The sequence below is a fragment of the Leuresthes tenuis genome, unplaced genomic scaffold, assembly GCF_036924035.1.
Source record: "Leuresthes tenuis unplaced genomic scaffold, fLeuTen1.0.hap1 SCAF_17, whole genome shotgun sequence".
Lineage (NCBI taxonomy): Eukaryota > Metazoa > Chordata > Actinopteri > Atheriniformes > Atherinopsidae > Leuresthes > Leuresthes tenuis.
Genome location: NW_027325371.1, coordinates 12,112,752 through 13,248,180, shown reverse-complemented (window position 1 = coordinate 13,248,180; position 1,135,429 = coordinate 12,112,752). Strand labels below are relative to the sequence as shown.

Sequence of the window (1,135,429 nt, the reverse complement as noted above, 5' to 3'; positions counted from 1 at the left end):
ATTCAAATAAGAATGAATATTGATCAATTTCTTGATGTAAATGTAGTTTGATTACACATGAAATACAGACTTATTCACCAGCTCACTACTGGGTTAAGATTTATTCAGTTCTGCTTAATGAGGTAGGTTAAATCAGCCCCGGCTGTGTGCATCATTAAGCAGACAAGACTGAATCACAGCTGCTTGGATTTTGGCATCTGACAATTTCTATATCAATGATTGTTAATGTTTTACTTTGTCTATTCACGAGACAAGAGAATGAGGATTGTTCAGCACCATGAAGCGCTATGAAACACACCGTTCCTTGAGTTTATATTTGGCAAACGCTTTTATCCAAAGCAACAAATGAGGGTATAACATTACAGCTAACATCAAAGCTAACAATAAGCTATGCAGAAGGAAACTATTAGTCAGACTCTGTCAGAAGTGACAGGGGTGACAGTGTAGAGATAGAGTGCAGGCATAGAGGGAAGTACAGAAAGAGAAAGTGCAGTAGAGGGGGTAGGGAAGTATAGGGTAAGTGCTAGGATAGGAGATGCTCTCTGAAGAGCTGGGTCTTCAAGAGTTTCTTGAAGATAGAAACTGCTCACCTTTTATATGACATGTCCGGTGTGGGAGAAATGGCAACAAATCTCTCAGCTTATGTTGCAGCAGCAGCAATATGCACTTCTGTATTTCATCTATAATTTGTGTACCAGTCTCCTTTCATAGGTGTTTATAAGTTAAAATTTGGTGTTGTTCTGCCTGATATGATAGATTACTGTGTCAGCACTCTGCCAAGTGCACTTAGATAGAAATATGGCAGCCATCTGTTTATGAGAGACTGCTCCAGCTCTCCGTGCTTCACCTGAGGAGACGATTGACCTGATGATAATAGTATCATCTATCAGTCTGTCTTTTGAAATATGTAAGGTGCATTTTTTTCCCTGTAAAAAGAAAAAAAAAGCTATAGATGGAACTTTGCGAAACAAATTTGCAAGGCCATCTTTGCAACATGTTGCTAAGAACCTTTACTTTTCCATGAATTCATTGATTTGAAAAGACTGTATTATACTTAATTATAGGTTTATAGTGTTATTTCTGGTTTATTTCATTGATACAGATTTCCACAGGTTTTCATGCTGTATTATAAAACTCCTCACACTCAACACTGCTGCAGTACTTTTGTCACCTTCTGCCTGGAACACTGTTTTAGATCCTTCTCTCTCCTGTGCAGCCCACTCTATTCTGATTGGAAAACATGGTGAAGTGGCTGGAAGCTGCTCAGTCTCCTGCCTGCAGAAGGTTACAGTAGCAGCCTAGCGGGCATTATTTAGATGTCAGAAGTAAAGGAGGAAAAAAAAGGTGTTTTAGGATGTTCACTGTCAGGATCCATGGTTTTTGTGTGTTGGTTTTCCTGCCCTTTGGATTTCTAGTCTTTTCTGTTATTTTTTTAAAATTATTTCTTAGTTCCTTGGTTTATTCTCTGTTCTGTGTTCTTTGATGATATTTTGTTTGAGCTCATACCTTGTATTGTCTTTTAGTTTCTATCCTCAGTATTTCAATTCTTGTTTCTGGTTGTTATTCCTAGTTCTCCTGTTTGTTCCTCAGCTCCACCTTCACACTTGTCTCCACTCAATCAGCCACAGATGCATTAGCCTTTGAATTTCATCAGATTCTTGCTGTTCCTGATATTCCTTTGACTTCAATAATCTCAGTTTTCCAGTTCCTTGTTGCTCTGGTTTTTAGTATTATCATGTTCTTTTATTATTTAGTCTTTTGTGGCCCAAGTGTTTGTTTTCCTGGCTCAGTCGTGCTTTCTGTGCTTTTTTTTTCTGTTTCTTTGAAAAGAAAAAAAAACATTCGCCTCAGAAATTGTGACATTAACAAGCTCTGTACTCAGGATGTGCACAATGAAAGAAGGGGGGAAAAACAAAAGGTTTATAGAAAATTCTTCAAAAAGTGCATTTACTTATTTTCCCTTGAAAATACAGTACAGCTGCTGCACCACAACTGACCTGCAAAATAGTTGAGATGTTTAGAAAATATTGAAAACCTTTGAAATCAAGGTAAACAATGAACCACAGACTGCTGTGACACAGAACCTGTGTGTTATGCTTTTCTGAGGCTTCAGGGATGCTTTGCTGTTGCTAACTTTAGCTGCCTTCAGTATTGATTGATCTTTTAGTGGGCGATAGAAGCCCGGCCGAGGATACAGAGATGTTTCCTCCCAGTCGGATGTCTGTCTTTCTGCTGCTTATCAGCATCCATCTTACAGCAAACCTACAGCTGAGGCTGGAAAGAGAGAAACCAGAGAGAGAGGCCCTGTTTGTGGAGCTGAAAGACTAACACAGTGTTCCCACAGAAGCACCCACTGTGAGCAATATCACTAATGTGGTATTACCTGTTATTAAAGGTTTTAAGTTGAGCCTTTCCAGTACACTTTGGTTATGTTGCTTTATTTACATATATTTACATAATTACATATGCGTGTCAATTTTAGTCTCTGTTGTTTTGGTTTTTTGTTGTTCAAGGTTGAATTATCTGAAAAGGCTCTTTTTGACTTTGCTATGGAAACAAAAAGACAAACCAAATTATTTTCATGCTAATTCATTTCACAGGTTAAATTATATCATTTCAGAGTCTCTTTACCTACGTTTTTCCCCTTTCATGACACCTTGCTCAAGTCATTGTTTTCAGCTTTTAAGTTGCACCCATCAAAAGTTTGTGGTGAAGTGCAATCCATTGGTTTCAATGTATTGTTGAAAGTATCAGTAACAATGACGGATCCATATATGAGCATCTCACTCTGCACCCCTTCCCACACGCACACAGTAGCTTTAGCTGGAATTTCTCCTGTTAAGTATCACACATTTCTCAGTAAACCAACCGTAAATGAGCTTTACTGTTATTAAACTAAATGGATTGCATGAGGGATTTAAGCTACATGCATCAGGGGTAAGCTGCTATACTTTCTTATTTGTGGTAATTTACTGGTATCACATAACCAGTGTTTATACTGTAGTTGCATCTCTCAGCTCAGTGCTTTGGTTTTACTGTTCACAACATTGCTCATATAAAATAGATAATTGCCCCTCATCAGCGTCGGAGATGGACACAGTCAGCAACAATCTGGTGAGCATAGTGGAGCATTTAGCTGCTGCAGGAGGAATACATTTGTAAATTGCACCGCGTCTGCTGGTAGTCTAAAAGGCAAATGTCATCTGGCACATTCACCAAAACTTGGTGCTAGGGTAGGTCTTATCTATTTCAGCTGGTTTAACTCTAAATTCAGATGTTTCGTCTCGTTCTGCAGTTCTTCATCTGATGTCGCTAACTCATTTAAGACGATCTCATTCAGACAGCCAGACTTTCAAATTTGTCCCTGTGAGTTGTAAAAGCTGTACAAACACTGGGATGCATCTGCTGTCACTTAGGTAGGCATTAGTGTTTGAATGCATGCTGCTGAACACACACATGCAGTCTGCTGTCATATTGAGCTATGGCATCTGTCATGGTTCTTACAGAGAGCACCTGTGATGGCTGGTGTGTTTGCTGCAAGGTTTTTGTTTTGGACATCACATCCTGACTGCTTACAGCAGAGCAGAACTGAAGCAAGACAGACATTTTTCTAATGAATTTCAGTGTTAAGATAGCATTGAAGAGAAATTTGACAGAATTTGGAGAGAAATGTGTTAAAATGCCAGATAGCAACCAAATATCTGATCAAAACATCATACAGCGGTTATTAGTTACCATTTTTGCAGAGGCTATTGAAGTATATCACAAAAGAGCAGCACTTCCACGTACCCCTGACTGGCAGATCAATAGGCTTTTTCAGCATCGTGAAAAATAAACTAAAAATTAGTAATGAAATCAACCGACTCTGCCAAGCTGTTTGTGTCTGTGCCAGAAAATAACCCTCTGAAAAACAGGAAAATTAATCACAAATATTTCATGAAATTAGATTTATGTAAGAGGATCAGAGAAAGTACATATGATACCAAACATAAGTCAAGTTTTGTTTTCAATTCAGTGCTGTATGTTTTTCAGAGTCTGAGCCATTCGTGGATGCGATACAGCCTGTACATGAGCGCTGAAAAAAGTAAACATCTGAAAGGCCACTGATTAGCCTTTTCTGATGTTTCAGTCTCACAAGAAAAGGTGTGATATAGGTTCGTCCACATGTCCAAAGCGTATTAGCTTTACAGTTTCTGTGAGATAGCAACGCGTTGCTAATACATTGATTTGTGTAGAGGAGCCATCATGTACCATGACAACAGTTAATGAATTTTAAAGAGTGTATTACGTAAACAGGTATGTTTAGTATCAAACCTACAGTGTGCAACATGGATACGTGTTCGTGTAGCAAGATGTCACAGGTGAGAGACATCATGCAGCAACACGTTGGAGTTGAATGTCATGTAGTGAGGAAGTGAACAGATGTTGAATACAAAAGTCATTACATAACATGTGACTGCACACAAAGGGAAATGACTGCAGTGTCGATCCCAACTGCTGCTTAAGAAAAAAATCTACATTAGTGTCAAAATGTATCAATGTATGAATGACCCAGTTCTGAATTATGTCTACCCAGCAATGAGCATTCTTAATTGGTGGCAATACATCCTTCAATTCCTATATTCACATAGCCAACATTTTAAGATAAATATTGAGGATTTAAGAGTATAGAGCAGCTTATAAACAAGACTAATCAAACACTGCACATGCATGTACCTAAAACTGTGCTCAAATACCGTATTATAACATAATGCAAAGCAGGAATTGTTGTATTATCTGACTGATAATGTATGGAAAACATAGTAGGGAAGTTTGGAAAGATGTAGATCATATTTGATTGCTGATCAGTGCTGATGATGTTGAAAGCACATGATGCTTCTGTGCTTTCAAATGTAGCTTTTACATCACACCGGTTGGCTCTCAGCATAAAAACACTTTGACTTTTACACTTTTTTCTTTACCCCAAATAAATCCAACCTCCACCGATCTCATCCTGTCAGTCACCACGCCTCGGATATTACTGCTGACACATATCCTTTCAAGTGCTTTGCCCCTGTGAAAGCAGCCATTATTCATCAAACCTTGAGGTATCCTGAGGAGCTGCTCAGTCACTTAAAGCAGCTGAGTTTTTGCCCATGTGTTTGATATGTTATTCTAACGGTCGGAGATGCACTCTCATGGCCCACAGACCAACCCTGCTGGCCAGTGTTTATTTTCGCTGATCCTCCCTGTTTATTTTCATGAAGGCATTAATGTCTATTTTGATATGCCTCTTGTGTTATTTTAGATGAGTCATTTGGGAATGTGTGGGTACATGTGAGAACAGTCTGTGCCTCTGTGAGGATGGCAAGGCACATGCACGACGGAGAGGGTTGTGTGTTTGCTTGCATGGGTTGACTAAAAATCATGCATATGATTATTTCTGTATCCTGCTGTGAAGAGGGGACTTGTTTTTTTTTTTTTAAATCTGTCAAGAATGCTACCAAGAGATTATAATAGGCTGTCCTAGTCACAAGGAAGGGTTGCGTGTGCTCTTGTGTATTGAAATGAAAAAAATTGAGCTTTTGAAGATTAAATAAATCAGTTTGAATTCTTTGTTTTCTGTGACATATAACACAGCCAATAACTTTCTCTGTAGCCTAACTAGCCTCAGTGTCTTCACTCATATCAAGTAGTTATTAGATGTGGGAGCCCCAGAAGGAGGTATAACCTTGTTCTGGTCCAGTGGCCTCGAGCTGGTCTGCTGTCAGAGTCCTCTGTCAAAATACTTAAAAGCCCCAAAGACATCGAACTGAAAATTAGCTGACCTCTAAAACAACTTTCTTAGAAAACCATCAGTTTTTGTACTCTACAGTGGCACTTTAATATTAAATTTCTCCTCATGGATAAATCAAATAACTCCTAGAAATAGATAAAGAGGACCCGAAATCACAAATATGACAAAATATTCTTTGTTTATTAAAGAAAGTGATCCAATATCACAAATTTGTGCATGACAAAAGATCAATCTTTCCATTCAGTATCATGTGGTGACCCCTTGTGCAGCAATGACAGCAACTTCAGTCAGGACACTTAGACTGAACCTGATTTACCAGAACCAGAACCTGCTAAGCTGGAGGCAAAGATAAACGTATTTCTGATTGAGCACATATAAACCGACTGCCAGAGGATGTCTCTGGGTCAGATGACCTTCTTGTAGCCCTGCTTCCAGTTCCTTGGCCAGTGGGTGACTGTCTCGGAAAAAACAGGGCCAGCTAGAGCGCCTCGCGTTTGTCCTGCGTGACCCTGTGTGCTCTTTTGGGATTACAGGTTTTGGATTCCTTGCTCCTGCAGCTCTTTCTGTTTTGTGGAAATAAAAGTTTGTTTAATTTGATCCACCTTCTTTCCTGCAGTGGTCCTCATCAAACTGAACTGTGACATAAACAAACAGCACAGATGTTCTTTTTTGAGAACTTTCTCCTTGCAGTTTTTCCATCATCGTTAAGTGTTCTCCTGATAAAGTTTTTTTTAGTGGATTAAAAGTTATCCTGGATAATCTCGCAGATAATTGATACTCTTTACTCTCGATGTAAATTTTGTTGTTTCCCCCTAAGGGAATGTAACAGGTACTTCCCTAATTCCCTTATTTGTACACTATCTCTCTTCATTTGTCTGGATTGATGAACTTATTTATGCCAGATGTGCAAATTGAATAAAAGTCCTTTCTGAGTTCCTCCTAAATCTGTCCGTGAAATGAAACACTTCCACGAATGTGTTGTGAAGATCAGTCTTTAATAGATGTTCTTTATCACACCTGGTTGTTGTCTCAATGACTCAAAATCCCTAGATCTATTTTCACCTTTTAATTAAGTGCAAATTCAAGACGTTCACATATTTTTGCCACTTACACATTGGTTAAATTGGATAATTCTCAACAAATGAGAGACCAAGTGTAATGTTTTTTGTCTAATTTGTTTAACTGGATTCTAAGATTCCTAATGTTTTGGGTCACACTAATTTATTCAGAAATACAGACATTTCAACAGAACTGGTTAGTGTTAAGGATGATGAGTATTTCCCTAGTTTTGCTGTTATTTACACTACAAAATTGGGAAGTGAATTTCTGCACCAAATATCATGGGCAGTCCTCCCAAAAGCTGTTGAAATGATTAAGTAAAAAAAATAAAAAATCAGTCACCAAGTGATGCCAAAGAAAAATTCAGTTGAGCTCTCTCTCTCTCTCTCACAACTCCCTCAGTCCTCTGGAGAACCAATCCATCCAACGATTGTTAAGATAATTTAGGAACATTTTACACGTCTCTCTTCCTCATCGTCACTCTCCTTTTCCATTGTCACCACTGCTCCAACACTCTCACCCTTCCCCTAATTATTCCCTCACCCTGTCGCCTTCAGCAGTGCGCCACACACTGTTGCTGATTGTAAGAGGTGCATGCTGGGACTGCAGCAGCAGCTATCATTAACGTTTGTGTCATAAACAATAAGAACTGAACACAGAAAGAAAATATTGTTTTTCTACAGGGGGATGTGGCTGATTGATGTAGCCTTAAATTGTGGAGCTAAGTGAAAAAGATTCTCTTCATTTTTACTTCAGATCAAAGAAAAGTCAAACACAGACATCTCTGAGCTGCTGTAGGGTTTCACCGCGCATGTGTGTGTGTGTGGGCGAGTGGGTGTGTGTGCATGCGTGCATATCAGAGCTGAGCCAAGCTGATGGTCTCTGTCAGGGACGACTGGAGGACGCTGCAGTCATCGCCATGATAGATCCTGTTTGTCCTCTCCTTGTCTTTCGTGCAATTCACAAAGCTTGAGCATTTTCGTCCTTTATTTATTTTCATAACTGGTTTGAGGACAGTAGATAAATTAGAAAAAGTGCAGAGTTTATAGTGGACGCAGCTCACCTCCATCGTCTCCCCGTCCTTTGCTTTAAACCATCAGGTGCATCAGGACAGCTCCTTGGCTGATTGGCCTCTGGCGCGATGGATTGAGAGCTACCTTGCCAAATATTGATTGCCTGCAAGCCTCTGACCTCTACAAGAACAGACCTAGAGTAAAATCTGTCAAAGTCTACCATGATACAGTCTGTGGTGCTGTTCAGCCTACTCTTGGCTTTTTACAAAATATTGCCTCTGAATATAAGAAAGAGGTAAACAGCAAATGAAATTACCCTTATTGACTTGTGTAAAATAAATGATGATGTTGCTCTGACTAAATGTTTCTCACCTTCATAACATTTATTCCCCCTATTCTCTGCTCCCACGCCATTAGAGACAAGTCTTGTTCTCGTTTGGTCTGTGAATGGAATGGCAATGGCGTCATTTAATATATATGCTTTTAATTTGATTTAACGCAGAAATTGCTGTGCGTAGGGAGCGAATTTTGATCAGTCAGTGTCAGTGCGTCATTGACATGTCTGAACACTGAAACGTGTGAGGGCTCGTATCCAAAAGTTATCTGTGAAATTCGATTTGATTTTAAAGGAAACTTCTAGAGATATAAATGTAGTTTATTTCCCTGGTGGACTTCTAAATTGAATTTAGGTTGCAATGCAGCAAATATTTGTCACCAGTCAGTGTTTTGTCTGTGGTTGTTTTTCTTTTTTAAGTTTGGAAGGTGAAATGTTGAATTTCGATTTTTTTTTTTGTAATAAGTAACATCCACTTACATTGATATATACCAATTATTATGGACTGAGTGAGTACATCCTGTGAATTAATGCAGCCTCTGAGATGAACTTTTCTCACATTTGAGGCCCTCCCTTGGGTTGAAATGCAATAGAGCTGCTGCATTTTTGTTGTATGGACCCTCCAAAAATAGAAGCAGAGGGCCACTCGACCAGTTCTAAAAAGATCAGTCTGAAGTTATTGAGTTCTATCCAATAATTTGGATCTGTTATCGGGTTTCTGGTGCTGCCAGGAGATTATCGGAATAACAGTTTCCCAATCTGCCGATATACTTACAAAAAGCAGAGAAGAAGCTTAAGGCTTGTCACACCATAACAGATGTTTTCAAGATTGTGTTTTGACAAATTTGCTCTCCCCTTTTTTACCTGCCGTCTACTAAAGCCTGCCCAAACAAGACCGATAATGCCAGGCTGCTCAGACCATCAACGGAAGCCAAAAGTCTTAAAAGACCCAGAATCTTGTCTCGTTCAACAGACGCATATAGAGACATCTATATTTAGAGATCACATGTTTATCAGCTTACTTGCAAGAAGCAGCATCCAGCCTGTGAAAAGGGTTGTGAAATATCTCCTGAGGCTCTGGGAGAGGTCTGGTGGAAATTAAATAAACTTGATGATGTCACAGTGGTTTCACCATGGTGATTTAATCTTTGGCTAAAGATTGAATCTTTTCATTATTGACGCTATCGTTTCAAACTAAAGATGGAGGTTAGAAAGAAGTGGACATTTAGGAGAGAGGTCTATCTTTTATGACGGGAATTTTAGGAAAATGGGATTTGGGAGTGTAATGCCGGAGACTTAAAGCCAGGAAGGCTTGTTGGGTCCTATAACTTTTTACAGCTACAATAGTGACAACTGACACTTTTAACAGAAGGTCCATATCTAAATATCTAAATCAGTGGTCATCATGTGACCCAGGAGGGAAACTGGCTGTGGTCCATCCTGTGAGAATCACCATGAGAGGCAGCTAGGACTGCTGAAAAAGCTTTCGATTGGACCTTTTAGTTGAGGTTGTTCTGTCAAATACAAGTTTATTTTAACCTTTACAATGAATGAAAATGTAAAAAATAGTATTAACAGTCTGCAATGTGTATTACTCTGATTCAGCATCACATTCAAGTTTGAGGTGGAAATTTTTTCCATACAGTCTGGAGCAGTTTCAGTTTAATGCAACTCGAGTCAATGAATACCAGTAGATGGAACACATATTTCCCAAGGGATTTATGCTTTCAGAGTCTCTTTCGAAAACTGTCTTGTGAGCTCTGACCTCACTAATGGGAGTGTTGCTTCTGGCTGATTGAGATTTCCTTCCCCGTGTTTAACTTTGAGCAAGGGTCACAGAGGGAACACTTCCTTCTTGCTGTCTGTCCTCTATGTTCTCCTGTCTCATTTCTGCTGCTGCAGACAGCCATGAATCTGCACTTTCTCCCTTCTAATTTATTAAATTTGTGGTTCTGGGAGGGGACCAGACTAAAGCTTATTTTTTCTTTTGACTCTTTATCGAAAGAGTTTAACAGGGAATTAAATTGGAAATCACATCCTGTATACCTCACAGTTGTGGCGGCATCTATGTTTCTTGCAGAGCAGTGCCTGTGCATGTTTTACAGTGGGTTGAGACAGTTAATGAGCAGAATGGATGTAGACAGAAATTCCCACAGTTTTTCCCTGCATTGCCTCCGGTGTTGGAGTTCTAGTTGTAAGTGTGTCACACAGAACCACCACCACTTAAGATACCCAACAACCACTGACTGAGCTGCCATGAATTTGACATTGAACATGAGTGGTCTCCCTAGGATGAATCATGTTGACTCTGTTTATCCCATGACATTTCATTTTGACACCTCCATCAAGTCAGAGCTTGTAGCCTCTATTTGTCTATTGTCTCTGTTTTCCTCTCAGTCAACATACACAAAGTTATTGAAAGCACATGATGCTTGAAAACTTGCAGGTCCCCAAAGGAACCGGTTAAAATCTGATCTTATTTATCTGCATTGATAAACAAAATGACTCCTCTGCCTTGCCTCTCCTCCTCCTCACTGTACAGCCACCAGTGTCCGGGTGTCTTGCTGTAACACACAAGTGATTTGGGGATGTTATGCATACAAGTGATTGTGCTACTTTTCTTTAATCATAGGTGTGACTTCACAGCTCCCTCTTCCTAAACTGAAGATTAGATAAAAGTGACGATCCTCTCCACTTTCTCATTTCAACAAACAGTATCTGCCAACTTCTTCTACGAGAGACTGTTAACAAGGATGTTGGATCATTTGTGTCATGATTAATTGAAACACACACACTTCCTCTAAGATCTCCACAGCAGCTATTTCTAAGTCTTCTGCCTCACTGAAAGTTTTATTAGAGTTTGCCAGTGTTCAGTGTTGTCTTGTCCTTTTGAGCAAGCAGATGACATCCTTTGGAAAGTGGATTTCAGTCAGCGGCAAAGAATTACAGTGTCATAATAACTTTTTGTTCAACAGAGCAGCAGACGGAAGCCACTGACAGCACTTATCTCTCATCACTTCCTCCATGTTTATGTCTCAGTGTCTTAAAAATCCTCCATGGCTTGAGCTTGTGGAGCCTCTTAAGAACTGCAGCAACTGATCTGGCATCAGAGCTTCATCTTATCCTAAGTTGTAGATTCCAAGGTCACTTGCCGATACAGTTGGGTTTGAACAATAAGAGAACAAAAAGAGTGTGTGTGTGTGTGTGTATATATATATATATATATCTACATATGCACACACATATATATGTATATATATATACACATACATATATAGTATGAAGGGATGGAATGGTATTTTGTGTGGATATTTTGTTGTCTAGCGCCCCCTCCTGCTTGAAAATAAAAACGATGTTTGCTTGAGATTACACTGGTTTCATCGGGTATCTGCTAAGATCTGCTAAGAAATTAACAGATAATACAGAAGAACGTTCTTTTAATCAGAAAATGGCTAGCACACATTTAAAATTTCACAAAAATGCACAAAACGTATCCCTGTGAGTAGATCTAGTGCTTTTTGATCAAAGTATTTATTTTGTGATATAAAAATAGGGGAAAGCACTTACACTTGCACAGCTTACTGATGTGCAAGGTGTTTCTTCGAGTTCTTTTTTTTCCAGTCAATGCTAAAATAAGTTTTTTTATTTTAGCTTAATTTGGTAATTAAATGATTATTAATTTATTTGATTCTTGATTAACCAGCTGAGTAATGAACGACAGTGTTGGTCTCTACCCAGAAAAGTCAAAGCTACCTTGTGGAAAATTCTTGAAATGATTTAATTGAAGTGAATTATACTTTCTGAATCCCTGAAGGGAAATTATAATTTTGCACAATAAATGAATAAACAAATAAAAAACACAATCTGTGAAAAGTTTACATATCACACATTGTCCAAGTTTGATATAATTTTATACCATCACTGCAGGTTCCCAAACTAATTGTCATGTATGCATGTCTGATCAGAGACAACCTTGGCCTCATCAGGAGACGAGTCTGCAACTAGGCTTGTAGTTTCATCCACAATGACCGTGAAAGGTCTGAGTGATATAACGATAGCAAAAAGGAAACTTTGAATCTGAAACAGTCTTGTTAATGCTTCACCCAATCAACGACCTCATGTCTCTCCCTGTATATTCATTGCAGTCGCTCCTCCTCACTTCAATGGGACTTCAGGCCTCTCATGGGGAATTTATAGATCGGAACGACATAGAGACATGTACATGGCAGCATACACGGAAATTCCCAATGACCTTAGTTTGTGAGATCCTCTTATACTTCCTGATATCATTCTGTGCTTATGTGGCCTAAACCTAATCTCTGTCCAGCACCACTGTGTCTGAGATTACTGTTACATCTTCGTCATCGACTGGAAAGAGATCATTCTGACCCTAAACAATATGTGGTTGGAGCGGTGTCAAGGCCCTGCTCTCCCCCACAATCACAGCCAGCTTGAGAGCTTCTTCCTGTCACTGCTGCAGTGGGTCAGACTGGGTGACAGCTCCCTGCTGACTGTGATTCATGGGTGTGTGGAGGAGCATTTAACAGGAGTGTAACTCAAGCCCTTCTATCACACCAAGTGCTGAAACAACAAAGGAGCAGCAGTGGAAAGAGAGCACAGGGCTAGGAGTGATCTGGTTTTATCGTTCAATTTGTTGTTTGTATTGTTGTTGCTTTAGCTTGCTCAGCGTGACATGGTTCTGTATTAGCACCTGGGATTCCACCTTATAGAGGCAGAAAGAAAGTACACCTCCTGGGTCTTCAGTTGTTCTGTTGGAGGCTCATTTACAGCACATTCTCTGTGCCAACATTGTACATTAACACCAGCGAGCAGCTATTTTTTCCACCTGGCCTTTGTATTTGATATCTGATAGTTAAAAATAAATAAATAAAAAATAATAAAAAATATAACATGCTCACAAACACAATCACTGATATAACAGAGGAGGGCTTCTCCTCAACCCAGATCAGGGTAAATTGTGTGAGTATAGCGATTAAAAAGAAAAAAGTACAGTGATACAAGTCTTTGGTTATTCTGCTGCTGCTTGAGACTATTTTTCTCCTCTCTTTAATTATGTGCTGTCAGCTCAGGTTTGGCAGTCTGTCTGCTGTTAGTTAAATAAAACATGAAGCCTCACTTTCTGCTGTCTCCAAAAACATCGTCCTCCGGAACATCAGGGTGTTCTGAGGACAGTGGAGTATAAACAAGTTACCATACTCTTTTATTCAGGTTACTTCCGTCTGTGAATGGTTCGTCATCTTGTTGACATAGATCCATCTAAAAAAAAAAAGAAAAGATCTAACACCGGATTTGTAGTTTAACTCCTGAATAAGGCTTTCTTTTCTTTAGTTAACACTTCATCATAGCAGTAAATAGTCCAATGATATAAAGAATTACTGAAATTGTAGTTTTATCAGCAAACACTCAAACACTCTGCTGTGGGAGTGATTACTGTATTTTGCCCACATGTCAGTCTCTGTGTCACGCCCGAAGAGCCCTGAGTCAGGGTTTTCTCTGGTAAAATACATAGCAGAACATATGTGTGCAAGGTGCAGACATTGAGGCACCAAGGTGTTTCTGGACATGTGCGCACAAATGTTTAAGAGATATAAAATAGGTCCAAAAATCTATTGTCCTCCAGAATCTTTGTATATAGCCCTGGTGTATCTCTGCTGAATGCATAAATAAAATCCTATAAGAAGCTTCCACAGGAATTGGACATATCCTGATTGAACACATCAGGATCTTCCTAAAGACAGATGCTTTGGACTTGATGTTGCTGTCAGTGTGCTAAAGATGCGATTCAAAGTTGCTGCATGCCTGCAGGCCTCATACAGGCATTACGGGAGGAGATCTTCAGGTAAGGGTGCAGGTGAGTGGCAGACTGGTGAGAGGTGGGGCTTTGGGAGGGAACAAAAAGTGCTTAGCTGCATTTCTTCATAAGGCAGCCGGCACAGGCATGGATGTGATGAAAGGAGGAGAGCAACAATAGGGTAAGTTAACTGATACGACTATTAATTTGAGTATCAGGAAATTAGGAATTGGAGTTGGACATGATATATTCATTGTTTGCTAAATTTCCCATCAACACATTGATTCAGGAGAATGTAATGATAATAAGGCAATAAATTACTTATTTTCCCATTTCCAACCCTTCAGGATATCTATGGAGCTGTACAGTCCCAACATGAGCGAGAGTGGGGCATCTGTGGTCCAGGTCAAGCAGGTTCCCTGCCACAGCGTCCCTCTTTGTCGCCTGCAGGCCGGTGGACACCACACGCACAACCTCTCCCACCTGTCTTACAAGTCGTGGATCAATGATCCAGCCCCAGCGGTGGCCTCCAGCCTAACCCCGGCCATCCGACACAGGGTAAGTGGTGCCGTGGCGGGTACCTGCAGCAGCCCGGAGTGTACGGTGTCCAGGCTGGGAGAGGAGGTGGCAGTGGCCCACAGTGTCTCCAAGGGAAAGGTGGTGGTAACAGGAGGAGGGGGATACTTTGGCTTCAGACTGGGGAGAGAACTGGCCAGTGAGGGGCTGTCAGTGATCCTGCTGGACATGAACAAGCCTTCATGTGATATTCCTGATGGAGCAACCTTCTATCAGGTATGGCACAATGGAGAGGCAATGTCCTCACACATTTTCTGCATTTATGGCTATAAACATTTACCTAAATGCATATTTTTCCCATAACTTTGCTCCAACTAAAAACACCTTTTTTCCCTCTTTCTTTTCCCTCTTTCTTTATCGGACACTCAAGGAGTTCTGACACTGAGAAGAGAAGTTATTGTTCCTTTTTCTGGATGTTGCTCAATAAAACAAGTGGAATTGTCACAAATGTTCAGCCTGTAACTATAACAAACAGCCATCATAAGTAACGATTCAACACCTGCATCGTGGTTTGATTTATGAGCTGCCAGTGGAAGCATACTTTTGTCATGCTTTTGGAGCTTTCTGTCTCTGGAACAGGATTTCACAAAAGTGGCAAAGTTTCATAGGCTCAATATTCTAAGACTACTTCATATCAGTTGATAGTCCAGGTTCTCACTCATTTAACTATCTCAGTTTTAATATCTGCTGCCTTGCTGTTCAAACCTGTGCAGATAGTTCATGTTTCCCTCCTAACTCTCGTGGCTCTGTGCAGCCGTGACGTGTTACCTATAGTGTTACCGTGCGTCAGTGTATGTCTGGTCAGTGTGCAGGCTGGAAACAGACACAGGTGAGTGATCTGTCTCAGAGCACCAGCTGCTGGCTGGGTCAGAAAGGGTGGAGAAACGAGTCAGGTTTCACCTGCGCACCTCTTGGTACACTTACCTTAATTATAACTGTCCTTTCATGGGTAGAATTTTTATTCCTACATACAGACTGGCAAAGTGTTAATGCTGTGTTAGGAAAACCCTTTTTACTATATGTCTCTGTCATGTCCTGAAGGTTGGCTTTCCCTCTTTCTTACAGAGCGACATTCGGGACTATTCTTCCCTTTATAAAGTATGTGAAGGGGTTGACTGCATATTCCACACAGCAGCTTATGGCATGTCCGGACCAGAACAGGTGATGTCCCTTCATGTCTTCCTCTGCTTCTTCTCAATTTGCTTCTATTTAATCAATTAGATAAGATTGTAGTCACATTTCAGTCATTCAGCTTCGTGGACTGTTTCCAGAGACACCAGACTGACAGGCTTCAGAACAGTTGATAATTTATCTTTGTAACCATCAAGACCACCAACCCGAAGGACTGAGTGTTTGTCCCGACAGCTTTTAATACAAATTGTAGGGAAAAAAATAAAAGTATATATAAAAAACAACTTCATGCTTCCTCCTTTGGTCTTGGTTATGGTTACTACTGATTGATTTTATATGTAGTGGCAGTTAAACTAATGTAGCCCCAAAGATGAATAATTTTTCCACATATCAGTTACATGCTCCCGTAAACAGACAATTGATGGAGTTCCACTTTGATCTTTGATTTAGAATATTTCAATTTTGCTTACCAAGTCTAATAAATCAGCAGGTACGAGGATACTCTTGTAAACCAAGCAAAGCAAACGCACCTACTTATCTTTTGTAGACGTGATCCATGTAGTCATCCAGCTGGACAGGATTTTCTTCAGCTGCTATCACAATAAGGTTCATGTCAACTTTATGTGCAGAGGGGAAAGGGCCGTATTATGTTTTATAACCTGCCCAATCTCACGGAAAAAGGTGAAATAGTCGAGTTATAGAAAACTATTTATGGGAGCTGACGTTTTATTCATGCCACGCAGCCCTCTTCCAAGCCTCCAATCTCCAAATGTGGACTTTTTTTTACCTGTCGAATTTTAAGCAAGTCAGTACGTGACTTTTTTTCATGGAATACTGAGATACTGCGTTACCCTATGGGGTTATTGTCGTGTGCTGTAGCAACAAAAAACAGCAAAATTTGTGACTATGGACACATATCAATAGAAAAAAACACTTTTTTTGCTACAACAGATTAAATATGTGCTCAGGCAAGAAGTGACATTTTCCTCTCTTTGTTTCTGACCTCCAGCTGAGGAAGGAGCAGGTGGAATCTGTTAATGTTGGAGGGACCAATAATGTCATAAATGGTAAGAATGGGTCAGATGCTGCACACTTCAAATACACTGATATGAAACAAATTCATTTGTGGATGAATATATGTTGAAATTTTATAATGTTGTGAGAGCACTTTTTTTAATTGATTAGAGTGGTCACAAGTAGTAATTCTTGCAACTGATGGTAATTTGATACTGGAACAAATCTGGTTATATATTTTAGTGGATTAACTACACAGAGTTGCGTGATCTGCTTTCTTTCAGTGTGTAAGGAGAGGAGCATCCCCAGGCTGGTGCACACCAGTACCATCAATGTGGTGTTTGCAGGGAAACCAATCGAGGACGGTGATGAGGCTTCAGTGCCACATCTGCCCAGTGATTTGGTGAGTGGCAGTCAAATAAAAATCATTATTGTGCATTTACTGATAATGAAGAGTATGTCAGATGAATTCCTCCTTTACAGCACATCGACCACTACTCCAGAACTAAAGCGATTGCAGAGCAGCTGGTCCTCTCGGCCAACGGATCTTCCCTGAAAGGTGTGAAACGATCAGCGAATGCATTGAGGCCTGGTCGCAGAATTACACAAAGAGGTTCCATCCAGAGAGAAGATTGCAATTCAGCTTTTGTTCTTTTTCCTGCATAAAACTGTATGTGTTGGAAAGAGGCAGTGGTTGCCATGGAGACTTAGTGTGCAATCCAATAGGTGGTGCAACAGTGACAGCAGTTTAAATTTAGAGCTGCACACAAAGGTACCATCATAGAGCAGCAGTCCCTTACATACCTTCATACTGACAACATGTTCTGATAAGGTTTATGTTCCACTGTGTGTAGTTTGGTAACAGTTGTGAAGCCTCCTGGTCTGTGCTTTAGTGGAACCCAACACGCTACCAGTGACCATCAGCACGTGCATTCAATTAAGCTTAAAGCTTGGGGGTATCTCATTATATACTGCAGGTTAAAGTGTGTGTATCTGCTACAGGAGGAGCTTTTTTCCACTGCCTTGCCCTTAAAGACACCTCACCAGCAGTGGAAAGTGTACCTGTAAGGCTATTAATAGCTGCATTAACCCTGTTCTCTTACACTTTAATGAGAATCAGTGAATCAGAGAATTTAGATTAGTTTTAGGACAAACATCCTTCTTGAAAGGATTTACACATTTTTGTCGCTGTGCAAGTATGTTTGAAGAAGCATCAGTGATATCCATCAAATACATGTGGTTATATGATGACAGCTCATATTTCTGTTTGACTTTAATTGCCGGGGCTCTTGTTGGCTACTTTGACATACTTGTGGTGTTGGTACTTTCAAAAAAGTAAAAAATCTCAGTACTTCCACTGCTAGGGGAGAAAGAGTATGAAAAATTTCTCAAACAAGCTGATACTGACCGCTGCCAAAATGTGCTCGTTATTTGGCTTCTATCCCCCCCCAAATACATTTATTAATTTCTGTATCAATTTATAAAGGTGGAGGTGTGCTGCGGACCTGCGTCCTGCGGCCCTGTGGTATCTATGGACCAGAGGAGAGGAGACATCTTCACAGAGTGATGGTGAGCAAACAAAACAAGGGACATCCTTTGGCAAGTATTAATCATTTTTTACAGGTGGCACTGGAAAAAAAATGTGCATCTTGCAGTGTCTGATGCCTCCCTGGTAGAATGCACTCCTGTCTGAAGAGCTTGGATTATTGATGAAGCTTTCCAGGCATCCAGTTACAGATGACTTCTCTTCCAGTTTTACCTCAACGAGGCCGTAGTCAATGCAGTCTGGTGAAGGGGTGAATGAGTTTGGCCAAGACAAACCACTTTTGATAATCTGTATGTTGCTTTTGACTCTACCCACTTGTCTGTGCTTAACTGCAGAATAATAGAGGATGCTCATCTTCTTGTCACTTTAAAATGTGGGCATATCCTTGGTTTTGGAATAAGAGACTATGAATATGAATATTATTTTTCACCCCAATGTATTATGAAACACTTACAAAGTGAAAAAGTTCTTCAACTAGCAAAGTATCCTGGAACTGTTTCTTTGCCATGCAGAAAATGTAAAAAAATAACTATAATATGGACTTTTGATCATTTAGGGTTTAGTTATTTATTCATGATCAACTAACATAGATTCAATTCTTTAAGATTTAACATATGAGTTTTGGGCTGGTTTCCTCAGCTACTCCTGACATAATATGAATACAAATAAATCTATATAGATGGACCCCCAAAGTTCATTTAGTGAGCGATTTTTTATTTTTATTTCATTACATTTTTAGGGGAGTGGGGTGAAAGTTAGATATTTACGGTAGTTCTTCACGAATCTCCCATATGCCTACCATAACCAACACTAAGGTGCACACACAAAAAAAATCACAGGTAAAGTAACAAAAGCAAAATGGATCCCAAGTCGCAGCCCAGTCTCACAAGAAACAGTGCACAGTGACCAGTTTTCTGGTAATTTCACAAAAAGGCACAGAAATGTTAAGATGTAAACATTCATTATTTGTGTTGTATAGGGAAGTGTTCTGGTGACATGATCCCAACCTGTAACCATGTGTTTATTGATATCTAACTCTAACTATGTATTTTCTATGTCTAACCCTAACTAACCCTGACTGACAGTGAAGTTGGGTAAAACTCGGTGGACAATCTTGGATAGGATTGGACTGAAGCTTCTCTTGTTCTCTTGTGTGACAGTCCATGGTATAACATCACCATCCAACCACTCCTAACTCATTTTAAGAGTTTTGATGTAATTCTTGTGCATTTTAACGATTGTGAAAGTTTTTACGTAAAAACATAAGCATCTTGCGATCTTGGAAGGCAGACGTAGATATGAAATGGTTTTGGAGCACAGAAAGTGTGGAAATTTTACAATTTTTGAGCCTTTTCTTTTGCAAAACTGATCAATTTTGCACTCTGGACTCTTAGTCTAGTGCTAGTTTGTGTTGATAGGGTTCATAAAAACATTCAGCTGCAAAACTTACTAAGAACGGTTTACTTATCATCCCTTCATGTCTGTGTTCAGATGAATGTTGAGCGCCGCCTGTTCAGCTTCAGGTTTGGGGACACCGGGGCCAGGATGAACTGGGTACATGTCGATAACCTGGTGATGGCCCACAGGCTGGCATCTGAGGCTCTCACACCGAAGAGGAGCTGTGTCGCGGTGAGTCACATTACACTGACCTAAAGGCCCTCAGATTAGAGATGATTAATCTAAACTCATAAATATTTCAGTCTCCACTGTAGTTTGAATTAAGGTTCCACCAAGTGTTTGCTCTTTTGCAGAGTGGACAGTCCTATTTTATTAATGACGGAGTTTCAGTCAATCTCTTTGAGTGGCTGACACCTTTGGTGAGTTCAAACCTGGAAATCTTCTTTGGCTGTAAAGTTAAAGACTCACGTGTCACGTTTCCCTGATGATTGTTCAAAAATTAGACCACAACATGATCTTTTAGTGTCTTGAATGTTTGTACTCTATTCTTGCTACAAAATTGAACGTCTGTTGACAATGAGAAAGACTTAGAACAACTGCAACTCTATAGTTTGATTGAGAAAAGTTTAGCAAACAAGATTGACTTCCTTCAACTGATGTGCTGTCTCTCCTTGCAGTTTGAAAAGCTGGGCTACAGCAGACCGTTGATAAATCTGCCGGTTTCACTAGTCTATACAGCCGGTAGCTTAACCTTCTTTCTTCCTTTTTAAAAAAAATGTAGATATATTTTATGCCATACTTGATTTAAAACTGTGTGTTTGTCCTGTTTCAAGCCATCCTGGTGGAATATTTACACGTGATTCTAAGACCAGTGATAAAAGTGCCCCTCCTTTTCACTAGAAGTGAGGTAATCATCCTTCTTTTTCTCTTTAAACATCACTTTTCACATGTTCACTGAGTGTTAGTTTCTAGTTGATTGCATTTCATAGATGATTGCAACAAACTATGCTACACATTTATGCCTTGACTTGACGTTCAGTTATGTGTCCTCTCCAACAGTGATGTTAAATTCTGAATTCCGAATAAAGGAAAATGCATTTACAGCTTTCAATTCGGCTGATAATGAGGGCGAAAAGGCATTAAGTCTCACGTTAAGTCTCTTCCTATTACTTTTCTCTCTGTGAAAGCCTTCTGAAATGTCTGACACGTATTATCTAAATTATTGTTTGTAGTTTCTTGTATATATACTTCTCCTATGCTTGCATCTATTCAGTGCATACGTTACTTTTTTCTTTCAATGTTTTTTGCAAAACACTTTGAAACATTATAAAGAAAGGTGAATATGATCATCATTACGCAGTGATCTCGAGAAAACACATTTTCAAGAGGATTAATGTTACCTTTAGATAAAAGCACTGAAATTCATAACTGCAGGCACAGCTTCCATATCAAAGAACTCAGTTTGACAGGTGTCATGGAGATGTTAGTCTATACTGTGGAGCACAGTGCATGAATGTCTCATGCCCAATCAGAAGTATGTGTCCTGGAGAGTAGGTTGCTGACTGCATTTCAGCGTCTGCATGTCTTCTTTCTTTAGATCTCTCCCTTCCCTCTTCTGACGCTCTGATTTTTTTGTGCATGAAACATGAAAAACCAAAGTAAGGCCTGAATTATTAAAGCAAACGTTGTCGGATAAGCAAATGCCAAAGCTTTTACCTCTGTCCTCCAGTTCCTGTCACGACTGCATAAGATTTGCTTAAATTTAAAAAATGTAGAAAATAAATAAATAAAAACAGTGGGAGGAATTTGGCTTTATTGCTGCCTCAGGAGGCTTCTAGTCTGAAGAGGCGTCTGAAGGAGTCTCCGTGGCAGCCTGGTTGGTCCTCATGAATGTGTGATGAAGGAGAAACCAAAGCTGAGCGTCATGGGCCTTCACCTGGAGCTCATTCTGTCAGACAGCTGCTGGCCGCGTGATCGATGATTGCCCCGTGAATAAAACATAAACTGCTGTGGGTCAGTACAGGAAGTTCGAGATGAAGTTTACAGGAAGTGACATAGTGGCAGCTGCTATGGCGAACCACTCATCTTGCATATGATCCTGGCAACCTTCAGGCTGGAGTAAGACAATTTAAGATTAAGATTTTTATTATCATTTGGATACACGAAATACATGAAATTACTCCTCTGCATTTGTCCATCCAGGTTAGCACCTGTTGAACACGCACATTCACATGCACAGGGTCACACACTCATGGAGACAGATGCCTTATACACTGGAGCAGCCATTCACAGCGCCCCGGGAGCATGGGGGTACGGTGCCTTGATCAAGAGCACCTCAGCCGTGGCAAGGAGGTGGACCGCCACCCCTCCAGCTGTCAGTTCACCAATCTGTGAGCAGTGAGAGTGGGAATTGAACCACTTCAGGTTACATTCAGGTTAACTTGGCATGAGTCAAACAAAAGAGCTCTTTTGTGAAAGGTGTGTGAGAACTGAAGCAGTTTGGCATCATGGGAGAAGAATACCAGATGTAGGAGTTCCCCTGATCTGTTCCCCTGATCTAGCCCATGTCTAACTCTTCTCTCAATGCATGAATTTCATATGCAGGCACCTTATCTCCGGCTGTAAAAAGATGCTGCTAACTGGAGACATCCATCAGTCGCAGATTATCAAAGTGTAAAACCAACATAAAAACCAAACCGAGGTTAATTTGAACCATTAGCTGGACATGTTGATTTGGGTGTCTGTAGCTGCTGAAGAAACATCTTGAAATTATTTCTGTTTCAATAGAAGCTTGTAAATATCTCATCTTCTGCTGCAGGTCAGGAACATCACAGTGAGCCACACCTTCAAAATCGACAAAGCATGTCGAGAGCTGGGTTACAGCCCTAAGTCCTACAGCCTGACAGACTGTGTGGATCAGTACCTGAAGAGCCGACAGCTTCGCCCCAGCTCAACTCTTTTCAACCTGTCCTCGACCTCCCTGCTGCCCCAAAACCTCATCCTCCTGCTGCTGATAGGTTTCAGTATGGTGCTGCTAATGTGGTCCTGCTTACTCTGTCAGAACTAAACAATTTTACTGTAATAATTTGACTTAGGATTTGTTGTTTCAACCCAAACACTTAATCTCTTTGGCAGGGTTTTTCTTAGATGTGGCAAATCTGTCGAAACTCACCAGACACAATAAAGTATGTTTTAGACACAAGTTTTAAGAATTTCTAGTTATATTGTCTCATTTTCCAAAGACAGCAATTCCCCTTGATGTATATACAATGACTGGGATTACATACAGTTGTTATTATTTACAATTAATCTTCTGCCTTGTGAAATTATGTGTGCCTCATTTCAAACTAATGGAACAGCTGAAAAGTATTAAACCACAGTTATGTTATGTTTGATGTTACTGTTAGGCTATTTATTTAATATATATATATATATACAACTTTGTATAACTACTCTTTGCATTGTCGGGTATTCTATTTGAAGTATGCTTCCAGTTTGTATAATAGAGGTCTGTTGTGATTTACACATCTTCAGATTTTAATTACTATTGAGGTAGTAATTTTGTACACTTTTAGAAATAAAAGCATTAACAATAAATGCAATGTCCAATTTGGTATCTGCCACAAACACATTTGCTATCTCAATGTGCACTGAAATGATTTCATTCCGAAAAATATAGTAGGTTTGAGTTTAAAAATCCTGATCTACAAATAAAAATCTCATGTTTGCCACAAGAGGGGGCTCTTGCACTGCCACGGATTTTGCTCGGTAGGAGTTTTGAAAAACAGATCTATGGGTGTATAGTGCATTGTCGAACCAGACAAGATAAGACTGGTTCATTTTATAAAGTAATCATCCTTCTCTGGACTTAACTGTGATTTGACATATAATTCCACTTGAGAAAATTAGAAAGAAATGGCAGCGGTGGGATTCGAACCCACGCCATCGAAATGACTGGAGCCTAAATCCAGCGCCTTAGACCACTCGGCCACGCTACCATGTTGCACATAAATGAAAATGTTGATTTATAAACCTTATACAAAGTAGAGTTACGCTTAAGGTAGAATTCCATTCAGGTAATCACGTTATCCAACTGTTATGAAATATGACGTTAAGGACTCGCAGAGGGAAAGGTTAGGTTACTGTTAGGTAACAATAGAATAATTTTTATTGAACTCAAGGTCAAGTCTTCTATTAAGCAGGTGGTAACCTTAACCCTCTCGTACAATGAGGCAAGCAAAGATGCACTCATCTAATTTCTGATATCATGCCTTAATCTAATTCAGCAGGGGATGCTTTAAATCACTTTCCTCGGAGTAGATTAATTGTACAGATGCAGTTGCTGGTTTAAACTGGCAGAGCTCCAGGAGCTGTCAGAGGGAGGAATGTGTGGAAGATTTTCCCCCAAGTTGGAGTGGACATATGAAATTGAATTTCTAGCTGATGTGCAACAAATCCAAATAGAGATACTGTTGTTTTGTACAACTGCCAATCTGTCAGAAGCAAAAGTACTTCAAGATACGAAATGTGTCTGTGAATATATGGAAAATGTCTATCATGCAAAGAGCAATAACATTACGTGCTGAAATGCAGTAATTAATGTCAAAAACCTTTAATAAGTTCAGGGAAATCTCTTCCATCGTTTTCTAGCTGTGACAGACTTCACTGATATGTTACTAACGTGACGCTTACTCTGAGCTTCAGTTCTTCCTGAGCTACTTCGTCCACATTGGTTAAACACAGACGTCTACTAATTGCTCGCCTGATGCCTTGTCTGTTGGACTTTCATGCGCATGCTCTGGTTTTGCTTAGACCTGTCTGTCTGAGAGGGCATGGTATGCAATCCCCTTGTTTGGAGGTTAAGAGGATTTGGTGCTACTTGAGAGCTGGGTGGGGAAATCTCTGTTATGTAAAACTTCAGAGTGAAAAGAAACAAAAGCCCCATTAATTGTCTGCTAAACCTAAATAAAGTGGGGGTGGAGGTCTTAATAAAAGGGGACATGTCGTAGTAACTGATGTGGGCTCTGAGTTGGTCTGAACTCTACACAACATTGGATCATCCTGCATTTATTTTATGCACTCTGTACTGACATTTCAAACAAACACGCATGCCAGATTTGGCGGTTACACATAAAAGACAAAAAAAGAAATGAAAAATCAATGCTTTTATTAATTAGTTGTGAGAAAGAAAGAAAAACAGTTTCTAGTCTTCATGGAGGACATCTAATATTAACTGTAACGTCTATTTGTTAATTTAGCATCTTTTTCATGAGCACCACATAACATGGAAGGTGTAAATAATATTTTAACTAAATAACTATTTTTACTGAACCTTTCCCCCCCCCCTACATATGATATAGTTCTCACAATATCTTTACAACTGTACTATGTCTTTGTACAAAAATTTTTATAATTTTTTTTCTTCAACTTGTCATTTTCAACAGAAGAACACCAGTGTACTTAAAGTTTCACCTCCAGTCAGTTGATTCATTTTAACAAAAAAAAAACAACCCATAATGAAAATAAAGATAAATCCTGTGTTAATAAATAAACTGTAAAAAAAATCATAGCTCTTTTGCATCCTACATCAGTAGATGCAATCGTCAGATATGTAAAAACTGTTTTTTCCAGTGTCCACTTACATTTCTGTGGTGATGTGCCAGCGACCCTCAACTTCTGATCAAACTGCTGTCAACTTACAAAAACCAACTCCCGCTAGCCGCTAAGCTAATTATCATAAATTCCTGTTTATAGTGCTACCGTTTTTCTTCCTATTCCAACATTCCCACCCGTCATGTGTAACAGCACACGTTTCTACTCCATGTTCCTTACTCCTCTGATCACCAAACAGTAACATGCTCACGCATATGAACACTGTGAGTGGGTATAATACTTGTGGATTTGGAACTCAAGCAACAGGTTAAAATGTACTTCTTATTTATAAGATCTATTTAAATACCTTTTTTTTTTGTCCTTTGATAGTTTTCTGGTATTACTTATTGTATCAAATATCATACAACCTTAACATATAACAACATTTATGACAGACTTTCATGAGGACGGAGTAAAATGAACAGTGCAAACTAACAAAAGTATAGGCAGCGGATCTAAGGTACAATGAATATGTAGCATCAGCACCATTTGGACATTGTTGGAGCAAAGAAACCTCAGTGCTTCCCCTGTGCAAACCTTTCACAGACAGAAATGAGAACGAGTCCTGAGATAACACGATACATTCAGTTTGTAGACAGATCACTGTCCCTGGCTGCCTGGATGCCTGTTCTCACTGAGGTCCTCTTTGGTCTTTTGAATGCGGGTGAAGATCTCCTTGAAGAGTGTCTTGTACTCAGGCTGCCGACCGTCTTCAAGAACGATGGTCAGATCAGATAATGCAGCAGAGCTGGACAGACGGCGGCGTGCCCGCATGCTCGCAGAGGGACCGCTGGCTGTCTGGACGGCTTTATGGCTGAGCCCGTCTGTTGCCTGCTGGCATCGCTGCAGCAGCTCGTCATATTTCACCTGGAAAACACCTCAATATGAGTGAAAAGTCTTCTACAGACATCTTAGGAAAAGTCGTCATAATACACTACCAGATATGCATTGAATACACCACCTGCAGTGCGCTGTACTGTGCATCCACCTCATTGAGCAGTGAGATGCCCCTCTGTTTCACAGCCTCCGCCCGCCTGATACACAGCTGTTCGTGACCACGCCGAATTTCATCGGTGTTTGCTCTTAAAACGCTGTCGCTGTGACGCCTCTGTCGGCTGGGTCTGCTCTGCTCCTCAGCCTTTTCCGTCTTGTCCTCCGTCTCACTCTGCTCTGGACTGGGCCTCTCCTCTGAAGCAAAGAACACCGTTTCCGGCAACAGAAGCTGGTCAGGTCTTCTGACACTGGTGAGAGTGGAGGGGAATGGAGACGTGTGTATTCACACACGGTATAGGTTGGATATCAAATATTGGATCAACCAAGCATCAATAAGGAAAACTGAAGCAAAATAATATGACAGTTGGATTTCGCTCCACTCAAAAGTCGGCTCTAACCTGTTGGCGCAGTCAGCGCGCCAAAGAAGCCGCAGCTGCTCCACTTCCTCTTCCAGCTCCTTCTGCCTGGCCCGGCAGCCCACCAGTACGGCCAGCCGCTGCTCCAAACTTCTGTTCTCCTTGAATGTCAACTCGATCTCCTGCTCCGCAGCCTCCCTGCGGCTCCGCTCTGCAGCCATCTGCCTCTGAAGAGTCTGGATGGAGCACTGAAGAACTCGATTCTCCTCCTCTGGGTCTTGGTGCCGATCTCTGTCACAGAAGGAGCTCCGAGGCGACCAGACTCCATCACCGTGAGCTGAAGACCTGAGCCATAAACAATTATGTTACTCCACTTAACGGGTTAACGATTCCTCTTTAAGTTTGTCTACTTGGTAGTTTTTGGGTACTTCGACTTCTTTGTAATTTGTCAAGGTGAATAAAAACATATGTATTTATTTGATATTTAAATACCTGCTAAAAGATTCAATATAACTCTGCTGTGGACCATGCTCTTGGTAGAAAAGATGGAAAAAGCAACAATTCACCATAGAGTATCAGCACCTTATCAGTGCGATCATAATCCAACATGCTTATCACACCTCATTTTATTCCTGGGACTATTACATAAGCAGGGAATAGGTGACTGTTGGTAAGGTCAGACAAAAATCATAAAATGATATACATCATAGGCTCTTCATAAAGCTTCACATGCATATGGAAGCACTGGTGAAATGTAGGGTAACACGTTACCATAGAATTTTACACAAACAGGTGGCGTGCTATGCAGTAAGCTTAAGCAACAGTTGAGTGTCAGTACACTGCTGACAATAGGGGAAGGATTAACTTCCTTGTCCTGTGGATTATTTCTAAAGTAGGCGCTCTCCTGTGGCTCTCTGTAACCTGCAGATGTCAATTCAGCATCCAAGGGCTGAGACGGGAGAGTGCTGATGGTTAAGAGGAGATCAGAAAACAGGCCGGCGCTCTAACTTGCAGCTGTTCTGTGTCACCGAAGCTGGACGTGTAATCAGCAGATGTGTTACACAAAACTTACTGGGTCTCTTTATTTAGTGGCCACTTCCATCCAAATATTTCTCCATGTAAACATAGCTACTCATAAACAGAAATGTCCCACAGGATGTCTTCTCTGACGACATTTCACGCCTCGCGTCGTTACGCTCCATACGACAGCGGCGCAGTACAGCAGGGTGCGAGTATCGAGTGTTACCTGTCCTGTTGCAGGTCATACAGCTCTTTGAGGCAGGACACACTCTGCGCTCCCAGGCTGCGACGCTGCTCTGCCAGATCTCTCTGGTTTCGCTCCGCCTGGGCAGCCTTCAGCTCCTCCACCTGCGTCTGCAGGTCCTCCATGTAAGTCTGAAGTCCCTCTACAGTCTCTGTTAGACTGAGAGGAGAAGACGAAAACAACAGGAGACACTTTGTGTTGAGGATTACCTTTGAACACAGATATGGCTGAACAAAACCTGACATTGCAGATATTTTGTATACTAACCTTTGGATCTTATGTTGGGCCAGGCGGTTGTCCTTTACTAGTCTCTGGTTGCCTTGTTCCAGATCTCTGGCGACCATATCCAGCTGCTCGTACACTTTGGCGTGCTGGTCGTTCATCTGACGCAGCAGGTCCACCTGCTTGGTCAGGTACTGGAGGAGAAGAGCACATTTTTTTAGTCATTTTGATACAGATTAAAGAGAACAAGTCTCAGATGAGCATAGACAAATAATTCAATTAGTTCATAGATTTGAGTTCTTGGCTCAGATTCAAGACAAAAAGAGCTAAGAGTTTTATCAATATAGAATATAACATTTAGACCATTTCATTTTTATATAAAGACTTTGCTTATCGAGCATTAAAGATCTAAATATTCAGGGGTGAAACCAAACCACACATTAGCTCATCGAAATAGGTTATCAGGATGATAACATGAGCCTATAACTTGAGTTTGCATCATGCATGAAAGCATATTGAGTGTCACCAAAGGCTCATCTCATTTGTCCAATTTCAGCCTCTCGTCTCCTGCTCATAGAAAGAGAGGATATATGTCTGCAGTCGCCTGCTGTGTTAAGCAGCTCCAGATCAAGTCTCCATTTAATTAAAGCTTATCACCGTCACCTCAATCCCAGCATTCAACTTTGTGAAACATTCCACATTTTCTCTGTTAGACGCGACCATTTCTCCAGAACTTATTTAAATCAAACAGAGGCACATCCCTGTATCACACCATCACACACACACCGGGTCCAGCGACTGCGTTAGGATGAGTGTCCAAGAGACGTACTGGGATTACCATATCCACCTAAATAAATCCTCCAGCCACAGCCTCCTCACTGCTGTAAACAAATTAAGAGTCTTATCTTTGCTGACCTGCTGAGCGACATGTCCTCCTGCACGAACTGATCAGTACGGTCTCCATATTCAAAAATGTCTCTATTGATAAGCTTTTACCTGAAAACTCACAAATAATTCCAAAAAACGTCCTCTGCTGTATTGAGGTACTCTGCTTGGAAACTTACTTTTGATTTCAGAACTATACAGCGCGAATCTAACTTTTTAGACTGATCCGATTCCTTTCTAACAACATAACAAACAAAGTCTTTGAAAGGTGGTGCAAGCAAGTAATCTGGTGAAAGTTTTCCCCCATAATCAGGCAGGCTAAAATTCTGCCAAGAGAACGGACTGCGCCAGAGACTCATAAGGTCAGACTGGTCAGGATTAGCTTTTACTCCATCCTATTTTCAGCTTTTAGTGAACCTTTTTCAATGAATCTCTTCTAATCCTGGACTCATTCACTTAAACACATCGGTGCAGCAACGACACGCAACGACAGACCGGAGTGTGGGTGCACTGCGAAGACACATGGGCGCAGACACATGCTTAGAGCTGCTGGGGTCTCAGAGCTGTGGTTAGTTTCTTCCAAACATTATCACCTCGATTTCCTGCAGCTGCTCCTGGTTAGTAGAGTACATCTGCTGCAGGGCCTGCTCCAAGTCATGGTTCCTGTCAAGGAGGGTTTTTCCCAGCTCCGCTGCCAGATGGAGATCTACACAAAGCAGAGCAAAACATGTAAGCACAAGATATGAGACTACTGCAAACCCTGGCAACCAATGGGAATGGTCTCATATTGGTAGTGCGCACACACACACACACACACACAAACACATAATTCACTGTATAAAGCCATTAGTATATGGCCCCGGTGGATCACAGAGGAATCTGAGGCATGCCATGTGACCCTTTCCTTCACTAAATTATCTTTATGTCTGGATCTTGTCCAGCAACAGTGCTCACCAGCACTAAAGAGTGAAGCTGATCTTATGTGGGTCTACAAAATAAAGTGAATCAGAACGTAATCAAACCAAAAATTAGCCTTTATTTGAAACTCAAACATGGCAGGATACCCTGGAGTCTTTTAAAATAGGTGGAGGAGACTGTGCTGCACAAATTGTGAAACATATCTCTCATCCTGTTCTAAATCCACCTCTCTATAAACGCTATGCACTCTTGTTTTTATCCAGAGGAATGCTGCAGGAGATCGTAACCCCCCATATAGTTGTATATAAATCAATCTAATTCCAACAGGGACCGTTACAGCTATGCTGATAATTGTAGCCTTCATCAAGTGACCTTCTATTTATCTTTCTTGACCAATTTACTGGGAAAATAATAACTGTAATCGATAACTTTAAAACATCTGTACACTTGGATTGTTATATCTGCCCCCCCAAAAATGTGAAACATATTCAAATCAGTTTTAAACTACCCTAAAAAGCCAGTCAGCAAACGTTTGGCATTCTTGTTTGAAAAGGGTCAAGACAATTTATTAATTAGCTACATAATTTGGTTTATTGATTAGTAAGCCATACAAATTATTAGTTTAAATGTCAATTTCAGACACTTTATATTTGTCCTGTACTGTAATGCTGCTGGCAAATGTATTAGAACACGTCATTTCACTTTAATTCTAAAAATGCAAAACAGCTTGAAACCATACTGTTTTAGCGTTGACTTCATTCACGGGTTTTATGTCCTTATGCCTCCCACTGATTTTTTCACAGGCATGTTTCCTTCCACTTTTTAAAAACTTGCTCCACCGATCTAGGTGCCCATCTCTTGCCTTCACATCCCGCACGGCTGGCTTGACAAACAATTCAAATGAACAACACACTGTATAGACAACAATAACCACAAGACCTGTGACAGCCTCAGGAAATCCTGACCAAAGTGCCCTTTCCAAGATATTCCAGCCTTCACCGCATGATCGGTGTGATTCAGCGTCACAAGAGTGAACTACATGCACATTCATTTCAGGTCACCCGTGCGGATATTTGTTGCGCCTTCTGTTGCTTTTTCTACCTTGTTTGACTTAAACAAGTGGACGGAGTGATAACGTATTATCCAGTTTAGGGTGCGCCCGCACAGCAGCGCAGCTCTTACCGTGTTCAAGGTCCTGCGGGTTGTACCAAGACTCTCCATTCTTCTCAAACTCCTCTTCCAAAATGATATCAGTTAACATTTTTTCAGACAGCTGGGCGCGCCAAATCTCCACCTGACAGAAAACGCAGGCGTGAGTTACTGTGGCAGCTCGGACACGTTCGCTATCCGCCGCCGGCTGTAGACGAGCGTAAACTGCATCCTCCAAGTGTGTGAGAGCGGCTTTAACTCTGTTGTCTACGGCAACGTGGCAAATCCTTAATACACTCTGACATCCGGTAGGAGGCAGAAGAACTTTAAAGAAAAATAAGAATTTCACTTGTTAACAATTTTACCTGTAAATAACATTTTTACTTGTATCTCCCTACACGGCTCGGTAAAGTCTACAATAACAAATAACAGTTCAATATTTCAAATACAAAACTCGCTGTCACCACTTCCTGCTTTCTTTGACTGGCAGTTATATTGGCCAATGACGGATAAGAAAGTGGAAGGAATGAATTTTCTCAGCCAATCAAATGTTTGTTTGTTGTCTTTACGGATCCACCCCGAATCAGAAGCACAGAAATCGAGTTAGACAGGATTTCAGCGTGATTGGGGATTGTTTTCTTACTGCAGTATGGTCAGGGTAAACATGAAGTAAGTCCTTTTTTTTCAATAGGGACTACTTTGTTGACATGTAGCCATGTCATTAAAATGTGGCAGCGAGGAACCAAAACCGCCTCACCTTTGAACGCCTCTTTCCTCTGTGAGATCGACCAAAATTTCACTAACTTTTCACTTTGCTGAAAATTGTTGTTGTGCTAAGCACCAACAACGTGAAATAAGTATTGCAAGTGGTGACAACTCGTCCCACCAGCTGCCCATATCAACAGGTAACTTCGCACGAGCTGCCATGGTTGCTGATGAGAAACCTGTGGCAAGTGTGCGCCCCGGAAGAATGAATATGATCCGCTACCTGATGATTTTTGGGGTCAATCCTGCCGCACTGGCTTATGCAATGACCACTCTGGGATCAGGCATGATTAACAACATTTTCAGCTTTTATTATGTTAAACTCTTCCTGAATAAGTACAAAATATCTGAAGGGGCATTCCACCAATCACAAGTGAGTACTTTTGGCAAACCAATCTGGTTCTTCTGTAACTGTGTTGTACATTATGTCTATTTTCATAACTGAGTATACTATTTACTGTTTTTGATGACTTATTACCAAAAAGAGCAGTTGATTAACTCTCTGTTTATCAGGCAGCCATTGCAGCTTTTAAAAAAAAACATATTTTAAAGAAATGCCTCACTCCTCACAGGTTGTTTACATGGTGTGGAATGCAGTCAATGACCCTCTCTTTGGATACCTGCAAGATAACTCCAGGGTGCCCTGCTGCTCTCAGCGACGTCTCTCCATCCTCTACGGTGCTCCCCTCTACTCGCTGGCTTTTCTTCTGGCCTGGTTCCCGTGGCGCTCCTATGAACCCGGCGACTGGTTGAGCGGCTTACATTTGACAGTAGCGCTGTGCGCTTTCGATGGCATGCTGACTTTTGTGCTGCTGGCACAATGTGCCTTGTTTGCAGAAATTTCCAGCCATCATCAGAACCGATTAAGACTTATAAAGTACAACCAGGTAAGGGCACCACCTTTTCTCAACACTCTCAGCATGTCAAGTCAGTCAGTCATTCTCATATCCTCTTTTCTCAAATTCTTAGGTGGCTTCTCTTATTGGCTCCTCCAGTGTCCTCTTCTGTGGAGTGCTGTCCAGAAATATGGAAGACTTTACAGCTTTTCAGGCATTCGCAGTGCTGATTGCTGTTCTGAGCTGTGGCTGCATGCTTTATACAGGCTTCCATAGCGAGAGCCGCTTTGATAATAAAGTATCTCAATCAGATCCTCTGGGGTCTGTTGAGCAGCCTCCCTATCAAACAGCATGTTCCTTCTCCATGTTGAAGAAGTTGACATGGCAGATCCTGATCAACAGGGACTTTCAGCTGTTTGTGCTCATGAACTTCTTCCAGGTGTTCATGTTGGCTTTCTTGAATAATTTCACCATGATATTCACAGAGCACCTGATACCTCCAGATGTGCTTCCATCACTGGCCAAGAGCGTAATGTATGGAGCAGGATTCATCTGTCCTCAGGTATTGTTCCACTGTGGCTTGGGTCTTATTCATAAAAGAAAAAAAAAGATGTAATAATGATGTAAGAGATGTAATGATGTCCTCTTGCTACCTTACTGATAGACCATACTGATATATCAGTATAGTTTAGTCCCTCCAGATTACATCATTCACATTAATGTTGGTTAAAGAACAGTCATTATTTCTGTCAGTATATGAACACCAGTTTCCATTTATCGTGTTTCTTCACATAAAAAATACACAAAACCCTTTTTACATCATATGGTGAAATAACTAATTTTCTCCATCCCAGCTGTTAGTCCTGAGCAGTCAAAGTCTGCTGCATGGTATTGGCTACTATAGGATCATCCTTTACACTTTCTACCTGGAGGTTGGAATGGCAGCTCTCATGCTCATACTCGGTCCTCAGCATTACTATATCCTGGCATTTTTCCTCACTGTTAACATGTAAGAAATTTTGGACGGGGTTTTTCATTGTCCTGTACAGTATATCCGTGGTATCCGAGTATAATACGTAATCTCTCTCCTCTGTCTCTTATGCAGGGTTATAATACAAGCAGCTTTCAGTCTTTTTGGCTTGCCTCTTGCTGACATAATTGACACAGATCTGCAGAAGTACAAGCGCAGGTAAAGCAAAAATAAACATAAACGTATTGAACAAACTTAAAATTTGATAGTGTGGCTATGGAAAAAAGAGCACATTTTCACCAAAGGAATTACAAATTATTCTGAATATATTATCCACATTTTAGGGAAATCTATTGTTATATGTTATTTAAACACAACTTTTGACAGTAAATGTCGTGGTGCTGACTTGGGTAATAGAGAATGGCAAAAAAAAAAAAAAGATTCATGGCAGTCTTCTCATAATTTATATATTTGCCTCTGGCTAATTGTTGAGCTGCAAGAATCCTATATTAGACAAGAATGGGACAACATTCCTCTCCCAAAGGTCCGGCATCTGGTCTCCTCACTGTAAGACTGTTGTTAAAAGAAGATGGGATGGTACACAGTGGTAAACATGGCCCTCTCCCAACCTTTTTTTATCATGAAATAGCAAACATTTGATATGTTTTCTACCATCTATTGTGGGTGTTGGTTTATGCAATCTGCGAATCATTGCATTCTTTTTTTAACTGAGATTTTGCTTGGTTTCCTAATGTTTTTAGATCTGGGGTCATAGTTGGTATCACGTTTTTGTACCCAGTGGCAAATGCATAGAATGTCTTTTTTAATTAAAATTGTTTTGTTTTCATGCAAATGACTATTATTTGACTGCCAATGTGTTATCTTCCTCAGTTCCCCTCTGTCCTCCATGGTGTTTGGAACAAATGCTCTTTTTACTAAGCCGGCTCAATCTCTGGCACCAATGATGGTACTTACTATCCTGAACCAGTATGGATATGAGCAGTTGAAGGATGCGGGACAGGATTTAGATCCGAGGTAAGGACCGTTTCCTGTATCGTGGTTGAGACCACGCCAATGGATTGAATTTTGCAGCTGTTTTTGAGTATAAAGCCCTTCTAATACTGTCTCACTGTGTGTGTGTCTTTTAGTGTTAATCTTTATAGATATGACATCCATTAATATTCATTTAATTCAGTTAATGCAATCAATCAATAATATCTATCTGTAATAATTTACCAAATCAGGTCAGTAAGTTTTCAGTTGTTTCAATTGAAGCTACAATAGTACAGAATACATTTCTGTCTGACTTAAATGTAGATAATCCGTCAGGTAACACAAATTCTAAGCAACCGTGTTATCTTACCACGGTGATGTAATTTTTGTGATCGATAAAGTTTTTAAAGCTTGATGTAATTTTGATGCGTCTGACAACCAGTTTCTGTCTGGAAGGTAATGAGATTATCTAAAAATTTAGATTGTACTTAAATAAAGGTGAGGTTCAGTTGATGGTTTGAAACGCTCAAAGCTGCCATCATGGAAGAGGATGTTTTTAAAAGCATGTTTGGATGAACACATAACTTATAAATTCCCCCAACTTCCTCTGCAGCGCAGGTAAATCATCCAGGAATGCCATTACTTTGAAAGGAGGAACAGTTTCCTTTGCACAGTCAAGTTTATCTTCAAGTGACTAAATGTTAATGATTAAGAGGTGATCAACCGTTGCCTTTCATTGCAGAGGTCACTTTTGATGTAATAAATTCAGAGCTATGATAATATTTGCTTTAGAGGAAGGTATTTGATAGGCCTGCACATTAGAGTTACACGGAGTACGGAGACATTATGTCGCTTTTACAGTCAGTGGTGCAGTTGTAAATGAAAGTAAAAATTCAACCGCTCTGTCTCTTCTTTTAGTTCTTTGGAAAGCCTCCACAGTGTCATGTTCTACCTGGTGTGTCTGGTGCCGATGGGTGTCGGTGCTCTGAAAGTCCTGGCTTGGAGGCCGTTTTCCATCCGCAGCAGTCATACAGTTGACACAAAGTACATTGACAGCTAAATCAATATTTTGGGGATGCAAAAGAAGCGGGTTTGTTTGTTTTTTTTGTATTTTTTTTTTGTATTTTGTTGGGATTTTGAGGAACGAACTTTTGAATGTTGAATATTTGATGCAGTCTATGAATATATAGTGAATGAATATATGGGTGGGGAACTGTAAATAATTTTGGTGGGATAGTTGATTGGTGACATCAAAGAGGTAAAGGTCTAAGAAATCTGCAGTTTGGAGAAGATGAGGGATGGCTCAAAGTTTTTGCTGTAAAGATAAGTAAATAAGTGACGGTCTCTGCTCTCTTAGTGGCTTTAATCTCTCTCAGAGAAAGAATTCCCCCAGAAAAAAAAAAGATCTGGGTTTTTTTCACAATGACCGTGACTTGAAAGTTTTAATCCTTTGAGTTCTAACTCGTCTCTTAGTCTTATTTTTTTATTTTTTTAAGCATTGTCTTGCTTAATGTCTGTCTGTCTTCTTTTTCTCGAATGTGGTAAAAGTCTGACACTCCACTTTCTGACTTCCTCAGAGAGCTCTCAGGACTGCAGTGTGCTCTTAAAAGAAAGTGTGTACACTTGTTTAAGCACTGGAGGTAAATCTGAATTATTAGGCAGCTTCTGATATGAGTCTATAGAATATTTTTCAACCTTTGAACCAAAGGGGCTCAAATGTGATTTACTGTCAACTTTATATATTTACACCCAAAGACTTTCACATTCCTGGGTTGAATTTATGGTTAGAGCATAAAGTACTCAAAAGATAAAGAATATTGTAGCAGTTTTTTGTCAGTTATCATGCAGTCATATATATCTGTATGGTGGAGGATGGAGGAAGCACATTTAGCTTTGGCTCAGCAGCCCACGTCACTAGTTGTTGTCAGCCCAAAATGCCAGCGCTATCATGTAAAAGATGTTTTTCACTTGACAAATTCAGGAATCGCACATATTCTCTGGCATTGACAAGTATTGAGCTTGTTTTAGTGAATGTAATGGTTTATATATATTAACATAGGCTGAGAAGCACCTGCCGTTTATTTCAGTGCGTGTCTGCGAGCCCTTTCACAGACTTGAACTGTACTTCATCAGCAATTATACACAATATCTGAGTGAAATAAGATCAAAGTGTTTTCAGGGAAAACGTGGCTTACAACATTGTTTTTTTATGGTTTACAGTAGAAGGTGAAGAAAGAGGGGGAAAAGACCCAAAAGGGAAAAAAGAGTCATGCAGACTTTAAATCAGGAATGTTGGGATGAAGCTTTTAGGATGGGGGGAGTATTCTTATCCACCTCAGCCTTGTATGTGTTTGCATATTCTAATGTAAACACAATGAATCTGCATTGGTGATGTGGCTGTTTGCGATGGAAAAATGGACATAACTAAACAAACGGAGGGATGATGAAGATGGTGCACACATTGATCGGTGTTTGGTTGCCTTCATGTGAATTTATAACAGGCTCACTGTGATTTCTTCAAAGGAAGAGGCAGTCTGACTGCTGTCTTTCCTCATTTTATATTATGAGCTGTAAAGATACACAGCGTCAAGTGCCTAATTTGTATTGACATAATTTGTAATGATCAGATTTCTGTGTAAGTTTTTGATTAAAAACCTTTTTTTTTAGGTTTAAAGAATATGTTCTTTCTTCGGTGCCACCAAGTTGTAGTTCAATAAGGTCAACTGGTGTCGTGTATTGTCTGTTTTTCAGCAGTAGACTCACACTTGCTCTTTGTTTTTTTTATTTTTTAAAACCGTTCAACAACACGCAACAAATTTTCCACATGCCACGTCATGCTCTCATGCAGAAATTCCTCAAGTTAAAATCACAGGGATAAAACATGAGTGGAAACGTTTAAAAGACTGGAAGGTCTGATGGAGACAGCACAAAGACACAGTCGTATCTAACAATGCAATGACTGAAGGTTTGTAAGGAAAAGGAACACTGACTCAGCACCACTGTTGTGGTGTATATGTCTCATAAGAAAAGCTGAGCATCCACCGTTGAAATGTTTCACAGAACAGCATCATCGTTCAGGTTTCATAGCTTTCAAATGTCCTCTCATTCCGGATGATGCAAATGTGTTATTTATCATTCTGAAATGACTCTTAGACATTCTGGTAGATGTCATCAGTGGAGATGTTGCACTGGCCACTTGCTGCCTGTAATGACATTATAGCTTATTTGAAAGATGGTGGTTAGGAGATTAACAGCAGTTGTTAACGCAATCTTTCTGTTGAGTAAATCCAAACCCTGATGTGCTGTAACAACATTTACCTCAACTTGTGAACTGTTTCCTCTTCTTACTTTCTTGCTTTTGCTCAAGTTCCCTCTGCTGTGCAGTTCTTGCAGCACGTTGCGAAATTGTGTTTTTTTCTTAAAGCTCAACTGTTTCGGGGCGGGAAAGGCAGAGATTTGTGTTATAACAGATATTCAGAGTGCTCCTTTTAATTGAATGAATGAATAAAAAGCAAGTGTTTCAGTTGTGATGTTTTAAGAATCTTTTCCGGACAGAAATTTACAGAGGCTGTGGTTCCTGTTCCTTTTTTTTGCTTCTGTGGGTGTTTCCCTATTTAGAAAACACTCGGCACATCAAAAATAAATGAACATGAAAAAATAAGACTACCTTGTCAGATTTAGACGTCTTTGCGCTGACACTCATGTTGTAGCCGTTCTGGAACAGACAGAAACAGGTTTATCTCACATCTTTCGGTCGTAATTCTACAAGCTCTGATAGATCTGGACAAAATGTTATATTCAGTATAAATATGTCTACAGGATTTACCTTCTTTAAAATGATAAGCGTCACTATTGCCAAGCTGTAGATGGCCAAGAGGGTGAACGATGACCACAGAAGAATGTGCTGCACCATTATTTGAACTTTTTCTAAAACATCAAATAAAAAGTGTTCATCTTAATCAAAGCATCCAAAAACTTATAGAAGGTATTTTCTCACACGCCTCACACTCTGTCCTCCTTACCTCTCACTACCAATGTTGTACCCAGTGCTACATACTCCTGGCAGCAGTTTGATGACTCTGCAGCACAGTGGTAGATCCCGCTGTCGTTGATATTAAGTGACTCGATACGTAAAGATCCTCCATGCAGGCTGTACCTGCCGGCTATGCTGACACGAAGAATGTTTTTATCTTTGAGAGCAAACCATTGGTAATGCCACTTATCTTTACAGTGGGAACTGATGTTGCAAGGGAGAAGAGCTGATTGTCCTGTTTCATGCCAAATCACCTTGTCTGGTTGCGATAAGCACCACTGTTCTTCGTCTTTGTTCTCTGGGACAAACAGGCAAAGTATGTATAGACTCTCGGAAAAATTGTACAAAGTAGAGACAAATAATGGGTATAAGATTTAAGTCTTTCAAGCCAACTGCAGAACTGTGTTGGAGCGATTCATATTGTTAATGTAGAGCAATGAAACCCCTGAAAACAAGAAATCAGTGAAAATATTTAATCCCCAAAGGAAAGATAGATGTCACAGATGTCTTACCTGTCCCAGGCAGGTGGATGAGCAGTAGAAAAAGCCAAAACAACTGCTTCATTTCTGTAGTTTGACAGCTTGTGAGTGATTCCCTGACTGAAGCGATCCGAGCAGCTGACAACATGGGAAGTGAGTATACTTCACTTCCTCAACAATTATGTCTGACTTGTTTTTTTTTCTGTATTGAGCATCTGAATGATAACAAGATGAGCACATGAAATTGACGAACGTGTTGTATTCTACACTTCCTCACATTCAACAGGAAGGATTCTAACATTTCTTTTCTTTGAAACAGAGAGCACAAGAAGCCACGTAAGCCTGTTGTTACATAATATGCACAACATCTCAGACGCTGTAAGAACAAGTAGAAAATCGTCTCATGCACAGGTGATGGTGAAACCTTGGAAAAGTAGAAATGGTGACAGCACTGACACCTCCGCATATCTATAACATGATCTGTTAAATGGGAAATAAGCATAGGAACACTCCACAAGTGTGATTACAGGGCAAAGCATACCAGATTTACTTTAGAAAAATATACATGAAGGAAATACTGTTAAAAGCAGCTCTATTCAGTGAAGGGTGTTTTTGTGTGTGTGTCACAGCCACAAGAAACTGTAAAGCTCTGGGCTTGCTGTGTCCTCTTCTTGGTGTGTTGGGACGTCTAGCGTGAAATCCTGTTGTAATTTTAGTACATCTGCGAACACCCAAACTGCAGCAAGCACACCTTTGTAAGTTCGTATGGTTTTTCTTTAGGATCGATTAATGATCTAGTTCCTATTTGTGTTATAAAGTGTTGTAAAGCTAAAGAGATAAGACATAAGCAGGAGTCTTAGTTAACACCCGAAAGATGGTTATGTTTAGATTCGTGGTAGTTTTATTTTTGTAATAGTCCTTTAGATGCTTGTAGTAAAACCACTTTCTGTAGTCAAAGCAAGCTGACCTGATGCAAATAGTCTGTTTCTTCACTTTCACTTTCATTTTTTTAATTTTTTTTTTTACTTGTGCTTGAAATGGAGTATTTTCAATTTTCGTGGAAGCATTCTTAATCCACCTCAACGCACAACAATTTAATGAAATGCTGTCCCAGCATGGTCCCACACTTTCCCTCCTCAGGTCAATTCAATTCTTCGCAGGCGGGTCTTTTTGTGCCGTCAGTCAGATTTCTGTCCAATCAGAGTCCACATTTCTGTTTTGTCACGCCCCCTTCCACGTCGACCTAGACCCTCGCCATATTTTCAACCCTGTGGATACCGTAGACCTGTGTACCCCAAAGTTGCCAGGAGAGATTCACAAGACAGCGGAAAGTGTGCACCGCCAGCTTCAAAGTAATAAGTGACATCTGCGTCAGCTTTCTGGCTCTGTCTTTTTATTAAATCTGCTGCCATGAACATCTTTAGACTGACGGGAGACCTCTCTCATCTGGCTGCTATCATCATCCTGCTGCTCAAAATATGGAAAAGCAGGTCGTGTGCAGGTAAGCTCTCGCTTTAGGTTTTTATCAGTTATGCAACAGTACTTTTCCCTCTTTGTGTCCTTGATTACGTCCGCCTTTCGTTAACGGTTAAACTGATCTTCCCTTTCGTAAATCTTAATGCTAACTAGCTTCAAGTGCTAACGTTTCCTACTCATTCATTTGAGATAGTGGCTAAAAGTAGTTACTGAGCTCACTGCCGCCAGCAATTTGCTACTGTTGTCTGGAGTTCCTCTACTTTGCTTTGTAATTCTGCTACTGCTATGTTTAAGAAAAAAATGAAGTCAGATATAAGAGTTAAACATGTCAAAACATAGCCTAGCATCTGCTATCTTTGTCGGGGTTGCAAGCCTGAGTTAATTAGCTGTACATTATGGACTGAAGGAATGTGGTCAGCTACAACTTAGTAGACCAATGATCAAATAAAAAGTCCTATCAGAAATATTTCCCATCACTGTCCACAGTTTAGCTTAGCGGTTTTGCCAGCTCTACACATCACACATCCATCCATCCTCCCCTGTTAACTTAACTCGATTTTTTTGGTCTGGCTTCTGACGTGGCGTTCTAGAAGAAGCTACGGAAGTAGCTAAAGATTGACTTTAATTTCATCCTTGATTTGTGAAGCTCTTAAGACCTCTGTTATGTGTTTATTGTAAACTCCACACATTAAAAACAACCGTAATATCTGGCTGATTCTCTTGGGTCGCTACAAGATGGCACAGTTTTGATTCCTCTCGGTGTTATAAAGTGTTGTAACTGCTCCAAAAGCTAAAGAGTAAAGGCATGAACAGGAGTTTAAGTTAACATCTGAAAGTTGGTTATGTTTAGGTTCACGATAGGTTTATTTTGCTTTAAGGTTTGAGGAGCAGTTTATTGGTATAGCCTAATGAAAAGTCATGCATTTGTGTATCGAGGGTAGGACTGAATTATATTTAATACTGGAACTTATAACATCCTTTTGACCTTAAACACTTGATTCAGATAACTCTGTGTTATTAAGGGGAAATGAGTCCTCCTGAAGGATTGGTAGGAGAGTCTCTCTTTTTCTAACAGAGAAAACAGCATTAATAACAGAATGATGACACTACAGAAATATGGTGCAAATCAATGTGACACTTACGGCTCAAAAAGGCATGAACCAACTTCAAAGTGCAACCTCAAAATACACACTACAGTTATGTAGCTGTTTTACTGTGGATGTAAGTGAGATCGTCTTTAAGGGTCTGCACAAGGTCCCGTGGGAGGCTCTGTTCAGATGTCCTTATACCCAGCAGCTACTTGTGACTTGATCAACAGATCAACAGAAACAGCGTGTGCTGAACTATTGGAGAACGCTGGACCGCCCATGGGAATCGTTGTGTTGATTTAAACCCAGAAGCTTTTACACTGTTCTCACCAATATGGTTCCAGTTCTGGTTCAGAGCACTCCAAAAATGACTTTGTTTACAACCTGAAAACGTTTGCTCCCAGCTGGAACCAAAGAAAAAAAAAAAGCAGGTTCTCAAGTGCAAAATATGATAATATTAGTAGGATTGTTATATTCTGCATCTTGGCAAGAGAAGATGTGCAAAGCCTTTCTGCGATTATAGTCACTCAATTTGGGAGGCTTTTACACCAATTATATTTACAAGGTATTTAGCTTCAGTATAAGTTACCGGAGAGCTTCTGTAATTAGCTCAGAACACACTCTGAGGAATTGTGTACAGACTTATTTGATGATGTCGTAAGCTCATGTGGACAAATTCATCCTCTTATTTTTGATGGGTCACTTTACGACAATTGGGTTCAGTGTAAAATGTCCATAGAATAAGTCCAAAAGTTGAGAAAATGTTGTCATTGGTCTCTAAAAATGATGCTGGTTTCCAGATAGGCTCATCTGCTGTCCACTAGAGGTCGCTGTCCTATTAGGAAAAGCCTGGAACATGGATTGTGCATTGCTGCTGATGGTGTTTGCACGCCTCAACATTGACTTTTTATTTCCTGATGTTTTTGTTAAAGGGATCTCTGGAAAGAGCCAAATTCTGTTTGCTATCGTGTTCACCACACGCTACTTGGATCTGCTCACCTCTTTCATCTCGCTGTATAACACGTGCATGAAGGTAAGACACTAGTCACATCTCGGCCCTGACCAGTAACCCTGCGCACAGGCCCCGTGTTTCACTTTGTTCCTTCAGTGATGAGCTGCTCTGTGTTGTTTACCAGATGATCTACATCGGCTGCGCATATGCAACCGTCTACCTGATCTACATGAAGTTCAGAGCCACCTACGATGGCAACCATGACAGTTTTAGAGTGGAGTTCTTGGTGGTTCCCGTCGGGGGTCTTTCTGTTCTCATCAACCACGACTTCTCTCCCCTCGAGGTGAGTTCAGCCTTCGATGTCCTGTTTCATTAATAATTAAATTGTCACTGTGAGAATACATGTTCCTCTGCATGTTTAAATGGAACCTCTCTCTCTCATTAGATCCTTTGGACATTCTCCATCTACCTGGAGTCGGTGGCAATCCTGCCTCAGCTCTTTATGATCAGCAAGACCGGCGAGGCCGAAACGATCACCACCCACTACCTGTTCTGCCTGGGCCTGTATCGGGCCCTTTATCTCTTCAACTGGATCTGGCGTTTCTACTTTGAGGGCTTCTTTGACATGATCGCCATAGTGGCCGGTGTGGTCCAGACTGTCCTCTACTGTGACTTCTTCTACCTTTATGTCACCAAAGGTGGGTTTCCTACTCTCTACTGGTATCATCCACTCTGTCATTTGACTATTGACAAATAATGCTGCGAGTGTGAACCAAATTAGATGAGTAGGCAAAGCAAGAAAATAGGTACATTGAATAAGTTGGGACATTTTTTTTATTCATGTAAACTATGATCTTAAATGACCACTTTGATGTTTCCTCTGGTGCTGCACTCGCATGCCCACTTCTTGAACATTTTAAATGCCTTGCACGTCATTCATTGATATAATCGCTTCTGTTGTCCACACCACTCTGAAACAAATTAATCCGAGAATTGCGCTGATGCAAAAGATGGCTAATCAGCTGTCTTCGTCCCCGAATAGCTTTTCTGCAAAGTTCAACCTTAGATGTTCTGAGGTTTTAGCAACTCAACTTCCTGAATGAAGTAACTATTCTCCAAAGTTATGGTCATTTAAGACAAAAACTCCCTCCTCATGCTGCCATCCCTCCACAGACTCGGTGGATACGCTGTCCCTGGAGGACATAAAGGAAATATTGTGCTGAGAAACAGTAAATTTTAAGTTTTACTTCACAGTTCTTTTAGCCGCATTTAAAATAATTTGCCTGTGGACAGTCAAGGAATTTTCTCATTCACGACATGCTGTTTAATCGCATCATAATTCTTCTAAAGGTTGCAGTTATTCACATCATGCACACTAAGAATATTGCCTTTTGAAGCAGCCCATGGGTTTCGAAAGGGAAGTTGGAAGTTTGGTTTTTACATTATAGTGAGCTACTTTTGTACAGTAATTTTATTCAACATGAAATTTAGTTACTTGGAGCTAGTCTCCAGCGCACTTTAAGAACCCAGAGACATCTTTTCTTAAGTTAAACGAGTAAATTATGATGAACATGTTTCTTATTAACACCTTTGACAAAGGAAAATGATGGCACTTGATTCAAGTAAGTGCAAAATGGCTCAAATGAAATGCATCTCTGTGAGCAGCATAGTGATGGTTCCTCCTCTCGCCCCTGCAGTGTTGAAAGGCAAGAAGCTGAGCCTGCCGGCATAACACCAAACAGGAGGAGAAGGCGACTCCCAGCAGACTCAGGGGGGTGCGGAGATGACATCGTGGAATCTCAAGAGTTATAGCAATGGATGCCTGAGACAGAGAACCATATATCGAGGGGGGAAAAAAACACTAGTCTTCTTGATGATTGCTGATGGAACTGGTAAATGCCAACAAACACCAGAGCTGAACACAGATCATCCCAGATCAGCTTGAGGATTTCTCTGTTCAGCATCTTGCCTTAAGCGTCTTTTCATTGCTGTTCAAAATAGAGAGAAAATGTTTTTTTGTTTTTTTTTTTTCTACATGTGAGGTGTATACGCTTATTCTTCCTTTTAGTTTTTCTTTTTATTATAATTTTTTATAATGTCACGCATAGGGATGACTGAGGAGTACCTTGTTTGACTTGGTAAGAAAATGCACAAAATGTACAGTCTTATTAAAAAGTGAGATAACGAGTAATGTATCCGAGTGCCTGATGAGGATTATGTCCACTCTCACAGTATTTTTTTCCTTTTTCTCTTTATTTCTTTTGGAGTATTTGTCGAGGTAATTGTATGCAGAAACCATAAGACGTGTACTCTGTCAGAAACCTTTAAAGAGGCCAACAGCACGTCAACACGTAGTTTTTGTACAAATGTTGCTTTCTGAAAAACAAAACTAAACATTTTAACACGTGATACTTGTTTTAAAAAAAAAAAAAGAGAAACAAACTTTTTTTTTTTTTTTTTTAAGAGGAACTCAAGGTAATCTTAAGCTTCAGAAGTAACTCTTAAATGGAATTTCGTATATGTCAGCAGTCATGTTGTTGCATTCGTATTTTCTAATGGTGCTTGTCTCATTTGGAATCCAACTTGAGATGTGTGGACCGGCCTTTTCTTTTCTTCTGCTCATTGTATTTTAAAAAAAAAAATACTTTAAAGTAATCTTAAATGAATGCTTTGTAACATCTTGGACGTCGATGGAGCTCACACCCCAGTAACAAACTCATGAACACCTTCCACTCGTTGAACTGATTATATACACCGTCTGAAACCGGGTTAAGAATAAAGAAGTTATGATACAATGGCTAATTGTTACAGTTCAACTAGCAGTGAGCAAGTGAGCATTTGACTGAATAATTGATTAGCTGTGACGGTGTTCAATGGGTGCATTGCTCTAAATTTTCAAAGGCCCCTTGTTAACTTTTTCAAAGTAGTCATTCCTAAAAAAAAAAAAACTTGAAAAAATTTTAACTTTTTTTCTTTTCTTTTTTCCTTGCATGATATCACCTCCATTAAAGATTTTATGAGAATCACCTTTTAGTGGTGTCGTTTCACTTTCTTAAACATTTATTACACAGCAGGTCAACTTACTGCAGCAGAGTCGACAGCATCACTGGAGCCATGGACTGATAGTTTCACCCGCAGGGTCCTTCTTTAGTTCTTGGTTTTTGATTTAAAAGTAGGAAAGCGCTAACAAGTTCGACGATACGAAAAGCCTTGACAGTCAAGCTGATGAATGTTCTCTTTGATGACAACATCTTCACAAGTCGACAGAAAGGGAAAACCCTTTAGGGAAAGTTTGAGTTGGCCTACAATCAAAGAAACTTGCTTGAAGGGTAATACAGAGGATTTTCATCAAGAGCCTTTCATCAAGGGTTTGTGACACACAAAACCAAGATGAACTTGTAGCAGAAATATTAGAACAGAATGGACTAAAAGTAAGGTCTTATTCCCCGGGAAATGTTTGAGTGCCAGTGAAACTGAATTACTGCTGTTAACAGATTTGACTGTGAGCAGAAGCTGCAGGATGAATTCCTAAATGAGATACTACCTGCTCACGGTCAACTAAATGCAGCATAGCTGACTGGACTGTGCTTTAAAGCACACACGGATACTGACCCAAAGCATTCTGCGAAAGCAGCCCAAAGAGCTTAAGGCAAAGAGATGGAATGTTCTTATGATCTTATTATCAGCCACCTGACCTCAACACAAGTCGGCGTACATTTCGCATACTGAAGGAAGAAAGAGCCCCAAACTAGCCGCAGCTGAAGTCTGCTACAGAAAAAGCCTGAAGTAGACCTAGACTTTAAAGGACTGGCATCAAAGTCCGCTTGTCTTTCACTTATAGTGATGACATTTTAGAAGCTGTGTAAATATCATTTTAAAAGAAACTTCTTAATTGGTAAATAATAACTACAATAAATGTTGAAAGCCCTTGATTTCAAATGGAAAAAAATCAGAATTCCAAACCCATCTTCATCCCATGTGAAATTGTGGCATTTCTCAGAAGCAACAATACAAAAGCTGCGTTGTGAGTTTTTAACTTTTCATACGCGTCACCAACTCACCACTGAGAGGAAGGAGCCCATGAAAACACTGGAAAGGTCAGAAATGATCCACGGAAAAACAGCCAGTTACACAGGAAGCAACATGCTGAACAAACCGCAGTCTCCTCACACACGGGTACAAACAGTTACATGCCAAAGTCTCAAAGTCAAATTTGTTCTCTCAGTACACGATTATTTCTCATAAGAAGGCGAGAGTCAGGAAGATGTCATTTCTGGTGAGAATTTATTTAAAGATTCAGTTATAACAAATGTTCACCTCAGTTATTGCAACAGGGGACATTGCAGCCAGTGTAAATATAAAACAGCTGCAACATAAAAACATTTCACTTGGACATACATGAACCACAAAGGATAAAAGCACGGCTTATCTAAATAAATTAACACAGATCACAAATATTAATGCATCCTGCAGCACAATATTAGACTGGTGGTTTTAATGATTTGGCTGTCCGTGTTGATTCTCCTCTACTTGGGTCATTCCTATGATTTAATGACATTCAGGTCCCCGGGACATCATATAGTGTTATTTAAAAAAAAAGAAAATTAATTCTAAAAGCTTTTCTCACATGCTCAACCTCCTTCTTAAGATTGAACATAGTGACGTGTACCCAGGTTTACTTTATTTAAAGCGGTTTCTGTGGTTACGGTGCAAAATATTTTCTCGTTGCTGTAGTTTTCCTTTCTAAATACAATTAGATTTGAATGTTTTCAGTCTTTAGAATATTTTGCGTACTTGAGTTCCTTTCCCACTGAAGACCCCTTCAGCCACATGACTCAGGAAGTGGCACAGACAAATAAAAAAAAAATCACTCTTTAATCTGTCTTTCAGTGCTTTAATGATTCACTGACAAAGTAAACTTTAACATACCCACTCTGATAGGCTGATTTATAGTGAAAACCAATCACAGAAAACGTCCTCAGTAGCCACTGTGCACACAGCTGATCACATGAATTGTAATCGCCCACTCTTGCCCCGTTACTGTTCGGCACAGTAACAGTGGGTGAATGAATAAATATAAGATTGGATAAAAGTGTATGCATGTCTTACTTGGGTGCGGCGAAGTCTGCCAGACAAAAGCAGCAATGCCACATGGGCACGCTTAAACAAGAGGGTGATCTGTCAGTTTAAGAGAAGGAGGTGTGAGAAAAAGAGAAAGTGTCCACCCTCAGTGAAAGAGAGAAGCGAGCAAGGAGAAAGAAATGAAACGAAGGAAGAGGGATGACTCAAGGTCAGAGGAAAGTCCAGAGCTGAACGTTTGGATTCGCTGGAGTCTAGATTTGAATAATTTTAGATACTTTTGCCCCGACAATGTTTGTAGAGAAATAAAATTAGTCTGCCCTTAAACTAGAAATAGTGACAGTAATAAAGCAATGGTATACCAAAAGATATGGCCTTATAAAAGCAAGTTAAAAAAAAAAGGTCATTAGTATGTTATATCCTGTTCCCTGTGTACTTTTAACATTAACTCAGTATAATTAACAAACATATCTTTGTTGTTACTTGATGTAAAATCATTGGCCAACTGAAAGCACATAAAGAAGATGCAAGAGTGAATAAGGCAGGTGAAAGTAGGTCAATACTTTGATAAATTCAAGATAATTCACAAGTATTGAACACAACATTCGGATATCAAACCTAACATTAGGCTCATATTGATTACATTTAGGACCTGGACATAAGAGGGTTTTTATGCCTAACAAATCGGTTACCACAGCAGATCACATTAAGACCAGATCCCCATCACAGCTTCAATGGTGCTGATTCACAACTTCAGTAGGTGAGAGGATGATGCGATCTGCTACATCTCTTTTTGTCCTGAAGCTTCACTCTCACTCAAATTCTCACGGTTAACACCATTCTGCAGGGAGGGACAGGATCAGACCATGAGTATGTGTGCTGTAGCTGTGGAGGTTTATGGTTGCCATAAGAGCGGCATGTATAATTAAAGCTGTAGACTACCTTTGGGAGTGGGTCTTTGTGCTTGAGTAAGCTTGGGATGGTGATGAACAAAGCATTGACGATGACCGAAACCAGGACAGAGAAGATGGCGATGCCAGAGAGCACGGACAGCAGAGTCAACCCTCCGACAAACAACAGGAACACTAAACAAAGAGACACAACAGGCCTGTGATAGCAAATAATAATAAAAGAAACATCCCAATGCAGTGGTAGAGTTTGACTTTGGAATACCAACCTGCAAAGAAAAGAAAACCTGTTGCTGACATAGCAACGGTCACAAATGTGAAAATGAGGAAAAGTCCGACGGGCAGCGCAGCCATTGCACCAAACAGCAGCAGTGCGAGAGCTGAGAATGGGTGGCTGCTGAGGTACTGCCTGATCCTTGTACTCACCACCTGAGCGACCTGTTGAACAGAGAATGACATCATGCAGCTGTGTGGAAAGGCATTTTCTGAAGGAAAAGCAACCATGCACACTAGTATTGTCTGACAGATGCAGATGGAAAGTTTTGGGATACCATGGGGTCGTTTTGAAGGCGGTCCAACAGGGTCGTCCATCTTTTCCAAAGCTGCTGAGTCAACCTTCTGCTGCGCTGCATCTTCACACGCCTGAGAGCCAGTCAGTCAACCTGAGAGGTGAAATCCCACCACTGAAGTACCTGTTAAAAGTTACGAATGCTTGAGTTTGCGAGAGTCCATCACAAATGGCATCTCACATATGTGGTCAGCTAATGTTAAGAATTTAAGGATGCTTGATGGCTTTACTGTCCATTTCAGGACACATGACATGAGAAGCGCTCTCCTTAACTTAAGCACACAAACTACCTGCTCCTGCAACCATGCACACATTGTGGCTGCACCTGATTGGACATGCACATTGTTTGTGTCACAATCTTGCAGGGAGCCTCCAATTTGAAGTACCTTCAACTTCATGCTCACAATGAGAGGCTATTGTGGCATTTTCAGACACAGCTTTGGCTTGTCTAAAAACAAAATGATTTAGATCAAATTAATATTGTGCTCAAATTCCACCACGCAGACATGCTTTTGCATTGAGATGGACAGAAAGCCATGGGTGGGAGGTTAACTTAATAAAATAAGCACATGAGGCATTATTGAAACACATATTGAACCAAAATTTTAAGAAAAGAAAAAAAAAACATGGAAATAAATGTGGAGTTAAGTATTGAAGCGGGCAGCCAGTTTTGAGAAGTATTTAGTTTAAACATGATGGAAAGAATCAAATTCAGCATGAATGTAAGCAATAGTATATTCAGTATTTTTCTCTTATACACGTTGGCTTGTTAATAAACTCAGAAACTGTAAATACTGTGAAGCGATTTTACAACCTGATAAAAAGGGCAAATTTAAGGCAAATTCTGGACGAGAAATTAGTAAGAAAAAAAGAAGGGAGTAGTTTTGCATTCAGATTTTGGAGGTTTCCGCAGAAAATTAATGGACTACGTGACTCCCAAGTATGAACAGAGCTACGTGGGGAAAAGTGACGCAGGCGAGAGCCCTCAAATATTAATCTGGCGTTTACGGCACGTTGATGTCCAACTTCATCACAGTTTGAATAAAAAGTTTCGCGCAGAGGTTCAAACTGTCTGAGATCCTGAACAGCTGTTCGGGTGAGACGTAAAACACCACAGAGGACCTAAACACGTCCCGGGAGCCGTGGAAGTTCTGCTGGCAATACATACCTGACAAGTGTAGCAAATCTCGACTGATTCCCACCAAACAGCAGCTCACAGCACAAGTAATCAAGTCCTCTAGTCACCTAAAACATTTATATTCCATACTGACGATCACACCCTTTCTGAAGAGAACACACCTCTTTGTCCTCTCTTCCTCCCCCATCTTCCTCCTCATGCTTGTTGACTCTGAGAGGTTTGTGGACATTATTGCTGCCATCTACTGTTTAACAAACAAGTTGCAGCACAAACCCGAAGGTGAACGAGGAATTCAGCAGGTTTACTTCCAAATAAAACTACATAGTAAGAAGGAAGAAGGTCAATAAATACACAGGATGCTTCGTTTTCTTTATAAAAAAGATGATCAATACGGATTTCTAGAAGATAAAACAAAATAAACCTTCAACCTGCCTCACGACCCATTCACTAACAGGCAAAAACAAACGGATGTCTATGTGTCCTGGGGCCTTGGTCCCTAACCGCCATGTTCAAGTAAAGGGCCAGAATCTTATTTTGAAAGAATAGCTACTTTTCTGTGTAAAGCACTGAATTCCGATGACTAATGCACCCATTTATAATCAGCAGGCAAGATAATTGTATCTCTTTTTCTGTTCTACATAAAAAAAAAAAGAATTCAGTCAGTTACAATGAATCCAGACGTTTGCAGCATGAATGCTAAAAGGGAGCACTCATTCGACTATTCATAAAGTCTTTACAGTGGTCCCTGACATCTTCTTTCTCTTGTCTCTTAAGGCCGAATGAAACTTTTTTTTGATGCAGGAACAGATTTCCGGAAGTTATGAGAGCAGCTTGGAATACAACCCCAGTTTCCAAAAGCTTGGGCCACTCTGTAAGGTATTATTGAAAACATAGTGCAATGATTTGGAGATATCATAAACCAATATTCTATACATAACAGAGCATTGAAAAGCATCAAATGTTGAGAGACAGACTTGTTATTATTTTATGAAAAATAAGAGCTCATTATGCATTTGATGGCAGCAACATGTGAAAAAATATAGAACAGAGCCATGTTTGCTACTGGGTATCTTCTCCTCTTTTGACAACAGTCAGTGAAAGTCTGGCAGAGGAATATTGTCCCATTCTTCCTCAGATATAGGATTAGTTCAGAGGACGCGGTGCCAAAGATTTTCAAAATTCTGATTCGACTGACCGTAGAGCAGTTTTCTGCTTTGACTCAATCCATTTTAGAATGAGCTTCTTTCACAGAGACGTGTCTAGATTTCTAAATAATTTGATGACGTTAGGTGCTGTAGATGGTGTAATGTTCAAAATGTAACAATTCAATGTTGAGTAACATTATTACGAAATTGCTGGATCATTTCTAGATGCAGTTTTTTTGCAGACTGCCAAACCTCTACTCACCTTTACCTCTGAGAGACTCTGCTTCTCTTAGGTCCTTTTTTAATTCCCAGTCATTTACCAGTTAACGCAATGAGCTGCAACATGTTCCTCCAGCTGTTTCTTTTTGCATGTCTTACTTTTCCAGCCTTTTTGCTGCCACCGCCCAAACTTTTAAAAAAATGTTTTGCTGCCAAATGTCTTACGTTCAACATTTGATCTGTTTTCTGTTTTATTGTACATAAAATCTTGGTTTTATGACGTTTTGCAAATGATTGCATTCTTTTTGTATTTACATTTTACACAGCGCCCCAACTTGGTTGGATTTGCGGTTGCTTCAGTCATTTGAAAGACAGACAGTGAACTCATCTGCAGTAAAGTGTTTGCTCTTATATTTTTCTGTAATGTTTTTATTTAATTAAAAAAAACTCATATTCTTATGTTGTATTTTATTGTTTAAACTATTCATTTGTTATATTTTAATGCTATATGTTTGATTTTACTTTATTGCACACACTACCACTATACAACAGATACTATTATTGCTATGACAATAACAGCTACTACAACTGCTAATAATATGATCATTTTTATAGTTATTATTGGCATTTTGGAAACTCCACCACTAAATATTGATGGACCGAGGTCTCATGAGTTTTATTTACACTCTGTCAACTTTCTGCTGTTCTACATGAGCATGGAACACGCACTTAAACCAAGTTAAAGCTGGCAGGGGCACAAAAGCGTTCAGAGCAATCTGCTTTGCTGCCATCTGTTGGGGCAGCAGCATTACAGCCAATGACTCAAACAAACTAAAAGAAGGCTTTCACTGTGCGGATGCCTGCTCTGGAGCTGATTGTGCAACGAAGAATGCTGCAACAATTTCTGAACAATACTGCCCAACCTCTACATAACACAGTGATGAGACATCACAGGAAATTCCAGCCAGCAACAATAGCAACGGTTGGTTATGATGAATAATTCTGAATTACGTACTAATGACTGCATAGAGGATGTGCTGTCTTCAATCCAATAAATAAAGTCTGGAGTCAAAGTCAAAGTCAATCGCTTACAACATGAATAAAGTAATGTAAGTTGCACTCTCATGCATACCCACTTTAATATTCAGTATAGGCTCTGTCTCTTTGAATGTGCAGTATTGATTTATAAAAAAAATCCATTCATTTAAAATCCATTATTATCATTACTTCATTTTAATATGATAAATGCAATAAATGGAAAAAACAGTCCATGATATATGACCTGAATCGTGCATATTTCTGTAAACATAGATACGATGCTGACGTACCATCCGCTTTTTAAAACGATTGCGAGATCATCAGATATTCAGAGCTGGTCGTCAGAGCACGCGGGACTTCGTGCATTAAAACAATGTTTAAGCAATACACGCATTAGATTCAAAATTCAAGCATGATTTGCTTGCATCTTATTGTAGTTCTAGTTTGCACCCTGTGACATGATCGCCTGTTATGTCATTGAAAGCGACCTGCTCTGTGCGTGTCCATGTGGACACATATCACCTGAGACAGGTTTTAGGATTTTTGATTATGTTGTCAGTTTTTTTTTTTTGGACATCCACTTTACACCCGTTACTTATAACATAAGATGTCTTTGTTTTTGCTCACTTTTAGTATCACAGCAACAGTGGGCGGGGTATTCCGAACGTGGCCTAATGCAAACATGACCTTACAACTACAGCCAGCACAGAGCAAACTCACGTTTGTATGACTAATGTTGGAGAATATTCGTTGAGTTGAGAGAAGACTTGCATTCTTTTGGCCATAGACAACCTTCAGAAATGGCAGCTTCAAAAAATACAGAGAGAAGAGAGAAACCACTGTATACTGTACAGAAAAGTGTTCTGACTGGAAATTCAAGTGGCTACCACACTGAGGATTTCCTCAGTCTGAAAAGTGACCAAGTGGACAAAACTGGACATAGAAGAGATTGTGGCCATGAAAATTATGCTAAAATACCTTTTCAGCAGAGAACTTGACCCTGACAAGAACAACTTAGTGAAGTTTAGGAAGCGCTTCAAATATAAAGGACACTTCTGTCCGATTTTTGAAAAGCTGAATTTAAGCATTTTTTACCTAATCCAAAGCAAGAATTTCATGGTACGCCCTGTTTCTGATATCAGTGATTGCTCAGCAGATGCTGGTGGCTTTGGATGCACTGAAACGCATCAGCATGGTTCATGGTGACATAAAGCCAGACAAGATGATACTCGTGAACCATGAGTCTCAGTCCTACAAGATAAAGCTGATTGATTTTGGATTGGCTACAAAGACATCCAAACTGTGGTGGGGAGGCACCATTCAGGCTATTGGTTACAGGGCTCCTGAGAGCATCCTGGGGCTTCCAATAGATGAAGGTATATATATATGGTCTCTTGGATGTACTTTGGCCTATATGTATCTTGGCTAAAATCTCTATCCCACACACTGTGAGTATGAAGCCATAAGAATTATTGTACAGATGCAATGTCAACCAGCAAAGGATCTTCTGAAATCAGGAATCAATGTAAAGCACTTTTTTACTCAGGCCCAAGACTCCTCTGACCGTATATTTAGACTGAATACACCAGCTGAATACACAAACGCAACAGGTTTCAGTACAGAGGAGCGTAAGGACATCTATAACAGTCTACACTTAATGATCAGCCAAAGATGAACCCAGAGCCTTTGGATCCCTCTAAATGTAAAGATACACAAGCATTTATAAGCCTGCTCAAGCAGATGCTGACTGTGGATCAGGGTAAACAGATCACTCCCAGAAAAGCTCTTGGACACAATTTCCTCACTATGAAACTCCCAGCCTCTTCCTTCAAAGAAGGAATATCTAAACTCAGAACAAACAACTTTGAAAAGTTGTCAACGGGGGAAGACAGAGATAAAGTCTGCTGGAAAATGCTCCAAAGAGGGTGGAATGGAAGAACCATTATAAAAGTGAGGCTCCTTTATCCTATTGATGAAAAATCTGAAGACAGAGCTGAGATTGCAACAACCGTCAGTGAAGATGAACCATCGGCAGACATCACAACTGCCAGGACCCATGAGAAACTCACTGCGGCAGAGAATGAATCCACTTCATGCAAAGAAGTGAAAACCTCTGATCCTGTTGAAGTAAAAATCCGCAAGAAACCTTTCAAAAGGATTCAGAACTTCTTCTCCAGGATATTCAACTCCATCACAAGCTGCAGAGGAAAGAAGTGAAAGAGGACACTTTCACCCGCAACTTCCACCGCACAGACAAGAGTTCCACTTTACTCCCACCGTCAACAACAAAATGAGACCTAAAAAACAGCAACGATCAAGTTGTAAGCATGATTCCAAAAAGCACAGTATGGTTCTACGCAGCTCTGCTGGTTCTAACTTCTCTTTCTGAACATCTAAAGAAAATAAGGATGTAAAAAAATAAAATGAAATCTGAATACTTTCTTCCATGCGTAGATATTGTGCTTATTTAGACCATCCGGTTTGATCTTTAGCAGCGTGTCTTATTGTAACAGCTTGACAAACTATTGCTTATAAATTCTTCTGAAGTTGTTACAGCTGTCCTGTACAGTGTATGTTTCCCTCTGACGTGCACTTTCAGACATTTCTGTAGTTTCTACAGACGCTGGCTGGCTATTTAACCCAGTGTCATCAGAACTTTAGATGATCTCTATGCATTTTTAAGATCTGTGTTTAGTAAATGCCCATTTGCTGATCAAATTATATATTTTTTCTCATTTTCTAGGAGTGTTATGGTGTTACACGAAACCACAAATCTGCTCGGATTCAGGAATCAATCTCACTGCTGCCTTAGTGAAAACGATTTTCCCAACCTGCAGAACAAGATGTTATTAGTACAGTAAAGCGATATTTTAGAATGCTGTCTGATTTCTAACTACATGAATCACTGTCTTTGTCTGAATGCAACTGTCTTCAAAATTTGACAGCTGTATTGACCATGTAGGTTCTTTGCTCATACTCTTAATTACAACTCACAACGGTGTCGTCCTGTAAAGCACCATCCCTACAACTAGCATGTGGGAAGAGCAACTCAGATGAGTGTTTCCATATCAGAGCAGAGGTCATTCACAAGTGTTTCCTTTAAGAAGCCACAAACTCCTCACAAGGAGGTAGGAGGAGGGTCGGATGGTGATGCACAGTGCTTTCAGTCATGTGTTCACGGCACAAGTTCAACACTATCATATGACAAGCTGACGAGCTATTTCTACTTCTGAGTAACATTCAGTTAACAACACAACATTTTACTAAAACCATTTGTCACGTCTTTATTGGTTTTAGGCGATAACCATTTAGGATTAGAGAATGGTCATAGTTAGGGCTAAAATACAACCGGCGTTTGGCTTGAATAGACGTAAACACAAAATACTGTGATGAAACTTTGCCACCTCCTGGTTGGGCTTTGAAAAACATCTTCACTTGTTTAGGGTTAAAAAATCCAAACTATTTGGTTTGCCTTAGAAGGCAGTAATGGTTAAAGCTAAATCACAATCTTTTTACAACATGCTTTTGGTTTTACTGTTTAGTTTTGGTTCACCACCGTTCATCGTGATATTGAAAAAGTTGATTAAATTTAATTTTGAGGTAATAATGGGAGAAAGAAATTAAACAACTTTTGTTAACTTGTAATTTAAGAGTAAGAACGGAAGAATGGTGGAGTACTCCAGCCTGCGCCCTCAGAAAACAGATCGATTACAGGGTAACGAGCGGGAAAGCTGTTGTTACAACAGCACTATTAGTTCATCCATCCTTTTTCATTATAGTGATGACAGTATAGCATATCAGCTTAACGGCTTAATGATCAGGCTGGTGCTTTTCCACAACAAATCATAACAAAAGTCATCTCAGTTAGGACCAATTAACATTTATGAATCACTTTAGCATGACACAAGTCTAAACTAGTCACCTGGTGCTCACAGCTGACTGACTCATCTCTGTTCTTTTAAGGAACACATTTTTAGCAGTTTCTCCAGAAATCACATAGTCAAGTTTAGCATCTGCTTTTCAAAGAAATCCAACAGCATGATGAAATAAATTTACAATAACATTGTTCAAACTGGCCTGCACCACAGCTTCGTTTTACCATTAAAAGATGCAGTGCCAGAGTTGGGCCATTAAGCCAAAAGGATGAAACAAACAAACAAAAAACAATGTTTTCATTGGTCAGTGTTCTTGGTTAATGTGAATATCATGATGTAAGAAGATGAACAGTGTTACACACTGAGCCCATCAGTGGTTTTAACCTTGTGGCTGATCAGTGTCTGTTATATCTAAAACTGGTGTAGTGGTAGAATTTGGACCTTGATCAGGTTAGTATTCTTCTCTTTGGTGGCCATACTGCAGACTACATCAAATTTATTGCTATTTCCCAGTTTAACATCGCTGTAATTGTGATTACTGTGGCATAGTGTTTAACTTAGTATTAGTGTGATTATAACAAATAGCAGTTATATTGGCAGTAATTGCATTAATAAAGATGTGGAGATGCTTCTTAAAAGGAAGACATTGTGCAACAATACACAAAGCATTTTGATATTAGTTGACAGGGGTTTTTCCTCTCTGTGGTTTAGTAGGAGCATTTCCTGTCCGCTGTGTCTTGTATCCTCAGCAGTTCCACCACTTCTTCAACCACATATATGCTTGTCCTGCTCTGATATATTGCTCATAATCATTAAAAGACCACTGTCACTAACTATGATGGATTTCATGGCCAGCCCTCTCTACATCTGCCTAATTATGCCATAAAACATCAATTTGTCTTTATAGGGCTGGAGACAAATTATGACTTGATTTGTTTGTGCAGTTCAGAAAGTTCTTTCTTTCTTTGGGTTATCTTGTTTGACTGAGGGAGAAGATTAATGAAAATAGGTTCATTTCAGGAGGTTTGCTTTGAGTTAGAAATTTCCAGTGTGCACATATGCAAAATACAACATGCATGTGACATTCTGTTTGATATGAACCATGCTGGGTAATGGATGAACAGGCACAGTCAGGTATTGATCTGTGAACTGTTGCTATGGCAGGTTTTTCACGGGGGAAATCACAACAGTTCTCCAGAGATCCGGCAGGGGGGCTCCTGCATCACTTCACAACCGTCAGGCTGAAATGGGTTTCAAAAATAATGACCACAATTTCTAGCTTTCTGCTCTGAAGCAGCTGTTCGATGGCGACAGCAGCATTTCTCTCTGAAGACAGGCATGGATCAGAAGAAAGACTGAGATTCACCACAGCAACTCATTACTACTTTAATCAAAAATATTAATTTGTGATATTACCTCTACCGTCCACAAAATAAATATAGTCCTTTGAGTTTTGAATAGTGGTAAATATATATAGGCATATAACTGCAGGGTGTAAGTGAGTGAAATGGCAGTGTGATTGGTTTTGAATTACACCTAAGAGAGACATCTTGGAAACCAGTGATGACAACTTATTTGGACCCTTTATAGCTGCTGGCCATACTAATTAATCACACTATTTTGTATTGAGTTCTGGGAAAGGATTTGGTGAGAGAGAAAACAAGCAAGGGCGCATCCACCCCTCCAGACTGCTAAGTACTATGAACTCAGTGAACCAAGACGGCAGGAGATATAGAAAAGAGAGTTGTGCAAGTGCGTATGGAATTTTCAATAATTGGTCTTTACATTTCCTTTTATTTCCTGTCTCTTGCTGTTCCAGGCTTTTATTCCTTTAGCTTTTCCACATCACATGACTCACCTCATTAGTGAAAACTCCCACTCACACACTGGAAACCAAAGCAGCTGGGGTACTCCAGTCCTTAACCATTCCTAGTGATGAATTAGATTACTAATTAAGAAACAAACTAGCATTCTGTTTGGGTAGATTGCTCCATCAAAACAAAACACTGACCAGTTGCGACTCCCTGTCAGTTTTGGCACAAGTCTAGAACAACTTGTAGCCAGTTGAAGCAGACAAGTTTCTCCTTTCACTCAAATTACTACCTTTACTACCTAAAATTTATCTAACACTGTCCTGGAAAATTCTTCAATCAACAGATCCTTTGTTGACAGATATAGGTTCATCCATTGACTTATTATCTGAGGATGGTTTCCACCTTCAAAGGCGACCAGCAGCCATCCTAAACAAACTCAGGTGACTCCTTTCGATGCGGAGGAGCAGCTGCTGTAGTTCAAGCTCCCACTGGATGCCCGAGCTCCTTTCTAAGGCTAAATCCAGATTCAAATAATTCAATTCGGTAATATCTGCTGTCTACCGAATCCGTGTTCAGCAAGTCAAATAACTGCAACCATTAATTTCAACAATTTCACTGAAGCGAACACCTTCCCACATTCAGCACAATGCTTTCTAATATAATATGACATCATATGAAAAATACAGATATTACTTTCAAAATCACAAATTGGAGTATGTCACAGAAATACATTGGTGGGAAGCAGCAAACATTGTTTCTATAGGATAGATGAAAAACTGTACATCACTTATAGAGACATATTTGACATTCTGAGAGCAAATTGACTGCATGGAATGTCTACAAGCAAGTGTCAGGCTGCTCAACAGATTGCAGCCAAAAAGTGATGGATAGGCTGTCAGCATATTCCAATTTGCATGCAGTGATTGTAAAATCTAATCACTCTTACAGGGGGCGAGATAAAGAGCTGGAAATCTCCTGTGGTGCCCTGTTAACTGGTGCATGTCCACATCTTGTGTGGTTTCCACAAATGTAGCACGTGTGATAGTCCTGACATCTGACACTCTGCAGCCAAAGTCTTTGTGCTTTATAAGAAAATGAGAGCGACCTGGTGCCTTTTTCCTCCTTTAAGCTTGTCATACTTGATATGCACTGCTTTCAATCATGTTATCTTGTCTATACCAACCTCTCCCTCTTACCAGTCCTGACTTTGTTCACTTGTCTTTGAAGTTGCAGGGGGAGCACGGCTAACAGCTGGCCACAAGAGAACAAAATGTCTTTTGGAGTCTGCCCTGTGTCACATAGGACAGCATTCATCGTCAGTGGTTGTCATTTTGCCAGATGACGGGGGCAGTTTGCGGTTCCTGTACTCCAACTGTGGAGAGTGAAGCTCAAAGGGAGCTCCCTGGAGGGAGGTAAAGGGCGCTGCAGAGGATGGAGCCAGAGTCTCTTGTCAACCCCTCAAAGCTGACCAACATTAACAGCTGCATCACCTCACTGAGTGCATGCAAGACGACATAATGTGGTGCAGTTTAAAACAATAAATGGGCAATTGTGTTTTTAAGGAAACTCTTTTTCTTGATAACAGTTAAATCAAAGAACGGACTGAACTCAGTTTAAGTGAGGAGAGAAAAAAAAACTAGCTTGAAAAAAACACAAGCACCTCTAAAGCTCACCAAGTAACACTCTGAATTAGATTTTTGTTATCTGTGCACAATCCCTTTACTTTCTATGTTTAATGTATGAGCAATTATCCAACACTCGATCTCTGGGGGTGTATTCAGAGAAATATTCATTTCATCCAGACTGAAAACTGCTCTGAGTTGAGTTTGCAGTTAATCCTTACAGTATGGAAATCAACCTGGAGTAATGACAGCGAGCTTGTCAGAAAATGGGATTTCAGTCCCAGTGGAAATTATGCCCTGACATACAACTGGTATCAATCTTTTCATGAACTTCCTTCCAATTGAATGACCTCCTGTACTTAGGTTTAGTGGCTTGTTTGCTTCTATCAAGATATTATGTATCTCTATTAATAAAGTCCAACATCAGGCTTGTAGTTTCTCATCTACTTCATCATGGATAGTAATTGGATTCACAGTATTTAATCAGTGTGTTTCCCCACGTTCAGTTATAATGAGTCAACACTGACGCTGCAGTCTGTGTCAAAGCAAACTTTCATCACTTGCTATTGAAACACAAAGCAGTGTGGAAATATTCAAAAGTTGGTTCATCGGGTTTATACTGTGAAAAAGGATGAAAAATGAAGCTGATCAGCAAAAAGTTGCTGCTTGTTTTTTCCACGCTTCATTGCTTATACAGTTTCTCTCCTATTTTCTTTTTTGATGAATGGCTTTTGCAGCCATGTGTTCTTGCATTTTGATTTGCTGTTTGAATGATGATTAAATACGGAGTTGGCTGAAAGTCGCTGCAGGGTAAGGGACCATTCTTGAGAAAGGAGGTGATGAAATAATACAGAGGGCTTGGAGAGGTCATTGTTAACGAAAGGTGATGATACAGTAATATGCCCTCATTTATTATTTGCACCTTTGTGCTAGTCTGACCTGAGCCTTTGGTCTATAGAAATAAGAAGAGCAAGGAGAGGGGACAGCAGGGAAAACTGAATGAATGGGAGGCAACACGGGGCAGCAAGAAGAGCTCCCGTCTCCCATTAAACCTGTAAGCATTCTTTGGCCCTTCCCATCACTTCACAATGTGTCCCTCGGGATGGCAGGGATGCTCCTCTGGCCATGAATCAAAGCATTAACGTCAGCTTCTTGACTCGCTCATTAAACCTTACTTGATTGTTGTGAACCAATAAATGAAGGGATTAGTGCAGAACTGTGTCTTTTTGCAGAAAAAGGTTCATATCTTGCCATATTTCATATAGTTTTATGGGGTCATTGCAGCTTCACATGACAGACACAGCAGTGTTTTGTCAGTGTCTAAACACTTCTGTATCATGCAAACAGATTTCTCAGGTGCACAAAATTTCACCCACACAACTGCAAACAGCAAAATGCACCCCTGCCCTCCATGTCAACTTCACCGCTAATCTTTTGTTTTTGTAGCTGTTTGGACATTCTGTGTCTTTGATGCTGTATCCTACCTGAATTAAACACCTCTTCAACATCAAGGTGGTATCGTTGGCTGGATAAAAGGAGAGGTGACAATATGGCTGGTAATTCATTAAACAGGCAGGTATTCATGGTGAAAAGAGGGACATCTGGAGAGAAGAATCAGGTGTGATGAAAAGGGTGATTAGCATGGATTCATCATTTCTACCAGAAAACAAACCCCCACAAATGTTGAAAATCTTCTCTGTGATTAAGAGGCAGGTCAGCTGTTTTGTTTTTGATCTTTGATTTAATTGTAGTCATACAGTACTGTGCAAAATTCTTTTTTCATTTTTATATTTTGCTTTCTTGTTATCTTTAAAGTTGCCCTGAGCAATAGTTATCCAGGCTTTCTGAAGGTCTTTGGGCATTGGTTGATTTTTGTTCTCATTTTCAGTCCAGTCCTTGTACCTGATTTTTTTTTGTTTGTCAAGTCACATAAACATCAATGAACGAATAATTCAGAAATAAAAAAAAAATTGACTGAACTCAAGGGATGAACCAGTGTTATTTCTGCACATAACAGACAACTTCACAAAGAGAAAGAAAGAAAATACACACATCATGCATGCAAACTAGTCATACATTCCCATTATTCTAGTTGCATCTCTGAAAAATGTCAAAGATAACAAGTTATGCCTCACATAAAATAATATTTTGCACCAATGTGATTCCAAATTAGCTATTAGCCATCAGAAATGGTCTCCGTGGAAGGGTGACTATTCCTGAGGACAAGTTAAAGAAATTACAAGAAAAGCTTGTCTGTGAGGGTTCAGACTGCTAGAAGGCTGCAAGTCAGACCAAATATTGACTTTCAAGGTTGTAATAAGGAGATATAAAGAGAATAATGACTTTACCAAAAAAATATAATAAAAGAACTGCCAGCTGATCTTTTGAAGTTTTAAAGATGATGTGGTGCAGTCCAGCGAAACACTCAGTTTACCTTTTAGTGAGAGCATGACAGCCTGACAAAGCTTGATGGGGTTTTAGGACACATTCCTGTTTCAATCATAAAATTTTAATGAATACATTAAGAAGATGGGGGAATTATAGCTTTAGGAGAATAAAACTTCCTAAAAGTGCACCTGGTGGATTTTATGAATATTACTGGCTTTAAGTTACTAGCTCTAACTTAATGGTTATGACTGAATACTTGATTTGTCTGCAGCATACACAAGCGTTATGGCAGATTCCCGCTACTAATCCCATAATATTCTTTGAATCAGTGCCAGGTGACAAAGAAATACAGCAGTGTGACAGTAAACACCAAAAAGACTTTAAAGTGGGAAAACATTTGTGCAAACACAACAGGATGCGTATGTTGCTGTTGAACTGAGTGAAATAATACTATATCAATTACAAAATGAGGTTTTGAAAAATAATGCAATTTTGAGATGTTTGACATGGTCATTCATTTGATTCATTCTGTACCCAACAAAACAGCTCGTTTCCCTCCATCACTTTATCCCTGAACACCATATAAACCTCTGATTAAAAAGGCCTCATCATGCCAGAGTGTCATTTTTGTCACTCTCAAGGTGTAATTTCCCACCTGCTGCAGTGAGAGGCTCAAGTGAGACACTGCTGTGATTGCAGTTTTGCACATTACTGATGTCGTTGATCTGTGCAGGACCATCTGTAAGTCAAATGCAATTTTTCTGCACTTTTTCAGTGCGAATAACTTAAATCTCATTTGCTGAATTACAAGGCAGAAGGCTGCTGCAGCCTCCTCTGTATTTGCACTTGATTTCCTTTCGTTGTTTTTTTTTTTTTTAACAAAAAGTACAGCAGTTATTACTCAGTAAGGAAGATGAGCTGAGTATTTCAGTTGAAGAGCCTGGAGCAGTCGCAGGCACAGAACAAATATTGTGCACTACAGGCAAAATGTAACACAATCTGGTACAATGCAATAAATACAGACTTTCAGAGGAAAATATCAAAGACACCCACCACTGTTAGAACCTCAAGGTCCTTAACGTAACAGCTGAGCAGTAATAGTTTTATCAGGGTCAATGTATACAATTATTTCTGTTATGAAATACATCACTTTGTAAATACATTTAATTTCCTATAAGCATAACAAAAAAAAGCTTCTCAAGATGCTGTCTCAAGGTTAATTGGACATACTTGTGCAATTAATAGAATCTGCCAAGCTCTTCTCAAAGGGCACTAAAAAAAAGTGTTTTATTTGCTATAAAAACTGCAAGAGCAAATGACTTTGCTGGGTATATAAGTCATAAGGAATAGGACTTTATTTGAATCTATAAATTATGTCTGAAATCTACACCATTAGAAGTCACCTTCTGCTGAGACTCTGGGTTGCTCATTGTTCATTGTAAAAGCTCCATTATGTGCACGTCTTTGTGTAATGTGGGAGGGTTACAACGCTTCTTTCTCTGCCAATTCAACTCTAGTAGCACCATGCTCTCCATATTATTCATTATCCAATTTTCAATTTTCATTTCTTTTGCCAAGACCATGTGAGGTCTGTATTACAAAGGGTAGACCATTACGAAATGAATGGTTTCTAGTGAGGTATGTGAACCTAGAGTTAGAGTTTTGGAGTCAGGAAAGTGGTAACTTCTGCTGAAAACACCAAGAGTTTTGGATGTAATTGTTAAAAAATGCCACATCTTCACTGATTTATTTTCTAACGATGTCCCAGACAGCGAAATAAGACAGAAGCAACATTTAAATGTCATCAGGCAGTGTTTAATCTCATGTCTGACACTGCAACCGAAAGGAAAGCTCTCAGAATGTGCGATTTTGAATAAAAGTCAGATAGTCAAATAACTGACAGAAAATCAATCATTACAGTCAATAAAGCCATCAGTGTAAGCTATCACATTTCAGTGCTGATAGAAGGTTGAATTTTCCGTTGTCAAATTTAACTACAACCCTTTGACCAGAAGTCAGCATTGATTTAACAACTCATGATGACTCGCACATGTTATGTATGAAACCTGTTGTGCTGTACATTTAACAAGGTATGCAGTTAGAAAGAAAATATACACATCATGCATGAAAACTAGTCATACATTTTAAGTGGGGCTAGATTACTTAAATTGCACTCTATTATTCTTTTTTTAATATAAAACAAGCCATCTAAATAGGTTCTTCCACAGCAAACTCTCGTCATTGTAAAAAAGGCAGAGTGTTACTAATAATATTAACAATGGCTGTGTTCAAGTGTCCCAGTGAGCAATGACAGTGTGACAGCCAGCATTCACAGTAACCAGGATTCTAAAGCTTAAGCGGATAAATGTAAGTCAGCCTTAATCAATCATTTAAAGCTTGACAGCAGAGGCTTACATGTTTAGAGAATTTCTACAATAGGCCGTCTTTAACAGTAGGCTTTTCTTATTATTAAGAAAAATAGACAAGCAAAATTGAGTAAAACAAGGTGAGAGCATATGACTGTTCATTCATTTATCTCAATTTGTAGTGTCTTACGTGGAACATGTTATCTGTATGAGTGGGTTTCTCAGCTAAAAGGCCTATAATGGAACAGAAGTAGCGACAAAAAATACTCTTGTGTAAAAATCTACACTCTTGTTCCTGCACTGGAAGATTTATAGTCCCCTGTTTTAGATATTGACAACATATTAAAGAGCTTTGACATACATTTAAAAATATCCTTTTGCAGCAGCCCGAGGTGTGAATGCATGAATAAATGAAGAAATCTTTGCACGTGTATATACGAACATGTGTGCTCCCCTGCTCACATTCAGCTGCAACCCCATCACTGCCACGTCAGACAGGCACCATCCATCTTTATTACTGCGGCAACACAGTGCCAAGACTTGGCGGTAAATACACACATGTTGAAGACACACTTTTATTTCTCCCTGTCCTTCCATCTTCCTCACTTGGTGCTTTTATTTCTTTATTCTTTTCTCTCCCTGGGACCCTCCTCCTCACAGGAAAGCATAAGCTTTTCATGGTTCGGGCCTGACAGGACATTTATCAGATGAACCCATTTTTATATTACTGTGATATGAAAAGTACGGTGACCTCAGCTCACATAATCTAGAGTGATTTGAGTTTATTGAAAAGGGCCAGTGGCAGGTTGCTTTGCTAAAGCCGACACTCTGATCCTCTTGTTCAGCTGGAGGTATCTTGAGCATTATGTATTGAGATAACAGCAAGTCTTTTTTTGCAGAAGATATGTCTTTTTTTTTCTTTTTGTTACACTGAGAGAGGTGTTAATTGGGTTGTTGTCAGCTCTGCGTATTGACAATTGGTAGACTGTGAATATGAGTACGTGAGAGATTTGGCTGGCTGTGCCTGTGGATGTTGTAACCAGGGGGAGTTTGAAAGATGAAACACTTGTGTTGCTTTGAGTTCAATCAGAGGTGATTATAACAGAATAAAATCTCTTGTGTGTGTTTGTTCTCCTGAACATTATGCTCTCTCTCTTTCTCACTTATCATGACGGGGACAGAATGGCGTCTGAGTCAGCGATGCCGTCAAAATACTTAAATTTACCACAGACACACACATAGAGTTGTGTTTTCAGCACTTCAGAGGACATCACGTTGACTTTTATTCATTTCCTGGGGACTTACATCACCATAACCTCAAAAGACACTGACTTACATTAAGATGACTTGTTTTTTGCTTCCAAAAGGGAGATAAATTTCTACAGTAAAGCTGAGTAAACAGATTAATTTCCACTCAGCATGACTAATGCCCCCACACACGTAAACTCTCATGGCTGAATTCTTCACGTTTTTTCTGAACTTTCTTTTTTCTGAGCTGTAATGTGGACTGCTACATCCGAGCTGGTACTGTACTGAGGAACGTCAACGTTCTGTGTGTAATCAAACTGTACAGTACAGTGAATCCCCTTTATGATGACACATTGTTATCAATGTAACATCGACCAACCATCATTATGAGTGCCCTAAGGTCAGGCCACCTGGTCACATCATTTTATTGCTGAATCAACAGCTGGACCTAAATCACTGAATAAACATAGAGGAGATTCTTTCCTAAATTGTTTAGATTCTTATTTCTGGAAGAAGGAAGAGACTATTTTCTATATGTAAATTCCTTTGGAGAACCAAGTTATATAAAAAGAAATAAATCGATCGCCAAGCTGTATAATTCTTATCTGGCTTGAGGAAAGACGGCCTGGAATGTCTAACCGGAAAGTGAAGTTTTTGCATTCTTCCATCCATCCATCCATCCATCCATCCATCCATCCATCCATCCATCCATCCATCCATCCATCCATCCATCCATCCATCCATCCATCCATCCATCCATCCATCCATCCATCCATCCATCCATCCATCTTCTTCTTCTTCTGCTTGGGGTCACCTAGGCAACAAGTCAAGGATGAAAATCCTCCAAAGGAAGGTGACAAGGAGGTATTATTTTCAGATGCCCGAACCTTTCAAATTGACTTAGTCTTTTCAGATATATCTAATTGATTTTAATTTAATATTGCTACTTACAAAGCTGTATGTTACTTTTTTATTTTTGGCTTTAAGTGTGCATAGTAATATCTTTAGTTTTGATTGCAGAATTAAATGATTGAATGTGATGTCCAGGGTTAAGATGGATTTTTTTTCTGTAGACAAATTCCTCAGCTGTTAGACAAATTGCTTTTTATTTCTTTAATCAAAAATATTAGCCAACATTTTTCTTTATACTTTCACACAGCACAGTAATACATATCCTTTATACATTTAATAAATTCATTAGGAGGAAAAAGCAGAATTTTGCAAGCCTTTAATCACTCATGAACAATCAAAAAACACAGTTTTGAAACACTGCCATGAAGAGAGATAAAAGACTGCTCAAAAAAGTCATTTTGTAGAAAACTCACAATCAGATAAAAGACCAACAAAAATGCAAGAAGCTTGATTTTTACATTCATGAATATATCATTACAATACTTTGCTGCATGTAGTTATACTCATGATGATTGGTTATAAACACATATTTGATTATACATTACAGATCCTATGGCACAAACACTGTTTAAAGCTCCCCTCTAAGACAAACTTTATTTGCACCCACTCACTTGTTCACAAACACACTTTTGCACACACACACATGCACACACCAATACACACACACACTTTACAGATGAACTAATAGAGAGAGATAGAGCAAAGCACAACATGTGAGAGAGAAAATACAATTTTCTCTGATTGATTTATGTTTGGTTATCTTTTTAATATCAGGCTGAAAAAATACAGATCCTAGGCTTTTTCTTCATAACAGGGCATATTTCTTGGCAACGACTCCCGTCACTTGCTAACTCCTGTTCTCTCCTGAGGACCTCACGTGGGAGAAGACGAGACACCTGCATGTGACGCTTTGGTTTCCCAGCATATCTGCCTCTATTCCCGCTGGCAGCAGCAATGAGGCGCTGGTTTCCACAGAAATGTCACATTAACATGGGCAAAACAGTGGTTTGGGTTAACATTTAAAATGAATGTCATGGCAACATCAATCTGGTATCAGTTCTTCAGGCTGAAGCAGAAACAATTTTTTGCAGTTGTGCTCTCCTAATGGTCACAATTTGGTCATTAAGCAATATTGATTAGAGTTAAAGCACATATTTTAGCACTGTTACATTCAGTGAAATATAACATCCAGCTGAGCGTGACTTTAATGGAATAGGGAGGTAAGGAACTCACTGAGTGATTATTGGTTATCGACCCTTTGGCCATTTATCTCCATCAAATAATGCACAACATCCCCAGGCTTCCCCTCAAGAACTTCAATTGCATATGTTCATTTACTGATGACAAAACATCAGCGATAGCCTCAGTATGCATGTAGCATGAAAGACTCCAAGGTACTCAGTTAATGAGCACAGAGGACACTTGAGAAATTAATTTTGCGCAAGTGCTTCTGACATAAGTGATAGGGTAGAATGAAGGAGGTGAGGAACAGATGGCAGCCGCCACTCCCTCATTCACTTTGTGATTCTGGAGAAAATCGATTTATGTGTTGCAAAGAAACAGGATTTGAGAGTGAACCAGTCAGTTATGGCCTCTGAGCTGCAAAAGGTGGGAGGTTGAATTATTAGGTTTACTCTGGTTCAACTGATCTTTGTTGGCAAAGAATTTAGACAGCCTGCCCTCGTATGAGCTAATAGTTGGAACTTTTGGAAATATAGCACTTGGGAAATCTTGTTTCATGTCAGCCTGAGAGGAAATGAAAGAATTATCACTTTTTACTGGAAGAATTTGCATTTTTGTACTGCTGCCAATAAAATGGATTTATAAGAAGTTTTTTTTGTGGTATTTCAGCACGAAATGGGAGAAAAGTTTTATCCATACCTTCACCAACGTGGACGTGGTTTATTGTGTTACTGCATGAGCTCATAACTACGAAAAAAATCCCACATTTTTGCATTTTCACAACACTTTTTCATCTTGAGATTTTTTAAGGTAGTTTTTGACTGTCTTTTCAGAACAGCATGCTTATCAGTGATATGCATATTGTGTGAGACCTTATTATATTACTTATCCCTTCTTTCTAAAGAAAAATATTGTACCACTTTCATTCATGTAGAGAAATAGCTTGCCCTTATGACAATTCAATAAATGTAATAAGCTAAAACTATATGCATATAAAGTGTATTATGGTCCTATTATAAATCATGCATATGGAAGGTATTGATGTGCATGATTTTAAATCTATGGCTTCCAAGTGCTCACATCTCAGCTTATGTTGATAACAGAGATGGCATAATGAAAAATGCAAAAAAAAAAAAAGTAAAGTCTCTGATTTCCCAGCGTCTTTAACACTGCAGTAAATAGTGGTGAGAAATAATAATCTAATGAAATTATACGCTGGCATCATGACAGTGATACTAATTGAAAGCCAATTACAGCAGCAGCTTTGTTGGGGTAGACACATGACTTTGCTCATCATAGTGAACACATGGATTGCTTCACTCAATCGAGGAAATATCCTGTCAAAAGTCCTCCACTGGAGAACTGGAGGTGATAATGGCGAAGTGAGGCCTTGCAAGATAATCGACACTTTTGGTTCGATTCCACATTGTATCCTGGCTCTTCTTTTTAGCATGTTAAAGGCTGTTGTTATATTCATGTTGAGTCTCTATTTGGCAAAAACTACTTGGTTAGCTTTAGTCATCAAGATATTGTAGTCATCTTCATGCAAATGGCAGTGCTTTCACTACCTGCTAGAGCGACAATCACCCGGAAACCAGTTCAGTTGAGTAGGAGCTTCTTCCTTTCTGTGACACTGCTGTATCATTTCAACACATTACATGCCTCGACAACATATATAAGTGTAGAGAAGTGGTTCCTGTGTGAGTTGTGATAATGAAGTTATGATAATGTGTTTCCTGTTTTTCTTGTGTACCGTACCCAACAGATTTGCCGCTTAATTTCAATTCAGCTCTGACTGATGTGCTCATTTCACAGATGGAGACTGCTGTTTAAAAGCTGTTATCAGATTATTTTAGCATTGCACTACCAGACAACAAACATGAAACACTGTTCAAATAAATAAATAAGAACTTGTTCAGCATTATTTATAGTTCAATGATTTTGACCATGAGTGATTGTATGGTTTTTCGTTGATTTAAATCTCAACTACCACAGTAAACCTTTTGTGTTATACATACCATAAGACTGCATTTAGACAAATGAAACTTGCTGATGAAAGCTCTGACACTGCTTTTTAAAATTTGCTTTCAATAAAAAAACAATCAGCTGAGCGATGCTTCTTGCTAAAGTCTCCATATCTTAACTCTGAAGCTGATAAGTGAAATGTGTTGACACGCTTTCAGCTGCAATACACGTTTTCCTCAACATAGGCTACGATTTCAGAGGAACAACAAAAAGGCAGCACCCTTTGAAGTGTCTCAGATATTTGGGTGTCTGATAAGATTTTGAAAATCTCTATTCTCAGTGTATCCGTATGTACATGACAAACAGAGCTTTTGGGTGGCCCAGCCATCTTTGCACATTCCTACTGTTGCTCTTTGTAACGTGTTGGTAACCATAGCAAAAATGGCGCTTGTATATAATTTGACTCATTTTTTTTCTTCAGTTTTCCTGGGCTTTCATCTCCTTGCACTGTAATGTCACAACAACTCTACATCCTCGTCTGTCCACACAGACAAAACGTATTTGTCTTTGTGTTTAGCCCTTGCACAAAAACTACTGTTTAAGTTGTGAAGGTTTTGCAAAAGGGGAATCAGCTCATGAGGCATCCTTTTTTTATAGTTTAGACATGTAGTTACCAGAGTTGATAATGTCAGCATTTGTGGGAATTTCTTTAAGCAAAGGGAAAAATATCCATTTAAGAAAATATCCTAAGCAGAGTAGTCAAGGCCTTTCTCTGCCATGAGAGTCACAACTGACATTCATCAGATTACAAAAAAAAGCCTCTGGCCGGGTATAAACTGTAATCTGCCCTCTGGCATTGCTCAATTCTAACCAGATAAATGGACCCATGGTGTCTGCAGTATGAATGTGCATTGATCTCAATGTGTTCTGTCTGAGGGGCGATACATTGCAATGTATGTGTGTCTGTGTTTGTTGGCCTGTGTCCTCATTTATGGTTAGTTACCACTGACACAGAGTTGATGTATGTGACTGTGTTTTAGTATAAAATGTTACTGAAGTGCCACAGGCCACCAGCAGAATGAGCAGAGCTGAAATGAGTTTCTGTGGCCCTGAAAATGAATTCACTGCTGCATAATGGGATCGAAAACTTCAGATGGGGAAAATGAAGCATAGGGTTAGAGAACACTTTATTCTGTCCTCTCTATCTCTCTCTGTTTCTCTGTCTCATACAACGCTAAAGGGTTAAAGACACGTTCAGTTACATTCACTATATTCATCCAGATAATGGCTAACAATAAGTCATCAAAGACCATTAATAGTTAATAGAGGACTATCTACTTGTAGCAGAAATTTCCTCTTTCTAATTATGGAAATGTGATTATTAGAGTAATGACACCTCGAGCTATACCAAGACTCCAGGTCTTATTTTTTGTCTTGTATTTTTTGCAAAGCTACAATAACAGTCAAGTCTACCATGAATAAATATTTCAGCAACAACAAGCAGAGAACCTACTCAACAATCTGTGAAATTACTTGGTCTTCCACAGTCAGTGCCGACATGTAGGAGACCTACGGTACTAAAATGAACTCAGCGCACACATAAGGTAAGTCAAGAAAGATTTTTCATTTCACAAAAGCCCCCTTCAACATGCCGTTGAGACTCCTCTGCTTATTAAAATGAAAATGACAGAGATGTTTTACATTTCTTGAGAGGCAGTCATGACTGTGGTCAGTGGACTCACTGTCAGCGCCGCTGCCTGAGTGAATCACCCCTTGAGGTGAGATGTGCAGTGGCCAGACTGGATCTCGGCTTTCTCTTAGTCTCCCGACAGACAAAAACACAGCTGCTCAAAGCTCTTTACTGTTGGCAGCAGTGTGCAACGGGGAGCATCCATTGATGAACCATATTTGATGCCTCACAAAGGATTCATCTAGTTGTTTTGTTAGTTCACATGTTAAAAATGTTGGCTCATAATAACTGGTTGATGGCGGTAATGTCCCCTCATCTGTCTCTCTGTTGCACATAGCAGATGTGGTTTTTTTCTTTTTCTTCCATGGAGGAAATAATCAGTATCTACTTGATGCTGTTGGCTGCTTTGTGAATACTTTATTGCGCATGAGACACTTTGCCATTTTCTTCCACGCATCTGCTGTTTACTGTTCCTCCTTGCTAGACAACCACTTCATTATCACTCAAAGCCGGCTAAACTGTCACTTGTGCTCTTTGGGTATGTTGACATTTTTCAAACCTCAAAGAGTCCCACGTGCGCAATGCTAGTCGCCACGGAAACATAGCCTGAATATGCTTCCCAACAATTAAAGGCTGGGGCAGCTGCTGGTGGCTATTGACTCATGAAGAGATACAGATAGGCTTCCCATTTTTGTCATACTGGTACACCAACATCTTGATGCAGTGAGAGTTAGCTGGTGAGATCCAGGGACTGCTTGTAATGGAGAAATTGTGGCTCGCGTAAAATGGAGGTGGCTGCTTCCTGCAGCGGACCAGGGCTCGGAGCACGTTGGCTGCCATGCCCCGGAAGCGCTTGCTGATGAAGCAGTAGAGAAAGAAGTTGACACCGGTGTTGAGCAAAGCCAGCATATTTGCCATGTCGGTGAGCATGTGGAGCAGACGACTAGCACTTTGTGAGGCTGGTGGAGGGGAGTAGAAGTGATAGAGGATCATGAGGGTGCGCGGTGCCCACAAAACGGCAAAAATGGAGGTGATGGCCAGGAGAATAGCAGTGGTTTTGCCAGTGGAATATCCACGCAGTCGGAAGCAGCTCCGGCGTCTGCGTAGCTTCCGCACAATAACAGCGTTGAGGGAGAAGAAGACAGTGCAAGGGAGGAGGTAGACGGTTGCACAGTGTGCCCACACCAGGACATGCTGCACCACTGTTCTTCTGTTGCTCTCTCCTCCGCCTTGGTACCCACTGTCAACCCCGTGCAGACTGTGCCACAGCTCAGGCCACCAGTAATAAGGTGCTGCAGAGAGTAAGCACCCAATGTACACGGCGAATATCACCCTGCGTGTTCGGGCTGGGTAAGAGACCGTGTGGTAGCGAAGTGGGTGACATACAGCAATGTAGCGGTCAATGGTGAGAGGCACGGTGATCCAGATGGAGGTGTGGATTGAGGAGAACTCCAGAACCTGCACTGCGTTGTTAAATGACGGTGGCAGGGGGGTAGCCAAAATGAAATCCTCTAAAATGAAGTCAACAAAAACGATGAGGAGCAGAACGAGAATGTCAGCAGCTGCCAGAGCCAGGAGATAGTTATAGGACGACTTCTGACGACGCAGCACCAGCTGGGACAGGATAACCACTGTTAGGATGTTAGCTAGAAGGAGAAGTGATGGAGGAGGTGATTGACAATAGAGGGGCATGAAGGGAAACAGAGAAATTCAGCGTTAGTTGGTTAATAATCGAAACAGCCAACAATAACCTAGACAGCAACGGAAATGCTGCTTGAAAGACATGTAGTGCAAGTACTAACACAAGCTCAACACAATAAAAACATCTGAACAGAATGGATTTTTTTCAGCAAGATCCACTCTTAGGTAAAAGAGCATGCAAAGTAAACATTGTTTGAAAAACAACCCCACCCCCCCCCAAAAAAAATCAATTTTGTCATTGTTCCCTGACAGTAATCCTTTTTCTGTGTGCTGCTCTCTTCTCTTTTCCCCTTCGTCGACACCTGCTGTGTAATTCCAGCAGCACCTGCCTCTCCCTTTGGCCAAATTGTTATCTCTAATAAAGAGTAAAGTCACAACAAAAACAGGAGGGCGATGTGCTGCATCACAGTCTTGGCAATCAGTTCACAACTGTCTGCAATCCTGCTGCCTCCAATTTGGCCCCTAGAATAAAGCAAAAGGACAGCCCATTTCTTCCTGTATGCTCCTCTTTGTTAGTCTTTACCCTTTTACACTAGTATCTGCTCATTAATGTTGCCACATTTCTCTCTCCATTTAGTCATTCCAGAATTCTTTCACAGTACAGACAAATATACCAGAGGGGGACCTCGTTTTTAAAAAAACTACATAAAGAGAAACCTGAAAAAAGGTGGACATAGATACCTAAAGGCGACATAAACCCTTGGTACGTTTACTAAATCTGAGCATCTGCAAGGGAGGGTAGCCTTTTTCGATGTATTACGAGAAAAGTTAGAGTAGAAGAGAACTGCCCATTCTCTATACCAACTCATCACTATTGATTCTTGGTCAGGTGATGTTCTGGTACCCCAAAAGTGTGTCATTGGTACATACAGGGTTTCCCAAGATGGTGAAATAACAGTTCGTTATGTATTTCAGTGTGTATTTTCACACTAAGTGATAAACAGCATTCTCAAAGTCGGACTGGAAAATAAATGAATTCCACTCTTGGAGTGGGAGAAAATCTGTTTGGCTAACATCAGCAGTATTGCCCATAAATCCCAGCTGAATTTGTTGAAAGTTTGTAAAACAAATGGCCCGACATCAACGTGGATAAAAAAAAAAATCACATCACAGAGCAGATCTCCAGTAACTCCACTAATTCTGATTCTATGAACAAATGCAGTCTTCTAATAAACTGTAGTATAGACTTATTAAGTTGGTCTTTCAGTCCACCAACCACAACTCCAGTTCTCTTAGTAGGTGTGTAGCTCTTAAATACTCGTGCACAAAAATTTCAACTTGGCTAGACAATTTCTGCAAATTCTAACATCCAAATAAGATGCATTAGAATGATAAAGGCAGTGCAGGTAGCTAAAGCCCCTCTTGGACCAAACCATGTACATTGTTTATGTGAAAATAATGTAATTGTTGTGTTAGTCTAACAAAAATACACACTTTTTAAAATGCATGCAAACATACTGAAATTTAACTTTTTATTTCTCAAATTGCAACAAACACACCCCAGTAATTCAGATGGAAGTCATGATGGAAATTTTCCCATCAAGACTGGCACACATTAGTAAAAAATGAAGAAAGTTGCAGTTAAGCTGTCGCAGTTACTACTTAAGATGGTACCAGTTAAATCATTCGCCTGTTGTTTTGTCAGTGCTGCAAAAGTATAACTGTAAAAAGCCCAGTATTGATAAGCTAAAAGGAGACTTATCACCTCCTTCTGTAGTGAGTCGGACATGCTTTGATACCATGCTTCCCACGCTTTTATACTGGGACAGTATGACAGTAGTCCAATTTAATGATTAAACGATTTATAATTTAAACTGTAGCTCAACTTAACTGTGCATGTAAACCCATAGAGTGCCAAAGGCACGTCTGAAATATCCACGTAAACCTATGTTAGACTGAATGCCATCACTTTAACGACTGACGTAGTCATTAAGGTTATGTGTCTCATATTGGGAAAGGACTTAAATGTCACCTGCATGGCCAAATGGCATAGTTAGCTCATTGGATGCTAATGCACTCAGGTATAATACTACTTTGGGACAGGTTTTCTTAAATTCAAGTTCCACTGCATAAAAATGATGAAAAGCAGTTTAATGGTCTAACGTTACAACTCAGTACAATGTAGTTTTCAGTCTTTTCACATTTTCATTGATGGAGGCAGTCTTGGTAAAGCCTTTTAAGTATTGTGTTTGGTCTTTTTTCACTTCTATGAAACTTTAGCACCTTAGTTATTGCACATTATTGTGTATGGGTCATGTGATGAGGAGTGTATAACTTAAAGGGACTATGTGAGGTTTAAGTTCCCAGTAAGGTCACCTATCTTATATGGTACAGTTCAGTTTAACTCGGCCCTTTAAATGCAGCCTGCTGGCACAGCACAGAGCCTTGTCCCGTGGGTTACTTTGATGATTCGTCTGACATTGCAATGCAGCCTCAGAGACATTAAGGCTCTTAGCAGCCATTACTGTACATGCAGTGCGTGTGTGATCACATCTTTCCCTGCATTAATAGATCTAGGATTGGATTAAGTGTTGCAGCTTGGAGTCTGAGACATCACACTTCACAGCATCAGTCGTTATCAAGTGATTACAAATTGGAAAGTTGGCTTTTGATAATGACTAATGATGTGCTTGCAAGACATGTCGGATGTGCAGCAGACATTTGACTCTTAACACGTACACATATGCATATGATTAAGGATGCACCAATTCATTAACGTCTAATCAATTAATAGCCATAAAGAAGATGTTAAAGCTGTTTAAAAGATTTTAAGCAATATGTGCTGTAGTATTGTACTGTTCCAAAGATAATCACAGTTACTCTCTTTTACAGAAGACAGTAACCTCAGCACAGTTTAATTGCTTTAATTTTGAATTTAGCTCAGCTTTTTGTTCTGTCTAGTGGTCTGTTTCCTACTCTCCTCTTTTAGCAAAAATAATGAAATATACTAAAGGTTAATGCTGAACTGAAGAATATGGAAAGTAACCATTAACCTTTTGTGCATTCTAATTTTCTCCAGTGCATTGACTTCAGGTTGTTCAAGATATGTTTCTTTTGATTTATACTGCTTACGTTTCTGAAAACTGTTTCTTTGGGGAAAAAAAAGAAAGTTTGATGAGTTCCAAGAATGTTTATATTTCATCTGTTCTCTGTGGCAAGACAAATTCGTCCTATTTCTGTGTTGTATGCTTTTTCTGTATCCCTTTTTAACATTTAACTGGCCATTTTGTGTTGCCATAGAAAATGACTGAAAACACAAAAATGTTTTCTTTCTTGTTCAAGCATCTTAAACATGATTCTTGCTGCCATTCTTTAGGTTTTGGACTGTGGTTCAGAAAATAAGCCCCTAACAGGTCCTATTTTATGTTGTGTAACTGTTTTATACTTAGTCGCTCATTATACATTTTCTTTGGCCGTCACTAATCAAACAATCCTCAGTACGTGTTATTTCCTATCGAGCCACCCCACACAGCTGTCAGCGTGTCATTCCAGCCTCTCACCTGGCTAATCCAACATGAGGGGTCTTATCAGTGTCTGTTTCTGTGGGGGGTGGAGTTTGCTGCTAATGACATTGCAAATCCGATATAATGGACATCACCTGTAATCCACTTTCTCTTTTGTACCTCTGCCCATCAACCCTCTTGCTGCTGTATACCAACTGTTGAGCACAGAGGAGTGACATAAAATAGAAACAGTGAGATGTTGACTATCACTAGCTGGGTATTATTCTGTTTGAGCTGTAGCTGGGCCCTCTACAGATGAACAAAAGGGATCTATTGCAAGCTTGACGTTTCCATTTAGCTGTAGCCACCCTGTGATGGGTGGCCCATCCATTTAAATTGATTCCTGCCTTTATGCTGCCTCTGGAGCAGGATAGGTCTACTTGGCATTCGGCAGGTATGAGGTGGCACATGCAAAGCTCGTCTCTGTGCGGACGGGGAAAGCCGAGGTGGGTAAACACACAAATGAATGCAAAGTTTTACCATGTTTTTCTTTCTAGTAGGAAAAGAAAAGGAGTCTCCTACTGAGAGGGGATTGTAATAATAAAAGAGATATCCTTGTGTTTGTATGTTTGTCGACATTTGCTTGCCATTGTGAGTGTGTTTCATTGGGTGACCCTTTGTCTCGTTGTGTGGGAGTGTTTTTACGTCTCCTCTTCTCCCTGCTGCTCCTCTAATATAAGGAGAAGACAGGGCCATTGACGTTGTTTAGCGGGAAAAGAGAAGGCACAGCGTGCTCCCTGAGGTGTGTAACGAGGCTGACTCATCCCACTATTAAAGGGACATATTCAGACGGGCTGTCGACAAACGACACTGCAGTTTAACCCCTCAAAATCGGAGGGGACTGCAACTTGCTTGCGCTAGTCATCAGACTTTCACAAGGGGTACCATACATTACAAGCAGAATATTGTAAAAATACTAATTAATTATGTCAACTAAAAGGAGAATGAGTGGGACAATTGGACGTATTTGGAGAAATTTGGTAGCCGTTACAGCTTATCTGGAGCCTAAGGCTGGATGAGAGGAAATGACGGGGGTGAGGAAATGGAGGGTGAAGGAAAGCGTGGTCTGAGGAAGGTCACAGAGTGTTAAAAAGAGAGCAGGTGATAAAGAGGGAATGGATGGTAGGATTAGAAAGAAAGACAAAGCAAGACAGAGAGGTGCACAGGAGAGGCGTTGGGAAGAAAGGAAGAGAGACAAGGGACAGAGAGGGGGTGAATATCAAAGCTTGCTTCAAAGGTCACAGACACTTTGTTCCTGATGACAACCATTTCCCTTTGTCTTCTCAAAGTGTCAGACTGGACATAAAGCAAGGCAATCCCTTAATTCCACAGAGCAAAGAGAAAAAAGAAGGGAGGGCACATCCTCATCTTCACAAAAATGTGATTTATGAGCATTCATTAGTTCTGAGTGTGAGACGCAAATGCAACAAATTAGTCAAACAGTTTTTTCTTTCTGAATATAAGCTTGATGTGTGGCCAGACTGTTAACGGGGAATTGTAGAACTCAAAAGAGAGAAAAATCATTGAAAAACAGCAACAGAAAGAATGGGGGGGGGGGTATGTTTTTAAACAAGATACTGAAGTTTAAAAAGGCATTTTAGGAGAGAAAAAAATGCAGCTGAGTGCAGCAAATGATATTGACGTGACTGCAGTGCTCTACTGCCAGCTCCCCTCAACAGCAATTCATTTTACAGACGGGCCACAGAGAGTGAAGGTTTAGACATGCCTGTCCTTGTGCTCTGCATGAGCACCCCAGCTTACCCAGTTCAGTGGTTTCTAACAACAGTGCTAACAATTATAAAAATGCATTCCGATTTTTGGCCGTTATTTGAGAGTTTTTGGTTATGAGAGGACAGTAAAAGAGACAGACAGTCAAAGTGAGACGTGGATAGAAAGCAAAGAAGGAAATTAAACAATAGAGCTGAGAAGGGAGGAAGAATATGGAAAATGGCTTATTCAAACAATCCCCAGATCACAGCTCGACAGTATAATTATCCTCAAACTGGTATTATTGTGTAAAGAATACAGGAATTAAGTTTGTGTTTTCAGCATTAGTGACAGCGTTTTTCTGTCAGCTGGCTAAATAAAATCAGCTCTGTCACAGCACATCTCTGATTTATTGCCTGAACAAAACACCTCCCTCTTTTACTTTCCTCCGCGCCCTCTTGCTCATCACCACCATGACAAACTGACATTCTCTCCCCCATCCTTACTTTTCTTAAACTGGGGACTGGGGACAATGCTCACAATCTGAACCTTCTTCCATGTGATTTATTCATTTTTTCCCCTTCACTCTGTTCATGCCCTCCTTTTAGACCAGTCAACACCGCCTAATTTCAAAGTCAACCTTTAGAGTGATAGTATCTTTTAACAAGCCACCATCCCACACATGTGCCCCGTCGCCGGAACAGATTGACAGATCAATAGCTCAAACTGAAAATCGATGAAGACCCATCTCTTCATTAAGTAACAGCTTACACTTGGCCTGCACTGCACCGCAGAAGGACAGGTTGTTAATGGTGAGCATTCCTGACTCACTTTGAATAAATGGACATGGAAGGAGATGTTCTCCAATCTGCATGAATGCCCAAACTGTGACATATCTCAACGGAAACTGTAGGCCAACAGTAAAATGAAGAAAAAAACATTAAAAATTCTCGATTTTGCAGCCTTTATTGGGAAGCTGATATGTCTTGTGTTGTACCTAATTAACATTCTAATTGAGTCTGGCCTGTGTCGGTGTTTCAGTGGTCAACAGTCATCTTTGAATCTGCATTTTCATTGAGTTGAAGTGTGACAGGTCACTCAACTACACTAACACTGCAAGAATTTCAAGATAATGTCACTTTGATGTTTATCAATGAAGGTTTCTGTAACCCAAATGGAAAAACAAAGATCATACTAGTTGATAATCAGTTTCCCCTGCTTGCCAAGATGTGCCTAACCTTGTAGATAATTAATTTCCTTTTCACTGTCTGATTACAGGAACCAGAAGATCAAGGAGCAGAAGTATTTGGGAGGTACCCCAATTCATAATTTCAATCTCTGGGTCCTTCAGCTTGAAGTTTGTTTCTATCCAACAACCATCTCATCCCTTTCGCCTCAACCCCTCCCTATCTTCATTCCAACCCCACAGATTTAATGAATAATAAATTACTTCATATCATTAGGGTGTGGTAAAATGATATTAATGAAAGCAACCTCAAAGGCCTCAAGAGGCTCATTCCGTAAACAATACATTTATTCATGTTATTCATGACTGAGTTAATCAGCACTGTGCTAGTTTGGCTAAAGCTTGTCCTTTATGACAGCCAGATGACTAACTGAATACATTTTGCAATTTGTTCATTTCTGAATGCAATCAAATTTGACATAATCTGCTCCGCTCTCCTTGCTACACATTTTACTAATATCCTCCAATTTTGCTGTTTAAAAGCAGACAACTGTAAGCACATTTCAGATATGGCAGCAATTTGGCTTCTGTTTGATGTGAGCGTGTGCAGGTAAAACCTCACTTAAGGCCTTCGCTGGGGGAACAGTGTGAAAAAATGTTTGACTCCAACATGAGACTGGCTGAGTTGGCCCAGACATCCAGCACACCTTCACTTGAGTATCTACTTGTGTCGCTCACTGTTGCTCATCAGCTGATGGCTTACCACTGTACAGTGTGTCTTTTCATCAAGAGCTTTGAGGCATACATACAGCACTTTACAAAGAGCAGGCTTTACCTTTATAACCCCATCAAGGTAAAGGACAACCCCTTATTTGTGCTGTTTGCTGTGATTTTACTGTCTCAAGCAGTATGGTGTGTTGAAAAGAGACAGAAACAGTGAGAGCTAGTGAGCTATTAATTAAAAATGTGGTAATTTGTTTCAGCACAGTCGCCCTACTCAGGGCTCGGAGGTGCTACTTAGCAGGCCCTGCTGTTATTAATCTCTCTCTCCCTATTAGTGCTCTGATCTCCCTCTCTTAATGCCTCTGTTCTTCTTCTTCTGGGTGCCCTTGTCTTCCCTCTCTCCAGTCTGATCATATGCCTTTTGAGCAGTATCCAGTTCATCCCTTTCCCTCCACTTGATGCTCTAAATGCCTTCTCTCATCACCTTCTCTTATCTTATTTCCCCTCTAAAGTCTGAGCTTTGGATGTGACCCCTGTCTGCTTGAGTGAAAGAGTCGGTGTATAAGTGATCTCCCTGTTGCATTTGAATTTCTGTCTGATAATCAAAATAACAGCCCCCTATCAAATAAGACTGCTTAATATGTGTGGGTCCCGCTGGTACTATTCACACATGCTGCACCGATGAAACATTCATGATTCAGTTTGAGTGGAATGAGCTGTGTCATAATGATTGAACAAGTCACTGCTGCAAAGTATCAGCTCGCCGCACTCAACCCTGCCATGAGTTTAGACGACTAGTGTAAGATTGCCACAGACTCCCAGGTTACTCTAACTCAGTAACGGAACAAACAGCGTCAGTCTCATTTGTAAAGACGACTCAGCAATGGAATCAAAGAAACTATAGCAGGGTGAATTGTTTGCTCAAGATTTGCTTTGACAACCAGGAGAAATAATTAGGCACGATTTGATTAGGAAGAAAGATTTTTTTTTGCTTTTACAAGACAGCAAATCTCTTGAGCAACTGCAGTCTTGGCACAAATCTTTTCGCTTTGCATTGCAGATTTGTTTTAAGCCAGAATAGTTTAAGCAGTTGATAGCATCTCACTTCCAGTCTCCAGCAAGGGAATGGGATCAGATCTTAAGCAGATTTATTAATATAAAGGATTAGGACAAATGAGCTATTAAAAATCCCAGTGTGAATACACTGAAGGCATAATCTATTAATTCAATGTCAAATTTCTCAATAATCACATCTTGAAATTGCATTGCTAATTGTGTTTTTAAGGTATTTGATCAGAAAATTCCAGTCATTTGGTGATGACTTAGAGTGCAGCGGATATGTGACTGACTGTCCAGCGGCTTTTAGCATCCGAACCCCAATCTCAGATTAGGCATCAGCACATTTCCACTTTCGTTTGACCTCCAGGTGATCTGTCTGCGTCTCTCCCTGTGTCTGTCTCTCTGTTTGACACACATACCCAAAGACACACATGCCACTTTGCTTCCTTGTGTGAGACTGGGTCAGCGTTCATAGATCACGCAATGGGACTAAGGCAGTAAATGGGTCAGATAGTGACTGTGAATGGACTAAATTGCAATGGTAAGGGAGTGTTATTGAATCAGGTCATCAAAAGAAGCCACGTAACACACACCTGTCCTAAAGGTCAAGCCACAATCATTTACTTATTCCATTTCCAATGCAGTTGTACACATGCTGCTGCTTATTCTGAGGCCAAAGCTCTTCAGAAGTATTAAGAGAGAGTATTTGATTATGCGCTGCACATACAGTTGCTATCTTAATTCTACACTGGGGGTAAATGCACAACAAAGTCCAGACAGGCACAAGCAGAGACAAATATATACAAAATATACATGCATGCAGAAGTGACGGCCACAATGTCAGAATGACAAATCAACATTATGTGTGCATGACACTCAGGAGTAGCAGAGCACAACACATTTACTCAGCACTGAAAACAAGTACACAGCAAGTCAAAATGCAAACCATTAATGCAGCTTCTAATGCAAATTTGAGCAAGCTAACACAGAATGAGACGTGCATATGCACAGAAAATACACACTCATGTACACATCTCCTACCGGGAAGGCCAAGACAGAGCAGAACGCTGTAGTAGATGACAGGTAGAGGTCCGAGAGGGCATCCCTGGGCGACCTCAGAGGGATTCTGCCCCGTGCTCCAGGTGCTCACATTTGGGGAAAAAACAGGAAAGATGTGACTGTGCTCCATGGCTTCTTCCTTGTCCTCTTCCTCAGCTGAGCTCAGTGTCAAGAAGTCTGGCCACACGATCAAACCGCCTGGTAGCTGGTTTGGAAGAGAGGGTGCTCTGTCCTTGGGTGCCAATCAACATGAGAGTGTGTGCGCACACATTTGCACAAGACGGCAAGGTTGAGTGTGTGGGAAGAAGGGAAAAACAATGAGGAGGAAGGAGGACGAGACAACACACGAGGAAAAGCGAGAAATGATGTGTGTTAGTAGGTGATGGAGAGGAAGGCGGCGAGTGGAGCAGAGAGGGAGGCGGGAGGAGGTGAGTGTGAAGGTAGAAGTGGTGAGGGGAGGATGCTGCATGAGTGTGAGAGCAGGGGCGAATGGGAGAGAGTCGAGAGCGCAGCGGGGGGAAGAAAGAGGAGGAGAGAGGGAGTGAAATAAGGAGGGAGAGAGGAGGGGAGATGGAGAGAAAGTGCACTGTAGAGAGAAGAAAGAGAGGGAAAAACAGACTGAGAGTGGAGGCTGCAGTTCTTTTGAGAAAAAAGGTGTTTGAAGACAGAGATACAAAGAGATAATAAAACTAATGAGGAGACAGATTTGATGGATGAGAGAAGATAAAAGGAGGGTTAAGTCGACTGGAAAAGGACAGAGTGCATGTTGTTTTTGTCAGTGTATCTCTTTATCACCTTGTGTCTTTGTGTATTGGTTTTACTGCATATTCAGTTAGTGGACAGTTGCTTGATCATAAGGTAGTCTAGCAATCTATCCAGACATGTATGTACATGCCTCATTAAATATCATGAACATACAGTTTAAGTACATGTGACTGGACACGTGTTGTGAGAGGTGGGGGTTGGGATTGGTTGCTGAGTCTAATTTGCCGTGCAGTGTGAACTATCTAAATCTTCAACAAGAATATGCTAATGATCTGTGGGCTGACACTGTAAAACAAATTCCTAAGACACATTAAAGTATCTGGTTTATCAGTTAGTTTGAGCAAGACTGCCTGGTGGCAATCAACATTTTTTTTACTAGAAGATTCTCTGGTTTAGAGAAGAAAACGTTGTCAGGGACAACGCATTTTTTTCACTTTAATCACCTTAATAAATTTTATGTAGCTATATCTACTTAGAATATATGCACAGAGCATTGTTAAAAGGTGTTGGGACGGGCAATTCATTTGGTCTCAATTTTCAATAAAATGAATAGAGTGATAGAAAATGCACATCTTAAATCCAGCAGGTCCCAAAGTTATGCCTTAAAATTGTTTTATCAAAAAAAGGATGATAAATTTCTATAGACTTGAAAAGGAGAAAAGCAAGTAGGCTACTCGATACAGTTGACAAACTGTAGCCAACAACTGTGTGATACTGGATATATTCAATCGACAAAATAATTTTATAAAATGAGTGCTCTCCTCTGGCTCCCCTCTGTTCTTGCAGTGATATGTCTATTGTGACCTCCTACAACAACAAAGCCCGTTTGAAACTGGCCAAAGAAACTCACTAACACATGCTAACATTTGAATATTGAGAGCAAAGGGAAAGATTTTAACTGGCACCAGTCCCAAGTAAAATCACAGTGGTAGTTGCAGGCACGTATCAGTTCTGGATCTAATTGGCATTGATGGGAACACTACCAGGGTGGATATAGTAGCTTTCAATGACAGTGCTGTGCTCGGGGCTGTAAGAGAGGACTTACCTCACCTTTTCTTCACAAAAACGTATGTTTGCTAACTGTAACCTCACTCTTTGTGGGGTTAATGTCCAGTGTCTGTTAAAAAATACACAAAAATAATCCATTCCATGTTGTTGGAATTTAAAGCCTTCTTCCCTGGGTGGTTGCGGTAGTTACCATAACCTCAGATCTTTGCTCATTGTAGCCTAGTGTGTTAGGGGTCAAAAAAGGCAGTTTGTTCTGCTATCTGCAACGTGTTGAAGGCAAATCTGGTCATCCTGACAAGCAATACCCACATTTCACTGGCCTGGTTGGGTTTGATCTGCATTGGCCTCTGTATCGTTAAACCATTGGCGCAGAAACACTATTGTAGAATAGAATTTATTCTTCAGGCTACCTTTCTTCTTCTTAGGCAGGCTCGGTTATAGCATTGTGTAGACTAGTCTATGTGGCACAAGAAAAAGAAAATTTTATTGCGTTAGTCAGACCAACACTAGACTTTAACACTAGACTTTAATAATAGACGTAAACATAACATACAAAAAAAAATGGAATTTCTCAAAACCAGACAAACACCCTGATAATGCATTTAGGGGTCGAATCTCCCCTGCACGTGTATGCTCAACTTGACTGAAATGGACCTATGCAAAATACCCAAAGTTATAAAATCAGTAAAGAGCAAGTCAAATTCCCAGTAATCTGCTCCCAATCCCATATTTCTCTGTCTCTTTCTTCTCCTTCTGTTTTTATTTTTTATCTTTTTAGTCAGATGGCTAAACACTCTAGAAATTGTGACTAAAAAACAACCCATCAAGACTACATTTCAACTCACGGTCACTTAAAGCAACTCTAGACTGTCGCTCTGCTCTAATAAAATCCTGATTTTATAACAGCAGCATCATCTGATGAAATCACCATTCAACTTAAAGAGAACGTCTGTGCAGTGAGTGTGGCTATGCTTACATGTACAATGAAATCCTACAGAGAAAGTTAAATGCTGCAGAATGTGTTGGATGTTTACTCACACAATCCACAGCACTGCAGTGTCATGTATCCCATTTCCATGAATTTCAAGACAAAGGAACAACGAAAGAAGACCGCAAAGTCAAAGTCATTAATTAACAATAAAAGACTGAGATTTATTTCACATCTATAGTTTAATCAGATGCTGAGATATAATGTTTTTAATGATCATTGAAAATTCTGTCAAGACTTTCAGAAAACCTTGAGGTTATTCGATGATTTTAGAAACACTTTTTGAAAAATACACTAGGTCTGAACATATTAGGCAAACATATCAGTGTTTGCATTCAAATGATAAGGTTAATATGCCAAAGAGGATCTCATTACTACAAATGAGTAAACATAAAAAACAACAATAAAAATCATGTTTACAGCAGGACTTTAAGGTCTGCAGTGGTAAAGTACTGCAGTGGTAAAGTCCACTTTACACTCTAACAGAGTTTGATAGCACAAACAACTGCAGCTTTAAGAGTTTCAAATCAGTTTTAGCACAAACATTAAAAAAAAAAGTTTGCATTTCTAATAGTGAGCTGTGCTAATAAACAGGCAACTCTGAGTGAGAGACAACTGATTTATAACCAAATCTTAAACTCTCAGCCCCCTCTCCCCATAACTAATTCATATGCCATATAATTTATCATTGCGGATGCATAGCACTTATTACTTATCATATAATGATTTAGAGCAGCGGCTTGTTTAGGCTTGCAGGAGTTCCATGTGCAGATATTAAGCATCAGAGCAGCCCTGGAATGAGCACAGTCAATGATTCTGTCAGTTTAGAGAGCTGTCCGCTGTGTTTCGTTTCTCTCTGTGCTTCCTCAGCACAACCAGGGCCTGCTCAACCTCTCCACAGTTCTGCAGAATCATACTCCACTTCTCTCTGCTGCCTGAGCAAGATCTATGATATTATTTAAAAGGTGAAGCATGGGGATGGGATTTAGACCTGAGAGCCAAAGAGATCAAAGAGTTTTACTGAAAGAAAGAGAGAAAGAAAGAGTTTTTTTGTGGAGTAAAATGAGTCACTGTGCTTGTGGGAAGCTGCTGATCACAAAAGAGAATAAGGTTCATCTTCATACTGCTTGGAGCTCAATTTATGACATCATGAGTCTTTTCTATCCAGATGCTAGGTACTATAGGAAATGAGGAATTGATTATAGAAATGGTCATATAATGCCTGGCCTGTTTCTGCCCCTTGACTCAGATGTGGAAAGAAGTGAGTGTAGGAGAGAGAAGTGGAAAGGGGCAATCACATGATCTTAATTCTTTTTCTCCTACAGGTGAACAAATGACCTGTGGGGGACTCGGGCAGACGAGCTCTGTAAGTATGTGTTGAATAAAATATGGCCACATGACATGAATTGATCACAGAGAAAAGTGGGACAGAAGGAGGTGATTTTTCAACAGTAGCTGGTGTAGCTGTAAAGACCGCCAAAGGGGCAGTGCCAGACTGCCTTTCAGCACGCTTTCAGGTTTGAAAGCTCCCTGTTAGCTGTTGTCTTAAGACAAATACAAGAAAACAGTTAAAATTGATTCCAAAACCAAATCATAAGCCAGAGACAAAATATGTTTGTCGCTACAACAAGATGCAATGTTTCATTTGTGTTTCGAGGTAGGCTGTTATGGCAGGTTATACTGATATGATAACAATGATGTAATGATTAATTTGTGAGTTAGTGAATGAAACAAGAGTGCGATGCTTGCTGTGGAGGTTTGTTCAGGCAACTCTTGAGGTTAGACAGTTTGTGTGACATGCATGGAGAGAAACTAGCTGGACATGAGGCTGACAGGTACTGAGAGAAGTTTTAGCATTTCAAAAGCTTAAAAAATAATAACAGGATTGAAGATTGAACAAGATTGCCCTTAATGCTCTAGCTTCATCAGTGAAGGTCACTTAATTAATGTGTAATATCACTTGTTCTAATATTAATTATAACAATGATAGTTTCACTATAATTTTTCACTCAGTCTTATTACAGATTTAGATCATTGTGGTCATAGAACGGAACAGCCTGTATTCCCAGGAGAACGCAAAATTTTCTGCCATTTATAGAAGTAATTGCTTATAATGGCGGTTTTACTTGAATCAGTATGACTGGATATGAACATAGATAGGGAGAGTAACAACTAAGCGATGATTTAAAATGAGTGTTGTTTGCAGATAAGAAATTTTTGTTTTTTAAATAGCTTTGTCTGAAATATGGCTACAATTATCACAATTTCAAATAGGTGCCTTATGTATACATAAGTATATATATATACCATATTAGGCAAACTAGAAAGGCTTTCTGTCTCGTCTGATAAATCAAGTTTTCTGAAATGATCTGTGGAAGTCTGTCTTACATTTTAATTTCTTTTCAAATTCACACATTTGACTCTTGGAGGAGGAGCTGTGCTCTGTCTGCCTGCTTCTTAAATTTGGTTGGTATAAAGGAGAAATATGACCAGTGATATGCAGAAATTGATTTACAGTTGCCAGGTTACTGCAGTACATGGAGTGTGGTACCATACTGTACTCAAATGACCATAACCTGGTTTTGTCTCAGCATTCTTACTCCAGATAAAGCTACAGTGTTAGAGCTGCGGTGTTTACTGCCTGTAAAAATAACCTTTGCCTGCCATGAAGTAAGGCAAAAAAGGTCAGATTCTCATTCACATGGTGGTCATTCCTCAGAAATGAATTGAGTTTTTACATCCATCAGTGCAACACTCTTCTTACATAATTTATCATAGCCCCAATCACCCTTGCTCTCCAGAAGTGATGTTGCTATGTATGAAAACTAGGTCTGTTAGCAAATGCTCTCTTATGTTGAAAACTGAAATGAAAAATAATAACAAGTGAAGCCAGAGTTCCTCACTTGAAAAAATATTATATATTAAGAGGAAAATGTGTTGTCTTTAGAAAATACTAGTGTTTCAAAGCGCTTTTAATCCCTACAAAAGAAAGTACTGAATACAATGGCTTTGCTGCTGTAGTGGTGCTTCAGATGTTGTTTCACTGAAGGATGTCAGGAAGAGTTGCCTGTTTGCAGATTCAACCAATTACCAATTACCAGTGGCTACACGGGCAGAATGAGAGGGTCAGATGTGGGTGGAGCTGGACATCTGACAGCTGGTCACGTAAAATAATATTGGCTGAGGAAAAACTCCGCCATCTGCTGGACAACTTTGAGAACTACAAACACAAAACTATAAATGACCAGTAGAAAAAGACAATTCAGCCAATTTAAAACAAAATAAATGCATGAATATAATTCAGATATAATTCCTAAAGCATAATCTTTATACTGTACCCTATAAAATATAAACTTTATTACCAAGTGAGATTTCATACCACTATATACACGTTTAGTCAATCAACATTAATCTAATCTAGTCATCACTGTAAATATTTAAAGAACACATATTTCAAATACTACATTCTATTATGATGTAAGTTTAGAAAAAAGAAAATACTTAGAAGTACAAGTTTCTACAAACTGTGAATGAATCACATCTAACGGAAATGTGTAGCAGCTGGGATGGGATTCTGCCCCCTGCGACCCTGAATTGCATAAAGCGGGCATAGAGAATAGCAGGATGGATGGACCTTGAACTTTGTATCTTCTATATGGGATCATTCACTTACGAGAGGTTATGTGCTGCAAGACAGATCACTACCATATAGAGGAAGGAGTTGCTGCATCTGCACCTGAGCTGCCGGTTGATAGCTCATGTTATGTGCTGAGCAAAATCTATGTCAGAAGAGACACAATTTGAATCACACAACTTGAGCTTGTCATGAATAACATGGATAGTATATATATATATAAAAAAAAACTGAATGTAATTGTATGAAGTTGAGTTCAGTTCCACAGAAATGGTATTTGAATCTCAGTGAAATTTATTCAATCTATATTTCCAAATCTTGTTCTTAGCTGAAATTACATCACACCTCGAGACTGATTTTAGACTTGACAGAGTTCTTGGTTTGAACTGCTCTCTTTAGCTGACACTGAGGTTTTGAGGTGGGTATATTGACAACTTATGAAAGATCAATTAAATAAAACCCATCCTTGCGATGTAACCAAACACTTGATCAAAATATTGTAATGTAAGAATAACCAAGAGGGCATGTCATCATCTTTGGCCCTGTTTTCATTTACATGAAGAAATCTTGCTTACAGCCTATGGAGACATTTTAATAGATATCTATTAAAACTATTTGACTCAAGTGGTAAATGGTCCAAACTTATAAAAAAAATTTTTATCATTATAATCTTACCACTTATACCATATAGAAACACACAAGTTTATGTCAAAGTAAAAGTGAAATGAGAAAACCCTATGGTAAATGACACCAGTCAAAAATCAAGTCAAGATAAAAATTATCAATGAAAAATATGTATATTTTAGAGTTTCTGCCACTAAGTCACAGAAGATTGTTTAGAATTAATTTATTGAGATCCACTTCTTTAATTTATAGTGAGTTGAGTCCATGCTAAGGGAATAAATCCTGAGAACAAACACCACAACTTCTTGAGCTTTTAAAAAAAAAAAAATGAAGGTCTAATAAGAAGGAAGCAGACACAGTACAGCCTTATTGATATGAACAAAGCAAATATTGAGACCTTCACATGTAGACAAAGCAGATAAACCAACAAGAGCCTTCAACACACAGTGGTGAGTTAGAGATTTAGAATTGATTATAACCCTTAAAGCTAGGAGGAGAAATGATAGGCTGCATCTAAAGCATGTAAACATTGTAAAACAATGTAAACAACGTCACCATAATGCAACGCAGACATGAAAGTAGCAGCTACTAGTCTCATTTTGGCTTTTTAAACCTTTTTAAACCCTGTATAGGTTATACAAAGCAATTCACAATGTTTTTCTTATTCACACAAACACATACAGTGCATGCAGTGCTTTTTAATTATAATCCTACGCTTCTCCACATATATTTACATATATTACATATATTTAAATCTAGGCTAAAAACATATTTATTTCAGATGGCTTTTAATACCCAGTAGTATGGTGACTCTTTTATATTATCTTATTCAATTTTGCTGTATTTTATTGCGTTTACTGTTATTTTATTGTTTTGTACTTATTCTTTTCTTTATTTATTATCTGATGTAAAGCACTTTGGTACACCGAAATGGATTGTTGTAAAGGGTTGTATAAATAAATTGCATTTACATTTACATTTACACATATCGGGACAACATAGGATTCAGTGTCTTACCAAAGGCAACTTTGGGAGGTGGTCATACCTGAGATTGGACCATCAAGCACCTGGTTGGAGGACGACCACTCTGCTGCTGAGCCAAGCTGACTGAAGAAAAACTACAAAACCAGATCAGAACACAACAGCGCAGCTGAAAAACAACACCAATTCCTTTGGTCCATGGGTTTTTGTTGAGTTTTGGTTTGCTGTCTTTTGGTTTCTTGGGTTGATGTTTTCTTTTCATGTGTTGGAACCTTGACTTCACCATGGATTGTGACAATACAATCTGGATCTAGAATTGTTGGACATTTGGAGATCTGGAACAAAGTAAGGGCTACCTCAGACCCGTTTAAAGTTCTCAAAGCTAGGCCTTGGGTTCTGAGAGTTTCAAGAGTGGCTGATCCAGGATTACAGCACCATACTAAAAGTATGCTGTTGAAAAAAGCCAAAGCCAGTGTTCTCGCCAGAGCCAGCTGCTACCAACCTCAGTGCTGATGCAGCCTACTCCAGCGCACAGGCCAACACCAGAGGCCGGCCAGAAACTGGAGTCTATGCCATGTCTTTCAGTGTTCCTGCATGAGGCTCTGCAGGCAACAACCCCTCTCTGTCTGTCCCATTCCCTGTTCCTGTCTGGGACACTGCCAGCCCCCAGAGGATCCCTGCTTCACTAATCCAGTAAGCCCTGAGGGGCTGCCCTCCGGGGGCCTCTCCTGTCTGCCTGGCAACATGGAGCTTCCTCTAGAGCTCTTGAGCTTTCTGCTTCACTTCCCTTTTTTTGAAGGGTTAATGAAAACATTTAACAAGCTTTGTAACAAAAACACAATACTCCATATTTATCTATCTCTAAATGAATAAAAAATGGACGAAGAAAACTGTTCCATAGCATGCCAAATGTTAACTTAGGAATCTCTCTGATGAATCAAAAAAATAGTTCTGGATGAGCTGAGGTCTAGTGCTGCTGTGTAGTTTAGGGAGGGGCTTAAGTTTCCCCTTACCAGGTGATATCAAAGGTACTGTGACATCATCTGTAACCTCATTGTGACATCACAAGTTTGGACATCTTGACCATCTATCATAAAGCTATATGAAATAAGGCTTGTAGAGCCTGTAGAGCTCTGTGTTAAAACCAGTTTTGTGATTCCAAAGATAGATTAAACAATCTAAGGAACTTGCAGCTTATAAACAACAAATAACATAGTAATTCTCTACGGCTTCAGTTTCACATCAAAGTCCTCTTCGTTTTTGTGTGCTGTTGGAAAATCTTTGCAAACACACAATGGCCAAGATGCCTGATGCCTTAGAGTGGGAGACAGTGTTAAGACTTAATCCAGTGGCGCTGCATGAATTAGAAAAATACAAAATAGATGAGATCTTCCATATGTTTACACTGACAGAAGAATGGGAAGTAAGTGACAAAGCAGAAGACGATATCATTCATGTCCTAAGAGTATGTCAGGCCCTGTTAAAAATCAAAGAGCAGGAGCTTAGCCTTGCCTTAAAGTTCCTTGACGAAGCTAGTGAGGATCATGGTAGAACTGAAAAAGGACTTCTGACAAAAGTGGAGAAGCTGGAACAACAACTCAAAGTATCTGGCACCAGATCAGAAACACGCCTTCTTAGAGAGGAGATTTACCAACTCAAGGACCGCCTGGAGGAAGCAAAGCAAGAATTGACAGAGTCACAGAAAAACATGGACAAAGAAAAAATTAGACGTAAGCTGTTGGCTAAGAGTTTAAAGAAGGCTGAAGATGAGGTTACGTCACTGAAAAAATCATGTAAAGAATTCAAATTTACACATAATGAGCTCCAGGAGGATATGGATTCTATTAAGGAAGAGCTAGAACAATTCCAAGAAAAGTACACTGAGAATGAGAGGATGCTCAAGTTATCAAATGAACACCTTAACCAAAGCTTAGAAGCCCTTAAGGAAGCCGAAAATGAAAATGAACACCTGAAGAAGCGAAATGAGTTGTATGAAGAAAATCTTTTGGCGGCTACGAAAGAAATTGAGACTCTGACAGATAACTATGATCACATGAAGAGAGCTATTCTCGAGTCTGATAAAACTGTCGACCAGCTAAGGACAGAGAGAGATCAGGCAAAGACGGAAGGCACTGAGTTGACAAATATGCTTCATAAAATGACTCAAGAGGCTGACTCATTAGTGGAAGCAATCTATGTCAAAGCAAAGGAATGGAAGAGAGTGCTCTCTAAGAAGGAAGGTGAAATTTTACTGCTCCAGCAGGTGATCCACAAGCAAAAGCTTGAGCTGCTTTCAGCCGAGCAGGACAAAAAACGTGTTATTGCTACACAGCAGATCATTAAAGAGCAAGAAAATCAAATGAAGCTCCTGAGTGAGCAAGTGAAGGAATATACAGGAGAAATCGAGAAGAGTATCCGGCACATTGGAGAGATAAAGGCAACTATAAAGAAAGACAGAGTTCTTTCTTCAATCTTGAACCAGGTAGAAGAGATGAGATCTAAGCTGGAAGCTGCAGAGAATACAGCAACAGAGGCAGAGAGGGAGCAAAAATTAGCCCAAGATCATGATTTGGAAAACCCCAAGGCCCTGGTTGAGACTTCAAACAGCTTGAGAAACCATATGTCAGGTACTTGTGGCGTACAAGGAGCTGCCGCAGGGGCTGAAGAGTGGAAAAATAGAATGAGAGTGAGAGAGTGTGAGGCAGAGACCATGACCAAGAAGATCCAACAGCTCTACATGAGAATAAATTACCTTGAAGAAGAAAATGATCATTTTAGAGACAGGCTTGGTTTGGATCCACAGCAACATCCTTTACTTCAAAAAGCAAATCAAGAGACTTACCACCGTCAGTCAGAAGCCAACACTAACAAGCATGAAAGATCAAGGAAAGACAAATGAAAACATAATACGGTGGGAGGATGACAAGAAATGGCAGGCCAAGAGAGCGAAGTGTATGTATATATAGCTATCTATGTATATATAGATAGATATATATAGATACATATGGAGAGAAAGAGAGAGATACATCATTTTAATATACACTCAGTAAAAAATCTCAATAAAATCATACATTTAAATTTCAGGTACTTCTTCCCTTTATTTTGTCCTCACAACAAAGGGTTTATAGCATGCAGCACAAATGTGAAAATAGAATGTTTGATAAAAAATATGGAAAATACTATCTTTTCCCATATAAGCAGACATAGATATTATTATTATATATGATATATTATGTATAAAATGTGCAATGTTGTAATACGTTATGTAAATTGTATCTTTTAGCTGGATTCATCTCAAATAAATGATGAAATGTCCTTTTGTCTGTGCATCCTTTACTTTCTTAACTGTTCACACACACCAGCACAGCCAGTCTTTTCATTTATGTATTACTAGGTATAATCTGCTAAACTGATCAAAACACACATGTTCTATCACTGGCATGTTTTTTTCTTTGCATGTTTTCTTCGTTATGTGACAAATGTGACAGATGTGCTGTCAGGACTTGAATAAGACTCCTGTCTCCTTATCATGTCTCGTTCTCCCGGTTGCTGTAAGGCTCTCTTCTGCCTCCCATCATGCTTTTTATAAAGAGCTGAAATAAGTTCCAAACACGTCATTTCAGTTAACGAATCAAAGGGTTGCTGGAATTTGAAAGTTGATTATCTGTTTGTCTTTCTGCCGATCTGTTTTTTTCTTCACCCAACTTGTCAATCATCTAATTCCCTTTAGGGTCAAATAAAGTTTAACTGACTTTTCTAGTGTAGACTGCACCTTCTGGAGGTGATAAAGAACCACAGCAGCCTTTGATGGAGATGCTTGGGTATATCTGTGATTACATTATGGGTGGATTGTTGTCTGCACTGTACATGTGTGAGGTTATTTTATTGATGTATAACTAATTTGGGCTATTCTTAAAAACTAAACCAGGGCAGGTGGCATTTGTGATGCATTGTTAGTTACACAGAGCAGTAATACAGTACCTCCACCTGACTGCATTATATCCTGTGATGATGCATGTATGTGAGGTCAGCAGCAGGACAAGCCTCTGCAGGTCATCTCTGTGTGTGTCTGTGTTATTAATCCATTACATCATCATTACATTGTCTGGGGACCTCACAATATCAGGCTATAACCTAGCTGAACCGTTAGATGCAGACATGCTCGAACGTGCAAAACAAAGCAAGTTTAAAACCCCACAGATGTGGTTTCTGATTTGTGTGCATGTAATGTTTGCATGTTTGACATACCAAGATGTCTCTGGTTAACACGTCTGAAGACCATAGAATGAATGTATAAAATGGTTGATATACTTTTTTTAAAGACTAAAGTGGTGGGTAAAACTAAATATTAGTTTGCGCAATTTATAAGAAAAGAAAAAAGTTATAAAAAGTAGCATTGGAAACATGCAGGCAGAATAATGGAGACTGCAAACATATCTAGAGCCTCGGCAATTTCATCTCCAGTCTACTAATTCCACTAGAATCTTGTCAAGTATGAGGTGACATCAATTATGAATGCCCTCTGTGATGCCTGAGGTGTTTGTTTTGTGTGTCTGAAAAATTGGGCCCTGGATTTGAAGAGGAGTGGGTTGGCAGGGTCGAATGTGTGTGCTGAGCCTCTCTCTCTCTTTCCTGTTACCCACCAATTTAGTTCTGGCAGTCAAAGAATAATGAGAGGAGTGGGAAGAAAGGAGAGCAAGAATGATAGAGGGATACAATACTAGATGGGGATCTTGAATAAAACATAAGAGAAAGAAAGAGATGGATGAATGATTAGGTTTGCCTTCCACCGCTGTTGATTAAAAGCCAGCACATACAGTACTGAGCATACCCGCATACTCGCATGTACACAGAGGCAACAAATGCAAGTGTTTTAAATCTGACACATGTATGGATATAAACTGTAATGTGAAAGTTTTACATATATAGTTTTACAAAACTAAGCAGAATACCGAAGCAGTGTGTGAAAAACTAAAGTACACACCATGATTCAGGAGCTTGTAGAACCACCTTTAGCAGCAACAGCTTGAAGAAGACTCTCACATCATTGTGAAAGAAATGTGGCCCACTGTTCCCTATAATGTTGCTTTGGCTCACTGAGGTTTGCAGGCATTCGATCAAGCACAGTTCTTTTTGAGGTCAAACAGTTTCAGTTCTAGACTAATCGGCCCACTGCAACACCTTTTCAGCCAGGTTGTTATGCCTTTATGCTTTGGATCATTTTTCTGTTGTTTGTCCCAATTTCAGCCAACCTTTAGCTGTTGGACAGACCTCGCTTTAAACTCTAGAAAAAAAGACTGTTCAGGTCCTGTAGCTGCAAAAAACAAGCCAGGACTTATAATCCCTCTCTGATTGATGGGCAGCCTTCATTTCTTCTCCAAGATCAGCGTTGATGTCTTTTCTAAACAATGGCGTTGTATAGTATGTTATGAGTGGTTTTTTAAAAAAATGTTAGATTTTTTTTCGTGTACTTTTAAAACCTGGTAAGGACTGGATAATATCTTTTCTTTTTAAATGATGTCCTGATACCTAAAACCTTAACACGGAAGGAGGGTGTACTTTGATTTTAACAGGACTCCACATTCATCCATGTATGTATATACACGCATTGAATAACCATGGAAATGATGACAATCATAATCATTATCACATTCACTGTAGCTCTTAACGCCTGGGCAGGCCCTACGTCCCCTCATGGCACCCCTGGGTGCGCCTTCTTGGGCAGGACTCTCCAGCTCCTGTCCCTGTCCAGAACCAGGGACCAGCTGGTCTGAACAGGCGCTGGTAATACCTCGGTTATTAGACTTGGGAATTGAAGACATTTCAACAAGCTGCAGCAAAGAAAACCCCACGGCCTTTTGTGTAAATTACATTGCTCTCACAAACAATTAAAATGTGACCAGTGGTAGGGGACTTTGGCTCTGTTAAATGCAGCCTTGATGACCTAGTTTCAGCTTGTCTTATGTGCTTGTCACCAAGAATTGCTGATTAGAATTTGATATTAAATATCTACCAAACAAACTAGTTTCCTTGTGCACTTCGCCAAAAAAAAACACCTCTCAGCATCTCTACCAGCAGGCTCTCCACAGTTTCCAGCTGATCCATGAGTCCACTTTGTTTTTCTCCTCAGCTGATGAATCTGATATGTGAAGAGCTTCGATCTGATCTTTGGCTGTTTGCTGCTGTCCTTGCCTGCTGTGTTCGTTTGCAGTAAGGCTTCCACTATTGATCATAGCAGATTGAATCCAGTTTTGTTTGATGAGGTGGGTACACATTTCGCAGGGTTTGTCCTTGTAAGATATAAGTTCGTTTGATTTGTCTGCACGAATGAATTAGACTTTTAAAGTCTTTCACTTTTTATTAACAGAAAACAAGCTTGTGTATATGTGTGTGTTTGCTTCAGTGCTATCACCCACAGTGGTGTAACAGCGCCCCCTATTGGCTAACATATCTCATTACATCCAATGTAAACAGCGAAGGGCAGGCTTGGATGTAATCTGCACCCGTTATTTTGGATCGACAGTCCTGGTCCGTCCAGGAGGCTTCTTTCAGGACCAGAAGGGAGCAGGAGCAGGCGGGGCCGGTGCCTTGAGTCGGACCCCAGCGGTAAGAACCGAACCTCACTGTGGCTGTTGTTGTTACCGTTTCTCGTAACGTTACTGATACGCATTTTGGCCTGCTGAGCTGACCCGCCCTGTGAACAAATAGCTATTATTTCGTTGTTGTACACTTACAGCAGCGAAACATCCAGTAAAGAAAGAATGAGTTGTGCAGAGGATGTTCAATTTCTGTCTTTGTTTAGTAACAATATGAGCGAATGCTGCAATGCTGCTACGTGATACGTAATATTTAAAAAAAACATCCAATATCTTTGTTCATAATGAGCTTCCCTCAGATATGAAAACATGACACTGTGAAATATTTACTACAAACCGGCAGAAACAGAGCTGTTCACATTGTGCCAACAATAAGGCCCCACCAACATGGCAGCGTGAAAAACTGCGCAAGTCGGTCCCCAAACACGTCACATCTACTTCAACAGCTGTACACACACACAATCACACACACACACACAATCACACACACAAACAGAAAAAAACACACATTTACAAGGTATGATGTTTATTTTGAGCTTATATACAAAAAATGAATCATTCACCTATTTTAAATTATTTACATTAAATATTTTACCGTTGTTTCTTGATATGTAACCACAAGATTAATCCGCATTATTACACTTTTGAAATTTCTAAATGAATTGTAACTTTGCTGGCCTTTTAGTGGCATAGCACCAGGGGCGGAAAAGACTAAATCGAAGTCAGCCACCATTAACTGTACTTCTCACTAACCTGCTGCCGCTGCTGTGATCGTTTGACTAGATATTGAATTATTAAGAACTTAATCGATGGCTTTCTGCCATGTGTCAATCCATTTGTACACATGAAGGTACAATTAGTGTCTTCCATACGGGATCTTTGTAAGGTCCTAAAAACACTCATGCAGATATGTTGACTTCCCCATCCAAAAAAACAGAACATTTTATCAATCAATAGTAATGCTGCAGGAGTGGGAAAAGAGAGGTAAGGATATTAGATTTTACTGAACTTGTTCAATCTCTCTTTATAATGTCTTGGTGTCGATTGGCACTACTCAAGTACACTGAACTGAATGTACATGACATCATGTTGAAACAGACTGCTTCTCTAGCAGCATAATAGTATTGATGGATTCTCATTACAGACAGTTCTCTAAATGAACCACTTAACCTCATAAACAACCAGCATCACACAAGTGCTTTTACAAAAGAAATACAGACTGTTATTCAGTTAAGTTAAGTTTGCAACACACTTTTGTTAAATACATATTTACATTCTTCTGTGGCTCGTTGCATTTTCCATATAATGCCTGCAATCTGCTTGTTGTCTTCCCAGGAGCACACATTGATCCCTGCAGCACGGACACCTCAAACGCCTCTCTGCCACCATGCACTCCTCAACCACATGTGCCGCTCTTCTGTATCTGCTGACTGGGGCTGTGGCGGCCATTCAGACCCCCCAGACAGGTGAGAAAGCCAGCGTAGCTGGCTCTGTGAAGCTCAGCAATGTTTAAGTCTGAGTGAGGAAAAAAAGTGAAGAATCAAGTATAACTTCTATCATAAGAGGGTTTCCTTAGTGTTAGAAAGAAGAGAGCAAAGTCGATGGATATTTTAGGAGCATCAGCTTGGTGGCTTTATCAAATGCCTGCTTTAGTAAAAGTGAGATGCTGCATAATAAGTATAAGAATGTGTAATAATAGCTTTTTGAGCTTAGCTGTAAGGGTCGAAGTGCAGAAACTTAGGGTAAGAAGAACAAAAATGTTTACTGAACATTAAGTGAGTAAACATTTTCCAGTAAACCCCACAAATAAGTACATTAGCCTTGTCAATGAGGATAGCATGTGCTCCATAAATGAGAAGGCACCTTCACAATGCCGGTCTCGTCTGATCAGCTGTCCCGAAGCAAATCTATTCAGTTTACATTTAAATGACACCGACAGGCAACAGGTACTCATTCGAAAATATAATCGCTGTCATTCATACCTAATAAATAATAAATACAGATAATCAAAATGGTTGCTGATTATCTTAAAATGCCGACGTATGGCCATCATCAATCTTTTTTTAATGCAACAGAGATGAGCAAGCAAACTTCTAAACAGGCAATGCAGCGATAGCTGACACATGAACTGTTTCCTCAGTGTTTCTGGATAAGCAGCAGGCCACTTCACTGATCTCCCGTCAGAGAAGGAATGTCGGAGGGTCATCCCCCACCACACTGGAGCAGGCCTGCATGGAGAGGGTGTGCAGCTATGAGGAGGCCAGAAAGTTCTTCCAGGACTCGTACCGCACGGTGAGCTCGCTGTCAAGTCTCTCCTTGTGCCACTTTTCAGTGAGTGCCAGAAGCTGTTCGCTTACCATGTGCAATTTCTCTTCCAGGATATTTTCTGGTCAGTCTATATTGGTAAGTGCTGTTTTGAAAGGACTCTCGATCCCTACACAATCATTAGCACTGCATTAGATCTTCTCATTAACTTGTTTCCTGCTCAGATGGAGACCAGTGTGCAGAGAACCCCTGCAAGAACGGAGCCATGTGTTCAGACAGCGTGGGAGGCTATGACTGCGTCTGCAAGTCAGGTTTCACTGGAGTCCACTGTGAAAATGGTGAGGAAGCATGTGAAGATGGTTGTTGAATGTTAGTTATTAGTTTTTTACTTTGCTCCACTTGTTTTAGTTTCTCTCTTTGTTTCCATATTGCAGACCAGACTCTTTGTACCCTGGAAAAGGGCAAGGGCTGCTCGCAGTTTTGTAAACCTGGCTACACGTCGTACCAGTGTTCCTGCGCCCGCGGATGGAAGCTCAGCCAAACGATCAAGGACAAGTGTGAGCCGGCAGGTATGTTTGTCATGTTTTCTTCAGCCAAAAATCCAACTGAATTAAAAATATAATAATAACAATGACCATTTTTATTTTTCTAGTTATCTTACAGTTTTGTGGCATCGTGACTTTACCAGTTCTAATGTCATCAGTTACAAAGAAAATAATAAATACCTTTAGCTGTCCATCGGTTTGATTGGAGACTTGTTTCCATTTAGCCAAACATTGATCTCGACTAAAAAAACGACAGACAATGTAAAGTTTTGGAGACTTTTCCCACTAAAATATCTAATTTTTTCCCCTTTAACTTGAACTTGTTTAGCTCATTATTGGTGGAATTTGTTTTTCAACTCAATTGGTTGACAGTAAAGAACTGCTGTGAAATGTTGGGATGATTAGAAATGAAAAGCAGTGTTTTCTGTGATATGAGTAAGAATCATTTAACTTTTTATCTTTTTTTTTTTTTCAGGGTAGGGGGTATATTGTCAATTGTTGTAGTTTCCTTGTGATGTGGTCTAAGTTTAGATTCCCGATATTCATTTCTTGCTTAGACTGTATCATGACAAAAAGTTAAGATACACTTTTGGAATAAAAGTAATCATAAATGTCTTCCTCTGTCAGTCCCATTCCCCTGTGGTAAGTTGAACAGTATGAGTCAGTGGGACAACAGACAATCCAGCAACACTCGTAACAACTTCGAAGGACTTGCCTGCACTTTTACAGAATGTCCTTGGCAGGTAAATACACACACTCTGGCTGATGCGTGATATGGCTGCTCCTTTAGGTGTCCATGCTGTGTTTCTGCAATACTTTCATCTTGCTTTGCAGGCTCTGCTGAAGAGTCCAGAGTCTGCAGGTTACTGTAGTGGAGTCATACTGAAAGAAAACCTGGTCTTGACTTCAGCTCAGTGTGCCAGCAAATACATCTCTTTCCAGGTAGCAGTTGGTGAGTAAACAAAATACTGGATCATACCATGAAAATAGCTACAACAACAACTATGCTCTGTTATTCAGGTTTGAAATGAGTTCCATCATGACTTTCAACCATATAACCAGTACTGATGCTACTATGTGTGGTTAGAGTGAATGGTCTAAGCTTTCCCCTGGGAAAATGTATGGTTTTTACTAAAATGTTCAAAAATTGTCTATTTATTGACATTATTTTTCTGCCTGTGAAGCTAGTATTATCATGATGAGCCAGTGTATATGTTTGAATTCATGTGCAGGTTTCATCACATTCAATTATTTTAGCTTCACAAGATTTAAAATTTTTTTTAAACTTATTTTCAGATAGAATATTCCCCAAATAAACGGACAAAGTGTGTACAGTGTCTTAGATTTAGTGGCATCTAGTGGCAAAGTTGTTGATTGGAACCAACCCCTCTCCCCATCCTCCCCTTCTAAGCATGTAAGAAAAATGGTGGATGCTAAAGTCAGAAAACTGCAAAAGGCCTACACCAGTGTTGGGTTAGTTTTTGGCGGACATCAATTCTTCAAATGATTCTGATTCAGTTTCATATTGATTTTCTGCCGATATAGCTTCCAAGACCCGATTAGTATTATATGTTGTAAAATGTTAGTTGTCATAAAGCTGTCACACAATCCAGTTACAAATGACCAAAGCTTACACGAGTAAAGAATTATTTAAGTACAAAAATGCTCTATCAGGTAAACGCCATGCGAGCAAGTCATGTTGAATTAAACTTCAGTTACATTAATAGCAGCTGTGTTCAATATATTTAATATTATTCTTGTTTTTACTTTTTCATTAAGTCAGTTGTTAAGGTGCTAATTTGAAATTTCACAAAGTTTTAGTATCTGAAAATTAAACTGATTTGAACTCTTTTGTCTTTTCTTATCTGCTCCCCCTCAGGCAAGCGCAGCACCAACGATGAAGAGGGACAGCAGACACTGTATGTGAAAACAGTCAGTAACCATCCCCGTTATGTGGCAGGGCGTCCTGAAAATGACCTTGCTTTGATCGAGCTTCGCGACCGCATCGTCTTCAAGAAAAATGTAGTCCCTGCCTGTTTGCCAGAAAGAGACTTTGCCGAGAGCGTGTTGATGTCAGGAGAGTTCCCAGCTGTTGTCACTGGCTGGAAAGAACAGGTTTCTGCTTTCCAGGGCCCGCTCACCATTAACCAGCTGGAGTACAGCAATCTGGCTCAGTGTCTGAACACACACCCTAACCTGATGACCAATAAAATGGGCTGCACCACTCTCCGGACCAATGCCGACTGCACCATGAGCTCTGGCAGCCCCTTGCTCACCCTGTATAGGGGGGTGTTCTTCCTCACTGGGGTGGTGAACCAGCCAGAAGGGGCTGACTGCAGCAAAGGCTACATCTTCCAAAAAGTATCACGTCACCTCGGCTGGCTGCAGTCTCTCATGCGTTGACGTTAGATGGGGTAGTCAGGAGACACAGGCAGATACATTATTGAATACAGATTTAGATAGAACAGTAAATCTGATCAATTTTCCTCCTTGTACTTTGAACTTGTCATTAGCTTTTGTGTGTCTTTTAAGCGTATCCATAACAAGATATACATCATATACACTGGTATCCATCCAAGTTATTCTTTCACTCTGTGCACTTCTTCATTCATCCACAAGGTGGCTCTCTGTCAACGTTGTTGCATGAGTCTAACATTAAAATGCAGTAAGACATTTAAATTATTCAGCATGTGTTTGTGATGTGAACATGCCTTTAAATAACTTTTAAGTGTCGTTATTTTAGCAACAACTGTACTGGTTGAGATGCACCATATAACACTGGTAATCCTGTTCCTTGAATGTATTAAATCATAACATCACTCCTTTTGTCAGCTCTTTTACTGCTTTAGAAAGATGCAGAGAACAGAGCAGTTCTCGTGTTTCAATATGTGAACTTTTGGAAGAACAAGTAAAATGTTACAGAGGAAACGTACATACATGTGGATGAGACTTGAGAAGGGGACCATAAAGAACAAAACATGGACCTTAGTGCACAATATCACAATGGTAAATATAACTTCAAAGCAATCTAACCTAGTCTACACAACCACAAGTTTCATCTGCATTAAACCCATAAAATCATGAGAAACTGCTCCACAGAGTGAAATAATGGAATAAGAAGAAGAAATGAAACGTGAGAGTTGGAGGACAATGAGTGACATAGTCAGTAAATTCATTCTGCACTGATTTGGTTCTGTTTTAATCCTCCAGTCAGATATTAATAGATTAAATAATTTAAATATTTTTTTTACAACAATTGTAATGCAAAGTAGAAGCAGAGGCTAAGACGTTTCCATGGAATAACCCAGTGTGGCTTTGTTTAATCATGCTTTAATACTGGTGCTAAAGTTAGATATATAAGAAAGTGATGGTAATATGCACTTGCCTTTTTAATCTGCCATCCCCCAGTAGCAGATAGAGAACAGGGACAGAGGGCTTGTTTATTTGGAATATGTTAGTGTAGTCTGCCTTATATTATCCTCATTGAGCCATCATTTGACCCAAGTTTGCATACGTCACACACTGTTGCCCAATTATGGCTCTGAATTAACGGTAGTCATACTGAGCTGTGTATTGATCAATCCATGGTGCTGTCTGTGGTCCTGAAGTCATGGAAAGAATTTGTAATTGAGCACAGCTTTCTCAGTCCTGCCCCTCTGTAGGTTTTTTTTTTTTAATCTCAGACCTATATTTTTTCCTAAACGATAAACTATAAAACTTAATTCTATGATAAATTGTCAACCACATGCTCAATGGAAAAGCGTCACCAAAATAATCAAAGTGGCTCCATGTGGTCACAGAAGCTAATAGAGACACACTGCTGCCAGTAGTATTTCTATCATTTTGGTGGTTGAGCATGGTGGTTGTCCTATTGAGCCTCTGTCTCTCAGTTATTATGAAAAAAGAATTAGAGTGGCAAAACATGATATCAGAGCCATGTTTGCCATCCTATTAGAATGCTAATGTTTGCTAACTAGCATTTAAAAAGAAAATCCTTCTGACATTTACAGGTGTGTATGTCTTGTGGCTTTGAAGTAGAACAAGCTAATATTTTTTAACTAATGATAGCGTATGATCAGAAATCTTTGCCTAAAACTACGGGTGAGAAGAAAAAAGCAAAAATAAACAGAATGGGTGAAAGTAAGAGTATCATTAAGACAAACAAGAACAAAGTCTTAACGTTTATAGATCATCGTGAGTTAGGCAAGTTGTAGATTTTATATTCTACCAAATGTAAAAACACTGAAACTTTAGAGCAGATAGGTATGGTATAAAGTATTTTGGACCATTTGGATAAAGTAGAAATCTCAACAGACAAAACTCAAGTAGTAACAGGTCCCCTTTTTGCCCCATGCAGACTATAGTAGCTTGCCCCCCTGTTACATACCCCTGTGTTGTCTGGCAACATTTTCCCACGGACACTCACCCTCAGCAGTCTTCTCACAGCCTCTCTGGTGGAAAAGGCCAGGATCATATCATGCAGGCAGAGAAAAGGAGAGACAGAAGAATGGGCAAGAGAGGGAGCAAGAGACGCCACATTGCAAAAAAACCTGGCCTGCCACTTTACATCGGGAGCTTGAAAAGAACAGCTCGGAAAGCTGGGGCCCACGTTGGCTGTTGCCATGGTACTCACCAAGGAGATGGCTCCTTGCTCCCAAAAATGGCTGTGCTCCTTTACTGGGCCGTCCAGCGGAGATTAATTTGAGTGGAGCTCCTTCCTTCCTGAGTCTGGTCCTGCTCTCGAGTCCTGCCAGGTCCATTTATATGATCAAGCTTTCAGAGACAAGTGAAAACTCACACTGAGCTCGATGAATTCAAACTCACACTTCATCAGCTCAGAAGTGCTGAATTAAGATGGATATATGTAACACTGACATGCCTAACAGCCCCCACATTGGTTTAATTCAATTATTGAATTCAGCCTGAAATCTGAGGAAATGGGCAGACAAGGATGTGATGGGGATGTATGACAAACTGAGAAAGCAAAATGCTGAGATAAAATGAAGGAAGCTGGCATATATGAAGAGAAACTTTATTTGTGCTGCTGAAACAGAGATGAAGCCAGTGACTGTGTGGACAGATTGATGGACCTACCATATTAGACATTCATGAAATGGCCTCGGAGAGAAACATTAACAACTCCATTACGACTGGAGGTCAGTGAAACTCGATGTAAAAGCTTTGTTAATCAAATATTACTATTATTGAACGAGATTGCTGGAAAGGGTTGATAAACTAAAAACTTACAACAATACGTCAGTGGTACATCACCACATCTGGCCAGTGCCCTATTAAATCAATAATCCTTAACTCTCCCCAAACCACAAAATAGTTGCATGCTGTGACCTCAAATCCTTCCTATCCTGTGTGTGTATGTGTGTGTGTATGTGTGTATGTGTGTGTGTGAGAGCTTGTATGTATACATGCATGGTTATTTTGGGGGGTTGGCATCAAATAGCAGACTTTGGGAAGGATTATCTGTCTGTGTGGAGTCCACACACAGGGGTTAGCTGTTTTTTATTACCATTGGGGGAAGATTGAATAAAAAATCTGAATATGTGTGCAATGAGCACTACCATTTGTGATGGCATATCTATGATCTTGTCCCATAGGCCCCACATCTGAAACATCAATGTACCCAATCTTTTATCTTCTCAGTACTCCCCGACATGAAGCTCTCCATTCAGGCTGGATGGTAAAGCTTCTACCCTCCACCCACCCACTCTGCACAACGCCAGACAGAGCTGCTTCTACTTGATTGGGTAATTGTTCAGAAGGGTGGAGGTAACACAAGACCTCAAGAGGCTACAACTTGGGCAGAAGGAAGTGGCCGAAAGAAAAAGAATGAGGCAGGCTGTAGAATTTTATATAACTCAGCTGCTGTCAGATTTCTCCCTGACTTGTTTGACAACATTAATGCATAGCCAGGAGCATATTCGTCTTCACTGGGTCATATCTTTCCATACATTAAATATTCTGTTTTGTGCTAAATGTGTCAGAATGCCAACATGCTCACAGTGAATATTTCAACATGCCATTATTTAGCAGCCCTACTGTAATGTTTAAAAAGCTGACTATCTGAGTGCAGCATGCGAGCATATGAGAATGTATGCCCATTAACACTGGTTGAAGTTCACAAACATTGCTAATAAGCATGTTATAACATGAACATAATGATTGCAAAAATAACCATAGTTCAAAACATTTATAAAACATGCGATGAGCAGTAAAACATGAGTATCAGCGTGTTTGCAAAAAATGGGTCATGGGTCATAATCCAGTTGTTTGAGATCCTTTAGTGTGGCTTCAAGCGCTGCATGCTCTACAGACTGATATTGCTATCCTGGGAGACACGCCTCTACAATATTTACCAATCACCAAACCTCCAACACCTCTGCTGCTATAAGAAAAGATTGTCCATTCATCTTAGCCTCAATGACGTTTCTGTATCCCAGTGTCTTTTTTCTGTCCTCTGTGACATTTCTGCTCTGCTGATAATAAAAGGGCATTCTTTACTCACCTCTAACCAGTCCTCGGCCTTGTAGTTTAGACAGGCTTTAAAGACAATATGTCACTTTCAGCATATGGACCTGGTGACTGCATGATAGCAGAGTAAGGTAAATCCTGGAGCTGCCTTTATTCCACTGACCTCACCCTGACCTTTCGTGGCTTAAATCCTGTTTAGACCCATTGAGAAACCGGAGGAGCTGACAGCAGGGTCTTCAAGGCTCACTGAATGAAGACAAGTGCACAACAGTCCGTGGTGTGGTCTTTGAAGAGGTCAGATAAGACCAGGTCTGTATGTGTGTGTGTGTGCCGTAAATGTTTGTTAGTGCCTCTCTGTATTCTGGACAACATGAAAATCTGCTGTGGGTTGTTTCAAGTTAACCTGAATATGTGGCAATTAGATGAACCTTAGCAACTCTTCACTTTCTGTGGGGATACCTCTCAGGGTTTTGACCTATGAAAGCTTAAGGATTCTGAGGAGATGCAGGGTTTAAGTCAGCATGGTGGAGAGATACGGTCTGCATTTCTCTGCTTAACATGTGACCAGGTCAGCACAGTATGAACAGTGTAACTATGGGCTACCTTTGTGAATTAGTTGGCTTTTCCAAGAAGTTTGGAAGATATTTTCTTTAAAAACTAAATTAAAGAAACAGGGACTAAGATAGCATCACATTTAGCCGTAGTCCTAAAACTAGATCGATCATGTGATGTCACTTGAGTGATTTGCCAAGATGTGTATATGTCCAATTTGAGGCATTTCTTTTTAAGCATGCAAACTCAACTGAAAATTGTAAGTTGTGGGTGTTACGAGACATAAAATTGCCCGGCAGGCTGAGCTCCAGAAACATCTACAGACCAGAAGAAAAGACAGAGGAGAGGAAACGAGTGCTGGGATTATTGGTGAGTTTACGGATAACATGGAGGTGTAGCAGCCTCACAAACACACAGACCCGCGTAATGGACAAAGACAATGCATGCATTCCTAATGCCTGCACAGCTGTTAAACTGATGATTTTGTGTAACTCAAGCCTAAACCTGCAGCACTCAAATTACAGTATGTTGTTCTAAGTTCTTATTTCATACATCATAGTTGGTGCATGTAATATTTCAATCAAACTTGATGAGTGTTTTTAATATGAAAATAACTGTTAAGCTGAATCTTTTTTCCTCATTAGACAGCACGATATTACACTTCACATCCTGTGTCTCAGATTCACTGCAGTCACTTTAAAGTGGGATGCGTCTCTGGAAAAGTTAGACGCTCTTCCTGCTCATTTTGGACACCTGCATCCTGTCATAGTTAAGACATCCTGTGAGGTCACATGCTTTCCTTCTGATACTTGTCTTTGGAAACAGATGCAGCATGCAAGCCTGTATGGTGGCCACCCTGCTGTCACTATGTGTTTTGTTGTGTGGAGCCAAGCAGGGCCTTGACAAGACGAGGTAACCTCCGGACAGAGAGCAATGAAGGAAGTATCAGAGAAAGAAAAGGAAGGATGTGAACAAAGACAATAAATAATATTGGCGGTTTCAAACTTTGGAAATAAAATTTGAGATAAAAATAAAAAAGCACAACAAATATAGTTATGAGCCAAAAGGAAATAAGACCGACAGCACCTGTGATGCTGCTGTTCTACACAAGACGCTTTGAAAGCATATGCTGTACTCATTAAAGGACAATAACTCACACAGGTTGAGCCAAAGTTAGTCTAAAGCCTGTCAGTAAAGTTATATCAGTCACCGACTTATCCTCACACATGATCACACTGATCCAGAGTTACCTTGTCACCATCTATAAATACTCAGTTCTCCACTGGCTGCTTTTATCTGAACCTCGAGCAGATGTACATGTGGACATTCAACTACAGTTTGAGCTTGATTTACACAGGGAGTCAAAATCCCCTCTTACAGTTCCAGTAATAAGGTAAATAACACTGAGAAACTTGTATTCCCAGTTCAGAGTTGTAACATGGAATTTTGAAAACCAAGTGATCCGTCTGCAGGTTTAGTTGTAGTAAACCTAAAGGTGTATTAGGCAGAATTATTCCAGAATCGCTGTTTCACATGTACATGCAAATTCAGACTCCATCAGCAGATGGTTCCTATGATGTTGAGTGGAGACGTGAACATGTATGCATTACATTTATTTCTCTGATTTATTGCTTTGTTTGGTAACTGACCACAGTCGATCATACTTCCATTGTTACGTTGCACTCAATGACAGCTGGGAATTAGGAATTTCCCCTTTCTGATATGTGAAAAATTAAGAAAATAAACAAACCACAGTTTTCAGTGTCAATGACTTTTGTAAGGTTTGCAGAAAAGGCAGCTTGGCCAAAAAAAGCATGAAAGCTTTTATTTCTTTATCTTATTCGCTTGGCCAAAGTGATGTAATCTTGAGTTTCAGCATCTAATTTACAGCAAATGCATCATTACGCTGCAGTGACAAATGTTTATGACTGTTGTCCTTACTTACTGGATATGCTCTGTGGGTTGCAAAGCTGACAATGTATGAGATGTCCTGGTTGGGAATACTGTACTAAAAAGTGCTTATATTTGCTTGTAAAATTAACAGAATGGGTGCCTAAATCAGTAAATATTTCACATCGCAGATAATGCTACAGCATAAGAAAGGTCAAACTAGCCAGCTAGTCTCCCAGCCATCCTGCACTCCAATAGCCTTTTGACAAAAACTTTGATCATTATTGTAGTCTCTGTTTTATTCATCGACCACCTGTCCTTCAACATGATTGACAAAACAGAAATCTTACTATCCCATTTATGTACAAAGTACAGGAAGGCCTACAAAGTGGGTGCATGTGCTAGCAGTAGCTGCAAACCAGAGATTTCTGGATACGTCTTTTTATTTTCTTAAACAACTTTTCATTTTATAAATTGCACCTTTGGCCAAAGTTCATTTTTAGGCATTCATAAAATGGCCTTTTGAGAGCTGCACCTTTTCAAAGCTAAATAGTTTCTTTAAGTTTGATAACTGGGCCTGTTATGTTATGTTACTAATGAGTCATTTCTTGGTTAATGATAAGAGCTTGAATAAGGGGAACTGGACTTCTTTTTGGATCTTGAAGACGTTTCCCCTCTCATCCGTGTCACGTTTTGAGTTTTGTTTTGTCATGTTTTCAGGTCTTGGTTCATTCTCGTCATGTTTTTTCCCGCCACGTTAAGTTTCACTCACGGCACCTGTTTCTGTTCCGCAGCTGCACCTCATCATTAATCACCTCCCACAGTACTTAGTTTCCAGGTTCACTCATATCATTGCAAAATCCTCACCTTACCTTCCATGTCCAAGTCATGTTTTTCTCACAGGCTCGTCAGGTCAGGTTTTTTGCCTCATAGTCTTGTCTTGTTTGTTTATTCATAGTCTTGTTTATTTATTCCTAGCCTTGTTTTGTTATTTCACATTTAAGATTTTTGATAATCGGCTCAGCCGCGTCCTTTGTTCTTGCCTTGTGCTTTTTGTTAATAAATCTAAGTTTTTTGAAGTTCCGCATCTGGGTCCTCCCTCCGCACCACGAACTCTGACAATCTGAAAGGCTTCTTCAGCTATGAACTAGTTTTTGGTTTTTGTAGGTCTACCTACATCTCAAGGAAAAGGGACACTCTTTCGAGGACAGTAAAGTACACATTCTGGACAGAGAAGACAGATGGTTTGAGAGAAGAGTCAAGGAAGCCATCTATCCTAAACTGGACAAACCGCCTTTGAAGTTTTAGGTTTAGGTATCACCTTCCCAGCACCTACAATGCAGCACTGTCTCTCCTCCCTGGGCAGTTTTACAGCCATTCACACCTTGGATCCTGTGACCAAAATTGCCCTTTCAGGCAGGTAGACAATTCACAGGCGATAATGACTGAAACAACATGCATACTGGCCAGTGGGTTCAGAGACACATGTGACTTTAACAACTATCTCTGTTTATAAGCTGATACTCACCACCATCTAGTTTAGAACTGAAAAAGCATTTGGGATGAGAGGTGAAACGTCTTCAAGATCCAAGATGTCATCAGGTTTCCCTTATTCCAGCTCTTATAATTACCATGACCAGGATGACTGAGAATCTTCATCAACAAAGAACGATGCTGGAAATTTCATGACTGCACCCATGTAATGCGGGACCCTCCTCCTTTTTATTTTTCTGCCTTTTCCTATTTTCTTCTGCTAAACATCGGCAACACCCATTTTCCAAGTTCTCACTAGCCATATCCACCAAATACACACAAACTTCTCTGTTGAGTGAATGATAATGGAGATAATGGAAATATATATATATTTTAATTTTATTTATGTGGTTTTCAGGTTTCCTTTGTTGAAAACTGTAAAAAGACTAATGCACGCCTCTGCACTTGAGTAATATTTTCTTGCACAAACATAAATAAAAAGACGGATTTGGTCTTTGTGATGTGTTTCCCAGATGCTCATGACGGGAGGAGACCTTGACGGGGACTATTTCACCGCTGCTGGCTCCCCATATCAGTTTGGTGTATAACACACAACAATACGCAAAGTGGACTGTTCTGTTTTGTAGAGCAAAATGTCTGTCTAATTTACCTTCTGACTCTCTTACTCAGTAGTTACATGGTAATAAAACTCTTAATTACCCTAGTACTCTAACCCGATGAGGTATTCACATTGGAATGTTCTTTCAAATCCATTAACGATGATTAACTATGAATGCTTGTACGATGATTTCCCTCTCTGTTCACAATCTTTCATTGGCTCATATAAAAATAATGAGAGTAACAATGGTATGTACGATATACTGCAATAGCCTGTCCGCTGAAAAGTAAGGGAACCATTAATCTCTCTCAATCCTCCTGTTTTGAGCAGTGACCCCTCCTCCTCCTCCTGGTCTTCTTCCACCCCCTCTTCTCATGCTGTCACTTGCTCAGCCTGCACCTGTCAGATTAGTCTCACATCCTCAGCTGCCACTCCATATGATACGCCTCCTAACTGCCCAGAGCCTGCATGTCGATCCACTTTGCATGTATTTATGAGTCTGTGTGCATGTGAAAGGGAAAGTATGGGAGAGACAATGAAAAGAGCAATATCATGTAATATATGAATGTGTACAATTTGAGAATAGCTGTGCCTCATGTTGCACTGGATTTGGGTTGGTGCCATCAGTGTGCCAAAGCACATTACCCCCCCCCCCCCCCACACACACACACACACACACCACCACACACACACACACACACACACACACACACACATCACAGGATTACTTGCTATCCCAAACTTAGATGTGACTGTGAGTAAATATTTTGCATCAGCTACACTTCAACATTGCTGTGGTGCCTTGGTCGTGGGTGTCATGGTAGATCCTGCTAGTCAGAGACTGCAATGACAATACTTTTGGGGAAGCAGAGCACACGTAACAACATTACCCCCCAAACACTTGCTGATTTACACGATGATGAATGCAGGGTGGGGGAGGGGGTGGTGGGGGTTCCACCACTGAATGACTCCCTGGTCGATGGACTGGGGCAGCTGAGGCAACAAGCATGTCATAAGATCGCGAAATAATAAGCATCCCAGCAGTTTGTTGCTGTGTCAAAGCCAATGAGACGACCAAAGAAAATCCGGAAACGAGATATTATTTTCAAATTAAGAGCAACTTGCGACGCAATAAAAACGATGCCAAGCTTGCAGAGGAGAAGAGGTTGGGGTTTGCAAGTGAAAATAATGAATACAATTAAATTGCCTGTACCTTGAGATAACAACATTGTTGTTCATTTTTTTATGGATAAATGGCAATGCACTAATCCTATCACACAGTCCTTCTTATGGTTTCTGCAAGGACTCAAGCAGGTTCAGTTGGTCCTTCAGAAAGCATGTCTTAGGAAAACAGACGGAATCCTACATTAGTCCCATGACTCTGCAGATGACTTGCTGTGGCATTCCCCAAAATGTGGTGAGTGAAGGAGAGGAACGTTTAAGATTTACAACAAAAGTGATACTTTAATTAAATGAATTCACTATTCAGGTTGTCCATTCCGCATCAAAATATTCACAAGATGGTCTGACTAACTTGTCAAAGGAGGTTAAGTTGACCTTACGCTAAAAAAAAAAGTATTATGAAAAATTCAACCGGAAGCTTCATCATATTAACTCGAATTGAGCTGCACTGGCATTTTTAGTGACTTCGCGCAATAAACGAAAGAAATTCAGTTCCCCGCCACATAAAGAGTAACATTTAGAGATCAAATTGTGTTCCAGCCCGTGACAGTTCGCTTTATTAGAACAATAGATTTATGACTTGTGTGTGTGCGCATGTTATGGGTTTAGGATATATAAGGCGTCCACATGACAATAACAAGTCATTTATCAGAGTAAGACAGTTAAGTGAGGGAGGACAGAGTGGAGGGGATTGCTGCGACTCGGGAGAGCTGTCACTTTCTGCGTGTGTGTGTGAGGGCGCGTAGAGGGATTATCATTACGCACGTCGTGCGGAGCGCAATTCTGGTGATGCGTTCATTCGGGAGAGGTGCAGCAGGGAGCAGCGAGTGTCATCCCGGATACTAAGCGGCAGACTCAGCGCAATAACAGGAGAAAGGGACCCGGCTGTCATGGGTTATGGGGGGACCGTTTATATGCGCCACAGGATTTCGACTCGTTTTTTGTTTCGTCCTTTTTGATGAATGCTCAGTCGTTGTCGCTGACTGAAAAGTAAAAGATGCGCACCGCTGAACAAAGGATTTAGGTGAAAACGTTAAAGAATCTCCTCCATATTTCAAACGTTGCAGTCTTACACGTTTCACCACCCCCGATTTGACTTGGATCAATGCAGATTTTGCCTCTGAGGACAACAGACACAGGCTGAACCACCGGGCTCCTCTTGTTTGAAACCTGGAGCAGGAGGAATCATCTGGGCTGTTCGCATACAAGTCCATGTGGATGGAGAGAGAATACGCAAACATAGTGAGTGGAGCTCACTCCGAAATGTGACATTTTTTAAAATTCTACCTCCTATCAAACCTGTCAACTCTGCATCCGTCTTCATTCTAAATCAAACCTGTTTACATCGAAAAAGGTACGTGCTGCTCACCATGTAGCCCATAGAATACTGTGGTAAAAACGGGGGGTGGGGAAGAGTAATATCCTTGTGGAAATCTGTGCGCGTGATATTTATTTTGAAGCCCATTTGCCCGAATGTCTCATTGACGGTCATTTTGATGTATATCTGCAGATTTTCTGGGTTTGTCTCTAAAAAGGTGGAAGTTGCATCACTAATAACCCTGGGAGAGAGGCGATGTCGATGCACCAAATGCATAGGTGTTTGAGAGGGCACGCAGTATTTTATAAACGCAGATTTACGCACTCATATGGTCTTTACCCAAGGGGTATGTCACAAAACCATGCACAACCAGACTAAATACAAATCTGTGCAAGACTTAGACCTGTGTGAAATTTAGCGACTGACAGGTTTTGGAACATTTTTTTCTCACGAGGATAAAAACGTTGGTCTTCTTTGGTAGCCGCGCCTCCATTTTCATCCCACAACACTCTGGGAAATTTTAGGGGTGTCAATCACTCCTCTATTCTCTAGTTGCGAGGTTAGATGTCATTCTTTAGTTTTGGATCACGCACACTCACGAACCTCAGTAACAATAGTCTTACTGCTGTTCCCTCAAACAAACACACTCTTCTGGAACCCCCAGGGACCCTCCCATGTGGCCTGTATTGTTGGGAGAGGGGGGTGTGAAAAAAAAGGAGAAAAGAAAAAAAAAAGCTCTCTAAATGTGTGTTTGCATTTAGTTGCTCTTTAGGTCAGTTAAAACAGAGGGTGTCCCCTTTTAGAAGACATTTTTCTCCCACGCCAGCCTCATAAACAAGAGGCAGGGCCCTGGATAGATAGTCAAACTTGGCAAGAAATTGCACTTAAATGCCTGCTTGAGTCCAATTAAACAAGGAAAGTGTATAGAAATGGATGTCAGTGTATGTACTGACTTTATGCCGGTCAGTATATAGATGATAAATGAGCCTCTAGCTGTTTTCAGTGCAGGAGTGGCGTAGTCAGAAGGCTCCTGGGCCTTTTTTCGGAGTGTTGTGTTTTCCATCATTAATCAATATTCAGCTGAGTGGAGCTGTTTATTCTCAGACTGTGCATTCATGAGTTAGTTAGCTTTCTCTTGGGAAAGGATGACGCTACCCTATCTCCCCCAGGCTGGTGCCATATGTATGCTGTTTGGATTATTGTATGTGTGCGTAAGTGTGTGTATGGAGCCTTTCTTTGAATGTATTACACAGCTGAGTGTACAAATCGGAGTGTCATATACACAGGAACTTCCCTGTTACTCCTCTCATATGTGTATTTGTTCACACACCCACAACAATCTCCTAGCAGACATATACATATGGAAGCTTGTGGAGCTGTTCTTATTACGAAATTTTGCTGACTTCCACTCACTGTGGATTGCCTAACTTAAACCTTAACCAAACCTCAATTTACACATCAGCCCTAACCCTAACCAGCACCCCAGTTAGAATACACTGCCACATTAAATCATCCCCTTAAGCACTGTTGTTCCCAACAAGGTCATTAATTGTACCAGAAAAGGTACTAATGAAGTAATGGAACAAAAATATACAGAATTCAGCTTCAGGCACAAAGCCAGTTCCAATTCTTCCTAATCACATCCGTCTGTTTCTTGCTTTTCTTAACCCTCTGATAACTATCATGCTCTCTAACCAAATATGATCTCCCTGGCCCCCCTGCCATCAATCCCCCATTCATCCTACCCCAGATCTTGATCTATAGTGGAGCGCTTAATCATATCGCACGGAAACAGAACACTTAACACCGGAGGTGTGTTTGTGTGGGTGTGTGTCTCTGATTTCAGGGTACAGTTTGAGGTTTTGGATGCCATCACATCCAACCACTCATATAATATGTGTTGTTAATGTTGGAGGCAGGGGAGAGAGGGAGGAGACAGAGAGGAGTGAGGGGTAAAGTTAAACATTGGCGCAGTTAATTGCCAAGTCAATTAGCATATGGTCTTGCTGTAAGCCCAATCACATGATAATGAGCTCTAATTAGGGTGACCAGGGATGTCTGAAGAGGCTGGGGAAAAATACTTCCACTGTCAGTTTCTTCATAATGGTCCCCAGGTGTCATCGCCTTTTTAAAGTCTTGCACTCAGTAGCTTTTTTTAGATCATTGTCCTCTCAGCCCTGTTTTTGCCTCCTATTTATGAATCTATTTCTTCCTAAAATGTATCTTCCAAACTCCTCAATACTTAAGCATGCATCATACTTTGATGTCTACCGCTTCTCTTATCCTCTGTTGTCTTGTCTATCTCCTTTTATTCCCACCTTTTGTATATATCACTATGAGTTGTAAGGGAGTAAAGATGTCAGCCTATTGATTAGTGATGCAGAGAGATTTCTGTGTTACACAGATCAGATGACTGAATGCACTTTTTAGTTAATTTACATTTGCATTTCCATTTGTGATTTCTTTGCATATGTTCAGGAAATAATCTGTTTGAGAGCAAAGACAATCATGAACATGTGTCAGGAATGAGCAGCAATTGGCAACAAATAATTGTCAGAATGTTAAAGACAGCATATCGCACTCTTAGGATTAAAGTTAGCCTTGATGGGTTTTCCTGTTTTTTGTTTTTTTTTTAAATAATGAATTCTGGGTTTATATATTTCAGAATTTGCACATTGCACAAGCAGTAAAAGATCAGGACATCTCATTTCTAAGTCTTTGCAGTTGCTGAATCTAGCTGAATGCACTCCAGGGGAGGACATGTCTGGGAAGTTACGAGTTCAGGGATTACAGCAATCATGCCGCTTGTCAAAGCATCCTTGGCTGAGAAAGAAAGTTTTTCTATTTGGTAGATAAGAGTTTTCTCACATTATTTAAAACAGATCTTCTTCTCACAGTTTCATACTAAAACTGCATTTTTCTCAACCAAAAATTGTGATTTTTCAATCCTGTTAAACCCTCAAAAAATGCTGAAGATGGGCTCAACTTCAGAGAACTGTAACATACATAATACCATTCAATAAATGCAGACTCAATGAGCAATTAACAGTAAAAACTATATTAATTGAGTTTAATAAATCAGAGATTTACAGAGAATATTCTCACTGAGCCGTTCTACTTACAGCCTCTGAGGATTCTTTCAAAGACTAATTAGAGGGGAAGACAGACATCCCTCCAATTCTTCTTCTTCTCCTATGTTAATTCAGACCAAGCTGCCACAAGCCAATTATTCCCATTTCACACATTAAAGGAAGTTAGATGAGTTTGAGACAGACCTGACAGTTTGGTTTTATTTTTGACTTATATATGTAAATGATTAAATAATCCCAAATTACCTGGTCACTTCAACGGCTGAAAGAGTGCATTTCCAGCTGTATACCTGTTCTCTCACGTAAACTGTCTCACATACTTACTCACATTCTCTCCATTACTGTCAAACAATCTGAATATAACTGCTGGAGAAAAGCGAGAATGGGTGCAAGTCGTCAAAATGCAATAATCTTCCTGATCATCATTCCAGTAATTAGACAGCATCTGGCTGCGTGTTGTTGCTGATAATTTTATGAGGCTAAAATTGTTCTAGAGGGCTTGCTCCCCCATCCCTGCCAGTCCAACATGGAGCACATCTGCATGACTGCAGTGCTGCACATTTGCCCTCTCATGCTGGTATTTCTGTTGTGTGTGAGCAGCTCCGCTGTAAAGAGTGCATGCTGCACACTCTCCACAGTAAGCTTTGAGTCAGACTGTGTTGCTTCAGACATACATGCATAACAAATGCCAAAATGAATGAGTTATTAGCATGTAAACAGAGGCTGCACACATGGGTGCGTTTGTGTGTGGGAGAGCGATGAATGCATGCAGCCTTGCTATGTGCAGAATATAGGACCACAGAGTGCCAGCTGGCTGCATGGCACTGAGGAAGATGATGCCTGAGAAACAGCAGCCATGCAGCAGAACCAGCAGAGGCTGGATCTTTCCCCCCAGTTACATAAGAAATACAGCAAGAATAAAGGCATGGGGAAGGGAGGGAATGTGGAGGAAGGGTCAAAAGGAGCCAAAATGGAAGGATGAGGGGTACGTTTGGGATTAGACAGCAGGAATGAAAAGAGAGAGAAGATGTGAGGAGTGAAGGTGTTAGCAGCATGTCTTTTAAATGTAGAGGAAAGATGAGACTGGTGGCATTAAAATCCAGCAGCATAGAGGATTTGTCTGATGGTGCTAGAGTGACAGAAAGAGAAACATCTTGTAAGATAGACGGGAGCGGAGGATGAAATGGTGGCAGCAGCCTCACTGTGCTTTGCAAAGCAGAAGGCCAGTGGCTCTCTCTTCCTCTTTTTACACGTCTCAGTAATATGAGGGAGAGGAGAGGACTAAAGTATGTGGCATGTGTACTATCGGTGTGTGCCACACACAGTGCATGGGATTTTGCACATGCATATTTGGCTGATTGCATTCATCTGGCTGTGTGTGGCCCGTGGCAGCTTTCAGCTCACCAATCTGCCAAGTCACACTCAAAATGCAGCCAGTGCAACCATCTGCGCAAGAGGGAGTGACGGAGTGAGAGGATGAGTGAGACAAAAAGTCACTAGTGTGCAGGACAGAAGCTTCAGCCTCTTGTTATGAGTGTGCACTTGTCTTTACTGCATGGCTTTATTCTGTCACTGCCATCAGAATGTGACAAAGAATGGGACTAAAATAAAAGATGGAGGAGGAGCGGTCTGTTTGGCTTGCTGAGAATGAGTGAGTGAGCTTTTCAGCTGTTGTCTCTTCTGCCCTTTGTTTTATTGCTGTAATTTAGAGTTGGGGAGTAACCATGGTTATCAGGGACTCAACAGAAGAAAACAACACAGTGTCCGGATATAGCATGAGACAGCCATCTTTGATGTTTTTGTGCCACTTGTTCAGGTATGCATGTTAATGTAAGATGTTTGTGCATTAAGATGGTGACTCATCGCTCTCTATAAGCACTGACTGATGTTAATGTAGACCAGTGACAACCAGCAGCTGCGGGCTCAACAGGAATCAACAGCAAGAAAGAAGGGAGCAATGCATTTTGGTAATGAGGAGGCGTGAAGAGGAATTTTGGAGGGTGTAAATCTCTAAAGAATACATGAAAGAGCTCTGAATGATGAATATGCACAAAACACACATACATGTATTTTTCAATGTTATGCCCGCTGGGGTCTTTAAGAAAAAAAAAAAAAAGAAGAAGATATTTCACAAAGTTGTAAACAACTGTGGTCTTAGAAATATTTTTAAAACGTATTCGGTGGCCCACACTTCAAAAGCTTGCAAGTGAATAGATGGACCGGCTAAGCCAACAGAATCTGTGACACCAAGAATTAGACCTGTGGCGTTATTTGTTATTTGGAAATTTGCCATTGAGGGCAAAAATACACTTCTTGTTATTCTTTTGCACCAAGCTGTAAACATGTTTATAGCTTTTCTAAGGTTGGGCATTTTAACAAAGGGAGCCTGAGTCCCTTTTAGAACCGTCTCAAAAGTGATCACCCGTTAAAAAGTGGAATTGCAGTTTTTGACCTTTCTTAGTTACAGCCAGACAGCTAAACAGCAAGCTAGAACTATTAAACCCCTCAAAGCAGAAGGAAGTTGTGAAATATAAGTTTGAAGTTTGAATTCTCTAAAAGTTTATCAGCCTGAGTATTTTTAAATCTCGTTGCCTTGTCTATTGTTTTATTTTTTGGGATAATCAAAAATGTCACAAATATTACAATCAAAAACAAGTCTAGTCTGAGTTTATTTCCACTTCTGTCGGTATGTCTCTTGTGTTGAAATAATTCAAAATGTCAAGAGTCTCCTTTCAGTCTGCCATCTTTAACTTGATAATCAATTCAATAAGCTACATGCTGGAATGACCGTGTGACCTTGCTGGTGTTTATCTGATCCTGGTTCTCTCCACTGATGGCCTAACTGTTCAACATACTCTGACTTACTTAAGTATGGAAAGGGAATATGAAGCCAGGGATATCCAGTGTCCTTTATGTGGCATGCAAATATTGTGGTGCAGTCTATTTGCGGAGACTGTTTTATGTTTCATGTCAAAATTATAGCGAGGCTGAAGCTCCCTGAAATAAACAGTCCAAGCACAGAGAAGAAAGCAAAGTGCTTTGCGAAAGCTGATTGTTTGACACACTCATATTGGAAAGAATGTCTGAAAGCTTTGCCACCGCAACCTGGCAAGAGGATGTGTTTGTGTGTTGTGCTGTGGTGCCTTTAAATACAAGTCATCCTCCTGTTAGACACACAGCTTGACAAGGGAGACGACAGCACTGATCATCCCAGCAAAGCCCCGGTGAAATAAAGAAATGTGTATCTGTGTGTCTCTCAGCTGTGATGAATAATCCTACAAAAAGAGAAAGGTAGACTAAGACAGCAGGGATTTTTCTATGAAAGTACACACAAGTTTGTACTAGTGCTTGAGGTGCTGTGTTCTTGTGTGGAGTGTATTATGCATTATATCACACCTTGCTAGATGCCCCTAGATGCCTGATAGTGAGTCAAACTGCTTGTAGCCAGTAGTTATTTTCTCTGTATCTGTGTTTTTTCATAAAGATATGCATGATGCAGCAGTTTTCCTGTCAGCACTGCAGCGGCTGGTTCACTGAATGGAACTGGTCAAATCATACACATGAAAGTATAGAAAGCAGTGAGCTATAGCTGCTTGGACTTGTGACCTTACACTGTGAATAAAGAGAAAGCTGCTCAGAGCACCTCTGAGACTGTTGGTGCTTTTCTTGTGTGTGTGGGTTGTTTTTATTTGATATAAATGATTTTTTTAAAAATGGGCTGCTGTTGGTGAAATAAGATGTGTTTTTGGTTTGTGTGTTCAGAGAGGCTTCAATCATTCACCCTGCATGAACTACTGTTCTTTGTTTCCTCTGTAAAACACAGCAGTGGCCAATTGTCTGTTTTGTTTCACAGATGGATGATTGCTGCGGGAATGACTGACTGCTCAGCTCTGTAGCTTTCCAAACATTTATTGTCAGAATGACTCACTGTCTTTCTCACTCCCTCTTTTCTCCACTCTTCTGTTGTCTTTCTCCCTTATTGCCACTTGTTCTCTGCATTATCTCTCTATCTGTCCTCACTTTACTTCTCTCAGAGATGGCGTTCCCACCTGCCCTCCTCCTGCTGCTCACTGTTGCCCTTCGTGCCAGTGGTCAAAATCCAACTGACCTAGAGACTATCCCAAGAGGCTGCGGCTGGGGTCTTGTGCGTCCCTACACCCTTCTCTGTGACCTGGACTCTATTTGGGGAGTGGCTGTTGAATCTGTGGCTGCCGGTGGAGTGCTGGCTTCCATCTTACTTGCCCTAGTCCTGCTTTGCCGTTTACGCCACATCAGTGAGGCAGAGAAGCGCAGTGGTGTGGGGCCCATCCTCCTGCTGCTGCTTGGCGTCCTCGGCTTGTTCGGCCTCAGCTTTGCTTACCTTATAGAGCAGGATGAGACACTTTGTCTGGTGCGCAGGGCCCTGTGGGGTCTCCTTTTCGCTGTCTGCTTCTCCTGCTTACTGGTTCAGGGTGTCCGTCTGCGCAGACTGGGCCGTGAGCGTCGAAGCCCTGGTGGCTGTGCTCTGACAGGCCTTGCACTGGGTTTAAGTGCTGTACAGGGCATCATCGCTGCAGAGTGGCTTCTTCTAACGGTGCTGAGGGAGGGAAGAGCTGCCTGTCAGTACCTGCCTTTGGACTTCTCATTAGCCTGCAGCTATGTGTTAGCCCTGCTACTAGCTGCGCTGACTGCCGCCTCCCTGGCCCTCTGTGGGAAGACACATCACTGGCGCTGCAATGCTATCTGGCTGCTGGTGACCTGCCTCCTGTCCCTGCTACTGTGGGTGGCCTGGGTGGGCTTCTATCTGTACGGCAACGCCTGGCTTGGCAGGTCCCCAGACTGGAATGATCCGGCACTGGCAATAGCTTTGGTGGCTCAGGGCTGGCTGCTGCTGATCTTCCATGCCATTCCTGAATCCCACATCTGCCTGAGACCCCCACCACAACCCACTGCCCCAGACTACTTTGACACATCACAGAACTCAACACGGATGAGGGAGACAAGCTTCGATGAAGACATCCCTCTATCCCACCGACAGTTTGTGGAGAACCAGGGCTATGGATACAGCGATGAGAACACTGCAGGTACACCACCATCCAACACGTTAGAGCAGACAGGCGAAATTTATGCTGAAATCTTGTGGGAGGAATGTAGGCCAAAGTGAGTAATAGAACACCAGGAAATATCAGCATGAGAGGCTAGAAATAAGTACTGGAGGAAATTTCTGTTGTGTAGGAAGTGTTTTTTTTTCTCTTCTCATGAGAGCAAGTGAAGTGATGAGTCAAAATGAGTAATCTGGATTCATTTCTCTGTCTATTCCATGCCAGGTTTGAGGAGCGGTGGCGGTGCTGGGCAACACAACAGCAACACCGCCACTAGGCCCAGCGCTCCTTTCCGTAGCAACGTGTACCAGCCCACCGAGATGACCATGATCCTGAACGGGGGAGCGGTGAGTACATCCTCCCAGTCGCAGGTACACGCCGCTTACACGCCGCTCTCTCATTCGACCACGCCGACAAGACTGCATGCACATTTGTGCGTTCGGGGCCATGTGTCACTGCACAAGAATGAGGGAGAGGTGTGAGTGTGTGTGCATTCTGAACTTGTGTTTGCATGCTCCTGTTTGTCGTATTTTTGTGGGCACATGCACGGATGGATATGTCTCATGTGGTCACTCATCTGGCGCTGATTTGTGTGAGTGATTGTGAGGGAGCCTCCATGCCCTCTTTTATGTGTAAATAACCTGCAAATGTCATCTGTCAGCTGAGTGATGCAACGACCTGTCACACTCCTCATTATACAGGATGAATGTGTCTCCTAGCAGGCACAGGTGAAACACTTTCCAGTCATTGCGCAATGAATTTCACTTACCATACAACAGCACAACAACTCACATATTACAGAAGGCCCAAAAGCTGAAGCAAGTCCACCGACTGAACATTATTTGTAGCCACTAACACTGGCAATTGCAGCCAGTTAAAAGGTTAAAAACACTGACAAAAGATCAACGCACAAAAAATAAAATAGAAAATAGTGTGACTGTAATAATAATTAAAAATAAAGAGTTTGACATGTTCATGATCTTGAGTTCAGTATGAAAATCAATAGTACCATTCAAACTGTTGTGTAGATATAAAGCTCTTCCAGCTGTTAGCTTAGCTTAGCACAAAGTGAAAAAGGGGAAACAGAGTGTGTCATTTTCACATCTTGGTTTTTGAAGTTTGAATTTCTGTGTGAAACTAAACTTCTGGCTCAGGCTAAATACTGTATTTATTGCACAAAAATGTGTTTAGTGTTCTCATGCAATTCTTGACTAAAGTCAAGTGAGTTTGGCAGCCTCGTTTTGGCAGACAGTAGCCGAGAACCAAAAGAGAAAAGCGAACTTTGTCACATATGAGATCACAGCAGCGATAAAGCACACTGAGGCCGTGTAAGAATAATTATTTTGTAGCTAACTGGTTGTTGACAGAACATCCAAACGTGTTCTGTGAGATCATTTCACTGCTGCAGAAACACAGAGCTGTGGCTGATATAAAAAAAGAAACGACTGACCCTAAAACTAAAAAGGACAGCCATATGCATACTGCATAACCTTGTGTTTGGTAATTCATTTGTTACACTTTAAAATGAATAATTTATAAATTGTTCATGCAAACTTCACTACAGGTCAGGAAACATATTATCAAAAGACACTAAACTAAGTACACAGAGAAGGGGCAGAAGTAAAACCTTTGCAAAGGGCAAATTACAGCACCATCAGAAGTGAAAGAAGTATTCTTGTAGTGTGAATGGAACCAATGCAGCTAAGCATGTGTTAAAATGCATGTAGATATCTGATGCTCTCCAGACTGTTTATCATTTACAAACTTAATTTTTCCATCTGCAGGTTCCCTCTGCCCCTCCCACCTACACAGGGAGGCAGCTTTGGTGAGCAAGTGTTTTGGAAAGAGGAAGTGCGATAGAAAATGAAGAGAAGAGGATGGAGAGGGTGAGAAGGGAGGGGTCCAGGACTAGGGACCTATCTAGGTGGACTGGACTTGCAGCATGGGTGTCTACAGGGCCCTTTCACTCTGTGTACAGACTTTAACACTGACTGTGTGCCAATCAAGTACTGTATGAGTGTGTGTGAGATTGAAAGAAAGCAGGGTATGGAGGACAGAGCTAAAGCTTTTCAAGCACACAAATCCTCAAAGAAGAGTTTCAAACCGTGAAATGTCCAACAAGTAACAATACACGGCCGTTGACTTGGATCTGAAATTATCAACACAGTGTTCCCTTTTTGAATTTTTTTAGTATGATTTTCTTTAACACTGCAGCATGATAGGCATCCTTGAAAACTGTGAAATCTATTGCTTCTTCCTGCTCCAGCTCTCATCCTGTCAGGTAGGATGTCTTCTCTGCCGCTCCTCACAATGCCAGCGCTCAAGTGGAAACATTTAGCTCTGTCCTCCATCCATTCAATCAAACTGTGCGTGAAGACAGAGCACATGGGCAACTGTACATCTCCAGCACCGCCCTTTTAAAAACAATCCAACCACTGTGGGGGTCTATGTACAGTATACAAGAGGAAACAGCGTGTGTGTGTTCCCTGTGACTCTCCAACTCCAACAAGCCCTCCTCCTCCAGACTGTTAACCCTGGCCTTTCTCTATTTCCGGTCTGCACTGTCTGTGAAAATAACACATAACTCTCCTCACCTCGTGTCACTCTGCCACCTGCATGGACACTTTGCAAACATAAACTGTGAAGTTCCCAGCAAGCACAGACACTATAAAAGCAGCGCGGAACACCTGAACAAAGGAATTACATGCTGCTAACGAGCTTTTGTTGAATATATGATGGCGCTGAGTAAATTATGATTGGACTAGGAGGGCGTCAGTCTTCTGTGGGGAGGTGCAGTTTTGTGAATCTAGGTCAGACTGCTGTGCTTTCCCATATCTCCGGTGGCCGTTGGCGCACTGAAGCAGCCAGGAGAGACTGTCACTTTAAATCAGCAGGAAACGGAGCGAAGAAATAAAACAGTCTCCTGCTTTTAGCTCCTCTATCTAAGTTCAATGTGTCCGTATGTGAGCGTCATGATTTCATGAGTGTCGGCGGGGAAAATTCAAAGTCAAAGTTGCTTTCTGGTGCTAAAATCTGCCTCCACACAACTCCTTAGTGAGGCAAAGAACTACAGAAACAACACTTGTGTGGATACAGCAGTCAAACTGTGAGTGACAGACTATATATAGAGCTGTGGCTGCTGTGTGGAGATATTCTAGAGCCTCAGAAAGATCAGATTTACACTACAAGGTAGAAAGAGGAGGATCAAATAAAAGAGGAGAAGGGGGGTGCAGAAGAAGGAGATAGCGAGACATGGGCCGAGGGGAGTCTGAGCAACAGTGGAATCTGTGATTTCCTTCAGTCAATCTTCAATCTGTTCAAGAAAATGGCTCCCTGGCCTGTTTGTATGTGACGTGGGGGCAGCTGTGTCCTTCTCCTCTGTGGGTTGTCTTTATCTACAGAAGAGTATCTCCCTCCTTCTCCTCCTCACCTTCCTCCCATCTCTTTGTGGTCAGCCATAGCTCAAGTCCCCGTGCCAAGAAGGACTCTCGTTCAACCGGAGTCTCTGTTTTTCCTTCATTGTGGCTTCAGCTCTCTCTTTCACCTGAGAAGCTGTGTATATAGTAGTGCTGTAAAGCTTTGATTGCTTGTTTACTTTTATCCTTTTTTTAACTGTAGATTTGAACTGACCACCGCAAGTAGATTTTTTTTAACTGGTTGCTTTGTGTTCCTACTTTGCCTGTTGTTCCATATGCTTTTATTTTTCTCTTTCTGGTGTCTTTTTTTTTTCGTTTCTTTAACTAGCATTTTGGAAATGTTTTGCCAACACTAGATATGCTTTTTTTCCCCCTGTTTGTTTGGTTAACGTTCACAAAATTATGTGAGTTGTCATTTCAGGAGACTTTTGTTAGTTGTACCCTTCTATTCTTGTTGAAGAAAGGAAGGAGACAAATACACTTATTTTCAAATTATATAAATAAAAAAAAGTCAATGGCTGTGAATAACTTTGGCACTTCATGCAGTAAACATAGACTTATTCTGTGATACAATAGGGGTCTCTGTAACAGGCAGAGCAGGAAGGGCAGTCTTTAATAACTTCAATCCCACCAATAGTCAGTTGAGTGACCTCTGATCTTACATCAGGCCTCGACTAAGAAAAGACCAGGGGTCAGGCTGTGACTGCTGCTGTATGTGTGTACGTCGTACACACTGGCTATTCTTAATAGGAGAACTACTTGCAAGCCAGCTTCATGCCCAAACACAGCTTGACGTAGCAGGACAAGTTGTGTTTGGGCCATCCCTGGTCAGAAACAGATCCTGAGAAGAAGAACTGTCCCCAGGGTTTTTGGATGGTCAGCAGTAAATCTCAACACTCAGAGCTGAGAAGGGAGTTTTTTTTATTTTTTATTCTATGATGTTTTCACTCAATGTGAAGTATGGAAAAAAGGAAAAAAAAATAACAACATGATGTGACTTCGTAGATTTTGCACTTGTCAACTACCTATCTGTGCATGCTTATCACCATTTCTACATATACGACCTTTCTCAGACGTACTTTTGAATACTACTTCTATTTATGTAAAAGGTCATGTGACAGTAATCATTATTTCAGTGTATATCAGATGACACACTAAATGTCTGTGCTTTCTTAAACACAAAAGAGAGCTGGTTCTTGTGAAGCAAAATGATTCGAATCAGGGGAAATGGTCTAAAATAGTAGGATAACATCAAGCCACCATCAGTGGACCCGATAAATTCCTCTGTTAGGTTTGAAGACTAAATGGTGACAAAAAAAAGAAGAAGAAGAAGAAAAAAAAAGGAGAATCTTCCGACTGATATTGTCTCTGTGTTTAAAGTCAAGTAGACTGTGGTGAAATTTGCACAAAACTTCTATGTTAAGTTTGTTGTCCCCGGGAAGCCCATCTGAACACCCATCTTCCCCGGGCTCGACATGTCCTTGCCTGTCCTCTCCTGATTCGTCTTGCCTTCAGACTGTTCATGCAGGGCAGCTGACAGGGGTGATATTGGTTTTCACAGCTATGACTGTGCGGTGACGCAGCATGCCTGTATATAGAAACTCAAGTCCCCTGATTAGAAGAAGAGAAAATAAAATGAAAACAGTTAACTCTGTTGTTTCTGTAACTGATTCAGGAAAAAAGTTCAATAAAGGTGTCATGTTTGTAGTTAACTTTTAACTGGATCTTGTCTTTTATTTTAGACATACACAGTTAGATATCAAAATAGAAGCCAGATAATTGTTGAATTTGTTTTAGAAGATATTGACAATTAACTTTTTTTTTTCCACAGAAACAGAAAATCTTCTCTGAGTCAACTCTTTAACATTTTGCTCAACAAAAACCAACATGTTCTTGGGGTTTGAACAATGTCTGGCACACTTTTTCTATCCAACAACATGATGCGCAACTTAAAATCAGTATGTTTTCCTCTCTAAATCCAAGAGCTCTATGTGTAAAGACAGTTGTAATCTATACCTTCAACTCCTGCATAGAGTCCAGAACCAGCTGTTATGTGGCCAAGCAGTGACAGCCTGGTGCCACCTCCTCTCTGCGTCTGTGTGATCCAGTTTCAGTCGGGCACAGTGTTGTCAGACTCTGTGGAGCTGGATCAACTATCAGATGTCCCCAGAATGAAATAAGCCGTTTTATCACCTTACCCAGTGACAGCTGTCTACCAGGCATTCACATACCTGCGAAGGGAGATATGCGTAGACCCTCCTCATGTCTGGACAGGGAGGGTGAAGAAAGCCACCCGCTGCAAGGCTGCAGAGCAGCCTCTCAGGTGTGCTGGGTTTGCAGCATGGAAATATGCCAGCAGAGCACTTTACTCACTAAGTTTAATTGACTAGCAGTCAGGACAGGACAGTTATAACCTGGACAGTTTTAGCTTGGCATGAGGGACAGCAAAGAAATGCAGAGTCAGTTGAGAAGCATGCAGGCTTTTAATTTTAACAAATCAAATTTCATGAACGCTCCACGGCTTCCTTGAGACATTTGAGAAGTTTGAAATCACCAGGCACAAAAAGGAGATAGTTGAAGGTGTCAGAATCAGCAGCAGCGTTGCAAAGTTTCACCCACAAAAGCTCTGCTGCCCCGTGCGACCACGGAACAAATAAAATCCAGTACGAGAGAAATACACCAGTAGATCCACACAAAGGCACATCTATTATATTATTCTATATGCATAGGGGAGATGTTAAGCCACAAGCCAATTAAAAACTTTCAACATGGTGGACAGATTATGCTACTGGTAAATTTTCACATTACTTTGTGGTTTTTTTGGGGTTTTTTTTGTCTGAGTTGCTTTTTTAACATATGCTAAAATGTTTATTGTTAAATTGGGCAACATGTCAAACTTGAATTACAGAAAGATTTCAGCATTTGAGCATTTTAATGCTCCGTTAGAAAGTCATCAATCACCCACAAGTGACCTCAGGGATCTTTTAAACTTTTTTGTTCTTTTTTATTCTGTCGGGTAATTTCCTTTCCCGATAAACAGGATATAAAGTGCTGCTCTGAACGCCAAATCACCTCTCACTCTGGCCCTAATTCCTGGCTTGAATGGAAATCCAGTGACCTCTTTTGTAGAGTGATATGTATTGCTAAGAATAAAGGACAAGACAGATCAAGGATATATAGTTACCTTCCAGTGAGATATCAGTTAGGGGCACCGAGAGAAAATATTAAGCAGAAAGCATTATGTGAACCGAGCTGTATGGTATTCATTTGTTGGGTAAGACTCGTAAAGGGAAGTGATCCATCAAATAGGCAATGGGAGCAATAAAATGATTAGACACGGATCTTGGATCATAAATTCTTGCCTGGCCATAGCCAGCTGGTTACAGGCCTTTTCAATGACATGTTTGACTGATCGTTTTGGCCAGTTTGACATCAAGCTAACAAACTTTAATAGCCTTTAAAACAGCGGAAACACTCTGTACATACACCTAATGCAGTGCTACCAGCGTAGCTCAAGCGTTCCTCGTTGAGATGGGAATGATTTTTCAACAGGCTCAGATACAGGCAGGAAATTACTCAGTCGTGCAGAGGCTGTTTCCTCTGTGTTGCACAGGCTGGGGGGGTCAGCGATTCACCAGCCTGTGAGATCATCTGGGAGGTTGGCGTGCGGATCACACTGCCGGGCCAGGAGCTTCCTGCCGGATCTTTCATAGTGAAACCCACTGGAAATAAACAAGAACGGCATCCTTACTTTGTTGTTTATTTGTCATGTCAGTCTTAATGAATAATTTAGTTCAAAAAGACAGTTTTGAGAATGATGCCATCCTGCAGCACTGGACTGTGAAAAAAAACAAACAGAAATAAGCTCCCACACTGTGTCAGGTTTTAGACTTTTTGATTTCTACAACAGCGTTTCTCAGCAAACCATAACCAACTTTCCAAACAGTTTCTTTAACAAAAGGGAAGCTGTGCTAGTCCAAACTTTACTGATGGGAAAGCTCAGAATGCAATATTTCACATATCAAAACACAATTTCAGTGTTTCAGTATTTGAAATGTAGCATTTGCAATACTTACAATCAAATATGAGATTTAGAAGGTTCAGAATACATTCCACATTTTTATTTCCTTGTTGTACAGTTGTAGTCCCCCTTCTTCATATGTACTTTGTGGATGTTAAATACCTTTTACATCACGTCTATAAGTAGGACTTTATTTAACTGATATGCTTTATGAATTAGAAAAAAACATATTAGGATGAACAAACAAATAATGACTCTAAGAGGCTGTATCACTAAATATTACTTTATGGAAACTGATTGTTATAGATATATCTTTTGCAGCCATTTTCTTCCAGGACTGATAACAAGACAAAGTAGAACTAGAGGCTTGATAGTTTAAACAGGGCTTTAAGTGATGGTAAACATGCAACATGTCAGGCTACAGCCAAGGACAGTCATGTGGTGATTGATGAACTGATGAGACCTGCAGTTGTCCAGTACGCTGTCACCTTTTGACTTTTCGACACATCAACGTGTGTCTGCTCTTTGCTCTGCCCCCTTTATTGTTTTTCACCTCCATCTTTGACTGATTCTGATTTCAGACTATGAAATGGTACTGCACGCTCGGCTCAAATGAGATGAGTGCAGCTGTTGCTGGATCAACTTAAAGAGCTTGCATACTGAAGGGAGGGGGGGGTTTGTTCCCTAAATAATTTCTCCCTCTCTCGTCTTCTGTCCCTGTGCTAAACATGGTTCATTTATTCGTCAGCGCACACTTCATTACACCCAAAATAACAACAGGCAAAACCGGCAAAGAGACAGCAGCTTCAGCACTGTTCTTACTCCCCCTCCCTTACTGTCTCTACATCAATAATTTGTGGTTCCCTTCCATTGTTATCCATTTCAGATTCTTTTGGAGAGGTCAGAAAATGGTTTCCATTCAGGGCAACAGTCTGGGCAAGCCCTCTTGTAAACTAACACACTCTCTTACACATGCACACCCCCCCCAGGCCCCCTGCTATAATGTCAGGTCAGCAGCAGCAGCAGCAGCACAGTGGAAGAATGTTCGTCAGCCTGCTGCGGCTGCAGCGTGCGCCTTTGTTGTGTGGAATGTGTCAGCGGTGGAACATCCTGCACTTCTGATGGTGCTGTTCATTGTTTGTTAGCAAGACAAACAGAAATACTATCATGCATGATGGTGTGGGTGTGTCTTTGTGACAATTTCTTTTCACAGCCTTATCAGATAAGCTCAGTGAAACAATCATAGTTTTATCTTGGTTAAGTTATTTAGGTTAATTATCTTAAGGTGAGTTTATTTTTTTAAATGTTGAAATGGTTCAATTTGTAGAACCGCAAATTATTGAGGTATAGAATGAATTGCTTTTGGCCATGAAAATGTAAAATGGTGCCCAGTTTGTTATCATAGAGTCAGGTAGGCAATGTTGTGCCTGAATGCATTAAAATAAGCACATTCATGAGTGGTGTTCATATTTCGATATGCAGTAAGATAGTATGCACATGGAAGTATCATAATAGTTAGTAATATTCACTTGCTAAAGGTGCTGGACTTACTTGGATTTGCTCCCTAGCAGGGTACCCTCATAGTTAGTTCAGTTTCATGGATAAGTGGGACATACTGTAGGAGAAGCTAGACTAAGTAAGAGGATGCAGCAGTCCACTGGCCTTGCAGAGTGAGCCCTCGACCAGGTCGTGGGAATGCCAGGCCAGATAGGCCTAAGCACAGGGCTAGCCCCTGGAGCTACTGGCTTCTGTGGTGAGAAACTTCTGGTGGACTTGTGGCCCAGCCAAGAGTTTTCTCTGCTAGCTCCCGGGTCTGCTCGGTTGTTTCCCGCCTCTGTCTAGTCTGGCCGACACCATGAGATTCTGACCAACTTTCATAATTGCAGATGCGTGTTCCAAGGTTGATTGTAATTTGATATATGAACAGACATTTGGCCACAAGTATTGAAAAGTTTTTGGACAAAATATTCTAGAAGGAACTTGTTTGGAATCACTTTCAATACTTTAAACTTTGTCCTTGGAAATACACACAAGCACAGTCACTGTCCTTGAGCTCAGTCACATTGGACACGGGTGTGCATTCTCAGCTGCTGTGCTCCATCTTTCATCCTTCATGTGTGCACACAGTACACACAGACACATGCATCATCTTATATTTCTCTGCATTACTACTCTAAGTCCTTTTTCCTTCAGATATATCCCCAGCCCCCACCCTCTGCCATTTCCATCACACAAACACAACCTGAGCCCTGCAGACATCCTTTCTCGTTTTCATTGGAAATCTTCCCTCTCTGTCTTTATCTCTGCCAGTACCCTCATTCTCTAGGTGTGCTGCTAGAATCCTCATCTCTAAGCTTCAACATCAAAGCAACGTCGGGATGAATACCATATCTCTGCGGCAGTGCAAGTGTGTGAGGAAGTACTGTACATGACACAGTGTTATGTAAGGGTGCATTTGCATAAACATGAATGGGTTGACTCCAGTACATTTTTTTGTGTTAATGTGAATATGAACACATAAGCGGCTTTTGTCGACCACGGGAGAAAAATCAAGATCAGTTGTATTATGTTGCAAGTTAGCTTGAAGCTGTGTATTCAGTGATACTCTATAAGCGTATCTCTGTGTGAGTGCTCACCTCGGCTCTCCTGTCGTGCCCAGAACCTCTCCACAGTTTTGGCAATGTCACGGTTTTCCCTCAGCTCCCTCTGCCATCGGCGCAGCTCCTGCACATCTGGCCGTGCCCTGATCTATAACAACCACAGCACACGTGGAAAAGCAGCACATGCATTGGCTAACATCATCAATAACTTAATTAGATTGTAAGCTAATCAGTACCAATGTGCCTCTGGTGTTTAAAGTGACCCATTCAGAGCATCTGTTATATATTGTGGTCAGCAAATAGTGGTTTAACTGTGGAAATGGTGCATTAACTGTGTTTGAGGGCATCACAACCACAAGTCTGTGTTTTTCCGGTCATAACTGCTCAGTTCAAAATACTTACTCTATCCAACTTCACCCTTTCAGTAAATGTATGCATAGTAAATCTATTGCGAACTAACAACAACAAGATGAAATAACTTCACAAACATGCCATTATACAAGAGACCACCAATTATGTATTTTCTCAAGTTCATTGGTTCTATTTTTCTACAACATCATATTTTTACCAGTTAAATCTGTCTTCAGTATGTAAAACAGGGATACCTAAGTATATTAGGTATATAAATCAAGTGTATTTAGCGTCGTAAACGTACTCCAATAAAAATCTAACAAACTCAGAGGAAGTATTTTCTCCCCAGTAAATATCAGAGGGAACTTTTTACTCCTTTATCTGTGGATACCAGTCATTTTGATATAGAATCTAAAAATGCATCATGTTATGAATTATATAAAATACAATAAAATTCGAGACAGAAAATTAATACAGAATGACTGAAGTCTGCTCTCGCTCAGTCAGCCAGAATATGTAAATGCTTTAGTAATAACCCACTGCTTAACGTAAAAAAATAGGACACTAACAGCTTCTACCTCTACTTCTTTCAGTAAATCAAGGTGATACATTCACTTCAATAAACAAATGGAATTCAAGACTTTTAGTTGTGAATATATGAAATTTTACTTTTACTTCAACAAAAGATTTAGGCACTTCTTTGACAGCTGGTATGTAAATGTGCTTAGTTCTCTGCATTTTCAACAAAATATCCCTAAGTGCTAAATTGTTTATCTCCATTTTGCCATATAAACTCCATTAGTAGTTCTATCATCATTAATATCCTGTTACACAATTCACTTTTGGAACTGCACTTTTGACTTGAATGTTACATACTTGAAAGATCAAGTCCGCATGGGCATTATGTAAAGGCTTAACACAATAATTTAGCCCTCTGCTGTACTGAGCGGTGTGTAATTTTATGAGTCACTGCTAAGATGTATGCCTCAGTGAGCTTGTGCGTCTGCGTCATGTAGACGGCTAAACTACATTTTTCCAGCAGATTCATGCAGTATATTTGTGAATAAGCTGCATTTGATTCCTCTGCCTATTGATGTTGTAATTGAGATGACACATGCTTTTGTTCTGGAAGGAAAACCCCGTAGCTGTTTTTTTTTGAGACTACTAAATAGGTTTGCTGTTTAAGATGAAAAGAAAATGTCCCTGAAACGTCACATTTCCATTCCTCTCCTGCTAACTAGGTCTCCTTCGTCTTCTTCTCTTGTCCCCCATTTTCTCTTCCCCCCTTCACCTCTTCCCTCCTTCAGTTCCCAGGTGTCTTATATCAACACCTCACTTTCTCATGAGATTCTTCAACACATCAATGTTTTATACCTCTCCATCTACCTTTCTCCTCTCTACTCTGCATTCTCTCCCACATCTCCTTTCTCCTTTCTCCCCCTGCTCCATTCAACCCTAACATTCTCCCAAGTGCCTGGTTGTGTGGCAACAATAGTGTTGCTATTAGTGGGTATGAAAGTGGGGCTGTTATATAAGGCTGGCCATGGGTTGACTAATGGGCAGCACCAGTGAGCTCCAATAGTTAATTCACTGGGTGTCATGGTGCAGCAACAGTCCCAATGCTGATGGGAGCATACCATAGAAATGGAAATGAGGGGTGAGGGTCAGGAAGTGTTGGGGGTTGGAGTCTGTTGTGTTTGCTCAGCATCGCCGGTGTGCTCTATTTGTGTCCATGTGCCAGTCCTAGTCTCTGTTGATTTTTATTGGTTTCCTCCAAAAACGTTAGATCTATTATTCTGCTTCTGCTGCTGTCAGCTGCTCCTAAATGACAGAAATATTTGTCGGCCGTGTAAGAGCTGCATCATGTTGTCATACACAGCCAAAATCAGACTCAAGCATTGAAAAGCTGAGTTTAAATATTGAAGCTTTACACGGGATGCTGACAGGTTGCCTGTGACAGACAAAGAGCTGAGTGGAATGTGTGAGTGTTTTTTTAAAGCCCGTCTGTGTGCATCAGCACAGCTGATTAGCTAGGATAAGCTACTGTTTTAAACCCGTGCGTGAAGACAATCTAAGGACTTTGTGTGTGTGAGTGTGTTTATTACGCAGTCTCTAAGCATAGCATTTGATCTTGCTCAATAACATCATATGCTTGTGTGTGTTTAGCAAATCTATTCCTCCTGGTTTAATTCATTTATGCTTGCGAACACAGTATGTTGTTGTTACAATCACTCATGTCACTGCACACGTGGAGTCTGGTTTAGTGCATGTGAGTCACTCTTCCCATGCGCTGCACAATGCAAGTGCGCATGGATTAGAGTGATTAGAGAAATTGCAAAGATACTGCAGGGCCACAGGCGTCCATATGCATCACATTACATTAGACAACAATAAGCGAATATACGCACTCACTAAAAATCACGCTGCAGAATAAAACACTAAAAAGAGGGACGCCATCTCAAGTCCCTCCGACATGTTCTCACAACACCGTCATCAGCAGCAGAACAAGCCGAACCCCTACACAAACCACACACCCACAAATTGCAAAACTGTGCACACTCTTCTACACACACACACACACACACACGCACACTTTATCCCCACTGCACAAGCTGCTCTCCTTTTTGTGCAAAGCTGTATGAGAGACTGAGCTGCAGCCGCAGTTATAACAGCGACAAGTCGCAAAAAGACACAACAACAGTCTGCTCAGTCTCCCCTTCACACTCCATCCACTCACCCATCCATCTTTTTGTTGACAAATACTTCCATGGGGGCTTTACAAGCTCAGTGACCTGTGAGCTCATACGTACTTCTGTACACACAGTAAGAGTAAGTGGCTGCACTGTGACCTTATGGCACTTTATGAAAAACACTAAGGAGGTGACCATATCCTTGAAGTCTCTATATCACAGCAGAGAAAGCGGCCAGTGGATGTCCCGAGTGCTTGTGACATTTGTTTCTGCATGAGCGTCACTACATATCAGTCATCTGACTTAACACTGAACCTCAGTTCAAACCTTTCATCTATTGCTGCCCTCAGATCATTCAGCTGGAATCATAGACCTACTTCTGCGATTGGCTGTTTGTACCACTCAGTACAAACAGCGTCCCATTTCTTAACAGCAATTGAGCTCACTTGTCAAGACATCACTGGCGAGAGTTACATTTTTAAATCATAATGACCAAATGAATGAAAATAGCTACACAAAAAGCATTTATAAACTAAGAAAATCTAACAGTCTGCACTAAATGAGCAGGTTTCCCCCACAAATTGCTGTGAAAATGATTTTGTGTTAAGCTAAGCTAAGCTAGCCAGTTCTGGATAAGATTTCTGCCGCCCAAAAACTGTGTGTGCATGTCCAATAAATCTTAAATCAGTGTGTAGGAGAGAGTGGGGTAAGATAAGGCAGTGGGTAAACTGACTCAGCCTTTTGTTTTCATTCATTTTGGAAACATCCATCATTTCTGCTAGACTGTACAAAGAAGAAGCACATGGGTGGACAGCTACAACACCAATTTTCTTTAAAAACATTTTTGACACAATGCCAGCTTATCCAATTGTAGAGTTATCTATGTTGCATGTTGGCATATTGTCAATGTATCAAGCCATGCAAATCCTTTGGCTGAATATTACCCTGAAATAAGCTACACAGCTTTTCTTTCAAAATGCCAACTGTGGGGCAGAGTGAGTGGATGCTGTGGAGTACACTGTGCCAGGTTTTAGGTTTCCCCCCAGATGGTGCAACCTATCCACTGACTTCTTTTTTAAAGAAGCCATATTACGAGACTGCTTTGTTATATATGCTTTCATTATACTTATGTAACACAGCTTCGTGATATTGACAACCTAATAGTACAGTTGTTTTCTACAGAAACAGTCACTCTACTCTAACTCAGCAGACCAGACTTTAGTAATCCCAATAAGTCTTAGTGATCAGTAGAAAGTGTGTGTGTGTGTGTGTGTGAGTGTATGCATGCATACATGTGTGCATTACAGCAGCAGGCATGGATAAATGGATTAGAGTTGGACTAAGGCACACAGTGTTAAAGAGATTACGCAATATGTTTAGACCTTGCAGTTCTTTATAGTTATACATAGTTATACGTGTGTGAAGCAAGAGACAATCGCCTTGTTTGGGTCATAAATGTGATCCGGTTTGTGTGAGTGAGTGTCTTTATGCACTGTCTCCCCTACTGCTCTTCTTCAGTCCTCAGTGTTTAGATGAAAGAGCTTTACAATGGAGGAATAAAACTCCACTTTATAAAAAATGCTCTCCATTCCTGCTTCCTGGGATTTGGTCTGTCTGCCTTTCTTACCAGAACACATTTACTCAAACACGCACACACACTCATGCACTGCAGTCAGCGCTGCGTCAGGCGGATTATATAACAGCCAAGAGAGTGAGGGGATGGGGGCTCGGAGAACCGTGTAGATTGATCCCCAACTGCCTGCATATTGTAGTGCAAAAATCATATATTCGAACAAACTCAAGGAGGTAATCTCACACTGAGCCAGATTTTAATTAAATGAAGCTTATTATTGATCACTAAGATTTGAGATCCGTGACCAGCGATGTGACCAGAAAGCCTGGAGAATTATGTGAATATATCTAAACTGGGACTCAATGAATCAATATGTTTAATTATCAAATACTGTTTTTTGTAGACTCTGTTTGTTGACTCTCACCCCTGCTGCTTTTATTCCTGTTAACTGCTGTTTTTTCCAAGCTAACAGCAGTCATGACACACAACAGCTCCTGTCAAGACTTCGCTATCCCAAAATATCTCCTCCCTGTGTATTTTAAATAAGTGATGATCCTCTGTGTCTGTCAGAAGACAGTCTTTAACTTCAGACCCAGACTATGCTGCATTTCTCAGCCCCAATCTCCTTTCTTCATACCAACAGTAAATGTTGAAAACGCTGTATTTCCCTCCATCCTGCCCTATTCCTAATCTGACACTACCCTGCAACATCAGCTTGCTTCTTTCCTCCTTTTTGCCATCCATCCGAGAATGTTCCAAACATAGCTTCATCCTTTCTCATAATCCTCTGCTGTCTCCCCAGTGACTGTATGCCTCTTTCTGGCTGTGTCTCTGCCTCTAGATCCCTTGGGGTCCCCGTGCTATCAGTGGCCCTTCTGAACCCTCTCTTAGTTCTCAGTAAACAGAGCAGTGACTTACAACTGGCTCACTGCTACCACCACATGTGGGCAGAAGAGAATTGGCACTTGCACCGTCAAAGGCTAAAACGAGGTACTGTTGCCCCCTGCTGGTGCACAGGTAGCTCAAATGAGCACAGGCACTCAATGCGTCCTTTTATGCACTCACCCACAAATCCAGCTCCATGTTTGGGCAAATGTTCTGAGCACTCACATGAAATATGATTTTACACGACATAACAACAGGCATATTGTTTTTTTCCTCGATGGCTTCTGCAGCAAAACAGAAGCTGAATTTCAACACAAGCACAGGAGAAACAAGAGCTTCAGACGACTCAAACCAATCACGACCCCTGCTTGTCCTTACACTACAGAGGGTTCTGTTGGTCTGTGAGCGAGAGGGTCGAAATTTCTGCCGTTTGCCTCTGGCCGTGTCTGCGGATGACTATTTATATCGGAGCACAACAACGCCCGCACAGGAAGGAATTAAAGCCTGGCATCACTGATGACATAATCAAGCTGCTGAATGAAGCTGCAGCCCCTGTGGAAGAGGGGCTTTTCAGTGAAATGGGATTATACAACAAGATCATACTGTGGTCTAATGCACACACACGAGGGGATCTAATATATCCTTATTTGACCACACACATGGACCCACTCTGGTCTTGCAGACTGACTTTTTATTCTTTTAGGTGACATGCATGTAGTGTTAAAGTTCACCAATTTTTCTTAGGGTTAGGCTCAATAGTTTTACACAGTTTTTCACGCTTTTCAGCACAGAACCAGGGCCTACTAATTATAAACTACGACGTTTAATGTACCTTATATCCCCTCCAGAAAGCCTGGATGAGCACAGCTGCCCGTTTCTCACTCAGCAGAAGAAAGAGAGGGACGGGAGGCCTGGGGCTGGAGCAAATGGGAAAAAACAAAAATATGATGATGAGATCGAAGGGCATGCGATTACTTTTGCCTCACAAATAAAGAACAGAAGTGGGAGTGTGCATTTTTTGTGTGCTGTTGGGACTTGAGGGTTTTTAGCTGTAGACATTGCACAGCAACATGTGGACTGTCAACAGTTAAATGTAGAAATATTTGCACTTAATCTTAGTTATTTCATTTTATGACCAAAAACATATTTAATGAATAACGATCTAATGATAATGGTGTTAAAATGCCTAACCATGATAAAACTGTAGCCCAAACAACAAAAACTGTGCCAGTGTGTCCAAATATTTCTAGACCTGGCTGCACACCAACTGCTCCTGTGTGTGGATGAGTGTGTGTCAGGTTGTTGAGTCACTCACTGCACGGTGAGCCATGCTTTCACAAAGGGAATGTCATGAAAGTTCACTTGGGCCTGTCCCTGTCTGCAGGGATTATGACTGAAAGAGATGACACGTTTTTTTTCACACGCAAGCTAGATGGCATTTGAACAAAGTTGCAGTGTGAGGAGTGTTAAAGAAGCGTGTGTGGGTGCGTGGGAGGGCTCTTACTTGTAGAGCCACACAGTTAGGAAGTCACAGGGGATAAATGCTGTTATCTTTCTCTGAAACACAAAATATGAGTAAATGTTCAGCATTAAAAATCTCCCATTACTAAAAATGTAGAGAGTGATTACTGAAATATGAAAGTGTTAATGCTAAATAAAAAAAACTACATTTTCAACACCACACAGCAAATCTCTGACAGACAACCCCTTTAATAGTGAAAAACTTCTGGAAAACACTGCATGGGCCAAGAAGCACTAAGAAGCTTTTGTCAGAGAGCACAGTTCTTTGTTTCATCCACAAACTGAACTCATGGATGTTAAAGAGGAGAGGAACCATCAGGCTCCTCATCAGTGGTCAGTTCAAAATCCTGCATCTCTGATGGTTTGGGTGTGCTTTAGTGCCTATGGAACTGGCAATTTGCACATCTGGAAAGGCTCGATCAATGCTGAAAGGCATGTACAGGTTTTAGAGCAACGTATGCTCCCATCCACATTACATGTTTTAATGCATATTTCAACAAGACAATGTTAAACCATGCACTGCATCTATTACAAACAGCATGAGCTTGTAGCATCATGAAACCATAAGCTGGTCTCCTCAGAGCCCAGATGTTTGCAGACTGCTGTCAAAAGAAGGGGAGATGTGACCTTATATATATATATAAAATATGACCTTTTTTGCGTGCGTGTTGCCGTCATCAAATTAAAAATGAGCTGATATTTTTCATGAAATAGCAAAAGGTTTAATTTCTGTATCAGACATGTTTTCTTTGTTCAATTGTGAATAAAAATATAAATTTTTAAGGTTTGAAAATCATTACATTCTGTTCATTTTCTTTCAAGTTTTTTGGAACTGGGGTTGTAATAATGATGATATTTCTTAGACATGCTGTCCTCCTACTAGGAACCCTCTTGCTGTGAGGCAACGGTGCCAACTACAACACCAGCATGCACACATTGGATATGGTTTTGCATGAGTTATTTAACACAAAACAAGGCAGTGCAAAACAAATCCCTTCAGTTTAAGGTTTGCAATTTATCTGTAGTCAGTTTTAGCGGACTGTAGTTTTTCCCTTTTGATTATATGATTATCAGAAGAAAAGTAGACCTCAAAACAGCCATGTTTCTGGGCTTCTCTCAGCAAAGCCTCCAGCCCGGGCAGCAACACCGGAAACAGTCTCTTCTCCAAGAAACTTTTGACAGGACCTAACACAAACACAGGAACATGTGTACAACAGGGAACAAGAAGACTGGGAAGGCAGGGATGCTTTCATCCAGTCCATTGATCTTACGGTCATTCATGTGTGGAGATGATGCATGTTCAGCGGCTTGAGGGCTCATCTGGGGAGGAGAATGAGCATTTCCTAACACGGAGTAACCAGTGAGAGTAGGGTGGCAAAGAGTGTGGTCAAGGGGATCATCATCCACAAAAACCTTTAAAAAAAAAACATGTTTACTTCAAAGAGACTGTTAACAGGCTCTAGATTCAGACACTGTGTGTTTGCGTTGCTCACCTTGGTTGTGCTTAAACCATTTAAAGAGCGGGATGCAGAGACCTGACTGTTCAAGTTCCCATCTGTCCGAACAGCACTGGGAGGACTGGGTTGCTCGGCTTCAAAGTCTTCCGAAATAAATCATTAAGCAAGCTGAACTATACATTTAATTTTCACTGAAGCGGAAACGCACACGACTGCTTCAGTCTTACCTTCACACACTTGTTTCCAAAGTGATTTTTTCACTCCATTTGTTTTTGCCATTGCGCAGCCTGCGCGCTCTGATGGTCGCCAAGGAATCTCTCGTTGCCAAGGAAGTACACGTCCTACTTCCGGTGTAAACAGGCGTGAAGACTGGTAGGGCAGACGCAACCAACTGATCTTCTCTCTGCATCTAGAGTCAGTTTCATCTAAGTTTTTTTTTTTTGTTGTTATTTCTTTTTTTTGCTGAGTTGCATGCGTTAATGCAAGCGACACGACTGAGCGTCGTTCAAAATTACGAATTATTCCCGACACAGGCACAGCTTATCTGCCGCTCAGCCATTTGGCACACAGCGGCCGTCCAATGGTTGAGACCTGACAGAGCTCCGTAAAAGCTGTTGGGACATTTTCATTTCACTCCCAGTAAAACGCGCATCCTTTTTTTTAAAAAACTTAAGTGGCTAATTTAACTCAAATTACTACTATCGCTATTAGGAGCCTAAAACTGCTCACACACCAGTCACGCCTACTCCCTAAAGTCGCCACTGGAGGGCAGCAGATAGCCTTATATCCGGAATTTTGGACGTTCGCAGTAATTTGTTTAACTGCACTGTATTTTTCTTTCCGATATCATATTTTGGCTTCGTGTTATTTATTTTTTTTTCACTTTTAAAGTTATTTTGTAGACGTATGCCTATTTCAGTGGTTGTGGTATTATTTCCATAAATCTAAAATCAAATCAATGGACGGTTCATAGTAGTATACATATTTTTTTTTCAAAATTATAGTCTTTATTGGAATATATTCCAAAGCAGTTAGTCATCTCATGACTAAACAAAAATAGCCATTTATCTTAAAAAAAAAAAAAAAGTCCCAATATTCCAAAATGCACTGAACAGTTTTTAACAAAATATACATTGCAGTTACTCAGACCTCGCAGCCAATAATTGTCTTGTTAATAAATAAGACTTGTGAACAAAACCTTTTTACAAGTAATATTTTAGACTTACCCAGTTTGCTTGCTTATAACACACCCAATTTCCGAACAAATCATGAAGACCCGTGCCACAAATGTAACAAGTCATTGCAGTGCATCGTCTCATATCGACAACCCCCAAAGCAAAACAAAAAGAAAGCAAAACACGATGAGCAGAAACAGAAACAATAGTAATACAACAATAATAATAATAATAATGACAGATTTTTTTTTCCTTTTTCTTTTTTATAAAGCAACACTGATAAAAGTAGATATCATAAAGGACCAACTATCAACAATGAAATATACAGGTTACATTCCTTCAGGGTTTCAGAGTAGTGAGCCGATGTCATGAGGACGTTTAACTGAGCTAAAGGGAGAAAAACAGACAAAAGCACACTCTTGTCTACTAGAGAAGTTACAGTTTTCAGCCTTGAAACATTGGTTAGTGATCTGAGATCCAGGCACGGGACTCAAATGTTCAGGGAGAACACATGGATCTTTTACATATAAGCTGTGTGTGAAGAGTTTGGAGTATTGTTCACAAGTAGTCACATGCTAGCATTATTCCTCGAGTCCAGTCATAATCGGACACTAACTTCATCTAACTTGCGTAGTGAGGAGCCTCCTAATGTTGGGAGTCACAAAGAGCTCACGTCAGTGGTTTTGTAAGTGTTGCAGTGAGATTAAAGGAAACTTGCGTGAAAAGCCTCCACTTGATCAAACATTCAGAGCTTGTCCATAGGCAGCATGTTCAGTTCTTAAAGGAAAGAAAAGTTTTACTTATGGCCGTATGAAGCATGAGGTCAAGCCCAGAATGTAGTGAACCTGACATGTCTGTGGTTAGTGCCAAAACAGTTCAGCTGCAGTCACTGCAGACCTGACAGCAGCAAAGGGAGGCAAAGGTGCAGTGGTCTTGGATCCTAAAAAGTTGTGGATTCTAATGAAAAAAAAGTTTTAAAAAGAACAAAAATAAATCAGACTGAGATACAGTGTGTGAGAAAAAGGTGGAGATGAGTTTGTAGGTGTAAGCCCCATTTCAAGTGTCCACCCCCCTGTAGAAGTGAAAGTTGCCTAAAGGGGGGATGGATTTGTCCGCTCAGAGGTGCCTGGCGCCCTCACGAGCTGATTCAGTGCAATGAAAAGGGGGACCGGGACTTTTAGCTTCTTCTGTGGTTCCATTTCTCTCTGCATTCCTCAACAGTCCAGCCACAAACTTCCAGAAATCCTTTCAATAATATCCGAACGCGCGTTCATGATTCAGTCTCGGCACATTGCTCCAACAGTCCGTAACTTCTGTGTCCTCGCAGTTTTCATCCAAAAACGTCCGCACGGCAGAGTCCCCTCCATTTAAAAGAAGCTGGTGACAGCTATGTACAGATAGGGCGCAGTGTTGTTTATTAGCATGTACGATCACGGTTGGTTGACTGGGGGGCGCGGCTCTCCGTGGACTCTCAAGCGGTATAGACAGGTGTATTCTGGGTGACCCCAATTAGACAGCACCCGCACCTCGATGATTTGGAAGGCCTTGTCGTTCTTCTCCTGAAAGATAAGACGGGAAATATTCAACAAATGCTGGCAGACACTTACGTGACCTCTAGCTCTAATGGGGTTAGAAAGTGCCTCTAAAGTTACCTGAACAGGGAAGATTTGCAGTGACTCCCCATCTTCCTCATATGTGTAGCGCCCCAGCAGCTTTCCTTCTTCTTGGTATTCATCATCTAGACCCTAAACAAAACAAGCCGTTACACACCGGGGCTTGAATTTCAACAACTTTGTCATATGTTTTATGTTGGGATTTCTTACAAAGACGGTGAAGTTTTGTGGGGCACTGGTGATGTTTCCAGTCGGGGACAGGGCCTTGGGGATGTGCTCCACACAGAAGGATGTGGGCAGGATTCTCAGGGACAGCCTGATCACCAGATATCCCTGAGAGCCTTTAAATGCCCAGCAGTTACCGGGATACACATCAGGCTGTTGGAGGAGAAGTGAAGGAGATCATTTTTGGAGCAGAAGCAAAGATTTCAAGACTCACAGTACTGAATGAGAGCCACATTAGCAGTAGCTCTCCCTACTATCTTGTGATTTTAGATAAAAAATTCTTTCCTCTATGTAGCCAATGGTGAAACTCACCTGGATGACAACACGAGGCGACTGGGAGAAGTACCAGAGTGGCAGACCAAACAGACTCATGAGGGCTGTCTTGGTCTCGTACGTTTCAGAGCAGCGGGTGCTGAGGATGCTGCCACCTGAACACACAAACAGGGCAACGAAACACATCATTTATTTATATGACAACCATTTCTACACAACTCTTCCAGTTCCTCAACAGTCATCTGGCGACACCGACTATGAGATACTTCTACATTAGGATATTACTGGTTTAACTAATTATGCGATAAATCATAACCTTGGTTCACAGGAATTAATCAGAACAATACACTAACAATGGCGATGCGTGAAGATATGAACCCTAATCCCTCTAATCCCCGCAGTACCGTTTCTATCATATTATCTTAACACCACAAGACTATTTTTGGCTGCTTTTGTTGATGGCTACTATAGACAGAAGATATGGGGGGAGCCAAAGAAATCTGACTGAAACTGTAGCATAACTATCAGATGATGAGCTCGTTGACAATATAACAACCAGAAGATTCTTATACACATCTGTGCTTTAAAGCCAACATCAGATAACAGTCCACAGACAGCAGCCACACACTTGACAATGACGGGAGAACTTTTAAAGTAAATACCTTGGTGTCCTCGAGCCTGCTAATACCTTATTACCGTTATTGCGTAACGTATACGTTACGGAGTTATGGAACAGCTAACCTGCTAATCTCTTTAAACCACTATTGGGTTAACTACTGACCTGCATAAAGGCTCAGGATGGACAGGCTTCCTTCTTACCTCCAGACTCCAGGGCGTAGTCCACTTGGCCTGTTCGATCCTGGGAGTACAGCTTCAGAGCATTCTGGACAATCAACTTCACTTGCTGGGTGGCAGAAAAATTCAGTTTAGTGCTCCAAAATATGTCAAATATGTCATTTTATATCATAAAAGTGCTCAACATGGAAACCCCCCATAATTATAATATTGACAGTATGAAGTGAATTCATTACCTCTTCTGTCAGTCCCTCAGCAGCAGAAGTGTGCTGGACAGTCCCAGCTATCGTCTGAGCAATACTCTGTGCTTGGGACTCGGCTTCACCCAGTGTCTGGGCCCGGCTGAGCTCCAGTTGCAGCGATATATTTTTCAGGATGCTCAGCTCCAGTGAGGCCAGAGCCGCCTGCAGGTCAGGCGTGCTCACATAGCGCTGGGAGAGCCATTGGATCAGAGACTCAGGCACCTCACCCTGTTGCTCTTCTGACCCGCCACTGCCGAAGAACAGAGCCTGCAACTCTTTCCGCAACTGCGTGGACACCTGTACTGATATCTGAGAGGGAAAAGATGGAAATATAATGGATTAAACATGCTACAGACACTTGATGTCAAGAGAATCTTTTCTAATTTTTGAATAAGCATCACAGTGATAGCAGACAAAAAGCTTGTTACTTACAGTTTCCTGCAGCGTGCCCAACTGCTCACACTTGCCCTTGCATCCAACAACTCCCTGCAGGTCCTGGCTGATTCTACTCAGCTCTGCCTCTAGCCTCTGCACCTCTGCTATCAAAGCATAGTGGTCCTCCTGGTTCACACCCACACTGACAGAGTGACAGAAACTACACGTGAGCTGCCATAGCGCTGAAGAACAGTCCCACAGAACGCAGGTAGCTCATTAAACAAAGTTAAGATAAATCAGTTCATTTGTAGAGCTGAAGGTTCACATATTTCTCTTGGCTTCTGTACCTGACAGGAGCCGTGTCTGCTGCTGACGTGACCTCTTTCTCCCTTTCCTCCTTTTCATGCTCATGCTGCTGCTGCTTCTGTTGCACCTTCTATAACACACACAAAGAAGGCTGATTGAAAGATCTGATAGACTGAATACAGTTTGTCACACTCGTACATTTGCATGTTTTCTCAGTGGAAATGCACTGAACCTGTCATACACACCTCAGTTTTTGCTGCCAAAGCACTGAGCAGCAGTTCTAAATCAGCCAGACGTGTTGCCTGACTCTCTTGTTGCTGTTTCTGTTCTTCTGTACTCTGCAAAAAAAGGAAATTCCATTTCCTTGGTAAAATGTCCCTCTTAGTCAGCACAGTCAGGAGCCTGCGTTTGTCCACATCCACCTACCTGTGCGCTGCGTATGCTCTCTTGTTCCAGCTCTCCTCGCAGCACCCCGAGTCGCTGCTCCAGCAGGGAGGACACCCACACTCCCAGGCTCTCCCTGTCAGTCTGACTGTGGAGCTGCTCCCTCAGGGTGCTGTAGAGACCCAAAATGTCCCCGTGACGCTGGTCCTGCTTCTGGTCACCCTGCTGGACTCGCTCCCATAGCAGAGCTAGCTGGTGCTCGACACGTTCCAGACGCTCCAAGTCCACACTAGAGACTGCCACAGGGGGAAGGATCGGCTGAGGAGGGGAAAAGTGAAATTGATATGGATAAAATGTTCAAATCTAAAGCATAGCTCTGATCCCAGCCATGTTTGAACTTAAGGATAAACATTTAGTTTTTTTCTTTGAAACAACACTCAATGCGCTATCAATGCTTCAGTGCTACTAACCGTTTCCTGGGAGACTTGGACGGCTGGAGTCGGCTCCACTGGAGCCTCTGGTGCGGGGACAGAGGCTGGAACAGCCACCAAGTTAGACAAAAAGGTGAAGGGAGATGCAGGACGCCACTCAGTTAGGTTTATGGCTGGGAGGTAGGCGAGCAGGGTAGTAGTGGACGGACCCCACAGCCATAAAGCTGCACACAAATGACACACTGAGGTTAACCTAAATCAAGCGCTGGCAGTTCACTCATAAATAACTCAAAAACTTAAACAACACATTTCAGATTCATTGACAACCATAGATACAAAATAGTCTACACTGTGAGCAATGACTGAGGTAGACAAAATTACTTTCAATGTCAAGATGTAGCAGCTAAAACATGTTTTGGATTTAAAATATTTCCCTTCACGAGTCTTCATATAGAATAAACACACAACTTATTTTCTTTTCCACCACTAAAGCAGGACTATGAGCAGGTCTGAACTACAGTGAAGCCCTTAAGAGGCTGACCTGAATCTGCGACTGCATTTGCAGCAGACTCTGGGGATGTGTGCTGGTTAAAACATTGCTGCCATATCATGAGTGCTCACGACATTAGATGGGTTACATCTGTGATGGGAATTCTCACAAACTCACCGAGGAGCAGTAAAAAGGGCAAAAGGAGCAACAGGAGCCTCCAGAGTTTGGGAAGGCATCTGAAACACAGAAACACACACTGGTATGATCAAAGTACGCGTTGCTTCAAAAAGTCAAAGAACTCCATGAACCAAAAACTGTTTAACAAAATGAAAAAATAGCAAAAGATATTAAGCTATGCATTCTCAGACATGTTTGTGGCTGCCAAATGATTGCACTGTGCAGTCTCTCCCACCTCATGAAGGAAGCTATTCAACAGCCTCATTTTCCAAAATGGTGAAGAAGTAGACGTTAAAAACAATGTTATAAGAGTGATGAGGAAGAACTAGAACAAGTGAACCTGGACAGCGGAACAATGAGTTGAAACTCACTGCAAAGCTCCATCTTTACATTGTTACAGCTGATATGATTTATCGTTATTCACATATCTACTAGACCTAGACTCTTACTGTGTCAGAAAGAAGACGTTGAGGAGCGACATGAGAGACACCAGATGGTACCATCCTCTAGCAAGAAACCAAAGCAGCGCCTTGCCTGCTTTCACTGGGCCAACAGAGGAAAAACACACACACACAGAGAACGAGTGAACAATCAGACCAAGGAAGTACTGCCGAGGGGGTGCATATTTCGAAAAGCATGAGAAAAAACAGTGGCACCCACCTGGAGCCGACAGGAGCATCCAGAAGAATGAGAGCAGCCTCTGTGCTCCTGTACTAACCCCAGAGCCCAAAGCTTTTCCCACTCTGACCACACCGTAACCTGGCTGCAGGAGGCAGTAACCTGAAACGCAAAGTGAAAGAGAAGGAAAATCACATTTCTTTTCTTTTTAAGAGTTATATATTCATGTTGGTTGAGTCACAAATGTACACAGAGGTAAACATGAAAGCAAAGGTGCATTTTCAAAGTGTAATCGGCATTAAGAGTCACGGAGTGTTGGTTAACCTGCATAAGCTAGGACGCCGCACAGTGCCCCCACCAGGCGCTGTGACCTGGAGGACTGTGTGAGGAGGACGGTGTGTGTCTCAGAGTACTGCTTCCCTTTACAGTCATCACCTGTGTGTGCCAAAATGATGGAAGGCCGGCAAGCAGAGTGCAAAATAAAAAGGATGAGTGAGTGAAATTACATATATTGCAATAACAAAAAAGTTATAAAATTAATGCTGCAAATTATTAAACCAAACAAAGCTAAAATCAACAAAGTGATCATGTGTATAGGGGAACAAATACAGGTCACTAGCATGCATAGTGCAAGTTCTGTAATTACACGCCATGCAAAGCTTGATGGAAAAAAACAACCTCACCCTGTTGCATTTTGCTACTTTTCTCTTTATCAAACGGCTCATTTAAACGTGGCACTAGTTAGTCTGAAAAGTCGACTTAAAATCCAAAAAAGCTCATTACTTCAAGAGCCACACTGACTTCTACTTGCGTCATATTTGCTTTTATTCCAAATGTATCATTGAGAAGGCACTTGAGCGCGCATCACTTCCGTTACACCTCCGATGTGGATTCCATTTTCACTGTGAAAGTCCAGTGGCTGTTTTTAAAGTCTGATAGTGCTTATTATCTAATGAAGCACGGTTAGTTTTAGTGTTGAACTAGAAGCCTGAACTAGATTTGGGGTACAGCTTAAGCTAAAAGAAGCATCTGCTGGTCAACAGGCTGCTGACTAGTTCAAGCAGTTCACACAACCTCTGCCCACTGATTCTGACTCAGGTCATGCATATCATTGACTTTGTCATTCACAGCTACTCATGAGAAAGCATGTTGTGTGTGTGTGTGTGTGTGCGCTTACAAAGGGAACCATTAAGCTTAAGATGTGATGTATCTTCAGTCACCAGATCCTTCACATTCATGCTTCCACAGAAACTTGAGTGAGCTGCAACATATAAAACAGATTCATTTACATAACAAGACACGACGCATGAAAACATGGAGGTGGATGATGAGAAAAGGAAGGCATAGGATGAGTTTGAGAAAATCCACATGCTATCAGTGCGATGGCAGAGGAAATCCAAGCCTCGTGAAGAGAATGAGAATAGAGATGCATGAGAACAGTGAAGAGAACACACAATGGCACCTGCTGGACCCAAGAATAAAAAAAGATGTAGTGAAACCTCAGCGGCTGCGGAAAGAATCAGCTGGAAGCACTGTGTCAAATTATTGGTGCGACTGAAACATTTAATCTACTGAGTGCACATTTGAGGAGCTGGAAACTGCAGAGTAATCAAGAGGTGGGAGTCGAGGAGTCTTGTTTGTTCTGCTTGAACAGTCATTTAAGTACACATAACCTCCCATAACCTTATGAAAGATATCAACTGATGTTACAGTAGTTTTGGTTCTTAATCTGGTTTCTAGTATGCTTCCTCCTTCCGAAAGAGAAAAGAAAAGCAGTGAAAGTCATAGCTGGGTGGAGTCAGAGACAAATGAAAAGATTCCTCAGAGGCACTCCCATTTAAAAAAAAAAAAAAGGAAGTCTGCATCTTAATCCCAATATAAAGCTTTTTTTCTCAATTAAGAAAACAGTAAGAGCTCAAACAAGAGAGAAGATTAGTTATTGGAATAGAGGCCGCAGACGTGTCGGTGTCTGTGACCTTTAACCTTTCCCCCTGTACTAACAGTAGGTACCTTGTCCTTCATAGCAATTAGCCCTGTTGCCCATCATCTTGTGAAGAGTAGTCTGCTTAAACAACCATAGTTTGGACAGACTGGAGGACGCCACTTGTCTCATCGAATCAGAAAAGGATGCAAAGACACCTGGTGACACATTGGTCCATAAACTCACAGTTAGTTCAAATATAAACTGGTTTCATGGCTAGAGGCAAAAGGCTACGGATGATAACAGGATGAGGAAGTGCAGTCCGTGACGGAGAAAATCCACAAACAACTCTTGAGAGAGGAAAAATGTGAAGCTATCGAAAGTCAGATAACAGGAAAAATGGCTAAACAAAAACAAACAAACAAAAAAAAAAAAGGTTCAAATTTGTAGCACTAATCTCTGAGGGCTCACCCCTCAATAAGAGTCTCCCTCTGAAGTGAGTCACTATAAAATCAGAAGTTGAGAAGAGGCAATAAAAGGCTAAAAGATTAACAAAGACTGTCATTGTGTACCTTTTCCTGTTGGGCTCTTGGCCCTTGAACCCAACCAGACCACACTGCTGAAGAGAAGAGTGACTAAGGACACTATGGGGGCCAGGGCTTGTTTGCTGTAGCGCACACACGTGTTAGATACTGACATCAGGACACCTGGAAAGACACACCACTAACAATTACCTTCTTGTTAACACAACTTGGGTCAAACTCATCCTCAACCTTCCGGCTGAAAAAGTTGACCATTTGGTTGGGGAAATGTGAGAAGAAGAAGAAAAAACAAACAACAACTGTATTTCAGGCCAACTCGAGTTTCTCACCGGTTCTGTTCTTCCGACTCCTGTCTCTGGTGTATATACTGGTGAAAGGTGAAGATGAGGAAGAGAGGGCGTCGGTGGAGAATTCTGCAGCTTGAGATGATGACGACCGAGTGATATAGGAGTCCGTCGTCTGGGGGTGTAAAGAGCAGTCTTGGCAGATGTAGCCATTAGCGAGCGAGCTGTGGGACTTTGACGTGCTGGCATCGCCGTTTAGACTCGATGAGCTGTGGCTGTGCCCTGAGAGAGGACAGCATGCGCACATATTAAAGTTACTCATTTACAAACTCAAGAGGAAATGGTTAAACTTTTGAATTTTTAATGGAACAACATTAATAAATGTGTGTGCTGTTGCTTTGCTTGGAAGGAATACGCCACTGCAGCAACACAGTAAACATTTACAGTGGAGAATTTAGTTCACAACTGTATCATTTCCTTTGTGTTTCGTTTGTGTTTAATCAAATATGTTTAATTCGGCTGAACAGTATTTTACCAGAGCAATGCCTCATGTTCTTCTGCAAATCAGTAGCTTCATTTAATCTTCAAATAGATTCCACTCTTGAGTAATGATTCTTCCCAGTTATCAAAAACCAGCAGATGAGCAGGATTTGAGACTGAATTACAAATATGGCATCAACGAAAATGAATAACATAAAGAAAGTCAGAGTATGTTTAACTAGCTTTGCTATGGAGACTCAATATAGAAAAAAATCTAATAAAAATCTCTGTTTTTCAACCGACCCCAGTGTCCATCCACAGCAGTGCTGCTGGTGGTGGTGGTGGTAGTGGTGGTGGTGCGCTGTCTCAGGTGGGACTTGTCGTGAGTGGAAGTGAGCTGAGAGACATCAGACGCTGTGTTGCTTTCCTGAATTTTGCTGCTGTTGTCAGTTGGGGTGTTGACTGCTGAGAAGGACAGGGTTTTCCTTGGCGTGGCGACTTGACTCAGGGATAAAGACAGAGAGCTGGAAGTGGACTGCTGCTTTCTGCTGCGTACCGTCCTGGGACAATAAAGATACCACACGGAGCTTCAAGGTTTGCTGCACGCACACGAGTATGACAGAGATGTGTTCTGGGACATGGCTAAACATGTCTTACTACACCAGAGGAGTAGTTACAGCTACTGTACATCTATCCAACTCGAGATACATGGCGACTCTAGCTGGCTTTGTGTCCAATAATATTCAGCACATATGAGGAGGATTATCACTAGTTGTACTCTGCATGAATATCACACCCAAACAATGCAAAGATTTGATTAAAAAAAAACTCCAAAAACGGTTAGCTTTTTTAATATGAAAACATTTCCAACATCTCGATTCGATGGTGCATTAAGCAGCAAAAACACGGGAGAGACAGACAGTTCCAGATGTTTCCAGCGGCCGATTGTCAGCATGGTCTATAAAAGCCACAAAAACAGATCTAAATGCCACCCAAAACAGCATTTTATCTCAAGTACTACATGAATATCATGTTGAGTGGAAGAAGGCTGAGCTCTCCTACACACTCATCTTCATGATTCTACAGTTATTAATGGATGTATTCAGGCCAGTAGTAGTTTTCCATTAAAAATGGATAAAAAAAAATAAAAAACAAACACAAGAGGAAAGCTTTGTGCTTCTACCTCTGTTTAAACTTATTAACTGTGTTCCTCTTCTTACCTCCTGGATAAACCTGTTGACACTGATGCAGCCACTAGAAATATCTCACAAGTAGACAATTCCCAAATACCCAAGTTGTAGATTTTGTTAAGGCCTACAGGTCGACATAATCCGACAGTCATGAAGGGATAAAAACTGAAGCATCCCGAGTCTCTGACAAGCCAACTGGTTAGAGTCAAAGTATTCACAGCCGGACTTACCGCGTCTCTCTTCTGGTGCTGGCGTAGCTGCTGCTGTGGTTCTGGGAGAAGTCAGCCAGGCTCTCGCTGCTGTATTGATCGGCACCACTCTGAAGACGCAGGCTCCGTCGTGACATCCTGGGCGACTCGTACACCGGAGCAATCTGGTGCTCCTTCTCAAACTCTAATGCAGCAGTGGAGTAGCTGGAACTGAGTTAAAAGGAAAGAAGAACAGAGAGAGTGGGGAATTTAGAAACTTTAGAAAGAAAGGACAATGACACAGGGCACTTTATGACACTTCAGAGAGAATGCTTTTCTCATATCTGCTGCAATGAAAACCATTTAGAAACCAACGTGCCTTGAATTAAGCTTCAAATCAATACTAAAAGCAATATTCGAGCCGCACTGGAGCTGGTGTTTGTGCCTCTTCAGAGATGCATCTCTATCTTGGATGGACACAAACAGAGCTCTTTGATAGAGCTGTGACACAGTTGTTTCCTGCAATGGGCAGAGCTCTTGCCAGGAAATGACTCATTCAGGAGTGCCAGAGAGAAAACATGACAAAAGAACAGGCACAGCGTGTCTCTAAAGGTAAAATTATACCAAGTAAACATCCCAAAGCAGGAAAAGAAAAAAAAACTCCAATGATTGCAGTCTAAAACCAACGGTGGAAACACACCATGAGTGTTCCTTGCCATGCTTTATTGTGACTCACAGGGCCACACCCACTTGGCTGAGTAGGCACTCAGTCAAGGCCAACATTCAGACATGACTAACAGGGCGACATCTGCAAATTTCTCAAAGCTGGTATTTTGGGTACTTTTGCGTTCATGAAAAAAAACATAAAAATATCACAGGCGGCATAAAAATCGATTTCTATTGTACTGTATTAGGATTTGTTCCTAATACCAGGGAGATTGAACTGAGCCAGTCACCAGATAACAGAGAGTACACTTCCTGTTACACACTTGAAAAGGGACCTTCACTGTTTACACAGCAGCTGTTCACATTATGGCACAGGCACACAGCCCCTGTTAGTGGTCTTGTACACTATTGGCCAAGAATAACACATGGTAATTGGTCTCAGGACAAACTGTAGCAAGCTAACTGAGCAGTATGTTAATGCACTTGTGCACTGACAGTATATCCATTGTGCATGTTGCCATCTCGTCCTCCCTCTGACTCTAAAACCTGAGGATTACACTCTCCCAGTGAGAGCCAATTATGTGCTTTCATCCTGAGTCTGTCTGCTGCCTACTGAACCAACTGGCTTCTCTCTTAAACCACGACGAGAACAGTACCTCTTCCCATGGGCTGGTCTAAAAAAATGTACCCTCTACTGCTAAGCATTTAGCAAGAGGTGCTAATATAAACAAAATGCTAATCTGTTTTCAAACTCTAACATGATTCCAAAAAGGTCAAATGCTGTATGCTGTGAAAACTTCTAAATGATTAGCATCCTGAGCCAAAATAGCTGTGCCAATAGATTCACAACTGTGTAAATAAACTCATAGCAGGACACAACGGCTCTGGATTCCTTGGAAAAGTCGCCAACTTTCTGAGGCGTGAAAGCATTATTGGAGGGCTTGGCAGGGTGTGTGACAAAGGAAACAAGCATGTCTGACTATGTAGCCTGCAGCTACAGACAAACACTGATACAACCTTCTGCTCTACCTGGCAATTCATGGGAAAAAGACAGTTTTCATTTCATCAGCACATCAAGCAATCCTCCACTTGGATTTATCAAATGAAAGCTTGCATACTTTCAACTGATTAAATCTGTTACAATCTCAGTTTAAAATCTCTCTTCACTAGGACTGGGGATCCTCTCCCAGGCAGCTCCCACGGCCCGCATCGGCGCTATAAATAGAAATGGACACAGTCCTCTCAGAGACGAGATGAAGACACAGATCAAGAGACGAATGTATAATACCGAGAAAGAAGTCACTTCCATCCTGACTCGCAGCTTCCTGGAATATCTCCTTACATAACACCAAAGCTTTGGTTTTCTTCCCATAATCTGTGGGCACAGCCAAACTTTCTTATTGCATTTCACTCCTTTTCGTGTTCCAAGTACTTAATAAGACTTAATAATATGTGGCTCAAGTAACGACCATGCAGTGTGCTGCCGATTGTTGGTGGTAATCGATTTATAATGCATGTCGCGACACTATCACAATACATGATAGAGGAGATATAGCTAATTGATTCGGTCCATGGAGAACTCGTGCTACCTAAACTAACTCCCACTGAAGTAAGTCACATTACTTTCAGGTGTGCATGAATACTGGATCTTTCAGAGAGCCCTCAGATTAATTTGTCTAAATCACTGAGACAGTGGCTGCCAGTGTGGTGAAAGCACCAAAATGTCTCTTTACCAGCTCATAAAGATCACGTGCCCTCGAGAAAGCAAGAAGCCCAATTCTTCACAGCAGTGGAGTGTTCATAGTAGCTTCCATTACAGCTGGAGAAAAACATGTCTGTCACCATTTGTTTGAGATGCATCTAAAGAAACCCAGAAGGCAAATTCCATTGGCGTCAAAAGAGTAACTCATTCTACACGGCTTTAGGTGAGTTGCCCTGTGGGGACGGACCTGCCAGCACCCATATACAACCTACTTTACATGGTGTATGCAAACATTTTTCTGCCACACCGACACACTGAAATATATTCTGCTTACGCAAAGCTTTAAAACTGCTCAAAACTCAAGTAAGCCCTCCCTCAATAAGTCTTTGTCGTCGATTATAAATGGCATCCTAAAGAAAAACGAGAGTTGATAAGGCCTACAAGGAAGCTCAGGGTTGTGAGTCTGTCGCATCGGGCCTAATTAGTAACACACTGCGCTCACAAACTCTGGCTACCATTTGTGAGACAAGCACACGCATATTTTTACATTATAGGAACCATGTGGGTTGTAAATCTCAGTGTCAAAATCACAAGTGTGGTTTTAAAAGCTTCATCAAAAGCTTGCCAGAAAGCCTTTCACCTCTAAAGCAAAACTATAGACACGAGGGGGATCTTATTCCAAATGAAACTTTGTGATTGTGCAGAAACTCCCACAGTTTTTTTAGCCGTTGCAGGCTGCATGGCATCATTCAGAGAGATAATGTCCTCGCATTTTAAAAGAATTATCTGCATGCAATAAAACTTTGCAGATGTAGATAGCTTCAAAGAGTCAGTAATTGGATTTTTAATTCCATTTGTGACATACTATGGGAATTTTACAGAGTCCACAAAAATCTTCATAGGTCAAATCTGTGCCAACATCAAAGCGTTTCAGAGGTGAGATGTTGTCATTTGACTGCAGCACTCAAACACTATGGGCCAATGATGCGTGTGCGGAAATGGTCAGTTTGCTCTCTGACATTCAGCGTTTGGAAAAAACTGAATCGTTTTTCTGTGATAAAAATACATCAGAGCACAAACACCGACTTCCTTCCTGTTTCCCTGTTGTGTTACTGAGTGGTGAAAGTCTTCTCCCCTGAAGTGAGGCCTATATTTACCAGAGGCCGGGAACAGTGAATTTGGACCAAGTAGAAAGTCTTCAAATTTCTATCCAACCAACTCTGGTTGGGGAGGAGTTGGCTCTGTGATAAGGCTCCTTCCTGCCAGACTCACTCTCCCTCCCACAGACAACTCTTCTATCTGTGGCGTCCTTCGCTCACCACGCTGAAGCACCACTGTGTGCCGTTACATGTTGTTGTGGTTGCTATGGAGATCACACTAAACATCCCCCTGGCATCAGAAAGAAAGATCAGTCGTGAGGCTGGACATGAGACAGTTTAGAGTTCTCTTTTAAACTCAACAACAGCTTCGAGTCACAGATACAGATGTGTGACACAGAAACAACAAAGGCAAACTCTCCAAAATCCAGATGCTGTCATTTGAGTGGCACTTGGCCAGTAGTGCATGTCCTGAAGCCCACTCAGAGCACATGTGAAAATAACTGTGACAGCAGGGTGAACAACAGCTGCATCCCTGAACTTACAGGCATGACTCTAAAATGATCAAATGTCTGTTATGAACACTCTCCCACAATTGTGTTATATTTTTGTATTCAATTTAACAGAGATAGCAAATATTTGCCCTGACTTTTCCGCAAATGTATCTGTTTATCGCAGTTTTCTTACTGTTCACATACTTTAAGGAAGATGACCTGATCAGTCGGGCAGTTTTTTAGTTTCATGGTTCATCCATAAATCAATGAATAAAAACACTAACCAGCAGCACCAACCGCACTGACCCACTTCCACTATCATAAAATATGAAGGCTCCACATGAGTCAGTGCTCAGCACACACACCCATTTTCTGTGGTACCAGGGTGTAATAAGCCTGTTTCTCTGGAGCTGGTGTAGCTACATTTTTTTTTTTTTAAACCACAAGAATATCAAAACTAAATTTCCACTGATAGGCTGATGAGCAACAGCCTGCCATGCAGCTGCCAGTCACTATCAGCGGCACTGCTCCCATACATTTTATATTCTTATTCATTTTCTTAACACACTATTCCGATTCAATTAAAAATTGGATTTCTTTTAAAATGATTTTTCTGTGTTCAGTCCCTCCCTCTTCTGCAAATGTTCCACTGTGGGACCAGGAAAAGATTATCCACACGCTGGGAAAAAGGAAACGTCTGACGTCCAAAGCTACACTACCTGTAGATCTGTGACCTTTAATATTTTCAACAAGACAAATATTGATCAAAATACAGAATATTTATCATTCACCCTGCCTTTTATCTACCAACAAGCAGGCAGTGAGGCAGAAACAGCTTGCAGTCTCTCCAGACCGCTTAAGGTGAGAGAAGAGTAGAAATGTCCAAATTCACTCATGAAAGCCTTTTATCTGTTCATTTCCTTTGCTGCATTTAATTTGAATCAACTGAATTAACACAATGCTGGTGGTCCATGCTGCAGTGCTCTCTCTCTGTATGAAGGGAGGGGGCTTCCTCTTCCTTTCGGGCTATTCAGTGGCACAGAACTTGTCGCTGCTCTTTTGAGTTGTGACAACAGATGGACCAACCGTTTCTGTCACCTGACTCCGTCTGTCTCCACACTGCTCTGTTGTACTCAGCGTCGGCCTCACAGAAACAATCTGAACACATTCAGCTGCCGCTTTCAACAAGTAGCAAGAAATACTGCAGAGCTGTCCTTTGGAATTTAAGCTAAGAAGAGAAGCTGTAGCTTCATTAGTTTAGCAGATTCATCAGCGTCTCAGCTTCAGCAGACACAGGTGAAACCCCCCCCACACAAATCTCTCAGCTAGCTAGTCACAAAGCATAAACTATAAGTCTAATCCTGGGATCAGGGCTACGGTTGTAACAGCAAGGTTCATTAATAGCTCCTCAACTGACTGCAATCAAAGTAACACGATTAGCTTGTCCCAGCCTCTCAGTCTACCTGGCACATTCCAGTGAAGGTGTCTAACAAGCTTTTGTACAGTCATCTTACTTTACCTCAGACCACAGGCACACCGCATAGGACTTGTTCAAAACATGCCCCCGGTGTGCTGTAAAGGTGGCCTGCAACATTGAATAGTTATCAACTCCAGATTCTCGCACCGGCTATTCTAGGCCTCAACAGAAAGACAAAAGGCCAGTTCCCACAGTGCAGCAGCACCCCACCGATTCCAATGACGTCAGAGCGGCAGACTAATAAAAACTAGGATCTCACTGCTACAACTGTCCAATAATGCAAAACTAAAGTCACTTAAAAGAGACTGTCGTCCTATTTTGTTCGGTTGGATGGGAAAGGACACACAGCATTGCACATGTATACCTGATGTCTGCACTTTTCTACAAGACATGGCAGTAAACCTAATGGGGTCGTTGTCGAGGCTCGATCTTTTACGAGACACCTTCATACCTTCCCCTAAGAGAAGGGGAGGCATCTGCTCCTAAAAGGAAAGCAATCACTCTTCCTTTCCCAAAAGACAGAAAGTGAACGTCGCACAAGGTGATATTTCACTTCCCTGCCTACACACCCAAATGCTTCTCTCTGGTCCGATAATTGCCATCTTTACCAGTGACAGCCCTGAAGACAGCAACATTCCTCCACATGCACAAACCTTTCTGGTGAGGTTGTGACCACACCTAGAGCATAAATTGTGATGAGAGGTAACTCATGAAAGGAATGCATGGAGGTCAAGCGTGATTGGAGAGACTGGAGTCTGAGAAACTGAGTGCAAATTCAACACTAAATCCAAAAAAGAGAAAAGTTCCCTTCTAATCTGTGCAAGGTTTCCCAGTTCCCCACAGAGCATACAAGCACACAGCCCAACTGAATCGTGAGGCTGACTCATCAAAACCACAAGATATTTATAGAGAAAAAAAATTTTCTAAAGAAAACTCCTAAAGTTAAAAAACAACATGCACTTTCCATTTTAAATCTAAAACCAATAATCTTTAGAATCATGACTCTAAATCACATGAGAGAAAAAAAAAGGCTCAACCATAAAACAAAATACGCTGGGTTTATTATGCATAATAGCTCTGTCTATAAGCACAAAACAAGCACACAAGCAGAAATTAATGTAATGACCTCAGGCATAGTATGGTAGCACAGAAATGTTTAAATATATTACAGTGATGTCGCATTATTACATTACACCATTACACTAGCATTAGGATTGAGCTCATGCCAATTTTAAAGAAAAATTAGACAAGCGCAAGTGGAAACTACACTAAAAAAAAAAAACCTCTTAAAATCGTTTAAAATGTTGACACAGGAGCTCAAGTCAATTGTCCATGTTTTGCCCGGAGTCGCAAATGACATGCAACATGTCACTGAAATGCCATGACCTGAATGTCTGATGCTGCAGCGGCGCAGCGCAGCGCAGCGCAGCGCAGCGCTGAGGTCTCACCTGAGAGAGTAAGTATAGCCGGTGTTCTCTGGAGCACACTGTGGAGGCGTGTATGTGTGCAGCTGAGAAAAATCCATGGTCATTCTTCTTTGCTTAGACTGAAAGAATTAGGATGCAATGCAAAGGACTCCTTTAGTCACAGCTGATATGTTAGGAGGAGGATATTAAGGTTAAACTTCAACACACACACACACACACACCAACAAAAATCCATGCACTGATTTGTTCAGTCTGCCTCTTGCAGGTAAATTGTTCTGTAAATGAGCTCAAGTTCTGCCACGTTTAACTGCACTTTAATAACAGATTGAGAACCCAATAAAAAAAATTGCACAGCACTGACAAATTCCCTGCTTCTTCCCCAAGTCAGTTATTCCACTCCTAAGCAGCCCTCACTCTAACATAACACACCACCACCAAGTGCTACGCCGTATCACCCTGTTGGAGAGCCCAGGGCAGGCAGAAGCTAATGAGAGCTGCTGGACATTCCTTTTCCTCTGGAACACAACAATGTTACTGTTGGTGAGAGTTGGCCAACCTCTTCCTGCATGCTGGCCCGTGTTGACAGAGGCTACGGACCACCAGTGAAGCCGCAAAGAATGACGGGCCTCTTCTCTTCTGGTCAGAAAACGGGCCTCAGCTGACAGGAAAGGCTGGTAGAGACAGGGCAGCGGGAATAGCGATCCTCTTTCTGTTCGTATTAAGCAGACTAACCACAGGGACAGCTCGTCCCTACAGTGGCTGCTTGAGTAAGCTTGGTATTATGAAACCCAGTAAAACGGCAGAGGGGTGGGGCGGATTCTAAAGCAATAGGCGGGAAGCAGCTGGTATGAGTTGAGCTGGACTGAAACCTGCTTTCTGCAAACAGGCTGCGCAAATACTGCGTTTCACTCACAGCTGTCAACCTCCCAGTGAGCCTCATTAAACCTAATGCACTCAATTATGAAAATCTCGCAATAAACTGTTTTTATTCCAAAACTTTTAAAAGGAGGTGTTGATTAAAGTTTATGGGCATTGTAGAGGATGCAGTTGCAGGCGTAGCAGTTCAGGCTTTGGTTTCTAATATACATATATATTTTACACCCATTTAAATTAATGATAATAAGCAGTACGGACAAAAACACCTCAAACTTCTATTCAGCTGCTCAAACCAAGATGAAAAACAGAGCAAAGCGAATGGGTTTTGCTCAAACCTGCTACCAAATCTCAACACATAATCTTAATCAAATCCGAAATCAAGTCTCCAAGCCGAAAAGAAGGATAAAGGGAAACAAATACCCAAAAGCTAAGGGAACGACTTGAATTCGGCCAGGATTATCTTCGTCCACATGTCAACCGGTGCAGTGAATCATGGTGCAAGCACTGAATGTGGACCGAGTTCAAACATCAACCTCCTGCAGGGCAATGGCATGACTAAAACTATGAGCTTGTCCATGAAGAGACAGGCTGAACAATAACAGATCGCTGAAGCCGAGAAGGCTCTCCTGCAGTTTCACTCACATCACACGTCTATCTTTGCTGCCTCCTTTACGCAAACCACCTGCGACGAAACAGCTGAGTCCTCAGACTGAGTTCCAGTCGGTCGCCGTTCAAATAAAAACAAAACGTATTTGCCTTCATCACAACTCCAGACTGTCCGGCCTAATAACACGTAAGCCCCGTTACATTCTCATGTTGCCCACAGCTAAATTTAGAGCTACATGTATTTAGACAGCGCCGTCACTCACACCGACTTCAGGCTTGAGCAACGTCCCCTATCCTCCCCCTTTCTCCCCCCTATCCCCCCCTTATCCTTATAGTACACGTTCATTTGACGCATCTCAATAAAAACGCGTCCAGCCTGCGCAAAACTGAAACGTGACACATTTAATGGAGGGATATCCATTGGATTATTAAAATTCCACTGAATCAGGCCTGAGATCGCGTTCGCTGTCAAAACAGTTGTCGGTAAAGGAGAGCAGCAAGGACAAAACAACTCCAAATAAAATACAAACACACGCTCGAAGCTGAGCACCGGAGCCACTACAGGGTGTTATTCATAGCAGAGGGTCGACTTGCCCGCGTGGTTTGCGTCCATGAGTGTTATTATTCCTTTAAAATCGGAATCCAAATAAGGAACAAGGTCCACGCATTACAATCCGGCGAGATACGCCAACTTCTGCCAGCATTCCGCCGCGCGGATCCCCGGTTGCAACAATCAGAGGAGCCACAGATCCGGCGCCTTTGTTTTCCTTTTTAAATGGAAAGACAGTAAAGTTTGCGGGTAGCTACTGACTGTCACTGCGACTGCACAACAAGCAGATTTCCAAAATGGCTTCCCAGGCGTAACAAAGCCAGAAGGATCTCTCCCGAGCTGATCCTCCCACTCTCAGGCCCTCTATTGTCGGCATGGTTTAAATCTATTGGAGGACGGCAGCGCTGCATCCACTGTAGGGAAGCCGCGGACCCGCGCGCTCACAGGACTCACGCTGTGGTTAAAGTTCATGTTGGACCCCGGAGGGGGGCTCCAGTTAAACTGGGAGTCAATGAATGAGTACTAGCAAAACATCTTACTAACAAAAAATCAATAGCTAGATATTTAAAAAAATGTTGGCAGGTCAGTGCTATATTATGTAATAGTAATTATAATTTAGTCGTTGCACGTGATGTAAATTAAATAAAATATTTTATTAACTCCAAAGGATAATTTGAATCTTGATTAGAATCTTGCAGCATTTAGAAATATCTACATATTATCATTCAACGTAAGTAGACACTGTGTGGTCTCCTGATGCTGCGGAACTGGAGAAACCTCTGACTGAACACACTGCTGTTTCATCTCTGAAACTACAGCATTGGAAACATCCTTAAACACAAAGCTGCTAGTTATTCTTTAGACGTAGGTGAGAAGAAAAGTTGCTGTTCCAACATCGTTGTTGTGTTGCTAACGTTAAACCTTTTAAAACCTTCTCAACCTCTTAAAAGTTACACTATTACACACATGCAACGTGAAGCAAGTTGTTACAGTGTTATTACTCTTTTTTCACTTGTTGCAGTCACACTGTAGCACAAGATGCTTCATTTAGGGGTCAGTGTAGTGCATGATAATGCAGCTTTTATTGTAAATGACTTGGAATTCAGAGTGAGGTCTTTTAAGGACAGAAAACCAGACTTTGATGTTCTGTCTTTGCAGCTTTGAATTTCTTTGATACCACAGTCATGCTCACAAATAACACAAAACATGCCCCTGCTGAAGCACACAGGGAAAGTAAAGATAGAAAATATGAGATAAAAAAGCAGGTCTTCCTCATGCCATCAAATTATCTCTGTAAGGTCAGGGAGTGTTTAAAGAACATCTGAGCGTATCCTGGCGTGTCAGTTACAGAGATGTTGGCAAAAGATTCTATGAGTCCACAGAGATGTGAGGCGGGAATCTCTGTGGATTGGGCTTCCTTCCAAAAGCTGCTATCAGAGCCAATCAGATTGGGAGTCAGGAGGCCAGGAGTCAGAACGCCTCAGACTCTTTGTCGTGTTATTTGGGCTCTTAGTAAGCAGTGTTTGTGGGGCTCTCTGCTGCCATGCCGTGGAAGGCTGTGACTGTGGAGGAGAGCTGTTGCCACGTGAAGACCCGTGACTGCTGTGCAAGAATTATAACGTAGGTGGCAAGTGTCAAAGTAGCTTTCATGTCAATACAAGTGCAGGTTTTCCCAGAAGAACACTGCCTCAGTGTTGCACACTTTCCCTGCCAGTGCATTTAACATCACAGCCAACTGGTTTAAACAACCCAGCAGATCATATTGGCATGCCGAGAGGAAAATATCATGGAAACATGTAATGTAAATATGTGGAACATTTTAAACCCATTTGAATACATAATAACGTGGTGCTTTATGATTTCCAAAGACAGCCGATAAACCCGGTCCAATCACACTGCAAAAATCAAACAAACAATCTCCTTTACAGTCAAATCCAGATCAAAATAATCACACTGCTAAGAACCTCATTACCTCTTAATTTGGCCCGCGACAAACAAATACTTTGTTGTCCGAACAAGCAAAGAGTTCCAATTTCCACCTTTGCAAGTGGAACTGGTTGCCAAACAAAGGTGTTTCTGGTCAAGCTGGGTTAGATCATTCAAAATCACCTAAAGTCACGAGTCAGGTCCCGCGGTTCAACGACCCTCAGTAAGGCTTCACAAATTCCTCTGGAAGAGCAGGAGAGGAGGGCAGAGGAGGGCAGAGGAGGGGGCTATGCGCAAGTCACAGCTGACAAAAGTAGGAAAGCTCTAATTACAAAAAGAAACACAATAATTACAATAGTTTAGCAGACATTTTTATCCACAGCAGCTTACAGCTGATGGACACATTGGTGCAGAGTGAGATTCATGACTTTGTCAAAGGGTTCTCCAACTTATCGACTGGGGAAGCTGAGGATTGAACCAGCAACCACCGATTGACGGACAACAACTCAACCTCCTTAAGTAAAAGGGGATGAAGTGTAACTGAGCACTGAGTCTGTATCCTTCACTCAACTCGTGAGTGTGTAATTGGGCGTGAGTTCAGCGCCATCTGCTGGACACCAAAGCCATCTTTAAAACTTCTCCACAAGCGGACTTTGGACCAGATTTCAGAGTGACCTTAAATACAGCATGAGTCTCTCTGCCAAAGAGTAAACAGCAGGGCAGTTCAAATCCTGTCTCAGCTAAGATAAATCCTCCACTGGCTGCTCTTCCTCAAGCCAGTCACCGATCATGGCACAACCACGGGTCTGGGAAGCATCTCCGGAACATTAAAAACAAAATTAGACACCTGAAGATGCGGTTTTAAAACAAACGCGGAAGTGTCCTGGAGTGAATCCCAACGGTTCACGTGGACGCTCTGGCTTTCCGAAGAAATGCCACCATAAACATGGTGTGTCAAAGACAGGGTAATAAACACTTTTCATACGGCTGGAGGAAGAATAATGTTAATGCAGTGGAAAACGGCACACAGTCAGCATCATGGGAAGAAAATCATTAGTTTAGCTTGTTACTGGACTGGTTGGGGGGATTAAAAAGAAAAAAAAAGAAAACCCGCAACGAGTCTCTCTCTGTGGGTTCCTACTTAACATTCAGAGGTGTTTCTCAAAACTCACAAGAAGCCAAGCGAGATACAACGTGTTCCTACATTATACTACACCAACGAACAGACCAATAAAGACACTGTTATATGAAATAAAAACAGGCTTCTGTAAGTTAGCCTGAGCCTCTCATGACAGCTCAGGACGCCACGCATGAATTAAACCGACACAATTAGCAATGCAGAAATTAAACTACTCACATGTAGACTGTGTCTGCTGAGTACCGAGGGTAAGGACCGATAGCACAGCAAGGTTTTGTTCAGCGAACACTTGTAGCCTTCATTGCTCGGTTGAGGACACTGGTCTAACGTTCGCCTTTCCCGCACATGATCATACTTTCCGTTGCGAAATGTACGTCACACGACTAGTCCTTTTATGGTAAAAATGACCTTATATGGAATCAGCGCAGACTCGATGAAGCGGCGACTCCCTGTACTGCCCTATGCTCCTGATATAAAACAACGCCACACAGTGGCGATTTGGGGAAAACCAAAAAACGCCTTAATTCCACTCTAAATTAGAGACTTGTGAAGTTGTTCCGTTAGTTGCTTGATGAGTCCGGTGAGTGAGCTAAAACAAACTAAACAATGTAACATACTAATATCCTGGACAAATATTATTACAACTAAATAAAAATTTTCTACATTAAAAACAGGATTTAAAAAATAAATAGAAACTTATTTTCATTTAAGAGGTTTTGTTTTGTGCAACCTGATTTGATACGCACATTAAAATTAGCTCTTGACTGGTTTCATATAGAACGTTATTGATTTTTAGAGTTTATCTAAAGAAAATTGAACTTGTCCTGGGAGACATTAACTGTGCTCAAAGGATTGTTCTCCAAAATAAAAGCATTTTGCTTACAAATTGTTTTATCTGGAGAAATTTAAAATGGTCAATTAATGAAGTTTGGCATTGTTGATAGATCATTTAAAGAAAATAACATAAAATATGACTATTTTTGCACTGAAAAAATCATTCTTCTTCATTTGCACTGATTGAATAGGCTCTTTTGTCATTTTTCCCTTAACTTCAGTTAACTTATATTTTCTGCTTGAATTAAACACAGTATATGTCTACAGTTGGCTGCGTGGTTTTCAGTGATTTGTTTTAGGCTGCCAGACTGTGTTGAACCCCACAGTGATTTGAAACCCCCGTTCAAATACCAAGAACTACCCACACTATAGACAAAACCTGAAAAACTGGACTCTTTTTACGACTGAAATGTCTGTGATGCAATCCCATTGTTCCTGAAATCACATGACCGCACAATGTGAATAGGAAGATGACAGAGCCTGTGCACAGTTGACTTCTGTTTCTGTGTTCGCTCAGTGTTTGGTCTACAAACAAAAATCATGAAAATCGTAATATTTGTAATGTGTATATGCCATCTTCTTCCTGTGAAGCCTGAAGACACAGATCGCTGTAAGTAAACTGAACACTCCAATAACGTATTTTCCTTCGACACGATAGAATTTGTATTGTGTTGGTGTCTGTTGGCTTGTAGCTCTAGTCTATAGCCTGTTTTCTTTTCATCAGACTCCTACTGTGAGAGCTGTTTAACAGCAGCAAGAGGTATGTTGGAATCGTCTGTCTTATGTCCAAGTACCACAGGTTTGTCCTATGACTTTATATTTTCTTTAAGCATAGACAGCAGTTAACATTGTATGTGTTTTGCCTGTCAGAGATGGATAAAGCCATGAAGGAAGTCCCAGCTGGGAGAAGACAGACAGTTGTAGAAAAGCTCCTCAGGGGACAGTTATGTGACAAACTTCTGACTTACAACCATCGTCATGTTCCGAAGGAGAAAATGAAATCCTCTTGTAAACACTTGTTTGGTAAGACCTGAACGAAATATCAATGGATTTACAAGGGATGGTATTTGTTATAGTCTAATCAATAACTTACTCACAAATCACCCATTCAGATTCTCACCATGATCAGTTCCTTGCTGCTTTGGTGAACGAAGAGCCGAAGAATCTGGAGATAACCCTGTGTTATGAGCAGTCCCATGCATGTGTTGGGGTCAAACGCCAGGCTTTTGAGGTAAGCTTTGGATATAGTGGCTGCTGTGAGACATGGAAAACATCAATTTTAAAGTACAGTAACTAGACTAAACCCTTCTTATCATTGTACTTTTGACAGGATTCCAAAACCACTTTCACTAAAACTGACATTGATGCTTTACTTCGGGACAACAAGGAAAATGTGCGCATTGCTCAGCCTATAACTGCAGGCTCATCTGCACACAAGAAAGATGAGCTGTGAAACTGGAACAGCCTTTTGCTTGCTGCAGTGTACTGTTTACTACTGGGTATTTGTATGCCATCATAATAAAGGAAATGATAAAAGATTTAATCTACTATCCAGGGTTGAACGTTCTTATCTGAATTACATGGGTCTTTGTGAAGGAAAACTTGTGAGCTTGAAGGTTTTCTTGTCGGATTTGATCATTTGATACAAGTTTCAGGAAAGCAGAAAGATCTCAGAACCAGAAACATCCACCGAAAGCTCAACACAGAGCACAGAATGCGACACTCTGAGTTTCATTCTGCTCAACAGGGCATATGTCACCACTCAAAATGCTCCCTACGCATACACCACCAACAAGGACACTCTTTATTTAAAACCTATGAAAATAGAAGCCCGTTTATCTTTACAGCCTTCACAGAAACAGATAAATGACCTGTGCTTTTTTCTAAGTGACCCAAAGTTTGTGTGACATTTATTCCAAAAGAGCAAAGTTCCTCCACGTTCCCACATACTGAGCAAAATGAAGGCGTATAAACTGATATCTTCATTCATTTAGTCATGCATCTTTGTCAGGACATTTATATAATATCAGTCAAAAGAGCTTCTGCTTCAATTGAAAATGACTTATTAAAATACTCTGATATGTGCTGTGTCATACGTAAATGGTATATGCAAACATTTTCTGTTGGCCACATGTTTTTTTTCTATAAAAATGCTACAATGCAACAATAATAGCAAAACAGTAAAGATCAAACTATTTTGTTCCATTTAAAAATAAATCCAAAAGTATACATTATAATGCAGGACATATGGATACCAATACTGTAAGTAGATATATTGTAAATAAACACAACTAAAATCAATGGACTTTTGATGAATTTGGGACTTAGAGACACATGTCTGTGGATCTAACCAGTGTTAACTCATTCCGGAACAAATATCTTAAAGCTTACCACAAGATATTGGAGAGACGAATTGGCAACAAAGCTACAGAATTTTTCTGTGCCAAAATAACATCCTAATATACACTGGACTGCTCGCTCATCTCTTGTGGTCCCAGCATCAGCATCTTGATAAGCAGTTTGGCTTACGAGGTTCTAAAAATTCAACCAGAGCTCAACAGGAAATAAGAGAATGCTGCAGACTGTAAACTTTTCTATCAATAGTCTGAATAGTAATCATCACTGAACATATGGGACTTATAAGCTGCATCACAGTGGGGAAAAACCTAAAACACTGAGGCAAAGAAAGACAATCTGCAGCATTTGACATATATATAATATTCACATCATATATGCTGTGCTTAAAATCAGTTTCAAACGCTCCAACATGTTTGAACTTTTTCTTTAACCCAATAAAGTTACTTTGGTTTCAGTGATAATCAAATAGCTCATATGTCTAGCAAAACTTTACATATTTAAGTACATATTTACATATTACATATTTATCAAAATGAAGTCAGGCTTTGGGAAATAAATCATTATAAAAGTGCTATTCTTATCTGCACATCGATCATCGTGTTATAATGCCAAACAAAGATGAAATATGAATGTTACAACAATCCAGGCTCAATCTGGCACTTTTTATGGTAATTATTGTAGTGATATGTTGGGCTGATGAATTACCTGGTTAAACTGCCCGAGTGTAGATGATGAGGATGATGGTGAAAATGCCTAAATTAACTTGAGAAGATGATCATACAACTGTGCATAGGCCTTAAAGATGCCACAATATCATTATAGCAGCCAACAAATACACCACTGTATGTACATATCAGTGAAAAACCATGGTTATGTTTATGTTTATGCATTTCGCAGACGCTTTTATCCAAAGCGACTTGCAAATGAGGACATAAGGTGAGGCGATGAATGTGATCATTTTAATTGAGATTGAGGTTAGTGTTCAAAAAAGATTTTGTTCCATTTGTCTCATCTCCACATCCTTTCTGTTCCTGTGGCTTACTTGCAGCCTTATTCAAAAATCGTAGTGAAGGAATGAATAACAAACCGCTGACGAGGGAATCTTCCAAGCAGGGAATGTGAGCAGGTCGCGTGCATCATATTGGAACGTGGCCCGCCCGCGTGCTGCTGTTACTAGGAGGCGCTGTTGGAGCCCGGAAGAGTTGGAAATAAAGATGATGATGATGGTCAAACCGAGGCTGAGAGGAGCAACGCCAAATTCGTTGCTAAAGCCGCCACTTTATGCTTCTCTGTGACTTTAGTCTGCGCCTGACACTCATTCCGAGGAGAAAGGACAGGAGACAAGATAGTTTTTTTCTCCGTTGTGCAGGTATGTAAACGCGCGGAATATCAGCTGTCATTCTGCACGGCACATCTGGACTAAAAACATCTAGTTTCAAAAGATACCGAAAAATTTAACGATTTGAAGCTAATGTATATGTAAAAAGGAATGATAATAAGCTTTTTGTGTTGTACCGAGGTTCAAAAAAGGAAACCATTCTCACCTCTACGGTCACTCGGCTGTTTATAGGAATCAGCGTAGGGACAGCCACTACAATCAGGTAGCTGTGGGGTTACAAAAAGAACGCTTGGTTGAATTCACACCTAACCGATGGATTATAATGTGACAGCTAATGACATCAAGGGTAAAAAGGCGTTTTCAGTGTTTTCATTTCATTCATAAAACAGCTGTGCGCTCAAAAGATAACGCCCTGCTCATGACCTGCCTGCCTAGAAGGGTCGGTATTGTCAGCTGCTGACAGACATTTCAGAAATAGAAAAATGTATTGATTAGACAAGACATTCTGTCTGTATTTTTCATGAGACGCGGAAACGCAAAAGAGTCACCAGCTAAGTCTAATAGAAAGGAATGGCAGGAATGTGATGAGTGTGATAAAAACATAAGGGCAGACAGACCCTCTTTTGTTGTCGGTGATTTGTCCTGTTTTTCCACTTACAGCATGAGCCCAGCTGCTTTCCTCTGGTCCGATAAACCTAGGACGGTCAAACCTCACATGTCTGCACCGGTGTGATCTAATCCCTAATTCTCTGTTTAATTTTAGCAGCTGGGTGACGAGCCTACATGGTGTGTGTTTCCTGCCCAGAGAACGGATGTGAGGGTGTCCAGAGATGGAAGGCTACGAGGAGTTCTGTCTGCGGAGTTTGGCTTTATTGCAAGAGGAGGGGAAATTCAAGAAGAATACATGTGAGCCACTATGTTCCCTGAAGGCTGGCTCTGTCATCTGCTTCCATGGAAGAGCTGTGCTTTCACCAATGGTAAGAAAGAAACATACAAGCCTATAAGAGCCAGTGTCACAGGAGCAACACAAGATGAAGATAAGCCATCAAAAGTAGACAGAATCAATAGATAATGGAGCTAATGTTTTAAAAGGCTTTTAGCAAAAAGCACATCTAACTCTTTGAAGTTATAAAACTATAAAATATGTACGTGAAACCCACTCAAGGAGTTCTTTGTAAGTCCTGAAATTTATAACATTCCTGAAAAACAAGGGCTGCCATGACCTAATAGATCTTTTCCACTAGTGATGTTGGGCTTGTCCTTGCAGGGAAAGTGTGTGGGCAAGATTAAAATAACATTCCTCTCTGGGGAGCTATCTCCAGGGTCCTCACCTGTGGGTTTCCTGCTAAGTCAAAATGCCTGCGATGAGAAAAGTCTATTAAATCAGCAGTTGGCAGGGAAAAGAGAGAGAAGGTCGTTGATGATGAGCAGAATCAGGGCTGTTTGAAAAACCCATTTGCTCGTGACTGCTGACAAAATGAGTTTTCAGGAAGAACCACGTGATTAGAAGTCCAGTGTGAGGACGAAGATAGTGCAAAAATAAACTAGAAGAAGGTTTTCTTCTTTTAGTAAACCAAAATAAACTTAAAAACAACAACATAAAAACGTATTCTCCGGGACTCCGGGAAACAGCAGAGGAGATGCACGTTTCTACATGAATATTAAAAGTTATTTTCTCTCCAAGCTCAGCACGGAGCAGCGGGCTGAGATGTGTGGCCACAGACTGAAGGCGATCCAGCTGGAGCTCGACAGACACAATCGCCAGAGAAAAGAGCTTTTGGTCCGAGTGCAGGGCATCCTGGCTCAAGCTCAGGTCAGCAGCACTGTGTGGTCAAGGTCACCGGTCGAATGGTGGCGTGTTCCACAGGAGAAAGACAAATGAGATGTTATAGTGGATGTGCCTCATCCCCTATTTTACTCTGTTCACCAAGAGCGACAAGACATGTTTTGTCATCTTTTACAAAAAATACAAACATTGAATATATTCTCATTCATAGAAAATAGGTCTGTGTGTCAGTCCTACAATATAACACAGAAACTGATGACTGACTGTCTGTCCCGCAGTCGCTGGTATTTTATTTAACTCTTTCCCCAGTGGGCTGTGCTATTTTTATCTAATCATAGGCACTTTTTTGTTTTGATTTCTTTAAACACAACGTCCAAAACAATGAGATGGAACAGGGCGTACAATTCTGTGCACAAACTTAAAACACCCCTTGTTTCTTTATATATTGCCAGAAAAATGGGACACACTGCTCACCATGCCGAGATATGCCAAGGGTTTGAGCTCTTTAGGAATCTCTTTGTTCCTGCAAAAAAATACAATTTCATATATGTCACATTATGTTATTTTGGCTTTTTTTTTGTTGATGTAATTATGGAAATGGAAGCAATTGACAGTTGTCTGTTATGTGTAGACACCACTGGTTCATCCCTTGATTTAGGAACCTTTTTTTTATGCTTGAATGATTCAACCAATGTCCAAAGAAAAACTTTGAAAGACCTTCAGAAAGTCTTCTAAACAAATTCAACATATAAAGAAATGACAGGGAGACCCAGACTTTTCCAGAATGCTGTAGTTTTTGAAATTGTGCCCCTGCACACCATCTTGATGGCTTTAAATTGAAATAGTCAATATATTTTAATCAAAGGGATGTATCAGTTAAAGATTTATAGCTGTTTTTTACACCATCCTTCATTTTCACAAGCTCATCTTTGCTTATTATTTTGTGCAGGTACATAAAGATTCAAGTAAAGAAGATGACAACCAGTTAGTTTCTAAATCTGCGACAGTTAGTGGCTACACCCTGGTGACTGACTCACCCGGGCTTTCCAGAAACCCCGGATTTGGTCCTGAGAAAAATGAACCCGTAAATCCATGCTCTGAAACCCACATCCTCAACGGTTACAAGGCAGAGAGGGAAGTGAATGTGGAGAAGCAAGAGAAGAGCGATGAGGAGGATGAGGATGAGGACATTAGTTTGGACAGCCTTCTTAAGAGATCAAGGGAGTATGTGAAGAGAGAGCAGAGTCAGCATGGAACAAAAGTTGTCCACACTAGCAGCCAAACCCCTTCACCTGAAATTGTCAAAGAGAAGAAGAGCTGCAGCCCTGTGAGGGACACGGGTGTTGAGTTTGGATTCAGTCTGCACCACAGCCCCATTGGCCCACCTCCAAGCCATCATCCAGCTTTTAGTGACCACAGTCCTCAAAAGTCTGTCTGCCTCTCACCTGCTTGTCTTCCCAGTCCAGAGTCCAGCATTAGTCTTCGCCCTCACAGACGCAGACCGCGGCCGGTATCCACAGGGAACATTCATATTTCGTTTCCCATTGGCCCAGGAGACCTTATCCCTCGAATCCCAGGAAGGTCAGTGGAAGGTGCTAGCATGGCAGATTGGGCAGAAGCTTTGTCAGCGGGCTCAAAGTCCACCAGTCAGTGGGGCTCAGAGGGGAGGGACAATGCTATCAGGAATGACAGCCGTCGATCCAGTCACTGTGATACCAGTCCAGTGCAGGAGCATGAAAACCTTATGAGGGCTTCAGTGCCCAGCTCAGTGGCACATTGTGATCACCTGGCTACAGGATTTCGCCGGCGGTGCCACACGCTGGACAGCCAGCTGAGTTCCTACCAGTCTGCAGCTGAGCATGTAGATCGCAGCCAGGAAAGGGTCCCTCGCTTCATGGCAGGTGTTACGCGGTTGGCTCCAAGTCGGCACACCCCTGCAGCCCCGTTAAATCAGTCATACGAGGTAGAGAACCCCTCACCATCCCTGCTCAGGCCCCGTATGACTCCTGACACAGTCACATTTAGGATGGAGTCTGATGATTTTCAGGGGCAAACTAATGGCAGGAAAACGCCAACAATCCTGGGAAATACAGCTGAAACGCTGGTCAGTAAGACAGGTGAGTCTGTGTGAACTCGCTCAACACTTTAATTTGCTATTTCCTTTTTTTTTTTTTTTTTGTTGAAACTGTGTTTTTCTCATTGAGACTATTGAGACTTTCCCATTGCAACCTCTTTAGATAAATAAAACCTTGAGGTGTGAAGTATTTATCTTGAAGTATGAAGTATCTTTCTCCATCAACATTTATCTACATCAACAGAGGAGGCCCAGTGGCGAGCACAGGCTCTGGAGGACATGCAAAGGCGCCTTGAGGAGGAACATGCCCTGCAGATGTCTCAGCTCCTCGCTGAGCAGGAGAAAGAGCAACAGCACCTTCGTCTGGTCAGCACTTAGAATAACACAGTATATATGTCTGTATGTTCAGTATATGGTTGTTTTACTTCATTCCTGTTTAGTATTTAAAGGCAATGATTTTACATATACGATCTGCTTGTGTTTAGGAGCTTGAAGAGACAGAGAGAAGACTGAAGGAGGGATGTGTGCGGCCTCTGAGTGGGGATACTTGGGGTTTGAACTGTAGATCCGTGAATGGCAGCTGTCCTATCATGAGCCCCTCCTGCCCAGGACTAAGTCCTATCCACACACCATCCGAGCGTTCACCTGGACAAAGTATAGGCACCATTTCACTTACTGCTGTTCTGGAGATTGTAAAACAGTAGTTACAAGGTTGCATGGGCAGATGTAGATGGCTAGCACAGTGCATTTACTCATTAAGTAAAAGGGGCCAAAGGCAATATTAGAGCTCATTGCTCATATTCTTAACTGTCTGATCAGCCCTTCATTTGAATATATGAATAGATAAAATCATTGTAAGGATTTAATAATTGCAGTTTCCATGCAATTTGACCACAGTTATAGATGCTAAATGCTAACAAAATCATAACATAGAGGACAGTTTGAAAAGCAGCATAACTTGCAAGATAGACTGTTAGACACCTCACATTTGATCCAGTTATTTTATATTTTACACATTAGAGACAGTATTACCTATTAAGAAACTTTAGACACGATAATTAGAGAAAAACATTTTCGTTGCATGCCTAATTACAGTGATAGCATTCAGAAGCTGTCACAGTAAAACTGTATTTTCAAGAAAACCTTCACCAAAATAGCTGTAGCTGATGTAGTGTGAATATAGAACCAGTTCTACAGTAACTGCTTGTTTACGTTCAATGTGTATGCTGTTTCTTCTTTCAGCTTTTCCCAGTTCTGGACCTTCCTGTGTGACCTCTCCCTCTGTCCAGGCTCCTGTTTATCTGTGGGGCTCTGCTCGGCAAAACAAACCTCGGGCACGGCTGAGCCTGGTAGGTGTAAACTAAAAGAGACTCCTACTGAAGTCTTAATAAATCTTTTCCACAGACATATGGCTCTGGCTCAACGGCTTCCACAAATGTGGATGGATGTGTAATCTCTTTCCAAACAACAGTGCTGACATTGGCAGTTTATGTTTTGATATATGCAGTCACACCATAAATAAGTGGGTAATTTGCAATTAAAGCAGAACATTTAGACTCTAACTGTCGGCTGAGAAATTACAGTTTTAAGTTTCCCAGGAACCCCTTAGGTTATAAGACTTTATTTTTTTACCCAAAGCTATATGTCTGAATGGATTACAGTAAGTGTTAGTTGCTCGTAGCTCATGAAACGCTCTACAGATTATTATCATATGGTAAGTTAAGGACTTTTTTTTGCCTGTGTAAATAAAGTGGAATTTTAATCAAAGTGTGTGTTGTACAGCAATGATTCTCACAGCAAAACAATGAACTAATACATTATCCCAGCCATATTTCTCTGAACTACAAGCAGTCTTTTCTTGTTTGACAGCTGGATTCTCCTCAGCATGAGAAGAATCCAGCTTGCCAGGCTTCAGATATCAAGCTTGTGGCAAAGAAGCAGTTGTTTGGACCAAGCCAAACCAACTGCCAGTATAGACCCAAGCATCCCATACTGGCAGCCACTGGTCAGTTTAGGGTGTTATATTGGCAGCTTTTTTTGGTTGCTCTTTTCACAACTGATCACAGGTTGTTTCAAAGGTTGTTGATCTGACTTTGTGAATATCACTAAGTTGCGATTGAGTTTTTCCAAACACAAAAATGTCCTCCCTTAAGGTTCTATTTGGTAAATCATTTGGCATACTACATTAAAGTATTTTCACAAACAAGACTCAAAAAAGTCCACAGAAAGTAACACGTGGAGTACAGTTAGTCTACAAATCCGTGTAGACATTTGGTTCGAGCCTTTGTTCGTATAGCTGATGATTTACCTTTCATTTTTTTCCTGTTCCTGTCTTTATATTCTCATCCTCTCGTGTACTTGCTGTGTGTCATTTGCAGGTTCTGACCGCAGAGCACCAGCGAGCATTCTGTCGAATCGGCGCCCTCATTCGCGGCTTCCTCGTACGCAGACTGCTCAAAACAGAGAAAGTCAAGCAACTACGCCAAACTGTTGTGGTGAGATCGCACTCTCACATCCACGCAGGAATTGAAAATGAATTGAAATGAATTGAAAACAACAACAGGAGCAGGGGAGAAATGTTCATTTGTAAATGTACGCTGCATACACGTGTCTCTAGGATACACAGGAGTTCATCCGCTCCTTTCATACTGAAGCTGCCCAGAAGAGAAGCACCTACTCAGCACAAGATCTCTCTCTGCAGGAGAGAGTCAGAGCCCAGGTATGATGATGTAATTACAGTCTGTAGACAGCAGAGGTCTTCCTTTCCTCGTGTTGATGTATGTCTTTTATATATTTCACAGTTACGTGCAGCTCTTTATGATATCCATGATATCTTCTTTGAAACGCCTTTGGGGGATCGCTTAGCGCTGCTGCAGCAGGACAGGGAACTGCGAGCAGAGAGGAAGCTGCGAGACCTGGTACAGCCCTTTACAGTCACTTATACAAAGGGAGGCGACTTTTGTTGCTCATAAAAGGAAATTCAGGCATCTTTTAATTTTTCTTTTTGTTTCACTCTTTCTTGGTGAGGGCTAAAGTAAATTTATGATATGAGGAGCTAATACCGTAGCTTTCAAGTTTATGTATTTATATCAATATATTTATTGATATATATTAATAGGGCATGGCCATAATCAGCAGGAGGTTTATTTATATTGCATAATAACAGAGCTTTCTAAGGAAAATTGTTGTGCCTCATAATGTGCTTTTTCTTATGCTGCCCATACCAGTGCCTCTATCATAAATTTCATTGTTTCTGGCAGGAAAAAGCAAAGTGCCCCAAAGAGAGAGTGCTTTTCTCTGCTGCCACACAGAGGTCTCTGGACAGGAAAAAGAGGTAAAAGAAGAAAAGAAGAACACGACCTTGATCAGCATGTTTTTTTTTATAAGAGCCACTGATCTACTGGGTTTTTGTGTGCTTGGTTCCCCTTCAGGGTTGGTGAATCCCCAGCGCAGGTCAGAAAGATGCAGCACAAGCCAAAGAGCCCCACCACCAACAGGTTTCAGATTTTGTTATGACATTTTCTTTAATGTATCGTTCTCTTTTTTCCCCCTGTCTTTGTGTAGTTTGTTTTTGATCATCCACAGTTGTTCTTCACATGTTTTTTTTCTTCTCTTTATCAGAGTTCAAAAGCCAAATCAAGGCCAAAATTCCTCTGCTTCAGGCCAGCTGAACCGCCAGGGGTGAGTTTGTACTTCTATATATTCAATATTTGCTTTTGTTGCAAGATTAGACCGTAAATCAAATAATTCATAAAATAATCTGTTGGATTGCTCTGAACAGCTGATCATATGTGCATTTAACCCACTGCTGTGCGTTTCTGTCTGTTAATATGGCAGTTCTAACTTGTGTTGTGTTGAAAGTAATACAACCTGGTCAAACTGCCATAGCAAAATGTTACAGAAAAGCACAACGGGAGAATTCACACATGACACTGACACCTTCAGTTCCTACCAGATGAATGGAAATCAGAGCTTACAGCTATGCATATTATAACATATGAATGCATGTTTGCTTTCAGGAGCTGGTACAGAAAGACTCCAGAGGAGAAAGTAAAGCGCTCTGACAGCCTGAAGAAGCAACACTCTCTGGGTTAGTGCATGACCCAAAATCCCTGGCCTGTGAACTTGATTTTTTAGTCTTTTATTACAAATATTGCACCACTGAAACCCGGAAAAAAAAAAAAGCGCTGCTAACAACATGACTGTTTTCAGTCTACTGTCTGAAGTTCAGATGATTGTATTCACTACCACACTTTATCTCACTGAAATACTCTGTCACAGTGCTACTGTTTTGCCTGGTGCCACCTGCTGAAATAATTTTGTGATAAAACCTGATTGTTTGTCATGTGATTGTCTGTAAATATTGACTACACTGCTGTTTTTGACAAATGAAAATAAAAGTAGCTGCGCTTAAATGCAAGCCTGAAGAAGGTCAAAACTAAATGGAGATGAGGTTGCTCCGTGCCTGAGAACTACGCCTTTGCTATCTGTAATATTTTAGCATGCCTATATTTGTCAGCTGTGTTCATAACATGAAGTGCTTATGGTGGTTTAGAGTTACAAATGTCGGTTTCATGCTGACTGTTACATGATGTAGTTGTCATGAAAAGACAGTATTGAGGTGTGTAAATTAAATTAGATCTGTTTTTGCTCAAAGGCTTTGATCGCCTTTGTGTGCTTTATAGAGGTCCTGGTTCTGAGTTTACAACACTTTGAGACATTTCAGTGTGCTTTACCATTCTGTTTAAATCAATGCCTAGTATCGAAACAGAGATGTAAATACACTATATTTGTTTACACACCGCAGTGCTGTTACACAATGTGATTAGATGCAGTGATTTCAGTTTCCTTTTGAAAAGTACTAAGTAAAACTAGAGCCTCTTAATAGAATGACAGCTATATACGCATATTATCTGAGCACATGTTAACGAAATGGTATAGTCATTTGTTCACCACAATGCCAAACCCCATATTATACGTCTGCATCAGTGTGGTAACGATTTCCTCAGACATTGCTGTGATGTCTTTTAATAAAACGTTTGTTTGTTTGTTTGTTTTCCAGTACCACTTTGTCATGTTTTATATGGCCAGAATAAATTCTGAATTTATCCACATTTATTTGGACTTTTTGGTCCCTGGTGTAAGGCTGAGGAAAAGTTTTTTGCTCCTGTGGTTTTTTGTGGCTGTGGGTTTTAACACCAGTGTTGTAAAACCAGGTTCCCACATCTGGGCCTCGTGTACGCACAGCCACGCATTTGAATTGTTGACGTGCTGAAGAGGTTGAAAAAGACACCACCAGAGTCCACCTAAAATGTCAGGAAACACTGTAGGGTAGTGTTACACAGCCTAACAAGAATAGGACTGCGTATGTTGTATATACTAAGATATATGCGAGAAACAAAAATACAAAACAAGCAAAAATAAAATGTTCTAGTTCATATGTAATACGGTTTTGCAAAATGTGTATCTGCAATCATACAGACAGTCCAGTTTCAAGTGGAGATACAACCAACACAAGTAATAAATAAACTATGAATACAGGGTGCAGGAATGCAAGAGGGCTGTATTTGACCAATTTTTGCATAAACAGTGTCTGATTCTCCCATTTTGTCTTTCAACATACTCACAGGGTTATTTAACAGTAAGTTACAGTGACTGCACTGTTCATACAATATTCTTATGTGGACGGAATTCTCAAACTCTCCCTCGAAAAAAAGACTTTTCTCCACACTTTTTAGTTATATGTCACAGCTGAGGATCTCCTTTTATGGTCAGATTCCCCAGGCAGGGTGCTCGCTTGGGAGCTGGAGCGTGCACCTTATCCACTGTGCGCATTTTAAAAGCAGACGTCCTCATACTGCAAGGTATGAGTGATCGACTTGTCATTTTCAGAGCAATGTACTTTGTTTTTTTCTTGAGAGATGTCTTCAAGTTTATGGGTTTCTTTTTTATTATGCAAAGTTTACCAAGCAAAGAAAATTAATCTCACATATTGTGCACTTACGCCACTGGTTCATAGCTTTTGCTTGATAGGTTTTTACTTTTATGTAACAGAAGCGATACTCTCTGATGTGAAGACTATAATGAAAAGAGTTCAAGTGAATCTGCAAAAGCAAGACAACACAAAGCTCAGTGCTTTTCTCCTTTGAGTATGAAGTTTTCCTTATTTTGAGTTGAGTGCCAGTTCTGGTTTGCTTATGTATTTTACAAGAGACCAAAAAATGCTATATATAAAAAAGTCAATGGTAATGACAATGAAAAAATAAAGCTTAAAAGAAATGGTCTGTCAGAGAAGTAAGTGTTAATAACTTCAAGCCTGCACTGCAGTAAAGCGTATCGCTTAAGAAACCCATCTTGTCCAGGTCAGAGCTGGTTTGAGGAACTTTCAAAGAGAACCTCTCCTCCGATCTACTGCTCTGATCATGGTTACTAATAATCTGTCAGGTTTACCAGAGGGACTCAGGACGCAGATGCAGGATCGTGTGGTTCAAGATGGTTTTTATTATAAACACAAGACAAGATCACGGCACTGCAGGGCGACCTCCCGGCAGCGCAAAAGAAACAGGCTATAAAACGCCTAAGCGCTCTCCTCCTCCATGGTGGAGAAGGAGCGCGGCTGTGAAAGTTAACAAACTCTCCAAACTGCGAGGTAAACAGAAATGCTATGAAACTTAACAAAGCAAAGTCACGCTCTCAAAATGAGGCGGAATAAAACAAAGGCACACTCTTTACAAAAACAGAGGTTCTAGGAAAATGTAACTTTAACTTAACGCTCTCCTTTAATGGAGGCGACTGTGACGGGTAACAAAAAACAAATAAATAAATCACTCCTTGAAAACGGAGGAAAAACAAAGCTATGAAACTTACCGTTATATTAAATATCTAAGGCTATGGCTGTAGAATAAATTACAAAGCAAGGTGCGCTACAGGAGAGTCGCTCACTGCAGGCTCGTGGGATCTGTGGAAACCAGACAAGGTGGCTGGTAATGACGCTCACGCTGAGACAACATACTGGCACAAGACAAGGGAAACGCAGACTATTTGAACACACGAGGGACCAAGGGGAACAGGTGAAAACACTTGGAATCAGGGAAGACAATCAGACGCTTGACACGGGAGGAAAGGCAAGTTACCTGAAACGAGAGGACAAGATTAGGGCATTTTCAAAATAAAACAGGAAATGACGAGACAAGACATGGAACGGAAAATAAACCGTGACATAATCAAGACAATTATGGATGTTACATATCTTGGATCATCAGATCATAAAGCCTTATAATTGAGTGTGACAGTTGTCCTTTGTTAAGACGGTAGACAGAGTCGAGTGGTTTCAGGGTGGTGTCAGCAACACAAACATTTAGGATTTCCCCATGATACAAAGTAGACAGGAATTGAGAACAAAAGCTTTAGTGAGGCCAATATTGAAGGTCCCGAAGATGCATAATTCTCAACTATGTACTGGGTACAAGTCATCTCTGGTTCCAACATAATCTTGTTCTTAAACGATCACCTACTCCTATTAAACTATTTAATTGTTAAATTCTCTCAGAAGAAAAAGAGAGGTATTTTTGCCCATTCAGGTTTCAAGTATTTTTCTTCCCTCATGTTTGACATATGAGTTGTTTTTTTTTTAAAGAGAAGAACAAGATTGCATAAAACAAGTACAATGGAATTCATTGCAAATTTTAATTTACTAGGCTGAACTAACAATTACATTAACCAGTTATTTCAAGAAAATAAAATTGTCATTTTGAGATACTGTCCCAGCTGGTGTCCATCCAGTTCTCATCCAGTTTCCAGACAGTCTCCCTTCTTCCGGGATGGACTTACTTTTCACTTTTACCACACCCATTAAAAAAACATTCTCTGTTTCCCTGTGATGGACTGGCGACTTGTCCAGGGTGTACCTCACCCAATGACAAATGACCCTCCCATGATATGAAGTGTGACAAATGTTATGGAAGTTTTCAATCGCTTCCTTCCTAATACCTCTGATGAGCAATGAAATAAAGAAACTTACTTTTTCTGCCGGCCGGCTAAGTTTTTATTCTTCGTTGCAAGGAAAAAGATCAGTCCACACCATTCAGCGGCAATGGTATGAAAAGATACAAACAAAAGGAATACAGAGCATTTATACCTGAGGTGGGGGCTTTGTTCTTTAGATGTGTAACAACATCTTCAGAGGGGGGCAGGATGCAGTCTTGGTGATAATTAAGAAACAGGAGGTTAAAACAATTATCTTGTCTGAGTGTTAATTTAGAGGTAAATAGTTTAAAACAATTAGCGTGTCTGGGTGATACAAATGGTTAAATGTGGATTGGAGAGTCTGTCAGTCCTGAGACATAAAATTTACCATCACAAAAATCAAATCAGTAACAGTCTTTGTGAGTGTTCCTTGTGATGACTGACATTTCTCATGTAGGTATTCAGAACCACAATAAATAATACTCGGTAAAAGCATTTGTGACAGCTTCAGAGTATTTATTCTAGAAGCTTTCGAGTTTTCTGTTTTTCTGAAAAGCGTAAAACTTGGTCAAATTATTATTTTTTTGATAACGTGATGCCAGCATAATACAGCAGCGTGTGAACAATTCTAGTCGTGTCTTAATATAGTCTTTAATATGATAGAGTGTAATAACTTTTTCAATTTTAGGGATACCAAAGAAATAGCGGTTAAATGTTAGTAACATTAATCTTTGCTGTGATACTGAAGGTTTTGATAAATCTTAAAGTCTTAAAAATCTAAATTCTTTTTTTGTGCATTGATATTTGTTCTCTGATCCCCTGCACATGCAATTTGTTCGGCACGGTGTGTGTGCAAAAATCATATCCAAAGCAGGATCCAAAGCAGCTGAGTTACACATTTGCATGTATCCCAAAACTCCATACAGAAACATCTATGTGCTGCATTTCCTGTAAGATAATATAAGATCAGATAAGAATACCTCTCTGACCCTGCAGACCGTAACAAGGAAAATTATTGATGCTACACCCGTGTCATAAAATGTTTTTAGTAGTAGCACCTGCCCTTTTCTTATGAGGTGCAGTGGTGTTATCAGTCCAGTCTACTGTTCGGCTGGACACCAGGTACTTGTAAGATTTTACCACCTCAACGTGTGTTCCCTGGATGCTGGATTCCTGGAGAAATCCACCACTAGTTCTTTAGTTTACATGAATGGCTCAGCCACTGAGAAAACATGAAATACTAAAAGCTTTGTGTGGATTCATTTGTAATTTCAAAGTGGTAAAGACATTGCTCACAAACCCCTGATAAAACTGGAGCATCGTTAGAGCCTGTTTGACACGCCAGCTACCTGTAACATAACTGCTGAGAAGAACCACGCCAAATACATCAAACTTCTCTTTAGCAGTGAGGCTGTGTGACCACAGACCTCCAATCTATGTCTGAAACCGTATTATCATAACGTCGCCTATTTGTCATGTGTGAGTTTTAAAGAGGTCCCAAACGGTCGATGAAGGAAGACAAACAGGAAAATCTGTATTTGGAAAAATAACAAAAGCAAAAAAAACAAACAAATCAGTAATAAAACTTTATTTAGATTAAATATGAGATCTTTTGGGACACAGGTATATAAATCCAAGTAAGTACAAAACAAACATGGCTATAAGCTGGGAAACTAAAGGTAAAAGTAAAAAAAAACAAGCTGGAAAAACTGGCAGTGAAACCACTGGGCTGACAACTAACAAGGGGAGGAGCAGAGCTAAGGGTACAGTTAAAAGTAATAAAATAGGTCAAGTAAGCCAAGGTAAAGATTTTAAAATGAATGCAATCCATAAAAAGTGATCAAAGCTTTATAAATTAAGCTAAAAGTCCACACCAGAAGCAACGCTAGTATAACCTCATCCTGAGAGTATGGAACCAAAAATAACATGTATTGTTTTTCAATTCATGATGTGCCTAAAACTTTGAAATCAAGTTCTCAACATATCTGTAAAGACAACACAGAGTTGCAGACATTATATTGTAATTTATATTGTAAACTTAATAACACAGTAGTTCAAAGATGTATGACAAGTTTCGGAGGTGCAGCTCTACCATTAAACTGAATGCACTCTTTTTGAAGGGGGGGGGGCACACACTATCAAAGAATGTGAACCAGTGGAGACATGTTTGAATAATTAACAAAAACAAAAACATTCGCAAACCTCAGTTCACCACATGTACAGCTTAATAGACACAGAAATTTGATATGCGGAGCCCTGCTGTGCATTTCAACTCTACTTTGTATAGATAATCCTTTTAATTACTTATTATTATATTATTACTATTTTTTCCAGTAAAACACAACTAAACTTTGGGTAAATCAACAGGAAACTCCAGGCTATCTTCAAGAGCACCTCCTTTAGTGTGATTTATCTATTCTTCAAATTCACTTTATCCCCTTTTGTTAATGAATGATAAACTTTCTTTTATTGATTGTGGTTGATTATCTCCACAAACTCCACAGCCACTCCTACCTGCTCAGCAGAAACCCCACACCTCCCTGCTCCTCTCAGTCACCTGACGTCAGACACCCACTTACTGGTCTGTTCCTCTTTAAATAAACCGCTCTTTCATATTTATTTATTCTACTCTCCCTTTGTCAGAGAGTGAACTTCGCACCTTCTTACAGATCTGTGCATCTCTGGTGACTTTACACCTCCCTGCTTACCTGCTTTTATCTTCACGACCATCAATAACAGGTACTGTAAAGTGTTCTTATTTATCTAACTCTTCAAAAAGATAAATATGCCTAGAATTTTACCACCTATTTAAGAGATAACTGATCATATCGGTATCTGTAGCAATATTGGTCTATCATAACTTTAAAAATCTCAATTTCTATTTCAGTTCTTGGTCATGGATGATTTTGTTCGTAAGAAACTATCTGAATGGGGTCTAAGAAAGTTTACTAAAATATTTCAAGGTAAAAATGGATTATCTTGCTAATACAACCATTCAATTTCGAGTCTCAGACTGAGCACACCTGGAATTGTAACATTAACATCTGTATCCATAGCTACCAAACTTTGTACCTTACTGTGTGTTTTAATTTCAGATGAAGAGATTACTGAGGAAAGTTTCTGTTGCCTTGAAGATAAAGGAATTAAGGAATTGATCCCAAGACTGGGGCCAAGGACAATATTTGTGAAAGAACTTGAGAAATTAAAGGTAAAGTTCTGTGCTGAAGCTTTGCTGCTAATTCCTCTTGTGAATCAAAAGGATTACAGGACATATTCTGAAAGATTATGACTGTATCTAGAGAAGCTGAAGTCAGCATTAACGAGACATTTACTAAATGATTTGCTGTGGTTGATTCGCCACTATTCTTTTTTGTCTCTAGAGAAAAAATAAACCAAATCAGGAGAGAAAAACATCGTTCAAGAATGACCTTGAGAAGTTAAAGGTAAAAGTTCTATGCTTAAGCTTAGTTGCAAATTACTCTTGTAAATCCTGTTATGCAGACAAATGCTATGACAGGTCATATTCTATAAATTCATGATTGTAACTAAAGAAGCTGAAATCAGCATGAACTAGAATTTTCTACAGTCTTTGCTGTTGTTGATTTCAAATGTTTTCTTGTGTCAAGAGAGAAAAAAATAACCCAAATCAGGAGAGAAAAATATTGTCCAAGAATGACCTTCAGAAGTTAAAAGTAAAAGTTCTATGCTTAAGCTTAGTTGTAAATTACTTTTGTAATTCCTATTTATGCAGACAAATGCTGGACAGGTCATATTATTTAAATTCATGATTGTAACTAAAGAAGCTGAAATCAGCATGAACTAGACTTTTCTACAGTCTTTGCTGTTGTTGATTTCAAATGTTTTCTTGTGTCAAGAGAGAAAAAAAAACAAATCAGGAGAGAAAAAGATCTTCAAAGAATAAACTTTTCTTTGCTGATGATTAGCTGCTAATTCCTCTCGTGAATCCTTTATAAAGAGGATAACAGGAGATATTCTGTAACATTGTGATTGTATTCAAGGCAGCTAAAATCAGCATTAACTAGAAAATTTCTACAGTATTTGCTGTTGTTGATTTGTAACTTTTTACTTGTCTGTAGAATGAAAGAAACCCAAATCAGGAGAGAAAAACATCGTCCAAGAATGAACCTGAGAAATTAAAGGTAGAATTCAGTGGTGAAGATTTGTTGCAAATTACTCTTGTAAATCCTACTATTTAGACAAATCCTATTATAGGTTTATATTCTGTAAGATCATGACGATATTCAAAGAAGCTGAAATCTGCATGAACTAGAATTTTCTAAAGTCTTTGCTGTTGTTGATTTGCAACTGTTTTCTTGTGTCAAGGGAGAAAAACATAACCCAAATCAGGAGAAAGAAAGATCTTCAAAGAATGAACTTGTGAAATTGAGGGTAAAGTTCTTTGCTGATGATTAGCTGATAATTCCTTTTGTGAATCCTTTACAGGAGATATTCTGTAAGATTATGATGATATCCAAAGAAGCTGAAATCCACATGAACTAGAACCTTGTAAATTATTAGTTGTGGCTGATTTGCAACTGTTTTCCTTTCTATAGAAAGAAAAAAAAACTGATCAGGAGCTCAAACCCAAACATTCTCCTCAAGTAAGTTAAATAGTTTAATGCTGATTATGTATGTTTTTATATGATGAATTAATGTATATCACTGATTTTTTTTCCAGGGAGGATTATATTGATATTTAAAGAGTGAACATTTTTGTATTCTCCTGCATTTGAAGTATTGTGGTGTCTAAAAAGGTGTTCTAAATTCAGAAAATATAATATACATGTTCCAATACAGGTTTGGCAATCCACACAAGATGAAGGTGAGATATATATTATATTATTGATGATACACATCTGTATTTGGAAGGCAGCAACCTGTTGACTTGCCATAACTCTTTCAAGAGCACGTTTCATGATAGAGACCCAGGCAACAATCTTCTGTATTTATAATCATTTTTAGTCAAACTAGGAAAGCGAAAGTTGGATCTTCAGGGCGAGTCCAGGACGGGGCAACCATCAGCTAAATGGAGGCGTGACTCTAGAGAATCAGGTATTTTAATTTATTTTCTAACTCTGGTAACCAACAGCTGACTTGTGGGGATTAACTATGGAATACATTTTCTTTTGTATTGCTACTTTCTGCCTGTAACATAATTTAATAAGATCAAAATTAATGTTCGCTACAACTGTACACTGCAATGTACAGTAAGTGTAGTTCCAGTACAGATTTGAGTATATATGGATTCAGATATTCATCTTGCATCTTGTGAAATATCTTCACTGGCTCATGGTTCCTGGTTTAAAGTTCTTCACTTTTACACCAGCAGAAACGATACTGTCTGAAGTGAAAACTATCATGAGGAGAGTTCAAGTGAGACTAGACAACCAAGACCACACAAAGCTCAATGCTTTCCTGAAGTGAGTATAAAGTTTTCCTTATTTGGTGTGTGCTAGATCTGCTCATGACTATGCACCAGTTTCACAACAAGTTAGTCTTAAATTAAAATTTTGCAAAATGCCTTTAAACATCTCAAGACAACGACAAAGGAAATCGTATCAAAACTTTAAAGAAGGATCTATCAGAGGTGTACGTGTTGATCATTTCAAGCCGTGATGCAGCTCATGCCAGTAAGGTACATAGCTTCAGAAACCAGTGCTCTTCAAGTCAGAGTTGTTTTGAAGAACTTTGAAAACTAGTCTCTCCCGTGATACACCATCAAGGTTACTTATAAATGATGGAATTACTGATGGCAGACTGAAGACACAGATATGTCTTTTCATTGTGGTGGGTGCAATAATTGTCCTGTGCAAAGAATCAAATAGGAGACAGTGTCCAGATTGGTTTAAGGATAATGGTAGCAATATGAGGATAAAATATATATTCATGGTACAGAGTAGACAAGAACTATAAAAGTCATAAGTCATAAGGGACTGGATAGTGTAGTGGTCCTTAGGCAAGACCCCCTTACCCTATCTGCCTACCTGTAAGTCGCTTTGGATAAAAGCGTCTGCTAAATGCATAAACATAAACATTTACATTGTTAGTGGAGCCAAAGTTAAGATTCCTGCCAGTGCAACATCGCTGTAGCCAAAAGACAGTTTGGAGTGCATTTACAACAATGTTTGAACATTTTGTCTTTTTTACTTTTATAATAAGCTTTCAAATAAAAGGGAAGGTCTGCAGGTCATTAAAAGCATCTTATACTCTGGAGAAAGTAAGATTTGGAGAGACACCATTTTGAGCTGTTAATGATTATCAGGCTTGACCAGATCCAGGTCTTAAGACCAACCACTGTGAGTTAAAGGCTTTATAATCATCCACTAAGCTGTGAAATAGCAGGCCTCAGTCATTTTCAAGTGAAAATGAAAAGTTAAGTGACAAGTCAATGTGTAATTGCGTCTTGTTTCAAATACCTGTTGGCATTAAAGGCAATGTTAATGTAAAACAACTCAATGTAATTTATTTCAAATTATCAAGTGTAAGCATAGCTTCAGGTAAATCGGTTAACCCATATCTAAACTTTTAACAGAACTAAAATCAAGGGTTTGAGGACTGACAAGAGGGAGCTTATAGGAGTATTTGGTAGAACTGGAGCTGGAAAGAGTTCCTTGATTAACGCTGTCATTGGAGAAAAGGATCTTTTGCCCTCCGGAGAAGTCAATGCATGTACCTCAGTCATGATTAAAGTCGAGGCTAACATGGACAACCTAAACTATGAGGCGGACATTGAGTTCATTACAAAAGAGGTAAAATGTAACAGTAAATATGTTCATTATCTTTTAAAAGCTAATACCTAACTGAAGAGCAAAATTGTAGCTGCAACCATACAGTTGTTTTTACACTAGAAGTCATGTAATGAAAGTAAAAAGTAATTTTTTTTTAGGAATGGGCTGATGAGTTATGGTCCCTGCAACTCTTACCTGGAAACAATACACCCCAGGAAGAGGAAGATGATGAGGAATATAATGACATTGTTGAAAAGGTGTCAGCACTGTATGGAGAGGAACAAGGACACCCTGAAAACCCCATGGATGACAAATACTTCAACGAGATTCCGGAATTTCTCCAGTCCAAGACAAAGAAGTTAACATGTGGATCAGTAAGTTTGATGTCCATGTGTTTATTCATCCACTCTTCTCTTTCAGTTTCACTTGATCTTTACTTAGATTTAGACACTAAAACCACTTAATTTATAGGCTAGAAAAAGACTTAAGTGAACTTTTCACAATGTTAACATCCCGTTAGGATACACAATTTTGTAAGTTGTCTGGGTGAAGTGCCAACATGCATTTGTTAACCTAGAAGTCTCTACATGATTGAAACGATAATATAGGTCATAACATTGCCAGAAAGAATAACGTAACACACTTCCTTTTCTTTTTTAAACTACTTTTTATACAATATTGTATGTAGAATGTACTGATTGAATAGTCTCAGTTGATAGAACCCATGTTAAATTGACCGTTTTTTTAGCATTTATAAATGTAAACAAGTCTTGCAAATGTCTGAAATACTGTTGGCTTGAACACAGATATGAAAAACATTCTTGCATTATTATTTTTATTGCTTCTTTTTTCCCAGTTGGACATACCTTAATGTTGAAGCATCAAGAATTATTCAAAATTCACTTTTATAATTCCCTTTCATGTTAGTGGTTCTGAGCTACCTTTTTTTTCATCATATGGAAGTTATTTCTGCCAACCTCAGGCCAGTTTGAGCACGTGAATTAAATAGCCTCGATTTTCTTTTGTTCTTTCTCAGGCTAAAGAGCTGTCACAAAAACTTCTCAAATACACGAGAAGTGGCTCAAAACAAGAAGATGGTAAAGAAGTAAAGAGGTGGTATTGGCCACTGGTGAAATGTGTGACTGTCAGGGTGCCACAGAAGGATATTCTTCAGCATGTCACACTTGTAGACCTTCCTGGGAATGGGGACCGTAACAAGAGCAGAGATAAAATGTGGAAAGGGGTAATTTATTCTTGGACACTACAGGTTATTGCTTGTTTAATGTGTATTGTAGAACTGACGATGATCTATTCTAATATGTATGTATCTCTAATGTACTTTCAGATTGTTGGAAAATGCTCTACTGTGTGGATTGTGGCAGAAATCAATCGAGCAGCATCAGAAAAAGAGTCCTGGGACATCCTGAAAGATGTCAGTAGCCTCATTGGAAATGGTGGCGAGTGTCGGCACATTCACTTTATCTGCACTAAAACCGATCTTTTTAAAGCCTCAGAAGATATGTAAGTGAATCAAGGATCATCGTTTGCTGTGATGACTAAACTAATGATTGACCTTTGGCTTAAGATGTTCTAATAAAAGGAACTCTTCTCTTGTCAATATTGCATGAATTACAGACAGTTCCTTGTGGAACTCTTGATTATCCACTTTAATGAGCTCAAGGCATTGTGGCTATGTCAATCACCAAAAGGCAACAACATTAATAAAACACACTTGTCACACCGTCAGCATTGCTCAGCAATTTTAGTTTGAATGAATCACTCATTTCAGCTCAATTCCTACTGAAAGAGACATCTGTCCATCAACGGAAGACAGCGGAGCTTGAAGGATTTCCCTGTTACTGTTACCAAAATACAAGCTTGTGTTCAGAAAACTTAATTGGAAAGCTTGGACATTTAAATTAAATGAGTACCTTTTCAATATGGTAGAACCGTTTAGTAAGAGAAATTGTTGAAAAAAATGGACATTTTTAATGTAATGAATATCTTTTCGTTAATGTTTGCATTCCTTTCAGAAAACTAGATGCCAAGGCAGGAGTGAGGAAAGAATTCAACAAGCTGAACAAGATAAAAGCACGTTTTATAGACTGACAGAATATCTCACATAAGGTTTGTTTGCATTTAAAAAGACATGTTCCAACCAAAATCTTTTTTGTTCCTTTTTCAGAAACACTTTAGTGACGACTGTTTAAAAGTGTTCACAGTGAGCTCCACAGAGTTTCTGAAAGGAAACAGTCGAAACCTAAAAGGCACCGGTAGGTGAATTCCTCATATTCTGAGTTAAAATTTATAGCATGTGTTTTGTTTTAGTTTATCTTAATTCAGACAAAAATGACAAATGGGATTGTGATATTCAACTAAGGTAAATAAGGTTCTGTTTTTTACAGAAATCCCAAAGCTTCGTGGATTCTTGCAGAATCTGAATGACTGTCACTCAGTGACATTAAACTATGTGTCTGGAGCTTATGGGATTCTCTCTTTGATTCAAGGGGCCAGATATAAAGAAACGGTGAGATAAAAAAAATAGAAAATTAATTCACTGTCTTAAGCAGTGGTAAATATAATTGATTTTTTGTCTGAAAGATGACCTCTATAGAATGCTGTGCCGTAAAAGTATTGTATGTGACTTTCTACATAATGGTTACATAACATAAGCTGATTGTTAAAAACATAACCTAATAAACAGGAGAAGAAAAAAGTAACGTTTGTTTTTTTATTTATTTCAGGCTGGCAAAAAAACTGCTGTGTCTGAACACCTCGAGAGAAAGTTAACGTCTCAACTTGCTAAAGTCAAAAAAGAAATGGACAAAGCCTACACGGTTTTTGAGAGATGTCTTAGTGAAGGAGTGGAAAAATCAAAATGTTCATGTAAAAGACACTTGAACTCGGTCTTGTATCCTCCCGTATGTATTTTGATGATAAACGTCAAGCTAATTTTGACTTTCTTTGAATGTGTGTTAAAGAATGTTTTTCGTGTTTTGTCACAGAGAAAAAGCGGCAGTGGATTTCATGGGACACTGAAGTGTGTTGTCAGGAACAACGGCATCTATAAACCTAAAAAGAGACAACAAATAAACTTGAACATGAAGTTAGCATCATGCCTGACTGACAGCATTGATGAGGAATTCAGGAAGACCTTCCCGTAAGAAGTGACATTGTTGCACACTAAAAGTATTTGTTGACTCATTTTCTGACTATGACGGATGCATGGAATTAGTAAAAACTACATGGATGTGTTTCTTTTATACAAACATTGATGGGTCATGCATCCAGGTAAACTGCAGGTGGCATTGATAGGCTGGTAATTCCTTAATATACACACAATTTCATCGTTTGTCAATTCTTTATGACTTAATCATCAAATTGCTCATACATAAAACCGTATTTAATAGTTCAGAGTATTCATATAGACTTCTGAAAAATGTAAGTGGACAGTGATTCAGAACGTTTTTTCCTGTCACGAACAGTGGTGTAAGGTTGGACCCAGATGCAGTTGTTTGAAAGTAAACTTGGTTTATTCACAAAAAACAGGGAGCAAGGCAAAAAACAAAGAGCCGGATTCAAAAATACTTAAACGTTGATAAACAAAACAAGACTGTGGCTATGGAACAAGACTATGGAAAAAATGAGAAAAGACTACGGTTAACAAACAAACTGTGGCAAGTGACTATGACTATGACTGAGGATTCTGCAATGAGTGAAAGGAAACCAGGAGACTACAAACTGTGGAGGGAGTGATTAGTGAATGCCGTGCAGCTGATGACAATGAAGCAGGTGACATGAGTGAAACTAACGTGACAGGGGAGAAACATGGCAAGAACATAACCTGAAAACACGAGAAACTGAAAACAAGACTATTTAAACATAAACTGTGACATAAACAACATAAATTGTGACATAAAAAACATAAACTGTGACATTTCCCAGGATTTTCGACATTGTTTGTTGTTAACAGCTTCCATACGCCTTTTTAAGCAAATATTAAACGGTGCCAGTAAGTCATCACCATTCAGCAGCTCGACTCTGCCAAACAAGCTGAGTAAAATGCTGCATTTTGCCCCCTGGTTGTGCATGCGTTTTTCTGATGATGTTACAAAGAAAACCATTATTATGATCGTGAAATACAAATGTATTCAGCCTAATTTTTTTACTTTTAAATACATTTCAGAAATGAGGGAAAACGTGGACCATTCAATGGGGTGATCAACGAGTTTTCACTTGACACAGAGGGACTGATTAAGGAATACAAAGAAGTCAAACTTCAGCTGGTATTTCTTAAAACAGAGGTAAATGATGAGAAAAGCACCATCTTGTTCATTGGGAAATTAATTGCATTCTTTCAGTTAAAACTGAGATATTCTAAAGAGTGCTTTAACAAGAGAGCGTAATTGACTGCATTTTAAGTAGAATCTGCAGAGATGGCCATGTTTGAAAATGCTGAGCGTACTTTTCTGATCTCTCTTAGGTCGAGAAAATGAAGAATAAACTGAATCCGATCATACGCGACAGAAAGAAAGTGGTCTACAACAGCCTGACGGAGAAAATCGAGGAAATTATGCAAGTCTGCTATGAGCGTAAGAAAGAATGACATGACAAATATGTTGTCACCATCATAAAATACATTTACATTCAACGTCAAAATTATCCAAAAATCTGTCTTGTAGAAGCAGCAGGAATTAAGGGGACAGGCATGCTGAAAAAAATGAGGGAAACCATCGAGAGGCATGTATGTGAATCGGAAAACATCATGTTCGCCCAGGCTAAAGATGTTCTGCTGTCCCACCTGAATCACTTGAGGGTATGTCCCATTTTTCTGAATTTAAATGGAAATGTAGTTTAAAAAAGTAAAAAAATCTGCTCTACACATCCACCGAAAGCTAATCCTTAACTAAAATAACTGCAGACATCGTTAGAATTCAAAACTGTTTGAAAAAACAGACATAAATAGAAAAATCTAGAGTATGTATAATATTTTTCTTTTTGCTTTGTACATTCAACGATGGATGGCTTGCTTTGTAGCTTATTAACAAATGTTATTGCCAATATAATTTGAAACAGTTTCTATCATCTGTTTTGCACATATACCCCTACTTGTGGTAATTGTAACCTCATTTTTCACATTACTAATGCTTTTTTTCCAGACTAAGTAACTTCTAAGTTGCCAGTTGTTCACCAACGTATTTTGCCAAGAAAATGTAATTGAGACCTAATTGAGATTGAGATCTAATTCAGCTCTGTGATCTTTTCCCATTTTCTTGCCTTTATTAGGCATCTCTATAAATTATATCCGCACAGTCAAATATCATAACTCATCTCACCGCACATATTCACAATTTATTTTCCTTCCACACGATACAAATTTCATGCGCAATTAGACATAATGCACACACACATTTCCTGCTTTGATTTAATAGTGAGTATGCTACAATGCAGATGATGATCTGTTAATCTCAAACACAAATTTTGAGTGTTAAACACTTTGATGTTAAATTAGACGTACATCTTGAGGACTCTGGAGAAAACCTTGAAGGAATCAACTGAGCTCTCACTCAGGACAGACGACCATTCAATCCCAGGTAAAGGGAACAATAATTTCTTTAGCGAACATCCTATAAATATTGCTCACCATAATTAATTATCATATTTTCAATACGTGTTTTGTTGTTATAGATGTTTCAGATGATTTCCTGGAGGTTAAGAAACTCTATTATCAACTAAGAGGCCGTTCTGCAAAACAAACCACACAAATTGGGTAAAAGATTTGTAAAAATGTCTGGATATTTTGTCAATTGTTTTTGTCCTGACTAATAATAAATCATTTTGATTTTGTTTACTCCAGTGCTGATGTGCCCAGTAGCTGCACTGACAGATGCAGCTCAGCAAAGCAGCTGGTCAACACAAGGGCAACAATCAGACCATAAGATTCCACTGTGAGCAGTTTTCCCTCTCTCAGCAAAAAAAAGAACAAACAAACCGCAGAAGCAGTAGGTCACTGACTCAGAAAGATGGCTGAGGACATGAGCTGTCTGGATTCCATTTGAAGTTGTCATCTAAACTGTCTGAGTGTTGTTTTATGTACTTTTTCTCTTTCTGTCAAATGTGCATTTCAGTTTTTTGTCGAAAATTTCTGCCCTTTATCAATTAATTGTTTGGCTCTGGTAATCTTGGTTATTTGTTAGATTTCTGGTTCCTGTGTCACACCTGGTTTCATCTGCTGATTACCTCAGCTGTTTTCCATTTGTTAACTGCCCCTCAGTATATATTCTGCTGGATTTCAGTTCTTTTTGCCAGACCAGAATGTATCTATGTATGTTGTGAGCACAGGGCATCTGGTTTCTTGTGTTTCCATTGTATTTAGTCTGTTTCTGTTTTTAAATTTAGTTGTTATTCTGTTCAACTCGACGTGCTTAGTTATTTCAAGAAACCGTTTGTTCGTTTTATTGTTACCTTCTTCCTGGTATATCTGCATTCTGGGTCCTTAACATCCCGCTTCACCTCCACTTGGGACTTTTCCATTATTTCATTATACCTCAGTCTACTCTAATCATGTAAGGAGCACTGGAACTATTATTTCTATGCATGTGGTACATTAAAACCTGGACATAGCACATCCTGTGTGTTTGATCTTATATATACTTTATATTAAATGTTTGATAGATTAAATCAATAAAGATATTCTATCTGGAATCTAACATCACTGTCATGATCTATTTTTGTTTTGAATAGTCTGTACTGCCTTTTATGCATTTGATTTGCTGTACTTCCTCTAAGCTGTAAGTTAACGTGTAAATTTAAATTTCCTTCGTTTTAAATTGATTAAATATTACTCAACACATACTTGTGTCTATTTTGTTACTTGAAACGTTGAATCCTTGTTCCAGTAAAGATGCATGTGAGGGACATCAAGAGTTTGACAAATGTAGGTTGGACACTGATGCTTATGAGCATTTGAGGAAAAAGTTAACGACATTCTGTTGCTTCTAACTTTTGCTATGTGAGATAATTGTATATTAAAGTGGAGCCAAATGCATTGCAAAGACATGATCTTCAAGGCTCTTTACACGATAAGATATCTTTAAGTTACTTGAATGATGATTTTATCAGATAACGTTATAGTTATAAAATTGGTATTTTATTAGAGCAGAGTGGGAATTCATTTAGGGGCCACAAGTTGACATGCAGTCTCAATAGGCTGACATTAATCTCACTTTCTGACATGTTTATCCATCTGACAAAAGAAAAATATGCAAATGAGAGCAGTAGGATATACCCTGGACAGGTCCCCAATCCATCACAAAGATAGTCCTGCCTTTGGATCCTTCTCCTCCGACCGTCAATACTGACAGTAATAACTTTGTATCCTATCGCTAAATTAATACAACATTGTGACTTTATAGTGAACTGTAAGATGTTTTTCTGGTTGTCAGACAAGGTTAAACAAATTAAAGCCTCACAGAATAGTCCTGTATAATATTGGGTTGGTGTCCCTGCCACAGTTGTCTAAAGTCACAAAGAGAGAAAAAAAAAAAAAAGTTATGCTTTATCTCGAGATAATTCTGTTTTTGTTCAGTTTTTGTTTCTTGTTTTCCTCTGTGTCAGTTTACCCTCAATTTGTCTGTCAAAATGTGCGTGCAATGATTAGATCCAAAACATGGTTCAGGGTACGTTTGTGAGTGGAGTTTTGGGACACATACAAATGTGTGCCTCATCTTCACATTGATACATTTGCATGCTGCATTTCCTGTAAGAGCTGCTGAACATTAGTGTGGATTAATTTTGTAATTTCAAAGTGGTGAAGACATTACTTATAAAAACCTGACAAATTGGAGTGTCATTAGAGCTGGAGTTAGCTGTGATGACAAAAACACACACTTTGGTTGGATTCACATAATCGTGATAAGCTGACGTTTATATCACAATCTGATGAACTTGTTTAATTTTTTTGATAGCTGTATGAGACTCCTTGGAGGCAATAATCTGTCTAACAAATTTAGATCTCTTTAAAGACAAGCTAGAGCTGTCAAAATTAGTTAGTCATTTTTGTACCGTAACAACTTGATAACGCAGTAGTACAAAGATACAATTCAGAATTTATTTGACAAGTTTTGTGTGCATCTCTATCGTTAAACTGAACTCGCCCTCTTTGAAAGGTGGAGAGACCGCAAAAGAAGAAGTATCAGTGGAGACATGTATGAGTAGGAAACAGAAACCAAAAGTTCCTTTAACTTCAATTTATAACATTCACATCTTGATACAGACATAGTAAGCTGACATGTGGATGCCTGTTGTGCATTTTAATTATATTTTGCAGAAGTAATCCTCTATATAACTTGAACTTTTCTTAAGTTTTCTTTATGAAACTAAACTTTGGGAAAACCAACAGGAAACTTTGGGCATCTCCAAAGAGCAACTACTTTAGTGTGACTAGTCTATTCTATAAATTCAGTTAATCCTCTTTGATAATAAATAATATTTTCAATAATAAAATGTCCCTTAATCATCAATCAATCATTATGGTTGACTTCTCCAAATCATCTATGTTCAGCCACTCCCATCTTCTCAGTAACCCAACACCTCCCTGCCCACTCAGGCACATAACTTCCAACACCCATTTTCTGGTCTGTTCCTGTATTTTTCCCTTTGTCTGTTCCCTTCAAACCGTCTTACAGATCTGTGCCTCTTTGGTGAATTCACACCTCCCTGCTTACCTGCTTTTGTCTTCAAGATCCTCAATAACAGGTACTGTAAAATGTTCTCATGTATCTAAATTTTTAAAACAATAAATATGTCCATAATTATACCACCTATTTAAGGGATAACTGATGTTATGTGTAATTTTGTTTGTTTGTTTGTTTGTTTGAAAACCTCTATTTCCATTTCAGTTCTTGGACATGGATGATTTCGTTCGTAACACACTAACTAAATTGGGTCTAAAAGACTATATTGAGAAATTTCGAGGTAAAGAATTGATGGATTACCTTGCTAATACAACCATTCTATTATCTCTGTGAGACTGAGCACACTTTAAATTATAACAGTAACTTCTATGTCCAAAATTATTTAACTCATCCATGAAAACATATTTTTTTAACTGAATATTTTGATTGCAGATCAAAAGGTTGACGAGAAAAGTTTCTATGTCCTTGGACAAGAAGAAATTAACGAACTGTTTGAATATTTGGGACCAAGAGCAACTTTCAAGCATGCACTTGAGCAGTTAAAGGTACTGTTCGGTGTTTTAATAGAAATAACTCTTGTAAATCCCACTGTGTAAACAACTACTATTAGAGATGAACTTATGTAAAATTATGATCGTAAGTGTTTGCTGTGGTTGATTTCCAAATGTTTTCTTGTCTCTAGAAAGAAAAAAACATAAATCAGGAGAGAAAAGAATCTTCTGCTCAAGTAAGTTTGATGCCGATTAGGTATGTATTTACATGTGATCTGTTAGTTTAGATTATGTTTAATGTCAGCTAATATTGTTTCATAATAACTGCTTTTTCTCCAATTACAATCATATTGATATTTCAGACGTGTACATTCCTGTATTTACTTTAACTATAAATTAGACGTTTTGTGGTGTCTTGAGACTGTCTGACAAGTTAATTTCTTAAATAGTCATTCTAATATGGTTTATAAAGCTAATTGGATATAGGATGAAATTATGAATGTATTATTATGTGTGAATTTTACATAAGCCTGAAAGTTGGTTCAATAACCCATCTGAATAGCTGGGTACTATGTCTTCATCACCAATTGTTTGAGTCAAATATTTACGTTCACACACAGGTCTGCAAATCCACAAGTGATGAAGGTGAGATACATATTATATTATTGTGACATTCTTCTGTACTGACATACAGTAACTTACTCAAGAGCAAGTTTCATAATAGAGCCCCAGGGGAAAAAATCACATGCATTTAACATAATTTCAGTTCAACAAAGAAAGCGAAACTTGGATACTGAGGGCGGTTGCAGTACAGGGCAACCGCCAGCTAAACGTCAGTGTGACTCCACGGAAGCAGGTATTTGTATTTCTTTTCTATCTCTGGAAGCCGACAGTTAACTTATTAACCCTTGAATATAGACTGTGTTTTCTCTTGTATCACAACTTTCTGCATCAGACATGGTCCCAAAAATCAAATTTTATATGTAATTAACAGATCTAGGGTCCTTTGATAAGAAGCCAAAGTATGAACCTGATACATTATTTACGTAAAGTCAATCAAGCAAAGAAAATTAATCTCAAATATTCTGAGTTTGCTACGAATGATCATTCCTGCTTAAAAGTGCTTCACTTTTACCCCAGCAGAGGCAGTGAAAGATATCATGAAGGGAGTTCAGGTGAAACTAGACACTAAAGAAAACGAGCTCAATCGTTTCCTGAAGTGAGTATAAAGTTCTCCTTATTTGGTGTGTGTTGTCATCTACTCTTGACTGCTTATCCATTTTACAGCAAGTTTACATTACATTTTACGAACTATGGTACGGTATATACAACTATGGTATATAGCGTGGTATCATGGTAGCATTAAAATGAGTTCTACAGTATTGAGCTGAAAAATTAATATGACTAAATGGTAGTGTGGCAATTCTTTTTATTTGTGCGAAATACCTTCATGAATCATTAGTAATTTCCTGGATCGTTAATAACTAGGTTAGATAATAACTCCATGTGTAGTTGTGTCTTGTTTCTCATGGAAGTAATCATTATAGGCATTGGTAATATAAAACACCTGAATTTTTAGTGTATGCATTTGTTTCTGCTCAATCAATTAATCCATATGTCTAAACTCTAAACAGGGAAAAAATTAAAGCGTTGGAGATAGACAAGAGAGAAATGGTTGGTGTTTTTGGTAGAACTGGAGTTGGAAAGAGCTCTTTGATAAATGCTGTCATTGGACTGGAGGATCTTTTGCCCTCTGGAGAGGTCACTGCATGTACATCAGTCATGATTAAAGTTGAGACTGACATGGACAAAGAAGAGTATGAGGCAGACATTGAGTTCATTCCAGAAGAGGTAAGATGAAGCATGTTATTTCCTCCAAGATTACACAATGTCTCAATAGTGAAAATAGATGCTAAATCTACCTCCAAATCAAAGTCGCTCTAAACTGTCAGTTGTGCATATGCAGGGTTTCTGGAGCTGGTAATGAAAGTCATAGGATGAGATGTCATCACAACAAATTAATATTTGTTTGTTTTAAAATAAAAGATTCTGCATTTTGTATTATATTTTGGTTGGCTAACCTTAACCAAATACTTATCAATGTAGTACAGTACTAAAGTAAAGGAAGTAAAGATGAATTTAGAATAAAGAAAAAATAAGTTTTGTGGATTCAAGGTTGGACTCAAACACAAGTCCCATGCTTGCAATTTGAACATTGATCCCTTTTCATGGTCTTTGTTACTTGATGATAGATTAGCAAGTAAGAATGATGCTTCACATAAAATAGGTTGTTTGCTGATACCATCATAAAGTTTCACCCCTGCAAGTGTCAGAAGAGACATGTGACTCATATGAGTGTCACTCTCAAGTCTTTTATCTAAAAAGAAGGAAAATCCAGAACACTAAAACATCTTTGTCATATCACAGTTTGGTCAAAACAACATTACTTCAGTAGGGTTAGAAATCTATCATAGTTAGCGCTAAATTAATTATTTTTACAATGCGACCATCATCTTCATGGATGCCATCTCCCCGGTTGCCTCGGTAACATATAATCCCAACACGTTCTGATGAAACTTAATTACTTCTTGATTGGAATTAGGCTGCAACAATAACATCAGAGGGTTAGAAATCAAAATACTTGTGTAGGGTTAGAAGACAATAAAAAAAGTTATTTTAAAAATGGATATGAAAGAGCTACAACTTCTACAACTGCATGCTGGTTTGCTGTAGAAGAATTTCCTCTAAGTGACACTAAAGTAGTACCTCGTACATTGAAATTATGCAGAGTTCTTGACCAAGCATGAGTATGTGAAGAGTTGGCTGTAAAAATGCGTTGCCTTTGTGGATCACTTACTCATATTTCCTCTGAATATTTTTTAAATCAAAAACTCCCAATGTTTGAGTTGGTTATGACTGTTCTGTATGGTTTGAGATGAGATCCTAATGATCAGACTTGTAAAGATGATCATCCGTACTATTATCAGGCAAAAGTCTGAGAAGCACCTGTTTTTAATCCATCATCAAACTGTTCTAAATTACACACAAATTACTGGCTTCTCCACTGACAGATCCCTACTGATGATGTGTTTGGATTTTGAGCAGCTGACATTTAGCTTTATTGTGGAATGCACTTATTCACCAGAATAGTTTTAATGAATTATAAAAAGAAAATAATAATAATAATAATGACTGATTGAAGACCTGCAATGAAACTGCAAAAATATAATTATTTGTTTCACTACAAGTCATGTAATGCAGTTATGTAATAAATTATTCTCTTTTCTGTGAAAGGAGTGGAAAGACGAGTTGTGCCCCTCTCAACATATTGTGAACATTAATGCTGATGAGGAAAAGGAAGATGATATTCATGATTATGTTGCTGGAAAAGTGTCAGCAGTGTATGGAGACAAATACAGAAACAAGTTTCCTGAAAATCAGATGGACGAGAAATACTTCAGAGAAATTCCAGAATTTCTTCAATCTAAGAAGAAGACTCTGAAATACAAATCCGTAAGATTGAATAAATAAATAGAAATACTGGATGCTTCTATCATTCACTATTTTCTTTCCGTTTTCATTTCTGCTTTATTATCTCTTTCCTGAGCTGTAGCCATCATGATCTGACATCTCAGTTTTTTTTTAGCTTTGATAACTTCAAAAACAATTCTTGTTGAGGTCTCCAATACTGGCTTGAACAAATAAAAAAAAAGAAGCTGTTTATTCTGTTTCAGTGCTGAAGTTTTCCAAGTTGGTTAAAAAAAAAAAAGATATTAAGACTAAGGCTCCTGTCCACAAATTTATTGATTGGATTGATTTTAATGATAGTGTTTTTAATTTGTTTTGTTTGTTTTTCTTTAATATCATATTCTAAGGAAAGTGTTTTTTATGTAATTATGAAACCATTTTAAATGGATGTTTAATAATAAAATGTCCTTCCATTGGTTTATATGTTCCTTTTTTTATTCCAGGTCACAGAACTGTCTAAAGCACTTGTCAAGTACACAAGAAGTGACTCAAAACAAGAGCAACATAAAGATATAAAGAGGTGGTATTGGCCGCTGGTGAAATGTGTGATTGTCAGGTTGCCAAAGAAGGATCTTCTCCAACATGTCACACTTATGGACCTTCCTGGAAATGGGGACCATAACAAGAGCAGAAATGACATGTGGAAAGAGGTAGTTTATTCAGAAGCACTGAAGTTTATTAAGCTTTTTTATAAATTCTGTGTTGTCTTGAAACAAATCGTTCTACAAAGAACCAATGATTATTTATTTATATTAAAAGAGCTCTCATACACTTTCAGATTGCTGGAAAATGTTCAACTGTGTGGATTGTTACTGAAACCACTCGAGCAGCAGCAGACAAAGAAACCTGGGATATGCTGACTGATGTCTGTGACCTCATTGGAAACGGTGGCGAGTGTCAGCGCATTCACTTCATCTGCACCAAGTCTGACCTCCTAAAAAATAAGTAAGTGAAAATGCCAAAGTCACGAGTTGAATAGTTTTCTCATTTTGAATTAGTTTACTATGTAACATTTAACAAATCGTATGGTTGTCTTTTGGAAACTAGGGAAATTTATGGACATTGAAAATAAAGGTTTGGTGGCTTTTACGTTAAAAACAAAACAACAAAAGAGAAGACACAACATTTCACACAAACACGTTTAATCTTTATGGAAAAGTTAGAGACTAATTCATTTATTAATTAATGCTTGTGATTTGACAGAAGTAAAGTCTATTTAAACAGGTGAATGTAACTTCCGGTTCCTGGCCTTTATGATTCACATATTCCTAAACTAAGAACGAAAGAAAGGCGAAAAATTTGCATCTAGACCAGAATGGACCATGTCCATATAAAAATACTTCTACTTAGTTTGGTCAAATCAGGATTAGATTGTCCGACAGACAATAAAAAAGTCTTTTTGAAACACAGTTTGTATTTATAAAAACCTCACTGTGTAATCCAAATTTAAAAGATTGGTGCTATGCAAAATAAGGATTCAAACAGAAATCATTTGCAAACCTCATAAACCAACATTTTATTTACAAAAGAACATCAACAAACATGTTGAAAGTGAGACATTTTTTATGCAAACACAGTTACCTGTTTTTCTCCACAATTTGTAACCATGGATAAGGACTATAGTTATGTAGGTAAAATGTCAACTATAACCATCGTCACATTGTAAAAATAAGCTTTAGTCCTAACTATGATTATTTTTAAACCTTAGTAGAAACTTATAATGCTTCATTATAATGTGTTGTGTTTACATGCGTTTCCTTTCTTTCTACAAAGTCTGTATGTCAGAAAAGTGAACTGTATGGAAAAGTTTGTCAGGTCTCTTTGAGATGCTGGAAGATTTGCCTTGACTCTTGATATTCCTGCTTTTATATTTATAAGACAACTGAACGTCAAGGAAGAAGTGATCGAACAATTCAAAGACCAGAAAAAGATTATGGTGAGTTTTAAATAGAGACAGAATGTTTTACACTCGATTGTCTACAACTTCAAGTCTAACTTGCATCATTTAAAAAACTGTTTTCCCAGAAACAATTTAGTAATGACTGCTTAAAAGTGTTCACAGTGAGCTCTGACGACTTTCTGAGTGGAACTCTCCCAAAGCAGGACAACGGTAGGGGAAGTTTCAATGTTCTCCGGGAAAACAGATTGTAGACGTCACATTTTCTTTTAACTTAATTTACACAATAACGAATCTGTTTCAGATATTCAAATGCTTATATCTCACTTTTTTACAGAAATACCTAAGCTTCAGGATGATTTGAAAAAACTCAATGACTGTCACTCAGAGACAATAAACTATGTGTCTGGAGCACATGGGATTCTCTCTTTGATTCAAGGGGCCAACTTAGGAGAAGTGGTAAGAAAGATGTATTAAATGAATTATTGGAAAGTCGCAATGGTGACGTATCAATTTCAAAACTGGAAGAAATATTTTAGTCATGAAAGTTGAACACCAATTCCTAAAGAGTTGGGACGCTGTGTAAAATGTTAAGAAAACAGAATGCAATGATTTGCAAATCTCATACACCAGTGTTTTACTCACAAAAGAACATGGAAAACCTATCAAATGTTGAAAGTCAGAGATTTTACTATTTAATGAAAATATTATACTATCATGAATTTGATTTCAACAACAGGTCTAAAAAAGTTGGGACAGGTCCATGCTGTTATGATTCAGTATGTATTTTAACATTGTCTTGCTGAGATGTTAAAGTATTTCCATGAGCAAGATGCCATCTGCGTGGTAGAATGTGTTGCTTTAAAACCTTTCAGCATTAAAGTCAAAGTCAAATCTATTTGTATAGCACATTTCATGTACAAAACAATTCAAAGTGCTTTACATAAAATAAAAATAAAAGCATTGCAGTGGTTAGCAGAAAAAGCATCTAAGAGCTCTGCTGGGTTTCTATTCTCTGAACATATCACAGATTTATTTTGGGCCTAAATCGTTCTGGGATTTGTAAACTATCAGTAGGCTTTTAAAATCTATTCTGTGACTGACTGGAAGCCAGTGTAAAGATGTTAAAACTGGTGTGATGTGTTCAGATCTCTTAGTCCTGGTTAAAACTCTAGCAGCAGCATTCTGGATGAGCTTCAGATGTTTAATGCTCTTTTTGGGAAGTCCAGTTAAAAGACTATAACAGTAATCGAGTCTACTGGAGATGAATGCATGGATGAGTTTCTCCTGGTCTTTTTGGGAGAGAAAACCTTTCTGTTGATGTTTCTGAGTTGGTAAAAAGCTGCCTTGGTGATAGCTTTGATGTGGCTGCTGAAAGTCAGATCTGAGTCTATCAACACTCCAAGGTTACGAACTTGGTCAGTGATTGTAAGGGCCCGAGTCTCAAGGTATTTACCAATGCTAACACTCTTCTCTTTGCTACCAAACAGAATGATCTCAGTTTTGTCTTCATTTAATTGTAGAAAATTCTCTCTCATCCAGGTGTTTATTTCCTCCAGACACTGACACAGTACGTCTGCTGGGCTGCAGTCGTCTGGTGACAGAGACACATAAAGTTGTGTATCGTCTGCATAACTGTGATAATTGATGTTAAAGTTCTGCAATATCTGACCCAAAGGGAGCTTATACAAATTAAACAGAAGAGGTCAAGGAATTGACCCCTGGGGGACTCCACAAGTCATGGCCACTCGCTCAGATTCATAGCTGCCAATTGTAACAAAATAACTCGCTCCAGAAAGTCCAACCCAATTTTCCAGCCTGTGCAACAGGATTCTGTGATCTATAGTATCAAACGCAGCACTGAGATCCAACAGCACCAGGACTGAAACATAACCAGAATCAGTATTCAACCTAATGTCGTTTAACACTTTGACCAGAGCTGTTTCAGAGCTGTGATGACGTCGGAAGCCTGATTGGTAGCTATCGAGACTTCCACTTTCATTCAGAAAGTCAATGAGCTTAAATACAACGTTCTCAATAATCTTGGCTATAAAACAGAGGTTAGAGACAGGTCTGTAGCTGTTCATCACAGAGACGTCTGGAGTTCTCTTCACACCCCCATCACGTTCATCATAACCTCAGACGGCAGAGCACCCCCACCCGCCACACCCACGAACAGTTCAACCCCCCTCCCCACCACAACAGACATTTCAACCCCCCTCCCCTTCACTATCACCAAGGAGTAGGTGAGCAGAGAGCTGAGGAGGCTGCGCCCAGGGAAAGCAGCAGGCCTGGACAAAGTGTGTCCATAGATGCTCTCTCCCGTCCTCTTCACCTTGTACACATCTGACTTCCAGCACAACTCTGGGCTCTGCGACATGCAGAAATATTCAGATGACAATGTGATAGTTGGCTGTGTCAAGGATGGACGGGAGGGGGAGTACAGGAGGCAAAGGAGTGTGTTCAGTGGCAGACTGCTGTCTCAATTCTGCTCCACCAACAGACTCAAAAACTCTTTTGTCCCTCTGGCCATCAGGCTGTACAACAGCTCTCAGTGATGGTACTTCCGCTACTTCTACAGTCACTTTATATTTTTCGAATAGTTTATAGTTGTACAAAACATTTTTATTTTCTACAGTTACTTCCTAGTTTTTTATTATTTTTGTATAGATGCTAATGTATGTTGAATATATGTTATGTTACTTTTTTTGCTACTGGATGCTTAAATTTCCAAAGTCAGATGGTATTATGTCCAGAGTGCAAGTTGTTGATTTCAGATGCCGAACTGTTTCCTCTAGGATTTTTAAATTAATAATATTAAATTGTAACATAACATCAGTGTTATATCTAGGTTTTAGACACAGATTAGTTTTCTTGTTGGTCTGTGTGGCGTGAATGTTTTGTCTAATTATTTAGATTTGTTGGCTAAAAAAGTTGGCAAATTGGTTGCATTTCTCAGTGGAGAGGAGGTCTGGGTTTAACTGTTTTGGAGTTTTTCAACCATAGCAAACAGAGTTCGAGAATTGTTTGCATTCAATCAGGTCAGATAAATGCAGCTGTCTGGCCTTGCACAGCTCATTGTTATAACTACGCAGGCATTGTTTGTACAGCTCATAGTGAATCTGAAGCTTTGCTTTCCTCCACTTACGTTCAGCTTTCCTGCATTCTCTTTTCCAGTTTTTGACCGTTGTGGTGTTTCTCCGTGGTGTTTTCTATTTGCTCAAGGTGCTCTTGATTCTTAACGGTGCAACAACTTCCATTAAATTCAAAATTCTTAAGTTGAAATGATCTGGTAGTCCGTCAACCGACTGTCCGGTCATAGATGGTGACTTTCCAGATGTTGCCAGTTCCATAGGTACTTGTGCACCCCGACACCATCAGATATGCAGGCGTTTGAACTAAAAGCTGATAATAAACTGGACATTCCCTCCCCTCTTTAGAATGAATTAATCTGACCAGAACAGTTTTTTCCATTTTGTCTCAGTCCAGGCAGTGTTTGTGCATCATGTTCACATATGGGTTCTTCTTTGCGTAATAGAGCTTTAACTTGTATTTGCAGTTTTATGCATGGAATCATGGAATAAGTCTAATGTAATAAGATTAAGTAATATAAAGTAATATTTACTCTTTTAAAAAATACATAACTTACTTTTTCAGCAATTAGTTGGCCCTGTCCTAACTTTCCTGAGACGGGTTGCTGCCATCAAAGAGTCGAAGATAATGAGCATTCAAGATGAGCTAAAATTTTCCAGCTCTATTGTGAATAAAACATTGGTTTATGACATTTACAAATACTGTCATTGCAGTTGGAGATATAGTTCATTCCTGAGAGACATAAACTGATCAGCAAAAGAGAATTTAATGAAGAGATTAAAAAAAACTGCATGGTTTTATTATTGTGAATAATCAGTGGGTTTTTTCAGGCTAGTAAAAAAACAGTGTGTGAAGACATGCTGAACTTACTGAATTCAAAGCAGCAATGGAGAAAGCTTTGAACACTTTTGACAAATGCCTTCGTGAAGGAGTTAAGAATTCCAAAAGCTCATGTAAAGAAACTCTAACACACTTCTTCAAGGAGGTATGTATTTAATTTATAAACTTCAAGTCAACATGACTCTCTGTAAATATGAATCAATGTTTCTTCTTTTGTTTGGTTTAAAAAAAAAAAAAGACTATCCGCAGTTCTTTCAAGAAATTGCAGAGCATAGTCATAAAAAAGGGCATTCACAAAACCGGCAAAGGAAAGCTAATCAACCTCAACATGAAGTTAACTTCGACCCTGACTGGCAGCATTGATGAGGAATTCAAGAAGACCTTCCCGTAAGAACTTAATGAGATCATAAAACTCTTTGTTGGCTCATTTCTAACTTATACAGTTACATTGTGACGGCAATATTGCAAATATGTTGATGAATATCAAATATAACTTTTAACTTGTTTCAGAATGAAAGGAAATGGATCATTCAACATAAGCTTTTCACTTGTCAACGAGGAACTGATTGAAAATCACAAAGATCTGGAACTGCTGCTGATCTTTCTCCAGGCAGAGGTAGAAAATGAGAAAAGCAACATCCTGCCCATCGATTAATTATAAATGTTTGTGTTAGTTAAAAATTAGATAATGTTTGAAAGGTCACGTGATGCTTCAAAGCTTACAACAATGAATGAGTCATAGAAGATTGTAAGGTGGCAGACAGAAATGTTTTCATGTGCTTAAAAACATAACTGTTTAAAAACATGTGAAAGTATAAATTTGGATCTATTGAAGGAGGATCAAATGAAGAGGAAACTGAGCAAAGACATCAGGGACCGCAAGAAAACAATCTACACCAGTCTGACGAAGACAATTGAGGAAAGCATGCAAGACTGCTATAAAGGTAAGAGAAGAAGTTACAACAGACAGCCTGCCACCAAAAAGGTGCACACTTTTATTATTTATGATTGTGCATAAAAATTACATTCTGTGTTGTAGAAGCAGAAAAAATTAGTGGAGCAGATGCACTTCAAAGGATGAAGAACACTATTCTGCATCATATAACATTGTCAATCGAAGGACACCATGAATCGAAGGACACCATGAATCGAAGGACGCCATGTTTGACAAGGCAAAAGATGTTATGTTGACGCAGCTGAAAGAATTGATGGTTTGTCACATTTTTATTCACTGAAATGTGATGATATTATAGAACAAATTATGTTACACATTCTCATTTCAAATAAAAGCTTTTTCAACATTTAGGTGGAATTCTAAATTTAACCTAAACCCCCCCACAACAGGCAGATATCACATTTTAATGATTACTATTGGACAGAAACATGCAAAAACTCATCAAATTTCATTATGCCTGCATAGTGACAATAAAGATTCTTGATTCTTTAAACTGAAGGTGTAGACACCAGTCACATGACTTGGACTTTCTCTGCACAAATATGTGTTATCCTTTCTCTTCATGTTGGACTCTGTGATAAGTAATGAAGGTTTTAATGCTGAATTAGGAGGACATCCTGAAGACAGCGAAGGAAACCCTTGAGGAATCAATTAAACTCGCACTCGAGACAAAGAAAACATCGTTGATTGGTAAATGCAGCATATAGATGTAAAATAATATACATAGAACACAGTCAATTCAGTATACATATAATAACTGACATTAATTGATAAACAAGTATGCAGCAACCTTCTCTTTTTCTTTTTAGATGTTTCAGAAGAGCTGAAGCTGGTGAAGAAAATCTACAATGACCTGAAAGGCTCCTCAGCTTAAGAAATGCCAAGAAAAGTTTGTGTAAACTCTTGGGGAAAATGTCATCATAATAAGTCACATGGTGGTGGATTTTTATTTTTATGATATACTTATAACACTCTGTTTTACGCTTGTGCTTATCTGTACAGTAGCTGCTGCTCTGACAGGTGCAGTTAAGCAAAGCTGCCACTGAAAACCAGGTTTTCATGCAATGATAAGATTCCAGAGTGAGCATTTTTTCTTCACATTTTTGAGACAGAATAATACAATGATTTATGCAATGATTATAACCTTAATTATGTCTGTGGTGAAGGTTTCAAATTACCTCTGTCAGGAGAAACAACAAAGAGTCAACCACTAAACATCCCTGTAGGAACACTGATTAAAGACAGGAAGCCTCTCGATTTTTACCTGAACTGTTTATGAAAAGATTATCATCGACATAATAATTAGTTAATGGGAATTTGACAGAATATTTTCATTTTAATTTAGTCTAATCGTATAAGAAGCTCTTGAGTTCTTACTTTGTTTTTACGTTCATGAGTTGAGTTTTTTTCCTCTCTTCTCTTTCAACATCTTTATCTCTTCACTTTAATTCACCAATGGGTGTAAACAGACTCCGTAGCATTTTAATAAATGTGCGCAAATTTACTCTTGGTTCATAAATTTATCATAGTATATTTGATTTTAGGCTTTAAGCTTTTAAAAGAATGAAATGAAGAGAATTTTATGCAGAAAATAATAAACCATTTTCTTCTCTGTGTAAAAGATACATTTTTCCTCCTTTTTTTCTAATATGTATATATGATATGACATTATACCCAATAAATTTTGAGTAAAAGTGGAAATGCATTTTCAGTTTTTGGAGATCAACGGCAGTAACTTCGATCAATGGTGGAACTAAATAAAAAAGACAAAGATTTGTTTATACGCATATATACATATTTATACACTTTCTCCATCTGGAGTTCCTTTTTAAATCTTGATATATTGGTGCCTTCTTCATCATTTAGCATCTCCCAAAAGCTTGGGTCACAGAAAATAAGGGTGAAACTAGCTGACTGAACAGCACTTCAAAATCAAATCTATCATTGATAATAGCTTAATCATAAAGCAAGCAAACCTGCTCAGCTCTTTTTAAAATGAATCTTTGAAGCTTAGTGCTGACATTCATGTGGATGCTGAACCTCTGCCAGATAGCAGCCACCTCCCCCAGCAGGATAATTTACCCTTCTGCACAATAAAAATCTGCTGAAGAACACAAACAGCCTTTAAACAATCCAAACACCAGTTTAATGCGGCGCCTATGGGCAATGATATAGTTTCACTCTTACTCACCATTTGTGTCTCTGTTCCAAGAGATAAATGGCAGTTACCCACAGACACACACGCACACACACATCAAACTCATGCAAAAACTATGCAAAGTTTATCCAGAAACCAAACTGTCCCCACAGAGATCACATGTTGTTGTGTTGAAATAACCTGAACTGCTGTTTTTAGTTCTCTCTGTGATTGCAGTTTTCTTATTGTTGCTGTTCCTGCTTATTCAGCAATACTTTGAAACATATCTTGGAACAAATATTGTTCTTAACAGTGATATAATGGTAATAATCATGATTCTGTTGTATGTTGTTACCAATTCCAAAAAGAAAAATGAAAGTGAGAAATAAGTAAAAGGACAGAATTACCTTATTAACTTTCTGATAAGAAATGCTTGGAAGTGAACAGAATACTGCTTCAGATCTTTTCTTTCTACTTTTAAATGACGAATATGATGCTGTGATGATAATGTTTCTATAGTTGACAAAATCAAAATTAAGAATTAGAATTAGAATTAAAACACACAGTAAAGTTTTACACTTCTATATTTAAGATGCATTTTATATACGTATGTACCCTTTCTACAACTTAGTTTTAGGTAAAAACTTATGATTCAAGTTCTAATGAAGAAATAGCATAGTTGGACAAATGATTTGAGTCTTATAATCAGCACTTCCTCAAAGAAAGAAAGAAACTTAAATGTTTTGGGGTTCAGGGTTTATTGGATTGCACTTAATATACAGGCATCAAGATTCAGCACAGGTTAGAAAAAAAAATGGAAAAATACAATTTTAAAAAGTTGACCGTCTGTTCCCACTTAGAAGCCACTGATTCATTACTTTAACTTTGATTTCTTTCCATTTTTCATATGAACACCCAAAGAGTAAGAAATTAATATGAGAACTGTACTTAAAAGCTAAAAGTCTTTGTCACATCAAACACACGATGAGAGTTCACGTTCCACCGTTAAATTCTCACTTCCATAAAAATCAGTGGAATTGCAGTGTTCTGAACTTAATAAAACAACACTAGCCTAAAATCAAGAGATGAGAATTCAATGTTAAACTCCTTAAGATCAAAAAAGTACAACAACATGATGAAAACCATTAAATGTTTGGTTTGGTTCCAGTCAAGGAATTTCCTCCCACATTTTGTCTGCCTCTAAGAAACAAAAGCAAATCATCTGAAACACAAAAAAACTAAAGAAAAAACAATTTAACGCTATAATGAACTTAAAGTTCTTTGTTTATTATAGAAACTCTCAAAAATAATATGAACCTACAAGAACAACAAGATTAAACATTGTGGCAAAACACATCACATCAATCATTTAACAGTTGCCACAAAAATGTCAGGCCCTTTAACTTGAAGTTTCCCAGAGTTCTTATGCATGATGTGTCATGGATTCAAAAATCAATCAAGTCCCTTTATAACTATGGACACTTGAAAGCTTTACCCATTTCATGACATTTCTTCATCTGAGATTCTTCTCAATTCATCGTAGTGTTTCTGCACCATCGTAAGCTCTGCTGAAACGTCTAATGATCAAACATCAGATATTTGTGTCAATTAAATATTTTCAGGATTCTCAGTGATCTACAGAAATTATTTAACAGGTTGCGGCTTTACCTGGGATGGACTTGTAATCCATCTTCAGCGAGAGCTCAATTGATTCCTTCATGTATGTTTCCAGGGTTTTCACGATGTCATCCTAAAAGAACATCAAAAACTTTAGAACTTGTTACAGTCGGAAATCGAGTTAAAGATTAAATGAATGAGACATGCGTATCTTTCTCTTTATTAAAATGGGACAAACCGTCAGTTCTTTCAGCTGGTTCAACATAACTGTTTTAGTCTGATCAAACATTCTGCTCTTTGATTCATATACATGTCTCTCAATTGTGTCCCTCATGTTCTGCAGGGTGTCCTTTCCTTTAAACTCCGCGGCTTCTAAAAACAGAGGATTGTCATTTTCTTCATCACCAATCACACTGAATATGCTGTAAGACTGTATATCATGATAGTGACATGCTGTATGACATGACTGCCTTTCTTACTCTCATAGCATTCTTGCATGATTTCTTTGATGGTCTTTAACAGGCTGCTGTAGATTGTTTTCTTGCGGTCACGGATGAGTCTGCTAAGCTTCGTCTTCATTTTTTCTTCCTAAGAAAAATGGAAGAAATAATATAGTTCACGTTTATCAACATATTGGGCCTCATGCAAGAACCATTCGTGCGAACAGATTTGTTCTTAAGTCATGCATACAAAAACATTCACCAATTTTTTCATATTTTCAGTTTTCTTTCAGATACGAACAGAATTTACGAGTGATCCAGGCCTGTAAGGAGTTACGTAAAATAGTCCGCTGTTATTCAAATCAAGTTTGCTTGACGAATGGATTGTATATTTATTTACTTTGAAGCAATCATAAATAAATATACACATTATACTCCATATTAATGCTAATTATGCTAATTATGTTTGACTTAAATTACACACTAACTGAAGGTTAATTTGACTGTATATAACAAGGTCAATGGGTTGTGTAACCAGTGGCTGACTTGCTACTTTTGGATGCCTTGGAAGAGAGCGTGTGTTCTGAGACCGTGTAGATATGCTTGCGAAGACAGACGAATGGCTGACATCGTGATTTAGACTGGCAAGGAATGTGCTGCTGCAAATATGCAGTTTGCTAGAGCCTTTTCAATTAAATTCAGTTTTATTTTCATAGTGCCAAATTACAACAAATGTCATCTCAAGGCACTTAAATAATATAGTCCAATTCAAGCCAATTTGAATTCAATTCGTTGTAATCATAATCCAATGAAATCCAATGAATTTATTTAAAAATTATCCAATTCATTCATATAGAGCCCATTCAAAAACAATATCCTAGCTAAGGAAACCAACAGATTGCACCGAAACTTGTCTGCGGTCCAATCTCCCTTCCTGAGTGTGTCTGCGGCGACTGTGGAAAGGAACGACTCCCTTTTAACAGGAAGAAACCTCTGGCATAACCAGACTCAGGAAGGGTGGCCACCCGCCTCGACCAGCTGGGGTTTGAGAGGACAGAAAAGAGGGGAAAGAAACAGCGTAACACCATTCAAAGGATACCTGTTGGAACAGGGAAACACAAGTTAATAACCACAATAATGTCACATGTACATAATATCATTTGAGAAATTAAACAGGGGGAAAAAGAGAGCAAAGTGAGGAAAGGTGTGACAGATGAGATCCACCAGCAGTCTAAGCCTATAACAAACAAACATCTGTATTTAACCTATGAACAGGATGGTGCTTCTGGTCATTCTTTACCTCTGTCTTGAGAAATATCAGCTGCAGTTCAACATCTTTGTACTTTTGAATCAGCTCCTCTGTGCCGAGTGAAAATGTGCTGATGACCCCATTGAATGCCTCACATTTCCCTTCATTTCTGAAACAAGTTTAAACAGTAGCATACATGTAAATGTAATTTAAACCTCTAATGATAATGTTATGCTAATTATATAGATCATTAAGAGTTAGAAAATGGGCCAAAAAAAGACGTTATATGCTCATTTAAGTAATTCTTACGGGAAGGTCTTCCTGAATTCCTCATCAATGCTGTCAGTCAAGGATGAAGTTAATTTCATGTTGAGGTTTATTTCCTTCCCTTTTTTGGGTTTGTAGCTGCCATTGTTTTTGACAACACTCTTCAATGTCTTGTGAAAACCACGGCCAGTCTTTCTCTGAAGCACAACATAAAAAATAATGAAAAAAAATAAGTTTCCAACACTGTCAAAATTCACTTGGTGTTTATCATCAAAATACGTACAGGGTACAGCAAGGATTTCAGGTTTCCTTCACATGAACTTTTGGATTTTTCAACCCCTTCACTAAGACATCTGTCAAAGGTCTTGAAAGCATCATTCATCGCCTTTCTAACTGGGAAAAGATGATAGCTTATGTTTCTCTCGAGTTCTTCACACACCTGTGTTTCACTGCCAACCTAGAATTAAAAAACAAAACGGCAAAAAGAAAGAGATATAGTAATGAAGCCATACATATAATAGCTTCTTTATTTGCAAGTCAAGTTTTTCATGAATATCAACATAGTTCACTAAAACATAATTAAAAGTTTCTTGATCTTACCATTTCTCTCAACCTGGCAGCCTGAATCAGCGAGAGAATGGCATGAGCTCCAGAGACATAGTTTAATGTCTTTGAGTGACGGTCATTGAGATTTTGCAAAAACTCAACAAGCTTGGGTATTTCTGTAAAAACACACTTAGATTTACATGACATTCTCAGGTTGCTGTTTTGCAATAATTGCCTGATGTGTGTAACATTTTTACACAATATATAAAAGACTTCACCTACCAGTGTCATCCAGCTTTAGAAGTTTCTTCTTTAGGAACTCTTTGGAGCTCACTGTGAACACTTTGAAACAGTCGTTACTGAAGTGTTTCTGAGGAGAACAGAATTTTAATTACAAGTTTTGCTCACATTTACAGACAAACCTTTGTGTTAGATATTCTGTCAGTATTCACAATTCACCTTAATCCCAGTTAGCTTGTTGAATTCTTCGTTCACTTCATCCTTGGCATCCATATTTCTCTTGCATACAAGGGCCTGAAAATCAGCTTTTGAGCTATAAGAGAAGTTGCAGAGTTCTCCATAAATGACAAAAATAGACAGATTCCCTTGAAAAAGTTTTCATCATAGCTGGTATTGTTCCATTTTGTTGCTTTGCAACCTGTAACTAAAAGTGCATTTTCTAACTTTGGTCTTCAAAAATAATCACCATAAGCGGGCAGAGGTTTACCAGACGAGGTACAGTTGAACCCTTTTTTAAGGTATCTTTTAACAATAACTGGCATTCAGCTGTAAGCCTTGGTAGCTGAAAAAGCTTGCAGAAAACTGGATGATGCTGTGTAGCTGTCCTCATCAGTACCAAATTATCTAGTGCCTCAAAATGTCAAGACATCCTCGTTTAATTGTAATGTTGAGTGTTGTTTGAGTGATAGTCGCATGCAGGACATATTTAGTTATATTTGCATTGCTGCAGGTCAACGGGAGTCATTTAGCTAAAACAAATTGAATTGTAACACTGGCAACCATCAATAAGCTAGCTTTAAATGTGTTTCACGTGTTCACATTATACAGTTTCTTCGTTTTTAAAACCGTAGCCCTTTTCTATTATGAGTTCTGATTTATAGGTCCAAAAAAATTACCTGTATTTGCTCGTTTTGTAATTTCATACCTTTACAACTGAACTGGGTTTCTATGTGGGAGTGACTGGTGAAGAAGGTAGTGTTTGCTTCCAAAACGCCGTAGTTGTAATTACTGTTCTTTTAATTAAACTCCTCTCATCTCTCATATGTTCTGTTAAGGTGTGTTTATTTGCTACTGCTAGTGCTGGCTACTTCTTCCTCTTCATATTCCATTGGCTCCAGGACACACTACGGCCAGCCATGTTCCTTCTAGTAGTATAAAGTGATGTTATTGACTTCTTTTGTTACCCCTCTGATTAATTACTATTTAAGCTTGGTATGAGTGTAGGTAATCTGCCTTTTTTTTTTAGCAGACTTGTTGCAGCAATGTATGTTTTCCTTTTTCTCACGATTTAACTTAATGGTACTATATATAGGATAGAATATTCAGAGCTTTATATATTGTTTTATAACCATCATAACGAATATGAATAGATAAAAAAAAATAAAATTTTCCAGTTCATAATCCAACAAAACAGAAAAATGCCAAAGTTGATGACATATTTTGTATATATTTGTATAAATTTACCCTTGATTGACTTTCAGCCACCAAATGCATGAGCCTTTATCTTGGATTTTCAATTGTGCACTTTTAAGATCTTAATTCACTTACTGATCATCAAAATCTTCAAAAAGATCAGACTTGGTGCAGATAAAGTGAATGCGTTGACACTCGCCCCCATTTCCGAGGAGACTACCGGCACTTTTCAGAATCTCCCAGGATTCTTTGTCACCTGCTGCTCGATTGATATCAGTGACGATCCACACAGTAGAGCAGTCTCCAACAATCTGAAATGACATGATACTGTATGATTAATCATCATCATATATATATATATATATATATATATATATATATATATACATATTATGGCATGCCGTTCAGGAAATTAATCTTTGAATATATTGAATGAAACTCTGAATATATTGAATGAACCTTGAATATATTGAATGAAACTTGAATATATGGAATGAAACTCTGAATATATTGAATGAACCTTGAATATATTGAATGAAACTCTGAATATATGGAATGAAACTCTGAATATATTGAATGAACCTTGAATATATTGAATGAAACTCGGAATATATTGAATGAACCTTGAATATATGGAATGAAACTCTGAATATATTGAATGAACCTTGAATATATTGAATGAAACTCTGAATATATGGAATGAAACTCTGAATATATTGAATGAACCTTGAATATATGGAATGAAACTCTGAATATATGGAATGAAACTCTGAATATATTGAATGAACCTTGAATATATTGAATGAAACTCGGAATATATTGAATGAACCTTGAATATATTGAATGAAACTTGAATATATGGAATGAAACTCTGAATATATTGAATGAACCTTGAATATATTGAATGAAACTCTGAATATATGGAATGAAACTCTGAATATATTGAATGAACCTTGAATATATGGAATGAAACTCTGAATATATTGAATGAACCTTGAATATATGGAATGAAACTTTGAATATATTGAATGAAACTCTGAATATATTGAATGAACCTTGAATATATGGAATGAACCTTGAATATATTGAATGAACTCTGAATATATTGAATGAAACTTGACTGACGTCAGACTTCACGGAAGTGCCTGAAGCCATCTTGTCTAAGGTGTGGATACTGTGGCGAAAAGCAAATGACAATTAGTCAGTCCGCTCGGAATTTTGTAGGATGAATATTAAAGTATGAGAACATCATTAACACACTGGCGAATGCATGTACGGGCCAAAATCCTCCCGATAACCCTGCCCGTTCTTCTAACGAAGAAGTCGTGGCAGACTTACGACATCAGGCCAACCTCAGCATGCCTTCAACCTCTCAGGAGTGCCCCAAAACGGCAATGCAGGCTATATATTGTTTAGATACAATAAGAATCACCCACATTCATAGACCAATGTAGGCTGAATATTTAGTTTAGTATTGAACGTATTTGATGATCCGCGACACAGCTTTGTTCACGTTACTCACAGCAGATTGCGGACAGACAAATGCATCGTGCCCAAAGTGGACATTGTGTCACGGATCATCATATACGTTCATTTCTTAACTAAATATTCAGCCTGCATTGCCGTTTTGGGGCACTCCTGAGAGGTTGAAGGCATGCTGAGGTTGGCCTGATAAACAGCTGCCTGCCCGTTCTTCTAACGAAGAAGTCGTGGCAGACTTACGACTTCTTCGTTAGAAGAACGGGCAGGGTTATCGGGAGGATTTTGGCCCGTACATGCATTCGCCAGTGTGTTAATGATGTCCTCATACTTTAATATTCATCCTGCAAAATTCCGAGCGGACTGACTAATTGTCATTCGCTTTTCGCCACAGTATCCACACCTTAGACAAGATGGCTGCAGGCACTTCCGTGAAGTCTGACGTCAGTCAAGTTTCATTCAATATATTCAGAGTTTCATTCAATATATTCAAAGGTTCATTCCATATATTCAAGGTTCATTCAATATATTCAGAGTTTCATTCAATATATTCAGAGTTTCATTCCATATATTCAAGGTTCATTCAATATATTCAGAGTTTCATTCAATATATTCAAAGTTTCATTCCATATATTCAAAGATTAATTTCCTGAACGGCATGCCATAATATATATATATATATATATATATAAAAAAACTGAAAACATTACAGTTTCCAGATTTAATTGCCATGTACATCAATAAATTACCCGCTTCCACATCTTATCTCTGCTCTTGTCACGGTCCCCATTTCCAGGAAGATCCACAATCGTCACATGTTGGAGAAGATCATTGTTTGGCACCTTGATAGTAACACACTTTACAAGTGGCCAATACCATTTCCTTACTTCTCTACCTTCTCCTTGTTTTGTGTTATTTCTTGTGTACTTGACTAATTTTGCAGACAGCTCTTGAGCCTGAAATGAAAAGTCAAGTAATGAATGTTGTTTACACCCTGAACAAGTGAGCAAAGATTTTTCTGTTTGAACAGAGCATTTTTGTTGTGCTGTAAAAACTGATTTCGAGCAATGTTTCCCCCTCTGACAAAAAGTAGCTGAATAGAAAAATGTCTTAGGAATGGCAAAACATCTTTCCAGATATTTCTACAAAAAAATATCTTCTGCATGCTGGATGAGGACTGAATCTGTCATTGGAAATAACAGTAGACAATCAAAGCATATTCAAGTGATATTGACCATTGCATACTGCAAACTAAATTACATTTAATTCATACATTCATTACATTTAATATCTATCATACTGGGAAGAATGCTCTCAACAAAATAGTATACAAATTTATTTTAGACCTTACTGATTCACATATCAAAGACTTCTTCCTGGACTGGAGAAATTCTTGAATTTCTCTGAAGTATTTGTTTTCCATGAGGTTTTCACAGGATTTCTGTTCCCATTCCTCTCCATACAGTGCTGACAGCTTGTTACAAATGTCATGATATTCATCATCATGATCATCATCATTTTCCTTTTCCTTTTCCTCATCTGCTTTATCCCCAAGAAACTGAAACATTGGCCACACCTCATCTCTCCACTCCTAAAGGACAAACAATATAATAAAAAAACAATAGCTATGTAAAAATGAGTTTTGTTAATAGATATGAGTCACTAGCAACTATAATAGTTAATCAGCCTCAAACAGGACTTAACATGTGCAGTTTATTTTACCTCTTTTGTGATGAACTCGATCTCTGCTTCATACTTCTTGTTGTACACATTGGCCTCTACTTTTATCATGACTGAGGTACATGCACTGACACTTCCAGAGGGCAAAAGATTCTTCTCCCCAATGATAGTGTTTATCAAAGAGCTCTTTCCAGCCCCAGTTTTACCAAAGACACCAACCAGCTCTCTCTTGTCTGTCTCCAAATCCTCGATTTTTTTCCTGTTAAGAATGTAGATATGTGTTAATCATTCACCTACAAAATGCACAAACGGTGAAGTTGGGTTTCAAAATTAGGAGTACCTCTCGCCATTAACAACAGCCTCTAATGGTTGTATATGAAAGTGGGAAATTGAGAGCCCACACATAATTATTACCACAACATCACCAGGTATTACCCATGTAAGATTACATTTGAAATAATTTATAGAAATGAGCCAATATGGTCTCTTCTGATACTATACAGCTTTTGATGACCAGTAGACTTTCCTATTTTATTTATTTATATATATATATATATTTTTTAAATCAGAATAACACAGGCTATGTTATAGAAATCAGTCCATTTCATTAAATTTTGCAAGACTTATCTAATTGGGGAATACCTGGCACCTTCAACACCCTAACATGCCTTACCTGAACAACCAGTTTTTAACACTCCTGTCATATTCTGTTATAAATAGATTTAGCACTTAATACATGGAGGGCTTCTTAATGTACTGAAGCTTGAATGTTGTCCCTTGCAAGTTGCATTGGACAAAAGCATCTATTAAATGACTACATATATATGTACGTTACAATTATGTGATAAAGGATTTCACTATGTGCAAATGCTGTTTTTTCCTCTTCATTGGACAAAAGGGATCTCAGGAAGCTTACTGATTACAACAAAGCAATGATGTTTCAGACAGCCATTGTGTTTTTATTAATAAACTAAAATCAAACTCTTTATAAAACAGGAAAATAACAAAAAACAGTACTTACTTCAAGAAATCATTGAGTTTTGTGTTGTCCTGGCTTTGAAGTTTGATATTGACATTTTCCATTGCAGCTTTCACCTTAGACAGTATCATTGCTTCTGTCATCAGAAAAGTAAAGGACTACTTATCAGGAAACATGAACCATTGAGAACACGTTTTCTGTGGTCAAGGATTAAATTGAAACTTGCTACATGAATAATTGCATTTCATCCCATTGGGCTCCTTAGTGCCAGTGATTGTAAAAGAAATACCTGTAATGGATCCTGACATTGAGTCACGCGGCCATTTAGTTGGTGCTTGCCATTTACTGGACTCCCCTTGATGGTCGGATTTTCTCTTTCCTTGTTTAGTTAAAAAGGAAAAACAAGTTTCGGTCTCCCTCAGTACTGAAACATTTTCTTAAAAGACTTAGTTAATCAAAGATAAAGTATATGATTTACTGTGTATCTCATCTTTATCGCTTGAAGATGGTCCAACCTGAGGATGAACAGAACAGTGTTTTATGGAGAAACGATCCTTTATCATGCACCAACCTTCTGCTATTCAGAAACTTTCACAGGTGTAATGGATTAAAACTGTCATTCTATCAAAAATTTCTTAAGCAAAGTCCTGGCAGTATGAGAAACATAAAACACAAATGATGCCAAGCACCTTCCTTGTTCCTCAAATAGGACTTTGTCCTCGGTCACTTCACAATGAATCCATAAATATATGTTAGCTCATTAAATATTTGTAAATTTCAGTCCTTTACCTCAGTCAAATCACTTGTTTCACCCTGCAGCTGTGGATAGAGCAGATAAAATACTCAGTTAAACCATGCAAAAGTCTAAGCAGACACTGAAAATATAATCTAAAACAATACAAGTAAATCATAAGATATGTTATGTTTTAAAAAAAAAAAAATATTGAACCTACTTGAGAAGAGGAACCCTGTGTGTCCTGATTTGCATTCTGTTCTTCCTGCTGTCAAGAAAACAGTTGCAAACCAAACACACCTTTATCTTTGTAAAGATAGTATTTAAGAAGTAAATTCACCTGTTATTGTATAATGTAAAAAAGTGCAACATGATTTCACAGTGGAGAATGCTACCTTTAACACTTTGAGTTTCTTCTTGAATTTTGCACTTGGTCCCACTTTTGAGAACAGTTTATCAATGTCTTGATCATCAAGACAATAAAGACTCTCCTTATCAATGCCTTGTTCTGAAAAAAAAAAAGCTTAATTAAATCATGGTCATGGAGAAATCATTTTACAACAGATGAATTTCAGAAAGATGTGACGAAGTTCTGGACTCAGAAATTTAGGGTCAGAGCACAGAGGGGTGCGTGGGTCACCATTCAATTTCAATTGTTTTTTGATAGATGAAAAAATAAATTAATTAACAAATTGAAAAATAGATAAATGTAGACCATAAATGAATGAATTAAGTAAGTAATTTATTCACAATTATGGTGTTTTTGGTCCTCCATTAATGACTTGAAAACTATCATTACAGCCTTAATCACTTCACGGTCAGATTATTGTAACTGCTTATTCTCGGGCCAGTCGGCAGCTGGTTCAGAATCCAGCAGCCAGATTCCTAACTGGTACCAGAAAATATCACTTCTGTTCTTGCCTCTCTCTGGTTAAATGTAGAATTGATTGAAAACTTATTTTGTACATTTTTAAAGCTTTACTTGGGTTGGCAACTATATTTCTGATCTATATTTTTCTCTGCCTTTAAAGTTTACTCTAACTCCAGATTTTGTGTATCTTCTGAAAAACTGCTTTTAGCTATTTAGTAATGGCAGTGGTTCCAAAGCTGTAAAACCGCTTTTCACTGTCAAGTGAGAGTTAACAGTTTTAAAACACAACTGAATGCATACTTGTTCGCCGAGGCCTTTAACTGTTAACACTGTTATTATTTTCAATGTGATTTTTTTCCGACATTTTACAAGGAAGTCCTTTTTATTAGGTTTTAATTGGTGTTGTCTGTTTTTGTTTTTACATGTATTACTTGTGATCTCTCTTTGTTTAAATGTTTTAGCTTTTCTATTGCTATTACTGTTCTGTAATATTAAATTCTTCTTACAGGGTATGTTCTACAAATGATAAAGAGGAACATGACTCAACTTTTGGGAGCATTTGCCAACACACCACTGCAGACATGGAAACAGATGTGACTGATTTGTGCAACCTCAGAGAGGGGTCAAAACTGCTTTGTCTACAGTAAAACACATCATCTGCTACATGTTTGAGTTTCACTCTTCACAGAGCTGGTTGTGTCAGCCGAATGCATCATAATTCAATGATACCATGCAGTGATAAATATCTTAACAAACGTCTCCACACACTGTATTTGCAAACAACAAGCACATATTGTAGTACTTTACCTTTAAATGTGTCCATCCAGTCGCTTAGATCCCATTGGATTAGTTTTTCACGAACAAAATCATCCATAATCGAAAAAGAGAAACTAAAAGAAAAATAATATTGTTCGAAAATACAGATGTTTTCAGGTAACTCTAAAATGTATATATGGTACTAAAACATTTGGATCAACAAGTTAAAACAGCTCACCGGTTACTGAAGTTAATGCAGATAAAAACAGGTAAATGGTTAGAGAGAGGTGAGGTCAACAAGAATCACAGGACTGCAAAAAAAAAAGCTAGATAAGAAAGACAAATCATGGAAAGTTGTAGTATTAGAGGCACAATAAACTCTGTTACAAACAGTAAGTAAAATTACACAAGCTGATTCTCAAAGAGACTGATCAGTAAATGAGGACCAGAGGATCAGGGCAGTGTTGGGAATCGGGTGATTGAGAAAGGTGGGAGGGGCTACATATGAGGAGAGGGAGTGAATATGATGAGGAGGAGCAACTGTCATGAACGCTGAAATAAAGAAACATTGTCACAAACAAAGGCATTATGCTAATGTAAAATTAGAATAAAAGTCAAACTGATAGAGCTGCTGTTTAGATACATAATCATATTCTTGATATATATTCAATAATGATTGAAAAAGCAATCTGCCTTTAACATTATTTCAGTTGCCAACATGATTCAACACGTTGGTCTATTGGAACACGGGCATGTAGAAACAAATAAGCTGAACAAATGGTATGTAAAACAGTCAGAGAGCCAACTAACAAGGGCAGGGTGACATATACAGTGAGAAACAAGACAAAAAAACGACCATGGACACTCACATTCACCACCCCCACACCATGATACTACTATTAGAAATGGGCATAACTACATCCGAAGTGAGGAACCAAAAACATTCAAGTTATCTAAAAATCTAATGTCCCCCACAAAATAAAAAAAAGAAAACTATAAATATCATAATTTGTGACGATCACTTTTGTATTTACAGCACTTGTCACATACTCCACATTAGTACACATGCTGTGTTTACATATCTTAACATAAGTAAGCTTCCATATTATAGTGAAGTATTGCCTTTTGAGCTTTGAGCACTGTAGTTAGGTAGATTTTATGAGTTTATTTTTTGTCTTTTTCTTTGTTTGTGCTGATGTTAAATGTATGGATTTAGAAAACTAGCCAATGAGCAGTGAAAAACAATACACACATTTGAATTTTTGAAATATCAGAAACTCCTCAACACACTTAAGAATTTGTTAATTTATTATTCATTAATTTATTTAATCTGAGGTTTATCTTCAGTTTCATCATGTTACTTAAATTACTCTCTTTTTTAGCAATTGTTAATCATAAATCAAATGAAAACAGAAGAACAAAGTAATGTGAAGTGGTGTGAACCAGCAGGGAACCACATGAACATTATTGAAGCAAAATAAGCTGTCCTGTTAGAGGGTTTAGTTTCGCTTATGGATAAACTGTTCTGCACGAGTGTTTGTATTTTGGGTGTGTCAGTGGTTAATAACTGACATTCATGTCCTGGAACAGAGTCACAAATGGTAAAGAAGACAACGCAGGAACAGTTTCATTATTCAGAGGTCAATGTGACAACAAAAAAACAAAACAAAAAGAATAAAGTTGTAAACCTGAACATTCTTTTGAACACTTACATACAGTAAGAGCCAGGTGAATCAGAGGTATGATGGCACATTTTGTCCCATGCAAGAACTGAAAGAAAACAATGAAAAAATAATACATAAAATTGATTGATGCATCCCTCACACTTTGTTCCTGGGTGCTAAACCACAACATAAATGCTTTATTACTGTTTATTTTAAAACCATTTCTGGTTGTTTTCTTAGTTGTGAAAAGGTAATGGACGCTGATCACATTAAAACCTTCATTGCATTGCTAAAACATCTTTGACCTGTCAGGGCATTAACATGACACCTCTGCAGGAGTAGTGTTGAATCCGAATGTTGTCAGCAGATCCTCTTGGTTTTGGGAGTTGTGGGGTAGAGCCTTTGTGAATCAGCTTTGTTCTAGCACATCAGTTTAGGTATTTGTATGGTTTTTAAAGGCTTTAGAGGATTCAGAGGATTTACCCAAAAGGGGAAATTAAAGGAATCCACTTGCTGAATTGACAGTTTTTTAAATTGTATTAAGATCTTTTGGTTGCCTGCTCTCACGCCACTCAAAAAATGGACTGCATTTTATCTTCCTGTCTGTCAGATCACTCTGTCCATTTTGTTGTGACTATTAAAATCTGCAGTGAACACTTCATTAACACAAATGGTTATGTTATCAAGTGCTTTATACTAGATGTACAGTATATTTTATACATTTACGCTTTTTTTTAGCAAATACAAGAAGTTAAAGAAAACACTAATGGCAAACCTCCACAGCAAACTAATGTGGACACATCTCAGTGAAGAACTATCTGACTTAGAGTCCAGTTGTTTAGAAATTAACAGAATCAGGACCATAGACAGTGCATGTTGTTGATGACGCGCAGCATTGGGAGAATTAAGAAAATATAAGCCCTTTTTAGCGAATGTGGTGCAGTGGTATATTCTCATAATTAATTTAATTGTGCTCCAAGGGATAGTTAAAGCTGTTTATGTGTCTTTATAACCAAACACATGACACATACATGACACTTTTTATTCTACATTACAGTCCATTACACTCCGTAAAAATCTGATAAGAAATAAATTGAAATTCCAGTTTGAAACATAATAAAAAACTGCTAAAGAGAGTGAATACGTTCATAAGGCTCTTTATATAGGTAGTTGTATTAACCCCTCTGCAGCTTTTGGTCACCTTATGCATCTTTGTGTTTAACTTGGATATTGTATTTAAATATGAACATCTTAATTCACTTACTGATCATCAAAATCTCCAATATCATCAGACTTGGTGTAGATAAAGTGAATGCGCTGACACTCACCACCATTTCCAATAAGACTACCAGCTCTTTTCAGTATCTCCCAGGATTCTTTATTTGCTGCTGCTCGATTGATTTCAGTGACAATCCACACAGTAGAACAGTCTCCAACAATCTGAAAAGGCATTATATTGTGTGATTAATAAAGATGAATCATCAGCGCTTTCTAAAACAAAAAACCTTGAAATCATTACAGTTACCAGATTAAAGTAATATGTAAAACAGTTAATTACCTTTTTCCACATTTCATCTCTGCTCTCGTTACAGTCCCCATTTCCAGGAAGATCAACAATTGTCACATGTTGGAGAAGATCATTGTTTGGCACCTTGATAGTAACACACTTTACAAGTGGCCAATACCATTCCCTTACTTCTCTACCTTCTCCTTTTTTTGTGTTATTTCTTGTGTACTTGACTAATTTTGCAGACAGCTCTTGAGCCTGAAATGAAAAGTTAAGTAATGAAAGTTGTTTACACCCTGAGCTAGTGAGCCAAGATTTTTCTGTCTTTGGATATTAACCCTTAGAAGTCTGCGGAAATTGCACATTTTATTGATTTTCAGCAATTGAATCACGCACAGAAATAATGTTTACACCAATTTACATTGCTTTTTTTTGTGCAAAAGACATCTGTTGTGTACGGTGGGTTTTGAGATTTACCAAGCTTATTATCGGCCTACAAAGTTAGCCTGCACTGACTTCTTGGATGGATCATTAGTGAGAAGTTTCATTGTGATGGGTGAGATTATACTGCATATTTCACTTCCATTAGACTGAATTAAATGCTTTTAACAAAGTAATACATACATTCATATTAGAGCTTACCGTATCACCTGTCAAACTTTTCTTCCTGGACTGGAAGATTCTCTGAAATAGTTGTTGTCCATAAGGTTTTCAGGGGATTTCTGTTTCCATTCCTCTCCATACAGTACTGAAAACTTTTCATCAATGTCATGATTTGTATCATCATCATCATCATCATCATCATCACCCCTTTCCTTTTCCTGGTCTGCATTATCCCCACAAAACCGACACATTGACTAGCTCAGCTCAGCTTTCCACTCCTATAAGCAAAGCAAAACGAAACCAAAAAAGAAGCATCTTAGTTCTCTTAAATTATATTGTTGTGTGGTGTATGATGGATGGCCGCCTTTAAGCAGCATCTGTATAGATGGTACAGGAAGAACTCTGCTGATGCAGACAACCAGGTCCGTAACAGAATTACAGATTGATGCATCAAATCTGGAGAGATCTTCAAAGCCTAAAAGTCTGTGCAATCTCTCCCACAGAGGAATGTGTTTTTCTCCAAATGTTTATGTTTGACCGTTATTCATCTCCTGTCTGGACACACTGAACCTGATGCCCCTCTGAACCTCTGCTAAGTGTCAGAAACTACACTTGCTACGGCATTATTTTAACTAAACGCTCAGAAGTATTTAGCTACAGCTTAGGTCAATAGAAAAGATAGTAAAGCTGATAAGAAGCTTGTTTTATATATCTATTAATTCATTTGTTTGTTGCTCTGAGGTTTATCATTAGTTTAACTTATATCACTCACTTTTTTAACAGTAGTTTATTTTGAAATAAAATAAGAACAACTGAACAAAGATTGTGAAACAGGCGTGATGTGTGATGGGGCAATAGGGAGCCTCGTGCACATTTATGCAGAAAAACAACCTGTACTGTTTGAATGTTAAGTTTCACTTCTGTAGAAACTGTACTCTATTTGTCTGTGTGCTTTGGGTGTGTCAGGGGTAAATAACTGACACTCGTTCGGGAGAAAACTATCTCCTAAATTAGTGCAAAGCCAGTGCATCATGTTTGTAAAGTGTTCTATCATAATTGTGACTTTTATAATCAGTCGTTACAGGTTTTAGGGAAGAATTAGACACAAAACAAGTTTTGGAAATTGCATTATTTTATCTTATGATCAAAAGTAATTCCAGGGAAGGTATTTTCATTCAATTTTGAAAGAAATAACACTTTCCTAATAGGATTACTACACATGTGGACAAGTATTCTGATGAGATGTCTATTATTTGAATGTTACTTGAATTTTATTATAGAAGGGTTAGGAATAGGAATGAAGGAATTGACTAAATGTGTAAGTATATATAGCTTCAGATATGACATTAATTAATGCAAATTGTCTGAAAAGGGGTATGAAGAAGCAAAACTTATTTATTCATTCCCCCTCTCCCTCTAATTGCCCTGATAGTAACCTTCCTGTTTGATTTCTATGCTTTTATCCAAAATTCACAAAAAATACATATATACACATACATACACACACATATATACATACATATACATACATGTACATACATATACATACACACATACGTACCAAACTGTATTCAAACCTATATAACAACAACCCCACAGCAGGCCCTTGTGAGACAACCACACCTAACATCAGCGTTCAGAGTACAGAGAACCTCCCCAAACCCCCAATCATCTGTGCCACAACCCGACACCACAGTCCCTCTGCCAGGCACCCTCACCAATTCAAACCTCACCTTTATTATTTTGGAGTATTGGTGCAGTTTTTGAGAGCTTCACTTTTGCATAATTCTCGCTGGACTAATATATTTACATACATGGACCTGGTGTTTCCTACAAGTAAATCAATCATGTTTGAGGAAATTTATATCTTAAAAGATGATATGAAAAAATGACAGCGAAAGCATTTGGTACTACTTATGTAGAAAACACATGTGTGATGCTGATATACAACCTCTCCAAGGATTTTTGGTGGATTTGGGATTGATGTGAGGGACCAACTCATCCAAACTGGTTTCCTTTCACTACAGTTTTACAAGAGCACTTTAAAAGTACTATAGGAAACACTCCAGGGAACATATAAGCATTTGCAATTTCAGTGAAGAACAATGAGATGAAAAGTGTTTACAGTGAAATTGCTGTGAATTCATTAAACAAGGTGGTAACGAAATGATGCACAACTGTTTGCAGGATTCTGTTAAATTTAATCTAATTTCATTTTGCTTACATTGTGAAGGCATTCACACTATAGAAATTAAAATTTATATTTTACACAACTTTAACAATCAAGTGAATACACAAGAACAGTACTTACAGTTGTCTTGCACAAATCATTCCCTATTTTACATAGTGTTTTACAAAAAGACGGAAAACATCTAAAGATCACAGGCTTCATCATCACATTGAGCCTTTTGTTAAGAGGCAATAATGGGAGTCATCATTAGCTCTTTGAGTAACAGTAACTTGTAACATGATGCAGATGAAACATTTCATCATTCAGTATAACTGCATTCATTTTAGGACCCACTTTTAATAATGTACTTACAACAACTTAACACGCTCAAAACCACACACTGGTATCCACATGAAAACCCCAACCAGAAGAAAAGAATAATTGATAAAAATGTTAAAACTGTTCTTAATTTTTTTCTGAGACGACACATCTTTAAGTCAACTGCTATTGTTTCACTTATGTGGCACACAGAAAAGACTCCATCCCCTGCTGCTTCTGTAGCTTTTAAGCTGTGGAGTGACTCTAATGTCTCTCATGTGAGTTTGGCAAAGGCACAAGCCAGCCATCAACATACATACATTTACACCAGATGTCACCTAAGAAGAATGCCTTGGTGTGGTGTTTTGTCCTTTCAACTCTTACAAAGGTCCTCCTTGATGCATCGTTTGGGCTTCTATAACTGAACAGCAGGTCAGGTTTGATGTCATACACGTGGACTACAATGATTGGAACAGCTTGGCACAAACAGTTCGACATGCAACGGCACTTCTCTTTGAACAGGAACATAAACTGGATTTCTCCACAGCAGCCATTCTTGAGTTTAATAACACAGTCTGTCCTGTCTGACTCTTTACAATTTGCTGATCGGTACACAGTGTTTCCATTTGTGAAGCTGAAAAAAACTTCCACTGACTGCATAAGAACTTGTTGATTTAAGAGCTCTTCTATCGCTAGTTTTACAGGAGCTGTAATTTTCAGATGCTGGGAGTGTCCGAGCTGTGAGTAAGATTCCTCCTTGTCATTTACTTGCGATAGCTTGGTTAATAACTCCCCAAATTTTAGAGGATGGTGAAAAGTCAAAGAAATAAGGTGACTGGGTATGTGCTGCCACAAGATAAACTTCTTGAAAATTTGTTGAGGCTTGTAATCAATGTCTGTAAGCAGCCTCCTTAAATTTCCACTGTTTCTCTCAAAAGTAAAGGCTGATGTGGCCCACAGAGGCCCCCAGTTATGAACACTGTCAGCGAGGTGGATTAACTGATGACAGTTAAAAGACACGTTTTCTTCACCATAAAGTTCACTCATGCCTACTACAAAGCTCACCAAATACTGATGGGCCAGCTGCAGGTCATCTTGAGATATTGATTCTTGGAGAAGAATGTGAATTCCAAATGACAAATAGAAATAATGTGTCAGAAATGGAGGATGTAGGACACCAGGCAGGACACTAATGGCATAAAATAAGAGGAATGCTCGCCACTCTGATGCTTTCCAAGAGTCCCGACACTTCAGTGACCGTGGAGCCCTGATTATTTCTACTGGCGGCTTTAGACAGAGCAGAGATGAGTCCATTTGATCAATCTTTTGACCAACATACCAGTCTTTTGCTGTATTGTCTGGGTCCAACCATAGAGACATTAGTTGTTTGGACACACCAAGCAGGACTGAGTGCATGTACTCAGGCACAAATCCAAACACAATGTCAAAGAAGGAAAGAGAGGACAGCGAGGACCTCCCTTTTACTCCATTCTTTAGAGAACCAGTGTTTTCTGCTTCTTTACCATTTTCTTTAAACATTTCGTCCGACCTTGCAGTTTGTTTCATTTCATCATATGGGTATGACCTCACAGATCCTTCTCCTTTTGTCATCATTGTGCCAGGGTGTAAACACCAGTCACAACCACATTCTCCATTGAACCGTTTGCAATTCCGAAGAAGTGGCCTCGCCACGGCGTCAGAAGAGCAAACCAATGAGAAGACTTTTGAAGAGTGAGCCGTGCCACTGCTGTCATTCCACTGAAATGGATTCAGGGCTAAGTGACAACATTCATCTATGAAAGGTTTTAGAAATGTGTCCATATTAGGTTTTTTTTGGCCAAACCAAAGTCCTGCAACTATCACATTTTGCTCTCTCTCTGTGTAAGGAAGTTCATTAATTGTGAACTGAAGGGGCCAAATTGAGAATCTGGGGTTAAAAATCGGGACTTCATCGAAGTTCCATGACAGTGTAAGGTCATCTCCACCCAGTTTACCGTGTTTAAGCAGATTCTGATAAATCATCCCATCCATCACATCTTTAATCTCATGGCCATGTTTCACCACTTTAGGTAACAACTTTGTGCCGTAGTTCTTAAGGACGTCTTTCAGAAGGTCTTTAAGAGACACATACAAAAAGAAGCTTCCATTTTGGAGACTGCTTCTTTTATCAAATGTCTTGTTACAGTGTGAACAACAAGTTGGAGTTTCCCCTAAGTGGTTTTGACAGACCTCACAGTAAAAGACAGCAGAGACCGAATGGATTGTGCGAGAATGTTGCTGAGATTCAACAACCAGGTCTGGGATAAGAAAGTTTAGTAAAGCCATTAAACTGCACTGCACTGTTGCAGACAGGTGGTGACGCAGAATGAAGAGCATGGCAGCAAGAAGTCCTTGTCCTTGAGTTACTGTTGCACCGGGGTAAATTGGCTCCTCAGTCTTAAGAGAAAACAAATATTTCAGTATGCATAATGCAGTTTATTTAAGTTGTTTTTGTGTCAAAAGGTGTATCTGTGTAACTTTTTACCATTGCTTTAGCAACATCTGTGTCAGATCCCGAAGTAGACACCAAATACCATGGAAACGGAGATGGGTCCTGCATATTAGGAAATGCCATACTATATCACCAGATAAGTTACCAGCATATTTAAGTGACTCTCCACCTTGTGAAGGACATTTTTGGAGTTTTGCTGGCTGCTCAAAAATGCAATTTAAGTATGATGCTCAGATGAATATGAGATCTCAGAACTAACCAGTTCTAGGCCGTCCTCTTGGTCTGGATTTGTGTCCATCATTTCAACAGTGTCATCATTTCCTCTTTTCAAGTTCTAAAGTGAGGACACATAAATTTAAGACAAACTAAAAACTGAAGAAAGTGTGATATGCTGCGGTATTTCTATTAAAGTATTCGCAACACTGCGGTTAGCCAAGACATTAACACGTTCTTTACTTGTATTTTGGGGTTTTGTCTGTATATTTTCTAGAATCCAAACTGTCTGTAGTTTGTTTGAGGAGTTTTTGTTTTGCATGCAAAACTTCTGTTAACCAAAAAAAACAATAACTTTGTTTTTGTGATGACTGTCTCCAGTATCTGCTGGTACTTGATTGAATCCTTTTTTTCCCATGATGGTCCCATATCATCCTTTTCCAAGTTTTCTTGCTGCTCTACAGTGTTATAATTATCCATTATCACAAATCCCAAAAAGAGTTATACACATGTTAGAAACTCATTTTATCCTTTTTCTTGCTCAAGCAATGTCAATCTCAAAAGTCACAGATTAGGATTTCTTCTTATGGTCAAATTCTCGAGGCAGTGCGTGACAGTGGGAACTAGAACGTGTATGTTATCCACGATGAGTACTTTCACAGGGCTTTACTTACTAGGACTTTTTGCTTTAGAGATATGCTCAAGGACATTTAAGGGAAGTTGAACCTTTTCAGCTTCCCCAAAGTCTCAGCAATCTGGGATTAGTGGATCCTGCTGGTTTTCCTGGCCAGCTCCACTGTTGGGGAAATGTATGATTTGGTGTTTTAACACCAAAAGTACACAAGTTTGAACCCCAAGCAGCGAGTGAAACTGTTTCAAATGTCTTTGTTGTGTTGGCATTAGACATATGAATGGATGTTAGTACAAACATCATGGTAACACTGAGTGAAAAGGAAGCTAAGGAGGCTAACGACACTTTGTGTTAATAAAAGTATACGCAAGATAACTGAACTCATCCATTTGTTGTTTCTACATTCGATCAGATACATTGAGTTACTCAGAAAGCAATTTCACAATTGCAGGTAATGAGCATAATACCAAACAGACATCCTGCAGTAATCTTCATTGTGACAGTTCGTCGTGCTATTCACTTTGATATTCTGGTTCGGATTTTGGCTCTAAAACATACGGTTGGATGTCTTGTGTTGTCATGCTTGAAAACGTAGCGTGTTTATCCAAATCTTTCGTTTTTTATGTAGTGAAACTACAGCTTCGTCCTAAAATACTTCCAAACTCTTTGGAATTATTAAGTGTCCAAATTTGATGTAGAGGAACCCAAGATTAGAACTTAAATGAGAGGAAATTATCATCCCATGTTGTCCATTTTGATACACTATCTTTACTTGTTACCACTAAAAGTTATTTTTCAACTTGACTTGTTTCTTGAATGCATTAGTTTTTAACTCTTTCTAGCAACCCTACAAGTAATTTTCTCATGTTTTTTTAAATTAATTATTAATTTAGCCTCCATTTCGCACATTAACTGCAGTTTCTAAATCCCTCCATGAGCTGAGGAAATGATCACCCAAAGATGTTTTGTTCTATAGTGTCACAACATTCTCTTGGTTTGTGGGCATTAATTACATATTTTATTTTGAGAGCGAAAGGAGCACATTGCTGTTGATTGTTGTTGGGACAAGATTTGAGGAGTCAGAACAACTATTGTGCAGTTCAGTGTAATCACCTGACCTCTCCTAACGATGACTTTAAACAAGCCATATCACAAATTAAGGTTTAAGATATTAAAAAGTTATTTGAAAGGCCATATTAAGATCAGTTCAAGATCAGTTCATTGTCACTTTGATATTCACATTAACAGAAGAATTAGACTACATATTTGTCTTTTTTCCCATGAGATGCTCACTTGTCTTATACATCATTAGCTTTTGAGAAGAATACAACAGTTTAATTTACTTTTTATAACATGACACAGCTGCTGCTTAAAGGAGACACGCATGATCTTGCCACTTGTGATAGCACGCATGTAAATGTGAATTCTTAGGTATTTGTATTAGTGTCTTAATAACAAAGTTAAACATTACCTGTAAGTATTCTCTGAGTCTCTTTCGAAATTTGACTCTGGGTCCAATTTTAGAGATCAGGGTATTGATGCTGCCTGACTCCTCAAGACTTAGGAAGGCTTCTTTGTCAATGCCTTCCTCTGCAATGAGAAAAGCATCACTTGAAAACTCATCAATAGTTTCATCAATATAATGTTTTACAGTTGTTGAATGAATACCATCACCGAAGCAGAAATGTGATACTTTACCCTGAAGTGTCTGAATCAACTCGCTGAGTTCCCATTCTGTTAATTTATCCCGGACAAAAGTACAAGTCTTCATCTATAGTTTGGTGAATCAACAAGAGAGCAAATGGCAGCTTTTTAGATTTATTTACAATAACTCGTCTTTGGTTGTGACTACACTTTATTTTTCAGAGTAATACATAAAGTATTGAACAAACCAATAACCAATAACAAAGATTAAAGCAAACTCAACTGATAAAAATCAAAAGCTACTGAGAAACAGTAAAAGCTTTACTTAAATAGGAATAGCAACAAAAGAAATAGCAAAACCATAGAGAAATAGAATGAGGAAAAATAAGGAAAAGTTCAATTATATAAATGTATTGTCACATAGTAATTTATTATAAAACTTTTTACAGATCTATTCCGTTTTAATGGTTTTTGTGACACTCTTTTCTGAGGTAATTCAAGTTTGATTGTTTTTGACACTTAAAAAACTTGAATATTTTTGTTAACAATAGAATAAGCTTTAGTAATTCAACTGATAAATCATATTACCTGCAAGTATTCTCCGAGTCTCTTTTTGAATTTCGCTCTTGGTCCAATCTTAGAAATCAAGACGTTGAGGCTGCTCGAATCTCCAAGACTTAGAAAAGTCTCTTTGTCAACTCCTTCCTCTGAAACAACACCAAATATGACTTTTTTTTCTCTATTTTAGTCAGACACCACAGACATGGGTGAAGAATATCAGCTTTCTACATGCATGTGTTATGCTTCTTCTAACTCAGGAGCATCAAGATTGAATATTCACACATAAAGATGCAGGTTTAGTGTATAGCCCCATCTTGCTGTCAGTGTCACTAACTGCAGATTTTCCCATTTAAAGCAGAATGTTTATACTGTACCTTGAAACCTCTGAATGAACTCACTGAGCCCCCATTCAGTTAATTTGTCCTGGACGAAGTTGATTGTTTCCATGGCAGTTGACTCTTGTAAGCATTTATTTCTGATTTGGCAATCAAATAAGTATTGTTGAATGATCAAGTACTATTATCCTCTCAGTGGAGCCAATTTTACAGAAAAATATTCTCCTGATACTGTGAAAGGTTTTCAGAACCTTCCAAGTTTTACACACTGAACGTTGTTTCAGTTTCAGTTACCTAACTTTCTTGTCTGCCACAACATTTGAAATACTTCTTCTTCCTCTTCCGTTTATATGCTGCAGGGTGTGTTTGCCTTCAGGTATATTCGTTGCTCTACCAATAAACTGAACCTGGTCTGTGTGAGAGGTGGAGACGCCACCAAATAATGTGTACCAATGCAGACATGTGTGAGTAATACAAAAAAACAACAACGTTCACTAACTTCAGGTCACAACACGCACAGCTTAATACACACAGATATGTTGATACCCTGCTGTACATTTTAACCCTGTTTTGTTCAGATAACCCTTTAAAGAACTTAATTTTCTTAAAAGTAAAACCCTGCTAAACTTTGGGAAACAACAGAAAACTTAAAGTTACCCTTCTTTTTCAGTTAATACCCTGTTATTTTTCTTAAATAATAAAACGTTCCTTTTTTTATTCTTTAATTGTGTTAACTTATCTTCACATTATCTAATGTTCTGCCGTTATCCAACCACACCCACCTGACCTGCTGAACATTTGATTTCACCCTCCCACTGCCAGACTGTAAACTGTGCCATCCATTATACACCAAAGTAGGATATTTTAAACTTGAACTTTGCCATTTTTCTGCTCCTTTTATTCTTTCTTATAGATCTATATAGGAAGAGGCAAAAAGAAGAATAAGCAGCAATTATAATTGTTAATTAACTTCAAATAAGAGTTAACAAATAAACAATTTATTTGACCTCTTTTGTGATTAACTCTACTGATTATCTCTGCCTCATACTTTGAGGACTTTGGGTTGTTCGCCTATGCCTTTATCATGAATCGGGTACATTCACTGACTCTTTCTGTTATCTTTGTAACAGGAAAACTTGGAAGATTTATGTGACCAAGTTAGAAACAGAAATTTTCTGGACGAGTAAAGAAGCACTTTATACTTTCTCCCCTTGAGGGAGCAGTGGGTTGCCAATGTTGTGGCCAAGAAATATTTGGAGCATGATACATTTCATTGAGGTGTAAGTGATAACATACGATCAATGTTTATCTTTTTAAAATATTTTTCATACCTTTCAGTAAAATGTTCATTGTTCTGCTCTAGTTAATTATTATACAGGCAGCAGGACTGTGTGACATTTTTTGAGCGACACTGTACAGCTACAACTTGCACGTTATCAAAACATATATGCAGTGTGGGGCAAATAAAGTTGCCGAACAGAATAGAGGATCCTTTGAAAAGAAATGCCAATATTCGATTCCATCGAGCCACACTGTCGTTTAGCTGGTGGTAGTTCTGTACAGCACTCACCCTGAAGGTCCAACTTTCGCTTTTCGCGGTGGAATAAAATTATGACAAAAAAATGAAAATTAATATTATTCTATATATTTAATCCCTAAATGATTAACTCAATAACTCAAACTTACACAAATTCAACATTTTTGTCAAAGTTCAAGGGGGGCAGACATGTGAATATTATCATTGCTTTGCATTCAAAGTTTGTTTCAAAATCTTACATTGTTGCATTTCCTTGAATTATAACTTTTGAGTGAATGTTTCAATGATTAGAGTCGTTAGATGCTTTCTATTTTTTCTTCATAACTTAGTGTTATAAAAGTACAGCATGGGTTTGACAGTTACATAGATGAAAACTGATTGGGCTAAAGTCAACATTTCCTTAATAGAGAAGACGACAAAGACTTTAAGAGGAATCCAAAGGAATCTCTCCCAGCTTCATTTAATGATTAAATGTAGCTCCATTGCAACAAAAATTGCCAGAGTTACCAAAAGAAATTCTTCCAGATAATTCCTCTATAAGTTTCTTATCTATAGGCTTGACATGTTTCAACTGCACACCTGCAGTCTTCCTCAGAAGTGTTGTGTGATGTTGATCAGCTTATAGATAAGAAACTAATAGAAATAGAGCCAAATTAATTTGTTCAGCTCAGAAGTCCTTCCAGCAGCACAGCATGTTCAGAGTTGCTCAGTGTAAGAGGTGTAGGTTGCTGAGAAGTGGAGACACCAGAGAGGAGTACTAGTAGAGACACGCTTGTGCATATAACAGAAACCGACAAAATACATTAACATCAGTGTGCTCAGTGTAGCCCCACCTCTCTGTTCTGCACTAACCCAAGTCTCTCCTCTCCCACACGCACTCTTGGTCCTCATTCACAATCTGCCTTTACCAAAGATATCTTGTTTTCTTTCACTCTTGTTTTTACCCAGCTGTTTATGCACTCATGCTAATATGTGAACTTTTACCAGCGCCCTCCTATTTTTCCTTCCTGTTGTAGATCTGTGCCTCATTGCAGCGTTTGCCTCCTCCCTAACCACTTAGCTATTTTTATCCTTCTTACTTTTGGTAAAAGGGAAGATATTTTAACTAAAGATAAATTCTGTATAATTGTATCATACATAGATTTAAGAATGAAGCAGTCACATCTGTAATGTTTAGAAGTGATAATTGACCACAGAAATTATCTTTCAGTTTCTGTTCTTTGGCATGGATCGCTTTGTGCGTGACAAACTTACTCAATGGAATCTAGAGGAATGGACTAAAAGATTTGAAGGTATAGTATTACAATTAATTCTTGTTGGGAAAAACATTGTACAATAGGGAGTCAACCTTTGAAAGATAAGATCTACTAATAGGACAAAATTAACAACACTGTTCTGCTAAGCAACAGTGACAGTTTGTGATGATGAGTACTGCACATAGTTTTTAGAATAAGAGAAACAACTCTGTGTGAGTTAAAATGCAACCACCTCTCTGAGGCTCACTGAGAACTGTAACATGAATTTCTATGGTCACAACTTTGTTATAAGTTTTTAAGAATATTTATGCATGACAAAGATTCAATGATTTTAAAAAAAATTTTTATTTCAGATGAAAACATTGACAAGGAAAGTCTACTTTTACTTGATGATCAAGACATTACTGAGAACTTGATTCCAAAACTGGGACCAAGAGTAAAATTCAAGAGGAAACTCAAACTCTTGAAGGTAACGTGCACTACACTGGACCCAATTTACTTCACTTATCTGGATAAATACTGTTACAGGTGAAGTCTTGTAAGAAATATTACTAGTATACAATTATTATCACTGACAATAACAACTTTTTTTTTTTTTTTAATGTTTTATTTCCGACTGTTTTTCATCACCAGGAAGAACAAAACACAAATGGGGACACAGGCAACATTGCTTTTGATGATTCTTCTGCTCAAGTGAGTTAAACTTATTTCCACACTCGATAACTATGACAAAATACCTTCCACTATACAACAGATTATATTTTCAGTGTTTGCTGATACTTTTGCATGGCCTAACACTGAGATTATTTAATTTGCAGAATCAACAGCAGCATGAAGAAGTAATAGATTTAACTGAGGTAAAAATGACTATAATATTAACTGACATGAAATTAATGAACATTTACTGTTCGCAGATATGCATTTAAACAAACTAAAGTTTCCTGAGCCAAAGTCATGTGTGGCTGAGGAAGTGCCTCATTGGATCACTTCTGTTGAGTGAGGAACAAGGAGGGTTAATGTGAGCACTTGCTTCACTCATCCTCCCAGGACTTTGACAAACTTCTCCTGGAGGGAATGAGAAAATGAATACAAATGATTGTGTTTCTGAAACATTGCACCTAAAGTCTTTTTGAACCGTGATAGTTATGTGCACAGAAACTGTATGAGAGTAAAGTATTTATGTTCCTCCCCAGGTTTCACCGTCAACAAGTGATAATGGTAAGATACAAAATGTTTTACATATTATATAGTATTATTTTGGTAAAGTGTCGGTTGAAGAATATTCCAACATTATTTGAAACACAGTCAACAAACTTATTTTCGATTTTCTTTTTTTTATAAACCATAAAGGGAAAAGAAAGCTGGATCTTCAGGGGGAGTCAAGTGAATGGCAGTTGCCACCTAAAAGGCTGCGTGACTCTACATTGGGTATTTTCTTACAGATATTTGAAATCTCACTGCAAGGTTGTGGCTCAGCTGGTAGAGCGGTTGCCTTCTATCAGAAAAGCTGGGGGTTTGAGCCTCAGTGCATCTATGTGTTGTAGTGTCTTTGGTTAAGACGTTAAACCCCGCATTGATATGTTTATCTGTGTGTAATTGCAGTGAAAAAGCTCTGTGTATTGTGTATGAGTGGCTGTGTGAATGAGAAACACATGTATATACACATACAACCTAGACAAGGTGAAAAATGCAATGTAATCTTCTGTTTCTGAATAGATTTAACTGCTTTTAGGCCATAGTTTGAGGTTGATACACAAAATTCCTCTGTCCTTACATTTGTGGCTCTGGCTAAATGGTTCTTTAATTCTATGTTAACAGAAGCAATGATACTATCTGATGTGAAAACAGTAATGGGACATGTCTATGATAAACTTCTCAACCTTGAAAACACAAAGCTCAATGATTTCCTTAGGTAAGTACTATGTTTTTTGTTATTATGAGCCAATTTTACTTACATTTCTATATGAGAAGTTACAATAAGTAACAAAAATCTACTTATCTAACCTCTCAACAGGACTGAAATCACTGATCTGGCAACAGATAAAAGAGAGCTGGTTGGTGTCTTTGGTAGAACTGGAACCGGGAAGAGCTCTTTGATAAACGCTGTTATTGGGGAGAAGAATCTCTTGCCCACTGGAAGTATCAGTGCATGTACCTCAGTCATGATTAAAGTAGAGGCTAACATGCACAACATGAAGTATGAGGCAGACATTGAGTTCATTACGAAAAAGGTAAATAAACTTTGAATAGGTTTATTCTTTCTGAAAGCCAATATAATCAGCAAAGATCCTAATTCTGCTTATACCACAAGTCACATCATCAAACTGAGATGTACCGTAATCTCTTTTTGTTTTATAGGTGTGGAAAGATGAGTTGTGGGTGATGAGTCAGTTTTTTGGGGATAAAGCAGATGAAGAAAGGGAGGATGATGATCATGCTGACATTGTTGAAAAGCTATCAGCTCTTTATGGAGATGAATGGAAAGACAAATCCCCCGAAAACCTCATGGACAGCAAATACTTCAGAGAAATTCCAGAATTTCTCCAGTCCAGGAAGAAGACTCTGACATGCGAATCGGTAAATAAAATAAATGTATAACTAAGAAACAATTTTGTAGTTTACAGAAAGTATACTTTCTGTTCAAATTCAACTAACTTTCCTTCACTCTCTGTGTAACACAAGTACATCGCTGTGCACCCCTTTGTACAAATTAAATATACCTTAAATCTCTACTTTAGTAATGGAAATAATCCGTATCATGTGGGTATAATTCTATTAACAACATTACACAACATATAAGGCCTGGCATGAGTATCCACCATTATTGATTAAAAACAATTTTCTCATTCTCAGAATATAGATTAGGACATCACCTTCAATTAAAAGAACAAACATGTTTACAGATAAATCAATCTCAAAATAAAGAATTGGATTTATAGATGCAAGTATAGATTTTATTTGCAAGTGATTGATAATCATATCAATATTTAACTGTATCAATAGCAAGTAACAACGTTAACTTACATCTAAAAATTTCCTGGTGCTAGTTTGTCTAAAATAAGCCATTAAATTTAGATCTCTGGGGAATTTGGGGGAAACAAGCTGACAGATTGCAAGATACAATACAATGATAGCTTTAAATGACTAAACCAAAAAAAAGAAAAAAGGATATATAGCTGTAGTTACTCATTACTTGACAAAAATAATACTTTAACATTAAAATGTATGGAGTTTTTAAAACATCACCCGCATTCACTTGTGGTTTTCTCAACATTTAATTGTCATGATAGTCTCAGTTCTGCTCAGCATGAAGGATACATTGTTGCACAAATGTCTTGAGATTTGTTTCCTTCATTCTTCACATCACTTTTAAACTGTTCTTTGATGGAGGGATGTGTTGCTCTGAATCTCTTTTAAAAATACCCCAAATGAGTGCTGTTCGATTTGAGATAGACAACATTTTCAGGCAGGTCATATTTTTAACGTTTTCCTCCATCCAGAACCTCTTGGCAGTGTGCTTTGGATGATCATCAAGCTTGAATATTTCTATAAATATGATAAACACCAAAAGATTTTGCAATCATGCAGCCCCATATTATCACATTCCCTGTCAGATCTGGGCATTCACCACAGAGCTAATGTTAATTTAACAATTTTCTGCTGAAGATTGAGCAAATTTGATGTATTTTGTTTTTCTTGGACACATTCCTATATGCTAACATAATTTGTGCAATCAGTTGAGCACTTTTATCAAGGCCTGTATAAGAACTTGACTCACTTTTTCAACCACCTTTAATGACCTAACTTTTTCTATTGCAGGCTCAAGAGCTATCTGTAAAATTTGTCAAATACACAAGAAATAGCACAGAACAAGGAGAAAGTGGACAAGTAAAGAGATGGTACTGGCCACTGGTGAAGTGTGTGACTGTCAGGGTGCCACAGAATGATCTTCTCCAACATGTCACACTTGTGGACCTTCCTGGAAATGGGGACCGCAATAAGAGCAGAGATGAAATGTGGAAAGGGGTAATTTGCTGTCATCCACTGCCGTTTGTAGTTGTTGTTTTTTTTTTTTTTTGTATATTGTAAAATCTTTTACTTTTTTAAAGAAAAAACAAAGAATAAATAATTAATCATTAGAAAAAATGCTTTGCCCTTACAGGTTGTTGGAAACTGCTCTACTGTGTGGATTGTGGCTGAAATCAATCGAGCTGCAGCTGACAAAGAATCCTGGGAGATACTGAAAAGTGTCAGTGGCCTCATTGGAAATGGCGGCGAATGTCAGCACATTCACTTTATCTGCACCAAGTCTGATGGTATTGAAGAGCTGGATGAAGAGTAGGTGAATTAGGGTGTGAAAAGTGCATAGTTAAATACAGTATCCAAATAATACAATGATATATAAGGTGGTCATGATGTCAACAGGTAAAAATCCAAATAGATATATATGTATATTCTATCATGGCGTGGGTATTATGAGTCAAATCCAGTGTAAATTCTTAGGGAAGTATTTTTCAAGTTTTCAAAAGGCCTCCATTGTCCAGTTATGTACAGCAAACTCTATATGGAAATTCACTCCACATTGTACATACAGTAGTGCTTACAGGTTTGTGAACAATTTAGAAAGGTATCTGTTTGTGCATTTTTTTTAATAAAAGGCATAAAAGTAAAATGATAGAATCCTAATTTATTATTCAACAAAGGCAGGAATGACATTGTGTACCAGATTTTTTGTCCAGTGTTGTCCGTTATGTTTAGCAGCTCGTACAGCTGAGCAAACTGTCAAACATCACTGCATCTTTTCCTATAGCTCAGCAGATAATGTTCGTGCTCGCATATTTACGAGAAACATGAAGGCAAAGGAGGAAGTTCACAAAGAATTCCGCAAGCTACATGCGATTAAGGTGAGACTCAAATACTGACAAAATACACGGATTTCCTGCAACTCCATGTCATTTAAAATCCCATATTCCCTAGAAACACTTTGGTGATGACTGTTTCAAAGTGTTCACAGTGAGCTCCAAAGAGTTTCTGAGAGGAAAATTTCTGAATCAGGAGGAAACAGGTGGGTGAAGTGAAAACTCTGTTGAAACATAAAATGTGTTGCAGACATGTCCTTTTCTTATTTATAAAGAAAAATTGTTTATTTTCATTTGGACACATTTTCTATTTGTGTTGTATTTTTTACAGAAATATCAATACTTCAGGACTTTTTGAAAAATCTCAATGACTCTCATTCAGTGACATTCAACTTTGTGGCTGGAGCTCATGGGATTCTCTCTTTGATGAAAGGGGCCAGCTGTAAAGAAGTGGTAAAATAGTTGTCATATATGCTTATGGACAATAATAATATGCAAAAACAAATCATCTTAAACATCCTAAATCTGTGATAACGAAACTTCAATGGCAATATAAACCTAGAGATGGATGGAAGTAGCTATGTAATAATGGTGATATAATAGTCTTATAGTAGTTTTATAAATAAAATGATAATAGAAAGAAAAAGGTTTGTCAATTTGAGTATTTTTGTTTGTTTGTTTGTTTTAGGCTGTCAAAAAAACTGAAGTATGTCAAGAACTTGAAAGAAACATAAGCCTTCAGCTCGAATCTATCAAGGAAACGATGGAAGAAGTTTACAAGGCATTTGAAAGATGCCTTAGCGAAGGAGTGAACAACTCAAAAAGTTCCTGTGAAAAGAAGTTGAAGAATTTCTTATATCATGTAATATGTGCTTTTCTTTTAAATGCCAAATCAATTTTGATTTCCTATCAGTGTCTTCAGCATGGTTTTTTTTTTATCAGAAAAAGTCTGGCGCTGCTTTTCACAAGGTATTGAAGAGTATCGTCATCAACAGAGGCATCTATAAACCCAAGAAAAAAAAACCAATAAATCTCAACGTCAAGCTAGCTTCAGTCCTGACTGACAGCATTGATGAGGAATTCAAGAGGACCTTCCCGTAAGAACGTTATGAAAAAGCTTATAAAACTCTTTGCTGGCTCATTTTCTAACTCTGGAGAATATCAGTAAATATTACTTACAGTGAAAGATCATTTGCATACAGATGTATTGAGTTCTATATTCAAATGTGTTTCAGAAATGAAAGAAAATGTGATCCATTTAACGGGGTCATCAGCACATTTTCACTGGACACCGAGAGGCTGATTAAGAAATACAAAGATGTAGAACTGCAGTTGATATTTCTGAAGACAGAGGTAAAGAAGGAGAGGCTCTGTCCTTTGAATTGGTTTATTCTGTGCATTGAGTTTATTAAAACTGAAATGCTCTGCTGATATTTAGGTTTTAAATAATACAAAGGACTTTTAAGAGGCTCACAGGGATGCTGAGTTTCATGATGGTGTGGTTTTTAGCACAGCTGCCTTGCAGTAACAAAGGTTCCTGATTCAAATCTCAGCTGAGGTCTTTCTGTGTGTAATATGTCCTTTCTGTGTCTGCATGGGATTTTTTCAAGTACTTCTGCTTTCTCCCACAGTACAAAAACATGTAACACTAGAACATTTGACAGTTTCTTTGTCTATAGTTGTGGGACGTATCCACCATCATAAAAGCAAATCTTCACATTTGCCCTAAAAAATGTACAGCCATAAATGCCCTGAAATCTGCAACAATACTAAGTTTAGAAATGATGAATCATACTTTTAAAAAAGAAAAATCTCCCCAGGAGGACAAAATTAAGGCCAAACTGAAAAGATTCATCCTTGACCGCAAGAAAACAATCTACAGCAGTCTGATGAAAACAGTTGAAGGAGACATGCAAAAGTGCTATGAAAGTAAGAAAGGCAGTAACAACGCATGTATACAATCTTTGTGATTTTGCATATAATGACATTACAACCTTCTGTTTTATAGGAGCAGCAGGATTTTCTGGAAAGGATTCATTGCTAAACATGAGGCATACGATTGAGAGACATGTGCACATTTCAAAGGACACCATGTTTGACAAGGCTGGAGAAGTTATGCTGAACCTGCTGATAGATTTGATGGTTTGTTCCATTTTGTACATTTAAATGAAAATGATGAGAATAAAAAGCTGCACATTCACAATCCACGTATATGTTTTATACACAAAATAAATGTATGTGGTTATAGGTCACACTGAAAGATGCCTTAGCTTCTAAAGAGACTGAAGATTGTTTAAAATGAGAGAATGTTACAAATCATACAAAACAGTTTTCAGATACAGTGTTTCCTCATCAGTTCTTTCGGTCAGTCTTAGGAGTCACTGAACCCATATTTTAACACTAAATTTATGTGTGAGTTATTGTTTTGATTAAATGTATGTGCTGTTGTAAGTGATGGAGTTTTTAATACTAAATTAGAACACCATCCTGGGCACTCTGGAGAAAACCATGAACAAATCCATTGAGCTCTCCCTGAAGACCAATGATTACTCAATCCCAGGTAAAGTGACAGACTGGTTGAATGGTGAATCAAGACAGTTTCACATAATAGAAAAAAATGTATTCGTGCTGATTTATACCAGATTTGCATCAAGTGCAACTTTCAAAGAAATTACTTCCAAATGATGGTCTATTTTCTCGCTGCACACCTTATTCGATTGTGAGTCAAAGTGTTTATAAGAGAGATATTTTAAGAGTATCTAAACCTTGTTTTGCCCATTCAAACTGGTGAAAATTTCTTTTGAGACTATTTTCTGTAAAACTGCACTAATAATTTTCTTGTCTATGTAATAAATAGATGAACGTTTGTGAATGCTTCATGAGCTGGCATGAGACTATGCTAAAAAGGAGCAAATATAAATCTTTTATGCAGACCACTGATCTTCTCGCATACATTTGATTAACTTGATTTGATAGAAATATCCAACTAACGTTTGTTTTACAGATGTGTCAACAGAGTTTGCGATGGTTCAGAAGCTCTGTGATGAACTGAAGAGTAGCTCATATGAGGAAATGTAAATAAGGTAAAGCTTTTCAACAAATGTTCACATTTCAAAGGGTTTTAATTAATCTGATTAATTTTCACAGTTGTTGTAACTATATTAATCCTGTGTTTTCCAACAAGGGCCAAGAGGCTTAAAGTTCAAGGACCTTACATTATTGAGACAAATGTTGGATCATGATTTATGTGACACTGTTGCCAGTTTTGTATAAAAATGATAGTCTCAACCATTTTTGTCAAGTTTTTATTCATGTTCTTTACTTTAGATGTATAATATCCTTTGACTTTACTGGATGGAATGGATATCCTTGTTTATTCTTATTTTCTATCATTTTTGTTGTTGTAGAAGAAAATTAAGCTTTTGAGAAAAATGAAATGCTTCTAGTTGGATCCAAACTAAGGATGTAACGGTATCATTACATGCATCTAAACCAAAAGGCCAGTATATGTCCAGTTTTTTCCTTTTTTAAAAATATAATTTTAATTTAGTGTTGTTTTAGCGGGAAGGGAGAAAGCCTACTGCAATATCATTGATTTTATGAAATAAACATAGATGACTTTGAATATTAATCTCAATTGTTTTTCTTGTCCTCTGTCAGTGCTCATATGAGAAATACAAATTAATTTGATAGACTAGTGACTCCTTAGTTGTAATTGTCATTCTGTCTGTTTGTACTGATGGTTGTGTTGTTCCAATCTCTGCTGATTCTAAATGCTTGTGTTTTTCTTAGTGTGATTTGACATTTGTTTTGTTTTAACTCAATAAAACTTGGTCATTAATAACAAAATGTTCCTTCATTTATTGTGCTTAACTAGCTCCACATTGTCCATGTGATACACACCAGGCTTGTGATAGTCATCAAGTCCCTCAGTATAAAAAGGATTCCTTTGTTCAGAGCCACATCTGTTTTAGTTTGATATCATCTTAACAGTCGTAGCTCCACCCCTTGTCAGGCAGTATTTGTGTTTTTACTGGAGTTTAGTTTCTTGTAAGTCTTGAGTTATTGTACTTCCTGCTATAGCAGTGCTTTTTGCTAGTTTTTAAATAGTCTGTTTTGTTTACCTGTTCATCTCCTGTCTATTAGTCCTGTGTTTGGGCCCCTCATCTCTGACCATGTGCAGTGACAGTAGGGATTATGTCATGTATCACTACCTTATATGCAAGATCGTGACATCATATTGAACTATTGAATGCTATTCTGGAGGTGTGACAATAGAAACCTGACACTTTTGTCAAGTAATATTGGGTTTGAGTCTCTAAAAAAAATTACTAAAGCTAGAAAAAAAAAAATTAAACCACATGTAATATCGGCTGTCCAGATAATTCTGTTTTCGTGCACTGAAAGTTTTCTCTATCCCCCTTTACACTCAATTTGACTGGCAAAATGTGCATGCAAAAATTTGTTCCATATCAGGGTTCAGGGTATATTTCTGTGTGGAGTTTTAGGGCACATGCAAATGTGCACCTCATCTTCAAAGAGACACTTTTGCATGCATTTGTCCTCCTTAAAAAAGGAGGACAAATGCATGCCGTGTTTTAAATCAGCAGAAAGGACAGACTCTCACCAGCACACACACACCCGCTCAATTGCACAGCAGCAACAAAAACTTTGTTGACATGGTCATATGTTGTTTCACACGCTGACGCTTTTTTTACTTGGAGCTGGGTGAGAAAAATCTCAGTAAGAAGTCCGGAGTTCTTGTGTTCTAACGCGCCACCTCTCCAGAACATCTCTAGAACTTTGCAGGACTCCGGTGTGTGGGGAAAAGTGTCTCTCGCATGACTCATTGGTATTTTGAAGTTGTGGTGTATTGGGGTTGGTCGCCTTCAAACAGCCTGTGTGTAGATGATGCAGGGGGAACTCTGCTGACACAGATTTGGTCGAACACAACAACCTTTATTGTCAACCATGTCCGTATCAGAATTACAGAATGATGCTTCAGGTCTGGAGAGATGTGACAAGCCTGGATTCCCCAAAATCTCTGCCTTACGGAGGATGCGGTCTTCGTTAAGTATAATCTGCCTGTGACCTTGAAGATGTTGAATTTTCCCGTCACTAGACACAAAGCCCGGACATGGTGTGTGCGTAATTTTGAGCCTATCTTTGGACAAACTTAAAATGTCCTCATTTATACCCATGACTCCCTTACACAGCTGGCAATTACCAGACTTCTTATCATTTTCCCAAGGCAACTTTGCACAGCTGGTAAACATCAGACACTACAAAGTGTAGAATTGTGTAGCACAAAATAAAAATAAAGCATTTGGTTTTTCTGGATTTGTTGGATTTATATAAACACTGATTTTTATAGCACAGAGTGGGGTGGACTTTCATTTCATGTTTGTGTTTTTTCGGTATAACATTTAATAGCTGTGTTAGAATCTATTTATCTGCCTGATGTTGACCAAAGAATGGAATTTTAGCACCTTGTCACTTGTCAACTTAATAACACAGTAGTACAAAGGCACGACTCAGAAGACAAACTGAACTAGCTCTTTGTGAGAGGTGGAGACACCACCAAAGAATGTGTACCAGTGGAGACATGTATGAGTAACAAAAAACAATCCTAAACAACAACGTTCACTAACTTCAGTTCAAAACACGAACAGCTTAATAGAGACGGATATGTTGATACCCTGCTGTACATTTTCATACAGTTTTGTTTAGATAATCCTTTCAGGAACTTCATTTTCTTAAAAGGAAAACCCTACTAAACTTTGGGCAACCAACAGAAAACTTAAAGTTACCCTTCTTATTTGTGATTTCTTTATTCTTTAAATTAATTTAATACCATATCGTTTCTCAATAACAAAATATTCCTTAATTGTTCTTTAATTGTGTTGTCTTATCTTCACATTATCTAATGTTCTGCCGTTGTCCAGCCACACCCATCTTACCTGCTGAAAACTAACCCCAGATTCTCTTCCCTTTTTATTCATCTGTTCACCCACCTCCTTGTCTGATCCTCTTTGAACAATCAGTTCTTTTGTATATGAACTCATTGGATTCCGCTTGCCCTCTGCTAGAAAGTGATCTAAAGCAAATAGAAAAGCAGACGAAGAAGCAAGAAACGCTCAGTTGCCAGCAGAAAACCTACCAAAAAGCAGCTCCACAAACAGAAAGACAGATGTGGCAGAATAAAGGTGCCCTCCATTAAACCCAGGGATCATCGACCCCTTCACTGGTACGATGGAGAAGTGGGTTGGCCAGTGGAACGGGCTAGTTGTTTCAGTACTGCTATCTCTGTCTGTTGTAGCAGCCATACTAGTCAACTGTGGTTGTTGTTGTTTCCCGTGCCCGAGAGGACTATTCCAGAGAGTGATTGCGACCACCCTTAGCTGCACATGTATCAGCAGGTACAGGGTGATGATGATGACGAGCTACACGAGGAATGATGGAGATGACATTTAAAGTATCAAGCATTGTCTTGCATGACCCCGAGTGAATTCTCAATGATTTGTTTAATGAAAATCTCATTGAGGTGTTCAGAAATGATGTAGAAGATATGCAAGGTTATGCAAAGAATGTAAAAAAATTAAGATAAAAAATATGTGTGTATATACATAAATATAAAAATAATTTATATATAAATACTATAAATTTAGACTTTTTCCTCTTTTCTTCTAGTATAAACAGGAGGGGACTGATAGAAAAATATCATGAGGTCATACTATAAAAAAAGAAGTACTGTGTGCTAGAATGTTTTTTTCAGGTGTTGGAAGATTAAAGGACACTGTGTGCTGGGGAGACCTCCTCCTATCTTATTAGTTTAACTTTGGATGCTGTAGAAGGCCTCCTATTTGTGCTAGTTCTATCTTCTGTGAACAAATAAGTCTACATTGTACTCATCTAACAAAGATAGCGAAAGGAGGGAGCTACAGGAATGTAACATAACCTTGTGTGGATGATTTTGTAGACTTGTCTCCTTGCTGCAAGATTAAACTTTTTGTTAACTGATTCCAGCGACTCTGAGCCACACTGGCAGAATTTTCTTAACACCATCCATTATGTACTTACTATGATATTTTAAACTTGAACTTTGGTATTTTCTGCTGCTTTTATTCTTTCTTACAAATATAAGCCTCTATAGTGACATAGTGCCTTGCTTCGTTCCTTCTCCTGTTGTTTTGCTCTAAAATATCTGAATTTTTAAAAGATTAATTTGTGTTGAGGAGGTTCAGGAGCTGTGGTTAAAAGAACTGTGAAAAAAATTCCATACAATGGTTTGATGCATGACTCACACTGTGCCCCTGGGTGTTACTGTCAAGCAACCATAACATGATACTTAATTACTGTTTTGTATGAAAACAGTTCAGCAATTGGTTAACTTTTTTTTATTGTTAGGGATTTCTGTTTCCATGATGTTATGACTCTTCAAATCTGCAGTGAACACTTCATTAACAAAAATGGTTATGTTATGAAATGCTTTATATGATAGATGTACATTTTGGACATTTATTCTTTTTTTTTCCAATACAAGAAGTTAAACACAAAGCTAATACAAAGCTAACAGCAAACCTCCAGAACAAAGTGCGATCTGGAAATATTTCAGTGAAGAATTATCCGATTTAGAGTCCATCTGTCTGGAAATTAACAGAATCAGGACCGATCGAGATTACCTTCTTTCAAATGTCCAAAGTGAGCACTTTGGATGACAGATGTGATGTCACATCTGTAAGTGGGTACAGTGTACAGAATATTTTTCTCATAAATTTTTTGAATTCAGATTGTTGACACACGTCACATATTGAAAGGTGTGTGACATGTGTCTAATCATCAGGTGACACTGATGATTAGTTTGAAATTTTAAGGGTTTTTTTACAAACATGTTCATCATTGTCAAACAACAGCTGAGATAGTTAGAAGAAAGTTATTGAACGATTTTTTTGTTCTGTGACACATGGATGTTGTAATTACATTTTAGATGGCTGAGAATGGGTCAAGGAGATGTTCTTCTTGTATTAACTTTTAACCAGTAATGTTGAGTTCCTGCTTCGTGATAACTGAAATACGTTTAACAAGAAGAAACAAGAAGAAAATACCACAGAACTTGCACACAGCATCACTCTTAGAGGATACTGAAATATTAAAACTTTGACCACATCCTGATCTTGAGCTACTTTGGCTTTAGCTAAGGAGGTACATTGGTGCTCCTTCCATCACATGGTTGCTGGATTGCTCCCCAACTTCCCTGATTGACATATCAAAGTATCCTTGGGCACCATACAAAACCCCACATTTGTAAGTCGTTCAGAATAAAAGCATCTGCTAAATTAATACAAAGACAATATACACTGTTTATGATACATAATCTAATATTTGTGACTTAATTACAATTTTTTTAGTAAGAATTAGACACAAAGAAGTTTGGGAAATTGCATTGTTTTTATCTTACGATCAAATGTATAACAGGAAAACAATCTGAATTCCTTTTTAAAAGAAAGTGAAATAAATGTATAGTTTTTCACAAGATTTATTGAAAAGAAGACCATTGCAGATAGTATGTAGAATCTGTAAAGATTTGAATACAAAACAAAGAAGAAATCACGCAATTGTTCTTTATTTATCTGCATTTCCAATTAAGATGAATTTGGAGAAAAACTGTTTGATAATTATTCTTTAAAAGCCTAATATTCACGTCAAAATCAAACAGAAAGTTTGTGCTATTTGGTTAAGTATAAATTTACACAAATATTTAAACAAAGTTCCAGTGCTCTCAGCACTGTTACCTAATACCAAGCCAGACTAAACTAAAAGAAAAGATGAATGTTATGATATTAAAAAAGAAGGTTATACGATTGTGAGCTCGTGGTTTCAACCACACCACCACTGGTTTGTTTCGAGCTAAGAGCTATTATATCTTATATCTTTGAACCCACATTTTCTGTCTGCACAGCCTCAAGATTATAATTAAAGACAAAAATGTCACACATAAAAAGAGGAAAAATAAAATCATAATATCACTGTCACAAATATAAACTTGAGATAAATTGCAGAGGCAAAATCCAGAGGCTTTGTGTCTTTCATTGTCTTTCAGGGATGTTTAGTTGACATTCTGTTGTTTGTCTTTACCGAGCAAATCTGAAACACACGGAGGCACAACAGCGATAGTTAAACAGTGATAGCTATAACTGTCACATTAGTTGCTACTTACCATTTTAGCTCTACTTTGCCAGATTTGCTCCTGCTCTTGCCAGAATCTAATCTGGCAGTTTTGATAGACTGTGCATTTCAGTCCAGCTGCTGGGCAGATTAGCAATAGTCTAATCAAAAGCATTATTAACATTATTTAGGACAAAAAACTATTCACAATCAAGGGTCAATAAAAAATATCATGCAGATATTTTCCTGAAAGTGTTACCTACCCTATGTTGTTTTTTCAGCTGATCTTACTTTCAGTTCATCAATGAACTTCTGCACTCTAGCCCAATCCTCAAAGATATCTAATAAAAAAAAGATATATATGTACTTTTTGGATATTAAAAAAATATATCAGTAATACTTTAACATGATTCTTAGTGTTCTACTTAAATGGTAATACTTTGATGTGTCCCCTTTACCTGGGATTGAGTGGTCATCCATCTTTAGTGAATGCTCAATTGATTCCTTCATGGTTTCCTCCAGGATTTCCAGTATGTCTTCCTAATTCATCATCAAAATCTTTATTAGTTATCGTCGAGCCAAATATTCATTGCAAGAATAAATTGAATCCAAGATGAATTAACCATCTGTATGCATGTTCAGAAACTCATAGCTTTGTACTGTATATTTCAGTATATTTCCATGAAATGACAATTATGAGTCAGTTTTGGCTGTTTGTGGTCATTATAGTTAAAGCACATTTCAGAATTTCTCTTCAAAATAAAGACAAAAAGCTTCTATATTAAATGAGGATATATAGCATAAGTTCTTTTGCAATTTTATCGTCTTTAAATGTATAAAACATTGGACAAACCATCAAGTCATTCAGCTGTTCGAGCAAAACCGCTTTAGCCCGTTCAAACATGTTTATTGAATTTTTTAAATGACTATAAATCTCATTTCGCATCTTTTCAAGTGAGCCCTCTCCTGTAATATGTGCAGCTCCTGAAATAAAACAGAGGATTGTTGAGTAACTTTATACACAATTACAAAGTATGTAGGCATGAACTTATATTGAGACATGGTGGACATCATGACTGCCTTTCTTACTCTCATAGCTCTCTCTCATGGATTCCTCTATTGTCTCCGTCAGACTGATGTAGACATTTTTCTTGCGGTCACGAATGATTTTGTTTATGTTTTGCTTAGTCTTCTCCTCCTAAAATAAATAGAAAAAATAGGAATATTTTCATACAAATAAAAAAAATGATCAACTTTACCAGAGAAGCAGTAAGCTATGCATTTCCATTGGAAACCTCAAACTCTTCTCAGTGTGTTACTGTTACATGCCAGCTATGAAGAAGCATTACGTTTTCCAAGGGAAGTCTTATTCTTATAAGCAGCACTGTTGCTTTTCTCATCTTTTACCTCTGTCTTGAGAAATGTCAGCTGTAGTTCCACTTCTTTGTACCTCTCAGTCAGTCTCTCTGTGTCAAGAGAAAACCTGTTGATGACCCCATTGAAGGGTCCATGTTTTTTTTCATTTCTGAAACATGTTAACAAGTTTAAATATTTAGAAGTGACAGTGTTGGGATGTTTGTTTTAATAATCTTATACAACTGTATAACTTCGTGTTTGTAAGGTTTGAACATTGTCCGTAGTAAGAAAATTGGACACTACAGGGTTTATGTGCTTATTAAGTTCTTACGGGAAAGTCTTCCTAAATTCATCATCAATGCTGTCCATAAGGTATGAAGCCAACTTCATGTTGAGGTTTATTTGTTTGCCATTTTTGGGTTTGTGGATTCCACCCTTCTCGACAACACACCTCAAAGTCCAGTGAAAACCACGTCCATCTTTCTAAAAACAGGAAAAAAAATAATTTTGAACACATTCACAGGGGGTCAAAGTTGACTTGATGTTTATGATTTAAATACATACGGGACATAAGAAGGATTTCAAGTCTCTTTCACACGAACGTCTGGATTTTTCAACTCCTTCACTCAAGTCTCGGTCAAAGATCTTGTAAGCCTTCTCCATTGCTTCTTTAACTGAGGCGAGTTCATCCCTGATGTTTCTCTCAAGCTCTTTACAGACGACAGTTTTTTTGCCAGCCTAGAATTTAAATTTAAAAAAATATATATGAATAAAGAAATTAGAAAAACTTATAGTTTCTTTGTCTGGTTACATAAATCTATTGTTCATGACAGTCAGCTAAAGTAAAGTAATAACTAATCAGTAAACCAAACTTCATAGTACAAAAATCTCTAAGGGTAATAATAGACATCTTCAGTTTAAAGATGGCCCTTTTTTTCTGCACTTAAAGATAAGATGTCAGAAATCTGACATTCCCATGATTAATAAATAATAAATAAATCTGAACATGGTTTACTGACACTTATTCATTTGCTATATACATAATTATACTGATATATCTTTTCTTCTGAAAATAAACAGTTAAGGAGGTTTTAATCTTGATCTTACTGCTTCTCCCGAGTTGGCCCCTTGAATCAAAGAGAGAATCCCATAAGCTCCAGACACATAGTTTAGTGTCTTTGAGTGACAGTCATTGATTTCTTTCAAAAAGTCTTGAAGCTTGGGTATTTCTGTAAGAACAAACTTACATTTACATGACATACTTAAAGATAAATATCACAATACGATTATTGTAAAGCTATGATTGCCTGCTATCAACAAAGTGTTCATGATCATGTGGACACTTCACCTACCAGTCTCCTCTGGATTTAACCATTTCTTCTTTAGAAACTCTTTGGAGCTCAATGTGAACACTTTGAAACAATCATCACTGAAGTGTTTCTGGGGAGAACAAACTTTTAATCATAAGTTATATTTAAAGATAATCTTTGTGGTAGATTTGTTGTCAGTTTTTAAAATTCACCTTAATTGTGGTTAGCTTGCTGAATTCTTGGAGCACTCCAACCTTGGCTTTCCTGTTTTGTTTGAGTATGAGGTCCCGAACTTCATCTTTTGAGCTATAAGTAGATACAGTGGTGCTATAAGCATGATTTGAATATCCCAAAAACGTTAAAGTGGAACATAAACAGTGCCTTGAAAAGGTTTCCTTAAGGTATTTGTCTTGAGTTTCACTGGTATACATACTGGTCTGTAATCGCCAGATTTTCTGACAGCTTGAGTTACGAGTTTTGACGAGGCCATTCTAAGACATTAAATTATTTCTATTTAAAACATTACAGTTTTGCTTTAACAATATGCTTTGGGTCATCTTCAATCTGGACAATAGCAGGTGTGTTGCAGTGCTTTATTATTTCTATTTCCTCATAATTATTCAAATGGTGCTCCAACAGATTTTATCCCTGATCTGTTTGGAGAGTTCCTTGGTCTTTATTTTGTTTCTTATTGGTCCTTTCAGATCCACCAGATCGTAAATTAGAGCTTTAAAGCCCTAATTAACTATAGAATATTCTAAAGTGGTGAATTCTATATACGTCCATCACATTCTGAAAAAATCAGTCAAAATTCGAGTTTAAAAACAAATGAAACAGAGGGTGAGTACCTTCACAAAGCACTGTGTATATTTGTTTGCATTAACTCCTCTTGAGCTTTTGGGCACCATATGCATTGGCGCTTAACTTGACTATTGTATTTAAATGCACACATCTTAATTCACTTACTGATCATCAAAATCTTCAACAAGATCAGACTTGGTGCAGATAAAGTGAATGCGCTGACACTCGCCACCATTTCCAAGGAGCCCACTTGCACTTTCCAGGATCTCCCAGGATTCCTCGTCAGATGCTGCTCGATTGATATCAGTGACAATCCACACAGTAGAGCAGTCTCCAACGATCTTAAAAGGCATTATATTGTGAGATTATTTATGATCAGTCACCAATGCCTTGTAAAAAAACAAAAAAAACCATTAGTTTCCAGATGAAACTAACATGTAAAACTATTAATTACCTCTTTCCACATTTTATTTCTGCTCTTGTTACGGTCCCCATTTCCAGGAAGATCCACAATCGTCACATGTTGGAGAAGATCATTGTTTGGCACCTTGACAGTTACACACTTTACAAGTGGCCAATACCATCTCTTTGTTTCTCCACTTTCTCCTTGTTCTGTGCCATTTCTTGTGTACTTGACTAATTTTGCTGACAGCTCTTGAGCCTGCAATAAAAAAAAATCCATCTAATTAAAGCAATGAAAGGTTATTTCATTCATGCTTATTGAAAGTGTTTAACAACAAGCATAAAATAACTGAGTTGTATTACAAAATAAATGTTATTATTCAGATAAATTAAATCTGGATACTATGTGATGTGAACGTCCTCATATAAAACTGCATGATTATTTTTGTTCAAGTTAATCTAAAAAGCCTAATAAACATTGAGAGAACATTATTTAGTTGAATTAGACCAAGATAAATTTGTTTGGCTCAGATAGAGTTCAGCATCTTTGCTATGAGCCTGATCAAGTCCACAACAATGAATAATAAGCCATGATAGATTGGCAAAAAGATGAGTTTGATGATTGTGATAAGTGATGGAGAGACATTTTGGCACCATGGATACTTGTGGCTGACAAGAATGCTCATATTCTCCAGAAGTTTAGCTGACAAGCATGTTATGGCACAATATTTTTCCCTGAACACTGTCAAAATCGAGGCAAGAAGTGGAAACATAGCTCAACTAAATATTCAATCTAATTTCCAATACGCAACACTTTCAGTGTATTGAAAATGAATGCAACTCCTTCGACAAAGAGCAGATGAATAGAATTGTTTCACAAGAATGATATTGCCCAGAGATATAGTGAATACTGTTATGTTCAGCACACTTAACTACAACTCATTAAATTTCACTTCCATCCAACTCGACAGAATGCTTTCAACAAAGTAACTTATGGGTTTGTATTAGATCTTACTGATTCACTTGTCAAATTCAAGATGTCAGACTGGAGAAATTCTGGAATTTCTCTGAAATATTTGCTGTCCATGAGGTTTTCATGGGATTTCTTCAACCATTCCTTTCCATACAGTGCTGACAGCTTGTCATCAATGTCATGGTATTCATTATCATTCTGATTTGCACCGTCCCTGAGAACCTGATCCTTGGACCACAACTCATCTTTCCACTCCTAAAAACAAACAAAAAAATAATCTTAGTCTTGCTAGACGATACTCTGTCTAGTGATTCTTTAATCAGCTTCAAAAAAGAGCAAATATATTAACATTTTATCTTACCTCTTTTGTAATGAACTCAATCTCTGCTTCATACTTCGTGTTGTGCATGTTAGCTTCAACTTTAATCATAACTGAGGTACATGCAGTAACACCCCCAGTAGGCAAAAGATTCTTCTCCCCAATGATAGTATTTATCAAAGAACTCTTTCCAGTTCCAGTTCGACCGAAGACACCGACCAGTTCCCTTTTATCTTTTGCCAAATCAGTGATTTTAGTCCTGTTAAGAGTTTAGATGAAGTTTATATATGGTTTATTTATGTGATTTTTTTGTACTTTCTCATATAAAAACTATATATACATACATATGTATATATATAAATAACTTACTTAAGGAAAGCATTGAGCTTTGTATCTTCTTGGTTGAGAAGCCTCTCATTGACACAGCTGATTATTTCTTTTACCTCAAATAGTATGACTGCTTCTATTGAAAAAAAACGACAACAACAAAGCACTTAGCAGGAAACTACAAACAGAGAATAACTGGGAACAAAAACGGAATGATAACAGGCAAAGAGACTGGCTGACTGAAGACAACTGAAAACAACAATGAGACAACTAAATTTGAGATGCAGTGATCCAACAGGGAACAACGGAAAACCAGAGTGAATATACTGAGGATGAAATTATTGCATTGTTCCTTCATTTTTAACCGTGTCGAGGTTCTACAAAGCAGTTTGCATATGAGTACATTGTCATTCCTTAATTCACACAGACACTTGTACAGAGCTAGTAAGCAGAGCTTTTCCACTATAATAAATAAAGTTTTTCATATATAGACGCACTGGCAATCGTATCCCCAACCTTTGCGCTGGGAGTTGCCTACTCTACCAGCTGAACCAAGGCCTTATAGTAAGTTTGATAATTAAAATGTCTATTACCTGATACGGAGTCACGCTGCCTTTTAGCTGGTGATTTATTTGACTTGCCCTGGAGATCCAGCTTTCTTTTCCCTTGATTGGGTTATTTTAAAGAGAAAAAAAAAGTTTGTTGCTTGCGCCTCACATAATGGAATTTTGTTCAATAGAAACAAAAATGTATAACATATTTTGCATCTTACCTGTATTACTTGTGGATGGCAAAACCTTGGGGTGAACATAAATATGTCAGTCTTATACAGTATTGGATAACTTAATATGTTATCCATAAATATGCACAAAATTGCAGCTATTCAAAATGATTTTGATGTTTAAGAAACACAATAATTTGTATCGATTTTCTTTGAACAACCAGGAGAAGTTAATCAAAGTCCTGGGAGGATGATTGAAGGTACTCATTTGCAAGTGTTCTCATTCACCGTCCTTGTTCCTCACGGAATAGAAGTGATCCAATTATATTAATTCTTCGGGCAACTTTAGCTTGTTTAAATGCAAATTGTATGAACAATGACGGTATGTTCATTCATGAAATGTAAGAATTTTCATTGTCATTTTACCTCTGTTGTCTCTTCATGTTGCTGTTGAATCTGCAGATGAAATAATCTCATGAAGACATTTTATTGTATAATAGAGGGGAATATAAAATATCTTATCTATTAAGTGTGAGAATAAGTTAAATTCTCTTGGGCACAAAAATCATCTCACACACACACACATAAAAAACAAACAACAACAGCAAAACAGCAAAGAATAAAAATCACTGTTTTGATTGTCATAATTGTGATAATAGGTGTAACTGCTTGTTAAAAAAACCAGACAAACAAGTTGGGTGTTCGGAAGGTCAGGACAAAGATTCAAACCCTTAAGTTATGCCCTTGACCTCATGTAAATACCAAAATCATATAAATTGACATTAGTTGAAGCTACAATAAACCTTTGTTTTAGATTATATGAATATTTTGATCAAAGCATTCCCCTTTTCATCAAGTCAAAAGAAGAGATGACTTGAATTGAATTGAATTGAATTGAATTGAATTGAATTGAATTGAATTGAATTGAAATATCCCCCAAAAGTTAAAATGATGTATATCACTCCACTTTGGTAAAAACATAAATGACTATTTGCGCTCTAAATCCAACAAACCTTTTATTGAAAACCAATAGGTTTATTGTTCTGCCCCAATAATTCAAGTTGTTGTTTGTCTAATGTTTAAAGCATCAGTTCTATCTAAAGAAGTATGCCGTAAAGTAAGAAAACGGAAAGCATCATTTTATTAATTTCAGCATCAAACTTGTTTATAATGATTAGTAATAACATTTATAATTTTACAAGAAGCTCACTAAAGAGAGACTGGCAACAATTCACAGACATCTGAAAACTGGCCACCAAACAGAAACTTGAAATGGTTTCAGCCATGAAGATTGCAAATGTTTTTTGTGTAACCCATGCACTCATGTACACAAGAGACGTTCAGCAATTACATTGAACACATTAAAATGTGCAAGATTCTCAGTTTGATGCTAGAGTCCTGGGCTGCAGCTTTTCAACTACATCTCAGGACAAATGTTCCAGTTGTTTCAATGAATCCTCTTTCTGACTTGATCATTCTCAGACCTACCTCATGTTGTGTTCCCAGTAGAACGTTTGCTTTTTCCCAAAACAGACTTTTGAAACAATTTTCATTCTCCTCGAGCCAACTTCACACAGTAACATTTTAAACCTGGATGTGGGGGTCACCGACAAGTGGCCCAGAGAGGCAGAGGCAAATCAACATTTGATTACATAGTTAAGAAAGTACAGTCTCCTTTAACTCTGGAAACTCTGCAGAGTTTCAAGGTCACCCATGCCTCTTTGATGTTTCCAGCATTAAACAACAGATATAGATTATGTCTCAACAGATATTCCCTGCTGATAACAGATAACACAATAGAAACGGCTGTTTGTTTGTTTGAAAACCAGTTGAACAGGTTGGATCACCGCAAGCTATTTGTTTAACAGTTTAACGTCAAATTTGACACGATGTGACATGACGTGAGAGACACTTATTTCCACAAGGCAAACATTGGGATAATAGGTGTAACTGCTTGTTAAAAAAAACAGACAAACAAGTTGGGTGTTCGGAAGGTCAGGACAAAGATTCAAACCCTTAAGTTATGCCCTTGACCTCATGTAAATACCAAAATCATATAAATTGACATTAGTTGAAGCTACAATAAACCTTTGTTTTAGATTATATGAATATTTTGATCAAAGCATTCCCCTTTTCATCAAGTCAAAAGAAGAGATGACTTGACTTGAATTGAATTGAATTGAATTGAATTGAAATATCCCCCAAAAGTTAAAATGATGTATATCACTCCACTTTGGTAAAAACATAAATGACTATTTGCGCTCTAAATCCAACAAACCTTTTATTGAAAACCAATAGGTTTATTGTTCTGCCCCAATAATTCAAGTTGTTGTTTGTCTAATGTTTAAAGCATCAGTTCTATCTAAAGAAGTATGCCGTAAAGTAAGAAAACGGAAAGCATCATTTTATTAATTTCAGCATCAAACTTGTTTATAATGATTAGTAATAACATTAATAATTTTACAAGAAGCTCACTAAAGAGAGACTGGCAACAATTCACAGACATCTGAAAACTGGCCACCAAACAGAAACTTGAAATGGTTTCAGCCATGAAGATTGCAAATGTTTTTTGTGTAACCCATGCACTCATGTACACAAGAGACGTTCAGCAATTACATTGAACACATTAAAATGTGCAAGATTCTCAGTTTGATGCTAGAGTCCTGGGCTGCAGCTTTTCAACTACATCTCAGGACAAATGTTCCAGTTGTTTCAATGAATCCTCTTTCTGACTTGATCATTCTCAGACCTACCTCATGTTGTGTTCCCAGTAGAACGTTTGCTTTTTCCCAAAACAGACTTTTGAAACAATTTTCATTCTCCTCGAGCCAACTTCACACAGTAACATTTTAAACCTGGATGTGGGGGTCACCGACAAGTGGCCCAGAGAGGCAGAGGCAAATCAACATTTGATTACATAGTTAAGAAAGTACAGTCTCCTTTAATTCTGGAAACTCTGCAGAGTTTCAAGGTCACCCATGCCTCTTTGATGTTTCCAGCATTAAACAACAGATATAGATTATGTCTCAACAGATATTCCCTGCTGATAACAGATAACACAATAGAAACTGCTGTTTGTTTGTTTGAAAACCAGTTGAACAGGTTGGATCACCGCAAGCTATTTGTTTAACAGTTTAACGTCAAATTTGACACGATGTGACATGACGTGAGAGACACTTATTTCCACAAGGCAAACATTGGGATAATAGGTGTAACTGCTTGTTAAAAAAACCAGACAAACAAGTTGGGTGTTCGGAAGGTCAGGACAAAGATTCAAACCCTTAAGTTATGCCCTTGACCTCATGTAAATACCAAAATCATATAAATTGACATTAGTTGAAGCTACAATAAACCTTTGTTTTAGATTATATGAATATTTTGATCAAAGCATTCCCCTTTTCATCAAGTCAAAAGAAGAGATGACTTGAATTGAATTGAATTGAATTGAATTGAATTGAATTGAATTGAATTGAATTGAATTGAATTGAATTGAAATATCCCCCAAAAGTTAAAATGATGTATATCACTCCACTTTGGTAAAAACATAAATGACTATTTGCGCTCTAAATCCAACAAACCTTTTATTGAAAACCAATAGGTTTATTGTTCTGCCCCAATAATTCAAGTTGTTGTTTGTCTAATGTTTAAAGCATCAGTTCTATCTAAAGAAGTATGCCGTAAAGTAAGAAAACGGAAAGCATCATTTTATTAATTTCAGCATCAAACTTGTTTATAATGATTAGTAATAACATTTATAATTTTACAAGAAGCTCACTAAAGAGAGACTGGCAACAATTCACAGACATCTGAAAACTGGCCACCAAACAGAAACTTGAAATGGTTTCAGCCATGAAGATTGCAAATGTTTTTTGTGTAACCCATGCACTCATGTACACAAGAGACGTTCAGCAATTACATTGAACACATTAAAATGTGCAAGATTCTCAGTTTGATGCTAGAGTCCTGGGCTGCAGCTCTTCAACTACATCTCAGGACAAATGTTCCAGTTGTTTCAATGAATCCTCTTTCTGACTTTATCATTCTCAGACCTACCTCATGTTGTGTTCCCAGTAGAACGTTTGCTTTTTCCCAAAACAGACTTTTGAAACAATTTTCATTCTCCTCGAGCCAACTTCACACAGTAACATTTTAAACCTGGATGTGGGGGTCACCGACAAGTGGCCCAGAGAGGCAGAGGCAAATCAACATTTGATTACATAGTTAAGAAAGTACAGTCTCCTTTAACTCTGGAAACTCTGCAGAGTTTCAAGGTCACCCATGCCTCTTTGATGTTTCCAGCATTAAACAACAGATATAGATTATGTCTCAACAGATATTCCCTGCTGATAACAGATAACACAATAGAAACTGCTGTTTGTTTGTTTGAAAACCAGTTGAACAGGTTGGATCACCGCAAGCTATTTGTTTAACAGTTTAACGTCAAATTTGACACGATGTGACATGACGTGAGAGACACTTATTTCCACAAGGCAAACATTGGGATAATAGGTGTAACTGCTTGTTAAAAAAACCAGACAAACAAGTTGGGTGTTCGGAAGGTCAGGACAAAGATTCAAACCCTTAAGTTATGCCCTTGACCTCATGTAAATACCAAAATCATATAAATTGACATTAGTTGAAGCTACAATAAACCTTTGTTTTAGATTATATGAATATTTTGATCAAAGCATTCCCCTTTTCATCAAGTCAAAAGAAGAGATGACTTGAATTGAATTGAATTGAATTGAATTGAATTGAATTGAATTGAATTGAATTGAATTGAATTGAATTGAAATATCCCCCAAAAGTTAAAATGATGTATATCACTCCACTTTGGTAAAAACATAAATGACTATTTGCGCTCTAAATCCAACAAACCTTTTATTGAAAACCAATAGGTTTATTGTTCTGCCCCAATAATTCAAGTTGTTGTTTGTCTAATGTTTAAAGCACCAGTTCTATCTAAAGAAGTATGCCGTAAAGTAAGAAAACGGAAAGCATCATTTTATTAATTTCAGCATCAAACTTGTTTATAATGATTAGTAATAACATTAATAATTTTACAAGAAGCTCACTAAAGAGAGACTGGCAACAATTCACAGACATCTGAAAACTGGCCACCAAACAGAAACTTGAAATGGTTTCAGCCATGAAGATTGCAAATGTTTTTTGTGTAACCCATGCACTCATGTACACAAGAGACGTTCAGCAATTACATTGAACACATTAAAATGTGCAAGATTCTCAGTTTGATGCTAGAGTCCTGGGCTGCAGCTCTTCAACTACATCTCAGGACAAATGTTCCAGTTGTTTCAATGAATCCTCTTTCTGACTTTATCATTCTCAGACCTACCTCATGTTGTGTTCCCAGTAGAACGTTTGCTTTTTCCCAAAACAGACTTTTGAAACAATTTTCATTCTCCTCGAGCCAACTTCACACAGTAACATTTTAAACCTGGATGTGGGGGTCACCGACAAGTGGCCCAGAGAGGCAGAGGCAAATCAACATTTGATTACATAGTTAAGAAAGTACAGTCTCCTTTAACTCTGGAAACTCTGCAGAGTTTCAAGGTCACCCATGCCTCTTTGATGTTTCCAGCATTAAACAACAGATATAGATTATGTCTCAACAGATATTCCCTGCTGATAACAGATAACACAATAGAAACGGCTGTTTGTTTGTTTGAAAACCAGTTGAACAGGTTGGATCACCGCAAGCTATTTGTTTAACAGTTTAACGTCAAATTTGACACGATGTGACATGACGTGAGAGACACTTATTTCCACAAGGCAAACATTGGGATAATAGGTGTAACTGCTTGTTAAAAAAACCAGACAAACAAGTTGGGTGTTCGGAAGGTCAGGACAAAGATTCAAACCCTTAAGTTATGCCCTTGACCTCATGTAAATACCAAAATCATATAAATTGACATTAGTTGAAGCTACAATAAACCTTTGTTTTAGATTATATGAATATTTTGATCAAAGCATTCCCCTTTTCATCAAGTCAAAAGAAGAGATGACTTGAATTGAATTGAATTGAATTGAATTGAATTGAATTGAATTGAATTGAATTGAATTGAATTGAATTGAAATATCCCCCAAAAGTTAAAATGATGTATATCACTCCACTTTGGTAAAAACATAAATGACTATTTGCGCTCTAAATCCAACAAACCTTTTATTGAAAACCAATAGGTTTATTGTTCTGCCCCAATAATTCAAGTTGTTGTTTGTCTAATGTTTAAAGCATCAGTTCTATCTAAAGAAGTATGCCGTAAAGTAAGAAAAACGGAAAGCATCATTTTATTAATTTCAGCATCAAACTGGTTTATAATGATTAGTAATAACATTAATAATTTTACAAGAAGCTCACTAAAGAGAGACTGGCAACAATTCACAGACATCTGAAAACTGGCCATCAAACAGAAACTTGAAATGGTTTCAGCCATGAAGATTGCAAATGTTTTTTGTGTAACCCATGCACTCATGTACACAAGAGACGTTCAGCAATTACATTGAACACATTAAAATGTGCAAGATTCTCAGTTTGATGCTAGAGTCCTGGGCTGCAGCTTTTCAACTACATCTCAGGACAAATGTTCCAGTTGTTTCAATGAATCCTCTTTCTGACTTGATCATTCTCAGACCTACCTCATGTTGTGTTCCCAGTAGAACGTTTGCTTTTTCCCAAAACAGACTTTTGAAACAATTTTCATTCTCCTCGAGCCAACTTCACACAGTAACATTTTAAACCTGGATGTGGGGGTCACCGACAAGTGGCCCAGAGAGGCAGAGGCAAATCAACATTTGATTACATAGTTAAGAAAGTACAGTCTCCTTTAACTCTGGAAACTCTGCAGAGTTTCAAGGTCACCCATGCCTCTTTGATGTCTCCAGCATTAAACAACAGATATAGATTATGTCTCAACAGATATTCCCTGCTGATAACAGATAACACAATAGAAACTGCTGTTTGTTTGTTTGAAAACCAGTTGAACAGGTTGGATCACCGCAAGCTATTTGTTTAACAGTTTAATGTCAAATTTGACACGATGTGACATGACGTGAGAGACACTTATTTCCACAAGGCAAACATTGGGATAATAGGTGTAACTGCTTGTTAAAAAAACCAGACAAACAAGTTGGGTGTTCGGAAGGTCAGGACAAAGATTCAAACCCTTAAGTTATGCCCTTGACCTCATGTAAATACCAAAATCATATAAATTGACATTAGTTGAAGCTACAATAAACCTTTGTTTTAGATTATATGAATATTTTGATCAAAGCATTCCCCTTTTCATCAAGTCAAAAGAAGAGATGACTTGAATTGAATTGAATTGAATTGAATTGAAATATCCCCCAAAAGTTAAAATGATGTATATCACTCCACTTTGGTAAAAACATAAATGACTATTTGCGCTCTAAATCCAACAAACCTTTTATTGAAAACCAATAGGTTTATTGTTCTGCCCCAATAATTCAAGTTGTTGTTTGTCTAATGTTTAAAGCATCAGTTCTATCTAAAGAAGTATGCCGTAAAGTAAGAAAAACGGAAAGCATCATTTTATTAATTTCAGCATCAAACTTGTTTATAATGATTAGTAATAACATTTATAATTTTACAAGAAGCTCACTAAAGAGAGACTGGCAACAATTCACAGACATCTGAAAACTGGCCACCAAACAGAAACTTGAAATGGTTTCAGCCATGAAGATTGCAAATGTTTTTTGTGTAACCCATGCACTCATGTACACAAGAGACGTTCAGCAATTACATTGAACACATTAAAATGTGCAAGATTCTCAGTTTGATGCTAGAGTCCTGGGCTGCAGCTTTTCAGCTGCATCTCAGGACAAATGTTCCAGTTGTTTCAATGAATCCTCTTTCTGACTTGATCATTCTCAGACCTACCTCATGTTGTGTTCCCAGTAGAACGTTTGCTTTTTCCCAAAACAGACTTTTGAAACAATTTTCATTCTCCTCGAGCCAACTTCACACAGTAACATTTTAAACCTGGATGTGGGGGTCACCGACAAGTGGCCCAGAGAGGCAGAGGCAAATCAACATTTGATTACATAGTTAAGAAAGTACAGTCTCCTTTAACTCTGGAAACTCTGCAGAGTTTCAAGGTCACCCATGCCTCTTTGATGTTTCCAGCATTAAACAACAGATATAGATTATGTCTCAACAGATATTCCCTGCTGATAACAGATAACACAATAGAAACTGCTGTTTGTTTGTTTGAAAACCAGTTGAACAGGTTGGATCACCGCAAGCTATTTGTTTAACAGTTTAACGTCAAATTTGACACGATGTGACATGACGTGAGAGACACTTATTTCCACAAGGCAAACATTGGGATAATAGGTGTAACTGCTTGTTAAAAAAAACAGACAAACAAGTTGGGTGTTCGGAAGGTCAGGACAAAGATTCAAACCCTTAAGTTATGCCCTTGACCTCATGTAAATACCAAAATCATATAAATTGACATTAGTTGAAGCTACAATAAACCTTTGTTTTAGATTATATGAATATTTTGATCAAAGCATTCCCCTTTTCATCAAGTCAAAAGAAGAGATGACCAATAAATAAGGACATGTAATGTAGGCATTCAGTGTATCATACTTTCAAATGTTTACTATGACATTGTTCTGCATCATTCTGCAGTTTATCCTCTGCTATGTCTCCACTGTTTACAAAAAAGCTAACCTGCTCGCCAGAGAAATAAATACCCTGGATACACTGTCACAGCTTCACATACTTAATTAAACTAACCCATGCTGTTCTTTAAATGAAATGCAAAACACCCAGGTCTGATATAATCTTTAATCTTACTTGAAAAAATGGGCCATTTATGCTCCAGATGACATTGGTCGAAATGCACCTGTGTTTGGCTTCTCAGCCCAAAGATGATTTTTTTGGCAAATATTTGTAATCAATTTTACAGTCTTGTGATTTCTGGCTAATTCAACTCTGTATCTACACTCTGTAGAAAAAACAAGCAGCTGAAGTTCCCAAATCACAGTGTTTGCTGCCTCCATGTGGTACTTCATGTTGTCACGTTGGAATCATTGAGTAAATTACTGCTAAATTACTGCTCTTTACAGACCATTTGTTTTCACAGTTTGTTTACAGTATTTCTATGCAATATTCCATGTTATTTTATCTTAAATAGAGGAATTAAAAACCTGAATCTAAATTACTTGTAGACCTCCAAATGTGTGGACACGCGTTGCTCTTTGTGCTTTTCTTGCCTTAAGCACCAGGGGGCAGTACTAGTCTTCGTTTACACATATTACATTTGAGCATGGAAGATTCAAGACTGTGGATCTAATGAGAATGTCAGTATATGGGATGACTGACTCCATTCTGCTCAATTTTATTCTTTCGATTTTCATAAATCATTAAGCTTTAGAAATCCACATGTGTTGTCTAAAACAACAAAAAAAAGAAATGGAGGCAGCTGACAAGGGGAAACTTTCATTTCAGAGGAAAAAGTTAAGTATTACCAACATTTTTCCTGTCATGTGAGATTTAACAGCTTCTTTTGTTAGTCGAATAAGTCTGCTTGTAGAGCTGACTGCTTTAAAAAAATACTAACCCTGTGGGAACACTTGGTACTTTAGGTTCAAAATTAGGTCACTTTTTGGGTTTTGGAGTTTATCAAGCATCACAATTTTTTTTTGCAATGGGTCTGTAATGACCTGAGTATAAAGAAAATATATCAGCTTTTTGGAGCTTCACATAATCTCGCCTCTTTCAGTGGAAAGTCTCTGTTAATTAATACCCTATCTTGCCATGTATATTCAGTAGGAGTGAATGTAGCTTACTGTACCAGCATACTGGTAACTCAGTGTGACAGAAGCGTTCCTGCTTACCTGTCCTTAGTGTCCAGCCCAGCAGACTGAACCTTTCCATGACCCTGCTTAGTGGTGACAACTGTACCCAGTCACCATGGAACAGCACACCACCCCAGAACTGTCTGAACAACGGTTCCTTCAAGACGAGTTCCCTCAAGGCAGACAGGGAGTCGGACAAGATCTTGTACAGGATCTGACTCAGCCCAAGCCACCCAGGTGTGTCATGCTCCCCTTGGTACAAAAACTCTTATGTTTACCACCTGTTTACCTCACTTTACCTCATTTCCCCTCATTTCCCTGGCTTATATTTGTAACCATGCTGAGTCGCAGGGGGATTTTCCTGTTGTCAGCTTATTCGCAAACATTGGGAAAACCTAGAAAAACAGATTAGCGTCATCTTGACCCTGTGGATGTTAGAATAAATAAATTAAAAACTACATTCTCGTTGGAGAGTAGAATAAGGGAGAGCCTAAAAGGTAAGAGGTACAAATAAACATAAAGGTTGATGGCACCTGTGAAATGAAAAAGGCAAGCAGTACACCTGTACAACCCTGATGTTTTTGTCAGTACAATGCTGCAGTGTAGATGTGTTTGTTTGTGGCCTGAGCAGCCACTTCTGTCCAGAAAGGGTCATTTTCAGGGCAGGGTTTAAAGAAAAATTATGTAAGTTATAAGAAACCAAACCTGACTTTAATAGTGATTCTTATCTCTTTAAAAAGCATTATTACTCTAATCTCTTCTGCCCCAAAACTTAATCAGAGCTGCTATGTTTATCTTCCCCTATGAAGTATACTCCTTAAAGTTAAACAGGCAGTACTCTACTAGTTTACTGATTAATATGTGGGTGTGGATTCAAATATTGTTCACGGTGATCTTTATGTACATTCAGCATTGTTTTTTCATAAAAACACCAGCACGTGCTAAATGATTCACTCTATATCCCCACAAAGAATCAAAGTAAATGCATTCAATGATTTATCAAGTCCGTATTTTTGAAAAACAAATAAACAAAAAGATTAATTTGCCACGTACTGGCTAAAAGGAAAATTTAAAAAAAAGTCCTTCATAGAAGTCTGTGGTTTATTTGTGCTCAGTAGAAAGTATTTCAACGGTAAGTTTAAGCAATGAATCAACTTGATCAAAAGTTATGACGTTGTCATTTCGGCATCCAGGTCGTACTGCTTTCTCCTAAAGCTGCTCGTATGACTTGTCATTACTTTTTAATCTTCATTATCCTGAGGCCTAAGAGACGGACAGGAAAGCTGGTTACAGGTAGGAGTGAGATATGCTACGATATTCACTGAAGGGGTGCTGTGACATACCAGTACTGACGATTATCGTTCTAAGAAATTGAAAAACTGACATCAGGATGCTAGTACACATATGATTATGTTGTGATTTGACCTCAGCTCATAAAATTAAAACATTATTAAATGCTGTAATTTTCTAACATTTTTTTAAAGTTTCTTACCTCTTTTTCTATGTAATTCTCAAATGAATGCTCTTGGCCATAATTTTGTGTGTGGTCCTCCCATTCTTTTATTATCCCCCACATGTTCTTACTTTCAACATTTAACGTCTTTCTAGTCACTAGTATCCCCTCAGTCACTCTGTATGCATGTGTGCAGGTGTATGGAGTGTGTCTGTGTTCTTGCTGTAGGTAAACACTACCTTTGGCCAAGGCATTCCATCCTGGTAGTGATGTTGTATATGGTAAGTGGAGGAAAGACAGGTCTCTGCACAATGTGAAGCAGCTTGATTAGCATAGTGTGTATAAATCCAAAAGAGGAAAGTGAACTGGCACCATCTCAAAGGACCCAGGATCCCTTTAGCAAAAACACATTAAAATATGCCAGCATGAAAGCGAGGCATTTGTGGAATGATGCGTCCACTAACTGAGGGGATTTGTATGATTTAGGAAGCTCTAAGCAAGATTATAGGGGAACATCTACTGTTAGAGCAACATGGCTTGTCACTTGGTAACCAAACACAACCTGTCACATGCTCAGGAAGTATTTGGGAAAGAAAAAAAACTTTGTCGTCGTCTTTGAAACTGTGTTTCCATCTCTTTCAGCCCATAAAAGGCAGGGATGTTGTGTAATGGATTGCAGCGGATCCTCTGAACAGGGTGCTGTGGTGCCACTCTAAAGGGTCCCTGCAATTTCTCCACTCAGTTTCATTCACAGGTGACAGGATGAGGGAAACCCCCTCTCCTGCTGAGCAAAACACCATATCCTGCCTGTCTCCCCACTCCCTTCACTTATCCTGAGATCCAGACCTAGTAACACTGCTGTATTTTCATTGTGTTCAACAAACTGCTCCTTAACGACCAGTCTAAAGGCATCATGGGGCTCTTACTCGAGCAAACTCAATAATGGTATGTGTTTTCCCCTCATGACAACCAAATATACAGTTTACAGGGTTTTTTTTTTGTTTTGTTTTGTTTTTTTACAGTAAACTCATTTTAACAAATTTGTTGGGAAGTTTTTCACCTCACAGATTGTCCTTATTTGACTAGTATAATGTATTTTTCCACTTCAGTCACAGGTATAGCCTGCTAAAAATATGTGGTCAAATCTTGGTTGTAGTTTATCTTGCAATACTTAAAAGGAAGAGTCCCTCTATGATTTCTATATGGAATCATCTCTTCTTCACTCTACTGAATCTGGACAGGCATTAGGTGAGAGCTGCTCTAGTGACAGCCTGTGCTTCACTAAATGGAAAAGCCAGCAGTGAAAACACAGGACATGCATACATCAGTACACACACATTAACAAATGTTGATGGAGCCATGGCTGTTCCACACCTCTGCGGGAGTCTAGGAACATTAACAATGTCCCCTTTGCTCCTGAAAGCTCTTCTTCCATCCCCTCTTTCCTTCCCACATTAGTCCTTCTTCCCCTCCCTAACCAACATTTAACCATCGCTGGTCACCTCAACATCAACACTAATTTAGAAAGCTTTCTCTCTTTTATATGTGCTTCTGCATATGTCATATTTGAAACTTTATAATATTAAATCTGGCTTAAAGCTCTTTTTTGTAACTGAGAAAAGAAGAAAACTGAAAAACTTGACTCCAACTTGAGGTACAAAAATCCAGAAAAAATATTTTAGTCAGACAAAGATTTAGTCAGACAAAAGGTCAGGGAAAATATCTGGCAAAAGACAAAAACAAGGGTATTGAACACAATTCAGCAATTCTGAAGATTCGAAATGTCTTCAGAAATCATTTTCCAAACTAATTGTTTTTTCTCTAAATTCTGTTGTTAGACTTTCTCATTACACACAGATGATTGAACCCTTTTCCACTAGAGTTTTTTGCAACTTATTCATATCCGAACTAACCAAGCTGAAGCATTTTCAGTAATGTTAGCCCATCTGGATACTGAAATGAATGTGACAAGTTCAGGAACATCTCCAGAGAAGTCCATTCTCAGTAATGCATCTCTTCATTAACCAGCCTTCATCTCTCCGGGTGAGTCTTATCATGCAGGCTGGGACACCAAACCAGAGGACAAGGCTTTAGACATTCAAAGATATGTCTGCTTCAGATTTATAAATGGATCCTCTTTCATTTTTATTTAGTTAGAATCTGATTATTGGCAAAATGATAAATATCAGATTGGTCAGGCCTTGTCAACACACCCTCTGTGTCTTCTGGCTCTTTGACTTTATTTTACAATGTAGCGCTGATTATGTTTTCTGCTGTGCCACAAAAATGTGTTAACAGCTTGAGGAGGAATTATGAAGCTCTCTGACTCGTGTGGCTTTAATCCAGTTTGTGGCTGTGTCTCCTCAGTGTAAAAGCTCAAGCAGTGGGCTCGTTTGCCATCAGGCGTGGTGAGACTTCCATATTCTCCACCACTACTGCTAAGCCTGTGGGTTAGTGCCGGAACGCCACACAATTATAACCATCCAAGAATATGTTTTTAGCCTTCTCTCACACCCACTGGTTTTAGTGTTTTAATCAGCTGTCAAGTTTATACTATGAGCCCATATTGCATTTTAAAAACACCCTCCCTGCTGTTTATGGAGTGGCTTAGCACTGGATTATTTCAATAACAAGGTTCAGACATCTTGTATTTGGCAGGACATCAGCATCCATCCCACATTACATTACAAGCTGGGGATTTGTCTTGTGTATATATTCCTTTATTACTTCATACTTACATACCAGCATGAAACAGAGCCAGTTGAGGTACATTTTTGGGAGTAAACACTCATCCGGATATCTGTGATCTACAGCCACACTAAACCTGGGCTTAACCAAGCCACATTTCACCAACCCTCCTCATCATCATGCCACTTCTACTTCAAAAAAATGATCGAAAAGGCTTTGGCTTTGAAACTTTGATCTATCAAAGCGATCCATTAATAACTTTAATTTGTTGCTTAGGCCAAGCGAGTGTGACAGGGAGCATGGAAGGAGAAGCAGGTGGGGATGGGTAGAGCTTCCTCTTACCAGCGATAGCAATAGATTAAACTGACTAGGGTGTATTATTGTGAGGGGAATTTTGGATATAAAAAAGGAGGTGCTGAAGACAAAATTTTTTATTTGGGATTGAATCATTACAAAAAAAACATCACTGGAGTTAATTTCAAAAGTTGAGACCAAAGCTCATGGCTGCTTGCTCGTGCAGGCTGTATGACTGTTGCCTGATTTTATTCATGTTGATAATGGCACTGGATTCAATGGGAATCTATTTATTCCATTTAAAAGTTATTACAATTTTCAGTCAGACTGGCATTGATGTTCTTAACCATTCTTAGTTTAACTAAAAATTACTTTCACTAATATTACAGAGAATTATTCTCATTGATCACTTAATCAAGTAAAAGCATATAACTGCAAATCAGACAGATTCAACTCGAGCACTATGTAGAGTGTCCAGGGATGTTTTTTTGCTTTGAATAATTGCTAGAGAAATCAAACTAAAGTGCACTGCACTGAAATGGGTAAGAAACTTTACATTTACTGATGACGATCCAATACATTTTTCCTCTAAGGTGTGGTGCTGTATGATCCTCACCATGCAGCTCCGCTTCTCACAATGAAATCTTCGCTGCATTTCTTAAGCTCCTGACCTCCCCAATAAGCCTTCATGAATGATGATTTCATTGATCTTCTCCTTTGGTAGATGGCTGGAGGGAAAGAATGGCAATGTAGCGAGAGGAGAAATGACAGAGAAGAAGGTGACTTTCCTCATGAGCAGTCTGAATGCAGTGAGCTATTACCGGCTGCTAAAAAGGCAAATCCACCAAAGCAAAAATACACTTTTAGACCAAGAGAACAACTTTTAATATCAGTAGTGTAACTAAGCAAGTATTTCAGAAGCTTATTTATTGCCTGACCTTTTCTCCTCACTCTCTCTTGTCATTCCCTCCCTTCTGACATTAACATGGAAAACAAATTCAGAATTATTCAGAGTGGGAAAATATAAACGCAAGCATATGGAACTTTACAGCTGAATGAACACACAAAAGACAAAGTGTTGGCCTCAGCCTTCTCAGAGGAATCCTTGTTTTGTTGGTAAGACTGTGTTTGTATTAATTTGGGTTTATTTTAGACTTTCCAATGAGCCTGCTACAGTACATGTTTTAGGAAAAATTAAATTTTACTATGAACTATTGAGGGAAAGGGGTGCAAAGGCCAGGAAGACCCAGCATGAATGCTGTCCCTCTATTTCACACTAAATATTAACAGAGAAATGGAAAGACCTACACAGAAACACACAGTACATGTAGCCACTCATATATTTGCACCCGTTCATGCCATTGGTGCTATTAATCTATGTGTAATTTATGTGCACATGGTAGTAGCATCCCTCTATCCTGAAAGTTTTTTGATTGTTATATTTACAGAGTTGTTGGCCAGAAATGATCTAATAGGATCCATACAGAAACATATATGAGGAGCATTTAGGCCGAGGATAAAAACATTTTAGGTTCAGGGGCGAAGTGGAGTCCATCCCAACTGTCTGCCATCTTGCGATGGTCGCATAGTGGTGAGCATAGTTGCCTTCCAAGCAGTTGACCTGGGTTTGATTTCCAGCCTTTGCATCTGTCCCTCTTCTCTCCTCTCCGAAATCAAACCTTTAGTGTGGTAAAATTGCCACCTTTCATATAGGTGCTCGCATGAAAGGTACTACCTCCAGTAGGGGTCCTTAGGCAAGACCCTCATGATATGAGTGTAAGTTGCTTTGGATAAATGTGTCTGCCAAATGCATAAACATAAGAAATACCAGGCCAACACAGAGACATGGATGAAAAAGGTTTTGAAGAATATTCAGCAGTTAATGTTTTATGACCTACAGATGGCGCAATGTAACAAGTCATAAAACAATTATTCTGCATATCAGTACTAAATCTGTGATTCCTGAGTTTTATGTGTGTTTGTGTGCAGTGTTTATGTGCATTTTTTCAGTTATTGCATTTGTGAGAGGATGTTAGTTAAAAAAAAGACCCTATTTCTCCCACAATATAATAGCCTATCATCCTCAAACACACACATATATGTGGAAAAGCAAAAACTTGCTTAGAATGTCAGTATAAGACTTCCCCAAACTCAGAGCTGAAACAACAAATGAATAAACTACTCATATAATATCTAAAATTTTCTTTGTCCTTTTTCCTAGTAAGTTAAATGTGTTTGAGTTTTGAACTGCAGATCAGGCAAAAAGTTTGACAATACCACCTTCTTTTCACTGATGATGCAGTCATCAGTGACAGTGACTACCAAATGATTTTTGTCTAACCAGTGTAAATATATAAAAGCTATATCTGAATGTGGGAGCCCCTCTCTGACTATATGACTGTAGAGCTGCCGTGTGGAGGCCTGACTGGCTACACTGGGATCCTCCTACCAGCTCCTGCACAAACATAAGGCAACCACAAGGAAGAGCAACTGACTGATTCAGTTTCCACGCTTCCCTTTTCTGCCGGGAGTTTGGAGAAGACGGGAGGTGCGTGGGGAGCTGACTGGAAAACTAAACATGATAGTGGTAGAGGAAGTTATGGCAGACTTAAAGCATGGAGTGTTGGAGTATTGGGCTGGTACACATAGAAGTGGGTACAACTGTTAAGAAGTTGCAGCCCCTTCCAGATCTCATCATCAACATCCGCAAAACACACCAGAATACCCACAAGGACAGCATCAATATTTGTTGTACCAGTGCAGGACTCCTTTACTTGTATAGTGTGGGTGATCAGGCCCCCTGTACCTGCATGCTTATGCCTGGCTGTGTTGTCTTTACACAGATGGATTTTGGCTCACATGTAAAACACGAGGAGACAGGTGAAAATGCCACACAGAAATACTGACCTGCACCATGTCAAACTTTATGGCAATGAGATATGCCAAGAGTCTTCTCCTTTTCGCCGCATCTTTTACAACATTGAAGGTTTCCATGTACAGTTAGGGGAAGATACATTCTCAAGTTTTGTCATTCACAATTTCAGTTCTCCAAAACAGGATTCCAGCATTGGACATTTCTTTAGTCTTTTTGTTTAATTCATTGCTTATTTGGATCTTACTAACTCTTTTACTTTGCTGAAGTCCCACTTGTTAGCTGTTATGAGCTCCAGATTGCGACTGTCTTTACCTTTAAGAGAGCTAAATATTTGGCAAGAGACAACGGAGAGGAAAGGGAAACGTGCAATAAAGGTCACAAGCCGGAGTCAGCATGGGGACATCAGAATTTCAAGCTTCTTTGACTGCTGGCCAGTCACTATATCCAGAAGCAGAACTCTTGATGTCCTACAGGCCTCCCACCTTAGCCAGACAAATGAGCTCTCAACTCGTGTGTGTTTGTGGGTGGGATGCACCTGAGTCATAAAGCTTTACCCTGTAACTACCGGCCCTTAAGCTGATGGCCCATTAGATTGGCTTGCTGACCCAACTTCACCGCCCAAAGGATCAAAAATAACAGGGCTCAAAGGAGCAATTGTAGAAGAAAGAGAAAAAGGAGGAGGAGTGACACAGCAGGGAGGGCATCAAAGTACAGCATTTATTCAGTGTGCCCAACTTAACTCCTTACGGCTTAGGGGGCTACACATCTCATATATCAACAAAAGATGTAACATTTCCATGTATTAACAGTCAACCATGATGTGGTCCAGTACTTACCAAATAAACCATAAATGTGCAACAGCTTTTGTAACTCTAACATAATCATGTGCCTGATGAACAGATAACATCTGAATCAAAGGCTTTAGAAGCTGCCTTGCTCTCCAGTAGAGGGGGGTAAATGCCAAATCTAGAAGAACCCTCTGGCTTCAATCCAAAATCTCAAAGCTTATTGAAGTGTATGCAACCTTTAATTCAACCCTGCCAATACATATTCTTATGAGAAAAACTGAGAGAAGAAGCCTGCCTGCAGCAGAAAACTATGTACATGGGAAGACATTGCTGTAAGAGAAAAAGCATCAAAATGTCTTTTCCTTGGATTGTTCCCAAGAGGGAAATGCACACAAATCATGTTTCTTCTTGTAGGTTGTAACAAAAGTGCCTGAAGGTGTCTTAAGCTGTTTCCCCTCCTCTCTCTATGAAAGTTGTCATGGTTCAAAGAGGTCAGCTTTGAGAAAAAAAAAAAACTGCCTAAAACCTGAAGCTGATTGAACCGATAAATAAGACACAGCCAGAAATTTTGGAAGCTATTGCCACAATAAGCTTAAGTGACCTGTCATTTTCTCGTTGCCTGTTGATATCCTCTTCTGTGTGTCATCTTTCATGTCAGACTGTCACTTGCATCCTGTGGGGTCGTGTGTTGGGTCACGTCACTGTGGTGCCAAGTGTCTTGGTGTCTCCATTGCTGTAAAGTCACACTAACACACACGTACGTACAGGAATTTACACGTGGAATCAAACGGCCCAGAAACAAATGTAGATGGTAGCATTTAATATGTCATATATTTAGAGCATGAACAAATTTGTAAAAAGTGTACACAGGCAGCAGACTATCATGACTCTTGTCTCTCTGCCACTCAATCAATCATCTCACTTGCCATTGAATATAGAAGAGAGGGGCATTCCTTAAGAATGGAAAGGGAAGTGTGTGTATGTTTGTATGTGAGTATGAGTGTGTGCCTTAAGTCTAAGTGTGAAAAGCGATATGTTTTTACTCTAAGCAAATGAGAAAAGTTAGTTTAGCAAAGAATAACTAAGCTAAGAAAATGTCTTGTCTGTTTGTTTTCCTGAAAGAGCAGACAAGATTTTTCCCATTTCATGTTGTCTTCCTTCTTTCAGGCTCTGTGGGACAGAACTAACTTATGTAAAAAAAAAAGGGGGGGGGGGACACAGTTTAAAAGCTAATGAGAGCCCACAGAAATGTTGCCTCTAATGCATGTTTTATATTATGCTAATGTCAGGGAAAGAGTGAAGGGTAAAGCCTCTGCAGACAAGGTTCTTCATCTCCCCTTGCTGTCTATATCTTTCACCCATCCTCTCCACTCCTCCACCCTCACTCCTCAGCTCTATGATTTTTCTTTTTCTTCTGTTTCCTGAATAAGCTGACTGTAATGCTCTCTGTGAGGGCTCCAAGTGAGCTTGTCTGTTGTGCATTGTTCCTCTCTCAATATGATGAGAAAAGCTTGAAATAACAATGTCTGGGGGTGGAGTGAGACCCTCTACTCTCTGTTTCATCTTTTCTGTCTCTCTGTTCTTGTCTCTCCACATGATAGTGATGCTGTCTGCAGATCTCCTGCAGGTGTAGGCCTTCTCAACCCCTTTGAGACAAATTGCACATTCATCCCTGCTCAAGAACTCACATAAAGGCTGTAGCATGTGGAAATACTACAGAAGAAATGAGATAGGAAGCCATCTGTCAAATAAAGCAAGCAGTGTGTTTTCCATTCTTGTCGTAAAAACCTGAAAACATCTTTGTTAACCATTAGGTGACTGTTTATAGCATAAAACCTAACTTTGAAACACACACAGGAGTTCAAAGATGCTGACATATTTAACCTCTTTAACATGAGGAGAGGACAAATGTATGCACACTATGCAGCTAAAAGACAGGATTATCAGGATCTGACCTGCTGACTGTGAGTAGGTCATGTGTGAGACGCAGGCTGCAGCCCCACCAACACCAGAATGTCTGATGTCTCAGGAATCTATTCAGCGCCGCTCTGCCTGACCACGCAGCACAACACAGAACTATACGCAGCAGTTGAGCCCTCTGTAAAGATAGCAAGAACCTTTTTAGCACATGAAAGTTTAAAGAAAAAGGAGCAGATCGTGTGAAATTCTTTTTTTTCTGTTTTGTGTCAGCCATTATCTGAATGCAAATACATTTTCTAAACCGTGAAGAACCAGGAATGCGTTAGCAAAAAAAAAGAATCTCAAAATCATCTGCTCTCATCTGACAACAATTAAGCATTTTATGTGCTTCTTTATGTGCTAAGTGCATTTACAAGAGGATGTAACAGGAAATATGTTATCTTTCAGCATTCACTGTCTATATCAGAAGCCAAAAGATATTTAACCATTGCACCCGGAAGAAATGTTGTCATGTGAAATTTTCCAAATTCCCAAATTGTTTGGAAATAGGACCACAGCTTAGCATAAAAAGCAGTCTTTCAAAACGCGTTCTCTGGAACGCTTTAGCTGGAAGACACAGCAGTCTCTCTTCTGACTGAGAAACATATCTATGACCTCAAGAAATGCAAAAAGGAGGCTGAGCTAACAAACTATTGCTTATATTCCTTGTCCACATATTCTGAATATCCATAAACAGATTTAAGTTTATAGAGGTTAGATAAGGTATTGTCATGAGTAAATTTTATTTCAAACATTTATCAATATCTTTATCTACAGTGTTATATAAATATGTGAAGTGATTAAACAGTGTATGTCAAAGCTTGTGAAGGAACTGGTTGAAATTATTTATTGCAAGAAAAATAGATCTCCCAAAAACTTGGACACTGGTGTGACTTTACACTTGTATTTTGATCCCTTGATGATGATACTTAGGCCTCTCCTTATGTTCTGTCATGTTCCATATCATTTTTGTCTATATATGATAGTGTTTGTGGCAAATGTGTGAAATGAATCGCAGCCATATGTGTGATCTGATATGCAGGTTGACGGAATGACAAAGGTGATGGATTCCCTCATAGAAAGCATTAGCTCGCCTCAAAACCTCCTCTACTGACTCTCACATCGAACACACCTGAATCCGGCCAAATTACCTGGCTCGAAAAGTCTTTGTGTATCTGCTCTCTTGTCAGGAACTTGTTAGAAAGATGGCAGACTCTTTTTTTGTGGTCGTAATCTGTTGTAATCATTTATTAATCTGTTAGTGTTGGCTTGCACCTTTCTCCACACCCAGTTTCTATGATTCGGTGCCTGGCTCCTCAATCAGTGGCTTGAGTTCACAAAAACTATCAAAGAATAGGAGATTTATTTGATGTGGACTCTTGAGTCAGTGTTTATATTGTCAGGTGACCTCATACGTAAAGTTAGTTAAATCTACATACTTCATGAAGGCTCTGCAGAGGTTATACATAGCTCCCCCAACCTCACTGTCTCTCTCGTTATCCCTCTATCGTCTTACCATCAACACCGCAAAATTCCCCTTTTCTGTGTGTTTGTGTGTGTGTGCATGCTTGAATATGTATTTAACATGTGCTGTCATGTGTGCAAGCAAGCATACACTTGTGTGTGTGTGTGTGTGTGTGTGACATAATTGTGTATGTATATATCTAACTGTGTTTTTGCAGGAGCTCCGGCCGGCCGCAATCACATTTGATGGATATCTACTCTGGCTTTGGAGAGCTGTACGTTTTCCAGTGGGTGACTCATGGGGCTTCTGACGGATGCCTGTACCAATTTACTGCTACTGCCACTGCTGCTGCTCCTGTTCCCCACCCCAAATGTGTGTGTGTGTGTGTGTGTGTGCGTGTGTGTGTTGAGTCAATGAATAAGTGTCCTGTGCATTGGTTGGTTGTGGTTGTAGTTTCCAAATTCTACTTATGAACTTTCCACTTCTCTTTTGAGCAGCAGATGAAGAGAGTTAAACTAGAGCAGGCAGCCACAGTTCTTTACTAAAACATTGAACACACTTACAAAGATATGCCTTTGTCTGGTGTTCCAGGTGACTTTTCTCTTGTTGTCAGACTCAAATATAATGATCATTTAACTATTGATCTACACAAATTTAAAAGTGCTCTGAGAAGCATAAGTTACCATTTTAGACACCCCTTTGTATGAACAAAAGTGCAAGTGCAAAAGTTGCATTACTTGCAGAGTTCCTCTAACATACCAGTTTGTGGTAATATACAACAACTCCTGTCATATTATCATACAATTGTATGACTTTGCAGGTAGAAGACTCACTAAAGGAATCTTCTAACAAACGTACAAAGACCTGAGAGACTCTGAGAGGGAACCTTAAATGTACTATTTGAATTGCTTGACTCATGATGAGCTTGACAAACAGAATTCCCAGATTAAACTTACAATAATTAATTTTAAATTACAAAAAAGTACAAAAATTAATTACACATGCATGGGTTATCTTCATACATTATATGTGTGTGTGTGTGTATGATAAAAAAAACAAGGTAAAAGCATTTCTTTTGAAGTCTAACTAACAGGAATGCTGAGAGCTTGATTCCTACATAGTTGGTGAGACTGAAGAGAAATGAATGACAAAGCTCATGTCAAAGAAAACATAGCGAGGAAGATGAAGCCAGGAAGATGTTCTACCTGGAAACCGTGCAGAAATAATGGAAATGCTGCTCATCCTTAGTCCAGCACATTCATATATTCATGTCTTTCATTTTCCATGGAATAACAAGTCGAGAATGCACAAAAAAATCTCTCGGCTTTGATACATGTGTGAATGACCTGACCACCTAGCCAGGCATCCCAGTTAATTCTCTCCAGAGCAGATATGCCAAATTTAATTTAGCTGTTACTGCAGAGCAAGACATGAGGCCTTTTATCAGGGATCATCCCTGGGTGCAAGGACTTAATTCTATTCACTCTGTTTTAGTCACTCCCATCCAGATCTGGAAGCAAAGGAGTCTACCTTACCACTGTGACTCCTGTTTTCATTGCAAGCTGTGGTTACCCAAGGCACCATGTGACTACACCCAAAGTTAGCTGCCCACAGTATGTCTGAGTTAAATCATCTGTGTTTGTTATGCAAATAATAAATATTCATTGATGGTTCTTCCATGGTTCCTCAGATTCTTCCTCATTTTTTTTTTTGTGTCAGCTCTGCAATATCTATAGGGATTTTATCCCTCTGGACTTCTAGAAATAATCCTAAACTAATATTGACATGTGCTAAAGATGTTCACCTGCGGTGGAAGAGTTGGGCCAGAGGGCTGTGAAAAGGGTCATGAAGCCAAGGCCAAACCACAGGGTTGCACAGAGAAGAGAAGGTGGCCAGCGGAACAACGGTGCATCAAAGGCACCAAGCTGAACCACCAACCTCATCTCCAATCCTCTCTACCTCTCAGGCTCAAATCTATTTTCAGAAAGACTAACATAAAAGCAAGCAGCACAGCCTCCATTATCCGTTATCATTTTCTAAACAGCAGCTTTCCTGGGAAAAACTAACTTATGACATGTATACGCATATATATGCAAGGGCACTTGTGTGCATTTTTTTCAAAATGTACTGGCTTTTTCATACATCACTCTATGTTTACCCATGCAGGTTGAGCTCACGGAGAGCACTTCTCTGTCAGTTTTCCTTCTGCCAGTTGGTCCAGAGCCCCCTAGCTGCTCCACCCAGAGATTTTGCTGAGACAGGGATGGAATTGGCTAGGAATTACCACTCTGGGCGTCGGTCCCATCCTCGCATTGAGATGATAAAGGAGGACTCTGTCCCCAGCAACCCCTCCTTCAACCACGGCCACAGAGGTGAGGAGGCACCCAGGGGACATGCTGGCTGGCGTCTGAGGATACATTCACACAACTGACGGGAGCATGCTTGGCTGTTCTCAAGGTGATGGTGCCAGCGTGTCTCACCTGCTGCTGCCCACAGCTGCCCTGCTCAGCTGTTAAGTGCTCCACCACCAGGACAACATTATCAATCTCCATCGTGAAATGACTGCATGTTGGTCTCTGCAAATCTGCCAGACAGCAGGAATTGAAAAAGGATGTCAGAGATTACTGCACATGTTAGATAAGATTTAAAGAAAATGTTCATTTGAAATTTTGATTTAGATGATCTTTTTCTTTGTATGCCTCCACATTTAAAAACAGACAATATCGATAATAGGTTTTGGATTTTTGCTCTTCTTGTACACTTAACGGCTGCACAATTCATTCACCCCAATCTTCCTCTGAATAAATTCAAGCAATTGTTTTCAAAACACAAAAGTGAGATTAAACTGTAGTACCCTGCCCAGATGCGTGTCAATATGTAGAATATGGAGCTGTGACAATAGGCCATCAGCTAAATGGAGCATCAAAGCTGTCCTTGATGATCTGATGATGGTTGAGGGTCTCTGCATAAGGGTAGGGCCTCCAGCTTCAGAGAGCTGTTTGTTAGTGAAAAGTGCCATCATACAGGTTCGCTTTGCCTTTCATTTGAGTCTTTCAAGTGCTATAATGGCGTCTATATCAGCTGCCTCTCACTGATTGTTGGCCAGCAAGGACAAAGGGCTGGGTTAACCAGGTGCATTGTCCTATCTTAATAGCAAAACAGAGCTGGCTGGAGATTTTCATTGTGAAACATAACTGAAGAACAGAGGAACCACAGATAAAAGAAAAATGAAAATAAGTTTTCATTCTTTTTTTTGTCTTTCAGTCAGTCAGGGCTCATGAGTACCACAACTTGCCACCTGTTTCGTGGGAACAAAATCTCCAATACAAGCTTTCTCAAATCCAAGGGGGGATAAAGGGAGAGGAGAAATAAAGAAAAATAGAAAAGCATTCAGTTTGAGCATGCCAAGTGCATACCAAGGCTCAGTTCACAGATTCCAAAGACAAGCTGATGGAAGTGAGCCAGGCGCCCTCACACAGGAGGGGAGGAGAAATGAAAGAGAGGACAGAAGAAGATGGAGTGAGAGGAGAGGAACGTATGAGAAAAGGTTGCTAGTTTAAGGGGGCATTAAAGAGATATTCTCTTTAATCAGGAACCTGCAGGATGCTGACAGACAAGGGACAGTGAGTGATGGAGGGAGATGGTGAGAAGGGAAGCAGAGAGTGACAAAGATAAAGAGGAGAAGCTTGGGCAGAACTGCAGCTGGATTACCTCAACACTTCTCACCTCTCACCCCAATAACCCCTGCCTTCATTCCGTTTGCCCTCACACCATACCAGAAAAAAAAGTTACTGTCTGCTTACTAATGCCCGAAAATGTACTGGATGAAAGAAAGAGATGAATGCTGCAGCAAATGGAAAGAGGATGTTCCGTGAATTGTTGACCTCGACTTTTAGGTGACAGAGAGGCTCGAAGAAGGACAGCAGCCAAGCACAGCTTGCCACAATTAATAGTTTGGAGAGAATCAAGGAGACAACCATGCCACATGTGGTTTGCCATGTGCTCTACAATTTGTCTTTATCCCACACACAGTCACATCACAGCCTAGACTCTGGGATCCCAGTATCTGAACTCTTGGAGAAGGCTTAGTGAATATGTGGAGAACAGGCAACACTCTTTGTTCAGTGACAACACCATTCTTCACTCCAGAAGTAACCCACTGACAGACTACTCTCTTGTTAGAAGAGAGATGGATGAAAACACTTTGTATCTTTAAGAGAGAAGAAGGGGAAATGGACTGATATGACCAAGAGATAGCAGATAGTGGAAGAGGGGGTATTACTATCGGGAAAGGGGTAATAGTAAAGCGAAAGGACAACATCGGGGAAGATCAAGGAGAGAAGACAGGAGAACATAAAAGCTTGGCATAAATTTGGATTTGTTAAGTCGAGACGAGAGCAATATGATCTCCATCTTCTTGAGACACAGTGGCATCACAGGCCAGATTACTGTCTCCACTGTCTCTCAGCTGGACCTCTCTGACAACCAATCCCCATCCAGGAAGCCTTGTAACCCGGGCTATTAGAGGGTGGGGCAGGGTCAGGGGTTGGGAGTTACAGAGTTGACAGACAAGAGAGATTGATGCCCGTTGACAAAACTTGAGCCCTTCTCAGTCTCGGCAGCAGCCCTGCCTGCTCCCCAGGGGCAGAGTGGGAGGGGGATCAGAGATACCGATGCAATCCCCCGTCTTCTTTTTATCCAGACACACACATTGACTGCCCCCAACTAGCGCACACCTTAGTGCTATCCCACTCTCTCGTCTCGTCTTGTTTGAGCATGTACTAAACTGTAAAATGAGGTAGCGGAAGGCTTCAGTAAAAGGAGAGCTTTGGCATATATATTGTTACGCCTAGCTGTGAATTCCTGCAGTAAGTGTGTCTATCATCTATAGGAGAGCGTGGTGTTACAGGGAGATGCCAAGATTGATTGAGTCCAGTCTGTTATTGTGTCCTGTCCACTTCAGGGGACAGTGATTCAAACTTCTTCTAAAATCACATTATTTACAGTAATTATACCAAAACAGACATCTCCCAAGCTTTCTCTTCTGCGTATTCATTGTCTTTCATTGTCATCGTCTTCACTGATATATAACACACTAAAATACAGGCAAAAGTAACAGATGGTGGTGGAAATGTGCTTGTTACCTCCTGAATACCATTATTTTACAATGAATGTACAGATCGAGAGTATTTTCAAAAAACGTGGCTTTTGTTGTCCAGTACTGTAGATGCCTTACATTCATGGCTATTTTTTGTCATTTATTAAAAGTTATGAATTAATCAAATAATGTATTTAGTGCTTTTGTTATTAATGCTATAAACCATGATTTTATGTATTAGTTTTACTTTGTGTTGCTGGATCTACAGAATGCAGAATTCTCATGTAAGCACGAACTGCACAAATGTAAACCTGATGAACTTTAATGGGAACTGGAAATTTATATCATCAGTTTTCATATGGGATTTTATTTTGTACTTTCACCCATTGAACATGCAATTATTTTAGCTTGAGCTTTTATTTTGAGGTGTGTTCACGTATAATGCACAGCCTGGTTTATGTCTGAATGTTGTCTGTCTGGTCGGGTTGTCTGTCTGGTCGGGTCACCCAGAGTCTCCTCTGTAAAAATCTTTTGTTCTAATTTAATAATAAGATATAACAATAACTTTCAAACAAACATTCAGTGCTCAGATTCATGTTCTGGCATTTTTGGCAATGTCACTAGCATTGATAGATTGATCACATCTCATTTGCATTTAAGGGAGCTTGTGATAAAAACAAATCATTTTTAAGAAATAAGTACCTAATCATGTAATTTTCAGGGTAATGTGTGTTGTTTAAAATTTGACCTTATCAGAATGCTAATCAAACCTTTGCTGTGCAATGTGACTGCAGTAAATGCAATAGCTGTACATCTCTAAACATATTAGATATCAAAATTTAGATTCCGTTGTCTCTGAGTCCTAAACACTTTGAAGTAAAAAAAATCATACATGAAAGGGTGAGGCAATGTTGGGGAGGCAATGTAGAGTAATGCAGAAGTAATGCCACAGATAGAGTTACATGGGGGACCCAATCCTTAGACCACAACACACTTTTAAACACACAAAAAGATGTGAGATAAAACCAGCTGGCTCAGTGAGGGAAGAAGGGCTGCTGACAAAAGAAGACAGGCTATGCCTTATTGATCATTGTGACGCTGGATTGTTCCTGTATTTCCTCTCTTCGAAAAGAGTCAACTGGGAGGGTAGAGACCAGATCGTTTACTCTCTCCTTCGTTTTCCTCTCTTGTTACATGAAGTCATTCATGTGGAACGTGAGAGCCCTCTTAAAGCCTCTGCTGAGAGAAAGTGACACACTGGATATAAACTGTTTAAATATATGTAAAAAGTTGTAAAATTTTATCTGCTTGGTGTGTGTCTGTGCCCCCTGACATACATGTCATTGCAAAACTTGTGATATGAGTGGAGGTCAATGAAGAGACTTCAAGTCTGGCTATGCAGTCATGGCAGTATTACTGTCTTGGTCAGTATGACTGATACCACTGAATTGGGGAAAAAAAGAATACTCAAATAAGCCCAATTCTGTACCATAAAAACAACCTATTTCAAGAAATGTCTGATCTTACTCAGCATAAACAATAAAAATGATTTCAAATATTCAAATAAAAGATACAAAATGTTTCACTGACACAATTGTTGATTGTTTCTACTTACTTGGACCATCTTTGATGACACGAGAGCTGTCTGAACTAAAGTACAATTCACCTGCCAAAAAGATTTGAAATCCCTACTTCAACAGTTTGTAATAGAAGTTTTAGGTCATAAAAATGTTCAGACGCTTCCAGGACGCTGCTGAGAAGAAAAACAAGAAGAGACGTCTGTGAATGTTGGTCTGGATCGTAGGAAAAACACCACAAAGAATCTGCCTCAGTTGCTTGATTTTCTCACACAAAAGATCACAGTGGAAAGGTGTGTTGAGTAACCAAACTCATCAAGCAATTTCACATCAATATAATATACATATATCATCATATCAAAATGGGATGGTGTAACTACCTGTGCATTTTGTAAGTGACACAAAGCATACAAGTACCATCAAAATGACTGATTCTGTAGACAGAATGTATGTTTCCCTGAACATGAACATACAAAAACAGATGTCTTAGTTGAAAAAATGATAACATGCTATGATGCTTTTGTCATTTTTTGTAGAACAATAGAACAAGTGGATTACATTTTGATGCATTTTCAAGTTTGAACCAGTTGACCTTCCATCGTTGGCAGAGTTGAGCCAATCAAAAGAAAAAGGTGAGGAAAGGGTGTAAACAGAAAATCACTGAACGCTTGAAGCCAACCAGGGAGGTCATGTTCACATCCCTAGCCACTTCCACCCTGTTTCCTCCATTGATTGGGAATGTTTATCACATTAGAGAGAGGTCAAGGAGGGGGTCAAGTCAGAGCGGGGCCAGTGGGTTGCCACCCTGCAGTCTGGCTAATGATACTGTCCAGAGCCTAACCACAGACATGGAAACCTGTTGAGTAGGATTTAGTGGATTTCACAGGTATGAACAGAAAACAAGTTTGTGATTAATTGAGGCTGAGGTGAGGTGCAAGGTTAGAAGAACAGTGAAAGAAAGAAAAGAAACGAGAAGCTTTGTGAATATTTCGCAAAAACTCTCCTAACAGCTATTCATCTTTTAATATCTTCAGCCCAGCATTAACCTATTACTGTCTACTCCTCCCCTGCATTTGCAGCATCCGCCTGGTCTCATATCAGTAAGACACTCACACGAAGCTTTCATCTCCAGACAGAGTCCTGGATCAGGGCCTTTCTCTGTGATCCAGACCTTGCTTTGGCTTAGCTTAGGGCAAAAAGGCATCCTTTTCATGAGTGACAGTGCTGGGACCTCCCCTGCCTCTCCATTTGACCTCCTTGTTGCCTTAATTGTGTGTAATGCCAGTGCCATGTTCCACCCAATTCTAACCATCCCCCCACCCCTTGGGCTGCGGCAATGAGGCCCATGAGCTGCAGAGGCCAATTATTTCCTTATTGTTGACACAGACAACCAAACATTCCCCCTCCCACATAACTCCTGTCCTCCCATATACTCTGGTGTCTTTCTGTTTCCCTCTATTCCAAATCTTTTTCAGGACCACCTAGGTGTATGCAAGGCCGAATGCATACTAGAGGCCAGATTTTTTTTCATACTGTGTTGGCAGGATTCTCTCTTCTCATGCTCTGCATACCAGCAGAGAGCCATTAACAATGCTGCCTTAAGGCACGACTGTGACGGGCGGGTGTGAGGGGGTTAAAGGTCACCTGCCACAGAGGCAAAGTTCTTTGTTTACTTCTTGAGCCAGAAGGGTTTATGGGAAAAATGCAATATAATTACTTTTAAAATTGCTGATATTTTTTTTATTTGGCATATCTCTCATTAGATAGAATGCTTCTTCAACAATGTGTAATGATTACTATACACAATGCGCACAGTGACACTTGAGCTGTGGATGTAAGACCGCTAAATTTTGAGAAGCATTTTACCAAAACAAAAATTGAATTTGCAGCAGAGAAAAAATATTTTGTCAGCATTTAGGGAACAAAAGACTTATCATGTCCAATGTAACCTCTATTTTTAATAAATGAGCAGTGTCAGATCTTATTCTGTCCATTCAAATACCATCAGGACCAAGCAACTAACTTTTTGTCTTTGGGTAGGATATGGCAACATTTTTCTACTGTGTTAAAACACAGATAAACTGGGTTTAACTGTGTTAGTTACTGTGTAAAAAGTTCTGTAAATGGTGTAGATTTGAGAACAGCCCAGCAGACTGTATAAGATCACACCTTCTTTCATCTCAAGTAGGGTGAGGTAGCGAGAGCACAATGACAAGACTGAATTTGAATGTGCTAGTTATGATCTGTATCTCGTAGCATGCCGAACACACACACATAGAGGCACATTCCTGCCAGTTGTCAGAGGAGGCTTCTGCAAAAGGGCAATAAGAGCTTCAGAGTCACACTTTTATGATACTGAGGTTTTTGCCAAGTATAGAGGATTCAAAAAGACATTGTGTGCTTATGTGAGTGAGTGTGAACCCATACTGTGTAAATGCATTTTTGATGCTCTTTTTTTATTCATTTAAATCTATTCAAGAATTCATTTCCAGGTAGGCAATAGAAAGTCAAACCTTAAGGTTAAAAGCTGTGATCACATTTAGGTCTAGTCTCGCTTGATCATGCATTCTGTTTTTGTGTAAAGTTTTGTATCTGAGCTGGATACGGAGCACAGTGTATTTCAACAAAGATGCCTTTATGTGGAGCCACTTTAGTTGGATCCATAACTACTCCTGCCATCTGACTAAGATGGGGTGCAAAGTGTGTGTTTAGCATTTGTTTGCAAATCTGATTTGATTTCGCTTTTTAATCACAAACTAAAATGCTCACTCCACTTCTTTGTCTTTCCGCAAGATCCAGTACGTGACAGTTATTGTTCTACAGGGATACAAGTCCCACCAGGTGTGTGTGATGAGTGTGACAGCTTGATGATTTAGCACTGCAAGTCTGTGATTTTTAACGAGTTAGAGGAGCCTCGGCAGATGGATGGATAAGTTGGACTCATGGGAGCCATACAGGCTCCTATAGAGAGGTCCCTGGGCCGCCTGACTCCACCCAAGAGACAGTGTTGCGAACAGGGTGTCGGTCCAAGACAGTGTAGGCCGGGGACAGTCTTTGGTGTGACGAATGGGACACCTGAGCCAAACTGTAACACCGTCAGCGTGGTGGGTCCCCCTAATCACTCTGACTTTCCAACTTCCAGCGTCGGGTTTCAAATTCCAGGGTGTGTGATGGAGGGGCACTGGCCCAGTAGGGCTGAGGTGTCTGGTTTGCTTTAACAACAAACATTTACAGGCACTCCCGCACACACCACTATGTGACCGACAATGCTCGAGCACAAACCCAAAAACAGACAGATGAGGAAATGAACACATGGCATAACACATGCAAGCATGCACACACCGTGCAAGTCTCAGTCTGCATCAAGGTTTACAAGACAACGTCTCCCCCAGCAGATGGTAGGTGACTGGAATTTTCTGAAATCTAATCAGTCCTATGTCGGATGATGCCCTTTCAATAAAGTGAAATTCATGAAGATAATATTCCAGCTGTTCCTCACTATTCAAAGCTCTAGCCAGGCACCTTTAAAGTTCTCATGCAATTACAAGTTTTAGGAAGTTGTATTATCAGCTCCGCACATACACTGCATTCTAAAGATTAAATAAATCTTGGCAAAAAATGAAATGTCCAGTGAATAAACATTTCTCTAAATGTGTCATTGACAGTTAAAGTTGGTCTGCGTGGTTAAAAGTGGGTTTTGAATATGCAAAACTTGAAGCTTGGAGATACAGTGCTCTGTTTACATGGCAAACTATCAGTTTACCATGTTAATTGAACATCTAATAGCTGGCGTAGAGCAGATGGCCTGAGGTGAAACATGTCCTCCTGCCCCCTCTCTTCTGGTTTTATTTCAGGATCAGCTAAAGGAGGTGGGGTGAGAAGGGGGCAGCGGACGGTCTATGTGCCCAGGACTAAGGCCTCCCTGTTTTGGCGCATCAGACCCACACACCTCCCCACATCTTTGTCGACATCCACCACAGCCAGATTTAGGTGAGGGGAAAACTGCGCAGGGGGATATTTCAGTGCACTGTGTGTCAATAGTGACGTGTGCCAAACCAAACTCCATTTGCACTTGTTTCTCTACTTAATCGCTCATCTAAACAAGCTTGAGGGTTGGTGGGAAAGGAGGAAGAAGGGCAAGGGGGTGGGAGGTGGAAAGGTGAGGAGGCAAGAGAGAGGGAGTGGATGGAGTTTGCCAAAATAAATGCATGAATGCTGTCTTTGACTGACTGGCATCTTTGAAGTGAGCTATAATTGCAGGCCTCTTGTTCAGCAGTGGAGCCTGTGGCAAGCCAGGCAGTGGGCAAACTGAGATGTTTGGCTGCATCACAGAGGAAACATTACAGCTTAACAATAAACAATTACAAAAGGCTTTGATTCAGCTTGAAGTATCGTCACACTTAAATGCCATCAGAGCAGAACTACTGTGTTCATCTAATGATTCTCTGAAAAATATAGTTGCCTATGATCTTCTTCTGCAGAATGCATTCCCTGATATGACAGCAGCATAGTTCTAAATGGTGAGCACGACTCAGAAATGACCCCCGTCCCTTAAAAAGAAATGATGACGAGGCACCAAAACTTAAGAGCATCCTCACAAAGCTCTTTTCATAGCAAATCCAGCTCTTGGGTAACACTTGAATCTTCAGCCTTCTCAGAACAGCACTACCTATGTGTACTGAACTTTGCTGTTTTAGAACACACTAAATGTATAAGCATGTGTTTATGTGCTCATGCATGTTCATTGCTGCACATACATCAGTGGGGCAAATGTAGGCTGAGACATGCGAGTCAGTCATAGTGGGGTAAAACATTTCTGACCACTATGATGTTTTTCCACTCTGGGGGGAAGTGTGACAGGGTTACATATGCTGTGATTAATACACAGCCTTTTGATGTCTTATTTAGAAAATAAACCCACCCAACCCAGTGATTATTAAACTCAACTCCCTGAAGAATACCTTACACAATGCACCTTTCAGTTGCATTTCTTATGCCAAGGGTGTGTTGTCTGGGCTTTTTTTTTTTAAATGTTCCACTGCAGCGCTGGAGAAACGGGAAAAACCCAGCTTGGTGTTCTCTTACAAAACCCCTTGGTGTATGTAACTTTGTACTACTTTTTTAAAACTGGAAAAGTAAACGGAGGGGGCGATCAGTGAGGTGTTGCAGGGAGCAGAATTGTACTTGTCAGGGCAGGGCTCTAAATGGCTGCTAGGTGTTTCTCATCCTTTGTTTAATTTTTAATGATGAGGATCCTTGACAGTCTAGCTAGTGTGATGAGACGATGGAATGGTTGATCAGCTTGAAGCTGCCTGTTTGATGTTTTCTTGAACACCGGAACATGCCAAGCACACATTCCAGGTTTTGTAGATGGAGTGTCCCATTTTTTAACCCACAGTTTTGGCGATTTTACCTTTTCTACACACACACACACACACAAATGTATGTGTATGAACTCAATCAGAAATATATTAGGAGGTGAAAGTGACAAATCCCTCTTCCAGGATGGACAAACTTGCAATATGTTTTGTGTGCAGAATAAAACAACATAGTACTATATATTTACTGTATGAAAAATCAGTATAATTGATTTGTAGAAAAACTGTAAACACGTCAGATAAATATGATCCAGGGGTTTCCAGCAGTTTCCAGGTGCTATCAAACAGGACCTGATCTGCACAAAGGTCACCTCACCATGCCGACACCAAAAGACAGGACAGATGAGGGTAAAACTACAGCAGCAGTCACACATCCCAGAAGAGAACAAACACATAGAGGGAGAGAGACAAAATAGGAAGCCGAATCTCCTGGTGGATACAGATTCATATTCAGAACATCTGAAATATGTCTGTGCAGATTATGAGTCATGCAGGTCATGGTAATCCTGAATGCTTGAATTGAAGGCACCTGGACTTCTTCTCTTGGTTCGTCACCTTTCCTCTGAAAGGCTTCTTTGGTTTTTACTGAGTGGTGAGGAGTTGAGGCTTATATAAAGTTGTTAGGACATTCCCACCTTGACATTCTTTGAGGCGAAATGTTTGTCACCGACCCTCCTACTCAACCATTTAACTGTGAGTTGTTTACATGCCTGACCAACCTGTAGTTTTTTTTGGTCACATGATTTCAGGTGCAAATCATTGTGAAGTCACTGAAGAACCAAGATGTCAATTTGACTTCTATTCAGAAACATGGAAAAGACAAACACCTACAACAAGGGGACAGAGAGTGATCCTCGGACAGCTGATGGTGCAGTACTGAGAAGCATGGATGGAGAGAAGAAATAAATTGGCATTAATTGATTTAAACTGATGTATCAGTTGCACAAACATTCCATAACTCCCAACTTAGAATTATAATTATTTCTAATGGCCACCCACATGAATGCCCTTGTAGTCATCCTGCAGTTAATCCATGTGCTCTGTGGCATGCATTTTCAGAGAAGACAGATCTCCTCTAACATGCATACCTTGTTTTAACAGGAGGAATCCAGGCCCAGATTGGGAACTGGTGGACAAATCTGGCACCTATCCAAAAGTTACCCCCCCCCAAACCTTTTTGGTCATATACGCAGCCCTGTTCCTGGGAGTATACACACCTGTGCGTGGGTCTGAAATTTTCTCACATAGTCAGGTGTCGCACACAAAGCACAAACCTGCATTAATGTTTTAACTCAAAGGCACACATATGCAGTATCCATATAGTTTTGCTTTCATGTATGGAAGTTGACTAAGGCAGCCCAAACAGGGTCTATGTTTTAAATCTAAGCCTTATTTTATCTCTCAAGAGCTGTTTGGTTATAAGGACAAAAATCAGCACTATAATCATGAAATAGCCACCATGCTAATAGGCAATTTTCTGTGTCAAAATTAAAGTGCTGGTTTTTGCATCGGGCCCACTGCTATAAGTGCATGGCTTGGACAGAATTACCACATACAAAGAGTGTGTCTCACATGTAACTGAAGTCTCAAAAAGAGAACCATCTTGCAGGAAGTATGTTGTTGCAGCATGTCTAAACTGTGGCAATAAAAGGGTGCACCACTGTCATGATTATTGATGGAGGACGTATGCAGACTTGAAGGAGGCAGGAATTTGAAGAAGACTTCAGCAAATGAAATAACAAACAAAAATGCATTGCAAGCCAGGGAGCTAAAGTAAAAGTTCAAATGAAAATCCTAACACAGAAACAACAAGTGGGGCCAAACCGAGTGGATCAAAGAAAACTGGGCAGTATACAGTAGCATAACTCAAGTGATGCAGATGACCAATTAAATAGGACACAGGTGTAAAGCAACGAAAGCAAAACCAACTGAAATGCACAAAGAGAGGCTGCTTGAAAATTAAACAGGAAGGTAAAAAAAATGCATTTTACCAGTTCTTTGCCATCCAACAGATTACAGATTGCATGGTCTTTGGGGTTTTGTGGTGGTTTAGCTTCTATATTTTTTTTTTTTTCTTCTAATTTTGGTCTTGTCTTTGGATTTCTTTCTTGTTGTTGTCTGTTATTAAAGAAGGCTGTTCTCAATTACCCTAATCGTGCCTCAGATTGCCATGTTACCATCTATTCTCTGTTTCTCACTGACTCACCTGCACCCACTCACATAATCACACCCTTTCCAACATATATGCTCCTTGATTTACTTTGTTCTCTTTCAGATCCTCATTATGTCTTCTCTGATGGTCCATGGACATTGACATGGACGTGTCTGTTTTACAACTGCTCCACAACATATTAATTTGATTTAGGCTTTATTTTTGTTTTACTTTGGCAGCATCTTAGGTTTTATTTTCTTTTAAATGTGGGTCCTTCTCTAACCAGTCATCACAACAACCAAAGCACACATTAGTAGTGGCATTGATCAGGAAACGTCTTGAGAGGTGGAATTTTACAGCGATCACCTTGCAAAGGGTCTTGATGGAGAATTGTCCCAACTCTTTAATTGCAATGCTTTCCTGTGGTGATTAATAGTGTTTGCATCTTGGGGACACATTATTTTTCTAAAGGCTCTAGATGTTCTGATCGGATACAGCTAGAGGCCTTGCAGTTAATACAGCTCATATGCACATTCTTTGGCAGTTTGGGTGAAGTTAGGTCATGGTGAGATTGTGTAACAAAGATCAGCAAATGCCCCTTCTCACGCCCATTGCTGTCCTCAGCATAGAACCAGCCTCACCTTCTACTCCTACTTGCTGATTCAGATGGAAGGGTTGAAATTACAGCAGTGCAAGCTTCACATCTCCCTCCATTCTCCACACATGCCAGACAGGGGAGGAAAGAATAACAGGCTTTACTACCTTTGGTCTGCCTTTCTCTCACCCTCGATGTAATGCTCAGCTCTATCAACTAATTATTACAGCTCATAAAGACATGGAAGAAGGGAGGAAAATGTAAAAGGATCAAAATGAAGATTGGGGGAGAAAAGTGATACTGTGTACTAAGCTGAAGATGGGAGGGGAGAAACGAGGAACTGTAGCCAGAAAAATGTTGCAGGGCAAGAGTGGGAGACTAAGATAAAAAAATAAAAAAAACAGGTTGAGAACTTGAGAAGGATAATAGGAGGAACTGCGTGAGAAGATATGTTGATTGCTGAAGTGCAGTTGTGTACAAAGAAATGACAAATACCCATAAACGACGATGATCAGATAAGAAAAGATGGTTAGGTCTGAATGCGACATCAGCTGAAAATAGGAAGAATATTATGATTGAAGGCAGATACGGATCATATCCAAGTCAGATCAAAACACACTTGTGTTGCTGTATAGAACACACAGCATCGTGTTGGCTGTGTGTTGATTCCACACATCTAGAGCTTCTCTGGTTTCTCTCATCTACAGCTCTGAAGCAGCAGCCAACACGTGAAAATTGTGTATGTATTAAAAGTGTGTAGCTCTCCAAGTCATCGTCAGCTGGCAGACAGCGTGCAGACAGATATAAAACCTGCATATGCACAACAAAGATGTCATTCCTGGATGGCGAGCAAGTGGAGACAAGATGAGAGGACAGTGAAAAAACAAAAGAAAAGTAAAGCAAAGGACTCATGACAGCAGAAGGTTCAGAAAGTCCAGGTTTCATTTAAGATTAATGCATGCATCTATTTGTCTTGATGCAAAGAGAAAACAATGGATACATTTAGAAGAGGAATAAAAATTTAATCTATTGTATTATTTTAAATAAGAGCATGCTTAAAGTTTGTGCAAATATTTCCAATGAGCTGAGGGAGTTCATACAAAAAACATCATAATGGAAATACAACTTAAAATAACCCAAACATTTCTCCCTGATCCAAATGAGATGCAAACATTGTAAACATTTTTCACAATATTTTAAAGTTTGCTCCTCTGAATAATGGTGTCCTGATGCTGCAGGTGGAAATTCTAATCAATATGTTAACACCGTACGATGGCATCCAAAAGTATGGACTCCGCTGTTACTGTGAAATAATTAGGTAGGTTAAAAAATAATCAATCTCCAGAATCCATAAGAGAAAAATTATAATTATTTTTCAACATTTTTAAGCAAGATTAGTGTGCTACTCTTGTTTAGCACAAGTTTAAACTGGAGAAAAAAGGAAGTATGATGCTAAAGCTAATACACCCCAGAGAGTGTCTGCCAATCAGTATTGAGACATTTCACTTGTGAAGCTAACTGAAGCTAACCCTCCAGTAGTGGTGGTGCATTGCTCTACTGAGCAACCACACCTGCAAAAATATCATCCTCCTGGAAGAGTTATCCAAAGAAAACCAATTTCTTTTTCACAAAATTCGACATCAGAATTCTGCATAAAGGAAGAAGGATGGTGCACTTTAGAAGCAAGTGATGGATTTGAATAGAAGCCTTTAGCCACAACAAGGAATAATTTGTTTAGAAGAACAAAAAAGTCCCATAATTATAAAACCAATACCTTTTCTACTGTTAAACACAATGAATCCACCCTGCATTGGGTCCATTCTGCAGCCACGACAAAGGGGAAAACTCAATTATAAAGGGAGGGGTAGATTAAATAACATTCAATCTGCAATGCAAGTTTTCCCATGGCTCTCATTGTCCTCTTTTTATTATTTTTTTTTTTTGTTATTTCGAAACTATGAAATACTAAACAAAACCTTTTTTTTTAGATTATAAAGATATGTTATCTTTACTTTTATGCTTTTGACCCTTCAACTTACATCTTCTACTTGCTCCATTATTATTCATTGTAACGGAGAAATTCATCAGGAATGCCCAGAGTGTTCTGTGATGTGACTGCATTTTCTTTTCTTTTATGTTTTTAAGTTTAACTTATACATAAACTCATCATGTCAAATCAAATACAACAGCAAATGAGTAGAACATAAAGAAGTATAGAAAAAGTTCAATTCTAGGTGAATCGAAATAGATTTAGATACATTTCACTTCAGGAAGTTCTTAGACATTTTTCAAAAATATCTGCAGACACACCAGGACAAAGAGACCTTCTAACCCTCACTGTGCTGTCATGTCATATAATTACAGATTCATTTTTGCAGGATGATGCACCACCGGCATTCATCAATGACAGACTTGTGTAATGTCTACAGCAGTACTGTAGTGATGACACAGGAAAGGAGAGAGGCTGCAACCATGAACTGCGAGGTGACTCGAGGCTGTAGCGTGAGCAAAGAGATGTGTTTTTCTGATGTTATCAGGACAGCTGTAAACAATTCTTACTCGGAACAGAATGGCCAAGCCACTGGGATATGCTGAACACTGATTGTAAACTAAAACATAGCCTGATGCAAAGCAACCCTGATGTACACACGCTTGAGTTGTCTTTAACTAAAACTGGTTTTCAGTTTACTGAATTTTTCAGTCACTCTTGCCCTCTATTTGTCCACTCTCCTTTTCACTCTGATTTTCTAATTTTACTCAATTTTTCTCAATTTGTTGCGCCCTTGCAGTACGGATCTTGTCTCTGACATGGATGTTATCGCATCTATCACATTCCCTTTCTTCTCTTTTTTCAGCTTGTCTTTCTATGTCTGTTACAGCTCAATGCCACATCATCACACGCACAAACATCTTACCTCTTGTTTTTGTGGCAAAAAACATAGCAGGCACATCTTGACCCTATCTCATTCATCCACAACTGTTGGCAGAAACATAATCACACGTTGTTGTACGATCTGTAACACAGTCCGTATGTATGCATTTTAATTTTGCACCGCATTATCAAAATGCTATGGGTTCCTCTTTCAGCCTGAGCAGGTATGTGTTTGTTTTATGTCTATTTTGATTGCTCTGAAAGGTGCACTGAGACCTGTCAAAGCCTTGTCACACATTTTAGCACATTCACAGCATGCTCATGGCTGGCTGCATCCAGAATGGGAATGCAATGAAGTACTTCTGCCAAGTCTGTCCATCAAAGGTTTTAGATTTTTTGGAGGACTTCCTTTAAAAGAAACAAACAAACTCAAAATCGGTCTTCTATCTTAATCATAAAAAGATATTTCATAAGATTTGGAATAAACACATGGAGCCACCTTTTATCCATTAGCGAAGCACTTGCAAGCAGTTCATTGTGTTCTGTGGCAGATGGTTGAACCAATAACATGCCTGCACAGGTCTGCCATCTGAACTCAATCAGTGAATCAGACACAATTAATATTTCCTCTGCAGACGTTTTATTGAATAATTTATTGTCCCCTTCAACCCTGTGTCATTGTCTGTGAGAGCAGGCTCATCTGTACAGTTTTTGTGTACTTGCAATTTCTTGGTGTTGACTAACATCTTGGAGCAGATTTGGATTTATTTGCAGGTTTCTGCACAGTAATGACATTCCTCTGCATGCCTGTTTTCCTCCTGTGTCTTGCAGTCTTGTTTAGATCAACTCAGTAGATTCCTTCCCTCTCGACCACAGCTTTTCCCACTTCCTTTCTCTTCAAACTCGCGTGATGACTCACAAAAGCAAAGATGGACGGGAGAGAAAAACGAAGAGAACCTCTTGAGTGTGACATGTATTTGCCATTCAGAAATGGGAGAAGAAAAAGCTTGTTGTTGTTTCTGAAAAACAACAACTTCAAATAAATTTCATTCATGGGATTGAAACTGAACCAATATTTGGTTATGCTACATAACGATAATTCCTGACTGGGACTGCTTTCAGTAATCACAACACATGGGGATTAAATGGAGAAGATTGTAAGTCCTAACAAAAAAAAAACAGGAGGATCATGTTATGTGGCTGCTAAAGTAATAAAGACAGACAGTGTTGGAGATATCATGAGCAATAGTAGGGGGTGTGTAGGGTTGTTCTGTTTGTGGATGCTGTAGACTGTAATGTTATACTTCCACTGTGTTTTGACATTCTAAGATTAATGGAATAGATTCATACCAGCAAAAGAAGCAGACAATTATCAAGTCTCTTTTCTAAAAGTAAATAGTGTGCAAAAAGGCCTCACTTTCCAGCTTACCACAAATATCTTTGTAAATGTTTTATTTGCAATTTCTTGAACCTGTGCATTCTTCGTGTTGTGATGGAAACAAACACCTCCATGGCACAAAATGAGACACATGTTTCTTCAGTGTTTGGACTAAATAAGAGACAAACAGATGGGCAAAGGTTTGTTTCTCAGAGGAAGCAGTGTCTGAATAATTTGGAGGAGGAAACTGCGGGTGGGTGGATAGGAAAGGTTTGAAGTTTGTCTCATGGGGATGAGAAATGAGAAAAATATATAAAACAATCCACACAACATCAACTGAATGTGCTGCTATGACTGTGGCCCTGAGTGATGTGGAGAAGGTTCAGGTAAAAGCTAATGCCCTTTTTGATACAAGAAACAATACAAAGATACTGGTTAATTTAGCTGAAAATCCTGTTCATGAAGAGTGATTATGATCATCACATTAAGTGTTACAAGATAAGTCTCACTAACTTCAAAATAATGGCAAATAAAACTTTGAAATTACAGGATATTATCCTCGATTTTCTTGCTTATATGAGCAGTTTCTAGTGTGTTACCTATTCAGTTTACCCGCTAAAATCATTTAACTAAATCTCCTTTGAAAATACTCTTGATCTTGGTTAAAAAGAAGAACTGAGTGGTTGACACTGGGAAAATGTCACGTTGCTGTTTTAAACTGAGGGGCAATGTGTGCACATCTGGGAAAAACTATGCAGGTGCAAGAATTTTAAAAATACCACTACAAAAATAATGTTGTACACTGTCAGAATCAATAGTAGAAAAGAGGCCGTGGTGCCTAAGGATAATTAATGCAGTAAGCACCTATATGCTTATATCCTTATGCTCTTTGCAGATGACTTTCTCAAGACTTTCTCAAGTCAGAGTGCTGCAGTCTTTCTGTCAAGTATGATATCAATCATCCAGAGCTGATAATGTCCTGGAGACCACTACCATCTCTCAGATATGGTTGTTGTAGTCGTTGCCTGCCGACGTCTCTGTTGTGGTCATGTTTAGAAGATAAACCAGATTGTATCTTGTTTGTACAGTCTTTGGGAGAGGTGATAGTGACTTCAGAGTTGAAAAGTTCTATCATTTTGTGCTCGTGTTACAACTTACCCAGTGCTGTTACTTTCCAAGCTGGGCCACTTCTCCTCTACTCAAAAGAGACATTCATTTTAATTTTTATAAAGACATTTGTTAATTCCACAGAAATGTGTGTCCCCTCCATTTACTCTCTCTGCCACTGTGGGCTTTCCAGCAGCCTGAACTTAAAAAGCCAGAGTCCAAAGATCTATCCGCAGACTTACCTCTCAATTAACCTCTAAAATCTCCAAATAGCTTTTGTCTATCTTCCAGTGACCCTCTAACCGTTTCCTCTACTTTTGATATCCCTGCCCACCTCTTCCAAACACAGGAAACCTGCCCTGGAAAACTCAACTTCTGTGTCACTCCTCTTTGAAGTAAGAGTATCAAGTAGGAAAGTAAATATGGGATAGGGAAAGTAGCAGCAGAACAAAGTGAGATAAATTGGCGTGGCTGCATAGCTGAGTCCTGGCTGATGTCCATGTTGATAGAGGCTTAGGCTCAAGCAGGGAGGATGCTAGCATTTCAAAAAAGCTGCCCCCGATGCTATCAATGACATGCTATTGCTGTGCTATTAGACTGTAAGGGCTGTGATTGCTGCTTTGATAATGCTGCACAGGGTGTAAAGCAGCCTTCTCATATTTCTTATCCCTCTTTGAGCAATCATTTGGAAATCCCAAAAATATTGGTATGTGCCCACCAACACAGCGACTGGGTTTAACTCTCTCCATTTTCCATGTCACTGTCCAGGCATCCCCCTGTGTAAGTCTCCTTAGTAATCCTGCAAAGCTGACAGCATCATTTCTCTGACAGAGACACAGTTATCCTCTGCCTGCCAACATGGAGAGTACCAAGAAATGATCAAAAAGCACTGGCAGGATAATAATAATGTTTTATAAACTCTGATCTTATTTCACAACTGCTTCTTTGTGGGATGCAGGCTGTCAAATATGAGATTCTGTTGCATAAAGGATATCAGACTCATCACTGTCATGGCGACAGGCTGGCCCGTCCCGTCTTGTACACTTCAAAGAGGGAGGGAGGGAGGGGGTGGGGGGGTGGGGGGTGGGGGGTTCTCTCACACAAGTACTTCTCATTGTTTCTCTACACATAAACCAACACAAAGAGACAATTTAAGTGGCTCATATCAACAGTACTAATAGTCGTCACCGGGTAAACTGATAGGAATGACTTAAAACACAGCACATAGTTTGGCAGGTGTTGAGTCGAGAGGGGGAGACTTCCTAGCAAGTCTTAACGGCGTTGCTTAGAAAGATGCTGAGTGGAGATTTATCTGGTGGAATGTGGGGTGAAATCGCAGCCTGAATATTAAGCAGCCTGGCAAGAGGAAAAAAACGATACAGAGGACAGATATGTTAAGGTGGAGGGGGGCGTTAAACATTCCTATAAAGTTGCCGTGGGGACAGTCAAGGCTGTGTTCCATGACCGTGTCCACATGTTGACAGCTATACGCCTGTGGTCCTGCACTTTAACTGCAGCCTTGGATAAACCCAAAAGCCATCGTCTCTCACCGCTTGTTATATAAACTAAAAGAAACTCTGGCCTGGACAGAAGCTTAATGCTCAGCAATGAACACTTTAGCAGACAAATGACCACTATAGAATAGAAAGAAATCACAGACAGTTTTCTTTGAAAAGGGTCAATTGCTGTCAAAATGTCTCTGCTCTCAACAGGTGCTCTGTCCAGACAACCTCAGGGAGCAGACATCAGATGGTCATGTTGGTTGAGTTTGTCGACCTATGAACCTCCTTCTTAAAAAGCACACAGCTTGTCTTTCCTCAGTCCATGTCTCCGGTCTTCCTCACAGAAGAGGAGCCATTGTTGGTTTGGATTTCACAGGAAAATGCCTCAGGCTGTTTGAAAGGTTAAAGGGTCGATTGAAGCACATTGCAAAGAGATGTTTTCTTGCTTAGTTACAGTGGTAGGAAGTAGTTTGGCTGTAGTTTCACAAAATTTTTTAAAGATCTGAAGTGACTCTCCAGATATCAGTGTTAGCTAGTTAGTCTACCATCTTGGCCCACACAGCATTAGATACAAAACAACATGCCAACATGAGATTTTACCTGTTTAAATAAAGGTTAATACAATTTTAGAGCCCTCACATGTATGTACACCATATTAAAAAGCAAATAACTTTTGTGTCAATGCACACTTTCCAACTGCCAAACCATATAAACCTGAATGCTTATTCAGTTTTTGGTCATATATATGTGTATCATGTGGGAGTGATTAACACCTGATCATTGCAAATTCATCAGATAGTTTTACCTCCTTGGGCAAAAAGGGCCACAAAAGAAATTTGAATATCTTTGTAATGTTCTTCTTCATGCCGTGGTCCAGCAAGGAGTTTGTAACAGTAACAAAGGCCATGAAAATCATGTAGGACAATGCTCCATCATTTACTGTTTGTTTCACCTGCAAAGGCCTTAAAGAGGTCTGAATAATGGCGTGCACCCCTGCCACAGCTGATTTAAATCCTATAGATAAGTTGAAGACCCTTCTAAACCGTGAAATATGCAGTGAGGCAGACAATACACCTCATCAAACAGCATTTGCAAAGTTGTGTTTTGACTGAAGATAGTTACTAAAAAAGCAAAGGAAAAAAAAAAGTAACTATTTTGTTTATTATTTGTTGAACTCACAGTTTGTGACATTTAAAAACCGAGAGCTAACATGAATAAGATAAAACTCAATTTTCTTTGTTAATAATTTAAATCCGAGCTTCAGTAATCTTTCAGATTGTCTGAAGACATTGATTTTGCTCAACAATAAATGTAATTCTGTGGATGCAATTTGGCTAATAATTGTGCTCACGGCATAGATTTGCCAGCAAACATAGATTATAGCTGTTAGAGAACTTGGATCACACTTGCATGATCTCCTTCATTCATGCTTTACATTACTTTTCACGCACCAGCTGTTTGACAGCCAGCTGAATAAACATCTAAATATATAGCTGAAAGCTTTGTAATTATAACCTGACACCTAAGGTCAAAACAAACTACACTGATACACAGTAAGCCATTTCACTGCCGCAATTCTCTTAAGTCATATGTGCCAAGCTCTTCTAGTCTTCTTGCTGTCTTTAGTGCTACTCAAATTCTTTGAGAGCTCCCATAGCGATCCTCATCTGGCAAATCAGAGTAAACATCTTACGAGTCAATTACTTAAAATAAGCAACTAAAGTACTTTTTGAAATTCCAGATAATTAACTGTTTAAATCCTACAGGAAATGCAACTCTTGCCTGGTTCATGTTATGTTTTTGCTTCATCACACTATTTCCATCTTCCTCTATTTTCTGTCACTGCTTAATGTCAAAATACCAAATGTACCGTATAAAGAATACAGCACTTCTCAGTGCCTTTAGGATCATAGTGTAACAATGTAAATAAACTCCATCATCCATATAAGTTAGAGCTACTGAGTATGTTGGCACTAAATACACATAAACCTGTACATTTATTGTGGAGAGATTTCTACCATATCTTGATTCATCTGAATTTTTTCCACAGTCCACGACCAAGGTCTCTCAGCCTGTTCATAACCACCTCTCATCCCACTTATTCTGCATCACAGTGAGCCATCCAACCTTAACGACAGTATTAAATATTTCCAAGTGCTCAAAAGTGTAGCTCCCTGTTCGGCTTGAGCCCGTTGATATGTACCATTAATGGTGGTATTCTGCTCTATACCGGTGTTAATTTTATACACGTGAAGCAGTTGCTTTTAACACGATCATCCTCATGGGGTGTGGACTAAAAAGTAAGCATTCAGAAACCAAACACAAATATACAAGTCTGTTGATTCTATGTTTTTCCAAGAGCCAGCGGGTCAACTAATGCACATTTGGTGTATATGAACAGGCTACTTTTGAGCTGAGGCGACAAACTTTTGCTTGATCCATTTATATGGTGTCAGTGATATTTCAGGCGAATTCATGGTTTTGGCATTTGTTTGCATAAACCAAATTGGACTTTACAGACGTGCATTTGGTTCCAGTATTCTGCAATTTATGTACGGGTCAGTCTGTAACGTCGGCGCTGTCCTGCACTACAAGCGTGGCAAGGGTTATGGAAAAAGACAACATTCAACTGCAAGAACAAGAGCTCTGGCGGTGGCAGAAAAAAATATGATAATTAAAAATGATAATAATAATAACCCTTCAGCAGATCTACTCTTTTAATGACCCTTTAATGATGAATTATCAATATAGGGTTAACAGCAAATCTTCTACCCACATACTCATACGTCCTGTATCTACTGCCTTTGTTTTCCTAGTTCTTGCAAATAGTTCATGCTGTCACAGATTTTGGAAGGGTCATGGACCCATGCAGGCTGACATCACATAAACAGGCACCACATGGTCACTGAAACCCAAACCTGTCCCTCAGTGGAATACCAGCACCGTAATTTTGACTACCTGTTTACAAGGAAATATGTAAATCAAGCGTGATCTGTTTAACTCATTATGTAGTAGTTTCACCACTGGCACGAGGGAAATGCCAATAAAAAGGTAGTTACTGGCTTTGCTGTTATTGACACAAAAATGTTCAGGTTTTTGTTGACAGAAATGTCCATGTCATTATGGATACAAAGATTCCCTTGTTCATCTGAAGGAGTATGTAGACCTGGGTGGTAGGATGTGATTTTGATGGGGCAGAACGAATGCAAGACTTTTAATAACGTTTAACCACTTGAGGGGACACGTGTAGCTCAGGAGGTAAAGCAGCTGTCCAGCAATTGTTCGTTCACAAATGGTTCATTCCTCTTCTGTAGGATAAATCAAGATTTACTGAAGCTGTAAACATGTCAATACATCTCTCACTTCAAACTCAGCTAAAGATCAAAACATTACTGATGGACGTAAAATGCCACATTAACATTAAAAGACATTTGTGAATAACATAATAACTTTGTACCATAGTCTAAACTTTTATGCAACAATGTGCAGAGAGTTTTATTAGTTCACAGAGGTTCAACAGTGCTACAGAGAGGAGTGGGAGAGAGGAGTTTCCTTTTAGTCGGGTTGCGTGCTGTTCTGGTATCAGCACAGGGCTCAGATATTTGAGTATAAATAGCGTGAAAAGAGGAATTGTGCCAGACAGGAATGTCCTCCTCAAGGGCATCTGTTGGACGGTGCCCAGAATTCTTTGCTGGAGAGCAGCCAAAGGCAGGAGGAAAAATGGGGGACAGAAAAAAGAGAAAGAAAACTTTCCAAAGGCTTGTTTTATATCGTTTCTCCTCGTTAATTCATTTATGAGCAAGAGGGGCAAAAACAAGACCGAGAGACAGGGGAAAATAGACAGCTCTTTGTGGCAACAAGCTGACAATGAAATAATGCAACTCAAAAGGAATGACATGGAAGTTTAAATGGAAAATGGCAAGAAACAGTATAAAAGCAGATGGTGTTATGGGGTTGTCAGAGAATATAGAGAGAAAACAAGCAGAGCGAAAATCTAATTGGCTCGAGACAAACGAGACAGAATAAGAATGAGGAGATGACAGAAACACAATATGGAAAGGTTTTTTTCATACTCATGATACTTACTTTATTCTCATTTGACTGCTGTGAGATTCACAGATGATCATATCATAAACACAAGACTGCATCCAATCTCCATTTCCCTTTAATCACAGTCTTGATTCCTGTTCCCCATCTTTCCCTGGCCTCTTATCTCTCTTTTAAACTGGCTGCAGTTTTACTTTTTCTCAAAGAAAACACTGGGGCAACTGGCTGCTATTCTGAGTAACCATTGCCTGGATATCAGTCATAAAAATGCGCTTCTCAGGAATAAAATCTGAGCAAATGACCTTGTAAAATAACATGCCAGAAGAGCTTTCAACAGCTCCTTCTCCCATCTCAAAGGGAAACAGTACAATTCCCCAGCAGAGCATATAAGCGATTAAGAAGGTATGTAAGGTATTGAGGGGTGATTTTGTGCATGCTTGTCAGTGTGGAAGACCTGTGTAGTTGCACAGCTGTGTACCTCTGTGGATGTACGCAACCTTGCTGCCTTGTTTGTAGCAACAGGAGCTGCTGTCAGTCGCACAGTGGCCCTGCTATTTTACAGGGGTTAGAGGTGACAGGTCAATGAGGTGACACCGAAATTGTTGAGAAATATAGAGTGAACAACCCAGTCCCATCACAGACCTAAGACAACAAAAGTCCCTGAAAGTTTCTAGATACAAGTAGAAGTGGCTGATCTTGGATTTTAAATCTGAAGAAAGGAAACACTGAAGCTGTAAGTCATTAAGCTCCCAGGGAGCTGAGAGGCACCAAAGACATGCGGTCATCTTGCCACCACGGTGAAAAGCCGGATGAGAAGATTACCACAAAGCAGCGTCATCTGTGAACTCCAGGGTGAGAAGTTATGAATCACATTGCTGACACTGTAAAGAGACCCTATAACTCCTGGCAATGCATTATAATGAAGAACAAGGAAGTTAATTGTGAAATTTGAGATTATTTGATAATAATATATACCAGAGAGGTCACTGATTAGGCTACAGCAGTGAGGAGTCATGGTTCTGGAGGTGGTGTCGTCCCTAGTGCTTGAGATTTTACAGCAGCAGCAAATTTCAGGGCTTGTCACAGAATTGTTTCATCTGGTATCACAAAAGCAGTAAATACCACACATGGGACCAAGACACCAAACAGTCAGTCATATTGAAAAGGCACAATGGGACCTCTGTAACTCTATGGAGCACGCAGATGTTTGCTTTTGATGTCTCGGCACGCATTGCCACACTTCAGAATAAAATGAAGTCTTACGTCTTCCGCAGGCTATCTGGCATCTTTGTTTTTATTTTGGTTTAGTAATCAAGAGCTATTTTCAGAATTCATCTCATCGTCTGGCAACTTTGGAGAATATTATTAGAAATGGAAAATGGAATTCCTGGATTATTATTAAAATTTTTCAGACTCTTTGCTCAGAGTTGCCATATTTACTAGTTAATATTCATAAGTGCTAGTACCTGCAGCACAGACAGGTGTTCAACAACAACCCCAAAAGATTTTGACATCCCCTTCCTTCTTAATCCTCCAGTCATTCATCATGACAGTTATCCCTTTTTAGAATCAAATGAATTTTCATTTGACAGCAGACGAAGTAACAGCTTCACATGAAGCGGACATTTAATCATTTTAGTTTTAACTGGGCTCTAATGTATATAATTCATTAGAAAATGTGTAACACGACACACTTTCTATGGTTTTTCATGACATAATCAGAGCAGAGACCCCTTCCACCAAAGACTCTGAGGTTAACCACATATAAATTCTCCACATATCAAACCACGCAATGCCACCTTGTAGCAAGAACCGCAGCAGCTGTTCAGAGAGAACATGCCACCCATACTTAAGCCTGGCACCCATAATGCTTATGCTACACCAGAGCCTGATGAGACCATTTGTCCTCAGTGTGGGAACACAAGATGAAAGGAGGTGGAAGATAGGAGGAAAGAACAGAATGCTGCCACTGCTGCCAGTAATTCAGGGATATGATTTCACATCTTTGTTTGTTATCTCAGGGTGGAGATCAACATAAATAAAGGGCAAAGGGGATGAAAAGAGAAACGAGAGCAGTGTGGGCATGCTTGCCTATCTCTTTCCTCAGTCAACTCTACAGCAACTCAACCAATAACGGGAAGACAGCTCTCCTCTGAACCACGCTACAGCAAAGTCTACACATGGATAATTTGAACATCTAACAACACAAAAATGCTGGAGAACCACTTCCTTTCCTTATGCTTCCCCTTGTCTTGCCTGTTGTGTACCACAAACCTGGTGTGAAATCCTACAAAAACATCCCCTTGTCTTGCCTGTTGTGTACCACAAACCTGGTGTGAAATCCTACAAAAACATCCTCTGTCTCTTCAAACTTCAGGTCCAGCTCAGACTCATCAAATAACACGTATGTTTGTTCGCTTGTCCGAAACTTAGTATTGTTACATTCTGTGGTTGTAAGATGTTAGATGGTCATGTATCCATTGTTTTCTGTTAAGCAGCAATCATGTGACATACCAGGAAGTTTGATGCATTGATTTGAAAGGAACTGCAATGAGAGGAAAGCAGAAAAGTAAAATCTCTTTTGAAAACATAGTGCAGGTTAAGGTTTAAAGCAGCAATCTCTTGCATGACAGAGGTCTGTTGTCACAGAGGTCTGTTGAGTAGCACCTCCCACAATCCCATCCTACCTCTCTGCTGTGGTCAGCTAAACACTACTGAGATTTGACAAATGGATATCATTACTTAGGGACGGGTATGGAGACCTGACATTCTAAATTTGCGTATTTTGTAGCTTTTTGTGAAACTGCAATATTTTGCACAGTTGGTCATAGTAGGTAGTTCATGTTCTGCTATGAGATCGGATAGTCAGGTCTTATTTGCAAGTATTCCAACACCATATCACTGTATACCCCTTCCTGTTGTCCTCATTGCTTTCTCCATTATTTTCAACTTCTTATCCTTTCTTTGATTTTCATAAGAGGTCTAAATAATTTGTCCTGCTTTTTATTTCCTCCCCTCCACCTTTTCTTATATCCATAGCCTCTATCATCCTCATCCTGCTCTCCTCTCTTTTCACATCATTACACATTTACACAGACGCTCACTGCCAAGTATTCAAATACAGAAGCCATTGTTCTGATTTGCTCTAAGACTTATGTCTCAAGCCTTAAGTATCATCAAATTATCAAACACAAACTTTTTCCTATTGAAGTATTGGTTTCAGCTGTGAAAACATACTATCATTGTCCTCACTCACTCTCATATACACACGGGCCTTCTAGCATTCAGTGTCTCAGGATGAACTAAGAGCTGAAATGCACACTTGTGCCACTGGCATAAGAGCAACAAAGGTCTACACAGGCCCTGTTGTCCTGGGACAGTAAGGTAGTTATCTGTGCCACAGCGGGAACATAAAGCAGTCAATAGATGAATGCTATCTTTATATCTACTGCACCAGAGGTGATTTGAAACGCTGCCACTGAACGTCATGGAGCCCCACTCTGAAACACAGCCTTTGAAGCACTGACAGCATCGACAGAATCAGGCCAGCTCTTTGATAGGGGTGGTGGGGAAAGGAAAACTCGAGCCTTAAGAGGGAGAATTATTCAGTTACAGCACCATTAAAAGCACTGAACTCAAAGAATAAGGCCTGCATAAAGCATTTTGGACTTGAACTGACTTTTTTCTCACTCACTCAATAGTAAATATTTAACATACATGTTCAACATTTTGTGGTACCCTCGTTGAAATTTAAACACAATTGCCATGTACTACAAGAGCACATCCTGAATAAGGAAGTTAATAAAAAAGTCCCTAATGAAATCCTTTGTTAGATTTATTTGCCTTTAAGGTGTTTAGTTATCCACACAAACGTCGGTACATTTTACTCCAACTTGCTATTTTCCCATCACTCATCATCTAAATTCTCTTTCTCACTTCCTGCCCGCAGGACTTCAGGTAAACTAAAACATTACGTCAGTGAGGAGCATGTGTCCCGCCACTTTAGGGCGTAAAGGGCTTTCCGAGGAGAATGATAAACACTGTGGCTGGCAGTGGGAGAGAGAGTTAATTACTGCAGCCGATTCACTCGCTAACGACTGGTTCACTTCTGTGGGGTGTTTTTAATGGGATTCAGGAGTCAGGCGAGCAACAGCACAATCTGTTTTTAATGGGGCTCTGAACAGTTAGAGCTGGGAACAGAAACTAAGCCACTGATTCTACTTGTGGCACAGGGAGATCTCATTAGAGGCTTGGTAATAAAATATCCTGGAGTGATTAGATCAGGAGGAAGAGACATTATCAACAGTTTCTCACGACTCAGAACACACCATGAGTCATTTTATCTACCACAGTCACACTTAATCCCTGTCACTGTGCTATTAAACATAAACTTTCAGCTCTGGCTCTTTCATACAAACTGTGGAGAAATTATATTCATATCCCCAGTCTTTGCAGATAAAATTCAAATATGAGTTAGGAAGCCTTTTTTTCTTAGAAGTCACGTTTGCCACTTTTGCTACTTATCACACCTCCAGTCACCTTGTCAAACTAGTTACAAGTCTCTTCACTAACACTGGTAAGGCAGACCAAGTAAACCGTTAAGAGCTGATTCATAAGTGACAAAGCACAACAGACTCATTATACACAAATAGGAAACGGCTCGCTAGAAGAAATCCAGATCGTGATGAGAAAAGGTCTTAAATCCACGATACAAAGACATTTATGCTGAGTCTGGCTTTATCAATTCTGATCTCACAGAAAAGATTAATTAAGCACGACTTAACATGACATTAAGTGATGGAGGTATGGGATATGTTATATTTACATGCCAATAGCATAGAAAGCAAAAAGCTTTTAATGTTTTACTTGGTTACCAGGGTGACACTTCTTATTCACAGACTGGGTTAGCCTTATTTCTAAATATTAAGCTGATGTGGAAGTGCCTTAAACTTCTATTCAGAGGCCAGATGAATTACTGCTGCAGCTGCAAATAGAAGTCCAAATACCGTATATACTGTATGTGGAAATTATTTAACTTCTCACTTGATTTATGATCTAATTTGTGATGTGAAGTAAATATTTTCTCAATGAAATTATGGCCTCGTTAGCTAGTTTTACATTTCATTCAATAGAGAATTACATAGTTTGTGTCAGGTTTTAAGTTTTGTTTTGTCATGTTTTCAGGTTCTAGGCTCATCTCTGTCATGTTTTTTTCCCCTGTTACGTTAAGTTTCACTCAAGTCACCTGTTTCTGTTCCACAGCTGCACCTCGTCTCTAATCACCTCCCCACAGTATTTAGTTTCCAGGTTTCTATCCGTCATTGCAAAATCTTCACTTTACCTTTCATGCCACATTTTGTTGCAGTCTGGTCTGGTCTGGTCTGGTCTGGTCTGGTCTGGTCTGGTCTGGTCTGGTCTGGTCTGGTCTGGTCAAGTTTTTGCCTCACAGTTAAGTCACACTCTTGTTTAGTCTTGTTATTTATCCATAGTCTTGTTTTGCTAATTCACAGTTTAAGAATTTTTTATATCTGACTCAGCTTCGTCCTTTGTTCTTGCTTTGTGCTTTTTTTGATAATAAATCAAGTCCTTTTTTGAAGTTCCGTATCTGGGTCCTCCCTTCTCACACCACAAACGTGACAGTTTGCTAATCAAAAGAGAGGCCTTCTTTTCAATCGACAAGCCATAAAACTAGTCTGCAAACTAGTTGGTGACATCATAGAAGGTATGCTGAGGAACCATAGTCTGGTCCCCCCCAACGCTATGGTGACAACACCACTCCTTCTTAGTGAAGACTGTCAATTTATCCATTCAGAGAAGTAAAAACTCTTTATGAGTTCTGTCTTTCAGATTAAGTTGGTTTTACCAATCTTTATATTTTCATAAGCCTCACAAAGTATTTCTGTTTGACTGAACTATAAGATCGAGAAGATCTTGGTAATGCCTTTTATTCGCTTTGCTTGCTGCCCTGTCCTGCCCCCCAGAAATCAACTTTGCATCTTTATTCAATCTTGAAGTGAACAAGTGAATCTATATCCATCATGTCCTGAAATTTCAAATGTCCACCATACAAAGCTACAAATTGAATTTCCATTGGTATTTTCTGTTATTTTGGCATCTGATTTAACACATTTGCCACCATCATGTATTTCTGTGATAAAGATGCTGTGCTCTTCGGTTATGAAACAAACTTATGTCAGGTTAGACAGACTAAAGAGCCATCTGATAACACTGTACATAATCAACCTCAACTCATCGATCCACAGAAGTCAGACATAATTTTTTTTAACAAAATCAATGCTTTCATGGGGCAAAAAAAAAAAGCTTTTGAGAAGACAGGAGGTCACACTCTCGCTGAAGAATTCTCTTCACGTGAAGATTCTGTCTGGAATGTTAGGAGAGAAGGGCTCTACTCTGACTTAATTTAAATGGACACTATTTGCCATAAATGCTCCTCTGATTTTAGCACTGATGGTGAGCACAGATCATTTTTTCACTTTTCTATGGGAGTACTCTGAACTCCTTTGTGAAGTAATTTGTTCCCCTTCCCTATGACTTACCTGTGTGAGTCATAAATGTCCACTATGGCAGCAATTTGGATCAAGGGCAGGGCACATGCATGTGGAAAATTACATTATAGTCTGGCTGTCAACAAAAACTTGAAGGTCAGTGAAAGACACATACATCGCAGCAATTTAAGGCACTGTTGTTACAAATGGAAAGAAAGAGCTACAACTGTGCAGAATATCGCACATATCATTTCAGATGGGCTTTACTACCACTGGGTGTTCTCATCTGTCCTGTTTTTCTACATTCATTTTATGAGTTTGAAGTTTGAAAAGTGTTCCTGTCTTAGACCTGAAAGGAGTTGGAAACCTGCCTTATACTAATTATAGAAAAAAGGGAGGCTCAAGTCATGTGGGTAACCCTTAACTTAACTTAGCTTATCACTACAGCCCCCAGCAGCATCTTTATGGAGGCTTTGACACTCCTGAAGACCCCCCATAGCAAGTCTTGCAATCTCATACCTGCTCCAACTGACTCACTTTTCTATCACTCACTGAAATTAACTGTAATTTGTGTAGGTGTGTATGAGCATGTGTTTGCATAAATGCCATTTGATATAGCAAACTCCTAAAGCAGAAGAATAGAGAATTGCCTAAACTTATCACAACTTCTATTACTGAATACATTGATTGTGAAATTCTTCAAAGAGTTTATGTGGGTTTTTCTCCAAAGTAGACTTTGGAGGAGGTTTTTCTTCAAAACACATCATCTATACTGCTGAGTGTAAAAATAATCTTAAACTGGCCAATTGTGGAGCCATTTGTTGTCATAACAAAGTTCTTTGTGTGTGTGACCAAATTTGGTAGATTTGGTAAGAAACTGTAGGAATGGTATTGTCCACCCATGGCTGCCAAAGATATTATCAGCCTCCAAGGAGTCAGCTACCATATGAATCCCTTTAGATTTCATACACAATTCATCTCCCTCATGTTAAACCATGAGCCAATCATTTTCATCTTGAACTGTGATCAGGTAGAAATTTTGTCCAGCAGACTTTGAGTTTCAACTTGCTACGTAGTTACACTCCACTGTTTCAACTGGACTTTACGGAAACTGTTAGTGTTTTTAAGCTAAACTAAGTGCAAAATCATGTTTCATGATACTGATATGCTGCTGTTTCAGCTGCAGTGCAGCATTTAATCAAAATGACTGTGCACAAATTTTGTACAAAGCCTGTCTTCACCGATCCCAGTTAACACACATTGCAGCGGGGTACACAGCAAAGACAACTCAAAGCAGCTACTGAACAATCTGAACTGTGTGATAAATGCACATGTCTACTGTTGGTGGAGCTTAAATAAGAAAGGGGGAGTGAAAGAGGAATTCCTGGACGCTGAGCACATGCTCTGTTTTGCTCTCCTTTTCCTGCTAGCAGGTCAGAGATGTCAGTCATTTATGTTCAAGTGTATGTGCACAAGTGCCTCACGCAGTGGCCCACAATGATTTACACCTCCAACTCTGCACGACAGTGAATATGTCATTTAAAATAACAGGTGTTCATCTGCTGCTTAGCTCATGGAAAGCAAATTAAATGGAGAGGGGAAGACAGAATAGTTCATATGAGTGGAAGGAGAAACGGGTATGGCTGAACTTGAATTAAACACTTAAATGGTGTAGTCAAAATGGCATGCAGTTCACTGAGTTCCCCAACCACTGCTGGGCCTGTTTCTCATCCTGCGACAATAACTCTGCCAGGATACTTCCAGCCGTGCTGGTAGTACTTACACTGTTGCTGTTATTAGCTTGAGTGAAAGTCATCTCAGGGATATGCAGGTCAGACTAAAAACCACTGTATAGAAAGCAGTGGGGTTCTTGGGAATTCGGCTTGTATGTGTCTGTGAGCTCTTGACGCCAAAATCTGCAATGACGTCATCTTAACGAAGCAATAATAAATATGAAAAAATCTGCAGATAAGACAGAGACCAACAGAGTTACCAGACAAAGCAGCAGTTTTCTTTCATCGAAATTTGAAGGAGCAAAAGCTGGAAATACAGATGACCTGCAGCAACACAAGGATCAAATGACATTTGATGCATAGAAAGAAACCCTCATGTTAAAAAAAAAAGAAAGATAAGAAAGATAGCATAGATGAGAGGGAGTCCAGAGAAACAAAAAAGGGATTTGCTCTTTTGCAAGTCATGACAAAAAGAACAAATGGGGTGCTGTGAAGTATGAGAGTCCCAAATGTTAACACGCTATCAGGGATCCTGACACAGTTTTCCCTCCGCTGTCCCCTTCTTCACTCAGGCCCCACTGTCATGACCTTCCTTCAGAAGCCATTCCGTCAAGACAGCTTCCACTTAGACTCTTTCAGTCTCACCTAGCATCAAAGATGGTCATGTGGGGGGGGGTTCTTCAGAAGATAACATCGCAGACACACAAGCAGCTTTTAAGTGAATGTTGCAAGAAGTCCACAGCCAGTAGATGGTATTTTTGGAAGGTTTTTCAATAAAAGAGATCCTGATGCTATCGGAATGGTTCATTCACTCACGCAGTTCTTCAGCAAACTTCCTGTTTGTTCAAATTTGCTTTGAATTATTAAACAATTAGAATCTCATATTTTGTAATCAAAGTTGCATAAAGCTAAAAAATTATATCAGGATTGTGTAAAGCCAAGGCTGATGTCACAGTCCAACAAATGTCTACGAAGTAGAATAAAGAATTTGGGGAATTTGTTGTCTATAATACACAAGTTCAAAGAATTTGAAATGTTTTCTGTCCACAGGGCCCAAGAAAGAAAAGCAGTATTTGTTCAACAGGATTCCTTCTGTAGGAGTTACTGCATAGGATCTGGAGCACCTCTAAAAACCTTTGTCTGTAAACAAAGTTTAGCGCTGTCTTGTATCTCTTAAAATAGATTGAGGTGAAGTGGGAAACAGTCCTGAGTTCTGATGAAACCAAAGGTTAAACCTCATATCCACTTGATTAGACAACAATGATTGTACAAAGGTGTATTGGTGCTAATGGTATGGTTAACTAGCACAGCTGTGAGGACACCACTAATCCTAAGCAATATACGCTGCCATGCACCCTTGTTTATTTCTGCAAGATAATGATAAAAACCCCATTCTGTACATAAACCTACTGCACCAGTCTGAGCGGCAGCAAGTCCAAGGAGCTCTGAGTTGTTTTTTTCTGTTTTCTGTAGTTTTTTTGTGTGTTTTTGTCTGTTTATTGTAAAAGTGTTAAATATGTATATTTGTGAGCTCCTGGATGAGTTGAATTTCCGACATGAGGGATGATTCAAGTGTTTTATCTATCTATATGTCTATCGATTACAACTGTATGGCTTCATTGTAAGAGAGTCCAGGTGTTTAGAAAAAAGAGGGGATGCAGCACTGTTTTATACACGCCTCTGTTCCAGTTTTCCAAAAACATTTAACTAATATCAAATTTAAAGCAAGTGCATGCTTTTTATATACAATAACATTTAGAAGGTTAAAGTTTCAAAATGCTGTATTTACATTTTTTTTGTCAAATGTAAGATTTAAATTTGTAACAGAAAATTTAGATTTATTTTTTTTTACACTTACCACAGCATCAACTCTGTTTGCAAATAAGATTGTAGTCATAATTGCAGCATCACAAATGCTTACACTACAGTTTGGGTTTGTGTAGCCACAAAACATTGCTGTGCTTCTGTGATAGTTCTGAACTCAAAAGTGTGCCTTGAGTTGAAATATAGTTATTTGCCCAACTGACTAATTCAGAATATTAATATTTTTCATGTCTGTAAGATCAGAAAATTGCAACAAACCTGCAACATTACAGTTTTTGTTCTTTCGCACTATTTCCAGACAAAGAAAAGGGTTTAAAAAGACAAACAGCAAACAGGCACAATCACAAACTAGCTGTTGAAAAGAGTGTTTTTTAGAAGTCAAAGAGACATGTACTTTACTCAGGAGTTTGTCGAGACCAAAAGGATAAAAGCAAGTGAGTACTAGACTTTATTATTTCAGCTGGCTCTCTGATTTGGCTTACTCTGACATTAAAAGAGGAAAGAGCTTTAATCAAGCCTCATCTGCATTGACAAGTCAAAATATCTGCCAAGAAAAATGTCTATATCATCAGTTTAACAAAAGGTTCCACAGAGGTGCATTATTATCCTTTCTTTTCTGGCAAATATGTGTGTGTTCATCCACACTTTAGCTCCAGGTGCATCTGCCACCTGCCAGCTGCAGTGAACAGTGTGAGGTCTGTTGTGATGCTCTCATCATACCCTCATCAGACAGGTGGGAGGGCGACTGCAACTTCAGTCTTTCCCACAATCTGAGTGTAAGCTGCATGAACACACACATTCCTAGATTAATGTCGCTCATGACATTTATTCTTCTTTCTGTCAACACAACAAACTCTTTGAGTGTGTGTGTTTGCCCATTCTACTGACAAGAGTGTTCCTATAAAGATAAGGGAATGTCATATGTTGGTGTGTACAGTAGGCCTGTACACAGGTAGTCTTATCAAACTGTTGAATTCTGGGATGTGAAAAGCTAAAAGAGCCTCAGAGTTAGCACACAACACACATATTGATTAGGCTGCATCTTAAAGGTGCTTCCTTTTGCTGGCCAACCTTCCATGTGTTGAAAATAATCAAGTAAAGAACATCTTGAACATCATCATCCTGATAAAGTCAAGCATCGTTGAGAATTGGTTTAGCTCATCAGAATCCATTACTCCTCTGGTGGTGACGAGATCAGAGTAATCACTGATAATGGTTACACCACAGTTAATAATACTGCTGGCCCACAAATGTCAGCTGTCGAGCTACTCCCGACCTCACACATATAACTGCACACACTTATGTAAAAGTGCACACATGGACACAGAGTACTCATTCCTCAAAAGCAGTGACACATTCCAAGCTTTCTTCTTCTCTTTCCACAAACTAAACACTGCTCAGTCCTTCTTTCTAATTGTAGACTTTTGATTTATTTGATGTGCAAAGGGAAACTGGCTTCCCTTGCTGTGCTCCCATCGGAAAACATGCATGCTCACACTCTCGACCTCTCTCACAAACACCCATACAGTAGAAGCTCTTCTCCCTTTGTAATTACAACACACATACAACTCCCCCCCCCCTATTAGAAGCTGACTTATCGCCCTCCAGAGACCTCTACAATCTTAGTAGTTCCTTTGCCACACCCTCCTTCATTCCCTACTTCTCTAGCTTTTCCCTCCCTCCATTTAATAAGTCTTGACAGAGGCCATGCCATGTTCACTTCAGTCAGATAGCGCTTAGAGAGAAAGTAATTGTGTACTTATAGCTTTTTCTGTGAAAATTTCCAGGCATACTTTCAACCTCTCCACAGACACAGGGAGTGAGATAAGAGAGATAGATTTGATGGAGATTAAGTGAAAACTAATTCCATCACCTTACTTTATGTGAGTAAACCACATGTGCTAAATGTTTAAAGGATTACTGCAGTTTTGCTGTGTTTTGTCACCAGCTTCATCAAAAGTGGAAGAGATTTGTCTGTGAATGCTTGTCTTTTGCTGTATTCAAAACTGGTTATACTTCATAAGGTGAACACAGATATTGAAGCGTGAAAGCGAGAAGGGTCCTGTGTCAGTAGATTCCTGCTGAGGGACCTCATAGGCTACGGTCCATCTCGAGTTTATCAGCAACATCAGTCAGCCCTCACCCCGCAACCAGAGTAAAGGATCTAGTTTCAGAGAGGTTCTTTTGGGGATGGATATGGACTCATCTAATGCTGTGGCCCCCCGAAAGGTGACAGGTGATGGGACTGTGCAAAGAATGCCAACAAGAAAAACATTACAACACAGTTTAGGTAAACAGTGACAATTCACCGTGTCATTTTTATGTTGTGATGTCTCAATGAATTATGTCAGTGGCTAAAGATCAATTTCATAAATCAGCCCAAATTCTTTTGCTTTGCTGTCCCATCCATAATGCCTCACTAAGACATTTACCCACGTCCCATAAAACATCAACAAACACAATCTTTGCATCAAACTGCATAATTTTCAGTCTGATTTTCCATAAACTGAGCCCAGAAAGATTAGGTGCAGGCCTTTACATTGAAAAAAATCACAGAGGGAGAGAGGGTTAGCAGTTTTCTGTGTGCTGTGTTGTCTCTCCTGTGTTGCTAACTAACCATTTCAGTCCCCATGTGAGGTAGGATGTGGGTGTAAAAGACAAAAGTTTCTGTGGGACTGCCACTCATGGGTAAAACCAGACCAGAACTCAAAAGTGCAAGCAATCACCAGCACATCAACTGTTCCTCTTCTAAATCAATTCATGCTGCCCTAATCCTGTGTTTACATTCAACACTGGGCAGTAATGATAGTCATGAGACCATCTACCACACCATTGCCCTATACACCTTCCTCTCTCAAACCGCCCCCACCTCCTTCCACCACTAACCCAAAGCTGTTTTCACAAGAGCCAAATACCTTAAATACATAATTAGCAGGGTCATTTGTGCGAAGGGGGCCCCGGTGAGGGCATGTGTGTGTCGGTAAGAGTTTGTGGGGGGCAGAGGGAGGATAAGGAGTGAAGCCGGGGGGAGGATATGAAGACGTGAGAGAACGGTGTACAACAAAGACATGCATTCATGGCTGTGGCCCCGGACAAACTTGGCTGCCGCCATCTTCAAAGGCCACCTCTGCCTTTCCTCAAAACCCAGAGGCCACAGGTTGGGGGAGAGGGGAGAATCATAACAGGGTGACATGGAGGGAAAAAGATGAGGGGAAGAGGGGGAGGGAAAAGAGTAATATTAAAAAGATCTGTAATCTGGAGAGGAAACAGTCAATGCTAATTCTGAGGAGGTTGTTTGGTGAATTAAGCCATGGTTCATCGTGTTCTGCATCCAGTGCTTTAAAAGGATCAAATTTACCGTATGTATTTGATTTGAGAAGAAGTACAATTTATTTAGACATGGATATATGAGATGATTAAAGGTTACAATTTCATCTCACACTTTTCACCACTGGCAAAATCCCTGTAATGACCTGTGAACCCTGAACTACAACCCCCAAGCATTATGGGTAGGAAAATTGCAGTTTGTTCTTTGCAAAAGCCCCAAATTCCAGTGGTCCATGTTTCACACCGGGAGACCTTCTTTGCATTGTTCATCTGCACACACTGTCACAGACATTATCCTGCTTTCACACACACGCACACACTCACCAACATAAAGCCTATTCAGCAGCCCTCTTCACACCTTACCTGCCCCTTCGTGCCCCTCTAGCATTGTTTATAAAAGCATGTCCACTTAAGTGCTGACCTGTCTGGCCTTTCTTGCTGTGGTGCCGATTACCCACATCCTGAGTCCACTCCATTCCCTCTTTTCTTCATTTTCCCTTCTGTCTCCTTCCTTTTACACTCTCACTCCTCAGGGTATTCCCACTCCTCCTCCCTCTTTCCCCACTATGACATATTGCTTTCCTTTCCATACACACATTTCTAAATCCCCACTTCAGCCCTCCACACATCTTTATGAATAAAGCTGTGTATGTCAGATAAAAACAATAAAATCAATCAAGTCTCTGCGCTTCCTTTTATCTTCACATTATTGAGTTTATCCCCTGTTTCACTAGCGAGCCAAATTGATGTCCCTGTGATCCTTACCCTCTTTTATGTTTTGCCTTTCTTTATCTGCTCCCTACTGAGGTAATAAGTTGGGTGTATAGCTGGGAAGTGCATAGGAGAGGGACTTTCATGTCCCTTAACCCTAGGATTAGGGTGAGCTGTTTGAGGAAAAGTAATAAAGCCCCCAGAACCTAACGTCTGCTGCTAGTGGACCCTGGAATAAAGCCCATCCACTGCTCGGCCAGCAAGCCTGAAAAAGCTCACATTTCCTGAATTCACCACCACCCTCCCATTCAGCTTCCGTTTTGCCTGCAGCGGCAGCACCAGCACATGTGATATGATGTACATCTGTTTTTAGTTTTTTTGCATACAGGTAAACTTAATAGAAAGCCTGTAAATGAGAAGATTCTCAAACCTGTGTATTGCTTATTTACTTTGTCCATTAGCTTTTTTTTTTTGTTGCGAGGTTGTTAAAATGCCATTCCTTATTATTTATCCTCAAATATTATTCTAGAGACACAAGGCACAATTTATGGGACTCAACATCCAGTGAAAATGTTATACATTTATTGTTAAAACATAAATATATAAATTATGATTATTGCTGTCTTTATCCCAAATAAACTTGAAAAAATAATAAAGGCTAAGTGATAGGATAATGGCATTGTGTTATATTGTATTCAGCTGTGGTCCCTGATTTACTGAGAACCCTATCATACATTGATGAAGTGTGGATGTGAAAAATGGTGAAAACATCAGCCTTACATGTATAGCACCGATAAACTTATGCTAAGCTCCTTCAGCTCTGTGATGTCCACAAATCAACAGTCTCTGACACAGTCTTCAATTCAACTTTTCTCACTTGACTTTCACCGGTTTCACTTCACATTGCACAGTGACTCATTCTTTCTCCTTGGTCTGTAAGAACAATCCCAGTCAAACTTCCTCATTTTAACACAAAGTGGAAGAAGCCTGCTGTTTTCACACCATGCTGCCCTGCTTGCACATTCACCACCGTTAAAGGAACTGGTAAGGAAGTAGTTGTTTGTTCCACTGGGGTTAAGGGTAAGGCCATCGCTGTAATGTTTTCAGACCACCTCAGCGCTCTCATCATCATCTTTCCTGATTGTATGTGGCTGCATAAAGCGTGAGTCCCTCCACAGGGTGGAGTGATTTGTTCTCCTGTCAACAGGGGAGCAATGCCTGCCCGACTAAACAAGGAGCCCATTCATGCAGTTGTCGATTTACTTTGCTCGCTCATTCAATCTTCAAGGTGGACTTTGCTCTTTGCAGGCAGAACATACGTGCTTGTGAAGCAGACTGGGCAGGCATCTTTCTTATCAGTGCTAGAGATATGGGTGAAAAATAGCCTCTTGTAACAGAGAGGTGGTGTGTGAGCACACGCACTGTAATTTTTGTGTGTATGAAATAGCTTTGTAATAGAAAACAGAAGAGGTTTGTGACTGAAAAAATAATACAAAATCCAAACTATACACTGCTCTCAAAATATGTTTCATTACAAGTAATACCAATTTGTGACGCTCTGCCTCATATTGAGCTGAATGTTGTGTCAAGGAAATAATGGCCACTTTTGATAGATATGAGAGCTTTGCAACATCCAGAATTTTATGGAAAACACAAGGGGCAGAAGGGGAGAACACAGAAAATCAATGTGCAGGTAAATTCGCTGTTAATATTAAACTGCTGTATATGGATTGTATTCACTCTGATCAAGACGGGCCCGTCATGTTTGTCAGTACAGGTCTTGTTCACTGTGGCTCTTCTAATTGGCTAGCAAAACCTTTAGCTTCAGAAACAAAATGCTGGATCTGCCGACAGAAGTTTTGAAATAAGTTTTGGATTCTAATGATGTTTTAATTTTCTGTGCATTGAAACTGTTTTTAAGAGCGACGTTTATAGTTTTACTGAATAACAAAGAAATGAAAGTAAATATGCACATCATTTAGACATACTTGTGAACAACGGTTGCTCTGGTGTTGTGGTATGCATCAGTGCAGACACTGATATATGAGTGTCTGTTTGAAATGCCACTTGTTCCCTAAACACTTATCAAGACTGCAGCGCAAGCCACAGTATTTAACCACCAACTGTGAAGTTTCCCTGTTTGAGCTGCTCCATCCCTTCATCGTTTCTTTCCTCTTTCCTCTTTCCTTGTCACAGCTCCCATGTGAACAGGCAAAAGCATGCAGCAATTATCCTTTGTGTATTCCTATACTTGCCCACATTGTTGCATTTCTTTTCCAATGGATTAAATACAGGCATGAACCACAACAAAGAAAAACATGATTCCTGCTTGAATATAAGTATGCATAATATATTTCATAACAAAAATAAAGCATCTTCCTGTACTGACTCTCACATCACCTCCTTGCACACATATATCCAAACCATATGCAAGACTTGACATCAATCAGATATACTGCAATATAATACGAAACATGGTTGACAAGAAAAACAACAACTTAAAAAAAAATGACACTGAGAATGTGATACTGATGAATACAAAGAACCAGACCACACAGAACACTTGCATGTCTGCAAAATCATAAGAACAACTTTTTTTGTCCTTTCTTTAGTATTGAAAGGGACAAAAAGCAAACGTCCACACATATAAATAGTTTGTAAGTAGCGGTGCATCTTCCTTTTCAAATTTAACTGTACATAGCAGGTGGGCAAAGTCACAGACAACTAGGAGTCTCTGAGATGATTTACTCTTTATTCAGAGCAAACATCCCATAACTCAAAGTGTTTGATACTCCGTAGAAAGTCTAGAATTTAAGCACTCTTCAGCTGTCTATTACTTTTTTCTTTGCATTATCATTTCGGTAACTCTCTTTCTTTTTTCCTGTGTATGCAGGAGGCATTTAAGGGGGGCAGGGCACTTGACTTGTTGAGCTGGGGCGCTGAAGTCCCATGAAAGCGTGTTCCAACTGTTTAAAAGCCGTTTCTGTTGTGTGTCTTTTTAAACAAAGTCTGTCAAAATGTTCAACGCCAATCCCTTTCATCCTCTCCCATTGGCCTTTTTCTGCTTTGCTTGAGTTCCTTGGCATCTTCTTTTTTCTTCTCAATCAGCGGCACAGTTCAGTTGCCTTGGCATGTGTCATACCACAGAGACAGTCATTGTCACTGGTTATTGTTTTTTTGTTTGTTTTTTTTGTTTAAAAAAAAGCACCTTTGGCATATTACTTATTTTTACTTTATCTGTTGTCTCGTTTCTGTCTCTTGACTTAACAGAAAAGTGTATTTTCTCAAACAAAGGTTGCATGGCAGTGAGGAAGAGGACAGAGTAGGTGTCCTTTTGGCAGCATCCTGTATTAGGTCCCTCCCATGCTGAAGTCCCTTGTTCTGACTGGTCTCACCTCACATCCACTGTGGGACAGAGAGACAAATCTGATATTAGTATCACAACTTTATTAAGATATGCATTTCTTTAAAAAAAAATCTAAATAGATTTTTGGAATTAGAACCCAATTTAATCAATGAATTCATGCATTATCAAACAAACTGACACAACTCGCAGATAAGACTGATAGGGATCTGAATCATGTCTCTCCAGATTAACAAAATAAAAAACGTGACTGGACCCGACACAAATATGTCACAATTCTGCAAACGTGTTTTTTTTTTGTGCACAAGGTACAGGGTGGTACAAAGAAATTTTTTTGTATTTTAGACAGTGATGACAAGATGAAAATGAAAGAGAGAAAAAGCAAGTGAAGAGACAAGGGTGCCTTTTAGGAAGTGAAACAATACAAACAGTTTGAGCTGCTTTATTGTGTAACACACCAAAGAACAGTGTACGCAATCACACACAAGCACAAGGCTGTGACACAAAGTAGATACACAACGTGTGCATGCTCAGCAGGCCACAAATTCAACATGCAACATTGAGGCGTAGAGCCTAATACTCATTAACGCCTCGTCTTCTAATACTGATTGGCTGTGATGTGATTGGTGACGGTGATTGGCAGGCTCTCTCTATACCCTGATTGGGCCAGTGTAACACAGGAAGGTGAGAGATCGCTTCAGAGCTCAAGTCCTACCTGTTCCCTTCAAAGCCTTCCAGTGGATTTTGGGTAATGAGAGCAACTTTTCTATGTCACCAATAAGTCCTTGCTGGGCCTTAGCGTTTTAGGTTTCCTTTTTTTACCTTTAACCCTACGATGGCCTGAAAACACAGAGTCAGGGAGGGTGGATAGGAAGGAGGGTCAAAAGCAAGAAGCAGGGTTTATGATACAGAAAGGGGCACAACAGCCTTGGGACAGAAGCAGAGAGTGCAAAGATATAACTGAGTATAAATTCTTCAGATGCCTTATCAGCACACATTACAGCGCTTATCTGGTCACAGAGAGAGAAAGGCTTCAGATCAAGGCTGGTGGATTTACCTGCTGTCATGCCAAGCAGCCTTTGAACACCCTCCCTTAACACACAAGTTTGCACACACATTCTTGTCTGAGGCACAAACAAGGCACAAGCACACAAGCTTTACAGTTTTACAATAGTGGGCCACCTCACAGGTGTATACATAAACGTGGAAGCAGTCATGGTAAAAGGTCATCCAGTGCAAAGCCAAGGAGCCAGACAGAGCAAAGACCACGAGATACACATGAGAAAGACAGGAAACATGGTACATGGTGACATAGAGGCAAGGGCAGCATTCAGCCATAAACCTGTTTCAGAGTGAGGTTTCTGCAGAAAGGCGCAAGGCAAAAACAACATTTAGGTAGGTGCTCAATAAATCTGAAGAGTCATATTTACCTGTTTCTGCATCTGGGTGCTCTACTACATGATGTTGTGAGGTGCACACACACTCCAGGTGGTCTTCTAACCGCACAAAGACCTCTTTAAGCTTGGGTCTCCTCCTCACGTACTCCACTTTGGCAACCTGACAAGAGAGAAAGTGAAAGGGTTAGCTATAAGCTATAGCGCCATCATTATATGAATACGCACACTCTTTGCCCATGTGCAAAAATCAAAAGAAATAGCTCTGTGACTGATGACACTTCCCTAAACTGATTAATTGACAGCCCAGCCGTTGCTTCGCCTTCCTACATTTGAAGTGTGACAGGAGGATTCCTCAGAGGCTGATTCATTGGGTTCCTCTTGTTGTGAGCACTAAGGTCTATAAGCAACTGAATGAAGTATATGACCCTGTCTAACCATCCTAAAACAATGACAGAGGAGAAACTGGGGGTTGGGGGGAGAGAAACTTTACATACTCCAGCAGGAAAAAAAGACGATGGGAGATCCCCCAGCTCCAGGCCTAAAGCTTCCAAAGCCAAACAGATACAGACCTAAACTAATTCACCATGTTCAGACATGCTGCTTTTAAGCCATGTTTCTGTTTTAGCGCATCTGTAAGAAATAAAGTTTACTTGGTCCAGTCTGAGCATTAAAACCTCAGACAGTAAAATTTCCAAGACAACAAACACAAAGTACAGGAATTCTTATCATTCCAAGTAACACCCTCTCAGTTTAGGGCTTAGACCTCTATTTCCCATCCAACAGGCAATAACAACCACACCTCAGAGGGTTATGAATGCACCAAGCTTTTATCAACAATACACCATGTTGATTAAAGCTTATTCGAAAGCTGAATAGAATAGGTTGCATGGAGGTTATGATGATATTGTTTTGTAACTCTGGGGCGGTGGCCACATGCTTTTGCCTCCCTAATCTTAGCGCCAAGCACAGGTGATGTCCCCCTTCAACACAGAGAGGCCTGGAGCCACATGGAAACAATATCCCCAGCTTCACCTATCCTAGTTGGTACAGGAGAAAGGATATTGGCCGACAAGCTCCCAGCACTCTCTGATGTTATGAGCATCTCAGTTTTGAAGTTGGCAATGAAGGCAACGCTCACACACAAAGAGGAAAAAATGGTGGGGGTTCTCTTCCTCTACACCATTGTGGCATAACGCCAAGGCTGGCTCCTAATGGTGAGCTAGTCATGCAAACAAATGAACATACAAAACCCTGTCTGTTAAAACACAGTGTAATGTTGACATTCACACAGAGAGAGCAGCTTCGTGTCAGTGGCTTGAGGGAGATCTGGTGCAGCTGCAAGTGTGATAGGAAGAAGTAAGGATCCTGCAGTTTCATTCGCCACTACTTTGCAACAGTTTCAAACCATGGTAGAAGCAAAAGAAGAAAGGGAGTGAAAAGAGGATAAGCAAGCAGGAGAGGTATGTGGTAAGCAAACAGAGGACAATGGTGTCTGGGTTATTGGTGGTGTGTTTGCTGTTACCGAGCCCTGTAAAAAGAAGGAGAGCGGGTGAAAGGCCAGAGCAAAGGAGAAGGTAGGAAGGTGAACCATCACTCTCATTAGGGAGCACAAGGGTGTATGTGTGTGTATGTAAATAAAGGCTGTTATTTAAGGAGGGGGAGCAGGGACTAACCACGATCACGACTTGCATTGGATGACATTCATGTGTTACCTATTAACATCTAGTTTCTGGGTTACCTACTGGGGAAATTTATTAAACTAACACTGACAGGATAGATAGAGAAGTTATCAAAGGTTTGTTGTTATCTACCGAAAGTGCTCTTAGCATCACAGAATGACAGAAGTTTCCCAGAAAAACACTGCCAATATTTAATCACATTATCTGACTAAAAACCAGGAAACCAGGAAAAGAAAGAGATGAGAGATGCAGCTGCCTCTGCAGACGGCTCTGCTGCCGTTGGTTACGGGAATGTCTGTGTTGAGAAGGGGTTAAGAAGTTGCCAGCATGTAGCAAAAAGACTCTTACAGCTGATGCTGATCCTAATGACTAACACACACACACACACACATACAAACTCCTCTAACCAAACAAATAGCTATTGACAAAAGGATGAAGCCATGGGTTTCCTTGATGTGAAGCCCAGCCAAACGCTTGTCTCCTTGCCCTTCACACAGCAGGGTTAAAAACACACCCTGCAGGCTTACAACACAAGCACACAGATATTCACTCACTTACATGTGCTTATTTGTTTCATATTGGATATTTCTGTGCTACAGTTTTGTCTTGTTTCCTGTTTCTTGTTTTATGGGAGAGAGTTGATGCTACAAGGGAAAGGGTGGAGGTCCTCTCTTCCACTTTACTTCCATATATACATCTATCAATTTTTGCCACTTCTTCAACTCTACGCTGACTTCTATTCTGGCACAGGGTCTGTGACTTCCCACATAAAACATAGATCAGACCGAGACCCCCATGCTATGACAAGGGGCCCCAAACTCTCTTTGAATAAATCAAACAGCTCTGAACTCCCTGAAAAGCTAGGGCCCTGTGAAAGAGTCCCCTGAGTGGCTGTGGAATGATATCCGATCCAGAGGGTTGGGGTGATACACAGGGCTCTGGGAAGTGCACCCCCTTGGTTTGTCCCCAGTGTCACCACAGCCCTCCATGTGAGGCCAATTGTCCCAGTCGGGCTAATTGGGGGAATCCCTGAACACAAAACACTGATGAGAGCATGATGGAGGGGAAAGTTTTACTCCAATCTTCCAAGAAAAACACGCCTGGGATGTGGATGTGCACTGCAGGCAATGGCAAATTGGAACAGTGACAGAATAAAGTGAAAATAAATAAAAGTGTATGTTTGTGTTTGCACAATGGAGGGGTTGAGAGAGGCATGGTGGGGTCATAATTCATCTGTCAGGAGACCCTTAGAGTTTGTTGACCAGAAGGAAAAAAAAATTGAAACAAGAGGGTTTGTGTATCTCCATCTGTTTCTACCTGTTCTCTGAAATAAATAAAATAAAAATTGAATCAATGGAGGAGAGTGGAAGGGAGGACAGGAGGGCAGGAGAGAGGGAAAATACAGAAATAAGGTAAAATGTGATCAAAATATGCTTCTATTTTTCCTGTTGGAGCTGATGCATTCCAGCCGGTGCAGCAGTAGCCAAACTCTCGGGCTTCTAGCTTAGTCAAGACACTCCCGTGTTCTGCGACCTGCCCTGCCATGCACTAACAGTTATACTCACAAACTCCCTCACCTTTCTTCATGTAGTTAAGTAGAGTTGAGTGAATCAAAGGGAAAATAATTCACAGCTGCAAGGGACTTCAAACAGCAAGGCCCCTCATTCCCATCTGAACCCCCCCACCCTGTCCTTCAGATGATCATAAATCATTCTCACTGTATCACCATCACACTGTGTTTTATTTATGAAACACCCTGTAAGTCAGGGTCCCACACAACCGCAGGGGAACAGCTACTGCTTCCCCCAGCACCCGGATGTGACCCACTGTCACTGAGGTAACTGTCAAACTGTGTGTGTGTATTTGTGTGTAGGGGTCGGGGCCTAGGCTGGCGCTGAGAGATGTGTAGACCCCCACATTCAGTGCTGTGGCTATTTCCGCCTGGCCTCTGTCAGCCTCCACTTTGATCCAGAAGCCATCAACACTTCATTACTCTGCGGCCCGTCTTCCCCTTGCAGCAGCTTCACACAAATGGCCTCATCCTGGCTCTGCGGTCGGGAAGTTTACGTAGCATAGCATGAACAGCTCTCTCTCCCTCACAGTCTCACCCACACACGTTCTACTTGGGTTTACACAGATGTGCACTGATGACCCTCTCTGACCTCTGGAAAATACTTGCTTCAAGGCCAATTAAAGGCTCCCAACTACCAAATGCAACTAAATTAGATAAACTGAACTGAATTGTAACAGTAATATACCAAACTTATTACATTAAGGCACATTATGAGGACAGTGAAAAGAGTTGGTTCTCATGTTTTGCTGCTATTTTTACAAATGTACTTGCAACCCTCTTCATTCCTCTACTGAAAGGAAAATTTTATATGGGTTTTGATATACTTTGAGGGATTCAAATATGTTTTTAAGCTCATAGTATGTATATATTTATCCTTTTTTAATATTTATTGTTAACTACTTGACAATCTTTTTTTTCTTTTAGTGGTAAACCATCTGTACCACGGAAGCCCTAAGACTTAATGAGTGTGAGGATGAGTGACAGGTCCATTCTTTCCCTGTGTCATCATGCACTATTTACTCTGCCCCATAGGAAGAAGGGGTATTTAGATTCACACACAGACATACATATGTATGCACAAGCCCAATCTGCAAAAGAATGCATTAAGGCATATATGCCCTCAAAGATCTCAGGCTAACCATCCTCCTGTTGCACAAAGACATCAGACAAAGACTTTTTGTGCTATATTTCAGGACAAGCAATAGAGAAGTGAGAAGAATTAAGAATTATAGGGAATAAGAGGAAGTCAAAAAGCAGAAGGGTATTTTAAAATCTGTCCCTTTTCCTTCCTCAGGCTAGTTCTATTCAAACCTTTCCTATTTTATTGCCCCATCACTGCACAAGATAAGCTTGAACAGAACAGGGCTTGCACAGACCCGTTCTGCTTTTTTGGGTCCACTGCATGAAAATGTGAACAGAAAGAGAAAAACGAAGAGGAAGAATCAATAAATAATAGCATGCATTTGAATAAATGTTCTGTGGCATGAGCTGGAAACAAACCCAGTAAATGTGTTGTTTTCCTATCCTTGAGTTGCAGAAGAAAAACAAGTCAGACCCCGAGTAGACAGTTTTTTTTGGTTTACTAATAAATGAAGGGAGAAGCACAAACTGAACCCCTATTCAGAGGGAGGGGAGGGGAAGAAAAAAAACTGGCATGAGACAATGTTACGTACACACAATGTGGTGAATGTCTCCTGACCAGAGAGCCCTGATGAATGACCTTTCCAAGGATAAAACGCCTCTCAGCCTACTTCGCCAGTGACTGGAAACACATGGAAAAATACCCCCCCACCACCACCCTAAAACTCTCTCCATCATGCCTGAGGGTCCTTCTCAAGCCTGTGTGCTCATTTTGTCATCAGTGTCATGAGGGGGACACGAATAAAGTTGCATGTGCCACAGCATTCCAAGAATAGCTGAATCAAGCTTTAGTGTCTTACACGCTGCCGTCAGTGTCTCTCCATCCCTCTTCATCACTGTGATCACAGACAGAGCTCCTATTGAGGATGGCAGACACCAAGTGTCTGGCAAGATGGAGAGAAGGATGAGCTAGCATGCAGACAGACAGACACACAGGGTTGCACTGTATATCAGAGCTGGACTCTCTTACTGCACTATGAGTCAGCAATTCTAACCATAAACCCTGTGCCCTGTTTGCAGTGACTTCTGCCCTACAATGACCGGCTTATGGTGAACCCATGCTTCTTTACTCTATGACTAGAAGAGGAGGTAGTTTCTTAGTGAAAATTTCAACAACTTGAACCTGTGTGCCAAGGATCGTTTTTTTTATTCATTATTACTCATTACTCTGCAAGTATATTGAAGCTGCATCTTTAAGGTTCTGAATAAAAAGCAAGAGAAAAAAGCACTGTGCCAGTGCCCATGGCTGGGCAAGATCATAATGACTGCAGAGAAAATTAAGTGCAGTTATAGACTGGCAGAGAAATACAAACACAGACTAAGTGTTCCTGACTTTCCTGTTTATCCCCTGGTTGGTTATTACTTTTACAGGGCATGTCACATAACTCCCATACCTCCAAACAGAACCATTCACCAACTAACAGGCTGTAGTGTTAATACATCAGAAATACATTTCAGCTCCAGTCATCATGTCTCCTCTGATCCTGAACAGAGACTCATGTTTTCAAGCAAACGATGCCAAGGAGCCTCTGAGAACACTGCAAGCCTCTTCAGATTCTCTTTGTTGCCTTGTCTCCTCTGGGCACATTGCTTTGAGAAAAGACAAAAGGCCAAACAAACGGGAAGCGGAGAGGAAGCCATGCAAGCAGCCAGTGACAATCAGACATTCTCAAGATACTGGGGACTGTTTTTCCCTCTCTATCTCTCTCTGTTTCTGTCTGTCTTACATTTGGCAGGATCATCCCTCTTGGGATTGGTCCTTCAGCAGATGTCCTGACTAAAGGTGCCAACAACCATCTCCCCTGCCCCCCTTGCCCCTCTCCTTCTCTTCCTTCAGTACACTGTCCTGGCACAGTCACTTGGGACTCTTGCCAACCATAGTATAAAGTGATGGGGAACGAAGGTGGTGAAATGGAAGGAGATGGGGAGCATTGAGGGCAGCAGAGGTTAGCTGGCCAATATTTGGGAACTAGCCAGAGGCTCAGAGGAGTAGTGTTGACTGAGATGAGGAGTTGTAAAGGAAGCATGACGGGAGGCATGTGAACGCAACCTTGTGTTTTACTTATCTGGTGAGAGGGAAAGTGGTTAGTTGCATGGGCAAAATAATGTGTTTGTTCTCAGTATGATGACAATATACTGCACACTTGTAATTCATTTAAGGTTTGTGATGCTTGTATCCAGATATAAACAAGCTTTTTAACCACTTGGTTCACTTGTGAGCAATCTACTCTACTGGCATGTGTCATACCTTAACGGTGCGGTGGTGTTTGCGGGACGGGTGACAGCGCATGTTGCTGGTGTTGCAGCAGCCTGTGCAGCGCTTCACCTCCACACAGGGTGGCCATATCAGGAAGTTGGCAGACGTGGGATCCACCTGACTCCTGGGGATCTCATAGATCACGGTCCGCGTCTTACACACCGCTGGGACTGCCTCTTCAACTGGAAGAAAGACAAGACGAGTTAATGCGTTTGGTCTGCATGTCAGCATTTGGCGACACATTTTCCTACTGCAAACAAGAGCGGATGTACGGTTGTAATCTGTTTTACTCACTCACAGCTGCTTGCATTCTTTCACTGCTCATCATTTGATGACTCACTTCATGTGAGAGCTGCTCATCTTACCTCAGATCACACCTAACATCTTTTAGGACTGTTAAGAGCACATGCTATCAGAAAAGCTGATCTCATATCAGCTAAGAAGCTGAGGAGTATGTGAAGATGAAAAAAGAGTGGTCCATTACTCAAAACTCTCACTGGGGTTAACATAGCGTTACTAGGCCAGAATACCTTTATTCCACTGATGGGAGATCTAATAATGGCCTTTGACCCCACTCCTATGGCAAACAGACAAAGGCAGTAGGCGTTCATTTAAAATGTGATGCTTTGAAAGGCATCCAAAACTAAAGATTTGACAGACAGTGTGCAGTAAGATACCATTATGTCGTAAAGATGATATGTCCATCATGCACAGAATGTGGGAGCTTTTGTGGAGAGCTGCCAAAACTGTATACTATATCATAATCTTATGCTTCAGCACACATACATGAAATACGACCAGTCACTTCATTCTGCATAGCTCTGAGTGCTGTGCTGCTGGGAGAGATGTGGAGAGCAGCCTTAACACACACATCGCACACTGCATGTTATTCTCCACACCTCGATCAGATATCGTACCGCGTGGCCTTTTATGAAGAAATCTGACTGAGAGCCCAGACGAGCTGCAACTTGAACCCTGAATGCCTGGAATTTCCACGCTCAAGGATATAGCTCTCTCCTGACGCGTGTGTCTTAGAACTGCAAGCCTCAGGCCAATTAAAAGGCTTCGTGTCAGACGTCCTCATCAACCTCACACACCAGCCTCTTTTCTCATGATTCCTGATTGCCATAAATACTGGGTAGATGTCTTTATTAGGGTTCCTTTTAACCTCTAAAAGCAGTATAAAAACCATTAAATGTTAGCTTTGTTTGAAATGAGTGTAAAGTGATCTGTTTCATTTCCTGGGTACTCATACAAGTTTGAAGTGATATTTTAGAAACAGATTATCTCAAAAGGCATTTTGACACCGTTTGCGCCAAGTTGTGATGTATGTAATGTCAAATATAATCATGATGCAACATCTGAGCAGTGAAGGGTCTTACTGATGCTCCTCTTGCGTCGGCTGTGTAGCTGGGAGCTCTTCAGGTCATTGTAGTAACCATGGTGATGAGAAAAGTTCTTGTGGTTGAGGTGCTTGTGGTGCTTGCGCTCTTCAATAACATCATTTCCCGTACCTCGTCAAAACAGAAGGCCATCATATTAATAATCTCACACATAAAAAAAAGCACATGCACAAAGAGCTTATTTAACCAATAACCCAACTCAATAATAGTCTGTGCATCTTTAACAATGTTGAATGGCAGTGATAAGTGGCTTGGTAGTCCTAACTAAGAGCTACATGTGATCTGCTGCTGATGCTTTACATCTGCAACAAATGATGTGTCGGTTAGAAATCTGACTGTAATGAGACGCTAACTTCCAACTGTTTTTTCTCGTGCTCTGTCTTGGATCCTTTCATTCTCTTAGCAGCTGATGGTATCACGAACTGAGGTAAACAGTCCAGAGTACACAGGGTGCCAGCAGGAGTCACTGCTTTACACGAACCTCTTTGTAATTGCGAGGTTTTGTGGATCCACCACAGTCACTGATTTGGCTGAACTTTAACAGGAATAAAGAAGCTAGACACAGGTGAGTCAGCATGGACTTTCAAAAACAACCAGCTTTCATTGCCACACAGGGGACAAAAGTGGTCATTTGACAGGTGGTGTTCATTCCTACGCCTAATTAGCGGTTTTGTGTCTCTCATTTACTGAAAATGTTTGCTTTTTAGTCATTCAGTGGCTTGGGAAAGTACATGTTTTGCTATAGTGCAATACTCGCTCTTTAAAGCCCTCTAGCTACAGACCAATATAGCCAGTTCAGCTTTTTCATAGTCATGGTCATCTGATAAAGAGTGCTTGCTTTGGTCCCCACCCAGAATAGAAGGTGGATTTCAGAAAAGTGCCAGAACAGCAATAAAATGATAAGGCTTGTCCACAGGATACTGCCCTGAGAGTGTCTGAGGGTGTTTGTAAAGTGGGTGGGTCTACCTGTCTGCAAGTACTTCGTATCCACTCCACCTGGCTAACACAATCCTGTGCTTGTACACTCAACATAAACACGCGTTCACAATAAGACAAACTCCTCTAATTATCCTCCATAACATGCTAAAACCTAAAGCACACGAGCACAACAAAGCTGAACCACACGTCAACACATTCCACTGATCCAGCATCTTTGTGCTCCAACCAGAGTCATCTGAAGGGATTTCCTCCGCCTATACACAGTCCACCACAGGGACAGGTTGTTTATTTGCTTTTTGATGCCTTTTTTCCAGGTCTGAGAGGTTTCGGGCCAAATGTACTCCCTTCAGTGAGTGTTGAGGAAATTTCCTTTTAGAATGTTGTGTAGCCAGTGACCCAGAACCAAAGGTTCACAGAATGGAAGTGTTCCCTGTGGCTGAAACTAGGAGTTAAGAAAAGTGCTGAGCTAGCAGTCTGTCTGAAACATGCACAAACTGTACATTGACATGACAAACTGTATACACTGAAAGACACTCCTACTCTGTCTGCAGTGCTGTTAGGTGCACTCATTGCAATAGCTGGCCTCCTCCTGCCAGAGGAGGCCAAGAGAGAGGGAAGATGATACACTGGAGTCCCTTTTCAGAATTATGGAAGGACCCTTCTACTGTTTCCCCTTCACATTCAAAATGTGCAAATAATATATAGAATCATTAAGATTAGAGTCATTTGGCGGGAAGTTGAAGGGAAAAGTCAGGAATGACGTATAAATACAGGCAGAACTGGAAAGGGGGTAAGGACAAATTTGGAAACAGCGGAACCAGAGTGGATTGAAGGGTCTGTTCCTCTCGTGGTTCCAGGTTACTAAGAGGTAATAACATGCCCAAGAGCATTGAGACAAGAGAAAAAGAGGACAGGAGACAGTCTTGCCATAAATCAGGCTTTCATGATTTGCAAATTACTCCCTCCATTAGCTGAGGGGCTCAACTCCCTCTCTTTACTCCTCCTCTCTTTCTCTCTCTCTCTCCTTGAACAAATAGCCAACATATTGTTGCCTTCTCAGAGTACTCCATCATTCTTCCTCTGTCACTCTTCCTTGTTTTGTTATTTTTAACAGTTACATGGCGGAGTTGACAAAGTATCAGCTCAAGTCATATGGCTAACAAGTCCTTGCTGTGCGTGTGAAGGTAGGTGTAACACACAACTTTGCTGTTGAAACATTGTAGGTTCAGAGGCAGCCTTGCAAACTATACAGGAGATGAAAACAGTGTCGGCTCTTCAGAGACAAAACAGATTGCACAACTTGTGGCCTCTCTGAATGACGGAGGAATATAACTTCAAGATTTCTGTTACTCCCTCCTCCACCTCTGCCCCCTGCCAAGAGTCAGGTTCTCTTTTCTGTCAAAGTCCTTCAATGAAAGAGATAAGAGCAGGCAGGCAGGGGGGCACCTCAGGAGGGAGACAGGGACAGAGGAGGAATAACGAGGAGAGAAGCACCTCGGGGCCAGACAGCCATCTGCAGACTTCAATGGGGTCATCTCATCTGTCAGTCAGAGCTGATGACACTGTCCTCAAAAAAAACAACAAGTGTAAGTCTGCACTGAGCACAGCACTGTGAAATAAAACACAGTCACTGCGATTCCCCCCTGGGCCTTCAGTGATTCTGTCACAGAACTAAACAAATCTTTCTCCTTTCCTAGCTGATATGCCATACAATTTACACCATTAGCCTATATTGGTAACCTCATTGCCTCAACAGTCTGCAACAAAGACTCTGAAAATACTCCAATGGCTGGCGTCAAAGGACTTTTAATGGGCTGGCCAAGCTGACCCTCGGAAAGATTTACGTCCTCGTAATAATAATCAACCTACTACTGTTACCCTACAAAACATTACTCTGTTTGAAGAAATGAATGTTAATTCAATTATAAACACCTCTTCTCATGCGAGAGGCACTCCAGGGATCTATTCTGGGCTCAGTGTGAAGTGAGGTGATCAGTCTTGTTTGATTGTGAATCAATAAATGATAAACACAAATTATGTTGAGCTGTTAATTAGTTGGTCCTTCAGAAAGGTTGATTTGTGCTTACACCAAGAAATAATTAAGTGAAATATCAGTCTTCATAATGCTGCTTTGTTGAATATAAGCTTTGGGGTTGTTAATGAGTTGTGACCAGTTAGTTCACTTGCATCACTTGGGAGTGTTGAAGCAAATATGGCCTATTTCCAGCAGTAGATCTTTACAGGAGAGCCCTGATTTTTATATACGGCAGAAGCCTGTGCAAACAGAGGCTCGTACGAAGGCAAACAGCTTCTTCCAGTGGACCAATGTAACTTAATCTAAGACAGTCTGAGACAGGCCCCCAACACAGAGGAAGCAGCGCCTGAAGCACAAGAAACTTGCATGACCTGCAACCTGCTGTCTCTTTTACTCTATTTACAGGGCAACAACTATTGCAGTCTGCTTGCAATAAAGCCGATTCATTGCAGTTACTACTGCAGCTGGGAGAATTTGTCAGTGAAAGTCCACTTTGTCACATGAGGTCTGTAAATGCACTTGTCCTGTTTACTGCTTTATCGTGCACAGCAATGCTGCACAAGGGCTAAATCCCTGGTAGAGAACAGATATGTGGTAAGATATTTAAATAGCCTTTTAAATAGCACTTTTATTTACCTTTATCATAAAGCCATCAAGTGTTTCACAATGGCAAAAACAGGCCACATGAGAGGCCTGCATGTTAACTAACATTTTCTAGCGACTGAAGAAGGTCCGTGATGTGCTTCATCAGAGCAACATCCATGGCTTTGGTTTTCCTAAATGTGTTCCGTGTCTCGTGATTAGAGTAACAAGAGGCTGAATTTACCTACGGAGTCAATCTCCAGTAGCCGCTGGAGGTCGCTGATGCTGTGGATTTCACTGTGGGAGAGTCGGTCTATCAGCTCCTGGGGAAACTCCACTTCCTTCAGGGGGCGGGCGGGGGGGCAAAGAAAATCAAACAAGAGATGAAGGTTAGCAATGTGTCGGACTGCTGGAAAGCGTGTGTGTAGTTGTTTGTCAGTAAATAAGGTAGGTGCAAACAATCATAATGAACATCACCTCATATGCAACTGTACGCCAAAAGGTACGCAGAGTTACCATGTCACAATACTTTCTTTTTCTCATCCATAGAAAGAAGGTGGCGTGGAGACCCTTTTATAGATTTGGCAGTGCAGTTTAAGTTGTATGTGCCTTGCAACAGAGCAACACTGCGTGCCCGAAGGGTAGGGGTTGGCCTAATAGCATAATAACCCGAAGGCTATATTTTACTGCATACCACATGTATTTCTGGTTGTTACAGTACTCAAATCATTGGATAACAACACGTCAGTGTTAAATGTCTATTAAAGGACAGATTGTCACCATCTCTATGAAGCGAAGTCTATAAAAACATTCCTTAACATGGCAATCAAGACAATAAACTCTCACAAAGGGAAAAAAACACTAAAAAACGCTAAAACACTTGAGTCACATATTTAATGTAATGTCTGCTCAGATGGTGAGCAACATTTAATCTGAATTTAGACGTCTGGAAGTCAGGTTGCTGACTGTGAGCGGCACCTCGCCACACGTTGCACTTGTTGCGGTCCTCCAGCGAACACCCCAACGTTAGCAAGCCGTGCTTCTTCACGGGCACTGAGGCTATTTTTATCAATCGGAGCGGTTCCCATGAGCGCGCTCAGGCCAACCAAAAGGTTTTCTAGTTGGCTCAAGCTACAAACAGATTTGGTACAAATAAAAAAATTATAAGAGCAGCGACATGCGCCTTGCTGCAATGCTCGCACTCGAAAGCGTACTGCTGAACTCATAAAACTCTTAAAACATCATCTCAATGTAAACTACCTTTTCTCTATTCTTTCGGATTTGTTTGGATCTGATATGGGTAATTTCAAATGAAGAAGTGTCTGAAATGTGCAGAAATCATCGCCTGGCTTAATCATAGGTTTTATATAAAAATCTATATGTAATTTTCTCAAGGCATCAAGCTGATGTGTTATGTATGTGGCTCCGTGGGACCTTTGCACCCTCAGAGGAATAAAACCCACACCACTTTGACACGGGGCAAAGAAACTATAAGACCCGCAGGCCACCACTCTGGCTGTGCGTTAGGCATCTAAAAAAACTTTACCTCAGCAGTGGCCAGCAGGTACGTCGTCCACAGCAGGAAGTAGCAGAGTGCGGTTCTCATCTCCCTTTAATTTAAAATAAAGCCCAAACACGAAAAAGGTATAGTAGCGTAGGAGCCCAAGAGTCGCTCCTGGCCCCAGAGGATCTACAACCATCCCCACGGGGAGGGAAACGGGAATGCCAGAGCAGCTCAGCGGGTTCAGTCAGACCCGGTGCTGCACTTGCTTGAAAAAAAAAGAGTGACTGAGACGGCTTGAAGTTGATTCTCGTTATTCACATTGGGTTGCGTCCTCTTGAACAGGCACTGTGCTGCAGTTCGTCATAGTTCCTCAAGCACAAGTGAGACAATTCCAAGAAACAAGCCTGACGCACATTGCACTTGTCCTTCTCCTATAAAAGAAATAGTCTCAAACTTTAGCCCAACACAATAGGATGTCAAATACGAAACGCTGCTCCTTTTCTTCAAGAGAATGTTATGAGTAAGACGCACGATTTTTTAAATAGTTACTACATAAAGTTTAGAAATTAAAATAATCCAATCGAGCAGATGCCTTTAGAAAATCACAAGGAAGAAAGCTGTCCGTACTGTACTATCCAGAGCCTGTCTTGCAGTAAGTAGTCTGTGCAGGTCCTTGGCAGTGGAGGACTCTGGAGTGAATAGTGTCAGAGCGCCTCTGAGTTGCTGGATATAGAGAGCCAGCAGCTCCGTGCCAGTTGCGCCTCCCCTCGCGTTTTGGTGATCGTGCATCTATTCAGTAAGAGGAGCTGGTTGGCTAGTTGGATGACTTAAGACTCAAAGAGCACGTCCCCACCTCAACTACACCCCCCACACCCCCAGCTCCACGCGAGCGCGTGCACCTGTGTGCGTGTGTGAGTGTGTGTGTGAGTGTAAGCAAGAAGCCCATTCAACGATCCGGGCTCTAATGGATTTTGATTGTTAGTGACAATGAATGATTCAAACCTGACTAATAACAGGAAACTGAGATTTGAAGGAAAGAATGATGGCGCAGATGAAGGTGATGATGAAATACTGTTCTTCTGCCATTCCGCGCAGCTAAATAGGGGACTAATTGAAAAAAGAAACAGGGGAACGTTGTGAATTTAGTTTGTAGTAAATTCCTCAGGATGTTTATCATTTACAGGATGTAATTCAATTTGGTCAAAATAGAAAAATGTGAAATCATTATCACTGTTGTGGTGATGGACATGATCCAGGATCTCTCGTGATGTGGGGCAGTGGCACAAGCTCCATTTGTCCATTTTAGTTCAAGGCGCAAGAACATATTTCTGCATTATTCCTGAAAAGGACAATTAAAAAAAAATTTATTCATTCAAATGCAAGCAAAATGATGAAAGATACAACCAGATTTTCTATATATATGTATAGATATCATATATTTTTATAGATATTTATGATCAATGTGTGCTGGGATGAATTTTGGACACAGGAAACAACTACTTAACTGCAGGTTCACAATCAACTGGTCCTAACTTGTCCCGAGGAGGCTGGTGGTCGCCTTGTGCTGTGCTGGGAGGTCTAGAAGAAAAGCCAGAGGGCCTGTTAAAGGAGACATACCTACAGGAGCAAAGACACAGACAGACGGCATGCTCACACATTAACAGCCAGAGGTGACAATCAGCAGGGAGCCACAGGTCAGCCAACCAGGTGGTCCAAGCTACACCTTGTCCTTTCAGCTGGATCACATAGCACAACGCAAGCCTGGAGGCATTGTGGCTGGAAACATAGCTCAGAGAAAGCAGTGCAGATGGTAGAGTAATTAATGCAACTATTTTAATAGACATGTGGAGCTCATTTTTAGGATGGTACCAGTGCTGTAAAATGAATAAAATATTTTTACAATAGATTTTTCTCTGCTAGTCAGTGATTTATTAGATGTTAGTGCCATTGAAGTGTCTTTCTTAAAGACTATGGTCCTTTACTACTCATACATCCCTTTCTTGAAGGTTACAAGAGTAAGTAAAAGCATTAAAGTGTGATGCTATGGCAAAAACACTGGTTAATGACAGGCAAGTTGTTCATGACCCCTGTGTGGTAGGCACTGTATTGTTGTCATGGTTACATCACAGGTCAGCTTCCTTGTCTGGAAGGGCTCTCTTACTCAAATGCATGACTCGGGTTTCTGTTAGATGCACACTTCAGCTCATGTTGGGAAAGAGGGAGTCAGTGGAAGAGGTGGAGACAAAGCTGCCCAGACTTTCTGCTGTTCGGGTTGATGGGTAATTTGCATCATGGTGTGTGTAGTTCTTGAATTTGAGACCATTGTAATATACAAGCTGTGCTTTTTTATATATATAAAAAGTGGGATGGGGGAGGCTGAACTGACTGGATGAGAAAGAAGGATGATCACTGAACTTGTATTTTTCGGGGTAGCACAACAAAATCAAAACAGCAAGATCAGAAGTCATTCTCTCTTTCTCTCGTCTTCCCTCTTCTCTGCATGAGCTATTAGGCAAGATGTTTACTGGCAACTGAGGCCTGTGTACCTAACAACATTAACCCCGTTAAATGATTTTATAGATGCTGGTGCACAGTAAATCTGGCCATAAAGATTCAGCGAAGAGAACGCTGTGAGAGAGGTGATGACTCCCGTTTTGCCCCAGGGCCACACATAGTTCCCAGTGAGAGGAGTATAGGAAAAAGTGGAGACATTTTTTAAGAATGTGTTGGATATGAGTTGAATGGCCTCCAGAGAACTGATGAGAGCTTCTTAGTCTGGCTGAACTGTCTATTTGAATCATCTATTTCCATATTAGGAAGGGATGATCATTTGTATTTACCGTGTTATTTTATTTAGATTTTAACACAAAGAAGAGAGGCTGTACATAGAAATCTGTACAGTTTTTACTTTTTACCTGAATCATTGATACACATCTCTAATGCTTCTTGATATACTGCTTTATCATTTATCTTCATCATCAAACTGTCAATAATAAAGTTATCTTGAATCTTAGATACAGTGTATTATATAAAGATAAAAGACTGGACTGGAATCTCAAATTATTTGCATCACTGTCCCTGGTCAGGATAGGTGCATTAAGGTCCTGTGATCTCATTGCAGGTCTCTCTTCTCTTTTCTGTGGTACTGGCATGTATTGGACATGCTAAAAGCAAATGTTCTGTGTGTCATTATAACAACTGTTAGAAAAGACACTCCATCATCCATAACTCAGTCTTAACTCAATTATAGAGCAGATGAACTCTGATCGTGCAACGAAAGCAAAGAATCTCACACCTGAATGTGCTGAAGAGCCATAAAAAGATAGCAGCACTGACAATAGAAACTCAGAATCCTGATAGCTGCATATCTATTACGACCACAACTGTTATATTTCTCTTCCACTGAAAGTTATTACATATTTTCCACTGGGCATCCCCATTCTATGACACCTCATAATGTCAAAGACCGAGTCAACGACAGAGTAGATTGCCTTGCAACAGAGAAACAAACACTCATCTTAACCTGGTGTCCCCCCTCCCAACGCCATCCAGCCGTATCATGAGCCCGTATGAGTCATGGACTCAAGGAGCAGGCCCTTTGTAGACTACAGAGTGATCTCCTCCCTCCTCCTCAGGGTAGTATTAGTCTTCGCTAACTTAAGCCCTTACCAGCTCATCAGAGTCCTTGATGACAAAGCTGATGCCATTAGTGGGTTGTATCTTGATGTTTCTAGTGTGTAACTATTTCTCATGAGCTCTTAATAGACAAATTAGAAACAGTGGTGACATTTATGGTCGGGTTACTCATGTACAAATACACACTTACACGAGTAGGTAATTCAGGTGAGATTTCCCAGGAGCAAAGGTACATTACAGAGGCTGGAGGCAATATAGATTGGACTTGGAAATTATCCAGAGCAGAGTGCATATCCAGGGCAACCTCTATGCACATAAACAAGCAGTGGCACAGGGCACATACACACTCTTGCTGCTTGTTCGAATGAATGCAGTGGAGGGAGGAAAAGTACAGCAGCCATACTTACAACTTGTCCTACATGCAGCTGCTCTTTTATAGGGACGATTACTGGCAGCCATTTACAAGACTTAATCTGTCTAACATGCATAGCAACTTGAATGAAATGCTCTGTGGGGCCTCCTAGCCACCCCTCTGGACCCCTATTCCTTTAAGGCACTATATGTGTGCAGGCATTAAAGGGACACAATGCCCGACTGCTCTTTCATAAGTCACAATAACGTAGTCAAGTTCACCTCTGGGATCAAAAACGACGCCACATGCACACATAAACGCACAAAGCTGGTGGTTCAAGGTATGCAAGATAATCTTCCAGCTGCAACCCATTACACATTACAGCAGCACACTTCAGTTGTTAAGGGACTGCGGCATCCTCTCTGTGTGATCTCCAGATCTGTCAAAGTGCGGTCTGGTCTTGTCATAACTATGCCTTGACTTTTTCACTTTGCACTCCTCCATGAAAGCTATCCTTAGAGAGCTAGAAATAGGTGGTCAGTGGGAAAGTGAAATCTGGGTGTGAGTTTTGTATGTTTCCTTGAGGAATCATCTCTCAGCTCAGGTGGATCTCAGAGTAAGGCCACATTGTTGCGGTCAGAAATGCGTACCTAACGACAAAAGTATAAAGAAAACTTTCGCTACAGGTTTCAATCATGGAAATCATGTTTTAGGGCTAAATGAGATTAAAGTATGAACAGATTAGAACATAAATTCTCTAATACACTTGTATATATTTTTGGGAACTGCAACACATTTACACATCAGCAATCCCTCATGTACATTCACCAATTTCCTCAAATGGACAGACAGACAGACATGAAGCAATCCAGGCACAAGTCCCTACTTGCAGCTCCCCGTTCCCCCTGTCCCAGCACATTTTCCCCCTTAAAACACTGCCTCTTTATTCTCTATGAACGAAAAAAAAAAAAGAAAAAAAAACTTTCTCTTTCTGCACACACACGCTCACACAGAAAACAGGGGACTTCCAGCCACTAAGAAATAGCAGCATAATTGCCGGTGCTCTGTTGTCTATCAAGACCTGACCTTTTCAACATGTGTGTGCCGTGTTTGGAGCGGTGGGAAACGGCAAGGAGGAAGACAGGGGTCTCCCTAGCTTTGAGGTGGTCTTACCCAATCCCCCTCCTCTTTTTGCCCATCCAACTCCCCAAAAATTCTAGGAACTCCCGCTGTATCCGCTTGTTGGGTTAGTTCGGAGGCTACTAGAGAAGGACATGGCTAACCCACGAATTTAGAAACTTGGCAGAGGAACATCAAAGTCGGGACAGGACGATGTGGAAAGGACAGCTGGACACAGAGCTGCCCTGTCTCAATAAGATCCCAGGGGTATGAAGGAAAATTTGAGGTCTATGAGTGGAGCCCAGACATTATAGTGGCGAGCTCTCAGTCAGTGCCAATGGGAAAATAGTGGACTGGTATTGCCTTACATAAGTCTGGCCCTAAAATAAGGACATTAAAGAATGAAATATATACAGGGACATATTCATAATAAACATATTGTAATTTACAGGATTATGAGTCAGTGGTAAGAAAGGGTTTGATCTGCTGAGAAAAGTCATCCAAACAAATATATAGTAACTGATATTTAGAGTGGAAAAGTAGATATGGGGTTCATTGGAGAGCCTTATCTAAAATCTAATGGAAACCATATAATGATTCTCCAATTAACCCAATGATATGTCATCTTTCTGTCCATACATGACAGATATACTCAACTCTCAGAGGGGGCACACAACGCTGTCCTCAGAAATTTATTTGGAGACTATAAGCCCATAATTACTCCAATTCGCATGTCAGATGCAGTTTTCTCATATTCCTTCATTATCCTTGTCTTTCACCAGTCATAGACAGTCTTATTGATGGTTTAGGAGCCTTAAGATGAGAGCATGAGTAGCGGTTGTGATGATGGTGGTGATGTATTGGATTAAGGAAAGAGTTATCTGCTTGACTCGAGTGACAGAGGAAAGAAGACAACTTGAATGGAAGTAGGAGGATGTGAGGAGATAAGAAAAGGTTGCAAGGGTTTGAAGGAAAAGATTCCACTAAGAGAAAATGCATGGATTAAAGGATGATTGGAAGATTTACTTTAGTGCTGCTGGTTACTCGTATTGCTTTGGTTCTTAAGCAGCGCTGAACATGACTTGAGGCAGTCCATGAAACAGTGCAAGTACGGTACTCTGAATTGTGTGTGAAATTTTCCTCAACACATTGAAATTCCTATGGCAACTACGCTGAGCTGAGCTACGAAAGCACTTTACCTCCAGGAGAGAAGCCCTCCTTAGTTTATGGGCCATACTATGAAGCAGTTTTGCACGCATCATGGTAACGATTAACAGCGGTTAATGTAAGCCCCCCCTACCTCAGAGAGCTCCCAGGTAGCTACACTGGAAAAAGCACTGTAGCTGCTTTTAAAAATAATTACAGCAAGCTTTTGGGTCTTTTATTATTGTTAATATTGAGGGCCATAAAAGCAGTACAAGGTATAATACTAGCACTAGGATTCTTGTCAAGTGAGAAAAAGAGAGGGAAGGGAACGGGATAGTTTCCATTCCCTTTTTTCTGTTTTTTGTTGTCTTTATAAGAAAGTCTATCTGCATTGAAGATGATGGTTGCTAATGTTTGCATGCCAGCACAAGTGTATGCACACATGCATACTTTGTGGTTTACTGTAGGATCAAAGACCTTAATCAGAAAAATAACATTTTAGGGTTAACAAGACTTTGATGGAAGCCCAAGCTGTCATTACTGCATACAGACCAGAACCACAATACCTCTCCTCATCTTTCTCCTTTCCTACATCTCAAGATGAAGTGTCAAAATCCTGTGGCAGAGAGAGATCACAACAAACTGATTATCAACAGGAAGTGGCTCCATTATGGGCTTAAAGATAGGAGAGAGTGCTCTCTGGTTACAGCTCTCAGTTAAATCTACACATTCCATCAGGGTTTAGGGAGAGCTGGGTCACCCCTGAGCTGGGTCCTGCGGGGTTTGAGGGATAACTGGGCCACCTTCGCTCTCCTCTCCAGCCAGTGCCCCAGCCCTGGAGCACTGCTTAGAGCATAGCTAGGACACAGCAAAGATTGTGGGTACTGGAGAGGGGGCTGGAGGGTTACTGATGTCTAAGATGGCCTGACAATCAAAAGACACTCAACAGCTTTTGTGTTGACTTTGAAGACTTATAGTGTGTTTGTGTTGTAAGAGGTGAAGGTTTTGAGGTGAAGTAATCATATTCAATCAAGCCTGAAACATGGGAATTCCTGCAGCTGATGTTAAATCTTATCTAGACATCAATACGTTTAGATATACGGCATCCAATCCAATTTAGAATATCACATTACAAAAGCTCACAACTGATTTAGAAACATGAGATGGTTCAAGTGCAGGAATCTGGAGTAAATCAAATTTTCATCTAAAATATCTCAAGGCCAAAGATCTCTTCGAAATTTCTGAGTAGGCTACTGTGGCCACTTCCTAAACAATCCAGTGGGGACTTTTTGCTTATTGCATTCCTCCATCTTCCTAATGTGATTAGACCAGAGTTCGACTACTTTTATGATCCACACTCAAATCCCTAATGACTCCCCCGAGAGGAAGGGCTGTGGAAAAAAGAAACAATTGAGACAATTGCTGAGCTGCCTCCCCTGGGAGTGAAGTCAGAGCCGAATTGAAGAGATGCATTGTGCTGCGTTAAGATCAATGTGGGCAGGAGACTGCAGAGTCATGTGCATGATGGAATATCTCACTCACAAAAATGCTTCTGACTGGCTTTTTTTTCCTTGACCATGCAGGATGTCAGGAGAACATTTCAGTCTTTTGTTTGTTTTCTCTACACGTCGTTTTGGAGGCGACTCACACGAGGTTCCACTTGCTGGGAGCAGCTTTGAAACTGAGGCCAAAACTGAGGCGAGTCGGGGAGGCCTGGTTTCAGTGTCGTTACATGTATACATGTGAATTATTTACTTGTCGTCCAGCAGGAAATGAGGAACGATAACAAGCTTGGGAAAGAAAAGCAGAATAACAAACAGATGGTATCTCATCCCCTCCTTCATTTCTTACTTTCTCACTTGTTTCTTCTCTCTCCATTTCTTGACTATTATTGTTTCTCATGCGTCCTTCATGAGGTTTAATTGAAAGACAACAGCAGGGAGACGGCGTATGTTCAAACTGAATCATTTCAAGGCCTTTCATTTGACTCATAGCTGTTACTTATGAGTGAAAGTTGCTTTGTTAAGTTTCACACATCTGTTAAGAGAATGTGTTCACAGGTTTCAGGTGTCAGCACTCCTACATTTTTAAAAAGTTGCATCAACGCATTTTAAGTTACAGAGAGAGCACCAGGAAGTCTGACAAATTGCTCCAAGTAATGCTACAAGAATCAGTGTCAACTGAAGCTGGATTGCATGTTTATGTAAATGCCCATTTTTTTTACAAAGAATATTGTAAATATTCTTTGTAAAATTGTAAATATTAAATATCTATTGATCTGTATAGGTAACAATTTGTTATGGTAGGTGCAAAAAATGTGTCAGAAAACACAACATAAGAGAACTGAAGAGTTATGCCTGACATATTCTTTTGTTTCGTTGCATATCATGAAAACGTGTTTTCTGTTTAATTGAGTTTTTCTATCAACGTGTTTCAAAAATATTAAATTTTTTTGTTTGGGTCTGAAAGTTAAAAGTGTGTTTTGTTTGGATGTTGGTGCATTTTAAGATTTCTTCTTCCTTTCTCTTTTTCCTGTTTGCATTTTAATGAAAACTATCCACAAGAGGCTTTTCAGTCTCGTAGGACTTCAGTGCTCCTCTTAGAATCTTTTTACTGTTTTGAACAATTTCACTATCGAAACACATTAGCTCACCATGTGGTTATTTGGTCGTCAGCACATAGATGTGCTGCTTTTTTGGTGAGTCAGACCTTGTGATAATCTGCTGATCCAATTTTTGACTCTCTTTCTCCTCCTGACCTCATCTCCACAACGCCTCTCATCCCTAACCTTTCAATCCCATCAGCCTCAATGTTGCTCAGCCACCTATGACCATGCCTGGGTGGTGGCCTTTGACCTAAGAGAATTGCCATTAGAGCTGAGAATCAGAAGAACATAAGTGGCGACCAGGCAGAGGAGATGCCACTGGACTGAGAGTTTTAGCCCAAGCAGGCTAAATCCTGCTATGGAGCAGTCAGGTTGCCACACCAAATATATCTAGACAGTTGCATATCAAAGGCACAGGCCAGTGCAGGCAGTTGGGGGTCGATTTTTCCTCCAGCGTGTGGGGATCATGACGGAAAGAGAAAGCCGGGAGAATCAATGGAGGTTGGCAGGCATTTTAATTACCCTGAATCTCTCCAGTCAAGGGGGGAGAATGGTGCAAATATGGCATCTGTGGGAACACAGAGAGCAAGCAAAGAGGACAGGAAATAAAAGAAGAAGATTTAAGGCAAAAATAGAGGGAGGTGACGGTCACACACCCAGAGCCCAGCCCAACTCAGACAGATCTAAATATTCTGCACCAAATAAAATATCTTCTCATGACACCATGGGTTGCTGTGTGGAGTTATGGGATGCAACAAATACACATACAACTGAAACATACACACCAAATTCCACCCAGCCAGCTTATCTTGTACATTTTTGGCAGTTACTATATAAAATGTGGAATCTGGGGGATGCGCTTGAGAAGCCACCCTGTAAATGAGAAGGCAAAATGTTTCTATGGTGGGATGAATTCTTAAGCATTCATGTGGGTGGATCTCAGTGGAATTCACTCAGGAGTCCACGAGAAAACTTGAAGAAAGTATGTTTAGGTTCACATCAGGGAAGTTAGAGCAGGATTCTTCCACTTCCTTTTCCTGTACGCTCATTGACCCCTCCACCTTCATCCTTATCCTTCTTGTCCTTTACACCTCCTCCTTCTACTCCTCCCTAGTAGAAGTCTAGTCTAGATCCATGACTATTTGAAAAACAAAACACACCAGAGTTTGGTATGAAGGTGTTATAGCAAGTAGCTGCAGCAGCGATGCTTTCCATCTCTTACGTACCACTTCTGCTCTGAGGGCAGGAGAGTGAAGAGATGTCCAAAAAGAGCCAAATCTCTGTGTTCACTCATTACCATCAGATTTAACTAGAATGTTTTTACATATAAACTCTTTGCGTCAAATATTTCTAGATGAGACCCTGGTGTGAATGTAGCCTAAATGTATTCAAATCGTGTGTAAAACAAGCAAAGAAATGCTCATTCAAAAAGGTTTCAGTTACATCTGTTTTGTGACTTGCTTGCTTGGTCTCTCTTTTGACTGAGCAGGAAACAAAAACATAAAGGATGTAAATGATAGAAAATAGTGACCTGAATTCAAAATTAGAGTGAAAACATGTGTATGCTTGCATTCATTTTTTTTGTGACACAATTCCATGGTATCATAGCTTTATCACCCTGTCTAGTGGACACAATGCATTCACTAACCCCTTACCCTAAACCTTAAGTATCACAACTGAATGCCAAACCCTAATGTTTACCCAAAACCTAACCATAACCTAATTCTAAACCTGCACCTCAAACCACGGGGGTAATGAGTCTAGTATGTATAATTATAATTAGTATGTCTTTGAGACAGAGGAATAAGGTACAAACAAATTACAAGAACATGGTACTTGCTCTGCCAGACCTTTGAGCCTTAATACATGGTTTTCCTCAGTTGTCAGGGCGATAGATAGAGACACATATTCTGCACCTGCTATGGTTTAATCTTAAAATGCTTGCCGTTCAAGTTTACTTAAAATGTTGAGGAGAAAAAAAATCATTCTTGCTTTTGGAATAAATTTTCTCTTCAGGGATTTTACTCATGGCCTGCACACTTGTGCAGTGGTTAGTACTGTCACCAAGAAGGTTCCTGGTTTCTTGGCTGAAACCTTCCTGTGTGGAGTGAGCATATTAACCCCATGCATGCGTGGGTTTTCTCTCCTGATACTCTGGCTTCCTCCTAAGGACATGATGTTAGGTTAAATGGTTATTCTAAATTGACCGTGGGGGTGAGCGTGAGCGTGGATGGTTGTTTGTCTCAATGTTGGCCCCGTGAAGGACTGGTGACCTGTCCAGGGTGTACACAGCCTCTTGCCCAATCCCTGCTGACACAGGGTGAGAGCTAAGGTACGATGTGTGAATGATGTTTTTATGAAAAGTGCATTGTGAGATATTTTTTGCTGTAGAAATCAAAACAAAAAATACAAAAATCGAAATTTCTAGCACTTAGAAAAGCGATAACTTTTTTACACATACTGTGCGAGTTCAAGTGTGTTGGTGTATAAAGCAAATAGGTTTTATAGGTGAGACTGTGTGCATGTGTGGCAAGGGGAGTATTAAATCCAATGTCAGTGAGTTGGGGGCACATTCCTCAGTTGATTTAGCTGGCGTTAAGATGAAGAAGAATGTGTCAAAGCTGCAGAGACTTTAGTCCACTGTGGTTTAAACTGGCTGGGAGGAGCTCTGAGGCTTTCTGACAGTCCAGTTTGACGGATGACTGACATTTGGCTTAATGTGAGAAGGATGGAGAGCAGAGAACAGTGCAGGGCGAGCAGAGAGAGGCTGGTAAGGAGTGGAGGTGCCTGTAGGAAGAAATACGAAAAGTGTGATTGAAGAGGACAGTTTGCACTTTAGTGAGAGAAAAAGTAGATTAATGGACATGTAACATTTAGGGGAGGTGTTAGTATGGACTCAAAGGGCAGGAGCTGAGATAAGAGAAAGAAAGAGAACTAAGTCCCAGCCGGAGAGGAGGAGAATATGCCAGGAGCTGGGATAAACAGAGGGGAAAGAATGTGAAAAAGAGTCGCACTCATGATGGAACCAGGAGGGGCCGAACATTAGAAAATAATGACTCGAATCAAAAGGATTTTAGAAGCTTATCTTTATTTGCCCAAGATGGTTTGATAGTTGAAAGAAAAAGATACACACACACACACAGAGAATACATAAAGACTCTTTTCCTTAAGGTCCCATTTACACATCAGTCGCTGGGTCAGTTGTGCAACTTTGACATTTTGTAGATTAAAGAAAAGCAACATAAGTTAATATTTTTTACTCTCTTATTTCCAACATAGAAGTAATGTCTTAAAAACAGCTAAATAAGACTACTGCATTGACCCAATATTACAAATTTCAAAGTGGTGCAAAAGCTAGGACTACAGCATCAGACAGAGTCAGCCTAAAAGCGTCAGATAAAATGTGGATGTGTTCGCGTTGAAGATTTATTTAGTCCTGAGACAGTGTAAGCATATTAAGTATAGTTGTGTGTGTGTTTCAGACGCTGTGTGTGTGGACTGGACTGATAACACTACTGTGCCTTTGGAATACAACAGCTCACAGATCAGACTGAGCCGCCTCAGAACATAAAGAAAACCCCTACTGAAAAGAGCAACTTGTCAATTCATTTGACCAGCACGCACATACAGAGACTGTAAAATCTTAAAGGATTTCCTTGAAGATTTTGCATACTTTCCCTACTGTCAACTAATCTGATAGAATGGCTAAAACCAACTAGTATGTAATCCTACAAACAAGTATTTTCTGTGTATCAAAAGTCTGAATGAGCTCATTCCTCTGAGCCATAGTGACACATCAGTGAGCCACAGTGTCACACATAGGGACAAGTTCTTCATTTAGATAAAAATGGGCCTGATAGTCAATTAAGAAACAGCTCCGAGACTAATGGTAAGGATCACTTTCACTCCATCCATAGAGCTGGTGCCTTGATACCCCATCTATTAATATTGAGGCACTGTGTGGGACCCAAAACAAAGACAGAGTTAACTTCCATGTTTTACACCCTCCACTGCAACTTCTCTCCATTAGGGTTCATACACAGGGTGTGGAACAGCAGGCAAAGCATAACTAAACGATGAAAACACGACATAAAACAAAACGGGCCATTTCACAAAACCTAAAATCACAATTCTTTGTCCATGAAGGACAAAGATAGGAGTGGATATCAGGCTTGTTCCTGTATGTACAATTTCATACTAATTGAGATTTTAAAAAAATTGACAGATTCCAAACTTGCATATCTTTGCCTTTCTACTTTCTGCATTTTAAGCAGCCCCAGGCACCACGAGCTGGGTATTGTTTGTGTTTATTTTCCTCCAGATTCGCAGCAGCCTCTAACTTACAAGAATTATTCTCAATAGACTCAAATTTATTTCCATAATTAAGTCTGTGGAGTTGGCCTTCATAGTTCTTGGAATTAAGAAACCAGTGTTGTGTCAGAGCTTTTAGATAGCAACTGAGCCCAAAGGAACAGATGAGCTATATGGTGCTTTGGATGCAAAGACAATACATTCTTAGTAGGATCAATTCATGGTTGGGTTTGGTCTTCTCAGGAAATCTGTTAACAACCGAAAAAAACAAAATCGATGGACCAATCACGCATTTAAGCATTTCAACATACGACTACCTTTAAAAACTCCTCCAAATGGTGTCAGCAGCAAACGTATTCTTAAAGCAAACAATACAACTAAAAAAGTAATAAAATAAAATAAAAAAAAACCTTTACGGCTACAACACATTTCAGGGAACAGAGGTCTGTGTGGTGCAGGTTTGATATGCTCTAGAAATGATACCACGCACAGCCAAAAGTGGAAAAAAAGGCTAACAACAGCCAGCGAGCAAAGAAATGTGTAGTCACTTCATCATGCTGTACGTAAACATGACTTCACTTCCTCCGTGTTTCCTGAATTTATTCATACCCTTCATAAATTACTTTAAAGTGCAAACATCATTCTTTGTCAGTCTTGCTTGCATCATATAAAGTTGACACACTGGATGCATGGCTCATTCACATTTTATCATGAGTTAAATTATCTCAAGCCTTGCTCTGATTTTTACACCCCTGCGTGTTGTTTTGGACATAAAGCTACATGACAGCACATATCAAGCCAAAGTGCAGGAGGTCAAAAGAAAGAAACGCGCAAAATGGAAAAAAAAAGGTAGGAAATGAGCGTTCTGTTATCATGGATGTAAAATCCACGTTCTTCAGCCCACATCCTCACACCCCATATCCCACCCAATCATTAAAACTCTGATGCTGATGTTGCACACCCCTGCTGATGGGGGCCCCGGGGGGAGGGGCCGACATGTCACACGGTGAGGGAGATGAAGCTGTTGTATCTCTGGATGTTCCTCTTGAGGATCTCTGAGCACGGCCCAAGGACACGCTCAAAGCGGGGCCTGTCCAGCTTCACACACTTGAGGGGTCCGCGGGCGACGACAGTGGCTGCCCTGGGACGGTTCAACAGCAGGGCGATCTCGCCTGGGTGAAGAGGGAGGACGAGGGAGGGGTTGAAAGTTAGTCAATGTGCTCCAAATCTTTTCATGGGTTCAATCAAACTAGGATTTTTTTGCATTTAGATGCATCTATTAAAGTAAGAAATAAGCTGATGATGTAATCTTGTGGCTCCTCTGCAGTTTTTTAATACATTAATGAACCCTTAATTATGAAAATCTTTTACAGACTAATCAATAAAAACAGTTGATTGTATTTAAGACTTTATTAACTGTAAGCAACTCAGTAAGCAAGGTGAGTAATATTTGACCTTTCCCAGCTATGTTAAAGTTGATATTTCTACATTTTTACTTCCATAATTTGTATCATATTTTTCTCAAACGGTGGAAGAGCAAAAATGCTTAGAGGACACTAACCAAAGTAGTCAGAGGGTCCGAGGCGTCCAACCTCCACATACTCTTCATTGTCAGACCTGCGCTGCAGAACAGAGGCTATTCCCTGGACAAAGAAAAGCAAAAAGAGACAGTTGAGTGAAACCAAGGAGACACAGAGGCTAAAGAAAGAACAAGAGATGGAAAAAAAAGGATGTGTGTGTCAAAAAGGCAAGGATGGGGTGGTGGTGGGGCAGTTATTTAGGAAGGGACTAAAAATCATCAGGAGGATTAAGTTGAGGAGAAATTCCTTTGCTTTATAAGAACACAGGTGCACAGGATTTAGTCCTCTTTTCTGAGGGGCGGGCACCTGTTGCTTGGGAAGTACATGAGCAGAAGCACACTCGTCTATCCCATGAGCGACTGTGATACAAAAATCAATTAGCTCTGCTCTCTTTTCTCCTGAGTGCAATAAATACAAACATCTAAGCAAATTAGAGGCTGAACCAATTCCTCAGTGTCTCCATCACATAATTCCCCTTTTCAAAATGTTCCCATTAAATCGAAACAACTGTATTGTCCAAGAGTGTGTGCCCCTGCCCTTGAATGACCCCAGAAAGCTGCTGCACTTTTGCAGAAACACAACAGTCTGCTCTAATCCCACGTTGCGAATGGATCATTGTCATTTTTGCATTTCCAAACACACACCAAAGAAAACACACGCGGAAAAAAAAAAACCACGACAGAAACCAACAGCTGACGTCTTCTGAAGAGACTAACTGGACTCCATGATCAGCCATGCTACGCATATTACCATCCAGCGGTTGTTGTTGTGGGGATGTGTGGCTGTGTGAGTCATCTAAAAACTTTTAAGGGGGGTGAATGGAGGGAATATGCTTTCCATTCACACTGCCCAACAGATGACTACAGGTTATGCTGTCAAGTTTTGCAGCTGTTGACAAACCTCTTGAGTGTGTATGAGAATATGTTTGAATATTTACTTTTCCATGAGAACTACAAGACACGTGTAGTTGTACTTGATGTCACACAGTATGAATGGCAAATGGACATGTAGAGTGGAGTATATACTCTCAGTGCAGGCGTTGGTATTTAAAAGCTGCTGTAATTGATGACAGGTAAGAATACAGCAGGGGAACTTCCCAGCTTGTCTTGGATCATTTCATAGAGCAGATTTGACCATTCCAGCAATCTCTCACTGTTTCTAATCCTTCTCTGCTCGCTCTACTCCTTGTGCTGCCTTGGCTAATAATTCTAAATATGAATATAATGAGCTTTAATGAGAACCCCAAAGCTGCCAGGAACTCACTGCAGAAAGACAAAGGTGAGACTGTGTTTCAGTGAAAGGGATGTGTGTGACTTTGTGCGAGTGGGTGAGTTCGTGCTAGAAATGAGCTGTGGAGAGGTGGGGGGGGTATCATTCAAGTAAAGAGTACTGTGTGAGTGTCCTTTCCAAATTGTACCTGGACAAACTGTGCCGTGATGCAATTATCTCATCGACATGACACAGCAGATTGAATCTAGCTCTCAGGTATGGGGTCTCCTGACTGCTTTAAAATAGAGCGAAGTGGAGATAGAGGCTGTAGGTGACTGTAACTGTTGTTGTTTTAAGTATTTGATCAAATTAGAGCGTAATGCTTTTTTTTTTTTTTAAAGTGAAACATTAAAGATATACAGCAAAGGAAATCCTGGTCTGAGATAGTATGCAGGCACATTTCCAGCCATTAGATACATCTTACTGTCTTTTCATTTTCTGCTACAGCTTGTTTACCTTCAATTGAACTTTTTGTACACATATACACGCAAAATCTGCACAGTCTTAAAGGTCTATTGAAGTGTGTGTGTTTACTTGTGTGTATTAGTGTGTGGGTTTTAGTGTAATTGAATTTGGCAGCCGTGAAATTTGTCTGAGTAGTCCTGGCAATCAAACAGCAGCCAGTCTCAGCACCTGGACTGATCACTGAGATAAGAGACTGACTGCATCTCTGCCCTGGGTAATAATTCTGTTCTATGCTACTGTTTCACTCTTTATGAGCATGCCTTAAAGAAAAGACTGGATGACTTTCGTGGCACACTTGACTATTATAGTGGTTAGAGTAAAACAAATGTAATTAAAGCTTCAACAGCCTGAATATTCCCTCAGCGTCCTCAACTCTTTTTTCTTTGATTTGTCGCTGATTGTGTCCCTGTTTTTCTTTTCTGCTCAATTATCTTTTTAAAAAAATCTTTGTTGTTTGTTTTATTCAGCGTTAATCTTTTAAAGTAACTTCTTTAGCAAGATTTCTGCAGTTTGGTTTGGCCAAGCCCAGATTTCTATTTCAATTATTTGATGGCAAAAGGGACTGCAGCAGAAAATTGTCCAACAGGCAACCGAACTGTTTCAGGAAGAAAACCGTGTAAATGTGAGTGAGGGGAGAAAAAAACGCAGGAACATTACAGAACTGGAAAATACTGGAAGACGTAACTTATAGTAAGGTATCTAAAGGTGTTTGCGCACTTCCGAACAGTGGTCGGAAAAAGGATGAACAGGTCTGTGCAACGGTTGAACCCTGGGACAAGCTGAAGTGACTAATTGTCCTTCAAATGGTTGGAAACGCCCCAGAGCACACACTGCGCCTCCAAGTGTCAGCTAAATTAGAGAGAAAATCCCACACCAAAGCACCTGCGCCTGCTGTCAACTGCTGCTCAGAGAAAGCTGTTCCTCACATATCGGAAGTTCAAGTTATTATGTCGAGCTGCCGTAACTTCAGACAAAAGAAGGATAACATCAACACGAGCACTTTCACTCTGATGCTGAGAATCGCCCCTCGGAATAGCCTTTTCTTGGCTGACTGTCATGACATTAGAACACTTTCAAACATTATTCTCCCTACGGATCATTTAGACCCTAAAATATGGGAAAATAATGCCATTTTTAACAAATACAAAAATATGTGTTAACTGTGCAAAGAAAGAGGCTGCAGATGAGAAAAAACTATTATTAAATCATTCTTGGCTTAATGGAGTGTGCAAGCTACGTTTGTTGAATGTCAAACTGCATCTTTCCTCTCAGTTAGTAGGGACGTGATGAACTGAAGATAAAAAGCTGGTGGTGCTAAAAGTCTAGTCCAAATTTTCACATCTGCCATCGTTTTTCGTCACTTCGAGTTCTTTCTTGAGGCCATAATTCATTCACAGAGGCTGTTTCTGTAGCACTTTCTCCTAACTCAATACTTTTCTTTTTTGGACAGACTTTTCTACATCAATCAAGCACAAACTTCTTTTTTTTTTTTGCAATATTCAGACTCTTGCATTTCTGGCACTGCAGTTTGGATGACAAAAAAGACCCTGAGAGAAAAGACCTTCTGTGTTTACAACCCCGGGAATACTCTCCTTTCCATTCATGTCCAAACAAAGAGAATGAGACAGTGCAGCACCGCAACTACAGTAGTTCATTCTTGAACTGGCCTCATCTGGTGTGGTCCAGATAACCATCTCATACTGTACCACCCCAGTAGTAGTACTCTACTCCACAGATATTTCATTTATAAACATTGGAGAGCTTCTCCTGCCCATCACAGCGTGTGCAGGCCTAACAATAAAAGACAGCAGTGGAGGTCATGCAAAGAAAGCAAAACAAACAGAGAGCATAAATGAATGAGAATCCAACAGCAGAGCCACAGCAAAAGGGATACTGTGAGCCAATTAAAGCAGCCGCAGTGAATCATCTGTCTCTCAGCTGATACTTAATCACTGGCTAAGGTCCTTAAAACAAAATGCACATTCACATCCATTTATATGCATCAATACTTAAGCAAATACAACCCAGGCAGGGTGTAATGCATCAGCTGTGGGGGGGGGTGACAAGTCAAAATGTAACATGTTGCATGTATGACAACCGCTGTGGAATGACAACAAGCCCAGAGAAACAGAGACAGGGGCACAGGCAGAGATGAAGAAAGGTGATATCCGGAGTAGCCTGTTCATGGGGCCACCCAGCACCGGTGTCTGCACCTTCTCATTCAAACACCAACACACACACACACACACACTGAGCTCTCTTAGGAAACACTGCAGCATTACTCACAAAATGTGCTCCCTCACATCTGCACAGAAGCCTGAGGGTTGCTCTAAAAAGGACTCAAAAATGGTTCAACTCATTTAAGACCTGTTAATCTTTAACTTCCTTCTTGAGCCTGCATTTTTTCACTCAAATAAAAAAAGAAAAGAAAAAACGAGTTCATTTATTAACTGCATCAATTCTCAGTCTATAAAAGGAGGGCTTAAATTCCATTAGCTAAATTGAATTTCAGCAAATACTTGTTGGGTACAGGGAAATATCAGGAAACGTACGACAGACAATCCACACAGGGACCCTTTAGACTGTGTCAGTGTGATTGCTTTTGTGTGAGGTTAAAAGACAAATAGGAGATAACTCATAACGTAGTGTTTAGACTGATGAAAGGAAGAGATTAGAGTGAATACATGTGCAAAGAGGATGACAAGACAAACATCGAGCAGAAGAATACATGAAGTCACTTGAAGCGTGACATTTGGGCAAATACCTCAAATCAAACTGCTTTGACAGACAAAAAAAAACCCCAAATCTTTATTTTAACATCAGTAATATGTGACCTTAATCAAAATAGATAAAGAAGTAATAATAATAAGTGCTTCTTTAAAAATGATGCAACATTTTAACCAGTACAGGTGATGTTTTAGACAACATCTAAAGACATGTTTAAAGGCAAAATGACTTGACATTTTGGACGTATCCAAAAACATCCCCGAGTGGAAATGATGAATTAGGTGTCACAGCAGAAATATGACTCATTCATTCAGTCGGTCGTTTCAAGCTTTCAAACAACAGCTGGTTTCAAACTTACAGTATTACTCATTTAGGAGGATGTTTGCAGAATGAAGAAAAACACAAAACAGCTAACTGGGATTGTATGAACAGCAGGGTGAAACTATACAGAGTAATAAACTGCTGCCTCCCCCCCCCCACCTGTGACAGTTTGCAAACATGCAAAGAATGAGCTGGAATCTCCTTCACACTCATATTTAGCTTTTAACATCCCTGCCTGGGAAAGCCTCAGTCTGATGAAATCAAAGGCACTGCGATTTGCTTTTGCTGTGGAAGACATGTTACACAGATTTTTGTTATAAGCCTTTTCAAATCCATTCGTTATCATTTGAGTACGGGCACTGTGCTGCAGTAAGCCGCTTCTTTGACTTTTAAAAACATCAAGGATACGTACACGATCTGAATGGACTTCTTAGGGACTCAAAATAACATCAACACAAGCACTTTCACTCTGATGCTGAGAATCGCCCCTCGGAATAGCCTTTTCTTGGCTGACTGTCATGACATTAGAACACTTTCAAACATTTTTCTCCCTACGGATCATTTAGACCCTAAAATATGGGAAAATAATGCCATTTTTAACAAATACAAAAATATATGTGTGCTGCAGTAAGCCGCTTCTTTGACTTTTAAAAACATCAAGGATACGTACACGATCTGAATGGACTTCTTAGGGACTCAAAATAGATCGTTTAGAACTTGAAACTCTGAAATTCAAGACTTTGCAAACAACTGACAAGGCAACACTTCAGTTTGATCACTGTTTCAGTCCCTCACATCACCACATGTCAGAACTCACTGACCTTCTGCAAGTTCCTCCCCATCCTTTTAAAGCTTCTATGTATGACACATCGGCAGAAGGAGTGCGCACGTTGTGTAAGTATGGGTACGAGCAAAGAGGTGAGAAAGAAGTCAAAATCAACAGGAGTTGATGTGAAAGGAGGTGAGAGCAAGTCTTCCTGGTCCCGGAGCCTGTAAAGGCTTGTTTGTACAGTGTGAGAAAAAAAAAACAATGTAAACATGTCACTTTTCATTAGGGCCTCATTCCTCCCGCCTGGCAAAAAATGTGATGTCTTTATACCCCCCTTTTGTTAATCTTCCCCATCAGCAGCACGTAATTAGTGATTGTGGGGTTGTCTTTGGCTGATCCACTGAAACCGCAGAAAAAGCAAAAAAAGGGGGAAAAGAGGCAGATTAAGGCAAAGGGTGGGAGAGTCTGACATCCTGGGCATATGTACAATAATAATCAGAGAAAAAAACAAACAAAATAAAAGGTATGTGCATAAAGAGGAGTCTCAAGATGAGAGGATAGGGAGTGCTATAACTCACACTTCCAAAATCCTCCTTTCCCTCTTTACTTGTGGTCCTCCGCTCTACCCACATGTCCCTGCCCTCTTTGACTCATCCTTCTCTTTCTCTGTCTCTGTCTCTCTCCCTCTCGTCTCCCTCCCAGGAGGCTGGGTCTGCTGACCCCGTGTGAAAGTCAGCAACACACATTCCACCACAGTCCACTCCGCTCTGGGAAAGTCAGGCTGCCTGAGACATGAGGTTAAAGAAAGAACTGAACGGCTACTGGTGCAAAAGTAGGTGGTTAGAAAAAAAAGGGGATACACGTGGTGCAGGAGGATTCACGAAAGCTAAACTTTATTGAGCCTTGTTTAAGTCCTTCTCCATGAAGATGAGAGTGGATACGCTGTGATAAAGTCACAAACTAAAACCTTTTAGCTGCCTACAACAACTGAATTCTGGTCTTTCTTTTCTTTCTGGCTCCTCATCCATCCCACCATCCTGTGATTCCTAGATTATTCTGCATATTTTCCAGTTCTTTTTTTTGTTTTTCATCGCCTCTCTGGGATCTACAAAGTCTCAGTCTGATGAGTCATGCGCTGCTGATTCAAACGGTTGTGTCCAAACTGGCTTTCCAAAAGTATTTCTGCACAATTTCATTCAGACACATCAGACTTGGCCGACGCTGATAAGAGAATGCGAGGTTTATGTGAGCTGTATACAGTTCAGTCTAAAAATATTTAGACAAGCGCCGTCTATTTTGTCTATGATAATAAAGTGCAGACCTTTAGCTTAAAACAGAGGCGGCAAGCTTTTGATGCAATAAATCATTTTTCAGGAGTAAAGTTTATTTTGAAATCTATGTTTTTGTTCAAATCCTCATAATGATGTTGATGCTTCTGCCTGGTTTGTTCTGGTATAACAAGCTGTTCGCGGGGTCTTATGTCAATAAGATATATTCTTATACAGTGTTTTCCTTTCCTTTACCTCTGTCCCAGAAATGTCCTTTGTGGCCACAATGGATGGCATTCCCTAAGAATGATGATTTCTTGCTTTATTTTGCGGGACTTTACACAATCGTCACATTGGACGATCAGTGTAGGGAGTTTAAACTCATTTCATACTTACATCCTGCCAACATATCTTTATGCTCCTCCAGGGCTGTTCTTCAGCTGTTCTCACTTTTTCCTTGTTTTGTCTACAGTCTGATTTCCCAGCGAGTGGAACACAGACTAAGATCTGCACCTTTTAGACACTGAGCTGTGTGTCAGAACGGGAGATTTTTCCTTCTAACAATTGCAGTTCTGGTCTTTTGAGCAAAGTTAGAGCAAACAAACAAACTCCAATATGTCAGTGCGCACATACTTGGAGAAAGAATGTGAATTTGGAAGGAGGCATACCAATGAGAGTGAAAAGATGGGTGAAAGACGGACGAAGAAGAAGAGAGGAGGAGCGTTGTGCCGGAAAGGCACAGGTGAGGAGAGAAAATTAGGGTGAGTCAACATGGGGGTAAGGACTGATACATCACTCAACACACAGAAAATTTGTCTCTGGCTTAACTACTCCTAAGCACTCGATCAAACCACAGCTCACAGGGTACTGATGCGTACAGAATAAGCTGGACAGATGTAGTGACTGACAGACAGAGTGACGATGTGAGAAATTCAGCTGACAAGTAAGTCTGAAAATACGAGAGGAAAGGAGGAAGGGAGAGCAGATTGTGCCCCATCTTGACTTGACCTGGGTAAAAGCTGTACAAGTATGGAGTTAATCAAAAGTGTGTTAGCATGACAGGCAGGGGGGCCCTTCACGAAGCCAAACCAGGGGCCCCAGCTCCACAAAGCCTGCAGTGTTCGGGGGACATTTCTTTGCACAAGAGTCGTGGTTGAGGGCTGGAGAAGGGGAGCACCACCGGGCAGTCTGTCTGCTGGTGGCAATAAATTGGAATCAGTTCCGATGTCAGCAAAGCGCCCACCTACATTTCTGCATGATGACATGTATGTCAACCCTAACAGCCCCCTGATGACATGTACAAAGACCCAGGTCCAATATGTCAGCACTTACAGCTTACAGGAAATGTGACAGTATGGGAAAATGACCCCACATACTGCTGTGGCACGACAGACCTTACCTCTGTAATGATGAAGAAATCATCACCCGGCTCTCCCTGCACCACAATCTTCTCTCCATCTTCAAACTGAACAGGCTCCAGAGCATCAGCTACAGTCAGACGCTCCCACTTATCCAAAGATTCTGTGAATGGACAACAGATCACTGAAAACAATCTGTTCTAATAACAAGGGCCAAAGCAGCAGCAGATGCACAAACTTTTCCCAAAAGTTTCTGTTCATGATCTCAATGGTTGCTTCTGCAGTCAACTGGTGGGCTAAACTCAGCTCAGATCTTCTGACAACTCCCTCATTTCATGGAGGCCCACAGAGCTGAAACACCTTGAGCTGACTCGGGATTGTGGTGACAGAGATATCTTTTATCCCAAACACAGTCAAGTATCCTTTACTCTGGGTGAACTACAGTAGATAAGATCACCCAGTGCCTGCTAAAGAGAACATGTTCGGCTTTAATCTAAACCAGTGCATGTGGATTGAGAAAGAATGATGTTGCTTTTATAACCAGTGACTTCAAAGATCAAATTGCACATTATTTGAATGTAATATTCCACTTCCACAACCGTGTGGAACGGAGCATAAACTGAACCATAAACATATAAGAGCCTGAAGAAAATCTTCATATTTCCCCAAAGATCACAAATATTTAAACTTCCTTAAAACAAACACAGATATCACATTTGTGAATGAGTTCTGACGAAACATGTAAAAATATCTCATTTCCCATTTTTTAATTTGTCTATCTATTCTTTGTAGACTTTGTAGATCTTCAGAGAAATCCAGCCGATCTCTTTAACCAGCCGACCACAGGCACACTGAAGTCTTAAACCTAGATTCTTCTAGAAGCTCTCTGGTCATTTCACAGAAACTAAAGCACATGTCGTCACACATCTTACTGGAGCACCAAAGAGAAACGAATAACGGCATATCTCTACGTAGTAGTTTTGCTAATGAGCTCATCCTTCTTTCACACTTCAGCAGATTACTTTGGGCTAATCTAAACAGTCTATACATCTACATGTGGAATGTGTTTTATCTGCAGTGAAAACACTCATCATCCTCAGCTTTGTCTAGATGAAAAGATGATTCATTGTTTTGACTTGACTAAGACGTGAGTTAGAGGTGTAAAACTACAGCTGGATCTCTTTGTCTGGAACCATTGTCTCCTGATGTGCTCAGTAACTGAGCCTAGTGTGTCTATTTGTGTGTGTGTGCATATAAATGTGTATGTATTTAGGATTAACTAAGATAGGCCTGACGATTTGGAGGTGTCCAGTGTCCCCTCTGGTGGGGCCGCGGTGTCTGCCTGAGCCAGATGGATGTCTTCTGTCTGGCTGCAAGCTAAAGGCAGCAGGTCCCACAGAGGTGATCCTGAACGGCAAGGCAAGTAACATGATACACAAATGTCCTGACTAAAGAACCAACATTTTACGCTTCATCAAGCCTGCACCCACTTAGGTCACCTCATTGCACACATACACAGTAAACATCCAGGGAACTGGGATGTTGAAGCCTGTTTGAATGTGAGGGTGACAAACAACAACGCTTTTTTTTTTTTCTACCTTCTCTCTGCGACATCAAGGGCTTGTACCCAATTTCGTGGCTATCTCAAAAATCAAAGACAAACAAAAACACCTCCGCCCCCTACCCCTCCTCCAATTCAAAGAGGCAGAGCAGAGAGGCAAAGCGACAGAAAGAGGAATGAAGGGCGCTAAAGCACTTCAACGAGGGAGGCGGGTTTGAATACAGGCCTCAACAAGGCTGTCAAAAAGGGAGCTGCGGAAGAAAGGAGGTGAATGAAAAGAGAGTGGACCTCAGAGACGTTCTCCCAAGACCTGAATTGAGTGTATGTGTTTACTCACCCAGCTAATAACTCTGTACAGGGGGCATGGCCTCACTCTATACACCGCACACACACGATCAAGTGGAAAGGGATGAGATGTCAGTTCCAATTGCAACTCAATTTGAGAGTCTGAATGAATCTCTCTCGCCATCCCTCCAAATCCAGTGGCCTGTGTAGGATGATGTTATCCAAATTCCAGTGGGAAAGAGAGGCTTAGCTTAACACCCTATTCTTTAATTGTCCACAGAGAGGCATTGCAGAGTGTGACTGGTTTAAGCACAAACAGTATGAGCAGATTAGGAGTGTACACACCGACCTTACTCAGCTATGGGCCTTGTGTGACAACGTGTGCCCGTGTTTATGCGGCCTAATCTATAAAATACGTTGATATAACTGCCTGCACTTTGCACCCTTTGACCTACTTGAAATCAACTTATATGATGGGATACAAATGCAAACAGGCTCATTCTTTACCTGTTCATAAGTGGAGAAACAAACAGAAATACAAGTGCATACGTCTTCCGTAGATGTTCCGATTTCTGCACACTTACCAAGGATGGAGACCTTGCTGAGGAACTCTTCATACATCTTTCTCTTTCTCAGAGTGCTCCCCTATAAAACAAACACAGGAAGCACATTAACCGTTTGCCACACTCTTTTGCATGGTAACGCTGCAGTTCTATGGGCTTGTGGTTACTCCTCCGCTATGGTCATTTAAGACAATTCTGCAAAGTGTTGCAATCTAGCTTTTTATCTATCTCTGACTGCCTTGGTTTTAAGAGGTAGGTTTGATTTATTGCATAAAATGGGCAGTTTTTTTCAAATCTCCTCCCACTTCCATCTTTCCATCTTCAAAGGTTTTAAAGGTCACCAAAATGATGTTTTGTTGAACATTCTCGCTTGTTTTTCATTCCAGAGTTAGCGCCGGGCCTGAGATGCATTTTCTGTCGGCTTTTTCAAACTCAAATTTACAAACTGTTTTTCTTTGAAGAAGATTCTTTCAACTTTTTTTTTTACACTATTCTTGCCTGGGCATACGTTGCTCGGTCAGTGGTCCTTTATCATCTCTCAGAGAAGAAATATGTTTGCCATCGCTGACTTTTAAGGCTATCTGCAAATGAAATATATGGCACAGCCACATACCAAAGGTACAAAGTGAAGCTACAGTACAAGATATATTGTGATGAACTGATCATAGTTCACCGGGCCATGCTTATGGAGGTATGTATGAGATATGTGGTAATGTTGCGTGTGTGTGTCTGTGTGTGTGGCCCACCCCACCCACCAGGCAGGGGACTTTCCCCGCTCCCCTGCCTTTGCCATGAAAATCAGGTGCTTCCTGACAAGTCTAGACCCAGAGGACCCCTTCCCTTACTGCACCGAATCACTTGGAGAGAGCGGGAACATAAAGAGAGAATAAACCAGTGAGGAGAGACGATCTTGTCCGCCCTGCGTCTGCCTCTGCATATGGAAGTGATATATGGAGGCTTGGTGTGTCTTCGGTGCAAAAGTGCCCGAGTCCCGCTGCTGCCTCTAATTTCATATAATTTCACATTTTGTCTTGAAAGGGGAGAAAATCTTCCCAAGTGAGTCAACGTCAAAGTCAGAATTGTAAACAACTTGATTAAAGGAATTCTAGCCTGCACTGCCTCCCCCCCTGAGTAAATGACTCGAGTGTGTGTCTGTGTGTGCAGGCAGTGCATGCGGTCTGTTTTTAGTTCTGCCACTTATGTTTCTCTGCAGGGACACAACTTGTTCATTACGTGAACAAATACACCTTCAAACTCAGACGCACGACCTCTACACAAAACCTACAGAGCTTAAAGGCTTACCGTGCGTACATAACAATAAATTATGCAGCAGGCCTGACTTCTGTGACTGCAGCAGGTAGGGCTGGGTACGCCTGAGTAATATCAACAATGAAGGGGTTCACTGGAGTTGATGGAAAAAGCAAATGATGCATTTCAAAAATTCTGTAATCAGAAATTTCAAGCATGTATTTAGTTAATGAACATCATTTTTCCCGTTGCATTCTTCTTTATCTGTATCTGTCTTTATCTGTCCTGTCTACTTGGGAGGGCCTGAGCACATGTGCCATGTATAAAAATCTCCCTCTCCTCCTGGCCCTAATGTGTTCACTCCTCTTGTGGTTAAAGATGAACCAGCCTCTATGTCTGTTTGCTGTCTTTGAGGTGGATTCTTCAAAGACTTGAGGTGTGGAATGAAGCCAGACTAAACCAACTGTACCTTACGCCCCGGCTCTGTCACCTTCATCTCTGTCCAATATGAAACACCAACTCCCACATCCTTCACTGCTCTTCATTTCGTGGCATAATTGCTCCTTGTTTCCTTTTGTCTTGTGTTCTGTTTGTTGACACTGGTCTGTCAGTTTGTTAATGGCTTTGTCTGTAAGAGTGTGTTTAAATACCAAGATGACACAACTACGTGGGTATTGTATGACTGATGCAACACAATGAAGAGAGTGTTTATCACAAGGAATGGTATTACATTGTTTGCTCAAACAGACTCTTGGATAAGGAGAGCGGTGGGTTGGGTGGATGTGGTGGGTTTTGAAGGGGTCCTTTGGCTTTAACTGATACCATCACTGACACATTGTATTATCAGCAACTGCATCATCAACATGCTTGTCTGAAATTGCTTCAAGGCCAATTTTGATCATTCTGATAATGACAAGTACACGTGCCGTTTTTTGCCACTGCGTCTAATGCAAGGTACTTTCAGGAGGATAATTAGTATCTACATGTTTTCAAGGGCCAAAGTAAACATGAGGGAGCTTTGATTTTCTCTCGCAGTCATGATGCAGTCATCAGTGTTGGGAAATTAAGCACAGGGAGTGGAATCAGCACAGCAGATCCTAAAACCATGACTGCCCCCTGTGTTCTTCGGGCTAAATGTCACCACAAAAAGCTACTGACTGAGAGGAAAGAGAGCTAAGAGCTGCTTAAAGCTAAGTCAGTTTGGACCTGAGGCTATGCCTCTACCTGGGCTTCTTTTGATAAGATGCAGTGGTGAGAAAATCTAGTTGATGAGATGAAAATCAGTCCGCAGTAACGGGAAATCAGACACATCCCTGCCTATCTCCATCACAACTGGATGGGAAGATCGTGTTCCAAGCCAACTGTTCAATTGTGTGTGTCTTCTGCTTTTTTTTGGGGGGGTAGCATGAAGAGACTACGCCTGTAATCTGATTAGTCAATCTTGTGTTCTGCAATGACAGTCTAATTGAATTTTGAATTCCATTAAGTGATTTATTGTTTTGCCTTGCAAAGCTAGTCGTCTGTGAGAAAATATCTGGCTTTGTTCAATCAACAGCAACAGCTGAAATTCACTCAAGAACACATGACGAAACCGAATTTCGCGAAAAGCAAGCAAAAGTTGACATTATTGCTAAAAAGCTTCATGAAACGGAGTCGATCAGCGAGTGTGAAACGACTAAAATGAGCCTTAATCTTGCAATTTGGAGACAAGACAGGGGAGCAGATGTGAAAACAATGAAACTGATGGCAGTGGCGACGCACCTTGCGAGTTTCTCACTAACTAGCTGCAGACACAGGCACTCAGCAGAATTTTTACTAGGAAGCACACACACACACACATATATTTACACAAAGAGTGAATGCTCATTGTGTTGGCTAAAGACGTTGCCAGAATACCACACTTTGTAAAAAAAAAACAGCTTTACAAATCATTGACAGCAATAATTAACTACAGGTTCACATAATTGAATTCTGTTTCACCCCGTCTCCCCTCCTGCTGCTGCTGTAAGGAACGAAGGAATGAGAGCTGAGGAGAGAGAGAATCCTCTCAAAGAAAGGTTACCCGGGCAGATTGTGCCGTCAGTTTAGCTATGCACTCAAGAGGTGACATGAGTGCTAGGCAGGCCGGTGCCAACTTTACACTGAGCTGAATGGTCCAAAAACACACCTTGTTCCATCTCTGTGAGTTCTGTTTGACATAAAACAGAATTTCACTGCTGGCACTGGCAAAATGCTTTGATGCATACAGGAATTGGAAAGGTTAATTGGAGCCTGTCTGATTTTTTTTTCTTTTTTTTTTAAATAAGGAACATTTGAGGGAGTATTTAGCAGGGAAAGGCGTCTCACACAGATACACTCACACTTGTATAATAATTAGTCATTCTGACACAGCACCCAAAAATAAATGTGTACGTGTGAGTGAGTATGACAGCCAGGGCAGAACACCTAGTGTTTCCACTTTAAACATTTAGACATTCCTACAAGATAAGCTCCTGGAGTGGGAAGTGCGTGTCAAGGAATTAGAATTGACCCTTTCTCTTCTCTCCAGCTCCCATTCACTCCCCTCTGCTTTGACTTTTTCCCTTTCTTCATCTAGGAGGAGATCTAGAAAAACATTCAAACGGGAGGATATGTGCGTGCATATGTCAGAATGTGTTCGCAGTGTGTGCACTTTTTCTGTAATTTGAAGTGTTTAAGGAGTCTTAAGTGGCTGAGTGGGAGAAAATACAGCAAGTAAAGGAACATGAAAGATTATTGTAGAGAGTCTACAGCGGTACATTTGTACTGTGTAGATACATCATACTTATTTCTGTATCGTGTCATTGAGGGAGTGTTATTGGGTTATGTGTTTGAGGTTTAATGTTCCATTTAACTTTTTATGAGTTTAGTAAATTGCAGCATAGTTTCTTCTGAATAATGGAAAGTGCAAAAATTACTTTTTGCCCCAATGTTGAACTTTAGCGCATGTGATGATGATGTAAAAAGAGTAATAAGACTTGTAAGTTTGACAGATTTGACAGGTATTAAACATTTACGCTTACTTGTCGATGCTGAAATGCCCCAGCTGGAATAATATCCCATTTAAATGACACATAATGTCCCAACAATTGTGTCTGATTTTCCGAAAACAAACAGATGTTAGAGTACAGCATGCCATTCTGTCTGTGAGTCTGAATGAGGTGCACGTGACATAGCTTTTATAGCATTCAACGCAGTTGTCTCTGAACATGCAATTCAATGTACACCTTTAAAATCTAATAAGAGGAGAATTTCATATCCCAATTATCTGAATCTCTTCATGCACCTTAGAAGTAGTTGAAGTCATGCCAAACTCCCCACTCTGTCCAACATGGTTGCTGATGACTGAAAAGTGTGGGATTTAACGTGCACTTACACACATGTACAGTAATATTTGTCATTCATACCATCAGGATGCGTCGATAGCTATCTCGGTCAATTCCCCACAGTTTAAGATCAGTCTTGGCCTTGACAGTGGCAGCTCGAGGAGTCCCATAGATCAGAGCCAGCTCTCCAAAACTTCCTCCTTCTCCAATATTGGTCACCAACTCACCATTCACATACACCTGTAGAGAGGACAATAAAAATGTGATGTGACAACAAGATTTGACATTTTCCTGCCTTTTCAGTCGCTCCACTCATCCTGACACGACTTCTAAAACCTATATTTTCTCTCGAGCAACCCTCCTCAGTTTCTTCCTCTGTTTGATTCGCTCACTGCACTTGTCCCCATTTGATTTACACTAAAACCTCAAATGTGACCACCTAAAAGGCCTTCTATTGCCCCACTTCATCTACCCCCTTTTATTTACCCCTTCCCTGTGGTTTGGGAGTGATGGAGGTCAGAGAGCTGAGCTACACTTTGTGGGTCTACTCTAGCATCTGATACATACATGCTCTCACACCGTTGATCACTTACAAGCACACACATGCACAGGTCTATTCAGGCCAGCCACCATAGCTCTACAGACAATACTACCTCAGTGAGGCTCAATGAGGCTGTCTCTGGGGCCGTTACGGTTTTACCTTTCAACACACTATCCACTGTCTTGTTGACTTAATAACACTGAGAGTAAGGAGGGAGAGAAAGAGAAGGAGGGGAGTGAGGGTTTACTCCTCTGCTCGCTGCTGTGAATTAACCGGATTGTTGGAAGCCATTATTCAGATTCGGAATAGACCACAGGGGACTCATCCTTCACCATAGACTGGATTGGCTTCAAAGAGATGCAGAGTGCTGACTGTGGTAGCGTCAAGCCTAGAACAATCCCGTGAAGTCTTCACTGTCGAACATGCAGTCCCATAAGGTTTTACAAAACTTTCATTCGGCTCCTGGATCCGAAGAAGCGTTTCAAACGCATAAACGAGAGGAAGAGCAAAGCTCAAGTACCAACGTGCTGAAAAGGGTGGCAACCAAAAACTCTGATTAATGACTGTATGGAGAATGACCCGAAAACAGTCTCAAACAGCATATGATGCCTTGCAGCTTTCACTGAATACGCAAACATACGCAACCATGAGCTGCAACTTGTGTGTGGCTGTTAGTAATTAAGAAGTAACGAGTCAAAACTGCAGGCAGTGTGTTTGTGCTCGTGGTTACGCTTGTGAGTTTGTTTCTCTGGGCATGCCCACGGGCTTTTTAACTGTGTGTGTGATAGAGTCTCTGTAAATTCTTGGCTTGGCCACTCAGAATAATGATAAAATAAGCTTGTTCTTTCAAAAATAATTGCTCGTTAAGCAGAAAGTACTTTAGTGAATCTTGTGACTTTTGCCCATAAAATACCAGATATGTGTGACTGAACTAAATTCTTAATTTAATTACAAACAGCATTTCTTTGCCCCAATAAAATCATCTAGCATTTTTCGAATGAAAGCTCTCATTTCTTTTGTGGTGCACCCATATATAAATACAGCCCAATGTCTGTAAGTGAATAGATTTGTGTGCAGACATGGAGGGGTGTTTACATTAGTGGCAGCTTTCAGGCAGTTTATGGGATGCTGGCAGATTTACACCCCTGTCTAATGAGAGACATCTCCACACTCTAATAACCTCGGCACTGATCTTGAAGTAGTTTGGTGCCAGGGCTGTGGCTGGGAGGCAGCCGCTGTCTGTAGAGATGGAAGATGAGGATGGCGGGGTGAGGTGAAGGAGACACAGAAAAGCATGAGATTTGGCCGGGGTGAGTTTTTAGGATAGTCTTCCCACACATTGGGTGCAGGATGACAAGATCCTGTGGGAGCTGATTCACTGGTGGCAGCCCTGAAGAGACCACATCTGGTTTAACATATTGGAGGCACAATTATGTCAGAAAGTTTTGCTACAGCAGCGGGAGAGAGTGTCACTGCAACTGAGGATCTAATAGAGGATCGGGGCAGAGCTGTCTTTTGGAAAACTTTAAAAAAAAAAAAAAAAAAAGAGCATAAACTTAAGCCCCTTACATGTTGCAGCTGCAAGCAACAAAATCACCAAGGACAGAGTTACGGTTACACAAAGAGCTTTTCAAGGACCAATCTAGGGCAACAGTATACTCAATAAGATCAAGTACTTTCAGCTAATTGACTGATAAAAAACCACAGACTTTCCCACTGAAAAGCCTTTGTTGTGAGATTACAAACTGTCATATGCCAAATATTAGATGCAACATAAAGCTCGCTCACGAAAAGAGTAAAAAAAAACATAAAAATCTACTTTGTCTTAAGAGACCACTTAAGGTTGAATTGGTTGTTCAGTCTGATAAATATCCAAAATGATGATAAAGTTTCTAGATACCACTTCTTTCCTGTAGTGAATTTCCTATCTTTTATCTGACCTAAATATAGGCTCGAATGAAAAAACTAAATACCTTTGTGTAGAGAACAATCAGGCCTCACATCTATTTCACAGGAATCTGGAAATAGATCCCATGACTTACATAATAATATCTGACAAGACGCTATCAGAAACAATAGCAGTCAGAGCAATCAGCAATTGAGTTAGTTTGTAGTCAGTTAGTTGTTACGCAGTCTTTGTATTAAATCACTATGTCACCATTTCTGCTTCCTTCTTTCTGTTTGGATGGGTCAATGATATTGGCAGTCTCACCAACCTGCCTCTCTCCTCTTACCCGCTGTCTCTGTGCTCGCTGCGGTAAGCTGATAAGGTCACTTCCTGTTTAACTTTCCATCAGCCCCTGTTTTATCTCTCCACTTAACTCTATCGCTCTGTGTCAGGCTTGCTAAGACAAAAGATCTTCTCACTTTGGGTGCCTTCACAGAGTGATCACCTCTAAAGCGCCGTGTTCAGATTGCCATCGGCCTGGAACCCGACTTTGAAGAGAACAAAACATGGGGGCAATTCTACAACTTGCCCATTTGTGGGAGTGCAAACGGTCTCAACATGAGTGAAGCAGGCCAGGTTTTCAGTTGAGTCACAAACTGCCTTATAATTCACCATTTAAACGGGTGAATGAGAACTGATACAAAAAGAATACATACTAGAATCCCCTTTAATGGAATATTTTACTTTGGTTAACTTAATGCATGATCAGATAATGTTTGCGTGTGCCACTTACATCAACTTCACCTTGGTCAATCACATAGAAGTTGTCGCCTTCATCACCTGGAGAGGAGAGAAGAGAAGAGCCATGACAGCTTGTGACGGTGAGAGAGAGAAAGTAACAAAAACAGCCTTTCATCCAACTAGAAATCAGGCTTTTCCTGTTAAATTCACTCACTTTTGGCTAAGGTTCTCAATAAATGATTTTTGATGATCTGATACAGAGATAGAGATAGCCATAGGAGAATGAGAGGGGATTACAGGCGGCAATAACTTTTCTATTAACTATTCACGCTCCACCAAATGAACAACCCACAGTACATTCCTTTAACATTAAAAGTGCCCAAAATGCTTTGTATATATATCCGTGAGCGCTAAAGAACATTTTGCTCCTCGGCATACAAAGCAAAAGTCAATATTTAAGCATTTTGATTTCATGTCTGTTTAAACAACAGAATTTATTGTTCTTTGGCTCTTAATAAATCAAGGGCCTCTAAGCTTCTGGGCACACCCAGTGTCAGAAGTGCTACTGCCTTCTCCAGAATGCATAATGGGCCAGCCAGTAACTCTCACCGGCAGAAAGTTTCAGTAACTGCAAGGTTCATTACAGGCGCTTTTGTGGTTTAATAGAGGAAACTTTGAAACTGAAGTGCCTGAGCATGCAGAGCTACAACACCTTAGTTTGATGCAAAAGAACAGAGAAAGCCATAGTATCGTGCATGATTGCAGGCATTAGCTTTCTTTATCCTGCTCTACGCACAGTTATTACAGAAGAATATATGTGTTAACAAGACTTGGAACTGAAAATATGGTCTGCTCTGCTTACTGGAGCTCTGCAGGGCCAATGGCTGACATGTGCTGGGCTTTCAAAGTCAACCCATTACATAAGTCATGTGATCTGGTTGGTTGATGTCTCTTAAAAGTATCCAGTCTGGAGATAAGGCAGGGAAAATAGCAACTGTTCCTTCAATTATGCTATCCATTACATAGGGTTTATGGGAAATCCTTAAAAAGGACTGACAGCCACACACACGAGTGCTAAGAGTGCTAAATCGTACAATATAACATGAATGCAAGTTGATTCAGTGTAACAAGCGGGTTGTGATACAAGTATGCATGCCTGTGCATCGTGTAGGTACCAAGTTAGGGTGTGACTGTGTGTATTTCTTGTGTGTATGTTCACCTAAAGAGTTGAAAGGCTGAGAGGGCCTTGTGAGTAAAGTTCACAAGAGTTCACACGCCTAATTAATACTTAGTGGAGTGGAGGGCTCGTTAATCATACAGCTCTATTTGTCACACAAAAACGCTCCTTGTCTGTCCTGGTGAAGACCCCAGAGACACATATCCACACACACTCTCAACCTGCTGCAACCTGGTCCCCGGCTAATTTTTCTTCTCCCTCTTTCATCTCATCTATCGCTCTTTCAGTTCCCTCTCACTGTGTCTCTCTTTTCTTCTGCTCTTCCTGTCTTTTATCACTTTGTTGCCCGAGCTTTTGTTTTGCGCCTTTTGCTTGAGAGTGCAGGCAAATATTTGACCAGAACCTGCACACACACACACAAAGACGTACGCGCGCACACACACACATATACTCATGCACGCTGGTTTATGCCGTGCGGTCTTGTTTCAGCACAAGTCGTAAAACTCAGACAAGGTTCCACGGCTTTGCTCCAAAGAACAGCGTGGGTTAGATCCTCAACCTCTAACGTGTTTTGTAGCCACAGGTGCTGCAGCACCAGTGATGTCCTGTGTCCAAACTGATTTCATGTAGCAATATTTCTAAATTCTAAAGAAACAATCACATATACTGGTAAAACTGGAAGTCGGCATCAGCCGACAAAACAAACAACGGACAACAGGGTCCAATGATAACACATTTTTATGCCATTTTGCATGTTCTGATTTTGTAAATTCCCCGTGTGTTTATATCACTCCAACCGCACAGGTATAAGTCCTTGCTGTGTCAAAATAGTGTGTGAGTAGCCAGTAGCAGGGTTAGTTTCTTGAAGCTGTACAGTAGTCCAGACATTAGCCATGACATCAGCGCTGTATACACCACTCTCAATATTGTATATAACAATGGACTGTCTGGGACTGGGGCCCTGCAAAGTTAGCTAGACTTATTATCACCAAATTAGGACTGATGTAATCCTGAATGATGTTTTAAGACAAGATGGGAGAGCCCGAGAGGGTGGCTGTCCAGGCACCAACAGTTTTCTGTGTGTGTTTATGCAGCATGCTCCACAGCTGTAAACTATGTGATTTTGTGCTGGTGTTAACATAGTATTATCTTAGAGTGGGAATTTGTCTGCAAGAATGTGCGCTTTCTGGGTTTCGAATATGTGATTAAATGTGTCTGCGTTTGATAGGAGTTTGAAAGAGGGAGACCTGGAAAAATACAGGCTGGTCTCGCTGGCCTGTGTTTCTTCAAAGTACAGGGATGACTAGAGTCAAGGTTTTGATGACTGTTAAGCAGAAGAGAGCAAGCTGACAGCTGGTGCAGGATGAAGGAATGTTTGAGTGGGGCAACGAGAGGAAAAGGGAGTGGTGAGATAAAATAAACATGGCCGGCGGTGGCAGTGAAATAGATGTATTCTTTGAGATAAAGCCATTGTGGATAATCTGCAAGAGTGGCGTCCTAATTGCTTCCTTTCCATTAAAGTAGTTTAGCGGTTCAAGTCTACGCTACGACTAGGTTAATCAAAGATTGCATCAAAGATCTGGGAGGAAATTTCCCTTCACTAAAATATCATCTGCAAAATTTCCATATCAATCTTGAATGTTCTTCTTTAGAGGAAAATGAAGATGAAAGTTATTTAAATTCCATGATTAATACAACGTATGAAGATATCTGTTTGTTTTGAGCAACACTAGGAATAATGTGCTGTACAACAATTAGGTATGCAAATCCACTGTGTCAACCAGAGTAGATCAAACGTGAATTGTTCTCATAAACATAATCATACACACCTTGCTGGATAACGGTTTCCCCTGCGATGTGGGTGACCGGGAACATAGCATCAAATATGTCACTGGAGAAGAAGAAGAGGCAAAGAGGGAAGAAGAAGGAAGGAAGAAGGAAATAAGAGAGGACACGGTTATAACTCGCATACATGTCATTTTAAAACTTTATACAATTCTCTGAATTGTGTACTGCACTACTTATCTCATACAAAAACATACAGTACACACACAGGACAGCTGCATGGTGGAGGGTGTTATGAAAAAGACAGAAACCATCATCACTGTGTCAACTCTATCAGCAGGTAGTGAAGGCCAAAGAGACAGTCCTGAGAACTCTAGCTGACCCCAACACACACACACACACCTGCACTAAACACGTCTATCTGAATGTGTACACAACTGATTTCTTCATTATCATCCAAATCCAACCAAACACCCACCATCCCCAGTTAAAACCATAATGAAGAACACATGCATGCCAAGGGGAACAGTTTAGTTCATCACCGGCTCTCAAAACTGTATGATTTCACAAGTGTTGGACTAATCCTTGTGAACTTTGTTGAATGAAAGCACCAGACACATGAGAATTCTGCCACTGACAGTAAAAGCTTTTGGCCACTTTGTCTGCATCTTTACATCATACCGGTACTGTGCATGGGCTTAACAATGACTGTTTTGTTTCAGCCCATGATCAAAGCCTGCATTTCTGAGGGCATCTTCCTTTAAAGGTGCTTGGAAAAACAAACACAAAGACGGTTGCACCTAAGCACTTAATTTCTGTTGCAGCCCAGCAGGGAAAGCGCCTGTTAGACTGTTGCTAATCGGCTGTTTAAATGCATGAAGCAGGCTTCAGAAGATTAGAGTTCCACTACTGGAATGTGTTGGGACAAGAGAAGTATCCTTCCTCTCCTCCTCTCTGCCCATCTCTCACTTTCAGGGTGTATTTATCCATCTAATCAGTTGCATACCGCCCGTCTTATATAGAAATATAGAAAAAACAATAAAAGAGGGTCAGGCATATCAAAGACATACAAGAACTGCTGAGTGAATGAGGGGCAAGTCTGAGCCCGCACTCAGTTATGTTTGTACATGTGTGTGCCACTGAATGTGTGTATTTGAGCCAGTATGTCTGCATCTGAGTACATGCTGCCTATGAAAACACACAGGTTTGTACAAAATAATGTGTGGGTGTAGAATAAGCATGTGCTCCTGACACTGCACTTGACTATGCAGCGCTAAGCAATGAAGAGAAATACGACATGCGGCACAGTATAGACTGTTCATGAAAGGGTTGCTTTTCATAAAACTCCAAAAAAAAGGAAAAAAAGCTGTAGGTCAACAGATGTTGTGGGGAGATCTGAGGGTGTTCTTGAGTGGTTTGGAAGTGAACGGACCCTGCTGGTATTTGTTTATGTGACATTGAATAGAAAGCAGACTTAAGAAGGTGGATTTCAGCCAACTACACCCACAGGTAGGCCCTGTGAGTTGCAGCTGGCCACTGACTCACACATAAGTGTGCAAAAAACACACTCGCCCTTTGAAGTGCATAAGCATGAAATAAAAGATGCAAAGCCCACATACTGCATATAATGATCTGGTAAAATGCATGAAATCAGCAGATGCAGCTGTGCATGTCATGACACTAATACACACATTGTAAGTATTATAACATATCTGAGCCCGGGCATTTTGATAAATACGTCCATAATGGCACGATGATACGACACGCAAGCGAAAACACTTTGATGCAGATTAGTCAGAGCACCATCTGCAGAAGTGCCCTGAACTCTCCTCACATATGTGGCCACCTGTGCTTGGCATGGAGTCTATTTATTCAGGGAGCTTTGCAGCAGTTGGTTTCAGGTCATGCATTGCTAATAACGTGATAATTACCTTGGGCAAAACACGGAGATCAAAAGCAATGACCATTTAAATGCGTTAGCTGGGAAAATGCATAGAAAATACAGTACTTACACTTCATAATGTGTTACGTTGCGACCAAACCATAAACATAAGTACAACAATAGGAGTGATTTGCTCCTGAGCGTGATAAGTTGCATTTCGGAAGTGCTTTTTGGATCTGATGATGACACATCAAATTGCATAGCAGGATGCTCAAGAGTGGGCAACATACTCCATACAAGAGGATCAAAGACAGGCAAACCTGTGTTTAAGTAATTACACTTGACCACCTCTCTCTTTCCATGCTCCACCTCTCTTCATCCACTCAGTGAATGCATCGCTGAGCACAACAAAGATACTTATGAAGATAATTGCTTCCCCTTGTCTCTACCATCTCTCTTTCTCTTTCTTTATCCCCAACTTCCTCCATGTCTGTCCCCGATCACTTTTTCCCCTTCGTCTCCCCTTTCATTTCCCCCCTTTCCTCGCTCTAATTCTCTCACTGCCCCACCTATTTCTCCCATCTCTTGGTCTATCGCCCCCCCGAGATGAAGTGATTAATCTTGTCCTTTCCGCTACCTGTAGCCCCTCTGACCTTATGAAAAGGCAGAGCAACCCCACTAACAATGGCTGTGCTGTTCTGACAGAGACAGATAGAAAGATGCAAAGAGACCCCGCAGAGAATGGAGGGGTGGTGGGGCTCGGAAGCTCATCTCCACCCACCCTAAGCTAAGTAACAAAGCTTCTGTCATGGCTGAGATATGTGGAGACGCTTCCAAACAACACATATATTTAGGCATGCATGTTTGATGTGTGGTGGGACTACCATCAAAACTGATATTAGAAACCAGAGACGCCTCACGTGCGCTGTGTTGTGCTCATCACGAAGCAATGTATTTCACACCAAACTGATTAAGATGCTGTCAGCTCAGGCTGCAATCTGTCCAACACAGTGAGCATACATGCAGGTATGTGAGCCTTTCTATGCTCCTTCAAACATTCTCAGATGCATGCCCACAGCCGTGGAGCAACAGCTTATCATTGTTCTCAAACACTCATAAAAAAGTGGTTAGCTCGGGGGATTTCAGTCATTAATTAAATCAAATCAGGCCGGCTTGTTGTGGCTGGATTGCTTGTTGCTCTTCCCGGCTGGCAATGACAGCCTCCCTCTCTTACACGTCTCCTCTCACCCTCTTAATCTCTCTTCCAGCGCAGCTGTTTATTTGTTCAGCAGCTAACATCTTATCTTTTACATTACTACATCTACACACAGCGCTGCCATTACGCCATTAACACCAAAGGGCTCTTTAACAGCACGGCGTGCCGCCATGTCTTTGTGTTTCTTAATGAGCCGCAGAAAGCTGAGTTACACAAGACCTTAATGGGGAGCCCATCCAGAATGCTCGCTCTGTCTGAGTGGCAGAGGTTTTATAATACGCCGAACAATCAACAACTGCACCGCATATGGGAACTTCCTGGGTCTCCAAGTTGTGTCTCAGCTTCGCAGGAACATGCCACTGGCTTGGCTGGCAAAGTGTTCATGTCATTAAGTCTTGAAGGATTTGTTTTCACTGCCATAGTTTATTGCAATTCAGGGTGTTGATTCTCGTGAATAAGAAACAATAGTCTTTGTGATACCAGACTAATCAATTCCAAGATATAAATGATGGAACGATAACACCAAATGTACATTCTGTTTGCAAATAAATGTGAAATCCACGGAGCTGCAAAAGCAGACAAGGTGATCAAGTCAAGTGTGGCTGTAAAAAGTCCAATTTCTCCCTTTTTTTTCTTATTTCTGATTATTTCACACATCTTTCAGCCACTAAGATAGAGATAACAATGAGTAAGCTGTGACATGAGAATGGGGCTGACATATTCTCATGATTCCTGCGAGCTGTTCATCCCAACACTTCAGAAACCTGGGAACGTTAAACTGAATCAGTGCAACATACAACACTGTAGTCTACCTAGAATTAAAAGCTTTTGGAGGACTCTCCCCACTTTTAACCGCCTTAAGTGGCAGGTAGCTATGAATAACACATAATAATGTACTGATTTTTGTTTGGCTGCTGCTGTGATTAGTCAGCATAACACTTAAAGCACGAATTGAGTCCCAAATATGAGCATGCAAACATAAATTAGATTTCCACTGATGAGTGGGGTAAAATGGGGCTGTTTAGCACGATGATAGTAAGCTGGAAAAACAGCTTTATGAGGCTGACTAAGTGCTGCGCAGTTTAATGTCCATTGTTTAAAACTGTGCACGAGCCAAAGTTACTCACATGGAACAACTAACTCACCCCACTGAGCTTCATGTGTAGACACAATAGTTGAGCTTTTAAAGTACATGTGCAATTAAATAACATTACAAGCAAGCACAGGCACCGAGGACTCAAAGGCAGACAGACACAGCACTGATAACAGGCAACACTATGGGAGAGTGAGTGAGGGAAAAAGGGAGACGAGGGAGGCATAATTATAAAGACCTTAAGCGTTCAGGCTGGATAGTTATGACATAAAAGCTCTTAACATGTGTCCGCTTTTCAAAATAGGCCTTCAGACTCTGAGGGTTGCTGCAGTAGTTTGTGCTGTGTCTTACAGAGTCAAAACAAACCATAATCGCCAAATCCCAACTGCAGCTCATTTTCATAACATCATTTTTCAGCAACTCAGTTGCCTTTTGCCAGTGGATTTGGTGGTCAGGTTCCTAAAACTGCAGTCTGATGAACATCATCAGGCACGGTTGGCATTATTTGCTTTGCTTTTGTCTCAGAACACTGAAAACAGTTAAAAATTGAAGATATTTTTTTTACTCAGCGATACGTTAACATATGTGTAGCTTTCAGCGGGCTCAGTCAGTTTGTAATTAAATGACAGAAGTTTTACCTGAATGCGTTAAAACCACACACCTGGCTCTGGTTGGTTTATAAGGGGTGTAAACCTATATGCATCCTGTTGCCTTTAAATGTGGATGTGTGTCTCAGTATGTGTGCATCACAGGTCTAAAGTACCTGAGGGCTCGAGCGTTCACGCTGGTGATCTGTGACCTGTGAACTGCTGCTAAAACCTGGTGAGGGAATCTGTCATTTACACAAACTGCTATGATTAGACCACCTGAGAGAAAGAGAGGAGGGGTTAGTTATGTGGGGAGTTGGTGAGAAAGAGTCTGTATCATTTAGGTTTTCCCAAAACAAATCCCCTCTGTGAAGGTGTTCAAGGTAAACTAACTAAGGCCCCAGAGCTGATTGTGCAAAGAAGAGTGCGGTACAAGGTGATGAGCATGATGGACACTGCCCACTCTCTCCATGACATAGTGTTAAAACAACGAAGTGGGTTCAGTCAGAGGCTACTCCAGCTTCTCTTCACAACAATACAAGAGGCCGTTCCTGCCAACAGCAATAAGCATACATAATGACATTTTGAGATGGTTAATGAAAAAATATATATTCCAAGGTCCTAATTTCTCTTTGGGATAAACAAAATGAATTTCTTTTTTTTTTTTTTCCATTTAATTCACTCAAGCACCATTCTGTGGGACAAGCGTTTCATTAGTTCTGTTATTGCTTTGTGAGAATGTGAAATATCAAAGCTTTTACTGACTGAGTAGATAAAAAGATATCTGTAATTCTTCATATTAATCAAGTGTCAGATGCACATGTTCCTGGCTGAGCCTGTCTAATCATACCTGACCTATAAGAAAAGTACTTGGAGCATTACGCTGATGATGTCACAATAAGATTCAAAATCTCCTCAGCACAATGAACACTTAAAATGGTGCATAATTCTGAAACAACATGGTCAAACCCTACTTTTGTGAGCACATCTCACATACACTCAGCAGCCGTTGTGTTTTGTTGCAGCATGAAAATCATCGACAGCTGAGCAAGCGATGGATTTCTTTAATCATACGAGGGAGGTCAAAGCAAAGAGGAGAGCTGTCAAACCACAGCTTCTGACTTTTGACACGAGTGGACAGTAGTAACTGGGAAAAAAACCCACAACTTTAAATAAACAACAGCAGGGTGAGCTGTGGAGAAAGGACGATCTGACACAGGAGCTTTCTGGAAACATTTGAGCCTAACAAAATTAGTAGTCTTCGAATTAAATGTTCTGAATTACCACTGAGCTGGCATCAACTTTATGAAAAGCCAATTCAGACTAATCGCATCCTCACCATCTGCGATACCTACACGGGAAGATAATAGAGTTATTTAGAGTTATTTAGAAGCATTCAGCTGATGCTGACGCCTGACATCAAAAGACTTCCACCAAACCAGATTAATAAACACCAGCTTTACACACACACACACGCAGATGTGCTCGTACCCATGCTGAAGAAAACTTTTTTTACAACAGTTTCCAACAGTTTTAAACTGAAGGCTGTGATACAAAATGAAGATTTCAAATCTGATCCCCAAAACAAATTCGTCGACCCAGAAGTGGACGTATTCATGTGGGAGTCAGGGAGGTGAAAGTTAGCGCTGCATGGTGAAGGAAGAAAGGACCAGCCTGAGGACAAAGAGAGAAAAAGAGGAAGGCTGTGAGGAGAAAGGAAAGGACCAATCACACGAAAGAAAAAACGGATAAATGTGATACTTTATTAAGATCTGAATCAATTAAATAGCAAAGTATCAGACCTATCTCTGACGCATGCACATTGCTTAGTTTGAATATTCGAGGTAGAATTAGAAAGAGGCAAATCTAAATTTCAGGCTACTCTGGGGGCTTTCTGGTGATATTGGCAGAAGCGATCTGCTCCCCTTTTGATGCACTGATGTGTGCGTCTAGTCTGACAAGACCGTTTTACAGCCCGACCTGATGATCCAACACACACCACCTGCTGGTTCAGCCATGATGTCAGCCCTAAAACATCACAAACAGGCCCAACCCAGCTGCCTCTCCCTTTATTTCCTCTCCCTTTTGCTTCTTGCCCTCACACATTTTCTTCGTATTATGACGAGGCATCTGCGCTGTTGCTTAACTTTACACATAAAAAAAAACATATCTTTTGTTCTGCTTAGTTCCACTAATTCCCCTTATGCTGTCAGCCTCGATCACATTTTCAGTACTCAGGGATTTTCACACTTTCTCAAAGCCCCTCTCTCTGTTATTCTTGCCCTGGGGCAGGAAAAAGCGAGCTCTTCCTCCACTTAGAAAAAAAAGGGTCAGGTTGAATCAGGCGCTGACAGGACTAAGCCTCTGCCTCTCTCATGTGTCTACAGCGGCAGACGTGTCGCTGCAATGAGAGGAAAAGAGAAGAGGATGGGGGGGGGCATATTCCCTTTCTAACCCCTCATTCTAAGATTGTAAAAAGTAATTAAACTCAATGTACATATGCATGTAAAACAGCTATATGAATGATGTACAGGTGCCAAGCACTGTGCCCCTCTCATTCCCTCACACACACACACACACACACACACACACACACACACACACAAACTTATCCTGACAAGTTGCTCAACATCACAAGGAATGCCGCCAACCCGAGGGCATGTTTTTTCCTCTCCTCCCTCCTTTCCCACCTCACAGACAACAAGAACTAGTACAAGATAAGCATTTGAGTAGCGGATCAGGATGTAAATTGCCCTTTGTTGGGGTTTGAACCTGAGAGTTGTTTACACAACACGGCGCATTACACATGCAAGCTCAAACACATACAGATACACATCCACATACGCTGACACAGAGGGGTGAGGGAAGAGGAAAGGATGGATGAGTAGAAGACTGGGCGGAAATAACTGAAGAATGCGTCCTCTGTTGAGCAGCTAAAAACACTTTACTGTACTTCTATTGCACTTATATGCGTATATTTGTCAGTTTATATATTTGTGCATTTGTGTTTGAACCTTATCAAACGGTAATGGCGCGCTGGGTGTATGCAGGAGGAAGAACGAGCTGACGTGCAGTAGCTGACATCTGACTGACGTAAGGCTTTCCCAGCTGTGAAAAGACAGCTTCATCATCTCCACAGTGTCGACCCAAAGAGTGCTGAGCAACCAGCTAAAACCTTGCACACGCTCAAAATGTCAACATCAGAAAGTGTCCTAATGTTAGGATCTCGCTGACCAGAATTTAAGTGCAACAAGAATGCATACAGTGGAATCACTGATACAGACATGGAATAATTATCTTACTAAGTCTAGACGATATCAGTTCAATAATGATTTAAGAGAAATTAATTTGCAACAAACAATATGGATTCTCTATTTCTGTTGTGCCTTTGAGTGGGTTATGGATACTTATCAAATCAGAACTGTAAAGTAGAAAGTAAATAAAGGCCTCAAAACATTGAGTCAGTGACGCCGATGTTATTGAAGTAATTTTAAAAATGTTTCATTTTCAAAAAACTCAACTGCAGGTCGCAGGAGCAGAAACGAAGCTCCACAAATAATGAGATCGGTGGCCTCTTCAATCCTGCTGCACCAAGCCTGCATTGCTTAGAAACATAGAGTTGGCTGCATGTTTATAACAGATCCGGTACTTATATATATGTAAATTGATTGATGCAATGCAAGAGATGCCCCTCCTACTGAAAATCCACAGAATTTTTTTTATTTCTTAATTAAACACAGAGACATAAATCTGAAAATTAAATTAATTTGATAGCTTTGAATTGTGCAGCTCTTTAACTTTTTACATTGTGGGGAAGCTAACCTACTGCATTAGCCTTGATACTTTTGCAGGAAACTATGACCTGAAAAGCCCAGTCTTTTAATTATGGCCTGAAATCTGCAACACAAACTCCGTGACTTTCCCCATACTCAAGCTCATCAGGCATAGAAATAGGCTGAGCGCCTCTAATCTAAATGAAACTCAAACAGAATGACACCATCAAACCAACAAGGAGGTCATGGGAGAATAACAAGACTGTTGTCTGTGCCTGTGCACTGGAACCTATCGCAGTAGCATAGACAAAGCAGACGTGATGTATACAATAGGAGGCCATGGGGCAACCCCGGCGATTCTGTCAGGCGCTAGGCTGCTCCATCCCTGGCCAATGTGTGGTGGTCAGTGTGTGGGTTTTACTTTGGGCCTGACTGAGCTATAAAGGCAATGAAGGGTTGCAGGAACACCATGTTCTCACAGCAAGGGGAGACATTGGCTTGAAAGTTGCTGTCATGCACACACGCGCATATTCACCCTACATATTTATTCACGTAATATGAAACGTGACCCTGTCCACGATCACATCTGACGAGTTGCTCTCGGGTGGTTTACACAGGAAAGTAAATATGTATTGACACATATATGCTAAAAAAAAAAAGCACACGCATGTAGACAAACACAATAGAAACGCATTCACACACTCTTCCACACACTCACATTGATGGTATAAGCAGCTGAAAGGACAGAGATAAATCACAGCGAGCACGAAAACAACCCTGCACAGACTCTGGGGTTCATTTTGGAAGGACTACAGCAGCCTAAATGGACACCAGAAAAGACCATTGCTACATTTCTCACTGCTTCCAAAGGATTTGATTGAGAAATGGATGGACTGAAGGATGGAGAAGGATGATAGGAGGCTAAAAAGGCAGCAGGGGGACAGGTTGAAACACAGCATCACAGGGGAGAAAAGTTTCCAGTTATCTGTACACTTACAGTCACGTCGAAGTGTGTGGTTATGCTTTCATATGTGCACATGCTGACGTGCATGTCTGAGTGCGTTTATGTCCACTAGCACGCAAAGACACAACCTGGCTGATAGGATCTTCCTAAAAATGATGTTTTACGTGTTTGCCCTGCGGTTTGCATGGGTGTTAAGGTGAAGCTGCCTGAGCTGAAGCGAAGATGTGATACACCAGCGGAGGTAAGACTTCTAACTTGTTAGTTCTCTGGATGGTGGGGATGGTGGAGATTCAGTCAGGCCTGCAGCTCTCCTGTGGTGAGTGACCTCATCGCCTGGCCCCTGGCATTGTGGCAGCAGCACAAAGCCATGCAGGGGACAGAGAGAGAAGACTACACATGAATGTGGGGGAGGGACTGGTTGCGAGTGTGGATGTAGATGTGAATGAGCCTGCATGACTGTGAGAGGGAGAAAGACAGGAACAGAAAGAGGGAAAGACAGAGAAAGTATTGAATTGGAAAAAGAGGGAAAAAGAGGACCACCAGGCTCTCAGGAAAAACAGGGATGAGAACACACTGAGATACAATGAGGGAGTCGGCACAGGAAGCGCAAACGTACACTCAAACAACTTCACAGCGAACAACTAAAACTGTTCATATGTTCGTGCTACTCACTGATATTCCACAGCATGCAACAGAAACCCAATCACAGACACAGACTATTCTACCTGCGCCCTCTAAGAAACAGGTCGTCTAAAAGAAATTAGCAAAAAAAAGCCACATTTATGCTCACACAGCAAACACAAACTGCACAGATAAAAGGATACTTCCACACAAACCCCTTCAAACAAACAAAAGCACAAGCGATGCAGGTGGAAGACTCACAAATGACTGCCTAATCTTCCATTCTGAGACATGCTGCTACCCTGCACTGCATTCTGTCAGGAAAGGAAATCTGCAAAGGGTCAACCGACCCAATGAGCAAGAGTGTATTAACTTAGGCAGAGTTTTGAACCAGTCTTCTTGTTTGTTTACTGCCTCCAATATATTATAAGGACCTGATCAGAGAGAGCCAATGACACAATAAATACCCAGTTCATGTGTGTGTGGCAAAAACACCCCCTAGGGGCAGCTATATAGTAACAGCAGTCTCAGTGTCACTGAGACACTGATGAAGGTGTGTGTGCCTGCATCTTATCATTTTACTTTTTTCACAATTTCAGAAGCAAACCAGTCTGTGTTTCAGATATCAACCTTCACCTTATTGAAGGTCCCATGTCAATATTATTGAGATCAGATGTGGCGATGACAGCTGTGTTCATCTGATACGGCGAGACGGGGGACTATCTCCCCTCGAATCCTCCCTGTTGCTTTGTCTCCTCGCACAGGTCTTAAATAAACTTCCACAGGAGCACAGCGCGATACAGATCTTTCCAAGGCAGGTTAGCGTCTTTGCCTCTGTTATTGTTTGCTAGTTTTCTGTCACTAACTCATTTATTTATTGTTTCTGCACCTCTTCCAGAATGCGCACGCACACACACACACAGAGTATCAGTTCATAAAAAAATGTTCCCTGTCCATCAGCAGAGGCTAGCAGGGAAGGTGCAGAGGTCAGGGTTTAAGGGTCGGGGTCAACTAATCAGTCACTTCATCAACTCATTACTCTGCTTGTTAATTGGAGGATTAAAGCGGGCAGGATGAGGTAAGCGCCACCTCTTTAAAACCCCTTTTTCACCATTGTGTCCTTTGTTTTAAAACTCTAACTACACTCGTTCAAATGACTGTATTCACACTGCTTCTTAGGATCTAATAGAAACCATTTTCACTTTCTGAGCATTGTTTGCCATATATTAAAGACAAAGTAATGCATTTGCTTGATTTACACTTAGCTCCCGACCTGACAAGATTTAATAACTCTTGTAGCCCGATGACAATGTTATTTTACATGATTGCAAACTCTGCCAAGACAGCAAAATATATGGAATAAACAGAGTTTCCTCATGCATGCCTGCCAGACTGTTTATAAGGATATACAAAGACCAGGACTTCCAGTGTGTTCACTGTTCCCAAGAGAGTGTTTTGTGGTATGAGGGCATTAAACTGATGCAGGCAGAGAGGAGCAGACAACTTGATGGGTGTATGTGTCTATTTGCGTGTGCTTTGTTTGTGTCGAGGGAAACATAAATTAACCTCTGAAAGATTTCCCAGACTGCTTAAAGAACTGCTCCACTCTGATTTATCTCCAATGTAGCACTCACACACGGAGAAGCTGGAGATAATCAAGGTCATTTAACCAGGTGCTCACACACGGGCTAACATTCGCAATCCACATTCATATCACTTACGATGGGAAGTGAGATAAGAAATGCTTTTAAGGCAAATCTGCGTGCATCTACTGACCACATTAAACGTCTAGACCCTGATTGGTTTTAGATTTTGGGAGGAGGTGGGAATATAGGCTGGCAAATATGGGTGCACCTGGACAGGCTTTATATAAACACACACATATGTGCGGATGCTTATCCAACTACAACCTTGTAAACGTGGCAAGTGGCTGATACCATGTTCAGATCAGCGCAAAATCAAATGTTACTATTTAAAACTTTAATCTGACAAACATTCAAATAAAAGGGCTGTGAGATAGCGAAAGCTTATACACAACAATCAGATATCCCGATAATGAGATAGGATACTGTGCAGTTGTATCAGTACTGAAACAGGTGGCTGAAGCCTGATTTGGGTGTTAGCAAAGGGGACTCAGTGAAATGCAAAATCAAACCGGCTTTGCTTATATTGTGAGATCATGTGTCTGCTTGAACTGCCATATCTTTTTTAAGTCACTCTGGCAGCTAATGGGCAGCATATAAATGGGCTCTGAGACAGAGATTAAGACAACTGTCTTTCATTGGTTCAGAACATATTCATCCACAGTTTTTATCTCGAACAAACAAGGATTCTTTTTCAAATTTTCTATTTCAAATGTTCTAATGTATCAAAAGTTTTGTTGGGTGTTTACACCTGTGTGACTACGGGGTCGAAAGACCACAATGAAAACTGAAAAAAAAAATCTTTTTTTTTTAATTGAACCTACTAGTAGCCCATCCCATCCCAGCTGCCACTGGGCAAGACGTAAGGTACACACTGGACAGGTTGCCAGTCCATCCCAGTGCCAACGCAGAGACAAACAAGCACACAAGCTCAAAGTTTATGGATATTTCATCACATCTCTGCCAACAGATCAACCTTGATGTTACACGCTTCAGTTTAAGCAAGTTTTTATCAACAAAAACACGTTTTCTCCCCCAAAAAAAAACAAAACTACCACAAAATGCGGTACGGTTTTGTTTCTAGATATGAATAGCACACATGCACACACACTTCCACTTGTACACATGACTGGTGGAGCTCAAAAACTTTGAGGCCATGAAGTCTGGCATAAGGAATGGCGAGTTAATCAAAGACTCCACAGTCACAGCTGGAGCAGACACACTGGGAAAACATTCTGACATGCTTACTTGAGAATGTCAGTGAGCGCATGTGTGTGTGTGTGTCGGCGTGCATGTTTCTCATGATAATGTAATCCTTGTCATTCTTTGCAGCGATGGTGGTATTTGTGTGCCTGGTTATGTGCTTGTGTACGTGTGTTACCTTGTACTGTTGTTTCCTTCACTGACTCTCCTCACCACTGCATTCTTTTCAATCTAAACTGCTATTAAAGTATTTCATAGAAAGGATGCCAGACTTATAATTGCATGCGTTATGTTTATATCTGTTTAGTTAATGCAATATTTCTTAAATCCCTTTGCCAAGCTGCATAATTATCTCATTGATAGTGAGTGTTGCAATGGACAAAAGAGGCATAATCTATCTTGCTTTACCCTGCCTGCTCCTTTCCCTTTCTGCTGTTGTATCAAGGCAGAGGCGCAGTTCTGCAAGGACGAAAAAAGGGCAACATGAATCTTTTGTTTGCTGAGAGATTACACAGATTTGCCTTTCACCTCACTGTCCCAGAAGTACTCACCTGAAAAGGAAAACTCTGTAATCGTTATATTGCCTGTGATGAACGCTGAGGCAGGAAATATTCATAAAACAGAATATGATCAAAACGCAGGCCATTTGCTGGCTCCGTTTAGTTCAAGGTTCAAATGATCTGCTTTTCCAAAGATGATCCCCCGGATCATATTTCTCCTGCCTGGCTCATTCCTGTAATTATACACAGTCATCACTGCTCCGAACAGAAAACTAATGTTCCAGCTTCACGGCTGACAAAAATCTTATGGAAACTTATATGTGCTGTATAATGTTCATAAAGCATAAAGTTGTTGGGGGAGTCGCTTACTCTAAATACTGTCTAAACATAGTCTACATCCAAATCATGCTCAGCCATGTAGTTTTAGCTGGATAGAGTAACTTCTGTGAGTAGTAAGTAAAATCACAGACAATCTGAGCTATTTGACTGCTGCAGACACATAATCATTTTATAAGGAAACTATTAGAGGGTTGTAAGAGAAAGGAGTCCTGTCCAACTATGTGTGTTATTGTGCTTACTGAAATACTGCTTACTAGGCCAGCATAGTCTCCCTGGATTCCTAGAAAGGGAGATAAGTAAGTTAAGAAGATGAGATTATGATTATGAATGACATACGGGGTGACGGGATAAACGCGACAAGAACCGGGCCACGAAAAAAAGAGATGAGAGCAGAAAAACAGCACCGGAGAGAGGAGGGAAAGAAGAAAGAAAGCCTAACTGTCTTCGATGATAGCATAATATAGTTCTAATAAGAGAACAAATTGCGTGGTGTCCAGCTTTCATAACTGCTGAGTGACTAATCACACAAGATGTTTCCTTGATCCACACACACAGCTATCATGGACTATGCTTTTCTCTGCTTGTGTTATTATCAAATATTGAAAACTTTTAGCCCAACGCTAATCAGCAGTCTAAAGGTAAGTGGAGGACAAAATAAAACAGTCTCATTCACTGACCCATCCACCTGATGATGAGAAATAGCTTGTTCGTGTGCTGTCATGTTATGTCCACTGTCACTGCCTTTACACCCACTAAGACCATATCTGCGAGAACATCTGATCAGGCAAAGGGCCAGCTGTTTGCAGAATGAAAGTGTGAGAGGCAGAGAGGGGGCCGTGTAGTCAGACTCCATCTGCTGATCTGCGTCAATCCAAGGCAGTTCTGGCATATCTAGAGAAAGCTGATGCACTTTTATACCAGGCCTTCATCAATGCCAACAACAGAAGGCATAAAGGCGTAAAGATATTCCTCTCTTTGAAGCTGGGTTACGCTTGCTTTTCTCTTGTAATGCCCGCTAAGAGAGATATACGCTGCAAATGCAGATTGGCAAAACAAGCAAAACAAATTTAAGGTGTGCAGAAATGCACCTTTTCCTGATGTGTTCTGCTAATTCTTAGCAATGACGTAACCAACGTGGATGATGGATGGAGGATTCTAAAGTGACTCAGGACAGTGTACAGGCACTCTGGTTGGTTTTGTGCACTTTTTGATTAAAAGACGTTATTGAGCGCACTGACCACACAGTTCTGACACTCTAACACAACTGCAACGTGACCAGGCCACCTGCAAGCCAACCGACAAGCTGCGCTACGTCATCAGCTCAAAGTGAAGACTGTGGAACAGCAGAGAGGGTAAAAGAAAGTCAGAGCAAGGCAAAGCCAACTCACTGCTCTCTGAGATACTAGATGTAAAAAAAACATCTTTCACCTTATAGACGTTCAGTCAAACACAATACTGACTCAACGGTTATATTTCCAGAATATATAGTGTGCCCTTTTTTTTCTTTTTTTTACAAGCAAACACAATTTCTTTAGGTTTCAATGAGTAAAATAACAGAGAGAAAGTACAGCAGCTCCTGATTCTTCCAATTATTTACACGTCTATTACAGCTAATCATTTTAGGCGATGAGTCCACTTCCCCCCTCTTTTCCTCGGTGTCTGTCTCTTTTGAGGTGTCCACTGTTTTAACAACCCTTGGAAGACATAATTATCATGTGAGAGAGTAAATAGTAAATAGCCTGAGAGCTCAGACCACACACCACACTGAAAAATACTTGACAGGCAGTTTTATTCTCACTATTCTTACATTTCGCTCAGCTGCAGATCGACTATGGACACCTGGTCTACTGATCCCTCTGTTCATGCCATGTCTTAAACAGCCCAAGCTGTTAAAAGCATGCACTGCAGAAATAACGGTTGCTGGACAGGTAATAACACCACTGAACACTCAAGTCATAATTTCTATGCCGGCTCCATAAACTCTAGACTTCACCGTCGCTCCATTACTCTGTTTTTATCTTTTAAGCAGCTAACATTGCGCGCTGTTGCTCATATGGTCAATATTTCAACAACGTCTGTTTCTACAGCTGTTAAAGGCGCTTTACTGATGGTGCATTCCACATCAAATCAGATTCTAAAGAAAATAAAGGCCAATTGGAAGTCAAATGTCCTTGTAGGGAAATAAAACATGAAATAAAGTACGAGTGGAGCATTTTTGGCTGATGTACTTTTTCAGTTCAGCAAACTACATAACTACTGATGAGATTTTGTAATAGCAGAGCAAAAATGCAAGAACTAAAGAGTTTCAGCTTCTCACTACCACAGCGAATGAAGCATCATCTGAAGGTAGGCGGAGACAGCAAGTGAAAAGAGGCTGAATACTCTTGTAAAGTGACCTTAATTTCACCTGCAAGTGTCACATTTTCAGCTATATGGGGCCCAAAACAAAGCGCCAGTTTTTACATTGGCACTGACTTCAGGCACCCAAATACATGCTCTATAGCACAAAAAAAAAACATGGAGATGAGTGAGTGTGAGCGTGGATCACATCATCTTCACAGTCAACCCTGTTCTTTATCTACTCATCCGACTGGTGAGTTTTGAGAGGTCATTAAAGGTTTATGTTACTGATGTTACTGATACTACGAGTAAATCCTTATATCCTTTTTTTTGTAAGTCACTTTGGATAAAAGCATCTGCCAAATGCATAAACATAAACATAAAAATGCCATAAAGACCCATATCAACGAGCTTTTTTACATCTGAATAAGTTTCAGTGCTACTCTTTGTACAGGAGTGGGTTTCCACTTACTGTGCAGTGCCTGGGTCAGACATTTCCAAGCTTCTTATGCGTTTTTTTTTTTTCTTCAGATATTTGCTAATGCTTTTGTAATATAGTACAAAAATCTGTTTGAACAGACAGGACAGTCCCGGTAAACATCAGAGCTAAATCATAGGCACAATATTGACAGTAACTCCATTTGCCTCTATTGCCTGTCTCCTGCAGAAATAGCTGCATTTTCACCCACAAATTCCAAAAGGAATTCTTGTGTGCTTAGCATCAGTTGTTGGTGCAAGCTGTGTGCCGAGAGACAGCAAACATGACAGCCAGTCGATTCAATTCTACATCATGCGTGGTTCCAGGAGCTGATGACAACGGCATTACATAGCCTGGCATGCCAAGAAGCTTTGAGTATATTAAAACCTGATGGCTCACGGTTTGTTGCCAGATATTTTTCTGTTGTGACTCTAATCTGCCACATTAGCTAGCCCAACATGTGGTTTTCAGACTGTCCAGATCTATCACATGTTGCACCTCACTCAAGGCTCCTTCAAATGCAGTGACATGCAATCAGAGGCCTGCTTGCCTGTGCCAAGGGAGCATTGAGAACTGTCAGCTGACGAAAGAATGGAAAAACTGTGTTTTGGGTTTTTGTCTGTGAAGGCTCCTGCCAACAGGAAAGCTCCGGTGTTTTCCTCTCCACGGGTCATAATGGATTCGTCCCGCCAATGAAACACTATTCCGTCTGGCGGCAAGGACCGCCAGCCACCTGAGAGCCATTCCCACAATACCCCATCTCCTGTCAGAGCCAGACTCCGCCATCACTGGATATCTGGGACAGATGGAAGGATGATGAGAGGACGGCTGAAGAGAAGAGGAATGTGAAAGAACAATGAATAGGAGCAGATGGCAAGAAAAAGGGAGGGAAACCAGGGAACTTGGCATCTTTCGCCCTCTTAAGGAAAACTGGATGATTGTTGATTTCTGAGCACTCTGTGCACCACCGCCCAGTATGCAACAAGATACTACGATTCACAGATGTTACCGTAGCAACCAACAACACAAGACAACATACACAGACACATCCAGTTGCCTCTTACCCACCCATTGACGTACCACTTTCTCCTCTTCTGCCCTCTATCCGGGTCTCCATAGAGTTGAGATGCAGGCAGCACTTGTGCACAATGACCACTGGGAAATACTTTTAACTTGAACAATGGCCTGTTTATCGCTTTTTCAATCCGCGTGTACATAGAGACTAAACACACGTGGACTGCTGGTGTTACAGTGGATCTTCAAACCTAAATTGAAATCTTAAAATATTACCGGGTTCACAAAGGTTTTGTACCTTCTCTCATTGTCATCCAGGTGAGCAAACAGCACGTTCTTGGAGATAGCCTTGGCCAAGGCTGTCATGGTCTTGTAGTCTTTTGGAATCACCTATGAAGAAAAAGAGGCAATTACAGCAAAGTGGTTGGCAATGACAAAGTGCAGGTGGATATATGAAACAAACATAATATGAACGACATCAAAAAGCAGACTAAACCGAGTAATTAAAGAGCAGCGTATTGGCAAACTCTAAAAGGAACGCCGCACACGTGTGTCTGTATATTTTTGGGGAAGCCCATCTGTTCAGGGATTACACTCAAAATGTCACACAGTGCCTTGAAAATTCACAAAAAGCCCAGAACTTATTCATAAAACATGCATTCCCATGCCCAAGAGTGTGGTGTGTGTTCGTGGAAGGGGGAACGGCAACATCTGAAGCCACAACGGAGCTGAACAGCAGTCTGTCTCTAGGAGAGGGCATCCTAGAATAGAGCTTACACTGAATTAAACACAGTGAAAAAAAGTCAAAAGGAAAGATAGAAGATTTTTTTTTTTTTTATCTTTCATTTTTACTTCTTTCTTTTTTTTTAAGTGACTGCAAGAGGGAGTGGAGTGTGTGTGGATGTGTGTGTTGCCTCTCATTGTGGGAGAGAGGAGGGGTTAGGCTGTAATTAAGTCAGGGCAACAGATGTCTCCACATGAAGACAACCACACTGCGCAGTACACAATGTGCACACAAATGTGCACACAACCACATCACATGTGAAATAAGAAATACTAAAATTCTATCTGTCTGTAGAACTTCAGGCTTGGCAACCCAGACGGGAGAGCAAGAAATAGGCTGGTCAAGAATGGAAATTCAATTGGAGGACAGAGATTTTAGATCAGCCTAGTAATCATATGTAAGATCCAGATCCAACAGTGTCACCTAGGAGATTATTAAATGTCAGGGCACTTAGTTAGGACTTCAAATATGTCCTTTTTAGCTGTTCGGATTTTGGGATATTTGGCCCTAACAGACAAAAAAAAAACCTGAATGTTTAGTGAAAGAAGGTCCATTAAATCCAGTTGGTCGACAATATGTTCTCAGCTGGTAGATAAGACAGTAAGAAATTTATAGCAGCGGCATTTTAATTAGATGAGCACTGTTAGCTCATTGATTGGGTCTGTTAAAACAGCTGTTAATTTTCACAGCACAGTCTTAAATAAAAGTGATGCAATAAGACGTCGGCCCACATATAAAGGCTCAGAGTGTGTGAGAGTGTGTGTTAACCTCATCAAACGAAAGAGAAGAACACACTGAGGCAACAGCGTGCTTTCATGCTCTAATTTGATTTTGATTAACTGTTCTCTGATGGGTCTGTTATGTAAGTTGAACACATGCAGCAGATTCCTGCTCACATGCTGCTGATGTGGCCGTGCGAATTGCCGCATGCGTGTGTCCGCGACTGCATCTATGCATCTGACGGCGGGAGACGAGAGACGAAAAGCAGCTGCAGACCAAGGCAGGCGTTTAACAAAGACACTTGACTACAGTGTCCGGTAGAGGCCTTGGGTCGAGTCATACAAATGCATGTCAGTGCTACTACCACTACAACCGCATCACAACCATACAAGCCTCAGATGTAAAGTTAATTCAAGCATAAAGAAAAAAAAGAAACGTCGTAACTCTGACAGCTTATATATAAAGTTATCTGCTGGAAACTGTTTTGTTTTTTTGTTTTTTAACAGAACCCATGCAAAAAAGTTCATAATTAGAGTAGAGCACAAAAAGAAAGTCAAGTTTGGGTATGTATGTATATCTATCTATATATATATATATATATATACATATCAATATGTAGGGTTTCTCATCAACATTTTGTACATATACATGACAACAATACCTAGCTGGGAAAAAGGCCGCAAGAGGACATAAACTCAGTGGGTGCTTGATTGTTACTGATCATACATGCGTGCTTTTTTTCTTATTTCAGCTGCTCGGTAAGCTGACCTTGCGCACGTAGCTGACAGCATCCTCCTCAGTGTACACTTCTGCACTGACTCCTCCCCTGCGGCGTCGGGCCTTGACAACAGGGTTTGGCGGTGGAGGGGAAACCTCATCATCGTGTGAGTCCGACTGGCTGTTAGATTTTTGGCGTGCCATGATCTGCTTGCATTCTTCCTGTAAAAAAAACAAAAAAAAAACCATCAGATTTTTTTTGAGGGACAAGAGAGGATCAAGAAGAGATCAAAAATAGAATTAAAAAAAAAAAAAGCATAAATTGGTGGATGTTCTTGCAAAACAGGGTCCCTGTTGACAAATTCGTGTTGGAGAAATGTATTCATTTACCACTGTAGCTGCAGGCAAGGCGACCAAGAGCATCTCAGAGCATCTGTTTTTCTTTTTTGGGGGGATTTTACCTTAGAAATGATCACACGAATGCTGAATGCTGCTGGAAAACATCCTTTTTAACATCAAACATCATGTGAATTCCAAAACAGATCAAATAAAATATATATAAAGAATATATTTTGCCGAGTGCATGCTATTTGTAGACCTCAGCTTGCAAAGAGAAACACCAGATATTGTCTCCTTCTCAGATTTACAATGACAGATAAAAACATCAAAGGGGATGCCTCTGCCTGTTGGTTTAGGTATTGAGCACTCTGCAGGTAATGAATTATTGACCACAAACTTGATTAAGACGTCAGCTTAACTGCGCAATAAAAGCACTAAAGGTTGACAACATGCAAAAGGGCCTCGAGACAAAGGCAGTGGGATAATAGTTTGCGCGAGGGTCGTCGTCAATGATTGCTTTTTGCACAAACCCTCGGTGGGGTGCGTTTGTGTGCGCCTACAGTGCTGTACTCTTATTCCTGGGAACTGAGAGGACAGCGGCTTTATTTTATCAAAGGTTCTGGTGAGATAACAAGATCTCAGCAAAACTCCAGACAGAAAAGTTTGGCATGAAGTTACTCGCATACTGCAGCAGAGAAACACCACAAGACAAATATAACAGCAGGAGAGCTCCTGTGGAAAAACATTTTCATCTTCCGTGAACTAAAACCTAAGCTGGCTTTGGAAAAGCCATTAAATCTTGAAGTATATATTCAGCTCCTGCAAATAAAAAGTTACAATCTACAAACACGTGGCTCTCTTTTTCCCCTCCAAGCAGATACTGATCATGTCTAATCATGCACTGGTTGTGGGGCATGAGCATCGTGTTCTCCCCAGGTCTGACTTCATAAACCACTACTGTACCCCTACTGTCTCAGAGTGAGGCACTTGTTCAATTCTGCCAACCTGAAGACGGGAGAAGGAAAAGAACACCTTCAGCAGCTGGGAGAAAGATTGAGTAATTACTGGAAGCAGTGAGCAGAAACGGATGCTGGTTCACTCTGCCCACATAAGCCGTTTTCACCCACGCACTGGAGTCCTGAAATATTCCAGAGATGTTCTGGAGAGGTGACGTGTGACAACGCAGCATTCACTCTTAACTTCTTGTGGCGGTTTCTCATCAAGGCCCCTTGTAAAATCTCCAGGCCATCAGTGGGCGAGACAATGGATGAAAGAGTTGAGGAGCATTTGCTGCCACTGTACAGGTGAGCAGGTGTGAGTTCTGTTCTTTGACGGTGCTTTCAGCACTTATATCAACACAAATCTATTCCCAAAATTCATGTGCTGCCTTCTGCACTCCACAATACTTCCTCCACACGCCCTCCTCTTGTATTTCCAGCCAGGAGAGAACGCATCACCAGCAGAAAGCCTCTCGCTGTGACAAGCTTGTGTTTCCAGCAACTGCGAAAAAAAAGGTCTGGATCAAGAAGTCCTGAACATCTCTGGGTTTCATGTGTGAAAGCAGCGACACTGACAGAGGAGCAGGAGGAAAAAGCAGAGGCGAAATGAGAGCTGACCTGTGCTGAGATGACTGAACATACCCACAGGAACTGATAGACCCAGAGAGAGGGAGAGATGGAGAGACGAGATGACAGAAACTGAACAAACTGTCAAACCAAGACCTCACATCTCAGCCACTCTTTGCACATCCCTGATTCAACAAATGTAGAGACAATGAAAATGTAATATATCCATGCAACAATGACATTAGGAATAAGCTGGATAAAATTCATTAGCTCGCTCTTTGACTTAGAGTTTGAGGTGGTATTCTCTCATCTAAAGATTTCTTGTCACCGCATCTCTCAGTTTCACTCCATCCTGTGTCTGACTTTGAGTTTCCTCTGCTCATTAGATTCAGAGGTTATTGTGCCGCCCTGCTCATCGTCCGTGTAAAACGGTGTGATAGTGCAGATTTCACGCACACAAACACAAGTCAGACAAGCGGGCAAACAGTACTTCAAGGCAAACACATACAGACTCCTCGCTTACGCAGAGTCACTGCCTGAGGGAGCACAGCCAGCAGCAGAAGATGGAGCACAGGCACAATGTTACACGTAAGCTCACCCTCACCGACACATGCAAAGGCAGACTGCAGGTGGAGATGAGAGCTCACACACACTCGGCTAAATCCCAGCTAACAAAGAGCAAAATGCAGACTTACAAATATGCAGGTTTCTCTCTTCCCACCAGACAAACAGTAAGCACCAGCTAGCACACATTGCTAACATGCTGCTAGTTATAAATAGACCCTTGAATTCAACACACTCACTTCAATTATTCTGAACATCTTTATCTTGCAACAATAACTTGCACAGAATTGCATCTGACTTGCTCGAGGCCTCTAAGAAATTGATGAAATTCCAGAAACAGCTAACTCCAGGTTAAGTTTGCAATCACAGGTATTTACCATGACACGGAGGGGCCCCTAGGCCAGGCCTGCTATGTGTCCCTCAGCTGGTCAGAGGCACCAGACATCAAGTCAATGTGTGTGTGTGTCCAAGTGAGCATGGGAATCAACACACGCGGATTCCCACCTCATACACACCTGACACACATGTCACAATGCCTCAGCATCTTCTCGTCCGTAAGGCAGAACGCAGGCAAATAATCCGAGCGGGCGTGCGAGACAAACGTGAAGAAGTGGAAAGAATGTCTGCAATCCCTGGAACACAGTAGCTAAGTGTTCTGATGAAAACACTGATCACAGCAAAAAGCCTGTCTCTCCATCGCTGCTGCGCAACTCTGTGTCACCGCTTTCTCCCCTCTCTCTCTCTCTCTCTCTCCCTCTCTCTCTCTCTCTCTCTCTCACACTCACAATCAGGTGGCGCGATGAGCGGGCTCCTTTTGCTACCCTCTGTCACTATGACAACTGGGCACTGTGAGCATCCTGAGCAGTTGGTGGTGCGTCTGATCAGGAAGCAACGGTGCCTCACACACCTACATTTGTAGGCCAGCTCTGATGCCTGTTAACTCTGATGAATCAGTTAACAGAAGGGGAAACGTCACTCTGCTCAGCACGGGCTTCTGTTCGGACCAAATGGCATGTCTGTGTGTTTCGATCCAGTAAATGGATCCATACATTCCCACAAGGATACATCATCATCTAACACATCCCCTGTGTATGCAAGACACGGTTCTTTTTCAGCCCTTCCTGATCTTTAGACCCCGCCGTCCCTCCCTCCGACACATGCTTTCCTCTTATGTCAGAGGGTCGGAAATCAAGTGAGGACTTTGTGCCTGGCTCCAACAAGTCATTTTATTGTTGTGTTCGCGATGACCGAGGAGGAGGACGCTAACAACGCACGCAGAATGGCTTCTGATGTTTAACAAGCGTGAGAGTCACCGAAGGCTTCGTTAGTTCAAGGTGAGCGAAGAACATCTGCAGCAACGGTTTAACTTTTCTGGAACAAAAAAGGAGGCAGTTTAAAAAAAAAAAAAACTTTCAGCATTTCTACAGTAGCTCAACAAAAACACAACATGGTCTATTTTTACTGATGTTCCTGCAAAGGCATTCCCCCATTTAATACCCTGCCTCCATTTCCACCCCGTTTACTGCACTGGAATTAGTGCTATTGCCCTATATTAGAGTCTCTCCCTCCTTCTCCCCCTATGCTCTCTCTGCGTCATACGCAGCAGCTGTGTGCCAGAGAGAGAGGACAGACGAGGAGAAAGATGAGAGGAGACAGAGGGTACAAGCGTAAGCGGGACAAAAAAGCTCTTTTAAAAGTGGCCTTTCCATTAGTGACTGTGGGTCACAGATTAAAAAGTAAAGCTACAGATGAAAGAAGACACAAATCCAATCCCTCACACACTCACTTCGTATAAAGTCACTGTTATTAAAACCATCATCAGTTCCACCTTCAACTAAATCCACGGGTGACCACTTCTAATGAAATAGGTCCATGCTGTACCGTTCATTTGCTGCACAAAGTAAATATGAACAAAGGTTATGACTTACTCTCATTAGAATAGCCGTGACTAACTAGTATTAATGAGCTTAAGTACACATCATGTACAGCACAAAAGCATTAAATCCATCCACAAGTTTTCATGAGTTTGGAGCACAAATACGTACAAATATCCATTCTTCCATTCAGTTCATTTCTGATATTCGTTAGAGAAGAGCAAACATCCGCAAGTGGTTACCTTATGTAGCCTTCGTCCAGAGACAAAGACAGTTTCACTCTCCACTGCTGGGGCTGAAAGCATGTGAGTGAACCAAAAACAACAAGATACGACACACACACACACACACACACACACAATCACACACAGGTAATGAAGCATGCAAAGCTGATCCACCAGTGGAGCTAACAGTGTGCTCATCACTCTGTTCCACACCATTACAGCACTACAATAGACAGAATGTTCACAGTTGTATTAAGGCTGGCAGTGCTGATGGTGTTCACTCTATCTAATGTTGCAGCACACACTCAAGTTTGCCTTCTTGTTCGCATGCAGTCTCTCCGGTGGGAGCAGCAATTATCTTACGTCAATCTTCAAAACCACACAAATTTGCATTGTGTCCCTGTAAACTCAGAGAGAGTTTCTGGTTCTGCTGCTTCTGGATCAACAGACACAGAAAGCAGCCAAGTCATTAGGAGAAAATGATTCCAACAGCTATACTTTGCTGGTTGATTTTCTAACCTTTCATAGGTTTAACCGTCCAATCGATCAAATAATAATAATAATAATAATAATAATAACAGTGTGCTGGTTAATCAACAGTATAAATGATTGTCAGCTGTGGCCGAGGAATTTTAACGCGACCCTGTTGTAAAAACAAGCGATTCTGCCGAATCAAAAGAGAAAGTATTGCTTTACCGGTGCGGTTTTCGGTTGGGGCATTGTTCAAGTGCTGCAGCTTGCCTGTTTTGCCGAATCCCATGACATTTCGGCGCATATCTTGTTTCTCTCACAAACCTCAGATTGATAGTGAAAGGTAGAGGGATGCAATGGGCAGATGAGAGAGGACAAAGAAGGACCACCGTGGAGACAGGGGCCCGGGATCCAGTTTACCTGTAGGAACCCGGGGCGAGCCAGGGAGGAGGAGGTTTAGGCCCGGGTCACTGCGCACAACTCAGGAGGATTTGACAAACTGCCCTGCCCTCATGATGGTGACGAGTGACTTTAAAGCATGGAGACACTAATAACACTTGTGCTGTAACATTTAAGAATAATTCATGTGAAATATCCTTTGCGATCCTGACCTGAACTGATTTCAAAGCCGCCGGCTCTTAAATGTATGTGACACACTCACTGACGGATTGTCAGGAGAAAAGTAGGAGGCCACAGACAAATAAAAAGACACTCAAAGGCAGCAGAAGATAGGGGAGATAAACTGGAGCATAATTCTCTTCTAAATGCTCTCACCAGACTCAACAAACAACAAACCCTCCCTGATGAATTGTCAATCAGAGGCCTTTGAGGGGACTGGTGGATTTGTTATGATAGGTCCTGGTGACAGCTGAATGGCTGGCAGCACGGAGAGCGTGTTCTCATCTTACAGGCAGGGAGGAGACGGTGGCTGATTGACACGCTGACAGAGTGAAGAGCTCTCCCATAATGCAATATGAAGGAAAGTCGCTGCAGCAGGGTTTACACGAGTTCTACTTGGCATGTTTCAGAATGCTGTCTCCCGCTATAGAACCCCAAAATCACTGTGACACGTGCCTTCACAGAGATGTGGAGACGCGACTCGAGTGTCCTGAATCTGCTGCCATGTCTTATAGCAGCCAGTCCTGTAGGCTGTTACGATACTATCAAAAGTCCATCATAGCTATAATGCTATTCTGACCACAGTAATGTAACATGCCTATGGAATCAGGATCAAATATTAATGTGAGGCAATTAAATGTTCAAAGATGTGTGTTTGCATTTAAAGGACAATATAATAGGCTCTTATTTTGTTTAAGGCTGTTTTTGTATGTTTTGTGTATCTCCCTCTTGTTATCATTAGCAGAATGGCCCCTTGTGTATTTAACGCTCACAAGGCTACCATGAGTTTGTCTCATGCTTTGCTTCAATTTCAGCAGTTTTATTCTTTTTTTTTTTTTGTAATTAATGTGGATTTGCTGTCTCCATCACAGACTATATGTGTATGTGTGAGAGAGAGAGAGAGAGGACAAGCTTAGCTGCAGCTCTCATGTTCATATTGTAAAATATTATCAAATAAACACAGAAATGGGAAATTAGAAATGTGGAATTATTTTCCACCCAAGTTGTGTTGGATAAGCCATTCGGATTCAACCAAAAAATGATGTTCTCAAAGAAAATATGCCGCAACGTCAATACAACCTGGCGGGATTGAGTTTCCTCATGATGTCCATAGTGAGTTTACAGTAAAGCATTCGCTGATGAAAGTGATTCTATGGCAAATTATAAATTCCCCCGAGACACAAAAGCCATGGAAATGTAAGACAAATTTAAAAAGGAAGTTCTTGGGAGATGCAAGACCTGTTAGCTAAGATCACAGACCAGTGCGAAGGCATGCACTCACTCGAATATTGTGCTTAGACTCGTGTCCAAACACCACAGACATGGAGATGGAGTTGAGAAGTGACAGCTGTCACTGGGCTGAGGCTTCAGCTGCCGGTGCAGGTGGTGTGTTATGCAAAGATCAAAGTGTTACTTTCAACATAGCGTCAGTGAAAATTACAGAAGGAGGATATAAGCACATCTGAAGTCATCAGATATGGCCTCGTGAAGGAAGAGGAAAGAATAGAGATTTAGAGGCAGTAATGGATTTTCTGTGGGCAAATCCAGCAACAGCACTAGAAAGATACCGTTATGACTGATGAAAATCTAATGTGGCGAATTCAAGAGAACATCTGTGATCCAATATGTCCACGTTGTATAATGAATGGCATATCCACACTCACACATTACATCCTGGTGCTTTTAGCTGATGCAGACCACCAACATTAATTCAGTCTGGAATAGACTGTAAGAGCAGTGACTTACAGGCACAAAGGACTGCAGCACCTAACTGTTCATGTTACTGTATTCAGACTGGATTCTTTAATAGTCAGTGATTTAATTACCCTCATGTGAAATAATTGCTTTGGTAGAGATAACATACAAATTGAATGCTTCATTGCAAATGTTCTGTCGTAAAGGAGAACCGAAAGCAAATAGCACACTAACAGAAATGATGTTGGTCCACTTTAAAAACTCAAAAATACAAAAATGAATTTTCAGACTAAACTGCAGTGTGTCAAAACTGAACTTCTCCGCAATCACGCACCGAGCTGACAGAGACGGGGTGATGAGAACGGCCGTCGGCGGCATCGACTGTAGGGATCAAAGGCATCATTACCGCGCTTAAGTGGGCAGGATGAAAAGAAGCCAGATGCCTGTTATTTCAAAATTTACAACATTAGATTAAAGACGTGTTATTATGTGAACACAAAGGTTCAAATCAAACCAGTCAGACTGATGATTTAGAGAGCTCTCAAGAAAAAAAGAAAGACAGACAGACAGATAGAAAGAAAGAAAGAAAGAAAGAAAGAAAGAAAGAAAGAAAGAAAGAAAGAAAGAAAGAAAGAAAGAAAGAAAGACAGAAAGAAAGAAAGAAAGAAAGACAGACAGACAGACAGACAGAATGAAAGAAAGAAAGAAAGAAAGAAAGAAAGAAAGACAGACAGGCAGGCAGGCAGACAGACAGACAGACAGGCAGGCAGGCAGACAGACAGACAGACAGGCAGGCAGACAGACAGACAGACAGACAGGCAGGCAGGCAGACAGACAGACAGACAGACAGAAAGAAAGAAAGAACAAGACTGTGAAAGCGTACAAAAGAGAAAAAAGATTGCAGAGATAATAATGAAAATGCTGTGTGAAATGGATGCTGTGCAGATATGAAAGGAAGTCAGGTCTGTCAAAAGAGGAGCTCTAATATATCCCACAATCTAACTGTCACACAGAAAACCCTGAACAGATTAGAGCACAGAGGAGATAAACTTTGTGGATAAATTAGGCTCATTGAACACAGGATGGACTACACTCTATCTATCTTCTACTGTTGCCTAGGTTACCGCCTGTAGTGGGCAAGGAGCACTGACGAGAGTGTGGCCATGAAAGAGGGAAGAGACACACAAACATTTAGGGTAAAATACTGGAGAAAATGGCCCTTTTTTCTGTTCTGCTGTTTCTTTAACAGCTTCCTGATCTAAAAGACGAGTTGAATTAATCAAACCTGGCACCTGGGATTTGCCCAAATATTCAAAGTAATCTCATTTATCAAAAGAGTAAAAGTGCACGAAGAGTAAAATGAAATGGCCATTGAGAGTTGAGTGAGATTCAGTCCTCAAAGTTACCCTGTGCGGTACAAAAGCGACACAGTAAGCCTCTTAAATAACTGGGACACCACAACAGCATGCATGGCCTGTTTCAGCTCCACAAATGACTGACCTCACATTACAAACACAGACAGACTGGTTGACTGGAATAGTGTGGAGCTCCTGTTGGCAATCGGAGGGTGGGAGTTCGCAGATATTATCCCAAAACACTTGCACACACCTGGTGATTTCACTGACCGCCATATACCTCCAAAACCAGTCAAGCCCAGCTTCTTATGCAAAACACAAGAAAAAAACTGTATTATTACAGTGTCGATGTGTGCGTGTGTACATATTTTGTGGGTAGGTGCAGGGTGATAGCATCACAAGGTGCACCAGGCTGCAGCAGCAACACAGGATGCCTGATGTGCTTTTCTACATATCAGCGGGATCAAACAGCATAAAAACTACATACATGTGTATTAGAACTGATTTACGAATGCAACGTTTCTTTATCCAACACACTTTTGATTCTTTCCTTGACATGAAGTGTTTTGATCCCCATTAAAAAAAACTATTAGTTTTCATGTGTTACTAAGATGGCCGGCATGCAACATGCCATCTTAGGCATAAATCACTTGGAACTCGCTTCCGCTGAGCCTTATCGCGTCTATTAGTATTCCTGCTGCCGCTCTGACTATGCAGCATTACAGTCTCCAGTAACAGCAGCAGCAGCAGCTCTGCCGTCCCTTTGACTGTTCTGAAGCCGGTCAGAACTAACGAGCAGCTGCAAAACATGGCAACGCAAAGAGCTCAACACGACCTTTTCTGTAAATGAATTTCCCAAAACCCTTTGCCTTACTGACCATAAATGTAAACCCACCACATTCTGCACACCTTTTGCATTATTTTCTTTGATGAAGCTTTTGCATCTTGAGAAAAAAAAAAAAAAAAAAGATATATAGGTTTGAAACTTTTGGAATCAAATTACTGTCACATGAAAGCAAGCGAGCACAGAAACCCGTGCAGAAAGGATGCGGACCTCCAGACATCAGGGGAGTGACTACTGCTCTTGTTCTGGATTTCTTTCCGAGGCTGAACTCTCCTCAGGGCACCATCAACATCTTGCTGCGTCAGCTCAAACACCTTTATGACCTACGCGTATCCACAGAGTGAGAGAAGAGCCCATTGTTCAACCAAACAAATCTCGTGATCCACTCATGAGCGACGAAGCCAAATGGGTCTCTTCATGATCAGAGCTAAATGGTCGGAAAGAACATCCATCTAGACTAAATACTGGGATGGCCTATTTTTAAAACTCATTTAACTCATATAATCTGCACTTGGCTATCCTCTAATGCTCTACAAAGGAATGCCACATCGCTTTTTCATTCAATCATACATTATGATGTCCCTTGGTATAGTCCAGGTTGTACCATTCAACAGGCAGCTTACAGATATAGAGAGATTTAAAGAAGCATCTTGGATGTATAAAACATATTGTAACTCTTGTGGTGCCACCATCAGCCAACACACACACACACACACACACTTGCACATTGAGCTGGCACCTTGTGCTTGTGAGCCAGTGTGCTGCGAGAGTTACTCCTCTTTCAACTCGCTTTTTCGAGGTTTTTTTTTTTCTTCTGTCCATTCAAAAGTGTAAAAATCTTCTCTTTGTATGTCAGTTGTTATCCTTTAATGAATGTGTCCTCTCCTTTGTCTCCCTGCTCACACACAGACAGACTAACAGATGGGCTGATACAAAAAGTCTGCTGTCTGAGCGGGACACTGGCCTTTTATGGGTGCTCATCTCACATTCCCTAATGGATTCTCCCATTATAGGATGAAAAATGAAAGCTCTATTATGGCGAGTTGGAAACTATCTTTTTTTTAATACCGTAGCTAGCTGAGATATTCTTTGTCTGCTCATACTGTACCACAAACCACAGATTAGATGGTGCAGCAAAACCAGCAAATAATACAGGTTGTGTCCCATTAAATCACTAAATGGGACATAAGATCCAGCACTCTGTGAGATATCCCATTCAAAACGTGTTAAACTGTAACTGTTATAAACATCTATCATGTCAAGACTGTTTAATTCACACATTACAGCTAAGTATTGGCACTAACTCTAATGTCAACGCAGGTCACACATCAGAGCAGGAGAAAAAGCACATGGACATGGAAAAAAATAGGCTTCAAACTTAAAACAGGTCAACACAGATCCCCACAACAGCAAGCAGGTGCTCAAACTGCACTTTATCACCAACCTTCTCCAGCTTTTCAAAATGCTCTCGCAGAAATTTCATAGGACGCTCAGGCTTGGCGATGCAGAGGTTCACAATGCACTCTTTGAGGATCTGCTGGATGTTGTGCTTCTGGACAAAGATTTCACAGCTCTTCAAACTCTCGTCTTCTTCCAGAGTGGAGGAGGAGGTGGCCATCTTATCTTTTATCCCTGTGGCAGTGGGAGAAAACAGGGTGGACCATGAGAGGAGGGGAGGGAGAGCAGAGGGTGTAGAGCAGTATAATGGGAGGGGGGGGGGACAAGAACAGAAACATGGATGGGAGGGATGAAATGGGAGCAGATAAAGCATGATAATAGAAGGATAAGAGTAACGTGAACTTCTCTCTGGTGTTGACGTCCTCCACACTCTCAATTTGTAGACATCAATATAAAATCATGTGCTTCGTCGGGCAAAATGTTCAGTTTCAGGTTCAGTTTCATACATTATACATTATTATCTTATCGAGGATGTTTTATAAAGAATTCAAATACATGAACCGTGCAGTAATATGCTAACATAAACTTTCAAATCTACAGCTTTTTATCGGCGGCTCCCATTTGGTGGACAGAAAATGTTAATAAATTCAGAATGCAATAATTTACATTGTACTGAATAGGAAAGGGACCATCTGGCTCGTTATCAGCAATCATAGTTGCATATGAGGTAGCTTTGTGCATGTGGCGCAGGTGATTTGCACATCTTGGAGGACACCTTTAATGTTAAATTACAGGCTTTGTAGCAACATGTGCTGCCACCCTGATGGCATCTTTTGGAGAAAGAAAGGCTCTTCCTCAGCAAGATAATGCCACAACACGTTCGACACACATTTTCCACAACATGACTGGAGCCTGGAGTCCAGATCCTACAATTTTGTACCAAGCACGAATGGGAAGACATTTTGATTTTCAAACTATGGCAACAGGCCTCCTTTCTTAATTCATATTTAGCATTTTTCACAACAGTTTCCACATGGGCATCAGCGCATATCGTTTTTGTTTAAGTTCCACACAGCATCCCAACTTTTCACGAAACTGAGTTGCATTATCAATATGATCCCCAGGGCATGGGACAAACTGACCCCCACAATAGAGGAATATGGTTAAACTTATGTTAAACAGTGTGTAACACATTGAAGAGGGTACACTACTCATGCTAAAATAGTAGATCAACAGTGCAAGACTGTGTATGCATATGCATTTTGTTGTTTTTGTCATATTTTTCTTTTCCTAATATGACCATGTTGGATAACAGCACTATGAAAATGAATACTTGAACTGATGAAGAGAGAAAAAAGACAAGTGTTCATAAACGGTAACTAATATTACCTATGAGTATGCTACAGATGAGTCAAATAATATCCTGTAACCATATGCTTCTTGACAAGTCAGGAAGTAAGCAGAGTTGACTGTCTCGTTTCACTTCCTCAAGGGATGAAAAAACGTTTTTAATATGGTTATCACTGCGTTGTAAATGTGAATTTTGGGTATGGCACCTATCGAGTGCAGTTTCTTCACAGCAGATACCGCAGTGTGTCGAAGCGCATAACAGTTTTTTCCCATTAAAACAAATGAATAAATTGTGGCGCTTGTGGTGAAACTGAGCACCTGTTCAACTGCATTCATAAGGCAGCTAACACCGCTAGCTTTGCTAACATTGCAATGACAACCAAGCCCCAATGAAGGGAAAAGACTGCGACTTGCAGAATCAAAAACGCTGCTAAGGCTATGGTCTACGCAGGTATCTAGTTAGTACGATTCAGTCGGTGTTCCCGCTGGTGTCCCTACCGTTATTTCTGGAGGATGCTCAGTGAGAAAACACCTCGCTGATGGTGGAAGATTGATGGGGTACCGCTTGTTAGCTGGGATGCTGCTGCTGCCGCTGGTCTGCCTCCCTCTGCTATCGCTTCTCTCTGCGTCAGTCTCGATGACGTCAATCTGTCATCTTCTCGACCGCAGCGGCGCTCTCTCGAGGCAAGGAGCAGCGAGCACGAGGCAACCTATTTCCATGATATAAAAAAACAACAACAAAGTGTATGTGTGCACTTGTTATCTCTCATCACTTATTATTGTATATAAATATATATTAACAACATCTGTTCGGAAATAGGCACCTTTTTTCTACTTTATCAAAGCTAATTATTCTAAATCACATGAATGAGGCCTATTTCCAAATAAGTGTTGATTTAAAGTTTCAAATAACATGCAGGAGATAGATATCAGAGATTCAGGTGCTACTTCTACGTCAATGGACCGACCCCAGAAAGAGCCACCAGATAATATCACTGAAACAACAACAGGGACTGGTTGTTTTTGGCTTCATGACAACGAAATGACCAAATCAAGTTACCAAAAAAATAAGAAATCGGGCAAAATATATATCCACGATTAGATTATGGCTTTTATTATTGATTACATGATTCAATTTATTACAATGAATTTAATTCCAATTGGCTTGAATTGGACTATATTATTTAAGTGCCTTGAGATGACATTTGTTGTAATTTGGCGCTATATAAATAAAACTGAATTGAATTGAATTTGATTTAATTTTGGTAACCGAGAATTTGACAAAAGAAACTAAAAACACATATGATACATTTGTTTTCTTTTTGTAGTTTATTTTATTTCTTTTAATCAGGCTGTTTGGTTTTTGGTTACATTTTGCATTTAGTTTCTCCTAACATTGTGACGACATTTCGTAACGTGAGCAGGGACTGTAATGTAACGTGCAGGTTCACGCGTAGGTTTGTGATTGTGAATGCGAATAAAGTTTAAAAATTTGAATCTGGGGCTATCGTAAAGCAGCCGTTTGTTTTGTCGTGCAGCTACCCGTTACCATAGCGATAGTCAAGATGGCAGCGACAGCGGCTGGAGATGAGCATGCTGCTTCTGAAGTTTTGAAAGGACTCGCTCGACATTTGAATTGTCTGAACGAGGACAACAAAGCGACAAGAAAGCGAGCTCTTGAGCTGATCAAGAAAGAGACGATAGATAAAGGACTTTCCAGTTCCGTATTACAGGAAGTATTCTCTGTCCTCCTCAAGCCTCTCCTCAAATGTCTGTCAGATCCGATGGAGAGATGCAGAGAAACCACGATTGTGATGTTAACAGAGTTTATTCGTTGTGTTCCCAAGCCGGAGGAATCGCTGCCTTATCTAATGCCCTGTCTGGCGCAGCGTTTTGGGGAGAAAGAGATCGTAGAGCCAGCGGAGGAGCTTCGCCTGTTGGCCATGGAGATGTTGAGTCTGACAGTGGAGGTGTGTGGGAAGCGTTTAGCCCCCTATCTGAGCGAAATGATCCGCATACTGCAGAGAACCGTGGTCGACCCTTTCCCAGATGTTAAAAGAGAAAGCTGCAAGTGCACCATAGACTTTGCGAAGAGTGTGCCAGGTTGGTCGAAGATCTTTTCTTGGTCCTAAAGTCTGTTGCCATGGTTACGAAGCACGCAGACAAACTCTTCTGTTCTGTGCAGATGTAAAAATGAAACAGAAAAATAAGCTTAAACCTACTTGCTGATAGCTAATAATCATACTTATGGATGACACCATTTTATTGGTTTAGAAAGCGAGTAAAAAAAACAAACAAAAAAACAATAAAAAGTCAAAACTGAAATTAGTTTCTTACTTCTCTCTTCAGAACACTTCCACTTGCAGGCTGACAGTCTTGTCAAGCCTCTCATGCTGACAATAGCTCATCAGCACTCCAGAGTAAGAGTGTCAGTCATCGAAGCGACCGGGGCGGTTATCCAGCATGGCAGTGGAAAAAACGTGGATGATGTGCTCTCACATCTGGCACAGCGACTGTTTGACGACTCACCACAGGTTCAGTGTGTGCAGTTAGTTATTTTTGGGAAGCTCTCTATAATGTACTGTTATTATCTTATTATGTGTGTGGAGGATCTTAGCTTCTCCTATCAATCTAAATGTTTTGACACATGAATACTTTGCCTTTATACTGGAATTTACAAATGGTCATTTGTGCCCTTTTTATCCCCTCATTTTCTCTTTTGGTCCAGGTGAGAAAAGCTGTAACTGCAGTCGTTGGTGATTGGCTGTTGCACTTGAGAGACCGATACTCGTATTTCCACAAACTCATTCCGCTCCTGCTCAGCAACATCAGTGATGAGATCCCAGAAATAAGGTTCAAAATGGACATTTTCGTCCTTTACTTTTTACTCCTTGATAGAAAGTTATTGCTGTAAACTATACTCTATATTCTCCCTAATTATTTACCCACACACGCCCTCCACCTGGCCCTCAGACTTCTAGCAGCTGATTTATGGAAGCAGACTGGCATGCAATGGGAAAAGGAGAATGAGGACGACATCAAGGACAAGATGGACTTCCTTCTCACACCACCTCCACACTATCCTCCAGGAGGTCAGTCACTGGAAAAGCAGATGCATCTTCCCAGCTCTCACCTTTCCATCATTTCAGTGAAAGTCGCAGTATAGATTCTATCAGGTGATCCATTGGCGATACGATACAATTTCCGCAATTGCATTTTCATAATTGTAGAATTGCATTGAAATAAGAATAGTTGTCATTTTTTCCACACAACATGACAGGTCTTCCTCTGTGTGCCTCCACCCCATTACTACTGTAGCTCAGAAGGGACAAAATAAACACTGGCTGCAGATTGGGCTTTTCACAGGCACAGTAGTTTCGGGGCAGGTGGGGAGTTTTCCGTTGATTGCAATTTGAGCAGCCAGATGTGAGTACACCACACATGCTGAACCTTTAAGACTAGCAAACAGAAATGCATCATTTGGTTCAGAAGTGGAAGGTCTCCAAATTCCGTGTAGTGAGCAAGTAAAGTAATATACTCCAAGCAATGGACTCGGAATCAATTCGACAACGTAAGCCGTCACCTGTAAACCAAATAAGGGGCAAGACAGTTTGTCCATAAATGTCCAAAAAGAAAAGACCATTTTCTTCATCAGGGACAGACATGCAGCCCACCATAAAGCTAACAACACACAGGTTTTGGAGAGGATGCTACACCTTTATCAAATGCCCACAGGTTCAAAGTTAGCTGAAGCTGGTTAGAGCTGGGAGGGTCAGATAACAGCCAATTTCATCACGAATGGGTGAAAGCACCAAAAACCATTAATGGTGAAGAAGCACCGGTGAGAAGCTCAGGCAACAGCTACTCTGAAAAAAAACACGTCATTATTTATCACCTCGGTTTGCTTCACCATAAGGCAGATCCACTTTGACTTTGGTCTTTTTCCAAAGCAGAGCAAGGCTAAAGAACCAACAACAGCACCAACACAGCAAGTAGCAGCCAATACCTCAGAGACTGCCTACAATATGGCATGGAAAGCACTATAACTTGTAGAGGTGTGTTTGCAAAGACCAAACACAGAAGCATGTTCAGACCCTCAGTCAACAGTGTTGGGGTTTTTCATAAATCGCAAACCCATCCATCCATCCATCATCCATCCATTTTCCATACCCGCTTAATCCAGTATCGAGTCGTGGGGGGGGCTGGAGCCTATCCCAGCTGTCATTGGACAAGAGGCAGGGTCCCCCCTGGACAGGTCGTCAGTCCATCACAGGGCCACACAGAGACAAAGGAGACAAACAAACATGCACGCTCACACATTTAGAGTCACCAATTAAGCTAACATGCGTGTTTTTGGATGGTGAGAGGAAGCCGGAGCACCCGGACAGAACCCACGGATACACAGGGAGAAGATGCAAACTCTGCATGAGTGTAGACTACAGATTCATTGTAATTCAGTAATGCAGATTATTGGCAATAGCCAGCTTGGAGACCTGCAGACTCCTACTGAGAGTGTGTGTGAGACATGCGAGTTCTCTACTTTTTTTTGTTAACGCTTTACTCAAATATTACTTTATAGATATTATGTTATTATTTCCATCATTAGTTTATTTTTGCTCCTTAATCAATACTGAAAATAATCTATAAGAGTACAATTAGTAAGCGGATTGATATGCAACATTGGTGTTCAGTTTTTCATCTGGTTATTTAAGTCAAAGCCCTAAACAGTGTTGACTTGCCTCTTCAGCTCCACACCAGTGTCACGCTAAATTTAGCAACTAAACCTTACATTAAATCGTACCTCTATATTGCAGGTGTCCTTGGTTGTAACACACAATAAAACTGCTGCTGTCTAAGACAGCTTTGTTGTCACGGCATGTACTGGCTTGGAAAGATAAGTGTTTGCCTCAGGGCCAGGAATGAACATGAACCTGAACATGGCGACCATGTGACCAAGTTTGTGTGGTTCGGCTCCTTTGCTCTGCTTTTGATTAAAGCTCCTCTGCAAGTTTCACAGCTACACGTGTCACTTTATGAACGAGTGCCACCTTCGCCTGCAGATGAGAAAGGAATGATCAGAAAGGAAAAAGAAGGGGCTTCTTCTTCTTCTTTCTTTCTTTTTTTTTTTCTTCTCCCTCTTTGTCTTTCCCTTTCTTGCCGTCATAAATCTGCCAGCCCTCCCAGTGTGCGGAGGTCACTGCAAGACAGTGGGAGACAACCAGAAATGGTCTTGTTTGGGCTTGTCATGGTTTGTTTCTCTGATTTATTTCTGTCTTCCTTTAGTCTTTGCTTCCTTTCTCATCAATGTGACTCTGGGAGAAGCAGAATAAGGTGGTGGGAGAGAAAGAGAAACAATGGGGAGAGAGAGATGGATGCAAAAAAAAAGAAAATAAAAAAAAAACAACATTTTAAGATTTAGTTTCACCTGCTCTGTTAAGTCTTTTGTGGGGATATCTCAGATATAAAAAGTTTAGTGTTGATGTCTGTGGACATGTAGTCATCTGAGTTATTTCGTTAGTTTATTCCCATATAGATCATACTAAGATACCGCCTGTACACATGTTGCAATTTGAGCTGCCACTGTTCTTAAAAGACGTTTTTTTTCCTCCAGTTGAGCGTCCAGGGCTGGGCTGCAGAGAGTTGGTCGTGAGAAACCTGGGCAGGCTGGTACCAGCTATTACCCATGATGTGACTGACTGGCTGGTGCCGACACGGGTCCGGACTTCCCAGCTTCTCTCCGTGCTGCTGCTGCACGCCGAGGACCACAGCACTCAGCACCTGCAGCCTCTGCTGGCCACCCTGTACCGGGCCTGCACCGACACGGAGAGGGAGGTGGTCTCCAACGTGAGTCCCAGAGAGCTTTTCACCAGATTAACAGGATGTCGTACATCACTTTGCATTTCCTATTTATGACTCATATGTGGGAGTTAATATTACTCGGCCTCTGCGCAGGCACAGCAGAATAAAGCGGTTTTGTTAATATTTCAATGAGACTGAATGATTTCAGGACACATCTGTTGAGTCAGCGGTTTCACCTCCATATGAGTCTGTCAACTGTCCTCAATTTAGACTGCAAAAAAGCATGGCTCAAGGACTTGGGATGCACCTGTTTACTTTAGAGGATTATGTAGATCTTTGATGTCTGGCAAATTAAAAAAAAGAACTTCCTGTCCTTATCCTCCTTTACACTCCCTCATGTCTCTTTTCTCTCTTCCTGTATGTACCCACCAGTGCCTGGCAGCTGCAAAACTGATAGGGACCTTTGTCCCACCACCTGTCTTCCTCAAGCTGATGCTGGAACATGTGACAGCTCCATACTCTTCCTCCCACCCCTGGGCCCCCCTCATGATTCTGGCTTCAGTGCTGGGAGGCTGCTCCAGACCTCTACTGAAACCACATCTCCAGCAGATTGCCGAGACTCTGGCCCTGCCTTGCGTCTGCCAGGAATATCAACAGGTCAGCAGGGGAAATCTTCATTTGGATGTGGTTGACCTGTTTTTTTTTTTACTTACGTACCTGAGAATGACTGTTTTTCCTGTAATTCCATCGACTTCATTCCCGCCCACCACAAACATGTCCTCATACTGTTCTTACCTTTATGCATCAGCCGTTTCTCTTCAAGTCTTGTTAGGTGATCATGGCTGTGTCATAGTGCTGAAAACGGTGTCAGTATGTGTTGTGTGTGTATCTTAGCAACCTCATAGTGTTCAGGAGTCATACCGTACATTTGTCGCCTAATTTGACTCTTTTGGAAATAGAATTTGTGATAATATGTCCCATCTCTTCAGAGGTTTTTTTAGTTTAGGGCTTTTCAATAGCCCCACTGTGCACGGTGAGTTCAGTGGGTTCGCTGTTACATAATTCTATAAAATGCCAACTCTGCTAAAATGACAGTCAGGCCACATGGTGTTTTTCAAATCTAACATTTGAAGTCTCTGATCAAACTGCATCTGCTCACATGCAACTTTGAAATGTGCCGCCACAATGCTGCACTCTTCTCTCTTTTTCTTTACGTAGCAGAAGGCATTGTTAAAATATCTTTGGAGTTTCTTTCTAAGTAAAAGTCTGCCAGTGGAAAAATCTAATCAAATCTGGGGCAGACTTGCTTTCCTTTCTCTTTTGCAACAAGTATGTTTCCCTTGTTGTCGTCTGGCAGAGAGCTATTTTCTGATGTTGCTGGAACACTGCCTCACCTTTCCCCATGACCTCACCCCGCCCCCTCTCCGAGAGGCCGGCAAGAATTTCTTCCCTGAGATAATAATAACAAAAATCCACTAATTTCATGTGACCTTTGCCTGGCTTCTCTGACCCGTTGAAGCAGACAAGGGCTTTGTTTTTTTTATAGACCGGCGTAAGGTCTTAGCACCAGACTGCTGTTCAGCCATGCCATTAAAAGAATCCATGAAATTTCAAAGCCTGCCCAGTCAAGGCCGGTGATAAATAAGGAAGGGGAGCTGACCTCCTTCTGTCCTCCCTACAACGATGTCCAGCAGGGTCAACCAGATAGAGAATTAACAGGACGGCGGTCACATGCTGCCACACAGATGCAGGCAGACCTCTGGTTCCTCTTCGTTTATTTTTCCATCTGTCTTCCTTTGTCATTCCCTCTCACTGTTTTTTAAGGGCAAAGCATTAAGCAATGGCACTGAAAAGCTCGCCCCCAAACTGAGCACCTGCAACATTCTTCGACAACAGGCGTTGTTCATTGCAGGAAGAAGGAGCTGGTCAGCTCATCTGTGTAAATAACACCGCTGGAGATGGGTGCGCCCGCCATTAAGCAAGATGTCTTTCTCACCGTGGTGAAACGCTAACCTGGAGTGTCTCCAGATTATTCATATGTGACTGGCTGACTTTGGTTTCATTGTAGTTAATTCAACTGCAGACACACAATTGACAGCACAGGTCTGGAAGATGGAGAACCCTTGTTATATTTAATTTGACTTTATATAACTTATATAGCATTTGGGTTTAACTTGAAAGAATTATTTGCCACTTCAAAGCAGAGGCAGAGAGAAAGAAGAGGTGATGTTTGACTTGGACAAAATGAATGTCTGTTAAGAAATTGAATATAAATAATCTTCAAAGTGAGCAGAGGCAAGGGGAACTGCAAGGCTCAGCGGGGAGCTGGAGAAATGAAAGCTGATATATGATGCCTCTTTCCTGACTCAGCCTCTAAGACTCTTTCAACTCTGTTTTCTTTTCGGTATTTCAGTTGAGGGAAAAAGACAGCGCTTACAAAAATAAATCTCAGATGCTCAGCGAGAATTAAAATATTAGTAGTAAATTGAAGATGAGGTCATGAGCCTGAGAGGAAATAAGATGCGAGCCTGTGGTTAAAGAAACCGCTGTTTTTATGCGAGGGGATCTTCTCATGAATCACACACGGCCGTCTATTTAAAGGGGTATTCCACAGAGGATTACCAAACAGCCACCATCAAACACCTTTCACAGCTGAGTGTGGCTGGGATTAAGGTTGCCGTGGTGACGGTGGCACCATACTAACTGCTGGGTTGGAGTAAATTAGCAAAGAGAGTGAATGAATAGACATATTTACAACCGGATTTATTAATAGTAAACAGGCTGTCTGGGGAAGCTGCCGCTGAAGCCTCGAGGTGCAGATCAACAGGGGGCTGTCTTGTCATCTTGCCAGTATGTCTTCTTTTATCTTGCCTGTGCAAGAAAAAAAAATCACAACATCAAGTATTGTGATGATTGCAAAAACATACTTCCATACTTAAGCGGGTCTTTCACCCGCATGTCCGGCTTTTGACACAAATGACAGCTGGATACCGCTCGCTGCTCCACTGATCGACAGAGAGTAGAAAAAAGGCTAACTTTACCTAACTGCAAAAGGCTCGACATCACACACACTACCAGTGTTTGTTTTCCTGTTGCCATAGCAATATCAGTGGCTGTATGGCCCCGTAGGCCTTGGATAGGAATTCATTGCCTGGTAAGGCTCCTTAAAGAGGAGTTGGGTAAGTGTAATTGATGTATCCAATGGTGGACAGATGCACGCACACACACACACGCACACACACTACATAATGAGGCCCCAGGAGTGTGCCGACTCCAATAAAACCAGGTGTATATCGCCTGGCTCCAGGTGTCCACCTAGTCATTACAGCGCACCACTTTTTCCGCTCTCCCTCTTTCTCACTCTGCTCCAGCCCTAATGGTTGTTTTCTCCACATGTATAATATGCATGTCTGTGTGTTTGTACACTAATATGTGTGTCTGCCGCTGTTTGGACCACTGCTTTCCTGCTGCTCCTGTCAGTGAATGGTTTAGCCACAGGCGGGGGTTCCCTCCTCTATGACTTGTGTGCACGAGTGACTTGTGTTAGATCTAGTTTGGTCACTTGAAGAGATGAGGGGACGTTTGTAGTTGCTTGTGGACGTTTTTTATTTTATTCCCAGACTGCATCAAGAAAACTAAGATCTGAAATTGTTTTTTTCTGTTTGTCTTTCTCCTGAATGTGCTCAATAATCTTCTTCACAGCTGGGAGCACATTAGTTTCCCTTCTTCCTCGCAATTCTTTGCTTTTATCATGCACATAATGTCTATACTGTCTGTATGTTAACACAGAAGATTTGGGAAAAGATAGTGCACCCCCTAGTGATACAGCTCCTGTATTATTTGTGTTTTCAGTGGGGGAGAAAACGAGGTTGTACCCCTCCTGGCCCATGCTCACTGCCAGACCAAAGCAAACCTGGAGGTCTCTCTGCCCTCTTGTACAGAAAAATACACACTTGTTCTCAAAGACACTTACACCTTCCACCACCCCTCAATCTCCTCCTCCCTCCCTCATGAAGCCCTAATGACAGGCTGCGTGAAAACAGGAAAAGAGGTCTTGATCCCAATGATGGCATGGAAATTAGCCTGAGCTGCAGGTCTTTGTCAAAACATGACCTCACCACAACACTGGCTGACAAGTGACAGCAGTCACACATTCTCATGCTCGGAGATGGAAAGAAAGTTGTCACTCCCAGTAACTGTATCTTTTTGATCTGTTTTTATGTGTATAAAATTAGAGACGAGAGTCAGACAGAACTCTCATCTGCATGGGAAAAAAAAAACAATGCTTTGATCGTCTTCGTGCCTTCCTCCTTCTTAGGTTATCTACTTGGAGCAGTTGCTGACATGTGTGGATACGCTGCTGCATCAGTGTGAGTCAGACTGCGGCGCAGTCAGCCTGCAGCTGCTGCAGGTGCTGGTCACTGTCCAGAGTCTCTCCACTGAGCCACAGCTCAGCACAAAGGTGAGAAAACTCAGAGTATTGAGATGCAATGCAAGATGCAGCTCTGTCATCGCTTTTTTGTAAACGTGCTTGTGTAATGCTTCTCTGAATTGGCACATTTTTCCTCCTCACTTTTATCTTTTTTCATCCCTTTTACTAGAAATGCACGGTTTTATGAAGCAAGAGCTATTCGAGGAATGTAAGCATTTGTACTGTTTCAAAGTGGGTACGACCAGCTGTATAATTACCCACTTAGCCAGGGGAGCTGAAATTGCACCTTTCGGAGTAGAACTTTGAATCCAGCCTTGGTGAAAGGAGGCGGGTGAAATGTGGAGAAAGAAATGACAGACAGAAATAGAGGACAAACAGATGGGGAGAGATGAGTGGTATTTATTTGCAAGTTTGTGTCATTTTGCCAAGCTCCGCTTGCTTTCATAATACCTCCTCAGGTCGCACAACCCGTCCTACCGAGGTACAGAGCTTCTGTAATGTGGTCAGCATCCAAATCCACGGTGCAAACAGGAACGGTGACAAGTGAAGCCGACGGTGTCTGAGGTCAACATGTCATCTAGCCACTTGTCGCCGTTGTAGGCTAATGACAGGGAGAGGAGCGGGAAGGAACTGGCACAGATGCTGAGCAGACACCACGCCGGTCACCAGTGTGACTGTGTGTTTATGTCTGTCTGCATTGGTGTGTATGTTCACACAGAAAGCAATATTAGAGGAGAGATGGGAAGGAATGAATTAAGAAAGAGAGGGAGGGTGAGAATGGCCTTGGGCATTCCTGGACCCAGAGGAAAAGCAGAACTCGTTTTCCCAGAAAAGGGCCATGTCTTTCCCATCAATGGACATTTCAGGGATGTCTAGCTTTCTCCAGACTGACTCAGACAATGTCTCTGTCCCTGTCCATCCCTAAGGGATTATGACAGGAACTATGAAACGCCTTAAGGGTCAGTTCCCCTGCCCTGTTCAGCTAATTATTTACTATTCTATCCCTCATCCCTGCCCTTTCCTCTCAGCTCAGCTTTATTGATGTGTATTTTTGTCTGTGTGTGTGTTTACGTGTGTGTTTCTGACGGTTCCTTTTGGTTTTGTGACATCCTGTGTGTAGACTTTTGTTTGAGTGGTTTTACGTGTGAGATGCTGTCTTGTCTCTTGTGTTGTTCTTTCCATGGTTTTCACATGACGTTTTGTGTCTCCCATCTCGGCGTGACCTAAAGAATCCCTGAAATATGAATACATCAGTCACTGTTGCACTAAAACAGAATATTCTGCTCCATTTTTATTCCACCTGTCCCCCTCTCCTGTAGGCCTTGGAGAGCGTACGCTTTTTGAGTACCGTGCAGGGCGTGGACTTGATGGAGCTTTATAGACAACATATGGGACAGCTCCTGGACTGGTTGTCTGCCTCTGTCAACACCTGGTCCAGTTACTCCCCACAGAGACTCCAACTACATATCATACTCATGCAGTCAGGTGAGAGCTCAAGGTGCTGAAGTTGGACACGTATTGCAACTGAAAAAATACAGCTAAAGACAAGAGGAAAAAAAAGAGAGCACATAAGTTATTGGTCTAAACATGCTCACTGACTCTATTCACCACAGCTTATTGGTGAGAGGACAGTCTAACTGGTATAGTGTAATGCTTGGTGAAGCCATTTTACTGTAGATTGTTGAGGCACGATAAGTTAAAAAATACCTCCATCACTAAGTCGGGACATAAAAATCAGAGCAGCGTGGACTCCGTCCATCACTAACTGTCCGTGTAATTGAGTCGCTGTCGAAATGCAGCTGCTGATGCCTCAGTCTGGACTCAGGTCTTTCAACATCGTACACCTTCCTCCAGGTGACCTTGCCAGTGTAAATCAGGCACTGGTGTGTGTCCAGATGGCTTGCTATCGAGCTCTTGCCACCTTGAACTCTTCTGTCAAGGATTTGAAAGGGCAGCTGAAGCCTGCCTTACAGAGCAATGCTGCTCAGGCTCTTTGGCAGGTCCGGCCATCTCCTTAGGTGGTTGCAGGTGTCCACAGTTGAAAAGGGGAACGCATAGATAAAGAGGGGCAACAGAATTCTGGGTAGATATCCAAGCTGCTTGATCTAAGCTTTAAATGTACCAGGTAGAGCAGACTTGTCAGCAGCTTTCAGTAAAGTTGTTTTTAATGAGTCAGGGAGAACCGTGTAATTTCACCTGCACTCACAAAAGCAACAGGGGGTGAGTGTGGGGGCTGCTGGCGCTGATGCTGGCTTTTGAAAAGGGGGATTTTACATTTTCATTCATTAAACCTCAAAATAGCTTCCCACTTCATTTCAATCTTTTATCTCACATTTGGGGATTCATTGCTTAACTGTAATTGTTATCAGTGGTTTAAAAGAAGGGATAAAATCACTTGATTTTGCTTTTATTCACATTTTACACAGTCCTATTTCCTATTTCTGGAAATTAGATTGTATTATTGTATTACATTCCCTTTTCTTCAGGTCCATTTCTTCTCACTAATGTTTTTTGAGCATCTGCTACTGGGCTAAACTGTAAATGTTGTGGCATGCGCTTGTCAGCACCATCCATGCTATTAGAGGACCATCAAATTAACAAAGTTGTCAGACGAGTAATTATAATTATATATGTTTATAATTAATTATGTGACAGCCTGTGAGGCAGTGTAAAAAGTGCAATCACCATAGACCAATATTCAGCAATAATTATAGATTAAAATCTCTATTACCCATTCAGTGAAGCTGATGGTAAAGACACCCACACAGAAAAAAAAGACTGTGCTGTTATGTGAACCATTTGGCTCACTGACTTTTCTAAAATATTTGCGTGTGTGTGTGTGATAAATGGGGTTAAAAGCTGTGACCCTTGCTTTGGTTCTCAGAATTTACTTTACCTCCTCCAATACAACATAATCCTCCATCATCACCACCTCGCTCTGCTACGCTTTCATCTTTCGTCTTTTTCTCTCTGCGTCTCCACTCTGTCTAATTGACTGGGCAAATCTAATCCACACACAAACACGCACACACTCCTGCAGCTAACTGACCAGTCGGTTCTAAGGCCACTCGGTGATCCCTATGTAGGTCACTACATCAAACAGAAGCAGAGCCGTCTGCTCTTGACCTTCTGCTGGATCGAGGCCACTTTGAAGCACAATGTGCTTGTCTGTGTGTACTCGTTATGTGTGTCTGAGTGGGGTTTTGTGAGAGTTCTGTTTTATTTGCACATTTCAGTGTTGCTCTAAGCCTCCCTTAGGTTTTACTTTTGCAGATGTGATCTTTAGTCTCCTAACACACCCTGAGGACTTTGCAAGAGGGAGCGAAACAGGCTGTGTGTGGCCGCTGTGTTTGATGGGTGCGTGATTAAGGGAAATCAGCCTTCTTCAGAACAATTGTCGGTAGTTGATATGACAAATGAGAGTTGGTTATTTTGCTTGCTCATCAGCTCTTTACACACTTCGTCTGTGTTTGTCTGAGACAGGAAGAATAATTTCTCCCTCATGTCCTGACCATCTTTTGTTCTGCAGTTAATAACAGAGTGTCTGGTTGGACTTTGTCTGCCACGGTCACCCTCTCTCCTAGTCTCTACAGAGGTTGCTCGTGCCCTGCTTAAGGTCAAGATACATAATCTTTTTAAGTAGCAACAAGAAATGTTTTAGTTGATTATCCATTGAAATCTATTATTTCTACCTTTCTCTATCTGAGGTAACAATGAAAGACCCCGCAGACGTCCACTTACACACCTCTGGTGACAGCGTCCTTTGATTCGCTCTTTCCTGTGCATACAAACTGTCTCATGTTTGGTCTCTTTTTCTGTTTTCCATGTTTTTTTTATGAGGCTGGCTCACATCCTCAGGATTTCCTCTGTCTCCTCTCATGTTTGTCACAATTCAGTCCAAACAGGGCATGGACTCTTGTCACTGATTACACACACAAGTCACTATACATAGCCTCTGTAAATATGTAGCCAGACTGGTGTTGGATAGGTGTGTGGGCATGAATGGAAGCGGGAATAGTGACACACTGGGTTTCTCATTTTCCTGGAAAAGGTATTCGTATAGAAACGCTTCGTCACACAACGTTTAATTTCCTCCACAGTCTGTGTCACTGTCTTATCAGCCCATTGAGGTCTTAATGAATATGTCCTAATAGCCCTCTGGTAAGTGCAGAAAAAAAGTTCTTATTTAGTTTTCTATTACAGTTTGTCCTGACAAAAGTCTATTGAGAAAATGTGCAATATGAGAGACTTTTCTATGAGATGTTGTTTTCAAAGATAGCTTTTGTATTTTCTTTGTTTTGACTGACTATGATGGACTGTCAACCTGTCCAGGCTGCACCCTGCTTCGTTCCAAATGACAGCTGGGATAGGCTCCGGCTCCCCATGACCTCGCGTAGGATAAAGCAGTTCTAGAAAATGCATGGATGGATTGTTGGACAGGAAGACAGAATGAATCTGAGTCATCCAACTGTTGACCCAGAAAGTAGCTTGGACTTCAAACAAAGACTCAGGGGTCGCGCACTGCTGAAGTGACATTAAAGGCACTGTTTGCATGGCAGCACAACAATCTGGACAAATTGTGATTTACTGGCCTTGAAATATGCTGTGGGCATTCGTGTGGTATTTTTGGTGGCATGCACAGAGTGCTTGTTGCCCAGGTATGCACAGAGGCATAAACAAGTGGGAGATTTATTCCACTGAGACCATGCAAATAGGCATGTTAGTTGTTTTTTTTTGTTTGCTGTATTTTATTCTAAGTGTGTTTCTTTAAGCTGTTTATGTCAGTGATTTTTTTTCCCTGTTATGGTTATGGCCTTGTATTGTGCTTTTTGCTTTTTTTAAAGGCAGATTTGAGATTACAGCAGTTTGTCGATACTTTGTGTGGCTGCATTGTAGTATTGATGCCACGGTGTAACTTTTTACATCATGATGTGACCATTTCCAAACTGACATATAGGAGAAATGCAATTTCAATGGCTTGAAGCTTCATTAGTGTTATTTTATATGTTGTACAAATGAAATAGAAAAACCTACAGCAGGTTTGTCTATCTGATTTGAAGTGTTGTTTGTTTGGGAGATGCCTCTCTGCAGTTCTCAGACAACATTATGATTTCCTGGAGAAGCCAAACGGAAGTTGGTTGAGTTGTTGTCTTGATCACATCTGTTTTAAAGACAGGAATGCATTGATCAACCGTCAGTCACTGGTTTAGCTTCAGCCAGCCCCATTGCATCTTGCACTTCTGCACTTACATGAACCAAGGTTGCAGATTTATTCCGTCCTCTTAAAGTTTCCACAGCAATAAAGGTGCTAAATGCCACCGTTGTAATAATTCCACTTTCTTTTTTCCATGTTTATGCTCTAGGTCCAGTAGTTGGGGAGTTTTTGAGCCAGCTGATGCCTCTTCTCCATAACTGCCTTCAGCCAAACAAAGACACGGAAATGAGGATGAGCATTTTCACAATGCTTGCCAAATTGTTGCTAGATGCAAACAACTCACTGGATTCCCAGGGGTGAGAGAGCCACATTACTCACACTAACTTTAAAAGAAAATTTGATGATGATGATGATGCTGTGAAACAATTTCCACCCTATCATCACTGCATAGTGTCACTTAAGGCTTCAGCCTCAATCAGCTGTGTGTGTGCGAGTTTCTCTGCTTTTTCAAGTCGTCGTTACGAACACACCCACAATGGAACATAATTTGGATTGCACACAAACCACAAAACAGCATTTCGTTCAGTCATTCTGTTATTAAATCTTATTAGCATCTTTGGATCTTGATTTCGGTGGGCTTTGCTCTTATTGACAGAAAATACGCTCGGAATGAAAAACTATAGCTCACCACACAGATAATATGGAGAACCATACTCTCTCTGGGAGTATCACATAGGCTTACTCTCATTATTATCCTCCCAGCCTGACTTTGGGAAGACAACAGCTTTCTCAACAGTAATTTCAATGGTTATTGACTGATTAAGAAGCTAGTGAATCAGGAATGTCTGACACCCGGAGAGGAGCCCCCTCCTCGCTTTAGCTTTGGCTCGGAGCTTCAGTCTGAGTGAATGTTTTAAACTTGAGGCCTCCTCTGGGTGCCTGCGATCACAACAGCTGCCCTTGTCAATCAGAAAGACAAACTTCATCTGTGGAGTTGCCAGGGAGACATCTATACAGTGTGTAACTAACCCTAATGCTGCAGCCAAATGATTTGTATGCGTAAGTAGGTGTTTCCACTAGTTATTATGAGGAACCGATTGTTAGTCTTTGTATGTGAATAAAATGAAATAATCTCAGGTTTAACTTTGCCATGGTGTAAGGAATCCAAAACAAACAAAATAACACTGATGTCACTGAATTGATAAACATCAGGAGTTTGGAAGCCAGATTATTTTGCCACATTTGCCAAAAATGTGGAAATTGGAAAGTCTGATTTGATCTGCTTTTTTTCTAATCCAGTTTTCATAGTAGACAAAAGAAGTCTCTGTCTCTTACCTGCCTCCAGTGTAGGCCACCTGCGACACGAACTGGCACTCTCATTCCCGAGATATATCTCTGGTAATCACAGAACCACGAAGAGATGCAAAACCTTGTTCTACCTTCAAAGGTTTCAAACAAATGTTTAACTCGCACTGAGTGGGGCTGTGTGGTCTTCCATAATATTTCCATTCATAATCAGAACCTCCATTCTTGATTTAAGGCTTGATCTTTGTTCAGCAGATTGCAGGCCACACACACACACACACACACACACACACACTATATGTCATCAAGAGGACAATGATAGACATGGACAATTTTTTTTTTCCTTTGTTGTGCATCCAAAATGACATAATGACACCTCTGCTGTATAATAACAAGCTGAAAGGGAAAGTTACATGTTGGTTCCTTTCATCCTCATATACTCATAATATTCTTATTTCATGTGGATATTTGTGCTGTGATTAAAAAGCTGGATATGAAATCTAAGTAGAAGAAGTGAAAGTTTAGACCTTTTTACCTCGACTTGCAACTGAGATAACAGAGTGCTTTCAAGGTTGCACAGACTGCAAAAGGCAAGCGTCTTTAATCTTAAATTCAAATGTCAAGAGTTACCACAAGAAATAAATGCTATTGAGGGGCTTTTATTCCAAGTATGGAATTCTCTAACCTGAAACAAGACTAAACAAAGCAACTGGAACTGTGCATTTATCCACGACGACTCTGTAATTTGTAACGTACTCTTAAAAAGTTCAACAAGACTTCACCCCAATGTGGTGGTAACTTCTTTAATCAGTATTAAGAAAAAAAACGGGTTTGAATATCAGAGGAAGGAGTGAACAATATAGAATTTGAAAAGATTCACAATAGTTCCACAAACATGCTACAGTGTCAAATGATGTCATGTCATGGAAAAGGTTGGCAAAATATCCATAAACTAAACTTAGAGTGTTCTGTGGCACGTTGCACAATAGACATTCAAGTGAGACTGTGCAGGGGTGTCAGAAGATCAAAAATCTTTATGGTTCCATTATTTCATTCCAGTGTGTCAAAAACTAGAAACACAAAGTTGGAAAAAGATGCAGGAAGATCAGCGACCAACTAAAAATCAGTGGACAAACATTTACAGCGGTAATCAGGATGTATAGAAACAGCTGAAGTACATTTAATCTCAGTGGGGTCTATAAATAAATGCACAGTCCTGACAATGTGTGAAGCACAGAGGTGGGAGTGTGATGACATGAGCACAGAAGGTGTTGGACATTTTTAGAAGGCCGCATAAAAGCTTGTGAATATACCAGAAATACCTTCTGACTAGGACCTTTAGTCTCCAAAAAGTTGGCTGAAGTGGAATATTCCAAAGCACACTGCCAAAATCACACAAGTTTCCAGTGGCAAAAAAAAAATCAGCCTGGACAAGTATGTCAACTGATGAACATCCAACTGAACATCTTTGGGAAAATTTACAGTGGACAGAAGAACGACACGAGCCATCCAGGAAGGAACAACTGAAAAGGGAATCTGAGGAATGGCAGAAAAGTTTGTGGAACACTGGTTTTCTCCATTTTTCTTTAGGGACAGCTCGTTTGGACAAATTTCCAGCTGTTTTCATTTCTGAGAGAGGGTTTTGTTCTCTGAACAGTGTCTTTGTAAGTTTTACAGAAAACACAGGCAGCTCCAGTGAGTAGAGACCCAAGCTGTGCACAGTCAGAATTCCCTGGCACCTGCGTAGTGAGTGTGTGTGTGTGTGTGAGTGTGTGTGTAGGTGAAAGTGTGCACAGACATACAACGACAAGATAAAGTTCCTCTCTTCTTTCGATCCCCACAAAGTGGAAGTACGTCGTTCCATCCTTTTGCATCACTCGTGACAAACTGTCAGCACCTGTCATGTGAAGCAAGGGGGTCTGGCTCCATCTTTGACATACAGTCTCCCCCTGCAGGCACTGGAACATTACAGCACTCTTTAGGAAAAACAGCGATAACAATTTTATTGTCACTCCAGCTGAGCAGCTAAAGGATGGGAGGCAGAGTGGAGCTTAATGTCCGAGGGTCAAAGACAGTGTGGAAAAATGATGCAGAAGAGAAAGGAGGACGCACAGATGTTTTTGCCTTTTTCTTTCTTCCCCCATCCTTTCGCCAACGCAAAGAGTGTGGGAAAATGACCGTATGGTAACACTTGTGTTGCAGCAGTCATGCTACTGTGGCATTTGTTTATTTAAAAATAGTGCTGGCCAGTTCCTATTCAAGCACACTCACCGAAGTGTACAACATGAGAAATGACTCATTCTGTCTGCTCTCTGTAATCATTCTCTTCATTCCAGACGTTTCCGTGATGAGTCAGAGAAGTTTCTGTGTGACATCCTGCTTCCTAACCTGGTGTGGCACGCAGGCCGCACCGCTGCCGCCGTCCGTACCTCCGCCCTAAGCTGCCTGTTGGCCCTGCTGCACGGAGGGGCCATCACATCTGGACAGGTACATACAAACACTCCAGTGACATTAACAAATCCTTCTCCTTTCACAGACTTATACAGAATCCTTTGTGGGTTTTTAATTTTTTTTTTCATTATACACATCCCCCTGTGCAAAACAGCTCAATGCACTGGAAACAAATCCCGGATGTGGGGCCTCTCTGGTTGAATGTCTTTGTGATTGTCAATCTGCAGAAACACTTTTTATTGACTCAGCTGTAAAGGAAAAGATGTGGTAGTCCATTCTTCTAACCCTTCGAGGGTTGACATTTACTTCAGATTCTCTGTTTTGTCCATTTCTCATCAAAACAGACAGCCTCACCTGGCCACTGCAGAAAATATATCGCCGGGTATCTTTCTCTCTTGGCTGAAAGAGTTGGCCTCAGCAGGTAGCAGGTGTACGTGGGGCCAATCAGGTTCACATACCTTTGTCCCGAAGGAACAATGCTGCCACTGTTCTGGGGCATTGTTAAATGTAGGAACTTTCACCGGAACAAGGAGCTTGTGCCAAGTTTATAGAATTTCTGCTCACACAAACACATGTACAGCATTTGGCAGCGTTTGGCCTTGCGTGTGCACACTGACCGGTCAAAAGTGGCTCACACACCTCTTCTACTGTAGTCACACCTTCTTAAATATATGGTAGTGAAAACATCTGGGGTGACAGTGTAGCATGGACCTGCGTGTTAGGGTGTAGGTGTGCGTGATCAAACTTCCCAAATGTCCTCACAAGAACAGAAAGCTTGGAGTGAGGTGACTAAATGAGGCCATATTACTTAAAAAACTTTGGACTTTGAGTTGGGTAATACTGAAGATAGAATAAACAACAGGACCTGACAGATGTAACCTCGGAAAGTTGTGTTTTTCCACAGGTGAATCAGACAACCTTTAATTTAGAAGGACACAGTTTCCTCTCCACTCCCTGTGAAAACCATTTGCAGCTCCAGTTACACTTGGCACCCTGAGATTGTCACTGATGTAATGGTGGATCACACATCTGCCAAGATTTCCTCCTCTTTTTGTCTCCATCCCTCCCTCTCCCCTTGCTCTGTTTTTTTATTGTTTTGCCTGCATGGTTTCGATAACAAACAGACGGACGGGTGACGGAGGTTTACGCCATCGCCTCTTGGCGTGTGACTCGGTGTGCTCAACCTCACCTTGTTTGTTCATTAACTTTGTTTCTCATCTACGGTTTGGTGAAAACTTCTCTCCTCTCTGTACTTCAGAAGTTCGGCTCCATGTTTATGACTGTACAAAAAGATCCAATCCCAACTCAGGTGATATTTTAGTGCAACAGCTCAGACTAATAAAAACTTACATTCTTAAAACTAGCATGGCAACGGAAGCAAGTGGTGCTGACTCTGGTGCTTTGAGTTCGTAACCTCTGCTTAGAAAATAAAACTTCCCTATCCAAAGACAGAAATATTCAACTACGGTCAGAATTTCTTCTTAAGTGAGTTTGAATAGATGTCGATATGACCGGCCTCAAACGTCTCTGTTTGCAGCTGCTGTGTGTGGAGGAAAAGCTGTGTCCGCAGTTGTTCTCGGCACTGGAAGAGGACTCTCAGATGAGCAGACTCTTCGCTTGTCGCTCTCTTTCTGCCACGCTCAGGCTCATAGGAGCCAGTTTGCATCGTGAAGCTCTCAACAAGATTTACCCAGGTAAGTGATAACGGAATAATCCCATTTGTAACCCTCTTGGAACTGCTGCCATACAGTGTAGGTTGCCTTTATTTCAGGATTGAGAAGTATTGGTCTACTTAGTTTGAAGAGTTTGATGGCCCCTTCCACTTCATCCTCAATAGAGAAAGAATACCTTACTTTACCCAGCAGTACATGAATTGACTTGAGCACATTAGTTAATGTACCTGCCATAATCAAAGAATAGTGGAATGCTGGCCATTAGGATAAGAATTAGAGAATATTAACTTAAATTCTGTTCAATTCTCTTCAGTTTAGTTCAATAACACTTTATTAATCCCTGATGGGAAAATGCTTTGTATATGTTGGTATGTACAGCTGTTATTGAGTGCCAGATGTGGTTATTCAATCCTTAAATAAGAAAAACTACACATCTCCCTCTTAGAAACACACTCTGAAAGTATGTAACCCACTCATCAGCAAAGCAGACAGGGTCATGTTTTTTGTCTCCAAAGAGCTGCTGAAGCGTCTGGACGACAGCAGTGAGGAGGTGCGCGGCGTTGCTCTGCAGGCTCTGGGACTGTGGCTGTCCAGCCTGACCAAAGACTACGACCCTGAGCTCTCCGCTCCTCATCTGCAGCTCCTCTTTCAGCAGCTCCTCTTGCACCTGGATGACCCCGACAGCTCCGTGCAGGACCAAGTGCTGGGTGAGGCTGGGTGGGGTGTTGATCGGTGGTGGTAATGGCTGGAGGAGGATGCACGTGTCTCCATTTGGCTTTGTTAGAGATGGGTGCAAATTTGTCATAGCGAAGTTGTCCAGAATGAGTGCGTTTGATGATGCGCTCCGTAAGAAATGGGCCACAGCTGTTTTGATTTTTCGTATTTTACGCTGACGGATCTAGATACCAACTATTTAGAGGAAGACAAATCCTCTGTGAATACAAAACAACGGGACACAGTCTCATGCACTCCTCATAAGATATCAAATGACCATGCTGGTTATATGGCAAACATAAATATTTGATTAAAATCATGGTGAATGTGAGGCTCTGATGAAAGCAGAGGTTCAGCCTAATACTCAGATCAGCCCGCCGTGTCTAACACACTCGCAGAGGGATAAGAGGAATTCGGGGTGTCCTCTGTTAAACATCACATTATTCCACTGGCAAGCAGCCCAAAGAAATCTCTTCTCTCTTATTTCAAAAGCTCTCCTTTGTCCTTCTTTTCCACTCAATTTATCACCGAGCAGCATGAACAATTTCCCTGCCAAATAACTTCAACTCCGTCCATGTCTGGGCTGGTGGTGGACATCACGAGTGAAATATAAGATCCAGATATGGAAGAGTGCCCACCTGAGAGAGTTATTTCAGAAGTCAATATGTGAGCATAGCTCCATCCTTCCTTTGTCTACAAACTCTTGTGGTAGATAGATAGAGCTGTGTGTGGCCAGTTTCAGTCTCTCCTCTCAGTATTTCTCTCTGCAACCATCCCACCTAACGACAACCACATGAAGACCCTCTCTCCCCCGTGCCACCTCTTTACATCTGTCCTCAGGCTCATCCCACTTAATCCCGCCATCTTTTATCTGTCAGTGTCTCTTCCTCCTCTCTTGCCCTCTGTTCCCTGCAATTGCTTCACGACTGTGTTTTATTGCCCTATCGGAAAGTCTGAGTGTTTTTTTCCTGAAGTGTGTAACTGAGGCGCAGCTCCACTGGACTTTGGGTCTCACTTACTCATCATAGATGTTAGCTGTCATGACTTCTGACAGGAAACAGGCGAGTGCTGATGGTTTAGCCAAAGCTGAGAGGCCTCACCATGGGATCTTTCATCTTCCAGCCTCAGAAAGACAAAGAGAGCAAAGGGAAAAAAAGATGAGAATGCATTCTCAAGCTCTATAGATGAAGCAATAGCTTAATACGCCCAAAAAGAACATTTTAGATACTTACAAATGCTATATACATTTTGACCAGAGCTTTTCTCTATCAGGTGCAGAGTAAATTGATTATTGAATGCAAATTAGGAAAATAACTAATATGAACATGTTCTGTCTGGATTTTGCAGCTGAGTAGCTTTGTGTCGTTCATATTTGTTTAAAAAAATAATTTAAGGATTTCTTGTAAAAAGTAAGATGATTTAATTCTCTTAAGTTTCATTCTAAGTGGTAAAATGCATTTGGAAAAGCGCACAGTTTCTTATGTGTAATGGGGTGAGCCTGAGAATATTCCACATTTTGCAGAGAAAGCTCTAAAACCAAACTTGACACGATTCTGATAACATTAATACTTGCTTGACCAAAGCCTTGTGCAGTTCGCCATTTGCTCTCCCAGTACTGATCTCCAGAAACATTTTAAAATGCTTCACTGAGCCACGGTGATGCCCTGGGTGCTGTGTTCACTCTCTCTTCATGACTATAAGGGTTAGTTCTAGTTTATTTTGAGTTGATCCCACACACCCACCATCCTGCTGCCATTTATACACATTGGAGCACCAAATCCGCAGTTGAAAATAACTTCCAATAACCCAACTCATGCCTAAGTCAATCCTGCTTGAAGAACATTTAATAACACCAACAGCACCGAGCTGTTTTAGGATAAATATTACTGGGACACAGTTCTGCAAGCACTTTGCAGTTGTTACATGACAAGATTGTCGTGGCTTTGGCGCTTTCGGGGCCTCTCTGTGAGGAGTTTGTGGCTTTGCAGCTTTTCTCCAAGTCTTCCAAGTCGTAGTCTGGTGACATGCATGGAGATTTAGGTGGTGATTCAACAGAAAATTAGCTGTATTGTATGTGTGACTGAGACCAGGATTGCTTATCTTTGTTTGCCTTCTGCTGCCCTGTCTAGGATACACTTCTCCTTTAGTTATGTCAGCTGGGAGGCCAGACCCCCCCCTAACCCTGCACAGGGTATGTAGGCTCAGTTGATCCTTTCCTTTGTTTCAAAAATGAAACACTGTATGTATAAAAGTTTACTTCACCAGCAGGAATCAATGGACTTTGGGCTCTCAGTCACAGAAGAGGAAGTAAAAAAGGTGCTTAGAGCTTACTGTTTTTTTTCCTGTAGCCTCTGCCAGATTAACCTGTTGTCATTTCGAATACTTTAGTTTTTTATCTGGCTAATCATCCAACTTGCTCGTTTCAGCCATCCAGACTGACATTGATGTGGCAAAGTAATTGATTACACCTTTCCTAATCAGTGACAGTTCATCTGTAGAGTTCGTGTCAGCACATCTGCCTCTTCCACTTAGCGTGAACGAACATCTGCAAGTGTGTGAAGCCTGATCCTCATAAAGTTCAGCACATTCACAGACAGATCAGACTCTCTCTGTGAAATAAGATGACCTCACATCTCGCTGAGTGATCGTCTGTATCTGACAGCATCCAAATGTGGAAACGCTCTTCCCTCTCGTGCATTGCTCTGTTTGAAGCTTCCTTTGTTTGCCCCCCCATTCTCTTTCTTCTTCTCTACCTCTCCCTACTTGTTCCTTTAATAGTTAATCCCATTCTTATGCTTCTTGTATTTCAAACGCATGTCTGTGAAATGGCTTGATGTCTGCAGCATGTCCTGACAGAATGATGGACAACACTGCCACCCCCACTCCTCTCACTTGTGAGAAGTGAGTTGGCACAGGTGTATCTCACTTCTCACAAGCCATCATTGTTCCCTTTTAATTCAAAGTCTCACCCCCACATCCATCCCAGCTCAGAAAGAGTTTACACAAAAGCTAAAAATCCCCCTGGATCTCCCTGAAGAACAAAGGCGAGTATCACATATCATGTGAGTTTACACGGACAAATTCATCTGGAGAGATGGCATGAAATCAATGGAACAGCGTTTGTTATTTCTGATACTTTTATGCTTGGAAACAAAGCAGAGAATTCAGTATACCCCTGAAAATCATGCAGATGATGAGGTAACAAAGATTTGAACAGGGAATTATCGCCTCCCAATGGTAGGAAAGGGAAAATGCACATGGCTGGTTAAAAGAGGTAATTAAACCATAGTTTAGCACTGCCATCTGCTGGTGTGGAGACTGATTTTTCATCCCAACAAGGTGGACAAGTGAGTTGGAGGTGTGTAAGCCTTTTTACATCTGGAATTAACTGGCAACAAACTCCAGTTGAAAATGTCATGCAGTAAAATAAAGTCAAAAGTTGTGTTTTTCTGTTGATAATTAAACTCCCCATTTTGTTCCCCCTCACGCTGCTCTAAGTTTCTTACAATATTATTCTTCAGTGACGGATATTATCAGCTTTTTTCCAGCTGTTATTGATATTGGACACAGTTTGGATCTGCTGTATAAGTTTGAAGTGATTAAATGACATGAGCTCACTGACATGGACCAGATTATTCTCAACTTGTTGCTTAAATATTGGATTTTTTTTTTTTTAAAGAGCAGTTCTTCTACTCATCATCTCTGCAGTATAACATGTTATTCATATTAACGAAAGAAGGCAAGAAAAGACAGCAGGTGTAACTTCTCTTACTTTCTTAAGCTCGGCTGTTCCTGAAAGGTGTATACTGTTTGCAGATTTGTTAGAACTATTTGAACTATCCTAAGCGCTATGCTGACTTCTGTTTGTGCTGTCTTTGAGTCTGTAGACTCATGGTTGTTGCATTTTATTGTGCTTGCAGAAATCCTGAAGAAAGGCAGCTCAGTCCACCCTGTGCTTATGAAGAAGGAGGCCGAGGCTGTAAGAGACAAACAGCGGAGTCCCCTGTACTGCGATCAGCTGCTTCAGCACATCAGCTCCCTGCCCACAGAGACCACAGCAGGCAGCGTGGAGTGACATCACAAAGACTCACTTTTGTGACTTATCTGATAAGATTGAAAAGACGTTCAAATATTTCATTCTAACAGCTTTACATAGGGTTTTTTTTCCAAGAAAACTGTCTTTTTTGTATTCCAAATTTCAAAGTGAAAAAGGTTTATGAAGTTTTTCTTCACTCATTCATTCATTCCTGTTGTTGAACTGTGATTCTCGTGTTTGGTTTTAATTAACTCACGTTTGGCTCGTGTAATAATTTAGTATACAAATTACATTTTTTTAAAAGTTATTTTTAAATACAAATGGCATCTAAATAAATCTGAAGACTCCGAATCTTACTATGAGACCTGATAACCTACAAATCACGTTACTGCATCACTGAATCTGTTGAACATTTGGACACTTGAAATCCGATGGCCGCTTTCACAATTAACTTTAGCTGACTGACATTTTTATTTTGAATTTTGACGGATATTAAATGATATCCCTCTTTCCGGCTTGACGATAAAGTAGCTGCGGCGGTGCTCCCTCGCCCTCATCCATCCTTCCCCCCAATCCTGAAGTGAAACTGCTGGTTCTCGCTCATCAGAGCCACAGCATGACGTCAGCTAACAGCTCGACCTCACCTATCTTAACACCATCTCTCTAACCAGCGACTCTCTCATCCTCCCCGCTTGTCGTGACGTTACTCCGTCATCTCGCCATGCTGCAGCTCGGAGATGAGGTGGTGTATTTCTCGGTCGTGTTCCTTTTAGTGCTCCTGATAACGAGGAGCACTGCGGGGGCCTCACTCCTCACAGCGCTCCTTTACGTCTTCATGGTGATGTTCCAGTTCCCCCCGGTGCCGGTGGACCTGGCCCTTCGGGTCCTGCGGGCCAGAGCTCCTTCGGGCGGCGTTCCGGTGGTGGCGCACCGCGGAGGGAGTCACGACGCACCGGAGAACACCTTGGCAGCGATCAGAGAGGTCAGACTTACAGACACCTGCTCTGGTGCGACAGTGATCAGGGTCTGGTGCAGATCAGAACCACATTTTCGTCATAAGAACTGTAGAGACTTCCGCACCTGACAAATAAAAGGCCCATTAGACCTTTTTGCAGGCGCAAATAAATTGAGATGAGATCTTCATTGTGAGATTGTGCGTAACGTGGTGGTGCCATGTGATGAAGTTTCTAAATGATTATTGGGTTAGCTGAGAGTCTTATTGGTCCCAATAGATGCAGATCTGAGGCTTATGTTGCACCTTATCACCATAGTAACATAGTATTCTAACTGATGTCACCTCCATGATGGAGTTATTCCATAATCTCATACTTTTACATATGGTGCTAATTCTGCTTCTGTATATCATAAGTGACCCAGAAGCTTCCAGCATCTTTCCCTCTGTGTAAGTACTGTTCGTCCTCTCAGTTTATTTACTTCTGTTATTCTGAAGAGCTTTTGCTCTGTTTTTTTTTACCAGTTGAATATTGACCCACCCACTCAGTGACAGGGACCATGTAAGATTCAACACTAATTCTTGTCTGGTTTTAATAAACGGCGCAGAATAGAAATGTTTTCTCATCATCCTGATGTTGAGCTCTCCATTTTGCTGATAAACATTGTCTTTTACATAAATCAGGATTCTAATTTTGATAAGGGAGGATATGCAGAGTACTTAGAGGGTCTGTCCTTGTATAGATTTATAATTCAAAATTAAGTGTGTACAACATTGTAATTGCAACGCCATAGATGAGGTGTTTCTGCACTTATTGTCTACTCCAGGCCAGCAGAAACGGGGCAGCTGGAGTGGAACTTGACCTGAGTTTCACCGTTGATGGAATCCCAGTACTGATGCATGATGAGACTGTGGATCGTACCACCAATGGCTCTGGACCAATTAGCAAGCTTCCTTTTGCCCAACTTAGAAGATTAGATGCTGCTGCTCACCACAGGCTGAAGTATGCTGCATGTTTAACACAGAGAGAGAGAGAGAGAGAGAATGTTGTGTTAATACAAGAGATACTTAATTGTCAGTCTGTGACATTCATCTCACAGAAACCTTTGATTGTGTTTTCTTGCCAATAGACAGTAGTGTACATATCTAGAATTTTCATAAAAGTGGTTTGAGGACATGTATCTATTCTGATGAGAAAGAAAAATCACAAATAGCTTTGAATGTGTGAAGCTCTAATGCCAGGAATAAAACAATGATGGCTTCTTTCCTCCGCAGGGACAAGTTTGCAGGGGAAAAGGTTCCAACTCTGCAGGAGGCAGTGGGGGAGTGCATCAGACACCACCTGACCATATTCTTTGATGTCAAAGGTCAACCTGATAAGGTAGTTAATGAATTAACCTGGCTTAAAATGAGATGTTTGCCGAACGCAGCACTCATTGCATCAGTGAGGAGGCCCCCAGTTTGAGTACTTTTCATCTAAAAATAAGGCTGATTATCAAGATGCTTTTAGGTACATGACACGAGATCAAGTTTGTTAAGAAAGCACAATTAAAACAGCTGTTGTTGACCAAAGCGCTGGATATTAAAAAAAAACATTTGTTCTAACAAAGTAACTACTCAGTGTAAGTGATCACAGACTTTCTTTAGCTGTCTGACCGCACAATAATTGTACATTGAAAGCAGTCTCATAAACAAGACAATCACTTGTGTGATTGAACCAGTGTGGTTCATCTCACATGGCTACAGTGAGTTTTTTTTTTTTGTTGAACATTGTTCTGCATCTCTGATTTTCAGGCTGCATCAGTGCTTCATGAGATGTACAAGAAGTTCCCAGTTCTTTACAACACCAGTGTTGTTTCCTCTTTTGAACCCAAAGTCATCTACAAGGTAACAGCAAATATGACAGAGTAGCACAAACTTACTTACTCACCATTCAAGGCACTGTGGACTTCTTCTTTTTCCAAAATAAAATGTAACTTGCTTGGTGCTGTTTCGTCTTGAAATGAGTCCACAGCCTTTTATTCCAACTGCCAGGTCCACCTTCTAATTTCTAATTCAACACAGTCATTTGAGCTGTGGCCTCTTTTGGCCCACAGATGCGTCAGATTGACCCTTACGTGGTCACGGCTCTCACCCACCGGCCCTGGAGACTGAGCCGCTTTGGCGACGGGACTCCTAGTTCCACGTCGTCATGGGGACAGCTGTGGGCTGGTGTTCTCGACATCTTGTTGGACTGGGCCCACAATCATGTACTGTGGAAACTGTGTGGAATCTCTGCCATCCTGGTGCAAAAGGACTTTATCTCACAGTAGGTGACATAAAGCATGTGTCTATCAGTTTAACGGTAGTTTAAATTGCACTAGCATCTAATCAGCTTCATGGTTCACAACCAGATCCTTCAGTGTCAGCTACAGCAGTTTATCAGAGAACTGAAGTGTAACTTTTGATTTTCTACCCACTCCTTTCTTTCAATCAGGGACTATGTTCAGTACTGGGCAGAACGAGGAGTGGAGGTGGTTGGATGGACTGTTAACACTGCCGTGGAGAAGAACTATTACCAAAGCCAGCTGAAGATCAGCTACATCACCGATAGCCTGCTGGAAGACTGTGATCCGCACTTCTGAATTATTACACACACACACACACACAGGGATAGTCAAATTAGACAGTTTCCACACTTGTTAAGAAATAGTTTGATAGGTTCTTTATGAATATTTTAGGAGGTTTAAACAAAAGATATTGTTGCTGCATTTCTGTTTTTGAAAAACATCAAATGTTTTTCTTTCTTGAACAAAGGAACACTCGTTTTGAATTTGATGTCGACGGCACGTTAAAAAAAAGAATCGGGACGCGTTCACCACAGTGTCGAATCATCTCTTCCTTTATCGAGACTTTGTCAGCATTTCACAACAGAGCAGTTGCTGCTCTCCTTTGTCATATTTTCTGTTTCAGACTTCACTAAATGGTTTCAGTGGCTGATGGGTGCAGGCAGGGCATATGAGCTCTCTATATTAACTCTTTTTCTTCTAAAACGTTTTTATTCTCCAAGAATATGATTTGGAGTTATTTTGTATGAATAATTAAGGCATTCTGAGACGTTGTCTGGATATCAGATGGATATTGCTTACATAGTGCCATCACAGATGTGCACTTTAGCCACATCATGGGCACCAATATGCCCAACTCCATCAGGGATTCTGGGATTTGTACTGTTAAGACTGATAACCAGCTGGACTTCTCTCCCCTTTATTCCAGATTAGGTAACACCCATGATGTCCAAAAACTAAGATAACATTTTCTTTCATCACACCCCTGGTCAGTTTTCTGCTTCACCTCAGTCCATCTTAAATGAGCCTGAACCCAGAGGATTGTAGAATTGTGTCGTTTTTTAATGCTGAGCTGCCTAAAGGGCTCGAAGATCTTTTAATGCTGATTTTCAGTTTTGTCTCTTGTATTTAAATATTTCTCTGCATTATCTGGCTTTTGTAATGGTATTATGTTGCGTACAGAATATGAAAACCCCTCTTTCTTTCTTTTTTAAAACTGTTGACCTATTTGTTACCTCAGTCTTTCACAGAGTGGTGCTTCTGAGAGGCTCAGTCTCTAACAGATGTTCTCTTTATATCCAGTCATGTTACTCACCTGCTGCCAGTTAAACCTATTAGTTGTGAGATGTTTTAGTGTTTACAACTAAATTTAGGGTTGAAACTATTTGGAAATCATTGCACTCTTATGTTCTTTATTCGTGGCTTTACAACTTTTGGGGGAATAGGGTTGTATTAACTGCAAGTAATTGTATGTAATATAATGATTTACTGTTGTAAGAACATATAGTTCATACAGCATATACAGCAGCACCTGAACCACAGATCATGATTACACTTTGTAAGATAAGTTCTTCTTTCTTTGTTGTACCATGGAGGAAGCATCAGTGTATTAATGTCGTCACATTACACGATATTAACAGTAAAGGCTGCCGGAAGTGGACCCAAACTCCCATCATGTGTAGTTTATCTGTCACCTTACAATAAAAACCATCATCATACCAATAAAACCCAAGATTGTATTAAACTGAGGTCAGGGCAAAATATGAGCTTCATCTGTTTCTCTTTTTTAAAGAATCATTACTATGTGTTGAAGGGAAGCGATGTGATCAAATACCCAATCATCAGGGTGCACTCTCATTTTGTAAACCCATGCTTTTCTGAAAATAATCGTTAACAATGACAAAACACCGCATATACGCGACATTAAACCGTGTAACTCTGCAGCAAGAGAAGAAACAAATCCAGTTAAATACAACTTGAATAAAATAAAATACGGCCAATCTGTCCCCGTACAGTCCAGGTTTAAAGTTCTTCTGTGTTTTTCCCTACAGTCTTGGGTCGCTGTCTCTTTAAAGCGCGGAAGGAGGCGTGTAGGGACGTTGAGAAGCGATACGTTTTGACGGCGTGCGTCCAGTGTCTCTGAATGACTGCCACTGTTTCAGATTATGTGACATTGTGACTGGCGAGGACACATAAGCAGCAAAGTGAATTACGATCCGTGTCTTACCTGCGAGGACGTTGGGACAGAAGGTGAGGGAAGAAAGGACGCCGGCTGAGATGCGTCACGGCTGCTGGTTTTACGCGGAGAGAAGCTCGGCGCACACTACAGTTTCATGAGGTTACAAAACACTTTGGCTGCTCTTGTGTCCGTCTGCATCGGTAACCTATAAGTGAAGTTTAAACTGATCTACTGACCCGCGTCGAAGGCGTTTCTTGACATAGACGGGTTTTTGAGGGAATGCGTTTACCTTTAAGTGTCTTAACAAGTGCTTTGGAGAGTCAAACTTAGAGCAGGGGAATTTGCCTGCGCATGATGTACACAATCACAAGAGGTCCTAGCAAGCTGGCCACACAACGACGGACAGGTGAGTCTGAAGCAACTTTAAACCATGTTTCATCCAGTAGCACACTTTCAGGCATGCTGGACATTCTTTTTTACATGTGTTGCAGGGCCCACTCAACAGCTGGACAGCAAAATAAATGACTTTAAGCACAAACAGACGTCTTGGAACATACCTGAGTGAGTGTGCAGCTTCAGAAAACGGATGTCTAGATTGAAATATCTCCTTCATGCTTTCATATGTGCATCTTTAAAAGACTTCCTAAGAGATACTGGTATTTATTTTGATATTATGGCTACTATCAGGTGGTTAAAGTGTGTGTTAGTGAGTCGTCTGTCAGTGGACACGCACAGTTTAGGACACGCACAGTTTAACACACGCAGCTTCTGCCCATCAGCACTGGCCTTGTGGAGTCAAAACACACCTTCACACTCTTGTGCCTCTGGCTGTTGTCATGACTTTGAAGCAGCTGGGCCGGCCTTGAGTGTGTTTGTGTGTGACCTTGGTGGCACATGGCCCTTCATTCAGCTGTTGTAATCTCTGCCTCCTGCTCAACCAACCTTGCTTGAATTTGGGATTAAAGGCTGACTTGTTTTAGAAAATTATAGCTCCAAATATGTGCTTTTCCCCCCCAGAAATCTCCACAGTACTTGTTATTTTTTTCTCTTGAACCCCATCAGCCTGCCTGCACCCAAGATAGTTTTCAACCGACTAAATGGGAAGAAGTACAGTCATCCTGCTCCAGCTCTCCCTGCAGACGTTCAGCAAGAAGAGAGCTTCTCCCCTGCACACGAGGAAAATGTCAAGTTTGTCTCTGAGGGTAAGGACTTTCTATACAAGACAAAGCAACATTTTTCATTGTCTCACTTCATCCAGACACTGTTCCTCCTTGTTTTGTGAATGACATTGTTTTACTATCAGCATTTTAAGAGCCTCAAATGAACCTCCTCCTCCCCTTCCCAAGCCTCACCCACACAGCTGCTCTGACACTGATAGCCATGATAGGCACCGACAAGAGCAGTTCTCACACACCCACATATCATACCCACCCTGGCACACGTGCTGAGGAAAACAACATTTTAGGCTTTGATTTGGAAGAGAGACTCGCTGTCCACATGAAGAAAAGGCAGTAAGAGGCTCTGAGGGGACAAAGGGTTTTAAAGCACTGGGTTCCAGATTCACAGAATCTCTGTCTCCAGGAGACTTCACTTGGCTCGGTCATTCTTCTTTTTGTCCTGTTAGTTGCTGGCGTTGAAGCTCAGCCGCAGCAGGTCATAAACAACTTCAGTAACCTTGTGGTTGAGCAGACAAGGGCGCAAAGCTGGCCCAACCCCCACTTCTGATAAAGATTGCTGTTCCCCCTCACTAATAACTCCAAACTATGATAAAAATCAAACGTATACACTTTAGCTTTCTGAAAGTGGACACCTGCAGGTAGCTACCAGAGATTAAATCAGAGTTCATCCTGCACATGACTATTGTGCATTATTTGCAATGCAAACATTTGTCACAAGTGGCAATTCTTCGAAGCAGTTTTCCCCAGAGGACTTTACTTATTTGACACTGTGGGTATAACGCTGAGATACACAACTGTTTTTCCTCTGTTATCAAGGACAGATAAGGATATTTTTGGTGTTAATGTTTACTGCACTAACTGACTTGTTTTTTCAGTCTGGCAGGAGGTTGGTCAGGAACTGGAGGTGTCCCAGAGAGCAGTTTACTACAAGGAGACCACTCCCAGTCCAGACATGAACAGTGAGTACAGCTGCTGAATATGACAAAGATCATGCATCCTGCTACACATAAGCATCAGATCTTGTGCTAAGTTTTCAACTTTGTTGACACGTGTAAAAATCCTAATTTAGATTTTTCTTTATCATCATTGCCAAAGAGCCATGCTGAGGGGAGTGTTTAGAGGGGATTAGAAATGCAAATGTTCATATCTTGTTTTTAATGAAATTAATTTTAATTTAAGTATAGTATTAATTGACAACAGAAGGCCTCTCAGGTCACTTCAGACAAAATTAACAAATTCAATTGAAATCCAATTAAAGTAACAGTCCAGTTCAGAATTGAAGTATTTATAATTTGTTGGTTATTAAAATCTTGGACTATTTGCAAAAATCAGTGGGTTTTTAATGACTTCTACATTTAAATGAAGAAATAGATTGCCACTGCTTCCTTTATTTTTGAAAGACGAGCCAGAAGTGGTTATATGTTGCTCTAAAATCAGCATTTTCATGAAATTATGATTGATTGATTGTCAGATTATGATGTCCAGTTCCCTAATGTGACCACAAGAGGGCAGTGATCGCAAACGATTCTCGGAAACTCGAAAGAAATGTTAGAGAATCAGAAGTCTAGTTGTTTACTGTGTTACGAATACAAAATAATTGGCTTATAGTAATTATTGATATGTATGTTTTTTTTTAATCTGTTTCTTGATTCCGCCAATGCTAATTTTTTGTTGCGATGTTAGCAGTTAGAATGGTCTCACTTGCTAAAATCCTCCACAAAAACAACTTTTGTTGTTTAGCATGCTATTTAGCACTTTTTTTTTTTTTTTAACCGTGAACCGCTTTTCCTGGTTATTATTCTCAGCTATCATGCCAACAAAGATTAAATCTGGTATTAATAGTCATTTGAAAAGTTATTAACTGGCATTACACACATGCTTACCTAATGCACTTATTTTGAAAGTGAGAACCAGAAGTGGTGGTATGTTGCTCTAAATTAACTTGAGAGATTATAAATTGCAGTTCCTTAATGTCACCACAGTGGTTATTCATATTATTTCTCATTTCTCCAGTTTCAATTACAGAGCATGGTGTGTGTTTATATCTTAATTTTAACAAAGTGGCGTCACTATCAGAAAAAGTAAATAAACACAGTCAGAAAATCTTAGCCAGTAAATGTAAATACATTTTCTGGATTATTTGCTGTCGCGCTAACAAATGAGTTCCCAATTTGATTGTTATGATGATACTAACAATGAAACGACCAGCGTTATCACTGAATTTTAAAGTGTTGAAGTTCCTCAAAGTGACCACAAGAGGGCAGTGACTGCTTATAAATACATACTCGGGCTTACGTTCCCCTCTTTGAGTAAAAGCAGAGGCAATTTGACGTTTAATCATAGCTGTAAAGATAAAATTATATAAAAAAATTATCGAGCTAGTATAGTTTTAAAATACCCAGAGATGTTATTGTCCATTTATTCAATCTAGTTTTCATGTAATACTTGTATGGGCACAGACCAGCAAACTCATCTTTGTAACGGTTTGCGAGGCTATAAATTAAAAATAATCACACAGAAATGTGATTGCACTCTTTCATAGTGATGCCTGAAATTCTTTTTTCCCCCCGTTCTTTAGACTTTGTGCCCATAGATCTGGATGAGTGGTGGGCCAAGCGCTTCCTAGCCAACATAGACAAGCTCTCCTGACACTCTTTTGACACACATTTGATGATCTCGGCCAGTCAGGAGGTGAGACCTGAAGTAAGATGGCTCACAAACGGAGAGAAACCCTGACGCTGCAGGTGCAACAGCTCAAAGTGCCCGGATGAGTTTCAAATGGACCGACAGCGCTGGGACGCTGGAGCTACTGAGAATCGCTTAACTTGAACTCTTGCCTTCAAACTGCACCTCATCGAGTCAGACTAAATGCAGGACGATGTTGTCTTGAAGCCGAGGGTTCTCATGTTTTCACCCTCGCGGTAGATATACTTTGAAAAGCAGTAAAGTTGTATTTTGAAGAAATTCTGGGATTGTGTCTTTATTGAACTGACAAAAGAGGACTCGGTTTTCATTTTACTATTGACAGCTGTACATACACCACGTGTTCATAAACATTTAAGGCATCGATTCTCCAGTAAATCGCTGAAATGATCCATTTGAACAGAATGGTAACGCTTCTCTTTCCTGCTGCAGCAGCAGCGTCACATTATCCTAACTACATGCAGCTTTTGTTACACACTTTCAGCAGGTTTATGAAATGCTCGCAGAGGTCCGTTTCTTTGGGCCTTTTAATATCTTGCTTTCTCCTTCAACTTGACACTCTTTGTAGCTGGTGTGCAGCCAGAGTATCAGAGCGGTGAAAGACATTAAGCCTGATTGTTTATTCCGACTGTAGCAGGGCTTGAAAACATGGTATATTTATTCTAAAAAATATTTTCACATGTCCGGGCATGACTGGAATGCCAAAGACACACTGAAAGAACTATGACCAGCTCCTTTATGGCAGTGAGTGACATAATGTACTCAAACTGAAAAGGAAACAAACAGAACATAAAGACACAGAAGTGTTAATGGAGAAGCTTCCAGCAGTTCACTTTCATTAGATTTCCTTCTGCTTTTGTATGTACTCCATCAGCATGACAGAAACCCTCCAGAGGGGAGAAAGGTTGTTTTCTATGGCTTCACATGAACAAGGACCTGTGTTCCTCAGAAACTGTCCTCTTCCCCTCCGTCGGCCCTTCAGCCGCAGCAACTGCTTCAGTCTATAAGCTGCGGTCATCGATTTGAAATCGGTCTGCAAGCGGCCGTCAGTGCTTCTCCAAAGCTTTAGTCAGGAGGTCATTGAGGCGGGAAATCATCGGTCGCGGATCGTCGTTCAAGCCTGCTGTAATCATGGCATTGTCGTAGATCTGGGGAAAAAAAGAAATGATGAATAAACTAAATGTGAACATGTTCACTGGTAGGATGTGAATCACTTTGTGTTTATGTTAAAGTGGATTAAATACAGCCTCAGACCACATAAATGTAATCAGATTTACTCTTAATATCTTGCAAATATTAGTCTTTACTCCAAGTGCTTCACACTTCCTGCAGATGTTTCAAATTAAAAGCCTAAGAGCAACAGGGTTTGTGTTTTTTGAGCTGTGAACATTTGACCGTTTAAAAAAAAAAAAAAAAACAGTAGAAACTAATCTTTGCAGTGAACTGACACATAAACAAGCTGCAGAACTTATCACCTAAAAATGAGCTTTTCAAATTAAAAACAAACAAAAACCCTTCCCTAACATACCTGGTCCAGCAACAGTCCAGCCAGTTCAGAGTTTGTGTCCTTCAGTGCGTGCATCTTCTTGATCAGATCGTGTCTAAAGGTAAAGAAGTACAGTTAAAGTTAAAAATGGACACGAACCCATCGTTTTAACATGCCCCCCCCCCACACACACACCCCCCTCTCACCCTGCGTTGATCTCCAGTGTGGGCTGCAGGAGTTGGGCTCTCTCCTCAGCGGTGCGGGCCAGCTGCTGGGTGCGAAGGAAGTGGCGTGCGGCGCCCATTTCCAGAACTGTGATCATGGCGGGGTGGGTGTCCAGACGAGGGGTCAGCTGAGGGTCACGGAACACAATGTGTCATATCAACATGTCTGCAGCAAGTCACATTCCAGATGTTTACAGGACAAGTAAAGAAAGGATAGGGACTAGTTTTGAATGACTGAAATCTCTACTGAGCGGATTTTTGGTAAACGGAAACCATTCTAAGAAATTACCTAATGTAAGTAGGCTACTACGAGCTGATTCACTGCCTTCCGTGGCCCAGAAACAAAGCGCTAAATACATTTTTGAGACTTAAGTAGCAGATATCAGCCCACTGACTCTTCTTCAAATCCAGCAGTCTTTCTGGTACCTTTATGTTGGCGACTCTGGGACCTAAAGAGTTCCTCATCCAGGCCATCAGGTCGTCAGCCTCCTCCTGTGTCAGACGCTCAGATGCTGCAGAGGAGAAAAGTCCAGATTACTGGGAGGAATCTACAGAGGATGGACTACGGTGAGACGTGTCCATCCTGCGAAAACTACAACTGGGGGTGGAGCAGACCTGGCTTGCTGTCCTCAAACTTCTCCTCTTTGTAGTGATCCACCACGATGTCGGTCTCAACCGAGATCAGCTTCTTCTTGTCAAACTCCCTCAGATGGAGCAGGGTGAGCTCGTCAAACTGCTCGTAGCAGAACAGCACCTGCGCAAACCAAGAAGTGAAATGAGGATCACGTCAGGGGAAGTCCTCACCTCTATGTGGCATTTTTTTATATTCTGACACTTATAATGTGCTATATTTGCCTTGCTGTAGATGACACCTGTTTTATCGACCCGTATTTCATTATCTGGTTTCATTACTCTCACTGATTTGATCTACGCGAGTCATGCGTCTTACCTCCATGTCTTTATTTTTCATGGCCTCGAAGTAGGGGGAGTGCTCTGCCAGGTGCCTGTTGGGGGCGCACAGGTAGTAGATGTTGCGTGTGCCTGCCTTCATGCGTGAACCGTACTCTATCAGATTAGTCTGCTGGCCGGCTGGCAAAGCCGAGGACTCGAACCTCAACAGCTTTGCAATGTCCTCCTACAGAGCGACAGCACCGAGGGGAAAAGTGCTGCTGAAAAACGATGCTAATGCAATGCTAAAAAGCTGCAGACAACTGCAGTCATTCTTGACTTTAAAAGCCAAAGTGGGCACCTTGACGTCTTGTTCCTGGGTGGTGACAATGCCCTCTCTCATGAAGAGGCCGTAGTCCTCAAAGAACTTGTTATACTTCTCTGGCTCCTTCTTTTTCTGGTCCAACAGGAAGCGGATCACCCTCTGCTGCAGAACATCACGAAGCTTCCTGCGGGGAGATGGTGGCAGAACTTTAACACTTCAACACAGCGACACATGCAAAGAACTGAGAGAAGCTTTGGGAATATTTCATCAACATGGTAATTCCATGATTTTGGGGGGGGGTTTTCAGTCATTTATGATGTTAAATGTCAATGTTAATACTGAGTGCAAACATGCCAGCGAGCAGCCGTCTGTCCTGCAGCCTTCATTGATTGACACTTTGCATTTTCCACAGGTGGACTCCCTGGCTCAGCAGTGTCCAGAGACATGCTCTCCGTTCACGGATTAAAGATTCAGACAGATTGCATGGTTAATGATTTGATGTGATCTGGATTTCTCAGTTCTACTAAACAGCTGGAGTGCAACACAAAGTCAGCCTTGCTGAGCAGGTTTATTCAGTGCAAACAAGATTAGATGAAAGGCTTGAACAGCATTGAAACTCTAAGAAAAGGGGAAAATAAAATGTGGTATTTTAATGGATATGCAACTTCCAGTGCTTTCCACTTTGTGAACAGGATCCTCCAACACTCTTTGCTCAAACTCTAAGGTCAGATTTCTTTTTCAGGGTTTGAACGATTTTTATACAGTTGCCTTAAAAGTGTTATGTTTGGTTTGGTTACTTTTTAAATCTCTTATGTTGAGTCACCATGTGTGAAGAGTGCGTCGTGAAGGATTAAACAACTTTAGGCGGTTGATCTTAATTACAGGTCTACTTTGGACTGCCTTTATAGCAAATCATGTGACTGAAGTCCACACCGCCTTCTTACAACGACGCTCTCTTTGCAGACGTCAATATTTCCACACCTCATTCGTTAATTTCTTTTGATGATGATGGTTTCCAGCACTGACACATGCACCATGTAAATTAAATTCTGAATTTCCCAGATATCGCTTATAAATCTCTTCAGTGAGTACAGATGGTTGTGGAGAACAAACCTGATGAGAGTAACCAGTAACGGCAGATTTAGATCTTTTAATTTGTGTGAAAAAAAACTTCCTGAAATAAAGATTCTGATAATGAGGATACCACTGAGACTGTGATAAAACAAACCTGATGAGGGCGCTCTCCTGCAGCAGCTCTCTGCTCAGGTTCAGCGGGATGTCCTCACTGTCCACCACGCCTGCACACACCAACAAAAACACATTCACCCAAGAATGTCCCAGAAAATAAAAAGAATCCTCTCATTACGTCTCTCTATTCCTCTCATAATGAAAGCAGAATGAAAAGCAGCAGCAGGTGGAAGCATTTGAGGCGATGCAGACCTCGAAGGAAGCGAAGCCACTTGGGCAGGATGTCAGTGGCTTTGGTCTGGATCAGAACCTTCCTGCTGTACAGAGCCACACTGGAGCCCATCTCCCGGCTCACGTCAAACATGCTCGGCTTCTGTTGACACAAAAAGGATTTCTTCTCACAGGAGCTTCCACATCTTTATACTCGTGGCCACCAAAAATGTCACTGACAACACACTCCCTTCACTGAGTTTGGCTTTGAAGCTGCAACCGAAATAAAAATCTACACTGCTATCAGAAAGTGTCACAAAGACGCTCCTCACCGAATCGGGGACATAAAAGATACTGCGGATGTTGAGCGGGGCGTCGGCGCGATAGTGCAGGGTGTAGCGGGGCTTGTCGTAAGCCTGAGCAATGTAGCGGTAGAACTCCTCGTGCTGCCAGTCGCTGATCTCCTTCGGCTCCATCATCCACAGGGCCTGCAGGACGGACACCAAACAACCAATATTTACAACGTACGTGTTCCAGAGAGTAGCTAACAGCACGGATCAAGAGTGTTAGATCTCAGATCCACAAGAATGTAAGCACTAAGGACATCAAATTTAAATACATCAAATATTGAGAGGTGCAAACACCATATGCCGAACTTACCAAGAGTCTATATTTTACCCCAGTCATACTCCATATTCATTATTTACAGCAAATGCATAAATGGGTCCTTTATACTGGATTATTTCTATGCCACACATGTAACTAAGGATCATTAAACATACATAGACTTGCACAATATATTTTGTGGGTGTTTGCAAACACTCAGTGATGACTTTGCCTCAGCACCAGGATCAATGGAAGAACTGAAGCCCACCTGCAGAGTGTTGAGCCTCCGTCCGTTCAGGAAGATGGGGAAGCTCACAAAGTTGCTGTACTTTGTCACAACCTCTGAAACCGAAGCAGAAACAGCCCGTCATTGCATGAAGGCAGGCGTTTGTGATTTATCCGTGAAAGCCACAGCAGCATTTCTACCTTTAACTCGGTCCTCAGAGGAAAACTCCTTGCAATCGTCTTTGAAGTGCAGCACGATTTTTGTTCCCTGCTGAACACCACTGGCCTCTGCAATCTGAAAAACTCCAGAGCTGCGGGAGACAACGGGAAAATGTCTGAGGATTAGATTTGGGTTTAGGGGAGCATTTTCTTTCCCTCATCTTGAGAAAAATAACAACAAGTGCGCTTAGGTTTCTCTCACCCGTCTGAGGACCACTTGTATCCGGGTGCATCAGGCTCTGCGGCGCGGGAGTAGACGTCCACGCGGTCGGCCACCATGAAGGCAGAGTAGAAACCAACTCCAAACTGGCCAATGATGGTGCTGCTGGCCTCCGCCTGGTTCTGCAGTGCATCCAAGAATGCCTGCATTTTAGAGGAAATATAAGTGTGATCGCAAGGATATCAACACACGAGATACACCAAACCAAAGTTTTAAGAGCACATAACAACGAAGAACGAAGTTTTTTTGTATTTTACAATTTCAACAGAAGTTATCATGATCTTCAACGAAGTTTAATAGGTTTAAGTTTCAATCTCACAAGCAGATAGACAAATAGGCAACTGGCAAACATCCCATACCTCCACCGGGGAGACAGCCGAGGTGGAGGTACATCGTATCAAACAATATATAACCAGAAACAATGTGGATAGACAAGGAACAAATGTGTCATATAAATCAATGATGGAGACAGCTTAGTTGTCCAAAAGCACTCACCTTGGAACCAGAGCGTGCAATTGTGCCCAGATTGGCAACGAGCTCCTCTTTATTCATACCAATTCCTGTATCCTGTGAAGAGAACAGTGAATCCTGGTCATTCAGAAAGAAACGACTGAAACCGGTAATGACACATTCATCCACCAGGTGGCAGGCCGTGGTCAAAACCAGCACAGGTGGAGCAACCTTATACAGCTTGAGGAGCAAACTGGTAACCAGAGAATTGACTTAGTTCATTATTACAACAACTATGGTTACAATATACTTAATTCCTTCATTGTAAAAGGCCTAGACACAGTAGAGGCCTCATTCAGGCGGGTGTGGATGTACCTGGATAGTAAAAGTTCCTTTTGCAGCGTCTGTCTGCAGGTGGATCTCCATTGGAGCCGTTTCCCCACCAGCTGTGATCAGCTTGTGCCGCAGCTTTTCCAGAGCGTCGCTGCCATTAGAGATCAGCTCCCTGATGAACACCTAGTGAGATGAGGAACAGTCGGGGAAACTAATAAAAGAGAAGCCGTTAACAGCTCATAAAGCGAGACGGAGCACAACCTCTTACCTCTTTCTCAGAGTACAAGGACCTGGCAACAATGTCCAGTAGTTTTTTTGTTTCAGCCTGGAATTCATGTTTTGAGAAACTACCTGCAAAGATAGGATAAAGAGAGAAATTAAGACCAGAAAGCGGTGCCTCAGTTTTCAAGGAGAATTATAGCCTGCAGCTGTCCAAGCACCTTCCACAGACTCTGTATCGCTAATGATGGTGTGCAGAGGCTCCTCCTCGGGCTCCTTCTCAGGCTCCTTCTCAGGATCCTTCTCGACATCCTGGGTGCTGTAATAAGACTGCTGGCTTATGCCGAGGCAGGACCACTGTGACCTCCACACCCCGGGCCGACTGATCCGCCTCTGCTGCAATCCAACCTGCAAGTCTGGAAAAAGAGAAAAGAAATACAATGGCCAGGCTGCTCCACAATTAAGTCTCCTTAGATGATTTAAAGGATCTGCATTTATCCCATTTCTGATATGTACATTGTGTCATGGGAAAAGGTTTTTTTTCTTTCTGTGTTTACGTGCTGAGTTTACTGAGGTGGAATGACAGTTCTGCAGCTACTACAAAAGATATCTGAGGAAATAAAAGTTCAACACTGAACCTATATACATTTTATAGATATTTATATAGACATCTTCTCCATGGACTGTAATCGTATTAGAAAAGGGTCACTTCTTCTCTTTGGTTTACTCAGTGATACTGTGGCGTTTGCTTTGCAGCTAAACCCTTAGCCTTAATTTCAGCCAGTAATTAAATCCTCTAATAAACATCGGTTACTATTAAACACGTGTATGGAGACCAAATACGATTCGTCACTATAGACGTATGTGTTTCATTAACAGTAAACCGAGTCCGATGTCCTCACGTAACTTGTTTTATAAGCAACTGTTTGCGTTCATTTCGTATGCGACGGTCATGTGGTTTCTAAGTAAACCGTGAGACAAGCAAATTAGCCCGTTGAATTAAAAACAAATGTTAAAAAGGTCACCACGGGGAAGTTTGCTTGTATCTCTTATGATTTTTCCAACTCACCAGCTCTGCCAATTCTGCATGCCGACAAAAAGAGCTTACCTCCAGTCAACGGGCGTGAGACAGTCCAACAGCTCAGCCCCCGCGCGGATGATAATGGCCGTAAATTGGCCCTCTGAGAAGAACCGAGGACAAACCGAGCCAGAGCAAGACAGCGGGACATGTTGACAGAAGTTTACAGGGGGGAACCAGCAGACACTTTTCACAGGTCGTTTGACCGTGAGACACACGTTAAACAGTGTAGTTAGGACCAGCCAAAGCGAGTGTGCTTGAAAATGACGTCAGAAGGGTGTCCAAACACTGCCTGACGAGAGGTGAAAATTTCAGATTCAACTAATTAATCTATTTTTTCTTTGTATTTGACACGTTGAAACGAGGGGTCTTTCTTCTTTCTTTTTTTTAAAATTTGAATTAGTCCACTCAGTTTATTTTCGAGACCCACTTATCAATTTATAAAAAATAAAAATAAGGTTTCACTTTTATTAATTTGTCCTTCAAGGTCAAACTCTGGTCATCTGAAATGCTGCATGTCTAAGTTTTTGTAAAGAAGTTTGAGTTACCTACAGCAGGAACAGAAATCGTTTGATTTGATCATATATGGCAACGTTCAAGATAAGAGTCTGTGGCACACAGGTTTATTTAACAATATGGTATATAAGTACGAAATGAGCCATCTGAACCAGTTTATACAGTGATTTCATTCTTATTTTCAGCATATTTACAGTACTGTCTAGCTGCATGATTTACATTAGAGAATAGTTCAACAATTCAAGTTTAATGCGAGAGAAAACGATGCACAAAACCCTCTGAACACAAATCAGCAGTCAAACAATTAAATTTCCCACCACAGGCAAAAGAGGTTCAGTACTTTATGACAATTTCTTTAGAATGAAGGAGAGACAAAGCAACTTTTGAAAATATGCGAGACCAACGCTGGGTTCAGGCCAGTAAAAAGAACATTCCGGCACAAGCGTCAATGCAGGTTTCTCGTTCACGATCTGTGTAGGTGTTTGTGTGTGTGTACGCAGTGAGTATTCTCGATCTATACAAATGCATGAATCTCGTTTTGACTCTGCGAGCAGGAAAGAAATTAAGGCTTTCCTAAAGGCAGTCCTTTTTGAAAAATGGCATATTAGAATAAATTAGCCAGGAGCAGGGAAAGTGAGCAAGAGGTGACACCTGGCAAAAAAAAAAAAAAATTCCCAGACAAATAATTTTACAGCCTTCTCAACACAAATACAATATTAATTTTCAAAAAGGTACAAAAAGAAGAATAATAAAATGAAGTATTTTTTGTTTGAGAAGTTTAAAAAAAACAAAAAACAACAACAATAGCAGACCATAACAAATGAAAAACAAATTAAAAGAAACACAAAGACCAGGTCGAATTCTTGCAAGGCTGGCCTGAACCAAAAAATATATTCTTTGTGTCTTTATTGTTTTATTTTCAACAGCAATTATTAAATCACTCTGTGTTGTAAGAAAAGTAGTCCATGGTTTAAGGAAAGTTCACAGTCCATAGGCCTCCTAAGACTCGTTTGTATTTCTTTTAGCTTTTTTACATCAGTAAGTACAAAAATGTCTCAACTGAAAACAGAACAAGGCCCTTCTTCTGTTTGAAAATGCTACAATATTTATCAAAATTCTATAGCGTGTCTCCTGTTGTGTCACCCACCATACTCATGTCATTACTTAACCCCCCTCGGTTTGGTGTATTAAGCTGTGGGAGCATGGCATTCTGCTCAGGTGTTCCCATGTGTCCTTGCTCCATGGAGCCCGACATGGGACCAAGGCTGGGGTGGGGAGAGCTTGAGTGGAGGGCACCATGTTGAGGTGATGGCTGAGGTTGTATCCGTGGGGAGGAACTGGAATGAAGGCCCTGCCGTGAGGGCGGGCGGGGTGATTGCACAGGGGCTGGAGAGCGTACTTGATTTCCCAGGGGGTTTGCAATTGTCTGGCCCTGCAAGTGAGCTCCTCCTTGGGCTTGGCCTTGAAGCATGTGAGCCTGGGGGCTCATTGAGTTAGCCTGTGCTGGAGAGGCCATCTGCTGCTTCATCATCTGCTGTGGCTGAAGCATGCGTTGCTGGAGGAGAATCTGGGACCCGTCCATGCCCATGCCAGGTTGGCCCATTTGGGACGTGGGAGGGAGCTGTCCCATGGGTCCCCCACCTCCTTGCAAAGCCATTTGCTGCTGCATACGGAGCTGGGAGAAGCTTGCTGGCCCTGGCTGCTGTGGTTGTAGCTGACCATGGCCCTGAGACAAGCCGCCTTGCTGCTGTGCCTGCTGCTGTGCCTGCTGCATTTGCTGCATCCTGAGCAGCTGCTGTCTGCGGTACAGCTGGGGATTGCCATTTTGCGCAGCATTTATCATCTGGCCTTGAGGACCCATAGACGCCATACCTTGGAGCGCTGCTGGCTGAGGATGCTGCTGCTGAGCCATCCCAGGCCTCTGCACCTGGTTCGTCATGGCCGCCATGGCCTGCATTCCTGCCTGCGAACCAAGCATGGCTTGTGGATTCTGCTGCTGGGCCTGCTGCTGCTGCTGTTGCTGTGGCTGGTTGGCTTGGTACTTGGCTGTCCTCTGTTTAATGAAAGCAGCCATGAGGTGGGGGTTAGACTTCAGGATGCTCAGGACCTGCTGCTGTTGCTGCGGGGAGCTTGGAGATTTGAGGGTGCGCAGTAATTCCTGTAGGGCATTTTGAGTAATATTACTAGGCATTCCCCGGGGCATGTTTTGTTGCTGTGGCGTCATGCCCTGCTGTGAGGGCCCCTGTGGAGGTATGACCCCTGGCATTTGGAGCCCTTGTTGCTGGGTCATCATGGGCCTCTGCATGAGCTGGCCCTGCTGAGGCATTGGGGTTCCCTGAGCCTGCTGAGAACCCATAGGACCTTGCTGAGAAGGAACCTGTTGCTGATGAACCTGGGCATTCTGCATCCCTGAACCCCACTGGCCCTGCTGCATAGCCTGCATCACCTGGGGGCCCCGTGGCCCCTGCATCATCTGCATCTGGCCCTGCATGGGCCCCATCATGCGTGGATGGTTCATGGGCATCCCATTCAAGGCATAATTCGGCTGCTGCTGCTGCTGTTGCTGCTGCTGCTGCTGCTTTGCCTTGGCTACCATCTCAATCTGCTGTGCCACCTTCAGAGCTGTGAGCAGCTGCTGCTGTTGAGGCTGCTGCTGCTGTGGCTGAGGCTGCTGTTGGTGTGACATGTTGGGCATAGGTGACAGCTGCTGATGGAGTGGGGATGACTGAGGCCCTGGTTTACCCTGCGGCACGGGTGTTGTGGGCTGACTGTTGCGACCATTGCTGTGGAAGCCTTGGGCAATATTGGCAGGGTTTGGTGGTGGTGGTTGTTGTTGTTGTTGGTGTTGTTGTTGTTGTTGTTGGTGGTGTTGTTGTTGTTGTTGTTGTTGGTGATTAGGCATGGGCTGGGGAGTCTGGGGAGTATTAGGCTGCTGTACAGAATTTGGGGTGTCGGGGGCAGCTGAGGTAGGGGGAGATGGCATGGGCATACCTCTTCCAGCCATGGTGGCCATTCTGCGGCGCATCATCTGGGCCTGCTGTAGCCTGTGCTGCAACTGCTGCTGACGAAGTTTGTGCTTGATGTTGAGACAGAACGGAACGGGACACTTGTTCTCCTGACAGTGCTTGGCATGATAACAACATAAAGCAATGAGCTGCTTGCATACAGGACAGCCACCATTGGTCTTGCGCTTGCAGCCCTTGGTGTGCTGAACCACCCTCTTCATCTTCTGGCATGACGGCAGTGAGCAGTTGGCATTGCGACATTGGCAAGCGTGGACCAGGGACTGGATGCAGCGCTGGATGCTGAGACGTCGACTCTCCTGCGGGCTCTTGGAGGCCTCTCCACCCTGACCATTGCTGTCGTCGTCTAAGCCCAGACCCCATTTTACCATCTGGTGTTCATGGCCCTTCGTATTGTAGCAGCTGATGCATAGGTCATAGTCCTGTTGGTAGATAAGAGGACCACATTTAAGTCATATGAACATTTAAATTTCAAGCTAATTCTAAACTGATACGGTTGTAGATAAAACAGTGCCACTAAGTCTTACCTCGCAGACGGTGCAATGCCAGCGAGTCTCCACATGGTGCTTGCACTCATTGCAAGTGTACACAAAGCGGTCCTGGCCCTGATTGTGCAGCTCCACCAACATGCACATTGTACTCCACTTACATCTCCTAAGTGAGCTGAACTCCCAGTGCTTGTCCCTGGCTAAAGTCAGAAAGGCATCACGTCCATCCATTAGGTCGCATGTTAGCAGAGGGTCAGGGTCGATGATGGGTGGCAAAGTGTTAATGACTGGCCCGGAATGCAGGTGGATAACAAAAAATACCTGGTGGCACAAAGGAGGGGAAACGGGTATGATAGCAGTATGGATGGTCACAGAGCGCAGAATAACCGTCAGTTTCATGTGGAAGAACATTCTGCATGGAATTAAGTATCATAACTTCTCTAAAGATAAAGGGTCCTGCTGTGTTCCTGTAAGCTGTGCATTAAGCCGTGTCCCAAAGACAGAAATAACTGGTTCTATAATTACTGTGAAACCAAAGACAGCTTATCAGCTCAATTTAAAAGATGTAAACAAACAAGACAGAAAAATGATGAATGATGTGTTTTGGTAATGTTTCCCACCTCCTTATGTTTCTCCATTGTGGCATAAAGTTTCTGTGACAGATCATTGGCCACATTTGGCATCCCAGGCTTTTTCTTATTGGCTCGGCTGACGCTGCTTTTGTTTTTGTTGGTTTTCTTGTTATTCTTCTTTTTGGCATTCTTGCTGTCAGCCTGGGTCCCCTTGTAATGAAGACATGAACATTTAGAGAATCAGAGTGATGATCAAATCTAGGGTGAGGCAGAAGCTTTCGCAGTGGGCTCCTGATTCCAGCACCAAAATAGCTTTAATTTTCTCTCAAAAAATATGAAAAAAATCATAATTTAATTACCGAGCCTACCTCTGTTGTCTCAGTGGAGGCTGTGTTCTCCTCCTTCTTTCTTTCCTCCTCTTCCTGCTCCAGCTCCTTGATGCCCTCCTCCAGCACATTAGGCCAAAAGTCCCCCTCAAAGTACGGCAGCTCATTGGCACTGGTCAGCCTGTCTTCTGTTGCCTGCTTGAAAATGTCCTGAGCACAGACACATATGGCCTTCGTCAGACGCAGAGTAAACGCGGACGAGTTGCAGAACGATCTTAAAGCCTTGAGGAGAACTAAATACTTTTGGTAAAGATACATTCACCCTGGAGTTTAATTTTGTTACTGAAATACATGTTGAAGGAAAAAAAATAAAAAATACAAAAAATCCATTCATACGGGTGCAAAATTGCACATACCCTTAAATGACTTCACTACGCAGTCTAAAAATGAAGATTTTGCTGTTAAACCTTCTTAAATGTGATTGGGTGATATGGACGAGTGTCACATGGGGACTATCTCTCAACAAGCTGGAGCATATGATGCCAAATGTTTGATTTCATCTAAAGTTTGATGACATTTCGAGGTGGTCACACAAACATGACACTGGGGTAGTTTTTCCTGACCTTGTAATCGTGTAGGATCCTTTCAGCAAAAGCCTTTTCCAGCATCTTTCTGTACCACTCCTGAAGCCTCTTGGGCTTGGGGATCTTCTGGTCAGGAGGGTGGCAGTGGAAGATGTAATCGTCTCCTTCGCTGGGCGGGCATGCCCAGATGTGACCCATCACATACCTGCTCAGAAAATAAACGATGAGCCACTTTTCAGCTGCAAGGATTGCATGCCTGTCTGAAGACACAGCTGAAAGGGAATTAAGTACCAATTGTGGAAAGGTTTTTTTCCACCTACCCAAGTTTCTTCACATATTCCAGGTAGCCTATTAGGATCTCATGGTACACTGCAGTCCTTAGCAGGCGAGGCTTGAAGAAGTGAATGCTGTCGAGGTATGAAATGTAAACCCGTCTGAAAGACAAATGTGAAAAGTTGGATTGAGCACATAAAGCCAGCCGAGGGGAATGGGTAGCAGCATTTTGATTTGAAGGGAAAGCCTTACCTGGTGTTTGGAAAGGGGCACTCTGAGCCGTACTCCTGGACATGCATACCGAAGAAACACACGTCCACGCCGTCTATTTCTTCAAACGCAAAAAGTGCTTTGGTTCTGTAGGGGAAGCTCTCCATCATCTCGCCTGAGTCTACAAACCTGTGGGTGAAAACAGATGACCATGAGCTACCCGAGTATCCATCAGTCATTACACAATCAATGAGCACAGCCCCTTAAATAACAATTCCTTCCTTTACTCAGTTTTTTTCTTTTTTGTTTAATGATGAAAAATGTTCTGAAGTGAATCTTACCTCGACTTCATGCCAGGCTTAACATCCACAGTTTTGTCAGAGCTGGCAACCACTCGCACAAACACTTCACCAGCCTCTGGGTGGTTCTGCCTTTTCAAGTACTTATTTACTCGGTCCTCAATGTACGTCCCCAACCTTGTAGTCTGCAACCCTTTAAAAAAAAGAAACACAAAACGTATTTAAGATCAATTCAAATTGTCAATGTTAATAATAATATTTGAACTCTGGTTGCTTTACTATGATAATGTAACTCACTTTTAGCTGAGAACTTGTTTTCCTTTCTTGTTTTGCCGGACTTCTTCAAACAGTTATCGCAGATAAAGCTGGAAAAAGAAAGACAAACTGTTTAATGTTGACCTGCAGTAAATAATACAAAATCTCTACTGGAAGGAGCTGTGTTGATGTTGATCGTGGGACTGTACAGGCTTAAATGGCAGCATAGCTGCCCAACAGCCACAGCAAAACTCACCCTGATGGCCAAATGACATCATAGTGCAGAACACAGATCTGATGCATTTTTCGTCCACAATCTTTACATTCAAGAAACCTACAAAGAAAGAAAGAATTATTTTTGCTTTATAAAACAGTTTATAAGGCGCATCCCTCCCATCAAACTCCCAAGCACAAGTTCAACTGAAGCTACTGTCCAAATGATACTCACGGCTCAGAGTCCAACATGTCATTTTTCTTCTTTTCAAACTGATCTTTTGATATCATGCTGTAGAAAAAGAAAAAAGATAGTGAGATGTTCATGTTGGCGGACTGCAACAACAGTATAATTCTCATCCACAAAATGAAGTCCGGACAAAAAAAAACAAAAACAGCCTGAAATTCTCAAAGATGACCACCAGCTTATCTTTTTTTAGACACCCTGGCCTTGGGACTTACGTCTGCGGTTGTGCCGGGTCGTCCCCCAGGGTCACACTGTTACCCTGGATCTCGTTGAAGCACTTCTCACAGAAGTGATACCTGTCGGCAATAAGGCCATATTTGGGTGAACTGCAGCCAGCACACACAGTAGCAGCACAGGCAAACCGGCGAACAGGTGGAAGAATGCAGAATGAACGGAGCACATGGCAACAACCGAGGACCGAGCATGGGCGGGCGGATGGACAGACGCACACACACACAGACATGCACACACAGGCAGAGGTACAGGTTAGTCACAACTGAAATGGTCATGATTCAGCCACTCATTCAAACTGGAATAACAATGAAGGAAACATGCCAAAATGCTACGTTAGAGAGAGAAAACGATGGTCAACAACAAATGACTTTTACATTACACCATCTCACAGCATGCTGGGAAAAGAAAAAAGAAACTTCTACTACAATCAGATACGGCAAAAGGAGCATGCACACTGAGGTTGTGAATGGATGATATGATCGTGTCAGGAGAGGCGGGGCTGATAATGAAAAAAAATATAGAACATTTCTTTAAGAGAAAACTGTAAACTTGACTTTTCTAATTCAAATACTTCAGCTCAGACACCATTTATCCTATTTCAAGCATATATTTCTGCAGCAAAAAGTCTTTTTACAGCATTTACAATGAATGTGGCTCTAAGCCTTTGAAAAACCCAGGTGGCCCACAACATTGTACTCAAAGCAATTTCTGCCACCACAGATGCGGCTGCTTATGAAACAGCTTCTATGCAGGGATGGCTGCAAGCATTTCAGAATTAGGGTAAGCTATATATATTGCTTAGAAGTTCAAGGACAATATAAGGAATCCTCTAATGTTATATAAATACAGACTTTTTGCTCAACTGGGAAGTCTCACAGCACTTACAAAACATGTGCAAATGGGTTGCACTGGAATTATCTTGAGGCGCAATAGCAGATTCAGCCCAGAAGGGGTTGCTTTGGTGCCAGATTTCTGGGAAAAACTCAACATTTGAAGGCTACAGAAGGACTGATTAGGAAAGGGGTGTCAAGTCAGTGGCGGCTGCTTCTATATAGGAACCGTCACGTGGAAAAAAAGTAAGTCCTTAATCCTTTATGGACTAGTGAGTGTAAAGTAAAACCTTAAGCCACACCCACTTCCTTCAGCATAGCCAGCATGCACTTTTACCTGTTCTGGTAGCTGTAGTAGGTGCCATCCCTGGAGATGGTACACAACTGTTTGCCATAGCAACACAGTGTCTGAGGTGAGAACTCATACTGTGGGAAAGCCAAGGAAACATGTCAGTGTCACACACTTAATGTCTCAACGGGCATATAGAGGTAAAAGTAAATTGATGTACGCTGTTCCGTTGATGTTAACCCGCCCCATCTTTTTTCTCACCTTCCTGCCACAGCAGTAGCCCAGACCCTGCATAACAGGATCGATTTCTGCTTCAAACACCTCTGCGAGCTTGGTGCAGTACTTATAGACACGTGATGTTTTACGGTTGTACAGCCAGGCATTGTTGAACATCAGCCACACATCGTCCACATACTGCCATGGTTCCTGGTACTGACCAGTATCCAGCTTGCGCTTTATTGTCGACAAGTCGATTGGATTCTTCACTATGTCAAAATAGTCCTACGGGAACAGAAGAAGGTGGTGACATTTCCAGAAATGAACACATTTCTGTGAATCTTGTCATATTGGAATAAATGTGTGGATACAGGTAACTGTGGACACTCACAGGGATACCCAGCAGCATGGGGTCCACAGGTTGTCGGAAGGGCAGGGACTCTGGGTCTTGTCTGTAGAGGGACTCAAGCGTCGGCATTAGGGCTTGTCTCAGCTCCTCTGGCTTGAAAACTGCACAAAAAAAAATAATATATATATATATATTTTTAAACACAAATTGCATATCTGTCTGCAAATGCAACATTCTCAGTAAACTAACGAATGATCAGCATCAATTAAAACGGATGTTATGGATTATTTGTAAAGGTGTAGGTTCCACTCTCAGATAATAATAATTTTTTTTTAAAAAAGCATACAATCTTACTCGTGCTCTACTGATTTTCACTGAAACGTGAAGATAAATAAATGAATACATTCAGGTTTGTCTATTTGAATTTTAATCCCACTTAATCGCATTACACTGTGTAGTCTGTCCATTCATTTATTGTCAATACCAACTCCCTCGTACTCAGGGCCACGCAGGGCTGGAGCCTATCCCAACTCTTGTTAGGCAAGAGGCAAGGTACACCCTGAACAGGGTTTTTAATGACCAAAACAAGTTTATTTTTACAGATTCTGGAATAATAGCATCAAAATTAGGCTCATCACACGGAAATTTTCACATTTCAGTAAATTTGAATATACCAGTACTAACTCACCTAAAATTAGGTGTTTCATTATGAAAATCTATATATTAGAAGGAATGTACATTTGGTACTACCGATTAGAGCCTCGTAATGGAGTGACAGGAGAGGAAACCAGTTGTATTTAAGCCTCTTACACATAGGACCTTGTTTCTCTTTGCTATTGAAGAATGTGGTGTCATCAGGCAAGTTTAAGGCGCTCTCTAACACTGCGTACATGATATATAAGGGGTTTCCATTAAACTGGAGAGTTGTGGATAATGGCGATTCTTTTGCAAATTCTCTCCTCCAAACAAGCATCTGTGTAGATCCTCTGCCATCTTCTGAATACTGATTGATTCAGGTGCATGCGCTATTTGCTGAGTCTGCACAGTTACAAATATTTGGGTGGTACACGGTGAGCTGTGGGGGGACCAGGCAGACCCTTACGGGGTGGTGGGGATGATTAAATTATTAAATGTGCATCAAACCAGCCTCAGAAATTATGAACTGCTTATAAAGACCTTCAGGGACGCCTTGATGTTTGAATGTTTGGCCAAAGTGATAGTGAACACTGCAGTGCAGACAATCATCTCAGCAAAAGAAATTCTAATCAACTGCGAGGTAAGGAGGTGGAAACATTAAAGTTTATAGCGGTGTTGTTGCCTCAGAGATCGGGCTGCTTGTTACCATTCAGTGATAAATTCTGAATGATGTCAAAACACTCGACAGCAATGTGATACCATCTGAAAGTTTTAGTGGAAGCTGATCTTTCTTAAGGTCAATGGTCCTCAAGACACCAGCAAATCCATCAAGGAAAGTCTCAATAAAGAAGAAATGAAGCCCAGAAAAGTCCAGATCTGAGTCTCACTCCAAAAGAGGACGACTGAACCTCTTGAAGTGGAAGCAATTTTGCAGATAAATGGTTCAAATTTTCAGGATGTATAACTGGGAATGAAGTCTGTTAAAGTACAAGGGTGTTCTTATACTTATAGGAGTTTAACATATTTAATAATGAAAAATACACTTTCCTTTAATATGCCAATTATTTTCTTTACCTTTTTTCCACAGGACTGTTAACAAACATATGCAAATGACAGTCTTACTTTTTCTGCGGTTCTGAGCGTTGGCGGTGGACGATGTGCTGTTGGCCCCGCCCTCTTCCTCTTCTTTGGGTTCTGCCTTCACCTCTGGCTTCTTCTCCTCAGTTTCCATTGGTTCCTGCTTTGGTTCTGCTGCATCTGGCTCTTCCTTTTTCACCAGTGGGGGTTTGGTTTCATCATCCTGCTGTATGAACATAAGCACTGCTATCAAGCTATCCAACACTACATTTCATACACAGCATAACAAGTGGAATTAGAAGAATGAAAAAGCCACAAATCAAATTCACTTTTTATGAAACATGAGCCATGCTGAATTGTAGAGATAAACAGAGTCTGAAATAGTAACTAGGGGTCCAAATAGCAAATGGTTACCTCAATTTTTACATCACGTTGTTTCTTCCCAGAGTTGCTGTCATCTTCTTCATCTTTTACTTCAGATTTGGCTTCAGAACTGCTAATGTCAGGCAGGGCCTGCTGAGAAGTCAGCTCAGCCACAGAGCCTGGGGTAGGCACTCTGTTATCTATGCTTGCTGCTGCCTGGGACAACTTAAAAAGAAGGGAAGGAGACATTGTAATCAATGTCTAACCATTTCTAATCACAAAAATCACACTAATGCCATTCTAAAACGCTGGTTGAAAACAAGTCAAGTGTCTTAATGTAAGCTGACAGACGCATAAGCAATTTCGAGCTTTCAGGAAGAATTAATATCTCACCGGTGTGCTGGGGTGCTGTGCCTGCACTGAGGTGGGCTGCTGCATCTGGCTAGGGGGGTCAGGTTGGGGCTGCAGGGGCGTCAAAGGCTGAGAGGTGTCAGGTGGGGTGCCCATGGCTGATGGGGGACGAGGGAGGCCACTGGGTATGTGGGTTGGGGTGGAGGAGGGTCCAACTGTGGAGCTGGGAGTGGAGGGCTGCTGTGACACCTGGGCCTGCGAGGGAGCATGGTGCTGCTGCTGCTGCTGCTGCTGTGGAGGCTGCAAGCTGGCAGAGGCATTGGGTGGAGGGGTGGAACGCAGGGTAGACTGGGGTGGAGGGCCAGAGGGCAGCTGGGAGCCAAGAGAGCTCAGTGCATTCAGAGGGAGGTTAGAGTTTTGCGGTTGCTGGAACAAAGCGGGGTATACACACCATTAGAGACAATAAAAACAGTCACATTTATATTTCTGTTGAATCTATGTATTGTACTAACTGTGTGTATTCTATGTATGCTCTTTATGTAACTGCAAAACCACTGAGGTATTAATCGATGCAGTTAAAGAGACAAAGTGACGGGGAGTGTCACGCTTTCCTGATGGCCTTTAACAAAAGGCCTAAGAAATGTTCATAAACTGAGAAAAGTTGACACAAGAGGGCTGTAGCTATGAAATATGAAGACACGAGAGGGGGATAACCTGGAAGGATGGGAAGATGCATACACACCTGGAATGAGCTCATGTTTTTAAAAAGTGCAGGAAGAAATACAAAATAGAACGGGCGATGATTAGGAGGGGCCACTTGACAAATGAAAGGTGAAGCCCCGAGACAATAGTCCCACTGCATGCTTGGCTAAACATGGCCTGGCTTGCTTTGGACTCCTCTCGTCTCTACATAAAAAATTATTTAAATCGCTGATATCATAGAATACTATTTTTCAGAACGTTCAAAACCAGAGTTTGAACCTGAATGCCAGACTGACTGAGCTGACCAAGAGACAGGATGTAGTGACAGATTTCCCAACAAGGCCATGACACACAAAATGCTGCAGTCACGCAACATTCAAGGTGCACTAAAATGGCTTCGAGCCAACACAACTTCTCACCACATGGTGAGTTCTCTCACCTGTGCAGCCTGTGACATGGCTTGTCCCAGACCCATATTCACATTCATTGCTCCACCCGCTGCACCAGGAAACTGGCCCTGTGGCAGGAATTGGCCTTGGTTAACTTGTTGTGATACCATGGTATTAGCATGACCGCCCATCATTCCTTGTGTCTGAGGCATCCTTGACGGAGACATGCCCATCTGAGGAGTGCAAGAAATTAAACAGAAAAAAAATAAATAAATAAATCAATACAAGTCTAAGCATCCAGCTGTAAGCATCTGTCAAATAAATTATATACACTGATATGAAAGGACACATATGCTACCACTACACCACAGTCTTCAAAAGAATCAGTGGTGGCACACCATGGAGGCCTGTACATTGCTGTATGGTATGTTTTCCTGATGGCTGTAGGCCAGGCCAGAGTTCTGCCACAGCTTGATTACAGAATTTTATTTACTTACTAAAAATCGGCAGTCAAGCAGCTGGCTTTTAAATACATTAGGATCTGTGTAAACTACAGGAAGCAAATTTAGCCATATTGACGTTTTGGTGTCAAAGTGTTAACAGAGTAATAATTGAACAAAGTGTTTAACATTCCGGAGTAAACGGACACAAAAGGAAAAAAAACTTTGCAAGAAAACTGAACTGAGGACAAAACAAACCACGCAGATGCATACAAGTAGATCGAGCCAATGAATTTAAACTGTTTTTTTACATATTTACACTTCAACAACAAACACAAACAGCTATGCAGCCTTATAGAGTCAAATATGAACCTCGCCATCAATACAGTTTGAAGGGTCTGATTGATTTTCTATGCATGTGATCTTCAAAGCAAGAGATGCTGCACACGTCTGCACATCATTTTTAAAGCAAGAAATAACAAAATTAGAGAAAAGATTCTGACCGTTGGAACGGAGCTCATGTTCATTTGCTGCGGATGGCTCATGGGGGAAGGAGCCCTTGCTCCCATGGGTGCCTGAGACATCTGTGCGTTCTGCATTACCATTGGGTTAAACTGACCGATTCCTGCGGGAACAGAATTACACACGGTTATATACCTGTTCGAGATACTTGGGAATTACTGTAATTCAATATTCCATGTCCTAGTGGGCTGTCAGAGGAACTTAACCAGCTCATATAAACAACTTGGCTTTGGTTAGTTTAACAGTCAGTAATGTGCAGGGAACCTGCTTCACGTGTGTGTGTAACATTTCTCAGTCAGAAAAGAGTGAAGTCACTGGTGTATCTAAGTAAACGCATACCTTGGGGCACCTGCATACGGTTCCTTATCTGATTTGGCATGTTTGCCATCGGCGCAGGTCCATCTGCAAGGACATAAGAAATATTGTGTTCCTTTAAAAGTTGCTCTCAGTTAGAAAATATTTTCGGAAACCATCTTAATAATCATAAAACAGTACAATTAGATGAATAAACGTAGATGTTAAACCCAAGTTTAAGATGTTTTGTTACTAACTTGGAGGTCGAACAGCCTGTCCTGGGCCTAAGGTGTTGGGCTGAGACATACCAGGCTGCTGAGGCCCGACTGCACCCACCATGCCGGGCTGTTTGTGGAGTCGTGAGCGTCTCTTCTCCTCCAGTTCTTTCTGGATCTTATAAATTTTTTCTGCCAGGAAATGGTAATACTCATCCTAGTGAGAGGGGGAAAAAAATTAATTAATTAATTATCTGCTTGAGTGAGTCTACACTTCAGGTTCCAATTATTGCTCTAATCATTATGGGAGGGTCTTTAGGTAACGATGAAAACAGTGTTGGATTAAGTTACCCTGCTGTTAGCCGACTCATACATGTCACCCTCAACTTTGCGTGCATATGCCACCAGGTTCTCCATTCGCCTGTCCTTCAGTGCTGCAGGGTCTGGGGTGGGGAATATGGCTTGTACTCTGGAGGATACAAAAAGAAATAAATCGGTTTTGGCCCCATGTACAATGACACAACTGGGGTATATATATATATATATAACCACTGCTGCTTCACTGTTGGACTTACAGTTTGTGCACCAGGTGGGTGCGCAGGTCCTGAGTGACGTGCTCATGCCAGGCCTTCCTTACACCTGAAGCAGAGAGAGGGGTAGCAGCGGGCAGGTTTCCAATGCCTCCGACTACTGACCCATCTGGCATCAGCTGACTGCAAAACACACACAATTTGATCTTGGTTTGTAATTTGTACGATGGAAATAGGACGCCTTCCAGACACATTTTACCCAAGGGACAGAGGAGTAATGAGGATAATGAAAGGACCAGCACCAATCACCGACTGCGGAGCTACACATTTATCAGTGCAGGTGAAGTAGAGAATTGCTTTTCAGAAAAGTTTTGGTAATGTAGAGAGGATGAGAAGTCTTACTTGTTAAGTGTTGAGGGCAGAGATGAGTCAGAGAGCAAGCCAGTCTGGTCTGATGAAGGGGTGCCCATGCCTCCTCCCATCTGGTTCATTTGATTAGTGCCTGAAAAATACAAAGAATTTACAGGATTTTATATACATGGTATGGTGACAATGCACTACTCTGCATGCACTTGTGCATAAAAACAAGAAAAACAGAGAAGGCCTTTTGATTCCATACCTAGAGGGTTCATATTTCGTAGCTGCTGGTGCTGGGGGCCTTGAGAGTTTTGCTGATTTGGACCCTGACCCTGGACCTGAGCAGGGGACTGGTTCCCGTATGGGAGGCCCAGGGCTGCATAGGCCCTCTGCATGGAGCTGGGGTCAATGTGTGAGGCAGCACTATTGATGGCTGTGGCACTGGGCTGGCCAGGTCCCACTGTATTGATGGCATTCTGCAGGCCAGCTCCAGGCGAACTTAACATAGCTGGAGGAAGAGGATGAGAAATAATTAAGTGGCTTGGCAACGATGCATAAATTCATCAATAATCAACAAGCAATAATTGAGGAAAATGCGTTGCTTCTTTTGCTTGAGTACGCTCTGTAATTACACAAAAAATATCTGTAAATAATTCAAATTTGCATAATTATCAGACTAAAAATGAAACACATCAACATGAAAAATTTGACAATTCTAAAAGAGAATAAAAAAGAAAAATGAAAAAGATAAAATGAAGCAGAAAAACATCGCAGCGGGACAGTTTTCTTTTGCGCCTCCATCTAGAGTCTCTGTGCTCCTTGCTGTGTTGATTGCTGACAGGGAGCATGCTGCCTCTGTGGGGGATTTAAATGCGTCATTGGGCCTTTTAACCAATTAGAGCGCATGCTGTCCTAAGACCCTGCCCCCACTAATAGCAGAGCCACCTAGCCCTTCCCCCGGGTGTCACATTACAGGCCCAGCCTTTCTAGAGGAATCCTCTCACTGTTCAAGCTCTCAGCCAGCGAGCCAGCACAGAGATGTAGCAGGAAAAACACAACCTGCAGGTGGCACCACTTCATACTCCAGACACTTCCTTAAGGCTTGCTGCTATGTCATAGCTGAGGAGTTTACACCGATTCGTAGACGTTTTCAAGTAAAGATACTGAGCATCCATCAGGTATTACACATCATTGCCTTCTCGGTTTAATCATAAGTCTTTTCATGTGGATTTTACAATAAATAAGATGAAAAGGATGAGGGCTGCTGGAGTAACTCACGCTGCTGATTCCTCTTGTCACTTGCATTCTTCAAAGGCAAGCAGACAGGACAGTCATGCCGTGTACAGTTCTTCCAGTGTGAGATGATCTGTCTGGATGATGCACAGTGAGCCACTGGAGAAAAATAAAAAGGCAAACAATGCACAGAATGAGGTGTGGTGACAAGTAATTCAACAGTGTCTGACACTTTGAAATAAACCTGAGATAAACTAGAACACTCATGCACCACAATGTTGGCAAGTGAGATGGGCACCGACTCAAAGCACACTGTGAAAACAACTATGTAAAGGCAATTAGTGAGCACATTGTAAAACCATAAATTAGGTATTTCATTCTATTCTTGATATGGTTTACATCTCAAAGTTCAAAGTTCACAAGCCATGGGTGACTTTCTTTGTGCCAATAGCTGTCTGAGGGAAGCTGCTGCCTACCAGTGTAATGACAGCGTGTAACACAGCCATCATGACAGTACTTTAAAAAGAGTAAATGCGTGTTTGCTGATGCTGTCAATCACTGGAGTTTAGAAAGTCAAGAGACTGTAAGAGTGGCTCTACTCAAGCAATAAACCGTAGAAGGAAATGAGGCCTTCCTACTGTACATTGAGAAAAACAAAGCAGCCTAACAGACTAAAAATCAACCTTCTGCTTTCTTTAAAACAGTGGCTGAACATACAATAAAATCCTCCTGCATTATTTGCTCTCAGTAAGGCCATTCTTTGGTTTATTGTCAATTGCAGACACAAATTTCACATAATTATTGCTTAAAACCGACACATTTCTTCAGTGAGTAACCATCACTACTGTAGCTTCAATCAGCCCCTCGTGTTATTTCAGTTCAGCCCAATTCTTGGGTCCTAATAGTGTGTGTGTGTTCTGTGGCATTTTGTGTTTGTTGTCTTGAGTTTAACAAATTACTTCAAAGCCTAAATTTCCTTTGGAATAAATATAAAAAAATAAATCTATCATCTACATCCATCTAATCTGTCTTTTGTCACATGCAGATCAGTACAAAATGTTGTACAGGACAATGATGGCAAGCATTTACAGCAGAAGCAGACAGACTTTCTACACATTCAGCTACGTTTCTCCGGTAACATTTAAACCGCTGGGTGCACATCAAAGACCAGAATGACCGTTGCTCACAACAGACATTAAGCATTTCTTCCATCTGTCTCTGTACGTCCATTTTTCATGATAGTCCCATAAATGAGCTCCAATTTCAAGGGCATTATAATATCAAATTAACATTATCCTTTTAATCATTTGTGGTGAGAATCCAAAAAAAAAAAGACCGTGTATTTGGTAATTTGGATCAAAGTTACGTTTGCAAACTAACGGTGTAAAAAACAGAAAACTGTCACTCACCCTGGCAGGACTTGCCAGCCTGGCAGTGGGTCATGTGGTTGAGTACGTTCTTCATGGTGCGGCAGTGGGGCAGAGTGCAGGCCCTCACCTCGCCATTGGCCTGCTCCCGCCGCTGGCACTTATGTGCGTGGAGCAGCAGGACCAGCTGCTGCTGAATGAGCTTTCGCTTCTCAGGGTCAGCCGTCGGGCCTCCCGATATGCCACCAGCCCCAGCGACCATACCCATAGACGTTACCTGTTGCTGCATCTGGGACTGCAATGCATGACAACACCAAGGGGTTAGGTACAAATCAGAGCAGAAGATGATGGTTTTCACTTTCAGGTTTTAAGTAAAAAGGACTTCAAACTTGATTAATAGGACTAGCAGTTAAAAAAAGTGAAGAAATAAAACTAAGATCAACATGAAAGTGCAAGGATTTAAGGAAAAATCAAATGTGATGCAAGCAGTAAAACTAAAGAGAAACTGGTAAACTTTGGAAGTCTATTCTAGCAAGTTACAGTAATGATACACATGATCCTCAGAAAAGAAGGAACCATCATTCTCCACCTTAAATCAATTCTATTTCATTACACCAGAGCAGAGGATCTGCTGCCCATACACAGACTTTTTACTTTGTGTGTTAAAGGAATTTCACTTTGGACTTAACAGGCTGCATTAAATTCATCTTCAAACTATACAACGCCTTTAATCCAATTTTCAGTCAAGTTGTATTCAGATAACATGAAGGCAGTGCCAAGTTTAGCGCTCTGTGAGAAGGACACAGGGTTAGTACCATGCCAGTTGACATGTTGAGCTTTTTTTTTTTTTTTTTTTTTTTTGAACCACTGCACAGGAAAACCACTGCGGCACTTTGTGTTAAACCTCTGAGCACACTGAATGCACTACTAGTTTAATAAACTGGCTCTAATCCTGATCAGGGCAGCCTTTACTCATACAAAGAGGGAAATCCCTTTGGAGTAATGCCACAGAAAAGGCAACAGCAGTAGCCGACAAACTAAATGTTTTCTCCAGCTCAATGTGCCTCAGTGGCTGGAGGATGTATGAATTTATAGAAATTATACTGAATGCTATTACACTAGTAGCCATCAAAAAAAACTCAGTTTCACACAAACCAGTAGAGAGCAGTGAGGGGATACAAGTATCAATACAAGTAAATCCACCACATGGAGAACAAGCAGAGCACCACTCTGCACAAAAGAAAAAAAACAAGTCTGCTTTCCAATTTTTTGCAGTAAAGTCTTTATGGCCACATCAAGCACAAAACTAAAGCTCATTAATAGCTAAAATGTGGTATTATGTCCCTTTTTTCACAAGCTGATGCAATTTACTGAGGTGTTCATAAAATGTCTGAGACATGCTTTGGTCAAAATAACCTTTATTCGAGTGGATTATTTTAGAGTGTGGAGTGACCCATTTGACTCCAGTCCACCTCTCTCTTCAGCCAATTTTGAGATCTGTAACAACTTAATAACCCTTGTAGCACTTTATTACTGTATTTGAGAGCATATAATAAATAATCTGAGAGCTCAGACCACACGCCAAAAGTACTGCCTGGCAAATAATTGCATTTCCCTCATCTGCATTTAGACCTTGGATTGCTGGTGGGCTACTGAGCCTTTTTTAGGCCGTGTCGACACAAGCTGTGTTGTACTGGCCCAAGTTGTGAGAACTTGCACTCCATAACATAACGGCCGGTTAATAAGCTCTGAGCTTCCCTGTTGCTCCATTTATCTCGGTTTTGCTTTTAGGAACTAACATAAAGAACATTTTGCTTATACAGCTAATATTTCACCAGTGTTTGCTTTTGTAACAGCAGTTACTGAAGCTGGACTGATGGTGCATTCAACCTCAAATAGAAAATCTGAATGTTCAACTTCCAACTGGTAAAATTTTTTTATTTTTTTTAAAATAATAATAATACCAATTAGAAGTCAGATTTTCCTTGTTGGTATCCAAACCAGTAAACAGAGCATTATTAGCACACAAAGTTCTTATATTAATTATATATCTTATGATGAGATTTGATGTTAAAAGCCAAATAAAAAGCAGAGCAAAAGAGGAACATTTTCATTTATATGGGGCCAAAAGCAAAATGCCAGCATCGTGTTTTTCTGAGTTGGTAGTGACTTCAGCCATCAAAATATATGCTCTCAAGCACTGAAGGACTTCCATATTTCCCCTTTAACAGAACACAATCAGCAATGCTGTGAGCCTTCACACATTTGCACCTGCTAACACCTGCAACTTGACTTGATACCAATGGAGGCTTTTTGACCACACCGTACTAGGGACTTTCTGAGGGACATGGGGACTAGGCAAGAAGTCCCTGGGGTTTAAAAGCCTAATCTAGGTCCCAGCTTTTTTTATTTGTTTGTTTTGCCCCAATGACAGCAGAAACAAAAGCAGAGCAACAGGTAGAAGTTTATGTATGGACTGTCACTCACCATATTTGGCACACTCCCAGCTCCTTTCAGCTCAGCAGGAAACTGGGTCAGGTTGTTGGAAAGGGCAGTCTTGTTCTGGAGTTGTTGGGCGTTGACCCCTGCTGTCCCCATCTGTTGCACCCCGCCCTGGCCATACTGCTGGCCAAATGGAGCTCCTGACATCGCCATCTACAGTAAGCAAATAGGACACAGGGTGGTCAGACGGTAAATCTTGGTGTATATACCAGAGGCGTAATCTAACCAAAATACAGTATTAGAACAGAAGCACGTTTGTTTTTTTCCGGAATATTCATTTCATCCAAATACATTCTGAAACTATTTGTATTTGGAAAATAGAAGAATAAATCTGTAACGGCTCGGTGGATAAACTTGTTGTGTGCTGACAGTCCAGAAGGATGGGGGGTGGGGTTTAAACTGATCGGCTATGGTAACCAAATAGTTTCATGCATCTCTACCTCCTAATCAGTTAACTTTTACCCGTGTGGGTTGGTCCCACCCATTTCTCATGCACTTGCTAACAGAGGGTGTTCACTTATGTCACTCATCTTACTGGGAATGGTTTTAAACCACCTCCTCGATTAAAATGAACGGGCAAGTGGGTCTTTCTTTTGACTGATACTGCGCACTGGGCACCAGAAGAAGCCCACAGCAAACTTCTGCACCACCCTTTGGAGGGAAGCAAAGGATCATACAGGTTGGCTTGCTCTCTAAGGAAACTCAACTGACATGGAGATGGTGGGATTGAGAGCTGCAGCTCAGGCGAAGAGGCACAGCTTGTGCCACATATACTGTTTTCCTCTTAAATCTGCTGAGAATGTGACAAATTTGACACTTTTTTTTATTTTTTTATTCTGCTTCCTGTTTCACTAGCCTAGTGCAGGGCTCCAGAATTTCACAATTTTTGAAGAACAACAGAAATGTATATAACCATGACCAGAAGTGCAACAGTGCGATAGCTACATTGAGGCTTTCGTGCAGATCATCAAACAGAAAGAAAATTGAGACTCCCACCCCCCATGCCCCCCAGCGCCATTAGAATCAAATAATATTCTGCTGAGAATCAGACGAGGCATGAGCAGTTGACCTTGTGTTGACAACGGAAAAGACCTTCTCTTGCCTGAAGGACTGGCTCACACCGTTTCTGTGGATATTATATCGAAAGGAAAGGAACACGGTGTGGCGCTGCTCTCTGTGTGGTCCAACATTTGGACAGAAAACCAATTTCACCGCAAACTTTAAACATTAAACACAGCACAACAGCATGAATATGCAGGCAAAGAGTCAATGATGGAATGGTAGCAGGCCTGCAACACAGAAATTTAACAATCGGCTCTAATAAAAACTAAATGAAAATAAAATGTGTTCTCTACTACATTAAGCTGCCATTGAGGTCTTTGCAGTTATAGTACTGAGCTCTAAACTATTCCAGATTAACAACTTTTGAAACGGTTAGTCGAACTAATGAAATACAAAGTAGTCACAAACATTTCAGAAACACCCAAATATAATTTCTAATAATCCTTATTCTCATTACATCATCCAGTCCCATTCCTGGCACGGTCTGCATGAGTCTGTCTGCTGCCTGCCTGCCTGCCTGCCTTCCTTTCTCTGTGGTGGCTAAAGCAGCAGCCTGCTTTGCTTCACAGACAGAGCAAGCCCTGCCCAGCATAGAGAAAAACGGTACGTGACACACAGAGAAAGACCAGCTTGCACAACAAATGAGCACTGCACTGCTGCCTGCCCCTCCCCCCTCCTCTGCACAGAAACCCACAGATGCCTGCCGCCTGCCTCTCATTCAACCTCTCACACATGGGTTCACCCACTTGATGATCTGCACTTCTCACAAAGGAGTGGCGATGTGTAAAATGACAGCACTGCTGCAACCAAAATCCTTTGGTGTTTTAGCTCTTCTTGGCACATTGAATCTTCTTTTTTCAGTTTGATTGAAGAACTTGAATTCTTCAGAAGTGTTCCGTTTATTTTAAAAATATTCAAATGATTTTCGAGTCTCATCCTAACGCTCCTTAAACCTCATTACATTAATTAGCAAATCTGGAGACTTTCATTCTTCTGCATACTTTTGAAGTGGACATGGCACGATCATTTTTAGTCATTTAATTCTTAGTCTTGGATACTCCTACATTAGCTCTGAGCCCATCATAACGTAAAAGAATTTGTAATTATTCCAAAAGGAAGGAGAACTTTCTCTTGAGGGAAGCCGCTTAGTGAAAACCAGAAGATTTCGGGGAAATATCATCCGATTGGCTGAATTCTTAGAGGCTTGCCAAGGGCCGGGGGAAGAGGATGTTGGCGACTCGAGAACATGCACTACTCAGGCTCACATCGGTCGAGAAGCGACCACCCGTAAACAAAGGATAACTTTGATGAATGTGACACATTTTTCAGCATGACAACATCTCAAATCCAGCTGTACAAGCTTAAGCCAGAATCGGATCCTGAACAGGGCAGTGAGCAACTCAACAACCGCCACAACAAAGATTACAGCCAGACATCTGTTTGATAAATATCATTACAAGTAATTGAACAACATTACACAACATGGTGTCTTTCAGTTCCTCGCCGTACTCTGCTGTCAAGAGTTGAAGACGTCGGAGGCAGGGCCGGCGGATAAAACGATTCATTTCATCCCGATCTCTCTTATCAACATGCAACATTTTCAGTCGATCTAAATAAATACAGTGACCTACCAGCGGACTGAGGAAGGAAACTGAGCACAGACAGGAGAGAACGAGTGTAGCCAAAGAGAGCCTCAAAAACAGTGAGACTGAACTGTCAAAGTGGCTGACAAAAAAGGTCCCACTAATGCTTAGTTCATACTTCTCCATAACGTCGACGGCGTTGACATGACGTCTTCATTGAGCATTCGAAGTTCTGCGTCGAGGGAACACGTTGCTCTGCAATTCACCATGCCGCTAGGGAGGTGAGGCTGTATTTGCAGTTGGAGCTCATCAATATTGAAGAACAAATGCTTATATCGCAAATGTTGAAGCGCAGGCGACAGAGAAGACGTTTGCGGAGGTGGTCTGTGCGACCGGTCGAGGCTGGGAACAGGTGAATTTGCAACAGTGGTTCAACCCACTGAGGGACCTGGATGAACAAATGCACTTTCGATACTTTTAAATGTCAACGGGCCGATTTGACGAGCTTCTTTGCCGTATACCGCCATTAAGCCCAGAAAAAGCAACTGCCGGACATTACGTTCTGAGCAGACCAATCACAGCCCTTGCGGTCCACATCTACGCAACGTGTAGTTTAAATGTTTTGGATGTGCAGGTCAGGCTGCGGCGTAGGGCTCCACGTAGCTACGTCGTCGCTACATCGTGAAAATGATGGAGAAGTATAAACTACGCTTTAGTCAGTGGTATGGAAGTTTGGATTCAGTAAAAAATGATGAAGAACAGATTAATACAATGTGCAAACTTTGACTTCAGTTGGTGAACGCCAAAACTGGAAACACCTTATTAAAGGTACTATCCCAGTAACTATGTAGAAAGCATGAAAATGCGGGCCAATGAGACCCGGTACATAAGTTGCTGCTGTGCGAGGTTCAAACAGAAAAGCATCATCTCATCATTTGTGGCTGCCATCCCATAAGAAACGCATTCAAAACGAAGCAAAGGGATTACTCAAAAACGACATGATTTAAATGTACATTAGTCTTGTGATTCAGACTATTATTTGGAATTTGTGATTACAGATTTTGGTTTTACAGTCATAGTTTTTACTTAATTACATGGGGAGAAAACTATAGGGAACTATACTTGGTTTATGTTGTGGTCATTATTAGAATACTTTTCATATTGACATTAACAAACTCTATATTGTGACAAAGATTGAGATCGATCAACTAAGCAAAGAATATCCTCATGATAGCTTTCGGTCTATCGCCCAGCCGTAGAGGGTAGAGCGTAGCAAAAAGGCAAGAAGAAAACATCTGCTCCAAGAACTAGAGCAGCTAATGTTGCTTACATGCTCCTGTGACTAAGTTGCTACTTGCTGTTCTTTGCACCCGATATGTGAAGTACATACAGGGTCGTAAATGCAAACTAGTTGCGTGTGGGCGTAACTCCCTGGTCTCTCAGCGGTTATAGAAGCAACATACTTTCTGCTGCCCTGTGAACAAATAATAAAATACTTAACAGAGAGGGCCATGAGCCCCCTTGACAGCCTTTTAACTCATCGTAAGCATGATGTTTGCACTAAAATGCATTTGTATGTCTAATACCAAGGCAACACAGACATTTGAAACAGTCTTACTAACTGCTTGAGGTTCAAACTAGTGCCCTTTTAGTGTTGGAACACTCCACTTTAAAATTCAGCCTCCCCGCAAAGCCAGTGTTGTACTGGGCCTTGTTCATAAAACTGTCATTCGTCAAGTGTAGCGAACAAATCCAAGCGTTTTCGTGACTGAGCTGTTGGCCAAGAAAAACTAACTGCATCCACTGATCCAAGACCACTGGGTCTTTAGGGATGCTGAAAAGGGCCTACTTGCCCCCTCAAACAAAAACACATTTTCTGGAAGATCTCTCCAAAACTCCACAAAAGAAGCACACTTCTACCTCTTTTTGAGCTTTGGATGACATTTAAGGTGATAATGCACCGTTTTAACACAGCAGATGAGCCAGAAAAAATAAATGGAGAAACATGCAATGGGCCCTTTAAAAACTAACTGTACTTTTCCTAATTGCACAAGCAGAAATAAAAAGTTGTCTTCTGCAACAACAAAGTAACTAACTAATCATTTATCCTAATGTTTGCCATAAAAATGAGCAGCTTTTACCCCCACTTACTTTAAGGGACATAAGTAAAACGGCAAAGAGCAAGTAAAGAAAGAGCATAAATAAAGGTGTAGTAGACTATTAAAAAGCAACTAGTCTGTCATGTAAAACCTGTAAGAACCCCCCCCAACCCCACCCAATTATACATCAGATTTTTTAAAACAATAGAAAATTCGACAAGCATCTCAATGGGATGTAAGGTATGCGTTTCAGTATTTAAAATAAATTTGACAGATAATAAAACTGTAGGCACATAAAGCAATTAGCCTTTAATCCATGTTCTATCTAAACAAAGCCAGGCATTAAGGTGTATGCATGTGTGTGGGAAAGGAGGGGCTTGTTTCATGTGGTGATGTCTGTTGCAATAACATTGGTGAGAACTAGCCTGCTGGTTTAATCTTGGCTTCCTGACAAACCACAAAGCCCTGCAACTCTCAGACAAGGGGAGAGACATTTTCTCACATTAAACACTTCAAAGTCTATGAAACAGAAAAAAAACATGCAGCACCTTAAGCAAACTCCATCTCATTCACAAACATGGATCTTCACGCAGCAATTTAATGCGGAAACTCGCAAGTCTTTGCATATTGTCATTGCTTGCGTTCATTTTCAGATTGGTGAAGTGCAACAACGCAGTAGTAACGTACAGATTGTTTAGATGGCGACTGGAAACATAAATATTAGCGTAACCACCTTGACCAGTGATCTGTAAATCAGGCACAGAGAAATCAGATTTTTCTACCGGCCTTTAAATGCATCACACGCGCCGCTACACAGCCAGCCACAAGCTTGCATGTAAGCAGTTCACTCAGCCAGAATGTTTGAGGCTAGTTCAGTCAAAAAAAATATGAAACCATCTTAATAATCCCTGAAAAGCATTGTCATTGTCCAACACTACTTGCTTCATGCTGTCGTAGCTTGCGGCCTCATTCCCTGAGAGGATATTCTGTGCGTAGCCCTCAGTGATTTAGGGATATACGCGCTGCTACTGGCAACGGAAAAGGATTTAATCGCCGTGTTTTTGCAAATGTACTCATTACCCAGACATAGACACGAATGAGATTCAATGGTATTTTAATGGTATCAACAATGAAAGAAATAAAGAAAAAAGTCAATGCATTTCAAACACAAGTACCTTGCTGCATTCCATTAATTTTACTACTTTGTACTAAGGTTTTCATTTACAAAAGTACAAACACTGAAAAAAATTCAATGGCCTACAATCTGGTGCATATTACAGCCCTGGTGACCTGTCCAGGGGGGACCCTGCCTCCCGCCAATGACAGCTGGGTGAGGCTCCAGCCCCCCCGCGACCCTAAACTGGATTAAGCAGGTATAGAAAACGGATGGATGTTTTATTACAATCACACAGTTAAATGGTAAATGAACTGTACTTGTATAGCGCTTTTCTGGTCTAGCTGACCACTCAGAGCGCTTCTTGAGTTGAGTTTTCAATCAAAAAAAGTTACATAAAATGTTATGAATGCTGTCAGTTACAGTTCTTGGAAAGATCATTTGAATGAGCTGTCAAAAGACAAAAAAAAAATATCAGAATCACTAAAGAAAATTGTAATGTGAGCTTCTGTAATAATGTTCATATCGGCTTTGATCTGCGAGGAAACTGTGTGGCAAACTTAGACCCACACAGACTGACGCACTGGGCAGCAGATTAAACCTCTGCCAGCTTCCTCTAACAGATCCAGCAACAATAAGTAAATCAGCAATAATGCCAAGTTATAATACATTGCATATGCTTATCTTTGAAAATGTCAAACTAATTCTGAAAAAAGCCCACGCTGAACACTGCTTGTCATTAATAGCTTATTACAATGCTGGAATAAAAAACATTTCTAACCAATATGCATCACAGGAAGGGGTGGGCGATAAAACTATCTTAAAGTTAAATTGTAATTTAATTTATATCAGTCTCTGTGATCATTACAAGTTTTAAATTGATCCATTGATAGAGCAACCAGTCCTCTTCTTAGCACAAACCAATGCAACGACAGCCCATGGGGTCTGCCGATCAGAGCCGCCCTAACTGAGAATGATCAATGAGTTTTCCTACCCAAGCATGTTTATTCTCAGCTAAAGAGTCATTTTCCAATTTGCAAATTTTCCCTATCCTAAACGGCAATGTCTTCTTTTACTGTAGAGCTGCACGCATTGCAACCATCTTTGGTGAACAGCCCACATATAAATGCACCTCTCTACATGCACAGAGACACTAAATCAATATGCGCAGCAGCAAGACTTGTTGAGTAACAGTTATTCCTGACTGCCTTTGTTGCAACATTTGAACTTTTTCAGATCCTTAAAGAAACTTTTTCCTACAAAAAATAAAAATAAATAAATATATATCCCAGTAATTTCAGGTTGCTCATTGCTGCTGCAGGCAGAGACAAGGAGTAGCTTGTATTATTGCGAGAGTGCCCCAAATATGGGGGAAGCCAATTTTACCATATAGGAGTTGCAACAAACTTAACTGCAGTCTCTAAAGTTAGTGCCTTGCAGCCTTGCAGCGGACAATGACACAAATGTGTGAAATAGGAAGGTATTTGGTAGCTTCTGTAATGGTGTGTGATGTAAATATAACTCAACTCGTGAATATAGCTAAAAAAAAAAAAAGAACATAACTGAACACTACAGTATTTGGCAATTCTTTTGCTTCTTTGCTCCCCCTTTAGTTGTGGGATGTAACACGACTGTCATAAAAACAAATCTATGCGTGAACTCAACAAATGTGCAGCCATACACATTCATTTTTTGCAATGTATAAGAGACCATAAAGACAGCGACTACAGCTCACTAAAAATTTAAAGCGACCGATGAGCAAAACAGCGTGTTGCAGGGCTGGAAACCAAAGTCCCAAACAGCGGAATCTCAGCCTCCCAAGCACTCTAGGGCAATTCTATGCCTGGGAATGTGCAGAACAAAAGTCAGTGTACTTCAAAAGGAGTCAGGAGCACATAGTTTTAAGGCTCACAAACCTTTCTAGCCCTAATCGGTGCTAAAGAAAAGCACTGTCTGCTTCCCAAAAAAAAAAATACACAAATTAGGGGAACATTACGGATTATGTGTGCTGGTTTACTGCCAAGAATGAAAACAAATTTTCCAAGAGCACTTCAGCCTCTTGCAAATAAACCAACCATTTCTTCAAATGTGAAGAAGTGCAGCCAAAACCTCATATTCGAACCTTGAAAAGCATTTCCATTCTACTGTCTTCAGATGTACAGTAGTATCTCATGTGTTCCAGTTTGATGCTGATCTTGTGTTTATATGAACAAAAAACTGATCACGTATCTACTAATCAAGAATCATTTTAAACCTCACCTTATTCATGTCTCCAGCTTGCTGGACATTCAGCGTGTTGTGGGCCATCTGTGGTCCTCCTTGGGTGAGAGTCTCTGCCAGCACACTGCTTCCAACACCAGGTCCAGCTCCTACTTGGGTCCCCTGCATGCCTTGGCCTTGGTACTGCATACCAGGCCCAGGTCTCCCCCGGCCTGCTGGTCCCATAGCTCCATTCATGACCTGCCCTGTCTGGCCCATGACACCATGACCCTGCCCACTGTTCAACATGGCCTGGTTAAAGCTCATGCCTGTGCTTCCATTGCCTTGTCCACCCGAGGCACCCCCTTTCTGGCCCTGGGGAGACTGGTGATTGGGGGAGCCCTGTCCTAATAAACCTTTACCCAGTACAGCACCTAGCTGGCTCCCCACCATGCCTCCCTGTTGGGGGCTGCCAGAATTCAGGCCACCTCCCAAAATGGAAGAGCTTCCTGGTCGCAGGAGCTCAGATAGCTGCTTGTGTTTGGCAGCAGCATCAGGAACAACTGAGTTGAGACCAGGGCCCGCTCCACCTGGGCCACCAGTGGAAGGCATTCCCATTCCCAAGTCTCCGTTGGGGATGAGCTCATCTGGAAGGTCATTTTCCAGGTCAAACAAAGACACAAAATCTGAAAAGAAAGACAGAAGAAAATAAGAATTAACAGCATGTCGTCAATTGCTTGTTTTACATGTAGTGCTGTATGTGACCCACAAAGCTCATACAGGGCCTGCTTGACCATATGATTTTGATCCAATGTAAAATTAATTCAGAGAGCAATTAGGCTGAACAATGACATTAAGCAAATATCAGAACTCCAAATGTCTGCAGTAAAGCACTTTAAAATATTTCCACACATCAAACTTGTTGACTCTTTAGAGCAGCCATATTATGGTGCGGCTGACATACAACAAGAGAAATAGAAATGAGGTGGACTTAGCGACTCCGAGACCGATGACGACAGACTCCTTGAGATCGGATCGGGACACCCCTAATCAGCAGCAATCATTTTAGACTTCCTGTGGACATTTTCTTGCCAGCCAGCCAGTAAAATCTCCAGAATATCACAGAGCAAAAGAATGTGTAGTAGCTCATTTTCTGGAGCATTTAAAGTGACAAGTGTGCAAAGTGAACAAGTGCGCTGGTGAGAATTTCTACACGAGACCTTTTACTCCTGATCTATACGTTGCCTTCCACTCACTTGTTATTGTGTATACATTCAAATACATGTGGTATGGGTATCAAACAGTTTTTAAAGAACCTTATTCCCCACTCTTGACGTGCTGTTAACTAAACACAGCAATTTACACAATTTACTTGCATGTGACAAAGTCCAGACCCAACTGTCCTTTCATACCCTGGAAATCTTTGATGTTGATGGGTGTAGCGGCTTTAGTCTATATATGCAGAAAAAGCTTTTGGAAACTACTTCCATTCACACTTCCTGGCTGGGATTATCATACAAAAACAGAGACGGGTAGTTCAGGCAGAAAGTCGATGTATGTTAATGTTTAATAATAAAGTTTAATTAAAAGCTTTGTAACTCAACTGGCTTTAGTTGACATTGTAGAAAACATAGTATCCCTTATCATATCCTTAAATATGGACACTCAACACATAATATCATTAAAAGAACACCGATTCCAAATCACGTGTGTCTGCCAAGATGTTTCATGTGAGCACATAAGTGTGCTGGTGTATGAGGCAATAATCGACAGCCACACCCTGGCACACACCTAGCTTAATGTACACTGATTTATTAACAAAGAGAAATCCAACCTGTTTCTCAATGATATATGGCAGCAATTAAAGAGAGCATTAATATCACAGTCTCTGCTTTAAAACAGAGAACACAGAAAAATAACAGCCCAGTCAAAAAGCTGGCCGAGAGGGAGAATATGCCTTTGGTATGATGACTTCTCTAAATGATTAATATATGTCTTAAATTCAGTTATCAGGGATACCCAGTATCAGGGAATTAGTAGTTTAGTAGTGACCACAAAAGTATCCAACAGAGAACTTAATTTTAGTAATACCCTTCGAAAATGGTGTTGTTGCAAAGAAGTTTTACACAGTCGGCTGGATTTTTTTTTCTGTGCCATCGTTTAAATGACTCATTAACATTAGTGTGCATATTATAGGTTACATATAAGTAAGTAGCCTCATTAGTCCACAATCAATTGCAATGGTCAGGTCCACGAGCAGTGGTGTGGCGCAGGATATGCATGGGAAATATGGAGCGCACCCACTTATTTTTCAGTCATCACGGTAAACTAAAGTATTCGGAACCATCCACCACTATTGTGCAGTAGTCCACAAGTAGAACCAGGTCAAACAGGTAGAGGAAAAATAAATAAATAAATAAACATGATCATCAGCACAGGTTTGGCAGGCTGGGATCTGTAACACGACCATCCTCACACCGCCTATAAAGACTTTATCACACATCAGAGAACGCAAATGTCAGAATCGGGCAAAACAGAGCATGGAAGACTACAGACTACACTGCCAACTCCCGTGCATCTGATTGGACGCCATGCGTGAATCGAGCCCAAGTGTGGACACTTCAAGACAAGCACTGTGCGTGCTGATGACATTTGCCACATTATTTCTATTTTGTGGCTTGCATTTTATTTTCTACTCTTTCCTCAATATTAGAAATATATTCTATTAAAGTAATAGTAAATGCAGAAACATCATTAAAAACAAGCCGGTAGAGACGACATCTTCACAACGACACTGCGATTTTTGCACCGAATCTTGCTCCAGAGGCCACTCAGCAGGGGACTACGCTTTATGATACAGTAAAAGTTCACCGTTTACTGAGACACTGTCTGGCCCTGAATTTCCAACAATATCCAAATTTCATGAGTGAAAACAACTAAAAATAATGACTGTCAGAAAACACTTGGCTGCATGTTAATGCGAACTGTAGGAAGGAGGATAATCATAGTGTGCTACATATTCTAGCCCAGGTCCTCAACCAGAGGCCCGGTAGCCCGAGAGTTCGACTTAGCATCTTAGGTGCCCTCAGGACTGCGCCACTACATTCAAACCTGAAGAAACAAGTGGATGAACTGCTTTCCACACAACTGATTGGCAGCAATTTTGTACATTTTTTTATATGGTGTTTTATAAGAAGAACTGTGATGACTTCAAGATGTGCAAAATTAGTGGCAGGCAACACATGCGAGGCTGAGGCAGCACTCATTAGTTGCACCATGTCCATGAAAACCACAACCACTCAGAGAAATGGACAAGAACATTTTTGGGAGAAAAGGCTATTGAATGTGATGGTGAACACTCCCGACCCCACGTCTTGAAGAAAGACATCAACTGCCTCCTTTTGACCAAAGCTGTGCCACTTCTGGGCTCGTGCTATAGCCAGTTCTGTGTTGGTTCCAGCTAAGATCTGGTTTGGTTAACCAAAGCGAAAGAGCACAACAGAGCCACATCATTACGTCGTTTTAAAAAGTAACTTCTAACATGTTTGACCCCGTTTCCACTCTATTCTGGATTTCTGAGGAGGAACACATCTTCACGAGCAACAGATTACATATTTGTCTCGTTTCCCCAGCAAGCAGATGTACTAATATCACAAGTTTATTAACGTTATTTAAACTGCAGTTGGTACCCATGTTCTCTGCAGCACCAACAGGTGTTTCCAAACACTAACCAGTATTCATGAAGGGCAACACACATGGGAGTAATGCACGCTGTTTCGAGCGGGTTCATTTAGAGCTTGAGCTCACCAGATAGCTTAATATAACACTTCATGGAGTTTCCATCCTCTGATAACAAGTTACTGGGCTTATCAGTCTGGTCAAGCCATCAACAGTGACATAGGATTATGTTAAGGTGTGAAGAAAGGCGGATTGATTTGTATGTATTAGAGAATGCAACTCAAAAGGAAAATGAGATCATGCAGTTCTGACTCCTGCTGTGATCCTGACTCCAGTGCAGCGCTTGAACTAGAGTCGGGGAGGCGGGGCCAAGTTGGATGAAGACTTGTGTTTGCAAACAGTCACAGAAACGTGTGGCTTTGCAGGCCTTTAAGCCTGAGAAAAGTGTTCAAATATACACCATAGAAGATATGTGAAAGTGAATGTCAGTTAAACCAGGGCTGCACGATTAATCGAATTTCAATTTTTCAACAAAACTAAACAGACGTGAACATAAGATACTTTAAAGGCGTCTTCCACCACTGCTGCACACAGCAAAGGTAAATCAAGACCTTACAGTTGACCACATACCTGCATAAGTGCCAATCACCAAGATGAAGTTTGGACAAATGCTTTAGAGTTGTGTCTGCGCCACAAAGCAACATAAATAACTTATCGAGCCATCTGAAAACACACCACAACTTGCAGTATGACGAATGCACGGAGGCCAGGGAAAACAGCACAGTGGCTGTTAACGTCAGTGGTCCAACATAAACAAACACCATATTCGTTTCCAAAATGTTTTAATTATTTAAATACATTGTGAAAGAGGAAGCAGTGCCTTGATAATTTATTGTTTTCTTTTGCTATTTTTTGGACATATTGTTCTTCAGCGAAATGCACTGAATTTGTTGAACGAGGATTACCAGTTTTATTTTGAAGAGTAAATATTGATATATGGATGTGAAAAGGAGAGTTATGTTTACATAAAAGTGTAATGAAAAAAAAAAGATTTGTGAATAGTCGTGATAAATAATCGTGATCTCAATATTTATAAAAACTACCCTGATCATTTTTTTGGCCATAATCATGGAGTACTACCATGAAAACAATGCATGTATGCTGGGGTTGAGTTAAGGAGACCCTGGCCCTATTTAAACTGACTGTGTGGATGTATCAAATGCAAAGCCTAAGAGTTGAGCAAGACGAAAGATGGCTGGTTGGCATCTATTGCAACTCAATCTCCTCCTCCTCTCAATCAGTCCCACCTCAGCAGAAACATTAGCCAGCAGATCCAGAGTTTTGTCTGCCAATGTTTGACCATTGTTGTGAAAGACAATTCTAACACCTAGCTGCATCGAAAGTGTTGCTCAGCTGGGGGGGGGGGCGGTCTTCAAAAACACAAATCTCACATTTGTTGGGCAAAACCTGCAGACGGAACATTAAGGTTGGCGAACGGCTGCCACTTGCCGATCGTCCCAACAAGCCTTCTTGGACACAAATAACACCAACTGGCCAGTGGAACCATTTAAAACAACAATAAAACTAAAAAAAGACTGCTAATCTGTGCCTGGGAACAACAGCTCTGTGTGCAGAGGGGTGAATGTGGCAAAAAGGATATCTTTCTATCTGCCCTACTGCCAATAATGGAAACGAGTCCAAAATAACTCATTTGACTATGTATACCCATTGATTCAAGTACACCAACAGAGTTAATAATTAACCATATTTACTAATCTCAGCAGCAGCTAAATATTTTTAATTAAGTCACAACTAGGTATTTCATGTTAAAATTTCAATGCACGCATTATTGCACACAAGTAGTTTCTGTTGGAAGCTCTATCCAAATGTATGCAGTTTGAACTCGGAATTGAGGATCTGACTCCTGGACAATCAATGCAGACAATCAACTGAATGAATCACATAGCAATCACAACGAAGGTCTGTGGACAATTTCATGAGCATTATCCAATTGCTACTTGAAATCACTGAAGATAATGTAACTGCACTAAGCTTTTGGACATAAATGCTCAACACAGATTGAGTTCCTGCCTTCATCTCCTGCAGCCCTGCCATGGACTTCAAAGACAAAAGGTCTACTGGTGACACCGAAGTGGCTTCGGGCAGCAAACTCTACCTACATTACTGCAGAGTGAAAGCTCAAATCATCCCTGTGAGAAGATCAGCTGCTAGGGCTAAAGACTTTGGCTGTCATCCCACTGAATTTTGCCTCCACCCAAAATGGACCCAAAACAAAAACTGCTTGTTAAATAAAGCACCTACACAAGTCTTTATGTACTGAGGCTAATATCTGAATGGCTGCTGTTGCCCAACCCCAAAAACTACTTTTATCTGAATTAGAGGATTCTGGGTTTTTCCTAACATTATTGTGGCATTTTAACAAATCGTCGTTACATTTAGTGACAGTAGTGTCCAACAAAGTGAAAATGGACTCTGCAGCGATGGCGCAGACATGTTTTCACACCGGTCGCCTTTTCTCAACTAGTGTAAAGACAAGGCGGCTAAACACTTTGTTGGCAGCAACAGATACATTGAATATCCGCCAATTTCAAGTTGCATCTGTGGTTTTATCTCTTGAAAGTGTTTGTCACTCTTCAAATACTGTCAATGGTTACAATTACATGCACAATAAAAAGTCGTATTTACGATCGAATGAAGTTTTGTGGCTCATGCCGATTTTGGTCGTGTTGGGTGTCCAACTTAAGCTGCAACTGCGTATTTCCATTACATGGCATGGTGTGGCTCATTTCTTCTTTGGTTTTCTTTGTAGATAGCACCACATAACTGGTGCACTTACCTTTTTTTAAATACTATCTCAGCCGAGGTTCCACACAAACCAACACTAAGCTGTGACATGGGAGCATTGCAGAGTGCTGATTGGTCAAAGAGATTAACCAACATAAATTCAAAATATCTTATGTGTGTTCATGAATCGTGTATTGTGCATGACCGATGAATAAATTAGCATTTTATGTTCTGCAACTATGGATCCACAGGCCGATCTTTTTTTTGTTTTCCTGTTGACTTGAGTTGAGCGCCATCTCCCACGCATCATGACCTTTGTGCATTCAGCTACTACTCCCAAAAGATATTCAAATTCTTCTGTTCAAAAAGCCTGTTGCATTCAGAGCCAATAGCTGCTCTGTACTCTAAGTCACTTTGGACAACATAAATCAATAGGATTTAATGAAAACACACAGGGAAGTTGCAGGTCTTGTCTCTGTGTTGCCACAGCTTCACACATACTGCGATGATAACCAGCTGATCCCGCACACATCGAGGGGGTACCGACTGCAGTGGAAAACCAAGCATGTAAGAGCCAAATCCAGTTGAGCCATACTGTGTTACAGGAAAGGACCATTACATCGCACCTGAGTTTTCACTGCATCTTGAACAAAACCTGCTGCGTTGTAACACATATTCTAGGCTCCCGAAGACGCCATATTTGCCTATAATGAGCAACTGTGTGCTTGTTTTCATTGATTGAGATGCTTGATTCCATCTCAAGATCTGGTAGCTCTGGCAGAGTTCAGTGCTGATTGGGCAGGGCTGCAGTTTAAAAAAAAAAGAAGAAAAAAACAGGTACTTTTTTTTTAGAGAGATATGAACTTTGGGGCCAAGGGAGGAACCTCAGTCAGCTGTGTTCTGTGTTTTGAGGAATAGAGATATAATCAAGACTTCCAATGACCGCAGACTCTGCCATTATGTAACAAGACAAAATTAGGTTAAAGTCATGAATGAATGGGACATCCTATAAGTGACCTATATAAAGACCTCAATCTTAATATTGTCTTATTTTGTTAAATTCATTAGCTAGAATACTGATGTGCACGCACAAACGGCAAATGTTCGTGTGAAATCATTTCAAACATTATATACAGGGTCCAAAGTCCAGGTCTCTGGGTAATTTTAGAGCTATGGGAAATCAGACGCTCTGGTGTCAAGTTTTAAGTGTTACCGTGCAGATCTTTTCATGGCATTCTGATCAGATACGTTGAATATCTCCACTCTTAGCATGCATTAATCATCTCTAAAAACACAGTATCCACATGTTGTTAAAAGCAAACTTTTAGTTGGGTACTGTAATTTCATTGTCTGATACATCACTTGTTCACAGACACTGAGATTGTTAGCAAATACGTACAAGTAAAGGTTTCTGCTGAGACATTTCCCAAATACATCCGTTACAAACACAGGCGCCTGGCATACAGTAATGGATGAAATCTAAGCAACATATTCACTACTGGAGGTGCTCTATGTAAGATCTGTTGTTGCATTTTGAAGAACTAAACAGTCGTCCAAAAAGAAAAACCTTTATTTATCTGATCAAAAACCCAAATATAGAAATATATTTCACGAATCAAGAGGATGACATCACTTGGAGAGTACTAAACAAAAGATAAACCTCACAGGACTTTAGCGCATGCCAATTTCGCGCTCATTTACATAGTCACACAGTGTATCATCTGTAAAACACAAGCTTATAAAATACTGTAATTTCCTCTTTTAAGAGACAATATAACTTGTGAAAGCTGCTCTGCAGGTTGGATACGTCAAGACCGTAAGACTAGCCGTGTAATATTCAGCCTCATCATGCACGCACATTTTCTCAACTCAGAAGTTATGTCATGCATATTTGCCCCCCCAAAAAAAACCCAGAAGAAGAAAAGTTTTAACCAAAATTTCTGTTGACTTCTACTTCATCTTCCCACATAGCGCTGAATCCAAGCTTTTGTTTCGATGAAGGGCTGATCTGTAAGTGTCAAGCTGACCGCCACTTCTACCAAGCCATACAGGTTCAAGCGCATGTGTTGGAGAGAGTCTACATTGTGGATGTCAATGAGTAAGACAACACATCCAATCCAACTCAACAGATGCAGAGGCAGCGTTTTTAATCCAGCATTTCTTAGCGAAGAACAAAAAAAAAGACACACACACACACACACAATGCAAACACAGTCTCTGGAGTGTTAACAGTGTTTATGTACGACCACGTATGAAGAGGCTAGTAAAGGAATAAACTGGACACCAACACTCTAAGACTCCAGAGATAGTCTGTCAACATTTTACTCACCTACATATATCAGAGATATGTCGACTTTTAACTTTTATTACATCATTCCTACGACTCTTTGAGAAATTAAGCAGGAATTCTGCATGTTGAGAAGTTGCAGTCATCCTGGGATGGATATCCAGCTTGAATTAGCTCTTTTTCTTTAAATAAATTATATATCTCAAGGATCTTGATGCAAATCTAAACTCCCCGAAAGTAACTTACTGTACAGTGTTCTGTGGTATCTCACTGAAGGGGCTAATGGGTTTATTTCAGCGCAGCTTTCTTTTCAGCAAGAAGAAAGATGTGTACTGCAAATCATTTATTGAATCGGTCTACACATGTAAAGCCTTATCCTGTCTTACCTGGGCCGTCTGATCCTGAGAGGGGTGAATTAAGCTTGGGTCGCTTTGCAGTGGGGGGTCCCGCATCCAGCAGATTGTCAGCCATCCTGGTCGGTGAAAAATATGAATGGATGGTGATGCAGGGAAAAAAAATTAAAAAAAGAGGGCAGGATCAGTCCAAGTCGTCGGCCTTTTAGCCCTTAGCAATGGGTAACTTTTCCCAATGTTGCGCGTAAAGGAGTAATTTTCTTTCTTTTCTTGATTGGCAGACAGGCGAAACGCTGCCTGAAGAAAAAGGATTTCAAAAGAAAGGCAACAGCGCCACGCTTCGCCACCGAAGATCACCCCATGATAATCCAACACCCAACACCCACATAATTATCTTCAATAATCACGTCCAAATATTATTTCGGTTCGAGGAAAATAAATAAAAAACAATCATGAAATATTACTCAAAGCGTAAGCAATTCCCTTTCCCCGTAGATCGCCGGTTTCACCTATGTACAGAATCATTTTTTTCGTAGTCGAAACGAGCGGCCATAAAATCCGCTTTTGGCTTAAATAAAAAGAAGAAAATTCCAAAAATATTTTCTATGAGTCGGAATATTTTTCTCGTCGCTGTCTCCCGGTAAATACAGCGTCTCTGGACGGAGATACGGCGAGAAGCGGCGCTCTCTAAAAGGGAAATCAAATATACAGTGGGCTTTCGAGACGATAAAAACACACGTAACCTCACATGTTTGGATTATTTCTCAGCGGAAGAACAAACCCTTCGATTTTCTGCTGGAAAAAAGCCGTTTGAGCCGGGTCTGGGTGGCTCCGATCGGTTTTTAAAATTAATGCTCCCCCCAAAATCCCGATTCTGAGCCGCGTCAAGATGGCGGCTGTTGATTCCTCCGATACAAAAAAAAAAAAAGTTTTTTTTCTTCCCAGATAGACCGTGCGGGGAGGAGGAGGGGAGGGGGTGTCGTGCTCTGACGCCCTGACGTAACCCAGTGTCCCACCGTGCGTCATTTGGACGTATATGAAGTTGCCTTTTCAGGTATAATGACATAAAAAAATTAAGTTTGCGTAATGTTTCAAGCTTTTCAAACACATAAGCCACTTCAAGAAGTTCAAATGTGCAACTTTAAAGGGAAGAGAAAACTTTTTAAGGTTAGCTTAATTTTCTTTTTTTTTTTAAAACAGGACAGCTCCTTTTTCAACCCCTTTATTCCTAACAAATTACCTAAAGAAAAGGAAATAAGTACAGTTAAATAACTTGAGGATATTTGGACCTTTCAGTCGCGATTATGCATCATTATATCTTTACACCCAATTTACCGTATTTCACTAAAACAAAGTTTTTGAAAACATGGGATTCCTTCTTATATGACTGCTTTGTATTATATATCAAAGTTTAAATAGTCTCTGAATTGATCAAATTCACAATGAAAACATGACAAAATACATGATAGAAATTATAAATCAAGTTATGCCATAAAAAAGAGCCTTTGTTATGTATGAGCAAGCCTGTGACAAGTCACCTTATCTCAGCAATAAACTATATTCAGATAAATGTGTTTTATAATTATCCAGGTATATTATGTTCAATGTTTTCAGCAACAAAAGCTATACCAACTCATACTAGGTTCTGTACAAGCTCCATAAAAGTTGAACAATTCGTAACATGGGAGCAAAGGATTTTCAAATTTTAAACAAATTTTTAGAAAGTTCCAGCCGTCCCATTATGTTATTAGACATACTAAAGTCTAATTTTCTAAACCAATATTTAAATGCTGAAAATCAGGGGTTTTGCTTCTTGAAAAACATAGTTCCATCATAAGCGACATCTGGAACCTCCACGGTAATTAGCACCAGGCAAGTAACAGGAGAAGATGTATTAAATGATATGTAAAGAAATAACTTTTTAGGGTGTAAAAGTACAGATGGAAAGAATCTGTGAGCGATGCACTGGTAAAATGTTCAAGAGTAATAAATAAGGATTTGAAAGTTCAATCCTCTAACGTGATATGTCATCATTGTAGTTATTACTTTCTACTTTAGGGTTTAAGCACAAACCCATAAAGTAAAACCTATTATTTTCAGGCCCTTAGGCAGCATTACATTAAAAACAGGCATGAATATAATTTCTAGAAGTGTTTGCACATTTACTTCTAAAGCACAGTCTGTCAGCAAAGCTTGTATGAATAAATCCAAGTTCAATCAGACAGCATACCCATAAACAGAGCTGGCCATCAGGAGTTCATAATTTGGGTAAAGTGGAAACTCTCCTGTCTATACTATCAATATTTCAAATTCTTTTTCAAAATCATGGAAACTGGTTCGTCATCAGCACACAGCAAGCAAAAGCCAGCATCCATGACAGTGTAGGAGCACATTGGTGTGCGAATATGACATGGATAACTTTAACTTGTTCATGTGTAGAGGCAGCATTGGTGCCGATTTTTTTCCAGAGAAGGACTTGTTTATTTCAGGAAGACAACACTAAACACCCCCCCTTTTGCACATTATACGAGAGTCTGGGAGCAAAATGGTCGTGGACTTGTCATCTCAAACAGCAAATGGCCTCTTCAGTTCTCAAGCACTTAAAAAAAAAAAAAAAAGTTGCTTGACACAAATACTAGAGAAAAAATTCTCAGTGTAAATATTGAGATACACTGATGTCTTCGTGACATTTGAAACCAAAGTGTAAACGATTTAACATGTAAAATCCTTGTTGAGGGACTGTGTGTGTAGACGGGCCTTTTACGAGAAAAACATCAATAGTACTCCTCATATGAAATAATAGCTCCTTACAGTGTTCCACACTGCAATTACTAAATTATGGTTACGTATTAGGTGTGGTACATTCAATTCTGGTTTACGTGTCAGCACAAATAATCAAAATCCTTTATAAAAAAAACAACTAGCAAAGGATAAACCAAATCTCTCATTTAAATGTAGTGTAGGAGAGAGAACCGTGAAGACGCACAGTAACAGAATTACTGTACTTGTGTTCAATACTTCCATTTTTGAGAAAATGTACTTAGTTACAATCCAGCCCCATTAAAAGCACAACTCTTTAATGAACTCTTTATTCAATGTTAACTTTCACTTCACCTATTAGCGTGCGTATATACAAAAACATGTCCCCACCACCAAATAAAAAAAAATAATTTAAAAAAAGCAACAGTTCATCAACATCAAGAGTTGGAGTGACAGCCAGCTACTCCAATACCACCTACCAGCAAATTTTAGCGTCTTCACCACTGTAATTTATTTGGTTAAAACAAAAAGAAAAGTAAATCTCTGTTGACTGATGTCTTAGCATGTCTAAATTTTTGCTATCAGAAAAGTTTCCTAATTACATTCCAGCTAATGTCAGACCATCATTTCCAAGATGCACAAACACGCACTTTTACAAACACTCGCACAGGTTTCAGCACATGAAAGCAAACAGAGAACACAAGTATGATTCCAACATTTTTTCAAAATGATCCAGTTCTTCAGACTATTTGATACTCTAATACATGCACTTATATAAATAATAGAAAATGCTCCGGTACTGCACAATAGAAAGGCTTAATGTACAAAAAATAATCATTAAAAATTAAAAAAAGGAGCCAAGTGCAATTGCATTTTAACAGAGAATTGTTTCCAACTGAGCACAATCTGCAAATCAAGAGGACAAGAACAACATTTAAGGAAAATGCAAGAGATGGCAATGACTCTCTTTGGCAACAACATTTTCCCAAATACGTTATTCTGCTGGTTCAGAATGTCACATCTCAACAAATCTAAATGAATCGTGAACATCAAGTAAGCTCATGCTTGCAATGAAACACTCGTGGCTACACACAACTATCTTATTGTTGCCTTTTTGTGAGAAAATTGTCCACAAAAAGCATATCAGTAAAAAGAGCATATCAAAATTACCAAGGAGCATAAAAAGCCATATAGACTATATGCTTTACCTGACACTCAAGAATAATCACTTCTACAAGCACTTAATCTTAGTTAACAACAACGATTATCATCCCTTTACTGTGGTGTAACAACACATTTTGGGCTGCTACAAGGGTCGTGTGCTCATCAGCAAAATAAACGAAGAGGGGAAACACTTCTTTATTCAAAAATGCAAAGAATCCAAATAATGTCAGATGTGTTATTGTGTAAGTTTGAATTTAATTGTATTCATTAAGAAAAGGCACCTTTCTCATGAAAACTATCAGAATTAAATGGAATCCAAGCAAAACATTCTCATAGATTTTTTTTGGAATATGAAGGGAAAAAAAACATCTATAAATGTATATATGTCAAAAGGCACAAGCTATCCTTACAAAACAAACGAACAAAAAACAATGATATGAGGTGCGATTCAAATGCAACAGTTAGCAGATGTAGCTCAATGATATGAGCAGACAAATTGATTCTTTGTTTTGTTTTTGTTTTTTTTATAACAAAAAAAGTTCATTGTGAAATGGCAGTTTTTCTGTGTTCGGGATATATGAACATCAGAAAATAAGACAAGCAAAAGTAATTCACGGTAAATCGTTTTGCCTCCGAGCACACAATCCTTTATACTAAGAAACTGTGACACAAAGAAAATGAACAGCAAGACATCTGCATAATAATCGAGCTTTATAACATGAACAGAAAAAAAAAATGGAATTCACACTGGGATATGAAATACATTTGGTAAACTGTCTTTGCATTTACAGTGCTGTAACATTAAGATTCATGCCATTAAAAAGTTAAAGCAGCAAAAGCATCACGCTGTTTCCGTCCGCTCACGTCTATCAAATCCCAGACAGTAGAGAGGGGGAGCTAAACGGCTCAAGTTTTATGTAACACTCAACACAAACACATTTATGACATTCCACTTTGATTATCCATATGTCTTCAAAGCATGATCACCGAACACACAGTGTAATCCATGGCAAACCTTTAGGCAGTTGTTTTCTCTCGTCCATCTGAAGTCATGGTTTAAGACACTCTACAGGTACTGCGGTGCCTTGTGGGATCCATTTAAATAATCATCTACCCTAAACACAGTTTGACCTCCCACCAAGAGTCTGGATCATGGGCTGAGGGCACAAACACTTTAAGCCTATGAAACTGCAGGTGTGCTGATGATGTTGAGGCAATACAAAGATCTTAACTGTGGCTAGAGGGAAAAGCTGCCACATGAGCAAACAATTTGTTTTCTCCACAAAGTGTTTGTTACCCTGCAGTTTGACTAAATTATTAGAGTAACTCACAGGGACCCTTCCTCATTAAATTCTGCATGACCTTACAATACAAAACACACAGATACACTATACTACATGCATGCAAATACACTCAACACACAGCTCAGCCTCGTCTCCCTGTAGCCTGTATGGATTAATCCCGACTGTGGCTCCAATGAGGATTTTCCTGTTTTTACCACATATGCAGGCTCTGTAGCATTTATGTGCAGATTTTACCATCTTGGAGTAGCATATTTTTTTTCCCATTTCCCTTCAGTTGAACCGTGTTGAGATTCACATTGCTGCTTTCCTCTTGGATCAAAAGGCAAAATATTGTAGCAAAACATAGTTGAAAAAGTAAACCTGTGACAAAAGCAAAGCTTTTTATTTCCAAAAGTATTCACATTTATAGTTTTTCCCTTTATGTTGTCATTGTCTTACTTAAAAAGGCTTAGTTTACGTCTTATCCTATTCTAAAGGCACTTAAACGACATGAAAGACATAATCAAGATTGATTAAAGGTGCAAAGATAATCAAGTAAGTTAATGGCAGACAATGAGAATTGTAGCAGACAAGAGGGGAATCAGCATTTCCTGTGTGTTCCTGCCTGACACCCTCTTTGTGGTCCACCAAGCACCGTTGATAACATTAGCCAATCATATTTACACCATAAACTACCTGCTTCTGATGACTGATGAGAAATGTCTCGTGTCTTTCCACACCCTTCGTCTCTGCCTGAAGTCGGACCAAATGTACATCGCTTCTAAACGTCAACTAGAAGGAAAAAGAGCTTAAAGGGTAGAGGGCTGATTATAAAAGTGCCATTGCAGTAAATCCTTAAAGCCTGGTTAACTCTCCAACATTATCATCACAACTATTCTCACATTTGTCCATTGTCATGTCTTTCAGGGACCTTGTTGAATTTTTGGGTGCATCTTGCTGGACCATGGATGAGACGATGTTCTCTTTGTTTTTTGCAGACGGTCCTTCAAGACTATGGGACGTCTCTGTAGAAGGATGCCTTTCACGGGTGTCTGCTTCTTTCATGTGGCTAAGCCCTTTTGTATTTGAGGACCCGGTGATGGTACTTGGTACCATAGTGTTGGTACAGCTTGCAGTCATGCTGGTTGTGGGCACCATGCTGGCTATTTCATCAGTGGGAGAGCGCCCAATGCTGCCATCCACCTGTGCTCGGATTTCTGGTGAGACTGAGAGCTGGTACTGAGGCACAGGGCCACTGTCATTGCTTTTAGGGTAAAGAAAAGTCTTCATCTGACCTTTGCCTTTGACATTAACTGTGCCACGGTAATCAAACTCATAATCCATGCCACTGAGCACACAATAGCTCTCCTCACTGACCTGGACACGGCATTCCACACCTGTTGTATCCATACGACTGGCAATATTGACAGTGTCACCCCAGATATCATAGAGAAGCTTAGTGGTACCGATCACCCCTGCAGTTAGAGGCCCATGATTAAATCCAATGCGAAGCTTGAAGCCAAAGCCCAGCATATTCTTGTTGAAGTCATCAACTACTCGCATCATCTCTAAAGCAAATTCAAAAAGAGCACGGAGATGAGCATGAGGATGGGCTGCATCTGCACACTGCTGAGCATTGAGTCCAGCTGCAGCCATATAAGTGGCACCAATCGTCTTGATCTTTTCAATATTTGTGAAGGCAGGTTTCCGTAAGAGCTCATCAAAGTCCCCAATTAGCTCATTGAGAACACGATAACACTCTTTGCCGCCCTCATAGCTTTCTTCATAAAACTCACTGAAGTTAACAATACTGGCAAATATGACTCCGACATTGTCATGGTTCTTAGAGTAACTTTGGGTGACCTTAAGCTGCTCTGCCACATGGATTGGAATTATATTGCGAAGCAGCCAGTCAGCCTGGTCCCTCATGTTCTGAATCTTGATGCGGTGTTGGTCAGCTTCCACATTTCCATGGTAATGCAAACGGTAACTGACCTCAAATTCACGGTTAAGAAACCAGACAAGGAGAAGGAGCAGGAAAAAGGCCACGCACACCTCAGGACCAAGAAGGTCTTTTGGGTGGGGTCGTGGGTCAGGATCTGTTGAGTTGTTGAACAGATGGATGGAGCTGTTGCTAGTGTTGTTCTGAACATCAGACCTGGTCGAGAAAGAAAGACAGAGAGAAAGACAAGAAATATGGAGGCTGTGGAAAAATAAAAGCTTACAATAAATATTTTCCTATTCAAAAAGTGGCAAACTTCATCTTAAGAAATGACATAAAATGCATGTACCTTAACAAAATTAATTTCTGAGAATCCAATAGATCAAAATCTTTTGAATAATAAAAAAAAGATGAATGTGTCCCCACCTGCAGAGGGGTTGGGGACCCTAAACATTTAAAACTAGCTTGAATCCTCATTTCCCTAATGTCATTACTTTCGCCATCTCATAAAGCCATGACATAAAAGCCCTTTGTATTTTTTTTAAATGTGCTGTGTTGTCCTATTTTAATATTAACTTTGTGCCGATATAATATCAACAGTAATCGTGCTTACCAGAAAAACAGACTCTTAGCAACTCTAAAAGGGATAAAACAGAAGCGACAATAATTAATGACGTACATCAAGAAATATAACACAATACAAACACAAGCATACACCTTTGCTCTTTTGTGAAACATTCACACACAAAAAATTTAATACTTCATAATAAATTCTATTTTGAAACTATAAATTCTGTTGCTTCTTTTCATCCATTTCTCCACATTTAGCAGGTATCTCATACCTGCAGGGGGAGCTAAAGAGAAGGACAAGAATTGCCAATCCCACCAAAGTGGCTATCGTTGAGCGCATCCAGTAGCTGAGCTGACAGAAGTTACAATACTGAATGATGGCTATGACTATGGCACAGCAGATGAACATGGTGAACTGAGGGAAAGAAGTGGACAGAGAGAGCAATATCAGTCAAAGGAAACAGTGCAGTAAAGATTATAAATCATACCGACTGCAAGCTAATTCAAAACAAGTAAAAGGCCTAATCAAATCAGAAATGGAAGTTCTGCAAGCACCATGGTGTTACAGGTAGGCAGATATTGTGTGAACAACAACAATACTATTAAAACCAAGAAAAATATTCAACTTGACCTCACCTGAATGGAGAAATGCATGTCACAGGTAACATGTGAGAAGACTGCCACAGCAGGCAGAGACACCAGAACAGCTCCAATAAAGTGACGCGCTATCCAGCCTGAGATAGCTCTCATCAGTACCCGAGTGCAACTGAGCACACTGTCCAGATAGAAAGCCATACTGTAGAGGAAAAACAGGAAGCCATGACTGATACAGTTTATTATGATACATTAGAGGTGCTATAAACTTAAGCTTCCCATTTCATCTCAGGCTGGTCACACTTTGCAATAAAAGAAACTAATTCCAAACACGAATGTATTCAGCTCGGTTTGTTTTACCACCACATCTCTCAAAAGGGCTCACTAAATTTGACCCATCCATTTCATGTGAACTCAGAGGCAATACAGAGCCATTCACTGCAAGTGATGGGGTATTTTTTGGTAAAAAGCTGTTAAAAGCTAATTTAGACCCCTTATTTATGATAGTGTCTGCCAAGGTTTTCTCCCCATTTCTCCCTCTTCTCATTTCTACCAAAGCACATACACATACACAAATAAACATTTGTCTGTAAGCATAAAGCATATACTGATCAGCAATATGCCTTTGAAATTGCACGTAATCCAATACGTCAAACATCCATTTGCCAACAGATGAAAGAAAAAGTTAAAAAGTTATACTAATCTGGTGACTTTCACGTTATTTTTTCCCTATATCAGCGGCACAAAAACTTTCTAAAATGAAAAGAAAGATTCTAAAGATTTTAATGACAGCCTCACCTCTCCTCAACTAACCTGCTGATTGTAGAAAGTTCCAGAATGGCGTTACATATACTGTAGATTTCATTAACTTTCCTGTATTTATTTTCCTATCTCCCAACTCCTTTTGACTTTGTTGCTGGCAACAAATTCTAGACTTCTGCATATTTTCTAAATACAGTAGGGTTATTCAGTGAAGACAATTAAAACCCATTTCCTTTGTACTTGTCTTTGTTAAATAAAGATTCAAACTAATTAACAAACAAACTATAGACATAAGTTTTTGTTATATTCAGAAAACTTTCCCAACTTTTCTGAGACTGGGCTTAGTATATCATACACGGGCAAATATAGTTGCTCGTATTGTGGTGGCAGCTTGAATTTGTCTAATGGAACTAATGGAACTGAACACGGCCCATGATCTCGTAGCTTAAGACCCCCACTTTGCATTTAGCATCTCACCGAATAGCAAACAGCAGAGCCAACGACTCCAGCAGTGCAGCTACAGCTGTCAGAATCACTGTCGGTGTGGACAGTCTCTGCTGGATAACAAGTGGTCGAAGGAAACAGGCCACAGAGAGAGCCAGAAATATTAGACAGCACAGCAGCATGTCCAGAAAAGAACTGAAAGTTGGGCTGGCAAATATCTGCATTGCTGTTTGGTTTTCCACCTGGGAGGTAAGACAAAGACCAAACAAAACAGGGAAAGCAGAAGCAGGATGAATTGAATGGAAATCAATTATCGAACAGTAACTTATCAATTATGTATTAGGTCAGTCCCACTCCCACTAATATACACTGTAGCAGTGACATCTAAAATGCAGCTTCGAGGTTACACCAGCAGAGGACATTGCAATCTAACACAAAACTGCTTTTAAGGTCCTGCGGTGATTTCTCTTTGCCGCAGTCTTGACCAATCTGATGATAACATTAAACAGGTTCTCCAGACAAGGCTCAGAAAAAGGCACAGTGAAAATGACCCAGAAATGCGACCTCATAAACATGCACAGATATGAAAAATGACAAGAAGCGGAGGCTGGAATCATGAAAAGACACTGACATTTATAGCTTTCATAATGATTTTCAGGCATAGAGACTAAATCTAACTACAACATGTTACTGTGTAAGCTCACAGCACACGGATAAACATTAATTAATACAGAAATATGGAAAAATACACATAGGAATCTACACTTTATAACAAGCTCCACATGGGCACCATTATGTTACATAAACATAGCTCATACACACACACCTCCTCCTGGTAGCTTATCCGGTAAGCAGACTCTAGGCTCCTCTCCAAGAAGGTGAGGCTGAGCTTGTGTAAAGGAGGTTTGTAGAAATAGTCCTTCATAAGACTGTCACAGATACAGAAAAGTGAGAGGAAGTTAAGATTAAGAACATTAAGATTAAACATTTGTAAAGGCTGAGTTAAAGAGTTTTTGAGTTACCTGTCTTCTTTGATAACATCCACAAAGTGAGCATCACTCCTCTCCCTAAAGTTCTTGGATCGCAGAGGGATTAGTGCCGAGTGGTCCATACCCACGGCTCCTCCACACCATGTCTTCTTCTCCTTTTCCTGCAGCATCTCACACAGCGATGTCTGGCTGTTATTCAAGGCCTCTAGTTTAGGACTGAGCAGGCCATTCACAGCTTTGGGGCTGCGCCCAGAAGATACCACTGGGGAGCCCTTCCGATTTAAAGAGTCCTAAGGGGAATAGAGGTTTGAGAGAGAGCCTAAATTCCCAAGAAAGAAGGTGAGATAATAGATCCTTACTTTGGAACTAGGTCAGCAATATTAAAAAGTCTAAATAGGAAATATGAAAGTCAAAAGACTGTGCTTCATCTGACTATTTCAAATGTGTGTGTGCAGCGACTTTGTCTGGGGCAGATGAAGCTCTATTTCTTTGAACTATTTTTGTGACCTTTTTCTTTTTTGCACTGCTGGGCATGAAATGCCCCAATACTTGATAGACAAAAAATATACCACACTAGATAGTTACACTATCTAAACATAAAAGTAAGTTTTTTTTCTCAGTTTAGACTTATTTATGTTTGCCTCAGGTGACAACAAAAGGCGAACCTTGCTGCTGTTGGTTTTGTGGTCATCATGACAGCCATTATGTGTCGCTCCTTCCTCCAGAGCCTGATCCTCCCCCGCTATCAGGGCGACACTGCAGGACAGACAGGAGGACTATGTGGAGATTGGAAGCGAAAAGTAAAGAGGGAGACAGCACATGTGGGCACAAAAAGAGGAGAATTAATACATTTAGCAAAGAAAAACATCAAAAGTTGGAGAATATAATTAGCTGAGAATAATGTTTGCAAGTGTGACAGTGAAGTGAAACAGAGACAGAAAAAACCAGGGAGGGTCTTCACTGATTCAATGTCTTTCTTTTCATTTGAGTTCATGAGTGTGCATCAGAATGAGAGATGTGTGCTATGGCTGACCATGACACAGATGCACCAAGCATGAGGTACTGCGAGATATTTAAGTACCCACTACCAAAACACAGAGATAACACACACAGAGTGCTTCCTAGCGACATGAAATATGCAAACAAGGAGTACCACAACTGCCCGCCAAATCTTTTTACACACTCAAATGTTGTTAAACTCTTTGAAGATACCAGATCACTTAGCATAAGTTATATCTGGATTTGTGTGAAGCCATGCGGAGGATGAGAAGCTGTATTTAGAGAGGTCACCTCTCATAGGCAGAAATGCTTGAAATGGGGCTCCCTGCTTGAGTTAGCTCATAATCATATCAAGGATCCCTCCGAATCGTCAGCCTCCCACCATCCTCTATCCTCTAATTTTTCTGTTCTGCCCTAGCAACTACAACTCGATCCTTTCTGCAAACGTATATCTCACGAAAACAGTTTGGATGGATGTAGATTTATTAGCAATAAAGGCCAATTATTTTACCAACTAGCAGCTCGGAAGAGAAGCACTTTTCCTTTTCTAGTTAACAAGAGAAGATTTGTTAAGGATTAAAAAATAACTAGGTTGCTACATAAATGGAAGCATATTTGAGAATGCACACATGTGGTTGCATTAAAAGTGAAATGGGATGTTCAAGATACTCTATCCATGCAGGACGCACAAATATAACATTACACACTTACAATGAGCAAATAGAAATGTGTGGTTGCATTGTAATGTGGTACTAAATCTATACAAAAAGCAACCTCCTTGCTTGCAAAAAATGAAAATATTTATAAAAGCTTCTGATACACCCACATACAGGAAAGAGGTTGTGGTAGAACACAGAGCTCAGCGTTCCTCCTCAGGCAGTGTAGATTGTGCAGTGATAAATGATCCAAGTAACATAATTCTTCAACAACATGGCTGGTTTTATGAGAGACTACTAACCTTGACCCTGTCTGGGGGCAGACCGCAAGCTGAAGGGGCTCCATCAGGTGTATGCACTCGAGGCATGGGACACCGAGGGTCTGCAAGTTCTAGAGCAGACGACCCCATTTGCGAGCAGTTACAGTGAGCGTGAGGCTCAACCTTCCTGCCTGAGATCAGGTAGGTCCTCAGACCTGGAGAGGGGAAAAGAAACAAAGACAAAAATGTAACGGGAGACGACCTCGAGTCGCGTTTATACATCCCTGTTTGTTTGAAGGTACTGATGGTTGTGGAGTTGCATTAGGATTCAGCTGAGGCTCAGTATCCAGGATGAATTCCCTCAGCGACTTATGTGAGTAGGTTTCAAAGAAGGAAAAGCACTGAACATCAATCTCACCCACTTGTAAAATACAAGGTCATAACACATGAGTCATTCTTTTTTTTCCCATATACACATGTATATAAATGTGATGTGCTGTGTGTTGGTACAAACCAAGGTATATATCTAAGGTCTATTCTATCACTGTTAATCACAGTAATTTCACTTCTACTTCTTCACAGCCCGAGAATGAATTCCTGTATGGTACTGAATTCCATGCATTAAATATTGATCTTGAGTTTATCCAGAATAGGAGATTTGACCTTTCTTTTATCTATGGTAAATGTGCAACAGTGTGTGTAGGAGTTCAGATATTCATGTCTAATGACCATGAAAGTTTTGGACAACAGGCCCCAGACAAATATTTGAGCACCTGTGTCCTTACACGCCTGTCAACATGCTAGCATTTCCATCACTCTTACAAGGCCTCTGTGTGAGTTTGGTGTAGCTTATTCCTCATTCAGCTGCAAAAATTGAGTTATTCAGAAAAATAATTGAACCGGTGTTCTTAACTGTTGATAGCAAAATGTCCTTGCTTCACTGGGATAGAAGATGCTTTGATATGCACTGCATGGTGCATTTCACATCATCAGTAAAATGTCTGGTGTCTTTTCAACACTGGCTCGCCAGAATACTGATGTTTGTGTTTTTATTACACTTGTGCCATAATATATACAACCTGCCCATAATTCAGAAAAGGGAATGTGTGCAATCCCAATTCCAAAAGGGGTTGGAACATTGTGTAAAATGTAAGCAAAAACAGAACTGAATCAATTTCAAATCTCATAACCCAATATAGTATGCACAATAGAACATAGTACACATCAAATGTGTTCGTAATTCATAAAAAATGTCACAGGTTATCTTGCATGTTAATGGCACGTATAAAAAAAATAATAAAAACTGGGACAAGGGCGACAAAAAGTTGTGAAGTTGGTACAAAAATAGCCAAAAAACAAGTGGATGAACGTGTTGCAACCAATTAAGTCAACTAGCAACCGCTCACTAAAATGATTAGGAATAAAAAGAGCACATCTATTACAACAGCTTGGCTTTGGGCTCCAGGACTGGCCTGCCTGCAGTTCAGTGAAAACATTTGGTGCATCATGAAATGCAACATAAAGCAAAGACGACCCAGGAGAGTTGAGCGACTACAATCTCTTTTCAGAGACATGTTGCGGCCATCAAATTCAAGATGAGCTAATATTGTTAATGAAATATTGTTAATTTTTTTCTTTTTACACACAGCATCCCAATGGTTTTTTTGAATAGGGACTGTATGTAACTGAACTTTTCTAGATCATTGTGTTGTGACAATACAACTACTGTACCAGATCATCTGCGTCTGTTGTAAGTTGCACAGGTAAGTACCTGTGACTGTGTGCTTAGCCACATAAATCAACTCTCAGCGAAGCCACAGCCTCAGGCTCTGATCATTGTCTGCGCTAAGAACTTCAGACAGGTCTGCCACTGCCTCTGCTGAGCCACCCTGGGGCTCCACTTCCTGACACTCACACATTTGACACATGGGTAATGTGGTCTTCAAAACAAAACAAACAAAGCTGAAAGGGGAGAGATAATACAATAATATAAGAAAGTAACATGTAAGTAAGGAGGTGGATGTAACGGCATGTGTATTTAATACACACACGGAAAAAAACCTACACATCCAGTCAAACATACCCATACACAATGTGAGCAGAGGTGTAGATGGACTGCCTTACTCTAGTTGTGTCAATAACCAGGTAGAATCAGGAATAGGAAATTATGGCGATAAAAGGCACAAACAACAAACTAATTCCTCGCACCAGTGATGCAGAATACTGCAGCAGATGAGAAAAGGTGGCAGCAAATTAAGGACAGCCTCGGACTGCCACTGAAAATCAGAACATGGGATTGTAACTTTGTGTTAAAGACAGATCCAGACACAAACATAATGCACACACAGAGCACAGACTGAATTTGTTAGTTTCTTAATTAACTCCCTCTCTGCCTCCCACCATAATAAACTGACTTCTGATCACAGGTCAGCATTTTAACCTCTCCATCTCTGTGGCTCTTGCCTTCAAAATTATGCAAGTCATAACATATTCAGGCCAACGATCAAAGATCTGAGTCTCTACTTACTAATATGATAAGAGCTTACTAAAGATAATTAAGTATTTCAAGCTTTCCTGCATGTACAATTACAAGACAAGGGAGTATTTTCTATGCATATTCACAACTCCGAGCTGCAGGGTGCTTTATTTAGTATTTTTCAGGTGACATTTGCAATAAGGGTGTGTGTCAAGGGATTAACTCTTAAGATTAATAGTGGTTCGACTCCCAGTTTCTCCGGGCCACATTTCGAAGTGTCCTTGGGCAAGACACCGAACCCCAGGTTGCCCACCGGTGTATGTATTCATCGGTGTATGAATATGCATGAATGCCTGGAACAAAGCACTGTGTAGCGTGCTGTATGAGTGTGAGTGAAAGGGGGATGTAGCGTGAAAGCGTTTTGAGTGGTCAGCTAGACAAGAAAAGTGCTATACAAGTACAGTCCATTTACCGTTTAGTAAAGAAAAGAAAAAAGAGAACAAAAAAGATGCAACTTACACTGAAAAACACCTTCAAACTAATGGAACAGTCGTACACTAGAGAGCTAAGAGAAGAGATGCATGGTGGTAAAGATAAAGCAGCAGAAGTGAATGATGAATTAAATTATATCATTACAGGCTGCTCATACTCATATCCAGTTAGTACCACTTTATAAAAGTAATCGAGTGCTGCTGTGATGAAGGTTGTGGCAGCATCATCATCATATCTTCTCTTTTCATAAAGGATGCAGTTTTTCCTAAAAGAGATGGCAAAAGAATAAAGGAGTCTTCTTTTCCTAACATTGAGATAATTTGACCAGCTTATGTCACTGCTTTAACGCAGATATTTTCGGGTAATTTCACTGAGTGAAGAACCTTCTAAAGAAATAAAATAACAATTTTTCTGTAAGAGCCCTGGCCTCCTTCCTCACCTGATTTTAATCCTAGGCAAAAGCAGTTTTCTTTTTTCTTTTTATTTTATAGCGAATGAGAAAATAATGACTCAGTATTAAAAAGAGACAATTCTAAAACAAATTTATGCACTGTTATGAGTGAACACAAGAGGAAACAGTGGGTCAAAACTCAAAATTAAGTACACCAAGCTGATAGCTAAGGGAGCTGACAGGAGATCATCTGTGGTGTGCTCCGTCCATCACTTCCTGTTAGGCTTCGGCTTACATCAAAATAAATGTGTTACTTGATTTTAGACATTTCAGCCAATCCTTCTGTCATAGAAAAAATAGACAGACATAGGTCAAACTTGAAGTAGGGAATCTATGGCCCCTCTCTGAACAGGTTAATGTAGAGATGTTTGTTAGACTGAGTTCATCTCGTTGATTACTTCACATGTCAGAAAGACAGAGAGGAGCAAGATAAATCAACTGCAGAGGCTCACGGCATTGCATAATATACTAGCTGTGTGTTTCTCATATGAGGGGGTACATGATCTCTCAGCACATGAGTGCGTTTGTGTGCCTATTTGTTTCCCTTCAAGGACAATCTCATCTACAGTATAACCTTGTAGCAACTGAAATTGTTGTGTTGTCGGGCAGTATATTGTGGCCATGATAAGCAGCTTGCTCCACAGCCCACTTTAACAGGGCCCAGCATCATCAGAATACATCTGTGCTCTAAAGGCCTTGTAGCAGAGAAAAGGTCAGAAAGCTTCATGCTGTGTGTTCCAATTGATGTCTCTTGTTTCTTCCCAGCTGAGTGTGTGTGAGTGTATGTGGTGTTCTACGATCCATCTGTCACTCTGCACATCACTTTGATGGTTTCTGAGGCAGGTCTATGCATGCGTTGGCCCCTCTTCCTCTCAGATGTCCTTGTGCTAATTGAAGAGCATCATTTGTGACAGTCTCTGGGCATTATGTGACGTGAAGTGTCCCGTTTTTTGCCATAAGCCGGCAGGGAGCAGTAGATAACCTTTCACTGTGAGAGCCCAGTCACATCATCTCCCTCTCCAAGCCCTTTGTTTAGTTCAGACGAGTGCAAAATGAGAAAACACTTTACAAACAAATACCATCATCATTTCAACCCCTCCCTTCCTCTCGCCTCTTCATAGTCTGTCCAAGCTCTTGTAGAACAATGACCATCCCAGAGCCCCCTTTGCAGGACATGTCGAGAGCTTCAGTGCAGAGGTTGGGTGTGCCAAACAAACATACAAAAAGAAAAAGGTGGACATACACAACCAACACACACTACAGAAGGACAACCAAGTGGAATGCAAACAACCAGCAACAAAAAGCCTGGTACGCACAGTGTCCAACAAGAGGGCCAAAAGAAAGAATATCTCATTTTACGTCCAGAATACACAAACGAAGAGAACCATAAATATGAAACCCTTTGGAAATTTATCACAAAGTAACACATTTTCTTTCAACTTCCATTTGAAACTAAGGTTGGACTGAGAAGCCAACAATGCTGTCCCAGAGAGGTTTAAAAACAGAAGAACACGGAGAGCAAGGCAATGGTGGGTTGGCAGATATGCTTGGATAAGCACACACATACACACACCCCCACACACGCAGAAACACAAACATATCATGTGCCTGATCTTCTCATAATGACAGGTTTGCTTTTCAGGGCCAGGTATCGGAGCAGGAGGGCAGTAGAGCAGGTGGCACAGAGATATGGCTCTGCTAAGCTGAGCAGTTCTTCGTGCCATTTGGCACTGTCAACAAGAAGCCCCCCTTCTTTTCACTCCACTGCGTCTCCGTCCAGGGATACACTGTACATCTTGTTCCTGATGATCGGAAGACAGCAGGATGAAAAAAAGAAATCTGTCCAATATGACAGGCTGTTTATGAGAACTTCCTTACCGTGGTATGGCACACAAGGGGCAGGTGGGAGAGATAAGAGGGATAACAAAGATTTCAGGAACAGTTTGAAAGCAGGAAAATAACAGTAAGTTTGCAATTGTGAGAAATAAAAAAAAATTCTGTCATTTGTGAGTGAAAAAATTCAGTCAGAGAATATGAATTACGTGTATTTTTCATTGGAAAAAATTCAGCAGGACCTAAGCGGTCGTTGCTGTCAGTATCGAAGATGTGCATGTCTCCTGTTCCAAGAATGGGTGAGAGTGGGGGGGGGGGGGGTGAGGGTGAGAGGTGACCTTCATCTTTACAGTTGAACAATTCTGCTGAGCGCTCTCCTTCTGGGGCATTAAAGGACATGCAATGATGTGAGCAGAATTATTTATAATGTCAAATTAGGGAAGACAGCTTCTTCTGTCAGAGAATGTCAAGCAAAGACTTTTTCACATATAGGGCAATTTCACATGCCAACTTTCCCTATAGCACACTGTCTTCTGAATAATATAGCAGACACTGATTCACACATTACTCCCTCAACTACATACATAAGAAAGCCCAAAGAGCCAAAGATCTCCAGTGTATGGGGTGGCACCAGTCTGGTATATTCACCGACACAATGCCTCAACTTATGTTTAATTAACGTAGGCATTTAATTTACTAAAGATTAGAGCCAATTGAAATAATACCATACAGCTATCAATTCTTTACTGTATTTCAGCTTCTTTTTCATTTACAATCATTGTTTGCTGTCTAAAATTTTCTCTTGCACTTCTGTTTCCAACATAATTTACTAAGAATCCAAATTAAGACTTGGTTTAATTGTTTTTTTCTTGTAAATTACTGAATCACTTTGCTCTGTAGGGACAGAGTTATTTTAATTTTTTATTCTTAACACAAATTAATAATAGTTGCTAGATATTTCACAAATGCCTTAAACAGAATGTTGCACCCAAAACACATCTGATAATTATGAGTCAAACTCATCAGGATAATTTTAACAGTCCTTTCCAGCACTTGAGGACCCCAGATAACCCACAGTGACACTCAGAACAGGTTACATAAACCCAAGCAAATAAAAAGAAAAGGCAGGTCGTGTTCGCCATGTGTTTCTCAGCATGACCACTCCAGATTGAGCACAAAAAAAAACATGCCTCTAAACTGTGAATTACCTCAGAGTCCCCACAGATCACGCCATTCTGAGGTCTCTCTTCCCGCTTTAATCAACATATCTGTCAATATCCTTCCCCTTTTTTTGTACCTCACTGCTGTATACAGAGATGGCACCAAAACAAAATTTCCATATTTGACCTCTGCGTTTTTTCTGGCTTCAGTCCGGCCCTACAGCTCAATCAAAACAACAATAGAAACTCTTCACATCTCTCCATGGTCTTTAACTCTCACTTGGCTGTGTCTGCAATCCATCCCTCCTTGACAGTCCCTGGTTGGCATGGTCTGCTGGCAGAACAATAGATACAGTTGAAGTCTCTCCAAAATCTTTGACAGCCTCTTCTCCTTTGCTCAGTGGCCTGTATTTTTCTCACTGTTTTGTCAACCGCACTGAGGCTCAGTGTTATTTTCTTCCTCCCTCTCTCTTTGTCTGCAATCCAACGATCGTCCATATTTTTTTTGTGTCTAAGCCCATATCCGTTTGCCTCATCACCACATTGACATAGCAGGTTATACACCACAAAGAATTGCCCCAACTGACATCATCACAAAAGCATACACTGACCTCCTATTTTTTCTGTTTTACACAGTCTTTCTTTGCCAATGCAAACATAGACCTCTGAATGCTAAATCTGAATGCTATTTTCCTCCCTCCCATAAAGGTGACCATACAGCTCCTTTCCAGCATTCAGCACATCTGTGTTCACTGCAGAAATACCCATACGTGTACGTGTGGTTGTGTGATAAATTTAGAGAAATATGACTTCACTATACAACCACATAAAAGTGGACTTTAAAAACCTCTGATGCTGGGCACAGATGTATTAAATCTCTCAAAATGTTACTTTAATATGAAGCCTTTTATACGGTGTCTTAATTCACAGTAGTTTTTTTCATTTTATTTTCTTGATGCCCATATGCTCTTTTTAGTCTAGTATATAAAACCTCAAACATCTTTTTTATAATTTCAAATAAATAAATTAAAATCTAAAGCATACTTTGGACCTTGGTTTTGAAACATGCTGAATGAGGAAGTAATGATGAATTGCATCTCTTCCCTCCATGATAAATAAGTTGAGTCTGCTGTCTGACACCAGCTGTCTTCTATTTGAGAACAAAGGAAAAATGGCCATAAAAAGAAATGCATTTCTAATTAATGAACTGTCTGGAGTTTTCTTTTTTTTCTATCAAGAGTCTTGCTTAGAACTGAAATTCGATTTTATCACATGCTGAAATATCTCAGCCAGAGATGATATTGACCTGCTGCTATGAGCAGCACTCCCCTATTGATTAAACACCGACCACATTTGTAGCTATGGGTATATGATCAAAGCAAATAGCCAATGGCGAAAAAAACCCTCCCTCTCACTCGTGCACCACCAGTCCCAAGCCTTTCTGCTCCAATATAACAAACGTTGCTAACGCAACATTTTGAGTGATGGCATCTTCACTGGGGGTTAATGATGAAAATGTGCTGGATCTGCTTCTCTACTCCCTGAGCACTCTTTACATACGCCAAGAAATACGCCGTGAGTAAATGACAACGCTAATTACAAGCTCAGCTTCTACCCTGAATCATATCCTGCCTGACACTGAGACACAAGTTGTTCTGTATGCTGTTTGCACAGCGACCCTTTTCTCTTAAAAAGAACAATGGACAGGTATATTAAATCCCATGGCTTAGAAAAAAAAAAGGCAGAGACAATCTGATATTGGACTTGCTAAGATAAACATCACTGTGGCATTACATTGTTGTTGAAGGTGCAGTTTGTAAAACAGCAGAGCCAGCAGTTTGAGACAGTTACAGAATGAGACAGCATCAAGAAGGAAGCTAGACAGAAAAAAAACAAAGGAAGAGAAAGACAAATTCAAAGTCATCAAAGAACGGGGAGTGAACTATGAGAGGAATATATCAGGTACTTGGCACACATACACATACATGCTGTAAGTCAACAATGATCCTTAGGCTTGATAGCATGCTTGGCTTACAGGGGCTATAAAGTATGGGAATGAAGTAGCAGATGACAGCTAGTGGTACACAGGAGGACTGCTCCACATTAAAGTCAAAGAAGGAAGCTGAGCCTGAGGCTGCTCTTGAGCTCAACTGACAAGCGAGACACCAGGCACACCATCTATACAGCACTGTCACTGCAAAATAATATTTTCATAATCTGAAACCAAAATATGATCCTACTCTACCTTATCTTATTATTAGTACTTGTCTGCCCAAAGCCAAACTACTCATTCCTCTGTACTGTAAAAGCTGCACAAAAACTAGTCAAACCACAACTCGAACCACATATTTATCAAATCCAGCATGTCAAACATTAATAACTCATTGGGACCTCATGAAACATATAAGCGTACTGTTGATCCAGGTTAAAGGACACCTGAGGTTTTAATGTGTATATTTGGGTCTAAAAATAGTATTCATGTTTTTAATGTAGATACAAAAAGATGAATCAATGAAAAAAACAAAAAACAACATAAGATGTCTTAGTAAGATAGTGGCTAACCAGAAGAGCAAGAATGCACCTCGACTGAATGGATGAAACACCATTCTTGTAAGAGTATTCCTTCACTAGGACTTCTGTTGATGGTGGACAGAGCTTTATGCTTCTGTTTGAAGTGGCTCATATGTGCACAGTTGTGTTGAGATCTGGTGACTGTGAAAGCCTCATCTTATGCCTCATGTCATCTTCATGATCAAATCTTTCAGCAACATCTTATGCAGCTAACATGGGGGCATCATCTTCCTGGAAGAGGCCACCTCACATCAGGCTAGTCATGTTTAATCGTATGATAAAGAGGATCACTTAGCAAAACTTTGCATTGATCTGCATTGACCCTTTCTGCAAGATTACCATAAAACCAGCTGTGTAGTCTCTACAGCGTGACAGACTTTCCCTCTGGTACTAAAGTCTACAGCAGGAACACATTGTCAGGTACATTGTGCACAAAGCCCATTTCCAGATGCTGGGAAGTGTTACAAAGTACAACAAAAAGTTAAATCTTCAATTCAATTAATTTGAACCTTTGAGGTCTGGCACTGTCCTTCTGGGAAAAAAACCCAAGACATTTTCCCTAAAACGAAAGTTCAAACTAGTTCTTGAGCCCAGCGAGCTCGGCAACGCCTTCTTTCTGCACAAAGTTGACGTGTTGTTTAACCCACGACGGTTTTATGTAACATTTCTGTATGAGTCGGGACCTGTGTTGAGTGAGAATGGTTTTCTAAGGTATTCCTAAGCCCATGTGTTCATACTGATTACGGTGGCATGATGTTTTTCATCGAGTGCTGCCTGAAGGCTTAAAAGTTGCACACATCCAACAGAGGGTTTCAGTCTTCGCTTTTATCCTCCGAGAATCCCTCAGACTCCCCAAATCTTTTCACAACATTATGCATTGTGGAATTTGAAAGACCTCAGGCCAACTTAGCAATGAGTCTCTGAGTTTGGCACCGAGTGCTGAGCCATGATCTATCCTTGCTTGAAAAGACTAAAAGGCTATTCATGACTTCCATATCCTCTTGTGTGCAACATCTGATGTAAATTTCATTTTCTGCTCCAGTCTGAGAGGCACCACCAGGTGACTCTGCAGTTGACTGTGTTCAACCCAAATGTTTGTAACAATATCTGTAATAAATTCCATTGTGAGGATACTAAACTGATATATGCTGATTGTAGACAATTCCAGAAAGCTATTACTCGTTTACTCAATTAACTTTTCGCTCTCAAATTTTTTTCTTTCTTTTAGCGTGTTGGCATTGAATCATAGATTTGTTTACATTCTCTAAATACAATCATATTTGTCAGTAAAGACACTGAAATTTACTTCCTCTGTCTGTTAATTAACATTCCAAGCAAATTAAAGTTTACAGATTTCAGTTTGCTGCATTTTAGAGAACTTTTCATCTTCTCTGGAAATTGAGTGTGCAGGTGCAAGCAAACAGGCCATGCACAAAGTACTAAAACTAAAAATAATGTAGCAATAAAAAAAATATAATGAAGCTGTCCTGATTATCCCTAATGGAATAGTTGTAGAATACGACTCCTAAATGGGCTGTATCATAAATGATAGATAGGCTATTTTCCCCATCTTGGAACCCATTTGCAAATCTACTGACATCATTTTACACACGTGCATTGGCCACCACAGACTCCAGACCTTAACACCACTGACAATTTTGGGGTGTGTTGGAAGACACATTACAACACTAACTCGCCCGCCATCGATACAGGATCTTTGCGAAAAAATGTATGGAAAGCAAAGCTGCGACATTGCACAAGCTTATTGAAATTATATTTGGCCAGACAGTATGTATACAGCATATATAAAATCATAAGACAATGGGTACAAAAATAACTACATTAGAGGGACACAACATAAAAAAATCAAGGGGTCAAAAGGAAGGTGAAGATATTTACTTAAATGTCTTAAAGAGTGACACAGGAAGGGTGTGTAAGACAAGTATTTCAAAATACTTCCTCATGCTCTGAGAGAAGTGGGCGAAAACAGGCCGAAACAAAATTTAATTCCCAGGCTTAAGCTCATACATCTGTAACCGATGTAAATCTGCACACGAGCACTAAAGGAAAAAAGAAAAGCAAACAGTAGTTGTACTGCATGCTGCATAAACACAAAGCTGCACAGTTAACCCGTGCATTTTGAGTGCAGTAGCAGGTTTCAGCAAGCAGCGGCTGCCCCTCATCTTCACTCATTCATAATTCACACAACCATTTATCAAATGTACACTCCCGCTGTGCACACTAACAAGTCACAACAGCCCACAACCATACACAGGGTGTGACCGCATGTGTGGGTGTTTCCATTTGCTGTAGTTGAATAGCAAGTGCAAAATTAAGTTTTTATGTCTAAGTGGCGTGTGGTGGACAGAGTTAGAGGTTACTGTATGCCACCTTAAGAGTGAGCTTCATCTGTCAATGTCAGTAAAAGGCGAGTATGTTTCTGTTGAGAGGAGTGCTGGAATTTTCTGCACCCTTGATCACAAAGGAAAAAAAAAAAGCTTAGAAGGCATCAGTGACTCATGAGAGCAATTCATCACCAACACTTCCTTTAGTCCACACACAACACACACTGTACAGGGAGAGATGCAAATGACAATCCACACATGCAGTGAAATAGCAAAAGCTGCAGAAAAAAAAAAACTGAAAAAACCCATTTTCTTCCACTTTTTCAAGGCAAAAGAAAAGGCAGTGTGTGCAGTTTGCATTTGTATAGTGATCCTGTAGAGACATGTCGGTGGAGGGTGAAAATTTAATAAAAAAAATGTGCGCTCTTTTCCAACAACAAATAAAGTCAAATGAATCCCTTTCTCTTAGTCAGAGCACCAATCCTTACATCTAAAAAGAGGCAGCTGACCCTCACCCTTTTCAATAGGCTGTTGCTATGGCAATTAGCCTGTGCAGTCCCAGGGTGCAGAGATTGAGTAAACGCGTGTGTGTGTGTGTGTGTTGCTGCAGATGGGAAATGTCCTTGTGAAGTACAGGTGCATAAAAGCCTTGTACAGGACAAACCTTAGGAAGCAACTATCATCTTTCTGTCTTCTTCTGTATTCACTAGTCTGCTTCTTTATAACTCCCTTCTCTATTTTCTGCTTTTGTTATTTTATGTTTTTATCTTTTTCCTCAGCCTGCAGCAGGAAAGATATATTTGCAGGAAGATGTGCAAGCTGATCCTCTCAGCATAAAATGCACCTCTGTGAAAACTCATTCCACATAACGGTCTGGCTTGCCACCTGCAGTCAATGAGACAGCAACAATTCATTTGAGCAATGGCACCAAACAAGTTCTTTAAGAAACTGTATCAAGTCTGGCAGAGTTGAAAAGTGTTGACGTTACGCTAAGGCATCTCAAGATGATATGATTTACCCGTGTCTATGTTTTGTTCCCCATCAGATAGTGAAACAGTTTAATTCTACTGATAATCATGCTTGTGTGGTTTCTCTTTTTAGGGCTCGGTCAAATTTTGCAAAAGCATATATATAGAAATGAAACTCTTGGTTGCCTACTATAGTTTTAAGATAAGGAACAATGTAGTATTATTTGCTATCCTGCTACTCAACACTCCTACATCTCCCACTATTCACAGCCTCTTCGAGTTACAGGACTGACAGACATATCCATCAATGGCCCCCCTCGAGTCATCTCATTGAAGCATGGCTAAATAAAATTTTCTTTCTGCCTTTATTAACCCACCCCAATGTTAGCAAATGGAGTCGCTGATGAAATGGCAATGCCGCAGAGCATGAATGGGTAGTTTCTTCCAGATCAATATTCATGTTAAAAAAAGAAGCCCGTGTGCATGCCTTGGGTGAGTCTCCATTTTACAATTTTAAACACTGAGCATATGAAGAAAAGAAATGAAAAGGCTACAAATGTATATTTTTCATTTGTTCACAGTGTCAACTGTGACAGACTGTATCTTTCCAGTTTCTTCAAGATAAGGACAAGATTGTTGATCATTAACTCTGATTCAGTTAGCTGATTCATAATGTCTTCCCTAAAATTAATAATAGGCCAATACAACCATTCTAGTTACTTCCCAATTTCATTATCCTAATTTAAACCCTCCTACAACATTTTTCTGTAGGCAGAAACTGAAGAATATCTCCATCTTATAACCTATAAGATGTCACCTGCACATCATCCTTTCATTTCAGTCTTGATCTTACACTGGCCTAAAATAAAAATGTCACGAGGCTTAGGAGCAAATTGCTGCAGTGAGTGCCTGAAAACACTTTTTGTACCATGTTTGGCTCGACACATTCTACGAGCTGTATCTATTCCAACAGCTCAGCCATGTTAGCGGCCTGCAAGTGTGGCTTCTTATCAGACACACAGCTGTGCTGCTAATATCAGGTTCTCTCCTCCACCTCATCATCTCCATTAGAATAGTCAGAGCTAGCAGCTTCAGGCATGTAGGATAGTTGTCCCCTTTTCATGTGAGAAGCCTGAGGGTTCTGCGGGGTCCCTCTGACACTGCTCAGTGTGACAGAAAATACAACAGGACACAAAAAGATGCTACAAGAGAAATCTCCAACAGGATCAGTTTAATAGAAATTTCAATGAATTCTACAGATATGGTTACTGGAGCTTTTTTTCTCCCCCCTCTTTGCTTTTCTGCTCCCAATTCAGAAACTCATCACATCTCCCCTGTAGAACATTTTTTTGTTGCTCACTGGGTCGAAGCAACACACTTGCTGTGCAATTCTCCCAAATGAGTACAGGTTCTATATTTCTGCTGAGTAACTGTGTGACACATCAGATAACCTAAATGATCATAGCTATAAAACTTCAGCTAGACAGCACATAATGGACCTTCAGCAACCTCGTCACAATGGCCACATGTTTGCAGACCATGACAGTGGTTCTGCTGACTTGTTCGGTATGATAAGGCCAAACAAGATAAATGGTGATATCACACTGCTGCAGGCTACAGTGCCATGCTTTGCTGAACTATAATGCGCAGTACAGAAAGACACTGTACAATGCAGCGTGATGTATTACATCATTACTCTCTAGGTAGAGCTGTAATCTACCATGCAGAACTAGCTGGAGCTTGGTCACTGCAATACAAGTTTCAGCTTGCAGTTTCAAGTCTCATTGGCACTCCTTTGGCAGCCATGAGCATCTGTGCCGTCATATCACTCTCCAAGACATCAGGGAAAACAGCCACTACAAAATACTATAAGCCTTCTAATAGTAAACCTGTGATCCATTTAGCACTCTTTTACATAAAATCATCACAACTGCCACCAAATGCCTCACCATGGTCTACCCCTATGTCTGCATGTTCTAACCTCTCCAAGAATTAAGCTTCCCCACTCAGTGCAGTCCACTTATCCATCAACACCCTCTCTGGCTTTCTACAGTAGCTGAAGGCTGTGTGTGCATACTGATTTGGGCTCAGGAGTCTAGACAAAAATTATTCTAGGTTTTTGATTGCTGGCAGGAGCGAGAAGACAGCGGAGTATATGTTAGGGGGAAAAGCCAAACTGTTTAACTTTTTTGTCAAGTACAGCAGTATGCAAGCAGACCACACGCAAATTCACACACAATCACACAGCGCTTTGTCAGTGCTATACACAGGTGAACATGTGTGCATTTGTCCATAATTGTGCTTTTCCATGCAGCTCAAAAATAAGGTATTGTCACAATGGTAGTTTACTAATCTGCATATCAGATCTTGTGCCACACAGCCAAGCTCACAGAAGCAGCTGAAACACTACAGGAATAAATTAATACTGCTGAAAAAGAAGCCAAAGGACAAACAACAGTGATATGACCAGCTGCAGGTAGGGAAACAAAGGGCAGGACAGGCCTTGCTGGTTAGCAAGGACTGATTTTTTGAGTAAAATAATTGAATACAACACCTTAAAGCATAAGCAGTGTCATTTGCTGGTAATCAGGTTGCAGCAGACTAAAGTAATTTCTCAATCAAGCTTAAAGGCAATTTTATACAGTTTGCTGGCTGACGGCACAGCTCGACGAGACAGCATTCAGACGGTGGGGGCAGGGATGTGTAAAAATGTGCAAGTAAATCCCTGAGAAAGAAAACATGGCTCACTTGATAACTACTTAGTTCAGAGCATGAAGTACAAACACCATGTAAAAGGGAGACCTTACATTCAAAGTACTATCTGCATCAAAACGCTTCTCAGTTCTCAAATTAGTCATGCACATGATCAGTTATACTTCTTGAGTCTTAAAAATGGACAAGGAGCTAAGACAAGTTCATGCATATTGTCAGTCAGAAAATAAATGATCTTCTTTGTTAGTATCTAACATAACACTTGGCCTTCTTTGGTTTTCTTTCATATCCACCTAACATGAACCCTCTTTTGTTGTCATCGCTCCTTGTTGCCTCATCATAAATATACACAGCCATGACAGTCTCATGATAGGCAATCGATATCATTTATTGTGATAAAAACGCCTGGCTGGCAAGCACTGATGTGTTCCGGAGGTCAAGATAACACTGGGCCAAGGCGGGGAGATTTGAAGATGGAGAATTACTAACATTAATCACTTTAGCCAAAGCCTTAGCCTTAATTAGAAATCTCCCACAGGGTAAAGACAGAAGCGCCGTGTGAGGGTAGACGATACTGTATAGATGCCCGGCTTGGTGTTACTCAGCACTATGAGGTTGAGAAGGTCACTCTTACAATTTCAAACTCAATCTGAGAACATGCTATACCTTGTGGCAGCTGGTTAGTGAGAACCCTGTTCAATGTGAGTATTAGTGGAAAGGACCTACGCAATTATACAAAAGAGCTGTGAAAAGCCAAAATCAATGAAAATGTTTGGGAAGTGGAACTTTGGTCATTTAAAAATTTAAAATGTAATTAAGTCAACTTGATTTCTAGCACCAGCCTGGAAGATTCACAATAAACATACTAAACAGGAAACTCTGAAGACCAAAAATAAAGCAGGATAGAGGTTATTAACAGACCACTGACACAAACAGCTGCTTACACATTCAGAGTTTTGTGTACAGATCCACTGATACTGTCACTCTCCTCTGTTAATCTCCAGGCCCTTTCCAAGCCCTTTGGTGAACTTGGATCAGCCATTCCCTCTTCATCAAGAAGTAAAGTACAGTAGGTCTCTCATCGGTTGTTTTTCCACGAAGTGGTCCTGACATGAGATGACATTCAGAAATCTGATTGGATGTGCTGTGAAGCACTTAAGTGTGAGGGAAGCACTAATATTTTTTTGGTCAGTTAACTGTGTGTGTCTAATTGGGTAAAGATGTATGTGAATATGCTGTAGAACGGTTAAGAATAAACCTGCATTTGATGTGAATAATTATTTGAAATCTTCTATAAAGCTGCCTTTAGGTGTGGGGACGCGCAAATTTAAATGATTTGCTACATTCTTGTTACAAGCAAACCCTTTCAAGCCATCATGTTTTCAGAACACTCAATTCATCCCTAAGCCACAAAACGAGTGTAGGCGTCGTTAATCTGCAATATTATTGTAGAGAAAGAGATTAAAGCCTCAACTGGCATTACTGTAATAATTCCATATACTCACAATCCTCAGTGAATATCAGCCAACAAACCACATTATTTTCTCTGGAAATAATGGCTTCTTGAAAAAAAAAAAAAGGAAAAAAAAGAAGAGCGCAGTGTTTGAATGTTTTGTGGCAGAATAATAGAGTCACACTGACAGTCTCCTCCAAAGGGATAATCTTCTGCAGGTGCCATCACTCTGTATTAAGCACAAAGGAAAGGCAGACAGGTACTTTCCAAGGAAATGGAACTAAATATAGCTCACATTTCCAGTAAGGAAAATGAACAACACAACAAGGTCGGACTTCATGAGCAGATCCTTGAAGAGACAAACAAACAAACAAAGAAGCTTACAGTTTGTGTACAGTTCATCATTCCGGCTAACTCGGTTATAATTCTAGATGAATCACATTAACTATTATATTTCTCTGAATTAGAGTTTACCTGATAATCTACAAGTCATACATGAGATTTTACTTGTTTTCTTTGCTTTATGTCACTGAAACTGAATATTCAAGGGTTTTTGACTGCTAACTGAACTGAAATAAAGAAATAGTAAGGCAATATTTACAGTATTTGTACATATCAATAATCTGCTTGTTTGCTTTTTTTCTATTTTTAAACATACAAACTTGTGATAATATTGCACTTCATTTCCAGCATCAGAGAACATTGTGGCGTGGATAGATTCATAGTTTTGGAGCCTGGTAACTTGAAAATACTACAATGCATTTTCTGATTTACTAAGCATTAACAAGAAAAAAACTTAATGAGACATAATGTGAGGAATTATTTGGAGCCTTATAGATGACTGCATTTTAATCAAGCAGACTTAATACATCACTCCCATGTAAACTGAACCACATTTACAGTTTTTGCAAAAACGTAGGTCTCAGGTCAGAGCTGGGGAGACAACAGGATGCAGCTGTAACACCCAACTGATCACATGTGGTTGTACACTCAAATAAAATAGCTTATGGTTGCAAAAGGGAGAACAAACCTTTAGGAATATGCATCTGTGGGTAAGAAATTGCTATAGCTTTAGCATGACCTAAAAGTGAAAGTGTGACAACACTCAGAGGCCAAAAAGTATTGAAGGAACTAAACATCGCAAACACACAGGCGACAGCTGCACAACAATCAGTGTCTGTCAGAGCAATTTACTTCAGAGTCAAGCAACGGGGACCAGATACAGGAGGGATCAACGCCTCGCTGCAATGTTACCCAAGTGATTTATACAGTCTGAGCCAGACAGTGCAGGGAATTTTACAGCGCTGGAGAACAACTCTCACCTGACAGCCAGCTCTCTCACTGACATGGAAAAACTACAGGGAGAGGATAAATCTTGTGTGGGGAACTAAATGCACGATGAGAGCAACAAAGGAGTCAAGAAAGAGGAGATAGAGAAGGAAAGGTGATCACACTCTAGTAAACACATTATTCCAGTAAAGTAATGAAGTGCAAGAGCAAGGATAGTAGTCATTTGTTAATCTAAAAGAGATGAGGAGGAATGCAGACCTATAAATTACTCCTGCTAGCCAGTAAACAAAAGGCACTTTGACTCAGTCTTGTTGCTTCACTGGTACATTAACTGATTTCCAGGGAAATCTATTTTATCTCTGAAGAGTCCAGTGGGTATATGAATAAATTGATAATTTATAAACCCCAAATTATTAATGTGCACACTCGAATTGCTAATGTGTGTAAATTCCCAGTCCATATTTATCCCTGCCTTAAATGCACAGGACAAAATGAAATGTGTAGCCTCAAGCACCACAGCAAAACAAAAATAAACCTGAATACCAATTCAAAAGGGCAGGTGAACACTATCTGAAATACCTTCGTCAGATATTGTCACTTCACTTACAATGGGCGACAATGGATCAGCGAGCTTTAAATGATGACAAGAGCCATTAAGCCCACATTTAGTCACACTAAGACGATTTGCATAAATGCATAAAATAAAAGCTCCAGTCAAGCAGTTTAGAAGCAGGGACATGACAAGGCAGAGAGGTGAAGATGAAGCTGCAGGCAAATGTCTAACAGAAAAGGTGACAGATACATTAAGTTGTAAAGCAATCCTTGAGGTTCAGAGCGAGGTTAAGAGAACATAACACATTGAGGACGTCTGGAAGGCAATGTAATTGAACAAGAGAACAAAGAGTGAGCTGAGGGGAGGGTAGGATGGGATAGAAGATGGCGTCTGAATGTGATACAGTCACATTGTACCAACACCACAAAGCAGATAGATAAACTCCAACCCCTGCAAACTATTGCCAATATGATGCATGATGCTTAAGCCCTGTGTTGACCTTGACAAATGCAAATTCTTGCCTACAACAGCTTTGACTCAGCTGATATACTGGTATAAGTAATTCTTTCACTTGAGGATGACAGGTTACTATTACTTGACATAAATTTGAAAGTATATAAAAAAAAAGACTAAGTTTATGAGCTCATATCAGAAACATTAGGTTTAAAAATGTCAGCCAATCTGTAAAAACTACATCAGATCTTGATACTGCATAGTGACATCAGAAATAAAACTAAACCTACCACTGTGATACTGAAAGCTACTGTAAAAAATAAATAAATAAAAGCAGCATTATTAATATGTTCTCCTGTGACCGTTTCCTCCACTAAATGCTTACCTTTGAGCTGGTCAGCCACGATGCTCTGGCCTATCCTCTCAATAACCTGTCCGCATTCACGCTCGTATCTGTCATCCAGGAAGTTGGCGGTGGTCTGTGACAGGTGGACCTTTCCAGCCACACCAAGCTGCTCCATCAGATTGGCAAGATTTACATCATTCGACCAAACATCAAACTTAAAGCGTTTCATGCCTAGAATACCACACAGTACAGTCCCAGTGTGGACACCCACCCTCATGTTAACCATCTCTTTCTTCTCTTGGCAGAATTGTTCAATTGCTTGAATCATGCCTAGGCCCATCTCTACACAGCAATATGCATGATCCGGTCTGGGTTCTGGACAACCAGCTACACAGTAGTAACAGTCTCCAAGAGTGCTGATCTTTTCACAGCCGGTTAGCTCACAAAGTCTATCAAAACGTCCAAACAAGTCATTTAAAAGCCCAACAAGGGCATGAGCAGATTTGTTGGCAGACATTTTGGTGAAGCCTACAATGTCAGCAAAGAGGATACTGACAGGCTCCATCCGTTTCATGTTGAAGGGTCTGAAAATTATCTGGCCTCTGGGGATGGAAGTTTTCTTGCATTTGTTGTTTTTTGGGCTGGAAATGGCAGCAGCGGCACCGCTGGTGGAGTAACGTTTAACAGAATTATCACCAAGCTCCTCATCACCCTGCTTCATCAGTTCATCGGCCACAATTCTGGGCATAACAGAGTGGATCATCCTTTCCTTCAAGGCTTTCTCCACTTCCAGATCCTTGCCATGCATAACAGCTTGTCCAACTTTAAGAAAGGTGCTGCGGGACCGGACCTCAGACATAATGAACAGGTGGATGCCAATAGCATGAGCGCAGAGATGGAGCAAGGCTTTGGCTGGGCCCAACCAGCTTAGTGTGTCCCAGTCCAATGGGGTAGATAAGCTCCAGTTCTCCCCTACCTGGGTGAGGTGCAGCCAGCCCAAACTCTCAAAAAAGACAGAGTAGAGAAACCCAAGCAGGACAGAGGCATAGAGACGAACATGGAGAACGCTGTACAGCAACAACAGAACCTCAATGCAGAGTGAGAAGGTGCCTACAGGAGAGAGACAGGGGCACATGATGCTACTTCCCACAAGCTTTTCATAGGACTGGTTGTATGTGGGCCCTATTCCACTGAATTCTTCCACATCAAGTGCAGGTGTGGGAACGTCGGGGTCTCTGAAGCCTGATGTCTGGATCTGGGGGGCCAGGGTTAAGATGAAGGTTACAAGGATAAGCAGCAGAGATGCTTGGTTGTAGTGGCGAGAATACAGCTTTGTAAAGGTTAAGAGGAAGAGTAGGAGGCAGAAAAGAACAAAAGAAGCAGTGGGGAGGAGAAAAGTAGCCTTGTCACAGCGAGAGGGGTTGGCAGCAAAATACAATCCCCAGAGGAAACTGGAAGCTACCAGGTAAAAGAGCACATAGCGGAAGCGCCGCTGGGTCTGAGGGAAACAGCGTTCTCTACAGGCCTCTTCCAGGATGGAAGAGTCAAACTTTGGGTCCCAGAAATGTCCTGCTGATCTCTCAAAAAGCTGAGGCATCTTTTTCTGGGCACGAAAACTCTTGACCACAGGCCTCCTCAGTCCAGACTCTCCAGAGCTGCAGCTAGAAGAAATGCTGTACTTACAATGCTTAGTTCCCCCCATTAAGCCTCCCCCGATTGAACCCAGTGGCCCGCCTCCATGCTTGTGTTTGACACCGCTGCCAATTTTCACAGAGACACCTCCATCTCCACTGGAGTCACAGCTCACTTCTGTGTTGTGAGGCAGCAGTTGTTGATGCTGGGGGGATGCCATGTTGTCTGCTAGTCTATCCAGAAATCAAAGACTATGGAAAAGGCACAGTCATTTATGAAAAAGAATGCAGATAAAGAGGTAAGGCAAAATGTTTGGCTGCAGTATCACACCTAGAGTAATGATTTTGGAATCTTAGAAGTGTTAAAGAGATCCCAATTATAACCATTTTCAGGAAGAATCCCTCTTAGGTTAAAGTGCTCTGGCTGTATTAACACCAGAAGACCATCCAAAGTTTTTGACTAGCTCATTATTGCCCTTCTTGATGTCAATCCCTGCATTCCTGTCTGTTGCACTTGAAACAGCAAAGTTCACTTGCTGCCTGCTCTGTTCCAGTCCAACTAGAGTCTGCAGCACACAGTTTGATTCACTCACGAGAAATATTTGGAAAAAAAAAAATATTGATGAAAATATTGTGCGTAAAAGTGAAGGTTGGAATCAAAATGGGAACGTGAATAGATGGGTTTAGTAATGTTCCGAAACTCTCCCCATTAATGCAAGCAAGTCCTGTTCAGCTGAGTTTTTAGAGAGTACGTGACAGTCAGCATACTCAATTGAGCAGCGCATGTCCAGTCCACTTCATCCGTTGAGATTTACTCACTCCCACTGGGCATTTACAAAAATATGGCTACTTCTGAACAAGACAAAACTTAACGCAAAACAAGTCAGTTGCCGAGTTTCAAGATTTATCGTTTGTCATGTTGATCGCAAAGGTCAGTTTTGCAATATGAGGCGAACGGGAACGTGAGTGCAAAAACTGGAGCTTTTAAATATACCCACATGGTCCTTGCTGCAGGGCCTAATACCAACTGTTCTCGTGGACGGAGCCCCGTCCTTTCCTGACTTTCCACTCCGGAGCCTTCGTCGCCACAGCGTCTCTAAACTCAAGATTTTGTGCAAGCAGATCTATAGCAAATTGTTTGTGGATAAACACCCAAAATAAACGTTTGGATTTATTGCAAGAGCGCAGCTGTCAGTGACTCGTGCACAGACACGCTTCCCAGCGCTTTGCACAGAGCTGTTTCAGTTTTGTGTTGCATCAGTACTGCTTTGGTATCCAGTCACGCCACATGTCGCCAATCCACCGTCACAATGCGCCCCAGGAAAATATCCAGATGGTGTAAATATCCTGACCACGGCGGTTCCTGACTGTATAACCAGTGTCCACCGCACAGCTGCTATGAAAAACGAAGCTTCGAGCAGACTTCACGAAGTATCGAGCGATCTTTCCTTTTCTGAAGTAAAGTTTGCCCACGGTGGTTTGGTCACCCTTGTGGACACCAGACTACGAAGACCCGGAGAGAGTCGAGCTAATTAAAAGGTCTCCACCTCCGCTCCACACCCCCACACCTCAGTCCCACGGGTTTAAGCAGAGTGCTGCCTTGATCCAACCACTTTAACTGAACTGAACGGGATGGGGAGAATGTCGTCATACCTCCAAATAATTCCTCTTTAATCCAAGACTAAAATGACATTAGGAATGCTGCTTCACCGTCCCGCCTTTTCATTGTCTTTGCCATCCACACTGCGAGAGGAATCTATCTCTCCGGGTTATCTGACCATTTTGTGCGCACCAGAGCAGCTGAAAGACTGTGCGCGCCTTTCTGGCACGGTGGGCAAAATACAGTGGCAACAGCCGCCACCATCTTCTGTGAGCAGACAGCCGTGCAGCCTCTAGAAGTGAACGCGTGCACTCTGTGTGTGTGTGTGGAGGGGAGGTGGGGGGGTTGTGAGAGAGAGAGAGAGTGAGATGGGAGGGGGGGTAGAGAGAGATGCACTTCAGGATAAAGTAAAGATCACATCCGATTTTTTACCTATAACAATAAAAAAAAACCTTGTCCAATACGAGGCGAGTAACCATATAGGTCATCTGAGAACTGGTGCACATTTGTTAGTCAGAAACGACCCTTTCATGGCAAGCAAGTCTATTTATAATTCGACTTATTCAAATGACCTTATTAGCAAGGCAAGACCAAAGCTCCAGACAACTGCGCTTTTTGTGACTCACTTGTCTTTCTTTGTTCGCTTTTTCTCTCATTCTTATTCTTAAAACACTACTATCTATACTTAGAAATGCTCATATGGGCATTCATTCACAACATTTTTCAGTGGAGATGGCCATTGCTACCGTTATAATGTGTCTTAACTTGGGAGTGGGTGGGGTGGGGTGGGTAGAAATAGGAGGCATTAAAAGACAAACAAACAAAAAAAGCTGAATAGTGCAACACTTGCACGAGATTTTAATAGGCTTACTACCTCCAGGCCTATGCCTATTTACCCTCAGCATTGTTCCTAAAATTTGGAATTTCAGTTGGTCTTATTATGGCGTTTTATTTTTAAAGTATGTACTTCCGTTTTGGTGAGCACCGTTAACTTGACGCTGCTATCTGTTTTTGGGGTAAGCAGAGATGATGAAAAGAATGATTAAGTGATGGAGGGGAGGGGTCGTCGTGAAACGACGAACCTGACGGGGGAAAAACATTGAAAGGTTCCGAGCACGTTTTGTGGGTATAGTCGGCTCAATCCCTGCTTTATTTCACCGACAAGGCTCTGATAAGCATCTGCCATGCGATGACAATAGAAAAGAAACCCTTACTGGAGGGCAATTTGGAATAATCGTAGTAATGCAATGAGAGACATAATACACTGAAATATGCCAGCAATAAATGTTGAATGAGTGTGAATAAGTAACTTTTACCAAATGCATAAAAAAGGGTTAGTGCATCTCAATATCCAAATTAGGATGACAGAACCTATCCAGTTTGTACATTTCAAACTGAAATGCCTTTTGAATCAGTTCATTGTCAATCAGTACTATAAAACACCAGTTAAGTCCAACCAACTTCACTGCATTTTGATGATTTCGGAGCTCTTCAGAATTAATCTCTTCTTTCCCCTCTCACAACATGAGCTAAAGTAGTGACAGTGCCACTGGAAGCCATGCATGCCCATACTATCACACTGCCTGCGTATGTTTTGTGAATGATTTAACTGTTTTGTATCAGCAGACATCATAATATTCCAGAATTTTTCTGGTTTTTAAGATGTTTAATGTTAAGGTTTAATCTGGCCTTTCTGGCCTTCAAGAACAATTGGCACATCATGGGGAACCTTCTGTTTTCCCTCTCATTAAGTATTCTTTTTATAGCAGACTTGGGTAATGATATGTATACCTCCCAGAGAGTGCTCTTCAATTAACTGAATGATGTACAGCTTCTTTTTTTACTTTACTGTAGAAAGGCCACTGTTGTCTTCTGTTGATGTCTAGGCCTTTTTTTTATGTTGCTGAACTCATAAGTGCATTAGATGTACCAAACTATTGATCTGGTCACCCCTAATCTTCTTGCTTTCTTCCTCATTTGCTCTCTTTTTGCACTCGACAGATGGCATGTTTCACTTGCATTAGGAGCTCATTTGACCACATGTTGTAGATGAACAGTAACAGCTGGAAATGCCAAATGTGAAATCAGCTCTGAAGCTGTTTACCTGCTTAACTGATGAAGAGGAACATTTGGCCATGAAACAGCTTTTAAAAAGGGGATAGAAATGTGGACTGCAAACAAGAGGAAGGGAGACAACGAAGATGCATATTTTTCTTATTTCTGTCTTCCTGTTTAAGGACTGATTATTTCAGCAGAATAACCACAAAGTTTGACTTATCTAGTCCATCAGAAATCTTTATTTATGTCCACCAGGCCTCCCAAAATTTGGCCAGTTGATTTAAATTTCATACCAAAACAAAAAAGTGAATCAGCCGCTACTTTAATTCGACACAATGTCAAAATCACAGGTGAATAAAGTTAAGTGACACTGAAATATACTAAAAGCACAACCATCTAATGTCATAAAGCCCTAGCATTTGCCCCCACTTTAAACTTTTGCATATTGAATGTTACTGGGCGCCCTCTATATTTCCCTTATTTGCACAGCACCCTCTTGTGGGCATGCTGTTGATCTGCGGTGTAAACATACTCCACACAGCTAATGGAGCACTCACACTTGAACAGATGAAAACCCATGAAAAAAGAAGCTTCTTCGGAGGTTTCTTGATGATCTTCATTATGCCTCAGAAGTTAAATGGGGAAAGCAGTAAGGGGGTTAGTAAGACAGAACATGGAGGGAAAAGGAAGTTCGCGAGTGACCCCATGAGTCAACATCATGCTTTGGGGCTCTTACTACAAACCTTTTCTTTGACTAACATTTTGGGATGTAGGCAAGACAAATTTATTTGTACTTTCTTGTTGAGTGAGAAGAAAATATGAAAACCTCTTATCACGTTTATGAAAAAAAAAATCTAAGCAACAGTCACTTTATTTGTGTTAGCAAAAATGCTGGAAAGAGTTAGTCGCGTTCTGTCAGAAGAAGACCAAAATCTTTTTAAAAACAACATCTAGATCTATTCCTAACATATTATATCCTCGTTTTTATGTACGTGAAAACCAAATCCAAAAAGGTAGCCATGAGGCAGCTACATAACCAGTCTGTTGATTCTTTAGCAGCTTCTTAGAAATGATGAGATTTCTGTAGGCTGCGAAAAAAGAATGAAATCGAATATCAAATTAGTGTATTTCCAAAGCTATCAACATACGCTGAGGGATTTTCTCTGCCATACTTCTGAGACGTTCCTTCAGATAAGTTACATGAGCACTTGCAGCTTCGTATTACTACCAGCAGCAAGGTCAGCATTTGGGTTGCCTTGTTTCAATAGAGATCAGGGGTCAACTTAATAGTCCTCCACTTCATCTTTACTTCATCACAATTTTGCAATTTTGTGCAGCAGGATTTATCAGTTCATGTGCACAGCCCATTTGGAAAGTTACACAAACAAAAATCAATAACGTCTTTCTAACCTGCAGAAGAAATGGCAGAATAAATGGATAAAGAAACCTATAGCTCATATGCATCATTCATTGAGTTTCTTTTATGATCTCTCAGCTAAAGAAAAAAAGCTTACCACTGAAAGAAATAATCATTTTTTAACACAGTATTGAATTTCTACCAAAGACTGGCAAATCTATAGACTCAAATACAGTAAGAACAGTTAAGAAGTGAAGCAGAATGAACATGCCCTCTCCTCTCTGTAGGCTCTGACCCTTGAACCCCGACCTCTGCTTAATTCACAGGTTGTCAACAACCAAGACTGATGAGCATACAAAACTAAGAGGAAAAAGGCCTAATTTGTTGCATAGTAAGTGTCAGAAACACTGTAAGTGGAAAGTTTGCTTGTTTGTTAGAAGAAAAACCCATGCATCTGATAAATAACATGTGATATCTACCATGCAACGATGGTCTATTTTAAAAGCAGAGATTTGAATGATCAGCCAAACACAAAGGCTTTGTATAGCACCCACAAAAAGACTACTTCAAAAACAACTTCTGAAGCTTGTGGAATTGACCTGCTGTGGTACATAACTTTACAACACAGATTTCTGTTTCCACTTTTACCTGTTTTATTCACATACAAGGGAGCTGGTATTTGACTATTTTAAGTCTGAGGATTTGCCTTTTTTATTTCATCTTGCTTTTTTTTTACATTTATAGTTCCCCAATCTCACAGTCCCAGACAGTCCAATGTGGTTGTGCAAGGGAGAGAGGAGGGTGTGTTTTAACAAAACTCTGTGAACAGTGGCATGTACTCATTTCTTCAGCACTTGTGTCCTTAAGCTGCCTTATCAAACAATGACCCCTCCCTCCCACTATCTGCATTATTCTCACTGTCCCCTGATGCCCCTTTCCTTATTCTCCTGAGGAAATAAACAAACATTAATCTTCTCTTCTCAACAATACAAGCGTTCTCATGAAAGCAGGGTTGGTTTCCACCAGACCCCTTCTCTCCACCTCCTCTGTCTCCTTACTTCCTCCACACAAGTTATTTTATGTTCCTCAGTTCTTTCGGTAGCGATTCTTTGGCTTCTCACCACAGCCGGTTGCCTCGCAGGACGACAGGCCAGGCTGCTTGCCAGAGTTAATGCTGCTCAGAAGACCAGGCAGCTCATTGGTGATGGCCTTCTCAATCTTCTCCAGCAGGCAACCTCCAATGTAGGAGCACTGAGTTGACAGGGGCTTAAAGTTGGCGACAGGGTTGATGCCAAAGAAGTCACGGTAAGCATCTCGGTTTGGCAGGTCAAACTTACTAACATTGGTCTTGGCTAGGATGGACTTGAAAATATAGAACTTGTCTGGGTCGTCCACAATCTCCTTGAAGACTAATTCGGGGTCACTGAAGAAGCTCATCTTCTCTTTAAAAGTCTGGACATAGCGGTCTACCAGCAGAGCATGGATGCGTACACGGATGCCATGCTGGCGGATGAAGGCAATCTTGTTCTCCATACGGTTTTCAATCACCTGGTTAAGATCTTCCAGGAGGGAGATCTCCTCTCTCTTGAATAGCTCACGGCTGGTGTCAGCTGCATAATCATATGGCCAGAAGGAGCTGACATAGACACGAGGGGGTTCAGTCACATTGATGAGGGGAGCTAAGCTCCAAAAGAGTGCTCCATAGACTCTCATTAAGTCCTGGGTGGCCAGGTTGTCAGCTTTGTTTAGGATGATGCGGATCTGTGACTCACGACCCTTCAATTGCCGGAACAGCATCTCCAGCTCTAGGCCAACATCCAGCTTGGTGGGGTCAAAAACCACAAAGATCAGATCTGCACGATCAATGAACCACTGGCAAACATCATTGAAAGGATAACCTAGATGCAAGAAAAAAAGAAGTGTTACAAACAAGCCTTTTGTTGTCTTTGGGGTATCTGTAATGCAGGAAAAAGGGACTAAATCTCCTTTACCTCTCTCCTGCTGCTTGCGATTCTCAATGATTCCTGGCGTGTCCACAAATGTCACACGTTCCAGCAGTTTGTGAGGCATCTCAATACCAATCAGCTTTTCAAGGAAGTTTTGACCAAACTTTTCCAGGGGAGAGAAGGAGCGAGAGCTGTCTGCTGCCATAACAATACCCTCAACAGAGCGGATCTTCTCCCCGTGCATTATAACAGTAAACTCAGAGGTAGTGGGCTCAGCTCCTGGAGTCACACAGAAAGGTAGAGATAAGCATGAATGGTACAGAGAGGGGTGAAAGTATTGGTCAGACATTTGGACATGCCACAGAAATGGTAAAATAAAGCAGAGACCTGAATCACTGTTTAGCTACGATAAGATGTCATGGATCAACCAAACCTCAGTGTTTGTGTCTTCACAATTCATCAACACAATGTTATTATTGCATTTACCCACCTGTTAACATTTTGAAACATCATCTGCTTGTCAAATGATGCTGCATATTTCAAAATTAAGAAGGTTTAAAGATGCAACGTTCTTTTTTTCTTATTCTAAAAGGGAAAGCAGTGCATCATACCTGTGTAAAGCTGATAGGGGTTGTCATGCAAGCCCAGGAGGTAATTGATCATGGAGGACTTTCCTACACTCCAGGGTCCAAGGAACAGCACCATTGGTTTAGAGGTAATCTCTCCATCTGGTGGGTAAGGTGGTACAACAATTATTAAAATCTCAGAAGAGTTGGATGAATGATAGAGGAATAACCTTTTAAGTTCACCCCACATTTGAGGAAAATTGAAAAAACTTTAAAAATACATTGCTAAGGTATTTGTGCCTTTAAACAAGTCATCATTCAACCCAAAAGGTATTCCATGTTTGTTAATGGGAATGGTCCTTTTTCCAAAGGTTTGGCCACTCTATCAAATGTATATTAAAGCAGAATGCAATGATTTGCAAATCTACATTGTTACTGATAACATTCACTTTTTTAAAAGAATAATCATTCTCAATATGAAAATCACAAAGAATATGAGGATTTCATCACAGTTTATTGTTGCATCCAGGTTTGGGGGCAACAATCCTGCCATCCAGACATTCTTTTTTACAAGGAAAGAACTTAAGAAGGACATGCTAAGCCACATTCTGTATGTATTATAGCAACAAGGCTCCGTAGTAAGAGTCCAGTTAACCTGCAATCAATTATCCACTGAACACTTTTTGCCCTCTACAAAGTACAAAATACAATAAATGAACCTCTGACTTGTTAAGCTCCTAAAATCATAATTATGAAACAAGAACAAAGAGAATAAGTTTTTCAAAACATCCATCTTGTCTCTACAGTTCTGTAAAAATCACAGTGTGAGAAGTAATGATGCACACCATTGACATGCCCCTGTGAAACACGCTGCTGGAGTTAAATTACAAATAAGATAAGAATTTTTTAAAAAAAAGTCACATTTCTCAGTTTCAACATTTGATATGTGGTATTAATAATTAATACTAACTATGTTAATGGAAGAAATGACTTGTAAGTCATTGCAGTAGGTTCATCAATATTTCAAACAGTGAGTAAACTTTTTCAGAAGTGGGTTTCCACTAAATATTTAATGGACATCAAAGAGTAGCACTGTTACTTCCAACCCTGTGCACAAACGCAAACATTGTATGACTTACAAAAAGAATGGAAACAAACATACTATTGGCAAAGAACTCTTGAAGCTGTTACGGTGTTAGTCGCAGAAAATCAAAACAAAATTCAACAAAATATTTCAGCCATGTCTCACAACCCAACAGGGCCATGCTTTCAGATCAAGCCTGGTGTCTCATAGTAAGCTGCCTGCCACGTGTGTTGTGAGTGGACATGGTGTAGGGGTGGTAGGGCACCAAATTCTGTTATACAATTCCAAATCAGAGAATGTTTAGATGATATGGGCATCACAAGAAAGCAAATTAAAAAAAAAATCAGTCATGTAATGCTGAGTAATGCTTTTACAACTTTGTATTAGAATTAAAATATGTTCTGGCATTGGAGACACCAAGCAATGAAATGTTTTACATGTTATATTGTCCCATTCTTCCTCCCAACAAAGCATAAGGTTTATAGTGGTATGGTGTTTTCATCGTTACAGTTTTCCTTTCAAAATGTCCAGCATCATCTCTGCCAGGATTGCAGGCAGGCCAGACCCGTTCAGTTCCTCTCAAGTAATGCCTTTGTAATGCATTCTTTTTCTGAAGTCTCACTTATCTTTTCTGCATTAATGCCACCAACATAGAAGTTTAAAGAAGCGTTATCAAGGGCACTGAGCCCCAGATTATCACAGAACTGGTTGTTGGACTTGTCGCTGATAAATCTGGATAGTCCTTTTTGTCTTTAGCCCCAAGCACATAGTATCCAATTCTTAGAAAAAGAAAAGATATGGAAATCTCATTGTTTTCACCACATTACACAATTTCATTGCGTGATGCTAAGTGATGGTACATCCCATGTGTCATAGGTCAGAGGAGTCGACACTGCCTCTGGCAGTTTATACAGTTTGTAGAAGTAGGATTTATGAATATAGTTTCATATTGTAGCGCTTGACAAAGGTTTTCCAATAGTAATCCCTTGCCAGTTTTGTTATATTAGCCTTTGGCACTGTGCTATCTGAGAGATCAGTGTATGCACGATACAGGATAAGCATTATGCCTGTCCCTTCCAATCATTCTTTAAGGAATGTAGTTCAGTGACTTTTTTCACACATTTGTTGACAAGCTAGAGATCATTTGTCCATATTTGCTCGTGCTAGACTCAGCCTTCCATGGATACTGCTTTGTACCACATCATGATTATGGGGTTGTAATCATGATGTGGTATAAAAGCAGTTTACATCACCTGTTGGAACTTTTTTGTTTGTTTTTTTAAACATTATTACTACCTCTCCATTAAAAAAAGTCCTTAGTCAGACCTTTTTTTTATTGTGTTGTAGGCTTGAAATTAGAAATCAACAAATTGAATTAGATTGCTGAGACAAAACATGAAATATCTCAGAGTCATAGTGTTTGCAATGAAAAAAAAAGTAAATTTTTCATTGGCATTTTCCATATTGTCTCAACTTGTTGAGATTTGAGGTTAAATTAATGTAAACCACAAGGGATTATTGTAAAAGAACAATGTGAAAAAAAAGATCATTCCTAAACTATTGGCCTTTAAGATCATTTAAAATAAAGAACTAAGTCAAAATGATTTCACTCCTAGCTGAACACTGACCACCCTTTTCCACCAGTGTCCCCTCCTCAGACCCGTGTGTCCTTTTCTAAAGCCAAAGCTGCACATGCAACCCCCTCCATAGTTTTATACTTAAATAGTATTTACTCTGTAAATACTATGCATAAAGTGCTTGTTAAACATTACCAACATTACAGCCTAATAAGCCTGAGCCACAAATAGTATATTTATATTTTGCATTTAATTGAGTTTACATTTCGCCCCTTTAGATTTACATAAGGTACCAAATTACAGCTTTCTGTGGATTGATTGTTTGATGACAAGCCAGTCCAGGATGTTCTAGTTTATTGTGTGTCACCCAAAGTGATGCATGGTTTCAATTTTTGATCAACAAAGAGAATAAATTTATGAAGAAAAATGAAGGGTGAAAGGAAGGGGCTTAGCACTTCAGGTAGTGCCATGCACAGCTAAGCCCTGCCCACACCCACCTGTGGCTGAGTCCCCCAGGGATCGTCCGGGGTACGCTGTTAGATGAGGGGAGTGGAGGGAATGGGGATGTAGGGGGGGCAGGAGAGGGTGGAACACAGAGAAGTGAAGGGAACAGGAGGTGAAGGAGAGGTCAGTGAGGGAGTGAGGTCTCAACAAGCAACAGGAGGGGGTAGAGTATCAATGTACATGAATAGGTTGGAAATCATGGCTGGAATTTATGGTCACATATTTGACCTACAATTAGTCAAATATGTCTGTCAGCAGAGGGCTGGAGTGTGTCCATGTAGTTAGGTGATGACATGACTTTACCTTCATTTACAAAAAGTAAATGTTCATTGAGAGACACGATATGAGTAGAATTTGCTTGCATGCAAGTCAAGCCTCAAAAGCCACAAGGGGGCGAGTTTTATTTTACAGTGGGAAGAAAGGGTTTGTGTTGTGCAGTTCAGTGTTGCGACTACGGTGAAGAAACAAGTGCACAGTGCAGAGATTTAACTCTGACATAACAAAAATGTATTTCAAGAGAAATCAGCAGAAGGATGAAGATAGATTAGTGTGCTTAATATACCTATTCTATACTACATATATATATATATATATACTATAACCTATACTATAACCTATATTTCCTTGGGATAAATAAAACTTCTTGAATCTTGAATCTATAACTAATGCCTGGTTGTTACTTGTTACTCTTAAAGAGTAACTAACTGCTGAAATGAAAACCCAGAGAAATTGAAAAAAAAACTGTTATGTATCAGTTAACAATGTAAAGATGATGCATGATTACAAACGAATGAATAAATCTGATACGAGTGCAGCACAAAAATTAATAAAAAAAATATAAAAAGCCACACGACAAAACAAAGTGAGGAAAATCCCACACAGCCAAAGCCTCTGGGATACCTGAGATCTCATGCTGCCTCAGCTCATTGTATTTGTAGGCCTGCTCCATCGGCTTGATGGATGTATGATAGATCTTCCGCAAATTTTGTACAGCCGCTGGAAGACAAGACGATAGAGTAGAAAGAAAAATAAAGATATTAGAAACACTGATCATGTCATCAACATCCACTTGGAACCCAGTGACGCAAGTTTCATATGAATAAACTGCAGAATTTCAACAACAGATTATACTGTGGTTGGGAATAATTAAGATTTTAGTTTTTCTTCATTTCAATCATATTAATCTAAAACAGAATGTTTTCACACAAGTCATGAAAGTAGAGAAAGAGAAACCATTGTGAATGAAACATTGATATCACATTGATTAGAATTAGACTTGGCTATTCTAAAACACTGACTTTATTTTTTCACTATTTGATATAATGACCTGAGTAGGGTTGTTTTCTTGTTGCATGACCCCTTGTTATTAAGGGCTGCTTTACAGGTAGATATTCTGACAATAATCTTTAAATATTGCAGGTATAATTCAAAATTTATTGTACCCTCAATGATGACAAACTGACCTGATTCAGTGAAACAGACTGGATTAAAAAGGTCTTAATAGGAATGTGCAAATTTAATTGATATCAAGGGGGTTAGCTTTTTGACGTGCTCAATGGAGGTAACACATGTAATAAATGTACAAACTTACCCGACAAAGTCAACAATAATTGAATCCTTGTTGCCCCTCACCTGCATAATCTCCTGCTTTTTCTTCAGTTGCAAGTCGCAATGTCTCATCAATGTGAGATCTGTCTCTGAGGACGTTGGTGAAATCTTCCTCTTCTGTGAAAACAACATCAACAGAATAAAACCTGGCTCAAAACCTGAATGCTGTGACGGATGGCATCCAGACATGCATGTTCAAAACATCTGCAAATTCTGAATGCATATCAATTAATACATCCTTTTTCAATACTATATCACCATAAGTTGCAGTTAAAGTGTGACATTCAGTTTTGTGTTGGATACCAACATCGGTTCTTTACGACAAAGGCTTGCAGATCGCAAGGAGAAAGGGAAAATACCAATCAATAACTCATCTTTATTCTTTATCCTAAGTTCTTTAATTCTGTGGTTTGAACATGAAGGCTTTAGGAATAATGTCATCTAACCTCTCCTTACTTGAACAATCAAGCTGTGTCAATTTTAAGATAGTGATGTCATACGTATATTTATACAAGTTTTCTTGTATATACATACAAAACAAATTAATTCATTTTTGAAGATTTAAGTTAAAACCAAGGCAATTTTAGCTTTGTGAAAGGTAGCTAAACACGTTTGGTGCATCTCCAGAAAGGCTCACCGGTTTTCCCCCTACATACAGAGCAAATATTTCGGGATGTAATGCTCAATGACATGGCAACATTTAAAGGAGATGCTTGGGATTGACCCTCCAACCTTATGGTAAGTGAGGTGGATTGTACTGTAACCCATCTGAGATGTCCCAGCTATGTCTGGTCTTGTCAATTAGTAATTATTTCAGTATCAGTAGATATATTTTAATGAGATATTTGACAGATTACTTAAATAATTGACTATTTATCAGGATAAAAAGGTTACATTCAGTGAGATGTCATGTTATTTGTTGTATATACATGTATGTATGTATATATATATATATGTGTGTGTGTGTGTGTGTGTGTATGTGTGCGTGTCATTAGCATGAGGAAGAGGTAGAGGTAGAGCAAGCAGAGAATCTGAAAGATCATATTTGCTCACCAGTCACGTCCATTTCTGAACAGCTCGGATTACTTAGATCACAGCTGTTAGTACAATCAGCTCTTAATTTAGAAAGCAAACTCTGAAAATAAACAGAGACGTGCGTTTGGCATCACCATTGGCTTTATAACAACACCGAAGATAAGTCAGACAGAAATAGGGACTTCCCCAGCTTCATAAAGAGGAGGACTCAGAGCTGGACTGAGTGTCCCCTTCAGTAATTTTAATGAGACAATGATGTGCAATCCTCCGTCTTTTCTCATCTATATTTACCCACCAATCACAGACTTACAGAGCCTATCCTTGTGTGCCCAGGTCTCAGAACACGCCCACTGTAACGTCACCAACTCAACACTGCAACAGACAAACTTGCAACAGCTTTGAGATATATATAGGAGCTACTGGGATGTCTTCCTTGTTCACACTTCTATGCCCTGGAAGGTTATGAGTCTTAGTGTTCAATCCATCTTTGAATTTGTAAGGAATTTATTACAATTTGTAAGGCATTTACAGCATAGAGTAAAGAAGTTGGTGCTGTGAGATTATAAACTGCAGTTTCTGAATTGCAAATTATATTGAGGAAAGCACACACCATGATCAAAATGCTGTTTTATAACTATACACATGCTGCCTGTCAGCAGAGCCAAAATTACGGGCACTGAAAGCATATTAACCTATCTCAGAGATACATCTCCAATTTACTCTTAAAACGTGATAAAAAAAAAGTTTAGCATTGCATCACATGACCCCCCCATTTCCTGTATCATAACTCTACAAGGAGGATCAGAATGGCAAAACTAAGGTATCAGGGCATTTATATAATACTCGTCCCAAAGATTCCTTTTCAAGGAGACATGCAGCCGACACAATTCTTTGTCCACAGGGATAAAACTTTGGTCATTGCACGTACAGTGTCTGTTAGATACAGTTTCCCTCAGTAAGGCTGTTATAGTCTGGAACAAGTCCAACATACAGAATAAGCCAATTTAAAACACATGCTCTGCCACTTGCTTAATTGCAGGGTATGCTTTTTCACATGGATGTTGGCACAATTTATGGGCGTACTGATGAATCCACAAAGAGTCTTAAATATTCCTTTAAACATAATATCCATTATCACACTCTCTGGTGTCAGAATAGCTTATAAAAAGTCAACGTGCTCATTGAAATTTAAATCAAAACTGCTCTGACATTGTTTGCTCCACCTGATAATAAACAGCAAATCAGTGTGAGAAGACACCCCCATCTCAGGGGGGTGCACGGCTGTGATATCCTACACCATAGGCTGGGGGAAAGCCACAGGCCATGTGGGTTGTGACTTCTAGTGTTTTTGGCCAAGAGTCAGAATGACACATTACTTTGGTCAATACCAACAGTGCATCAAATGACAAGTAAAATCATGACAGTCTGTTTGTTTACATGTAGAAAGCAAACTTAAAGAACTATGGGTCATTTAGATATAAAACTTTCAATGTAATGATATGAGCTTGATAAAAGTGTTTTCATTCAAGAAACATGGAGCCAACATTTGCAACCAATTAAATATTTGATAGCACCTCATAGTACATCAATCCAAATGGAGCATTTAAGGACACCCACTGCTATGTTATAATGAAAAGACCGTAAAACAATGACATGGGCCTCAGGCTTTAACTGAGACCTCAGAAGTTGCTCCTTTGCTGTGTGGCTGCAGTGACATGCAGCTGGTTAAAGAACAACAGCGTTGATTCTCTCCGAGTCAACCTACTAAAAATAAGCCTGTGCGATGTTGCCACCAGTACAGTTCAAGAAGAGGAGAAACAAAAAAGGTTAGAGGCCAGAATTAAAGGTGGGCCTGAGTCATATTCAAATCTGTGAAAACCCATGATTGCTAAGTTGAGTGCTATGTCATCTCTAACTCAGATAATTGCGACATGTCTGAAAAGACAAATTATTGAGCTCATACAACAATGATCTGTGGCAATGATTTCAAGCTTCAACACAGGCAATTTCCTTGTTGGCTGCATGTCCAACCGAGTCACAGAGAAACAACACAGAAAGGAATAAAGAAAATCTGACAAAACATAACTTCAAATTTCTTTGATAGAATGTGATAATACCATGAAACAGAGGGAGTTTTTTTTGACAGTGAAAAGTCACTTATCAGAGGACGCTGAGGGTGATCCCACTTACAGGTTAAAGTGGCTTTTGACAGATCCCATATCCTCCATGGTATATCAACCTAACACTGTACCCTTCAAAGCTCACTCAAGCTTCTGAAACTTGCCTCATCGCTCAGAAGAGGCATGTCTTTTAACACTAGACTCTTGAGTGGGTCTAACTGCTGTGAACTTGTTAGCACCTTCCAATCCAGTCAATCTCCAATAGAGGCTCTGAATCAGAGCTCCGCAAAAGATCAGAGAGGTAATGTTGCCAGAGGATGGCGGGCCTTGGATCAGAGCTCAAAATTAACCCTGCAGGCGCCAGGGGAGCTGAACATGGGCGCCCTAAGGGTTGTGTCTTCAATGGGTTTGTTGCCACACAACCTTCCCTCAGTTTGGAGAAACATTCTGACTGCACATCCTGTAGGAATGTTGCAGATTTAAGCCTACCATTGCTTCTCTGCAGCAGGGTAAGTCATACTAAAACCCTTTGGAGCCTGTTCAGTCATCAAAAAATATTGGCAATCAACAACAGCATGTGTGAGTCTGTGCACACACAAAAATCTACACAGAAATTAGTTGACTGTAGTTCAACAAATGATAGCAGCAAACCTTGCATGGTGAAATTGCACGCTGAAGAAATGGTTTTGTTTTTCTATCCTGACATGTGTTATGCCCTCATGCATGTGTGTGCTGGAATGCATCTCCAGTCTTGTGCATTTACACTGTTTATATTAAGTATGTCTATATGTGTGCAACCCCAGGATCAGGTTCCGCTTGCAGCACAGGGAGGGTAAATTCAATTAAACTGAATATGATGAGGGCAGCAGGGCTGAAACCACCAGTTGGAGGATTTGTCTTGATCACTGGGGGATTCAGGCAACTCAGCCAAAAGGTTTCACTGGAAAGACGCATTGACTTCATTCAAATTTAAAAACACTGGATTTAGTGGTAAATAACCTTTTGTTGTTATTTGAATTAAACCACTAAGGATTTCTTGAACATCATCGTGAGAAATAAAAGCCAATGTTTCAGTAAAAGCCAAGAACTGATAATACAGTGCAGAGCAAATGCACATTATTTTGCGTGAGGTGGCAGAGGTGTGAGGGCAATGAGCAGGGTGTGTGCAGGCAGTGGTGGGAAGACGTCACAGATGGCAACAGGTGGCACAGCTTGTGAAGCCAGTGCTCCCCCACAGTCAGAAATAGCCCTACAATGGGTCAGAGGATGGACAGAGGAGGAGGCAGAACGACTGCTGCCTATTTTGAGGTTTAGACTGTCAGTCAGTGTGGAGACTCAGAGACATCCACATCCCATCGAGCTGACACTTTTATACACAGGCTTGCAGAGTTAGAGGTCCTGTATCAGGACAGTCAATGTATGTATAAAATATAACACTCATTCATTGCAAATGAAACAACATTTCATTAATACATTTCTTGTCGCAATAATTGTAACTTAGACCCAATTTCAATTTAGTCTCCGATACTGCCACATGTATATTCAGACAAGGGAACAATTTTAGAACTAATTGCTTACTTTGTTCTACCGTGATAAACATATACCATCAATGACTTTCTCTTAGTCCTCTGAGAGGTCACTTAGAAGCAGACACGCTAAAAAAAAGACATGAGAGCAAAGGAACTTTACACTTAGGTGTTGATCTGATGTCTCTATCCCTGTTCCACTTGTGTGTCAGGTGTCCTTGGGACTGGGAGGGCTAGCCTTGAGCAAGACTGGTGTGTCCCCTCTACTACTACAAGTGTTGGGATCCCCAGACATGCCACATGCCCGTAGTGGGAATAACATGGAGACTTCTTTTACTTTCAGTGTCTCCTTCTGCAAAGCGAGGCAGCCAACAGTGCTGGGGCCTGAGAATGGATAATATTACCTCTTCCTATAAAGACCAGTAAAAACGTAACCATAACTCGAAAGAGGCAAAAGTGTCACTATTTACTTTCAGTTGAACAAAATACGTTTTTAGAGTAGTGGCTTTGACAGATTTTTATCGTGCTAGTAGTGTTGTTTAGCCCCTTTAACATTTAAACCCAACATTTGAAACTGGACACTGAACATAGCGTTAGTCCTTACTAGATCAGTCAGTGGCATTTATACGAGACATGGCTAGCACTGGAATTCAAGCGTCTGTACTTTACTACTATCAGTAAATTAACCTGGGCAGCATCAAGGAGCCAGGTGGGCCGTTTTATATAAATTAAATGTTTCACACCACCAAACATGCTAGCTTTGTCATTAAAACAAATAAATCGATTTGACAAGTGCAATACAGTGTAAACTAAATGTTAGGAGAGTCAGACGAGTTATCTGAAAAAGCAATCTGAATCTTTCATTTTGAAAAAAAAACCTGAGGGTTTGCTCACTCTGATAAATGCAAGATCAGTGGTGTCCAAGCACCCCAAAGAGGAAAGCATGACATTCCTGAAAATTAAAACTCCCTAATCATGTCTGTACAACCTAAACTTTGGGTTTATGTAATGCATGCTGGGGATGATCTGGCTCTGACTCCTGACATGACTCCTGAATTTTCATAGTCTCTAAATGATCACGTCAACATGTAGCATGTGCTTCGCCCTCAGTTGGATTACTTTGGATTTAACATATTGGACAAGAAAACTTGAAAACTCTGGGGATATTAGACAACCTATTATTAAATGATTGTAAATCAATTCCACATTGATTCAGAGGGGAATTAACATTTCCGGTCCCATTTAGCTGATTCACTTTCCTGACAGCTGTTGAACCAATCAATAACACTAACAGTTACAGAAGCAGTGGCAAGGACTTCGTTATTCTCGTTGGGTTTCTATATTCTTGAGGTATTCAATTAAAACTTGTGCACCCTGAAGAAGAAGATTGAAAAAGAAGATTCAATACACATTATGCAATATGCACCCAAAAGACACCTGCACAGGCTTGAAGAAGGGCTCATGAGCAGCATCCACAGCCTGGCCCCTCCTGCCTGGAGAATGCATGTCCCTAAAAGGCCAACTGCTGGGAATAAATTGCGATTGTGACAGTGCAGAGTGACAGCAGCTGTGCAGCATATCTAAAGCGGACCATGAAGCTGGGAGGGAAGAGTGGGGGTTGATTGGAGGGAGGGAGGAACTGTAGTGAACAGTGTTAGGTTTCAGGAGGCCTTCCAATCTTAGACACCTGACAGAAGCCTGGTTGCGGACTGTGGAGCTGAACGCCACCCCAAGGACGGGCAGGGGTGACAGACAAGGGTAACAATATCTGAACGAACGCAGACCCAGAGACCAGTCTGCATTTTTAGAATGGGTAATCTGGGGGTAGTCATGGTTGAGCGGTTCACAATTACATTAAACTCAATAGCTTCTATGTGACAGTTCTAATTCTTTAATTATTATATCTATTCTTATGATCTTATCTCTTGTTATTTGAAAAAATGCTGCCCCCAATGAGCAACTCCTGAGCTTGTAGCAGATCAAATAAAAAAAACAAAGCGAAGAGACAATTTCAGTTATTGTAGAAAAGACTGTGTCCATTCAAGCTCCCACATGGTCGTCCTACTCTCCTTAGTTGGACTAAGACTTTCCATCAGCTGGTGCCATGCCTTATGACAGCTGACATGCTGTCAGGCCAGGCTCAACAGCTTTGACTACTCCAGAATGTCCCTCTCTTAGAAACTCACCAAAATGTGAAAGAAGACAATTGCTCATACATAAAAAGTAACCGTTTTTAAAGCAGGATCTTTGTTTCTCAACCAATAAATCGAAGTAAAGGAGTCAGCTAAATCTGTGATTTGTGACGGCTGTCAGCTGTTCAACTGAAATTAGGACAGATTTAAAATAGTCTAGTTTGGTAAAAAGCAGAATAACGTTTCTGATTATCCTTGGCTGGTGCAAAACCACATGATGGTTCATTCCTGATCATGTTTCAAATCTCTAAAAGTCTTTGATCTTTGTATAGTAAAGCTAACAGAGCGCTCAGCTTTTGCAGGATTCCTTAAACCATCGTTAAATATGCCTCTAAATTTATACACCATCACAATTTCATTCATCAGCAGTGCTTGGACGCAATCATATGTCATGCCAACAGTGTACTACCTTGTATAAAACAGAATGTTTCACCAAAATGCATCGGAGTCTTACCTGCTGTGGCCTGCAAAAGCAGCAGGGTGAGAAAACAGCAGATCGAGACTGTACCCTTCATGATGGCTGCCAGGAGAACTCTGATAGTCACACAGACTATATATACCAAGGCAGGAAGGTTAAAGTGCATGCAGAAAGAAGAGGCGGAGCAAAGAGAGGGCCAACTGGTGAAGAGGCTGAAGTCTGTGTGTCAGAGGTGTTACAAGTATGCTACAAAGACTCTAAATGTGCAAGCAGCTGGCTGTCCTTTTTAGATAGCCTCATCATCCATGCAAGACCTGGCTCTATCCTTCTGAGAAAGTCACTAAAATTATATTATCCCTCTCATATAATCATCAGCAGACTTCAGAATTGTCAAACTACAGCATTATGTTAACCTGCGCTTTCGTTGGTCAAACAGGTAGAGGAGGAACATTGCCTTCCTCTAAAGAATTCTAAAAGTAAATCAGACTTGCAACTTTTACCAAATTACAAAAGAAGATTTTCAAGAAGCTTGTGTGGTTGCTTTGTCTTGCAAAGAATGATGATAAAATGACAGTGAAAGCGAAAAGTTGAAAGAGTGGAGAAGCAGGAGTGAGAGAGCTGAGGAGAGTCAGGAGCATAGAGACCCCTGACTCAGCCTAGAATCCCTCACACAGCTGAACACTGGGCGGATTACTGCTTTATCACACTCAAGCAGACTCAGACTAGCGAGTAAAATTGCACAATTCCTTGGGAATCAACATCTCAACTGTAAGTTAATCCCCAAATATGGCACAAATTTCTTACCCAACCATGGCCATCCAAAATGACTTGGGAAGCGTGTTGAAACACTACAGCATGTTTATTTCGAAGCATAAAAATGCCTTAATCCTTTGGAGCTTCATGGGCAGAGGAAAGTGGATGGCTGCAAGATTATTTAAGTATGAGAATCAGTGCTTTTGATTAGCTCTTATGAATTCTAGTCAACATGAATTTTTATTTGATAAACACTGGGATCATGTTGGCTTAGAATAAAGACAGAGTGAGACAGACCTTCCATTCATTCAGCTATGCAGAAACTGCATAAAAGTAAGGACACTAAATTCAGTTTTCAGAGCTTCGCCCATGTAATTTGTGCATTGATGGAGGATCAATGTGTTTATGTGGTTGGGCTCAACATTTTTTAATTATTTAAGAAGAGACAAAAGAGAAATTAGCTGAAAAACAGTAATGCAAACATTAACCGTAGAGAGATAATTATGGTGTATTCTTTTTAATTAATAATTCCTATCCCAGATTACACTATCACACTGTCTTCAAGTACAGAGTGAGGTCTGGAAAGTCTTACTGAGGCACAACTGTCCACAAGACAGACCTTGTCTGGGTCTCAGCATGTTGCTCCAAAACTTGTATATTGTTCAGCATTAACTTTATAAATTTAAAAGTTGTAAGCATTTGTGATTTGATAACAATTTCAGGTGGGCTCACTACTCTTTAGTCTGGAGAATCTAGCATCTATGATTTCCGAAGTCTGACTATAGGACGGTTTTCCACTTTTCCTCAGATCACATCAGAGAAGACAAGTCAAATGTTTTTCTGAATCTTGATTGGGGTTTTATCTGGTCTTTGAATGGTAGTTCTACTTGTAGTTGTGAATGCAGTGAAAAACTGTGTTAATGGACGGTGGTTTTCAGGGTTTCTGAGCCTATGCAGAGATTTCTGTTTAATCATGTCCACTTTGAATGCATTGCAGTTGAATGGCCTTAAACCACAGACGCTAAGTATTGTTTTTTGCCTTGTCTATTCCACGCAGAAATTTCTTCAGATTCCCCCGAATGTACGGAAGATCGTGACATCATAATATCTTTGGAACTACTTGCCGTGCAGATATCCCAAAACATGTTACTGAGCTGCTGTCAACTCACATATTTTATTATGAGATGTTCTGCATGGTGGAAATTTTGTAATGCCTTACACAATACTTGCTGTCCTTTACAGCATGTCCAAACTTTCTGAAAAATGAGCATTTACTTTTCATGGAATAAAGACTGATATGTTGCCTTTGTTCAGTTTTAACTGTTTTCAGTTAAATATAGAGCTTAAATTATTTATTACCATTTAAAAAAAAAAAGTCAGCATCCCAACATTGTTTTTTGAAAATGCTGATGGACCATACATCCACCTGTGCAGTTTTGGACACTTGGCTTTGCTTTGTAACAGAAAGTCTAAACACTGTCTCAACACCAGTTGTATCTGAATTAATGTAAAAAGGGTGAGAACAAGAGGCTTGGAATGGATCGATGCATGTCAGAGGATGACGGCACGAGATGCCATCCACTGTCCCTGGTGTATATTTTAACTGCCACAGAGAAGGTGGTCAGTCTTAATTTAGCAATGAGTTGCTGAACAGGAGAGGGAGGGGGAGCGCTTCAACATCTCACCCACCAATCAGGAACAGACACTTGTGCATGCACTAAACTGCTCTGAGTGACAGCCAACCGAAACTAAAAATAATACAAATTCAGCCAGTTCTGTCATTGCTTGAATAGCGGATCTTACAACACTAGGACTCCATGTTCAGATTGAAAGAATTACTTTGAGAAAAAAAAAAAAACAGAAAAAAAACAAGAGATGCACACAAAGACTCAATGTTTAAAAAACAAAGTACAAATTTTATTATTCTGTCTTTACAAAGGCACAAGCCTCTTTATCCCCAAAGCATTTCTTTAATAAAAAAGAAAAAAAAGAGAAAAAAAAACAAAGAAAAAAAGTAGCTTGTTGATGACCATATGCATCGACAGGTCTGACAAATAAAAAAAAAAACACAGAACAAGAAACGAGGAGGGAGGGGAGGGGTCGAACTGAGCTGCAAAATGTGAGGGATAAAAGATATTGGCAATACATAAAACAGGATAAATGATGCAAAATCTAGGGGGAAAAAGAAGGATAAAACAAGACAAAATGTAGGAGGACTGATACAAAGGGAAAGGGGGATACACAGCTGTGCGGTTTTCACTCATAACCTCAAGAGCTTCAGCTGAGGAGATACCCCCTTATATTTAAGAGGAAAACTCCAGTATAGTACAGTAAGTGCTTTGTAATCTTGACACCATTTAGTGATCCCCAGGCCCTCCCTACCTTTCTGATAATCTGATATGCCAACAGAATGTTGTATAAGACAGATGGAAATAAACAGGTTGTAGGATTTTCTTTTGCAGAAAACTTTCCAATGCAGATACTGAGGCTCTGCAAAAAAAACAGAGCATGCAAACATGTTCCACATCTAGGAATCCGCTTCCTATAAAGAGTCCCGTGATTTAGTTTCTGTCGTTGCAGTGCAGCTGACATCAATATTTTTTAAAGGGAAATTCCACGACATTAATCAAGTTGAGGAGGGTTCACTTGAAAGCATTATTCATCCAACAGTTCAAAGCTCCATCTATCATTGATTGGGGGGGACGAGCTCGCAATTAAATGCCATGATGTGTCCACAGTCCTAAATGTCACTGAATATATTCAGTTTAACTGTCAGAAAGCAACTTCACAGGGAAAGTTGAATCTAATTTTGTGGAATGTCATCGTCTCCTTGTGAATTTTTTTTTCCATCACATATCTGGCTCAATGGCTCACATTAAGGAGCCTTAACGATTTCAGATTTTCATGCAGTTCCAACCAGAAGTCAAGTATTCAGACATATCTTGAATACTCACGTGACCACAACTTTTATGCTCGCAATCTGTTCAACTTTGAGGCAAAAAATAAAACATATGCAAAAGAATACGAGTTTGATAAAATAACTGGGAATATATATTTTTACACACCCCAGGTGTTTACAAGCTTGTTTGGAAAGGGGAAGTGAAAAAAACCACTGGGATTCCAGGGGCCATTCAAGGGCCAGAGTCAAGCGTTCAGGTAAAACCACATGGCTGTGTTAAGGCTGGCCTCACAGTGCCTCCATACACCCATGGGCTACATATGAGGCAACTTTCTGCCTCTCTCTCTACTAGAGTCAATCTGTCATCCAAGAGTTTCAAAGAGCACGTTTAAAGTAAAACTTGAGCAAAATCATGTGACTAGCATAGTTCACTTAACAGAAAATGCACATAGGGACAAATGATCAATATAAAAAAAAGCATAGAGTATATGTGGACTCTCCAGTCACCTCTATGACACACTGGGCATTTTCCTCATATTGTCAGCTTACTCTGCTTTGATATCCGTCCCGAAATTTTGGACCAAACGGATAAGGGCTAAATAAAAAAAAAACGTGATTGTATGTCATCATATATGTATATATGAGGCAGAAGTGGTGCTGTTGCAGACTTCCAGAGTCCAGGGCACCACTAAACCCTGCTGCTTCAAAACACTAAGACACAAATACACAAACACACACACACACTTATGGATATCAATCCATAGGGCAACATATAAGCTTATTTAACAAGCTAGGTGCTTTTAAAGTAAAAAGGAAAAAAAAAGGAGAACATCAAGAGATATCATCAAAGCAGTGATCTTTTTGTCAGGCCACGACCAAAAGGGGGAACAGGCCAAATACATATGTAGGATTACTGGGAACCCAGCCCAGCAAAAACAGAATCAGACAAACAAAAATAGAGTTGTGAACCAGTAAGTGCCCTCTCTCATCATATCCTGTGAGCACCAGTCAGCCATAAAACCGCTTTTTAAATTTTCATCCTTTTTTTTTTTTTTTAAGTTTCTGGCTGAGCCTTTGAAAAACAAAACAAGGAAAAGTAGACATAACAGGAGTAAAATAACATTCTTTCAACACAAAGCCTAAACGGTGGAACTTCAGGACAGTCTTGTCAGCTCACAGTGTCTTTCCAAACAGCTTAGATGGGTCTCAAGCGAAGAAGTTTGAGAAGATGTCCACCTTACTGAAAATGCTCATATGCTGGGTGGTGGCGCCACACCACCGGGTTCTTTATTGACTGAGTCTCCCGTTTCAATGATCAGTCACATGGCTTAAGGGCTGCATAAAAGTAACAGTCCTGGTAGTTAATGGAGATGTTTAGCAGACATTCTAAATTCTAGTATCCAGTTTAACGGAGCATTTGCAAATCAGTCAGAAATGGAGTAGCTCTAATAATCTTTCTATAGCTCAATGCAGAGTCATGAGTTTGTGTGACTGAATGAAAGTAGGGGCTAGAGACAAGCAGAGATAGATGCAGAAGAGACTGCATGTACGAGTAAGTATATGTAAACCTAATTGGGCTTCCTATCACGGTAAATCCATATGAGTATTAAAAAGAGGGAAAAAAAAATAAACCCACTAAAAATGAGTGCTTCAATCTTACTACCAGCCCTGTTAAAGTCCACTGAACAAGAGTGCTATGAGTTTGTAGCCTCCCATAGCCCTGGTCTGCGAGGGCCTTTTGTGTGTAAGTGTGCGCATGTATGCAAGTGTGTGGTACACAAGACGTCAGGGATGAACTCAAGGCAGTGAACAGTCATCAGGCCCGTCGCTGTTTGAGGCTGTGTCTGAGCCCGCTGCATCAGAGAGGACACGTCCCGAAGTGACGATAACGGCCCTCCGCTGCTCCTCCTCACCACCTTTCCCCTGGGTGCCCTCAATGTGTTGGATTGCCTGGGGGAAATGGGGGGGGGGTTACGAGAAATGTCAGTGACAATAGCACCCTCAAGTGTTCAGATCAGGAGGATTTTTTTTTTTTTTTTAAAAGACATCGGGCAGCATTTTCTCATCGAAGGAAAACAATAATAAACAGAAAATGATTTACGACGGCATCTTACTTGAACAATGGTGTCCAGGTTCTGTCGAGATGTGGACACCGAATTAATAACTGATGTGGGGCCCATGGTTACCACGGTAACATGATGGGGCTGAGGAGTCTGAACAGGTGCAGGGACAATGACTGTGGCATGATGGGTAGGCGCAGGGGGAGTAGCCGGGGCCAACACCTGGTAGAAAGATGCAATGATGATACATTATTCTCATGTCCCCACTTCATTCTACTAAAAAAATGCCCTTGAAGCACTGGTGCAACATTATAAAACAGTACAAACAACTTACTGTAAGTATGCAATGTTTTGAGGCACACAGAAGTTAAACTATACAGTATTCTACTTGATTTTGAACAGGCCGGATGTTAGAATATCTCAACAAATAAAATGTTTATATGTCTTTATGTTTGGGTTATGCAGCTAAGATAGTGTATTTAAAAAAAAACACTTACAGTTCAGGCTATAGATCATTATGAGCTTGATAAACATCTTCCTTTAAATAGATTGTCTCATGACATGTATGACTGTCGTGTGTTTAAGATCTAGATTTTTAAGCGAGCCATGATGGTAACAAGAGAGCAGGTATGTATTCGTTTAGTTGATGATGTCAACTACTAATGATTCTATTTGTGTTAAAAGTACTCAGAACTACACTAAGTGTTACATGGTTAATATGGTGTGGATGGGCAGACGTCTCCTAACGATCGACTGGCACCACACTCCATTACGGTGAGCCGGCAGAAACGGGACACTGCAGCTGTCACGGCAGGAAATGGGCACATCAGAGGGATGTGTGAGCGGCTCATTTGACACACTGTAAAACTGTCAAAGCTGTTGACAGCTCTAACTGTCGGCATGGAGGGGACTGTCGTGCGCGACCGTGTCGGAAATCTACGGATTATTCTAGGTGCATGTGCTTGTTTCTAGTAAATAAAACATGCTTTCCATGAAAGTTTTCAAAAAAGGTGGGAGGAGGGGTGGGTGTTTGGTGCCTGCCAACTCATGAACTTAGGATAATGAACCTTAGGATATTATTAAAAAGAGAAATAGATATCAGGCTGATAATGGTTTGTGTTCTTGTACAATTCAAGGACATACACAGCTTTGTGGCAGACTGTGAGGTGTATACTGGACTACGAAAGAGTGACAGTTAGCCAGCCACGAAAAGCAACATTTATCAGCACAAGAGATTGACTTATTAATGTATGCTACTGTTATTATGCAACAGAGTGGTATGCAAATGATCCAGACCTGAGGGCTGTGGGCTGGAGTAAGGTCCCTCTCCAGCTGTTTCTGCTGCTGCAGACAGACAAGGCTCTCTGTTTGGGCCTGCTGCTCCTGGAGCTGCTGGGCAATCGCCTTCAGTTTCTCTGGGTACATCTGAGCATCCAGGGAACGCATCTGGCATGCAGAGCGTGAGATGAAAGTATGTCAGTCGCAACACCTTTTAGGCATCTGAAACTGTGTACATTGTTGTGGCTTCTTTTGTCACCTGATCCTCCAGCATCATCCTGACTGAGCGCTCCTTCTCGAGCTGCTGCCTCAGCTCAATCATCTCCCTCCTCAAGTCCTCACTCTTCTCCTCCTCTAGGATGTCAGGTGAGCCAATCCCTTCATCTTTCTCCTCTGCACGCCTCCTCTTGGGGGAGGAACCGCTCAATTCCTGGAGAGAGAAACCAGAAATGGGATATCTAGCTTGGATGAAAGCTAAAACTGAAGATCATCCGAGGCAGAAGACCTTCAGAAAGCCTCTGCACACATGATTTCGCTGTTATGCTCTACCTGGATGATTCGTTTGAGCTGACTGTTCTGCTGCAATAGCCGTGTCTTCTCCTGCTCCAGGGTGAAAATGTATTCTGCTGTCTGCTGCAAGATGGCAGCCTGAGGAGCAATTTCACAATTCAGTAATGAAAGCACATTCATCTGTTAATTACTCTATCTAACGCACCCTCCTATTCAAATCTGTGATGGTGCCTCACCTTGCTGAGCTTCTCTCCATCGCTGTGTGGGATGAGCGTTTTAAGTGACTGGAATCCAGCATTGATGCTCTGCATACGCCGACGCTCATTGCTGTTGGCAATCTCTCTGCGAATTCGCCTTTCTTGGTCCCGGGCTGTTTCTGGGGTCAGAGGAATGTTTGCCAGACTAAAGGAAGAAGAGGGAAGGGATTAAAGTCATTAGCTTGCTCATAAATAGAGGGGGAAAAAAAAAAATCTATAAATGAAGCATCACAGATATTAAGCTGCTACACATATGAGCACAGAAAACATGTTGCTGGGAATCGGATTCCACTAGACAAGTGCAGAATGACAAATGGGACACACTGTCTGAATTTACATTTCACTGTGCAACATATTAAATTGTTGAGAAAGAAATGTATCTTCAGGTAACATTCATCAAAACCACTTGTTGTATGTCTTTTTAATCAACTGAAACCAACTAAATCTTCCTTCCCTGCTCAGGTTAGTCATTTCCCATCATCGCATAACCCACTTAAGAACACCTTAAAAGGAATCTTAGCAACTACACATTATCTGAAAACAATATTGTAAAAACTTGCTTGAGTTGGCAATGTTTAGCCTTCACTGTAATCTAATGCCACCGCCGTGTATTCGTTAACTTTTAAATGACTGGTCACACGTCTCCAAAACAAAGACAATATTTTAAACATCACACCGTCGCAAAGATTAAAAATGGTGTTTCCGAAAAAATAATCCCTACTAATGTCACAGTTGTTGCTGGTCTCTCGAAAAATTGCAACATGGCTGCAGTAGAATTGTCAGAAGTCCATATATCAGAACTTTTTCCTTGCAAAATACTATTCCTTTTACACCGCAAGACATCATATATGACAAAGGAGGAAAATATGCATGGTTGTATGAGTTTGAGCTGTCCCAGTAGGAAATGTACATGTCCAAACAGCTAAAAGGAAAAAGTCAAGAAAAGTGCTTTACCTGGGAGTACTTACAATACAGTCTTATGTTTGACCATGTCAATAGCATCTCTTCTTCATGTACTATTAGTAGGTAATTAATAAAATAGTTAGGGACCTAAGCTATCAACATGTCTGTGTGTTGCAGGGATTAATCACAATTAAAGAAAAAAAAATAGGAGTTTCAGTCGATGCTTAGCTCTACATTGAAGTGGTCATTAGAAGCAGCTAAAATCTCAAACCTATCCGTCCTTTGCAGATGATTCCAGTTTTCTGATATGCAATTACAACAGCAAAATTAAAAAAAAGTTTATCAATATCTCGATGCTCAGAGTTTGGAGAGGAGCGACCATACACCAGATGCTGAGGTTCAGCTGAGGGGATAGTCGAAGCGAGTTTCAACAAACAACCTCTGTATCAGCTCCTGTATCTCTGGGACCCTCTCTTGCCAAGCTCTTATCTGTACTGACTCAGCTGCCTCAGTGCAAACACTGGGAACAATTGTGCAGAAACAGATGAGAAAAAAAGCGTGCGTGTGTGCATGTGTGAGTGTTAGGTTTATAAAGACACACACACATAATGCAACACCACAGCACACAGCAGCACATCCAAAAAAAAAAAACACACCCAGTGACAAAACATGACCAGCTGGGCCTAGACTTCACAGATACTGAATACTACAGAGGAGGGTGGATTAAAGCTTAAGAACAGTAGGATCAGTACCAGGTAACTAAATAAAGCTGAAATGATTGGGCTATTTTAATTTATCAAGAGATCAAATAAATCAAAAAGTTGTTCCAAAAAATATTTTTTAAAGATGTTTTCTCAAATGTTTTGCATGTTTTTTCCCCAATAAAAAAAAACATCAGATGAAACCACCTTGTAACAGTCGAGAGTTTCTAACTTTTTTTTCTGACATCCAAACGTTACAGATTACAGATTTATAAACACATTTTCGTTCTTTTTTCTATGACTTTAAATTTGATAAGCATTTGAAGTCAGTCTTGATTAAATCTGAGGAGATTGTTCTTACGTGCCAAATCTCCGCACACACTGTGAGATTTAAATTTTTTTCAATTTTTTATTTTTTTTAAGAGACTACATTTCCCAGGATACCCGCGCGCCACCAGCAGCGGCAGATTCCTCCGCCTCCTTCTACAAGCAGGGCTGCGGACGTATCGACGGGCCTTCCGCAACATACACACCCCCTTATTAATAACACCACTTTTAATTTTCCTTCCTCCGCGCGAACGCTAAATGCCCCTTTACCAGATACACAAGATGTAACGCAATCTTTTTTCACGATCCAACTTAAAGGTCGTCCTTCATAGCAATACCCGAAGCTACCTCCACGTTCCGTGCAGACTTTTCGTGTCCTCCGCCATTACAACAATGCGGCAGGCAGCATGGCAGAGGTGCGGGATGAAAAGACGCAATGGAGGCGGCTCGATAACGCGAACGAAACGCAGAGAAACGCCAATTTAACTATCGCTACTTCGAGTGATGGAGATTGTGTCAACAGCTTTTCATTTTCACCTCATATTACACAACAGGATGGCGCTAATAAAGATACCAACATCAGACCCCTCATCACTTTAGCACAAGCCACAAGCATGGCCGCACTACCCACAATAACTTCGTCTCGCTTTGAGCGAAATCGGCAACCCCCAAGACATGTGCGACGAAAATAGATCCATTCAGGCAGTACCGCACTCGCTAGAATAACCTTTCCCCCTTATTATGCAAATGGAGGCACCTAAAGGCAACGAGGAGTTTATTTAAGGATAAATAGGACAGGGATGCGCTCTGGAGCGGAGTAGCAGCGTGGTATGCACGGAACCACGTGGTTTATGTTTGTTAGCCACAAAATACATCGATTTCGCAGGCAAATGTGCAAATTAATACCACGCAGATGATACCGTGCTGGGAGCAGAAACCCCCGCGTGCTCATTCACAGTGTAATCCCAGTGTTTGATGTTAATTTATGCCCGCAGCTGCCCGCGAGAGGGTCGTGTACACAATAACAGATCAGATTAAGCATGTTGCCTCAGCGACATCGCTAAGTGCGTGTACTCACAGCACATGCCTTTTCAACAATAATAATACACACATCGTGTAGGGTGAAGCACATGCGGTATACACACCTACAAAGACCACCAATCACTTCTTTCTCCGTTTTCCTGAAATGTTGCAATGAGGGCACCTTCTGAGCTGGTACCATGAAATACTCCATGCTCGCCTCTCGCCAGTTTGGTCCCCCCCGAAAAAAAACAGCAAACAGTCTCCGTAGAATAAAAGACAAACGGGGACGTTCAGGAGCAAAAATCCCGTGATCCGACGTGAGATAAATCCTCAAAGAATATATTAATCTCTCGACCGTGTAATGTAGTTCTTTTGAGGCTGCTGAGAGTTGTAATGTTACTCGACTTCCAGCTGATGGGGTTCCCTCGTTGTGTGTGGCGCTCTACCTCTCTCTTCCTCCCTCCCCCTTGCTTTCTCCCTCTGCATGACCGTGTGTGTACGTGTGTGTGTGCAGCTGATCGGATGGCTTTCAAGGCGGGAAACAGCTGGTAGGAGTCACACACCGCACTACCAAAAGCCTCCTTCCGCAGAGACGGGGGACTGCGTGTAAACAAAGGACTATTTAGCGCAGGAGTAAACCCACAAGAGAGCACGCATGTGGAGAAGAATTTGATGAAATTACTTTAATGGAATTACAACACAACATTGACAGCTTATTTATGATTAAATGTTGATTTACAGCAGTCCCCTTGTTGGCGATTGCAAGTGGGTCAAAAGGAACATACATATTTGTCCCCTCACATGACTTGTCTCGGGGGCCTAACACATCATTCACACGAAGAGGGTTAACTTTTAACATAAGAAAAAACAAAGAAACAAACAAACAAAAAAAAACATTTTGCTTGGAAACCATACGTGAAACTCTTTATTTATTCAGCACCAATGACCGAAATGTCCCTGCACCGTAACATCTCACTAAATTAAGAGCGGTACTACAATAGGGGCGGACACTCGAACAGCTGCGATAAACGAACAACAGAGATCAGCTGACGAGTTGGCAGCGCTGCACGGCAACAGCGTACCGGGGAGGGCTTTCATGGAAAGGTTGCTGCAGGCTGACACTCCGCGAGGCTGCTTGTTGCTCACCATTTTGGATTCGAGTGTGGTTGTACCACAGGCTTGGATGTTGCAACCTAATTTAACGGTTGTGATGTGTCCCCCCCCCCTCCTTTTAGAGGACAGGACGCGCTTGCAGCGAAACTACAAAATGGAAGCAATGCCTTTGGTCCACAATCCGGAAACAGCAGCAATGTTATCGACGTGGTGGCGCACGTCAGCGGAGAGTAATAATGGACCAGTCTGAAAAAAAAAATGTAATAATGGGCCAGACTGCTGCTGCTGCCGGAAGTCAAGCGTTTCCATAAGAGCACAGCTGTACATGATTATCAGTAAAAAAAAAAAAAAAAATGAAAAAGGTGGCAGTGATTTAAAAAGAGTGTGTAGGGGAAATGGAATTTCCATTTTAAAGAGCAATGAATAATATTTAATTTGGCTTCGATTATAGAAAAGGATCAATTACGGCATGAACGGTTCCCATTCATCTGTATTCATCCAGCTTGATATAAAATCATGCAAATATATTGATTATTATCATTTAATTATCTTACATAAAATATATTAAAACACTACTATCACTAACATGAATCTAACATCAGAAAACATACTAGCTTTTAAACTGGGACCATCAGTTTAATTAAAAGCCAATCAAATATTAAGCGTAACCTAATTTATTAAAAATGAATCAAATAGTTCAACCTAAATGTATGTGTTTGACTTGCATAACAAATCAGAGATAGTCCACACTGTTTATGGAGAATTGTGCAGTTTTTCACACTGTAGAGTCATAAATATAGCCTGAATCTTTGTGACACAGCCAAGGTTTGGTTATCTTGGCACATGGAGTTTCTGCCCCAGACCTTGAAAATTCTTGTCATATATATATCTTTATATTATTGCAACCAATCAAATATAACAATTATAAGTCATGAGCATGACTGTTTTGCTGACGGCTCACTCATGACTCATTACAAGCTGTACTATCAACTAATAGACCAGGCGTTAATGTTGAGATAATGGTGTGGAATTTGATCTGTAACCTATAAAAGCTAACCATGAATGAACACACAATGCTAAGATGCATAACCCCTGTTATGTTTCAATCTACTTGATTGAAATATCTTTTAAAACATCTATGCTACTTGAATGTTACTCAGACCTGAAATGTGGGAATGTTTTTGTTTTTTTCAAACTAAGGTCGAGAACATATCAGGATGCCAAGCTCAGATTTGCTTGGAAAAGAAAGAAAAAATGGCATTGTACTAAGGCCTAGATGTTTTAAGCTTCCGTTCAATAAAAAAACAAACAAAAAAACCCAAAACGTTGTTTTGTGTCCCAATAAAGTTTGGATCTGGTCAATTTCCTTGTGAATGCCTGAAAAAATCAGGACATTTATTAAAACATGATCAATGTAGGATAGGGAATAGACAATATCTGTTTCAAAGAATGGTTAGATCTTTCCTTTCCTTGATGAAACATAGCATTTAGCAATTTAATTCTTTATAAATTCTGTAATTATCACTAAATTCTCCGAGGCATTCATGAGCTACTTCTGAGGTTGCTTTACGCCCTCTAGTGGTGACTGGTGAACAACTAAGGGCCAACTAAGCTCCGACCGAGTTTGTAACTCAGTCTTGCTGACACTTTTAAACCCAGGATAACAGTAACATCTTACAATTAGGTACAACAACCCTGAGGATGATACAATGCAATGTTTAGAAATAAAACAAGGTAATTCTACCTTTACAGCTTGTCTTATTTATCCAATTGTTTTATTTTAATATTGTGTTTCCTTTCTTTTAATGGCACACACAAAAGTATTAGACTTTACAGTGTAGCTCAAAGAAAAGTTGTGATGGTTATAAAGGAGACTGTCAGACTCTCTTGAGTGGATGCCTTTATAAAGGAATAATATAGTATTCCCTACCTGAACTACCAAACCCGCATCCTCTAAAATTCAATATGTTGATGCTGTTATGGCAAGAAATACATCAGATCAAGAGAGACAGAAATCTGAGTGAAATAGCTCCATGATTTGAAAGACAGTGATAAATGACTGCTAAAGTGGCCAGAAAATTTGCTCAATAACTGACATTTTACGTGTAATTTTAAGCAGGCATAACATTTTATACAATATAATGTGATCAAGGAAGGTCCTCATCTGTAGAAGAAAAAGTAATCCCAAACCTATCTGACAAGCACCTGAAGATATGAATAGAATCTACAGAAATGATAATAATATTATAAATAATAATATTGTAAATGCCGGAAGTAAGTAATGCAGTTGAATTATGTTTTTTCTTTTTACTTGTTAGTTTTTGTAGCGAATCTTTTAAGCAGAGTATAATATGTGGCTGTTGACAGTACTGAACTTTTGCATAATGTTACACATATCTGATCGTTTTAGAACAGCCTGCAGATAAGAGGTGGAGGCCAAAGTGAGCAAAGCTGTGTGCAAACATTAAACAAGTCCACAAGACAGAGGGGTGTTGGTCTTCATGTTGTTGTTGGGGAGCTGAGGGGGAGAGATGACCGTGAGGACACACAGGAGAAGGGGAGAGCTTGGAGAAAAGCCGGGGACTGCCCATGGTGGATGGGCGGAGCAGTAAGCATGCGCTGAGCTGGCAGGCTCTGGGCTGGTCCTGACGGGCTGGCTGCTGGGCTCCGGGCGGCTGTCTGTGCACGTCAGACGGTGGCGGGGGAGACTACCATCAACACTCAGCGTCTCCTCGAGTGCTCAGAAGGAAAAAAAGAAGCGATACGGGGATAATTGCGCTTAAAGAAAGCAAACTGACCTACCTCGGCATCTGGAAAAGCACCGAAGAAGAAGGAGACGGTCCTCCTCCTCAATCCCACACCCCGTTGCCAACCCGCCCTATCTTTCCTATCCACCACTTCGTGCCATCCCTCTGTCTGAACTGCCCTCCCACCCCCCTACGAGAACCACGACCACCCATAGGAAACCCCCACTTGACCAGCGTTGCCATTAAGCGATGCGCTTTGAATTTTAGAAGAAATCACCTTTGCGCTTTTTGATGCACAACAGCTTCGTTTTTCCTTAGCAGGAACAGTTCACTCTATGGATTCGGGTGTTTACACTTTTTGACGGGTTTTCAGTGGTGTGATAGCATGCATCATATCATTCTACGACGAGAGACAAGGCTGTCAACCTACACATTAGTCTTTATTTGAACAACCAGCTGTCACATACGCTGGATTTGAGTTTATGTTTGATTTTTCCAAGCTTAGAAATAATCCTGACAATGGTGTGGGAACAGACCGCCTCTCCAGACACCTAGTAATATTTTTTCAAGACGTGTCAGCTGTTTCTTTCGTTTTTATCGAAGAAAAAGCGACAAATTGACAAGGAGTCACTTGACACCGACGCGGTCTAAAACCAAGGACTTGAGAAGTTTGTCTCCGGGTAGACGTGGACCAAACCGGAGACATCTCAGTCACATCCACGGCGTTTTCGCTGTAAGGTAAGCCAGGAGCAATTATTTCTTGCATGTCAATTATGCATATTGCGTACATTATCATGCGTGTCCATGCTGGTGTGAGCGCTCTCTCCTGCAATGTGAGAAACTGCACGAGTTCAAACAGGGCAGTGACCTATTTTCAGAGTCTCTCCAGCGGTGCACAGAAATCCTGCCGCTCCGACTCCCCGGACTGTCATGTCCGAGGCCAGTCGTGGCGGACGTGCCTCAGCCGGCTGTGTTTGTACCATTTACGCAGAAAACGTGTCAGTACCTATTTCAGCATGGGGGCGACCTTTTCCGCGAGTGCACCTCATCACTTCAACCAGCATTCCACTTCTTAACCCCGAGAGACATTTTTAGAGCATTGCCACAAATCCTGCCCTATATAGAGGGGCACATCACAGCTCAGCCAGCTGTTGTGCAAGATACGAGCGTGCGCTGAGCTCACTGATGTTTGTCACAGCATCTGATAAAGAGTTCAACGTCTGCAGACAGCGGTCACTTTAACCAGTGATGTATTGGTAAACAAAGAAGATGGGTCAACTGCAACCTTCACATTCATTCATTTTCAAAATGCCATTCTGATGATATTTTCTCGTAAAAGCGCATCACGTGTTATAGCAGCTAGATACTAACCATGCTATGACTTGACACCAGTGTTTGCTGTCTATGTTGTCAATCACAAAAGCAGATATGTGCTTCATAACCTAGTTTAAATACAGTTTACACATGAGCTGATCATTTGGACTAACTGGTGACATCTTTATCAATTTTGTTCAGCCCAGTTCTAAGTGAGATGAGGCCATGCATGTGGTACAGGGGGCAAGGATGAGCACATGCAGAGAGGCCTGGATAAAGAGCTATTTTCCTCCAATTAAGCAATTTCTCTGTCCCTATGCCTAATTGTGTGCTCACTGGGGCTGAGTTTGCCATGGACCTTCTCCCCATTGGCTGCCTCCCATGGGCCTATTGTTCCAGAAGATGCCAGGGGAGAGAGCCAAGCCCTGCCAAGGCAGGCCTAACAAAGTCTGTGCTGGAGGGGAATAAGGCCCGATCATTAAAAAGCATTAGGCCACAATGCAGAGCGAGGCACATTCAGGGGCGAGAGTCGCATTTTGGATCAGAGTGGGATGATTGCATATTTCCAAGGTGATTGTGTGGTATTTCATGAACAATTTATTGTGTGGGTGCATGAGAGAAACTGTCACACAGATAGTTTGAGAGACTGGAGGAGGTCTGGCTATTGGCCTACTGGATGTCTCTCAAAGTATGTGGAGAAGCGGAGCAGTGAAAGAGATTGTGAACAGGAAGAACTTTGATTCCCTCTTCCTCTTCCCTCTTGCAGGGCCCTGCTATTTAAGCCATAAACCTTCTCTGAACTGTGAACACAGGTGCTCCACACATCCACGGTCTTCTCAGTGCATTGTTTATCCAATCAGCTGATGATCAGTTCAGCTGCAGGTCAACCATAACATTCATCAGAGAGAGAGAGTCTGAGGTCAGTCAGAGAGTCATCTATCACCATCGGCACTGGTTACTCAGTTGACGCCACTCACTCTCAGCTTTTAGTTACAGCAGAGAAAAAGCTCCCATCTGCACTGATAAGCCAGATGTCCGCAGGGTTCCAGCTGTGCATCTGTGGTGGCATTCCACTCTTAAAGGATGTGTGTGTGCTTGTGCTGGCAGACTTTTTGCGGTATATATTTGGCCATATGTAATACTGGGACAGCTGCTAGCTGGCAGCAGCAGTTTGCGAAGAGTTCTGGTTAGAGTTACAGGTTTGACACCAACTGGAATTTTCTGTTGTAATTAATTCACCAGTGGACCAGGTTTTCCACCATACTGGTCCCTGAAATCAAATCATAGATGGTGTTGTCACCCCCCTCCCCAATTTTCCATGCATCTTGAGATTGGGCCCCATGCTGCAACTGTGTGACATCATTCAGCTGAGGTCCAAAACAGTGAGGGAAAGGCAGCTGGTTTGTAATGGAAACGGTAGAACCTAATGGCATATTCCTGCGTCAGAAAGCAACCAGGAGGTGTGCAGTTGAGGGTTGGTGGGAATCCACGGTGCACTTGCGCTCAATATTTTAAACCAGGCTAATAGATGTGTACCACATATGATACAAGGGCAAGCATATTTAATTTACTTTGTCCAGTTCGGTGCACATTCTCTGCACGTTTCATTCATAATCTAAATAAGATGTGACAAGCTCCCTTTTCCACACAGTGCAATGCGAGACCGCAAAAAAATATTTGGAGGGAGACTGTGGAAGATCGCTACCAGCAAGTGAGAAGTTAGGTTGCACAAACTGGTAGAGCCAGTTTGAGTGTTTGAATTAATATCACAGTGGGGTGCCGTAGCTGCTGAGGATTACAGTCAAGCTGAAAGGCAATTTAGCAGCAGGGGAGGGAGGATTACAGTGGTCAGTGAATGAGACAGCATGCTGTGAAAACAAGGCACCTGATACACTGTTGCATTAATCTTCACAGCGATGCCGGCTGCTGTATTTTAGATATCCATGATGGACTGGTCAGTTCTGTGGTTGCACTTCCAAACAGTTGATGGCGCTAAAATGGCCAGCACTGAGTCATACATTGGGATACTCAAAAGATTAAATGCAACCACTGTTTGGGTATGTTATGTCTCTTTGGTGGAGCTGCACATCCAATCCCATTGGATTCCCAATCCAATCCCTTTACCATTGTTTGAGCTGAAACAGTCAGAGGACATGCACTGTGTTGCCAGATGAGGCCATCTATCCCCTGACTGAAGTAAATTGGAGAGAGCATGATATTTATAGCTTGGCATTCATTGTCACTTTTTGTATAAAGGTTTTTAAAACTGCTAAAAAAATGATGTTCTATAAGGGATTAGCCATGATAGTGTTTATACAAATTATTTATTTTATAATTGACTTGTGTGCCGTGATACTAACAAAATACTATGATTCAAGTGTTGACAGATGCTTCACTTGCTTACTTTGTAATTAATTTGTAATTACTTGCAAACTTATCATTATTTCCAAGCAGATGATGTGACTTCTACAAGTGGAAGTCACACACCCAACCACAGTACAACGCTGACACTATCGGTGTGACTCAACTAAGATTTGGATGATTTAATTGCTCAACCTAAGTTAACTGTGTAAATGACAGTAAATGACTCTCAGCTTACATTTTTTTTCCACAAAAGCTCTTATCACTAATCATTGCCATATGCCAGTATAGTGACAGAGTGCTGCTTGCCTTGTCTTTGTGGGTCAATGGTCAGATTCCTGGACCTGTACATTAGGAATAGACGGAGCGGATACAGAACTTGACTCAGTCTAACTTGCAGACTGAAAGACACCAGTGCATACCACTTTGTTCCCTGGTTGGTGTGGCTCACACACCATGCATTTTTCTCCAGTTAAACTGTAACCACTAATCACCTCACGGCCTCGCTGTTTCCTCCTGGAGCAGACCATTCCTTGGTCCCCAGGGTGGGTTAAATTGGTCTCCACTGGGATACATTATCTACACCTTTTTCTTGACATCACCTGTGTGGGACCTCTCAAATGAGTGCAGGGATTTGGCTTTTTCATGGCTCAGAGTCAGTTTGTGTGCTGCAAGTCTGCAGGGCTGCATTTCCAAAATAAACACAGACAACTCAGTGCTTCACTCCAGCTACCCCGCCCTACCTCTTCTCATTCCCTGTAAAGCGCCTTTTGCACTCCCAGCTCAGTATTTCTATCATGAGAGAATTTCAGCTTGCAGAGCTCATCAGACCAAATGCAGACTGTGTCTGCAGCAGGGCACTTTTGATGAGGAAAAGTTAAGACACGCTAGACACCTCTTTTACACATTTGTTTTTGATTAGTTTCCAGAACCAGACTTAACATTTAACTGATCTGAACAGAAGAAAATCTAACTTGAGTATTTTAGATATCACGCAGCTCAGTTCAGACAGCTGTGAGCTGTAAAATGCTTACAGAACTGCAATTTAAATAGAGACACAGCTGGTTTGTATTATTATTTACTTGCTTGGTTAACACCCTGGATTCTCTAGTATATCCTAAATAGCACCAAAACAGTTCAGTATGGCTGGGGTGTGTTTTTGCACATTTGCTTGTTTAAAGAGAAAAGAAATGAGGAGTCTGAAAAGATGGGGCTCAAGCACGGGCGAGGAAGGACGAGACGGGGAGTGGGATGGATGGTCAACGTCTCTTTTTTTTTTTACTTTTTAAGAGGAGAGGATGAAGGAAAGATGGGTGAGGCATTTCTTAGATTCAAATAAGGCTCTCAAGTCTGGGCCTGGGCCTGGTTTTCTGTCTGGGCATATCCAATCCTGTCAGTTAGCTTCCAGACTTTGCCCCTGTCACCCCCCGCCTTCCTCCCCCCATCCCTAACTCCCAGAGACTCCATCCCCTTCTCATGTTTAACTCCTCTTCTCTTCCCTTTGCCCCTCCTTCCCTCCCTCGTGTTTTCTTCTTCTTTCCATGAGCCCCCCAGCTTCATAAACGACATGTACATTATATAAGACATTCTTCATCTTATACATGCAGTAAAGGACAGGGGGAGAAAAAAAAGTTTGGCCTGTGAGTGTTTACCTTCTCCGTGGTGTTTGGAGATGTTGCCAGCACTAATTTAATTCACATGTACCAGGGTTGTTTTTTGTCTTATGAAAGAGCCTTATGTAATTTGGAAATGTTTTAAGTGTGAGGTTGCATTTTGAGACGTATTCAGAAAGAAGATGTTTAGAAGAAATAGCCTCACTGTTTTTATTTGGCGGCTAAAAGTAGATTCGCTTTCAGTGGCCATCTTGAATATTGTCTGTAACTAAAACTACGTCCTTGCTTTTGTCTCCATAACTGACAATCATAATGAGCAATTCCTGATTTGATTCCAAATGTCAGTATTGATTCAGAACAGAAGAGTAGGGGCATGAGTGTCATCCTGACCTTCACCATTAATTGAGATTCTCTCTCTGGCTCATTCTTCCCAAGATTGACAATTTACTGTATGATTGCATTAGTCTTCAGCACATTTATTAGCTGTTGATGTTTAGCGAATTTCGCCTAATGAAAAGAGGAATCAGCTCCAGATCCTTTTGATGCTTGTCTCCAACAGATTGCACAAATTGGATGTGTCAACACATTTAAATCAAGAGTTTAGTGCTGCTCCATTTTACAGCATTATGCTCAATTCTGTCTGTCGCCATCTCAGCCGTCCCCCATCTGTCCCTTTGCATCTGTCTCTCTGCTCTCTTTTGCAGTTTCTTTCTCTTGGATGGAGCTGCAAAAGATGAAAGCTGCAGGGTGTCACTTAGCTGAGCAAGAACACAGAAATACAGAGAGAAGGGAAAGGGACTGAGACAAAGGGAGACAAAGAGAAGAGAGAAAAGACTGTCATATTGACCTTGTCCTTTTGCCAGCCGTGGAGGAAAGTGGGTGGGTTGGGAGCGCAGGGTGGAGGGTTACTCAGAGAAAACAGGCTTGTCATGTGAGGAGGGAGAACACAGCGCTGCCATTAAGTTGGTAGAGCTTCATGAGGAAAAGACAACACAAGCTTTGTGTTTACATGTATGTGTATGATTACAGGAGAGGGAGGCAGAAGGGCTAAAATGGAGGTATGTCTGACATTATAGGGGACACACCCAAATTTAAAGTAGCAGGAGTTCCTGCAGATGCACGGCCCCATAACTCTCACACAAACACTCTTTACATCTCTTAGTTTACTAATGGCTCTCTTCTGTTTTGTATTTCTCCCCTCTTCCTGTTTTCCTCTCTTTTCAATATGCTTTGGTTTAGGAAGCTGACTGCCTGCCCTGTCCCTCCTCTTTCTATATACAACAAACTAGGAATGTAGACTGACATGCTCACAAATACACACTGTCCACAGCACATCTGCCCCCCCCCCCGCTCTTCCTGTTCTGCATGGTTACTGCACAGGTGTCACCCAGCCGTCTCTACAGATTGGGAGTGGCCATCCTCGATATCTGGGGTGAAAAAGCAGAGAAGTTATGAGACTGCAGACATAGCCCCCCCCCCCCCTCATGCTTTGCCTCCAGCCTCCCGGAGGCCGTGTTGCATAAAGTTGTTGTCAGGATCATATTACCCTGGCTATTGAATAAGAAGACCTGCTTCCCAGAGATTTCACTCTATGCAACCTTGCCTTATTGAGTTGCATGGAATGAAGGTGGCTCTGGTTGGTGTGTAAATGTGAAAGGGGTTTGTTTCTCAAGCGTGTGGTGCCATAATATCCCCGTCCAGGAAATGACTGTGAGACAGACGCACCCCTCCCAAAGCTGGAGCGGTACCACAGTACTCTGAACTGGTCTGAACTCTACAGCACAGAGCCAGCATGCTGCTCACAAGTGTATATGTACGTACACATGCTGTCTTCTTGGAGCTGCACAACTAGTGTGCCTCCATGTGACCGCACTGTTTGCCCATACCTGATTTTCTGTTCCTTGAAGTTGTCACACAGCAAAATTGTTCATATTTGTCCTGCAGTTGGAGCGGAATTCAGATTTGCCGACTATCAGTACTGTATTGCAGTGTCCACATACATGTCATACCTTTAAAAACTGCCCTTAGCCTGTTATCAGCCATATGAGAGAGAGGGAAAAACAAGGAATGAGAGGCTTCCCGACTTTGTCTCATTTCTTCTGATCCGGTGCCTTAGGACCGGTTCTGGATTTTAAATATCTCCTACTGGGTTTAACTGAAGCTTCTTTATAACTGAATTATGTTTTTCAGTGACGTATATCCATAAATCTCGTAATTCTGGTGTCATTTATAAAGTAATTTCTCTAAAGGTTTAAATCCTAAAATGGGTTTTAGGGAGTGGCCAGCAGTCTTTTGTGTATGTTGAGTGAAGCTGGTATTTTAAAGATTTAGGCAGGTGCCAGTGCTTTGCATTCCTGACCTGACCTTGTGCTCACTTTTGCTGCCTTCAGGGGAGGCTTGCTTCTTCAAATTTGGCAGTTCTTGTGTGGTATGTGTGTGAGGTGTGTTTGGAAATATACACAGATGCACATCTGCACAAAAGTCTTTTCAAAGTAAGAACTTTTAGAGGCCCTCTAAGAACTATAATTTCATTTTTTCAATTGCATTTTGTTTGATAACATTGCTCTTTGCATAATGCAGCCCTACAACGAGAAGAATGTAGCATACCAACGTGTGTTCATTGTGTACATGCAGTTTGCACGTGTGTTATCGGCACTGCCGCACCAAGCAAATATGGAGGAAAGGAAATTTTGTTAGGAGAAGTACTAATATGAGAATGCCACCCCTAGAAATGCTATTTGCATTTCATACTGCAATAATGCTAATGCTGGTGTGAGTCAAATGGAATGACAGCGTTTAGTGTGGGAGTAGAGTCATCACTTCCGAAATACACATCCAGCATTTCCAGCAAAACAGACACAGCTGGCTTGTGGGTTGATGAGAGGACGGGAGCTGGGACATTGTGTTGTTTGATCAGCAAGAATCAAATGCTTGCAGAAGGTCTTTCACTACATTTAAGGAGATTTACAACAGCCCTTCACACACCTCATCACATGCACACAAAACAAAATCACATTTAGCCAAAGTTTGGTCATGAACAAGCACAAACTGTAAAACTTTTATGATGGTACTTTTTACTATATACCCACCGCTGGCTCACACAGCCTCAGACTGTTTTCCTCCTTCCCTCATTGGCTTCTTTCCTGCTTTTCTCTCTTCTCCCTACCTCCCTTCTTTCCTCTCCTGTTGCTTTCCTACTGAGCTTGGTGTGGTGACGCCCCTGCTTGGCTAAGGAGCCAACTCCAGACCCTGTGATTGCGCACAGGAGTCGGAGGATTGCATCACTGCTTGTGGGGGGAGAGGGCCACAGGCATGGACTGAAAAGCAAGGGGGTGTGGGGTAGAGAACAGAGAGAGATACACGTGAGGGGAGTCGATAAAGGAGAGGAAAAGGAAGTAGAGAGAGACGACAGGCAACGGGGATGTAGTTAGAGCAGGTGAAGAGGAAACCAAGAGGGAACAGAGATGTGGCAAGTTTTTGTTTATCGAAGGTGTGGGTGAGGAAAGATGAGGAAGGAGGGTTGGAGAGAATGCATTCACTGCTGGAGGTAAAGAGGCCCAGCAAGTTACTGGAGGTTAACGTAAGGCAGGGTATGGGTGTCAGTCACATCCCCTGAAAGTAAAGACAATCATCTTCTCTTCTCCTCACGCTTGCTTTGTAGGTCTCACGCTGCGTTCATTGGTTCCTGTTGCCTTTTGCTGCACTACAAAACAGCGATGTTGTGAAATGCCCCACGTTACTGTGGCATTACTCACCACTCTTCAAAGCCTTTGGTATCTTTGTGTAAAGTACCGTAAGCCTTAGTGTTGGATAGGTTGCCAGCTTTACAGTTTTTCTTGATTGCTAAGACACATGTCTTGAAAGCTGCTCTCCTTTTCTCTAAACCGAACACAAAACCCAATTTTCAAGCTACATTCACAAAACCTCTTGCAAAACCAAACGTTCACCTCAAAACAGTTCAATCTGTGCTCAAAACTGAACTATGTTGTCAAATCGTGCCCCGAGTCAATCAAAATTGAAAACACTGAGCAGTCACTAAACACTACATAGAAAACAATGCTCAGGACATGAAGCTGGAGTAATAAGTGTTTATTGTTCACTGTAGGCTCAATGCATGTTGCAAAACAAAAAAAACTGTGCATTTAGCACAGTTTGCTGATTGCTGATGGCATAATATGACATTGCCACCACACTGCCCATGGACACCAACAACGGCCAATCGCATTACAGCCTCTCCTTCTCTTTTTGGTGAGATTACACCCAGCTTCATCCATGTAAATGTATTCATGGGTTCTTTCCATTGCATCCAGTTGAAAAACCCTCTGTAGGAATAGATATAGTTTTGTAAGTGATAAAGAAAGTGATTTAGGCCACTACAGTAAATCACTACTTAAAGTAATCAACGTTGAATGTATCTGGATATATACCAACCTGTACATACTGGAATCTTTGCTCTTTGACTCTGTCTGAGTTGCGAACAAAGGACACTCTGTACAGCTGTTTCGTACGCAGTCTGTTGCGCTTGAGGACACGATCAACAGTAGAGAGGCTGACACTGTTGATACCCTCAAAATGTACATGTTCCTCAATGACCTTCTGGTAAATTTCACTCAGTTTAATGGCGTTGTTCTCACGGACCATATCAACAATTAGGGTCTCTTGGTGTGGGGAGAACATACCTGTCCTCCCACCCCCATGTGGCAGTCTTTCTATTCTACAAAAAGAGAATATGCAGTTACAAAAAATATACATGGAATACAAGGCCTACAAACAGTTAGACCAACCCTCCATTACAATACTACAATACATTGGTACAGTGATGTACTGAAACATATTTACTTACAGTATACTGTGGTACAGTATATAGTATGTCATACAGTAATTGCTGTCAACATTTACATACTGATGTTTGGTTGTACCCTTTGTCCAGCCTCCCTTATGCTCATACCATGGACAAGAACATGGTCAATCACAGTAGCTCTGATTTCATCAGATATTACTATTCTTTGTCTTCGCTGACCACCTCTCACACAATCTCTTCCTCTCAGATTTCTATCCATTGTAGGGCCTCACAAACCAGTGCTCTCTGAACTGGCTTATATGTTGTTATATGCTGTGGCGACACCTGTGCTTTAATTGTGTTTGACTTTTGTCACCTGTGCTCACCATTATGCAGCACGGCTGCATCACAATGAAAATGTGTTGGCAAGTTGTGTCTAAACAGGTGAAAAGTGCTTATGGTTATGTCAAAAGAGTGATTGATTCAATCAGTGGGTTCAGGCAACTAAGCATTTGGTTCAGACAATAGGGTTTAGTGTTTTAGCAATTGAGAAAAACTGTAACAGCAGTCAGAGTAATCGTCCTCTGATGGATAAATTGCCACAGATTGCTGTTCTGATACAGTTTAGATGCAAACTCTTTTAATTTATTAAAACTCATCCAGCCTGTTTGATTTTGAGTTCAAGTTGGTGGGAGAAAAGCAAACAATGACTGAAAACACATGTCACTGCACGTGGGCTCTCAATTACCGCTAATGTCATACAGCAACTACTAGAAGTCCAATAAATTGACTAAGGCTGGGGTGTGGTGGGATGGTGGGATGGGGTCCAGTTCCACTGTTTAGCCAAGTTCTCTGGCTATACCTGCCTCTTCTGTTCATTTGCTATGTCGAAAAAGCTCAGAAGATTGCTTTTAACACAGAATAAGAATATTATGATGATGTTTCCACACTGGAACTCACTGCACTTCTAATGAATTGCAGGATAAAAACACAAAGAGGAAAAATGTGTTAGCAGTTGATAAAAGACTAGCTTTATACACTGATTAATAATGCCTTATTTTCTTGAACCATCCATCCCACCAAGAGTTTAGTCATAATAATCTCTGATTTAGCAACTCATAAGGCTTACTGACACAATACGAAATCTCAGTCAGATGGCTTTTTATAGATCAGACATGGCCTAATCTGACTTTATGGCAAACCAGATGGAATTGATTTTTAAAGCAAATTAGAAATATGCAAAACCCTGCACATTCATCACAAAACATCAGTATGAGAGAGACACATGTGGTCTTGCCCTAGAAATGCACAAAGGGCTACACTCAGGTTAAAAATGCTTTAATGTATTCTGTTTGTTAGCATTAAAGTCCTTCATATGAAACCACAATATATGCCCAATATATTGCATGTTGGGCTCAAACTAACTGTTTCCAACTAATCTGATGATTATTTTTTTTCAAAACAGATATTGTAAAAATTTTGTTATATGGAGTGCTAAAAAAGACTTTATTGTTAATAAAGTCTAGAAAACCATGATATTTGAAAATGCCAGTTGTCTTAGGAACTTGTCGAGTGTACTGTAATTTTACTGCTTATGCATTTTTTTTTATATCTAAAAATCTCAAAAATCCTTACTCCTGTGTGGATATATAGTTGCAATTCAAAGAGAAAAAACACAAACTGCTATTAGTAAATATTAGAATCTTTTTCCTATGATTTATGAGATCTTAAATGCTAGTTCCAAAGTTTTGTATCATAACAAAAATGCAGATGTTAAACCACTTAGTTATTGCTTTAAGCATGTGCTCTTCCTTTTCCTTGTAGCAGTCTCCGTTTGACAACAGACCACAAGTGCGACTCGCCCTCCTCGTTCCGTGCCTCCCTCCCTCTTGGCACCTTCCCTCCCTCCCTGCCTTCTGCCTGGAATTCCTCCGTGTCTGAAAGCTCTGGCTGGAGGCCATCAGTAGCTCGCTTAGAGGCTTCCTGTTGCACTCTCTCCGTACTTCACTTCATCTATCCCTCCCTTTTTCTACCCTTCCTTTCTTACTCACTCTTTTCTCCCCTACTCCTTGTTTGGTCTCAGGTCTTCTCCTTCCTCTCCTTCTTTGTATCTTAAACAGATTTTTATGTTTTATTCCTTGGTAACTTATTCCTGTTTTCATTTTGAAATACTGAAGTGGCAATTTAGTGCTTTTTTCTTCCTTTTGAGGCACGGTTAATGCACATGTCACCATTTTCTGGCATTCCAGCTATAGTGACTCCAGAACTCCTCAAACTGTTCTTTCCTCAATAGCCCTTCCCCAGGGGCTCCATGCATGCTGCTATTACATAATCTTGTCTAAGATCCTGTGTGTTTACTGCAGGGTTTAAAAAGGAAGGATAGAGATTTAAATGAGCAGGATGAACAACTGAGCTTAGTAAAACCTTTTTTAGATCTTTAATATGAAACTGATTTTTTTTTGGAAAGCGTGTGAATCCAGTAAATTACATTGAAAAACTAGAGAGTGGCGCAGTGTTATGGGTCAGAGAAGAATGAGATGAGAAAGGAAAAGAGAACATCAAACTTACAGAGGAATGAGAACCGTGAATATGAGAGAAAAATTAAGGCAAATAATAGAGGAGGAAAGAAAGAGAGAAAGAGGGAATAAGAGGCCCAAAGAAGGAGTAGTGGAAACTGAGGTTTCCTGTCTGTGGAGGCGGCTGGCTGCGGACAACAGAAGCAGGAAAAAAGAAATCTCTCGGCTGAACGTGTGTTTGTGTATTGAGTGATCCATCAGAGGATGATATGGGGGTGGACGTTGGTGGGTGGGAGGGTGTATGAGCCAGCAGAAGTGAGGTCAGTAGTGGTTATTACCTCAAGACACGTCAGTCATGACACAACTTGGAGTGAATGAGTGATTATCTGTTTTTCCAAATAGAAAACATATCAATTAATGACTGAGTATTGAGCTATCTTCCCTTGTCAATTTCACAGCTGTTGTTATAACTCTGCTGTGTACAGTAAAAAAGGAAGTAATATTAAACCTAGGTGGAATTGGTTAAAAAAAAAAAAGCCATTTATTATTTAGGGATAAAAAATCAGGGCCTACATGCCAACAAAATAATAAAAATTACAAAAATAATTGGAATGGACACAGTCAAATTACTGTAGATAATTCTAATCTCACAAAAAGGTTAATAAATGGTTCGCTAACCAAACATTATTACACATTACAAGATAACACCCCTGCTCCTTGTGAATCTAACGAAGCAAAGTTAACTTTGGGTGCATCTAAGAAACCAAGTTGGGCCCTATTCCAAGTAGTTTAAACAAATGTCGCAACTGAAAGTAAACTTTAACAAACAAACTATGCATACAATGGCTGTACAGAATGCCTTAAAGCCTCTTGAATGTGAGCCATACAGCAACAACCATTTAATTCAAACACAGGACAAATACAGTGGAAAAAGAGGTATAGTAGCAAGCCACTTGGATCAAGCAGCTCAACACATCTGCCCTGAGAAACAATGTGGATGCACTTATTTGCCAGAGCTTTATTTGAGCACACATTTGGAGCATCAGTCCATTCAGGTATGCTGGTAAGGAGGCTGAAGGAGCAGCAAAGGTGGGATCAACAGCAAAGCAAGCACCAATTCTGAATGAGATGCTGACATTTGATTTTAAAAAAAACACATAATATATTAAGGAAAACTGCAATTGTAAATCACTTAACGATGAATAATCCAAATACTTTGATCAGCTAAATCCTACTCACAGAGAATTGGGCACATGAGCCAGCTTGAAAAAGATCCAACACTTTTTATTTCTTCTTGGCTTGGGTTGCAGATGTAAAGCCCAGCTGTCAGAGATCAGGGGTCACACCACACCCACACCTCAGTCTGTTACCTTTGACCCTATCCTTTCCACCTGATAGATAAAAACACCAGCAGGTCTCGACATGACTGATTGTGGTACTTTACACATCACTGCAAAACCACAGAATTACAAAACTTATGATAATATTTTTGCAGGAGATACATAGTTATTGGTCATTTGTTCATTTGATATGGCAGAATATGCACTTGATTTACTGTCAGTTCAAATCCATCCATTGTCTTTACCCACTTAATCTGTCGGTCGGATCGCGGGGGGGGGGGGGGGGGGGGCGGAGCCTATCCCAGCAGTCATCGGGCAAGAGGCAGGGTACACAGACAGGGTTAAAAAAAACAAAAACAAATATCCTGATTGATGAAATTTCACTTTTCATCAGATGACAAAACCCCATTTCACTGAAAATTAGGAAAGAATGAAAGCATTTAGAGAGCATTTGAATCCTTTTTTTTTATATGTATTTCACATAGTTGAGGCAACAGCAGACTGGAAAAGTGAAGTCATACTGACAGAAAAATAAAAAAACACCCAAAGGAATAAACAACACAGTCCATCGTTGCATCCACTAATTCAAGTTATAACTCATCTATGCAAAGGCAAACACAATCAAGATCCAGAAAAAACAATGCCTACCCTGGACCAGAGCTCATTTAAGATGGATGGAGGCAAAGTGGAAGACTGCCCCATGGTCAGACCAATCAAAATTAGAATTTTCTTTTTGAAAATCAATTACTTCAGACAGACATCAGACAGCTAAATGGAAGAGGTTGGAATTAGTGTCCTTTGTTCCCAAACACCCAGAATATAGAAAGAAGAGGTTATGTAACACAGCAGTAAACGTGCTACTGTCCCCACGTTTCTGACTGCAGGCATCACATTTGAAATAAATACAAAAATATAATATATTTCTACTAGTCTCAATAAAATATATAGTTTAAGTGATTAGCAAATCATTATATTTTCTTTTCGACATTTAACATTGTATCCCAACTTTTTGTAACAACTTTTTTTATCTGCAGTAGGTAGTGGTTGGCACACTCTCAGTTTGGAGAGACAGATGGTAATTCTGATGGAGAAGACAAGCTAACTGCTGCTGGGCCACCAGAGCAACGTCCGTGTTGAAACATGGTCCATTGCAAAATGGTTGTTCTTTAGTTTCAGGAAATGTAGGGAGAATGTAAATAACCGTTTGATGCAAAAGTGATGCAGTGTGATTATCCACATTATGAAATTCAAAGACATTTTTGAGGTTTGAGCAGCAGTCAGCTGGTCTCACCCATCCAAAATCAGTAATTTACCATAAAAGCAGACGTTTTAATCTCTCAAAAAGGATTCATTTCATGTTTCTATTTTCTTCCGAAGCTGAAAAATAGAAAGTATTTGTAGACAGTTTTTAATTTTACAGACAACCCTTTTCAAATGAAGCCTTAGGTCATAATGAATTCACAACTGTGGTCAGTCCTGATGGTGAATACTATTGTGAAGCCCAGTCAGGAAATACATGATGGTATATAAACAGACTGCAAACTAATTTGTTTTTGAAGCTTTTTGTTTGTACCTCCCTAAAACTCTCAAATGGTCACTTGTTTTATGTAAAAGAGAAAGTAAACTACTCTTGTGGTACTTGGTGAGTGCTTGTGTCCAGACTATTAGAAAACGAGGCGTAGTGCCAAGGCTCTGTGTTTTTAGTGCTGCTATCTCGTCTCAGTTTGTCTCTGTTTATGTGTGCATGTGCGAGGGAAAAACAAAAAGAAAGAGAGAGAGAGCAGAGAGCCCTGGAGAGAGATGGCTTACCTCCTACAAACCACCTCCCAGGGTCACAGCAGGAGGGAGATTAAGTTACAGCCGACCTCAGAGGAGGTCGCACAAAAAGTGTCCACATACACATTCTCTCACCCTCTAAAAGCCTTACTGAAAGCAAAATATTACACAATAGGATTTTATGCCCTGTATCATTATGATATTATACTGCACAGTTATATTTTGTGATTCTCTTTCTTTGATCTCATTTCAGCACAATCAGACGAAGCAGACTGAGTTGAAACTCAATCCCCCCTGTACAAATCTCAGATCACATCAGGCTAAAGATCAGGCAGTCAGAACGGGGTCAGCCATGACTTGTGTGAGCTGAGTCTCAGTACACAGAGGTGTTGAAACATGTAGCCCTCCTTTGACCTGATGCCCTCCTTTGCAACCTCACTCTTTAACCATCCCACCTTTCACAATATCTTTTACCAAACCTCACTCATCAAACAACCACACAGACACACACTTCCTGCAGGGCACTTGGATTGACAATTTGGGACTCAGGTGTAAAAGATTCATGCAGGGGAATAGGTGATGAGGTTCTTAAAAAGGACACACACAAGCCTCTCATTGAGGAATCTTCCTCTTCACTTCCTCCTCACCCTCATATATCCTTGCTATGGCCCCCGCAGTCATCCTGGCTCCCACCCGTTCAGCTGATGTAGTCAGTGTTTACTCTGCTAGAGAGAGAAGAGAGGGCCCAGAGAGGGACAATGCCGCCTTTCAGAGACGCTGTCGACCCCACGTCCGAGCAAGGAAGTCTGCAAAGGGGCCAGCCAACACCCCTTCCCCAAACTTCACAGCCACCCGCCACGGAGCTTTATACACACACTCACATATCACACTCGCAGAACGTCATCCTCGCCCCCTTCCTGCATCATTCTTTCTCTCCTTTGCCCTGTCTTTTTTTTTCTGTCTCATATTTCCCACAAGCCCGTTCTCAGTGCATGTGGCTGTTTGGAAGATGTTGTCGAGATCCCGTAAGTGCAGTCCAAGATCCACACACAGTGAGTCACTTCCCAGTCAGTCTCTGCTATTTTTCCATCAAGAAATAATCACGAGGGTTGGAACTGAATTGAAATTCAGAAGTGGGAACGGATTAATGCGGACTTGTCCTGGTCAACTCCAGTGAGACTGAGCGATAATTAGAGCTACATTTTTGCAACACATTACCAAATTAAAACCGGTATTTCCCCATAAAGCAGCAAGTTGAATAATACTATACAGTGTAGCTTATTTGCATGCTTTTCATGGCTGACTGTTGTTAAGAGATGGCTATGTAAAGGAAAAGAGTATTTTGATCCATATTTAGTCTTTTTCCCATGTCATATAGCATGAATTACAATGCTGATAGGAGGCCATTTTCATGTTTGTCCTTGCAGTGGATGAGAGTAGGATTTGTAAAAGAGGTTAAGCTGATTCCTGGTCTGCACGCTTTTACTCATTCAAAATGAATGACAGATTATTTTTTTGCTGTTTTTGCCAAACAATGAAGCCATATTTCTTGGCAGCATGTGTGTAAGGAGCTACAGTAAGTTAGCCATACACAGTCAGCACAGAGGGGAGAAACTTCAGATGTGGTGTTAATCTGCAGCAGATCGAGCATTGAGGAAAGCCTTATTTGACTGATAAACAAAGAATTCTGCTGTTCCTGTCTTTTATTCCACCACACCAAACCCCTGACCTGTAAGAACATAGGTGTTATATGACGCATACATCTCACTGAAGGAGCGAAAGGTGACCTATTTGATTTTGTTTGGGGGGGTGGGGTCGGGCGGGGGGATGGGGGGGGGGGGGGGGGGGTGTTATGACTTATTTCTGTAAAAGGCCCCTCTCCAAAGGTCAATCCATGTTTGTGTGCATGTGTGTAAGTTATTTTCTGCTGTCTACAGGTTGGAATTTTTATGTAAAGTAAAACTAAACTACCCACCTGTTGGTCATGTGGTCAGTGCTCTACAATCACATTAAAAATCAAAGATGTTTCCTCTTATTGCATGTGATGAACATGAGTGTCTATATTTGCATCACCATGAGATCTCACTGATAGCAGCATAATGCTGCTCTGTGTGGATATACGGCGTGATCCTCTCCTCTGTTTGCATCAGTACATGTTCACATTATTATCCTTTTATCTTTGGCTGATTGAGTCTCCACATCTCCTCCCACCCTCCCGGCTGTGTGTATAGATGTGTGTGTAAGAGCTGGTGGCCATCCCTTGTTGAGATGATGAACCTGGTGACCTCCCTGCTCCACGCCTCCCAGACACAAGGTCTTCTCATGTGGCTGCTGGCCAGTTGCTCTCAAAGCCCACCATTCACTAGTAACTCTGCCTTCTATGAGTGTGTCAGCATTTGTGTGAAATAGGGAGGACAGATCAATTTGTGAAATTACAGTTTGATTAATTACGTGTGTGTGTGTGTGTGTAAGTCCATACTCATGCCTGTATTCTGTGAGTATGTGTGCTTGTGTCTGAATTGCTGTTCATTGTGTATTCCATGTACACTAGGAATTGGAATTCAGGACACTCTGCTTACTGTGTTGTGTAGCTGGAAAGTGCTTTGACGAGATGTGCATTTGTGTGCCTGGTGAGCAGGAGCAGTGAACCCTAAACCATTATACTCAATGGATAGCTTGGTTTTAATTCAGCAGTACTGTACTAGCACCGTTTGGATGTGTGAAGCAGTAGACTCTGGATATGAAAAAAAATAGAATTTCTCATTCATTTACATTTGTGTGATCAAACTATGATCAAAGTTAACATTTTTTTGGATTTTCTGGAACTCAAATTGACAGCTACATGAAGCATCCTGCTTGCAACCCTCAGGCTGGGTTCAGAGGTCAACGTGTTAAGACGAGGGAGGAGGTGGATGGATTGGGTACAGCTGGGCTTGAAGGCCCGCAGGGTTGCCGATGGGTCCATCGGGTCTGAAGGTGCACACTGTGGGGGATGGGGATGGACTGTTGTGAGGAGCTGATGCGACAGGGTGCAAAGGCCAGTGACTGGCTAAGGGGTGGGGTGAAGCAGGCCGGGCGGTGGGGGCGACCATCTGGATTGGATTGTAGAAATTCCTCAGGAAGAGTGTGTGAGTAAAGGTCAGGATGGAAAAAGAGAAGGGGGTCACTGAGCTCTCACCGTATGTTTATTATTCTTTGCCTTACTCAGTATCTCAGTTTGATTGAGGTCGGTTTGCCATTGTTCAAGAGTGCTTCATACCCTGTGGGGCTGTGGAATGTGAGATTATTTCAACATTCATCTGGGAAATATTGCAGGTTTGAGAACCTGTTCTATGTTTTCAGTCATGTTTCTTCTCTTGAAATAAGGCGTTTGTTTGTATTTCGTTACTGTGAAATGCAAGTGTTTGGGCAAAATTTTAGTGATACCAAGACTCATTTCCAAAAGAGAAAATTAAATTAAATTAAAGAAATTAAATTAAAGTAAAGAAAATTAATTATTTCAACATTTTAAGGAAGATGATTAAAAAAATCATTATTATTATTATTATTATTCAAAAGTGTAGGCTCCTCTGACGTTGTGTGTTCTCTCATAACTTTTAGATATGATGGAAATCTCAAGCTTTTTATGTGTTCTAACCTCACAAACCTTGTTGCAACAATGATAAGCCATGGGGAACCACAGCTTTTGTTTGCCATAGTATATTGACACTGAACCAGCCTTTTATTGTATAAACACAGACTAACTCTTCCAACTGTACCTGTTTGTGCAGTTCAGAGGTCAGCGGGTTGCAGTTATGCTGTCCCTGGACGAGCCCCTGGACCTGAAACTCCCTCGGCGGGTTACTGGGAAGGACAGAGGTGCCCACTCACCGCTGAACCCGAAGCAAGTCCGCCAACTCCATATGGCAGATGATGGGACAGCAGTCATAGAGCCTGCCTCACCAACATCTCCGCACTCAGGTAGTTAAGAAAGCCAGACCAAGCAAAGATGAACTAATGAAGCTGTTAGGCTAGCCTCAGCGCCGAGAAGATATAGTTTGGAGCAGAAGGGCATCCTTATGAACAAGTTGGTTAATCTATCAAAGAGATCAATCATGATGGGAGTCATTGCAACAGGTGTGTGTCTTCTCAGGTGTGCAGGTGGTCCCGCATGATCGAACAGACACCCCAACTCCCCCTGCAGTGGACTTGAGCATGTCTCCTTCCTCCCGCCACACCCCAAGCTCTCCAGAAATGACCAATGGCAACTACGTCCCTTCAGGGGTGAGCGTAACACACAATAAGGTCACACATGGAAAAACACACAAACCTTTGCGGATATTCCACTATAGCTTTATCCAGCTTTAATTTTCCCACAGACATCTCTAATTTCCTTCACCTCTAAATTTTTTAGAAGAATGAACACTGTCATTTAGTGCAGTAGTGAGTGGCTACACATCATTGTCTACTTGCAGAAAGTGACTCAGCAAATCAGGAGCATGTCAGGTTGTGTCACACTCGCATAAGGGAATTGTGTTATGCAAGGGGTAGGAGGCCTCAGTCTGTGTGTTATAGGGGGGTAGCTCTTATCAAACACGTCTTGTGTCCCCAACAAATGCCTCTGTCTGTGCAACTTGCACTCAGTGGCCCCGCTGCTATGATGCGTATGTCCGTGTGTGTGTGTGGGTGTGTGTGTGTATAATCGGATTTAAGACAAACTACAGCCACGCAGACCTCATGCCGCCTAATTCAATTCCCATGCAATTGAATTGAGACATTATGGCTGGGGCCATTCATCCTTCCTGTGCTCCACTGTGTTTTATATAGCCCCCCTCCCAGGGCCCTCTGTTACACACTTAGCTCATGTGGACATAGATAGGACACTATTGCTCCCTCTTACTCTCCGTCCATCTCTCACACTTTTCATACTGCGTGCACTCATGGTCTCTCCCCTACAACGCCTCACAAAGGAGCTCACATAGTTTTGCACGCAGAGGCACAGGCCAGTGAAGGGAATTGGTCTCATTTTATTAAATTTATTGCATACATATTTCTGATATAGCAGCAGCCTTCTTCTCTCGCTGTCAGCTCCCATAGTTTCATCCTAAATAAGGTTAATTTAGAATTCATTTATTTTCTGCTTGAGCTAAGTTTCACAGATTCTGTGTGTGTGTGTGTGTGTGTGCGCGCGGGGGTGTGTCTGTGTGGGTGAGTCGGTGCATTAGCTCTTTGAGGCCCAGCGGAGGTTCAATGAATCTTACCGCTCTCATGCCGAGCTTAGGGATGTAGGGAGGTTTTGTAGCGCGCAGCGGGTAACTACTAGAAGAAAAATGGAGTGGATTTTTGAAGAAAGAGATGAGAATAAGCACTTCTGTACTCCACTGAAAAGAAAAAAAGACTTATTTCTCAGTCAGTTAGACCTTCAGCAGCTGGTATTTAGCTGATGTTTTTTTTCAGACATGCCAGTGCAACATTACAATTTGTACGCCTACTAAATTAGAGCTATTTTTTATATTTTTTTTGTGTATTTTTTAGGCACTAACATGCACCCATCCTGTAATTTATGTGTATTTTCACCTTATCACTTTTAGCTCAACTTTTTTTTTAGGTACACCATAGTACACATGAGCTAATACTACACTTGTGCATACTTACCTTTAGGCGTTCAGCACTTTGATAAACATTTTCTCTTTATCCTCTTGTTTGTTTATCAGAATTCTCATCTGTCACAGGCACTTCAGTTTTTTGTGCCAATTGGATCAGGGTCAGGACTTCACCTGCCATCCTCCATGTTCATTGGCCAGACAAGCGACAAGAGAGCCTCTCCTGACCTTTCAGCAGATGAACAACTGGCATGTCGCTGGAAGAGGGTAAGCTCCAGGATCAGATCCTCACAAAAATAAAAAAAAATCTTCATCTGATAAAGTTTATTTGAAATGCCTTTACCTCCTACAGTGTCATCTGCTATTTGACTCCCTACAAGACCTGGTGGACCATGTCAATGACTTCCATGTCAAACCTGAGAAGGATTCCGGGTACTGCTGCCACTGGGAGGGCTGTGCTCGCAAGGGAAGAGGGTTTAATGCTCGGTGAGAAAATCATTTCAATAGGTGCAAGTGCAGATTTCAGGAGGTAAATGCTGAAATTAATAAAAACTTTTTCTTCTGGGCCTGCAGGTACAAAATGCTCATCCACATTCGCACTCACACTAATGAGAAGCCCCACCGCTGTCCCACCTGCAACAAGAGCTTCTCACGCCTGGAGAACCTCAAGATACACAACCGCTCACACACAGGTCAGTGCTCAGCATCCAGCAGGTACTGGCACCTTATTTGAAGAGGCATTTGCTATAGAGTTAAGACCAACAGAGCATATGCTTTAAAAAGAGATCTATGGAATATATATATCTATATACATGTGTTTAATTTTTTTGTTGTTGTTGTAGTAAGTATGTAAGATTTAAATGAATTCTCATCTGGATAATCTCCCCTCACTACAGGTGAAAAGCCCTACATTTGTCCTTATGAGGGCTGCAACAAGCGTTACTCTAACTCCAGTGATCGCTTCAAACATACTCGCACACACTACGTGGACAAGCCCTACTACTGCAAGATGGTGGGCTGCTTGAAGCGTTACACAGACCCCAGTTCACTGCGCAAGCACATCAAAGCGCATGGCCACTTCGTGGCTCAGGAGCAGGGCTCCCCAGGTGGGGTGGGCTCCCTGCTGAAGGGAAATCAGAGTGGAGCACTTCTTAGTAGTGGTGGTAAGGATTCAGAGTTGTCCTACGTAAGTGGAGCCCACATAATCATCCCTGGGGCAACTGCTGCTCTTCTCGGAAGCCATGCTCTGCAGGGCCTTGGGAGTGCCCTACCATTGTCCCCCCTCAGTCCTAGGCCTCTGGACCTCAGCACACTGGGTAGCCCCAGCTCCTCTCCTGGCAGTTTCAGAGGAACGTCCATCCTGTCCTTCAACGGCTCCCCTCTGGGCCTGGCGAAGTCCCCTTTGCTCTCTCAAGCGTTCCCCTCCTCGGCCCTTGGCTTGCCGATGGTGTCAATGATGGGGGCCGCAACTGAGCGCAGAGCCCAGAGTCACCAGGCAAAGAAAGGCAGAGGAGAGGAAACAGAGAATGAGGTGACTGGGGGGGTTCTAAACCTTTCCATGGGAGCGTCTCATGATCCCCTGTCCTGGGTGGTCATACCCCCAGGCGCTGTGGTGCTCAAGCCAGCTGTGGTTAACTGATACACACACACATCCACGTGCACACATACACACACACACACACACACACATACATTCCAGAAGAGCTCAGGGGGTTGGGATGGGAGGGTCCATGCCATAGTGAGGGTAGGGGTGGTCAGAGGTGATATGGATTGGCTTGCACAATCAAATCAAGCATAATACATTGAGGAGAGAGGTTGGAAAAAGAGCAAACAATGGGGAAACTTTTTGAACCTCACAAGATTTCAGTATACAGAAATTAACTTTACAACACAAGCCTATTATATTTTTGGATAACTAAACTTGGGGCCCAAAAAACTGTTCAGGAACATGTATCACAGGGCCTTACAATAGGCTCTTCTTTGCTTTCTTATTTTATACTTTCTTCATTCCTGCTGGTTCTGAGGACAGGAACCATAAACATGACTTAGTGCTCTGTGTTCTTACAGAAGTCCTCATTCATCTTTAAGTATTTATATGACTGTATTTTGACAGTGTGCCTCCAGCTTAGCGGTGAGATACATATACTACGAACGAAGCCCTCACAGTTAGGCAAATGCGCATGTTAAAGGAAAATATCTCAGATTTTTAAGTTATGACCTATTTTTCACAGGCCAATGTGATTAATATGACTCGGACAAGCTTGCCAAACCAAAGCAAGTGAACTCAAGACTGTCTTGTATTTGTGCAGGAGACAGATCAACTAAACACAGCACTTAATAGTGTAAACCGGTTATAGTATTGAAACCTCAAAACTGCTGCTAACCTCTTTGCTCCACTAGTACAACATAAATTGGGAAAGAGCACTTTTGACAATCTGTCCCCAGTTCGGGGAGGGTGACCAACACAGCCCAGCCTAGTCCACCAGAATGTGAGCCAGGTGTTCAGACGAGGGGCTTTTAGGACACAGAGCAAACTGATATCTTAACACAGACAAATGGTGTTACATCACCTGGCATTGACCGATCATCACTTCCTCTTTTTCAAAAGTGAAATTTAAGGCACTTGCGTGTCTGACTCCCCCCTCTGGTTGGTCACGAAAGACAACATCCCAATTTTCATGCACAGAAGTAGCACTGTTTTGCTCCTGGATTGTCCAGCTGCTTTCCCGTAATTGAATCAACACGGCCAGTTTGTGTATGAAAGGGCCACTGTGGTGGTAAACACTACTGTCTTTTATTTTTGAAACTAAAACAACCCAAAACCAACTGTGTGAAAAACAGATGGTTGTCCAGCTGAGGTCCAACACGAACTTGTCAGCTGAAGTTTTGCCCTTGCAAGATCTTCCTGTGCCAAAAATACCTGGAGATGGGCTAGTGGGATGTTCACATTGTGCAACGGAAGGGGGGGTGATGCACTCAATGCTGCTTACAGCTGGACTGACTTGGAAGCCACACTTTTGCAAACTGCCTCATTTTACTCTGTCCAAAGGGGCAAAAAAATTAAATTAAAACAAAAAAAAACTTCTGGGAAACTTCTCATGGTTCGATTAAGCAGTCAACATGCACTTAGTACACACTATACACGTTTTATGAAATGTTACTTTAGAGTCAAGGTTCTTTAAAAATGTTTTGTTCTTGCTCTGTGTTTCAGCAAGACTTGGTTTTAATGTGGGGTCTTTCCAGGCTTGTGTTGTTCATGCATGTATGATGCTGACTGCCATTTCCACACAGGAGAGGAAGAGGAGCAGGAGAGGATTATTACAACACAAAGAACATTCCATAAAGAGACTGACAACTTTCCTCTCTCGTCTCTCCTCTTCCTATCTGCCTATGTTGGCTATCTCCTATTTCCATAACTCTTTCTTAAAGGGTGATCCATTCACTCATTGCTGTTTTATATTTTTGTCATTATTTTTGGCTGTTGTTCAGACGAGACATTTTCTTGTGATGTTGAAGTTGCTTGTTGTGTTCTGCGATGGCTGCTCTGCAATCAGCTTTCTGCTGTCGAGGAGGAGTCTTTTAAGAAGGTTAGGTGAGGAAGAGAGGGAACGATCTCGGTGTTCCTCCGGGGCAGTGGTTACCAACTTTAGGTTTGGACACCAAACGGGTATTTCTTTGTCAACTTTCTCTGGGATCATTGCTGAGTTATATTGTCTCAGTTCAGCTCTTTTGAAAAAATGTTGCCACCTGTATTCAGTATCATCAAACAAAAAAAAAAAAATTTCTGGTGAAAGGCATCTCAATATGACTGCGACATAAAAAAAAAAGTTAGTGCAGTGGTGGATTTATTTTCATATTAGAGTCACTTTAGATGTTTTAATATTTTCACTTGAATTATGGTTAAGTTATTTAGGTGTTCAGTGAGACTCATATGTACTTTACCCCTCATACATTAGTTTAAAAGTACTTTTTTTGGCAAACTTTAAGAAAGGCACTGCTCAGATATGAAAGATACTGAATTAATATTTGTTTTCTTAATGACCACCTGTTGAGATTAGCGGTGCAATTTAGGTGCAACGGGTAGTTTGATCTGACAGAAACTCGTCTCTCTTGATGGTTCCACAGAAAACAAATCTAACGTGTGGAAAAATTGCAAACAATAAATAAACAAAATGCATCCATTAAAGAGCAGAACGAGGAGAAAAGACATGTCGATATTGAGGATCTTCAAATTTTCTCAGATATGAAATTGCTAACAAAATGCTATTTTCCTGTCTAAAGTAACCTGTTTATTAAAGGCTGGATTACACCCAAATGCATTCAAATAGCCACCTTTCACTTATAATTCAAAGCCTTCAAATACATGAAACTTGTTAGAAATTATGAAAAAAAAACATTTTAACAAGATATTTAATTAAGGAGAGATACCAGTGAATAAGACATAAATGTTAATTAGTTTCATACAAATAGGCAAATTAAATATTATCTTATTTTTAAAAAAAGCATTTATTTAATTATAAGTCCAACAGACAATATGAAATCTGTAATCTCTAATTAAACGAACCCCTAATTAACTTGACATTAAATGTTTAACAATGTTTTTTTCTGCTAACATGTCCAAACTAAAGCCATAAAGTATGATTAGATGTTACAAGTAAACATTATGCTGTTATATTTTGGCTCAAGCCAAACAGTTGGAACCACTGCCCTGAGGGGTAAATGTGATTTATGTGCATATCCAGTGGGCAAAATGACATCACATTCCTCCACGACAAGCACATTGGTGTGTTAGATTTGGAGAGTGTATGGACATAAAATGTTTCTTTTTATAGTTTGCATCGTCACGGGAAATTATCTTATTTGTTTATTGGATTTGAAAACTATGTTAATATCTTTCAATTAAAAAAACAAAAGGGGCTAGATTAGAGAAATAACATTTGATTGTGAAATGACTGGCAGCACTGGAATAGCATGAGAGCATGTCGAAAAGCTTGGCTGAATAAATAAGTGAATAGACAAGGAGACATGAGGGCAGAGCCGTGTGCCAGAAGAGGAAAAGATGCAGAGGATAACTGTGCTGTGCTGCAGTCCTCCATCTGGCCATGTACCCAGCAAACGGCTCTCTTAGCTCTGAAGTCACCGCCTGTGCTGTGCCCAGTGTGGCAGCCACTCACAGGCGCACCAGCCTGCAGAAAACTAGGCCATTGAACTCTGTCTGCCCTCTTTTTTTTTTGGGTAGATTAAAACCAAATGGCTAAACTCCCCTGCCTTCCCACTACAAAGACAGGCCACAACAAACTAGAAAGCCACATTAAGAGCAAACCAAAACAAATATAATCCTTTGAGTTGAGGTTGTGATGTCAGGCTGCCTGTAGGTATATTAGGAGTTACAGCGGAGATGAACAGCACACCTGTTTTTCTGCTCCCTCCAATAACCACATGCACACACAAAAGAGTATCTCGCTATGAATGGACAAGCCTAGCATGTGATGTCATCAGAAACAGGTGTCAAATAAGCCAGACATGGTCTCCATAGCAACTGTGAAACCCACAGATGTGGCGGCTCTCCTCTCTCTCCTCAGTTTGTCTGTCTCTCCTCTGCTGGTCGAAGCCAGGGACAGAGACTCATCATGGCAGCAGAAACCTGAATATGACACAGATCCTGTCAGGGTCCACACGTTTTCAATATTAAATAAGCTGTATGATCCATTAACCCTTTGAGGTCAGCCTGTAATAAACTGCACTTTTTCCCTGTTGTAGAGTGTGTAGATTTGGGGATGCTGTCACATTTCATTCTCAGTGTAAAGCAATTTTCATCAGTTGTTTTGGGAAGTAAGTGTAATTGTGAAAGTAACTGTCAATCGCAAAAATGTCCAAATTAAAAGTCTTTTTTTTTTTTTTCACTTACATTATAAAAGTGGTACGTGCTCCTGGAGATGTTAAAGTAACCCTCACATTTAATGTCATGAAAAGTGGAATTGAGATCCAGGACACAAAATTGAACTAGGTCAGTGTCATAATGACAACCTGTCTTTGTTTGAAGTGCCACAGAGTTGCACAAAGGGTTAATGATAAGACTAAGGCCACACAAGGCCTGTTCCAAGTTATTCTTTTTGCACATTTGTGAGATATTATGTCAGTATTTTAATTTTTCCAAGTGCCTTTTTATTATAGGTAAATATAGAAGTTATACACAATGAAAATTATATGAAAATATATTTTCCTGCCATCATGTTCTGTGGTTGAACATGAAGAACTTTAGAGTTGTAAAAGTCTCCAATTGGTACAACATAGCGGTGTTCTCCTGTTTTAGAGGAATTTTATTACGATATTGATAATAATGTCAATGAAAACAAAAATCTTTAATAAAGTTGCATTTGATACACGTGCTCTCATTACTGTCTCAAACATTATAATAGATTACAGGAGATTTACACACCTTATACCACCCTGACTTACATTCAACAGGATGCAGCTTTACTCGCAGTTTCACTCACAAGCCATATATGACAATTAAATAATAATACAATAAGTGTAGAATGTACGTCTATTACGGAGATTCATTTACAGAAAAAGGCCACAAACTCGAGAATAAAGAAAAAGGGGTTTATTAGGTTATAATTTACAGAGGAAGGGAGGAGGAAAGACAGGGCATGAAGGATGGGCATTATTTTGCCCTTCATGTTTCCGTATTCTGCTGTGACCGCTGCTTCTGCTGTGTATCTTGTGTCTGAATAGTTAACTCTTCATCCAGACGCTCTTTAGCTCGCACCACCTGGAGACAAACAAGAACAGCAATGACTGAATAAAATTGACAAAATCTATACACAGGAAGGAAGAGCAAGCGAGAGATGAAGTTAGTAACGACTTTAACCCGAGAGTGACGCGTCTTAATCAATCAGAAATTTTTTGCAAATGTGCCAACGGTGCCACATAAACTATATTAAGGCTGGTTGCAAGGGTGATATTGCTGAGGTTAAGATACAGAATTATAACTGCCTCGGTTCTGTGCTGAATAACAATGTACTTCACATCTGCACTTGGATAAATCAATGTGGAGCAAAAGTGCACTTTTATTTTCCTTGTAATATCTATTTAGCTTTTAAACATTTTTAGCATACCCCAAGATTACCAATTTATATTCTTTGAAAGCACTCAAACAATATTTTTGGGAAACACACCCCAAGAGATTCAACAAGAAATAAATAGTTCAATAATCAGAACTGCCAAATACCTGGATTGTATGCATTGGTGTAAAAACGGATTCATATTATTATCACATTGTGTACATCGGCTTATCAATGATACTGGAGAAAGAATGAAGACGGGTGGAAATTCTAACCCAAGTCCCTGTTAGACTCATCACCTTGCTTTCATGGAAAAATATGGCTTCAATCATAGCAAATATCATGAGTACTGTTGCAACCATTGGCATTGCTAGACTCCTCAGTAAAATCTCAAATTCAAGCTATTCCAAGCTCCACTAGCTGGGAGAATCAGTGTCACAAATGAGTTGATTCTGAATTGATAAAAGGCAGACATAAATAAATAAACTGCCCAGTGTGCTGGACTGTAATATGCACACAACATGCGTACATAATATGAAAGTGACATGTTTTGCATCAGAGGAGACAGAACACTTACTTTTGATTGTAAGTAATAAGAACCGCCCACTGATTTGTCATTGACTTTAAAAAGGTGCTCGTAGCTCTAGAGGGGAGAAGGATTTCATTGTTAGAGTTCAAGTTAAATTATTTGAGCATACTTTAAAATATCCATTTTATTTTAAGACAGAGAATGAATGACACATTTTAACAACAAGTAAACAGAACAATTAATCATTTCATATAAACAACTGCAGAATCTTGATGTATGTGAATAGATTCAACAATTTGGCCAAAAGTGCCAGTAATCAAGTCACGTTGCTGATCAACATTGGGCTGTTGCTAACAGAGTTTTTTTGCTCCATTTCCTGCTGTACAGCCATGCAGGCTTGCGGTAATACTGATATAATGTGGACTGTGAAAACAGCTGAAAAGTGCGCCGCTGTATAGATCGTACCACCACTGTCATGTTTAAGAACACTCTGAGAAATACAATATAGAGTATTACCACCTTCTGAATCTCCTCAGGGCTGAGCGTGGACACATTGAGGATCTGCAGAGCCTCCTGCACGCTCATTCCAGTGATGCTGGAAGCTGCAGCCGACTCCTGACCACTACGGCCCCTGGCCTGTGCTGCTGCTTGACTTGCTGAGTGGGGGAAAACAGGTTCAACAGAAAAAAAGAAACATTAACCATCCATCCCTAAGTAATGTGATGCCAAACATTGTTTTTATCGCTGATTATATCATAAGACGATTTAACCATCGAAATATTAAAATCAAGCTTATAACAAAATCGAGATTTAAAAGGTGTACTCCAGGGGACGTTAGGAATCTCAAAGAAAAACGAATTAATCAAGAAAACTATTCTCCATGGAGTAGCCAAGTAAGTGACTCAATAAAGACAATCTCTTGGGTCATACCTGCATATTCTTGTCGTAAAGCACGTGCAAATGCTCGCCCCACCACCTGTACTCCCATCACTACGATCTGTGCAAGATATTTGGCCTGTAGGTGATAAAAAAACTAGGTTAGTCTCAAAGAGCATCAGGAAGAGAGCGACAAGGTGAGGTGGTCCTCGCTCTGACAGCTGACATTACATTACGACATCCGTTCAGTCATAATGAGGCTGATATCGCAACAACGCAAATGACAGCAGGTCACGTATACAAAAAAAAACAAGCTGTAACATGGTTCCACACATTCTTCTGCCCTTTTCGCTTGAAGCATCCTAAGATATTAACGTTACCTTGTGTAACGCGGGTGGAGAAGCAAACAGTGACCTACACACACTCACACAGCGGCTCCACATCTTCTGCGAACGAATAGTAGCACTGCGAAGATAAAAAACACGAACAATAGACAACAGATTCTTACCATTTTTTAATGTTACACAGCCTTCGTGGAAGGTGAGCGGCGTATGTTTTCACACTGAAGGTTACTGACGGGTCAAAGTTCAAGGAAGCATAAAAAAAAAAAACAATTCAAGAACTCACAATTGCATGTCGAAATTTGTCACACTGACACCTGCCGGCGGGGAGGTCTAGGTGCAGTTTTCTCTTTGACCTGTGAAACACATGCCTCAAAAGAAAAAGTAAAAAGGTGATAACAAAATTAAATGGATGGATGAAAGAAAAAAACAAATAATTGAATAAACGATTAAATAACAATAAGTTGTACTTCATATGAATAGTAAAGTCAATTTCACTTTACTTTTTGTACAGCATTTTCAAGCGAAAAAAGGATCACAAAATGCTTAACATAATTGAACAAGCATTTGATATATAGAACTTACACAGTCACATTTATAAATTGTATAATTTGTACTGCAATACGTTCCACTAATAAAGTAAATAAAAATAAAATATCTGTACTACTCCCATTGAAAACTTTAAAGGCTATATTGTCAAAACTCATCACTGTTAAATGGATTCGGCCGACACTGTTAACAGGTACAACAGACTCCACTACAGAAAAGATGTATTTGATATTTATAATTTTTCTCTTTTTTGGTCAAAGACAATTATTGGTTATTACTACACAGGACCCAAGCTTATTATCAACAATAAATCCATCAACAATCCCTGCTGGATGACACAAATATTTATCCAATTGCATATAAATGTATTTAATTAAGTTTGTTTTTCTGTGTCCCTTTGGTTGCACCAAAGACTTCAACAAAGTGTAGATGTAAAGGACACTCTGCAACTCACTGAGGGTGTTCTACATACATCATCATGTCTGTATTTGTCACATTGAGTTAATTACAAAGAGACACACAGAACTGAGTTCAAAGAGTGTTTATTGCAAGACAATATTGAAAAAAGTCCACACACCATTACCTTACTATTGTAAGACAGAAACAGAACTACAATGGTTTACTCACCGTATGAAAAGAATTTTCCTTTTTAAAACAATGCCAGGCAAATTAATCTGATCCAAATACAACAAAGCATGGCCTTTGAGAATCATAAGCACGTACAGTATACATCAAATAAACCCTAATGACGCCATGACACCTGCCATACATGTGTTAAACATGACATGCACAACCATGCTGAATTGGCCGGTTCATCTAAGTCCACTGAAGAGTGTAAAATTCTGTTGGATCAAACTTGGATTACTGATGATACTGCTGTAACCCTGAGTATAGACTACAAGTTCGCTATTATTGGCTTCATTGTAAGTTATTAATACTGTGCTGTGTTTTATTAAGACCATGATTACTCACAAGAAGTTAAAGTTAGATAAGAAAATGATCTCATTTATTGAGGAATATCCCCAAAAACCATGTTAGTACTCAAACACTAACATGGGTGTGTCCAGAAAATAAAAAGGAACAATCATCTTTAAGTATAAAAAGGCCCATCAAAAAACTTGTATGTGAAAAAAAAAGGTTTGGCTTTGAATGCATAAAAATGTTTTTTTTTTCTTAAAAACACCTAACCCTACTTATACTCCTAAATCAATCAAATCTAACATGTACAAATGCAATAATAATGAATCATACTAAAATGGAATTTAACTCCAAGATAGGATTAAAAAGGAAAAGTGACCACAATGATGTTGTCAATAGAAATTCCAGCTCATTGCCAAACATGAACACTGGTGACCCTGTTGTATCCGGAGTGCTAAAACCTGAACATTTTATTCTGTATTATCATCAATTAGTCATTCATTTAACCAGGTAGTCCCACTGATACATCATTTTTCAACAGATACCTGGCTAAGATAGCATCCATTCAAACAGACACTTTAAAAGATGGTACAGTAACATGCAACAGCAATTGTGTTCTGTCTGACCAAAACGGAAGACAAGGTTGTTTTTCTTTCTTTTAAGATCACTGTGTATGATTGTTTTTTTAAATAATTTTTTAAAAATCAAACATTTAGCAAAGATAGGCTGTTAGTTTGCATGCTCTTAAGACTGGCCTGTATAAAATGGAAGCAGTGGTCCACTATGGAAGTAAATGTGCACACATGTAACACATTTTGTACACTATAATTTGCAGTGGGGCATTCTGATATCCAAGCACAGGCAGTCTTCTTTTATATCAGGATAACCCATCGTGCATCATCAGACTCAAACAAAGACCGCACACCACAGAGAACAAAAGTTTGTTGTCAGACTAACTTATGGTTAGAATTAACTGGTTATATAGCACGAAGCTGGAGTTTTATTTCTGTGGCTGACCACAGTTTTATTCACTTTAAACGAGCCCCGAATGATCAGAAATATGGTTGATCGCATCTTGGTTTCTAACTTCAGTGTTGTTGTCTGTTCTTTTTTGTTTTTTCTGAAACGGCAAATAATCTAACGTCATTTGTAAGTCAGATTGATCCCACAGTGACATATAAAGTTAAAATGAACATCAACCAGGTGTAAAGTTTAAGTTTCTAAAACCCTTACAGTTACAGTACTGAAACCAGAGGGTGTTTAATGAGGTCATCAATTCTTTTCTATCTTCCTTTTTTTTTGTCACATTTTTTGTGTGTTCAGTAGGCTGCAATAATTGCTGATGAAGCGTAGATATACGAATGGCAACAGAGCACTTGAGCTGTCTCTCCCCTCTGCTGTTGGCACCATGACTGAACCAAAGACCAGACGATTACATCCCTTTTAATCATCCTAAATGAGAGGGAGACCAAAATAAGCACTCTATTTGATACAGATAACATTCACACTTTTACTACATTTACACAACAACAGAAATATTTCTGGAATCATAAAGGTTTTTAAGTTTCTAAAGATAGTAAACTGCGATACAGGAAAAAAGAAAACACCCCTAAAACACCATGCCATTACAAAACAAATAAAAACTGAAAAAATAAGACGGATTGCAAAAAAATGACCCCACTCTTATCTGTCCTTCATCACCAAATAGCAATCAGAACCCACCCCTTTTCATTCACTCACTCACCCATTCGTCTTCGTCAACCCCCTGGAAGGACTCCTGCGGCAGCGGGTCGTCCATGTTCCCCAGCTTGGCCACCATAGCACTCAGCAGCTGGATCACACACACAGACAAACAAACAATGCTTTTTTTCAGACACTAAGACACGTGCATTTAGAATGTACGAGGACTTTTGGTCTAGATATCTCTATCTAGATAAACTGAGGAGATATATTGCATGACTGCAGACCGAGTAGAAACATACAGTATATCAAACTTGTCTTACCTCCTCTTTTTTTTGATCATCAGTTTTTTCCTCCAAGTAAACAGATGAAGGCAGATATTTCCTTACTGGAGCCTCTTTGGGGGCCTCACTCACTGTGGAAAAACACACATAAACACACCCCTATGAGGTACAGAAACATTCCAGGACATGTCCAGTACCAACTTGTGGAGTGCAGAGAAAGTATTTGGATCTGGAGCGAGAGCTGTTACGCAGAAGCACCTGGCGTCATGTCTTTAGGCTTCAGGCTGATCTTTTTGTGTTGGCCGTTGGAGCCGGAAAGCCAGGCAGAGGCTGTCAGTGCAGGTTCCCACCATACTGCTGTATCTGAGTACACATCATCCTGGAAGAACTCTTTCTGAAAGCACAAAGTGGATATATAGAGAATTTGACCCTGTTTATCAAAAATACACATCAGGAAGAAAGGTAGGCAGAGTCCCCTTTCATCCACAAGGTGGTGTAGTTGGCTCACTTTGACCCGGGGCACTCTGAAGGCCACTGGCTCTATGGTTGTCTTGGTGAGCATCAGCCCCACAGCTATCTCTACATCTCGCACATTGCACTCTGTTTTGGGCAGAAAGGTCAATCCCTGCAGAAAGGACACAGAGTTAGATGTTATCAACTAAAAATAGTCTAAAAATCACAAAGCTCATGTTTAAATTCTTGCACTTGTACCCCCACTGAAGCACATAAGTATCTGTTTCATCAAACGTATTTATACAACTAAAGCGGAGTCAGTCTGGTACCTTATGAGGCTCGGGGGAGTTAAAACTGCTGCATTCAATAAAGTATGGACTTTCAGGGACCAGCTCATAAATGTACACTCTGGTATCACCCTGAAGATAAGAAAAATCACAGATTATATTCACGTTTATTACAACAATCACACTAGAGTATCTCATGACTAACTAACATATTTTGTCTCTTATATGCTTACTTTTCCAGTAAGAATGACAACACTGGTGTCAGGGTCGTAGAAAGGGATAAGTGTGGAGGGGGAAACATTTACAGGAGTGCTGGCTACGGCCCCAGAGGACAAGGAGTCAGCAGAGTACAGGTAGAGTTCTCTTTCACTGCGACTGTGAGGAGGACAACAAACATTAGCTGTCAGGTTCTGAATGGCCCACTGTTGTTCTGACAGTGAGGAATCACATTAAATTGCATTAAAGTCAGAATGGCTTCATAAAATAGGACAGTTTCTCCTATTGTCTAAGAAGGCCTCAGTGCAGTGAGAAAAGCTAAATTCATCATAATTTCCAGTACCTGTCAAATCCTGACACCAGCAGGTACTTGCCATCGCACACCCACACCACACGAGCTCCCCTGTGGCCCTCAGGACCTGGGCCCTCCTGGAAAAAGAGAACGCAATAAGCGTGCGTGTGAGAGAGTTAAACAAAGGGGGGAAAGAAATGTTCCCAGTAATCAGGTAAGACGTTTGGGCTATGTTTCTTGTCTCATGATACTTGTTTGTAGCTCAGCAAAAGTTAGAGCAGCAAGACACTCATCAAACGAAATAATTAAGTGGCTTTAACAGCTGTGTTTTTTTGTTTTCTCATCAATCTTTAAGCTTGTTAGCACGATAATATTCACATTCTTGTTTATCCATTTCCACAAGGCAAAATGAAAAGGACAAATCTAATCTTTTTTATGTATGTATTGTGCCACACTGCACATTGTGTCCAACATACTTGCACAGGCACAGTGGACTTGCGAGGGTCATAGATGCGAACTTTGCCATCCTTGCAAACTGTGGCCAGGAACTTGCCATCTGGGCTCCACGCCATGCAAAACACCTGAACATGGACAACAGGAAGGAAAAGGAACAAAGAGAGACATGAAACTCACTAAGTTTATGATAGTCTTCTTGGTTTCATGAACATTCTTTTAACACAGATTACAGTTTGGCATTGATGTAACAGTTCCTATGTGTTTAGACTTGTATTCAAAGTGTCTTTGGTCACCCACCTGGTCCTGGTGTCCAGTGAGAAGTTTGACCTGTTCTCCACTCTCCAGGTTCCACAGTCTGACTGTCATATCATAGGATGAAGACACCAGGATTCCACTGGCCAGAGGGTGGAACTTGATGGAATAGATCTTTTCTGTGTGGCCTATGATGAGTAACAGCAGTTTTCAGTCAGCTCTGCTTAACTCTGTCATCACCACCTACAAGGGTCATGTTCGGAAATGCTCTCTGAGCTACTTCTTGTCACCTACCATGAAGTTAGGTTACTCTTCAATGACTTGGATTTTCTGACAATACATTTTGCATCATGAAACAAAGTGACACACTGGGTATTAAACCTATAAGGATCTTTAGCAAAGGATGAGTTATTTCACCCTCAGCTGATGACTGCTGAATTACAAGACTTTATCACTACAAAAGGACAAACTAACTGAGCAAATTTCAATATGCTCTCCATGGAGTTTGTCCTACCTCGCAAGATAAGCTTAGGCTCAGTTATGGTCTCTCTTAGCCCACCCTCTGGCACCTGCCACACTCGAATCTTAGCATCATCACCAGCTGGCATGGACATAGAGGGAGACAAACATGTTAAGATACTCTATCAGAGAACTGCATGCACAGCAGACAGGTCAGGTGCAAATTTCAACTCAATCTTGTGAAAAAGGGCCATAAACACTTTGACAGTGATGGCAATGAGCTTAGTAAGGGACAAATCAACTTAATGTGATTTTTTTTAACATAAACTTGGGAGGGTTTGGTGAATTGGGATGGAAATACAAATATGAATTTACTCACCCACAACAAGTCTGTGTGTGTCAAACGGGTCCCAAGAAAAGTCGGCCACATTTACAGAGTTTTGGATGGTGGGTAGGGCTGTGTCTGGTAGCTTGCCTGGTTGAGAGCGCTGAGGAGAGAATCAAAATGAAACAAAAACAGAGCTATTAAGCACAGGAGAAGACCAACTACAGTTTTACTTATCAACACCCCTTTATTTTCCAACTGCCAGTGTACCTCAAATACAGCAATTTGGCCTCCAGAGATGGCAAGAGGCACTGCCACACGTTGGCGGTTGACACAGAAGCCGTCACATTCTCCAGGTGTCGTCAGGTTGAGGCCACGGATGTTGGTGATGTGTGTGTCGCGGTGCATCACCGTACCCTGGATGTGACGGAACTTGGACGTTGTCCCTGAAAAAAAAAAAGATAACTTTTAAATGAACTGCTTAGTCTGAAAAGGAAGATTATTCGAAATCAACCGACACCCAAATAAAGTATGAGACATTTCAGGTGTGTGATATTTTACCCAGCAGGCTTTGGATAGTCTTGGCGTTCTGACTAGGGCTGGGACTGGGAACAAAACCTGAGGAAAGACCCGAAGTAGAGGAGGGAGAGCGGGACGGGCCAGCGCTGCTGCTGGGGGTGCTTAGAGGACTACTGGAAGTGGAGAGACCTCGAACCTGGTCCTATAAAACCAAAGCAGTAGTTGTCATTTCAAGTCCTTATATTCACAGTGACTAATGCAGATCAAACCTGAATAGCTAAATGTTTTCGAAAAAAAGATGGCAACATAATATCAATTTGTTTTTCACCTCTTTGCTCCCTCCACTGGTCAGTTCCTTCTTAACAGGCATCTGTTTTGCTGGTGGTTTAGGTCGTTTGTCTGGGTGGAGGCTGACTCTCTCCACCTAAGCACAAGCAGAGCTGCAAGTCTGAGCCATATGTGCAGTGCAAAGAAGATAGACACTTACAGAGAGTGAGTGGGATCTTTTACCTGCTTATTTCCTCCCTGCCACCATTCCTCAGCAGACAAAGCTGGAGTTGTGCCCACTGTATCTGGGTAAAGGTCTTCATGAAATTCTTGGCCTGAATGCTGGAAGACAATAAATCAGAGGCACAAGTGCAGACATTGAAACACTACCTGCATGAGTGATGAATTTGTTGCATGTGTGTGCCTGCCTGGAATACCTTGCGAGGGACTTGGTAGCTGATTGGCACAATGCAGCTGTCTGTCAGCTGAAGCACACGCATCACTTCACAGGACATCACATCCAACGCCAGCTTGGGTACCATGGCAACCCCTCGTGTTGAGGTATCCGTCAGACAGTGGCTCACTATAAATATGAAATATCAAGGGAAAATTAGTTATAGGCCATAGATATTATAAGGGAGGTTGTAACCATGTCTAGGTAGTTGGCAAACAAACCAAGATTTACCTTGAGAGAGGAAAGGCTCAGAGGAAGAGACTTCATAGCAATCAATCGCTGTGTCTCCCTACACAAGATAAATCATATTGAAATATTTAATATATATGACATTCATCAGGGTTTTACCCAAACAGAGAGAAAAATAGAGGGCATTAATTTAGAGCTTACCATGCCAGCAAGAAGGAGCAGACCAGTATCTTCATCAAACAGTGGGATCAGCATCCTAAGGGTTAAGAAGCAGGAGATAGAGAATGAAAATGACAAAGACGCATCCAAAAACATTTACACATTTTTGCAAATACAGGATGTCAGAGGTTCAGCTTGAAGTTCCACTGAGGTGCCACTAGATGGAGGAGTAGGGTCAGTTTTAGGCCAACAGAGGAACAAGGTGTGTATGAGGACAGATCTTTCTAATACCTGTAATGAAACCTAATACGAGACTCATTCCATCGAATGCAGGCTGTAAAAAATACTTCTTACACCATTAAGCATATTATCACAGCTAAATCTGTGAAGAATTCATTTCTAAAATAAAACACAGAGCCATAAAATCAGGCTAAATGTAACCAAGGACAAGAGCTGCAACCAGTAGTTGTTTTTATATTCAGTTAATCTGCTGATATTTTGATTATTAGATATTTTAATCAGTCAAAGATACATATTCAAAGTGTTTTTATGTATTATGATTCCAAAACAAAACATACCTTATTCATCATGTAAACCAAAGTAAAGTGGTAAAATGTCAAACTGAGAGGCTACAGGGAGAAAGTTTCTGTTTGATACAAGGTGGCGAATTCTCTTTCAGTCAACTAATTGTTTCAGCTCCCCATCAAACCTTCACCCACGCAAGTCTAACTGAGCCCATGGTCACCTGCCTCCTCTCACGATTTGAATTAAGTGGATTGAGGACTCAGTGGCTTAATGAGGAAAGTACAACTGAGTGTAGTAACCAAATCCAACAGGAAATACTTGTACAAACATAAGCAATGCTGGTAAATCTCTTGTTCTAAACCCCCCCCCCCCCTCCCGTCCAGATCTAGGCTGATTGAAGTGGAGAGTGGTGCTTCCAGTGATTGGCTTATGATGATGACCTTGTGTAATGGTACTATTCCAAGGAAACGCCACTCGAGACTGACAGGCTGGTGATGCAATGCTCCAAGTATGACAGTATAATGACAGGCTGTGTTTGGATATGTTAGGCGACAGTGTGTGATGGCACACAACGGTTTACTGCGTGCGCATGTTACAGAACCGTAAAGTGAAAGACCACGTGACTGCATGTCAGTGATACATCTGAATCAACTTCACCCAGAAATGTACAGAATTAATCACAAATTTAAACCTTGCTCGAATAAGCCTGTGGTTATAATAATTTGCATGACTGTTTCAGTTGACGGTGGCAATGATCTTGGTATCATTTTCTTTTTGTCTTCTGTTGCATTTTTTCAGTTTATTTTACCAATGCTCCAGGTAAAATATTCAGTCATCGGTGAGGATTTTAGCATATTTCAACAAGTAACACTGGATACTGTTGTCAACGGGCTGCTGTGCACTATTGGGCTGTGTGCTTTCTGTTGTACTTAAGACATTTTTTGTTTTATTAACATGCTGCTACTGCTGTGGGTGAATGAGTGCGACATATAGTGACTTTTTGAGTTGCCCAATTGCAGTCTCATTCTGCTTTAATTATCTTCTCTGACCTTAAACACTTTCTCTTTAATTCGCTGAAATCACAAATACTGAAACACAGTGTTATGGTCTTCTATACATGTATGTACCTGTATGTATATAAAGTATAAATAAAATAAATAGTAGGGTGGTCAAAATTCATGAATTGATTCTTCTTAACACCACACACTTTTTGATGAAAGATCCGGAAATTAAGAGTGGGTGCAGTCTAATCTAGTCTAATGGATGGCAAGTTAACATGGATAAAGAAAGGGTCTCTTGAAAGTTCATCTTCAAAATCCTGCCAGATGATTTGGTTGACAAGATCAAAGTCATCTGCCGTCGAGTCTTAAATATCACTTGCTAGCAAAACACATGGCTGATGCAGAAGTCCCTACTCAAAGGCAGCCCACACTGAGCAGTTTGCAACGTGTTAGCAATTTGTTTTGCAGCATTACAAGAATAAAGATACTATGCATTTGCCTAACCCAGGCATATTTGTCTGCTCCTGTGTTGATAAGAAAATTAAAAATATCTATTTAAGGTGCATTTATCAGATATATAAATTTTCAAAACAAAGAGCTCCCCCTTGCACAGATATGTTGCATCTGGTCTTATTTGTTAAAGAGCTGTGACTTCTAAACCCTTCCTCAAATTTGAATGAGAATACCCCAAAATTACAAAAATCTAACAAAAATATTGCTCAATACATGCTCAAAGAGAGAAAAGGGGACAAAAGTTCTCATCTTAATGAACTGATTCAATAATTATTTAATGTCACAAACATTAGCATTCTATGTTATTTGAGCACTTGTTCAATGGACACAATTTTCACAAATCTTCACATTAAACTAAGAAGATTAATCTTCAGTAATGAGAATATTGTTATGATTGTGAATGACTTGTTAAAGTTTGTTTCCACCCAGGTGTTTTTACCTAAAAAAAAACTAAAAACTTTTCTCCTGCTCCACCTGTTCATCATCTTTGTTTTACCTGTTTTCTTGCTTTGAGATCAATCAAAAACTGGGCATTAAGCAGACATCTGCCTCCTCTCAGCATCTCGCTCGCTTTCACAGGTCTGTGAAGTCAGCGAGGGGCAGCCATGCTTCGTTAGGTCGACTCTGTGTTCCCATGTCCGAGTAAATCCACAGGGAGTCCCTGAACACCTCTATTCCCACAACCCTTCCTGTCAGTCACTCTATGCTTCCCTCGACAACAACAACACTACCTTGCTTGTGCCCCGAGCTCCCTCTGTGCCTCCAATCCAAATTATTTCACCAAATTGCCTTCACTTTCTCTGAGGTCTTATCTCTGGTTTTCTCACAGTAAATGTACAACAAGTCAAACAGCACATAATAGGAGCGGAGCTTTATCTCTGATAGTGGCCTCTGTTTACTGTCGTTTTCATGCTCCATCTCACCACCAGCCCATTTTCCCACACGTGAACACATATATGCATGCATGTGCATACTTATGCACATAGATGTGCAAGCACATTTGCCTACAAGTTGCTAATAATGCTGTTTAGTGATTCATGGGTACAAGCATTAGTGTGGGAGTGAATTTGTTATGCAGTCACATGGGCTGAATGAATGAAAGGGAAAAACTATTACAGACTTCATTCAGGAGAGGCTAAGTCACTAATCCAGACATAAGACCTTTTGTGTGTGTGGTGTGCAAAAAAGAAGTTTGACCAAAAACGCATGCAGATAAGTCGTCTAATAAGTGAACTAAACACAAAAAATATTTCTGGTGGCACAGCAAAGAGTGAGATAAAAAAAATAAATACATAAATCACGACTAAGCTAACTCCTAAAAAGAGAGTCATCTCAATATTTCACTTTCAGGCCTTTCTGCACCCACTAATGTTCTGACACCCTTTCAAACTCCTCCAACACTCTGCAATGAGCTGCCTGATGCTCAAGAAATCCCTTCGGCTTCAGTCTGTCACTGGGCCTCTGTGCATATCAGAGCTTACACAAAACAGAAAGCAGAGAGAGCACGCCTCCTGTCTCGTCTGCCATCGCCTCTCACCGCCCTTTCACACACTCTCGAATGAACATCATAAAATGACCTTCTGCTCATGACAGCAGCCTTCAGCACCAGCAGATATGATGAGTATATTACTCTGGTGTGCATCTGTGTTTGTGTGTGTGTACAAGTCTGAACCAATCCAGGTACATTATGATAATGAGAACGTGTTGTCATCTGATAATGTATGAGATAGTCTAAGTCATTGAATAACTGACTAATGGAGGGCCAGACAAATGAACAAGTGGATGACAGACAAGTGCAGAAATTGTGTGCTTGTGTGTCTGAATTGGGGAATGTATGTGGATGGGCTTCTGCAGCTGGAGTTGGAAAGAAACCTCAGAGTTGATTGACAGAGACTGAACCTAACAATTAAATTATTTACACACACACACACACACACAGAGGGAAAGGTTTTGTTGGTATTTTGCAACACCTCTTATGCCAAGAATTACAGCTTGTAAATGTTTTCAGTATCGGCTGAGTTTTCTTGCAAAACATTGACAATTTCTTTTAGATACTTGGGTTGTCTTGCCAGCATTGCTCTTTCGATTTTGCAGTATGTTTTATAACTAATTATCATGTAGTAAAACTTTCCATCTATCTTTAGCTTCATTGCAGTGCTATTTTTACTTCTAGAATTAGCAGATTTTTAATTGACCACATTCTTTCCTCAACCAGTCCAACCTTCCCTATGCCAGTGAATGCAACACAAGCCCAGAACATGATTGATCCACCCGCATACTTATCAGTTGGAGAGGTGCTATTCTCATGAGATTCTGCACCCTACTTTTTATAGTTTCTCCCAAATTTCTCTTTTTCTTTGCTCATTGAGGCCTGAAGTTCTCTTCTTACTGTGTCAGTCCACATGACCTATTTCAAAAATCCATTTGACATTTTTTTGGTTTTCCTCTGTAGATATTCCTTTGTTGAGCACCACTAAAGTCTGTTAAATCTTCCCAAAGGTCTTTTGCAAACAGACAGATGTTTTGATTTGCCTTCTCTAGCAATCACTTCTCTCAGAAAGTGTTTTTGCTGGTCTTCCAAATCTAAAATTGACCTCCGACCACCGTTCCTATAAACTGAGAAACAGTTGCCTGAAGACACTTTGCTGTCCTCCTATAACCCTCTTCTAGTTTGCGTTCAGAAATTATTCAAGTTTTCAAAGTGCTACGCAGCTGCTGATCGTTAAGACTGAGTTTGAGGGGTCAGAATATTTTTTAAAGCTGTAAAATTTAGTATAGCCCTTTTTAACAAACTTGTGAAGGCTTTAAAACTTGACTGAAAGTACCTGAGAAATCACATATTTTCACCATGGCGCTTCCTTTCTTTTATTCACTCAGAAACTGTACGGAAATAAAACAATAGAATACACTAATTGGGATTAAAACGTTTAAAAAAAAAAGGATGTTTAATTTCTGAAACTGTGAGTTTCTTAGATGAATTAATCTTCTACTCGCTGCACAATCTCTAGTGACAGAACTTTGTCTAGACTTTTGAATACCACTGTGTCACATTGAAAAAGTCACATGGAAACACAGTCAGGGGCAGACAAATATATTCACTGCAATATGAGAAAATGCTTTACATTCTCATGTTACAGCATGAAAATGCACGTCAACACACACTCCACTTGTGGGAGTTAATATAGGCACATTCATTCACTCTGATAGACACACACACACAAGTGTATATACAGATTATACAAAAGATAGAGCTAATGGAAGCAACCTGTGGAAAAATAAGGTTATGGGCGGAGCTATGATCAGATCAGTGTCAGTCGAAGGACTTTTCTCTGTCATATGAGATCGTAATCCTAAACTAGGGCTACCTTATGATTAAAAACACACAAGAATCACTACAATAAGCTCCAGATGACAAGTAGGTTGGAGCTAAAAAGTACAAAAGACAACGAGGAGGAATTATATGAGGAATATTAAACCTAAATGAAGCTCTTCGCTGTCTTCTTGTTTTCTGTTATTATTAGATTATTTAGGGTTTTATAGTGTAGCTATTAGACAACCCTCTGTGATTTTGGGACATACAAATAAAACTAATCCGATAACTGACAAGCGCAGCTATTTTGACCATACTTAAAAAATAATGAATTTGCCATAATTGCCAATATTCTGTCTCCACAATATTGTATGTATGTGGAGTGACATGTCTGTAATTAACAGCCTGTGCTACTTTTTGATCCATCGCACACCTTTCTCCTGGCTTCTTTATCAGTTCCCTGGTTATGTCACCCCACTCAGTGGGAGTGAGTGGTGCAGCATCACTGAGGCTGAGGGGTCTGCTGAACCGTAAAATCTCATCAGTTCACTTTATAAGCCCTCCTGCCCCCACAGGCCTGCAGCTCGTCTAGTAGACAAATTGACTGTTGTCCTGTTGGCCACTGCTAACGCTGTGTTTCAGAGTGAATCTAGAGCCATGGTTGGTCATAAGATAATGACTGGATTATCACACAGCCTCACAAAGGTATTTAGGGCAGGTCAGAGAAAAGACAAAGTGTCTGAAAAACACGAGCTCATTGTACTTTTCCCCATAAACACATGGGCTTTAAATCTAATGACAGCAGTGGTTTTTTTGGTGAAGCTACAAGTAGATAATAACAAAATATAGTCTAAAATTCGATTTAAGAGACTATGATCCAGAATCCTGGTCAACCTGGTCACTAAAGCTACAACATAAATATTAATCACAGAGCTTTGCTTGAAAAGCACAACATCAGCGAATATGGATGCTACATTGATACTCTTTGTTTTCTAATCTTGACTCTCTTTTTTTTTTTTAAATGGGCTGTGTTCAAAAGTTCAATGCAGCATTTAACTCTAAAATTATGCAAATACGAAATGCCTTAAACATGCATTTTATTCTACAGGTCAGCAGGAGATGACTCCTGTAGGTGCACATAAAAGTTTGACAATAAAAAAAATACTATGAAAAATTTACAGTACTTCTCACTTGAGCTGTTAACTCAGCAAATCTGGTGATTTTAGGGTCTCAATCAAAAGTCTTCCTCACTGCAACATGATAATGCAAATGACCTAACTGCAATTCCATGACAAATGTATGATAAATCAGGTTATGCTTTAGGGTGTGACTAAAGTCCAATCTGAGTGCATAGTTTGTGCAGCGTTAAGTCAGATCCATTCTTTGCGCATCACATCCGCTTATGAAAAAAAAAAAGGCAACAGGAAAAATTCTAAACTTAAAGTGTAGAAAAACTGTGAAAAAAAATAATGTATGATGTCATCACAGCATGTTAACAACTCTTCAAGACTGCAGAGTATACAGTTAACCTAAGTGTGAGTGTGCTCACATTTGCCAAGTAATATTCAACACAAAGCAACAGCTATGGGATGTGTCAGTTCTACAGTTTGTGTTCATAAGCCAAGATGTTGAGACTTATCCCTGGGAGACTATGAATATCTACACAAACCTCATGGAAACCATTAATTAGTAGTCCAAAATGTTGGACCGCTCTACCCTCAGAACATCATCCCTGGAGTCATATCATTAGCTTGGATAAGAAAGGAGTGAGCAACACTACAAAACTGAGTTAAAACGTGCCTCAAATCATAATAAAATCTCAAAGTAATGTCAAATAAGACTTTAACTCCCCCACTTATTCACACAAAGCAGGACAGATTAATAATGTGACAGACACTTGAGTGTAAAAATATTCAGTGTGATGAACAGCTGGCTGTAACTAAGAGATGTATCTCGCATTTCAAAGTACGACCATAAAAGCACATGCCTTTGAGTTATTTTCATAATCACTATCTGATGAAAGCAGTTCATATGACCAGTAGGATCCTCTGTTTTCTCTTGTGATAACCTTGGCCTCTTTCTGTCTTCATTGTCTGCTGGGACAGAACACACTCTTTCTGTTGCAGTGTTGTTACTCCGGTGTAAAAGAGTTAGACACAGCTAATGGTTTTATGCACGCTTATGCGACAGCCCTAAGGTTGTTAGCACTTCCTCAACAATGGAAGGGCTGGAGCGGAGTAATCCGCTGATATTAAATGGGATTCCTTACAAAACAACATAAAACTGTTAACCTGGATGGTAAATTCACGGTTGGTTTTTAGTGTTCTGCATGCATGTCAATTATGAATAAAAAAATGTAAATAAAAAAGTTATTTTTGAGAAAGGAGCTAAATGAATAATTCAATAAATCAGCTTCAGCGGTAATTAGGTGTTTCAGCTTCTGAAAATATGTGGCGGTCTTCCACCACTAATTCCACCTACAAAAACTGACGTTACTGCCTTTTAAAACTGAGCACACTTATGTCACTTTTTTCTTTTCTAAATGAGAGAGCTTTGGTGAAAGAATACATACCAATAGCCTCACATTCTGGCCAGTTAGACTCGGTTGGATTTTCATGCATTAACATTGCATCCAAATAATGAAGTGCTAAATACAAGCAAAAAATATATATAAATAAATAAATCCTACTGGATGTGTTTCTAGAGCCAAAATTAACTCTTTGATCCATCTGCATAGTAAAATAATCTCCTGAAAAATAATTGATTGATTAATTAACAGGTTTCAGCTAAATTTAGGTAGACACATAAATCTAAAAAATACCTTCAGAACAAGGCTATTTGCTCACCTATTGTGTTATTCAAAGATCAGCAGGTGTCTTAGCTCTGTTGCTACACGTGTGTGTACAAGGAAAAGAAAACACACACAAACTAAGACACAGACTGGGAGGATATGACAGGTTCTTTTATAAGTCTAGTCTGAAAGACTAAGATAAAGCTCTGCATGCGGTGGTGCTGAATACAGGTTCTAAGGGAAGATTAGTTCAGGGATCCTCAGCAGGAATTTCAATCAAGCTGCACAGTCACTGAGATTTGAAACGTACTAAAGTGCAACATACTTTTTCCACTGAGTGTGTGTTTTGTTTCCACCATGTGTGTTTTTAATAAGTGTTCTGGGTCTGCCTGCCGAGCTACCTTCAGTAGCCAGTTCATTAGAAGGGAATTAGAGTTGACGCACTGCCTTCCTAAGAGGCGAAGAAAAGCCGGGATTGTAAGTGGAGGGTCCAGCTGTGGCCATGTCTGAGGCCCAATGACGAGGGTCTCAGATGGGCTGCCAAGTGCCTGCTCCCCTCCTTTTTCTCTTGCTTCATCAGCCCCCTGTCAACTGGCTGTCTAGCACAAGCACATGCAGCAGAGAACCGGCACATGTATCCATGAATGCTCAGGATTTAATTAAACCCACTGAGGTCCATGTCAATAGGTCCGCAACATCCATCTTACTATAGGCGGAAATCTCAGGGTCCCCCTCCCCTCGCTTTCCTTCAACATAAGACTATGAACATAACATCAATGCAAAAAACAGGGGCTGGAAAGTTTTAAAATATTGGCCCATCCCACTCAAAATCCTTATGGCGGTTTAGAACAGTTTAGGCCCCTCCCTCTCTTCATCTCTTTGTAACACTACCAGCAGCTATTGCTCTCTGGTGAAGCCCTTACCATTACCAGCAGCAAGTCACGACTTTGTGAAGGCTAGGTTTAGACAAAGGATATGTAAAACATCATATCACAGAGTAAGGTATGTTTAAAGTTGATACTGGCACCCATGAAAATATTCAATACTTGCTACGATGTTTGATACTAAGGAGGGAAAAATTACAGGCATTAAATGAATTGAATAGACTGGGCTCAAAACCAACTTTTAAATAACTTTTAAGTTAGGTGCATTAACACGCAACCATTTTTTTTATCCTGATGAATAAATTGTTTGGTGAAAAACTATTTTTTTAAAGATTTCAACAAATTTCTGGTTCATTTCAAAGGGAAATGTCAGTGTAAAGAATTTTTTTAGTTAAGTTAAACTGTTTGTTTAAGCAGAGACAAAAACAAATTAATTCCTGAATATTAATACTTTCCATTGATGTAAAACAGCAGTGTGGTGTTTCTGGAGGCTAATCTGTTTTCATTACCAAAACCGGCACATAGAATTAAGTTGACTTGCATGTCAGTGTCTCTTCCAGTGAGCTACAAACCTTTTTCCTTTTCTGGGAGTCAGACATTCACATAAGCTTCCTTTCCCCCAAAATAATTATATGTGACTCATATGAGACAAATGGCAGCTCTTACTTTACACATAAATCAATCTAGTGAATTTTATTGTAACTTAAGTCTCTTAAGTCTCTCTTCAGTAGACTGAAGAGACTGCAGAGTTTAAACAAGTTTGAAGCCCAGTCACAAAACTACATTTGTGGTAGTTATATGTGCAGATATTGGGCCAAAGTGACAGCAGTACATGAAATATGCAGCCTTCCCTCCTTTGCAGTATTTTTACCTTATAAAGTGTGTGACCATTTCTTCTCAGAGGGAGGAGATCTCTGCCTGCAGATTCCAAATATTGTCATCATTCATTTTGTTTGGTCATGTCAAAGGTCTGAAAGCTTGTTTTTTTTTTTAAAAATACACCATAGTTTAAAGGATTGAGAGTAGTGAGAGTATCAGGAACTGAACTGAACTGACAGGTTTAGTAGATTGGGGATGACGATCTGTTAATTTTAAATTTTTAAATGATTTTTTTGACAACCTCAGTGTCTGTGGAGGCATACCAGTATGCAATATTACTGACCACTTTTCAAATGGTTTGTTTTGTTAGAAAGGCCAAAGTTTTATCTATGATTCTGTTGGGTGGGCACCCCATGTGCAGTGGCTAGAAATCCTTGCTGCGACAGCCTGGGATCGAGTCCTTGCCTGTAGCTATTTGCTGCAAGTCATCCCTCTCTTTCTCTGACCCCTCTCCTCTCAAGCTACTTTCAAAATCAAGGCCACTGGTGCTCAAAAATCCCTGCAAAAACTAGATTAGTTTCTGGCTAGTTTTTAATAACATTTCGGACACATTCAATAAAACAGAGATTTGCTGTGTAAAGAAAATGTAACCTAATTTGTTTGCTTCAGCCCAGTTTGAAAGTGTTACTCTCTTCTGCCCGTGGATATGACGTGTGTTTTTGTGAGTTTGCATATTAGTTAGACAGACAGGTCAGGTGACATTGTGGAGAAAACAAAAAGATACATCTGGTCGTGTTTTTTTTTTTTAGTTCACCAAAATACCAAGTAAGCAAACTGTCCAAAGTGGCTTCAAAGCCAGTTTGAAGAAGATCTCATAAGAAAGGGGTAATGTTCCATAAAGGTGTCATCAGGACAAGGCAACGCAGACAACAGAGCTGGGACACACAGGGATAGTCAAAGAGAGGTGGAGAGTCTCAGGTTTGCTCATCTTTTATTAGTGTGATGAAATATAGACAGCATTCACATTTAGAATTGTAAAAGTGTAAAGAAAGCTGTCTTAGTGTTGTGCTGAATATTATGTTTCTGAGTCTCTGAGTCTGAGTCTCTGAGTCTAACCATAGGTCTGTTCTAAGAGAATCACTGTTCAGAGACCGTGAGAGAACCTCAAAACCCAAGACTTCAGTGAATTAAGGAACACACCGAACGATGATAAAACTATAGAAGCAAGTATCCCCTTCAACAATCAATCATAAAATGTCTATTCTGTCTATTGTCTCTCCTCCCCAAACATTGAAACTGACTATTCGCCCATAAGTCTTCCAAACCCTAAAACTGCCAATTCCACATACAACCATGTGCAAAAACTATGTACAACTATAATTTCCCTCTTTTCGTCAAGAAACAGAATAATGCTTCATCATCATTACAAATTTTCATCAATAAAGCTTCTTCCTCACACCGACACAAGCAGCCCCAACCACAGCTGAGTATATCTGGGGTCATCCTCCTGCAGGTCAATATCATGAGCCCACAAGATGATTCTTGGCAGTGTGTTCGCCACATATCCCATATTAACAAAATACCGAGCATGTGTAGAAAAACAATCCCTTACGATGTTATAGACAAGATAACTTAACGCAGACTGCTGTCAGAGTGCATGATGGACAGCGCATCTGTTTTATATAATGGCGACATAAGAAAATGAAAACCCACAATCTTTATTTCTACAAAAGGAGAGAAGAGGAGAAAACCAGGGTTTAAACTGGTTCAACAGATATTTACACAGAACTATCCAACATACACACAGATCTTCTTAGTTGAGATGAATGCAAAATATCAGAAGCCAAACTTCTCGCTGGCACATGCTCATGTCAGTCTGAACACAGAAAGACTCATGCAGACCTTTACATGCGCAATAAACTGGTCCAGACTGGCTTAGTTATAAAACAGGCAGGTCACTGCTCATAAACTGGCAGGAGGGCCAATTCCCTCAGCATTTTGAGCTGGTTGGGACAAGGCTTGTTGCAGAATGTGGGTGGGCACAAGGAAGTAGGGGTGCACAGGAAGCGTAGGGGACGTCACAGTGTGAAAGTACTTGTGGGAAAAGCAAAGCCTTTACATGCATTCGGTGCGCATGGAAAACTAAGAAAGGTCTGAGGCTAATGACAGAAATAAATAGCATGTGTACCTCCAGTGTTGGCACATGTTTTCGTTTGTATCCCTGAGGACTGCGCTGTGTGTCTATATCTATGAAGTGCTGATGGCTGTGGAGCCCTTGAAGAGATGTGTTCCGTGTTAACCTCAGGGACCCTGCTAGATGACCATTAAATGACCTGTCGTCGGGGGCCTGGGAACTGTTGGCAGCCATGGCTGTGTCAGAGGAGAGATGATGCCGCAGAACACAGAGGGCGCAGGGGTGAAAGTCAAGACCACAACAATCCCCTCAGCTGTTACATCACATGTGCAAAATCTGGTTCTTGCCCCAACTGCACTTTAAATATTGTACAAAAAGGAAGCAAAGAAATGGTGTTTGCACTCTTGACTAAAGGTAAATTGGTAAATAAACTAATGGTAAATATTAATATTCTACGATCAGTAAAGTGTCTGTTAACAGAATTAATCAATTCCATTAAATTTAAAATAAAACAAGTGCTGGAAGTTTGAAGCCTTCTTCAGTTTGACATTTCATAAACTGACACACAACAGCCTGAAATTTGAACTGTGATGATTCTGTTTCTTCAACTGTGTATTATCTACATATTTTAGATCATATTTCGTCACTTTGAGGTCTTTTTGCATCTCTTGATGATTGTTTTTTCATGTCCAATGTTTTCTTTTTGTAAGTGTCATTGAAATGTTCTTTTCCTTCTCTTTTATTATCAAATTGTAAAACTGTTTAAATTACATTGTGATAATTTGGTCCAATTTAGGTTGTTTTGCAAATCTTATTTTAAGCCAACCTGTCCAGAGTGTACCCCGCCTCCTGCCAGTTGGCAGCTGGGATTGGTTCCAGCCCCATGCGAACCTGAATTAGATACAGGGGTATAGGAAGTGTATGGATGGACGAATGTTGTAAGTCATATAATGTGTCTCATTTTGTGTCTTTAAGGTAATTTTAGATTACCTTTGCTCTTGTACATCTGTAGCCATTCTGTGTTCCTTTACGTTAATTTGATCTAATATCTGTATTATTTCGTGTTCTGCTTTGATGGTTTGTCAATCTCTTCTTTTTGTGTGTCACATTTAAAGTTGCTCTGCATTTATTTGTGGCCATTTAGAGTCGTTTGCTTGACATTTGGAGACATTTTGGTTGTATTCATGTCTTTGGTGTCACATATATTTTGTAGTTTCATTTCTGCCTTTATTGTTTTATAGCCCTTTTCTTTGCATCTTGCCTCTCTCTTTGGAATACATACAGTATTATATGTCAGCGATAAGAAAAGGGGCTGCCTCACTCCATGGGCCCCAGAGCCAGTGCTTAGTAGGCCCATTACATAATCTGCAGCGTGTCATTAGTGGTCTTGGTCTTTAAAAACAGTCTTTATCTTTAGAGTTGGCTTGCATGTGAGAGACAAACACAAGGATTCATGTGTTTTTAGAAAAAAATTGAGTAAATAAGCGTCCCGTGTATGGAGACTGCAAGTCTTCGTAGCAGAGAACTCAGGTTTGAGACCCAGCCTGGGGCCTTTAGCTGCATGTCATCCCCCTGCTGTCCTTTCACCACTGTCAATAAAGGCCACTATTGCTAAAAAAAATTAAAAAAATTATCTAAAAATAATAAATCTTTATAAATAATTATGATAACAAAGTGGGAAATCGTGATAGCAATTTCAAATTCAACCCATGAAAACAACTACAAGCATATAGTTTCTCAAACTGTAAGCTGCTTATATCAGCAGGTACAGTGCAGATGCATGCTCTACTTTTCCTCATGTGGCAAAAACCACAAATCTGAACTGCTGCTGTTCTATCGTAAGCACAGTGAAACACTCAGTAAAGTCTACTATGAAAATATAATCCTCCAATAATGGGCTCGATGAATGACTTACTGCCTTGTTAAAGAATCGTCCAGCCAAACAGACTGTGGTCAAATGCAGTCAGACATTATAGTGCTAAAGAGCAACAACCCAGCTGTGAATTTAGAAGATGCCAGTGTTGATCATAATGGATGATCCAGACATCTCAGAATATAAGTATCCTGTTGTACTAGTCTGAGTGTGTATATGAGACTTTCCTATAAAGACAGCCAAGGCAGAATTATTACAAATGCTAGAAGCATAAAACCCAGAAATTTATAGACAAAAAAATAACCATTTAAAGTTTGTTTTTCCTTCCAGCTTGAGCATGTGTGAGCAGATGAGTGAGAGGGTTAACTCAAGTGAGGGAATGAAAAAAACAAAGGGGGAAATATAAACCCTAAAACAACTTCTTTTTTTTTCACCATTCCTGCTCTACTAGAGCTATACAAACATTCTTGAGGCATACAACAGTGCTTCTTTCAACGATCGTCATTCACACATGTTTTGACTCTGCTGTGCCTTCCAGTTGTGCTTTATCAGTCAGTTAACAGAGTTTATCTGCGCCTCCGTCTCTCTGTCTCTGGTTCATCTCGACTGAGGATCTGACACGTCTCTTTGTGACACAAATCTTTTCTGGATGTGACTGTGTCCATACTTGCTTTTTGTGGTTCATCTAAAACTCAGTTTTGATCTCTCATCATCGTCTTAAATGCAGAAATTCCATATCCCACTGGATCAAAATAAAATCTTCTATCTCTCAAAACAGTAAACATTTGAAAGTACAAAAAAGAAACAGTGATCTTTGCAAAAGATTTGCACACAAGGGTTGGTGTAACTTTTAGGGCGAACACAGTAGTTGAGTCCTAGGAAAAACATGAAATTCAAGCATTGCTTTTCATTAATTGTACATCATTCCCCAAAATCTTCAGAAATATTTCAGCATCACATCCTCAGCCGAACCTCTGTCTCACCTTTACCCCTTTGTTCTGGCTCAAATAAGTGTGCATAAAACTCTGCTTTACTCTAAGTAGGCCCAACATGCTGACACTAACTCATCTGCTTTTATGGCCAAAACAGGAATAAGTAGAGTGAAAACCTATAAAAACCTCACAGAACAGTTTAGATTTATTGTATAGAGATGGTGAAAGACTGAGAGAAGGAGAACAGATATGCAGGGAAACTAAGAAAGACAGAGATAAGATTGCTATCACATACGTGTTGTAAATCACAAGTTATGCATATGTGTGCGTGTGTGTGTGTAAGTGTTCCTATGAGTATGCTTTGAGCTCTATCATGCAACATCTGGGAGAGTTATTGGATGGAGAAAGAGAAAGCAAGAGACGGTTAGAAAAGACACCACTGCCTTGACGTGATAGCCTTGATGACCTGCAACCGGTACTACCAGATCCACTCTGATTATTGCATCCGTGCACACATCAAAACACACATATTTCTTCTTGCTTTCTGCTGTGTCTCTCTATATCTGGTCATCTGTATCATGTTAGCGTCCATTCATACGGAGCAATGCACATACAGACTATTGCTAATGGACAGGTATGTATTCCAGCCAGCATCCCACCTCATTCAAAGTATTAGGTATAAACTCTACAATGTAAATAAGGTAGTTACAGTCAAGAATGTCAAAAAGTCAGACGCAGAACAATGGCTGTTTGTTGGGTTTTCGAAAATGTTGTACCGTCTCTTTACCTGCTTTTGTGTTTTCAGAATTGCATTTTCCCAATGTGTTTGTGACACACTTGTTATCTGCGTGCATGTGTTTGTTTGTGCTGAACTTCCTTTGGCATGTTTTTTTTCTCTTTTGTAGAAACATTTCTGAGCTGTTTTGTTTAGTTTTGGTGCGCTTACTGAAACGGCGCTGAGCTGAAACGTGGTCCTGTGTCAGTTTGGTTTTTATGTATTCTCTTTTGTTAATGTGTTTTCTGACATTTGTGTTGTGTTTTGTGCCTTATGGTGACTATACTGACGTACACACAGAAACTCACACTTCTGACAGCCAACATATTTTCACAATAAGCGGTGCTGACCAGACATTTACAAGCCCACATGCAGGCTGAGCCTGCCCTGCTCCGCAAGTGCATAACAAGACAGCTTAGAGCAATTTGTTAACACAGCATATTCATACTCCTCTTGAGAATAGAGCTAAATGATACTGTTGCACAGACTTACATTTAGCCTGGGGTGGATGTACAGTGAGAGAGTAAAAAGAAAAAGAAAATCTTGAATAACAGTCATAGTGTAGACACCTCTAAAGCCCATAACAGAAACAAAGATCTGTTCCTGACTTCTCATAATGTGGACTCTCATTTAATCAACTACTTGACCTTCTCTTGATGTCAAGACCTTCCCATCAATCTTTTAAGTAACTGCTATCAGTGCAGTGTGACACACACTTGTTATCTGTGCGTATGTGTTTGTTTGTATCTAACTTCTTTTGTTTAACCAGGCAGGTCATTTTAGAGTCAAATTACTTAGTGACTGCCTAGAGGAGGGAGCCAAAGAAACGGTGTGACCATTAAAGATAGATTCAGAACAAACACGACTACATTTAAAATGCAAATGGCTCCGCGACCCTTTTAAAAAGTAATGTGGCACTGAAAGACCACACAGTGTGAATGATGGACACCGAAATGATAAGATAACAAAAAGGAGCCATCAAAATGTATTATAAATGACCCAGCAAGGAGAAGAAAAAACTGCAATAAAACCTAATAATGTGTGCAAAATTGGGAAATTCTTATTTCTAAACCTTCTTTAAACACGGTTCTTTGTAGATTATCTCAGCATTACACCGTGGCGCCTCCACAAAGACCCACCGCATAATGTGACAGGATGGCGGATAAAGCTTATTAGAATCAGACCAAATCTTTCTGTTGGTCACTCCAGTGGACTGGGGAGCCTTTCAAGAGTGTTCCAGTTGCACCGACAAGTAAGCACAACTATATTAACTCTATGCTTATACAGAAAAAATGGAGGCTGTAATGCAAAGTAATTTTATATCAAATACCAAACCAAAAGCATAGAGTGTGACCTGATGTGACCTGTGGGGCATCGCTGCTCTCATCTCTCTGACGGAGCTGCTGCCTAATACAGCAGAACAGTCATAGTGAACATACCGTAGCTAAGCTACAGTCTTTCTCGCGCTAAACCACAGGCATGCTGCTGTTACTCAATACCTGGCATACCAAAGTGAGAATATGAGACAATATGAGAATATGAGAGGTAGGAGGTACGAAGACGTTTGCACAGGAGGAAAACATACGCAAGAGAGGACATTAGGGAAAAGTACATGTATCTTTCCATATAGACTGGTTTCTGCTCCATTTGTAACTTCTAAATCTGTGTTATTTGATATTGGCCACTTAGAACTTATAAAGAAGCTGCAATCTGTGGGGGGAATATGGGAATATGCCATTTCTATATGACCCCTGCAAGGTAACCAATGGAGAGGAGATCACCCACATGCCCTCCTTGATCCAACTTATATCCATTACAGTGTTTTTACCTTTAGAGAGTATAGAAACCAACTGTAACTGCCTTCCTCAGAGATCTATGAGAAACACAAACCATACAGAGGCTAAGGGAAAACATTCTCAATCAGCTCATAAATGGTGGTTGGTTAAACATGGATTGTTTTCATAATGAATCCTTCGATCCGTCCATTCTCTATACCTGCTTTAATTCAATTCAGGGTCGCTGGTGACTGGAGCCTATCCCATCTGCCATTGGCCGGGGTACACCCTGGAAGGGTCGTCAGTCCATCACAGAGCCACACAAAGACCAAGACAAAAAAAACATGCATTTTCCCCACTCACTTCTTGGATCAGTTTAGAATCACCAATTAATCCCAACATGCATATTTTTGGATGGTGGGTGGAAGCCAGAGTACTTGGTGAGAGCCTACCCACACACAGGAAGAACACGCAAACTCCACACAGAAAGGACAGACTGGGTTTGAACAAGGAGCCTTCTTGCTGTGAGACTACAGTTCTAACCACCATGCAACCTAGAATGAATTCTTGAGAATCTTAACATTAAAGTCTCTAATGACTTGTCGAGCTCTGATGCAGGAATGGACCAGCCGTGCTGTCTGTCTAGCTCCTTAATGGGAAATGCTAGTGTATGAAGAGACAGCAGATTCATAAACCTCAAAGTGAACTCTGGTCTGACCTGCCCAGGTCTCTGCATTTGCAGTCTTGTCCTTCTCCATGTCAGGCAGCTCCAGTCATCATGAAAATGTATTGAGGGCCTCTTCGTGTCAACATAACGAGCTCAAAAGAAGCTCTCAGCATGCTCCAATGCGGCCAAAATGCCAAAACTAGGCCAGTGGGAAATAACATGGAGCCAAAAAGTATATAATGATCATAAAATGGATAAAAACAAAACAATAAAGATACAACAAATAAGAGCCAGATTAAAAAAAAAACAAAAAAACAAAAAACAGATACCCTGTCTGTGTTCCCCAAAGCCAGGTCCATAAACAGAGGCTGTCTCATTCTCCTTCTCAGTAACAAATGATGAGAGAGGGTAAAAAGATATTTTGGATAAACACCTTGAGCCATTTTCACCCTAAACATGAAGTTCACTTCATGATATGGACTAATCCTTAATCCACTTTGGGTCAAATAAACTAAAGATGCAGAAATACATACATAATACATAATGTCAATGGCATGATAAAATTAACACTTGTTGTATATACCAAAGGTTCCTCTAAAGAAGACAGCTTTATGAGGAACACAATGACTTATAATGGGTGAAGCTGGCAGGGGAGGACAGGTTGGAAGAGTCAACAATTCACTTTCTAATGGTGTGCATTTGATAGTGGAATTAAGTGTTTACTTTCCCACAGAGACAACTTCTGCTTTAAGAACACTCATTACTCCGCAATTTGCTCGCCATATTTTTCTCTTTTATACTCAGGTTCCTATCGCAGCCTCTAATTAACCCTGCTTTTTCCTAGTTTCTCCCTCTATTTTCACAGGTTATTCCTCCTTAGCATGGCACTAGGCACTACACATGGCACTACACTTTTTTCTAAAGCTACCGGGTGCAAGGTTCAGTGGGAAGAAAGGCTTCTCTGGCCTTCTGAGGATGGCTCAGTACCGTCTCTAGGCAGCCCACACACACTGCCGTCCGAGTGCATTTATGTGTGACGGTAAGTTGTGGGGGAAGATGGCATTAATGTCAGCAAAACACAAATAAGGACAGATGCTAATACATATGCACATGTTAAGCGCCAACAAACAGGAAACTCACTTCAGCATCTAAAGGACAGGGGGAGGTTGGGAAAGTAATGAACAGAGGCGCCATCAGAAAATAAACCATAACAGTTATCCCCTGGTTGTCCTTACGGAAACGTCCCCAACCCTCTCCCCATGTGCATGATAACTGTACTTTATACTGAGTAGTGTTAAAAAGGACTAATGTCGTACCTTCTGGTACAACATGTAGAGTAGAGCATTAAACTTGTTACCCTTTTGCCACAAGAATCAAACTTGACCTTGTTCTTCAGGTTTGAATGTGAGTTTACGAAACCTGTTTTTGTAACATAAACGGCCGAAGAAATCCCCACATTTCTCTCATGAGGTAACTACATTGTATTTTGGTCTTTTTACAGGGACACTTCATTCTGTTTTTGGAGCTGTATAAAAGGTCCTCTAGCTAAAATAGATTTTTCAAAAGACAGCATTTTTTGGTGTCTAAAGTATGTGTCATTTTGTGGTAAACCGTACTTTGTATACTTGCTCTCATTCTCACAGACTTACCTCCTAACTGTCCAGTGCAGGGACACTTCCCTTGTTGGAGCTCCTAAAAAGTAAAAACCCACAGGCATGCTGTGAACCACTAAACATGAACACCTCAAACCAATACACGCTCACATTTTGGCACAAATCTGTTTACAGGAGATGTGGAGGGTTCAGGGTGTGTAATGTGGGCGACTTGTATTTGTCCCTTAAGAGTGGGGTGTTGGGTAATAGGCTCATATACAGGTAAGACAAGTGTTTCTTTGTCTTGTGTGGTGTTCAAATCCTTTATTTCACCTTCCAGGGCCCTCTCAATAATTTTCATTTTACAGTCATACTCCTGCATTGCTTTTTTTCTTCGTGCTTTTGAAGCGCTCCACGATGGCAAGCTCCCAAACAACAAATCATACATCACTTTTTATCTAGAGTGATGAATGAAAGATCAATAAACGTCAGTTAAACCTAAAATTAAAACAAAGTTGAAAAATGTAGAAACAGTCCTCATAAATTATGGCAGTAAAAAACGGTGAATGACACGATGAAGCAAAAGAGGGAGAACGTTAAGCAGGCGGGTCCGGTGACAGAAAATGTGACTGAAGATACGATTAAGCACGACTTAGCTCAAAAACATAATTGAAGAAATTAGTGAAATTCTAAAAAGGAAATGCACAGATACTACAAGTGAATTTAAGTGTGAATATTCTCTGAAAACTAAAAGAAGAAATCCTTATCACCCCAAAGCATGCTGCTGTGTGGTTAAGAATGTCCAATTTTAAACCGTTAACAGGCAGGAATTGGCTCAACACCACACCAGTCTTTTATTGGTTCCCCAGGGCAGCGTTATAAGCTGCCTCGCCATCTTTTACTGAGCCATGATCATTAGGAGCCCAATGTGGTGACGGCACTACAGCCACTGGGACTGTGATATATACCCAAATACACGTCTGTCCTGTAATGTCCAGAAAAGCGGAGCAGATTACATGAATGATTTCATATGCTGGACTTTAGAGTCAGAAAACAGAGTGGACAAGGCTCCAATTGAGGCAGAAAGCAGATTAGAAGAGGTGCAACAATTTACTTGGTTTTATGCTGGATAATAAAATCAATTGAATTCAAAACCTTTAATGACTCAAACAACTTACCCCATATTTCTTTCCAAATCTTCTGAACAATGAATACAGTGTTTGTTACAATGGGATGATTGTTGTCGCCACATGATTATGTTTCTTTTCTTTTTTTTTCTTTCTTATAAATGCTGCAATGAACAACTTAAAAAAAAAAAAGAAGTCAAATAGTACAAGTCTCGAAAAATTTTACTATAAGAAATTATAAGAGTGGAAATGTTGATTATCAGATACACCTTGTTTAGGGAAATTACACAAATAATGGCGCAGCCTGACCTGATAGCGTTTATGTTCAGCAAATGATAAATGGTGGGTCCTGAAGGATAATTCTTGTACACATCTATAAATATTTAGAAAAGTGACTGTTAAGGGTGAAAAATATTTCAAAAGGATTATCAGAAGGGTGCCTATTGCTCTGGAGGTCAGAATGGCCATCTTTCAGTCGGTAAGTTCCATCCAGCCTCCTCAATACACATGTCGAAGTATCCTGAACCCCACATTTCCCAGCAATATGTTTCTTATTTGCAATCACGTTGAATAAAAGCATTTTCTAAATGAATGTCAGGTAAGATTCAGGATTGTATCTTGTGTACTGACCATGTGGTTTATTTATTTTTCCATAGTGCAATGCAGAAACACATTTTACAGACAAAATAATATCTGAAACACTTTTGGTTGTGGCCAGTTTCTTCAAATTTAAACGGAATGAGTGAAATATCTAAACAAATCATCTACAGTCTGTATATATTATCTTACACTGCATTTTTTTGTTTCTCGGAGCCAACACTGCATTAGCTCAGTGTAGGCACTCTGCAATAGACTGTAAAATTATAAACAGTCTCCAGTCTAGCGGGTATCAGTTTTTCACAATCTGAGCTCTGGAGATGCTGGTCATCCTCACCATCAACAAGCTGAATCCCTAAGATAAATAATTTGTCAACAGCATACCTGGATAACCTCAGCACCGTTGCTGTAGTTTGGACAATGGTTTACACAAAGGGCAAATAAGGTCAAGAAGCGACAGCGCTCATGCAGTGAGTCTGTGGGTCTCAAATGTGGGTTAAACAAAGTACACAAGGGTTAAAAAGCTTTTTTTTAACTCCTTTATTTCTCCTTAAGATGTAAAACTTAGCTGCTGCAGTGACTGAAGATCTACATCTGGACCCTGCGGGAAATGCGTGAAATCATTTCTCTATTCCTGTAATGACTATAATGCCTTACAGATGGTACTGTGTGCGTGTGTGTCTTACATGGATAATAACTCCTACAGCAGAAGCAGGAGGAGAGCGATCAAGAGAAATTCATGAACCACAGACTGCGTGGAGACTTCTATGCAAAAGCAAATGGTAGAAATTACACACTGTGAGCACGGCTCAACAAGTGGAACTAAAGCACCCCTTGTCCAGAGGACACTGAGGGTGGGGGTGGTTTCAGGAGACCCATACGACTGCTTCAGGGTCAGAGAGAGGACTGCATGTTGAATCGTTTTCTTGTTAGAGTCTTGATACCTCCAGCCACGAGGGTCAGCGACATCACCACAGTGAGAAATTTCTGCTGGTGTAAGTTATTTCTTGTCACCAAGAAAAGAAAACAGAAGCTCTGCAGGTAAGCGCAGTGCAACCCAACACAAATATTAGGAAGAAGACGCTTTGAGTTGTGTGTAATTCAGTGACATGCGGCTAAAAGTACACATTGGAGGTGACACAGTTCTTCAGAGCTATCACCTTACTGTACCTTGTTGGGACTGGCTGACATTGAAATAGGCTCCCAGCTGCCAACGAGTAGTTTGTCACTGGAGTTTGGAAGTATTTGATAGCTCTCTTAGCTTGAAGATAACTCTGAGAATGAAGCAACCATATGTGCCCTGCACCAAGACTCTTGAGTACCTAACATGTCAATAAACAGATCAGGCGTGTGTACACATATAATTATAAACTATTTATAAACTAAATATATTTACATATAGTTTTTATCTATTTGATAGAAAAATAGTTTTACTGATATCTTTACTTGAACTTATCTTTATTGGTCCAACTATCAATAAACATACTATGGAAGCTAATCAACCTGCTGCTAATTTCTCTACTGAGTAATCTGCATATAGCCTGGTACTTAAAAAAAAACAAAAACTCTAAAATGTAATAATTAGGAAATAGTTCTTCAAATTAAGTGCAACCAACTTCTCAGTGTAGTTAGAAATTAAGCCTGGAATGAATCTTGCTCAAAACAGATCATGCAGATTGGAATTAAGATAACACAAACTGAAAGGAGGCTGGAATTTCTCTCCTTAGCTCTCAGCCAAGCTGCAAGGTGAGTTGTTTGTTGCTCTTGAGTCAGCGCAGGAGTGCGCCCAACTGCGTGCGCCTCGGCTCGCCCCTCCCATCCCTCGGCTTCAACTCTCCTCTGTGCTCACCAATAAAGCGCTTTTTGTCCAGGGAGTCAGCACTTGAGCGCATTCCTTGACGTGGAGGCTGGTGTACCTCTCCAAGGATTTGATGAGGATCGTTCGTATACGTTTAATACGTCCACTGAAAACATTTTTTGTTCAGAGCGCGCACACGGAAAACTACGCGGACTGGAGTTAACATCGGTGAAGTGATCTGCTGGATAAACGACACAAGCGCTACTGCGCTCCCAACTTATCTGAAGTTACGGGTAAGAGTTTCCTTCTTTTAGGTCATAACATAAGAACAAATGGATACTTCCCGATCTTTAAAGTTGTAGACTGGGGAGCGAAAAACACATGAACAAGGGTATGCTGACGGGATTGGGATTAGGTATAATTTGACGAACATCTTCATCGATTAAGTAAACGATCTGATTGGAAATCAGGTTTGTCAGTTCAGTTTTCCCTTTGAGACGCTGGTCACCGCCAGTCATTTGAGAAGTTGTTTTTGTGCCCTTTGAATACCTTCTAATTAAAACACATCGACAGAATCTAAAAGAGACACTCCCATCTATTTTGCCTAGAAGGTCGTTCTTTTGCATAGTGTGTAATTTGTTTATATATATTCCTGTTTTTCCTTTAAATGCCCTGTAACGCGTTGCGCATAGAGTTGCACGGATGCCCTGCCGCTGTGTTATTGGATGCAACGAGTTAATTGGGGATGTGGGTACCACTAATGTTTCAGGTCCACAAATACTCACAATAAAACCGTGTTCCTCTCTATTCGGGAAATGCGTAAAAAACGCAAGCGCGCGCGCGGTGCAAATGGAGCCGTCGAGGCGGTAATGAGGTGGGCTGGTGTTGGACCGCAGGACGCCGTGCAGCATGCAGGGACGAGCCGAGTGTCTAGACCGCACCGAGCCGTGCTCACCGCAGTGGACAGCTGTTTTTGGAACTACATAGGAGTTCCACTACACAAAGTTCAACAGAACACGAAATTACCTCAAGCACCAGGATAGTCAACAAAGGTCAAATGAAGTTTTAGTTGGTCATTTAAGGACTGTTATGATCCAGGAAAGCAAAAATTATCTAAGAAATAACTGTGTTTAAAAAAGTTTCAAGACCAAACAGGATTATCAGTGAAGCCCGATTTAAAAACTCATTTTGGGAATTTATCAGAATAATAATACACAGCCCAATTTCATGCATGACTTACAAGGAAATTAAATTCTTCCAGACAAGTTTCAGTCAAAAGCATGATCTGGGCCACACTGAAATTTTAAAGACATTCATCAAGCACGGCTACTATTATGGAAAATCAAGGATGACTGTATTTTACAACTGGAAACATATACAGGTCCCATAACTGGTAAACTCAAACATCTCAGTCATTTGACTTTTAGCTGAAGGCGATTCAGATGTAGATGAATGAAAGAGGTTCTTGCATGTGAGGAAAGATAAACACAGAAATCAGACAAACGTCAGTTTCTTGCGGCAAGTGTGCAGCACAGCAGTAAGCCATAAGGTCAAATTCCTTAAAGATTATATCTCTGGGTGACCTACTCCAGCTCTAAACTAACGTCCAGCAAAGTGATGTGATTCAACATGTTTAGTGCAATCTCTCTTCCAAAAAGTAAAGGTACAAGTAGCTGTCATAATATCTCCTTATTCCTTTTAAGTTTCCAAACTATTTCACACAGTTTATCACACGGTTATTTGTGGAAAAATTGCTGTCAAATTAATCAACTGTGGGATACAATGATTTTCTTTTTTAAAGCTATGTCAAATGAGATGCTTCATTCATGTAAGAACAGTCTTCTGAGCACAATCAGTAGCCACATTAGCATCCTTTTTTCCACGGCCCCCACAGACACAGCAAACCGCCTACGCTTTCCTGGGGGCAAATAAGCAGACTAAACTACTCCAATAGCCCCGCTATTAACCCATCACCAATGCAATGCTTGTTTCACCGCCATGTGCTTCCTCACAAACTGTCATTATGCTATATAAGAAGCTATGTCATTGACAGTATGTAATCGTTGCAATCTGTTTATATTAGGCTACCAGACACAGCGGAGTAGCCACAGGAGGCCAATTCCTCACTAATGGGGAGAACTTTAAGCTACAGATGGTAGCACAGCAGCACAGGAGAGAGTGCTGGTGCACACAGCTTGATGTTGTAAAGATGCTGTTTAGAATCCGTTAAGATGTAGAGACTTTCGTATTCGGCTTTTCCCTCTATATGGCAGACAGTTATGCTAATAAAAGCACTTGCTGACACACGTCTTACAGCAGATCCTAAATGAGAAAAAAATTGAGAGGGTAAATGATTTGTGGAAAGTGAGGGGACAAAAAAATGGCGGGGGGGGGGGGGTAAAGTTCCATCTGCATCTCCTCACGTTTGATGTACAGTTATAATCTCAGTTTGTCAAAATATTTGCTGCATAACACATGGTGGCACTAAAATAAAGAAATGTGTGGTTGTGTGTGCTGGACTGAACATCAAGAGAGACACATGAACAGTGAATGGATTTGCTGTTTTTGTGCCTTTAATTGTCTGTGTGTGGCCTAGAAACAACCCCAAGGAGAAGAATCTCTCTGCCATAGAACCTGATTTAAATAATGAAGCTCAGACTTGCTGTCACACAACTGTGACACTGATGTTGAAACCACACCATGCCCCCAGGAATGGTTATCAACATTGTGTCAGCATGTACTTTTATCTATTATTCTTTTTACAAAATCAAGGCTGGCATTTCAATATATGTGCCAAAGAGCTTGGGAGGAAAAGAGCACTGATGTCAAAATCTGTTGCAGTCTATGATTGACAGATATGGTGGTATGTAATTTGTTGCTTTTAAACATGACTAAAAGAAGCGTTGCACATCTTAGCACAGTTTTGTGGTACTTGTAAATTTCCTATTTATTACAACAACACAGGTCTTTATATAAACGCTTCCTCTTCCCTCACAAACCTGTCAGAGAGCTCAGTTTTACGCCAATTAGGAAGAGTCCCTGAAGCGTCCTACCCTCTACATCAGAGGGATTAGAGGGTTAAAAGTCAGGTGCTAAGGCAAAGAGGCCTGGGGAATGAGGAGAGGCGCGATATGGGAAGGTGGAGGCAGGAGAGGACAACAAGAGGGGGGCACTTTCACAGCAGGCAGGAGAAGGAAGTTGACAAGGCAGAAAATTGGAATAACGGTGTCATGTGTGCATGTGATTGGTTTTCTCGAGGCCACGTGAAAGTGAGGTCTCAATACAGTTAGAAAAGACCACATTCAAGAAGTAAAAATCTATCTTATGTCATAATTTAAAGCTTCAGTTTGCCCCATTCGACCCCCCCACACCCCGAAACTGCTGCATAGCGGGAGACGTTGTTGTCTATGGTTGACAACCAAAAGCCCGAGCTGCTCCTTATAAGAGCCTTGTTGAATAAAACCCCCAGCTTCAAAGGCCTCAGCCTCAAACATCAATGCTGAACCAGCGGTATGTGAAGGCAAACCCTAGCCCATACGCCTGCCAAGCTAAATTGAAGAAGAGCTTGCCGATGCAGCCAAATGATGCGTTCAGAAAAACCACTTCAAACCTTGCATAAATATACACACACATGCGAAGGGATGTGAGGGCTTTGGAGTGGCCCAGCTTGAGCCCAAACCCCAAATAACTGCTGTTCTCCATGTCCACATCCTTACAGAAACACACACATTGTAGTCAGGTTTCAACTGCCTATCACTTCACTGTCAAGCTTTACATTTTATTCAAACCATTATCTATTTATTTACCCTCTAAGTCTAGATGGAAAATCAGCAAGGAGCCAAAAAATCCCCCCCAAATTCCAGTGAAGTAGTGATGGACAGAGGCAGGATAAGAAGGATGCTCATCCCAGAAAGCCACCACAAATTGCTGCATTTCAGTGGGCCAGTAAAAAAAAAAGAGAAACGACTCTTAATCTAAGGTTGTAATTACTTCTGGCCAGCACTGTAATTAGGAGATGAGCCTTGAATCAGATCTTACTGGGCATGAGCAAAACCAAGGGTGCGCACACACACGTCTATATCGTTTGGCCAAAACCAAAAGTGGAAAAGACAACTTTCCCTCTGAGTCAGCCATTATTAACTATTGGAAATTACATTGACGGGAATTTTATTGTTTATGATATGATGTTGAAGACGGCATATTGTCCATGCGTGTGTGTATATCTATGAGTTGGTGCACGTCTTCACAATCAGGTCGCCACGTGTCCGAGACCTTCAGTGTCATTGTCACACACTTTCATGTGGGCATGTCGTACATACAAGCCAACACGTACGCACAGGGCGGCTCTCTTTCATTGCGTTGGTCAGCCTTTTTGTACTCTGGCTCACTTTTTCTTAAGGTCTATTTCAGTCACAGCTGGAGTGACACAGATAATGCTGCTATCTGGTTCTGCCCTCCGAGTTAGAGAGCCAGAGGCAGCCTGAGAGCGCAATCTGTGCGCGCTTATCAGAATGCCACCACATATCAGCCGAATCTTAATCACTCAAACACTGCAATCATCAGGCAAGCAGATGTGACAGTTCCACAAGTCATGGCTTGTCACCAGTATGAATTCAAGCAACAAGAAGCCTAACAACATCAGACATCTAAAGCAAAATAAAAAGCTTCACTATGTTGATTCCAAATTTCTTTATCAAGTTTAGTTTGGACTGAGCTTTGAGCTTGTATTTGGGCAACATACATTGGACTATAAACTATTAGCTTTAGGGGTTTCCATAACAAATCGCTGGAGCATTTATGTCAGACTGCTCGGATGTCCCCTGCTTACAGAGAGACTGAGCTGCATGGGGAAGGAGAAAAGGGAATGACACAGAGAGAGAAGGAGAGAGAAGATGGAACAGATGAAAATGGAGAAAGAATAAAAATGACATTGGACACAAAAGGCTGAGAGTGCTTGAGAAAGGGAAAAAAGCAACTGACAGATAAAAAAGCTCCATCTGAGATATTCAAGGACACAAAAGAAAACCAATAATTCTGGTAAGAGGAAAGTAAGACGTAGCAGCAGGTTAAAAGAAACTACCTTTGTTTTTATAGTGCTGATTATGCTTTAATTAAAGACCAAATGTCTCACAGACAATGTGAAGGTGGCAACAAACCAAGACCAGTACAGTGTTGTCAACAGTTTTGTGCTAAAGTCGTTCAAGATGCTTAGTGGTAAAGATGATGTGCATCTATTTTGAGTGTTGAGTTCCACTTTGAAAGCTAAATATTTACACTTCAGTCAAGGGATTGTCTGTGAGGCAGTGACCTCGAGAAACTGACCACAGCAGGGTCAGCATACGAGTCCTCAAATTTAGCAGCTACTACACAAGAAGGCCACTCACCCTCTAGCAAGTGTGCATCATTGCATTTACCTGTGAATTGTATGCAAATGAAGACTAAAGCTTTTGTGCAGTAGTATAAACCACTAAAACAGACAAATAAAGGAGCAAAGGGTTGAACACAGGTTGGCGAGCTAAAAAGAGTTTGGTGCTGCGACATGTTATTTTCAGATGTAAACACTCCGAATGAAAGCAATTTAAATGCAAAGTGACGAGAGGCTTCAGGTGTTACAGTCCAGCATGAGGTTTGAAAGTCAGTTTGTTTTTCACGTCTACAAAGTGCATGACTCAGAGCTCAGGTATATGAAACATGGCTCAAATCTGCTTATTATAGACACACAGGAAGAGCGAGTCCAGTGAATTCAGCATGAAGAGAAGTCTAGAGGATGTTTGTACTGTACAAACAGAAGAGAGGAAAAAACAAGAAAAAGCTCATTATCTCTGAAAAAGTTCTAAGACCACACATTATCTCAATTAAATAAAAATTAGAAAAATCTGCTACTAGAAAGAAATGCAGTGCTGCTCTTGGCCAAACTTCTCCCACTAATAAAACATCCATCAAGTGGTCACTTTGTGTTTGGTTTTTCACAAAACCAACTCCTGTTTATGATTCCATAACCACGCTTAAAAACAACATTTTAGATTAGTCAATGCTGTATTTATAGAAAGCAGCAAGATCATGAATGCACTTACAGATGGTTGTGTGGTTGTGGATATTGACACGCTACTCATTAAAAACAAAAAAAAAATTATGACCAGTTTGTGCCATGCCAGTTCATATCAAATACATTTAAATAATGGTATTGGCTTGAGGAAAGTGAGTTCCTGTGGTATAGTAGAACAAACACGATTGAAACACTAAATGAGGAAAAACACAGACATGAATGTTCTCTTTTCTGAGAAAGAACTCTATAATATGCCTCAAGACTTTTAATCTGTGCAGGAATATCAATAAAACCATCACATGTGGTTAATTTTGACAGATTAGTCACACTCAGACGGGCAAAACTAAATCAATATTTCACACCACGGCAGAAACTGTGCTATAAAAACAATACAACATACTGTATGGGGGCACACTGTTTGAGTCAACGCTCTAGACGTACACACATTCAGGCTATGACTGATGTGCTGATAGCGCAAGACAAGGAGCTGACAGAGTGGAGAGCTGTTGGCCTGCATTCTTTCTCTTGTGTTGCCAAACAGCCTGCCGGTGCTCAGCATGCTCCTGTACTCAGCTGGAATCTAACCAATTAACAAGAAAAAAAAAAAAAAAAAACCTTCCTGTTTTGCTTGTGTGTCATTAACAGTGCGTGACGGTGTGGCTGGATTCCAACTAAGAAGGGAGAAGGGCAAATCAAACACATGTTGCAACATATTTTAGTAATAGGTACAACTGCTGTGCTTCCTCCAGGCAAAGGACACCTGAAGCGAGGTCAGACGAGTAGAGTGGTGGAGCAGAGCAGGACGCACCCCCGCTGGGTGAGTGGAACAAACTCAATTTTGCATGTTTACTATTAAATCTGATAATCTGAGTTAGATGTGGCCAGTTATCATAATAAAACATACAGTTAACATCAGGAAAGCTGTATTTTAATCTTTTAGGTACATTAGGAATATCAGATTTCTGTTTCTGTTTCTGGCAAAATAATTCACTGAATATTTGCTTCCAGAATCCCAAACCAGCCATGTTTGGCAGTCTTAACTGTGTTAACTGTAACTTTGTTAATATAGTCCTCTCACACAACACTGGGCTTGTTAACAATACTGGCAGGAAAACAAGAATGGTTCTCTTAACACACACACACACGGATGGCAGAATGACTTTGTGACCAATCATGATCAAAAGGACAGAAAATGCTTACAATCCTCCCAACATGGAGTCCCTTTAAGAATATCAAGAGCCCCTTCTATAGTTCAATTGTTTGTTTAGTTTTTAGGAGACTGAGCATATCCTTAGACGTTTGTTTGAAGAGGAAAAGAAATGCGGCAGTCCATGTTTGGTGGTTTTTGGCTGTCAATGCTTGACTAATCCTCTGTTCAACACACCCCTCCTGACCTCTCACCCTCCAACCTGTCTCTGTGCCGTGCAAGTTGTCAGTGAACTGTGACTGGGACTGTGCGGACTTGTAAAGACACAGACACAGTCACTAGTCTTGCTAAATGCCCCAGTCCTCCACCACCTCTCTATGTGTCTCAATCCTACCCTCCACAGGGAAAACACAAAAGAAGACAGAGTGGCAAAGTTATCCGGCTATGGATTCTGGCCATAATTCTTGCCCACATTCCTCCGCTTTTGTGCATGGTGCATCTGCTCGTTGTAAATTATTTGCCATGCAGCCAATGCTTCAACGTCAGCACTGGCTCGGTTTTGGCCTTAAAGAGTTTAACATCAAAGCTTGAATTGCAGCACTGTTCAAAACCCTGGGCACCTTCTTCCAGACGGCTGACTCGTACATAAAAATATGACGAGACTCTGATTCTATTTAGAGAGCCTTGCTGTGAGCTGCAAGTGTTTAATGAATGAATGCAACCCGTAGCTAAGTAGTGAAAAACAGCACCAACATGACCTCAACAACCGAGTGGATTTCTTATTAACATCCCCAAAACCACAGTGTTGGTGTTAGTTAATAGTATTGATATTTCTAACTAAAACAAACATGTCAGAGCAAACAAGGGCGTTCCAAGACATTTCTACACTGCGACTCTACCACACGCTCACACAAACTCACTGACATTTGAATATTAAGCCAGAGCACACATTTTTGAGCAAACACACAGGTGTACACTCTTTGTGTGTTACAACTCAGGAATCTGCTTCACTCACCTGACGACATATATGAAGAGATGTGTCGATGTGAGCAAACAAACTGGTCCTTCTGTAGACAAATTACTGTTCACCACCAACAGAGCATCATTCATTTCTTCTGCCTGAACGTGTGTGACACACATATTGTACACAGAAACCAATCTGGGGCCTTAAACCATTCAGTGAGACCCCATGTGTCTTTATTAAATCACAGCAGTGGTTTGTGCATGTTCAAAGCGCTCATCATGTATACTTTCTATCACTCTTAGTTTGCCTGCTATACCTCTGTGTTGTGCTTTTAGATATTTGAATTTCTTTAGGTATCCATTAGTTTTTATTTGATATGGATTTTTTTTCACAGCGATCTTTGATGGTCTGATAGAAAAAAAATATGTGATTTCTATATAGACTGTTAGCTGGAGTTGTAGTCAGCAGATGTAAGCCGTGGATTGTTTGTACTGGCACCCTAAAGGGAGAAGTAGGCTCACATGTTTATTCGTCCACTTCTATTACTACCCTTGTCTTGTTTGGGCCAAATATGAGGGCTCTTACAGGCAGTGCAGACCAGCTGCAGGCAAACTGTAAAAGGTTAGTGTTGATGTCTTAATAGACTGTTGCTGACTGCGGTCTTTACACTCCCTAAGATACCTGATTCAGTCAGAAGCTGGTACAGACAGAAAAGGGAGGTGAATGTGATTACGGTATGTTACTCACAGTTATTTATCTGTGAAGTTGTCAGATTCAATTCAAAGTGGATGTTCTGAATTAATTCATTAGATGCAATCCACTGCACGTAAGACGTATATTGGATATTTTATTTTTCCTACATTATTTGATCAAATTATTGCTTCCCAGCAACGTGGAGGATAAATGTGAATGGCAAAACTGATAAAAAGAAGTATCTAAGAAGCCCATCTGAATAGTGTAACAAAGACATTTTAAGAAACAAAACAACGGTCCTGGTTCAGAAGGTGATCACAGGGTACCTGAGGCCATGGAGGAGAGGCATGTCTGCATTGGGGGCCTGGGGGGGAAACTACACCGCCTGACTGCTGTCTTGCCAGCCAACCTCCCCCAGTGCTGGCCAAGTACCAACACAGCCAGTAGTTTCACAATAAATTCCTTTGTGACATTGTAATCAGCACTAGTGATCTCCAGTTCATATTTATCTTGTGTGTGTGTGACACATGTCTTAGTCTGTTGTTTTTTTTTCTTTTAAGGGAAAAGGCTGCAGGGCAGAGGAACAAGAAAAAATCTCAAACGGTAACTTATCAGAAAGGAGGGGGTATGGGGTTGAGGGCCTGAAAAACAGGTACAATGACTGCCTTTAAACTAAAGTTTTGCTACAGAAACAGAAGCATGATCAGCTTGTGCCATATTTAATAGGTGCACAACTTTATTTACTTAATGTCGCTGAAATAAAATTAAGTATTTATGAAAACAGTTGTTTGTTGTCTTGCATTTATATTTCAGAGGGATAGGAAAAGTGTATGACAGCTGAAGAGTAGCAGATTTTTTTTTCCTTCTTGTTAAATTCCCATGTCCCTGAAACCACTGATGCGTGAGCCCTGACCATGAATGTCTGGACTACTAAACACAAAAACTGACTCGTGCCAATCAAGTGTGAGGTTATATTTGTCCTTTTCAAGTCTACACATGTCTAATGCCAAACTGCATTTATTAAAGTTAACAGGAAGATGTTTCCCAGTCAGCAAGAGAATTACCCTACGTTCACAATTACCACCAGCGTAGCCTTAAGCTCACTTAAACCTAACGAACACTTTAAGTGAGCCCTTGCAGGGTTGTTCTGGCAGGTGAAGGAGACATGCCTTCATTGGATTCCAGTCATGCTTTTTGTCATGAACAAACCTGAGAGAAAGACGAGAGGTGAGCAGTGAGTAAAGGAAGGATAGGGTACAAAATGGCAAAGAGGAGATCTTGGAAAAAATACCTAATAGCTGTGTAATTTGCTCATGTTGAACCACAACTTTTTGAAATCCAAAGCAGCTACTCACATATGGTAACACCAGCATGCTGAAGAAACAAGTGTAAATATGATCCAGACATAAAGATGGATGAGCAAACAGGCAGATGAATAAGGCTTTCCTCAGTGAGTATGACATTGTTTGTCCAGTAAGGATAGTCAGCCTGATAGTCAGTCGGTCCAACTCCCACTCAGCCTGCTTGTCGCCTCAATCACACACCCTCCTATTCATTTTGAACCCTTACACAGTACTATAGCTACAAAGAACAAATGTAAAAACAGCGTCAACATCCAGCTATGCACAGAGTATGATCTATTCCTCTGTCTTTCAATAAAAATGAGAAAACTACAGACAGCTTTAGCTGATTCGAAATCAGCCATATTACTAATGTGATTATGGCTGACTTTCTACGATTCTCTGGTGTAGTTTTTGATTATATAAAAACACTTTGGATGATTCCTGTTCTGCTGGTCAAAAAACAAAGAAATCATGACAATAGGGGATTTGTCCACTGCAGAGCAGACAGAAATACGAAGGTAAAGATTATGAAAGAAGTACATTCCGTGCCACATCAGATAAAGATCATGGCGGCCACAAGACACAAGACAACTCAGCATTGTAATCATGTCAAAGCTGGAATGAGTGTCACTAAGGAAGACAGAGTGTTGGCGTGTGCACTTTACTGTAGGCTTGCGCCTAACTGATAAAACTGGTCTATCTAGCCACTGTAAACACACACACGCACAAGCAAACAAGACAAACAAAATCCTGCCCTGGTGCCAGTTTAGGACCAAGTTCCTTTAAGTATTTCAACGACAGTCAAAGGTGTCTTTTTGAACCACCCTGTGTTGCTGCAAAGCTGTTTGCATAAGGTGTTTGTACCGGTACAAAAGAGCTTTGTCAGAAAGTACAATAAAGTTTTGATTCTGGCTGGAGGCATGAACAGCGACGAACAGGAAATGAAGGTGCAATCCAACACCTGGAGAGAATCCAGATTTTTGACTCTAGAACGTTATATTTACTGTTTCCTGGTGATGTAGAGCTTTGGCCTGAACAGTCTGTGACCTCTGCAATGTTGTGGTTTGTTGTTGTGTCTGACTGAAAAGGAGCAGTAAGAGACACGAGGCACAAGACTGACAAAAGCTGTGGGTGTAAACACCACTTTGAGAAAACAGATCAAAGCCCAGGTTGTCAGTGGTGCACTGGAATCCTTTGTGTCTGTGTAATGCGAGTGTCCTGTGGTGAAGATCCCAGGCAGATGTGCGCATCTAAGAAAAAAAAACGTGATTGTGGGTTTCTGTCCCCAAAGGGTCACAGGGCAGGGTGCGCTGACGAAAGACTTGTGTCAGTGCAGAGACTAAACAAGTGGACACTGTGCTAACTTAGACAAAAAGAAAAGGAGAGAAGAAGAGAGTCAGTCTCTGCCAGAACATCCTGTGTCTCCAATTGGTGCCTTTATAGAAACAAAGTCAGCTCTAGTGTCTACTGAACCATCTGTCATATCCTTTAGTAATAAAACAAAAGGAAATGGCCCACTTTTCTTATTGGAACTTGTAGCGCCTGAACTCTGTGCTCTGGAGCTCAGCGGAGGCAGAAACAGACAACACACATGCTGTTGCACAGACCCAGCTCTGGTCTGGTTTGGCTGCCCGGCCGCCCACCTCTGTCAGTTTCCTCTCCTCTCTCACTTTCTCTGTTTATTTGGCACAGGTCGCATCATTTACTCAGACACACTCCAGAGGTTTTAGGTTTCATGTTAAAGTAGCGTAGAAGGCACCTGTTGTGGAGATGAGGACTCAGGTGTACATGTATGTAACTGGAGCAGGGTGTGTACCCGTGTCAAACAGGACCTTTTATCTATGTGCCGCCTGGGACAGAAAGGAGGACCCAGAATACAGAGTAGAAGTGGAAACACTAATCTGAGCCTGACCTCTGACTTTAAGGAGGTGCTCCATGCATCGCTTGCTCATAGGCTTTGTTGTCCTTTGGACTGATGCTATCTGACCAGATGAATGACTATTTGGCTTTAATGTCTCTTTTGTGACTCTAATGTGTATATTTTTCTATATATTTTTAAGCTATAAATCTATAAAACATAATTACTTACTTCTATTATAAAATCAAAAACTGAGCTGCCCCATAGCTCCTCTACAGTGCAGCAAGTACTCAGTTTTTGAAAGTTTTATTGTTCACCTACCCTCCCATTCACCCATGGACTGTATATTATGTTCTCTTTCATGCAGTGAATTTGGTTATGTTTACATGTATAATGGTATTCCACAGAGACAGAGAAAAGATGAATAGAATATCCTAACAGTCAGCCCAGCAGCAGCCTGTTTAGGTGTTCATTAGTGCAGATTAGAGCAAAAAGCCTTTGACATTTTTTGGCACTAGTGGAGCTGATGTTCAGTGGATGTGGCTATTGGGTGTTTTCTATCTTGTGGTCACATTTAAATCAGTTGGAAGCTTTTTTTTTGTGCAGCACATTGTTGAACTACTGAAGCCTCGAATCCCCCTACATACCACTACAAAACACAGCAATGATATATTGGCTTAAAGAAGAGTATCATCAGTGACAGACATAATAAAACTATCATTATTTCTGTATATCAAATCTCCTTTCAGCTCAATCTCTATTTTCTGCCTGCTTGATTGACCTTAATGTTAGAACTTCACCACTGAAACATTAAGAAATAGTATCTCTATTTGCTTTTTATGGTAAGGTTGTCTTAAGCTGTGAATTTGTCTTTAGAAAACTGACCCCTTGTTTGTCTTCTTAGAAATTCTACCCTTATTTACACTGACAGCACAAAATTACAAAAGAAAACAGTCAAGAGATTTAGTTTGATCAGATTTTATTTCAGTTTGAATGAGAGCCGGGACTTTAACGCGTTAATTAAGATTAATTAATTACGCAAAATTAATGCATAAAAAAACAACTAAATAACGCATTTTAATTGCACTTATTTTTGCACCGTGGAACGTTTTTCACTAGATGAGTTTCAGGCATACCGATCATACTGGAGCTCCAACTAACATTCATGACTTCAGACAACAACAAGCCAGAGTGAACAATAGTTATACATGAATGAAGAAGCTGTTGAGACCATGTTTGTTGGCCCCGTGGATGGGAAATTTTGTTTTGAAAAACAGACAGATGGGGTGGTCGGTAGCGTAGTAGTGGGTTGTGCAGGCGCCCCCTGTATAGAGGCTACAGTCCTCACTGCTGTCGGCCCCCGTTCGAATCCCGCATCGGACAGCCTTTTACTGCGTGTCATTCCCCCCTCTCTCTGTCTCTGTCTTTCTGTCTCTTTTTATCTGTCCTGTCCATTAAAAGGCATAACAATCTTTTTTTTTTTTTAAATGGACGGATGGAGGGAAGTGTCGATAAGAGCAGGTTGGTTAAGTACTACCTTGAAAATAAATAGACAAAGTTTTGTTGCTTAAGCTTATGTATTCAGTCATTATTCAATGGTATACTAAAATCCATGTGAAAAAAATTGCTTCTCACTGTTCTCAGGTCAAATATTTTTGAAATGCAATTAGTTTCGATTAATTATTTAAAAGACTCTAATTAATTAGATTAATTTTTTTTTAAATGAGTTTGAATAAATATAACTTTTAAATTTGGGAAAGAAAGCATTTAGACCTAAGAGGACAATCTGTTTTCCACTAATGCTGAACATCCGATCCTTGCACAAGGATAACACTCAAGTTTAATTCCTCTCACGCTTCAATCACATTGTGGTCGCTCATCTAATACAGTTGAACTCGTTCGACCAGCAACGAAACACCACATTAGAGACAGATTAGCTCATGTCATAAAAAAAGAAACGTAAAAAATGCACATTAATGTCTCACATTAACATAGCTAACATTTCCATATGCATATTTGTCCCACATGTCTGCTGTGTGCACAAACTATTCCTGTTCTCTCTATCTTTTCATCCTGGGATATTCTGCACCACTTTTATCTCTCCTTTCAAATCATCACTTGACCTATTTGTCATATTGATGAATAACCCCATTAGATTGTGGATAACAAGGTCCAGCTGGTGGCATGGACAATGGGATTGGGAAAAAGGAATGGGATGAGCCTCCAGATCAAACTCTGCAGATCATAGCCTAATATACATAGCACAAGGATTGTTCTCTTAGAAGATAAGGGAAGGGATCTCTTTAATGGGTGTGTATGCCCTCTATCCCTTGTCGTCACTTGGAATAGAGCACCCATTTTGTGTCTGGTCCATTTGTGGCCAACTTGTCCACATACACTGTCATTTTCGCTCAGAGTTGGCTTTCAACTCTGAAGAGGCCTCCTGACACCCAGGCTGCTAGCATTTAATTTCTGAAGCCCACTTCCCTCTCCCGAAGCCAGGCCTTATTTGCCCCGGTGTCCCTGCTGACAGAAACCTGCTCTTATCTGTGCTGTTCTCCAGATTGTGTTTTTTTTTTTCTTACTCATCTGGAGAAAGAAAAAAGCGGGATAAGAAGTGAGCTGGGACAGAAGGGAAGTGTGTTTTTTTCCCTTATGTCTCCTCTTATTACCTCTTTTTCTTGTCAAAGCACTGACCATGTTTTTTTGTTTTTTTTCGTGTAGCTTCGTGTAGCTCAAAGATTCAGAGTTATTACGGTCTCTCCTTTGTAATATTTTCTCACATTTCTAATCCTTGTTTCGCATACACGTCAACCAACACATTTTATTCTATTAGAACCAACAAACCAAGACTCACACATCTGTATACTAATACTTGTCCCATTCATACTATATGTTGTCTGTTTAACCCCCTGCCCCTCAAAAAAAGCTTCCTGAAATGCCAATAAGGGAGCCAAGCTCACTTTTTCAAACTCAGCTGTTGCCTGTCTCAGGAATGTCTCAAGTGCACAGGGGAGAGAAAAGGAAATTACAACTCAAGTAAGGAGGATGAGGGCAAGACAGGAGGGGGCATTCTTCTTTGTACAGGATTTCAAGGCTTGTCTCTCTACCATCGCTCTCTGCTCTGCACCTCCACTCACAGCAGTCAGTCAACACTGCGGTACAACTTGGATTCATACAACAGTGATCCCACAGCTGTGCCTTATCTTACCCACTGATCCGCACAAGTCACTTGCATCTTAAGAAAAAGAAAACAGTAGAATATAACTTTTCAAGTTCCAGTTTATCTGTGATCTGGCAGTATTCTCTGGCTGAATCCTAGCCCATCCACCACAGTTTCTCCTCTGCTGGGTTATCAGATGTGCCTGGCCCAGTTTGGGATGAGACACACTCAAATAAACATTCTGCCCCAGGGAGCTACGATAGAAATACCACAATGAGTTTTGAAGAAAAATATTATGTTTTATCTGCATAGCTCACTTTCTTCTCAAAGCTGCCTTGATGTTGTGTATTTTGGCTCTGGCCCTTATACCCATCTCTGACCCCGAAATGCTGGACCAGAAGAAACACCTAATTTAAGTTCTAAAGTTTCTCTATCTCGAACAGCTTCACATAAAATCCTTACTTTACACAAAGGCTGAAGTTCATTCAGTGTTAGTCCTGAAAAGGCACGCTGTTACTTCGAGTATCATGTGCTGAAAGTGAAACTCAGCTCCCTATACACAGTGATACAAAAACTTACGACCATCTGCATACGTTCCAGCTGTTGTTTGATTCTCCCTATTTCCTACCCACCCCAACTTCCATAATTCCAGAGGCCTTAATTTAAGTCAGACTTTTTAAAATAGGTCTGCCTGTGGCCCAAGTCTTTATTAATTATTACGTCTTTATTTATAAGATCAAATAAAATACACTTTCTTTGCATTTCTCCCCAGCTACTGAGTCACTAACTAGAATCCTGTAGAATTTTCTGTTATTGTTAACATGAACTCCCTCAGGCCCTTTGTGTAGAATATAGGTTAACTGCAGCCCTGAACCGCTGCTGCTTATTCACTTGTACCTAACAGAGAAAAGTGATTACTTTTTTCAGCAAGGTTTCCCATAAACAAATACAATTCTAAGTGAGTCAGATTTTTCTTGGGGGAGTGTTTTCAAGCCGTTAGCAGCCACTGACTCTGAAAATGTGCGCTTAGTTTAGTCAAGCATTGAGATTTGAATAGGTTCATTTCACTGACATGTAACTGGACTGAGCGGCATATCTCCCTTGCTCGAAAGAGTTGGCGAGTTAAAGCAAATTATCACTTTAATTCATACGCTGAAGGAAGGCAGGAAAAGATAAAAACAAAAAAAAGAGATCAGGAAATGTCAAGGAGCAAAGTCAGCTGAGAAAAGAAGGAAAACAACTTGCACAGCTGGGGTGATGAGGTGATACTCCATCTTCCACTGTGAGTCTGATCCACAATAAATCTCTTCAAATTAGAAGATGAGAGTTTTCTTCTTCTTCTTTTTTTAAAAATAAAGTGTTAAATTAAACAGAGTGAAAAGAGGAGAGAAGTTAGTGATTCTACTCTGATTCTACTGTAATAAACGCTACTGAAGACAAATGTGGACTTTTTATTGGCGGGACAGTGATTTACAGATGGCATTGACACCTGCGTTATGAGTCACTGGAACAAACTACATCAACATCAAATTATTTTTAGAATGGGAATGAGAGCTTGACGTGAAGTGATGAGGGCCACAACCCCAGGTGAGCAGTGCAAGAACAGAACGTTCCGTGTGTGCTCCATCTGTGCAGAACTGTAGGATGTGCACACTTGGCTTCTTATGGAAGTAATTTGTGCAGTACGGAGATCAACAACTGCACCATTTAAGGCCCTCAAGTAAGCTCCCTCAAGTATGTATGTCGTACAACATACAGTACTTGAACGCAGGATGTCATAAATGTTGAGAAAGCTGTTTGGAGACATCAACTACTCACTCTGTCCCCCCTAATCATTACACTACACAAAGAAATTTAGCTGAGTTTTGAGCCAGATAAGCCACAATGCCACAACTATGATTATTAGGACAAAAAGGATTTTCTACTAACTCCCAGGAGAAAGACAAGCAATGGTCAAAAGATACAAATTTCTTCTTTCCCCCAAGGACGCCTCACTTGATAGTAGAAGATGATAAACTGTTACACAGACTCTTGTCTGCAACTTGTTTCATCGTTATCTCCCTTCATTCCTCTCTCCCTCTCCTTTCGGTTCATCCTTTGAAGTGCTGTGCTGACACTCCACCATGGCATTTTATTTTTCACAATGCTTATAATCCCTTTTATTCACAACTCTTACCAGTATATTTTCTAATCCTTCTTATTGTAATAGAGACACTTGCTTGACATGTACCACTGGCCACCGATCTGTGTAACAACATGGAAAATGTTTGTTGTTTATCTTACATCTATGATTGTGGAGACAGTTCTAGGCCATCCGCTTTTCTCCAGCCTTAGAATGCCACAAATAAATCATCCACATATGCTTTATTATGTGCAGCATAGCATACATACAGCCACCCATAGCTTATACTGTATGATTCTATGAAACTGGACAGAACAATGTAGGGTTAATTGTTATGTTGTTATAATTGTTGTTGTATATGTTCTGCTGTTTCACTGGCTCTTGTGAAAAAGAATACCCTACAAAAACACACTGGGTATTCATTTCACTTTTCACTTGACACATAATCTCAAACATATAAACTGTGGAATTATAAATTGAGGGAGGACAGCTACCCGTGAACCCACTACAATCAGACTGTGTGCATTGAGGTGAACAGTCGAAATTAAATTAAAAGATGCTAGAGAGATTGTAGAGATTGTAAGTGTGCCCCCCCCCCCCCCCCCCCCCCCCTTCAAGTATAAAAGAAAACTCCCTGTAAAGCCTAAGGTCACAGTTGAAGCCCTATTGTATAAGAGACCTTGTGACAAAAGCCTTTGATCACTGCCTATGCATAGTTAAACCTAGGATAGTCATATTTTCATAGGTGATTTTGTTATCTGGCCCTCTCACAGTTACAGAGACCATCAAGTTTATGTGTGCAGTATTCACTGTGTACTTCTGTGAAGAGCTGTTTGTAATTAAACATTTTTGTTCTCTTGTTTCAGGCTGAGCATGGAGAGTGAAAGACTTCACACCATGAAGATCTTTCTCAGTTCACTGATACCTCTGTTGCTCCTCCTTATCTATCCTGATGGCATATTTTCCAGTGAGTGCCCAAATGATTGCTCCTGTTCCACCGCTGGAGCCATTTTTTGTTTCCAGAGACGCTCCTCTACCGTTCCCAAGGGATTGGACTCATCTACAATAAGCCTCTACCTGTTTGCCAATGGGATTGAAGGCATTTTGGCTGAGGACTTTGAAGGTCTAGACAGTTTGCACATGCTAGACCTTAGTCAAAACAAACTGACCCAACTTCCAGACAGGGTGTTTGAACCTTTGACTTCCTTGAAAAACCTGGACTTGTCATCCAACCAGATAACCCATATTTCAGAAGAATGTTTCTATGGAATGCCACTGCTTGAGCGCCTTTATTTGTACAGTAATAACATCAAGACCATCCACCCTGCAGCCTTTAATGGATTGGAGTATCTGCTAGAACTTAAACTGCAGGGTAACATGTTGACATCTCTGCCCACCCTCTCAATGCCAAGGCTGTTGCTGCTGGACCTTCGATATAATGTTTTACCCACTTTGGGTCCTTTAGACCTCCAGACCCCAAACCTCGAGTCGCTCATTTTGGGTGATGTGCAGCTCACTAGCCTGGATAAGGAGCTCATACGTAATCTGAAGAACCTTCATGAGCTGGACATTTCAGGAAACCAATTGAAGTCTTTCCCATCAGCACTAAAGGAGACCCCAGATTTGGTTTATCTCAACCTGGCTGGGAACCCAATGAGTTCTTTAAAGGTTGAGGACCTGCAGAACCTTAAGGAGCTAAATGAGTTGGACATTAGCAGCATCAGTCTACAGGGCCTCCCTGAAGAGTTCTCTCAGCTCTTTCCTCAACTCAGAAAGCTCACAGTAGCCGAAAATCCATTCAATTGCATCTGCAACTTAGCATGGTTTCCAAGATGGATCAAAGACGAAATTATCCTGCTGGGGAGAACACAGGAGACTCGCTGCCATTTCCCACCTATTCATGCCGGAAAGGTATTAGAAAGCCTGGAGCATGGGGATTTTGGCTGTCCAACCACAACTACAGTCACCCCAACTACTGTCAAAACGACTACTACCACCCTCTCTGTTCCAGTCACCACCTTTCCAACTACAACTACAGTTATTCAAGACCCCAAGGCCAGCGACAACCCAGTTGACACAGAGGTTCACGTTCCCCAACCCCCTGTCCCTGCATCCCCCAGTAGCAGCAGCATGGACCCAGATGAGGAGCTGCATTTCTGTCCCCCTAACACTTGTCTGAATGGTGGTATTTGTCATCTGGACCAACATGGCCAAGTAGAGTGTACCTGTCCACATGGTACCTCTGGCATGTATTGTGAAGTGCAAAACCATTCTCCACCCTCATCACCTGAAGCTGAACCTTCCAGGGCAACTGTCAGTGCAGACCAACCAGACATCAGATGCCATCAAGTGACTGCAACCTCAATCCTGCTGGACCTCGACCGCTACATCAAAATGCGGCCTGAAATCCGTGGAATCCGCCTGACCTACAGCAATTTGTCAGGGCCAGACCGCAGACCAATTAATCTCAGCCTCCCAGTAACCTTCACAGAGTATAGACTTAGAGGTCTGAATCCCAACTCTACCTACGCTGTATGTGCTAGTCCATTAGGTGCACCTAGTGGCATAGACAATGTCTGCACTATGGGTCAAACAGCCCCTAGAAGTACAACTGACGCACCTGAAAAAATGAAAAGCCAGAAATTTCCCACATTTCTGGTACCTGCAACTGCTATCTTGCCACTGCTCGTACTGATTGCAATATCAGTGGGAGTGGTATGCTACCTTCGCAGGAAGAAGGCGAAGGGCCACCTGGACCTAGAATGTGAGACCTCCCAGCTAGAGCTGGATGGCGTTAAAGCTGGCATGGACAATGGGGCATTGCCTCACAAACAGCCCAAAATTATGAACCCCGAACCTGCTGTTCAAAATGGTAGTCTGGAATATGAGGTGTTGCTACTACAAGATAACTTTACATCAAATAACAATATGTCCTTGCACAAGCCCTCCTACTTTTAACAACTGACTTTGACAACTCTGATCAAAAGGAGGGCTTTTAATTATTCTGCTCTGTCCCTCCAAGTGAAACACAAAAAGCAGCAACTGCTGTTTGAAGGTGGAGGACACAATATCAACCAACCAGCCAGAAAAGACGTACCTTTAACTCACGTCCCTTTGCCTGTCCAAGTAGACGTTAAACAAGTTAAAAACATTTGCTTGGATTTCTGCATCAAAAGGGCTTTACTGTACATGCTGTATCCTGCAACGACAACAGTTCTCACTGACTTTCATCCGTCTTGCTGTGATGCTGGGACAGATGACGTGTTGTCATCGGCTGAAATTTAGGGTTGAGAGACATAATAAGCAATTGCCCTTCTTTATGTGCACTCTATGTGCACTGAAATGGGCTTGTGCTGCCTTTCCCTAACACAACAGCGCAACTGAACAGTCTCAACAATTACTTTTCCTGCATGGAGCAACTCCTCAGTACCACCCCAAAGGGATCAGTACATGCTGTGAATGAGCTTTCCAAATGAAGTTGTGCAGTGGACATAGCTGATGCTCATATTGCTTTATTTGGATCTAAAACCTTGTTTTATATGTATGTTTCTAAAATCTGTTTCTCTGTTGTTGTTGTTTTTTTTTAAACTGTGCAACATTGTGAATGTTAAAACCCCTCACTTCCCCCCACCCCACCTCTTATGACTAACAGACAAAACAGCAGATTAAAATCTTTGAAGATTTAAACTCATTTGGTAACACTAAAGTCAGTCAGAATCTGCCCCCAGAATCTCAGACAGTCTAAGTAGATGTGAGTCTCAACTGAGTCAAGACTAAATCCCCCTCCTTCAGTTTGAAGCCCTCAGCATGCTTTGCCATCACAAAGAGAGAAGGGAAGCAGGATTACCACAAGAAATAGAGGGAATTAGTTCACTGAGCCCCCCCTAATTTAGAGTTCGGTTCACTGTGTTTCTATCATTTTAAAGTTAGTCTTACAGTAAATACTCAAATGATTACACAAAAGCAGAAGAAATCTTCAGTGGCTTTATTTATTGTTTATCTTCTCTGTAAGGGAAACTACATTATCCCGTAACCACAGTTCATATAAGGCATATGAACTTGGCTTGGCTTAAAACAAGTAAAGCAAATAGTGGATGTGTGTTGCGTTTCTCTTGAGTAAAAATAGCCTCCTTGATGACGTGCATTGGCCCGGTTTTGCTTGCTTGTACCCAACCAGACAATGGAAAAGCCAGATGCACAAATGAACAGCATCTATATATCGTTATGTGGTGGACAATAAGACTTGCTAAGATCCACTGGAACATTACAGAAACAGTGTGGAAATCCAAATCTGTGAATATGGCGCATAGAAGGACTTGTGTGCGCGTGTCTTTGTAAGTGTACATGTCTCAACTTTTGTGATAATGCAAATACATGTCCTGTCTTGTGCAAAGAGCTGCAGACATCAAGTTACTATCAGTTACTCCCTTAATATGCCCACATGCCTAGGAGGACTTCCAGCCCCAACAATTCTGCCTTAGGGGAAACACACCAAAGACACATCTGTGCCTCTAAAGTCGCCCACAGTATTTCCAGTGCACAAGTTCCATGCCACAAAATGCCTTCAAATTAAAAGATGCAACTGGAATATTTGTTTGTAAAATTAAATACATTGAGGATTACCAAAAGTATTTTCGATGTTACTGTTATTTGTCCCTGTTTATTTTGGGAAATTGTTATTTGTCGTTTATTTTTTCTATTCTGTGAACTTATTTGTATAAATGGAAAAACTGATATTATCATTAAATGAATATCCAAAAGTAAAATAGCACCAGTTGTCTGTCTTTTACACATCCAGTACCTTTGTAAAGACCAATCATACTGGCAAACGGGGGAGGTGGAATTGTGGGGGATGTGTTTAACTTCTCTTTTACGCCATCAATCAGCAGGGCAAGAGGAGCAATCACAGGAGGGGAGCTCAGGACACAGAGGGGAAAAAAAGTGCAAACGCAGGCATACAGTTGTGTTGAAGATATGGCCATCACCTAAATTAGTCCATTTGTGTATCTGTGTGAGCATGTCTGTATTTGTGAAAACTCCTGCAAGAAGTGGTTCAGTGCCAAGAATCTACATGGAGATTTAAGTGTGACAATCTCAGAGTCTTGTGTTACTGCATTTGACGGTAAATGCAAATGCTGACAAGTTAAGAATGTGTAATTAATCAAATAAACTGAAAGTCAACATTATGGCCTACTCATAACAACAGATGCAAAAAAAAAAAATATGTATCGATATTCAGCTTGTTGACTGAAATCAGCCTATTGGCAAATAGGATCACATCAACCGGTGGAAGTGGTTTATCTGGTGTGCGCCCTGGCTGTGTTGGATTTATTTACATTTCATTTTGAACAAAAAACAGCTTGCAACAAGCTAAAAAGTATTTGTTTTTTTTCCTTTACACGAATTACCTTTTTAACGGAAAGGTTATAAAACAGGTTTTTGAGACATTTGTATGAAAGCATTTGTACTCAATCAAAGATAGTGTGATGAAAGGCTGAATACCTGAAAAAAAAAGTTTTTTAAAGTGCTTTACAAGTTTTTATATAATGCATAATTTAAAGAAATTTAAAGAGAAAAAAAATCTGGTATCAGCTATCTGCCTTTGGCCAGATCATTATCTTTAACACTGGTGTTTTTTAAGCTTGTAAGTTTAGTAAGTTCATTCTTTCACACAATAACCCCGTGCTTAATGCTCTAGGGTTGCCTTGACTTGCCTCTAATGTCAACAACGCATCAAAGCGACAACTTACGTTAACAATCAATCACTGAGTGTGTGCTTGTCGTCTCTATGTTGGCATTCCCCCTACTTCCTAACTAAGAGCAGTTTTAGCCAATGAAACTGAAGTATGTCAGAAACTGAGGAGAGCAAAAAATCGGAGAAAAAGAAGGAAATGTAAGTGCAGACCATGAAAGAAAAGGAAGCTGGAGCTATATGTTGGTTCAATGATGAGAACACAATTAATTCAACATCTTAAACACAAATGTGTCTGAAAACATATTAAGTGAATGTTCCAGAAAATGGAAACAGCTGAAATACACACATGTATAACTTTGGTAACAAAGCAGACATTTGCATGATTATTTGCAAACGATACTCCCTATGCTAAAAAAATGTTTTGGAAAGCACAATTGTTAGGGAATTAAACAACATTTGATTAAATTTAGAGGTTCTGTTGTAACAAGAAATATGAAAAATCCTTTACAGCCTCAAGAGTTTAAACCACTAAATCTGACGTGAAATATGTAGATTACATAGGTACGTAAATATTGTTTTATAAATTGAAGACGTTAAAGGACGACAGAATAGATTTCCCCGTGAAAGGAACCGAAAAAGAATGCTTTGCAAAAAGTAAAGTGTCCTTCGCACTAAATGTTAACGGAAATCGTGTTTTTTCTGTTCACAGGTTTGTTTAGAAATAAATGTTAACCTGAAGCATACAGCAGTAGGTAGTTAATCGTGATACTCGTTCTAGGTGATGTGGCCCTGCCTGATAACCTGCTAAAAATGCTCAGAAAGACCGCTTTATGTCTGTATCATAGGTTGGACTTGTTCCTCACCAGCAGTGAGCTGGAAATAAAGACTATAATTAAAAACACTCAGATTAAGGTTGCACATGGATTTACCTTTATAAATGACTCACTGCTCAAGGGCAAATGACTGGGCATTGTTTGCAAACCCACATAATAAACAGGCTGACCACCCATGTCTTTTATAGGTAGGATGCTTGTAGGGGGATTGATGCAGGATGCGCACACACACAAAATAACAAAAGTGAGCATATATTGGCCCATAGCTTGGAGCTGTTGGGCAATGTCCCACGCTAACAACATAAATCCATAAAACAGCACCACTTCTCTCATGCAGGCACTGTTTTTTCAGTTTTCTCAGAGAGTAAATGTACTTGTGAAATAACAGTGGAAACAATGCGCCCCCCCCGGATGTCAGCAGATTTTAATTTTTTTTGCTCCTCCAAAACTTATCCAACCACTGCATTTCCCAAGATTTGTAATGTTTATCAAAATTACACACACACACATTGTGATGGATTAGTATCAATTACAAGTACATTGTATCCAGAATATGAAAACTGCATAAAAGAAAACAGTGCCTGCAAGTGAAAAAGTGCATGCTTGTTTTTGACATACTCAATGGCCAGGCCTCTGAAAATGTTAATGCACTGTATGCGACAAAGAGAGGGAGAACAAAGGGTTTGTGTGTGCCGTCTGTCTGTTTCTCTCCTTTCCTTCCATAGAACAATTCTTCTATTTTTCCTCCTGGCTTTAAGAGAAACCTGGCCCCCGAGAGCCAACTTTGAAGCTCACATTAAGCCCAGTGCTGCTCAATGGTCCCTATTATCGTTTCAAGGGACCTTTTTCCCAATTATCAACAAAAAAAGTTTTTTTTCCCCCGCTTTTTTTTTTTTTTTAAACACAGGGTCATTGACTGCAAGCTGCATTTGTATTGCCTTTGCACATTTCAGTCATTATCCAAAAGATTTCTGCTGCCTTTTTCCTTCTCTCAATAATCCATCCCTTAAACAGCCCTTGCAGCACTGCTGACCTGACAATAACCTCTCCCACCTCAGCAAAGATTATTTATAGTCTGAAGTTGGGGACAAAAAAAAAATCATTCCAAAAAACTCAAGAAGATGACGCATTCAACTCCAAACCCAAAAATTAATTATGTCCTCTAACAGACAAAAACACTATTAGTGATGGAAAATACATAAGAAGCTTTATCGAAATGTCTGCAAACACTAATCACATATTTCATTGTCTTGACAAGGAAGATTTTCATTATTCTCGAGTTGTATTTAGTTTCCGTATTGCTTTGTGCTTAAAAAAAATATGGCCGTGGTAAAACAGAGTGGAGAGGGAAAAGAAGAGCTGAGTAGAGAAAACACACCACCACTTTGTTTTTGGAACCAGATTCTCTGGCTCCAGTTTTTGGCCCTCTCCTTGTTTCCCTTTAGTGCTCAGTCAAACTCTCCTGCCATACATTCCACCTTCCCTCCATCTAAGTCTTTCTGAAGTACTAATAACAGATGAAGGGTGGTGTGCCACTGGTTCCTCTCATGCCATACAGCTGCCAGTCTGTGCCAGCAGATGGCCGAGATGCTGCTCCAGCAAAAAATAAGAAGGGGGGAAAGATGAGAAGACAGAAAGCAAGAAAAACAGGAAAAGAAAGCGAAGGAAGAATTTGACTTTGGTTAGTTCCTGGCAACGTGCATTAAAAGGCACACATGCAGTTCGTTTCACGTGATGTTCGGAGGATTATTAAATATAAAAACAAATGCAGTGCAGATATTCTCTTCCATGCGAAGCTTTTCATTTGTCTTCTTCTGTCATCATCTCTCCTCTACACAATAGAGACTGACGTCCTTTAATTTCTGCTGGAAATGGACATTACAAACTGGCAGCGTATAACAAAAGTTAATGATGGACCTACATTTGTATCAATAAACGTCCGTGCATAGCTGGTCTGCACCCTGAGCAACATGGGGCCTCATCCATATTTTCAGGACCCCTGTTACTGTAGCCTCTGGTACTGTACAGATATGATCAGCAGACCTAGTCATATTTGAACTCTACACCCTACTGTTCTTTCTTTTTATTAAGCAGTCTCGCCTTATCCCCCGATTGTAAACGTTTAATATCTTTACTCTTGGTACAGATAATGAGAAAAGCTGCAACATGCAACTTACACTCAATCAAAATTGAATGGAGTTATATACACTATTCAACACTTAATTTGAATGAGTATAAATAAACCTTAGCCTCGATTGACCATTTAGCCAATGAAAAATTAAAAACATCAATTGGAATATTACTATAACCCAGAGACAAAGAGTATGTTCGTGCTTGACAGGTCGAGTGCCATTAAAACAACTTTGGTGGGACTTCACTGTCAGTGCAGTCCATTTGAACAAATGTAAACACCGTTATCACTTCCTTGGTGTGCACCAAACAAGTGAACCAAGTATCTGTGTGTATATTAAGCAAGATTTCCAGAAAATTAGGGTTAAAAAACAGAAATACGAGGGTAGCGTGCACCAAAGTTATCTAGATGTACAGTGCTTAATTCTTATAAACATAAGAGCTATGTTGCTTATTAGAGCTCAGCACCTGCATCAGAATCACCATTTCCTTGCAGCAAAGATTAATTTGTGTGAGGTACACAGTTTGTGTTTTTGCTGTTTTGGCTCCTTAATATATTTATATTTCAGAATGATTCCCATTACAGAAGCATTTTACGATATCTCAGCTGATAAAAACAACACCATATAAAGCCTACTCGAATCCAGTGAGCGCATTTAGCCTGACACACAACACTGCTTTGGAAACTTGCGTTCTGTTGAGAAAAATATAGCTGTCCGATCAGGGTTTCATCTTACCCATGTGTCTTTTATCAGGCATCCATTGGTTTAATATAAGAAAGACAAGCATGTGTGGACAGCGAGGAGAACCAGAACTTATTTCCATTTCTCTGGACCAGAAAAGTGTAAACACACCCTAAAGGGGAAATTTTCAAAAGTTTCTTATTAAAAAAAAAAGGCTGCATATTGGTTTAATACTATTCTAATTTTCTTTTTTGTTTTGTACAAACAAAGGAAATGGTTTAAAGATAAATATAAAAATAAATGAGTAACCCAAATGGAGAGGGACGGTTCTCACATGATTCCCACAAATACAGAACAAGAAGTAGAGGACGAAAAGAATTAGATGAAACTGAAGAGGTGGCATGATGATGAAATGTGGGGGGAAGGTGCTGTTGCTGGTTAAGTCAAAACAGGGCCACATGATAAGTGTGTCTGTCTTTGGAAACATGCTGATGATTGGCACCCGGGGGGCAGCAGTGGAGATGTCGAGTAGGTGTGTGTGAGAGTGTGTGTGTGCACAGAGACAGCGATGGAGTTAATGATCACCTAAACAGAACCGTCTGCCACCATTGGAAAGCAACTAAAGTGTGTTTCTCATTTCAAAGGAATGGAGTGATGGTGGGTGGTTGGAGTTTGATTTATTTAGAAAAGTATAAGCAAATGAGTGATCTGGTATTAATGAAAGGGAGTGGAGGCTGTGGAAGATGGAGAGGTTATACAGGGTGAGAAAAATCTAAAGGGCCTTAAGGTACTTTTTCATATTGGTAAAGACTGTTCTATAATCAAGTTTGCCAGAAGAGTAAAATCCAAATAAGCTTCATAGGGCTGGCAGAAGAAGCTGCTAGCTCAAGCATGGAGCCATCATTTAAAGTGATCACAACCAATCATTCTCACTGAAGAACATGCAAGGACACAGTTTCTTGTTTTTTCCTTCTTCTAAGTCACAAACATGTGAAACCAAACCGAACTGCGTGACAAAAAAAGACTTCACACCCGCCTTCATCCGAAGCACGGTTAGTTTCCGACCGAGAGCGGGGATTCCACCCGACAGGATACTGAAGTGCGGGGCGCACTTTGACAGCTCAATTGTGAATTATCCCCAACAGTTACAGTTGTCCCACATATGAGATTATATTGCATAGTTGTACGAATTGTCCTCATTTGCCTGAATAAAACGGCTAAAAGAAACCAACGCAAATGTCATTCTTTCCACTTGGTTTTCTACAAGGTCTTTTTTTTCTTATCTACATAGCCTAGATGGCATGAAATACAACGTACATTTCTTGGAATATATTCCTAAAGTACGAGTGACATGAAAAGAATCGGAAAGAATCAATTTGGTTATTGTAAGTATTTCTAGGGCTAACATTTCATAGTCTTCATAGCCATGGCCCCACATGATGATATCTTGTTTCTTATGAGCCCCAAACCTCAATATTTACAAATAAAATCTTTTCGGACAAAGGAAACGAGACAAGTCACCACATGTGGGAGTGTGTCACTCATTCTTGTGGCAGTGTGTTATACTGCTGCCCCTTTTATACACTAGGAAAGAAAAAGAAAAGCAGAAAGAGACTGAAGATTATTTCCTTATTTCATAATAATAAACTCTTAGCCTGAAGAAACATTAAGAGGCTTCAAATATTTTCACTGACACAGCAAACCTTTGAGCTACACACTAACTGAAAGAAGGCAAAACATGGATTAAATGAATTTCAAATTGTTATCAAGAATCTGGTTAACCAGTGAATACGATTCAGACTGTCTACGTGAACCAGTCTTGAAAGAAACTTGAAATTACAACTTTAAATCACTCAAGTCTACCAAATTGTGCGTTGCCCTGTTGTTCCTCAAGGAATAACACATTTTTCTGTGTGTATACAAATCAGAACAACCACGGGTTCTTTAATCGGTAACTGCTAGGAGCTGCAGTGTGCTCGGCACAGTCTCCAGTGGTAATTAAAACAATAGTACTCAGCGATCTGCAGCATCACACTGGATCAGCAGAACTTCTGCAAACCCAGCAGAAGAAACATATGGCATACGCAAAGATTTGCACACCAAGTAACTTTGAAGAGTGATCGATGGTTGTTCATGATATGCTGCCATAAAGGAACGCAGGATTGAGTTCAGGTCAGGTGAGCAGTTACTGAGTCTGGCATTCTATTAAAGGCACTAGTGCTGTTTTACACTTCAAATCATGGCTAATATTGCACCCACCCACCCTCTCCAAAACACACACACTAAAAAAAAACTACATTTGCAATTAAAGCTTTTAAATCTTGATCAAAACATTTAATTAGAGCCACATGCAACATCTGCACCATGCATGGATCAGATAATAAGCTGAGATTGGGAGTTATTTGAAACGAACAGAACCAAAGTTAGAACTCAAATCTCCCAGATCAACAGCTAAGTTAAGATAGTACAAATGTACTTCTTTCCTTTCAACAGATGGGGGTTTGAGTTGGAAAATGTCTTCTTGTCTGTCTTCTCTCTCGTCACCTTTTCAATTCTTCCATTGCTCTTTCCCAAACAAACGAAACATTTTTTTCAACATGTTATGTTAGTATCAAATCCTGCAGTGTAAACACAGCAGCAGAAGTGTGATGTCTATAACTTAGGAGAAGCACACTGACAAACCTCTCCAAAGCCTCGGGGTCAAGCATTCAGACCCTCGATACATCCCTAAAGACTCCAGCAGACATTCATCAAACGCTGCTGTGTACACATCCTGCATAACTTTCAAACTCTACTTGCATCACAGCCATGATATGTATACACATCTGCAGATTCCACACTGTTTGTGGCTGGAGCTCCTGTGTAATCTCAAATGGAGCTGAGCTGTGCTGTAACGTGGGTGGGCATATTTCACACAAAGGCAAGTGAAAAGAAAAAAAAAGAAAGTTTATTAGCTCTAACAAGATCAGCACAAACATGTTGCCGGAATCATAATAAGACCAACTTAGGTTAATGCATAAGTTGGGACTCTGGTGAGGAATCATTTCTACACCATGTTTTTGTGTGCGTGTGTGTGTGTGTGTGTGTGAGTGTGTGTGTGTGTGTGTGTAAGGAGTGAAGGGTGGTGACAGGCACAGATTATGTGCTTGTAATCCTTTTCATTGCACTCATAACGCTCATGGTGTCTGTGCTCAACAACATGATTTACATACAACTTTAACAGGATGTAGACCCATTCCTACATGTTTAAGTGGCTTAAATGCCACAGGTTCTGTGAATTTACATGAAAAGCTTATTTTCTATCAAATAAAAAAAAAAAATTCAATATGTTATTTGCAAGGGTAATTTGATGGGATTTAAAGTAGGATAACCAATGTGAAATGTGTGTGCATGCGTGTTAACTTGCAGAGCGTGCCGTCTTAATGTGGTGTGCCACAAAGGTTTACTTCAGTAATCCACATCAGTCACACTAATTCCATTTCCTCCAAACACACATTTAACATCCAACTACTGCCAGAGGCCTGAGGCCGGTCGAACTCTGACCTTTGCCTGGACCATCAACCTCTGTCCAACAAACACCTGTTTGTTTCTAACAACTCAGCGGAAAGGGTGTGTTTCAGAGTGAGTTATTACACCAAAACACACAAAATGCTGATCTGTTAATCCCGTCTGCAGGGAGGGTCTGGGCCGTCGTAGGTGTCGGTGTGCTGATTGGTAGTGACATGGAGAAGGAGTAGCAGACCAGGATAAGGTTGATTTTTACAGCCTGTTGTCTGGTAATTAAAGAGCTGGTTTACATATCCTGACTAGTCAGAACAAGGACAAACACAAACACATTCTTCAAATGTCAGTGTATGTGTAAGGCTATTTATACATAACTCTGACAGGTCAAGTTTTGCTATCCAATAGCACTGCAACGTATTAGAAATAAATTGTATTTACTAAAATCATATTAACTGACAGGCTGTAAGAAACTTTTATTTAGGTTTGCTTGGTTGCCAAAGGTTGCGTATGTGTGAGTGTGAACAGGAGCTGTTTAGGATCATGAAACTAAACTTTTTCAGACTTTGACAGTCAGCTATAAAGCAGAAAAAAACTATCTTGAAAAAGTATTGTCTACGTGCATGAAGCGCTTCAATGCCTGACTAAAAAGAGACATGGATGATTACGTCTATGTCACTCCATCTGTCACATGCTGATGATCACAATCCACTTTCGAAGTGTGAGTGTGTGTTTATATTTCTATGACCATTTGCCCACTGAGCCTTTGTTTCTTCAGTCCAGTGCTATTGAAAGCTTTTTCCCCTATAACGCCATCCAGGTGGGTTAAAGTGAAAGACCCAGCAGCTCCTCCAAGTTTGTCCCCTCAGGTGGTCCCTAAAATATTTTGGTGGAACTTGCTTGTCCAAGATGTTTTGTGAAAGAGATGCCCTTTTGCGATCACTCAGGCCCAAGTCACACCGCTGGCACATAAAGAAAATCACTGGTACATGCGTTAGAAAGCCCGCAGGATAAAGTAAACATTTAGGGACATATCATATCATGAAAAATGTTTCCTGCTTTGAAAGGAACACAGAAGATAAAAGAGCCAATGAGAGATATGTACACAATAAAAACAAGATCAGGTTCAATCACTGATGGGAAGGAAAAAAACAGAATCAAAAAGAAGCAGAAGTGGAACTCATGCTGTTTGTTTAGATACATACTATGTTGGAAAAGTATCGTCTATGTGCATGTTGCACTTGAATATCCAACTAAAAAGAGACATGGATGATTGCATCGATGTCATTCTCTCTGTCACATCCTGATGAATGGTGATGAATGCTGTTTGGCGGTGGTCTGCCTTTGCTGAGAAAGACAAAAAATGTCAGGCCAGTTCAGGCATGTATATGTGTATGACTGTGTGGCAGATTGTACGCGTTTACACGCATGTGTATGTGACTGACCAGTACGACCTGCCAGTAGGAATGTAGCCCCTTCAACTAGACTCTGGGCTGATGTGTGAGAGACATCTGTTAAACACACACGTACTTGCAAACACGTTCAAAACAAACTGTATTTACCAAAAATACAAACTGATCATATTGACTGACATGACAGAACACTAATATGAATGCTTTGAAATATCAAGCGAACCCCATCCGTTGCCCACTATTTAATCCAATGCTGTATGTGAATCACAAGGAAATGGTTCCTAGCCCATTCTAAACTCCCAAAATAAAAGAAAGATACAGGGGAAAATTAGAGCTAATGATGCAGTGTTCTGAGCAGGCTGTGCAAAACTTTTATTCATGTTCATCTTGGTTGCCAAAGGTTGCAAAATTTCAATCAAGCAAATTCAATCAAGCAACAGGACAATGCTCCTGAACATAGCAGGAAATCTACAAAAGAATGGCTGAAAAAGAAAAGAACGAAGCTGTTGCTTGGGTCCAGTCAAAGTTAAGATCACAACTTGGTTGAAATGCTGTTGCAGGACCTTAAGAGAGCTGTGAATAAATGAGTGTCAGAAAAACTCAATGAAATGAAGCAAAATGTTCATTTATTTAATTTTATGTTTTTTTATTATGTTATTATTTTTTTTTTATTATGCTCTTTTTCAGAGGACTGTTAAAGAATGTTAAAGTCATTAAGAAAAAGAAAGGAAAGATATGCTAAAAATGTACACTTGGGATTAGGTCGGAGTTTGAAGTGTATGAATGTTAATTGAAGACCTTAGGAAATACTTTTATTATTATAAATTATAGGCAGTAATCTAAAGTATCCATAATTTACATTTCAAATGCTGAAATATGAAAACAACCAATCTCTTCCTTAAAGTACTGCCTAAGCTTTTCTCTGTCTCAATATGTGGATCAGAAGTTATGGCAAACAAGTCCAAATGGCCATCTCCATCCCACAGGGCCTTTTGTGGGTCTGCAGGGGCATATCTTGGTAGGAGCCCAGCAGGGTGGTTCTACGCTCACTGCAGCACAGCGAGAAACTCGCCACCACACAAGACAAACATAAACAAGGACACCCGCATGGCAGGCTGACGCCGCGTGCCTGCTTGGGTGCCTGGCAGCCTGGGTTGTGGCCTGGGTGCGTGGGTTCTACAGCTGAGCACCCATAGGCACCTCAAGTCAATGGGTTCACCTCAGTGGAAAGCCTGCATCAGCCCGCACAGATCCCACTGAGGTTAAGAGAAGGTAGCAATTCACCAGACCCCTTCTCCTACTGATGTAGCCATCACTTCCTGAGCAACCACAAGCTAAATGTGTCCTCCATGGATCGCAGAAAATAGCACAACTGCAGAAAGTAAGGGAGGGGAGGGAAGGGAAAGCAGTAGAGGAGAGCAAGTAAGACATAAAAGTAGTGGGATGAGATAGGAGTGAGAGGCGATGATTGGACAAATTAGGACTAAACAGTTTGTGGTGTGACCAAAGAGGGAAACAGCCTCATAAAATAAAGGAATTAATAATGAGAGTGAGATGAGGAGCAAGCGCAGAAGGGAAGGGAAGACAAGAAAACATTAAATGAGATCTGAAAAATGAATACAATACTCCCACAAAAAAGGGGGTCTTTCTGTCTAGTTTAACCACGACATATTTTCCCTCTTGAGAGATATAATTTACACAAACCCAATAAAGGTCAGGAGCAGAGTCTGTGGTGCCAACACCATCTCAGCAGCCATGATGTTTTTCTTTCTCTTTTTTAATTTCCTTTCTCTCTGTCTGTCAGTCTCTCTTCAGGCCCCCATCTGTCTCCTGCTGCATCTCAATCTTTCTGTTCTTTCCAGTAACTGCAGATCTTAGGTTAGGGGATTAGCTCATGAGGGTTAACGTATGAAATTCAAAGAGCTTACATTAATATTTTAAAAATCTTGCAGGCCTGTGGTATTCCACACCACTCTCAACAGCTTGCATCTACTCTTCAACATGTGTGTGTTTGTGGTAAATAAAGTGAGACAAGGGGGGCAGAAAAAGTAAAGGAAGTAAAATGAAGACAGTTTAAGGACAATTTTAAGTAGAAAGCAAAAGCATGCTGGTTATTGTCAAAGCAGTAGAGTTGATAGGATTCAGCATGTTTCAACAAAAGTAGTTGTCAGACTATCTAAGATCATCTGAAACCACCTACTCCTGCAAATAAGGGGGGGACTACATCTGGCAATTTTCATACTGCTACACCCAAAGGAGTATTTATCCAGTGACCTGCTAGGAAAAATGTATCAAGCTCTCTTTGATTCCTCAAATAATTACTCTGAATCACGCATGAAATTTAAAAAAAAACAAAAACCAGACCATCTAAATATATAGCTACCAGAAACAGGTGTAAATGCTTTATGTGCAATGTGCTAAATAGTCCCTTTCAGTCATACCCCAGCCATTAAACAAATGGCACCTGAAGACTAAACTATGTCAGTGGTGCAGGGTCAAAGAGGAGCGGCTTTATAAAAACGCCAGATGTGCCTTTTTTCTTTTCTGTTCAAAACCATTCAGAGTCCACCACCATTGATTTCTAATGAGGACAATGGAAGCAGAAAAAAATTCTGTGGATTTATAAATACAGGGAAACTTTAACCTTTTTTTCTCCCAAAAGACTGAAGGTAGTCTACAACCCTGTAAATGACCACTTTCCCAAAATGGAGAGAAGTGTAGATGAGCGTGCACAGAGTGTGTTAGTTTTCCCAGTGTCAAGCTCTTAGCTGTCTGTGGAGACAGCGCACAGCTTGTCAGCTCACAGCTGTGAGTCCCCACAGCTTCAGAGCTCCAGTGGACCGTGGATGGACCACGATGTGTGGAAAACAGTTTAGGATAATACAATCCACTTTCCCAGTGTGAGTGTGTGTTTATATTTCTATGACCATTTGCCCACTGAGCCTTTGTTTCTTCAGTCCAGTGCTATTGAAAGCTTTTTCCCCTATAACGCCATCCAGGTGGGTTACAGTGAAAGACCCAGCAGCTCCTCCAGGTTTGTCCCCTCAGATTGTGAGGAGCAGGTGGTCCCTAAAATATTTTGATGAAACTTGCTTGTCCAAGATGTTTTGTGAAAGAGATGCCCTTTTGCGATCACTCAGGCCCAAGTCACACCACTGGCACATAAAGAAAATTATTGGTACATTCGTTAGAAAGCCCGCAGGATAAAGTAAACATTTAGGGACATATCATATCATGAAAAATGTTTCCTGCTTTGAAAGGAACACAGAAGATAAAAGAGCCAATGAGAGATATGTACACAATAAAAACAAGATCAGGTTCAATCACTGATGGGAAGAAAAAAACAGAATCAAAAAGAAGCACAAGTGGAACTCATGCTGTTTGTTTAGATACATACTATGTTGGAAAAGTATCATCTATGTGCATGTTGCGCTTGAATGCCCAACTAAAAAGAGACATAGATGATTGCATCGATGTCATTCTCTCTGTCACATCCTGATGAATGGTGATGAATGCTGTTTGGCGATGGTCTGCCTTTGCTGAGAAAGACAAAAAATGTCAGGCCAGTTCAGGCATGTATATGTGTATGACTGCGTGGCAGATTGTACGCGTTTACACGCATGTGTATGTGACTGACCAGTACGACCTGCCAGTAGGAATGTAGCCCCTTCAACTAGACTCTGGGCTGATGTGTGAGAGACATCTGTTAAACACACATGTACTTGCAAGCAAAGAGGGTAGAGATAAGGAGCCTTCTTTTTATAATAAAGACATTGTAAGTCTCATGCCTGGTGTTGTCACATGCACACCACTCAGTCGTGTTGTGGATCCATTGACTTTATTACAAAAAACAAAGTGCAGCAAACCATGTCTTAACACTCATCCATGTAGGTCTTTCTGCCTGCACCAATGGTTGAAGCAAGGCTGGCAAGTCAATTTTCTCAACCATCTAATGGCTACAAATTTGAAAGAAAATTAGCATGCAAACAGAAATTAACTTGTTTAACTGCTTGTTGAAGTGGATGTCTTAAAGTTAAAACAATTTCTAGAGTGGGAAAATCCCAATGAGGCCAGCTTTTTATTTTGTAAAATGAAAAAAGGCCCAAAAAAATCCACACATGGCACCACAGAGGACTCCCAGCTATTGTACACTTCCAAACCTCTACCTCCCACTTGCTACCGACTCTTTAGTCCACAGTCCCTGCAGTCTGACACAAAGTACTTGTACAAAGGCTCGCTGACTAACTGACCTTACTAAATAATGTTAGCTGGCCACACATAGAAAGTCTTTTGGTTGACGTCAGAACAGGAAAGTGCTTGGAGGTTTCATCAGCAGCACACAGACTAAAGACCAACTGGTTTTCCCCTGAGGGTCCTCTACCTTTTTCTTCTCTTTCCTACACTAGCTTGCTTTGCACAATAGTTAAATTATTTCCTGGCCACCACCACCCGCACAGCTCCTCCACCAATTACATTTAGATGAAATTCTTTTAATCTGCTTAGGCCATTAGTGCTCTTGCACAGACTCAGACGCAGGCTCACAACTTTGAGCAGAAAAAAACAGATAGACCATGCAAGTGCAGAACAGCTCTTGTTGTCATAACATTTACAAAGACAGTGAAATCTGACAGGTACTAATGCCCGGTTCTTTCCCACGTTTCCATCTCTGTTATTCACAACAGAATATGTGCACACATGAAGACACACATTTGTAAAAGTATGCGTCTGACTCTCTGTGAATGACGACCATTAAAAACACCAGAAAGCACACACAAAAACATCCAAACACACAGACGGTGAGCAGCGGCATGCCTTAGCACTTTTCCAGTTAAACTAAGCGTGGCATATTGCTCCTGCCTCACTGACAGTGACACGTTTCCACAGTGTTGGAAGGCAAATAAAGCCCACATGGGAAGTGACATCAGCCAGGAGCACATGTGGCCCACCTGCCACTAACCAATCAAACGGCTTCTTGAATAAAGAATGTCCCTTTGTTTTTTTATTTTATTTTTCCTTTTCAGTCAGCAGATCTGCAAGTGAGGGGCCGCAGGTCACTGGTTTCTATCATGGAAATATGCTCAAAAGAGAATGCAATGAGGAGACAATCCACCTAGTCTGCTCTCTCTATCACAGTATAGGAAAAGTCTGCTCATTTAAACCCGCTTTCAAAAAGAAGGAAGGTTCAGCTGGATTTACTGCAGTGCCAGATGTGGATGAGTGCTTTAGAGATATTAAACACGGCATTAACAAATTAGAAAAAAAAAAAAATAAATCACTATTCAAATTTTATGAGATCAGTATTGGTATCAGGATTGTTTCATGTATTTGAGTAACACCTTTTGCTTAAGCCAAAATCAAAATAATTCCAACAATGATTCCAGCGTTGGACTGCCAAAATCAAGCCTCAGATGAACTAACTGAGCAATCATTCGGTAATTTGTGCTTCATCATTAAGTCACGCAGAACGTCTTTACTGTTAGTTCACAGCTGGTCTAATATGAGGCCTTCATCATAGCCAGCTACAGTCTGAGTATAATATAGTAAAATAAACCACGAGAGAACCATTCTTGAATAGAACCTGAAAGCTGACTTAGCAGCCACTGCTTTTATCTTCTATTAGCTACAGGGCAGGCGCTACCCAACACAATGATGTCAAACAACCATAAATTGCATTTATTATTACAAACACTTTCAGTTAAATCAACCCTTGCCTTTCAGATATGTAGGAGGTTTGAAGTACCACTGACTTTGCCCAGGTCTTATCTTCAAATGTATAACTTAAAGCAATGCATCTATTTCCATTGTTTCTGTACATATGAATTATATGAGCATGTCTTTGTTCATCCATATTCTAGTCTCTATGTCTCTTTTTTGGTATACCTCTATTATTCTTTGTAAAGTTAAGAGGTGTGCAGTGACAGGCTGCCAATCTGCAGCCGTCCCAGAGGTAGCAATGGAGGCCAGGCTGCAGGGCAGAGGAAACCATCTACTAATGAGAAACACACTTCTCTCCATCGCTCAGATCCTATTTTTCTACCACAGCAGAGAGAGGTGGCAGGCATCCAAGAGGTGACTGGCGTCCAGAAGCAAGGCATGATTTAAAAACGGTAGCTATGCCGTGCCACGGTTCCTGATTCTCGTGAAAGGGACAATCATGAGTCTTTTGAAAACTTGTGCAGGAGTTGAGAGATTCTTGGGGTGGAAAAAAAGGGGTTTGAATTAGAACACATAAAATGGAAATGCATACAGGCGAGGGAGATAAACTAAACAAAAGAGTAAAGTACAAGTAAAGTACATGAAAAAAAAAATGGAATAAAGTATCCTTAAAAAAACCATGAAATAAATATATGACAAACTGCTCTGCACACAATCCTCTTGCACGGACTCTTGCATAGTGTTTATTAATTTCCGAGCATTTAATCCAAGTTCTTAAGATGCGACCTGTGCCGTTTCCACTTTAGTACTGCAACTTCCATGAACTCCGCTATCAGGTGTTCAGCTGCTGGATTTCTGCACTGAACAGGGACAAATGCTAAACTAGACAAGGGATGGCCTGGAGTAGTGTGAATGCTTTTGCTAGAGCAAAGTTCCCAAATGTTTGTACAAGCACATTGTTAATAATGGAGAAGAAGATTTTTCCAGATGTTGGCCCAAAAATATCTGTGGCTGCAAGAGCAGTTTCAATGCTGTTTTTGTTAATGATGGAAAATGGAGTCTGACAGAGCTCAAACTTTGAATCTGAGAGATCAGATTGAGGTTTCCAAAAAACCCATTCAGTTCTGAGTGATTAAGACCTTAACTGTCACGTAATGCAGAGCAACCTTCTTTGACCAATACTCCTCCATTCTTTGTGTATAAAATGATATTCCAAGCATTAAAAAACAAATAAAGGTAGATGGATAAGGAGAGCAGGAGGACAGGAAGGAAGGGGTAACCAAATTTGGGGGTGAGAGACTTTATTTTTCCATCTGTGGCGAGTTCACACAAAAGGGTCCTTCTGATCCCTGGAGTGCTGAGCACATACCTGTGGGATGAAATCAAAACCCTCTGTGAATTATATTAAATATCCCCTGCCAAAAGCTCCACATACTTCCATGTGTTTTAACCAATTCTACTCAGTTCCATTAGCTTTCCCTCTTAAAAAAAAAACCCTCTTAATTAGAAACCCAGACCCCAGCACCTTCAAAAACCCTGTCAGCCTCCATTTCCATTTTATCTATGTAGGGCACAGATGAAAGTGAGAAAGAGATGAGAGAGGGGACTAATAGGAAAAGAGGTTGTAAGGTAAGGATGAAGAAAGGATTTGCAGAAAGATAACAGCAGTATTTTTGACAGGACAGTAAGAAATAATAGGTCATTTAGACTTCTGGTTAATCATAGGATTTGAAAGGAGATTTCTCTGATTAACTGTTATGGCACAAAAGAAGGTTGGACTTAACATGCAAGCTCACATAAAAAGCCAGTAAAAGCTCAGAGTGAGGCGATATCTCTATCTGAAAAATATACGAGGGGATTTCAAAGCTCCCTCCTCCTACTTTTCATCTTCTTTCCTGGTCACACTCCCTCTCCACTAAATTACAAACTGAAACTCCAAATGACTCACAGATTCCAGACTGTGTTTCAACTGTCAGAGCACCGAGTTAAGGTTCTTTGACAGATCGTGTGCGGTGACATCTTTAGTCAATATCAACCTCTATGGCTGTCCTGGAGAGGGGGTGCAGGAGCTGAACTATTGACTTGACCCTGAGGATCACCTGAGGATTGTAGATTTTCTTTTCCCTCCACCTTAAACATTGATTTCTGTGCAGCACTCAAACCACGAAGCTCTTTTTTTTTTCCCTTTTTAGAAAGTGAACTCTGAAAAAGGACCAAGGTCAAACTATCTTTCAAACACTGAGCATTTCTTTTTCTTTTTTTTGGTCTGGTATGGTTAGCAGTACTCCAGCTGCACCTAATCCCCACAGGAAAGCCTTCATCTGGGACTGATTTTAAAGCGCCTGGGCCAGGGTGGGAGAAAGGGGGGACTGTTCTGTAAAAGGCTGGGTCCCTTATGGGGCACAGGCGTCGTCTCAATCCATCTGATTAAAGGGGGCTTGGCTCAATTACACTCACCAACTCGGCCTTACTTTAAAGCATGACCCATGTACAAAAACTCAGAAAAAACATGTGGGGAATAAATGAGGAGTGCGAGTGTGAGCATCACACCTGGGCCACTCCCATCTGTCCCACCACAAAGCCTTTCTCCATCGGCTAACAGCTCAGTCTGTCAGCAATGTTTGCCTCAAAGGGCAAGTTCTTTGTGTAACCTGCGACTGGGTTGGGAAAACAGTCAGGTCGGCTCTCCAGGGACATGCTTACGTCCTCGACAATCAACAGGCTGGATACTTGTGGGTTCCAGGTCACAGTGATCTGTTTTAATCAGCATCTTGCCAGTAGAAAGAACAAGCAGCCAAGATTTGTCATGACGAGAAATAGGAGAAGCTGCATGTGTGTAAATGCGTTATCGGTGTTTACTTGTACTTGAAGAGAAGAAGAAAGCATTGGTAGTGACTGAGGACAATTACAGGGGTCACAGCCACACATTTCTGAGGTTACAGTTTTGTCATGCTGAATTCTTACCAAGTGACCGTTGGAGAACTCACTGTCAGATCTAAGACACAATTACAAGCTAGTATACCGGCAAACATCATAAAGAGTTGGATGTGTTAACTTTGTAAGTGTGTGTGCGTGTAGCTGCTAAAGTGGCAGTGCGTGGATAACTATATTGACGTTTCAAGCATTTACACAGCAAGCTGGTTGCAATCATGCTCTGTTGTAAAGTTCACTGATTGCAGCTGGCTTAGAGGCCTAATTAAACTCATTATTAGAATTTTGATTTATAGAGGGGAGAGTGAGAGAGACTTGTACACAGAGATGCACACTGTTCTCAAATCTCATGATCTGCAGTTTGTCTGGAAAACGGTCCTGTAGTAATAGCAACCTTTGTACACTTAAAAACATCCCTCACTGACTCATCACCCTCCATCCCTCATTTTTCTAGGTCTCCATTTCAACGCCAACCAAAGAGTAAACATTTCCCCTCCATTATGCTCTGTCCAAATTATATTCCACCCACAACCCCGTCTTACTGGCTCATGATCCCGGGCCTCTTTATGTTGTGACAATCCAAAGAAAACAGTCCTACTGAACATTGTGGACAAGCAAAGCTAACCTGATACAAGCCAGCTTGCTGCTCCAATTACACACCATATTTACCACAGCCTGGTTGATTAAAAACAGACAAGAAAAAAACAAAGAACAAATCCATCTTTATGTGTACCTCGAGTCTAAAATGACAGGGAGGAAACGCACCAATATGTGTGTTTGACTTTGAGTTTCCTCGTAAGATCATAAAAAAAGGGATCTGTTCACTTTATAAAAGGACAGAGAAAAATGCAGGAAAGTTCTCCTTTTGAATATTACATGCTGTTTTTTTCCACAGCTGGTTGGTCATACAGAAAGAGACACACAGATGCAATGCTGAACTAAGATAAAATTATCCACAGAAGGTCAACCATGAGAAGAAATTAAAACAGGGAATTTGAGGACAGCATGATCCTGACAGGGACAGCAAAGTATAGTGACTTTTACATAAGACATTACACCACCAAGGTGCAATACTGAATAAAGTGGCTAGTGTGATTAAAATGAGGGTCAAGCATTTAGTCACTGCACATAAAACAGATTTAAAAAAAGATACAGAACGAATTATCGAACAGCCAGCAATACTGAACAGTTCGGCCGTGTCCATTTACTTACAAACAAGCCAGCCTTTCTGTGATCAGAGATTCCTGATTACAACCAGGCCTGAGAGGTATTGAGCTTAATAAGGGGTTTGGCTTGCAAATAGACATTTATGGACTGAATGGACGCAGTCGTTGCAAAACTCCCCAAACCTTGTTTGTTTTCAGCAGAGTTCTGGATGCCACAAATATTAAGAGATAAGACTGGACGGGACTGGATGGTGTTCAAAACTATATTGAGGAGAAGAGAGAAAGGTGGTGAAAAGCAAAGACGGAAACATGGAGACAGGGATAAGCTGCTCTTCAATGTGCAGATGATAAATGTGAAAGATCCATTACAGACATATTTCACATAAGCCAAAGACGTGAGAAATGAGAAGGAAAAGAGGGAAAGGCAGTAAAGGGTAAGAGCTCATCTGTCATTTGATTGCTTGCCTCTTTTCTAGAAATGTGTGCAGGCAATCTGGTGTGGATGTGGCCTTGTGAGTGATAGCTCTTTGACACCTCATCCTAGTACATGATAGCATGATTGAGGTGATTTGAAACAGGGCAGACAAATGTACAGCAGATGGGGCAGCCCACACCCATGCAATTAGATCAGATGAGAAATCCCTGCATTTTTTAAATAGGAGTATCACAATACAGGAAACCACAGGGTTTGCCTTAATTTCAGAGCTAATAAAATTGATCTAACAAATCCTCTCTTGATTTAAGGACTCATGGAAAACCAGACCAGGTGGATAAAAAAGGAAGAAGGAATGCTTAACAGCTTTCAACAAAATGAGCAGGACCATCCAGCAGACATCATCCATCCACATGTTTATACTTTGTCTTCAAGTTACGCCATCGTCTCTCAAACAAAACAGCACCAACACACTCTGAGTAAACTTAAACGGTCCTCTGTCAACAGAAAAGACACCACAGACAGACAACCTCTTCAGTAAAATTAACCAATTAATGGTTTTAGGACACACTCAAAAAGGTTTTTCCAGACGTATGGCATAGAAAGCATGACTGTACCAAACACTGTGATGATTGCAAAGAGGTACACTGAAGGCCAATTGTTTGTCCTTGTTGAATTAAAGAGGAAGTGGAGGAAATGGAGATGAGGTTGTCATTTAAGATCTTGCTGTGCTTTGTCAACACCCAAAAAAGACACTGCTATCCTTACGATGTCTAATGTTCGTAGAACAGCTGAAAAGTATTTGTAATGTATGACTTAATACTTTCTGATCTCAAATACTTGTGTCAAAAAATCGATGTGGAATCTGTTCTGCCAGAGGCCTTCTTCAAACACAGCAGTACATATTTGCATGCATGAGTGTTCCGCACAGCCTCCTCACTACCTTGTTTACAGTGATAATAATGACAATAAATTGACTTGATCCATCACAGCACACGGCATGACCTGATCAAGTCTGGTCAGCTCCACTTTGGAAGGACTTGGCCCACTAACCTGTTTATAAAAGCACTAAAATGTTTGAATGGATCCGACAAAGAATCCTCACTCCCTGTCCCACCCCCTCCTCAATCCTTCCATTCTTCCTCTCTCTGGAGCGCAGCCACGCTCCTGCTACCCTCAAGTCCTCTGCAGCCGTGTTTGGAAAAACAAACAGAGCAACTGGAGAAATGACAAGCGTGTGTGTCTGCTGCTGTTTCCTGACCCTTTGCAGCAGTTAAGGACAGAAGGACACAGAGCACACACACACACACACACACACACACACACAGTCTCTCCTCAGCTGGGACTGGACAGGAGCCCGTGTGTGTGGCTCTGACCCAGGAAACGGCAGGAATGTAGAAGGACAGTGTCAGAGCTCTGGGAGGTCCACAAGTTGAAACAGTCATACACAATGTGTGCCCACCACACATCATTCTATCCATGTACATATTGCACACAAATATGCACATACCATACACATATATGCTGTCTGTTTGGCATGTCAAATTACACAGAGACACACTTTGTGCTGTAACACATGAACGCTCACTGACAGATGCAAGAAGGTCAGTGTTGTCCCTGTGTGAGTCTGTTATGGGGGTAAGTGGTTACAAACTGATGCAGTACTCACCCGCTGGAAGTGCCAAGTGACACTGAGCTGATTGAAGAGCTCAGCTTCCTGCTGTCCCAAAGCCTCATCTCACGACTACGCATCTACACACACACACACACATCAAATGTAAGCACAGGCAGGAAGATCGGCTTAATTTCAACCCCTCTGTGTCGAGTTGGGATGCTCTGCAAATCATTTAAGCCCTATATTTGCAGTAATAATAAAAATGATTTCTAATTTAATAAAAGCAACACCTTTCAAAAAGCTTGGGACAGGGGCAACAAGAGACTAGGTTTGTGTAATGTTTTAAATAAAACATGTGGTGGAGCAACTCGCGGCTAAATTATTTTAATTGGCAGCAGGTCAGTAACAACATTAGGTATAAAAAGGGCATTTCAGAGATGTTGAGTTTTAATGGAATAACTGAAAATAACATCTGTAACTGTGAAATTCTATGCTGAAAGGTCATCATTTCCAGGCCCTCTCTCAGTACAGCTTTAAAAACAGACATGGCTCTGAAGTGGAAATCGGTGCAGGGAGCACTTCTGAAAACAAGTGTCAGTGAACAGAGTTCTATCTCACATCCACAAATGGAAAATAAAACTCTGCCAAGCAGCAAAATAAATATGTCTAAACAAGACCTAGAAACCCTGTTGCTCTCTGTAGATCCGACCACATTTAAGATGGCCTGAGCAAAGTGAAAATTGTCCTGTGGGCTGACAAACCTCGACTCAAAAACATCTTTGGACATCATGGACAATGCATCTAAATTAAAGAGAAGAGGAACCATCGACTACTTACCAGCACACGGTTTCACACAAAAGCAAAGGGCTGTGCTTGTATGGGGGTGAATTTATGAACAAAGCATGGGTAATTTGCAAATCTGAGAGTGCATCTTTGACACTGAACAATACAACCTTTGTAGCAGCATATGCTGCTATCCAGGTGATGTCTTTTTCAAAGAAGGCCTTACAAATAACACAAGCCTTGAAAGGGGAGAGGGGGAATGAAGGGGGAAATGAGTCCAAACACTGAAGTGGTGCACTTTTCACCTCACTGTTGAAAATTAGACATGAATTTCAGGAAGCAAGTAAAATGCTTAATTTAATCAAGTTTGAGAGGAAAGCAAAGACAGCACAACCAAATAGCAAAGTAATCTGGTAATAATAATGTAAAATTTCTCACCATATCAAAGCCAGTGGACACTAAGTGGTCATCATTGGCCCATAGGATACGAGAATCCTTGTTGTTCTGAAGGCTCTTGGCACTCTGTGGGACAAACGATAGAAAAATGTTACTCAACAGCTCTGAAAAAAAAAAAAAACTGCACACATCTTTCTTGACTCATCCATATTGACTACAAACAGTCAATGTCTCTGTAATTAACCCCGACATAAACACAACACTGAGCTCCAGTTGAAAATAATGGGCAGAGTGATGAGTGAGTGATTTTCAATAAAAAGACGAGAGATGAAGTAGCACAGAGAGAATTCCCAGGTGTTTCACATCCCCGCAGCTGAACAGAGCAGGACTTGTCCCATAACAGGAGAACCTGTTATTGTTGATTTTGCAGACATCTCTATCCTGAGAGAAGCTCAGGTTACCAAAATGTGACACTGCGTGTGTGCATGTGGGACCTTTCTTACATAGTTTCCAAGGTGAATAAGTATGAAAACAGGCCAGTCAGGCTGAGTTTAATCAGTGGTCTTCAAACACAAATGGCACATGTTGTCAAAGGTAGTGTCTGAAAACGAGTGTTGAAATGAGAGGAATGTTTATACAGCCAATATATTAAAGTGGATGCTGTTTAGAGCTTATCTGTCTGGACTGGTAACACTGTAATAGTACAGAGCCGCAGTCAATCAAACGTCCCTGGTAACGGTGTACTAGAAGTAGAATTATGCTGTATTTTCCAATAAGGTGTGCAGGTTAGGGATGAAGTTTCCATAAATGGTAGCTGTTAGCCCTTTATCCCACTGTGTCTCCCAGAATAACTTTTGTCCTTTTTTTTATAGCTACGCTACCTCTAAGGAACGTTATTAGATGCCTGTGCATGGCAGAGACTTAGGTTTTACATTCACCACCTCTCTCTCGAAGCCTCATTCCCTTGTAACCGTTAACTGGTCGCAGATGACAAATTGTAAAAACAAACGGGGAGAATTTTAGCTGCCATGTTGCAACCCTGAACACACAGTAGGGTAGAGTGTAACATGGACCTGACTGTTCAGAGTTCGCAGAGTACTTGACTGATGTGAGCCTGAAGCCAGTGACAGAAAATATAGGGATGAAGGATGAACATAGAATAATTATATCCTGTTTGACAGGAGCTTTGCATGTCTGGATGGGACGGGACCAACACAAACCGGTCGTTTTGATAAAAACCCAAACCCCAGTCCCTCATTGCTGCTTGCTCCTCCAAAATCCTCCCCAGGTGCTTCTTATTTTCAAACATTGTGTGTCAAATTACTCCAACTGCAGCAGTTCTTTGAATATAAAGGGCTGGTCATTTTAGGCAGAAGGACTGCTGCTTGTTTTATTTATTTCAGTGAGAAGGAATTTTAAAAGTTAACTCCCTTCTCCACAGGATTCTGCTAAAGTATGTTATCTTGTTGAGTAAAATATAGACATGCAGAGATGAGATGCTGATTCTCTTGCATGAAAAGTGACTACGCACACAAAAACTCATGACCTAACGGAGCTTGCTCAATCTATGCACTGCTGCAGCTATAAATACTCAGTGATGTGTGGACTACAGATTGAAAATGATTTAGGTAAAATATGTGAAAATGACTCACGATGCAGACAAGACAATACAGTTGTGATTGAAAAAGGACCGCCTGCACAAATCTGAAGCTACAAATGAAACAAAGAAAAATGAAAAACATGCTGATTTCACATGTATGTCAATTCACAAATCAAATAAATCAGACACAAAGTGTGACTTGGTACACAGTTTTGAGCTTTAAGCCAAGCCAGGCATGACAGCACTTCCGGTCTCCTCATATAACTTTATGGAGAAAAAAAAGAGAGAGAAAAACTTTGTAAGCTATGAAATCGATACACAGAACACATAAATGGGCATAAATCTCACACATGTATGCATGTACAACAAGTTCTTTTCCGAAAGTGTTTGACTTATCCTCTAAATGTAAAGCTTAGGCCAAGACTCCTGTGTTGGAACTGTCCCTGTCAGTAAAACAGAATAAAACCATAAATCCTCTGCAGCCAGTTAAATGTGTGCTTGTGGGCCACATTGGTGTTTCATACTAAATTTATTGTTCTCAGCATTGAGAGAACTTGATATTACGACATATGCATGCGCCAACATCAAATGTACGCTTCAACTTCTGCACCTCTCTCAGGGATGATGCGTCTTAGTCCATACCAGAGTTTTTAACTGACACCATCTGTATTTTAAACAGATGTTTTCTAGTGTCTGTTGTGCTCCCAAGTAGCTTTATCCACTTACAATATATTCAAAACACTCCACCGACCTGGCTCTCCAACACATTTCTAATGTAACTATCAACACTCTGAGACAGTTCATAATAAGTCTGGTTAGAATAAACATGACTGGGGATCATTTTTCAATCTGAAGTCAACTGATATGTCTCATACAGGTAAGCAAGCTCACATATGCCTTGATAAGTCCATGCAGGCGACTCAGCTGCAAAATACCCCTGATCAGTAGGAGCAGTCCTGACTATCTCATACCTAAAAAAAGGCAATAGATCAGAAACCAGTGAGGGGGAGAAAGGCTGAAACTGATGTGGTATAAACAGAAAGAGAATTCATTGCCACTGAGCTGTTCATCACCGGCACCACTGATTTCCTTCCACGGGCAAGACAATGATCTGGCATTCGGACCAAACTAGGAACAAGTTGAGCTCAGGCTATTTTAAACTGCTCTGTGTCTGTCTAACAGCAGCACTGCTTTAAGGAGACACATGTGTAGTCTGATTCATATTACTGGCTAACAGCAGGGGGTTCCAGTTGTGTTTGTATAACTTGCAAAAGTAAACAGAATAAATTTGCTATCATCACTTCTTTCTTTTTTTTCCTTTGCCATATTCAGTCATGCTGATCCACTGCTGAACAGCGTTTACTGGTGGGACGACAGTATTTCTTGAGGAATCATCAAAATAACTAATGAAATGAAGAGAAACATAATCTCAGTGAAGAAGCCTACACGGACATGCTACCAGCTGTACAGAGGCATGAGGTTGCTCTCAAGCTGATTCAGTATTTTCCATATTCACAATCAAGGTCATTTTCTTAAAAGCTGTAAAGCTGTAAACTTAAATCCTTAACTTGTCAATTGGTTTCTTTCATTTAAACATTTAATTTAATTGGTTAAACTTTCATTTACAGGCACGTAATAAAGTATTTTCAGTGTCTTCACTGATCAACAACATTGTATTTATAAAATATAAAGAAAGCTAGAATTTGATGGCAGAAAACATCTTTGACATCGCACCCCATTAGTCTTTCCTTCAATGACTTTTTTCAGTCATTTGGGAACTGAGGATACTAATTGCTGCAATTTGCAAGAAGAATATGTGTCCATTCTTGCTGAGAACGAGATTTCGGCATCTCAACAGTCTGTGGTCGAAATAAATTCACAAGCCGTGTTATTGCAAGTCGTGCTGAATTCGGTCTGACTGTCCTGCTGAAATAACCATACACCTGTGACATCACATAGAGGGTAGTATATGTATCTTCAAAATTCTGATATACAACTCTCCATCAGTGGGCCATTCACACAGATGCAAGTCATCCATACCATGGGCACTGATGCAACCTTTAGCTGACAGCATTATGGATGTCCTTTCTTATCTTTGACATGAAGAATCTGATGTCCACTTTCCCAAAATCCCAAATCAGAAGAAACATGTACTGACAACAAAACGTGTGTCCATTGTCCTTCCGTCTATCATGCTCATGTAGTTCCCACAGAGGTTTCCAACCTTGACCCTTCAGCTGCTCCCTGAATCCTTTCTCAGTATCATGCAATGTACATGTTGATGGTTAATATTTTGACAACTTATTGATTACTCTTTGAATTAGTATGCCACAAAGCGAATCTGGTGGGACTGCATGTCTTCCCGTCTTCTTGAAAAAATGGCAGGTGGCGGTGGCTACTGGCGCTGCAGGTGGACGCCGTCACTAATGTACTAAAAAACTCGAAGCCTTTGGTGGGTCCTCTTTTTATACCCAATCATGTCACCAATTAATGTTCTGATTGTAAAAGTTGAAAAAAAACATGTTTGGTTACAGAGTGATTCTAAATTTGCTGTGGGTGTGAATAAATGCATGCATATTTGACTTACTGGCTTACTTAATGGCTAAAATAAAGCAAGAAAGAGCACATAGCCAGCAGAATTTATTACTATATACCTGTATTACAGTGAAAAAAGTCAACCGTTTTCTGCCATTTATTCCAATGGCTTTTTCTATTTTGATATGGGTAAAAAGAAGGAAAGGATGCATAAAAGGAGATATACTGTCATTTCTTTCCAGCCGTATTTCATTATGTACAAATATGTCATACCAGCATCCTGGCTTGACACTTTATATTCAGATTTCCTGAGCTAGAAATAGAAAGCTCTGTAACCTGGTGCAGTTCTGGTTAATATTTCATTACGTCTTCATCTGTATGATGCATTTCTTCATTATGTACACAAGCTTCAACTCACGCCAACATAAACCTCCTTTTAGACCAGTCGTCGGAGCATGGAGAACAAAAATACAAGTTTCATTTTCAGGGGATCAACAAAAAATACCAAGATATCATCTTTCTCAAACCAGGCTGAAGTTTTGCCATCACATCTCTTAGGCCTTCAGTACCTTGCCTGAGTCAGCCACACAACACAAATGAACCAGGCTTACATCTCAAGGCAGACAGTATGCTCCACAGATCACATCGCACCAGTTTTTGAGGACAAGTGCAGCTTCAAGCCTAATAAGATGAATATGTCATCAGACCAAGGCAGCTGCTGCTCCAGAGGTAGAATTAAGATAAGATTTTGAGCTTGGCCTTCACTCAATTTGTACCTATATGAGCAGCATTCTGCCAAGGGAAGCATAGAAGAGCTATAGCTACTATTCCTGCTATTCCTTCCACTCAAGGCCAGCCAAAGGACACAACATCTGGACCTTGTGAATCTGTATAAAAGCAGCCAAACAGTATCCCCTTCTTTACAGTCATATGACTCAAGCCCCACTCACCTTGCGCCCTACTCCTTGGAGCTAAACCTTACCGACATGCAACAAATTGATCGTGACATGCTTAAAAATGGACGAGCAAGAGGGGGATACAGTGGCAGGATGGAGGGAAAGAAAAAAGGAAAAATGAGACAAATGTTTTCCTTAGCAGCCAAACTAAGGATCCAAGGTGATGGAATAACACAGACGGGCAGAAAGAAGAAAGAAAGAAATTGTTTATGACAAAGTGCACACAGGTGGTGTATGGAGTTAGGAAATGACATCACATCTTAAAAAAGACTATTACCAACACAGGGGTCAGCTTCGATGATGTGGGAAAGTATTTTTCAGACTTAAGTAATACAAGTGATAAACTATATCTCTAAAAGATCTGGCAAGATCAATAAAGGGGGGGGGTGAAAGCATAGCCGAATGAGATAATGCTACTAAACCTCAAATGACACCAGGCAGGGTTTAAGGTAAAGTTAAACACTTTGCTGGCTAGGATGTAGACACGGGAAAGTGCTAGTGGCTGATTATGGTTTTGTGGGTCTATTAAATATCCTCACTCAATATAAACAAATAAGGATCACTCCACCTCCTTCTGTTCTTCTCCCTCAGCTATTTAACATCTGAACTTGAACAGACGGTGTGCACATATGTGTCACTTGCTGGGAATGTTGATTCACCCACCAGGACAAAGATCAGGTGTCTGTGTGCACATGTGGGAACTATCATACACTCTACCTCTTTCACTGACTTTCTGTTGTCTTGCTGTCGTCTTTCCCCTGTTCTGTAGATCTGTAAGATTCTGTAAGCACTTTGTACTGAGTGCGACGGCTACTGCAGAAATCAACTGATTATTTTTGGAACTTCATCCATCCCCTGCATTGATGACGAAAGAGAAAGCAAATACTCGTATTACAAACAATGCAATACAACAAAGCTAAGACTGTGTTTGAAAAAGAACTTGGGAAAACTGTCTGAGCAGGTCCTGTGGCTGCAAAATAAGCCCAAATTGTCAGCCCTTTAGCACAGTGCTTGACAGCTGGTAAGAGGTGTTTGTGATGGGCAACAACAATTGCTTCTCTAAGATCACTGCTGATGTCTCTCCTCGTTATTATTGTGTTAACACATCTGAATGCTCCAGATCAGCAAAGTGCCATAATTTAAGCTTTTGTAGAGGTGCTCACACTTGCTGATGATTAATTCATCAAGTGTACTGGAGTAGCGGCACCTGGCTGCAACTTACCCTCTTTATCCCAAAGGAAGCAGTAAGGATGCACTTAGTTTTTCAAAATTTTTTCTGCTTTTTGGCTTCGCTTATGTCAAATATAGGACAGAGTATGATGCGGTATGCATTCTTGTTCTTCTGAGGTTTTATCTACTTAATTTCAAGACCTGGTTAGGATGAAATTACTCTTCTATTAAGCTCTTGGAATCAAAAGAGAATGTACTTCCTCTTTAACATGACAGCATGATGCACAGCACCACACCATGTGGCCCCAGCTGCAGCCATTTATCTTTGCAACCCGCTCCTCATTTTCTCACTATTCACACGTCTTAAAGGCTGGATTGATGTTAAAGAAACATAATTCTTTCCCTTTCATTTCCCTTCCTCCAATCAATAACCAATGCCTTCTGGCTTTCATCACCCAGAAACTGAGCCCCTTCTCATTCTCTAATGAGTCTTTTCACTAATTACTAGGTATTCTTCATCCGGCTCGGTCTTCGTGCCCCATTTAAGTTCAAATGGCCATTTCAAATGTAAGTGACTCTACAGAGCTTCTTGAAATAGGATGGAAAAAGGGAATAAGAAGAATAGAACAGGAAGGATGGAAGATGGAAATCATTTCCTTTGCCCCCTACTGCCACTTTTTTTCTGTTAATTGAAACCTTATTACATTTTGCTCATTTCTCCTGAAAGTCCAGAGGCCACAAACTGCCATTTCTTATTACTTCTTTACATACTGTCTCTACTTTTGCAGAATAAAAACAAACAAGGTAGGTCACAAAAACTGAGCCATAGAGTAGAACCTAATGGAATGATGAGGCGGTAAATCGAGCAGCTGTAACAGCAGAAATCAAAGATGTCACTATTCTGAAATGTGAACATTTAGATATAAGTACTTCTACAGACTCACCTGAGAGACTTAACCACCATCATCTTTATTGTATATTTGCCTCTCCTGCAATCATTTTTTCCCTCGTTTCATTTCCTTTCTGTCAGCGAATCGAGCTGAGAGGTGAGCCAGAAAGACAAAGAGGACAGCTTTGGGTCTCGGTCTACTCTGCAGACACCGGGCAAGACCCCCGGGAAGGGTTTACAGACTGGACTGCTTCCAAGTTTTTTATATATATATATATATATATAGCATCCAGCTAGAACTGGATATCCAGAAGTCTTTTCTCTGACCCGTTTATCTTTTTCTTTTCTTTCTATCCCCATCTCCCTTTTTTCTTTTTTAACTTTGATGGGAACAAGTGTGTGAAATAAAAAATGATAACAAGGATATTGTACCGAACATATACAGAAGGCACATCAGTCTTCAAGGGATCAAGAGGGCATTTCTTCAGTTTCATCCAACACACTCCCCACATGCTACATGTGTATCTTATATCTTAGATCTCCTATACTACGAGGTGTACGGTTACTTTTTGTTTAAAAAAAAAAAACTGTATGCACAATCAAAGAATTGGCAATAAAAGCAAAGTATTACTATTAGACAAAGAAAAGCATAAACGAACATTTTTCAACCGCAATTCAGACATTTTACCATTTGAAAAATATGAACTCATCTCAAATTAAATGATAGTGACACATCTACAAAGAAAATTGGGATGGGGGGAACAAATGGTTAGAAGAGGAAGTAGTACTAAAGAAAAGAGCTGGGGGAACATGCTGAATATCAAATTAATTGATGACAGGTCTGTAAAATCATTGGGCAGAAAAAGAGCACCTTAAAGGGGCAGAGACTCTCAGATGGAGAAAGGTTTAGAAAACTGCAGAAATCCTGAAATCATTGTCTGTGAACACAGTTCACCAGGCCATCCACAAATTGAGGTAAAAGTTACATCAAAGAACAAGCACAGAAGAAGCCATACAAGTGAACATGATCCAGAAACGCTGCCATCTTCATCGTCTGGACCAAAGCTATATAAAAATGGACAGAGGCAAAGTGGAAACTCAAACCTCCAGACTAAAAAGAAGAGGGACCATCCAGCTTGTTGAAAGTACTCAGTTCAATAGCCATCAGTGCCAACAGCTGGAAACTTGAACATTTGGAAAGGCACCATCAATGTTGAAAGGTATATACAGGCTTTAGAGGAGCTTATGCTCCCATCCAGATTACACATTTCAGGTGAAGTTTATCAAGCAAATTTTAGCAAGATGATGCTAAACCACAAACTGTATCTATAACAACTGCATGACTTTGTAATAGTTGGATCCTGATGCTGGAATGACCTGCCTGCAGTCCTGACATTCCACCTGCTGAAACATTTGGTGCATCATGAAATACAAAATATGACAACGGAATGTTGAGCAGCTAGAATGGGTCAAAATTCCTTTAGCAAAGGTCCAGCATCTGGTCTCCTCAGCTCCCAGACATTCACCAGCCGATGTTAAAAGAAGTTGGGATGCTACACAGAAGTAAACACGGCTGCTCCAACCTTTGTTTAAGCGTTTAGCTGTCATCGAATACAAGAGAAGCAAATATTTTTCATGAAATAGCCAAATGTGTCACTGTCAACATCTGATATGTTTTCTATTGTGAATAAATGATTGTTTAACGATATCTGCAAATTATTGCATTCTGGTTTTATTTTCATTTTAAACACAGCTTCTTTTAAACAGCTTCTTTTAAACAGCTTCTTTGTTGTTTATTTTTTCATTGATATTGGTCAATTTGAGTTTTTTGATAGCAGATTTCAGTGTACATTATGACCGATGGCAGAAATATATTAAATGTATAGCTCACAATGCTCTTTTTCACTATTCGTGCAAAATACGACAAAAAACTACTGAATTTAAGTTAACATTCAACACTGTTAAGTCTGCCATGTGCTTTTGCTTATGTAGATTTTTTTCTACAAGAACCAACTAAAACAAATTGAAGAGATAATCAGAAAGATTTCAATCTATAAGAGTTTGGCTTAGAGATTGAAGAGCAGCATCTTCTGTGAAGGAGACTTTGGGCAACACTGATCAGCACCAACTTTTCTGCCTGCCACAAAGACGTCATCCTGGGTTTTAAGAGAGCAGGAAAATACTGGCCCCTGGAATCAGTTTACATCATGGAAAAAAGATTATACGGGGAAAAAGGGAGGCTTAACGAGTTATCAGTTGATTTTTGGGCCATGAAGGACTGAACTAATAATGAACAGAATGTCTAAGTATTAGGGAGGAAAAAGAGAAAATTCAGTATAAGAGAGCATAAGATGAGCATGACCACGAAGGATAAGTTGTGTGGTTTTGCCGGCAAATTTTAAACATAGGAGGGGAAAATTGACCTTAAATGTATAAATGCTATAGCTGCAGGGAGAGAGGCCCCACTTTCCCAGCAGTATACCCTTTTGGAAACTGGCACATCTCCACTACAGCCAGACTTTTACTCTCTCAATAGACTTTGGATTCATGTCCTTTCCTAAATGAAAAGGATCATGTCAATCAAGAGAGCTCATACTTTGCTATTCCTTAATTTAAGTAGCGATTGAAAGATATCTTGTGTGTTTTATCCATTCAAACATCCACTAAATTTCAATTCCCCTCTTATCATTGTCTGAAAGTATTTACAATGTTGGGGATAATAAGATACAGTTTAAACCCTACAGGTGCCTTTAGCATAAGAGACAGCTCATTTTTGTAACAACAGATGACCATGGCCAAGCGGATGTCACCCAAAACCTTGAAATCAAACTAATTCTGAAGATTCATATTAGCATTTTTGACATCCCCATCTTCCCTCTTTGAAATCAGGTATCACAAGCCAGTGGTGGCTCTGACTGTGAACTCTGGAGGCCATGCAAATCCACGGGTAAACGCTTTTCAGTCACAAGACAGCGTATGTTACTTTATAAGGGAAAAAATGTTAAAAATAACAACATGCTGTATTAAAGAGGATGTAAAACTTGTGATAGAGACCATAAACTTACTAAGAAAATATTTGCAGCAGTAAGAAATCAAGTGAGAAGTAAGGTCATTTTCTGAGAGATGGTTTTAAAGGCAGTTTTTGTTTTGCAGTCAATGGCGTGCAGATTTACATGTTGACTTTTGGATAGATTCTTTTTCAAACCATTATCATTCCCTTTTTTCTAAATGAATGGCAATTTCATGATCTTATATCTGTAACAAATCCTCAAATATGAGAGCGCCAGGAATCTTAACTGGTTATGTGGGCACCCCATGATTAGAGGCTTAAGGACCATGACAAAGCCAACTCAGGATAAAGAACCAGCCTGTGCCCTTTGCCACATGTCATTCCTCTCTTTCCATCTCTGCCTACTTTCCTGTCAAAAAGTGCTCTAAAATCCTTAGAAGAAAAAAAAAAAAGTTTACAAAGATCAAAACTTTACATAACAAATTATTTGTTTTTAAATCACATTACTCCAAAAAAAATGAATAAATAAATCATCCAAAGCAAAGATGAAAGTTTTACACTATATTTCTTGCCTGTGGTAAGGGAGTTCTTGCCTTCGACTATATTCAGTGTATTCAGCAATAACACACAGTAGGACACAGTATGTTCTAACCATCAATCATAAAACAGATCAAGCCGTGGATCATATCTTGTTTTCGTTGATTTTGAATCACTTCTGACAGCGAGGGGTCAAATTATGGTAAGTAAATTCTCCCTTAATCCAGTGGTATAGCATTATTACCAAAGTCATGAATTATACACTAGAATTTCATAACACGTTTCATAAACTTAACACTAAAAACCTTGATGATTTTCAATAGATTTTGAGTAAACCTGTATTTTGATTTTTGGTTCAACTCAGTTTCAATGCAATTCTAATAGAAGTGAAACACTGAAGATGCAAAAAATATGAGATTACCAATCCTGTGTGCTAATTCAGCTGTGCTGAATCTAAGAAGCCAACTGCACCAGTCCAGACTGAAGTTTCTGAGAACTCGGAGACAACAGAGTGGACCCACTTTCATTGCACTGCAAGGAGAATGGCACCAATGGCACTTTGCCTACTGGCAGCGGCCTCCCTCTGTCAAAACTACCCAAGGTCACAGAGGCTGGTTTTGGATCAGAGCGCTGCACAGAATTTGTCTGTTCCTGGAACTAACATGATTAACGGGACCACTGAATTCCCCAAATCTGTGTTTCAGTCCAAAAGAAGCACTAGCCAGCCAGATTCTCCAGAGTTTTTGATGGTAATTGTGGTTGGCTTTCAAGCAATGAATATTCTAGAGATGCACTTAGTGGCTTGGTCCTTTAAATGAAAGCAGGGATATGTGGAGCAGGATAGGGCACTAATGACAGAGGATGGAATGATGCTGCTGACAACCGCAAAGGGATCCTGACACCCTGCGCTGAGGAGAATCTGCTCACCAGACCTGCTTCAAAAAAACAGAGATGAGTCTTTGGGAGGGAAGGATCTTGTGAAGACATGGTGATTGAGACAGAGCAGAAGCAAACAACCCACAGCTTATACTGTTGGAGACACCATGAAGCCCCTCAGTCTCAGCAGCCTCTTGGGCCTGTTGTCATTTATGGCTCTTTGATAGCTGCACCGAGTACAGCTGCATGACTTTACTCCCTCCCTGAAACCACATCAGAGAGGCTTCACATCTTCAAAGTGCCCCCACACATTTGTGTAGAAACTTGAGTTGTGAACATTGATATTCAATGGGGCACATGTGTGCAAGGCATGCTATGGTCATGTGTGCCATCTATGTGTAATCATGTGCATATATAATATGTATAGAATTGTCATAGCAGGTGTTTGTCTAAACTGAGATAAGTAAGGTTTATAACATGCTTGCTTGTAAGTTTTAAACAGAGAATATAATTCAAATGGCCACAGCCCAAGTACTGATGCCAACAGGGCACGGGGCTGCTGAGCAACAGCTTGATTAATCACCTCATTGTCACTGTGCTAACAAACATCTCAACCACCTGCTGCTGATCAAGTTGAAGCAAAGAATTCCAAGCTATGACAGGCTCTAAATTTCCCCTACAATCAACAGATTTACTCAGGGAGAACATCTATTTAGCTCTAGCATGAAACCACAAATTGCAGCAGGACCTGTTGTCTTAAGAAGCTCAATTAGTAAAAGATGACCTAAATTGGCTTTTGTTGGAAAAGACACGACATGTGTGTGGCAGATTTTCAGGCCCTCTATCTTCAGTAGTTCCCACTCTTGAGAACTCATTACAGAATGCTGCATGCATTACATAATGCAGAATGCATTTCTTTGGTCCCTGAGAAGAAAAACACCACCAGTGCAGGTATGGCCTGGCAACAGCACTGAGCGCTGTAAGGCAGAGCAGGGGTCACTTCTGTCAGGGTGCTGCATAAAGCTTTGTTTTCTGCATCATACACTAATCCAGTGTGATGTAAACATGCCCACACCAGTTCAAAAAACATCATGCAATGACTTCCAATCTCACATACCAATGTTTTAGTCACAATATAGAACATTAAAAAAAAAATTCAAATGTTGATCACATTTCACTTTTACATAAAAAAAAAAAAAGTAAAAAAAGTTTAATGTGATCTCAAACATGTCCTGTTCTTTTAACAACAGCCCATAAAAGGGTCTTTTCTGTTGCATTTTGCATTTCATGATGCACCAAATGTGTTAAACTAGTAAAACTATACTGTTGAAATAGGTAAAGTGTGCAGTTTAACAAGATGTTGTCTGGATGGAAGTATATGTTCCAAAATCTGTATTTTCCCTTCAGTATCTATGGTGACTTTCCAGATGTGTGAGTTCATAGATCCGTAGGCACTAATGCATCCCCACACCATCAAAGTCGCAGGCTTTTTAACTGAAGTCTGACAACGGTTCCTCCCCTCTTTAGCCCAGATGTTGTGGTGTCCATGATTTCCAAAAGGAAATTTAGATATGTGGATGACCAATGATTCCTGGAAATCATCCTGAGTCCACGCAGTGACTTCCATGACAGAATCATGTCTGTTTTTAATTCAGTGCTGCCTGAGAGCCCAAAGAGATGCCTTGGGGCATCCAGATTCTCTAAATCTTTGATGATATTACATACTGTAGATGGTGGAAAATATTAAAAGTGTGCAGTTAGACATTGAGGACGATAATGTGGAAATTATTCCACAGTTTATGGACACGTTTTTTTTGCAGATGGCTGAACCTCTGCCCATCTTCACTTCTAAGAGAGTTGGCCTTTTTAAGGTTATGTTGTTCAACTAAATTACGTGACTGACCTGTTGCAAACATTCAGAATTAGTTGCAACATATTTCTCCATCTCCCCTTTTTTTTTTTTTTTATAAATATCACTTACTTTTCCAGACTTTTGTTACCCCCCCCACCCATCCCAACTTTCTCTGAGATGTGTAGCAGCCATCAAATTCAAGATGAGCAAATATTTTTCATTACATAGTTACATGTGTCACTTTAAACATTTAATATGTTTTCTATGTTGAATAAAAACAGCATCATTACATTTTACACGGCATCCCAACTCTTTCAGAATTGGGGTTACATGTGAAAAAATGTTTGCCAGCAGTGATTTATGGCTTCCATTTATAACGTTTCAGCAAAATATAATCTTATAATCTTTACGCTTAATTAGTTGCACATTTATGTCTACTGACATAATTATCTCATAATAAACTGTTAATCCTTTTACCACTAATGAGTTTGACATCAGAATCTATTAGGGTAAGCTTATTCTAACAGCTTTGTCTATACCATATAAAGACAAGGAACTGATTACATACTGGCATTTTGAAGAATGAAAAACATAATTTGTGGTAAGAAACCAAGCAGTGGTGCACATAGTTTTATTTTTGTTTTTCTTTAAATGCTCCTGGATCAAAGAGTGGGTTAAACACATGGTGAACGCGCCAGATTGAGTCTCTTCAAACTCACCTCTTATGTGAAGCATAATATCCTGACCTCAGAGATAACTATGATTAATTAGGCCAACATATGGGGAAAACACAGGCTGTGCTCACAAAGATAATTGAAATATTACTAGCCTTTGGTCAAACTAAGGTCATCTTGCCCAGCTACGGATGGAGCTCAGGCTGCACTTTATTTCCCTCGGGGCACTCGGGGTTGGTTTCAGCTGCATATTGGTCCCTGCTCTAACTTTCGGCATTGGAGGCCTACGGCACCATATTATAGAGAGCAGATTCTTGTCTGACAGGTCAGCCTTTGCTTTTGATTCTAGATATTTCACTAGCTCTCTAGATGAAATATCCACACTGCTAAAAGTTCAAGTCTGAATGTTGTAATATCATTCAATTGTAGCATCGAATTAGCGTTCTGTGTACTTAACGCATCATGGTAACTACTAAAGGACTAATATTCACTTATTAACCCAAACAGTAACCCTAATCCTAAAGTAAATTTGCATACAAACAGCCCTTCAGCCCTGCTGAATACTCAAATCCATCCATAAAAACAAACAAAAAAAAGACTTATTCTATACCGCAGCAGACTTTTGCCAAGTTTAAACAAAGACCAGAGAGACGTTTTGTCCATTTAGCTGACATGGATAGATATGAATTTGTGAGCGGATGAAACGGTGTTGATTTGGAAGCTATGAGGTCAAGGTTATGATTCTTTTCTAATATTCAATTCGATCTTTCCCATTAAAAAAATGACAAATCTCCCTAAACAAATGATTTCCAGATGAACTGATCTAATTTACCTTGTAACAATGACTCATTCATTACAGAATATTTACTCTTAGCTTTATCTGCCTGCGTTACATCGATTAAATTAAAAAAGTTCACCTCACTCTTAGGATGCATTTTTGGCTCCAGGTGTGATCCACATGTGTGCGTGGGTACTTAATTAGTTGGAAAATAAGAGTCCCAGAGCAGTCAGCTCACTAATGAGGCCTCCGTTCACAAACAACACACACATGTGAGCACAGAACTCCATTGCTGCCAGCTGGCATTCACGCCAACCCTTTCACTCCAAAATCTTTTTTTTTTTAAATCTTCATTACCGCTCCAACAGAGCACGCACACCCACAAACACACACACTTACCAAGACAAAACCTATGCACTAGTTGAAGCAGTTCAACCTCTTCAAACTTCAAATCTCACCCTCCAAATCGCCAGCTCCTTCAGTTCTGGACTTCTTGACCCCCTCCCATACCACATTCATTAAGCCATCCCTCACAAAACATAACTTAAATTATACACCCAAAACAAACCATTGGCAGCATTACATTGCTTACAAAGAAAACAAGCACACTGAGGAGTTAGTCATAAAACTAAACTTTGATGGATCAGTCATAATTGAAACAGACTCCATCAAGAGGAGTGAACAGAATATTGAGATTTCAAACCACTGTTTAACAGAGCTATCCAAGATAAAATACTGTCTCCTCAAGAAGAATCGGTCTTTCCAGTTTTGGCAGATTTCTTAAGACTGGTAGTGGGCAGTAGCCAGTAACCAGATGGAATGAAAGTACAAAAACAGAGAAAACGGGGGGAGGGGGGCACAACATCTGGGCTGAGTTAACCACTGGCTATTACCAGGTCCTGAACCCAGCAGGGTTTGATGGAGAAAAATACAGGCATGAAGTGCTGGGTATGTTAGTGATTGGGAAAGAAGGTGAGCATTCACAAAAAGGTAAACCACAGGAGGGAAATCTGTGCGGTCTGAGGGGGCAGTAAGCCACAGAGAGAGACATATGTGCACTTATGGGTAAAGCTGCCACTGTAGAAAACTGATCTGATGTATGTTAAGACACAGAATGAATAAATGCAGTCGCATGCAGCATGACGATCGCTGCAACATCAGGCAAGAAAAAGAGGATTTAAACCACTTCTTCCTTTGATCATCATGATAAGTTTGAGATCAATGCAGATAAAATCAACAACCTTTGAACCCTGATGAGGCTCAAAGCAGAACTATCAGAGTGGCAATATTTTTTTATTTTTTTCACCAAGACATGGCTGCAAGAGCTAACACCTTTCTACTCAGCTTTAGAAATAGACGGGCAGACAGAGAAGTAACAGAAAAGGACGAGGAAATGCAGGGCTAATCTATCTAGAACAATAGCACATCATTAATAATATCAACAGCAATATAGTTTCCCTTCAGGAATTAAATATGTAGTATTGAAGTGAATTGAATTTAACTGAATTTAACTCAAATATTTAGCAGCAAAACAATGGGTTTACCAGCACGAGAGACTGGCCATAAAATCGCTTAAAGTAACTCTTTAACTTAAAGTGATGTCAGTCCAGTCATGATCAGCGACATTAGCTGAACAGAGAAATACAGAAGTTAAAGTATGCAGCTTGTGAGGCAGGAATTTAAAGCTTGCTGTTGGGTAAGCATGTGACATGTTCTTGGAAAAACCTGCCATTCTTCTCAGACATTTTCTATTTAACATTTCGCAGTGTTTACTTTGCATCCCTGCGGTGTTGGTATTAAACAGTCTCCAAACTCAAAAAAAGCATCATTTTGCGGGAAGCATCAGAATTTCATTCTTTGGCAAGCACAGGACTTCGCTGAGGAGAAATAATTTGTTGGTAAAGCAGAATACTGAGCATTTTTGACATTAAGACAGGAATTTGCACATCTGATGAACATTTTATGAAAAGTATAGGTTTGTTTTGCACTTCATTCCCACAAATTTAGACTCAAAGCTCAGAAAAGGCTTTCGTCAGTGTCCAACTGTACTTTAAAAATATATTGCGGCAAATCCCACATAACATTAATGTTTCATAGGAAATTATAGCTCTGCATATTATAAAAACACAAGTTATTAAAGTTGAAATCTCACAGTAAACACTTCCATAAAGAATTTGAATTAAATCTGCTTGTAAGAACCATGTGACAGAAAGCTCTACAACAGCAACTAAGAGGTCTTTGAGCTCTTGAGTGCTGTCAGCAGCACTTTCCATGCTAAAGAATGAACTATGAAACTCAGTTTTTCAGTCATTACAGATAACAGGTTCTCACAGTGCTGATGAGGGTCATGCGACTTTATAAGAAGTCAGACCAGGCTATTGAACGAATTGGAGGTGTAGTTAGGCCAGACTGAATTAAGTCAACTTAAAAAAATGTAGATGAACCACATGTTGCTAGTGCAGGTCATTGGGCTGGACTTTTCAGCATCTTTGCCAACAAATGGACTGACTTGACTGATCTGTAATACAGATATCATTTTCACTTTAATCCCCATTTTCCATCACAGAGTTCAACAAAAGAATAAAGAAGAGCATCACAGAGCACAAAACTGAATTAATTGGTTTCATCTCATTTCTCTGAAGGTTTCTCCGTCACACCTGTTCCTCTGGGTCTAAATCAGTGAGACAGACTTAATGGTTCTGCAGCAAAGACTTTCATTGCGCTGACTGTTAGAGTCCAAATACACACAGCCTGAGCTCATCAAGCCTGCCTGTGGTTATACTGCCTTGAATGAGAAATCTGATCATGAACCCATGTATATTCACACTTCTCAAACACACACAAGAATGTAAAGACACAAATAAAAGACAAACATACTAATGTAGTTCATTATGCCCGTCATAAAAAAAAAAAACACAAGAATGGAGACACACACCTACCAGGGAGTTCATACTGTGTAATTTATGGAAAAGTATAAAAGATGGTACAGTGCTGAAACCACTGTGCTTTTCTTTGGCCCTGCCAAGCACTCCCTCATCGAGTCCAAACCCATTCCAGCCCACGGTCCTCTCTAATTTCACCCTGAGCAGCAGAAGCCTGTGCAGAAAAAGAGGAATCTGGCCCCTCGAGTCCAGCAAACTATTCCCTTTTCCTGTCTCCCTCCTCTTCCAGCGACCACAAATCGACAGCTCTACGGCCAGCGGCGGCCAACAACTATGAGGAGTATTTTCAGCACTGTAATTTGAAACACACATGGTGTGCACACACAGGCACACGCTCGCACACAGAACCACATACTCAGCGAATACAGAGACACTGGAGATAGATCAAAAGATGCAGGCAAGTAGAGAGAAATGCCAACAAAGGCACGTGTCTCATTAAGATCAGGTCAGCATGTACTTGTTCTCCTGAATGAGTCTAAGGAGCCTTGTGGCCCAGTACAGGAAAGCAGGGTGGAGGCCTAACTATATGGAGATATGAAAGAAATTCATCTGAGAACAAGAGGCCACTATTGAGATGTTATGACAGGGATGGCAGACCCAAGAATAGAAAAGAGAGAAAAAGAAAAGTTTATGTTTGGTGCTAGATGATTCACCACTTTGCCATTCTGTAATTTATACAAGTAACAAAAATATATATATGTATATATATACACATGTTTGTGTCAAGTGCTGTCATTATTCGCACATAGTTTGGCGTATTTTAATCAGTTTAGCCTCAAAAAGCTGCATTTCAATTGAAACTAACGGATCATATTGATTGTTTTATACATGTAGGCTTTTATCAAGTATTTAAGCTTCATGCATCAAAAAATAAAACTGTTAATGTCTCATTAACGTACGACAGAGTTAATTCAACTATCCTAAACAGCCAATCAGAGTGACACCTGTCACTGACAGACCGAATTCATCATGTTGAATCAGCCAACAAAGACGAGGCCCGACAGACCCAATGGTGCATTACGTACCAAAAATATGAGCGAGTGAGAGAGAGAGAGAGAGAGAGAGAGAGAGAGAGAGAGAGAGAGAGAGAGAGAGAGAGAGAGAGAGAGAGAGAGAGAGAGAGAGAGAGAGGTTCACTGATGCCCCAGATGTTTCCAATGGCCGACTCTTGGATTGATGTATAAAGCCTCTATGGTTTTCACCAATTTGTTTGAGTTTCATTGAGCTCCTTCCCCTTAATAAGAAAGCCTGGAGACTGAATTGTCTCAATTGCCTGCAGTCAGTGGGACAGGAGAAGAGATGCCACATATGCAGACACTTTTCATCATGAGTGCCAACTATGTAAATACAACACTTGCCTTGATTACAGATGCAGAATACATTGCTCTTTCTGTCCAAGACCTTAATTGCCCTGTGCAGTCTTATTTCCCATAAATACAGCAAAAGCAAGACTGTAATTAGGACCTATATTTACCCCACCTGACTGGGGGAGAACCCACAGAGATGAACCAGCCCCACTTAACTACGCAGGCTCGAATGGAACCAGGACACCATTGGACACACATGAACTGTGTCCAAGCTCAGGGGCTGGATCCTTGGACAAATGGGGGGGGGCTGCAGAAGTTGTAAAAGTAACTGTCTGGTCTACTCAATGAGATATGTAAATTATCTCGTTAATAGAACTTTTGTGATGGACTATCAGCTGCCTGATCTAAATGTAGCTCTAGTGGAAACTAAACTTAAGGAAGTGTGCTTGTACCCTGACAAACACAATGGACAGTTAGACAGACACCAGAGGCAGAAAATTAAATGCAATAGATATAAATTAAACCACATACCAAAAAAAAGGAAGCATTTGGTACCTTTTCCCCCTCAAATACTGAAACTAAAAATGCATCTATAGACTTTGCATTCTATTTATCATTTACTGTAGAAAAATGTCATGCAAATAAGAGAAATAATGATCTCCGGGTTTTTTTTCTTGAGATGTCCTTCTGAAGAAATGTTTTCAGAGAAGAGATGTGGCCTCTCTTAATGAGGCTTCATGTAAGAAGCCAAAAAGACCTCCCAGTGAGGTTACAATTTCAAATACTTTGGCCATTTTCTGCCCTTCTGTGTTTACTTTGTGGCCACACAGGCCTTTCCTTTCCATCACATCCCATCTACAACAACAACCCAATCAAAATGCACATTGGAGAAAGTGCTTGACAATGTTCTTAGACTAAGCACAAACAAAGGATTTTGGGGAATCTCCTTGAAACCACTTATACAATAAGAGATGGTGGGTTGTATTGTGTTTTTATGGTGCTGAACAGCTTTGTGGGATGCACTCTTCTATCCAATCAAATTACTGCACTCCTAATGTTTTAGTGTGTTTAGGATCATTGCCCACACCCTGTAAACCACTTCTCAGCAGATGGGGTGCGAAGAGAAGTTTCAGAAAGACAGCTGAACATCTGAAAACTGTCAGGGTGAGGCTCTGCCCAAGAGGCCTCCAAACCAAAACCTCACAATGCAGAGCCTCGTGTGTTTCAAATATACAGACAGGGGACAAGAAAGAAAAAGAACCAAAAACCAAAGGCCAGAGCAAGCCTCTAATAACTTTGATCTGTGGCTCAAACATGGTTTGAGGTGGTAAAGTCATGTGCTGCGTGCAGAGGAGGGTAGAGTGCTGACTCCCATTTGCACATCTTGGTCCTCTGTGGAGACCTGAGGGATTAATATGAGTTTGGGAAGAAGTTAAAGGGAGAGGATAGCTGAGAGACTGATAGACTTAGTTAAACAAGCATTCCGTTTCCTGGTGGCCCAGGAAGGTAAACGACGGTTTGATTCTTCGTTTGAAAATGACAGGAAAAAAATGAAGGAACAACAGAGAAAACAAAAAGAAAGATTGTATAATGGTCAGGTCGAGCAAGCATAAAAACTAAACTAAACGGCTCATTTGGCCTTCTTTGTGGTTGCATACTAATTTTTTTTAAATAATTCTCAGGTACATTTGAAGTTATATGCAGATTTAAAGTGGAGTGTTATCTTTTTCCCTAATAACACCAGTTAAATATTAGCAGATATTTCTTTGAGGAATGTAACTATGATTATTTCAGTTCCATGTCAAAATGATTTAATTGAATTGTGACCCTGTAGTGAATGCTCTGTAGCCCAGCACCAGCAGTGTGTGGAGTTAACTGGTGAGCAAGCAGACCTCTGTAACACTCTCCTAATCTCTCCTCCATACAGCGACTTTTAGCATAACACACCCAAATTTCAGTCCAAACGGTCTTTCGGTTTGTTGTTGGGTTGCAATGAACTTTGGACATAAGAGAAGAATATGTGAATAAAAGATTTTTACATTTTTACATCATTCATACTGATCACAGATAATAACTTTACTTAATATTAAAAGTTTAATTTCTCTTTTAAAATCCTGGACCCTCAGAACTTTGTTGCCCATACATGTACTGCTCTCCAATGCCATCTGTCTAATTGAATCATAGATATAGTAATAGAATACATTGTGAATGGGTTGTACTTGTATGGCGCTTTCCTTGTCTTGTTGATCATTCAAAGTGCTTTCACACTACAAACCATATTCACACACACTCATACAGCACGCCTGAGTCTATACAGCGTTACACGCTACACAATGCTTTTTTTCCTCTATCACAAACAGTCACACCAATGGATGAATCAGAGGCAACACAGGGTTCAGTGTGTTGCCCTAGGACAGTTTGACACGTGATCCATGAAAGCTGGGAATCAAACTGCCACTCATCCAACTGGCAGATGACTGCTCCTACGACTGCTCCTCCTCCTGAGCTCCAGCCGCCCCCGCTGGAGTCACTGTTTTAAACAACAAGCTCGTGGCTGCATCGAGCGATTTACATGCAGCTTTTGTGAAACTCTATTTGAATTACTCCAATACATTTGTCATGCAGATTGATGAACAGTCAGAGAGCTCCAAACAGTGTCAAGAATTAAATGCTTTCTGACACACCTGATGTCAACAGTCAAGTATTGAGGCTGGAGAGCCACTTGGCTCAGCTGACATTACAAACACAAAAACACCCGCACAGTCCTCACGCTGTAACTTGTACAGACATACAGTCCTAAATGCACACAAAGAAATGAATCCGCATGGAGTGTATTCTTTGGCTCCCTGCGTCGTACCTTTCATGAAGGTCTTAAACGCTTCGACATATAAAGACCGGATGGTTGAGAAAATACTGTAAACAGATAAAAGAGTCTTTTTATGCACACAAGTGCATGAACACAAAAATTATGCTCCCTCTCACTGCCATACAAGCTGATGTGTCTTCCAGGTATTTCTGTGACCTGATTTTAATCCACTGTGGCATACAGTGTTTTTTAAGGATTTCTCATCTTTACAAACCTGATAGCCCACGAGGCAAACTGAGCACCCCAGTAATTAAAACACTCTGGGAGGTCTGCAACTGAAATGTGTGAGAATATTTGCTCTATAGCCCTGCCCCTTCATCTTCCCTCAACACACAAATGCCCGGCTACTTCACTTCCTCATTGCTGCCGGTTGAGATGAAGTCCTATTGGCTTCAGCCTGGAGGTCACTGGTGAGAGATTTACATTAGAGGCAAAAAAAAAGAGTGGCGTGAGTGCTGAGGTTCACACTAGATTTGTGTGGGATGGGTACCGTGGGAAGTAGAGAGTAGGGACTGCACCATGTGCAGCACATTCATAAATCAATGCAAGATGAGTCACTGAAAGTAGCCAGTGGTGTGCTCTTAAGGTTACTGTCAACATGTTTACTACATGCAGCGTGGAAAAATTTGTGCCCATAGTAAATAGGCATGAAGGGGTCAAGGACCAGAGCATAATTAAACCATATCTACATTGTTTTCATTACTATAGGGAAAGGTAATCTTGAGGAAAAACCATCCCGTGAAGAGAGAAAAAATAAAAAGATTTGCTTATGATCTGCAACTGACAGCCGGGGCCTGTTGTTTTGGAAGTGTGGTGGTATTGTTTTTTTAGGGGGCTTACCTGAACAGGTGTCAGCTGGGCTCTGGGATCAAACACTCTCAACATCTTGTCCTAGCCATGCGCAGAAAAAAAGAGAAACGTTATGGATGACAGAAATGTATAAATGATCTTGACAAAACATTGTAGAACCTTTGTCTTAAATCAAGTCTACATGGTGAGTTTCATTCTCAGTCCAATCTGTATGAACAGCACCTGAGCTTCAGTAGCAAATAACGTGTACAGACTCATGAGGAATAAGAAGTTCAGCACACAAATGAGGTCAAAGTGCTTGTGTGAGTTCAGGATTTCCAAATACCCTAAAAGAAAATGTGGAAGGATTTACAGGCTTCTTGGTTTGCTGAATCATCTTCAAACAAATTAAATTGACATCTGAAATATTTAAGCTACATCTTGAAAGTATTAACAAAAGGTTCCCTGCACCTCAGTGTAATTCAGACAGTGAACTGCACAAGTTCTCAGAAGTTTCCCCATTTATCAGTGTAATCGCACGGATTCATCGTTAGCAAATGCAGTCCAGTGAACTCTCCGCGCCCTCATGAGCCATGACCCCGACCAGCCAAAACACACATTCGGCATCAATCAAAGGAGCCAATCAGAAAGACTCCTGTGTGATTGGAAGGAAATGGGGCCTAATGGGACCAGGCTGTGTGGGACATTCGTGTCTGCGGCCGTGTCACTCAATACTGCTGTGTGACTGTGATCACAGCACCAGGCTGACACACAGAGCTGATAGAAGGTAATACTTATAAGCACTTAGGCTAAACCATGAGCATACTTAACATATACATGTCAAAGGGAATCAAGAGACTGACTATGACACAATAAAGCACAGACAGACATGAAAACAATGAGGACCCCTGCATCATTTGTCTGCACTGAATATTGATTCAGACATCATATGTCTCCCATTAACAGCAGCAGGTTGTCTTATCTTGGTGAGATACTTGTCTAAGAATTTGATCAGAGCTTTAGTTGGACCCTCTCAGCAATCAAAGAGGGGATCTATTTGCTAGTTTTGACTTGAATAGCAAACAGGGCTTTTGACTAATGTGCTCTTCTTTTTTTCTCTTTTTTTTTGCTTGTCCATCTTGTCTGTGTGTGTTAGTGCAGCCCACCCACGAATATGATGCCCCTCAGCTATGTCTTCGGGCCTCTGTGACCTGGGACAAAGCCAAAGGCTCAGAGAGCAATCCAGGAGCAATACACACAAACACGCACATACACATTTCCTCCTCATGACCTTTTGGTTAAGAGTCCACCTGCTGTAAAAAAAAATAATTTGGCCCAAGCCACCTCTGTAAGCAATCCTTCGGAGTACCTTTCACTGGTAAATGTTTTTGATAGGCTCCTCTGGTTATTTTGGTAGATATCCAAAGAGGGCTGCTGCAAACGCTTATTTCCGTTATTGCAGCATGAGCACATTAATGTCTTAATTCATCCATTCTTTTGACCAAATCATTTCCAACAACCCCAACTGATGTCCTAAAATGCCATATGTTGAGGGAAAAAGCAGAAACTAAAGAAGTTATCAAAATGTGCACTGGCCAAAACTAATCCACAGCCAACTATCATCTGAAAAATCTTGCACGAGCTGCATAAATTTACCAACTCCGTGACTGGTAATGAAGAACAACTAAACACACATCTTTTCTGTACATACACATATATATAAAAACATAAATCAGTTGTGTGCCATATCATCTAAAGGCTTCCAGCGTAAACAACACATCAGGGAAGAAACTATCTGGCTGTGCAAACACACAAACGAGGGGCTATTCGTCTACATATGTGTCCACCAAGTAACCACACACACTCAAACAAGCAAACACGCTCTCTTGAGCCTATAACAATAACATATAAAAAACACGCACCACCTAAACTCATAAATGCACAGATGGGAGGGCCTGGATGGCCGTGTGTGCATTTGTGCATTTGTATTTGTGTGTGTGCTGAGACAGCAGCTGTTTAATCAAAGAGGTGGAGCCTCATTCTCAAGCTGCTGTTAATGAGTTCTCACCACAGGTCTGCTGCACACAACTTTCACATGTGCGTAAACACACACAGATGCTGGGAATCTTCACCCAGGGGTGCTCTCTGTCACTCGCTCAGCTCATCAAACACACAGCGCTGCCAGACTGCTGTTCCCAGTCTCCCATGGTTACCAGAGTCAAAGCCTGTTGCGAATGGCCCTGTGAGACTGTAGGATCTTCATCAGTTATCCTTTGCACCAGGGGAAATACAGCATGGTGTAGAACTTTGTTATTATGTAACCTTCAGAATTCAAAGTGCACCGCAAATCCAACAACACCTAATTTTTGAAAAGCAAACCACCGGCTCCTGTCCATCATTCTGGTAAACACAGGCTCGCCTCCACGTCTGCTCACTGCTACCTGGGGATCTTGTTCCCTTTTACTGAATGCTGCCATTCTCTCTAAAAGAGTGTCATAAATATAGTTCTCTCCAGGTCCAAATGAGGCCTGTCATGATTCCTGCTCTTTAGGGAGGTGGTCTCCTCTTCATCTTCCCCCAACCAAGCCCTGTGCCCCAATGTTTACCCTATAGGAGGGCCTGAGATTGAACCCACATGTTGGCGAGCTCTATTTGCTTTAATAACTTGGATTGGAGAGATTGAATGGGGCCTTTTTAGTTAAATGACACCAGAGACCAACAGAGCTGGACCCTTGGAGGCCCCTCGGTTCCCCAATACACACTTTCTTCTCCGGTGTCTTGTTCTTTTAGGCTACACTGAAGCTGACAGTATTGGTAGCTCTGATGAGGACGATTATTCTGTCAGGGATGTCATGATTTGAGCAGAGCTCATGATTGGTGGAATAATTTGTTACGTGTCAGAGCAAAGACAAACAAGGGGAACTTGACCAACAATCATATCATTTAAGTAGATGCACGTGGTGCATTTCAGTGTCAAAGGTTGTTTGGCTTGTAGCTGGAGCACATCATGTCTTGTTTGATGTATAAACCAGGGGCCTCTGAGTCTTGTTTTAGAAAAGAAGCAAATGCAATGAGAAGTTCAGACAGTAGCCGGTGCACTCTTAGTTTGGAAAATCAGAAGCTTTAGTAACAAGTGAGCTAAAACTAAAAGCCACTCAGAATGGGGCCACCAGATAAGAGAATCTTTCACCATCTGATATTAACAGCGTTAAACACCGACTTTATGGCAACTGTCTGATGCAGAAGTGAGTCTGTGTGAATATCGACAATGTAACCTTCGCTCGAGCCGCAATACAACTTTTTAGGTTTGAGCCGTTTTCGATCGCAAAAAGCTTGTTTTACCAGTGGGCCCCATTCAAAAAGGTTTTTAACTTTAACTCGCCTGTTGGGAAAGCTTCTGATTCTCCAAAGACTGGTGTCATCTGCAGGTAACACACTAACAAATCATAAATACTACATACAACCCCACTTGAAAAAATAAAACATCCCTTTAACCTCCACTTGTGAAAAAGTCTGGCTCCTCCAATGAAACAACTTACAAATCCCCTCTTTCTCTTCCCCTTCCCACTCCCGTCACCTCCCTCTTTCGCCTTCCCCTTAGTCATAAATATGCACTTTATCTCTCGAAGCAATTAGATCGGTTTCTTCACCCTGTGTTCTACAACATTTCTACGCGTGTGAAAGAGGTGATAGCTGTCAGAAGCTGAGTAAACGTGCACCAAAATTCAGGGGTCAGGTAAGGTGGAGGCAAATTTAATGCCCTGATAGATTAAACCTTCACACGCAGCCTGCTGCTATTTTTAACGTCCTATTTTCCAAGTGACTACAGTTCCCAATTTGATGAGGAAAATCTCCTCAGGCCCTCTATAAATTACTTTGGCGTCACTATTACAATTTGAAAAAAAAAAAAACAAAACAGGTAATTAAATCTTTAAATTTAAGTGCTATCCAAGTTTATCCTTTTTTCCAAGAAAATATTGTTCACCAACTCCTAATTCATTGTGTAATGGGATTCCCACCCTTTTTTATGAGTAATCACCCTTGTGGACTTTAAATGAGCCCAAGATAGACAGGTCGCTCAATGTGTGGCACTGGCGTCATCTAGTGGTCACAGACTGCAACTGCAGCAATCAGACCTTGATCCATATGGGCTTTAAATGCTTGAGGTAAAAAAAGAAAAAAAAAATACAGCTTTTGAATTGAACACGAGTCATGCGGTACATGGTGGGCTGTACTCACCTTGCAGGAAGATGCCAGCAGGGAGCCATCCCGTTTCCAGCTCAGACTCTGCACCTGGTCGCTGTGCTGCTCCAGAGCTGCAGACACACAGACGTTCAGTGAGAGAAATAAGAAAAAGGAAAGACACTGTGTTCAGGTTAGGTAGGAACAAAAAAAAAAAAAATTAAAAATACAGAAGAAAAGCTCAGAAAAAGAGATACCATGACAACAAACATAATGAACACAAAGCAACGGCACATACACAGACAAGACAAAAAAATACAAAACACAGAATTCTCAAGAGGTCAATGAGGCGCAGGACATGAAGCTATAATTCAAGCAAAAAGAATTCAGAAAACACAACAATAAAAGTATGGATGATTTACGCTGAAGGATGACCCTCCAGTTCAGGCATACGTGAGAAATTCTGAGCATGTTACACATAAAACTGCAGTGCCTTAAAGTGAGCACAGCGCAGCTTGTGTAAACTGTTCAGTTTCACAGTGACACCAAACAGATGAAAAATAAAAAATGAAGGGTGCACTTGTTAAGACATTTACATACTACAAGAACCAACGCTCAGTTAAAGAGATGTTTTGGCCTTTAGATGATATACCTTAACCACACGTGAGAGAAGAACTACAAATGAAAGCGATGAAAAACATTGTGGGGGGGGGGATACAGCTCATGAAAAGCTGGGTCAGCAGTGAGCAGCAGCAGCCAGGCCAGCTGTCATGGGATGGGTGAAGGAGGAGTGTAGTGTTTGTGGGAGGGGAGGGGATGGGGGGGGTGAGGCCAGAGGATAGTGACTATATCCTGAGGCCAGTCCAGGGAGACTGGGATCAGGACTGCAAATTAAAACATTACCTCTGCTGCTCCAGCTCTTAGACAGAGCCACAGGGCTGTAAAACGTAGGCAGTGTCAGTCAGACATTCTTCAACAAAAAAAAGGGCAACCAACCACTTCCCCCTCATTCTGCATATATGCTAATGTTACACACAGAAACAAAACATGCCACAAAATAAACTGAAGATTAACTGACAGAGACTGAAATGTTACATGTAAAGACACAGTACAAAATGCACAACGACTTTGACATATGTCTTTCATTTCAACCTTTTTTTCCCAGCTGCAGTTACCTGCTAACGGTGCACCGTGGCGACTGGTGTCCCAAATCAGAGCACATTTAGTGGTGCCAATAGCCAGCAAGCCAGAGGAGGTGGGGTGGAAGTGCAGCAGCTCCAGCCTGCCCTGACCCGGATGCAACGTCAGCTCTGGACTGCTGGGCTGCTCCTGCTCTGGTTCACACAAACGCCACAGCTTCACCTGCACACAGAGAGCGGGAAAGGAATGAAGCAATGGCTTCTTTTCTCTTCACCATCGAAATTCTCAGGAAATAGTCGTCGCATATGGGTGCCAGTCCTCTCCTTCACACATGTTTATGATCACTCTGCTCAGAGTCAAGTCATGACTATCTCTAAATGTTGAAACAACACGGAATAATGTGGGGTTTGGATCAGGGTTCCCGACAAATCAGTTTGGCCGAATAATAATGAGTTCATTGTTAAGTCAGCAAACTGGACTGGTGAAAAAAATATGGCCTGCTGACACAAGACTCAAGTCTGTGAGGTAAACCGAGCTGCTGAATTTGAAGATGCAGATCCACTCTCAGCACATTCAGTGAGCTGGAGCACCTGTGGCTAAGAACAATGTGCTGAGAGTCTTCTTTGAAAGAGGGTTCGTGTTGCATTCAAAGCGCTGCCAAGAACAACAGAGCTTGGAAGGCTGGAAAATGAAATTATGTTAAATATACTGAGGGAGGAAAACACAAGATGAAAGGAACGAATAAATTAATGAAAGTGGTGAAGAGGAAATAGGACGCTAAAAAACTCACCGTTTCATCTCTGGAGCAGGTTGCCAAGAGACTTTCATCAAAAGGAGAAAAGTCCATATCAGTCAACAGATCTGATGGAAAGGAGAGAAAATGGATGCAAGTTAAAAAGCAGATCTGGGTCACAGCTGTCTGTTTTTTCGAAGGAGTATATAGTATCTATATTTCACTTTTGAAATTGTTGTTAAAGCAGCTGATTTAAAACAATGTGATCTCACATAATTACAAATAAATATCGCACAGTTTTTTGCACATTCCACATGTAATTTCTACACACTTTTTTGTGTGTTGTTTTAAATGACAAACCAAATGGTTAGGATAAAACTCCAGAGCAGGATGTCATTTGTAAAGAGAATAAGGTGTTAAGTTACACACATACAGTAAAAAAAAAATTCAAAAATAAAAAAGCATAGTAATAAGACATGAAATTCCCCCGAAATATTACAAACACGGTGTCTCATGAGAACAGGCTGAAAAAAAGGAAGAAAAAATACAAAAATACCAGAATGACATGACATCTGGGTGACCGTCCACTGGTCATTTGAACCAGGTTTGACTGAAGTCAAGCCCACCATACCTCCACCTGCAGAAACACACAGTACAGATATATATACAGTATATATAAAAAATGGCATGGATCATACTTTTTCAAATTAAGAAGATTGCACATGCAAATCTTGGTCAGTATCACCATTTATCAGCCATACACAGCATTTATCAGAGTTTTGTGAGGGACCTTATCTTTCAAATTTACTCTCAGAAACCACAGAGTGGCTAATGAGCTGAAATGGACATTGAGGATCATGCTTTTGAATTGATTTTACTGACTATGATATTCAGAACAAACTGAACTTGGTTGAATGCAAACTCGAACAGGGCAAAAAGTAGAAACAGCGGAGATGTATCTCTACTTAAGGCAAGTGCTGCTGTTCAACTATACATTTATATCCATACCAGCCTGCTCAGTATTGAAAGCCACCAGCTTGGAGCTTGCTTTGATGTGGTTCCCCTGGCAGGAAAAAGAGCCAGCACGAACATTGTTGATCCATTCCTAGATTTAAAGACATGGAGAGCATGAGTGAAAGAGCATAGTGAATTAGAGTGCAATATATGCCAAAATAATAAAAGGAATACAACCAACGAGCAACACTGAGGAATTGAGTTTGTTTTATAGGGTTCAAGAGCACACATGACCAAGCTGCTGTAACAACCAAAAAAAGTGAACCCTGCAACAAACAGGAAGGATATAGTTCAGTGAGCACACACACGTACACACTTAAGTGCCTCAGAATGAGCAAAGTGCTGAGGAAGTGGAAGAGCTCCCTACATTGCACAGCAGAGACCTCTTATAACCTCTTGCATAACATGAATAAGGCAAAAAGCAGCATGAGGACAGGGTGTCTGTACAACATGCTCCAAAAACTAAGGCTGAGCTGCTCCACTGAAAACTAAAAGCAACAGTGATAGACAGTGTGCCTTTTTTTTTTAAGAAGACACTTAACAGCTTTGCTAAGGTAAGACATAGTGAAGCTCCATTCAAGGCACCATACAGTTCTAAGCACCCTTTGTAAGTGTATGCATATTTCAAAAGGATATGTTCTACACCCGTCTCTGTCAAGAAAGAAAAGGACGACACATAAAAACTACATAAATCCTGTCCAAATAAATAATAACAGTCCTTTACTTGATTTAACCACATATAATGCTGATTATGATAAGGATTATTAGTAGCTGACTTTGCTCCTTGGTGGATCTCAGACAGACGCTTCTATTCAACTTTAAGTTTTTTTCAGCATCCAAGGACACAAAAACTACTTCATGCTCATCAGTTTTAAGTTAAGGAGATTTTATAAATGCACTATGATCAATGAGTACAATATATAGTATGGGTTTTCCTAAAATAAATATTTTAAGCCACTCAGTAGTTAGTCATTGCAGTGTCTGCCATACACCCATAATAACAAAAGTGATGTGGCACTAAAAAGTGTTCAGAGTGGCAGTTTGAATCTAAAAAAATAAATAAAATGGAAAGGGGGGCTACATTTGTTTCAATACAACTTCTATGATTAATCACTCAACCAGTCCGGGTTCATCTGAGGATAGAAAGATGCACCCTGCTTTGCTTCCTTGTCTCCCTCCTCCCCCATACTTTGTCTCCTGTCCCATTTTCCGTTTTGCTCCGAGTTTGAAACGACAGCAACAGAGCACATGACGACAGCACTGGAATAGCTTAATGCCCACATGAATTGCTAGTTTAACATTCACAGAAGCAAGGCACCACCTGCTGTATGTGCAGAGATTGGAGAGATGGCGACACCATCAACTGTCTATGTGCATGCCAGGCTTTTTTTTTTTTTTTACAATCTCAGAGAAAACATGCTAGGGGATTACATACACCATGTCAGAGAAAGGGGAGCTGCAGGCGCTGCAACCTGGAACTAATGGGCTCAAAGGACGAGAAAAAAAATGCAGATTCGTATGCAAGACATAAAGTCTGGTCCAGACATGTCGACTCTTGCAACCTATGACAGCTATCACTGTAAAACAGGCATCGGGACAGCTGTAGCGTTTGCAATTCTGATTTGAATATTTCCCTTTGCCTGGCATGATAAATCTCAGCAGACCAAAGCAAGACTCTGAGTCAACCAAACGCAAACGATGAGAAAATTTAACTGCCGTTAAGCGTGATGATGGGCGTCACTGCAACATCCTATGGAGGATAGCATCCTCATGCATTCACGTGGCTTGTTGCTTTTACAACTGATCGGCTGTTTGTGCAAATCGAGCATGTGAATCCACACTTTCGTCCCCTCTCCTATGTTAAGGCTTCCAAATGCAGGAAGTTCAACATCCCTTGCAGGCAAGCAGGCGTCCCCGAAAAGTAGCTCAGCTAATTACCAGTGCTAATGTTAGCCAGGAGATCTGTCTTTACTCAGAGGCGCAAGTGATACTCACATCTTTCTTGGCAATTTTCGGAGTGGTGTTTTTGAATTTGGAGGTCTTAAAACGATTCATGCTGCCCTCTCAAATTGACTTTCGTGCCTTCCGGGTGTCTCTGTCGAGCTGGTTGGTACTGCAGAGTGCTCCTGCTACAGCTGACAGATCAGGTTCGCCCTGCGGTGTACGCTCGTTTTGCTTCAACGAGCTGTCCGGTTGGGCGGTTATTAATCTTTTCAGATGCCATTACACAGAACGCTTCATTGCGTGCTAACCCTGGTGGTAAAACATTTGCATAATTTCTTACTTGTCACATGTATTTACTGCTTTAATTATATTGCCAACAAACTTTTTGTTGGTCTTGATTTATATCTAATGTGGCCGCTAGTGTAGAGTTTATAAAAAGGAACAATAATATTCAAGTTAAACTTCTATAACTCGTTTTAGTCACAGAGCAAGAATTTCGAGCTCTTCTCAGTGACGCCCACAGCGTTCCAGACATGCGCAGTGTGTCCAGAGCGGCAGCCACTGTAGGAATGATGGCGTCCTCGGCTGTTCGCTGCTCTTCACGCTGGGTTACAGTTGTCGTGTCCTCTGGATGTCGGAGGGCTGGCGGTGCGGTTCTCTCGTCTGACCATGGAGGGGTCAGGCGGTTTTCTACACTGGGAGTGGAAAAACTCCGGTGTGGAGCGAGCCTGGGATGCAGCGGAGCAGGGAAAGCGTTGACATTGAGAGGGCTGTCAGGTGAGCCATATGATATTGGCCTGAGCTAAGCTAGGCTAGGCTAAATTGCTGTAGTATATCGTTTACATAAGTGACGCAGAGTACAGTAACTACATGAAAATGAATGAGTGTCTGCTCAAGCAAACTGTAAGTTTAGCTTGTAACACTTTTGCAGTTACTTTAAAGCACACGTAGACAGCTGATCAGAGGTGATGTAACCAATCCTGCTAACTTTGTGATCATCAAGTGGCATGGCTGGTGTTGCAGCAAATTCTGTGTACTGGTTACAGTTTTAGGCTGTTGCAAACGTTTTATCTTGCTATTTGCATGCATTTTGATTGTGACCCCAAATAAAGTGGTGCCATGGTGTTTACGTAGGGTTAGAGTTGGATCAGATCCTGTAACCCTACTATAGGAAGTAATTTAGATAGTGTTTATCATCTTTAATCGGTAAATTGTTTGTGTTAATACAGGGTTTATCTATATACTAATACTGATGTTGCTAAAACTATCAACATTTGTGAACTTCTTAGCAGTTTATACATTATTTCTAGAGTTTTCCATAAGCCGCTATCAATAATTGTGTCCATGTTTAAGTGATGTTTAGGAAAAATTGTACTTTCATCAGCATAACAACATGTACAGCAGATGATAAATACATTTTGCAATGTAAATTTGGCAGACATTTCTACAGTATGTGGGCGTTCTAAAAGTGGTGGAATTGTACAGTTAGTTGGGATGCAGCTACAGCTGTTGTTGATCACATTTACGTACCCTCTCATCACGCTGGACACCTTTCAGGCATCAAGTCCCCCCATGTTGTCTACGCACTGTCCTTTCACACAAGTGCGCCTTCCAGCAGCAAGCAGGACTTCTACCAGATTCTAGGGGTGCCTCGCACATCAACCCAGAAAGAGATCAAGAAAGCCTACTACCAGGTTCGTTGCTGATCGACACACAACAGCTTGTGGATGTTGTAAGATGGGCTGTCGTCACAGTTGCTGACATTTCATGTGTTGTACCTCAGATGGCAAAAAAGTATCACCCTGATACCAACAAAGATGACCCACAGGCTAAGGAAAAATTTGCTCAGCTGGCTGAAGCATACGAGGTTAGGTTCTGACTTTTTTTCTTTCAAGCATTTCTCCAACATTTGTTTCCCTCATGTGCTTTGTCTTGAATCTATGAAAAGTGATACTTTCCTGTTCTTATTTCTTTTTAGTTTGAATCGTCTTACACCTTTACCTTTGCCCTCCACAGGTTCTTAGTGACGAAGGGAAAAGGAAGCAGTATGACACCTACGGCACAGCTGGCTTTGACGCTGGTCAGGCAGGTCGAGGGCAGCACTACTGGAGTGGACAAAGCAGCAACGTGGACCCCGAGGAGCTTTTCCGCAAAATCTTTGGAGAGTTTTCGGGAGGCCGTGGCTTTGGGGACTTTAATGCCATATTTGATCAGCCACAGGAGGTTAGTGCAATCCTACAAAGTGAGAGTTTTTATTGGTTGCATATTCAGACTAAAGAATCTCCGTCTCCCTCTGTTTTTGGTGCAGTACGTTATGGAGCTGACTTTCACTCAGGCAGCAAAGGGAGTCAACAAAGAGATGTCCGTTAACATAGACACAACCTGCCAGCGTTGTGATGGTAAGGGCCACGAGCCAGGCACCAAGGTGCAGCACTGCAACCACTGCAACGGCTCCGGCATGGTAAGGACTCTGATACACTTTGTATCTTTGAATTCTGTTGATGTCATTTTTCTAAACATGGGCTTTCCTGCCTACAGGAAACAATAAATACGGGTCCGTTTGTGATGCGCTCCACATGTCGTCGCTGTGGTGGCAAAGGCACAGTCATTAACACCCCCTGTCACTCTTGCCATGGCAATGGGCAGACCAAGCAGAGGAAGACGGTGATGGTTCCTGTGCCTGCAGGTCAGTCACACTCCAGAATCAGTTTAGCCGAGAGAATTTGATGCAGTTTTAATGTTTAACATATTAAAAGATGCAGCTGCAATGACAGAATCATTTTTGATCTGTAAAAATGGATTATTGTTCTTTCTTTTTGGCAAATTTTTATGAAGCCACAATCACTCCAGCTGGAGTTCTTTAATCCTGTCTGAATTTGTAAACTTAGAAAAGTCTTGTTACACGTTTCTAGTTAAACGTTTAATATACCTGGAGTTAGATTTGTTTTTGGCTCCTTTATTACCATGTGCCTCTTAACTGAAACCATGAGAATATTTCCCAACTCAAGACTAAAGTAGCTTCACAGCAAAGGCAGTCTGTGGTAGTGTGAACCCTAACCCTGGAGAAGATAATATTTAGACTTTTCATGAAGAATAAGACGAGTAAATGTACACCTGTTGCTATCTTTTATTTACACAGTATGCATTAAAGCTGGATAGCCTCTGCCCACTTTTCAGCCCTGCAGCAATTGTTACTTTGTTCCAAATTCTTTCCTAGAAAACAGAAGGAACTCAGCAAAGGGAACTAAGCAAATCAATAGAGGTCGTGTTTTATTTGCTGTGTCAGGATGCGTATTTCAGACCTGCTCAAATATAAATAAGTTTTTAACCATTGCACTTGTTTTTGGTTTTTAGGAGTAGAGGATGGACAGACAGTCAGAATGCCAGTTGGAAAGAAAGAGATCTTCATCACATTTCGGGTTAGTGTTCACAGAATGTCCGCTGCTGATCTCACCGCAGAACTAAATCAGATATAAATTCTATTATGTGGACTGCTTTGAAACAATGAACTGTCTGATGTGTGATTCTGAAATCTGTGGTGTGCTGCTTTTTGAAATTGTAATGCTTTGACGACATATGCGATTGATATGTGTCCAGGTCCAGAAAAGCCCCGTGTTCAGAAGGGAGGGTGCAGACATCCACTCTGATGTTTTTGTCTCTGTGGCTCAAGCCATCCTGGGTGGAACAGCTCGAGCACAAGGCCTTTATGAAACACTCAATCTGTCAGTAAGTGGACACGGTCTCTCCACTTACCCGAGTCATAGGGGGAAATTTCAGACACTTTCGTTATTGACTGGAAATGTGCTTTTTCAGATCCCGGCTGGAGTCCAGACGGACCAGAGAATCCGCCTGACAGGGAAAGGAATCGCCCGCGTCAGTGGCTATGGCTTCGGAGATCACTACATCCATGTCAAAATTAAAATACCCAAGTAAGACAACTTTTTTTCCCCCACCAGCTTTGAACCCGAATACGGTGGGTTGTCATCATCTTCATCATTGTTAAAACCTGTTTCCCAAACACAACAAAAAATGAAATGTTGTTGTCTTGTGCAGGACTCTGACAGACAGACAGAGAGCTCTGCTGACGAGCTACGCTGAAGACGAGACAGACATAGAGGGATCGGTGAACGGTGTCACTGCCACCAGCACAGGTATAAGAAAATAACTTTATTTCTTAGCGAGCTGAACCTGTTCCCTTTTACGTGATACACATCGCTGATCTGGTGAAAAGGGGTTTAAACAGGGGCACTTAGATGCATTATTAAACTCTGTCCAGGTGGGGGCAGCAGTGCTAAACGGTCTTAAGCAGGCATGTGGAGAAGGAAGCAGAGTTGCAACAACAGGGGGGGCTTCTTCTCCAAATTAAAGAATTTGCTTTGTACTTCTTGACAGCCACAAACCAGGTAGGAGTTCTTATCAATTTATCTCAAATAACTACCTCCTGGTCTACCTTTTCCTTGCTTGTGAGGCTCATTGCTGCAATTTTTGACACTCTACTCTATCTGGTTTGTGGCTATCATAAAAACTGAAGTTAAATAGATGGCCAGTTTATGGGGGTTTCGTAATCACCTGCTCCTGTTCAGAAAACGTTTTTTTCTTTTCAAGGTAAAAGATCCTGGAACTGAGACCTCGTCAGCGGTTCAGATGGCAGAGAACAGCGCAAAGTAAGAGCAGCCGCTTAGTAAAGACAGTGAAAAAGGACTGAGAACTGCTGGATGTTGGCTGTGGATCATTACAGACCTCCCTACCCAGCCCTGTAGTAAGGGGAAAAAAAAAAAAAAAAAGCCACAGGACTATCGACTCTGCTCAAGTGGATCCACAGACACGAAGATGTGCCAGTTTTTTTTCGACATGTTCTCATTGCACTCAGTGCATGTTGGCTTCTGCTGGTTGATCTAATCATGGTGATGGCAGAGTCCACAGTTGAGAAATGAATTATTGTACTGGAGAAGACATTAAATACAGTCTAAACCTTTTATTTCGGATTTAAAAATCCCACGACTAACTTCTGTAGCCATCAGTTGTGTTTTCAAGCATAGATGTATGTCTTGCCAGCACTGTCAGTTCTCACTGGTTAAGTGCATTGTTTTCCTTGATGGAGGTTTAAACTGTGGGAACGTTCGACTTTCCTGATCTGTGAACAATGATTTCTCTGATCTGTCTTTCTTCAACCCTTTGAATTGTAACTGAGGAACAGTCGCAGAACAGGCATTCATGCATGTGTCAAAGAAAAGGTAATATACTGTACAGCTATATAATAAAGCTTTGTTCTGGGAGAAGCCTGTTTTATATGAATAAAAGAAGATGCTGTGAGGATATGAAGTTGTGATTTAGGCACAGGACAACATAACTACATTATCTGGTGGGGAAAAGTTCACCAATGTCCTCAGGGTTCATACGCCAGTGACCATCCATCCATCCATCCATCCATCCATCATCTGCCGCTTATCCGGGGGTCGGGTCGCGGGGGCAGCAGCTTGAGCAGAGAAACCCAGACGTCTCTGTCCCCGGCCACTTCCTCCAGCTCTTCCGGGGGGACCCCGAGGCGTTCCCAGGCCAGCCGAGAGACATAGTCTCTCCAGCGTGTCCTGGGTCTTCCCCGGGGTCTCCTCCCAGTGGGACGTACCCGGAACACCTCCCCAGGGAGGCGCCCAGGGGGCATCCTAACCAGATGCCCGAGCCACCTCATCTGACTCCTCTCAATGCGGAGGAGCAGCGGTTCTACTCCGAGCCCCTCCCGGATGGCTGAGCTTCTCACCCTATCTCTAAGGGAGAGCCCAGACACCCTGCGGAGGAAACCCATTTCGGCCGCTTGTATTCGCGATCTTGTTCTTTCGGTCACTACCCACAACTCGTGACCATAGGTGAGGATGGGAACGTAGATTGACCAGTAAGTAGAGAGCTTTGCCTTCTGGCTCAGCTCCCTCTTCACAACGACGGGTCGGTGCAGAGCCCGCAACACTGCAGACGCCGCACCGATCCGCCCGTCAATCTCCCGCTCCATTCGTCCCTCACTCGTGAACAAGACCCCGAGATACTTGAACTCCTCCACTTGGGGAAGGATCTCAACGCCAGTGACCATGAATATCTGAATAAAATGTCACTTTGTTCCTTTCAACTGTTACTAAGAAATTTCAGTTGGGACCAAATGAATTGGCCATGTTCAGCATGATGAGGGTCAGTAGCTTGAGAAGATTTCTAACAAACTTTCCGGTTAAATAGCTGAGATTCCCTGTAACAGAGACTCCTAAATAACCAGATACTTGAATATTATTGTTCCTTTTTATAAACTCTACACTAGCAGCCCCATTAGAAATAAATGAAGACCAACAAAAAAATAAAAACACCAGGACAATGAATCAGGTTTATTATTTTAGTATGAAGAGGAATAAACTTTCATTTAATTATCAACAACACAAAATAATCCTGGATCTTCACTCTGTTGCTAATAAAAGCTTCAGTTAGGTACGCAAAAGGAATTAGGAGCAGAGTAAATCGAGACAAATTAGTCAAATATCTTCTTTATGGCCATAACTAAGTGCTCTCCTGAGATTCATAAAAAAAAGTCTGCATTACACCTGCATCAAATGAATGAAATAAAACGCGTTAATACAAAGGTTTGCCGGGCGGTTCCAGTATTGGTCCCACGGCTGCGATTCATTGAGTTGAACCTGAGACTCTCTGAGACACGGTCAACTGCTCTGCCATGTCTGATCAGGCAGCTGCACCGGTCCCGTTTACCCACGCACAAATACTGCCATTTGTGAATAAATGCATCGTGCATCAGGCTGACATGGAAACAACAGGGAGTTCTTTTGGTATTCTGTGTTGAAATTGCTTGAAGATGATTAAACCAAAAAAAAAAAAAAAGCATAAAATGTCCCATTGTACTGCACACACACACCGTGAAATATTTCTCCTCCTCTGATAATACGCAGTGGTACATTCACACCATTAACATACATTAACATGAGCCGAGCAGCTAAAAAGTCCATAAATTAGAAGCGGATGATAAACCAGAACACCCACACGCGCGTTCAGCCATCATGCAGCTGCGCTGCGTGTTATTACTGAAGAACAAATCGGCTATTTTAACATTTTACATTTTAAGATCCTAACTTTGGCTCCAGCGGCAGATAAAACTGAGCAAACAGTTAACTAATCATCGTGGATAATTAAGCAGCATAATTAGATTAATAGGCAGTTTTTGTTTAAAGATAAATCATTGCATAATCTTTAATTTGACGAAGATTGTGGGCGAACATGCAGCTGGAGACATAATACTCTGTATCAAACATAATCACTCGTCAAAAAGAGCTTTTTGGTCCCCATCACCTGTCTCACAGTAAACTTGGAAGAAAGTTCTTGGAAACATTTCAAGCTCAAGAATGAATAATGAAATGTGACAGTTTTCACATAATGTTTGTGTAAAAATAATACAGATATAAGAATACATTTCTCTATAAACCTCTACCTTCCTGTTGCCATATAAAAGATGGTCTGTTAGGTTTGAACCCACAGGGCAGAAAACACGCACATTATGTGAATTCATTAGCTAATGCAACACATCATATGGACAATTACAGCTTTGGAGGGGAAAAAAAAAATGTCACTTCAATCTAAGCCCACAACATTAATCATGTTATTGAGTAATTTAATGATAAACGACACAAACACACGCAGCAACAGTGAACAAGGTGACGTGAAGAGAATGTGCTATCTGAGGCTAATAAAGTGTTTTCGCTAATACCTAATTCCAAACCCCATTACACGCCGTCACGATCGGGTCCGGGAATAAGAGGTTTGTTTCAAAGCTCTGATGTTCGAACGGTTTCCGTTTAAGCTGAACAGAAGCAGACCACATAAAGACAAACGAGCCGGAATGTGAACTTTGCTGAAAAATCGCTGACAATGAAGCTGATGGAAATACAACCAGCCCAAAGGTTCCTGTTAACACAAATCTAACCGTTAAGAAACCAAAATGGCAGCCCGGTCAGGAATTTATGGCTCATTTAACCCCTGAACCAAAAGTTTAACGTTTACCTTGGTGCAATTTTGGCTAAAAGAGCCCCAATAAATCTATATCTTAATCTCTTAAGAATTAAAACTTCGATTTGCTTTTAAAGGGTGGGCTTGCATTACTATTGTGCTACCTTTGTCGTTATATCTATAGTGATATATATTTATCTCAAAATGTCATAATGTTTCACAATTACAATCTAGGACAATATATTTGTCACCTGGACACTTTGGAGCCTAACCCTGCTTTGGTCAGACAGCAGCTACAGCAGGTGTTGGGACGCGACCAAACAATGGAGGTAGAGAAATAAAAATGTGTTTATGAAGGAAGTTGTGCTTTATGGATGGAACTGACATCATAATGATCCTATGAATCATTTAATAGAAATTAACGCAGCTAGAAAGAAAAATAAAGCACCCAAAAACACACGGCTCTGATGGGAATGTTTGTATGAAATGATCGACAGTTTGTGGAAGTTTCCTGATGTCTTTACTGTGCTTCCTTCAACACTTCTTTGTCTCAGATTTGCTCTGTAACAGACTGATCGCTGGTTCACATCAGGTACCATGCAGCTAATCCAGCCAAGGCAGCAAACCAAGTGGCAAACAGCACCTGTCCTGTTGGATGCCTGAGAACAGCCATGGCCATCTGACAAGCGTACGCTGTTCCACCCGATGCCGCTGAGACACAAAGGAGGCACAAACTGAGTCAGCAAACCTGGATTCAGCATCATGTCAGGGGTCCGTTTCACAAAGCAGGTTCAACAAACTGAGTCTAATCCTGAACTCTGAGATAGAAAACTCTGAGTTTCCGGTTCCAGAAACGCTGATTTGAGTTAGTTTAGTCAACTCTGAGTAGTTTCACCTTGACTTCTAGAACTAGAAGAACAAGGCTACGCCAAAACTGGCCTGCTGACTGAATGAATGAATGAGGAAATCAAATGGTGTGTGTGGCTGAAAGAGGGCGGAGACCGAGAGAAACTCTAGGTTCACTGAGAAAAACCTGGTCCCGACCAGGTTAGGTTCATAGAGTCTGTTACTACGGTAACTGACCGAGAGCTTAAGTTAGCTCTCTCTCTGAAACAGGATAGAGTTACCCCTCTTTCTCTGGTTTGAGTTACCTCCTTTAGTGAAACGGACCCCAGGTTTGTAGTACCGGAAACAGCACAATATTTACCCATCTTGGCAGCATGGTAGGGACATTTGTTGATATCTCCATCCATTGCTCCATGAACAGACATGCCAGCATCTAAAACATCCTCCTGGATGCTTTTGCCGATCTCTTCCAACTCCTCAAACACCTTCAATAATAAAAATAAAGTCTTTAAGTTTATATTTGTGCCAGAAGAAATGTCTCTTTTTAACAATGAAAAGAAAAGAGGTTATTATGAAACAAGTCAGGGACCTTAAGATCACAGAAGTGTTGATCAAAAAGCATTTAAAATGTCATTTAATCTGGATAAAACTATCACACTTTTGCCTTTAGTAATACATACAATACCTTATTTTTTCATTTAGTAGTAACCACTCAAAACATGCACAAACTTACTATAATGAAATCAAGACTTAGGTCATTTCAACCAACACCACAAGTGACCAGATCACCAGATCTGGATGTCTGGCCTCTCACCTCCATGTTGAAATGAAAGGCTTTGACAGCCTCATCCACCAGTCTCTTCTTTGTCTGCATGTTCAGTTCCAGCTCATTCATCCGACTTCGGTACAGCTGCTTGAATGCCTTAGCACTATGGATGCCATCGAACTGGTAGAACTCAAGGCCCTCTCCTGTGGGCGGCAGCTTCAAAGCTCTCTGTGCCACCTTCTTCAGCACCTGGCCGCCAGAAAGGTCCCCCATATAACGGGTGTAGGCGTGGGCCACCAGCAACACCGGGTCCTCCTGCCCAACCTGGTGGATGCGGTCAACATAGTGTTGAGTGGCTTGGGAGCAGCTGATCTGGTTCTTCCATTCTGGACCATAAAAGTACTCGAGGTCACGGGCCAGAGCTTCATGGCGGTTCAGCTCCACGGGAAAATAAAGAGGAGCAAAGTGGGGATGGTCCTTGTTCCTTTCTATCTCCTCCTCCATGGCAGTGTACGTGTAGTAAAGCGCCACAGCACCAAGCTAAGGAGACAAAATGTTAAAAAAAAAAAAAGTTTATTCCACTTTCTAAAACACTGATGCAAAAATATTCACATTGGTCAGCTATTAACTGCTCTTTTTAATCAGATATACTACATCAGTTGTAGACTTAATCACATTTATCTTATTTTCGTTGCAAAGTACTACTAAAAATGGACTTTTTTTGCACCAGTTTTTTCAGTCTGACCTTGAAGAGTTCTTTGCGAATGCGTCCTCTGAGGAAATCTTTCACAAACTGCGTGTTCTCAGCTTTTTCATGAACTTCCTTGGTCCCTGCTCCCAGCATCTCAGAGAGGTCCTCTGGACTGAGGAAGTAAAAGAAACAAAGAAAATTGTGCTTTTGATGGAACCACAGCATCATAATCACTATTTTATTCTTCCGACACTAATAAAAGGAAGTTACAAAACTACCGGGAGATTTACCTGAGGGCGGTTTCTTTCTCCTCATAACCAGTCCCAGCTCCATTGGACATCCTTGCTGTTGTCTCCTTCTCCATTGACATTTATGGTGAGCTCTTTCCTCAACTGAGTTCACCTTAAAGTAAAAGCGAATAAAAAATGAGATTCAAAGATTAGAATCTTACATTAAAATCACCCGTTTGTATGACAGTTATAAGGCAAGACGGTCTCGCGAACAGCTCTAATTAAAAGACAGACATCCAGTGAACATTTAATTACTGAATCCAGTGGTGCTCATCTAAGAGGCAGCGGAGGCCTGATCAGAAAACAGGTGAAGCGAAAATCACGCCTCTCCTCTTGATGCTGAGCTGATGGTCAACGGAAATGCGCCTTTCACCAGCTGATCAACACTTTATCAGAGTGATACTGGATAAAGTTCCTCTGGCAGAGCCACGTTAGTTTACATAGACAGCCTTCAATAACATCCAGACTTGAACTACATGAAACAGACAAACAAAAAGCAGCTCAAACAACAAAGCACGGACGGGCCTTCTGGCGTTTACCCGAGGTCTCAGAGACTATAATGTAGATACATCGAGCTAGTGCTGCATGTAGCGACTGAGAAAGTGATGTTACTTCTTTAAGTTTATTTTATTAAAAAAAAATAGAATCTCGCTATCAATAATACTAATTTAATCTAAATTTAGCGGGAGCACCACATTTGACAACCACAGCTAACTTTACTTTACTAGCTAAGTCAGCTAAAAGCAGGCTAACGTAGCACTGCTACTAAACTCAATTATGATTTGGCGACCGGCGTTGTAACACTGTAGGGTTCTCGTTTTTATTCATTTATATAATTTGCTAATTAGAACGCGTTGGTCTTGCAAATTACTGAACGCAACAAACCTTCCCAGTTGCTGAGTGACAGGCGATTTACAACTAACATTCAGGATGTGAACGTCCTTCGGAACATTACGCGTCACTGTTTGTCCCTACCCGGCCTTTATAGTCAGGTGCTTCACTACCGGAAGCGCCTTCGTAAATGTGTAGTTCTCAACACATATTTGTAGTTCTAATGACTCCACCACCTAGTTACAACTAGTTACTAAAGCAATTTTAAATATATTTGGTAAATAAAAAGATGGATGCAGTTTTAGGGCAGTACACGATGCATGTAGCCATTTAAAAATAATAATAATAATAAAAAAATAAAACTATAGCAGCTAACTATATTTGATATTTCCCATTTGTTTTCAATAGAGTTGGTACATTATTAACATAATTGTACATTAATTTAATTTTAAACAATGGCATTTCCACACAATAAATACAGTGTTTTGTTGTTTGTTTCAGTTGCTTCTTTGGCCACAGATGGAACACACAGATAAATAAGCTCTATAATTAATTATTTACTAATTTTTACTTACTTTTGCTCATATAGATCATGGTCTGTAATACTATTTGACCTTTTTCTTATGCATGAGAGGTTTGTTTTTTGTTAATGCCAGAGAAATTCATATATCACTACAAATGTGGATTCATACTGCATCTCCTTTTTAACTAATAACATTCACTTGACTCTGCATCAAATCTGTACATACAAAATTAAGTATTCAAAATTTCTCTAGTTTCTTCGCCTTTGTTCAAAAACTTTCACGTTTTGCGGCAGCCCCTGTTGTACTCTAGTGATATACTGAAAGGATTAAATATGTGTTGGCTTTGCTCAACTACAGAACAGCATTTGCATCAGCAATTATTCTTCGTATGAGTGTGCCTACTGCAGTGTTGACAAATCTTGTCATCTGCTCTGCTTTCTGGCTCCATGTACTATCGTGTACTTTCATGTAGCCAATTTTTAAAGTTTCGGCTGGTTTAACAACAACTTATAAATAGGTCCCTTTTATCCAATTCAACAGCAACTGAGAAGGATAAAGGAAAGAGTTTGTGATCTTAATGGAGACAAAACTTTGTTAATGTTAATTAAGATCTAACAGGGAAAAACAAATTAAGTGAAGCTGTACTATTTCAGGGAGTGATAGAAGAGAGACCACCACCATAACAGAGTATACTGTGCAGTTAGAAAAAAAAAAAGTTTTACCAGATCAAGTCACAAAAGCACCAGCACTCTTGTTCCAAAGGGTGGGTTGTCAATGTGTTGTCAATCTTAGGCACACAAAACACATTGTCCGTGCCAGTTGCATAGCAGTGTCAGATAATGAATTTGTAGTTATGTTTGTGCATATATGATTCATGCAGGCTGTTCATGAATTATGTACGACAATGTTGTTTGTTTCCGAACAGATTTGTCTGTCAGGCTGTGCAGGATATATTTGAAAGCATGTTTGTCATTTGTATGTTGGTAAGTGTGTGCGTGTGTGTGTGTGTGCGTGTGTGCATATGTGTTTGTGTGATGGTCAGAGCCTGATATCAGTCTGGCAGCCGGGTGTAGTGTCAGATGCTTTGTTAGCGGGGCAGCTGAGTGGCCCCCATCATTCTGCTACTGAACCACAGGAGGCTGGCTGGGGGAAAGATGAGCTAACAAGATGATTCAATTCCCTCCAAAGGGGTTGGCAAGCTGTTGCCATTATATTAAAATGCTTTGGGAAGCACATTTATGCCACTCATGCATATAAAGAAGAGGGGAAGGGGAGTAATTTAAAGGCAGGAGAGAGGAATCTGCAAGTTTTTCTAATTTTTGGACACAACTTTTCGAGATGAAAGCTCACAAAATAAAAAATGCTTTTTGTAGTGACTAAATTATTCTTTAAACAGACTGAATTACTGAACTAATTTTTAAGCAATTTTGTGTAGTACAGTATTATTCCTTTCTTCATACTTACTTGCCTTACAGTGGCCATATTGTCCTTGGGAAGCGCGTTGTTTTAATTGGCTGGATCTGTAAAGGTATGGATAAAAGGCAAGGTTGGTGAGAAAGTAACTTTAGTTTTACTTGAATTTGCAGGGGTTTTCCCAAATACTTCTAATAAGAGCCATTTTAATGACTTAGTTGGTGATGTTCACAGTTAGTATAATCTATTGATGCAACACTGCAAAGGCCATAGAGAACCAGTAAGGACCTATGAAAGCACTCTTTGAATGTGTTACTTCCCTAGAATTACATACTGAATACAAGCTGAACTATGAGAGGCAGATAATGGGCTGTGAGGTATGTAGGTAGGCAGAAGTTTACAAGAAAACTCCAGCACCGTCATTGCAACAAAAGTGAAATTGCAAAAAGGTGTAATGCGGGCATTTACCTTTCAACATCCACACTGGCTTGACAGGACTCTTCTTCTGCAGAGGGTTCCCCCAGGAAAATTCTAAAACCAAGCCAAAGCAACTCAGCTGTCTTGTCCTTCAGACTTGTAAAATGAAAATGAAAAGGGAAACGCTGCCATAGAACAGAGAGTCAACAACACACAGCTATCTAATAAAGCACATACCATTTCAGTTGCTTATAACAACTATTTGTGATCTACCAAAAGTGGGCAGACATCCATAACACTGAAAGTCCATACACACAAAAACGCAGTACACTCACATCATTAAGGATTAGTTAATTACATCATTTCTATCAGGTGCACAAAAATGATAACGCTTTCAATTAAATCCTAAATGTGAACAAGCTTTTCTTGTACAAAACGCCTTTTGTACAAACGCCTAATGTTACACTTACTCTCAGTATAACATGAAAGGAATGTGGCTTGGGATCTAAAATCTCTGGAAAATTGAGTATATTTGACAGATTTTGAAGATTTTTTAATGTTTTATATCATATTCTGATCTTAGCTTGGAAAATAATTCTCGCTCATTTATATTAAGAATAATGGGTGGTGTTCCTTTATTTATTTACAACTCAGATATTTTGACATATTCATGTTTCAAAGTGGGACATGAGCAGATGCCAGTAGTTTTCACAATGTGAAACCAAGAAAGCGTATATTTTATCCATGTTGTTGCAACCCAGGCCAGCGACATGGCGTCCCCGGCGACTATGAAGATTCTCGCGAGAACTGAAAACTGAATGTGGATTGTTAAAGAATGTATTGTGCTTTCTGATTTTATAACGTGGACGGTATATATTTTCTCACAAAGTTAGACAGAGGGCCTGCCTCGGTTAGCTTCCCAAACATATGCATATGACTTATCTATGACACTTTTCGACATCGGGGCGAGAAATGTGACTTCCGCATCCGTTAAGTGTTCGCGGGTCGGAACGAAAGGGTAATTTTTATGTGAAATTGTAAACTTCTTATTTTCTTCCCACGCGTTTTGAATAAGTTATGGGTTGTAATCTTATCGGATAAACCTTATCGTGGATTCACTTTCGTTGAAAGCAACAATTTAACGTTTATGTTACTCATTTAATATTTTTTACCGAAGAAAAAAAAAAATTAAAAACACCAGCAAGCTACACAACGACCATGTCACTTCTGTCAACGGTGCAACAAGCTATCAAGTCGTGCAAAGACGAACAAACCAGACTTAGTGATAGTATTCAGGTCCTCAGAGAAATATTACAGAGCCTGTAAGTATGTTTTGTCTGTAATCAGTTTTCACATTTCGCTCTTGTGCTTTTAATTTTACGCTGTGTAAAGGCCGTTCAAGTAAGCTGGTACCTGGTCTTAACCAGTTGTTATCCAAATATCATTTCTAAATAGCTAGCTTTAAAATGGCACCTAGTGCCCGATGGAGGCATCTGGCGCTGTGGCTTAGTTGGTTAAAGCGCCTGTCTAGTAAACAGGAGATCCTGGGTTCGAATCCCAGCAGTGCCTATTTTGAGAAGGAACTCTTTCATTTTTTTTTAGTTTTCCATCATGTGTTGATGTAGAAATTCGGTTGTTATCCGCAGCTAATTCAATTTACTGCTGTTTTCTTGCTTTGCTGTGGTCATGTGAAGTTATTTCCCCCCCTCAGGACTTTGCATCCCAAAGCAGGCTTTGAGGAGTCAGAGTTATCAGAGGATACTGTTGCAGGTAATTTGGGGAAAGAAAAGATTCTTATTTAAAGTTTTTTTGGGATGGGTAATATGCTGACTAATCAATCAATCAAAGATATAGCCCTTAAAGACAATTTTTAAATCTTTTTTTACTTGGTTTGCATTAAAAACACGAGTTTCAAAATTGTGATTATTAATGATAAATTAATTTCAGTATATTTGGTTATCACAACTACTGGACATTGAAAGGTTTGATTGTGGTTGTTTTAAGTTGTCAAACTCTCGTGAAAGGTTGTCTTAACAACAAGTTTATTTATAGATTTGAAAAAAGTTAAAAGGGGAGTTGCTTAACTGCAATGGCATGTTTGCTTGTCGCTGATGCAGATGGAGGTGCCTCACCAGGAGAAAAGGAAGATATGGAACTGCTTGAGCGAGCGCTGGAAAAAGCCCTTCAGGTCCGCCATGGCTCAGAACCTGCTAAAAAAGACTCATCCGTGGATGTATTGCGTTCATCTGCAGCATGCAAAGGACGTCAAACAGCCATCAAATCAACCTCTAGACTTACCAGCCTTGACAGAAAAGAGGCCAAAAAGTGTGGTTTATCGGATTACACCACACTGAGCTCAAGACCTTCAGCAAGCAGCAAACCTGTAAAGTCGAAAAACAGGAACCACCAGAACCACCCCTCCTCCTCATCTCGGGCTGTGCACCACAGGGCTTCTGGGAAACTGCAGCAGGCTCTCTCAGCATCTGTGTCTCCTGATCAGATCACAACCTCACCCTCTAAAAACAAAACAGTCAGAAGCAACATGCTGAGTGATGATGACCCAAGCAAGGCGGCATCTGTCTCCGTGCCTTTTTCGGACACAGATGGGCCTGAGGCGAGCAATTTGCTGCAACAGAACGGGTATGTTTTGCACAAGTGAACATGTTCACACTTTCTCATTTGCAGTTGAAGGGAGTAAAAAAAAAAAAATGTTTTGCTGCCTTGGCTTCTTGGCAGATTACCGACTGAACAAACAACAAAATGGAAATCTTTAAGGCGCAAGCAAAACAGGTTGCGTAAAATCGATCTTTTGGTTATATAAAAACTAGTCTCAATTTCCTAGTTTGTGTTTGCGGACTAATTTCCCTTCCCTGCATTATCTGTAGGTTGTTGGAGAAAGTCATTGCTCTTCAAAGGAAACCTGTGACTGGGAGGAGTCACTTCATGGAGAGAATGAGAGCTACGGTATCCTTCCTTTTTTCTAGGGAAGCAAGTCAAAGCCATCTGGCATCAGACATGTTTTCCATGTTGTCTAATCTTGAGCGAGGAATTATTTTCTACTCTAGGAAATTAGCAGAGATTTTCTCTTTCGTTACTCTGACCCTTTTTCTCCACTGAGTGTGTCATCTTTGACCCTTTTTCTGTGACCCCTCTAGTTTCCCAAGGATTGGCCATGTGGTAGTCCAAATCAGACCCGGGCTCTGCTTGACAGAGTGACTCACCAAGGGCTTGACCTTGTTTGGCGCTGCCAGGCAGAGGAGAATCTAGTCAAGCAGGCTTCAACAGTGGCCACGGAGTTAGGTAAAAAGCCTGAACAGAGCTTCAAAATTAGGAGTAGAAGTTATGTACAGTGATGACACACGTATGTGGGAGAGAGATGTGGTGTTCGTGGGAAAAAAACTGCTCAAGAGTTGGCAGGAAGTGACTTTATGAGAGTTATTTAGACGAACAGATATATCGGTGTTTGGCCTTTTCTTCGCGAGAAAGATTCAGGATCCTGAACGTTTGAGATTTTTCTGCATTTGTTGCAGGCTTGGAGCAAAGGCAAAACCATTACCTATTGCTGAAGTAACAAGATGTAGTTACACAGCATTGCGCCTCTTGACTCTGCAATAATGTTATCATTGTAAATCTGTTTTTTATGCACCTCCTATACAGGTTGCAAGCAGAATGATTCCTGTTTGACACTTGAAAGGTTGCAGCTGACAGCCGTGGAGCTCCAAATCTTTGCCAATCAGGTGAAACGAGGTATGAATCTTAGTCGACCATAGTAATAAGATTACACAGCATACACCCTCATGATGGAGAGCACATTGACGGAGAGCTGGATTTGCATGTATGGGTACCACTCAGTCTGTACATTCAATAAGCCACGTGGTGCAGATTCAATTATCTTTCGGCAATACAGTTATTGAGATTGTCCACAAATGTTCCATTGACTTCTTCCAGATGATCCGATCACCTTCACGGAGGGGGATTTCTTTATGTCTACCAGCTAAAGTTCAAATGCAGCTCTAGTATGTCTGCCAAAGCCTGTGTCAGTGAGAAGTTCCAGTAATTTCTGAGCCCACAAACCTGTCAGGTGTTGTGAACATTTCCAACCAGTCTGACATCTCACACCCAAGGCTCAGTTAGGATTTTATTACAGAGGTTTCATCATGCCAAGAGGAATTTATCATTTATTTATTTGAACAACCTTTAAAAGATGATTATGATGAGTGCCGTGTGCTAACGAGCTAATGCAGCCTCCCCATCTTGGCATGTGGAAAATGAAAACAGAGCCGCCGTGAAACCTTGCTGCCAGATCAGTACTTTCCTTGGCCTCATCAGATCCCATCCCAGTGATGGTGTGGTTTTAAAGCCGTCTCTCCTGACGTGGCCAGGCAAGGACCCAGCTATTTAAAGCTGAGGCAACAGAGCAGGAAAACGTTTTGGGGTATGGTTGCTCACGCTCTAAATATAACCGTGTTTTCCGTCAGAGTGGAAAGCATGGGATCGATGGACTCCAGAGGGAGGTTGTCTTTGCTCCTCTGGGTCAAACGGCGTTTGGGGAGATGGGAAAACATCAGTCCTGCCCCTGACCATAATCTATAGGGCAGAGGCAGAGCTCCAAGAGTTGGAGAGGCTGCGGATGAGGGTGGAGCTGTTGCAACAAGAGATTTACCTCGAACAGGTAATAGCTGTGTTCATGAAGCACCTGGAGAAATAAGTGTGAATCATATTCCTTATGGTGCTTATTAATTTTGCAGTTTGTGGTTTTTTTTTATTGACACTATATAAATAATTTGAATAAATAGTTTGCTGACAGTCTCCTCTGCTGTGTCTCAGGTTCTGTGGGACACTCTGTCCCCTCACCTTTCATCTTTAGTACCTGGACCTGGACGTACCAATCCCACTTTGCTGCGAGACATGTACTCCCTGCTGGGTGAGGGAGGGGAGCGTTTTCCTGCCATAGTTCTGGACTCTGAGCCCGAATGACCACTGAGCATGTTACACTGAGGGCTGCCAGTTTATAAGCATAGCAACAGGTATGCAGACACCTCTCGGTGCACTGCAGTCCAGTGAAACAACAAAAGATTCAGACACGGCCACTGAGACAAGAAGATCGTAAAGAGGAAAAGCATTCCTCTGTGTTGAAGTGTTCCTGGGAAACAAAGTGGAAGAGCAAGTGGATGTTTGTTTCTTCTTGTCAGCCCTGATTGGGGACTTTTTATATGATGGATCCAGTCTCCTGTGATCCTAAATGTTAATAATCTATAATTAGTTGTAGAGAAATGTGTATCTAATGAAGTATAAACTAAGTTGAACCAAGAATGGAAATGAGTGGAATGCTTTCCTTTTTTTTTGTTTGATTTTGCTGTCATTGTATGCGTTTTTCTTTGGCCTATTGTTCAAGACTGCTGCTGTTACTGTTTTTACATGAATTAGTGTTGTATTCCAGATATTATGAGCATGCGGCAGAATTGATCTGACTGCGTGCGTATTTGTAATTCCAGTCGGACTTCCCATAAACACTTTATTTCTAAAGCCTTCTGGATAATTCGTAATCATTTTTTAATTGCTCATCTATGGTACACTACAGTCAATGCCAAAAATAATTTGTAATTTAAAAAAAACAACCTGTAGTTTCACTCTGTGCCGACAGGTGGCACTCAACAAGCAGAATAAGTGACCCCAGGGCACAATAAGGAGTGATTTGTGTTATTTTCTACAAGTTGCTGTTGTGCCTAAATCAATCAATGAGTTGTAAGTTAGATTCAAACCTTGACCTAAGATCACTAACACCAGCAAATACTGGCTACTGGTTGGTCTGCTTGTCTCTGGATTTAATTGACCAATGGACATCCTGTTTTATTCCTGTCTTTCCCTGAAAACGGAAAGAACAAGATTACTTCAGGCTGACTCTCTTTATGTTCTAGTTTCGTCCAAATCAGAATCTCCAAGGAGCTTGTTAGCCATGTGGACCTGCAACCTTTCCAATGTGTTGCAGGTATTTTGGTTTTTTTTTTCCAGTGTCGAAAAAGAAGCAAAGAGAAGTCAGCCTATACTCCTACGGAGTATTTCTCCACATGTTTTTCATTTCCATCCTGAGTGTAATACATGCAGACATGTAATGCGTGTGAGAACATATGGGACCAATACTTTCTCTGATTTGAGATTCATGGTTTTGCCCGTCTCAGATGTGATGTGAGGGCGTGTGTGAGATGCAGGAGGGCCAAAAGGCTCATGCACACAGATGACGTGTGGATGGCAGGGGCTGTTCCAGACTGGGCGACAGGTGGCGCTGGGTTCACACAGCAGGACGTGGGTGTTTGAGCCCTGCTGCACCAACCCTCTTGCACACACAAACAGTGAGACACGCACACCCAGAGCCGACTGAGTCACAAAGACGATGTGCTTGTGGGCCTGGCTCTGCGCACTGCAAGCTGGAAATGGCATGTTTCCCTGAGGACAGGAAAAATAAGATTATAAAAGGGATAGGACTATTTCAGTCCTAGATAGGCTGTTTTTTTGTCCAAAACAAGCGTACAACACTTCAAGATGACCAGTTCTGTGCTAAATGAGGAAAATGTTCGCACATGTTTGCAAACCCTTTATAGTTCGAGCACAAGCTGTGTCCCTCTATATGTGGAGGCAGCCGTGTCGTCTGGAGGAGACTGTTAGCAGTGTGCTGCAGGCTTCCAGTCTGTCCATACAGTCTTAGATTAGCGTGTGAGAAGGGAGTATAGGATGAGACAGGAAAGCATCTTTGAGATCACGTCAACACTCCAGTGGAGCCTACGCAAGTCAGCCTTCCTGTGACCTGCATACATCAGCTGCTGCTTAGCTTTGGCTGTCACCAGCAGAGCTCCTCTGCTCCCACCATCGTGGCCTGGCCCTGCCCAGGTTGCCTGTGTCTCACGCCTTTTGTTGCATTTTTCTCACGCCTCTTTTTGTCACATAATGGATGATCCAAACAGTTTTACTTTCTGTGGAAGAAGCTTCGTGGAAAGTACATCTGTATGTCACACACACATGCTCTCACACAGATAAGTTTCCATATAAATTCTTTCTTGTGCTCCACGTCTTTCAGCCTTTTCATTTTATCTTTGTTCAATACCCCCTCATTAAGGGAGTCCAAGTACGAATCCAGAGAAACCAAGGGGAGCTCAAAAGAATCCACTTCTCTCCTTCTGTCCGTTGCTTTTGAACATTTCTTTTCTCCCTAGCCCCCGCCCTTCACAAACACATTCCTCACTTTCCCTCTTTTATTTCTCTTTGGCTCGTGTACATGTCTTTTGCTGGGTGAACTGCTTGTTAAGTCAGACTTATTATTTGATTGCCACTACCAATCAACCGGTCTAATCCAGCTTTTTAGCTCCAGTGTCTTAACATGTTGTCCTATGCAGACAGAAGCATGTCTGTCATTTATAGTGGAATATTAGGTAATCTGCTTGCACATGTCCCAAAAGCATTAAAGAAGAATAATTTGATGTATGTATGAAGACCAAAGCGGTTGCTAAGCTTATTTCATGCTGATGTTTTATAGAGGCACAGAGGTGCTTTTTTTTTTAAACCTGTAATTAAAGATCACTGGTAACTGTGATGTTCCCCACACATTTCTCTAATCTTTTGACAACCATAATATTTTGGACATTTAAGAGATTACCTTTTGGACTTGTTACTTTTGCCTTCAAATAGTGTCATATAACCTCAGAACAGCTGGCTATCAGACAAGTCCACTCTAATTCTCATAAAGCCCCTTCCTGCCACGTTAAAGCCTGGAGATAGACATGTCGTAAGATTTGTATTCACACCCATCCTCCTTTAATGTCGCTTTTTAAGTGTGGAGAGAAGATGAGATGGATGAGGAAAAGAGCGCTGTCTGGATTGATGTTATTTTTAGAGAACAATGAGATGAGCATACTTGAGGATTAACCTACTACCAGGTTTGCATTCATTCAGAAAGAACCAACTGAAAGAACTGGCATTCGCAGTGTGCGTGGGTGGGAAATAAGAGGGGGCTGCCTGTGTTTGCTGTCACGAGTGGGCATGGACATCCGTCTATTAACACTCCGGTTGTAGCAGCTCTGTTTATATGATGTATTATTTTTTTCCGATGTTTACATGAACCGTGTATCTGTGTTTGATTTCTGTATAATTCCCACCTGGTGTTAATCTGTAGTCGCATATAGGAGGTTCCACCTTTCCTGTTGAGTAATAGATAGAGGTAACCAAGAATTCCCGTCCTTGCTCTGATTTCCATTCAGCAGTGGGTTTTTTATTTCCCGCACAGGCAATTTTATTTCACTGGAACACAAAAAGAGACTCAATTGAAGTGCAATGATGGGAACACGAGGAAAAGAGGGAGCAGCGAAGTCTTCTCCCCTCCCCCTTCCTGTGCCTCCTCAGCCCCTCTTCTACCTTCTTCAGACTTTGATGTCACCCACAATAACCAATCATAACCCTTGGACTTCCCAGTTTTTCATCCCTTGCTCCTCCCATTCCCTTGGTCCTTTATATATCTCCGTGACTACTATCTGCAGAGTGTACAATGTGCTGTCGAAGAGCCAGCAGGCAGTGTATAGAGAAACAGCCTGAGAAGAAAGGAGAGAGGGAGAGAGTGTGAGTGGATTTCAGCGCTGACTTACAATCCTTCACCTGGCATGTTCCAGCCATAATGACTATAGTAATTTCCTCTTTCTCATCCAAACCTTTTCCTCCCCTTTCTCTCTTTTCCAGCCTCTCTGTATCTCCTTCTGTTTCTCCAGACCAGAACTGACTACAATTAGGATCTTGTTGAACAACGGTGATCCAGTCGGGATCTGCCAGCCCACACAGTTAGGATGGGCTGTACAACGGGCCATTTTGCTTGCCAACCACAGCCCCAGACCAACTCTGGGCAGGAGAGTCAGTCCCTGGAGGCTGGAGGTGCCAAAGTACCTGAAGTACTCTCCTCTCTGGAGCGTTTGTCCCAAGCTACAGGAGGCATGGAGAAGTCCTGGTACCGCTGCATTTTTCCCTTTGGAATAATCTCTTTGGTTATTGGGGTTGCAGGAACGGGGGTGACCTACACTTACAATGACCTGCCACAGACTAAAGTAGTATCGGTGGTGCTACTTGTTATGGGCCTTTTACTGTTGCTGATGGCAACTGCTTGTTGGACTGTCCACAAGAAGAAGAAAAGGAAAAAGAATGAGGGAGGCTCATTCACCTCTGAGCAGTGTCCCCTTTGAAGAACATGGAGATAAGTTATAGGAACTCAACAACAGACACATGCCCAGGGCTGGGAGCTCAAGGTCCTGCCAAAACAGCCTCCACTTCACCTACTCCCAATGCCAAATTCCCTCTATTCTTCATGACAGTTTGGCTCAACTCATATAGGAGAAACATTTGGTTAGGAAATCAGAGGAAGTTGAAAGAAAGACAGAAAGGATGTTGAAGATCTATGTAGTCTGGACTAAATTTTTGGATAAGCAAAGGTGAATAACAAATGTCTCTCTCTCTCACACACACACACACACTATCAACAGACAGCAGGTGTTCTGTTTCAAAACAACCTCTAAGGGGACACACAAATATGCATTGCACACTTCTTGCATATTTACATGCATGGATTGGCACTTGCAGTCCTACAGTGGGAGCTTGTGCAGACACCTAACACACTATGCAGAGCTGCTGTTGGAGTCAACGCTGGCGTCACTAGGCACGTCAGTCACAGCATTCCTCTTACCAGGACAGGTGACTCTCCAAGAGGCCAGAAGTGGGCCAAAGACGGCAACCTGATACCCAGCCGAAAGAGCAGCACACCCACGTCAGCGCCCAACGTCATTCACTCATCCTGTGACACTGCAGCAATGTGTTGGGGGCTTTTTTTACGCAAGGGGAGAGTGGAACTTGAGTCCAGCAGGATCTTACTGGCATCTGTGTGGATGATGAGCTGGAGGGGACAGAGGATCTGCTGGGGAAGTGCAAGGTGCCTGTGTGTGCTCTGATCAAAGTTTGGGTAAACTGATAGATTTTTTTGGACTTAAATTCAAAGCAACAAACAATTTGCACATATCGCCATGTCCTAGCAAGAAAACCGTTTCGTAAAGCAGCATACTTTGAAAGGCCTTTTGTAGCTTCAGCTTCACTTTACAAAAGAGTGGAGCGCTTATTTTCTGATTGAATGATTGCCTTCCTGTCAATGTGCGAGCATTTACACCCAGCCTTCCATGTATGTGGGGCACCTCACCTCCACATGAGGGAAGCCAGGATTGTTGAAGGACACTGCCCGAGGGGACATGCCACTGCAGGGACACTTTGACTGATCCTGCTTCTCTATGGCCCCTCCCGCTTGGTGCCTTGAGCAAGCACTCATGGAAAAAAGCTCTGTCACATTCCCCTGTTTCCATCTGAACTTCTGAGAATTTACCCCCCTGCTCTTTCTCTCTTTACCCAACAGAGCTCTCCACATCTATCCCATCCATTTCATTCTACATCCCCAGTATCTGACTTTTTCACACTTATTTGCCTGTTGTGAAATAGCTCAGGACGTGTGTGTATAGCCCTCTGACACTGAAGTTTAGACACACCTTTAAATGTGAGCTCGATGGTCCATCTAAATACGCTTTACGTTTCTTAGCTAAAGAAATTTGATTAGTCTCTCTTTCACAATGAAATTAATATCGGCTTAAAGTGAGCAGCAAATCCCTTTGCCAGTCTGAAAATAGGGTGCTTCATCATTTTCTAGTGAATACTAAATAATGTTCAGGCTCTGAGTGACTCTGGGGTTTCCCCTTTCTACACGTTTTCTTTCACAGAGCGAGTGAACGTTGCTGCCCTCACATCTGTGAATAGGGGCTTTCTGTTAGTGTAGGATCTCATGGGATAAGATATACAATGCTGTTATATTCTTGTCTTAAACACTTCTTTATGTGACTGATTGTAACACGAGATGAAAGTGCAATGTACGGAAGGTGAAAGGAGTATACAGTGTCTCCACATGAATGGCTTTGCTAGCACTCCTGGATCCTTGAGAGCTATCATTGATCACTGTTGCATTGATCCTGACTCCAACTTAAGCTTGCTGAGGAGAAGCAAGGAGAATGTGTGCATATGTGCAGGGGCAGCACTTATCACACAATGCCAAAGACCATCCCGAAGGCCAGCTTACCGATTGCAAGGCTGCATTTTCCTGCCTCTCTTGAGGCAGGAAAATGCATCAATGGTGCAGTCTTTTTCCATGTTCTGCTCATTGTGATTTAGATACTGGTTTTCAGTTAGAATCTTTTTATTTAAACTAGAAAATGGGGGCAAGGTTAATTGTGGAAGTCAAAAGTAGAACCTTGGACGTTGTTTCTTTGGCTTTTATATAGTAGAAAGGCATTGCCCCTGCAGCTAGATTGTGATCAGCCCTCCTGAGCAGAACATAATAATTACTTGGGGATATGATGCATTACTGGAGATAGCAGAGAAAATGTCAGCTGAACTGGAGTGGGGTAAGTCCTCTCTGAACCTTTAAGCTCTGACAAAATCGAGAGCTAACATAGATCAGTCTGTATTTCCAAACATGCTTACTATAACTCGCATTAACCCCGAATGTCTTTCAGGGTAAACGTTAACAGAAATGCTGTAGAGGCATTTGTAAGTATGAAGCCCTGAAATGGCATGACATTCAGTGATAACGCATCAGACTGTCTGCCTTTACTATTTTTTCTGGAAGCTCTCTTCAGATCTATTCACTTAGTGAAAGTGGATTTCATGGGGCTTGAACACGAATGCAAAACTGAACCATTCTCAATATCTGTGTTAGATTTTTTTACAATGTCATAATGCGATAAGTGTTTAGGAAGGTTGACAGAGGAGATATTAATGAGAATAATCCCTTGCCTTTTGTTGGTGTTTTTGTGGAGCTGCTCCGTCAGAGGTAGAGAAAGAAGGGGCAAAAGTGGTGATGGATAATTTTATATTGGGGAAACAGTGCAAGCAAAAAAAAAAAAAAATGAAATAACAAGACAAGTGAACTACCTTCTCTTATATTCTTGCCATGGCTTGTATATCGATACAGTTTTCCCGTGTGTAGTACACATTGACAATGTTTTGTTGGTATAGTTACACTTGCAAATTGTTAAGCTATATTGTGCCAGTAAAAAGTGGTGGACGGTGACCAGATATTATTTGTTAGAGATGTGAAGTGATTTCCCTTCTGCCTTCTGAATTATTAAAGGGAAAAGCTACCTCTCTCTGCTGCGGGGATTTACGTCCCTCTCGGAAGACAGCCACGCTGTCTGCCTTTGCTGTTTGTCACTCCAGCAAGTGACACAAAACACGTTGGTTTGTGTGCCATCCAATATGTGATGCTGTATATACAACTATTTGTTTTTTTATTTGTACTGTATATTTCTACTAATATGTCAATTTTAACTCTTTACATATGTAATGAATTGAATAAATGTCATGTGATAATTTTTTTTCGTCTGTGATATCCTTATTCTTCTGTAAAGTTTTTTTTTTTTATTAAAAAAAACTTATGAAGCTTTTATCAGATATTAGGCGTGTTTGCTTTGGGAAACTGTGTAGAATCATCTGAAGAGTAGCAGCATTTAGTCCTGTCCTGACAGATCTGGAAGAATCTTTTGACAGGGCTAAAAATACAGAAGACAAATGGGGTGGACAGTGAAGAGACAATAGACTAACACTGTTTAGACTGTGGAACAAACAGATGACGATTGTCACTGCAATTTTTTGTTAAGTATGAAACACAGATATGGTTGGCAGAAACACCTGATCCACGACCCGCCATTTGCTTGATATTTATGTGTTGTATATAGACACATTGTCATATGCTGCCTTGCCAGATTGGATGACTTGTTCAGATATGCAGAGACATGTGGGATCCCTTGGTTGTTAAGAAAACAGACTGGCCTCTTTCAACCAGAATAAATGACACCCCCTACTGGCAAAGTACACTCACGAGGACTGATGTGTCCGACGTGTTATTAACATATGTGGAAGTTAAACCAATCGATTTTCTTAGTAGTTTATTTCAAATTGTCAGTACCAAAACCTTTTAACATTTGCTGTTAAGAGCTGGGAAACTGATATGGGTGTGGAGGGAACTGTGTTTAGGTCTGGCCACAGGGAGGAGAGGCTAAGCAGGGCAAAGTGCAGATGGGGTGGAAGTGGTCACTTGGGTTGCAAGGGTCAGCACAGATTACAGGAAACCAGATGGGAGCAACTCATCCGCCTCTCTATCTCCTGGACTTGGACACAAGCATTCAGCAGTATTTGGCTTTAATCAAACTTTAAATCATACAAAACTGACATCAGTTTGGAGATATGCAACAGGCAGCACAACGTGACATTAGGAAAACTGAATTTGAGCCATCTGGGGCCTTATTGGTTTATTCATTCAAATTTCCAATCAGCAGCATTTGTGCAAAAGAAAAATCTGTCTGTACCCAATTAGTCAGCGATAGCTGTAGGCTCCAAATTATATGTTTGTGGTGGGATGGAGTTACATTCCAATTCTGCTGCAGATATTCTTACAGCTGTTTTGGAGCCAGGTATAGGCAAAGATTACATACGCTTGTGGCAAGACAGTCAAATCAAAATGGAAAATGCTCCTAACATCTATGCATTGTAATACAAACAAATGTACCAACAAAGTACTGGATGTAATGGGATTGGGTAATAATTGGCTACCATAACACTGTCACATAAACTAAATGAGGAATAGCTTTTATTACGTCTGGATGAACAAAAGACATTTTTAATTTTCAAAAGGGAACTTTTGCTCTTTAAAGAATGCTTTTCTCCAATAGTGCAGCCCATATAAATTAAACCACTCAGGTCTTAATAACACCATTCTTCCATATTCTTCTTAGTTCAGATTTACTCTCTCTCATATGATATCTCTTTTTAGTAAAATGATGGCAGATACAAATAGATACTCAGGGGAAAGAAATTATAGACCTCTTGTTGTTTTTAGTGTTATTTCTTTAATAATATTCAATGTCATTTCTAATCCCTAGTCATTTGTGTTTTTGCAGAGAAAATGGTTGAGATGAGTTGGAGTTGCTATGGGAACAATGCATCAAGTTGAGGATGTCACAGCCCTTGCAACGACTGAAGTCAATCAGCTACAAGCTAGTTTGATCCCTCTTCACCTCCAGTGTTAACTAGAGCAAGAGTTACATGCCCCATTGAGAGGAGAGGAAAGTAAAATAAATGTGTTGTATCTATTCACCACCACACATGTAAGTTCTCGTTTATAGAAGAAAAATGACTATGAGTATTGAGTTTTTGCTTTGGAAAAATAACAAAATACTTTTCTAATGCTCTTATACGATTCAACTATTGAGTGGATGAGATAATGATGAGCTCAAGGTTTTGCTTGAAATTATGAGTTTGAATGGACAGGTGATGTGCAGATCATATTGAGAGCCTGAAAGAAACAAATTATTGTTCAATTTATTGTACTTCAAAAGACTAGCAATCAAGTGGACACTATTCAGCTTAGAGAGCCGTCTTTTTATTCTCAGTGAAGATCCAACACAAAGGGCTTAATCATGTACTTTCGTTAAAGGTAGGTGCTTCTCCGACCAAACCAAAGCTGTTGCTTCAAATAATAACCTAATGTCCTTACAATCCTCACTAGGATTTTTACAAACATTACTGATATAAATAATTCTATTCACCTTCACAGTTAGAAGTTGAACATTACATTTGTTCTCACGAGCAACATTCATAACATTTGGTATATCAGAATGCTCAGAGGAAGTAACACAAATTAATTCAACCGAAGCACTTTTCTGTGGCACTGACTTGGCGAAACATCTCCCCTCTGCTGGTGACGGTTACCTTACACCTGTCCCTTTAAATAAGGGACATTTAAACTACATTTTAAACTACACTTCCCACAGTTCCCTTTAAGAAGGTGGCTACGTCGATGCTCATCATATTCAGGTCACCCAATCATTTACGTTCACTGGCGAGCGCGTACTTCGAAATGGCGTTACGTTGTCCAATGAGCTGCTGATAGTCATATAGTTTATAAGGTTTAGCCAATTGGTGTCATCCTTCTTCCCATTGTCCAATCAACAGATGCTTTTGTTTTGGGTGGGCGTCATCACCCTTCACCAATCAGATTGAATATAGAGTTTAAACAGTGAGCGCGGGCGGTCCTAGAGTATTTTTGGGGCGGGTCTATGTGGGGACGCGTGCTTGAATTTGAATTCAGACGAGAGCGAAGAACTTGTATAGATATTAACCAACTACTCCAACAAAATAGACACTATAACACTGTATATTTTGTAATCCGGTAAAAAAGTCTGCAATTTTGCATGTGTGTAATATTAGCTTCTAGCGTTGCAACGTTTAAATCGCTGCCTAGTGCTATATTTGCAGGCATCGCTACTTAAGGACAGATCACTGTACTTGCAATGAAAGCGGGTGGTAAGTAGTTTTTAAAAAAACTTTACCAAGTCTTACCATTAACGTGCGGATTATTTAATATATTTCAAGTGTTAACGAAGTTGTTTTTATCACTGTAGCCATAGAGTTTGCACTGGTAACTAGCAACTAGTCGGATGAAACGTTAACTGAAGTAGAGATGGATTCCTACTGAAAGTCACTGTAACGTTTGGTGAAACTGACAAGAATGTTGATGCTAAAACCTGCCCCTTACTTTTAACCGTATCGTTTGCGATGGTTAAAACTAAACTCTTAAGTGTAATCTTATTAATAAACCTGGTCGTTACTTAACGCCACTTTATTGAACCACAGGAGGGAAATTTGGGCGCTCACTTGGTTTGACTGCTCCCCTTCAGATACCGATGTTACAATCGTTGAATTGCTCTTAATGCAGCAATAATTCAGCATTGTATGATTGATTAATGCTACCGAGGTCATCATCTGTAAGCTAATTTAAACATTTTCACATTCAGGCAGAGGTTTTGAGTAGACTTATGTCTTATGTTAGTCATTTTAATTGGAAAAGGAATGATCCACAAGCTTTAGTAGTTGAGTAGTTATTTTACTAGTTAAACTCTTGTATTTGAATTATTACTTCATCTGTATCACAAAAAATGTCCTACAAGTACTTATTAGTGAAATATGTCCATCGTGTCTGTCATATCTTTAGACTATTTTCACTTGTACTCATGAATATAATAGCAGGATCTATTTATTGAAGTGGGTTGAGGTGGATCTAATTTTGAGCTAATTTGTATCAATCACTGACCAAAGATTATTTTAATTGTGGACCATTTGCTTATATTGTGATCATATTTGTTCATTAATCAATAACTGATCAGGATTATGTTGCACATACTTGGCTAGTTCAGTTTGTGGCTGAATTCCACAATTTGTGTTCCTCATCTGTCAAAATCTAAAAGTACAAAGAACTAAGAAAAGATTTTAATTCAAACTGAATAGTATTTTCTTACATCCCACTGCTTCTCATTTAGATTGAAGATCCACAAGCTGCTAACACACTAACTAAACTGCCCACTGGCCTGCTTTTTATGTAGAGCAAATAGGCATTTTGCATCCATGTGAGAATTAGTTTGACGGCTTTGCATCAATATGCGAAAGGATTTTGTGTGTTTGCTCTTCAAACGTACCTAAGTATTGGCTGTATCTCAGATACAATTCCTTTTTCTTTTAGTTGTCCACTGCCGTTGTTCAAAATGCTACACGGTTCCAGCACGGAAGCGGGTCCGTAAACGGTCTCCGGCCCTAACTTTGCTGACTCTACCTGAGGAGATTGTTCTCTATGTGCTCCGGTGTCTCTCTGCGGAGGACCTACTGTCTGTCAGAGCGGTGCGTAAACCTTACATAACCTGTGACATGTGTGTGCGTTGAAAAGTACGGATTATCCTAGTTTTGATGTGGTCCTGTGTCTTGTGACCACTTTCATTAATATCTTTTTCTTTTCTCTCTTTCTCTCCTTCCCCTCGTTCTCTGACTAATTGCCTTGCTCTACAGGTTCATTCTCAGCTGCGGGACATTGTCGATAACCACTCCAGTGTATGGGCCAAGGTCAGTTTCAGAGACACATGGCCATCTCCCAACACCTTGTGGCTGTTTGAAAGGTACAGTTCCTTCTGTCGAATCTTTGAAAAGAATTTAACTTGTTTTTTTTTTTTAAGTGTATTTATCCTGAATTTCTCTCCATCTCAGAGCTGCAGAGAAAGGGAACTTTGAGGCTGCTGTGAAACTTGGGATTGCTTATTTGTACAATGAAGGACGTAAGTTACACTTTTTTTCTCTTTTATGTTAGTTAGTTGTTTCTACTGTAAATTTCTGTTGAAAAGATCATGCTGGATGAATGGGACAAACATTAGAGACAAAACCCCTATTGATGAAATGATTCCAGCTCCTCACTCTTGCCATCTCTTTTGCCTCCAGCATTGTTGAGTGATGAGGGGCGGGCTGATGTCTGTGGTCGAAAGGCCTCCCACTTCTTCAGCCTGGCCGAGAGCCTGCGCTCTCCCAAAGCGGATCCCTTCGCATGGGTCTTCATCCGTCCGCCATGGTCGCCCACTGGCAGCTGCTGTAAGGCTGTGGTGTTCGATCGCCTCAAGGCTGAGTGTGATGACAACATGGTAGGTTCTGCTGCTGCCAGCTCAGAGGAAAAGTACTTCCATTTTGAGTTCACAGATATAATGCATCGCATTAACATCCACAGGATGTGGAGGGAGTGGTTTCTTATTCAGGAGAACCATAGTATCGTGAAATGTATATCAAGTGTTCAGATAATGATATTTTTGTGTGTTGATGGGTTTTTTTCCTCTTTTCTCTGCAGGAAAAGCGGGGTCCTTTGTTGCACTGTTTGGCCAGAGTTTTGCTGCTGTTCGGGGTGAGTGACAGTGGAGCTGAATCTGACTGTCCAGGTCTGGTTTGACTGGTTTGCCTGGTTTCTACCAGTCTCCAATAAATAAAAAAAATTTTAAATTTGTGTGCTGTCAGGGGGCTGTCAGGCCTGTCATCCATCTCTGTGTTAGCAGCATGGAGATGAAATAATAGTTTTCCTATTGTTATCTAAGTCACAGACAGTCTTTCTTGCCTCCGTGTGCTTGTTGTTGAACAGAATGGCACATCGGTAGCTCTCATGTTTAGCTAAGTCAATGTTTCGGCAGACTGCTGTATTTGACTGTTTTCTCGGAGGATTAAACAAGTCATAAACATCTGGAACTGTGTTGCCTTTTGTCAGGAGGATGAGAAACGTTCAGATGCCATATCTATGCTGGAGGAATCCTCACAGGCCGGCTGTCTACAGAGCTCCTACCTGCTGTGGGAGCATAGTCGTAAAGCAGCTGTGAGTGATTCTGTCATTTAGTGCGCCTCCTGGAAACATGACTAATGGTTTGAGTGAACATAAAGTGACAAATATGGGCAACTTTGACATAAATGTTTTGCTTGTGCATTTGAATTTCAGATGGCAGATCCAGGAAGGTACCTCCAGTGTGTGCGAACCCTCAGGGACTATGCTGGCAAAGGATGCTGGGAGGCGCAGGTGTGTAATTTATCCACTAACTTGCCCATATGCATGTGTTCCTATTTTGTGTCTTGTGATTGCTTTCTTTGTTGATCTCGAGCTCTAATCTCCCTTGTTCCTTTGACTGCAATGGCTGAAAGACAAAACTGCGAAGAGTTTTGTCTTTTTGACAGCATTTCATCTGCCATGTTTTTGTTTAATTTCTGTTTTTCATTTCCCCACTCCATAAAGAAGTTCTCATTGATGTGCTATAATTCTGTGTCAAGAGGGCTTGACAGTTGTTGACACATCCTTTTTTTTTTTCTCTCCTCACTCCAGTGAGTCACCATGATGTGACTCATCTGAATCACAAGCTTAGCAATTGTAGCAATAAACTGTGGCAGTATTCAGCCATATTGTTATCTTTTAGAGCAGCACAGTTCAACAAGCTGTCAAACCCTCTTAAACTATTACTACTAGATTTATTTATATATATTTTTTTAATGTTTGGTCTTCTTTCCTCAGTTGTCTCTGGCCAAAGTGTGCAGCAGTGGGAATCCACTTGGCTTGGAGTCCAAGGCATGCTCTGACCTCGTGGCCCAGCTCTTTAGTTCTAATCTGGCATCACAACGCTGTGCTCAGGGCATCCTCAGAAGAGGCATCAAAGACACTATGAGGTAAATGACAACAGGAACAACAGTCTGATGAATGATACCTACCTAGGCAATCAAATAAACCTGTTAGTCATTGCGGTGACTCACTGTGTTTTCATCATCTTTGCTCTCTCTGTATTGACACTGCTGAAGATGAAACGGAATGATAGCACAAGTTTGCTAATTAAAAAGTGATTAAAATGTCATTAATAGGCTCATTTCAGTCACGCAGACTACATTTAAATTAATTTAATCTATTTTTTAAATTCTAGACGTCATCATTCATTTTTCATGCATATAACTTTAGATTTTTTGCATCCCTCTTTCCTTGCCTGTCTCTAGGTACATTCTTGTTGACTGGCTGGTGGAGGTGACCACCATGAAAGACTTCTCCAGCCTGACGTTACATGTGACAGTGGGCTGTGTGGACCGCTACTTGGCGCTGCGCTCTGTTCCCAAGGCTCGCCTTCAGTTGTTAGGAATTGCCTGCATGGTTGTTTGCACACGGTGAGGATGCCCACATGCTCACATCCTCTGCGGTCACTGTGTAATTCGGAGCTTTTCTTTACCGTTAAGGCACATTTTATAATGTAGCTTGAGCTAATAAAAAATCATCCTTAAATTGTACCTTTCGAGGCCCTTATACCAAACTGATAATGTTTTGTTAAATTCTTTTTCAGCTATATCAGTAAAGAAATCTTGACCATACGTGAAGCTGTTTGGCTCACAGACAACACCTACAAATATGAGGACCTGGTCCGAATGATGGGAGAGGTTGTGTCTGTTCTGGAGGGAAAGATCAGGGTAAGGACAGCAACTAGCCTCATGAACAACAGAATATCCAAGCACTATGGAAGGATCTTTTATCCTCATGGGATTTGTTGAAATAGTTTTCTTCACTATCCACAGAGCCCCACGCTGCTGGACTACGGGGATGTGCTGCTCTTTCTGCTCCCTCTGGAGAGGCGTACGGCTCACCTCTTCAGCTACATCTGTGAGCTGTCGCTGCTCTACTCCACTCTCGCCACACCACCTCCCGCTAAACTGGCCTGTGCTGCGCTGCTGCTTACACGAGCGCTGCATCACTATGGTAATGCCACTCTTACGCTCATGCAACATCCCACTTAATGTTTTCAAACGTGGGGAATTTATTGTTTTATTTGGGTATGAAGTTTATGTTCATCCCGTCTGTGCTCTCCTTTTCTGCAGGTCCCGTCTGGCCCACCTTGTTAGCTGACTATACAGGGTTTTCCAAGCAAGACCTCGTCCCCCTTTCTGTGCTGCTTTATGTCAAGTGGTAAGCTTCTCATTGTGTGTGTGTTTTCGAATGGATTGGTAGCCAAGCAATGAAATTGGACCCTCAGCTAGGTTGTCGTGATACATTCAGACTAAGTGCATTGAATACTGATACCTTTTATTTGCTTTTATGAGCTTTATGATTTGCATTGTCTATTCAGCAGTTTATTGATGCACAACAGGTAGTCGGTTAAAACCCACAATCTGAAGATGAGACATAAGCAAACAATATACATCAAGGTCCATAAAATGACTTTCTGGTTTGTTGCTATACAGTGACTCACATGGCTACCACCTCACCCTTCTCTCCACCGTGAAAAGAGATAACAGGAATTGATTGATGATGTGTCTGGCTGCTTTCAGCGTGCCCGCATCGATTCAATTTAGGATGTTAAAAACATCTGGTTTTCCAAGAAAATGGATGACCATTAGTGTTTAAAAGTAAAGGTGGAGGAGTGAGACCTTGCAGAGTGATAAATACAGTAGGAAGCATTAGTTGATGTGGGAGTGGGCGAGGGTGTAATCATGAGTCAACTGCCAACAGTGTCACAGAAACGTGCCCCAGAGTGAGTCACTTTGGTAGGTGAGTGTTGTATCGACAGCCTGCAATTCTCAAATGGACATGTAACAAGATTAGTCCCCGAGAGTTGATTATAGCGTTGCAACAAGCAAAGAGGATCCAACTCAGTTCTTCTTTTCTTTCTGTTTCCTTCTCGCTCTCTTTTCAGTTTCAGTCAAGATATTCCCAAAGATTACCGGCACGTCTCTCTTACTGGTGTTAAGCAAAGGTTTGAAGATGAGGCCTACCAACAAATCAGTAAAGAAAAGGTATTCATTTCATTTATTTTTTTCTTCAATGTGTAGAAAAGGATTCAGGTTGTTCACTGCTTTGCTTTCAAAGTATTTATTGATTTCTTTTTCCTGGATTTAACTCCTCATTCATTTTATCCTCCGGCCTCTGCCAGGTGATCGGTTTTAAAGAGCTCTGTCAGATCTTGGAGATTCCTGAAGTTGAACCTCAGATGGAGCCTCCCAGCCCCACTGGTGGTCAACCAGCTGACATACACACTTTCCTGGCATCTCCATCAAGCACCAGCAAGAGGTACGCCAGCTACCAACGCAGAGGTCCTCAGTGTAATAGCAGGGTGATATGAAAAATGTATCCACTCCAATAGCTAGAATTTGGTGTATTAATCTTGACAGCTGTGTGAAAATCATACAATATGTTAGTATGTCAGTGATGTCATTTATTTTCTATTAGGAAAGCGGTGAAATGTGCTCTTTGCAGTTAAATGAATTCAGATAAATGAATTTATTGCAGTAGAGAACCAGGAAAGGGGACAACTAAAGCTCCTGTACATGACAGTAAAACAATGATAATTTATGTTTAGCTTTGCAACACATATTGCACATTAAACTATAATATTGGGTCACCTGTGCAGTAGGACCTGAAAGATAAACTCACTGACAGGTAAATGACCTCTACCCATAGCGCTTCTCATCGTCGCCTGTGTCATGACACACAGAGACTTGTGAACCATCTTGTCCAGGAGGTGTTATTCTTTTGCTCCTGTGACTCACTGCAACCGTCTGCTTGTCCACTTTCTCTTAAGGAGACGCGATGACGGCATGCAGGCCCACAGAGGCAGCTTTGTGGCCACGCCCACAGCAGAGTTGTCCAACCAGGAGGAGATGTTGCTGGGGGACATCCTGGACTGGAGTCTGGACTCCTCCTGTTCTGGTTACGAGGGGGACCACGAGGAAGATAGCGAGGGAGATAAAGATGGTGATGGTGAGTATGAGTATGAGAAAGGAAAGGGGCTGGGCATATTCATTCCAGTGGGAATACTAGTGGGCTTAAAGGTAATGCATATAAATTAACTAATCTATATGCGGAGGAGGAGAATTATGCATGAGCTTTTCTTTCCCACTAGAAATTAAGCTGCAGTTGTATTGTCCACCTTTTATAGATGAGCATATAAATGAACGTTAAATGTGGTGTGATTAAAATTAGCCATGTTATTTTCATTATTTAATCTTGCCACCTTTCTTTCTTCCTGTAGCTTCTATGATATCCATCAAACTACACCCACTGACTGATGCAGACGCCAGACTTCAGCACTGCCGAGCTCTGTCCAGTGATGAAGACAGCTTCTGTGAAGCAGAGGGTGAGGTAAACAAGGATTGCCAAGGCCAAGAAGCGCTCTCCTCATCTACAAACCTTAATAGTTCGGGATATTCATCCGTCCAGAGTGTTAGCCCCTCCTCTACATGCTCTTCTTCCTCCTCCCTCATGCCTGGCACATTCAAGACCTTCACCACCCCTGTGTGTGGAGCCTCGGCTAATGCCCAGCCTGGCTTCCGCCTCTTGGTGCCCATGCAGAGGCCCCGGGGCACCTCCACCAAACAAGTGAAACGGAAAAATATAGCAGCTCATAGTGGAGGTGAGGTGGAAAGGGAAGAAGAGGACCTGGATGGAGAAGAGTATTCTGCTAATGCAGGGTTTCTGAGCTTGTAGACAGTGGTTCTTTTAAACGACCTTGGGCTGTTCAGTTTCTAACCTCCAGCACTTTTCTTTTGTTCTCAATGTTCCCTTTGCCAGTGACCAGTCAGTCAACTTCTGGGAGATCAAAGACTTTTGGCCTAAAAGATGAGGAAGGGAAAACACACAAGCATAAGAATTACCCAGAGACTTGCCTTTCTATCACGTTACATTTCATTTACATGTTTACAGACATGGCGCAGTGAGAATACCTCCCACAAACGGACTCACAGTCGACTCTGAAACCACTGGAAAATGACTTTGCTCAGGAGCCTGGTACAATAGCTACCATTTCACTTGTTTTTAGGCCTGCTACAACAACCTATCTCAGATCACATTAGATATTTGTGCAAGAAATCAAACCTAATGGATTAATTTTTTCTGGGGAAAGAGTGTCCATTGTTATTTGAAGACATAGCCGTCATGTTTTAGTGTCTGTTTTGGGTATGATAGTCTCTGATGTGTACTGTCTGTACAAGAATCAATCTTGTATTGGGAGCATTTTTCATCAAAAGGTGACGACTGTCATCTATTTGATGAAAGTTTCTGCAACTGAAGCCTAAACAAATATGATTGTTGCAATTCAACTTGTTCAGTTTTGTCATTTGAATATGTTTGCCAAAGGTACTGTAGTGCCATTTGTGTTTTCAGGGGCATCTGCTTGAAAATAAAAGGCTGTGAAATTAGCAATTTAGTAGTCTGCATCGACTAAAGTCCAGTTATACTCTAGTTGTGCTGTTGATAAATGCTTTTGTTGATGCGCGGCACTAATCACATCAGGAACTCCACTTAGATGGCAACTTAATCACTGAGATGTGCTGACAATGAAGCAAAATTAAGCATCACAAGCTCGATGAGGCTTGTACAACCCCCAGTTTACTATTCAAAATTTGATGGTGCAGTCATAAGTATTCAGCGCGAATATATTTAGGCATACAATGCAACATGACGCTCTAACATGCTGATAGGTTTTTACTCTTCCCTCCATCTGAATCAGGTCGAGCACATTTGTCATCACAAATGCAGTTAAAGATTTTTTTTTTTTTTTTTTTTTTAAATGGATTTGCATGTCTTTCTCGAACACAGTTGAGACACTAGAGGAAACTGATTACTTTAAGATGGTTTTCAAAGTACTGTTCAGGATACAGAATACACAATAACTGTGACTGACTGTAAATACATTTAGAACTGTTACTCCAGACTGGTTATCTCCTGTGTTATTCAAATGTACATAATGCTGTATGTATATATATATATATATATTTTTTTTTTGGGGGGGGGGGGGGGGGGGGGCAAAGAACAAGCCACTACTACTTGAAATAGTTTTTGCTTCATTCCAAAAAGGCAGTTTTCTTTGTCACACAATTTTTTTCTACAGTGTTTTCTTATAAGACATGATGTGAATATGTAATTGTTTTGTATTGAGTTCAAATTAAAGAAGAAGGAAAAACAAGTCTTCTTGCTTTTTGCTTTTGCTGTTTCTCTTAATGCCTTGCCAGCACAGGGATGCACAATGTAATTTGATCTAGTTTGAATCATTGTTTCCCATTAGCAATAGCCTACTCACTGCAGTTTGTTGGTTAGCTCATGCAGTGTGCTGCGTTGTTCTCCCATTCGCCAATGTTTCCCAGGAGTAACACTTTTGTTTTCAGCTAGAAATCAATCGATTTTCCCAGTGCACATGGTAGACAGAGATTCGAAATTAAAAAAAGCTTGTCGGATAGTTGTTTTCTCAATGTGGTGAAAATATGAAGATTTTCACCCAAACGGGGAGAGTCAAATGCTGCGTTTACGTCATCTGACATCTCACAGCTGGCCTTTGTGTGTGTGTGTGATACCAAATAATCATTAAGGATATGACATTGCATAACTGAATAACGCAATTAAGATGCATGATAATCACATTTTATAATCAATCACATTGATTAATGTTTTAATGTCTCCATAACCTTTTTTTTTCTTCTCCTCCCCCCTGTTTCATTTTGTATTTGCAATTCCCCAGGCTTTATGGAAGCACGGCAGAGTGGTAAATTAAAGGGAAACGTACAACATGAAAACAAAAAACAATGGGGCAGGAGAGACTGAGTCGGAGTAATTCTGTTTGGGTTAAATCATTACGAACGTCATTCATCAAGTTTACATATAATCTAATCTTGCCTTGAGAAGATAACCGAGACAAACAAGTTTTTTTTTTTGTAAGAATAAATATGTTGAGAAAATACATGGCAAATACACATTTAACATGTATTACACACGCGCCGGTTCCAGCTGTTGGGATCAGGTGACCCTCTGCTCTCTCTGAGATCACGTGACATGTTTTGTTGACGTTTGCCGCTGCGTTTTGTACCATGCATTTACAGGCTTATCCAGCCGCTGGTGCTATGTCATCGCCTTGCTAGCGGGCAGCGAACTGGAGGGGATACAGCTGGACTGGGCTACCGACATCCGTAGCGTCACCCTATGCGACCGAGCATCGATGATGTCGGGGAAGTAAGAAGCTCCGCAGTAATGTTTTTGATACCTGTTTAAGGAAATAAGGAAGAACTGTTTTCACCTCGACTGGAGAGGGACCACAGCTTGTGCTCTTCATGTACTGAAACCCGTGTTTTTAAGGTAACAACACGCACTTATTGATAAAACATTCAAAAATCGTTTCACGAGTAAATGTGTTGTAATAAATTCTATTATAAAGTTGAACTGAAGGTAATAATTCTAATATTCCTGGCTTTGTACCTTAGCTCCATCGTTTGGCTTGACAAGCAGGTTATTGTCCAATCAGGACAGACTGAAAACTGCTTTGGACCAATCAGAGAAGAGAAAGACGTTTTTTTTTTTTTGTAGGTTCATGAGGAAAAGGTCCACGTCCTTAACGGCTTCTGTGTGATTATTGTTTTGTGGAACACGCGAATAAAGAAGTGGCTGCTCTTAAGATGCAGCACATGGTCTTCTCAACTCAGTTACACGATTAATTCGCAAAATTACTCCTGATTTGCCACGATGAATGAAACCAGTGTGAAGGCAGACAGTCTCTGCATTGTTGTTGTTGTTAGATTCAGATGTCGCGGTGTGTTGTGAGATGAGTCTTAAATTAGGAAAAAGCGTGTGATCTGAGACTCTATTGAGGTAATTAGATCATGTGGCTCCGACTGTTCAAATTTATTGATCACCCTTTGTGGATTATCTCTAAGTATGCATACATTAACTGTGAGATGTTTCATGACATATGTCACAAAGAGGTGGCTTCCCGAATCACTTTTTATTGCTGTATCAACCTAATAGGTAATTTCCCCATGGCCATATGTGTGCGTGTCAATTTTATGGCTTTGTCTTTCTTTTATTCCACCCCCTTCCCCTGCCCTCCCCTCCCCCAACTGCTCTTACTAATTTTCAGGCCTTTATCAGCCCTCTCTGTCCAAGGCTGAAACATTTTTCTATTTCCTCACTCTTTTATATAAGTGTGGTTATTGTAAGAAACTAAAAAATCATTCTCATTTGATTACTGATGATTGTTCAATTTCACTTCTCTTTTTTTGTTTTCTTCTGTTATTGTCAAATGGAAACCGAGAGAGTCCCTCGGTCATTTCAAGAAGATGATTAGTTTTTTCCTGAACTTAAAAATGCCCCCGTTTTTCTGCCTCCAGCCCCTGTAGAAATCTTCCTGGACTGTGTGACCTGTGTCCTCTTCAAAATGGCTATTGTGAGACAGTTTGGACTGCTGGTGTGGAAAAATTATCTTCAGCAGGTGAGTTGGAAGAAAGATGCACTTACATTTAGACTTTGCTTTTCCTTATTAAGTGCTGATGTGGTTTGTGACTGTGTATTGTCAGCTGTATTTACAGAGAAGCCGCCTGTATGACAGCATTTAAGTAATGTGCTTTTGGGACATCATAAATACAGTAAACTTCCTAACATTTTGCTCAAACGACTTCACCGATGTTGTCCAGCTATTTGAGAGGCAATCCAGTACGTTTTTTCTGTGTAGTTATTGCACCGACTCTTTGCCAAGTCATCATGTTTGTTGTCACGTGTCCTCCAGCCTTACAAAGCGATCCTCTTGAGAAGTCACTTCTTCTACCTTTTACTTCTTAAAATTTTTCAAAATTGTTGTGACATACACCATGAGATGGGAATCAGGAGACACGAACCATCACTGTCAGGCTTTTCCATTGTGCCTCCAGAACACCATATCATTAGATTTAAGGCCCGTCAGTTTGCAGAAGATAGGGGATCATTTTTCAACAATGCTGGGTTTCTACTTGCACAGGATATCAGCACATTTCTGTTTATCTATTGCTCCGAGAGGCTGCTTGCATAAAGCTGAACATTAATATCACTCAATGATTTCACAATGGCTTAGCTGTTGAGCAATGCAATGGTTTGTTGGCTGCTTAGCATGCGTGTGGGGGCTGTTGCTTCTAAAACATTTTACCTTCATAAGGAATGCTTGTGCATTGCAGTTGCTGTATTAAGGCATCATTTAGCAAAGGCTACATAAGAAGCGTATGGTCTGTTCTTGAGAATATGTTGTCTTCTTTCCAGTTCAGCGACGTCAGATGTTGATTGCTGACGAATTCGATGACTGCAAATCGCATACCAATTCTAACTACTTAGCTTAGGAGCTTTCTTTTTTTTTTTTTTTAAATGTTTAGTTAGGAAAGCAGGACTCTTGAGTGTTATACTTTTTTATCTAGGCTAAGGGGCTTGCGATGCTTACATAAGACATACACACAGTATATACAAATGAAGCATGCACACAAAATAAAAATAAATGGAATATGGAAAAGCCAGAATCGGGAACATCATCTCAGTCGGTCCGGGTCAAACAGAATGAGTGGTTGCCGATGACTTTTCTTTTTTTTTTTTTTGAAGGATGACTGGTGTTTAGTTTACTGCAAGACAAAGCATAACATCTGAACTAAGCCTACAAAGTGCAGTGGAAAATAAGGTTAAGGATTAAGTATTTGATGTGTGTTAGCATTATGAAGATGAAAGCATGTAGATGATCAAACACAGACGTAGCAACAAGCCTTCTGGCCTCAAGTTTCAACTTCAATTCAATTTTTCCCCCCTTTTTGTCCTCAATATTGGGTCTTAAAAGAGAGGGAGATATCTATTAGAATTCCTGAGTATATGCATTAAGAAACTGACTCCGTATCAAAGCCCTGATGTTGCTTGGAGCATTCACCTGCTTTGATTTCTACCATTGACATCTTCTCATGGTTTGTTTTGTTTGCATTGAAAATCAGCTTTGAATGACACCAGACACACTGGGCAGTATTAAAAACAAGTTTTAACTTACAGAGAACATGTGTCAGTTTTTACCACGCGCATTACAGCAAACCGGCATAAGGCATAGAAGCAAGAGCGATTTGAACTATTTTGTCTATATCTCAAAGGACTTTGTTATTTAAATGTACATCAGAGTGAACGAGGCTGTAAAATACTTTGAGAAAGTATGAAGATTAAGTCCACAGCTTGACACAAATCGGTATGTTTAAATGTTACCTTTCAGTGAAGTTCATCACCAAATTTGCACTGTCGGGGAATGTTACTGTAATGGGGTTTAATTTATTCTATATCATTCTGTTTCAGTGCCGTCACTAGATGTAGCTGCTTTGCCGAGATTGACTGATTAATGTCCTAAAACTGTCCGAGTCACTTTGTACTTCAGTCACTCAGTGAGAAGAGGCCGGCTTATATATTAAGCCATGTTTCAACAGTGAAAATTGTAGAACAGTCTTCATTTAACTCTGAATATTTTTTAAAAGACTGAATTTGATACCCAAACCACTCTCTTTGATTAAAATTATTTGGAATTGGCACTTTCAGAACAAACTGAAAATACCTAAAAGATTGAATTTGATTTTGATGGAAGGTTTTGAGTTAATCGGATCCCCCTAACGCCCTGTCAGGCATTGTATTTCCTCTCGAAAACCTGTATCTGTCTTCATTTCTATATATGTTACTACACTTTTTAAAAAAAAATCTGTATTTATCATGCCCTCTGTTGAGCAAATGTCTCCATTTCTACTCTCCAGAAACGTCAGATCCTGGTAACTCTGGTGGAGATACTCCTTCCTCTGCTCTTCTCCGGCATCCTCATTGTGCTGCGTCAGAAGGTTCCTTTTAAGGACTATCCAAATGCCACAATCTACGAGAGCTATGACGTCGACCGTCTACCGAAACCGTTCCTGCGAAGCTTACAGCTGGCCTATGTTCCCCATAACTCCAGTGTGGTGCGTCAGGTGGCAGAGGATGTGAGAGCCAGCCTGTCTCTCTCCTCAGGTGGGTAATGGTGCGAGAAGAAATAGGCAGCATGCTCAACGGCAACAGTTGTCGGTGCTTACATTGTCACCATTGAAACAAATACTACAGCCATGTCAACATTTGTCATCAAATGACCTTTGGATATTGGTTTCTCCCAAGGGCGTAACCATGGTTTAGACATTGGGGGGGGTCCAAGAAAAGCAAAATTGTTAAGTGCATTATCTACAATTCTTTATTTATATATGAAAAATTGGACATTTAGAACATAGTTTAGAGGACTACATTGACCATGTAAGTTCACATCTAAAGGAATAGTGTAATTTCTCCGAGACAGTGACTGCCCCCCCACTTTGTTTTGGTTAGTTGCTTACTATTTACTGACCTTAAACACACCTACCAAATACAATTATGCTCTTCCAGTAGTACTGTAGCAAATAGGACAGCTTCCAATGTTAATATTTTAATAAGGACAGCTAATGATGTAACAAATTACAGACTTTTCCTTTAACAAAATATGTGCTGAGGACTTTTAAGTCCAGGTTCATTTCTATTGTGTCAATGTCTCAAAATGTGCATTAACAATGAAAAGTCTAATAGTCTAATGTTATTTTTGTTTTAAGTTTTTTTTTTTATTTTGAAAGGGGGCGGAAGTTTATTTTGTTGATTCTGTGTTGGATTTCCTGTTCTGGTACAATCTGCTCCTGTTGAGCTTGGCGCGGTTGAGCAGCGGCTCCGTCCAAAGTAGAAGTCCAACGTAAAGATAACGAGAGCCGCTGCTGAGACGGCGGCGCGCCCGTTGGGTCACTCTCATTGACTGGAGCGTTAGCATCAACAACGGCGACCGCGGCGCAGCCGTTACGTCCCCATGGTAACACACGGAAATAAATTGAAAATAAACAAGACATAACAAGCGACCGATCCCTTGACAGGGTTCATAAAAGGAGAACATGCGTTTTACATATTTTCTGCTGTATATTGGGGGGGACAGGTTGGTATTTTCTCAATATTGGGGGGGACACGACCCCCCCAGAGAATGCGTGGTTACGCCAATGGTTTCTCCAGAAACAGTCCTCAGTAGGGCAAACCGACCACACCCTACCTCCATATCAGCTGGGTATTAAGACAGGGAAAGGAGGAAGTGCACACTGACTGACTGACTGTAGTATGTTTGCCCGCTCCCTCAGGACACTAGCATGCCATTTCTTTGTTGGTCACAAACACGCACACACCTCCACTGCGTGGCTCCATCACAACACGCAGACGGTCTGACTGACAGGTGTGCAAACGGGCTGTTTACATATTTGCTCTCCTTTTGACAGACAATTAACAAGACGGACACATGCTGTGCTGCAGCGTGAGGCTGAGAGCAGAGATGAGCAGAGAGACAGATCTGTGTAAGGCTGTCCTGTGCACAGCCATCTGAGATCCCTGCTCAGCCACGAATGAATAATTGAACTGGTCGGAACGTTCAGAAAGACAGGTGGAGGGGAATTTATCGATGGAGAATCGTAGGGTTGTCATTCACACACAAAGTAACATAAATCTGTCATTTTTTGACAAAGCTTAGATGTTAGGCCTGAAGGAACGGTTTGTTACAACGGCGACGAGGTGCCTAGCTTCACATATTTTACTGCTTTTGATGGTCCTTCTTGTTTTTACTCCCTGGCGTTGCAGAAGTACCCTTCAGGGGCAAGATCCTCCGTTTGGGAAAGATTGGGCTAACCTACTCATAACCTTTTCAACAGTGTATCAAGTGAATGTTAGTGCTTGTGAATTTGGCAGCTATTTGCTTTTCCTTCTTTGCCTTCGATGTGTCACACAAGTGTTTATTTTATGAACATGACCCAGATTTAACCCGAGCAGAGCTGTGTGATACTGATGCTCTTTGCCAGATTCAGATTACCCTCATGTGTGCTTGATAGAACAATCGAACGTGTCACTGAGCAAAGCTGGAAACGGATAGATTCGATTCAGTTAAACGCAACCCAGAAGTGTTTTTCTGTTATTGCTCTGCTCCCCGTGTTCATTCTATTGCGCACTATTCAGGATTTGCCAAGCTGTGTTGTGGTGTCTTTATGACTTTTTGTGTTTTTGGCACGCTGTTTTCACTTTGGAATTTGACCCGTACTATTGATAAAACTGGTCACAGAATTCAGTATGCTGATTACATCTTCACCAATGTGCTGCCTGTCAACAAGAATAGTGAGGAGCAAGGTCACCGTACATGAGATGAACGCCACGCTAAGACTAACGTAATGTGCTTTGTGTCTGTGTCTGTTTGTTTCTGTTGCAGCCCGTGGCTTTGAGACAGAGGAGCAGTTTGAGACCTATGTGAGAAATGACCCTCTGTCAGGAAAGCTGCTTGCTGCTGTTGTGTTTGATCACCCCTTCACTCATGACGATGAGCCCCTGCCTCTACAGGTAAAAACAACAATAACATTCTTCACACACTCTGGTGTGCTGGTGCACAGTTCTTGCCTCGGAACACTAGGGCAAGTGTCGCTTTGCTGATCTTATTGTACGAAAAAAACTGGTATTACTGGTTTGGGCACTTTAATCTTCTTTCTCAAATCCTGTTGGTTAACCTATTTAGTGGCTGTAGTTTGAAAAAAAAAGGGTAAACGGTTGTCACGGTTTTGCCGATCCTACCAGCTGAGAGCGGTTTTGTTTCCTGTGTAGCCAGAAAAACCTGACAAAAGAGAGGTCGGAGAGATGCAGTGTGGCTGTGATGGAAGAAACTGACAAACCTAAGGCCTGAGATCTCCCAATGTTTAGTGCAGTAGAGGAGTGAATTAAGTTTGTGACCCCATTTTTTTTCCCTCTAGTCTGTTTGCATTGTCAATTGTACCGCCTTCTTTTATCTTTCACCGTTGCTCCTTTGAAATTGAGTGGAGTAGATGCTGGTAGTTCTCTAATGATGAATGGAAAATTATGAAGAAGAAGCTTTGGACATTTGGATTTGTACACAGGATACATACATATCGAACATTGTCGGAATACAGTTATTCCGGTTGTTTTAATCAAGCGTGTAGATTTTATCTGAATCATTCTTTATGTCAGTTTTTGTGTATGATGAATATTTAACGATATATTAACTTTTTCCATTCCTTGGTTGTCTGTCCAGGCTCATTTTGACTTTTTATTTCCTGAACATGATGATTTGAAAGTGTATAAGTGTATAAAGTAGAATTTCTTTTATATTTCTGAATAAATATGACCTAAATTATCATCAAATTTCCAGGCAGGTCTTATATTTAGATGAAGAGAACACAGCTGATTAACTATTCAACCGCATCTTTTTGTTTTGTTTAGGAAAATTTTCCAATATGTGTAAATTTTGAGGATTAACATCTAATTTAATGGTGAAACGAGAGTCCGGTGTTATTATTCAGGAGAATTACATTCATGTGTGGGTGGGAACTTTTTTTTATTTATTGAGCACAGATCTACCAAAAATCGGACCTTTTTTGTTTGTGAAAGTGCATCTTAGGATATCCAAAAAGTTATGGATTGTTGCTCTATTGCTCAACGTGGTTCAAAAAGGTTACGTAAACCAACTAGGAAGAGTTTGGAGAAAAGAATGGAGGAAATTCAAGAACTAAGTTACCCTCCTTCGTGGTGTTCGACCAAGAAAACATTCACTACTCATTCTGCCCTTTTACCCCCCCCCCCCCCCTCTTGTTTACAGGTGAGCTACCACCTGCGCTTCACCTTCACCCCCCGCAATGCCCCACCGAAAGAGAAGTCGGAGCTGAACCCGAATAGCGACCTAGACTGGCACACGCTCAGCCTCTTTCCGCTTTTTCAGCTCCCGGGCCCAAGGGAGCAGTATGATAGGCAAGGTGGCACGCCAGGTGAGAACGTTTACTTGTTCGAAAACAAGTTTTAGGGAACAAATGTTTCCCTAAAATCCTCCCATTTTTCATGTTTGAATATCTATCAAGTTTCCAAACAGTGTTTAACTTTTTCTTTTTTAAATTGACGAGAAAAGCCTTTTTTTGTTTTGTCTGCATCTTGAGTGACAGACGTCTCTTCGGGCCGTGTCCCCATGGCAACCAGGGCCCCGCACATCTTTGGCATGTTGAGCCTTTTTATCTAGGCTTTTGGTTGATGTGCTTTGAGTGAATTTGCAGTGGCTGTTTAAGAGGCAGCGTTTTTTTTTATTTGTCGTTGATATTGTTTTGTCACATAACGATAAAATGTGAATTAAATAAGGCACTGTCTGACCGTACCTCAGCCAATAGATCTTTTAAAGAAAAGAAATGGGAGGAAGAGACGTACTTCTAAAGCTGAAGTCATCCTGACATCCTTAATAGAAAAGACAAGCTTTTAGAGTCGAATGAATATTGATTTGCATCCACCACATGCAGAATTACTCAAGCTTGCTGTTTCTGAAAGCTACTTTTTCATTTTCATATTACTTTCTAGATGGAGGCTTAGAAGCTTTTGGCTTGTTGAACAGGTCACGTTTTAAGTGGGTTCCTGCCACGAGTCATTTCTAGGAACTGGATTAGTAATGATAGCATTTTTTAATAGTATCAATATTTTATTTAATTTCTTTTTAAAGGGTATTTCCGAGAAGGCTTTCTGGCAGTGCAGCACGCAGTGGATCTAGCCATCATGCGCTCCTACAACAGAACCGCTGCGACGCCTCTGCTGCGACAGATCAGAGTGGTCCTGTCGCGGTTTCCTTACCCTGCCTTCATATACGACGTCTTCATCTTGGCCATTCAGAACCAGCTGCCCCTTCTACTGGTGCTCAGCTTCACGTACACCTCTCTCAACATAGTGCGAGCTGTGGTGCAGGAAAAAGAAAGGAAGCTCAAGGTGTGCTTGCGAGCTTTTGCAATAGGAGGTGAAATCAGTCATTCGAATGCAAAACCGGTGCTTTATCTCTGCTTTTTCTTGTGCGTCCCAGGAGTACATGAGGATGATGGGTCTCAGCAACTGGCTGCACTGGAGTGCCTGGTTCCTGATGTTCTTCCTCTTTCTCTCCATTTCAGTCTTTTTTGTTACTCTGCTCCTCTGCATCCAAGTGAGTTAGTGTTACAAGTTATCTTTCCATAACCAAGTAATGCTCCTGTTATATTTTGAGTGAGCGTCTTCGTTAAGCAAGAGTTTACACAATGTCATTATCTACAGTTGAGTTTGGTGTGGAATTACTGAAACAGTTATAGAAATCACAGGTTATCTCTCCAAGACTAATTATTTAATTATTTTATGTAAATGAAGCATCCAAACCTCAATCAGTACCTGGCTGGTTGATTTACTTCCTTTTACATTTGGGTTCAGAGGTTTAGCTCAGGCGAGGGAACAGTTGAGTGGCTTGATCCCCAGATTTCCCAATCCACGTGTCAAATTGCCTATGGGCTAAATACTGACCATTGCTTTCTTTTTGATGCGTTCATCAGTGTGTGAATGTGTGTACGACAGAGAAAAAGCAGTATTTAGCCTGTGAGACTGTAGTGTACAAACGTAGAAGTGTTGGGTGACTGTGTCTGAAAGGATGTACGTGGCTTGTAATTAAGGAAAATGGTAAAAAGGTTTTACACTCTCTTGAGCACGGAAGGAGGAAATGCCTTTGCCAAAGAATCTGTAACTCTGAAGATCTATCTGTTTTTTATAAAAGCAATGTGGCCAATAGTAGCCTACATGAAGAAATGATTGCAAAAGAAAAAATCCTGAAGATCTCTGGATTTTTCTTCTATGTGACCAAAGCGATTGTTTTTTTTTTTTTCATTTTGTTACCTAACCAATATCACCACCTTGTGATGACACTACACTGCTCATTCACTCATTAGTTCACTCGTTAGAGCCAGGCCAGTTCCTAAATACTCAAACTACCTACTGTTACTTTAGCAGGACTTGTCATTCTCGGACTTTCACTTTTAGTAAGAATTTAGCTTCTTTTCCCCACATTGATATTTTTATTCAAGTAAATAAGAGGAATACCTCAACTGTGAATTTGGTGCGCCAAGTCATAACAGCCACTTGAAACTGAATCTGTAATTGTAGGTGAGCCCTAATGGTGCAGTGCTGAGCTACAGCGACCCCACGCTGGTCTTCTTCTTCCTGCTCATCTTTACTGTGGCCACCATCAACTTCAGCTTCATGATCAGTGCCTTCTTCTCACGAGGTGGGTGTTTTTGTCCGTCACTTCTTTTCTTTAGATACACGTGTCCCTTTTCGACTGTCAGTCTTTTGTTGTCTACATGTGGGCAAATGGTTTTGACACAAGTTTTTGCTGAAATCTTTCGCATTCACTCCCTAATGTTCTGCTGTGACTTTAAGCGCAATAGTTTAAATAGAGTAAATATTCGACTAATATACCTGATTCCAGAACCAATAAGAATGCGTTGTACGGTGCCATTGCTGTGTGAAGAGAATGTTTTGCTCACTCCAAAAGTGGGCAAATCATTTGTAACTCTGGACTCCTCTGCACTCGTGTGAAAGCCAAACACACTGCTCAGCCAGGGCAACGTCAGCACTAGAGCAACTATTTAAGTCTCTTCTTTCTCACGTTCCTCTTTTCCCTCCCTCTTTGCTCTCTCTCAAAGCCTTTCTTTCAAACCAGCATCCTTCCGCTTCCAGCTTTTCTCAACAAAGCATCTCAGATTGCTAATACTACTTCGGCTATTTTTCATAGAGCGTTTTTTTCACTACAGTCGCACATAAAGAATTATTATTTATAACATATTTTTTTTCCACAGAGGTCAGAGGTAGAAAAAGCTTCAGTTTTATTGCTGACACTGGGATGCCTCTTATTTGGACGTGCTGTGTTTCTGTTCTTAGTTATGAATGTATCTTCCCAGTCGGTTTTCCTGTATTGCTTTGACATTGTGACGTGTCACTTATTCATCTTGTCCTGCTGTTGTCCTTTCTTCCTGCTGTTTCCAGCTGTCGTCACTCAGCCTGGCCTTGCTGTGCTGCATGAACAATCGCCCAATTGTGATATCAGACAGCCTGACTTGAATTATTTAAGCAGTGCCAACTGCTGCAAATCTAATTGAGCCTCATCGTCATTTTGTTTTTCGTGACACTGCAGTTGCAAACAATAAGTTGTAACTTAAACATCAGTTTGGTTTGAGGCTCTTGGTTTTCAACTAAGCTGTCCATCAGTGACGACCTCGTCCATTTTTGAACAAAGACAGGCAATTTTTTCTCCCTTTTGTGTTTAAAGCTGTCAGAATGCTTCTTGCCCACCCACTGATGTGCCTTCTAGGAAAAGATAATGGCACTCGATCGATGCAAGTTCGAGACAGGCTACAAAATGTCCCACTGTCTGCAACAGGAGGTCTTAGAAGAGTTCCTGTCATGTTTCTTTGAAGTAGGAGTGAAAAAAAAAAAAAAAGCTTTGAAAGTCTTTCATTCTCCTCGTTCACATTACTTGACTTTCCATTCCCTTTGTTCGCCTCAATGGTCGATCTGAACAGTACCCACAGATTTGCTCTGCCAATCAGGGGAAATTAGATGTCACAAAATAGTTTGAGTCTGTCAGCTCTTGCTTACAATGCTGGTGTGTGTGTTTGTACATCAACTAGCAGAACAAAATACAAATTCTCAATTCATTCCATTTTTAAGGCTCTGAATCATGTTTTTTCTGTCTTACTTTAGCCAATGTGGCAGCGGCAGCGGGTGGTTTCATGTACTTCCTCAGCTATCTGCCTTATTTGTTCCTGTGGCCACGCTATGACTTACTGAGCCATGCCCAGAAGGTTTCAGCCTGCCTTATATCTAATGTGGCCATGGCCATGGGAGCACAGCTAATAGGAATGTTTGAAGGCAAAGGTGAGAGTTGTGTCTTTGTTCAAATCTTTTGATTGTGTAAATTTTTTTGTTCAAATTAATTGCATTTTTCATCCACTATTTGCTTTTCAGGAACTGGAGTCCAGTGGTCAAACTTGTTTGACCCTGTGACGGTGGACGATGACTTCTCTCTGGCCCAGGTTCTGTGCTTGCTGCTGTTTGACTCTGTGCTGTATGGGCTGGTGGCTTGGTACATGGAGGCAGTTTTTCCTGGGGAGTATGGAGTGCCTCTGCCATCTTACTTCTTTTTACTGGTACGCTTCACTGGGAATATGAACAAACAAGTACAATTAGAGATATATTTGTGGGATTGTACACATGAACACATACACATGAGTTCTTATATGTCTACATTAGTGGTAATTTGTGTCATACCCGAAAGAATAGGACCAAAAAAGGGGATGTCACCGACAAACAAAATATTCCTTAATACTTTGGTTGTGTTTTGTCATCCCTTCGCTCCCTTTTCATAGTGTCAAACAGTGTCATTTCTTTATTTTATAATGTGCTGTATTTCAGAAAGTTTTAACCTGATTTATGTTACAGAATGCTTCGAGTCAGTGGTATTTAGCACTTACAGCTCAATCAGATCATGTCACGGCCAAGGTCTTCTCCATGATTAACCTGTCTTAAAGTCACAGCACCACTCAGTGAAAGTGGCTCTGACATAGTGGGAGTGGTGTGGAATAGGAATGAGAGGTCCCAACATATCAGCCAGAGGAAGTCTTCAAGTTCAGCTGGTTAGAAAAACAGGAAATGTCTGAGTCTCTCCAGCCAAGACAAATAAGATTTATCTTTACAACAACTGTAGACTATCATGAAATGGTGTTCCTTTACACACACACACACACACACACACACACACACACACACACACACACACACACACACACACACACACACACACACACACACACACACACACACACACACACACACACACACACTCGTGCTTACACGAAAATAAACTCATGCTAACCCATTTCCCAGTTGTCAGGAATTACAGAGACTGCCAGCAGGGTGTGGATTAGATCCTGACGCACTTCACTCTGGATCCATTGTGTATGTGGATGCTGTTTCTGTTGCACAGTAAGGGGAGGATTGACTGGTTCTAAGGAAGTGCAGCAAAGGGTGCTTTGGCCTGGAAACAATCCCCTCTCGTGCACATGAACAATAATGATGTTTGTCTGGAGATTGGCTCTTCTTCCCTTGCGTCACCCCATAGTTAACTAGGTTCAATGATGAGTGACAACACAATATGTTCCCAATGTATGGTGACATTTTGACTTTCGGTGTGTACGTTACCTAAGAACATTCCTGATATTATTTCCTTTAATACCCTTATCTACAGCCTTCATACTGGTGCAGCAGCCCTCGCATGGCTTTGGTGAATGAGAAGGAGGAAGAGGAGGACGCAGAAAAGGCTCTTAAAGGGGAGTTTATCGAAGAGGAGCCAGCTGGACTAGTCTCTGGGATAAAGATTAAACACCTCACTAAGGTGAGCAGCCTAACACAAATGCATTAGAGGGGACATTCTGACCTGTGGTCAGAGTCCAAGTAATTGAGGAAACAATAGGAGCTATCTTAGTTATTAACAATTATAGTTATGTGTTCATTTACAATCAATTATTGATAAAAGAATTTGAAAATAAGTATGGGGCACCACCTGGAAAACCAGAAACTAATAACAAACATAACCTGTTTCAAAGGTCCCCAACTAGATGCTGCAAATAACCACACAAAAGCAATGTTAATCATTACTCTGGTTTTGGATTATTTCCTTTTTGACAGGAGTTCAAAGTGGGCAACAAGACACGTCAGGCTGTACGAGATCTGACACTGAACATGTTCGAGGGACAGATCACAGTGGTGCTAGGACACAACGGCGCTGGGAAGACCACAACACTGTCCATGCTTACAGGTTACCAGTCTACGCACATTTGCAAACAAGCATTGCATACACACACACACACACACACACACATGTGCATATTGACAGTATTAACCCTTGCCTTCATGTTTCAGGTCTGTTTCCTCCGACCAGTGGCAGGGCCTATATCAATGGTTATGACATCTGTCAGGACATGGCGCTGATTCGACGCAGTCTGGGACTCTGTCCTCAGCACGATGTTTTGTTTGATAACCTTACAGTTAGAGAGCACCTCCTCTTCTACGCACAGGTATTCACACAATTAGGCACTCATACACACAGTACGTACACTGCATGCACAATGGTTAGGAAAGTGAGTGGTCTGATCTTGTCATTTCTGTTATTTTCCTAAATATGTTCCCTATTAATCTATGTCAATGCATAACAAATGAAAGGATTCATTCAAGAATGCAAAAACAAACAAAGTAACAAAAAAAATGTATACATGAATGAACATTTACTTTGTTTTTGGCCCAGATTAGTTTAAAAGAAAAAGAGATTTGAAAGATACATGCAGACAATTTCTCCTTGGCTCTTCTTTGATATAAAGTAGATACTGTGGTATGGACGAGGGTATGATGTTTTTATACTCAACGTTTTGATCTGCTTTATATCCAGTTAAAAGGCTTCTCGAAAGACAAGGTTTCAGACGAGGCGGATCGGATCATCCGCATCCTGAACCTTGAGGACAAGAAACAGGCCCGATCCAAGACCCTCTCTGGCGGCATGAAGAGGAAGCTTTCAATTGGAATTGCCCTCATTGGAGACTCCAAGGTCGGGAATTTTAGCATTATTCATTCTTTCATTCCTTTTTTTTTTTTTTTTTACTTTATTACTTCATCTCACGCTTTAACGTCCCTTCATTTAGGTTGTTATGTTAGATGAGCCCACATCAGGTATGGATCCATCTGCACGTCGTGCCACCTGGGACCTTCTACAGGGGGAGAGACGAGATCGCACCATCCTGCTCACCACTCACTTTATGGACGAGGCCGACCTGCTTGGCGATCGCATAGCCATCATGGCAGGGGGCGAGTTGCAGTGCTGCGGGTCACCACTCTTCCTTAAGAACAAATATGGTAGGTGAAGAAGGAGTAGAAGTGGCTGGAGCAGGCTCAAAACATCAGCATCCAAATGTTTTTTACAGGACAGCCATCCTTTCGTAGAGCTGCACAGATATGACGAAAATATGTTCACGTTTTATTTTCTTCTTTCAAGAAATAAAATGACCACAGATCTTTTGTACTTTCAGCGTCATATTAAATTTTTGATCAATTTTGTGTTTTTTTTTTTTTTAAATCTTGTAAGAAACACTGTCTCTTTTCAACACAGGATATTAAACACATTATTTCCACGGTTAATGATCCAGGTCTGTCCCCGTTCTCTGTTTGCCAGGTGCTGGTTACCACATGGTGATAGTGAAGGATGCTCTTTGTAACGTGTCCGAGATCACCCGCCTTGTGCACATGTATGTTCCAAATGCTACTCTGGAGAGCAGTGCTGGAGCCGAACTCTCGTATATTCTGCCCAAAGAAAGCACCAGCAGGTGAGTTAGTCTGGCTTCAACTCATTCACACTAAAGTGCTAACAGTAACACAGCGTGTAAAGGGGCGAAGAGCAGTGGTTTGGAGTCACTCCTGCTGAAGTTAAGGACTAAATGATCAATTCTCTGAGCTGTTTGAATGGAGGCAGCACATTACTGAACATCCAAATATAGGCAAGCAAATTTGTGAAATATGACCACTCCACTCTCCAGACATACTTGTGACAGATTTATTATGAATTTGCACTACACAGAAACTTTATAGTAAATGTGCTATAATAGACTGTTTCTCGAAGTTTCCCTCCAGATAATTAGTTTTTTGTCAGATTACAATTTAGTTTCATGTTCGCTTTAGTCATGTAGAGCTAATGTGATAATATGGACTGTTTTGGACTGTTTAGGTACCGTGTAATCTGTTTCCCTCCTACACTTTGCTTGTGTTTTCTCACAGGTTCGAACTGCTGTTTGCTGAGCTGGAGATGAACAGAGAGGAGCTGGGCATTGCCAGCTTCGGAGCCTCAGTGACCACTATGGAGGAGGTTTTCCTCAGGTAGGAGATGTATAACATAGATGATTGTGCTAGACTTTTTAATTTTCCATATCAGTAGGACTTGATGCTGGAAGTAACACTCCTGCTGTTTGGCAATTTAATTGCTATAGGTAATGAAAATCCTGTGATTTTCATCATACCACTCACATAATAAAAAAAAAAAAAAAAAAACGTATTTATATGGTTCTCTGTGAAATATTTTACATTCATAACCATTAGAGAGAATTATTGTGGTTGCTGTTTTTTCCTTTATTTAAAGCATCCTTATTCTACCTTCTCTATAAAACACTTTCTTTCAAAAAGCTAGCTTTGTTTACTTTTAAACCACATTTTTTTTTCTGCTTGCGTTTCTCCTCTTTGCTCATACATCTCAATTCCAGCTGCCTGCTGCTCAATCATCAGTCACATCTTTTTCCTCATTCACTTGATTTCTGTATCCATGGCAACAAACACAAGGCAGCTTCCAACGCAGAAGGCTAACGTTGCGTGCTACTTGCACTGTCGCACATAATTGGTTCTGCCAAGCTCTCGTTATTTACAAATCCTACTGGGAATCCAGCAGTGTGTACTGGCCATTTACCTTATACATCAAACATCATACATGGCAACAAGGCCATGGCTATGTATTGAGGAATAGCTCGTACATAACACATGTTTTCTGAGGGATTTTTTACATTTATTTCTCTCCTTTTTTCTTTATTTAAAAAAAAAAAAAAAATCCAACTCACCACATAAAAGTTCCAGAAAAGAAACAATATACTAATGGACTATTTGGAGGAAACTAGAATGTAAGTTTAGAAAAGCACTCTATATCTGCCAAATTGAGGGTAGGGTGTCTAATATAGCTGGATTTAGCCTGCTGTGTAGGTGCTATTCTCATACTGAAGGGCTAATACAACTTTCCAGAAATAGCTTTTTCTGCAGGCAGCCTCTAGCTCTCTCAGCCTCACTGAGGTATTGAAAGAAAAGAAAAATTAAAGTAGTAAGTAACTCTTCTCACACATAATCTTTTTGTTGGACATTCTGTATGCATACAGTTTGTGCTTTGCCTTAATTAAAGGAAATATCTTGGAAGTAATAACTATTTATTCTGTGTTCTTTCTCTCCCTTAAAATAACTATTTCATACACATGTTTGTAAAAATGGATGTTTGTCTTTCATGAAGGACATAAAGGTTTTATTTATCCAGCTTTTTTTTGTTTTCAGGGTAGGAAAGCTGGTGGACTCTAGTTTAGACATCCAGGCTATTCAGCTGCCAGCGCTGCAGTACCAGCACGAGAGGCGCTCTCACGACTGGACCACGGATGACGCCAGCAGCATCAGCGGCCTGACCGATGTCACTGACTTCACAGACAGCGGCACACTCATCTCAGAGGACTGCTCAAACATTAAGTTGAACACTGGGGTGAGATTGCAGAAACGATCTGGTGCTTGTGTTGTTTTCAGCACACTACTTACACTGCACGTATTTTCCTCCACCAGGTCAGACTACACCTGCAACAGTTCTATGCCATGTTCCTGAAGAGGGCGCTGTACAGCTGGAGAAACTGGAAGGTGATGGTGGCTCAGTTCCTGGTCCCTTTGATCTTCACTGTTGTGGCCTTAGTGGTGGCACGCACCTTTCCCAATCACCGGGACGCACCGCAGTTGAAGTTCGCACTCAGTCGCTATGGTGCCACCAGGGTCCCTGTGGCCCTGCAGCCTGGGGCTGGTCCCCTTGCCTCTGCCTTGGCAAATACCTACACTTCCCAACTTTCTGCTGAGCTCGGTCAACTCATCAATTTAACTGGTAAGCACTATAAGAAAGACAAGTAGCTTGTAGCTTTATTAACATGATTCAGATGGTGTAAAATGTCTATTGCAAATCCTTAAAAGTCAAACCACCACAAAGAGGCACAAAACGGCTACAGATTCACAAAATGACTCAAAACAGCTACAAAATAACCGAAAGCAACTACAAAACTTTTTTTTAGAAACTAAAAAGAAACTGTGTAACGGCAAATACAAAGACCTAAAAATCAAATTAATATCAACAACAACAAAAAATACATGTAAGAAGAAGACAAATAAAGACAAAAAGAGAAAAAGACATAGTTTCAACTTTACAATCTTTAAAGGACCAGAGACACAGCATCCACAAACCTATTCAACCCACCTCTTAAAGAGATGGCAACCTTTTTGATCAGGGTGTCTATCTTCTATGCATGCGGTTGAAGGCGGCCTTTCACACAAGCCTTGTGAATCTGTGCCAAAGGGCCACTGTATTATCAATCTTTGCATGTGAGTATCAAGGATTTATTGACATTATGGCTTCTTCCTCTTTCACCATTAAGACTTTACAGATTACATCCTAACCCAGGCTGATGAAGAAGGCGGCAGCTTCAATGAGCGGTGTGTGGTGGGTGCTGCTTTTCGTGGTAGCAGCAGCCAATATGCAGAAGCAACGGCCTACTTTAACAACCAGGGTTACCATACGCCAGCCACAGCCCTCATGATGGTGGATAATGCTCTGTTCAAACTTCTAGCCGGGCCAAATGCCTCCATCCAGATCGGGAATTTCCCCATGCCACGCAATCTGTCTGAGGCTGCACGGAGCCAGCTCACAGAGTGAGTAGAGTGGGGTTAGATTTGTTTATATGACAACATTAAAACAGTCTGAAATGATGCATTATGGCAAGTTTGGGCCAAAAAAACAATGATCACTGTCCATACAACATGACAAGGAATATTAGAAGTGTTGAACTTAATTCATGATGAATTAGATCAATATTAATGTTTGCTCTATTATACTCTATCCTAACTCTTTTTTCTCTTTTTTTTTTTTGCTCCCACTGTAGCGGTAAGACGGGATTTGCCATAGCCATCAACCTTATGTATGGCATGGCCTCCCTGTCCAGCACTTTCGCCTTGTTGCTCGTAACAGAGTCCTCTATCAAGTCTAAGCATGTGCAGCAGGTCAGCGGCGTCTACCTGTCGAACTTCTGGTTTTCAGCCCTGTTGTGGGACCTGGTCAACTTTTTGCTTCCCTGCCTCCTCATGCTGGTCAGTTTGAGATCTAGTTCTGGTCCACAGAATAAAGATACTGAGAATGATGATTAGTCTTAACGGAGCGGTTTGAGTTGTCCAGGCTGAAGTTACAGTTTGCCTAGATTTGATGTGTTTTTCACACCGGTACATATCTTTCGTTCTTTTTTGTACCCAGGTGGTATTTCAGGCATTTGGAATCAAGGCTTTTGTGGACAACGGCCACCTTATCTATGTGCTGTTGTTACTGCTGCTGTACGGCTGGGCTGTTGTGCCACTGATGTACCTGCTCAGTTTCTTCTTCTCCACTGCGGCTACTGCCTACACGCGCCTCACCATCTTTAACATGATCTCTGGCACTGCCACCTTTCTGGCTGTCACCATCATGACAATACCTGGTGAGAGACAAACCATCGACTATGCCAGACATTTACGACTTTTCAAAATATGACATTGTCCAGAATAAAAATTGGTAAAGGCAGCCAAACCACTCTTTTTGGGAATATATAAATATCTACATCTTGAATATGTTTTGATTATTGTCTTATACTGCTGGATTGGTTATGTCGCTTACCAAATACAATATGCAATGTCTATGTGTGGGAAGACCGTGAGGGATCATGTTCTAGGAACTGACACTCAGTCGATTGAAGTGCCTTTGTGGTAATGAGTGGGATGTGTGAAGCTCCATGCTGTGAAATGGTAAAAAAAAATGAAATTCTGCTGTGATTTCATATGTGCCAAAGGAGATGCCTGCATCTTCACACAATCCCCAGTTTACCAAAAAAAAAAAAAAAAGGCTGCATAGCATGAAGAAGATCCGGAAAATGCTTCAAAAATGTCTCCATCAGTTCTGACTGCCTCCTTCTGATTTTTCCTTTCCAGAGCTGAACTTGCAGAACATGTCCCACTTACTGGACAAGGTTTTCCTGATATTCCCAAACTACTGCCTGGGGATGTCTTTTAGCCAGTTCTACCAGAATTACGAATTCGTCTCATTTTGCACCTCCAGTCCTGTCACCCGAACAATCTGCAAGTTCTTCAGTAAGTGCAACCTCAACATAACCGCTTGTTATGAAACAAGTGGTTTTTTTCTTTATGTTTCGTATGATTCCAGAATTTATTCAAACAAGGCCCTCATGTCAGTTAATGGAAAGTAAAGTAGAATTTGGGGGTAAATAAGGATAGATGATACACCAGTCTGAACATTGATAGAATTCCTTGATTTCCTTTGTGCATCTTTCTCGCTTTAATGCGACTTATTGTTTCTCTTTTTTTGTTTGTTCTAGACATCACATACCAGCAAAACTACCTCTCATTGTCAGAGCCAGGCGTCGGGCGCTTTCTCGTAGCCTTCTCGGTGCAGGGTGTTGTCTTCGTTATACTGCTGTTTGTCATTGAGCTGCAGTGTGTCCACACTCTCTGGCGGCTCCTCACCTCCCTGTGCAGAAGACGCAAACAGGTAGATGCATTGTGGGCGCTTTTAACGAGGCTTTGCTTGACCCGTCCTTTGAAAAAGTGCCCAAGCAACTCCAGCTTGCACTGTGTAGGAAGCCTGCAGTCTTAAAAAAGGAAACTTTTTAAAGACGCAAAGAGTGAAGGCACATATATGGACTGAATTTGTTGAACCGATGAGGGAATAGAAAGAAAAGTATTGATTTCTGTTTGGGGAATGTCTTAGACTTCATGTTTTTTTTTTGTTTTTTTTTTTACCCCAGTTGCCTCGAACAGAAGATGCAGCTCTCCAACCAGAGGACAGAGATGTGGCCGAAGAGAGGAAGAGGGTTCTGGAGTGCCAGCCGTTAGTGGAGTCTATGGTTGGCAGCCCACTCATACTGCAGGAGCTCAGCAAGGTATGTAGCTTCCCTTCTCAGTGCTGAAATAAGCATGTATCCTCATATGTGAAATTGTGGTAAAGAGCCACTGCTATCTGTCCGTCTCAGGTGTACAGCAGCGGGGAGAGTCTTCTGGCCGTGGACAGGCTGTCTCTCGCTGTGGGGAAAGGGGAGTGTTTTGGCCTCCTGGGCTTCAATGGGGCAGGGAAGACCACAACGTTCAAGATGCTGACAGGTGATGAAAGCGTAACATCTGGGGACGCCTTCATCGATGGATACAGCATCTTGAGGGACATTAAGAAGGTAAGAGGAGGGATAAGGGCTTGGTGGGTGTAAACTACACTGACCCCAATAGTGCAGATTTTGGGTTGAAAATAAACTTTTATTTGCTGAGCCTCACTGCTTTCGCCACTGAAATTTGACTTGGGATTTCAGGTGCAGCAGCGCATAGGTTACTGTCCTCAGTTTGATGCTGTGTTGGACCATATGACGGGAAGAGAGACTCTGTGCATGTATGCCAGGCTCAGAGGAATACCAGAGAAATATGTGTCAGCCTGTGTGGAGAATGTTCTGAGGTCGCTGCTGCTCGAGCCTCATGCCGACAAACTGATCCGCAGCTACAGGTGAGTAGATCTTTGTCTTAGACAGTACTCACATTATTCTGGATATTGTTCTATTTTATTGAGCAAGTTCTTAAGAAAGCCTTATGATCAAACGCAGTGGTGGTAACAAGCGGAAGCTGAGTGCTGGCATGGCTCTTATTGGTGGGCCTCCAGTCATCTTCCTGGATGAACCTTCAACAGGGATGGACCCTGTGGCTAGGAGGCTGCTGTGGGATGCCATTACACGCACTCGGGAGTCTGGCAAGGCCATAATAATCACTTCTCACAGGTGAACTCTTTAGACTAGGTCACGTGTTAGTTAAAATAAGTGTTATTGCTACATCATGATTACTAAAAGCAAAGTACCTGTTGCTGCTCTTCCGTTTGCCAGTATGGAGGAGTGTGAGGCCCTGTGCACCAGGCTTGCAGTGATGGTCAATGGTCAGTTCAAGTGCCTCGGGAGTCCCCAACACCTAAAGAGCAAGTTTGGCAGTGGCTACACTCTGCTGGCTAAAGTACACGTGGAGGCAGAGTTGGAGGACAGTGACCTGCTACTATTTAAAGACTTCATCGAAAGCACTTTTCCAGGTAAGAGGTGTCCGAAAGCCTTACAGAGCAAAAAAAGCAGACCATAATGTGGTATGATAGTGGTGAATGGGAATAACTGTGCATTGCACAGCCATAGAAAAATAAGACGGATGTTTTTAAATTGCATTTTAGAATTTCTCTCAAACTTGAATTCCCCTGTCTGTCTGACTGACCAAAACAACAAAAAAGCTGATCTAACTGTGAATTTTCCTCTGCAACAGGAAGTCAACTGAAAGATGAGCACCAGGGCATGGTGCACTACCATTTGACTGACAAAACCCTAACCTGGGCACAGGTACAGTTAGATGATTTTACGATTAAACAATGAAAAATCGGTCCTTGCATTTGTCCTGTGTTAGATCGCCATCTAGTGGACAAAATAACAATTAGTAAATAAATAGTTAAAACAGTAACTGAATTGTGAAGGTTGCTAATCTCCTTCCTTGACTTTTGCCAGTATTATAGATTATTATAATCGATTATTATAAATTTGAAACAGTGGACTCCAAAATGCGGTGGGCTTACATGTAAAAATGACTAGATTAAAAATCAAACAAATGGAAAAAAAACATTTATTTAAACCACAGTATTTCCGAAAATGCTAAATAGAAATTGAATATTTTTAGGATACAGAACAAAATCTGTTTTTGAAATGTTGGCTGAGTTGTTCTTTAAAAGCACGGGCTTTCTGTTGCATGCACTGAAATCCAAAATATTGTTTCGAACCTCAGGGCAGATGTTCAAATATGCCCTGCGGAAAACCTTAACATGAAGCAAACCAACCAAATAAACAGTATGGGGGGGAAAAGATTCTGTATCTGTAGCTACATAAGTGCATAAATATAAGTGTATGCATTTGAATTTTCGCATTGCAGTAGAATCTGATTTGCTTTGCTGCTGGCCATCTTGTTCCCCAGCACAAAAGGTGAGTTTCATCACACACTTTTTAATGTTCTGTCCTCCGCCGTTCTCCAATCCCATCCAGGTGTTCGGCACTTTGGAGGCAGCCAAAGAGAAATACCAGATTGAAGACTACTGTGTGAGCCAGATATCACTGGAACAAGTGTTCCTCAGCTTCGCCCAGTTCCAGCACTGCACGCAGTCTGAGAGGAAGTAAGAGAAAGGAAGCGGTCTGTTGTCCATTCTCTTCAGTTTGACATATATACCCTGTGTACAAGGACTTGCCTAAATCACACAGCAAGTGTGAACACAGGCTGGAGCAGAACATTGTTTATCTCCAGCTCCATTTTTACCTTGAACAGCAAAACACGCTCGGTGGTCCAGTCCCAAACTTAAGCACCATTTTTTTTTTGTTTTAGCTGCATCACTTTTGTGTGTCCTTGTGTGGTCATTCTTTTCTTCTTTTTTTTTTGGTTTGTTTTTTGTGTGAATGTAGAAACACTGATCGCGATTATGACCTGATCCATGGCATGTGGGGTGTTGATTATACCAAGTAATGACCACTTAGTTCTGCACCGTTTTAGTGAAGTCTTAAGACAATGACATCACTCAACCACTACACTGAACTGCGTGACAGAGTTTATTCATGTGTGCGAGCACACTTGCGCGACTGTACAGATTTTAGTTTTTTGTTATTTATGACTTTTATTACTTTCTCGTGTTTCCAAGAAAATTTGTGCTTTATTTTGGTGATTGTCAATCATCACAAAAGAATGAACCTCTCAAACTGATGTGATTGTGAAATCGTTGCACACCTTCGAGCCTTATCTAACAAATGAAGGTTCTTGTTTCTTAACATTGTATTATACAAGAGCGATTATCCACGGGAGCCTTTTAATGTTGTTGCCAGATGTACATATTGTGAGTGTTCATGGTACTAAAACCATTTACTGAAGTCAAGACTGCTTATTTGGGAACATTAACGAATGCATGCAATACAGCTTAGAGAAAGCATGTTACTTTGAAGGAAAAGAGCTGCAAACAAACAGTAAAGGACCGTCCATGCTGAGGATTAATCCTCAGAGAACATGTAATCCATCCTGAGTACAGTTGGTACTTCTCAGCTTTCAACTTTTGTTAGGCAATCATTCTCTTTTTGCTGCCAAACAATTTGCAGTCCTTCGGTGTGGGTGTTGGCCGTTGTTTAGAAGGAAATTCCGAAGTCGGTGTGTGATGCGGGGAGGATATTTTCAAATGTTGCCGACGTGGCAGAAATTTAAAGCCTCCAAGTGACAGATTTTGACCTGCAGCTATGTGATGTTTTTTCGGTGTGGCAGAGGGTATCGCAGCACAATTCCTAACGTCTGTTGGATTTTTCCACATCATGCAATGTCAGCCTTACAAAGCAAGAGAGTGCTACTGTTCAAACTTTACTTTATCTTCATGTAGAGCTGTTTCTTCAGGGAATGTCAGAAAATGCAATAAAAAGGCCCCAAAATGAATGGATAGTGAAACTTGCGGTCTTCTGCATACAGACGGATGCCTTGTTCTGAAGAAGAATGATCGGCACCATGTTTTGTTTTCTTTTTCTTGCTCAACGGAGCTCAGATTACTGCGTTCCCAAAGCCTTGTCCATTCTTAAAGAACCTGTAAAAAGATGTATGTATTGTGTAGAAACGTGTAGCGCAACATTTAATGTTTCCAAAAGTGATTCCCACACATATCGATGAGAGATTTAGTCACAAGGGTCAATATTCTGTTCTGGGGTGAAGAAACAGTTTCTCTCCTTTTCGTGCAAATGACATTCCTGCTCTTTGGAAAAAAAAAAAAGTCACTTCATAGAAGTGAGATGAATGTATGTTGTGTAACTAAACACGAAGCGCTCAGTTACCTTTACCACATCCTTTCTATGATTTACCTCGCTTCCTTCATGCCATATGATCTGTACTATGTATACTCATTGCAGATATTTTGCTCTTTACCAGATTTCTATTTCTTAATCATCCTTTTTATTGCATTTGTTTGTATATTTGCACAATCCATCCCTCATTACATGTATGACTTGAAAGAAATGCAAAGTGAAACAGAGAAAAAAAGAAGTCTGCACTGCTGATTTTTTTTAATTTTTTTTTTTTTTAGGATTGAGTCCTATTGAAATTTGGTGTATCTTATTTAAAAAGGGAATTCACGTCATTGTAGTTGTGTACTGTACTGTACCTTGAAACTGACCCTGTCAAATCTGTATGTCTCGCTGTTCTTTTTAAATTAAATAATGCTCTATGCAAATGGTGGAGAGGACTGGTGTCTGATCTTATTTTTCGTGTCAGTATATGCAGCTCTTTAATTCAGAATCTGTTTGCACACAGATATGCCAACAGCTGTAGGTAGAAACGCGATTTATTTTTTGTAGTGACGCCTCTTATTTTAACATAAGCATAACAGAAATAAACTTGGTTAAAAGCAAAGTTAAAATGTAACTTTTCTTTCTATCCTGGTGAAAACTGCAGAGCCTCCAAAACATAGTGATCTGTGTAATGTTTTACTGGTAGAAAGTAACACACTCCACTTAAACCCATTTGACTTATTCTTGTGAATGTACCAGTTATCTAAATCTCCATTTTCATGTAGAATGTAATGTTGACTCTCAGATGTGCAGGTCATGTTAATCTTTCAGTTTTTACAACTAGTACTGGTTTTCCATAGATTTTACTGCATATTCTTTGTTTGTGTTTTTAAATGTAGTTAGAGATTTTTAGGGATTTCAGAAATAATTAAACATCCCGTGCAAAGTAAGGCTTAACACAATTTAAAAACCTGTAATTTAGCCACTGAAAACAAGCATGTCTCTGTAATTAGAGCTGCTGCAGATTAACGTAATTTTACACTCGTTTAACAAACTCTGTTGTTAAATGATAAATTTGTCGGTAAGTAGGAACTCCCAACAAGCCATTAACCCAATAATATGGAAGAACACAAGTTGATGTCAGATGTTTCCCTAGGTAAGGCACGTATAGGTCGCGTTTTTTCTATCCCCAAAAGACAGTTTACTCATTAACCATTGTAAAACATTCATAATGCTTTTTTTTTTTTTTAATTATTATTCAGGTACACACCTAAGACGACTGCTTGTTGATTCCACCCAGATCATGTAAAAAGATCATAAAGATCATAATCAATAATAAAGAAATTTAATAATAAAGAAATATTATAATCCACTGCAGACATGCTTATATTGATCAGTATATTGCATAAACTAACATTTATTTTTTATATAATCGATAAATGTATTCAATGATGTGTTTGCAGTCTCACTTACCTCTAAAATTCAGAACAGTGACAAATGTTGTGTCTCTGCCCCTCCCAAAACTACTGTTTTGACAAAATACAGACAGTGTAGAAATTGGTAATTGCACATTATTGGTCAATATTTAGCGGAAATTGCGGGGGAAATAGTCGTTTTTTGCACTTTATCCCGAGTGACAGCGTTGAGATGTTTGGAACTTTTGAGGCCTACATGAACCCTGTGACCGTGTGTTGGTTTGTTCAAAGAGTGTCGTAACTCTCTTTCTATAAGGCTCTGATCCCACCCACCTAACATAAAGATGCACAAAGCGCACGGAGTTGAGGGGGTGGGCAAATTAATAGTCAACATTTAGTTGCAGCCAGAGTGGTGTAAAAAGAGAGTAGTACGGTGTACATTTTAGGACAACCTCAAGATCCCATACGTGGACTTCTATAGAAAGAAAGGAATGCGGAAGTCACGTGGGTCACGGACCTGCAGATAGTTCCGAACATCAGTAGTTCAACCATGGAACACCGTACATTTTTGGAGTTTCTGAAGTATTTTATCGGTGAATTGATGACTTTGCAATATTGTTTGGCATTGTAAGGCATTAGCTGACTGTTCTTTAACTACTTAAGTTTTTTTTTTAAAGTTTTAGTTAATTTTTTTTTATTTAGTTTGATTTTATTCCTTCATTGAGTGTTTCTTCATGCAGTCGACTTGAGATTAAGATCTCTGTTAGAAGACAGAACAGGAAATGAAGAATTATTTACAATAACATATCAGCAAGAATATGTAACTATAACATTCATGAAAATAAAAATAAAAGAATACTAAAAAAATATTATCAAACTATTAATTTCAGTCTATGTAAAACAGTTATCCTAATAATTTAATTTAATTTTCTTCTGATTACACGAGTTAATTCCTTCAAAGCATCACATATTGCCACTTTTTTTCAGTATGACTTTGCAGCTGTGATAATGAATTGTTTCTCTGTTGTTGTCAGGAACCAGAAAAAGTTTTTAGATTCATATATTAATCAATTAATTAATAATTAATTAATAATTAATTCAAAATAGTTTTCTGGCTTGAATCACAATAAACAGGGTTACATATACATGTATTCAGTTCACATAAAAATCAAAAAATGAAATATAGAATAATTATGTCTTCTACAGAAAAGAAGAATTCATCCCGACTCATCAGTCAAAGCTCGTACAGCCACATATTTCCCTCCAAGTCACTTAAAGCTTCTTTAAAATGATTTATTCAGCTCAGCTTTGCCATTCAGCTAATTTTCCACCTGACATCAGGCAGAGAGAACAGACAGACTGAATGACATCTTCCACAGATGATGGGGTCTTTGGGACAGCAGGAGTTGTGCCCCCTCCATGATTTTAAACGTTGATGAACGTCTCTGCTGCTCCATAAGAGAAAAAAAATCCACGTGAACCACGTGACCACGTGTCGGCTAGTTCAAAGACTGTCGCAACTCTCCTTTTTCTAAGGCTCTGGTCTCGGCACACATTCCCTTGAGTTTCTCAAGAACACGAACAGCTCTGAGCGTTTCCTGCCGGATAAACCAGGAGGACGACCACAACAGAGTAAATGGAGCCTTTGAAGGACTTTGCTTCGTCTCTCTTCTCAGGTCCTACAGCAGCGATAGGTGCCGTTTTCCTCCTGCTCATCCTTTACCTTGTCTCGGTTTCCTCCACCTCTGCGGGAGTGAGGAGAGAACCTCCAGGACCGAGGCCTCTGCCCCTGTTTGGCAACCTGTTGCAGCTTGATCTCAACAGACCCTACAAGTCACTGCACCAGGTAACGCGGCACTCCTAATCCAAAACCAGATACATGCATCATCTTCGTTTATACCGTTTCCATTTTCTTTTATCCGCTCAGCTGTCTAAGAAATACGGGCCCGTATTTTCGGTTTACTTTGGAAGCAGAAAAGTGGTCGTCCTGGCTGGGTATAAGGCAGTCAAAGAGGCTCTGGTCAGCTTTGCAGAGGAGTTTGGAGACAGAGACATCTCACCTATATTTGATGACACAAACAGAGGTCACGGTATGACATTCATATTTAGTGTGTGTGCAAATATCTTTTATGATAATAAGACACAAACAGAATAAAAGTGTTTTATTTGAAAAGTGACCACAGATGACACATGTTGACATCGAATGCATTTGTTTACACGTTTGCTCCTGTGTTTGGGCATCATCAGTCCACATTTAATGTGTGTTTTTTTAAGGAATTCTGTTTGCAAACGGAGAATCTTGGAAAGAAATGAGACGGTTTTCCCTCACCGCCCTCAGAGACTTTGGGATGGGCAAAAGAGTCACTGAGGACAAGATCTTAGAGGAGTGTGCTCACCTGATTCAAACGTTTGAAAAGCATAAAGGTGCGATGTTAATATTGTGTATTATGCAAATGAGCAGTAGTGCCATCACAGAAAAGCCTCATTAGAATGCAGACATAACAACATATATCTAAAGAGTCATTAGTAATCTGTGGCCTGTGTAGATTGTGTGGAGGTGCGGTGCAGCATTAATCTAACTGCCCTGCCCTTATTCTCACTGTGACTTTACAGGGCAACCATTTGACACAGCACGTCCAGTAAATTATGCCACATCCAACATCATATCCTCTTTGGTGTATGGAAGCAGATTTGAATACACCGACCCCCGGTTCAGAAACCTGGTCAGTCGAGCCAACGAGACGATACGCGTCACGGGTTCTGCAGCGATCCAGGTTGGTATTCATAGGAACTGATTAACGTCTGACTTTAGCGTCACGTAAAACTGAGTTTTGCTTTAACTGCGGTGAAGAAAGAGTTGCTTTCAATTATTTTCACAGCAGGTCCAAGTTACAACTTGCCTCTGAACATTATTTCTGTACAACTAATAGTAATAATGATGATTTAAAAAGAAAAATGCAGACGCTGTATGTGGGGAAAAACAACCCTTCTGCTTCTCGAGGAATTAAGAGGGCAAGTAACAGCCAGGTGCTCCTAATCAAATGCACTTAATTACTTAATGGTTATCAGCAGGTGGGACCACTTGCTATAAAAGCAGTAGTTTTGGCACGTGGCTGGTCTGGAGGATTCGGACGCATGTTAAGATAATATCACGAAGGAAAGACCTGATCAGTAATGAGCTTAGAGAAGCGATCGTTGGGGTTGGGAAGGGTAATGAGGCCAGTTTATCTTGCAGTCATTGAGTTAACCATGAACTCTTCTGTGTATTAAAGCATTATGGAGTCCAATACGAAGCCACCTGTCTGACAGCTAAAGCTTGGCCAAAACAGGTCACGATGACCCCAAACACATTAGCAAACCTGAAACAGAATAACTGAATGTTGCAACGGTCCAAAGTCCAAATGTCAACCTGGTGTAGATGTTGGGATGGGACCTGAGGAGAGCTGCGTGTAAACAAATGACTGCAAAGCTCAGTAGGCTGAAGTAACTTGAAGTAACCAGTGAATAATGACATGGTGTAATATATCTTCTGTTTTTGCTCATCTGAGGTTGTATTAAAGGCCTTTAAACAACACGATGATTTTTATTTTTTATTTTTCCCATTTATGTGTGTTTTCTTTTTCACTTGACCATACAATGAAATTGATACACATCTAACTAAAACACATGTACAAACATGCACGTAGTTAAAATTGTATAGACACACTCAAATGTTGTGTTAGTTTTGGTTTACACAGACAAAAGGGTCATTTGAATGATTTGTTGATTCCTTCCTTATTGGTTTCAAGTTAAATTGTAATACCGCTCTTCATCTTGACTCAAAGAGTCTTGTCCATGTTATAATATTTAGTTCTGTTCTTCATTCCCATGTAGATTTTGCGGAAGGAAGTAAACTAGCGCCGATTCTAAGTTCGCAGTTTTTAATGAACATGGTACAATTTCATCTATGACATCATTCCGCTTGTGTTGTTTTCATTGTAATTTGGCAGCTTTACAACATGTTTCCCTGGCTGCTCAAATGGGTAAAAGCACGGCAGGTGATATTAAAAAATACTGAGATGACTGTCCGGGATGTGAAAGATTTGATGAAACACCTGAAAGAGACGCTGAACCCTCAGATATGCAGAGGACTTGTGGACTGTTTTCTGATTAGGAAGCACAAGGAAGAGGTAAGAGCTACGTTTTCCTTTAGAACAAAAATCAATGTTAAACGTCTCTGTTTTATGACGATATGGGGATGTTCACTCTCTTAGGACTCTTGTGTTATGGATTCTTACTACACTGAGGAAAACTTGATCTTCACAGTGACCAACCTGTTCGCTGCTGGCACTGACACCACAGCTACCACTCTGAGATGGGCTTTGCTGCTAATGGCCAAATATCCAAAAATTCAGGGTAAACCTCTCTCTACACCACATAGAGTTGAAGCAATGGCGCGTGTTCAGTCAGAGGCTTCTTCAGCTCTGCTGCATCACAGAACAGTACTGGAGGTCATTCCTTCCAGCAGCAGTAATCCTACATAATGCCAGTTTAAGATGCCAACTGTATTTACTGCCAAATTATACCATGTCTCATCTCAAAGCACTTTTCATAACACGGCCAAACTCATTTTCATGTTAGCGTTGCATAAATGGTTAATGGTTCCCACTTAGGTGTGGTGGTGGCTTTTTTTCTCTCTTTTTTTTTAAACTTTTCTGTGTTCTACAGAGTGCCTCCAATGTTCTTTGGACTTGTTGACACAGAAAATGTTAAACATTACAACTGCTAATGTTGTGAATGTGCCACATAGCTGCGGAGAGCTGCTGGCTGGTAGACAGGTGAAAGCATTGCAAAGTATCTTTACCTGCAGACCAGGTTCAGGAGGAGCTGAGCAGAGTGATAGGAAGCCGTGAGGTCCGAGTAGACGACCGTAAAAACCTGCCGTACGCTGATGCTGTCATCCACGAGACGCAGAGACTGACGAACATCATCCCCATGTCGCTTCCGCACAAAACCAGCCGAGACGTCACCTTCAAGGGATACTTCATCAAAGGGGTCAGCAAGCTCTCAAGTGTTTCAGATCTTCCAAACAATATTGCTTGTAGGACATGTAAATACACCTCTGACAACATGAAGAAGTTCTGTCATCCTCAGATTTTGCATAATGATCCCATTTCATCCTCAGGGAACTATTGTATTTCCTCTTCTTACTTCTGTCCTCCATGATGAGAGTGAGTGGGAGACCCCGTACACTTTTAACCCCTCTCATTTCCTGAATTCCGAGGGTAAATTTGTCAAGAGAGATGCCTTCTTGCCCTTTTCCGCAGGTATTGCAAGTTTGTCGAGGTTTTTGCTGCTTTAGAGCTTGGGGATCATTACCACTTGCCCTGACAGGATTACATTTCTTGCAGGTCGCAGGGTGTGTCTCGGAGAGAGCCTGGCTAAGATGGAGCTCTTCCTCTTCTTCACCAACCTCCTTCAGCGCTTTCGCTTCAGCCCTGCACCCGGAGTTTCTGAAGATGAACTGGAGCTGACGCCAGCTGTGGGCTTCGTCCTCTCTCCTTCGCCTCATGAGCTGTGTGCTGTCAGTCGCCAGTGAGGAAGAGGAGCAAAATGTGGCCCCGTGATCATCTGAGATTGTAATAACGAGCCCCATCAATGATAGGTGGAGTAACTTTCTGGCCTAGATGAGTGTTTTGTTTTTTTTTTAAAATTCTATTTGCTCATGTTTCTTAGACTCATACCAGTACCAGTGAGTTTAATGTTGATTCCTGCTTTTCTCCCACTTTGTTGTATTCTCACACACACACACACACACACACACACACACACACATTTTTGCAGATAAGAATTGTGCTTGATGTATGCTACAAGAAGCATAGAAGTATATGATTGGCAATAAACTCAATAAATCTTAAATGAAAATCAACTGAAGCGTAACCTTTTTATTTTGTTCACCTTTAGGGATTTTTGGCACCATATTAAAAAAAAAAAAAAAAACAACAATAAAAAAAACTTTGTTACCACGAAATTCAGCACATTTTAACATGGAGGTCTACAAAAGTTTTAAGGAGAAGGGTAGAATATGAATTAGACTGAGCAATCTGGTTCTGATCAGGTGAGGCCGGAAAAAGAAAAAGTCAACCAGACTGATTTGCAGCAGCTGAACTCATATTTTGGACATGCGTCTCATGCGCAGGCTTTTCGATACTAAAATTTCCCAGGTTATAGTCAAATGTTTGGGCCTCACCCTTTTTTTGTCCTAGTTTAAAAAAAATTGTCAGGGACATTTTGCAACGCTGCTGAGCCAGTTTGTTAATCCGTCTAAATGCACGTGATGTAGTGATTGAATTTCTGTTATTGAGAAGGTGGTGTAGTGTCTGATGTTTACCACCTGTGCAAAGTTGCCTTGGGAAAATGAAAAGAAGTCGGTTAATTGCCATCTGTGTAAGGGAATCATGAGTATAAATCAGGACAATTTTAGAATAACATACTCCCCAGTAAGTTTGTCCAAGGATAGGCTCAAAATTACGCAGACACCATGGGCTTTGTGCTTGGTGATGAGAAAGTGCAACATCTTCAAGGTCATTAAGAACAGGCAGATTCTACTTAACGAAGAGCTGCACCCTCAGTAAGTCAGAGATTTTGCGGAATCCGGGTTTGACACATCTCTCCAGATTTGAAGCATCATTCTGTAATTCTGATACGGACCTGGTTGACAATAAAAGGTTTCTGTGTTCGAACAACTCTGTGTCAGCAGAGTTCTTCCTGCCTCATCTACACACAGGCTGTCTGAAGGCGACCAACCCCGATACACCACAGTGGTGAGAAAGAGAAGAGGATTACTTTATCCCGGCTGGCACCTGGCAGTGAGAGAACTGTCACTCAGACGTAAGAGGTTCTGCCAAAGTTTGCTTTGTGTTTGTGTGAAAGACAATCTGATCTTTGATAGATGAAGGTGGGTGACTCTGAATGCCAGTCTTTGGAGTGGGGTGGAACAAATTGAAATTACACAAAAAGCTGACACGAATGGCTGTTTCGCCGGAGTGAACGTAAGGGCAGACGTTTAGAAAATGAACAGCGTTACCACTGATAAACTGTTCTGACATACAGAGTTTGGTCTTTTTGTACCTAAATATCATCCCACTCAGATCCGATGAACTCTGTGAGGTCTTCAGTAACAAAGGCGAGGGACAAACGATTTAAAACTCAACTCTGCCAAGAAAACCAAAAGTCTAACTTCAAAAGCTGTTTAGTGCAATTGATGCCAAGCAAAGTCTGTTTTTCATGAGAAGAACCCACTTTTTTTAATCCTTCTTTTATATGAAGCTGAATGAATTGTGCACAGAAATAGGTCAGGAATTTTTCTCATGCTGTTGTATCACATCTTTCTGTTGGTACTTTTTGAAATGTTTCTTAATCCGAATATTGACCCCACAAAAAAAAAAAAGCAAACAGTTTCTGTAGGATTTACTCATTTTTTACTACCCTTAAGGTTTAATTAAAATGGCTTATTGTGAGACTTGGGTATTTGCGAAAGGTCTCTTCTCAAACAGGACGAAACAGGAATTTCTGGAAGTGACAGCCTGGCAATTAGTCCGTCACGTCACTGAGGATTCAAGTTGTCAACTGTGAAAGAGTTTGAAGTCAAAGTGAGGACTGCTGCACAGTGAAAGGTCTGTGCTCGTCGGAGGAAGATCATCGGTGACTGCAGCAACATGTTTGAGGAAATTTTTCAGTCCTCCTCCTCCGTTTATCTGTTGGGGATCCTTGTTGCTCTGCTGGTCCTCCATTTTCTTTACACCATCTCCGGCTCCCAAGAAAGGAATGAGCCCCCGGGGCCCAGACCTCTTCCTCTAATTGGTAATCTACTTCAGGTGGATTTAAAGAGAATCCACCAAAGTCTTTTTCATGTAAGTAATGCACTCTTTGTCTTAAACGAACATTGAAAGGACACCGTTTTTTCACCTGAAACACTCGCTGCTGGTCACCTTTGTTGTTGACACAGCTGGATTACGGTTATTGACGGCTGTGTGTCTCACCGTTACCTTTTTTTTTTTTTTTTTTAGCTTTCCAAAAAATATGGACCAGTGTTCAAAATCTACTTTGGATTAAAAAAGGTGGTGGTCCTGGCAGGTTACAGGACCGTCAAACAGGCTCTGGTAAACCATGCTGACGAGTTTGGAAACCGAGAAATCACTCCGATTTTCTATGATTTCAACAAAGAGCATGGTGAGAAAAGGTTTTCAGGGGGTAGCTGCAATTTTAGGTTCACGTTAAAATGACTTATTCTGTTTCCAGGTATCCTGTTCTCCAATGGAGAGTCGTGGAAAGAAATGAGGCGTTTTGCTTTGACTACACTGAAAGATTTTGGAATGGGCAGGAGGATAAGTGAAGAAAAAATCATTGAAGAATGTCACTATCTGATTGCAGAGTTTGTCAAATTTGAAGGTAACATTCTGCACGTTTATTCGCACACTAAACGAATAATGGCTTTAAAACCAGGTCACTGTAACGCCAAAATGTTTTAAAAAGCGCTGCAGTAGGCACAAAGTAACAAACCACTATAACGGGTTGTTGCAACTCCGCATCCACACGACTTTTTCCCAAAAGAAGCATTGATTATTCAGGCTATATGGTATGTACTGGGACAACGAGAAATTATTATAATCTAGTCTAGTTCTTTTTGAACTCTCTTGGCAGTAGTTACTGGTTGTTCAAATGTGTGTATCCTTTGCAGTTTCAGCTGTAATATGCACATATCGACAGATAGACAAATTAAAAGAGAAAGGTGACAGTTTTAAGGTAAAATAAAGCATTTAACTCAAGGACTACACAGTGGCAATTTAATTTTAACACAACAGAGTGCTTTATTGAACTTTATTTTGAACTTTCGTCACAGGTAAACCCTTCAACAACACCCAGGCCATTAATTATGCAGCTTCAAATGTTATATCATCTCTAATGTTTGGAAAAAGGTTTGACTACCAAGACCAAATCTTCCAAGCGATGGTGGAAAGAGACAATGAGACCATCCATCTGACGGGATCAGCCTCCCTCCAGGTAAGAAAAAATTACCTTTATTTTCATTTTAAAGACTGGTTAAATATGACCACAGTCCATTAAATATTTCTCAAATCCCCCCATTTATATTTGTAATTATTAAAATTATGTAGGCTGTTTAAACTTTACACTTTAGCTTTTAGACTTTTCTATATTTATGCAATTTGACCTGATTTATCCAATTATTGACAACAAAGTGTGAGTGTGTGAATGGAGATTTATCAAAGTTGGATCTACACAACATGTTTGTGGGTGTTTCAGAAGAATTGGAAAGGAGTTTCTAAAGCACTTGCTTTAAATTAGATTTTTAAAATGATTATTATTCTTTTAAAACATTGTAACATGCAAGACAAAAACATAGACATGAAAAAACGAGTGAAATGATACAGGACACCAACGAAAAGTTTAAAGTACGATATAGTTTTACGTGTGTGTGTGTGTAGTGAGTGGTGCAATGGGGGGTTTGTTGTGTGAGTGTGTTCTTCCGGAAGATGATGCCTATAACAAATATAATCAATAAGGGAGAGAAAAAGTTAAAGACAACTACGTACATAACTAAATGATGACAATAATAAAGATGGTAATAAAAATATCCATCTTAAGCCACTGTTGGAGCAGATAAAGGACCAGATAGACATCCAGGTAGGGCCAGCCAGAACAGAATTGAGTTTGCTGTGATTACATCAACTTTATCCTCCGTTTTAAAGAAAATATTTAATTTACTTTATTTTGCTTTTTTGTTTGGGTTTTATGCACGGGAGAGACCTGACCCACAGCATATTAATCCCACTCTAAATAGCCCCCAGACCCCTGGGAGGAATCCTGTTTATTGGTGTGCATGCAGTCTGTGGACTGTGATTTAAAAAGGAAAAAAAATTACAACAATACAAAAAAAATTAAAGGATTAGATAAAAAAAGCTAAATCAAATAAATTATTCAGCATACAAGTTCTCATTAGATTGAAGCTCTCGTGTTTCATAATTGTATAAATTCCAACATTAATTGGTTTGCATTCTGCACTTTTTCAGATCTATAACTTGTGTCCTTGGTTGGGCCCTTACCTTAAAAACTGGAGGGATGTGATTAGGAATGTGGAAGCCGGAAAGACAGACTCAAGGAAGATCATAGCAGATTTGAAGGAGACTCTGGACCCTGAGATGTGCAGATGCTTTGTAGATGCATTTTTGATCCATAAGCAAAATCTGGAGGTGAGCAACAGAACTGCAGTGAGTCTATACCCATGCTGTAAATACTGATCAATAAATATATTCTCTACTTTTTGTTATACCAGGAGAATGAAATCAAGAATTCACACTACCATGATGATAACCTGCTCTACAGTGTGACAAATTTGTTTGCAGCTGGAACTGATACCACAGGAACTACTTTGAAGTGGTGTCTTCTTTACATGGCCAAGTATCCTCATATTCAAGGTACCAGCTACATTCAAAGACAGGGCTCACATCAAACTGTTGTTACAGCAGATTGTATTTTTATCCAGACCGGGTTGTGGAGGAGCTGAGCACGGTGGTTGGAAGTCGTCAGGTTCGAATAGAGGACAGAAAGAACCTGCCGTACACTGACGCAGTCATCCATGAGTCACAGAGACTTGCCAACATCGTCCCAATGTCCATTCCCCACACAACAAGTAAAGATGTCACCTTTCAGGGCTACTTTATCAAAGAGGTCAGGTGCTCCCATTGTCTTCTCTAAAAACTCCCAAAACACAACCTTTTATTGAGCTTCTCTTTTCTTTTTGCATGCAGGGCACCACTGTGCTTCCTCTTCTCATGTCTGTCCTGTATGATGAGAGTGAATGGGAGAGCCCTCACACTTTCAACCCTTCTCATTTCCTGGATAATGAGGGTAAATTCATCAGGAGAGACGCCTTCATGCCCTTCTCTGCAGGTACTGTGGTACATTTTGTTCCATAAGGCATGGTTTTAATTAGGGCTGTCATAGTTAACGCTTTCAAAAAACGCGTTGTTTTTTTTGTTTTGTTTTGTTTTGATCGCAGTTTATCGTGGCCTTAGCAATTGGCTTAATAAATAGGAGAAAAGTCACTAAGAGGCCACAGTTCTGAATCTGTGTGTCTGATGTGATAATGACAGCAGTTTTTCATTAATTTAACTGTCATTAGGTCCTGTTCTGTTTGTCTACTACCTCTTCAGTGGCATTTTATGTGCTGTGTTTTTGAAATAGACGTGTCAAGTGACTCTACAATGCACTTTTTTATTTGAAAGAAGAAATAAAACATAAAAGACATTCTTTCTTTGTGTTTGACTATGGGGAAACATGCGATTAAAAATAAATGTTTGACAGCCCTAGTTTTAAAGGGGATCAAAGGGGATCAAGTTTAACAATTTGCCCCCTCCTGCAGGTCGCAGGGTGTGCCTTGGCGAAGGACTGGCCAGAATGGAGCTATTCCTCTTCTTCACCTCCCTCCTTCAGCTCTTTTGTTTCACTCCCCCACCTGGAGTTTCAGAAGATGAATTGGATCTGACACCAGTTGTGGGTTTCACCCTTTCTCCTCTACCTCAAAAGCTGTGTGCTGTCAGTCGCCAGTGAGGAAGAAAACTGGATCTTGATAATTTTTAAATTTTTTTTTTGCCATTACGAGGGTAGGAAGTGCCAAACACTTGACATTCCCTTACTTATGATGTGGGATGTAATTGATTTACGTGGCGCAAGTGTACCAGCCGACAGCTACATATCACAGTAAATAAGAACAGTGTGCTGATGGAATTCAGCAGGGAACTTGTCCCTGATTTATATATTTTTAAAAAAAATTTTTTTAAAATGTTTCATGTTGGTTTAAAAGTGTCTGTGGTATTAGAACAAACCTGTCTCGTGGCAACCACTCTACATTAGATCAAGTTCCAGGGTAGAGTGCAAAGCATGAAGCATGTTGACCTGACTGACATTCCTAAAGACGTGTCTAATTGCATACTTCGTCCGTCCTACAGTAAATGTGGACATGCCCTTTTTTCATGGAATAGTCAAATGTTCTCAGCAAAAATATATTGTATCTTACATTATACATAATCAACATATTAGGTCATTCTCATACATATGTGCAAAACTAATAACTGTAACCATTATTCAATTATATCAATAAATTGCAAAATTGTGATTTCAAAGACAGACTCTGTTTAATCTGGGAGATCCATAATTAATTCTCATTCACTGATTGCTTATCTATTCACTCTTTTTTTTTAAGTGAATTTGTTGTTTTTATTTCTTTAGTGAAATGCTTTGGAGCATTGATGTGAAATAATCAATATAAATAAGTCTTTTTCTTCTTTTTTTTGGCTTTATATAGATGGGTGTGTGCTCTGTGGGCCTTTAAGCCCTCTCATCCACTTATCCAGGGGGGTGGGAGGCTCTGAAAAACCTCAGCAGTTTGAAATCCAATCACTGAAGCAGAAAACAATAGAGTAAAGCTTTAACATGATCCAGTATTGATGCATGGGGAGATCCTGCAGACTCACACAGCCCCAGCTGAGTTTTGAACTGGGAACCTTCTTGCTGTGACCAAAGACCCCAGAAAACATCCCACGTAATTCTATTTTTTTTATTTTTATCTATGACCCTTGGGATAATTATGTTCAATATGTGTCTCTCTTGTCTGATGTTGTCCCGCCTTGTCAGACTGCTTAGTAGCACAGTGGTGATGTAATGCATGTTTTTTTGTGAGCTGTGTCAGTGTTTTCGAGGCCAGATTTGTGAATGATTTGTACCATTCAAACCCTGTTTTGGAGTTGCAAAACTTATGGTTGGGATTTACATGGCCCTTTTTTTTTATATCTATCTATAGTAGTTTCCTTTTCTGAGTTTAATTTAGAGAGTTGAGTATTTTGATTCATTTTAGGTATTTAGGTATTTTTGGATTTCAGATGTTAAGCTAATTTTCTTTTTATTTCAGGCTAGTGAAAAGAAATAACTACAGTATATATTTTAAACCCATACCTATATCAGTACCTATTCTATATAATTATACCTCATTGGCCTATCTATGACGCAAATCCATTTTCTGCCATATATCTGGGTCTGGGTCATGGGGACAATAGTCTAAGCAGAGATCCCCTTGACCTCCCTTTCCCAAACCACCTCTTCCAACTCTTTTGGGAGGACACTGAATCATTCCCAAGCTATCTGAAAAATATACTCTTCAGCGTATCCTTTATCTCCCCAGAGGCCTCCTGCTAGTAGGACATGACTGAAACATCCAGGGAGACGTCAGTCAGAAAAATAATACAAATACTCCATCTAGGTTTTGAGATGGTGTGAATGTAGTGGTCTCTTTCTCTCAGCTGAGGCAAAACAAACAATACAAAACAACCCTACATACCTCTGTAGGATCAGATCTCTCAAAGATCACCCTCTGGCAAGTCAGGAAGTGATAAGAAAACCAGCGCTGGAAATATGTAGGAATTTATTGGTTTGTCCTTTAGCAGCAAATGTGTAGCTGAGCACAAACGTTCTTGTTTGCTGGCTGGAGTTGTGCTCAGTTGTAGGCAATTTGTATTTTTCCTTATTTACAGAGCCACCATGACGGTATACAAAGACAAAATATTTTTACTGCAGTTTGTGAGAACATGACTGCAGAATGTCACATAAAATATCTGAATATACTCCTCTCGGGCCAGGACTCATTTTGCTGCTTTTGGAGGGCTGTTATTCATTAGAGGAGCATTTTAAGGTACTGAAAATACAACAACAATACTCATATCTTACTACGTAAAACAAACAAAAAAAAACAAAAAACGCATTGACTCATCTGTTTCTCTTTTAATCAGTCAATAGACAGGTATGAAAATTAACCATCTGTACTGCATGAACATATGATACAAGATAAACTGATACAAAACTTAAAGTGTTTCATTACCTGTACATTTTTTAAATATTCATAATCACTTATTCAAACAAATAAAACTCATAAAAGTATTATGAAAGCATTTTTTAATTTATCATTCTATTGCTGCAATTATTGTCCGACAAGGACCTTTGGAAATAAATAAACCCAGTCGAGCCCTCACGGTGCCCCAAATGGAATCGTAAGCCCTTTAAGGTCCTTCCACTTTGATGGTACTGATCTGCTGATCCTGTGTAGGGTGGTTAGAATTCATCACCTGCTGGGTGGAAACGCTGCAGTCCTGGAAAGAGCTGGATGAGCAGCTGCTTGAGAAATCAGAGGTTTTACTCTCTGGTGTTCTGAAAGACTGAGTATGCGACTGGTTGTACGTTGAGACGTATGATTGTGTGTAAGGCGTCATTAGTGACTGAGTGGTCTGCTGTGGGTAGGCGGCTGCATACGGTTGTGTCTGAGGGGGAGTGTGGGTAAGAGGAAGGCTCTCTGCATTGCTACATGGTGGAAACCCATTCATGCTTGTGGGCCGCAGTTCTGGCAGTTTAAAGGCCTCTACATTTTCTAAACTTTCCAAGGAGTTATAGCTTGGCTGAGTTTGGCTACACTGAGCGTAGGTCCCTTGACTAAAACTGAAAGTGTCTTGGCTAAACGACGCAGAGGCTGCTGGCAAAGAAGAGGGTGATGGAGTTTTGTTATGCTTCGGGAGAGCACTGCTACATTGTACCATTTTGGAGGAAAGGGTTTGGAGAGTGCTTAGGATCTGCTTCTGAATCTGTGTCTGCTGCGAATGCTCCCTTTCCAGCCGGCACTGCTGCTCTACAAGCATCTTCACTGCCAGTCCCAGGCTTCGTACTTCAGAGCCCAGGGTCTGAATCTGGTCCTGTAAACCGCCTCTTCCTCCAGTGTCTTGGACTGCCTGCTGTGGGCTCGGATTCCTCTCAGTACGAGTGGCACCTTGGCCCCCAGCGGTCTGCAGGCGAAGAAGAGCAGCCCCAGGAGCTGAGGATGTCAAATTTGCTATTGGGCGGTTGGGAAGACGAATCCCAATACGAGGCGGAGGGTGAATGGAACGGGTACTCAGTCCTGGCCTCTGTGTGAGAAAGCGCCGGGGAGAGCAGTCACTTCCAGGCTGACTCTCAATAACAGTCTGTAATGTTGAAGATATTTCATTAAATCAATGGTTATAGTGTAGTCTTACCAAAAAATAAAATAAATAATTAATCAAGATTTCAACTATACAGATAAAGTAATAAGAGAAATAATTGAAATACAAGATACAACATCCACAGCCAATAATATGCACGTATGGGTGTTCAGACAGGAACTGCTATGCATTGTTTTCTTGGTATTGGATGTTGGCAGTGTTCTCACCTTTTCTGTGGTCAGATCATAGGTTTCACGTGGCTGAGTTAGAACACTCCTCAGATCAGAGTTTTGGACACTGGACTGATCTCTCCTCAACAATGATGCCACCTGGTGGAATGACTGTCAGAAAACAGTTTGTACAAGTGATTTCAAATGCAGTGTTGTGCCATTTTTTACACAAATTACAAAACTTCAGATCTACAAATTTTCAATTAGATTAGAAGGAGATCAGTGGATTTAATTTCAAGTACCTTTGTCCTTTGTGATAATGCTTTATCCAACAGTCTTTTTCGAGCTGCCAACATTGAACTGGTTGCAGGAGAAGGTGTGACTCTCTTCCTCATGAATGCTCCAGAAGCTGTTAATGTGGAAGACACGGCATCTGTTTCAGCCCTTGTTACCGTACACTGAGGAACACTTTGCTGGCCATGCTGTGCAAGAGAAGTGACACTAACAATCTGGATGTCGTTTTCTTCCTTATTTCCCTCGCGTTGCTGCTCTTGTCGGCTGCCTCCACTGGCCTCCCCAGACCTGGCTGAGTTTGCACCAGTCTCTGAATTTGTAGATGTCTGTTTGGCAAAGTCTGCAGCAGCTGAAAAACCAGCATTTTGAGAAGCCTCTCGTAATAGGGTCTGGAGATGAATATTGCTCCAGCTTTCTTGCAGTGCCCCGGTTCGAGCCTGCACCTGTGCTGCTAATGTGCTGCCTCCAGCCCCCACAGGTCTGACCCTCCCTGGCGGCCTCCCCTGGAGCTCTCTCAGGTAGAGGTAGATGGCCTGAGCTGAAACCTTGATGTTCTCCAGCTCCAGCACAGCTTTGATCTTACGGAAACTAAGACCAGCTTTTCGCAGCTCCACCACTTTGTGTTTGGCGGCATCATCTAGTCGACCCATGGCCTCTCACTCCGGAGCAACTCTGGGAGCTCAGCTGTTAATCTATAAACAATTCATAAAATACATTTAAAAAAAAAAAAACATAATGTGTGTATATAAGAAAAATATATAATTCTAAACAAATTAAAAAGAGTGTTACTTCTGTGGGCTTATTATTCTGGTATGTGAAGCAGCTATTTTCTCATTTTAAAAGCTCCACCAGTCCAGCAACAGCCTCTTGGTTAATTTATTAGCTCTTCATGGCCGTGGAACTGGAGTTACATTAAGCAATATTTGATATGGTCAGCTTTGTTTGAAGCACTGTCAGACACATCTCTGCCAATTACTGGAGGACTTTGGGGGTCTAAACTGTAGAGCAACATAGACATGTATTGCACAAATGCTCACTCAAGTATAGGTCTGCTTAGATCTGACATGAAAGCATAAACAAAGCTTTAGTTGTAATGTTAACTGATGAATGAAGAGACTGCATTGTCTCCTTTTTTAACTAGATCTATTCATTGCTATTGACATGCATGCTTAAATGTTGGATTCTTGGAACAAATTTTTGGTATAACCGCTATCATTCATGTTTGTTTCACCCAAGCATATCTGAAAAGAGACTCCTCAGCTATGAAAGCCACAGTGTTCAATCATATTTCATAGCATAACTCCAGTTCAGACAAAGTATGACAATGTTTGTTCAATGCATCAAAATGAACGGCCACATAGCACTTTGCTTATGATGTTTATTCTTGAAAATCGTGGCAAAGCAATGACAAAGTTGTGGCCACGACTGTCATTTACACACTTTGATAATTCACGACCATGACTAGGGGTCATTGATATTATACTAACGGGTTACAACCTTAGAACAACGTATGACGATTTTCCAATCAATCTCACCAAATGTTCTCTAAACTGTCTAGCCTGGATTATTAGAGCATATTCTTCCTTGTAGTGGTAACTATTAAATGTTAGCTGAGCTAGCTAACGACAACAGCCATAATAAAGTGTTGCGCTCACCGTGTCGACAACAACAAAGCTCGACTTTCGTTTCCAATTTGATTAACAAATTTCGAGCAATACGATGACATGTGTCATCTTTGCATGACTACGACGAAACCAAATATACAAACTCACGTTTTATTGTCAACAACGTAAAATAAACAAATGAGTTGTAAGTGGCGCTCAGGTAGTTACGCAACTTCCTCTGTCGTCATCACCTAGCGACGCGTTCTCAGGCCTCAAGTGTTTCAAGCGAAGCCACTTCGACAAAAAGAAATGTAAGTTTAAAGCTTTTACTGGCTTCGTAACCGGAGCGTTTCATGTCCAGTATAGAATTGATCAATTAGCAAGATGGTGAGGTGTTTTCTTGTTGCATTTACGCTATAAGAAGAGCAGGGTATTCGGTAAACTGCAGCGCATTGGCTCTACTCCCCTTGTTTTTGGGAGGTTGAATGAAACTCAATGGCGGCGGCGGCGGATTTCTGTGAGAGTGCCACTGTTAAATGACTTTTTTTTTAGATTTTTCATTTACAATATTGGTGTAAAACTTCTCATCACATAATCAAAACGGTTGTTGCAGCTACTGCTCGGTAGTATAATCTCTCATTTGTTAAAAAATACATTTATTACAGCTTTTCGTTAAGATGTATATGGCGCAAACTCAATACACGTTTATGTCGTTGGATTTTTAAACTGGTGGTTAGACATAAATACCACCGTAGGACGTTATTTTGGTGATCAAAATTATATTGGCAAAGAAAGTAAATAAGAATAGGTTTAGCTCTATAGGAAAAGCAATTTATCTTTAGTTAATTCAGTATTTGACATGAACCTTTTAGGTCACTGGACAAGGTCAGAATGCCCTTTTACCAGCCATGATAACAAATTACCTTTTTGTGTCAATGTGACATTTGTATTGATTAAGTACACTGGGATTGTAAAAGAGGTCATGTTGAGTATAAGTTTAAAATAAGTAAAATAGTTTACTCTGTATATCAGTGTTCAATCAGTTCAGATCTAAATACATAAAGTTTTTATACTGAATATTTAACTGTTAATTGGATTTGAGCTGTAAGCCTAAAATGAAGTGTTTGCCCTTTCTGGGGTCATGATTGGATCATTACTGTTGAGCCATTTTCTGGCACGATTTTCAGGATAACGTGCAGAGATGGCTCTTTCCAAAATATGGAAATTTCTTTACAATAATGCTTTGTGCGAAGTCTTGACAACGACAGCACATCCATGAATGATACCAAAACACAGCACAGGCTCGTCATGTTTTTTTTTTTTTTTTTTTTTAATATTTAGTAAATAATAACACAATAGATTACTTTATAGACAGTAATGTGATTTTCACTGTGAGCATAGTCGTTTTCATTGTTTTAAGCTTGTTAGGCTTGTCTTCACTCACTGCATTTTAATATCAGGTATAAACAGGACTAAGGTAACAGTGATTTTCTCTTGACCTCAGGGCACCGTCACCCACAAAGCGGAAGGAGGATGAAAAAACTAAAGATAGAGGCAAAGAAAAGACTGCCACCAAGGACGGAGACAAAGAGAGGGGACGGGATAAAGTAAAGAAACGCCGTAGTGCTTCCTCTGGCAGCAGTAGCAGCAGCAGGTTTGTTTTCCAAGTCATTCTTTTTAAGATCTATACTCATACTGGAGAAATATTTTCAAATACAAAACAATTTTGTTTGCACTGTGACTGGTTCCAGATCAAGCTCATCATCAAGCAGCAGCTCTGGTTCCAGCTCAGGTTCCTCAAGTGGCTCCAGCTCATCTGGTTCCAGTCGCTCTGGGTCATCTAGCTCTCGGTCCTCCTCCAGCTCCTCAGGGTCTCCAAGCCCCAGCCGCAGACGCCACGACAACCGCCGTCGCTCCCGCTCACCGTAAATCCCTTCATTGAATACAAAAACGTAATATTTGTGCGATTTGACATCTTGCTTTCGCACTTGTTTGAGTCATGATCAAGTTTGTTCTGTGATTTGTGATTCTTCAGCTCCAAAACACAGAAGAGGGGAGATGATAAGGAACGAAGAAAAAGAAGCCCCACCCCCAAACCAACCAAGGTTCACTTAGGAAGGCTGACAAGGAATGTAACCAAGGTGAGCTAAGAAATAATGAATCATTTTGTCAGCATCACAGATGTACTTTGTAAGGTAAATGAGAACAACCACACTTATAATCTTTTGGAATTTTAGAAGATGAAAAAGAAAGGAAAACATTTCTGGTTACACAAAACAAAACTGGGCAAATGAAAACACCTTTCTTCGGTTATGAAATAAGATGATGTTCTGATGACATTCCCTCCACATATGGAGGGTTTCTAATGACGCACTGCTATGTGCCGGTTCAACAGGAACACATTCAGGAGATCTTTTCTACCTATGGGAAAATCAAAATGATTGACATGCCAATGGATAGGCTCCACCCACACCTGCCCAAGGGCCACGCTTATGTGGAGTTTGAGACCCCTGACGAGGCTCAGAAAGCCCTTAAACATATGGATGGAGGTAGGCACGGATAACTTCAGTGACTCTAGATTGCAGGATAAATCCATAAAGTGTTAACACTGAACTTTTTATTTGTATAGGTCAAATTGATGGACAGGAGATCACTGCAGCTGCTGTGCTTACTCAGCGAGTCCGTCCTCCACCCCGTAGACTATCTCCTCCCCGCAGAATGCCGCCACCACCACCAATGTGGCGTCGCAGCCCTCCACGCATGAGGAGAAGGTACCGTGACAGATTTTCAAGCATTTTCCTACAGAACTGTCGAATCCTAATGTCCTTGTACCAAATGTCTTTCTCTTTTTTATGCCTTTCTCTTTGTGTCCACTCAGGTCCCGCTCCCCACGAAGACGGTCCCCGGTACGTCGCCGTTCTCGCTCCAGATCCCCCGGTCGCAGGCGCCACCGTTCTCGTTCCAGTTCTAACTCTTCTAGATAGACAGATGTCTCAAACTGAGACGACGTGACACCAGACCAGCTGTCCTTTTTTGACTTCTACCAACTCCATGGGCTCAACAGAAATAATATTATCTGCACCCTGGTCAACCATATGGAGAGAGCAAAAGTGCTTTCTTGTACAAATGTGTGTCTCGTCCCCCCCCATCCCATGTTTTGAGCTAAGTTGATTCTGAGATATAGCTTCAGTTATTTTTTTTTTTTTGCTGAGATCTACAAACATTTTTTTAAAAGTTTGACTTCTTTTTACCTTGTATTGAACTTTTAGACATTTTGAAAAATAAACATGCAGAAACATCAAGATTCTGAATGGATTCTGATTGTTCACCTTCTTGGCTTAGCACTTGCAAGATGTTTGCTCAGCATTCCTTATTTTTTTACATTTGCATACATATGTTTCTAATGCTCTATCTGTACATTTCTGTTGAAAGTACGGTAGATTGCTACCCCATGGCAGCTGTTCCTCATGCTTGGCATCATCCAAAATTAGATTCAGGGAAGTGTTTTTTGTTATCTTTTAAAAGATGGAAAATGTAAAAGAAACATTTAGCACTAAATGGCACCCTTTTAATATGTCAAGATGTTAAAACAAGGACACAGAGAAATGTGTAATAGTTATAAACTAACTTGGGAATCATTGCTGGTTGTGCAGACACAAACTGGAGCCCGATACGGCTACAACACAAGCTCTGACCCTCTGGAGATAGATTTGAGATGTTCTGTCACTGTTAACAGTCACATTCTAATGCACAAACAACAACACACCGTAGACCCTTTCCACAGCAGACATTTTGACATGAGGTTTGAAAAGCTCATGTTAAACAAACTCATTAAAATAGCTTTGCTCCCAGTAAACCTACCTGGAAATCAGCAAGCTGACATCAGCCTCATAAAGACAGGCATTGGCAGTCACATGACATCAATACTTAACCTGTCACAAAAGTTAAGGTGTCTTGATTATCTTTGATCAGGAAATTATTGCTTGAGGGTTCAGGTGTCTCACATTAGTGATCTCATCCTTACTGAACAAGCAAATGACACTGAAAGTCAACCTGAAAAGCATTCAAATTTAACAGCTCTATAAAATCTAAATAAGCAACTTTATGTTCTCGGGCGGTTAAAATGTAAGCAAAGAAACCTTAGCATGCCTCTAAACTAGGGTGTAGCCGAATGGGGTCGTGAGAACATGTCTCTTTTGACCACTGGGTGTCTCACTCCAAAGACTGAGTTGAGAGTTTGCATCTGTCATTCTGTTATCACGGCTTTTACAGCATCCACAATAGACCCTGTTCCAGTTTTACAGCCACCCCCAGCAAAAAACGACTGCCTTCTAATCAGTTGTTCAGGCGCGTTATGACGCTCATTTCGCCCCGTGCGTCCACTAATATTACTTTCGATGTATGACACTTTGAGGATTTCAGAGAAGGCGTCAGAGAAGAATCAATCCAGTTATGGCTTCGGAACAGGAAAAAAACAGACAGCGTGTGAAACAGCTCTTGGAGAAACCGGGGAATGGAAACTGTGCCGACTGTGGAGCTGCAGGTAGGCTGAACGCAAGCAAGTCACTGACAGATACTTAAATGTAGCTCCCGTTACAACTTAGACAGCCTTTATTTATTTATTTAAGTGTCCATTTCCATTAAGATCAAATTTAACAGAGCCCCTCCTTCAGACACACTGATACATTAACAATAGTAGAAATTCACTTTGCGTCTTGAGTTCATTTTCGTTGAAGGGTGAAAGGTCCGGTTTCCTGTATCAGACAGTCACAACTGGGTGTGGGCATGATGAAATATTGAAAAGATAACGCATAAACATCCTCTCATACCAAAAGAACATCAACGACTCTAATTAAAGAGCAGCTCATGGCATTTAAAATGAGCAAAACGCTTTAAGGAATGTTGAATTTCCAGTCCTAAGTGATGGATTTATACTAATTTTCTTTCTGTGTGTAGATCAAGGGGTCATAGCATGTACTCATCTTGGTGGTTGCTATCTTTCAACATAATTAAAAGGGATCACACATAGTTTATTTGTATGACACATCAAAACGGCAGCCTGGCACATGGTCATCCATGGCAACAGGTGTGCCTGATGAAAGCTGTTTTCATTCGCTTATTCTGGGTGAAAAATATTCCTCGAGATTGTTGAAAAGTTGTTTCTCCAGTATGAAATGCAATAAGGTGAGGGCTTCCTATCAAATGTCTCAGTTATTAATTTGAGTGCTTATTTTCGGGTCTGTGACTGGTCTCTTATTATTGAATATCGAATTAGCGTTCAGATTTTAAGGTTCTGTTAATTTGCTTGTCTGTGCTAAATGTGCATTCTCTTAATCTGCTAATTCTCTGTCTGACTCATTTTGCTTTATGTTCTCTACAGGGAAAATAACTTCTGTTTTTGAGCGGTAAAATCTTTGTGCAGCTTTGCGTTCATGCTCAAGGAAGTAAGCTTCAAACTCCTTGCTTTGATGATATTTTTACATCGATAGTACGTTGAGACCGCATTTCTTCATTTGTTATTTTTGGAGAGCTGCGCCTCGCTGATATAAACTAGGCCTACTGGGCACTACCCCAGTTCTCTGTTTTACGTCCTAAAAGCCACCACAGCAGCTTTAATCTCCTTGCACTGGGTAATGATTCTGAAAATCACCTTTTCAGCATACGTGTAGGAGGAGCTTCTTGCTTGCATGCGGAGCCACTAACAGCTTTGCCGCAACGCTGTCTTGCTCAATGTGTATATTAAGGTCACAAAGCCAAGCTTTTTACTCTCTACTGACCCGCTTCCTGCTTGCTCAACAGTGTGAGGACCGTGTATTCTTTTCATGCACTGATAAATGGCTCAGTTCTGTGGTAGTCACCTGTTTGTGTTAAGAGGCAAAGTATAAAAGAACCTACTACATGCAACAAAATGTACATCTTATTTCTATCTTATCATTGTCCTCCACTGTCTCACTGCCTTCATCTTAACCATTGCATACTGGTTTTTATTCTTTATTGTTTTAGCTTTGATCAGGCCCAGGAATCCATTCATAAAGGCTGACTATGCTAATTTCCGAACCACGGATCTATTTCAAATGTATAGATAGTTTTTGTGACTTTTATGTGTGCAGTTAATCACTGAATGAATTTGGGGAGGATGTATCTCTTTCAGAACCACTTATGAATATTACAGCAAAGGCTGGACAAAGTGTTGATAGCTATATTTCCCTCTCTTTATATATATATATATATATAGCACAATTTTTCTTGAATTTGGAAAAAGGTAATTATTTCAGAATGATCGGGTTTTTTGGGTGGGGTACACCTACTCTGACTTTAATCTCCCTAAACACAAGAGGCCCCCCCTGCGTCAATAGTCCTCAGAAATAGGCCTATCTTCTTTCTCAGGGGAAGGGAGAAAGAGGATTGTTTTATGTTGTTCTTTGAGAAAAGTTAAACAAAATCTCTGCAAATCCAAGAATCAAAACATCTGAAAATATCAGACAGACACCACTTGATAAATGAGTAGTTTGAGCTTAATTTGTATCGTACTGATTATAAGCTGCAGCATGATGCATTTGAACATAGACTCTTTCCCTTGCTTGGCCTACATAACTGGAAGAAAAAGATCTAAACAATTTTCAGTTATAGCTATTAACTGTTAGTTCCACAAACATTACACCCTCATTTTACCTTTGACATTTGGATTGCAAAATGTCAAACATTATTTCATAACTGTGTCCTATTAGACATTTGTATGAAATCTTAGCATGATTCATTTTTGTCTTTTTTGTGTGAGTGAATCCATATGTCTCAATCTGCATTGCAGACCCCGAGTGGGCCTCCTACACCCTGGGACTGTTTGTGTGTCAGAGCTGCTCTGGTCTCCACAGAAACATTGCTCAGATCAGCAAGGTCAAATCTCTCCTGCTGGATCCCTGGAGCTTCTCTGAGTTAGAGGTGAGAGCTACTGTCTCCTCATTCACTTTTGTTTATAAAAGATTCAGAAAAGAGTAGAAAGCCTCCTGTTGTGTCAGAGATGATCAGCAGTTGTTTAAAACGTGGCTTGCAGGAACGCCCACGTCCTCGCCCTAACTCATCCCACCATTCTCCACTGAGAGCATCCCTCTCTGCCTCCTGTTCTGCCACTGCAGCCCTGCTTGGAAGAATAGGACAAGTCATCAGTATCAATTCAGCTTAGACTGAAAGGCATGAGCCAGCAGCTGGCAGACACAACCATCATCTTTGTGTACTTTTGCAAGGGTGTTTGTGTGTGGGCCTCTTAGGAATCCTTCTAAAATCACATTTGTTTTACAGAAAATATGAAGAAAAAGTGAGAAAATATTTTAAAATTGTTTTCAAATATAGCTGAATAAAATCAACTGTTTCACCCTGCTGTTCCCACTGGGTTCTCTTCCTGATCCCGTTTTTTTTCTTCCCTTTATTTGTGGGTGTGCAATTTTTTCATTTTATCTGAACTCGATCTGTTCTTTTTAACTCCTGTTAATGCATGCTGATCATGAGTCCTCTGTACTTGCAAAGACTTTCATGTCAGCAGGAATATGTCTTTATGGCCAAAAAGTCAGCTACATAACACATAGCTGGAAGCACCTTTTGTATGCCATGTTTGTATGTGTCAGCGTGCAGCTGGAGGGTTGTAATACCGAGCTGGTTCAAAGCTTTCGTTGTGTTAGCTGGTGTTCTGTTTCATAGAATTAGGTTTTTATATCCCTAATTGGTTACATGAGACATGCAGATTAGACTCTGTGGAATGGTCAAATGAGGGATAGTGCCTTTCGAAGCTGGAGTCTGGAGCTGGAGTTCATTCTCTTGGGCCAGAGCCACTGACTGCCCCTTTCAGCTGCTCGGGAGAGATGCCTCACTGCTTGCCAGTGGGCCTGTCCTCGCACTCCCATCTCCCAAAGTAGCCTTGATGTTAAAGTGGCTATAAATCCTCTACAGCCTATTCTAACTGGTCGGACCTTAACTTTCCAGCTTCGCTGATGCACATTGCCAGTCACATCGGCGTATCTTAGTCTCTTGCACTCGTAGGTCTCCTCCACTGCATCCCTCCATGGTGACTTAAGCTCAATGATTTAGAAGAGTTGGAGTGATGCAACACAAAGCACAAGTTCAGGTCTGAGGTTGGTCGATGCAGATGGGAAACAGAGTTTTTGACATAGGTCTGCCAGCAGGTTTTATTCCCATTACCAACCCAGCTGCCTGCTGTCTGGTCCTGGAGTGGTACTTCTGTCTTAACCCTCTCCTTCCTGGACAAAGTCTGTTGTCGTTGATGGGATGAAGGGGGAGGGAGGGCATTTACACTTGTCTGTTGATTTTTTTTTTTTTTTTCGTCCGTTGCCTCTGTAGCACCTGGTTGTGCTGCCAGTTGTATTGGCCTTGAAAAAGGTCGGTCTGGCAACCCACCAAGATATGCTTTAGTGTTGCTAGCAATGGCCAGAGTTAGCATGTGGGATCTTCTCCATAGCACTGGCTGAAATTTTTCAGCAGAACATCATAGGCAGCCATCTCTCACAAATCCTTTTAAGAAAGCTTCCTCTTCTCCACTCCCTCCCATCTCAGCCAATGCCCTGGCTTAGACCATGCAATGGCCTTTTCCTTGTTGCCTCCTCCTGCTGGCATATCTCCTGCCTCACAAGCCTGCACCTCTGAGACAGTGTGGCCTTGTTCCAGGACAAAACCAAAAAAAACCTAAAACTCCAATCAAATTTGTTGATCAAGTAAATTAAGTTAATTTAAGTTTTATTTAACCTATTTTAATCAATTTACTGTCCTGTTTCCAAAGATGTATACATTGAGATATACATTTGGCTATATAATCTGTTGTCCATCTATTACCTTTTAACTCAATACTGAGTTATTGTCATAATGGTTTAAGATCAGGAATTCACAATGGGTTAAAATTTGAACCAGCAAACATCTTGCATGTGTCCAGAAAGTCTCTTTTCATGTAATAAATAAAAGTATGGCATCATATTCTCCTGGCAATGAGGTTAATTATTCAAAATCAATCTAGAAGTCTGCCTGAATCATTATAGATTCAGCGTTTCTGTATGGCGACATTTAGATTTTGTGCCTTCTGATTTTGCTTTTCAGGACATGATCAGCAGAAGACTCTATCAAAGAATCCCACTTTTTTACAGCTGACTTAAATCCAAAGTCTTAACATAACTTCCCCAGAAGCAGGTTATGATCTCAGAATAAGGTACCACGATGATCTCGTCAGGTCTTTGTGACAAAGAAAACATTTTTTTCAAAACTTTTTTGCAGTTTATGGAGTCTTTAGGTAACAACGCTGCTAAGGCCAAATATGAACGGATAGTTCCTGCCTTCTTCTACTGTCCCACGTATACAGATTGCCTGTAAGTACTGCATCCTCTCTTGTCTTCTTTATTGTTTGACTGAGGTGTTTCTGAGGTGAATCAGTACATATTGGCAGTACATAATGGCATAATATTGCTGAAACATTTCTTGCATCTTGGTTTTGTGCTTATTTTGAGCACCTATGGATATAAAGAAAATCATATGCATCCAGCTGGAACTTATGAAGTTCTCTAAAAGGCACTTAAGGATGAATTAAGAAACCAGTTTTTGTAAAAAGATCATTTAATGCTAGTTTAATCAGCTTGTATTTATGTTAAAGTTTTTCTTACAAACCTCTGCTTCTGTATATTTTAACAGTCACTTTTTGCATTGACAGTAAATTGCCACATTAAATATTATTCCACAAATAGATGTCTTCCTCAGCGGATGATTTTGGTTCTCCAGGATGTCATGCAGAAACTTCACAACGATAAGAATGCTCCAGTAGTATGAGCAGGAAGCAACTGTTTAGTATGATGGTTTCTGTTTAACCGTCTAGTGATAAAAAAAGAAAAAAACAACAGTTTGTGACAACAAACCACAGAGCTGTCCATTTAGAAACTCGGTGTAGACCTGAATTGTGTTTAGGAGGGCGATACAAGCAACATGGCAAAGAACTTAATGAGTGAACAAAGATGAAGCAAAAAGCATAAATGCATTAACTGTAAAGTCCTTGGGCACTTTTGGGATGAGCTATACAAAACGAGTACATTAAAAACTGTGAAATGTATTTGTTGAAAGCATCTCAGAATGTCTATTATGACTATAATTGTGAAATTTAATCGGAATGTGAAAACACATGCAATAATAATAACTGTATAAAAGAGAGAGATGAGAGAATAAAAATGACAGAGTGAGTAGTATAATCAATATCATGTAGGCTGGAAGGCAAGGGAGACATAAGTGAATATTATTTTGACTATTATAAGCCTGCGATCTATTAAAGTGTTCAAGAAATCAGCTGAAGTATGAAGTAATCATCAAACCGAGGTGGAGTTGAGTGTCTCACAGTCTCTGCTCTGCAGCCTCCTGCGGGACCAGTGGATCCGAGCCAAGTACGAGAGGAAGGAGTTTATGTGTGTGGAGCGGCAGGAGGCTTACTCTGCAGGTAAGAAAGAAGTGTGTGTCTATATAGTGTCTATATGTACATAAACACATTCTCCTTGTTGCGTCCCCAGGAACAGAAGTGACTGTGTTTCACGCAACGAAACCCAGTCAGTGTTGCATGAATACTCAGCAGGCAAGCATCATCCATTTGTTGTTACCAGCATTCTTGGTGAGAATAGCTGATCTCTCCCCACAATTTGCTGTGTTTTCTTAAATCTTTTTAACTTCATGTTTCGGGTAAAACAAAAATAAAAAAAAAAGAGTACATTGATAATTTACATGTTATTAATTTGTTCAGTAAGACTTCTGGTAGGTCCACTCTTTGCAGGATGTGCTACATGATCTGGTATTTCCTTTTAAAGTGTGTAATATCAAACAGCTTATTAGAGCCCAGTGGGTACCATCACTTGCTCTTCATTTACATCTGCCCATTTAACCTGCTTGTCAAGCTTGTGAGGCCGATAGATGTGTCAGGGTGAGTTATATTGCAGACACAATTTTAGTAAATCATCAAGTGAAGAAAACTCTTTTTGTATCCCCTTTTCTCATTTAGTGTTATACATTTTTTTCTTCCATTGAGCTACAATTTCACCCCCTTCTTGTTGGGTTTGTAATAATTCTGTGGTTTGCTTAAGACCACTTTATCTCTCAATTTACATTACATAACCCTTATCTCTGTCTTTTGTGCTGAATAATGTTCCCACAAATGTCTCACTCATTGTGCTGTGTGGCCTCATTAGTAGAGAGAAAGTGGCACCCACCTAACCAGAATCAGTTAATGATGGAAATCCAACATGGACACTTGTTTGGAGGAGTGACTTTGTTGAAGAATTGTCACTATCTACACCTCTACTCTACACTGTAGACCAATTACATGCCCACAGGGAGCTTTGGAACAGCTGATCCAAATGGTAGTATGTAAAGAACTGCACCATTAGTTTGCAGACACACATCTGGAAACCATGAACCCAACATCAGTGCACGTGAGTCCTGGTGTGCAGTCATGTAGACGTTTCTGCAATTTTCCACCACCTATCAAACCACAATTCTTATGCCAAACAAGCTCCCACAAAGAGAAGGATAAGAGCAGAGTACACACTCCTCTGGGTTTCTTCTGTGCAACACTCATTAGTGAGCTAATATTATCTGTTTATTTATTTATATATATATGATTTAACACTTCTGTGCTGAAGCTCCTTATCAGAGCTTTGCAGTCTCACAGCGAAATAGGAAGCTCTCAGTCATGTCAGCATGTTCAGCTGTGAAAAAAAAAAAGGATGATCACCAACCCAGGCTTTCTATCATGTTTAATTGACTGTTTCCCTTGGTTAACTCTGTGCCCGTTGCTCTACGAGAAAGCCTGGCCGATATGCATTTTTCTTAGAACACGTAAAAATATTACTGTCCTGCTCCACACCTCTGCTGTGGATGTTTTGGGTGGAGCTGTCTCTTCAACTTTGTAGTGAAGTGATGTCACAGTGTCAACATTTAGGTATTCACAAAAATGCCAAGTTTGCATGCTGTGGAGGTGTCCATCTGATGAGAAAACAGTTTGTGATGACTTCAGTCAACACAGTTCCCTTTTAATTAAAGCATACTGAAGCTCTCTTGTTTAGGATTTGCCTTTGCTGGACACTACTTTATTGTTGTCTGATATATCTGATACAAATGTACTTAACTGTATTTGAGTTAAAATAATATTTGCAATATTCTTGATTTTGCATGCAAGACAAGTGCAGACTTTTAATTTAAAGCTCTTAATATGGCTCTGTGGATTATTATTATGCAATAGGTACAGAATATGTGCATGCAGAGAGTAAAATTCAAATCTCACTTGCAGGTAGAGTGGCCATGGTGCTGGTATCAGTCTCATGACTGTTGAACATTGTGTCCCTCTCTGAATGACTTGTTGTGTGGTGCTGTGCAGAGGTTTAGGAGCATGTGGCTATGTGTATCTGCCACTGAAAAAGAATACCCTCTTTGTGTAAAAGACTTCTATATAATGCTGCTCATAGACTTCAGGCCAAAAAAACTCAGTATTGATCTGTCAAGGGCCTTCAGTGAAACTGTACTGTGGTCCAAAACCTGCTTGCATTCTTTAAAATGTTTGCAAATCTTTGACATCTTTTGCTATAATGAATGACCTCTCTTCTCCTTTGCTGGCGTTGTGGGCAGTTCCAGTGCCGGTCCTTCCAGTAGTGGAAGAAAACAGTTTGACTCATGAATTATTGATGAAACCATTGCTCAACTAGGAGTTTGTCTATGCCTCAAATCATGGCGACATTTAGACTGTAGAGAATAGGAAGCTGAAGGGAGGGAAAGGACAAATGTGCATCTGGACAAGCAGGAAACATTATTCAGGTGCATTTATGAGAGAAAACAGAAAAGTGTTCCTTTGCCTGCTCCTTTTTGTATTTCACGTTGACTCATTTCATACCAGTAACTGACTCTGGCACTGCTTTAGAGGGAAATGGTTTTCTTATACGATTTCTTAAAGGGGAAGTGGTTGAGTTCAGTTGTTTCAGATTCTGTGTGTCTGTGTAATGAAAGACAATTGTGAAACAATAGGAATGTGTCTCTTTGATTTATTACAGTAGATTGTTACACCTTTTTGGACCCAGTGACCATGGCAGAGTTCAACTACTTTAAAATAGTTAATGAAACTAATCAAAATAATACAAATACTGGTAAATTATTTTCATATAATGGAAAGATGCTTGAAACACCTGCAGCGTCGTCATGTTGATATCATAATGGAATAAAGCTAAACACATGCTTTTTTAGGTATTGTTCCATGTATCAGCCAGCACTTTCTTGAGAAGCTGTTAAATGCTTAACACTTATGTTTAGCTGGCCCGTGTGGGATGTTTGTATCAGTGTGTAAGTACGTGCATAACAATGCATTTAAACATGCAGGGCTGTTTCTCTTGGCTCATGCTAAATGTGGGCATAGTGGCTGGTGTGAGGAAGGGGCCTCGAAGGTCTGTGTTTGTGTGCGCATGTCTGTATGCGCACATGTGTTTCCTTCAGTAATGTCTTTAACAGCAGATGTTTTTCTTCCTACCACCAATGAAGGTTTTAAAACAAAAACCACAAATGCAAAAAGAGTTCATGTGCAAACCCCCACTGAAACTACACACATAGGCACACATATATCAGGTCACCAGTATCATATGTCCTTTTAGGAGCTTTTAGTGTTGTTTCTGCTTACCTGATAAAAGATCTTGAAGTTGCTTCGTATGTTGTTATGTGCTCTTATATGTTCTCATATTAAGAGGAGGATGGGAAGTTTTCTCTTAATGCTAGCAAATACATAAATTCAGTGTTTATTGGAGTACTCCAAAAAATGTTCAAGCTTTTCAGTATGCCTTTTGTTTAAGGAAGTCTAAGGAAGTCAACGATTCTTAACCCAACAGTACAAGGTTCAGTGATACAGTATACAGACACAATGTGAAATCTAACTGTTCATTAACTCAGTGATTCAGCTTTAAAAGGATCAGGTTCAAAAGACAATTTACTGCTCTCATGTGCCCTCCAACTGCAAAAGCTTTTTAAAAAATTTTTTTTATTTGAATAACTTACAACTCACTGGAAAGGTTTATGAACTTTAAAACTATGTGCTTTGACACATTTTGAAGTACACCAGCTTTTTCTTTGCCCATTTCCAGGCCTGAAACTGACCTGGAGTGCTCGGAAGCTGCGAAACCATAGTTCACGACTTTGGTTTTCAGCCTGGAATCAAACTGTTTTGCTTTACAGCCGCTTGACATTTTTGTGGTGTTTTTGTTGCCTCTTGAACATAACAACAGATTCTCATGTATGACTGTACATTTGCAGTGATCACACCAAATTCCCCAATTCTCGAGTGCTACTTTTATACTTTTGGAGAGTGTTGCATGCTATGTAAATATTCTGGCCTTATTTCATGTGAAGGAACTCGTTTGCTTGATCTGCGGTAGAACAGTGTCATGTCTGGTTAAAAACCCGCCCTGATTAATATTCCTTCATATTAAAAAATAAAAAATGCTTGCATAATATGTACTCCTTGCTTATAGTTTTAATGATTTTACTTTACTGATCAGCTTTGCACTTATTAACTTTATTTCTTCTTACAAGAGCAAAGAAGCTCTTAAATGTGGTAGAGCATTGGGATAAAAAACTAAACAAAACAACAGATTTCAGGACTTTCTGGACACTGAATGGGGACATCAAGTGGTCAAAAATCATATAAAAACAAATAAAAACTAATGTTACAGGGTTTGTGAATAAGTAATTACTAATGTGATAATAAAGGTACATCCATAAAGGTGATTTGATTATCAGTGTTGTGCTTATGGATTGTTTTGATGCCTCCAAATATACCAAAAAATGTGCTAACTTTGTTATAAGCTGATGTGCCAAATCATCAAGATTATCATTATTTGAATCTCTATGCTATCAATAAATGCTTAACTTGTTTTGTGCTTGGATTTAGCGTATTGTGTTTGTGTTTAGTGAAGTTGTGTTTACTCTCCCTGTGATTGTGAACCTCATGACTCTCCTCATGGCAGGCTACAGGGAAGGGTTTCTATGGAAACGAGGAAGAGACAATGGACAATACCTTAGCCGAAAATTTATTCTGTCTGAACGTGAGGGTGTTCTGAAATACTTCAACAAGCATGATGTAAGTGTTTTGTTTATGTTTGTCTCTTTGCAAATATCCTTATTAGTCTGGGGAAAATGATCATCCATATATCCAGTTTACTTTGACTGCTTAAAGAGATTGGACTAAAAACACCATTTCTTCTGCAGGCCAGAGAGCCCAAAGCGATAATGAAGATCAATACTCTGAATGCCACTTTCCAGCCAAATAAAATTGGCACTTCTCATGGACTACAGATAACCTATTTGAAAGACAACAGCACCAGGAATATCTTTGTGTACCATGAGGATGGAAAGGTGAGGTTTTTGTTTCAGAGGGGAAATGATGAGCAAAAGTTGGTGTGTGGGTGCATGTGTGTGTGGGTGTGAGTAAGAGATGGGAATTTGTGTCCCTCTAGTAGAAAAAGTGTGAATTAAAAGTCAGTATGAATTTACTTTTTAAATCCTTCATAAGATACTCTTATGAGATTAGTAATTTAATAAAATCAGATAAAATGCTTTCAAAAGACACATCTTCTGTTGACTGTAGAGGTTTTCAGATGGTATTTCTAATACAGATTCCTCTGAATAAAACATTTGGTTGCATGATGTCCTAGGAGGTAATTGAGACAGTTGTGCATGATGATATCACTGTGTGAATCGCTTATTCTACTTTCTGATATCCGTTCCTTCAGGAAATGGTAGACTGGTTCAATGCCATCAGAGCAGCCAGGTTTCACTACCTGCAGGTGGCATTTCCCGGGGCTCCCACATCTGAGGTGAATGTGTATGCATATATATATGTTCACTTACTGAGTATGATTACAGAGGACATGTTCTTTGTATATTTGTTGAAGTTTTAGTGAGGACATTTGGAGGAGATTACATTTGTAAATGAGAAATACTGCGCATATTTTCATATTATATCCTTAATTAGCTGATCCCAGTAGTTTGAGAATGAATGTAGCAGTTATGAATCACTTGTTTTGCTGCAGTTAAAGTGTTAGAATGTGTTCAATACTGTGTGATTTCAGTAAGTCACATGACCAGTTAATCCCCATGAATGTTTCCTCAGAAACTGCAGTTGAAACTACACTTGTGTTCCTGTAGATAACATTTTCTTGCAGAGGTCACTATTTCTTTAGTTAACTTAAATTGTTGCAGACGTGGTTTAACAGACTGAAGTTTATAAATTGAAGTAGAAAGGTTAAATATTTCAGAATTTGAGATTAAGATTATTTTAGATTATTTCTAAAATGCTTAATCTTATGCTTATCAAACCTGTCATTGAGCGAGAGGTCGCCAGTTCCTCACAGGGCCACACTGAGACAAACTAGACAAATATACTATACCTAGACTATCTATACTATAGTAATACGTCATAAATAAAGATGTGAATTTAGATAGAAACATTGCTGTAGGCTACCACCATCACAAATTAAGCAAAATACTTTTCACATTTTGAATGGTTGCTCACGCTCACCCTCAAATGGACTCTTATTTTTCACACTGGCTCTGGAGTTTTAGACATGGCAGTCACAAAGTTTTAATTAGTCTGATTGTTTGACAATAACCTATGAACAATCCCTGATGCAAGCGCTTTTTTGCTCTGACCCAGCAATGAGTTGGTGAAACAGTTGCAACATTTTCCTGGCCCACTGCCAGTTCTTTGGAAGTCAAAACGGATGCAACTGGAACCTTTTAAGGCCTTCAAAGGTCTCCGTTAATCTAAGAAAAACATTACAATGAGTTAAAACTCCATGGAAGAACTTGTAAAGATAATAATTAACAACCATAGTTTTATTTTGACCAACATAGAAAAGTATTTCAAACACAATCAAGCTAAACCCTGGAAAAAAGGAATCCTACAGATTAATAATTTTGACAGAATATGAAGTCTTTCACTTTGGTCTGAATAAGTTCTTAAGCCTCTGGTTAAAGCCTTTAGACTTATATTTAGCCACAGTTTTTCAGTGAATGTATCTCTTCTTTTTTATTTGTGTAGTTGCTGCCAAAGCTAACCAGGAACTACATAAAGGAGGGTTACATGGAGAAGACTGGTCCAAAGGTAGTTCATTTGGCTGTTCTTTTGTTATATTTCTGTATATATTTCATTCATGATACTCTAAGGTAGAAGTTAGGGCTTCGAACATTACCATCAAGGTGTAATTAAGCCTCTTCCTGTTTCTGTCTTTCAGCACAAAGAGGGCTTCAAGAAGAGATGGTTTACTATGGATGAGAGGAGGCTCATGTACTTCAAAGATCCTCTGGTATTGCAGTTGCACATCTGAAGAAAAAGGCTGTAGTTGGGCCTAGTCATAAGTCGATGATGCTGTGTCTTTTTTCTCTACACATTACACTGTACATTTCAGTCTTCTACAGAGATACTGTACACAAAGGCGTGAACAGAAAATTAGCCAAGGAGACTTTTTTTTCCCTAAGAGACACATAACAATGCTCAACATGCATATCCTCTCAGAACATTACACAGTTGTGTTCCTGCAGCCTCAGCTTTCTTTGTCCCTCAACAACACAGACTTTTCTTTTTAATGATGGAGGATTACAGGTGTCACCTGTCTCTCATAGGATGCCTATGCACGAGGTGAGGTGTTCATTGGAAGTAAGGAAAACAGCTACACTGTGCTTCCTGGCCTTCCTCCCAACATTCAAGGCTACCATTGGCAGTTTGGAATCACCATAGTGACGCCGGACAGGAAGTTCCTTTTTGCATGCGAGACTGAAACGGATCAGAAAGAGTGGATTGCAGCATTTCAGACTGTCATCAAAAGACCAATGCTGCCACAAGAGTATGCAGGTAAACTGAGGAAGTTGAAGTCACTGTTTTTGTTTGCTGAATTTATCTGAAATATTCTTTCCTTCTTCTCCACAGTGGAGGCATATTTTAAACACAAACCATGATTTTCAATGTTCTTGGAGAGCTGTTGGTGCATCTCATAGTAAAAGACCTTCTAAAAACTGAAAGGTGACAGAAAAGATCCAGAAGGTGAGAGACAGCTAGTGAGACCCAATTATCCCTCCTCCTCCACCGGCCACCCTGCTGAACCTCACTTGCATTACATGTTAGACTGTTTTCTTCTAGGCCTAATCAGTCACTCCTAAGCTCATGAATGTTAACCTAACCCACTCATTTGTGTGATGTGACTTCTATACTTGTAAGAGGAAAGTCATGCTGACCTGAATGTGCAGAGGTTTTGCCTGCAGGAGGCAGAACTGTTGTTGCTCATATGTGGAATGGTGTCAGTGTGTTACATTTCTGATATTTGCTTTACTTTAGGTTGCATTTCAGCCCTGTATGCAAATAGCTCATCTCTGACCAATTATATGAAAACTAAACCAATGTGACAAACAAAGATGTCAGCAGTGAGGTATACATTCATGTCATACACACATATGTATAATATTTTACATTATGTACTGGTATGATGATATTTAATTTTTAATATTTATATTTATATTTTGAACATTAAGCAGTGGTCCAATGTGGTGTTTATTTTCATGTCGTGGATTATTTATCCAGCAGAGGGAGACAAATGACAGATTTTACACTCACCCTGAACTCCCCATAAAATCTCAAGCAGCTCATTAAAGGCGACTGTAGGTCTACATGTTAAATAATTAGAGCAAGCTATGAAGAGAAAGTCGTGAGGATGTTATTCCAAAAGCACCACGATGGAGGCAACAAGTCTTGTATTCAGACTTGAAGAGTTAAGCCCACCATGATCTGTCATTGTGTGTTTGAGCATGGCATGACTCTTTGCTGCACATATTAATTTGTAATAAGGTAAATGTGGGAGGAAGAAGAAAATCTGTGCAAGTGAATATGCAATATGGCCGCTATTAAAAGCATGACTGCGACATAAGCATCTGTATTGGTTCTTTAATTGTAGTAAACTTTTCAGTTACAAGAAATAAGTTGCACATTGAAAAGAAGCTAAACATACTAACAAACAAACAAAAAAGGAAACCAAGACCCTGAACATCGAGATAGGAAAAAAACCACGAGAATGTACAGTAAGCGCTGCACAGAGAGATGCTCCATTTATATGGTCATGGTTTTATGAATGCAAAAGTCTTATAAAAAGAAGTTTGTCTTTCATGAAGAATAGGTAATACTGTCAAAACATACGAAACATACCAGTTCAAATGTTTTTAAGAAAACATGGCACTAATTACCCCGATTATATATTACCGAATGGAAAAAAAAAAGCAATTAAAGCAGCCTAATACAATTTCCTAGTTCTACAAATATACCAATAAAACACATGTATCGCACAACACTTGTCTTTAGGTAACTAGTTCTCCTCAACCACATTTTTCTTTTCTCACTTAAAGTGCTGTTCCCCCCTCCACTGAAACTTTTTTTACATGCAGAAAAAAAGCAGTATTTACACCACATTTGTTAAAATTCCACTGTATATAGATAACATAAACTATGTTTGATGATTAGTTTTTTAATTATTTCACAAACTGTGTACACAAATGCAGCAGTATGAGAGGTTACCAGTCCACGACACATGTTTCTACACATTTATTTCAAATGCTGTGTACTAGAATTGATTTATGTTTTTCTGCTCAGTACCTTTGTATTCAAAATAGCAACTTCTGTTTGCATTTTCTGTATGTTGAGCTATTACATATTTTTCCAAATATTCATGTCTCTATCATAGAAATACTCTGAATTTATGCTGGTGAGCTAAACAGACCCCAGGGAGCCTTTTGAAACACTGAAACATGGATAACAGAAACAGCACAACACATCTAGTGTATGGAGAGTCATCCACAGCATTCTAACAGAAGCTGCTAATGACATTCTAAGTTCATGTGAGAAAATAGATTGCTTCACAAAACATCACTTCACTTCAATAAACAGAATTATGTCGAGATTAAATCCCCTTTAAAATGAATTAACCACACCAGCTAACACATTATATCGCAAGGTCAAAAAGATAACATTAGAGCTACAGTTATGGATGAAAATGTCCCCTAACAGAAGTGTGCTGTGTCTTTCTTTCACAATCATAACCCCCGGGCTACATTCACAGCTACAGAAAGAGGAGGGATGAGCGAATGCATGATTGAGGAGCGCACCAGATGTAGGTCGTGTGTAATTAGATGAGGTTTGAGAGAGAGAAACAGAAGGTCCAAAAAATGTTTACACCTCGCTGGAGCTGACTCCTTATCTCTGATAAGTCCATACATGATCACAACATAAAGATAAGTGATCACCAAATAGAGATGCACACACACATAAAACCGTTTAGGACCTACAGCAGCCAGCACCTTTCACTTCCTTGTTTACATACTCCTGGAGCTTAAACTTCTCACTGGTATCCTTCATGGACCTGTGCTTCAGCTCCCTGGGAAAAAGCAAGAGAATATTATGAGATAAATTTTGGCCAGGAAAAATTTGGACACTGTGAGCTTTACATTGACGGTATTAGAGTTTTCATACTTTAAACTGCTAAAAGTATACCTTGAATAAAGATTTCTTGTTTTTTTTCTTTACAAATTGTGTAATCAATTTTTTATTCAAATAACAAATTGGGATGTTTCTAACTAATTAATTGTTCATTTCTTAATTGCAGTTAATAATTTAAGTTCAACTGTACTCACTAACATGGCAGAGTGACAAGAGATGTCAAAAATATGCAGGATTAGCTGTAGTGCTATGTTGCGCCACCAGGTGGAGTTTATTTTGGTCTGTGAGATACTCAATTTGTGAGTTCAACATAAATTGTGAAACAAGCACAACTCCCTGCTCCAAATGAGGAAAAAAAAGTAACGTGCCTGGCTCTGATAACTGTGCCACCAATACTGACTCTTCTCTGATAACATGCTTCAAACAACATTAGAACTATAGTGACAAAGTGTAGGAGAAACACTGTTGGAAGATGTAAATAATGACAAATTCCTCAACTGACAAAACTGATGTGTAAGTATTTGTTGATATAAATTCCAGCTAAGCAGCTGTTTCCAGATGTAGGACAAATATTAACTGTTGTGAAAAAGTCAATGCATTATGTATCATGTATGACTAATATTCTGTATATGTTTACATACGTATATTAAAGCCATGACTCAAGTCCAACGTGAAGAGACTGCATAATCAAAGAATAACATTGTAAATTGCTAACAAGAAGTGACATTCCCAAGTTATCTGCTTAATTGTATCATGCATACAAGTTGTTATCTTGTGCAAATTATAATCCTTTTACACAGCAGACATTTTGATGTGTCACAATATAAAGAAGTAGTTTAATGAATGACATCAGTGATGGTTAAATTCCTTTTTGTGCCCCTGTACAATGGGATCTCATTAGAATGAGTGTAAATAGCATGTCATTTGGGGTAATTTTGCCATGTCATTAATATGCATTTTTAAGTTTTTTTTTTTTTTTAAGTTTTGGGTATGTCATTTAAAAAACATGCCACATGGTTAGGGTTTAGGCTACAGAACAGGGCAGATTGTCTTACTGTCACATACTGCAACATGGTGCAACATGGTTAGGGATAGCGTAAAAGTGTAGGGCAGGGTGTCGCCACCTGACAGTATGTATGTATGTATGTATGTATGACAGTATGACTACGAACATGCACAGAGTGCAACAACAACCCTGGTCCCATTTTCATGAGACCAGGCTGAATTATACTCACTTGGCCACAGCCATGAAAGCCAACTCTACATTGAGACCTGACCTGGCGCTGGTCTCCATGAACGGAACCCCAAATTCCTGCAGAGTCAAAGCAATGATGGTTATTTGCCCAGACACCCCCAGCATGCACAGCCGTGAAATTGTAACACTATAACAGACTCAGACTTTTCAGAGGAGAAAAAAAAAAGAAAGAATATGACTGTTAGTCTACATCAGTGCCTGCCAGAGCAATAGTTGTAATTTAAATGAGTTTACTTTGGATAATCTCTGAGCTAGTAATTTGTCTCAGGCTTTCCATCTGCAGAAGAATATATCTTTGCAAACAGAGATGATTACTAATGTCTCTTATCTTCCTAGACTGAGCCTTAAGTTCCTTAAATGATTACTTGTTTATCCTATGTCTGAGGAGAATGAATTTGCATTTTAAACCACATGTGTGTTTTGAACATATGGAAATTTTGCTGTAGCACAAACATTTATCACAATGCCTGAGATGGTAGATGAATATTACAGAGAAGACAATAAAGATACTACAGCTGTTGACCCTAAAGGAAGGCATTAATATGCAAATATTGATTACAAAAGGTTTTAGCGATATCTTAAGGGGAATGAGTACATCAGTGTGTGGCCTTTTTTTGCCTCATCTTTTTTGTTTGCAGATTGTACATTTTCTCACAGGTGAAAGAAGCGTGATATAATGAACAGAACATTTTTTAAGCTGATCTGTAGATAACTGAACTTTTGGTAATATAATTAGTCTTCTCACATGCAATAGAAATTTAGTAAATCATGAAAATTTCAGTTGAAAATGACGTGAAAGCAGATATTGCCATAGTCATCCAGAGGTCTTGATTTTAAAACGCTTTGAACAGATCTGTGGAAACTCTGTTATATTGTAAGAAGCTTTACATTCTACCACATTTGAATCAAACTCGGTTGATCTTTTCCTGACTTTGCTCGTCTTTACCTTCGCTAGCTTCTCACCGTCCTCTTTTTTCACAACCCTGTCATGAGTTGCGTCAGCCTGGTGAGACAAAAACAGATATCCTCAGATATCCCAAAATCAACACAACGTGATGTAAGATAGGCAACATTAGCAAGCAAAGTAATAAAGTAAAGAAATGTGCAATTAAAATGTAGACTTCTTTTTCAGATGCTCTATTGTAGTGACAGCTATCAGTGGTCTACCTTGTTTCCTAGCAGCATGAGCACCACATCCTGTTGGGCGTATTCATGGATCTCCGTCAGCCATGCCTGGTAAACATGAAGAAAGAAAGAAAGACAGCTGAGGACACTGTGAATGCAAAATGCACAGCCTGATTTAAAAAAAAAATGTGTTGAATTATCGTGGATAAAAAGGGGTTCTGAACAAGAAGACTTTGTCTGGGACTTGACAAGGGCAGCATGCACATTACATATAATAACATGAATCAAGAGGACATTTAAATGGAGAGTGACAACTGGACTATACATATGTCTGAGAGGAGCAAAAATCTGCAGATCAATGAAAGAGAAAAATAAGACAAAGCAAGAGGGAACGTATCAGGAAGAAGAATACTGTACATTACTGTTGCAAACATCACCGGTTTAATCAACACTGTCTGCTACATCCAGTTTCAACTATACACAGGGGAAAGATTAAACCTTGCAGCAGAACAAACAGCACTTCTGGCTGTATGTGCTCTGACAGCAGCTGAACCAGCCCCTTTGCTGTTAACAAGCAGTTAATTAGCTTGGACGAACACCTGCAAACCCTCTTGATGAAATAATATCCCTCATATCAGCACAATGCCTAATTGCCCTGCTGTGAATTACTCCACATAGGACTTCTGACTGGCTGCTGATAAATTTGTCTTTTTCTTTGACAGTTCTGTTCTGAGGCCGTTTCCTCGCTGACAAGTACTTTACAGTTCATTCTTGATAAATTTACGTTTGTAAAAAGATTGGGTGGTCACGTCTATACAAAGGTCAGGTTGAACAACAGGGGATGCGATGGGCTGTGTGTGTTGACACTGTTGCCTGCGCTGTAAATTTACAGTGGGAACGTAACATTGTCATGCTGTTAACCACAGTGCAATTCCTCAGAATTAAATAAAAGTGCTACATCTCCAAATAAAATACCACAATTTGCAACAATAAACCATCCTGGGTGTGTGAAAATCAATTTTAAATTCAACTCAGTCAACGTGGACTTTTTTTTTTTTGCAACATTTCTTTTTTTTTGTAACTTTAACTTTTAATAACATGCTGGAACTGTTGTAAGCACTGTGACACCAGCAATGAGCGATAGCCAAAGAGAGCACTAGGTATTGGGTGAGGGTAAACGAGTGGGGAAACCTGAAAGGTTTATAAATCATACAAACGTACAACAAACATGGCGAAGAGCCTGGGAAAAAAAAGGACAGTCTGCTTGGATTCAGGAAGCTGAGCAGAATTTTGTTTTGGCAGCAACTGAGTTAAACAAGTCATATATTATTTTTGTAGGGAGGTATGAATTTTCTTGATATAATGATTTGCATTCTACATGCTGATTAATAGTGAAAATACATGGACATGAAAGATGCTCCTTTGAAGGTGTATCCCACTTATATGTGAGAATCCTTTAATCTCCTCCAAACTTGACCCAAATATAGCTCAGGCAACCTGTCTCTGAATACGCTGTGCTCATTTGTCACATCATAAAACAATAAAGGGCTTTTGAGCCCTTTATTGCGAAGGGAATTGTTTTATATTGAAAGCAAAACTACACTCTGCAACTTATGAACAAAACAAATGAGAGAAGTTCTGCATCATGCCTGATGAGAAGAGCAAAAGATTGGTTTATGCTTGTTAATCAACATTCAGGTAAGAATTTTAATGTATATTCTTGGTAGCTGGCATGTTGATACCCATTAAATAGCTTTGCCTTTGTGTCTCATATGCTGCATTTCTGTTTTGCAGGCTGTACACACAGTGACAGTTTATTTATGTCCAACACAGACATTAATAGTAACGTTTTCATTTTCATCTGGGGATGTGATATCCTTAGCAACTAACTTATAGTTCCCAATCATATAGATCATAAATATGTGCAGCAGATGCACGCTCTGGATTGTGACATTATTTTCTGCTGCTGCCATCTTGCAGAGGTGTTTTTACCCTGTTGAGATGAGACTTGGCCTCTGCCATCTTGTATCTTGTGATAAAGGGTGGTTATGCATCTATGAGCAAGCCACCAGGGAGATTTCAATCTTATGATAAAACTTCTGAAAACATACACAATTAGTATATAAACCCAGTGTAATTACAATCATGGTATAAAAGTACGTGACTTCAAATACAATGGTTTCTGAAAAATGTAGGTGAAACGCACTGTCCTTTTTCATATGAATACATCCGTCCCACACAACTGAGTCCTCGCAGTGGCACTAAACAAATGGCATCATAAAAGTTTATTTCCAAGCCGCATCTATCTGGCAAGGACAAGACATCTGCAATACACTCAGCCATAATCACAACACTTTAAACACCTGCAATGATTCACGTTCACAAGAGAACTTACAAGGTCTTTTCATCAATAGGATCAAGAGTCACAAAACTACTTCTTATACTGAATAGACTTCTTTTCCTGTGTAATCTCTGGGCTTGACTCAAAAAGTCAGATGTGTGCCTTTCATTAATAACGTTTGAAAAAATGCACTTCAAGAAGTTTTCTCATGAGTGAATAAAGCTTAGATAAACTTTGTATGAATACATAGTCTTGACTTTGACTTTTTCATTTTATATTACATTCAGCCACACTATGACTGTTCTTAATTATTCTCCACTAAAAGCTTTTTTCCTGCAGCAATTCAATATACGCTTTAACATGTACATTTGTCCCTTAATCAATCCTGTTGTTTATGGTACTTCCTTTAAATCAATGCTGAATCACATTTGTGATTTGATGTGCTTTGGGGTGAATGAGGTCAGACCTGATAGTGAATGTGAGGGTTCTTCAGTGAGGCTACAAGCGCCTCCTTTGTGGAGAAGGGGGTCAGGTCAGAAAATGTTTTACAGAAAAGACCTGAGCCCTCTCCCTTTCTAAAATGTAAAAAAAGTATTTGGGTTGGGGTTAGATTTGTATTACAAGTGCTTTTTCAGCATACTGCTGAGGGAGTGAAATGCTACAGAAAAATCTTTTGCATGTGGCAAATCACCTGCTTACGTCACGGTTTGACTTTTTGTCAAGGTTTCCTATCATGTTGCTTAGCCAGATCTGTTGCCATTATGGCTCATATTATTAAATGATCTGCCTCCTTCTGAATCTGAATTCAAATAAAATCTTTCAAGGCTCAGATTTAAACTGAGCTTCATCTGCTGCCCAGTCATCTAACATCTTTCTCCAATAATAAGTGTAACCAAACCTTTGTTGGAAAAGAATACGACAGCTCTGACTGTTTCTCTCCATATGCTGGGGTTACCCTTGATGCATAGTTTGTAATTAGATCATTTTGCTGTTTATAGCCATCCTCTCATGGTTAGTTTAACAGATATAATCAGATGATGCTACTTATTACTTCGAACCAAGATAATTAAAGCTTCCCACTGTGCTCTCATATCAGAAGTAAGATGCAAGCAGTGATTCAGCTAACAACAAAATGGTTCAGTGCAGGAAACAACAGTTTAATGAGTGACAGGGTACATTTAAGTACATTATAATACAAACAAAAATATGGTTTTGGATATATAATCATACATTTCACTATAACTGGTAGCTGTTTTCTTTTCATGAGAGAGTTTTCAAAAGCTTTTGAACTGCACTGATGATTATGCCATGTCCAATACTGCAACTCAAGTGTAGTATACACATCTTTCCAAATGAAATTTTAAGACTATTCCATTTAGTTATCATATTGAGTATAAGACAAATAATAAATGTCAGGCTCCTAATAAGTAATATCCTTAGTGGCCACAGAGAGAGGAAATGGGCTGGGTTCATCTTTTATTCAATACTAATACCAGAATCTCTGGCCAAATGCTCAGGGAGCCAAATGTCAATGATAATGGCGCAGTGTCAGGAGGTGATGAATTTCTATACCTACTCATTACCCTTGCATTTAAAGTCCCAAACACTGTGACAATTCAAATGCAGCTCAAAGCCTGTTTTATTTGTAAGGGCCACAAAATCCAAGCTCAAACTCTGCCAAGAGATCTCTGGTTCACAATCAACAGTTCTTGAGAAATGAGAAGCATCTCTTTGATTTCAAATAATACATTTCATTCAGTTACAATGCCAAATGGTGAAGCTGATGAGGCCATGGAAGATAACAAGACAAGAGGACTGACACCACAGAGGCAGAGATGTTTCAGTGGGTGCCAAAAGGCACCAAGATGGATAGACAGGTAGAGTAAAACATAAGACAAAGACCAAAGGATCTGCATCAGAGAGAAAGGGCAATTTAAAGACAGGCAGACAGCTGACGGGAGGTGGAATGTGACGTTGTCAAGACAAGTTGTAATTTGTTACGGTATGCATAAGCAGTCCTGATGCTGCCTTGCATCTCTTTTTCTTTTGTTGTCACAAGGAGAGAAAGATGAGGCAGAGGAATGCAATTGAAAGTGAACGAGAGTTTTATGAGAACATTTCTTAAATAAGGACTTCTTTTAGAGAAAAGAAATCCACCTGAAATTGTGGGGGTGGTGGCTTTTGTTTAAAAAAATATATATTTCTAAAGCAATTTGCTTAAGTAAAAAAACCCTTTGAGGAACAATTCAACCAGCTGTTTCAACACAAAGTTAACAACACTAACTAAACCTTTTATCCAAATACATTTTATGAAGAATATTAAACCTTTTTAACTATAAATATAATATGGAACAAAATAAAGAAAACAGTAAACACAGACTGAAGGCAAGGCATCTGCCCAGAAGCATGACAGATGACAGCTTCAAACCGTTCAATAAAGTTACGGATAAGGACTAACTTGCTGCTCTGAATCAGCTCCATTTGCAGTGTAGCCTGGTTTATTTTGATTCATGTTAGTGGTTATTGGCTCATCTTGGCACAGGCATTACATTCAAGACTCCTTCTTGTCTGTTTGGTAAAGTTATGTTAATGTGACTTGTTATGTCTGACCTGTGCTGATCAATACAGCATTCAATTGCTATTTCTAAATGTCACTGTCCCATCCATGTGGGTTGAAAAAGTCTTAATGAAAGTAAGGCACAGAATGATAATGAATAAACAAATAATTCCAAATAAATATATTAAATGTGATGAGCCTCTTTTAAAAACGAAAAGAGTCGAACGTACAGATATTCTTATCAAAATGTGGTAAAAGTAAAAAGCTGACAGAAAAATAAGCTCAAAGCAAGCAACACATTCCCAAAGAGCTGTACCATAAAATATTATCCCAGAAAGACTGTATCTTATCTAAGTTGTTGGAAAGGAAGGCATAAAAGGACAAGACTAATATTTCCTTAAAGCCCTATTTGGTTCAGCGTGCAGCATATACTATAGGCTAAGACCACCACTTCAGATGAGCCTGAAGCTCTTTAAACATTCTGTTTTGTATTTTTTCCATATTCTGCAGCAACCTTCACAGACTTCCCTCACTGAGTTTCTCTCACATCCCTGAAGCATCTTCACAGATTTATAGCTGTGAAACTTCTTATCACACAAGAAAGAGTTGAAATAGGGATGTCAAGATCCTGATTATTGCCTTGTTGCATTTGGAAAACTATTCTGTTTTTTAATTTCATAATAGCATCTCTGATTCTCTCAAGTGGCTCTCCATCATTGTGAAAAAGAAACACAATAACAATCAACTGTTTCATGCAATGAAACTGTGTCTAACTGGTTAATTTAGGCCATGTGAAAGATAGATAAGTAAAAGATCTGTATTATTTATTTCACTGTGTTATTGAACTTTTTTTTTAGTTCAATAACTTTGGCTAAAAATGTTTTAATACACAAAACTGTTTTTTAATTTATTACTGAAGATATTCAAAATTATGTGCTAAACCAGGGGTTTAGTGTGGGATTCCCACTGTTGCTTTAATTACTTTGCTATTTAAAATGAAGAAAGTTCAAGTAGTTCAAATATGCACAAATCACCTTGCGAATGGTACTTTTGAAAAACCGATAGGCCTGCAGAAACTGCATTGCTGATGGGTGTGATTTATTTGGAGGGGTGAAGTCAGCGAGAGGCTTATTAGATTCTGACTTTCTTCACAATCTTTTGATGAGCTGGTTCATGGTTTAACATAAAATGAGGTTTTTGGTGTTGTCTCAGTTAATTGTGTCAGAATGACTTGTGTCAAATGAAAACAAATGCCAAACAAGTAATTTAAACGAATGGCAAAATGAAACATCTGCCTAACATCATTTTAATATCATTACACATACACACACACACACACACACACACACACACACACACACACACACACACACACACACACACACACACACACACACACACACACACACATCAAAATATACATCTCAATGACTTGTCCTTGAATTCCATGATATGTTATTGTCAGTAACAACAAACTATGCACCCTGATACTGTAAACAGGATCTATTTCCATGCTATAAATCCTAGGTCATGCTTTGACTCTAACAAGAAATGAGCATGAATCTCTTCAGGGAGCCTTGGAGTTATTCCTCATGCCCCAACTTTCCCTCTGTGGCACTTTTGTCAATGCAGATTTGCTCTGGGTGACAACGCTATTCTTGCCAAGCTTTGATCAGAGTATCATATGGAGAGACAGAGGGGAGAAGTCTGCTCCCAACAACAGGCAGAGTCAGATTAAGCCAACCCAGAGGAGCGCGGGGAGAAAGTAGGACTTCTCCCCAGAGAGGAGGTTTAAGCAGCTGCGCTAAACAGAGTGGCGCTGTGCCGCTGTCTGACACAGTATCCACATTTAAATTGTTTTGTTATAGCAATGCACAAGATATGCGGTATATCTTGTAAAGATCTGCATACAGGGCCTGTGTCATAAAAAAATGACAATGTAAACAACACAAAAAACACTAATGATCAGCCTTGATGTCAATGGCCTGACAGGGAAAAGAAAGGCTTGTGTGTTTGTCAAAGAGCAGCTGACGTGTCTGCTTATAAACCCGAGTGTGAGACCTGTACAGGTGACTGACGTGCTTTGAAAAGCTGTAGTCAGAGTGAACATAAGCATGAGTGAGAGTGAAACACTTCACCAAATAGTTTTTGAAGTGCACTAGCTGAATGAGATGCGACCTTACGACATAGTTTTGTTTGTAATGAATAACCCGATGAAAGGATAGTGTCTGTTGCGGAACACTAAATAGTTTGATTGAAGATATATATATTTTTTATCATATCAAACCATGGTTTAAGATATTTGTCAAGAAAAGCCTTAAACATATTTTTATTTTCCTAATGTGATTAACAAAATAAATGAGATTTTAAGTGAATGTCTGAAAAATGAAAGCTTCACCTGCTAAGCACACATACGTTCCATGAAATGTAATATGGCAATTTGCTTTCTTGGTAACTGGACAGAAAATAGCACAAAAACATCATAATACATGTGAAATGATAATAAAAAATATGTTGTGTTTCAGAATTAAAGGCACAGAGGGTTCCACCACTCAGTAAAGGGAAAATGGTCCAATTTAATACGACATTGAGAGAGAGCTGGGGGAACCGTCCTCTATGGTAAACAATATCATTTAACGATCAGGAGAAACATCTGTACTCAAGAGACATGGCTGAAAACCAATAAGGCAAAAGAGGTCATGAACTGCTGAGCATCGGAAATCCTTATGAAGCAAAAATGGGAAAAACATTTTGGTTTTAAAACTACAACCATTGATCTCCTCATTTCTCAAACACTGAGAGTGTTGTTGAGAGAAGAGGCAACACACCATAGTGATAAAAATGTTACTGCCGTATCTTTCACATTTCTCACTTTAACATTCAATGTTTCGTCTAAGTGCCGGTTTGTGTACAAATTAAACCCATTTGTGCCTGTCAGTTACTTTTCAACTTTCTCTTTGTCAATAAGAGAAAATGAATCCTGATATGTGGACCTAATAGGTGAGACAGTGAAGATGTCAGTGATTTAGGATGAATTACTTTCTCTATCTATATGCATGTCAAGCTGGATTGTGAAACTCACATGCACATATGTAGACTACATATGAGTAGTGGGTGTTGGCACTGTAATGTCAGCCACTGCTTTGAAAAGACAGGTTTTGTATTTGGCTGTCAACGTTTAGGTCTTTTTGGAGCCATAAGTAACAATAATTGAAGAAGAAAGTGTAGCAGGAGAGTGCTACTTGAAACCATTTTGGATAAAAATATCTATCTTTGAGGTCTAATGTCAGTGTTATTGTGAAAATATTTTCTGAAACACAATCAGCACAATGTTTGATATTAGTTAATTTAGCTAATGGCACCATAATAACATTTAAATGGAAGTTTATTGGAGACAGTAGTACTTTGGAGCCACTTGATAATGATATTGCACTTTAAGGCATTCCTTCCTTGGCAGCACAACTCTGTCCTGGGGACTTCATACGTCTTTTCTATTAAGTCTACGCATGCACTACAAGTCACTCTTTAAACTGAGATAAACAGAGGTGACAAGCTAATAATATGTTGCATAAGTGACAAATGGTTGAATCTGGGAGTATTAGAAATGAGTTCACAAACCATGTCAGAGCACATTATGGCACTGACTTTGTAAATTTCAGCAAATTATGAATGCAAGATTTTTCAATATATTGTAAAGGATATGATGGAGCGTGTACACAAAGCCAAGTACCGGTAAAATACAAATTCATTGTGAAGAGGATGTAAAGTCTTAAATAAGACTATTTATTTACCAAGCAAATATGTTAGATTTTCAATACTGTGATTTCATCAAGGAGTAATCTAACCTCATGACGGAATCAGATAAAGTAATTTGTGCAGGTTATGAAAATGCATTCACATGTACACTTCGGATTATTTTGCTGACATTCGTATCATGTTTTTTTTCAGTGTTTAAAGTCGGGGTGTGGGCCTGGGTCCCCTCTCGCTAATCAAAAGGAAACCCTGCAGTAAACAAAATCTTTTGCTATTGAGAAAAGATTGGCAACAGGAGTATCAATCCACTAGAGAAAGAGCAAAAAAAAAAATCTCACTCAGTTCATCCAAGATGTATTCATCTCCTCTGGACAGACTAAATTCTAAATTAACATGCAAGGTCATGATTAAACAAAAAGGAAGAAGTTCAGTGTGGTTTCTGCTGAGATAAGCTCTGCTTAATTTTTAACTGAGATTCAGAAAACTTGACATAGTACAATTTTTCATTAGCAGCAGGTACACAACTTATACAGCTCTATTATCTACTTAATAGATAAATATGCCATTTATCTTGTTATCTTAGACTGTGAAACTTTAACCAATTTTACAACTTTTCTCCAAGAAAACCCACCAAAATTACAAAAATGGTGGTATGTGATGGAAAACAATTTACATTTGGGACAGTGACATTTGTCAGATAAAAATATAAAGATATAGAGAAATAATGCAGAAGAAGATTGGATGAGTCACCTACTGTAAACCTATTACACATAAAACACGCCTCTGACTGCCAGACTATCTTTATGATGCCTAAGAGGTAAAACTAATACAAAACATGTATAACAGAAATTAACAGAATATCTTGTCACATTTGTATCAAAGGCAATGAATGAATGTTATCCACCCTCAAAAAATCTAATCTCCTCATTAGTTAGAGGAATTACTTTGCATCAGCAATAGAGCTCAGAATGTCTGGTCTCAAATGTTTCTTTTTGGAAATGTACCGCTACATCAGACTATTCCTGCATAAGGGAAGCAGGAGATACAATGCTAATACATGTCTGTCCTTTTCAGATCTGTTCAAAGTTGTTTTCCTGATCATCTGAAATTATTCAAAAATGCCCTCTGTGGCAGTAAAAGCAGAGATAGACACTCTCCAGTTTTTCACTGCAGCTTTAACCTTTAACCTCCCAAAGATAAAAAGCTTCTTTCTGCTGAGTTGCAATGAACTCAGAGGAGCATAAAAGCCACTTTTCTGGTGAACAAGCAGGAATGATGATGTTACATAACTAAAAAAAAAGTGAGATTAAAGAGAGAGGCCATCAATTTTTCTAAGCTTGAGATTTTTCTTTACCTATTTTGAAGCCATTTTGATCTGAAATCTCTGCTTTGTTTTTGTTAAAACTGATTCAGCTCAATCAAAAAGCAAGTAACTCAAAGAACAAGGCCATTCATGGCCATCTGTTTTGTCACTTTGCAGCTGACATTGAAGTAAATGGAATTGTCCACAGAAAGCAGCTGCCTGAGCTCTGATGGATCCTTTCACCTCCGACGTTCGACTGTGCAGAGCTACACTCCACCAGCTCTATCATATGTGACTGCAGTAGTCTACTGATGCTATGGAACTGACATACTTATATTGTTGTATACAGAAAACCAATACAGAGGGACTTTCCAAGTGACATTGAAGATTGCTGTATATCATACCTGCATGGAACCTGATGATGTAAAATTATTCTAATGAGACTTTTTAGAACATTTCCGAACCTGAAATGACTCAAATTCCAGCGTCTCCTATGATTATAAATGGTATTTGAATTTATATCACTGCGATATTTCCTAACAGCTTCCTTCATCACCATCTGGTGTGCTGGTGGCATGACATTTAACCAGCAGCTATGTGGTAGGGAGGCGGCCATTTCATTTGAAGCCAGAACATACCCTGGGGACAGCCAGTGAGATGAATGAAGACAAGCAGCTGAAGGTTTCATCTCCTTTCAGGCTTTCATTGTGTTTCTACAACACAGACACGTAGGCACGATCAAGTATTTGAACATGAGCAACCTCGCACAAAGTTGCTGCACCACAGTGATAGATCATTTAAGAATCAGAGTAAGAAACAAGAAACAATGTGTTCTATTTAAAGGGAATGTATCCTAATCCATTAGCGCTACACATCTGCATAATCGATATGCCGACGAGGAGGTTTTTGTTTTGCATGTGACTAATTAATCTGGAACCCTGCCTGGGTACGCATCAGTTCTAATAATAGAAATCTTTATATCTATCACTTGAGATCCAGTGCAGTTTCAAAACAGAATGACTGGACACATCAGGAGATTATGTCGGACAAGTACTGTGAATATACGGTTACACTTAAAGACAACATTTGAACACTGCCTGATCTCATGTTCCTATGGTTACAGCTGCTCCAATCAATGTTTCTTTATTAACACAGGCTGAAACAACTATGAAGGGGACAAAGGGACTCATGAAAAAAAAATCTGTGAACAGGAAATGGCAAACAAAGCACTATTTTCTGCTTTAGGTTTCGTCTGTTCTTCTGAACCACAGCTGTCTCTAATTGGTCATAATTTCAATTTAGTTATAAGGGAGAGACAAAAAATTAAGCAGATATATATAATCTCAGAAAGCATTAAATTGGACACAAATTAAATACCTGGCAATGCTCAGTCACCAAGATGTTTAATGCCTCCCATCAGAAGAGAATAGAGAATACCGATACCGATACCGAATATATACCAAACTATTTCTTTGTAATTTTTTTTTGCCAGATATAGATCAGGTAAAAACACTTCAACATTGTGTTTGATTTAATGGGGAACTTAACACCCTCATGGCAGGCAGTTTTGTCACATAAAAAAGGTAAGATAGAGCCACCATATAATGAACACCCACCAGCGGACATTTACTGACAAACTTGCTAGTGCTAGTGGAGTACTTTGCCTATTTCAGGCAAATTACCTATTATGTGAGAACAATAGAGCACTTAAGAGAGCAGATATTCAACTTGAATTTGTTATAGGATCAAAACACTTCCTAGAGCCAGTGGATGTGTAAATTAGCCACTGTTTTCTAACAACTTTGGTGCATTTAGTTTGAGAAAAAACTAAAGTTTGAGGTTTTATGAAGCTCAGGCTCTTTGAGTAATTTTTGATTGCAGTCACAACTAATCAGCAAATGGTATCCTTAATTATATCAGCTCTGAGATGTTAAAGGGAGTTCCAATCTCACTTGTAACTGAGTTATTGGGGCGAGTGGTTGAAATATTCTCCTACAACACTTCAAGAATCTTCAAGAACCTGATAAGTTATGAGCTTTTGTCAATTCCTTTTCCTTTTCAACAGTGCTATGATCTGTCCTAATTTTTCTACACCATACAAAGATTGCCCAAGCAGGTGTACTTGAAGATGGATGTACCTTTCTCATTGCTGGTAGAAGTATTTTTTATCCCGTGTGTGTTGAGGACAATGTGATGTTGTACTCACAGAAGTTATGCTCAGTAACAATTGTTTTTCTTACCAGGGTATATCACTATGAACAACTATGACAGGAAGGAATGGCATTAAACTGTATCCTGCAGACTGTGAGCTGTGCGTGTCCTTTTGCAGTTGTCGGCAGCAAACCGTAGAAATGCAGAAAAAAAAAAAAGAAAATGGCTTCAGTAGCTGAGAACAGTAATGGATCTGTTTGTGATCTCATGCTTGTCAGCATATATGTTGGTCCTGTCCTATACTAAAAGAACCTGTGCAATTCATACGCAGATGATGTGATCATTTATTGAAATTGTGTGTTGATAGTGTGATAGACTTTGTGCAAATGGTTTGTTAGATTAGATGTAGGTTAAGTGACAATCACCGAATCACAGTGATTAGGTAATCTTTTGATTCCCATCCACAGCCAGTAATCTGACGTCTGAATGACTGTGCTGCTGGAGGAGGTTGCTTTTTGTAGAGTAATCCAGACAAATTATTTGCAGCAGAGACTCAAATTAACTTTTGGAGTATTCCTGAAGCAGCGCTTTAGACAACAAGACATTCATCACATTACTTAATGGCTTGTGTATTTCTGCAAAAAAAAGATTGACTTGCATTACTTTCTATTGCAAATTATGTAAACAAAAGCGAATGATTCATATGCCACAGTGAACAACATCAAACCTCTGAGAAATTCTGATGCAGCTAAAATAATCTGATTTGACTAAAATTGTTTTCTCAAACCACTTACCCAAATTTGCAATATCCAAATAAAAGCAGCTGCATCTTTCAGTTGTAGCACGTAAGAGTATAAGATTAATTGCTCTGACTGAGCCTAGATATTAAGCCATTCTCACTAAAATGATGGACAGCTTCAGTGACGTTTATGCTTTACCTTCTTAATTGTGTCCTCACTGGAGAGACAATGACTCACTACAGAGAGATACATGTCTGAGGTTGCAGAAGGAAAATTGATTTACCCCTCTAATTTATCCATTTCCCTTAGAGTGACATTCATCACCATTAGTGTTCATTAACATGAGTTAGTGCTTGTTAGGCAGCGATGTGCCAGCAGGCATTTGCACTTTGCAGCTGACATCAGTATTCCTTCCAGTAACGGACACTGACTGAATGTGAGAGTGGTGGAGGGTTGTGGAAGAACGAAGGAACACTGACCAGAGTGGGAAAAGATTTACCAATCTGGGGTTCCGATAAATATCCCTAATCTGTGAGCGACAAAAAATAGTTTTAAAACATAAACTTCAACATTCACAGCAGTGACTCTTTATGTACAACTTCAATGAAAACCAAACAGCTGGGTGTTTATGCCTCATTTTCTAACCATGTCATGTAAAAATGTTAACTGTGACAGAGCCACACTGGAAATCCTAAATAATTCTATATACTCCATATTCTATAAAACTATAGGTCTTATAAAAGTAGATTTTGTGCAGGCATGTTTTGGTTCCCAGAGACAAATCATAGTCAGTCAGATGTTCGATACAGTTATCAGTGATGCAAAGTTGATGAACTTCAATAAGTCATTTCATATCACCACATCATCAGGCTTCTCAAAGTTGAGGATTTTCTCTTTTCTATATCTCTCATAATCAAATGTGTTTGAATTTTGGAAAAACATTTTTTTTGTAGATATTACTTTTGTATAAAGGGGTTCTCTAAATAAGAAATAATGACTTTTCTGTGCTAGTATGGATTAGATAAAAGGAACATTTTCTGCTATCACCAACCTTTAACAGAGCACATTGTCGTAGCCTCACAGTGAGCCGAAAGCTTTCAGATAGTAAAGACTTCTAAGTAAAACAAAGCCTGAAGCTGAGTGTGTGCCCGGAGCTGCATCAGCTCACCGCTGAGATGGTAGGAGAGTGTGTCACTTTGCTGACAATGCTGCTCACATACCTGTGCTTTTCTTTCTCCGCTTGGGAGGCGGACTTAGACTAGGGAAGCATCTTTCCTGCTTCAGTGATCCCTCAGAGCATAGTGGTACATCACATTTCTCTGTCATACAGTGGTAGCAAACAGTCTCTTCTTCCTTTAACGAACCCTTTGGTGCTCTGAGAAACCATTCTTCTGGACAGTGCCAATTACAGCCGTTGAAAACTGCCTCACTTCGAGTGTTGTATGTTATACTTATTAAACTGTGGAAAACGGCAGGTAACATGATGAAAGCTTTAGTCTGTCTGACAGCAGTTACAGTGCCATGAAAGACAGTAATGAAGGAGGTTACTCAGGAGGTTTATCATTGGACATTCACTGTACAAGTGCAGAATTGGGACCTATCTTATTTAAAAACGTTATGGTAAGATGGTAAGTGGTACTGTTTAGCCTGTGTTTCCAGTATTTTTTTTTGTTTTGACTGAAAGAGCATAGTCACTTAGGCTCTTCTGATATATCTCCTCAAGTTCTCTCTACCTGTGCAACTGATATTTATTGCAGCCCTGCCTTGAAATCACAAAAACCCATAACTGACTGATCAGATGATGTGATTAGCTAACCAGCATTATTGGCTGTTGTGTTTTCAAAATATTATGGCCCAACCTCTTTCTCAGAGCTGCAGCACAAAGTGTGTTATAGTCAGAGCTCAGCCATGGTGTATAATCAGAGAACAGCGAGGCCACAGTGAACGTTTTTTTATTACAAATCCACCCAAAAACTGTGAGTCAATCCAGATTGACTCAAATATTTAGCATGCAACTTCCCCTAACCCAAGTCAATCCTACTCCCTGTTGTTGTACAAGTCAATAATAATGTTTCACCTACATCTTAAACCAAAACTGCACGTAATGAGTTTACCTTCACATCACTAGAAGACAGAAGAAAACTAACATTGAATTCATGAACACAATCAATTTAAATATGGTTTTTAACCCTCTAGGAATTTTTTTTATTTATATACAGCACAAAAAACCTATAATTTCCGTAGTTATTTAAAAAATTCTGTTCTCTTGCAAAGAAGGAGAAAAAAAAGAGAACAGTCTAATTTACCTGAACTGCTAAACAATATTAGTACTGTTCAAGCACTGATCCTGCAACACTGAACCAAACAGCTCACATAATTCTGTAGTTTTGTGTGATTTCACATCACATGCCAGCGTATATACAGAAAATCTGACTGCAAGTATCCAGGGCTGCACAATCCAACCAAATATTAGTGTCAGCTTTCTCCTGTGTCTCTAACTCAAAAAAATATTATTTATTGTTTTATTGGCATGAGCTTTTTGAGAACACAGGAAGAATAGCTATAACTTATTATCAAAATCTTTCTAAAAGCAATCACAGCGGCAAACTTATCACAAAGATTATTAGTTGAATGAAATACTACAAGAAATAAAATTCATATTACTGGTGTAAGGCTAGTATCGAATTGTAATTTTATTTCAATCAGTTGAATCATAAAGGGAATATGTCTTTAAAACTAATGGTAAGCTGTAACTGATCTGTATGTGGACTGTAAAACTGACTGCATCAAAACACCATCTTTAAATTGAGCTACAGCGTATTCCCACAGTGAGCTGTGCACCGACTCGATCTTGTTACCCAGATAATAAAAACCAGTAATGAATGGTTTCCTTTGCATGAGGGCTCATGTGATTTAAATTGGCTTCATCTTTCATAATCTAATATGTTCTCAGTGTTCTTATTGTCAGAGTGCATGAAACATGAACATTTAACAGTCTGCACCAACAGGCAGAGCAGGCGCCACCGAGCCCAGCGTGGTTTTATGCCACCACAAGTCATTGAGAGCTTTCTGTGTGGAATTTGCATGTTCATGCCATAAAAGATTCCAGCCAAACAGAGATGAGAAATTTTAGGTAAGACAACCTTTTAGGAATACTGATATTGGCAAGATGGTAGTCTCAGAACTTGAATTGGTGTCTGGGCACTTAACTGTGGCTGCTTAATAGTTGATCTTCATCAGATGCAAGGGACTAATCTCCCCACAGGGACTCATAAAATAGAATTTAACTAAACTGCGTTCCTTCTCCAATAAATAAACAAGGAGTTATAATCTAAGGGATTGACTTTAGAGGGGCCAGAATTGATACATCAACTCCCTTTGGATTTCTAACACAATCCTCATGTACAAACTGAATACTGAGAAAAGAACGCCGAGACTCTGCCTAGATTAAAGTCTAAGATTGAGAAATTTTCATGACATGGTTTTCCATTATTTGAAGGCATTACAGCCCAGGTGGAATAAATTGTTTTAGAAATGAATTAAGACTGTAGAAATATCAAAGTATGAGCTTAAATGTTACAGGATATTCCTCAAGTTAAATTCAGTCTCCCTACAGTGTGTAGTCCTGTTAGTATTGCTTTTCTGCAGATCATTCAGACTGCATCATTTTCCATAGATTACAGGGAATATCTCTGCAATTCAGCATTACAAAGCAGATTGATAGATACAGTTATTCTCCATCTACTATGTCCCACATTTATTTCTTACTACATTTGTAACCATTTAGTGGAACAGAACAAAGTCAGATGTCCTATTATCAAATCTGATTTGACTTTTTGGGGTATACTTGGCTCACAGAAGAGGTGCTGGGTTGTTGGATTAAACACAAGATATTCTGTCAATTAAGAGCTTCAAAGAACAATTAATGGTGACCAACCTGTATGTTGTCAAAGGATGATTTGTTGGTGACGTCATACAATAAAAGTAGAGCTGAAAGAAACAAAGAAAAGTTCAAATGTAAAACACTTTGGTAGAAAACTTACTGCAGATGCAGAAAAAGAGAAACGCGTTTAGGACTAAAGGAAGAACAGATGTTGCGATGAAAAAAACAACAGCGAAAAAGAGCTTAATCGTTCGATACTTTTAAGGAGGACATAAAAGTGGAAAGAAGAGAAATTCTAGATTCATTTGAAGTTTTCTTCCTCATATTAACATTCTCCCCTGGAGTGTATTATTTTTTTCTGTTCCAATTTGGCTCGGATTTTTTCCAATTAACTACGCAGCGAAGTGTTAAGAGTAAAGTAATTACACTCACAGAGCTTCATCAAATAACAGTGAAATTATGCTTTTGTATGTCTAGGAAAAGATGTTACAGCTAAATATTGTACTCTATTTTCATTTACAGTTAAATGAAGTTATTTTGTTTTTTTCTTCATATAGACTTATGTTGATAAGTTCTCTTCTAGATGAGTCTTTTCCCCAGATTTCAGTAGGGGATTGAATGTTCACGTCACCTGTTCAGCTTCAGATGGTTTGTTTAAAAGATGATGTGAACAAAAACATAAAAGCCAAATGAAAGGAAAAGGTGCGCAATGTGCATTTTCATCTAAAAAACAACCAAATATCTACAGATTGTTCACCACACCACACAGCACAGCACCGTAGAGTACAGATCCCATTGGGTCAGCTAGAGAGTCATCCATCAATCTGGAACAGCAAAAATAAATGCTTGTGAAAAATATGACAGGATGCTTGTGGGTAAACTATGGAAACACAAACAATATTCAATAGGGTTTTTCATCCAGAACACACAGGATGGTCTGAGTTTGAGCTCAAATGTTTTACTGCCTTGTGCTTCTCTGTAATTTCCATTTTTGTGGTTGCTTTAATCTTCATCTTTTATCATCACTGTATCGTCATTGAGGTCTTGTATCTTAACATATTACATGTACAATAAATGCTAAACCAACATTTGATCCTATCAGCAACAAAAAACCACCTGAAGCTGACCAACAATCACTGAACTCCACACATCAGTAAAAAAAAAAAAAAAACCTGATTGTACTCTCCCACACACCAGATATACTTCCTTTCCACCACTGTCTAAAAAGATACTCTTTGAATGCTTTTCCTTCCCAATTCCAAAGCCTCTCCTAATTCTGAGATCCTTTATCCTCCTACACTCATCTCTCTGTACTGACACTAACCCTAACCCTCCCAATCTGTGCCAGCAGCTTTGCTGTGGTCTTAAAAATATAATGGCAGTAAACTATCGTTTACTGCAAATCTCATAAACAAATATTCTATTCACAATGACACATAGAAATCAAAGTGTTGAAAATGTTGCTCTTTAAAAAAAAAAAAAAATAATAAGCTCATCTTGATTTTGATGGCAGCAGCATGTCCTTAAAAAAGTTGGGACAGGGTCATGTTTACATCTGTGTAGCATCCACTCGTCTATAAATGCCTGGGCACTGAGGAGACATTCTGCTGGACCTTTGGTAGAGGATGTTGCACCAACCTTTTTGGAACCAGGGTTTGTACATCATTCCACTTTTATGTATGAAAGTACAAGGAGACATACAGAGATATTGATTCTGATTATTTTATCTTTTACATCTACTCTATTCAGCTTGGTTTTCTTCAAATGTGAATAAAATATAGAAAAAAATTCCTCTGCTATAAGAGTCAGTTGAATATTTTGATAGAATTCAAGGCACTGCCCAAGATCAGTTGGAATCCTAAAAACTGTATGAAGGCATTTAGGGAGATGTGTGAGCTTTTGTTGGCCCCAAAAAGCAGAAACATCTACAGCAAATCCACATTGCAGAAGACTTAAAAAAATGTTGACATTCTTCTACTGAAACAGGAGTTTGCTCAGATTAAACTAAGTTGCAGTCGGAATAGTCAGGATCATTAAAAAGCTTTGGTGTCCACTTGAGTGTTGAAATAATGGAGTACTTTAAGTAGGGACTTAAAAGAGAGGAAAGTCTTCAAAATAACATTAATCTTATTATGTTCACTATACACCTGAGTATTTATATATCCTGCTTGAGGCATGTCCTCCCCCCTCTCTTAGCAACCTTCCAATAAAGGCCACTAGTGCCAAAATAACCCTTTAAAAAGGTCTTAGAAGTGTGGACATCCTGTGTGATATGCTTCATGTCAGTAATGGAAAAGCAATTGAAAGTCTGGACAGAGAGAGATGTGTAAGGCTCCACTCAAGATGTGTGTTGTGGTTTCCAGAGTCAGGCATATTTCCAAGCATAAAAAAGTGCATAAAAAACTGCTGAAAGTCCTCTGGGATCTCCTTCTCATAGGAAACAAAGACAATCCCTCTTTGACAAAAGAAAACTGTAAATCTATAGTACCATTATCAAGAAAGTCTATAAAAGTACACATGCATGAGTGTCTCACCATGGGCATCACGATAGTAGGCGTGAGTGACACTGCGGAAGCGCTCCTGTCCAGCTGTGTCCCAAATCTACAGATAATGAGATGGAAATAAAGATAGAACTTTCAATTTTTTTAAACAAGTTGTATATGTACCGTCGGGTGGCTAGATCTCATTCTTAAACTATTCAATTTACTCTGATAATACTGGACAGGTCTGAAATATCAGTATCAAGTGTGTTAATGCTTTTTATGAATCAGTCCTGCAGGCACCACCTGGTTTAAATAGTTTAAGTCATTTTTCTGTCCACCACAAGAAAACTTAAAAAACATTCACTTGGATCTGAGCTCTGGTTTGATCTCCAACTCTCAAAGAAAATATCTGTCTTATATTCACTATAATTGGCAATTACTTCTGTCTGCTTTTTGCTGCTGTGGATATAGCAAACAGAACTTTGCTAAAAAACAAAGCTGTAACCAAGTACCTGATCAAATCAGCTTTTATAAATAAAGTTAAAAGTTATTCATTGCACAAGTTTCTTTCACATACAGTTTGACTCAACCGTTTTCAGTGCATACAAACATTTTAATAAACTTTTATCATGTATCTTATGTCTACTTTTACCACTAATAGTGTTTAAACTGCCACTCTAATTGAAACTGGCCAGTTGTCAATTCTGACATCTTTTATCTTAGGTGTCACTCACAAGAATGAGCAAACAGATCTTTTGGACTCACATTTCAATCACAAATGTTTACTGCAGGTTTGCCCATTAATCGAAGTTTAAGTTCCCAACACTGCTGAAACAACAGCTACTGAAACTTCCTGCAGAGCTGAATGGAACAAGATCAGGTTATGACTCCCATTGTTTCTTTGTCGATACAGGCATTTTATTTCATGTGTAAATGATCAGTTATAGATATAGAAAAAACCTAATCTATACACACTCAGTCTGGGCCATGATATTAAGAAGCTACCCATATGCCTCAGGCCAACCAGGTGGCATCGTCATTTTGACTCCAGGTGTGGTCACATCATCTCTTCCATCCAGAGCAGACCTTTTTAAGACCTGACTGCACCCCTAACTCGTTTTTTCCCTTAATCATTTTTAAGCATTTTTGTCTAGAACATCAAGTACTTTCATGCACAGATCCTGTCGTTCTCTATAAATGTTCTTTTTTGAGAAAAAAAAAATCATGCACTTACCTGGAGCTTTACCTTGACTCCGTCAATGTTCAGGACTTTGTTCTGGAAACGAAAGTAAGAAATGAGGTTACATGACAGTACCTAAATTTAAACACGCTTCCCAACTAGCAAAAACTTTTTCAGGGTATGGGGGAAACAACATGAGGTGTGTGCGGTTTTGTGGTCAAGCACCTGCCTGAATAGTCTCTCCCTGTCATTCCTCTCATCTACCTTCCGCACTCTCCTCTCCACTTTCCATCAATATTGCATGTCTCCAACTCACTCGGGCCCCTTTTGATGAAGCTTCACCTCTTTCCTCTGGAGAATTAACCTCCTCTGCTCCGCTCACCTCCTTCTGTCTCTTCCAGGGAAACTTTCTTCTGATCTCTGCTGCACTTTGCTCCATCACACCACACAACAGAGCTCACACAAATGGATGTGCAGTTTCAGCTCTGAGCATGATGCTGTCTTCAGAGCCAGGTTCCTCAAAGTAAAACATGCTGCTTACAGATTTACTTCAGTTCAAAGGCTAAAAAAAGTTTGATTCAAGCAAAGGATATAAGAACTACTTTTAAGCACAGCTGCTTTTTTTCAACCAAAATCTGTAATTGCAAATGGGTTTTATATGCCATGATTTATGGGTCTTACGTTTTTTAGTCTGATCCTGTCATTTTTATCCCCACAGTCTATGTCCTGGTTGATTTGACTTCCTGTTTACTTTTGAAATTTGTTTTCATTGTACACCGCTGTTTCCCCCTCAGTTGCTCATAGTCTAATTGCCTTGCACCTGGTTTTACTCCCTGTTCGTATTTAGGCAGCTGCTTTAGTTTGTGCCAGTTTGTCATCATTGTTTGCAGATAGTGTCGTTTGGTTACTGTATTGTTCATCTTATTTTATTCTTATTTTTGGGAGTTTCTGATTTGTGAGCTTCCTACCACAGCAGCACTATTGGTAAACAGAGTAAAAATAAAATTTCACCTTTCGTCTCGACCTAACTTGCCACAGATACACTCAACCATAACATTTCCACCAATTCATCTGCTAAAATTATTGTAATATATGAAGCAAGAATAGTCAATAAAAGTCAAAAAGCCATTTTGTGGGTGCAATATGTTTGTGCCCTCTTAGTCTGATTATGATTAGAAAAAGAATTTGGGGTTCCCATAATTTCTTCACTGTGACTTGGCTACAAACCAAAGTACTGAGATTAATTAAAAGATTCAGCCGATAACAATACAGTATCAACCCAGAATATGCAATAACTATGTTGATCCACAGCATAAAATGCAGCAGTTGTACCCAGACTTTCTGGGCTCCAAGAACTTTTTAAGCCTACTTTTACATTTTGAAATCGTGCCAAACTTGCCAACATTTAGTATTATGTGAAATTATGACTGATGTGATTATGCACAAATATTACATGTTAAAATGTGCTTCCATGTAGGTGGGAGGAGCTAGAAGGAGGAGGAGGTACAATACTGTAGACTAGCAAACTGAACTACGCCTGAGCTGCAGGTGACCTAATGTTGTCTTACTGATGTTTCACTTTCCTGTCTCACTGTCAGTAACATTTGGTTAGTGTTAGGCATAAAAATACATATACATTTTAGATATCTATTAGCATATCTATAAAAACATAGTGATGACACCACACCTAACATAAGCCAACAATGGAACAAAAGACATTAAATTCATATTGGATTACTAATGGGTTAATCTAACTGTTTGGACTCCAGCAGAAATGTTTATAATCTCAGACAGAAGTCTATTCTATTAATTTAGACCAGATTTCATTCTCCATTCCATGAGCTTAGAAGTGCCATAGAACAGAAGAGGTCAAGTGTTTTATTTGTCCTGGTATGATGATGTGGATTACATTGCCTATTGTCAGGACAACAGTCAGAAGTTTCCTCCTATCCTTACTCCCCACTCCCTGGGATATTCCCAAGAGCTGCGGGTGACCTTCTCATTCCCTGATCCCCAAGGAGAGCAGAGGATACTCAGCCCTGACAAAATGCTGCTAATCTTCCAGCAGACAACTTAGATAGAGATGTGGTCTTTGGTGATGTGTTCAGCTCATCTACATCTCTGAGAGTCACAAATGGGGAATGTCATACATATTCATGTGGAGAACTTGAGCTGCAAGCTAGTTTATAAGTGTGGTCTGATAGGAATCAGTCTCTAAAGACTACATCCGTGTGGATGTTATTGCTAAAAACAACCCACAATTTGCTTAGAGGCTTCATAAATATTTAGTGACCCAGAAAAAGAGTCTTGTGATACCAGGATTTTGGGCGGACTTAATGTTCACTGAAAGAATGGATTAAGTTGGATGAAAAGCATGTATCTGAGCAGCTTAGAGCATACAAGCCAGTCTATTCTGGTGGACTGAAGAATTAAGGTACAGCAGATTAAAGGGTGTCAGTCTACCAGCACTTACTCCACTTTTCTTTCAGAACTTTCTCAGCTTCAACACCTTAGAGGCTCAATTTGTTTAAAAAATGCACCACTCTTAGGTCAGTTTCATTCCCTAAGCAGCAACAAACCACCTGTGCACAGATGACATTTTCAAATTAAAACTACAAAAATAAGGTACACAGCTGATAACGTACAATACAGATTCACTCTAAAAGCATTTCACGGGGATCATAAATTACAAATGCACGAGGAGCTTTCAGAAGGACCTGTGAAGTGTGAGCCAATAAAACATTAATAGCTGCAGCATGAGGTAACTATCAGGAGAATGACGTCCACATAAAGCTCATATGAGACAAATTAATGGCGTCGATGGTGCTGTACCTCATTGTCTATACAGCTGCTTTTGACAGCTTACTGGTACATACCGCTGCATGCCCCGTATGCAAATCAAAGCATTGGGGCAACAAGCCAAACAGAGGGTAGCAATATCAGTGAGGCAGGACATACACTGCAGTAAACTGTGTTTCCAGCTGTCAAGTCATGCAAACAGACACATGTACACACTTACAAATACTGCTTGGAAACGTTAATCTCATCACCCTCCTGGTCTACTTCAGGTGTACACAGTTTACTTTTAGGGTTTTGAGAGATGCTTGTAAAACGACTAGGAACAGGAATGAACTGGAAAACAAACAACAGTGTATGAGGACAACCTGAAGAGAACAGAGGATCTGATTGGTGAATGAGTGCAGCTGAGCATAACTGAACACAGGTGAGACAGAAGAGTTAATGAGCAGAAAGGAGGGAAGTGAGGAAAAAAGTGAGGAAGTGACAAAACCGAGAAAAGACATAAAAAAACACAAAAGACAAAGGTCATGACAGAATTGACAAAAAGGACTCTTTTTTTTTATCAAACAATTAAATATTCTTAATTTGATAGTTGTATACATTTTGTACAGCAGTCTTTATTATGCGACTTGAGTAAGCAAAACACTCCTAAGTCTGTTATTAGAGAAGCTTGTTAGATATATTGTTCACTTTGATAGAAAATAATTATCCAGAGACATGCTGTTATTAAAAAATAACTGAACATACTGGGTCTCCTCTAGTCTTCTGGAGGTTTTGTACTCAGCTTACTCAGCATTTTGAAATCACAAGACGCTATTTCACAAATGCTTAAACAAAAATTTGCTGGATATTTTCCTGGAGACTAAGTTAATCAATAAATCACATTATGGAGGATACCGATAGAAGACAACATACGGACACTGTGGGAATAACTTATTGATGAGCTTGTTGACCCTGCAAGGTTTTAGGGAGACCGAAGTTGCTGAGGCATCAAGGAATTTGCCAATATGTTGTACAATAACAACTTTCAAATTAATCAATTTAAATAGAACAAATTGTGTTTTGTAATCTGCATTGATTGAGGAATTTTGAGAGAATATATAGGGTTATAAAATATGATAAATCTTGACAAAAAAAAAAAAGAAAGGAAAAAAAACGCAGTCGGTGTAAGAGTGGGAACCTTTTTGTTATGGACTTTCTCATTGGGGTGAGCAGATGAAGTTGAGAACAGACTAAATGAAAGAGCTGGGGGCATTTAGCTCTTTAAGACCATGAACTGCCCTGCAGCATAAATGCAAACTTCCTCATTCTGTTACATGAGACCCCAGCTAAACACGGCATAGAGCAAAAAGAGTCCAGAAAAGTAGTTCTTGCTTTTTCCAAGATTATCAAGCAAGAGGGCTTTGGTCATTATAAAGAATGCTAATCTGCCATTTTCCTAACTAAATTTCTTGATTTGTATTTGCGTGGAATGTAAAATCTCAAATCTGAGATCCTGATGATTTAACTTCCCTCTTGCAACAAGAAGAAACTATGACCCCTCTAATTCTTTTCCCCAGGATCTCTAATACTCTGGAATGATACCAATGAAAATGGCTCCACAGCAGTTTATACTGAGTGAGTTTGTTGTGGCTATGTGTGATAATGAGTAATGATGATGAATAAACCTATGTGGCTGAGACCCAGAACAAAGCAGGGTGTGATAAAAGCAGTTTGTTAGACCTAAGAAATTCAATTTTTCATGTCCCACTTTAGATAACGATGAAATGAACACACACACACACGCACTACATCTAACACTGTAGAGAACATACAAAGGCAAGCAAAGTCCAAGCAAAAATAGCCACTAGTGAGGCTATATTAATGTCGTTCTCTCTCTTCTCAGTCTTCCAAAGAAGTATTAAGTAAGTATTAACCTGACTCTGTTAGGTTTTGTGGATTTTCAAACTTCGGATGTTTTTTTCTTGTCCCGATTCTGTTTTCTTGTTATTAAGATTTTTTCTGTCCATTGCTGATTTGTCTTTTCGCTCATAGTTACAAGTTTTTTCTATGGTTTAACTATTTCTTTATTTTCTTTTTTTTAACTCTGTGATTGCTCTCTGTTCTGTTCTTAGTTTGTATTTTGTTTGAAATTATACTCTGTACTGTATTGTGTTTTTAGATTCTTGTTCTGGTCATTACTCCTAGTTATCCTCAGTTCCCCTGTTTTGGTGATTAGCTCCACTTCCACACCTGTCTTCAACTCAATCAATCTCAGCTGCAGCCACTTCCTCATCAGTTCCCCCTTCAGTATTTATACTCCTTTGGTCAGCTCAGTCTTTGCTAGAGTCTTGCTGTTACAACCTCTTAGTCATGTGCCATAGGCTGGTCTTTGTGCATCTGTGGTTTCCTGTTATATTTAAAGATATGATCTACTTTGTTATGTTGAGTCAAGATTTATGTGACTCGTCATAGAATTCTGTTCACATTTCCATGTGTTGTATTCTTGAGGTTCTCTATCATTTTAAATGGATCTTGATTTTTATGGTCCTTTGGTTAAGTTCTCTACTTGTTGTATTCCAGAGTGTGTTCCTTGTTTTTATATTTATGGCTGCAACATAAAGTGCAAAGTCCACTGCAAGCTACAACGTGGGACAAGCTTTCAATTAAATTTCTTTTATATAACCCCACATTACAACAAATGACATCTTATGCCACTTCAAAGTCACTACAATTCAGTTCAAGCCAATTAGAATCCAATTCATTGAGAGGCGATGGTGCTTACACCACACCACCATGCAGCCCAATCAAATACAATGAATTAAATTCCAGATTGGTCCAATTCATACATACAAAGCCAATTTTTTTTTTAAAAAACCAACAGATTGCACAAAACCTCTTTGATCTAACCCCCTTTCCTTAGTGTGCATGAGGCAACTGTGGAAAGAAAAAAAAACTCCCTTTTAACAGGAAGAAACCTCCAGCTGGGGTTTGACAGGACAGGAAAGAGAGGACAACAAACCATAACACCAGGCCAGGGATTCCTGCTGAGAAAGAGAAACACAAGTTGATGAAAATGTTGAAATGTTATATGTACAGAGAGAAGAGAGAACAGAGTGGAGAAAGGTGTATCGTGGGAGGTGCTTTGTTCTTGTTGTATTTCAGTCTGTTCCTTGTATTTTTTTTTTTTTTTTCATTGAGTCTTGCCTCCTGCCCTCCCCACACACCTAGCCCTAATTTTATCTTTTTATCAGTTTTGAAAGAATCATCATTGCTTTCATCTGAGTTCATTCATTCAAACATTTAGTCTTGGTAGATGTGAAGTGACTTTGTGAGACAACTGAAAAATTGCTTCATAAATCAAATAATGGTAAACAAAACATGTTGAAATCCTTCGAATAAGTAAAAAAAACATCCAACACATTTTTTTTTTTGGTCTTAATTTCTGTTTTGCATTATTCGTCAAGCGATGCTTCAATATTCCAACAATTCCCTCATCTCTTTTATTCCATGGTTAAATATTCATGGTGCTCCTCAGGGTTTACCTCTTTAGATTCCAGTGACATTATGACAGCAGGTGGCAAAGCTGCTTCTCATTAATAACAAACACCTCCCATGGCAATGTAAACACCAGCCCAATACTTTTAATTTCGTGAGGAGTAACACTTGTATATGAACATGACAAAATAGTTCTGTGTCAGTACAGAACAAGGTATGACTGAAAAACTAGAGACGATTGATTAAAAATGGCTTCAAGATCACACATAACCCCATTTTCATTTTGGAAGTGTGCTTTCCCCCTGGCACCGTAGCACCCAATTCATCTTAATTCAATTTATTGTTGAAGCGGGAAAAAAAACATTACTGCCACTTGCTGGCATGATCATGCTTGGCACTTTAATTGTACCCACTCAGAGAAAGCAGGCAGGCAGACAAACTGGCAAGCAGGAGAGTGGATAATGGAGAAATCAGTCATCCATCCCTCCACCAAACAAAGAAAGAGCTGAAGCTGGACACAAGTGAAAGATAGTGGGGCCATGCTGTCAGTGAGATCCAAACCGACATCAGATATATTAAAGAGGAGAGGAAGGTTTCAAAAAGAGGCTTCTCTCCCTGCTGTGTCATTTCCCCTCTCTTTTCATGACTCCCTATTCAAAAGGTGCATGACAGACGTTGACAGACCTCTAACAGGCTTATCATGGCAGTTGTAACTTTCAAAATACTTTCAAACTCAGATTCCAATTTTTGAAGACCTTTAAAACTTTGCTGCGCATTGAGGGTTTAAACCTACATTAAAGGCTGACAGCAGGAACTTAAGTAAGGGATGAAGCAAAGACAGACACCCCCCCCCCCCCGAAATATCTCAAAGCAGTGAAGTTGACTTTTCTGTTCTGTCATTAGTTTAATTTGAATCCAAATTGATCTACAAATTCATGTCAAAAGTTACCCCATTAACTGAATTTTTGCACGAGGAAAATCAAAGGTTCGGTATTTCATAATATCAAAGCAAAATTACTGTCAAAGTATGCAAATGAAATTGAATTAAAGTTAATCTAGTTTTAACCTCAAACAGAGAGCAGCAATGAAGAGATGACTAACATCCACTTGTTGCATGACTCACTCTCTAAACCATCTGAAGATGATTACCTCATGTTTGCTGGGACAAAGCAATTTAGTAAATTATAGACACTTCAACATATAATAATGCACTCAAAGAAAAAAATAAAAGTCGGTACCATATCCACCATGACGTTCACACTAAAGAAAGAAGTCAAAGAAAGCCCAGTTAGTGTTTGGAGGTGTAAGAACACAAGCTAATGAACACACTGTTAGAGATGAAAGTAGAGTGATTCATACCATGATTGTCATCATTTAATCTATTTCAGAGAGCCATCACTGAGGAGGGACTGGCTCATGACTCAACAGGGCAGGATGATGGCTCAGTCATTGAACATGTTGTGCATGTCCAAGTTGAGTCCCACACAAGTGCTGCAAATTATGATTACCTTAATTTCTGATCATTTTTCTTATAGACAGATAAATATATATAAATCACACGGTGATGCACGCTCTGAAAAATGCCCAACACACCATTTAAGAAAACTTACTTTTTATTATGAAAACATCTCAGAAATGTGTTAAAGTACTTTGGTATTTCTCTAAATGACCACTATCAGTGTTGCATTCCACATAGAATCCTGCCTTTTTAAATGTTAGAATAGCTAAAAATTAATTTACACTGTTTCATACTGGTGGAGAGTTAACAAGTATAACCTCAATCTGTCAATTTATTGTCAATCAGTTATCTCAATTAATCTTCTTAGCTCTGTTCCATATAACAACTGCCTTGATTAACACTGTACATTATGATTAGCATGCTTTTTTTTTTCATTCCTTTTTTAAAACTTTATTCACTGAACCAAAAACCCTCTGAGTTTAACAGAATCCCTGCACATTAGCACACTGACTCATTCTGAAACATGGCAGCTGGAAGACAGATGTTGCCAGTTTACACAACGGTTATGTTTCAACTGTAATGGAAGAGCTCTTGTTAATAATGCCTGGCTCAAGTGAGAGAAGCATCATCAAAACTGTTAGCCTGAACCCTTTCCTGGTTCATTAACAATTTCCACATCTACTGAGCTTTGCTATCATCGTGTGTGTTTATTCTCTGTGTGTACATGTGTGAGTCTATCACTGCCAGTTGCTAAATGTGCAGCTGAAATAAACAGAATGGAAACAACGCCAATGTATCAGTTTAAGATTGAACACAAGCCAGACAGACACTTACTTGTCAATGGAAGGATTTATATTTCACAAAAAGGTTTATTGTTCTTACATTTAAATGTACTTTTACACTCCTAATTGAATTTATTTTTTTTAATGCAAGGACAATTCCTCTTTTACCTTGACACATGAATAGTATACTGTATCCTCCTCAGTTTTTTCCATTATAGAAATATAGTCATTAGCAGGTGACTATTTAGCACATTTTAGGACTATATATATATCGAGATGCTATTCGTGCTATCAACCACATAAGGATGGTTCAGTCTTCCAGTGTAACCTCAAAACTCTGTTTACTGAAGGCTGACAAAGCCACAAAGAAAACAGCTCTTGTGAGGAATGACACAACACGAAGGGAAAACAGCCTCAGGATTATGAGGGTCGGAGGTCAGGCGTGAAATTGATATTCACAGATCCAGTTTCAGCTTGAATGACAAAAGAACACAAACAATCTTGTAGACAACTGTTACCTCTCCGAACACGAAAGTGGTACGTTTTTAAAGAATTAATGAATTTAAAGGCAGACACCATCTTGTATGCTGAGCATGTTAAAATGATAATAGAAAAAGATATACTGCATACAAACTTAATACAGTAGACATACTGTAATACTGTGTGGCAAAGAATAGTAACATGGTAAGTGTTGGATATAGAAAAAGCAGGCAGGATCAAAGGCGTGTGACTTTGGCAAAGGCCAAATTTAGTATAAATGATTAATAAGGTTAATGTCTCAATTAGGAATGGATAATAATTTTCAAATAATTATTAGATTACAAGAAACCCAATATATTATGCTACCATTGCTTCGATATGAGTCGGAAAAATCTTGTTTTAAAGGCACCTGGTACTTCTGTTACTAACACCACATGATAGCAGTAATGCACCAAGATGTTCATCAACCACTGTGATACAAAAACAATGTGGACTGCAAAGCCAAACATCAAACTTTCAAAAAACGTTTTGTTCAAAACTCCTTAAAAAAATACAAACAAAAATGAAGTCTCGTGCAAACTGCCAGGTAAAGCTAGCGTACCACAAGTCTACCATGGATACGCACTCGTTGAGTGGGAAGCTCCCAGCACACATTTTTCACTACTATAAATATTTCAGCCTTGCATCATAAAAGAATGTGATGGCAAAATTAACACAGGAGTGTGTGCGTGTGTATATGAGCATGTGTACTTGGATGGGTGCAGGAGGAGGGATGTGGGTTTAAGGTGATGCAGTGGTATAATTTCAAAAATAGTTGAATCATTCAATGTGATTTTGAAAACTATTTTCATCACTGCTCTAAACTCTTCGTCAACACAGCACACTGCTGGTTTGGCAAATGTTTAAGCATAAAATGGGGAATAAACAGCATTGCTACCTTGTGATTTCAGGGTTTCCACTGCCATTATTTTATGATTAGGTTATCAAGTTAGGTTCTGATTAGGACAACTACTTCATCAAGCAAATTTTAACAGTTATCCTCTGGCAACAGCAGACTATTTAATTAGCTTCAAACCAAACCAAGTGTCTGATTCAGATCGTTTCAGATTTGTTTTGCTTGTCAATCAAAACCAAGTACTGATAATTTGCAACTGTCTTGGCTCATTTGGCAAAAAAAAAAACAAGATGGCAATGGTCAACTTCAGGTCTTGCAGCTGTTTTGGTGTCATAGAAACCAACAACATAAGTTGTATTCTCCTATTCTTTCAATTTCAAGTGTGCAACATTTAGACAAATCTATTGGCAGCAAGGTAATGTTTTAAAGAATAATCTTGTTAATGGGCTGTATGGTGGTGTAGTGGTTTGACATGAGACGTCACACAAAGAAGGTTCCTGGTTCGAATTTCAGCTGGAGCCTTTCTGTAAAGAGTTTGAATGTTTTCCCTGTTCTCTTGTCATCCATAGATATGCCTGCGATGTTAGTTGGTGATTCTAAATTGACCAAGTGTGAACAGAAGGTTTGGATTCTTCTGGAAGCAGTCTGCCATGTTGCACTCCTCTGTTTCAGCAGTAGCCCCGAGTAGACAAACCAAACACTGGCTTCTAAAGCCAGTGGTTTGTTTATGCATGGGATTTCCCAGATGGTTCTGTGAAACTATCTGGCACATAAGAATTAAAACAAACAAACAAAAATTTAAGCCCAATACTTAACTAAAGTAATGCAAAGAGAGCAGATCATATTTTGAAAAGAAGATATTTTATTACTTCATGAAAAATATGAGCATTTTGAATTTGATGCCAGTTGCAAGTTAGCAAAGGGGCAATGAAGAGCATAAAGATTGTGTAATGCTAAACCGCAGAAAAAGAAACCAGGTTGAACATCTCATACCCAATTACGTTAATTGGCAACAGACTGGTAACAGTAAAAAAAAAAAAAAACAGGGGTGAACCTCCCAAGAGCCTTGGAGGTGAATGCATGCATCATTATAGCACAATATATGGAGGAATATTCTGAACCTCTTCTCGCCCCCTTTTTTTTCTTTCAAATACATGTACAGTACCGTGTGTTGAAAGTGTCCAGAGCCATGTGTTGTTCCTGTGCCACTTAGACCAGAATATTTATAGAAAAGTTGACCCCTCACTGATCCTGTAACATCCTTCCTATCTTTTTGCTTTCTGAAACTGCAGATGGGACATGCACATACAATTATCAACACGATCTTGGACACTGCCTGTAAGATAAAACCAGACATGTATGAATTATTCAACCAGTATTTTTCTGTTCCTGGATAGATAAAAGGACAAATTCTACAGTAAATCAATCCCGGCTGATGACTAATGCAATAAACTAATTGGCCAAAGACAATGAAGGTCACTGGACACGTGTAACAACACTTTCAGATTCTGTAGCTGATCCATTCATTTGAGTGTAGAAAGAAATGACGAGATGCTCTATTTTGTCAAGGAAAAGTCCTCCTGTTAGAAACATTTGGCAGTTAGTTAATCAAATAATTTTGAACGAGCTTCCCATTGTCTTGTCCAGCACGATGACAAGCAAGAACACAACATGACAAGGAATGTATTGAAATGCACAGACAGGGATGAAATGCATCTCCATTTTCAGTTATTTCAAAATCAGACAAAATGTTGAGTGGAGATTCAGCAGTTGCCTGATTCATAGCCCCCACCTCCGCATACATACTAAGTGAAACCAGAAATAACATCAGAGGAAAGTGAAATCAATGGGGTTGTCTGTTATGTATGAAACTCCCCTGCTGTGATTAAAATGGAAACTTGGTTTTATATACGTCAGCCTCACTGATGAGCTATTAAACTCCAACAAGTGACACACGGGGGTCAGTGTCATTAGTAAGAGTTTTGTGTTTGTCATCAGGCATTGCAACTGGTTGTGCCATCAATAGAAACCATCTATTATCTATCTTTTAAAAAAAAAAAATTATTTATTATTCAATTATATCTAGGTCATGTAAAACAATTGACCGTTTTACAAATATTTCTCCCAAATAATGGAATGATGATTTAGAAACGGTTCAGAACCTTTAAACTAAGGCTATCACTAAACTGCTGTATCTATTTTCAGGAAAATGTTTGTACTCAATCTCATTGAAATCTACTTTATACGCATTTCACCAATGTTGGCTTAATGGTGGAACCAGAGTAAAAGCCAGGGTCAGCCGGACTCACTATAGGAACCATACACTTTTTTTTGGCTAACTTTTAAGGCATTCCATCAATAACTGGTAATCCTGGACGGCCCACAATGCTTGCAGTTACTACTGTGTTTTTTGCCACCTATAATGCAGTAAATCTCTCTTTTGTGCCTGTAGCTCAGAAAGGCCCTTGCAATGTTGCTAAATGCTAAAGCAAGACAGTGTGATTAAGGTTGTGGGGATAGTACAGTCTACTAATAGGACAACCTAAATTAGTATGCTCGATGTGATCCAGGTCTCTTAAACCTGTCGGGGACATTTTATGGATCGCTAGAGTGCTCCAAGTAAATCACTGGAGAACTGAAACAGCATTGTGATGTTGCATCTGTTGTGGATTGTGGAGTTTGGTCTGTGTTAAAGGTAAGAAAGACCTTTATACTTTCTTCGGGTATATGCCAATGAATGAGTAAATTCTTCCTTTCCAAGAATTGATTAAACCCACAAAGATCATTTTAGTTCATCAAACTCACACCTTTGCTTTTGTGTATACAAAAACTATCTCTTCAAGCACTAAATGCATGGTGACACTATTGGCTCATTTAGCATACATGCATCTTTGATAGACACACTGACCCTTGACTCTGTCTGCGTCATGTGACTGCGACTCTGCACAACACAATGGAAAGTTGTTGCAACACAATGTTAGCGCTGAAGTAATTCAGCTACATGTGTTCTAAAAGAAAATCGGTTCAAAGCAGCAAGAAAGCAGAGCTTCTATTCTCACCTTTCAGTTTGTATGATCTTGATTTCTGTCATCCTTTCTTAAGGTACTAGTTAATAATATATATTGCATTACTTTCTTTTAATTCCATGTTTGCATGGCTATTATGACACGTTTGTTTCAAAAGAAAACACTGATAGAAAAGGTTGATTTTCAGGTATATCAGAAATAATAAAGGTTTGTTGGAGTACTGTCACTAATTAGCTGCTGTTTGGCTGCTTTCTTTGCATGATTCCTCCATTTTTTTGTTAATCATTCTTTCTTAATCTTATTCTTAATTAAGTCTCAGTGTCTTCAGACTTTGTTTCCAAATAAAGAAATATGGAACCCAGGAATGAGACGGAGACAAATGTTCTTCACTAGGAGATACTGTTTTTCTGTAAACAACATTTGGACATCATTATACTGATAGCTTAGATAAAACTGCTCTGCTACTAATTGAAACTGGGGCATTGAGTTGGTAGTGAGAAAAAAAAAGTACTCCCTTCAGGCTCTGACATTTAAAAGAATAAACAACAAATCAAACTTCATTTCATCCAGAAATAAGCATGAAATGCAAAAAAAGGACGGAAAGGAGGGAACAAAATTTTAGTTTGATGAATGCATACAATTAAAGCTGATATTGGTCTGCCAGTGCGGGAAAATATGATTGCAGTAGTCTGAGGTATATTGACAGATGTCAAATATTTCAAGAGTTACGGTGAGAGAGTAGTAGTCGTCTCTGCCATTATGAACTTATGAGTATTAAGCACCTAGAAGAGCTCACTTTTTTTTCAAAAACAAATATGGGGACCAACAAAGGATAAAAAAAAGAACTGAAATTGTCAAAGCATCAAGTGAATACCAAGTGTGCTCCATGGTTAAAATTAGTCCACAACAAAATTACCCTACTTTGACATCAGCTAAAATCTGAAATGCCCAACTGTTTTGCTCTAAACTGGCTGAGTTTCAGACATAGAAAACAGCCAATTAAAAGTGTTGTATGTTAAAGTGCTTGAAAAACAGTGAAATTTGAATTGTTAATTAGGGCCAACAAATTCGAAAATATATTTTTTACAAGGCAATGTGGAGATTGCAACAATTCTTTAATGTCATCCATGAACCTCTTAATGATGCGATAGAGTTGCCAACTGTTTCCACTGTCTTGACAAACTAATGGGAAAACTAATGATGCAAGCCTCTTCCTGAAACAATGTTTTTGGATTAGTTTCTCTCCATTTGAACACTAAACAATGAACAATATCTTTTTATTACAGTTTAAATGAAAGTGAGGTTGCCGGAATAAACTTTTGTGTTGTTTTTTGTCGGCTTCATGGATCACTTTTGTCTACTTAATTTGTTTTTTTTGTTTTGAATAGATGTTATTAACTAAATGAATTACATTTGCACAGTGATATCAAGAATGACTATTCATTCTTTGAGACTAATTCCATATTCATAATCTAATATGCATTCCTATTAATACTTTCTATTCCATGGCAGAGATGTAGTCCTTTATTTGTGCCCTGCAAACAAGAACTTAAAGAGACTAGCAGGGAGGAATCATCTTATGAGTCAATGCTGATTTCACATTCAAAAGTCCTGAAGATATTCATAGTTTGTTTTGAAGCTGAAGATACGGTGCAATATAACAGGGTGCTTGATAGAAATTAAATAACATTGAGAAAATAGTGAATTAAATGTACTGAAGAAATTCAATATTCAGCTGCCACAATGTCATTTAAGCATTAAACAATGAGCTGCAGCATTAAGACCACATCAGAACCTATTTTCACTAAAATACAAAAACCAATAAAACAAAAAACATAAAATGTCATCGACACCCACCTGATGGCTTTCATACAAAGCTTGTGACCTGCTGATTGAGGCCGAAAAAGAACACTCAAAATGAAAAGCCTAGAACTCTGAGTCACAGAAGGTGGATAAAGAAAATTCCTGCCCTTTGGTCCATCAAGTCATCCGCAAATTGATTAGCACCTGCACTACCATGGCAACTGATGACCTGGAAGAATTAACTTTACTCTCTGCTTCTGTGGCTTGAAAAGCACATTATGTGGATTACTACGTCATTACTTTAATACAAACATGTTCTTTTTGGTTTTAAGCAATTATAACAGATTAATTTAAAAAGCTCCATAACTGTAAGAACTGAGCCTCAGTAATTTATATTTGAACATTTAGTTCCATTAAACCTTTACATATGTGATGGGTGTGTGAGGACCCCATTGCAGTAACCCAAACCACAGGATTTATTTTTTACTGAAGTCTTTAATCGCTTCTTGAATGGTCTTTACAGCATACAAGCAATATGAATGCAGTCCAAAAACAGGCTTAATCACAGAGTCTCTTCAAGTCCAGAAAGTTGATGTCACACCAGCAGGTAAACGTCAGTGAAAAAGGGAAAAGACAGATCGCGGTCGGAGACATAAGGCAGAATAGTTTACCGGGGGAACGACGGGGCAGATTAGTCAAAAGCAGGCAGGGTCGGTAACGGGAGATCAGTCCAAAGGAAAATGCTGGAGAGTCTTGCATGGAGGCTAAGAACAATCTGGCAGTGCGTCTGAACCAGAGAGGCTTAAATACAGGCTTGATTACTGATGAGGAGCACCTGAGTACACAGGTGAACAGAGTTGGATGATGAGGTGGGACTGGCCGGCAGGGAGAGTGGAGCAGAGGGGTGGAGAGTGGAAAATTACTGGCAGAGCAGCAGAGGAACGGATTGTGACAACATATGCAACAAAATGGGGTGGCGGTGGAGATTTATAAAGATAATAAGATTGCACATTCTGTGGAAATCCCAGATGATATCTTTAGTATAAATATTGTCAATGTTTGACTCATTAGGTAATAGAGGAGAACTTGCATAAAATTAATTTAATTTGCGCTAAGACATTGGCATAAATGTACTGCAGAATTATATAAAGTAAGCTCTGACTTCTATTAGTGATAAATAAAAACTGCGCCTGCCAGATTTAGGCTCTGAACAGTAATGTCAGTCAGTAACATTTGAATGATATTACATATATTAAGTCTGCCTAAATAATCTGGGTATTTTATAATTATATGGAAAAGAAGAGTTATATTTTGCAGTAAGACTTGCTACGTATATGTTAAGCCTAGCAATACACTAAAGCAGCTCTGTAATCCTGAGAACATGTTGAGGTTTAAATTAGATGAGACTACGATAAACAACAGGGGAAAGAAAATGTAGCATCTCACTGGAGCTTTAAAGTATGAACCATATCAATCTCTCATATGGAGCTAATTGCCTTTCTTTCACATAAACAAAGGGGATCAAAACTAAGGGGATTGTTACTTTTCTAAAAATAACAATAAGTTCCGGTCTGTTGTTCCATCTCCACAGGATGAAACTAAAAAAAAACAAGATCCCTCATGTTCGCCTATTCAACAAAGGCCTGGTCTCTCGACTCATTAAACTAACTCAATGTTTATACAATTTATGCAGTTTAGTAAGAGGGCACTTGACATGAATGTAATCATAAATTATATTGTGTGCCTGTGTCTATTCATTATACACTTGTGAACATTGGAAAGTGACACTGGATGTGACGATCCTCATGAGTTCAGGGGGATTTATTTCACTTTTACAGAAAAACTGTAGTTTTAACAAGAAACTTGCTCAGAGAAGAGTCAGAGCCTTGAGGATGATAATGAAATCATACATATCATACTGCTGTGCCACACATCAATTAAATAATGAGTCAATATGACAAAAGACGTAAACGAGTTTTGTGGGTTTTTTTTCCCTTCATTAGTAGCAAATTTAGCAGGCAGAGATCTGATGAAGGCCTTCCCTTTACTTAGATAGGCCTAAATTTGCATCAGCACGATAGAGTGTTATAAGAGACATTACATAAGTAAATAAGTCAATGGCTCATCCGCCTACAAACTCATCCAACCCACACACAAGGCCGTAAAGTGGTTGGATACTTTAGTTCAGCACACATGTGCACAAGCTGTGGTGGCCTGTCTCCATGTGATTTTACAAACTTTAGAATAAATCACAGCTATGTTTTCATTAGTGCAGAAATGTGTTACAAAAAAAAACATTTAAAAAAACGATAACAAAGAAAAAAAATGATCAAAGGCGCTTTAAAGAAACAGAATTTGCCAAAACTTTTCAGAGGCTGTAATTTTGGCAGTCAAATTGCATTGTTGCTAATTTCCATAATCATAGAGGTGTGCAAGATGCACACATCTGTGGAAATGGGACAAGATTCTTGGTACTGGAAGCCTTCTTTTCATCTGTAGTCTGTTTACAGTCTGAGGAGTAGTGACCAAATCACGTTTAATCAGGCACATAAACAGTACTGGCAGCAAAAGAGGCAGAGCATGTTGGCTGGAATCAAGTTTTGAAACCATCTGTTATATATTTGACAAAATGTAACTTACTATTAGATCTTTTTAGACTGGATTTCTTTTTTTAAAGCATGGGTTCCAACGATGACCAGTGCAAGGAACAGGAACTATTGGCACAGAAATTGATTATGTGGATATCTGCTGGCTATTCCAGAAGTTCAGAAATATTGATGATTGCCCCAGAGGCCCAGCCATTAGTCTGTAGCCAATGGGTTCCCAGATTGCTTTGTGAATAATATAGCCCCTGACATGATAATATATTTTGCTGTGCTCCCTTAACACTAACCTTGTTTTTCTTTTAAACTGTCGACAGTAAATTGGACAATATTACATGAGTGCACCTCTAAATCTGCAGAATACAATTCTATCACCTATTAGACACAGTGGAAGCCAAAAATAGTTTTGGTTTCATATTGGATAATTCTATATTGTAACAATAATTCATAAAACAGATTATAAGTAAATCAACAATTAGTAAGTCTGTGTATGCATGTGCAAGGTGATTTAGGTTTATTACATAATAACAAAACAAACATGGCTGACACAAAATGTTTTAGCTAATCTTTATTGGTTGCCTGCTTGTACCTCATGGACAAACCCCTGAATGGGAGAATTAAAAAGGATGAACACATTATTTCCTGGCTATCCATGTGGGACCATGAAACTAGCACATGATAGACACTCTTATCGCCCAAGGAGGATAAAAAACTAAAGCATGTCGGACTAATTTAAGAAATCAATATCTATCCTCTGACAAAGGAAATACTCAAAGCCCGGGGCTTGTAAAGACATGGAATGCTTGGTGGAAAGAATCCCATTAGAGCATAGCCTTGTTTTACCAAAGCTACTAAACCTATAAGTGTGTATGAAAGTGCACATAAGTGGGGAATTTGTGTGATTGGTTCTTGACCCATTGATTTAAGCTCACCCTAAAGTCGATTCCCACAGTGGAAATGAAGCTGCCTGCAAGGAAAGCTCCATCTTTGAAACGGACCAGCAGACAGGTTTTCCCCACACCAGAGTCTCCAACCAGCATCACCTACACAGGAAACCAATGAAACCTAAAATTCAGTTGAAAATGACAAGGTCTAAAGTGCTAAACAAGCGCAACCAAAGTTGGGAGGAATACAACTTAAGATTAACATAAATCAAATAACAATCAAAAAAACCCAGAGCTGAGGGAGCCGTTGCTCATATTTTAATTATACATCACTGTTTGTTGTTTGTCCTCAGAACATTTGAATCATTCTGCTAAATTAGCCTGTGTTTTGGTGTTTGGCCAGTGAAGAGCGTGTATCTGAATGAGTGTAACTTCTCATTATGGTCACCAGTGGATGTCCTTGGACAGTTCCTGTATTTGTGTGCTTTTAGTGAACAAACATACATTGCTGTGCTTCTTTCTAGCCAACTGTACATGTATTTATTTTCAACTGTGATTAGGTTAAAGGTCTGATGTGATTACAGTTATCGGGTTAGCTGAGGGACTGTGGGACCTAGATATGGAAATCAAAAGTGCCTCCTGGGTCCACATAGGAAGCAGACAGCAGATGAAAGACACAGGAAGGAGAATGAAGGGACACACAGTAACAGGGTCAATAAACAGATACAGAAGGTTGCAAGTAAGTCTGAGGATGATGCTCTCTGCTTTCCCTCTGCTGTCCACTTCTTTTGTTCTTCTTTTTTGATACAGATCAGTTTCTTCACTGACATACAGTAATGCAGGACAATAGTCATGGGGAGCAGAAAGCAGTGAAACACTGCACAGTGACCTACAAATAGCAAGATAATCGGGAAGAAAATGAATGGAACATGTTATCGTTAGAAAGGCAAATCTGTAAATGAGTTCCTTAAAGCTACAAGCTGGATTTTTATCCAGTTTTGCAGAATAAAATAGAATGTTACACAAAAAACAATTTGTAAAAATGTTTTTTTGCTACTTATCATATCATATAACCAAATGAAAACACAGCTGGCATTTGGCAGGCATCTAAAGATTTGTGGCACGGTAAAAGCCCTTGTGTGTCTCCAAAGGAAAAGTGGAGGAGATCATGTTATATAATTTGCTGAGCCCAGACTGATACAAAGAGATCTATTAACTAATTAAGTTAATTAGTTGAAACAAGCAGTTCTTCCACAAAAGGAGCAACACAAAGACATTAATGGACTCGCATTCAATAGCTGCATCAGAAACACATAGTATGGAACAAGTCACTTGAAGTGTTTTGGGAGAACTACACAATGAGAATCTGTGGGTGGGAATCTGTGTCAGTGTGAAGTGGCAGCTCTCTACTCAGACATGAGCTCACATAATGCAACTTGGGCTACTAGAAGATTTGTTCAAACGGTTGCACAGACCGATGCAATGATTTGTGTGCTGGCCACTGTAGTGCAAAGTGCACCTTTCCTGTTTGCAGATGGTCTACTGAGAAAGCTGCTGTCATAAGCTTGCATAAAGCATAAGGAAATGAAAAAGGAAAAAACAACCTTACTTTTGCAAGGAAAGAGCCAGAACCTACTAAACGGCAGCAGTGATCTTACCTTGAATGCGATGTCATAGAACTCGCTGCTGTTGCTGATGGAGGGTCTGCTGGGATGGACCACGCCATTCATCTGAACAATACCCGGGCTGCTTCTCGCAGATTTCCCGGTGCTCTTCCCGGTGGGGCTGGCTGCAGACGGGCTGCTGGTTGCGGCTTTGCCTTTAACTGCCTTCTTGCGAGACATTGCTCAAAATTTAATTTCACTTTATCTCAGTAGAATCAATCAAACAAAACAAAACAAACGAACAAAAAAAATCTCACCCGAATTTGCTCGCGGGATAACCGAAAAGTTGTTGCAGCGAATAAGTTATAGATCAGTTTATATTTTCACCTGCACAATGGGCACATGTTCCTCGACACGAATCTCCACTCTACAAATCATAAAAATTGTCGCGAAAAGCAATGTGCGCTGGGCTCCCTGCCGATCTGCCGCTTCCTGCTCCTGATGGGTTTTTTGTTGTTGTTTTCAGCACAGCAGCTGCGAAGCTGCGCGCTGTTGCGGGAGCGATCACAAGTGATGTGGTAGAAAACTCCACCTTGAGAGAAAAACAATCAGGACTTTGCTCAAAGCTAACTGAGCAGCTGAATATATTATACTATTACTGGTGGAGTATTGGGAGGTTACTTTAAAGAGCAACACATTATTACAACGTGACTTGAGGTGTTTAAACTGTAAACCATGATGAGATGATGTAAGGTCACCCGTCGCTGTCCGTGGTGCTGATATATGAAGTCCTCACTAATAGCAATTTTATGTAGAAAATCCTTACCTTCGCATACACATTTGGATATAAATTCAAATCCTTAAGAGCACCTCAGTAATATTTATTGCTGTTATGGAGTAAAAAGTAATGAATTAATAGAGGTTGGTTTGCAATAAAATCTTTATCGTTTAAACCAGTTTGTTTATTAACATTATTAACAAAATTTAGAAAGCTACCTTTTCACAATACGTTGCGCATACTCTCTGTTACAACTAAGTATTTTAGAAGATATGCATGCATATTTGCGCATGTTTGTGGCGCCACCTGTATTTTCCCTCCAAGTGATACATGCCAGTCATATCTGAGATTGTGTTGTTTTTCTGAAGGCAACGGCTGTTCAGAGAAAAAAAGAGAGAAAAAACTTAACATACGTTAAGCAATATTCTTATGAATTTCTATTTCTAAATATTTCTTTAATATTTTGAAATACTTCCATTATATACTTATTATGTTTGTATTTTTGCATGACCAGGGTACCCCCAAATAAACATAATTGATTAGTGAGAATGATTAAAGTAATCTGTCTCTATTTGTATAAGCTTAATTTTTATTGTATGGAGGCAAAAGTTGAAAAGGATTTCCCACCTGTGGAACATGCTTGTCTTGTGATTTCAACAAAGCGCCACAAGAGGGCGTAGTGGGAACACAAAATCGAAAACCATACCTTTAATACAAGGATAAGTTCACTTGAGAAAAAAACTGCACTTGAAGTTCAATCGTTTGTTTTGATTTTCGCGTAACTAAAATTAGGAAAGATTGAATGCTATCAGTAAAGGAAACAAAATTACCATTTTCTGAGGGAAAATGCTGCAACAGCAAAACATAACTTATAAGCTAAATTAGAAATAGGAAGAAATGGAATCTTAATCAAACTAATACATACAGCAGGGATTCTTTTTTTAGTATTAGCCCCCGTATTGGCTATGTGTATAGATTCTATCAGCTTGGCGGTCACAGAATTCTGAAGGATAACTGGGCTCCAGTTAAAATAAAAGCAACAGATTCTGACTGTTCCTCTGCAGCCAGCACTGATGTTGTGTATCTTCCCTCCAGGAATCGTTTTCTTTATTCAACATTATATTTGTGAATGATACAGTTCTTTTTCCGTTCAAGTTCCAGATTGCTGAGGCTCATTAATGTGTGGTCTGGGATCATAGTCCAGAGATAGTATTTGACCCCCACAACAGATGACTGAAGTGAGTTTGTTTCACCTCATGACCTTTACAATCTATATCACATAAAAGTTTACACTCTCAAGGAGGCTGATCCATAATATATATTCATATCCTATTGACTAGATATCAATATAATACAATAAGAACACACACATTGTATTATTTTGAATCACGAAAAGGCTAAGTTTAATGGATATAAATATGACATTACATTATTAATGTCTCAGCAGATTTGGGAATGTCTTACTTACAATTTTTCCTCTGACCCACAGATAATAGCATTTTAACACAACCTGAAATCGAAGAAGCAATGCTATTCCTATCCTTACTTTCAGCTTTATTTACACTAAGGTGAAGTTAACCCTTTCTGTGGTAACCTCTTCTGTGACCACCAGTTTAGAAGTAGTGAGCAGTTTGGTTGTAAATGCACACAGTTGTAGCATTTGTTTTCCATCTCTTAAAACTGCTGTTTGTCAGCATTTTATCACTCTCCACCCAACTTCATGCAAAGCTAGAGAGTGAAGTGTCATTGGTTTGAGGGAATACAAACCCCAAAATCCACTGACCCCTGCACACAGCTCCCCTCGACAGCTGAGATTCGTTCTGCCCTCAAAGCAGCTGTCTGCTGTGGCAACAGCTGGGCATTTTGGAGGGAATAAGCGACGAAGATAGAGGGTCAGTGGAATTCATTCCCGGTTTCAGAGAAATTAACAGCCTTGTCAAGATGAGTTAAACATGCTCAACGACTGTGCTGCACATTTTGCGGTGGTAACATATACTTAGTGTTCCATATGCTTGTAAGTGCCTTTGAGTGTCTGTGCCAAAATATATGGCAGTGTGAGCATATAAACAGGCTTACGAATATAGACTGTATAGCCAGTTGAGACAAATCTAATAAAGTCAAAACTGAGAAACTGAGAAAGTAGCAATTAAATAAAAGCATGTGATTTAGTCATCAAGAAGGCGTCCAACCACTTCAACATGTTAATCAGGCACATTTTCTTATTGCAAACATCCTCAGATACATTTCATGATGACAACTCATACTGTCAGAGAAGTGTCCAAGTGCAACGTACTTTATTAACATAATGACTGGAAGGACACGGCAGGCAGAGCGTGGCTGTACCTGTGTGGACATGTGTATGCCAAGAGTAGTTCATCACAGCCTCAGGGTCACATCAGTCTGCAGGCAGACCTAAAGGCCAGGCATTTGTCAGTTTACCCAGGGTCAGGTGCCCTGAGTGTGGGCTGGCTGGCGTGCAGCAGCCTGACCAGTCGCTCAACCAAAGTCATAGCAACTGTTGATCTGTTGGCTGCTCTGTCTCTCAGCTGCCTGTGGGCCGAGTGCAGCGAATGGGGGAGGGGAGCGGGGGCAGCAGAGGGCATCCTGCCAGCCGTCACCCGATCATTCCCTAAATGAGAGCAACCACCAGTGGACTGGCACTGCCTGGCACCTATTCACTCTCTGAGGCATCTTAAGGAGAAAAACACGTTCGTGCGTTTGAGAGGAGAATGATCGGCTGCTGTTTGTATACAGTTTTTTAAATTGATTTAAATGTAGATATATCAGACACGTTTCAGCAAATAAGAAATCTCAGAGAGTATAGCTTCATAATCTAACTTGCACTTATTTGATGTCCTTAATCCTCATAATAAAGAGTTATCCTGTTCTTTCCTCTGCTCTTATCAAATGATATTGAAAACTGTGATTTATTTTAGGTGTAGCTTGAGTTGGTGAGGAGGACAACTTAAAATCTAAATTGATATTGTTGGATTACTTTGAGTTGTTAATTTAATTCCAGTGCACTGCTTTAACACCATTGTGTCAATCATTTATTTATATTTCCAAGAGCGATCATCATCTAAATTTGAGACTTTCTGTGTTCATATTTCGAAAATAGTATTCATATATCTGATTATTATGTGCACATATGTAAATGCACAATATTCTCTATCTAATAAACAGACTTAAATCTTTATTAATAAAATTATTTTTTTTCCTACTGAAATATTTCAAATATTTGGCATCTTGTGATGCTTCAGAAGGCTCCAAACTCCAATAATGGGAACCACGTCTGTATCAAATAAAATATGTTGAGGCCAGTGAACTGTGGAGTCGTTTCATGGAATGGACTCCAGGCTCTTGATCTCGAACATATTTAACATGACATGCTTTTATTCAGCTTAATATTTCATGCAGTTTTATTGCTGCTGTCAGTGTCAATTTTGATACAAACCTATATTATCTTAATATCCCTACGTGCTTTAATCAACACAAGACTCAGAGAAAATGGAAAGAAATAGACAATTGCAAAAACAGTGGGTTATAGTTGCTTGGAAGTGCCATAATATGATCATTATACTCAATCTTGCCATATTTTAATGTGCTGAACCAATGAAGCCAAGCCCTGACTTCAAATATGTCATCATACCAACTTTTAATTCTCTTTCCTCTGCATCATAAAATAGGTGACAACGCTCATTATTACCTTTCCAAAGACGTCATCCCGGCATCCCAGTGACACATTTGTAATTTCCACTTATGCTTTCTCACAGCTGACACTTTAGTTATTTATTTTTTCTTTTTAATTCTGCTGTAACCCAACAGGGGGTCTCTATTATTCAGACATCAGGGAGTTATAGCAAAGTTTAATCCGATCTGTCGAATATTATGCATGCCCAAGCCTCACTGGGCCTTTTAAAGGATCCAGACATCTGAGCCAGGGTACCAGAATGGAAAAACGCCACAGGCAATAATCACTACCAGGGGCCCAATTTTCCCCCAATATATGCTCCTTATTTCAGTCCCCTTATTTATTTGGATATTGGCTCTATAAATTGAATTTAATCTGAATGTCTTCTGTGTTTCTACTTGCACTTTTGTTTCCACTTGCAAAGATGCCAGTCTGTCATTTTAAGAAAGAGGATAATGAATGCATTCATATGTGATGTGTGTGTTATTCAAGGCCTGACCATAAATCCTTGCTAATCCAGGGTGCTTCCTGCAAACAGTGTCACTGGATTCTGTTGCGCTGGTGATTAGATTTATGACCTTGCATATGGCGCTGCTGTCAAAAAGGAAGCACTTGTGTTGCACTGACTCCCTCATACACACCAAAACATGCAGAGTAAGCACAGGAGTGATTTCACACACCCATCATTAGATCCAGAGGCCCAACATCACGTCAAGCTGTGAGATGGATCAGTTTGGACACTTGGGGCAAATTCTAAAGTGGTGTAAGATGGAGAAAAGCAGTATTTCACAAAAAAATTGCCCAATGCCACTTCAATTCTTTCTCCACTCTCAGACGCAGAGCAGCTTTAGGTGGCTGCAATTTTTCACAGTTTAGCAGAGTCAAACGTGGCTCACGGTCTACTTTTTTTCTCTCTCGTTCAGCAGAACCAGAGGTGTGCACTTCATGTGTGCACTCAGCTGGAACCATGACAACAAAAGACACACACGTACACAAACAAACGCACACACTTTGCATACAAGCTGCAGCAGAGAGTGGGCACACAAGTACCAACTGGAGGGAGCCGTGGTGAGCAGGAAAAGGTGTGAGCAGGAAAAGTGGTGTGTGTGGGTGAGTGTGAATATGAAAGAGTGTGCGTGTGTATTTGTAGAGTTTTTGCAGTTGTGACAGCTGGGATGAGGGAGTGGAGGCGGCGTGTGTGATTGGAGGAGGTGCCAACAGAGCAAGTGTCTCTTTATTTTCACCACACGCATGTGTGTAAGTGTGGATATATGATCATGAACAGTATGTACATGTGTGTTCATGTCTGCTAATAGAAAAAAAGTTCATGGCAATTTGATCTGTACAATATGATTTTGAGTCCAATATATGTTGAGTAGTTTTATATACTTTGTTGAAATTGTCACTTGCTGCCTCCAACACACACATGAAGAAAATGTATGAAAGAATTTGCCATCAGTGTATTCAATTTGCATTTAATTTTTCTACTACTGCTGGCACCTTGACATCATGACACCATGCATGGTCAGATACCACTGTTTGCCATACCCTGAAAAATGTATTCTTAAAGTTTTGCATGTTTTTGACATTGCACCAACGTATCTGCCTGCTTTGCATGTGGTTGTGTGTGTGTTATGTAGGTGAGGTCACTCTGTCGCCGCAGCAGCAACGAGCCATGGCAGCCGCTGCAGTCAGGCAATGATGAGGTCACTCAGCAGGCAGGATTAAAGCTGTGACAACTGGTGCTGTGGCCAGTGCCAGTGCTGACCGGGGCAGTTGTGCCGTGGGCATGGAGCTTCGGCCCCAGCACCACAACAGCATTATCCCAGTGTTGTTTTTTCATTAGCCTGATGCTGGCCCAGAGTGTTATGCAGCTTGCCAGGCATACTGAGTGAACCCACAGTTGTTGCAAGGCTTTAGGGCCTTTTCACTTTGCCTCTGTCCGTTGTCACACACTGTGACCACAGTCCTCACAGGGAATAAAAGATCAGGTTTCATACCAAACGCACTCGTTAACTCAATTATGCAAGCCTTTCGGACTTTGATGTGTAGCGATAACGCCAGGATTATTGAAGGGACAGATGCCATCTGACCACAGCAGAGCTCTGTTGCTTCATACCTTAGCTGTTGGCGATGAAAGATGGACAAAATGGACTGGTAGGGGTCAGGAGAAGGACCATTTATAACCTGAGAGGGTTGACAGATAGAGACAGACATGAAAGGTATTAAAGTGGATGAAAGCATCTTCTGATTTTCAAATGTGAGCCTGAAATGTGAAAACCTAAAATAGCTTGTAATGGATAAACGTCCCCAAATTCACTTCACCTTACATCTGTTAAATGAGAAAGCAACAACACGATGAACAATGTGTGGCTGTAAATTAGGTGATTTCAGCTGACATTTACAATTTTGTGCACTTCATAATCTTTGTCTCTTGCAAAATGGTAAAAACAAATTAAACACAACAGCAAAGTCTTTGATGGTAGCCAAACAAATTTCTCTCGGTTTTACAACATTTTACTCACTTTTTGCCCTCCTTTCATCTAGTCTATCCTTTTTTCTTTCCTTCTGTAGGACACTGACCCACGGTTTAAAGTGCCTTTGACCACTTTTAGGGTGCTTTTTTCCCACTTTTTTGTCTTCTTGATATGTTGTGACTCTAGAGATGCAATGATTGGTACAAACTGTCCCACTCAGACTCCAGATGTGAACTCACAGTCTGCATGTTTGGTTCTGATGTTTACTGGAGGACTGGATGCAGGAACTCAGCTGGAAAATTTCCCAGTCACAGACAAACAGTTTGCTTAGAATGACTGACAAAAATGACTGACTCAAACACTGCAGTTACTCTAGGCTCTGTTATTCCACCGCCTTACCAAAGCTTTAACAGTGCAAACCGGCTCTTTGTATGAAATGTAAATTAATTTAATCCCTTGCTGTTAAAGGTCAGTGAACATAATATCCCACTAGGTGGCAATACAGCTGCAGACTCACATGACAGAGGAGAGAAAAACACCTGTGTGATCACACCATCTCACTTCACTCTCTCTTCCTGTTGTCCCCCAGTGTCTTTTGAGACTTGTTTTTTGCCAATAGAAAACAAAGAAACTGCTAAGGATACAAAGGAAATAGAAAGGACTTCACGATGGTTGATATTTGCAAATAATTTGGATCAGATGATTCTCTGGGAAACCTTTGTTCAACAGTTTTACTACATTTTAGGCCAATTCTGGCTTATTTTTCAGTGTCATTTGAAGGACAGAAATGTGGAAAGTCGCAGAGAACATTATAGCTGAATTTGCGAATGGAAAGATTTACATCTTGATATCAGATTACACATTGCAACATTTAATGACATGAATCAAAGTGGAGTGTTAACATCATTCAAGTCTTATGTTTTTACTTGCATTTATACCAAAAAAATGTTATCATGTATGATTTCCTTGATTTTATTCTCCTAAACATATGTTTGATATGAATCTCAGGGGTGTATTTTTCCCTTTTGTAGAAACTTTAATAGCATGTTTACAGAAGAGCATCAAGATCAGGTATCACCTGACTGATATAAAACAAGTTTTTAGTTTTGTTTATTGACTTTGTTAAGTTCTTGTAACAGTCTTTTGTAACAGTCTAACAGCTGCAGTAACACGTTCAACTGAAGACAAAAAATACACACAAAATTTGAATTTGGACCATAATGTCCACATGTGAAAGCAGTGTCGACTAGGATGAACTGATCCAGTATAATTACATCCAATGACAGTAATAATTCTAATAGAGACTAGAAACAGAAAACTCTATGAAATCCCACAAGGGCTCAAATTTTCTTCTCTTTGATGTTGTTTTTCAACAGATACAGTTGAAAACGATTGCATAAGCCTTTGGTTAAGGTTTTTTCATTTTTTTGACCTTCTCACCTTTTTTGATTTAAGTTCCCCTTCTTATTCTTCAGCCAAAAACAACAAAAGCAGCGTTTGATGTTGTTAGTGAGGTCTCTTTTTCTGTCTGTCTGGAAATCCCCTTCTCTTCCTAAAGACGACCAAATGGTGTCCTGTAATTTACACAGTGCTTGTGCATCAATTGAGAGCAGACTAAACCCAGAAGCCTAACCTTGGGACTTCTCCACCACAAGAAATGATGGACATATTCAATGTAAATATACGGCCAATAAAAAAACAATTACACAAATAAACACATGTGAGTCAGAAGAAATTAAAGCAGAGACAATAAATCAATGGATTTGTTCTTCTCTTGAGTCTAATTGAGTGGGAATGGGCATGCTGTGGTTTGTGAATGTCTGCAGTGTTTACTCGCAACTCAAAAGACACAAAAGATGACAAAAGAAGAAAGGCATGAAAGTAGGATAAAGTGGATGCCGAGACAAGAAAGATGATGAGAAATGGAGGAGACACAAAAAGAAGTGAGCACAAGGAGGGACAAGCCTGGAATCAATAATCTGGTTTCTCAAGTCAGGCTGAGGAGGGGATAGTGAGTGAGTGGCGCCTGAGGACAACAGACCGCATCCTTCCTTCCTGCAAGGCAGCATGGGGACAGGAAGGGCCACCAGGGGAGGTCACTTGGCCGGCGATTCACTTCCTGTCAGGGTCGCCAAGCATCAGCGGATAAGTACATCCAGGTCACAGGAGGAGCCACCTGTCTGTGATTGTCTTCTTTCGGCATCCTGCTGCCCCAGATGTTAACCTCAATAACACCCAGGTGGGGGACAGACACGAAGAGGGGGATGGGTCCCGGAACAGGAGAATCAGTACTTGAGGGGTGAGGTGGCATCTTTCTTTCCTTTGTCTGTCTTCAGCGCCAGCTTGTTTTGGACTGCTGCCAGTACAAAGACTGACAACAGTCCAACAAAGAGAGAGACAGAAAAAACCTTTTATAATGCTAGCTGAACTAAAGAAAATTAAAGCCTGCTGCATGAGAGATTTGAAAACTGGCAGTCCTTAGAGATAATTCATAAAAAGGCACCTTTACGATATCAACGTATGGCCTACTTACTATCAAAATCATTATTCACACTTCTCCTTAGAGGGATGTAGTGGCTATAGAAAGTCGACTGGTGCAGTAATACAGAATCAAAGGAGACACACATTAAACTATTGTGAACTGGATGTTGTGCAAACACAAGGAGCAAGAAAACTGGACAAAGTTTGCCACTGTGACAGTGAGAAGTGGTGACTTAAGCCAGATGGGCAGTGTGTATGTATGAGTCCGTCTCTATGTCTGACTGTGTGTTTGAGAGTTTGCCAAGCTGACCAGAAAACACTGGCAGTTTCCTTAAGATGCAGAGCTTCACCGCACTCCCCAAGAGAAAGCCAAATAAACCTCACATGTGCAGTTTCCCCATTCCTTCTACCCCCTATCAAGATTGAAAAGACTACTAAAACACATGGGAGTAAAGAAGAAGAGAAGGATTAGAGGACAGGGAAGGCACATGGAAGGTGGAGACGTAAGGATTTTTGGATTTCTGCTGTAAGTTGTCATTATTGTGAGCTCTGGGGAGATTTTGATTATCTAAAGGAATATAAAAAAGAAATCACACATTTTTTCGCAGTGCTTCTGGTTGACAATGCTACAAAGTGCAATTATTCCACTGGATTTCACCCTGCAAACTTATCTAAATCACTTTGGCTGGAGATAGCAACATGATGTGTGGATACGAGAGTGCATACACACAAACTCTGTAGTCAAATCAGAGCAAGCAGTTCTAGAGCTGCCTGAAACTCTGTTTCATATTTGTGTTAATGTTAGTCTCCACCAGATTTTCAGTAACACAGCAATTTCCAAGTGGCTGATTTGGAGATTTTGCAGAGAAGGTTTTGTGTAATCCATTCAAAATCACCTGTATTGAAATAAAGAGTAATTTCCTTATATTATTAAGGAGTCTCTGTCACACCCAGCCTCCAGCCACAATTAAAGTCTCTGTAAACCCACCACGCACACAGATGTATACATAAACCCTTGACGCACCACCTTTCCTAAGAATCTTGTGGAAATAGCATTATGTCACCATTCACTGGTGGATAAACAAGTAAACATGGCACCAAGTTGTTTACCAGTGATTTATAAATTGCACAGTACCTGACCCCACCCCAGCAGACCAACCTTGCTGCGTTGCTTCACAACTGGACACATTTATTCATTCCTACATTTAAATAATGCAGTATCAATGTTAGTAATATGAGGAAAAAATAACTTGAAACATAAGATAGCATAGCAAATTGAGAGAGAAGTGATAGCATGCAGTGGCCTGTAAAGGTTTTACACTTACTCTTTTCTTTATTTCTTTTAATCTGAAAATGATTGTAAAAAAGTGTAGTTTTTAACTTTAAGCTTACACAAACATGCTCAACTAAATGTTTCACCAGGGACACCAAACATTTGCATGCTATATTTGATTTAAGAAGCAAGACCCACTGACAACTATATATAAAAATGCATATTGTACTCACATAATCACTTGTGCAAATGGTCATGTGCTGCATATAGACAAGTGTGGGAGGATTGCAGATGAAAACTATATACACTGTTCCAAGTTGGAGGAAATCATTCCAAAAAACTATTTACAGACAAATGGCAGTGTGGAAAAAACTTATATGTATTCTCATCTATTCATGGTATCACTGTATCATCAGAATCTGAAACAAGATCAGTGATGTATGCTTTTATGGTTTAAGAATACACAGAGTTTGCAGATCTCTTTTCTCCTACATGCAGCCCACAGTCACAGCTGTAGGAATTAAATAATCTGGTAGAATCATGATTTTTGCCAGCAAAAAATTACAGAAATTGGTAGTTATTGAGAGGTTTGGCTCTGACTACAGAGTTCATATTGGAGAGTCTTTTTGTCTTTGCACTCTCAAAAGGCACCTCAAGCGAGAAGAGTTACGAATGACAATGCTCTGTAGTTACAGAGATTATAGTTACCATTTCTATTCCTTTAGAAATACACCAGAAATGTTTTTTTGAAGACATTAGCTGATTGTGTGTGGACCCTTTATGTATTCCAAGTTCATCCCTGCAATACTACAATTTGATCATCCTTTTGCGATCCAAAATCTTGGAAATCACAGATGCATGCATGCTTAAAAAAAACAAAAAACATTCATATTTCTAATAAGTTTAGCTTAATCTTGGGGATATCATAAAACATTGTCATTATTATTATTATGGCCAAGCATTATTATTATTAACATTATTATTATTAAACATACAGTACATTCTGTCACATTGTGTATCAACCTGGAAAAGACTAGTAAGGCTCCCTACCAATCCCAAAGCCAACCAGCAAAACCACAGCATCTCAACCCCACTGGTGCTACCTTTATATTCCTTTCAGGCTTTTTCTGTTTAAGCAATCATCATTTAACAAGTCTATGAACTGCAGCAGCTTTGAGAGCTATGGCAAGATTTGAGCCTGCATTGGATGTGGGGTTACTTGTGCCATACCCAGACTACTGGGCTCACAGTAGGGAAGTATCCGTTTACCATGGGTCTCCCCCACTCGTTCAGACTCTGGAAAGATGCCTGTAAAGTAAAAGGGAGGCTGGAGGTGGTGTATATGTGTTTCCATTATTGCACCCTTGAAACACTAGAAGGCTCATTTTGAGGATCCAATTTTATTAAATCAACTGTGTGACAACATTGAGCTGTTTCCACAACATGAGCAGGTATGGTGGGTGTGAGGTGTGTGGACAAAGTGCTCTTTGAGTGCTGCGGTCAGGCGCTTTGCCAGACACCTTTCCACACCTAGCACTTGGGGAGCCTTATTGAGAGCATGAGTCGAGCCTGTCACTGCCTTTAACATTACTGCACTCAACACATGGCCTAGAGGCTCTGATAGCTGTAACACTGTTACTACCAAAGACTCATTTTGAGTGTGTGTGCGTGTTTATTGGTATGCTGAATGTTTTTGCTTCTGTTGGTGATGGTGAGTGGGAATGGTGAACTCTGCGGCTGCATACATGCTCTGACAGTGATTTTACATTATTGTAGCCTGGGCACAATTACTTTAATGAGGAAAAGTCCAGACATTAAATGGAAAAACAGTGACGGGTGTGCGTCTGAGACATCTATAGTGATATGTGTGGATACAGGGGAGAGCAAAGAGTACCAATTAATCAAATCCTTTCATCCGAGCATCTGTAAATCTTAATGAGAGTTTAAGTGAATAAATAAGGGAGATATCATAATTGTTTGATTTTTGGGAAAGCTTGAACTAAAATTCATGCCTCATTGGAGTCTGTGCTGGCTGTGCTGTGTTTCCAACATGGTGAGAACCTTATCCTTTCCAAGCTTCACTTTGGACAGACTTACCAATTGATTTCACCTTAACTAAATACATATATATCACCCTGTGAGCACAGCAGGTCAAGCGCTTGAATACAAAGAGATGCAGTATGTTGGGATTGCAGTATCGATGGAACTATTTACATGATGGGGTAATCTGGGAGTTGATTACATTGTACAGTGGATCAGACAAAAACAATGACATAAAATGTGATGTTTTAGTATAGCCTCTTCTTGTATTCTTACTGCACATGTCGTCTTTTGGCACTAAAAACTAAGGGCGAGGAAAAAACCCCACTTATTTCTGTGATTCTAATCCACTCCTTCACTAGCTGTCAGATTGCCAGTTAAATAGTCAACAGGGCGGCTGCCATTTTGGCATGTTGAGACTTTTCTTTACATATTTTTCAAAGGCTGGTTTTCCTCATAGCCCAAATCCCCTGAAATAAGGTGTGCTCACTCACTGGATAGGGCCTTCAGCACTTTAAGCATAATTTAAAGTGAAGTCAAAGTAAAGTGAGTTTGCCAGGATGTGTAAATGGATCGAAAATCAGTGTCATTTCAGAGCAAGATATGAGAATCTAGGATGTGATGATATGACATTATATTTAGTAATCTGTATTGTTTTGACAACTTTTACATAGATTCAGATTAGGACAGACTGTCTCTAATAACCCACTAATCCATTCACCACCAGTTACCACCAGATGCATCAAGAAGCCAACAAGTTGAAATACCTTTTAAATGAATGTTGTGTGATGGAAGACAACAAGTTTTCAAATGAATCTGTGTGAAGCTTCACATGCTCATGTGGTGGCGTCAGCCGGTGTCACATCACATGTGAACAACCAAAAAGAGCAGTTACCATGGTAATGATGTGACGAGACACACAGTAACACACACTCGCAGACAAACACAAAAGTGCTCATATTCACAGAAAAATACACTCACAAACACCCAAGAAAACACAATTGGCTGCAATCACAGGCCAAATGGTGATACTTCCCTGGATGAGACAGCACCCTCTGGCCTGTGGGACTTTCACAATGGGATCCATTCTGCACTGTTCACAATCCTCCCTCCTCCCCCTCTCTGTTTATGACTAATGACCTTGGGTCAGGGGTAAGTTAGGGGTGAAGGTGGGGGGAGGAGAGTGGATGATGCGGTTGCTGTAGATGCCAAGACAACAACATCATCACATAATTGAAACTCAGCCTCTGACAAGCCCTCAAGAACAGGATTTAAGAAGATCTTCACTATTTTGAAAATATATATACAAAATCAAGACAATATCAGCTTCAATCTGCTTCTTTTATAATGATTCTGCCAGTAGGTTCAGGCTCTGACCTGGCTAATATTGGTAATGTTCCTCAACTGATGTCTGTTCGTGAGAAAGTTAAGAAGCAAAGTCACGTCTAAGACAGATGAGGGGAGTTCGATAGACAGCATTTGCTGCTTCAGCGTGTATGCCAGAAAAGCCTTGAACATGTGTCACCATAAAACAAAAAGACGATGGGGCCATTAGAAGTGATGTTAGGCAGTTGTCGCATTTCTCTCTCAATCAAAAAAAAAAAAAAAAAGCTTTCAAATAAAACCCACTGTATCACATTACCTCCAGGAATAAAATAAAAAATAGGCTACAACACAGTATAACTGTCTGAGGTTGGCAAATGTATCACTCAGCTGGAGAATTTTGACACTGTGGATAGAAGCCAAACCCAGTTGAAGGGAACGTGTGCGGGTGTGGGGCCTGGAGCCAAAGGCTTGAGCTGGAGCACACAGATGTGAAGGCACTGACGGATGTATCTGCGACAGATGCTAGCTTTGCTCAAGTATGTGCAGCTGTGTGCATGTGTACACGCGTGCCTTTGAGCTTTTGTGTACAGTATTCATTTGCACATAGTCATTTGTTTAGGCTATTTGTTAATAGAACTGACCTTTCCACCCTGGTCTCATTTAGACCTTTGTCTCCTCGGTAAAAGGCAGAATGATGATGATGCTCTTTGTCGATATAAAACAGCAGCAGATAAACTAACCAAAAAATGGATGAAAAGCAGAACAATCAACCCAAAACATTAACATTCATTCCACAGCTCAGTAGCTTTTCTTGCCATCAGTGAGCAGTTTTACGTTAAACAGAAGGACAAAAAGAGGAATCAATGTGAGCAGAATCTGCTCCTTGCTGAGTCATTGTGTGTGCCTGTGTGATGGCTGTAACTGTCATCACAGTTTGTGTGGCTAACAGGCGTATGTCTGACTGTGCCTGTGCACATATGTGTGTCAGAGAAGTGTTTGCATCCACGAGCGGTTGAAGATGACGTAATCCTTGTTGCTTTAGGCTGGTGCAGAGCTCAGTTAGGCTCTAATAAGGTACCCAACTTCTGCAGCCTGATTGCAAACAGACCAAGGTGAGTTTGTGACAGCAGACTTCTCCGCTCTATTTCCTTTTCTCTTTCACTACACCAGAAAACTCACTCCAATCAATTTCATAACTCATGCCATGCACATTATAAACAGCAGTGCTAATTATTACATATTGTCGTCAGATTGAAGCAGAGGCTATTAGAGCTCCACATTACGCTTAAAAAATATCCCCCTCCGCTTTGGCACACACAGTTTTATAGGCACAGGTGATGGAGTGTCACTGAGGAATAGCTCTGCACCATCAAAACTCTAATGATCATTAATAGCAGATGCATGCATTTTACAACTGCGCAGCTCACAGAAAACCAACAATTATATGTAATACTCTTCACAAAGTGTAGTAAAATACATACATTTTAGAAGGAGGAGCTTAGATTTTGGTGTTAGGCACCCAGACAGGAAACAAAACTGATTTTTACAGGGCAGGGGCACCCGAAAGTAATTACTTTTAACATAGGTTGAAGACCGTAATAAACAATTACTTGGATTACACCAACCTCATGCCTCATAAACACTGCAGTTCTAAACTACACCTGAGTTTTCAGTCTGTCTGCTGGCTGGGCCAGAACACTACCTCATAGGGGAACGATGTCTGACAGCTTGGCGGTGCTCCAACCAAGGACACACAGGTTTTTTCCCAATGCTCTCATCATACTATACTTTATTAGGATTGTATATAGGGGAAGAAGCAGCTAAGATATGTAACAAATACATTCAAAATAACATAATAGACACCACACAAAAAACAAGCTAGTGTGACAGTTAAAGACAGATCTTTGACTCTGTGGATCATATTGCTCCATCAAAGAGTATCATCCACACAACTACAGAAGCTACAGAACAAGCCATGCATTTTCTAGTATCCACCACAAGTGTTCTGTTCCTTCTACCCCTAAAGGCTAGTAAAACAAACAGCATGTCCTCCACAACACACTTATCCCCCTGAGATGAGCACACCACGCATCTAAACTCTTTCCATCATTTCCCCTCTTCTCTCTCCCTCCTGCATATTCTATGACTGCTTTATGATCTGCCCTGAACAATTTCTCTCTTCTTATCTCAAGCCTTCCAAAATATAAATGAGAGTATAGCAGTCAAATAAGAGTCTGTTTTGCATAACACATTAGGCCCTTTATGGAGACAAAATTGAAGTCCGTCCTTCTTTCTGATCTTCTTTCCTCATCTGGTCCAACACAAGTGCCAGTAGGTGTACTGTTTCCTGATTTGAGTCATCTGTTGCCTGTTTTGCAGTGCTAAGCTCGGCCTGGCCAGTACCTCAACACAGAGCCAGGTGGAGTGAGATTAACACAGGCCTGGAGTCATTATGCTGTTCATGAGCCATGTCCAAAGCAACAACTTTTATAGCACCTGTAACACACCAGCTAATCTGTCTGACACCCTGACCAAATAAACACAGCGAACGCCACTCCAAACACACACACACACACTCACACTACAGACTGATGTTGGCTTAGCACATAAGCAGTTCTCTGGTACTGAGGTAAAGTCTGAAGGTAAAATCTTTTGTGGACTTAAAAGCAAATTATACTTTCTGCTTGTTGTGTGTTAAAAATGCATTGAAAGCAAGGCTTTATCGGTGAGTTGATGTTTATTGACCTTTGACCCATAGGATGGATTCTCATGAACAAACAGCAGCAATATGATAGCATGCTCACACAGATTGTGCCAGACCCCTCTCTGTCTCCGCTAACACACCACCACCTCTGTTTTATCCATCAGTCAATGCCAGGGCTAATCAGTCAAAATAAATCCAATAACCCAAAGCGCAGACCCTTACATTTAATTACAGGATTTGAGATGTTGAAGGAGAGCGTGTCCTGCCAACAGACATACTAGCTTCTTTATCAACAAGCATACTGCACTAATTACTGCCTCTGTGATTATGCAATTTAATTGTATTTAACCACATTAATAGAATAGTGTGTACTACCGGGAGTGGACAAAATCTAGGAAAAGCGGAGATGTATATAATTGAATAATTTTCGACTCACTGACTGATAAGAAGAGGAGTAAAGGAAGCAAACTTTTTGGTTGCAATGCACTACCATAGTCTTCTCATTAGACATGGTCAAAGAAAGCCTTGTGATGGGTTTGCCCCGACCTGATGACTATACTGCTGTGTGAGTGAGAGGACAGGAATGATGATGTTCTCAGGGAACCCGGAGTTATAAGGTCACCGATAATCAGGGTGGATGGCACAATGTACATTGTCAGATTGGAAAAAGTTACGCAAGATACAAAAAAAAAAGCTGGAAGTCTACTTTGATACTTTAGGATTTTCTTTTTTTCATTAACAAATCAGCATACTCTGTGTGTTGTTATTTAATATCATTTAATTTTCTATGCTACCTTGAGCTTTTCATTTGATACTAACTGTGGATTTTTCTGGTGAATTCTTTTGTAAAGCCTCATTGAGTATCTGATAAAGAAGTCAGTATGTTATTACTTGCAGTATTAAAGGAAATAAAAAAACTCAGCTTCCACTTGTTGAGTTATATAGATATGTAACAAATAAGTGTGGCCATTGTTGTTACAAAATGTCCGTATTGACCACCTTAAGATGCTTTCGAAAATGAATAATCCAATATGCACAACCAGTTCATCACAACTATGTGGAGTAGCAATTGTAGTTGTAGAAACAATATTTTCATTAAGTTGTCTTGTGGGGCTATTTAGAGTAATATATGATTTTTATTATGATTGAATGGCACCTCTTGAAGATTCAGTAGTTAAGGTGAAGCGATATCTAAGATGAAATTGAAAACTGAAAACAACTGAATACACCCAACCTATCTCAAAACTATAGTGGCTGTGGAAAATAAGAAAATGTCAGAGCTTTTGGTTTGGTCTGCTCTTTCTTGACTGCTCTGGTGTCATGTTGTGGCAACATGATAAAGAAGGTGACCCATGGCCTATCTATATCCGTATAGCTTTGGATATATATGGATCGGAGTGAAAACAATGCACCATATATGACCACCTTTATACCTTAAGTTTAAGGGCGTCATTTTAAAAGGTAAATTGAGTTTTACTCTTGCAGGGTATTAAATAATGAGGAAATTAGGTAAATAGACCTAAACAGTTTGTTTTCTACAGGCTGTAAATGTGTTAATTACTCTTGTAAAGCTCAACATTGTAACATTGGATCACTTGGGCCTGGATTGACCCACTGTGTTAAATCCAGTATGCCAAATCCTTGATGTCTCAAAATGCTGTTTTGTCCAAATCAGTTGGCTCTCAAAGATTCAAGCCTGGTTTAAGGAGACAGCTTATGAATAACATGCAAAGTTATGTCAATTGTCTTGAGTACAAAGTTGTTGTTTTTTCGCATGTCGGTCAACACCTAGTACTATTAGGGGATCAGACACTGCAGTCCGGTATCAGGAAATGATTTAGCTATAACACATTAAATCATTGTGCATGTTATATGGTTGCATCTTGTTCTTGATGTATGGTGACTGGATGACCTAACAATCTTGCTTTATTTACCCTAACAGATTCCAATGTCTTGAAATGCCATGCAAAAAGGTTTAAATTTATATTCTTTACACACAATTGTGCCTGAAGTGAAGAGCTTTATATGCATTAGCTACGTATGTAGCTTTATATCTATTAACATGAGATTACGCTGGAAATATAGAAAGTTTCATTTGGTGTATGTGCCACGAGTCTTTGAGAGCTTGTTAAGAACAGCTCGCAGGAGTACAGGCTGAAGTATATATCATAGGATTTTGTCATGTAGACTAAGTTCGACTCCTTTTGTGAGACTACTGTTAGTTCCACCTCAGCGACTACTATTTGGACTCAATTGTGAATCCTGTAAGAAAATCTAATTTTTTTCAGCCTGTCTCTGACTTGCAATTCATGTTAGTTTTAAGCCCCAAAACTGGTGCTTGTAAAGTCCTTCGTGCATCAGAGTCTGATGCCATGGGTTCCTAACAAAGCTGCTGTTTGGGGAAGGTTGGAAGAATGGCCAAGCAGAGGTCGTAGAATGTATGTGAACGTTTGTCAATGAAATCTGTTGGATAGTTAAACTTGAGGCTTGCATGTTTCTCTCTGAGTGATCATTGTACAGCTGATATCACAGCACAGACGATTGTTTTCAACTTAAGTAAGTGGTGCTTTCGTCACATGATGCTGTATTTAAAAATATTAGGATTTTATTAGTGCCCCATCTGATGACAGGGAGGATATATGTAAATGAGAGCAGCTTTATTGGGATTTAAGATGTATTAAGATGCTGTATGTGAATACAAAGAATAGAGGAAACACTGTGCTTCTGCCTTATTGTGCAACAGCTGGCTTACTTGAGATGCTAACAAGCTCTACAGCAAAACAGTCTGCCCTAACCTTTCCAAAAAATATTACAACTTGATTTTCTGTATGACTGTGCAAATACTCTCTATGGTAGAAGAACTTCTCCTTCTTTTTTATCTTCTTTTCCTGTTAAGAACCAGTTCCCGTGCAGGAAAGTCATTGCAAAGAGTGAGTTTTGCCAATCATGTTTTTGCAACTGAAGAACGCCCCCCAATTGAAAAAACTCCCACTATGATTGAAAACACCCACTTCAGTTTTGCAGAGAGCTCTTACTCTGTATGGCTGGGTTTGCTGGACTTGGTTTTGGGGGAGCTGCAGTTTTTGCCACTCCTGTGTTAGCTTGAATTTTCTGTCTTAAATGTTGCTGCTTGACTACAACCAGACCATTGCATACTGTTTCCGTTACAATTATTATTAACTCAACTTATTCGATTAGGCTCCAGAACTTTGAGAAAGTCATTTGAGAAAGATGGAGGAAAGCTGTGCAACACCACATAACATCGTGTTGATGTCAAACATGCTGCAACAGCGTTACATTGGTGCTTATGTGCTGGGAGATTTCTTAAACTCAGAAAGGAGCAAAAAGGCCATTCTGACGGAAGTGTGGGTGATCAACCAACAGACCAGGACATGTGGTCAGGGTCAAGGGTCATCTCACCCCCATATCCACTTCCCCCGCGCTGCTGCACACAGGAAGTCTAAATCGACACACAAACTCACATCAGCAAGTGTGTATGCGCACATGAACAACAAGTAAAAAATTCTTGGTTGCTGCTCCAAGGTTGACCCAGTAACAGTCCCCCCGTGTAGCGGCCATGTTCTCCGGACAGGGATGGCCTGCTCTTGCAGCTCATAAACGCAGGCCACCCAGAGTGAGAGCAAAAGAGGGGGGCCTGCACTAGCCTAAAGGCTGCTGTACACCAGCCAACTGTCATGTCCTGTGACCTGCCCTATTAGACCAAAAGTTGTCTTCACACACATAGTTACACATGCTCTAGAAGGATAACTCAGCTCTGTCCGGATAACAAACTCAGTTGGTAACAATGCACAAGTTTATATAGGTACTATAAAAGTTTCTATAAGGTACTTCTGGGGGACACAATCGTAGAGATGTAATGCCTTTGAGCATTTCTGCTGAAAAACAAACCTGTTTTACTGGTTAATGAGGAAGATATTGAACTTCAAACATGCAGCTAACTTCACCGACTTACAGGTTGCACAGAGGATGGTTCCTCCTTAGACAGTCATGCAAATTTGCAGTCAGTAGAAGGAGGAAGTGCACCTGTTAACTGGTTAACCTCTGGTCCTTATTTGCACACTATCCTTCTGCACTTTTGGTGGCAAACCAAAGCTGATGAGCTCACTGGTGCATTTATTTATCACTGGTTAAATACTATGTTACATGATTTATTTGAATAGCCTATTAGATATATGGGCTGAACTAGAATATTTTCTCCTTTTGACCAACAAATGGGCGATTTCTAGCTAAGCTGAGTTTAACAGCAAGCTGTGAAATGGAGGGAAAATGGACATCTATAACTGTGGGGTACCACTGTGTTTCAGAAGTTACCAAATGAATCACAAATATTCTCTTAGCTAACAAAAACATCTATAAAAGGCTCCTTTCAACCAAACTTTTTCTGCCTGTCCAGAGTTAGCAAACAGAGGTTGCTTCTGGACAGAGCATTGATTATGTGCAGAATGTGGTTTGGTACTGAAAGATGGTGGGGGGTGTTAGATGAAATAACAGTGTGAGGACTGTTCAAAATCCCACCCCAAAGACAGAGTTTCATTAATGAGCAGAGGTCTGGTCATGAACTTGTGGACTGGTCAAATAATGAACGTATTTGTGGCACTGCACAGAAGAAAAAAAGTCACTTAACTTCTCTCACTTCTCAAAGTAGCAACTGAAGGCAATTTGTTATGTCCCTACTGATTTTGTTTGTGTGCTCTTTTGAGGGCTGCCCTTAATTTAACTTATCAGTGCCTCAGCAGATGTGTTGGGTTGTGTGAGGCACCAGATGTGACGGGCACCTGTAGTGTGCTGTCAACACTGAAGAGAGGGTCCAGCCGCAAGTAGGACAGTAGAGCTTGTCCGGGCAGACACAGATGCACAGGGTCACACAGGGCGGCCATTGTGAGGACACCACAGACACACACTCTCACACACCTGGGATCGGAGGCAGCAGTAAAGTGCCACTGTGTTGAACTGAATAAGAGAGCCAGCTGCTGTCTTGCTGTTACAGGGATCCACAAGTCCATAGTGGCTGTAAATCTGCAGAGGTCAGGCAGAGGCTGACAAACTGGCCAACGTACATACTCGTAAAATGTAGTATAATATAGTTAATTGTCACACACGCACAAAAATATATATATATTTACATGACATACATACAGTAGCAGACTTGATTCAGACTTTATCCAGCCCATCACATATGCATTCTATGGGCATCAGTTTTAGGTGCACAGGGTACCTTTTATTTACAATTTCCAATGTGCATAGTACTCAGATATCAACAAATTTCTAAAATAGGTATCAAAACACCGCAGCAAAATGTTGTGTTGTGATCTGTGTGTGTGTTTATCTTATTTTTTTACTTCTTGATATCTTATTGAGATCTTCTGAAAACCCATCTGCCATGTTTTCAGAGGCACATTTTTGCAATGCACAGATGGACAATTATTGACTTGTATGGGCTAAAAAGAAAACTGACTTAAATTTGAGCTGAATCTTGCAAAACAACCCAAATTTGTATATAAAAAAAAGTTTCAGTCATGCTTTGGGACAGTCATGCTTTGGGTTTTAAATAGGCACAGTTCTTGCTTCCATGTTTACCCTTTTATCTTTTGACCAGTAAGTCACATTTTTCCAGGTTAGTTTGGGAGCTGATGATTACATTAGCAGGATTTTCAATTTCATTCAGTGAAAAGGCTATCTATTCATGGTTGGGGTACTAAAACCAATGAAGTGTCACTGAAAACTGCCATTTGAAGAAAACATGGGAAATAAAAGTTTTGATTAAATCAACAGAAATAGCATCAATACAACTGTGTTTGATCTGGAAGCAAAATAGAAGCTGTTGCAAAACTATGCTGACCCATGGGATTGATCATCATTGAGTGGTTCAAGCAGATTCCCTAACAAGCTTTGTATTCATTAATTATTTTGAATCAACTAAATGCACTGATAAACTTTTTTTAAAACCTTCTTTAGCTATACTAGCCTTGTCAGGGGAAAAAATCAGAAAATTAAATGTAAAATCAAAGAGATGACAAAAAAGGAGTTGCTTTGAAACACACTTGACGATAATTTGAAATGTATTACGTGTGAGGGGTGATATTGTGGCATTTGCAGGAGGATGATAACAACATTCTTTTAGAGCTCAATGCACAGTTTAAAATGCAGATGTCAGAGAGCCCCCCTTCTTCCTATTCCCCTTCTCTCCTCCACTCTTGATCTCTTCACTTTGATTTATTCATTTTCTATGTTGGCGAGGCAGACAGACAATGGCTTCTTTCATAACTGAGGCAGTGTTCCCACTACCAGCACCCTGCAGTCCCCCAGAGTCCCTCATCTACCAAGCCGATCTGATGTGACCTGGTCATGGCAGACTGGATCTACAAGAGAAGGGAACACAGAAAGAGGAGTCCAGTATACCCATAAATACACTTTATTTTTCAACTGCATGAATTTATAGTCGGGACAATAAAGACCTAAAAAATTAGCTCATATTGTTTCTGCAGGAGCAATTGTGCGCTTTTGGCCCTGCTCAAAAAGGCATAAAATTTAAGATGAAATAATGTATAATGAGCTGAACCAAGTTGTTCTTAAAATCTACGTCTACAATTTTTACTATACTGATGCTTTGATTGCTTTCTTTTTGTTTAAGACCAATTTAAGACCGAATTTAAGACCAATTTAATTTAAGACCAAATTACATCTTCATTTACTATAGATGTTGCAATGGTTCATAACATGACCAAGCTGTACGTTTGGGATATATTAGCACAATCGGTTTGTTGGAGGCCCCTAAGTGGAGAACAGAATTTCATGTTTCTCCCTGAAAGAAAAAAGATGAAAATCCGATTCAGATTCAACATTCACCAGAAGCATGCTCATGTTTTTCCAATATGTAAGTTTCATTCAACATCAGATGAAGCAGTTGGTGTGGGAGGAAAACATGGAATGAGAAAAGAGGGACAAGAGCAGGAGGGAATGAAGCAGGAGAGGCGAGTGCAGCTAAATGAGGGGCGGTGGGGGGAAGACCAGGGGTCATGTTGCCTCCCCCTGTACTTGCTCTCTGAGGTGCACGCATGGAGGCTGACTGCATAGTCAAGACTCCTGCTTAGAAAGACAGCCTTTCTTTTCTCCAGGCCCTTGCTAATGCAATTGAGAGAAATTAGTATAATTATGCTCCATATTGCAGATTGAGGAGGCAATGTGGCCCATGGGATGAGGACAGGGAGGACAAGCTAGCGTGGGTATTTGCTGACGGGAATAAGTAATTCATCGGCTACTTTTGCCATTTATGAGAGTACATTCTTGCATTTATGACATTACAGCTAATCAAATAAAGGGGTCCTGGAATGCTGCATCGTTCTCAAAATGTGATTCTGCTAATGCGAAAATGACTCCTCCTCTCTCTGCCTCTGTGGTCCTCCTATCAACCACATCTATTTGGTTGCCATCACACTGGGCAGGGGAACCTGTCTGAGCCAAATGAGTCACTGTATCTGCACCAGTGTCCACTGATGTCAAAGCCAATTCTAGTGCTAATATCCTCTTTTTCAATAACAGCTGCACAAATGCTGAAAAACATGAGTACAACGGACAGAACTGGTCCATCAGATGAGACACATGTCCCAGACTAACATATAAATGGAAACAAAATGTTCAAAGAATATGTACCAAAAAGAAATCCATGCTCATTTTATTGGTTGATGTTAGTCCTGGTCTTCTTAGAAAAAGCATGTGAGAGGTTCTTCCAAGGCCTAACCAAAGATATGCATGTGTTACCACAGTTTGCTGTAGCATGGTTTCAGGACCCAGAGAGAGTTCAATAATCAGAGATCAAAATGAAATGTGGACGATGAAGCCACTTATATAATTTTGATTGGCTTCAACACTGCAGCAATGCGGATGACAGAGGTTTATTTAATTATCAGAAATGCGTAACTGAAGTGTAGATGTAACGATATCCAGACTCACAGGAAATGATGATGATGATGATGATGATGATGAAGATGTGTGACAACGTGACCTTGAAGCACACTTGAGGAAGACCTCCTCTTCCTTGCTTCCTTGGACCTTCCATCCGGGCCCCGCCCTGCAGAGATGGAGGAAGCAGTGGGGGGTGGAAGAACACCATTTGATCCATCTGTTCCAGAGAACAGACCTACACATCATCTATATCCTGTTTGGGAGAGGAGCCTTTTGAAACCCATCTCACAGCTCCCAATGGCATCATCAAAGACGGATATGAAATAGAGCAGAAAAGAAGAAGAAGCGTCCGGAAGCCTGCGACTGCTCTCTGAGATCAGGGATGCAGAATTTGTAATTAAGATTTTCAAGAACAAAGTTTTGGAGAAGATGAAAAGCTGCATTCTAAATAAATATCAGCACTAAAAAAAAAACAGAAAGTAAATAAATGAAGGGAAATTCTCAGGAGGCACTTCGCTCATATCCTCCCACACAGACCTCTACTGATCATATATTCAGGATTTTCTTTTTAGGGAGTAATGGGTCAAAAACCAGATGATGCCTGGATTTAGCTCCTTATCATGCACTTGCATCATGTGTGTTGCCCACGTGTGACAAATTCAATCCACATAGGAACTCACACACACAAGCAAAAGACAACTTCAAATATGTATAAACTAACAGACTGAGCAAGTGGTTTGAAAGTAAGAAATTGATACAATTCAGAAAAGCGAGATAAAAGGCCTTTAAAAGAATTAGGTGAAAAATTTGATTACAACAGAAAACAACTTCTGTTGAGTTTCATTGACCCAGATGGGAAAAGAAAAATAAAGATACGCCATGCACTAAAATTTATAAGCAACACTATAAGTTCCCAAACAAAGCAACCATGTCAAAGAATATCAAGATCTAGTTTAAACGCTCTCTTTGAATTTTGGTAAAATTCACAAAATTATGTAGTTGTTCATGGTATGAAAAACTATTTGTGTTTTAAAGTTGTAGAGAAGAAATTTGAGATGTATTTTCTTTGATGTGAGAAAGGTATAAATACGGAATCAAATATGTATTACACCCGAGCAAAGAATACATAATTTACAGTAATCATTGAATCATATTAAAATGCACAAATTGTAGACAAAAAAAAAAGTTTCTGAATCGTTTAATTGCTGCACAATGAAAAAGTGGTTTCAGAGAACATTTACTCTGGAGATTTGTGGCAGTGCAGAGTAATAAAAAGTTTTGTGACCAAAATGAAAAACGAAAAAAAAAGAATATTGTCAAGGTTGTCGAGACACATAATGTGGACCGTTAATCAGTCACGGAGAGGAGGGAGGCGGCTCCCTCAGGAAGCAATTAGCTGTGTTGGACCAGTTGCTAATAAAACACTTGGGTTACAAGCTACCCACTGCCCAGCTAGACCAGGGGGACCCACAGTACTTTGTGACTTTTTGTGCATATGAGTGTGTGTTTAGACCTAATAAGTAGACTGAGAAAGCCACGATGGCAGTAACTATAGCAACACTGTCTGTTAGCTTCAAATACTGTTTAAGCATCCTTCTAAGATTTATACTTGCAGTATTAAATATTGATTCTCCATGGGCCAGAAAGTTTCTACAAGAAAGCATTAACAGAAAAAATCCAGAAAAAATGTCTCAAACCCCTCACAATCCATTTTCATCCATCATAATGGATGGCTACACATTGTGCTTTGTCCACTGAATTGCTGGAGTTTCGCTGTAAACCGTATCATTCGCTGCATTTTGACAAATAAAGAATTGAAAACATCAACAGAAATATCACAAAATGATGATGCTGCAGGAGTGCTGTGATGAAAGCTTTGCAATGGAAACACAGTTGTGAGATCTCCATACAACACGCAGCCCTAAAGGTTGAATAACAGTCACAACACCTCAAACTCTTTAAAGGTACTTTAAGTGCTCAAATTAGTCACTAAATTTTCAAAAAGATATTTCAATAGAAGACAAGCAAGTGTTTCCATCCAGTGCCAATAAGTAAATGTTCGACTATGAGATTGAGTGTAATAAGATAAATTCTTCTCTCACAGAAGTAAAACTATTGAGCACAATTGTGAAAATCCAAAACACAGACTATATAACCTTATATTTTGATGTGTTGAAACAGAAAAATCAGGCTGTGGTCTTTAAGATTCTAAAAAGACCTTTTAACAATGGAAAAAAATCCAACTTCCCACATACATAAATATTACTTTTTTTTACTATTTCTTATTATAATTCTTGAAGTTGTAATTTTCCCTCTAATGCCTATGCACAGAACGAACCACCATAACAAACTGATACGTCAAATGTAGCATGAATTGAGCTGCGTGTAAATCCTTAAAGTTCCAGGTGGTGTATACAGATGGTTACATGATCCCTAAAATTATCTTCACAAAAAGAAAAGATTAGTAGTGTTTTAGAAACATTCAGAATTAAGTGGTGGTGGAAGGCAGAAAATCATTTTCCTCTGTGCCTAGGAAGAGTTTGACCTCTGTAACGAGTGAATTGGGTCCAGAATACAGTGGCTAGCAGCCACTGAGAGAATCCAAAACCCATTTTCTTGAGATGTGATGAGTGCAGCATTAGATTCAGCTAGCATCAAGGCTCTTACAAAGTTCAGACACTAGACACAACAGACCCATCCAATTTATAAAACAAAGCACATGAAATACCACTTCAAATTCTTCCCTGGGGGAGAGACAGGGTCAGTAGAGTAAGAGGAAGAGGAGAGAAAGACAAAGGATAAAAAAGGAGGAGGAAATGGTGGATGTAAGTGGAAGCACATTGACAAACTGTAGACAGCAGGCACTTCTCGGCATATGTAATGCCCAGCACAGCTTCTCATGTTTAGAAGGACAATGCTGAAAATACTGAGTCACTGTTTCAGTTGGAACGTTGAACTCCGCTTGATGTTTTTTGGGGGGAAATTGTCACCACTGAAGATCAGATTTTTCAGATGTTGAGAAAGATTCAAACTCAAAAGTCATCGTGTCTGACAGTATTTTGTCATTTTTTTCATGCTCTTTTAAATATTTTATCATTCTAATTGAGCATATCAACATCTAAAGTGAATCTGTAGCTTAGATACTAAAACTCTGTCATGGGGAATTAATTTAAGCTGTGATTTCATTTCATTTTAAAAGAGCATCAGAGATGTCCAGCACCTTCTACAGCCTTTTTAGAAAGTTGGCTCCATCAGTTTGTCTCCAATTGGCAAGATCTATTTTTGCAGGTCACAGTAATGACGCTGCTTTGGCAGTAAGAAACATCGGTATGGAGGGTGTGGAATATATATAAGCATTAGTGCAATGAAATTGAGGGTTTGACTTCTTAAGGAATGTCACAGTGGTCAATTCAAATGATTACCGCCAAACATGAAGTGTTTGGATGTGCTGACTAAATGCAATTAGTTACACCACACACGCAAACACAAAAGGAGTTTACAAAATCGAATCTGAGCCTAACTGGCCAAACTCAATGTAATGTGAATTTGGAGTCTTCCAGGAATAGACAATAAATCAAAGCACAAATACAACTGATATGAGCGGGTGTCCACGAGGTCGACGTAAACTGAGACATTCACAGTTGGCATTCACAACTGATGTAAATTGCAAAATTTCAAAAGACCAGGCAAGCAACATGCTAATGCTACAAACTGCAAATCATTTATTTGTTTGCAGTTGTTTACGTAGCAACACTCCAATCTACTCTCAGTTACTGCCTGTATCCTGAGTTGTGCACAGCGAAACTAAACCTAAGATATATCCTACAACAGAGTTGGGATGTTTTGGAATCTCTCAACTGTGGGATGAAATAATTTGTTGTGGGAAAACATCTATGTACGTTTTATTGCGCATGGAAACCGAGGTGTGTCTGTGGCCCACATTTTCACACAATGTGTGGTCCTGCCTCAAGAGGTGAGGAGAAGAAGAACCTCACCCTTCATAAACAGAACTGGAGAGTGTATTTTCTGCAATCTCTGTGGAGAGCTGATTTGCTTTTCCCAGAGAATGACTCAACATGGAGTGAAAGAGAGAAAAAGAGACCAGAGAAATAGTCTCTACTCTGTCAGACCTGAGGGAGCCAATAGCAGGCCAGATCATCCCAAGAAGGTGGGTTTCACAGAGATGAGTCAGCAAACATGAGCAAGCTTGAAACCACTGTTAATAGTTGCATGATTTCACAAGGAAAACAGAGAAATGATCTGAGGTCTGAAGGTGATAGGAGTGTGAAGGAAAGGGGAAGACCCGAGGAGCACTGAGAATAGCCAGAAGATGTAGAAATGATATAGGGAATTCATCTACATCCTCTTTTTTTTCATGAAATAATTTAGATCAGATGTACCCTCCCCTCCTGGCCTGAGGGTCTCCTCAGTGCACATGTTCACTCTGTGGCCAGCTTACAGCCATTATCCAGGCCTTCCTCTCTGACAGGTGCAGCGTCACGCTCTCACAAGCAGGCTGAAGCCCCCCCCCCCCCCCCCCCCCCCCCCCCCCCCCCCGCTTTGCAAGAACAGACACAGGGCATGCTCACATGTAATACTCTTGGTGTGAAGACAAACTTGAGGTACACTTAAAAAAGTCAAAATGTGACCTATGTCTTTCCCTAAATGTTCCCTTGTGACCTTGATGGGACATGTCATGAGGTCAGGGAAAGATGGGAAGGGAAAATGTTAAGCATTAGGAAAATGCTTGCATTTACACTAAGATCCTATGTGGGTCAACTGTGTGAAACTGCAACTGCTCCTAATATGGACTACAGTGTACTTGGTACTATGTATCGAGCTATCTTTTCACGTTGTTTCTTGCATGCTATATGAATATGAACCTTGTAAGTGGTCATTTTAAAACAATAAAAAAGGGTAGCAAAAGTCATTGTAGCGAAATCAATCATTTTCACATTAAGATTGATTATTATTGAAATAACTGGAATCACTATGACTGTTAAAGAAAAACAACCAAAAAAAAAAAGAATCCTTGTTGGGGTTGCATTGAAGGAACCAGTGCAGGTCCTTTGCTCAGCATGCAGTCATTCACAGTTAGGAACCTTCATTAGCAAAAGCAGCAGGAGCCTTTCTAGTCATCCTTACATGCATGTTGAAATTGAGGCAGTAAGTCATACTGTGCACAGAAAGTGGACAGATAGTTTGGCAACATACAAATATCAAAGATATTTCCATTTAGCTTTTGCATACTTGTATATGCAGCCTAATAAACCCTCTAAAATATACAGTCTTTCAGGTTAACCTCAGCTAGTGGCATTTTTCTCCAGATGAATAACACATAACCTATAAAAATGACTAACTTGAAAACTGAACTATTTAAATAAAACAGACATTGTATTTGTCCGACCAAGTAATGCCTCTTGAGTTGAAAATTTCTGCCTTCACCTATTTTCTATGCGTTTTCCTGTTATTACTTTCAGTCTTAATGAATCAGTCCTACTTTTTACAGTTGCTAGAATGTAAGAAAAAATGTATTCTTGGTAGTCATTGCACATGCTCTGCTCAACCCAAATCTGGTAAAAAAAAAAAACACCACCTGCAGCACCCTCTGTGTTTGGCAGGCAACACCATGCAGCCGCAATGCAGTGAATCCATAAGAATTATTAAAAAAAAGAGCAAGGTGGGGAAAAAATGAAATGATTTCTGTCTTATTGTACAGAATACCAGATAATGATAAAATAAAACACTGGTCCATAACCAAACATTAAACCATCACTATTTTAAAGACTTTAAATAACATATCTGGACACTGATATGCATTAGTTTAAACAGATCAATTTAACATACATTTTTATGGCTTACAGGGTATTAGCATGGATGAAATATGCCCACATGAAAGACAAAGTTTCTGTGGCTTGGTTGCCCAGTGTTGCACTAATTAGGTAGTAACACTTCAAACATGTAACACTTCAAATACTTAAATATCCCAAGTTAAATAATGTCTAGATCTAACTTGTGAGCCTTGGTGACTCTGTTCCGAAACTGTACTGTAATGCAAATGTTCAGTTTTGCATCTTATTTTGCATTTGGAACTTCCCAGTTTGCTGTGAAGAATGTGCGTGTATGGTTGATTCGGGCCTGAAATGAGAGAGAGAGAGAGAGCGGTAGCTTTGAATAACCAAATAAGTTCAGTTTACCTTTGTACATTTTTCATATTGCGCAGACCTTTTTTTTCAATGCAAAGTGGTGCACTTGGAGATGCCTATCACTACACATGCTACTGTGGCTTCGGAAAAATAGGGAAATGAATGGTGCAAATATGACAGTTAACTGGCGCTGGTGTGGAGGATGTACTTCCCTGTTCTGCTGGAGTACAGTTTGGTTGTTTGCATGTTTTCTTTTCTCAAATGACACTTAAAAAAACATGAGCTATTTCCTACAAATACGATGGGAATATAACATTGTGTACAAGACTGGAAACTTTCTGTCTCGCTCTCCCTCTCCCTCTCTCAAGTACACACAGAAAGAGAATATTCTGTCTTGTTTGTGATGTTGTCTAAACACAAAATCCTTGTGGACCCCCTTCCCCTGTTTCTAAACCAACCCTCCCCAGCAGTGTCCCAGGGAGGTGAAACCTAAACCAGAGTGTAGAGAGCTCTCTCAACTCCTCAACCTCTCAACACGTCCTCAGCACTACCCTTTGAAAATAAACCGCACCGGCAAGCCCCCGTCTCATACTCTCGCCTCATATGTGAGCACACATGCTCCACACTCCACTGGGAGCTCTTTGGAGACTTCCCCGCTGCTGTTCCAGGAAGCAGATGTGAGAATGGCGGCAATCGGGCGTGATGCTTCACTGGCCAATGTGGAGACCATTACTCTCTCTCTAAAAATATGGAAGCTAGATGAGAAATGGTGCATCTTACGCAGTTGCCCAGAGATGGTTGACATGACAGAGTGCAAAGCTAAAGGCATTTGATTAGAGCGAGCATGTGGCTACATTTTGTCTAACTTCAGAAACATGGGCTGGACACATTTATAGGGCTTAAACAAATCTTACATGACAAATGAATTGATGGGAATTATTGTAAATGACAGTGATGGGACCGTAATTGGTAAAAGCAAAATAAAAAAAGACCCTCTAAACAATAACTTCAACACACCCACGAGTGAGCATAGAGTTGATGAAATATTTACTGATTTGGTATAAACCAGTGACATGTTCTTGCAGCTTCCCACACTCAAACATGTGGAAAGATGCAGCACCAGATGGCTGAAAGTCTGCATTTTCAGACATCCACCTTCTAATCACAATTGCTCTCCCACACAAACTATTTGAGCAAGTAAGAGACCCAAAAAGACCGAGAATGTGTTGTTTCTTTCTCTGTCACTGAACCTGCGTAACAAATAACACGGTGAATTAAGACCTTGAACATTGTATGAAGAGTTGAAGACACATTTTCCTCTGAGGTGCAAGACGCAGCGAGGAGCCCGCAGGGTCCGTATGATGACACTGTGATGGAACTGATAGCATCACAGGACAGTGGTTATTCAAAGCTGCATGAATGCTAAAAGACAGCTGACACCCAAAAATAATTTAAGTATTTCAGAAATAATGGTAGAAATGACAAAGGGGGGATTTTGGTGTCATATTGACTTGAAACACTTATTTTTTAAATTTCTTTTTCTAATACAATTTTTACCTAAAAAAAACCACTGGGTGTCTCCATGAAGCAGCAAACTCTGAGGGGCCTTCTACACTAAGTCAGAAATCATCAGTTTGGCATGTCTGGAGTAAGTGTCTTCCTTTCTTGTATCAGTGCTCAAGAAGGGAGGTGGCAGTAACGGCAGTGGGCAAACGGCTAACTTGTCAAGCACATGTCAACCAAATTTCTTTACATTTGTCATCCTTTTTTCTACAAAACAAGCATAAAACCTGTATAGGGATGAAATTAAAGACTAACTGGCAATCCTTATGAATAGAGACCAGCTCTGTTTGATGTTACCAAAAAACATGCTTACATATTTTCTTAAAATCTTTGCCGTCTTCTCTACAGTTTCTCTTATTTTTATGATCTACTTACTACTGCCCCCTCTAGACTCGCAAGCTATGCTGGCAGGTGCGGATTGCTGTCTTGGCCGGCAGCGGGAAATCATGCTTGTGGTGTGTTCAAGTGCTATTTTGTTTGCCCAGACACTGGCGAAATGAATAACCCCAGTAAAGGACCTCACATTGCCACTGATTCTTCACATCAGTTTGATGTTTTGAGCCAAAACTGAAAACTAAATCTAAAATTCCCAAGATATCTACTAAATGAAGGTTTCAGATATAGTATGATGAAACTTTAATATATTTTCACCTTGAACTTGATGTCAGCAACACTTTTCAAAAAGAACATAGATAACAAAATACTGGAAAAACGGTCTAATGCTAAAGAAACAAACTTGGTGTGGCACCTCCACAGAAATTTGATTGGCAAGAGGTCAATATATGACTGGTATAAGGAAACAGTCATAGAGCAGTTGAACCTTTCAGAATTAAAGATGGGGAAATTACATTATATGACACTGCATTAAAAATAGTCGAAATCTGTGATGGAAATCACCTCGCATGAGCTTTATTGTCAGCTAATTCTGTTTGTCACTGCTTCGAAAAACATGAAATGCATTGAAACTCTACTATGTAAAGAACAAAAAAGTATAAATCTGATCCAGTAACACAGCTTTTTTTTCTGGGCTGGGCTGAGGCAGAGTAAAGAAAGTTTGCTATGGCTAGATGAATTGAAATTTTAAGATTCTTTTTGGAAATTACATATGGAAGCTCTTACTAAGGAGAAAGACCGATAGGCTTGTTATCAGCTCACTGTTCAAAAGCCAGCATCCATTGCAGTATGGGGGTGCAGTAGACCACAAGACAATGCCAAACCACACTCTGCTTATATTCTGCTTGGTTGTTTAACTGGCCTGCCTGCAGCCCATTGAAAACATTTGCCAGTCTATGAAACAAAATATGAAACAGAAAAAGAATGCAAGCAAAATTAAAAATCAAAATGAAAGTTCAGATGCTTGACTTTCTGCCAGTGAAAGGGATGTCTTCAAGTGTCCGAGGGACAAGAATATTAAGTGTGAGGAACAGTGAACTCTTTCAGTGTACAGCCCCGTTTCTGAAATGAAATTCAAGCATTTACATGCTGGGACAGAGGAAGATATTATCAGAATGGCTGAATTATTACACCCATTCAGGGGAATGGGCACATTAAAGTGTGGGGGAGGAACCAATGTGCGTCAAAAGTGTTATTAAAGATACAGAAAGACCTCAGTAGAAGAAACAAGTTTCCCAAAGCAGGAGAATAGTTCATCAAGTCCACAGCTTCTCATATAGGCTAACTGCTTCACATCCCATCATCATTTTTCTTTTCTGATAATCAAAAGCTTGTTTGTGGAACATGACGACAGAGTGAAAAGCATATGCAAAGTTATTACATCCAAGTTCTTCCTTAATTACTTTGGCACATCAATTGAGAATGTTCTTGTGAAAAAAAGCCACTTGTCTGGAGCTGATTAAGGGTGTATGGAGATGATAAACTAAAGTGGGAACATTTGATTTCTGTAATATTCTAGTGTCTCACCAGTTTTTTTAGGATCTCCTAGTTTTCTCATTTAAAAAACCCATAAAATAAATTTGTATCTGCAGATTTTTTTGTCATCTTTGGTCCAACACCATATTCCCCGCAGAGAGGATGGTGTGATATCTAATCCGCCTCAACAGGAGCAAGCATGACTTCCTCTCCTTTCATTCATTCCTTTCCTCTCCCCATCTCCGTCCACCTCTTTCTGTGCAGCACAAAGCCGGATGAGGGTCATCTTACCAATGTCCCCATTGCGATGCAGAAATCCAACATTTTGGCAGCATCCTGACCTGTTAACATCTCACCTCACAAAGCTGACAGGAGATTCAACTGCTTTCTGCAGCACTCAGGTTGCCCTTGTCAAAACTTCTGTTGATGAAATTGAAAAATAAGGCAACAGAGACACAACCTGGGATTAATATAAGGCCTTATGAAGAAAAACTTTTTGTGTTTTTGAGTGATTTCTACTTGTGTTGCAAACTATCTCCCTGTATGAATGATTCTTCTTAAACACACTTGTATGAGTGGGCAGCATTTCTACTGCTGCAGTCCTTTGACATGTGCATATTGCTGTATTGCTGTTTTGTGGGTGTTAACAGTGTTTGTGTTTTGACATGGTGCAATGTTTGTGGGCATAGTGGCTGGGGTACAGGAGCTCTGAGGATGTGTGTGCATGTGTTGGTGTGTTTCTGTGTGGGGGAGGGAGGCACAGCTCTGCAGCCTGATATTCTGGGAACAGCAGGGTGGCGTTGTTGACCCACCTGCTCCCTTCTCTCTTCAGCTGGATCTAGTTGGATTTCAGCAGCTGCATCCCCTCACAAAGCACCTCTTTGTAATCTTCCCAAGGCGCACAAATACAACTGCAACAAGGAGAGGAGAGAGGAAGAAGGAGGGAAGATGGACAGTTGGAACAGAAAGGAAAAGGGCGGTAACTGCTCTGCATGGTGTGTACCAGTGTCACCAGCACATCACATGAGTGAAGTTAAATACAGTAGCAGGTTCTCATATAAATGCAATCATAAATTGCAGGCAAAAATATTTTTAAAACATTGTAAATGTAGAAATGTTATAAATGACACCTGCAATCAAGTATGTACGCAAATGTAGAGTACCTTGAAAAATTAATGGAATATAAATAAGTTGTTAAAAAAGGTGTATGCAAAGCATGCTTGCAAATGAATGTCCTAAAAATTAAATAAATGATCAAAAGAGAAAGCAACAATCTTCATTGCAAACAGCAAGTGACATGAGCAGAGAAATCAGACCTGTTTGTTTCCTATTAGCAAAATTTCCCTCTGGCACTCTCACTTGTAATGGATCTCACGCCTAAGGAATATGCTGCGTCACATGCATGTCATTTTGTACTTCACACTACACAAAAAACACTGGTCTGGTCTTATTTCTGGTCTTATCCTCTTTACCACAAACTCATCTCAGCTTACACTGTGGTCCCCAGAATTTGCATCCCAAAACAAGACCATGTTCCCCATGTTGTCCCTATTGACTGGTCCCTGTAGCCTGAATCCAGACTGGTGGGTACAAGAGGCAGTGAGACGTCATCACGAGATTAACTCCAGCAGCACACTTTACTGCTGTCATAAATATATGTACCCAACTCTGAAGCTATAAATGCTAAACTGAGATGTTGGGTGGAACAGCCAACGTCATTGTTGCATAAATACAAATTCAAACGCCTATGCACATGCATACATATGTGTTTAGATACATTTGAAAGTTGCAAGTGATAAATTCCCTAAACAAGGGTGTAAAAATACTGTTGGTTTATCGACATTGACATATATATTTTTTTGCAGAGCAGCATAAAGCATTATCTTATTAAATGAGGGATCTAGTAGCTGAGTAGGTTTATATTCTGCCCTAAAGGTAGCCAGAGCTGTCTCAGGAAAAGCCATTAATTGACACATGATGTTGGAAAGGGGGTAGGTATGTCTAATATGACCCTTTTTTGATTAGTCAAGTAGTTAAGTAGCAACAGTTTAATTGAAAATGTTTCTTGAAAATAAAAACCGGTTGTTCTTACGATTAAAAATGAAAAAAAATCTTTGAAGGTGGAAGTGATTGAACAAAAACAAGAGAGCAGAGCGAACAGAGGCACCAACACACACACAAACTGAGGAAGGAAACCCAAGATGAGTGTGGTGAGTGGAATCAAATGCTGGTGATCTTCAGCTGATATGTAATTTCATCTACACAATGATAGCCCTCACATCCAGACAGTCTCCACTGAGTGAAGGTTAAACATTCACCAAACTGCACCAAAAGTAATCTCAAGTAACTAAAGTGTTTATTATCAGGCAGATTAAACTCAAAGAAGTCATCATAGTAAGGCAACTTGAGACAATTAGTGTAAATCCACTGCAAATGAAATAAAAGGAAGCAAACATCCTCTAGGGAGAGCTAAATTCCTCTGAGAATAAAAAAGGTCAAACCTAGTGGTTGCCTGGAAAGACTCCATATCCTCTCTGCTACACAAGTACTTCCGTGTTCACTTTTGTCCCCAGCTAGAGCTCAGCACCTATACAGAATAAACAGGAGGCAATAGTAAGGAGCTGGGACTACGTGAGCTGGGGCTCCCCCACCACACCACTAAAAATCAAACAAAAAGCAACAATTTGAGTCATATCTATAATTAAGTACTAATTTACCAGTACCTTAAGCATTTTTATCCATTGCCTTTGTATGATACCTGACCATGATAATATGAGGTGGTCTTCTAATTGTTATTTGTTGTTTTACATGTCAGCAACAGTTAGACAAACGGTTGGTATTAGTGAAGTGGCTGCCAGGAAATGCCCTGTACCTAAAAGCTGTGAAAACGGTTAGCAATTGCTTCCCTCTTTTCCTGCCTGAGGCAAGTGATGTCACTGTGTGACAGTTGTGTGGAGAAGCAACAGAGCATGCCACGGATAAAGAATATCAACCCAACATTGATAATCAAATGTAAGGTAATGACAGCTAAACAAGCAATTTTTAGAGCTATACATAGTTAATCTGTCTCATTGTACAAAATAGTCTGGGCCCTCCTGAACCACTCACACAATCAGTTATGGCCATTTACAGCGATGCTAACTGACAGATCACATAAACTACAACAAAAGCTAAAAAAGAAATGCTGTTCTAACTGAAAAATGTCAGCATATTTTAATAGAATTACCACCAGTGTCCAAAGACAACACAGCACAACTTCAAATTGTAATAGCATACATACAGTACACATACAGGTAAGTGTTGATGTGATTTGTGTCACCTGTTACTCTTTATTATATAAATGTGCTCAGCAAGAGTCACAGTCAATCCTTGCTTGTGTCATGATGAGTTTTGTGGAGTTATAGGTGACAGTGCCTTTCATTTAACTACTGCTGAAAGCTGTTGATTATATTCAACTTGTGTATGTGTGTCATCCATGTAACATACTGCTGTAAAACATCTTTTAGAAATGTGAATTTCCAAGATGAGCTTTCGCACTGAGCACCAGTTTTGGTTAGATTTGTACAGAAATGGCCAGCTGAGTGCAGTAGTATGGTACACTCCTTAATAAGGCATCCTTATTCCATTGGAGCCTTGTTGACACCAGATCTGAAACTTTGTACTGTAGCAGATTTTGTCAGCAAGGTGCTAATCTATGGTTGATGTTGAGATGCCATTTTCAGTCACTGATGTAGACCCTGATGGGTGTTTATAAGGGTAAGGATCAATGCTGACAACAGAAAGTATGTGTGCAAAATTATGTGCAAGATGAGGTACCAGTGTGCCGTCCAATGTATAAAAGAATATCAATAATTAATCTATAAAAGAGATGTACATTTGTATACACGGTAGGGTGTATATATATTGACACTGGCCCTTATCAATTCATACAAATTACTTCATGGCCGTAACATCCTATTATGTAATACAAAGCACATCAGCATGGTTGCAACACACTGATTTTCTTCATGTGGCTAGCAGCAGGTGTGCTGATGTGTTTTTTGCTGCAGCAATTCCATTAAAGGCTACAGACTGGCTGGAGACAGACAGACTAACTGCTGCTCATAAACATTGAAAGTCTTGGCTGGTACACTGAAAGCCTAATTGGAGAATTTGATCCACTTCACCAATAATCACTTTAATAGCTTATAAATTATCCTGTAATATGCGAATTGCACACAGGAGATTCAGGTTTCATACTGCACTCGTCTCTGTGCTTTGCCTTTTCCTGAGCTCACGCTTTTATAGTGTAAATGTGCACATTTCTTCAGTCTTTTTCTCATAAAAGAAACATAAAAAATGAGCAGTGCAAAGTGCTCTTCATTCTTGTTTCAATTATCTGTTGATAAAAACCAATGCACTACCATTTTCTTAGCCTTGTGAAGCAACGTCTCCACAGCCAGACAATGCCTTTAAATATCTTGGTGTTGTAGAGCGGCCTCCCATTTCCCGTAAAGTCAAGGGGTGGGCTCTATGTTTTCTTGCCGCCCCTTAGCCATGTCATAAACATCTACATGTCCCGCACCATCTAATTCACAGGCAAATTAAGGAGATGATTTATGAGAATCAAACATCAAAAAAGGAGACAGTGTAGAAAACTGAGCACACCGCAAGTTTTATTCGAAACATATGCCTTAAAGATGACAAGGAGGAAAGATTGAGGGATGGGGTTGTAGAGAGTAAAAAAAAAACAAAAAAAACAATAGATACTCTACACTGGGGACAACACTGGGACAAGATACATCATGGGAAGAGATGTCTCTGCTAGATATCTTAGCATTTAGACTGTCATGTCAGGGGAAAATAATCCAGAGTGGAAGTTCCCATTTCACTTGAAGTATTGAATGGAAATCTGTTCTCCAGTAATCAACAGCAACTGTTTAAGTGACAACAATGATTATGTACCTAACAAATGTGCATATAAAAAATGTGAATGTAGCAGGCACTGCACAACCAAGATACTGACAACTTTTAGATCAAAGATGTTCAGAAAGGCTTCAGGAAAAACTGGCGAAAGAAAAACTGACTTAACATAATCCTTCCCAACCCTGCTACCATAATAACTTCTGAAACTTCTTTGTTCATAATCCCTAATTCAAATGAACATATAGAACTATCATATGCAAAACCGCCACTTCACTAAACAGTTATGTGTCAGGGAGAAAACACAGCAAATAATCTGGAAACACTTGAGCTCTTTTTATACTCCTGACATTAAAATCTGAGCATGGCCGAGGGCCAAACACACCCAGAGACGTTTTGGACTAATTGTTTCCTTCAGTCTCCCTCTTCAGTGTTTTCAAAATTCCCTTCCATGAAATCCCTCCCCTGCACGTCTTTGCATCTACTAATGGGTTTGAATAAAACCTGCAATTGGTCCAGTAAACCCCTCATTACGGTCTTTTAATAGAATGAATTTAGGATACTGTGGGGTCAAAGGTCAACATGAGGTCCTAACACGTAGCAGCTGTCATGGGGGTTGGAGTGCGATTAGAACCAGTGGAGTCAAACATCCCCAGGTCCTCGACCTCACTAAGTAGACAACCTGGAAAATGCATTGGGCTGAAAACCAAAATGGAAAACATCCACCAGTCAAAGTCCAGAGGAGGTGAGATGAGTAGAGGTGGAACTTAGAAGAGGAGTGTGTGCATACATCACTGAGAGTTTACTTTAATGTGTGTGTGAAGCTGGCTTTTCACTTAAAAGAACAACAATACCAATTCCAGGCCCAAGACTGTAAGATTTCTCATTTGAGCTGTCCCGTCTCAAACCTGTATCTCAGCCTTCCACTTGCATTTACTACAATTGTAAATTCTGCACTAATTACCTTCTTTCATAGTGTGTGAAACTGAAGATAGAAGTGGTCTGGTTGATGTGGTGTGGGGGTGAAATATGGTTTGTTAGCAGCCCAGGAGTTTGCTCCACATGTGGTTATGAAGTGGTTGGGATTGTCTGGGTGAGAGTGAGGGCATGCCACTCTCCACAGTTCACCAAGTTTACGCTGACTCAATGTGCAATCAGAGAGATTATTTAACAAAATAAATGCCTGCTGTTAGAGTGAGGGTTAGTTAGGGTGCTGTGGTGGCTTTAGAGACAGTTGTTATTCATGTGGTAAATTCTATAGAAATTCCGTCAGGCTTCTTGTGGTGCAGATTCTATAAAGTATGTACAAAAATGTGGATTAAAACATTTTCTGTGAGGCTGACATGGCTGTAGATCAGACATTTACAAAAAAAAATGTTTTCGATACGATCTTGAACTTCATATGCTGATGAACATCTTATCAGATTTATATAATTTTTACACATCTGAAACTACCTTCTATATGGAACAATGCTTTGGCAATGTAGCTGCTTGACAAGCTATGTCCAATAACTTGGCTTGAGTGTAGAAATGTGCCTTACTGTATTAAAACACAGAAGCAGAGACCAAAAGGAGCAGGATTCCTGTGGGTGACTGTGTAATTTAATTTTGTATGCATATTAGAAGCCAGGGAGTATAATTTTCATCTGGAGTAGAAGTGACTTGGGCCCAGGAGAAATGGACAAACATGCTCTGCTAAAGCCTCCCCCATAAAATCTGAAAATCTTTACCACGGTCTTCCATTTGAGATGCATCTCACAAAAATAGGAAAATTAAAACCTTCCTTAACTTTTAGGGACACTTTAGGTTCATGTGCGGTTAAATCTCCTCTGTTGCTCCTTCCTTCTCTAATCATGAGCCCAAAGCCCACAAACTCTGGCCAGAGTTTCTCCGCACAATACAAAGAGGCATGAAGGCTGGATTCTGTTTAATCTGTCTCCTTTTTTCTCTCTTTTTCTGTCTATCCAAAAAAACAAGACAATGTCCCAGCTCAGTGGTACTTGACTGGAGCTGTCACTCTTGTTGAACGCATTCCAATTTGTCATCACTTTGTAGCTCTACCTGTGCTGAGCTGACTGAAGAGACTAAACTAAAGAGCTGCTGAGGATTTGATTCCAACAAGTGTAACAGATTTAACTTTGGCTGATTTCATAATCAGGACTAGTATTTCATAGCATGATACATGAGCCAGAGAATTCAGCATAAATGCTACACCTGTCAAAAATCAATCTTATTTTGGTGCAGGTGACAGGAATTAAATGTAGCACCTACAAGGCTACATGTCAGCAGCTTACATCGTGTGCATACACACATCACAGATACACACTCAGTTTATGGGTTCACGACCACATACAGATCAGAATGAAGCCAGACGCATTTATGCATTAACTGTGTTGTCTTGTCTTTCTGTTTTTTGTCACACAGAAAGACACAAACACACACACACACACACACCCACACACGAACACACACACTGAACTTGACCCAAATGCTTTGACAGCTGCTGCTCGGAAGGAACAGAGCAAAGGGTTGACTTAGTGACTGTTTCATTTTATCTTTTATGACTAAAATTTGGGAAATAAAAAGGTTGATTATGTTCTACATTTTGAACAAAAGCAGTCATTGTCCTTTTGAAGACATCAAGCTCAAACTTTGTTTAATTCAAGCACTCTAGTTATGTCTTTTTTCTCCTTAAAATTAGTGACCTTAAGAGCAAACAATGATAGCCTCTTACCTTGGGGCGTGAGCCATCACAGTTCCTGCAGTTTCTATCATTTCCACATTACAAACTCTCCTCTTCCCTCAGCCACCTACAGTGTGCATGAAACAAAGCAAACTGAAGTCTAGTGCAAACATAGCTTGTCTTTTCATGGGGAGGTTAGTGATAAAATCATCCCACAATACATGAACAAAGACACCTTTAACAAAGGCAGTGATTCAGTCTACCTGCTTATCTCTTCTGTCCTCTGTAATTTATCTTCAGTGCCATAAAAAGATGCTTCACTGCAGGTAAAAAGTGGCATATGGATGGACCAAATAGAATTATTGTGTAAAGTTGGAACTTTTATCAGTGCCACGATGGGGCTCGTATGGGCCCGTCAGGTTTGAACTTCACCAGAGGTCAGTTCAGTGACATACGAGTGTTTAACCAGGGACATTTGTTTAAATTCAAATTTGGCTTTTTATAAAATTCACTAACCCACACAGTTAAAATGAAGAAATATATGGGAGCCTTTATATCACCCCCTAAGCCTTCCTAAAACAGCATTAAATGATAGGACACAATTAAAAGTGATTATTTCTAAAAGAGACACACTAGCACCTAATCTTCCTCATAGGAAGCAGAGTTAATCCTGTCCCTGCAAAAATGAGATCTGTCAGATCTGACTTTCCTTGGCATAATATGCAAATATGCATTAGTTCGTTTCAAGCTATTTGTTGTTTTAAACTTCTAAGGCACATATTTTTAAAATATGAATACCCTACACTATTCTCTTAAATGCTTAATTAGTCTTAATTTTACTTAGAGCATGTCACAATTTTTTCTGATGGCTGATTCTTGTTTAAGATCCATACTGTTTTTGTCATTACAAGTTTGTTTTACCTTTTTTGAACACATGGACATTTCACATACATCCTGTTTATTCTTCATATAGACAAGTATGCAAATCCATTTGATAACCTTTGCCACTAATAATGATAACATTTATAATGATAACAAAGTAAATGTTGGTATCCAGAGGAGAGCAACATACAGTAGAGTAAAAAGATATCAAGTGTATTTCTACATCTCATTCTCGTGTTTATTCTGTGGAGATTTTTTTCTACTCTAATAACTGAAAAATATTGATCATTCAAAGTGTTTCAAAAAGTAATTTCTGTATAAATAGGTTTCATAACAGCATTAAAAAATGGTGACAGATTATCTGTAACATCATGTGCAACTTCAACAGAAACCATGAAATACAGTTTAAAAAAAAGGAAAAACATTATAATAATGAAGCCTACATAAAAAGTTGAACCAATCGGGAGAAAGTGGGGACTGGTTCCAGCCAATCCCAGGCAGAAGGTGGGGTGACGGATTTAAAAGTCCAGCTCAAGTTGTTGTAACATGTAGCTCCTCAGCTCATATTGTGAACCACAACTTTGACGACCGCACCCCCAACGAGCGCTTAGGAAAACAAGACAAACAAACAGGGAAAACAACGGACTCGTGCTGACTGAAACGGTTCAAGGAATTTACTGTGGCGCACCGTGCGTAAAAGGCGCACCGGCTGCCCCGCTGAGAGCTTGAATACAGCGGCAACGTTCGAGTTTAATCTTCAATTGTAGAAATTTTTTTCGGATTTTTATCTCTACGGGACTGAACGAATAATGTTAAAAATGACAGAGGAGCATGACAAGTGTGTCAGCGACCAGCCGTGCAGTCCATCCGGTACAAACAGCTCCATGTCACAAGATGAGTCCGACTCCGATGCTCCGTCCTCACCTACAGGGTCCGACGGCCATGGATCCCTGCTCGCCGGTTTGAGCAAGAAGCTGGACTCCGAGGATGATGAACGGTTCCCAGCTTGCATACGGGACGCAGTCTCTCAGGTCCTCAAGGGATACGATTGGTCCCTGGTGCCTATGCCCGTGAGGGGGAATGGATCCCTGAAGAATAAACCTCACGTTAAGAGACCCATGAACGCCTTCATGGTCTGGGCACAAGCGGCCCGCAGAAAGCTGGCGGATCAGTATCCACACCTGCACAATGCAGAACTGAGCAAGACGCTGGGGAAACTTTGGCGGTAAGGAAATTATTTTACTTTCTGGGCAAAAATATGCACCTAAAGATTGCGTAGTTATGCATTAAAATCAAATTACCGCAAAGAAAATAATTTAAGGTGGCTATAGACTTGATCACGGAAACCATCATCATGCCACTGACAAAATTTAGAGTTCTTCAACTGTTGAAACAATTCAATTGTTTTTGAGAAAATGATTCAGAGGATTAGTGGAATGGAAAATTATACATTGTTTCTTCTTGTGCTTCTTACCCCTTGTAAGCAACTAAAAGCTCCAAAGCAGATCTTTACATGCAATAATTAAACTTTTTAAAATCTGTTTAGTTTGTCTGAATATATTTCAGCATATCATATGCATATTTTCCCACCACTAGCCTGCTTTCAGAAAGTGAGAAGAGGCCATTTGTCGATGAAGCAGAGAGACTGCGGGTTCAGCACAAAAAAGATCATCCAGACTACAAGTACCAGCCACGCCGGCGGAAAAATGTGAAACCAGGCCAGAGCGACTCAGACTCAGGGGCAGAACTGGCACATCATATGTATAAAGCTGAGCCAGGAATGGGAGGACTGGCTGGGATGACCGATGGACACCACCACTCTGAACATGCAGGTATATGAACTAATGCAATTCAAGAAATAATACAGAAAAACACTACTTTTTAAGATTTTATTTTAAAAGCTGAATAGTTTTCAGCTCATTTTTTTAGTTTTCTTAATCAGCTCGTGTTCTTAGTGATGAAACTTAACACTATTTTTGCTATTCTCTTTTCAGGGCAGCCCCATGGTCCACCTACACCTCCAACTACTCCCAAAACAGACCTGCACCATGGAGTGAAGCAGGATCTGAAACATGACGGCCGTCGTCTCGTTGACAGCGGCCGGCAAAACATCGACTTCAGCAATGTAGATATCTCTGAGCTCAGCACTGATGTCATCAGCAATATGGAGACCTTTGACGTTCACGAGTTTGACCAGTACCTCCCGCTGAATGGCCATGCCTCAGGCTCCTCCACATTGTCCTCAGACCACAACCACGGGCCAACTCCAGTGCCCGGTAGCTCTTATGCTTCCTCATACAGTCACACAGGCAGCAATGGGTCATCCTGGAGCCGAAAGGGCACCATGTCCACCACTTCTCCCTCCACCAGCGAGGTGGGCCAGCATCGTCTCCATATTAAAACAGAGCAGCTGAGCCCCAGCCACTACAGTGAGCACTCCCATGGGTCACCCTCTCACTCCGATTACGGCTCCTACAGTAGCCAGGCCTGTGTCACCTCAGCCACGTCGGCTGCAGCCTCTTTCTCCAGCTCCCAGTGTGACTATACTGACCTTCAGAGCTCCAACTATTACAACCCTTACTCTGGCTACCCCTCTAGCCTCTACCAGTACCCCTACTTCCACTCTTCCAGACGGGCCTACGGTAGCCCAATCCTCAACAGTCTGTCTATGGCTCCAGCCCACAGCCCCACTGCCTCTAGCTGGGACCAGCCAGTCTACACCACTCTGTCTCGACCTTAAGGGGACCAGAAACAGACCATTCGCACCAGAGACTCGTTCAATTTGATGCACTATGAATGAAGGACATAAATTAATGGTGGAGAATTGTATTGGGGCTTGTAGGCTGCCTGTGACCATTTGAACGTAAAACATACTCAAGAAAAAGTGCCTGCTGATTTTATACAAAGTTATATTGTTGCGATGAAAACACACTTGTACAGACTTTTTTCACAAAGAGAAATTGTGATATTGGTGAGCCACAGACTCCTCCATGAGGACCTACCATCTAAGCCTACATCCCATACACCCCCTTTCCTTCCAGTTTTTAAGATTGCACACATGTGCACAGTTGAGGTTAAAGACCTGCTTCTGATTTGCAGGACTGACAGGTATGGCCAACTATGTGCAGTTAAGAGAATACACGGGACCAGTTATGTGAAGTCAGAGTAAAATTTACATTTATGGTCAGAGCTATAATGCAGCACACTATTTGCATCAGTGGTTCAGTCTTAAGTAAATGGCTCCTAATTAATCTAGTGTCATTTTAAAAGTCTTATTTGTATTTATGTTCATGCATTATTGGTTTTTGTTTTTCAGTAGATGAACACATGTAATGTGTGTGTGGTTATTTAGCATACTGCTTTAATGACTTTTAAGGTAAATGAGGTAAAGGACAGTACAAATATGATGCATTTAATATTTTTCCGTTGTAAACCAATTTCCATAAACATCACCATTCCAAGTTGAAAGCAAATAGACGGGACCAACAGACTCGCACAGGACAGAACAGGTGTTTGAAATCTATGCTTAGCAAATTGCGATTAGTCATGATCTAGGCTTAAAGGAAATGGGGTAAAATAACACCACACTCTCTGAGTGACATGTCAGCTGGACCTCCTGTATATGTATATGGACAACACAAGAATATGTGAATGTTCATGAATCCATGTGTGTATCTAGGAGATAATGTGGCATCACACATGTGTGAGCCATTTTCTTGGAGGGGATACGTAACCCATGGCACAGTACACACCAAAACAACTTTTTTTCCAGTAACAATATCTTTTAACATTATCCGTAACTCGAATAAGAGTACTTAGAGATGAAAGTGAAATTAATTGTGCCCATGTGCCCATATTTACCTTGTCAACCATCAAGTGCCAACTCACTGCTGCAGTCTTTCATAAAATGTTTTTTGTGCCTTCTAATGCTTTTTGTCAGTATTTCGAAATGAAATGTAATTATTAACAAACTTCAGGCAGCACACAATCTACACAACAGACTCCAACAGTAAACTTGCTCTTCATTATGTCCTTAATTTGAAATCATTCCTTGCAGCCTTGGTTTTGTGATGTTCTGTGACATGCTAAATGAAAAATGTGCAGAGCGTCATGCTCCAAGTTTTGTCTACAGACCTGCGTTTTGTATATCATAATGGTGTATCATTTCTTTAAAAAGGCTGTGAAAATGATTGTTGTACTATTAACTAGAGTTTCACTCGCACATGCACAGCTAACTCATCCGCTGACCATTTTTAAAAAAAATAAAATACTTTTTCTTGATATTTGTATTTGTCGTTCTTCTTTACGTTCATATTTAGTTTCAACGTGTACATTTTTGTTGTTAAATACCGTATATTTGGAGATGATTTGTGAAAAAATAAAGAAAAAGAAAAAATGTAATTGCTTGTTTTGCTTTGTGCTACATACTAGTGGTTCATATTCATCATTGTTACATTTGCACTGTAAGCCATATGAAAATGAGTGAGACTTCTAGGGAATTATCATCTTCTCTCTGATTACTGAATAATTTCACATTCAAATTGAAATTACAAGCCTGTCTTAAAGACATAAAGACCTGGATGACTCAGAACTGTCTGCTTTTAAATTCAGACAAAACTGAAGTTGTTCTCTTTGGACCTGAGCGCTTCAGGGAGAAATTGTCTAGTTATATAGTTACTCTAGATGGTATTTCCTTGGCTTCTAGTTCTACAGTGAGGAACCTTGGAGTTATTTTTGACCAGAATTTATCATTTGACGCACATATAAAACTGGTTACTAGGACTGCCTTCTTTCACCTTCGTAATATTGCCAAAATCAGGAACATCCTGTCTCAAGGTGATGCAGAGAAACTAGTTCATGCATTTGTTACTTCAAGATTGGACTACTGTAATTCCTTATTATTGGGCTGTCCCACATATTCTCTGAAAAGCCTCCAGCTGATCCAAAATGCTGCAGCCAGAGTTCTGATGAGAACTAACAGGAGAGATCATGTTTCTCCAGTTTTAGCTTCTCTTCATTGGCTCCCTGTTAAATTCAGAATAGAATTTAAGATTCTTCTCCTCACATATAAAGCTCTTACTGACCGAACTCCATCATATCTTAAAGATCTCATTGTACAATATTTTCCTAACAGAGCACTTCGCTCCCAAACTGCAGGTTTACTTGTTGTTCCCAGAGTTTCTAAAAGTAGAATGGGAGGTAGAGCCTTCAGTTATCAGGCCCCTCTCTTGTGGAATAAGCTGCCAGTAAATGTCCGGGAAGCAGACACCCTTTCCACTTTTAAGATTAGGCTTAAAACTTTTCTTTTCGATAAAGCTTATAGTTAGGGATGGCTCAGGTAATCCTGAAACATCCCATAGTTAAGCTGCTATAGGCTTAGACTGCTGGGGGACCTCATCTGTCACACCTTTCCTCACTTTGCTCTCTTTTTCCCCCTGTTTAATTTCAAAATTGATTTTATGTACATGTGACATTATTGTGGTTATTAACCTATGTTTCCCTGTTCCAACAGATATCCTTTGAATGGCGTTATGGTGTTTTTCCCCCCTCTTTTCCCTCTTTTCTGTCTTCTCAAACCCCAGCTGGTCGAGGCGGATGGCCACCCTTCCTGAGTCTGGTTCTGCCAGAGGTTTCTTCCTGTTAAAAGGGAGTCGTTCCTTTCCACAGTTGCCACAGGCACGCTCAGGACGGGAGATTGGACTGAAGACACATTTCGGTGCAATCTGTTGGTTTCCTTAGCTAGGATATTAATTTTTTTAATTAGCTCTATATGAATTAATTGGATTATGATTACAATGAATTGAATTCCAATTGGCTTGAATTGGACTATATTACTTAAGTGCCTTGAGATGACAATTGTTGTAATCTGGCGCTATATAAATAAAATTGAATTGAATTGAATTGAAATTGATGGCTGTACAAGTTTATATATAACATAAATTATTATTTTGCTGTTAGAGGCTTGAGAGAAATTGTCTGAAAGAAAGACTGCAATAAATAGTTTGTATTATTTTGGCTTCACTTTCTGAACCCTCTAGTTTTTCAGGGTCTTTCGTTGACATTTAGTACTTGTTAAAGGGCTATTTATCAAAATGGTCAAGTTCAGATTTTTTTCCTTAAATCACCAACAAGAAAGGAATGAGGAGAGATCCTATCTCATCTGGTCCAGTGGGTAGAATGCTCACTCTGGCCCTGGCATGCATGCCAAGCAGCCTTCCCTAACCAGTCCAGGGAGAAGCCAAGTGCCAGGGCCGCGCTGCTGAATTTTAATGATTCATTATGCTGTGGAGGGGCCCATTGTGTCCCTTTATCCGGAGAGCTAGAAAGGAATTAATTGGACAGAAAATGGAAGGGCAAGGGGAACTGACAAGCCATTAAGAGAGTCCTGAATGGATGATTAGATGCACATGGGGGAGGATCCCCGCACCCTCCACCCCCCCTTGCTGTCTCATATCACAGCACTCCACAAACAAAAAACAACAAGAACAACAACCACAATGACCACCAGACCAAATTGCAGAAATAATATCAGCGCACATAATCTGTAGATAATAAAAGAAGATAATACCACAGCAGATGGGGTGTGGGTGGCTCAAGAACGACTTGTTGTTTTTCTTCCCTCAAACTCTTTTTTTTTCACAAGTGTTTGCCAAATACTTTCAGGAGGAACTCTTGAGAAAGAACAGGAGTGAATAAAAGTGAGGCAAAAAGGCTCTTCAGGGTGCTTGGGTCCAGTTTCCCTGGAACTTGTCCACAGTTTCTGATTGGGACTCTTGAAAGCCCAACTGTAAATAGCTAAGAAATGAACTGCAGTGGGGGAACTTCACAGTGAGTTAAATTAGCACGGTATACTGAATGAATGAATGCACCTTACATGAATTAAGCTGCAGTAGCAACTATCTAAACCGTTTATACACCGGTAAATAATATTTCAAATCTGTGGCGCACAAATACTGTACTTCAGCAGTCTGTGCCTGTAGATGTTCATACATAAAAAACAAAATATACAAATACATTTTTCTGCTGCCATTTTGTGGCTACACTGCATTCCAGTTGTCAAATTCATTGTTGATAGAGGGATGGGCTTATTGGAAGAGTGAATTGTGGGTTCTTGCCCACAGAACATGAAAGGAAAATTAAGATGAACCCAGCAAAACTGGTGCTTCCACCACCTGACCACATCCCATTGTTAGGAACGGGACACCTCGCCTGGTCATAGTCTCATCCTGCCTAATGAGCCTGGGTGACTCAGGGCATGTTTTAGTGAAAAAAGAGGGAGCTGGGAACTGTGAAAACTCCAAGAATGTAAGACTGATTTGCAAGGGAAATTAAGCGGACATAAAGCATGGTTATTGCCTACTGCTGAATCTGACCCAGCCTCATTCCACTTGATGCACTTTCATCTACGTTCTCTGACCTTTCAGCCTTCAGTCAACTGGTGCCATCCCTGATGCCAGCTCTTTTGCCTGAAAGTAAATGATAGAATAAACTTAACTGTGTAGCAGATTTAGTTAAAATTTTCTATCCTGTGAAAGCTACTGTAATTTCAATTCCTTAACTTTTGTTAAGTTGGAAATGACCTAAGACACCTTAAATTAATACATTTTAGTTTATTTCACTATGAAATTTGCAACAGTTGAGTATTTGTACGTGTTTAGATCAAGTCAAAATGGCATACAGTAGCAGCTTCTTACAGAAAAGCCGTCTGACCCTCTTGTTTGCAACAGTTTCTCTACATCCAAAGTAATCATATCCAGCTAAGTTTTAGCAACTCCACCCAAATAAGTGCCTTCCTGAGGCTTATTTAGCCCTTCTTTTACCCTGTTCTTTTCGCTAAATTAGGGATTTTATTAATGGTGTCTCCTGTATTTGCTGACAGAACGAGGCCAAGCAAAACAGGTTTGCAGACAGAACCAACACTGACTTCCTCAATTCCTCATGGATTGGCCAGCATAAAGCAGAAGTAAGTAAAATAAAGTTCAAACATCGAAAAATGCAACTGAACTGATTCTGGCTCCACCAAAGTTTCCTGTTTGTCCATTAGTAATTAAATCAATCAGCTCTCGTTAGGATCTGAGAACCTTAAACAAAAGTAATATGTTTGAGAAAAAAAATGATTTCTTCAAATTACATCTGATTTTACAAATCCAAACAAAATGCTTTTGCTTTAAATGTCTATACAGTTGCCATCTGTTTGTGATTTGAGGATGAAAATGTTTCTTAATAACTTAAGAAGGATCAACAAATAAAGCTCTTTTGAATCTTTTGAATAATGAATTTTAAAATCTTAGGCTTAAACTGGGTTTAAAAAAAAGAAAAAAAAAAGAAGTAAATATTTATCAGAGGAGTTTCAACCAAAATGATCAAGGGCCAGATCAGAGGGATTACTGCACAACAGAATTATATTGATATATACTACTTTTACTACTTTTGTGGGGGAAAAAGACACATTTTCATTCCAGTGAAAGTACAACAAATGCTCGGTATTGTACATTTGACGATCGATAAGTAGGCTTCATCTGCACACAGCAGGTGGAGTTTTTTAAACATTTTTTTTAAAGAAAACTAGAAAAAAAAATAAAATACAGAAACACTTTGACATCTGGTCATGTTCAGTTCCCTGAACAGTTGTCCACAGTCTTTCACTTTCTTTTTTCATTTGTTCTCTCCTTTTCACTTTTCTTGGCACATCTCGTTTGTGAATGGGGTGGCAGCATAGCTGCTCATCTTATTTCCACGGCTTTAAGACTTGTTGATTAGTAACTGAGGCTGTGTTTTCATTGTCACAGCTTTTTGCTTTTGTTGAACTGTGGCATTGTTCGGTAATCATGTACTTTGTGGATCTTTACTTGAAGTTAATTAATCTCAAACCTTTTCAATTTCTGTCTCCCTTCTCATTTGATTGAGTTTATGATCATGTGTTTTGTTCTCAGTAGACGGGCATTGGATAGATTGACTTCAGTAAGCAAATGTTTCTTCTATTTAAAATTGAAGTGAAGACATAAATGAAAAAATAATTTACTTCTGCATGTATGTTATAAAATTAATTTTGATGTGTATAGACTAGCATCAATTAATTAATGGCTTTAATATAAAGCAACAAGAGCAAGGACTTTAGGTTGAGTGATGCTCACAATCATTAATTCAAAATTGTTATGTCAAATAGGGAATCTCTCTTCTGGCTGATGTAATTAAGGGCAATGAATTAGCATATTATTACCCCCCCCCCCTACACACACTCACATTGTTACCCTGTCCCACAGCCCTAACACCCACACAAGTTGCACTCCTCTGCCACCAATGAGACAGAATAGAAGAGAGGAAGACTGAGCCAGCAAGAAGAGTTCTGTAAAAACCCTGGAATGCAGAGTGTGGGAGGCACTTTTGCCACAAAATGCTCATGCTATTGATGTGCAGAGGTAGAAAAGTAGAGACAAAGAATGCGTGAGGGAACAGGAGACAACAAACTATGGAAGGAGAGAGAAATTAAGGGGAAACAGACAGGAGGCTGGAAAAGCTCAGGTAGAAAGAGAGGAAAAAATATTTGTCTTGTTTTTTGCAGAGTTGCTTGGCAAAAAATTCAGCAGGGACAGCAGGCCCGGAGTTTTAAATGTTGCTCAGTGTTGGCAGAGCTGTGTGTGAGTGTACTCTGTGGGAGCATCGAATCTCGTCGCCCAGTACAACATGGTGATTCACACAAAACAGCAGAGACCATCAAAACCCATCTACCCTCCTAGTGTGTATACACCCCACAAGCCTGCAGATCTCACAAGGTTATATAGTGTAGTGACATGAGGAATGTATTTTAAAACCATGTCTGGGGTGCACTTTTTCTGGTTTCAGAGCCATACTAAAGCAGAAAGTACACCGCAACATATTAGGTGACCATTGCAATATTTATTTAATATGCATATGATCAGCAACACATGTCGATCCTCTCACACTTGATAGCGTTTGTGGTATGACAAAGAGCAGCGTAGAGAGGGGAAGAGGAAAAAATAGGGAAGAGTTTGTTCTCCCATGTGGTTTTGGCCTGTTCCAAGGAGCTTGGAGCCATGCCAGTCAATCCCTGGTTCAGCCTTTGATATGGATGGGATTCATTATGTAACTGAATCTATTGTCAAAGAATAAAACAATATGGGGCCAGTAGGGAGGTGCGTTGTGTGAGGACCTAAAAAGCAAGTGAGTGAAAGGGCATTTGCACTACTTTCTTACAGCTTATCACAGTCCTGACAGTGTGAACATGTTCAGGTTTTCTCTTTGGAGAAAGCCACCCAGTTTTAACACTAATTATCGCTGAAAAGACTTTTCACTTTGAATATCCCCTTTTTTCCTGGGATTATTAACTTCTTCATTTAACCTTCACACAGATCTGCAAATAATAAGTTTAAAGACTGAATCTGAATTATGGAGATAATTATCAACTTCTAAGAACTACATAGCATCAAATAGATTCTCTCTAACATCCATAAACCAACAAGCTGCCCCTCTCTGATGTCTCCTTAACGTTTTAGACCCAACAGCAAACCCAAAAACTTGATCATGCAGCTGATCCTAACAGGACTATAATAAACACAAGTAGTAGTGAAACAACCATGATGCTGCAGTTCTCCTTTTGAGAACCCCTCTGTTTTCCTGGGACTGTGGCCTCATCAAGGCCGCAGTCCCTGGGGAAGGCTGGGGAACTGAGACCAAGGGTATATTTCAAGAGGAGGCCTTTGCTTTTTAGTGGTCTGCAAACTTCATAATGGTAGAGCTATGGTGAGAGCAACAAACCTCACCGTGGTATCAGAGGTCACCCTCTGCAGAATGCTCTGGCTCCTACAGCCTGACAATTTGCTTAACCTTGAAAGGAGAAGAGAAAGGACATGAAGGAAGAGAAAGTCCCTTGGATCAGTGTGTGATAATGTCTTCCATCTCTTTGCTGGAAACCAGTTTGATTGACTGCCGCAGCAAATGCTGCTTGATGCAAATAGAGGCAGCAAGCTATATTTGGATGAGCAAAGGACGATAGTGATTTGAATGAATGAAAATTAGATCAGTGTGTTTGCTTTTTGAAGGCAATGATAAAGCATACTCAAACTTCACAGTCGTGCTAGCTTGTTTGACACTCCAAACTTGGTGCTTTGTGATGTCATTCGCACAAGAAGGAAGGAATGGATCCCTGTATGTTAATGGTCAAAGATGGAATTTGTATTTGGGAAGACCAACCTTGACCACAAACAGTTCATAATATAAGACTGGGGTAAAACGAGAGTCTGTGGTTGCCAGCCCTGCTGTTTCTACTCCCTTATTCCTCAAGGTAATGTTTGGTTTGGTCAAGCTCCACCATTTCTTCCCTGTCCTGAGAGTCAACATGACAACAGTCAGTGACAATTATATACACGATATTTTATAGTGAAACAACAACGTTTGACAGCACTGTGTTTATTTTTCAGGAGGGCCAGGAATACGCATTATGCTGAGACTCACTAAGAACATCCACAGCCAGAACCACCGACCTGGATAATCGGCCTGGTTTGGGATCAAAATCAACACAAACCCAAAATCAAACATCAGCCTATTTGAACAGTCACCATGCAGTTTGCTAGCTGTGTGTTCAGAAAAAACACCACACAAAATGATTCAATTAAACAATTTAAATCTCATATTTGATGTATTTTGCGCTGGATGCTAAATTCCCTCATGACCAAAGATAAAAGTCTCCTTCACAAGTATCTCCTCAGTTCTTCAGCCAAGAGTCAAAAGAAACGCTCCATTGTCATCATACATGCCACTTCCAGTCACATGTCACAACCAAGCTAGCTGCATCACTCTTCATTGAGAGAAAAAGAGATTAAAATGAACATTTGTCTTAATGGCCGAGCCATGATGTCACATGGCAATGAAGTAATGGGCGTGTTAAATTCTAAAGGTCTAAACATATGAAAGACAGGGACAGACAGAAGACAAAGTGGGGTTTTGACAGTCTGTAAGACAGGTGACGTGGGGAAATTGAGTTTCTCCCAAAAAGACGAATGATTAATGGTTCCAATGAGCTTCCAATGTATTGTTGAACCTTTATAGATAGGGGTGCAGTGCTCAACTGGCCCCTGCACTGCCTCAGTTTTTATGTTTTTTTTGGAGGTGGAATGAGCCAGAGGGAATATGCTAAAGCCTTCTAATGAAAAAAGAAAATGTTACTTTACATAGTAACTATACTACACTATATTTATATAGTATATACTATATATTGTAATAGTATTTTTACTCTCAGACATGCACAATATCCTCTAACAACATGATTTATGCATATGTTACCAAATGTATCCTTCATTTGATTTGGAAGAAAATCTCCTTTAACTTTGTTCTTTGGGAAGCTAAAGTTCATCTCATTGAGGATTCACATTTGATCTCTTTCACCTACAATGCATTCAGGGTTGTCTCTCCTCTCCAGTGCTAAAACACAGATGCTAAAGATCAAAAGATTTTATGATATATACACACTCAGATACACAGGTGCACAGTTAACCAGTATAGCTATCATTGCAGAATCTGGCTGTGTTGAAGTGGGCCAGGGATTTTGTGATTGAATGTGAAAAATTATCTGTAGTTTGGGAGGTATTTTTTTCTTCTAAATAAAACAGATCCTTCACTGGTTTGCAGAGTGATATCCCTGAGAAGAGTAGCAGGGGGAGGTTACTGGAGGTTAAAAATTCATACAATAATGGATGAATTCACTGAATTTAGACCATGTATCTGCAAAAAGCAAAGATTTAAATTGGAAGTAACTAGGTATATTAACTATAAGAAGAACATCTCAACCAACACTGCATGTCCTAAAGAATCCAGGATGCTATATGGCACCAGGACATTGTGACTCTTGACTGGTGCACATTTAAAATCTAAGCAATACATGTTGGTGTAAAAGTTAACTGATTCTTTCAAGAGCAGCTGTCTTATCAACTATTTCTGAAATGTTTTCATTGAAAATCAAGTTATACAACCCACATATTCAATGCTTTCAAAAAAAAAATTAAATCCTCATAAAACTATTTACAATCTTAATCAATACAGTAGTCTTGTCTATCCTTTGCTACTCTACAATCAAATAATGTGTTGTGTTTTAATGTGTTGATATTACATTTATAGACAGCATTACAATAAATGTCTTTGGTCCTTCTGCAGCCTGGTAATGACTTCACTTATGCTGCTTCTTTGGTTACAAAGGAATCTACATATCTTAATTTTCACTTTCCAATTACATTTGACTATTTTTTCACAACTTTGCCCTTCCTCTTTCTTACCCATGATAGTGTACACATGTAAAGTGCGTTTGTGCATTTGTTCATATGTGTAAGGCAGCACACTGGTAAGTGTAGCTGGTCTCCCGGCATGAGACTAATCCTAGTGCAACAGGAGTGGATGGAAAGCCTGCACTTGTGCATATCTTTCAACTGTGGTTTGTAATGTTTAGTCTTGCTTCGTCAGCATTTCTTGAACCCAGTCCAGAAAAGCTTTCAATCGTCCATAATTCAAGACTCCCTCTTCATCCTGAAGCCCGATCGTCCCCCCCCCTCTCTATCATAACTTGAAAAAATAAAAAATAAATGAATATCATCAAAATGTGATCTTGATTTCCTCCAAGGTAAAGAACAGCCTTTGGTAACCCAGGTTTTTGCTCTGCAGGGACTTTCCTGATATCACTCATGATTTTCATCACAAGGCATGTTGGCACCACCATGACAAAGGTATCACTTGCTTTTCATCCCAGATTCACTACCGCCTTCCCCACCTCCCACTCTCTTGTCCCCAGTTCTCCTCTGAGATTTTTCCAGGGCACCTGATTTGGCTGCAAAGCAACTGCTTTCTGGCACGAAAGTTGAAGGGATTTCCCCCAAATTTGAGGGCTACAGTCCATCTCTGTCAAAATACAACCCACAGTCATATAATATCATCAAACTGCATCCATGAGGATAGGAAGATGCATGCATATCACATGCTTTTTTTTTAATCGAATATATGAAGCTAATACATTTAGCTATTACAAATCTAATTACAGAAAAGCTGCATTAGGACAAGCGTTTGTGTGCTCCATAAACTATTTGATGTATGGAAGACATGTTTGGCTTAGACTTTAAGAGCAATATTCTTCATATGTGGAGTATGTATGTATATGTATACTCTGTAAAGATAAGTAAAAGCATATATATATGGTTATATATATAGCTATACTATAGTATGTTATAAAAAGTTGGTCCTCTGTCAATTCTAAGGTTTTGTACATCAAGAAGTAACAAAAAACAATATCTGGTTCTACCAGGTCTAAGATGAATAAAAAACCTCAGTTGAGCAACAACACATGATATATTAAATTGTGTCATTACTTATTCATCTGAAATGTCTAAATGCAGAAACCATGTGTGACTAACCAAGTTCACCAGTACTACTTGCATAGACATTAAGATGGTAACTAGCAGCCAGATGCTGCAAATAAAATGCACTTGATTAAATGATCATCAAAAAGTGTGAGCCTTTATAAAAGCAGAAGTTTTGGTAGTTTGTTGGTCTGAATCATTCAAGTGTGTGCCAACACAATGACAAGGAGGAGAGACATCAGCAGTGATCAATTTGGGAAAGATTATAAAGCTATTTTCAAACAATTTTAAATCCATAATTTATTCACTGATCCACTTTTTTTTTCCATACCATTCCGTACCATTTCCATTACATATGTTTTCTACCACTGGGCAATAGCCATGGTATACCCTGGACTGGTTGTCAGTCCATTACAAGCCCAACTGAGACAAATGAGAACAACAACCATAACATAATTTATGTTCACAAGCATGAGTGCCTGTAGAAAACCAACACATACAAGGGTAGAAAATGCAAACCACCACACCACTGTGCAGCCTCATTCTACAGTGATGATGCGTAAATTAGAGATATTGAAGACATTTGACAATCTTCCCAGGAGTGGATATCCCAGATTGTGTTATGCCTACTAGTAAAAAAAACCCAAGAGCTGCATTTCAGACGCTACAGGCCTCAGTTAGGATGTTAAATGGCTGATTTGGAAGAGCAGAGGGGAAAAAGCCTCTTCTCTCTAAAATGAAATCATTGCTTTGGTTTGAAAAGTTGTATCTGAATAAACCACAACACTTCTGGAGCAATGGGACTAAAGTGGAAATTTCTGACCATAATGCACAACATCACATTTGAAAACCACACACAACTTATCAGCACAAACATCTCAAATCAACTGTCAAGCACAGTGATTGAGGGGTGATGATTTGGACTTGTTTTGCAGCACAGGACCGGGACACCTCAGCACAGTTACATGTAAAGCTGAGTTGAGCTATTGGCTACAACTACTGTAAATGTCCTTGTAATGGCATACATCAAAAGATGCAGAAGGATGGAACTTTACAGCATGTGTAGAGTGCTGAGACTCATTTGAGCAACATTGAGCTAAAACCACATTATCTGGATGTGTTTGTCCAGTTTAGAGAAGTTTGATTTTGTAGGATTTTGGTCGGCCTACATACATACATTTAAAAACTACTTTTTCAACAGATTTGATCAGACAAAGGCAAATGATCATTACCAATATTTTTTCTTTTGTGTTTCTTTGTTTGTTTTTTTTGCCATGCAAACATGCTTTTTGATTCCATTATGAACTCCTGTGTATAAAAAAAATATTCCAAAGTCAAATGTGAGGCCATCTGTCCAACACTTTTAGCTTGGTTTGATTTCAGTTATTTACCAAAACAATGATCCCAAGCACACCAATAAAAATCTACAACACATTCACTGAAAAAGAAAAGAATCAAGGTGTCCTAACCCGACTAAAATGCTGTGCTCGAACCATAAGAAAGCTGTGCATTAACAATTGCCTGTAAAACTCATTAAACTGACACATTTTAAAGAACAGTGGGCCACTGTTCCTCCACAGCCTTGTGAGAGACTGATTACAGTTATTGCTGCTAAAGGGATAAACGTGGCTGTAAAAGTTACAGGATCATTGGGTGCAGTTAATTCTATAAGTTGGTTTACTATATGTTCAAGCAAAAACTAAACTGTGTCATACCTTGTTGTTCATCTGAGGTGTATTTTCTGTGCTTCAAGTAATAAGGGTAAGGACCACCAGAGGATTTTTTGTTATGTCCTGTTACATAAAACCACAAGATTGAAATAACCTTTTTCACATTAGTGTACATTAGTGAGATGATAAGAGACCAGAAAGACACAACTCTTTCTCACTTTCATTGTATGCACCTTCAGCTATAATAACATTCTGTGGCTCAACACAAGACAACTGCTCAGCACCGTAATAACTTTTGCTTTCTTGGCCCTTGCAGCTGTCCAGTCAGCCAGGTCCTTAGTTCATAACAACAGCTGAGGCTCAACCTCTTTACATGCAGCACCCTCCATGTCACGAGTGCCAAAGTAACCTCAAATACAATTCCCTCATAGCTGCCTCGCTTTCACTGTCTCTCCCCCATAAATATCCAAATTTTGTAATAAACACTCATTCGTGAAACACTAAATTTAGAGTGAACCAAGACTTGCTTCATTCCAACCCAAGCTTTCTCATAAACTGATCCCACTCCCAATAAAGTCTCTTGTAACAGCTAAACATTCAACACCCACTGTATCTCTTACTTTTGTTACCCATCTCTCTCACACTTCCCCTGGGCAGTTGGGGAAGTGGTATCAAACTGGAAAATGATCAACTTACAGCTCAGCATGAGGAATTTGTGTGTCATCTTCACTTTCTCCTGGAAAATATAAGACCCACAGGTGGTTAGAACTACTCAGTGGAGAAGGAGATTTTCCCCAGAAAGAAGAGGCCCACTTCCACCTGTTCTCTCAGTTACCACAGAAAGGAGTCACAGCTGAGTAATATGACCCCCTTAAAGAATATAAAGCAAAGCATTACATTCATAAATTATTCATGTACATTTTTTACTTAACAATGACATAAATATGTGTACTTAATGATAAATGTATTTCCATAAAGATACATTTTGTCATTCAAAAGCCGCAGGACAGGCGTTGGAAACCGTGTCAAAATCCTTCAAGGTGTTGACCACAAGATGGCACTACAGCACTTAAAATGGATGTATGTTGATCCTGGGGTCTGTTGCCCCACCAAGTGGCAAAACGAACACATTACACATGAGGTTAGCCTTTACTTTATAAAAACTTTCTCACTTTTTTCAGAAATTGCTGAAAAACAGACTTTTGATTTCAACACTAATCACAGAATTCATTGTAAAAGCTGGTGTGGCGTTCCAAAATTACAAAACATCAGAAAGGTCCTCAGTAAAGCTTTTCTAAAAAAAAATGACTTAAAAGAAAAAATAGAATATGCCGCTCTGTCAAGCCCTCACACAGAATTCACATATGATTGGAATCCCAATCTAGATTTATTATCCAATTTGATTTGCCAAACATCTCCATTCATTTCCTGGGTTCTATGAATGATATCAGCAATGATAAGTGGTGCCTCATTAAGTTTTATCTTGCCAAATTACCCTCATATGAACCACTGTTGGGCCTAGTTGCCTATCTTGTTTGCACAGTGCTGCTTACCCTAGCAACATATGGATGGTGTTATTCCAAAAGACCATAAAGTTCCTCTGAATTTAGAGGAATAGCTACAGAGAGGAGTGACATCTAAGTGCACAAATTAAAACAACACTAATAGCCACTGATAAAGTTAATTTGAGCAATAAGTCCAATTGCAAACACGAGTTGGGTTATTTGTCAGATAACAACATGTCTTTGTGTCTTTAAAATGATTTATGATAGTTCATCTAGTTCATATGATTTTAATTTGATTTAATTTCACCTTATTTCTTTTAGATCTTCCTACAAATAAACACAGAAGTCGTGTTCTAAATATAGCTGAAGGACCTGTTGCTGAGGTATAATAAAGAGACACGTTTCAGTCTCTCTCTGCGATGTAAACGTTGTGATGGAAAGACCCCAGAAAAATCCTGAGAACAGTTTTCAGGAAAAAAAACTAAAACAGCAAGAAGATAAGAAAGTTTTGCAAAGCACTAGAATATTGACATCAGATATATGGAATATTGTCAAAATCATGAGCCAAGAATTTTTTCTGATTTCAAAACAGCAATATATCTGTTACTTAGTAAATTCCCCAAGGCAGAGCTTGGATGGCCATTCTGGTTAATTTACAAGTCATTGTGGCAACATTAAAGCGTCCCATCAATTTTCATCAATTATTCTGTGTCTTGTAGAAACATCTGCTTTTCTTCTGCATGCATTAGTTCTTTCTTCAGCATGTTTTCAGTATCTGGTGGTTTTGTAATTTTACAGCATTTCTCTCTTTTTTAATCATTATTTCTTTTAATGCTGTGCATGTGTGGTCAAAAATAGGGAGGGTGTAGGGTGTTCTTAGGCTGCGGTACATAAAGCTGTCAGGCCTTCCAGATATTAGTTTTTTTTACAGTGAGACATGCAGGTTGTGTTTTTAAGTATTTACACTTAAATTATTTCATTTGATTGTTTTTTAGAAATGTGTTTTTGAAAAGCTTCAGATAAAGACATAAATGGAGACATTCAGAAGAAACATAATCATTCTGTGCTGCCAAAAAATGTTTCTCTGCTTCCGCTGCTCTGCTTCAGTGCTCTGTTTTGTATAGGAGGTTTCTATATTTGTGATGATGTTAGTTACTCTTTTTGGTGATTTTCGTCATTGTGAATTACTGTGTTCGTGCCGGTTGAAGAAATTCCAGCCTCAATTTGTCGGAACTAAAGGAGAAGAGATGGGACGGGACCAACACTGTAGCACAAAATGTGACAGTGTGTCTCTCCTTTTAGGCAAGGAGATTATGTGCCCAGGGATTTGATGGGGTTCCAGTTGGGATAACTGGGATAACTGTGTGAGATTGATAGCAGAGAGCAGTTCCCTCCAGGCAGTGTACCACATCAGGCTGCCAGGACACCAGTAAATGAAACTGAGGGACAAGAAAACAGTGTGGCGAAAGATAAGGCTTGACAGAGGGAAACTACACTTTAAGTGTTCTTTCTTGATTTAATAGTTTGCAAATGGTTCTCTGGATTTACTCTCTGTGTCTTGGTCCGACTTCTCTGTTTCTGACTTCAATGGCCCAGTAAAATGTAGCATTGCTTTGTTATACAGTATGTGATATGACAAATTCACCAGCTAATTCTTGGGTGTGTGTACCTGCAGTAGACCACCTCCATCTTTGATTTACTCTTTTGTGTGATGGCACACGTACAGTAATGTAACATAATGGTAACACCAGCTCAGTTCTCCACTGGATCACCTTTCACCTCAAATTGATTTCTCTCTAATAAATGATTTTCTTGGTCTGTTTGATGCCTACTAGGGTCATGATTATAAGGCTGCGGTCTGTCGTGTGCTTGTGCAATCACATTCTCAAACATTCAAGAATCAAAAATGTTGTGTGGACCTTTATTTCTTATTGTTAAACCCATCATAGCTTTGGGTTTCTTCCTTATGCTATATCATTGACAAGCTGTATTTTGTCATAGTGTACACAACTTTCATAGTGTGCAAAAACAAATGTTATTACAGTACATATAACATACAACACTGTAAGTAAGTGGAGTTGCAAACATGCAATTTGTCCTTTAATGTCTGTTCACTAAAGGTTAGTAACTTACTAACACAATTAGGAGCTTAAAAGACAGTTACTCTAATATGTAGTTGTAGAGATCAAAGTCAAAGCTACAGTGGAGGAGAATGAATCATGAACCTTAACCAAGTAGTCAGTCTCGCCACTCAAAATGAATGCCAAAAGTGGTGAATTCGTTAATATCCAGCAGAACATCAAGTCAAATTTCTGCAAATCAATCTACCCCATTATGTGCTTTGACAGTAACTGCAAGAATCAGAAAATTAAACTGTCGAACATCTCATTATCTAGCTTGACACTGCCCCAATGGCAGCCCAACAGAGATCAATACTTACTTATTAAAGGCCTGTTAAAGTTCTGCAGTCAGGATTCAAAGGATAATTACCATATAATCGCTTGCCTCCATCAGCCAGTCATCTGCAGTTTACATTCATTGCTGATATGCAACTGCGTTAAGCTGTTTAATGATGGCCAGAAATGTTTTATGGCCAAATATCATGATGTCACTTTGAAGTTGACCTTTTTGAACAGAATATTTCATTATTTTATAATTTGTTTTGCCTTAACTACAGCCTTCATTCTTTTTTGTTTTTTAATTTAACAATTTAAAATGATCCTTAATCCAATAATACGTCTGAACGTGCCAGGTATAATGAAATTCCCTAAATATATATATTAGTATATTGTGCTCAGAAGAATAGGATCAACTTTCAGATTTTTGTATGAAACTGGACCTAAAGCAAGCTGCAAAAGGAGGCTGGTGGCTATGTGGTCAGTTTTATTTCTAACTAAAAAAAAAAACCTGTTGCAGGAAAAACAAAAGAGGAATCTAAAAACACAAAACAATGAGAGGAAGAATTGAGCAGAACTGAACTAATAGAATGAAATAACAGCAATCTGCCAAAGAAATAAGGACAGGAAGGGAAAATAAACATATGACATGGAACTGGTCAAGGTCAAGCTAAAGGTCAAGGTCAAGCTAAAACAGAGAAAGGAAAAAAAACCAATGTGCACATTTTAGGTAATTGTGGTTTACAGAAATGTAACATAGCAAAAGTTGGATGGAAAAGTTTAATGACATCAAAAAGACAAAAAACCAGACCATGTGACCTCATGCAATCTAAGCCAGTCTCCAATATGAAATAAGTCAGAATTGTTTTGAGTTGTTTATATAAACTCTAATAGACTCATTTTTTAATTTGTTTTACTTCTTCCACTTCACCCACTGCTGCAAACAGTTGAATATAAAAATCTGGAGACCCTAATGAAATTTGCTCTAAAGAACTAATCAGCGCTTATTTTGATTGATTTTCTAATCAATGAATTGACTGCATTATGACAATCACAGAAACAGTGAACAAGGAGGCCAACTGTTTTTTTTTATTAAATCACATCATATTCTTTCCATATATTAGCTGAAGAACAGCCTAAATTGTCTAGATAACCACTTAAACTAAGTTTTTATTGCCAGCTGCTGATCCATTTTAACTGCTGCAAAGACTAAATGGATGTTTGAGGTTATCTTTTTTAAAAGTTAACTGCAATTTGTTAGCGGACAACACTACCAACAAACGCAAAAGAAAAAAATCTGCTGTGAAGAGCATCCAGGCACTAAGCTCAATCTCTGACTCTGTGTGCTGCCAAGCGTGTACAGGATATTGTTTGAGAAATTACAAGCTCAGAGGGGAGGCAGAGAAGAAGAGGTAAGCACCTGGAACAGACAATTTCCTCAACCCTTAGATCACGGTATACTGAAAGCAGTGCATAGCAACAGCTTCCATCTGAGTCCTTGTTGTCATGGATACAAGCAGATGATGTAAATATGGGAATATTTACCAACAATCTGGATCAAAAGTCAGATATTGCTAAAACAAAGATAAGTCACTGAAAATTGCAAATCAGTGTCCTCTTGGCAAAGCTGATTACTTTCTGACTTTAAAAGATATATCAGACTGTGGTGGCTTGTGCAGTCTAATGTCCTGTGGGCCGCTGGGGGAGCAGCATCAACGCTAAAGATACATAATATATTACCAATTAGCATAATCAGTAAGTTTACTCTGAAAGCTGGAGCCATCACTTGTCAATCGGCAGACATTTGAGTCAGTAAATAAGAGACAGTCACCAAGAAATGGCTCTCTGCTTTATACGATGCATCAAACCCTCTTCACGACACATCACAGAGACATCGTAGTACATTATTCAATGGTAATTGTAATTGTGGTAACTGCAATATGAACACAAAACACAAAGGTATTACATAAGGCCTGAAAACACTAAATATCGGGTGAGAACAACAAATTTCATCACAATCTACATTTTGAAAACAAAGAAATTTAAAAGTAGAGGTGGCTTACAGGTTGAACTGATCAGAAAGGGTGTAATATGAAATCGAGGTTATGATTTGCTACTGTGATGAACGCAGTAATCGGGGAATTCACAGTATTTGTATGGTGTGGGTGATTCACAAATCTTAGTTGCAACAGAACACCTTTAATTTGCCATTGAGTTGGAGGACGTCATCAGTGCCGGGAAACAATGATTACATAACAGGATTGTTAGAGTTCACAGTGTAACGAACTGCCCCCAGTCCACATGAAAATAAAAACAACACTTCTCTGCAGCAGGTTTCTCTGGTGAGAAACATGTCTTGTTACGTCCACTGTCCGGTACAGAAAGTCACATGTTCACTATTGCTGCACAGTCAACATCGCTTAAGATCCTCTCTTTGTCTATTTCAATGTTTGTCAGATCTTGAATGAAGAAGACACCAGTGACCCAAAGTCGAATGTCAAGAGACTCCAAGATGCTCAAAATCTGTTAATCGACATGTGACTGTTGCCTCCTGTGGCGTGGGCACATGCACAAATACACACAGTTGAAGTGTGCCCACATTTTGAGAACAACACACCCATGTTCTCACTCGTGGCCTCATTTGGACTTCAACTTTGGAAAAATAAATGAATAATTTTCTCTAATGTCTGCATATATCAGATCTTTCTGTTTGTGTGAACTCGAAACATTAATTCCATGGATCAAGATTAACCAATCAGTTTTTATGTTATGTAAAAATTTTGCTGTGGAATTGATCAAATAAGATGATAAATGAAAAAAAAAAAAAAAAAACTAATGATAATAATGTGCTGGACTGGTGAACTGTCCAGGGTTAACCCTACCTCTCACCCAATGACAGTTAAGATAGGCTCCAGCCCCCCCCCGCAACCATTAGTTGGATTAAGCAGGTATAGTAAATGGATGGATGGAAATAAAGGAAATAGAATCAGAATCAGAATATCCTTCACTAACATTGTAACAAGTACACATAAATAAAAGATATACAAAAATATCTATAAAAATGTGTATAAAAGGGTAAAAATATTTACAAAAGACTAATAAGATTGGTTAAAACAGTCATCCAGCATATTGCATGTGAAGATATATATTGCACACAATACCGTATATTGCATTTAAGGTGCTATAAAGTGTTTAATGTACTGATGGCTGTGGAAAAAGAGCTGGCCTTCAGTCTGCTAGTCTTTGTTTTAAAGCTCCTGTATCTCCTGCCTGATGGCAGCAGGTGGAACAGGTTGTTATCTGAATGTGAGGAGTCTGTTAAAATGCTTTTTGCTTTTCTGAGGCAGCGGGAGTTGTGCAACTCTTCAAGAGTGGGTAGAGGGCAGCTGATGATCTCCTGGGCAGTCTTCACAATTCCCTGGAATATTTTCCTCTGTGCTGCTGTGCATCTGGAAAACCTCACACTGAGGCAGTAGCACAGCATGCTCTCGATAGAGCAGCGATAGAAGGATACCAGCAGTTTTTGGGGGATGTTATTTTTCCTGAGGACTCTCAGAAAAAAGTTATTGCTGGGCCTTCTTTGCCAGTTCTGCTGTGTTCACTCCCCCGGTCAGATCCTCCGTGATGTGGACTTCCAGGAAACGGAAGTCTGACACCCTCTTTACGCAGTCCCCATTAATGCAGAGTGGCTGGATGTCTGTTCGCTTCTTCCTGAAGTCCACAATGAGCTCCTTGAGCTTAGTTGTGTTAAGGAGCAGGCTGCTGTTTGTGCACCATGCTGTCAGAAGCCCCACTTCATCCCTGTACACATACTCCTGGACCCGCTGGACTCCCTGGCAAACCTGCCTACTGTTATTACTGTCCAGGTGTTTCCTAATCCTACTCTTGTGTTCCCTCTTGGTCTTTCTGATGCCTCTCTTCAGGTTGGTCTGTGCCATGCTGTAGAGGACCTTATCATCGGACCTGAAGGCAACGTTTCTTTCCTAGAGTACAATATCACTGTATAAATCCTGAATGTTCAAAAATGTCCCAATTAGTCCTGTCAAAACAATACTGCAGTTGCTGAGAGGCATCATCAGGCCCAGTGTGATGGTTGTTGTGGTGGTAGGAGCAGATTTTCTGAGAAGGGTGTATGCAGGAATCCTCAGCAGTGACAAGTGGTCAGATTGGGCCAGGTGTGGTAGCTGTTTAGCTCTGTATCCCATCTTGATGTTTGAATAGACCTTCTCCAGTGTGTTGGCTGCTCTAGTAACACACTGAATGTGTTGGTGGAGTTTGGGGAGCACTGCTTTTAAATCTGTGTGGTTAAAGTACTCTGCAATAATGAACACGGAATCAAGATCTGCTGGTTGCTGAAGCTACTGTAGGCTATAGGTTTCTAAGGGCCGACTCAGCATTAGCAGTGGGAGCAGTAAATTACAGTAAATGGCCTGTCATGTTAGGCAACAGGACAATCACACAGTGAACAGTGAGTAGATTGTCTTCTGCTGTTGAAAAACTCAAGTTCAAGTGGTTCCACTTTCATGAACAATGCTTCAAATACCAATATGTGTCAAATCCCTAACAAATTGAATCTCCACATGAATTATACTTTATTAGGCAAGATACATTAATTCAACATGTCAGCTTAATGGAAAATATTACATTTTTATTGAATTATTTGGACTTTTTCATTGCTCATACTGAATCTAACATACCTATCAAATTTTTACCCTTAAACCAGGAGCTGACAAGGCTCACAAGGCATTTTCATGGAATGTTGTTGATGTTTCGTTTTTTTGTTTTTTTATATTGTTGTTTTTTGTCTAAATGTAGTGTAGAAACAAGCTACCAAGACTGTGTAAAATCGTATAATCTACAGTTTTAAAGACAAAGAACAGAGCCAAAGTGACCTTTTTTTTGCTTATAAAACTGAAGTGTTTGCTTTTTTTGGTCATGGGGATGCAATGATTGATGTGCTGCTGACCAAAAAAAATCAAAGGTGTACAATCTTCTTAAAGGACATTTTTGCAATGTGGTAGTTCAACAGGGGGCCCAAATGCAGGACATGCAGGGAGGCAAAAATACATGCAAGACAAGCGCATTTGATTACATTCACAAGAAAACATACCTTCAAAACAACTAGAGTGCCTACAACTCAATAACTAGGTCTATAAATGAAGGGAAAAAAATAGGATCCAGAGATTATTTTGACACATCAGATGCAAGACTATCAATACACTGAGGAATAATTAGGGAACAACGCATTGAGAAACCATTCAGGGGAGGGCAAAAATATTGAATTAAATTGAATTGAATCGAAAGAAAGCGAAGATACCGCAAAAGAGAGAGGAAGACAGCACAGAAATGCAGAAAAAGATAAATGATGAGCAACATCAAGGATGTGAAAAAGAAAGTTAAATAGATAAGACAACAAAGACAAAGTCTTTGCACTTCGCCCCTATACAGTACAAGCAATTTGTGCTTATTGCAACCATTCCTCCACTTACAGCTATAGTTGTGGGAAAAATTTAGTTTTTTGTTTGCAAAATATATGAATAGTCATCCTGTAGCAATTTGTGAATCAAGTGGTCTGAGAGGACAGCTACACTTCTGCATATCTTGTGGGCTCTGTTTTGGCCTGCAGAAATGTTCACTCTGTGACAGATAAGTGTCCAATCACAGTTCTCGTGAGGCAGAGTCTTCGCAGTTGGCTGCCCTACAAAGGCATGTGCATGTGTATGGAACTGAGAAAGAGCTGTCTTAATGGCAGTGGTACCTGCAGGGAAAGTTGCAATCCCAGCAGTTGGCAATATCTGCCAACACAGAAAAGCATGCTACAAAAAGGAGGATGGGATCATCAAGAAGAGAGTCTGAATACAAATCTTAAAATGAATATCCACATCATTAATTAAGAGAACTGTGATTACACCGGACCTCAGCTGGCATCTGAGCTGGTACCACAATTTTCCTGGACAGATAAGCTTCTAATGCCGAGTTCCAGCGATTTCTAAATGTGTTAAAGTGGTTTGTTGCAAGCTACTAACCTCGATAAGTGTTCTAGTTGTTGCTGTTGGTATAGAATTCTGTTAACTGCACGTCACGGCTTTGCTGCTGATGCGAGCGACCTTTACCACCTGTTAAAGTCGCAAACACCATAAAGTTGATCCACAGCCTCTCATCGAAAAGAGAGTTCTGCTGTGTATTTCATAATGCATTCAATACATGACCGACAGGCATGTCCACTGTACAGAAAACTACTTTAGTTCGAGTTTAGTCCAGTTATTTAATGAAATGCATAAAAGTGTAGTCCAAGGTCACAGTTTCACATAATCACCGTGTCGTGAGAAATAAAAAGTGAAAAGCTTTTTCATTTTATGCCTTTTGTGGATCAACCTTTTTAATAGATTGTTGCTCACGGCTGCCTCTGGTCAGCACTACATTTGTCTGGGTGCACTCCAAATAGGGAGTGGCCTTGAACAGAGAAGGGAGGGGGGAGCTATAGGCATTTTTTTATTTCTGGGTGCATACAGCAGCATTAAAATGGATATGTAACAAATCTTAAAATGAATATCCACATCAGAACCGTTATGGTAACCATATTATACAGTACTTGTACTTGTACCATAGTTGTGTGACATACAAATCATCATCTTTGATATAACAAAGTGGGTAGAGGTGGATGGTTTATTAGCATGACTGCGTTCTATTGCCACGTAGGATGCAAGACTTGGAGAGCTCTGCCTTTGCCCCAGTGCTTGTAGCAACAGTTTACCAACACAATTAACAAGTACACTTCTGTGATAAATGCAAACCATGTATAATTGAGTTTTGGGCATGAGAAAAAACAAACCTGACTCGATGTGAGCTTTTTAGTGCTACATTATATGAAAGCAGTGTCGTAAGAAGGTCAAAGACTGCCAGCCTCCCTCTTATATCACTAATACACCATCAAAATCTGCATTACAGCTGTGCTCTTGACTGACCCTAAACAAAAAAAGCAGTTCACTTCCTTTTATTATCTGAGCAACATCCATAATATAGTGTTCTGAATTACTGGCTTCTGCCAGACATAAACAAATGCTAATTGAGGGCAGAGTAAATAATGTGTGTAAGATGCTTTGTGTGTTCTGATGGGCTAAGGAAGAAAATGTTAATGATTTCAGGTGCGTAATGGAGGAACTGGAAAATAATGTGGCTCTATGTGTTGGCTGGTAAGGATTTCATCTGTCAACACTGTGGAAAACTTTTAAATGCAAGCCCAATCATTGCCCACTGCTTGTAAGGATAGAACTGGAATGGAACTTAATTAGTGCTTCACTTAAACTTGGTGGATGATTCTCCAAGTTTTTTCTCTCTGCCAAGGTGAGTGCCCAATTACTCATTTATAGGCTTTCACAATTGTAATAAAATCACAAACCAGCATTGTAAATAGGCTTCTGCAGGGTCAACATTTTGTATTTTACTGCTTCATTTTCTAAAAGGTGAAAAGTACATCATGGATTTATAGAAATACTACAGTACCTTTGGAGATTTGCAAGGACAACCTTGATTTATTCAACATTTACAGTTAATTATTGAGAAAGAACACACAAAAGCAAATCAGAATCCTTGTACAGAAAAACCATCATTTTCATGTGCAGTTTGAGAATTACTTTTTATAACCTCAGTGTTCTTTGCTTTGCACATGATAACTTTTAAGAGGGCACGCGTGGATTAACACCTTCCTTACAAGTGCAATTCTGATAATGACTATAATTTGTTTCACACCTTTTTCTATTGATGAGAGTACTGCTGCGAGACGGCGTTAAAACAACTTCCAATTTTAACTTCCATGATCAGCAAGCCTCAGTTTGGTGCTTTCATTGCCTTGGAGACTCATTAATGAGTGTTTTGATTAGCTTGGCATGGCAGGATTTGTCCACTGACCACAACAATGGTTGTCAATACAACATACAAACATGTTCTTAAAATGCAGGTCAACCCGTGCACAAAAGCCTTCTTACACTAATGTGATGAGACCTAGCAGGTGTTGCTAACATAACACGCATACACACTGACTCGCATCCACTAATTAGATAAGTATGACACCTGCATTTGAACATAGCACTTTTGTAGTGTTCCCCAGTCCCATGATGGTGATCAGCATTGCACGTGTCCGGTCAATTTTGTCATGTGTCACAGCTGGCAGCTGGGACTGGCTGAGCTAGTGACTTGACCCCCCTGGGTCCCCTGACTTGTATGCTTGTGTTTGTGTGTATGTGTGTGTCTGTCGAAACAGACGTATGCGCATGCATGCACTGTGCTAACTGTGGTTCAACCAAGCTGAAAGATGGAACTATTTATACAAGGTTTTGAAGAGCAATTATGCAAGATACAGTTCAGTTGCTTTAGAAAAAAGAAGCTGTCGGGCAAAGTAATTTGATCACAGTTTACAACAAAGACACAATAATTTCAAATGTTTTAGAGCCAAGTTAATTCAGCACTAAGAGAGTACAAAATTGAACTGATGCTCATTTCATTGAGACAACTGGCTTAAAAGAGATGTGTGTAGGTGTTCACATTAAGAGCAGAGTTATATATTGTACAGGGGTGATAAATTCTGTCTGATAATAGTTTTCTTCATTGAGAACTACCTGATGGTTTCTGTATCTAAGTAACAGCTCATAAGCAATCAACATATGTCAGCATAAAGTTTACACAGATCATTTTCTCTTGTTTCCACGCACGCAAAGAAGATATTTCTGTTATAGGCTATGATTTAAAAAAATAAATAAATTATGACTTGAATGGTTCTGTCACATATAGAGTTGTTTAGTTACTGTTTTACATGAACGAGTGGTACACACAGGTCACCAACATCCTCTCCCCTGCCCCCTCACCAAACATACAGCAGTTCGACCTGTCAGAGGACACTTCCCCCAAATCCTCTCGTTTCCTCCTCCTAAAGGTTTTTATAAGGTGGACGTGGATATAAACATGAACGTCTTGATGCAATTTGGCAAGTTTGATACACTACATTCCCTTATTTGGAGAAAATATTTATATTCAAGTTGTGATTTTGCAGAATTAAAATGATCCAAATCTTTTAAAGTCAACAGCAGCAAATATTAGAGTGATTCATCTATGTTTTAGGCTAAGTATTCTCCTCTGCTGACATCTATCATGAAGAATCTTCTCAATGAAAGTCAAACAGCATTGTGGGTCTGACTTTAAGAGATTCGGACAGACTGTTCTACAGTCACCGATGTCTTTTTATACTTTTCTAATTTTTTTATTTGAGAGAACTGATTGGTCAGGAGGCGGTGTTGTTCTCTATCTCCATCTCGCAACCTAATCTGCTTCACAACAGGTTGAGTATCCAGCATAAGTTGCCATCGTGATACAACTCAGTAAGAGGTGATCCAGCTAAGATTTTCATACTAAAAAAAGTCACTTATCCTGCTTTGTAGTACAGGCTCTGGGTAGTACTGCCTGCCTGCAGTCCAGACCTTTCACCAATTAAAAACATTTGAAATCATGAAATGCAAACTATAACACAGAAACCCAGGACCCATCTTCCACAGACTTACAAAGCCAGTACAAGAAGCTTTGAGTGGTGCATGAACTTCAGTGTAATGACTGTGTTAGGATGGAATAGAAACAAACTTATTATGTGAAACGGCCAGTGACAAATATAAAATGTGAGCAGATATTTGTTTATGAAATACTGCACTCTTTAAGCCTGTAAAAACTGAATATAGAGCTACAGCATATTAAATGCAAATACATTTTTGAAAAAATGAATATGAAGCATGTTCTGTCAATAAAAAATGCTATTTTGATTTTGATAATTTCATTTTGTGTTTTGGAAAAAAGTCTCATGCGGACAGGGTCAAATTCAATTTAGTTTTGTGCTGCAAAGCTGATAAACCACAAATTCTTAAGAGAATCAAAGTACTGGGCCCCTGAGTATTTTCATTTCCTCTTATCAGATGTCCCTCTGATAATTCTTAAGCTATGGGAGGGAGTATTACATGTGATTATGATGTCTTATCGTGTCCCAAAGCTGGAAGACATTGGAAATATTAACTCCTATGTACCGGTAAGTGGATAACAAATTAGCCACCACACCTGTGATTATTGACTTGGATTTAGGGATTAAAATGAATCAAGATTTCAATCAGTTTCTTTTTAATTAGAATTCTAAAAAAAAGTTATAGCCACCCTCCCTTAAAAATAAAGTTTTTAAACTTTTAAACATGTCCATTAAAGGTTTTTATATGTTATAAAATATATATCATGAGCAACATCAGCCAACACTGCAATGACCGAGGATTTCTGCTTTGAATCTTCAGAACACTACCAAAAGTCCAAGAAAGGCGAGGTCCAACAGCCTGGAACCGATACGACCATTCCTGACAACTTCCAAAGTGGCGCTGTACAGCTAATTTACATGCACCATGAGAAACAGAATAATTTATAGGCAAGCGAGGAACCAGAGCACTAAGCAAGCCATGGGAGTTGGCATGAAGGATGCTTTTGTGCTCGCAGTTGAACAGGACATAACTGTGGAGGCAAGTTGGGGTGCTGGGTGGCTGCAGAACCCACACTGAAAGGATAAAAATTTGACCACATTGTTCTCACTGACCAATTGGCAGGGCTGCACGTATTGCCACATTGACTGAGATGTTGCCACAAGGAAAATTGAATACAGGTAACATATACAAAACGACCCATCCCTCTGAATGAGCCCCATACATAGAGGAGCATTTAGAAAATCCATATCTGGATGGAGATGTTGATCAGTTGCTCTTCTGTTTAATTTGTTACACTTTTTAAATTGAATTATTTAGTTTAGAAGAATGTGTGCAATGCACCCTTTTCCAAACTGGTTCACACTAGGCAATTGCTCTTCTCATATTAGGGATGTATTTGGAAATGAAAAGGTTAGTGAGTTTGAATAACACCTGGAACCATGTCAGGATGCTTTATCAGTAACCACCAGCACATGATGCTTAGTTTTTCAAGGCTTCTGCTCATGGACATACTTATACTTATACTTATACATACTTATTCCCCCTCATTCTGACTCTAAGAGGGAACTGATAGGTCTAAAATGCATATCAATACATCAGCCACATGTCACATGGTTAAGAATTCAGTCATGTCACACTTTTGATTGAAAAGATTTACAATTATTGTACAGCTCGTCATAGATAACGAGGCATTTAGCTGTACTACCTGTATGATTTGATGAAATTAACTTTAGTGTCAACTTTCCCACACATATTCGTTATCTAGCCTACATATTTATGTATATTTTATAAATGGTTTATGCTTGAATCATTAACAGCAAATGCACAAATGTATAAAGCTTCTTTATTATTGTATTAAAGCTGCATGTTACCATCTGTGATTGTATGTATATGCGTAAAATTCAGTGTGTCTAAGTGTATTTCCAAGTGGATGTCTCAGTAGGGGCTACGCACGTGTCCATGTGTGTGAGCTGGAGAGCAGATTCAACATCAGCAGCTCTGTAGGTTGGTAACAACATTGCTATCATGTGCTTAAAAGACATACAAGGTCTGTCCTCTGTCCTCTGTTTTTTCCCCCTTTTTTTCTGTTTTTCAGCTTGAGATGTGATCATGATCTATAGGTGCTGCTACTTACTAACCACCTGATGTGAATACTGTTTGGTTAAGTGTGCCATGTGTGCCATTAAGGATGTATTTCTAGGTGTTACAGTTACATCTTACAGATGAGCTGCAACTTAAAAACTAGCTGCCTTATTTTGCTTCGACAACAGTTCTGACTCAAACTTCTAGGGAATATCACGTAGAGGGACACTGGCATCCTTTAGATCATGTTGTCTGTTGGGATCTCAGTTACGTTTTGTCTTGTTTTGTTTGATTTTAGAGTGTTTTTTGTCATTGTCCTACTCGGGGAAACTGCCGCTGTTAGAGAGTGTTTTAGCCAGGTGGGGATGTACTTGTTCTTAAACAATGATTAGATGGTAAGTACATAAAGAAACCAAGAACCTAAGGTTTTCCACCTGAAGATTATCTGAATTGATGACACCTTAATTGACCCCTTCACCTGTCTGTGGTTTAGATGTTGTGGCTTATTGCTGATGGTGTAGCAGATGGTGTGCTTCTTCTGGCCACCTTCCTGTGGCACTCATCCAAACCATTATGGTGATAATGTGTAATTACAATGACACAATAGACAAATATAATATTACATTTTACAAAAAAGATACCAAATATTTCCTTCTGCTGGCTATTTGCTCATGCACTTAATCACTCTCTCCTCTGGATCATCTCTAACACAAATTGATGCATCATACAAAAAGATGGGAGAAAATGACACGATGCTTATATGCTGGTCCTGTTTTTTTTTTTTTTATAGGTATCACAAGCTATGCTTGTAATTTGTATTCTAATTAGATTTTGATCAAAACAAATAGCTTCCAACTTATTTTTTCAATGCATTTCTCAGGATGAACCAACTATGGACTGTCTCTGTATTGATAGATTAAAGTTAATATGGTGTGAATTACAGTGCACTGATGCACACATAAGGCAGGTATGTCTGTAAATTGTTTAAGTAGAACATGTTTATGAGAAATCTTTTGCAGGAATAATGATGTTTAACATGTTTGGAAATGTGTTACTAGTTATGTGCCTTTGGAGGGCTGCCTGGTTTCTCACTATGAGCCCCGTGGTCATTTCTTTAGCATGGCAAATCATTCCCAGCACTGTTAACCTTGTTAAACCTGATGAGTCTTTACAAACGTCCACAGAAATATTAATTTGTTGTATTAATTTTAAATCAGTTCATCAAAATGAACTGCCTTGAAACCCTAATGTCTATCAAACCAGTTAGTGTAATAGTTGATTAAACACTATAAAAATGCCTTGAAAAGTCTTAAAGAAAACAACCATGATCTCAAAGAGGAATATTCAAAATAGACCTATGTATCTTAAAAAAATCTGTATTTTTCTCAATGATGTTGGAGATACGTGTTGGTTAACAGTGTTTCTCGTTTGCTCTGTCAGCCATAGATTGTTAAAATTCTGTATTCTGAATTCCAAAGAGAAAAAGACCCAAACAAATCCATTCCAATACTGACACAGCTCTCTATTCCAGGAAAGTTGCTGATGAACAAAGTGTCCAACTCTTGCTCTTTGCCATGACCCTGCCATGTGCTGCACATGACTTTGTGGATATTTTACATTTGATTGGACCATGTCATCTGATACCATCAAGTTTCACAATTTGCAGCTAGGAATGCATGGAAACTCAAACAAATGACTGATTTAAGCAACCTGAGCTTTGAAATTATTCTGATAAAAATGCTATGGTAGTTACAAGTAATGTATTATTTGCTGTAGTTACAGCACAGTGTGATCTGTTTGCATGTGAATGAGATATAAATCTAATAAAACTCTTTTTTTACCCTCTTAAGACAAAGGCTGGTGTAAAAGATATAACACGTGCCACTTGTTACACAACGCTTTCCCTCAGCCAATAGGAAAGAAGACTTGCCTGTTGATAATAGCAACAAATTGAAAGAAAACTGAATCGAAATGTTATTGGTCCCCTCCTCTGAACACATTTTTCTGATTAGTCAGGGGATTTGAACCAACATGACCCACCTCCTGATAAAATCAGTTTGAAGATTAGCCTGTCAGGGTATGGGCTGAATATATGCTCTGAACTCATTCTTAACAGCCTTGTGTACAGAAAAACTGGTCACATTTAAAGAAACGTGCTGACTTTTGTTTAGAGCCTTTGCCAATTGATTTTCTGTGACTGTGTGCTGACTTTACACACTGTTAAACTTACAGAACAAGTTGTTTTAAATTGAAATTTTGATTTAAGTTGTCTTCTTGGACAAGACTCCCTGGAAGAAGAGATCAATGGGACCATCCTGGCAAAACAAACTACAAAAATAAATATATATATAGATATAAATATAGATATAGATATATCTATATCTATATCTATATCTATATCTATTGTTCTTTTTATATATATATATATATATATATATATATATATATATATAGGCTTGGTCTGACCACAATCAAATGATCTTCTATTCCAAAACATAATACATGTGTGAATTTAAGAATAAAGACTGCTTTTTTTTTTTTGTTAGAATTTCTTATTCTATTACATGCCACCTACCACTAACTCATCTACACTTCAACAGGATTAGTCATTGTGTTTGATATGGAAGCAGAGGATTAGCATGTTCTCATACATAGACATTTGTTTTTATTATCTAATCCATCAAACCCTATTCCTCTGTCTAATGGCAGATACAACTGTGTTCAAGATGTTCCTGGTGCTGCATATTACAAATGGGGATTAAAAGAGTTCTGCCTGTCCAGTCTGAGGAGGTGGGCAGCCTGAGCAGCAACAAGGAGAGAGATCACAGTTTTCCTTTTTTGTGCAAAGAATGGAAAGATGGATGAGGCCTGTGCTAAATGCAAACAAGAACTGGATGTTTATGTTTCATGTGTGCGTGGCTGTTCTGCGACACAACGATAGAGAGAGAGAGAAAAAAAAAACAGTTGGAAACAGGAAGGTGCGAAGATGTCCATGACAAGACCGCATGCACATACAGGTCGGACTGTTTTCGGCGCGCTGAGTCAGGAGAGAGAACAGCTTGTCCACCGTGTGTGTTTGTGTGACAGTGTGTGTGGTGGCAAACCAGATCTAAGCGTCCTCTTCTCTTAACCTTTTCCACAGGTTTTCTTTTGGTCCAGGCCATGCTAAGCGCTGGGGATAATCTTCTGCTCTTTTAATCATGCCTTGACCATGATGGCCTTAGCTTGGAGGTCTGGTGATACTGCCAATCAGCATCTGAAAGTCAACACTTTTGTCCATGTCTGTCTAACCTTTATCCCTCGTCCTCTTAAAATGAAATAAAAGGGAGAAATAAAAGTGAAAAAAGTGAGTAATAGTGAGAACAATTTGTTTCCAGCGAGTACACAGTGTTTTGTGTCTCTGTCTTAAATTAGGAAAAAATAAATTGTACAATAAATTACAGAAACCCTTTTGGAGAAATATTTAAAACAACACATTTCTGGTAACTGTTGATTAGCCGTGCTAATCAGCTCGGAGGAATTCCTACTTAGAACAGCTTCAGCTTTGGATTTAAGTAAGTGTCTTCACGTGAACTGCTCATCTCAGTTTTTTATTCATTAGGTTAGGGCTCAAACAGTTTTTCTTTCTCCAAATATTACACTTTTCATTCCAACCAAAATGTTCTGGTTTTGTCTATTTTTTTGTTCTGGATTTCTGTCTTTAATAAAGCTGCAAAGTATGATCAAATGAATAGCAATGTTCTTTCTGGAGAGCCATGGCTCTGTGCAGCCCTGCACAGCATCACTGCTGTCAGTGTTCTTCTGATGGTGAACTCATGAACATTAGCCGCTGAGAGAGAAGCCTTTAGTTGCTCAGTAGTTACCATGGTTTCCTATGCTGTGTCACCGACGAATACTCATTTTGGTTTGGAAGGGATTATTGTTGATCAATAACTCCTGTGGAGGGTAACAATGGACTTGCCTTTCATCCATTTGTAGAAAATTTGCTTGACTTTGGACTGGTGGGTTTGTACTCTTAGAGATGGTTTTGTAAAGCTCTTCCAGCCTGCTGAACATCAACAAATATTTATCTGACGTCTGCATACTTTTCATTAATTTATGATGTGAATATCAGACACGGATAGATCCACGTACTTTAAATTCTAAAGAAAGTTTGTGAGTATGTATCAAAGTGTGTATGTATAAGACCCTGTTGTTCCACTTAGTCCTTGTTAATGTGAATAACCGGACCAAAAATGCCTAAATTAAACTTTTGACAGAAACAAATGAAAGATAAACAAGAACTTTGTGATAATGTTTTGGAATTTGCTTCTGCTAAACAATTAAACATTGAAACATGTTTCTTTATCATCTAAATGTGCAGAAAACTGCTGTTTCCTAAAGACTTCTCTGAGTCCTTGTTCAAAACAGTCCAACTACTAAGATATTTGCAATTGTTTCTCGTGTGAAGAGGCTTAAATTGACCATTTTTTATGTAAACAAATAGCTATTTATGCTCATAAGGATCATCAGAAAAAAAAATCTCATTAAGTTCACTACATACTTGCCACTCATTGTTTTAACTTAGTGTCGTCAAGTTGTCACAGCTAGTTTTTTTCTAAACATCTGCTAACAAGATGCAATTAGCGAGAACGCCACAAAATGCAAAATGTTAAACATCTTTTGAGTTTGATCACCTTAGACAGCTTGTTCCAGAGCTTTAGAGATATTCAGACAACAAAAGCATTTTCATGTTTTTGTCTTGCTCGGCATTTAAAAAGAATGCTTTTTACATGGTATTTAATCACTCTGATGATTTAAATGCTCACATGATCTGCAGATGCACTAAAAAGACATTTTGTGGTCCGGTAGTGGTAACGCATATCATTACAGTGATCAAAACAAAATCTTATTGCCTGTGCAGTGCATGACCAGGACTCATTATGAGTCCAGGCTTCTAATTGTTATGGTACATCTTGTACATACATAATGAGACACTGTTTAATTCAGCCAAATGCTCTTATTGCTCTTAAATAAGTATTTATAGTATACAATGGATATCTTGTTTATTTATTTATCTATTCATTCATCCTTTTAGCTTCATTATTTATCATTTTGTTCCTCTTCATACTGCTTCAATAAAACACATCATCAAGACATATACAATTGGTCATTACACATAATATGTAGTAGAAGGGAGGGGAATGTGAGTGGATTCTTTTATTTACAGAAATTTGTAATAAGAAAAAAATGTGCTCCACCGTAAGCAGGACATAAAAGGGTTAAAGAACATTTATGAAAAACAGCAACAAACAGAAGACACAGTATGAACTCAGATAATGTAAAAATCAATAAGAAAATAAACAAAAACAGACAAGAGTTACAACTTATTACTGCACAGAAAATATGAATACTTGTGGGGTTTTTTTGCTGGATAAAGACTAACTTAGAGAATATTCAGAGCATAAAAAAGAGAATCTTTCAACAAAGAACAGAGGGAGGACAAAGGAACGATTTTAAAGCCAAATTTGATTTACTAAATCATAGGCTTTAACAACAATGTATGACTGAATTTGATTCATACCATGATTTGTCTATCAAACTATCAGGACTGATTCAACTGATGAACGTGTTGTCAACCAATAAACCAAATATTGCTTGAAAGAAAAACAATCTCCCTGGGAAACTGCAAGACTACAACATGATAACACCCAATATGCAACATATTTTACACATGGACAGTATGGACAGCTTTAGTGTTAAGAGAACGGAGAGAACTGTGTCAGACCACAACCCTTAGATGGGTTTCTGTGCAACATCATCACAGAGCTACACAGCTGAGAGCAGAAAGCTACTTCCCATTCATGATCAACAAAAAGAAAAAAAAAAGGAAACATGGATGGAAATTGTTCAGTGTTCCGAGGGCATCCCAGCTGTTTGCCAAGAGCAGAAGACTGTGGATCCAGGTCAATGGAAAGGTGAACTCAAGAGTCCCAGAGGCAGCAAAATCTCTATAGTGCCCAATTCGTGTCTCAAGACACATTCAAAACTCCAATCTTAAAGATTTTTATGTCTTTTAACAGCAATTTTAACAACACGTAGAGCATAATTACATGCATCTAGGGATTTTTATGTATGCAGATTTTTCTTTAATGAACTGAACTTCTCAATATGAAATTAGTTCAAGCTATTCAGCTATTCACTTGGATATATCTATCCATTTGAACTCAAGACTCGTGTGAGGATCTGATCATTTCTCAGCCCATTTGATACTGAGTATCCTTACATAATTGTGAAGGTCTGATGTAATCAGTATAGTCAGTTACTGTCCATGACCAAGCTAGTTGTCACTCGTGTGTTGTACAGCATATTTCAATATTCTTAATACCAACTTAATACCAAGATGCTGATATCGTCAAGCAATTCAAAAATATTGTCAGCTTACACAAGCCTTTATTCACATCTTGAATTATAAATAGGATTGTATGATTGATTTATTTTATTCTTAAATCAACAAGTATTTACAAATGATAAAATGTATGACTACGTATTACGTATAAAATCTAATAAGATCATTTTGTTCGAGTCTCACTATCTCAACCGTGGTTTTGTCCCCTGGATATGTGCGCATTAGGTAAGGTTAAAAAAAAAGCTGTGCTGAGTTTTTCTTAAGATCAATAATGTGGTCAAAAACTTTTGAATAAAATCTCTAATAATTCATGACATTGTAAGAGAAAAGTTGTAAGATTTCTGACTTAAAATACACTTTTGCCTGCTGCGCTTCCTCCCGTGACCTGTTGATCCAAGAGGAACCTCAGTGCATCTTTCCAAAATGAAAGTGTTAGTTTGGCATTGCAACGATTTAATTTTGGGTCATCAACTGTAATTTGCAATATTTCTCCGATCAGAATGTCTCATTTGGTTGATTGAATGTTCACGTATGTAGGTGTATCTCTTTAGATGAAAAAACATGAATTGAATTTATTGTTGCAGTTTTGCTCAACAGAACAAATTTAAATAAGAACAAATAATCAGTCATTATGTATGGCTATTGCAGTTTGCAGACTTTTACCCTCTGCACTGGTTCTTATAAAAAAGCCTCTTACTGAGGATACTCATTATGCTCTGTAACGGGTGTGTAGTGTTGTTCATTATGTTGAACATCTTGTCCAGTATTTTTCTTTCCACAGTTCGCTCCTCACGCAATACTCTCAACCATCGAGTCATGTAACAACTCGTGTAACATCTTACTGAAAAAAGCTTCCTCAAGCAGTAGAGTCTGTTCCCTGTCCTTTCTCGTAAAGAGCCTCAGAGCTTGATTTTCATTCTAGTCTGCTGTCCAAGCGAAGCCTCAGGCATCTTTACTTATTTCTATTCCTCCTAAAATACACAGTCATTTTCTTTTTCAAGTTCAGAATCAGATGACTGTATCAACACCATACTACAAAGCAGTCTGCCAGCTCAGTTACTTTCCAGATCAAGGTGATCGCATTTTGTCATTTCTTTAAAATTCCAGACCTGTTTTTCTGTCCACAATGTCCCTGGACACAGTTTTTATTTTAAGCTACAGCAGCATGTCTTTTTAGCTGTAAAGGGCATGCGGTGATATACAGTTCAAAGTGTGATGATATATTTATGGATACAGCATGTCCACCAACAACAATGCTCATCCCAGTGAGAAATTGTATTACTGCACAGAACAGCAAAGAACAAGGACATGTGCAGCAAACACTCGAAATAAATCTAATTTTGTTATTTTCTTGGTGGGGGTGCAAATTAATTCTGCTGCACAATAGCAACGAGGCCTGCTCTTCTTTTCAGCATGTCAAATAAACAAATAATATGCCATTATTCTGTTTTCATTCTTCATCTTCAAAGGATCCCTGAATGTCAAAAGGGAATGAATAACCTAAAACATAACAGGATACGCATGCAAATCCCATTGAAATGGTAAAATTAGTACATCTTCTTTTTCTTTTCCAAACTCTCTACATCGCTGCATCCCTGCATCTAACGGATATGTTTTTCCCTGCTTGACTAATTGCTCAGACACTAAAAGCCTGAATGTTGCTCCTGCCACCTGTTTCCCAGTTACACCTAACCTATTACAAGTGGACTAACAGGCGTCATTAAATCATTATTTGGAAATGGCAGGTCAAAGTGATAGAGACTCAGGAGGCTAATGTTCTAATACATAATATACTGTAAAACTGTTAAACTGCTCCACATTGTCCAAATACTGTCAATGAGAACAGTGCTCTTAAGTATTGAATCAAAGACAGGACCACACATAATGTATGTATACAGAGCCAGCAGGTTTGGCAGTCTCCACATTAGGGGGAACACCACATTATCCTCCCATCTCTCTGTGCCAAACATCCCTTTCTTGCCTGTCAGACTCTTTACCCAGGAGGAGCATCCCCTTTCAAGGAGCATCCCCTTTCAAAAAGAGAGGACAGTATGGGCAACTGAAGAAAAGGAGAAGTTTCAAATGAAACACATGACAAAAGGTCATCTTCTTAACATCAAACTCTGCTGATTACTTTGACAGAACATCGTGCAAGCTTGGAGCAACTCAGCAAAGCTAATGATTCTCTTACACAATTTCACTTCTATTCGAGTGTACAACTTCAGTGTACTCAGCTCAATAGGGCAAAGATAAAAAAGACTCATGACCAGATTGATCCTTTTCTGTCAGTAGACTCAGTAAAGCTAGTGATTCTACTTCAATAAGCTTGCAACTTCTGTGTTCTTGCCATATTTTAATGTTGTTCAAAAAGTATTCTCCATATCGAAAAAAAATAAAAGTATTTTGCCTAAATAATTCAATACTCCCCTTGAAACAACAACAAGGTAATCACATGAGTTCCCATTGTGGGTATAAGCACACCAGTACACATTGTGAGGCTTAAGTAGCTTGGTTCTCTCAGGTAGAGTTGCAGTGGGTGTGCTGAATTGTTCTTCGGGGATGTTGATTACCATCATGCTGTGTTACACAATTGGTGAAATTAAGATGTGAAGATTGTATTGATGCAGGGTGAAAATTACATCATGGGCCATGGGTTCAGATGGGACCACAAGTAAGCTTGGTATTTTTAATGTGTCAAAATTCATACACACGTGTCAGTGCATCTATACATGTGTTATGTAAATCAGCTGTCTGGTTGAACCTGTTCACCTCTATGTCCAGTCTCACATTACAGAGCACTGCCGTTGATGTCCAGAGCCATATTACCACTCATACACTCAAAACAGTCATGACCAATTATATGTAATTAGCTTGGTGCAATGGCTAGCCTAACATACAGCCCGTATTGACCAAGTTAGTCATTACCTCAGCACACAGTGTGCTCCTGCTTGTGGTAATGGCTGTTCAGTGCCCATGAGTTCAAGCTAGGCAGTGATACACAGATTGCAGAACATGGCCTTGTGTTCCCTCGTGGTCAAACAGAATACAAACATTACTGCCTTCCAAATTTAGCAGCAAGAATATGAGAGGCGATTTTCCCATATGGGATATAAGATATTTTCAACTCACCTCCTAACTTAACTGAGAACCCACACCCTCACTGTTATCACTCCCTCTTCCTGCCTAAATATGCCTTGATGTGTATCTGTAAACTCAGTGGCATCTACATTAAGCTGTCCTTGCACTTGGCAGAGTATATGAGTAAGGTAGATGCCGGGAGAAGTACAGACAAGTGAAGATAACCTTTTTTAAACTTTTTTAAACAAGTAAATCACTGTAGATATTCTCTGCTGACTTTCAACTTCCTTGTGGTATTCTTAGCAAAGATTCAAATTGACCATAATCTGCCAAAACTGGGTCAAAGTACTCATCTGATCATTTTTAAAAGTGGCACTGTCTCTAGGAAAAATAGCTGAGAGTTGATGTGCAAGTAAAGTCAACTTTTTGTTTTTCTAGAACTCAGCAAGAAAAATAACACTTTCATGTAATGTAATCTTTATGCTATATAAACTGTTGATGAATAAGTCCTCCTTCAACCCCGGCCTGGTGATAACATGTGGACATTGAGGCAACTGATACAAAAGTAATCACAGTAATCGTTTACTGCTGTTCAGTAATAATGACAGTAGCCTATTTAAACATCCCCATTTCTGCCAACACACTCACAGCCCTCTGTTGTCTAAATGATACTCACGGCTCATTCAGCCAGCTTCAATCATCTCACCTTTTACTCACATACCAAACATTACAGTTGCCTTATGATGTGACTCTTAAAAGCACATGTTTCTGATTAATTTATTTGTTTGAAAAAATTAATTCAAATTCAAACTAAGCTGAGACAAGACAGGCTTTAATTCTGCCACATGTTGACAGCTGTTGTGTGTTCTGTTGCTTCTGTAAATGAGCAAACAAAGAAAATAGATGGTATCAACGAACAAAAGAATAAATAAAGCACTACAATGCTTCAATTAAACAAATGCAAATTACATGCGGCCACATAACCTACTATCAGATAGATCAGCCTAGTTAACAAGAAATTGAGTACTGACAAGATCACTAAACATACTACATGAAAGGTTATTTTCTCATTTTAGAAAATATAATTAGCACATTTTACAACAGTAAAATGCCCTCATAATGACACATTTTTTTCACCGTTCTTGCACCATTTTGTTATTTATTTAACAAAACAAAACTAAAAGACAGAAAAAACTATATTCGCATTTTTTTACATAACAGAAATCAGAGGGTATGAAGCAGTCAGTTGCTGCAAATCAAATACCAAATGCCAAACATGGCGGTGGAGGGGTGATTTGGGCTTGTTTCGCAGCATACAGTAAGCACAACTGGTGGACATATTCAACAGAAGTTTTCAAGTATTCAAACAAACATCAGCTTAAACAGAATGATCTGATGTGTTGTAATGTCTCCTCCCACTTCAGGTTTCTGCACCTGCTCGTTAATCATCTTTCCTTGATTTAGTCATTGACCTTTTACTATAAATAGAATTTTGTTCACTCTTCAAGTTCTCCACATGGTTAATGTTCCTGAGACAGGTTTGATCTTTCTGTTCTGGCATACTATTGTATATTGCCTGACCTTTCTTTTTTCAGTGACATCCAAATCATCTTTGCTCCTGTATGTCTGCGTGTGCGCAATAACTTTTGCAGTATCAGACAACATCACAGTCTAATTTAGCCACCTAAACTGGATTAGCTTTGGGCTGTGGGGATATTAGGATCAAGGCCTTGGAATTGTTATTGATTCTCTTTTAGACATTCATATATAGACATCCTTTTGTTTTTCTTTTGTAAAATGTGATAATAGTGTGGATATATTCCATATAACACAACTTTATAAGATACAGACATAACAGAGGTGCATTTTATGATTGAGAATTCTTTATTCAGGAGGCACCTTGCAAATGTGAACACTTGAAATTATTTACTTTATAATCTTAATGTTTAAAGAAGTTACCAAAGGATATTATGCTCTCTAACTTTGATGCTAATCCCTGTAAACTATCTATATAGCCATATAGTAATACTTTTAATTAGATTGCATGGAAGGTTACAATTAAGTGGACTCACAGTATAGCACATACAATGAATAGCCATGAAATGATTTCTTGAATGACACTTGAGATCCCTGTAGCTGGATGTGGAAAAGATTGAAACAGGTAAGGGTGTGCTCCTTCAAGGGGGGGCTGCAACTGCTGGCAGTACAAATGAAGGTACAAAGTTCAAGAATCCAGCTGTGAGCAGCAGGAGACGAAGCTCCTGCAGACTAATTAACTGGCTAGAAACTGAACACTGACAGCAAGTCTGCCTCCAGGCCTTTGCTCTCTTATTAATCTGCTGTCAGAAGCCACGACACTCGCACTCTTTGATGATGAAAGTTATTTTGCTAAATGACGAAGGCTACGTAATGTATATTGATGTGGTTCTTAAAAAAAACAAGGTATGACTAACCTTGCTTTTCCAATTAAGTATGTTTTTGTCCCAGTAACAGTTGTGATTGGGAACAAGAGACAATTATCTCCCAAACCTGCCTTCAGTGGAAAATGACTCTGAGTTCACTGATGTTAACAAGAACACACTCTAATAAAACGCTGTATATTAAAAGATTTATCTTTACACAGCTTTCATTTAATTAAAACAAACCTAGAGGGTTAGAGCTCGCAGGGTTTAATGCCTTGTTTCCACATTTGTGTGTGTACGTATATAAGTCAACTGGAGTTCATTAATTCCTATGAGAATCCACTTAATCTCTGATAGATGTGTGAAACTCTGCCCACTGTTTTTTCTCCTCTGGAATTGCCTCAAGTGCATTACTTTTACAGTGGATTTCACTGTGTACCAGGAAGAGTGATAAATTAAGTTGCAATCAGACTAACAAACTCCAAAAACACCTCCAAGCAAAAAACTTTGTAGTCATATATACACTAGCATTGAAATAATGGGAATCTGTATAATGAATGGAGTGAATGCAAAATGGTTCATATCTCTTTTAACAAGCTTTTCCACAAAAATTGTTTAAGGCAAACCAACCTCTTAATTTACCTCGTCCTCGTTATCAGTGAGCAAATCTTCATTCAGTCCCAAAACTGTTGATTATTAGATGCTATTTCTGTGGTATCTGTGATTCACATTAGCCCCAGTACCACATTTAAATCTCAATAAGATATCTTTTATCTATTGATTTATTTGTCTACTTCTTCATCTACCTACTTCAATGTATGTTATATTCCATAGGGCTTATAAGTGCAATTGGTGTCTTCTGGTTCATATTGTAAATTCTTGAGGTAATGCATCACCTAGGCAACAAACAAAATGACCTGTAGTAACGCACCAATAGCATTGTGAAAGAATGTACGGGAGTCCAAATCATGACTGTTTGCTAACTTTAACCAGGAAGGTTTAATGCCTTGACCTACCAATGAAGTCATGCTACCTAACATTAACTAAGAAATTGTTAAGTGTAAGGAATGAATGAAAATGAAAGAAAAACGTGACTGAAGGAAAAAGATAAAGGGAAGAAACAACTGCTGCTGTATCATTGTGTTGAACAAGAATCCCACAACTGAAAGTGCTGTGCACAGAGAATGTTTCCTCACGATGCCTGTAGAATGGCTGTTAATGCTGTTTGGGTTCATTTCAGTTGCACAGTGATGAAGTATGGTCCGTTGTAGAATGCATGAAATTGCACAACTTTAGAAACCCCGATATTTATATTTTCATCACAGTATCTGACCACTTAAACAATGAGGCATGCAGTAAAGCACCACCTGCCAATTAACTTCATTAACCTCCAGAGTGCCTTTTCAAGCAGGTTCCATGATCCAAGGTTTTTATAGTTTGGGCATTTAACTTAGAAGTGTTAATAAGAATAGAGAATACCTTCAATCCCAGGTGTTTTCCTGGGGACCAGATCCAGAGGTCTTTGGCTTTAGGATAAAGATATGAACTACACTTCTTCTGCATGTGGGTTTTCTGATGAATAGAAGTGTGTATTATACACATTATGAAATAAGAACTTATCCCTGGTTTAGTCAATAAAATATATATATATAAAAATGAAAAACTAAACTTTGTGTTTCTAATCATTTTTCTGAGCACTTTGTGATCCATGTGCTACCTTCCTGTTTACACATCTGATTCAACACAAAGACACACATCAGTGCACATTACAAAGGCTCAATCATTAAGACATCATCTCCAACATTAAGACCACTCCACCAGTCTGGTGAGCATGCCTGTGCATGTGGCCTATGTCATTATTTGAAAATAACATGCATATAGCTGATTAGTTGAACAGCAGGAATGTCCGTGTTAGCTGCTGAGCGCTATCCCCCACAGCAGTTACTGGAATTGATATCATACTGGGTCAGAATGAGCACTGGTTAAACAGCATTGGTGTAAACAAAAACAGAGAGGATGGGCATTACAGGCCCCTGTTATATCAGTAGTCATAGCAGTTATTGTCTTGTCTTGTGTTATCTTATCAAGTTTGAGTCACAACACTTGGAGAGACTTTCTTTCATACAAGGAAAAATTGATTTTTTTATTGAACTGGAAGGATTTCAGGTTCACAAACTACACTGAAATCAGACTTTTTCCTCTCAGCACATCATATATATATATATATATTCCACCACCAAATCTCCTATCCTCTTACTCAAAGTTTATCACATACAAACGGTCCTGCATATCATCAGAACAGTTTCTTCCTCCAATAGATATTGTCAAAGCCAATGAAAGGGGGACAGAGCGCACCTTGTCTCAAAAACGCTACCAATTTTGATGCTGGTTTGTTTGAGCAATTGATCCATGCAATGACAGTGGGTTGCCTATTTTTGAAAACATTGTTTAATTGAAAAACTGGCCTTGTTTTTTTTCTTTCCATCCTCTGTGTGCTGGATTCTGAGAATTGTTATGCTACAAGAACTTTAAGATTGCTAAAGTTTGAGTTTGATCTGTTACCTTAAGGACTAAATGTCCTAGTCTTTGATTTAACTTTGAGTTAGCAGTTGGCCTTTCAAATAGATAACAATCTTCCACACAAACAAACCAACCAAGGAATGTATCAGAAATAAATTAAGGTAAAATAACAGAATGGTAAACGATGCTTAAGTACATACGTGTGCATTAAACTGTGATGAAAATTTTAGTAAGCCACTGTCAGAGTGTAGTGAACAATGTAATCTTTATCTACATGCTCTGTGTTGAAGAATATGAAATATTTGTTTGTCCAAATAGCGCATTATGTCACAGAGTCAGCAATTTCCAGAGGAAGCCATTATTTTTCAGCTTCTGCTCTAACAAAGAGTATTGAGTGACTGTGAAATACATTTTATTTATGCACATCCCAAGTCTTTGATATTACTTACAGCAACTCAAGTACCTGGTGGGGACTTTACGTAATATTTGCTGCTTGTTGTCAGTGTGTATGTGTATGGGTGGAGGAGGTGGGGTTGGGAGAGCAGGTTAAGTGCTGACATAACAGCCTGGAGGGTGGCTCAAATTATTTTAATAATATTTGGTATTAAAGGTGTGCTTACGTCCGAGTGTGAAGTGGAATTAAATAGATTAAACCTTGTCAAAGACTTGCTACCTGTCTCTCTTTTCTCTTCTGTCCCCTTTTTCTCTCTCTCTTTTTTTTTTTTTTTGGTGAAGCCATTAGAGTTACATAAACTGTGCTGCAAAGGGCAGAGGCTCACTGACGTCTACAGTTAAGCATTTATAAGATCACTCGGTTGTGGCCACATTTACCAAATGCGCTGCCCACTGAAGGAGCACAGAGTTGGCCGTTGCCTCCTAATACAAGTCCGCAGAATGCCTCATGGAAAAAGGAAAACGCATAAGGCCAATTTTCCAAAAGCATTTTTACTGTGCCCCTTCTTGTTACAGACTCACGTTGGAAAAGAAGGATCCTTTGTTACGCTTCTCTTACTGAGATGGGTATTGAGGGAAGACATCTGCAATTACTTACTGTTGACTTAAAAATGATTTATGCAAGATATCAGTCTGTGTTGCTTTTGTTGTCTTCATGAAATATGTTGTATGAAATGGTAGTGTATTTTGAGTTGGTGTTTGATTTTGTTCACAACTCATCACAATTAGATGATGTCTGTTAAAACTAAACCAGAAAGCTTGCAATTAAACTTGAGTAGCTTTGTAGACCTCACTTTTCTGGCCCTGAGTAGCCATGAGTGGATGGCTTCTGCTATACGAAAGTAATATCATATTACAAACAACAAGTGCTTGTCTTTATATCACATATATGCATGGTAATACTATAATATTTTGACAAATAATCCCCCTAGTTCAGCTTTGTCAAGTGCAATATTACTTTATAACTGGTTGAGCACCTGTCATACAAGACGATAATTTTAAAGACCTTATAGGCCTAACATGAATTGAAATTGCGTAAATCTTTTCAGAGAGAGATTTCAGAAAAAAATGTGGGAAATGACTAAAGGTTTAGTCCATTTGTATGGCAGAAGCTTTCTGTTTGACGGAGGCCATTTACTCTTAATTCATGCTTAATTCAGATTGGCTCAGAGTGGAGGGACCTGAGGAGTAAATTCATGTGATGGGTCTCAAGTTGGAACTTTCTTCATTTTTGGCCACTCCGGGACATGTACTAATATGTTATAAAGTTGATAATGCTATTAGAATAGCAACTGTTTGCCTATTTCCACATCCAGCAGCAACAGCAGTCATCCAGTGAAGTGTTTTTGTCCTACTGAGAAACACAAGTTTGATATTCATTCTGACTTGGCCCCAGCCTGGCATTTTACCAAATCCCCCTCTTTTCTAACACAGCTAGTCACTTATTACAGATAACTGTTTGTACTTTGCAGGTTGTGTGCAGTAGGTTTATTAGGGCTTTTGTGCCCTTTATGCTTTTATTAAGTGGAAAGCTAAAAGCTGCAAAACTGCGAGGAATTGAACATTTTTAATTTATCATAAGTAATACCTTTGAAGGAATTATCTGATCTTTGATTCAATTAACAGGATGAAAAGGATCATGGTCACGTTAGGGGTGTGCTGTGAAGATAAAAAAAACAAAACGTCTACATCGTCTGTTCTTGCACAAGTTTTTTCTGTCCTTCAAGAAGAGAACATGAATATTGATCTGACTGAAATCCTTCCAGCAAGGTCTCGAAGCAGCTATAATGAATGAATAAATGTGATTATACATTCATCATTCATTAGTACATATTTAAAATGACCTGGCAAGAAGGGTTTTTGGTCAGCCAGGTCAATCAAGGCAAACTCTGAACAAACGTCTGTCCAGTACATGTGATGTCATTAGCTGTTCCCCAATCTTTTCTGATTACGCAGAAAGAGTCCTGATACCTGATTGTTCTGACAACTTGTTCTTTTCATAGAGTTCCAAAATAATATTTTCTCATAAGGCTCAAAACGTGCACATTTCCTGTGTGAAGGTAAAATCTTGCCCAGCAGCCTCACATTAACAGTCCAGGGAAAAAAAAAAAGTTAAAAGAAAAACCGGCTTCAGCCTTTTGCACAGGGTTGCCATTTAATCACATATTCACAGCCTTATGTTGTATGTCATACAGGGAGCCTGACATCAGAGCACATGTCACAGATAATAACGCAGATGACAGATTGTCACATTATAAAAAACACGCAGGTGATCGGTAAACTCAACCTGGATTGGAGCCAGGACTCTGGTCGGCTCTGACATGTGAAGCCTTTGTATCGGAAATCACATGCTCATGCTTCATTCAACAGTTTCTTTGTAAGATAGCACAGGCTAACATGCAACAGCCCGGGTACTCACGCCATGTAAACACGGCATGACCCCCCCCTTTATCTTTAACATGCAAGATCATGTGGCCTCCTCACTTCGAGACCAACTTCCTGCAGTTGCTTTGCACCATGCAGGCAGATCCAACCTGCAGATCTAAACCTGATGGTCGAAAATTACATCCAGAACATAGTTTAAACATCTGTTTTATTCTTTGCTGCCACAATGGTAAAGTTAATAAGATGGAAATACTGGTGTGACAGCATTTCTTAATTTAGTTAGCAGGTCAAAATATAGTAATAATAAGATGATCAGTTCTCCAAATAATAAAAAAAACACAAAAGTTAAGGCACCCAGGCTGGACTGAGCATACAAACACCTCCTTTTGGAAAATAAGGATTTTTAAGTCTTTGTTTGGGGAAATTTTGTGAATTATTCCAGCTAAAGGTTTTCACTTTTTTTTAGATTTTTAGGATGTTTCAGATTAACTGCCCTTTTGAGGTGTACTCACAGATTTTGCTGGAATGTTCAGTTTGGGGGACTGTGAAGGCCATGGAAAATCTTTCAGTTTATACCTGATAAGGTACACCAACACAAGTCTTCACTAACATACACATCAAAACACACTTATATATTCATGTGACATCACAGTCACATTCTGTTCAACATATTGTAAACCCAAAGGCATATCTGTTCTTGTCAACTATTAATCAGCCCTTTCACTAACTGATCAAGTGTCCAACATGTTACACACTCATGGCTGTGAATCTGTGAGCTGTCATTACAAGGAACAGGCTGACATTATACCAAAAATGTGGCTGCTTCATCTGTGGGGTTTTCTAGCATATGTGCTAAGATCAGATGCAATATTTCATACATAAAAATTATACTTATGGTAAAAACTAAAAACTACAAGAACATCTCTTTAGGCCCTCTCTGCAAAAAGATGCCAACAGACTCTGAAGCAGTGTCTCCTCCTGTTGCAGCCTTATCACCATTATGCCAAAATATGAACCTGTTATATTCCTTTGACTGAATTGAAAGTTTCACAATAAAAACATAGCATTGACGTATATTTTCTGTGTGAAGAATTCTATACCCTCACACAAACTCATCATATTTTAGAAATGCTTTGTTGTCCGCTTGACTAATTGGTTGAAAGCAAAGATGGCTAAGAGGGAAATGAGTATAATGTGTATAACTGTCCATGGCCTGAGCGGGTCAAAGCCAGTGTGTTTACTCTGCTGAGGGCCACGTTACCAGGATAGTGTGAGCACCGGGGTCCATCCATCTTTCTTTAACAAAACAGGCTGCAAATTGTCTGGAATTGAAAATGTGGCTCGTTTGTTGATGTTCTCTGACCCTGAGCTCATTTTCAGATGAGCATTCAGGGTCTGTGTATCTTTCATTGGCGTTAAACACATTTCACAGTGAAGATGTGGATGTGTCTCTTTCTTTAAGCAAATGAAACTCTGTCTTCTACCTATTCTGTGTAAGTTCACACCAGAATATAAATGATGCGTCATATAGTGGTTTTAACCTGAAAACCATACTTTGAGCAATGTAATTTGATGCATTATTCATTGTACAACCTTCTCAATTGTGTAATACCAGTTAAATCTGTCTTTTTGGGGAAAAAAGTCTTTAGTTTATATATGTACAACCAACTCTATAATGAGGAAAGTGGAAATGCAGTAAATGCTTTCAATACAACAAAGTAAAGTAAAACAAGTAAGCATGTGTTTTCTATAGGTTAGAATAATTTGCTCTATTATTATGGAAGCAGTGTCATGGTAAGAGCTGTTCTGCAAGTAGCATGTTTTATGCAACATCAAGAACTCACTGGCTCAATTGTTGACCAATAGTCAGGGGTGTAGCACTGGTCCTTTACAGCCTGGTAACACAAATCCAGTGCTGAGGCTTTGAACAGCCAGGCTTAAGTACACCTATCAGATTTCAATCCTGCTGCCCCATAAAGGGCTAAAAAAGGTCATTAGTGTTGGCGAGTTTGAGGTTTCGCATGAAATGAAGGTAAATGCGGAGACATGTGGCTCCACTCGACCTTGTCATAATATGTAAACTGTAGAACTAAGTATACTTAGAGAATAATTCATAAGAATTCATAAGAGGGCTGAATAACTGTAATTATGAACCTTGCTAGCATTTGTCTTGCTTCATTCCAATAAAAAGGATGACACAGGTTTGTAAAGCTAGGGAAAATTTACATAGTGGAAACAGAAGGGGACCTACAAATTACTCTTTAATTGTCCACAACACAGGGCACGTTCAATTAAAAAAGAAAAACAACATGTGAACAGTTGTCTCAAGAGTCCGAGACAGCATGATACGGTTTAATGATCATAAGAACTTAGAAATTAGTGTAGTACATGAGCAGCCCTTTCAAATAGCCCCAACTGTTTAATTGGTATTGTCTAGCATTGATACAAGTCTTTTTTTACTTAAAATTTCTAAGGTACAAATAAAAACAGAGTACATGAAACTTGATACGACAGGAAATCCTGGAAATCATGTGGCAGTTGAAACCTTTAGACAGAAAGGAAGTTATTTCTGATAGAAACGGATCATTATAATGGATTGTCACATGCAGAAGCATGAGTAACACATAAGTCCTACTCAAGACTTTCCCTTTTAGTATCAATGGTTCTTTCTCTCTTCGCCATTTCATTGGTAACATGACAGGTGAAAGGTGACTTAAAGTGGCAAAGTGGATGAGCAGAGTCTGAGTCACAAGCAGCGGACTCTATCTTGGGCTACTATAATTAATAGGCCATATGAGAAAGTCAATATAAATTGGATTGGGTGGCTTGCAGGCAGTAGTTACAACAAGCAGCACTTCGACTGTGTGTGCTACAATATCTCTTGCATTCTGACATTTTGTCTACCCTGTAATAACAAGAAGGAACATAAAACCTCTAAAGGGATGACACACAATGTCATTCACGGGGGGAATAACAGTGGCAGCATGAGGACAGCAACAAAGCTCACTAACCTTGCCACATGCTGGATGCGCAGCTGCGCCCTCCTCCGTTCCCTACACCTTATCCAGCTGCTTACTTCAGACTGAAAACCTGTTGACTTATTACTGGCGACTGAGAAGGCACAGACGGCTTGTGTGCACAGACAATTTTCCCTGTGCTGTGTGTGCTATTAAAGGGACAAAAAGGCTGTTTAGTTAAACGTAGGTACTGTTAAGAGTTTCATGCTTTCAACGTTATTAAAGTGATTGTATGCACTGCGCACAGTGATGCATGCAAAGATAAGCTAATAAAAAGCCATTTAGTTTCATTTGTGATAACTGCAGATGAAAATATTGCTAATTGTTAAGCATAATTTCAAAACATATGCTCGTATCTTCCCACTTTTCTTATCACGAGGAGTGGACAGAGCTGACGCACAAAAACAGCCTTAGTAACGTTTGGATTTAGGGTCTTGCTCCAGCTCCCTGAGCTGCAGGGTGACACATGACGCATTGGAGGCGCGGCAAACTTCCCCCATAAATTCTCAGCCTGCACTTTCTCCAGCTTCAGAGACAAGGCAAGATCAGACCGCTCACATCACTGCTTGGATGTAAAACTATCCCGGGACACAGCACCAACGACCACCGGGTGCAACCTGCTGCAGTTATGATAAAGAAAATGTCACCATCCGAGAATGAGTTCGATATACCGGCCAAGAATTGCCACCGAATGGTGATTCTGGGCTCCACTAAAGTTGGGAAAACAGCCATAATCTCTCGGTTTCTCAATGAGAGATTTGATGACCAGTACACACCCACCATAGAAGATTTCCACAGGAAATTCTACAGCATCAAGGGGGACGTTTACCAGCTAGACATTCTGGACACTTCTGGGAATCATCCGTTCCCTGCAATGAGGAGGCTTTCAATTCTTACCGGTAAGCTCAGTTTTGAAACCTCTTTAAACCCACATTACCCATCCCGCTGCTCACAATCTAGTTGCTTTTATTCGGATTTTAAACGTGTCTTCTATTGTTTTCCAGGTGATGTTTTCATCCTGGTATTCAGTCTGGACAACAGAGACTCCTTCCAAGAGGTGCAGCGCCTAAAACGCCAGATATACGAGACCAAGTCCTGTCTGCGAAACAAAACAAAGGAGAACGTGGACGTCCCGCTTGTCATCTGCGGCAACAAGTGTGACAGGGACTTTTACCGTGAAGTGCAGAACGACGAGATCGAGAAGCTGGTTGGCGGAGACGAACATTGCGCTTACTTTGAAATATCCGCAAAGAAGAACACTAACGTTGACCAGATGTTTCAGACTCTCTTTACCATGGCCAAGCTGCCAAACGAAATGAGCCCCGACCGCCACTGCAAAGTTTCCCTGCAGTACTGCGACGTGCTCCACAGAAAATCCTTCAAAACCAAAAAGTGCAAAGACGGGAACGCATATGGGATTGTGGCGCCGTTTGCACGGAGACCAAGCGTGCACAGTGACTTGATGTATATAAAGGGGAAGGCAGTAGGTGGCAGCCAGACTAAAGAGAAGGGTTGTGTTATTTGCTGAAGATATCTTTGTCCGTGTGAAAGAGACTCTCTCTCTGTTCAACTATACAGAGATGTTGTGGCCAGTCAGTCTATCCAAAGGAAACACAAGACCATAAATTGTAGATACCCTGAGCCAAGCTGGTCTGAGGCACTTGCTGCAGTAGATGTTCTGAAAATGCTGTAAATCTGTCTCAACATTAGCTTTCTGGGAGCAGTTCCGGAGGAAAACAAGTTTACATTTTTGCTATTTTTATTTTTTTTCAAACATTGTGAAACTTGAAATTTTGTTGCAGAATGAACAAATTCTACATGTGTATTTATTATGTCCACGTCAACTTTTGCATTGTGCAAATAAAACTCTTGCTACTTTCATAACCTGTTCTCCTCTTGTCTTTCATTACAAGAATTAAACAAGAACACAATCAGGTGCAGATTTTTTTTTCTGTCCAGTCCATTTTGTTGTTTCCCATCTTTGGAAAATATTCTCAATTTAGTGAAAAACATTTGTTTCATCATGTTTTTTCTGAAATACATTGGCAGATGTAAAACTGCATCATGTTGAAGTTTGAATTCATAAGGGACCCTAATTGTGCTCCCCAAATTGTACTTTCATTCAGTTGGAACAACTCAGTTTCTGACCTTTTTTAATGTTACTGGTGTCAGAATAACTCCCCTGTAAAAGCAACAGATGAAAAGATAAAACTAAATATATTTGAATAATGACAAAGGCTCCTCCCCCAAGGGGAGCTGGAGAGTGTAATTGGGGAAATGGATGTCTGGGTTTCTCTCCTGGACCTGTTGCCTCTGCGACCAGACCTGGGAAAAGCGGACACAAATGGATGGACGGACAAAGGCTCAGGGTGAAGCTATAAAAAAAAACTGTTTAATTACAAAATTTATATTTTACAAGACAAGAAAAATGTGTCACTAAAATTCCACTGTTAGGACATACCATAACAAAACTCACCTCCAAAAATTAAACAAAACAAAAAGAAATGCAAGAGGTTAGACATTTTGCATTGCAATGCAAATTAAGGCAAACTAAGCCCTTCAATACAACGTCCATCCTGTGTCCTCGACTCGTGTTTATTAAGTTAATATTTATGTAAAAAGTGTCCTTCGCCTCCACCATCTCGCCGTTTCCTCATGTCAGTGCAGTAACCCAGGCTTCAGTCTCATGATGCTTTTGGCACATCAAACATGCACAGACCTTTATATTTCTGCAGCAGCTGGTTCTTGGTGCGGACCTGCTCGCGCAGCGTGGCCAGCTGCTGCTGCTGCTCCTGTGGACTGCTGTCTATCCCGGGCATGTTTGAGATCTGCTCCCGTGCTTCTTGGATCTTTGTCTTGAGCTTCGCCAGGTCTTGGTGGACATCCTGGCTGTCCTTGTCCATACTTAATAGAATACAACGTTGGAAGTGAAACACGCTCGTTAGTCTCGAATACCGGATTTAAACTTCAAAATTTCAGCTGAAATAGCTATCTGTTAGCTTTAGCAACACATCAAGTAGCACTATTCCACTAAATCACTGAATGGTGAATGTGTAATATTAACATACGGCCTTTACACTTACCATTTGATAATATCGTGAACTAAAGGCAATAAAGAGCAATCCTCAGTCTCTTTCTCAAGCTTCGGTTGTGCCACCGCCATCATACCTCCTGCTCTTCGGCGCAGATTGGTTACGTCATGCACCAATATGATGACGTTTCAATTTGCGACTAACGAAACCCGAGCGGCGGAACCAGTGCAAAATAATACATGTATTACTCTATAGTTTTGGGCGGAACGATAATTCGAATTGCTCAGGTCCAATTACCGTTTAAAAAACATGCTGCCATAATTTTACATCTACTATCTTTTGAGTTTTTGTTTTTGTCAGACAATACCATTTTGTCATTTTGAAAACATTCAATCAGAATGTATTCAAATAATCTGTGATTGTGAAACCAAAACTTGCCGTTAATATTTTAGTTTATTTTATTTTTTTGATTCAATCATCCTGGTGATATGTAATCCATAATTACCCAATCTTTGTGTAGACATATCAGGGAAAGCTATTAATTCCTTTCCAAAAAGAGGGATCATGTCTACATTTTCCTCCAATAATTGTGTTGTGTAATTTAAATTTTAGATTCTCTTTGCTATCACCTGCTGAATAAAAGATACATTAATCAGTAAATAGATGATTTTATCAATAGCAAAAGTTTTTATATACATATGATTTTTCCTGCACAACAGCAGGAAAAAAATTTATCAAGAAAGTTCAAGTGTTTTGTTCTATTATCTTTAATCCTAGGATGAATTACCTCTGCATGGAGACCCAGAGGACTCAAATCTTTCTTTTATTTTTTATATTTGTTAATTTATTTAAGCATCCTGTTTCAGCCTCTTTGAGGACAAATATTGTATACATTTCTGATTCTTTGAACCTCAAAAATCCTTTAATTATGCTGCATATCAGACTTTACCCAAATTAATATTCGCTTGAAAGATAGCCCATATTTCTCAAGTAATAGGCCACATCTGATCTATCAATACATAGAACAAACACACTTGACCTGTGATTGGGCAGAGCCTCAATGCTCCACATCTTGCTACCTAGCAACGCAAAGTACCTACACCTGAAGTTAACCCACTAAACACACTAAAGTGTGACACATGGCATGCATGAAGAGTGAAATGCGCCAACCTGTGTAAACAATGGTGCGCAGGACAAGCACAAATATAGTCTAATGGAGGCTAATGCGTCATACTATATATCTATTCTACAGATAATTAAACGAACATATTCAGGTCATGCTCAACCGTCTGGGTATCCTGCTTCCTTTACTTTGTGTGCATGGCTTGATAATGTTAGATGACGAGGAAATGGATTAGACGGGAAAACCACACAATATCAACATCTTGACTGCTTACTGTCTACTGTATTTTCTCAGCAACAGTTTATGACCTCTCAAACACAGCCGGTAACACAAAAGCAGATATATCTCGGTGTCATCACACAAGCAAGCACAGAAACGCTGTGGCTGTGGAAATGTGAACCCAATCTCATCTCCTGTGGCCATTGACCCACATTCCTGTGATGTGAGACGTCATTCACCCACAAGTCTCCCAGCCGTTGGCCTCACAACTTTCTGATTTTGCAAGGAAGTCAGTCAGTGTTTGGTGCCTGCTAAAAGTAAGTTAATAAAAAAATTTGATGAAGAGCATCAGAGATTAACTTAGATCTTAACTTTGTTCATGTTTATGCATTTGGCAGACACTTTTATCCAAAGCGACATACACTCATATCCCAGGTAGCCAGGTAGCGTAAGGGGGTCTTGCCTAAGGACCCCTACTGGAGTTATCTTACCACAACACTATCCAGTCATAGATCCATCATAGATCAATTAATGGTTTTTGGCTTTTTTTTGTCAAAGGATGTATTCATCACCTGTTGTACTCTCATTGCTCACACCTAGTGAATACTAGACGCTCAACTAATTAAGAGTAGCTTTAGTGGGATTTAACTCCAGATTTAGAGGTGTGTTTACTTGAAAGTTTTCTCTTTCCATGCCTCTAACTGTGCTAGTGTGTTGATGATATTACTCGACAATCAGAGCTCACTATAATCTGCTATATGTCTGTGAGAATTAGATGGAGCTTTAAGCGGTTGTATAGCTGACCTACATTTGAATTTGAAGGGCCTTATGTTGCCCAAGTGGTTTACCATTTGGGTCACAGGGAGAGCAGTGACGCATTCTTGAGCTCTAAAAAAGTGGGACATATTGTGATCTTAGAGTTTCATCTCACACACGATTCAACATGTTTTAGTGGAATGGGATGCAAATTGGGACAGTGAATGGCTTGATGTCACAGAATATGTCACAGATTAACTTGTTTCAGGAAATAAAGATTATAACACATCCTGACTTTGATTTTGTGTTCCAGCAAGTCTTCCTGCTGCGATTTCTTTGCCAAGACTGCAGAACTTAGTGCAGTAATTGGAAGTCACATTTACACTTCAAGTAGATAGCTATGGTTTTGTTTATGTCAAAGCTAGTCCCTTTACCATTTTCCAAAAATTTAAATCAAGAGCTCATTCAGACAATGACAAGAGGGATCTTTACTGACATTTGTCCAACTTTTCTGTCATATACTCAAGCCATATGTAGCCATATGTAAGCCAAAAAAATGTGTATTGTTCGAAATTTGGTTAACTGCTTATTCAATATACAGAATGTCAAATAATCAATGACTTCAAGTGAGTTAGAGATAAGCCGCTGAATGATTACAGAGATCACATAAACTGGAACTCTAGTTAAAGTCCCAGTAAGTTTACATAGAAAAAGACTGATGTTTAAGTAAATACTGAGTTATGTTCTGTAAGATTCTGAGGAACTGCCTCTGCAAACTATTTTAAGAAGCACTTATTCTTCAGTATAATTAAACTATCATTAAATTTTGAGATGGGGAAAAAAGTGGGCTTCTAATGGTATTAGGGAAGATTTCTTTATTCATTTACAATCAATCAACACATTCCTTCCGTTCACGCTCCCTGCCTCATCCCGCAGGTCTCACACTGTTTCTTTGTATTTCACTATACTAATAGTACATCTAAACAACAGCAGCTGGAGAAGAAGGGAGGTTGTTTTTTTTCTTTTTTTGGCAAGAACTTGTGTAAAAATGTAGCTGGCAAAAGAAAAAGTTGTCAGAAAAAAAGGGATTTAAGAAAAACACAGACAACCAATAAATGCTACTTAACAAGAATATTATCTTTTCCCAATTAGCACAACAGTAACAGAGTCTGTGGAATTTGTTACTTCTGACCTCTAAGGATGACTGAGGTGTAATGTATATCATTATGCTCTGTGAGATCTGCAGCATGTGTATTTAATTTTGATAATGCAGTCGAAAAAACTTGTATCCTTTTGTTTAATCAACTGTCTGAAGAGGTTGAAGCCTACATATGCTCACAAAGCCTGCATGTGTTAATCATTCTTGAAAATTTTGCTCAAAAAATGAATTTTCTGAGCCTGCACTCATCCACTCTAACTTTCCAACGATAAACACGTTTCTCCTATCTCACACATGACTCATGACTATCAGTGGTTCAAATTCTGACCCCTGACAGAATTTCCCATGCTTGAACAAGCATGAAACACGTGCGTCTTCACTAGAAACATTTTACACGCAGCTCAGAGTAAACTGTATGAGTCACAAGGGAGTTGGGGATAACCTTTTGGCCTGTGTGACTTCAGGACAATTCCGTTTGATTCCATTTATAATAGTCCCCAAGTGGCTAGCCTTACCCCACCCACCCTCTGAAATGACGTGAAAGGGCGGCTGTCAGTTTCCAACAGATGGACCACACCCCAGCATCTCTGGCAGGGAGCTGGTAGGATGCAGATGTCCAGTCTGCCAATTTGTCATCTAATCTTAGCGCTCTTCTTCATATAAAACACATGGTCAGTCACTGCTGGTGTGTGTCACATTCAGATCTACCATTTTTTTCCCCAACAAGATGAATGTTAGTTTAATTTATCACAGTGAGTCTATACTAATTCTGAGCTTCGAGGATTTACCTCAATACTGCTCCTCCAAAACAAATCCTTCATCAGTTAGGAGATAAATTCTCATCATGTGAAACCCCGGTCAAGGGATGTTTCATGGAAAGATTTTTTTCACAAATGATCTTTATGTTCACCTAAAACAAAACGAGCTAGTCACACGCGTTGATTAGATTGATTCAATTGCTATGTTTGATTAATAGATGATGCATTCTAAGCTGCTTTTTGAATGCATTAATCTTTTCATGTCTGCGCCTTAACACCCTCCAGATAGATAGACAGAAAAAAAGAAAGATGTAGACTGTGGAGTTAGTAAACTAAATGGCTGTTCACACTTAATTTTACACAGAACTGTCTCTGCAAATGTTCGTTAGATTAATTCACTATCAAACTCATACACATCATTGTTTCTGTGAAAGTTCTCATATTTATGAGAGCTAAAGCTCAGTTCCATGGAGCTGGGAGAATCCTCCCGTATTTAATTGGCCTCCTTGGTGCATAATCTCGTTTCAGCTGGTGTCTCTGCTGAAAAGGAGTCATGCATGCTTTGAAGAAGACCGGTAGTTAATGTCGGTTCAAGTTAGTTAGCAAAACAATACAAGGAAAAGGCTATGTCTGTTTGCAAGACAAGCACTGAATGTTTTTTATGCGTTAGATGAACAACACTATAGTGTCATTGGTGTTTTATTAATGTACTTTATCTATTGTACATTACACCTGACCCTTTACATTTGAAATGTAATATACAAATAATTCTGAGAACGTGTCTCAAAAAGTTGATAATCACTCAACTGTCTCCAATCCTTTGATTTTGAGGATCTTATTGGTGAGACATGTACATCTGTATAAGGAGGACGGATGCCATGAAACTCTTCGACAAGAATAAACTTCTCATCCAATCAGTGATCAGTGGCATGAATTCATGGCAACTTTCTCTGTTGAAAATGATTAATTGAAAGTTTAGTCTCTTTTCTATCAATATAAATTTCAATTACTGATACAACGTGTTTACTTTAAGCTCTATTTAAAGTTTTCATTTGTAAAATGCAAGATTACAAGCAAGCAAATGAATAGAACACCTATGTGCTGCCATAAGGGAATTCATTAGGGAAATCAAGTCTATTTTAAAGTCAGAAATTTTATAAAGCTAAACGTAAAGTTAGAATTTCCCATTTGAACTCAAAATTCTAACTCTTTGTTTTCACTTGAGGGCCTACACTGCCCTCAAGTGAAAACACAAGGAAACACTGTTAAGAATCATTTTCACAGTGTCTTTTTGTTTGTTTCCTTTTCTCTTTTAATTTTCTTGCATAAACTCAGCCTGGAGGTCTTTCCATGTTTAGTTTATGTAAAAATTGCAATATCTGTATCTAGGGATGTTCTTCCACTAAAGTGCATATTTTGCCCATCACAGCCACTACAACCTTTGTCACATTTCCGAAAATACATATATAAATCATAGGGCAAAAGCACTTGGAATGTACTATTCTGTTTATCCTTCTATTGTATTTGTATTAATTATGAATTCACAGCTACATTTGGTCACAAGGTTTCTAAATCTGTTGTGGGCTATTGAGTTATTTGAAAAAAAGACAGAAAAATCAAAAGTAAAGGCCTTGTCTTTATGGGAATCATTGATTACATCCCAGACATGTTAGACATGTTCAAACTCCATATTTCATATCCATTGATACTTTCACAAATTCATGGAGCCAAGTTGACTTTGAGGTTATGACTAATGCTAAATCAATCTTTACAAAGACCGTACGGATAGGGGGACTGGCCAACCGTACACTTTATGGATGATCATGGTAACCTTCTATCTTATCATAGATATAAGCTGAAGTGTACTAAGACACAATTAAATGCAGTGATGAAAGCAATTCCTCCGGGCCCGGCAATTATCGTGTTATTGAAAGGTGTGCTGACATATTCAAGAATTATTCCCAAACAATGTTCCCTAGTAATCAGTGGCTGTGATTTTGTCGATTTAAAAAAAAAAAAAAAAATGGAACAATAAATTCATAGGTCTACTCTGACCTCAATATATTTTCCCACCATTAAAAAGAAAAAAAATTGGAAACAATCATTTGATTATTTTAGCCAAATTCTTTAAGCATAAATGTAGATTTCTTAAAACTTCTCCCATTTTTAATATATTTTTTAACGAAATACTCATTTAAAAAAGGTGTTGTTCCAATGTAAAGTTAAAAAAAACCCAGCTTCTATACTGTATGATCACCAAATTGACATGTGAATAACCTCTTGTTTTCCTGTTCTGTGTTTTTGCCTTGAATTTAATAGCAGTTTACTCATTTAATTATTTATTTTTTCTTTGTTCCACTTATTGTTCCATATTGCTGCTCAGTTGTACACGAATGTATGTATCTAGAAGTTTTATAGCATGTGCCTCGTCTCACTAGTAGTAGAACTTTCAATTAAAAAAGAAAAAGGTTTTGTCTCATGCTTCATTTCAGTGACTTCACATGTACATCCACTGGGTGGCAGGCTTGAATTTAAGATTGTAAAAAGGCTTACAGACCGAGTACCTTCTAAGTATGGGGGGATTTCTATAGCTGCTCAAATTGAACATATTTACTGTACACGCTTTAGATGTCACAAAGTTAACTAGACTGCCAGTTCAGCTGGAAGTTTGATATAACTCCCTCGTGAATATCAAGGATGAACATGAATGAAAAATAAGTAATCTTTCAAAAAGAGCAATCAGCAATAGCAGAGAGAATGTAGGGGATAGAGTTATACAGTAACTGAGTCATTGGGACTGTTCAGTCTGATTATATAAACAAGTAAAAGGTGCCTTTGGAAGTCAAGTCAAAGAAAATCCTTCTTCCATACGCTACAACATCCATCTCCAATGTATTTGGTGATTACTTGATTATATTCTATGTCTCGGAAAATGTTTCAGAAAACAGCTCCCACGTTTTCATGTTTCGTTAGCAATGGTCATCTTAAAATATATTCATGTTTTCATTGATTATTTATGAGTGAAGGAGTTCTTCGTCCTTATTATGTCACCTATATCTAAAAACGGTGCATACTGTGTAAAGAACAACATCACAGATGTTTCAAACGACACACTGTACCAGTTGTATGCTGTGACAGAACTGTTTTTTTCAAAGGGAGATTTCATTTGATCAAGTGCAATGCTGACTATGGAAAATGTATTTGTTTGCATTAAAGATGCTTTGAGATTCTTAAAGAGAAAAAAACACTTGTAGACATGGGTGTATATGTATATATACATACATATATATATAATACGGTTCATATAATTTAAATGCTTTTGAAATAATTCGACTGGATCGGATTACATTTTTATTTTGTGGACTATGTGACCAAATTTACAATTTAACTTGTATTTAGAAACCGACTTCAATTTAAAGTAATATGACCCAACTCAGTAAAAGAAAATTATATTTGTTCATATTCTGTGTAACTCCTCGATAAGATGAAGAACAATTTTATACCTATGGATACAGTTTCCAGTTCACCATTCAGAATTACACTGTCATGAAATTTGTGTTGGTTATATACTCCCCATCATCTTGAACGGGAGGTGTTTTTGTGAAGACAACGGCAGTGAGGCAGCCAGTGGTTTTGAATCACAGATTCCCCAAACGGCAAATACAGGCGTACATAACAAACGCTTCTAACGTACTCCAAGATTGAACGTAGTGACGTAACCGCTTTGTGTTGGCAAATCATGATTCACACGGGGCGGGCATTGTGAAGCTGTAGTTTAGAGTTAGCAGGCTAACTAGAGAAAGAAAGCTAACTAATCGTGAGAGTGGAAGTGGAGCTAACGTTAAAGGAAAAGACAACTGTCACAAGAGAAAGGAGTGCAGAAATCTTAGAGGAGTGATTATTCTGTTAAATGACTGCATGAACTGAATTATTGCTAGGTGATCAAAGACCGTGTTTATTAGATGCCCGAGGAACATTTTGGATACTACATCGATTGTCCCATTTCCAAACGGAAACCATTTCTGGACAAACAGTTCGTGCTAGCTAGCCTAGCCAAGTGAATTAATCCAGGAGACTCTTCATTGTCACCTAAAAACCCATACTGAATGTGTTGTCTGTCATGAGTCCAGCCGGGTGCTCCCATGTGAACGGTTATAAGGTGGATAATTGGAAACAAAATCTTCGAGTCATATACCAATGCTTTGTTTGGAGTGGTACTGCTGAGACCCGGAGACGCAAGGTAAAAACACAGGAACTGCAACGTTAGCTTCTGAAACAAAAGGGATATAATGTCGTTGTGGCAGAGAGACACGTGTAACGAGTCTGCAAATGATGTCCCACATGAAGCACCACCACTGAGCGAGTTGAACAAAATTATGCTCTTACTGAGACTACTCCTGCAGTAGCATGCACTGCTGTTAGCCAGCTAGGTAATCGCCGGTAAGTTAGCTAGCAGCACTACTGTATGCTTTAATGAACTGCGGGGACCGGTTGCTTGTTTGCAGTGTTTACTCCTAAACTGTATTTCCCTTTACTGACAAAAGGGTGCTACAACTGAGCCTCTTTGTCGTGAGCCAGTCGGCACGGTTGGCTGTGCGGTTTGCTGGATTTTGGAGAGTTGTGTCCATGGGCTAACATTACCACACCAAATGGACCTATTGTGTATCTCCACCCACACACGCTGGGTCCATACATTAGCAGTTCTCCCTCGAGCATCCTGGCGCAATTTTTCCAGCCCTGGTAATTCGCTCACTACTTTGAATGGAAGGGGCTTCATCTTACATGCAGCCAGATTCTCTCTGAGCTCATTCCCACACCTGCTCGGCCTGCACCGCTCCCAGTTGCTCTCGATAAGTGATGTCACTTTCCCACCCTTAGTCTTCCCTTTTGTCCACTGTTTCCTGTCTGTTTGTGTCGTGATGTTTCACATTGAAAACCGTGGTTTTTGCTTCATTGTAACAGTTTTGTTGTTTGCTCAAAAGAAGTCCATGCTTCTCTTATATAATAAATGTCTATGTCGTTGTGATGAATTAGGTGCTTCAGAGTGATGCAGGATGGACAGAGCTGGTGAGTTGATGCTTTACACCCCCCCCACCTCCCCCTCTCTCTCCATCTGCACTGACATAATGCAGGTAGATCAGATGAATAAGAGCTGGCTTGCTTTCTCTCCCCTGGCTTGCCCACCCGCTTCAGTGCCTCCTCTTGTAATAGACTGAATATTAGATGTAAACCAATGTAGCCGTAGGAATCTGTCCCATCCCTGCATCAGTTGTGCTACACTGTTACAACCAAACGGACTACAAAGGTAACAGGTTGGCCTATGACCAAAGCAACTAAAAGGATAGCTTGGATGATGTCTGAATTTGTCAGGCTGAAAGACTTCTAAGCTTTATCCCCACTAGGTCCCGGTTACAAGGCGCTGGTAGTTGGGAATGATTGAATAAACAGTTATTATAGGTTAGTGCATTGCTTTGGGTGCCTTTTCAAGCAAAGCAGTGCAATTTCTCAGTTGTGTTTTGTAATCGTAATATGCTTCATGCACCCTGACCAATCCGGACTGTTTCTAGTGCTTTTAATGTGTCAGACGTGCTCTCCTGTTGACTTGTGTGAATTGGACCACTCTGGACAATGTCTGGACCTAACAGTTCAAACATTGAGTCCATCTCTAAAAATGGCTGAAGTGACTTCTGTGTCGAGACAAATGCTTTTACAATTCATGAGGCATATGGTGAACTTTATCTTCCATTTTTTTTTTTTTATTGTCCATCCACCGTCATTTTATGTCATTCGTCAGTGCACTTTTTTTATTCTTTCAAATGAGCTCTGCCTAGTTTCTCTTTCATGCCATTTTGTTACACGACATTTGTGGCCTTGGAATCGTTCAGTAGTCATACATGATTAACAGAAAGGACCTGCTACCTTGCTGTAAAGAGAAATAACAGGTTTATGGATGTGTTTCCTTTCAGACGAGCATAAAGACGAGGATCAGCCTCTGTTCTAAGCACAGCTGGAAATTGTACTTGCGAAGCAGTGATGCTGTTGTATTCTTTCTTTAATGAGACGGATGTTTAGAAAAAATCAGATCTACAGTCAGCTTTACTTACACGTGCCATTCTTTTGGTTTTGTATGTCATGTGATAGCATTTTAATGTTTGTTGTGATTATGGCAATTGTGACTAATGGAGATAAAAAGGAGACAGAAGGGAAGCAATGTCTAATCGCAGTTCAGGATGGATATATTTGGGAGTCTTGCTTTTCACACCCTCTAACTGAGCCTCTTTACCCTTCTGCCACATTAGATACAGAAGATCAGAGCCTCTCTATTCTTGTGATTTTAGGTGAGACATTTTAGGTGAGACATTGGTGTTGACTAACACATCCAGATAATGTGGTTGGGGTTTGAATCGCTCCAGTCTTTATATGCTCAACTGGGCTCAAGTGGGCTTCGGCGCCCCACACATGCTTTAAAGTTCCACCTTGTTGTAAAAGCGATAAACAATAAATTATTCATTCGTACAGCCAAACTCCCAATAAAGCTGCTCTCATTCACACAGTTTTCAGTTTCTTTTGTCAGACAGCTAAACGCGTCGGAAATTGTAGTTGAAAATCAGCCTGCTGACACTACGCGTTAATTCATGGTCGCTGAAATCATTTTCACTGACACTCTGCTCTAATAACAGCACAACCGCATCTGGCGAAATAACCATTCACACAACTTAAAGACAACATCTGCACAGTGAATTCAACTGTACTTCCATGGATGTTGATCCTCCGAAGAGAATGTTAGAGGGGCCATAATGTCTTGAATGTTTTCTCTCGCATTCCACGTCGTCTTCCCTCGGTAACTCAACTCCTCTCCCTTGCCTGTATTCTGTTACAGAGATAGTCCAGTTGTAGCTGCAGCTCGACACAAGAGTGCTGACTGTGGACCACTTAAACAAGATCTGGCCTCGCTGTGTCAAAATTGAGATTAAAAGATGCACATTTCTCCTCCAACAATGGCACACATGGCGACGGGTGCAGAATTAGAGGCACACTTCACAGAGACAGACACTGGGTCTGTGGCTTGGTTTCATTAGCTAGTCCCTTGCATCACAGTTTTTCCCCTATTCTTTTTTTTTTTTTTTTTCTTTTCCCCTTTCTTCAGTCTGTCCTCAGCAGCTGTCATCCTCTCTGCTTGAGGCTAAAATCAATTCCCAGGTGACATGCAGGAGCATGGGCTGCTCTGCATGCACAGTCTAAAGCCTGCATGGCTATCAAACAGCAGAAAGAACGCCACTGATAGGAGCTGGTAGAAGAGACATGATGATCCAGTGTCACCTGCGGTCTGCTATGTTTAATTTTTGGACCATAACGGTTCTTTTTGGATGTTGATTCGAGCTTTGTTGCTCTGTTGAGCTTAAACGAACCACTGATGCAGAGCGAGTGTGCACCCAATAATGGACTTATCAGACTCATATATAGCTATAAATATCAGCTATAAATCAGACTTGACTTGGGGATTTTGTTAAGCCCATTGGTCCAGAAACTCAATGTCTCTTTGGTGTTTAAAAAAAAAAAAAACAACGTTGAAACAAAGTGCACAGACCTGTGTTGCATTGGGCTTGAATGAAGCTAATAGATATGAGATGAAAGCAGCTTGGGCGGGACTGGCAGACTTTTTACAGTCGTAGCTGCTTTGAAGAATTTGCTGTCATTTTGATTAAAGGGGTGAGGGTCACGATTAGAGGATCCGGCTGGTTTTTGATAAGTCATCTATGATCAGAGGAAGCAAAACGCCTCCCCCTTCCCACAAGTGCAAACCTGGATGCTAGATATTTGCTGGGAATGTCAGATGTAGGAAAGCGGATATATTTTTAAGGATGACACATTTGTGTCGCTCCGTTCCCTCTCCTTTACTTTGAGGTGGTGCGCACACACACACACACACACACACACACAGAGGCAGGCAGCGAGGCACGATTCATCCCAGAGAGCGGCTGATTTTTGTGCTTTGAGCAGATCTCTTTGTCAGATTTGGCTCCATCACATCACAGGCCTGCTCTGTGACTCATCAGCATACATTTGTTGCAATGGGATCTATTCCTACAGACTCTTCATATTACTCGCTTGTTCCTCTTCTGCGCTTACTCCCACGCTGTTGCTTTCTCCTTTTCCCTGCTTGCAGTTACTTTTTCTATTTGTAAACCTTTTCCAGCTCACAATTTTTGTCATCTCTCGACTGTCCAATCTAATTTGTACGATAAAACAACTGCAGCTTTGGCTTGTCGTTGGATGATTACTGTGCCGTGCTACAGAGAACCTCAAGTGCTTAAAGTGTCCTTAATTTCTTACATTGGGGAGTTTGCAAATGATTGTTGGATTCTGGGAAAATGTTGCTTGTCCTTATGACTGCCTCATCCATTACCCGGTGTGGGTCTGGTGGTTTCAGACGCTGCTCTCTGGTCCTCATTTATTCCCGTTTCTTCCATGTCTGTATGCCTTCTTTCACTCCTGTCTCGTTTGATGTGGCCTTTGGTTTGTCAGTCACCGTGACTGTGGCTCGGTGACTCAGACCAAACAAATGTAAACTCCCGGGGGAATTGTGATGTCATCTTTTGCTGTCCCACTTACTTTTTTGAGTTGTAGAGAATGTAGCGCAATAAATTAATTCAACAACTACGTCTATAGTTTGCAGCCACTGTAGCATGCTCGTACAGCCAAATTTCACTCTCATCTTATAAGCTTTTAAGAACAAAAAAAAAATGGCTTGGGGCTATGAACGAGCTTAATCAATCTTCCACAAGGATCAAATTCTGGTCAAGCAGATTGAGGGTTGGCGAGCTGGTTCTTATTCTTAGTGATTTGTATTTTGTGATTGGCCTCATTATATGAGCATTAGAATTGAATATGGATTTGTGTGATTTTATAAAAGAGCATGACTTTGCTTTTTAAGTAAGCTCTCTTCTGTGAGCTGCAATCAACTCTTTGCCTGATTCCCCCGCCCCCCCCTCGCCTCTCCATCTTTCCCTCCAACTGACCCATTCATTTTCTTTGTGCTCTCTTCAAATTGAAATAATATATCTCATTTGACTGTCCAACGGGCTTTTGGAGAGGCATCGCAGCTAAAAAACATGCTGGTCACGGCCTGAGGCTGCTGTCCAGCCCCTCCCTTAGTATCACCATCTGGCTAATGAGCTGTCAATCTCTCTTCAGAGGCTGTTCCAGCCCAGAACCAAAAGGCAATCAATCTCTTTTAGCATAGACACTTTGTTATTCCCTATTGTTAAAACCAAGGACCCAATTGACAGCTTTTCTTTGGACAAGGCTTTGTGTCTGGAAATGATTCGCAGTCCCTGTGAGAAATATGAAGATTGTGGGACAACGTATTCCATTGGTCAACTCGATATAATCTCCCTTTTAATGGCGCCTTGTGCCTCTATTCTGAAGCGCTTTCAGATTTTCCTGCGTGTCATTTTTAAACCTCTTTAGAACTTGATGTTTTGGGAATAACAGAGAAATAAAACCCGGTCTGAAGGTCCCAGAGGATCATTTGAAACCTCTGTGACATGCACACCAGTCGCAGAAGCAGCCCCCTTTTGAGTTGCACGACTGAATATTTTGTTGGGTCACTATGGTGTGTGTGTGTATATCTTGTAGTGATTCACTATGACCTTTTAAGGCAGTGCGGCTGGTTTCTAACATCCTCTTTTAATACTAAAATACTAAATAAATTCTAGGTTGTGGCATGAACAATTTATGTGACTTTACTGTTGAGTCACTCTGCCTGTAGCTGCCTGTTTTTCCCTCTTTCTTTGGAAATCAGCAGAGACTATAGCCTATTCATCTCGTATTGAGTGATCTTAATTATATTCATGCATACTTTATGCTGATCAGTCGTATGCAGCACAAGACCTGCTTTATAACATTGACCTAGAGCCTGTAAACCCAAACTCAAAGCCCTGAGTTTGGAGAGCAACTTCATCCATAATTTATTCCATTTTATTTCCTTTCGGAGATGGCAAAAGCTACACTCCTTCGGCTGAGGCTTAGGGTTTAGCTATAATGTCTTTATAGCTCTGTGTGACAGTATGAGGGTGAACCGCACACTCCTAAAATCCCTTATATCTCCCTCAACTGGGATTCATTTGGATGAGGTGGAAATGCATTCTCACACTAAGCTCAAACAACATGTCATTGTCAACTGAGGTTACAACGAGCTGATGGAGGACAGGCGTGGAAAGAGAGCAGAAAAGATTCATATTGCATACGTCTCCAGGGCATCTTCCTGAGTGCATGTTGTAGGCCTAGCGTAGACGTGTGGAGATGGTGGGGGGGGGGGGGGGGGGGGGGGGGGGGGGGGGGGGGGGGGGGCTACATCATCATCATCATCATCCTGGCAAGGCACTGACAGGCAGCATCCTCATGGGCTCAGGCGGTAGCACAGTTCTTGAGCATCACCATCAGTTTCCCTAGTCTATCCTGTCTTCCTTGTGTTAAATATAGAATCAAAGAGGGCGGTGAATGCTGTTTGTATATATATATATATATATATATATGTGTGCCAGGTTGCAACAAATGTCTAACAACGTTTGCTTGTTTGTGGAGAAATTCTGCAAATGTTCGTAGACTTGTATATTTCAGCCACGCACTGATGAATTAGTTAAAATATGAGCGCGTGTGTGTTGAGAAGTGCACAGGCTTATGAATGTGAGTCACTGGTCTCATGTAGCCATAGTCTCTAGTCCGTATTGACTCCCCCCTCCCCCCTGTGTTTTTTTTTGCAGCAGCAGGAGAGTGCTTGGTTAGAGCCAGACCTTTGTCCACATCATATTTGTTGTCGTCATTCTCCCCCCTCCTCAGTTCCAGCTCACCGCATCACTTGCTATGTTTGTCTATATGAATCCATTAAGACTTATCTTACGTTTTCAGAGAGGAGTAATGGGCCCAGACCGAAAGAAGGAACCTGGGTGCGAGGTGTGGATGGTGCTTTTAGATGTATTTATGTGTGCAGCTGGATCTCGAACATTGGTTGATTCATAGTTGTTGGACATCGGTCCTTTTAGCTGACAGCCACTCAGAGCCTCAGTGGAGCCTATGATGCATTAAATGCTGTCTTACATAAACGTTAAAGATGTATTAGAGACTATTCATTGTGCTAATGCCTGTCAGAATCCACTCATCCATCAATGAATAGCTATGAACATTAGAGGGGTCATTTCCCTGCACACGTAGCACTGCCTGACTGACCTCAAAGAGGCCATCCCAGATGAAAGATGCAGCCTTGCGTGGCACGAACACGCGCTTTGCTACCTGTGTGACACTTGTTTCAGTCATCTGAGCCAGCTGCTGATCGATAGCCGATTTAATAGGACATAAAATGCCCTGAGCACAGAAAAGATGCAGGAGTGCTGACACTGAGGTATTAACAGCCTTTGAACTGTTGTCACAGGGAGAGAGCAAGGATAGATTTTCTGCCCTCTGAAGGGGGTGTTGAGGCAGAAGAGGGTGAGAGGGAGGGCAAGGCGTGGCACTGAAGAGGTTTCTTGTTTTTTTTTTTTTTCTTCACTTGGTCTTGTGGTGCAGTGGAGGAACAGGGATTATACTGCTGCTTCGGCAGGATGAGTTAAGCTCTCATCTGTGGTTTCGACAGAATGTCTTGTTTTTTTTCCACAAATATACGTCGGCTATTAAAAACAAATCATGCATGCTATAGCCTCTGTAATAGAGGGTACCATAGAAGGGTTGGGTTTTCTGTAGGTGTCTTAATGGGTTCAGGGACTTTATTTGCTCCTGTCCGGCATGCTTCATCCCACTTGAAAAGCCGCTCTTCTTCGCTTTGGCTCAGCACCTTCTCTCACACAGCCATTCCGAGCTGGCTCTTTAACAGACCAATTTGAATAAAAGACGGTGTTCATGACCCTGAATATCCGCTCAACTGGAGTGTCATTATATTTGCCTACTAAACCAAGGCTGGTAATGGTCAGCCAAAACACGAACCGACTGTTTTTCTGCCATTTCTGGTGGAAGTGCACGGATGCCATGCTTTTGATGTGCTATGTCCCAGTCGTCCCCAATGAATGGTGAATCACTTCTCCCCCCATGTCTGTCCACCGGCCCTAACTGTAGAGCTCTGCACGGGCCTGCTTTTTCAATCTCGCACCCACCAGCTCCTACATAATTTCCATCCACTCCCGCAGACGAGTTGCATCAGTTCAGCAGAAATCCGGCACTGTGTGAAAATTGTTTTGTTGGAAATGAGTCTGCCATCTGTCACGAGGAAAACGAGCAGCGTTTGTTTTCTGTTAAGCCCCTTTCGGACACGCACTGCTTTCCGTTAATCTGGTGGCAATCGAACCTGTCGGTGTAGCGTACGGACGAGCACCTTTGGTGCTTTTCCATGGAATTTTGCAGCAGTGGTCCGGTGGGTCGGACCCAGTTCCAAATACTCATTTCACTTTTAAGTGGCTCCACTCTTAACTGTCACGGTCACTTTAATGAATAAGCGCACACAGTCAAGTGGGTCACTTTGGCTTCGATTTGCCCTTCAGGAGGAGATGACAAATTGTGACATTAAGTAAAACATAACAACGCTCTCCGAACTTCCCTCCTTCATTGTTTGATCTGCCGTAATAAACTGCAGCACTGAGTCATTTTTTCTTCTTCTTTGTGTTGTGTCTGAGACAAAATGACAAGAGGAAACGGTGCTCCGAAGTGTTTGTGGTGAAGCTGAATCTTTTACTCTCTGTCCAAACTGTGAATAGGTACTTTCTGCTACCCCACCCACTGCTGTTTTAACACAATCCTCTTTTCTTTTTCTGTTTTTTTTTGCTTTTGCAAAGCTATAAAGTGTTTTTCTGGGAAAACAGTAACTTTAGAAAGCCTTGCAGCGTTTGGGCAGAGTTTCACCTGTTAGGGACGGTGCCCCCGTGTGAAGTTAGACACACTATATTCTTTCCTTGGTATCACATCTGTGCTTTTACATAAGTGTTACAAAACCCTTGTGGGTATAACACTGACGATTCAGTAGGCTAAAAAATGTTGAATAGGGACATTTTCAGCTCCTTTCATCCACCGCCGCTGTGCTTTATTCGACCGCTTTGGCCTGAATCATCTTCAAATATGACTTCCAGTGAGAAAACTGTTATTCTGTGAAGACTCGAGCGGTTTACCTTTCTCGTTTTACTGTCTGATCTTTGGTGAGTGGCGGATATCTTTCTGTCACTTTCTCAGCCATGTTTGAATTGAGCTGTGAGTAACAGTGATGCAGTGACAAGTGTTTGAATGCCAAGGCAACAGATTAATGAGCACATCGGTGTTATTTATCCCGTATCCGGGAACGACTTAAGTAAGTGATAAGGATGCGGAACGGGGATTTAATGGCTGTTTCAGATTGTCCGAGTTCTTTTTGAACTAAAGTTTGGGCTTGTGTAGTGCACCATTGTAATGTTCTAATAGATATATTGTGTTTCATCTGGGGAAAGAGAAGCAAAACAAAACCACACAACCTCTTTTTATGTTCCTCCTATACTGTGGTTTGATGTCATTGGGATGGTGTTGGGTTACACTGTTGTCTCTCCAGACAAAAGTCGCCAGTAAGTGGACGATGCTGGAAGCATCTGCTGAGTCCACGTCCAGCAGATTCAGACATTTAGGTGTATACATAGTATGCCAGAAATGCAAAACTGATAAACGGCTCCTGTCAGTAGTTTTCTGCATCTCACCTCATTCACACCTCCTCTCCCTCTCGTTTTGTCTCCTGTGAGTGGGCGGCTCATTGCGGCAGACCTGTACCCTCTCCCTCCCTCCTTATTCAGTTTCTCCCTCTCAAAGTAGGCATCTGTTGTGCTGTGGCTTATATTACACACGAAAAAAAACCCCAAAAAATCAATTGGCACGGAAAGACTTTGCTTTTGCTAATGAACTAATTATTGTTTTTAGAAAATGCGTTTAGTTAAAGATGGCTTAAAGTGGAAATGCGGTGCATTTGTTGGACTTCTGGGGTTCAGCAGCCTGTTGTACATGTTCTGCTTGTATCGTATAACCTTTATTTGTGATGCCTGATTGAGTGGGGGTTGTGTTGAAAATGAATGCCCTGCTGAGGGTGTGCCTGCACGCACAAACAGAATCTGTATCAAATTTGCACCCCTCAGTTTTAATGTCTTCTGCTTCTTGCTCGGCGGCTTAGTTTATTATTCATTCCCTTGCTACATTTTGCTATACACGGCTGGTTACTTGCCATAGTATACTTAGCAGCTTGTCACTGTCCTTATTGTAAAATTTGTACATTTTTGGAGTGTGACCACCAAATGTAATGGGGCTTGTTTGTTGGAAGGAGACTTGGATTGGCTTTTTGCAGGTTTATCACTGCTGTCGAGAGTGCTAATGCACAATTGTTCAGTTCACTCACTACTTGGTGCTAAACTCAGAGGTTTTTGTGTGTCTTTTAGATTCTGCTTGCCTCCTCCAGTGGACTTGTCAAGGTTTAAATCCCATCGTTGCCTGTATATGTTCAAGAGAAGAAGGTTCTGTGTGGAAATGGGTTGTTTTTCAGCTGCCTTTGATTTGTCAATGGGCCGAGCAATCTCTTTATTTATCTTTTTTTCATATTAGATTTGTTCTCAAGCACTGTGTCCTCTGAAGTGTTTGTGTGATTGACGGGAAGATAGAAAGACTTCCACTGTCTGTATGTTTCCCCCCTCTACATCAGGTTTCATTCCTACATAGCTCTTAATTCCTTTTCTCCTTTGTCCTCCCCCAACCCCCTTCCCCCCTTTGGGTCTTGTTTTTTTCTTTTTTACAGGCCAAGTCGTGTATCTGTCACATGTGTGGCGCGCACCTGAACCGACTCCATTCTTGTCTGTACTGCGTCTTTTTCGGCTGTTTCACGAAGAAACACATCCACGAGCACGCAAAAAACAAGAGACACAATCTAGGTAAGCCCCCCACCGTCTCATGAGACATTGACATACAGTGTGAATGCAAACGAAATAGCTATGATGCATTTATTATGATATGATAAGAATGTGATAAAAGATTAAACGTCACATTAATATGGTGCCCCATCCTGCAATAAAGCCCGATCCGTGCATTCTGTTGCAATATGAGCACCTCTCAGTGAAGGATTACATTGTTATGAGCTTCAATATGTAATGTCAAAGACACGCCATTAATGTTTACAATTCTATGCATCTGTTTAAAGGAGATCTACGGTAATTGACACCATTCTACATTGTTATTATGTGTTTATTTAGCTAGACAGGAGATTGCCTTATACAATCATGTTGCTCATTTTTACTGGCGACCAGTCCGGGGCGTACCCCGCTTCTCGCCCAATGACAGCTGGGATAGGCTCCAGCAACTGCAAACGTCTGCATTGAACGGGAGACTGCAAATCCCACCTTCCACACTCTGTCACATCTTGTGTAGAGCTAAGACCAGGGGAAAAGCACACGTGTTGGACAAATGAAATGAATCTTAATTCTCACCACAGCGCATTACCATTCCACTGGGATAGCCTGGGCTAGTCAAATGTCACCTGCATGAGCTTCTGCAATTCCCTTCATGCTGTGGGGGGGGGTGCTTACTATCCCACAGCTATTAAAAGGCCAAGCTTCGGCCTTATATGCTAATTATGCTTAAAAAGACACTAATAAGCTAGCTTTAGATATTACCCTTATGGGGACAGTAGAATATGGAAATGTTGGCAACAGTAGTATGACTTCTTGTCATTTTTATAGTTTAAATTGATTTAATGCATTTCAACAGTTTGGTTACACACACGTACCCAAAGTGCTGGGCTTCAGTGTTAATTAGCTTTGAGCTTTCCACAGGAGCTGCTCTGACATTGGCACTCTGCTCATCTCTACCTCTAATCAAATGAATCCAAACTCCCCTGTCTGCTAGACTGCTAGATTTGATTATATTAGTTTCTTTTTACCTGTTGCTCTAAATGGCCTGACTTTCAGGTCTATGTATATCCTCATTCCTTTTCCTGTCTGTCGCCTTCTTTATTTTTCCTTTTTCCCACACCTCGTTCTCTCATTCTCTGCTCCTATCATTCATTGAGCTGAGCTCGACTGATTAATTCCTGTCCATGTCTTGTGCAGCACTTGTAGTTTGTGTTCTGATTCACACGGCCACTCTTGTTGCTTTTATTTTTCACTGTTAGCTGGCTCCTCCAGCTGTACTCATGCATTGTTCTTATTTCACACTATGGAAACGAACAGGTACATACACACCAAAAAAAAAAAAAAAAAAAAAAAAAGGTGCAATCAAACTAAAAATAAGTTGTCACGGCAACAGAGCTGAGATATTATAGCTCTGGACTTTGAGGATGGAAGATGATGGTGTTTTGTGTTGGTAAAAAGCACAGGGCAGATGCTTTATAATGGCTGAGCGCGTGCAACGACATGGTGAATGAAACGTGTAGGGACAGGAAAGCGTTTACCTCGCTGCTCGCTAGGCCTCTGAAACAAACCCACGGTACAGTGCTGTGCTGCAAAAACTGTTTGTAATAATAGAGCAATCTCTCATTTATCCTCTCTTTTCCTCCTTCCAGCAATAGACCTATTGTACGGTGGAATATATTGTTTTGTGTGTCAAGACTACATATACGACAAAGACATGGAGCAGATTGCCAAAGAGGAACAGAGGAAAGCCTGGAAGTTGCAAGGTACAGGATTCTGGTCAAAGAAATGAATGCTGCTTTTAAAAATCTTTCCATCTTTTATCTTACTGCAGCTGCATTTGTGTGTCTTTTATCCACAGGCATTGGGGAGAAATACACAACATGGGAGCCTACCAAGAGGGAACTAGAATTATTACGACACAATCCTAAGCGAAGGAAAATCACTACAAACTGTACCATAGGTGGGCAATAGAGTGCACCTTTCAGTCTGCACGTCTTCACCAGCACGGCTTTCTATTCCTTGACAGTTATGTGTTTGCATGCTGTTTGTACATTGTGCGAGTGAACCTGGGGTCACTCGCACATTTAAGTGCGATATCCAAGGTCAATTGTACTGGGCAGCCTCACAGGCAGAGCACAACGAGAGGCAGAACGCAATGTTCCCTCAGAGATAAATGCACCGCCACGACAGGCTTTTATTAGTCTCTTCCTGTGCGGAAGTTGTTTTGTTTTGGGTTTTTTTCTCTCCTGTAATCTGTTGCTTTCTTTCTGTTTCTGTTGTCGCTAATTTTCAACATGTGCTGAGTGCACCATTTCTCAGTCAACCCTCAGATCTTTAGCCAGCTTGACTGGTCGGGCCGACTGACAATGACTGTGTGTTGTTTTCTGTTTATGCACACCGGGACGAGTAGGATGCGTTTAAGCTCTCACTGAGCGCTCTCTTCCAGAACCAAACCTTTCTCAATTGGATTATATCCAAGAGCTGGCTGTGCTTCACCTGTTCAACTGGCCATCAGTTGAGGACTCTAAATGAATGAATTCACAGCTTTGGAATCCTCTCCAGGATGCTCACAGTTTTGCTGGCAGACATGACCCAACACCATGGTGTTAACTTTTTAGGCATGTTGTGGCTTTGCAAAGTATTCAGAGAAGTTCTCTTTGTGAACACTTTGTTATGTTAAAAATTCAAATTTAGATGGATTAAAAATAATGTAAAAGGAAGTAGAAAGCTGTACTTTATTTCAAATTGTTAAGTGCAACTGGCGTTGAGATTTGTCTACAAGGTCTCAAAATTCAGTTTGCCGGTAGCGACAAAACCAAGCCCTGATGTCTATAAAACCCTGTTTAGATCTCAGTGATAAAGCTGTGGTGAGTCATAGTTTTGGACATAGGTATAAATGCATGCTGGTGTCACTTAGCAACAGGTAGGCAGAAACTAGACAGCATCAAGTGATTAGTAAGGTGACCCTTAACCTTTCAGTGCAACAATAACCTGAGGCTTACAGGCAAGATAATGCTGCAGTTTCTCCAGGACAAGTCTCCAACTATCACTGAATGACCCAGCCGAAGCCCAGACTTTCCAGACTTTCAAAGCTGTGGAGAGACTTAAATTAGACTTTCCACGGATTTAAACAACTGTAGCTTGAAATTATGTGATATGAGAGTGATGAAATAGTTTTTTTTGTTATACCTGGAGGTATTAATTTGAAATTAAATCTATAGAAAAACAAAAAAACCCTTCCTAAACCACATGTTCGGTTACACATGGTGCTGCCAGTACTAGTAACAGTACATTCTTTTAGCAGATGCTTTTATCCAAAGTTTTTTACAGGTGAGGAACACATTATGAGGGAAAATATGGGCTTCATTATCTTATCCAAGGATGCTTCAGCCTGTAGACGGGGTAGTTGGGTGTTGAACCAGCCAGCTTCCAACTGAAAGACAACCTCTCTACCCTTCTTAATTAAACTGACAGTTATTATGCAGTTAACTGAAACCAACTGAGAGGGTCAATTCTGACTCTTCAAAAATCCAATTGTTGGGGCCAAAGGCAATGTCTTCTCATCTCTTTGTCGAAAACCAAAGATAGTCAGACTAGCTGGCACCTTTGCAATGTGAAGTGAAATGAGTGCCGTCCCGCCACCACCACCATGATGTTCTCATGCTCCCCTTTCTGTCTTCCTGTCCCCGCAGGTTTACGAGGGCTAATTAACCTGGGCAACACATGTTTCATGAACTGTATTGTTCAGGCCCTAACACACACACCACTGCTGCGGGACTTCTTTCTCTCCGACAGACACAAGTGCGAAATGCAATCAAACTCCTGTCTGGTGTGTGAGATGTCGCAGCTCTTTCAGGAGGTATGATGCACAGTTTCCCATGTGTGAACATGTTACTTTGGTCCGTTGAATCCCTCTAATGTTGGGTCATTTTGGTTAACGCGCAGCCATAATTTGGAACTTTGCAATAAAGTGTGTTTTTTTTTTTCCTGGAGTGTAAGCCACTGCAGAAGGCTGAGTCACTGTTGCACTCTTTTGTTGAGTCCAAAGAGGGAAATAGCAGAGAAGAGCCACAATCAAATGAAATAGCATAATGCAGTATTTACACTGTCACTGTACCCGATCAGTTATTGAAGATGATGCTGTGCTGCCATGTGTAGTCTTTCCTTATTTATAGGGCGGGGTGGATGGACAAAAGTATTCTACCCCTACTTTTAGATTGATGATACAAGGTCTATATCTCAATATTTCCAATGAAAATTTACTTTAATCATAATAATAATATTATAGACCACTAAGAATTCAACAGCTGTTTGATTCACATCTACGGTCTGTGCTCTTATGTATTGTATTTGCTATAAATGATAAAGCTGCTAAAGCAATTTTTTTTTTTTTCTCTCTTTGTCTCATGAGACAGCAAAACGAGTCAAATATCGATTGAAAACTCGACTGCTTTTACCTAACGCTAACCAACAGTTACTGACTTTTACAAACAGAATGTTCTCCCAAAAAGATCGCCTTTGACAACATCTCTGTTTTGATTTGCGATGTATGCAGACGTAAAAGGAGTCTGAGAATGTCGGTTCATATGCGCAGCTCAGAGGAAGGCAGCAGCTGCCGGGCAGAGAGATGAGAAGGGGGCAAAGCTAGCGCTCGCAGGGCTGTTCTGGTGACCCTCTTCGACTGAGTGCACCGAACCTTCATTTCTTCTTGGGGGGGAAAGAAGAAAAAAAAAAAGTTGCTAAGTTAGCAAAAGTGAGAAGATGCAAAGGAGTCTCACCTGATAATAATACAGCAGGAGAAACGGGGCTGCTTCATGAGTGAGGAGAAATGCACATAGCGGCACAGCTTTACAACAAAAAGGATCATATCTGTTTGGAAAAGCACTGATATGAATTAAGATGTTGTATACCACCCAACCTTATTTGCTGCAGAAGTTTATGTCGAACAAACTCATCAACCGAAAGTCTTACATAATGGCTGTCTGGTTAGCTCCCACACAGCCTCACTTACTTCTTACACCCTCTCACTTCCTGGTATATACAGACCCACAGATGGCAAGTGGTTCTGTAATGTATAACGAGTTGAGTCATCCCCCCCCCCCCCCCCCCCCACACACACACACACACACAACACTCACACAGAGACTTGCAGAGCTCTGTCCCGTTTCAGTTGGCTGAACTGTGCAGCTACATAACACGAGGGAGGTAAAAGTTCACCTCTTTCCCCTAGTCGGATATTGATTTAGTTTTCAAGCCTTTGAAACCGAAAACATTTTTCTGTCTTAATTTCCTTGGTTATAGGTTTATAGTTTACCGTCATTCCTTACCTCCAAGCCACTTGCAAATCTAATCAAAAGTGGTCTTTGTTGTTGTCTTACATACACATATATTTAGACTTGAAAATGAGAGAAACGGGCTGCTTTGATCAGCTGTCCTTGTCCTCTTTTTATTTCTTCTTGTAGTCTCTTTTGCTTGTCAACCATTTTCAAACTGTCAAAAAGGGAAGAATCTGTAAGAGTCACAAAGAAACAATCAGACATCTGAGGTAACTGCAGAGAATAAAGCACGATGCGCACAACTCATTGTGCTGCTTGTGCTCTGCTCAGCTCTGTTACTTTTTACCTATATTTTCTCACCCTGACCTGGATTGTCACTCACTGTAATTCCCATGGCAACCCAAGGAGACTTCAGAACCCAACAGATGGATTATTGGCTCCAAACACTCGCCTTTCGCAGCCACTCACTGACGGCTTCGCCTTGCGCCTCACACTTCGCCTCTCTGTGGGTGTGCTGTCATTAAAGCCAGCGGTGTCATGTGACACGTGTTGGAATTAATTTCTGTCTGTCGAGACCTGTAGAGAGAAGTGCTTAAACGAGCCAGATAGTCACCTTGACCGAAAGAACATTTGTGTTATGGTTGAACAATGAATTCTAGATGACTGTAAGCCATCCACCTATGAGATAAGCTAACCATTTTTCCTTCACCCCATCATGCATTTTTCTTTCTTGCTCTCAGTTCTACTCGGGTCACCGTTCGCCCCACATTCCCTTCCGGCTGCTGCATCTGGTATGGACTCATGCGCGTCACCTTGCAGGCTACGAGCAGCAAGATGCCCATGAGTTCCTCATCGCAGCGTTAGATGTACTACATAGGCACTGCAAAGGAGACACCATCAGTAAGCTTCACATCAGTCCCTCTGACCAGTCGCAATGACAATGAAACCTCTCGTATGTACATTTGGAAATATTGATTTAGGGTTGCAGTTGAATGAAAAACAGTTTAAAAACAGAGTCAGCTGAGATTGAGGAGAGTGTGTCTAAAGCTGAGCCACCCACTGATTCTGATCCAGCATGTAGATCTATTCGCAGAACATAGTCCCTTACATCACTGGAAACATACTGAGGGACACAGGCAGCGCTGTGTACCAAGGAGACAACGTGCACACAGTGTAAGGAATGTCAATAGGCCCTGCCGCAATGTGATGACAGACTGACTCACCCACAGACCCAGCAGTAAGGCCTGTCGTGATTGGCTAGAGAGAAAAGTGGTTGTGAAGTGGCAAAGAGGCATTGCTGCAGGTCAATGGTAAAGTGAGAAAGAGGGCCAGCCAGTTTTTCCAAAGGCGTCAAAGAGGATACTGCTATTGATGTTGGTGGTGTGAATAATTACACAATCTGTTCTTTTATGGTTCCCGCAGGAGAAGACAATGGCAAGAAGGCCAACAATCCAAACCACTGTAACTGCATCATTGACCAAATCTTCACAGGGGGCCTGCAATCAGACGTTACTTGTCAAGTTTGCCAGTAAGTTTGCATGGCTGTTAAGTAAGTGTGCTTGTGAGCATCACATTGGTACATGTACCGCTTTTTTCCTGCTCCCCCCGAGTTCTCTCCTTTATCCATCTACCCCTGTTGTTCTGATCGATGCGTACTCTGACCGTCATCTCGTGGTCTTTGAACCTTTGCTCGTGTCCTCTCCACTGCTCTTATTGAAAGGCCTGGTCCCTGCAGAGCTACTTTAATGGGGGTTGTCTAGACAGCAGCACGGCTCAAGCATCGCCTGTATGCCCCCTAGAGCTGTCCTGTCGCATTAACACATGCATGCTGCACTGAACTGCAAAGCACCTCGCCCAGACAAGAAGACTAGCTAGGCCAAGCTTCAGCTTCCTGCGATACTACCTGCACGCAGTGGAAAGAGAGATGCTTAAAGTAGAACTTGCCCTTTTGTGTACCGTTTTAGCAATCGATGAAAGATCTTAATTTTTCTGAAGAGCCTTGTTCACAACAGATTACAAGTGGAACACAATTAACCAACATAATTCATCAGGCTTTTGAAATGCAGTCGAGGCACCATAATGGTGCCATGTTACTGCAAGGTGGCTCTCCCATCACCATCAATGTATTTCTATTTGATTTACCAGCATCCCACGGGTAAGCTGCCTATTTTCTCCCACTACAGCCCATCCCTGTCTTTGGGCTGTAATAATACAAATTTATTTCGCAAAGCCATCTTTTTTTTTTGAACCCTTCATTGAATTGCAAATGACTGGAGCGACAATATGAATGCTATGCACATGCACTCTTTCAATCTCCCAGCAGGCAGAAACAAAAACATGCTCAGAATCCACAGAGGCTGTGTGAGATTTTAAGCTCATGCATTACCATCTGTGTCATCATCCTTTCATCACGACCTGTAATGAGTGGCACACAGACCTGCACAAAGCCACATTCTGTTTATTACACATAGCGATTGACTAATCTCTCTGCTTTTTTTTCTACAGTGGGGTTTCCACGACGATAGATCCATTTTGGGACATCAGTCTGGACTTGCCAGGCTCATCCACGCCTTTCTGGCCTCTCAGCCCCGGAGGGGATGGCAGCACAGTCAACGGAGAGAGCCACCAGTCAGGGTCCACCACGCTCACAGACTGCCTGCGCAGGTACAGCTTCAATCTGGGATGGCATCAGGCTTTTCTTTCCGTTTTTTGCTATGTGTTGCTGGCAGAAACACATTATGTAAGCTTGGACAGAAATAAATCATGTTCATAACATTCTGAAAAGTTTTACCACTCCCTACCTATTGCTTTCCAAACAAATTTAATTTGTTCCTCCGCTTGTACAAAGCGTCACATAAGGCATCTCCTCTATCTCAACAACTCTGTTACGCTTGAATTTCATGTTCTCCAATGATCAGGTTGACAGAGCAGGTGTGACCTCTCAAATCTCCTCAAGCCTCTTCATTCTCGCCACGTCTTTCTCCCTTCTCCTCGTCTTATTTAATGAATTCCCCTCCTCACCTAATTCCTTTTCCCTTGTGCCCTCACTCTCCACCTCTCACATGTGCCTCATCCCCTTCCTACCCTTTTCTCACCTCCTTTCCTGCTGACTTTTTTTCATACCGCAGCTCCTCGCACACCCTGAGTTGCTGCAGCAAGTCTCTTAAAGGCACAGAGCAGGTTGCTGCTGTCGCTATGGTAATCGAGGCGTTGGCAGTACAAGCAGGGCCTTTGATCGGGTGTACTGACGTGCAACCAAAACCTGCAGGCAGTCTTTTTTTTTATTTAACAAGCCCTTAGATTCCCGTTGGTGAGATCTGTGACTATACTGATGTTGATACCTGAAATAATAACGGTGTCACGCAGATGTGTTTAAACTTTTGTTCCTCACTCTCCCCGTTTGCAGCTCTTTAAGTTTTCGTCAGTCACATGCTCTCCACATCCTTCTTTCCTCTGGTCTGCAGGTTTACACGACCTGAGCATCTCGGAAGCAGTGCCAAAATCAAGTGCGGGGGTTGCCATAGTTACCAAGAGTCCACTAAACAGCTGACAATGAAGAAGCTCCCCATCGTCGCATGTTTCCATCTCAAAGTGAGTCGGTAACAATGCTCTGCCAGTTATCGCTCGCTATACTATGTCACTTTCTGATAGTTGGTTTAAGGGTACATTCGACTTCCATCATTTGTTCATCCAATTCTATCAGGCATCATAAATGCTGTGGGAGAAATATCTCATTGTACTTTTTCTGACTGGCATTGTGATTTGATTTGCACTTTAATCTTTTATTTTTTTTAAATCGGTCACTAGTTCAGATTTATCACATAGGATGGAGCGTTATAGCATGAGAAAACCTCAAAAATACGAACTGTTCTCTGTTCTAATGTAAGAAAGCAAAATAAGTGATGACGCAACAATGTAAACGTTATATGAGAAAATTATTTTATTACTGCAATCGCCTCTAATATCTTTAGAGCAGATTGCAGAATAAGTAATGTATGCAGGTGCTGTCTTTACCGGTGCTGCCACACTGAAGCACATTATCTTTGATGTTGACATGAGCCCTTTTAACCCACAGCATGATGGGAATTCAATGGAAACCTTTTGAGAAATCTGTGTGAACAAAATAACGTCACAGGTGGCATCTTGCATTCACTAAACTGCGTCAGTTACTGTTGGACACCCAAGTTTCCAATGTTGCACTTGAACATCGCTCTGAAGACACTTTGCCGTACACTTGTCATATAGATACCTACGGAACATTTAGAACAACACGTGTGTGTTGTTATTGGGCAGAAACCCTGTCTCGGGTTAGTTTTGATGGGTGAACGCGACCCATCACAAGATGATGACAATAACTTTTAAAAGATCAGATGAGTCAGATGCAGATGTAATGTGTGATTTAAATTTTTATTATTTTTAAAGGAATGAATTGTTTAGCCTTAAATTATTTCCATTCTGACACTTAATAATTCATGCTGCTTTCGTGTGGCTTAAGTTATCTTTTATCCATTTAACTCGGCTGTAAGGTATGTTGCTTGCGCATAGATGTGTTCCTAATTTGATTAAGTTGTTGTTGCTTTCCTCCCTGCTGTGTAGTGCTTTCATGTGCTGTCCCAGGACACCCATGATTGTAATGACTCACACAGTCGTCGGTTGTTCATGTTTTATGTATCATACAATCCTGGAGCCCTTTAATGTATTTATGATATTCATAGTAACACACTGGAAGTGGATTGTGTTGGATAAATCCAAGGCTGTTATTGTCTTGTCATGAATCTGTAATGCCAGAGTGGAAAACATGCTTTTCCACTTATCCTTTGCTTTTTTTGTATTTGTAATGATGATGACTCTTATCTGTTATTTCTAAATCGGTGTCTTCTCCCATCCCCCACTCCTCTCTCTCTCTTTCATCCTCCCTCTTCGGCCCTCCCCAGCGGTTTGAGCACTCTGCAAAACTGCGGAGGAAGATTACTACATACGTTTCCTTCCCTCTAGAGTTGGACATGACCCCCTTCATGGCATCCAGGTGAGACTCCAATGGAAGCTGGTGTTTATTCATTTATTTCCTTTTCTTTTTACCACAGAGCAGGCCCTCGTTTAGCCTACCCACTGATGAGCATCTCCTCATTTCGCTTCCTGTATTTTGTCTACAAACGCATTCATAATATGCTCTCATATATGTAAAAACAGCTTTATTAAATGCTTCCTACAAACATTTATTGGTGTCAGTAGAGCAAGCAGCAGCAGTCTTGCCCCACCCCTGTGTAGCATTCATTCAGCTCTCTTAAAAGTCAGGGAAATCACTACTTATACAGACCAGAGAACTACCTGCTTTCGTAGATTGTATTATTCTGCCACCTAGTGGAATTTTATGCCAGTGTAACATACTTATGCATCAGGTTAATGTCTTGGTCTTCTTGTTCTTGTCTCCCACAGTAAAGAGAGCAGAATGAATGGCCAGTATCAGCAGTCGGTCGATGTATTAAACAACGACAATAAGTGAGTACCTGTGATTATGTGTTTTAAAGGGAACCGATTTACTTACGCTTCATTGTCTGCACTTGTACTGCAGCCCTGGCTTTGAAGTTGAATTTAAACTCTAGCTGTGCAGGAAAAACATGAAGCATCCAGCTGTGACTCCTAATTAAATCAGTTTGAATCCTGTTAAAACTGCAAAAACCTCATCCATGGCAATTAGAATAAATTTACATTTTCCAGCACATTTATTAGAAATGTGTCGTCTTGATAGAACTGTCAGCATTTCTTGTGCTCGCAACATAACGTGATACGCAACATTATCTTTGTTGCGGTGTGAAAAATCACCTCGAAACACTGCAGAAAATTCTGGCCAAAGAGGCTTTGTTAGATAATGATATTGCACAAAAAACTCTAACTAAATGAGGCTTTATACGAATGTATAAACAGCTCATCATACTTTTTCATCCTCTTTGTTTTTAGGTATTCCTTGTTTGCTGTGGTAAACCATCAAGGCACATTAGAGAGTGGCCACTACACCAGCTTCATCCGTCAGCACAAAGACCAGTGGTTCAAATGTGATGATGCCATAATCACCAAGGCCAGCATTAAGGATGTACTTGATAGCGAAGGGTAAGAACTGAAACAAGACGTTGGCAACACTGAAATACTACATTTCCGGAAATCTGAATTGAATGTTTGTTCCCCTCTTAGGTATCTCTTATTCTACCATAAACAGTTCCTTGAATATGAGTAGTCTCTGTGACCACAGAGCGTAAAGAACCACTGCTTCGAAGGGGAGAGTCAAGGGACTGGGGGCAGGATGAAATGAAAACACACAAACCTACCTGAAACCTTTTGACTACCAGTCTACTCCTCCAGCTGTTGGAGGACAACAATAAAAAGACATGTCAAATCATGCAACCTTTCAAAAGGAAAAACAAATAATCAAGCACTGAGCTACTTCTTGGCATCTACTTGACAAAACTGAATGAAGAGGAGAGACGGTGGAAGAGTCAGCATCGTCGGCTCCACGCTTGGGCAGAGGGAAGAGGCCCCACGCCCCTCACTCTCTGTCCCTTCTCCTTCCTGCTGCAGGGGCCGAGTCTGAGTTTGGGCATATCTGGATTTCTTACAGTATTCTGACCCCTCCACCTCCCACACACCCTCCATTTCTCTCCCATGGTGCTCTCATTTTGACTGACCAAGCATTTAACTTAGTCATGATGGCAAACAGTAAGTCGTCATATGCATATAGGACTGATTGCAAAAAAAATATATATAAATATATATATAAATCAGTGTATTATTAACTTTGCAAGAACATTTCTAAAGGTATGGTTATCATTCTTCTCATTTGTGAATTTAGTTCTGAAATACTGTACGACTCTAGTATCATTTATTTTTTAAGAGCAAAGAGAACATGGGAGAGCTTTGAGACGCAGCCTTTGTTGGCTGCAGGGGAAGCGCTGCCATGGAAACTGAACAGATTTGGACCTGAGTGTACTCATGTTCATTTATTTTACTGTGTTGACTGTTTATTTTAAAGTCTGGTTAAGGGCAGGGAATATCTATTTTTTTAGCAACTCGTTGAATTTTGAGTTTTTGTTTACTGTTCTTTTCGGTGTAGTTTTTTTTTTTTCTTTTTTTTTTCTTTTCAGTCATGTCCCTTGCTGTCCTGGTACAGGAAATGTTTTTTGGGCATATTATACTTTCATTCTTGTGGAATTGTTGGTATAATGACGGTGTTAATTGGCTTACCTTTGCTGTTTAGAAATGAGCTCTGGGGTTTTTAATTTGCATTCTGAAAAGAAGAACTGATACGTGAATTCAAGATCAGATCCTACATGTCAGGATGATGTGTTCTCCCTCGAATGAACGCCTTGAACGTCCTGTGCAACACACACACACACACACACCAAAAAAGCCCATTTAACAAACAATGCATGTCTTGGCTCTTGTGATCTTTGAAAAAAATCTTTGAAAAATTGCCCTCTGTAGCGGCTCAAGGCTTGATCCCCATCACGATTTTTTTTGTACTCTGGAAAATGGGAGAGCAAATGTGTGAGATATATATATAGAGGGTGGAAAAAAAAAACAAAAAAAAACACATTGCACATATATGGGCACTATGTGACCACAGTCTGGCTCTGAATCCATCAGTGTTAATCTTCTCCATGGCAACTGTGGCTGGTGTAGACCGATGTGGTTTGTGGTATGTTTTGCCTCTGCTGTGCAGTAAATATACTACTCAATTCAGTCATTCTGCCGTCAAGTAAAACTTTAGATGATGTGCTTACACGTCAGGGTCTTGTGGTCGCTGATTGTGTTAGTATAAAAGTAAAGAATTAAAAGATATTCCCTCTTGTAAAAAATAAAATGATTAATGGGGGGGGGGCTAACCTATCAAACCGTGATGCCGCATTATAATAAATAAAATTTAAAAAAAAGCAACACAAGCCCTGTTTGTTTAACTGCTCTGTAACTGAAATCCAACACACATACCCTTCAGCCTGCTGCAGAGCCTCAGCCAGATGGTGACAGTGGATTTCTGAAATGGCCACACAATGCGTTGTGGAGCAGTTAAGGCCGTCTAAGAAACATTCAGGGAAACGGCTGAAACGAGAAATTAGGAGAGCTTATCTGTTTCAGTGATTAAACTCAGAACAAACTGGAACGTGTATTTTGCCTGCTGTCTTTTGTGTCATGTTTCCTCTGCACTTCCTAAAGGACTATCAAAGGTGAAGCGCTGTTGTGCATCTGAGCCAAATCCGCAAGTAAGTGTTTTAAAGCCGTCTCCTGGACGGGGTCCTGTATTACTGAGAAGGTATTTTCTAGGGCGGAGGAAGAGAACATTGAAAAGCAAAAAAAAAAAAGAAAAATAAAGTGTTTTTTTTTTTTTTTTTTTTTTTTTTTTTTTTTTTTTTTTTTTTTTGTCAAGAGCTGCAAACACCAGTTAAACACATTTAAAAACATGTTAAACCCACATGTCTGTGTGTCTGGTCTTTGAGCAGCTGTAGTTATGCACACGATTATAGCTCCACTTTGTGGCCACATTTAGAAGCACAATACAGTCTGAAAAGAAGAAAGTATCTTATGCGCAGTCCAGGTGTGTCGACACATTCCAGACTGAAAAAGAAAGAAGAAGAAATACCTTTAATAAAAGCTTTACATTAAAATTTGTTTTCATAATGTTATCAAATGCTGCACATTTCTAAGGTAAATAACAGGCATCAATAATACCTGAATATTATCTGACGTGACCGAAGCTTGTACTATATTTGTGATTTGTAATGATTTGATGATTTTGGTGGAAAAAGATGTGATGTGAGGAAATCAAACGTTAATTTGATGTGAACATATCTCACCATTAATTAAAAAGATTTTTTAAGTAACCAAATTGGCTTTTAATTTTTTATTTAATTATTATTTAATTTTTTTTTTTTTTTTTTAACGTTCAGACAAGGAGGTATCCACAAAAATTCCAAAGAAAATCATACTGTTTATCATTCTTTATTTAATTTCACACAGGTATACACAGCCTTTGCTCATCAGACTTGTTTCAGTAAGGATGGAGCAGAAGCAGCAGGGAGAAGAAAAAATGACAGAGTAATGTAGACTTTACAGAAACGGCTAAACTCACAATGAAAACCACACTGACCTAAAACACCAGTGGAACAAAAGTGTATATAAAAAAGAAATGCCAATATAATCTCATGAACTGCTTCTATTAGAAAAAAGAAGACTTATTATTAGCATCGTGAAAAGTAAGCATCATAAACAATAACTAATAACACTGTTTTCTGTTGTATTTGCTACTATGATGCAAGTCTATTTTGCACTGGCTTACATTTAGTCTCACTAACACAGATCACACACTGTTTTCTGCTTTAATGATATTTACATGTTTGGTTTCATAGCTTTTTGCATGATGAACTTTGATGGACAATCTTTTTCCTTGGGTCATTTAACCAATGCCTCCTACATACACGATCTTTCTATTATCATACTAATGAATGTTCATGTTCTACAGACACAAACTGGCCATTGCTGCTTTGGAAATAGAGAACACTAGAGGGTGCCCCATGTCTTTCAGCAGTAAAAAGAATGATTAAATAAGACCAGATTCAGCAGTGATAGAATATGGAATTAGATTAGACAGGGACGGGGGGGGGGGCTTACAATACTTGTGTGTGTGTGCACGGAATTCACAAAGACAGTGTATGCACAGAATCAATACAACGTGGTTACATCAGTAGTAACAGATATTTACATCGCATTTTACCCACACATTTAGCTGGGATGTTTCCACCAACACAACACAAACGTGGTCAGGATATGCTGCGCATTAGTCCAAATCCTTCAGGAGCTTCTATGTGTTATAAGGACACGTGCACATGTGGTGGAAATGAATCACATTGATAGCGATCTGCCTGTAGAAACAGACGCAGGTTGTCAGGGTGAAGTGTGGACGCTGTGGAGCTGCACTGTGATGATGATAAAAGAACACTACAACCTCTTGAGGATAAGTGTTCGAGCCCTTCACAAATTCACATCACTCAGTCACCCAGTATTAGAAAGCCTATTTGAAAATTGTAGCTTCTCAAATGACCGGTATCATAAGAAGATGGCAATGTGAGACATTAGGGGACAGGCCCAGACAAAGAGACGAGAGCAGTGTTCATGTTTGAAAGTCCCGCAGTGCTTCACATCTCCAGGACTTCAGCCTGTTTTTACATCTTAGCAGATGAGTGAGGTGGACAGGAAAAATTATACATGACTCTTTATCTGGACAGATTTCATGCTCAAACAAATTGTGAAGATGAGTCACAATTTAGGATTAACACTAAATCATTTAAAGTCACATAATCCAACAGTTTTGAAAGATGAAGTTGTTGTAACACCAACAAACAATGACAGCAACAGTGTACTTTGCTACACATAAGCAGCATTAAAAATAAAAAAAAAACACTACAGAAAATGTGCTCGTTGAAAACAGACGGCAGACATTTTTTCCTTTTTCTTTTTTAAAAAATATACTGTGCAACACTGTCATCAAACAGTGTTCATCATTCTTATTTTTTTTATACATCTTAGCAGCACTTTGGTTAGAATCTGGCTTGATACATAGCCAAACCAGTACCATTATTAGGCTGCAGCATAAATTATGCATGAAACCAGAGTAAAGCAGCGAAAATGTGAAATGTTGTCACTTACTCAACATTTATATCATTCACATACCCAGTGGAAACTGATTAGAAAAAAAAACTTGTATGGAAAAACATAGGAGAAACATAACAGCACCATCTCATATTCACATTCTGCTTCTGATTGATCTCACTTGTCTACATGTCAGATTAAGTGGTTCAAAACTAAATGAAACAAGTGAATAACACCTGACTTTTCATACAATCGCTTTGCCCATTTTATTTACAGTCATTTACAGACAAATAACCTTGCAGAAAACTATAACCTGCAGTTTTAGCGACAACATGAGCACACTGTGTTCTATTCTGGTTTTCAGACAATACAGAAATATGAAAATTTGGCACAAGCCCTCTGCTGTAAACTACAGATATAATCCTGGGTCTCAAAAGGAAAATCCGTGTCACTCGGGACCATTTGACAGTGGGTGGTGCGGTCAATTACCTTTTCTTAGAGTCATAATATTAGGAGCTGAGAGGCATTAGCCACGTTTCACTTGCAGCCCATTGAAGAGATTTGTATGCACCAGTGATTTTGTTAGAAAGGATTAGTTTACAATCTGGGGAATCTTGGAACAGTTTACACCTTGATTCTAATGCTGTTTGTGCATTGTCCTTTCCAACAAGGTAGTTTTTAGTCCAATAATGATTTCCTTTCTGCTGTTGCCTAGGGGGCAGGTAAAAGATGACTGTTTCTGAAAGAAGGCCGTCTACTTGTGTTACACAGCGATTACCTTCCTCTTAGATGCTGGTTTGCAGGTCACCATTCAGCAGAGTACTCTGGGTCTCTGTGGGGTCATTCATCATTCGGGATTTGTCCTGTCGGCTGTCGCTGCGGTCGACCTCATCCAGCCCTCCTACCTTCTTAAGACACAGAACATTCTGGAAACTCTTCTTGAAGTTCTCTGATAGGAAGGCATAAAGAATGGGGTTTGCACAGCTGTTGGCGTATCCCAGAACCACCACAAACGCAAAGGTGCTTCTCAGAATGGGAGTGGTGCTGATGGTGCCTGTCACTGAGGTCACGTTGAAGACGTAAAAAGGCAGCCAGCAGAAAACAAACACTGCCACCACGATGGACACCATCCTGGTTACCTTTCTTTCCGATCGCTTCCTCTTGGAGGAACTCACACGAATGCCTGAAGACTTCACCTTGATGATGATGAACAGGTAGCAAAGGCAGATGACTGTAAGGGGCAGGAAGAAGCCCAGGATGAAGGTGTAGAACATGAAAGCTGTGTAGTAAGCCTCTTGAGGCTCAGGCCACACAATGGTGCAGAAGCAGCCGTCTTGCTTTGTAATCACGCCACTGTAAATAACGATTGGTAGATTAACCAGCAAAGACACCCCCCACACTGCCAGGTTGATTGTCTTGGCCATGCGGGGCTTCCGCCACTTTGTGGACTTAATGGGATGAACCACCGCCAGGTAGCGGTCAATGCTCATCACCATCAGGCAAAAGATTGAAGTGAACTGGTTGAGGGAGTCGACAGTCATCACGACCCTGCAGAGCACAGGCCCGAATGGCCAGTGGACCAGCGCCAATTGGATGGCGATGAAAGGAAGGCCCAGCATGAAGAGCACATCTGCCACTGCCAAGTTGAGGATGTAGATGTTGGTGACTGTCTTCATCTTGGCATAGCGCAGGATAACGTAGATGACAAGAGCATTTCCACAGAGACCCACAGCACAAACCAGAAAGTACAAAAAGGTGATGACCACTGTGCTGGTTCTGTTGAAGCTGTGGTCTGTGTCGCTCCTGTTGTTCAGGTTTGACCCATTGAACTGCATGAAGCTGTCATACAAGAGGTGGTCCGACAAATTCGGAGGGTTTGATGAGAACATCCAGGAGTCCATGATTACTCAATCTCTCCCTGGTATTTCTGATTATGGCATCCCACCTGTACAGAAAGAATAGTTTTGTCAAAACACAATTCCACTTGATATGGATTTTGATATTGATTGTATCTCAGAGGAAGAAAATGAAGATTTATAGTCCTCATATTCATCAGATATTGAAAGTAATCCCTCTCCCTTTGGCACTGGCATCACTTGCTCACAGATACTGAGTCGACTCAGATGACCTGCAGGCAATGACCAGCTATCACATGACATTCAACAGTCATGCTGTACGCATGAGTGACAAAACACAAATCCATATTGTGTGTTCAGCGCTTTTAGATGTTATAGTATATTTACTTTTTCATGTCACGCAGAAGGACAGCAGTGTATTGATCATCACGTTTTGATTTTTCCTGATCATCTCTCTTCAGGACAAACCTCACTGATAGCAAATCTGAAGCACAGCTTCACAGGAGCCAAACCTTTTTGACACATGTCAGACCTCCTTGTGTGTTTATTTTGTCAAGCTCATAGCTACCAAGGGAAATATTTCCACACATCATACAATCCTAAAATCCCAGATAGGAAAAGCTTGCCTTTTCACATACTGCTAAAAGATCAGCTTTGACAGGTTATGCTGAATTTTTTGCTTACATTATTTTCAATTTATTAGCATCTGGGCACGAATGTAAATGAATCCCAGCCTAAGTAATTGACTGAAGGGAATCACAGCACTGCCAATAGCCTTGCTGCAATCAGATTGAAGTGCTTGTCATCGCCAATACACAGGAGGCAAACACAATCTGACAATTTAGCTCAGTACCAGTAATATAAGAGCTTCTATCATGCCAGTTTGCCATTTTCTCCATAGCAGCAAGATAGAGGGGACAGTGGGTGAACAGGTGTCCAAATTTTACTCGAACGGAGCTCAGTGACAGCTAAATGTCTGTTATCTCAATCAGACTGATAGGCAGTTGCATAATATATAAATTGGAGATGGACAGTATGATGATTTACATCAACAGAAAGTGAACAGAAATAAAAATGTAAAGCAGTAACAGGCATATCAGTTCCTGAAGCAAGCCCTAAATGCAATCGCAAATCAATGAACACTGTTGGTATAAGTGAGTACTGTGAGAGATTATGTGGTGAGCCGTGAAAATGCTGTTTTTCAGTGCCTGCAGTGCAACAGGTATGACCTCTGAAAAACAAGCTGAAAGCCTTAATCACCATCACATACAAAGGGAAATGTGTGGCTTGCTATCTTGGGGAATCTGGAAATTATTTTAGAAAATCATTAATATATCCAGTTTATCATCATCACCATTATCATTATTATTATTATTGTTATTATCAGAAGGCCATCATTTCTGCTCTAACTTTTGCTCCACAGTTAAATGCTTCCAGGCAGATAATTATGCAATATCACTGAATCCAACGTAAGAAGAACGAGGTCATGTCAGTCATTAACAATGTTGGGAAACTCTGCACACAACAGCTGACTATTTTGTTTGGTTTGTGCGCTATGAAATCGCAGTTGTGTAAATACACAACAGCATCCTATCTGTTTAATGGATTTTGGCCCATACAGTAAAGCAAAAAATGCCCTGCATTAAACTGACAGTGTAACTGTCCTAAAACGTTTATTTCGCGAATTCATTTAACGTGAAATCTTTACATTAGCAGGCACCGTCTTCGTGCAGATAACCTTTCGAATACCTGTGAGAATCACCGTAAAGTATGTAAGAATTTTCTTACCTGTGGCTGGGTTCAAAAGATCTACGCCACTTCTCTATTGATGAAAGTGTTCCGGTGGTTATGACAGATTCATCTTCATTTTCAAACATTCCTCAAGTTTGCTTCACCAGTTTTGAGGCGGAGAAAATTGAGCTACTTTGATTTTTTTTCTCTCAAGAATCCCATAATGTGTTGCGCATTTGACGCGAGCAGAAAGGGGCAAAGCGCCGATGCGCTCGTTGCGTGGTGCGCGCGGAGACTGTCTCCAGCTGGAGGGCAAGAAGATGTTAAGGGACTCACATGAACAGAGCCGAGGAGGTGCTGAGAAGGCTCACCTCTGAACGAAGAGAAACGCTGCCTCATATGCACACACCACTCCTGCTTATAGAATCAGCTGCTTTACGTGGAGCTTACCGTTTAAAGAAACATTTAGCCCCTCTGACGCGCTCTCAGAATCTTACACCATGAGGAGAGGGGAGTTGGATATATTTGGGTTACAATAAAGTCGAAACCAAGACGTAAACAGAATTCGATTCAAATGGCGCAAGATAAAGCTTCTAAACTCTTGAAAATATGGGTTAGGTTTCTTTGTCACGTCAGGATCAGCATGCCTGCCAAAACGTTCCCCCGGGTTATGTCTGCTTAAATTTTGACCCTGTGTTGTGAAACCCATGATTGGTAGTAGAATTATTTTTGCTTTGACCTTCAAATGATATGTAATGATGATGAAATAACAAAACAAACCATAGTAACACTAATATGGGCATGGTTCCAGGCTCACTTTTATTTTATCAAATGCTTTTCTGCAAACATGTGGACACAAACACACTTTTTGTTTTTCAGCCTACCAAAACATATTCAAAAATTGCAGTTACATTATGAATATGGGCAGACTTGTTGTACTGACTGATCAAATTTGAGTCTATTTACATCCAAATATATAAAAGGCTTTCTGAATGTCAGTCTATTGACTGAAGATGCCTGTCAAAAATCCCCTGTACAACTTTAAAATTAATCAGGTTGTCACAACAATTTTCTGTGTATGTTCAAACACCAACAAGTGTGAATGTTGGTCAAAACCTGCTTCATTTAGGCAATGTCAAATAGGGCTTTTCTATTCTTGAGTCTTAGTAACGCTTAATTTGCATTTTCTAGGGAACCCTCTATATTTTCTATGGTGGACTTGATATGTCACAGTCCATGGATGAATGCAGATGGTAGATGATCCAAATGCAGAAGACAAAGCAGGGGGAAGCAAATTAAAAGGCACCTTCAACTTTAAATCAGAATTTACAGGTTTAAGGTAGATAACCAAAACTGTTGCAAAGCAGAAAAACACGAAATTCATCAAAAGGAAGAGATTTCCAATACGGAGAAAAACATGGACAGAGACTAAGGAGAAAACTAAAGCAATGATCTGGCTAATAGGCAAAGGAAACTGGGCAGAACACATATTGAGGGAACTAATGACAGATGCCAAACAGATCTAGAAATCAGTAAACTAAGGGTTCAGTTAAATTGTCTTTTTCGCTTCGGAACCTGCTTAACTGAGTGAAATGTCCCAGAAGTATCTAGCAGCAGCCATTATAAGAGCTGTTTGAAGTCTCAACACAAACACTTTTGTAAAGATCTCTATTACAAGACACACTGGAGCATCCTTAATGAAAAAAAGGAGATAACTTCATCCCACATTTCCTTGCAATGCAACATTTTCATCCAGTTCTACAAACTGATTCATCTGGATAAATAAGACAAGATGAGAGGTTGATTGTGAGCACCCTGTGACAACACTACTTCTCTTTTTTTAATCTTTTTACAAACCTTGATGATAAAGTCTTATCATTCTATATCACCTCTAATATGGTACGTATGATAACAGTGTGATAAGACACATTAGACAAAGTATCTGAAGTACTTTAAGCAGAATATTTATTGAACAGCTATAGTTTCAGTGCTACATCACTCATATTACAGATAAGGGAAAGTGTGGTTCGAATTCTCATTGCAGTCCTTCAAAATATCTCCTCAAATCTTTCCTTAAACCCATTATGTTTTCCATCGAGGTCAAGGAAAAGAGCTTAGGATAAGACAATAACTTTTTGAACTATTGACTAAACCCATAGACCAGGAGAACAATGAGGACAGGGAGGCCATGTTAACAGAATCACAATGGAATGCACTAACACAAATAAAACAGGAAAGCTAAATAGAATCTAACTAAACCGAGACATAAAAGCTAGAAAAGCAAATAATTAAGATCAACCCAACAGGAAAAGAGCAAATAACAAACGCCCAAACAAAACCTGATCTGAATGAGGCCTTACACAGAAATGAGAGCTACAAAGTACACCAAAAATAGAAGCAAAATCACACACACCATGACATGATAATTATGTGTCTACCTCCCAAAAATTGTTCTTCACTTGGCTGGATGTAGTGAAGAGGGTTTTATTTACAAGGAAGATTTCGTATAATCATCCCCCATCTTTTTAAAAACCCATGTACCAAACAAAAGCTTTGACCATTCCTAATGTTCCTGCTTTCTCTAAGATGCACATCTGTCCACATTTTCGATACGATACAAGTCGATACGTGGTCTCGTTTGGATTGAGACTGGCTTCTAAAACCAGTTGCAGTGTCACAGGTTGTGCAGTCACCAACACACCTTAAACTCAGATTTTATGAGCAGAAACAAACTTTCCATGGCATGCCTTCCAAGATATGCATTGTTTTCAGCTCATAGCCCTTTGGTACACAAACAGTATTTTGTTCTTGTCAAACAGTTTTATCTTTGGCTTATTTGTAGATGTGAGTAAATCTGTTTCATACAGTTTAAAATTGGTTCTTTGATAAGTTGTCTGCTGTGTTGACATAAGGCAGTTCATATTTTGAGTCAGGAACCTTTACATGCATTAAGGGTTCAAAGGTCAGTGCTAAGTGACTTAACAAACAAAAATCACATTCCTCTGAAAATGGTCAGATACCAGGACTAGACTTAAAGTGAGTGAACAGCCCGTGTAATAAATAAATAAACAGAAACCTCAAAGACCTTCAGAAAGCCTGGAAAAAAATTGCTTAAGACAACTTTAAAAGATTACAAGAAACCCTTGGTCCTTCGAAACAAAATATGAAAATACAAGTTGTGACTCAAGAGTTTAGTAGAGCAGGCTTCAGTAAACCAGCAATTTTTATCATGTCTAACCTTTTAAAACTCTTAATCCTCACCATTAAGGAGTGAGAGTGAAGTAAAAATAATAAATGCCTCGAGCCACCTCTCCTTCCCCTGTAAAAATCTTTGTGTCCAAATTGAAAGTGTTGGACACATGGTTCATGATGGGCTTAACGAGACCTTGAGGGTATTGAGTCTTAAGGTCATCAGCTTGCAAGAAGCTGAATATCTGTGACATCATTTAGAGACGTAGGCTGCATTTCTATAGAGAAATTGGTAAAGAAAATGTCATTTTACAATTCAATTTTCTTTCTTTTATGTGTATTATTTTTTATATTCAGGGCAGCCTACAATGATAGAAAAAAATGAAGCTACTATTTTGTATCGCTTGTATTCTTAAAGTCTTGTTTGTGTTTGACAACTATAAAACACAGAAATACTGTCAGAAAACATCTGAGACGGTAATAATTGTGATGGTACACTGCTCTTGTGTTACACATGCTGGACAAGGCAAAATACTTTGGACAAAAGTGGGTTTTTGTCACAGCTCTGACGACTGATTTGACAGGTTTGACCTTAAAAGTCTGCTGACCTCACCCAGTTTTATCTCACATGAGACCTACCTTATCTGACAGAAAATGAGGCAAAAAGCTGTGGAATAAGTGCCATAATCATATTCCTGCTGTGGCCTTGTCAGGTCTCCAAGATTGTCCATTTAATCCACCAGTGATCTCTCACTTCCCATTATGATCAGGGGAAGAAATGGTTGAATCTCCATTGCATTCTTCTCTCTTTTATTCCTCCTCTGCATCCTAGACGTCTGCTCTTTCATTTATCTGGAATTGGAGTCCTATGCCAGACATTTTTGGGGCTTTTTTAAAGCTCAATCAGCTGCTCCCACATGCAAACAACTTTTCCGTCGCCATTGGTTATGCATCATAACACGTGAAAAAAAACAGTGCCAGAATTACCAGCAGAAATTATTCTAGAGTCCAATCTAGCAAAAATGTTTAAAAAACTGTTATTGTTGAAAAAAATTATACTTCTTTTTTTCATCTTATCTCTATTTCCACATTTGCTCACTACTTGATCCATTTTGTTAATATTTTCACAGTTATTTACTAATTTCTGTACATATTTCCTAATTTGTTTTCTTAATAATTTTACAGAGTCACTCTTGTTTTGGCACTTCTATCAGTCCATACAGGAAACCAATTTAGGGTTAATTAGGTCAACCCATGGTGTCATTCAAGCTCTTTGTAAATAGAGGAGTGAAGTGGCTGATTTGCCTTGGACACAATTTTCCGACGTAGGCTGTGAGCAGTTTTAAACCTGAATATTTTTGCAGCTCAGGGAAAAAGAGATGCATTGTGTCTTCACTTTAGAATCCGCTAAATATGACTGATTCCAAATGATTTTTTTGGTCATTCCCAAAAAGAAATGACGTAAAAAAAGACAAAGAAAGAAAGAAACCTCAGCTGACTGCTGACGGTGAGTGGAGGAAATTAAAGAGATTAAGAGAAGAAAGCATGGAGTAACTACTCCATGAGTAGTTATCTTGCCATGTGAAACAATCAATGACTAATTACCTTGATTTAATGTAAAATATTTTATGGAATACCTGATAATTTTGCTCAGCAAGTTTATTTTCTCTGCTTAATTAAGAATCAAACAAGACAAGTTTGTGCTTTAATGGATCAAAGCCTGTTCCATTTTGTTGTTTGCTGAAGAAAAATATTAACTTTCAACCAGAAGATGCTTATTTGGTATAAAATAAATTGCTACTTGAATGTTTTTGTTTGCCTGATTGTCAGAGCCCTACTTTAACTTCACTGTGGGTAATTTTCCACATATAAACACAGAGCTTTCATTTGTATGAAATCACTAAAGCATGAAAGCATGCTATGTTTACATGCTTTTTGATATATTTGGGACTTTGATTCAGAAAGTATAATTGTGTTTGTGTTGATCTGATATTCACTCAATTTGCTAGCCAATCAGAGTAAAGCATTTTCTCTGACAACAGAAACAGAATCCATCTTGCTACTGCATTGTGACTCTTATCAGCAAAAGCAGTCTCAGTCACAAGCCTAAGCCAATTTGTGTTGTCTGTTCTGTCAGTATTCTTTACACACTGCTGTTTATTTACATAAAATGAGTCTGGCTGCTGTGATAAAGCCCACTGAGGCTGACTCTAACTCCCAGGGGGCACATCTGTAGTGATTGAGCGATTGTGTGTTGATTTGTCCACATTCTGTGTTTTTCAAATCAATCTATTCAAGGAGTAAGCTTTTCAAAATGGATAGACTTCAAGGTCAACAGAAGACCTTTTCCATAATATATCTACCTTTGCAACCTTGAAGCACACGTTAGCTGATGTCAGATTTTAGAAGGAATATGTACTGCTGGCCCTTGAAAGTTTAGGGAAACAGTTTTCTTACAGCTTCATTTTACACTTTTTAATGCTTTAACAAAAACAGCAGATGTGCAACCAGTGGTTTACCGTTGTGTGTTAAATGAGCAATCTCCATGACAACTGAGTGAATTTCATTCATGGATGAAGTATGTGAGATGCAGCGGAAAGCTTTGCAAAGAGCTGGCAAACTGAAATAGCCAGAAAAAATGGAAAGTATATATTTTTTTGATTACTGTAAGGACATTTTTTAGACATTTTTCAAATATTCCTTTTTAATAACAGGCCTATTTTAGGTATTTTTCAACCATAATTATTCATGTAAAGAGCCTCCTGATTGCTCTTTAAGTTTTTGTGGGAGTGACTCTTGAGGGAAATGGAGAAAGGTTTTTCGATTGTAGGACTGACACATTTTGTGCATGAATTTAAGCTTTCATGAGCTATGATTAGGATATTTCTGTGTTGTTTGTGTTTTTTTTGCACGTATCTCTGTGTTCACACAAAAAAATGTCTGGATCAAATGTAATCATTTAATATTAATCACAGTGCTTGACAGAGAATAAAATCACAAACCAATTTCAAATGTCTTAGTCAATGCAACAGTGACATCTGACATTATGCAATAGCTTGCTAAATCCAAATTAATTACACATTGACCTGTAAGAAGCTGAAATTCAATATACTTGAATCTGTGATTGAGTTTAATAACGCAAACAACGATCCCAATGAGACTTGACTTCTGTGGCTCATCCACACAGCCGCCGTTCTACTTCTTGTCACTTAATAATTGACAGCTGGCCAGTTCCTGGGCAACTGGAACCGTACTCGCAGAACCTCAGAGGCATGTCAAAACCTGTCATCTTGCATGGAAATGAGCCGCTGCTCACTTTTCTCTTGTCGCAAGGGAGCTAAAGATCTGCCTGCTTCAGTGTTATCAAGTATGACTGATTGTGTTTGCTGTAGATTTTGCCACCGGACTTTTTAAGGCTCTCGGATTTGGTTCGAAATTCTCGTTAATTCCCCCTTTGGTAATAATGGCAGGCGGCATATCTCAGTGATAACTTTCATTTTGACAACATCAGACATTAAAAGTGTGATTTATGAGCAGCATCTTTGAGAACAGAACATCTAAAGGCATTATTTGAACTGAGCATTTTCGGTTGTTGTGTTTTTTCTTTTTAACTGTCAAGTCTTGTTGTCTTCATTTAATCTTCCCTCTCATTATGCACACTTGAGTTTATCCAGAGGAACATAATGATTCAAAAATAAATGAAGCCTTTGAACATGCCATACCACTTTCAGACTTTAGGACTCAAAGCTATTTCAGAGCTTGGCAGCTCGTTCACAACCTTTAGGTATATGTAGGTTTGCATTGCGTTAAGGGACTCACATGAACATCAAATGTAATATGCCTTCAGGGTCATAATCTATATTGAGTGCTCGTCCATAACCATGTTTTCCATCCATGCCCTCAAAATTATCTTCTTGACATAAATTTCATTATCGTTTTCATCTGCTTTTCATGTAAAGCTTTAGATGTAGTCCTCTTGTCTGATCCTTGGTCTTTTTTTTTAGGCTTTATTGTCTTGTCATCTGGTTGAAACTTTGTCTGGTAAATAGATTGAACATTTTGTGTGTATTTCACATAATTAAACAACCTCACTATCATCGCAGTGGTTCAGTTGGTAGGACATAGTGACATTTGGCCAGAATTTTCAGAATGTAGTCAATCCTGGCCATCCATTTCTAACCACTGACTATTTGTGAGTGAGAGCAGAAAAGCTAAGAAGTCCAAAAGCTAAATCAACAATATCTAAATCAGGCTATTTAAAAACACAAAACATTAGCTTTAAACAGGAAAATGGCTGAAATCTGAACGTACTTATTCCTCAGATGAACCCTTTCTTTCTCGGGGCAACACTGCCGTACAGTATTTTCTGCCCACTATTTAATGTCATCGTACAAGGTGGGGGGTGTAGCTTCTGGTCACTGAGGGCAGTTTTCTAATCTTACAAAACCAATTGGTTTTCACTCTATTTCCAGAACCCAGAGATGATAGATAATGACGCTCATGGCTGAAAGCAGCCATTGGATAAGATCTCTTAGGTGGTCTCTGCCTGAATGATCTGTCAGCAGCCCTGACCGCCTCGCTAGACTGTCTCTAACTAACTGCCCAGTGCCTGGAAACACCCTTCTCTCAAAGTTATAATCTTTGGATCAGCAGTCAATGCAGATAAACAACACCTCTTGGTTCAAGCTGTACCTTTATTTCAGTTTCACTGGCCATCTTATATGTCAAGCTCCACTGATTCCAAACATCACATTATGTCATGAGATGAACCTTCTTTAAAAAGGATGGAAATTTTCAGCAATGACTTCATACCTCCAAGATGCTTGAATAAGCTTTAAAGCCATTTCTTTCTTGCTGTTGATCCCCTAGAAGGCATATTGTTTTCAACAAACAATTCTAAATAATCAAAGAATCACAAAATTACAACCCCAATTCCAACTAATTAGATTAACAGGCAACAGCACAGTAACATGATTGGGTTTAAAAAGAGCCCCTTAGAGAAACACTCTCTCAGTAAAGATAAGCACAGTTTCAACAATCTGCAAGAAACTACAGAATCAAATTATGGAGCAAATTTAAAATGATGTCTCTCATACTAAAATTGTGAGGACTTTGAATATTCCATCATTCACAGTATATAATGTAATTAAAAGATTTAGATAATAGCGACACAAGGGACATGACCAAAAATCCTGTGGTCTTAGGGTCCTCAAACAGCTCAACTGCATTAAAAACAGGCATCATTCTGTTATGGAAACCACTGCATGGGCTCAGGAACATTCCCAGAAATCATTGTCTATGAACAGAGTTCACTGTGTCAGCCTCATATGCAGGTTAAAACTCTATCATGGAAAGAAGAAACCATAATGTGAAGATAATCCAGAAACACTGCCATCTTCCCTGGACTAACAGCTCCTTTAGAGTGGACTGAGGCAAAGAGGAAAACTATTCTGTCTAATTTTTATCTATTTATTTTTATTTTTTAAATCATGGATGCCACCTCCTCTTGAGTAAAGAGGAGAGAGACCATCTGGCTTGTTAACAGTATTCAGTTCCAAAGCCTTCATCTCTGATAGTATGGGGGTGCATTAGTGGGCATGGGAGTGATAACTTTTACATCTCGATCATCAGCTTTTAGAGCAGCATATGCTCCCATCCAGATGACCTCTTTTCAGAGTAGGCGTCTCCTATTTCAGCGAGACAATACTAAACCACGTACCACAATGCTAATCTACAACAGCAGCATGGTTTTATAGTCAGAGTGTGGGTGCTATTAGGGGGACACAAAGAAAATTCCCAAACCAGCATGGAGTCTCATCTCACTGAAATGTTCCACAGCACATCTGGGACAATGTTCTGTGGTTCAGGGAGCACCATTATTTTAGCGCACCATAAAATGTGGAAGCCTTGAAATCTCCAAGGTAGATGAAGAATTTGAAATTGCTTCGAGGAATTCTACACAGGAATGTCAGGGCAGTTTAACATGATGCTTTTGAGAAGGTGGGTGACACAACAAGACAGTGACCCAGAGTATGTGAATAAACTAAAAACCGAATGGTTGAAAATGGAGAAAATGTGATACTTGTGACAAGATGAAATTTGCTGCTCAATGCAGACGCCCCAGACAATGCGGTCAAAACTGGAATTGTTTTCATGGGAGAAATTACCTGAGACTTGTTATTATCCTTCTGAGTCTCAGGAAATTACAGGTAATAACGGATGGCAATAACTGCTCAAAGAGGTTCTAGAAGTCACTAAATTTAAGAGCTTTATAACTGCTTTTCTATGTCATATTTGATTTGAATTGCCTCACTAAGTCACACCATTTTTCTCCTGATAGTGTAATTTTTCTCATTTAAAAAATTTGCACTGTTGCCGGGCTGATAATGAAGACGTATCATTCCTTGTACATTTTATTTATAGATTGCTAAGGGACTCTTGGGAAACTAATGAAGTAAATAACACAGTGCTGAATAGAATCTGTTCTGTCCTTCCTGTAGACTTTAATTTAGCAGATAAGAGTTAAACATTGAGAAACATTTCAAATTTCAGATAAAATTGCAGCCTGTTAAAGCTGTGTTCAGCATGATAACTGACTTCAAACTTATGTTGAAAAAATTATCTCACCAAGGAATGCGAAAATGCGAATTGCTTAAGATGTGAGACATTTTTTTTGTAAAGCTTGTCATTGTCTCTGTTGTTAGACAATCGGATAAATTTTTCCCGAAGCTCTATTTAACTGGTATCTAACTGTATGTGTGTTGTCGTAATTCTGAATTGCAGATGCTGTGATGATTTCCTCGATATGTACGATGAGGAGGTACACATAATTCTTCCTATCCATGAAAAAGTAGGGCACATACTAGCAATAGAAACAAAGACCTTTGTAAAGGGCTAAGAAAGATTTGTTATGAAAATTGAAATATAGGGCTGCCTATATTTGTGGTGGATGTGTGAGTGATTGTGAAGATGACTGTGATGCTTTTGATATAATAAAAACTAGTCTGGTAAAAGAAAGCTAGTTCAGCCTGCTGCTCTGTTCTTGAGGGGAAGTGCAAACAGAATGCACAGCCATCTGTACAACACAGCCCTCTCATCAACTGGCTACCGCAAAAAGACACCCGACTACATTAAGATTCCTTATAAAAGCTGATGCTGTCTTTAAGTAGCCCGATCTGTCATTTTACAATATAACTCTCAATGAGCATTTCCCTAAAAATAGACCCATTTGTGTTTGGACCAAGCTACAGGCTCACAAGCTTAGAAAAAGAAGGTCTCACTCATTTCTGTTGGATGAAAACCTCCCTTTGTTTGCCAAAGGATGTGCTCGTCTTGGTACTGTGAGCGTGCATTTTTGTGAAATATCTGGCTCAGAATGCAATGAAAGTAATGTTTCAAAGACAATTTTCTGCCAAAAGGATAACTTGTAAAAATATAAGATAAAGTAAAAGACATATGATAAAATATTTTTCTATTCTTCTTCTATCCATTTCAAATGTAGTTTGTAATATAATTAAAGAAGTTGACAAATACAAATTTGTCTCTGACAGGTAAAGCTTAAAAGCTTCTAATGGCCTATAATTGGTAAAGCTTATCCTTTAAGTGTCACGTTTAGCTTGAATGGTAATGAAACCTTGCCTGTAGCCTATTTGGCCACACCGTATGTTGAAATAAAGAAAAGGAATGCTATCTTCCATTGTGACAAGCCAACAATTATTTATCCTAGTCACACAACAAGGCCAGCTCTCTGTCTGCTTTGTTGCTATTTGTTTTGTGAAGCTCTGCTCCAGCAACAAAATTGAAGAAATTCCTGACTGGTCTTAATTGGTCACTTTACTTTTCTCTTTATTCCTCTGTTAATGCATTGAGTCGCTTAGTCTTAGTCGTGATGCCCATACTAAGAATACTAAGTTGAAGCACTTTACATTATAGCTCTTTAATGATATACTAATAAGGGGGTCATAGTTTGAAAATAAAGATTACCAGGTTACAGCCTAATAATGAGTAACACCAATTGAAAATGTTAAGTTATAGAGTAATTAGAGGCTAAAAATAAAGTGTAATGATGGAGAAACAAATTCAAAGATTACAAGACAAAACTATTTTGTAATAGTATAATTTTAGAGTGTAATCATAAAACCATAGAGCTGAAAATCATTCCTAATGCAGAACATTATTTTCTTTCAAGATAATGTTCAATATATGCAACTTTGTTGCTGCAATTTGTTACCTGGAAGCATAAGTCGAAGTTTATATGTGATAACTCATTAAACTGAAATTATATCTTCTATTTTACGTTAAAATAGTAGAAAGATTTTTTAAAAACATTACGACAAAGTGGCCATGTTACAGTTTTACAAAAAAAGTAATGAGCCAAACCTCAATTTTTCAGATACCATTTTGAAAATTGGATTCTTTTCTAAATGTTTTTTCAGGCGTAGACACAACACTGATCCATCCCTCGAGGTCAGTGATAAGGGGTTAAAGAAAAAAATATCAAAAAAACATTCCTCTGAAATGGTCAGGTAGAAGAACTAGACCGAGATCAGTGAACAAGCAGCTAATGTCCACAAAACACTCAGAAAGGCTTTCAGAAAGCCTGGAGAAGTATCACTTGACTAAACTTAGAAAAACAACAACAAAGAAAACAAGCAAAAAAAAAAAAAGAAGACAGAATTCGTTCAGCTTCTCAGCTTCAAAATATAACAACAAAAATAGTAGAAGAAATTTAAAAGTTTCTTTATTTTCTCTTTTAGGTTAAACTAAGACCTCCTTTTCCCTCGATGCTTCTTGGTCTCTCACTCTGTTTTCTTCATTTACATGTGTTAAACCTGCTTGTACTCTGATGCAAATACAAAAAGACCTTCGTCCTTTATAGTTAACTGATGAGATTCAGTTAATTCCTTTTGAAGCCTTTTATGTACATTGTTTGATTTAAAGTCAAGAGGCAAGGACAAACCTCTCATTCCATCTAATTGGATGTTGTCAGGGTGAAATTGTACCGTCCTCACAAAGATGCACAGTGCTTTATGGCGTTCTGTTAAGAAGAGAACAGTGCATTATTTAACTTCTGGAATCACCCTTTGATCTGGTATAATGCTGATCCTTTCTAGAGTATTGAGGATGTTAGAAAGGCTTATGATCATTTAAGTCCAGTAGATCATGTACATATGCACAGCACAGTAGGAATAAATAATGGGAATAGGACTGCTCAGTTAATAAGATAGAGGGTAAAAAGTTATTTACTGCATGAGGTGCTGAATGTCTATGACTTTTTAAACTTTTTTTGAATTTTTTTTTTTTATCTCTGGCTATATTTATGATTGCACTGTGCAGCCAGTGGCCCAGCAGGGACCCTTTCAAGTGCATGAGAGAGCATAGACTTGCAAATATATCCTGCTTGAACACCACACACAAAACCTCAGAAAATGAATGAAAATAAATTCAATTTCTGCAATTTGAATTAAGAAGTGGCTGTAATTTTTTCTTTTTTTCCAAAGAGTTGCTACCTATGAATTCTTCTCTTTGAGCATATTTTGGTTTCGATATATGGCTCACTCCATCACACATGGAAGCCTCTTTAAATAGTCATCTTCGATGCTGGAGGAATGTAAAGATGATATTGTTGACTGTCCACAGAGACGGAAGCAGATGCTTTAGGTCAAGCACAACTCTGTTTTTTGTTTTTTTCACTTTTTCTGTCATCTTCTAATGGCCTATAATTGGTAACATGCCACATTTTTCTGCTGCTCTGGTAGTTGGTTGTTGTCTGATGTGAAGTTTGAAAGGTGTTGTAATATTTAATCAGTTGCCTAAACAATCAAAGACACAACTTCAAGGGATTGTTTGAATATTAGAACCTTGATTTACCATCTTGTAATTTGAGCAGTTTTCAAAACCTCCATTTTGGACTTCATATTAGTGAAATGTTGAATTAACCTGCTCAGGTATAAAACTGGCTGCAGAACAAAACAACTGGGAATGCCATCCTCTAAATATGGCTTTGTGTTTGTCTTTGACCGTTCACAGCCGGATAGGACTGTTGTTATATTCATTTTATTTTAAAAAGAAGTCTGTGTCGGGTCAGTGAATTGATACATAAGCTGGGAGCAGAAAAGTTGCTGGCTCAGGCCATGTAGGAAGGTTGAAATGGGCAACCGATTAGATTAATAAAAAACACAGAGAGGGTGCCCAGCTTTAATATTAAATGTGCTTTGCAGCAAAATGCAATGGTTGCTTGATGGAGATTACAAAAATCAAGTATAATATCAAGTATTTAGCCTTTTTCACATTTAGCCATCACTCCCTGGCAGTTTGAGAGAGAGTTTTCTGATGCATATACAGTTGGATGCAAACATCAACAGTTCTGCTACAGTGAAAAACTAAGTGAGTATCCGAAATGTCCATTTATTTTTTTCTTCCATCTGTTGCTGTTACAAAAAAAGCGAAGAAAAAAATGTAAATGGTTCCAAACAAAATTGTGGGCACACACGGGATCACAGCTTGTAAGTTCTTTTCATAGCCTGTTAAGGGTCTATCAACTCTTGTTTGTGTTTTCACTCATTCCTTCAGCAAAAGGCTTTTTGTTTGTGAGATAGATGGTCCCTCTTACAAACACTGCTCTTCTGAGATCCAGCCACAGATTTAGTTCAGGCTGGAGGACTGTGAGGTCCATTTCAAAACTTTAACTTGTCTCTTTTCATGATGTTTGTGACATTCTTGCGAAAGCCATCCTTTTTTTCATCTACAGCATTTCCTTCTTATCAGCCCATGTTGTGACTATATCTTATAAAAAACTGGATTATGCGGTGAAGGCACATAATCTAGTAAAATGGAAAACAAGATTTTCCTCCAGTTATTTGATGACCAGGGTGTGCTGGTCAGGGGTTTTTACGTGCTCTTTTATGTGATCCAACGTCATGGATTGATCCAACTTTTACTTGCTGCTCCCAACCCTTTTCTAACTTCACAAAACAAAACCAATAGCCTGACTGTTTGCTGCCCAACAGAGGCATCTTCTTTCCTCTTTTTCTTTTAAAACACTGAAGTCAACTTGTTGTTTTGTGTTTACTACACTGGTGGAAGTGTAATTTCCATGTTTTATTAACTGGCAGACTGTCAGAAAGTCAGCACGTAAATCAGCCCAAAACTCTTTGATTGCATGTATTTATTTACCTACATAATTTATTCAGGGTTCACTTGTATTCACCTTGTTGAACTACCAATATTAAGTACATATACAAAGTGGCCTGTCAGAGATGGCTTTAAAGTCTCATGGCTTAAGGATTATGGGTTTAGGCTTTAAAAACTGTATCTATGTGGCCTGCTTAATGTTTGCTCAGCAACACAGAACACAAAACATACAGGCGGAGGACAGATGGCTGTGTAAGGACAAACACTGCAAGTGGCAAAAAGGAGAGGGAACATGAGAAAGCGGGGGATTGCTTTCCTGTGGCAGCAGCAGTGTGTTGCCATACACAACCTGAGAAGCAGTCACAGAGACACAGAGCTTAGACACCTCCGGCTGCAGCAACAAACCCTGCTCCATTAATGCGTATAATGAAAGTTTATGCTAAACGAAACAGAAGCATTGTTGATATTGAAACCTGCCATGTGTTTTGAGCTTTGTAATAGAGGAATAGATTTGTAGATAATTCAGAAATTAAATATAGATGGACTTGAACTGATTATAAGCAGTACACTGTTTGGTGTGTAGTTTTATTTACTTTCATGAACTGGTTTATATTACATTGGAATGTCTGTGTAGTGACATAGCAATATGTGACCAACAACTTTGTGTGAATATGAGCAAATAGTGAGAAATCAACAAAGGAAACTGAGATGAATGCTGCAATGGAGAGTGCTTTCTGGCTTACACTTTCTGAAAACAGCCTCTGAGAAAATGGTCTACCCATGTTCCATGTTCCAGTAAGAATCCCTGTCACGTTACCCAGTATGAACTCCAGGTGACAGTTTTGCACTCTGATACACATACTCGCCTCAGCTCAGGTGAACAGATCTGGATAGATCGGTCTCAAGGAGAACAAACTGAGAGAAGAAAACAACAGACGTGACTTTGTTTCATTCATCAGGTCTGTCACACTGCAAGAGATCTTGGTGGCTGTCGATTACTTATATCCACTGTCGTCTATCAGGAGTTCGTGTTGTGTGTTAACACACACAGCGGGTATTAAAGAGGAGAGGAAGATGGCATCTTCTTTGACTGTACTTAATTTACTATGTGACAGAAGGACAGGTCATGACACACAACTTGTTTTCTATTCTGGAATTTGTGTTATGCTGTTGCAAGAGTTTGAAATGATTGTTTTATTCATAAGCCAAGACTATCCAAACAGCACAGCAAGCTTGATAATGTCCTGTATTATGTGTGCCTTATGTGTGCCCCTGGATTACGGTGGTTGAAGGTCACTGTGTGTGCTGTATGTCTGCGCAACATCCATCCTCTCTGTTTAATCTTATATATGATTGCTCCACTGTAATTGTGTATGGATTATATGAAACCTGAGCAACAAAAGCAGCTCAGATCCAGAACTCTGCCTGAATGAATGGCCAAGGGATTTATGTTTAAATCCCTACAAACGTAAAATCATTTAAACTATTTTTGCATGTAATGTAGATCTTTGCTTCTTTGTATTTAATCCTTTCCAAAGTAAAAACTCATTCATTCTTGAACTAATCCTTAGTCGGATAGCTGGACAGACATTTGACAGTAAGAAAGATCTTTTTAATGCATAGCCATGTGGTTGCAACACTCCTGAGTTCTTAGTTGGCCTTTAAAAACCCACATAATGTGTAGGAACATTGCTTTGCACAATCCTCATCTGCCTCCTTTCTTGTTTTTCAAGAGTTCATGTGGACAATTTGCAACATTTAACTGTGTCACTGCATACCTGAAAGGAGCTCAAATAACCATTTCTGTGGCTTTATGCCAACCCAGCAGCGGTCCAAAGTCCAAATGCTGTAACTGTTGCACACGCACATTTTTACACAACTCTTTAACTTTTCATGACTTCCATAAATATAATGGCGCACAAACAAAGAAAGATGGATCACAGCAGCTCTGGAGCCATCAAACAGAAAGTTGGATCTGCTTTGTTTGAAACCCACATTAACTGTGACACTGGGATGAGTTAATGGGGACTGGAACCATTATGAAGCCATATGGCCGGAGCTAACATAAACTGACAAAACTGCAAGAATTTGTGTCTTTGCAGAAAAATACAAGCGTGTGAGCCGTTTGCAGGACATGTAACTCACAGCAATACTCATAAATCTCCATAGTAGAAAACTTTCTTTATATTGGTACTTTGGTGCATGCGTGCAATTGAACTCATTATGTTTGAGCTTTACTGAAAGGTCTTACACAGGTCAGTGCTTTTGATATGTGAGGTGCCCTTCCCATGTTTTGATAACGCATAGCCTTGTTTGTGCATGCAATCAGTTTCATAATATATAGCCTGTTGCACCAATGGGGGTTTGTCTTAAGATGCCCCACATTTGTATCATTTTTGCCTCTCCTTCAGTAAACACTTTAATTTTTTTTCTTCATGCAGTCTCTGGGTCTCATGAGTCTCCTTTGGCACAAGTCAAGCATTTGCTTGCTTTCAGCCAGCTCCACTGAAGCTGGAGCTAATGAATTTTTGCTGAAATCTGCCACAGATGGTTCATCATTAAGGTGAGAGGTGCAATGGAATATAACCATGAGGTGTAACAGGCTGCGATTCATTCAAGGGTCACTTTGTATAGAAAACACTTTAAAGTCTCTTTCACTAAATGCAGTATCAGTTGGCTCTTTGTTTCAACCTTTTTTCACAGCAAAAAAGAGATATCAAACTATCCACTTCTCATTATACTTTGTCATGACTGCCTTTATCATCAAGATCCAAGCTCTCCCTGACACCATTTTCCTCTAATATTTGTCTGATATTTCTGAGTTACGTTGCATTACTTTCTCATAAAGCTGTGTATATATACAGAAATATATGTATATTTTGGTTGGACAGTAAAGCTTATACCAATTTATATTGTGCTCATTGCATCTCACAGAACTGATATAAAGGTTATGGCATTTAGACGAAGCATTTTTAGGTGTTGTTCTATGTGTGCTTTTATTTACAAATGACTAACATTTCTAAGAAGAATAAGTCAGAATAAAATATGGAATTTTTAGAATCGCTCCCATTTAACTCCATTTTAAAAAAAAAAATTTAGCAGATCATTAGATATTCGTAAACATTAGTAAAGGATTGAACTGTTCAAAAAAGTCATTCATATTGTACAATGTGTATTTCTATGTTTCCATGTTATCAATTTTTGTCTCTCAGCTACTCATACTTATTCCTTGAAACAAACAACTGATCTACCTGAACCATAAAACCACTTCTATAACAGGAGCCTACCCAACAAGCATGTTTGAACTATTGGAATTCACCTTAATTACCTCAATTGGTTTGGTTTGAAACAAGCTTGAGTTTATTTCCTTTTGCTGTATGTTCTTGTAATCAAGCTTTCCCCTCTGGGAGCTCTCGTTGTATGACCCTTCAACCACATCTGACCCTAATCTCTTGACAGCGGCAGTAACAATTTGATTAAACTTTTATTTATTCATTTGCAGACTATGCACCTGAATTGCAACATTCAGAATATATTTGCCCCTCAGTTTAGGAGTCATGTACAGTTATCTTTTATTCAAGCCTCTGAACACTCTGATTTTCTTTTTATTAACCCAACGCCCTGCAGCGAAGCTGCTGAAAAGAAAACAGACTTTCATATTCAAACAGAATTCTGAAACAATCTCAGATCTGCACAAATTTTGGTTAATTTTGCTTTCAATCTGAAAGACATATGTTGAACAACTGCACATAAGATAATGATTCCTTTGGGTAGTAGTCACTAGAAAACACTTATTTTGCAAGCATCCATCTGTAATTAAGTGTATCAAAACTATAAAAATGCTTTGAGAATCAAAGAGACTGCAGGCTGATGCTCTACTTTCCCCTTTTCCTTGCAAATAAGAAATTCTGTTAGTGACCTCTTTCAAGGCATGTTTTAACAGCTCTTAAGCATGTGGCCAACAATTAAATCACACCTGCTGGGAGTAGGCAAAAAGTCACTGTGCTATACATACATATGCATATATATATATATATAATTTGAAGATTACACTTTGTCCTGTTTGATAAGCTTAATTAATTTGATTCTTATTGATTTAAGGAATTAACTGATCTGATTAAATGAGTTCTGAGTCCCATTTAATCAAACACATTTTCTAATTATTATTTTTACTGTTATGTTTTGCAGCGACCAGTCCAGGGTGTACCCCACCTCTCGCCCAATTACCGCACTTACCAACGGGTATATAAAATGGATGGATGTTTCGCAGCAGACACACAGACAACCAAAGGGAGAACAAAACTCAGTTATATTCCTATCTTGTGATTGAAAACCAGAACAAACAACATTTTCAAAGCCAGCTACAGCTCCTTGAAGATGACTCACAGTTCTACAATGAACAAAGTTCTGCTGAGTTTTTGGTTGAATAATTTCCACCCTTTGGATGTAAAAAGCAGCAACATTCTGATGAAACAGCTCCAGAAAAGATTAAACCCAGCAGAGAGCATTTGGAGACACAAATGTCTCATTACCAGAAGCCATTATAATTGTTATTATCATCATTCTAATGGTCTGATAAATTATACATTTCATCCAAATATTTTTCATACGACCAGAATCAATACCTCTGGATGCAGCGGGTGTAATTTAGCTGAAAATGAGAGCACAAGGGTTTATTTTGGCTGTACCTGTTGAGAAAGATCATCTATTTATAGGAGTCACCCCTGCACTTTTTACCGCACTCTGTGCTGTACATCATCTTACATGCACTCAGATGAATTGATTGTTCATTAAAAGGAGTCCAGCTGACTGGGAGCATTTCACTGCTACCATTAGAAAGGTTATGAATTCAAGTCTGTCCAACCCACTGCAGCCTTCCTATCACATTATCTACTAATATACTTACAAATAATCCATTGTTATTACATGTGAAAGAGGGATGTTAACATCCTGTATTCCACTGGAAGACAGAGAAACCATCTTGAAACTGAATAAAAGTAGTTTATGCAACCCTTCCTCAGCAACATTTTACAGGTATTAATGACATTGGGTGCAACTCAAATGAGCTGAAAACAGCAAACTGACACTCTATGAAGCTTTGGGGAACAAGTAATAATATGTTCACATTAGAGCATAGCATCTTAATAGGTATGCACTTCAAGTTGGAAAAATTTGTGGCTCTTCTTTTTTTTCTACATTCATTGCTGAACTGCACTTATTTTTACCACTTTTTCCTTTTTTTACCGTTTGCTTTTTTCTTTTCACTTTTCACTTTTTCAGCCTTAATACAACATCAGAGTTTCAGTTTTCTAATGTACAGGATTTACTGTGCTAACAACTTATCACTCAATAGATCAGAAAAACAGAAAAACTAATATTAAGTTGTTATGTAGCACATATCAAAAGCCATAAAGACATTATCTAAATCTTAGTAGCTGTCATTAAGTCACCCTAACATGGTAGTAAACAAATAAAAAAAGGACCAAGACAGGGTTTCTTTACAAAAAAGCTTGACGTTTTCCTTTTTCTCTCTCTGAACGTTGAAGAGTTAACAGTGTGTTTCACAACACTCACTATGCGAGTGGAAGGGAGGCTTGATGAGAATTGCTTTCATTAGCGCCTCCAGTCAGCTGTGTACCTGACAATCAATATATGAGAAGCCATTCTCAGAAGTATACAAACAGGCTCTTTGCCATCAGGGTAACATGACGGTGATTTGCAGGTCGCTGACGATAACAGATTCCACCAGTGGCAGCAATGGGATTGCACCATTCTAATTATTTTCTCTTTCATTCAATTTACTCTCACTAAATAATTCTCCATATTGACTGATGAATAGTTAGCAGCACAACAATGTGCAGTCTTCTATTTCTCCCTTCATTGAAGGTATTAAGCTTGAACTTGGATCATGATGCTTTGGTCACAGTCACAATTACGTGTTGTGATTAAATTCATGCATGTCCAAGGATAGCATCTAGCTATAGTCAGTGCTAAGCAGCCGCAGCCAAAATATCTGCTACTTCACACACTCACTATCTCCAGCTAGCCGTCTCATCTATATGCTTGCATACTTAAATAAATCAGCTATTTCTCTAATAGGTTTTAAGCGTAATTAACAACATGTTGAATGAAATTGTATTCTGTGCACCCATGATTTTCATTACAAATATAATGCGACTGCACACATGCTAATTTCCATCATTATTTCAATGCTAAGCTCTACTTAGAAAAAACACTTCAGAACATCTTTATCTCTCTTTAGGTCACACTTCCAGACAGCGTATTTGCTGTGGTGTCAGAGATAGTCCAAGTCTGGCATATTAAAGGAGCTGACGATAACCACTCTGCATGAGCTCTTCAGCAGAAGCCAGGCATACATGCTTTGATGATGAGCAACAAGAAGAGCTGGGATAAAGAGGTAAGCAAAGAAACATTAACAAAGAGACAGGAATAGAGTGGTATGGTGAGAAAGTGTAATAAACTGAGGGCTGTATTGCCAATAATTCAGTGAGACTGTTGCTTGAAGGTGAAGGCTTTTGGAATTGAGGTTTGTTCAAATGTGCACACATACACTGGGGGCTTCTGAGATCATATATATTGCCTCCCTCAAATAACTCTGTCTCTAAACTATCTTTTTGATCAAATCACTCAATTAGGCTGTTCTATACAAGTGAGTACTAGGGTTATAATTGATGTAGTACTTGTTCCCTTCCTTTCACAGAGCCTTTCCTGAGTCTGATTTGAGTCTCAGATTTCATTAAAAAAAAATTAAAAAGTGTCACCTTTAGAAGGAATAACATGTAATAAGACATTTCTTTAATCATTTAAGCAAAAGAAAAAAGAAAAAAGACAAGGAAAAAGACAAAAAGATCCCATCTGTGTCAAGATCAGGTATCAACGTGAGTGAGAGATGTCAAGATGAGGTGCTAACAGATTACAAATGGTATGTCTGTAGAGAATATCGGAAACAGGCACGATATTGGTCTGCAATTTCCTGGTAATATCCTGTGATATCTCTTTTGCCTTCAGGAGGATTAAATTGTTGAATGAATGTAAACAGTTTAATTTACCTTAATTCTCTTCACAGCATAGATACGTCGGTGTTGTGTCTACATATGACGTTATTGCCGTTATTGCCACATGACGTTATAAATTTTGTGCATACTAATAAAGTTATCACTGTATGTTCTGTAGATGGTTGTACTATATATGTACAGTAGGCCCCAAGCCTGATGCTGGAAAGCTTCTAACATGTATTTTCACACGCTAAAGAAAACTTCTTACATGTGTCATAACATACAAAAGGAAACTTGCCACTTTAACCAAAATGCTATCACCAAACTGAATTACTCATCTGTCAGTCTTAATGGGCACTAAATCCTCAGCCATTGATCTCATGCTTCATTTCTCAACAATCACCCTGACCGAAATGTAGCTGAGCAGAAAGTAAGTCACCCTATGATAAGATTGAATCATATCTCTTCCCTTTGAGTCAGTCAGTTTCAATATGGAGCCAACTTTGTGTTTGGCTGTTTGTTTTGCTTGATAACCAGCAGGATTTGCTCAGAGGAGAAAAAAAAAGAGTTCACAACGTCAAGTTAAGGTTTCGTTTTACAAATACATCATTGATGGCACAATCTAAGGCACCTGTGTTGAATATTGTCTTTCTGTGAAACACCAGAGAGGCACAAAGGAAAGAGAGCAAACAGTACAATTCAAAATGTAACTGATGCCAGGGATCATTAAATACTGATACTTTAACCATTCAATTCTATAACCTGGCTACTACAGGTGTCTGCTATACTCAAACATGTGCCATAATCCTTGCAGCAGTCTCCTTACTTTGCAGGGTCATCACTATGGTTACTAAATGCCATATATGAACTTGCAGTCTTTCACAAGGACACCAGATCAGTTGGTGAGCAACAAGAACCTTCTCACCTCCCTCTATCCCTGTCAAGCCAGATGCCTCTCAGGGTAGACACACTGCACTGCCTCCTGTTATCTAAGTCCGTCAGAGACAGACAAGGATGCACAACTCTCACACAGCATGAAGACCTCACAAGGTGCATAACTATCCTCAAGTTATTTACAAAGCATCAATAGCCATATACTTACCAATAAATCCAAAATGAATTTGTATTTTTCCATATATATTCATGTGTATTGAAAGGCACAAACAGATTATCATTTATAGAACATTATTAAGTCTTATTTACTAATATAAGATTGTATTGTGTGATGCAAGAAGAGCTAAATGGACTCCATATAAGCTTCCCATTTCAAGCCTCACAGATGCCCAGGTACCCAAACACAACCAAATGTGAGTGATTAACAATTAATAATCACAAATGGACCCTATTTTTCAGCCCATTTATTATCCACACAGGCTTCACATATGAATGTTGGCTGGGTAGTTAATCACTCTGTTTTTGTTGTGTTTTAAAATGTCTTAAAACAATATGTCACTACATCTTGTCACATTGCTATTATTGCAAAAGTAAATGCAAATAGTATTCAGACTCTTTGGACTTTTGCTTAGTTTTAGAACCACTCCTCCTACCTCCATATATCATTCTCACTGCTTATTACCCAAACATTTACTCTCATTTGGAGCTTCTTTTAAGTCATGCTTAAAGTGTTGCATATGGATGATAAGATGAGCGCATCAGTCACTCTGCTGCTTTATCCCTCACTGAAATATAAACATAGGGATTGGATGAATTACCATGGAAATTTATTCTAACATTCAGGGTCTCTGTGAATCTTACTGACCATGGTGGTCACCTAATAGCATTGGTTATATCCCACCAAGCTCAACCCTTGCAACGTTACCCTTGAAAAAGACTGTGAGCTCCTAATTGCTCCTGGTAGTTGGTAAATTGCTGCTCTCGGTGTGTTTCTGGCGAGCGTAAAAAAGCCTTTTTTGAAGTGCACGGGATATAAGTGCTTTACAAATTCAGAAAAATTATATCCTTGCTGTAGCTAGCTGTTAAACACCAGCCTGTTAACTCTATCTCTATCTCAAATTTCTCAATGCCTGTTTTTTTTTTTCCTGTTCAGGGTCACCGGGTGCTGTTTCTGTTGCCCCTGGATGAGAGGTGGGGTACACCAAGCACAGATTTTGAGGACAACCTTATATGTCTTCAGTCAAGCCGTACTAGTTAACCTAATTGAAAACCATGCAGGTACTTGAAGAGCATCCAAAAAATGAAAAAAATATGTGTCCAATTATTTTCCTTTGGGAAGAGAAGTATTCTGAAGATGAGCTGCTGCTGGTTGACAGGATCGAGTATGAGATTTTGCAAGCAGCAGCAGAGCGTCCAAACAGACAACTGTCCGCTGTGCTCATTGACCTGCTTGGGTACTTTCAGATGTCAGCCTCCTCTTCGCCTGGGTGGGTCACATCCTCTAGCTCTCCAGTCAAATGAATCATGGCTAAATTGTATTGCCTGAAGTAAAGCCAAAATGATCCACAGAGAGGTGACACTGTACTGGCAAATGGAAACAGCAATATAAGAGGGACCAACCTGATAAATTCATCAAATTTGACAACCACAATACACCAAGTACGACTTGAGGCACAGCGGTGGATATTAAAAATCTTGTTTACCTCTAATTCACCAAATTTGAAACCGTCTCCTGCATATTATGGAGGATATTGCCTTTGGATAAGCCTTAAAAGCTGCTTCTCACACATATCTGAATGATGCATTTCGGTAAATGCCAGTAGACAACAACTGGACATTTTCACTCAATAAACCTCATCAAGCATGCAATGACATTATCACCTACTCATGGTTTGTTTTGCCACTTTTCCTGATAATTACTTGGCAATTATGCATGTGTGCAGGAGATGTGAGGTAGAGCTGAGTGTATGTCCTGTGATGTGGTTTCTGGTTGTTGATATAATTTTTCTGTTTTGAATTTGTTTCTCTAGAAACAGAAATAATTGGATGGATGGATTATCAAAGCATTTTTTCTTTGTTGTTTTTCAAGATATTTCAGAAATCAAAGAATAACTGGTAGAAATTGCCATCAGCCTCTCTTGCTTGCCAGCCTGTGCGTTGTGCGGCTGCACATAACAGAAACAAAACAACCTAACGCAAGAACTTTTGGAAAGCAGAGAAGTTTCAGCTTGTGAATTTTCCCACAATGCTTTGATAACACAGAAGTAAAACTTACATAATGTAAATATAATTCAATTTCGCTCACAATCACAATTTCGTTTTCATGAAATTCTTTGAGTGAACTATAACATTGACACATTGTTAAATGTCACAGCTCAACATTATATAGTTTCGGAGGAACTGCAAAGAGCCCAACCTGTCCCAGAAGCCCACTTTTCTTCAGTCTGTGAAATGAGTCTCAGTAGTGTCCAATTTCTCCCTGACTGTGTACAGCAAAAATCAGGAAAGAGGCGAGAAGACAGAAGCATGTTTCTTGCAGTCACATGGATGCAGCTTTTTTAAGGATTGTAATGGATTTTGCTGTGACTCTCAGTGTTAATACAAAAAAAGTAATTTCCTTCAGATGCATTATCCTGTGGAACATAACCTTTGCGCCCAGCCTCATGATTACTAATACAGTGTGAATATTTACATCGGAGAGAACAATGGAAAGGACTGCGACTTCCAGGTTCCAGCTATGCCTCTGACAATGTTTTCTGTCTGTGGGCATGTCACAACTTTGTAATTATCTAGCTAGCTATAAACTTAAATGCCAGACAAGAACTGAGGCTACATAAAGGCTGGCCATTAAAATAACCCTCCTCATTAGCTTCTGTTGAATACCACAGGTCTGACCCGATGATCTTTATCCTTCCTGTGGATGAATTAGAAGCCAGAGGTAACAGTTCTGTGATGATGTTGTTAAGAAGAGCAATGCTTTGAAATAAATGCCGACGCCAGGATGCTAATGTGTGCAGAGTAGCAATGCAAACATAAAGATGTGTAATGTTTTCTCTGATCATCATCTTAGTTAGTTATGATAACATGTAAACATTTAATAATTTGTGCTAAAGGCAGAGTGCTGATGGGAATATTGTAATTATTTGGCCATAATCCAAAGTGTACACATTTATAGTCAGTGCCAGTCCTTCTTATATGTGATGTAGGTGGTCACCAAGGGCACCACATCCTGAGGGCTGCAGCTGTCGCGAGTCAAATTTATCCCACCAGATGTTCGAAATGAAGTATCGGAAACAACTAACAGACAAAGAAAGGAGGTTAAATCAAGATAAAGGTAGTTTTCTATTCTTTTATGTGTTGTCTCTCTCCTCTCATATCACTGTTCCCTTGTCAGTGTAAGAACTTATGGGAGTAAAATAAGCTGTTTTGTTGGCCTCCTTGGTGCTTCAGCTTTATATGATTTCTTTCTTTAATTCTACTAATGTATATAAAGTTTTCTTTATTGTCCATATCTTTTACAACATAGTTCACAGTTTAGGGGAAAATCAATACAGTTGTTTTGTTGAACATCTCTATATATATTCATTTTCTACACAGAAACTTTAAGTCATCATATTTAGACCATGTTAATTTCATTCTGCGCACTGATTTTAATAACATTATTGCAGCTCATCTTTAATGATTTTGCTTTGAAGAAAACAAACAAACCACAAAATATGAAATACAAAGATTTGTTTCCATTAACTGATTAACCACTTTTTCTTTTTTCTGTTTCTTTCTTTGGGTTTTGAAAAGAATTAAACAGTTTATGTATTTCCTTCCAGCAGTTTATAGAAAGAAACTGAACAACACAGAAAAAAACAACACAAATAGCTGTTCAAGTGAAGATTATGTCTTGAATAAAGATTCCAACATTTACTCAAACCCCACCCACCCGACCTCCCCCACCTCCTAAGCCTCCACATAGCAGCTTGTGTGCTGCCTCATAAGACACACATGTATACATGTGTGTATGCGGGGGTGTTTTGAGAAACACTGATATAATTTCAGATTTTTATGATTATTCAAAATTCTTATCCAATAATTTAACAGGAATTTTAACAAAACCAAATGTTAGCCTTCGATGTTATTTGATTTCTATTCTTTAGTGCTTCATTAGACTTGGTAGGTATGTTCTCTTTGGATGATTTGGAACATTTGAGGATATTCAGTCCTGTCTGGGTGCCAAATTGGTCTGAAGAACAACAAACAGATTTTGATAAGCGCCATGCTAGCACAGGCATGACTATTTGCAACTCAATCTACTCATCTTTTCTCAAGGCGAATTTGCTTTTCCTGCACAAGTCTGCAGAGAGCTGGAAGCCTTTTTCAGCATGCAGTGAGTGATAGACCGGGTAAACTCAGGGCAGGTGTTCAAGGTTTCACTCAGACATGCCAGAGGCATAGATTCAACCTGAACTTGAAGGCTTGTGGGTCTTCCAAAAAGGAATTTGTTAATCAGACACCTAATTTCTAGCATTTTAGTGAATTATCAAGCACCTCTTTTGTGCTTTTCATTTATAGTGTAAGATGTATCATGTATTTAAGAAATGAATTCATCCACTATGGGAATATTCAAAACATAATACATTCAAAACACACCGCCTTGAGATGACTTTAGTCAGGAACACTTTTTTTTGTAGAGTGGTTTGCAGAGGAGGCTGCAAAGATGGGTAGGTGAAGGACTTGGTTATGTCTGTATGGAGATATCCTTCGTTGACAGTAAGCTCAAGCCAGGAGCAGCGCCGTCAACAACAGTTTTCATTACAAAAACGATGATAATCCAAAAATGATAAATAACAGAGAAGCACAGATGAATCACAAAGACAATGTGCTTGGCGCATTGCACCTGCAATGGGCAATTTTTATTATTTTTGTGACCCGCTTAGCAAACAATGTTGATACACTCACAGAAATAGTTGAGATCACCTTCATTGGTCCAGACCATTATTTGAATGTCCGGATGGGACGAAATTATTAAACAAATGAGATTGAGAAAACGTGTTCAGACAGGCCAAATCTCTACTGGGTTTTAGCTGCCTGGGGCAGGTGAAACCCAGTCAACGTGAAGAGGAGGAATCATCCTTGAAGGTTAAGTCAGTCTCTTCATCGCTTGTACAACTGACAGACTGATAAAGTGCAGAATACTGAGAAGTCTTATCAATGGTTAGAAAAGGCTGTTCTATCTCAATTCCAAATAACAGCAACATCAAGAAGAAGGAACATAAGAGCTATATCTATGTAACTCCAGTCATAAATTTAATCAGTGGTTATCACATAAAGGTGAAGGAATACTAAAAGTCTCAAAAAGATTTGCAGCAAGTCAGTGTGTCGTTGCAATTGCAGTAATAAAAGTGATCCCAAAAGGTTAAACCTATGAAAACCGCTATCCCCAAGGTGTCACACTCAATTTGTTCTCCATGTTGAAGGCTCTACAATCAAAGTGAATTAACAATTTGTGCATCGGTTTGAGGAGCAAAATCTTATTTGGTCAAGAGTCTTAATGTTTCTAGTTTGTATCTGCAGGTCCATTTTGTCAAAATATCCTGAAATGATGTCTAAAAAAACTTTAATTCTGGCTTCTGTGAATATGTCATCCGTCCAGGAGTTGGCTCTTTTGGATGTGATTTGGGCTACTAATGCTCACTCCCCCACACACCATATTTTTTGTCCACTACGACTTCAACTTTCTTCAACAGCGGAACAAAGATAAAGAACCAACACAGCTAAGAGCAGCCCGCACCTGAGATTGTTCCACTTATACCTAAGATTGCTCTAAAGTGGCACCAAAAAACATTATGAAAAAAGGACCAATGCACAAAAGAAGCAGAACTATGTCCTGAAATTAGGCAGCTTTAACATGGTGTGATACTAAGGGAGACATGTCTCCAGCACCCCCTCCCAAAATCTTTACCTTTGTACCAAATAACAAGAGTCCTACATAAACTCACACCTTTGAACAACGCGAACAATATCTTTTTCAAACTGATCAAAATTGCCAACACTGCTGATGGCAGTCCCTCACTTTCATATTCCGCTGATGCGACTGGAAAGTTTTATCAATAAAGTCTGCACATTTCACAAAGAACTGGGGAGTAATTTGACAAAAGTGGCAGCAGGAAAATCGACACAGCTCAACGAGAGGTCCAGGTTTTGTTGTTAAAATCAATTAAACAAATAGGGAAAAAAAGAAATTGAAGGGGAAAAGACAGATGGTGGTTTTGGTTGAAGGATACGTACTTGGATCAATAGTCAGAGGATTGGAAAGAAAGAGCTTTTCTGCTTTTCAAAGTCAGCTCTCCATGAAGTTGATCTGTTGCTTTCAGTTTTTTGAAGTGAGCGTAGATCATGAATCATCAGTCGTTTTCTCGAACGTGCTTTACAATATTTTCTGGGAATGACCATGTGTTTATGTGAACAGTGATCCTGTGAGGATCACAATTTCCACATTTTCAGTACGTCATTCAGAATCTGACAGACAAGGATTTCTGAGAGGTGTCCTTTAGTTTCCTTTGCAGAGATTTCATACTTATGTTGTAGAGTGCACTTTGGTGGTGTCAGTAATGATGGGCCATCAATGCAGTTTGGCTGCACAAGCAGAGATGTGTGATTAGCGCCCACACAGCAACAACACTTCTATCAAAATGCCACTGTTTGCATGTAGTTGTGCTTCAGATGTGGCTGTTTATGTCAACAAGATATAAATACAACAAATATTTCTAAGATACAGTCACTATAACTTATGATTAGCACAGTAATAGGTCCTAATCATGATGTGGCTGTATTGATTCCAGAAATAAAATATTTACAAGTAACACTTTTCAGCAGGGTTATTTTCTTCTGGTAGACAGCTCTGGGAGCCCTACTGATCTATCAAGGAGATTTGTTCCATCTGGGGGCGCATATCACACAGCGTGATTTATGAGATTATAAACAAACTGGTCCCCAACTCTGTTTTTTAAGCTTCTGCACGGAATCAGAGGAGAGAGGGATGTATTTGCAGGAGTTGATGGATGCTCATGATCTTCTGATCTGGGGGAAACTGTCTAAATGTGTATTAACCTGTCACATGAAAATCCTCAGCCTGCAAGAGATTTCAGTGTTCACACAATTTTATTGTTCATCTATGCAGTCACAGTTCAGTTATTTAGATACTAATGTAGCATTTTTTTTTTAAAGCTGAATTCTGTTTCTAATGTTGATGAGAGACTTGAAAACTAAGCAGTAAGAGAAACCCTTGGGCTCGACAGGAAATTATGCTGCAAACAAGCCCAGATGGCTGCTGGCGGTGGTGAGGCTGTTTTACCAGGCGCTTGTGGAGTCATTGCAGAGGTGGAGAGTGTCAGAACAGACGATGGCGGGAAAAAAGAGAAAACCAATTAACCATATCTGATTGATATGTGTCTATTAATCTAGATTTAAAGTATTTAAGTGGTACCTAAGTAAAGAAGAAACTCGGACTTATAAAAGCTAAAGACATTAAGGAGTGATTGTTTTGATTCAATCTGTTCATTGAAATCTGTTCATTTGATACGAAATGATAAAACAGAGCATGATCTTTTCCGAGGTATCCAAACACGCCTTTAATGATTCTTACTTATTAGATTATTGCAGACTCTTCTCTATTTCCTTTTCAGATTTTTGTCTTTTTTGTGCATCCTTTTGTAAAGCATTACACAATGATCAGTTACAGAGCATCAGAAATAAGTGGAGCTTCACCTAAAAAGGAAGTAGAGTGATGGAGTTTGTATGATAGAGAAATATTAACTCACCTCTAGTACATCGAAAGTGATTGACCCTCTTTTTTTGAGTTCTCTCTACTCTTCACAACAACCCTATAAGCAGATTCGAAATATCCTTAAAGATCCTTTTGTAGATCCTTTTGTAGGCATCAGTTTCCCTCTGCTGAGTGGTGATGCCACCTACTGGATTAGTTGTGGTTGTACACTATTTTCAGAGCAGGAAAACATCTGTTATCACAAAGGCTTTAAACTTTGAAATAAGGTTTTTAACTCATGCACGGTTGTCAAACCTCTGGAGATTGACATGAGCCGTCTTCTGTATTTAGTGGTTTAACTTTTGTTTTTTAGGAGAGATTCTTATCATCTTTCCTTCCCGCAGTTGCCTCTAGATTTCTAAAGCACTTCTTGGAATATTGATTCATTTTCACACAAACTGAATTCCATCCATTGAATGGTGATGTTTTGACTAAAACTGATTAACTGATAGTCTGAGGTGCCTAACAGGTGCTGGTTGTCAGTATCAAAACACCTGCATTTGACTCAGATTTCTAAAGAACCCTATTCCATGTTTTTCACCGACGTCTGTGTCCAATCTTGGCTATGCTGTAGTTTTTAAATGGAAAACCAAACTTTGTGGAACAAAGGGAGCACTGTGTCTGCTGGAGATATTCGTCACCTGTGGTAACACTATGATGTATTGGAGCTGGGATTACATGGGTTTAGGAATGCGAAGGGTGACAGCTTGGACAAGATGGCTATTGTTGAGAGTAACACCTGAACTGGTTGTAGAGCTGGTAACTGAAGAGGATGAGATGGAAAATGACTCATTTCAGTTCAGGAAACAACTCTGATCGATGTCTGTAAGGATTTGATCTCATATTCTTGAAAAAATACAGCAAAAGAATGATTTTGACGATAACACAGCAGTAGTAGATCCCAGTGGTTTTTAATGCAGGTTATACCAAATTTAACACCAAAGAGTCAAAGTGTTTGTTTTAGCTTTTGTGTCTGTTTCAAGTCAAATTTAAAGTGTTCAACAGTTGACACAATCATGAGCTTCAATGGTTGTCCCTTTCTTACCAGTTAATTATATTTTCTTCCCTTTAACTCAGTCACTGCTGCAAGTCTGAGTCTGTACCTCATGACGATTTATGAAGACTCACCAAACACTTCTTTCAGAAAAAGTGTGGCAATGATAAAAAAAAAAAAAAAAAAACTATAACTATAACTGACACTATAACAAAACACTCATTTGAGATGGTGCGGTCACAAGATGTTCAGATGTGAGAGCTTCTGTTAACAGGGCTCTGTTGGAGAGATCACTGGGGGGGTCATATTTTTCAAACAAGAAACTTTTAAGAGTTCTGCTCTCACAGCTGTTACTCGGCATCAGCTGTAACAAAACCAAGTATGGACTTTAAGAGCTCTGTGTGTTACTTTATTCCCAGTCCAGATGGGATGCATTAGGGAGTCGCCTTCTTGTAGCAAGTTTGTATTCTATGTATTAGGTGGCCAACAGCTGGGAGTTTCAAATCTCTCTCTTCAAAAGCAAGGAAAAACGTGCAATAACATTTGAATGCTTGGGAATTCTTTTCACACATGTGTCAGGTGCATGAAATGCAGGGCGGTGAGGGAATGTGACTAGAATAACTGGGAAGCAAGGGACTCCATGGAATGCACAAGAACCCGCTGTTCAGCTGTGGAAATTGAAGCCAATGAAGGGGAAAAGTGTGGTTATGTGTGGCAGTGGTAATGCCTGGGGCAGGATAAAGTGTACAACGTTAGATGTAGAGTGACTGCACCAATAAGTGAGAATACACTTTAAAAAAGGCAACTCTTCCATCACTTCTCCAGTCACTAATATGCCCTATTTTGCTGGTTGATAAGGTTCACACATTTGCATATCTTGAAGTGGTGTAAAAGCAGTGTGAGAAAGATTTAGATTCTTCTCAACCATGCTATGCATCTAGAAATGTAAGATAGCAATAGTTATATCTGGTGACTGGGTTGCATACAGGAACAAAAATCGCATACAAACTATATGTGCAGAATAAGATGTTATATGAGTTAGTGGCAGCTGGAACTGAAGATTACAAATTTTGAAAGTGAAATGTATCTGGGGCAGTGGACGTAGAAAGAGCTGATCTAATCTTGATAGCCTCATTTCTGCTTAAGATTTGCAGAGTGAGGCTGCTCTTCTATCACAAATACATTTTTGTCTGTTGTAGTTTTGATAATGCAGTTTAAAGTTTAATTAATAAAGTTTAGTCATCCAGTCTGACATAGCATTTCCATTGCATGTGTAGCCTGTTCACATTTGCTCTAAGCAGCTTGTGGTGCATCAACAATTGATGCTTTGGGTTCGTTGAATGATGCAACATCATCAGATAGTCAGGTGGTTACTCTGCGCATGGAATCATGCCACATAAATTAATTCTACCTGTTTCATTAGTAGTGGGCTTTAGCTGGTTGTCCATCCCTTGTCCTTGCTCCCTATTGAGTCTTTTCACTTGAAAAGAATCTGGTTTTATTTCAAAATTTTGAAGGACCTGTGAAACCAGGAGCCCATTTGACCGGTTTAAATATATCATTAGGACTGTTTTTATGCTGTGATGAGCTATACCCTGTTAGTGCTTCAAGAATTTAACAAGCGGTAAAGTCTGACATACAACAGAAACCTTGTATTGTAAAGGCAGTGTTCCATTATCCACTTGGGAAATAAAATGTATTTCCAATGGTCACTACATGAACCGCTGAAATTCTCATATGGGTGCATTAGCATGTCATTGTGTATTCATATTTTCTACAACAAGCATTTGCTTGTGAGTGGCTCCACGGTGCATTGTAGTTATTAAAGTCAGTAAGAAAGGAGTCTTTGTCACAGCCATCATCTAAACCCAGTCACACGGGCCATCTTGTGCCAGAGAGCCCAACTCATTTTTACCACTGCATTCCTGGGCTGTTTGGTAAGCCCATAGGGGTCCTTTTCCATTTCTCCACCTCCCTCCTTCCGCTTTCTTTTGTCTGGATCTCTATCCATCTTCATTTGGATTCTAATGGGAGCATTAGTTTCACAGACATGTTTCAATCACTTCAGAAGATTTACCTTCTGGGAACATACAACCACTAACTCCCTAATAGTAACCTCAATTCAGTCTTATCCTTACCTTGCACTTCAAGCCTTCACGCTTCAAAGTAACAACTATGCTGTGAGGATTTTTCCGTATGTTCACAAAAAGAGGGCTGTTCTCACTATGTCAAATAGACACACAATTCTAATATGATGTATTTGAAATACAGTATAATACAGTAGACTTTGCTGGTAAGTTAGTTAGTTTGTCAGTTGTTGTGAGACCACCCATGCTTCCTTGAAGTTTCCCTGCGTGCAGGATCATGACTCAAGATGACCTAGAGAGAATCTGCCACTTTCTCCTTATTAATGAGGAGAGCAAAACTGACAGAATCACCAAAAATCTGCTTGTTTTGTGTATATTGCAGCATTATAATAAAGAACGATACTTGTCTATATGACAGCTGTGTTTGCTTGATAAAGATCAGTCAAATGAGGCAGGGTTTCAGTCTGGCAAAAAAAAAAACATGCTCAAACTTTAAAGATCCTGAATGCAAGAGAAAAATCATCATGTAGCACGAACAATGCTGCAAAACGACCTCACTGAAAGTCAAGGTTTTAGTTTCATTCCGTCACTAAGCAGATTTTTGTCCACTTTGACTTCTGCCTTTTAAGGTAAAGGAACAAAAACAGTGCTAACACAACTAAGAGCAGCCTACAGCTCAGATTGATCCACATAATTATGAGACTCCATATAGTCTATGAAGGTGAACATTCAGTACCGATATGATGATCAAAATTTGCGTAGCACAGTGTGCTCCAAGCTCTGGAGGAGCAGTTAAAGGGATGGATTTGATGCTGTAACCAGTTGTCATCTTCTAATCCACATTATGCTCTCAGTTTTTGCTGTCTCTTTAACTTCCTAGTGTGTTGCTCCCCACATTGGTTTAAAGGCTAATAAACAAACAATCCATTCATTGGATAGCCAGACTTCCCAAGAAACTCAACCATATGTTTATACATTCTTTCAGTGAAAGTGCCTATTTGTGGTTACATTTTTTTCCCATATTTTTCCCAGTTTCTCATATTTCACTCTCTTCTGTCATCTCTCAAACATTTTCAGTTTTTCTTCCTTCATTTCTCTTCTTTACTTCATGTGTGTTTCTCACCAAAAACTTATCTGTCCTCAGTGATAAACTATCATACGAACAGAGAGCCAGACTGGATTGTTCGAAACCTCTTTAACAAAGATTAGAGATGGTAGGCTTCATGAAAAAGCCATGTAGATTACGCAGGTGGTTGGTGGCAGAAATCTGGACTCTTTTCTGCAAAGCTTTTGAATATGTGAAATGAAACCATAGGAAATAAACAATGGAAGTGATGTTAGATTGTTTTTGCATATGTTATCCATCTGACTCTATTGTCAAACAGCACTTTGTTCATGTGCTTGTAGAACCACTCTACGTCGATATTGTGGTTACCATGCTTTGTTTGATGTCTTCTTTGTAAGCAGAGATACAAACAGCATGTGTCCAGCTTCACTGTGGTTGGAGTTGCAGAACAAGTTAATGACGGCGATAACTGTGATTAATCAGCCCATTTAAAGCTGCAGGTGGAAGTTTACATTTACTCAAATTTTTGCCATTATTCTCTTTAATCTGACTGCATCTGACAGATTTTAAGCTTTCATCTCATCAGGTATATATCTTTTTGGATCTCATAGTTTAATATGGTAATTTAGTAAGACGTGGGCTTGATTTTAGGACATTTGGCATTTTTATTTTAGAGTCCTTCTATATGTGATGTTGTGTAATGGAAGCTTCAATCCGCTTGGAAGTGGAGACGATGTCATTCTACTCACAGACATTGAAGGATGCAGGAAGGAACCGCTTTCACTTGCTGAATTTATCTCTTTTAGTTAACAGTCTGGGTTTATTCTTCGCAACTGACTTTCTGGAATTCTATCTGCTACTCCATCAGTTGTGTCTTCTTCAGAGCCAAATCTAATCAGTGGATTTAACTTAATCTATGGGACTTAACTCCTGTCTCAGCATGCTGATGGTCTGGTCAAGCTTGAACATATATGGAAGGCAGGCTTGTGACTCCCAAGCTATTCTCTTGTGTTTATGTTGGCAGAGTATTCCTCACTGTTTGATCTGTTTTGTCACCCTGCCCTGTCATATCACACCTTTTCAGCTGTACATGCCCAGTTTATCCCACAAATGACCTGAATACTGAACAAAGACGGTTTTGTCAGTTGTCTTTAGGGATATGGAAGAAATAATGGGCAAATATTTGTTATCTGTTTCCATAGATGAGTAAAGAGACTTAGGGAGACAGCCTGCATGTGTATTTTACTTTAGTCCACCATTACTTTACATCTTATGTTAGATCATAATGCATATGTTTCACTTGAGTTATTTAGTTTGTTAACATTCCCATATTCAGGATGTTTATTAGCCTGAATCGGTAGGGTGTGTGCCTAAGAGCTGGTGACAGATTTTCTGCTTTTAATTACGTCACTGTTTAAGAATCAGTACCTTTTAAGTTGTGGCTGCAATAACCTCTTTTCCGTATGTGAGAAATTCAGCCTGATCTTGTGAAATAGCATTTAAATAACATGCCAAGTCATACTGCATACCATGTACTGTAAATGGGATGCCATTCTGACCTGCATTTTTGTAACCATTGTAACCATTTTGTGGGACATTTTAACTCCATAAAACGTCACTCAAAAAGCTTTGAATGCATATGAATGACACACAGAAAAGACAAGCACCTTCAGAATGTGTTAAATATCTTATGTTTTGTGTCATGTTTTATCAAACAGGTTTTAGTCACTTTTTTTATACAAAAAAGAGAAATGTCGCCTTTCCTTTTTCCTCCCAGTACGTCTTCACATAAACCGATTACAGAAAAATCCTTTCCCCCATGGATGCGTCTTCGATATTACTAAACATAATTCTTCTAATGAGACATTTCTGTAAACTTCCAAAACTGCCAAGACACATTCTGAGAGTGAGGCTACAGAGCCTTTGAAGCACAGAGGGGCTCAGTTCCTCTGACTGCAGGTGCACATTTTATGGACACCTGCTGTGAGCTTATAAAATGTTGAACTCTGTGGCTGATCGACATTGGAATGCCTTCATCAGACTTGGAACTAATTACAGACTGTACAATTCTGTTAACCAGTTAAGTCACAAGCAGATCATTACATTGACATTTTTTTTTTTCTGTTTCCCAGAACATATTTGACGTTTCCTTGTCTTAACTGGTCAAAGGAGTGAAATGTTTCTGAGTTCAAGCCCCAGCCCTAACCTCAGCTTCAACCCCTCAACAGTTTAGCGAGCAGGACAGCAGAGCGAGCCGACCCAACCTTCCCAGAATGAGAAAACTTTAAATCTAAATGTTATTCTTCTGGGTCCTCAAAGGATACATTGTGTTGGGATCCAGAAAGACATACCAGGCTGTGAAAGAGGCTCTTTCTTGTTTTCTGCCCATTGGCCCCCTCCCAGTCTCTCCGGGGCGGCCTGTCTCTCTCTGACAACAGCTGCTTGCTGCTTGTGGAGGCCGGGGGTGAGCGGCGCAGCTCCAGACATCTGTAGGCCCTGAGCTTGGGCCGCCTAGGTCTCTCTTTATTTTTCACACACACATACATTGGAGCCCACAGTCTGCCCAGCACAAAGAACTACATTCATCCCACTCATACAGCCTTTACCGGTGAAGAGGGTGCCTGGAGCTCCCAAACTCTCACTCTTTTCTGCCCCCTGTACCTCCTTCTATATCTCCTATCTTCCTCTCGGATAGACGGTACCTTCTCAAACTCCCCTCAACTTTATTGAAGTGACTATTCCTCCATTCATGCCCTCATATCGTCATAATTCTTTAAGATCACACTCTATGAAATGCAGTGAGGGCAACAGGTGGCATTTAGCTGGAACACAGTCTCCATTTCCATTGGAGGTACACGTCTTTGGCTTCCAGCTACATCTAAATGTGACTGTCTTCAAGAAATACATGGGAAAGTTTAAGCATACAACATTATGCATCCCTCCGTGTGCATTTTACCTCCTAACCCTGTGAACAGGCATTCCACTGCTGAGAGCTTGCTGACTAAGTTCACAAAGGGATACTGAGAGAGGCCAGAGCGAACAGAGATCCTTTTGTACAAAATGAATGTGGCCATGAGATGTTTGAGAGCAGCATGGTTTGGGAAACATCACAAAGCTTTACGGCGCTGAGCTCTGAATGCTCGCACTCTGAATGCTGTTGCTTTCTGGTCAGTGGGTTTCGCAGCCACTCTCAAATTTGTAAATGTGTCCCATTGGACTTGTGAGTCGAACCATTCCACTGTACCTATGTCACTGAACACTGAACTTGCTGGAAGTAGCAGTGTAAACAAACTGCTTCAGTTTTATGTTTGTTTTATGTCGTATTTTCTTTTTCTCGTGTCATGACCCTTCCCAATTAATTAAGCTGAACTGTTGACATGGGAGCTGACATGAGAGCTACTAGTAACAACAAAAGGTAAACAGTATTGCAATGTTATCACTGTACTGTTTGTGCAGTACACTAAAAGGTGATTTGCTTTTTCAGCTCTCTCAAACCATCTCTTCATTGTCTCTGAACAAAATGGTTAGTGGTTGTTCCTCATATGACCTAAAGGTGGCAGATGACTATAGCCTGTCAAATCTGCTGCTCAGCTTTGGTTGTTTTAGCTGGATGGCGCGAGGCCTGCCCTGCTGGAGTTATTAAAACTGTCTTTATCATTTTAAGGACACATTGCTTCAGTCCTGTGCACACATGTGCAAGAGAACTTCTGCTCACTCTCCTACAAGTACAGTTGTTCACTAGTAAATTAAACCTTTAATTACTTTAGATAATTGTCATACTATACTATCCCAAACAAGAAATTAACTTTTTTAGCTCTTGTAGCTTTGAATAGACATAATTGAATTAAATCACAAATTTTTTAATCACCGACTGTCCTCACAAAACATGACAAAGGCCAGAGCACAAGATTTACATCAGTATGTTCTGATCTACAGATATTAAGTTTTTAGTCATGTCCTATAGCTCAGCAGCAAAGTTCATCCAGGCTCAGTACACTCATGCATGCACACAGTCAATGCAAAGCTCACAACTTGGCTGCTCATCTGCTTCTGATTAGTGACGACATGAGCAATACCAAATGGAAGATATGGATCTCATTCCTCCGCAGACAAAGCCTCATTCATTGGCAGAGAGCTCAGATGTGGGAAGATGATTTCTGTAGCTTGGACTTGAGCCCGTCCACTCCTTCTGGGTTTCATGTTGTCCTGTGAGCAGGGGGTTGTAACAAATGTGTTTGGACGGATACAGGGATGTAGATTCAGGGGATGGACATTTGCACAGTATTCTGTATTGCTGCCTGCGGAGCACAGACAGAGGTTTGTTTCCATTAGACAGAGAAGAGAATGCAGACAAATCTCATCTGATGTGTGACTGATGTGAGACATTATAAAACATTCTTGTTTAAGTACATTCACTTCAAAACTGAACAAATTTTCCAAGTCATAAAAGACAAAGAGATTGTTCAAAATGGACAACACATCTTTAAAGGAAACAAGTTCTTTATCTTTATCTTTTCTATTTGCATGTCAGTATATGTGTTTTGGATTACTTACAGGATACCAACAATTTTATTCATCAGCTTGTTTACTTATGTTGTGTTTGATAAGTTATTATATAGAAGACATTTCCTTGTTAGATGTGAAGGTGATGACACTCTTCAAGAAGACAAACAGCCTCCTGATGACATGCTTTACCCAGTAAACTGCTCTTCATAATGAGACAGAATAAAATTAAACATTTTTAGTTGCAGTGTTGCCAGATAGAGCTAAGGATTTCCAGCCTAAAAAACAACAAAAAAACGCCCCTGATTTGCTAAATATTTTGTTTAGTGTTTTAACGGCTGCGGTCATTTGCTGTTTTAAAAAGCCACCCACCCCGGCACAACCAGATTGTTGTGCACACACACTCATATGCAATGTGTACGTCTACATAACTACAATGTTTAAAACAATTATTTACATTTACAATGGTCACTTCAAATTATTACCTTTATGCAGAACAGGCTGTCAGTTGGAACATATGTCTGTATTGCAAAATTTGTAGTGGGCCTTGTTTTCATTAGTTTTTATGGCACAATAAAAGAGTAGTGTTGCTTTCTCACTTTTTTCTCCAGCTCTTCTTGTATTTTGTTCACTTCATCATCTTCCCAATAAGTCTATGACTGCAGCTTGACTTGCTGCTAAAAACAGCATAATCAGGGTGTTACCTGTTGTTACCTGGTGTTACCAGTGATGCAGACTGGTCAGGTAATTGGATTACCTTAAAAATCGGCAAACTGACCCCGGACCCGACCCAATTTATGTCCACCCGTGCAGAGCAAATTTTACCGTCAAAATCTGAATCAAAACTGCCCGATCTGGCAAGACTGTTTGTTAGGGAGGTTGAGCTCCAATAGACAATTGATAGATATAAAAAAATCCACAAAAAAACACAAACTAACACACTTTTTTTTTTTCAAAAAATAAATACCACAAATAATCTCTTCTATGAAGGTACATATCATGTAATACCAAACTCCAAGTCTATTTAAGGTCATGTTCTGCTGTTTGAATAAATTATGATTATCACCTCAGCAGAACAAAGGCTGTAAAGCTCTTACAGCTCCTGCCTGCTCACGTCCTATTTGACTCTTGATACTGTAGCTAAATACTAAAGGATACATATTATGTCCTTTTTTCATAAGCTGACATAATTTCCTGAGGTCTTGATGAAAATTATGTTACATGCTTTGGTCAAAATATCTTAGATTAAATTGCGTTTCAATTAAAGCAAATTATCTTATAATGTGGAGTGACAAACTGAAGTCCACTCTGCCCATTTCTTCCTGTAATAACCCTTGAAGCACATTGATACAGTATAAAGAAGCATATCATAAATAGCATGAGAGGACAAATCACACTCTCAAATGAAATATTTAGAAAATAGTTTTTTATTAATGCGTACATAATGCTGTGCAGTTGGACCATGGACAGCTGATAGATTAGTGATCACTCTTTTTTACACAGTCCTGTCTGGAGTCACATGTTGAACAGCCCAAGTTGTTAAAATGCTTATTACAGAACATAACGACTGTTGGCTTGTTGATAACGTCGTTCAGAACTCATTCCTCTGTCCAAAAAACTCTAGACGTCACTGTCGCTCTGTTCATCTGTGTTTTAAATGTAGAACGTTTTCTAATTTACTTACGTTAACTGAACTGTATAGCTAATGATGAGATATGATGTTGATATTAAAGCCAAAAAACGAGCAAAAGAGTTTCAATTTCTCTCTTCTGAGGCACAGTGAAAGCAGCATCATCTGAAGTTGAAGCTAAGTGGAGGTGTTGAGAAAAGGGGCTCAGTAACCATGTGAAGGGACCTAAGTTTCCCCTGCAGATCTGAACATTTCACTGAAGATCAGATATTCAGATCTATAGAGTTCAAAAGAAAATGCTTGGACTGTGTTTTTTTCAGACTTTTTAAATTGTTACTGACTTCAAACACTGAAATATTTGCTCTCAATCACAAAAAAGTTATTTTTCCATGATATGTCCCCACTAAATGTTGATAAAATACTGAATAATAAAGAATTAAAACAATTTTACTGTTCAAAATGTTAATCTTATTTCTCCGTCTTTAATCACACAATATGACTATATACAGTATCCTTGCTTTTCATATTGGATATTCATTGGTTGTAGAGGTTGGTGACCTATAGTTCATCTCGATGCTTACAGTTGTTCAGTCTTCACAGTTGTGCAATATCCTCACTTTCACAAAACTCTAAAACAATATAATCTACACGGACACTTACACCACACCAGAGGACTTTCTCAATCCTGTTCCCTTTGCTTGTTAACTTTACAGTTTTCTCTCCACTGTCAGGAAAGAGAACAATCCACTCAGCATGTTTGAGGGTAAAATCCTCATAAAGTCAAGTCCCAAGCCTATGATTAGATACACATTTCTGACACATTTCTGCTGTGAACCTCAACCTCGCTCACATGACTAGGGTGTGTGAGTTAATCAATAGTTTTTGATGAACTAAACAAACAAGAGGGAATGAAAACGAGTGTCTTCATGTGTAAGCAAGAGGAACAGTTTGCTTAGTGTTTCTCGGAGTTATTTCTGCTAACATGCTATGTGATGTTGCATCATGATGACTGAGGCATACAATGCGGTCCAGAACATGAAGGAACTGGCAACAACTTCACTTACACATTTTTATAAACTTATACAAACGTTTTCTAGAGCAAGTCAGTATTTTGCATAGCCACCTTTTGTGTATAAACCAGTTTATTGTAAATGATGTAACGTAACATCACATCTGGTCTGTTATGTATTTTTAGTTGTTGTTGTTATTGCAATTTTTCCATACTTAAACATCTTACATTATTTTGAGAGTTACATTTTGAGTGCAAGTCATATTTCTGGCCAAAATCAGGGTCAAAGGGGAGCAAAAGCCCATCCCTGCCGGGGATAGTGCCAACACAGAGACAAACAAGACAAAAATACATGTGCACAAACATTCACTCCTAGGGTCAGTTTGGAATCAAAAATGAACCTATTATGCAAGTTATTGGATTGGATGGTGGGAGGAAAGTGGGATGCCTGGAGATCATCCACACAGGAAAAAGATGCAAACTTCTGTCCAACAGAGATTCAAACGTCCTTGGAAGAATATCCCAATCTGTAAATCTCATTGTTGTAAATTCCAGTAATGTAGGTGTTAAGCTTTTGAAATTCAGGTACTGAATGTTGTCTTTCTTCATTTTCTAACCTTGTGAGCTTTCCTTTATGTGTTACACTGAAGGACCAAGTTTATTGGAAACCATTAAACTGTATTTCCATCACATTATTTAATGTGTCTCTTGTTGTTTTGTATGTACTGTACTCCAAAACAATTTCAAAATCTACCCAAGTAATTCTGATTCCTAAACATGATTGAATGGTAAGTGAAAAGGAAACAAATACATAGTGAAAAGGAAAGGAAACAGGAAAATGATGTGAAATTGATCCCAATTTTGTCTTAACTCCCAGGTCTCATCACTCAAAGCCATGTGGCTTATAGCAACACTTAGAATAAGTGTATTATTAAGGCCAGAGCCTCAAATGGATGGGCTCAGTGCAGTTCTCACTCATACCTATCTATTGTATGTCATCCAAAAAAAACAATGGATGACATCACTGTCACTGTGGCTATGCTCATTTTTCATTTACAGTAAGTGGTGTTACGTTATCACTTCTAAAGGATACTAGCATGCTACAGAGAAGTAAGGTAGTTAGGGGAAAAGTGGTAGTATTTTACATCCTGGGATGGGAACTGATTCTAAATAGAAGGTAAATATAATATAATAATGATAATAATAATGATAATGATAATGATGATAATAATGATAACTGAACTAAAGCTCAAATACTTACTTGGGAATTTGCCCAGGCCGAAGAGAGCAAGGGGGTGGTGTCAGTAGGACAGTACCACAGCTGTTTGTAATATGGCATGTCTTATAGCATTAACAATTTCTGTATTAGAAATTGGAACTAGACAGTTCAGTGTCTGAGGTGTTTCAGTCCCACTATGACAATAAGTCCCAAATTTATTAAAAAACAAACAAAAAAGCTGCAATTTCACAGCTATAGGTCATGGATGTTAAAGAGTCGTGGGTTGTCATAAGATCTGACAATTTCAGTTGTCTGGATGTATAATTGTTAAATGGACTCCAGGCTCAGTTATTTTTTTTCTGATAAATAAGTAATGGAGATAGAAATCACCGATGGGAATGTATTGAGCTGGAGGGTGCTTGTCTCTATTTGCATGTCTCAGTCTATTTTCATCCTTATTTAAGTGGCACCTACTGAAGCCAAAGCAGGAAGCTCGTGGTGTAGCAAGTCAACTCAACAAGATACGAGTCCAGCACCGCCAGGTTTTCTGTAATCTGCAAAAACAAGAAAATGTTTTGGGCTTTTCTCTCCTGGGCGCTCCCCTCCCTCTGCACCGCATGGAGTAGGGTTCATTTGAAAGCCACTGTTTGTTAAGGCTTTAGCGGTTAGTAAGTGCTTCCTTTGTTTGGTGGGAGCACGGAGACGGGGGTTAATATCTCCCAGGGAGCACATACAAAGGGGTCCTTCAGCTCCCCTGGCCGGAGAGGGGTGGCTAGATGAATGAGGCCAGGCCGCAGGGCAAAGGTGCCAGGGAGGGCACACAACGGTGGGTGAAGTCCATGGGGGCAGGAGGCAGGATAGAGTTCGGCAGGTCACAGGGTATTAGAATAGTGGAGGTGAACAGAGACTCTGCAGGGGGTAAGTGACTAGAAGTGATAGTATTTACATGTAGTGATGCGATGCTGGAATGGAGTTACCATCAGTGTGCATTTGTGCTAAAAGAACCACTAAAGAAGCAGTAACTGAGTGATTATGACTTTTAGGCATTCCTTCGGTATGTTTGCAGAGCAGAATAGCTTTATGCCAACTGGTGGGGGTTTGGGGATATGAAGCATTAGCTGCCTTTGCAATAGCTCCCCCAGGATCTTGTGGTTTCTGTGGTTCCAAAGGCCATGTGCCACAGGTGGAAGTACAGTTGTTAAAGGGGAAAGCAGTGATGCAGTCGCGCTGCCCAAAACAGAGAGGCCATTCATGTGATAACAGTCAAAATAGTGTCTACTGCCATCCACACATCCCCCTGAGACACAGAGGAAGTGAAAATGTATGTTATTTCAATAAACCGGATTAAAAGTGCTACAGATGTAAAAGTTACCATATGAGAAAGCATCCAATTAAGAGTAATAGTATTGACATTAAAAGAATCATAAGTTAAGAGTTTGCTCAGCCAGTGTCGATGCCCTTTAAACTTTAAATGATTATTTTCATATGATTCCTATATTCTGACAACTCCCTAAAGCTCTTTGCAACATGCAGAGGCGTACTTGTGTGTGTGTGTGTGTGTGTTGCTGTTCAGTTAAACAGACGTGTAGAATTTCCCAAAAGTGTTTAAATGTGATGGGTAGCACAAAGCATGAAGGTTACAGGATGAAGAACAATGAGATTTCTGTTATCCTTTTGGATCGAATTTTATTTCATGGGAGTTGGTTGAGTGCTTTGGACTGCAACATTTGTTGGCCCAGGTCATGAAACAGATAAAACTAAGAGAGAACCTGGACATGGGGAATAAATCTGATATTCTGAATCAGGATTTGGCAGAAATAAACTTTTTCCAGGTACTGATATATAGAGGATCAGAAACAAAGTTGTTATTATTTTCTAAAGTGCCTCAAACCTTTCTGGTATTCATATAGAATTCCAGAGTACTTCAGTACAATCCTTTTTAAATGAGGTGTGTCCGTCACTGTGTATCTGCTTAGTTTTACCTGTCATGAAAGGCTCGATAGTTCATATCTCATTTTAGTTTGAAGAAATGTTTTGTTGATATCTCCATCTCTTCCTCTGTCAAAAACCTACCAAGAAGGAGGATAGAGCTGTCTTTCCCACAGAACTCCTACTGGATTCCTGCTGCGTCTTAACAAACCAAAGGTTTCTTTGTGCCTGTCCATCCGAGATGCTCTCTCCCCTGAACACTGTCCTCTCTGTACCCGGTAACAAACTGTCATTTCTTTTCCTGTTTGTCCCCTATGCCAGCCTCATCTAAATCTCAATGAGTCCACTGGTCACCTCTCTTTAAGAGGAAGGGTTTGGTATGTATAGAGTTGTGCTTCATGTGACTGAGGAGTTTCATTGGAGCCCAAGCACAAGACAACTAGACCAAAGTGTATGTGTGTGTGTGTGTGTGTGTTTTTAACAGGGCTGCAGTCAAAAATGTATCAGCACTGGGATGCAAGGTCACTGTGTGTTTTTATGAAATGTAATGCAATTCAATCCTATTTATGTAGCATCATTTGACACTAAAAACTCAATTAGAAACCAACAAGTCCCTCTGCAGAGCCATAAAACTGTAAAAGGGTCAGAGTAACTATAAACAGTCACTATTTGGCTTTTCTTTAGTGTTTCTTAAAAAAATTGATTTTCATTTGATTCTTCATGTCTTCTGTATTTTACTGCCACCGAAGAAGGCAATCCATGACTGGCTTTCAATTATATTATCATTCTCCAATTTACATCACAACAATCGCTGACATGTTACCCTGGTGAATATCCTCTACTCAACTCATGTATGGACTGCATTTGGTTATGGTTATTCCATGATCTGTGTAATATTACTGAAATCTGTAACAGTAAGTGAACTGCATGAATTTCAAGCTACTTGAAATAATTAGTGGAAAAAGCTTGTTTTGCATGTTTCACGTGAGCATTTTTAAGGGAATGTTGTTCAATAAACATACTGTTTGAATAAAAAAGCTCCTTTAAAAGCTTAAATAAAATTTGGGGATAGGTCATATTTTACCTTACACAAAAATCTTTACATCAATACTGAGTGTGAACGCCATGTCCAGCAACTGCAAAACAGTTACGATGACAAACTAAAACTGATTGCATCTGCAGCAACAGTATATAGGTTTCTGACTTCCTGCCCAGCTCATGTCTTTAGCAGATAGAAGCTTCTGAAACATGCCACACACTTAGAATCTCTTCCTAAGGGTGGAGAAAGGCCCATCATAACTGCAGGAAGCGCGATGTGATAAAGTTTTCTAACATGGATTATTAATGTACAGTCTCATACTTGCATGTAGTTTTCCACAGAAAACTCTTTTAACATGTTTTATGCATTTAACTTAAATCATGAATAATTTGTTTCCATGCAAATATCTGAATTAGCTTTTTTACAATTTCAAAATGCCTGTATTAGATAAAGATTTCTATGTACAACAAAATGCTGAAGAATTAGATTCACCATTTTATATGAAAATCAGGAGGAACTTAATCCAATTCTTGAATTCTTGGTAAATTACCTATTATCTATCTATTCTATTCCATAATAATTCTTACATAATATGTCTTTGTCTTATACTGCTAATTAGATGGATGTGGCTCATTTTTTTGGCTCAATTACCACAAACTCCAAATCAGCATGAGGCAGTTTGACATATTCCACATTAAAAGTTGTATGATATAAACATGCTCATTTGTTAACATAATCAATAATGTCCCCACTTTCATCATTTGACATTATCTTCAGGGAAATCAAGGATAACAACATAAACCTGCTTAACTTGCCAAATTATGTGCCCTCCAAAACAGCCATTGTTATCAAGTTGCCCTACCAATCACTAACCAAAAGTCTACTTTCCCTCTTAACCTTCTTCCTGTCCCCATTCCTGTTGACCTCTTTATATATTCCTGTAACTGTTGAACATTTCCTTCCCGTTTTTTAATAGCGGCATTATCCTCTAAATGATCTCATACAGTCCAAACAGCTTTAGATTTGGTGTTTGACTCTGATTCAAAGCAGTTCTGTGAAAGAATAATATTTATTCTGTCAAATCCCCCTCTCCACCTCAACACATTCCCCAGCCTGCAGAGCTGTAGGAGCGTGCCAACAATAGCACCCCTCCCTTCTTCCCTCTGTCCCCAACCGCCCACTCTGCTTTCTCCCATGTAATGTCAGCAGAATGGATGGCAGGTGTTTGTGTAAAATACTATGCCAGTGGGATATGAAGTATACATATGACTGCTCTCAAAAAGAGTTTGAATATTGGATACCTTGCTGGGAATGTTACTGTTGACAAGAACACTATTGTCCTTTGAGGATAACAGATGATCTCCAAGGCCCGAGACTTCACAGCTGTGGATAGAGTGTAGAGTCTGCTGGGTCAAATGGTGATGAAAGGTACTATTGGGTTTGACTGTTTTGCTTGACTAAACTAATTTCCTCCAGGTCCAACATTTAAATTCAATGAGTCATGTGCCATGGATTTCTTGGTTTTTAAGTTGTGTCAAACTGCATCTTGCTACAGAGAACTTTGACATATTGCAGATAGAAAAGCCAGCTCAACAAAATCTAGAAAAATTCCTCAAATCCTGTAACATCTTGCTACAAACCAGCTCTTTCACTGACTTTGATGCTGATTGTATCAAAGTCAGTTAAGAATTATTACAAGACCGTCTGCCACAACTTCCAAAACCTTTCAATCTGTCACTGCCAGCACTGCAATTGAATCTTGTTCAGTGAAGTAAATTACAGTACTGTATGTAAGGCAGAAGTAGGAATGTCATTCCCAGAAAGTGCGGACCAACCGAGGCACTTTGTTGTTTGAGAAAGCATGATCTTATGAGAGATGTTTTCTGGATGAAAATGGTTTTCCAGAATAAGTTCCCCTTCATTCCTGTGGTCAGCATTGCCTGGCACTGTCAAGTGCAGTATGTAACTATCCGTAGGAATCCAGCATGCTGCCAGGATGAAGTAAACAACTTTGAAAATCAGATACACATGTCCTCATCCTCTCTTGGTTTGAGGAATTTTCAGTCTCATCTAACAAGGTTTGCCCTGAATCACTTTTCATCCAGTACACAGACTTCAGTTTGTCAGTGACTGCAAAAGGAGTGAGGTCACCAGCTCTGTGGTCAGGGGAGGAAAGAGGGAACGAGGAGAGTGAGTTCACCATGACCTGTTCCTGCCCTGCGGCCCAGGATTTTGGTTTGGGGTTTTGAGCTGGGACACATGGGGAGAGTTCAGCCGAAGCAGCATTGCACTTTCCTCAGCTCTTGGCACTTTCATTGTACAAGTTGTGATCTATGCTACTTATAAAGGAACCATTGTTGATGCCTCTCCTTTTTCTCTAGTTCCAGCCTGTGCTCTCTCATTAAAAAAGCATCTCTTTACGAGAATTTACATGAAAAGCTTAATCTGTTGCCCAACGTCTTATAACCCGTTTACACAAATAAAATAATGTGCATGGATGTTTTATTTTTTTAAATGCATGTAAATACTCTAATACAAGGTTGTTCATTTTTTTCCCCCAATTGCCAGAGCTGCGTCCAGTGACTAGTACATCCTTCTAAGCGAAAACCCTTTTGGCTGCTACAAAAGAAAGGGATGACCCTGCACTGTATCCTAAACACTATAGCAGATGACAATTTCTGAGCTAAGCATAACTTTTTGAAACAAATGGTTTATTACTTAAAATTGGCCTGCAGCTGTCAGCCCTTTAAAGCAAGATAGGGAGTGAGCCTCCAGCCACTCTGCTAACAGATAAAAGATATCCCTTTTTTTCTGCGGGTTAGAGTTTTCGGTTTCAGAGCCCTCACGCAAGACACTTCCATCAGTCATAGTGTGATCTTGAAAGAACAAGTGAGTTGAGCCCACTCTGGCAGCCCAGAGCGCACCACACTTAGCAAAGATTATGTCTCCGTCCAGCTGTTATATTTTTACATCACTTTCAATCCAACTTTGTTTCACAATCCCCTCCCATTTCAAGTAAAATATTTTAGAGGGCTATTCCTCCAATGAGAAAGAGACTTTAGTGTGTACAGTCTGCCCTGAGTGCAATACTATGTGAGAGAAACGAACTGCAAGATGAGTACTCACCACACTGTGCTCAAGTGTCATAACAGGACAGGGAAGATGCAATGTCTAGACCTTGGCTAAGCAAAACTTGTGTAATTAGACACCTCTAGTCATTCCTCTCGTCATGATTTGGTAAGGGTGTTTAGCACATAGAGCTTGATCGCAGCTGGAGGAGCAGGGTGGGGTTTAAGCAGGAGTCTCAGCAGAAATGAGGACCTAAGCTGGATTAGAGTGATGAAACTCAGAGGAGTGCATGGGCTTTTGTCCAGCCTCTAGATTTACTATGTTTTTACAACTATTTTGAAGATTTATATGGATTACACCAATCCGCTTAATTCTTTTTCTTTTCTTGCCCTCCGTTTGATGCATACCCAAACACTCACCAAGTCACAGACCATTTTCTCACACCTATCACTCTAACTACGCTGCTCCCCTCTTTTGTGTGATTCCTCCTTCTCCTCTCTCCATCTTTCCTCTCCCACTCTTCTAGTCTCCTTTGCTCTCCAGGGCTGTAAAGCCCTTCCGTGACTAGCTGTCATTAATCTTCCCTCTCCAGGGGCAGGATCTTGACTGCGTGCCAGGAAGCGCTCATACAAAGCCAAGACAGCTATCCAAAAACAGAGCCGCTTTTCTTGTTCCCAGAGCACCGCGTAGCTTACACTCATGCTGCTGTGGCCCTCAGGGCAACGCTGCTGCACACAACAAAGGAATGACTCTGTACGCAGCCTACAACATCACACCTAACATCCATACTTACGCTGCTTTACATACCTTTTCATACACATGCATGCATGCTGCCTGCCTGGCATGTATGAGACCCATCTCTATTGAACCATCTCACACTGACTTAACCTTTGCGCTTTTAATGTAAATTTTGGATCAATGCTCCTAGAAATCAAGTTGATTGTAATGATTGCCTCTTTCTTTCTAAATCATCTTATCTATTTTGTGTGTGTGCATGAGGACTTTGGCACTGAACAAATTGTCAGTATCTTCTTTCATTCACTGTCATTAGTGCATGTGGCTGTAATGGCACCCACAGTAGCTTCCAGTAGGGAAAAACTACAAAAATAGTTACAATAGGTACATGAGTCAGTCAACCGCTGTTGACACTTGAGTGTGATACGATCAAACTGTACACACCTATGTTGCATAGCAGTATCGTTCGCTGGAAGAAATAGCTATAGCAAACATGCCCATTTTCTTAAGTGACACACACTACAGCTTAATCTGTAAACCAGCTCACTGTTTTTTGCTTTTATTTTTCTTTTATTCTCCTTAAATCATTTTTTTTTCTTACTTTGCTGTAAGAAATATTTGAGCATCTCACTGTGTATGTTATTGTTAGAATTCATATTCAAGATCAAAATGCTGTGTGTTGTATTGTTTTCCTGTCTTTGTCAGTGGCCTGGATGACCGTTCAGGTAGGTGAGCCAGAGTTCACCTGCCTGACTGAGGTTCAGTAGGGGAACAAAACCTCCGCGTCATCCTCAGTGTGTTGGCAGCAGACTCTGGACTTTGTGTTGTTGTGGACAGTAAATCTCACGTAGTCCACCGGGGAGAAGAATGAGAAGTAATCTCAACATTTACCTGTAATAAAAGTATTTGCCCTTCACAATCATAAAGAGCTACTGTGGGGTTTTGTTGGTGCTATAAATGCCAGAAGAGATGAGAAAATGGGAGTGTGTTGTCTTCACATGTGTGAACATATGTGTCTCAGGGGCTGTTGCTTATGAATAAGCTATATATCTCTTTGTTATCTCATTGCAATCCTTTTTTTTCTGAACTTGTGCCCTCTGGTTTCCCCTTTGCCATCAAAAGAGATACTGTGATCTGTACAGTAAAAAGCAATAATAAACAGCCACAGGTGTATTGCTGTATCTCTTCCTAACAAGAAGTGCCCCATTCAGCCCTCATCAACCACATCAAAAACACACACACACTTTACCCCCCCAGAACACATCATACAAACTCTAAAATCCACCACCACATACTTGTTAACTTACCCACTTCCCTTTGCCCTCAGATCCTTTGGAGCTCCTCCACTCCAGTCTAGCCAAACCGCCATGCTTCCTCTCAAGCATTCACCCCATCTTCAGTGATCCAAAACCAGGAACTTTATGCAGAATCCGAACTTTTGACAAAATAAACATAAGATGATCTTGATGTTGATTTAGTTCTGTAAAACCTTAGGCTATTTGAGGCTTTGTTTTTGCTCAAACCAGCATAGTCTCGCTATATGGGTGCACAGTAATGGGCTGTGGATGTGCTGCAAATGGTGAGAAAAATGCTGCAAAGTAGCTGTAGCTTGCATATTTGCAGGCACACAGCCCCAATAAAAAAAAAGAAATGGGATAGTATTTAAAATGATTTGCTTCTTCTCATTAACCAATACTGAATTCACAACAGAACATAAAAAAACATAAAATGTTAAAAGTGAGACATTTCACTATTAAAAGAAAATTATATGCTCATCTTGAATTTGATAGCAGCAGCAACTCTGAAAATAAGCAACAAAGGTTATTGCACAAAGCTAACCAGGAAGTGACCAAAGTGTTTTAGCAGAGTGCTGCGCAGTTATTAGGCGTACGTCCCTCAGAAGGGAAAGAGCTGTTGTCATATTGGGCTTGAGCTCGCGTCACAAATGCATAAAAGGTCTGTGCATTACTGGAACATCCAGCATCCCCTCCTATATTGTTAGCTGGCTTCTTTCAGGAAATTCTTGAGAATCACCACTGCGATAAAGTGGAAACGTTCATATGAGTAATATTTCCCTAATGCCATTTGTAGGGCAGGTAGTTTACAGAACAACGAGTCATATTTACTGGAATGAACAAACGAGCTATGTCACTTCATCAATAGGAGAACTTTTTGTTCTATGTATCTTGTTAATGTGGTATAGATAATGTAGATAATATGCCTAGAAGTAGCAACTGACCTGCTCAAAGCAATACTAAGGATAATTTTTGATAATGTTTGTTTTGTTCATACAATGAGTCATATGTGTCCCACACTGTTCACCTTAATCTTTTTAAATCTTTTTTTTGTTGTCTTTATTTTTTCATAGGCATAACTAAGTGGCACATAATCAGCATTGGGCATGTTAAAAGTTGTCACTATTCCTTCTTTTGTCATCTAGGGAGATTAATATTATCTTCACGTACAATTAGTAGTGACATAAATTATGGAGACTCATGAGAATATGAAGTGGAGCTCAGGGAGATCTATGTCCCCCAGGACAGAATAACTTTACATTTAGTTTTGGATCATGATGATCCTCTCGTAATGTGTGCATTGAGGGGAACAAAGTAGGTGTGTTAAGTGTTCTATCACTGTAATTGCTGGTTGACTTCTTTACTATAAAGACAATAAGCCTTGTGTTGTTATTTTATTAAGGGACTTGCAAATGAAAACGATTCGGCTGTTTAAACACAGCTTTCTGTCCTTTACCTAAAGCCAAAATCCAGTCAGTCATATTTCCCTGTGCTTGCCTGGAGGGACAATATATTAACCTGCCTTGGCTGTCACGCTAGCTTACTGTTGAGTGAGTCAGCATCAGCCAGAGAGGTTGGACCTCAGCACACTGTTCTTACACATCAAAAGTGAAGTTGAATTGACTTTGTACTCTGGGCCTCTGTAGCATGGCAAGTCCTGATTAAAAGAATCTGCCAGAGGACAAAACATACAAAATGTTTTGAAGTGTAACCTCATTTTGTTGGCAGGTGCCCTAAGAAAATAATGACAGTGGAGGAGTTAAGGCTAATGATACTGGATTAGCCAGTCAGAGAAATTGTTTATTGTTCCTTTGAAGTGGTTGATGGATATGTTACACATAAGTGTTTGTTCTTAGCACAGAGTTGAACGGAAAAGATATTGCTCTTTTAGATTTTGCACAACTGTAGAGTCATAACTTAAGGTAGCATCTGCTACATAAAAAAATTGAGAATCACCACACTATATGATAAATGTTATACACACTATGCATAATTAAATAGTTACAGTCAGACCCTGAGGATGGAACAGCTTTCCGATTTCTGACAGTGGTGAATCAAATAAGAAATTAGGGTGAATTAAGTCCTTTGTTGCTTAATTACATGCCGAATTGTTTTCAGCATTCACTGTTGATGATGATTGTGACTCACCTTCTTTTTGAAATGCAGCAATATTATCAGATTTTATCATGTACCTATTAATGAGACAGAGGTATAGACACTTTAATTGCAAACTTTGAACTTATTCAATTTAAGATATTTACTCTGATATTGGGAGCAAATTAACACACTAATCTAGAAATTAGAGCAAACGCTGACCTTAATGTCTGTGTGTCTACATATCCGGTTTTGCATCAATATACCACGACTTTTTAAAAAAGTTGTGCTTTTTTATTGTTTTTCTTTTATTATTGGTTTGTTGTTCATATTTCTACTCAATTCAAAGCTGCTGTTCTTTTCTCTGCTAAAGCGTGCCAAAAAGAATTGCAGCTGAACCCTATCATTAACTGGCTCAGCGGTGGGAAAGGCAGGTTACACACTGCTGTCTGAGAGAAAGTGACACAGCTGCTATACCCTACGTCCCAGTCCCACCTGTTTACCTCTGCCAGTGTGACTGAACAACAATTCTCTTTAAACGAAATGTCAAAGCAATCAAAAGCATGTCATAACAAAGGTAACAAGGAGCTCTGCTTTTTTAAGAAATAAAAAGTACCACAACAATATCTTAAAACTTAAGCAAACTTCTAACTTAAAAAAGGCATCATCAGAAATCATATATCACGGACACATACTTAAATATTACGCTATCAAATTGATTTAGGTCATTAAAAAGGAGTTAGAAAAGTTATAAATTGACAGAATGACTTGTTTCACCATTATGTTGCCACATTGTTGGTCTGTCCACAGGCACACCTTGGAGTGTGGGGAGGGACAAGCAGCTCTTTCACAGCTCTGACCCAACTGTCACACCTTATATCCAGGGCATCTGCTGGCTTCAGAAACAAAGGCAATTGTTCCCGATGAGAGCATGGAGGGACAGAGATGAACTGAGTGTGAAACAATAGACACAGACAAATGGAAAAGGTTAAGTTACAGGAGGGTTGGAGGACTGCAAAGGTTTGTGTAAATTGAGCATTTGGATCTGAGGGTTTGCACCTACAAATGTTCGAGACTGTAAGAAGTATCCCTTTATTCTTTCACATCAGTTGGTTCATATTCCCAATCAAACAGCCCCTTTGTCACAGTGTTTCGTCCGAGTGCAGCCGAACAGTACGCTGCATTGACGAGACGCAGACAGATTATCTTGTTTGAATAGCTTTTCCAGAGCAGCAGAGAGGCCAGTACAACAATAGGTAACTTGTTGTAGGCACAACAAATCTAATATTCATTTAACATAGCCTTGTTGTAGGCTACCGTGGGGGCTGCTCACATTGGTACAGTAACTGTTTGTATTTGCATAATACACTTCACCTCAGCAGGGCTGCTAATTGGGCCGGTTGGACGGAGCCAAAAGCCTCTGATGAAAGAGAGCAGCAGGCGCAATTATTATAAGAGACAACAATGTAGGGATTGAAATAATTTCTTTTGTGGCTGAATTGGACAATTCTCTCCTCGCTGACACGGTGACTTTTCATGACACAAATGATGGACAGGACTCAGCCAAACTTGAAGCATAGAATGTAGTTTTTACCGACTAACTGTTATCATGAGAATCTTGAAGTTTGACAGGAAAAAGGGAAACTGTTTGATAACCATGCACTCTGAATTTATCTGTGATCATTATGTTCTAACTGTCAGTAACCCCCATGTGTCAGGTACCTTTTTAGTATGTGTGCAGACATGCAAAAGTTGCTGGGTTTTGTCTGTGTAAGAGTATGGAAAAAGAAAAAAAAATCTATTTCTACTAATATGTTAATTATCAGTGAAGTCATTAATGCTGCTAGACTGGCACAAAGCTTTGGTTTTTCTCTGCTTAGACACGAAGGACACCCATGGTGTGTCAGAACCTGTCAGACCACCCCTCGGTTTCAGAGTTGGTGCTGGAGTGCAGCTTGAAGGGTGTGCGTGACAAAGGTTGGCACTGGCAACAGAGCTGGCATCCATAGACAGGATTTGGACTTGTTTTATTACCTTTCCCCAGAGTTCAACATCTGTTAGATCACAATCACTCACATGCACCAATAAATGTTTTGCATGTTATTCACACATTGTTCTGTGTATTTGTTTAAGCTGTAAACCATCTAGGAGCTACAATGAAACTGCAAACTAAAAGCTGTAAGAAGTTAGAATTGATTGAAAAAGTATGTTGCTTTTGGATTTTATGAATTAGAGAACATGATGGAAGAAACCAACATATTCAAATGACTAATCAAATTAGAGCTAAAAATACGATATTTTTTCAGTTGTACCTTACAAAATTGTCCTTTCCTTTGGTATATATGAACATTTTTTCAGTGTTTTCTTTGTATTCTATAAATAGAGGCTAAGAATAAGAAAAAAAGCTAGGGATGTGTGTCCATCCCCTGGAGGACATATCTGAACATATTGGTTACAACATTATTTAAGGACAATATATCATTACTCAGAACGATTAAGTCAAATATCTTGATGCAGTTCAATGCAGTTTGATACAGTTCTTAACATTTGTTCATGCATTTGATTTTAATTACGATCATGGGGAAAGAATTAGCTGCCTTCAAATACATCCAGGGGAGATCATGCCATGTAATTTTGTTACTTCATCATTCAGAAAATAAATTATTCTGTTGTTTTTGTGGGACTTTTTTTCTAACTACTATATATTCACAAACCACTTGTCAAAATAGAAAGACAAATGAATGAATACATTTTATGTTGTGTCCTATGAACCTTCTGTCTTAATTCAGCCTCCTTGCTAAGACAGACAATGTCATTTCACTCGTTCATGTTGTGTTGCAGCTTTCGTGTCGTGGCTTTTGTATTGTGTATCGTAAAGAACAGTTATTGTGTAAGTCCAACCAAAACCAGACTTTTTAAATACAGGTAAACATCCATTCAAACTTCTCAAAGCTGGATTAGCACACCCAGATAATGTAGGTGGGAATCTAAATACTCTTGTATATATGCACACAGCTCAACTGAAATTAACCCAGGTGGTCTGCAAATGCTACAGAGTTACTGTCCAGGGAACAGAAGAAGAAGAAAAAGCTAGTAATAACAAAGGATCACCCAAAGGGGTATCTGAGGGGTTCATCTTTTGTAAAACTGGTATCCCATAAGTGTATTCTAAAACAGCTGAATTCTGAAGTTATTTAATTGATATGCTTTTTCGATCTCTGTTATCAGATAGAAACTGGGAGCATATCAACGCATATCAACTTGTAGTCCCTTAAAGCATTTTTAGACTGTCACTCAATAAAATCCTGATTTTTATAACTGCAACTTCATCAGACAGAAGTTGTTTTGTTGCATTTAGCAGAAATAGGATAACTTTGAAAACAATTGCTCACTTGCTGTCTCTGCTGCTAAGGCTTGTTTAGCTATTTTGCTGCCCATCTGTGATCCCTGAGACGGTCAGACCCTTTATCACGTAAGGAGGGGTACTCGCTGTGGAACCGCATTAGATCGCTGCGTTTTCCAGTTTGCTTCACTAAAGGCACTTGCATTGTGATCAGACTGCACTCTTAGCTGGATTTTCTCTCATCCACAAGACTTGGGACCTGCAATAATAGAGACTGATCTGACCTAAACTGACCGACCTTATAAAAAGTAGAGGTTACCAGGTCAGGTCTAAACTCTTTATTTTACATTAAGACCTCTTGTGTTCAGTGCCTCTAATACTGAGTGCACGTTTCTGATCCTTTATCATCTCACAGAACACCTCACATAGTCTTGCACAATGATTTTACTATTGCCACTCTTGGATCTCTCACAGTGGATCTCTTGTTAGTAAAGGTATTGACTACAGACCTATCAGGGATGTTTTATGATGGTTCATCGGTATTTTTATAACGAGTTTAATATTTTCTTTGTATATGAGCAAAAATGATTAATGAATCAAATAGAATCCCAATTTCTAACTCTGTTCTGAATACTTAGCAGGAAGTGTACAGTGTAGTAGAGTCAAATAGAAAATTGTTTTTGGCTATTGTGTTTCTGATTACATTCTTGAGTCCTTTGAGCTCCAGAGAAGCTCTCCTGTTGACAGACCGTAACTGAGATCTGAGCTGATGTGGATTCAGTAGATGCTTGTAGTCACGCAATGTAGATGTCTATGGTCTATGGTCTACTTTTCTTTTCTTACTTTTTTTTTTTCTTTTTTGAACCCATCATGACAAAATAATGGCATTGCAGTTTCCAGGCTTGGCAACATTCCAAATAGTTACAACTTTCATAATTACAGACTGAAATAAATAGCATGGAGCCACAGTGACCCAGGAGATTCACATTCAGTTACACAATAGAAAAGCTCAAAGTGTGTTCAGGTGCCATTAAATCCTGACTGTTGCTGTTTCCAGGCAAACAGAAAAAGAGCAGTGACTGTGGAGAAACTTCATAACCTCCTTAGGAAACAGGTGCTGAGTCAGTGGGGAGAGGAATGTCAGAAGAATGGAGAGGGAAGGGTAGCATGTCTGTCTGTATGTGGGTGAGAGAGAGTGTGTGAGGCGAATGTGCAATGTATGTGTGAGAGAGTGTGAGTAATACTGAGTGGAAGCCAACAAGCCGAGGAGAGAACAAGGGGAGGAGACTCTCTCGGGATTGCGTGCGGACATCAAATGTTTACCTGTAACAAAAAGAAAGGGGAAGGTGTAGAAGGCAGAAAAGGAGAGGAAAAAAACGCCCGTGGTTTACAGGGGTGGGCGGGGACCCAAAGCCTGAAGCATGAGCTTCGCACGCAACTTAACAATACTACCTTTATGAAGACTGTATTGCATTAGTCAGTGAGCACACACACACACACACCTTTTCGTAAGATATCACACACGAACACACACATATATAAACCATGGAATTTAACCAGAATAAATGACTGAGTGATGGAACTTCGTGTGAAAAAAGGCTTTGTGACGTGTTGAACATTAGATCAAAGACAGTCTGGCTATTTTTTGGCCACACATTATACACAAAATAACTGACCCCATCTGTGAAACAGCTGGAATTTCTGTTTGACAGAAGGGGTACTTGTGTCCATCCAAGCTCAGCCCAGAACTAAAACTTCTCAAAGCAGATGTTTCACATTCCCTCTCATGCCAGAATCTCCCCATGGTTGCCCTGTTCATTTTTCATCATAACTGGCCCACAAATCAAGAAAATGAGAGTCAACTTTTGTTGTGGAAACCGCAGAGAGCCTGGATAATTTACCAACAGACACTCTTGCTTTCTTTGTGGGTCTCTCTTGTATTATCATTCTCCCATCCACAGTATCGTGGCTCTCAATCTCAAGGTTGCCTTATCTAAACTGAGAATAAAGAGCCTGGAAAAACCTGGGCTGCTGCAGGGCTGATAATGGATTGCTAAGAAAAGTTGTATGTTTATATATAAGTATATTGTGCTTCCTATAATGGACCCTTACGGTAACACCTCTAAGTCATCTTGCTCTGTGGCTGCAGATCCACTCTGTGATTATCAACAGCAATAATTTCTAGTTCTGTTTTTTTCCCTTTAGAGATCATGTCTTTTACATCCTATTTAATATTCATGGGCATGAACCATACGGTATACTGATACTGATACACTCAATATTTCTGCTACTGCAGCCCTCTTTTTTTTTTAAATTGATGTACAATCTGTCAGTTAAAACTAATTGGCAGCTAGCGTGTAAAAGCCAGAGTTTTTGGGATTTATCCCATGGCGCCTGAGGTCAGCACAATATGTGTACTATAAATAATTTGGCCATTTAAGCCATGTGATTGTGTGAGCAGATAGACAGTGAGCGAGCTACACACACACACTGAGATCAGGGCTTCCTCTCTTGTGAGTGTTTGCCGTCAGAGCGAAGTTACAATAGGGAGCATTGTTCAGCTGGCAGGCCCCTGCGTGCCGGCTCCCCCCTCCATACCTGAGCACAGAGACAGGTGTATTTCTCCTAGTCACGCATAGCCCTGTCACACTCCCAGCTACCGACACACTGCTTGCCACCAAGCTCTCACACACACACCAAGATAATCATCCAGGAATACACAGAAAGTTTTTGGTTTTCACATTTTTTTCCACTCTTTGTCATGTTTCAAATTCTTCTAAAATTACTTTAATTATTTTGTTCCTCATCAGCCAACACAAAATACTCCTTAGTTACAAAAAAATGGCTGATTTAGCTGAAATATCCAATATGGACTGTCAATATACCTTCTTTTTATACCTTATTTTGGTACCTTTTCGAAGTATAGGAATAGCAGCCTAACGTTTGGCATAAAAGAATTGTGGATGTCGTTCATGGTGATGATTCAATGTCTCCTTGGTTACCTGTCTTAATAAGATTATACCTGATGACTCAGTTTGGCTGAAAAGCTATATTCAGAAAGTCTGTTGAAAGTTCCAAACTTCTGTCGTAGCAATGTTCTTCTATCTTCTCCCAGATCGATGCTTATGCACAATCAGGTCTAATGGTTCTACAGAATTTTTTGTCTTGACCTGTCTTTGGTTTCACTTTGACGCACATTATCAACAGCAAGATCCTTATATAGACAGGTTTATGCCTTTTCTAATTATGTCCAATGAATTCAGTCAGGCGCAGCCTAACTCCAGTCAACATGTAGATGGATTGTAAGGAGATATGACAGATGTTTGTAAATGAGCTCAGTCTTGAGTGACAGCACTGAATTCAAAGTCCAAAAAATTCAAAAACCTGTCTTTGCTTTTTTTTTATTGTAGATAATATTGTGTAGATTGATGAAGAATGTCACTTTTTAAGATTCTATTAAACAAATGCAAACAGACAACTTGGAAGGTTCTTACATCTTTCTGTGTGCCCTATATCCTTACTTACTAAGTACAGATAATAGCAATATTCTTCACAGTGGTTCCCTTGTTTGGACAACTTTATTTATACCTTTTCCTAATTTAATTTTCAACCTTTAACTAATATGCATCTTTCAAAGAGTGACAAAGCTTGAATTTATGACAACATTCAACATTTGGATGCCTGGGTATAGATAGAACTGTACACTCACTGCTGCATACCCTTTTTGTAGATAATTAGACTTCAGAATTTGATGTTTGAACAGTAAGGTTTATTCTTTTACAAATAAACCCAATAAAAGAAGTAGCCTGCAGGTTTAAAAAAATTAATTCACGATGACAACACTGTAACACTCCAGGAAGGGTGTGTTTGTCCAAATGAACTATCCCCTCTTAACCAGTGTAGGATTGTATATTAGAGATGAAGAGGGAATGAGTCATGCATGTCAGTGTTATTGTACATCTAGTCAGGGCCAAAAGTTAATTAATTTCCCCTTAAGTGAGAAAACATGTTTGAATAAACATTAGATAGTTACAATTTGACTTCTCAATGCAGAATGAGAGGAGAAAGACCTGAAGAGGGAAAGAGATAAAAGGAGATGGCAAGGAATGAAGGAAGTTAATTAACCAAAATGTTTATGGTTTGCATGAATAGAATATGCAGTTGGAGGGGGCTTGTGTCATTGATTACATGGTTTGCTTTGAAAGATTCTCTCTCTTTCCTAGATATGACTCCCTGAGTTGTTGGACGGAATCCAGCTCTATGAGTCTCATAGCTCAAGAGGATTAGCTATTTATCCTGGGTGCTTCTATAGAAAAGAGGTGCACGGTACATTATGGCTTATTATCTAAAAGAGGCTCAAGTCATTTTTTTTTACCAGCTTTCACGTGAGAAATCTCCCCCCACGTTTCTCTGAACTCCTTTAGCTTACCTTACCCAATTCCACAGCGAGGCCAAAGAAAGGACATTTCTCTGCATGTTGGTTTTTCATAGAATTACATCAGCTGCCAACATGGAACATAACCTCAGGTTTCCTGGCTGATATTTACCAATTAATTCCCAGGCGGATGTAGAGGTAATAACACCAATGAAAAGTGGGAAAGTGAAAATAAGGAGGGGTAATCGAGTGCGGTAAGCTAGCAAGCTTGTGCTGTCTGCTGTGCCAGCAAAATTGCATGCTTTTATTGGGAAATTCTTATTGTTGTCTCATATACCCTTTCTGTGACATCATTAACAAACATCCCTCTAGCTCTAGATCGTAATGCACTTCACAGCATACTTTATGATGCTCTTATTGGTGGTAAAGCCTTTAATAATGCCACACTCTCTGTCTTTCGGTCTCATAGGCTCTTGTACTCTATCCTGTCACTGAAGCCCGTGCACTCAGAGCCACATAAGGAAACATTTGTTCCCAGTCTGTTTGAATGGAGCCTTGTGTTGGAGGTAGTCAAAGAGATACAAGGGGATAGGACATCCAAACAGTCCAACACAAAACTTCTACTCTGAAGCCCCTCTGTGTCTGAGTTGGGTCAGTAATGAATGTGCTCTACTCTTAATCACTCTCGGAGCACACACTGGAGATATGACAGGCTCAATTGTCCTCCTTTTATGTCAAAAGGCGGTTAAAATAAGTCATTGCTTCTTGTAAATATTAGTTTCACAACCACCGTCCCACAGTAAATTTCCATTTATTGGGAATTTTACAGTCATCTAATTGTAGATGTATTCTAAAAATGTTCTTGTTGCTATGATCTGAAGCCACTCTGCGCTAACTCAAGATCATTTCCCCCAGATTTTCTGAAGCATTCCTCTTTTACCTCCCATCTGTTTGAGCACACTTTAGAATGGTTTTGTGTACTCTGGATATGATTACCATCATCAAACCAGTCTGGAAATCATTTGTGTGCACATTAGCACATACCTACATACACTTACAGATACAAGTGTGCGAACACACAGGCATGCCTACAGGCTCATGCATTATGTGCATGTTTGGAAATAATGTCTTATCATGTCACATGGCTCTGCTGTGAGGCTAATTGATTGTTCAGATTGAAAGCAGAGGGAAATTCTGGCTCCATTATTTGCATTCGTCACATGATTTTAGATAAAAGACAGCTACCCCGCAATTACCCTGAAAAGATAACTGACTGTTCTAATACTTTAGTTCAGTCTTGATTCCTGATTAATGAGCAAGTAAGAACATTTTTGGAAGAAGCGAGATCAACACAGTGAACCACATAAAAATATTTATTAACTTTCTTTCTTTCTTTCTTTCTTTCTTTCTTTCTTTCTTTCTTTCTTTCTTTCTTTCTTTCTTTCTTTCTTTCTTTCTTTCTTTCTTTCTTTCTTTCTTTCTTTCTTTCTTTCTTTCTTTCTTTCTTTCTTTCTTTCTTTCTTTCTCAAAAGGAAAAGAAAACCCTTCACACAGCAGCGGTGGCTTAGGAATGCGAGACAGGAATGCTGCTGAGTTACTATAAAGGGGGTTTGATCACTGAAAACAATGTCTTTGTGTTTTCATCTCCAGCTCTAGTCACGCAATGCTGTGTGCACAAACCTCCAGCAACTTTTCAACCCCTGCACACAGGAAAGCCAAGTACCTGCAATTGACAGAATCGCGTGCAATTCAGGTACTCATGGACTGCACTGGAGCTCAGCCAAAGGCGTTAAGGAAAAGGTGGAGTGGAGCTTCACCTGCTTCTGTGAAGATGTCATCTCAGCTGCCCAAATTGTGTGTAAATTATGTACAAATGTTAAATTTCAAATTCTGAATTGAGTTAAATTGTTTGGTAAGATAGAGTTTCTGAGAATATTCACATGTATGTGTACTGATTATTACAGTTATTATTACAAAATAAAGACAGTAAACTTTAACTTAAACAAATTATATGTATATATGTGTGTGTGTGTGTGTGTGTGTGTGTGTGTGTGTGTGTGTATGTGTATATACATATATATCTGAAAGTCAGTTTACTTTCTTCAACTTTATCTTGTCTGACCTATGTTATCATTGAGGATATAATGCACCCACAATGGTTTTAGTATTATATTAGTAAACATGCTGTATGTATCTTATTTTAAAACACTTCAGTGTATGACAGATGAATACTTTTTACCTTGGTAACACTAAATAGGCAATCAATTAACTCTACTTGACCACGACTCAGTGTCCACAGCAGATATGAAGTTGAATTCTTTTATTATGTCAAATCTTTGAATCTGCACTCCGATCCTTGAAATCCATTTCTAGTTTTATTCTTAAGTTTAAGGGAAGCTATGATGCCAAAAATACAAGCAAGCCTGGAGGTAGTTAGGACATGAAAGTGTGGTAAGAAAGACAAGAGATTCATTCATGGGAAGGTGATTCAAGGCACTGACATCGCTGTATCTCTACATGGCGACAGATGATCATTATTACTCACACACACCGCTCATACAGGGCTCACACGCAACCTGGAATCAGTCCAGCAGATGATGAGAGATTGCAATTTATATTTTTTGGCATAATAACTGTTACACTACGACAACAAAAGTCATGATAAGAATGCTACTAAATTAAGAAGAATGAGAAAAACATATTGTGCTTTGATAATGAAATTGCATGTTACATAAAATCTCAGATTAAACTATTCATAATGCCTATAACCTTTTATATATTAAATTTGGTCTTTTGTAAACAAGCAAAAACCTAAAAAATAAAATAAATAAAACATGCACTGTGAGCAAATTACATACTACACTACAGCTCTTCTTGTCACAATAGTACCTTCTGATAGTTTTCGTCCTTCTTCTTATTTCTCTATAAAGGTTTTTCTCTTGTGTTCTGTTCCTTATTCTCACGTTTGGCACCAACAGTGGTCAACTACACTTCCCACCATCCCTTGCGCGCCTGCGTTTGCTGAGAGCAGCATACGCTGCTCCGCTCCAACTATGGCTCATTGAGGTTGCTGCTCTTCACGGGGGAGTATCATAACAGCAGAGACGCATTCTGGAACTGCAGCGGAGACCATCACCGCACCGGACTTTAAGGAATCAGCATCTTTCATTAATTATCGGATTAATTCTAGTCAGTACCTTGACTGACTTGTAAAAAAAAAAAAACTCAAGACAAGGATTCTTTTAACGCATTTAAAGGATTAAATAGCCTCTAAAGTTTCAGCGCTGACACATGTGGAGAAGTTATCATTTTTGCTTAAACCTGATCACGATGGCAGAAGCCGATGGATCGTTTGCTGTATCAGAGGATTATTCTGACCGGGAAGAGTGGTGTCTGTTCCTTCCTCAGCCCTGCTGTTGGACAAGTTGGTTGACAAACAGTCGAGTCTCTCGGGATACTTGGGATACACGCGTGGTCAATAGTGGCCACTACAAGAAATGATCATTGCTATATTACACATTTGGGGAATCCTTATCCTATGTGTTTTTATGGAATTTTGGTTTGCCAAATGGAAAGATCAAGACCAAGACTAAGACCAAGAATAACATGGAATATATTTTGGAAGCTGCGCTCAGCGGATGTCCAGGGATTTGGATAACATCAATGTGATTCTCTTGATTCAGCAGGTATGTAGAAAACACGAATTCCCCAAGACATGTTGCTTTTTACAGAATGAAAGATTATTAGTCAATGCAGGTTCAGATCCCAGATTGTCAGTTTTGGCCAAAGGTTCTGTCGTTATCTCCCTAACACACCCATTTGGGCTATATCATCTCTAACAAATTGCACTTTACAGTCAAATTCTAACATTAAACTGCTTTGGATAACAATGTCCCTTTCTTCTCATTGCCAGTGCAGATTTGCATATTTTACATTTAAAAAAAAAAACCTTGTCAGACTCTCCTTAAAACTAATTTCGGTTGACCTATTCAGACAATAACAATTCTGATCCATTGCTCTACAATCATTCATTTTGGGCATCTCTCAATCTCAAAATCGCCTCAAAAATGACTTCCTTAAATGCCAGACTGCCCAGTCCTTGAATTCTAAAAGTTTCACCTAATAAATGATCAGCATGCACCTGCAGTGCCAGGTGTCCACAACGCACTCACAGAGCAATAACCTGTTACAAGCTGCCAAAGATCATGCTCAGTTAATATAAATGCACAGTGTGTGGGTACAGTGTCCATAAAAAGCAGCATGTTGTCCTGCCACCTCTCGTACAGTGGCTCCATTCAGGTGACAGCAAATCGGTTTGAACTGCTTTGCCCTCTGGGTGGCCCATCCTGTGAAGCAGCTGTCATTTCTTCTGGTTGCCTCCACCTGACACATGGTGTGTGTGTGAGTGAGGTGTCAGATCTACTCAGATTTAACTCTCAATAGAGCTGGAATTAGACCTGCTAGTGCATTTAATCATAGAATGGGTGAAGCTTATACAGTCGTGATGATGTGAGAGAGGTGTGTGTTGCTTGTTTTGCGAGCACTCATGTTCAGTGACACAGTGGCGTTGCAGTTGTAGGAGGTGTGTATTCATGCATCTTAATATGATGGAGCTTCCACCTTCCTTCTCCTCGTTTCAGCTCTCACTTGCCAATTCCATGTACTTCCTTGGCATTAAAGAAGTCCATCCACAGTTGGGACATGGCATAGAGTCCAGCTCTATGCGTGCATACAGTGCTGAGCACTGGCGACGCACCCCCTAAAACTCACCACCACCCCACACCCCTTCTATTAAAAATCTTCTCCAAACAAGACCCCCTTTCTCCACTGAAGAGGGACCCTCTGTCTAATGCCAAGTGACTCTCATGGCCAGCATTGACGGTGGGACACTTGCTTCACAAAAGGAGCTGAAGTGTCAAATAAACTCGGTCAGAGCCCCCGACACACAAGAATTCCTTTATCTGGCACCCTGGGAGGCAGACAAAGACAGACTTTGTGTCAGTGAGCAGGCTTTGACTAAACACAGGGACTTTTTTTGCTCTTCTCCTCAAAACTTCTGCCTCTTCTTCCTCCTCCTCCTTTTGGCGTTTAAACGGCAGAGCGGGAACGTGTGTTGATGTGACCTTGCCTGCCCAGCGCACAGCCCAAGTCACCCCTGCGCTGTGTAAGATCCTTAAAAACTCCCTTGTAATGCTCACGCACCCATTGATAGACATAAAAGAAGACACGGACAATCGATAAATGCATTTTCTTTCTCTACCTGTGTTTATGTCTGAATCCGCAGCTTAGAATGGTGAAGCTGGAATTTGCTTCCTCGCAGGACTGAGTTTGCTGGCTGTGCTGTCATATGATATGCTTGTGGTGAACCGCAGCAGAGAAACATACACACCAGGACAAGACTTAAAAACTCTGGTTTTATTTTACTTAACATTTTCGAGGAACTTTCTGATTACGAGCATTTTTTGTGAATTGATTTGTATTCTCATCTTTATTGCACTTGCCAAGAAGAGAACGAGCCGATATTGCAAGTTCTATATTGTTGGATCTCTGCAAGTTGCAGATGATGTTTGTAAGCTGGTATTTGTAAGTCCCTGCAAATTATACATGTATATAGTCCTTGTTGTCTGGTCCTTGAAATTAAAATTCAATCCTACAATAATGCAACAGTTCACTGGCCATACGTTGGAGCTGGATTCACTCAGTGATCCATATGTGCATCAGGCCCTCAGGCATGCTAATACAGGCCAAAACAGAGAGCAATACTCCCCAGCTTAGTGCTCTAGGTAAACAGATAAAGTTGCTGTGGTCGAGCGTGTTAATGGTGTGTTTATGAGCTTAAGTTGAGTGGTGATTTATCATGTCCAAACTCGAGGCCTGACTCGGGTCCCTGACTTTGATCGAGCTCGTAAGGTGACGACGGTGCCTGAGCAGCATGACCTTGTGGTGAACCGAGGCTCTGTGTAATGACCATTTTCGAACACTTAAGGGAAAAGTTTGGTAAATTAATTACCTTCAGTTTTTTTTTATCAAATAAGCCCTCAGCATGACTTTATCCCATCTGCAAAAAAAAAAAGTTCTCTTTCCATCATAATTGTCAGACAGCAGCTTTATGACCTCCATGAAAAACATCAGACTGTTTAAGAAAAGGAAATGAGTATCTTTGCATATAGAGCAGCATTTACGCTCAGCTTGAGTGTGTTTAGAATGGGCTGTAAAGTTTGTCTAAACAGGAGAACTGTCATTTATTAGTAGTGCAGGAACAATGGGGAGCTTGTCTCTGGGGTGGTGGGTGCCGGAGGGGGGCCAGAGGGGGCCGGTGGAGCCAGGGGAGGGTGGCCTGAGATTGGGCAGCAGCCTCTGACCAAGAACAAGCCCCTGTCTGATGAAGAGAACTGCTGACCCTTCCTGAGTAAAATGGCACCTTTGTTTCGAGGTGTATGTGTTTGTGCCTATGTGTTTATATGTGTGTGAAAGGGAGAAGGAGAGAGGTTTTGAAAAGCTGGAAACGCTTTTCAAGACTGTTTTTTTTTTTTTTTCTCCTTGCTTTGGAGATTTTTCCCTCCATTTATGATGTCTCTTAGTTTAACTTTTGAAATGGGTTTTTCATCATTTAGTGGAGAATTAAGTATTCGCACGACTTAGAAACTATTTTGTGAGCAGTTGTCTTTTCTGTCATCTGCTTGGAATTTTTACATCTCATAGGGAAAATGCAAATTGTGTAGAAACTCAAATTTGGGAAATGTAGGCATTTTACACATGATATAATCCCTTTAAGAGCTGTGTCCAGATCTCCCACCAAGGTTTTGTTTTTTAATTATTATTCATTAAACTGATTATTGTGGCGATATTGCCTCACAAAGCAATACTCTTCTAATGCTGACACCAGACCACTGCTTTAGACTAATTAGCCGTTTTGTTTATTCCTTGCCACCGTTGTGGCAGTGTGGTCCCCTCTCTAATGATGCTCATGAGGGAGAGATGCTTTGTTTAAATGCTGGATTAAAGACACTGAAGGAAATGAGGAAGGTGAGAAGAGGGGTAAATGCTGGTGAGTAATGGCAGCGGATTGCTGTTTTCCTGTTGGGAAACCACAACTTAAGAGAGTGAATGTGTGTATATTTGGATCAGGAGGGTGTTATGCTGGTTTGGGAGTTATCAGGAAGTGGGAGGCTGGGACAGACGGTCTGTGCTTCAGTGAGAGTGTGGCAGGGAGCTTTAGAGGAAGTCGTGAACATGAGTGAGGGTTCTTCAGTTATGCCTCTGGGTCTGACACTTAAAACCTGTCCTCTTTTATAAAGCTCCCCCCTACCTTCTTGCACCTGGTGATCAGATTTTTTTTCTCCTCTTCCTTACAATGGAGCTATGTAATCCACCGTGTTCCCTGCAATAATAAAATCAGATTTACCGTAAGCTTTAATGTTGCTTAACCTACCCTTTCTAAAGACTCACGTTTGAGCACAATAACTCTGAATGCTACAGAGATGGATAAAACCATAGAAGGATGGGTGGAAAACAGGCCTCTCCTACCCAGCATGCCCTTGACCCACACCGCAAGTGTGCAAAGCAGAGGGCAAACAGCAAAAACACACGGCACAGGGACATCTTTGTCAGCCCAGACAGCATTGCACTCAGAAGTCTGCTCTCACACCCACCCACCCACCTCTCGACAAGGACACTATGGCTCTGCAGAAGTGGAGTGATGTAATGATCTGAAGTTAAGACTGGAATATATGCAGGTGAGGAGGCTGCAGTCATGCGTTCAGCATAGACCTTGTGGCAGAGGGTCGACTCAACATGTGCTGTAATGGCTTTGATTCGTTGTAACTCTTCATGTTTTTGCTGCATGTACGTTTTACATATTCTGTTGTCTGGAGTGGACCTTCAGGTCTGTCCTCGACAAGCCTTGCATGCAAAGCACAATGATCTACTTTTTGCAATGCTTTAAATTCCAAACGTGGTTTTCACAGCCTGAGCACACTAGTTTTTTTTCCCAGCTCCTCTTTTGGAGGGAAAATTCCTCTTTATGTCTGGCCCTCACAAATGTCACATTCCACTGAACCTGTGACCACGTTCGGCCTTTACTTTATTTGATGTGGATCACCATGGCAGCCTCACTGTATTCTAGCCAGTCACACCTACATAAGTAAGCCATCCACATTAAGTTCACTCTTTAATTCCTCCTCCTTTAACTTTGTTACTTGTGGGGATTATAAAGGAGATTTAAATAGGGAAGAAGAGCATGACATTTCCTGTGTTACCTATTGGGGACACGTTAGACCACCAAACTCCTCAGACTATTTACATGCATGTTTAGCCCTTCACCTTTGAGTGAGATTAAGCCAGTTTTAGCAGTTTAAAAAAATATATATATATTTAAGACTAAATTAGGCTGAGTCACAATCCTTTCTCCTTAAAAAGAGTAACTAAGGTTGATTGTTCAATACCTCTGGAGGTGGAAACTAATTGATCATGTCACATTAAACTCTGATTGAAAGGGCAGATGCTCATATGTTTAAGGCTGTGAGCTTCTGACAAAAATGGAGGAGGAATGGCTGTCATTATCTCTGGGACATGAATCAGCAGACACAGCAGTTAAAATAACTGAAAGCTCAGTCAAAATCTTTTTTTTTTTTTCTTTTTACGATATGATGACAGTGAGAAACCATAGCTATGATGTTGTGTAGACTTCAGTTGTATCTTTTTTTCCCCCCCAAGTTGATCTTAAGCATTTCTTAACCTCTGCTGCACTCTTGTGGACAATGTATGCAACAACCAATGTTACTCGTCTGCAATTCCTCCATGTGGCCTCTTGACTGTCCGTGTTCTGCATGTACAACTTTATTCGCGGCAAAGAGGATCTATTTTGGTCGGTGTTAACAGCAGTGAAAATGTGAATGTGAAGAATGTTAGTCATGCTTGAGTTTCCCACAAAAAAATTAGAAAAATATCAAATTAGCTGTAGGCCTAGAAAGAAAAAAAGCCAATGTAAAATGACTGAGAATATGATTAAAATTATTTTTCAATATTTACATTGACTTTAATATTTGTTATTAATGTAAGTCTATTAATGCCACTAGAGGCCCCAGTTGGATAATTTTTTAGTTACTTACTACCTGTGTCACATTAATATTTTGCTTTGCAAAAAAACTTGAATTTACCAAGCAAATGATCCAGCTTTGCTTCTGTTGGTCAGGTCTAGGTTCAGCAGCATTCTGTGGCCCAAAAGCAAGGTGACTACTTGAATGCTGAGTGATCAGGTTTTTCCATCAACAGATTGTTGCAAGATACATTCTTTTCCCCCTGACGGCACAAGCATATTCCAAGCTGACAATGCCAGGATTAATCAGGCTCAAATTAAAAAAAAAAAAAGTTGTTAAGGGAGCGTCTGACCTCATTTCACACATTAGCTACCACAGAGTCAAGACCATAACTCCATTGAGTATCTTTGGGATGTGCTGAAGAAGATTTTACAAAGCGGTGAAGAAGTGTACAAAAAATTAATGCAACTCTGGACATAAATTATGCAAACAATGCTACAGCAAATGCTGCGTTCGAAGCTAAAGGAAGACAAATTAAATATAAGACCGTGTGACTTTTTTTTTTTTTTGGTCAGGCAGTTTATTATTGCATTAAATAGCATCTCTTTGAATCAAAAAGGAATCTATTTGCGGGCCTGAAATTATATTCAATTATTATATTAACTTAAGATGTACAACTCCTCAAACAATTTTAAAGATCTCTCAAAAGTGTGGATAATTGGTTGTAAAATTTGGTCAAACCCTGTCAGTGCTTCCCTAAAGTTAATTAAATCCAACAATGAAACAACATGTTTTTTTTTTGTTTGTTTCTTTTAAACCTACTCATTTCTATGGTAAAAACCATATTAAGTGATTGCATGCTTTAGACTTCCAAACATCCTCAATAGAACTAAAAGAGGGAAAAAGCACCTCAGACTGGTCAATTTTATTAATACAGTTAAACTGTTGGGTTGATAAAACACACACACACTTAACCAGGTTAAGAAAAACTAATATCTGTTCAAGTGTGTGTTGCGGTAAAGTTAAGTAGATCCACTGCTTTGGGTTTGCAACTAAAACATCAGACAGTAGATACCACATCCTGGAGGTTGGAGTTTTTTTTTTTTTTCTTTGAATATATTTTCTTCAGTTTGCCACTAGAGGCCCCAGTTGGATCATTTTCTAGTTACTTACTACCTGTGTAATTTATCCATCCATTCATTCTCTATAAATGCTTTATGCTGTTCATGGTCACAGAGGCTTGGAGCCTATCCAAGCCCTGTCTTTGAGTGAGTAGCTGGGTGCACCTTGGACAGATTGCAAGTACAACAGTGAGACAAACTACCATACATGCTCTCAGTCATACCTATCGTCAGTTTAGAATATCCAGTTCACCTTACATGCATGTGTCTGGACTTTGGGAGGAAACCCATACAGCACCTCACACAGAAATGACAGAGCTGGATTTGAGCCATGCTGAGAGGCAACAGTGCAAATAACTGGATCACTGTGCTGCCCTTTCTCGGACTTTTTCAAAGTGTGACACAAAAGAGGCTTTACTGTCAAGTATTGTAGTCTTTTTTTTTTCCAGTCTTGTCACATGCTTCACATTTTCAGGAGACCATTTTAACTTTGCAATGCTGATTGTACTGGGCTTTCTTATTAGATTTCAGCTTGGAAAATTACAGCAGGGTTTCATTCTTTTCCTGGTGTGTGTCCTGATTGGCTACAGCTTTAGTTTTATCCTACAGCCATTTACATTCAGTTATAGAATTTATAATTGATCTGGTAGGTGTTGTGCATGCATCTAAATATCACTACTTAGCATTGAAATATGTTTTGAGAATTTTAGGCATAATCTTCTTGTATCTGTTTTGTTTCTGTGAGAGTTTATCCACTGATTGCTTGTTTAATGTCTTATCTCTTATTTGAACTCTTAAGTTGGTATTTTAAATCCAGCTACCATTAAATCTATAAACTGTGTTTGCAACACATTTAGTGGCACAATGGTTCATCTTCACTTTGACCACTAGATGGTAATGTGGTAACGTGAGACATAGACTCCCCTTATGAAAATATGTTCTACTTTGCTTGTTACGGTAACCCTGTGATCTATGGAGTAATGGGTGTAGATTGGCATTATTATCTTCTTATTGCCCCTCATTCTAACTCATCTCCCTTTGAAGATCAAAGCGGCCGCGTGCCTCTGTGTGTACCGACACAGATAAAACCACTAAAGTCAACTCCTAGACTTACAAGTGGAAATGCTGTTGAACCAGCAAAGTCACCTGTTCATCATTTTAGACCAATTCTGCATATAAGTCAGGATAAGGTGAATATCTTTTACAAAGTTTGAAATGAGCTTTAAAAACAGTTTGGTAATTTGCTTCAAAACTTGGTATTCACAGTTCAAATGCAGTACAAAACTGACAGGCTGTCGTCAACGGCCGGTCTGGTTGTTGGCTGATTGAATCGTGATAGTTAAACTATCGAGACACCCTAATGCTTTTGAGCACTTTGTCAGCTTTTTTTTACACTTCAGAACTTCAGAGAGAATGAATGAAACTGTGATACAGGTGACTTGGTTTAACAAGCGGGTGTGGCAGCTTTTGATTGGGTGACAGTAATAGCACGAGTACAATGCCAGGTTGCTTAATAGATTTCAGTTCCCACAGGTGTTCTGTATATGTGCGTCAGTGCCAGTTCAGCTACATGGCCAAGACAAAGTGTTATTCTATTAGAATAGTTATTGTTTCACGGATAAAAGAAAAAGAGAAAAACTTTCAACAAGAGGAATAATCTGTGTTCAGATATGTCTTGGACCACGACAGATTTTATGTCTTTGTAACCACTGTTAAAACATGACAGTTGATTACCTCTTCTCCTGATTCAGTTCTTTTCAACTGGCTAAATTCCCACACAGTTTGTTTCCACGCATTTTGCTCACGATATTGTTGAAGTATTCTCTAATAGCAAATCCGATTGGAGAGGATGGAGTTATTCAGGTTTCTACCAGTTAGAGATTAAGGGAAAGAGTTTCATGGGGGAAAAAAAAAGTTGTTATCATGGGCGAGTCACCTTGTATGTGCTCTCAGTCCATGCATCTACACTATATTTCAAATGTGTGCATGTGCAGTGAGATATTTATTTGTATAGTTGACATGCATTTATCCATAAGCACAGTATGCATGTGTTACATGTACAGCTGCACCTCTTGGTCTGGCACAAGTCCATGTCAAGTTGTCCATAATCTATTGCTAATCAGTATTTGTCACTTAGGGGACTTTAGCCACCCTTTAGAAGTGCTATAAGGTTGTGCACACAGAAAGGCGTGCACAGCCTTCTGCATAACTGCTAACTGCTCCTCCTCAACCTTGTTATCTACTGCCTGCTTTCTTACCATTGCCAAGATTTGATTCCAACATGGTTGCTTATCATAGTGGTTGATCATTATTATTTGCTCCTGTTTTTTTTTTCCTGTCTTTGTACTGCCCAACTTCAGTTGCATCCAAATTCTGTTTCATACTAACAATTACTAATCCACAACACACACGAATGATTACCACACTGCTCCTTGCCGTTTATCTTTTCCATCTCTACCAAGCTCTTCAAAATGACTCTTCTCTTCATAATAATCAATCACTGAAATCCTTCGACTGCGTTTGATAACAGCTACTGCGGGTGAGCTGAGCTGAGAACCTGACCAGGCGTGTTCAGAGCAGCCAGGCAGTAGCTCACAGAAGAGAACCATGTGTTTTTTCTCCAAGCTGTTTATTGCACACAATATGTTAGGGCAAGTTAAGGTGGAGCTTTGGTAGAGATACGGAGGAGGAAGTCTGTAGTATGTTTTTAAGTGTACAGTGTGTCTGTATAGTCAGTGGCCCAGATAAACCTCAGTCTGCTGTGCAAGTTAATCATTAATGCTGGACTTCACTGTATTTCTGCACTTTGTAGGTAGGCAAAGCTTTAGGAAAACATTTGTTCATTAGCTGCATTTTTCAGATTTTGAACCTCTGAATGGTGGCTCCGACATTAAACACATTTTGCAGCTGTGCAGTAAAGCATTAAATGGCGAGCCTTTCTCTGTAACTTTATTATTACTGTGCGTCTTTGCTGCCTGCTGTTGATGTTAACAGGGTGCTGTTAGCGGCAGCAGCTCCTTTACAGGCCTTTCTCAGTGTATTTTGTGCACTCTTTCATCTTTCCACCGGGTTACCTCCACAGCAACACAATGTCCCAGTGGGTAACAGGCAATCACAAAACCTGGTACATGTGCTGCTCCCCTTAACGGGTGCTGTAGTTTTCAGTCAGCAGCAGCCTAAATGTTGTGCACGTGTGTTGGTGTGTGAACAGCTGTAGAAAGCCTGCCTTTTAATGTAGTTTCCGTGGTTATATGTGCATGCAGCCACCAGCCAATGACCACAAAAAACAGATTAGCAGTGATGCATGGCTGTTGTGAGCTTGGTTGTCAGTGTGGTGTAAGGTGAGGAGTTTGGGTGAGGTTGGGCTCATGTTTATGTGTGTTCCTCCTTCAGTTTTTTTAGCCGGCACTCCTCCACTGTAAATTCTGCGCGGAGAATCTTCAGACATCTGTCTCGTTCACATCTGTCTCGTTCCCTCTCTGTCACACACACACACACACAAACACACTTGCTCGTTCACCTTCTCGGTCAATCCCTAAGTCTGTACAAGCTGCAACTTGAAATCAAAACCCTCTGACCTACAGTGTGTGCACACAAAAAAACCGGAAACACAACAGTGACATTTTGCAGATTTATGTAATGAGCTAGTGAAGTCAGGGAGGTATGTTGATGTATCAATGCCAAGGAACATATTCATGTTCTTAAACATGTTCTTAAAGCAGGCTATTATTTAGAGGTATGACAGAGAGCAAGGTGGTCTTGATATGTAAAAAAAAAAGATTAAGGACACTAAGGTGAGACTGGACTTTTCTGGTCCTCCCAGAACTGTGGCGCCATGCAACAGACCAACTGGCCTGAGCTGAGTCTGTTTGAGAGGAGGGGCAGAGAGCAGATTGTAGAAACAGTTTGGAAAATGTGAGTGAGATGGTGCGGGACCTGGTGGCTGCAGATGGCAAGCTTTCCTCCTTCCAGCTGCCAGCTTATCGACTTTAATGATGATGGCCAGTCCCTCTGCCCCCTGGGTCTCCGTGTCCTTCATGCCTGCCAAGGCAACAGGAATGGCAACGGTGCACCAATAAAGCTCCACATGGTACTGATTGAGAGCTTTTAAACTACCTTTCTGTAACCCCCCCTTCACTCATTTGCTGAATAAGGAGGATCAAAGCAATTGGCAGCATGTTTGATAGTATTTATGCCGAAAAGGCTTTGCTCACAGAAATTGCTTTTGTTGATTTATATATAGCACAGCTTTGTGAAAGTAAGTTATTTTCTGCAGTTTGTATCATTCGAACATGTTTTCGTGAATAAAGCCTTGCAGTACAAAATCATTTGTCTTTCTTCTTCCTACTGTAATATCCAACGCACTTTTCCTATTACCTCATCTGCCCCCCTGTCCTCCCATTATTTGGAGGGGGCTGTAGGGTCAGCATTCATTTAGGAGTCAGATATGAACAGGCATTAAAAAAAACAGCGTGGTCTTAATTAGCCAAAGTTGCTCAGATGTTTGGTGTGATTGTGTAATGTTTCTATTTCAGTGACCATGTGAGTGAGTGCATGCTGTGTCAGGCCACCATGCTAATCACCTAACCCTAGTTTTATTGCCCTGTGCAATGTCGCAACGATGATGAGGCGAGACGAACTGAGAGTATTCGCACCGAGGCAGAAGAACGGTTACGGTGACATTAATGACTGCTTACCGTTTGTTTCACTGAGGAAAGGGTAAACGCCGCTTTTGCAGAACTCGCTGCATCATCTTAACCAAAGTCTCCTATAAGGGTCCGTGTTTTTCTGTATGTCAGAACTAGTGACAAAGACTTCCACGGTACTTCTGATTCACGTGAAACACCCCCCACTGATTATTTAACCAACATAAAGTTCTTGCTCATTTTCCCTAGAATCACCTATACTTCTGCTGTATAGTGAAGCAGTGACATTTGGCCAGGTCATAAAGAAGCTATCAGAGCCATAAAAAACACCTCATGATGTCTGGGTTTCTGTAGCCAGGCTATTAAGCTGTAAAGTCTCCACTGTAAAAATTTCAATTGAACTGATATAGTTAAGGAGAGCACAGCAAAGATGAAACAGACCTTACTGAGCCATATTTTCATAACAGTGGGCTTGGTTTTTACCGGTAAGCACACAGGGAAATTCTTTGAATTCCCCGGCCTCGCACCCTCACTCTACTTTTGCCGCCTGGCAGCCAATACTTCTGGGTACATCGGCTTTTTTTGTTGCATGTTTGACGTCATAGAGGGTTCAATTAGTTCTTGAAATGAGCCAGTTGTTGCTTTTCTTGTTCCAATTTAAAAACGTATTATACTTTATAGCTTGAACGTTGGACTTAATCTGGAGATAAGGAAGAACAGTATGTGGGAATGCACTTTTAACCTTGCACACACTCATACACAGTCTCACACTAATACACAGATCCTGTGTAGGTGGGCGAGATCACACTGTCTGACCATACTGGAAGCCATCCACAAGTTTGGAGGCATGGCTCCTCCGCCCTTTTCCTTTGTCCTTCATCTCCTCTATCTATCTTTCTATAATTGTGTCCCAGACCCAGACATGTCCATAAATAAACGGGGTCTCTCCCTCCACAACCAGACCCAAGCCATGTTTATGTTCAGGCTTGTACTGGGGGGGGGGGCCATCTGGACCATTGGCCCTGCCTCACCACTTTTCTCCGAGCTCAGGTGGACTCAAGATGTGCCGCTAGGTGCTACTCCATGGACTAACACAGGCTTAAGACACAGACAGTGAGTCGCAGGAGATATGTTTTTGAAAAGTTTTATTGAAGATTAAACAATCCTTGACCAAAGTTCCACAGATTTTGTTTTAACACACTGTGATGTGTCAAAAGAGTGGAAAAACCCAGACTGTGCCATGCTTTCTGCCAGGGTTTAAAGTCTTATATCTGTATCCTGTCGTGTATGATTGATTTTTCTTCTTTTTTTTATTTTAAATACTCCATGGTTGTTTCATGTTGTCCTCCCTCTTTTTCAAAAGGCACACATTTCCTAAACATCATTTCTTTCATAATTACTCCAAAGCACAAACTGTACTTCTCAGTCAGGATGCATAATCTTTTGGGTCCGACTTTGCTCTTATGCAAGCTGTTCAAGAAAGTGAGTGAGATTTGTCAAGACAGACAGTAGAGGAGATTTTTGGTTTATTTACGTTAGCTGGATGTGGTCTCCTAGTCTTCATTTCATTTGGTTCAGGAGCCAGGCTATTAAAACTAATGAACACTTATTACCCCAAGTTGGATCCTGAGCTCTTTGCTAAACATCCTTTCTGTAGCTGTTTGTTTTACTTGTACCTGATTATTCAAACAGAGCAGTAAAACATGTGACTGAGCCTTTGCCTCTGGTCTTTACAGGTTGTCCAATAAATAGTCTGATCTGCTATATGTGATGGGACGGCCAAACATGGGTGGCCTTAACTTTTCTTTAGTGATCATCTTGGAGTTAACCCAGCATTTTTAATGCATGCACTGCGCGGTTTGGTGCGTTGCAAGAGCTCACATGTTGTCATTGTTTGAAAACAGAACTGTTAAATGCTCAGCACATAGTGGTTTTTATTATTTTTTATGTCCCTTGTCCTGTTGTGAGGAATGACAGACTTTGTATGCTTTGTATGCTCAAGACATCTGCTTTGCAAATGTGAGCGGCACATGGAGCCTCCGATTCCTCGGAGCTCAACACTTTAGATTTATTGTGATGTTTAATTCTGCCAACAAATATTGTGTTTTGATTCCTGAGATTTTATTGCAGAATTTAAAAGTGCATTACATTTCCTCTGTCCAAGAACATACAGCCCGGGCTTCTTTTCTATTTGTAATATTATTCATTTTACAAGTTTGTACTAGAATATGTTTTTTTTGTCATTTCAAGTTTCACCTTATGATCTTTTTCTTGTGGTTTCAACACCACCAGTATTTGCTTGTTTGATGGCTTTGTAATTGTTTGCTGATCACCAGGTGTCAGATTGTAGATTATAGCGACTACTGACAGATGTGCTTGAGTAGCTATATAAAACGTGTGTGTGCATATGACCATGTGCTTGTTTGTGCGTGTTTGTCTTCACAACAGACAGAGTTGGTGTATGGAACATGAAAGTCTATGCTTGTCCCTCCTCGCTGCGACCTTTGTGCTGCATAAATCAGTCTGAATAGCTCGGCTGATGTTGAGGGAAGGAAGGAGCCCTTTCTTCTGACTCCTCTCCCGACGTTTGTGGTTTTTAACGTGATATGTGCACATGGAAAGCATGGTCAAATAAACAGCGTGTAAAGTTTCTCATGTCTGTACCAATCTGTCAAAAAGAGATGAAGCTCGGCTTTCCTCCCCCTCCTCCCTTGCTGCATCGCCCCCACCAATCCCCTCCCACTGCACTGCCGCCCCTGTCATCTCCAGGTGGAATTTCCCTGGAGTGAGAGTTGCTTTTTTCTATTTGTTTTAACCTAATTAGATAATGTGAGAAGACATGCCGCTCAATGGCTTCTTTGTTTGTAAAATAGAAGATAATACAAATGTGCACCTTTCAGGAATGGGGTGAGGGAGGAGACAGAACGGAGGGATAAACCTGAAAACGAGAGGCAGATTGAGAGGACTGAAACTCTCTCCTGTCTGCTTTTCTGTGAGTGGCGTTACCTGTTCACCTCTGAGCAGGAAGCATATCAGCCTTTTCTGCTGAAACCTTATATGGTGAAATTAAAAGGTAAGGCATCGTGTGCTGCTATGTCTGGGTCAGAGCAATAGTTCTAACGCTCTTGTATTACATTTCACTTAACATGCTATCATTGTAAAAATCTGTAATTAAATATAGAAGGCAAGGCACCACACCTATAAATCTAGCATGATTATAAAGGCCTGTGCTGGCTTGATACTTGGTCTCCACCTAAGTTAGTGGTACAGCTGGCACCATCTTACTGTGTGTGAGACTGTGTGTGTGTGTGTGTATTTGCAGGCTAAAGACTATATCAGTCCCTGTTGTACTTGCTTTAGTCACTCTACAGCTTTGCTCAAAAGGCTGGAGATCTCACAACAGCATGCAACCTTTTACAACCTCACTTTTCTTGCTTTTACTGAAATTTATAGGTCATAGCAACTCCGCGAATAAAAGAAAGAACCGATTAGAGCATTAAGGGACAATGCCATGACGCAATACGTACCCCTCGGCAGCTGGGTAATACAAAGAAGCAGATAACATAAGAGATGTAGGGCAAGTATTGTGGGGATCATTAAAGACAGGTCTATTCAAAGAGTTTGAGGTTTTTAGCTCAAACGGCTGAGAATGTCTCAGCTGTAGCTACTGGTGGAGGAAATACTGGATCCTCGCTGCAGGGGCCTTCCTCTGTTCTCTCATAGAGAGAGGGTGCCTCCGAAGTGCTTGATAGCGTACGTTTTTCTTGGACACCTCTCAAAGTCATTCCTTCTACTTCCCACACATCTGAAGATGTATTTTTATCACAGAACAGATGACTGGGGTAATCCTTTGGTGTCTTGCCACCCCCAACTGACCGTTTACTTCCTCTTTGTGTTTTGCTTTCCCTCGCTTTCTTTACCCCCTCTTATCAGCTAATCCCTCACTGCATAGAGCGGTCAATTAAGAGGCTTAGCTGATAGAAAACGAGACCATTTTGGATGCATGGAATGTGTGAAAATGCAGTGAAAAGGGGGGTTGTGACTGGCCCTCCAAGCAGAGAAAAGAAGGAAATTGAGCTTTTTGGTGGAATTAATTTCCTAAACGACAGTCTTTGTCGCCTCTGAGAGGTTAGACACAAACCTTTGAATACTGGAACAAGGTCTCAGTCGAGGAATTTCACATCCCAGCTCACTTTGTTGCACAACTGGTTTCAGTCAGAGAATTTTAGACGTCATGATCAGACACTTTTGCAACTGTAGCATTGCATTGCATTGGCCTTAGCATTCCTGTACTTTGGCATGGATGCAGAAAAAAAAACATGGGAAAGTTGTGCACAGCAAACGCACACATACACTCGGTTTTTGATCTGCTTACTAAGATTAGACAGAAATGACCAGGATTATGACTCTGCAAAATGCTCCGCTATAATAATCCTTAGATTTATGGTTTTAAAGCTTAAGGCCATTTGCTTTTGTGTGATTCAGGGAAATGTGTTTCACAAGACTCGGTTAACTGTAGAGGTTCTGTTCTATCAGCTGTAAGCTGCCACAACTATTTTTTTAAGGTAAACCTTTACATGTAAGCCATGCTCACTTTCAGATAAAGATTGACAAATTTCCTCGACCCTCAAATGGCCCTTTTTTCAAAGTCAGTTGTTCCATGTTCTGGCTTTGCTATTCTAAAGGCACACAGGGCTAGAACTGATGCTGACAAATAGTCATAATATTTTTCTTGCCACTCTTAAACCAAGGAATTCAAACTTTACACACAAGCCTCAGCTGTACACGTACATATAATCCAACTTAAATTGAATGAGAGGCATGCCTTTTTTTGTATATGAAGTTTGAGATTCAGCTGGGGGTGAAAGAAATGCTTTCTGTGTACAAAACATAAATGAGATGTGCTTTGGAACAGAGTCTACGCTGTGCTACTCAGGGAGGAGAGAGGATGAGGAGAGGGAAAGGTGGGGGTAATTGCCACATTAAGGGGAAGGAATTCAAAATAAATTTAATCTCCCAATCCCTTTCACCCCCCCGAGAGGTTTACAGTGAACATGCTCTGTCTTGTTATGGGGCACAAGGAGAGTACAGAAAGAGGGGAAAGGGAGATGTGGAGGAAAGAGTTTGAGGTCCTGATCTAGGTAATGGACTCGCTACACCAGGATGAACTTCGGTGCAAAGGTTCACTCTGATGAGTGTTGGCTCATGTGCATAAACTTGACAGTCATCTCTGCCAAGACCAGAACTGAATGTGCTCTTTTCTCCCAGTACTTATCCCACAGTACCTCATTTTGCGAGTGGAGCATATGAGCATAGTGTCATCACTATCAGGCACATCTTCAAGACAAGGAGGTTAATCACAGGAGGAATGTGGGCATTAATAAAAGTAACTTTAAGTAAGGTTACAAGATCAGAAGGGATGGCTGGACACTTGCTGAGACTTAAATCCCTCTTACTTGATGACTTTCTAACCCCTTTTTTCACCAGCTAGGGAAAATAACTCTAGGTGAGCAGACTGCACAAAGCCACAGTGAGGCTGCGTCAGCTTGTGAGAAGCAGAAGTGCTACTGAAGGCCTGCTGGATATTGCTTTGTGTCATTGTGCGGCTTAGCCCCTCACTTGGACATATGGTGCCCTGTACTTTTTATAATGTAATCATTCCCCCTCCTGCAACAACACTGTTAAAACTTTCTGCATGCTGGGGCAAGAATTCAGTCAAAGGTCCTGCTGGCCCAGACACAGTAGAGCATAAACAATGGAGTTTAGGCCAACACACATGGCACACACACAGCTCCATAAATCTATTGTCATTACTAAAAGGGATTTTATTATTACACAATGTGTGCAGTATTTCCCTGTGATAAACCCTTTTATCACATAGTATTTTAAAGTAAGTGTGCCAAATTTAAGGAGATCTATTGTCAGCATAATACAGCATAACTATGTAATGAAACCTTTACATTTAGAGCTGGCAATTTATATCCAAAGATGCTACAGATCATTTCCCCATCCTTCTGCCATGTCCAATGACATTTTTCAACTTGTGGCCGTAAGGGGCAAATCAAACTGTGGCGCTAGAGTGCTCCTTTCATGTTTTTCTTAAACTTTTGAGGTTACTCAGTTGGTTGCAATCTGCAGTTGATGCTGCTTGCGGCATAAGTTCTTCCACACTAGACATGTAAACAACTAGTTCAAACTAGGGTCAATGGCGCCTCCATGTAGGTCCTTTTGCTGTAGTTTTATATGCATTGTGTGTTTACTTGGCCAAATGTAACCTGTGGTTTTCCCAGGTGACTCATCTTCCGCTCTCAAGGAGGGACAGTGAGGTCAGCAAGAAAAGTTTCATCCAGGAGCAGTTTAAGTAATGTTGATCTTTCAAATGGTAAAGGTAATTAAGCGAGTTGTACAAACCTATAATTATTGCCTCTCTCCATACATCACCCATATATAGGCAGTCTGTCACACTAGCAGAAAATGTTTATGTGCAAAAACAGGAGGAAGTCACTTCTCTCCTTTTGTCCATTCCACTCAGCTTGATGTCATTTAATTATCCGCCACTCTGTTTGAAAAATACTTCCTGTAGAAATGAAGAAATGTCACCTAACCTGCCGCCACAGCACAGGAGGATTGACAGCATGATTGCATGGGATTGTTTCTGCTGCGTCCCCACCATCTCATTAGGGAAACACCAGCCTGGATTTCAGGGTGCTGACAGGCTGATTTTGTGTGATGTGTTACCCCGTGCATTGACATGCCATCCCCTCAACTGCCGGGTGAACACTACACCCTGTGTTGATGGGGACGGCAGACCAACAGATCAGGTTTCCAGCAGAAGCAGGAAGTGAGAATTGGAGGGTTCCTGCTACCAGGCCCCTTCTTTCCTCCAAGTTCTACACAGAGATAAACTGAAACCATGTGTGTTCTCACCCTGTGGACCTTCACATGCAGCCGGTCTGCCTGCCTGCTTGGCAAGTGATGTGGTCTTCCTAACAACATGTGATCTCAGGAAATATTTAGCCCCTCCTTCTTGCCATTGTTTTTTTGAATCCCCTCTCTGTGTAAATCCACAGGGGTCTCTTGGGGGAAGTGGTAAGTGATTCTTCTCTGTGTCTGGACTCTGGAGATACACCCCCTCCCTTTTTAAGCTTTCAGTCAAGGTTAGGCACACGATGGATGTGATTGGGGAAGTACAGTAGTCTGTCCCCAGGCCCACAGGTCATTTCCTGCTGCCACGGGTTAACTAGGAGCAGATTAAGAAAAATGGCTTAAACTCACAATGACAATGAAGGAACTAAGTCTCTGTTAATTATACATAGCTCAACGGTAATCACATAAACTGATTGTTTTTGTTGATAGTATTAGTGAAGCAGGAGAAAAATATCCTTGTCGAAAGTGTAATAATAATAGTGTTTTGATGATGTCACATTTACCTGTCGAAAAATGTTTCTTCTGATTCTCCTTTAAATTATTTAAATGTCTCATTGACTTGTATTAGGTCTTTGCCAGTGCCTGTGTTTCCAGCGAAGCTTCTTCTAAGTATTAAGATTGTGTTCAGTGCCATCACTCATAATCTGTCAGTCAGGACATGCTTGGGCATGGGAATACCCTTGGGTTGAGGTATTTATGTTGATGGAAAGGGTGTATGAGGCTGATTAGGTAAAATACCTAGTCTTTTCTCTCAATCCTTTCAATTCGAAATGATTGTTTACAGAGAACACTCTCTGATGAAGGGATAATCTTTCAAAAATATACAGTATGTCTTCCTTTGGCTCATTTTCCCTGATACTGAGTTCTGTTGCTCTTACATTTTCTACAAAGAAAACGTCCACTTTGCGTATAAATGACTATACACGAAAAATAGAATCTAAAGCGGCTAAATAAAACTGCAGGGACGGGATGCTGTGCAGCCTTTCTGCTACCCCTGTCAAGCTTTTTGTGAGATATTGCTTGGGTCTTGCTCCTGCCTCATTCTTCTCCTCTGTCTCATGTGAAAGTCAGCTCTGACCCACCTCCCGCAAGCCATTTTTCTCCCAATGAGACATGCATTGTAGGGACACCTGTGGGCTTCCATTTCCACCGAGGGGGTTGAGGGTTGGGGGCGTGGTAGCATTGCGGGCTTTTAATCGAGACGCGTTTGACTAATCGCCCAAGGATTAGCCTCTTAGACAAGGCCTCTTTCATTCTGATGCTCCATATAGTGCAAAGACTCGTGGAGACAGAGAAGGCGGGAGAGTAAACTTTTTTTGGGGGCAGGGGGGGGGGGGGGGGGGGGGGGGGGGGGGGTTTGCAGATGGCATACTGTACCTGGGTGTGCTTTGTTTGATCATGCCTGAGCCCTCTGCATGTACACACAACACACACACACACACACACACATATATCCTGAGGCTGGATCTTTTCCCAGTTCTCGAGCTGGAGACAACTCTGCATATTTCTCACAGCAGTCACATTCTGAGGCTGCACCATTAGCAAAGTGTAATACCCCAGCAAGCAGAAATAAATCTAAAAGCGGGGTTTGTTTTGAGCAACAAAACTATTGTGCCAAGTCCTGCACTATCATGCATCTGTGTGCTAAACTCGAGCTCTGACAAAGATTGAGTTTAGCATGCCATGAATTGTTTGTTTAAGTGTTTTTGCAAGTGAGCTGTGGACGTGTATATTGTTATATGTAAATGAAGCAGGAAGACACTGTTGGGGCTCTGTGGCAAAATTCGGCTCTGATGTTTCCCAGATCCTTCTGAATGTGTATTTAAGGGTTTGATGAGGTCATTTGTAACACACGGTACATACACTCACATAAGCAACTCATATATACATTTAAGGGAACAGATTTAATGCAGAAAGAAAGAAGTAAGCCTTGCATTTCTCAAAACCAGATTTGAGATGATTTCTGCAAGATCTACCAAGCAAAGTATAGCAATAGATCACTTCGTTGTCTACTCTAGAAGGGACTTTAATCAATGTATTGGAGAGAAAGATGTACAGAAGATGTTTGAGTTAAGCAATATACCCTCATTTCCCCATTGTGAGAGAAGGCATCAGAGTGCACAGCTTCAAACCACTCAAAGGCTTTAAATTAAGTATTCAGTCTACTCCTCAGGATCATTAAGCAAACTTTAAGTTTCAGATAATATATATATTATTTAAAAAAAATATATATTTTCATTATTTTAAAAAATATATATTTTTCTTGCTTAAAATAATCGCTCAGGAATGGTCTGTCATTTCCAGGTTATTGCAAGAGAATGTGTTGATATCCTTTGTAATCTGCTTTCGGTGTGACATGGTGTTTTGTTAAGGATTCTCCATTTGCACAGTTGGCCACCAAAGCTTGACGGTTTCAGGTTTCAGACACCTAACAGAGCAACCTGTTACAAACTAAGCCATCTCTGAATAGAACATGCTACAGAGCAAGCATAGGCCCAAGACAACCCTTGTAGTATGACAAAGGACAAATGGGGGCAAACATTACTCCGATTCATGTCTTTTTCAAATGCTCCTGTCGGGTTAGCACGTTCCTCAGGTCTTTTATTGTTCCTCAGATGAACCCTGACTGAAGGGTGTGTTTGCACTGAGCCCCCTTTAACCAATAGGCTGTCAGAGGTTTTCCTTGTCTGATTTGTCACAGTGACACCCTTTGTAAAAGTTGTGTGTGTGTGTGTGTGTGTGTGTGTCTGTGGCAGGTAAGTGGGTTAAGGTGTGCGTTGTCAGCAGTGTATCATGAAATTATATTCTCAAGTCAAGTCGAGTCAAGTCAAGTCAACTTTTATTGTCAATGCTGCCATATGTGCAGGACATACACAGAATTGAAATAGTGTTTCCCTCTTATCCCTGGTTCAAAACGACAATAAACATGAAGTAAAATATGAAATGGAAGATAAAAAAATATATATTAAAAAAATATGTACAAACTAAAAGATAAAAAAACGGCAGTGACAAATCTGTATATATATGGCAGTATAAACAGAATTAACAGTATAAACAGAATTTACTGTATAAACAGTGAGCTATGTACAGTTAGTGTGCAATAATTGACTGTACACAGTGCAATTTGGTTTGCAAGATTGTTTAGAGTTTGTGAAGGGACTGGTGCCATTTGGTTTGTGCATGGGGGGGGCAGTGTCCAGAGTTTGTTTGGGCAGGGGGCAGAGAGGGAAGGGGGGGCAGTGCTGGGAGGGAGTTCAGCATCCTGATAGCCTGGTGGATGAAGATGTCTCTCAGTCTGCTGGTTCTCGCTCTGAGGCTCCTCAGTCTCCTCCTGGAGGGCAGGTGGCTGAAGAAGCAGTATGTGGGATGGCTGAAGTACAAACTCACCCGCAATGGTGAGTGCTTTCTAGGCCAGGCGTGTGTTGTAGATGTCTTGGAGGAAGGCAGGGGAGAGGGGTGCCGATGATCCTCTCAGCTGCTCTCACTATGCGCTGAAAGCTCTTCCTGCAGGATGCAGTGCAGCCACAGTACCACATGCAGCTGATCAGGATACTCTCTGTGGTTCCACGGTAGAAGGTGTACATGATGGGAACTGGTGCTCTGGCTCTTTTCAGTCTGTGGAGGAAGTAGAGGCATTGCTGGGCTTTCCTGAACAGCGATGCGGTGTTACTGCTCCAAGAGAGGTCCTCAGTGAGGTGCACACCCAGGAATTTGGTGCTGCTCACTCTTTCCACAGGATCACCGTTTATGGTCAGTGGAGGTTTATGGGTGGGGGCTCTCAGGAAGTCGACAACAATCTCCTTCGTCTTCTCCACATTAACAGAGAGATTGTTGTCTCTGCACCACGCGGCCAGTTTGCTCACCTTGTCCCTGTAGTTTGACTCATCGTTGTTGTTGATGAGCCCCACCACAGTAGTTTACATCTGCAAACTTGATGAAGAGGTTGCTGCTGTGTGTTTGTGTGCAGTCGTGGGTCAGCAGGGTGAAGAATAGGGGGCTGAGCATGCATCCTTGGGGGGCCCCTGTGTTCAGTGTGATGGTGCGTTGCTGCCGACCCAGACTGCCTTCTGGTCAGGAAGTCCAGCAACCAGTTGCACAGTGAGGTGTTCAGTCCTAGACAGTCCAGTTTCTGTATCAGCTGCTGGGGGGATGATCATGTTGAAAGCTGAACTAAATTCTAAGAATAGAATCCTCACATTTGAGTCCAGAGTGTCCAGGTGCGTGAGAGCTGAGTGGAAATGATGATGGAAATTGCATCATCAGTTGACCGGTTGGCCTGACATGCAAATTGGTAGTGGTCCAGGGAAGGTGGGAGGACAGATTTTATTCTCAGTGTCCCAATGAGAAATTATATATTTAGTGGTTTTAACCATGTGTGCTTTCAAGGAAACATGGATGAAGAAACAAGCAGAAAAATGATTTGACTCCTTGACTCATAATATTCTACTTGAAACGTATTAGAAAGCTTCTTTTCGTTGTTGAGTTTCTTCATTCAACTTTTCAGATTTTGTTTCTTTGAACTGTAGACTCTTAAAAACATACAGTGGCCTGTTGTTTGTCTAGCCACAGGAGCAGCATGGAAGTGACTGCCAACCTAGCTCTGCAAGTTGTATGCTGTTTCGCTCAACTGGCGTAGAAATGATAACAAAGGAAATAAATTAGATAGCACTAAAGCATTTGCGGTCTGGGAGATAGAAAGGTGAGACATACCTTACAGGGAAGAGGAGGTGCAAGGTAGAAGCTGAGGCTGCAGTATTTGAATAGGTGTGTGTATCAGTTTATATATGTGCGTCTGTTAAAAGGCAGTGTTTACGAAGCACAGCGCTGGGAACTAAGTGTTTGGCCCTCCAGGTGTGTGTGCCGGTGGTTGTTAGGGCTTGTGAGGCCCGCTGCGGAGGCGGCTACGTGACAGTGGTAATGATAGGTTGTGGCAGGTGAAGACGTGAGTGTGTGTGTGTGTGTGTGTGTGTGTGTGAGTTGCTGAAGGCAAGTGTTAGCTTGGCTCCCCATGACATGCACATACACACACATACACAAGCCTATGCACACAGTCAACAATGTACCATGTATCAGACCTCACATCCCACACAGCACAAGCAATTAGACACATGACATCAGGACAAGTGAGCACTTGCCAACTGCGGAGGGCCAAGTTCTTCAAGTCGGGTTCAGATAATCCTCAACCAACCAGTTGTGTGGAAAATGCAGACACTCAAACTAGGTGACAGAGGGGTCAAGTGCAGGTTGAGCTGTAATTTGGCAGAAAGAGAGTCAAGTGCCTCCTGTCTGTGCCTGGCGTGTTAACTTAGCTATGCTTTTAGCTATTTTGTGATGCATTAGACACTCCAATTGGAGTATGTATTTGTTGTTTTGTTTGTGCACATGAGAACAGTTCAATCAAAATCATTGAAAAGAAAAAAAGAAAAAAAAAACATCTCGATGCATGAAAGTGAAAATCATATGACAGCCAAGATCATAAGAAACTCACTCGGTCCATAGTCAACAAAAGTAATTTGTTTACCTGTTTTTAACTTAAGCCCTGTCTCACATGTAATCTTTAATCTTTATATAAACCTAAACAAACAAAGTAATAATATGCTGCTAAATATAGAATACCTGAACAAATTGTAACTTCAATTCTCTAATGTCTCTAAAATAGTTTACCTCCTCAGGGAGTCGCTGATCGGCATCCCGAACACTGGAGGAAGCACAAGTTCAGATCTGCAGATGTTTAAATTAGCCTTTTGTTTTCTGACAAAGACATACCTGGATCTCATTTAATGGGGTAGTTATTGCAATACACTTTCCTGTCATTTACATTCATGTGTAATGGCAATTTTCCTCCTTGACAAAGATGCTTATTGTTGTGGCTTGCAGCGAGGCCTTGCATCTCTGAAGTAGATCCGGCTGTGGCTCGTCGCCGCAGGCAAAGAAGTTCTCCAGAGGACCTCTTCAGTACCGTTGAATTCCGCAGTGGCCTTACCGCTCTTGCCGCATCCGTTTGCCCCATTTTGCATTTGTCTGTTTTGCGATACCACAATATTCAAAAAAGAAGACCGAGAGGAGGAAATGAGACAACAGCCTAGCTATTGTCTTGTCACACAGAATTTTCTCAGAACTACCCATTTCTGATTCAAAACTTTGATTTGTGGTTTGAGTTGGTTGAGCTGCTAGTTCTTTATGTCAAGATGACTCTTAAACATGGCAGTTACCTCGTAAAAATATGACAGATGGATATTGTCACAGACGCTAAATGATTTTGAGTCAGTTTCCAGCCAACAAAATGGCAACGTTCCAGATTTTACACGCAGGGGCAAAGTAATAAAAATCATAATCTGTGACAGATGAACAGTGGGGGGAAAAAAAGTTTGGTTTTGAAGCTTTTGTTCACCCGGATCAGATACTATTGTCAGGTCTTTGAGAGATATTCTTTTTTTCAAATTAGATTTTCTACTTTGAATGATACTGTAATGGGGTAGGATCAAAGACGTCAAGAGGATATTTCCTGCCGTCTGAGAGCTTAGTGCTGGTTCAAAGAAATCCAACTGTTGACAGCAGCTGGTCTACTCAGGAGCTCTGACTTTGTCTTACAGAAGCTGCAGCTTTCGTTGGTCCCCCACAGTACATCAGCATACATCTCCCCACACGCTGCAGTAGAGGCTTTATGCTTTAGACAACATTAAGCTGTCTGGAGAGGTACCAAGATGTCATTTTACCATTTTTGACTCTTGTTGTTTCTCTTCAGTTAATTTATTTCCCATCCAGAATTGACAGTAGCCAGAGGCTTTTTCAGTGCTTATGTTTTTGACTTTTTTTATAAATATATTTTTTTTGGCAGTGGAACAATGCTTTAGTTTAGGCAGTGCATTCCTGATTATTGACACACTGTGGTATGGAGAAGGATTTGTGAGTGCCTTGGCTTTCTAATTCTTCAGTGTTGGTTCATGAGCAACACCTGGGTGTAACCATGACGACTGGCATCACAATGAACAGTGATCTCGCCACCAACCGGTTTGACAGAGAGTCTCTGATGGCACTTGTGCAAGTAGGGTCACTTAAGAAAGAGGACTGAAATGTTTGCTTGACAGTGCTGGACGTGGAATGTAAAGGTGTCTCTCAGGTTGAACTGCCTCTACGCAAGTTTCTGTCCTGGACTTGCAGCAGAAATAATTTTATAGGGTTTAAACGTTGGTTTATAGTTTCTGGAAGAGGAGCTCGTCCCATTCTGTCAAGGCTGATTACCTGTGTGTGACTAGCCCCCATGTGGTCTGTGGTGAGATGTCCTGATAGCTGGGACTGAGGCAGCATTGTTCACTTACAAGTAGTTTGCTGAGGGTCTCCAAATGACCTGCTCCTCACTCGTATCGGCAGGAGCCCATAGGACCCATATCAAACATCCTGGAAAAGACTTCCACTGACTTCACAGCGTTTAGAGTCCACTCTGGTTTTGATTCTTGGGAATCTGCATCTTGATTTTGCAATCATTATAAATATAGAAAATACAGATTTTAAAATACATTTTAAATATGAATACAAATCTAGCAATTGAAATTAAATCCACCATGTAGGACTGCAATTTGGGTTTGAGAAAGACGTACAGTTTACCGTTAATAAGTGTTAGACTACAGAAATGATTTAATAGTTTTATCTCCCTGAGGACAAGACACAGATATCAATTGCTTTTTAGACATAGTAATGGCTGGTTTGATATTGAACTACCTTCTTAGTGTAAGTTTCTGTGGAGGAGAGCTCGATTGAGTGTAATGAACTGCAGTCTGTCAGTTTTACTTCATTTTCTCATCAACAAATCCAAACTTTTTCCAAACTATGTGGCATGTTGGTTACTTATTCTATCATTAAAAAAAAATTGGCTCATTTTTATCACCTCAGTATCAAAGCAAAAACCTTTAGGATAGGCAGAAATCACTGTCTGTTCAGAAGAGAAGCGGTGAATACAGACGCTTTATCTGAAAAAATATAAATGTTCCGAATGTGGTCAATATTTAGCACATTCTACATTCCTGATGTCCAGTTAGAGTGGATATTGCTTTACAGGCCAGACAGCGGAGAAATGTGCCAAATGAGGGGAAAACCCATCAGTTTGGAGCCTATTTGAGTCACTGCATGTTTCCAGCTGATTCACTGTGAGCTAAACTGGTGTTTATAGTTAAAATAATGATTTCCTCTGGTGTTTTGTATTGAAAATGTGGGCAGGTGTTTCAACCTCAAGTTATTTTTATGAGTAATTGCAATCCAATGAAAAATATTGAATTTGCACATTTTATCCATTCACTTACTATTCTTGATAAATAACGAGTGGAAAGCAAAGCAGTGGCATGTACTGGTAGAAATGATTTGGCTCCACAGAAATTAATTCAGTGGCGTAATATATTGCTGCCTCAGTCTATCACAAGTCTTCATAATGCTCTGGTGTTATCATTTCCTCGATACAAATTTTAGATTAGATAAATTTAAACCTTATTGTTATTGTATATGTCACAGATACAGGCAACAAAATGCATCTTACAAGAAGTGCATAGACATAACTGTAGTATAATATATATATACTCGGTATTTAGGTATATAATATGATATTTAAATGTGTGTGCATGAAGGCCTATTGTGACGGGTATGTACAGTAGGCTATAACTATATGGTAAATATAATTATACAGTATGTTTAATGGTACAGACTGCACAGTTATACACATATCCATAATTGCCATCACCCAACAATCCATTGGACACATTTCTTAACTTGAAATCAATAGTTAACCACTATTTATCCTTAATTTAGGAATGTGAGCTATGACTCAACAAGTTCTACTTGTATATGTGAAACGGTTAATATTTTCTGTTGTTATTTTTTTTATTCATGGGTGACATAAAAAGATTTCACCATGAGGCAGGCGACTTGACTCAGACTGAATGTAATATTCATTACTGTAAGATTTTTATGCAACACTGGCTTCAGTAAGATTGACCTGCCTCAGATCTGAGATACTCCTTTGTTTAAGACGTATGCAGAGCATTCAAACCCAGAGATGGTCATGAGAGAGCAGGTGTGGGCAGCTGCCAAAATTAGAACATAATTTGCGAAAGAAAAACAAATGAAAAGTTCTTCCTGTTAGGTGAAATGTCAGACGGACTTAATGTCACTGAAAATGTGGGCGTAAAGGTGTTTAGTGTCTGTTAGATTGCTTTCAATAAACAGGAATTACAATGATTTGCAGCACTCGCTGACTTCGCTTTGCTGCGTTTCTCAAATCATATCCTGCTGGCTTGATTGGAGCGGGTTTAGTTTAAGAGGAGAAGCTTTGTCTCTTTACATTAATGGATGACATAGCTGCAACATGTATTTATTTTTTTTTTTTATCACTGTGACGTTACACACATGTGATTTTGAAGGAAAAACACATTTTGTCCTGTGAGAATTTTTCTACGTCCTCCTTTCATCCTTGTTGTATGATTGATGTGTTCGCCTCGTCACGCTGATGAGGAAGTTTGCGTTATTTATTTATTTTTTTCTGAAGGCTCATCCCAATACCAGCGTTGAGACGATGGCTCTTTTGATAACAAAATTCCCCTGCCAATAATGAAGTGTTACAGGCTTTAACTATGGAGTGCAGTGTGCAGCGTGGGAAGTTTGGTGAACTTCCTGACCCCACGCACCACCACAGCACATTGTCCCTCATCACGTGATAAAGGAATGTTCCTCATCTTTTGTTTTAACATCCATGGCACTCATGGAGTTGAGAGCAATTTTGCATAATATGGAATGATCACTTGCTTGGCATTTTGCCCTTCCATTTTCCTCCAAGGTTATTCTCAAGCAGGATTTGTGGCCAGCTCTCTCCTGCATCTTTTAAATCACTTCAAGCACTACTGAAGCCTTTTTCACCCATAGCGGGCACCTTAATCTAATGGCATCATTTGGGCCTGCACAGATCGAGAGAATCACCCCCCTTTTTTTCTTTGCTTAGGGTTTTGTGAACAGAGGAAAACAAAAGGCTGGCCCAGTGAAGCGCATCTCTGCTGGCGGGTTGAATAGAGGGGCCTCTTTCATGGCTGTTTATGAGCACCTCTCTTCAAAAACACACATACAAATCACATCCAGTTCTCCCAGTGGCTCCTCTGATACACGGGTGATGGCAGTGAGGGGAGGGAAGGAGAAGGGGCTGAAATCCTGTGGTGACTCTCTCCTATTGTCTGATTCCACTTGGTCTATTTTCACCCTGTATCACGATAACTTTGTCTCATCTGTCACCTTCTCCACACAGTTTCTATCAAGTTACATTAGAGCAAATTTGACCTTTCTGATGAAAAATATTATTGAGCCATTATGATCCGGACTGACGTGCTTTCTTTTTATCTTTCAAGGCTGGAGTGACACATCGTATCAACATTTTCAAGACACCCTAACTATTTAAATTTTGAAAGAATATTGATAAACGTAGGCAAAGTCAGTTCGTGACAATAAAAGCTGAAGATTGAACTTCTTGACTATTTTTATTCCATGTTTCTACTTTCTTCAGAGGTTGAGAAATATAATGTTTTTAATTGACAGTTTTCGAGATGATAAAAACCCTCAGGCTTAAGAAGGCTGTTTTTAAATACAGCCTTAAGTCTGAATGGGTTAAACTGTGATTTATATATAGACATAAGAGAATAAAACAGTACCATTACATGGTCCTCTGTCTTCTTGTCCCTCACTGTTACCTGGAGCTCAAGGTGATTTAAAATTAAAATTGTCACTTTTGTCTGTTTCCAAAATAGTTGGAATAGGGTTCTGCATGTTGTAACTTCTGGATGTAGCGATAAACTGTGCTCAGTAAGGGTTTTCGGCCCAAGCATTGATTCTACTACAGAATCAGGTTTCATTTGTATGCGCGATGATCGCAGTCATTCAGTAAAGGTTTTCAGGGTTGTTTCTCATACTCAGATATTTTTTGTGGATTCTCTGAATAACTTGAATATTTTCTGGAGATTAATCCCCTGATTCTTTGCTAATTTTTATAGATAAACCTTATTATTTTTTTTAAAGTTTTGAACTTTATCACAATATCTTCCTGTAACATCTATCTAAAGCCTCAGCTCAATCCCTGACTTGTTCCTTCTCTCCCTAATGACAGAGCTGCTTCACCTTTTTTGCATTATTTGTGCAATTATTATCTTTGTACAATTTTCAATTACACAGTGCAGTTTGGATCATTTGACCTGTTACAGAGTCCTAACTTTTATGGAAACAGGTTTTTATTAATTTTGACATGCATATGACACGGAATTAGCCACATATAAGCAACTGAAATTCATGTTTTCCGTTCATGTCAGTCGATAACTTGAACTATCAATGAAATATCAAAATACAGCAGTTGTACTTTCTGTCATGTATTCCTTTGTTATAACTATATGTTTCAGCTCTATAGATATCACAATAAAAGTGCATCATATCAATTAAACTGTGGGCATCACACAAACGTTTGCTCTTGTGCATAGAATAAGACTCCCTCTGTGATCAGAGATGAGGGTTAGAGAGACTGATGACCTCTTAACAAATTACAAGTCACCCCGCCATGAAGCAGCTCTTCTTGTAACAACCTTTTCCGTTCTGTGTCATATCTTGTTCAACAGGTAGGGTTTGATGGACAGGAGGAATGCAGGCTGAGAGATTTGTTTTGTAATGGCAACCCATTCTTTGGGTGTTCTTAAGCAAACACAGTGGTGCTATGTCCTGTTTTTACGGGTTTCTCACGTCACTGTTCAAACTTTCAAACAGGCTGGTCCCCAAGAGTACATGAAAGAGAGCAAACAGTGCTCTAATACTTCACCGCTCTGACCTTCTGCTAACTTGATACATACAAATAGACAAACACACACACACCTTTTACCAGTGCAGAGCAAAAGGGTGTGAGAAATGTACATTTTGATCCAGAATTTGTTTTGCAGCTAGATAGAGTGAAGCAACAAAGGTACATGTAATGTTAAATCACCAAAGCCTTTGAGGGTAAATTATATCAGCATATAGACCCGCATTATACCACAGTTTAGCAATATTGGCTTTAGTTAACAACTTTAACAGTACCTTAAAATATTGTAAATGCAAATCTTTTAGTTATTATTAGTTAGTAGTAAAAAAAAGATTATTTGATGCAACACAGCTCTCATAAACATGGGTGGTGGGTGCTATGTGTCATATTTGAGAAGCATATGAGTGCCCCTTTTCAGCTCCATATGCCGACCTAATTGAGTGCTGCTTTAATGCGCATAGGTCAAATGCTTGGAAAAATGGTGGGAATACTGTGGGAAAATTTGAAAGCTCACAGAATGATGGATTTTCAAGAGCTCCCCTATTTCTAACAAAATGTAATGAAACAGTACGATGTCTATTTTTATTAATAGCAATGGAAAACTATAGAGGAAAAATGTAGCGCTCCTTGGTTGGTGCACACTGGTGCTTCTCAGGCTGTTTCAATTTATATAAGTATGTGTGAAGTAGTGAGGTGTGTATGTGTTTGAACTTGTGTGTGTCACTGCAGTTAGCCTTTACAATATTCCCCTGACATGTTTTCCTTTTATACAGACATACTGTAGAGGAAGCAAACGACACCTACTGCTTCTATAGATCTTTCTACGATCCTCTCTTTATTGTTCTGTTTTTTTTCCCCCTCTTGCTTTAAATCTGTCTCTGATATACAAGGCATTCCTTTGTGGTTGTGTAACATGATTTGGGGCAAACAGAAACAGCAACTGAGACAGAGAGAAAGAATGAGAGTGAGAGAAAATGGTTTGTCTTGCTGGGTTCCATGTCCTAGAGTGCGCTCATATTTCTCGGCCCGCTTCACTGTGGTGGTTAGCTGGCTTATTGTCAAAGTCCTCAGCTCTTTCTGTCATGCATAGACGGCCTTAATCTCTCCTGTGTACTGTAAACCGCACCTAATAACATCGCACACGATAAAAGCAAACATCTTAATAACTGCCTGCCTCATTATCAGGTAACTTTGGGGAAAATGAGTGGCTCAGCCTGAACACTGCCTGTGGCTCATGTGGAAGACAGAAAACAAGACAACCCGCTAATTTGGTGTCTTTCAAAGAGAAAATACCTCGGTGTACTTATTTGATCAATATGAGAAGTTAACAGAATTGCTTTTGATTTCTTTAAATTGAATGGTGCTGGTGAGTCTTGCATTGTGTCATAGTTTTCTGCAGTTCCTACAGAAACTGTCCACAGAAACGAGAGGAAGGTGCAGGATTAAATGTAGCATGTTGCTCTAGAGGGTGCTGTTCACTGAGGGAATATGCTTTCCTCCCCCTTCTCTTCCATGTAGCTCTCCTTAAAAGAAAACTTTGTTGAGAAAGAAAAAAAGAATAGCATTTAACTTTTTCTGTTGATTAGAGACATCCAAAATGTTTTCTTTTAATCAAATCTTTGCAGCCATTGCTGTCGCAGACGTTTTCACGTTGGACTGAACTCTCAAGGAATCAAGAGACAAATCAAAAGTCAGTCAGACACAGATTTCTTGAAAAGATTTCTCTCTGATGAAGAATGTGTGGTAATGTTCCACAAGGCTTCTTTGACATGACATTAGCTGAAGTAATCCCATGGTGTGTGTCATCCTCACCTGTGTGTCCACAGAAACGCACACACAAGCATACAGATGTTTACACAGGTTTCACACAGCCAACAAGAGGAAATGATGAGCTGTCAGTCAGACTGGTAGAACTGAGACAGGGACGAATCCGTCGGCGGCGATGGCTACACCTGTGCTGCCTGCCATTTCCTGCGGCAGTTATGCAGTGTGTAATCCCTAACATCACCCCTTGTTTATGCTTGTGTTTTAGTAACAGGCCAGATTCTTGCATGCTTTTGAGCTTAGATGGAACTTCTGCTTCACTTACTTTCATTCTGCCGAGGGGCATCCTCCCCAGCCTGTATGGATACTGTAAACTCATATCTTAACCCAATGCTTGTGTCCTACTTTATTTGCTTTCTGTACACACACTCATACAGACAAATTTAATGAGAAGGCTCTAGTTTTTAAGCTTGTCAGGTACAACGTAATTCTCTTCTAAATTTAGAGCACAGAAAACTACTTTTCTCTTGTTTTGGACCTGGATCCATATAATAGGATCATTTTCAGGAAATGTTGAATTTTGACAAGTTCGTGTTTGAGGAGGTCTTTTTCTGTTGTTTTATATGATTAGTGTTTCGTCATGAGTGACGCTGGCTTCACCACTGAGGTCATAAATTGGGGAGGAGAAACGGCCAATGCCAGAGACTGAACTCACTTTTTTATTTTAGTGAATATGCTAAATTTAGACCTCAACCGCTGCCAAAAGTTTGTCCCAAGCTCCCTGAATGACACACCTTTCGAGAAGTGACTCTTAACATCTGCTATTTTTATCATAATCATGCTTGTTTTTGTTCCTTTCTTTTCCTTCTTTTTCTAACACTGTGAAGGTTCTGTTTTTCATTTATGAGATTTGTTGGGTGGATTATTTTTGAGAGGATCCTAATTCCCGCTAAAGGAAGGGCATGCTTTAGCAGTGTTTATGAAAGCACTCTTCTCTGACGTGGGTAGAAGAAGCGAACCAGTAAATGGTCCTCTCTGCTCACACACCCTCCGCACACCGCTGCCCACTGAAAGGTCTGCTGTAATGGTGGCATTTCAACCCTTCAAAGTTTGCCGGCCAATTGGATAATGGGATTTGGTTTGCCATTCCAGAGAGCAAACCAAGCTGTGACAGTGCATAAAGTTAAAATGAAAACTTCTGCTGACTGAGACAAAACATGACACTACGTAAAGTCTGGCCCAGTATAAGTAGAGTATTGAAGGCTTGCGGTTTTTCATCTGTATGATGTGATCCACCCGTTGCTCATCTGTTATTTCTGTCTTCAATCTGTCATGGACGGCACTGTGCTCTAAAGTGGTCAGTGCCTTATAAACTGGTCCCTTTCTGCAATGAGCTATTTTTCACTCTTACATCATGTTGCCCACTTTCCCCATGGATTCAGTAAAGTATTTATGATTCTGATTGTTACATGTTCTAATACTGTTTCACCTAAAGTAACATTCCAGGGAAACTAGAGACTGAAGTGTTAGTGGGTATAGCTTTGGAATACTACTGTATAATCAGTGTGTGAAATGACATTTGTCTTTTTTTTCACAGTGAAGGAATCCACATTCTTGGAATGAGATGTCAGTCTTTAATTGCCTCCGAGGGATCTTCTGGTAAGTTTATGTGATTCTAAAGACGCAGCTAATCATCTCAGTGTGCTTGTGGTGTTTCATCATTAAAGTTGTCTCTTGTAAACCTTTTTCTGTGTGGAACATGCTAAACCATGTGTTCTCATAGGGCTATTGTAGATATTATAGAGTGATGTTATGTCCTTCTACAAGCTTTTGTGTTCAGTCAGTCGTGTTTCGCTCTGCAGCTTTGTGGCTCACCCAGATGTGCAAAATGTTCTGTAACTGTGGATATATGCCAGAGACATATTGTGTTACTGTGGTTCAGGCTTATAAAACTGATGCAACTCCTACTTTTACTGTTGGCACAACTGGTAGCCAAATCTTGTTAACTATTTAACTTAACACGAGGAACTGGAACAGAATTTACTGGGTGATGTTTGTTGTGGTGTACTTGAAAGATTGTTCTTATCCTCAAAATGGCATCTTTACACAAATCATCTAATTACTTTGCTTTCCGAGGCTGCAGCCATCAGTACTGTTTTGTACTGTAGCCTGCAGTGCTCTGTTTGCTTAGCCACTCTCCCACAACCCATCATGCCCCCTCCCTTCCCCACTGGTCCACCCTCTACCAACCAGTGTGTGCCTGTCACTGTGTCACCCCAGGGTAATGCCCCTCTCTCAGCCCCTTGGGGCCCTTTTGCCTCCGTAGCACTCCATGTTTGCCCAATCATTTGGGATCCGGATACGGTGATGAATTGTTAACTACAGCAGGTCAGCAAGTGCCCCCCAGCCCTCTCTGCTCTCCCTCAACCTGCTGTTGACTCATCTCCAAGGAAATCGAACAGGAATTTTTTTTTTTTTTCCTCATGTGATCATTGGCAGCCAGCTCCACCACCACTCTTTGCCACCACTGCTTCCTCTTCTTTCTATACTCTCTACGTCTTAGTGTCCAATCAAAAGGCCGTTGACGGAGGCCACATGGTCAGGAAGTGTTGACTGTGCATCCCACTAAGTAAAGTGGTGCTGTCTAAAGAGTTTTGTAGGAAAGAGAATCTAGTCATCAGTTATTTCCTGACCCACAATTGGGCAGCCATTTTCAATCTACACATATTCAGATATGTTTTAAGGAGGTTATATTATATGTAAGGTCAGTCTTACATGTGCTTTATAATGGCAAACTAAGTATAAAATTTCTCTTTTGATGATTTTTTTTTCATGAAAAAAAGATTACAAGCTTGATTTATGCACTCGTAGTTTCATGCAGTCTACACTTGTTGACAAGTCCCAATATATGCTTGTGTAAGTCTGTGTGTGTGTGTGTGGGTGTGTGTATATGTGTGGGCCACATGTCTTATTAGCTTTGGGCAGGTGAGTGTTTACCTACCTGTCTCCCTTTATGAGATCAGTGTTTGCTCAAGGAATGCACCGCGTCCGATTTGTCATTGACTGTTATTGTTCAACTCATCCAACTGCTGCCTTGAGGTTGCGTTGTGTTATGCCCTGGCAAGTGAGAAATGTATGCTTTTCTTTGACTATTCCTCTTTGGCTTAGTTTATTTGCACATGTTCTTGACAAGGATAGTGACTTAGGGTGGATAAATAAGGACGTGGAGTCCAGATCTATATCAAAAAAGGAAATTATTCATCAAGTAACTTAACTTCATCAAGTTGAATGTCACCAATTTGAGAGAATCGGTCTCTTACCCCTTTGGTTTCCATCTGTTACCACATGGAAAGCTTCGTCAGCTGAGATAGAAAATGACAAAAGTCTTCAACCTTCAATTATGCATCATGTAAATTGGAGTTGGAAGAAAAGAAATGATATGATGCACTTTTGCAGGAATAGTTTTCTAACAAGGCACATCTTGTGGATGCAGATGAACTCCGATGAGCAAAGTTGGCTCCCTTACTTTGTGCAAATGAAGAAGCTTCAGTGCATTAATTCCTCCTGCTGCACTTGAGTGGTTAAGAACCATGACACACATTATGCACTGTTTACATGCTTGTTTGATCTATTTTTGGGAAGTTTAAACTATCTATATATATATATATATATATATATATATATATATAAGATTAGGAGATAGATTAAGAGAGAGAGATGTGTGTGTGTGTGTGTGTATATAGTAATATTTTGGTATTTGTTTTGGATATTTGTCATAATGTGTACATTAGTGTCTATTTTTTAAAAAGTATTTGATTTTGCATGACTGTTTTGTGTGGCTGTCGTCCTGTGCCATATTCTGGGTGGTCCTCATGGCTGGTTTGATCGTAATCCCCCTGTCCCATAAATCAGTGTCCAGGCTCTGGCCAGGAACTGATGCTGCGTGCCTCACTGGAGCGAGGGGCTTGAGGCACTAAGCTGAGACCCCAGCCGCTGCCTTGCCCTGGCCTGGCCACACGTCAGCTCTCCACACCACCTTTAAAATAACTCGTCATGCATGGCTGACTTTGGGAAATGGTCTCAGCTCCAAGTTCATACCAGCCACTGACAATATAAGCCACAGTAGAAATGGAGGGCACCATCATAAACCATAAGATATAGTTTCATGACTCCCAATTTCTAGGTTTTCAAAAGTTTCTACATATTGTTATGCAAATATGTTTCCAAGTAGTACAGTTATTTTTTTCTGACTAGTGGCTAACCCTGTGTGACTTTGATAGCCTTTCACAGACCTGCTCTCTATTCAAATGTTTCTACCTGATTGATAGTGCTAAGATTAAAGTCATATTTGTCTTTGTAGGGTATCTACCTCTCTCTGAGAATGAGAAGTGAGGATGAAGGCCTGTCCAAGCTGTCTGGCTTGCATACAGCTCTCTGCTGAGCTTTTATCTAGGGAGATTGCTTGGTACTCTGTCCAGACCCGACTCCAAGGGAGTGCATAGTCCTGAGACCTGTGGCATTAATAAAGATAATACTGTTTGGAATAATAACAGTCAATTCTAGCCAATAGTGGAGAGAAACAAGAGACACGGAGTAGCGGAATACAAAAGAAAGCAAGATGAAAGGCTGAAAGGTGGGCCTGTGCACCTCTCTTGCTCTCATGTGGGGACTGATGGACCCTATATCAACATGTTCACATACAAACAGTGCTGAGTGGGACCCTATGCCAATTTTGACCCTCGGAGCTATGACGCAGAGGTACAATTTGTTCTTTTGTCTGCCAAGATCACAGAGGGAGAATAGTGACTTGTCTTTCCTTTTATTTTTCTCTTGTTGCCTGTCTTTTCATTCTATCTATTCCCCACTGCATTCTGTGAGTGCAATTTAGTTTGAAGAGCAGGTGGTCTTTTTTGAATCTGACAGTGCTTTTGGCTCCCACCTCTGGCGTGTGAGGTTTTCAGTTGGAGTCAGTCATGTAGGCTAGGATTAGATGGGTGGAAAAGGAAGAGGTCCAGTCAGAGTTTTGGTAGTGGCAACCTCAACGCCCTGCAGTCAGTACCATGCAGAGTGCTGCTTGAAAGAGTTATTTTGTTGCTTAAGCTCCCAGCCGCACCCCAGATGGCTTTTGTGCTGGCCAAGGACTTGCTTTTAGGGTCAGGGTTAAAGGAGCAGAGTCCCTCAGGCCTAGAAAGTCCCCGGGCCCAGCAGGTATCGCACTGTTGGTCGAGACAAACTGAGAAAGCAAAACGTTACCATCGCTACACTTTTTCATCTAGAATCCGAACAGTAGACCGAAACAAAATAGGTGGATTAGAGCGAAAGGCCGACTTTATTTCCTAGCGCACCCACAAACACGCATACAGAGTCAGATTAAGGCCACTAAATATCCACCCATGTTGAGAACTAGTGAAGCCTTTCAACTGATGTCACATAGTACAAAGGAGAGAAGATGGGGAAAACATTCTCTGTATGCATTCCCAGTGGAGGATTGTTCTCTTCTGCAATTTTTTTATTGCAAAATATTACAACCGACCCTCACCTTTGATCTAAAATTTCATTAAATTGTGCTAATTATGTAATCCTCTCACTCCTTGAGGGAATTTATGGCCCATTCTGTTATCTGTCCAGCGTTCCTTTGCAATATCTCCATGGTGACACCCAGACAAACAATCAATATTTTGTCAGTAATTCTGAACAGGTGAGCTGCTCTGCTGTCATTCAGAAGCTGACTCATTTAAAAGATAACAATAAAAAAAATTATGCAACTTTTGTAAAACTGAAATAATTCTTTTAAAATCAGGTACTGTTTATTTGTTCATCTTTTTCTGAATATCTCCCAAAAATTATAATATGAGTCAGTCACTTAAGAAGTCAGTCAGCAAATCATCACCTTACAGAATAAGGTTAACAAGAAAGCAGCCTCAGAGTGAATAATGGAGTGGTAACAGCGTGGCCAGAATATCAGGCTGTGGCTTTAGTGGTCTGATCTCTAAATCAAATTAGGAGGAGTGATTTGGTTAGACTGCTCTGTTAGACATTTTTTGGTTTGTCCCCCAAGTGTTTATCATGGAGGTTTCACAAGTGGCCATTCTGATAAACAGCAGGGATTGGATCCAGACCCTGCTGGGTTCTAGCTGGAGCCCTGGGGCTTGTAACCACACAGGCCGGGAATGTTAGTCATTTGTTTATTATTGACGATATTTGCCTGCTCCTAATCCTTGGCAGGAAGCCGAATCAGATGTGTTCCTCATCCTACCATTTTCCGCTCTCGCAGTCCCTGACATTCACATGCGGACATGCACATATGTATGCAGTGGTATGCTCTTTGGCTTTGATGAGCAGTTTGTGTGTTATTTTACATGTGTTGCTGAGGGATGTTTGTAATCAGGATAGGTTTACAGATATACCCACTAACTCTATCCCATTTAATGCTGTGATCGGGGTCACTGGGAAAACTCTGTTTGGTGACTAATATTTTTTAAGCCATGCCAAGGCATCTTGTGTTGTGGTTGTGCTTGAGGCTGAAGGGGTGTTTAGATCCAGCAAATCAAGGGTCCAGAGGAGCTTTTTGGTCATTTATTTTTTTCAAATGGAAACACTCTGAGAGCCCTGTAGGAAACAATTAATCAAAGAAACTGAATGCCATTGTGGCGTCACTGGAATCGGAAACTACTGATATAATGAGAGAAAGTGGTACTTGTGTGCCTGTTCTGTGTGTCATGAAACCATGGCTGAGAGTCACCTGGATCGGAGAATGAGAAGGGCTTACTGAGGGTTTACTGAGCAGGGTGAACTTACTCAGTGTGACCTTTTTAGGGCCAATCCCGATCACTGCATAAATCTGTTTCCAGTTTCAAAACATGACCACGCACATGCTCATTAACATGCCGTACTCTTTCACCCACACAGTGTTTTTGTGGGTGAGAAGGTCCTGCAAATCTGCACAAACACCCTGCACACAATTCCTGCTGCCCAATTCCTCCCACAAACATACACAGAAGCAGATAAACCAGAGCTGCAAGACTGACAGACACATAACATGTAATTATGCAAGTTTATGAGAGGCCAAAAGGTTAAGAATGATGGATCTTAATTTTCTGGAATACTCATGTTAAACTTGTCTTGGTGAGAGTCCCAACTCACTGGGTAGAACAAAGCGTACTAGACTCTATATTTTGCAAAGCCAAGTCGGCCTCATGTTGTCGTTTAAAGTCTGTTCATTTTCACATAGAGACTAAAATACATTGAATGTGTAAAAAAAAGTTTTATTCCTCCTTGGTCAAAACTTAACATTCTGTGTATAAATCTTAGACATTCAAATAAAATGAAAAAAAAACAACATTTTCTTAATAAATCTCTGACTGCTCAATTAAAGTTCAGCAAACCCACAAACACTCTACATCCCTCAAACCACTCAGCAGAGATACTAATGTTGGGTGTGACTGGCGGAATGAATGTTCAACCCTCCCTCTACATCCTTCTTTGCCCTGTACAGAAAGTCTTTTTACTTGCTGCACATGTAGGCTCTTCAACCACGGCAGTCACAGCTGAACTACATGTGGTGTTGGTTAATTGGCAGTTTTTGGTAAGTGCAGATATGCTTCACTATGCATATCTTCCTCAATGTCCCTTGCACTGCTTGCCTTTTTAGAGTGTCCTTTAATTGGCTGCACAGTCACAGTCTCCTGCTTTAACTGTCCCCTGTGGTACCTGAATGTGGCCTGTTTGACCCTGAGGTCCTGGGGTGAAAACCAAGTATTCAACAGCATTCGCTAATGGCCATAAGTCATTTTTTTGCAGTCTAATCTTTTCTTTGTTTTTCCCGTAACTTCTTTTTTCATTGCTTAAAATGAGCTTTGAAGGTGATCGCTTTTTCTTTATTGGGCCTCTGAAAGCAAAATCTGCTCAGTTTCAACACCTTTTCATAACTCTTAATGATAGTTTCTGTTTGTGTGACTGTCCGTCAGCTTCCTTCAGGCAGCTCTGTCAACATTGTCTGCCTCCTCAGGTCCAAAGAAAGTCTTCAAATTTGGGCTCTAGAGGATTCTGGCTGGCTCTTCTAATACATCTGACCATGCCTTCTTCCTACACACCAGCCTGCTACCAACTGGGCCGCAAAAGACCTGAGAATACTGTGATCCCACCATGGGGTGTATAGTTGAGGCTCCGGCTGTGCTACACTTTAATCTGCATCCCTTTTAACCACAATGGGAAACATGTGCTTACTCTGTGTAGGGTACAGGCCCACCATAGGAGAGGCTGTTTACCTTTGCTCTAAAACTAACATTTCACAGCTCCTGTGACCACTCCTGGCCTCTACTTCCACTGGCCGCTGAGTTAAAAAGGTGATAGAGGATCATTGGGTGGCATATATGAGACATAATGATTCATCGCTAATTTTTTTCTTCTTCTGCTAAACTCAGTCTTGTAAAACATTTTTTATTCACAGTAACTAAATGAGAAAGACTGGGTTGTCTATTTTTCTGTTGTTGAACAGTTGCTTCACATAATTTCATTATGTTCTTGAGATCTCAGTCCAAAAGTGGGTCAGCATATGACACTGGTAAATGCACCTTTTTGCTTTTTTGGGTAGGAGATAAACTAGATTTAACAGCATAATTCAGCATAAAATGTTTATTTCAAGATGTGCGACTATATTCTTTGTTTTCCATCTTCTGCAGTACATGTCTCCCATCTTGGTTACTGACACTGTCACTAAAGTTTCTGTTTTGCAGCACTCTGTGCAAGGAGAGAGGCACTTTGATCTTGAGGTTGATCTGGCGGTTGATTTGACCGTGTGAGAAGTTGGATTAGGGGTCAGTAGGGGAGAGATGTAGTTTATACATTGTCATTATAGCACGCAAGTAGTGTTTTGATAATATTCACGTGGCACATATTTCCTTGTGTGAACTCATGCAAATATTGGAACTCGTCAACATAACTGACTCAGTCAGAGCTTGCAGTCCAGTTGAGGTATAACGGGAGACAGCAAGCGTTACTCATTAAGTTATGAAATGGATTCACTCCAGCAAACTTTGCTCCACAGTTATCATCTTGGAAGTGTAAGTTCTATTTTCAGTGGTCTCATTTCTGACTATTAGCTTTATTATTAACTTTATTTGCAAACTGATGGGCACTCTGTAGATTCACCAGGGACATTTATAAACACTTGTTGGGTCATGTGCAGACTATGCTAAGTTCAGTGTTATTACAGAAAAAAGACTGTTATTTTATTTGTCATTATGTGCTTATTATTCAAGATATTTATTTTTATTGTCTTTTTATTTCATTTTTTGGTCTAACCTCTCATTGCCCAGTAACAAATGCTTTGCGGCCTGGTTGTTTGGGGACCCCTGATCAAAAATATCATTGGAAACACTGACACGTAATTGTCCCATATTTCCTTAAATAAAAACTTGGATCCATTTAAAAGTAAAGCCCATTGCAATGGCCAGGGTTGGGGTTGACATGAACAAATAGAGACTGCCCCCCAACAGAGTTGGTTAATGAAGAGAGGAAAGCAAGGGAAAATGAAAAGGATAAGTGTATCTGTCGTTAAAATGTGCAAAACAAAGACCAGTAGTTTAGTTTATACAGTTTTATACAGCTTTATCTAATATTTCAATGACATTAACATGCTGTTTTAAACATTTGCAGTTGCACTTGTTTAAGTGTTTGTCAGAATTTTACCTTTGATACCTTAATTCTCAACCACCCAGATCAGTTCAGTAAGCTGCTTCATATGGTAAGCATGTACTGTATATCCTTTGCAGTAGAAGCTCTGCTAAAAAATTAAATCTGCTATATTGTAGAAAATGTTAAGAGTGTGGTTGTGTGCTAATTTTTATTTTTTTTTTTTCCAATTTCCTGGCACACGGTGCCATCTCTGTCTGCAGTCAACAGGAAAAGTTAAACTTTTTAGAGCATTCAAAGTAAATTCTGGAGAGAAAAAAGAAAAATGTTTTCAGAATTTCACTCACCTAACGGAGATTACGGGATTCCCATAGAAATGAATGGACTTCTTGTCGACACGTATGTGAAAAAGTATTTATGTATTTACATCCCAGATTTTTTTCCAGACGTTTAAAATAAGGCATTATGATACTATGATAAGTCATACTAATAATTAGAATTAGAAATAAAGATCCACACTTAATACAGGCTGCATATCTTAACCCATAGAGTTAAACAAAAACAGCCTCTGTCTGAGGAAATATGTTTTTTTTTTGTTTTTTTTAATTTTTGGCCAAAACACGTTGAAATACCTGTACAGTAACTCGTTGTATGCAATGCTGTATGGTTTATGTGGAGTACAATTTGAGATGACCAGATCCCAACTCCAGGCTGCGGTGCTGTGCAACTGAATCAGTTTCTTGCCTCCACAGGTGTGGCAGGTGATCTGAGGGTTGAGTGAGCTCTTCCGAGGGTAACAAAAGCCTAAGCTTCCCGTGTTGCCCTGCCCCGTTCTGCCCTTTCCTGTCGTCTTATCTGAGCATCCAGTGCAATCTAACCCAGGGCGCGGTACCTCTGCTCCTCCATTCTCCATGCTGCTGGTCTCCATTGCTGGTCTACTCGGATATCACTGTGAGGACAGAATGACCCCGCTTGAGCTGAACTTGAGTTGGACTGACTGACAGAGTCCTGACACCCCATTGAGGACACAGTCATCTTAGCTTCCAGCCACCCACAACTTCCCACCCACTGACCTCTGCAGCACTAAGGGCAAAGGCAGCGCAGACATTGAGCTACACAGCACACCTCGGAAGGATTTCGATCATTATATTGGATACAGGCACAGCAGTGATGGTGTTTCCAGTCTATGGAGAAGTACTTCAAGCTCCTTTGAAATGTATAAGGAAATTAGATTTGGTTGTTGGTTAGGCCAGAGGGACAGTCTGATGTAGCTTAAGAGTATTCTGATAACCAGAGTGGTGACTTAATGTACATCCTGTAGGGCTGGACTGTGCTTTCTGGGTTTGATTAAGCAAATTAGTCCACCAACAGGAAGCAAAACAGCTTGTTTCACACTGTGACTTGACAGTCTCAAAGCAAAAAACTTTGCAATTCATTCACAGAGACTCAAAAATCTTCAGCACCACATAGGCACCATAGACACTAACAATATTTAAGTATTTGCACACTTAGAATGTTTAATTGTTCTGCTACTCTTTGCTTATTCAGCTATCCATGTACATATTTATCCACTGAAATAAATCATTCAATGGAACGATTAAGCTTGTTTATAATGAAATCACCAACTGAGGCGAATTTGACACTGATTTAAGCAGAATAAAGGAATTTTCCTGTTTTTAATATACCAGTGCTTGGTAACCTGAGTAGGATTTGAATATGTGATTTGTGAATCATCTATCATTTGCATTCCTACCAAATGCACCATAAACATGTTTCCACATGTGCTCATTCCACAGCAGAGCTGCCAAACAGCAGTTGAAACAACGCTGCAGAGAGGAAGCTTATCACAGCCCTCCATGATTTTCCTTGACAAAGAAACATTTTGCTTTTCAAGAGAATTTGTGGTTTTTGCTACGTAAATTTCAGTTGACAGTTCATTGTTGGTAAATGCTTTGCATTTGTCGAATCTTTTTTGAGCTAGTACTTCCTTTCTTAGCTGATTCAGGCAGTTTGTGTACATTCACATAGACAGGAGAGCTTCTGGGACAAAATCTGATTAGGCTGAGTGTTGTGTGTATGAGTGTTGTGGGGACATGAGCCCTGAGCTTTAAATGTGGGTGTGTACTTGCAGACCTCAGCTCAGCTCAGAGATGTAATCTGATTTGCAGAAGGGAATGGGTCGTTTCACATGACTGGTTTAAAGGACCGCTGGCGCAAGGTTGTGCCAGTGTCCCCAACTAGTTTGTGTGTATGCATGTGTGCTTGTAGCTTGTAGCTTTTATTTGTTTTCACAGAGCTCACTGTGTTTGTTGGTGTGGACTCCCACACAGTAGAAATCGAGAGGTATTGAAGTTTTGGTGAGGTTGAGCAAACCCGACTGCTGCATTTATTTAGTTGTCCTTGGTTTTAGCCAAGATTTGTTTGGGAAAGAGTTTGTGAAGTAAGGCCACAGCTAATTAACAGTCAATCACACATCGAATAAAGCTCAGTTTCAGTCTCTGATGCAGTATTTGTTTGTAACTTTCTGTTTACACGTCTCTTATAAGCAGAGCTTTATTTTGAACTAATGGACCATCAGAATTTATATCAAATAACTGAAATCATCCTAGAGCCTCAAAAGCCTTAAGAAAACCTCTAGGATCAAATTTCTTCAAAGATTTTCCTCTTAATCCTCTGTTGTTGTGTTGTTTTTTTTTTACTTTGTTTGTTGATGTTTTTGTGGGGGATTTTTTCTTTCTTTCACTCTGATGTAGAATGCGGTCTATCATGTGATTTTCATTGGAGATTGACCGGAGGAAACTACCACAGTTTGTGGGCCGGAGTGTGTTTCTTTGTCATCTGGCCTTGTTAATAAATACAGGTTGTTTCCCATCTTAGGGTCATCAGTTGTGGTTGTGACATAAGCAACTGGAAATAAACTAGGAACTATAAGTGATGATATTTGCAGCCGCATACATGACTGTTTACAGGTCCCTCTACAAGCTTGTTTAAATATAAGCTGCTCTTGTGTGAGAGACACGATTTCCCTGTGTTCGTGCTTGTTGATTCTGAAAGTTTTAAGAGCGTGTGTGTGTGTGTTCAGTGTTTGCGTGTTTTCTCTCCCGTCGGTCCGTGTGTGGAGAGCTCATAAGCAGGATGATACAGCGAGCAGGAAGCTCTGATCCCATCAGGCGTGTCAGCAGGGGCAGTTTTTCATAAGGTAGTAATCTCACCACACAAAGGGGTGTCCAATATTAGAGAGAGCCCCTACCCTTGAGCTAATCAAGACCTGACCAACCCTTCTCCTGGCTCACCAACTCTCTAAACATTACCTCATCTGGAGGCTTAGCTTAGCCACATGCAACTCCAGCCTTCTGGTGTACATGATAACTCACTTAGCACAGTATGATAGCTTGAAAAAAAGAAAAGAGAAACGGAAATATAAGAAAGGATATAAAAGAAGTGAGACCAGCACGTAACTACCTATGGTGCCTGGTGCCAGGGAAAGGTATTTTTAAAGGGAGAGGAAAGAAAGAATCATTTTACCAAGTCTTCCAGAAACTCTGTGAAGCAATTTCCCAGTATTCAGTTTCTCTCCCCACCGTCCTGTTATTGCTGTTTTCCCCTCAACCCTTGGAGCTTTCAACCTGAAAGGAGGTTTTTTAGTTCAGGCTTTGTGTCACTCGGAAACAGTGCATTTGTTGCCAAGGTAACAGGTCTGGGTGAGAGAAACTCAGAGGCAGGGAGCACCTTTGTCTGTGAGTGGATGAAGAGGGACCTGAGCTGTCATTTGACCATAGAGTGCAGCTTCAGTCTGAAACATATTTGCATCCCACTGACAGGTTTCTTGATCCAGTATCTACCTGAACCTGTTGCCCTTATAAAATAAACCAGCACACCAAATAAATTTTAAATGGTTTACTGGAAAAGCCACTTTGACTGCCTACATTCTCTTAATCTGCCAAGTTTTTTGCAGAACTCCCATAAAACTGTAGATTTACATAAAACAGAGTTGGTTGAGCAAACTTGCAAGTTTAAGTTTGACTTTTTATGTTCTCCGAAGATTCACTTTATGAGAGCATATATGTGGGTGTTTGAAGTGACTACCAACTCAAGAACCCTGAAAAAAAAACATAACTTTGGCACATTGTTTGGGGCTGCCTGAGTTTGAAAATGTCATTCAGTGAACCGTTAAAAATTGTAGGGTACTATTACATTGCAGTTCAAAGAGGAATTATCCAGCCTTCCCATCTTTACCTTCACTGACAAATGAACATTTCTTCTGCATTTGCTGCACTTCACTTGTTGAACATCAGAACTCTTTCTCCCATCCTTTGTTTTAACAGTAAATTCTCATCAGTAGTCGTTCAGTTAATTGAGAAAAAGATGAGCTAATAATGTTCTACCAGTGCTTTGTTTAATATTTTAAATGAATGGAGACGAAAAACTCTGTTTGTTTTGTAAGCTACCATCTACCCAACTTAAAAAGTAGAAGTTAAGGGTTGATAAACCTCATCTGATGTCCTGAGTAGGAATTCATTCTGACTTCCAGTGGGAGTTTTATTATGTTTTTGCAGTTGAAAGTTGTAAATTCCAAGTTCCCAATTGTTATTGAATGCAACTTCAAAAGGGATGTACATTTGTACCAGAACCAGAACCCACCACTGCTAAAACATACTTCTCCATCATATTTTAAAGAGAGCACGGAGGGATGGACTGAGGTTTTTCCAATCTATATATGACAGAATACTGATGTGATTTTTGATTGGTTCATTATTGCTCCTCAGGATGCTCTGGGAATTATTTTGACTTGAGTATAAAGAACATAATCAGTCTACTCTAAGAGTCAGCATATTTACATGCAGTTGAGCTATGGTTAGAGCTTGACTTTGACATTTAATAGGACCACCGTCCTTGTCCCAGTATACATTGATGGGATGGAAGTCAAGTTATTAACTGAAGTATGTCCACCGCCATTTCACTGTGTACTGTGTGATACAACTTTCTTGATATTCTATCTTTTTTTGGTCTGAGATCATCACACATGTCAGTATAGGCAAATTCACTGCACAGTTGTCTTTTTGTTACCTAAATGGTGATTCTATCAGATGATGCTCTGGTTATAAAATCAGAATGTTACTAGAGTAGAGAAACAGTCTGAAAATGCTATAAGTAAGGGAGACTACAAGGTAGCCTGAGACTTCAGATACATTTAACTGGAAATTGAAACTGGAAAAGCGATAGGTACCCGCCCTGTTTTCAAAAGAAGAAATAAAATAACGGAATGGCGGCACATGTCAAGAATGCCCAAAGGCCCTAGCTGAGTGTATAGGAGTGATTTTATTCACAAATGCATTATCTGTGTGTGTTGGACTGGCTTTGAGAAGCTCCATTTTTATAATTTTGGTCGGATTGAATTGTTTACATGGACTTTAAAAGTCTGGTTATGGTTGCACTAACACAATGATTTAAAATCTTTTTGTCTAGTGTCATGTAAATATGCTGTGATGTGATAAAGTAGTTGAGAGTGGAACTTAAATTACAGATAAACTCAGACAAATCAAAGTGCATGTTGCTCTCCAGAGGATTTACTGACAAATCTGCTGAAGCAACTATCATCATTCTTGATAGAAAACCAAGTGAAAGAGTATCCTTTTTATAGATGCATTGCTCTCTTGCTAGATGACATGTGTGATTATTAAAAGAAAAAACAATCTACAGTCAAAAATATCAGGTTAAAATGAGCTCAAAAGTGTCAGTGACGGTTTGCAAATGATTCTTGAATCATTGAGTTAACAGTGGCCTTGAATCCCGCCTGGGACACAACGTTCTTTAATTGAATTTCCTTCTTCAACTATTCCAAGTGACGGGGGCAGAAGGCCAGGAAGTTTTTTTTTTTTTTCTTTCTTCCCCTGTCTCTGTGCTCAGACTGGGGACAGACAGCAGACATGTGACTTATGATCTTCAAATTGGAAGATGAGCTCCATTTGATTATGTTGAAAAGGTATGATGGCAGCCTGTCCAATGGCCTTAATGTAAGGCTGAAAGAGGGCCCCTTTAACTATAGCCATTTATTTTTGTCTGATGGGAATTAAATGTGTTTTTCTCAACTGTGAATGGAATGTGTTAACAAACCTCGGAACATTTCAGTATCACTTTTAACATAGCACAAGTCTAAACTTATTGGAAAATCTAACAAGCGGTATTTATATATTACTTTATTTTTTTTTGTAAAGACTTCATTATTTTAGAGTTATTGGGGTTATTTTGTATGGAAATGTGCTTGCGCTGACTGAAATTACAACTAAAATTAGTAAAATGATTTTTTACATGAATTCTAAATCTATACGTTTAGTTTTAATGCACCAAATACTGGCAAAGAAGCTTCTGTCTGTGCTTTTGATGGATTATCATCCTTGCTCCATTTTCTTCTTCCTACACAGTGTTGAGGAAAGCAGTGCTCAGAATGCCATTATCATGCGGAGGTGTATGTCAAAACCGTAGCTCTGTCTCTGCATTCTGTCAACCAAGAAAGGGAAGAAGTGGCAGCGACGCAAATCCTTGCCAGCGATTTCTCAGTAGTTTTCTAAGTTGGCTGACCTGTGAATAGAGCGATGGGCTCAACAGTCGAATCGTTCTGGGCTTTGGGAATGAGGCACAGGTGGCTTGACATAAAGGCTGCTGTGAGGAATACTGCCCAGATAATCAGCTTTTTTCAATCTTAGAGTAATATACTGTTTTCTATCTGTTGAGAGCCTCAAGCGAATTAATGAATCACCTCTGCTGCTGAGTTCTGCTGGTTCTTATTTATTTCACTTCTAGAAATGATCCACAACAACTTTGTATTGTTTATAAACATCTTACATGGATTAGCCATTGAAAATGAGAACTGTAGAAGTTTTCTGTTTTTGTGCCACAGCAAGAGATTTTGTAGCATGACGTGTTTGAGGTAATTATCCCTTCTTGACATGGCACGTCCTGCACTGTGTCTCCTGCACAATAGATTGCTGAGCCACCATTCTGAAAATTTAGATCATACACCCCTAGTCTGACCTGCTGCGAGAAAAAGATTAAACATAGAGAAAGAGAAATGTGCTTCTCTACCTGCCCTCTATGACTTCTGTAATAAACCTATAATATCCATTAAGATATGTTACTCACAAACCAGTTTATTAAACTAGGAAACTCTTTTAATGACCCAATTTTAAGTTGAGGAGACATTTGCACTATTTTCATGTCATAATCTGACTAGCACATAATTTCATGAGATGTATTGGTGCCAACTGTGTACATTAATTCCTAATTATTTAACGAGTTCACGTGTTTGAAAAAATGCCAATTCATTTAGCATGTTATAACTGTGCATTTTCTGTGCTTTTTGTTTTTGGGATGGCACCATGCTGTGAACTTTTACCACATTTTCTTTACTGTGAAGTGTTCAATTGAATGCTGTTAATTTATACTCAAAGCTGAGGAAGCATAGACAAAAACAGCCCACAATATATGACCAGTTGGCTGAGGCTCTGGGGCTGACCCAAAGCTTGCCAGTGGGATTAAATCTCTAAACTGGCCTGAAAACCACTGAAGATGTGAGAATCTAGAGGAAGTCCCTGGAAGCATTAAAGATTAAACATCTCTGTTTCCCTTGGTTCAATTATAGTACAACCCTGGGGTGGACAAAGCAGTTTGGAGAATAGATTTATGGAATAATGCATAATCTCAAACTGTATGTCTTTCAAGGGCGATGTTTTCATTTTATCTTTTAGATCATTATTTGTCCTGTTATTTTTCATTGTATGTTAAAGAATGTGCATTAATTCAAGTTTGGACAGCGATGGCCTAGATTAAATTTGACTCCTCTTTTATGTTCACCCATGAATGTGCCTCTTTCTGAGTCATCCTATTTCCACATCTTTTATCTTTTTCAGATGATCTCAGCTGGGCACCAAGAAGAAGCCGACTAATGGAAACATTATCTCCACAGATTTAACAGGTAGGGATGACTGTGCTTTCTGTTTGATCATCACTGAGTGGATAATGTGATCACACACATTGCAGTCTTATTATGAATGCCGAGAACTGTTGTAAACAACCAGAGTATTTTGAGTTTACTGAACAGAGGTGGTAGCTCACCTACATCAGAGATTTGATCAGGGTGTTGGCACTGGATCTGTGCCCATATTCTAGTTTTTTCCAGATTTTGTAACCAAAGTCATGACAGCCCGGTAAAGAATGCAATGGCATAGAGATATCACTTCAAACACAACTTCTGTCAGGAGCCTCAGATCCTTTCAGTGGAGCTGAATGAAGATATGCTTTGAAGGCCCACCACGGAGTCGGTGGCCTTCAAAGAAACCTGTTGATGGGATTGTGCAGGGCAGCCAGAAGGCTGAATGAGAGGTACTGTATAAGTGTGCCTCTCAGGGTGGCCGTGGTTGCTCTCAGTGGAGGTCAAACGCAATAGACCCCTAGATGAGTAGTCATTTTCATTAGATTTTAGGCTCACATTATCTCTGTTTCTTCCCATCAACCTGGTTCTCTCACTGAAGAAGAACTGTGTATAGAAGGCAGGGTGCCAGCAGACAGGTACAGTAGATGTGCTGATGGGGAAGGTGATAGGGGCCGGCCCTAGTTGCAGCTCAAGGCACAGATAGACATACACGGGCAGGCTGAGACTGCGAGGCAGGTTGGGACCTGGTTCTGTGCGCTGACGCTGCTCTGCTGGCTCTGCTCCAAGGTGAGGCACAGGAAAGAAACGTGGGAAGGGAAAATACAGAATGGAGGCCAAAAGAAGAGATCCAGAAAAAGAACTTAAAAGAAAAGGGTAGATCATGACGAATAATGTTATCAAAAAGCATAGAGTAGTTGTAGTTTATGCCAGTGGAAGAAGGCTGTTGTAGATAATGTGAGCTGCAGTTGAAGGGACACGAACAGAGAGTGAGGTCACATCCTGTGCGCTGGTGGAACGTGACTCCTCACAGGTAAACCAACTCAGAGGTGCAGACAAGCAGAAAGAAGATGAGAAATAGTGATGGATGACTACTTATCCTCTGACACGTTGTTTCTTCCCCGGGCACAGAACAGGCGGGACAAGCCGGTCTCACCACTTTGCTGCCATGACGACTGCAGGGTTGAGTGGTTGGTGTGCGGGGGTGGACAGCATAATGTCATTTTGTGGGAGGCTGCATGAGTAAGAACAGGTAGAGTCTGGGTAGTCAAGAGGCCACCTACCTGCATTATCTCATCTGGAGATAAGCTGATGATTAAAAAGAGAAGTTGTAGACAAATTGACACCGAGTTTGTCTTTCTTTTTCAGGTGATTTTGTTTCATACAGTGTTGTACATATTTGTATCTAAAATCTTTGAAATGCAATTTTTTTTCAAATCAGGATTTTTTTTTTTTGTGAAAACATTTTGGCTTGGAAATTTGAATCCACAAAGCTGTCAGCAAAAGAAACAAAACAAAAGACCAACAAAAAAAAGAAAACACAATCTGTATTTGACCAGCACATAATGTGATCATTTTAGTTTTGGATGAGGCCCTATCTAGCTAGCTAATCTGCAACTTTTCCATGCCATTTTGAAGGCCTTAAGCCTTTTTATTTGGAAAAAGCATGTCTTGCAGCATCTTTTCTGCTTGGAAAATCCATTGAGTAGGCATTTGTGTTGATTCACTTTGCTGTTTTATAAATCTATTATTTTAACTAAGTGCTTTGGAAATTTATCCTACCATACACCCAAAGAAAAATGATGCTAGAAAAGATTATATACATCTAATGTTCTTTAAATGGGCATGAGAAATGTGTCGATGTTCAAGCAAGTGCTTTTTGGCTCCCATCACTCATTAGTTTCTGTATTATGTTTCTAGGATCAGACTAAATCCTCGTTTGGACTACGGACCAGCACCTCCTGCAGCAGATGTTTGCTCCTGGCATGACTGCTGACAGAATGAGCTCCATCACTGACAATGTAGCTCTCAGGATTCAGCCAGGAGCTTGAAGCTGGAAAAGCTGTGACCTAAACTCAGCAGGACAGAGGAGTGTTTTCTCCCGCTCAAACATTGTGGAACAGATCGTTCAGTGTCTGGAGAAGCGCTCATAGGAAAATCTATGTGATGAATGCACATTTGCCAAAGTTACCTCAACTATCTACATATTGTTTTACTTTTTCTTAGTTGAACCTGGGATACATTTTCCTGTAAATACATCTGCTCTTGATTTCCAGTGGTCATTCATGCTGTAGCTCATCCACTGTGGCTGTAACATTGACTCTGGAGACAGTATCCCCAAGTGCTGGAACTATTAATGGAACATCATCAGATGGTATTTTCATTCTCCAGGACTATTTTTACAGACTGAAGGCAGTGCTTCACCTGTGCACGAACTTGGCTTCTATCGAATAAAGAACAAAATAAAGTTTTCCACTTTGTAAAATGAAAATGCTTCTGATCCTCATTCTGCAGGATGATCATTTCGTCAATGCAAATGTGCTTCCATCTTTCAGTCTCAGTCACAAAGAAGCCATTGTCATCAAGGTGTTGAAAGCCAACCAAATCCCTCCCACTGTACCTACATTTCTTTCTGACACATTGGCAACCTGTTAATGTGGGCTGATGATTGTGTCAGGCTGAGCATTCGGATCATGATTTGTGATGTTGTGTCTGTGAAAACCTGCTTGTAGAAATAAAAACGTTTATTTAAGCTGCTGTCTATTTGTCTTCTCATTCCATCTGCAAAATGACGTGAATGATAACCAATAACATGCTGTCATATTTGTTATCTGGGTACAAATCTTTTCCTGCTGTTACTGTTGATAGTCATACACGTTTCGTTACTAGTTGGGCTAGTTTGTCACAGTTGTAATTTATTAATAAGAGACAAAGTCATAATGAAGACTCCTGGAGGTTTGTGAGCTGTTGTTTTGAAGCCTTGAGTTTGGTATTCGGCTCCCTATCTTGGAGCAGGAAGAAACCAGTTTTAGAGTAGAAAGCTAGAGAGGGATCCTTGAAACCTGATTGGGGAGAAATGTGCTCGAAGAGAAATGTCAAATAACTTACAGAATTGATTTCATAAGAAGTGAATCTACTTAATGACGCTAAAGAAAGATGTTTTCTTCACACAAATTATTGTATTGTTAGTCCAACTGATACCAGACTTTTAAATTCATCTATACGCCATAGTTTGATGGAAATGGAACGAAATCGAACTTCTCCAAATTAGACTAATGCACTCAGACAGTACAGTTACACTTTGAATCACTCCTGCATCTATGCACTCACCTTGACCCACATGGGCCCAGGTGCTCTGCACATGCTCCAAAGTCCCATCTTTTGGTAAAAACAACAAAGAGTAAGTGTACATTAATGCAGCAGAATAACAAATAAAGCTGTTCTCTCTCTAATATTTTTTCCTTTGTCAGACAGCTAACTCAGAGGGAAATTGGGATTGGAAATAAGTAGAATAAATCTATGTTTCAACTTGTGGAAGCTCAAAGCATTTCCAAACTGTCGCTCCGCGCTAACAAAATCCTGACTTAATAACCATAGCATCATCTGACAAAATCATCATTCAAGTAACCTAAGACTGTGTTTGTGCAGTAAATTCAGCTATACTTACATTTACGATGATCTCCCACAGACAAAATTATAAGCGTCACAATAACTTGCACAGTTTCTCACACAATTCACTGCATTGCGGTGTCAGATTTACTTGGCCTAGTCAAGTTGTAACTGTAGCTCAACGCAACATTACATGTAATCATGCTGAAATGTACTAACTTTGCATTTCATAAGAGAGGTTTAAATATGCAGCCATCAGTTTTATTTCGCTGTAACGCATTTCTGCATCAGCGTTATTTGTCTGAATCTGGTCTCAGGGAACTAGCTGGAGTTGTATCAGTTTCTTTACTAATTCCTGTTTTGATTATAAAAAGTATAGAATGAAAATGAACCAGTGTGACATTTAAATGTATATAAACATTTGTGATTCAAAACATAATTTAGTGTCATCAAGAAGACTTTTTTTTTGTCTTTTAATAATAGATGACTAAATGGAATATTACGTTAATTTCTGAGTTGATCTCTGCAAACTCTGTATATAATGTTGACTCAGAAGTTCTTAATGTCACTCTCTTGGTCAACATGAGTCAGATTGTAGGGATTTTTAAACTATTCTGAGGGTAAAATCCCAACAGGGTGCTTTCTTTCTGTAGAAAGCCATCACAGTGCACACTACAATTACACATATTGTTTTCAATTTGTCTGGATGAGTTTGGCATTTCAGCTGTGACTTACCATTCAAATGCCGTTCACTGTCAATTTCAGCTCAGAATGGGTGGGAGCTATGGCCCCAGTGGGGGTTGGGACATGGGGCAGAAGTGTGTAATAGTGGAGTTTCTAAGCATGCAATTATTCCTTGAGGGGTTGCATATTGTTTTCTTTCTCTCAGAAATAAAACAAAGGCAACTGGGATGGGTTCCACTGAAGTTTGATTGGGCTTTTCTTCTAGTCTTTGACAATGTTCTGACAAGTTTTTCAAAGCATGATAGGGATTATATTGCGAATCAGATGTGAGGGGGACAAGGTCAATGCAATATGAAAAAAGAATCAGGGAGTAAAGACCCCCTTTGCTGATAGTTTGGAAGTTGAGCTTCATGACATCTTTATGGCCCTGCTCATGGTCAACAACATTAGCATGTCCACAATGCACTTTTCTGCTTGTCTGCCTCCCCCGCTTTTTTCTCCCCTCGTTTTTTCTCACACACTTCCACATATACACAGTTCTGGAGGGAAAAAAATGACCTCTCTGCAGCTCTCAATTCAGTGCACTTGTATAGACTTGAATGGACTGGCTCAACAAAAGGTGACATAATTTTCTCAGGGTTTGATTGGCCCCCTCCACGCCACAAGATGACATCATGTAGCCCCTGCCGCAACACATTAACACCACCACCAGCACCATCATACAACCCCCCGCCCTCCCGCCCAAACCCTATGTTCTTGGATGCTGGGTTGTCAAGACGACAGAGCTAAGCCTGCACTGTGGGGCAGGACTTGGCAGTATGTAGCAGTTTGGCTGTCCATAATGAGCTCAGGCAGCGTCTCTCTTGTGTTTGTGGTAAACAGTCTTGGGAAATGACATGGTGAGATGGGAAGAAGGGGAGGCGTGTAGAAGACTGTCTCAGATATAATGATGGGATATTTTTCATTTCAACATTTCTTGATGTATCTTTCTGCATGTAGAAAAATTACTCCAGCTAGAAGCCTCAACTCATAAACTGTTCATGTCAGCCAGTTGTTTTTTGCTGTCTGATAAGCTGTTTATTTTAAACTTTTTCTCAGGAGTTACTATAAGGTTCATATTGTATCACTTTCTTAAAGTTCAAGAAGGAGTGTGTTTTTTTGCCACATTTACAGAGAATGATATGTTTGTTTTTTTAAATACATACAATTCAAACTTATTAATTTTCATATTGATACAAATATTTCTAATATATCGCTTTATCAAATATGTTTTTTAACAAAGATTTATTTTAGCTTTGTAAATGTCAGACATGAAAGCAAATTGATGTTTCCATGGAGAAAGTAGACCCTCCTATTTGGAAATAGGAGCAGTAAATAGAGTGATCCTTATTTAATTATTTTCTTAAAGATACTTAAAGAAATGCTGGATTCTCACACAGTTTCATAGCTAGAAGAGTTGCCACTGGCTGCAGACATCGGCTTGTCACAACCTGTGACCCAGACTAATAACTGCCACTTTTCATCGTGGTGCACATCCAGGACCATTCCAGGCTGCAAGCACCAGAGTATCACACACATACAAATGGCCACTTCCCCTTGGAATTGTCATTAATGAGGATAATTTGAAGTGAGGTTGACATACAGTCCAGAGCCAAACCTTTTTGGTTCCAAACACTCCTGCAGCACAGACGCCTTTGAGAACTCTCCAAACCATTTCCTCAAATTGGAGCTGTACCCAAAGAAAAAAAAAAAAGACAGAATTACCACTTGGTTTTGGAGTAGCTCCATGTTTCAGTTTATTGTCATATACTGCATTAAAGAGTTGTGTGTGATGCAATGTAGTGATTGTGTATATATTCCACTGGTTTGAATTGTGAACATGTGATGATTTTCTCCTTCAGAACTGCTCTCTGTCTCTATCTTGTCCATCATGCCGAGTCTTTTACCCACTGAAGTGCTCCTCTTTTCAGCTTTCATGCTCTCTCTTTCTTCTTCCCTGTGCTGTGATGTGATTAACTGTGGTGTAGTGGGTAGGCCCCTCCTTGGACTTCCTCAGAAGAGATCATAGCTTTAGTGGGTTTTGAGCTTGGATGAGCATTGACTGGGTATCGGTTACCACTGGCTTGCTAAGGATGCGTGGGCTCCCAATGACCATGACGTCGATCCACTCAGCTCTACTTGCACAGGAGAAATTGTGGGAATTTGCGACTTTGCCTTTACTCTGTATTTTCCACAATTGTTCTTTATGAAGGCAATCTGTTTTCCAACAGGTTTTCGCTTTCTAATGTGTCATGGGATTTACCTTGACTATATTGTGACTGTATTTTTCCAAGCACGAACTTTATCAATGAATCTGCTGCAAATTGATTTTGACGTTAAGGTTATGTCTTTCCCAAAATTCATAAAACACGCAGCAGCATTTCTGGTTTATTCATGGTGACAACCATGATTGCCAAGGTGACATAGATGAGGGAGTTGCATGGCAAACCATCCCTCAGTCTCACCCTCTCCATCCCTCGCCTCTGTCACTCTGTCTTAATCCTCATTGAGAGGGAGAAGGGAAGCAGGAGAGGATGAGGAGGAGGGGAGCAACACTACAGGCCAAAGGCTCCACTGACATCCATGGGAATCTGCAGATCCATTCAGTGGCAATTATCAGCATCAATGCAGAGAGGCAGTGGTAAGGCGAGGGGTGGGGGCAAGGGGGTGTGGGAGAGTTTTGGGGGTGGGGTTTGCTATAATAAAGGGGTCTGGGGGAGGTTCTGCCCAACATGGAAATAATGGTGTATCAGGAAAACCAATAGGTTGCGGGGAGAGTGAAAGTGAAAGAGGCGGTGATGCAGAAAGTGATGTGAGTTTACTCCTAATTACGGTAAAGATGACGAGACCTTGACCTTATGAGCAAGCACATTTTGATTTTGATTCAGAGATGCATTTCCCTTTTCACTGGATCTCATGTTTGTTAATGTTTTTTTTACAGGAAAAGATATATTTATAGACACTGCAAAGCAAGTGATCATGAACACTGTGATTACCATTTTAAACTGTTGGATTTCTGATAAATTTACAGCACTGTTGTTGAATCATTGTCCTTCAAAATCCACATCGAACTAAAGTATACAGTTATATTTTTTCATAGATATGTGACAGAGTAAAATAATTCATATATATATCCATCCTGTGTGAAATGAAGTGGCAAATGTTCTCAAATCCAGGATGCCAGCCCTCTGACCCACCCGCCCCATCCCCTACATCATACATCACTCTGACAAGCCATTTCACTCCTGGATTCAGAATTCAGGCTGAGAGACCACCTCAAACACACTGTGTTGTCCCCGCTTGGTGAGAACGTCACTCCCATTCCGCTGAACACCACTTTTGAACTTCGGCCAAGAAAGAGAGCCAAATCTGTCCGACAGGGGAAATTATGACAAATGATTTATAGTCTTTCTCTTTTTTTCTACTGAAAATCAGAAATTTTCCAGCAGAGGGAGATTCACCACAGCAGCCTCAGTGGCCTGACCTTTACTGAATGTCAAAGAGAAGCAACCACATTTAGATGGAAGACTCTAAAACTTTTAGAGGTGTGTTCTGCTCATTTCTTCTTTCTGTGAAAAAAAGATCAAGTCAAAGGTCAGGTCAGCCCTTGTCCTCTTCGTTTGGTGATATTCTGGAGTTTACCTCGGAAAACACTGTCAGATGAAGATGTCTCATTATGTTTCTGGTGAATTTAGATAGGTTGTGTTAACTTGTCAACGGCGGGGATTAATGTGGCCTAAATGCAAAGCTGTCAAAATGAAGCATTGTAGTGCAGGTAGATCATAAAAGCCCTAAAAAAATCTTGCAAAGCGCTCGTATTTAAAATTAAAAGACAGAAGCGTATGTAAAAGTGTAAATGATGCAAAAAAAAAATTGTGGGGAAAGTATTCACATGTATTAAAAGCTCTCTGTCACAACTAAAAGTAAAGCTCTCCTAAGTGTTATAAAAATGTATTAAAAGTGCCAAAGGTAAGAACTTTTGTGCTTCATTGACTGGTTGTTTGTATGTTAATACACTTGTATGTTAATGTTGTAAAACAACTGTGAGAAATGTGAGTAATGCCGTATAGAGGTATAACCAACAGATCAATGGCACTTGTACAAAGTTTTAGTTTACTTCACTTCTGAACATGAGAGTTCCTTACATATTTCTTATGCAAGAGTCTATGTAAATTAACAAGGGTACAGTTTCCTCTGTTATGTGATGGAGCTGAAGAAATACAGTGGCTTGAGAAGAAGAGACACAAGTAGCAGTTGTTCACATTTAAATTCCAATCAGTACTAACAGATTGCCTCAATACCTTAACAGTCTGTATTTTCTGAAATTTTCAGTACATTACAGATTTATTTAGATGTCTAAGACTGCAGAAAAAGCTTACATATATGTTTGATGCTGTTGCAAAACCACATGAAGAGTGTCCTCTGTCGTTTGGAACTGCCCATTCGTTATTTCACATACAACACTGTGCAATAGCTTATACAAAGCCAGTGTATCCAATCACAGTATCTCTCCCTTGTTATGTTTATAATTTGGAACCTGACTTTAACAAGGGAAATATCAGATCCAATATTCTGTCAGAAATAGTTACACAAAAGCACAAACAAGATACATATATGCATAGAGTAAGTGGTCTGCATGCATGAACATATGGGAGAGAATAAGCTAAAGAAACGTTGTACTATAAACAATACAACTAAAGAAACATATGGTCAGTCATAGCATTTGCAGCCAGATGTGCCTGTGCACACTGTGCAGTTCGATGATTTCTGATATCAGTGGTTAAAGCAGGTCCAGTCACAGTATTTTGCATTTAGTTTTTTTGAAGTTTATTACAAAGTATGTCACTATCTCATTATTCTAAGCACTGGACAGTATGACAGTGTGCTACCTCCCACACTGCAGGAATCCTTTGGTCAGGGAAAGCAGTGACCCCTTGACACCCGCACACACAAAGTTCCTTTTTACATGCAGCACTTGAATTTCGTTTCCTGATGTGTAAAGTTGGCACCGGGGTGAGGAACAACAAAAACTCACACGGCCACCTATCACAACAATAGCACAAACTAGACAGCGGTGCTGTGTCACCAATGTAGCGTCATTGTGAGCAACTTGATGTCTACATTTAGTTTAACCTTATTCCTGCAGAAGTTTAAACAGATAGTTCCTATTTCACAAACTCGTTCTCACAGTGAGGCATGTATCTTAGATAGCCAATCGTTGGGCCAGATAAGAGCTGTCATTCCTGTGTCTAGGCTGGTCGATAGCCATCAGCTCCAAGGGTAGTGAGCCTTTGTTTACACAGCCAGTGAGGCCCTCAGCACCAACACACACTGAATCAACTGCTTCACCCCACTGCAAATGCATCTGCACCATGATAATTCTGGTACTGCTGTATTTCCACATACCAAAGAAAACCATCCAATCCTTTCCCGCCTTCTTTGAGGGACCATGGTGAACTCTTAAAAGCTCATATGACATACCTAAAAGAAAGCCAAATTAAATCAAATAGTAACACATTGCTTGTAGTAAGACTCATATCCATCTGATTAATGGTGGATCATCCTGGATGCACAGAAATCAGAAGAACATGACCCAAATTTAGGCCTGCTTTTATCTGGAAACAAAAGATGTTCAAAATACTGCAGACTCAGGGTCTTTTTTCTCTTGTGTTTGTATTTCAAAGGCAGCTTTGTCCCGTTCATCCTGCTTGAAATGTAGCCCGGAAAGTTGATGTTGCGTGATCTTATCAGTGAGCCCGAGAATATTTCTTTCCTTGCCAGAAATTCTAAATGCTTCCTACTTCTTCTAACACTCTGGGATCAAAACCATTCATATTTCCTCATAATACCCAAGGTTCATTAGCAAAATGAACAACACACTAGATAATTATCAGATTTGGGCTTTTTTCCCCCCACAATTGAATAATGGACCCTTTTTGTCATGCCATCAAAGTTTGTTTACAAAAATGTTTATTTTCACATACAAATAAAGTTGTGGAGTGCATAAGAATACATAAATTACCCTTAACTAGGTGACAATGAAAGAAAACAAAATGCAAAAACTGGTGTAAGCTCCACATATAAATCATATGAATGAGGAAAATGGTGCAGAGGAGCTTTTTTTTAACAACTGGTTTTGTCTTTCTATAATATAATTATAGAGCTGCATTCCTAGAATGTATCTAAAAATGTCTGGACCAAACTCAGCCAGTCCATCTGTAAAAGCATCAGAGTCATTTATCTGAGCTCCTCTTTAGTGTTTAGTTTCAGTAAACAGTGTTTATCCATTTAAACGGAATAATCTCTGCTTTGAGAAAAGCCTTTTTCCCGTTTGTTGGAGATCTGGAGTGAAATGCAGCAGTAACATCTGTCAGTGGTAACCTCCATGTGTTTGAGGAAAAGACTTGGGGCCGTGTGTCACACACCCCAGTCAGAAAGTCTAGTTGCAAGACTCTTGTGCTAAAATGCTTATTATAGTCATTGCCATTCTATTTATTTCTCACCATGACAACATGCACGAACCTCTATTAGTGCATTCAATGGTTTGTTTGTGTGCCTCTGTCAGGTGTGTTGTAATATACTTTCCTGCATGGCATGACTGAGTTCTTTCTTTAAAGTTTCATTGTTCTCATGACCGGGCAAATAGCATTCTCATGATGAATCCTCCTGAGACTGACAATTACAAAGCTATCCCATCTCCACCTGAAACTTGAATGACAGCTGTGCTGATGAGTGTAATCTGATCGGGCCCAGTTTCTCATGAATACATTGACTATAATGTCTGCATATAACTCAATAACAGGATGAAAAGAATACTTAACTTTCTCTATTTCTTCATTTCTGTTCTGTGAGAAAGCAGAATACTTACCACTGAATTGGTCTATTTTCTCTATCCGTCATACAGTCTTTACTCAACTCTAAAAGACTGAATCAATTCAATCTGATCCTGATAGTAAGCTTTTGCTTAAGGTGTACTGAGAATAATACCATAATAATGCCACCCCATATATCAGTCTTTCCTGTTTTGAAAGTGTCTTCATGCATTTCACGCACCCCCTGAATCCATTTAAGTCATCTGGGAACTCCCCTAAGAAAGGGAGAGCAAGAGATTACTCAGTATAATAGAAAGAGGGAAGTGATAGTGACTTGGTGGTGCAGACAGGGGAAACAGTCAGCTAAGCAATCTGTAGAATCCCTCCAGCATTGCATGTACTCAGCTCTTCTTTATGCATTAGAGTTACTTAGCAAGGCAGTGGACTTGGGTGTGAAGCTGTGGCTTCATAACTGGAGCCAAACTTCACATATCACATGATTAGTGTGATGGCCGTAATGACAGTGGTGGTGGGGTTATCAAGAGGTTATGATTGGCTGAGAAAGAGACAGAGTTTATTGCCACAGGGGGGACCGCAGTGTTTTTCGTATTTCTCATCTAGATCTATTTCAGAAATTGGTATAATTTAAAACCATTTAAAGATATTATTTCATATGACTTCAGGAAAGTGATAAAACCTAAACTTTTATGGGAAGAATAGCTTCAAGTGAACATTAAAAACGGCTTACCGTGATTGATTACAAACAGATAGTGTGGGATGGATGGGAGTGAAATAGTGTTCTGGGACTGGTGAACATCCTGTCAGCTGAGCTCTCTCTCTGTACTTCTCCCTCCATCTTTCCCTCAGCTGCTCCTCTTAACAGCTGGTGCTCTCGACTGCATGCAGGGTGATGTGTGGGTTAAAAAGTCTCTCTTCCAAGTCTCCAGTTGAATTGGGGCTCAGCCTGGACTGGTGCTCTGGGGTTACCTGACCTTTTGGCCCCCAGGTTAACCTCTCAGCTTCATCTTTCCCCTGGGCCAAACCCAAAGCCATACTGAACACATTAACCCACTGACCCCCTGTGTCCTGCTTACTGACACTCAGGACACTTCATTTTCGCTCAGTGGTAACAATAGGTATTATCATACTTATTTGCTAATTGCATAAAACTTCTAAAATGTTAGGTGGGATGAAACACAAGTTGAGAAAGAAAGTAACCCTCTGCATGTGACCAAAACATTTATAGGATACTTACTCTTAATGAACCAGGGCAGGTCAGGACACATTCATACTAAAAACAGGCTCAAAGTCTGTACAGCTAGAATTAGCTGCATGTGCTCAGCACACACTGATTGAGGTTGAAGGCTGAGTTTCTAAGGCATCAGGCAGCAGGGCTGCCAGGCTGGTCAGGTGGGGGGCTCAAAGGTAGGTGACTGCCACAGGGTAGCACCACTTCTCCTTCAGCCCCTGATCTGCCCAGCATGCACAGGGCTTAGGGGCAAAAGCTGGGGATTATCTCCACTGCACTTCCACCTCTACCACCCACTGGCTCCTGATAATGCAACGCCGTGCTTCACCTCCTCCCTCTCTTCTAACCTGCAACTGCAGACAGGACACCCACGTGCAGGTACCATTTCTTGTCAGTTCCCAATGTATTGGGTCAATCCATGCTTCTGCAGCATTTTACATACAAATATGTTATACCTGATCAGCATTTAACTCCCACAGCCGAACAGCTTGTGTAATTTCAGCTCAAAACTTAACTTATAATTGTACTTGAATACATGTACTTTATTGTTCTTTATTATGTAAAGTTCCAAGTAACAGAAGAGAAACAATGCTCGTTTTCATGTTCTTCCTAATTCCTCCATGGCTACTCACCTACACACTCATTCATCACTCAATGATCAACTCGAACAGCCTTCGCAATGAGACACACAGAAGAGTGACATGCAGAGATAAGAAAGTCATATTATAACTGGACCAAAAGACTGAGTTTGTATGGCATAGAATAAGATGTTATGTATAACCCAACTTGACCTATATTCTCTCCTAAGTCTAGTTATATTTGTACTTGCATGAACAAGCACTTCTATCGTCTTAAAACTTGTGAACAGGCCTTTTTTCTGTCTTTCATGATTGGACATATCCTTTGGTTTGTGGAAGTATTAAAGACAGATTCTTGTTGCAAAAGATGTCACAGGGAACCAAAGGCCTCTACCTTGCCTTTACCCTCTCTCCACAGGACACTGCTTAAAAAGGAAGCTTATGTTTAATTTCCTCATAACTCACAGCTTACTGTGCTCTACTTTTCTCAAGATTCTTTTATTCTGCCTCTTGCTTCTCTGTCTGTCCTGAGCATAAAAGATGTGATTGAACCTCCTTAGAAACTCACTCATTGATGAGATGCTTCTCTCTCCTGATGTCATATAAGAGTGCTGAGAAGATTCTTGTCTTTTTATGAGCTGAAAAACAAACAGCTGAATAAGATGGCTACTGATAGAAACACTACAGCAAAAATCAGCCCTCACAATCGGATGACATCAGCTAGCCTGTGGTTGACCCTGTTTGGCTGCGACAAAAAGTTGGAAAGATAAAAAACAAAGGATGTGTCAAACATATAACATTGAATGATATAGATCTGGTTTGGAAGAGAATGAATAACAATAATTCAGGAAATCACCTTATTATGTCAGAAAACAGATGATTTCGCTCCAGTGATTCAATTTAGATGCCGTTGGAGTTTATTCATGTCTGTGTTTAAGAGGTTTACAACGGTGATTTGTGTCTGATCCAATTGCTGTAACTTTATGTTGGGACTTTTTTACAACTAAAGTGAGGGCCATGTGCGCTATTTTCATTTCTTTGTGTTCTGTTGCTTATATAAATTGATATAAAAAAAGATTACAGTGATACTGAAATTGCAGAGCAGCTTTGTACTGTCTCTCCTGTTCAGGTTTAGACAAGCTCAGTGTACTAAAATGTCCTCCAAGAAAGTGGATATGTGGTGACATGTTATCTCATTGCTTCCTGCGGCACGCCCTGGCTCATTCTCAGAGGTAGAGGTTGCAGCTTGTGTGTATGTATGTACCTACATGCTCATGTGTCTTATGGAGGATGGAAGGGTAAGGAGCATAGTCAACAAATCAAGGGCCTGATGCCAGATGAGATAATGACAAAGACTTTTGGTTCATATGGAAATAGTAACTGTCGAAGCAATGATGTCATCATTTTGGCTGCTATCTAGAACTACTGGTTTCATGGAAGGTCATTGCTTTAGTTTGAGAGGAAAACAAAATAGAGGAGGAAGGAGAGACAAAGATTAGAAGGTGCTCTAAAAGAGGTTGTAGGTGAGGTGGAGAGGAGTTTATATGAGTGTATACATATGGGAGAGGCTGTGATGGAAGTCATTTTGAAGGGATTACGTGTTATTTACCTTTTCCTTGGTACGCTTGTGCACATAGCATACGGCATATCTACATGCAGTACATGCAGAACATGGTGGTAGATCATAGCATTGTATGCTATGATCTACAATAGCATACCTACACCCCCCCCTCCCAGCTTGGCCTCTGTAAACCATTTTGCAGGCACGTAGTCACTGTGCCCTCCCATCACCTGCTCATGCCTCCAAGCATATTGCACACACTCTGCTGGAAGATGGCCATACAAGTGTGTGGAGACCATATTTGCCTGCACGATTGAATACCAACACCTGACAGACTGTTAAAGGCACAACGCCTGTTTGGGAATTACAAGCATCAAAGCAGCAGCTGTGTAACTTTACTTTCAGTGCCCCATATAATTTAATCTGCCAAAGACTACAGATATGTACAACATTCAGACCAACGGCTCAAAACGTCTTGTTTACTCCGCTTCCTAATTTTCATCAGGAACACGTGTAGCCTATAGCAGTCATCAGGCCGAATAAGGAAGTATAGTTGGTAACGCAGGAAGTTCAGACAAAGATCTTTAATCCACTGGTTCAGCATGATCAGGATTCAAAAAAAAATACAACAAATTAATCTTGACTGGTTCCAGGTTTGGCATTCCTTGTCATATTAATCTTGTATTTACTGCCCTAGTGGTTGGCAGTGAGTGTTGAGCAATCTCTTGTTCTAAGCTTACAGTAGACTTAACAAGACAAAACAAATTCAGTCCATAGGAACTTAGATTCATAGCATTACAACTGACAGGTAGATATAGTAAATGAATGAAGGAGCATGTTTGAACATGGGTTTGCAGAATTACAGCACATTACTTTTATGATAAAGTTTAGGCCTTTGAGGAAGGACTGCCTGCAGTTTGAGGTGAACCCAAAGGTCTTGCAGACTAGGTGGGCCTAGTGTGTTAGCTTAGCTCTAACGACACCTGGGACTGTTTAGCATCCTGGCTAGAGCTAGATAGAGCTGCTGGAGAAAGTTCAGCTCTGTGGGAGAGGAGTAAAATTTACAAAGAGAGAAAGAGCTTTTTAATGTAAGCATGGCGTGAATGCTGCCATATGTCCCCTGTCAAACACACAAATCAATTCACACATAATGTCTCACTCAGTCTACATCATTAACAATGTCACTGGCATGGTTCACAAGTAATATAAGATAATAGAAATAAAAGAGAAATATGAAATATAATGAGGACAAAAAAGAAAATGACTATAAGTGGATGGCTTGTACAAATCACATGTTTTTAAAAAAAAAAGTATTCAATCCATAATGAGCTATGCACAGGTGTTTTGACAAGGCATAATCATATCAACTGTATTTTCGACTTTGACTACATACTTTGCCCATAACACCCTCACTGTGGGCAGTGTAAAATTCAAGGTTCAACATAACGTGTTCTGTATATCTTATTCATTAATCAAATATTTTTTTCATCCTAATTTTTCTTTTCTTTCTCATGTGTCTTTCAACAGGATGTATTCTATCACCACTTCAGTTTATCCACTAAGGGTACTGTTTCGTTATCCCTCCCACTTGCTCTCCCATACAGTTTTACATTTCATTTTGGTGCAGGGTTAGAGAAGTGGTTCCACCAATAGCCAGTTGGCTGTGATCCTTGTTCTGGCTCCAGTTTCTGCACCATTACTGCAGCATGCCAGCTCAATCCTTTTGCAGACTAAGGATTTGGGTCAGAAAGAGTTTTTTTTTTTTGCTTCAGACACAATCATACCAGAGACCAGGGTAAGCCCTTTTTGTCAGATAGGGCAATGTTCTGCCGCGTCTAGCAAAGAGTTTTGACCTGACGAGACGACCGCAAGCACTTGGCCAGCTCAGACTCTTTTTGTGGGCTTCAATCCCACCACCATGTTCTGTGCTCCATTTGGGTTTTCTTGATCTGTCCCAAACAAAACCACAAAAGTGGAGGGGCTGATGCAGTGAGAACAGCGAACAGCTCTACCACTTCGAAGAGCAGTGAGGTCATAGACTGCATGCCCCAGCCTAACACTTGGCATGCTGCATGGGAACTGCTTTTGAATCTCTCTCAGCATCCTTACCTCCAATCCCTTCTTCATCTCCTTCTGTTCCCATTCGTCCTCTCTATCATTTAGTTTCCTTTCAGGAAACTGACTTCTTAACACCTCATCATCCTGCAATCTTCTGGTCTTGGAGAACAGACATGGAAACATATGGTATCTATATCATGCTTATATATTACTCATCTCTGAATCTTTTCCAATCCCATCCATGCATGTTGCACCAGCTCTCCCACACAGCAAAAATCATTGGTGTGTCTGCATCTTGGCATTATGAGAGGGTGCCATGACACGAGGTGTCAGCAAAATAACATCACTGCCAAATAGGCTGTATGGAACAACTTTTCTATTTGGGTACTATTACACATCACAGAAGGGTATCAGCAACAGGGTATTATTTAAAAAACCCAGCAGTTTAGATATGCATATTGGAACTAGCTCTCTGGTTTTTAGTTTGCCAGTGTTGCCCAGTGATACAGCAAATGCCAAGCAATGGTAAACAGAAAAGAGGAGAATGTTAGATTTTATTTCACATGTGCAAGGCAGTGACTTGAACACAGAGGACCTTTACACTTTCACAGCTTGCTTACTGTCTGGGCAGGCTCGTGTTCTGGTACGATTTCTGGAACATCCCTCTTTTTTTCAAACTGTGCTGAACTTTTATTCATGATGAGACATGCAAGTCTTGAGAACATATTGCTTGTCAGTCACACATTACCTTGTTTAACACCTTCACAGACACAAAGGTGCCAGTATTGTTTCTATAATGCTCCCTGTACTTGTGGTTTAATTCTATTTTACAGTGAGAGAGAGAGAGAGAGAGAGAGAGATGAAAAAACTAACTTCCTGAATCAGAACGTGTCATGTTTCTGTCTCACACAAACAGCCCCTTGTCTCCTAGTGCAATTTACCTGTCCCGTAGCCATAAGGGTTGTTGTTCCCCTTCGCTTCGTCAGGGCACAGAGCACAGTTCACTGGGAGGACAGGCTTACATAGATGTTGTTCTGGTGATGCACAAAAACTTGAGAATGAAACAGGATTCAAGTTATGAGATGCCTTGTATGCGCTAAAGAAACTACTCACACACACACACACACACACTATCAGTTAGGACACAAAAGCAGTTGGTGTTAATATGGTGATTGCAAGATAGACTTAATCTACTTATGTATATGTAAGTTAAATATTCAGGGGCTGCAGTTTGCGGCCTAATGGTAAATTCGGTGCTGCCTGGCCTGATTTAATGCCACAGTTGTGCCCCACCCTGCTTTGACTGCCTACTGTGTGGAAGGCCTTAGGCCAAATGGAATAAAAAAAAAGTGTAAGAATATACAGTACACTGCTCAGACTTGTTTGACCTGTCACTGTAGCTGGAAAGTATCACTCAAAAAAGGATTGTTAGTCCATCTCTATCTGATGGCTGTGTGAAATGTGTTTATTTGTGTTTGCTCACTGCAGGAGCTGGTAAGCATGTATGAGTGATTGGGAGAAATGAAGTATGATTGTGCACTGTCCTGGTTCTGGATGCTGGCAAAGCGCAACAAGAGTATTCTGAGTATTTGGACAATTGAGGCTTGTAAACAGATTGAATCCAGCAAGTTTTTCAAGGTCCTTTCATGCTTTGCAATGTAACTATTTTATTGTGCATCACTTGAAAAGCCTCGCTATGAATCTGTCATCAGATTGCAGTCGTTCCAAATCTCACTAGCGACTTTATTATCCCATCGCCTTAGAAATTAAAAAGGGAATTAAGAGGGGAAAGAGAATGAGATCAAAGACCTTGGATGGGGGGTGCCAAAGTTTTATGGTGTTATCCTGCTTGTAAAAGAAAACTGGTGATGATTTCACACTGGTGGAAAATTATTACATAATTTAGCTGCAGCATGATAAGTCTCTCAGTACCTCTTGTAAACAGACAAGAATTTCAGAACAAATTTGGAACATTTCTTCAATACTCCAACACACAGGTGAAGTTAAGGGGTACCAGAAGCTCATTACAAGTATGTAACTTTGATTTCTGAATAATTTGAACTAATGTAGACACTAAGAAGTAAATGAGTGGTTCTCTGAGCTTACTAGATGCCCTTAGATTCTGGAGTTGTGAATGTGATTAGCTGGCACTCTGTCCAGGGTTTTTAACACCAAAGACACACATGGACATGCATTATTTGTGCAGCGAGAGTGTTGTACACTGTATACACAAGGAATGCATGGAAGTTGTGCTTCCTGGACACATTATCTGCACATTATCTTAAGATGAGACAAGCAAAGAAAATTTGGCGGAAATTCAGTTCACACAAAGAAAAATAATCAGAATATTACAGCAATGATTACACAAAAGTTCACACAGGATTAATCAGTTTATTAACTATATCATGACAGGCAGAAAACCAGGTAAGACATAATCCATAACATACAACCAGTATGTCTTTCTGTAAATGGATATTGCTTGGAACTTAGAGATTTGACAGTTATGGGCTCTCAAAGCATGAGGTAGAAAGCATCACCCTCATACATAGATTGACATATATTTGCAAGTTGTTTTTAGTAAATCCTATAGATGTTATTGACATTGATTCAGGTGTTGGTATCAACTAAAATCAAGCCACTTCTCTCAAATGTGAGTTGTTTTCCTCAGCCTAATATTGTTTCTGTGGTTTTCCATAATAACAGATTCATATTCCATTAAATGAGTGGTTTCATTTTAAAGCATGTATTTGAAAGACAAACTGCACTGATGCAGGTAGCAACAGACCTCCACTCACAACCTCTTCGAATTTAGCGTCTATATTTGCTTTCCAGAACAGGCACAGTTGTTTCCCTTCAGTGTTGGTCACAATGAATTGGAGAATGATGATGAAATGTATGTCATGCAGAAATTATAATGCCAAAATGCCAAACAGTGTGTTAAACTCAGAACTCATAGGGAGGCTGTCATATAAAAAATGTTTTGAAAAGGCCAACACTGTAAAATAAAAAATAAAAAAAGGTCTTGGTAGGGAGTTGCTTAAACAGTCTAGTATTGTTGGTAACGCAGCCTTCCTAACATGAACACCCTCTGGTGCTGTTTGAGCTCTTCTTTAAATGAACAAAGTAGGACTGACTTCTATAAGCATCTCGCCTCTTCATGTGCCGCCACAGCTGTCTGTCATCACTCCTGAAACCATACCCACAAGATCTGAAATCAGCTCACTAACAAGGAGAGGTGAACTCTCCACTCATCTTGAGCTGGATCAACCCACAACAACCCATCTGAATTGTGAAGTAAATACAGTGTGAAATGCTTGCATTTTTGCAGCTTATTTTTTGGGCAGGACTTGGAACAATAATAAGCACCAATAAAAAGTACACTGCTATTCTTCAGTGTTTGGCTCTCAACAACAACCAAGGTCCTCATAAGACAGTTTGAAGTGAGGTGGCAGAAAGTCACAGATCTCAGAAACAGAGGAGCTGAGGTCAGGACCAGCTTCATACACTGTTTACTGTCCTTTTTCACACCATTTTCTGGCTTGGTTTGGAAACAACTAGTCTAGAGAAAGAGAAAGATAATTTTCCAGTTAAGAAAACATCCCTCCTTAGAATAATTGTGGCACATTGGATGATAACAAAAATATACATTGTTTTACTAAGTTTACCCAGTATGTTTAAAACTGAGACTAATGCCTTCTACTTCTTCCACTTTGAACCTTCAATGCAGTTCAAACATTATTTTTTTCTGGCTATTATTTGTCAGCCACATTTGTTTCTTGAGAGAATTTATCACTGGGTATTTTTATATCTTTATGTTTGTGAAATGCAAAATAATGTGAATACATTGTGGTTCATTTTAAGATTTTTTTTAATAAGTTACTAACTGTAAAGTAAGGAAATCAAGGCTGCTTTACTTGAGTATTGGAGACTGGGGCTGCTGTCAATAAGGGACTACATGGACAGAGAATAGTGGGCAGTAAAAAATGAAAATGAGGTGTGATATTAGAGAAATGAGAGAATGTTTTATTGGTTTGACAAAAGACATGATGATATGGATGGCGAGATGAAGTGATCCTAAATAGTGGAGTGGAACTTCTGCTCTGACACAGGCCTGTCAGCACTCCCAGCAGCCATCTCAGAGCACTGCTATCGCTATGGTGATGGCAGAATGTTTTCTTTAATAACAGTCAACTGTAAGCCTGTGAGCATCCCCATGCACATATACACTTACTCATATTTTAACAACACCTGTCAAAAAGGTCATCACCGTCAAACCTGATGAGCTCATTGGCTACTGCAAGTTAATGTGAAGGCTTATATCTGGTATGCACACGCACACTCACGCACACTCACATGCACGCACATCCTTACAGATGAGAGGAATCATGAGTGCTGTCGACATGGAAATCAAACTCTTCATGAAAGACGTCTGAAGGTAAAGAGTTTTGACAAGGAGCCTGTCCTGCTGTCTCCACTTGACTAAACAAAAGCCTACGTTGACTCAATGGAACTCAGGGGAAGAGAGTGAGAGGAACAAATTACCAATATTGTTCATGGAGGGATGTTTGTGAGTCAGCATCTGATGCTATCAAGACCATCCGATCGTATCTTTTCTTGAAGTAGCCCCGCAAGAGGTGCAGCAGGGAGGGAGGGAAGCTTGGTCACGTCTCATTGCTGTAAGCTGGATAACACACAGCTGTTTACAGCAAAAGGTAAACCAGAACCCCAGGCGAAGGTTTGCTGCTATCTCTACATTTTTTTTTTCAATTCTGAAGATGTTCCATCACTTCCGATGTATGTCACTTCACAGTCATGTTTTGTGCAGTGATGAGATGAATATGATAGCTAAAAGACATGATTTACTGACATCCACATAAACTGTGCTGTCATTATCAAAGTGTAAATCTGCCCTCGGCTGACTTCATGTTGGTCTTAGAAGAATGGTGGCGATCATAAAATGTGTTTGTTCATGTTCCTGTAAGTATAAACACACAGATGATAGCTTGTGACTCTGCTTATTAAGCTTTAGTACAGAAGGTGTTCATTAAAGTTGAAATTGATATGGCCCTCTATCTCCAGTTGCTCAATGCCTTTGTTCAGTATGGGAATGGCTCTGTAACACAGAGTGCTTGGCAGTGGAGCCGTGGGTCGTTTTGGCTCTGTGGCCTGTTGTGTCTTTGTCAATCACCTGGCCCTGGGAGGAAATGGCAGTGTGGGACAGCAACATCCTGGCAAGCAACTCGGACAGCTGATACCATGGGAATGTCTGTCAAATAGAAACTCATGGCACTTATATTAGTGGACTTTATTATTGAGTATAGAGTACATAGTGTAAGGAGGTTTTCTTGTGTGAAGGGGCGACCTGTCAGAGCTTTTGTTGTTTTGATTTCTTGATCGAGATCGCTTGCACAATTAATGAGATAGGTTGCTTTACCATGATGTTTGCTTACATAACTGGTGATTACAGTTTTAATCTCAGGTCTCATGCATGATCATGCGTTGATAACTGTGAAGAAGGTCAGAAGGAAAACTTCCCCCTCTCCAAAATAGCTGCAACAACGACAAACACTCAAAGAACTTCCAAAGTTGAAAAAGAATACATAAGTATAATGTCATGGAGATTAGATGCAATAGCTTTTTCTTTTGGTGCATCATCAGTGAATGTATGTAAAGATGACATATATGATATGTTAATAAAGTAAGGTAGAATTACAATGCCTTTTTTTTTAATGTTGCCCCCACCGGAGTTCTCAGATCACAGGACATATCTGAATGCTTTTTTGGAGGAAAAATGCCTGCCATCATAAGCACAACTGTCATAGACGCCAGCAGCATCTCCTCACAGGCAATTATCCCTTTGCAATAAACGCCTCACTCTCCTTAAAGTATCATGCACATGTGTGTCTGCATGTATCACTTCCTGAGGTTGCGTAAATTATATGAACCATATAGTGTGTGCCACAGGTTCAGATGGAGGGTAACATACAACATGAAGATATTTTCCTTCTGAACATAGAGTGACCTGGTTTGTAACTAGTGGTCAGTTAGGAACTGCATCCTGACTGACTTCACAATGAAAGACATCTTGCTTTCAATTCAAGTACAGCCAAAACTGAAATAAGTTATTGTTTCTAATTAGTACATAAAAAATGCTCCAATATTTCCTTTATGATCTGACCAAGTAGGCCCGCTAAAGGAGTATCCATGTAATTTGCCATCATATAAGGGAAAGCCTCGTCATGATTCTATAATCACTCTGAAGCTATGTAACAAAGAACAGACTCTGCAAGTAAATCTGATTCAAAACAATTTGTTCAGTTATAGGGAGCTGGAAAGTGGAAACTGATACCCAGTATGAGACTTAAGTTCCACTGCATTCAAGGAAGAGAGAGTGTGTGTGTGTGTATGTGTGTGTGTGTATGGGGGGGGGGGGGGGGGGGGGGGGGGGGTGTACTGTGGCTTCTGTGTTTCTCCCATAGGATGTGCACTGCTGACTCGAGATCTTTGACACACTTGTGCAGTTTGTCATGTTGAGTAGGTGGCTTTGGTAAAGTTTGGCTTCAGTCAGGGATATTCTACATGTACAGTGCAGGTAGTGTCAGAGTTAATGCCTCTGCCGGCAGTATTTAAACTTTATCCAAGAACTATGGTTCATTTTGAGTGTTAAGCAAAAGAAAACAATTCCCCACTAGCGCTGGTACAATTTCTTTAACAGCCCTTTAGCACAGGGATGTCCAAAGTCGTTCCTTGAGGGCCGATGTCCTGCAGGTTTTAGATGTTTCCTTACTTCAACACACCTGATTCAGATCAATGCATCATTAGCAGGGTTGTGCAGAACTAAACAATCTTTTGAAGAGAACCATTTCATCTGAATCATCCCTGCTTTAGCACATTGAAATAAAAATAGTAAATAAACATCATGCACTGTTTCCATATGCACTGGAATCTGAGAATTACACCAGCAGGAATAATATGTATGAATCATGCATATAACACACAAATAATGCAATTACTCATATTCAAATTTTCTGTATCAAGCTACATGGAAGGTCATGGTCATGTTTCACATGGTAGCGTTTTTGCCAGTGAAATCATATGTCTAATATTCACGAGACACTTTGACATCATCATTATGGCCTGAACACAGACATGCATTTTCACTTCTCAGTAATTTTCATGGCAGTCTGACATAAGTGATATCATTTGTCTTTAAAGGGGAAGTTCTGAGTCTGTCACTGTGTCTAAATCTACCTTCCATTTTTTTATTTCCACTGTGTAGCAACGTCATCAGTGTGACAGTTCAGAGTGGTATGCTATTGTAATCTATGTGACTTGTTGCTTCTCTTTTCCTCAGAGCTGGCTGGGAGCTTTCAGTGGTTTCATGAGGTGCTGTCCCTTTGCCACGGGGAGTACACATTTCATATATTCCCAGCTCCCTCTTGGAGTGGGGATTCACAGCTTCTGTCTCAGCACATCTATTCCCTTGTTCCCATCTACAACCTGGCCCTGTGGGTGTCTGCTATCTTCATGTGAGCAAGGGTTAAAAAAAATTCCCAAACTTTAGAAGTAGCAGTAAATATTTGTGTGTCTCCGTTAAAAAGGTCAACAATCTGACAAGAACAGAACTGAGAAGCAGTTTCAAAAACTTTCCTGTAAAGAAGAACTCGATTAGATATCAATAAAGGTCAAAAGTTATCATGGAAATTCCAGATTCACTACTTAGAGTGCAAGTTTTTTATGACCAATGTGGGGCAATAAGATTCTCAGACACAAATAAGTACCTCACTCTGTTTTTTTTTGCACATGTGACCAGGCAAACAAGCATGCACACGGTCACAAAACAAGAAGTATTTAAACCTTTGTAAGTCACTGTTTCAAGAGTCAAATTTATGGTGAGAATCAGGCAAAGAGCAAGCAAGTTAAATCACAGGATGCTTTGTGAATACAAATTTTGGTGCTATAACCCAAAAGGCTACCTCATTAGGCAGCTTGCTCTGATTGTTTCTCAAGTAACATTACAAAACTCGCCATATGTATAATTCATCTGCCTAAAATTACTTGCTTTTTTATCACAAGTGCTCATTTATTGCTGACAAAATAGTATTGTGAAAAAGCTGTGTGAAATGGAAAGTGGGAAGGCTGGAAAAAATGGAAAAGGGCAATAGCAGCCTGAAGGAGTGGAGCCAGGAGCCTGACATCTCAGGTGCCCATACTAGCTCATTTTGCCAAGCACTTACTTCACTCCTGCTTAAAACTGTGTGTGTGTATGCATCGCAAGGGGTACAAGAGGTCATCTCTAACAAAAAACATTGCCTGGCCTCCCCATAAACCACCTTCTCCCTATTTTTTCATGAATTTTTTACCATAATCCCAGGACCCTGGAGATGTAATGCGTTGGGATTAACCCTTAATAGATGTACTGAATATGTCCAAGGCTTTCATGTTGCAAAGCCAGCTCATAAGAACTGGGTCAACTGCCAAGAGAAGGTGATTAGGGTTCATCTGTTGACAGCAACCCAAAACCTGACAAAGAGAGGTAAACTTAACTCTGGCATCTTATTTTTCATGGCAGTGAAAGATGGGGGCACCTGCGCAAAAGCCTTTCAGGGGCAAAATTCGGACTATTTATGACCTCCATGACCTCCGCATGGCAGTGATTTAGATATATATATATTTTTATTATACTTGACCATACAGCAAATTCTGACAGAAAAGATTGACAAACATTACTTGCATTTAAATTCATGCCCAGCTCTTGGGTGCAAGATGTCCTCTTTAGAGACGTAGCCACCCTTGTTTTAGAGATACAGTAGAGATGATGTGATTTTTCATACGTCATTGATACTTCCCTTTCTTGGTTGTGTTAGATCATTGGTGGCTTACATGCTTGTTGGGTCTTACAATGTCTCCCTAGTGAAAAAGCATGACTTAATATGTTCAGTTAAAGCCAGCAGGCCTAGCTAGTCTTGGCTGGGGCTTTCCTGGGCTGCTGTGTGCTCTGGTGGCCACAGCTGGCTGTAGCTGCCAGACACTCACGTCTAAAGAAACTCTTAATGATGTGATAAACAAAATCAGCCTGATGAGACTGGAAGCTGAATCTACAGTTTGGTGATGCATGAAATTTTGATGTGCATTCGGTCATTACAGTAAACAATAAACGATCATTTTATGATATATGATTTCAGTAGTAATAGTTGTGATATTCAGACAAATACAGGAAAATGCATTCAGATCCTAGGAGGTGTAGGTTTTGTGCATCTTTCTTTGTTTTCCTCATGCAGCTCAGATTTTACGACTTTTCTCACCTACAGTATGTTTAAGTCAGCTAAGGTATATGACTTCAGAGCATATATACCATATCTGCTTAATGGCTCATGGTTTTCTATTACTTGCACTGTGCCTGTAATGCAAAACAGGTGAGCGGGGCAGTGCCACTGAGGCAGGGACTGACTGGCTCACCATTCGGTAAAGGGCAACTCTTGCCCATATATGCTTCCCTAATCTATTAGACCTCTCCCCGCCTGCAATGTCCCTACTCTAACCCCTTTGCAACCAGACCTGGTCCATTAATGACATCCATTTTGGGAGGCGGTAAGAGAGATCCTTTTATGTGGCAGCGATAAAATAGCTTTTTGCCTGTGCTTAGCAATGGCGCTGCTCTGGGCAGTAGACCATTACTTGAAAATAAACCTAATTATTTTCTGTGCCGCTGCAACTGTGGCCCCCAGTCTCCAGCTGCAAACTCCAGTTAATGCCTTGGACTCAACTCCTGGGCCTTATGAATCTCGGCCTTTCTCATCTCTGCAAAACTAACCCAAAGAGTAAAACTGATTAATTAAACTAATAACTGGAGCAATGTTCTAAACTCTGAAATCATAGCCATCATCAGATTGCGTTTGCTCTAGCAGTGTGTGAAGTGTCCTCTTTAAGTGCATTAACTCCGATCTGATGTAAGATGCTTTAAAAATATAATCAAGAAGCATATCTGGTAAATCTTAATCTAATAATTCCCATTTGGATATGGATGTATATGCAAATGAGCCTGGAGGATGCACAAAAGGGCCAAATGATGTAAGCCGACATGCTACAAACATGAACCATATGTCTTTCCCTCTGTCTGTAAATGTAGTCAGATGGCTTTGTTCTTGCAGTACCGCATAGTAGAGGGTTCTGATCAGCTCATGTCCCTTAGGCTCCCACAGACCTTTACAACTTGCCTGAGCCTTGTTTCCTGGAAGATCCTCCTCCTCTACTGTCCTCAGCCAGATAAGGATGGTGTGTGGCAACAACAGCTTGGTGAAATATCTGTGACTGAGCCCAGAATAACTGGATTATGGAGGGGACGTGGACCGGAGGAGCCAGAAGGCATAAGAAGCCACCGTTACAGAAGAAAATGGATAGGAAATAGATTCAAGTTCACCACAAGATATTTGCATGCAGTCCCAGGAACCGGCTGCACAAGCTCAACTATGAAGGAAGAGTCCTCAATCGTGGGAAATGGATGTCATTGCGTGGTAGCTCATGTGTATCACTTAGAATGTTGCAGTTACAAAAAAAAGTCATAATAATGCCAATAATAATTACTTTGCACTCAGTCTAGACAAGGAACGGTTAAACTTGGTGTGTGTGTGTGGGAGGGGGTGGAGCCACTGGGTGAGTAAAGTGAGCATTCTATTGAGGTCTTAGTTTGGCTAATCTCCCCCATGTGACAGCACAGCCAGATTTGCTGCCATGGAATGCCACAGACTGTTGTGCCGAGGACAAAAAGAGACAGAGGCTTAAGCTACAGGGGGGCAACACTCCATGGTCCTAGAGAGCAGCGCAGCTATGCCAAGGGGAAAAAAAGTTCTCAGGGTTTCCACATACACCCCTTCCTCTCCTGGGCTCAATATCTTGCAACCTCAAATAGTTATGAGCGGCAGCCTTTACCACTAAACATGAAACGTGCACGCATGCATGCGTTGCTCTCTCCAGCAGAAGGAAGATGATCTGAGGTATTTTGGAAAGTGTCATGCACACTATTGACCTTCTCTCCCTCCTTCATTGCCCAGTGCCTGCAGTGGTTCCTGTCTTGCATCGCTGTCAGTTAAGAACCACATCTGGTCTACAGCCGTAAAGTCATCCCATGAATGCCAAAAACCATGGCAGGGACGAATAGTAGAGATCCTCAGGGTGGATCGCTCATCTACCCAACAGTTAATGTTTTTCTGCCTTCCTCTTTTGTTGTGCACAGTATGTGAAGGGAATGAGGTTTCCTGCGCAGCAATCATTTCCCTAGTTTGTTGTGAATGGTTCCAATTCAGCTATTCTGCCATCGTCTCCTAAGTTTTGGGTCTCTCAGTTATTAACACTGAAACAATAACTAATATGAAATGATAAACGATCAGGAGAGTTGTTTAACATTTGTGGGATAATACAACTTCTCTCCCAGATTACCTTGTTATTAACTGAAAGAAAGATCTTGCTATTTGTTTGAAGCCAAATCAAAATTATATGCTCTAATGCAACATACATACATGACCTATGTCACAGATTCAAAGCCCCAATCCCTTAACCCAACCAGCTCAAATCCCCCAGAGCCCCAGATCTCCAGTCTGGGCCGGACGTGAGAAACCTTGTCTTGTAGGGTAAGGACATGCATTTCTGTCAGTGTCAACTCCACCCCTTTCTCCCTGACCCCCCCTCGTATGCTTTAATTAAAGAAATAATCAGAATTTGCATCACAATGACACCCGGAGCTCTTACCATCAGCACCCCGTTTGCCTTCAGTAGTCTAATGAAAATATAACATCACCTAAGCCCTCCTCCACAGATTCTCAGCTTAGCCATGGCGCTCTGCAAGAGAAAGCTTGGACAGAAAGTTGGTTTAATTCTTTTATATGATAAGCATCGGCCCCCTAAATCCAGCCCTGCCAAATCCTCTTGAGAGGGACTAAGTGGCAGAGCTGAGTGAAGAGGGAAAGTACAGAAGAGAAGAGGAGAGCACAGGAGAGCAGAGAGTAGAGAGGACAGGAGAGAAGAGAGGAGGAAAGGAGGGTCAGTAACCAAGGCATCTACACCAGGATCAGGTCAGGCCAGACCTCTCCTCCCTCGCCTGCCTCCGCCCCAGTGGCCTCCCCCCTCAGCTGTCCCTGGGCCACAATAGGCTGAGCATCTTTTGTGGCATTAACGGTTTGTAGGAGCAAGAGAACAATGTATGAGAAGTGAGGAGCGCAAGGTTCCCACACACAGGGCCGACATGTCCTCACACCCCCACCCATACGCCGCTCAAAGATGGCAACCTGCACACAGCTGATTGTAACCCCCGCTGTGCCCTATTCACATTAAACACGTTTTCCTCCACATGCATGTACAAACACACACACCCTCAAACTGCAAACATACATAAGTATACGTTGCTGGTTCGACACAGATATGCACTCATGTTTAATGCATGGGTAAGAATTTATGGCATGGGATGAAGTTGTAGATGTAGCTGGATGTACATATACTTGCACATGTAGTTTAATTGCCTGGTGAGGCCATTGAGATGCCTGGGGGAAAGCCTTTGTTTCATAATGGGTGAAGGTTTGTCTGGGTTCTTGATTAATTTGTACTGTCATATGTGGGAGGGTCCTTTACCAGGGGAGATACAGGGTGGGAATGTCACTAACTCAACTCCAGGTTCCTTTTCATCAAATAGACAGATTTTCTCAGACAGATACTGACAAATACGTCTGTAAGAATAGACTTTCAAACAGAGTAATAATGTTTTTATTTCTTTGCACAAAGAGCACTTAAATTTTTGCAAACCAGGTGTTGATTTTGAAAGAAATGTATCATTTTGTGCAGTGTACTTGAAATTTCACATATTTCCTCTGTATTCTCTTTTTAACGGCCTAACATGCTTTGATGAAGCAGCGACAAAGTGGTCACAGTGACACACTTTTTGAATGTGCCCGGCTTTTTGTTGGAATCAGAGTGACGGCAAGCTAAGCAAGTGTGGGTTTTTGCATGACAAAAACCAAGCCTGCAAGTGCGCATATGTGCAAATTACATAAACACTTGTTATTTGCACAAAACCAGAACATTCAGTCTGCTAATAGCTCAACATACCACCGTCAGCTGCTGCATTGTTAACCCTGTTTGGTGCAACTCCCTCTGGACTGTAATTTACTGACATGAGCTACAGAAACATGCAAAACATGAACTAAGGAATTTTTCACATTGCACCTGTTAATATATCTTTCTTTATCATATGTGCATGCTTTCTGAAGGTGTCCCTGTCTCTTACTGTTCCACAAAATTTCACTGTGATAATGTGGAATGAAGTGTGCACACCCCACTCCCCCTTATATCTCCCCCCCCTGTTCCTCCTTTGCTGTTCTAACTTCCAACCTCCAAATTTGCTGTGGGTGGCACTCAGAGGATTCCCACACTCCACTGCTCTTGCAGTGTCAGGCCCAATCAGAGGCCGGATCTGTATTGATTTTCAGCCACCTGTGCCAGGCGCCTTGCTGCTCCCCGCTCCCTTCCTCCTCTTCTATCCTTCACTACCCCAAGTCTACCACTGTCTCCTGGGGCAACTGATGCACAGTGAGCAGTGCAGTTCATTTGTCAGCAATTGTCAGCGTTTAGTGGGGCAATGATGTGTGGTTAGATGGGGATGGGAGGGAGTCCAGGAAGTGGAATAGGAGTCTGCAATGTGGGGGCAGGTAGAAGGGGGTGAAAGAGCTCCCTCCAATGGAATAAGAGCCACATCCCATCATGTAACCCCGATAAGAAGACACCATACAGACTCCAAATGCATGTCTACACACATTGCTTCTCCCAGTACAGTTGCCAGTCCTATTTCAGGTCCCTGCAAGCATTACGTATTATCATATCTACAGCTGTCAACAGAACACAATGAGTGCTGGGCTACTGCCCCAATCCAACATTCCAAATCATCATAACCTGATTGGATTTTTACTCTAGGAATCTACTGGATTGCCTGGAGACAGTATTTGTTAGTACAGAGAGTGAGTCTCAAGCCCTTGTTTGTTTTCTTTAATAACCAGAGACTTTTTAAGAATGTCAAGGGTTGGATGTTGTTAGCTGGGTGCGGCTGGTCCCTGGTGAGACAAGGCCTGAGTTCAGCTTACTCACTTCCAGCTCTGAGTCAACAGAAAGGGGTAGTTTTCTGCCATCACATCTCATCATTTAGCCTAGACCCTGAATTCAGTCAGAGGAGACTGAAAGAGGTGTCCCAGTAGGAGAGGAGGTACCAGTGTCCTATAATGGATCTGTTTTCATTCCAGGGGAAGTGGTTATTTAAGGAGACTGTAGGGAGAGACCCCTTCTTCAAACATTCACAGAGGGGTTTATACTCTTTGGGGGAGATCGTGTTTTAAATAGAGGTGAGCAACCATGAGCTACCATGCAGACGGGTAGAAGAGTGTGATTGCTTCAGGTCTGTCATCTCTTTTTCTCAACAAATCCTGCTAAAGGAGATCAAACTCATACAGAACTTCAGAGAAATCTTATTTATATTCATTTTTTCTGGTTTCTCTGTCAAAATGTGATCTTTGTGACAAACTTCCCTCGTGGTTTAATTCACCCTTCTAACTACTCCAGTGGCAAATGATCAAAAAGGCCTAAATGTACAGTATATCACATATTTAGTAAAGCTTGAATTTGTAAGTACTTCACTAACTGTTACCAGTTTTCAATACTGCTGCCAGGATTTAGTTTGGCAGTGAAACTTTAGAGACTGTATACTTCCAACTCATTAAAATGATTTGATACTCTCTTCAGTCCAAGGTTGACAAAGAAGCTCAGATTCTGTAATGGTGCCATCTGAAAATGACACCTTGACATTTTCTTCAATTTTCTGTAGCAAACACAGATGAAAGACTTCTGATATTCATTTCACACAAATGGGCCTCTTCATATGTTGCCAGGCAAAATATGTTGACTCGACCTTGACATCAGGAGCCTCCAGAAATTATGAAAATATGATAGGTGCCGTGCCTTTTGGGTGTTTAAGTATATGTTTTTGGAAGGTTGCTGCTCTGCTTGGGGTCACTGTGCAGCCTGCCGTAATGGATCTTCGGCAGGGGGTGTCCTGATTGCCCAAGTGCCTTTCGTCTGCTTTCCTCCTGGTCTGCAGCGCCAGAGAACAAATCTAGGGACACATTTTGAGGATCAGCTAGTGTAAACTGGCCATTCCTGGGTCCATATGGAAGAGATCATCACATAGAAAGCAGTATGATGCCTGTCATAATGGGGCTATTGGATCACATATTCCCACCTATCTCCCTCAATATCTATGTTCTTCTTCATCTGAAAAGCCCTACATACATTCAAATCTGTCAATGTGACATGCAACCTAGCAAATGTTTCTCCACAACACTGACTAAACCTTTGGCTTCCTTCTATTAGTTTTTGAAAGCTGTAAAAGCCTTTGCTAGACTAACAAGACCATCACTTAAATATTTATAGTTGTACCATACCTGTTTGTCTGTACACCACATATTCAAGATATTGTACAGACCAGAAAAGGTAATATATTTTCTATATTGCAGCACATTCACAAACTCACAGTCCCTAAAAAAGGATTTTATTTCTAGATAATTTTTGCATTTCCTATTCATGTAGTCATTAACTCATAATATAAACTGGATTTTCTCCAACCATAAAGACTGAGCTGTATTATATATAGGCTTTGCCCTGGAAAAGTTATGGTGTAATTTCATTATTTTTTGTGTTACACTTTAATAATAACCTCAAAACACATTTTATGTTCCCTTGCAAAAGTGTTTGGTTCTCCACTGACACACAGAGAAAATCCGAATTATATCATATATGGCATCACGTAACACACTGCCGCTCATTAAAAGTCTTCAGTTATTAGTTATCTGTGCTCAGGCAAAAGCTTGCTAAAAAACACTTTATTCATTAAGAAAACAAAGGGATATGGTTTAAAATTAAAGTATTAAGCAGTCTTTAGATACTTGACTGTCACAGCCAATAATAATAATAATAATAATAAGAAGAATAGCTTATATATAAGAAGTAAATGCAACATCACACACAGGTTTGTAAGCTGCCATTTCTTACACCAAGTTTACCATTTTGCTATCTTTTTAAGCCAATAGTGATCATATTTTAACAAGGAAGAGGAGCTGAAAAAAACTATACTTGAAACCTGAGTAGACAGAAATTTTTATCTCTTAGGCCTAATATCTCCTTTATAGTAAAATAGTTTTCAAAACCCTCTGCTACTAATCCAGTTGAATGAATCAGCATAATGGCACCATAATGATTTGAGGGAAAAATGTATTACTCAGTATTTCATAAGCTGACACGTATCGAGTGGAGATTTGTTAGAGCCAGAGATGTTTTGGAGTCTGTCCCTAGCAACATTTGATGGTATTGCTTTTCAAGGCACTTCCTCATTGGCTTCATGGTCTCAGATTAAGTTGCTATTTCTGTCCTATATTCACTGTAGTGTGCAATAATAGTTATGCTGAATGTATTGTAGTTATACTACAAACTCCTGTGGTGTGATGCCAAAAAAAGAACCACTGGGTTATATAGTAACAGTTGGCTACCCATAGCAGCACAGACAGCAGTTGAATTCTGAACTACAACCATATCCAGCCACAGGTTCATCTGTCACCACTGAAGCTGTGCTTGCAGCCAGCAGCTGTATACTTGGAGAATATCAGATAATTGTATATTGGCCATTTTGAAATGATTAATGAGCACTAATCCACCACAGAAGGATTCTCATAATTTTCTTTCCACTGAAGGGTGTTTCCTAAAACTAGCAGTGTATTATTACTGAACTGGCCAAAAACATCAATTGTACCTGTCCAAATTCCTTCTGTCTGGACAGTAGAACAGATCACCAAAATCTAAAACATCCTCCTCTCCCATCTCTCAAAGCTTAGAGGTTAATGAGCAGCAGTGTAATTACTGTGCCGAGGACCTGCTTCTTCTCATCATGGATGACTGGCTTGGAATTAATTCATTACCCCCCTGTCCTGACCATGCAATTAGGCCTTGAACTACAATTAAGTCTCTATGTTACGCCTCACTAGACACAGTGATCACTGCAACATCGGTGCTACCTCTTATCTCTTCATTGAGGATGATGGCTGAATTATGGTTGTAATTGTAATGACATCTACTGTTTCTGCATATCCTTTCTGGTGTGTGGTATTGATTAGGCTTGGTGTGAGCCATGACTCCTAAAGCATGCTGACAGACAGGCACAGATGCCGAGGTTGTGGGTTGTCCATGGTTACTGTCAGTAACATTTTCGGCCTTGCAGACTCCTTCAGATGTCTGCCAGGGTGGCCTAGGAACAATGCTGCCCATCTGGAAGCAGCTCCTTTTGGCCCTGGATGATCTGATGGATGGGGATATTTCTTCAGGATGTCCAGCTGAGCACGCCAACAGAGAACCAATCAATCACCCCTCTCCTGACTCCACTGACGGGCACCCATCCAAACAAAGACCTACAGGTCAAGAGTTCTGTCCAAGCATCTTCAACTCCTTATACTCATCTCTTGACCACAGTCCAGTTAATCTGATCACTTGAAGTGTGTTGTTATGCTAGAGGCCTTCATTATGCATAGGCTTGTTGCTGTCACATTCAAATAGTCATTTCTTGCAAAGGTTGCAATGGTTTGTTATTCTTAGACACGCTCACTGACTGAGCTTTAAAAAGCAGAAAAATACCCAAATCTTTCAAGCTGTAACTAACAATTTTGCTTATTTGCACATTCTTGATTTTATTCTTGTGATAAAAATATCATCTATAATAGCTTTAAACCTGGTCTGTAAACTTTAATTTATTATCAAACATCTCCTCTGTCAAGTCTCATGACACCTTCACAATCTATTATCTTGTCGGGATCTCAGAGCAGGTTGTTGGTGAAAAACACCTCCTCTTTTAACCAATCTCCTGTGTAGTGATTGATGGGGTTTCAGAACAATTTTCCACTGCCCTGGAGACTCCTACTCATGTCATGAGACTTCTCATGTTTCTGGCAATAGTCCTCAGTTTTTGTTATTTTTCAGACATGTACAGACCCTTTTTGTGTAATGAAATGCTGATTTATTGTCACATTATTTTTCATAGATACAACAACAATAGTGACAGTGTTTTTTTTTTTTGTTTCTTTCTTTATGCACTAAGGCATTCTCTAGAAGATAAGAAAAATAAACTTAACAATAACTATTTGCAGAGCCAGTAGGCCGGAGGGAGACCTTTCTTCCAGTAAGTTGGCCTGGCTCTGCACTTGTCAGTCATAATGACAAATGGCAGCGCTTGATGAAACAGAGGGGTTACATCATCACTTCCCTAATGAGGCAGCTCACAGCAGGAGGGAAAAAGAGGGAGCAAGACAAGCAGTATGGATGGAGGGATGGATAAAAAAGAAGAGAATAGGGACCACTTTACAGTTGCCAAGCACCAATTGATGTCCAAAGTTTGTCTGTTTGTCAGTGAATAAGTTTAGCTATGGAACACTGAAACTGTAATCGGTTATACAATTGAAACGTGTCTCAAACATTTGCTTTTGATTTCACTTCGACTTCAACATCACACACTCTAAAAGTGTCCCCTTGAACTCTTAGGCTTGTATAAGCCTACAGTATGTAGGGTGGATTTTTGAGCTTTGTCACTTCTGTTTGAAAGACACTTATGGAAATCATGTGAGAAGGCAACAGACCATATAGCAGTTCATCATTTTCAACCCAGTAGACCACCAGGAACAGAGATAAACATGCTTGCTTAAAGATTTTAGTTTCATTCATTGTAAATATAATTTGTCATAGAATCAAATTTGAATGCAGAGTGCTATCATTAGCACCGACCAAGCCAAAAGACATACCCTGTGTAATCGTGTCTCTCTTGGTCTTTATGGCTGGTTCTGGACTTGGCGCTAGAGTCTAAGGGGGAGATTATCTGGCCTGTCTGCCTTCAGGAGCTCTCAGGGTTTGCGTCTTTGTGCAGCATTAAAGTAGACTGGGAGTGTGCCCGCCGAGAGAGGGGAAATGTGTTTGACATACGCTCAGCGCACACGGTCGGGGAGGCTGGAACAGCAGGATACGATTAATGACCACAGAATCAGATTGTTACAATATGGCTTCCCTTCACCCCCACCTTCTTCACCGTGGGCCTGTCATATTTCACAGACTTGCCTGCCTGTGTGTGTTTGTAGTGTGTTTGTGTTGTGTGCTTTAGTTGGGTAGGGGCCCTTTTATCCTCTCTTTTTGTTGTCTCTCTTTCTGTGTCTCTCTGTTGACGGGGGTCATTGATATGCAACAGTGCATTCTTGGATCTTACAGGAGAGTCTGTTCTCATGGTTATTGTGTGGTACTTTGGCTGATTAGACACAGGGACACAGGTCCTAGGAACCATGTTACCAACTTGGTGTAGTACAAAAACCGTTAAATGAAGATAGAACAAATCTCTTAACTCACAGTATGTACTGAGTCTTGAATTTTCTTCCAGTTTTGTTCAGTTCTGTGGTCATTATTAGAGTCAATTATGGCAATAAAGATTAGTTTTTAGTTATTAAGTTTTAAACTGAGCTTAATAGAGAGGGCTAAGAAGGGGAAAAGTCTGTAGACCAAATGTTGCCAGATTATTGTGGAGGTTAGGGGGATCCTTTAAGTGATCTTCAGGGTTTTGGGGTCAATGCCCCAAAGTGCAAAAGGCCACATGGGGCATGGATGTGCAGGGGTTGAGAGCACATGAGGAAGGAGAGGAAAACCTTAACAAGGTGTCAAACAGGCTTGTTGGATCTGTGCACATGAGCGCACGCATAACTGGACCTGCGCTGTGATGTTTGTTGACACGTCTGGGAGAGAATTTTGAAGTTTTCACAGCTATCATAAATCAGGAGATAGCAAGATTTTTCCCAGGGTTAGGAACCTCATCTCACTTGCTACTGGCCAGTGCCAGCAAAGCTACTGATCCATGAATGTCAGCAGGCTTTATTACCATGGCAACTACTGATAACAGGAGAAACTGTTGTCTGCAATTTGGTTGCAAACATTTACTCCTAAGGGTTAAAACAAAGACAGACAAAGCAAGAAATACAATTCCCCCTGCATGAAAAATCAAAACATGAAATTTTGTATTTGAGAAATGTGCTTTACTGCTTCCAAATAAATGTCTGCCTCATGATTCTTCTCAGTCTGACATCCTATTGGAATTTCACAGCAAGTTACAGAGAGTGACTTGAGAAAAAGGCTGTAAAAGAAAGAGGGAGCTGGATGTACTGGTAGCTTTCGCTTTGTACCTGGGCACAACACTCACTGATTTATTGAAATCAAGTCATTTTAAAGAGAGAGATTCAAGTTTAGCTCAAGTCAGTATGATGACACAAATTTATACTTTTCATTCACTCACCATCTCTTTTCCAGATATATTTACTACTCTCATCTATTCTTACAATTTTAGAGAGACCCAAAACAATGGGTCCTGGGGAGGTTAGCATCTCTTTTCCTGTCTTTCTATGTGCTAGTTAAGTAGTGATGTTGTTATATGCATTTAACATGTGGCAGACCTCACTGCCCCCACTATGTGCTCACCACACACACCTGTTTCCCCCAACTGCTGCAGCTGCAAAGCAATCTAGGCAACACTAATTCGATTTTTTTCTATGACTTTGGTGGAGAACTGGGCAATGGAAAAGATTATTGGGCAGATGTTTGCTACAGATACAGCTATCACATTGAGAAGAGATTTCAACCATGTGAGCTTCTGCCTACAAAAGAACAACACACACACAGCAAATAGATTAAACCATATGAGAAAAGTCTGCATCTTAACTTTTTATCTGTCAAATACTTTCCAAAACCTGGGAGCGCATAATAGTTTCCCAAAGCTAGCACCTTGTTTTAAAGTACTCCCTTTTGAACACAATGAGGTCAAAACTGCTGATTCTTCAGGGGTAGTTGGAATGCACTAAACTGCCTGTGGAGAAAATAACGAGGCACACAGCAAAACAAACCAGAGCCCCTATCTAACTCCCCATCTCAGAACTGTTACTAATTAACACATTAAAGAAGGAGTAAAAATAAAAAAAACTGAAGATGGCAGCAAAAGTAAATTTGATTGATCCTTTAAATTTGAAAACAAAACCTTATATTTTATTTTGAACTTAAGCAGGTTTAACTCACAGCAGATGGTTACCAACCAGCCAGTTTTCTGAGGTGTCAGCTGCCCTGTTGCAGTTATCTGGCAGCAAACTTTAAGGAATCACAAACACTTATTTTTTTTTCCAATACCCTATACCCACATTAAGTTTCTGCTACTATTTATTAAAGTGAAGCGATAGTCACTCTAGTTTAAAAGGAGCCCTGATGCTAATTAAGCTGTTAAAAACAGATGTGGGAGCTGGACTTGGTGCTCTGTGACATCTCTGCACAGGGAAAGTGAGGCAGGTGAAGCCTAATCCCCAACATATTTCCCTAAACTCCTCTCTTAAAGAATATCAGAACACATTCAAGGGCCTAGTAAAGAAAAGAGGGAAAAGCAAACACTCATGGACACACACATAAAGACAAATAAATGCAAAAAAGCATGCAAAGTGAATGATTGGAATCTATTAAAATAAAAACATTTGACTTTAAAAGTAAATGCTTTTTCTCTTAGTGTATGTGGCTCTATGAGAGAGGCACAGCATGTTTTTTTGTGTATAAATTCATTTCTCCATAACAGAGTCACTCTGAAATTAATAGGTTTACTGCCAAGTCGGGCACTGTGCGTTTCTCAGGAATCTGCATTTGGCCCATGAACTTTACTTTTATGTGTTGGTTGAGGTATTAACTTGTTTGTACAAGGGATTAGGTCTTACTGGTTGTCCCATAGATGGAATGGACAAACACAGAAGAGGTATGCTAGAGATACCGGGCCCTGTAAGTAAAGAAATGCCCGCTGAGCTGCTAATAATATTCACTGCTGTCACCGCAAACACTGGCAACTAACGCCTGTGCTGCCTGTGATGAAAAGGCAAACATACTGACAGCCTCATGTGCACCTCCTTCCATTTTTGTTGTGACATTAGACTATTTTAGCTTAGTTGACTCTACTGGTGATCTGACTTTGAATTTTTTGTACTCTATGCATGTTATAGACAAGATTATGACTCAAGGATCATCTACCGTTCAGCTCACATAGCCTATAAGAATGGTATCAGTTTTGCTAACATGTCCATCTCCTTTAAAAAAATATATGCCTAATGGGAATATACACTGTAAAAGGATATGTTCTGTGGGGAGTTACCAGGTACAGGGAGGGAATTAGCAAAGACAAACCACTACATCTGCGGTAGGTTCGACAGCCAAAATCTTTCTCTCTGTGTCTAAATTGGAAACAAATGGAAAAATGGATGGAAAATCTCATTATTATTGCAGAGAATCCTTCTCTGAGTACTGAAGGAATAATGACGATAAGGATGAGAAACGCTGATTATGTAAAGCTTACAGACAAAACCACTTGATCCATCATCTTCTTTAGGTTCCTGGATTCAATTATAGAGAGTTGTCTTGCTCACAGCAAGGTTTGCAAGCTGTCTTTACGTGAGGCAAAGTGGAGCAAACCACATGATTCAACTTAGGTTTATACCAAGACATTAGTTAATGATAAATAAAGATCAAAAATGTTTCTAAGGCAGAAATCTAAAATGCCTTGAGTGCACATCTTATATGATTTACTGTCTGTACTTCAGTGTGAGCCTCCCACTGCCAGCCTCACCTACCTTACTCCCAGACTGAGCTGGAGCTCATGGGGCCTCAGACACACTTAATGGGATTATGGTAATATAATTTTGCGACACTGACCTCGGGCCGGTGCCAGGTTTCTTCCACATCCTCAGACAAAGGCACAGAACTCACCAAGGGTTCCAGCAGCCTCTTGGCACAGGCCGACATCCTCTGAGGGACAGTGCAAGATGGATGACCATGGGGCAAAGTTTCTCCTGCTAAGTGTGCAAAATCAAAACATTACAGGAGAAAATTTTAACATCAAATGTGTGTTTCCAGGAATGAGAGGACTCTGAACACTTTTGTTCATGTGTTTTAAGAATAATAAAACAGCTCAGGACGAAGGAAATGTGCTCACTATTTACACCCTATTTGCTCACCCAGTAGTTCTTTAGTTGAGGGTGTAGCATCCATGGAAACAGCCCAGTACTCAGCTTGTCTTTCCACATAATTTAGCAGGAGTTTCCTCTGGATGTGTCTTATTGGTTTAAGAAAGAATTTTATGGACTGGACAGTTTGGAAGAAAAGGAGTGTGAGGGTCAATTTACACTGTCCATGTAGGTAATCAAAACAGAAGAAGTGGTACAAAAACACCAAGAAAGTACAACGAATTAAACAAAAGTTTTGGTCTAAAACACAAACATAAATCTGGATATAATGATATGTTTGTGCTTCTTTTTTTTTATTAACAAGAAAAATCTAGTCGTTTGCGCAAATATACAAAAAGATAGTCCATAATGTACAGAACAGTAATCGTGCTACATGCTGGTGTAGCGTTTGTTGTGCTGACTTTTCATTTTGCTTAGTCCTTTACGCCGTTGTGTATCTTATTGTCGTCCAGTCTCTGTGGGTGTATCACCAGCTTTTTTCCAGCTTTTCCTTTTCTTTTCCTCTTCCTTTCGCCTTCAGAAAGACCACCCATAGGGTTTGGAGGGGGCAGACGTCTCTGTGGAATAATAATGGGGTCGTCCTGGGAAAATTGCCCATGGAAAGGCCTGCCTGAAAAAAAAAAAAAAAAAGAAAAAGAAAGAAAGAAAAATTTGGTCTTGTTTCCGATCCTTCTCGGAAACATCCATCAGGGAACTCCTGCTGTTTGGTGGGGAGCAACCCCACTGCAGCCCAATCGGCCGGGTCACTCTGCCACTGCCAAGATTTTCTGAGCTGAGGCACTTTATTTGGAAATATGCACTGAGAATTGTTTGCGATCTGAAATCTAATTTACTTTTTAATGTTTTAATTTTTTTCAAGATTTTATGGTTTGCAGTTTAATTAACTTCGTTGATGTCATTGTCAGGGAGAAATTTGTTTTAACTTTCCTAAACACTTTATGAAAATTGGATTCATCATTACTTTTGGGATGATTCTGGCAAAGGGTATCCGTGTCTGTGTCTGAAAAACCCAATGAATGAATCACCACGGTCTCACACAGGGAAAGTCTCAATACTTATGTCATTTCCTGGTGGGATACTGCCTTTTGACAACAACACAACACCTTATTCTGATGAAATACGATGAAAGAGTCCATCATCACTGCACATTTTTGCTTTAACCTTTTTTATTCATTTTTTCTGCTTTTGAGAACAGAGTAAGGTTGCTATAGCTACTAAAAACTTTTCACAATTTGTCCCATCCACATTTTCTGTCAGCTAAGACATTTACTCGCTCTTTAAAATTAGTAAATAATTGAAACGAAGCAACTTGGTTACTGCAAGAAGCAAAGTGAAAGCTCATGGAATCATTGCTGGTTGCTAAGTTTGGCTCTCTGTGGAATCTTAATTGCCAAATTTCCAAAAAATGAGGGGTTATGCAGGAATGACTTGTGGAAAGAGTTCTTCGTGTTCTTTATTACTGACAAACTTTAATTTAGGGAGAATAAAGAGAGCATAATTGTTTCCAAAAACTGAAAAATCCGATTTGATTTGGACTCATTATGATTTTTGTCGAGCTGGACCTGCAAATGTAAGCATTTTTCATTTTCCAACAAACCAACAAACAAGGCCAAAAACCTGAGAATGAATCAATTCAGTGAAAGTGCTCTGCTCATTCTCTGAAAGTAGAGGAACATGGATCTGTGTTTACATTTTTTTTCTCTTTATATTCTGAGAGGAAATGTTGGCTATACTTTAACTTCCAGGCAACATCTCCCATCAGGAGCCAGTCAGTGCATTGTTACCATTTACGCCTGTCAGAGGCAGCTTAAACCTCACAATTTTCAGTTACCTGACATTTTTCTTTATAATACTTTAAGAACTTGTCTAACTGATTTCCTTGTTTGGACTAAAGGTGCCCCTTAAATTCACTGACAATGTCATTGTAATGGTTTCACTTTAGGAGAATTAGTCCTGTTTTGGATTCTTCAGAGTCATGTCAGTCATGAGCAAAATCTCTTGCTCTGAGGGACAAAAAGTGGATTTTTAAAGTCTTTCTTTCCTCTCATTGTGAACCCCCGCTCTACCTTTCTGCTTTGCCCTGAGCCGTCACTAACTGCCTTCCCTTTGCCCTGTTAGGCCCCTAGGCCCTACTGCCTGGCTCCAGGTTTGAGCCACAGGAGAGTCAGTGATGGATGTGCCCCTGGGGGCTCCCTGTGGGAGGTGGGCTTCACACACCGTGTCTGGTCCTCACTGTCAGAAGGGAGGTTGTCCTCCTTTGTAACCAGAGACTGCAGAGGCAGGTCTGATGTTTTGGAAATATTGTTTATATCTATATTTCTGCAAGCAGCTATGCCACAAAAAGTTTGAAAACAGACGAAAAAGGCCGCAGTAAATGTCACAATGGTATAAAACTATATTTTCACTTAAAATGAGGCAAAACAAAACAAAAAAAATTCAAATGCACTTATTCTCCCAGAGAACAAAATAAATAGTCAAGAAAGATAACAATAAGTATTGTGTTGTTTGTTGCAATTATGCTATTAATGGTGTTATTTCCTCCTTTAGTTATAAGCAGATTTCTACAGCTTAAGTTGGAATTTCCCACTTTCAGCAAATTTCAAAGCATGGATGCATTATGAATTGCCATGTTGTTATGCAGCATTTACAAAATGTACAAATCAACATTGCAATTAGTTTACCCTAAAATTGCACTGAAATATTGATAATAAACACTATCGTGAACTATTATTTACAAACTTGCAAAACAATGCAATGATGATGAACATCTTTTCAGATGACTAGTTTGTGTTGTCTCTTACTCTGTGTTTTAGGTATTTATCGAGTCAGGCAACAAGGAAAAAAAAATCTGTTTAGTCATCACCGTACGATGAGGAGGGGCACAAAAAAAAGTTTAGTCCAGTTGATGTGAGGAAAGAGACGTCATCTGTGAATGTGCCTCAAATTTCAACACAAAGTTATAGTACCTGATTGTGTTTACACTGTCACTGATTTATTAAGGCCAGCTCTATTGCTATGTCACTTGGCCAGTAATGAATAAACAATATTCAGTGTCTAGTTTGTTTCTTTAAGCCATGGTGTGTACAGGCAGGGGGAGGGGTGTGGACATACATCTTGTCGATAGGCCGTGGTTGTAACGGACCTGTGACCTCATTGTCTGAGAAGCCAGAAGCAAAAACTTTACCAAACTACCAAACTGCTGCAGTGTGTTAACCGGAGTGATGAAGATACATGTCATGGTAATTTTTTTTTTCTTAATTTCTGTTTTTTTTTTCTATAAATGTGTGTTTCATAAGGACAGCTGGGATAGGCTCCAGTCCCCCCGCAACCCCAAATTGGATTAAGCGAGTATAGAAAATGGATGGATGGAGTTTCAGAAGAAAAATGTCCAAAATGATTTTAAATCTCTCAATAATAAACTTATTCAGCTGATTGTCTGTCACTGGAGATTCCCTTGTTGAAACTGTTAATTAATAAACTTCAGTTCAGGCAGGGGAACCCCTCATACAGCTGTAAACTGCACAGGCAGTGTTGACGAAAACCCAAGATGGCAAAAGGACTGCAGAAGTGTTTCTGTGTTTTGTTTTTATTGCAAACAAATATAATACAAAAGATAAGCTTTTACGACAATGCCATGTTTACCTATTGCATTAAGAGGATGACAAAATGAGAACTAATGATACAGAATATAAAACAAGGAACACATACTTAAAAAAAATATCCTGTAGATTCCAGCAAATTCTTTACAGCTGCTTTCTTATCCATTAAGTCATTTGTTAGAAAGAAAAAAAAGAAAGAAAACATCCAGTTTTTCAGGTAAAGAAAGTTGTAATTTTAGGTACTCTGTACATAACTAGATCATGAATAAAAGTAACTTTTATACGGAAACATTTACAAATGATAAATAAACAAATTTGTACCACATAAGACAGCAAACTATTTCACCTCAGTTAGCTGCTGCTGAATTAAAAGATAATTGCAAATAGTTATTCTCAAATAAAATTAATGCTAAAGAATAAATTAAGAAAAAAGGTTAGGAAAAAGAATGTGGCAGAAGGAATGGTAGAAGCACACCATGCCTCAGACCTAATGGCTGCTGACAGGAGTCAGGTCAAAGGTCACTTCCTGAATCTCATCAAGTAGGAAGTCCGACCTGCGCTGTGGTTTCCACACTGCAATACCAGCGGATGGAGCCTCACTACTGTGGCTCCAGAGGCACCAATGGTGTCAAGGCAGTACCCAGATAAAAGCAAGCATTGCTGTCACATCTAGCAACACAGTAAGGCCCCTAAAAGAGTTACATGGCACCTGCTATAGCGTTTCCAACACTATCCAACATTAAATTGAGCTAAAGCAAACAAGAAGTAGAATATTTGACTAATTCACTGATGACATGGTCATATCATGGCCAAAGATTCTAATCTATTTCGAACCTGCATTGCTCAATACCTGCATCTCATGGAAATCAAAAAATATATACAGTACAAAAAATTCAAAGCAGAATGAAAGCTATTATGGGTGGCAGTGTCAGTAAACAGATGTTTCTTACTTCAGGCGAAAAAAAAAAAGAACATTAGTGAGAAGTAAGGCCACTGAGGGTGTTGTAACCCGGCATCCCTGCTCCTTTAGGTGAGTCAAACCTTCAAATCATGATGGTAACGAAGCTGGTGACACTGATTATGATGAGAATGACAAGAGCAGAACACATACACAGTACATACTAATATATTCATAACCAGTATGTCCTCACAGAGGATTTAACTTTTCTTAAGCATTATATCTAAAAAAATATAATCACAATTCCAACCAATACAAAAGGCACTGTTGTGAGCCAATCCAAAGATAAATTTTCAGAACTATAAAAAAGTCCTTGTCATGTTTTTCTGTTGGCAATGAAGGATGTGAGGGGAAGTAGCATAAAGGCCACCATCCACAAAGAAGTCTGGGTGGGTGTTGTGCAGTCAATGCGAAGACCGACTCCTCAGGGCCTGGACAGTTGTGTGTAGATGGGCTGCTGCTCCCAGTGCTGTGGACTGTGGGTCTGCGGCACAGAGGGCACCCCAGTGCTGTCAGCAATTGGGGTGTACATCGGCCTCTGGCTGGGGCTCATGTAACTGAAGGTGGAGTACAGACTGGAGCCTTGGCCAGCTGCATGGCTGTAGTAGGAGTTGGCGCTACTTTGGTGGTCTGAATAGTCATACTGTGCTCTTGTGATGGAGGGGTAAGAGGAGGTGCTGTAGTGCTGTAGGTTGAAGGAGCCATAGGTGATATGTTGTGGGGAGCCCTGCTGCTCGCTGTAGTGGCTTGGGCTCAGCTGCTCTGTCTTAATCTGGGTGGTTCTCTGCTGACCCTGCTGGCCTTGCTCTCCTGCTCCACCCAGGGTGGTCAAAGAATGCTGCTGTTGCTGCTGCTTGGACATCCAGGCGTGGGCTCCAACATTGGTAGCCTGGCTGACTGAGGAGGTGTTGATACCATAGCTGTTAGTGTAGCCAGCTGGGGCTGGACCTGTCATCCCAGCGTGGCTGTGAGGTGGCAAGTACTGATCAAACTCATCAACATCGAAGCTTCCCATGTTGGAGATGACATCGCTGCTCAGCTCACCAATGTCCACAGCTCCAAAGTCAATGTTGAGCTGGCGGCTGGTGCCCTCCTGCATGGGCCGTCCCTCGCGCTTTAGGTCAGCTTTACTGGTAGGGACGTCTGTCTTGGGGGTTGTTGGGGGTGTTGGTGGGCCCTGTGACTGACCTGGTTAAAGAAAAGCAAAGTTAGACTCATCACCAAATTAATAAATTTCCACATTTGAGGAAATATGTTACATGTTATATATCACAATACATGTGAGGTACATTGGCACTGTTCTGACAGATGTATTTGCATAGTGGCTTGCAAAACTCACAGTAATTTTCCATTAATCATTAACCCTGAAGGCCCTAAAGTTTTAGAATTATTCGATTTCTATAGGGAAGCGCTGGAAGGAAAACTTGTTTTAGATCTATCTATTTATTTTGCTTATCTCACCTGAATGTTCTCCAGGAGAGTGCACCTCGCCCATACTGGACGCTGGAGAGTCGGCCTGCTGCAGTGCCTTGAAGATCGCATTCGGAGAGATGTGAGTTTGTTCGTTGTCCTCGGGCTCGCTTTGACCATTCTTGACCGATTTTCTCCGCCTTGGCTGATATTTGTAGTCGGGGTGATCCTTCTTATGTTGCACTCTCAGTCGCTCAGCTTCCTCCACAAACGGGCGCTTCTCTACCTCATTGAGCAATCTAAGAAAAACAAAAACAAAACGAAAACATTACATTCATATGAAAATTCAGTTCAGTTCAGTTATTTATTCATTAGTGTGGAAGACAATCTAATTGAATAAATCTATTTGATTCGAAATGATAAAAATGCACGAACATGTATGCTTGTCCTACGACTTCTTGTGTGCACAAGAAATAATTGTACCCCATTCACAATAAAAATCTGAGAAATAAAATCATTAGCCTAATTTCCACACTAAAACTAGAAACAGTGGGAAAGCGGAGCCGTTTTATTCAGAAGTATTGCGCTGCGCACGGCGGCGAGTAAAAGCGCTCAGCCAAAGTGACTGCAAATGCAAAGTAAACTCACCTCCAAAGTTTCCCCAGGGTTTTACTGAGTTCTGCGTTGTGCAGATGCGGGTATTGATCGGCCAGTTTCCTTCGTGCTGCTTGAGCCCACACCATAAATGCGTTCATGGGTCTTTTGACGTGAGGTTTGCTTTTACTTGAGCCGTTGACGCGCACCGGCATGGGCACCAGAGTCCAGTCGTAACCCTTTAACACCTGGGACACCGCATCTCTGATACACACAGGAAACTTTTCTTCTTCGCCCTCCTTCTTGTAGTCTGGACCTCCAAGGAGGTGGTTGTCAGACGGCCGGGTATTTTCAGTGTCCGAACCGGAGCCGGACGGGCACGGCGAGCCTGCGGAGTCCTCGGACATGCTGGGGCTGGGAGCGTCGGAGTGACACTTCTCCTGTTCTTCTGTCATCTTCAGGTAAGGATCGAGGAGATTCATGCGAAAAAATTTAAAAACAGCTTCTCACAGCAAAAAAAGGAGAAAATCCTTCTTTCTAAATCCAACTGTTGTGCCCAAAGACTGCAGGAACAGTCTGGAAGGGCGCACAGCTTGACTGGTAAACTTGAATCCTTTAAAGTAAAAAGATGCCAAAGAATTAAGTATTTCACGCTCCTCTGAGTTTTCGCTACTTCGCAGACCAGAAAGCTAAGCGAAAGTGACTGCCTTCTAATGTTTAACTTTGAAACTGCGACTTTGAAGAGAAATGTGACTGAGAAGTCTCGTGTTTGAGGATAGGTGAAGAGTCTGCAAGCTCAGGAGGCGATGCCTGAATTTATGTTTAACGGCAAGGGAATGATTGGGGGACAGGCTACATTCAGTGGGCGGAGACGTAATTTGATTCAGAAGAACTCTTGCAGTCAACAACAGTGAAAACCCAGCTCAAGTAAGTGTTTTTCCCCTGATGGTCTTTGGTTTCATTATAATTCACGGTTTCAGTTTAGAAAATCAATATGAACAAATAACTTTAAAATAAACTAACAACAGCATTCAAGTCACTTCAAATTTGGGTGGCCGATGTATTCATCTATTATTACCACAGATACAAGGCCAGTGCCATCATTACTATCTATAATATATTGATTGGGATAGTTAGTATCCTCAGTTCTTATTTTTGCATTACACTTGGTTACACATTTATTTCACAAACTTTGCAGGTGTACTTGCATATTGAACTTCTCAAACTGAAACTTGTATGCTTTGAAATTGGCTATCCTAGGTGTAAGATATAAAGTCAGCAGGATTTAATCATGTAATATAAACACCAAACTCCTCGCCTTCCCAAAATGAGCCTGTCATTGTATTTAAGATACCCTTCACAGGTCACTACAAACCTCTGTGGAATACACAGTAAGTATAAATAGAACTGTTCTGCAAAGATTAGTCTTTGATCAGTTTTGTTTTTTGCAGAGTAATTCAGTCAATATTTACCAGTGTGTGAATGCATGGTAACTATTAATAAGAAAATCTTTTTTTTGCACGGACAGCTCCACACATTAGTCATTACAAACTGCAGCGGAGCAGCTGCCATCATGTTGTGACAACACTGACCAACAGGGGGAGACAGCAGTCCAGAAACTCGAGTGGAGGACGTATGAAGGAACTTAAAGACCGCTGCAATGTTTGCAACAAAGCAAGTGGTCATTATGTTCAAAAGTCTTAATTTGCTTCTTTATTATTTTTTACTTAGCATTTTTCACACAACAAAGCAATTATCACACAGCAAAAATACACACATAACTTTGACACTCAATTGATTAATTAATAAGACAAAAAAACGGAGAGATTACAGCTATATTATTATGGAAGGATAGAAGGAAAGGCAACAAAAACATCTCTTGATAGAAATGTTCATTCAGCAGAAGGACATAACTGGAATTTGTAAATTTTGTGTATGATTTTTCTAACATGCTTGTTTCTGAAAGGATAAAATAATTGTTAACAAGTGGTTGTTTCACATTAAATTGCATTCCTGATATGATTTAATATTTTCTAATGATAAAAATAATACATATACTCTATGTGTTATTGCGCTACAATATCTTAAACTTATATTTTCTTAGTGAGGAAAATCACATTTAACACAGTCCCTGTCAAAAGTGTTGCAATACCACAATCCACTTCTCTGGATTTGTTCCAACACTTGTTTTCGGTGGACAAAAGGCACTTTGTTGCGTGAGTTTAGTCCCTATAATCTATGCATTCAATTTTAGACATCAAATGTGACAGCAAGTTATAAGATCACAGACGGCCATCTGAAAGAAGGAAGGTAGTAAAGATCAGCAAATTCATAAGTTGACAAATAGAGATCCATGTGTTCTCTGTTCTCTAATGCTGGCACACACACGGAGTATTGCTTATACTTTGTCTTTTAATGAGGTAAAAGAAAAAAAAAGAAAAAAAAAAGGCGATGATACGGGCAATAAGATGTCTAAAGTTTATGAGGATTGAGATGGAAATTGTGCAAAATGGGCTGCATAATAAAATTACTTACAAAAGTGTTTTGTATTGTTTTTTAATAATGTCAGCATACTTTGCATTTTTGTTAATTAACGTCTTAAGTGAGCAATGCTCCTCATGACAATGAATGAATAGATAAATTTAATTTTTTGGAGCAACTACTGTCTTTCCCTGTATATAACGTAGCAGTTTAAGCTCACCAGTTTTGTTCTTACGTGTGCATTAAGAATGGTCTGTTTTGGATGTCAGACATGCTCCTTGCCCCATGAACTATGGCAGACCCTGTGTGCAACCAGATGACATTCTAAGCTGTTTTTCTAAAGCTTTTCCAATGTTGGAGAGAAACACGGGGGGACTAGAAAGCTTTCGGGGTCTCAGCTGTTTTTATTTCATGACCACTTGATATGGATAATTGAGCAGATTTTATAACACTTCAACAAAATATTATTCTCTCTGCTTGTATTGAAAACCTTGAGCCATTTTCCTCAGTAAAGTTTAAGTTCTGAGTTGCCCCTGGGCTGCCACTCATGTTAAACACTCTTACACTGATACTGCATTCAGTGTGTTTTGAGGAACAAACATACAAGAATGTCATCAGAAAGCGAACATTTGATATTATTTACATTTGTTTTACTTTCCATTTTGGACAAATGTTGTGAAAGGGTTTAATCAGAGCTGCTGCCTTTTGTGAGTTTTCATTTTTGCGGGTCTCAACATGCAGAGGAGCAAATCTTGATGGCTAACACAGAGGCATCAGAGGTGTGGTTGGACATGTTCGCACCCTCGCATTGCTGACTGCGAAAGGTTTGAGGAACCCTGCAGACTGACTTCCACTCGACTGATCCTTGGGGGCCAGGGCTCAAAGCCTACATGGAGCACCCGCCTGCAGGCTGAGCAGCTCTTGGGAAACTTCTCAGCTTGACTTCGAGCCATGGCGTCAAAATTTTGAGGCAAACACTGGGGGTAAACTGCCAAATCATGTCTTCCACCTCTTCTACCTCTCAGATTCCACTGCAAATGTTTGAGCTGACCGCCCATCTTTTTTTAAACTTCCAGTGGCACTTGTATGTCAGTGTAAGTACAGTGGGTGTATGAGACTCTGTGTTGTTGCCTTTGAGGTGTTTGATAAAGAAAAAAAATCATAAACACAGCATACTATATGCTTATCTTTAAGATGATGTTTAAGATAAGAAAGATAAGAAAGAAAAAGATAAGAAAAAAGATAAGAAAGGAAATGTTCAAATTCCCTGTGAGGACATTAGAATGATATATTAAAGAGCTGGGCTAAATTTAGATGTTTAAAAAAAAAAATCAGATATATAAAAATAATTATTTTCAAGTTAATCATATCACTTTGTTTGAATATTTTCTCTAATACTCTTGAAGAATTAAATAACTTCCCTGGATGGTAAATAGTGTGGCTTAGGTAATGGAAGCAGAAGAGGCTTCAGCTACTCACAACTGACATGACACCTGTTTGAGACTTTCCACAACTTGTACGAACTGCCCCAGGCAAGGCAGAGGACTGTGTCATGGAGAACTGACAAAATCCTTTAAGCAAACTGTCTAATTCTTCCTTCCGGGTGCTTTCCCTCTTAGTTTCTGGAGTTATGACTGAAAGATAGGCCACAGAAGCTGCAGCATCCACTGTAAGTGACAGTCTCATAAGGATGGATGGGCTGTCCCTGGGTGTTTACTTTACCAGATCAGAGCACTCTGGCCACGGGCAACTGTTGACACATGGCATTTTGCAAAGGGTAAAGTTTAAATAAGACTTATCAAGACCCTGTCACCCTCAGAAGGATCGGTCTCATATTCCCTGCTCTGACTCTCTCACACCTCCCTGATATCCCACACAGAACCGCAGCAGCTCACGGTGGCTTCACCAGAAACACTGAGGGAGTAAAAGTATGCAGACGCTTGAAAATTGAAGCTTTCTCGTAAATACGTACATGATACATTTCCAAAACACTGCATATTTTAGGAAATGGTCCATTACTCACATATCTTTAAAAAGCTAAAACATCACAACAAAGAACAAAACATTTCCAAGTTAACCAAAAACAGAAAGTATAGCAGGAAACATGAAATGAAATACTGATTTCCACTGATACGACACTAGACCATGCAAATTAATCGGTGAAATGTTTGCCACAGAGGACATAACTTCTATTTCCTCAGCTGTTTTCTTGTCATCACCTCTAGCTTCAGCAGTGTGGGGTAATTACTGCTGCACATTTCTATTTATCAATATATTTTTGGCATGCGCTTTCCTTTCTTTGGTCTTTTACAGAGATACAACCATTATAATCTCAATCTTATCTGTTGTGCAATGCCTTAGGCACTCATTAGATATTTTATCTACAAGGAGTGACATACACTCTGATATGGAAGCAACAGTATTCGATGTTGTAGGTGCCACCTCTGGGCCATATTAACTATTTTTCAGAACAAAACTGTAAAAGTAAGGTAAAAAAAATTCAGGTAAACACAGACTCATGTTTTAACTGGCAAAATGCCTTTAATGAAATGATAAAACCTGCTCACTGCCATTTATTTACCTCGCAATCTTTCTGGCAGCACACCTGAAAAGAACATCCAATATTGAACTCTGCTGAGTGACTTCAGGGTACCTTCCATGCCTTCAGGTGGAGTGCCCTCTGAGTCAGTTTAAATGACAATGACATACTATGAAAGCAGAGTGTGATCCCTGTAGGTCACTGCCCTCTATTTCCAATAATAGGGCCTGACCTGTAATTATGCCTGAATGACAATAGCTCATTCTCAGAGTGCTGACATAATGTTACAACATTACCTGGGTCTTTATAGAGGCTAATAATGTGCTTGCACCCTCAATAGGGGTCCTCTCATCTCAGAGCAGGTGACTGTTACACATGAGGAATTAGAACGTCGCATATCATCAGCTGTCACTGTTATTTCCAAAGCTACGAGGTCCCTTTTAAACAGAAACTACGTCAGATTTGAAGCCAAAATTATATTTCTATTGACCTAACAATAAACATGCTGAATTCACAAACAATTAAACATGAGGGGGTGCAGCTGCCATCACGTTTGAGGCAGGGTGCTGGCAGCCGGTCCATCACAAGGCCAACACAGAGACAAACTATGCATAGTTACTGAGCGCACTCTGACTCTTTGGGTCAATTTAGAATCACCAATCACAGTTTCTTTCTATAACTACAAAACGTCCTGGTGGCCAGTTGTTAAATCCATTTCCACTTAAATGTTTTAATACCTCAGTGCTGCTTCGACTTCATGTGTATGTTGTGAGCAGAATGTGGCGTTATTTGTGCAACTCTCGACGTACTGGATTGTCACACTGTCTGAAGCACAGCGCTGAGTCAGACTGGCTGACAGTGCGAGCTGCTCCCTGGCACCACAACACATAAAAGGTCCCTTCCGCAAGCTCTGGATGATGTCAGTGCTGCACTTCTGCCTCTACACAGAGACACCTTTCATAAAGACTGTGTATGTGCTTGGGTCTGGTCTACGTAATGGAATATCCAGTCTTTCTGCCCTCCCACCTGCTTTAGTGATCAGGTGAAAATGAGACTCTTGTTGTCGCCTGCAGTTGCATATCTAAAAATAAACTCTTAATGCGTTTCCCAACTTCCCCTTCTTGTTTCTGTCACCTGCTGCTGTTTACATCCTCATTTGTTTATTCCCCACCACAACTGTTATTGCCTCGCTGCTCCATACTTAATTATCCTCTGTGATGCAGAACACCAACATTGCACCATTTTCCTTTTTTGTTCTTTTTTGGTCGGATCGCTCTCTTCTTTTCTCTTGTTTCATTATCCTCCAACTTAACCTGGCTCTTTTCAGCAGGGCTCATTTGTTGGGAGGACTGATGAAAAGGGCCATTCTTCCAACACAGTCATGGAGATACTAGAAATACCAAGTTAATGAAAGAGTGATGATATCTAATCACCGTCCAGAGTGTAGCACCTGCATCAGAGCCAGTACCCAAATCTTTGCTGGATTTGGATTCTTAGAAAGGGGTGATCTACAGCTGTACATCCTCTTAGCTGTGCACCACTCATCATTGTTATACCTTTGATATCACTTGTTGCAGGAGAAATAGGAATATCTTGTGTGGTCAAGCAGATCCAGTCCTCTTAGGTGCTCAGGGATTTCACTATTAGACCGTGGCAATGGGATTATTACGTTCAGAAAAGGGTAGGGGTGAAATGAACAATGGCGTATTTCAAGGGCTTTAAACTAGTGTCTTATTACAATGGGCAGAGACAACTATTTTCCAGTTAAAGCCTATTTCAGGGTAAAGGAAAAATAAAAGGTCAACAGATCGACTTTAGAGAATGTACACTGCATACA

The 1,135,429-nt window shown here is 40.2% G+C and overlaps 48 protein-coding genes, 5 long non-coding RNA genes and 2 other non-coding genes across 83 annotated transcripts; 29 read left to right on the top strand and 26 right to left on the bottom strand.

Moving 5' to 3' along the window:
• Positions 1-13,998: 13,998 nt before the first annotated feature.
• On the top strand, positions 13,999-23,060 carry sdr42e2 (short chain dehydrogenase/reductase family 42E, member 2). The gene is made up of 12 exons (XM_072369573.1): positions 13,999-14,042; positions 14,342-14,786; positions 15,636-15,731; positions 16,711-16,768; positions 17,000-17,118; positions 17,199-17,274; positions 18,202-18,284; positions 19,753-19,890; positions 20,013-20,078; positions 20,337-20,400; positions 20,493-20,566; positions 22,478-23,060. The coding sequence occupies exons 1-12, from the start codon at positions 13,999-14,001 to the stop codon at positions 22,724-22,726; spliced, it is 1,512 nt and encodes a 503-aa protein (XP_072225674.1). The 3' UTR covers positions 22,727-23,060.
• A 515-nt stretch (positions 23,061-23,575) lies between these two features.
• Positions 23,576-23,657, bottom strand: trnal-uag (transfer RNA leucine (anticodon UAG)). Its single transcript has one exon. It is a non-coding gene; the product is annotated as a tRNA-Leu (tRNA).
• A 1,551-nt stretch (positions 23,658-25,208) lies between these two features.
• On the bottom strand, positions 25,209-31,383 carry cdr2a (cerebellar degeneration-related protein 2a). Its single transcript, XM_072368522.1, has 7 exons — positions 31,132-31,383; positions 29,625-29,737; positions 28,192-28,340; positions 27,907-28,083; positions 26,703-27,005; positions 26,273-26,552; positions 25,209-26,178 (listed from the first exon to the last, which is right to left on the bottom strand). Exons 1-7 carry the CDS (start codon positions 31,208-31,210, stop codon positions 25,912-25,914), a joined length of 1,368 nt encoding a protein of 455 aa, XP_072224623.1. The 5' UTR covers positions 31,211-31,383; the 3' UTR covers positions 25,209-25,911.
• Positions 31,384-31,677: 294 nt separating this feature from the next.
• On the top strand, positions 31,678-35,777 carry mfsd13al (major facilitator superfamily domain containing 13a-like). The gene is made up of 7 exons (XM_072368667.1): positions 31,678-32,236; positions 32,436-32,750; positions 32,833-33,261; positions 33,554-33,708; positions 33,805-33,888; positions 34,561-34,704; positions 35,581-35,777. The coding sequence occupies exons 1-7, from the start codon at positions 32,024-32,026 to the stop codon at positions 35,720-35,722; spliced, it is 1,482 nt and encodes a 493-aa protein (XP_072224768.1). The 5' UTR covers positions 31,678-32,023; the 3' UTR covers positions 35,723-35,777.
• Positions 35,778-37,426: 1,649 nt separating this feature from the next.
• On the bottom strand, positions 37,427-39,331 carry LOC140273151 (uncharacterized). Its single transcript, XM_072368668.1, has 6 exons — positions 39,208-39,331; positions 38,685-38,993; positions 38,489-38,589; positions 38,330-38,377; positions 37,981-38,091; positions 37,427-37,865 (listed from the first exon to the last, which is right to left on the bottom strand). The coding sequence occupies exons 1-6, from the start codon at positions 39,320-39,322 to the stop codon at positions 37,812-37,814; spliced, it is 738 nt and encodes a 245-aa protein (XP_072224769.1). The 5' UTR covers positions 39,323-39,331; the 3' UTR covers positions 37,427-37,811.
• A 1,082-nt stretch (positions 39,332-40,413) lies between these two features.
• On the top strand, positions 40,414-44,532 carry LOC140273503 (ER lumen protein-retaining receptor 2). Its single transcript, XM_072369104.1, has 5 exons — positions 40,414-40,675; positions 42,671-42,771; positions 42,875-43,033; positions 43,136-43,388; positions 44,388-44,532. Exons 1-5 carry the CDS (start codon positions 40,585-40,587, stop codon positions 44,420-44,422), a joined length of 639 nt encoding a protein of 212 aa, XP_072225205.1. The 5' UTR covers positions 40,414-40,584; the 3' UTR covers positions 44,423-44,532.
• A 2,752-nt stretch (positions 44,533-47,284) lies between these two features.
• LOC140273025 (lipid droplet assembly factor 1-like) lies at positions 47,285-50,592 on the bottom strand. 3 transcript variants are annotated; one of them, XM_072368551.1, is made up of 5 exons: positions 50,545-50,592; positions 49,229-49,369; positions 48,947-49,115; positions 48,712-48,854; positions 47,285-48,610 (listed from the first exon to the last, which is right to left on the bottom strand). In XM_072368551.1, exons 2-5 carry the CDS (start codon positions 49,307-49,309, stop codon positions 48,551-48,553), a joined length of 453 nt encoding a protein of 150 aa, XP_072224652.1. In that variant the 5' UTR covers positions 49,310-49,369; positions 50,545-50,592; the 3' UTR covers positions 47,285-48,550. The 3 variants fall into 3 exon arrangements, with proteins under 3 accessions (XP_072224652.1, XP_072224651.1, XP_072224650.1); XM_072368550.1 differs by having other exon boundaries at positions 50,525-50,590; XM_072368549.1 differs by lacking the exon at positions 50,545-50,592 and adding an exon at positions 50,414-50,538.
• Positions 50,593-71,603: 21,011 nt separating this feature from the next.
• gpr139 (G protein-coupled receptor 139) lies at positions 71,604-83,277 on the bottom strand. 5 transcript variants are annotated; one of them, XM_072368906.1, is made up of 3 exons: positions 82,768-83,277; positions 73,089-73,493; positions 71,604-73,049 (listed from the first exon to the last, which is right to left on the bottom strand). In XM_072368906.1, the coding sequence occupies exons 1-3, from the start codon at positions 82,913-82,915 to the stop codon at positions 72,508-72,510; spliced, it is 1,095 nt and encodes a 364-aa protein (XP_072225007.1). In that variant the 5' UTR covers positions 82,916-83,277; the 3' UTR covers positions 71,604-72,507. The 5 variants fall into 5 exon arrangements, with proteins under 5 accessions (XP_072225007.1, XP_072225006.1, XP_072225008.1 ...); XM_072368905.1 differs by having other exon boundaries at positions 71,604-73,067; positions 73,107-73,493; XM_072368907.1 differs by adding an exon at positions 81,152-81,154 and having other exon boundaries at positions 71,604-73,493; positions 82,768-83,029.
• Positions 83,278-97,256: 13,979 nt separating this feature from the next.
• On the top strand, positions 97,257-103,011 carry proza (protein Z, vitamin K-dependent plasma glycoprotein a). Its single transcript, XM_072368718.1, has 9 exons — positions 97,257-97,391; positions 98,717-98,847; positions 99,522-99,673; positions 99,760-99,784; positions 99,871-99,984; positions 100,081-100,215; positions 100,819-100,934; positions 101,026-101,143; positions 102,071-103,011. The coding sequence occupies exons 2-9, from the start codon at positions 98,769-98,771 to the stop codon at positions 102,592-102,594; spliced, it is 1,263 nt and encodes a 420-aa protein (XP_072224819.1). The 5' UTR covers positions 97,257-97,391; positions 98,717-98,768; the 3' UTR covers positions 102,595-103,011.
• Positions 103,012-112,932: 9,921 nt separating this feature from the next.
• Positions 112,933-127,009, top strand: gprc5ba (G protein-coupled receptor, class C, group 5, member Ba). 2 transcript variants are annotated; one of them, XM_072368979.1, is made up of 4 exons: positions 112,933-113,747; positions 120,837-121,863; positions 122,107-122,252; positions 123,666-127,009. In XM_072368979.1, exons 2-4 carry the CDS (start codon positions 120,837-120,839, stop codon positions 123,708-123,710), a joined length of 1,218 nt encoding a protein of 405 aa, XP_072225080.1. In that variant the 5' UTR covers positions 112,933-113,747; the 3' UTR covers positions 123,711-127,009. The 2 variants fall into 2 exon arrangements, with proteins under 2 accessions (XP_072225080.1, XP_072225081.1); XM_072368980.1 differs by having other exon boundaries at positions 112,936-113,747; positions 120,835-121,863; positions 122,107-122,228.
• Positions 127,010-128,001: 992 nt separating this feature from the next.
• Positions 128,002-140,701, bottom strand: iqck (IQ motif containing K). Its single transcript, XM_072368750.1, has 9 exons — positions 140,623-140,701; positions 140,432-140,538; positions 140,210-140,351; positions 140,026-140,123; positions 138,922-138,974; positions 138,733-138,810; positions 138,250-138,334; positions 131,955-132,066; positions 128,002-129,019 (listed from the first exon to the last, which is right to left on the bottom strand). The coding sequence occupies exons 1-9, from the start codon at positions 140,672-140,674 to the stop codon at positions 128,874-128,876; spliced, it is 873 nt and encodes a 290-aa protein (XP_072224851.1). The 5' UTR covers positions 140,675-140,701; the 3' UTR covers positions 128,002-128,873.
• Positions 140,702-141,380: 679 nt separating this feature from the next.
• sun1b (Sad1 and UNC84 domain containing 1b) lies at positions 141,381-164,390 on the bottom strand. Of its 6 annotated transcripts, none has more exons than XM_072369785.1 (23): positions 160,984-161,367; positions 158,989-159,086; positions 152,147-152,335; positions 151,030-151,286; positions 150,292-150,528; positions 149,993-150,127; positions 149,510-149,638; positions 148,677-148,760; positions 147,824-147,934; positions 147,542-147,661; positions 147,331-147,424; positions 146,882-146,940; positions 146,254-146,438; positions 145,826-146,101; positions 145,645-145,737; positions 145,441-145,529; positions 145,151-145,295; positions 144,713-145,027; positions 144,501-144,585; positions 143,721-143,836; positions 143,394-143,561; positions 143,223-143,315; positions 141,381-143,129 (listed from the first exon to the last, which is right to left on the bottom strand). In XM_072369785.1, exons 2-23 carry the CDS (start codon positions 159,069-159,071, stop codon positions 143,001-143,003), a joined length of 3,192 nt encoding a protein of 1,063 aa, XP_072225886.1. In that variant the 5' UTR covers positions 159,072-159,086; positions 160,984-161,367; the 3' UTR covers positions 141,381-143,000. The 6 variants fall into 6 exon arrangements, with proteins under 6 accessions (XP_072225886.1, XP_072225885.1, XP_072225887.1 ...); XM_072369784.1 differs by having other exon boundaries at positions 161,044-161,367; XM_072369786.1 differs by lacking the exon at positions 160,984-161,367 and adding an exon at positions 160,486-160,734.
• Positions 164,391-168,433: 4,043 nt separating this feature from the next.
• Positions 168,434-177,559, top strand: LOC140273657 (centriolar coiled-coil protein of 110 kDa-like). 3 transcript variants are annotated; one of them, XM_072369290.1, is made up of 14 exons: positions 168,434-168,624; positions 169,361-169,571; positions 170,279-170,407; positions 171,330-172,497; positions 172,699-172,820; positions 172,940-173,108; positions 173,697-173,803; positions 174,833-174,949; positions 175,072-175,173; positions 175,256-175,372; positions 175,715-175,788; positions 175,886-175,951; positions 176,076-176,135; positions 176,474-177,559. In XM_072369290.1, exons 2-14 carry the CDS (start codon positions 169,425-169,427, stop codon positions 176,547-176,549), a joined length of 2,454 nt encoding a protein of 817 aa, XP_072225391.1. In that variant the 5' UTR covers positions 168,434-168,624; positions 169,361-169,424; the 3' UTR covers positions 176,550-177,559. The 3 variants fall into 3 exon arrangements, with proteins under 3 accessions (XP_072225391.1, XP_072225390.1, XP_072225392.1); XM_072369289.1 differs by having other exon boundaries at positions 169,358-169,571; XM_072369291.1 differs by lacking the exon at positions 168,434-168,624 and having other exon boundaries at positions 169,456-169,571; positions 170,284-170,407.
• A 5,517-nt stretch (positions 177,560-183,076) lies between these two features.
• Positions 183,077-193,160, top strand: LOC140272990 (nuclear GTPase SLIP-GC-like). Its single transcript, XM_072368517.1, has 26 exons — positions 183,077-183,158; positions 183,307-183,382; positions 183,515-183,627; positions 183,800-183,862; positions 184,517-184,543; positions 184,794-184,829; positions 184,994-185,041; positions 185,238-185,262; positions 185,403-185,492; positions 185,767-185,860; positions 186,973-187,189; positions 187,327-187,542; positions 188,205-188,411; positions 188,514-188,664; positions 188,980-189,014; positions 189,200-189,259; positions 189,354-189,441; positions 189,574-189,695; positions 189,913-190,089; positions 190,174-190,328; positions 191,355-191,472; positions 191,652-191,760; positions 191,851-191,984; positions 192,681-192,762; positions 192,857-192,938; positions 193,026-193,160. The coding sequence occupies exons 2-26, from the start codon at positions 183,316-183,318 to the stop codon at positions 193,105-193,107; spliced, it is 2,598 nt and encodes an 865-aa protein (XP_072224618.1). The 5' UTR covers positions 183,077-183,158; positions 183,307-183,315; the 3' UTR covers positions 193,108-193,160.
• Positions 193,161-196,287: 3,127 nt separating this feature from the next.
• LOC140272992 (uncharacterized) lies at positions 196,288-197,553 on the top strand. The gene is made up of 5 exons (XR_011907995.1): positions 196,288-196,409; positions 196,547-196,591; positions 196,976-197,000; positions 197,122-197,211; positions 197,496-197,553. It is a non-coding gene; the product is annotated as an uncharacterized lncRNA (long non-coding RNA).
• An 8,189-nt stretch (positions 197,554-205,742) lies between these two features.
• Positions 205,743-206,810, top strand: LOC140272991 (uncharacterized). The gene is made up of 4 exons (XR_011907994.1): positions 205,743-205,858; positions 205,952-206,100; positions 206,224-206,329; positions 206,549-206,810. It is a non-coding gene; the product is annotated as an uncharacterized lncRNA (long non-coding RNA).
• Positions 206,811-206,861: 51 nt separating this feature from the next.
• On the top strand, positions 206,862-207,588 carry LOC140272994 (uncharacterized). Its single transcript, XR_011907997.1, has 3 exons — positions 206,862-206,924; positions 207,277-207,358; positions 207,478-207,588. It is a non-coding gene; the product is annotated as an uncharacterized lncRNA (long non-coding RNA).
• A 2,530-nt stretch (positions 207,589-210,118) lies between these two features.
• Positions 210,119-256,315, bottom strand: LOC140272986 (nuclear GTPase SLIP-GC-like). Its single transcript, XM_072368513.1, has 17 exons — positions 256,290-256,315; positions 256,111-256,182; positions 255,560-255,653; positions 217,779-217,995; positions 217,408-217,647; positions 216,806-217,012; positions 214,713-214,888; positions 213,384-213,477; positions 213,207-213,294; positions 212,979-213,100; positions 212,662-212,835; positions 212,421-212,575; positions 212,163-212,280; positions 210,902-211,010; positions 210,661-210,794; positions 210,474-210,555; positions 210,119-210,382 (listed from the first exon to the last, which is right to left on the bottom strand). Exons 4-17 carry the CDS (start codon positions 217,845-217,847, stop codon positions 210,306-210,308), a joined length of 1,845 nt encoding a protein of 614 aa, XP_072224614.1. The 5' UTR covers positions 217,848-217,995; positions 255,560-255,653; positions 256,111-256,182; positions 256,290-256,315; the 3' UTR covers positions 210,119-210,305.
• LOC140272993 (uncharacterized) lies at positions 219,664-221,202 on the bottom strand. Its single transcript, XR_011907996.1, has 3 exons — positions 221,127-221,202; positions 219,844-219,956; positions 219,664-219,716 (listed from the first exon to the last, which is right to left on the bottom strand). It is a non-coding gene; the product is annotated as an uncharacterized lncRNA (long non-coding RNA).
• LOC140272984 (uncharacterized) lies at positions 227,544-233,421 on the bottom strand. The gene is made up of 7 exons (XM_072368511.1): positions 233,252-233,421; positions 232,905-233,023; positions 232,371-232,443; positions 232,144-232,262; positions 230,088-230,162; positions 229,862-229,930; positions 227,544-229,773 (listed from the first exon to the last, which is right to left on the bottom strand). The coding sequence occupies exons 1-7, from the start codon at positions 233,322-233,324 to the stop codon at positions 227,602-227,604; spliced, it is 2,700 nt and encodes an 899-aa protein (XP_072224612.1). The 5' UTR covers positions 233,325-233,421; the 3' UTR covers positions 227,544-227,601.
• LOC140272989 (nuclear GTPase SLIP-GC-like) lies at positions 235,963-243,982 on the top strand. The gene is made up of 21 exons (XM_072368516.1): positions 235,963-236,041; positions 236,359-236,474; positions 236,639-236,698; positions 236,824-236,862; positions 237,199-237,223; positions 237,356-237,433; positions 237,824-237,917; positions 238,020-238,236; positions 238,364-238,582; positions 239,825-240,031; positions 240,168-240,343; positions 240,816-240,909; positions 240,983-241,070; positions 241,196-241,317; positions 241,553-241,726; positions 241,813-241,961; positions 242,100-242,217; positions 242,685-242,793; positions 242,873-243,006; positions 243,343-243,424; positions 243,869-243,982. The coding sequence occupies exons 1-21, from the start codon at positions 235,975-235,977 to the stop codon at positions 243,940-243,942; spliced, it is 2,442 nt and encodes an 813-aa protein (XP_072224617.1). The 5' UTR covers positions 235,963-235,974; the 3' UTR covers positions 243,943-243,982.
• On the bottom strand, positions 249,632-255,394 carry LOC140272985 (nuclear GTPase SLIP-GC-like). The gene is made up of 15 exons (XM_072368512.1): positions 255,233-255,394; positions 254,914-255,126; positions 253,951-254,157; positions 253,662-253,837; positions 252,908-253,001; positions 252,738-252,825; positions 252,493-252,614; positions 251,950-252,123; positions 251,717-251,868; positions 251,437-251,554; positions 251,119-251,227; positions 250,879-251,013; positions 250,488-250,565; positions 250,293-250,370; positions 249,632-250,008 (listed from the first exon to the last, which is right to left on the bottom strand). The coding sequence occupies exons 1-14, from the start codon at positions 255,299-255,301 to the stop codon at positions 250,294-250,296; spliced, it is 1,812 nt and encodes a 603-aa protein (XP_072224613.1). The 5' UTR covers positions 255,302-255,394; the 3' UTR covers positions 249,632-250,008; position 250,293.
• Positions 256,316-320,576: 64,261 nt separating the features above from the next.
• On the bottom strand, positions 320,577-335,997 carry pdgfab (platelet-derived growth factor alpha polypeptide b). Its single transcript, XM_072368785.1, has 6 exons — positions 335,326-335,997; positions 334,024-334,120; positions 330,203-330,334; positions 328,812-329,002; positions 322,205-322,331; positions 320,577-320,815 (listed from the first exon to the last, which is right to left on the bottom strand). The coding sequence occupies exons 1-6, from the start codon at positions 335,383-335,385 to the stop codon at positions 320,802-320,804; spliced, it is 621 nt and encodes a 206-aa protein (XP_072224886.1). The 5' UTR covers positions 335,386-335,997; the 3' UTR covers positions 320,577-320,801.
• An 11,213-nt stretch (positions 335,998-347,210) lies between these two features.
• On the bottom strand, positions 347,211-404,150 carry prkar1b (protein kinase, cAMP-dependent, regulatory, type I, beta). 2 transcript variants are annotated; one of them, XM_072368514.1, is made up of 11 exons: positions 404,012-404,150; positions 402,210-402,397; positions 391,268-391,438; positions 389,294-389,385; positions 371,387-371,448; positions 368,433-368,479; positions 365,292-365,450; positions 360,640-360,700; positions 358,251-358,372; positions 350,014-350,095; positions 347,211-349,624 (listed from the first exon to the last, which is right to left on the bottom strand). In XM_072368514.1, the coding sequence occupies exons 2-11, from the start codon at positions 402,381-402,383 to the stop codon at positions 349,452-349,454; spliced, it is 1,143 nt and encodes a 380-aa protein (XP_072224615.1). In that variant the 5' UTR covers positions 402,384-402,397; positions 404,012-404,150; the 3' UTR covers positions 347,211-349,451. The 2 variants fall into 2 exon arrangements, with proteins under 2 accessions (XP_072224615.1, XP_072224616.1); XM_072368515.1 differs by lacking the exons at positions 402,210-402,397; positions 404,012-404,150 and adding an exon at positions 394,062-394,389.
• A 921-nt stretch (positions 404,151-405,071) lies between these two features.
• On the top strand, positions 405,072-429,203 carry LOC140274022 (dynein axonemal assembly factor 5-like). The gene is made up of 13 exons (XM_072369709.1): positions 405,072-405,616; positions 405,863-406,047; positions 406,242-406,366; positions 406,487-406,605; positions 409,125-409,357; positions 409,745-409,969; positions 413,631-413,774; positions 415,064-415,229; positions 419,108-419,255; positions 422,541-422,691; positions 424,193-424,349; positions 424,844-425,035; positions 428,963-429,203. The coding sequence occupies exons 1-13, from the start codon at positions 405,079-405,081 to the stop codon at positions 429,115-429,117; spliced, it is 2,538 nt and encodes an 845-aa protein (XP_072225810.1). The 5' UTR covers positions 405,072-405,078; the 3' UTR covers positions 429,118-429,203.
• Positions 429,204-429,605: 402 nt separating this feature from the next.
• LOC140274024 (glycerophosphodiester phosphodiesterase 1-like) lies at positions 429,606-434,029 on the top strand. The gene is made up of 6 exons (XM_072369711.1): positions 429,606-430,060; positions 430,858-431,033; positions 431,306-431,411; positions 431,825-431,917; positions 432,127-432,338; positions 432,507-434,029. The coding sequence occupies exons 1-6, from the start codon at positions 429,800-429,802 to the stop codon at positions 432,652-432,654; spliced, it is 996 nt and encodes a 331-aa protein (XP_072225812.1). The 5' UTR covers positions 429,606-429,799; the 3' UTR covers positions 432,655-434,029.
• A 118-nt stretch (positions 434,030-434,147) lies between these two features.
• Positions 434,148-438,678, top strand: LOC140274025 (MAPK regulated corepressor interacting protein 2-like). The gene is made up of 5 exons (XM_072369712.1): positions 434,148-434,942; positions 435,028-435,097; positions 435,599-435,738; positions 436,590-436,673; positions 438,293-438,678. The coding sequence occupies exons 1-5, from the start codon at positions 434,888-434,890 to the stop codon at positions 438,361-438,363; spliced, it is 420 nt and encodes a 139-aa protein (XP_072225813.1). The 5' UTR covers positions 434,148-434,887; the 3' UTR covers positions 438,364-438,678.
• Positions 438,679-438,891: 213 nt separating this feature from the next.
• On the bottom strand, positions 438,892-446,355 carry trap1 (TNF receptor-associated protein 1). The gene is made up of 18 exons (XM_072369710.1): positions 446,119-446,355; positions 445,232-445,426; positions 445,060-445,142; positions 444,834-444,974; positions 444,504-444,575; positions 443,991-444,151; positions 443,771-443,880; positions 443,613-443,686; positions 443,071-443,226; positions 442,781-442,901; positions 442,569-442,638; positions 441,377-441,524; positions 441,077-441,262; positions 440,743-440,881; positions 440,554-440,639; positions 440,110-440,255; positions 439,946-440,018; positions 438,892-439,565 (listed from the first exon to the last, which is right to left on the bottom strand). The coding sequence occupies exons 1-18, from the start codon at positions 446,237-446,239 to the stop codon at positions 439,464-439,466; spliced, it is 2,184 nt and encodes a 727-aa protein (XP_072225811.1). The 5' UTR covers positions 446,240-446,355; the 3' UTR covers positions 438,892-439,463.
• Positions 446,356-446,695: 340 nt separating this feature from the next.
• On the bottom strand, positions 446,696-484,079 carry crebbpb (CREB binding protein b). 5 transcript variants are annotated; one of them, XM_072369393.1, is made up of 33 exons: positions 483,919-484,079; positions 483,204-483,289; positions 474,108-474,733; positions 465,976-466,143; positions 463,531-463,783; positions 462,167-462,280; positions 461,151-461,396; positions 460,934-461,033; positions 460,577-460,714; positions 460,353-460,470; positions 460,044-460,218; positions 459,832-459,894; positions 459,474-459,595; positions 458,581-458,763; positions 457,482-457,865; positions 457,140-457,313; positions 456,771-456,951; positions 455,055-455,173; positions 454,709-454,948; positions 454,496-454,584; positions 453,310-453,420; positions 453,083-453,139; positions 452,891-452,968; positions 452,677-452,744; positions 452,422-452,572; positions 452,123-452,269; positions 451,918-452,031; positions 451,637-451,802; positions 451,056-451,223; positions 450,736-450,897; positions 450,155-450,436; positions 449,503-450,049; positions 446,696-449,451 (listed from the first exon to the last, which is right to left on the bottom strand). In XM_072369393.1, coding segments are annotated over exons 1-33 (7,362 nt in total). In that variant the 5' UTR covers positions 483,921-484,079; the 3' UTR covers positions 446,696-447,721. The 5 variants fall into 5 exon arrangements, with proteins under 5 accessions (XP_072225494.1, XP_072225490.1, XP_072225492.1 ...); XM_072369389.1 differs by having other exon boundaries at positions 446,696-450,049; XM_072369391.1 differs by having other exon boundaries at positions 446,696-450,049; positions 453,310-453,390.
• Positions 484,080-486,245: 2,166 nt separating this feature from the next.
• On the bottom strand, positions 486,246-518,234 carry LOC140273326 (adenylate cyclase type 9-like). Its single transcript, XM_072368851.1, has 10 exons — positions 514,736-518,234; positions 495,636-495,808; positions 494,344-494,454; positions 493,712-493,968; positions 493,516-493,618; positions 492,723-492,931; positions 491,526-491,685; positions 491,162-491,304; positions 490,933-490,956; positions 486,246-490,535 (listed from the first exon to the last, which is right to left on the bottom strand). The coding sequence occupies exons 1-10, from the start codon at positions 516,546-516,548 to the stop codon at positions 489,233-489,235; spliced, it is 4,296 nt and encodes a 1,431-aa protein (XP_072224952.1). The 5' UTR covers positions 516,549-518,234; the 3' UTR covers positions 486,246-489,232.
• Positions 518,235-521,971: 3,737 nt separating this feature from the next.
• srl (sarcalumenin) lies at positions 521,972-536,022 on the bottom strand. 2 transcript variants are annotated; one of them, XM_072369141.1, is made up of 7 exons: positions 535,955-536,022; positions 528,652-528,744; positions 527,920-528,015; positions 527,013-527,048; positions 523,900-524,016; positions 523,334-523,567; positions 521,972-523,240 (listed from the first exon to the last, which is right to left on the bottom strand). In XM_072369141.1, the coding sequence occupies exons 1-7, from the start codon at positions 536,013-536,015 to the stop codon at positions 522,429-522,431; spliced, it is 1,449 nt and encodes a 482-aa protein (XP_072225242.1). In that variant the 5' UTR covers positions 536,016-536,022; the 3' UTR covers positions 521,972-522,428. The 2 variants fall into 2 exon arrangements, with proteins under 2 accessions (XP_072225242.1, XP_072225243.1); XM_072369142.1 differs by lacking the exon at positions 527,013-527,048.
• A 2,558-nt stretch (positions 536,023-538,580) lies between these two features.
• tfap4 (transcription factor AP-4 (activating enhancer binding protein 4)) lies at positions 538,581-547,144 on the bottom strand. Its single transcript, XM_072368057.1, has 7 exons — positions 546,752-547,144; positions 543,655-543,820; positions 543,458-543,556; positions 543,168-543,338; positions 542,927-543,076; positions 541,685-541,852; positions 538,581-541,520 (listed from the first exon to the last, which is right to left on the bottom strand). The coding sequence occupies exons 1-7, from the start codon at positions 546,838-546,840 to the stop codon at positions 541,368-541,370; spliced, it is 996 nt and encodes a 331-aa protein (XP_072224158.1). The 5' UTR covers positions 546,841-547,144; the 3' UTR covers positions 538,581-541,367.
• Positions 547,145-550,282: 3,138 nt separating this feature from the next.
• Positions 550,283-578,154, top strand: glis2b (GLIS family zinc finger 2b). Of its 2 annotated transcripts, none has more exons than XM_072368054.1 (7): positions 550,283-551,227; positions 569,960-570,149; positions 570,322-570,452; positions 571,883-572,038; positions 572,124-572,257; positions 572,345-572,463; positions 572,668-578,154. In XM_072368054.1, the coding sequence occupies exons 2-7, from the start codon at positions 569,984-569,986 to the stop codon at positions 573,408-573,410; spliced, it is 1,449 nt and encodes a 482-aa protein (XP_072224155.1). In that variant the 5' UTR covers positions 550,283-551,227; positions 569,960-569,983; the 3' UTR covers positions 573,411-578,154. The 2 variants fall into 2 exon arrangements, with proteins under 2 accessions (XP_072224155.1, XP_072224156.1); XM_072368055.1 differs by having other exon boundaries at positions 550,288-551,227; positions 571,901-572,038.
• A 209-nt stretch (positions 578,155-578,363) lies between these two features.
• pam16 (presequence translocase associated motor 16) lies at positions 578,364-580,831 on the bottom strand. The gene is made up of 5 exons (XM_072368060.1): positions 580,752-580,831; positions 580,298-580,382; positions 579,887-580,023; positions 579,416-579,481; positions 578,364-578,546 (listed from the first exon to the last, which is right to left on the bottom strand). The coding sequence occupies exons 1-5, from the start codon at positions 580,752-580,754 to the stop codon at positions 578,451-578,453; spliced, it is 387 nt and encodes a 128-aa protein (XP_072224161.1). The 5' UTR covers positions 580,755-580,831; the 3' UTR covers positions 578,364-578,450.
• An 828-nt stretch (positions 580,832-581,659) lies between these two features.
• coro7 (coronin 7) lies at positions 581,660-688,048 on the bottom strand. The gene is made up of 28 exons (XM_072368050.1): positions 687,871-688,048; positions 685,870-685,966; positions 685,418-685,498; positions 684,919-684,989; positions 684,164-684,350; positions 683,046-683,122; positions 678,858-678,908; positions 656,068-656,151; positions 654,901-654,983; positions 588,386-588,440; positions 588,227-588,284; positions 587,979-588,124; positions 587,785-587,883; positions 587,603-587,698; positions 587,317-587,476; positions 587,026-587,201; positions 586,810-586,918; positions 586,486-586,572; positions 586,017-586,159; positions 585,740-585,844; positions 585,315-585,400; positions 584,989-585,130; positions 584,798-584,887; positions 584,524-584,640; positions 584,274-584,409; positions 584,055-584,146; positions 583,796-583,882; positions 581,660-583,503 (listed from the first exon to the last, which is right to left on the bottom strand). Exons 1-28 carry the CDS (start codon positions 687,928-687,930, stop codon positions 583,495-583,497), a joined length of 2,784 nt encoding a protein of 927 aa, XP_072224151.1. The 5' UTR covers positions 687,931-688,048; the 3' UTR covers positions 581,660-583,494.
• Positions 611,466-632,292, top strand: vasnb (vasorin b). Of its 3 annotated transcripts, XM_072368052.1 has the most exons (3): positions 611,466-611,749; positions 618,252-618,319; positions 629,659-632,292. In XM_072368052.1, the coding sequence occupies exon 3, from the start codon at positions 629,666-629,668 to the stop codon at positions 631,748-631,750; it is 2,085 nt and encodes a 694-aa protein (XP_072224153.1). In that variant the 5' UTR covers positions 611,466-611,749; positions 618,252-618,319; positions 629,659-629,665; the 3' UTR covers positions 631,751-632,292. The 3 variants fall into 3 exon arrangements, with proteins under 3 accessions (XP_072224153.1, XP_072224154.1, XP_072224152.1); XM_072368053.1 differs by lacking the exon at positions 618,252-618,319; XM_072368051.1 differs by lacking the exons at positions 611,466-611,749; positions 618,252-618,319 and adding an exon at positions 626,254-626,546.
• Positions 688,049-688,366: 318 nt separating the features above from the next.
• Positions 688,367-693,149, top strand: dnaja3a (DnaJ heat shock protein family (Hsp40) member A3a). 2 transcript variants are annotated; one of them, XR_011907967.1, is made up of 12 exons: positions 688,367-688,596; positions 689,377-689,513; positions 689,603-689,686; positions 689,836-690,042; positions 690,128-690,280; positions 690,358-690,505; positions 691,174-691,238; positions 691,417-691,545; positions 691,633-691,748; positions 691,873-691,970; positions 692,096-692,222; positions 692,425-693,149. XR_011907967.1 is itself a non-coding variant. In XM_072368056.1 (11 exons), exons 1-11 carry the CDS (start codon positions 688,389-688,391, stop codon positions 692,442-692,444), a joined length of 1,365 nt encoding a protein of 454 aa, XP_072224157.1. In that variant the 5' UTR covers positions 688,367-688,388; the 3' UTR covers positions 692,445-693,147. The 2 variants fall into 2 exon arrangements, 1 of the variants encoding a protein (XP_072224157.1); XM_072368056.1 differs by lacking the exon at positions 692,096-692,222 and having other exon boundaries at positions 692,425-693,147.
• A 1,020-nt stretch (positions 693,150-694,169) lies between these two features.
• hmox2b (heme oxygenase 2b) lies at positions 694,170-699,371 on the bottom strand. Of its 2 annotated transcripts, none has more exons than XM_072368059.1 (6): positions 699,287-699,371; positions 698,402-698,513; positions 698,166-698,283; positions 697,469-697,960; positions 697,016-697,139; positions 694,170-696,519 (listed from the first exon to the last, which is right to left on the bottom strand). In XM_072368059.1, the coding sequence occupies exons 2-6, from the start codon at positions 698,479-698,481 to the stop codon at positions 696,392-696,394; spliced, it is 942 nt and encodes a 313-aa protein (XP_072224160.1). In that variant the 5' UTR covers positions 698,482-698,513; positions 699,287-699,371; the 3' UTR covers positions 694,170-696,391. The 2 variants fall into 2 exon arrangements, with proteins under 2 accessions (XP_072224160.1, XP_072224159.1); XM_072368058.1 differs by lacking the exon at positions 699,287-699,371 and adding an exon at positions 698,678-698,821 and having other exon boundaries at positions 698,402-698,515.
• Positions 699,372-702,471: 3,100 nt separating this feature from the next.
• LOC140272938 (uncharacterized) lies at positions 702,472-710,422 on the top strand. 2 transcript variants are annotated; one of them, XR_011907989.1, is made up of 10 exons: positions 702,472-702,908; positions 703,298-703,356; positions 703,704-704,226; positions 704,323-704,376; positions 704,472-704,550; positions 704,742-704,886; positions 705,244-705,333; positions 706,065-706,258; positions 706,414-706,613; positions 710,337-710,422. XR_011907989.1 is itself a non-coding variant. In XM_072368451.1 (9 exons), exons 1-9 carry the CDS (start codon positions 702,805-702,807, stop codon positions 706,561-706,563), a joined length of 1,398 nt encoding a protein of 465 aa, XP_072224552.1. In that variant the 5' UTR covers positions 702,473-702,804; the 3' UTR covers positions 706,564-707,359. The 2 variants fall into 2 exon arrangements, 1 of the variants encoding a protein (XP_072224552.1); XM_072368451.1 differs by lacking the exon at positions 710,337-710,422 and having other exon boundaries at positions 702,473-702,908; positions 706,414-707,359.
• On the top strand, positions 703,082-703,155 carry trnat-agu (transfer RNA threonine (anticodon AGU)). The gene has a single exon. It is a non-coding gene; the product is annotated as a tRNA-Thr (tRNA).
• Positions 710,423-716,633: 6,211 nt separating the features above from the next.
• On the top strand, positions 716,634-725,566 carry ccnf (cyclin F). Its single transcript, XM_072369702.1, has 17 exons — positions 716,634-717,006; positions 718,220-718,374; positions 718,540-718,646; positions 718,735-718,802; positions 718,963-719,159; positions 719,360-719,413; positions 719,768-719,872; positions 719,993-720,070; positions 720,557-720,708; positions 721,027-721,191; positions 721,365-721,488; positions 721,594-721,774; positions 721,894-721,981; positions 722,709-722,808; positions 722,946-723,082; positions 723,594-723,772; positions 724,044-725,566. Exons 1-17 carry the CDS (start codon positions 716,994-716,996, stop codon positions 724,496-724,498), a joined length of 2,358 nt encoding a protein of 785 aa, XP_072225803.1. The 5' UTR covers positions 716,634-716,993; the 3' UTR covers positions 724,499-725,566.
• LOC140274018 (transcription factor Sox-9-like) lies at positions 717,877-1,129,374 on the bottom strand. 2 transcript variants are annotated; one of them, XR_011908072.1, is made up of 4 exons: positions 1,128,627-1,129,374; positions 1,128,030-1,128,277; positions 1,125,714-1,127,756; positions 717,877-717,887 (listed from the first exon to the last, which is right to left on the bottom strand). XR_011908072.1 is itself a non-coding variant. In XM_072369703.1 (3 exons), exons 1-3 carry the CDS (start codon positions 1,129,052-1,129,054, stop codon positions 1,126,993-1,126,995), a joined length of 1,440 nt encoding a protein of 479 aa, XP_072225804.1. In that variant the 5' UTR covers positions 1,129,055-1,129,374; the 3' UTR covers positions 1,125,580-1,126,992. The 2 variants fall into 2 exon arrangements, 1 of the variants encoding a protein (XP_072225804.1); XM_072369703.1 differs by lacking the exon at positions 717,877-717,887 and having other exon boundaries at positions 1,125,580-1,127,756.
• abca3b (ATP-binding cassette, sub-family A (ABC1), member 3b) lies at positions 726,870-751,858 on the top strand. Its single transcript, XM_072369624.1, has 31 exons — positions 726,870-727,135; positions 728,164-728,264; positions 730,561-730,807; positions 733,083-733,210; positions 734,478-734,643; positions 735,357-735,616; positions 735,708-735,824; positions 736,805-736,925; positions 738,404-738,577; positions 738,668-738,849; positions 739,947-740,093; positions 740,387-740,516; positions 740,621-740,775; positions 741,144-741,299; positions 741,394-741,604; positions 741,921-742,071; positions 742,520-742,618; positions 743,825-744,023; positions 744,101-744,407; positions 744,952-745,225; positions 745,456-745,660; positions 745,821-746,040; positions 746,528-746,686; positions 746,932-747,104; positions 747,361-747,495; positions 747,586-747,780; positions 747,913-748,100; positions 748,198-748,368; positions 748,471-748,667; positions 748,889-748,962; positions 749,653-751,858. Exons 2-31 carry the CDS (start codon positions 728,211-728,213, stop codon positions 749,782-749,784), a joined length of 5,127 nt encoding a protein of 1,708 aa, XP_072225725.1. The 5' UTR covers positions 726,870-727,135; positions 728,164-728,210; the 3' UTR covers positions 749,785-751,858.
• LOC140272936 (cytochrome P450 2K1-like) lies at positions 754,425-758,615 on the top strand. Its single transcript, XM_072368449.1, has 9 exons — positions 754,425-754,671; positions 754,753-754,915; positions 755,100-755,249; positions 755,439-755,599; positions 756,815-756,994; positions 757,079-757,220; positions 757,675-757,859; positions 757,990-758,131; positions 758,216-758,615. Exons 1-9 carry the CDS (start codon positions 754,462-754,464, stop codon positions 758,401-758,403), a joined length of 1,521 nt encoding a protein of 506 aa, XP_072224550.1. The 5' UTR covers positions 754,425-754,461; the 3' UTR covers positions 758,404-758,615.
• On the top strand, positions 760,408-764,503 carry LOC140272937 (cytochrome P450 2K1-like). The gene is made up of 9 exons (XM_072368450.1): positions 760,408-760,717; positions 760,874-761,036; positions 761,106-761,255; positions 761,707-761,867; positions 762,896-763,075; positions 763,159-763,300; positions 763,369-763,553; positions 763,634-763,775; positions 764,248-764,503. The coding sequence occupies exons 1-9, from the start codon at positions 760,523-760,525 to the stop codon at positions 764,433-764,435; spliced, it is 1,506 nt and encodes a 501-aa protein (XP_072224551.1). The 5' UTR covers positions 760,408-760,522; the 3' UTR covers positions 764,436-764,503.
• Positions 766,889-770,180, bottom strand: LOC140273280 (uncharacterized). The gene is made up of 4 exons (XM_072368801.1): positions 770,001-770,180; positions 768,354-769,037; positions 768,109-768,222; positions 766,889-767,884 (listed from the first exon to the last, which is right to left on the bottom strand). The coding sequence occupies exons 2-4, from the start codon at positions 768,993-768,995 to the stop codon at positions 766,934-766,936; spliced, it is 1,707 nt and encodes a 568-aa protein (XP_072224902.1). The 5' UTR covers positions 768,996-769,037; positions 770,001-770,180; the 3' UTR covers positions 766,889-766,933.
• On the top strand, positions 770,182-773,251 carry LOC140273282 (RNA-binding protein with serine-rich domain 1-like). Its single transcript, XM_072368802.1, has 7 exons — positions 770,182-770,260; positions 771,454-771,603; positions 771,701-771,874; positions 771,985-772,090; positions 772,345-772,498; positions 772,579-772,720; positions 772,828-773,251. Coding segments are annotated over exons 1-7 (834 nt in total). The 5' UTR covers positions 770,182-770,258; the 3' UTR covers positions 772,934-773,251.
• Positions 774,199-788,920, top strand: LOC140273587 (arf-GAP with dual PH domain-containing protein 1-like). The gene is made up of 11 exons (XM_072369203.1): positions 774,199-774,492; positions 776,758-776,888; positions 779,220-779,311; positions 780,338-780,420; positions 784,970-785,082; positions 785,211-785,357; positions 785,735-785,818; positions 787,045-787,107; positions 787,238-787,309; positions 787,626-787,854; positions 787,930-788,920. Exons 1-11 carry the CDS (start codon positions 774,402-774,404, stop codon positions 787,956-787,958), a joined length of 1,134 nt encoding a protein of 377 aa, XP_072225304.1. The 5' UTR covers positions 774,199-774,401; the 3' UTR covers positions 787,959-788,920.
• Positions 788,924-833,671, bottom strand: LOC140273588 (ras-related protein Rab-26-like). Its single transcript, XM_072369204.1, has 9 exons — positions 833,117-833,671; positions 831,507-831,617; positions 813,305-813,346; positions 812,122-812,188; positions 809,642-809,694; positions 792,902-792,967; positions 792,681-792,737; positions 791,715-791,791; positions 788,924-790,417 (listed from the first exon to the last, which is right to left on the bottom strand). The coding sequence occupies exons 1-9, from the start codon at positions 833,300-833,302 to the stop codon at positions 790,318-790,320; spliced, it is 759 nt and encodes a 252-aa protein (XP_072225305.1). The 5' UTR covers positions 833,303-833,671; the 3' UTR covers positions 788,924-790,317.
• Positions 876,342-880,152, top strand: LOC140273077 (transcription factor Sox-8). The gene is made up of 3 exons (XM_072368604.1): positions 876,342-877,025; positions 877,397-877,632; positions 877,795-880,152. The coding sequence occupies exons 1-3, from the start codon at positions 876,610-876,612 to the stop codon at positions 878,538-878,540; spliced, it is 1,398 nt and encodes a 465-aa protein (XP_072224705.1). The 5' UTR covers positions 876,342-876,609; the 3' UTR covers positions 878,541-880,152.
• Positions 928,099-929,254, top strand: LOC140273740 (dexamethasone-induced Ras-related protein 1-like). The gene is made up of 2 exons (XM_072369394.1): positions 928,099-928,449; positions 928,555-929,254. Exons 1-2 carry the CDS (start codon positions 928,179-928,181, stop codon positions 929,076-929,078), a joined length of 795 nt encoding a protein of 264 aa, XP_072225495.1. The 5' UTR covers positions 928,099-928,178; the 3' UTR covers positions 929,079-929,254.
• med9 (mediator complex subunit 9) lies at positions 929,307-930,745 on the bottom strand. The gene is made up of 2 exons (XM_072369395.1): positions 930,634-930,745; positions 929,307-930,454 (listed from the first exon to the last, which is right to left on the bottom strand). Exons 1-2 carry the CDS (start codon positions 930,714-930,716, stop codon positions 930,235-930,237), a joined length of 303 nt encoding a protein of 100 aa, XP_072225496.1. The 5' UTR covers positions 930,717-930,745; the 3' UTR covers positions 929,307-930,234.
• LOC140272956 (ubiquitin carboxyl-terminal hydrolase 22) lies at positions 938,327-962,678 on the top strand. Of its 2 annotated transcripts, XM_072368468.1 has the most exons (14): positions 938,327-938,837; positions 939,632-939,664; positions 949,380-949,512; positions 951,138-951,251; positions 951,347-951,448; positions 953,181-953,347; positions 955,505-955,664; positions 956,187-956,292; positions 957,270-957,428; positions 958,229-958,355; positions 959,699-959,790; positions 960,201-960,263; positions 960,723-960,872; positions 960,954-962,678. In XM_072368468.1, the coding sequence occupies exons 1-14, from the start codon at positions 938,718-938,720 to the stop codon at positions 960,994-960,996; spliced, it is 1,569 nt and encodes a 522-aa protein (XP_072224569.1). In that variant the 5' UTR covers positions 938,327-938,717; the 3' UTR covers positions 960,997-962,678. The 2 variants fall into 2 exon arrangements, with proteins under 2 accessions (XP_072224569.1, XP_072224570.1); XM_072368469.1 differs by lacking the exon at positions 939,632-939,664 and having other exon boundaries at positions 938,328-938,837.
• LOC140273613 (somatostatin receptor type 2-like) lies at positions 963,741-969,629 on the bottom strand. Its single transcript, XM_072369231.1, has 2 exons — positions 969,044-969,629; positions 963,741-967,344 (listed from the first exon to the last, which is right to left on the bottom strand). Exon 2 carries the CDS (start codon positions 967,298-967,300, stop codon positions 966,185-966,187), a length of 1,116 nt encoding a protein of 371 aa, XP_072225332.1. The 5' UTR covers positions 967,301-967,344; positions 969,044-969,629; the 3' UTR covers positions 963,741-966,184.
• Positions 1,032,483-1,085,035, top strand: LOC140273556 (uncharacterized). Its single transcript, XR_011908043.1, has 4 exons — positions 1,032,483-1,033,107; positions 1,066,321-1,066,382; positions 1,082,264-1,082,328; positions 1,084,204-1,085,035. It is a non-coding gene; the product is annotated as an uncharacterized lncRNA (long non-coding RNA).
• Positions 1,129,375-1,135,429: the final 6,055 nt, after the last annotated feature.

Coding starts and splice junctions, on each gene's coding strand:
- LOC140272990 (XM_072368517.1), top strand. CDS start 183,316: ATGGATGATTTTGTTCGTAAGAAACTATCTGAATGGGGTCTAAGAAAG. Junction 189,015..189,199: donor GAAGACAGCGGAGCTTGAAG/GATTTCCCTGTT, acceptor TGCATTCCTTTC/AGAAAACTAGATGCCAAGGC. Junction 190,329..191,354: donor GAATTCAGGAAGACCTTCCC/GTAAGAAGTGAC, acceptor AATACATTTCAG/AAATGAGGGAAAACGTGGAC.
- tfap4 (XM_072368057.1), bottom strand. CDS start 546,840: ATGGAGTATTTCATGGTACCAGCTCAGAAGGTGCCCTCATTGCAACAT. Junction 543,557..543,654: donor ATGGAGAGAAGCTCAGCAAG/GTGAGGCACCAT, acceptor ATTGCTCCTCAG/GCTGCCATCTTGCAGCAGAC. Junction 543,077..543,167: donor GGATGATGCTGGAGGATCAG/GTGACAAAAGAA, acceptor TCTGCATGCCAG/ATGCGTTCCCTGGATGCTCA.
- mfsd13al (XM_072368667.1), top strand. CDS start 32,024: ATGGTTGCTGATGAGAAACCTGTGGCAAGTGTGCGCCCCGGAAGAATG. Junction 32,751..32,832: donor GACTTATAAAGTACAACCAG/GTAAGGGCACCA, acceptor TCAAATTCTTAG/GTGGCTTCTCTTATTGGCTC. Junction 33,262..33,553: donor CAGGATTCATCTGTCCTCAG/GTATTGTTCCAC, acceptor TCTCCATCCCAG/CTGTTAGTCCTGAGCAGTCA.
- srl (XM_072369141.1), bottom strand. CDS start 536,015: ATGAAGGGTACAGTCTCGATCTGCTGTTTTCTCACCCTGCTGCTTTTG. Junction 528,016..528,651: donor AAAAGCAGGAGATTATGCAG/GTGAGGGGCAAC, acceptor CTTGTCTTCCAG/CGGCTGTACAAAATTTGCGG. Junction 523,241..523,333: donor TCGCAAGCAGCAGGAGAGAG/GTAAAGGAGATT, acceptor TCTTGCATCTAG/GTTATCCTTTCAATGATGTT.
- abca3b (XM_072369624.1), top strand. CDS start 728,211: ATGGCTATTGTGAGACAGTTTGGACTGCTGGTGTGGAAAAATTATCTT. Junction 741,300..741,393: donor CCCTCATTGGAGACTCCAAG/GTCGGGAATTTT, acceptor CCCTTCATTTAG/GTTGTTATGTTAGATGAGCC. Junction 746,041..746,527: donor CACCATCATGACAATACCTG/GTGAGAGACAAA, acceptor TTTCCTTTCCAG/AGCTGAACTTGCAGAACATG.
- crebbpb (XM_072369389.1), bottom strand. Junction 461,034..461,150: donor ACGAAATATGAACCCTCTAG/GTATGGAATCAA, acceptor TGTATTTTTCAG/GCACTAATCAAATGAACCAG. Junction 452,032..452,122: donor TGCCCCTTTCCAAACACCAG/GTAAGGCTTTCC, acceptor TTTGTCTTTCAG/ACGGGTTTACATTTCATACC.
- cdr2a (XM_072368522.1), bottom strand. CDS start 31,210: ATGTTAACTGATATCATTTTGGAAGAGGAGTTTGAGAAGAATGGAGAG. Junction 28,084..28,191: donor GCCCAACATAAGATCCAAAG/GTTAGTATACAA, acceptor TTCTCCTCTCAG/TCTAACAGAGACTGTAGAGG. Junction 26,179..26,272: donor CACAGTACAGCGCACTGCAG/GTGGTGTATTCA, acceptor GGTGTTTTCCAG/GTGAAATATGACGAGCTGCT.
- coro7 (XM_072368050.1), bottom strand. CDS start 687,930: ATGAATCGTTTTAAGACCTCCAAATTCAAAAACACCACTCCGAAAATT. Junction 685,499..685,869: donor TTTCAATACTGAGCAGGCTG/GTATGGATATAA, acceptor GTGTTTCTGCAG/GTGGAGGTATGGTGGGCTTG. Junction 656,152..678,857: donor CCCAGCTGACACCTGTTCAG/GTAAGCCCCCTA, acceptor TTTGTCCCACAG/AGTGCCAAGAGCCTTCAGAA.
- LOC140273282 (XM_072368802.1), top strand. Junction 771,875..771,984: donor CGCCGTCGCTCCCGCTCACC/GTAAATCCCTTC, acceptor GTGATTCTTCAG/CTCCAAAACACAGAAGAGGG. Junction 772,091..772,344: donor TGACAAGGAATGTAACCAAG/GTGAGCTAAGAA, acceptor CCGGTTCAACAG/GAACACATTCAGGAGATCTT.
- pdgfab (XM_072368785.1), bottom strand. CDS start 335,385: ATGAGAACCGCACTCTGCTACTTCCTGCTGTGGACGACGTACCTGCTG. Junction 334,121..335,325: donor ACCTGCTGGCCACTGCTGAG/GTAAAGTTTTTT, acceptor CGCCCCCTGAAG/GAAGTGGAGTTTCCCCAGGA. Junction 330,335..334,023: donor ACTGGAGATTGACTCCGTAG/GTAAATTCAGCC, acceptor TGTTTTGACGAG/GTACGGGAAATGATGTTATT.
- glis2b (XM_072368054.1), top strand. CDS start 569,984: ATGCTGTCCCTGGACGAGCCCCTGGACCTGAAACTCCCTCGGCGGGTT. Junction 572,039..572,123: donor TGGCATGTCGCTGGAAGAGG/GTAAGCTCCAGG, acceptor TACCTCCTACAG/TGTCATCTGCTATTTGACTC. Junction 572,258..572,344: donor GGAAGAGGGTTTAATGCTCG/GTGAGAAAATCA, acceptor CTGGGCCTGCAG/GTACAAAATGCTCATCCACA.
- LOC140273326 (XM_072368851.1), bottom strand. CDS start 516,548: ATGGCATCCCCCCAGCATCAACAACTGCTGCCTCACAACACAGAAGTG. Junction 495,809..514,735: donor CGTGGCTGACCAGCTCAAAG/GTAAGCATTTAG, acceptor TCCCCTCTCCAG/GTCTGAGGACCTACCTGATC. Junction 493,969..494,343: donor ACAAAACCAACAGCAGCAAG/GTTCGCCTTTTG, acceptor TATTCCCCTTAG/GACTCTTTAAATCGGAAGGG.
- LOC140272956 (XM_072368468.1), top strand. CDS start 938,718: ATGAGTCCAGCCGGGTGCTCCCATGTGAACGGTTATAAGGTGGATAAT. Junction 939,665..949,379: donor ATGCAGGATGGACAGAGCTG/GTGAGTTGATGC, acceptor TCTTTTTTACAG/GCCAAGTCGTGTATCTGTCA. Junction 959,791..960,200: donor ACCCCCTTCATGGCATCCAG/GTGAGACTCCAA, acceptor TGTCTCCCACAG/TAAAGAGAGCAGAATGAATG.
- LOC140272938 (XM_072368451.1), top strand. CDS start 702,805: ATGTCACTTCTGTCAACGGTGCAACAAGCTATCAAGTCGTGCAAAGAC. Junction 705,334..706,064: donor TGCCAATCAGGTGAAACGAG/GTATGAATCTTA, acceptor GTTTTCCGTCAG/AGTGGAAAGCATGGGATCGA. Junction 706,259..706,413: donor AAGAGATTTACCTCGAACAG/GTAATAGCTGTG, acceptor GCTGTGTCTCAG/GTTCTGTGGGACACTCTGTC.
- gprc5ba (XM_072368979.1), top strand. CDS start 120,837: ATGGCGTTCCCACCTGCCCTCCTCCTGCTGCTCACTGTTGCCCTTCGT. Junction 121,864..122,106: donor CAGCGATGAGAACACTGCAG/GTACACCACCAT, acceptor ATTCCATGCCAG/GTTTGAGGAGCGGTGGCGGT. Junction 122,253..123,665: donor GTACATCCTCCCAGTCGCAG/GTACACGCCGCT, acceptor TTCCATCTGCAG/GTTCCCTCTGCCCCTCCCAC.
- trap1 (XM_072369710.1), bottom strand. CDS start 446,239: ATGTCCCGCTGTCTTGCTCTGGCTCGGTTTGTCCTCGGTTCTTCTCAG. Junction 443,227..443,612: donor GGAGGCTCAACACTCTGCAG/GTGGGCTTCAGT, acceptor TCCGTCCTGCAG/GCCCTGTGGATGATGGAGCC. Junction 439,566..439,945: donor CTGGACTGTTGCTGGACCAG/GTATGTTAGGGA, acceptor TTTTTTCCCCAG/ATCTACGACAATGCCATGAT.
- hmox2b (XM_072368059.1), bottom strand. CDS start 698,481: ATGTCAATGGAGAAGGAGACAACAGCAAGGATGTCCAATGGAGCTGGG. Junction 698,284..698,401: donor GAGAAAGAAACCGCCCTCAG/GTAAATCTCCCG, acceptor TTACTTCCTCAG/TCCAGAGGACCTCTCTGAGA. Junction 697,961..698,165: donor TTCGCAAAGAACTCTTCAAG/GTCAGACTGAAA, acceptor TTGTCTCCTTAG/CTTGGTGCTGTGGCGCTTTA.
- LOC140272986 (XM_072368513.1), bottom strand. CDS start 217,847: ATGATAAAAGTAGAGGCCAATGTGTACAACAAGAAGTATGAAGCAGAG. Junction 214,889..216,805: donor GAGATAAGATGTGGAAGCGG/GTAATTTATTGA, acceptor ATGTCATTTCAG/ATTGTTGGAGACTGCTCTAC. Junction 210,383..210,473: donor GGATTACAAGTCCATCCCAG/GTAAAGCCGCAA, acceptor TTTGATCATTAG/ACGTTTCAGCAGAGCTTACG.
- LOC140274025 (XM_072369712.1), top strand. CDS start 434,888: ATGATGTACACAATCACAAGAGGTCCTAGCAAGCTGGCCACACAACGA. Junction 435,739..436,589: donor TGTCAAGTTTGTCTCTGAGG/GTAAGGACTTTC, acceptor TTGTTTTTTCAG/TCTGGCAGGAGGTTGGTCAG. Junction 436,674..438,292: donor TCCCAGTCCAGACATGAACA/GTGAGTACAGCT, acceptor CCCGTTCTTTAG/ACTTTGTGCCCATAGATCTG.
- LOC140272984 (XM_072368511.1), bottom strand. CDS start 233,324: ATGGAAACAATCAACTTCGTCCAGGACAAATTAACTGAATGGGGGCTC. Junction 232,263..232,370: donor GTTGATTCAGACACTTCAGG/GTAAAGTATCAC, acceptor TTCTCATTGCAG/AGGAAGGCATTGACAAAGAA. Junction 229,931..230,087: donor AAGAGGACGGCCTAGAACTG/GTTAGTTCTGAG, acceptor CCTAATATGCAG/GACCCATCTCCGTTTCCATG.
- proza (XM_072368718.1), top strand. CDS start 98,769: ATGCACTCCTCAACCACATGTGCCGCTCTTCTGTATCTGCTGACTGGG. Junction 99,785..99,870: donor TTTCTGGTCAGTCTATATTG/GTAAGTGCTGTT, acceptor TTTCCTGCTCAG/ATGGAGACCAGTGTGCAGAG. Junction 101,144..102,070: donor CTCTTTCCAGGTAGCAGTTG/GTGAGTAAACAA, acceptor GCTCCCCCTCAG/GCAAGCGCAGCACCAACGAT.
- gpr139 (XM_072368907.1), bottom strand. CDS start 82,915: ATGGAGCACAGTCACATCTTTCCTGTTTTTTCCCCAAATGTGAGCACC.
- LOC140273280 (XM_072368801.1), bottom strand. CDS start 768,995: ATGGGTCGACTAGATGATGCCGCCAAACACAAAGTGGTGGAGCTGCGA. Junction 768,223..768,353: donor CATTATCACAAAGGACAAAG/GTACTTGAAATT, acceptor GTTTTCTGACAG/TCATTCCACCAGGTGGCATC. Junction 767,885..768,108: donor ATGATCTGACCACAGAAAAG/GTGAGAACACTG, acceptor TCAACATTACAG/ACTGTTATTGAGAGTCAGCC.
- LOC140274024 (XM_072369711.1), top strand. CDS start 429,800: ATGCTGCAGCTCGGAGATGAGGTGGTGTATTTCTCGGTCGTGTTCCTT. Junction 431,034..431,305: donor GCTGCTCACCACAGGCTGAA/GTATGCTGCATG, acceptor TTTCCTCCGCAG/GGACAAGTTTGCAGGGGAAA. Junction 431,918..432,126: donor AACCCAAAGTCATCTACAAG/GTAACAGCAAAT, acceptor TTTGGCCCACAG/ATGCGTCAGATTGACCCTTA.
- LOC140273657 (XM_072369290.1), top strand. CDS start 169,425: ATGGAAGGCTACGAGGAGTTCTGTCTGCGGAGTTTGGCTTTATTGCAA. Junction 172,498..172,698: donor AACGCTGGTCAGTAAGACAG/GTGAGTCTGTGT, acceptor CTACATCAACAG/AGGAGGCCCAGTGGCGAGCA. Junction 176,136..176,473: donor GGCCAGCTGAACCGCCAGGG/GTGAGTTTGTAC, acceptor GTTTGCTTTCAG/GAGCTGGTACAGAAAGACTC.
- LOC140272937 (XM_072368450.1), top strand. CDS start 760,523: ATGTTTGAGGAAATTTTTCAGTCCTCCTCCTCCGTTTATCTGTTGGGG. Junction 763,076..763,158: donor TCCATAAGCAAAATCTGGAG/GTGAGCAACAGA, acceptor TTGTTATACCAG/GAGAATGAAATCAAGAATTC. Junction 763,554..763,633: donor AGGGCTACTTTATCAAAGAG/GTCAGGTGCTCC, acceptor TTTTGCATGCAG/GGCACCACTGTGCTTCCTCT.
- LOC140273151 (XM_072368668.1), bottom strand. CDS start 39,322: ATGTTGTCAGCTGCTCGGATCGCTTCAGTCAGGGAATCACTCACAAGC. Junction 38,590..38,684: donor TACAACATTGGTAGTGAGAG/GTAAGGAGGACA, acceptor TTGATGTTTTAG/AAAAAGTTCAAATAATGGTG. Junction 38,092..38,329: donor AGACGTCTAAATCTGACAAG/GTAGTCTTATTT, acceptor GCCCCGAAACAG/TTGAGCTTTAAGAAAAAAAC.
- LOC140273587 (XM_072369203.1), top strand. CDS start 774,402: ATGGCTTCGGAACAGGAAAAAAACAGACAGCGTGTGAAACAGCTCTTG. Junction 779,312..780,337: donor CCCACGTATACAGATTGCCT/GTAAGTACTGCA, acceptor TCTGCTCTGCAG/CCTCCTGCGGGACCAGTGGA. Junction 787,310..787,625: donor TGTACTTCAAAGATCCTCTG/GTATTGCAGTTG, acceptor TGTCTCTCATAG/GATGCCTATGCACGAGGTGA.
- med9 (XM_072369395.1), bottom strand. CDS start 930,716: ATGATGGCGGTGGCACAACCGAAGCTTGAGAAAGAGACTGAGGATTGC. Junction 930,455..930,633: donor GTTCACGATATTATCAAATG/GTAAGTGTAAAG, acceptor TATTCTATTAAG/TATGGACAAGGACAGCCAGG.
- prkar1b (XM_072368514.1), bottom strand. CDS start 402,383: ATGGCCACCTCCTCCTCCACTCTGGAAGAAGACGAGAGTTTGAAGAGC. Junction 391,439..402,209: donor ATTTTGAAAAGCTGGAGAAG/GTTGGTGATAAA, acceptor TTTTTTTTACAG/GAAGAATGCAAGCAGATCAT. Junction 358,373..360,639: donor CAGCAAGGTCTCCATCCTTG/GTAAGTGTGCAG, acceptor GTCCATTCACAG/AATCTTTGGATAAGTGGGAG.
- LOC140272985 (XM_072368512.1), bottom strand. CDS start 255,301: ATGATTAAAGTTGAAGCTAACATGCACAACACGAAGTATGAAGCAGAG. Junction 252,124..252,492: donor GGGCCAACTCGGGAGAAGCA/GTAAGATCAAGA, acceptor TTTAAATTCTAG/GCTGGCAAAAAAACTGTCGT. Junction 251,228..251,436: donor TGACATTTCTCAAGACAGAG/GTAAAAGATGAG, acceptor TATTTATTTTAG/GAGGAGAAGACTAAGCAAAA.
- vasnb (XM_072368051.1), top strand. CDS start 626,446: ATGCCAATAAGGGAGCCAAGCTCACTTTTTCAAACTCAGCTGTTGCCT. Junction 626,547..629,658: donor AAAAGGAAATTACAACTCAA/GTAAGGAGGATG, acceptor CTCTTGTTTCAG/GCTGAGCATGGAGAGTGAAA.
- LOC140273740 (XM_072369394.1), top strand. CDS start 928,179: ATGATAAAGAAAATGTCACCATCCGAGAATGAGTTCGATATACCGGCC. Junction 928,450..928,554: donor GAGGCTTTCAATTCTTACCG/GTAAGCTCAGTT, acceptor ATTGTTTTCCAG/GTGATGTTTTCATCCTGGTA.
- LOC140273613 (XM_072369231.1), bottom strand. CDS start 967,300: ATGGACTCCTGGATGTTCTCATCAAACCCTCCGAATTTGTCGGACCAC.
- pam16 (XM_072368060.1), bottom strand. Junction 580,024..580,297: donor TTTACGACAAGAATATGCAG/GTATGACCCAAG, acceptor TCCCCCACTCAG/CAAGTCAAGCAGCAGCACAG. Junction 578,547..579,415: donor CTTATTACTTACAATCAAAA/GTAAGTGTTCTG, acceptor GTTTGTCTCCAG/GTGGTGCGAGCTAAAGAGCG.
- LOC140273025 (XM_072368551.1), bottom strand. CDS start 49,309: ATGCAGCGCAGCAGAAGGTTGACTCAGCAGCTTTGGAAAAGATGGACG. Junction 48,855..48,946: donor AGGTTTTCTTTTCTTTGCAG/GTTGGTATTCCA, acceptor CTCTTTGTTTAG/TGTTCCTGTTGTTTGTCGGA. Junction 48,611..48,711: donor ACAAAGACCCACTCCCAAAG/GTAGTCTACAGC, acceptor CCCTCCCTGCAG/AATGGTGTTAACCGTGAGAA.
- sdr42e2 (XM_072369573.1), top strand. CDS start 13,999: ATGCCTGCAGGCCTCATACAGGCATTACGGGAGGAGATCTTCAG. Junction 14,787..15,635: donor ATGGAGCAACCTTCTATCAG/GTATGGCACAAT, acceptor TCTTTCTTACAG/AGCGACATTCGGGACTATTC. Junction 17,275..18,201: donor CAACGGATCTTCCCTGAAAG/GTGTGAAACGAT, acceptor CAATTTATAAAG/GTGGAGGTGTGCTGCGGACC.
- LOC140273588 (XM_072369204.1), bottom strand. CDS start 833,302: ATGTCTCGCAAGAAGGCAGTTAAAGGCAAAGCCGCAACCAGCAGCCCG. Junction 831,618..833,116: donor TCTATGACATCGCATTCAAG/GTAAGATCACTG, acceptor TTTCCTGTGTAG/GTGATGCTGGTTGGAGACTC. Junction 812,189..813,304: donor GAGTCAAGGTAAAGCTCCAG/GTAAGTGCATGA, acceptor CATTATCTGTAG/ATTTGGGACACAGCTGGACA.
- LOC140274018 (XM_072369703.1), bottom strand. CDS start 1,129,054: ATGAATCTCCTCGATCCTTACCTGAAGATGACAGAAGAACAGGAGAAG. Junction 1,128,278..1,128,626: donor ACCCTGGGGAAACTTTGGAG/GTGAGTTTACTT, acceptor TGTTTTTCTTAG/ATTGCTCAATGAGGTAGAGA. Junction 1,127,757..1,128,029: donor CTCTCCTGGAGAACATTCAG/GTGAGATAAGCA, acceptor TTCTTTAACCAG/GTCAGTCACAGGGCCCACCA.
- LOC140274022 (XM_072369709.1), top strand. CDS start 405,079: ATGGCAGCGACAGCGGCTGGAGATGAGCATGCTGCTTCTGAAGTTTTG. Junction 409,358..409,744: donor AGAGGGAGGTGGTCTCCAAC/GTGAGTCCCAGA, acceptor TGTACCCACCAG/TGCCTGGCAGCTGCAAAACT. Junction 425,036..428,962: donor CGTGCAGGACCAAGTGCTGG/GTGAGGCTGGGT, acceptor TTGTGCTTGCAG/AAATCCTGAAGAAAGGCAGC.
- LOC140272989 (XM_072368516.1), top strand. CDS start 235,975: ATGGATCGCTTTGTGCGTGACAAACTTACTCAATGGAATCTAGAGGAA. Junction 241,318..241,552: donor GGGCCAGCTGTAAAGAAGTG/GTAAAATAGTTG, acceptor TGTTTGTTTTAG/GCTGTCAAAAAAACTGAAGT. Junction 241,727..241,812: donor TGAAGAATTTCTTATATCAT/GTAATATGTGCT, acceptor TATCAGAAAAAG/TCTGGCGCTGCTTTTCACAA.
- sun1b (XM_072369783.1), bottom strand. Junction 145,296..145,440: donor GCAGACACGGCTCCTGTCAG/GTACAGAAGCCA, acceptor TCACTCTGTCAG/TGTGGGTGTGAACCAGGAGG. Junction 143,837..144,500: donor CTACGCCCTGGAGTCTGGAG/GTAAGAAGGAAG, acceptor TTGTGTGTTCAG/GTGGCAGCATCCTCAGCACC.
- LOC140272936 (XM_072368449.1), top strand. CDS start 754,462: ATGGAGCCTTTGAAGGACTTTGCTTCGTCTCTCTTCTCAGGTCCTACA. Junction 757,221..757,674: donor CAAATATCCAAAAATTCAGG/GTAAACCTCTCT, acceptor CTTTACCTGCAG/ACCAGGTTCAGGAGGAGCTG. Junction 758,132..758,215: donor CTTCTTGCCCTTTTCCGCAG/GTATTGCAAGTT, acceptor CATTTCTTGCAG/GTCGCAGGGTGTGTCTCGGA.
- LOC140273503 (XM_072369104.1), top strand. CDS start 40,585: ATGAACATCTTTAGACTGACGGGAGACCTCTCTCATCTGGCTGCTATC. Junction 42,772..42,874: donor TGTATAACACGTGCATGAAG/GTAAGACACTAG, acceptor GTTGTTTACCAG/ATGATCTACATCGGCTGCGC. Junction 43,389..44,387: donor CTACCTTTATGTCACCAAAG/GTGGGTTTCCTA, acceptor TCGCCCCTGCAG/TGTTGAAAGGCAAGAAGCTG.
- LOC140273077 (XM_072368604.1), top strand. CDS start 876,610: ATGTTAAAAATGACAGAGGAGCATGACAAGTGTGTCAGCGACCAGCCG. Junction 877,026..877,396: donor ACGCTGGGGAAACTTTGGCG/GTAAGGAAATTA, acceptor TCCCACCACTAG/CCTGCTTTCAGAAAGTGAGA. Junction 877,633..877,794: donor CCACCACTCTGAACATGCAG/GTATATGAACTA, acceptor TTCTCTTTTCAG/GGCAGCCCCATGGTCCACCT.
- dnaja3a (XM_072368056.1), top strand. CDS start 688,389: ATGATGGCGTCCTCGGCTGTTCGCTGCTCTTCACGCTGGGTTACAGTT. Junction 689,514..689,602: donor TCAAGAAAGCCTACTACCAG/GTTCGTTGCTGA, acceptor GTTGTACCTCAG/ATGGCAAAAAAGTATCACCC. Junction 691,239..691,416: donor AGATCTTCATCACATTTCGG/GTTAGTGTTCAC, acceptor ATATGTGTCCAG/GTCCAGAAAAGCCCCGTGTT.
- ccnf (XM_072369702.1), top strand. Junction 719,160..719,359: donor CTGAGTGTGATGACAACATG/GTAGGTTCTGCT, acceptor TTTTCTCTGCAG/GAAAAGCGGGGTCCTTTGTT. Junction 720,709..721,026: donor GGCATCAAAGACACTATGAG/GTAAATGACAAC, acceptor GCCTGTCTCTAG/GTACATTCTTGTTGACTGGC.
- iqck (XM_072368750.1), bottom strand. CDS start 140,674: ATGGCAAAAACAAATGGAGTGAAAAAATCACTTTGGAAACAAGTGTGT. Junction 140,539..140,622: donor TTGGAAACAAGTGTGTGAAG/GTAAGACTGAAG, acceptor TTATTTCGGAAG/ACTTTGAAGCCGAGCAACCC. Junction 140,124..140,209: donor ATCTCCACACATGAATGACC/GTAAGATCAATG, acceptor TGTTTGTGTTAG/GTCCTGTCAAAAGTTTCTTG.